Source organism: Myotis yumanensis, unplaced genomic scaffold (genome assembly GCF_028538775.1).
Source record: "Myotis yumanensis isolate MYYU_CA2020_CCGP unplaced genomic scaffold, mMyoYum1.0.hap1 SCAF_1, whole genome shotgun sequence".
Classification (NCBI taxonomy): domain Eukaryota; kingdom Metazoa; phylum Chordata; class Mammalia; order Chiroptera; family Vespertilionidae; genus Myotis; species Myotis yumanensis.
In genome coordinates, this window is record NW_027223752.1 from 86484569 (window position 1) to 87638001 (window position 1153433).

A 1153433-nucleotide genomic window follows, 5' to 3' on the forward strand; every position below is an offset into this window, starting at 1 on the left:
TATATATCTGCACAAATGTATTTTTAAAAAATAATGTGAGCTTACTCTGAGTTTGCTCTTTTAATATTTTTAACATCTTCCTACACCATTAAATGCAATATTATTTTAAATCATGTTTTCTTTTTTTTTTTTTTTAAACATTCTTTTTTTTTTTTTTTATATATTTTATTGATTTTTTACAGAGAGGAAGGGAGAGAGATAGAGAGTCAGAAACATCGATGAGAGAGAAACATCGACCAGCTGCCTCCTGCACATCTCCCACTGGGGATGTGCCCGCAACCCAGGCACATGCCCTTGACCGGAATCGAACCCGGGACCCTTGAGTCCGCAGGCAGACGCTCTATCCACTGAGCCAAACCGGTTTTGGCTTAAATCATGTTTTCTAATGACAGTGATTTACTCTATTTAGTGAATCCATGAGTGGTCAGTATCTAAAATTGCTCTCATGTAAATTGTAAAAATGTAGACTTAAAATTTAGTGGAGTTTGTTTCGGAGGATAAGAGCAGCAGGGAGAGGACGAGGACTTGAGAGGGCCCTCTAAATCCTGGGTACTCCCAGGGCGTATTTCTAGCTCCAATATCCCTGACTCATGTTCAAACCAAAAAAAAAAAGGAAAAATATGTAATATAAATATATTTAGCCTGAACATTCAACTGATTTAAAGTCCTTTGATGACTCAAATCACAGTTCCAGACATCAGAAATAAAATCTCAATCGGCGCCTGTTAAATGTTAAATAACTCTATTTTATTATTAATACCAATACTATTTTATTCATTACACATACCAAAGAGATCAGAGTTCATTCATTATTTTATTCATTAAACACAGCTATGACAGCCTGGCTGTGTCTCTAGAATGGGGGGGAAAAGAGAAAAATGAATATCATAATTTTTAGTGTGTGAAGTAGGAAATGGAAGCAATTTGGGTGGTCAAGTGACTCAATCGAAGAAACTCTTTTAGTCTCTTTTTCAGTGCCCAACTGTTTTAACTGGGCTTGCTGCTTAACTAATCAGGCTGTTCTACTTCCTGTACCCCAAACTGCCTTATGTATCGTGCCGCCAAACATTTGGTCTTGTTCTTCCTCTATAGAAAAAGGAAAGCTACATGCTGGTAATGAAGACTAAATTCCATGTTACATTTCCCTTTGTTACCTTCCTGAGTGTTTTCCAAACTACATTTCATTTCAAGGTTTACTCTTTACATAGACTAGGTAATTTACAGGGGAACTAAAACAGCTTCCATGCTTTAAAAAATCTAACCACCCTTGGAAATCCTTATTTAAATAATTTTGATAGGTTTCACTGTAGTAGAATTTCAGTACATTAATGTGAGAGTAACATGGGGGCTCCTTAGGCTAGATTTGGTCCCCTGTTTTAGACAGTTCTGGAACTTTATTCTACTCATTTGTAGAATTACTAGAGGCCTGGTGCACAACATTTGTGCACTTGGGGGCGAGAGTCCCTCAACCCGACCTGCACCATTTAGCAGTCCGAGAGCCCTTGGGGAATGTCCAACTGAAAGCTTAGGCCCGCTCCCCATAGCACTGCTGGGGAGGCAGGAGAGGCTCCCGCCACCACTGCTGCGCTCACCAGCCATCAGCCCAGCTTCTGGCTGAGCAGCACTCGCCCTGTGGGAGTGCACTGGCCACCAGGGGCAGCTCCTGTGTTGAGAGTCTACCCCCGGTGGTCAGTGTGCGTCATAGTGACCAGTCATTCCGCTGTTTGGTCGATTTGCATATTACCCTTTTATTATATAGGATTCCAATTATAATTTAAATAGTTATTTGTTTAATAACTAAATGTATAGATTGCAAACTACTTGAAGGCAAGGATCATGTTCATCTTATTCACTTCTATATCCCAGATTGAGACATAGTTTATGGCTCAAAGTAGGAAATACAAAATATAAGTTGAATGAATAAATAACAGAATTGATCTTCAAGAGAAGGATAGAATATGGAACCAGATATATCTTTTGTGGAATATCTATTAATACTTATCCTATTTATTTTTCTAGTTGGGTCTCCTACAGGTACTTCAAGTCCAAATTAAGGATTGTGTATAGTATTGAGTTGTCTTCTTTTGTTCCCTGTGTCAACAATGTTGTCACCATTGTTTTGGGTATCCAAATCAAAATGGGATTATTGTTAACTTTTCTCACTCTCATTCACATTCCATCAGAGCCCAACCCTTTTTGCTTCTATCTCTCTTTATTTGCTTTTCTCAACTCTATTTTCAAAACACTAGTCGAATGAAAAAAACAAAAGACCTCTCACAGTAGTCTCAAAAGTGGTTTTTCTTGCTGCCTCACAATCACTGATCACATCCTAACAATCTGAGTTTTGGTCATATTACTCTCTTAAAGTATTTCTGTGACTTTAAAAAAATTGTATAGATTTTTGTTTACCTCTTGATTTTGCCATTGTATTCCCTAAGTCACTCTACACTCTAGTTATATGGAATGTTTTGCTTCCCGAAAGCCAGCGTGTTCTTTTTAGCCTCTAATTTTAGGGTCATCACATTGGGCTTACTAGCTGTGCACTGCCTGATGCCGAGACTATGACGTGAAGCCCCCTAGAGTTGTCCACATGATTCCCCTTCCTGAACACTAACTTTTCATTTTCTATCACAGAACACTTCCTGACCCTTCGCCTTGTTTCTGTTCTTCTGGTTTCTGAGTGGCTTTTCTGTCTTTCGAGGTGTCTATCATGACGACTCCATGATTGTTGAGCTCCTTTGCTTTGAGTCTACAGAGCATATCTGTACTTATTCTGCCACTTCTCACAGTCTTCTGTTATTTCTGCTCTTTTCTAACTAGTCTGGAAAAGTTGTGGAAGCAAGACCTTTTCTATCTCATTAGAGTTGAATATTCACATCTGGGCAGTGTCTAGCAGGGCCTTTGTCTTTGCTATATCCCTGCCTGCGGTGCTCTTTCCCAGATATCCTCAGAGGTCTTTCCTTCAACTCCCTCAGGTGTTTACTCAAGTATACTATCTTAGGTTTCTTACATTATGGTATCCTCCCCTGTCCCTGCCTACCTTCCTTTTTAAATTCTATTCTGTTTCTGTTAAGGAAGTGTGTCCTCCCAAAACTCGAAGGCTGAAATCCTAACCCTCAGTGTGATGATATTAAAATGTTAGGCCTTTGGGGTAAATTGGTCATGAGGGCGGAGTCCTCATGAATGGGATTAGTGTCCTTATCAGAAAAGATGATTTTGCTATCTCTGCCATAGGGTGCCATTAGAATATGGCCATCTGTTAATCAGGAAGAGGGCCTTTACCAAGGACTTGACTATGCTGGCACCTTGATTGTAGACTTGTAGCCTCCAGAACTGTGAGAAATAAATATTTGTTGTTTAAGCCATCTAGTCTATGTTATTCTGTTATAGAAACTGGAATTACGATAGTCCAGTGATGGCGAACCTATGACACGCGTGTCAGAGGTGACACGCGAACTCATTTTTTTTGGTTGATTTTTCTTTGTTAAATGGCATTTAAATGTATAAAATAAATATCAAAAATATAAGTCTTTGTTTTACTATGGTTGCAAATATCAAAAAATTTCTATATGTGACATGGCACCAGAGTTAAGTTAGGGTTTTTCAAAATGCTGACACGCTGAGCTCAAAAGGTTCACCATCACTGTGATAGTCTGTCTTTGGAGCTCAGATGATCTGGAGAATGCTGAGCTGTTAGTTGTCAGAGTAGCCAACTGAGACAACAAGCCAAAATGAAAGTAACAGTCAAACATTTAATTACTCACTGTTACAGCATAAGCCAGAAGTAAACCAGAAAAAGCATGGACTCCTTCCTGTTCCATTTTCCCCATTTCCCCATGGAAAGGAGCTCTGGTCGAGGGTCAGGTAGATGAGCACAGAAATGGAGGTTGTCTGTGTTAAGCAGCCCTGAACTAAAGGTTCCTGCAGTTTTAGAGATCTGAGGGATAGGGGAAGGAGGAAAAGGAGAAAAAGGCTAAGAGTGGAAAGTACTGAGTACTAATTCAGACTGGCAAAACGTATCTTTGAAGTTTCCTACTTCCATCCCACATAAGGAGTTGTAAGCAGAGGAGCCTGGAGAAAGCCCGGGCTGTAAGCTCCTGATCAAGAAGCCTTGAGATGAAGGTGCCTGGGCTGACTATGCAGATATCGCACATAAGAGCATGGCCGGCCTGAGGCCTTGACTGCAACTCCCTTCAGACTACAGTACACTAGCTGTGTATCAGGTCTTCTTTCCCCCATAAGGCCTGCCAAAGCCTTCACAATTGCTTATTGTTGGGTCTGAAAAATCATAGATTTTAAACCAGGAGCCAGACTCCTCAGTATTCCTGGAAGTTATCATTTTTGACACTATTTGTTACAACTATATTTTATTTTCTGTATTTTTCCACTAGATTATAAGCTTCATGAAGGCAGGGAAATTTTCTGGTTTGCTATTGTACTGCTAATGTATAGAACAATACCTGGCACATTGATAAATTATAATAAAAATAAGTGTATAAAATGTACCTTGCAATTAATAAATATTTGTTCAATGAGTGAATTAGCTTTATTTTATATCTGTGTTTCTGTCTTTGCAATAAAACTGTAACTTTCCTTGAGGATTGCAACATTGACACATTTTTTTCTTTAATGTGTACCAATCCTTATTTAAATTAGTTTAGTTGTTAGAAATGTTCTCTAGATTAGTTTATAATTTTTACCCTACATCTTAAGTCAACACTTCAGAGTTACAATGGCTGAGTATAATCCCTCTTTATTTAAAAATTGGAAACATTTTAAAACATATCTGTCTAACTTTTCTCTTTTTTAAGTTAAATATCTCTTTCCTCTTAACCATTTATTTATTGTATGTCAATCAAGTTGTGATGACTAATTTTTTTGTCAACTTGGCTTGAGTATGGCATTCAATATTTGGTCAAACACTAATCTAAATATTGCTCTAAAATATTTTAAAATATAGGTAACATTTAAATCAGTCTTGGACTAAAGAAGATTGCCCTCCTTAGTGCATGCGAGCCTCATCTAATCAGTTGGAGGCCTTAAGAAAAAGGCTGACCTTTCCCCGAGAAGGGGGGAATTCTGCCACCACCAGACTGACATCAGACTTGAACTACAACTACAAGTTGGGTCTCCAGCTTGCCACACTACTCTGCATATTTTTTCAGATCTACAATTCCATTATTGTATAAGTCAATTTCTTTATTAAATTTTATTTTTTTATTACAGTGGGCATTTAATATTATATTAGTTTCAGATGTACAACATAGAGTTTAGATAGTTATATAACTTATGAAGTGATATCTTAGATAAGTCTAGTACCCACCTGGCATTATACATAGTTATAACAATACTAGAGGCCCGGTGCTTGAAATTTGTGCACTGAGGGGGGGGGGGGCGGTGTCCTTCAGCCCAGCCTGCACCCTGTCCAATCTGGGACCCCTCAGGGGATGTCTGACTGCCAGACATCCCTCTCAGAATCCGGGACTTTTGGCTCTCAACTGTTCGCCTGCCTGCCTGCCTGAGTGCCCCTAACCGCTTCTGCCTGCCAGCCTCATCACTCCCTAACCACTTCCCTGCCAGCTTGATCAACACCTAACTGCTCCCCTGCTGGCCTGATTGCCTCAAATGCCCTCCCCTGCTGCCCAGTCATACCTAACTACCCTCCCCTGCTGGCCTGGTTGCCCCTAACTGCCCTCCCCTGCTGGCCTGATCGCCCACAACTGCCCTCCCCTGCCAGCCATCTTGTGGCTATGGGCACTGCCATCTTTGAGGACATGGCAGTCTATTAGCATATTCCCTCCTTATTGGCTGTGGGTGCCGCCATATTTGAGGGTGGGGCAGTCAATTATCATATTCCCTCATTGGCTGTGTGCACCGTCATCTTTGCAATGGCGTGAGGGTCAATTAGCATATTCCCCCTTTATTAGATAGGATTATTAATTATATTCCCTATGCTGTACTGTACATTCCTGTGACTATTTAATAACTACCAATTTGTGCTTAATCCCTTCACTTTTTAAAACCTAGCCCCCAGCCCCTTTCCCAACTGGCCCCTATCAGTTTGTCTTCTGGATCCATGAGTCTTTTTCTGCTTTGTTTGTTCATTTATTTTGTTCTTTAGAGTCTACATATATGGTAAATCATAGGGTGCTTGTATCTCTCTGTCTGATGTATTTCACTTAGCATGTTACCCTCTAGGTCAGTAATGGTGAACCTTTTGAGCTCAGCGTGTCAGCATTTTGAAAAACCCTAACTTAACTCTGGTGCCGTGTCACATATTGAAATTTTTTGATATTTGCAACCATAGTAAAACAAAGATTTATATTTTTGATATTTATTTTATATATTTAAATGCCATTTAACAAAGAAAAATCAACCAAAAAAATGAGTTCGTGTGTCACCTCTGACACGCGTATCATAGGTTCGCCATCACTGCTCTAGGTTCATCTATGTTACCACACATGGTAAGATTTTATTCTTTTTTTATGGCCGAGTAATATTCCAATATATATACTATGTCCTGCCCCTTCTTTATTCAGTTGTCTATTGATGGGATCTTAAGTTGCTTCCATATCTTGGCTATTGTATTTAATGCTGCAGTGAACATATAGGTGCATATAGTATTTTGAATTAGTGTTTTACATTTCTTCAGATAAATGTCCAGAATTGGAATTGTTGGGTCATAAGGTAGTTCTATTTTTAATTTTTTGAGAAACCTTTATACTGTTTTCCATAGTGGCTGGCTGCACCAATTTGCAATCCATCAATAGTGCATAAAGGTTCCCTTTTCTCTATATCTTTGCCAACACTTGTTGATTTATTGATGATAGCCATATTGACAGGTGTTAGCTGATGTCTCATAATGGTTTTACTTTACATTTTTCTGATGATTAGTGACACTGAGCATCTTTTCATATATCTTAGCCTTTTGAATGTTCTTCTTAGAGAAATGTCTGCCCATTTTCAATTGTACTGTTTGCTTTCTCGGTGTTGAGGTGTATGAGCTCCTTATATATTTTGGGTATTAACCCTTATCATTGGGTGTGTTATAGCCAATTATCTTCTTCCAGTCAGTAGATTGCCTTTTCATTTCGTTGATGGTTTCCATTGCTGTGCAAAAAACTTTTTAGTCTTATGTAGTCCCATTTGTTTATTTTTTTCTTTTGTTTCCCTTACCCAAGAAGATATATCCAAAAAAATATTATCAAGAGCAGTATCAAAGAGTTTAAAGCCTACACTTTCTTCTAGGAGTTTTCTGGTTCTGGATCTTACATTTAAGTCTCTATTTTGAGTTTATTTTTGTATATGGTTTAAGAAAGTGGTTTAGTTTCATTTTTTACATGTATCTGTTCAGGTTCCCCAACACCATTTATTAAAGAGATTGTCTTTACCCATTGTATGTTCTTGCCTTCTTTTTCATAGATTAATTGACCATATAGTCATGGGTTTATTTCTGGGCTCTCTATTCAGTTCCATTTATCCATGTGTATGTTTTTATGACAGTACCATGCTCTTTTGATTATCATGGCTTTGCAATATAGTTTGATATTAGGCAGTGTGATACTTCCAACATTTTTCTTTCTCAAGGTTGCTGTGGCTATTCAGGGTCTTTCATGGTTCCATATAAATTTTACAACTATTTTTTCTACTTCTGTGAAAAATGCCATTGGTATTTTCATAGGGATTGTATCAGATCTATAAACTGAAAGCCAATCTTTCTCTTTCTCTCCCTTCTTCCCTCTCCCCTCCCTCTGTTTCTCCATTTCTATAGCTAGAAAGATATAGATAGAAATAGATATAGATAGATATAGATATAGATATAGATATAGATATAGACCTATAGACCTAGACCTATAGACCCAGACCTACAGACCTATAGACCTAGACCTAGACCAAGACCTCCTATTGGTTGTTTCTCTGGGGAACCCTGACTATAAGATTCCTGTTTTGTCACCTTCTTGTTTACACTCTTTAGGAACCACTACAGTTTATTAGTGTTCCACTTAATAGATTGTTCCCAAGTAGATACTGTGCTCTAAATATGTTCTTATCAGTGTAAGGTACAGGAATATTGTTGACTTACTTGCTTAATACTACCTTTGTGTAAAAGCAATAAAAGTGTGCACTATATTTTTTGGCTCATATTAAATCTCTCATTAATTAAAAATGTTTAATTTTAGCACCTGTTTTGTTCTAGGAATTGTGTTAGGATCTGTGAATATGAAACTGCAAGGTGTGGTCTCATTCCCCAAAGAACCTGGATATTTCTTTCCTGTTTATAGTCTCTGTCATCCTGTATTTGTGAGGTTGACATTTAAATTGGAGAACTAGACTTTCTATTTATCCTCTAGAATTCCTTTTTACCCAATTTGATCCATTGTTCCAACCCTTATAATTGAAAAAAAAACAACACACACAACTATTGATTTTTTCCATCATGTTTCTGTCATTCAATATTTGGCTATTTCTACAAATTGATGCATATTTTTTTTATATCTAGATCATTTTTTTAACTTAAAATTGTGAATAAGGCTTACAACATGTTAAAAAATGAGCCATATAATCATTATGGTTTGAGAATAATTGTTCAACTAGCAGATATCCATATAATTTACTAACATCCTCTCCACATCTATCTTGTCCAAAAAGACATCAACAGAACACACCATTAAATGCCTCATTGACATGCAGATTCATTATGTCTATATAATTTAATTAATTTGGTATAATTTATTCTTAGTGAACTTAAAGTGGCTCTTGGTGATTGCCACATCCTTTTCTAGGTGTTCATGAGCCATCTGTCTAATTATGTGTCTTGGAATTTTGCTAGGAATTGATGGAATGCTTTATGATGTATAATTTCAGTATGTACATTTTAATTTTACATGAAAATAAAATATTGACCTCAACATTATTTTAAGCCTTCTTTCCAGTCACATGTTCATCCAATAGTGCTTACATTGGTGCTGTAATTATATGGAGAATAAGGGTTTTCTTGTGGTACCCAAGGGCAGGGATACTGTTGTATTTCAGAAATGAACCACATATTAGTACATTTGAAGGGAACCCAGTAAGTTCTCTCCATCTGTTATTTCTTTTTCCCACTTTACATCACCTTTTTGTCTTCTCCTTCTCCTTATTTATTTTTTATGCCTTTTTTTATTAAAAATTTTAATGTTGGCATAATTACAGGTGTCCTCCTTCCTTTTGCAGAGAATGTTTCTGTGTTTCCCATTTCAAATGTAGATACCTAACAATAACTCTCAAATTTGTATCTGCTATATTTCAGAAAAATTGCCTATTTTAGGTTGAAACCTCTTATTTCATATTCCATACAGAAAGGGTTTTTTGTTTCACGTGGTTAAGTTTTCTATGTCTGGAGAATCTGTTGTCAGGAGATGGAGTTATATGAACATGAAAACTCTGTTAAATCATGTGGATAGTAGGAGGTAGGCTGAAGTTTCCAGAACTAGAGGTGATGTACAGCCCGGTAGGTATCCATTATACATGGTGTCTTATTTAGGTATCTAGAGATGAGAAACTAAAGGTAGCTTGGGCACTTAAAGCCTAGAATTGGAAAGCCAGTATCTTAGGCTACTCCCGTCTTTTTTGGGATATCTGGCTTTTCATTTGTACTTTCTCTATATGCATGCCTTATCATCATGCTGCTCTCAGTATACTTGCACTCTTTGGCTACTTATGGCCTTCTTTCTTCCATGATATCAGTGTACAAAATGGCTTGTAATTGCCATAATGCTGATCCTGGCCTGAATTAAAATGACTTTTTAGTTCTACTACTTTCCTTTATCTAACTGGTTTTTATTACTGTGTTTCTTAGTTTAGATTCTAAAGAGAGAATCTTCTTAGTTACTAGTTGCCAGTGGATGAATTGGGATATTTTTGTTAGATGTCTACTCCTGAGAAGGGGACAAAGACAGGGCAAACTTATTGACGTTTTAAAAAATATAAAATAGCCCAGCCAGTGTGGCTCAGTGGTTGAGCATCAACCTATGAACCAGGAGTTCACAGTTTTATTCCTGGTCAGGGCACATGCCCGGGTTGCAGGCTCAATCCCCAGTGTGGGGCGTGTAGGAGGCAGCCAATCAATTATTCCCTCTCATCACTGATGTTTCTAATTCTCTCTTCCTCTCCCTTCCTCTGCAATTAATAAAAATATATTTTTTAAAAATATAGGATATATTTTATCCATGAACACTTAAACTTACCACTTATTATAGGTATAGCCATCTTTTATTTACATTTGATTTATCCTTACTACTATAAAGGTATGATTTCATCTTAGAGCATATGAGCATTAACTAATTATGCTTATTTTCTACTAGAAGCCCGGTGCACAAAATTCATGCATGGCTGGGGTCCCTCTGCCTGGCTGGTGATTGGGGCCGATCAGGGCCATTGTGTCCAGTCCCGATCAGGGCCAATTGGGACCGGTGCTCAGAGAGGGACTGCAGGACGGACCATGGGAGGGCTCTACGGTGTGTCCTGCCCCGTCTTGCCCAGTCCCGATGGGCTGGACGTTAGCAGCAAGTTACTGTACCGGTCGGAGCATCTGCCCCCTGGTGGTCAATGCACATCATAGTGACCGGTCGGTCAACCACTCGGTTGGACACTTAGCATATTAGGCTTTCATATATATAGATTTTTGGATAATATGAAATGATCAGTGCCAAGTACTTAAATTAACAATTTCTCTTTTTTTGAAAACTGCTTTTGTGGAATATAATGAACAACATAAACTGATGAAAAAAATAGATCCAGAGACAGAGAAGCATCAAACAGACCATCAAACCTCAGGCGGGGGGGGGGGGGGGGGGGGGGGGGTGGCAGGGTGTTAAGAGATCAACCAAAGGACTTGTATGCATGCATATAGCATAACCAATAAACACAGGCACTAGGAGAGTGAGGGCATGTGCTGGGGGTTGTGAGTAGCTGGGGAGAGGTCAATGGGGGAAAAGGAGACATATGTAATACTTTAACCAATAAAGAATGAAAAAGAAAAAAAAGAAAATTGCTTTGCACATGGCTGGTCATATTTATTTTATTGTCTTAATAGCTCTACACTGGATTTTATATTTCTGGATTCTCCTTATTCTCCTTGAGACTCAGTTTCCTCATCAATATGATGGAATTAGAAACACCTTTATGTTAATGACTTAGCATCTTGTTTCCACATAAAAGATGTTCAAAATATAATTATTTTCCCTTCCCTCTATTGTACATGCTGTAAAGTGTATGTCATGATGTTAGTTTCCTTTATGTCTTTCCCCTTTATTCCTACCTTGAAGTAGCCATTTGTAATTTTCTTATCAGAATTTGCTTTTCAAGGCCTCCAGTCCTTTTAAAAGACCAAGGTTGTAAAGTTACTCAAATTTCCTCTCTAAAACTTTGGAAATTTGCTTTCCTAAAGTACAAGATATCTGTCAGACTGTGCTGAGCGTTTTCTTTCTTGGCTATTTCAAGCACTAAGATGACAAGTTTACATTCTCCCAAGGTTCCTGTCACTTGAATTTCATGATCCAGTTCTTTCTTTTGGTCAAAGTTAAGTCCAGAGAAATAGTCCCTCATTGCTGCATCAACCAGCTGCGAGATGAAATTTTTAGCGAAATGAGACTTCTAGCAGATGTCTGGTTCATTGACATCTCAGCTATAGCCTGTCTATCTCTAATTCATTCTCACATCAAAATTATTTATGCCTCTTAATCCTTTAATATTCAGAATGATGTATAGTGCACTGTTTCTTAAACAGTGGTCAGAGAATACAATTTTTGGCCCATGAGCACTCTATAGAAAATTTAAATATGTTTGTGTTTTATTTTTATAATTATCTAAAAGTTAATGTACTCACATGTGAATGTCCCACGTCCCATGTGGTACAGGGTTCGGGATCTGGAGAAGGGGCCGCACACAACTGAAAGAGACAAGACAAGAAATAATTTGGAAATACTGGGGGCCAGGAAGGCAAGCCCAATGCAAGAGAAAGGACTTCCACTGGTGCCCAGGCCTTGCCAACCTTTTATTCAATTTTGGATACACATCTAGCTCTTAGTCAGGCAGGTAATTGTGGTAATAGACAGACTATCTTAAAGGTCAGTAAATATTAGAAAGATTTACTCTGAGACTCTTTGGTCAGGAAATAGCTTGAGCCCCTATTGTCTGGACTAAACAATCGATGCATAGCTCTGGCCCTTGCCAAGGGCTCAAGGTTCACAGCGTTCCGGGATCCTTGTTTACACTTCTCTGATAGTGAAGAAAATGGGTGGCTTCCTGCACTCACATTCTGGGTTATGATTTTAATTCCTGTGTTTGCACACATATTTATGATTTAATAGATATCAAGTGATCACTTAAAGTAGCACTATTTAATATTACTGTGATGGTAAAATAAATAGGGCTGCCATTAAGATAGTATGTCTTAATGTCAAAATGAGAACAATAATTTAATATGTATTGTTGCTGAACTACTTCATCTGTTATAAATTAAAAATTTTAAATTGCAAATTAAATTTGCCATTAAAGACATTTTGTAGTAAAAAATGTAGTTTTTTTAAGTTATTGGATAGATTAAAACATTGATTTGACCTCATGAAAAAGACAGAGTAGTACTAGTTTGTTACTGGCTAATGAAAGAAGAATAGAGGTTGTACTGGGCATATAAATAATGTAGCCTCAACAAATAAAGGCCATGCTAATTTTGGGGAATAAAATTGTTATAGAGTTTGAAGAGAAAAAGTGGAAGAAGAACTGAATCACCACATGGCACACATAAAATAGCCTAGGGCATGACAATACACGTTATAACTACCTTGATTTTATTTAAGAAAAACAAATATTTCATTAAATAATGTTGAATGTTAGTGGTGGTGTTGGCCATTGCCCTGACTTAGATTATACTATATAAATTTTAACTTTTTAAATTGTGCCACAATTGGGATAGGTGTCGGAGCTTCCGTGGCGAGAATAAGGAATTCCTCATTTCTGTCCTAGAGGAACTTTCTTGGCAAAGTCAGGAGCATCTTTTAAGCCTTGTGATTGCTGCCATGCTGCTTTTCACCACATGAGACACAGAGGTATTTCCTGACATGACAGGTGAATGAAGCAACATTTTTCCAGTCCTCTATTATCATTTATACAGCTACTTTGTTGCATAAGGTAGACTATTATCAGACTTTCTGGTTATTAGACAAAAGGTTAAAATAGTGATTTGGAACCTCTGAGTATAGTTTTATGTAAGAAAAAGTCTCCTAGTAGCCCCGCTGTCTTCGTGGGAGGTCTCAGATTGTGTGTGAGAGCATGGGGAAGAAGGTGAGTCCTGGGTGGAGAAATTAAAAGTTCAAGAAGAGCCGAAACCGGTTTGGCTCAGTGGATAGAGTGTCGGCCTGTGGACTGAAAGGTCCTGGGTTCGATTCCGGTCAAGGGCATGTACCTGGGTTGCGGGCACATCCCCAGTAGGAGATGTGCAGGAGGCAGCTGATAGATGTTTCTCTCTCATCGATGTTTCTAACTCTCTAGCTCTCTCCCTTCCTCTTTGTAAAGAATCAATAAAATATATTAAAAAAAAAAAAGTTCAAGAAGAGAAAGAATAGGAGAAAATAGGGAAAAAAGAAAAGATGAGGGAAAAATAAAGAAGGAAATGAAAATACAAAGAAATAATGCAAATTCAATATGAAATTGAGATTAATATTACCTAAATAATTATAAAACTATAACACTATTAATTAAATGAAGACAGAATATATATTTTATTATTTTCTAATATTTTATTTTTTTCCAACTCCTTATTTTTTTATGATTAATATGTTATAGTAGTTGATTATAGAGTTAGAAATATTGAGATTATGAGGCAATCATTACATTTCACAGTGTGTATAGATACTAGTTAAATTTCAAAAGAAGCATACTCTGATAATAAAGTTAAATATAAAGGCAAAAAATTAAGGGCAGAGTATGTGGAACCTATATAATAAAGAGGTAATATGCAAATTAGTCCTCATGCTCTCACAAGATGGCTGCCTACAACCATGCCGGCAGGAGGGTTAGTGAGGGATGACCAAATGACCAACCAGCAGGCTGTATGGGGCAATCAGGCCAGCAGGGGGGCAGTGAGGAGTGACCAGGCCAGCAGGGGTGGCAGTGAGGGGCGACCAGGGCAGCAGAGGGGCAGTGAGGGGTGACCAGGCCATCAGGGAGCAGTTGGGGGTGACCAGGCTGGCAGAGGGGGGGAAGAAGGGTGACCAGGCTGGTGGGGGGGCAGTTAGGGGTGACCAGGCTAGTGGGGGGGCAGTTGGGGTGACCAGGCTAGCTGGGGGGGCAGTAAGGGGTGACCAGGCTGGTGGGGGGGCAGTTGGGGGCAACCAGCTTGGAAGGGGGGCACCTGGGGGCAACCAGGCCGGCAGGCAGAGGCAGTTAGGGGTGATCAGGCTGGCAGGGGAGCCAGTAGGGGCGATCCTAAGGACATCGCCCGAGTGGTCCTGGATTGGAGAGGGTGCAGCAGGGGCTGAAGGACACCGCCCCCCCATGCATGAATTTCATGCACCAGGCCTCTAGTCTATAATAAACATTTAAAAAAATGCCTTAGGAGACTTTGGCTGGTGAACATACAATGCAGTGTACAGATGATGTTTTGTGCAATTGTATACCTGAAACCTGTGTAATTTTGTTAACCATTGTCACCCCAATGATTCAATATAAAAGAAAACAACAACAGAAACAAGCCCTGGCAACATGCTCAGTGGTTAGAGCATCGGCCTGTGAACCTAAGGGTTGTGAGTTCGATTCCCAGTCAAAGGCACATACCTGGCTGCAGGTTTGATCCTGGGCCCAGGTCTGGGCATGTGCGGCAGGCAACCAATTGGTATGTCTCTCACATCAATGCTTCTGTCTGTCTGTCTCTCTCTCCACAACCCCTGCCCTCCTTTCCACTCTCTGTAAAAATTAATAGAAAAATATTCTTGGGTGAGGATTAATAACAACAAAAACAAGAAAGAAAAAGAAAAAAAATGCCTTGATAGGCAACAAAAATCATCCTAATATATAAAAACCCTGGGTCGGTAACAACCGTAATGACCAGAGACTCGACCAACTGGAAGTCAGTCCTACAGTCAGTGCTGGGTTGCTGTGGCGACCTTCACAGCCACAGCCACACGCTGTGGTATAAAACACAGTGTGCAAGTGATCAGAAGCGCAGGCACCCCCTCTATGCCCCCCACTTCCATCAGTCACACTGGCCCTGAGGTGCCCTTCCCAAGCTGTTTCTGGTGAGGGTGAGGCCTGAGGGAGGAACCCGCCCTCAGAGTGCCTGGAGCCCCCAGAGGCAGTGAGTCCTGGGTCGCTGTGGCAACGGCTGACCATGCTCCTGATGGCCTGCAGGAGTGTGCAAGTGATCAGAAGCGCAGGCACCACCTCCATGCCACCCCCCCACTTCCATCAGTCCTACCAGCCCAGAGGCGCCCCTCCCTGAGCTATTTCTGGGAAGGGCAAGGCCTGAGGGAGGAACCCACCCTCAGAGCACCTGGAGCGCCCAGAGGCAGATTACTAAGAGAAATTATGAATTTGAATGTTGCATTTGGTGGGAAAGTTCTCCTTCCTGGAGCGGATTTTCGACAATGTCTCAGTATTGTGCCACATGCTATGCTATCAGCCTAGTACAAACGAGTTTAAAGTGTTGTAGTGTTTGGGGATGTTTCAGAAAGTTGTCTCATAAAACAAATATGAGATCAGAGGATTCTGCTTATAGTGAATGGTTAGTAAAACTTGGAGATGGCAAACTGGATAGCAATTTTCATTTAGGAATGGATATTATTGAAATCCCCCATGAAATGATTTGTGAACAGATCTATTACTGAAGCTACCTTTGGAAATAGTATATCTATAGATAATATTAAAAATATATCTATACCTGCGATTCTTTGTCCAAAAAATGAGCACGTTCAAAAATTAAATGAAGAAATTTTGGATATACTTGATGGAGATTTTCACATGTATTTGGGTGATGATTCCATCGATTCCATGGATGATGCCGAAAAGGTATACAGGGAGATATTAGAATAAGTTTAATCAATTTATCACTCATTGTTTGTATCAGTGTTGTTTTTACATCATGTTGTTTTTATATCATGTCTTTGTTGTTGTTATATCATGTTGTGATTGTTTATTAACAAATTTATATATTATTTTCATATACATTTTACTAATTTTCTTTTACCTCTGACACTTCTATTATAGAGTAAGGGCAAATAGCAATATTAAAATATTTCCTCTAATTAATTCCCTTTTAATGTGCACAAATTCCGTGCACCAGGCCACTAGTCCTATATAATAAAAGGCTAATATGCAAATCGACTGAATCATGGAACAACTGGTTGCTATGACACACACTGACCACGAAGGGGCAGATGCTCAATGTAGGAGCTGCCCCCTGGTGATCAGTGCGCTCTCACAGTGGGTCAACCTGGCTAGGCGCACAGTCGGTGAGTGCAGCGGTGGTGGTGGTGGTGGTGGGAGCCTCTCCCACCTCCGAGGCAACGCTAAGGATGTCTGACTGCAGCTTGGGGAGTGGGCCTACGCCAGCAGTCGGACATCTCCTGAGGGCTCCTGGACTGTGAGAGGGATCATGCCAGGCTGAGGGACCCCCACAAGTGCACAAATTTTGTGCACCGAGCTAGTATAAGTATAATAATCTGAACATGAAATATTATAGTATTACTAGTGTGTTCTGAAATATGTGGAGAAAAATCATGATTCGGGGGGGGTTTAACTATTCGAAAATAAAAACATATCTGTCTTAGTATGTCTAAAACATAAATTACATTTAGGATAAATTAGTGATCTAAATGGGTTAAATAATCTGGGAATACACAACCAATAATATTAGACTCTAGGAGATTCACCACAAGTATTATTTATGAGTCCTAAGTTGTTTTTTTCACTCATGAGGTTTGCCTCACAAAACCTAACACTTTTTCCACACTTATATAATTATGGAATATTTTTACACATAATAATATTATATTAACTTGCCAAGTAACTAAAACTATTCTGACATAACCTAGGCAAATACTGTACTGGAGACAAAGTTGTCACTGTTACTTTTTTTTTTTTAATGGAAGAGATAGCTATGTCATAAAATGAGATATAAAATGCCTAGATTTTGGAATGAATGTTGCCCAAATCATTATTGGTTTGCTAATAATGTTACATACCTAAGAAACCCAAGAGGATCAAATGAAAATCTGTTACACCTAACAAGTGAGCTCCATGAAATGGCCTCTTATAAATTAACTAGAGGCCCGATGCACGAAGATTCGTGCAAGAATGGGCCTTCCTTCTCCTGGCTGCCGGCACTGCCTTCGCTCTGGCTGGAGCCGTCTTTCTGCCTTTCCACGCTGCCCAGAGGCCCAGAGCCATTTTTCCACCTTCGCTCCAGCCCGGAGCCACCTTTCCCCCTTCCCACACTGCCCAAAGGCCCAGAGCGGCTGGGGTGATGCGGAACACCTGCATTGTCACCATGGCGACGACGCAAGCGTCCTGCCCCTGGCCACTCGGCACCTGCAAATGCAAATTAACCAGCCACCTTTGTTGGGTTAATTTGCATACTCACTCCTGATTGGCTGGTGGGTGACGTGAAGGTATGGTCAATTTGCATCTTTCTCTTTTATTAGTGTAGATATGCAAAAGCAATATCATTTCCATATATCAACAAGAAACAATCAGAACATGTGATAACCATATCCAATTTATGATACGATTGAAAATCAACGTCATGAGAGATCTGTTAGGACTCTATATAAAACAAAAATCTGTTGCAAAACTATAAAGACATTATAAAAAATACTCACTAAATGTAGTGACATGAGTGACAATAAATATCTAGAAGCCTATTCTAATTCTTCCTAGATCACTCTCTTTGTTCAATCAAAAGACCTCTCTTTAACATGAGGGATTTAAGAAACAGTTACTCAACATCATAAGAACTTCATTTCCATGGTTCATTGTGAAGGTTGCAAAACAAATGGGCTAACTTAGCTGCAAAGTCCATCATTAATGTTGTAGTGATTTGAAATTTTAACATATGTAACAAAATTTATGTGTTTATTGAACAAGTAATTTAAAATCTACAAGCTTCAGATCCTCATATATATAATATAAATCAGGGGTCCTCAAACTTTTTAAACAGGGGACCAGTTCACTGTCCCTCAGACCATTGGAGGGCCGGACTATAGTTTAAAAAAAAACTATGAACAAATTCCTATGCACACTGCACATATCTTATTTTGATGTAAAAAAACAAAACGGAAACAAATACAATATTTGTATTTGCATGTGGCCCGTGGGCCATAGTTTGAGGACCCCTGATATAAATAATAAAACTTTCCTCCTTGGAATTAAATAAGACTGCATATGCAAAATACACTGCATATGTAAAATACACTGGAACTTAAATATGAATTTTCTCCCATTTCTCTTTTCCCTGAATGGCCTTTCTACTCTCTCTGAATGTCTAATATAAAGTAGCAGGTTAATCTGAGACTGTGCCATGCAACAATGGATTTTAACTTTTTAGATGGAACAAATGGAAATTAATTATTTCTTTTCTTTTTAGATATTAACCAATTAGAACAATTAACCTATAAAATCCACACAAACAGCTTTTAGTGTGACTATTAACAGTAATTTTAGCAATGCAGCAATGGGAGAATCCTAAGACCCTATTTTGCTTATCTCTGTCTAGCTTACTGAGATGAATATGGTATACACCACATTGAAAATCCAAAAGCCTACTTTCACTTTTAAATTATTTTAGCCTATTGTATTCTTTCTTTGTAGTGAGAATTAGATGTTATAAAGAAAACTAAGTGATACCTTTACTATTATATAAATGTTTAATGGAGAGTTTTAGCACCAGCACAATTATCAACTTGTGATATTTGGAATCAAATTTTAGACTAGCCTACCATCCATTATAAACACTCAGGAGACTCCAGAAATATTTCACTCAAGATTTCATGCTTTTAAAGATAGAAATTAGCACAGTTACCAACACGAAACAAACTAATAACACACAAAGGTGAGATGACGTCAGGAAGCCGTGTGCCGGAAACAATCCTGTTGAAAGGCTAATTGCAATTGTTCAGGTCTTTGATGAGCAAAACCTTGTTTTTAAAGGAGATTTAATTGCTTGAAGAAAAAAAATTAGCTTTCCATAACCAGTATAATTGATTTCTGACCTAGGAAACAAATGCAACTGTATTTAACAGACTTTAGTTATTCAAAGATTGAAACAATTAAAAAAGGAATATTAAGTGGAATTAGAAGAACACCCTGTGCTTACCACTGAATTTTAGGTTTATGGATTAGCATTCTCAGTCACGTTGTATTTTATTCATGAATGAAATCAAATTATCAAAATATTGGGCTAGTTTAGCAGGTCTTTTTGCTATGACAAGTAACATACCAGTTTTAGGCAAGTGTCTATAAAATTCCCTTTGAGCATTGCATTTGTCTTACTGTAACTGCCCTTCCAGGGGATTGCAATTTGTGAAGTTAGCTGGTAAAACTACAAGTTTATTTTTTCTTTTTTATAATTTGTCAGGACCTATACTCCATTTTATTTTTCTATAATGAAGAAAGTTGTCACTGAAATATAGAGGCAAAATGATGAAATTGATGAATATAGAGTTGGAAGAAACTCTTACACTAAATATTTATGATTTTACATTAATTTAAAAAGGAAATGACCACGTGACCAGCCGAATTCAATACCTCTCAAGTGCAGTTTCAGGTACTTTAAATAATCTATGAATCAGAAGGTGTATATTACTAAGTCATTACCTGGAAAACTCATTTTCACTGTTCACCACATTTATTGGCATTCAATATGCATTGAGTTTGTGTTTTATAGAGAAATATGGTATATAGTTCTTGAAAAAAAAATGCAGTAGAGTATTTTCTTTAAGCCTTTAGAAGCTATAATCTAATTAGGAACTTTTTAAATACCAAAATGGACTTATGTCATTTTCATTGCTATTAGTGAGGATTATTGCAGATTACCCTAGTAGGCTGCTGCTTCACAGTTGAAGAAACAATGAGAACAGAAATAGTAAGGTGGGATAAAGAATTAAAGACTTCCAGAAGATGATGTATATACTATGTATAGTAGGTAATGTAGGTGATTTCCATTGCTAGTAACATAAAACTTAAATCCAACCATCTTTTAAAAATTAAAGTGATTCATTGGCTCCAGTAACAGAAAAATTCAATGTATATTTGGTTTTTAAAAAGGATTGATCCTGAAATACCTAATGTCATCTGAGGCTGTCTCCATTTCTTTGCAATCTGCCACCTCAGCACCCCTCTTTTGGTACCTGAAACAATGATTTCAGCATTCCAGACTTTATACACTCATCTCCCTGTCCAGAGAATGAGTTATCCTGGGGTAAAGCCTGGAGTTCTTGGAGCACTTCTGAATTTCAGAATCAATCACGGTGATTAGGGGGAATGGAATGTATATATACTCCATCACTACCAGTGGGAGGGAATTAAATTCCTCAAGAAGCACCTATGTCATAAATGGAAACAAGAGACTAGTCAGAAGGGGAAATGGTGAATAAATGCTGAGAAGGCAACTAAATAACATTGCTGGACTTGGATTTTAACCCCTAGAGTGCCGGGAGCGCTATCCCGCTCCTCCTGCAGTGTCACTGTTAGATGCTAGTAGTTCACTCTTTATTGACAGATGGCACCTAAGTGCAGGTTACTTATGATGCCAAATGTTTGTAGTTCTAAAATTGACCACTGGCATTTATCTGCCTAACTTTTTACAGGTACTATGATTTTATGAAGTTTACTCAGATTTTGTAGCCCTAAAGCTTCGAAATGGCATCCAATTCTAAGTCTGCTTTTATTAGTGATGATGATATTGCTAAATATGTCAATTCTCTCTGTGAAGATGACGATTTTGTGGAAGATATTGGAGAAGGGTGTCCCTCTATTTTAACATTGTATGTTTTGTTCAAAATTTTTTTTCTACTAGTATTTTATAATACAATCAGCAAACAATATATGTCAAAGATGACAAATGTAGTAAAGGTTTCCTTAAGTTTTTGAATATGTAACTTCATTTACTTGTGATTCATAATTTTTTTCCTAAACTGCTGTAAAATCAGCAAAAATGCCTTGGCAATTTTAGCATAGTTCCTAGGATATTGGTTGGCACTCAAAGGGTTAAAGAAACGAAGAGCCATAGACTTATGGAGAACATAGGGTAGTATTCCAAACAGAAGTGGCAGTCAGCAACTTAGGTTGGATCATGAAGATTATCTTAACTAGCATGGAAAGAAATAGTGAGATACTGACGAATTGCATGAAAAAAGTCTTGAGATATTCTTGCAGACTAGCTTAAGGATATTGATTTTAGAAGCTATATCATGGGATGGTTATGTTGGTATATAAATTGCCGCAGCTGAAGCTAACGATTCTCTGTCTCCAACCATCCTCCATGGATATGACAGCCAGCTAAAGTGCAGTTTCAAACATACAAGTACCACAAAACTTTTAGTTATGTCTGTCCCTCTTAACATGAAACAGGAACATCAATAAAGCAGTATATGTTTCTCTGGAATTATTGTATTAGACAAGAAAAGCTTTTTTATTTTTAATGTGTGTGTAAAGTGGGTTTTATGTATCATTTAATAAGTAGTGCGGTGAACCAGAGGGAGGACTGAAGAGTTGGGTGGGCTTGATATGAGGAGAAGACAGCAGTTTGATATGCAGTGACATCTAAGGTTTAATATCAACAATTACTTTTGACAAATTTTGAATCACTGGTGATTTTACAGCTGCCCATGTGCTTTATTAGCTAAAGAATATTTAGCTCCAATTTCAGGGATCATTTTCAGTTTTGGTAATTATAATCCTTCTGTGATTTGATTTTGATCATTTGTCCATGAGTCCATGTTACAGAAAAATGGATAAAATATTGTATGTAATTATTGTAAAATTAATTTTAAGTAATTTAATCACCATGAAAAATTAAAATGTATTCTCAAATAGGAAAAATCCTTGTGTTACTAGTTTTGTTTTTTAATTAGTATTAAAATAGTGTTAGCCTAGAGCCATTGAAGATTTCAAATAACATTCTTTCAAATTTTGATTTTTTAAAAGAATTCAGATTTTTCATTTTGCTAAAATATCTTCATTAAAGATACCTTAAAATTATTTAAGTTGTTGAATGATGTTAGGTAAGTTAGTGGTTTATTATTCTAATGCTGAAGTTGTGTGATATATCTTTTAAGGTATTTAAATTTTAAATTGTGCATAAACATTTACTTGAATAGTTTCTCAATATTTTATACTCATAAAAGATAGCTCTTTAAATAATGAATTTAAATATTTCTTTTGTTAAACCTTTGGTATCAATCATATTTGAGAGATGATTGATAGGAAAAGCTCAATAGAAGCAAACATTATTATTTACAAGTTTCAGATCAAACTTGGTAGCATAGTTGCTTGTTTAGAGGAAAAATTGTTCTCCTGTCCTCCCTGCCCTTTCTTACCCTCACCCACCACATCCATTTTCTCTCTTCTTCCTTCCCAACTCTTCCTAGTAATTGAAAATAACAACATTGCTATTGAGAAATAAAAATGCCAGTCATAATGTTGTAGTATAGAGGTGTCTTAGATATCTACAGATTTTTAGCTATGGTCATGTGGAAATGACAAGAAGTGTGGATGACAATTTCCTTGAGGATATGAGGCCTGTCTATTTTACTTATTACTAGAGGCCCAGTGCACGAAATTCATGCAAGGGTAGGGTCCCTAGGCCTGGCAGGTGATCAGGGCCAATCAGGTTCCCCGCCTCCCTCCTCCTCCTTTATGTTCACTTGCTATTTCTATAGCTGGAAATTCCTAGTACAAGGAAATTAATGATTTGAACATTATTCTCTCAGAGCCAGAGTAAATACACAAATGGTTATTTTGGAAGATCCTTCAAACATCACGGCTGTCAAGTACTTGGCATTTAAATACAGGGTCACTAGTATTGAAAACATTTAAGAATATGAGTGCTTCTGAAAGGCTTATGATTGTGAATGCTGAAGGATGAATAGTTTTTATAATTCAGAATCAGGAGTTAACACATCATATTTACTATGATAATAATTATCACAGTAAATATTATTATAAATATGCAATTTGTGGAGATCGTATTTATAAGAACAAAGTCACAAAAGCAATGATGGAAAATTCAGCTTGGGTGGGGTTGTAAATTGTGGTGCCAGCTTTTTAAGAGGAACAACTTGGTCTCCAGCAGCCTTTGTGTCACTGAGCCCCAATCTGCACTGGTTTTTACAGCCTGTAGTTCTTACTGCTCATAGGGACTTCTTCTCCCAGCTCTGGGACCCTGGGCTTGGGGTCTGGTGTGGGGCTGGGACCCCTTGCTCCTCCAGGTGGCCTCCCCAGAGATGATCGCCCTCCCTATTAAAAAAGCAGCACACATGGGTACCAGACCAGCCAGTTCCACGCCTGTGCATAAGATAATGGCATAGGTAATCACCAGTACTCAATGCCTCCCACAACCACATAAAAATTACAGCTAAAATACAGAACGAACATCATCCAGAACCACTGGAAAGCTGTCTAATCCTACAACTAGAGAAGTAAAGAAGAAAGCACATTGAGACTGGTAGGAAAGCTTCTGACTTTTGATAGCATGTCCCTCTGTTTTGAAATAGTGCATTAGGTTCTCTTAGTAGGTACATAGTTATGGTCAGAGAGGGAATATTGCCATACAAGTTAGTTAACAGGGTTTCTCTTTAGGGTGCAAGTAACTCTCTACAAAATGCAGAGCACAAGTAAACATGATCTGGGGCCACAATTTTAATAGAAAGTTTTTTAAATCTGATTATTTGAGAAATATCAGAAAACAGCAGCAAACGTATTAGATTACTATTGTTATCTCTCAATATGTGCCCTCTTTAAACAAATGTCATAAATTATAATCTCTTACATTATTTGTACTTCCTTTGATATGCTGTGTACTTTTATTCTTTCTTGCTATTCCATCTGCCTTTCTACCTGTATCATTTAATGGTCAGTTATACAGACATCAAATTGATTTTTCTTAAATCAGGTGATTCTGGGGAACTTATATGCATACTAGGGGCCCAGTGCATGAATTCATGCACCTTGAAAGGAACTGTGGGCCGCAAGGCTGCAGTAGGCACAGGAGCAGGTCTTGGCCCATCCTCTGCGCCCCCACCCAACCCCTCCTGCCACAGCCCCTAGTCCCCTGTCTGCCGGCAGTGATTGGGGCTGGTGCCAGCAACGGGTGTGAGTGGGGCCGGCGCTGTCAGCGGGTGCAAGTGGAAGCTGCTGCCCCAATCACCCCTCAGGAGCAGGGGGAGTGGATCAGGGCCAGCAGCCGCTGCTCATACCCACTGATGGTGCCAAGTGATCAGGACTGGCACCGGGCACTGGCAGCGGGTGTGAGTGGCAGCTCCAGCACTGGCTGCAGGTGCGAGCACCGGGCAGGACCACGGTGTGCGGAAACAAAGAATTTTCAGTAACCACCAGAGGCTCGCCCCGACCGGCACCCTGCCTTGGTTTGGTGCCCCTGCTCACCTGCTCCACCATCCTGCCATGGCCAATACCTGCTCTGTTCCGCATATGCCCCCTGGTGGTCAACGCATGTCATAGTGACTGGTTGTTCGGTTGTTCCACCGTTTGGTCTATTTGCATATTAGCTTCTTATTATATAGTACTAGAGGCCCGGTGCACAAAAATTTGTACACTCGGGGAGGGGGGGAGGGGGTCCCTCAGCCCATCCTGTGCCCTCTCCCAGTCTGGGACCCCTCGGGAGATAACGACCTGCTGGCTTAGGCCTGCTCCCGGGTGGCAGAGGGCAGGCCCAATCCCTAGGTGCAGACCCTGGTCGGGCTCAGAGCAGGGCCGATTGGGGAGTTGGGGCGCCGCCCCCTGTCATGCACAGAGCAGGGCGGATCGGGAGGTTGTGATGCCACCCCTAGTCACGCTCAGGGTAGGGCTGATTGGGGCTTGGGGCACCGCCCCCTGTCACACTCAAGGCAGGGTCGATGGGGAGGTTGCGGCGCCACCCCCTGTCACTCACAGAGCAGGGCCCATCAGGGGTGTTGGGGCTCCGTACCCTGTCACACACAGAGCAGGGCCGATCAGGGAGTTGAGGAGCTCCCCCCTGTCATTCACAGAGTAGGGCTGATAGGGGAGTTGGGGCACCGCCACCTGTCACAGAGCAGGGCAGATCAGGGGGTTGGGGCGCTGCACCCTGTCACACTCAGGGCAGGGCCGATGGGGAGGTTATGGCTCTACCCTGTCACACACAGAGCAGGGCCCATGGGGGAGGGGGTTGGGGCGCCGCCCTCTATCACCCACAGAGCAGGGCCAATCAGGGGGTTGAGGAGCTCCCCCCTGTCACTCACAGAGTAGGGCTGATAGGGGAGTTGGGGCACCGCCACCTGTCACACACAGAGCAGGGCAGATCAGGGGGTTGGGGCGCTGCACCCTGTCACACTCAGGGCAGGGCTGATGGGGAGGTTATGGCTCTACCCTGTCACACACAGAGCAGGGCCCATGGGGGAGGGGGTTGGGGCGCCGCTTTCTATCACCCACAGAGCAGGGCTGATCAGGGGCTTGGGGCGCTGCACCCTGTCACACACAGAGCCACAGGGCGATCAGGGGTTTGGGGAGCTCCCGCCTATCAGGCACAGAGCAGGGCTGATCAGGGGGTTGGGGCGCCTTCCCTTGTCATGAACAGAGCAGGGCGGATGGGGAGGTTGTGGCCCCACCCCCTGTCACACACAGAGCCACAGGGCGATCAGGGGATTAGAGAGCTCCCCCCTATCAGGCACAGAGCAGGGCTGATCAGGGGGTTGGGGCGCCTTCCCTTGTCACGAACAGAGCAGGGCGGATGGGGAGGTTGTGGCCCCACCCCCTGTCACACACAGAGCCACAGGGCGATCAGGGTGTTTGGGCGCTGCCCCCTGTCACGCTGATCCCGGTGCCGGGAGGCATATTACCCTTTTACTATATAGAATTTGTGTAAAATTTGGCACAGGGACACTCAACTCAGAGACCTTATTAAATATAAGGATGATACTTCATTACATTTAAACAGCACCTGTTGCAAATTAACATCTAATAGGGTGCAGTTAGTTAACATTTTCCTCAAGAGGAAAACTGCCTTTTCTCTTTAGTTCAATTCATTTTGCCTGGAAGAATTTGATGTATATTATTCAGCTTTTGGCTCTAATCAGAGGCGAAATATTTATTTGTTAGAAAGTAAGCACCTGGGTTGTTGAACAGTTCTGTTACACAGCAGAAACATTTTACCCCCTATGGCCTTTTGCTCAAGTACTTGGTAGCATTTTATACATGTCACTTAGTGAATTCTTCAGCTTCATCTAGATCTGCTAAGGTTTAAGGACTAAATATAACCAAATGTATTCATTTTTTAAAATTAATTTTAATTTTTACTCAACAGCATCTGCACATATCATTGAAAAGTTCAGATAGTACTCAAAGGCTTGTAACAAAACAATAGCTATTTCCCACCCTACCATTTTCTTCCAAATTCCCCCAGGACTCATATTCAGTGGGTATACTGCAGCATGGCTATGGACAGATAATATTGGATTAATTGGTGTCTCTATGTTATAGTTATTAAATATTTTGAAATTCAACCAAATTCCTATCTACCCTCAATTCTCATCTCCAGAACCAATTGCTTTTAAATTTTTTTGTGAAGAATGGAGATAAGTAATAGAGAACCATGCAAAATAAAATTGAGGCTGTTATTATTATAGGAAAAAATAGACAAAAAGATAAGAAAAGAAATGCAATTTCAATGGACTGTGGTCAGCAACTGGAATGATCAGTGATGGCGAACCTATGACACGCGTGTCAGAGGTGACACGCGAACTCATTTTTTTGGTTGATTTTTCTTTGTTAAATGGCATTTAAATATATAAAATAAATATCAAAAATATAAGCCTTCATTTTACTATGGTTGCAAGTATCAAAAAATTTCTATATGTGACACGGCACCAGAGTTAAGTTAGGGTTTTTCAAAATGCTGACACGCCGAGCTCAAAAGGTTCGCCATCACTGATATATATAGTCATAATAATGTTAGATCTGAATTCTGATTTACATCAGAACTATGATACAACTATTTTGGGAGGATGTGAAAAGGGAAAATGATGTGTTGATAACATAAAGGTGTCAGGTAACATAAACCTTAATTAGATAGTGTCTAAAACGGATAAAATAGCCCTATAAACATATAACAAATTGTTTATAAATATGAAATCAAATATCAGAAGAAACATCTAAAGAATTTATTTCCTCTGCTCACATTTTCTGTTCTTTTAGGGATTACCCTAGAAATGGAAATTTTCAATATTATCTCATTAATGTTCAAATATATTTCAACTAGAGGCTCAGTGCACGGATTTGTGCACTGGTGGGATCCCTCAGCCTGTCTTGCGGGTATCAGGCCAAAACCGGCTCTCCGACCCCCCGCCCAGGGGTCCCAGATTGCGAGAGGGCAGTTCTCGGGTGATGCACCCCAGAATCGGGCTACCTCCTCTCTTCTCCCAATATTATGTCACTTTCTCTCTGTAACTGTCTTGCTTCTTTTATCTCACTTTACCCTAAGTTTGGCAGTAACTGACGACTTGTGGGCATTTAGCTGCAAAATGCAATTATTTAGCAAACAGGACTTCCTTAGCCTGGAACCTAGTTGGCCTAGGGCAGGACCCTGTTCAATGTCAGGCTCCCGCCCAGGCCCTTCCACCCAGGCAGAGTCCTGTGGTGGCCGGAACCTCCTTCTTCTCACCTGAGCTGCTCCTTCACCTCCTTCCCTCCCCAGAGGTTGCCTGCTGGCACTACTGTCTGCCCAGAAGGAGGGAAGCCGTGGTCGGTTTCCCAGCTGAGAGTGGTAGTGGAAACATTCGCTGCCTCCACTGGAAATTGATATTAAGCGGATGGGCTGTCATGGATGCCAGATGTCAGGGCCTCAGCCAGTAGGTTCTGCAGATCTCATCATTTAGCTAATCTAGTCAAAAAGTTTTTGTAAGGGCCAGACCCACGACCTCTGCAATGGGCTAGAGGCCTGGTGGGGAGCCAGACCCGAAGTGGGGAGCCAATGGCTAGAGGCCCAGTGCATGGATTCGTGCACCAGTGGGGTCCCTCAACCTGGTCTGCGGGGATAGGGCAAAAACCAGCTCTCTGACATCCCCCGAGGGGTCCCGGATTGTGAGGGGGTGGTTCTCAGGTGATGCACCCTGGAATTGGGCTCCCGCCTCTCTGTTTCTGGGTGAGTCACCTGAGAACTGCAGCTGCCAAGTCACTGCAGCTCGGCAGCTCCTGTGGTGGGCATCTGCCCCCAGTGGTCAGTGTGCGTCATAGCTACCGGTCAGATGGTCAAATGTTCAGCCAATCGGCTAGTCACTTAGACATTTATATATATAGATTAGAGGCCCAGTGCACAAAATTTGTGCATGGGGTGGGGGGGGATCCCTCAGCCCGGCCTGCATTCCATGACCCGGCCAGCCACTGGCCAGAGGCCCGCCCACCTGCCTCTCTTTCTTCCCTCTGTGGGCTGGGGTGCACAGGACGCTGCTGCTCGTCGCTGGGGCAACGCCACCCCAGCATCCCGTGTGCCCTGGCCGGCCCTGGCCAGAGGCCCTCCCGTCCACCCTCTCTCCCTCCCTCCACGGGCGGGGGCTCATGGGACGCTGGGGCTCGTTGCCTGTGGGCAGATCCAGCTGTGCTGCTCAGCCACCGCTCCCCCCGGCGGGGCTGACAGGACCGGACACTCCAGCGGCGGGGCTTAGGGGACTGGGCGCCACCATCTTGTGGCTATGGGCGCTGCCATCTTTGTGGCAGAGTGATGGTTAATTTGCATATTGCCCTTTTATTAGATAGGATACCATTGTTCTTTCAGAAAATACAAGAACTATAGAACATTTTATTTCTATTTAACACTCCATCCTCAGACTTACATGTTATTGATTATGTCTTTTGATTATACTTTTAACCACTAAAACATATTATTATTTTATATAGCTATTGTTCACTTTTCACTTGCTTTGGTGTTCATTTCTGGGATCACTATCCTCATGTATATAGTACCTCCTTTAGAGTTTCCTTTGATGAGGCAGGTGTGCTTTGGCTTGGGTAGAAGGCAGTGTCATGATGGGCAATGGGAATCTTGTATGCATTCCTTGTATGCAGAAGGAATCTTACATGGAGGCATATTTAAATAAAGTAGGAGAGGTGGTTTTTTTTAAAATTTTTAATATATTTTTATTGATTTCAGAGAGGAAGGAAGAGGGAGAGAAAGATAGAAACATCCATGATGAGAGAGAATCATGGATTGGCTGCCTCCTGCAACCCCCCACTGGGGATCGAGCCCACATCCCGGGCACGTGCCCTTGACTGGAATCGAACCTGGGACCTTTCAGTTCGGAGGCCATCGCTCTATCCACTGTGCCAAATGGGCTACGGCAAGAGGTGGTTTTTTGTTGTTGTTGTTGTTAAACCTGGTTAAACATTTAGATCCTAGTCTGTGATCTCTGAACTTCTTTTGGCTTCAGTTTTCTCACCTGTAAATTGAAGCAACAGAAAAAAAAAACGGTCATTTTCCAGGCTGCAATTCCCAATTCTTTGACTATCTGAGATCCCTTCTCTGTTCATATAATCTATCAATTTATGATTTTGCATAAGCAGAATGACCTACTATTTTTTTGCTCTTGTTCATATATAACTTCTTGGTCAACTATCTCCACAAAGCAATAGCCATAGGATAGAAAGAAAGAGGGAGTAAATTACCAGATATAGGATATAAAATGTTGCCCAGTGACCTCTGTTCTTATCCCAGAAGGAGCTTGGTGGTGAAACTAGGGTCTTGGAGCCCCTTTATTATATTGGGTCTCAGGGTTTTGAGGGACTGACAAGCAGTACTAGAATGTCCCTGTATACCAAGGGGCAGCATTCACATTGTTTTATGTGTGACTAACATGTTGTTTTATGTGTGAATAATGCCCTCGGAAACTTTAAGAATTATACAAACAATCTGTATTCTGGCTTTTGCTACATTTTGAATTACAGTACTTGGAGTTCTGCAACAGGGTACTCCTGGTCTCAATGGAAAATCCACCTGCTCAATGGTAAAGCTTTGCACAGAAACTTTTCTCAATGGTCCCAACAAAAAAGTTACCAAAAGAGAAAGATTGTAAAGGAATAAAGTTTAAGGGAGAAGAGAAACCAAAAGATTTTAATTCCTGCTTATAGTTCTGGTTAAGGAGTTGAATTCAGACAACCTTTAGGTACAAGTTTAATCATATAGCATGGAGGCATCCCCAACAATGGGCATATATTACCTGTTGTATCTGTGTTTTCATTTTTGTGAATTCACCTAAACCCAAAGAGGAAAAATACAACAAATTACTTACCCTGCCTTTCTACTTCTGCTTAATAATTTTTCTTTGCTTTGTTGAAACAGCAAAAAAAAAACACCATTGCTGATGCTCATGGTAAATGATGCAACTGAGTTCATTTTTACTAATAATTTCACTGAAGGGCATTTTTCAAAGGATGGAAAGGCATTTTCACAATCAAATTCTGTTAATTTTCTCTTGTGTAGTAAAATTAGAAAAGCAGATATCCTAAAAGGCTATGTTAATGACATCGTTCCTTCTATTTTTACATGTATCAATTTCTTCACCATTATGGGTTTTTAGAAATATATGACAACTATATGTCATTAGTTTGACAACATTTCTTTCTGAAGATTTAATAACCAACTATATAAAGAAGAGAAAATTGATGTGATATAAGAACAAGCAACTTTCAGTTTCAAAGTTATTACTCCCAGCTTTTAATCCTTGTAGGAGAGTAAGGCACCTACCTTTCTACCTGCTTTCATGTTGCCACTTACATTTCTATCCCTTTTCATCCTTAAGGGTTCCTCATCTGATTTATCACTCACCCATTCCTGAGACACCTGCAATTCCTTAAGTTTATGTAATATGTTTTGCCATCCACCTGATCTGATTCTGTACTTATTCATTTTCATAAGAATAGTTAAATGTAGTTTAAAATCTCAATCTCTAAAAAATTTAAAAATAGATAAACCTTACTCTTGTCTGGTTAATATTGATAAAGAAATAAAATATGCCTGGATGTCATGGCTCAGTGGTTGAGCATTGACTTATGAACCAGGAGGTCACAGTTCAATTCTTGGTCAGGGCATATGCCCAGGTTGCGGGCTCTATGCCCAGTTGGGGCATGCAGGAGGCAGCTGGCCAATGATTATTTTTCACCATTTATGTATCTATCTCTCTCTCCCTCTCCCTTCCTCTCTGAAATCAATTAACAATATATATATATATATATATTTAAATTTTCTTAAAATATATTTTTATTGCTTGCAGAGAGGAAAGGAGAGGGAGGGAGGGAGGGAGAGAGAGAGAGAGAGAGAGAGAGAGAGAAACATTAATGATGAGAGGGAATCATTGATTGGGTGCCTCCTGCACGCCCCTTGCTGGGGATCAAGCCTAGAACCGGGGCATGTGCCCTTGACCAGAATCAGCCCTGGGACCATTCAGTCCGCAGGCCAACACTCTATCCACTGAGCCAAACCAGCTAGGGCTAAAAATATATTTTTAAAAATGAAAGTAAGATACGCATACTGCATGATGTATGTGTATTTAATCTTTGGGTAAAACAGTGTATGTTTTGAAGATGCTGTTAGCTATTTCCATTAATTAGTTTATTTGAAAGGCATCACAGACTCAAACATATGTAAAACAGCTAGATTTCCTTCATAACCTTCCCACTGGTTAAAGAATAATTTTTAGTGGCTTCTGTCTTAAACTAATTATGTAACCCTTTAGTGGTTAAGTATGTAATAGAAAGAAAGTTATAATGCCTTTTATTTAAAAAAAATGTACAGAGCCCATTCACTTTTATTTTCTTCTTTAAAATTTTTTTTTATCCTCACCTGAGGATATGATTTTTTAAAAAATTAATTTCTAGAGAGAAAGAGGGAGAAACATTGATGTGAGAGAGAAACTGAACAGTTGCCTCCCATACATGCCCCAACTAAAGATGGAACTTGCAACCTAGCTACGTGCCCGGACCAGAAGTCAAATTTGCAACCTTTTTGGTGAGTGGGACAATGCTCCAACCAACCGAGCCACCCAGCCAGGGAAAAACTGGAATATCTTTAAACTCATTAGCATCTTTCCTTTTTCCCAATAACCCTTCAATTATATTGTTTGAATGCTACATATGATCCTGCCATTATAAATTTTAACTTTTTTACTGTTATTAAAATTAGGGCAGTCATATTAGAGATAACTATTATGTCATCTGATGACCAGTGATCTAAATTCTATTTCTACCAATTTTTAAACATTTTCATATATAAATTATGTATACATGTCTTTAAAAGTGTCAATATTGTTTATAAGATGGCACTAAAAAGAAACTTGTTTCATCGTGTAAATAAATATGTGTTAACTCTCTTCTGATAATTTACTTTGCCATTCTCAGTTTCCAGTAGCCCTCAATATCCATTCAGTGGTCCTTACAGTTTTAGAGAAACTGCTTATCCTGGACTCCAGGAGTTGAGAGTTTAGCTAAAATAATTCCGTATTCCTAACCTAATTCATGGGTAGTACCAGTATGTGACTTCAGCTGTTCCAATTACAATAAATAAAAGTAATTCTGTTGGGAATACTAGGATTATGATGCTTGCTCTCATTATTATTAGTTTTTAAAACAAATAATACATAATACACAGAAGTGTCTGATCTGAAGAGATAGGGTAGATCACAATGAGAGGACCAACACCACATATATTAGTGAGCTTGCATGAGGTTATGACATATATAACAAACACCTGTCAAATTCAAATGCTATAGTGACAAAGTTATATTGGTTGCTTTTGTTACATGTATGCTTCAAGCCAATGCTAGTAGGTGACAGTTGTCCTCTTTTGCCATGTATCTTTTTCATTTGAGAATTTAGGCAGATAAATAATCCCTATTTTGGTCATGCAGTTTTCTCATGATATGAATCAGAGAACTAATAAGGTAGTTCAACCACTCAAGTATAGTAGCTTCTACTCTGCCATACTTCCTATCTACTCACCTTTCATTAGCCAAGGCAAATCACACAGCTAAGCCAAGATTAATTGGGCAGGGTAATTATGGTATTAATGAATAAAGTCAATTTGCCTTTATGTCTGGTATAACTTTCTGGAAGTTTGTACCTACCAAGAGATAATGGTTATTAAAAAAGTAAAGTACAGTTCAATGTTATTAAAAGTTAGATTTTAGTTTTAATTACTGGGAGATAAATGATGTCGTTTTAAAGAATGATTCGCCTTTCGTTTTAATGAGAAAAAATATGCAGCAAGGAGTTTTGAAACACTCAGTAAAACTTCTCTAAATTTACCAAATGTTTCTCCAGATGTCTGTAAGTGTCAAATTAAACTTGCAAATTATTTTGCTTCATGTGGGGTTTTTAATTGAAGAATCACTCATTTTCTCCTTTCTTCAAAATTCCTGACATGGGTAGTTGATAATATTGTAGAGGGAAATTTACTTTCAATAAAGTTATTACTTGTCTTTCCAGAGCAGCAATGCCCTTGCAGCTTCCAACATGTACATGTGGTGGTGAATGGCACCTATTTTAAATAATGCTTTCATGTTTCTTTATCAACAGGGTACGTGAATAAAAATTGTACTTTCTTAGTTAATTATATTTTCCCTCTTAAAATGAAAAGAAAATTGCAATGCAAATCTAAAATTCTTAAGGCACATGTGAGTCTAGACTTAACTCTTGCTGGTTTAAATATGATTTCCTGAATCAAATTCACTGCATATATGCTTGAAATTTTGTTATGCCAGTTAGTGACAGAAGCAGGAGGTAAGCTGTTTTTATTGCTTTATGTATTAGTTCACGGAAAGATAGTCATGGAAACACCCAGGAAGTGGAGGTGCAAATGGAAACATATTCTGCTTAGTTTATGATGAAAAAGGTACGAGGTGGCTCATATAATCAACGCAAAGGATGAGAAATGGGGCTGGGTAGGATCTAAGAAAGTCTGCACAGACAAGATCTTGCTATAGGAAGTGTGTGCTGAGGATATCACCATTGTCACTGGGCACATGACACTGCTGGCCCTGATGCAATTTGATAGTTAGCTGATATGCTGCTGTACCCCACTTGTTTGAGTATTTGGTTTATGCCATGTAATTTGCCTCTCCACTCCTTGGTGGCTACTCCATGGAACTTCTAACTGACCCATTATATTATGTCACCTCCCCCTAATGTTCATTTTTCCAATAGCAGCTATAATTGGCTGCCTAATTCTAGCTGCTGAAGCATGTTGAGATAGACACATTTTCACATACCACAGTATGTCCACATAACTGGTAATAAAGGAAATACCCACAAAACAATGATCCAATCACATTTTTGCTTGTCAGACTGACAAATATTAAAAAGATTTATAATATTGAATATATCAAGGGCATGCGGAAACCAGCACTCTTTTTATTTAATCCACACCTGAGGATATTTTTCCCATTGGTTTTTTTATTTTTATTTTTTAGAGAGAGAATGGAATGTAGAGGTAGAGACAAAGAGAGAGAAACATCTATGTGAGAGAGACACCTCATATCAACTATTTGCCTCCCATATGCACCCCAACCAGGACCAGGGATCGAGCCTGCAACCATGGTATGTGCCCTTGATCCCAGAATCAAACCAGCAACCCTTCAATCCATAGACCAATGCTATAACCACTGAGAAAAACCAGCTAGGGCAAAAATCATCACTCTTATAATAAACTAGAGGCCCGATGCATAAAACTTGTGCACTCAGGGGGGTTCCTCAGCCCGGGCTGCACCCTCTCATAGGGGCCCCGTGATCAATCACCCCACAGAAGGAGGCCCCGTCTACCCACTGCAGCACCACCAGCCAGGTAGCCTGGGCCTCCCTTTTTGGGGCGATTGATCACCCCTAAGAGGTAGGCCCTGCCCACCTGGCCAGGGCTTCATGGTGGATCGCCCCAAAGAGGTAGGCCCTGCCCACCCAGCTGGGACTCTGTGATGGATCGCCACTGCAGAGGGAGGCCCCGCCCACTTACCGCAGCCACTGGTGGGTGACCTGGGACTCCCTCTGCGGGGCGATCATGGGGTGGTGGCCACGTCCCAAACAATTGCATCACACCTGCCTTGGCTAGCCTGGTAACAGTGGGTGTCATAGCATGAACGTCTGGATGGTCGTTCCGCTGTTCGGCTGTTCAGTCGATTTGTTGTTGTTGTTTTTTTAATATATTTTATTGATATTTTACAGAGCGGAAGGGAGAGGGATAGAGAGTTAGAAACATCGATGAGAGAGAAACATCAACCAGCTGCCTCCTGCACACCTCCCACTGGGGATGTGCCCACAACCAAGATACATGCCCCTGACCGGAATCGAACCTGGGACCCTTCAGTCCGCAGGCCGACGCTCTATCCACTGAGCCAAACCGGTTTGGCTGTTCAGTCAATTTGTATATTACGCTTTTATTATTATAAACTAGAGGCCCAGCGAGCGAAATCGCACCTGGTAGCCTGCTGCTGCTCGAAGCCCTGCCCACCTGCCCACCCACCCACTGCTGCTTGCTGCATTCACCACCCTGCCCTCCCACCCGCCGCTGCTCGCTGTGCTCACTGCCCCGCCTGTCCACCACCCGCCTTGCTTCGATCGGAGCCTGTGGGCTGCGGGGGAGAGACTGAGTGGTGCTCAATGCACCTCATGGTGACCAGCCATTTGGTCCTCGTGGTTGTCACAGACACTGGCTTTTTATATATATATTAAAGGCCCACTGCATGAAATTTGTGCACTGGGGGGTGTCCCTCAGCTCAGCCTGCACCCTCTCCAATCTGGGACCCCTTGGGGATGTCCAACTGCTGGTTTAAGCCTGCATGGATCAGGCCTAAATTGGCAGTTGGACATCCCTCTCACAATCCAGGACTGCTGGCTCCTAACCACTCGCCTGCCTGCCTGCCTGATTGCCTCCAACTGCCCTCCCCTGCCAGCCCGATGGTCCCCAACTGCCCTCCCTGCTGGCCTGATGGCCCCCAACTGCCCTCCCCTGCAGGCCTGCCCCCCCCCAACTGCCCTCCCCTGCAGGCCTGGCGCCCCCAACTGTCCTCCCCTGGCGGCCATCTTGTGACAATGTTGGGGTGGTCATCTTGTGATGACATGGGGGCATCCATTTTGTGATGTGAGGGTGTGAGGGTCAATTGGCATATTTCCTCTTTATTATATAGGATAGATTGGTGCTTTCTGTAGGGGAGTTTGTTAATGAAAGTAAGCTACTAAAATATGAGTGTTTTTTAACACAGACATTTTTTCTAGGTATGTATCATAAGGAAAACAAAATAAATGTGAGATAATATATGTCAAAGGTATTTATTATACTACTAGAGGCCTGATGCATGAATTCATGCACGAGTGGGGTCCGGACAGCCTACCCCAACGGGGGCCTATCCTCTGGGCAGGAGTGGGGGAGGGGCTGTGGGTAGTTGTATGGCCAGCGCAGCCCCCAATCAGGGTGTTGGGGGGTGACAGGGGGCAGGGCCGGCTGGGGGAAGGGAATGCGGGAGGTTGGCCTGATTGGGGAACAGGTTTGGGTGGGAGCGGGGGCACCGATTGGGCCTGAATCAGGCCGGTTGTCTGCCACAGTGCACGTCATTGCCACTGGTCATTCCAGTCGTTCTGGTCGTTCCACTGTTCCAGACTCTGGGCTTTTATATATATAGATTGTATGCAATAAAAAGAAAGAAACTAAGTGCCAATAAAGAATGAGATAGACATATAGAGATAGGATGAGAGAGAGAGAGAGAGAGATATTTAGAAATTTATTCCATAAAAATATATAGTAGTTACTTTCTGCTTATGGGACATGGGGTGAATTTTATTTTCTCCTTCGTATATTTTCACATTGCTTAAGTTTTCTATACGAATGTGTAGTATTTTAATAATTAGAAAAATAGTCTTCTAATTTTTATCTAAAAATTATAAGGAGATTATTTTTTAAGTAATCCTACATTCTAAATTTGGTTCTGTTTATGTTTCTGAGTATTTATTTTTTCCTCTTTAAAATGAGAAGATACGGATATATGATGAATTATTTTATGGAACTTAAATCTCCAAGATATTTACTCTATGAATACTTCAAATCCTAATATCTCTTCTTCAGAAATAAAGGGGTAATGGATAAAGTAGACTTGAATGAGGTGGTGGTCAGTTGGAAGATGACTCAACTATTTCTAGAGGAGCTTGTATAGTGGTGTGAAATCAGATTTGTGCTGAGGTGGGAACACTTGGTGCCTCTTGGCACCTCTTTCATGAACTCTTAGAGGTAATATTAAATGGCTGCAGAGATCAGAAAGCCAGTACCAATGATAATTTTTATTCTCAGAGAAACTATAAGGGAAAGAGTGATTGTAGAACCTAAGATTCCAAAAGAATATTAAAAGGCATCACATGACCAAAGAGGACATTCAGTTAATAAACATATAAAAAGATTATCAACCTTATTAGTAATAAGGAAAATGTGATTTTAGATCACAATGAGCTATCATAAAATGATCCAATTAGCAGAAGTTAAATTGTCAGAAATATCAAGTGTTGGTAAGAATATGAAGCAATACATACCTTTTTGGTGGATTGTAAGCTGGTGCAGTCGCTGTGGAAAACAGGTTTGGCATTACCTAGGAAAATTAAAGATGTAGATATCCGATGATTTAGGAATTCCACTTCCATTTGTATACCATAGAAAAAAAGTATATGTGCTTATCATGTGTGCATAGTAGCCTTTTTTAAAATTATAACTCAAAACTGGAAACAACTCAAATGTACAGCAATAGTGGAATTTTAACATGTTGGTATATTCATAAAATAGAACACTCTATGATACATTCCCTAATATAGATGAACATATACATAATATTGAGTGAAAAAAGAGTCAAAAGGATAGGTGCAGTATGATTTAAATTTTACACAGTTAAGAATCCGGAAAAAATTAAGCTATTATTTAGGAATTCATAAATAGCAAAACATAGGAATGAATTATTCATAGATCAGAATAATGGTTATCTCTAGTAAGAAGGGAGGCAAATGTAATTAGGGAGAGACACAGGCTTATAAGATACTGACATTCTATTTCTAAAATCTGAGTGGGTTATTGTTGTTTTTTGTAATTTACTTATTTGTTTTATATATATTTATGAAATTATAACATTATTTTGAAATTTTAAATTAGAGCTATGGAGGAAAATACAATAATAATTTCTGTATGTTCCTCTCACCTTTTCTTTATCTGAACCTGGTAGTTCCTAAGAGATTTAAAAAGGCTATGAGTTGGGATGAAGGAAAGTGGCTTAGATTAGAGGAGAATGGTTCAAGTAAGATACTCAACTCAGTTGAGATATGTGCATATAAAATCCCCTATTTCTAACTTGAAAGAATATATGTGAAAGCCATACAAGCAAGAAAAAGTCAAGAAGAGATATTGAGAGGGATGTATATTATGCTGCTGTTGGATGGAGTGTTCTATAAATGCCACTTTGATCCAATATGTTGATGACATTGGTAAGTTCTTGTATATCCTTACTGAATTTCGGTCTACATCACATTCAGAATTGTTAAAATCTCCAACTATAATTATGAATTTATCTGTTTCTTCTTATACGTCTGTCAGTTTTTGTTCCATGTATTTTGTAGTTCTGCTGTTAGGTGCATAAAAATTTAGCTTGGTATAGCTTGGTGAACTAAAACTTTTATGATTATGTAATGCCTCTCTTTATCCCTGGTAGCTTCTTTGCTCTAAAGATTGCTTTTCTGATTTTAATATAGCCATGACTGCTTTGTCTGATTTAAACATAACCACTCCAAATCTTTTATCTTTCTTAACTCCTTTGGGGTATTTGAACATTTTTTAGCATTCATTTTATTTTATCTTTTGTGGTCAGTGCACATTATAGCGATCGATGGTTCCACTGTTTGGTCTATTTGCATATTATGCTTTTATTATATAGGATAAGGACATGGATTTATTTGATTTATCCTGTTTCAGACTTACTAAGTTCTAGAATCTATAGAAATCTTTTACTTAAATTATTACGGTTTATGGTCATTATTTTTTTCAAATATTTTTTCAGCTTTACACTTTTTTCTCTTTTTTGAATTCTGATCACACAAGCATTCTTTTTATTGTCCCATGGTCTGTGATTCTGCTCATTAAAAAAACAACAACACATTTTTCTCTGAATGTTTAGATTGATTAATTTCTTTTGATCTATCTTTAGGTTTACTGATACTTGTCTGTCATCTTCCTTCAGCTATTGAGTCTAGTCACTGAGTTACTATAATTTTCTATTTTATTTTAAATATATTTTATTGATTTTCCACAGAGAGGAAGGGAGAAAGGTAGAGAGTTAGAAACATCGATAAGAGAGAAACATCGATCAGATGCCTCCTGCACACCCTCTACTGGGGATGTGCCTGCAACCAAGGTACATGCCCTTGACTGGAATCGAACCTGGGACCCTTCAGTCCGCAGGCTGACAATCTATCCACCAAGCCAAACTGGCTAGGGCTAATTTTCTATTTTAAAATACCCATTTGGTTCTTTGTATCTTCTGTTGCTTTGCCCAGACTTCCTATTATAAAATGCCTTTTAAGATTGTTCAGGGTTGCTAAGTAAAGCATCTTATAATGGCTGCTTTAAAGTTTTTGTCAGGTTATCCCAACATCTGTGCCATCTTGGTGTTGGCAACATTTTATCTTTTCACATCTGAGTTGAGGTTTTCCTGTTTCTTCGTATGTCATTTAATTTTGGATGTATTTTGGACACTTTAAATATTATGTTATGAAACTCTGGGTCTTGTTTAATCTTATTGGAGTATTGATACTCATATTTTTATAGAAAACCAACCTCCTTATAGTCAAGCCACAAATTTCACCTATCCTGGTGGGTTATATTTCTGATATCAGTTTAATTTTTGAAGCTTTTGCAGTGTATTTTGGATTTTTCGTGGCTGTGTACCACTTAGTGCTTAGTTCGGAACTTGAATAATGGTCTGCCTATTAATTCAGTTCTCAGTCTTTGGTATGCTAGCTAGGATCAGATTCATACTTGTGTGCCTGGATTGAGCCCTGAAGTTCATATACAGCAGTTTGGTTTGTTTCTTTGAGTTCTTTGCTTTCTGTCACCACTGTGAAGCTTTCCAATTCCCTGTAGCTTTTTAGTCCACAGGCCAGAAAGTGGTATTCTAGTTACTGTTCAGGGTTGCTGAAAGTAAAGCATCTTATAATGGTGCACACTTCCATTTTTGAGCCCATATCCAGAACTTAGTGATGTGAGGACAGGGAGAGCAAAGGAGTAGGGGTGACCGCACTCACTTGGAGCCACAGCTCCACCAAACAGAGAGGAAGGTTCTCTTCCCTCAGAATTTTGACCCCCGCCTTGGGTTTGTTGGGGCTGGAGCATGGTAGAACAGAGAAAAAAATAGATTTCTGCATGATCTCTGAGCATTAGGAGTTCTATTACCTGTTCTTTGAGTCAGAAGTTTTTTTCCAGCATTCTGTCTGCACCACAGGGCTCACTTTTAGACTTCTCACTGCATTAACATTCTGGTGAAGAGATGCCAGAATTTTAAAAATGGTAAAATCATCAATAGCTTGCTGGCCCTTCTAATTCTGGTGTTCTCAGATATAGCTGCTGATATTTACTTTTTATTTTTATTTTACTTTTAAAAACCTTTATTTTTAAATTACACTTTACATTCAGTATTATTTTGTATTAGTTTCAGGTGTACCGCATAGAGGTTAGACAATCATATGCTTTACACATGATCCCCCCCCCGCCCCCCCATGTCTAGTACCCACCTGGCACCATACATTAGTGACTGTATTCCCTATGCTAAACTTTACATAACAATGACTTTTTGTAACTACCAATTTGTACTTAATCCTTTCACCTTTTTCATCTAGCTCCCTAAACCACTCCTCTCTGGCAACCAGCAGTTTTTCTCTGTATCTTTGAGTCTGTTTTTGTTTGGTGTGTTCGTTTATTTTGTTCTTTAGATTCCACATATAAGTGAAATCATATGGTATTTGTCTTTCTCTGTCTGACTTATTTCACAAAGCATAATACCCTCTGGGTCCATCCATGCTGTTGCAGATAGTAAGATTTTATTCTTTTTATGACTAATATTCCATTGTATATACATATAACCACTTTATCTACTCATCTATTTATGGGCACTTAAGTTGCATCCATATCTTGACTATTGTGAACAATGCTGCAGTAATTATAGGGGTGCATATATTTATTCAAATTCATCTTTTGAGTTTCTTTGGATATGTATCCAGAAGTAGAATTACTGGGTGATAAGGCAGTTTGATTTTTAATTTTTGAGGAACCTCCATTCTGTTTCCCACAATGGCTGCACCAATGTACATTCCCACCAATACTCCACAAGGGATCTCTTTTCTCCACATCCTTGCCAACACTTGAGGTCTGTTAATTTATAGATGTTAGCCATTCTGATAGGTGTGAGGTGATATCTCATTGTGGTTTCAATTTGTATTTCTCTGATGATTAGAGACATTGAACATTTTTTCATATGTCTATTTACCATCTATATTTAATCTTTGGAGAAGTGTCTATTCAGGCCCTCTGCATCTCTGCCATTTTTTTAAATTGGATTGTTTATTTGTTTTGTATTTACTTATTTATTTATTTATTCATTTATTTATTTACTTGGTGTTCAGTTGTATGAGGTCTTTATAAATTTTGCATATTAACCCCTTATTGGACACATAATTAGTGAATATCTTCTTCCATTCAATAGGTTGTGTTTTTGTTTTATTTATTTATTTATTTTTGCTGTGCAAAAACATTTTAGTTTGATGTAGTCCCATTTGTTTACTGTTTTTTTTATGTTTGTTTCCTTTGACTTAAGAGATATATTAGAAAAAAGTACTGCAAAAAGAAATGTCAGATGATTTACTGCCTATCTTTTCTTATAGAAGGTTTAAGGTTTCAGGTCTTACATTTAAGTCTTTAAGTCATTTTTAGTTTATTTTGGGGTATGGTTTAAAAGGTGATCTATTTTGGGGATGGTTAAAAATGTGATATATTTTTTGCATGTATTGGTCCTATTTTCCCAACACCATTTATTGAATAGACTCCTTTTACCCATTTCATGTTCTTGCCTCCTTTGTCATAGATTCATTGATAGTATAGTTGTGATCTTGTTTTTTTCTGGCCTCTCTATTCAGTTCCATTGATCTATGTGTCTGTTTTTATAACAGTATCATGCTCTTTTGATTACTATAGCCTTCTCATATAATTTGATATCAGCTGGAGTGATACCTCCATGTTCTTTTTTTTTTTTTTTAAGATTGCTGTTGCTTTTTGAGGTCCTATATTTCCATATAAATTTTTGGATTATTTGTTCTAGTTCTGTGAAATATGACTGGTATATTAATATGAATTGCATTACAGCTATAGATTGCTTTGGGTATTATGGACATTTTAATGATAATTCTATCTATGAGCACAGTATATGCTTCCATTTCTTCTTCACTTTTTTCAATGTCCAATGATTTCTTGAGTACATGTCATTTACTTTATTGGTTAAATTTTTCCTAGGTATTTTATTTTATTGATGCAATTATAAATGGGATAGTTTTCTTAATTTCTCTTTCTTTTATTTCTTGTCCCCTTTTTTTCCTCCATTGACCCCCTCCAGCTCACCCTTGCCCTTTGCCCCAGGCCTTCATCACCCTATTGTTTGCATCCATTGGTTATGCATATATACATACAAGTTCTTTGGTTGATCACCTCCCACCCACCCACCCTCCTCCACCTTCCCTCAGAGATTCCACACTTTGTTCCATGCTTCCATGTCTCTGGATCCACTCCATTCATCAGTTTATTTTGTTCATTCGATTCCACAGATGAGTGAGATCATGTGATACTTGTCTTTCTCTGACTGGCTTATTTCACTTAGCATAATATTCTCCAGGTGCCTTCATGTTGTCTCAAAGGGTAAGAGATCCTTCTTTTTACTGCTGCACAGTATTCCATGATATAAATGTACCACAGCTTTTTTATCCACTTGTCTACTGATGGGCACTTGGGCTGTTTCCAGATCTTAGCTCTTATAAATTTTGCTGCTATGAATAAAGAGGTGCATACATTTATTTTTATTGGTGTTTTGGATTTCTTAGGATATATTCTTAGAAGTGGGATCACTGAGTCAAATGGCAATTCCATTTTTAATTTTTTGAGGAGACTCCATACTATTTTCCCTAGTACATGGGTGGGCAACCCTGGCACACATGCCAAACATGGCACGCCAGTAACTTTTGCTGGCACGTGAAACCCTCTCTTATAATCTACCATTTACAATTTTTTCTTAATATTGAATTTTTTATTTTTCAGATAAATTCAGTGTAGGTGCATCCTAGATAAATAAATAATTTTACATAACAAGTTATCTTAAAGACCATAGACATGGATTGACAAGAGAGGGGGAAGAGCAATTTCTATGCCTCTGCCTTAATTCTCCCTGCCTTCCTAGATCCGACCAGTGTTTTGGTTTCATCCACATATGCTTGTGAATCTTTGTTCTCAGTGATGAATTTTGTTAAGTCTCATAATAGGAGTAGCCTGACGGATGAAAGTAGTAGCTCGTGCATATCTCTGAAGGTCAAGAAATATAAACCTGATGTAAAAGCTCTGTCATCAGTGATGCAGCAGCAAAAGTCTCACTGATAATATCAAACGGAGTCATAAAGTTTTCTGTCGGACTATCAGTGTACATGTATACATTAAAAAATAAATGTATTTTTCATCATCATATACTGTGTTTTTGTCACTCGAATGAATTTTATTATTTCTTCAAGGCTCTTCACATGCGTATACGTTAAGAGATATCAAGTAGGCGTAACATGTTCTCAAAAAATTAGGGTTGGCACGCAGAAGAATTTTGAGTCAGAGATTTTGCTGGTTTTGGCACGCACTCACAAAAAGGTTGCCCTCCCCTGCCCTAGTGGCTGCACCAGTCTGCATTCCCACCAGCAGTGCACAAGGGTTCCCTTTACTCCACATTCTTGCCAGCACTTGTCATTTGTTGATTTGTTGATGATAGCCATTCTGACAGGTGTGAGGTGATACCTCATTGTTGTTTTAATTTACATCTCTCTGATGATCAGTGACTTTGGGTACTGTGTCCTAGCTAAGTTGACACATAAAATTAACCATCACATTCTGAAAGGTGATTATAGATACTCCTTGGATAATTTTCTGTTTTCTGGGTAGCTTTCTTTGAGAGCTACTATTGGTAATCAAATACTGTTTTTTAAGGAAAAACCTTTTCTCATGGATCCTCAATGTCATCTTAGAATAATTTTACTGTAAATGAATTTAAATATATTTATATCTATAACTAAAATATAAATGGCTTAAATTTTACCTCTTTGAAAATTATATATTCATTCCAAATCCTCATATTAGATAGAAACAAAACCATGACATCAATAAAATTAAAATCACAGCATTGATTTAGTTGGTAATGAAAGATGTTTTGCTATGATTAAGTGTAGAATAAATACAAAATCAGGACTGTTACTGTAATTAATCTATTTCTGCATTTCTATTTCAGTGATACTATTTATTATCAATGATGCCTCTTAGTATTAGTCTTAGTGCTATTAAAACCTAGTGGGATTACAATTATGACTGGAATTTCCAGGTCTATTCAATGTTCTGAGTCAGAGTATTTGGAATGCAGCCTAGTTTCATACATTTAACATTATCTCAACTGATAATCTAATGTTGATGGTCTATAGGTCTACAGTGCATATTCTATAACAGTGGGTGAAAACATAAAACATTTTGTCAAATTATCAGAATCATATGCAACCTTAAAAACATTATAGTTTCAATGTTATGCGCCACCCTTACTAAATTGGAATCTCTAGTGGCCAGCCCCAGAGATATGTGTGTGTGTGTTTTAAGTCCTTCAAAGGATAAAGTGGACATCTAGATTTTAGAATTACTGCTCTATATTATTTTTCTTAAAAAGTAGTAGTTTCATTTAGAAGCTTGTCAATACCCAGATGACGAAAAACTATTCTTTGTGATCAATGGAGAGTGCCTGAGTAACGGGTATTTTAAAATTTAATTAGGTGGAAGAATTTATACATTATAGATTTAATAGGAAAACTTGATACTTTATTTTGTATAAGTAAAAAAAAAGTACTTTGGTTTCTTGTTCAAATAGACCGCATTTCATATCTATTAATCATAATAAAGCCAAATCATAGGCAGAAGTTGTTTTCCATTTTGCAAAAATGTATGCCTTCATTACATCTATTTTATATATCCGATGATGGAGCTACACATTAAAGAAAAGGAGAGTTAAAGAACATTGTTTATTTGTGTATTTGTGCCGTTGGTATTGGAATCTTTTCACTCTACATGTGGGCTGCATGTTGTTATGAGTGATGACCTCGGGTTGTTGCCAACCGTCTCAGTTTAAGAAATTAATCAGGCTGGGGTCCATTCAGTTTTATGCCTGGCTTAGTCTCAAAGGCCTTAAAATTTATGAATCTAGCTCCCTTTTTGGTTACACATTATTTGATAAAGACTCTTTCCCATAAGGTACAGTTGTCTGGTTGGCAGAGTACAACATTGGTCAGATCTGGAATTTAAGTTCTTTGACTTACTGTTGAAAGAAGAATTTGATCAAGTCCTCAAACATCTATGAAGCTAGAGAAGTGGTTGCAAACTAGCTGTTAATTCTGTTTTTAAGAAAGTATGATTCTGTTTTTCTGTAGTTTTTCTTTCAATGGGAATATAGTGTCTTAAATTTTCTAATATTAATGCCTAATATTAACATTACTAAAAATTGTGCTGATAAATAACAATTTGTACATGTCAATGATTTATAGGAAACCCTAAAAAGAGAGAGTGGGCAAAAATATAGATAATACTGGTAAGTCAAATGAAATAAAATGTACTGATATAAATCCAAGTATATGTGGGGATTTAGAAGGATATAGGCTTCATCTCATAATTAGTGTAGAATAATGCATTCATTACATACAGTGTGATAACTAGCCATTTGAGAACAAAGAAGATAGCTCATTACATTCTCTACACCAATACAAATTTCAGGTAGGTTAAATATTTACTTATATACAATGAAATAACAAAGTATTGGGAGAAAATGTTTTCCTTAATGCTAATGTAGTGGGGAAGGCTTATCAAGGCAAAATGTGTCACAACCATAAGACCTCTGTAATTCAAAGATCTTTTAAAAAGGCAACCCAATAGGAAAACATTAAAAAGGTAGAATCTGACAATTTATAGAAGGAATTTAAATGACTCATACATGAAAAACAAATTCATGAATAAACAAAAAAATCACATAAGTTAAGCTTTTATTTTTCATAGTGACACAAGTTAAAAGATTCAAACTGTTTATTTTGGGGCAAAGATGTACACAAACGGACATAGTAATTTAACACTGGTTGAGGTGTATGTAATTCAATGTCAGTTTTTGGAGGAAGTTTTACAGTATCTATTTAAACTGTAATTTTTCATAATCATTCACCAGGGATTTTACTTTAAGGAAAGAATTATAAAGACATTCTCTCATTACTGCCCCTAAACTTTGTACATTACAATAACTACACATTCAAGTACATTTTCTAACAAAAATTTTAAGTAAAATAGGTTAAACAAATTATGGTATAAGATGGCATACAATGCAACTGTTAAAGAATAAAGTAACTTGAAATGTTTGAATATGTATAAAATGAGCCAATGATATAGCCATGTACCACAACAACATTTAGGTCAATGGCAGACTGCATATATGATGGCTGTGTGATAAGATTATAATGGAGCTGCCCTAGCCAGTTTGACTCAGTGAACAGAGGATTGGCCTGTGGACCAAAGGGTCCTGGGTTTGATTCCAGTCATGGGCACGTACCTCAGCTGAAGGCTCCACCCCGGCCAGGGACCTGGTCAGTGCTTATGCAGGAGGCAACCAATCAATGTGTTTCTCTCACATTGATGTTTCTCTCAGTCTTTCCCTCTCTCTTCCACTCCCTCTAAAAATCAATGGAAAAATTTTCTCGGGTGAGGATTAACAGACAAACTAACAAAAAAGATTATAATGGAGCTGAAGAATCTTAACGTCTAGTGATGTCGCAGCCATCACAGTGCAATACATTACTCACATGTTGCTGGTGTAAACAAACCTTTGAATTACATAGGTCTTATGTGCTGCCAGTTACTAGGTGTACCAGTTAATAATGTGGATTTTGTAATCAAAGAAAACCCAATAATTTCAAGAGAAACACCGAAAGTGCTTTATTCAAAGTAATGTCCATCACTAGCTATACATTTCCCCCATCTTTCAGGTAATTCATGGATACCGTCCCAATAGAACTTTTCTTGTTTTGAGGCAAACCATTCAGAGACCCAATTTTCCACTTCTTCGTACGTTTTTAAGTGCTGCTCAGAAAGTGTGTGTGCCATCGATTGGAACAAGTGGTAATCTGAAGGAGCAATATCTGGTGAATATGGTGGGTGGGTTAATACCTCCCAGGCAAGATCTTTTAAGGTGTCTTTAACTGGTTTCGAAGTGTGATGGTGCGTCATCATGACACAAAATTACTTTGCCATGTCTTCTGGCCCATTCTGGTCGTTTTATGATCAAAGCGTGGTTCCAATTGATTATTTGTTGTCGGTGGTGATCAGTATTAACGGTTTCACCTGGTTTTAGAAGCTCATAATACACCACACCTTCCTGATCCCACCAAATGCAGAGCATTGTCTTCTTTCCGAAGTGATTTGGCCTTGCAGTCGATGTTGATGGTTGACCTGGATCAACCCATGATTTTGTGCATTTGGGATTCTCAAAATAAATCCACTTTCCATTGCCAGTCACAATTTGATTCAAAAAAGACTTTCTTTCGTGCTGTTGAAGCAACATTTTACTGATAACTTTTCGGTTTTCCATTTGTCTTTCGTTCAGTTGGTGTGGCACCCATTTTCCTTCCTTTAAAATCTTTCCCATTGCTTGTAAACGATCAGAAATTGTTTGCTGAGCAACGTTTAATCTTTCTGCAAGTTGTTTTTGAGTTTGACACGCATCTTCATCCAATAATGCTTGTAATTGCTGGCCTTCAAACTTTTTCAGTTGTCCTGGACGTTCTTTGTCTTTCACATAGAAATCATCACTTTTAAAGCATTTAAACCAGCGTTCACTAGTATCTTGAGATGGAGCATGTTCACCATAAGCTTCCTAAAGTATTCAGCAGCACTTTTCTTCAAAATAAAGTAATGGATTAAAACTTCCCACAAATGTTCTTTTTTTGGCATGGAATTTGACATTTTTAAGCGTAAAAATATCTATGATGTTAACACCTTCAGCAAATTTGAGATATGAAGTTTTGAAGCTTGTTGTCAACACAACAAAATAGCATACATATAAAATTGCATATATATCAACATTTGTAACTCCATCTCTTGAAAAAAATCCACATTATTAACTGGTACACATAGTTTATAAAAGCATAAGACATATAATTATGAACTCTACTTAATACCTGATAATGATAATAACAACTATTTTATGGGCTTATCTACACTAATAAAAGAGAAACATGGTAATTAGCGTACGACCGCTACCCTTCCCATTGGCTAATCAGCATATCCTTATGCAAATTAACTGTCAGCCAAGATGGCGGCCGGCAGCCAGGCAGCTGGAAGCAAACATGAGGCTTGCTTGCTGCAGTGACTGCAGACTGCAACCTTCCCCACCTGACTTGCCGGCCTCTGAGCTACAACTCTAAGAAACTATGTTGCAAATATAGAAGCTAAAAAAAAAACCAGAAACCAGCTTTCAGCCAGCCGGGATCTCAGAGCTGGAGTTATACATTGTTTCGATAGCAGCCCTCAGCTCCTCACCCAGACTGGCCAGGCACCCCAGTGGGGACCCCCACCCTGATCCAGGACACCCTTCAGGGCAAACCAGCCAGCCCCCAGGCCTCTATCCTATATAGTAAAAGGGTAATATACCTCCCAGCACCGGGATCAGCGGAGCCGCGAGGCCTCCTGGCACTGGATCAGCATGACAGGGGCCAGCGCCCAAACCCCCTGATTGCCCTGCGGCTCTGCGTGTGACAGGGTAGAGCCATAACCTCCCCATCGGGCCTGTCCTGAGTGTGACAGTGGCGGCGCCCCAACCCCCTGATCCACCCTGCTGTGTGTGTCACAGGGGGCGGTGCCCTAACTCCCCTATCGGCCCTACTCTGTGAGTGACAGGGGGGACCTCCTCAACCCCCTGATGGGCCTGCTCTGTGCGTGACAGGGGGGAGCTCCTCAACCCCCTGATGGGCCCTGCTCTGTGCATGACAGGGGGGAACTCCCCAACCCCCTGATTGGCCCTGCTCTGTGCATGACAGGGTACGGAGCCCCAACCCCCCTGATGGGCCCTGCTCTGTGAGTGACAGGGGGCAGTGCCTCAATCCCCTGATTGGCTCTGCTCTGTGCGTCACAGGGGGTGGCGCCGCAACCTCCCCATTGACCCTGCCTTGAGTGTGACAGGGGGCGGTGCCCCAACCCCCCAATCAGCCCTACCCTGAGCATGACTGAGGGTGGCATCGCAACCTCCCAATCCGCCCTGCTCTGTGCATGACAGGGGGTGGTGCCCCAACTCCCCAATCAGCCCTGCTCTGAGCCCGACCAGGGGCTGCACCTAGGGATTGGGCCTGCCCTCTGCCACCCAGGAGCAGGCCTAAGCCAGCAAGTCGTTATCTCCCGAGGGGTCCCAGACTGCGAGAGGGCACAGGCCGGGCTGAGGGACCCCCCTCCACCCCCCCCCCCCCGAGTGCACAAATTTTTGTGCACCTGGCCTCTAGTATATTACTATACTATACTTTTTATTATTGGTTAGAGTGTACTCACTTTTTCTACTTATAAAAAAAATGTTTGCTATTAAATAGTGAGTTGGGCTGTTTTCCTGAGAAGGATGCAAGGGTGATTTCTTTCCCGGGTTCTTGTCCATATGGATTCAAAGAATGAAGCCATGGACAAAAGGTGGTAGGTGAAAAGGGTGGAAATTTATTGGAAGCAAATACAGACTCCCATGTAGGGAGAGGGTTCCAAGGGGGTAACCCACTAAGCTCATTTTTTCTAAGTTGTATAAAGGCTGTAGTTCTTTGTTTCTTGATATTCCCTTCTGCTTGGTCACTCTTTGGCAGAATATCAGCTCCAAAGCCTAAACCCCATGTGGTTCCCCCCTCGACCTTTCCCCCTTCAGTGGTAGAATTCTCTATCTCCTGTGAAAATCTGTTTTCCTCTTTCTCCCATTTTTGGCATTTCTCTATCCTCTGGGAAAGTTTGTTTCCTTTTTATCCCCATACCCTGTGGCTTTCCTTATCTTCTGTGAATGGATGTCTTCCCCTCCCCTTATCCTGTGGCAGCCCCTCCCCCCCCTTTTTTTCTTTTCTGTGAAGGTATGCCTTCTGGCGGCTCCAAGCCCTCACCTATGCACTCCTCTCCCATGGACCATCTTTATTCATAAAACTCCTTAAACCTCCCTATTTTATACCTAAAACTCCTTTCAATAATTTGCTGTGATATGCAGGCAGTAGCTTCATACATCCAGTGTTTACCACATCTTCTGATTGGATCAATTTCTCTTGTGCTTGATTGAATCTCATGTTATTTTGTTTCTTATGGCTTCTATGTATATATACACAGCTAATGTTGCCAGTAAGAGGCCATGTCAAGTGATTGGCATGGAAATGAAATTAAAAGTAATTAAGGACTATGAAAGTAGAAAATCAGTAATGGTTATTGCTAGCCAGTCAGGCATATCCCATTCCACCATAGATACGGTCTTGTAGAACAAGAACAAAGCGATGGAAGCTGTTACAAGATCTTCTTCATTGAAGGCAATGAGACTAACAGAAATTTGAAAAGGGTCTATCTCAGACATGGAGGAACTTCTAATGATTGGGATTGAAGACCAGACAAAGAAGAGTATTCTCAGCATCACGACAATCATGGCCAAAACAAAAAGTGTTTGCGATGTTGAAAGAATAGGCTGGACCTGAGTACAGTGTTGAATTTACTGTTAGCTCTGCGTGGTTTAAATGATTCAAAAATTGTTATTCACTGCATAATGTGAAAGTGAGTGGAAAGCCTGCAAGTGCTGATCTGAAGGCAGCTGAAGAATTTTTGGAACTCTAGATAAGTTGATTGTGGAGGAAAATCACTTGCCAGAACAAACATTCAATATGGATGAAACCTCCCTATTCTGGAAATGGATTCCTGAAAGGGCTGTCATCCATAATGAGGCCAAGTCAATGCCAGGTTTCAAGGCTTTTAAGGACACATAGCAGTCTTGCTTGGGGCAGTGTTGCAGTTTACAAATTGAAATCCTTTGTGTACTAGCACAATGAGGGCTTTTAAGCATATCAATGAGCACATACTGCCACTGTATTAAAGGAGCAATGGCAAGCTATGGATGTCCCAGCTCTTCTTCCAAGATGCCCTCCTGAATTGCTCTGCCAAGGAATTGGAGAAGTACTATTTGAAGAATAATGTACCTTTCAAGATTTTTCTTATTGTTAATAATGCTCCTGGATATCATCTTTTATTGGAAGTCTTCATCCAAATATCCAAGTGGTGTTTTTCCCTCCAAATGCCACTTCTTTGATCCAACCAATGGATCAAGATTTATAGCAACTTTTAAGGCCTGTTGCCTGAGGAGAACCTTCTCCCAGGTTTTGCTGCAACTAAAGAAGGTACTGAGAAGACACTGATACAATTCTGGAATGATTACTGCATTTATGACTTCATCAAATACCTTGCTTGGGCTTAGAGTGACATCATTGTGGAGTGTATAAATGGCATCTGCAAGAATATACTCCGTAACTTCAAAGGATTTGCCAAGGATAAGGAGGTTGCAAAATCAAGGCTGTGTTGAGATAGCAGACAATTTTAACCTAGGTGTGGATGAAGATAACTTGAGGATCTTCTAGAGGTGATTCCTGTAGAATTGACTAATGAGGAGTTGTTGGAATTGGAACAGGAAATCATAGCTGAAGAGGAGGCAAAAGAAAAGGAAACTTCAGGAGTAGAAAAAGAAGGGTAACCACAAGAAAATTCACAGTGAAAGTTTTAACAGAAGCTTTTGCAAACCTCAACAAACTCCTTAAAATTTTTGAAAACATGAGTCCCAACACTGAATGTTTTTTATTAATTGAGTGGAATGTATTTGCTCTACCAGTATTATCTGCTTACAAACAGATTTATGATAAAAAGAAACAAATCAAGGAAGCCTCCATAGACATATTTCTGGTAAGAATGACATCTCCTCATGAGGAACCTCAGAAGAAGGCATTGCTGTCTTAAGAGATGGCAGCTCCATGGGTGTTATTGCCCCTGAAGACCTTCCAGTGGGACAAGATGTGGATATGGAAGGCAGTATGTTAATGATCCTGACCCTGTATAGGTGTAGGCTAATGTGTGTGCTTGTGTCTTACTTTTTAACCAAAAAAAAGCTTAAAAAGTAAATAAAGTCAACAATTAAAAATAGAGAAAAGCTTATAGAATAAAGATAAAAAGATATTTTTGTATGGCTGTTTTATAAGCTAGATGTTATTAAAATAGTTAAAAATTATCTTTATAAAGTAAAACTGTTACAGTAAGCTTAAGTTATTATTGAAGAAAGAAAAATCTTAGTTTATTAAGTGTACAATAGTGTACAGTAATATCCTAGACCTTCACATTCGCTCACCACTCATTCATTGACTTATCTAGAGCAACTTCCAGTTCTGCAAGATCCATTCAAATTAAATGCCCTATACAAGCATAACATTTTGGTTGTTGTTAGTGCTCACCTGAGGATTTTTTATAATTATCTTTGTTGTTGAAAGTATTACAGATATTCCCTTTTTCCCCCCATTGACCCCTTCTAGCCAGCTCTCTCCTTCTCCCCCTGCCCACCTCTCCGTGCCAGGCCTTCATCACACTATTGTCTGTGTCCACAGGTTATGCATGCATGCATATAAATTCTTTGGTTAATCTCTTCCCACCCACCCATCCACCCTCACCTTCCCTCTGAGATTCATCAGTCTGTTGCATGTTTCTATGTCTCTAGGTCTATTTTTTAATATTTTATGCCATATTTTTACTGTACCTTTTCTGTGTTTAGATATATTTGGGTACACAAATACTGATTATTATGTTACAGTTACCTATTCAGTACAGCACTATGCTGTACAGTTTGTAGCCTAGGAACAATAGGCTATACTGTATAGCCTAAGTGTAGAGTAGATTATATCATCTAAGTGTATGTAAGTGCACTCGGTGATGTTCATGCAACAACAGAGTTGCCTAACAGTGCATTTCTCAGAACCTACCTCCATCATTAAGTGACACATGACTGTAAATATTAAAAAGTTTCAGAAGCATATTTAGAGTAGGTGTCCACTTTTGAAAAAATTACAAATATGTAAAGAGATAGGTAAACAGATCTACCTGTGTAAATGTACCAAAATATTAAAAGCTGTTACCTCCAGAAAGTAGGATTGCAATAGGAATACTTCTGTTTTTATTTAATCCTTATGTATTGTTTAAATTTTATAGCACACTTGTTAGTTTTATATGAAAATACTTACAAAGGGGACGAATAGAAAAGTAAAAGATTAATGGCTTGCTGCTATCTGGGAGTGCCACAAGGCTCTGTCTTCTGCTTTCATACTGTTGAAAAATGTTATCAATTATTTGGGTGAAGTCATATATGACAAGCTTATATTTTCAGTTGGAAAAATTGTGAGGGATAGTTAATAGCATAGCTGATTGAGTCAAGTTTCAACTTCTCTAGAACTGGAATACTGGATATAACTAACAATAAAAATTAACAAGGACAAATATAATTTACTATATTAAGGCATAAAAATTGGTTGATTTGGTTTAGATATGAGGATATTAGGCTTGTACTTCAAGTTTCTATAAGCTCAGAATGAACTAAAGATGTGATACTCCTGCAATTTCAGATTATCAAAGTCTCAGGAGTTTTTGAGCTGCTCTGTGCTGGTCCATCTGGATTAATTTTTCTATCAGGAGTGCTGCATTTTTTCAGAGAAACATTACAAGTGGTGAGCTTAAGAGGACAGGTATTAGAATGGTGAAGGATCTATGAACCTGTCACAAATTGTAACTCAACTTAGATAAATTTATTGAGACAGGATAGTTGTCTCAATATTTGTCTTACAACATATTTCTTTGTTGATTCTGAGAGCAGAAATGGTACCAATTAGAGAACCAACAACATGAGCTCAACTAGTGTAATAAAAAAACTCCCAGTTCCTGGACAACGGAGCAAAAACTAGATAATGTATATAGATATTGTTCAATGTATTCATTACTTGGGCAGGGGTATTGAATTAGGTATTCTCCAATTAAAAAGAAACAAAAACACCTCTAATCTAGAATTCTAAGATAATGATTATAGATTACTTTCTCATATATGTAGAATAAGTAGTTAAACCTGTAAGGACTTTAAACCCATACAATTTGCAGAAATCTAAGAATGTAAATCAGAAGTTTATCATAAATTTCAAATAATAAAGTTTAAAGTTGTTCTATACATATTTGATAGGGTGAATTATAGTATTTGAAGAATAAACTCTGGCAACAGATGGGAACTCTCCTCTGGATTTCTATATATAAGATACTTCCTGGGACATAGTTGGTGCTCAGTACATTTTTTTGAAGGAATGAAAAAGGAGGGACTCAGTATAGGAATCAGAAATGTGTGACAGAAAAATGGGATATATTTGGCAACAAGGGAGAGGTGATATAGTGGAAAGGCCAAGATTAGATATCTATGCACATCTACATTATTAGGTTAATAATTTATACCAGAAATGGGAAATTTGTGAGCACCATTATTTATTTAAACTGACCACCAATTTACACCATACACAAGAATAAACTCAGAATGAGTAAAAGACTTAAATGTAAGTTGTAAAACCATACTAGAATAAAATATAGTCATTAAAATCTCCCACATCTCACATAGCAGAATTTTTAATGATCTATTTCCTAGGGCAAGAGAAAAAAAAGGGGGAAAATAAAGGTAAAATAAATAATTTTACATAACAAGTTATCTTAAAGACCATAGACATGGCTGACTTTGAAATGCAGTTGATTGAATTTCAGAGTAGCTCAATTTGGAAGCAGAAATTTATTGACCTTAGAGTTGACTTGGAAAACATTGAAAAAAAGTGGTTAGAGACAGGAGTACCAGAGAGAATTGTCGAAAACGAACTATTTGAGGACTTGGAATGCCATTCCAGAAAAATTTTTCTGTTTAAAAAACTTTGCAACAGCGTTACTCTCCATATTTTCATCCACATACGCTTGCGAATCTTTGTTCTCAGTGATGAATTTTGTTAAGTCTCATAATAGGAGTAACCTGGATGAAAGTAGTAACTCATGCATATCTCTGAAGGTCACGAAATATAAACCTGATGTAAAATCTCTGTCATCAGTGATGCAGCAGCAAAAGTCCCACTGATAATATCAAACGGAGTCATAAAGTTTTCTGTCAGACTATCAGTGTACATGTATACGTTAAAAAATAAAAGTATTTTTCATCATCATATACTGTGTTTTTGTCGCTCGAATGAATTTTATTATTTCTTCAAGGTTCTTCACATACGTACACCTTAAGAGATATCAAGTAGGCGTAACATGTTCTCAAAAAATTAGGGTTGGCACGCAGAAGAATTTTGAGTCAGAGATTTTGCTGATTTTGGCACGCACTCACAAAAAGGTTGCCCACCCCTGGCCTAGAGCATCCACTGCACTTCCTATGCTTGGTTAACTCATATGTATTGCTGAGGAGTCAGGTCAACTGCCAGATCTTTTGAGAAATCTTTATTTTCATCCCTCCTGACATCCATGCAGGGTGTGCTTTCTGGGCCTCCTGAGTATTTTGTGCATACTCTCATCACAGCATTCAGTTTCTGTGCATTTGTTTAATTTTAAATCTTTTTCTGTAGAAGGCAGGGATCACACTTTTTGATTTCTGTGTCTTCAGTCAGCCCTTAGGCATGGCACATAGAAGAATATGCCACAATTATTTAAATGAATGAATCAAAGGATGTTCTTATTGTCCTCTAGTAGGAAATTATAATCGGTTTATTATTTAGTATCTGATTCTAGAACAGTGGTTCTCAATCTTCCTAATGCCGCGACCCTTTAATACAGTTCCTCATGTTGTGGTGACCCCCAACCATAAAATTATTTTCGTTGCTACTTCATAAATGTAATTTTGCTACTGTTATGAATCGTAATGTAAATATCTGATATGCAGGATCTATTTTCATTGTTACAAATTGAACATAATTAAAGCATAGTGATTAATCATAAAAACAGTATCTATACTAATAAAAGGGTAATATGCTAATTAGACTGGGAGAACTTCCAGGAGACCTTCCTGATGCTCTTCTGGACAAAGCTATGGTGGAGGAGCCTAGGTAGAGGCAGTTAGAGGCTAAGAGGGGAGGGCAGTTGTGGATGATCAGGCTGGTGGGGGGTGGGGCCATTGGGGGTAAGCAGGCCAGCATGGGGGGCAGTTGGAGGTAATCAGTCTGGTGGGGGGAGGCATTTGGGAGCAAGCAGGCCGGCGGCGGGGAACAGTTGGGGGCGAGCAGGCCGGCAGGCAGAGTGGTTAGGGAAAATCAGGCAGGCAGGCAGGCAGGTGAGTGGTTAGGAGCCAGCAGTCCCGGATTGCGAGAGGGATGTCTGACTGCTGGTTTAGGCCTGATCCCTATAAACTGGCAGTAGACCATGCTTTGAGGGGTCCCAGATTGGAGAGGGTGCAGGCCGGGCTGAGGAACACCCCCCTCCCCCGTGCACAAATTTTGTGCACCAGGCCACTATTGTAATTATATATGTGTTTTCTGATGGTCTTAGGCAACTCCTGTGAAAGGGTGGTTTGACCCCCAAAGGGGTCGTGACCCACAGGTTGAGAACCGCTGTTCTAGAGGATCATCAGAGTAAGAATTGATTTGTCAGTGCTCTTGCTTATTAAGATGTGGACAAAAGGGACCACATGCTGACCTGACAAGCTCAGGGGAGGCCTGCATGGCAGTCCTGCAAACTCAGAGACCTAAAGTAACCACAAAGGATTGTCTGAAATTAAACTTTAACTAAAGCAGTTATGGTGGGCAGTTACACCCTAGGCTGGTATCTTCACTGACAAGGTCAACCTTTACCTTAACTAAGCCTATCTGTCTTTTTGCATCTATGATAACATACCCTTGAAATGTCTGGGTAACTTGTAACTTCCCTTTTTCTGGAGCCCCTGGGGCACAACCAAATGTGCTGGGCACCAGGACAGATACCACAAATTCCTTCATCATCATGTTAATTGTTCCTGCACCCACCTAAGTATATGTCCATCATTTTACTTTTTATCCAATACCAGGGGTTTCCTCTGCTTTGCTTTATCCCTCCTCCTTGATCTATCACCAATGAATTCCATGTAACCCACCTATGTCCCTCCTTGGATTGCAAATGTATAAATACAAATGTAACCCCGCCATTCTCCAGAGCATTACCTCAATTTGTTGAGGTTCTGCTTCCAGGCATATGTCGACAGTTTGGCTCAAATAAACTCACAAAAATTCTTTTCAGGTTTCAATGGTTTTTTACGTTAACAAAGACAAACTTTTGTCCTCAACTCCAATCTATGTTGTATGTATACTGTTTCTTAGTTAAACCACAACCACATTTACCAGGCTCTACTTAATAACCTACAACAGTTCTCAGTTGCTTGATGGCTTTTCAGCTTCCATAGTTACTATTTGCACTTCATCTAATCAAACCTTTCTCACTTTATGCCCCAGCATGAGCCTCTGACCCAGAAACAATTTATTTGGATGTGTGGTATATCAATTGGATCAGGTTCAGCAACATTTGACTAAAATTCAAATTAATAGTATCCTATAATGTTTAACTTGAAAGAAGCATATTTCTTATGTTAAAGAACTTCATTTATAAATTGCTTAAGACATATAACTAGTGGTTCCACAAAATCATCAGGGATGCAGACTCTTCAATTCATGACTTTCTCATCACTAGGTGTGGTAAAAGGCAGTTACTAGAGCTCTAGCTGTCACAGACAGCTTTTAGATTATAGGATGCAATCAGGATTCAAGAAGGGCATGCCCCCTCTCTCAAAGAAATCCTCCTGGAAGATCCATAGAACATTTTTTAATCTCATTGGCTAAAAGCTTACCATGAAATGTAAAAAAGTTTTGTCCAACTTGATAAAATCCCCAATTATGTGGCTTGGAGAAGTTAGCTTAGCTATTTAAGTCCATTTCCATTTCTAAACTATGAATACCAATGCCTATCTCACAGAAATTCAAATATGCATTTGAAGCTCTAGTACAGTGACAGGCTCATAGCGGGATCTCAATAAATAGTTGTTGTTGCTATTAGAGATGAGATTATTCAAATTCAAGATTGTTGTAGCTCCTCCAAAATCATACAGATAACAATGGTTAAACTAGTATTCAAATCTAGATCTGTCTGACTCAGATATAGTGAAATATTGCAGGGACTAGAACTGAGAGCTTCTATTTTCCAGTTCAACCTCCTATATCCTGAATTGTGATGGACTTTTGGTCTGATTTTTTTTGGATCATTGAAAATAGCATTAAAACAAAAATCTAGTTTCTTTTGTTTGATTTATTCAAATAATTGCCTTGCTTTCCACTTCTTTTTGTGGAGACTTGACCGAAATCAACAGCATTAATTGAGTGTGCAATTCTGGAACCATCTAAGAAAGCCAAAATCACTTAAAATTAGTTTGAGTTTAGTAACTAGGTTGAACTTTGCCTTTGTCAAGCAGTTTCCAGCTGACTCACTGCAGCTGCAACAATTGACATCATTTTGTGCCTTTCATGCAAAGACTAATTTGGCAGGCAACACTCCCAGTGGAGTGGGTTTCAGAGCCTCAATGAATCTCAGAGTTGGAATGGACTATAAAGGTCAGGAAATCCAAACCTTAATGTAATGATTGAATTGGATTACATCAACCTTACCAAGTGGTTTTCTAACCTGCACTTGGATAAGCCTAGTGACAAAAAAAATAGCAAACATTTACACATGGGCTGAATTGTGTATCCCAATCTGTATTTGAGTAGCTCTGACTTCCTTATATTGAACTGAAATCTGTACTCTTAGCCTCCCAGCCAACATTACTAGTTATAGTCCCAGTACAAATATAGTACTTTTTGGATTCTTACAACCTTTCAAATGTTTGAAAACCATGACCTTGCCTTTTCCTTAGAATTTTCTCACTGCTAAATAGCTCTGATTCCTTTAACTTTTTATTTTTCACTCGATGTGGCTTTAATTTCCTTCACAACTCTGAGTTCACAGGTATGCAGTTTTGGTTTGGCTGGATTATTCTTAAAGAGTTTCTCTCTTATCCTAGGGGTGAATGAAATCCTGCAGTTGTAGACTGAGGGAATTGTCCTGGTAAAGTAAGAGGGAGTTGCTTGAAAAATTATGGAGTGGTTATAGGTTAGGAAATGATCAAATTGTTGAAGTTTTGCTGGACCTCCTACAACTAAACCAATGTGACATATTAATTTCATACTATGAAAGGCTAAAAGGCATGAACAAGTCATAGTGTTCTTTAAACACAAGGTAAAGTAAGTTGGGTTATTTATTGTGATAGGTTAAAGTCCATCTGCTTTATTTTATTTGTATGGGTTCCTTATTTTAGTGCTGAGGATGGATGGATAGATAACTGCTTAGGAGGAAATAATGGCTGTCCTTACAATACATATAGATTTAAAGCAAAACAAAGAAAAAATTATTTTTGAATCTGACAAAGTTTCAATTGTTCTTATGGATTTAAAACCGCAGTTTGAAGTCATTCACTGAAATACATATTCCTTTAGTAACTTCAGAAATCTTGCTCTGCTCTTGAAGAAAGAACATAACTGAATTCAGGATTTTTGAATGTTCCATGTCTGTCACTAAACAGCTGTGTGTTATTTGAAAAAAATATCGCTCACTATCTCTGCTTGTGAAATGGGGGGAAATGAATCCTTCATTGTGTAACAGGTATGAAGTGAGGATAAAATGATATATTTTCTTTATTTCAATTAGTATTTATGAAATGATTTTCATATTTTATTCATGTTCTGAGAACTGAAGATTCAGTGGGGAAAATGTTAGACAAGGCCCAAGTACTCATATAGCTTATATTTTTATAATAAAACTTTAGATCAAACATTTTTATGGGCCTTGCAACACAAGGTACTTTAATTTTTTGAATCTTTTATTTTTTACTGTTGCATTGATGTGGTCATTTTTTTTTCTTGGTACACATTTTGAAAGATCCTAGTTTTAAACTGAACTTTATTCCAAAATCTTGAAAGTCACATAAAGATTTTTTTCTATATAGGAGATAAACAACCTATATTAAAGTTTAATTTTTAACCTAAAATATTATTTTGCTTGTTTTGCAATTAATCTCAATGCTTAACTAACACTAAATATTGAAAATATTGCACCTTCCTTATAACCCTTCCAAAAGATACACTAACATTCTTAAAATTTATCATAATTTAAAGAGCTATTGGGCAACATTGATTATGAAAGTCTTGTGGATTTGGAGGCCTAATATTGCCAAAGTTGTCCATTTTTTTTTTTTTACCATATAATATTAGAATAATTCTAATTGAAGAACGGCTATAAGTAAGTGATTTTTTTCTGTTTTTTTTCCCCCTCATAGATTTTCTGGCAAATATAACACACAACCTGTAACTTATAGACTTTGTATGTTTCTTTTGTAAACATAATTTTGTGTTTGGAAATGAAATTTACTTTCATTTTTATCGAGTCATATTTTTATGCTTAAAACGTTCAGAGTTTTGAAAGCTTTTTATAAATAATATATAACTTCCTTGAGCTTACCTAAGTTCTGAAAATAATTTGCTGGTTAGAGATTTCCTAGAATGGAGATTTGAGTGGGGATAAAGTATGGCTTAATTCTTTCATATTTTTTTAACACGAGTAAAAGAGCATTACTGTTACTTTCATATTGCATCTGGAAATATTTTAATATATTCACTATTGTGCTTCCCTCGAGAATTTTTGTTGCCCACATTACACACTCCTTTGTCCCACATGGGTTTATGAGACATCCACTGTCTCAAAGAGAGTCCTTACAGATTTTGAGCATCTAATGCCTCTTTAGAGATGTGAGAAAATGATAGTTTTGACCTACAAAAGCTTAAGCCTTGAAGAACTCTGGGCATAAAACTCATTGCATAAACAATAAACATGAAAAAACACAATATCAATTCCGAGAAAATTCCCTCTCTTTCTCCCAGATGAAATAAAATTACTGTTGCGTTTTGGAGAACAGAGTGGAAGTAGAAGAAGGGAGGAACACTTGTGTGTGTGTGTGTGTGTGTGTGTGTGTGTGTGTGTTTGAAAGGGGGGTCTTTGCCTTTATCCTCTTTCTCACACTAGCCAAAGTACCAAAATGGATCTGGTCTCAGCATCTGGTTGCAAGAATCATGTGGCACTAGAGAATAGAGATGGATACTTGGTGTGTCTAGGGAAGTCGGCCTGAGGTACCTTAGAAGTTCAAGTGTTATTTATGTGTCCAAGAAGGATAGACACATAGCTAAGAGAAAGTACAATCCAAGAGACTTTGTGTTCAGGAATGTAGGATACACGTAAGTGCTTCCGATAAAAAAGTGAATAAGAGCAATGTGGGATCAGTAACAGGGACCTGTCAGCAACTTGCGTTAATTGAAGATTTAGTACAGGATGGGATAATAGCTATCAATAGTTAATTTTTTGTGGTTACTTGACAGACGCTAAGTGTTCTAAGCACTATCTCACAGATACTTCACAACAAAACCATTATGTAGACGATGCTTCATTATTTCCATTGTACATGAAGAAACTAAAGTACAGAGAGATTAGCCACCTGTCTGCACTCTTGGACACTATATCTACTGCTTACTTCTGAGGGAATATACAGCTTGCTGAGTAGATGATAACAACCTAAGATTAGGTGCAATACCCACAACCCCCAGACTCTAAACTCCACAAAGTATTAACTCAAGCCAGCGTATAGTACTGAGGCTTTGAAATGATAGAAAACCATGAAATAACTGGACAACTTCACATAAATTGGGTAACTCTGGGCAACCCTAGGGGGAAAATGTCTATATAAAAATATTACATTATAGAAAATTAAAAGGACATTTTTTGCACACCTGAGTTTGTGACCAGAGTTTTATATTTGTCATATATTGAAGCAAAAACAGGACAGAAATACTAGCAAAAGGAATCCAAACTAGTGACCCAGTAAAAGGTCACTAACTCTAGGATCCCTAGAAAGAGAACATCTTTCAAGATACTCTAGGGAATAAACCCAAGAATATAGTGAACATTTTACAGCAGTTTGCTATATAAAAATGCAGTCACCAAACCACCTTGAACTACCTTGTTATTTACAGTGCTTTCTTTCACCCTGACCAATTTCTTTAATGATACCTTCATATATCCTTGAATTTTTAAAATTGAATTTATTGGGTTGACATTGGTTTACAAAACTATACAGGTCTCAAGTGTACAACTCAATAAGACATCATCTGCGCCCTGCATTGTGCACCCATCAACCTCCAAAAGTCTCTTCCCATCACCATTTCCCCTCCTTTCCCACCAACACATATCCCCCACCCCTCTTTCCATCTGGCTATCACCACACTGTTGTCTGTGTCTATGTGTTATGTATATATGTTTCTTGTATAATCCCTTCATCTTCTTTTATCTAGTTGCCCCCCCCCCCCTCTCCTTGACAGCTGTCACATGTATCTATGCCTCTGTTTCTATTTTCTTTGTCAGTTTATGTTGTTCATTAGATTCCACATATAGGTGAGATTACATGGTATTTTTCTTTCTCTGCCTGGCTTATTTAATTTAGCACAATAATCTCTAAGTCCACGCTGTTTCAAAAGGTAAGAGTTCCTTCATTTTTAGAGCCCTGTAGTATTCCATTGGGTAAATAAATGTACCAGTGTTTTTTTATCCACTCACCTGTTGATGGGTACTTGGGCTGTTTCCAGAGCTTGGCTATTATAATAGCACTGCAGTGAACATAGGAGTGCATATATCCTTTCTGATTGGCGCTTTGGTATTCTTAGGATGTATTCCCAGAAGTGGGATCACTGGGTCAAAAGGCAATTCCATTTTTAATTTTTTGAGGGAATTCCATACTCCTTTCCATAGTGTGCAGTCTCATTTCCCAACGGCAGTGTGCAGAAAAAGGGTTCCCGTTCCTCCACATCCTCACCAGCACTTATTGTTGATTTTTGAATGATAGCCATTCAGGCAGGTGGGAGGTGATGTCTTTATATACTTTGGAAATTAACCCCTTATTAGATGTCTCATTGACAGATATGTTCTCCCATACAGTTTTGTTCCTTTTTTATTTTGTTGATGGTTTCTTTTTCTGTACAAAAGCTTCCTATTTTGATATAGTCCCCTTTGTTTATTTTTTTCTTTGTTTCTCTTGTGCTAGAAGATATATTGGCAAAAACACTGCTACAAGAGATGTCTGAGATTATACTGCTTATGTTTTGTTCTAGGATGTTTATGGTTTCGTGACTTAGATTTAGGTCTTTTATCCATTTTAAGTATATGCTTTTGTATGGTGCAAATTAGTGGTCTAGTTTTATTTTTTGCATGTGCCTGTCCAATTTTCCCAACACCATTTATTGTATCAGGGGCTTTTATTGGCTTCAAAGTCAATCTTCATTCCTTAAAGGTTATTGCTGACATCTAGAGTCTCAGCATATCTTTCTCAAACATGACATTACAGTCAAAGTCTTGATTAATAAAACTACAATTGGAAACTGACTTTGTGTATTCTTTGCTAAGGAAATCAGATTCCTATTGGATTAATGAAAATAAATATATTGCCTTGAAAATAATAATACTCACTTATTAATAGATTTTAAATTCTGGAGGGATCAAGTAGGGAGAAAAATATAAATGTTTTGATATTGCTAACAATTTACCAAATTGCTCTAAGAAAACAAACAAGTTTTTAAAAATCAATATTTTGAATAGTCAAAGAATAATAATTATTTTCAGTCTATTCAACCCCATAATTAATTCCTGCTTATCCTGATTATTTTCCAGTATTTCTATGAATCCAGTTATTTCTTAGAGTTTTATAAATTTTATGTATTTTAAAGGAATGCTCTTAAAATTTATTCTCAGAAATTCATGTTTTAGAATAACTCAGAAGATGTAACATTTTTGCAAATGCATCAGAGTGAAACAATGACTCTCTCTAAATGACAAAAAAACCTTCAAATAATATGATTATAGATCTGATTTTAATACAATTGACAAAAGAATTTGCTTATTTTGGAACAATACTTTAAGATAACACTCAGAATTACAAATGAAAATATATCAGAGGGAGAAATCAATTAATTTGTTCTCCACTGTCAATTGTACCTGGGATTCCTGTGGGGAAATTACCTTGGTTTTGAAAAATCAAAGGGAGCTTCCTGGCCTTTTCATTTGTCATTAAAATTACCACTCTGCTTTACTATCTATCTATATGCTTTTCTTTTCTTTCTTATTTCTTTTTTCCTATTTCCATTTCCCTTCTTGAGTATTCCTCCTCTAGTATACAAATTTCTGTAATATGTATGTCCCTTTCTTTCATTCTTTTTCACCTTTTTTCACTTCCTCAATTCTTTCTCTTTTTGCTTCTTTGCTCTTCACAATCCTTCAACTTGCACAAACCCTCTGAGATGTACACAGACCCTCTGCAACTCTCCTAGTCCTTCTTTGTTTGGTCTTTTTAACTCAATTAGAAATAACCATCTTTAGAACAACGTACTTTCAATTCCATGTGACCAAAATCATATACTTTATTCCAGCTGAATTAGAATTCTAACAACTAGAAGTTAGTAATTAGTATTCTTTAGATTGGCAATTTATAAATACATTTCATAACTTTCAGAAACATTTTTTCCCTCCATTGGCATATACACTTAAAATTTTATAGCCATAACAGAGATAACATATTTTTTTTTTGTAGACCCAGGCAAAAACAAACATTTTATGTTAATAACTTTAAAAGACATCAGTTAAACTTAAATTAGCCATTTGGATTCTTGGTGATTACTGTATTTCTTTAGTGTGCTCAAAAGTGAACTGTTCTATTATCTAGTGTCCTTGGCAACGTGTAAGGAGGCTTCAGAAGAGGCAGGGGGGTGGGGCAGATATCAGGCGCAGCAGCCTGAATTGAAAAGTGCCATATTTTCACTTTACATGGATGTAGCTAGTGGCCCCCTGCTGCTTCCAAAGCCTGCACATGGTTCTGGGATGGCATTAATTTCCCCATTGTTCCTGGGACTGCAGCAGCTCCTGGGCCTCCAGAAGGAGGATTTAGAGTGTTTACAAGACTTATTTCCTCACATTTTTCTTTTTGAGTTTTACAGTCTGGAAGAAGAATGAGATATTTCCCCCCTCTTTGAACCATCAACTTAGAACTTTCTGATTAGAATTCTTATGATGTAACAATATGAAAGCTTGAAAATAAGAGATTTTATCCTACTTACTAGACCTTGGGCAAAACAATTCTGTTATAATATATGTTCATCTTTTTATTGATCATTGGCTCATAACCAAAGGTGGACCACTTGGCCAGAATGTGACCTAGGGGTTACCCCTGGGTACTGACACTGAGGCCTCTCACGCTTAAGACTCAAGGGTTACACACAAAATAACAATTAGATAAATAGAAATGAGTAAGCAACTATATTGCAGTATGATTCTTATGCAAATTTCTCTAAGCAATAATATCCCAAATTAAAAACACAATTATTAAGACACCCCAAAATATATATGCAACAAGCAAAGCAAATATTACCCCAAAATTCATGTAACAAAACCAAAAGAGTGCTCCAACCAGATTCTACACTGGGGAACAGGGATTTTTTTTTTTTTTTTTTGTCACTGAGTTGTGCCTATTGATTCCTATGGAATCCTAAGCAATTCAGAGAACCCAAATGGCAGGATAGAGGGCTCCTGGTTGTGCACACCAGGGGCTTTACCCAGTTTGGGCTTTTCAGCCCACCAACAACCCATTGACTTACCTCAGCTGGACATAGCAGGTGACCAGCACTGTGAGAAAGTGAGGAACAGCCCCCAAGTAAAATCACTTGGCAGTTGCTAGACACTCCCAAGTTCTCCCACGGGATTGATCATCCACAGGCCGCCTGGGAAATCCCTCCCAAAGTCCAGGGACTTACCAGGGGGCTCCCACTTGCTCCTGCCTGGTTCCCCAAAACTGTAACTGAAAACCAGGTTCAGCTGCCTGTTGCCACGAAAGCCAAACTTCTGAGACAGGTGCTGGTGAAAAAATAAAGTGATTTACTCAGGTGCTGGCAACCTAAGAAGATGCCAGGCTCATGCCTCAAGACCACCTTAACATCTTAGTGCAGGCAGAGGTTTTTATAAGGAGGGATAGGAGAGCAGGACCAAGGGGAGGTGGTTGAAAAATTCTGTGCATGCAGAACAGCACAATCCCTTCTGATAAGGACCTCGAAACTGGCCAGATGATGGTCTGATGTGAGTCATCCTAGTTTTCGCCATTCTGGTTTTGCATCATGCTGGTTGTATGGTTGGAGGTCAGCAAGTCTTCTAGAGCTGGGATAACTACGGGTCAGAATCTGTATCTTCGGAGGTTAGTTCCCAGGATTCTAATACAAACATGCTGTTTATCTACAAGCTACATATCCATCAGAGTCAGCATTTACAGAAACAATGTCAAAAGAACGGTATGGTGGATTACAATCCCCCCTGTTACACATCTGGTATTTTGGTTGCTTTCTTTTCATTTAAATATTTTTGGGGGGGATTTCTCTTGTTCTTTCATATGGGGCATATTTCTTCATCTCCCCATTTTGTCTCTGTGTATTGGGTAGATTTGCTATGAATTCCAAACTTGTAGTGATGGCTTCATGATGAAGGTATCTTGTTAGGTTCAGTGGCACAATCTTCCAGATCACCTGAGCTATGTGCTCCAGGAATGTCTCTTGTGGGTTATGCACACCCTCCTATTATAGTTGAGTCTTGAATGCTATTGGCTCTTTCATGGGTGGAAGTAGCCCTTCAGGTTGACTGATTATAAGGGTAAACTTTGATAGCCATGTATGATACACTGTGCCAGGGCTGCCGCCGGGGGGGTGGGGTGGGTGGGGTGGCAGGGGGGTGGAGAGAGTTGTTCCCAGCAGGGTCTGATGCCTGCCAGAATCCCTTTTTGAATGTGGCCTGTTGGATCAAGCTCCAGTGTAGGCTAAGCCCATCTTTGGTTGTGTTAGTTCTGGGTCCACTTGGGCAGGGTTTAGGTACAGATTGATGTCAGTTGTTGTGTATAACTGACCTTCAAGTACTTGTCTGGAGCTACAATACCTTTCACTCTTTGTGTCTGTGTTTACTGCACATGGGTGTGCCTGGGAGGGGGCCAATCTTTGTAGAAGGGTTGGCTTATTCCAACTAAGACCAAGGGGGCAGATCTGTAAAAGGTGTAAGGCTCCCTGAGGTCTATCTCTACCTTTCAGTTACTGCACTTCCCCCTGGTCTTCCTGCAGAGACTTCTGAAGAAAGACTGTAGAGTGGGCCCGGCTGGCCGTGAACCACAGCCTCTTCTCCAGTTGTGAGTTCAGTAAGACAGGTTAACCAGGGTTGGGAGGACAGGGCTAGTGGTCCCCTACTTTGGGATCACACAGTCAGGCACTCAATGGGGGAAAGTGGCTCCTACTCCACAGCCAAACCACAGACTCTCTTCCAAAGTCTCCAAGTCTAGTTTCCCCTGGAGGGGCTCACTGCGGGTTCAGGTTGAATGCGGCCAGCCATTTCCTTTACAGGGGCAAGCTCAGCCACCCCAGACTCAGTGGCATAGATTGAAAGAGTCTCTCATTGGGAATGATTCCAGCCCAGCCCTTGGCGGGTGGGAGTGGCGCTAAGCACTTCATCCAGGTCCCAGACAATAGCCTCTGAGGGACTCACACTTTGAATGTCTCTACTCTGAGCCGGTCTTCCTTCCCCTCCCTGGGAATAGAGGCCAGAGGGGCTGGCTATCTGGAACTTAGCAAGGCTGATCCAAACAGTCTCTTGTTGGGAATGGTGTCCACAAGCATTTTCCCCTTCCTGTGGTAGCAGGGGCTGAACTCATTAGAGAGAGAGGAGTGATCCCCCTGCCCCCACATGCAATGTAGCCACACACTCCAGCACCTGCCCTTCTGGTTCACAGACAAAAGCTTATCTGGCATTAATTTTGTATCCTGCTACATTGCCAAATTCATTTATTAGGTCTAATAATTTTTTGATGGAGTCTGTAGGGTTCTCTAAGTACAGTATCATGTCATCTGCGAATAATGACAATTTTACTTCTTCTTTTCCAATTTGGATGCCTTTTATTTCTTCTTCTTGTCTGATCGCTCTGGCTAGCACTTCCAGCACTATATTGAACAGGAGTGGTGAAAGTGGGCATCCCTGTCTTGTTCCTGTTCTTAAAGGAAATGGTTTTAGATTTTGCCCATTGAGTATGATGTTGGCTGTAGGTTTGTCATATAAGGCTTTTATTATGTTGAGGTATGATCCCTATATTCCCACTTTGCTGAGCGTTTTTATCAGAAAAGGGTGTTGGATTTTGTCAAATGCCCTTCCTGTATCAATCGATATGATCATGTGATTTTTGTCTCTCAATTTGTTTATGTGATGTATCACGTTTATTGATTTGCAGATATTGTACCAGCCTTGCATTCCTGGAATAAATTCTACTTGGTCATGGTGTATGATCTTTCTAATGTAATGCTGGATCTGTTTTGATAGAATTTTGTTGAGGACTTTAGCATCTATGTTCATCAAGGATATTGGCCTGTAATTCTCTTTGTTTGTGGTGTCTTTATCTGGTTTTGGGATTAGGCTAATGCTGGCTTCATAGAAAGAGCTTGGAAGTGTGCTTTCCTCTTGAAGTTTTTGGAATAGTCTGAGAAGGATTGGCTTTAGTTTTTCTTTGAATGTAAAACTCCCCTCTGAAGCCATCTGGTCCAGGGCTTTTGTTTGCTGGAAGCTTTTTGATTACTGTTTCCATTTCATCAGTAGTTATTGGCCTATTCAGGTTTTTTGATACACCAAGAAATCTATGGCATTTTTATACGCCAAAAGTGAACTTACAGAAAGAGAAATTAAAAAAACAATCCCATTTACCATTGCACCAAAAAAACTAAGATACCTAGGAATAAACTTAACTAAGGAGGTAAAAGACCTCTACCCAGAAAACTACAGGACATTGAAAAAAGAGATAGAGGAAGACATAAACAGATGGAAGAACATACCATGTTCTGAATTGGTAGAATCAACATCATTAAAATGCCCATACTACCCAAAGCAATCTATAGATTCAGTGCAATCCCCATTAAATTACCAATAGCATATTTCACAGATCTAGAAAGAACTCTCCAAAAATTCATCTGGAATAAAAAAGAAAATCCCGAATAGCTGCTGTGATCCTGAGAAAGAAGAACAAAGTAGGAGGGATCTCAATGCCAGATATCAAGCTGTATTACAAAGCCACTGTTCTCAAAACTGACTGGTACTGGCACAAGAACAGACAAAGACCAATAAAATACAATAGAGAACCCAGAAATTGACCCAAACCAATATGCTCAATTAATATTTGACAAAGAATACAATGGAGTCAAGACAATCTCTTCAATAAATGGTGCTGGGAAATTTGGTCAGACACATGCAAAAAAATGAAACTAGACCACCAACTTACACTATACACAAAAATAAACTCAAAATGGATAAAGGACTTAAACATAACACGGGAAACCATAAAAATATTAGAGGAATCCACAGGTAGCAAAATCTCAGATATATGCCGAAGGAATTTCTTCACTGACACAGCTCCTAGGGCAATGGAAACTAAAGGGAAAATAAACAAATGGGACTACATCAAAATAAAAAGCTTTTGCACAGCAAAAGAAACCATCAACAAAACAAGAAAACCCACTGCATGGGAGAACATATTTGCCAATGATATCTCCGATAAAGGTTTAATCTCCAACATTTACAGGGAACTCATACAACTTAACAAAAGGAAGATAAACAACCCAATCAAAAAATGGGCAACGGACCTAAATAGACACTCTTTGAAAGAGGACATACATAAGGCTGAGAGACATATGAAAACATGCTCAAAGTCACTAATCATCTGAGAGATGCAAATCAAAACGACAATGAGGTACCATCTCACACCTGTCAGAATGGCTATCATCAACAAATCAACAAATGACAAATGCTGGTGAGGATGCAGAGAAAAAGGAACCCTCATTCACTGTTGGTGGGAATGCAAACTGGTGCAGCCACTGTGGAAAACAGTATGGAGTTTCCTCAAAAAACTAAAAATGGAACTTCCATTTGACCCAGTGATCCCACTTCTAGGAATATATCCCAAGAAACCAGAAACACCAATCAGAAAGGATATATGCATACCTATGTTCATAGCAGCACAATTTACAATAGCTAAGATTTGGAAACAGCCTAAGTGCCCATCAGTAGATGAATGGATTAAAAAACTTTGGCACATATACACAATGGAATACTATGCTGCTGTAAAAAGGAAGGAACTCCTACCTTTGCAACAGCATGGATGGAGCTGGAGAGCATTATGCTAAGTGAAATAAGTCAGTCAGAGAAAGGTAAATATCACATGATTTCACTCATTTGTGGATTATAATGAACAGCATAAACCGATGAACAAAAACAGATGTAGAGACAGAGAAGTATCGATCAGATGCTCAAAACTCAGGGGGAAGGTAGGGGAGGGTGTGGGTGAGGGGGAGAGATCAACCAAAGGACTTGTATGCATGCATATAAGCATAAGCGATGGATATGGACAACAGGGGGTGAGGGTGAGGGCAGGATTGGGGGGATGAGGGGACATTGGGGGGATAAGGACACATTTGTAATATCTTAATAAAGGGGCGGGGGGAGCTTATCTGGGAGACATTGTCCAAATGCCCCAGCTCTGCAGGGCACTTTGGTTCCCCTGTACAGCTTAACTCAGTAGGACAGGTAGCCAAGTGATTCAACTGGGGAGGGGCAGGGCACCTGCTATGTGCTAGAGATGGGAGAGATCAACCCTCTTCCCAAAGCCACACAGTTTAGTCACTTTCTGAACTCGGCCAAGAGCCTCTCCAGAAAAATGGGCCCCCAAAATCACTGCTGAGTGCTCCTCTGCAGGACCTAAGTACAGCACAGTGGCCTTGCAAGCCATCAGAGATGGGGCAGCACTCCCAGGCTGGTGCTGTAACAATAGGAATGCTAGTCCCTGGAAAGAAGGCAACTGGGACTCCCTGGAGGAATGAAGCTTCACAGATTTTCACCACCAGATGCTATGAGGCCTCCTCTTACTGTCCCCATTGCTCTGGGTTGGGGATCCCTGCATGGGGTTGAGACCCCATCCTCCTAGAGAAAGGAAGTTTTGCAGCCCTGATGTCATCCAGGCTTTTGAGCCTTGCACCTAGGTGGTGGGGGCCAGCCCTATTTGTATCTCTGCCTTTCTTCCCAGTCTCTGTGGCTTCTTCTGTAAATCCTTATTATAATATTTCAGTACAGCTAGCCTTCAGTTTTACTTCAGGTTGATTGCTATATACTTTAGCTCTAAATCTGGTTTGGGGCTGGGAGTAGATGACTGTAGCTTCCACCTACTTGGCAGCCATCTTGGAGTCTTCCATATGTCCTTGAATTTTGACTACTTGCTATGTGAACTAAAGATTAAACGTCATTTGAATTAAAAATTCAATTTAATATCAGATTATCATCCAGTTACAGTTTTCAGTACAATTTTTTAAGGTTTGACATAGATTTGCTCTGTTTATAAACCTTACTCATTTATTTTTTATTAAATAAATATACATTATTGTTTATAAGTTTGAGGGTTATATAGGCCTGGTCATTAGAAGCATAATAATCAGCTGGCTTTTGAGTTATGCTAAACTTTAAGGATCTTAAACACATGAGTGTACTTTGACATGATAGAATGTGCTTTTTTACACTTGAGAAAATATATTAATATGTTTTACAGGGAAATATAAGACTGTATAATAATTTATCTATAGTAAAGTAGATTTTATAAAAAGGAATATATACCTACTATAAGAGAAAATAAACTATTTAATATGTGTAAGATGAAATGATTTCTATTTTTTTTAAACAAGGGCAAAAATAGGAATGAAAACTGTTTCCTATAAATCAAAGGTTTACTGTTTAAAAAAAATAAAACCTCATTTTTAATAGTTTTATAGAAATAAGGATTTTGATAATAAATTGTTATGTCTTTAAAGTTAAAGGAATTTTTATTAAAAGAATATTTTGATGCATTAAATTTTATAATCTAGATTTTTAACTTTCTGAATTATCAATCAATTTCAGGGTAACTGAAAATATAGTCAGTTCCAGAATATTCAGACTCATGGAGGGAAGACAGCCCAAATCAATCACTTAGTCATTCCATCAACACTTAGTTAATGCCTGCTGGACGGTAAGCTATGTAAGGGCACAGACAGAAATGGTAAATGGTGGTCAGTATTTATCAGAAAATCAGTTTTATAATTATTAATGATTAGTGATGTATAGAGCTTCTGTTTAAATTTGTTTTTGGAAATAAATTAAAAGGTTGTATTGTCTCTTTTAGGCTTCTAAATGGCATTCAGTACTTCTATTTTAATTTGCCAAATTACCTGTAATTTGTAAGCATCACTGTCTTTTTCCAAACCTCTTCTGGAGTGGCTTGAGCACTAGAAGTCTCCAGTTTATACTATATCAGGAAACCACAGGGCAATTTTATTATTACAAGATCCAAATTGCAGCCCTACTTGATCAGTTTTGGTGTCACTTTTCTATAGCATCAATAGCATTTTTGAAATAAATTCAGAAGATTACTAATAAGAGAAACATTTGATCATTACATTAACCTGAATTACAATCTTCTAATGTCACCTTAGAAATATTTGGTAATTTGGCACTGTAAACAAAGATTACAAAAAAAAAAACCACACCTGATTATATATATATATATATATATTAATTAATATATTTTATTGATTTTTTACAGAGAGGAAGGGAGAGGAATAGAGAGTCAAAAACACCGATGAGAGAGAAACATCGATCAGCTGCTTCCTGCACACCCCCTACAGGGGATGTGCTGGCAACCAAGGTACATGCCCTTGACTAGAATCGAACCTGGGACCTTTCAGTTCGCAGGCTGATGCTCTATCCACTGAGCCAAACCGGTCAGGGTGAAATTGATATATTTAAAAAATATATATATTATGGTAGAATTTCAAGTAGCGTGTTAGATTTGTTTCATGTCTATTTGAGTAATATAAAAACTGGGGCATATTAAGTTTTGCTATCTCGTTTTTAGACTAAGAAGGTCAGAACTATTTTTGCTCTGGCTCAAGATAATATCATTGTATATACCTTCATAGAAAACACAGCCAAAACCGGTTTGGCTCAGTGGATAGAGCGTCAGCCTGCAGACTGAAGGGTCCCGGGTTCGATTCCGGTCAAGGGCATGTACCTGGGTTGCGGGCACATCCCCCGTGGGAGATGTGCAGGAGGCAGCTGGTCGATGTTTCTCCTCCATCGATGTTTCTAACTATCTATCTCTCTCCCTTTCTCTCTGTAAAAAATCAATAAAATATATATAAAAAAAAAAAAAGAAAACACACACCCACATGGGAAATTATTTAAATGAACCCTTTCCCCCCTCTTTTACTACAGGAAATTAACAAAATGAATAGATATGTAGTATCTTTCTTGGAGAGTAAGACAACACTCTGGACCTCAATTCAGCCTAGAAAACAACAGCATATTGCCAGTAGGATTATTTATAGTAAAAATGCAAACAAACAAGTGAAGATACCCAGACTGTTGGTATTGGACATATTATTAGTAAACTTGTAACATCTGTGGACTATGTGATTTCCCCTAATGTGCCATAATTTACAAATTTAATACATTTGCTTTTCTTGTAAGGAGGTTTATATTGGATTTTGCCAGCTCACTTTACCAACATCATCTGGATTTTTCTGCCCAGGTCCACTCAGATAAAAACAATAAATACATAGAGGATTTTTTTATTTCCTACAAAAGAATTGTGTGAGGAAATACGTTGGCAGGCAGCATATTATAATAAGACTAGAGGCCCAGTACATGAAAATTCATGCACACAGGGGGTCCCTCAGCCCAGCCTGTGCCCTCTCACAATCTGGGACCCTTGGGGGATGCCCACCTGTTGGCTTAGGCCTGCTCCCTGAGAACAGATTATCTAAAAGAAATAATCATATCTTTGGGTAAGGATTTTTTAAAAAGGTAATGGTTGCATGAAAATTCACTGCTGGTGGGGCTGAGGGGACTGGGGGACTCTGGCAGCAGACCCCCTGGTGGGGCTGAGGGGATTGGGCACCACCATCTTGTGGCTTTTGACACCGCCATCTTGTGAGGGCATGATGGTCAATTAGCATATTACTTCTTTATTATACAGGCTACTGTGGCTCTGTCTCCTGATGTCCTGAAAACTATGATATTGCAGGTGAGGATGTCAGTGATGGGCAAGGTATGAATGTATGTGTATACACACAGGTATTTGTGTGATGTACTTCCCCCCTCCATAACTCACATACGATTCTGAAAGGAGGTAGATTCCGAAATTTCTTAAACACTATCTTTCCATTTCCAATCTCGGTCTAGGCCAGCCGTGGGCAAACTACGGCCCGTGGGCCAGATCCGGTTCGTTTCAAATGAATAAAACTAAAAAAAAAAAGACTGTACCCTTTTATGTAATGATGTTTACTTTGAATTTATATTAGTTCACACAAACACTCCATCCATGCTTTTGTTCTGGCCCTCTGGTCCAGTTTAAGAACCCATTGTGGCCCTCGAGTCAAAAAGTTTGCCCACCCCTGGTCTATGCTTTTTGGTGAATTCTATTTTTCTGTAAAAAGAAAAGGCAGAGAAATGTTATGCAATTACACTCATACAATTCCTTTTTTAACAATAAATACTTACATGGGAAATTGACATAATGAAATTGTTTTCTATGGGACATGTGAGAGTAAAAATGTACATTTTTGTGAAACATGTAAAAGAAACAATTCCTGGCAGGGTTTCCTCTAGCTGAATTTCATATTCTGTTGTAATTTTCACAGGAAGCAAGAAAATACACAATCCTATTGATAAGGTGCATTTTTATTTGTTTATTCAGCTCTTTATAGTAGTCGGTGTGTTCTAGTCAATTTATTAAATATGAGGACATATACAGAGACAAATAACATACTATAGGACTCTAGGAGTATATCTATCCTATAGTGAGGAAAAAACTTAAACAAGCAAATGATATGTGAAACTGCTATGCTGGAGGTGTGTGCTGTGGAAATATTGAGGCGGAGGTTACTTGTTTCCCTATGGCAAGGTTTCTGATCACTAAAGTGATTCTGGGTGTACGCTAGGTAAAGAATACTGGGAAACATATTTCATGTAATGGACAGCTTCCTTTAAAAAAAGGAACTGAATGTGAATATGCACAGTATATTTAGGGAATGGCAAACAGTTAAGAGATGGGTGTTCCAGAGGATAATGTCTGTTGAGCCTATATGTTTATTTTTTTCTGGGGCCATTTATTCTACCTTTGGATAGGATCATTTTTATTGAAATATCTTGGTGACTGCTGAATTTCTCTACTTTAAATTAATGATATTATTAACTTATTTAGGGGAAAGCAAGGGTATTAGTTGTCTTAAGGACTTAGGATATTTTATAAGGATAAAATACCAGCGAGAAAGCGACTTTAAAGATCAGTTAAAAATAGGACATTTTGATAACTGCCATTTATTTGGACTCAATAGGTAGAAACTTATTACGGGATTCAGTATGAGCAGTGCAAATGGGGCATGAAGGCTTCAGTGTATATGTAGAATTGGAGATGCTTTCACTTTCCATTTGATGAAATTGAATTTCTCAAAATGGACTCTATATCTTTTTAATTCAAAGATTTTCAGCAAGTAGGAGGAAGATATCCTATAATTTATGAAGGTAGCTTATTTATTTACTTTTTTTTCAGCTCTCAGCTTTAGCAACTGCTTTTATTTTTCCAGCCATCTTGCTGCTGGTGATCCTTATAAGGCAAGCCGCCTTTCATTTTCATCTTCCTTAGCACAGCTGGTGCTTACACTGCTCTGAACATCCATTGAGTCATTTCCTGCTGATAAATGTCTATATGTAGTCACGATTGTCACCTATGTATGGGACACAAAACTGTCCTCTCTTTTTAAACCGAGATAGCATTTGTACCAGCCTCTAATCTTATGTACCACTTTCTCCCCTTTCAGAACCAAGCTGGCAATCCTCAACTTGAATAGCTTTAAAATTGCTTATAGCAATCAATGACAACTGAGGCATCACTAAAGAATTTCTTTTATCTCCAAGCTCCAATTTAGATCTGTCATTAAGCTTGAGTAAACTTGAACTGTCAGAACATTTTCCCTCATCACATGCTCAAAGCACAAAAAGTCAACTTCAAAATCAAATTTTTTCTCTCTTACTATACTTTGTAATGGTTTCATATGAACAGTAAACTTCACTGATATAGTACTGTCAGTCTTTAGTAACTCAGATAACTGTGACTTAAAAAAATAGTGATATGCTGCCCAGCTGGTGTGGCTCAGGGGTTGAGCATCTTCCCATGTACCAAGAAGTCACCATTTGGTTCCAGGTCAGGGCATATGCCCAGGTTGCAGGCTTAATCCCCAGGAGGAGTCATGCAGGAGGCAGCCGACCAATGTTTCTCTCTTTCCCTCTCCCTTCCTTTCTCTTTCAAATGAGTAAAAACATATTTTAAAAATAGTGACATGCTGCCAAAATTCAAATATGACTGTGGTAAATCATTTCCTTACATTCAGTTTCTTTTTGTTGTGCTTTAGGGGAGAAGCATTGTGATATTGGGGGAAAGAGCACTTGACAGTGAGTAAGGAGATGTAGAATCTATTTCCTCCTTTTGCATTAAAGATTGTGTAATATTTGGCAAGTCACTTTCTTCTCTAGTCTTTAGTTTCCATGTCTGTAACATGAAGTGGTTTTACTAAATTAATTTTAAGGTCCCACTCATTTCTAACATTTAGCACATTAATAAATTTGACTTTCCATCATGTAGTGTTATTGGTCTTTGAGAAATAGATTATAAGCAGTTAACAGCTGGAAGTCAGAAATTAATTAGGAAGTTCAAAATCCAAACCTAATTGCAAGAATGATTCAGCTTCATCTTCTGGACTAAAGCATTGTCTTGTTTGGGTTCTGTTGGTGAACAGTAGGTGTCTTTTTAAGATCACAGCTTCTATCTTGGAGATCCTTTCCATTGACAGATTCCTCAGCCTCACCCACATATTTAAATGTACTTTGATCTTTCTTTATTTTGCAAATTTCATTTTGAAACAGTCTGTGTGAACATTAGAGGTGCCAGATTGAGACTGAAGACCACAAAAATCTGGCAGAGCTACACATGCCAAGTATTCAGCAGCTCAATATGTTTATAGAGTCCTTGTTCAAAATTAGAGTGATTGTTCTTTAATAATTTCTTCACAAGCTCCAATGTGGCTTATTGTAGTTCTTCTCTTACCCATAAAGGAAAGAAGAGGTTGTTTCTTAATACCCACTTGTTTCTTTTATAAATACTACTAGAGGCCCGGTGCACAAAATTCGTGCACGGGGGGGGGGGGGGGGAGAAGGAGGAGGGGTCCCTCAGCCTGACCTGCACCCTCTCCAATCCGGGAGCCCTCAGGGGATGTCCTACTGACAGCTTAGGCCCGCTCCCTGTGGTTCTCTGCTCTCTGCGGGGCCTGCCACACCATGGCAACGGGCAAGCAGACCCTGCTGGGCGCTGCCTGTGGACTGGCTTGCCTGCTCACGGATCGCTGCAGCTACCTGCCATGCCTGCAACCCGCCAGCAGGCCCTGATGGGCGCTTGCCTGCTCTGGTTCGCCACAGCAATGCCTGCTGGGCTCACATTGCTGGGGTAACGCCGCCAGCGTCCTGCCCCAGCTGCAATGGGTGCCTCCCATCTTTGTTGCAGAGTGACGGTTAATTTGCATATTATTCTGTTATTAGATGGGATAGTTTTCAAAGTTATATTATTTTTTCTCACCTATCTTCCTGCAAAGCTATGACCTTAATGGAAATAGTTAAATCTCATTTTTATTGTTGAAAGTATTACCGATGCTCCCCATTGACCCCTTCTAGCCTGCACCCACCCTCCCCATTCCAGACCTTCACCACACTATCTTCTGTGTCCATGGGTTATGCATGCAAGTTCTTTGGTTAATCTCTTCCTATACACTCTCCCATGCCAACCTTCCCTCTGAGATTGGACAGTCTGTCTTGGTCCTTGCACACCTCCGTCTTAAACAGTTCCCTTCTTAACACAACAATCCTTTCATGCTGATACCTATAGGATCAGTCACATGTCTCTCAGGTGACAAAGAAAGGATAGAATTTTAGAGTATGAGTCAGTTTACCACTAAACCTCATGTTGTTAACATCTCAGAAGATTGTACTGTGAATATTTTCGTTTTTACTGTATATTTCATTTCCTTTTTGTTACATTTTCATGTACTTTTGTTTTTAAAGTGTTTATAGATTAAACAATACATTAGACATGTGCTGTACACAAGAAAGGTTAAAAACAGGGAGTCATTTGGAGGTCTAAAATGGATTAATTTAATTTACATTATTTATTATTATTATTATTATTATTATCCTCACTGAAGAATATTTTTCCATTGATATTTAGAGAGAGTGGGAGAGGAGAAGACAGAGAGAAATATCACTGTGAGAGAAACACATTGACTGGTTGTCTCCTGCACAAGCCCTGACCAGGGCCTGGGCCAGGGAGGAGCCTGCAACTGAGGTTCATACCCTTGACTGAAATCAAACCCAGGATCCTTCAGTCTGCAGGCCAATGCTCTATCCACTGAGCCAAGCAGGCTAGGGATAATTTATATTTCTAATGGGGGAAAAATGATTCAGTTTTTGAACAGCCTTCCGGAAGGAATTATGTTTAAGAACCAAGGTTTTTCTACTGTAGTTTATTCCATGATGCCTTAGCATGAGAAAATAATTTGATCATCTTTCTATCACTCAAAAAGCAAGATCTTAAATACAACTATCCTAGCAAATAATCACTAAATCAAGGTTACCATTTTGTGATTTTTCTTTCCTTTTCAGTGCTAGGTCATGGTAGTCCTATACCTGAGCCCAGAATCCATATCTCACTATACTTTAAGCCTTCACATCACTCACCTCGAATTGACATTACTCATTGATATTTCTTAGCCTGACTCATTGATTAAAGTTAGACTCTGATATGGATCTTCTTTGCATTTTTGGCCATAGTTCCTTGTAGTCATGATTGTCACCTATGTATGGGACACAAAACTGTCCTCTCTTTTTAAACCGAGATAGCATTTGTACCAGCCTCTAATCTTAACCATTTTTCAATGGCTAACCAATCTTTTAATTTATTTTATCCTAGGGTTTTAATAGCTAATAGCAGTTCAAGAAAAACCATCTCTGAGAATGACAGCATTTCTACAGCATTGTCTTAACCAGGTGGATAGAGGATCTGAGGATTCGAGACACAATGGCAGAAAGACTTAGGCATAGATTTGTGGTAAGTTCCAGTTTTCCATGATCCTCTAGAATGTTTTGATATAGGTTGACACCTGCTTACCTTCCCTCATACTTACTAGTGTTATAAAAATAATATGTCTTTTGTAAATAAGCACTATACACTTTTCTTAGATGCGTACTAATCTATGCAATATGATTTTTAGAATTGTGAAGCAGTTCTATCTATGAAATTGTTTTGGTAGAAGAAGGAAAGTACCAGATAGTTTTTTCCATCTCTAATTTATGAACATGCTTTCAGATTTAAGGACTGGACATAGGTAGATATTGTCCTACATATCTTTTACATTTATATGTCATTACTTCTTCTTACACTTCACAAAAACTTACCTAACTTTTATTTAATACATATTTTACTATGTAATGATAGGTTATGACTTCTTAATATTTGATTCTACTTTACGATTAATTTCCCTATATACTGCATGATAATGAAAGAAATTAAAATATACATTTATGTTATCTTATTTGCCAAATAATTTACTATATTTCATTAATCTAAGATGACATCAATTGTTAGATGCACCTTTATGTATCACTAATAAAAATTTGTTCAGTTATGGAATTTACTGAAAGGAAATTTTATACAAAAGTAGAAATTCTAACATATGAAAATATATGCATTTTGGAGTCAAGGCAATGTAGTAATAGGACTATTCTAAACAGTTCTGAAACTTTTGTCAACAACATTCCAAATACTTTTAAACATATAATCTCATTTTTTTTTTTTACAAAATATTTACAGTGTACATTAAGACAAACTTATGTTTTCTTTTTTGGGGAGAAATTAAGCAAACTTGTGAAAGAGAAAGAGGAAAAAAAACAAAACCCTTTTTAGCCTGGTCAGTGTTGCTCAGTGGTTGAGCATTGACCCATGAACCAGGGGGTTACAGTTTGATTCCTAGTCAGGGCACATGCCAGGGTTTCTGGCTCGATCCTGGGTAGGGGGCCTACAGGCAGCAGCTGATCAGTGATTCACTCTCATCATTGATGCTTCTATCTCTCTGCCTCTCAATTCCTCTCTGAAGTCAATAAAAAACTATAAAAAATACACCTTTAAATCTGTATTAATAATGTGAACTAGAAACCTTTCTAGCTGCAATTGCTTATGTTTTCTTAATTGTTGGTGGTGGAGCATTAGAAATTATTTAAATTGGATTTTGTACTGGAAATATTTTCAAGTTCAGCTTTGGATATACTGAGGCAGACATGTTTTTATATATTATATGCAAGTAAGAAGTTACTTCTTTGGACTTATATCTTTTATAGTGGCAAATATACGCATTAACATTTCAATTAGGATTCTTTCTTTGGCCTTTCACTATATCATACATTACTATATATTAAATTTAAGAAGTTCTTTGTAAGATACTAATGGCATTAGTATTAATATTAGTATACAATGAATGGTTCTGCTGTTCCAGTTTATTTTTACATTCATAGGTAGCTCCCAAACTAGAGACAAGAAGAAGAGTGACACTGAACAAATCTGTGTAAAGGGAATCTAAATATGGGGAAAATATTTATCTACATCTTTGACATGCGAGTTATTATAAAAGTGAATTCCTCTTTTGAATAATTGACATTTAATTTTCATATTAGCTGACTAGTTTGAACATCTGCCCAAAACTGCTCAAATAAAAATAAAAACATAAAGTTTCAGATGCAAAGATTGCTTTCAGATGAACAGGTACAGAATATCCCAAGATATACACTTCTGTTTAGAGGAAGTATTTTATTTGGGATACATATCTATTAGATTTCCACTTTTACAAATATACAGTTGTCACATACATTAGATTAAAATTACTAAGAGGGGAAAAACCTAGCCCTTGTGAGTGGGCAATATGAAACTTATAACAAACAATAACTGGACAAGTATGCCTCCCAGAAAGGTGATCCAGGTGCTATTGAGGCAAAGGTTCGCATTTCTCTATGTGTGAATGTGTTCTAAAGAAAGGCGATTGTTGAAGCTTTAGTGAATGTTGTGATTTCTATGTAAAGGAGGGAAATAGAACCATTTGGGGCATTTCAATAATTTACCTCTAAAAGTTAAGAATTCTTTCTTGAATTGGACTATTGATTCTTGGCTTCTCTAAAATGTACAATACATTTAAATAATATTGTGCATGTAATTTGTTACTAAGCATCATTTTAGGGTATATCAAACACAATATAATGGTATAAGAATAATATCTGTTACATATGATAAAATGAAATTTATTTTAAATATGACATAAAATGAGTCAGATAGCTTTAAATATTTAAATTAGTTTGATCATGTGCTTATCTATAAATGCTTATAATTTGTGAATATGTAAGGTCTTTAAAAGTTTATGAATTATGTGAAATTTTGTTTTCATTCTGGCAGCCTTTTGTGTTTTGCTTTTTAAAAGTTAACAAAGGTGAACCAATAAAAACATGAAACAATCCCCCCAAATGGGTTGACTTTAGCTCCCTACACTGACCAACAATGTGACAAGTGTTGAGGTCAGTGTCTTTTTTCCTGTGCCACCTCATCTTTTTTCTCTGTTTGGCACCATTCTTAAACAATTTATTCTTTCATTCATCTGCATTCCCAACAGAGTGTACTAGGATTCCCTTTTCCCCATATCTTTGCCAGCACTTGTCATTTGTTGATTTGTTGATGGTAGCCATTCTGACAGGTGTGAGATGATACATCATTGTTGTTTTAATTTGCATCTCTCTGATGATCAGTGACTTCAAGCATTTTTTTCATATGGCTCTTGGCCTTCTGTGTGTCCATTTTGGAGAAGTGTCCATTTATGTCCTTTGCTCACTTTTTAAAACTATATTTTTATTGATTTCAGAGAAGAAAGGAGAGAGAGAGATAGAAACATCAATGATGAGAGCGATTCATTGATCGGCTGCCTCTTGCACTTCCCACACTAGGGATCAAGCCCGAACCAGGGCATGTGCCCTTGACCAGAATCAAACCTAGGACCCTTCAGTCCACAGGCTGACACTCTATCCACTGAGCCAAACCAGCTAGGGCTTTGCCCACTTTTTAATTGGATTGTCTTCCTTTTGTTAAGTTGTATGAGTTCCTCATATATTTTGGAAATTAAGTCCTTATTGGATGTATCTTTGGCAAATATGTTCTCCCATGCAGTGGGCTCTCTTTTCACTTTGTTGATGGTTTCTTTTGCTGTGCAGAAGTTTTTTTATTTTGATGTAGTCTGATTGTTTATTTTCTCCTTAATTATCTTTGCCCTAGGAGATGTTTCTGTAAACATATTGCTATGAAAGATGTCTGAGATTTTGTTGCCTATGGTTTCTTCTAAGATTTTTACGGTTTCATGACTTACATTTAAGTCTTTTATCCATTTTGAATTTATTCTTGTATGTGGTGTAAGTTGGTGATCTAGTTTCATTCTTTTGCATGTACCTGTCCAGTTTTCCCAATACCATTTATTGAAGAGACTCTCTTGACTCCACTGTATGCTCTTGCCTCCTTTGTCAAATATCAATTGAGCATAATGGCTTGGGTCAATTTCTGGGTTCTCTGTTCTGTTCCATTGTCTGTTCTTGTGCCAGTACCAGGTTGTTTTGAGTACAGTGGCTTTGTAGTATAACTTGATATCTGATATTGTGATTCCTCCAGTTTTGTTCTTTCTCAAGATTACTGTGGTTATTCCAGGTCTTTTTTTATTCCATATAAATTTTAGAGTGTTTGTTCTAGATCTGTGAAATATGCCCTTTGTATTTTAATAGGGATTGCATTGAATCTATAGATTGCTTTGCAGCCACTGTGGAAAACAGTATGGAGTTTCCTCAAAAAATTAAAAATGGAACTCCCATTTGACCCAGTGATCCCACTTCTAGGAATATATCCTAAGAAACCTGAAACACCATTAAGAAAGAATTTATGCACCCCTATGTTCATAGCAGCACAATTTACAATAGCTAAGATTTGAAAACAACCCAAGTGCCCATCAGCAAATCAGTGTATTAAAAAAACTGCTACATTTACACAATGGAATACTATGTAGCAGTAAAAAAGAAGGAACTTACCATTTGCAACAGTATGGATGGACCTGGAAAGTATTATGCTAAGTGGAATATGCCAGTCAGAGAAAGATAAGTATCACATGATCTCACTCATATGTGGAGTCTAATGAGCAAAATAAACTGATGTACAAAATAGATCCAGAGACATAGAATCATGAACATGTGCCCGAAAGAGAGGAGCATTTCCCAGATCATGCAGTCTGGTAAGAGAGGAGCGTTTCCGCGGCCGGCCGGCGTTTGTTTGTTTATTTGTTTTCACTGAACCCTGCTCATAGGACAGTTTGGATACAGACACTCACCTGTGCTGAAGAGAGGGCGAAGGTGCGGACGAGTGGAATCTGGGGAGAGGCTGAGGAGAGAGGGGGAGCCGGGGGAGGTGGCAGCGAATTGAGTGCTGAGACACCTCTGGGCCCAGGACTGGGGCAGCCATTCTCTCCAGAGGGTGGAATTCCTCCCCCCAGTCCCCCAGGCAAGGAGTACAGCCACACCCAGATTCCACCCTGCATGAACAGACGGATGAATTTCAGAGGAAAGATGGGGGTTGGAGGTGGAGAGGGAGAGATTAACTGGGGGAATTTATATGCATATATGCATAAGCCCATGGACACAGACAGTAGTATGGTGGAGACTTGGGAGGGGTGGGTGCAGGGAGGAGAGGATCAATGGGAAAAAACAGAAAAGAAAACAACAAAAAACAAAGAGGACATCTGTAATACTTTCAACAATAAAGATAAATTTTTAAAAAATTATAAAAAATTATTCTTTCATTCTCTCACTTATTCATCTTTTTAAGAAATATTATGCCCTAGTTCAGTGGTCGGCAAACTGTGGCTCGTGAGCCACATGCGGCTCTTTGGCCCCGTGGCATGGGCCACGAAGTTTCAATCGCACTCTACGTGCGTGTCCACACGTGGTATTTTGTGGAAGAGCCACACTCAAGGGGCCAGTTTGCCGACCACTGCCCTAGTTGGTTTGGTTCAGTGGATAGAATGTTTGCCTGTGGACTATAGGGTCCCCAGTTTGATTCTGGTCAAGGCCACATGCCCCAGTTGCAGGTTTGATCCCCAGTAGGGGGCATGCAGGAGACAGCTGATCAGTGATTCTCTCTCATCATTGATGTTTGTATCTCTCTCCCCTTCTCCCTTCCTCTCTCTGAAATAAATAAAAAAAAATATTTTTTAAAAAGAAATATTTATCAGGTAATATTACATGCCAGCCACTGAGTTTGACTTCAAGGATACAGAAATGAACAGATTATTAGAGTAGGCTGCTAGTTAGATTTGAGCAAGGGAAAAAGGGAAGCAACAGAACCAGACCCCTGACTATAAAAATAAAAAGCATCGGGGTCACTTGGGGGTGTAGGGGACATCAGTATGCCAGCCTGACAGGTTGGGGCAAACCTGGACATCCTGAGAGGGGGAGGAAGGGACAGAGGGAAATTCCTATTATTATCACAGGAGCAGACTGGCACACAAGTCACCTTCAAGTGACCTCATCTCAATTATACCCTGATTATAATAAATTAGCATTATGGTTTTAATCCTCCCCTTTGTGGGCAAACCTAGAGAAATGTAGGTAGAATTCAAAGTGGCAGGACCCTGTCAGAAGGAAATCAGAGCATAGAATTGAAAAATTAAAAAATAAGCCCACTCTTTTCAGGAATTGGATAGTTCAAAATAAAACCACTCTTTTCCCAGCCCAAGAGATTATAAGAAAAAGAAAGCTCACACAAAGATCCCAGGGCAGTTGCTCTTTGAGCCTGCCCAAACTCTCTCTCTCTGAGAGTGTACTTTCACTTTAATAAATCTTGCCACGGCCACTTGAACTCCTGTGTGTGTGTGTGTGTGTGTGTGTGTGTGTCCCTGAATTCTTTTCTGTCTGGTGACAAAGACAGACATGAACACTGCTTTCATGGACTTTTTGTGAACACTGCTTTCATGGACTTTTTGTTTTGTGGAGAAGAGAGAGAACTAAATCATTTAATTCCAGAGTATGTGAGAGATTCAAGGAGAGGGAATTGTGCTTTGCTTAGAGAGTACATAGCACAAGAGACACCTGACTAAATTTGGAGAATTGGGGAAAAGCTTTAGTTCTTGTTCACATTCCCAAATTATTTGTTCCTCAGTAAGGTTCTATTCAGTTAGACATTTCTGTTTGTATTAGGTTTTTCTATGGCTGCTATAAAAAATTACCACTAATTTATTGGCTTAAACAACAGAAATGATACATTTATATTTCTGGAGGCAAGATTTCAAAAATGGGCCCATAAAAAAATGAACCAAAACCCAGGTATCAGTAAGATCCATACTCCCTAGGGAAGTCCTATGGGAGAATCTCTTTTTTAAAAAAAAATATATGTTTTACTAGAGGCCCAGTGCATGAAATTTGTGCATGGGAAGGGTCCCTCAGCCCAGCCTGCACCATTAGGGGATGTCCAACTGCTGGTTTTGCAGGAGATCAGGCCTAAACCAGCAGTCAGACATCCCTCTTGCAATCTGGGATGCTGCCTGCACCAGTGACCATACTTTTCATACAGGTGAAAGGCATCTTGCTGTTGTATGGGCAGCTATATTTTTTGCCCTGCTTATAAAAATTAATACATAACATGATCCTTCTGAGGCAGTAGTACCATTTTCCCCATCTTATATGTGGAAAAACTGAAGCAGAGAGAAGTTAAGTAATTGGCTATGCATGTAATCGCTGCATCATCCTGTTTTTTTAGTGTTAGAGTAGCCTTGCCAGGCTTTAATTTTTAAATCTAAGAGATTGTTCCTGATATATAGGTTAGGCCTGGCTAGTATTCAGGACTGATCTGTGGGGCGACCGGCGGGCGGGGTGATTGGGGGGCCCCTGCTGGCACCCATCTTGGCTGGTGGCCTTGTGCCACCCTCTGGCCAGCCCCTGTCCCCCGATCGCCGCCACCGGTCATCTCCCTCTCGGGGGACAGCTCCTACATTGAGCATCTGCCCTCTGGTGGTCAGTGTTCATCATAGCGACCAATCATTCCGCTGGTCTTTCCACTGTTCAGTCAATTTGCATATTAGGGTCTTATTATATAGGATTGATTTCAGGGAGGAAGGGAGAGGGAGAGAGAGATGGAAACATCAATGATGAGAGAGAATCATTGATTGGCTGCCTCCTGCACACTCCCTACTGGGGATGGAGTTCCACCCTGGCATGTGCCCTTGATTGGAATCAAACCTGAGACCCTTCATTTCTCAGGCCAATGCTCTATCCACAGAGCCAAACCTGCTAGGGCTCTTTCCTTGCCTTTTCTAACTTCTAGAGATGCATCCCTGGTATTCCTTGGCTCATGGCTCCTTCTTCCATCTTCAAAGTCAACAGCCTGGTCACATGCTGCCTCCTTCATATGACAGTGATGATTACATTTAGGGTCTGGGTGATGCAAGTTAATCATCCTAATTTAAGAACCTTAACTTAATCACATCTGCAAAGTTTCTTTTGTCATATAAGATAACATTCTAAGGCAGTGATGGCGAACCTATGACACATGTGCCAGAGGTGACACGCGAACTCATTTTTTTGGTTGATTTTTCTTTGTTAAATGGCATTTAAATATATAAAATAAATATCAAAAATATAAATCTGTGTTTTACTATGGTTGCAAATATCAAAAAATTTCTATATGTGACACGGCACCAGAGTTAAGGTAGGGTTTTTCAAAATGCTGACACGCCGAGCTCAAAAGGTTCGCCATCACTGTTCTAAGGTTTCATGGATTAAGACATGGTACTGGGGAGAGGGGAGCATATTATTTAGTCTATCACATTGGCCCATCAAAAAATAGTAACTCATGTTTGGGAAAGAAGTCCATTCTTTATAAGATACTAAATCTTTATATTTTATAATGTTGTTGTAAAGTGTTTTATATGTAACTCCAGGAAAGCTGGCCTACATACCCAACTATTTTGGGTATAGCGATAGTTACATAGACAGGATTTGAACCTCTGAATCTCCTACCCATCTCAGCAGTTGCAGCCTTCCTTACCCATCCTAATCTGAGTCTTACTTAAACAGATATATCATTTTATGAAAATAAAACGAATTAATTATGTATTTGTCTTTGAAATGCTTATGTATCCATCTATTTGTAAAAAAAAAAAGCTGTACTTCATATGTACCATAAATACTACCTTGGCCAGACCTTAGTAGTTTGCTTTTTAGTTCCTTTCTCTTAGCCTCTTCCTTTAGGGTTGTGTGTGTGAAGAGCAATTTCTCTTCCAATAGGGAAGGTAGTCTGACAGACACAGGGAGTCATAAGACGGAGAGCATTTCAAGAGAAAGTGATTCAAGAGAGCCAAGAGTATGGGTTCAGCTATTTTTTAAATTTCTTTATTCTTCACAACAGAAGTTCCACCTTCAAAAGCCTAATCATGTTGAGTCCATTGACCATTGTTATGTTTCTTCCCCTAGACCAGCAGTTCTCAACCTGTGGGTCGCGACCCCTTTGGGTGTCGAACGACACTTTCACAGGAGTCACCTAAGACCATCGGAAAACACATATAATTACATATTGTTTTTGTGATTAATCACTATGCTTTAATTATGTTCAATTTGTAACAATGAAATTGGGGGTCACCACAACATGAGGAACTGTATTAAAGGGTCGCAGCATTAGGAAGGTTGAGAACCACTGCCCTAGACCTAGGAGAAGAGTGGAATGAGGTAGTGGGGAGAGAAAGTCTTGAGGAATTCCAAATGATAAGGTATGTAGTAAAAATTTGTGAACACCTAGGGGTAAAGTAGAATATAAAAAATAATTAAATGAAAAAGGAGACATATGTATAACTTTAGACAATAAATAACTTTTTAAAAAAATTAAATAAAGCTCAAATCATGAAGGGACATGAAGGAACCCACATTTTTTGAGTAGCAGCTGATAGCATAGAAAATTAGAGTGGTGATAATGCCTGGAGAAAGGGAGATAAGTGAACCAACAATATGGTATACTCATTATCTTCCAGAACACTTGCTAGATCCTTTTCCTTTGATGGTTCTGTTTGGGTATTGAATTCTCTTTACTGTAGAAAGAACTGAGGTTGGGGAAAGTTAACCGATTTTCCAAGGTAATTCATGTAGTGAATGGCAGTGCTTGTATTTAAAGTTTAGTTTGTCTGAATCCAAAATCCATTGCCCTTTTTATATCCCACCCCCTGTCTAGGGTGCCAAGTTTGTTATTTCATCACAGAATTACATGGAAGAGACTGGAAAGATAACTCTTAAAATGTCAAATTATTCTCCTATAAAGGGTTTTCACCCAGCTGTGGAAATATGGCTTTAGAGTGTATGATAGAATGTGAACCAGATCCATGGAAAATACATCTTTGACTCTGTTCTTCCCTGCTGAGTCCCTAATAGAAAATGAATGTCTATTGCTTTTCTGTTGATATGCACAGTGTTTTTCCTCCATAAGATTATCTCATGTAAGTGGTGTTTCTTTCAGATTTGGGGTAGATTTTTATAGGGTTAGTCCCAAAAGCGTTTACTCTTCTACCTAACAACCTGAGTAGGTATAAATTAAATTAGTTTGTTGGTGCCAAAATATGATCAGCTATTAATAAGTGGTCTGCAGATATTTTTTTTAACTGAAAAAGTGATTCTCTCCTTCTCTTTGTGAAAATTAGGAAAGGTCTTCTAATTTCATTTGAATGTTGAGATTTTGTATTATGACTTGTATTCATTTTAGTACACTAAAGTATGAAGCAAATCCGCTCTTCTAATCTGCTGATGCCTGAGCCAGTATCTGTGCAGCAATAGATATCGTGCCTTCGTGTGTGCATACGCTTGAGAGCAATTGTTTGACTTTGGCTCTTATAGGAAATCAACATCTGCAAAGAAAGCCTCCTCCATTCCTGCAATTCATATTTATGTAAATAGAAAAGTAATGGATTTTGAAAAGTCTCCAATAGGTTTGAGCTTCTAGAAGTACCCCAAGAGCATAGACAGGATTGAAATGTATCAAGGTGTTTTGGAGTGGAGCATTGATAAAGTATTTCCATGTTTGCTGAGTGCCTCTGAGCTGGTGGATTCATACTAATAAAGGGAGAAGCCAGAAATAGTTATAATATGCTTAATTAACTCTAAGCTTATTTAATGCCATGGTCCAGATGAACTCTAGATAGGGAGACATAATACATATAGCTCATTAAAAAATAATTTGGACTTCTCTAATCTGTATTTGCATAAAGTTCAGGTTCTTGTCCTGAAGGTATTAATTATTTTCTAATATTATTGTTGAAAAATGGATGCCCATGAAAAAAAATGGTAATTAGAGAAATGCTGGATAATATAATTCAATTTTATATAACATGCCAATGACACTATGAGATTTCTTTGTTTTGAGGAAACACCCTTTTAAAATAAGGTTTTAATAAAAAAATTAGTATAAATGATATCCTGGCTGAGAATCATTAAAAAATAATGAACAAAATTAACCTATTTGTCTCTGTTTATATCAATTGGAAAGGTACTTGCTAGAATCTGTGTGTTTCCATAGGGAACAGCTTATTATTGCTTTGATCATATTTTATAACTCATTTTCTTAACAATCGTATATGCTATTTTGAGAAAATATATGCAGAGAATTAAAGGAATCTGATTAACTCGTATTTGATGAAATCTCATGTGGCATAATTTTGGAATTTTATGTGAATTGCTAACAGTGAACAATTCTATAAATCAACATTCTAGCAAATAATCTATAATAGTATCTCAAATAAGAAACAGCAATTTGAGTTGAATGCTATGGGGACTGTTTTTGTTATGTGTGATAAGTTTAAAAATGTTTTCTTTATTCTATATGTATATATCTGGTCTATTTTATATAAAGGCACAAGTCAGTGGTCCTATCCAATATCCTTAATACTTACAAACCAAGCGGGGAAAGATGGGGAAGTGGACAGAGGAGAGATTACAAAGGAGTAGAAGTGGGGAAATCAACTCTCAGCATCCTCATCCCGTTCCAGGCCCTGATTGCACTGGATAAAGGTTATACTTTGACCCTATTGCTGTTTGCCAGGGTGTGAACAGCTGACTAAGCCAGGTGTGACTTACACTCTGTCCTATTTCAAATATTTATCTACCTTCTGTATTGCTGGGGCTTTTCTGGATTATACTTCTTAATTCATCTCTTGTTTTTTAGATTATTTGCATGCAAAAAAAAAACCACTTAAAAACAACAAACAGCATTTTTCTGTATTTTCCTTTAAGGCTGCTGATATTGCGATGGTCTCTTGGTAATAATCACTGAAACGGAGTTATGTCATTCAATGCTCTACTGACCTGCTTTGCTTTGACAAAACTGAAGTCACTGTTGATGCCGAGGAAGCTCTACGTGGTCATTCTGCTCTATGTTAGGGTCAGAGAAGACCTTTCTCTCACCTCTGTAGTGGGCTTGGATACATGTGTCTGAGTGTAGCTGCTTCATGCTTACACTATCTCAGAGAGATTCTGGTGAAAATAGATTTTATTTTCTCTCGAAGCCAGTTTCCCTAGTTTATAGATGTGAGACTAAGACTGGGCTGGAGGATAAAGCACCTGTTTATAACCTCCTCCTCCTTCTCACTTGAAACATCATTTGTAAATTGAGCTGGCATGCCTCATTCTTTAGGCTAAAGTAATTTCTAGGTGGAGATGCCAATAAAATAAAAAGCCCACTAGTTCTGAATCTTTCTTTGAGCACAGTTGACAGCTAAGCCATGAACAAATCCCTCCTTTCTCTCCTAGTATGTAGTTCATGTGCCATGGAGCTGGTGTTCCATACCAGATCTACTAGTTTTATGCCAGTTACACTTAATTAATGTTACTGTTATCAGGACGTGGGGCTAGGTCATATAGAAAATGAGATATTTGAGTATGTGTGTGTGTTTTTAACAGTTACAGTTTCAGTGTTTTTTTGTATTGGTTTCAGGAACACGTTCTTGTAAAATTTCTTCAGTGCTTGTTATTTAGAGATATTTCTCTTTAGCTCAGGACATTACTGCCACTTTTAGGTTAGGTTCCGGACTATACCCAGCTTTCTGAGAGCATTGCAGGGTATGGAGGGAGCAGAGTTTAGTCACCTGGGAGTTAATACTGCAACAAGGTACAGAAAGATGTCGAAGTGCTAAAACAGAAGTACAAAGCAAATAAATAAGGTCAAACTGTCTGTACTTAAAAGTCATGAAGATAGGAAGCAAAGAGTTAGAGGTACCATTCTAATACAAGGCTTCTGAGACAGGCAGCGAGGTTGTTGTCTGTAAAGCTCAGATAAGAAACTGATCAATATGGCAAAGGGTAGCTTATTAATAGTAACAGATAGGATTTTTGCTGAACAGTGACACATATGAGCCTGTCAATAGTGATGAATATGAGCCAATGAAAGTTTAACACAGAAGAAAGCTTTAGACAAGGTCGCCTTGGCAACAATTGAAAGGAGGTCCTTTATCTAGAGTATTGAAGGCTGTTTTTGTTTGTATGTTTGTTCCTCCCTCACCCCAAACACAAGCTTTTCAGAAGAAAGTGCTACATGGACCTTTTAAAAGTAAATTTTAAGAATCCTTTGAGGAAATACCTCAGGTTAAGCATATGCATCCTCCAAGTTTGGAAATCAAATTTAGCCATGTAATAATGAAAATATATTTCCCAAATGAGGCTTTTATTTTTATTTACTTTTGTATATTTTTAAATATATTTTTATTTATTTCAGAGAGGAAGGGAGGAGAGAGAGATAGAAACATCAATGATGACAGAGAATCATTGATTGGTTGCCTCCTGCATGCCCCCTACTTGGGATCGAGCCCGCAACCCGGGCATGTGCCCTTGGCCACTGGAATTGAACCTGCGACCCTCCAGTCCACAGGCTGATGCTCTATCTACTGAGCCAAACTCGGTAGGGCCCAAAGGAGGCTTTTAGAAGCTCCAGTGCCCAGAATGGAAGTTGCCTCTTCCTTGAAGGAAATCATGAGGCAGACAACAAACTTATTGCAAATAAAATTTTAAACCTATTTTTGTAAGTGGCATCCTCTCATCTGTATTTCACCCAAAAGAAGAAATAAACCTCTACCTTTTGTATACTGTCTCTCAGTGCTAGAAGTATCTCAAAGCTTGCTTGGAAAATAAAATGCATAAAAATATCTGCTGTGTGCTGAGTATGCGATAGTGGGGGTGTGGAAGATGCTAAAATCCTCAACAAAATTCCAGCAAATTGGATCCAGCATTACATTAGAAAGATCATACACCATGACCAAGTGGATTTATTCCAGGGATGCAAGGCTGGTACAGTATCCACAAATCAATAATCGTGATATATCACATAAACAAATTGAGACACAAAAGTCACATAATCATATCAATTTATGCAGAAAAGGCATTTGACAAAATCCAGCACCCTTTCCTGATAAAAACTCTCAGCAAAGTGGGAATAGGGGGAGCATACCTCAACATAACAACAGCCTTATATGACAAACTTACAGCCAACATCATACTCAATGGGCAAAAACTAAAACCATTTCCCCTAAGAACAAGACAGGGATACCCAATTTCACCACTCCCATTCGACATAGTACTGGAAATGCTAGCCATAGCAGTCAGACAAGAAGAAGAAATAAAAGGCATCCAAATTGGAAAATAAGAGATTTGTAAAATGTATTTGTGCTTACATTCTAATTGTGGAGACTAATTCAAAGATGGCCACAACTCTATCTCCCATTCAATGTACTTTCCTGACATGTGCCTTTGCCACTCTCTCCTGAATATGTGGAGTCTCTTTCTCTACACATTGAATCTGAGCAAGCTCCATAAGTGCTTTGGCTGATAGTACAAGGTGGAAGTGGTGCTGTGCATTGTGGGTGGGCAATGACTATCTGCTCAAACCCGTAGAAGGGTGATTCTGGGTGAAGTGAAAAAAAAAAATCATGTTTTGCCCTAACTTGTTTGGTTCAGTGGATAGAGCATCAGCCTGCGGACTCAAGGGTCCCAGGTTCGATTCCGGTCAAGGGCATGTACCTTGGTTGCGGGCACATCCCCAGTAGGGAGTGTGCAGGAGGCAGCTGATCAATGTTTCTCTCTCATCGATGTTTCTAACTCTCTATTCCTCTCCCTTCCTCTCTTTAAAACAATCAATAAAATATATTTTTTTAAAAATCATGTTTTTGCACATTCAAGATTCCTTGCTGGGGAGGTTTTCAAGGCAGGAAATATCAATTGGTTGAAGTGTAAAAGTTAACAGAAAAGCAAATACTGGTTGGGGAAAGCACGTTAGAGAGAGACCATCTTATTTTAGTGTGTTTTAGTTTAAACATTGCTTTTTATTGCTTGTAATATAATACACTTATTCTGATTTACATTAATGAACTAAGAGGACCTCAGCATACCTGAGAAAGATATTATTTTAATAAGTCATGTTTTTCTGGTAGGCTAAATGACTACTTGGGTATATTGATCCATGGCGGAGAAAAATAAGAGTGAACAATGTATTAACAGTAAGATGAAAGAGGTAGAACAGATAAATGTGATTCAGGGCTTTGGTCCTGGTTGGATTTCAGAGAAAAATAGACTCGTAAATTCTTCCTACCATAAATGTATAAATTGTTTATGCTTTCTCACTGCGTTATTAAGGCACTTCCAGGTGGTAAGAAACAAACATGTTTGTATCTACACTCATGAAGGGAATTCGTTGTAGATTTATAGAAGAAGAACTTGCTTCAGCAATCAAATATCTAGGCCTCAAGAGATCTGTGTGTGTCCCCAGAAAATTTTAGATGCCTCATCAGAGGCAAGGGTCTATTGCTCCCTTTTCTGGTCACTCCACTGTTTCATTTAATGTTCTGTTCTCTTTTGTGTTCACTTGCTTTTTTATTTTTGTTTCCTGGCTTCTGATAACTCATGATGTTTGCTTTCTCATAGCTCTTTCTTACTCATTTACTTTTTTGAGTCTCTTAAATTTTTTTTTCTCTGTTCCTCCCCCTCCCTTCTTCTAATTATGTTGAATAGTCACTACTAATTTTATTCTGACCTTATAAGTTTAGCATACTCAACTCACGACATAATTTACTCTGCTGGCTAGTTTTTGGCAATTTCATTCAGCAGGAGTCAATGGGTACCAACAAAACTCGGACTATAGTCAGTTCTCCAGTATTCCACTATGCAGTTCATTATTAAATACTGGAGGCCCAGTGCAGGAATTCATGCACAAGTGGGTTTCCTTGACCTGGCCGGCAAACAGGACCAATTGGGGACATCTGGCCCAGTCCCCATCAGGGCTGCAGGAAGTTGGTTGGCCAGAGGGAGGGGCTGCAGGAGGTTGGCTGGAGGGGGGCAGGGAGGGACCAGGGAAGGTTGGCTGGCTGTGGGAGGTTGGCTGTGGGAGTGCACTGACCACCAGGGGGAAGCTCCTGCATTAAGCATCTGCCCCCTGGTGGTCAGTGCGTGTCATAGCGAGCGGTTGTTCCGCTGATCGGTCGATTTGCATATTGTGCTTTTATTATATAGGATATGCTCTTTCACCTTTCTCACCCATCCTTCCACCCCTCTCCCCTCTAACAACCATCAGGGTTTTTGTTTCTTTTCTTTTGTTTGTTTTTGTTAAGCCTCACCTGAGTATATTTCCATTGATTTTTTAGAGAGAGTGGAAGGGAGGGAGGGGGAGAAAGAGAGAAAGAGAAACATTGCTTCTTGTATACACCCTAACCGGGGCTGGGCATCAAACCTGCATCCCAGGTATGTGCGCTTTACTGAGAATCGAACCCAAGACCTTTCATTCATGGGCCAACACTCTAACCACTAAGTACACTGGCCACAGCTAGCAACCATTAGTTTGATGTCTGTTTCTATGAGTTGATTTTAGTTTTATTTTATGTTTATTATTTTTTCTTTAGATTCCTACATATTAATTAAATGATGTGGTATTTGGTTTTCTCTGATTTATCGCACTTATCATAATTTCTAGGTTCATCTTATGTTGACACAAATATCAATACTTTTTTAATACTAAATAATATTTCATTGTATATATGTACCACAACTTCTTTGTCCATTCATCTATTGATGGGTACCTAGGTTGCTTCTATATCTTGGCTCTTGTAAGTAATGCTGCAATGAGAATATGGGTGATTGAGAATTTATTAAATGTTATGTACCAAATGAAGTGTATAATCTGCTTTCATCATGTCACATCACAAGTCCTAGGTACTGGTATTATTATATTTTCAAACAAATAACTAGACCATAATGTAACCATATTAAATAGTTTAGTTCACATACCCAAATTTACATGGCTAGTAAGTAATGTAGCCAGGATTCAAACTTTGCTCTTTCTAATTTCAGAGGCTGTGCTTTTAATTATTACAACACAACAACTGGTGTGTGTATATGCCTGTGTGTGTGTGTGTGTGTGTTGTGTGTGTGTATTTGTGTGCATGTATGAAACATTCAGATCAAATGAAGTATATGAGTAAAATTAGACTTGTGAAAACAAGACTAATTGTTTTAGATTAGTATTACTCTGAATTATGGAACCGAGTGATGGGGAGAAAAAGGAGTTATGTCATGAAGGGGTCATATCACATTTTATATTCTATTGGCATTGATGTACTACCGAGAATATTTAAAGTAGAATATCCCTATCACAATATTTGTTTTAGAAAGATCATTTTGGGACATATTAGATTAGAAAGGGAAGTAAACAATGTCAGAACAGGTACATAAGTGAAGCATGAACTAAGATTGAGGTGGTAGGATTAGATATATAAGATTTATAAGAGAAATATTAAAGAAATATTAATAATAGCAGTTATAGAACATGATAAAATTTGAAAATGTAGGGATAGGATGGACAGGAAGTGAGTTGACTTCTGGCTTAGTTGATCTGGAGCATAATGGGATCAGTCGTAGGGCACACAGGATGAGGAATACAGGAGAAGAAATATATAGACCAGTAATGGTGTGGTGGAGAACGATGAAATTAGCAATGAAAATTTTCAGTTGGAGAAAGCTGAGAAACATGTAGGCAGCTGAAATAGAGTTCAAGTTTGGTGGGAAAGTGAACTGGATGAAGGTGCTTGGGAATTATCAATATATGGATATTCCTATTAGACCCAGTAGAGAGGCCTCCAAAGGCTTATGAAATTATCTACTAGTAAGAATGGCTTTTGGTATGTGTATACAAGAGATTATATTGGAATTTAGTTAGTGGATAGAAGTTAGCTTACTTTCATGGGATAGCTAAATACTTAGAAATAAACAAGCTGCGCCTCACTTTGTGCTAGGGAGACATTCAAACAAGAAGGTAAGATTGCACAAACAGCCCTAATTCTTCAACCCTCTCTACCTACCATCCCTTTGCCATGTGACTTTAAAGTTATTCTTATTTATAGGTTTATTGCTCTGCCCTTTGATTCTAGGTTCAGCCACATAGGTCAGCCATTGAGAAGTTAGCAGGTATGATGAACAAGGAGACTTGAAAATGCAGTTGGATAGTAAGTTAATGCTTTCACTCCTCTGCCTTTGCCATGATAACACAACTAGTTTAGCCTGCTGGAGGGAGGTGAGAGATGCATGATGCACAGCTGAGCTCCTCCAGCCAATCCAGATGTATAAGCCCTGAGCTGGCAGCCAGCAGAGCCTCAGATGTGCAGGTGAGCTCATCTGAGATACTACAAGAATTCTCTGGTTGAGCCCAGGCTAACCCATCACACTTGCAATACCTGTTTACTGCTATAAGCCACTGAAACTTTCTGCTTATTTGTTTCACAGAATTTTGTGGCAAAAGATAACTGATATGAATAGGAAAAAGCTGAACTTGCTAGATTTGTGGGGTTCATGGTATCTTGACAACAACCTTAATTCCCTACTTTCCTCAATTAGACATAGTCATAGCCAAGAGTCACCGAGAGAAAAACCACTGACAAATTTTAATGTTTTTGGACACATCAAATAGTAAGCAGAGCCAATACATACCATGAGAGAGTTTTGTTTAAACAAACAAACATTAATTTTTTTTTTTTTTTTTTTTTTTGGTCACAAGAGCCATAGAGTCACAGTGCCACAGATGCAAGGGTGATTATGATTTGAAAAGTTTTGTTCTTTTTTTTTTTTTTCAAGAAACTCTTTCAAATAATTTGCAGTGATTTCAGGGATTGATATCAAGTATATTCTCCACTATATTGACCTTGTTTTCTCTGAGCACGGATAATGCTTTTTGAAAACCAAAGCACTTATGTTGTACCCACAGATAGATCTATTCCCAAGTTCATATGCAATTTATAGCCTAAATTATGGGTATGGAAATGGTGGGAATTTCAGGACAGATAAAAAGATGACATTATGAAAAAAAAAAAAAAAAGATGACATTATGGTAGGTAATGCCAAGTGGGGAGTGTTATGCTTAGATGTCGGTTGGTAAGCACTTTCTTTTTTCCATATCGATCATGCACTTTTTATTTATTTATTTTTTACCCTGATTAAGGATCAGGCATATTCAATAGTCTTTCCTGTAGAAAACACAAATTTTTATGTATTGTTTTCTAAAAAATAAGTACACACATTAAAAACAGTGGACATTGTAAGTCAAGGTGGCATCTCATACATCTAGGTTTATAATAGTCTCGTATCTTGCTTCTTCTTTTCCTGTATTATATATTTTGTCCTCTTTTAACAAAAAGTCAGAAATCAGGCAAAGCAAAAGCTAAATGCCTCCTTATTTCTGTTTTATACTTTCTCTCCTCCTTTCTCATTCTTCCTTCTTCTTCTTCACTCATTCTCCAACTTTCTGTTCCCCACGACCAAAGTATAAAAAGCCTAAGTACCCCCAACAAATCATAACTAAAGTGTCTAACTGTTCATTAAAAACATCACTGGGAAGTTTATAGGTCTTATTATATTCTTGCCTCACTTCACCTTTCTCTCCACAATGAACTTCTAGGTTCCACAATCATACATTCTTAACTTTGCTATATATTTAGCCAGTTCAGCTTCTTCCTTTCACCTTTTCCTATGCTCCTCATGTAAATCTTGATGGTGTCAAGTAAAATAATTTGAGAGGTAGTTTTTTAGAAGTGAGAAGATTTGATTCCTAGAGAAAGCATCACTAATTTCACTAGCAAGCCATTTTATAAACTTATTTATTGAAATATTATGCTCTCTATTTATCTCTCTATGAAAATTAGAATAACAGTAACTATAATTTGTGTGATAATTAAAGGATCTCAAAGTATTAGCTAGTATTTCATTTGATACGTTTGAACACTAAAATAGGCAGGATGGATATTACACTCGACTTACTCCCTCAATATAAATGTGGAAAGCAAGGCTGAAATAGTTTAACTAATTAATAACTGACAAAATAAGGTCCACATTTCTGATGGTATCTCTGTCCCAGACCCATTTCCATATTTAAATAGGAAAATATGAAAAACATTATAGATACTCTTCTTTTCTTCAGAACCTAGGTTATATTATCAAGGATGGATAAAATAGAACTTGAGATCTCCCAACTTCTTCTCACTGGTCAAAATGAAAATAGGTCAAAGGACTTGTATGCATGCATATAAACATAACCAATGGACACAAGACACCGGGCGGGGGAGTGGGGTGGTGAGAGCATGTGCCGGGGGGGAAGGGGAGGCCGGGGGAAGGTCAATGGGGGGGAAAAAGGAAACATATGTACTATTATTTGTAATACTTTAAACAATAAAATTAAATTTAAAAAATTATTTGGCAAAATATGAAAATAGGTTATAAATGTATGTAGGAAGCAGCATCTGTTGAGGATGGGAGAAAGGTCTTTTGAATCTTAAACACATGCTATTGGTGTGGGTACATACACATGTAGGGGGAGAAGGGGCTATAGTTATATGTGGGTGATCATATCATCCAAATTGGGATAATTTTGAGAGTCAGAGGGAATGCTAACTAGGCATGATCCTGAGAAATAGCAGGCATAAACTGAGACAGTCTAGGGAAACTGGAACATATGGTTACTTTAGGGATTGGGCACTAGGGTATATCAGGAAAGCCATAATGGTTTCTAGGGGTTGGTAAGCCTCGGACTAGTAATTAGCATTTAACTTTCAGTTTCTCCTCAAGCTCCCCATACTTATGGGAGAGAGATTCCATATGTAGCTGCTGGTTATTGCTTGTTTATGCACTGCCCTTTATCTTCTCTCAATTAGGTTATTAAATAACCTATTTCCAGCAGAGTGACCCTTTCGTTCTTCTGGTATAAATCCATGCCATAAATTTGATAATTATACAGTCAATATAAGGTATTACTTTTATTGATTACACAATTTACTTGTACCTTTCCAAATTTACTATATTTTCCTGGATAACCAAAATCTTAAAGTATTTCTCTATTCTTAAAAAAAAATCTTAGTTTTATTCATAATCCATATTTTAACATTGTGAGTCTCTGGGTTCTTAAAGATGAGAAACTAATTATTATTGGTTGGATTGTGTTCCCCCAAATTCACATGTTAAAGCCATAACATTCAGTACCTCAGAATGTGACTGTACTTGCAGATAAAGTCTTTAAAGAGGGGATTAAGTTAAAATGAAGTCTTTAGGGTATGTTCTAATCTATTCTGATTAGCATCCTTATAAGAAAAGGAAATATATATATACACACAAACACACACACACACACACACACACACACACACACAGAGAGAGAGAGAGAGAGAGAGAGACCAGAAACATGTGTGTATACAGAGGAAAGACCACAGTGAGAAGGCATAGTGAGAAGGCAGTCATCTGCAAGCCAGGGAGAGAGGTTTCAGAATGAAATCAACCCTACCAATACCTTGATCTTGGAATTCTATCTTTCAAAACTGTGAGAAAATAATTCCTATTGTTTAAGTCACCCATAAATAGTCATCCTAGTATTTAAGCAGCCCTAGCAAATGAATACACTAGGTATCATATATTACTTTTTTTTTTTTTTTTTTTTTTTACCAAGTTGTTGTACTCTTTTTTCTTTTCATTTTTGTACATTCACAACTCCTTCCTAGTCCATTTGTTACTGGAACAGGTTTTTTTTCCCAGAACAAAAACATTTATTTATTTATTTATTTATTTATTTAATTGTCTAAAGTTTTACATATGTCTCCTTTTTCCCCAATTGACCACCCCCCCCTCAGCCATTCCCACCCCGGGGCAAGCCCCCACCACCCCAGTGTCTGTGTCCATTGGTTGTGCTAGTATGCATGCATACAAGTCCTTTAGTTGCTCTCTAACCCCCCCTCTTACCATTTGTCTCTAGATCAATGTATTCTTGTTCATCAAATTATGTTGATTATTATATCCCACATATGAGTGAGATCATGTGATATTTATCTTTCTCCGACTAGCTTATTTCCCTTAGCATAATGCTCTACAGTTCCATCCATGTTGTTGCAAATGGTAAAAGTTCCTTCTTTTTTATAGTGGCATAGTATTCCATTGTGTAGATGTACCACAGTTTTCTAATCCACTCCTCTGCTGATGGGCACTTAGGCTGTTTCCAAATCTTAGCTATTGTAAATTGTGCTGCTATGAACATAGGGGTGCATATATCCTTTCTGATTGTTATTTCTGGTTTCTTGGGAGATAGCCCTTCAAGTGGGATTACTGGGTCAAAGGGAGTTCCATTTTTAAATATTTGAGGAAACTCCATACTGTCTTCCACAGTGGCTACACCAGTCTGCATTCCCACCAACAGTGCAGGAGGGTTCCTTTTTCTCCACATCCTCGCCAGTACTTGTCATTTGATTTGTTGATAATAGCCATTCTGACAGGTATGAGATGGTATCTCATCGTTGTTTTGATTTGCATCTCTCAGATGATTAGCGACTTTGAGCATGTTTTCATATGTCTCTGGGCCTTCTGTATGTCCAGAACAAAAACATTTAATGGTAGATGTTAACATGCAAGTATACATCCAATAAGCATACTCATTATGTGCCTACATGAAATGAAAGAGGAATTTTACAAGAATATTTTTTAGAACCGAAAGGCATGCATTTCCAAACTGAAAATATATGCAAGGAATACCTAGAAAATGAGTAATACTGACCAACTCATGTTGATCTTTGTGATGCTATTAAAACATTCTCAGAAACAGATAGTACCTGAATGCTTACTTTGGACCAGGCACTTTCCACACATTATGGCAAATCCCAAAATATGTTATGACTTAAATCATTAAAAATAATAATATCTTGCCCTAGCTTGTTTGGCTCAATGGATAGAGCATCGGCCTGTGGACCAAAGGGTTCTGGGTATAATGCTGATCAAGGGCACTTACTTTGATTGCAGGTTCCACCCTGGTCTGGGCCCTGGTCAAGGCTTCTGCAGGAGGCAATCAATCGATGTGTTTCTCTCACATCGATGTTTCTCTCTGTCTTTCCCTCTCTCTTCTACTCTCCCTAAAAATCAATGGAAAAATAGTCTCAGGTGAGGATTAACAAAAACAAAACAAACAAACAAAAAAATATCTAAAGGTTAAGTATGTATAGATATTACAACCATTTTGTTTTTGACACCATTACTTAGAAAATGATAGTAATGTTTTTATGACCCTTAATTGTAAGAAGTAAAAACCCCATGTATTTAAAGCAATTTATTTTAAAGTTAGATTTTTTAATGTTATGAAGTGTATTTTTAAATATAAGAACTACTAAATTTATGTTGATACTTATATTATAAGGATTATTCACTAGGTAGTTTATTGTTTTAGACTTTATAAGTCAAAATGAAGCCTCAAAGTCCTCTGTTCCAGGTATTTTCACATAGTAGGTGGTTCCTAAATGTTAATTGAAAATATGAGCATTCTACTATCCATTGGCATAATTATATACCAAAACTCTGATGAGGCAATCTGTGTCTTAGCGAAAATAGTTATTGTAAGAATATGTTTTTCCCCTTTAGCTCAAGATGAGAAAATGAGGCTTATGTCTGTTGGTTTTGGTAGTTTCAGGGATACAGTGATGGTTTATTGTACCATTCTGTTGTGTTCTTCAACAGGAAAAGTATGAGCTAATTCTTTGGTAGTCTGGTAGCACTTTAGCAGCCACTGGATAAAGTGAATTTCTAAGTTAATGTTCTTTCTTATTAACAAATGTTAGAAATTGAGATAAGGAGGGAGCTTGATGTTGGAATTTTCTTCGACCATATCTCTTAGCTCTCATGGGTTTAGCCCACTTTTAATATTTTAATGAAGGCTTTTTATGTGCTTGTGCTACTTAATATTCCAAATTAAGGTCTAGTCTCTTCCTGATGTAACTCCCATTATGTCCATTAAGAAGAGTCTGGTAGAAAACCCTATATCTGCATGGAATAGTATGTGCCTTAAGCACAGAAGGTCAACAGTCAGGCTTTGACTAAGCTACACTACTTAATGCGAGCCTCAGTGCTTCAGTGAAAGCATTTTACATTTTAGTTAAAGCACCCGAGTTAGATAATGATAAGTTTCAGTATGTTCTCAATCAAAAATTATTTCATAGTTATTCTAATGTCATTCTCCACTTTCAGTCTTTGATGTGAGGGCTACTGAGGATTTCAAGAAAACCACAGATTTAGACTTCAATGGCTCCCAGTAAATTTGAAAACTTTGGTAAATGGGGGAAAAAAACTTTAATGACTACTATAACTTCGTTAACTGCGACAATCTTTCCATTTTTACCCTAATAACTTGAATTCACTAGTTTTTCTACTAAAGACTGGTGGTCAACCACTAGGAGAAGGAGAGAAAAAAACCTAGAGCAAATTCTTCAGCTATCTAATACTTCATTAAATGAAAAATATAGCCCTGGCTGGTTTGGCTCAGTGGATAGAGCGTCGGCCTGCAGACTGAAAGGTCCCAGGTTCGATTCCAGTCAAGGGCATGTACCATGGTTGCGGGCACATCCCCAGTGGGGTGGTGTGCAGGAGGCAGCTGATCGAGATGTTTCTAACTCTTTATCCCTCTCCCTTCCTCTCTGTGAAAAATAAATAAAATATAAAAAAAGAAAAATATAACCAAGAATAAGAATTATTTATGCAAGAAAAAAATTCAATAATATATTGAAATTTCTAGAGAGGAACAAAAAATGCATTGGGGAAAAAATACTACTTGAGCAAATCTGATTTTTAGGAAAGTTCTCAGGCTTTTCTTTTTGCCTTTCAGAGCAAATACCAGAAATATTTCTCTGTCTAATATTCTACCCACTTACTGGTGTTAGTATTGTTCTGAGAGCATTGTGCTCCTATGCATTATTATGAAAATGAAAACTATCTTGATCTTTTATCCAAAGAAATCACATAACTTTTTAAAGAGTAATTAAGGAAGAGATGTAAAATCTATCTCTCCCTTTAGAAATGTGGAATTGACATGGTCTCTAAACTAGAATTAATCATGGAGAAAACTGATAAAGATGACAACCTAATTATAGATGTGAGACATTCTATGCTAAATATTTGGAAATCTATCTCCTGAAAAGTACCACCATTGGTGTTTCAGGGTTCTAAGTTAAGGACAGACACTGCTTGTCAGTACTAGACAGGCCAAAAATGAAAGGGACCCAGGAGATTAAAATGCTCATGCTCTTCATCTTATAATGAGAAGCTGGAGGCGGTCATAGGCTTATAATGCATTATCACTTATTAATATCTTACTATGAAGTTGATCAGACCCTTTACAAATAATAAACGGGTATAAATGTTTTGTTAGAGAGGTTGTTCAGAAGTTAAAAGAAACAGCCACTGCCTTGAAATGTGTTCTAGTTACTTATTCCTACATAACAAACTACCACAAAACTTGGGAGTATAAAGCTAGGACCATTTTATTATGCTCATGAAATGATTCAGTGACAGGGGATGATTCGCTGAAGGCTGCAAATAGTTTGGGATGGAGGATTCCCTTTCTAGCTTCTTTACTCACATATCTGACACCTTGAATGAGGTGGAAGAATGGGCTCAGCTACACATGTTGATTGGGGAAATCTACATGACTGCACTCAGCCTGGACTTGTTACACAGTTGATCAGGGCTCCAAGAGCAAGTGTTCTAGTGAAGAAGGTAGAAAATCCATGGATTGTTAATGACAGACCTTTGGAAGTCACGTAACATATTATATTGGTCAAAGCAGACACAACTTTGGTCCAATTCAAGGGGAGAGGACATGGATCCCACCTATCAATGGGAGGAGTGTCAAAGATTTATGTTCGTGTCTTAAAACTGCATCCGAGTGTGTTGGAGTGGAAAAATAAGGCACTGAGATAGTTCAAACTTCAGATGAGCAATGACATGAATCATAAGCATTCTCTATTGCTGTATCTAGTTGTAAAACACCATTTTTTTAAAAAAAATTTAGAATAAATAAAAGTAGAAAGAAATATCAAAGAGATTTTGTTGTAATTTTTGCTAAATAATGTTTTCTCCCAGGGCTTATGTCGAAAGCTGGAAGCTAGTATCTTTAAAAAAAACATAGAGGTAATGACAAGAAAATGAATCTTTATAAGGAAATAAAAGTTTGAGGATTTAGTTCATAGTGATTTAAAAAACACACAACTATAACTATATATATTTAGCCTACAGATTTAACATTGATTTAAGTGAAAGTTGGGCAACTATACTTTTTGCCTGTTGGTCTTGAAACTTTCCTTTAGCCTTGTCTTTCCATTTCTTCCTACTATAAACATGGAAGGTCATAAATCTTATAGAAAGACAAAATAAATTGACACAGCTATTTAAAGAGAATGAATGATAAATTGGACAAAGAAATCGATTTAATTAGTCAGAATGAATTTTTCAATCTAGTCAAGATTCCTTTTATTACTTGCTTAAGTGAGTTTGGTTGCTCCATTGGCAGTATCTGCTGAACTGAGCAGGTTTCCTGAAATAGGAGATTTGGACCTATTGCATAGGCCATTTAAATGGTCAGGAAAAAGGTTGGAATAAAACTTGTCATAATAAATGTATATGGTTCCTGTTAGCTAAGCCAAAGCCCTTGAAACTGAAATGTGTCATATGTTAAGCCAGGGAACTGTGGGTAGTCATCTCTCTCTCTCTCTCTCTCTCTCTCTTTTTCTCTCTCTCTCTCTCTCTGACTAGTTCATACGTTTTATTTATTAAATTTATTGGGGTGACATTGATCAACATGAATATATAGGTTTTGGGTGTGGGGTTCTATGTTATAAGATATGTATATTGCACTGTGTGCCCATCACCCAAAATCAAATCTTCTCATCACCTTATGTTAGGATCCCCTTCTCCCCCCACCCCTTACCTTTGGCAATCACTACATTTTTGTTTGTGTTCATGAATTTCAGTCTTATATCTCACATATGAGTGAAGTTATATAGTTCTTAGCTTTATTTGACTGACTTACTTCACTTATTTCACAACATAATGTCCTCAAGGTCCATCCATGCTGTTGTAAATGGCACTATTTCATCCTTTCCTATGGCTGAGTAGTATTCCATTGTATATATGTAACACATCTTTATTGAGTCCTCTATCGTGGGACACTTTGGTTGTTTCCATATGTTCATTGCATTCATTCACATTGGTCTTTGCAAACTACACCTACAGTATCATCAATGATAAGAATAAAAGCTTAGTGGTTAGTTAGAGGGATGTTACAAAAATCCACACAAGGAAATAAATAATGATAAATAAGACCATGTGATTGCAATGGGATTATTGGGAAGTTATTCAGTTTTGGATAAAGTCTGAAGAAAGAGACAAGAGGATTTCCTTAAGGATTGGACAGGTTTTTTGAGAGGAGGAATGTATAAAGGATAATTTCAAGTTCTTGGCTTGGGCAACTGCAAGGATGGTGTTCTTACCCCCTGAGATAGGAAAGAGCAATTTGGGGTGGAAGATCAGTTTAATTTTGGACATGTCATATTTGAAAAGTCTATTAAAAATTCTTGTGGCAATAGCTAGTTGGCAGTTGGTTACATAGATTTGAGACACTGAAGAGAGACTAAGTAAGATGAGTCAATTTTTGAGTCCTTGACAAATAAATGGTATTTAGAGCAATGAAGTTGGATGGCTCACCGAAACAGTGAGTGCAGGTAAAGAAGAGGAGGTGATCAGAGATTGAACCTTGGAATATCCAAAATTAAGAGATTGACTCAAAGAGAGAATACTACATGTGCAAAATACAGAAAAACTATTTACTTTAAGGAAAATAAATTGTTTTAGTAGGGAGAACTTCATGGGTGAAATAATATTTCAATTGATTCCTAATAATAGGAGGGATTGTGAATGTGAAAAATAGGGAAGGAGTTAGTTACATTATAGTAGAAAGGAATATGGTGAACAATATATGAATATGGAATAATAAGTATCTCATTTTGATTGTTAATAGTACATATCAAGTCTTAGCAGTAAGTACATAGATAACATAAACACTATACTTCAGCTAGTAGAGAACTATGGAAGACCTTTTCACACAGAGTGGCATGGTGAGATGGTGCTTTAGGAATACTAATCTAGCAGCAAATCGATCAATGTGATATACCACATTAACAACAATGGATAAAAATCATATGATGATCTCATTAGGTGCAAAAAAAGAGCATTTGACAAAATTAAACATCCATTTATGATAAAAACTTTTAACAAAGTGGATATAAATGGAACATACTTCAACATGATAAAGGCCATATATGACAGACCCACAGCTAACATCATTCTCAACAGTGAAAAGCTGAAAGATTTTCCTCTAAGACCAAGAACAAGATGAGGAGGCCCACTCTCACCACTTTTATTTAACATAGTATTGCAAGTTTTAGCCTCAACAATCAGAAAAGAAAAAGACATACAATGCATTCAAATTGGAAAGTTAGAAGTAAAACAGTCACTATTTGCTGATGACATGGTACTATATATAAAAAACCCTAAAGAGTCCACCAAAAAACTATTAGAATTGAATTCAATTCAAAAACTATTAGTAAATGAATTCAATTAAGTTGTGGGACACAAAATTAATATACAGAAATTTATTGCATTTCTATACACTAATAACAATCTATCAAAAAGAAAAATTAAGAAAACAACACCATTTACAATTGCATCAAAAAGAATAAAGTACTTAGGAATAAATTTAACCAAGGAGGTGAAAGACCTGTATGTATAAACTATGACATTGGTGAAAAAAATTGATGACAACACAAATAAATGCGATGGCATATTGTGCTCATGACTGGACGAATTATTATCATTAAAATGTTCATGCTATCCAAAGCAATCTACATATTTAATACAATCCTTATCAGAATAACAATGAGTTTTCACAAAACTAGAACAAATTTTAAAATTTCTATGAAACCACAAAAGACCTAAATAGCTTCCCCTCCACATTTTATATTTTCGATGTCACATTTTACATTCATTTATTTGTGTATCCCTTAACTGATTATTTTAGCTTTAGTTATTTTTATACTCCTTCTTTTAACATTCATATTAGTTTTACAAATGGTTGATTCATTACATTTACTATATGTTTGTCTTTAATAGTGAGATTTTTCAAAATATATTTTATTTTTTGTTTTGGCCTTTCCTTTTTTCTTAAAAACATCCCCTTAACATTTATTGTAATGCCAGTTCAGTGGGGGTGAACTCTTTTAGCTTTTGCTTGCCTGGGAAACTTTATTTCTCCTTCAAATTTGAATGATAATCTCATTAGGTAGTGTATTCTTGATTGTAGGCTTTCTCCATTCATCACTTTGAATATATAGTACCATTACCTTCTGGCCTATAAAGTTTTTGCGGAAAAATCATCTGATTATCTCATGATGGTTTACTTGTATGTGACTAGTTGTTTCCTTGTGCTGCTTTTAAGATTCTCTTTTTATTTTGAACTTTTTAAAAATATATTTTTATTAATTTTAGAGAGGAAGGGAGAAGGAGAGAGATAGAAACATAAATGATGAGAGGGAATCATTGATCAGCTGCCTCCCACATGCCCCCTACTGGGGATCAAGCCCACAGCCTATGCATGTGCCCTGATCAGGAATCCAACTGTGACCACCTATTTCATATGTTGGTGCTCAACCACTGAGCCACACCTGCCAGACAACTTTTGATATTTTAATTATGCTGTGACTGTTTTGGGGGTTATCTTGTTTAAAACTCTTTGTGCTTCCTAAACTTGAATGTCTACTTTGGAGGATACAGTTGTTGGCTGTGGTCCCCCACTGAGTATGGTGGCATGGGAGTCACTTTGGAGGGGTGCCAGCCAGGTTGGGCTAGTTTGGTAGGGTTTGCCCTCAGATGAACCCCAAGGTGGAGCAAATGGAGATAGCAAGATTAATAGGGAGATCAGAAATGGCACCCACAAGAGATGAAATACCTAAGTGGAAGGAAAGTGAGAAAAAAAGTGATGTCTACCAGCACTCCATCCCTGGAGACAATTCCAAAAAATCTTTACCTCTTAGACATAAGCCCTAAAATTATTTAATGTATATCCTTCACATATGACTCAGGTGCTTTATAAACTGCTGCCTCTGTGCTGGAACTCAGAGCAAGTTAATTTGTGTAATAGCCCTTTAAGAGTGGAGTCTCCTACAGCCTTTTTGCTCTCCTGGACATATAAGCCCTGTTGGTTTTCAAAGCCAGATATGCTGAGTGCTCCTCTTCCGGGTACAGATCACCGGGACTGAGGAGCCCCCTATGGGGTTCAGACCCCTTGCTTTGCAGGTGAGACCTCCACAGATGTGATATCTCTCCTGCTTATGGGGTTGCTGCCCTGGGGATTCTGGGTCCTGATTAGACTTCACATCTGTCCCTCCGGACCAAGTTGATGTGTCTTTATCTTTACTAGAGGCCCAGTACATGAAATTCGTGCACAGGTAGGGTCCCTACCAGCTGCCAGCTGCCGGCTGGGGCCTCCCTTCATTCCATACCACCTCCTGGTGGTCAGCACATGTCATAGCGAGTGATCGAACTCCCAGTCGGTCAAACTCCTGAGGGGACTTTGCATATTAGGCTTTTATATATGTAGATTTGTAGACAATCTGTTCTACTAGTTTTCAGGTTGTTCTCAGATATGATTGTTTTATATGTACCTATAGTTTTCATGTGTCTGTGGGAGGAGTTGAACTCAGGGTTTTCCTACTCTGCCCACTTGACCCTTTTTTCAGTTGATAATTTTTTAATGCATACTCTAGGTGATTTTTTATATTAAGATATATGCCAACAGCTGAGAACTACTAGTCTTTCATTCAGTAATTGCACAAAGCTTGCATTAAAGTATAGGCTCTATTTTTACAGCTCATACTAGTTTAACTCATATTCTACTGTGCTAAACTATGTAGTTCTGCAATAAAATAAGTGTTGCTCACATTCAATGTTTGGCCAATATGATACCTTCTGTTATAGGGAGATTGTTTTTTTCTTTAATCATTTTGAACCCCATCTCTCTTATGTCTATGTGGTAGAGTGGTGGCAAACAGGCTTTTTTAGGTAATCCCTACCTTACTTACATTTTGTCTACCTCCCCACTATCCTAGAATATAAGCATCACTAATGAAGGTAGTTGTCTATTTTGTTCACTACTATGTACCCAACACCTAAACAGTACCTGGAACATAGGAAGTGCTCAACAAATAATGGTTAAAGGACCGACTGACCAAATGAATGAATGTAGATGATAGTGCTTTCAAGTTACATGCAGGCTGATAAAAGTTATCATAGTATGAAGCTATCTTTAATCCTAGACTGCTTACATTTTTACATGGTTACATAATTTTCCTGGTGGTAACAATCATATTTTTATTTAAAAGTTTTATTCCACATCTTAGAAATTTTGGAAATCATGATAAATGTATTTAAGTTATATTGTTTCAAAAACAAAACAAAACAAAAATCCCAAAGAGATTTGAAAAGATGTTGTAAAGAATATTTAAATAACAGCTTCTAGTCAAGATGGTGAAGCAGATAAACACTGTACTTTATGCCATGGCCACATGAAAATTACAACTAAAGTACAAAACAACCTTTATTGAGAACCATCTGAACAGAAGTCCTATAACTAAGGCTTTACAGAAGAAACCATGTGGAAACTGGTCATGTGGGCGGAGATGAGGAATGGGCTGATCCCACACCCTTGAGTGGGGGTTAATAATTTGGGAGGATTATCTCAGCTACAGAGATCCTCCCTGAGGAGAGAGGTGTCCCAGGCTCATACCAGAGTCTCCAACCCAGGGTTTCAGTGCTGGGAAGAGAAGTCGTCATAACTTTTGACAGTGAAAACCAGCAGAGATTGTGACTGAGTGAGGCACAGGGCTGCTGGAATCCCAGGTGTTTCTCATAGAGAAACTAGCATGGACTTACTTGCAGACAGACTCACTCATGCTGGGGCGGCACCTTGAAAGGTTCCAGGGACATAACATACAGGGAGAAACTGAATTATCTGGCTTCAGGCAAGGGTGGACGGGCAGTTTTCTTCTAGGCAGAAGTGCTGGAAGAAGCATTTTTTGGAGATGCCGTATTTGAGTCTCCATCAGTCTGGCAGATTTTTCCCTGACCTGATAATTCCCTGATACCCTGCCTCACCCAACTTGCTGGCCCACCCAACTGCTTCCAGAGGCTTTTCCAGGCAAATGGGATGTATTGTCTCATGCTGTGGATCTTTCTAAAATCTCTCAAACCCCAAACAAGTAGCATCTGGCCTTGGTGTACCCTGTACATTTTTCTAAGCAGCCCCAAGCCTGGCACTGGCACTTAGCTAGCCTAAGTTTGCAGTTAGCTTCTCCCAGACAACTCTAAGTCCATCACAGTGGCAACCTTCTAAAGATAACTTTATTGTTCGTACCAGGTGATGCCAAGCAAGGCACATGCAGTTCTGACTTTGGCTAGCACATCCCAGGAGACTGCAGAACCAACACATTTGGGGGCCAGGTTCAGACACCAGAGTACAACCCAACCACCTCCCCAAATGACACACTGTAAGGGCAAACTCTGAAGGCACCAGAGCCTTGCTAAAGTGAATTCTTCTCTGTAGGGTAAGCCCTTGTACAAAAACTCCTCCACTGTAGTCTCAGCCAGTCCTCACAATCAGTCAGCCTGAGGGTCAGTGTCTCTCACTTACATACCAACAGCAATCAAGGCTCAACTATATCAAGAGAGCACACACAATCCACACAAGGAACATACCTGAAACACCCAGCTCAGGTGACTACTGAGTCCTACAGGACACTCATTACATAAGGCCACTCTAAAAAGACTGGCAAAGGGCAGCTCTGCCTCATAGTCAGAAATAAACACAGGGGAGCAACCAATATGAGAAGACAAAGAAACATGAACCAAATGACAGAATTAGGTTAGCAATACTTACACTAGACAAAACAGACTTTAAAACAAAGACTATAACAAGAGACAAAGAAGTACCCACCAATTCCACTATGGGTATTTATTCAAGCAAACCCAAAACAGTAATTCCAAAAGACAAATGCACTCATATGTTCATTGCAGTATTATTTACAACTAAAGGACAAGTGCACGAATTCGTGCATGGGTGGGGTCCAGCCGGCCGGGCCCCAATTGGGAGGAGGAGATTATGGCTGATTGGTTGGTAGGCACCGCCCCCGATTGGGGTTGGGGGGCCAACTGGGGGCGGGACCGGCCAATAGGGAGAGGCTGTGGGTGGTGGGCTGGCCAAATGGGGTGAGGGGTGCTAACCAGCGGGCCAGTGGCCTGGAGGAGGGGCTATGGGTGATTGGCCAGCTAGCCCTGCCCCTGATTGGGGTGGGGGGCCGATCTGGGTTGGGGCAGGGCAGGAGGAGGGGCTGCAGGAGGTTGGCCGGCTGGCCCCGCCCCCTATCGTGGTGGGTGGGCTGATCAGGGGCAGGGCTGGCAGGGGAAGGGGGATGAGGCGTTTGGCCAGCCGGCCCCACCCTTGATCAGGGTGGGAGGGTCCGGTAGTGGGCAGTACTTATTAAAGGATACTATTGAGAACAGTAACTGGGAAGAATGGGAAAAGAGCAGGTTTGAGCAGAGGAATAGGTAAAGCTGTCCACGGATCAGCCTCAGCTAACCACATAGAGAGCTCTTGGGTCAATGGGGAAAAAAGGAGACATATGTATCTGATTGGGCCAGTTCGCTGGCCACAGTGGGCATCATATGACCCATCATTATGGTCATTATGGCTGCTGGCTTTTTATATATATAGATATATAGATAGCCAAGATATGTAAGCAACCTAAATGTCCATCAATAGATGAATGAGTAAAGGAGTAGTGATGAATATATACAATGAAATATGACTCAGTCATAAAAAGGAATGAAATCTTTCCATCTGCAACAACATGGATGAACCTAGAGGGTATTGTGCTGAGAGAAATATGTCAGACAGAGGAAGTCAGATGCCAGATTATTTCATTTATATGTCAAATCTAAAGAACAAAATAAATGAACAAACAAAAAAACAGACTTATAGATACAGAGGTCATTTAATGGTTGCCAGATATGAGGAGGTTGGAGAAATTTGTGAAAAAGGGTATAGAGGTTAAGAAGTACAAATTGATAGTCACAAAATAGTTGCAGTGATATTAAATACAGCACAGGGAATGTAGTCAATAGTATTGTATTAACTATGTATGGTACCAGATGGTACTAGATTTATCAGAGTGATCATTTTGTAAGATATATAAATGTATAACCACTATGTTGTATACCTGAAACTACTATAATGTTGTATATAAACTATAATTGAAAATGAAAAATATTAAAAACAATATTTAAATAAACATGATATATTTAAACCAATATTGACAAGACTTTGGATACAGCATAACAGGAAATCGTAATGGCTATCATAGACAAATGGAGTATATGTGTAGATGTGAACTATTGTAGTGGAAGAATCAACACAGCCTTCCAACTGACATTAGGCAGGAGGCAAGATGTATGAACTAATAATAATGAAATTTAAGTTCATGGATATTGGGGGTAAATGGTCAAGCCACTAGCTGAAAGGGATAGGGGGAGATGTAATAGGAGAAGTCATTTTAACTAAGATTTTAGAAGTTCAGCTTTGTGAATGTGGTCTTTGAGATTTTGTTATAGTCTCAAAGTAGATTAAGCAAATAGTTATCTGGAAATGAGGATGAATAAATAAGGTAGGAGATGAAGTTTGCTAGTGGACCACGGAAAATAATTATTTAAGTCTTGAAATTTAGTGAAGAATATCTAAGAGAAAATAAAAAGAATAAATAAGAGAGGAGAAAATGGGGGAAAAGAAATGAAAACACAAATTTTGGAAGGAGGATTGAGATAAAAGAGCCAGTAAAGAAAACAGGAAACAAATTAGTTATAGAAGCTTAGAGGAGAATCAGGAAGGACAGGGTCAGGCAGGTATAATCAGAGAGAGTAAGCTTCCAGTGGAAGCTCAAAGTCATGGAAGAGGATAAAATATGTTATGTTATGACATATTTGAGTTTATGAATATGTTACTGTTAAACTTCAGGAGTAGAAGTTATATCCTGTGGCAAGATTATGTGGAAATAAAGAACAAATGACAAGAAAGAGAAAACAAAAGTAAAAGTTGGAATAGAAATCTGTACATAATGCTAGAGGTATGCACAAAAATGTACTCATTGTTCAATCCCAATAAATCTTTTATTAAATGTTATTTTATTGTGGCAAGAACATTTAACATGAGGTTTATCCTCTTAACAAATTTTTTAAGTGTACAATACAGTATTATTGAATGCAGTTGTAATGTTGTAAAACAAGTGTCTAGAACTTTCCCAACTCTATTTGAGCCTTTGCTAAAATATCTGGGATATTTTAAGACTTTTGGACTTCTTGGTCTGTATATTCTTTTGCATCAAGGAAACCTGTTTCTCTCAGTTTCAATCAATTGTCCTTCTCTTCAGTCTATTTACAGAATAGCATTGTAGAATTCATTTGAATAGATAGGCAAATGTACAAGAGTTAATTAAGTTAAATATTGATGAAAATGTGATTTGTTTCTCAAGCTTATCAACCAAAATGAATATTAATCCAGTGTCTTACAGAAGACTGATACATCTATCTCCTGGTGTACCAAATTATATTTAATTTAATTTTGAAATATTTTTATGACTTTTTTCAACTCAACATGTCTTTAAAAAATCAGTATAATTGATATATAAAATTATAAAATATTTAAAGATACATTGTGGTGATTTCATATATGTATACATTATGAAAGGATTCCCTCCAATTAATGCAACTGCCTTGATGGCATTATCCATACACTTTTTTAATGTGATGGGATATATGCATATTCTCAAGGATATAACATTATAGTGAGTTTTGAAGTAAATAGAAGCTGAGACCACCAATGAGTACCTGGTGGTCTGCAGGGTAACCTAACATGCATCTGCCTGCATGAAAGGAATCTTCTTTTAGATTTTAACTATTCTAAGATATTATTTTCCATTTACTCATTAAAGTAAATGTGAAGCAAATATTTATTGCCCACACTTTAATTTTTAAGTGACATCTGGGAGCCATTTATTAATGTTAAATAAAAAAGCCAAAAAGAAGCTTGCATATCTATGACCTCATCTGTAAGCTAAGGAAATGCTGCACTCTTTTCATTGCAGTAACACTCTGTATATATCCTAAGTGTGGATTCACCACCAAATTTGAGTAATCTCAATAAGCAGTGTTACCCTATGGTTGACATATTCAGCTTTTTTTTTTTTTTTAATATATTTTATTGATTTTTTACAGACAGGAAGGGAGAGAGATAGAGAGTTAGAAACATCGATGAGAGAGAAACATCGATCAGCTGCCTCCTGCACATCTCCTACTGGGGATGTGCCCGCAACCCAGATACATGCCCTTGACCGGAATCGAACCTGGGACCTTTCAGTCCGCAGGCCGACGCTCTATCCACTGAGCCAAACCGGTTTCGGCAATATTCAGCTTTTTTAGTTTTCTTCTTTGCTATCAGTTCAGTAATTTTTTTCATATGACTTCTGTAAAATATAGAATGATCTCATCAAATCTTGGCATAGCAAGATTTTGAATTTTGTCAATTAATTAATTAATTAATGTTTTCTTTGTTGATTATGGTATTACATATGTGTCCTTATCCCCCCCATTGCCTCCCACCGCCTCACTCATGCCCTCATCCCCCTAGTGTCTGTGTCCATTGGTTATGCTTATATGCATGCATACAAGTCCTTTGATCTCTCCCCCTTCTCCCCATTCTCCCCTGCCTTCCCTCTGAGGTTTGACGGTCTGATTGATTGCTTCTCTGTCTCTGGATCTGTTTTTGTTCATCAGTTTATGTTGTTCACTAGAGGCCCTGTGCACAAAAATTTGTGCACTCGGGGGGGAATGGGGGGTTCCCTCAGCCCAGCCTGTGCCTTCTCGCAGTCTGGGACCCCTCGGGAGATAACAACCTGCTGGCTTAGGCCTGCTCCCGGGTGGCAGAGGGCAGGCCCAATCCCTAGGTGCAGCCCCTGGTCGGGCTCAGAGCAGGGCTGATTGGGGAGTTGGGGTGCCGCCCCCTGTCATGCACAGAGCAGGGCGGATTGGGAGGTTGTGATGCCACCCTCAGTCACGCTCAGGGTAGGGCCGATTGGGGGGTTCGGGCACCGCCCCCTGTCACACTCAAGGCAGGGTCGATGGGGAGGTTGCGGTGCCACCCCCTGTCACACACAGAGCAGGGCCAATCAGGGGGTTGGGGCGCTGCCCCCTGTCACTCACAGAGCAGGGCCCATCGGGGGGTTGGGGCTCCCTACCCTGTCACACACAGAGCAGGGTCAATCAGGGGAGTTGGGGCACCGCCCCCTGTCACACGCAGAGCAGGGTAGATCAGGGGGTTGGGGTGCCGCACCCTGTCACACACAGAGCAGAGCAGATCAGGGGGTTGGGGCGCTGCACCCTGTCACACTCAGGGCAGGGCCGATGGGGAGGTTATGGCTCTACCCCGTCACACACAGAGCAGGGCCCGTGGCGGGGCGGGGGGGGGGGGGTTGGGGCGCCGCACCCTGTCACACACAGAGCCACAGGGTGATCAGGGGGTTGGGGAGCTCCCCCCTATCAGGCACAGAGCAGGGCTGATCAGGGGGTTGGGGCACTCCCCCCCGTCACACTCAGGGCAGGGCTGATGGGGAGGTTGCAGCTCCACCCCGTCACACACAGAGCCGCAGGGCGATCAGGGGGTTGGGGAGCTCCCCCCTATCAGGCACAGAGCAGGGCTGATCAGGGGGTTGGGGCGCCTTCCCCTGTCATGAACAGAGCAGGGCGGATAGGGAGGTTGTGGCCCCGCCCCCTGTCACACACAGAGCTGCAGGGCGATCAGGGGGTTTGGGCGCTACCCTGTGTCATGCTGATCCCGGTGCCAGGAGGCATATTACCCTTTTACTATATAGCATAGAGGCTTGGTGCGTGGGTGGGGGCTGGCTGGTTTGCCCTGAAGGGTGTCCTGGATCAGGGTGGGGGTCCCCACTGGGGTGCCTGGCCAGCCTGGATGAGGGGATGATGGCTGTTTGCATCTGGTCACACCCCCTTCAGGGTGGGGGTCCCCACTGGGGTGCCTGGCCAGTCTGGGTGAGGCGCTGAGTGCCGTTTTCAGGCTGGCAGGTGACTGAAGCTCCCAACCTCTCCTTTTTTTCTTTTTCTTTTTTATTCTGGGCCAGCTTTAGCTTTGAGGCTCATCTCCAGCTCTGAGACCTCCGCTGCTGAAAGCAGGGATCTGGCCTTTGTTTACCTTCTGTATTTGAAACTTTGTTGCGACTCCAGCTCTGAGATCCTGGCTGACTGAAAATAGGTTTCTGGGGTTTTGTTTAGCTTCTATATTTGTTACAATGTTGCTTAGAGTGCAGCTGAGAGGCCGGCAAGGCAGGTGGGGAACCTGGCTTCCTCCGTCACTGAAGCAAGCAAGCCTCCCTGTTCGCTTCAAGCTGCCTGGCTGCCGGCCGCCATCTTGGCTGGCAGTTAATTTGCATATCACCCTGATTAGCCAATGGGAAGGGTAGCGGAGGTACGGCTAATTACCATGTTTCTCTTTTATTAGATAGGATTATAATCCACAAATGAGTGAGATCATGTGATATTTATCTTTCTCTGACTGACTTATTTCACTTAGCATACTGCTCTCCAGCTCCATCCGTGCTGTTGCAAATGGTAGGAGTTCCTTCCTTTTTACAACAGCATAGTATTCCATTGTGTAGATATACCACTGTTTCTTAATCCAGTCATCTGCTGATGGGCACTTAGGCTGTTTCCAAATCTTAGCTATGGTGAATTGTGCTGCTATGAACTTAGGGGTGCATATATCCTTTCAGATTGATGTTTCTAGTTTCTTGGGATATATTCCTAGAAGTGGGATCACTGGGTCAAATGGGAGTTCCATTTTTAGTTTTTTGAGGAAACTCCATACTGCTTTCCATACTGGCCACACCAGTCTGCATTCCCACCAGCAGTGCAAGAGGGTTCCTTTTTCTCCACATCCTCACCAGCACTTGTCATTTGTTGATTTGTTGATGATAGCCATTCTGACAGGTGTGAGATGGTACCTCATTGTTGTTTTGATTTGCATCTCTGCATGATTAGTGACTTTGAGCATGTTTCCGTATGTCTCTTGGCCTTTGGTATATTTTCTTTCAAAAAGTATCTATGTAGGTCCATTGCCCGTATTTTGATTGGGTTGTTTAGCTTCTTTTTGTTAAGTTGTATGAGTTCCCTGTAGATGTTGGAGATTAAACCCTTATCGGAAATTACATTGACAAATATGTTCTCCCACGAAGTGGGTTTTCTTGTTGTTTTGTTGATGGTTTATTTTGCTGTGCAGAAGCTTTTTAGCTCAGACATATGCCAAAGCAATATCTTCACCGATACAGCTCCAAAGGCAATGGAAACTAAAGAGAAAATAAACAAATGGGACTACATCAAGATTTTGAAATTTTTATTGTTATTATAGTAAATGAATGATATAAATAATAGATGTTGTGGCTCTGGCTGGTGTTGCTCAATTGGTTGGGGCATCTGAGGTGGCAAGTTCAATTCCTGGTCAGGGCATGTACCCAGCTTGTGGATTCAATCCCTAGTAGGGGCATATGCAGGAGGCAACTGGTTGATGTTTCTTCCCCACCCTAACCTTCTCTAAAATCAATGCATATATCCTTGGGTGAGGATTAAAGAAACAAACAAACAAATACCTGAAAAAAAGAAGAAAAGAAAAAAAAGAAATAATAGATGTTGTCAGCAATCACTGTCACTATAGATTTCCCTATTATGGACTTTTATGTAAATGGAATTGTGTTGTATGTAGACTTTGACTGGCTTCTTTCACATAAGCATAATATTTTCAAGATTCATCTGTGCTGTTGCATGTATCAGTATTTCATTTCTTTTTACAGCAGAGTAATATTCTATCATATGCATATATCATATTTTGTTTATCACTTTGTTGAAAACTGTGGGAAGCCACCTGTTGTCTTCATTAGCAGAGAGGTGTGGACAAGAGCCTTGAATGCTGGTGACCTTTAAGCCCTGGCAAAGGTCAGAGCTATGCACTGACTGTTTCGTAGAGACAATGGTAGCTGAAGCAACTTCCCCACCAGATAGCCACGTAAATCTTTACTGATAAGATAATCTGTTACTGGAAATTGCCTGCCTAAGGGATATAGGTGTATCCCAAACTGAAAAAAAAGGATGGCAAGGCCGGAGCACAGTGGAGTCCATCTTCTTGCTTTGGGCTTTCACCTGGCCCCCCAATTTCCAAATTATTTCTTGTCTTGTCTCTGTCATTTGTGTGCAGCCCCTCTTCCAGAGCCTGAACCCTGAACCACACGGGACGTGGGTCATTCACAGAAAACATTTGGGTTATTTCTATCTTTTGGATAGTATGACTAATGATGTTATAAACACTTTTGCTTAAGTTTTTGTATGGACATAAGTTTCCACTTCTCTTGGGTATATACTAGGAGTAGAATTTCTGGGTCTTATAGTAACTCTATGTTTAATCCATTGAGGAACTACTTGACTCTTTTACGAAGCAGTTATTTTACCTGTCCATCAGCAGTTCAGGAGACTTCCAATTTCTTCATATCCTCACTAACACTTACTATTATGACTTTAAATTTCACCTGTCCATCTAAGCCTGGCTCATATGCTATCACTTCTACAGAGTCAGTCCTAATTCATTAGCAAAATATAGTAATTTCTTTTGCGGACTTCTACAGGATTATATTTGCTTCTTTCTTAGGGTTCACATCACTTTTCTCAATGTATCTTTGTTAGTATGGGTCTTACCTGCGAACCAAGTTCAACTTTATAGCAGGATTTGTGTCTAATTCACTAATTTCATCCTTCAAAGCATGGCTGTTAGGTAACTTTAACATAAGAGAGTTCAAAAAGTATTTGCTGAGGGTTTTGGATTAAAACCTATTTTAATGAAATATATGACAATTTCTGCCATATATGCACAGAGTTATTCAATTTCAAATTTTGTGCTACCACTTTTTAATCATGTGCATTTAAGAAGATTTCTTAAACTTTCTAAGATGTTTCTCTATCTACAAATGTATAAAGTGAGTATGAAGCATAAATGTGATAATTTATGTAAAGCCCCTGGTATAGTTCCTGGCACATATTTGATGCTCATTACATGGTAGCAAAATTGTTTTATAAGTATAAGCGATGCTAAATATAAAATGTAGTAATCCCTCACCACAGTACATTTCTCTTAATAAAAGTATAATATATGGATTTAATACTAGTTACATTTTATTAAATTGCAATAATTTTTGGATTGAATAAATGTGAATTGCAGGTCACTTCCAATTGTAGAATCAAAAGCATCGAGTCTGGGTTTTTCATGCTAGATAGCCTGCTGTAAGATGGATTGCATATCTCTATGTCTTTTGCTTCTATTCTGTTCCTCACCTTGAAGTACACCTCAATTATGCTAATATATCTCATAAAACACATTACATTTGTGCTGTGCACATTACTGTCTGGTTCTTAAATTCCACATGGTAATATTGCATGATACTCAGTGATGTAAAATTTCAATAATTCTGAATCTTTATTAAATGAGTGTGGAACAGAGGGGTACAATCACCAAGAATAGGAACAAATGGGTAATGAAAGTAAGAAGTGTAGTATCTTTAGAAGACAAAAATTAAAGCACATATGCACTCTCAAGGTGCTATGATATACAGAGTGAGGTCGCTGTTAGGCATAAAGAGTGGCAAGCTTTAGTTGTATTGAAATATCAGTAGTAAGTATACTCTTTTATTATTTACTTGAGTGGATTTAAATGTTTTTACATACATCTTCTAATTTCTTTGCAAGATATAAATATTTAATATATGAGTTCAAATCATATTAAAAAACTTTACTGTTATGTGGGAGGGAATATTATGTGGAGAGTTTTCACTGTACTGGATAAAATATACTGAGAATAAAATACAAAAACACAGAGATTTTTATCCAAATTCTACTACTTGCCAGTTTTGAAAATCCCTTTGAGACTCAGTTTCTTTTCTTTTTTACAGAGAGGAAGGGAGAGGGATAGAGAGTTAGAAACATTGATCAGCTGCCTCCTGCACACTCCCCACTAGGGATGTTCCTGCAACCAAGGTACATGTCCTTGACCAGAATCGAACCTGGGACCCTTCAGTCCGCAGGCCGATGCTCTGTCCACTGAGCCAAACCGGTTAGGGCGAGACTCAGTTTCTTTATCTACAAAATTAGATAATAATATTTCTCATGCTTAGCTCAATTTGTCTAGAGCAGTGGTTCTCAACCTTGGCTGCACATTAGAATCACCTGGGAATCTTTTTAAAATCCTGATTTCTGGGCCGCATCCTCCGGAAATTCTGTTTCTTTGTTATGGGGTGGGGCCACAACATTAGAAGGCAAATGATTTTTAGCCTTCTAATCTCCCCAAGAGGAGAGTAAAATGAGGTATGGGAAAGCAAACTGTGGATTGGCAAACCGTGGCTCGCGAGCCACATGCGGCTCTTTGGCCCCTTGAGTGTGGCTCTTCCACAAAATACCGGCTCTTCCACAAAATACTGACTTCTGAGACTCAGCCACGAAGTTTCAATTGCACTGTATGTGCGCACCCGCACGTGGTATTTTGTGGAAGAGCCACACTCAAGGGGCCAAAGAGCCACATGTGGCTCCCGAGCCGCGGTTTGCCATCCACGGGCCTAGAGCATTAGCTGAAAATTTCTCAGGTGATTCCACTTTGTAAATTTTTAAGTGCTATATTATCATTAAGTACTATGAACTGGTCCCTAGGACCCATCAAAACCTTCCAGTAATTTTTAAACATAAGAGTATTTCCTACCACGTATCCTCTTCCCAGGACTTACTACCCAAGTTGTCTTTCTTTGGAAGATCCTTAGCAAAATCTTGACTCTTCCATAGTAACTTTTCATCTTTATGCAAGTACAGTCATTCCATAGCCCTCCACCTTATGGTTTTCTTCCCCATCAAACACATAGTTCACTATTATAATCATTGTGTCAATTAAGGTTTTTGTTCAGTAAAATAAAACCAAACAGACACTTACTGCAAGGAGGTGTTTATAAGGAATTGATTTCAGAGAGGAAGGGAGAGGGAGAGAGAGAAAGAAACATCAGTGATGAGAGAGAATCATTGATTGGCTGTCTCCTGTACTCCCTTACACCGGGGATTGAGCCTGCAACCTGGGCATGTGCCCTGACTGGAATCGAATTGTAACCTTCTGGTTCATAGGTCGATGTTCAACCACTGAGCCATGCTGGCTGGGTGGGAATTGGGTATTTACAGAGAATTAAATGTTCAGATAAGGGAATTAGGTATTTACAAAAACATTGTAAAGAGGTCGCTGCCATTAGACTTTTTGTTCTATGATCACAATACCACAACTATGATAAAGAGAGAACAAACCCTTGCTGTAGCCCAGCTGTGGGCAAACTACGGCCTGCGGGCCGGATCTGGCCCGTTTGAAATGAATAAAACTAAAAAAAAAAAAAAAAAAAGACCATACCCTTTTATGTAATGATGTTTACTTTGAATTCATATTAGTTCACACAAACACTCCATCCATGATTTTGTTCCGGCCCTCCGGTTCAGTTTAAGAACTCATTGTGGCCCTCGAGTCAAAAAGTTTGCCCACCCCTGCATGTAGCCACAGCTTCTACCACTGCCACTATGGACTCAGGTGGTTAGGGAGCAGCCTGTTTGTGGTTAAAATCCTGTCAGAGCTTGCTTTCTACCTCCCAAATGCAATGTGAATGCAACTAATTCGCTTCTGCAAACCTAGTTTCCAAAGGAGTCCAAGTCAAATGATTTTTAGCCTTCTAATCTTCCCCGAGAGGAGAGTAAAATGAGGTATGGGAAAGCAAGTTCAAGTTACCATCGTAGTTTCTAAGTAGTTAAGTCCATATTTCCAATGTTCTTCAGTGGTCTTGGAGCCTCTCACCCTCAAACCACATACTCAGCTAATGCTGTAATTGTATCTTGGGCCTTTAAGAATTATGTGAGGGGAGACACATGGTTCTAACTTTATGGGGCATTATCATTACCTAAGCTATAATTTATTTATCTCCTCTCAGTCAAGTTGGTATATATTTGCAAAAGCAATAAACAGGAATTCTTGAGTGTAGATATTCTTAAGAAGCATGCTACCCTTACTGAAAAGCTAAAATACTTATGAAAGGTAATACTTATTAAATCATTAATCAAGAGAAAAAGAAAGATACACTTATGATCGGGAAAATAGGGTCCTCAAGTTTTGTTTGCTTTTTTTTTTTTTTAACTCCCACATGAATAAAGAAATATAGGTATCCAAGCACAGTGTTTGTCAGCAAGCCATGTGCATAGTGTCAATTTAACTTTCCTGTCGCTGTAATGCTGATAGAATCCCTATTTCCAGTTAGAAGGTAAATTGATATACACATTCTTTCACAGTTTGGACTTTTATAAAGTGTCTTCAGATTCTGGGACACAATGCAGACTTTCTTTTAAAGTTGCAGGAAGAGTCCAAAACCAACTAAGGCAGTCATGGAAAGGCACCTCAGATCTCTTGCTGTGGAGAGCAGAGTTACGGACACTTTTAACTGCCACCATCCTGGGTCCACATGTCTACAATGAGGTCAGGTGTCTCTAGGATATTCTCAGCCCATGACTGAGCATGGCAGGGACACTAGTGTTGGCCCATTCTGATGGGGCATTGGACTCCTCTAGTGGGCAAGCCTGCTTGGGAACTCCTATTTTTCTGGCTGAGATTTTCCTAGAGTTGGATATATTGCAGTCTGAGACTCTACCTGCCTAATCTTTATTCTTGTCCCTCGCCTTTCTCAGATGTATCAGAACTGTGTTGCATGCAGTCTGAAGGCTTCCTCTGCCTTCTCTTCCCCTTCTTTGTCGTTGTTTTTCCAGCAAGTACCTTGAAAGGCTGATTCCATCTTGGTGTCTGCTTATCAAATGAACTGACCAAATACTGTGACTTTACATATTACATGAGAAATTGTTTTAAAGATGGTGAACATGGAATTTCTATCTCCACTGATAATGGGAGTGGGGAAAATTGATTAAGGATAAATGAGAGGCCGTAGCTGGTTTGGCTCAGTGGACAGAGCGTCAGCCTGCAGACTGCAGGGTTCTGGGTTCGATTCCGTTCAGGGGCACATGCCCAGGTTGCAGGCTCAATTCCCAGTAGGGGGCGTGCAGAAGGCAGCCAATTAATGATTCTCTCTCATCATTGATGTGTCTATTGCTCTCTCCCTCTCCCTTCCTCTCTAAAATCAATAAAAATAAACAAAAACAAAACTTTTTTAAAAAAGAAGAAATGAGTGAAGTTACTTCAAGAAACATAATTAAATGTAAAGTCACACTGATCCTGATATGGGATGATATTGGAAGACAAGTTAGAAATATACTTAGAGAGAGAGCTTTAGGAAGAGAGTTGAAATCTAGATATATTAATATAATGTCTAAATCTATGAACATTCTCCCTGAGTAATAGAATTATCTTTGTTGTAGCAGTGAACTTGTGCTGTTGATACTAACTCTCCAATCCTACTGCTAGTTTTGGACAGGTTAGCCATATTATGGGTTAAATATACTCAAGGTTGCTCATCATCATTTATGGCATGTATTTATAAGTAATGCATTTGGTGTTTCAAATGTGGAACAGAATTTGGTTGTAATATAGAAACTACCTGAGTTTACTATTGTTAGTTCTGTAAATATAAAAGTTTCCTTTTCCAAAAGGCACAACTTTCAAGGTTATGGTGTCTTTAGGTTATCAAACCTTTTTTTTTTATTTCCCTCAGTGACTCCCCAGTATTTTTGTCATTAATTAACCTATTACTTTAGTATGGAACCTTGGCAGTTCTGCCCCCTACCTCAGATTTGCCATTGTAGATTGCTTAATGGAGCACTACTCCCTCATCCAAGGGTCTGCATTCCAGGGTGTGTGTTGAATTCTTTTGTAACAAGATGAACATGATGCCAGTAAAATGTAACAAGAACAAAGAAAAAAATCAGCTATTCACATTAAGTATTCACGTTCAACTATTATCTTTCTACAATAGTCAGATTACAATTTGTGAACTTGGTCAAAATGTGTGTGTTTTTTTTTCAAATATTGGCAATACATTTCTTCTATAAAAATATCAGTAGTTTAGATGGGAAATATTTTAAGCAATTAGATTTCTGAGTGTCATCACTAAAAGAAATCAAACAGATTTTAATATGTAAAACTTTCTTTCAGATGACAATATACATTTTGTGTTTTTTTAATTATACTTAGAATTTCAGAGATTCATTAATTTTGAGATTTCTTCTCTACTTTCTCAATTCATCTTCAAGCTCATCCTTAGTGTGTAGCAATTTCCCTTCTGTATGAACTTCTAGAAGCCTCAGCTTCAGTATCTATTTTCTTAGGAGGGCTATATTTATATAAATGTATTAAACATGATTCTTCTCTGAAAGCAAATATTACCACAATTAGTATTCCCAGTTGGATAATAAAACTTTAAATCATAATTTCTATATAAAGAGTTCTCTCATGGTTCTAAATAGAAGAAAATCTGCTTCTCTGTTTACTTAACTTTTGGTGGTGATGAAATAAATAAAACATTAGCCAAAAAGTCGTAGCGACTTTCTCCATTTTTTCCTCCCATCTATAGGTTATGTTTTACATGAATGTGAGTATGATGTGTCACAGTAGCATGATATATTGATTAGGTGAGTCAAGACTACTTTAAGGAATACTCACACTATTGAATTCTCATGTCGTGACATTATATTTTTGGTATTTCTAGCCTAAACGTTGATGAAAATAGGACCCCTTTTTGCTTCTTTGGTGACCTTTGGAAGAGAAAATTGAGTTCTAGTTACCTTAAGAATATTATTTTTTTATGAGGCTTATATTAAAAGTGAAATCAGGGAAATACCTAAAAAGTCTCTTGAGGTAAGGACAAAGCAATATCAAAATAGAGGTTAAAAGACTGAGTGCTGTGCTAATGAAGCACCTAACATATTGAAAACTACAAAGCATTATTAACACAGATTGAAAAAGACACAATGAAATGGAAAGGTGTTCCATGTTCATGGATTAGAAGCATCAACATAGTGAAATGGCCATATTACTCAATGCAATATACAGTTTAACAAAGTGCCCATCAAATTTCCATGATATTTTAAAAGAAATAGAACAAAAAATATCAGATTTATTTAGAACAACAAAAGACCCCCAAATAGCCAAAGCAATCCTGAGAAAAAGGAATGAAGCTGGCGGTATCACACTCACTAACTTCAAATTATACTGCAAAGTGACAGTAATCAAAACAGCATGATACTGACAGAAACAGACACACAGGCCAATGAAGCAGAATTGAAAGCCCAGAAATAAACCCATATGTATATGGGCAAATAATTTTTAAAAAGGAGCCAAAAACCTATAATTAAAAAAAGAAATCCTGTCCTGGCCGGTTTGGCTCAGTTGATAAAGTGTTGGCCTGCGGACTGAGGGGTCCCAGGTTTGATTCCGGGTCAGGGGCACATGCCTGGGCTGCGGGCTCCACGCCCAGTGTGGGGTGTGCAGGAGGTGGCCAATCAATGATTATCTATCATCATTGATATTTCTATCTCTCTCTCTTCCCCTTTCCTCTCTGAAATCAATAAAAATATATTTAAAAAAAAAGAAATCCTTGTCAATAAGTGGTGTAGGAAAATTGGAAAGCCATATGCAAAAGAATGAAACTAGACTGCTGTTTGTCCCCATGTGCAAAAATTAACTTAAAATGGACCAAAGACCTAAATATAAGACCTGAAACAATACATTACATAGAAGAAAACTTAGGCACTAAACTTCTGAAACTTGGTCTTAGAGAAGATTTTATAAATTTGACCCCAAAAGCAAGAGAAGTAAAGGCAAAGGTGAGTAAAGGAGGGAAGTATGAGGGACATCTGTAATAGTGTCAAAAATAAAATAAAACAACTTACTACCAAAAGTTCAAAAAAATAAATGAATGGGACTATATCAAACTAAAATCTTTTGCACAGCAAATGAAACTGCCAACAAAACAAAAAGGCAACCAGAAGAATAGAAGAAGGTATTTGCAAACAACAGCCATGACAAGGGATTAATTTTTAAAAATATGTAAAGAACTCATACAATAAACACCAAACAAATAATCTGGTTGAAACATTGGGCAGAGGCTCTAGCCAGGGTGGGCAAACTTTTTGACTCGAGGGCCACAATGGGTTCTTAAACTGGACAGGAGGGCCGGAACAAAAGCATGGATGGAGTGTTTGTGTGAACTAATATAAATTCAAAGTAAACATCATTATATAAAAGGGTACGGTCTTTTTTTTTTTAGTTTTATTCATTTCAAACGGGCCGTAGTTTGCCCAAGGCTTCTCTAGACAGATACTTCTCCTAAGAAGGTATGCAAATGGCCAACAGATGTATGGTAAGATACTCAACTTCACTAGATATTAGAGAAATGCAAATCAAAATTACAATGAGACACCACCTCATACCTGTTACACTGGCTATTTATCAACAAGAGAAGTTATAACTAGTTTTAGAAAGGTTGTGGAGAAAAAGGAACTTTCATTCACTGCTGGCAGGAATGTACACTGGTACAGCCATTATGAAAATAGTATGGAAGTTCCTAAAAAAATTAAGAATATAGTTATCATATGACCCAGCAACTCCTCTCCTGGGTATATACTCCCAAAATTTGAAACCATTTCTTTGCAAAGATATATGCACCCTTATGTTCATTGCAACATTATTCATGGTGGCCAAGACATGGAAACAACTGAAGTGTCCTTTGATAGATAATTGGATAAAGATGTGGTACATATACATAATGGAATACTACTCAGCCATAAGAAAAGATCAAATACTGCCATTTGCGACAACGTAGATGAACCTTGAGAATATCATGCTAAATGAAATAAGTTAGACAGAAAAAATTAAGAGCCATATGGTTTCACTCATATGTGGGATATAAAACTGAAAGGAACAAATGAACAAACAAGAAAAACAAACAAAAACTCATAGACACAGACATCAGTATGGTGGTTACCAGAGGGAAGGGGGATGGAGAGGTAGTAAAGGGTAAAGGGGGTTAAATATATGGTGACAGAAAATGATTCTACTTTGGGTGGTGGGCACACAATCCAATATACAGATCATGTATCATAGAAATGTACACTTGAAACCTATATCATTTTATTAAGCAATGACACTTCAATAAATATGATTATTATTAAAAAAACACAGAGGTTATGAGTCTCATTCTTTTTATAGAATACCTATAGTAGAGATTTAGAGAGCTCCAATAGTGGACATGTCTTATATTACAGTAGTTAGTACATTATTTATGTAAGCTAGAAATAATCCTATATAATAAAGAGGTAATATGCAAATTAACGCTCATGTCATAATGCTGTCACAAGATGGCAGCGCACACAGTGGGGGCAGGGCCAGCTGCTCCACATGCCTGCAGCTGCAGTTCCCGTGGCCCCACGGGGGGGCCGGAGGTCTGGTGGCCACTCCGCACGCCTGCCGCCAAGATTCCCTCAGCCCCACGGGGGGGGCGGGTCTCAGCTGCTGCTCTGGGCACCTGCCGCTGTGGTTTCTGTGGCCCTGTGGGGGGGGAGGGAGGCCCCATGGCTGCTCTACATGCCTGCCACCGGGGTTCCCTCAGCCCTGCTAGGGGGCAGGTCCCCATTGCTGCTCTGCATGGCTTCCGTCAGAGTTCCCTCAGCCCTGCTGGAGGGTGGGTCCTGGCTGCTGCTCCATGCGGCTTCCACTGGGGTGATAAGGCTGGCAGGGAGGGCAGTTGGTGGTGAGATCAGGCTGGCAGGGGAGGGCAGTTGTGGGCAATCGGGCTGGCAGGGGAGGGAGGTTGGGAATAATCAGGCCGACAGGGGAGGGCAGTTGGGGGCGATCGGGTCGGCAGGGGAGGGTAGTTGGGGGTGATCGGGCCGGCAGGGGAGCAGTTTGGCGTCAATCAGGCCAGCATGGGAGTGGTTAGGAGGTGATCAGGCTGGCAGGCAGAAGCAGTTAGAAGCCCATAGCCCCAGATTGTGAGAGGGATGTCCAACTGCCCACAGGGATCGGGCCTAAACCGGCAGTTGGACATCCCCTGAGGGGTCCCAGATTGGAGAGGCTGCAGGTTGGGCTGAGGGACATCTCCCCCCAGTGCACAAATTTTGTGTAGCAGGCCTTTAGTCTATATATATAAAAGCCTAAGCGACTGAACCACCTAACAACTGAATGACCGGTCAACAGGTCGCTATGATATGCACTGATCATCAGGGGACAGAACTCAATGCAGGAGCTGTCCCCTGGTGGTCAGTGCACTCCCACAGTGGGAGCGCCACTCAGTGAGTTTACCAAGCAGCAGCGGCAGCAGCAGGTGCAGTGGGGCTGGGATGAGCGGGAGCAGCGTGGCGCCTGGCCTGGGCTTGGGCTCCTCCCTGGCTGTCTGCTGCTTTGCCCACTACTAAATCCCTCGGGGGATATCAGACTGCCAGTTTCTGCCCAATCCTTGCATGCCACCTGCAGGGATCAGGCCGAAACTGGCAGTCCAACATCCCCCGAGGGGTCCTGGATCACAAGAGGGCGCAGTCCAGGCTAAGGGACCCCACTGGTACACGAATCCATGCACTGGGCCTCTTGTGTCTTAAATAATTTTCTTATCTAATCTAAACACATGTAATTTATTGGTAATATTTGAGCATTCACTTAAAAATTTGTTTTTATTTGGATATAGGTATAAGCAGTCTTCTACTGCAGTAGGTGAGGTCACTGTAAGAGCAGGCTGGCAAACTACTGAATGAATGGCTTTTCCTGTATTATATTGGACATCACCCAGAGCGTAAAATTTTGATTCTCTTTGGCAAATATAGGAAAAGGTCCTAGAGTTTTCAGACCCCTGTCAGTATCTGCTGCCATTAAGGTGTTTATAGCAAATAATAAAGGAAGCTGTATAATTAACCTGGTGTAGTAAGATGAATATTGGCCTGCCAGGTAGGGTCCCTTCATTTGAATTAGACTGTCTATATGACTGTGGGCAAAACATGTCATTTTCTACAGTCATAGTCTTTTCATCAGTTAAATGAACTGTTCCTATCAATGATACTCAGCCACTGTTCTAGGTTTGTGATTCTATGGATTTTTTAATGAACAAATTAATTTTTTTATCTCTGAAAAATGGCAGATGGGCCCTACTTGCTCTGGTTGCCAAAATGATCATAGTGTACACAATTGGACAATCAACATAATTTGATCTTTTTCTGTGTCTGGAATATTTCTAAATAAAACCAGAGCCTAATGAACTGCTCCCCCCGCCACCACCACCACCAATACATTGTAATTGTCTCCATTTATTGGCGTAGGTATAAATGGGAATTTCTCCTGACTTTTATTCAACCTTTCTCTTGCCTATCTCTTTCTCCTAGAAAACAGTATTTTTTTCCTAAATGATCACATCTCTTTGTAGTGCAGAGTAATTAAATATTCAAAAGCAAAGTGTTACTTGCTGCCAAGATCTCTTAAGAATGTTCAACTATATTTTAGTTGAACTTGAAGGTTTATAAAAAATTTTTTCACACTCTTCATACAACACTAAAATATTAATGCTGACAATGATATGACTATATTAATTTTAGTAGGAGTAATTTCAGATGGTAAATAGTCTTGCAAATGATTGATAAAAACCACTGTCATATCTATGAGAATTTGAAAATCTTGTAACCCTTTTTCCTGTTTAAAGGCATATTCAGGTGGCTAAAAATATTTTTTAATATTATTGTTAGTGAAAAACATATGTATCTCAGGATATTTATAACTTTATCTGGGAAATATGTGTTGTCACACACTATGTACCTTTAATGCTTTTATAGTTCAAATTATATCAAGGTGATTGGAGCTTTTCTAGCATTAGTGTAAAAGTCTTTATTTGCCTCGGGGGGTAGAGGGAACCATTCAGGAGAATAAGTCGATCAAGCAATTGTATAACATTTTGGAAATATTCATTTCCCACCATTTGAATTTCACTTCTGAAAGACTGCTTTTCACAAGCCAGCAGATTAGAATATGTAATTAGATCAGATCCTTGTACCCACTTTTCCTCATTCTTTTTTTCCCCATGAAATTCCTTGCTTTTACAAAACATTTTTAAAAAATTAACAATTACATTGAATTTTACAAATTTAAAAAATATATACTTGGATGCTTTTTAAAAATTAAGATAGTCCAGCCGTTGTGGCTCTGTTGTTGAGTGTCGAACTCTGAACCAGGAGGTCAGGGTTGGTTCGATTCCTGGTCAGGACACATGCCCGGGTTGAGGGCTTGATCCCCAGTGTGGGGTGTGCAGGAAGCAATGGATCAATGATTCTCTCTCATCATTGATGTCTCTATTTCTCCCTCCCTCTACCTTCCTCTCCAACACCAATAAAAATTCTATTTAAAAAAAACCAATTAAGATAAAATTATTTCAAAGTATAATTTTTTGAAAGTATTATCATCCCGAAATTGTATCTTGCAAATTGTGTCTTATTACCACTCCCATATATTCAGGATGAGAAGCAAAACAAATAAAATGAAACAAAACAAAACATAGTTAAAACCTAGGGGAATATAATCTCTAATGAAACAAGATGATAAAAAACTCTTGAGTTTATACTGGTGGTAGAAAAGGCAGGTGGGAAAAGAAGATGAATACATACATACAATTTAAAGTTAATCCAAAAATTTTAGTGCAGTCTATAACATCAATCAGTAGAAATACAATGGTTGCCAAAATTTTATAATGACTACTAACACTAACCAAAATAAAAGATGCTATTCTCCTTTCTGTTAGTCCCCTTTTTCTACATCTGCAATAAAAAAAAGCGTAATATGCAAATTGACTGAACAGCCGAACAGCGGAATGATCGTCCAGATGACCACACTACGACACTCACTGGCGCCAGGCTAGGCCAAGCAGGTGCGATGCAATTGGTCAGGGGCCTGGCCATTGCCCCACAATCGCCCCGCAGAGGAAGGCCCAGGCCACTGGCTGGCAGGGAGATCAATCGGAGGGCTCCGCAATTGCCCCAAACAGGAGGCCCAGGACACCCTCTGTGGGGAAATTGATTGGGGGGCTCTGCAGAACAGGGGAACCGGGGGGGGGGGGGGGGGGGGGTGTGTGTGTGGCCGCGACAAGGCAGCTGAAGCTGGGAGGCAGCTGGGGCTGTGAAGGCCTACCCTTGTACCAGTTTTGTGCATTGGGCCTCCAGTATGTGATAATTAGCAGTAAAATTGAAGACAACAAGAAAATAAGTGATCTTGGAAAATCCATTAAATGGATCGCCATTTTCTAACAGTTGTTTACTGGTTGTGTGGTAACAGTTTTTTCCTTGCCTTCCTGTAGGTTATGCACTGTTATATTTGTCTTGGGTAAAACATCTAGCATATCATAGGAATTCCAAATAGCAAATGATAAGGTGATTGGTTTTGATTGCCTATGTATCTTAATAGCCCTAACAAATAGTGAATAACATCATTTCTTTTTCCCAGAGGAGGAAGAGAAATATAGATAAAAGCAGCTTCAGTGGTTGAGTTATATAGCATGGTCATTAAATCTTTTCTAAATAAATAGCCTTTTAAAGAGTTGGCAATCTTATGAAAAGAATGAGAGTTCTGATGAGGAAACCTGGATTTTTTTCTCAGCACTATGTGAATATATATTCTTGAGGAAGTTACTGAAAACCTCCCTGTGCTTACTTAACAGTAAAATAAGCTGATAATATTAAATGATCTCAAAGCTCCTTTTCAATTCAGGTAGTCTGTGAAATAATAATGGTACCTAAGACATAGTACTTAGCATGTGTCAGACCCTGTGGGACATTATCACTTTCAGAATTTTACATGGATTGTGTAATTGTTAACCCTGTGAAGCATGTACTACTATTAGTTGGATTTTATGAGAAAAGTGAAGCTTAGCAATTTAAGTTTCTTAAAGAATTTCATGTCTGGGAGCAGCAAAGTTGCATTTTTAAAGGAGTTCTGACTTCTGATTTTACCAGCTTAAGGGTCATATTCTACATTCTCCCCGAAACATTATTCACAAGCCAGTTAATGAAAGATAAGAGAGGCCAAAAACCAGGACTACAGGCTTTATTAGAGGAGAAGGACCTTCCGGGCTGTCTCCCCAGGGGAGAACGGCAGCATGTGCAGAGGTGAGCACTCCTTTTGAGGGGCGGAATGGGAAGGAATGGGGGCTTAGTGTACTCGGCACACGCTGATTGGTGGCTTAATGTAGGTCCATATAGGAACAAGGGCTTAGGGTATTTGGCAGGTGTGGATTGGTGGTCCAATGTATATAGTCCATATAAGGTACATAGTTAGTCACTCAGGTATTTCTGGACTGCAGGTTACCTCATACTCCGCCCACCATTTGGGGGGAAGAGAGGATCTACCAGTTAAGACTTAGGAAGTCACAAGTGTGTGAAACCTGCCTTCTTTCAAATTTTACTTTCCCTCTGTTTTTTTTTTTGTTTTTTTTTTGCTCCACTCAAACATACTTCCTCCTTAGTTAGCATTTTCTGTCTGTTCTTACTCTTTAGTGTAAACAAGAGTTGCACACCTTCTAATGTAATATTTCTACTATTTTCTAGAGACTGCCCATGCAGTCATTGAACATGGATCAGAGGGAAGTTTCATGGAAATTATAAATGAACAGTCAAGGGAGAGTCTTTTGTAGCAAAATTATAGGAGTGTCTCCTTAGGTCAAAGTCAAAGTAAGGATGAATTAACTCCCAAAGCAATTTTGAAAAGGTGAAATTCAATGATATTGCAGTTGTTGGACCAGGTGTTAAAATGTTATTGGGTGTTAATTTAATTTTCATCCTGTCAACACTCATCTGAACTGTAACAGCTGCTAAACACGGTTCCACAAGAGCAAACCATCCTCACAGAGGAAGCAGATGCCTAATCAATAGGGCCAATAGAAATGTATGGTTCAGCTAAGCAACCTGCACAAAGGGGAATGAATCCCGTAGGGCTCTGTCTTACCTGAATGGAAAAGAATTTTAAAGATAGTGAGACTATTCAAGCAGTAAGAACAGGAGACTGAAAGTCTTAGGTTGGCTTCCTATTGACTTTTTTTTTTTTTTAATTCTGCATGACCTTGGATTAGAAAATGCCTTGGTTTCCTCTGTCCTTAGCTTTCAGAGATATTGAGGATGTTGTTTCAAGTGTATTGCTGTTGACACAGAATTTTTGGACTGGAACCCGGATTCTTTGTCTGCCGGAGTTGGAGAATGAATCCACGGACAGAAGGTGGTATAGCAAAGGTGGAGATTTATTGAAGGACAAGTACAGACTCCCATGTGGGGAGAGGGAAAGAGTCCCACTGAGTTCCTTTTCCTAAGGCTTATAAAGGCTGCAGATCTTTTTTTTTTTTTTTTTTTTTTTTTTAATATATTTTTATTGATTTTTTACAGAGAGGAAGGGAGAGAGATAGATAGTTAGAAACATCGATGGGAGAGAAACATCGACCAGCCGCCTCCTGCACACCTCCCACGGGGGATGTGCCCGCAACCCAGGTACATGCCCTTGACCGGAATCGAACCCGGGACCTTTCAGTCCGCAGGCTGACGCTCTATCCACTGAGCCAAACCGGTTTTGGCAAGGCTGCAGATCTTAGTGCCTTGATATCACCTCTGATTGGTCACCATTCTGACTGGTTTCTATAGTAACTCCTGAGCTCAAAGGTCAAACCTCACAAGGGACACCCCCTCACCCCCTTCCTTATTGTATTCCTATTCCCTTTGGTCTTTCTCCTCCTTTTGGATGAAGGGCTTCCTTACTTTTATTTTGTAAATATAGACCTTTTGCTTTTCCCAGCTCCCCCATTCTATGGAAATGCACCTGTTGCAGCTTTTCAGCTTCCCTGTTCTATGGAAATATACCTTCTGCTGCTCTGCAGCCCTGTGCTTCTTCCATAGTCCTCTTAATTTCTAAAATTTCCTAAAACCTGTCTTTTTCACCCTGCAAAATTCCTGTTTCTCTGTCTTTACTGCTATTATTATCCAACATACCTTGCACAATTCAGAATAAAAATCAACTTAAGAAAACTACCTTCCTTTAAGTCCTAACATTTAAGAGATCATAAGGATGATGGAGTATTTAACAGCTGTTCTTCATTGCATCCTTGGGTGAATAGGAATAGATGACATAATTTGGAGAGGCATTTAGGATTTGAATACTTTCTTGACTACTATACTTACTAATATAGTACAACCTGTAATTTCACATTCTGGAGATTTTCAAACAGAAGGGTAGATTTCTGTGTCTACGCCAAATGTAATGTTACCTAGGAACTGTGGTTTGGCTATATTATCTCTTAAGGTTGATTATGCCATTAATTTAATCATTTTTATGTAAGTTAGTATGTCTCATTTAGAATATCACCATTTTAATGCATCTCAGACTTGGCTATAAATCCTTCTGGGATTATGTGGTGATATGCCAGGGATTCTCTAAATTATCCTGAACAGGAGAGTTAAGGTACCCTGGAACTTCAATATTATGAGGTTTAAGAATATTTTAAATAAATGAAAAAATTGGATTTAAAGTAGAATGCAAATTTTTCATGGATATTAACATTATACATCTTTTAAACAGTTTGAATATTGAGATAAACCTCTTTGGCTTACAAAACACACTTGGCAATTATTCTCCTTTTAGTGATTATCAGGAGAAAGGCTCACTATGGCTACTTGACAGGTATGTACTCCTGGAGGAGATCTTTGATTTTCGTGGGCTTGTTAAATGTCAAATAAAGTAAAAAACACAAAACAGAGAAACACCTGTCCTCTACTTAAAATTTCACAGTGTTTCTATTGTTCTTTACCTTCTTCTCTCAACTCCTAAAGAAAGTAAAAGCTTTAAGGAAGCATGCAGGGGGGTTATTTTATCCTATGTTGGAACAGGGGTTCTGTGCCCTTAATGTGAAAAAGATATTAGTCTTCAGAAGATAAAATAATTGCGGCATTTGGGCTGATTAACTGGCCTTTTATATTTTCTGGATCTGAGTTATAATTGGGGAGAATTCAAAATACTATCAGGGGCACATTGAGAATTTTGTGTCATGAAATTCTTATCCTAAACATAAATGCAAATAAGGCAGGTTAGAGGAATTGAGCCAGGCTTTTAATAGAACAATAATTTTGAAATGGCTCTTTGGAGCTCTTAGTAGAAAAACAAAATGTAAAAGCAAGAATTATATTTCTTAGCATTTATCTGAAACTGGGGACAAAAGCCACTATTGCTTACATTAGCATGACAACATACTAAATGGTTCCAATTTTGTGTTAGGTATTTGGAAAGCCTAAAATTTGGTTCAGGAATACAATATCAGGAATTCTTTCTTTCTTTCCTGTTTCCTCTTCCCTTCTCATCTTTCTTTCTTTGCCCTCATCCCCTTTCCCCTACTGGTAAGAAATTAATGTAGATGAAACACTTTGACGAATGGATTTTGTACAAATTCAGTGAAAAAGATGCACTTACAAGTTGAATTAGGTTTCTCAGTGTGTTAACACATTATCAAAGTCATTTATAACCTGTTTTCTCTTGGTTGTAAATGAATTTCATTATAGAATTTATATAAAATAGATAATAGATTAATGAATGTTATTATTTCTTTACTTTCACTAATTAGGTTATTACTAAGTGAGATCAGCTAAATTCTGAAGCTTTTAATGAAAGATTGTTGTAGCTTTTGTGAGCCCTAGAAATCTTATTTCTTTGTTCTATTACTGTAATATATATCTGCTTTCATCATTAACACTTGATATTTAAATCAAATTAGAGGGTACTTTTAGTGAAATGATCAGCCTTATAAAATTTGTGAAAATATTTAAAACAAAATTTATAGATTGTTTTATTCTTTCTCTTTCAAATAAAAGGCTTTGTAAAGTGAAACAAACTCCTTACAGCTCTTTACTCTGTTTCCAATGACTTGAGTTAAAAAATGAATAATTTCAGGTGTCACTTTATTTTTAAAAAAATATATTTTATTGATTTTTTACAGAGAGGAAGGGAGAGGGATAGAGAGTTAGAAACATCAATCAGCTGCCTCCTGCACACTCCCTACTGGGGATGTGCCCGCAACCAAGGTACATGCCCTTGACCGGAATCTAACCTGGGACCCTTCAGTCCACAGGCTGATGCTCTATCTACTTAGCCAAACCAGTTAGGGCAGGTGTCACTTTATTATGACCATGCTGTCAAGTAACTAGTGTGGTTGTGTAAGAGAGTAGAGTTAAAAATAAGAGACAAAGGAGGAGATAGGGAGACTGCCAGCAAGATACTCCATGAAAACACCTGTGAGATTCAGACATGATTTAAATTTTAATTGATTAGTTCACATTAATAACTTAGTGGGGAAGATACTAACATTCATGTCTTCACTTATTTTTATATATATAATTTATATAGATTTGGGGGTTTATTGTAAATTTTTTAATATAATGTTATCATACAAATAATTATTCATTGCCTTTCTTTCAGGGAACCTGAGTTCAAATACACCACTTAGTAAATGTACTAACATACACTTATCCTTTAAGTTTTATGCTTAAATTTTAGAGTAGCTTATTTTTTTCTTTTAGAATAGGGTTGAGTTCTACTTTTTTAACACCTATTGTTCCAATTATCTATAGGAACGTAAGCACAGGTGACCCAATTCGTTTCATTTGGATATACCAATACAAACGTCAGAGGGTACTTACTATTAATTAATATGGCCGAGCTTAACCAAAAACTAAGAAGAGAGAGAGAGACACAGGAGATAAACAATGCAAGAAATCACACAGGTTTATTTACCAGAGAGCTGATGGGTTTCAGTCCTTGGCAGGCCACCCGGAGACACTCGCCGACAGAGGAGACACACGGAGGTCGTCAAAAATACGCTGCAGCAATGAGCTCGGTCTCTTGACTCGAAGAGAGGCGCCTCTGGCAGTTTGGGCTCAGGCAGAGCAAGGATGGTAGTTTCCCAGTCGGCAGTTTCCAGGGGGGAGGAGAGCGTCCTGTCTGTGGAGGGCAGACAAGCGTCTGAACCTCAGCAGATTTGCTCTCCTTAAATCCTTGAAGCTGGGTGTCTTCAGTGTCTCATATCGGGTGCCATACACGGGTGCCGCCCTGTTATCTAGGTATACACTCAGGCAGGAAAGTTGTGACCATGTTCACAGCTTATCAATCATACATACATCTTATTTTTGGAGTTGTTTACAAGTTTTGGTTTAAGAATAAAATGGGGTCTACTTATGCTAACTTATTGCTAATACAAAGTGAGTCTACTTTATGCTAACTAAACTTATTACTATAACAGGCTTCTTCAGTGTCTCTTGCCAGTGTGTTCCGGTGGCCTTCTGGGCTTATCAGGATGCACACGCAGGAGGTTGCAAGTTTCTTATCAGGAGTTAACATGCTGGGAGTTATTGGTCAGGAGTTAGCTTGCAGGGCATTACAAGTTACTTATCAGGGTCTCACACACACACACACAAGTTAAGTTTCACTTCTAAGTAAAGTTTAAAATTCACTGTAATAAATAAATGAAATTTGATTATACTATCTTATACTAACTAAACTTATTACTGTAACATTCCACCCGGTGGTTCCCGCTGATACAATATCAAGGGAACCATAAGAGCTATTTTTTAGTTTTACAGCAGAGTTTAAGTATCCTAAAAAACATTACAAGCAAAAATAGGGCTGCTAACACAAAGCAAATTTGTTTAAGCAAAGTCCACAAATTAGTTATTGATGCAAGTCCATGTTGAATCCACGAGATGGGGTTGATGAGTTTCCAGTCTGGATTGCAGGGTACAGTTCTCCAAAGTGAAAGCAGGGTGTCACCTAGTTGACAGGTGGTGTGGAGTTTATCGATGTCTGCACGAACTGCAATCGATCCAGCGTTGGGCACGTAGGCAAGATGTCGTAGTTGATCGTTGGAAGTTTGTAAGGAAGTCAGGGTCTGCTTAACTAAAGGTTCTAGGGCATTAAGCTTAGATATAGAAGTATTTAAAGTATTTGGGGCAGTATAATGTTTTGTTTGTAAAGAAGGAATAAGTGGAAGTGAGGGGGTCCAATAAAGGGAAGTATCTGTGTCATAGGTGGAATAATGGATAATGTCATTAATAGTAACATTCATGGCATTAACGAGAAGTTTACAAGAATTAGGTAAAAAAGCATGTATATTAGTTGAAGTGGTGTGGTCATAATAGGAGAAATTAGAAAAGCAAATCACAAAGGTGTGTCTACCAATATTATGAAGTATTGGAGTTTTAGTATGAGGCATTAGAGTCATAGGAAAGGTGTCTACTGAGAGCTTTTCCATAGCAATATATATATTAGAAGAAAAAGAAATGAGAGAAGATTTCTGAAAAAAGTATGGTTCTACAAACAAAAGATCTCCTGAAGGAATGGCATATTCACCATCACTTATTAAGATGGGAATATTGATAGTTGGGTAAGCTACTAAGTTTTCACCTCCAACAGCAGATAAGATTGAAAGTTGACAATCATCAAAATTGCATCCAATAGGTTTAGAAAAGTCAACAGAGGCTGTAGCATCATTCCACAATGAATTGTATCCATGTCCTAGAGTCATAAGGTCTAAAAGGTCTTTTTGTGCTTGAGTTAATGAGTTTTGAATTTCTTGACATTGTGTTCTCAATTGATAATTTTGGAAACGATAGTTCAAATCTTGCAAATCATAATGTAATTTTTGGATATGTTTATCAGTTTCTTTTGCTGTTTCTTTCAACAATCTAAGCTGTTGTTGAGTCTGTGCTGCCAGAGTGTATGCGGAATCAAAAGATTGTGAGATTAATTTGAGAAATTTTCGTTCACTTTCTGACTGATGATGTATATAATTTTGTAAGTCTGAGCCTAATTTATTAATTTTGATAGAGTTTGCTATGGATATAGATAAAGAGACTGACGCCAGTGCAAATGAGGCTGCGTCTAATTGTAATAATTTTCTAGATTTAGAACGAAATTGTTGTGGAAATGGAGCGTTTGTAACCTGTATTGGTGGTTGAACAGAGTTACAACGAGGTAAAATAGTAGAAGCAAGAAAATCATTAGGTGAAAAATGTATTGTTGTTCTTTGGATTTGTGGTTGAAAAATCAATCTAATTGGGTTATTAATTCGTGTAATAACTGCAGGCGGTGTTTGCAGGATAGGGTTGGGTTTAAGAATTCCATAAGAAAATACAGGTTGGTAATGTACAGTTCTAAGACAGTGTGTAGCATTAAAGCATCCCCTATAAATGGTGCATGGTTGCAAAGGATTTTGTAAGTAGCATTGTTGTTTAATGTTTGGAGCATAATACATGTCAGTATATGGTAAAAGACTATGATTAGTAATTGGTGAATGATGGTGTAAAAATAATTTTTTCCATCCTCCATCCATATAGGAGAGGATATATGACTGAAATCCTGTGTTGAATGTTCCAGCTATTCTTTGGGTTTTAGCAGGATTAATTTTAGCACCAAAGGTCAAGAACCAAGAAGAAGGTTTTGCACCATAAGAAATGTCATATGTAAGATTAATTAAGGGGTCATGAATGGTGCTGCATACATTATAGTGAGTATGATGTAAAGGAAAAGGCATAGGTCTAATTGCTGTCTCAGGATATAAGTATGTTTTGTGGGAAGTATGTGTAGATATGTTATGTAAATTAGTTGAAGAAGAAGAAGTGTAATTCAGAGTAAATTTTCTGTAGGTTGTAATGGGAAAAGGACCATATGAATAAGGGTGTGTGAGGAAAGCTGGTTTTTTGTTTTCTGGAGAATGTTTAGGAATAATTGCATATGGGAGAAGTGGATTAACAATAAAATTGTTATTACAGTCAATTGTGTAGCTAGTGGTATTTTTTGGAAAGAGAAACAGAGGGAATTGGAAGAAATTGTATTGTTGAAAAGAATGGGTGTAAAACATAGAAACATTACCTAAGGCTTGTGGTGTCTGTTCCTCTGTAATGATAATCTTGGTTGTGGAAAGCCAGTCCTGAATTGAGTCATTAAGTATGGAAGATAGACGTGAACAGTTATATTTAGGTACAGGAGTTAATATGGGTGAGCAAGTACATATGTGTGTGGGGTTTGCACAAAATAATTTATTGTCTCTAGGTATTTCATTCCAATTGTTATGAATTGTGCCTGGATAATGTGGTGTGGTGACATCCGTATTCCAAAATCCTAGAAAGATGGGCATTTTAAGCTTGTAAGCAAGTGATGAAGTTTGTTCACTAGTATGTCTTTGTAATAGATTAACCAGAGGGGCATGTAATTTATTATTGGGGTCAACACAATATAGAGCTTTAGTGATGTTAGTGTAATAAGAAGTAAAATTAGTTCCATTAGTGTTAATCTCAAGAGTATTATTGGATATTCCAGCTGGAAAGCATATTTTAAATATGGGTCCAAAAGCTGGACTGGACCATAGTTTCTCCATTTTATCATCAATATCAAATGTAACGGGGCTAATAAGATCAGTAACAATTTGTGGTATGTGTCTGAAAGGCCAATAATTATTGTCTTTTTGTAAGAATTCCTCAGGGTTAATTGCCTCAGAAAGAGGTGTAAACATAATTGGTGCAAAGGTTGATGTAGAAAAATGACAAGGAATTCCTATACAAAAATTACCAAAAGATGGAAAATTTGGAAATCCTGTAAGAAAATATTGGTAATATGTAATGCCATTTTCTTGAACTATATGTGTCATATTAAAATTTTCTGTGGGATTGAATCCTTCAGGTAAGATAGGGTTATTGGTAGGTGGGGAAAAGAAAGGTTTTCTATTAAAAGGTGCCTGTGTTGTTGGAGTTGTGGGTGTTGTGGTAACATCATAATATTCATCCTTAGTATCCTGATAATAATCATAATCCTCAAAGTCAGAGCCTAATTCTCCAGTATACCAAAAATGCATTAAATGTTCTTGAAATGGTACAATATTGATTAAGGCTTTTTGTATGCAAGAATTATTTTCTGCATTATAATAAGGATCTATGCTTTGCACTATTTGAAGTATCTTTGAATTTAATTTGATGAAAGTATCATTAGAAATATGGTAGCTATTGGTTTTTGGGTCTAAATCAATTGATTCAATAATGGATACAGATCTTGTTGTAAGAGAATCCTGAAACCATTGTTGACTTATACAATCTTTCAGAGAAGTAGAAGCATGTGTTTTCATAGAGTTTTGAGCAAAATTGAGTGCCATTAGGTCACAAGCAGTTTGCTGATAGTAAGCAGGGCATAATTGATAGGTAGAGTAGTAGTGAATAGAAGTGTTAAAATCAAATTCACCAATAGTGAGAGAGAAAAATGAGTTATTTCCTAAAAGAGTTACAGGATGATGAAAAACATAATGAGTAATACCTTGTGTAAGGTTAAAGTTGGAGTGAGGTAAAGCAATGGGTGATTTAATAGTATTTGGCTTGGGAGTAGAAGTAGTAGCAGTAGAAGTAGCAATAGTGGTATAAGAGGTAGCATCATAGGCTTGAGGTATAGGGTAAGTTATTAATGCCAAGAAGAAAATTCGTCTGGACCATAGTCTGATTCCATCATATGGGCCCATCTTTCCCTATCTTCTAATTCTCTTTGGGAGATAGCAGAGGTAAAATTCCAAAGGGGTGTATGAGATGGCGCTGACAAATTGCCTATGGAAAGGACATTTAGGAGTTGATCAGGGGTAGTTAGAGGGGGAAGGGAGGTAGGATTTCTATGTGTAGAGTATAAAGCAAGTTCTGCTATAGTTATGTAGTCTCTAAGCAATGCCAAGAGATGAGGTCCTGTCTCTCCAGGTAGATATTCTATTAATGCTTGTAAATCATCCAGAACTGCGAGGATAGTTTCTGTAACACCTCCTGAAAATACATATTGGTATATTCCTGTATATTGATTCAATGGGTCATGCTCAAATCTATGATACCAAGATGGATTACAGATATCAGGATAAAAGCGTCTGTAACCTGGTCTTTGAGGATATTGTACAGGATATAAGGGGGTAGATGTATTTAGTGGTGGGATTTCATTGTCAGGTGGTGGAGTGGGCAAAGGGGGTATATCAGGGGAGTTGGGTGGGTTGGGGGGATTTTCTGCATTGGCCAAGGGTTCAACTACAGCAATTTTTACTTCCCGCAGAAAGTTGTCTATGTCTTGCTCCCACTGTTCCATTTTAGTCCTGTAGGGGCACAGACAGTATAATTGTATAAAAGAGACATAGGATCCTGAAGCTGTGTGAGTATGTTCTGAGCAAGGCCATGATGAGCAGTTGAAGAATTTGTATTATTATGTGTAGGTATAGGCTTTCTCCATTTACACCATGTAAGGGATAGAGTTGTCCAAGCTATTAATATTAATAATAGCATGATCAGACAAAGCATTGTCCAACGGATTATTTTTATGCACATTCTGTTCTAAATAAGTGACCAAGATAAGAAGAATCTTGATGATGAAAGCTGATGGTATAAGTGTATAGAAGAGTATACACTTCTAACTGAGGGGTTGTGTATTTTGAATCTTGACTTGTTGCAAGTGGCCTTTGTTATTAACAGTCCAATATAAGGAAGAGCCACTTTGTGCAAGAATTTCCTGTGGGGATAAAGAATTATCTTTAGGATTTTTAGCCAATATTTTGTAGGGTATCTGTCTGTGGGCAATATCAGGTGGTGTAAATTGGTATTCTTTTATATTTAGAATATGGGGGTTGTATAATTGTTCTAGTGGTGAAAGTCTGCCTTGTCTTGGTCTGCAGTTCAACAAAAGACATGATCTATTCAAAAGTTCCTGCAATGAGTTAAATTTAGAATCTGTTAAAATGGTTTGCATTTTGTGTTTAAGAAGGCCATTATGCCTTTCAATAGTGCCAGCTGCAGTAGGGTTATATGATAAGTGAAAATTCCAATCAATATCAAATTCAGCTGCTAATTTTTGTACAAGTGTTGCAGTGAAATGTGTACCTTGATCAGATTCGATAGTCTGTGGTGGTCCATAATGCATCATCCAATTTTGGAGTGCTTTTAAGGTGGTTTTAGCATCAGGATGTGATGATGCAGTTGCTGATAATATGCCTGTATTTACATCAACTATGGTACATGCATATTTCTGTGAGAAAGGTACAGTCAGAGGTCCAATAAAATCTATTTGTAACAATTGATTTGGAATTAGTGGTTTTGACATTCTAGGTGGTTGCATAGCCCTAAACATTTGTGTGCTTTTACAAGTTCTACATGAATTGATAGCTGACTTAACATCCCTAACTGGGGCTTTTATGTTCCTTTTCAAGAACCAATGGAGCATGGCTGACTGACCTGGATGTCCTAGTGTCTCATGAATTTTTTGCAGAAATGAGATGGGTAATGGCATGTCTATGGGTGGAGGGTCTATAACATATTTATCGCCCTTCTTTTTAATTTTAATTGTTGGGAGAGGTGGTAAGGAGTAACTGTCATTATCTTCCTTCTTTAATGATAGAGTTATAGCTAGTGATTTGGTCTTATCTAAAATGGTAAGTTCATCTTGTGGTGACAGCCCTTTGGCTAATTGATCAGCTATTTTATTAAACAATGTTGTTGATGAAGTATCTGTAGCATGAGCATTAACATGAGTAACATATATTTTGATTTTTTTAGATAACTCATAAATCTTATTCCAGTATTCTTTTGACCAGATATCTCTACCATTAATTTGCCAATCAGATTCCTTCCATTTTCCTGACCATAAAATAAGACCATTGCAAACAGCCCAAGAGTCTGTGTAAATATACACTTTAGATTTAAGTTTATCAACTGAGTCTTTGATAGCTAAGTATGCTGCAATAAGTTCTGCATGTTGAGCAGATTTGGACTCACCGTTAGCTGTCAGAGCTTGACGTGTCGCGGGGTTGAAAGCTGCTGCTTGCCAGCTGTGGCGGTCACCAGATACGGAGGCTGATCCGTCTGTAAACCAGGCATTTTTTATGGCAGGGGAATATTTCGGACCCTGCACCCCTATAGGCTTTGGTATAGGGACAAACTTGTTTGCACAGGTAGGTGGCTCTACCTCAAGTTTGTTAACCTCCTCGGTGAGGAGGGCCGGTCCTCCAGTGCCGCTAGTGCTACGCGTGTTTATGTACCACTTCCACGCAAGCACTTTTTCTTCAATTTGGCTACCTGCCAATTCTTCCGCCGACATGTTCAACCATGCCTTTAAGGGCAAGGTGCTTCTAACAGTAATGGGTTGTAGTCCAGTAAGGGGCTCAGTATGCAATAATGCAGCGTACAATGTCCAAATTAGTTTCTCAAAATATGAGTATTTAAAATGAGAGTATGGAAATTTCTTGGACCAAAAGCCAACTGGAATTAACTTATGGTCAGAGGGACCTTTTTTGTATAATCCCCAATTGCCATGATCAGAAATAAATGTAATGTCTAAGACAATTTTATCTCCTGGATTAATATGTTGTAGTGTGGAAAATAAATGTATATATTGTTTTAATTGTTGAAAGGCCTGTTCTTGTTCTTCCTGCCAAGTGAAATCAACTGCTTTTCTAGTTACCTTATAAATAGGTTTAGCTACATCTGCTAGATAAGGTATATGTTGTTTCCAAAACATGAAAAGTCCCATTAGTTGTTGTGCTTCTTTTTTACTAGTGGGGCTTTTAAGTGAATCTATTTTATTGATGACTTTATTAGGGATAGATCTACCTACAGAGTTCCAATTAATACCTAAGAATGTTGCAGAGGTGTCTGGTTGTTGTATTTTATCAGGATTTATTGTCCAACCTTGGCTTTGCAAATGGGCCACCAGAGACTGTAAATCTTGTGTAAGCACATTAATATCATCATGGTATAGAATGACATCATCAATATATTGTAAGATTTTGGAAGAATAAGCTTTAGGGTCAATATATGATGCTAGTAAGGTGTGTGCAATTACTGGTGAGTTTTTATATCCTTGTGGTAGCCTTTTAAATTGATACTGTTTGCCTTGCCAGGAAAATGTGGTGTATTGTCTAGAATTTTCATGTAAGGGAACTGCAAAGAACATATCAGAAAGATCAATAGTAGCCATAAATTTGGGTGAATCTCCTTGAATTAAATTAATAATTTCTGCAGCATTTGGAAGAATACCTGGGACTGTTGGTGAGACTTTGTTTAAATTTCTATAGTCCACCGTAATACGGTATGTGCCATTAGGTTTTTTAACTGGCCATATAGGACTATTATAAATATGAGATCTGCCTAATTCAATAATGTCCTCTTTTAACAATTTTTCAATTGCAGCGGTTACATCAGCATGGCCCCCTTTAAGAGGGTATTGAGGAGTGAAAGATGGTTGAGTAGGTGTAGGTAATATAATTGGTGGTATATTGATTGCAGTGAGATTAGAAAAGAATTTTGTTGCAGATAGAGATTTGGTATAGGAGTTATAAATTAAAGGAATGAGATCCATACCAATAAGGTTTGGAACATTGGGTGCAACATATAATACTGCAGAGAGTTGTCTATCTCTATATAGTATAGTGCAAGAAACTGGTTTGGCAGTAATTGAGTGTCCAGTAACTCCCTCTATAGTTACATTATTGGAGTTATCTGTAATATGATGATGGTTAGAAGATAAAGAAATTTGAGAGCCTGTGTCAAGCAAGAATGTAGTAGGGATTATTTTTCCAGAAGAAATTTTAACATTCAAAGTAATATATGGTCTGTTATCATGTTTTTTGTAGAAAATGTCTTTTAAAGTGAGGGTAGGGAGTTTAAAATTAACTTTTAATTGCGTCTCCGGCCCCCGCTCCATTGTGTGAAATGTGGTCGGGGGCCCTGGGAGTTTCCCTGGCCAATTTGAGAAGGGTTGTTTTGGGGTTTTCTGAAGGGATTGTTTTGTGTATAAGTAAGGTTAGGAGTTCTGTCATATTCTCTTTTGAAAGGGTTATTACTGTATTTCATTTGAACAGGATTTTGGGGTGGGCCTCTTTTGAAAAAAGGATTATTATTCTTCCAATAGGGTTTTTGTTGTTTTAAGTATGTCTTATTTGGTTTCATCTGCCTATTGGTTTGTGGGTACATATTTTGAGTTCCTCTAATATTATAATTTGGTTGCCTTCCTGTAAAAAATGAGTATGAATTTTTGTTGTCAGGTTCTGAAGGCTTTGCCTGAAAGGTATACTTTTTGTCAGAAATTAAGTCCTCATGAAGAATAAGCTTTTGCTTAATCTCCTCTGGAGTAGAGGCTCCAGCTAGTAAATTTTGCATTTGTATTTTATAGCCCTCTGGGGCATTTCTAATTAGGCATCTAATAATACCATCTACGTTCTTACAATTCCAAGGATTGTCTACATCCTCATAGATGCCATTTAATAATGTAAGTTTTCTTAATTGGTGTTGTAATTGGCCTAAATTGTGCCATTGCTTGGAAAATTGAGAAGATGAAAAATCAATATGTGGGAAGGCCCTTTTCCAAGCTTTTGAAATCCAGTGCCACAAAGATGCAACTGCATTTCTTCCTTGTCTTTCAATATCATTAGTTAATTGCTGTTTTAGTTTGGGTAATTCTATTGCATCAATTACTTGTGTTAGTTCATCAGCACTAAGTAGGGTAGTGTTTCCTCCCTTTTCAAAAATTTGGATTAGCCAATCAACATCTGATTTGTCTCCTTTAATTAGTAATGATCTTAAGTCGGACAATTCCTGTCTAGTAAATGTTGTAAATTCAACTGTTTCTCCTTCAACTTCCTCTGTATCTTTCCTTAAAATCTTTTTTCTAACTACCGCCGGCTGAGCAGAATATTTAGATATAACTTTTTTAGCTAGAGTTTTTCCTAAATCATTATCTTCCTGCAGGTTATGTATGGTATGTAATAAAATAGGAACTATTTCTTCAGGTTTTGCCCTTTCCACAACTGGTATTAAGGTGGTAGGGTCATTTGTGACATCCTTAGGTAGCCTAGGGGTGTGTTTTAATTTACATTTAGCTTTCAAAGAATCCTCTAGGGCACGCCATTTACTTTCTGCTGGAATATTAGCTAGAGGATTAGATTGTTTATTAAATTTCCTCCAAAAATATTTTAATTTTTCCATTCTAGATTTTAATAGCCTCGAAGGCAGTCCGGACAAATATTTATTCTTGGGCCAAATCTACCAAAGGGATAGATGAAACAGTGGGAAGGTTCCCTTTGAATTACAGAAATGTTAGTATCACACAGAAAAGAATGAGCCCTTTTAATAGTCTTAAGAATTTGTGCTAGCACTTTAAAACAGAAGTATTTAACAATAGTTTTTAATTTTTGCTCTGCCATATATATAACATTAATATAATATTCATATATTATTCTGTGTGATCAATTTAGGAGAAATTCTCTGCTGAGAGTACTTCAGTCCTGTTTATGCCACAGGTGTGTTTTCCTACGTAAGCAACCGGTTGGTATAATCCGCCAACTCGGATCCCTCGATCAGAGTTCCCCAGATCGAAACTTGTTTTCAAGTGCCTTCCTCGGAGCTGCCTCCACAGCTCACTCCTCCTACGTAAACAGCCGGTTGGTATAATCCGCCAACTCGGACCCTTGTGAGGCAGGTAACCTGCTAGGACCCTCAGGCATTCACCAGTCGGGAGTCAGGCACCCCTGGAGTGCTCACAAGGTGGACGGCTTACGTTTTAAAGTAGGCAAGGAGTTTTCCCGGAGTAACACTGATACAAGTTCTCTCTAGTTTACTTCCAATTTTGGGTGGACGGTTTAAGCTTTAAAGTAGGCAAAAACACTTACTTCAGAGTCTCAGCTGGAGTTCCCACTTTCTCAGTGCCAAATTATAGTCTCGCTGTGCTCGAGAAAATTTTGTTTAGAATTTTTTGGTACTTCACCCCCTTAGAAAAATCAATTTTAATTACATCCTGCCGACTACGCCAAATGTTCCAATTATCTATAGGAACGTAAGCACAGGTGACCCAATTCGTTTCATTTGGATATACCAATACAAACGTCAGAGGGTACTTACTATTAATTAATATGGCCGAGCTTAACCAAAAACTAAGAAGAGAGAGAGAGACACAGGAGATAAACAATGCAAGAAATCACACAGGTTTATTTACCAGAGAGCTGATGGGTTTCAGTCCTTGGCAGGCCACCCGGAGACACTCGCCGACAGAGGAGACACACGGAGGTCGTCAAAAATACGCTGCAGCAATGAGCTCGGTCTCTTGACTCGAAGAGAGGCGCCTCTGGCAGTTTGGGCTCAGGCAGAGCAAGGATGGTAGTTTCCCAGTCGGCAGTTTCCAGGGGGGAGGAGAGCGTCCTGTCTGTGGAGGGCAGACAAGCGTCTGAACCTCAGCAGATTTGCTCTCCTTAAATCCTTGAAGCTGGGTGTCTTCAGTGTCTCATATCGGGTGCCATACACGGGTGCCGCCCTGTTATCTAGGTATACACTCAGGCAGGAAAGTTGTGACCATGTTCACAGCTTATCAATCATACATACATCTTATTTTTGGAGTTGTTTACAAGTTTTGGTTTAAGAATAAAATGGGGTCTACTTATGCTAACTTATTGCTAATACAAAGTGAGTCTACTTTATGCTAACTAAACTTATTACTATAACAGGCTTCTTCAGTGTCTCTTGCCAGTGTGTTCCGGTGGCCTTCTGGGCTTATCAGGATGCACACGCAGGAGGTTGCAAGTTTCTTATCAGGAGTTAACATGCTGGGAGTTATTGGTCAGGAGTTAGCTTGCAGGGCATTACAAGTTACTTATCAGGGTCTCACACACACACACACAAGTTAAGTTTCACTTCTAAGTAAAGTTTAAAATTCACTGTAATAAATAAATGAAATTTGATTATACTATCTTATACTAACTAAACTTATTACTGTAACACCTATAATGAATCATTTAGTGTTTATTGTCTTCTTCAGTGTACCTCTATGCTAATTATAGTACCTGGTACATGATTCTCGAACTTAATTTTTTCCCACTAGAAATAATGTAAATTGAATTAATCCCTCCTAGACCCCCAAATGATCCCGTTTTAATCTCTCTTATATTACAGTACATGTCTCATGTACTGTTTAATCTATAAATAAACACTTTAAAAACAAAAAGGAGCCCTAGCCAGTTGCTCAGTGGTTAGAGTATTAGCCCCATCAAGAGCATATACCTTGGTTGCAGGTTTGATTCCTGTCCCGAGTCAGGGTACATGTGGGAGGCAACCAATCGATGTGTCTCTCACATGGATGCTCCTCTCTCCTTTTCTCTCCTACTTCCTTCCACTCTCTAAAAATCAATGGCAAAAATATCCTCAGGTGAGGATTAACAACAACAAAAATAAATAAATAAAAACAAAAAGGACATGAAATGTAAATAAAGATTTAACAAAAAGGAAATGAAATGTACAGTAAAAAATGAAAATTTAATAAGCAGAAATAAAAGCAAAAAAAAACCATGAAAATATTCACAGCACAATTTCCTGAGATATTAACAACATGAGCGTTAGCAGGAAAACTGACTCATACTTGGGCATTCTCTCTTTTGTAGCCTGAGAGATTCGTGACTGATAATACAAGTATCAGCATGAAAGGGTTGTCAGGTTGAGAAGGGAATTGTTGGCGATGGGAGACATTTGAAAACCGAGGTTTGACTGTACTCCTTTATATTTATTTGAAACAGCTTATCTGCATTTGCTAATTAGAAAAAACAACACAGAGATTAAGATTTGCTCATGATCTCATGATCTTTTAAATCTCTAGAATCCTCATTTGCTGAGTTTTAGTCTAATACTCTTCTTAAGGTAATACTATGATCCTTAAACTTAAATATACCCTATGGCTAATGAAAGCTGAAAGTTAAGACATACATCTAAGCACAAACCTGGAATTATATACTTTTGGATCTTGCACTAATCCTTCTATGAATAAATTCCAAAAAGTTACTTACATAAGTATGAGATCTCTGCAAAAGTTGTCTTTTTGTTTCATAACTCTAAAAGTATTTACTGAAGTTGTTTTAAAGTATATTTCCAAGAGATGTAATGCAACATCGTTGTTGAGATTTCTGTATTTTGCTTTTTCTTCAGAGCACTTATCATTACTTTGCATGTGTATGTATCTTTTGTGTACGTTGTTCCATCCAAAATGGAAATTCCATGAGAGGTAGGATTTTTGTCTAGGTGGTTCACTACTGGATCCCTTCTTAGAATAGTGCCTAGCACAGCACTGGTGCCCAATTAGTGTTGGATAAGTAACATACTTGTGGGTGATCATCCGTGGCTCTACACTGAGCTTCAGTCTTGGAGAATTCTATGGTCTAACTTAAGTGACCCTATTGCAAGCCTTGAACCAGACTTCCTGGTAATTGTGCTAGCAATATCTTCATTCTGGTTGTGGCTTCGGTTTTTTCCTATTTTTTTGTCCAAGTGAGTTAACTGTGAAATTACATTGTGGCTAGACATTACTGTAGAATCTGCTACCACTGCTATTGTAGGATTTTAAGGTTGTGTCATTTGTTGTTGCTGATAAGGAGTGGTTTGTAGGATAGACCAGTCAAAGATGAATCCTTGCTCCTTAGGTGTCCTCAAATTCAGAGATCTATAGCAAGGTAGGCTTGCCTGTGTAGGCCATAGACTGGTGAGGTTTACCTCAGAGGTGGATAATTGAAATGATACAGATAATCTGTACTTCAATTACATCAAATAAAATAATAGTATAATGCATTAACCAATCTCTGGGAAAGATCAACCATTTTGTGGAACAGAAGCATTCAATATAAATGAAAGAGCTTACTCTAAGCTATCATTGTTACTTACTACTGTAATCTAATTTTGACTTTAAATCCCAAGCCTAAGAACTTCACTTACTGGAGATCTTTTAATAGTATCAGATGGCCCTTGGTTTTCCTAAAAATTAAGACTTTCTTTCTATGTGCAGATGTTGAAGATTTACTTTATTAGGTAGGCCAAATGACTGCAGAATCAATTTCTATGTCTTAATAGATAGGAACTATCACAGGGATAATGTAACTACGGCATGTTTCCAAGAAATGATTTGAGAATAGATTTTATTGAACAAAATATATTCATAGCATGTGACTGCTCTGTAAATTTTGGGGTATAGTAATAGAATCTGTGTTGGTTTGCAGACGCAAGGAAGAAAAAATAATTTGCTGCTATGCTATAGTAATAATAAGATCCTGGAGGGACATCAGGCTAAAAATAATTTATTGAAACCACCTTCGATTTCTAAAGACATTTCTGAGTTGCATTCAGAACATAGCCATTGATTACAAAGTGTGGTTCGAGAAGGCAAAAGAGGCCAGTTTTCCTGCAAACAAATTAAGAGATGCATATTGACTGCAGGGAAGTACGTCATCACTGAGAAATCAAAAGCAATGGGACTTTAGTAAATCAATCAGCATTCCAGTCAAATTAGATATTTTCCATGCTTCGTTTCTGGAACCCTATGTGGAATGTACATATTTTTGGCAGATATAAACTTTTTGCTTTTATAGTAAACCTAGGTCAATAAAATGAATAGAGAAACAGGTTACAGCTTTAACACATTCATATCACATATGTTCAGAATCCTAAATAAACACAGAAAGCCCTTGAAACCCTATGAAAATGTACATCCTTCTACGATGAGTTTTGTCCCTGTGACCCACATTTCTTAGCTGTCCAGTTTGGGTGTCCTTTGGGAAGATATGGCTCTCTAATCTGAGATTAATAATCAGCGTGCTGCATTGACTTTAACCTTCTTGGGAATGAGGGGGGAAGGAGTATATTTTCAATACATAAAAAGACAGTAACACTACCTTGTAATCATTTCTATAAGGAGCTATATGCTATAAGATCTCAAGGTCATTCTTTCTTCCTGTAATAATGATAGGAATGAATATTTAAATAGAATGATTAGTTGGATCTGAAGCACATAATAATTCATTTGGGCATACATAACTGCTCACTAAGAATTGTGAATCTAGATGCCATTTGTATGATTTTTAAGATAATAAACTAGAGAGTTTATAGTTAACAAGTGCACAATTTGTCTCGGATTTTTTATCTTAAAGATTGTGATACACACTTTTTTTTTTTTTTTTAGAAATTAAAAAAAAAAAACAACTTTGAGAGAGTTAAAACCTATCTCCAAATATATCAAACTAGGATATATTACGTGGTTGAAAAAATGGGACTGAGGTGTATAGTAAGTTAGTCTTAAAATACTTGAGTTAAATTCAACTCAAGTTTCATTGAATACTCTGTATAATGCCCTGTGCTAGCTGCACTGAGTAGAAAAATGCATTTGACACAGTTTTTATTCTCAGAGATTATGCACTGTGTTCAGTAAGCCTCATAAATCAGCGGTGGCACAGATTTGAGTGTATTTCTTATCAGAAAATGTTCATTGTACTATAACTGACCTAGAACAATGAAATTGGTTTTACTTTTTCTTTATTTTAGAATGTATTATTAGGGATATTAAAAGCAATAACACATATGCATTTTATAATTACGAAAGCAAGTCATGTCAAGAGTAGAAAATTTGAGCCCAGCTGGCTTGGCTCAGTAGTTGAGCATTAACTTATGAACCAGGAGATCACTGTTTGATTCCTCATCAGGGCACATGCCCAGGTTTCGGGCTTGATCCTCATCCTCAGTGTGGCGTGTGCAGGAGGCAGCCGATCAATGATTCTCTCTCATCATTGATGTTTCTATCTCTCTCTCCATCTCCCTTCATCTCTGAAATCAATAAAAAATAGTAGAAAAGTTGAATAGCATGGATTAACTAAAAAAAGAAAATTAAAAGCATTTATGATTCTACTAGAGGCCTGGTGCAAGAAATTCATGCACGGGAGTGGGGAGGTGTGTCCCTCAGCCCAGCCTGCACCCTCTCCAATCCAGGACTGCTGGCTCCCAACAGCTCACCTGCCTGCCCTTCTGATGGCCTCTAACCATTCCTCTACCAGCCTGATTGATGCCTAACTGCTCCCCTACTGGCCCGATTTCTCCTAACTACCCTTCCCTGCCAGTCTGGTCACCCCTAACTGTCCTCTCCTGCTGGCCTGGTCACCCCAACTGCCCTCCCCTGCAGGCCTGGTCCCCCCCAACTGCCCTCTCCTGCTGGCCTGGTCACCCCCAACTGCCCTCCCCTGCAGGCCTTGTCACCCCCAATTGCCCTCCCCTGCATTCCTTGTCACCCCCAACTGCCCTCCCCTGCAGGCCTTGTTGCCCACAACTGCCCTCCCCTGCCAGCCATCTTATGGTGGCCATTGTGTCCACATGGGGGCGGCCATCTTTTACTACATGGGGTGGCCATCTTGTTTGTTGGAGTGATGGTCAATTTGCATATTACTCTTTTATTAGATAGGATGAGCACTTCAATATAGAGGTAAGCCCTATTGGCTGCTGTTGAAAAAAGATATTTCTAATATTTTTTCCAGTTTTGTTTTAAGATTATGGAATAAACCTATGTCGCAGTCTTCCTTAGCTCACTGCTTAGCAATGGCAGATATGAAATTAAACAGGCAAACATACAGATAGGTTGGTAAGCAGTGGACAAAAACTATGATTATTCAGATACAAGGGATCACTAACATAGAAATGCGTGGGAGGGACCATTGAAACTTAGGGATTGCTTAAAGTCTGTTCCTTAAACAAGGTAGTGAAAAGCCCTCTTCACTTCCATTTATCTGACCTCAGGGGAAAGCAGTGAGGGTTTGGATCAAGTTTTTCCTAATGACAAATACTTATAACTCATATATATCCAGAGCATTTTCTAAATGAAAATCATCATTACAACATACATACCATTTTTGCAATTTAACTGTGTGTGTGTGTGTGTATGTATATATATATATATATATATATATATATATATATACATACTAGAGGCCCGGTGCACAAAAATTTGTGCACTCGGGGGTAGGGGGGGTCCCTCAGCCTGGCCTGTGCCCTCTTGCAGTCTGGGACCCCTCAGGAGATAACGACCTGCTGGCTTAGGCCTGCTCCTGGGTGGCAGAGGGCAGGCCCAAACTCTAGGTGCAGCCCCTGGTTGGGCTCAGAGCAGGGCTGATTGGGGAGTTGGGGCGCTGCCCCCTGTCATGCATAGAGCAGGGCGGATTGGGAGGTTGTGATGCCACCCCTAGTCACGCTCAGGGTAGGGCCGATTGGGGGGTTGGGGCACCGCCCCCTGTCACACTCAAGGCAGGGTCGATGGGGAGGTTGTGGCGCCACCCCCTGTGACGCACAGAGCAGGGCCGATCAGGGGGTTGAGGAGCTCCCCCCTGTCACGCACAGAGCAGGGCCGATAGGGGAGTTAGGGCACCACACCCTGTCACACACAAAGCAGGGCGGATCAGGGGGTTGGGGCGCCGCCCTCTATCACCCACAGAGCAGGGCCAATCGGGGTTGGGGTGCCGCCACTGTCACACTCAGGGCAGGGCTGATGGGGAGGTTATGGCTCTACCCCGTCACACACAGAGCAGGGCCCTTGGGGTGGGGGGGGTTGGGGCGCTGCACCCTGTCACACACAGAGCAGGGCCCATCAGGGGGTTGGGGCGCCTTCCCCTGTCACGAACAGAGCAGGGCGGATAGGGAGGTTGTGGCCCCGCCCCCTGTCACACACAGAGCTGCAGGGCGATCAGGAGGTTTGGGCGCTGCCCCCTGTCACGCTGATCTGGTGCCAAGAGGCCTTGCAGCTCCGCTGATCCCGGTGCTGGGAGGCATATTACCCTTTTACTATATAGGATAGAGGCCTGGGGGCCGGCTGGTTTGCCCTGAAGGGTGTCCTGGATCAGGGTGGGGGTCCCCACTGGGGTGCCTGGCCAGCCTGGATGAGGGGATGATGGCTGTTTGCAGCTGGTCACACACCCTTCAGGGTGGGGGTCCCCACTGGGGTGCCTGGCCAGTCTGCGTGAGGGGCTGAGGGCTGCTTTCAGGCTGGCGGTTGTTGACTGAACTCCCAACCGCTCCTTTTTTTTCTCTTTTTTTAATTTTATTCTGGGCCAGCTTTAGCTCTGGCTCTAGCTCTGAGGCTTCCGCTGCTGGTTTGTTTGCCGTTCTATAATCGAAACAATGTATAACTTCAGCTCTGAGATCCCGGCAGGCTGAAAGCTGGTTTCTGGGGTTTTGTTTAGCTTCTATATTTGTTACAAAGTTTCTTAGAGTTGCAACTCAGAGGCCAGCAAGTCAGGCGGGGAACATTGGAGTCTGCAGTCACTGGAGCAAGCAAGCCTCATGTTTGCTTCCAGCTGCCTGGCTGCCGGCCTCCATCTTGGCTGACAGATAATTTGCATAAGTATATGCTGATTAGCCAATGTGAAGGGTAGCGGTCGTACGCTAATTACCATGTTTCTCTTTTATTAGTGTAGATATATATATATATATATAGATAGATAGATAGATAGATATAGATATATATATATATTTATTATCATTTTAATCCTCACCTAAGAATAAGAATATTTTTTCCTGCCCTAACCGGTTTGGCTCAGTGGATAGAGCATCGGCCTGCAGACTGAAAGGTCCCAGGTTCAATTCTGGTCAAGGGCATGTACCTTGGTTGTGGGCACATCCCCAGTAGGAGGTGTGCATGAGGCAGCTGATCGATGTTTCTCTCTCATTGATGTTTCTAACTCTCTATCCCTCTTCCTTCCTCTCTGTAAAAAAATCAATAAAATATATTTTTTTTAAAAAGAATATTTTTTCCATTGCTTTTTGGAGAGAGTGGAAGGGAAAGGAGGAGGGAGGGTGAGAGAGAGAAAGAGAAAAAAACATTGATGTGAGAGAGACACATTGATTGCTTGCCTCCCACACATGCCCTGCCTGGGTGTAGGGTGTGAACTTGCAACCTAGGTATGTGCTCTTGACTGGGAATCAAACCCATGACCCTTCTTTGGCCAAGATGATGCTCTAACCATCAAACAACACCAGCCAGTGCAACAATGTACTTGTAAAAAAATTTTTAATACCAAAAAAATCATGGTCATCAGTGCATTGTAATTCATGTAAATATTTAAATAATTTTATTTTATTACTATTTTAAACAATTCTGCATTGAACATCCTTATCAAAAACCTTCAACTGAATATATTTGCCTTTTATCAACATACTAGTGGCCCAGTGCATGGATTTGTGCACATTGAAAGGGCAATAATTAGAAGAAATATTTTAATATCGCTATTCGCCCTTTCTCTATAATAGGAGTATCAGATATTAAAGAAAATTAAGTAAAATGTATATGAAAATAACATAAATTTATTAATAAATAAACAATAACAACATGATATAAAAACACCATTGATACAAACAGCAACTGATAAATTGATTAAACTTATTCTAATATCTCTCTGTACACCACATTAAGAGTAAAAACACTTTCAGAGTGCTTGACTAATTTCCCTTATAATGAAGTATTTACAACTTTAGCTTTAACATCACAGGCTTTTCGAATTTGAGAGAAAACAACATATAACTGACCATGTCCGAAAACGGGTTCAGGTAGGAATATTCCTACTCAGTCTAGAGTTTGTCCTTGTGATTTGTTAATAGTCATTGCAAATGCTGGCATCACGGGAAACTGTCATCGAATTAATTTAAATGGGAGGCCAGTGTCAGACAGGACAAATCAATTCTTGGAGTCAGATCAACCTCTCCTTCTGCAGATCCTGTTAATACTTCAGCTTCGATTATGTTAGGTTGCAATCTTTTGATAATAAATTAAGTACCATTACAAAGACCCCATTTACTATTAAAATTTCTCAGTAGCATGATGATTGCACCTACTTTCAATTTTGATTTATGACACAGCATTCCTGAAGGAGTAATACTCTTAGGAAACTCGATGGGAAAATTTTTCTCTTCAGCATCATCCATTGAATCGATGGAATCATCACTCAAATAGGTGTGAAAATCTCCATCGAGTATATCCAAAATTTCTTCATTTAACTTATGAACATGTTCATTTTTAAGACAAGGAATTGTATGTTTAGATATATTTTTAATATTATCTATAGATATATTATTTCCAAAGGTAGCTTCAATAATAGATCTATTACAAATCATTTCACATTACAAATCATTTCAATAATAGATCCGTTACAAATCATTTCATTTAGGAATGGATTTCAATAATATCCATTCCTAAATGAAAACTGCTATCAAGTTTGCCATCTCCAAGTTTTACTAACCATTCACTATAAGGAGAATCCTCTGATCTCATATTTGTTTTAAGAGACAACTTTCTGAAACATCCCCAAACATTATAGTACTTTAAACTCATTTGTACTATGGTTGATCACATAGCATGTGGCACAATACTAAGACATTGTCAAAAATCCCTTCCAAGAAGGAGAACTTTCCCACCAAATGCACCAAATGCAACATTCAAATTCATAATTTCTCTTAGTGATCTATCTCTGACATTTATAGCATGACTGGATGCCATGGTGCATTTATCAATAATGAGAAGATGGGCCTTTTTAATGGTTTTAGCAATTTCACTCTATAACAAGTCTAGAAATTGAAGTTTCATTTAATGGAATTAGTAATTTATATTGGGAATTAAAGGTTCTTCCACTGAGTAGTAAATTTGCAGCAATTCCTAAAGATGCTGTGGATAAAACAGTACCACCACGACCTCTAATATAATGTACTAAAACTTTATAAAGATATGTTTTTCCACTACTGCCTGGACCATCCAAGAAAAAGCATTTGGGGAGTACAGTTTGATCTTTGATGGCAGAAGTTATAGTCTGAATGGCTGCCAGCTGTTCATTGTTCAGAGAATTTATCAAAACCTCTTCCTGTTGTCGCTTGTATGATTTATCACATGTAGTTGTATTCGTTAATAAAGGATAGTCTGGAAGTTTGAAATGCGAACATTTCATTCCATTCAATGTGAATACTTCTTGAATTTCATTAAGGGCATGCATTTCACAGTTCACACAGGCACCTTCTCTTTGGTATAATTTCCAACAAAAATCTTGAATAAAATGAGATTTATTCTCATCCCATAATTTGTTTGCATCAGAAGGACATCCAAACATGGTCTGGGATACGGGTGAATGGGAACTTGGGCTGTCAGGGCACGGACAGCAAGCTGACCAACAGCCAATTCCGTGAGGAATGGGGCTCCCACCTCCCTGTGTCTGGGTCCGGGGTGAGGGTATCTGGCTCCCTCTTCTCTCCTCCCTCTTGTCAGGGCCCGGGGTGCGGGTGAAGGGGATTTGGGGCTGTCAGAGCACCGACAGCAAGATTGGGTCAGTGCTCATCATAGCTACCAGCTGGTCATCTGGTCATTGGTCGTTCTGGTCGTTACGCTGTAACGGTTGCTGGGATTTTATTATAATAGGATCCTTTAAGAAATTGTTGTATCATCTAAGATTAACAAAAATAATATTGAGATTTTGATTAGATTTTCTTTGCACCTAGACTAAATTTGGAGAAAAATATAAAATTTAAAAAATATTTAAATTTATGAATGTGCAGTGACATCTCTTTATTCAAGTGTTTATTTTATTTAATACTTTTGAAGTTTTCTTCATTTTAATCCTAGATATTTTCAACCAATTTTATGCATAACAATTTTCATATTTTTCATTGATATAATTTTTTTCATTTTCTAAGCTATATAGAAAAGTTACTGTTTGTACATTTATTTTTAACTATGTTTCTCAATTATCTAATTAATTAAAATTTTTTAATTTTACTATATTGATTATAATTTTTCATGTACTCTGAGTGTCTTCTGATTGCCAAGTTTTTGTTTTGTTTTGTTTTTTTCTCCCCAGCAGGCATCCTGGCTCAAGCTGTATACATTTACAATATCTGATTTTTAACCGCACACTCTTCATCCTATTGACCCAGAGTGAAAATTGATACTCTTATCTGAAGGACTGTTCCCTTGAGTATATTTAAACCAGACCAATCTCTGAGTTTAATCTGGGTTCATCAGGAACCATTAGCTTTGATTGGTTTGTTTTTCTCTCCCTTCATCTCAGGACTTGATGCTATTGAGTTAACAACTATTCTCCCCAGAGAATAGCTACCACAAGGCTGTTTCAAGTAATTCCAATATGTTGCTTATAGAAATTGAACGGTTCTTTTTTTTTATTTTTTATTTGAAGAATGGCTGTAATGAATTCTGTATTTGTTAAAAACTTTGAAGATCTGTGAGGGCAAAACAGTCACTCAAATCTCTATCTTGTTAGCATGCTATTTATCATAGTTTACATTATTCATTGTTGAATTATGCAGTCCAGTTTAAAAGAATGAGCATCATTTACTAAAGATTCATACGTTGGCATCCAATAAATCCTAATTAATCATGATTTGACTAACTTGACTATTTCAGAAAAAAAGTAGGCATATGTTTTATCTTTGCACAATAATAAAAATAGATTAGTTTAGTAAGCATGTTAGTAGTGTAAATAAGATTGGGTATATTATTAAAACTGCTTATTTAAAATATTCTAGAATAACATATTTCTTAGAAAATACAGCTATCTATTAAAGTCCTAGCAAATTATAATCTACTAGTGGCCTGGTGCATGATATTCATGCACAGAAGGGGCGTTCCCTCAGCCAAGCCTGCACCCTCTCCAATCCGGGACACCTTCGGGTATGTCCGACTTCCGACTCCCACAGAATCGGGCCTAAACCGGCAATTGGACATCCCTCTCGCAATCTGGTACTGCTGGCTCCTAACCGCTCACCTGCCTGCCTGCCTGATTGCCCCAACCCCTCTGCTTGCCTGCCTGATCACCCCTAACCACCTTTGCCTGCCTGCCTGATCACCCCTAACCACCTTTGCCTGCCTGCCTGATCGCCCCTAACTGCTCCCCTGCTGGCCTCATTGCCCCTAACTGCCTCTGCACCTGCACCTGGGCTTTCCTCCCTCTGACCAGCTATAGGCACCCAGGACCCTGGCCAGCTTCACCCAGGCTGGCCACAGCCACAGGGGACCGTGGGCGGGTGGCTTCACCCAGGCTGCAGTTTCAGGCACCCGGGACCACAGGGCGTGTGGCTTGTCCCTCTCCTGGGCCAGAGGCACAGGCGCAGCTGCTGGCACCTGGGACCCTGGGGTGGGTGGCTTGTCCCTCTCCCGGGCCACAGCCTGGCTGGTCCCCATTCCTCTCTCCCAGTGTCGAGTGTCTGAGCCGTTATGGCCTGATGGCATGAGGATGTGATGACTATTTGTATATTAGCTCTTTATTCCACTTCACATCTTGTATAGAAACTTCACTGTAACAAAATTTCATTTTTCTCGGGCAATCTTTGTGCTATTGGTGTCATGTATTTTACTTTCACAGATGTTATAAAACTGACATTACATTATTATTTGTTTAAATAGTTAATTATCTTTAAATATATGTAAATAATAAGAAACTTCTATTATATGTTTTCCTATGCATTTACTGTCTTTGGTGTTTTCCATTTCTTGGCATAGATCATTATTTCTATCTGGCAAAATTTTATTTCTGCTTGCAGGACTTCAACATTTCTTACACTACAAATATGCTGGTGATAAAAAAATTCAATCTTTTACATATGAAAAATATATTTTAACTATTTTAAAAAATATTTTCACTCAGTCTAGAATTATAAATTGAGAGGATTTTTCCCCCCTGGTGAGTACTTTAATGATGTTGCTCTACTATCTTCTCCCTTACACTGTTTCTGATGAGAAATCTTTTGTAATCCTTATGTTTATTCCTGTGTATAGTGTGTCTCTTTTCTTCTGACTACTTAAAAGATATTTCTTTTCATCATTGGTGTTGAGCAATGTGATTTTTATGTGTCTTGATGTAGCTTTCTTTATGTCCTGTGCTTGCTATTCACTGAGCTTCTCTGATCTGTGGGTTTATACTTTTTGCTATATTTTGCCAAATTTGGAAATTTTTGAATCATTCTTTCTTCAGATGATTTTATATATATATAAGTTTGGGTCTCTAGAGGGGCTGGGGAGGAAGAAGAGTGAACCAAACCATAGGATCAGGACCTCGGCAGGCAATTGAGTGCAGGGACGGCCAGCAGGGCCAATCCCTGTAGTGGCCAGTTCGTGACCAGCTGCCTGAGACTGGCTTATTCCTGGGCTGGGGGGTTTCATGCATCTGCTCCGTGCTGCCCAGCATTGCGGTGCCCGTCGGGGCTGTGTATAGCTTACAGGGAAGGCACGGCCTGGGGAGTTGGAGCCTTGATCCCGTGCAGTAACCAGATCCGGGCATTGGGAATGAGGCCAGTTCTCTGCACTATGAGTCTCCCCACTGTTGCGTCCCTGGAGCAGTCATGGTGCCTTCTTCTGTCACGGTCCCCTAAGCTCGCAGCGATGGAGGTGTGCTGTCATAGGTTTGGGTGAACGGAACATGGAAGACCCCTGGGTGATAGCAAGCGCCAGGTGCTGGCTGGGGAGGCTGTCGTGTGGGTTTGCGTGAAGCATTCACAGTCACAGCTTTGGAAGCCTCTTTCTTAGTTTCTCAGAGAGCTCGGTGGTGAGGAAATGCAGGTCTCGTCCTGCGTTGTGGTTTCCGTGGGAAACCTCACCGTTGGGGGTGTCAGAGGGGTTGGCCGGGAGCACCTGTGGCAGAGAGACATCCTTCTCCAGTACCCTCTTCGCAGGCAGACTCCTCGCCGGATGCCTGGGAACTGCTCAGTGGATCCCTGCTGTTCCACAGAGTTCTCTAAGCAGCTGTCCATTTTCCACGGGAAGAAAGGTGTGTGCTTGTGCACAGTCACTGCCCGGCCCTGGACATGTTCTCCTGCTGGGTTCGCAGAGGTCGGACAATCGTCCAGAATTCCCATGTTTAACAAAGAAAGTTAAGTTCCCAGTGAGGCCCATGGTTAGAAAGGAAGGGGATAGGGGAGAGGAGGAGGAGCCGAGCTGCCTCTTCCCCGTCCGCCGGAAGGGGCAGAGCCCGAGGCATTACCTCCAGTCCTCTCACCTGCCCTGGGAGGCTGCTTCCAGAGAGACAGTGAAGGCCATGCTCTGCTCCTGTGTCCTGGTGGGTCTGAAAAGCAAGAGGCAGAGCCATGCTCTCACCTGGGCCTCGGGGCAGCTGCCTCCTGGTTCTTGGCAGAGACGGTGGCCCTGGAGTCTGACCTTTCCTCAGTGGTTGGAATCGTGTGTAGGAGCTACGGCGCAGGCGCGCCCCTGGGAGGCAGATACAGCGGGCAAATCATCGACCTCGTTGCCCGGGAGACAATGCCAGCCTCCCGCCCAGCAGCTATGGGCGCTGCCATATTTGTCGTGGAGTGGCGGTTAATTTGCATATTCACTCTTTATTATATAGGATGAGCCCCATTACAGCTTTTATAATAGTGCTTAAGTTGTGCTGTTAATATGTGGAACCCATTCCTAAGTACAGTAAAACTCTCATTCAGATTTTGTTACTGTAATTCTGAGGTGGAGAAACCATTGTATTATATTCAAGTCATATAATTCTAGCTCTACTTTTGAATGTCTATGACTTGTGATATGAAGTAAATAATTTACCTCTTCAGAGTCTAACTGCTTCACTTAAATGAGAAAACACCATTGTGCATCCTCACAGAGTTACTTGAGAGAGATGAATAGCGTGAGTTTAAAAGCCACCTTGAAATGTATAAATCAACAAAATTCTAACTACTCATTGCTATGTACTATATTACTTTTATTATAAATTCAGGAGATGATTTTGTCTCCAATTTTTGAATTCTGTATGGCAAGGAGCACAATGGCTTGTGCTAGCTTGTCTATAAAATCATAATTGGTATGAAACAGCTTGGATAATTGCTTTGGCTGCAATATTTTGAATAAGTCTCAGATTCACTTAAGTATTTGAATGAGTGGTTATTCATGAATAAATACCACTGATAATCTTGGAAAAATAATAAGACTCCTCATTTATGATCTCAAACCCTTTCCATTCTATAAATTAAACACATCAATTATATTTAACAGTAAATTCTGATAACCCATATTTACTTATGTTATAGCATAAATTTTCCATTAATAAGTTTTAAATTTGTCATGCTGTTTTCTATATAAGAAAAAGGAAAATCCTGCAAGAAGCAAACTCAAACTATATCCTTATAAGAAATTTTATAGGCAAGTAACACAAGGGTGAATACTCACTAAACTGTCATTAGTTAAATGTTTAAGTTCAGAAAATTAACTCACTACTGTTGAAGACTAATATTGAAAAAATGTAAAGCATTAAATATCGTGTCCTTATATATTAAGGCACTATTGTTTCTCACTCTAGGTAGTTACACAAGAAGCACCATTGTTTAGGGGAGAACAATCTCAGAATAACAGAACATAGCCACAGACCTAACAATCGTGCCTTTCGTATTTTAAAGGATACAATGTAGGTATGTATAAGACAACAAAATTAGGGGGAAAAAATACATGATTGTGCAAAAACAGTTCTTTCCTAGAACCCTCCCTAGACTAGAGAGAAACATCTTCAGAGCTGAGGGAAGGAGTTTAGCAATCAAGATGCTGATATGGGTTTCTTACCCCTTCCTCTTTCAGTTTAGATCAGCGGTTCTCAACCTGTGGGTCGCGACCCTTTTGGGGGTCGAATGACCCTTTCACAGGGGTTGCCTAAGACCATCGGAAAACACATATATAATTACATATTGTTTTTGTGATTAATCACTATGCTTTAATTATGTTCAATTTGTAACAATGAAAATACATCCTGCATATCAGATATTTACATTATGATTCATAACAGTAGCAAAATTACAGTTATGAAGTAGCAACGAAAATAATTTTATGGTTGGGGGTCACCACAACATGAGGAACTGTATTAAAGGGTCGCAGCATTAGGAAGGTTTGAGAACCACTGCTTTAGATGATTCTGAACTAATGGCGACAAAATAGAAACCCCTAATAACTTTAGGGATCTGCAATTAGGTAAAACCTGTATGCTTAACTCTATTACATATAGTCCCTGATAGAATAGATTAACAGCTCCATCAAACCATCTCCAAATCCCAGTTGTGTAACAAGGTAAAATTTTACTTCTTGCTCATGTCACAGCTCACTCAGATGATTGGCATGCAACCTTGCGGGCTCATACTATCTAGAATATTTGTCCTTTCTAGAACTGCAGAGTTCAGTATGGTAGTCATTAAATTTAAATGAATTACTAGTAAAATGAAAAATTCCGCTCCTCAGCTGCAGTGCTCAATAGTTACATTTGGTTATGAACTATTAGGGAATGCAGATAGAGAACACTCTCATCATCAGAAAAATTCTGCTGGACACCCTTGTCTAGAACCTCTGGGTCTTTCTCTGGACCTCTGCTTCAAACTTCATGGAGATTATTGGGGAGATTTTTTTGTGTGAGCCAGACTGAGGTCTAGCAATTGCTTTGTTCCACTCTCCATTGGCCAGAACTCAGACCAATGGCTGTACTAAATGCAAGGGAAACTGGTAAATGTGGTTGAGCTGTGTATTCAAGAGCCAAAGGAAAATGGCTGGTGAATAGTCAGCTAGGTTCTGCTCAGTGTTCCTCTAAATCTCTTTTTTTCTAAGCATTTGCTGAGTACTTATTGTATCTCAGTTTCTAAGCATCTGAAGTGTGTTATAAAATGCTCACAAGATATTGGGGCAGATTAGACTATTGTTCAGATAATTGTCATTGCCTCTCTGCTTACCACTGATGGGGAAGGAGTTTCCCTCCACATCTTCTTGAAGTTGGGCCTGGCATATGATTTGGTTTGGCCAACCAAATGTGAGCTAAGGTGATATTGTTATTGTATAGAATTTTGGTCTTAAGAAGCAGCACATCTTACTGCTTAACACTCTGAAAACTTCAGAACTCCACTATAAGGAATACTTGTAGCCAGGTAGCCGCTGCCCGTCCACTCCTGGCCCCAGCATGAAACACATGGAACTGACCTGTATTTAATCCACAAATTGACTTCTTTGTCCTACCTGTAAACCTATAGACCAGCGGTTCTCAACCTGTGGGTCGCGACCCCTTTCACAGGGGTCGCCTAAGACCATCAGAAAACACATATATAATTACATATTGTTTTTGTGATTAATCACTGTGCTTTAGTTATGTTCAATTTTGTAACAATGAAATTGGGGGTCACCACAACATGAGGAACTGTATTAAAGGGTCGCGGCATTAGGAAGGTTGAGAACCACTACTATAGACCTATCAGTGAGAAAATAATGCTTAATGTTTTATGCTTATGTGATTTTTTTTTTTTTTTTTTGCTGTGAACCAAAAGCTAATACACTTTTTTGAAGCAGAAACTATTGTGAAGAAACTGAGAATCAGGATGGTTAAGTGTCCTATGTCATATGGCTACTGAATAATAGAACTAGGATTCAAACTTAGACTATCTTATTTCAATATACACATCTTTAACCATTTTGCCATATTTACCTCCAAATAGTATTACTTTCAGATACAAGGAAACATTATTTAGGAAATACTAAGGCTGTATAATCTTCTATTATATATTTCTGCCATTAATAGTTTCATTTTCTCATTCTACTCTTTAAGCTTTCCATATCTGTAAATGTAGTGTGTATTGTGTGCCAGTACACATAGATGCATGTAACAATGATAAAACTTTGATGTTTTCTAAACAATATAATTTATTCAGGTAGAATTGTTAGACTATGATTTCCAATAATTTTCTCTTTTTGAAAAGTAATCTTAATGGATAACATTGTGGCAAAGTTGAATGAATACACTGCATGAAATTGGGCAAATCTTTCTCTAAGTCAGGTTTCAACAATGATCTGAAAGAAGTGGCACCTTTTGGTAAGAACTCAGGAGAGATGCTTTTAAAAATGCTCATTTTTTGAATTTTACAAAGGGGTATTGCTATTACTTAAGCAGCATATGGCTGTGAATTGAGAGAGGAGCTCTTGCTGAGCTACTGAGAGTACTTGTGGACAATGAAAACATAAAAATAAATAAATGAGCAAGATGCAAGGAAATCTGTGGTTGAGAAAGTATTAGTGTAGATGCGGAGTATTAGTGTAGGTGAAAAGTCTTGGCTATTGAAGTAGGTGCACAGTTAGGATATGCAGAACATGTTCAAAGTATATAAAAAAGCATTTTACAAACACTGAAGTTATTATATTTTCCTTTGTATGATTTTTTTTCTTTTCAGATACTGTTGTGGTTGTGGGTTAATATTAGATGACTCTATAAACATATAAATTTAATGAAATTAAAATTGAATATTTTCCTAATGTGAGTAGAACCTTATAATTAAAAGCATGGTCCAATTAAAAGCAGCATTGGCATCTCCCAGGAGATCACTGGAAATGTGCAATTACTGGTTCTACCCAAAACCAACTGAAATAAAATGTTTATTTTTGCAATGTTCCCAGGTTTGATAAGATATAATAACAGAGAAAATTAAAAGTTGTTGTCTAGAAGTCACCAAATTTCAATCTTCTTATTAACCAGGTGGATATTTTCTTTACCTATTCATAAGGACATGGGCTAGTTACTAAGGTCAAGTAGAAAATAACATGAGAGGAAGTGCAAAAATATTAACTGTTTTATGATGTAATATATACCAGACTACTAGTTAATATCCCGAGCAGTGTGAAGAGAGGTTTTTCTTTTAATGGTCAAAACAGGGAAGAAAATGTAGCAATTCCATTATTGTTTTTCAGTTCACTATCCTATTCTCAAGTTAGCATACTTTTTTTCTTAAGTAGTGTTAAGTACATAACTGAGAGAACTATTATAAACTTGCTTTATTTGACTAAACCCTTTAGCCAAAGAATTATTAACAAATAAAATGAATAGTTTTGGAAATGAGAACAAAATTAACATGAATATCAATAATGTGTCTTTGCTTTCTGTTGATTTTAGGAAGATTTGAGCTATAATATATTTATAAGAATGTGACTTAGTTCTGTCATTTGATGCCTTAGTTCTGTATCTAAATACTAAGCCAAAAACATATATTTGTTCAAATAATGTCCAATTTAAGATTGATGTAAATTGATAGAAATTATGATAAGGTTCATGTTTGTTAAAATATGCAGATAAAATATTTAATGTTGAAGAGATTGGAATGAGATCCTTGAGATAATTTTTTTTTTTTTGGTGAGGACTTTCATAGACCAGATGCCATGTCCCTGCTGAAATGTATTTTAATTTATTTTTTTAATTCACCAAAGTTGAATCAAAGGATCATCTTTCAAATAATAACTTCCTAATTTATGCTGTGGTCTTCTTTCTCATATCTTGATGGGGCAATAAAGGGACATGAATCCTGATATTGTAAAATGTGTTTGTTGCCCAGAGCTCTATTTAGATTTAATGTCCAGGCTCAATGTGGTTCTTCAGTCTAAAAAGTCAGCATCTATTTTGCATGAGTGTATAGGTCACTTTATGCAAGTGCTGATAGGTAAGTGCTACAAGCACTAATCCAGGAGTGGTTTTACTGCATGGGAGAAATGTGCTAGCAAGAGAAACACTAGGGGCAGAGAGATTAACTTTCTTTCTTTTGTATTTCTTAGTCATGGGAAAATGTGTTAAGGAAGAGGATTTCAAAAGCCTTTGAACAAGAAAAGAGAGGAAGAATTATGTGACTGAGCAACAAAAGTGGTAAGCACAGCTTCCTGAATGCTGTGATTGCAACATTTGGAGAGAGGAGGGAAATCTGACAATCCCGTGCATTCGCACTGGGTGTTTAAGTCATTTCCTTTGCCCAAAATAAATGTAAAATGGGAATTAAAATCTAACCAGGTATTAGGCATAAATGACTCTCCTTTTCCATTATTCTCTGAAAGTATAGAAGACCTTTTATACTTTGTCAGCTCCTTCAATCTGCTAAATTGAAGGAGCTGAGAAAACTTTTTCTATTACATGTTGATTTTTATATAAAAAGAAGAAAAGATATTCAAGCTATCATGATATATCAATTTACAGTTTTGACAGTCCTTGGGGTGGGATATTTGGGAACAAAAAGTCATTTTTTCTTCAGTAAGATTACGTTCTAGAGTGGCCATTGTGGGTCATTTTAGGCAAGTCACCTAAGCTTAACTAATTTTGTTTTAAATTCAATAATAGCCAATTTTTCCACTCTTAAAAGCAGAGATGCTACAGCTTGTATAAAACTTCTTGCCTTATTAACAAATGCTAATTAGGAGTAATGGAAGTCAAATTAGTTTTTATTTCTCAAAGAGCTGTACTGTATTTGCAGAGAATTTTAAAGAAATTGAATTAATTTAAGTTTGTTTTAATTAATTATAATTTGTTTTCATAACAGCCAATTGACAGGTGATACTTGCACTTGCTTGAATTACATCCATGGGTAAAGTTTGCATGTTTGTAGCTATATAAATTATTTTAGCTCAGTGAGAATAGTTAGGCATAAAGTGAAACATATAAATATTTAAAAAATAGGCTGATGTTTATTTCCTAAATAGATTATTATCTATTGGGCATGCACTTAACATCTGTGATATCTATATAAAAATCCAAATTACCTTGAATACTCACCACTACATTTCCTGAAGAATTTACATTTTCCTCTAGTGAATTGGATTGCTACATGGAACAAATAAAAATACAGAATGTGACTATATTTTCCTATATTTTTCTTCTCATCCCTTTGTTATCTCAATTATTAAAAGGTACATTTTTTTAATGGTAGAACCTTAACAAAAAAAGAAATTAATTTTTTCAAGTCAACTTATCGTAAAGCCACAAAGGAACAGATATGCCTCTTCCTAAGCTTTAAAAATAGAGTCCCTTAATTTGACATACTATGAATGCTTTTAGATTTTGTTCCAGTTGAAATACATTGGGGGAAGTGGACAGAAGGTTAGTCATCAAGGGTGAATTTCATGAGGGTATATTATTACATGCTTAGCCCAGTAATCTGAAGGTTTCTTTTTTGTTATTTAACTTTTCTGAAAGTAGTGTTTCAAACAAAGAAAAAAACAAAATCTTATGTTATATAAGTTATGGAGGAGATATGGTTAAAGATTTGGATAAATCTTTTAATTTCCTTGATGTTCAAATGGTGTTTCTGGGGACCCTAGGTATTTTTGTCCATCAACATTTAATGATTAACCATTTTCTACACTAAACTGCAAGGTACTTAGGAAGACTTGATTTCTATCATGGGACCCCACTTGATTTCTAATTATAATAGTGCATGCCAAAAGTCTCAATTCTGCCATTTATTACCTTATGATATTGGGTGAGCCTTGATTTTCTTATCTGTTATAATGCACTAATATTCTCTTAACTAAACAGAATTAACAGTTCTTACTAAATTGGGGTCTCAACATGACTGAATTTTTAGATGAATTACATTAACATATCAAGTTTCTTATCTTTGAATTTTTTTCTTGTGGTTTCATATCCTAATTTCATCTACCTACTTCAAGGTTTAACTTTGATCAGATGTTTGGATATAAAATTGCTAAAAATATTATGAGATTTACTTTTTCCAGAGTAAAAATTTGGCACATAATTTACTAGCTCTAAGTCCTTCTAAAAACCCCAACCTTCTCCATTTTTTTCACTTCTTCTCTTCCATTTCTAAACTCTTATACTCCTTAAGTAAGGGATTACAAATACATCAGTCATTTTTACTATATTTGCCAAATGGCTTATTTAAATACACATGTTTATAAGTTTTCCCTGACCAATAGAAAGGTAACTGAAATGGAGCTCTTGCTATTAGAGTTCACTCTCTTATTTATTAGGTCTTTCTTTTGAAAATATTTTAATCCTTGAATACATTTCAAAAGAATATTACATAAGAGATACTGGAAAAGAATAACTGGATAGGCATGTAATATATAAATACATTACCTACAGGCCTGATATAGCATAATTCTATATAATACTTTTACTGTGGATGTATATTGGTTAGTAATCTAGACATAGGTATTTTTTGGATACTTAGAAGAGCCAACTAAAAGATCTTTCTTGACATTTTTTTATTTATAAAATTGTTTCATTATTTTAACCAGATGGTGTTTTTCCTAAGAACATCCCTTTACAATCTCAAATGGCTACTAACAAAAACCTTATTATTTCTTAGAAAATTGTTTAAGTCTTTCTCCCTAATGTTTGATTGTGGTACCTGCAGTGAACATCAGGAATATGTAAATTTTTGAAGACAGGAAATTGATCCCTTTAGCCCATGTTGTGGCTGACTGCAGTGTCCTTACTCACTGGGTCAGCTAGACACACTCCTCTATTCAGGTTGACGCAAGGTTTCAAGAACTCATCTCTGAGCAGCATTCATCATTCCCTGGAAGAAGGAATGGATAATGTTTAAGGATAAAAATAATGAAATCATTACAAAATCTGGATTACTTTAATGAATGAAAACTCAAAAATCTCTGGAAGAGAGAACTTAATCTTTGTTTGTTTCTAAGTTTCTATGACATTTAGGAAATATTAGTATCACAACCACTTCCTGGTGATAATTAACCTCCTAATGAATGTTTTCCCCTGCCTTTTATGAAGGCATAGATGACCAAGGGTTTTATTATCAATTTAATTTCATGAGATATAATAGGGATAAAGTTAAAGAATCACATTTTTCTTCCACATGTTTTTTTTTTTTTCAGGTATTCACCATTTATCAGAATTTCTTTCACTTGAGACAAAAAATAATTAGAGTTGTCCCACAGTAGCTGCAGAGGATTGATTCCAGGACTCCCTGCTGATACTGTGCTTAAGATGCTTAAGTCTGTATACTTTAAATTATCGCTAGATTATGTATAATGCCCAATACAATGTAAATGCTATGTAAATAGATGTTATACTGTATTGTTTATGGAATAATGACAAGAAAAAGTCTTTGCATGTTTAGTATAGATTCAATAATAGTAGGCCTAACTACATAGTAAATGTCAGTAATAACGCAACGTTTAAAAAGAAAAAGACTTTTGACTCTTGGTTACAGATACATCTGGCCAGTTGTATATGGATGTTTCTTTAGGGAAAAAGGTAATCTGTTATCATTTTTATCTATTTATGAATGCAAAATTTAATAGAATGCTGAAATTATAATCTTGAAATTTGGCTGAAATTCTACTTTAGTGTGGTGGGCCAGCATGGCCAAGGGTTCGGTGAGCCTGAGGGGGGGCGGTGAAGGATGTAGAAAAGACAGACAAAGAGAATAAGCTGGGTCTAGGTGGATCTTCCTGTGCCTGGCTGAAGCCACAGAGAGAGACCCCAGAAGGCAAACTGAGCCTTTATTTTATAGCCAGAGGTAAACAAGGTAGTGGTCACCATAGTTGCAATGTTCTTGTGAGTTTCACTTGTTTTGGCAGCACTTGCTGCATCTTCCTCAGCCCATTAGCTACCCAGATAAGATCTAGGGAGCATCATAAGGTCAAGCCTAATTATGCTAAGAGGGCTGTGCTTTCTAAGCTGGGACTTGTTTGTGGATTTGCCAACAGGTCAATCCTAGGCTTAACCCTACAGCTGCACTCTAGAGCAGTGATGGCTAACCTTTTGAGCTCAGCGTGTCAGCGTTTTGAAAAACCCTAACTTAACTCTGGTGCTGTGTCACATATAGAAATTTTTTGATATTTGCAACCATAGTAAAACAAAGACTTATATTATTGATATTTATTTTATATATTTAAATGCCACTTAACAAAGAAAAATCAACCCAAAAAAATGAGCTCGCGTGTCACCTCTGACACGCGTGTCATAGGTTCGCCATCACTGCTCTAGAGCAAAATATTTGGAACCTTGGTTATCCACATTGGCTGCCTTTATTGTCATACTCATTCCATAATGACTTTTCTGTCCACATTGTATTTCTTGAATTGACATATTTAAAGACACTATTTAACCTAGAGTTAAATATTTCTTAGTACCTAGCTGGCTACTGAGAAAGCCTGTCTCTGAAGACAGGCATTTAAAAAAACACACAAAAAACAACAGTTTTCAAAAATTTACTACTGCATAGCCATTGGGATATTCACATTACTGCAAAAAGATTCTTGAATGCTATTGAGATTTTATCATTTTTTTTTCTGACAAGAAATAGGTTGGATCGGCTATGAATGGAAAGGGCCAATAACTTAGATAAACATCAGATAATATGTGAATTCTTAAGACACTTTTGAGATATGATAAAACATGTCAAGTTGTGAAGAGAACCTATCTCAGTAACCTTCGAACTGCAGAGTATTAGTTTTGAAAGATAAATCTTAATAGATGTTGAATCAATTTATGCCATTCCCACACATAATGAGACAGCAAGGTGCTTCTCTCTATTCTATTTATATTCCCTGAAGGTTAACTTTCAAAATGTATGTGTACTTTGCATTTGGAGAGCTGTCAAATGATTTTTAAGACTAGGAAACAGATTAGATTTTCAGATTGAATGTCCTATTCCTCAGAGAATTTACATTTAAGCAGAAAAGATGGGTTTTACATATAGAAGTAAATGGAATTCAAAAATTTTATGTCGTACTTTTTTGAAAGATAAACACAGAGGTTGCATTAGTTAAATCATAGGTAAAAAATAATTCTTTAATGTTTTAAGTATATTTTAACACAGCCTATGTTACATTGGGTGTACAATTTAAAGTACATGCCTTTAAAGTTATGAAAAATATTCAGGAGCACATACTTTCATGGAAATTCTTGTACTAGTTTGTATGTTTTATGCATGAACACTTGCAGTGGCAAGCCAAAATGACTTATTGGAAAGGATGCATTTTCTGTAAGCACCTGAGCATTTGGGTGAGCTATGCTTTTGGTGTAGCAGTAGCTTAACTAGATATGAGAAGGTTAGATATTTTGGGAAGTAAGATCATTAGCATAATGTGGGTTCTTCTGAGGCAAGGGGAATGTAGGTGATCTAGACGTAATCAAGGTCACAAAGCAGCAGCTGATGTTCACGTCTGCTAACATTCTTTTTGATTTAGGCTACCTTAATAGAAATATTTTTCCCTAAGTATTTGTAACTATGTTAAGCCCATTACAAGATTATGTAAGGAAAGTGTTCATTATGGCAACAAATATGCCTTTGCAGGGCCTATTCTGTGAAAGTTTGTGATTTCACACATAGGCAATTAAGATAGCAAATAAGCCTGTCTGGAGATAAGGCAAATTCCCTGTCACAGTATGAAGTCAATCTTCTTAGTTCATAAAATTTCCTTTCTAAGCAAATATCTTTAATGAGAGTGAATTAGATGTGTTGTCTTTTTTTGAGAGAGAGGCAGTAACAAGATAAGATGGCAACAGCATGATTTGTGAAATTTTCTTTCCAGAGCTTTTATAGTTAACTAGAGGCCCAGTGCACAAAATCTGTGCAAGACTAGGCCTTCCCCTGCCTGCCAGCACCAGCTTCCCTCTAGCACCCAGGACCTGGGCTTCTTTCTGACCTCCAGCAGGCACCCGGAACCCGGGCTTCCCTCGCAGCCCTGGCTTCGTCCATATTACGCTTTTATTATTATAGATAAGTAAACCTCAGTTTAACTCACTCATAAAAAAATATGACAATATAAAATTGATGATTGCTAAAACCCACAAAATTTGTAGTGTTTTCTAGCAATTATTTTGGGCTTCTTTATGAAGGATGCAAAACAATGATCAGTCAATCAAATCAGAATGGCATTCATTTACAAGACTTGAGAAGACTAAAGATAGGTTTGATTCATTTATAAAACTGATCCAGAGAAATGATGTAGACTTGTCTATCCATTTTTATTGCTTGTCTTCTAGGTCAGACATGGTTTTATGTGTAAGTCCAAAGTTGCATATTGCCATTTAAATAATTACTAATATAAAATTACAAGAAAGAACAAAGAATCCTAGCTTTGCACTTCTGAACTCTTGAAATTGTCATGAGAAAAATATAATTTATGCCCTTAATTACTTTTAGATAATACTGCATGATTTAATTCCAGGCTCATATGAAAATCAATGATCAACATAGATATTATATTTGAGGGGTAAAGATTTCAGATGTCTCCTGAAGCTTCTCTCATGTTTACAAATATTTACTTTAGAGAAAACTCAGATGTAGGCCAATCTTTAAATATATATATTTATCTACAAGATCTAATCAGTAATTCACATAATTTTATTTCTGAGTCCATATGAATTATTTTAACCTTTACTCATAAATCCTCTTTCCTAATAATTTCCATTGCTCTGTTCTGGACACATTCCAAGGTTTCCACAACTCTGTTAGTAGTGGAGACACAAGCAACCAATAGTGGTGATCTTTTTATGAGCAAAGCTGAATGGAATCTCACTTGTTTTTCCTTCTGCTGCAACAACTCTGTGGGACTGTCAAGGAGAAAATAAATATTTGTTACTTTTGGTAATGAAAAAAGTATGTGTGACTCAGCAACACATGGGGAGCAGATGTGTTGAGTAAGAGCCCACTCCTGTGCATCAGACCTGTCACTGACTGAGGATATAAATAGAGAAAAATTAGGGGAGAATAAGCTGTATCCTTGATTTTGCTCAATTGCATTGAAACTGGAAATTCTAAAGTTTGGGTTTGGGATTTAACAATGAATCTGTTCTGCATAGATGGCTGGTCAACACGTATTTTCCATGCATCTAGTTGGAAAACAACCGTCCCTCTAATCCAGCCACCACACATACAGGCAGTCTAATGAGGGTTCTTCAGATGTGGTGTATATATTGCTTTAGAAATTGCTAGATTTGCCTGATTATGTTGACCATCACTGAATTTTCTATTGCAGCAGGTGAGAACTGAATTTTATCTTTCCCATCCTGGACAAATTGGGCTTGCTGTGGCACTATTCATAGGCAAGGGTACTGAGCTTCCAATTGGCAAAGTAAATGCTTGCAAAAGGCTTTTCCTACTGGATAGAAATCTGCCCTTTAAAATTGGCAACATATTTTTCCCAAATACAATAGTTCAGTTTGGGTTGACAAAAAAAGCTAGATTTGGATTAATAACTCTAAGAATTAAAATGTGTACAGTTTACTAAAGGGCCATGGCTTAGACAATATCCTTTTTGCAAGTGTTGGTTTCCTATAAATAATATGCTTGTGATTTTGCAATATGACTTCTTAAAGCTCATATTAATACTTTGATACTTAAATTAGAGGATTTTTTTCTTAACACTTGTAAAATTCAATGGGACTATCTGTTCCTATCTCTTATAACTTGCTGGATAAATCCTCTGTAAATACAAGAACTGACTGAAAAGAAGGCAGGGATGATTTGAGAGGTCCTATGACAGAAGCCTTCTATATTATCATCTAGAACAGTGGTTCTCAACCTTCCTAGTGCCACGACCCTTTAATACAGTTCCTCATGTTGTGGTGACCCCCAACCATAAAATTATTTTCGTTGCTACTTCATAACTGTAATTTTGCTACTGTTATGAATCATAATGTAAATATCTGATATGCAGGATGTATTTTCATTGTTACAAATTGAACATAATTAAAGCATAGTGATTAATCACAAAAACAATATGTAATTATATATGTGTTTTCCGATGGTCTTAGGCGACCCCTGTGAAAGGGTTGTTTGACCCCCAAAGGGGTCTTGACCCACAGGTTGAGAACTGCTGATCTAGAAGCTAGCTTTAGTCATCATTGTATATGATAAAACACTATTAAATTGTTTAGAACATAATATATGCTCATTTATATGTGTCTAACTACATTAACAATTCTTTCGCAGCTAGCCACTATTAGAATAAAAATGTGAAGTTTTCTCCCAAAACCTAATTCAGGTGTGTTCTGTTTCCCAATCTATCTCTTGGTCACTTTATGGGGAAGATTCCTTTATCTGTAATTATAATCTACCAGGAGAAAATTGAGAAACTTGAATAGTAAAAAAGGAGATTTTCCTGTTTATTTAAGCAGATTGCAAATTTTATCTTTATTTATAAATTACAGTTTTTATGATGTAAAGACTTAAATGTTAGACTTGAACCATAAAAATCCTAGAAAACCACATAGGTAGTAATATCTCAGACATTTCTCGTAGCAATATTTTTTCTCATATCTCTCCACAGGCAAGGGAAACCAAAGAAAAAATAAACAAATGGGGCTACATCAAACTAAAAAGTTTTTGTACATGACAGGAAACCATCAATAAAATGAAAAGACAACCCACTCAATGGGAGAATATATTCACTAATAATACATCTGATAAGGGATTAATATCCAAGATTTATAAAGAACTTACACAACTCAACACCAAAAAAACAAACACTCCAGTTTAAAAATGGGCAAAGGACCTGGAGAGAGAGATTGAGGAAAAAAAATTAGAAAGAACTCATAAGAGGACTGGGACAGCAGTGTGGTGATTGCCAGGAGGAGGGAGGGAGCGAAGTGGAGGAGGCAGCCTGGGAAGGATCAGTGGTATTGGATGGAGACTGTACTTGGGACAGTGAACACACAACCCAGTGTACAAGCGATGTGTTATAGAATGTGCACCTGCAATCTGTATAATTTAGTTAACCAGTGTCACCCCAATAAAATAAAAAATTAAATTTAAAAATAGCCCTTGGCTTTGATATCATACAGCATATGTTCTTTTATTTCAAAGTTGAAAAATAAAGTGATGGCTAAATTAAATAACCATGGTGACTACATATTCATGTTCTGTATAGCTGAGACATTGCTTTGATATCTGTACTGCAATGAAAAAATAAATTTCTATATTGTGCCAGGTAGAAAATGTTGATTAACTCTCATATTATTTAGGTAGGAGCTCCAGCTACAGAGCAGAATTGATTAGAGTGGCATTGGCATTCTTTCCTTTGGCTCTCTCGTTCTTACTTTTCCTTTTCCACTTGGTTGCCAAGACTGCTTATTCACTGAAAATTACTAACACTTTGACCTCTTGTTTGAGAATGCCTTACTCATAGACATGGGGAGGACCAGGTAATTTGCAGAATGATCTAATTAAACTGCATTGCAAGGATTCCAGCAGCCAACCTTTGTCAACTGCGGATACCTGCGTTATTATCCTAGGAAGAGGAGGTTTTGCTCCTCGGCCAGTGGATGATAGGCATTCTATAAGCTCCCTATATGAATACTATAGAGTTAACATCAGTAAACCCTTGGGTAAATGATAGCCAAGAATATTTTTTTCTTTTTTTTCCGCCATAGAAATTAAAACAAAATACTCTTTAGAAAAGTGAGTTTTCTTTCATATGTTTTACTGGTTATAAGCCCCCAATTTTTCAGCCCCTTTCTTGAGTAAACTTTCAATGTCTTACCTCATTCTTCTTTCTTTCTCTATTTATTTTAGTAACCAAAGTCTTCCAAATGAATATTTCTTTCCATAATTTCATATACTATTCTTCTGGTCTTCCTTATAAAACCCTTATTTCCTTACTACATAGAAAAATTATGGACCTCCCATTGCATAATACTGTGTAATGCAAAATATCTATCCATGCACAAATTAAGTACAGTGTGGATACAATCTACCATAATTACTTCTTTTTGGCACAAAATGCCTGATATAATCATGTTTCTATTACAATTTTAATGATTGTTTTATTTTTCTCTTAAAAACAGATGCCCTTGTTTTCTCATTGCTTCATTCTTAATTTAGTTTTATTTTAAGGGGTAGTCTATTGCTGAAACTTCCTGGCACATACACATGTGCTATCTTAAACCCTAATATTCTGTGTTGTATAATGTGTATCATCATAAGTTTGCCATTTTTCATCTGTCTTGTCCCAAACCAAGTCTGCCCCATGTTAAAAATTCTATAACTGCCATCATCTTGGAAATGTCATGACATTAATGGATCAATAAAATCCTTTCCCAGAGATGATGAGAAATATATAAAAAGAGCTTACTAAATTCAAACGATTTCTGTTAAAGGTTCAGTGGATGAGTAAGAGATTTGTATGAGAGTTATTTCAGGGAGGGTTGTTGGATAATGGTAGGATGAAACTGACAGGTAGGTTATAGTAGTGGGGGGTTGTGGCGGGGGAAGAGGGAGTTCAATTTGAAATACCTAAAATATTCCTGCATTGGAGAGACTATTTCATTAGAGGAATTCAAATAAAAGGATGAAGAAATCAGGAATGTGAAGTGCAGAGGCTCCTGAGTGGCCATCACATCTCTGCAGTTTACTAGGTCATACCAAGATGTAATGAGGTGCTTTGTATGCATGTGCATGAGAGAGAAAATCAGCTCACCAAATTACTTTTTTTGGGTGATGACTTCCAGACAGGGGGCAATTTGGTGAATTTGAGGGAACATAAGGATGCTATAAGGAGTACTATGTGTCCAGGGAGTCCAATAGAAAACAAAAAACATGTATTTTGATGTCCATCCTCAATGTCACTCTAGAGCAAATAAGGAAAGGGAAGAATTGCATGATAAAGGTTGTGACAGCAGGAGGATGAGTAAAGTAATTTTAAAGTTATAGTTAGAAATTCATTAAAATCTGATGCCTAATAGGTAGCTGAACTGAAGAAGGTAAGCATAATGCTAAGGTCCTTTTAAAGAGCTTAAAGATTACAAAACAAATCAAAGGGTCTGGCAGCTTCTCAGACATTGGCAGGCTAGAGAATTCACAGAGCAACAAGGTGCATGGGGTTTCTTTCTTTTCCTTTTCTTGAACAAATACAAACTTGAACAAAAAGAGTACAGTGTGTGTAGCAAAAATGCTGCCTGTGCATGATGAGACCTTTACAATTTACCTATATTCTGAAATCAAATTTAGATATTTTGGTTTATTACTTTCTGTGGGTTTCAATAGGAACAGTTCAGATATTTATGCTTTTTCAAAGAACTAAAGAGTCAAGGTCAACTGAAAGCATAAGACATTTCTAAAATTCAACAAGATTTTCTCCAAGAGGCAAAATTAATATGCTAGATTTATAAAATTAATATTCTGTAGTTATGTCCTAAAGATTACAAAATACATGCTCTCCTACTAATACATTATTGATCAATCATGTATTATAAATTAATTTATAGATGATAGAAGATGTTAAATAATTAATAATTGGATTGAAATTAACTATTAGTTTTTACAAGATAACATAAACATAGATAGAAATTTTGCTTTTTTATGAACCAGTAAGAAGTATTTTAATTTCAAAATAATCTAAAATTTTTAAGTTTTGAAATTGTAAGAGTAATTTTTATCCTTTACTTCTTCATTAAAAATAAGATTGTAAGAAATTTTGTTAGCATTCTTGCTCCTATTTGAATCAGTAATATACATTATAAATGAAAATATGTTTGCAATATTATGAAAGGTAGAAGTGGTTTGATAGGTACTGTAGTATATTTTGCTTCTTAACTTGACTAATCTGGTGCCTATATTTCCAGAATTTCTTTCTGCATAGGAGTCCAGTTCAGAGTTGGTAAAAATATGAATCTGTGCAAAATTGATAAGGTAAATGTGAAACAGCAGCCATTACTCTCTGAAGGTCATTTTGTGGGAAAATGACATTGCAGACAGATACAAAGTTTCCCTGTAGGTTGTAGTTTGTCTTTTTTCTTCTGCTAGGTGTCCTGCTCTTCCCAACTACTGTCCAAAAGTGGGCTCAGTTTACCACTAAATGTATAGCAGTGGACCTACTGAGGTGATAGTTATACAAAATCCACAATTTCCCATAGATCCTGCCATAAACTCCCCACTTGGTGAGCTCACTCTTAAGCTTGGTGACTCCACTCTTAAGCTTGACTTAATAGGTTTGCAAGTTGATGACTCTTTCTCTGTTCTCCATGTCTCATAACTAGCCTTTATTTCCCCAGCACCTCCAACAGTTGAGCATGATATAATTACCAAAATATAAGTTCGTTGGTAATTCTCCTTCTCTCACTGATACAGGAATTTATACTATTGTTCCTGGATGGAAGTAACAATGTAGATTGCTTTATTGCTCCCAATTATTTACCCCTTCCTGAATTCAAACCCCTTTTCATGCGCCTTTGTAATTACTCCCACTAGAGACAGAGCATATTCATTGGCTAGTTGCTTTGTCAAGTGAAATGTGGAGATCATGACAGTGTGCAATTCCAATCTTACTAGTAGGTCTTAAGAAGCCATGTGTTTCATTCACTCCTATTGTCAATGCCGTGAATAAGAGATACTCTGAAAATATTCTCTGATCCTGACGAGTCACTCCAGGTAGTCTGCAGACCCACATCTTGAAGCAGAGCAACAACTGACTCAAAAATCTCTGAGAATGATGAATGCAGCTGAGCTTTCATGGTTGTTTGTTATGCAGCAATAGCGAAGTGATACAGCAATGAGGGATATAGCTACTAAAATTCATTAATTACACTTCACAGATAAGACATTAATCATATGGCAGATTATATTTTTCAAAAAGGGCCATAGCAGTATTTCTGATCCTCAAGTCTCTCTTAGAATCTTGCCAGGCCCCTGACAAGATTTGGAATCTATACCCCCTTCCTTGAAAATAGGTGGCTATCACTATAAATAGTATGGGCCTGAAGGGATGCTTTGTGATGTTCAAGGCTAGGTCATTAAAAACAATAATAGAATAGTAGAGCTTCTATCTGGTGTCCTCTCTCTCTCCCCTCTCCCCACCACCCACAGGACATTTACCTTTGCAATTTAGCCACCATGTTCCAAAGAAACCCCAACATGGAGAGGCCATTTGTAGGTGTTTTGATTAATGACCCTAGCTATAGTCTCAGCCAACAGCCAGCCAGCATCAGTTTTAAACATGTGCATACATGAGCCTTCAGGCAGTTTCATCTCCAAGCCTTCAAGGATTCTAACTGAAGCCATTGATAGGCAAAAAGAGAAGCCATCCCTGTGGTATCCTCTTTGATTTCCTGACCTACAGAATTTATAAGCATAATAAAGAGTTATGCCACAAAGTTTTGTGGCAGTTTGGTACAGAGTCATAATAAAAAATGTCTATTTTTAGACATTAGCGATGTCAATAATGAATATAAATTTGAAGATGTAGCTGCTCATGGCTTTGGTGGGAAGCTTAATTAGTCATATTTTTCACTTGAAATAACGCAACTTAGCTTATTATAACATTTTCCTATTAACTTACATAGAAATATTATACCACAATATTTTGGAGCATGAACACCAAAATTATTTTCTAAAATCTTTCAGGAAATTAATGCTGTATTTTGAAATATACATAGGGTTGAATTTTTTGACATTATTCACACAATAGAAATTTCTCATACTTTCAGACTTTCATCATAAATCTCATACTTTCATGAACTATTAGATAGAAACTTATATGGGAATTACATCAGTAAGAAATATTAATTTTTTCTATGTAACATCTATCCTCTTTTGTTCCTTAGGATTAGCACAGATCTTTAAATCTCATATTGACTTCTTATACTTTTTTGTTTAACTTTTTAATTCCTTTATTCATTTTAAAATTCATTTCTTGATAAATATTTTATTATATTAAATATATTATTGGGAAAGCACTAATATAGACAACAGTTTCTGCTTTCCAAGGATTTCTCTAGCAACGAGAACATTAGAATTATTTTAACCTCTAATTCAAGACACAGCTAATAAAGAGCTACAAATTCAGTTCTATAGTTCTTTACTAAGAACTTAGTATAAATATATACTAAGTATAATTTTTCAGGTACTGTACTTAGATTGTGTTCATTTCTGAGCTAAAAATTAATCTAATTACAGAGCAGAAAGATTTCATGGATCAGATATCATTAGATTCATTATAAAAGGTGAAAGATAAATACCCTATCTCACTTATATGTGAAATCTAAAAAAAATAAACAAAAGGTGTGTTTTTTTTTTTGTAATTTTGAGATGGCCACTTTCAGATTTTTGAATAAGAGAGTGATAAAATTGAACAGTATGATGTCTGTCTAATCTGGAGTAATGTGTACAATAGATTGGAATGGGAGAGACTAAGACACAGTAGACAGTTAAAAGGCCTTAAGTCCAGGTGGTGATTAGAAGAAAGGGCATCTTAAGTCCTTACATGCAGGGAATAACATGGGCAAGTGTTAGGAGAGTATAGGATGTTACGGGGCAATTTTTGAGTAGTTTTTTGACTGCTGCAGCAAAAAAATATCCGAGGACAATGGGAGATCACATTTAAAATTTAGGTTAGTTCTAGACAGTGTGTTTCAGTTGGTTGGAGCATCATCTTTTTGTGCACTGAAGGGTCGCAGGTTTGATTCCAAATCAAGGCACATACCCAGGTTGCAGGTTCAATCACTGGTTGGGATATATACGATGCTTCTCTCTTATATTGATGTTTCTCTCTCTTTCCCTCTTCCTTCCTCCTTCTCTAAAAAAAAATAGGTTAGGCTAGACTGCTAGGAGCCTTGAATGGTATGCTGCAAATTTTGAAATTCATTTACTAGAAAGCTGAAATGGAATTATTGAAGGCTTTTCAGTGGGAAAATGACATGATCAATTGATATGCTTGTGTTCATGGAATATGATTGCTAAAATATCATTAAAATGTGTATTGCCTGCAAAAAGCACATCCAAATACAAAAGTAATTAATGAAATTGAATTAACTGAGGTTTAAGTGTTTTTTTAATTATTCCTCATTAGTGTGGAACTGAACATCATTAAACCTTTTTCTCTTGCATGTATGTCATATGACATGGCATTATGTATCAATCCTCACTTTCAAAATATATTATTGAGAATAATGTGATCAGTATTTGCTTTATTCAATTCTAAATAAACATAGGCATTTTATTAGTATGCAGATAATACTTTCTTTTCCGGTTTCCATTTATGACTCCATATTTTAAGTTCTCTATTTCAAAGTACCATGTGATTTTTAATTGCTATACACTAAGATCCTCTTACAGCCAGTCTTGCTCACCAAGTTTATGATCTTTAACTGCAGTCTACCTAGAAACAGATGTTTAGACTTTTTTCTGCATGTACAAATTGTGTAGAGGTTAGCTTTTCTTCAAAGTTAATTGGTGTCAACCTGTAATCCGGGCACTTGTTCTGGGTAAATTGGGTCCTACTATTATATGGTGTTTTTGTTTTTGTTTTAATAATGAAGTGAAGAATTTACAAAATAGTCATCAAAATGCTTAAAAATCTACCTATGCCCTGGCAGTTCTGTCCTCTTATACATATACCATGTATCACGAAGGGCAGACAGCTCTGAGTCGCACAATCATCATCCTTAAATCTTGTTGAATTAATTTTTGTTCTTCTTTATCACATGTGCCTTCCCTGAATTGTGTGAGAGCTACTCATTTCAATGAGATATACTGTGTGTAGGTTTTACAATATGCATTAAACCCAACTACAGTTAAATTGGAGCATCTTTATTGACAAGAATTTGCTATCATTAATGAAGGAATATATGCTATTCACCAAAGTCAGTATGGCATTTGAGTCCTTGTGGTGGTACAGAGTATCAATGACTTTACAAAACTCTACTAGAACTTCTAAATCCAAACATTATAGGATTATTGATAATTTCTGGGGGCATTTAATAAAATTTTGGGTAGATATTAACCAGTGTTTTAAAGATACAAAATAGTATATTTTATAGAGCAACGATAAGATGAGATGAATGAAATTTGCTTAAGTTTAACCATAAAAATTCTTAAATTGTAACTTTTTTTGAACTACCAGAGATACAATCCTCTCTTTTGTAGAGTTGAATTTTTCTTCTGAGGAGTTGGAGAGTTGGGAGAAAGATTTATAAGTGCTGGTATTATGCATTTCCCCTACCCCCATCCCTACCTCCCAGCAGGTTAATTAAATGCAACTCATCTGAAAAGATTTGGTTCAAATACCAAAATACTTGTTCTTCCATCAAGTCTTCCCCATCAGAAGTAATTCACTTCTCTGAATTCTCAAGGGAATTTTCTGCATAATTTCAATTTGCACCCTTCTCTATTATTATGTATTTTCTCATTTCCTTTAGTACTAAACTTTGCATAAAACAGGTACTCAATACATAATTATCTAATTATTGCTTCATTAGTTGAGACATTGGCAGTATTTATAAGTTGTATATGTCTTTTGAAGAGTCTATTTTGCAATTCATTTGGATGGATTAATTTTTACCTCAAGAAAATTGAACCAGTGAGGCAATGGCCATTATAACTTCTTTTCACCTCTATTGTCAGTTATTTTTCATTTATTTTTAAAGTCATAAATATTTTCCAAAAATTACAAAAGAATAAATAATAATGTAATTTTAAGAAATGTATAGCCATCATGAAGCTTTTTTTGTCAAATCTTAACATTAACAACATTTGCATTAGCTAAGATGTTAAATAAATAAATGCTAAATGTGGAGATACAGGATCTTTTTCCTCCTTGTGACCTGCTGTTTTTTGTTGAGTTTCTTATGGTGTCCCCCAGCAAATGTACACACAGTTTAGATATTAGCCAATGAATCCAGAAGAATTTGAAGTCAGGTATTGGAACTTACTTTTCAGTGGTTCCTTTCTCTCTGGGAATTTGTTCCTAATATTGTAGTCAATTGGACTACAAAGTCCAAACTATATTTCCTTATTCAAGAGAGATCACTATTTTCTATTAAGGCAATATTTTCTCTCACCTGTGTGAATTAGAATATATTGTCAGGAAAAAAATCCAGGGTAAAGGTTGACCTTTTGCCATTCCTATATTCTCTCAAGGATAACAGCCCCTCCAGATCCCGCCCCATTTTATAATTTTGGTGGGAGAGCTATTCCACTACTATCTAGTCTAAAACGACCAAAATTCAATATCTGGTATCATATATTTTGAAATTACATCTTCCTATTGCTTAGTAGTAGCTTATAGGAATTCAATATATGAACTTTTTTATGAGTTCCTAGTTTATGGCAAAAATGCAGAGCTTTTTCATGAGTTCTAATATTTTACCTTTATGTCTCTTGCATTTTTTTAGGTAGGCTATTCTCTTTGTTTTGTTTTCTTCCCCCCTGTAAATAATGGCAGTTCTATAGTCCATTTACAATCCTTCCCCTTGAAATTTATTTTTCTTTCTTATACAAGTTTGCTAGGGCTTCTTTTTTAATGTTGAATAGATTATCTCTCTATATAAATGCCTAAGCGACCATTAGGACTGAACGACCGGAACAACTGGTCAACCAGTCGCTATCATGCGGACTGATCACCAGGGGGCAGATGCTCAACGCAGAAGCTGCCCCCTGGTGGTCAGTGCGCTCCCATAGTGATAGCACTGCTCAGCCAGAAGCCAGGCTCACAGCTGGTGAGCACAGTTACAGTGGCAGGAGTCTCTCCCACCGCCACCACACAAGCGCTACTGGGTGGCTGTGAAGCACGGACACTTGGAATAGCCAGGACTAGCCTGATATCATTGCCAGGCTCCTGAAACTCTGCCTCAGGTGTCAAGATCAAATCTCATCCCTTTCTGATTGCCACAGAGCCACAGAGGAAGGCAGCAATATAACAGTGGCCACAAGCAGCGACTGACAATCGGGGTAAAAGTCAAAGAGAGGTGGATCTGAAGGGTGGGGCATGGGCAGCAGAGCACCCCCACCCCTCAAGATCCCCAACTTTGTATTGTTCACCTCAGAGCATCTCTTATCCGGCTCTGAGTGGTGGAAAGCGTCCAGCATGGCCCAAGGCATCCACTGGGGACCTCCCGGCCAGAAAGGCGTGACCCTGGCTGCAGAAGGGACCCTTGGAAATATTTTTTTCAGGAAGTTGCAGGGAGGAGGACAGACTCCCAGTGCGACTTCCTGGTGGCTCACAGGGACGTGGAAACTCCCCGGGCATGCAGGCGCAGGCTCCCGATTTCCTTTCAATATATACAAATCCGTGCACCGGGCCACTAGTACTATAATAAGTAGGTTTCTTTTCCTCCCTTTTTCTAAAGGAGATGCTTATAACTTTAGAGTGATCACATCTCCTTGTTTTTCAAGAATTGTCATTAACACAGCATACTTGCTAGTAATGATTCTTTTAACACTTGAGAAGTATCCCAGAATGTCTGCTTCTGAGAAATATGCTGCAGATAATGGCAGGCCACTGATCTCTTTTATACAAATGGGGGGGGGAGGGAGGGGAGAGAAACACCTGCAAAAATGGAAAAAATCCTATTTATAAATGATATTAGGCCTTTGAAAGCAATGAAAATAGAATAAAATTGTCGATAGTGGAGCACCTTTCCAGAGTGTGGTGATGATCACTAGCCATTGTTTTCAATGTAGCAGTTGAGAATTTTGAAAGTACAATGAAGTTTGTGCTTAGACTGGGCAGGGAGCATCTACTGGAGGAAAGAAAAAGTAGGAGGCCTTTAGGTATCAAGTAAAGCTGGAACAATTGGGAAATTGAATGGGCCTTAGATACACAATACATTTTAACAATAGAATATTTTCTGAATGCAGACAATGTACAAGGAATAGAGGAATCAAGCCAAAGAGCAAAGTGAAATCTTTTGCACTATCTATTGGGCAACACAATATTTATTGAGAAAGTGGGTGGCTTCAAGTGCATTACTGGATTCTTTGTAAGGACCATGAATTTTGACAGTTCTTAGAGGAAGAACTTGATCATATTCATTTTTTAGGACAAAGGAAACAAATACCAATCTCTCCATCAAACCATAGGAAGGTCATGCCAGAACTGGGTGAACAGAGGTAGATTCAATCTCATTAAATCTGCAATAATGCCTAATGCCAGCTCAATTCTTTGGTTATATTGATATAACAAATTCTGAAACCACATTACAAAAACAGATAAACTCTCTGATGGAGGATAATACCATTTGTTGCTCTTATGGTTGTTTTAGAGATAATATCTGGAAAATAATAAAAAATTATTAAGCATTCAAAGAAAATAAACATGTTGATAAAAAAGGGAAATTCAGACACTAGAAACCGACTTATGTGTGATTCATATATTGGACTTGGCAGACAAGAAATTTACTTATGATTAAAATATTAAAAATTAAGAAATATATGAACAGCCTTGGCCAGTGTTGCTCAGTGGTTGGAGCATTGGCCTAGAAACTGAAGGGTCAAAGATATGATTCCCTGTTAAGGGCACACACCTGGGTAGTGAGTTGGGTTCTGGGCCGGGTTGGGGTGCATGAGAGAGGTAACCAATCGGTGTATCTCTCTCACATGGATGTTTCTCTCCCCCTTCCTTTCACTCTCTCTAAAAATAAGTGGAGAAAATCTCAAGTAAGGATTAACAAAAAACAAACACTCAAAAAATATATGAACAAAATCAATACAATGAGAAATATATAAAATAATTAAATGGAAATTTCACAGCTAGAAGTATTATACAGAACTAAAGAACTCAAAAGATGAATTTAGTAAGAGATTATGCAAGGCAAAACACAGGATGAGTTAATTCATAATTAGGTCAATAAAAAATACTGCATGCAGAGAGAAAATAAAACAAAATAAAAAAGCATAAGAAACTCATGGACATGCTGAAAAGCCTTAATATATACTTACAATTGGAATCCTAGAAAGAGGGATGAGAGAAAATTTGTCAAATGATGAGAGCAAAATACAGAAAGCAAATAATTGAAAATTTTAAAGATTTGTTAAAAAATAGAAGCCTATCTAGTCAAAAAGCTTAGTAAATTCTAGGATAGACAAATAAAAGGAAAACTGCACCAAGACTCATCATAGCAAAATTGTTTAGACTCAAAAGCAAAAAGAGAGAGAGAGAGAGAGAGAGAGAGAGAGAGAGAGAGAAGCATTCAGAAAATAAAAGAACACATGGATTTCAAAGGCATACTGGAATGATAGCTAACTTCTCAAAAGAAATGATGAAAGACAAAAAAAAGATATTTCTAGAAAATAACTGTTAGCTAAGATTTCTATATCCAAAAATATGTGTGTGTTTTTTTTAAATAGGGTATAATAAATTTTGAGAAAAATAGAGCAGAGCTAATTTGCCACCATCAGACTTAGAAAATGGTCCTAGATAGAAATGTGGAAGGGATGTAGGGAATAAATAACATCAGAATATAAATACACTAGTGGCCTGGTGCAGGAATTTGTGCACATTGAAAGGAAATTAATTAGAAGAAATATTTTAATATCGCTATTCGCCCTTTCTCTATAATAGAAGTATCAACCAAATTCATATTTGAGATTTGAAAAATAGAGTGAACAACTTGTCCTAATTCATGTATATTTAGAAATCTACAACTAATGATGACATTCTTCACAAATGTTTTTCAAACTTACATGGTACATTTACCCAAATTGTTTATATGCTGACACAAACAAAACTTCAACAAAACTAAAAAGATTAAGATGGTATAGATTAGGTTCTATGACCATGATGCTATTAAACTAGCACAAATAACAAAAATGTAACTAGAAAAACTCCTTGGAGATACTATAATACATTTGTAAATCCATGAGTCAAAGAAGAACTCAGAGCCAAAATTGTAAATTATTTTGAAGTGAATGTGAATGATGATATAGCATAGGAAATCTTGTGAGATATAGATAAAACAGATCAGAGGTAAATTTATTACATTACAGCTAAGAACATTAGTGCTTCAAAATTAATGAATGTAAGATGAAAGAAATAACATAAGAGCAGAGTACATTAAAAGAAAAACAAACACACAATAAAGAAAATCAACACAGACAAAAGGTAATTCTTTGAAAAAAATTATAAAATTGATCTAACCCTAACAAGAATAATGAGGAAAAAAGAATAAACTCATAAATGACCAATGTCAAGAATTAGAGAGGACATAACCCCAATTCTTATATCAAAAAGACAATAATAGAATATTATGAATAGCTGTACAATAATAAAATTGACTATTAATTATTAAACTCCCAGAAAAAGAAATAAAAACTCATCTGTATTATCTGATATCTGTGAAAGAATTATATCTGTTATGAAAAAATCTCCCCACATTCTCAGGACTAAATAGCTTTCTTTTATCTTTTAAGGAAAGAACATATCCATTTTGCACAAACTCAGAAATTAGAACAAGATTGGAATTTTAATAACTTGATTCAAAGGTGTGACAAAGAGATTGTGAGATGAAAATTTTAGGGCAATCACCTCTCAATCATGGATACACAGACCTATTTGAAGATGACATGATTGCATATAGAGAAATTCCTAAATACTCTGCAATCAAACTACTATAAATAAGTTAATTTAACAAGCTTGATGAATACAAGTCAATGTAAAAAACTTCAATTGTGCTTCTACATTCCAGAAACAAATGGAAAATAAAAATTCAAATTGTAGTATTTACCATAACATAAAACATCAGGTACCTGAAAATGAATATAACAAAAATATGCAAGAATTATACATTGAAAAACGTGAAGCACTGGTAAAATTTTAAGAACTCACTAAATGATATGTCATCTTCATGCATGAGAAGACTCATTCTTTTTTTTCAATCTTTAATTTCTTTATTGATTAAGGTATTAAATATGTGACCTCATTCTCCCCATAACCGCCCCCCCCCCCCCACTCATGCTCTCGCCCCCCTGTTGTCTGTGTCCCTTGGTTGGGCCTATATGCATGCATACAAGTCCTTTGGTTGATCTTTTCCCCTTACCCCCACCCTCCCCTACTTTCCCTCTGAGGTTTGACAGTCTTATCACTGTAGAAGACTCATTCTTGTAAAGATTTTTAATTCTACCATAAATTCATCTAGATTCAATACAATTCCTATTTTTGAAGAAATTGACAAATTGGTTATAAAATTCACATGTAAAAGTAAGTAGAAAAAGCAACCATGAAACTTGAAAAAAGAATAATAAAATTCAATGTTTTACACAATGAGATATAAAGACATTTTAAGGCTGTAATAATTTAATAATATAGGCAAAATGATAGGGAAAATACATGACGAAACAGTGTAGTGCCTAAAGCCAGGTTTGTACATGTATGATCAACTGATTTATGACAAAATTAACTTTCAGGTTCATTGATGATATGATAGTCTTTAATAAGTGGTGCTGTGTCAACTGATATCAAAATGGGAAAAATATTCATCTCCGTGTATCTCTGTCTTATATAAGACATAAAAGTTAATGCCTGATAAATTGTTGATATAAATGCAATCAGTAAAACAATAAAGCTTTTAGCAGAAAATATAGAACACTTTTGTGGTCTTACTATAAGCAAAGGTTTCTTTAGCAAGACACCAAAAGCATTAACAACAAAATAGATTAATTATAAAGTGTTATAATTAAGAACTATTGATTAAGAATACCATTAGAGTTTAAAAAACAACATGTAGTGGGATAAATTATTATCAATAGGATATATGACAAATCTATTCAAAATAGATTTTTAAAAAACTACAATAAGAAAAAAACAACCTACTTGAAAATGGGGAAAAGGCTTAGAGATCTTTATAAAACAGAATGTCCTCATAAAGATTAGATTTGTAACTTTAGGATCGGGAATGCAAAATACACGGGTGGGCAAAAGTAAGTTTATAATTTTGAGTACTCGAAACAGTTTATTCCTTTATTATTTTTTTGCATTATTTATTTGTATTACAACTGTATGCCTACTTTTGCCCACCCCTGTAAAATTCCCATTCATCACAATGGAGCAAAATGGATAAAAACTCTCAAGTTTTAGTATTGGAGAAGTATGGCAACTGGAATTCTCATACCCTGATAGTGAAAATGTAAATTACTATAACCAGTTTAGAAAACTGTTTGGCTATATCTACTAACAAAGTAATTGTTAATTTATGAATAAATGAATTTATAACAGCATGGATGGACCTGGAGAGTATTATGGTAAGTGAAATAAGTCAGTCATAGAAAGACAAGTTATCACATGATCTCACTCATATGTAGAATCTGATGAACAAAATAAATTGATAAACAAAATAGATGCAGAAATATAAAACAGTGGAACAGGCTGATGAATTTTAGAGCAAAGGTGGGGGTGGGGAAAGAGGGGGTGAAGAGAGTAAGAGGGGAACTTATATGCATAGCCCATGGACACAGACAATAGTGTGGTGAAGACTTGAGAGGGACTGGTGCAAGGAAGAGGGGGTCAATGAAAAACAAAACAAACAACAACAACAAAAACCCACAAGGAGGCCATCTGTAATACCATAAAGATAAATTTTTAAAAAATGAATAAATGAATGAATTTTATGAATAGGTACTAACTCACCAGAATAAAAGAAAAATCTGAAGAAGTAGGCTTTGAAAAACCAACAACCATAGCAATTTTAGGCACTCAGGTTATATATATATATATATATATATATATATATATATATATTATTGATTTTTTTACAGAGAAGGGAGAGGGATAGAGAGTTAGAAACATCAATGAGAGAGAAACATTGATCAGCTGCCTCCTGCACATCCCCTACTGGGGTTGTGCCTGCAACCAAGGTACATGCCCTTGACCAGAACGGAATCGAACCTGGGACCCTTCAGTCCGCAGGCCGATGCTCTATCCACTGAGCCAAACCGGTCAGGGCTAGGCACTCAGTTTTTAAGAATTTTTGTAATCTCTTCAGAATTCCTGGATGAAATAGTTCCAACTTTTTTGGTCTGTGTCACTCAGGTTGATTAAAATTCTTTGAAGAGAAAGTCAGACTGACTTAGCTTGAGTCAGGTACCTATCTCTTATCTATGAAAAGCAGAGAATCTTTACAGAAAGTCTCACAATGACTTATAAAAGGAAGGCTTGGTTTCTGTACCCATTAAATAATTATATAGCATAACAAACAACCACATCTTTATACTAGAATATGAAAGCCTAAGCGACCATTAAGATGGAACGACCGGAACAACTGGTAGCTATGACATGCACTGACCACTAGTGGGCAGATGCTCAACACAGAAGCTGCCCCCAGCCCGCAGGCCTCCAATGGGGTCTGCCGGGCAACCTCCTGGTCCCTCCCCCGTGCTGGCAGACCCCGATCGCCTGATCAGAGCCGGGTCCCCCGGGCTGAGGTGGGGAATCAAGGGTGCATGGTGGTGGGTGCGGCCCCTATCCAGGGGTGCTGAGGGCTGGCTCCCTCCTTGGGGCTGGCGGCCAACTTCCCGGGTCCCTCCCCCTGGACAGCAGGCCCCAATCGGCCTGCCATCCACCTGCCATGGTGGCGATTGGCCCCTTCCCCGGCCAGCAGGTCCCAATTGCCCAATCAGGGCTGAGCCCCAGGCTGGAATGGGGAACCGGGGGTGGATGGCAGCGGACACAGGCAGCAAGGGAAGGAGGAGGGAGGGAGGCGGGGAGGTGGGGAACCACACAGTGGCGGTGTCTGGGTGGGGAGGGAAGGAGGAGGCAGGGAGGCAGGGAACCTGATAGGCCCTGATCGCCGGCCAGGCCTAGGAATCCCATCTGTGCACGAATTTCATGCACTGGGCCTCTAGTTGTATTATAACAGTAAAGAATTATTTTTTGGTCATGTCTCAATGGGTTAGCTGGTGGCTGATGCTGGCTGGGCTTACCTGGGCTTGGTTCCAGGACAAGAGTTTTAGCTCTGCTCCATGTCTCTCATTTTTACAGAGCCTGTGCATTGCCTGGTGACATTTTTTATGGCAATGGCTGAAGGGCACAGAGGCCACTAATACTAGTACATTTCAAGCTCTATGTCCTCTGTTAAGATTCTGTTGACTAAAGCAAATAACATAACCAATACTCCATCAATGAGTTGGGGAAGTATTCTTGTTCCGCTATTGGAAAAATTACCAAGGATAAGAATACAGGGAGGGGAGAATATACAGAATAAAAATGCAATCTGCTCCTGTTCCCTAAAGGGTAATGTGGGTGCTTTATCAAAAGACTGGCAAAGATATACTTGACTAGGAAAAACTTCATATGTATACCATACCTAAGATATAATTTAAAATTCACTGAATAAAGAAGTCAATATGGGAAAAATTGGGAAGACCAATCTTTATTAACTATATTTTAGAAAAGAAAAACGTTTATTACTTTTAAGTCATGCATAATTTAATTTTATAACAATCAGATTTCAGTTTAGTCTCTTGGTGTGGAGGAATCTGATAATAGAATATTTAAAGATCACGGGGTTGAATTTAGAGGGCTTTAGAATAGTTTCACCTTTGTTGTTTCTTCGTTTGGAAACGTTTATTCTGAATAAGTCAGATTAAAATGTACATTCTTTCAATCATAATAGGGAAAAGAACTGTTATTTATTTGGGGGAGCTCTGAGGTATAATCTTAGAAGTCATTTCACACACTAACTTTATTCACCAATTCTTTAATTTCCTAATTCATAATGGTATGCGTAAAAAACAAAACAAAAAACATAGGGTCAGTATAAATAAATACTTTTGAAAAATTATGGCTTGCATTTAAAGTAATATGTGAGTGCCACTCTCTAAGGAAGTATTTTAAGAGTTCCATCTTTTAAGTAAGGTGAAGGAAAAGAATTTAAGAGTTTATATTCCTAGCAGTGGGGTCACTGGATCAAATGGCAGTTCCATTGTTAATATTTTAAGGAAACTCCACACTATTTTCCATAGTGGCTGCACCAGTCTGCACTCCCACCAACAGTGTTCCCTTTTCTCCACATCCTTGCCAGCACTTGTTTGTTGATTTATTGATAGTAGCCATTTTGGCAAGTGTGAGGTGATACATCATTGTCATTTTTATTTGCATATCTCTGATGATGAGTGACGTAGAGCATTTTTTCATATGTCTCTTGGCCATCTGTATGTCATCTATGGAGAAGTGCCTATTCAGGTTCTCTGCCCATATTTTAATTGGATTGTTTGTCTTATTTTGTTGAATTGTATGAGTACTTTATATATTTTGGAAATTAATCCCTTATCAGATGTATCATTGGCTAATGTGTTTTCCCCTACAGTGGGTTCCCATTTCATTTTGATGATGGCTTCTTTTACTGTGCAGAAGCTTTTTATTTTGTTTTTTTTTTTGTTTGTTTGTTTTTTGTTTTTTTTTGTTGTTGTTGTTGTTTTTTGTTTTTTTTTGTTTTTAAAGTAAATCTTTATTGTTCTGATTACATTTGTTCCTCTTTTTTTCCCATAACTCCCCTTCTCCCAGTTCCCACCCCACCCTCCGCCGTCACTCCCCACCCACTGTCCTCATCCATAGGTGTACGATTTTTGTCCATTCTCTTCCCGCATCTCCCATTCCCCTTCCCCCCCCCCCAAGAATAGTCAGTCCATTCCCCTTCTATGTCCCTGATTCATTGTAATCACCAGTTCATTCTGTACATCAGATTATTTATTCACTTGATTCTTAGATTCACTTGTTGATAGATGCATGTTTGTTGTTCACAATTTGTATCTTTACCTTTTTCTTCTTTCTCTTCTTAAAGGAAACCTTTCAGCATTTCGTATAATACTGGTTTAGTGGTGATGAAGTCCTTTAGCTTTTCCTTATCTGTGAAGCTCTTTATCTGACCTTCAATTCTGAATGATAGCTTTGCTGGATAAAGTAATCTTGGTTGTAGGTTCTTGGTATTCAGTACTTTGAATATTTCTTGCCATTCCCTTCTGGCCTGCAAAGTGTCTGTTGAGAAATCAGCTGACAGTCGTATAGGTATTCCCTTGTAGGTAATTGAGTCTCTTTCTCTTGCTGCTTTTAAGATTCTCTCTTTGTCTTTTGCTCTTGGCATTTTAATGATGATGTGTCTTGGTGTGGTCCTCTTTGGATTCCTTTTGTTTGGGGTTCTCTTCGCTTCTTGGACCTGTAAGTCCATTTCTTTCACCAGGTGGGGGAAGTTTTCTGCCATTATTTCTTCAAATAGGTTTTCAATATCTTGCTGCCTCTCATCTTCTGGCACCCCTATTATTCTGATATTAGTGCGCTTGAAGCTGTCCCAGAGGCTCCTTACACTATCTTCACACTTTTGGATTCTTTTTTCATTTTGCTTTTCCAGTTGGGTGTTTTTTGTCGAATCTTTGGTTTGATTCTTGTGCTCCTCTGGTCTGCTATTGGGTATAATATTCTTTATTTCAGTCCGTGTATGCTTACTTTCTAATTTCTTTATCGTAGCATCGAGGGTCTCATTAGTTTTCGTGAGGCTCTGCACAAGTTTATAGCAAGCCCTCAAAATTGCAATTCTTAGCTCCATATCCTCCATTTCTGTCATGTTTTTTTGTCTCCGCATCTTTTATGCTTTCTTGGTGCACCCCCTTGTGGTCTTTGTGCGCAGTCTTGTTCTAGCCAAGCCTTAATTGTTGTAGTTAACACTAGAGGGATTTGACCACCAGGCCGACTGGCTGTAGGAATCAGCTGTATGGAAAACGTCTGCCTTCTGGGGAGGCGCTAATCCAGCCTTTGCCTGAGGCGATCGGCAAATGGCTGTGCGCAGGGTTTGGGCGGGGCGGGATCAACAGGGCGGGCGGAGGGAGCAGTTATGGCCGCTCTCAGTCCCATTCCCAGAGGCTCTGCTTCTCAGAACCCCGGCAGCCGCTGCAAACCTCGGAGAGAAAGCTGCCCTCAGGTTCCAACTGATGCCAGATAATCCCGCTTCTCCCGTTTGAGTCTGGGTCCCTAGAGACTCGCCTGGATCTGGAGCCCAGAGTCTGAGACTCACTCCCGACCGAAAACCACAACCGCGCCCTCAGCCACCTCGGTACCTTTGTATTTTCCACACTGCGCCGCCTCTGAGCCTCAGTTTGCTGTTCTCTTTCCTTCTAGTTGTAGAGTCTCTCTTCAGCCAGCCTTCCTGTGGTTCTGGGTGATGTCCGTTCCGTCTTTTAGTTGTATTTTTGAAATGGTTGTTTGCGGCAGCGGTCTCCGGTGTTTACCTACGCCGCCATCTTGGTCTCCTCCAGATGAAGTTTGTTTTGATCTGTGTCATGTTTTCATCTTTCTGGAGCTTCTAACAGAAAATTTCTTTAGACGTCATATAATTCTAAAATATTGGACATATTTCTTTCAACCTTCCATCAATATGCTACCTCTTTCCTTTTCAATCCCCGAAGCTTTTTATTTTGAAACTAGAGGTCTGATGCACAAAATTCATGCAAGGGTAGGCCTTCACAGTCCTGGCTGCCGGGCCCTCGTGTCCCTGGCTGCCTCACGGCCCCACCCCCTGCTTGCACCCTCCTTGGCCTGGCACTGCTTGTGTCTGCCGCCACACACCCCTGGTTCCCTGGTTCCACAGAGCCCCCTGATTGATCGCTCTGCAGAGGGTGGCCTGAGCCTCCCTTTATGGGACAATCATGGGGCGATGGCGGGCCCCCCAACCAATCGCATTGCTCTAGCCTTGGCTGGCCTGGCACCAGTGCCTGTCATGGTTTGGTTGTCCTGAAGGTCATCTGGACAGTCGTTCTGCTATTTGGTCGTTTGGTTGATTTGCATATTATGCTTTTATTATTATAGATAGTCCCGTATGTTTATTTTCTTTTTTTCTTTTGTCCTACGTGATATATCAGTGAAAACTCTGCTATGTGAGATACCTGATATTTTTCTGTCTATATAATTTTCTAGGATTTTTATGGTTTCACAACTTCATTTAAGTCTTTTATCCATTTTGAGATTATTCTTGTGTATAGTATAAGTTGGTGGTCTAATTTCTTTTTTTTTTTTTGCATTTACTGGTTCAATTATCCCAACACCATTTATTGAAGAGACTGTCTTGACTCCATTGTATGCTCTTGCCTCCTTTGTCAAATATTAATTGAGCATAATGGCTTGGGTTGATTTCTGGATTCTCTGTTCTGTTCCACTGATTTATATACCTGTTCATGTGCCAGTATCAGGTTGTTTTGATTATGGTGGCTTTGTAATATAATTTGATACCTGGTATTGTGATTCTTCCAACTTTGTTCTTCTTTCTCAAGATTACTGCAGCTAATTGAGGTCTTTTTAATTCCATGTAAATTTTTGAGTATTTGTTCTAGATCTGTGAAATATGCTTTTGGTATATAGGGTTTTCATTGAATATATAGATTGTTTTGGGTAGTATAGATATTTAAATGATGTTAATTTTTCCAATCCTTGAACAGGCTATATGCTTGCACTTGTTTATATCTTCCTCTATTGTTTTTTCAAAGGCCTGTAGTTTTCAGAGTACAGGTCTTTTACCTCCTTGGTTAAGTTTATTCCTAAGTATCTCAATTTTTTGTTGCAATTGTAAATGGGATTTTTTTATTAGTTTCTCTTTTTTAGAGTTCATTATTAGTGTATAAAAATACCATTGATTTATTCATGTTAATTTTGTATCCTGCTACATTTATTTATTAAATCAAGTAGTTTTTTGGTGGAGTCATTAATTTTCTGTGTACAATATTATGTCATCTGCTCATCCTGAAACACCAACCAGAAAGAATATATGCTTCCCTATGTTCATAGAAATGTTACTTATAATAGCTAAAACCTGGAAACAGCCCAAGTGCCCATCAGTAGATGAGTGCATAAAAAGGCTGTGGTTCATTTACACAATGGAATGCTATCCAACTGTAAAGAAGAAGGATCTATCACCCTTTACCACAGTATGGAGGGACCTGAAAAAGCCAATCAGACAAAGAAAAATGTCACGTGATCTCACTTATATGTGGAATCTAGTGGAACAAAATAAACTAACAAATAAAATAGAACAGTGGCATGGAAACATTGAACAGACTGAAAAATCTGAGGAAAGGGGCAGGAGTGGGTGGGCAGGAAGAGATTAACCAAATAATTTATATGCATATACGCATTGCCCAAGGAAACAGACAATAGTGTGGTGAAGGCCTGGGGTAGGGAGGGAACCGGGTGGAGAGGGGCTGTGGGGATGGAGAGAGGGACATCTGTAATACACTCAACAATAAAGATTAAAAAAAAAGAATTTAGGAGTTTAGATGGGGAGGAGGAAGTAACATATAGAAAAACACAGGCTCATTTCCCTTCAAGGAGAAAGTCAAACTATTAAAAGGCAACCCTTTTAAATTCACTTGGCTAGTGTCTTACTTGCCTGGACTCTATACACTTGAGGTCTGTTATCGTTATTGGATTTGTTCTATATTGGACATATTGTCCACTCAGTACCTGCTTACATTCCTACAGTGACATGGTTCTTCTTAAATATTTCTTAGGCTTCTCTTCTTGAGTTTTTTAATATCGGATCTGGACCTAATGTCCAGGACAGTGTTCAGTACAAAATGTGTGTGCTCTTTAAATTTTAGAGAAATAAGGAAATAATTTTTTAAAAGTCTCCATTTCCAGTGTACTCTGAAGGGAAAGCATTCCATAAGTGTCCATATGTGGAGAACCTGGATTTTCCCAGGAGTACACAACCCTGTGTGCTGTTAGATAATGAGGATTGGCAGTAGATTTCCACTTGACAGATCCACAGTTCAGTTCTTGTTAGTTGTGACTACCTCCTCTTGGGCTTGTCTGCCTCTTCGTTCTTCTAAGCACAACAGGGATATCAGCTGAATTTTATTCCAACTCTTCTCCTGAAATTGGAAAGCTCTGTATTTCCCCCTTGGCTCCAAGGATCAAATTTAAAAGCTGCTTCAGCCTCTTGTTGCATAGGGAGCCTACAGGATACATTCTGTCTTTGCCATGGAGAACAGGCCTATCAAGCATGTGGTAGAAAACCTAAGGGGGTTGCTCGTACACAGGAATTGGCCGTAGTGAACAGATTGCTTCAGCCCTTATTGCAAACATGTTAATACAGGCTTAGTTATGCTAAAACCTCGAAGGCCTGCCCTTTAAAATTAAATCTGTTCTTTCACACAATTATTGGCTGAATATAAATTAGACTGAGGTTCTAACTAAAGCTTTGCCACAGCTGTGAGAATAGTTAAGCCCAAATCAGCTAGCTTAGCCTGAAAAACTGCCCATGGCATGGGGGAAGTAGACTTTGTTCACATGTGTTTTGCTTTGCAGTGTGTCAAATTACTGTCATGGCAAAGGCCTGTTTCCTGAATAATATTTCAGAGCTCTGGGCTATTGGCCTTTGGGAGCGATCCACCTGCAAATTGGCTTATCAGAGAGATTTTGAGGGTCCAGATCTGTATTTTACAATGACTTATGCTTATTAGCATATTTGAATACACATTGTTTGGGGTCTCCTATGTTTGAATCGGTGTTAACTTAATAATATATTAAGTGTAACCATATGAAGTTTTATTATTCAATCACTTTTTATTTACAAAAATGATATTTTCAAATAGTTCAGCCTAATAACTTTGATTTCTAAAACCACTTAAAGCCAAAACCGGTTTGGCTCAGTGGATAGAGCGTCGGCCTGCAGAATGAAAGGTCCCAGGTTCGATTCCGGTCAAGGGCATGTACCTGGGTTGCGGGCACATCCCCAGTAGGAGGTGTGCAGGAGGCAGCTGACCGATGTTTCTCTCTCATCGATGTTTCTAACTCTCTATCTCTCTCCCTTCCTCTCTGTAAAAAATCAATAAAATATATATTTTTTTAAAAAATAAATAAAACCACTTAAATAATTCATATTTTAGTGTTCTATGTTGGTCACGAACTTATCAGTCAGTTGATAACATGAACAGTGGGTAACTGGCTCATCTTGAATTCCATTTTGAACCCCTAATAGTTTGGGCCACATTATTCCTTTGACTGATGGAGTCCTCCAGAGAGGGAAGGAATCTTTGTGATATCCTTTACTTTTTCTTTTTTTCTTTATCAAGGCAGACATCCTAGGTTCAACACTCCCTACTATTCCCCCTTTCCGTGTCTCTGGCTTCTCTCTTTCAGGTAACATCTCACTCTGTTCTCTCTTTTTAATGGATAGTCTTGCTTTCGATAAGAAAAATGTCCTTCTTTAAGTTTTTTGGACAGAGTTCTGGAAAGGAGTCTAGGCTTCTCTTTCCATAAGTCCTAGAAGCCAGGATAAACTCCAGCAACTGCTCCTTGCTTCTGAGCCAGTCTACTTCACTGTCAAGAGCTGCCACTTGGCAGAGCCCTCCTTCTTATTAAAGGTGTGATCTTAACCTATGTGAGCATCCATCTTGTCATTGGTAAAGTGGAATTACTACCCCCTGCCTCTCAGGAGTAAGGTAATGATTAACTTTATAATATACAAGCCATGAAGTGTTGTGCTCTGAGCATAGTAGATACTTAGTACATGCTATCTCCTTTTTATTTTCCTAGGTTCTTTGATCCCAGGGCGAATTTTAAGGATAGGACCAAGCAGCTACATACTTTCTTTTCCCGTAACTGATAGATGTAATTAAAGGGGAAACTGCAAGAAGTTGTATCTTCTGCCCTCGTTCTACTAAAGAGTCCCTTCCTCTACTAGTGGGACTGTGTTCTAGAATGGTTATGCTTTGTGCCTTTGTTGTCTTCCAGGGACTTCCCTGAAAAATTTGGACTTAAGTCATGAGTGTGAGGGAAAGGGGAATGCCAACATGAATTTCAAAACACAGGCTCAAAATTCAGAAAAGGAGTCATCGTGATTGTGCATACAACCTATAGGAAAGCACTTTATAATACAATTTTATACCCTAAATAGAAACTGGTACTTACAAATTACATTATTAACAGTAAATGCTAATGTACTCAAGTGCATGTTCATGGTATTCATTTTAAATGTCATCTTGAGGATTGGTAAGGACAAAGAGAGATGAAAAACTCTTGAACCAGTGACTCTGATTATAGGAAACATATGATATGGGAATGGTTTTTACTAATTAATTTTGCATATTTTGGAATATCTACTAAGAACCCAGCACTATGCGAGGAGCACATAGTCTCTCTTGCCGTTCCTGGCCCTGGTCTATAATTACCCGTGTTTCCTTACTCAACGCTATTGAAAAGCTCTGAGAGACCTTTTTCAGCTTTTTGGAAAGTCTCTGCTCAGAAACAAAGAGCTCTCTGTGTTGTATCTCTAGGAAACAGAAGTGTGATGGTTGATGGCTGAACTGAGTATAAACATAGCTGTAGAGCTGAGTGAACTGCCAATTGAACGTAACTCCTTCCTAATTCAAATGAACTTCCATATTTGTGCAATATTGATTTCAACTACCAGTGTTGCTTTTGAAAAATTCTATTCTCTTGGAAACCCAAGGTTAGAAAGGATCCTACCCATGCAGAATGTATGGGTGGAAATACCAATGAGTCTATAACATTTATTGTCCATGTAATACTTTTTTATCTATGGGTTTTGTATTCTCAGCCATGAGAACAATTGAAGAGAAGCAAATTTTCAATTCAAGGCTTGAGAACAGATTTTAAAGAAGTTGTGTATAACATTGCCAGAGGTGGGATTTAAACTCTCTTGGATTTCTGTAATTGGTGTCGTGGTAATGCAGTGGAGGGTCTCTGTGTAGTTTCAGGTATTTTAGTTTTAGTTGCTATTTTTCCCTTATACTGTTAGATCCTTGTTAAAATATTTTCTTGTTATATGAACTTTGGTGTAGAATTAATGTTTTCTACCCTGAGTTCCAACAGAAAATATAACAATTGTGTCACTATAGGAGTTTTATAACTATGATATTCCCACTACTATGTTGATGGCCATTTTTTAAAAGGTTCTATAATGTAGATTCCACTATTGCTTTTGGATATAAGAATGTGCCCCTTACATTTTTTTTTACATATGAATTGAGAACATCTATTTTGGTTAAATACAATTAATTTACTAGCATAGGAATAAAATTTTTATTTTCATGCAAAATCATTCTTACTTTAAAAGAATTGTACTCTGACCAAAAGATAACGCAAACAATTGCACTATTCTCTAAATGCTCAGTTTGTTTGTTTTTATATAATCATTTATGTTTACAAAGTTCAGTTATTCCTTTGGTAACATTTTCATTAGTTGTTCTGTAGAAACCCGTGTTACTATTATTGATCCCAGTTTGTTAATGAAGCAATAAATATATACAGAAGCTCTTAGGTTACCTGAATGTTGCACAGGAAATTTATGAAGGGCAGGTACCAGAATATGCAAGCCTATCCTTTATAAGAGAGCATTCATTTATCCTACCTCATGCTTTTCAGAATATTTATAATTTTTGCCTATTGCACACAATGAAGATCATAGATCACTGTAAATAGTTTTGGTAAAACTGCATCCCTGTGTCTTCAATATCTCAGTAGCTTTCATATGTATAAGAGTAGTATGCTCAGGAATGGGGATATGGAGGCTCAAGGTGATGAAGAAGGAAAACATCAAGAGTGACTTATGGAATGGTTTTGTGTGGGTGAAAGGACAAAACAATGACCTATTTTACCATCAGAGTTGTTGATGGGTGCAAATGAGGGCAAATTTTGTATTTGATATTGGCAAATATTTTGGAATGATGAATCATAGAACTTTAATGAAGTAAAACAAAGAGACACACACAAAATGGTAACAAAGAAATGGGCAGATATGTGGGTTTTCCTGGCTTATTCTCTGCATTGTTATGGTTGCTTACAATCATTTCATTAAATGCCATTGAGAAATGAAGAGAGAAAATAAATAGGTCATTAGTAATCTAATAATACTCAATTTATTTTGGTGTATAGTATTCTAGATCTAGGTCTTGGAACAATTCCCAGTGGATATTCTACAGACACTCTTGAACTCTAGATTATTCAGCAAGAATAGCATTTGTACAGCTACACCACTGGACAGATTCACAGAGGTGCATGTTAAAAATCTGTGTTGGCACCACGTGGGGAGGGTCGCAGCAGGGAGAGGGGCACACTGACCTGTCAGCCTTGGTGATGATCATCTCAGTGCCCAGCTGATTGAATTCATTCCACAGAGCCGTCATCTCAAGCTGCACACTCACACTGGCCACCTTCGCGTTCTTCTTTACCTGTGCCTTGGCAGCAGCCGTGCAACTGGCCCCAGGGCCCTTGGGCTTGGCAGAAGCTCTGGTGGCAGCCCCTGCGGTCAGCATGTCATAGTGACCAGTCGTTCTGCTGTGACGGTCCCTAGGCTTTTATTATATAGACTAGAGGCCCGGTGCACAAAAATTTGTGCACTTGGGGGGGGGGGGGGAGTCCCCTAGCCCGGCCTGTGCCCTCTCGCAGTCTGGGACCCCTCAGGAGATAATGACCTGCTGGCTTAGGCCTGCTCCCGGGTGGCAGAGGGCACGCCCAATCCCTAGGTGCAGCCCCTGGTCAGGCTCAGAGCAGGGCTGATTGGGGAGTTGGGGCGCCGCCCCCTGTCATGCACAGAGCACGGCGGATTGGGAGGTTGCGATGCCACCCTCAGTCACACTCAGGGTAGAGCCGATTGGGGGGTTGGGGCACCGCCCCCTGTCACACTCAAGGCAGGGTCAATGGGGAGGTTGCAGCGCCACCCCCTGTTACATACAGAGCAGGGCCAATCAGGGGGTTGGGGTGCTGTCCCCTGTCACTCACAGAGCAGGGCCCATCAGGGGGTTGAGGAGCTCCCCCCTGTCATGCACAGAGCAGGGCCGATCAGGGGATTGAGGAGCTCCCCCCGTCACTCACAGAGTAGGGCCGATAGGGGAGTTGGGGCACCGCCCCCTGTCACACACAGAGCAGGGCGGATCAGGAGGTTGGGGCGCTGCACCCTGTCACACTCAGGGCAGGGCCAATGGGGAGATTATGGCTCTCCCCCGTCACACACAGAGCAGGGCCCGTGGAGAGGGGGTTGGGGCGCCACCCTCTATCACCCACAGAGCAGGGCCCGTGGGGGGGGAGGGGTGGGCTTGGGGCGCCGCACCCTGTTACACACAGAACAGGGCCGATCAGGGGGTTGGGGCGCCTTCCCCTGTCACACACAGAGCCGCAGGGTGATCAGGGGGTTTGGGCGCTGCCCCCTGTCACGCTGATCCCAGTGCCGGGAGGCATATTACCCTTTTACTATATAGGATAGAGGCCTGGTGCACAGGTGGGGGCTGGCTGGTTTGCCCTGAAGGGTGTCCTGGATCAGGGTGGGGGTCCCCACTGGGGTGCCTGGCCAGGCTGGCTGAGGGGCTGAGGGCCGTTTTCTGACTGGCGGGTGACTGAAGCTCCCAACCGCTCCTTTTTTTCTTTTTTTTTTTTTTATTCTGGGCCAGCTTTAGCTTTGAGGCCTCCCTGCTGAAAACATTGATACAATGTTGAGGTCAGGCTTGCTGAAGCCTGGCTGGCTGAAAGCTTTTTTCTAGGGTTTTGTTTAGCTTCTATATTTGCAACATAGTTGCTTAGAGTTGCAGCTGAGAGGCCGGCAAGTCAGGCGGGGAACTTTGGAGTCTGCAATCACTGGAGCTAGCAAGCCTCCTTGTTCGCTTCAGTGCATGGCTGCCGGCTGCCATCTAGGCTGGCAGTTAATTTGCATAAGGATATGCTGATTAGCCAATGGGAAGGGTAGTGGTCATATGCTAATTACCATGTTTCTCTTTTATTAGTGTAGATTAGAGGCCTAGTGCTCGAAATCATGTGAGACCCAGACCTGCCGCACCGCCGCGGGATCCCAGACCCACTTCACCACTGTGGGACCCATCAGTGCACCTCCTGGTGACCGGTCATTTTGTTGTTACAGCATTATGGCATTAGAGCCATTGGCCTTTTATAATATAGACTAGAGGCCCAACTTGCATGAAATTTGTGCTAGGGGCTTGGCCCTCAGCCCTGGCTGCCTCAGCCATCCCTTGTAGCCCCTCGCAGCCCTCGCAGCGTCTCGCATCCTCAGCCGGCCCTCACAGCCCCTTGCAGCCCCGGCTTCGTCAGGAAGGTTGTCCGGAAGGTCGTCTGGCTGTCCGGTCTAATTAGCATATTCACTCTTTATTATATAGGATAGTCCATGTTGGTGACTCTAGTATTAACGACTGAGCTCTCCTTATTGGTATATTGCTGAGATCCCTGGCTAACTGTAGCTGGGACATTCCTATGTTTGAACTTGGTTTCTTGTTTTGTCACCCTCCAATATGAATTTTCTTCCCTCAATATAATGCTAAGTTGTTCCTCTGAGAGTCTTACACCTTTAAATGCAGTCTGCATGGGCTTTTTGTCTCATCAACACAGATTTAATCAGTGCTAATATAGTTATAGGTTTACCTAATGCTATTTGCTATTTCATAAATGCACATAATGCAAGAAATTTTGGAAGTCTGGAGGATTATCTCTCCTTATCTGCAAATAGACCAATACTTACTGTAATGGGCCTTCTACATGAACTCAATGCTATGGCTGTTGCCTGAAGCAGGAGAGTTTTAGGAGACTTTCTTGTTTTTTTTTTTTTTTGTTTTTTTTTTTAATTTTATTGTTGAGAGTATTACAGATATCAACCATTTTCCCCCCATATCCCTCTTCCACCTGAATCCTGCTCCACCCCAAGCCTTCCCCGCTTTATTGTCTGTGTCTATGGGTTATGTATATATGCCTATAAATTCTTTGGTTAATTTCTTCCTACCCTCTCTCCCCCCTTCCCTTTGAGATTCATCAGTCTTTTCTATGCTTCCATGTCTCTGGACCTATTTTATTTGTCAATTAATTTTGTTCATTAGATTCCACATATGAGTGAGATAATGGATTTAATGGCAGAAAAGATCTTCTAAATGTTGTGTAGGTCTAAAAGTTCTCCCCATTTATTCATAGATACATTATGCTGTGGTTATTTCTTATCTCTCAGTTTAAGTTATTCAAGCAATAAGGACTAGAGGTAAAAACTATTTCATTAGAGGACAATGGTGTCTTATTCAGCTTTTATGTTGAACTATCTTATTCAAGCTTAACTTCAAAAATATTTATTAACTTCTTACCTATGTGCTATTTGATGGGAGAAAGTAAATAGAGGAGGATTATCATTAGCTGTACAATATAGCACTAAGTTAAAAATAAATGATACATATAGCGAGACATATAAAAAAAGTGATATATTTATATACTTTTATTTTTAAAAACTTGTATGATAAACATTTTTTATTCTCAATTTTCCTCAGAAGAGTTAAATAGAAAAAAAAAATCATATGAGCTAACTGTGCCAGACCTATTTTGGGCATAGAAATTGCATTTGTCACCCTCTTTTTCCTTTCCAGCACCCACCCACCACAGGCTGACTCAATAGGTGGAGCAGGTGTCACAAATTCCAGTGAGCTCATGAAGTGGTGATTGTTATTCCCACTACAAGTCACCATTGGACTGTTATTCTCCAGACCCTGTGGGAACTCAACATTCTGTTGATTTATCATTTAGTTGACCAAAAATTTAGTTGTACAAGAATTTAAACAACAGTCCTCTTGAGCTACTTTATTTCTCATTGTTTTGATTACTAAGGTAAATGAGTCTGAAGGTAAGAGAGATGATGATACCTTTGGACCAGAGTTCAGATACAGAAAACTTCTTGAAGTTTACTTTCTTTCATTGATTAAACATAGACTTCTACTTATTAAGGTTAAATAGCTTATGCAATTGGAGCGATTTTTTTCATAATTGTATCATATATGAAATTAGTGTTACCATGTAAAGTTTTAGGGAAGGTTTGAGAAGTCTGTAGATATCTATTTATATTTGTTTATAAAAAGTTGTAGCGCATTCACAATTTGAAATTCATTGATTCTTATTTTATTAAATAATTAATAATTATTTTCTTAAACCTCACCTGAGGACATGCCTATTGATTTTAGAGAGAGGAAAAGGGAGAGAGAAAGAAATATTGATCAGCTACCTTCCTGCATGGGTTCCTACTGACTAGTGACTGAACCCACAACCCAGGTCTGTGCCCTGAGTGGGAATGGAACCCACAGTCTTTCAGTGTATGAGATGATGCTTCAACCAACCGAGCCATACCAGCCAAGGCAAATGCATTGATTCTTATTTTTAAAATGAATGTCCTCTTTCTTCAGTTATACTTCCTATGCTAATGAGTTGTTTTCTCTTATGTGTGTTAAACATTATTATAAAACTTAATTGTATAATTAATAAAATAAAGTGAAATCACACAGATCTGTATGTGTAGGTCATGCATTTTTTTCTGCTCATTGATAAACTTAATTTTAGTCCATGGTTTAAGCTTCTACTTTATTGACTAAAGTTACTGAATTTACATTAATTGTGGAGGTAGCCTGCTGAAGTGGAGGCAACAAAACTCTGCAGAATGACTTCCTTAGTTGCCAACCATCTAACTTTATCACATATTTGTAGGGGAAATTGGGAAATAAACCCAAAGGTTAGATTCTTCATCTGTAAATGAGGAAAAAGATAAATACTTCATAGGAATATTTTGAAGCTTTAATGAAACTATTTAGAATGAATGGACATTATTCGAGGACCTGCTGTGAAAGGCATCCAAATTGGAACGGAAGAAGTAAAACTGCCACTATTTGCAGATCACATGATATTGTATATGAAAACCCTAAAGACTCCATCAAAAAAATGCTAGAACTACTAAGTGGATCCAGTGAAGTTGTAGGATGCAAAATCAATACTCAAAAAACTGTTGCATTTTTATATACCACAAAAAAATCTATCAAAAGGAAAAAATAAAAATACAATCTCATTTAGAATTGAATCAGATAATAACATACCTGCAAATAAATGTAACCAAGTAGGTGAAAGACCTGCATGTTGAAAACTACAATACGTTAATAAAAGAAATTGAAAAAGACACAAATAAATGGAAAGATAGTCTGTGCTCATGGATTGAAAGAATTATTATTAAAATGTCCATACTACCCAAAGTAATTGACAGATTCAATGCAATCCCTATCAAAATTCCAGTGACATTTTTCTCAGAAATAGAGCAAATAATCTTAAAATATATATGGAACCACAGAAAGACCCCAAATAGCCAAATCAATCTTGAGAAAAACAGAAAAATGTTTGAGACATTATGCTCATTATGCTCCCTTATTTCAAACTATATTTTAAAGCTATAATAATTAAAACAGTATATTAGCATAGAAACAGACATGTATAACAATGGAACAAAATAGAAAGCCCAGAAATAAACTTACACATATGTGACCAATTAATTTATGACAAAGGGGCCAAGAATGGGGAAAGGACAGTTTTTCAAACAATGGTGTTGGGAAAACTGGATAGCCACATGCAAAAGGATGAAATTGGACCACTGTCTTACACCATACACCTAAATTAACTTAAGATGGTTTATAAACTAGAAAGTAAAACCTGAAACCATAAAACTCTTAGAAGAAAACAAAGGTAGTGAGCTCCTTGATATAGGTTTTGGAGATGAATTTTAGAATCTGACACCAAAAGAATAAGTAACAAAAGCAAAAATAAACAAGCGGGTCTATATTAGACTAAAAAGCATCTGCACAGTAAAGGAAACCATCAAAAAAATGCAAAGGTAACATATGGAATGAAAGAAAATATTTGCAAACCATCTATCCTATATAATAAAAGCCTAATATGCAAATCGACCAAACAGCGGAACCACCGGCAGAACGACCGGTCACTATGATGCACACTGACCAGGGGTCAGACGCTCAACATAGGAGCTACCTCCAGCCCGGAGGCCCTAGGCCAGCCAAGGCAGGTATGAGCAGGAGCCCCCCATTGCCCCGCTGGTCGCCCCACAGATCAGCCCTCATCACCAGCGTGGCCTAGGGATCCTATCTATGCACTAATTTCGTGCACTGGGCCACTAGTATATATATATATATAAAAGCCTAAGCAACTGTGCGTCCATTCGACCGTTCGACCGGTATCTATGACGCACACTGACCACCAGGGGGCAGACGCTCAATGCATAGGCATGGAACAGACTGATGAATCTCAGAGGGAAGGGGAGAGGGGGGAGGGCGGGAAGAGATTAACCAAGATCTTATATGTATACGAGAGGCCCGGTGCACAAAATCATGCACCGGTGGGGTCCTTTGGCTTGGCCTGCGGGGATTGGGCTGAAACCGGCAGTCTGACATCCCCTGCGAGAGGGCACAGGCCAGGCTGAGGGACCCCACACATCAGGCCTCTAATATATTTGATAAAGGGCTAATATTCAACTAAATAGCAAAAATTAACAACCCAATTAGAGAAGGGGCTAATACTCAACTAAATAGCAAAAAACTAAGAGTCCAATTAAAGAATGAGCAGAGGACTTCAATAGACATTTTCTAAAGAAGACATACAGATGACCACCAGGTACATGAAGAAATGCTCAACATCATCAATCATCAGAGAAATGCAATTCAAATCCATAATGATATATCATCTCACACATGTTAGAATGGCCCTTATCAAAAAGACAAAAGTAAGTGTGATGAAGATGTCAAGAAAAGGGAACCCTTTTGCACTTTGGTAGAAATGTAAAATGGTGCAGCCACTATGGAAAACAGTCTTGAGGTTCCTCAAAAAATGAAAAATAGAACTACTATATGATTCAACTATTCTACTTCTGGCTATTTATCTGAAGGAAACAAAAACACCTGAAAAGATAAAAGATATATACACCCTCTTATTTATTGCTACATTATCTACAATAGCCAAAATATGGAAATAATCTATGATGGCTGAATAAAGAAATCGTCACACACACACACACACACACACACACACACACACACTGGAATGTTATTCAGCCATAAAAAAAGAATGAAATCTTGCCATTTGTGACAACATGGATAGACATTCAGTGTATTATAAAATAAGTCAGAGAAAGACAAATATTGTTTTGATTTCTCTTATATGTGGAATCAAAGAAAAAACAATCTTAGATACAAAATGAAATATAAAATGTGAATTGGCTAATGAAATCAGAAATAAAGAACTCACCTTTCCATAAAAGTAATAAAAATCTTCCAGCCCCAGACTGTATTTTTTTCAAGGACTCTCTTAAAACAGTGTGTTATCCAGAGTACCATTCTTAGTGTTAACTCTTTTTCTTACACCAAATTTTACTAGACTTCACAATTCTCTCAACATTTATCAAAGTACAACAATGTCTAGAGTTACAATACAGGCAAAATACCCTTGAAAATGATTTCCGGTGAGATAGTTTGAAATTATAATTGCTCACAGACACCAACTGAATAAGAGATTATTATGTGTTTGTCCCAGCGAACTACTGCTGTAATAACAATATATGAAAAGCAGCTCTGCCCCCTCCCCCTGCATCTCCAATTCAGTAGCTTATAACAAGGTTATTCTCACCCTCACAGGCTTTTGGGTAAATTGCTGTTCAGCTGATCTAGGCTGGGCTAACCTAAGTGGCTCTGTTTCAGGCTGGGAGTTGTCTGGGTTTGGTTCCAGACTCATGTTTGCTCAGGCTTTGGTCTACTTCTCATGTGTCTCATGCTCCTTGGGATATGCTTCCCTCAAGGTTAAAAAAAAGGAAGTACAAGGACAAGCCCAACTCCCTGAGCACATTTGAAGTTTCTGTTTTTGTCGTTTCTGCTTACTTTTTCCCTACCAAATCCAATCATATGGCCAAATCCAATACCAATGTGAAGGGAAAATATACACTGCTCATTTTCATGAGAAGTACTGCAGAGTCACATAGTAAAAGGTATGGATACATGGAGAAAGTGAAAACATGAGAATGATTCAATCTAGCATGGTGTTCACTAATCTTTTATTCTTAAGCAAGCAATTAAATTATATTTGCCTTGCAGAGAGATGGTCCTGTGTTACTGAATGATGCCAATAAAATGTGGATGGAGTGTTGAATGCCAATTCCATGGTTGGGCTTATATAAAACCTCTCATACTCATTTACACAATGGAAGGAATCGGGAGCCTCATTTTATATAATGGGATTTCTCAGTAGCCCAGCAGTGTTCCATGGCATTAGGGATGAATAAACTTTTATTGTGTGAATCTTCTTAGATTTTTGGCATTATATGTGATAGTAGCCAGCCTACCATCTTTGACTCAGCGACGTCTTAAAATCTGTCATTAATATTCAGTGTCTAAAATAATTTTACTCATGGCTCAAATAAGACATAGAGACCATTTTCAGCAACTCTGTCAAGAATGAGGTGGATGTAGTAGGACATGTCTGAGAAGGCACTTCATTTGGCAGATGGAGAGGAGAGTGTGGTTAGACTTAGAAGGCTGTTACCCAAGATAGGATGGATTGCCCTAACCGGTTTGGCTCAGTGGATAGAGCATTGGCCTGCGGCCTCAAGGGTCCCGGGTTCGATTCTGGTCAAGGGCATGTACCTTGGTTGCGGCCACATCCCCAGTGGGGAGTCTGCAGGAGGCAGCTGATCGATGTTTCTCTCTCATCGATGTTTCTAACTCTCTATCGCTCTCCCTTCCTCTCTGTAAAAAATCAATAAAATATATTAAAAAAAAAAGATAGGATGGATTTCAGTGGATGCATATGCATAGTTAAAGGTGTTCTCACACTGACTTATTTGAAAGAAGTGGTTGGGGAGCAATTAGAAGAGCTGTGGGTAAATTTACTTTTTTAATTTAATTCCCTTCCCACAAAAATTAATACCTACTACATGGGGAAAATTTCAAATTGTATAGAAGGATATACAATTAAAAGTTATTGCCTTATTTCTCTCCAGATATAACCAGGTTATTGATTTCCTATATGAATCATCAAAAAAAATTTTCTGTATGCACATCCAACATATGAGCTGTCTAGCCCTGATTTTTGGTGCTGGTATGAATCCTGATCCCTATAGTTTTAAGAATTGAGGCTAGATCTAAACCTTTTTCATCCACTGCTATATAACTAATGCCAGATGGTACCTTGACAATATCTGAGGTGATGCTGTGTGACAGTACCTATTGTGACGCTCAGAATTTATGCTTCAAAGATTTTATGACTTGCGGAAGATGCCAAATTTCCATCTAACCAAAAAATATTATGTTCATTCTAAATGCAATGTTAAAATATTCAAGTTTACTTTGATTTATTTCTACTTGGGATGCAATCTGGAATTTTGGAATTTATGTTTTCTGAAGCAAAATGATGCATGATTGCAGGTAAAATTATGTAATTCTGTGAGTAGGAGAACAAGGGTGTATGATTTGAATCTAAGTTATTCCACTCACTATTCCATAACTGCCTTGGGTTAGAGCACATTTCTCTTCAAGTGACAGGGTCTTCTGTGCACCTTTACCTCTGCTTCGGGGCCTGAGAGTTGAGTTTCTTGAAGCTGAAAAACCACACCGTGTGAGGAATTGTGAGAGGTCATTTGTACCACTGACATCCAGATGGCTTTGAAATTTTGAAGAAGCTCAGTGTGCAGGCTGTTTGAAATCAAGGGCAGATTTGAAACCATATGGGATTGTTTTAGTCCAGAAAAGTTAAAATTTATAAAGATAAATGACTAAAAATAAACGCACTCTTGGGCAGTGTCTAGGGGAGGAGCAACCTCTCAGAGCTTGGAATACTGGGTTCTTGGCTACTTGTTATAAAAATGTGAGTCCCTCCCCTCCTCCTCCCCTTTCCTCCCCTTTCTTGGCCTCCAGTGACCCTCCTGTTTGTTTCCTGCTAGCATTTTTTTTCTGAATGGGGACTTTATAATTTGTTGTTTACTGTCTCTGGTGCAGGGACTGTACTGTCAGGTCTGTTGAAAGACTGCCATGAAAAGGGTCAGCATAGTCATTTGTTTTTTTATGGAACCTCCTCTCTATTCTGGCAAAGCCTTAAATCATACCTTTGTTCTATTACACAAAGTAATAGACAAAATGTGTATTTAAAACAGGAGAAATAAAACGTCATTCAAAAATCCCTCACAGATTTGTTTATTTTAATCTCACCTTTAATCACAAGTAGAATTATTCTTTATTCACACATACAGTGAATCTAAGCTGTTAGCTGAGCATTTAGTGGAACATCTACCCAGTAAGCTTTGCTTATGTTGCAGACAGCTACCCTGAGGAGTGATTTGAATTTAAATGTGATTCCCTTATTAGTTTCTGCTAACTGCAAATATCCCAGGCACTTAATTAAGTGGCTGAGTAATGTATGAATGCTCACTTCTGCTTGTCATGCAGAACAAAGTGATGTATTTATATTCCATGCACAATATGAAATTTAATGACACAGGCAACAGTAATTTAGAAAACCTTTGTTTTTATTGTCCTTGTTTTTGCTTAAGCAATTTCTCTGCTTTGTCATAGTTTGGCCAGGACAGTGATATAAGACTTGGTCCAAATGTTAGCTGTTGGCAAGTGACATTTCCTAATAAACCAGAGGTTTCTTTGTGCATCTGATTTGGTGGGTTTTCATTAACTATGTTATTTTGGCTTTTGTTCCTCACTTTAATTTTTAATTTAATAGCAGAGAACTATTACTTTGCATGGCTGTTTAGCCATTGAAACAAAAGGGAAAATATAGATTCTGCTAAGATTTGAATGAATATAATGAGTTGCAAAGTAAACAAACAAAAAAGCAACCAATCTGCTTTTTTTTTTTGAACACTAGAGTGTGGGAAGCAAAAATATTGAGGCCAAGGCTCCTGGTAAGTGTTCCAGGGAATCTTTTTCATGCCTTTAGGTTTTCTAAAATTAATATTTTTTACTTCAGGAATCTAAAAAAGCCTATAATTTTTGGTTGGCATTCAAGGTCAGCCCCAAAGCTAGTATCCTAGTTTTTGTTTATCTGAATTGCTCTGGATCTCTCTTAAACTCACATAACAATACTTCAAATACCTGTAAATTAAATGCTTATGTTTTGTCACTTTAAACTGGGCTCTGCATATGTTTGGTCTTGGACAGCTGTTTGGCTTGTCAGATGGTGCTATTGTGGTGCAAAGCAGAAGGAATTCATGTCCTTCTATTTCAGCTCCTTTGCTCCAGTGTGAGGTTGAGAGACTTCTTTAATTAGAGTCTCAGCTCTGTCTGTTCTGGAAATCCTAACCTCAATTAGTTGACTCTCTTTATTTAGACAGTTTCATTTGTTTCCTAATGGACTTAGGGGGTGGTGAATTGGGTCAAAGTTGCGGCATATTACTCCCTGGTATAAAATGTATTCTACATCCTGAATTCTGTGCTACAAGAAAGCTGCAGCATTCATCGGAACTATCACTCCTGGCCTATGGGGAACTGTGTGTAAATTACATGCCCCTGCTTTCACATACCTGCATCTCTTTCCTGTCAGCTTCAGCCACACTGTACCCATTCCCATCCTAACCAGGTGGAGTGACGTCAGGCTGCTGGGAGACCACTGCTGCACGCTTCCTGTCAGAGAAGCCCTCCTGCACAGTAAATTCTTGGCAGTGCTATTCCTTAGTGCCTCAATAATCATAAACTGCTGCTCTGTGTAAAATGATTCTTGCATTCTGCAAAATTCATAGCTTTATTTGAAAATATCTCAGTCTCACTAGTAGCTCTCTGCTCCTCTCCTATCAAACCCCGATGTTAGACTGACAAGTCTCTGAGCAAGGGGGTGGGGAAGCACTGGAAAAGCAGCAAAAAGGCCAGGAGCTGTTGTCATCTAATTTCTGTGCACCTGCATTTGATGGGCTTTCTCTCGCTGGCTCTGAAATCAAATCTTCTGTCTTAGCCCCTTTTAGCCACTGTGACCTCACCATATGCCCCTGGCTGGAGAGAAGCCCAGGTTGGCTGCTTGTGATCATAGTCCACATATGTTGCGGGGAGGGACCCCGGAAGGTGGCTGACACTACTCCTTCAGCCGGCAATCCCTTTAGGGAAAAGAAGGAGGCTCCCTTATGCCTGCTTTAACTGCTACAGACTGTCTGCATACTCTAGCTAAAAGTGACCATTGCCAACAGTGGCAACTTACCTTTACCCTCCAGCTACAGAGCTCAGCTGGTGGATCTCATCCATCTTGGCAGAGAAATAGCCTCTTTTTTCTTTTTCTTTTTATTCTCTTTATAAAGAGCAGCATCTCCCAATATTTAACTAATCAGCAGTGACAAGCCCTGTTTGACTGCTCACTTCTCCAGTGAAACGTCCAGCTTTTAGGCATCAAGATGACTGAAGCTCTCTTCTGGGTGGGCCAGTTTGTTTCTCAGTGACATGAGAGCATTGCCTGGGGTGTGCACTGGGTGAGGCTTGTCAGTTGACATATAATTTTGCTCTTTGGATGGGTTTTCCAACTAGTTACTGAAAGGTTATAGTTGGTAGTGCACGGGCAGGCTAAATAGCAATCTCAGACAGTGAATAAAAAAAATTGAATTTATTTAAAGAAATGGGAGTGGAGCTAGCCAAAGGGAAGGGCTACACAGCACCAAGCCAAAGGGTATTGGGTGGATGATGGCAACCCCTCGGAGTTGGAGTCTCGTCCTCATATGCAACCACTGTGGGAAGCTTGTGTCCTCAGTGGGTTTTGGAGGCTTGGTTGGTGGGCTTAGGCAGTGGGGTTGAGTCAACAGGAATGTGGTTGTACAAGTGGGTGCTTCTTGGAAGTTTTAGCTCCATATATGGTTTGATTCCTGGTGTTTGGTATTTCCTGCCCAATTAGACTTCCTGGTCTTTGTTCTCCTGTGGTGGGGAAGCTTACAAAATGGCCGTTAAGAATTACATATTGCCTTGCAAGTCCTAACAGTTCTACAAGCAAAAGAGACTAGCTTGTATATAGTCTCTCCTCCTAACTTCACTGGTCTCTTTTTTATTTGAACATCTGAGTATACCATAAGAGCAAAATATCAGGGTATGAAAGATACTTAAATGTCCAGTTCATACATCCATCTGGTGATTAAATCCTAGCCATAGTACCTTTCTAGATACTGTCATCTAGTCTAGGTTTGAATGCTTTCAGAACCAAGAGACTTAGGCTATTCAAAAGCAGATGATTCTGCCATTGGTTAATTCTGTTATAGAGGCTGCCCCTACTCTAACACATACATACACATACATATGTTCGCACACACACATGTTCGCACACACATACACAAAGCCCTTCCCACTGTCAACAAAAGGTGGCTGCCACCAATCTAATGCTTATAGGAGTCATTAATCTGGGGAACATTAAAAAGAGAATCTTTATTAAGATGAACTGTTTGCAAACCAGGGAAACAGCCTCTGGTAGTAAACAAAAATATTAACTACAAAGACAAACAGTAGGGGAGGAGTTGAGTTGCTTTTAAAGAGATATGTAAATAAGGAATCCAAATCTTCTCAGTCTGATTGGTTCAAATAGCACTGTTCTAATTGGTCAGAATCATACCTTCTGACTGGTCATTGTGGAGCTGTTCCAATTGGTCAGTAAATATGCAAATGAGGATATAGTTGTTTAGTTCTGATTGGACAATGTAGGTCTCAGCCCTGTGGTTGAAAGATGATTTCAGGAACTCCTTTATAAGGCTTGGCTCAGAGTCAGGAACACAATGCAGGAGACTGGCAGTTCAGTCCATGGATTTCCCCTAAAATGCAGAGTTCATGTAAGACTCTTGTCAGCAATGGCTGCTAGGCTCTGATTATGAATTTGAGCCCAATTAGATCACCTTTCTCCTTTCCTGTACAGTTCGGAGCATAGACATAAGATGAATCATTTACTGAATCTTGCTAAAGTCCAGCTCCAGATTTCTATATCAACCTATCAACATATTTTTTTATCCTAATCTGGTATCCAAGGTATTTATTCTCTCCTTCTTTGAAATCTTTAAGTGTAATTGGTACATGTATACTGAGAGTTAGTAGACTACTACTCTAGTGGTATTGTGGGTGTGAGCCTGAGTTCCTGTCTGGTACTGCTCTATAACCAGTTGTTGAGACTTTGAGCTAGTTACTAGATTCTTTCTGAATCGAAAATTTTTTTGTTTCTTTTATATGGTAAAGTTTCTATATTTTTCCTTCAAACTTAGTATAACCTTTTATGTTTTTTAACAAAAAGATATACCGGGTGGGGCAAAAGTAGGTTTACAGTTGGTTGTATGGAAAAAGATATAATAATTAATCCTATATAATAAAAGACCAAAAGGGTACTTGACCATATCTTAGCTATGCTTCCCATTGGCTAATCAGGGTGATATGCAAATTAACTACCAACCAAGATGGCAGCCGCAGCCACGCAGCTGAAGCGAGCAGGAGGCTTGCTTGCTCCAGTGATGGAGGAAGCCAAGGTTCCCCGCCTGCCGTGGCTTGGCTCTAAGCTCCGAAAGCAAAAAAGTTTCAATTATAGAAGCTAAACAAACCCAGATACCTGCTTTCAGCAGGCCGTGGCCTCAGAGATGGAGCCGGCTCTCGGCTCCAGTGACAGCAACGAAGTTTCAATTATAGAAGGTAAATAAATCCCAGAATAAAGAAGAAAAGAAAAAAAGGAGAGACTGGGAGCTTCAGTCACCGGCCAGCCTGAAAACAGCCCTCAGCCCCTCACCCAGGCTGGCCAGGCACCCCAGTGGGGACCCCCACCCTGATCCGGGACACACTTCAGGGCAAACCAGCCGGCCCCCACCCGTGCACCAGGCCTCTATCCTATATAGTAAAAGAGTAATATGTAAACTGACCCTAACAGCAGAAAGACTGGGAATGACTGGTCACTATGACACACACTGACCACCAGGGGGGAGACACTCAATGCAGGAGCTACCTGGTGGTCCGTGTGCTCCCACATGGGGGAGCTCTGCTCAGCCACAAGCCAGGATGATGGCTGCCAGTACAGCGATGGTGGTGGGAGCCTCTCCTGCCTCCTCAGCAGTGCTAAGGATATCTGACTGCAGCTTAGGTCTGCTCCCCGCTGGCAAGTGGACATCCCCTGAGGGCTGCCGGGCTGCCAGAGGGATGTCTGATTGCCATCTTAGGCCCAATCCCTTGGGGAGCAGGCCTAAGCCAGCAGGTGGTCATCCCCCGAGGGGTCCCAGACTGCGAGAGGGCACAGGCCAGGCTGAGGGACTCTCCCCCCTCCCCCGAGTGCACAAATTTTTGTGCACTGGGCCTCTTGTCTATAATAATAAAAGCATAATATGCTAATTAGACTGGACAGACAAACGACTTTCTGGACATCCTTCCTGATGACCTTCTGGACGAAGCTGGAGCTGCAAGAGCTGAACTTCTTGCATGAATTTCATGCATCGGGCCTCTAGTAAATAATAATAGAAAAATAAACTATGTTTCACCTAGTAACAACTGCAAACCTACTTTTTCCCCTCCTGTATAGGATAAGTTTTGAATTATTTTCCAAATTGTTATACTATAAGAAACAAGTAGTCATTTTTTAAAAACCACATTATTAAAATATGATTGACATATTTAATGCACACAACTCGATGAGTTTGGGGATATATACAGCTGTGAAACAAATCATCACTGCCATCAAGGCCATAGACATATCCATCACTTCCCAAAGTTTCCTACCATTCTCTTTGTTATTATGTTATTATTATATTTTTTAGAGTTTAAGTTTTTTATCTATAAGAAATGGAGCTGATGATAGTACTATTTTATAGAGTGGTTTTCAGGACTACAGATATAATGTAGAAAAAGTGCTTTGCAAACTGTTTTGCACATACCTGGGGTTTAATAAATGCCATTATTAATAATTATTATTATTACTTCGTATCCTATATTCAAATTGAGGACCAACATGTTTATTATTAGTGAAACAAGGCCAGGCTCTTTTAATATATGTCTAGATATTGTTCAAGTTGGTGTGGGTTAATTTAGTAAAATATTTGGGCATCCTTTTTTTTTTTTTAAGTTAGAAACAGCTAGTTACCCTGGCATTCAGATAATTTTTCTCTTTTTTCTCACATGGCTATCTTGGAGAGTTATTTCATTTGCAATAAAGACATACAAGATAGACTGTTAGTATTTGTTCTCTGTGTACATAGATTATTAGGACTCACCTCTTTTTTATCTAAATATTCCTTTTATTGAGTTCTCTGTAGTATTTTCCATGAACTATTTCAAACAGAATCTACCTATATTCTGTTTTTGAAAATGTTAGCTACATTGATCATCTCCATTTTTCTATTTTCTCCAGTATTCATCTATGATCACCTTCCATGCCACTATTCTCTTTTGCAAATGCTCCTTTAAGCTTCTCTTCCATGAATGTTGAGAGTTGTTAAAAAAAAAACAAAAAACATTTTGCATTGTTAAATGATGAGAGGAAATCCATAACAATTTTATCTCAGGACCCAGACTTAGGTCTCTTTAGAACCTGAGATTCAGAGAAGTGATTCAGTAAAATATGTTCAGAAATGGAAAACATTTTTATGGTAGCTCAGGACACATATGCTCAAGTACTGTTTGTGTAGTACCTGCATTAACTATTGGGGTATAATACAAAGTAAGAGAAATTTATTGAGCACTATGTGCCTGGTATTGTTTGAGCTCATTTTGTAAACCTCATTTTCCTTGCTTTCTAAAACAACATCACAATGTAGAGTGACATTGTTGACATTTTATTCAGGAATAAACTGAATTTTGAGACACTAAAGCAGCGGTTCTCAACCTGTGGGTCTCGACCCTTTTGTGGGTCAAATAACCCTTTCACAGGGGTCGCCTAAGACCATCGGAAAACACATATATAATTACATATTGTTTTGTGATTAATCACTATGCTTTAATTATGTTCCATTTGTAACAATGAAATTGGGGGTCACCAAAACATGAGGAACTGTATTAAAGGGTCACAGCATTAGGGAGGTTGAGAACCACTGGACTAAAGGAATTTGCTCACCACACTTATAGTAAGTAGGTAGCAGGGTCTGGATTCAAATTAAGGTCTTACAAATTTCATTTGGCTATTACATAGTTGAGAAAAGTGTGTGCATCTTATGCATGAATCAGATATTATATATGTGAAAATTGTATATTTCATAAATTAGTATTGCTAGTCAGTTTAATTTTAATAAATGCTCTAGGGGTAAGCATACTGAACACGTAAAAGATTTTCAGGTAGAAGTTACTTAGAATCTAACATATATAGGAAGTAGTTCTCTTTTTCTAACATTCCTGAGATAACACTGGCTTGGAGAATTAAAATAGTGGTGGTTGTGGTAATGATAGTGGTAGTGGTAAATGTTTTAAAAGAAAATGATTTATGGTGATAGAAGGAGACTTGACTTGGGGTGGTGGACACACAATATAATATACAGATGATGTATTATAGAATTGTACACCTGAAACCTACATAATTACATTAACCAATGTTACCCCAATAAACAAAAAGAAAAAAAAAAGAAGAAAATTATGTTCTGTTAAGTTAAATTTCAGTTTGCTGAAACCAACCAAACTAAACATGGTCTTCTTTGAATAACTTTAGAAGATAGGCCAAATTCACAATTATGAATGCCATAGGAATAACTATAGAAGAAATTTTATCTAAGAAAGCTGTAACTTTACTAATAAAATTTTTCTGTCTGTTGGAAAGAAAAAAAAAGTTAATAGGTTGTCCCACCTGCTAGTTTAAATGTATTTTACACCCCTGACAAGTCTCTGCAGAAGTCTCACTAATGACATGTTGGCAAAGAAAAAGCAATGCTGGCAACCCTGCTTTACTCCTCTTCTCATGATACAGCACTCTCTACTTCTAGGAGCGTCTCTGTGTATAAGCCAACTGTCTGGTCTTATTAATATATATATATTAATAATATATATTACACCAGACTAAAATTGCTAATGTGTAGCTGGTGTTAGCAAATTAGCATGATCATAATGCATTTTTACATTTGATGATATAGGAATAACCTCACATTGCTATAGAGACAAGTGGTTACTCCCCAAGATGTGGAAGGGGAATGAAGATTTTTAAATGAGTTCAGTGTTTCTCCTTGCAAAGTAAATGGTATTTCTGGAATTGAAAGCTCAGTCAAATTCCAAATAAAGGCCTAGTGTTGTTAAACGATAAACTAAGGAACATTAAAATTTCGAAGTTTATTTCAGCAATCTTTGATTCAAATCAGGCAGTGCTAAACTGAAAGTAATTATGGGCACTCCCAGACAGGAGCTGGGTAGAGTTTTTATGGAGTAGATGTAAAATCAAGGCCATTCTTTGGCAATAGTTTAAGCAGTTTCCTTGTGAGCGCCTATTGGTTGTTTGTGATTGGATGTTCTTTTTTTTTTTTTTTAATTTCTTTATTGGTTAAGGTATTACAAATGTGTCCTCATCCCCCCATTAACCCCCAACCTCCCCCCCACCACACACACTCATGTTCTCATCCCCCTGTTGTCCATGTCCATTGGTTTGGCTTATATGCATGCATACAAGTCCTTTGGTTGATCTCTTCCCCTTAAGTCTCATTTTTTCACATACAGGTGCATTGACTCTGGCTTAGATTTAGTGTGCTTAGTAGGCTACCAAATCATGAGAGACACCTAGGTCTAATGGCCTTCTTATTTGGTTACTTTTACAGTGTGAGTCTCTGGGGATAGTCTCATTGCTGCTTCTTATAGCTTTCTTCTTTCACTAAGAACAGTGGTTCTCAACCTTCCTAATGCCGAGACCCTTTAATACAGTTCCTCATTTCATTGTTACAAATTGAACATAACTAAAGCATAGTGATTAATCACAAAAATAATATGTAAGTATATATGTGTTTTCCGATGGTCTTAGGCGACCCCTGTGAAAGGGTCGTTCGACCCCCAGGTTGAGAACCGCTGACTAAGAACAAGGGGATGAGGCCAGTCAACCTCTGCATTTTACTAAACCTTCAGAAGGATTTCCAAGTTACTTAAACTCTTGTTTAACAGAAATATGCTATGGGAGTGCCCCAGCCCCTGCCTGTATCAAAACTCCACCCTGTGTGCCCCTAGGCCATGATCAAAGATCTGAGCTGAGGGCCAGTCTCATAACCTAAGGCAGTGGTCGGCAAACCGCAGCTCTCAGCCACATGTGGCTCTTTGGCTCCTTGAGTGTGGCTCTTCCACAAAATACCACGTGTGGGTGCGCATGTACAGTGCGATTGAAACTTTGTGGCCCATGCACAGAAGTTGGTTCGGAAAGGAGATAGATGAAACAAGTATACAAGACGAGTGTGGGTGGGAGAGTTGGAAGGGGTTGACCTCAGCGAACGTACCTCAATCTGATTGAGGACATTTTTAGCAAAGGCTAGTTTAGGAGTACCCTAATTAAGTTAATAACAATGTACCTATCTATATAGTTTAAGTTTAAAAAATTTGGCTCTCAAAAGAAATTTCAATCGTTGTACTGTTGGTATTTGGCTCTGTTGATTAATGAGTTTGCCGACCACTGATCTAAGGGAATTTGGAGTTCTGATCCAATGATTTATTGCCTGCTCTAATGGCTGCCAATCCTGGTCAGAAACACCTGTGAACATTTCTCTGAAAATATTATTCAGATTCCTAATTCTGTGAATATTACTCTGGAACCCTGTATTTTTAAGAAGCATTTCAGACAATTTTCTTGAGTAGCAACATTTTCAACCACTACTCTAATAAGGGTTGGATGACACCATCCCACTCTCTACTAGTTTTGCTCTTTTTCTATCTCTCTCACTCTTCATAAGTATTTTAAAATGCTTACTATAAACCAAGTACCATTGTGTACAGGCTAATAAGACCGTCTCCTGCCCTCAGAGATGTTATAGTTTCTCTTATTCTGTGTATTGTCCTCTTCAGGAATAGTTTCCATTCTGTCCTCCTGAATAAAACTTCCTTACTCTGTACCAACAGTGACAAAGTAGACATATTTTATGTCCATCCAGCCCCATCACATTCCAATTACTCTGTTACCAAAAACAAAACAAAAGCTCTATTGAACCTCCTTTAAGAGCTATTTTCTAGCCCCTTTACCTTCTTTTTGGTTCTCTTCATGATTGTTCTATATTCTACAGATGATTACATGACTAGTAAGTAGATTCAATATGTATATTTATAATCCTATTTTAAAGCACATTAATGCACAATTAAACAGTGAGAGCTATCTTCTTTCATTTACTTGAACAAATCTTCCAGCAAATAGGAGGGGGAATAAAAAGTTTTGTTGACATCCTTTCCAGCCCTGGTATTATACCACTGAACTTATTCATTATACCTATCTCTGAAGCTCAACAGGTAATCACTCATAGAGGTCTGCCTGAAAATAGAGATCTTAAACTTATATATGACATGTTTATCTACTTTCCCTCTTAGTCAAATACAGACACACACATACACATATTTTCTCTCTCTTCATACCCCTCCCCACACACACAGACACTATAACACAATTTGCAACATGGCTCTGCAAAGACTGTTGGAGCTCACACTCTGTATAGATTTTACTGGAACATTTTGTGCATAGTTAAATGTTTCTTCTTAACCAATCAAGAACATCACAATGTATTCTCTACTTCCTAAGTCTTCCTTAGGAAGATTTGTGTCCTGGAAAGCATTCCTTTGTACTATGATTCAATTTGATACTCTATCTCTGTCTCTCTCTCTTTTTCTTTTAATCCTCAACTAAGGATATTTTTCCATTGATTTTTAGAGAGTTGAAGAGAGAGGGAAAGACAGAGAGAAACATCGATCTGAGAGAGACACATCGATTGGTTGCCTCCTGCATGAGCCCTGACCAGGGCCCAGGCTGGAGAGGAGCCTGTAACCGAGGTACGTGCCCTTGACCAGAATTGAACCCAGGACCCTTCAGTCCACAGGCTGATTCTCTATCCACTGAGCCAAACCAGCTAGAGCTTGCTACTCTATCTCATCAAGGTGTGGTTGGCTACAACAGAACTGCTTAATATGTCATGTGACTTTTTATTCCTGATATGTAACGCCAGTTATAATATTTCTTGGTGATTGTCACACTGTCACCCACATTTGAAAGGTAGTTTTTTTGACATGCCTCTAGAAATAAAATTGTGGCTCTCTGGCATTTATTTATTTATTTATTTATTATCAATGCACATACACAGCTTTTAACTTAACAAACAAACAAACAAAAACAACAACTTCATGCTCAAAGGCTGCTTTGTTTTCATTTGAATTTTCAAAAAACAACCGTGAAAGCTGTGGTGCTAAATTTTATTTTCTAAGAATATATACATATATATTTTTTTTTCCTTGTCTAAAACTAACTGAGGGGTTGAAAAGTAAGTTTTCTACTCTCTGTTTCTAACATTGTGGAGAAATAAATATAGACTTCAAGATTATAAAAAAAAGACTATCTTTAAACACAAACAGGTTAGTGTTCTTTGCAATAACATGTTTATTTTATTTAGTTTTCCTGTGTAGCTCACAGGTAATCATGTGGGGGGACTCTACCTATCGAGGTTTATATATTCCTCTTCTCCAACAATATGGAAGAATGCTGCTCTGTGTTCAGGTTGCCTTTCTCAGTACCTGTGAAACCTGCAGGTGTGCCTAGAGCCACAGCCGAAGCCCATTTTCTCATTTGACCATGTTGTCTCATCCCCCAAAAGCACTTTGAAATGCAAACCCTCTGAGAAGGCAACCCTCCCATTCCAGCTCTCCTAGCCTCTCCTCCTTCCTCAAATCCCTTTTGGGCGAGGTCTCTGAAACAGAGTTTAGTTATTTTGTACTCTTCAAGTACATGGTATGATTATGAAAAACTGAGTTTCTTCTTATGCTTTTTTGATCAGAGAATGAAGTGCAATGGATTGTAAACAAGTACATTGTTTGGGGTGCTACTACTTTCTAAAATTCAGAGTAATACAGTGCATCGTATGGCCAAAGTTCTTATTATTTTGCATTATCAAGATTACTTAGAGTATAATTCTTTCAGATTTCTAAAGTAGGAATAATTGGGCCATAGAGAAATTAATTGTAAAAATGTCTTACTTTCTCTGATGATGGTTATATTTTATAATACGTATTCGCTCTTAAATTGTACATTGACATTGAAATTTTATATTTTGTATCAGTATTCATATGTCTAAATCACTTGTTATTTTAAGAAGTAGCTGTTGCCTGCTGAGTCATTACATGTAATTAAAACTATCATTCTTTTCATAAAATCATATACCAACTGTAAGTTTAAATATGCCACATTATAATAAATCTTGAGAGTCTTCTTGACATAAATTCAGGAGTTTGCTGGAGGACACAGAAATCCTGTTATGACTAATAAAATACATATATTCATTATTTATTCTACTCATCTCCACACAAATCCACACAATTTAAAGTTCTTCAGTTGGAGCAGGGACATAGTTTCTGGGAACTATTCGTGTCATCTATGCCAGGTTACGTTTCCCTGGAAAGGTCCTAAATTAGATAACCCTTCTTAGCTTTACTCAAACTCAGACTTCTCTAAAATTTCTCTAACATTAGCAATTTCCTTTCAGCCACATAGTATTCTATATTTGTGCTAGAACAATAGGAAAGGCTGTATACATGTAATTTCCCAACTACTTAAAACTATCATTCTAGGTAGTAATAACATAAATATTTTATTTTTCAAAGCAATTGTATTATTGAATTTCACATTTAATATAAGTATTCTCATTACTTAACACACTACCTGGATCAAAGTAAGCTCTCAATTTGTGTATTAGTCAAGTTATCTAGCTCCAAGGTGAATGAGATCTGTATTAAGGACAAAGGACATGATTATATAAGTGCAAACTTTGCCTGTCTTACTCAGACACCAAAGGGAAGGAAAGCTTGCATACATAGAATTTTTGACATCTAAGAAGAGTTCATTTTTCCAAGGTATTTTATTTGTAAAGGTATTATAATATCACTCAAAGTTCAAGTACTTGAGATTGAAAAGACTGCTGTTATGGTTTTGGTTCCATAACCTTAAGGTTGTAACCAAATCTCTTTAGGCCTCATCTTTATAACCATAAAATAAAAAAGGTTGGGTTAAAGATAATAATTTTAAGGTCACTTTAAAAATTCTATCAGAGAACATGTGTTTACTAACACGGAAGTGATCTATTAGAGATGAAAAATATGATGCTAAAATGTCTTTTTACTGTTTACTTCTCCCGGAGATGCATTAAGAGAAAATATCATTTTCCTTGAACAAGTTGGCAAAGGTCAACAGATATAACTTGGTGCAGATATATCTTAGTGCATAATTGGAGTGGGTGGAGAGGACTAAGTAAAGGTTCCAGACTAGGAATTTGTGTAGTTCATTCTCTACTTACAGTTTTTATTAATTGTGTTATTGCTTTGTTAATGATATTAACATACTTTACAACTGAGCTCCTACAGAGGATTGAAGGAGAGTATGTAGCTTTTAAGTTAGCAGGCTTAATTCATTTATTCAAGTTATGTGCATTGAGTATTGATGCGGAAACTGCCCAGCAATTTCTCAGCTTGTTCACTGATTAGTTTTCTCATGTCAGGCAAGTTATTGAACTTCTTTAAATCTATTTCCTCTTTTTTAAATTAAAAATAAAATTCTAAAGACTAAATGAGATGATATATATAGGGCATCCCCATAAAATATATGCACACACTTTAAATAATTATAAAGACGGTGTTTATTAAAATACATTTCATTTTCTAAATTGAGCTATCAGCTATTAAAGTGTGTATATATTTAGGGGGTGCAAGTGTATATATAGCTTTGAGCCTAGAAGATAGTACACATTCAATAAATGTTAGGATGGCTAGTTCTTGTTGCTGTTCTCAAACATATGCATATAAAATGATGCCATACATAGCTAAGGACTTCAATACTTCTCTTTCAACTATTCATGAGACAACTAGACAGAAAATTCAGATAGGAGTTAAAGAAACTCAGCACCACCATCTCCCAATGGGAATCGGTTGGCCATAAAAGATAAACTATTGATACATACACAACATGGCTGAATCTCTTGGGAAGTATGATGGGTGAAAAAAGTCAATTTCAAAAGGTATGATTTTATTTCAATAACATTTTTGAACTGATACAGTTTTTAAATGATAAACCAATCAGGGGTTAAGAAGAGGGTAAGGGAAGGAGGAAAGTGAATGTAGCTATAAAAAGACAGCATGAAAGATTCCTGTGGTGATGTAAATGTTATGTACTGACTATATTTTTTATGTCAATATCCTGGTTGTGATATTGTGCTGTAGTTTTGCATGATGTTACTATTGGAGGAAACTGGGTAGATGATATTCCATAATCGGTCTGTATTATTTTTTATGACTGCAAATGAATCTGCTAATTAAATGGCATATGGGCAAACTAAAGAAATATAAAAATATCTATCTGTAGCACAAATATAGATTAATATGATTGAGTGTGGTCATCCAAATAGAAATATAAAATGTCTTTATTAAAAATAAGTTTTAAAAATGAATATTTTTCCAGTCTTTATAGAAGACCAAACCAGGGAGAATGCATGCTTTTATTTGGTTTGCTCTTAGTTGTTTTAGAAATTCACTTTGGGAAACAGGAAAATCAAGCCTGAATGCATCTCTTGTAATTTTCAATATTATGATTCTAAGTTATCAATATAGTCAAGAAGAAGATCTGTAGTAATGAGTTTTCCAAGGCGCTTTCTGCAGATTCTTTCCCATTTCATGCTGTGCCATGCCCCAAACAGAGAACAGGCTCATTTTCCTGTCCTTTGGCACTGAACTAGTCTGGAGACTACTTTTATCAACAGACTGTGTCAGAAGTGGCCCTGTGTCAATTTGGAACCAATACTTAACTGACAGGCTTCTGTTTTCCCCTTTCTTGAAATGCATTTTCTGGAAAAAATTACCCAACAAGTAAGATTATATCTGGAGATACTTATCAGGTAACCCAAGCCAACCAAATTGAGAAGCTATGTGGAGAGAGGGAGATGGCCAACCAATGTGCAAGTGTCCCTGTCCTCCCATTAGACGCCCTAGACATGCAGATGAATAAGCTAACTTGTCATGTAACCCAGTCAGATCTTCAGATGATTCCTGCCCCAGCTATCATCTCATTACAAGGGCATGAAAGATCCAAGTGAGAATTGCCAAAGTGAACACAGTCAACTAATAGAGCCCTGGGAAACAATGAATTATTGTTTTAAACCACTAGATTCTTAGGTGGTTTGTTACATAGAGAAATAACTAAAACACACTCTCAGTAAAGAAGGCCAATGTTAACAATACTTTTCACTGTCAAGAACTTGAGCTACTTGTGGTTAAGCCTAATGTCTCTGGTTCACTTTTCCGTAGGTGTAAGAAAAAAGTAGTCATTATAGCAATGCATTTTATGTGTGTGTGTGTGTGTGTGCACATACATATGTATGTATATATATAGATGTAGATGTATATATTAAGGGATTTTTATTCAATATTATGCAACTCTGTCACCACGTTGAGTAATTCTGGCTTCTCAATATTTCTGAATAGATGGCATTGCCATTGCTTTAATAATCTTAAATTCTGTTTTTTACCCTTACATTTAAAATATTGATTGATTGTGTTAGTGATATTAATTTATAATGATACTATGAAAATGTACTGTATTTGCATTAATAGAAGGTGAAAGTCAGAGTTAAAAGTGCTAGAAGAGGGAATTATAATTTTTAATGGAAACTGCATTTACATCCTTATTCTGAAGTTGTAATAATGTGTTTGTATTAAGCTTTTGAACTTTAGTTCAAAAGATCCCATGAAGGAGTTATGTGAATTATTATCTGCTACTTTTTTTTACTAATCTCATTTTGGAAGCAGGGAATTAGGTACTGTCAATAATTGGATAATTCAAATAAATGCATTAGTTGTTTAATAATATTTAGCCTTCATAAGAGAAAACTTAAAATGTATTATCATTCTAAAATGAAACATTGATTGGTTGTCTTCCACACATACCCCAACAGGGGATCGAACCCGCAACCTGGGTATGTGCCCGACTGGGAGTCTAACTAGTGATCTTTAGGTGCATGGGATTGATGCTCAACCAACTGAGCCACACTGGCCAGGGCTCAATATGGTTTATGATTCCATCACTGGTCATAATATACTTACATTTACCCATGATTCAAATTATGTGTAAATAGAATATACCTACGAAAATACAATTTTATGCTCTATAGTAACTTCTGTTATCCTTTTTCTGTAAATATTTGGTATCTTCAATTGCATAAAGTGTATATGAATTCATTATATAAAACACTGTTTCTTATTCTCACATTTAGGACTAAAAGTTAGTATTTAAAAATTAAAGGAACAGTATCATGAATATTTCCTAATTTAGGACCTGAGCATGAGGAGGTATGGAATTCACGTACATGATCACTTAGGAAGTTTGTGAGCTTTGTGCTAGTAACTCCTGCTGATGGGTTTATGATGTAGGCAAGAAAAGTCTTGCAGAGACTAATGAGGGATGATCCCTGGCAGCTATTTTGAAAGAAATTATTTTTCTTATTTACCTTCAACAAAACCAAATCAATTAACAAACAGAAGTAGGGAGTCAGCCCTTCCTTGTGTTTAGATGTGTTTATCCCAATGTCATTTGCTGAAATGATCATTAACATGGAACTGGACAAAAACAACAATAGCCTGTTACATAATCACAGAGATAAGAAGTATACTTGTGGGGAAAGGGGGGCAGATGGGAGACATCTGTCAACAATAAAAAAAGATATATTAAAAAAGAAGTATATTTGGCAGTTTTCCTTTGTTCCTTTCAGATTAATATTTTAAGGAACACTTATTTTTAAAGGGAAAAGTAGCTATGATGAACAGTTACTCAGGAAATGGAAACTGAGTCCTTAATTTCTCTCTGAACCATTAAAGCCACAAACCAACATGTATTTATTCCATTACGAAAAATGTTAACTTATGAAAATCTATATCTCAGAGCTCACCTGTATTGTTCTCATCATTAAAAATGCAAAATCCTCAATTAATCTTTTAAAATCTTGGGTAAGTACAGAAAGTTCTATTTGGTAAGAGGGGAAAACATGGTTATCCATGAGAAAGAATCTTTTTTAGTCTCATTTGAAGATAGATATGGCCCTGGAACTAAATTCTGACCAGTTATCTAAAATTTCCCAGGCATATCTTCAGAGAGAAATATGTGCACCATCCTCATTTCTTGCTTCTGTTTGCTTATTGAAATGCAGAATGGTTGGGATTCAAAATACCACCTAGACCAAGAGATAGAAAGCATGTGTTGTTGGCCATGAAACACAAAGTGTGAATAAGTTAACTCTTGAATGTTTATCTTTGAATTTCATTTATATATGAAAGAAATACATTTATCTCTTTTGTTTTACTTTATTTTTGTCACTTGCACTTAAACCCATTTCTGACCGATGTAAAGTTCTTCACCCTTCCTGCTACTTTTTTCTCTCTTTACAAAAGTTCAGCTATATTAGTTGTTCATTGTTCTTTTAGAAAGCATTATGCCTTCTCACATTTGACCTTTTGTTCTATCTACTTTTTCTCAACAGTATAAGATGTTCCCTAGTCTAGCTGCTTAAAATTATCTTCTCCTCAATCACGTTTAGCTTTCTTTGATCACTAATTCTTATAATAGCATTTATTCTATGGAATTTTCATAAATATATTAGATAATAGGATTCTTGAGGAATGGAATCAGTTCATTGCAGACAATATTCATTGAGCACCTATTATGTGTCAGGCATTTCCCTAGCGATGATGGTGTTAGGAGGGGTGATAGGGTCAATGCCCTCACCCACAATGATTTCATAATTTAGTGAAAGAAAGGTAATAATAAAACATGAACACAGCAAGAAGCATCAAACAGACTGTCAAACTACAGTGGGAAGGCAGGGGAGGGTGGAGTGGGTTAGAGATCAACTGAAGGACTTCTATGCATGCATATAAACATAATCAATGGACACAGACACTGGGGTGGGAGGTGAAGGCAGAGCTGGGGGTTAGGGGAGCCCAGGGGAGGTCAATGGGGGAAAAGGGAGACATATGTACTACTATCTGTAATACTTTAAACAATAAAAATAAATAAATTTAAAAAATTTTAAATCAAAAAACAACATGAACACAGCAAAATGAACAGCACATTGTAGAAGTACAAATGAGGAAGTGATTATTTCATCTGGGAATGGAATGAGAAATGATTTCTCCAAGAAAATGCTATTTAGGCTGACCTCAGAAGATCAGTTTGCATTTATTGAGGTGGCAACATCAGAGGAAACTGATGAGAAAGGCAAAAGTGGAAAAACAGTCTCTGAACCTTGAGAGAGCCCTGGATAACCAGCTGGAGACAGGTGTTGACTTCGTGGTGAAGAGACAGAAGAAATCAATGCTATTCTACATTAGAAAAGGGAGCACTGAAAATGGATATAAGCATGGGACATAGGAACAAATGCTTATCAGTGTGACACTGATACACTTTTACTCATAAAAGAGAAAATATTTGATGAAGAGGTGGGAAATAGCCGAAACCGGTTTGGCTCAGTGGATAGAGCATCGGCCTGTGGACTGAAAGGTCCCAGGTTCGATTCCGGTCAAGGGCATATACCTTGGTTGCGGGCACATCCCTAGTAGGAGATGTGCAGGAGGCAGCTGATCGATGTTTCTAACTCTCTATCTCTCTCTCCCTTCCTCTCTGTAAAAAATCAATAAAATATATATTTTTTTTAAAAAAAGAGATGGGAAATAGTTTGAATGGGGGATAATTGATGTGCACACACTGCCGGGCATAGATCTAACACATAGACCAACGCTGTAACAAATGATACCCAGACCATTGAAAATGATAATTGTAAAAGTGATTTTGAATAAAACATAAGCAGTAAGAAAAACTGTCTTGATTAACCTCTCTTTTCTTGGTAAAATTGGAGATATAATAAGTGTCTAAGAGAAAGTTGCTATGTAATTGTGGATGTAGAGGTTAAGATAAGGATTTAGAAGAGCAGCTGTGGAGAATTTGGAGGAGAAACAAGAAAAGAGAGAGCCCGGCTAGGTGGCTCAGAGGTTGAGTGTTGCCCTGTGAACCGGGAGGTCATGATTTGATTCCAGGTCAGGGCACATGCCTGGGTTGCAGGCTTGATCCCCAGTAGGGGATGTGCAGGAGGCAGCCCATCAATGATTCTCTCTCATCATTGATGTTTCTATCTCTCTCTCCCTCTCCCTTCCTCTCTGACATCAATAAAAATATATATTTTTTAGAAGAATAGAGAGAAATGGAGGTGCTAATGTAAGTGTGTAGTTAAAGTGAAAGGCCAAATTGTTCATGCCTAGATTAGAATGGAGACCAAGAGCTGCCCTAATGGACTGAAGAAATAAGCAGTGGTTAAGAAACTAGAGATTTCCTTAGAGCAGATATGGTGGAAATGTCACACTTTCTTGCTTTCCTTCCTAATACATAACACAATGCCTCCATTAATTGAGTCCTCAATTATGCTTATTGTATTAATACACTATAATTCACCCTAACTAACTTGTTATTCTTATATTTTTATTTAAACTTAGTGTGTTCTTAGGAAAGAAAACAGGAAAGTTTTTTTTCTGTGGAAGAGCTGTGGGATATTGGGGCACAGGGCAGATTTATCTCCATTTGTGGGTGTTCAATAAGACCTCATGGGCTGAATGTACTCAAAGTCACCCTCACTGCAGCTTCCTAATAAGGTCGATAGGGTTGACTATAATCTCTTTTTTAGTCTTTTGTTTTGATAAATGGGGAGAATTTTTTTTTACTTGTTTTGTGAACAAAGATGAGCTATTCAGAGGAAAACACAAATATGGAGAAGCATACAGTCTAAGTTCAGCATAAGATAAACAACCCAGGGGCCCAAAGATTTGTTATAATGCTCTGAGATCAAAGCATTGCTTCTTATTAGGAAAGTTCTAGCATTTATAGACAGTACTGCTTAAAGACCGTGTAGTTCAGAGCAGGGGGTGGGAGGAAGAACATTTCAGTAGCTGCCTTTTGAAGCAGTGAACACCTTTTATGCCATTTAATGATGTTTTGAATAGGCTTGAAGAACTATGTGTCAAGTATCTTACAAATAAGTTTGGTAACATCTTTAAGTCATTTGAATCTTAATCATCCAGTTATGGTATCTTAAAGCAGCTTATTTGATTCATTTAAGCTTGTGGTTACAATAGGGATAAAATTCCCAGCCTACTGTTGTTCCACATGTGATGTGGAAGATTAATATACACTACTGTATTCTCCTTCCTAGGACATGTAGCGAACAAACAACAACAACAAAAGAGTCTTATGTTTTCCCTTTTTTATAATGGAAAAAAAAAGCCATATATATATATATATATGTATATATGTGTGTGTGTGTGTGTGTATATATATATATATATCTGCCTAAGCAACCATCTGACAGTTCAGTCATCTGACCGCTAGCTATGATGTGCACTGACCACCATGGGGCAGAGACTCAGCGCAGGAGCTGCTAAGCTGCAGTGACTTGGCAGCTGCAGTTCTCGGGTGATGCGCCCGGAACTAGAGAGGAGGAAGCCTGATTCCAGGGTGCATCACCTGAGAACCACCCTCTTGCAATCTGGGACTCCTTGGGTGATGTTGGAGAGCTGGTTTTGGCCTGATTCCCGCAGGCCAGGGACCACACCGGTGCACGAATCTGTGCACCAGGCCTCTAGTTTCTAAATAAAATATAGATCATAACCCCAAAACCTGGTCAGATAGACATTTCTTTTCAATTTTGTTTTTTTTCTCTCATATTTTTATATATTTGAGGAATTTTTTTTCTAAATTGCTCCCAGATTGAAAACTGAAAATTATATTCACCAAACCTATTGTATTCACCTAACCAGTGGTTTTAGGTTGCTACATAATAAATAGGACATCTTTTCCCTCCCCATCTCAGCCTGCCCTTCATTTTCTTCATATTTCTTTCCATACTTTTGAAATAATCTTATTGACATAGATTCTCTGCCTAGGGAATTTTAAGTATATCAATCAAGCTTCATGCAAAGGTAATTTTATGCATCAATCAATTCATAGGCTATATTCAATATTTTGGTATATTTTGCATTAAAAGGAACAAACTGATTTTATTTTAAAATATTTAGTTTGATCTTTAAATTCATACTGGAGATAAAAGACTGGCTGCATGACATTCTCACTAGGTTTCCAAGTTAACTTCTGTTACCAGGAATCCTATATAATAAAAGGCTAATATGCAAATCGACCAAATGGTAGAATGACCAGTTGCTATGACATGCACTGACCACCAGGGCCAGATGCTGAATATAAGAGCTGCCCCTTGGTGGTCAGTGCACTCCCACAGGGGGAAGGCCACTCAGCCAGAAGCCGGGCTCACGGCTGGTGAGCACATTAGTTGGTGGCGGGAGCCTCTCCCGCCTCTGTGGCAGTTGGACATCCCCTAAGGGCTCTCAGACTGCAAGAGGGTGCAGGCTGGGCTGAGGGACCCTTCCCCCGCCAAGTGCATGAATTTCATGCACCAGGCCTCTAGTACTGAGATAATGCTTAACCTCTTTGGATGGAGCTGAACTCCAAAAAAACAATCTTACCTTAGAAAACAAGTGGATGACATTTTTGTTTTAAGAGGATTATAGATAAATTTGAAATGCTCTTTTAACAAAATAGGTCAATGATTAATACCTCATCTCATTTCCTTCACAATTGCATTAAACAGAGATAATTCATTTAGTGTTTTTGTGGACAGAATAGATAATATTGTATATGTTGCTCTTGACTTTTATTCTTTTTTTTTTAAGGGAACATTCAACAACTAAAAGAGTAAGAGTCTTGGTCAATCACAATTTGGTTTTAGAATGGCTGAGTTATAATAAATAAAACTTCCATATTAATATCTCACCTAAAAAATATGAATCTGATACTATGGGGATAATAAAAACATGGTAGGGTGATAAAACAATGTAGAGTATTTGTATCTGTTATAGTTTTTTTCAAACATAAGTTAACAATAAATTTGAATTGTATTTCTACATCAGTATATGTTTTCATAGGACTAGGAAAGATTTTGAAATGTTGCCTAATATATTGTTGTAGAGAACATGAGCACAACTAAACTATCATAAAGTGTTTTGGGTGAGTCCAGTGGACTCTAGAATGAGATTGCCTGGTTTGAATCACAGTTTTGTTACTCATTAGCTGTGGATTTCAATAATTATTTAATACTAGAGGCCCAGTGCATGAAAATTCATGTACTGGAGAGGGGGTACCTCAGCCCGTCCTGCCACCTCTCACAGTCCGGGAGCCCTCAGGGGCAGGAGGCACCCAGCGATCAGGGGAAAGTGACGCCCCCATCACACCTCTGTTGCTGCCACTGCCGGCAGTGCAAGCCTTGGCCAGCCCTGGTTACCTGAGCCTCGGGCAGCCCTGGGCAGCTGGGCAGCTACCATCCGAGGCTTGCCTGTGCCTCGGACCGGCCGTGGGCAGCTGGAGGCTGAGGGGACTGGGGGACTCCAGAGGACGGCGTGCAACAAGGCCATGCACCTGCTGCCCCGGCGGGGCTGAGGGGACTGGGCACCGCCATCTTGTGGCTGTGGGTGCCACCATCTTTGAGGGCAGGGCAGTCAATTAGCATATTCCCTCCTTATTAGATAGAACTAGAGGCCTGGTGCACGACATTCGGGAACTCGAGAGGTGTCCGGGAGCCTGGCCTGCACCCTCTTGCAGTGAGGGAGCCCATGGGGAACGGGCCTAAGCCGTCAGTCAGACACCTTAGAGCTTCCATGGAGCCCGGCTTCTGGCTTAGCAGTGTTCCCTCTGTGGGAGTGCACTGACCACCAGGGGGCAGCTCCTGCATTGAGTGTCTGCCCCCTGGTGGTCAGTGTACATCATAGCGACCAGTTATTCCACAGTTCAGTCAATTTTCATATTAGACTTTTATTATATAGGACTAGAGGCCCAATGGCTAAAAATTTGTGCAAGAGTAGGCCTTCCTTCTCCCAGCTGCTGGCACCAGCTTCCCTCTAACATTCAGGACCTGGGCTGCTTCCTTCCTCTGGCTGCTGGCAGGCACCCAGGACCCCGGCTGGTTTCCCTTCAGCCTGGCTTTGTCAGGAAGGATGTCCGTAATGATGTCCAGTCTAATTAGCACATTACCCTTTTGTTATTATAGACTAGAGACCTGGTGCACGAAATTCATGCATGGGGTGGGGGGGGCGGGGAGGGTATGTCCTTCAGCCCAGCCTGCACCCTCTCCAATCTGGGACCCCTCGAGGGATGTCCGGCTGCCCGTTTAGGGATGTCCAACTGTCCGGTGTGGGATCAGGCCTAAATGGGCAGTCAGACATCCCTCTCACAATTCAGGACTGCTGGCTCCCAACTGCTTGCCTGCCTGCCTGCCTGATTGCCCCTAACTGCTTCTGCCTGCCAGCCTGATCACCCCTAACCACTCCCCTGCAAGCCTGATCTACACCTAACTGCTCTCCTGCTGGCCTGATTGCCCCCAACTGCCCTCTCCTGCTGGCTTGGTCCTCTCTTGCTGCCCTCCCCTGCTGGCCTGGTCCTCCCCAACTGCCCTCCCCTGCTGGCCTGGTCCCACCCAACTGCCCTCCCCTGCTGGCCTGGTCCCCCCCAACTGCCCTCCCCTGCTGGCCTAGTCCCCCTGAACTTCCCTCCCCTGCTGGCCTGGTTGCCCCCGACTGCCCTCCCCTCTGGCCTGCCCCCACAACTGCCCTCCCTTGCTGGCCTGGTTGCCCCCAACTGCCCTCCCCTGCAGGCCTGATCCCCCCGCCCCAGCTGTCCTCCCCCTGTAGGCCTGATCCTCTCTTGTTTCCCTCCCCCTGTAGGCCTGATCTTCCTCGACTGGCCTCCCCTGCAGGCCATCTTTGGTGGCCATCTTGTGTGTTGGAGTGAAGGTCAATTTGCATATTACCCTTTTATTAGATAGGAGAATTGTTGGACCTATCTCACCATCTGTGAAAGAGATATCATTATAGGGATATTGTGAAGATTTTGTGAAATTATCCATTTAAATTAACAGGACTCTAAAGTCCACTATTTCCTCAAGCTAAAATTTTTTGTGCTATCTAGCCTAAATTATTACATAGTTTAGGTCAATATCCTTCATATGTCAAAATTAAAACAACCATAAAACCCTTTTAATATATACTTATTTTATCATCTTTCTATATAAAAGTTATCATTATTCCTTACATTGTAGTTCTTAATGTCCTACTTATATATCCCTAACAAAGCATAAATTGTTGCATTTTTAATTTGTTTGCAAAGAAAACTTAATTTAAATATTTTGACCATAAACAGTAGGAAAATAGAAAGAGGAGAAAGAGTTCATGCCCATACTTAACAGGCTAGGTGATTTGAATCAACCCTTCTATCAAAAGTAAAAATGCTGGTCAGATATTTTAAAGTATATTTTGAAAGCACTTAGATTCTGAGGGAATGTAAGAAATTACATGGCATAAATCTTAAAGATATGTAAATGGTTCATGATAGATTTGCTGAATCTAATGAAACTGAGCTTAGTATTTTCTGTCCTTACAGGAAAAAAAAAAAAAAGAAAGGGATCAAAGATTAGGGCCAAGATAAGTCTATTAGGCAATGCTTTATTCATGAAACTGAAGCTTTAAAATACTATACTCTCAGGACAAGGATGAAAACAATAAATAAACCTGCCTCCTCCTTACAGAGAAGTAGAATAATACAGCATGGATAGTGTAACCAAAAGCCTGGTAGTTTACAAATATGTAGTCAAAATTAGTATTACCTGAATATACTAAAAATTCTTTAATCAGAAATTCAGTTTAAAATGATCCCAGACTCATGGTTGTCCCAGGTCTTTGGCAAAGGCAACATGAATCATCTGTAATAGAATAGGGTTTATCCTTGGCCTTAAGTAACTTGCATTAATATATTTCTGAGAAAAATGATAAATTCGCAAAAAAAAGCAAACATATGTCAAAAAAGCACAATAAATTAGAAATCAGCAGAATCAGACTTATAAATCTTCAAATTCTGAAATAGACACAGATTATAAAATAATAACTACTATATTTAAATAAATAAAAATCAATTTTGAAAATATTTATAGAAAATAAACTAGAAAGTGTACCCCAAAAATACAATAATTGAAATTAAAACCTAATGCACATATTTAAAGATGGATTGGACATAGTCAAAGAGAGAATTAGTGAATTGGAGATAGATCTGGAGAGATCATTTCAAAAGAAGTACAGAGAAACAAAGGTCAGAAAGAAATATGAGAAAGGATGAGAAATATGGAAGATAGAGTGAAAGCTTTAATCAGTATGCAGAAAGTCATGGCAGTGAAAATGTGGCCATAAACAATATTTGATTACATATTGCTTGTAAATATTTCATAAATGATGAAAGTCCATGATGAATATATATATAAAAGTCTAGAGGATCTTGGGCAGGAAAAATAAAAAACAAATCCCCACCTATACATATTGTTATGAAAGACAGGTTCATAACAATCAGAAGGGGTAAAAATACAGACTAGCAGCTGATTTCTCAAAAATAAGGAAATCTAAAAGAAAGGAAGATACTTTGCTTAATGTCCTGACTAAAAATAATTATTAATATAGTTTTCTATACCCAGCAAAAAATATCTTAAAAGAATGAAATAATCAGCCCCTTCCTCTAAAAAAAACAAAACACACACACACACACACACACATACAAAAACTCAGCTATTTTTTTCATTTATTATTTAGTTTCACTTTTGATAGTTGCATAATTTTTATTTTAAAAATATTTAAAATTTTAAATCTTGATATCAAAGATATAAAAGTTTCTCTTTATCATAGAAATTAGTGGGATATAATCACAGTCATTATAATAAGTGCAATTAGTTTATATTCTTCTAAGGGAGAACAAGATTCTAGAGCAGAATCCAAAATATTTTTTACCCTTCCTGACAACTCTGAATCCTCATGAAATGTTTCTCTGTTTCCTCTGGTTGGTGTGATAAGCTACTTTAGGAATAATAACAATGAAATAAAGGTCATATATTCATCCCCAGTATAGACACTACTCAATAACACCTAGAACATATTGTTAAGCAGAGAGCAAGAAATGAGAGCATCAGTAGATCAGGATGAACATGTAACTACCATAGAAAAATTACTTACTGACAGTGAAGAATCATTCATATTTTATTTGACCAAGGGACTCTGTGAAAATCCAGCACCACCGCATAATTTAAGGCAGTGATTTTTCCGATGTTAAACCTATATAACTTTGGGCACATTTATCCTAAGTTCTCCCAAAATTGACTACTGTTAATAGAAAATGTTCTAAATAGCACCATCAGTTTTTCTTAGATTTATAGTTTTAGTGCTACACAAAGTATAAATTCACCTTAAAGAGTTTGAAAGTGCATCAAATACAGTAATGAGGAAAGGGGGAAATCTATGAGTTCAGAGGTTTCCTCTGAGACTTGTAAAATATACATTACAAGTGAGCAACTTAAGCACCATTAATTTTGTTATGAACCTGAAAGTTATCCTGAGCCTTATATATTAGCTGATTTACATGCATGCTGTCTTCAGGGGACAATAATGAGTTTAGTCTTGCTTATATCTGGGTTCAGATTGTATGGTGCTTGCAGGAAAAGTTGCTTAGTTAAAGTAAAATAAGCAGAACACTTAATTATTATTTTACAATATGCTCTCTACTTCTAAAGAAAAATGGTTGGCCAAATGTAATATTTTTAATAAAGTTTTTCCAAGATGATATTTTCCTCTTAAACTTTTCTTAATCTTTAATTATCCTTTCTCCATCTTTTACTTGCCCACATAATCAAAAGAATACATAATGGTAAACCTGTATCAATTCTTTTTCTTTATTTATCTATCTATCCATTATTTTTTCTTGATAATATCATTGCTGTTTTTTTTTTAAAGCGTAGCTTGGTGACAGAAGGAGATTTGACTTTGCATGGTAAACACACAATGCAATGTACACATGAAATATTATAGAATTGTACACTTGAAACCTATATAGTTGTATTAACCAACTTCACCCCAATAAATTTAATAAAAATGTACAAAGCTTATCAAACATGCACATTGGTTTATATAGTAAAATGTTTAAATTAGTTTCTTGATGTATGCATCTCATGTATTTTATTTTATTTTCACTTATTTCTAGGAAGAACATTAAGAAAAATAAAAAGGTCAATATTATACAAAGTAAACAGTCCCAATTCTCCAAGCTCCTCTTCTCTCTCTGTCCAGTAGCATATGTTCCAATCACATGCAAAACAAAAACAAACAAAACAGAAAGTCCTGCAAAACTGGCTTTGTTTCTTTACAAAAGAGTAGACAATGAATACAGTCCATGTTGTATAGGCCTCCAGTTTGTAGTGTTCTGCTGTCACTTATTCTCCTCCATCTTAGATTAATAGTTTACTTTTCTAATCTCAGGCCAAATAATGTTGTGATTCACACTGTGATGTGTTTCTAAGTTGTTTTAGAATCCCAATTAAATTTTTTCTGCATATTTTGTCTTGGACTTCTATGACTACTCATGTAATATTATTCTAAATATCTGGTGAGTAGATCAAGGGAGAGGCCCAAGAGAAGTCACTCAAATATCAATGTCAAGACAGAAGCTATAATTACTATTCATAATTAATGCAAGATTTTCTTTTTGCTAGTATGTTTATAAATTTTGGTAAATATTTTTGAATTTTATTGGAGATTATTGGAAAACAACACAGAACCTGCAGTGTTTAAAATTCAATCCACCTAAAACCTGTGTCTTTTGAGATACATCCTTCAATTTGACATTCCAACATTCTATATAATGAAAGGGTAATATGCAAATTGACCCAAATGGCAGAATGACCAGAATCACTGCTGGGCCAGTCACTATAAGGCACACTGACCACCTCTTGGTCCCTTTCCCCAGCCGGCAGGCACTGATCACCAAATGGCTAATGGGGAACCAGAGGTGGGTGGCAGCGGCGGGGAGGGCCGGGTGCAGGCAGCTGGGAAAGATGACCCGGATCGTAGGCTAGGCCTAGGGACCAATACCTGCACACAAATTTTGTGTGCTGTGCCTCTAGTATTTAACAATGTTCTCAAGACCAACATTCATGATCCTGACCACACCTTTCTCCAAAGAATATAAATACTAATGTCATTATAATGTCACATAAGTAATAGAAATAATGTGTACAGATATTTAATGAAATCTCAGATCCTGTAGTTGATGACCAATATTAAAATGTTAATATTAGTTGAATGTTTACCATGTGCCAAATATTCTAGGAAGCACTTTATATGCATTATCTCATTTAATATCAGTCATCCCAATAGTACCATTTACATCTCCTTTGTACTAATGAGGAAGATGCTATTTAAAGTGCATAAAAACCTTGCCCAAGGATATTGCATCAGCTACTTAGTGCCTGAGACTGAATTTGAATTTGTCTGATTTAGAATTTATGTTCTTACCTTGTATGTTCTTACTTTCAAGATGCTGTGGAATATCATGAAATAGGTTTGCAAATTTGATCTGAATGGGACAATGTGGGTTGTTAGGGTTATTTAATAGAAAGTATAACTGTAATTTCTCAAGATGTATTCTCCTCTGAAATTATGCAATGCTCTCCCCATTTTAAATCATAATACCTTTGGTTGGCCTCCTTAGCAGTTGTCAGCATTTTTGCCACTTGGTTGGAGGCTGGATATCAGTTTGTAACCATATAATGTATTCTCCCTATCTCATTGGGAGCATAGAGCAGGTGCTTGGAAATTCTGCTGTCATCCATTCTCTACACATGACTGGTCCATATTCAGCTGAATTATGGTGAATATCACTTGAGAACTGCTGGGGTGGCTGCACTTCAAGACCTGGATATAATCTTGCCTGCAATTTAATATTCAGCAAAGCACCTAGATGAAATTGTTAAAACAAGTCAAGAAATCAGATATGCTCATATCATCTTTAAGTTTTATCATCTTATAATACATGGTACCTTAACATAGTTCTAAAGATGTTAAGCTTGACCTTGAGATTAGAACAAGTTAAAATACCTCCTTGATGGTTTTCTATTAAACACTGTACTTGTTTGCATAAAATTTATGATGTTTTTAATCATTTGGATTACAATTTAGAAAAATCATTTAGATCGAAATTGGCAACAAAAGTTTATGTAAACAAACTTTTAGAAGATCATTTTCATAATTTTAGAATTTTACATTAAAACCGTAAAGAATAATTTTTGCCTTGTTTTAGCAAATGTTTTAAATAAAATAAGATATAAAAAATTATGAATTAGGAAAATCCTGGTCTCTGAAAAATAATTTCCTTTAAAGTTTCTTTAAAAACATATGTGAACATATAAAAAATGACTTGATTTAAATATGTTCATTATGCCATTCTTGTATCATATACCTATTGCACATGTCAGGTATACTTATATGTAGGACATGGAAACTTCATGCTAAGGTAGATGTTTTTAGATCAATAGCAAAATTACAGATGTAGGTGGATTTTGATATATTTAAGTGGCAAGTGTGTCTTGAAATTAAATTTATTTGAAGAAAGCATACATAATTATACAAGAAATAAGCTTTTTTTGTTTTTCATTTCCAAAGCTCAGGTTTGAATTTTCTTCTGTTCATTTAGTTCCCAGCAGGTGTCTCTATACAGCAGCTTTACTCAGAAAGAACAAGACAACAAGAACTAATTATACAAAAAAAAAAAAAAAAAAATGAAGCAAGTAGAAAAATGAACTGGTTATAGGGTGCATCTGTGTTGATAATATAAAGTCAAAATACTTTAAAGATATGTGCTATCCATAAGTAGTTATAGAAAATATTTTGGTTTATTTTATTTTTTAACCAACTTTTTAAAAAGAGGCCCAGAAAAAGCCTTTAAAGCAGCTTGTACTATATAGTATGTGCAACCTCAATACAAATACGGACCTTCTCTAAGAGAATATTGATCTACATTTTGCATCTTGATCTGATAACTCCATCATTGTGAATGAAACATGAAAGAAGTAGGGCTGAAGTCTTTGCTATGATGACAAACAGTGATTTAAAGTTGATAGTGGGCAGTGGAGAGATTAAAAAATGGAAAGAATATATAAAGTAATAGTATACAATGTAATTTATCAGTTTTCATCAATCAATGGATTGCAAAAGTCACTTTTTTCTATTTAGAATGAGATCTCAAAGAATGAACATTTTAAATGCTTAAGTGTCAGTAGATAAGCTTTTTAACAAACAAAATTTATGCCTTGATGCATCTCAGTTGGATTTTTACTGTAATCTAGAGTAAAGAATTTTAACTATAGCTATGAAAGGAATTAAGCACTATCCTGCCTTTTAACTATAATAGCAGACTTAATGCACCACAGCATTCTGAGGTGAATAGCTAGTAAAATCAATACACACTTAAATTATAAATAGTATTCACTAAGTAGTTTCTAAGCTAAACTTAAGTTTTAACATGTAGGGTTTCTATTGCCAAACAAGTAAAAATTCAGTTAAAAAATGTATGAGAACTATAAATATACAATATCTAATCTAATACAAGAGAAACATGCAAATTGACCGCACCTCCACCATGGCCCCAAGCCATGCCCACCAGCCAATCAGAGGGGCTATATGCAAATTAACCCAACCAAGATGGCAGCCGGCAGCCACAAAGCTGGAGCAAACAGGAGGCTTGGTTGCCCCGGCTATGGAGGAAGCCAAGCTTCCCGCCTCCACTGGCCAGCTGTGGCCTCTGCTCAAGGCAACAAAGTTTCAATTATAGAAGATAAATAAATCCCAGATACCTGCTTCCAGCTGCCTCCACTGGGAGCTTGGGTGGCTGGGGTCCATGCTCAGCCTGAAAACAGCCATCAGCCCCTCACCCAGGATGGCCACACCCTCATGGGGTGAGGGTTGCCGCTGGGGGGCTTGGCCAGCCTGCAAACAGCCATCAGCCACTCACCCAGTATGGTCACACCCTCATGGGGTGAGGTTCCCCTCTGGAGGGCTTGGCCAGCCTGCAAACAGCCATCAGCCCCTCACCCAGGCTGGCCAGGCACCCCAGCGGGACCCCCAACCTGATCCGGGACACCCTTCAGGGCAAACCAGCCGGCTCCCACCCATGCACCAGGCCTCTATCCTATATAATAAAAGGGTAATATGCAAACTGACCCTAATAGCAGAACGACTGGGAATGACTGGTCACTACGACACACACTGACCACCAGGGGGCAGACGCTCAATGCAGGAGCTGCCCCTTGGTGGTCAGTGTGTTCCCACAGCAGGAGCTCTGCTCAGCCACAAGCCAGGCTGAAGGCTACCAGCACAGCGGTGGTCGTGGGAGCCTCTCCCACCTCATCAGCAGCAGTAAGGATGTCTGACTACAGCGTAGGCCTGCTCCCCACTGGCAAGTGGACATCCCCCGAGGGTTCCTGGGCTGCCAGAGGGATGTCTAACTGCCAGGGATGTCTGGAAGTCAGCAGGTAGTCATTCCCTGAGGGGTCCCAGACTGCAAGAGGGCACAGGCCGGGCTGAGGGACCCCCCCCTGAGTGCACAAATTTTTGTGCACCCGGCCTCTAGTATACTAATAAAAACATAAATATAAAAATGTATTAATTTTAAACAAAGGTAAACAACAGATAAAACTTCCAACTGGATTGACATCAAGGACAATGTTTGCTGTACTTTTATATTTATTGGAGTTTTCAGTACGTGAGTAGAAATTTTAATATCTCAGAACCAAGTATGTCACAAAAATATGTGAGTGCTTTGGACAATTACAGATGCTATGGAATAATTATACTCAATTTGCTCCCAATTACCCTTTCACTCAGATGTTATATATATTTATTCTTACTGACTTAGAAATAGATATGTTGATCTCTAAGGACAGTAAAGAGACCTTACAGGCTGCTACCCCACTTTCAGAAAGGGCCAGAACTTTTCTAAATAATTTCACTTAGATAATCTTCTTAGACAATCTTTAGAAATTATCAGATAATATCTCCTGGTTTAAGATGATGGAGTGAAAATCCATTTGCCATTCTTTCAGTCTCTTGAATGATAAAAGTCAAATTACCAAAGCAAATTGATAATGAGAAACAAGAAAAGAAGTAGTGAAAAGACAAAAATTTGAGAATCCCCAGGACATGGGAGAATGAATGTAGTGTTTTTTAAAGAATCAGAATAGATAACCTATATCTTAAGAGTAAACATTGTTTTGTCCAGGGAAGCCAAGGAGAAGTTCAAATTCAAGCCAACAAGTTAAAAAGAAAGGTCATAAGGTAACAAAAAGGGAGTTTATAAAAGAAGGAGTTTATTTGTTTTGTTCACTGCTGTAACTACACTATCTAGAATTGTACTTGACACATAAATTATTTAATATATCATACAGAATTTTATTTGTAGGGGAGTATGGAGAGTCACCTTTCTTTTATAGTTGTTTTTACTCCTGATGACTAACCGATATGCGTCACAATCACTCCCCTCCCACTCTGCTGAAACTTCTGGTGGATCATGGACATTCTCCTATATAACCATAAAAATCACAGAAATATAGCCCATCTCATCCTTCTAGAAATATAACCTTGATACAATAACATTATCTTATATTCATTCTATACCTATTCTCAGATGCTATCCAAAATGTCTTAAAACTCTGACAGATACAGTCAAGGGTCATCTACTGCATCTGATAATCATGTATCTTGGTCTTCTTTAACATAGATCAGTACCCCTACCATTTTATATTTCTACTAGAGGCCCAGTGCACAAAAATTTGTGCACTCGGAGGGGTCCCTCAGCCTGGCCTGTGCCCTCTCGAAGTCTGGGACCCCTTGGGGGATGACCACCTGCTGGTTTAGGCCAGCTCCCTGGGGTATTGGGCCTAAGATGGCAGTCAGACATTCCTCTGGCAGCCCGGCAGCCCTCGGGGGATGTCCACTTAGCAGCAGGGAGCAGGCCTAAGCTGCAGTCAGACATCCTTAGTGCTGCTGAGGAGGCGGGAGAGGTTCCCACCACCACTGCTGTACTGGCAGCCATCAGCCTGGCTTGTGACTGAGCAGAGCTCCCCCTGTGGGAGCACACTGACCACCAGGGGACAGCTCCTGCATTGAGCATCTACCCCCTGGTGGTCAGTGTGTGTCATAGTGACCAGTCATTCCTAGTCGTTCTTCAGTTAGGGTCAATTTGCATATTACCCTTTTATTATATAGGATAGAGGCCTGGTGCACAGGTGCCAGCTGGTTTGCCCTGAAGGGTGTCCCGGATCGGGGGGGGGGGGGCTCCCACTGGGGTGCCTGGCCAGCCTGGGTGAGGGGCTAATGGGTATTTTCAGTCTGGTCACACCCCCTTCAGGGTGGGGTTCCCAACTTGGGTGCCTGGCCAGCCTGGGTGAGGGGCTGATGGCTGTTTGCAGCTGGTCACACCCCCATCAGAGTGGGGGTCCCCACTGGGATGCCTGGCCAGCCTGGGTGAGGGGCTGAGGGCTGTTTGCAGGCTGATAAAGCCCCCCCCCCCCAGTAGGGACCCTCACTCCGTGGAGGTTTGGCCAGCCTGGGTGAGGGGCTGATGGCTGTTTTCAGGCTGGTCACACCCCCTTTAGGGTGGGGGGGGGTCCCCACTGGGGTGCCTGGCCAGTCTGGTTGAGGGGCTGAGAGCCGTTTTCAGTCTGGCCAAACCCCCTGGCAACGGAAGCTCCCAGCCTCTCCTTTTTTCTTTTTTTTTAATTCTGGGATTAATTTACATTCTATAATTGAAACTTTGTTGCCTTCAGTGGAGCTTAGAGCTGGCCGGGAAGCTTGGCTTCCTCCATCACTGGAGCAACCAACCCTCCTGCTCGCTTCAGCTCTGTGGCTGCTGGCCTCCATCTTGGTTGGGTTAATTTGTATATAGTCGCTCTGATTGGTTGGTGGGCATGGCTTAAGGTATAGTGAAGGTACGGTCAATTTGCATGTTTGTCTTTTATTTGATTAGATATTTGGCCTTTCATGATATTGACCTTTTAAAAGTACCTGGGTTAGTTATCATGTTGAGTTTTCCATTATCTGGATTTTTTATTGTTTCTTCATGATTAGATGATGTGTCTATTTCACATAACATTATATCAAGAGGCACATATAATATGAGTTTGTTTCCTATTATGCTATGTTTAAAAACTTGGTTAAGGCAGCAACCACAGTGCTATCCATTGTAAAGTGACTTTTCCACAAAATTAATAAATATTATGAGGAATAATATTTTTAGACTTTCTACATATCTTGTTCCCCATAACCTAGTTAGGAAATTGGGATTGCAGTGATCTTGAAGGAATATTGTTGTGACTGTATTGCTTCCACTGTTTCCACCAATACTTGTTGCTTAGGATGAGGCTGCTCAGGCATAGGAGTTAGTGCATGGGGTTGCTAATGTTATCACTGTATTTAGCTGAATATGGAAACTGGCTCATTTTAGGGATTTTTATATCTTCTAAGATCTAAATGAATGAAATGGTAATCAAGAGCACCCTGCAGTGATAGTATAATATGGCTTGCTTTAAGTCCATCATAAAGAGTTATTCATTTCCTCATTTCAGAGGCATTTATGGGATGTCTGTGATGTAACTGTCCCTGCTCCTGGTACTTGTTCTCTGTTTGAGACATGTATTGGCAATTGAGGTCTCTGGAAACATGCATGGTCACTCCTGCCACTTACTTGTTATACTCTTCGTGTGACACTTTTGACAAGGTTCTGAATATCTATTCTTAAACAATAATAATTTTGCAACAAGGGAAAATAACATGAAAGGCTTTGCAAAATACTTAGATCAATCTTTTTCTGTACAACAAGTAAAATGATAACTTAGGGTTGTGATAAAAAAAAGTTTTCTCCCACAGAAGGAGAGATACTGAACTTTTAAGATGTTTGAAAGAAGAAGTCTCACTAGCAGAGAGCTAGAAAGTGTGTGGGTACAATTAATATAGGTTGGTATTATTTTAGAGTAGAGAATAAAGGAGATAGTTTCTTTTAAAAAGAGTTTGGTCTATATCTTATGGTGTTTCAAAACTTCAAACTTTATAAAATCAAAACAAGGCCTGTCTAAGACTAGGGAGTTGTCTGTTATTTTGGAAAAATTCTAAGAGTAATATACAAAGATTCTGTGATATCTCTATAAAACAAGACAAAACAAAGACAATTGATGATGCCTCAAATATAAATATTTATGTCTTTATATGTAAAAATCTATTAAGACAGAGTTCATTTTAGAGGAAGTATCTTATGGCATTGAACAGCAATTTGAAATAAAAAGTAAATTTTAAAAATATTTTGAACTCATAAAGAAGGATTTTGATTTTTTTTTTTAAAGCAGAGAATAGCAAATAAAAGTAAAAGAAATAATATTCATTACTCAGTGAAGAAACGAAAGCAATGACTCAGATTTTATGAGAGAAATATTTCTTTGATATTTTAAAAAGTAAATAATTGAAAAATATTACTTACAAAACAAAAACTAAAATAATATTCAAGAATACCTAAGAATGCTTTTAACAGCATTTTAATTATTGTAATTACATAGAGAAATTAGAAAACTTTGGACTATTTAATGAGCAACATATACACATTATTATAACCACTATGTACAATGTGAATTAAATTATTCCTCTTATTGTTATTAACTTCCATAATATTAGAAATGATTACAATAGCAAACATTTATGTGATTTGATATATGTATGTTCTTGTTATGAACAGTATGCCAAATATTCAAGTGGCAAAGCTACCTTGGCAATTATGTGGTTAAATTTGTGTCTTTTATAAAGATCAGAAGTTTTGGAGCTTTAACAGATGATATATTATATCTTATAGCCTTATAGATGATTAATTAGCACATGTTTAAGTGAAGAAAAGGATAATATCAAAAGTGTATTTATGAATCAAATATATTTATGTATAAAAGGATTTGTGTATAAATTCTGGAAAGTAGGCATTGATCTTAACTTTTATTTCCTTGGCTTTCTCTGTACTAAACTCTTTTGTGTGTTTTAAGTCTCTATAAAAGAAAGAAAACATATGCACTAGCATTTCCTACCACTAGTGGATACTAAGAGTTAATTTATTGGCACATTTCATACAAAATTAATAAGAATGGAAAAGAAATAAGGGTTTGGGTGTATAAAATTTTCTTATTAGACTGCTGATATTTTGTAGGCCTAGTCATATTTCTCTTGGGCATAGAGCAGAGCAGAAGGGCATATGTATATCTATTAAATATTTATACTCAAAGAGAAAGTAAGTTCATAATACCACTGTTAGAAAGTTTCGAATTTGGCTGTTAAAAAATAGAGAGAGATGTTAGGAAGCAACAGTTTTTATTTATGGTTTCATTCTTCCAGGAGATAAATTAGATATGCTAGTATGGGCCTGTGAAAGGAGTATTGGAAAGGAAGCGGTAGGCTGGCTAGGAGCTCTAACCCTTTCAGTAAACTACTGTAAGTCCTTAGCCCAGGAACTTCTCTAAGCGGCAATTTTCTTAGCTTAAGAAATACTCTATTTACTCTGAGTATCTAAACTGCTTATTATGGATATCAAAATACAAATGAATAATGTAAATGAAAACATCATGTACATACTAAAGTACTGCATTATATTCAGGGTAAACTAAATGACAAAGCTGATTACAGAGTCTTGCTAAGGGACTGTAGACTTCCTGGTCCAGGCTACAGCGTTTGAGATGTCTACTCAGAGAAGCTAGAGGCGATGTAATTAAGGGGGTATATATCATTCTTGTGGTCAAGAAGGGAAGCCAGAAGTCAAGGCCACAGAAGACATAGGAAACATCATTTCCAGAGTGTGAGACAAAACTGTTAACAGGAAATTATTTATAGAGTCAAGAGCCAAAAGAAACAGGAAAAAGACAAGGAATCTATCACCTATGGTGATGAATGGTTCTGAGGGAGGCTGTTGACAATTGGAGGGCACAGGGGCACTTTATTGTGCTTATTTTATGACCCTGAGTCTGGAGTCTGATGAATTAAAGGGGTAATACTGTTCTGGGTGACATTTAAGAGAGAATACCTCTAGGCGGTAACTTTCATATTAACCCTCATAAGGTTGGTGCCATTCTATCCTTTATGGCATCAACTAGAAATGTTATTACAGTGTGATGAGAGGATATACCCACCTTGGCCTAGTTAATAGTTATAGGAATGTGGCCCATCCAACCTGTGTGTTTTTGTGTTTAGAATATTTGGAAAGGCATAGTCATATAGAGTTATCCATAACGTTAAAAATTACCTATATCCTTCTGTTCATTTAAAGTTTATTCTTCAATGCTGCAAGCCAATTAATTTAGTCTTATACTACTGTATTTGTTACCATAAAGTATGAAATCAACCAAAAAAGTCAAACTACTTTATTTTATTCAGAATCCAATAACTATGAACTTAAAATACATAACAGTGTATTTGCATGCAATAAACAACATGTTCATGAGATTGCTCTTACGTTAAAATTATTGGTTGTTGTCAATCACATGAAATAAAATAATATAAAACATTGAATGGGCTATAAAATTATACTCTACTTGCTCCTGAAGAATATATAAAGTAAGTCAAGGCAACAGTTGCTGCTCTCATACCAAAAGAACAATTAATTGGCAGTTTGACCCAGGATAAATAAAGTTTATGCTGATCAATTACTTCATGAGTAATACTGAGAAATTATTAGAGGTAGATAAAATTAAATTCAGTATATTTTTCCAATTTTTAATGCTCAAAGTCCTTGAAAACTGGTAAATTATATATAGAATCTGGACAATTTCATGTCATTCATGAATATCTATTTGTATTCAGGCTGCTTTATTTTAATAACTTATTGTTCAGTTACCCATATTTTGTTTTGTTAATGAGCTCATCTTAACTATCCTATATAATAAAAGGGTAATATGCAAATTGTCCCCTTGACCTGGAATTCGACCAGAGTTCGACCAGGGGGCGAGGCCAGCTGGCCAACAACCCAGGGCCCCTCCCCCTCAGCAGCACCGCCTCCGATTGGCCCTCCACACCCCAATTGGGGACTGGGCCAGCCAGCCAACCTCCCATGTCCCCTCCCCCTGGCTGGCCCGGCCCAATTGGGGTGGGCTGGCTGGACCCCACCTGTGCACGAATTCTTGCACCAGGCCTCTAGTTCTATAAAAAACTGAAATAGCCCTAACCAGTTTGGCTCAGTGGATAGAACATCAGCTTGTGGACAAAAGGGTCCCAGTTCAATTTGTGTCAAGGACGTATTCCTTGGTTGCAGGCTCCACCCCACCCAGGCTGTGGTCGGGGCTCCTGCAGAAGGCAACCAATCAATGTGTTTCTTTCTGTCTTTCCCTCTCTCTTCCATTCTCCCTAAAAATCAATGGAAAAATATCCCTGGGTGAGGATTAACAACAACAACAACAAAAAAGTAAACTAAAATACAATATACCAGTGTAAATAGGAAGAGAATAATTTTGTGCTACTATCACTGTCGCTTTTAGTATTTTGCTTCATTTTGAAAAAAGGAAGAAGGGAATTTGAAGTTTTCCCAGCTTGAGTGCTGGTCATGTTTCACTGGTGGTTTTATAATAATAGGGTTTTAAAGGTCACCCAGGAATGCTTTAATGTAGATGTTAAGGATAACATAAAATACAATATTATTTTATAAAATTTTTATCTATTAACCTAAGTATAATTATGTCTTATTGTCTCTTTCCTTCATTGCTGAACAAAGTGAAGTAACTATTTTTATAAACAAAGTCAGTTTTTCAAAGCAACATGTTTTTAAAAAATATAAACAAGCTTCATAGAAGGAAAACACTAAATTATTTTAGAACTACTGCTGTTGCCTGACTTGTTCTTAATGTCAATCCTTTGCTGACCATGTGAGATAATATTTTCATAATTATTGACCAACTGATTATACTAAGGTTAATGAAAATTAATCCTATATTTTAGATATGTAGAGAAGGACTTGCTATGAAATCTACAATTACTCTTCATGTTAACTCAAAGAAATTGAAAGCTAGTATATCCCCTCAAAATGTATCATATATTTGAAGAACTTTATTGAATTAACCATTCTCTCTAGTCCCCTCCTCTTTGAATTAATAAAAGAAAAATTGAACTAAATGCAATTTTATTTTCAGTTTTTCACAGATTCATTTTTAAAATTTTATTTTTAGGAATTAACATTCAGTAAAGTGGACTTTTTTGCATAAAATTATGTGAAATTTAACACATATTTGTATAACTACCTTTCCTTCCAGGATATATATTTCCAACATTACCAAAAATTACTTTGAACTATTCTTTTATTTTATTTTTTTAATATTTTTGTTGATAGTATTACAGATACCCTCCATTTCCTCCCTTTGCTCCCATCCCCCCTCCCCCCCCCCCCGTCTTCACTCCCCTATTGCTTGTGTCCATTGGCTATGCATATCCTATATAATAAAAGGCTAATATGCAAATTGACCTAATGGTGGAACAACTGGTTACTATGATGCGCACTGACCACCAAGGGGCAGACTCTCAATACAAGAGCTCCCTGTGGGGAGTGGGCCTAAGCCTTCAGTGAGACATCCCCCGAGGGCTCCTGGACTGGGAGAGAGCACAGGCAAGGCTGAGGGACTCCCCCCCCCAAAGTACACAAATTTTGTGCACCGGGCCTCTAGTAAGTATATAAGTTCTTTGGTTTATCTCTTCTGAACTATTTTTTTATAGTTACACACTTGTCCCTGATCACTGGCAACCACTGATCTGTTCCCCATCACTATGTTTTCATCCTTTCATAGATGGAATTATACAGTATGTAACCTTTTGAGATTGGTCCATTCACTGAGCATAATAGCTTAGGGATTTGCCTAAGTTGTTGATTGTATCCATAGTTCATGTTTTTATTAGTAAGTACCATTCTGGTGTATGAATGTACTGCCATTTGTTTATGCATTTACTCAGTGAAGGGTATTTCAGTTGTTTTAGGTTTGATAATTATGAATAGAGTTGCTAAAAACATTTATGTATAGATTTGTGTGTGAACATAATTTTCATATGTCTGGGTAAATACATAACTGTAGGGTTGAGAAATATGATATGTGTTGAACTTAATGAGAATCTAGTGAACTATTTTTCCTAGTACCCATACCATTTTGCATTCCCCACAGCAATTTATGAGCATTCCAATCCTCCTCATTCTCATCAACATTTGATATCATCAATATATTTTATTTCAGTCATCAACACATATATAGTGATATGTCTATTCAAGTCTTTATACACTTTAAAATTGCATTGTTTTTATTACTTTGAGTATAGAGAGTTCTTTATATATTCTGGTTACAAGTTCTTGGTCAGATATATACTTTGCAAATATATTATCCTAGTCTATAGCTTGTCTTTAAATTCTCTTGATAGTGTCTTACATTAAACAAAAGTTTTTAATTTTAATGAATTCCAATTTATGGAGTTTTTCTTTTATGGAATGTGTTTTTATGTCATGTCTAAGAGATCTTTCCTAACCATAAATCATGATGATTTTCTCCTATGTTTTTTTCTAAAAGTTTTATAGTATTAGATTTTATATTTATATATAATCCATTTTTAGTTATTTTTTTGTATATGGAGAGAGCTTTAGGTTGAGGTCCATATTTTTGCATATGGTTGTCCAATTGTTCCAACACCATTTGTTGGCAAAACTCTCCATTCTTCATTAAATTGCCTTTGCACCTTTGTCAGAAATCATTTGACCATATTTGTATAAGTCTATTTTTTTACTCTCTTTTTATTTTTCCATTGATCTATGTGTCTACCATTTTTTCCAATACCACAATATCTTGACTACTATAGCATTATGTTACATCCTAAAATTAGATAGTCATTCCTCTCACTTCAGTCTTTTCCAACAATGTTTTTGCTATTCTGTTTCTTGTGCCTTTTCAAATAAATTTTTAGAATTAGCTTTATAGATGAATTTTCTTTGAACTTCTAATCTGTTTTTTACCCATCTAAATTTCTAGGTTCTACATTAAGTAAACTGACTACAGAAACAAATGGGCAAAAAATACATCACACAATTTAACAAAGAGATCGGGAAGTTGAATTCTTACCAATGAGATGAACATTAAATCATATTAATAAACCTAATGAAATATTAAAGTGATTTTTATTTTATTTTTAAATGTTTTTATTGATTTTTAGAGAGAGAGGAAAGGAGAGGGAGAGAGAGATATGGAAACATTGATGAGATCCGATCAGCTGCCTTCCTGCACAGCCCCTACTGGGGATCAAGCCTGCAACCGGGGTACATACCCCTGATGGGAATCGAATCCAGTACCTTCCTGTCCAAAGGCCAACACTCTGTCCACTGAGCCAAACCAGCTAGGGCTTAAAGTGATTTTTAAAGAGTGCACTTAAGTATTAGGATTTGTCCCCTGATAATACATTACAGTTGTTTTATGAAGTATGAAAGAGTTGTCTAAAAAAGGGAAATATGAAACATATACATTAGAAAAAACAGAAAAACCATGAACATTATAAAAATGTTTAAAAATATTATAATCTCATAGGAAGCTTCTGTGTATGAAAAGAGGAGAAGAAGTAAGAAAGGGAGATCTTCCAGTAAACTGGCTGAAGGAAAAGTACTAGTCATTGAATCTGCCAAATCAAGCAGGCATCTGATGTCCAAGTACAGCTTTGGGAACATTGTTCCCATTACAACATTGGAGCCCTTAAGTAACTTGCAGAGATGATATGATGTTTCTCTTCATTGCCCCCTGGAGACCTCAAACAGAACAACAAGTGCCTTCTTTCTGGAAGATATTAAGGGGGTTGGGGGTAGGGGAAAGGGTATTTAGGACAATAAAAAAACGGAAATAAAAATCGCCAAATTTGTATTTTCTGGATTGTTTCACCTTCTTGATGTGATTCTTCTTGTTCCATGTAATGGTTTACTAGATAGACTAGCACATCTAGAGCAGAAAAATGTTAAAGAAATAACAAATGATTCTTCTCTGGAGAACCTAAACCTAAAGTAACAAAAGGAAAATAAGCTCTTAGGTACTTTAAATTTTCAAATATAGTAAAGCCCGCTTTATACTCTGTTCTAATATATCACATCCTCACACAAATTTTCTGAAAGTCAGTATAGATATAATTTTTAAATTAAGAATATTTTCCATATCATGTAGGAAGCACACAGTATTTTCCCCTCCAAATAGTACCACTGTACATGTATAAAAATATTCAGACAACTGTAAACTTCATCCTTGTTTTCCTAACCACTTCTTATTTTTCAGTGATTCATTGAAAAGGGAGAACATATAGCCAACTAGGTTATATTTCTAGGTGTCTGAGTTTCTATCAACAGTGCAATTTTTTGATGAAACACATAGTAAATATCAACAAGGAAAACTCTGAGTTGTTACCTGGCACGCTCCCACCAAAAAGGATTTCTGCCTCCTTTTCAAGACTGATTCGTCCCTGTTTCACAAACAATCTAACATTGAAATATTTGAGGCACCCACTCCTGTGAGGCCACTGGGAAGCTAAAGAATGAGACCACACCATATAAAAGAAAATTGTGTCACCTTCTCAGCAAATAAAAGTTCAGTCTCAATTTCATGCTGAAGTATGAAATATAGTCTCTGAAGAGACAGCCAGTTTGGTTTGTTATAGTGGGATTTGTAACTGGGGAGGTAGAAAAGTTTTTCCAATCTGTGAAAGATAGTGTGAAACATTTACTGTGAAGTAGCTATAAAAATAAGAGGGGGAGGCTTAATTTGAGGTTTTATACTTTTTTTATAAGAATTGCTCCATTATTCTTATTACAAAGGTTGAGTCAAGTTTGTGATGCAGTAAATGAAAAGTTAACAGTTCAGCTCGTCACTTCAAGCGAATCTATATAGATTCACACTGCATTCGTTTCTCTCCCTGTTCTCCCTTGCCCTGCACTTCTTCATTTTGATTAGTTCGTTCCCTTAACTGGTGAAGCAGGCATTTGTCCTTCAAGTCCAATAAGTTCTAACTGTCATTAATCACAAGTTTCTTTTGTAAGTGTTTAAAAAGTCTAATCAGAGAAGAAGACACTTAATGAGAAAATACAGGGGATATTCCAGTAAAGAATTAAGTAAAGGTCAAGAACTTGGATAGCTAAGTTTTAAAGTCTTCAATAATATAAAACCAATGAACTGTATGCCTCATAATTTAATTTTAAAATATATTTTTAAATTTGCAAAATCAATGATATCCCCTGTTGTGTTTATTGAATAGTGTAAATGGATTAATTGTATAAATTGAATTCTGTCCCCTTTTGTGTACTAGTAAACTGCACACCATCTTTAATGACAGTAAAAAATATATTAGTTTTGGAAAGAAATAAAATATCAGAAATTCCAAAAACTAAAATGCCAAACACAAATTAACATATACAATGTTTTCTGTATTTTCACACACAGATTATTATTAAACTAGAGGTCTGGTGCACAAAATTCATGCATGGGGGAAAGGGGGTCCCTCAGCCCGGCCTGCCCCTTCTCCAATCTGGGGCATTCCTCTCACAATCCAGGACTGCTGGCTCCTAACCACTCACCTGCCTGCCTGCCTTATTACCCCCTAACTGTTCCCCTGCTGGCCTGATTGCCCCCAACTGCACTCTCCTACTGACCATCTTGTGATAATTGGAATTCTATTAGTGCCTGGCACAATGTAACTGGAATCAAGGACTTAGGAGATCCTCTACTTTATCTGGAACCTCTGTCTGATTTATGAATTCCCTCTACATCATCCATGATAAATGATTGAAAAGATACAATAAGAATTTGGATAGCTAAATATCTTTTAATATTTCTAGTGCAGGCATATTTCTACCATCTTAACAAGACAACCCATGTCGGTTGCTTTTTCTTTTTCCACATCATTTCAACCATCATTTATTGAACTCTATTGCATATCAGGTAATTTAAAGCTATGTTGATACAAAAGAGAATAAAACTATTTTTGTAGAATGTTGGTTATTGGGAGAAAGGAGTGAAAAGGGAGAGGAACATAAAGCAATGTTTTATTGCAAGAATCAAAATGTCATTAATGTGTTGTGTAGGGTATTGTGAGTTATAGTTAAGCTAGTAAGGGAGAAGTGTTAGAAAAATCTCTGGAGGACATGGTATGTGATTCAAGTCTTTAAAGACAAGTGTTGATTACCAGGAGAAGAAAGAATGGCACGAATACATTTATTTCAGGCAGAGGGAGTTGTTTGAGCAAAGGATATAATCATAGCTTAGAAGGATGTGTTCAGCACTTTTTAAGTAATTGTTGCTAAAGTGTAAGGCACACAGGACAACATGAAGCTGGAGAAGCAGGTGGGGTTAAGGCCATATAGATCATCATATACATGTTTTAAAAAATTAGATCTCTAGTTAAATAGGAAACTTGGTAGAATTTTTGAGAGATGAATGCATCACCTCTATGCTTTAGGTTAATTAGTCAGTCTGTTAATAGTGTGTGGTGAATGGATTTGAGGGGCCTGGGATATAAAATCAATAGTATACTTGGACCTTCTAGGCCAAATATGATGAAGAGTGGACCCAGAAATAAAAATGGTTGTCCAGTTTTAGTACACAAGTACTAGATAAAATTGTCCACTAGAACTTGTAATTTTGGTATGGGGGTAAAGCTGAGGGCTATTGAGAAAAAAAAAATACCCAAGATTTTTGGCTAAGTGTCTGGATTATTGGTAGAACTATAAATTGATATACGGATTTTTTAAAATATATATTTTTATTGATTTCAGAGAGGAAGGAGAGGAAGAGAGAGTTAGAAACATCAGTGATGAGAGAGAATTATTGATTGGCTACCTCCTGGGCATTGAACCCACAACCCGGTCATGTGTCCTTGACCAGAGTTGAAACCAGGACCCTTTAGCCCGCAGGCTGATGCTCTATCCATAAAGTCAAACCAGCTAGGGTGATATATGGATTTTAGGAAGGAAAATTGTTTTGGAAGGAATATGAGTTCATTTTAAAGTCTCTGGACTTTAAAAGAACCCCTGAGATATTGAAGTGGAGAAATTAAGTCTTTTCAAATGTTTAATATTTTTAGGAAAGATCATTGTTAATGCTGCAATTTCTAACATTGTAAGCGTAAATAGGTAAGAGTTAAAGTTACTAAAGGGATAGAGATAGTCAAGGAGAAATTTAGAATAAGAAAATTCATTTAGTGGGGAGAAACGAGTTGAATGCACCAGCATTTACAAGATAAAAGAGACAGAGAAGTCTAATATTATTTAGGAGAGAATTAAAGGAGTCTGGTGTTCTAAAAATAAGGGGAGTAAAAAGTGTTAAGGAAATGAGAAGTGATCTATAATAATAAAAACAGCAGAGGAGTCAATTAACAAAAACTAAGACTAAAAATGTTGCATTAAGGAGTTAAAATGTCTGGATTAGGAGTAGTTTTAGTAAAGGCACAGGTGAGATTACAGTGGACTGAGGAGGACAAGGCATGGGGAAGGTGGTTGTAAAGGCACAATACATTGTCAGATATTTAGCATAGGAAAGATTTATGCTCTGTTATCACTGATGCAAAGGACATGTACTTCATTTCCAAATTACCTCATTTTCCAGCTACATATTACTCAAAGTTTTATAATTAGAGTTCCATTATTTGGTGCAAATATTTTTTCATAAAATTAAACCATCTCCCACTGAGTGGGAAATTCAATGAATTGTATAAGTTATAAATTCCATAATATTTACTTAATTATACCTCTCTGTAAAAGTTAATTTTGATATTTATAATAGAAAGGACTGAAAAGGATTTTACGATCTTGACTTGATGATTTTGAATCACTTTTTTAAAAAAAATCATCTTTATTGTCAAAAATATTACAGATGTCCTGCTTCCCCCCCCCCCCCCCCCCCCACTGACCTCCTCTAACCTGCTCCCAACCCCTCTCCAGGCCTTCACTGCACTATTGTCTATGTCCATAGGTTATGCATATATTCATATTAATTCTTTGGTTAATCTCTTCCCATCCCCTTCACCTCTTCACACTGAAATACGTCAGTCTGTTGCATGCTTCAATGTCTCTGGGTCTACTTTGTTCATCAGTTTATTTTGTTCATTAGATCTCACATGAGTAAGATCATGTGATACTTGTCTTTCTCTGACTGGCTTACTTCGCTTAGCATAATGCTCTCCAAGTAACATCCATGCTGTCTCAAAGGGTAAGAGATATTTCCTTTTTACAGCTGCATAGTATTTTATTGTGTAAATGTACCAGTTTTGTATCCATTCATCTACTGATGAGTACTTGGGCTGTTTCCAGATCTTAGCTATTGTAAACAATGCTGCTATGAATACAGAGATACATATATTCTTTCTGATTGATGTTTCTTAGGATATATTCCTAGAAGTGTGATCACTGGGACAAATGGCAGTTCCATTTTTAATTTTTTGAGGAAACTTCATACTGTTTTCCATAGTAGCTGTACCAGTCTACAATCCCCACCTACAGTGTACTAGGGTTCCTTTTTCTTCACATCCTGGCCATCACTTGTTATTTGTTGATTTATTGATGGTAGCCATTCTGGCAGGTGTGAGGTGATACCTCATTGTCCTTTTAATTTGCATCTCTCTGATGATTAGTGATACTGAGCATTTTTTCATATGTCTCTTGGCCACTTATATATCCTCTTTGGAGAAGTATCTATTCAGGTCTTCTGCCCATTTTTTAATTGGGTTGTTTTTATTCCTTTTGTTGAATTGTATGATACTTTATATATTTTGGAAATTAACACCTTATCAGATGTATCATTGGCAAATGCATTTTCACATATCAGACAAGAAGATAAAATAAAAGGCATTCAAATCAGAGAGGAGGAAGTAAAACTCTCATTATTTGCAGATGGCATGATATTGTACATAGAAAACATTTAGGACTCTACCAAAAAAAACTACTAGATTTAATAAATGAATTTGGTAATGTAGTAGGATATAAAATTAACACCCAGAAATTTATGGCATTTTTTATACACCAATAATGAACTTTCAGAAAGAGAAACTAAAAAATTTAACATTTACCATTGCAACAAAAAAATTAAGATAATTAGGGAATAAGCTTAACCAAATAGGTAAAAGACCTGTACTCATAAAACTACAGGGAAAAAAGAGATAGAAAAAGATATAAACAAGTAGAAGGATATACCTTGTTCATGGATTGAAAGAATTAACATCATTAAAATGTCCATACTACCCAAAGCAACCTATAGATTCAATGCAATTCCTAATAAAGTACCAATGGCATATTTCACAGATCCAGAACAAACACTTCAAAAATTTACATGGAACCAAAAAAAAGATGCTGAATAGCCACAGCCATCTTGATTAAGGAGAACAAAGTTGAAGGGATCATAATACCAGATATCAAGTTATACTGCAAAACCACTGTAATCAAAACAGCCTGGTACTGGCATAAGAATAGGCATTTACATAAATGGAACAGAACAGAGAACCCAGAAATCGACATAAGCCAATATGCTCAGTTGATCTTTGACAAAGGAGGCAAGAGCATACAATAGAGTAAAGATAGTCTCTTCAATAAAAGGTGTTGGGATAATTGGACAGGTACATGTAAAGAAATGAAATTAGATTGCCACCTCACACCATAGTCAAGAATAAACTCAAAATGGATAAAAAACTTAAATGTAAGTTGTAAAACCATAAAAATTCTAGAAGAAAACCTAGGCAGCAACATATCAAACATTTCATGTAGCAGAATTTTCACAGATACATTGCCAAGGGCAAGAGAAAAAAAGGAAAAAAATAAATAAATGGTACTACATCAAACTAAAAAGCTTCTGGACAGAAAAGGAAACCTGCATCACAATGAAAAGTGAACCCAGTGGTTTTGAGCCACTTCGAATCATCTTTTCTTAAAGTCTCAGGGTATGAGGTCAAACCTGAATTTGCTGGGCTTTTATAAATTATATATTTAAAATCCAAGAACTGTTTCTGGCTACATCAGATATCTCTGTTGGTTAAGACAAAGTCAATGTGTTGGATATTTTACAAATTTCTTATTTTCACTTCAACATGTATATTCTAGGTATCCCAAATTAAGTCCAGAGTAACAGGTTTCCTTGTTACTCCCTCTGGCTTTTTTTTTTCAATTACAGTTTGCTTTCAACATTGTTTTTGTATTCGTTTTGGGTATACAGCATAGTGGTTAAACAATCATATACTTTACAAATTGATCACCCTGACATTTCATATAACCACCTGGCACCATACATAGTTATTACAATATTGTTAATGATATTTCCTATGCTTTACTTTACATACCTGTGACTATTTTGTAACTACATATTAGTACTTCTTCATCCCCCTCACCTTTTTTACCTAGCTCCCCAGGCTTTTAAAGATGAAAATTTCAGCTCACCATGTCTACAGTTTATCATATATGATTCCACTACCTAGAGTGAATGGCATTATCTCTACTTTACTTTTCTTTATGCACAGTTCTATTCCTAGACGTTATCCAAACCTTAAATTTACTCTGAACATCATCAAATCTGCTTTAGTTGGAGTGGTCTGTAATTTTGTTACATAATATTATTGCTTCTGTTCACTTAAACCTATTTATAAAAACTGATTAAATGAGGCCTTTGAATATTTAAACTAAAAGTGTAATTTTCTCAAGCCAGAGAATGTTTACTCCTATTTTTTTTTAAGTTTAGAGGGGAAGGAATTGACTACAAAGGAGAATGAGGCAACTATTTTTGTGGCATTATGCATTTGTAAAACTCATCAACTCTACTTCAAAAAAGGGATATGTTTTAGTATATGCAAGATTATACCTCAATAAACATAAATTCTAAAAATGCCTCGTAAAGTCAGATAATAAACTTGGGTATTGAAAAATATATGTAGGATATTGAAATAGAAATGACCCTACCAAATATTAAATGTATTATAAAACTTCAATGGAAGCATTTTGGATATGGTCCATGAATAGATAGAGAGAACAATTGGCTAGAAAGATAAAGAACTACCCAATGTATGAATACATATCAATGAATAAGAATTTAGTTCAAAATATAAAAATAAAATATGCCAGAGTCAATTTTTCCCTGTAAGAATTCCAGATCCACTATTAATCTGCTGTGTGATGTGAATTGCTAGCAAGATTCAAACTGTCCCTTAGTTTTCATCATCAGTTTAATAATAATAATTCTTCACAGGAATCATGTAAAGATTAAAAGAGGTAATATACATAAAGCAGAGATCCATGGATAGATTTTAAGGGCCTTGTATTTGATAAAAATATAGATTCATTTTGATCAACCTATAAATAAAATACACTATTCCCTCAGATCACGAATGTAGATAGTAAACCACAATAGTTTTAGCAGGAGCTGTGGCATTACCATTAGAAATCTTAGATATTTTTATATCACATTACATTTTTTGCAAATATATCAAAATATGTTTTGTATTCATCATTAGCCAAAAGCATGTTGTTTTGTATGTGTGTGTGTATGTGTTGTTTTTTTTAAAATTATAACCACTATCAGGTCACATGTTATTGAATGCATGGGTCAAGTATCAGGCAACTCTGTATCTAGTAGTAATTTATCTCCCAAGTGATGAAGTCAGATGGTCTCATATCAGTGACTCGGTCATCTGCATTGTTTTGCTCTTCTCAATTATTTGTTGATCAACATGGAAAGGAGGTTTATTGTTTGTCCATGTTTTCAAAAATGAGCAATTGAAATGAGAATTTTTAACTTTTGGAAGGTGGTATTTGCTTTTAGATTGGTGGCGCTACCAAGCAAATTCCAACAGGAGCCCCCAGACTGGGGTGTGGTAATAGGAGAAGCTTTATTTAGGTAAACAGTTTGCAAACTAGGGCAATGCAGTCTCAGGTGGTAACCAAAAGTATGCTTCCCTGAGACAAAGGGGAAGCAAGCCACTCATGTAGAGAAAGTGCCCACCCTGGTTCCTGATTGGTTCATTTTTATGAAAATGAAGGATTCAAATTTCTAGTCTGATTGGTCCAAATTGCACTGTCCTAATTGTTTGGAATTGGCTCTGATTGGTTGGTAAAAATGCAAATGAGGATATATAGCTGAGAAGCTCTGATTAGATATGGCATGTCTCAACCCATTGGTCGGAGTTCCAGGCACTCCTTCATAAGAGGGGGCTATGAGGGCAGGAACACAGTGCAGAAGGCTCACAGCTCATTCTGTGGCTTCTCCTGGATATGCAATGGATGTGATTATGAATTCTGCTCAGTCAACCACGAGGAGCGCTTTGCAGATATATTCCTTCTTGTGTCAACAGCATTCGTATAAGCCACGATATTACCTTGTCCCCTTACTACTCTGATTTGCGATTCCTCTTTTTTCTTCTCGACTTGCTTATCATCCATTTATTGTTGTCATTTTACACTCCTTAGTATTGCCAATTGTCTGTAGGGGAAGGGGTTGCAATATTAGCTTAGTTTACCAGATTGCTATATTCAGAAGAGCTTTCCTCCTTTCATAATACAAACAGATTCTTTACTGAATTTGGGATTGTGTGGATTTTTATCCGGGACATTTTTTAAACGTACAGGTTTCTGAGTCCCCTGCCTTCTTTTAGGTTAGTTTCTTTTGAAGTGTGTTTCCTTTTCATTGTCCTGTTATGGTTATGAAGTTGTGTGCTATTTACCCCAGTGCTCAGAAAAAGCTAAATGATATCAATTTGGAATTAAGATGTATTGTGTTATGTCTGTAAATCTTCCCCTTTGGAAACTGAACCTGATAGAACTGCTATTCTTAAATTTATAAATTTAATGGTGTTTTAAAGAAAATATTCTTTGCCTAGAAGGCTGTTAATGAGTTGGATTCTGTACATCACAAACCTACACTCCAAAATATTCCTGTGCTTGGGAAACTTACTAGGCACCCACTCATTGCTACCAATGTTTCCTGACAGTTCCTGACAAAACAAGAGTTCAGTTCTCTGAGCTACCTTGAATTGTATGCTTTGTAATTCAGATGGCTATTGTGAGAATGTTCTGAGTCATCTCTAACCCATGGATGATGAGAAGATACTTTTTCTTGTGTTTTTTTTTTAAAGCATTTTCCCCCTGAAACATTATACTTTCTTTTTTCTGCTGTTTTCATCTAAATTTTCTAATCTGTGGGTTATGTCCTAAGAATGATCATAAATATGTAAATAGGTGTATAGACTATCTCAGCATTCTTGGTTGTCAGGAATAAAATACCACCAACAGATTTATCACTATACACAAGCAAAAGCAACTTTAGTACCATGGAAGGATTTTACCATATGGCAGCCTGCTGGTTATGGAACACAAAAGGTCTGCCAAAGTACTTACTTTAATTCATTTACCCTGAGAAGCCGACTGAAGTTTTATTCCCTTTTTAATAAGAGATCTACTCATTTCTGTGTCTTTCCCTAGGCCTGGACCTCCTAACTTAAGATATAAAGTTCTTAACAAGTACCATCACATAAATTTCCTCAATGCCAAAAAGAAAAGAAAATTGGTATCTTGAACTAATTAAAGGAATATCATGGGTAAAACTGCAAGAAATGTTTAAGATGGATGGAGATTGCACCAGATTTTAACAGACACAAAAGACAAAAGGTAAAGAGCAGAAAGGTCACTGAACAAACATTTTAATAATGCTTTATTTGAAATTCCATCAGTTACACATTATTACCTTTACCATGCTGCAGAAACTCGGGAGGGATAACATGAGCAGTATTATTTATAACACAACAAACCTCAGCACCTCCAGGGCACACATCAGCCACCAAGCACTTTGCCATGCATTGCCTGATTTTCTGACTCCAAAACGTTGTTTTCTTCAACAGAAGGAAACTGTGTGCAGTCAAACTAAAATGAATATAACATAGAGGATTACTTATTGTCAGTTTAATATAATGAACTTCTTAATAAGAGTATTAACATTTACTCAGTGACTTCTATGCCCAAGGAGTAATTTCAGTGATTTACATGTTTTTACTCATTTCATCCTCACAACCCAACTCGGAGGTACATACCATTAATTTTTATATTTTACAGAAGGAAAAACCTTAAATTGTACAAAATTGAAATTACTAGACCAATATCATCCATGTAGTAATTATGCGTTGGGGGGTTTAAATGTAGATACTACTGCTATACTGCCTCTTTAGCTCACCAATATTTAATGTGAAATATTAAATAACTTTAATCTCCTATGGAGACAATGGAGCAGTGACAAACTGAAGCCACTTCAGAAAGAGCAGAACACTCTCCATTAAACACTTGAGCGTATATATTATTGAAATAGACTGCTCTGGTTAAGGCTGGGCACTCTCTCAATGTAAAAGATTGATCCTATGGAGATTATTTAGCCTCTATGTCTTCATCCTAAAATTGGATGCATAGAACATGCATATATAATTTTTTTGAAACTTATAAGAGCTTTATATTTATTCTAAGCTAATCAATTTCCAGAACAGTTTCCCATGTTAGTTGATTACCCCATTGATTGGCAGGGGAAGCCTCAGGAAAGTATAACTGAAATGCCTGCTCATGTGTTGTCTTATGTGGCTCAGCACAACTTCCCCAGGGCCCTTCAAACACAGATGCTTTTATTACTGCAATTCATGGGGTGGAGGGGTAGGCAGGCAGAAATATGGGGACCTATTTTTAAACTAGAACTTTTATATTCTTTGAGACTCAAACAGGCCTATAAGTTTTATCCATAATTTATATTTTTAAAGTCTTTAACACTGGGAAATGCAGATAATTGTGTATAAAACTAGATAACATAATGCTCCTAATGAGAAACTTGTGTTCATATCAATTTGCAATCCTCTAAAGATCACTGCCAGATCTTTTCTGTGTCATTAAGCTTTCATGGCTATTAGATGTGAATTAAAGCCATCATAGTTCTATGCTGTCAAACAGCTTTTTTTTTTCATTGGTTGTGCTGTGTGTGTGTGTGTGTGTGTGTGTGTGTTGGTGGAACCAACAACTGAGACATAAGACTCATCACATAAAACCTTAACGACTGCGGTGGGAAGTGTGAAAGTATCTGGAACCCTGCATTTTTGCTTTGAATTGTCTTTGAATGCAATATGCAATTTGATCACTTAAAAAAAAAAAACAACAACAAAAAACCCAAACAGAAAACCTCTGATGATCTCACCTATAAACTGAAGGCAAGAGGAAGATAAAAGGGACCAACCTTCCATATACAAAATTCTGACGAATCTCCCTTCATTTATAAATTAGAATGTGACCACTTCTTACCTCTCCACTGAGGTGAAACTCCTGTTACCTCCAACTTGGAATAATGAACCCAATAAAGCTACCAGGTCAATCCTGGTGGAGTGTAAATCATACCTTGTCATTCCCCTCCTCAAAAGAAATGCCAGAGTCCTTTCAATCTTATCTGACTTCACCGTGTTCTCTTCCCCTCAGTCTCTGTTCTAGCAACATCAGCCTCCTCTTTCACAAATATAACAGCTTGCTCCCAGCTCAGGGATTTCTCATCTTGTTTGTCCTTCTCAAGAACACTTTTCTCTTAGATATTCACAATGGAACAGGCACTTATTCAATTCAGAATAAGATCATCTCTCCTTTACTTACTATTGAACTTCTTTCTTTATTTTTTTAAAATATATTTTTATTGATTTTTTATAGAGAGGAAGGGGAAGGGATAGAGAGTTAGAAACATCGGTGAGAGAGAAACATCGATCAGCTGGCCCCTACACACCTCTTACTGGGGATGTGCCTGTGCCGGCAACCAAGGTACATGACCTTGACCAGAATCGAACCTGGGACCCTTGTCTTCAGGCCGATGCTCTATCCACTGAGCCAAACAGTTAGGGCAGAACTTCTTTATTTTCATTTTTAAAAGTGTTCTCTACTTTGTATATATGTGCATATATATACATACATGCTCAAAAAATTTTAAGTAGCTTGAGTTCATAGTATGAAAATTAGAGTAGATTTATTATATTAGCTATATTTAATGTCATTGAACTATTTATTGTCCTCTTTATAATCAGTAAATTGGTTAGAGGATATTTGGTATAAATATGTTTTTTCCATATTAAATATGATGCTAATTATGTTCAAACATATGAAAATACTTTGTGGTAAGAAATAGTCATTATCTCTACCTTGTGGGATTTGGAGTGACTTTTTTTTTTCTCTACAAATTTCTGAGTTTTAAAGATGTTATACATATATTTTGTCACATTAACAATTTATTTCTACTTTAGTCAATAAAATGATCACTTTTTAAAAAGTCAAAGAGTACCAAAATTCATATAAAAATAAGTAGCTATCCTTTGCTCTTTTTGCCCTACCTTTAAAGTTGCTCCCTAGGAGTTTTGACTTTACTCATTAGCCTTGTCTTTGGTTATTTATCTCCATTATACAAAATCAGTGCATGTACTGATATTCCTTGATGTGTATATTTATTGATTTCCTCTATGGAAAGTCAGGATTTTACTTTCTTTCATACCTCTTTCCAAATCTCTCAACCTTTAAAAATTTGATTTCACTAAAATTTTCTGGTTAAATTCACTGTGACTCTTTATAACATACCACATGACAATATCAATATTATTAACTGATAAGCAAAGTTGTATAAAATGTATGTTTTATCAACTATATCTTTTCCCTGAAATTAATATTTGCCATTGTTTTCATTTCCTTAGTTTTCATGTAAGCATTTTCATGCATAATTAATCTGTGAACAGTAGTATTTTCCAAAATGTCTATTTTACTGGAGAGTTTATCATTTACATTTTTTCCTGAAGACTGTCCCATCCTCCTGTGCCGGCCTGGGCCACTTGCTTTCTAAGGCAGCTCTGACTCTGGGGACTTCTGTGCTTTGGAGATTTTCTTCCTCTCTCCGGTTAAGTCTTGTTTCTTCTTCCTTTGTTATTCCCTAGAACACATCTTCTGGTAGTTCTGTAAAAAATAAAAATGGGCTACATATTTCTTGAACATTTTCATGAATTTATTGTACCCTCCCTATTAATTTATAAACCAGATGAATTAAGAATTCTAAATAGAAAGTCATGTCCTTTCAGAATTGTGATGGCATTAGTCAATGGTGTTTTGGCTGCTGCTATAAAGGATTTATGTGATTTATTTTCCTTTGTATGGAGCCCTTTTTACTTTCTAATGATTTTAGAAGCTTTATCCTTAAAATGTGGAAAAATTCAAGGCAGTATTCTTTATTTTATTGTGCAGGAGCTATTTATATTCGGAGATACATGTCTATAATTTATAGAAAATATCATTATATTATCCTATATAATAAAAGCGTAATATGCTAAGTGTCTGGTCGTCCAATCAACCAATCAAAGTGTAATATGCTAATGATGTTAATGCTGCTCATCCACTCACTATGATGTGCACTGACCATCAGGGGACAGTCAATTGGTCAACCAGTTGCTATGACATGCACTGACCACAAGCGGACAGATGCAACTGGTAGGTTAGCTTGCTGCTGGAGTCTGGCCGGTCAGGATTGAGCAAGTTGGTCTGGACACGCTCTGGAGCCCTCCTGCAGTTCCTCCCCAGCTGGTCAACCTTCTGTGTGCCTCCCCGGCCCCAATCATGCACCAGTGGGGTCCCTCAGCTTAGCCTGTGCCCTCTCGCAATCCAAGACCCCCTCGGGGGATGTCGAGCCAGTTTTGGCCCAATCCCTCAGGCCAGGATGAGGGATCCCACTGGTGCATGAATTCCTGCACCAGACCTCTAGTTTTTGATAATTTTCTTCCACCTATTTTTATTAATCTCATTTTATTTAATTCCTGTCATTGATATAATGGATATCTTGAATAGTCATTTACATTTTTAAAAGGACTATTCTCTTTTACTTTTAATACCCATCTTTTTTTTCTCATTTCTGGAACTTTTGCTTGACTTTATCTTTCATTACCTCCTTTTAAAAAAGTTCACTGTTATATTTTACATTTCTAACATGTACCTCATACTATCTAATTGTTCTTTACTTTAGTATTATTATTTCAGTCATGTAATATTTCCCTTTCCCTTTCTCTTGCTGTGGCCCAAGTTGGTTCTGCATGAGCTGGCATCAGGTTTTTGTTTGGCCCATTTATTTTCCTACTTTAAATCTTAGCTTTAAAAAAACCCTCCTCAGTGTCCTTTATAGTAATTTAAATTTGAATTTTGCAATTACTCATTCTTTTCTTTTTAATGGTTTATTATCTCTTTACCTCTGCGGTAATGTTTTGATGGTAGACTATCTTTTGTTTAAAACTGTGTACACTAATGCTTGGTATATAATCAAGTATTGGTTAGTGTTGATGAGAAAGAAATTAAAATTATGCAGAGTAAGAAACAATGTATTAAGGAAAGTCATAACCATATAAAATGAATGTTAAATGATATAATTTGAATGTACTAAGTTAGTGGATGTAGGAAAACTGATGCTGTTAACTATCAGAACATTTAAAGAGGAAGAAAGCCAGAGTGCTTACCTTCTTAACAATTCAAGAATAATGTGAAACAAGAACATAACCAATGTTTAGTCAGGTGGGCAGAGGGCCCAGTTGAGATGACACTAAAGTGAATTGTGCAGGTCCATTTCAGAGTTGGCCTATTTATAAGATCCCCATACTAATAATGATATTAGGATGAAAATGCTTTCTTCAAATGAAGTACATGTAAATTATAATAAAGTGTGTAGTACCAAAAGATCATGCTAGCTTCACCTTGGAATAATCAGCTGGGAATAAATTATGTGGGTGTTTTGCAGAAATAAGGAAATTACTTTGGCTATATCTAAAATATTTTGCACTGAGCTTGTAACCTATGGAACTCCCTGGTTCCTTAGACTCACTGACTCCTATAGGCACTTTTGTAATCAGTGTAAAGAAGCATTAGTTCACCTCTTCTTGTTTCCTCTGTCCTTCCCTCCCTCCCTCCCTCCCTCCCTCCCTCCCTCCCTCCCTCCCTTTCTCCCTTCCTCTCTCCCTCCCTTCCTCTCTCTCTCTCTCTCTCTCTCTCTCTCTCTCTCTCTCTCTCTCTCTCTTCTTTCTTTCTTTCATGAAAGGAAACCCCTAGGCTGGAGGACAGTATATAGCTCATCTGACTCAATCTTCTGGTGGTTTTGAATAATAGCTTAGAGTAAAAGCAATTGCAGTAGCTTGTTGTTTTCTTAGTTTCCTGCTGTCACCATGGACAGTAAACCCTACATAGAATTTATAACAGGTAGAAGAGAACACCTATCAGAAAAGTATGTTCAATTAATTCAGAAAGCTATCATATTATACATTTCTCCAGAAAGAAGCTATGTGACTTTGTGAAGGTCATTTCAGCTCTGAGTACATTAACTCCTTGAGAATTGCAATATCTGCAATGTGATCCATAGTGCTTTTGCAGAAAAAGTGGCATGAGGACAATAAAGTAGAATGGACCATTACCTAGATAGCATATTAAAAGGAGCTCTGAAATTGAACTGTGTGTGTGGCATTATTATATTTTGGTTACCACCAGGACCTAAAACACAGTCAGAGGCTCAAGAATCATTTTTGATGTAATGAAATTTCAATGTTAAATCTACAGGAATGCTGATGCCATTTTGACATGGGGGCTATAAGTTCAGAGATCTTCAAGTCTGGGAAATTTTTATTACTGGGAGACTTCGGAGTGCTATGTAAGATTGAGAAATTACATGAAGAAGAGAGATACAGTTGCAAAGACAAACTTCTGACAGGCATGAAAACCTGTAAGGAAGTCATAAGTAGAAAATCAATCAAGGGATAGGTCTAACTCATTAATCAGAATTAAAGCAGCAAATAAATGATTATTTAGACATTTGAAAAAGAAGAATTATCACTTCTAGGGACCTACTGAGGTTAAAGTTGTTTTAAATGGAACTGTTTATTTAAGAAGTGATGTAAGTTCCATCTTTCCAGAGGGCCACTGGCATACAGATCCGGTAAAAGCATTTATTCTGACAGAGCATTACTTTATTCCTATTCATTTTATTAACCATTTATCTCTTGGAGGAAGTGCTTCAATATTTAATGCTTCTTTATATTTATTATGCAGCAGATCAAAGCCTGCTAGGCTTCCAAAGAAACTACAGTATCTTGCACTATAATGACCTGGAAGTTTGTATTCACATCCATTAATTCTTCCTGCAAACGTTGTTTTATTATTCTTCACCAGAATAAGGACGCAGCTGTAAAGCATAAGTAATGAGTTTTCTCTCTTTTTCTTAACTAATCTCAACTCATTCTTAAGAAAAATGACTTAAACTCGCTTCTTCTAGCCCTTTTAAAAATGTTTGTTTGTTTTTTAATTTTCAACCACAGTTTACAACCAATACCAATCCACACTGATTTCAGATGTTCAGCAATGTGGACAGAAAACCATGCATTCTACACAGTGGTCCCCCTGTTGCCCCAAGCACCCACCTGGCCCCATACCCTGTTATCTCAACATTACTGGCTGTATTCTCCATGCTGCAATCTGCATCTCTGGGGATTCTGTAACTACCAATTAGTGCTGCTTAATTCCTTCACTATTGCGCCCAGCCCCCCAGTCCTCCTTCCCTTCCTCCCTCCCCTCTGATGACTGTCAGTCTGTTTTCTGAATCTAAGAGTCAATTTCAATTTTGTTTGCTAACTTATTTTTCATTAGATTCCACATGTAAGTAAAATTACATGGTAGTTGTCTTACTCTGACTGGCTTATTCACTTAGCATAACACCTTCTAGGTCCATCCATACTGTTGAAAAAGATAAGATTTCCTTTTGTTTGTTTGTTTGTTTTTTATTTCTGCTGAGTAGTAGTATGTAAATGTACCAAAGCTATTTTACCCACTCATCACCTGATGGTCATTTAGGTTGCTTCCATATCTTGGCTATTGTAAATAACACTGCAATGAACATCGGGGTTCATATATTCTTTCTAGTTAGTGTTTCTGGTTTCTTTGGATATATACCCAGAAGTGGACGTGGAGAAAAGGGAACCCTAGTGCACACTGTTGGTGGGAATGCAGATTCATGCATCCGCTATGTAAAACAGTGGAGGGGATTTCTCAAAAATTTAAATATGGAATTACCTTATGATCCAGCAATTCCACTTCTGGGACTATATCCAAAGATACCCAAAACACTAATTTGAAAGAGTATAGCCTCTTTTTAAAGGCTCATCTAAATTCTAAAACTCCTAAAAACTCCCTAAGCCTACTTCAAATTGGGGACCAATATAAGATGTACTATTCGAAAACCTGGTGAATATTAACTATTTATTTTGTTAATCCTCACCTAAGGATATATTTTTCCCATTGATTTTTTTTTCTGTCTTCTAGATTTTATTTTTTTAAATTAAATCTTTATTGTTCAGATTATTACATTTGTTCCTCTTTTTTCCCCCATAACTCCCCTCCACCCAGTTCCCACCCCATCCTCCGCCCTCATGGAAGGGAGGGAGAGTATATATATAGAGAGGGAGAGACATTAATGTGAAAGAAACACATCTATTGGTTGCCTCCCACATGCATCCCACCTGTGAGGATCAAACCTGCAACCCAGGTATGTGTCCTTGACTGGGAATCAAACCTGTGACCCTTCTGTGCATGGCTGGCACTATAATCACTGAGCCCACCAGCCAGGGCAAAATTAACTATTTAGACATGATGGCCTTCTCATTTCTAAGTAGAGAGGTTTTCATTTTGTTTTGGTTTATTTTATTTATCTTATTATTTATTTATTTTAATTTCTTTTTTGATTAAATTATTACATATGTATCTTTATCCCCCATTACCCCTCCGACCCCCCCCAATTCATGCCCTCACCCCCCTGTTGTCTGTGTCCATTGGTTATGCTTACATGCATGCATACAAGTCCTTTGGTTGATCTCTCCCCCTTACCCTCACCCTCCCCCACCTTCCCTCTGAGGTTTGATGGTCTGATCAATGCTTCTCTGTCTCTGGATCTGTTTTTGTTCATCAGTTTATGTTGTTCATTATATTTTATAAATGAGTAAGATCATGTGATATTGGTTTATTTTTTTAACATGATCTCCTCATTTACCTAATACCTCTCTCCTCAAAATTCAAAATGAAACAAAACAAAAACCAAAACCTGAGAAAGTAAATTATCAGCCTAGGAATTTAATGAACTTTGAAATTACCTTTATTTATCCATTCCAAGTCTAAAATGTGAAAGTTTAAAAACCCCAATAATATGTCTTTAAACTTCATCTTCTTGAAATATCCAATATTCTGTTTAATAAACCCCACATTTATGATTTTAAGAAAAGACTGTGTTTTCATTCAATTACAATATTTTATTTTAAAAAATAGAGGTATGTGTTATGCCCAGATTCCAAGATCCCCAAAAATTCCACACCGGGAGCCAGTTCGATGCAACAGCAGAAGGTCCTTTTATTTTTGGGCTAGCTAGACCGACCCCCGTTCCCGGCCGGCCCGGCCCTGCTCCCGGCCGGCCCGGCGACAGGAAGAGAGAGTGCCCTCCCATGGGAAAATCCGGCTTAAATAGGGGGGTGACGCAAGGGGATTGTGGGCCCTGCCGATTGGCCAGGCGTGAGCCGGGTCTTGTTACACAGGATGTGGTCATATCTATGGTGCGCACTTCCCTTGATTGTCATTGGTTAGTTTAAAATCCCGGGCGCGGCCAGCAGAGGCCTGGGCTTCCGGGAAGAAGGCTACACGTGGCCCCAACATGGAGGATACAGGCAAGATGGGGAGGAGCGCATAGCCCTCACCCTTTCAGTATGATACTGACTCATTAAAAAAATACCAGAATCACAGATTTGAAAACATTTGGAAGAAGTTGTATGAGATCATGGTCTACTCTGCAACAGTTCAGCAGTGTCACAGAGCGGTCTGCAGCCGGGCCTTTCCGTTGATGCTGTTGTTTCCTTGCTTGTTCCTTTCCCCAGGCAATCACTTCCAGCAAAAGTCACTGCATTTCTGTGGTCTTAGGATCTTGTCTCAATCACTTGCCGTTCTACTAAACCTCAGAATTTCTTGCCCATGCTTTTTAAACTTTGAGCTCCTAATTTAAATTTCTGCTATATTTGTTCATTCTTTATTGTTTCATGTTAACCAATTGTGTGGCGTTATTAAGAAATCTCAGATTGTAATGAGGGATCAGGATTAAAATTGTGGACCTGAAATTTACCAGCTTTTTGAACTCAGAAAAATTTTTTAACCTTCCTAAACTTCAGTTTCTTCATCATAAAATGGAAAAATTCAATACCTATCTCATAATATTGTTGTGAGTAGCAAGTAAAAGGATATTTAAAGGACCAAGTATAGTAGTGGAAATGTTAAGGCTTTCCTTTCCTCAATAAAACTGGGTTTCATTTTTCCATCGATATGCAAATCGACCGAACAGCGGAACGACTGGTTGCTATGATGAGCACTGACCACCAGGGGGCAGATGCTCAAGGCAGGAGCTGCCCCCTAGTGGTCAATGCACTCCCACAGAGGGAGCACCACTGAGTCAAAAGCCGGGCTCATAGCTGGCAAGCACAGCAGCGGTGTTGGGAGCCTCTCCAGCCTCCTCGGCAGTGCCAAGGATGTCTGACTGACGGCTTAGGCCCGCTCCCCGTTCTCCAAGGGCTCCCGGACTGCACAGGCCAGGCCAGGCTGAGGGACCCTCCTCCCCTCCCCCCAAGGGCACAAATTTCGTGTACCAGGCCTCTAGTTACAACATAACATGCAATAGAAAATGGCTGTGCATTCTGAATGTTTTTGTTATTGTCAATGTTTTAAATAATCTAAAACTTTCAAATTCTGTCAAATGAGTTTACTTATAAAAGAGGACTCCTAATATCAAATACTCTGCTCAGTTTTGGTCCTCTTTTAAAAATTTCCTTCAAAAGTCTTGAATAGACATCATTTACCTAGCAATCAACTAGTGACAGAAAGTAGTTACAAGGAAAATGAGTACTGGGAGATTATTGCAAGATATAAATAAATGAAAACATGCATATATGGACATGCATTGTAGAGAACAAAGCCCCAATTAAAGGGCATTGTGGCAAGTCCTTGGCACATCATCGTCTACTTAGAAAACACTTTCTGTACCTCCTTACTTTGGCAAATATAAGTCTGTTTCACTTTGGATTATCAAGAGGCTGTTAATATACAGAACAGACTCTATGGGGTAGAGAGATATATTTGTGCATAGCAGATTGAAGGAAATAATGATAACCGAAACAGCTCCTGCCTTCTATCTACTGCCTCAGAGACATCTTAATAGAGGTGAAAGAAATACTTTTCTTTTTGAAAGCCATTTTAGGAAATGGTTATAGACCTCCAGGGCAGAGCAAGGAGGCAGGTCAGGAAATATTTATGCAGAGGAAGGATACCTATAAAACTGCAGAACATTGATCACAAGGGATTGTAGAATTACCCTGACACCGACTCAAATTGGAGCAGGACAATGGTCCCTAACAGTGTGTATTTTTAAGAGTGCAGAGGCCAGTGGCTGATAAAGCAACTGTTGGAAGAAAAACATGTGCCTTAAGAATTTGATCATATAACCATGCAAACTTTAAATAGTATTAAGAGTTTTAAGGAGCCTTAAAAGTCATACCCTGATTCTTGCCCTTTGCTCTTCGGTAGTACATTGGTGCATAGAAGTTCATTCACTCTTGGAGACTAGGAGGACACTGAAGCAGGATTGTGCTAAAGGCCCCGCAGTGGAATGAAAAACTAGAATGTGCTTCCCTGGGTGTAAAATGCTACCAAAAAAATAGCAGCACTAGAAAGATAAAAATCCCATGGAATACCTGCATGCGTTTTCTTAGACTCAGCTTTACAGCATCAAGGTCCAACAGACAAAACCATCGGTTCTCAACCTGTGGGTCGCGACCCCTTTGGGAATCAAACGACCCTTTCACAGGGGTCGCCTAAGACCATCAGAAAACACATATATAATTACATATTGTTTTTGTGATTAATCACTATGTGTTAATTATGTTCAATTTGTAACAATGAAAATACATCCTGCATATCAGATATTTATATTACGATTCATAACAGTAGCAAAATTACAGTTATGAAGTAGCAATGAAAATAATTTTATGGTTGGGGGTCACCACAACATGAGGAACTGTATTAAAGGGTTGTGGCATTAGGAAGGTTGAGAACCACTGGACAAAACTATGAAATTTGACTTCAATAACTTTGTCCCACCCTCTGCTCAACAGTTGGTTTTCTCAGGACAATAGCTCTATATCCATTCTTCCCATGCCTTTCCAGCAAACTTTGAGCTAGCTGTTACATCGAATGGGAGCTGATGAGAAAGAAATCAATTCACAATAAGGATTTATGACACAATTGTTTAATTTTCCCCTTTTTTGTGAAAGGGGAATTTCAGACATCAGGGATAGGCTCTTGGAAAAACATTTTTTAAGGTAGCCCTGACTCACTCTGCACAAGTAGCCACATGTAATCTTGTCAAGTAATTGCAAACGTGAGCCACTTGTCAGAGTAACATCCTATGGAAACTGGTAGGGAGGTACTTTACAGGAGGAGAATCTAAATTTGAATTTGATTATGTCCTTGCATGAAATGAGTTATCCCTTTCCCAGAGTGCAACAGGAATACATTTACTAAACCTATATAATCCAACAGAAGTCATTTAAATATTGCAATCAGTACCAGAGTTTTTAATTTTATCATTTATTTGGAAAGGAATAAAATAGGAACAACTCTTGATAAAGTTAATGTGGTTTGATTAATCAAGAAAAGTGCCTTCACTCCAGTAAATATTACAGTAACTCTAAAGCATAGGTTCTTTCTTCCTTGGCCTTTGTATCTTTTATACCAGAACCTGCTTATCTGTTTCTGTGTAGTTCAGAACCATTACTAGACCATCACAACAACATAACTCAGATTCTTTAGGTAGGAACCAACTTCTTGGAGGTATGCATTACTCTCAAAAGCCACAATGTGAGCAAATGTAAATGTATTGTATTTAAAATACACAGAAACACTCACACACACACACACACACGCACACACACACACACAAGATCACTGTTCAAAAATATCCTGTTCTAGTTAATTATTGCTGCATGACAAAAAAACTAAAAACCTCATGACTTAAATCTATAGCGATTTGTTTAGCTTAGAGTCTGCAATGTGGGCAGGGCTTAGTATAGGAATCCTCCTCTCTGTTCCTTATGGCTGGGCAGTCAATCTGCTTTCAGTGGAACTCACTCATGTGGCTAGCAGAGTGGTGCGGTCTGTTTGCTGGAGGCTCAGCTGGGGCTGAGGGTCAAGGACTTTGGTTCTTCATTACCTGGTTCTCTCTGTGGGCTGCCTGGCTTACTCTTGGCATGTTGTCTGTGTCTCAGAAGTGAGCATCTTAACAGACTCAGTTAGTGAATGTCGCCAGCTTACTGAGACCTAAGTTCAGAATCTAGCACAGTATTACTGGCCAGCAGTCACAGAGCCCAAGTTCACAAAGAAAAAACAACAACAACAAAGACAAACAAACATGTACTCTGCCTTTTGGTGGGAAGGGGGTTGAAAATTTGGGGTTCATATTTTAAAGCACTACATATCTCTTTTAATAACTCCCTTGGTAAAATCTACTAAAATCTTTTTAGATGTCAAAGAGGATCTAATAAACAGACGCTTTTCAGAAGCAAGTCTACTCTTTAAAATATAGTATGCCTCCTTTACAAAATATTCATATTATTGTTTACTGCTCATTATTGATGCTACATTATTCCTAATACCATCAAATCGCTGTTGTGATTTCTACCTGACTCACCAAAACAGAGGTTAATTCATTATGCTGTGATAAACTGCCCTTTCTGGAAAGTGACTTAGCCCTCTCAGAGCACTTTAGCAATATTTCATATTTCCTTGTAATAATCTGAAAGAGTTAATGCACCCCTTGAAGAGCTAACAAACAACTACCATCAGGAAGGGTCTTAAGTGCAGAAATAATTGGGTTCATTATGTAAAATGGTGCATGAACTCTCCCTAACTCTGGGAAGCAAATGGAAAATTTGTGCTTGCATTAAGTCTACCATACTGATTACTGCAGATGAATTTAAAATCTTGACCAAATGGCTTAACAAAGAAATAAAGGATAAACACACACACACACACACACAGATGCCCCAAGTTTGAACATACAACATAAGAATATCTATGTTTTTAGTCTCGTTTATAGGTTTTCCAAAAATTTGAAAATAAACAAAACCTTCTGGCTTTGCATGTCTGTGGGGAGTTTGGGACTTTAGGTACACATATTTGAAAATCTTTTGCATAAATCTGCATATGTTTACATGCAATGACAGACATACTGTCGCTTCCCAAATGTGGCTAGGATAATTTAATCTTCTGCAACATTTTGCATAGCATATGTAGGTGTAATATGCTCAGTAACATTACCTGAAAATATGCAAAGTATACTTAGCTCATGCTTACATAGTTCTCATGTTAAAAGATGTAGTTAGAACTGAGATAACATTTTGCAGCTTTACTCTGTGCATTTAAACAACTCAAACCAAATTAGCCATAAAGTGAGCTTTTAAAAAAATGTAAATTAAAAATACTTCTAGATTTGCTTATTGTACATTCTTTGAGCTCATTTGTATTTCTTTAGCTGGCTTTTTGGTTTTTCTTCGCAGTTGTTACATTTGTTTTATATGTCATTCAACATTGTGAGTTGGAGATTGTTGAAAGTGTTATAGAAAGAGATTATGAGAGCATTTACTCCAAAACAGTAAAACAGTAAACATTATAAAAACAATATTGGCTTAAGCACATATTATCATTGAAAATAAGATGCCAATGCATTTTTTTAAAAAGGGGAACTATTCTAAAACTTACAAAATTTATTGAATCCCATAGACCCTGTGCTTTTAATTTTTTGCTGTTAGAAGCATACCTTCTTTTTTTTATAATTCTTTGATTTCATAGGCTGACTCTTTGTTACAAATTCCCTCTCTGAATAAATGTTTAATTTTTGTTTATCCAGGAATTATACATTATAAAAGTACAAGTAAGCTAAAAGAACAAAAGCACCTATAGTCCTATCATCTGTTAATAGTCCACCCAACTTTTCTTTTATTCCCATACTTAATTGATACAAAGTATCATATAGGTATTTTTTTCACTAAATATTGTACATTAAATGTATTTCTATGTCATTTAAGTATTCTATAACATTTTGTTTATTGGATGCATATCTTTTTTGTTATGGTTGTTAATTCTCTCTCACCCGAGGATATTTTCCCATTGATTTTTTAGAGAGAGTGGAAGGGAGAAGGAGAGACAGTGAGCAAGAAACATCGATGTGAGAGAGACACATCGATTGGTTTCCTCCCACAGGTGCCCTGACCAGGGATTGAGCCTGCAACCAAGGTATGTGCCTTTGACAGGAGTCGAGCCCAGGACCCTTTAGTCCACGGCCAGACACTCTATTTACTGAGCCAAACCGGCTAGGGCAGGGGTGGCATAGCTTTTAATTATCACTTTTTTAAGAAGCAGGTTTCTTGGAAGCTCTCTTCAGTTAGAATTGATCTCTAAAAGAACATGTTTCTTTTTAATAAAGGGATTAAACAAATTCATATCATTTTTTAAAGTTTGAAAGTGGCTCTTCATCTGTTCATCAGTCACTCCTTCCAGTCATCCCCTTTTCTTACAGGATTTGAGGTTTGTATAGTGAATGTCCTTTCTTCATCCCTGTAATTAGCCTCCATTTACCTCATAACTGCCTGGGATAGCACCTACGCTGAGAATGTAAGACCATCACTGAAGCCCTATTTTCCCATGTCCGTAAATATAAAGTTGCATTCTTAGGTGTTTATTTAAAAAACTACTAAGACTTATAATCATGCATGGTGAAGATAAAAATGTGATAACTCTTATTTTATATATTATATCCTAACCTCTCAGATCATTAACAAACAACTGTTTATACCTAGAAAACCTTATTACCTTACACCTCTACTTAAATCACCTCACGAAGCCCTGCTTCTCCTGAAACTAAAGCTAAAATTCTAAGTGTGTCCAACAGCTCCTCCATTATCTGCCCCTCCCTCACTTTGCAGCTTCTCTTTCCATCATTGTCTAGCCCACCACTTCTCATTCATGTGGGATCAGCTGAAGTAGACAGGCTGCTCTTTCTTTTGTTTTCACTGGGCTACTGTCTTACCTTCCTTCAAGACTTAGCTTAAGCTGTTCTCCTGAAGAAGCCATCGTGACCTCCCTAATCTGAGTCAGGCTCCCTTTCTCTGGGAGCTGCATTGCTGTGTTTTTATGCTCCCATTTGTTCCTTCAGCTGTGAGCTCCTTGAGGACAGGAATGAAGGAAAGAATGTAGTCTGCTTGTACCTTTGAAAACATCTTCAGAGGTGGGCCTCCAGATGGCCCTCTTTGGGCTCTCTTTGAAACCTTCCAAGAATAAGCTGTGCATGTGCAAATATAGTCTCTCTCCAAGCATATTGGAGAAGGCATGTATGCCAGAGCTGTGGCTTTGCTCTTGCTGTCCATAATCTGTTCATGGGTAATAGGTATGTTCTGTGTTATAGAGAGAGTCTTCATTTTGTTTTGTTTTTTGTCTCCACCTCAAGTCTGTGGCTGAAATAATCCATATGTGATACTTGTTAGTGTCCCTTATTCATTCATGTAGTCCCTATCTATACCACAGCTATCAGGTACCAGGAGCAATGATTAGCAATGGCACTGCAAAGAAGTAATAATTCAACCATAATTTGTCTTTAGATTCTGAGATTTGCCTTTGGCCTACCACATGTTTTTCCTTTGTTAGATATTTTTACTTCCATGTTATTAAACAGTGACATCCAGGGAGCTATGGACTAGATCAGTGATGGCGAACCTCTGACACGTGTGTCAGAGGTGACATGCGAACTCATTTTTTTGGTTGATTTTTCTTTGTCAAATAGCATTTAAATATATAAAATAAATATCAAAAATATAAGTCTTTGTTTTACTATGGCTGCAAATATCAAAAAATTTCTATATGTGACACAGCACCAGAGTTAAGTCAGGGTTTTTCAAAATGCTGACACGCCGAGCTCAAAAGGTTCGCCATCACTGGACTATAATGAAAAACATGATTCCTGCCCTTGAGGTGCCTTCATAATAAAAGGCGGTGGAAGTGCAAAAGGATAATGTGTATAAGGGCCACAAATGTGTAAATATTTTAAAGATTCTAGTAACTTAATAATAATGTCAACTAATATTTAACACCTAAATCTCATAGAGTCGTGAGGATTAAATAAGCTAATATATGTGGCACATTTGGACAGTGCTTAGAAGTATCGAGTGTTTCCTAAGTGCTTGCTATTATTACTAGTTACTAATTATAGTCTAGATGCCGTTGTAAGCATTGTATACATATGAACCTTATGTACCTCTCATTCAAATCCTTGTGTTACCCTATGAAATCGTTGTATTATTATTATCATCCTCATTTTATAAATAAAGAAATTGAGGCTTAGAGATATAGGTTATCTAGAATGCAGGTCCCCTCTCTCTCAATTTACTCCTCTTTCCACTGCAGAGAGCTGCTCAAATTTATCTAGCAGTTAGAATCCCTTTGATTCTGCTACGCTGAAGTTACCCGTAAAATGATTTTACTTTATATTTATTGGAAGTACTAAGTGCCTCTTGGTCATAGATAAATAGAGGGCAATGGTGTCACTGAGAATGAAGAAAAATGATAGAGCATTTTCCTTTTAATTTTTCACTCACAATTTTTTAAACATCTTATGGCTCTAGTAAAGGTCACATAGAGTTCAGTGTTCAAGGGAATGGTTATTTTAAAATACTTTACTTAAGTCTCCTCTAATTCAACATGCAATTAACTTTAGATTTTGTATTGATAATTTTCCTCAACAAAGATAAATCAATTCTTTAATTCAAAGCTGTAGAAGTTGTGTATTGACTGTAATGAATAAGACCTCTTCAATTTCTTCCAACAACATCAGAAGTGTTCTAAAATTTCAAATCTATACTTCTGTAGGTGGGGAGTTCAGTTATTTTAAACATAACTTATAAATCTATAACTAGCTATTGAAGAAGACAATTTAAATAACTTTATTATTATCAGTGCTTTCCTAGATACATTCTACTGTTGGAAAAACTCTCGTAGAGGTTAGTTTAAGTGCAATTGTTAAGTGTTAACCTTCATAATACTATGAGGATATCTGAAGGGACTAATTATTCACACCTTTGTTCCCTCCAAATTCTAAACCAATTGAAAAATGAACGTAAGAGTCAAACAGAGACTGAGCTACTCTTGTGGTGGGCAGTTAGACAGACTTGAGGAGAACAAGGACAATGGACCAGGTAGAGAAGGTCACCAGGCTAGAAAGCCCCAGGTGCCTAACAAATGACAATTATAGGTTGGGACCTTGCCCCCAGGGTGACCTTTCACCCCTAGCATATCTCTAGTCATGGGGTTTGGACCCCATGACCTTTCCTCCCTAGAGATAACCTCTAGGTCTCAGTTATATTTCAGCCCAGGCCCAGAAAACAAGACCAGACAAGGGACCCTGTATGACTGACCTCAGGACCAGATGCATTGGTTAATGACCCCTAGGTCTGATGCCGACCAATCAATCAGCAGAGACCTGGACCCTGAAGGGACACACCTGGAAAGCTGCTGAATATTATATTAAGATCTTCCCCTAGGACCTCCCCTAAATTTTTCACCCTTAAAACAGAGGACCCAGTGATCTCCCTGCTGGGAGCATGCCACAGCCTTCCCCTTCGCTCCCCTCCCGCCTCCCCAGGCACGTTACCATTACCTTCCTCACTCCCAAGCTTCAAAGGCCCTTCCTTTACCTTTGTGATTGTATAAATAGATGTTCCCTTATAGTTGGAGTCTTGGCTCTGAATTCTTTCCTAGCCAGAACTCAAGTACATAGACTGCTGAATCCAGGTCCAGTTTGATCCCATGGGTCTAACACCTGGTACCCGTTCCAGACGCATACAACACTATCATTATCACCTTTAAAGTCAGAACATGGCATATGGCTTACATCTAAAGCAAAATCAGTTTTAGTTCTGAATTGACTTCACTCCCCTAGTTTTACATGGGAACCCAGCAACTCAACCCCACCTCTTGAAGGGACAGGGTCTGTCACACTGGACCCTAGAGGAAGAGGACATGGCACATGACTTCCTGGTAGGCAGGTTCAGAGAGGCTGAGCTTTGCCTGCGTAGAGACCCTCTTCCCAAGCCTCACATCAGATCACCTCATTGTTCCTCCATTTGAGGTGATGAGGGAGGAGTAAGTAAATGAGGTTGCAGAGTGGAAGAGAAACACAGAATCTGTCTTCTAATATTTCTTAGGAAGTCCTATTTTATAGACTGAGGAAAGAACGTGGGTAAATGATAAAGGAAGTTTCCTTTATATATTTATAGGTTTCTAAATTCTTTAAAGATTTAGTGAAAAAGGAAAGCATTATGTCATATGATAATAATAGTCTAGTGCAACAGACAAAACTTTAAGAACCCATTACAGTATATAGTACTAACCTGGAGATTATTATACTGAGAGAAATAAGCCATTCAGAGAAAGACAAATACCGCATGATCTCACTTATATGTGGAATCCAATGAACAAAATAAGCTGACAATCATAATAGGTCCAGTGGCATGGATACATGGAACAGACTGACAGATCTCAGAGGGGAGGGGTGTGGGGGGACAAGAATAGATTAACCAAAGAACAGATATGCATATAGGCATAGCCCATGGACACAGACAGTAATGTGGTGAAAGCCTGGGATGGGCAGGATGTGGGTGGTAGGGGGCAAAGATGGGGAATATGAGGGACATCTGTAATACTCTCAACATTAAAAAAATTACAATAAAATAAAAAATATTAAAAAACAATAAAAAGACAATAAATACAATGAAACAAAGAAGCACAGGATACTATGAGAAGTAGTGAAGAGGCTCTCACTTATCTTAGGAGAACAGAAAGCTTGGGAAAGGTTCCCAGAAGAGGAACTGTACTATCTGAATTGTTAATGTAGAAGACCACCAGGTAATGAAGAATTGCCTTCGGTCCTGATGTTCTATAGGGGAAGGATGTTTATAGCATTTGGGGCCTAGGGAATATTTCATAAGCAAAAGTATCTAAGAACAGTGTCTGTTTAGAAAAAATATCACATAGTTCAATGAACAGTTCAGTGTTGGAACATGAAACAAATGAAATTGGAGCCAGATCATATAGGTGCTATACATAATGTTAAGAAGTTCATACTTTGTTGAAAACATAGTGGAGAGTCATGGCTAGACTTGAAGGGAGTGGCATGGTCATACCTTGGTATGGTTATACCTGAGATTTCCTGGTATCTATATAGAGAACAGATTGTAGGACCGTGATAAGGGAGCAGGAGAAGCTTTAAACTTTTATGAAAATCTAGACTAGAACAAATGAAGTTAGAGAGGGAGCTTTATGATGCACACTGCAATGTGCATATGATGCTTTATTGAGTTGTACACTTGAAATCTGTATGGTTTTCTGAACAAATGTCACCCCAATACATTAAATTAAAACATTTGAAGGAAAAAATAAATATCAAGGTAGTAAAATCTATGAGATTATAGTAGGAAGATATTAGGTAGATATGGTAAATTATTGAGTATGGGGTTAAAGCAGGGAGAGAACATTATTCACCGAGACATATGATACTTTGTACTTAGTTTTAACACAGTGGTTCTCAACCTTCCTAATGCCACGACCCTTTAATACAGTTCCTCATGTTGTGGTGACCCCAACCATAAAATTATTTTCGTTGCTACTTCATAACTGTATTTTGCTACTGTTATGAATCATAATGTAAATATCTGATATGCAGGATGTATTTTCATTGTTACAAATTGAACATAATTAAAGCATAGTGATTAATCACAAAAACAATATGTAATTATATATGTGTTTTCTGATGGTCTTAGGCGACCCCTGTGAAAGGGTCGTTTGACCCCCAAAGGGTTTGCGACCCACAGGTTGAGAACCGCTGCTCTAACATAACAGTTAATATACTATATCCTATTTTTTTTATAACTTTACTCTCTGTGCTTTCCTAAGTGTATTACCAACATTTTGGGGGGATGCAAAGAACTTAAAATTTTTAATGGCAAATCATAATGAAATTTGCTAATTGAACAGTCTCTCTGGATATTTTTTAAAATGTGAATGTGGATGAGTAGGAAAGAATAAAATAATATTAATATTTAGTTTTAGTTTCAAAGTCCTAAAACTATATTAGACAAGAATCTTTTAGCAGCTGGTAAAATATCTAACCATTAAGAGAGGTATTTTTGTTTCAGCAGCAGCATTTATATTTACAGCATTTACATTACATACAACCCAATGACATTACTATTTTTCTAAGGTTACATTCTAAGGGCAATTGCTGAATTTATACTTTGGGGATCTGTTTCCTTTTTTAAAAATGTATATTTTATTGATTTTAGAGAGGAAGGGAGAGAGATAGAAACATCAATGATCAGAGAGAATCATTGATCAGCTGCCTCCTGCATGCCCCCTGCTGGGGATTGAGCCTGAAATCTGGGCATGTGCCCTGTCCCGGAATCAAATCGTGATCTCCTGGTTCATATGTCAACACTCAACCACTGAGCAACACAGGCCAGGCCAATCTGTGTCTTTATACTGTGTGTGTGCATAAAGAATTTACTTTTAGCATATTTTTAAATGCATTAAATTATTTTTATTCTAGTGATAAGAGCATTTGATTCATTTGTCTTCTTGTGCTTAGTCCCCTTTGAAGAGAAAAAATAAGACAGAAGAAACACAAACAAAAAAATTTATCCAAAGTCATTGTACATTGTGGTGCTCACCAGAGTTACTTGTCTGTCTGGCCACTCTTCCTTGCTCACTCCACATCCCTTCTGTAGGAACTTCCTCTGACCTTCTTCATCTAGATGATGCAATTAAACAAATACGCCCAGGTTACTATGGGCAACAGTTGGAAGGGCATACCACTCAGTCCAGGGAGGGGCAGGCTGAGGAAAGTCTTACAGAAGACACACTGTAATATTTGAATAAGGGTGGTCATGGTAGGAGAACACCACGAAAGGAAGTGTTTTGGAGGTGCTAATGATCAGCATGAACCTGCACTGAGAAGATTAAGTGATTTTTCCAAGCTCTTCTTGTGCTTAATAAACTTATTCCATGAGAAGATATAATGCAGACTAACAGATCCCTCTCATTCTGATTACTTTTTTGAGCAGAGAAGTAGGGACCTGGGAGCTGTTGTCAGTGAACATATTATTGCAGATAGCATGGGAATAAGAAAAAACTTGCCCAACGCCAGTGGAAGAATACAGCACATCTGTGGAATGAATCAGAGATTAGCAATGGAGAGGTCTTTTCTGTGTTCTCTATAGCACTCCCATGCCTGATTCCAGTTCATTTTTAATGTTCAGCTGCATTCCCACCCTTGGATTTCATAAGACACTAAATACTCTTAATAATGCACACTCTGTAGCTCAATAAGTTTTCTGTTACTCCCTAACAAGAGTTCTATGCAACACAGATATAACACAGGAATTTTTCTTTGACATTGTTGATTGGGCTGCCAGAAATGACAAAAACAAAAAATAAAACATGTTTAATAAGAATGTGATACATCTTCTTTAAAGCTCTTTTTTATTTTTATTTTTCCATTTAAAAATACTTTCAAGAAAGTACTGTGACATTTGCCAGAGAGAATGGGGGGCGGGGGGAGAGCTATGTGTTTGTGCCAAAGATGCAGTTAGCATTTTCCAACAAGCTGGGAATATGAGCTCAGTAAAATTACTATGAATCCAACTTGTTCAGCAAAGGTGTAACCACCTCACCAAAGTAAAATTTACAAGAGTGAGAGAAACTTACTAGAATGAGGGAAGGAAGAGCGGAAAATACTCTATTGTCCGGGTTATTCCATGGAAATAGAGCAACAATAGGATCACCTGCCTGGGATGTATGTAGACAAGACAAACAGTGGGGGGAAGCGTGAGCAGTTCTGGGAGGTAGGTGTGGATCATCTCTTTCCAGTTGACATACTGTACACTCACTTCTCCTCAATCTTAGTTCCTAACGTAGTGATGGATTCACTGAACCAATTACTTTCAATGGGGATTGAATGCTGGATAATTGAAATAATTTCCAGAGCAATACTAGTGACTGAAGTCACATGGATATACAATGTCTTAACCCGGAATCATTGTTAGAGTGGTAAGAATTTCAGATGTCATAGAAAACTGCCCAGCTTATGGGTTTATGGGATTTCATACTTTATGCCAGATGTGGTATGAGTTTCTTGAGCATAGACCGGAGATTATGGTTTGATATCTTTGAAACCCTAGCAACTGGCTCAAGGTAGGAACTTAGTACATGTTTAGTAAATGAATAAGTGTGGATGCTTACTTCTGCTTCCTCTGTAGAGAATACTGTGTCAGTCAGATGCTTATTGGAAACAACAGAGTTACATTCCCTTTGGGTTACTGGAAGTGTGGTTTGTAAGTTTGGAAAACCAATTCTGAGATGACAGGATCGGGAACAGAAACAAAAACAACAAAGCAGGACTGGCCCTATGAGAACATTATGCCACCAGTGTTGAGCATTACTCAGTGCCGCTCACCCCTTAACACATCCGAGAAAAGAAATTGGATGCCACTTCTCCCACCATCTGTTCCTATTGCCCAGAGACATGTGCAAAGAGCATGGGGGCAGAGCAGATTTCGTAGCTAACATCTAAAGTCTGGAGCAGATTCATCTGATTGGAACAGCCAAAGACACACTCCCTAGGCATAAGGGAGGCTGTGAATATAAAAATCTACCACTTTTAGATTGTTGGGTGAGAGGTAGGCTATGCCTCCCACCACGAATCCTAAAATGAAAGGTTACCCAAATATAGAAAGGAGATTTAGAATAGGAACAGCCAAAAAGAAAAAAAAAGTCTATTTCAAGTGTCCCCTGGAGATGGATTTAGGTTTATGTATACAAGGTGTTGTCATGCGTCAGCCCCAGTTTCTGTTTCTGTAGCTAAGGCCTTATGAATTGAGTCTTTCTTTCCCAGCTCATCTGCACTTCTCCACATTGCACAGTGATTACCCAGGTAGCCATCAATTCCTACTTCCCCCTCCGCATCCCACTCTCCAACCACCACCACCAATATGACTTAAACATTTTTTTCAGGTTGCAAACACTTGACAGATACATACAGTACTTGTGTATTTTTAAAGAGAGAAATCAATGCTCAGAAACAAGAGGTTATTGACTGGAATTTCAGGATAAAAGAGAATGATAACATTTTAAGTACAAGATTTAAATAGGAGAACAGTTCCACAAGGACATGCGAAAGACACAAAAGATAATTGTTAGAAACATTTAAGATGATCAATGATGAAAATTACTGGACTGACTAGATTTAAATCCCAGTTTTATCATTTAAAATGTGCTACTTAGGGTCATTTATTTAACTTCCTCTTGTCTTTGTTCTTCATTATTACTTAACTCAGAGGATAGTTATGAGGATTAAATTAATATATAATTTTGACTTCCATGATATACTCTTTGAATAAAGATTGTTTGTAAAAGTTATAGAGCAGAGTATTTAGTATACTACTCTGTATAAAATGGAGGGGAAGAATTATATTAATTTTGTTGAGTATGCAAAAATAAATTTAAAATGATCCAAAAAACCTGCCATTCATTGTTGCTGTAAAGGTAAGGGGAGTAACTGGGCAGAGGGGAGGCAGAAATGAATGTATTTTGCTGGATTTTTTAATTTGAAACATGTATATATATATTACCTAATATTGAACTGTATATTAAATTTTTAAAAAGAAAATTGAAAACATGTAGGAAACATTAAAATATATAGAAAATTATAACAATAACTAAGATAATTCTGAAAAAGAGGAGTATGAGAGAATTAGTTTAACAGATATTTTTTTTAAATATATTTTATTGATTTTTTTACAGAGAGGAAGGGAGAGGGATAGAGAGTTAGAAACATCGATGAGAGAGAAACATCGATCAGCTGCCTCCTGCACACTCCCTACTGGGTATGTGCCTGCAACCAAGGTACATGCCCTTGACTGGAATCGAACCTGAGACCCTTGAGTCCGCAGGCCGACGCTCTATCCATTGAGCCAAACCGGTTAGGGCTAGTCTAACAGATATTACAATATAAATACAAAGTGTTGAAAATGTAAATGATGTGATAACGGTACTACAACAGAGAGACATATCAAAGAAAAATTATATATTCTAAAAATAGACACAAATCCATACAAGAATTAAGTAATGTTAAAGGTGGTATCTAAAATCAACTCTGAAGAAAAGACAGACTACTTAGTAGGTGATATTAGGACAACTGAGAAAATATCTGAAAAAATAAATGTTGGCCAATATTACATTGATCATTAGGATATTTAAAATAGGTAAAATACTTAAATATAAGAAATAAATTACAAAATTGCTAGGAGAAAAAATGAGGTGATTCATTTCTTTGAGGTGGAAAGAACTTTTGGACTTTGAGTCAAATTCCAAATAGCAGAAAGGAAATGATTGTTAAACAGGAGAGAGAGAGAGAGAGAGAGAGAGAATGAGAATGACACAGACAGGGATGAAGAGAGAGAGAGAGAGAGAGAAAAGTAAATTGAAATCATTGCATTGACTAATTTTCCCAATTTACAGTACTCTAATAGAGAAACTATGGTAGAATAGACACTTATATATAGCTATTGAGAGTATAAGTTTGCATAATTCTTATGGGGGGTAAATTAACAAAATATATTAAAATTAGTGACAAATATATTTAAATTATATATTCTTTGGCTTAGTACTTCCACTTCTGAGAATTTACACTATAGTTCTATTTTTCTCTGTACAAAATTGCAAATATACAAGGCTATTTACTCCAGCAGTGTTTATATTAGTTTGAATGATATGAAGTAGACATTTTATGTGGATCAAAAATGGTTGAATGTTGGCAGCTTTATATGGTTCAGCCTGTAATAGCAAATGATTGGAGGACATGTTTATTAATAGGATATGGTTCAATAAGTTATGTTGCGTGAAGGCAAAGTAATAGCATGAAAATAATGAAGATAATTTGTTCACACCCCTATGAAAATATTGCCAATATATTGTTATTTGGGAAAAAAAAACAACCAAGATTTTTAACATGTGTGCCATATGCAGTGTTTTCTGTAAAAATTAGGTAAATTAATAGTATATGCTGTATTTAAGTGCATAAAGGATAAAAAGAACCTTAAAATTTGTAATAGTGGTTAGCTTTGGGGAGGAAATGAGTCAGAGCTTGTGCCTATGGACATAACATTTGTCACATGGAACTGGGAAGTGTATGTCTCTTATGTGAGATGGCAACTGTGTGGATAGAGCCCATAGGAGGGTGTAGGAAGGAATTTGCATTGCATACATTTTAATATGTTTTGATATTTTAGTTATTGTTCTGTGGATAAAGAGTCCAAGAGAGTTATACTATGTGAACTGCTATGTACATATAAAAATAGAATCTTACAGATCCAAAGGGTCAATGAGTAGAGAGTAGGGTAAGTATGTTGTCACATAACACATAATGGGCCACAGTACACTCAGGATTGGGACAGGTGTTCTGCTTCTGTAGCCACTGCCCCTCTACCACTACCACTAGTAACATCAACACAAGAGTAGCTTTTATTTATTAAGTCCTATTTGTTATATTCTGTGTGGCACATCTTGTTTAATTGTCACAAAATTTTCACTGTACCATTGTCCAATATTGGACAACCAATTAAAGTGTCAGTTCTGGGATCTGAAGAGGTTTTCTTGACCCCAAAGCTCATATATTCTTACCAGTATTCCATTTAGTTTCAAACTTTAGTGAGCACTAAAATATGTCAGAAGTGTAGATTCCTGACCTTGCCCCGGAGAGTCTGGTTTGCTGGGTCTGCGTTACCTGTACGGTACCATCTTTCTAGTAGTTCAAATGTTGTTGGCCAGTAGTTACTATAAATAATACCATGCTATTTTCAACTGCCTCCTTGTTCCTGGTAAAGAATCTGCAAATGACTGTAATGGCAAGTTTCTGTATTTGCAGGAAAAATGGCCACCAAGGTGGGGTCTCCAGGGTTATCCTCTTAGGCCACAGTGTAGTGAAAGAGAAGGGGTTGTAGAATGGGGTTTCTTTGGTGAAGTGAAGACAGAGAGGTTAGAAACAGTCTGCATAATCTGTGCTCTAAATTTATCCTTGGAGATTAGAATTCATGTCTGTAATAGGGCCTTAGTATCTATACTTCTGAAAGGGCTCAGAACAATTCTGATAATTAGCCATGTTTGAAAACAACTGGGCTACATTCTTTCAAACATTTTCTCTCCAATCTTATTAAGATGATTGCATCATTTCAGAAGTTCTGCTCAAATAATCAATGGTAACTATTATGAAGTTGTAGCTTGTCTTATTAAGATAGTATTTTATTCATATTTTTACAAGTAATTTTTGAATATGTGTTTGTACAAGGCACAGAGCAAGGTACATGAATAGATACAAATATGGATCGGGTATATGGAAAATGAGGCATGTCCACAAAAAGTGTGTTACAAAGTATAAAGTCTACTGAGAATCAAGATGCTATGAAAAATCAGGAGGGGAAAAAGAAACAGAATTTTCAATTGGGGGATTTGGGAAAACTTCACAGAAGAAATGATATTGGACTAGGTCTTGAAGGATGGATATGCTCTTAACAAGCCAATATGGTATGGAAGGTAACTCCAGGCAGAAAGAACACCATGAGCCCATATGGGGCATATATTTAGATTAGACCAAAACACAACTTTGAATAGCAGTATTAAACAAATGGGTTTTCAAACATTCAAAGAAGAACTAAAACCTATTCTTCTCAAACTATTCCAAAAAATTAAAGAGAAAGGCACACTTCAAGCTCTTTCTATAAAGCCAACATTACCCTAATCCCCAAAACAGATAAAGACAACAAAAAGAAAGAGAATTACAGGCCAATATCCCTGATGAATATAGATGCTAAAATCCTCAACAAAATTCTAGCAAATCGGATCCAGCATTATATTAGAAAGATCATACACCATGACCAAGTGGATTTATTCAAGGGAAAAAGGCTAGTACAATATTCAAAAATCAATAAACGTGATACAACACATAAACAAATTGAGAGAAAACAATCGCATAATCATATCAACTGATGAAAAAAAGGCATTTGACAAAATTAAATAGACTTACTGGTAAAAACTGTCAGCAGAATGGGAATAGAGGGATCATAACTCAACATAGTAACAGCCTTATATGACAAACCTACAGCCAACATCATACTCAATGAGCAAAATCTAAAACTATTTCCCCAAAGAACAGGAACAAGACAGGGATGCCCACTTTCACCACTCCTGTTTGACATAGTACTGGGAGTGCTAGACATAGTGATCAGACAAGAAGAAGAAATAAAAGGCATCCAAATTGGAAAAGAAGAAGTATAATTGTCATTATTTGCAGATGACGTGATATTGTACATAGAAAACCCTAAAGACTGCATCAAAAAAACTACTAGAACTAATAAATGAATTTGGCAATGTAGCAGGATACAAAATTAACACCCAGAAATCTATGGCTTTTTTATACACTAATAATGAACTCACAGAAAGAGAAACTAAAAAAAGATCCCATTTACCATTGCAACAAAAAAAATTAAGATAGCTAGGAATAAATTTAACCAATGAGGTAAAGGACCTGTACTCAGAAAATTACAGGATGATGAAAGAAGAGATAGAGTAAGACATAAACAAATGGAAGAACATACCGTGTTCATGAATTGGTAGAATCAACATCATTAAAATGTCCATACTACCCAAAGCAATTATAGATTTAATGCAACCTCCATTAAAAAATCAATGGTACACTTCAAAGATCTAGAAGAAACTCTCCAAAAATTAATCTGGAATAAAAAAAGACCCTGAATAGCTGCAGCACTCTTGAGAAAGAAGAACAAAGATGGAGGGGTCACAAATGGCAGGTATCAAACTATACTACAAAGCCACTGATCTCAAAACTGCTTGGTACTGGCACAAGAACAAATATATAGATCAATGGAATAGGACAGAGAACTCAGAGATCCACCCAAGCCATTATGCTCAATTAATATTTGACAAAGGAGACAAGAGCACACAATGGAGTCAAGACAGTCTCTTCAATAAATGGTGTTGGGAAAACTGGACAGATACATGCAGAAAAATTAAACTAGATCACCAACTCACACCATACACAAAAATAAACTCAAAATGGATAAAGGACTTAAATGTAAGATGGGAAACCATAAAATCCTAGAAGAAGCCATAGCAGCAAAATAGCAGACATTTGTCATAGCTATATCTTTGCTGATACAGCTCATAGGGGAATAGAAACTAAGGAGAAAATAAACAAATGGGACTACAAAGCTTTTGCACAGTGAAAGAAACCATCAACAAAACAAGAAAGCCCACTGCATGGGAGAACATATTTGCAATGTTATCTCCAATAAGAGTTTAATCTCCAACATTTCTAGGGAACTCATACAACTTAACAAAAAGAAGATAAACAACCCAATCAAAAAATGGGCAAAGGACCTAAATAGACACTTTTTGAAAGAGGATATAAAGAAGGACATGAGACATGAAAACATGCTCAACGTCACTAATCATCTGAGAGGTGCACCTCTAAACAACAATGAGGTACCATCTCACACCTGTCAGAATGGCTATCATCAACAAATCAACAAACAACAAGTACTGGTGAGGATGCGGAGAAAAAGGAATCCTCGTGCACTGCTGGTGGGAATGCAGACTGGTGCAGCCACTATGGAAGACAGTATGGAGTTTCCTCAAAAAACTAAAAATGGAACTCCCATTTGACCCAGTGATCCCACTTCTAGGAATATATCCCAAGAAATCAGAAACACCAATCAGAAAGGATATATACACCACTATGTTCATAGCAGCACAATTAACCATAGCTAAGATCTGGAAACAGCCTAAGTGCTCATCAGTAGATGAATGGATTAGAAAACTGTGGTACATCTACACGATGGAGTATTATGCTGCTGTAAAAAAGAAGGAATTCTTACAATTTGCAACAGCATGGATGGAACTGGAGAGCATTATGCTAAGTGAAATAAGCCAGTCAGAGAAAGATAAATACCACTTGATCTCACTCATTTGTGGACTATAATGAACAACATAAACTAATGAACAAAAATAGAACCAGAGTCATAGAAGCAATGAACAGACTGTCCAACCTATGAGGGAAGGCAGAGGGTGAGGGGGTAAGAGATCAACCAGAGGACTTGTATGCATGCATATGAGCATAACCAATGAACACAGATGAAGGTGAGGGGTGGTGAGGGCATGTGCTGGGGGGTGGGGATGGCTAGGGAGTGGTCAATGGTGGAGAAAGGAAACGTATGTAATACTTTAAACAATAAAGAATTTAAATTAAAAAAAATCAACGGGAAAAAATGGGTTTTTATATACCACATAATTAAATGATATATTCTATCCTAATCAACTTAACATTAATAAACACTATAGATCAGATTCAAAGAATTGAGAAAAGTAAGACTAAAACAAAGTCCTATATAGACACAGTTGTTAGTCTAGTAACTGCAGTACAATGTAGTAAGTTACTTTTAAAGTATAATGTATAGAGGTATTTTTTCAACTACAAGGGTATTTTTTTTCCGAACTGTATTCTTTGCAACACAGGAAATTATTCATAGGAGCAAAGGGAATAAGTTTTCTCTGGTCAAAAAGTATTGTAGTTGCTTAGATTCCCTTTCTGATAGTTCATTATTTGTGCATAAAATGCAACTGATTTCTGGATATTTATTTTGTATCCTGCTGCTTTACTGAATTTATTTATAAATTCCAGTAGGTTGTTGTTGTTGTTGTTGTTTTGGTGGTATCTTTAGTGTTTCTACATACAATATCATGTCATCCACAAATAATGACAGTTTTATTTCTTCCTGGGAAAACAATTCCATTTACATAAAAAATGAAAATAAAAAACCCCATTCCTATAAAAATAAATAAATAAAATACCTAAGGATAAATTTAACCAAGATGGTAAAATACCTTTACTCAGAAAATTTTAAAACACTGATGAAATAAATTGAAGAAGATACAAATAGATGGAAGCATATACCATGTTCATGGATAGGGAGAATTAACATTGTTAAAATGTCCATACTATGTAGAGAAATCTATAGATTCAATGCAATTCCTATCAAAATACTCATGACAAGTCATACTCAGAGGGGAAGGCAATTTGAACACAGAGTTTGGAGTGATGCCATCATACATCAAGAGATGTCCACAACTTGGAAGAGTCAGGAAACAGATTCTCCTCTAGAGCCACCAAAAGGAGCACAAACCTTCTGATACCTTGACTGCAGCTCATTGAAATTTACTATGGACTTCACAAGTGTGAGAAAATAAGTTTCTGTTGTTTTAAGCCAAAAAAATACCCATGACATATTTCACAGAAGGAGAACAAAAAATCCGAAAATTTATATGAAATCATGGAAGGTCCTAAATAGCCATAGTAGTCTTCAGAAAGAATAGAATTGCAGATAGCACTCTACCTGATATCAAACTACAGTGGGGCCTTGACTTACGAGTGTCCTGACTAAAGAGTTTTCAAGATATAAGCCATCTCTCAGCCGATTTTTTGCTTTGAGTTTCGAGCTAATATTCGGGTTATGAGCCAGCTTCAGATACCCCACTGCTAGTTGGCGCAGTGAACGTCACAGTGAACACCACAACATCAGCCCAGATCACGTGTCTCACTCGTTCACTTTAAGATTTGACATATGAGTAATTTGAGTTATGAGCTCCATCACGGAACGAATTAAACTTGTAAGTCAAGGCCCCACTGTATACTACAAGGCCATAAATAGACAAAACAGCATGATACTGGCAAACAGACATGTAGATCAATGGAACAGAATAGATAGCCCTGAAATAAGCCCACATCTTTATGTCAGTTAATATTTAACAAAGGAGAAAAGAACATACAATGGGGTAAAGACAGTCTATTCAATAAATGGTGTTGGCTAAATTGGACAAATACTTGCAAAGCAATGAACCTCAACTAAATCCTTACACCATATGTAAGAATGTACTCAAAATGGATTATTAAAGATTTAAATGTACCTAAGTCTCGATACCATAAAAATCCTAGAAGAAAACATAGGGAGTAAAATCTCAAACATTTCTCATGGCAATTTTTTTTTCTAATATGTCTCCTCAGGCAAGGGGAACAAAAGAAAAAATAAACAAATGGGACTACATCAAACTAAAAAGCTTTTGCACAGCAAAGGAAACCATCAACAAAATGAAAAGACAACCCACTAAATGGGAGAACATATTCACCAATGATACATCTGATAAGGGGTTAATATTCAAAATTTATAAAGAACTCAATTCAACCCACCCAAAACAAACAATCCAATTAAAAATTGGGCAAAAAGATCTAAATAAGAAATTATCTAAAGAAGACCAATAAGCATATCAAAAGATGCTCAATGTCATTAATCATTGCAGAAATGCAAATTAAAACCATAATGAGATATCACCTCACATCTGTCAGGATGGCTATCATCAATAAATCAACAAACAGCAAGTGTTGGTGAGGATGTGAAGATAAGGGCAGCTTCATGCATTGTTGGTGGAAATGCAGATGGGTGAAGCCATTGTGGAAAGCAGTATGGAGTTGCCTAAAAAAATCAATGCAGGGGGGAAAAGTGGAATATCTGTAATACTTTCAACAATAAAGATAATTATTTTAAAAAGGGAATTTTCTTATGACCCAGTGATTCCATGTCTGGGATTATGTCCAAAGAAACCTGAAACACAAATTTGAAAGAATAGATGTACCCCTATATTCATTGCAGTGCTATTTACAAGAGACAAGATTTGGGAGCAGCCCAAGTGCCCATCAGTAGATAAGTGGATAAAAGCGCTGTAATACATTTACTCAATGGAATACTATTGGGCCCTAAATACGGAAGGAAATCTTACCTTTTGAGACAGCATGGATAGACCTTGAGAATATTATGCTAAGTGACATAGCCAGCCAAAGAAAGACAATAGAATATGATTTCACTTATATGTGGAATCTAATAAACAACATAAACCAACAAAATAGAAACAGACTCACAGTTACGGAGAACAGACTGACAGCTGTCAGAGGGGAGGGAAGTTAGGGGGCTGAGTGAATAAATGAAGAGATTAAGAAAGAAAAAAAAAAAAACAGCAACTCATGGACACAGACAACAGTATAGTGATTACCAGAGGGAAAGGGAAATAGAAGTAGATATAAGAAAATAAAGGGGGGGGGGGTAAGTGATGACAGAAGGAGACTTGACTGGGGGTGGTGAACACACAATACAGTATACAGATGATGTATTATAGATTTGTACACTTGAAACATACATAATTGTTTAAGCAATGTAACCCCAATACATTCAATAAAAATATTTTTAGTAAGCAAAAAAAAAAAAAAAAGTATTGCAGTTGCTTGTTTAAACAATTAGTTTTTTTAATGTGGTGCATTCCAGAGCTATTAATATATCATGTGGCATTTCTTCAGTTTCTTTTTCCATGGTTTCCTTATGTATTTGTTTATCTATTTATATCTTACTAGAGGCCCAATGCACAAAATTCGTGCAAGGAGCTTGGCCCTCACCGCCACAGCAGCTGCCTCTGCCTCAGCCCCCACCCACTGTGGCTTCATCTGGAAGGTTGTCCAGACTAATTAGCATGTTATTATTATATGCTTTTATTATTATAGATTATTTTTATTTCTTTGGTAGAGCATATATTAACTTCTTGAAAGCTGATGTTTTCCTCAATACAGTTTAGGAAATAATGTGCTGGAAAATAAGTAAAGGAGTCAGTCAACTTTTTTTCAAAAATATTTTTATTGATATTTAGAGAGAGAGAGAAAGGGAGAGGGAGAGAGAGATAGAAACATTGATGAGATAAATACATCTATCAGTTGCCTCCTGCATACCCCACACTGGGAATCAAGCCAGCAACCTGGGCATGTGCAGGAATCAAACCTTTTCATGCACGGGATGGCACCCAACTAACTGAGCCACACTGGCCAGGGCAACATTTTTTCTTAGGTAAGGAAAGTTATTTCATAGAAAGTTAAAGATAGATAAGTTAAATTATAAATATTCATTGAATGGTAGCATATTATTTTAATTATTCTTAAATTACATGTTATTTAATGATATTTTATATATTTATTAAATAAAATTAGACTCGCTCTTGTTGAATCTTCTTTCTTTACATTAGGACTGCTTCTCAGAATGAGGAAAATAATTTCTTGACTGTAGTCATGCATCTAGTTCCTACTATAAAAATGTGAACATTCATTTTACAAAAAAACACACAATATTTAAGAAATCCTATATTTCTTATATTTATTTTGAGCCTCTCTTGTTTCAATGAATAATCTCAATATTTCTAGACTACTAAGTCAAAGGAAGACTATATTGGATATATTTTAAATTTTATTATCTTTTCATTATTAATTAATTGGTAGTGCCCATATTATATTTTCAAAGTTGATTTTTCCCCAAATACAAGCAAAAGTTTATTTAGAAAGTCACAGAGGTAGAGGAAGTGAGCCATAGAAGAAATGGGTTTAAGAAACAAGTTAAAGTGGCAAAAGAAGGAGCCTTGGCTCACAGATGATATTTAAGTAATTTCAGTAATTAATTAATTATTTGCAAATGTGAACAAAAGCACACACACACAAATATCAAATTATAGTTCTAAGTTCTATAAAGGACACTTGACTGAGTTAAGGAGATGGGGAAGGCTTCGAAAGGAATGCAAGTCTGTGTAGGGCACTAGCATGTAAAGTATGAAAATCTAAAGCAGGAATGGGCATGAGTAAGAAGTGCTACACAGGGGAGATGGAGAGATAAGCAGGAGTTGGGTCATGCAGTTTTGTTATTTATGTTAATCATGTACTGTTTTATCTTAAAACAACACAAGGCCTTCTTGATGAAAAATACGAAAGTTAGGGTGATGTCATAATCAGATATATGTTTTTTAAAAGGTGTATATAACTATATCGTGGAGTTTGAAGTATGGAGAAGTGGTGATTGGATAGTCCAGGAAAGAAATTATCAATAATTCACAAAGGTGGAGGTGATAGAAGCCCTTCTCCTTAGATCTGGGTAATAAAGGGTTCATTGAGAAATTTTAAAAATGATAAAATAACCAATTTTGCATTTTAGACCATTTTTTATTATTCCTATGTGACAGTAATTCTAGACAGTGTTGGTGATTAAAATAGTTTACTCACTTGGTATACCATTGGAAATGATAGACAATAGCTTGGATCAGAGAGTCAGCCATTTATTCATTCAAAAATATTTCTGAGTATGATCTATGTCTCAGGTACTGTGGAAGACATGGGAATGCATTGGTGAACAAAAAGATAAAAATTCCTGCCCTTAAGGAGACTACATTTTTGCAAGGGGTGATTGATAATATTAAATATATCTTTAGCATCTTATTTGGTGGTAAATTTTCTTGATATGCCCAAGAGGAAATGTTAATTAAGGAGTTAAAGGTAATCTGTTGGTAGGTAGCTATGTTAATCATGAGTACAAGAAGAAGGAGCTTATGAAGGGAGTATAGAATGAGAAGAACCAATTTAAATCCTAGCATTGAGATGCTCTAACATTTAATATCCAGGTAGAGAAAGATGATTATTTTTTAATCTATTGTTTAGATGATTACAGATGTTCCTCTTTTTTCTCTCCATAGCTCCCCTCCACCCAGTTCCCACCCCACCCCAAGCCCTCACCACCTCCCCCCACTGTCCTCATCCATAGGTGTAAGATTTTTGTCCAATCTCTTCCTGCACCCCCACCCCCTTCCTCCTGAGAATTGTCAGTCTGCTCCCGTTCCATGCCCCTGATTCTATTACATTCACCAGTTTATTCTGTTCATCAGATTTTTTTATTCATTTGATTTTTAGATTCATTTGTTGATAAATATGTATTTTTTGTCACTTTGTTGTTCATAATTTTTTTATCTTTACCTTTTCCTTCTTCTTCCTCTTCTTAAAGAATACCCTTCAGCATTTCATATAATACTGGTTTGATGGTGATGAACTCCTTTAGCTTTTTCTTGTCTGTGAAGCTCTTTATCTGATCTTTAATTCTAAATGATAGCTTTGCTGGGTAGAGTAATCTTGGTTGTAGGTTCTTGCTATTCATCACTTTGACTCTTTCTTGCCATTCCCTTCTGGCCTGCATAGTTTCTGTTGAGAAATCAGCTGACAGTCGTATGGGTACTCCCTTGTAGGTAACTAACTGTTTTTCTCTTGCTGCTTTTAAGATTCTCCCTTTGTCTTTTGCCCTTGGCATTTTAATTATGATGTGTCTTGGTATGGTCCCCTTTGGACTCCTCTTGTTTGGGGTTCTCTGTGCTTCCTGGACTTGTAAGTCTATGTCTTTCACCAGGTAGGGGAAGTTTTCTGTCATTATTTCTTCAAATAGGTTTTCAATATCTTGCTCTCTCTCTTCTTCTGGTACCTTCATAATTCGGATGTTGGTAGGCTTGAAGTTGTCCCAGAGGCTCCTTACAATATCTTCATATTTTTGGATTCTTTTTTTCTTTTTGCTCTTCCAGTTGGGTGTTTTTTTGCTTCCTCATACTTCAAATCTTTGACTTGATTCTTAGGATCCTCTAGTCTACTGTTGAACCTTTGTATATTACTCTTTATTTCAGTCAGTGTATGCTTAATTTCTGACTGGTCCTTTTCCATTTTTTGGCATTCTCACTAAGATCCATGAAGGTCTCACTAAGTTCCTCGAAGGTTTCTAGAAGATTCTTAAGTAACCTTATAACTGTGGTTTTGAACTCTATATCCAATATTTTGCTTTCTTCCATTTCTTTCATTTGTGACATGTTTCTTTGTCTCCACATTTTGTCTGATTCCCTGTGTTTGTTTCTATGTATTGGGTAGCTGCTAAGTCTCCTTGAGTTGATAGAGTGGCCTTGTGTGGTAGGTGTCCTATAGGGCCCAGTGTCTCAGCCTCCCCAATCACCTGACATAGACATTCTTGGTACACCCCTTTATGGGCTGTGTGCATAGTCTTATTGTAGTTAAGCCTTGATTTCTGTTGGTATCACTGGGAGGAATTGACCTCCAGGTCAATTGGCTGTGAGGACCAGCTGTGTCTACAATGGAAGAGCTGCTGTGCAGGAGACACCCTTATGGGGCAGGACTTGCTTCAATGGGGCTTTGGTGCTCACTGAGTCTGCCCCTTGAGTGTGTCACTTATGGATTTGAAGAGTTGTAATCTGGTATGTTCTCTCACTGACCACTGGGTACACTGGCTTTTGGGTCTCCAAGGAGGTGCAAAGTTAGCCACTGCCTGGGGCCACCCCACAGGAGCTACAGAGAGATCTGCAGATTCTTCCTCTTTGTATCGGGTTTGGAAGTGCCCAGACGAAGTCCAGCTATGAAGCAAGGCAGGCTGCTGCAGTCAACCTTGGGCCTTCTTTTGATAGCTTTGGGGCTCCCTACCTAGCTGCTGCCTGTTTGACAGATTTTAGGCTGAGAAAGGACAGGCCATTCATATGCAAAGCTGCTGTGCACAGCTTGGGTGGGGTTGTAAATTGGGTGGGGTCTCAGTGAATCACCAGGGAGGAGCAAACAGCAATGGCTGCCAGTCAGCCCTGCACCAGAGAGGTCCCAGCGCAGGAACAATGACCGCTGCAAGCATCTCCGTCTGAAAGAAAGCTGCCCTCGTGTTCTTGCCCTGATGTCAGACAGTCCAGTTTCTCCCTGTATGTGTCTGGGTCCCCCAGAGTCTTGCCCAGAACTGGAGTTCAGAGCAAGTGGGAGTTTGTATCTCCCTCCCGAATAAAAAAGCAGCACAACTGGGTGCCAGCTTGTTCCACGCCTCCGCACCTACTACCAGTCTCAATGTGCTTTCTTCTTTACTTTTCTGGTTGTAGTACTTCCACTCAGCCAGCTTTCCCGTGGTTCTTGATGATAGTTGTTCTGTCTTTTAGTTGCAATTTTGATGTGGTTGTGAGAGGCCGCATGTACAGGTGTTTACCTATGCCACCATCTTGGTTCTGTCTCAAAAGATGATTCTTTAGCCGAACCGGTTTGGCTCAGTGGATAGAGCGTCGGCCTGCGGACTCAAGGGTCCCAGGTTCGATTCCGGTCAAGGGCATGTACCTTGGTTGCGGGCACATCCCCAGTAGGGGACGTGCAGGAGGCAGCTGATCGATCTCTTTCATCGATGTTTCTAACTCTCTGTCCCTCTTCCTTCTTCTCTGTAAAAAATCAATAATAAAAAAAAAAAGATGATTCTTTAAATGAAACAGAGGAGCAGTTAATTAGATATAAGAGCACATGAAGAACTGATATAAACATTGTAAGATGATTAAGAGATCAGTAACTCAAAGAAATTTGATCATAGCACCAGTGCTTTAAGGATTCACTGTTTCTTACTTAGAAAATTTTGAAATTGCCTTGATTGAATATTTCTGTTTTTCCATTAGAAAGATGGACAAGACTCTGGAATAGCTAGGCTAATCTTCCTGATTTCCCCAGCACCTTCTTACTAAAAATCCTTCAGTGACTTGTTTCTTATGAGATGGAGTAAAAATTCAAAGGCCTGACATTTAGCATGCTCCATGATTTGGTCTCAGCTTTTCTTTTCAACTGTGAACTCTATGTGAACATGAACATAAGCCTTCCCCTACTACCTGGCCACTTAATTGTGTCCCTTCAATATATATAATATTTGCTTATAGCATTTCATTTTTCTGGAATTCCCCTCCTCAATCAGTGTCAGACCAATTCTTGCCATTCCTTTTCTAGAAAGTCTTCCTATGTTTACTCTATGAGTCATGGTAATGTATCAATACTCTAATATAATCAAGGATGGAGACTGTTTATTATGTGTTTGTGTGCCCCACAATATCTAGCTCACATCTCTATTTGTTCAATATTAAATAGATATTTATTGAATAGCTGTTATAAGCCAGGCACTGCCAAGAACCAAACAAATAGCTTCTGGTTGAACAACTGTAGTTGCTTCCCTTTTAAGTGCTGACATGAGCCCATTTGACAGAGTACAGAGCTTTAATATTTAGGTGAGATGGCACCTAAGCTTCTAGGGCTAATTTCATGCTCTTTTGTTTGTTTGTTTCTTACATGGCTCACGTTACTTTCCCTGGTGTCACTGTTTAAGAAAAGAACAATTTTTCTTTCCTTTGAAAATGATGAAACTTTCATATTTAAAGCCTCTCTGTGCAAGCTGTTGGTATGAACTACACAGCATCATGTCTGATAGTTAAATTTAAATATTAATGAAAACCTTAAACTTTATCTGGAATAGTTAATTTGGAATTTCAATTCATATTCACATCCTCATGCAAAAAGGAGAGAGAAGTAAGGGGGAACCTGTGAATTTAAAAGGATTTGTGAGTAAGATTCCCTGGCAGACGCACTGTTTGCAGACAAAGCTGCACAGATGTTACTTGTCTGTCACAAGGAATGTCAGCCTATAACTAGGCTCACTGATTCGTGTGTGTGTGTGTGTGTGTGTGTGTGTATATAAATTGTGTCTGACAAAGCTAACTCACTGCAAAACTCCATGGCAAGTGCCAGCCAATCTGCCATATACATACGGTTTCTGTAGGAGAATACCGGGAAGAGAGAAAGAAATAATGCTCTAGTCTGTGAAGTCAGTTTAAAATGAGGTAAAGTAAGTGTAGAATTAAGACTATCCAAAATCTGTGAATCTATTTTCTGATTAGTAAATGGCATTAAAGTTTAGTTACATGGCATAAAATAGCAAATAGTCACAACTTATGATTTTCCATAACATAAAGAAAATTCTTAGGTAAATCTCCATTTGGAGAATGTATTTCTGTATCCCTGTGAATTCAACCATAGGAACAGCCTGCTGCTTTTCAATCTTTATATGAAAAAGCCCAGGAAAATATTCTTGAATTTAGCTCAACAGTGATTGATCTTGTCAGGAGAAAGTCAACCACACTTAGCCCCTTGTAAAGCAAACAGCTCGGCCGATATCTTAGTCAAGTTCTCTGTGCTGCTGCTTCAGCTGTCAAAGTCACTGGTGCAATGCAGCATTCAAGGTAATTTCCATTTAGTGGTATAAGCTGTTTTCTTCAATTTCTTGGCTTCTTTGTCTTTTTCCTTGCCCCCTATCCATCTAATACTATTCCCATGTCATGGGCACACTTACATTCTCCTCACCTTGCTGATCTGTCCCCACCTGTGTGGCATGCCTAGCACCCCGGTGCTGCCGATGCATTATCCATCCAGGGCTTTGTTGTGTGGTGACATTCAAGAGTAGACCTCAGCCCCGGGGCACCTGCCTGTGCCTGGGAACTCTCCTCTCAGGCAATTACTCAGTTGGATTACAAACGATGATAAGTTATTAAGGAGTTCTCATGCACAGGCCTTTATTTACCAATAGTTGAAATCACCCTGCTTGCTTCCAAAGTGTAAGAAACTAATGATGATGAAGCAAATAAAGGGGAAAGGCAGTCACTTTTGGTGGGACCAGTGCTACAAAGTAGAGCGTTAAAGTATCCCAGATAAAAATGGTGTCAATAGCCCTGGCTGGTGTTCAGTTGGTTGAAGTGTCATCCTTTACACCAAAACATGGTGGATGCTATTCCGAGTCAGGGTCCATACCCAGGTTTTGGGTTGCATCCCTGTTCAGGGAGCATGCAGAGGACAGTCGCTTGATGTTTCTCTCTCACATTGACGTTTCTCTCTTTTTCAATCAATTTTTAAAAAATGGTGTCAACAGACCCATTGGATCAATTTTCCAAACTAACATATATGTAGAGAAGCAGAAAAGAAGTATATCTAGCAGATATGACCATATAACCTAATTTTTAGGACCCTATCCTTGTTTCTAATCATTTAGGTTAAATAACCATCTTATTCACACTCGTGTCTCATCAATAAAATGCAGATTGGGTTTTGAAGAATGCCTGCACAAAGAAAGTTCTCTGTAACAAAACTATAATAACAGCTATAGAAAACTCCATGTTTCCATTTATAATCTGTAGACTGCTGCTTTATTAATTTGTTTGCAAATTTATTCTCTATGTAAATATTCACAGCAAATATGCTTTGCATAGAAATTCCTATTATTATCATGCTCTAACACTTGAAAAAGTGCATAATGACAGACTTATGTGTGTTGAGTGCATACAGGTACCAGTTGTTTGTGAGTTGCTCTCCACTGTTAGATCTAAACAAGCAATTTTAAAACAGAATGGACTCTTTCATTCTGAAAAAAAAGCTATCTGTAACAAGGAACCCTTAATTCTTTCAAATCCAGTCACCACAAATAATTATAACCATCCAGCAAAGAGACTCCATCTTGCCCTAACACCCTTTTTTCTCCTTTTCACAATCCCATTGCCCGTACCCGCAACACCGGCATTTTGGAGCCTGGCAGAAGATAGAATACATTAATTTAGCAGGTTGGAAAGTAAATGGCTTTCCTTTGAGGGTTCCTTCCCTTCCTTTCCCACATTGAATTCAGAGCCCTTCCTCCTCTACTTTTTTCCCACTTGTTAATGCACAGCCACCTCCCAGGGCAGCATCAATAAAGAGACATGGAGATCCTGTTTTGAGTTTGTTTACTCTCAGCCACAACTGGGAATATCATTTCTCACAGTATACAATGAAATTATGCTAGTGCAGGGGGAAAAGGAGATGAAAACTGTAATGCCCTGTGGAGTTCACTGAAATAAGAATGGATTGCACCCATGTAAATATATACCACACCTATTTATGTATTATAAACTATTCGCTATATGTCCCATATGGGAAGCTGGTTCAATAACATGCACAGGTAAGGATGACTATAAGGATGGCAATTCTGGTATATATATTTTTATATACCCACAATACTCATATTTTAATGTGTTATAGGTTTCCAGAAATGATTTGACATTAGCATATAGGTACTAAGCCAGCATGTCTATTTTCTTTTATACATATGTTTTGCAGTGATTCATCTCAGCAAGTGAGACAAATATTTTAAATATAAATATAGCTAACTCTTAGAAACACAGTTCACTCTTTGGGAAAAAAAATCTCTAAACACACTGACTATTTTCTCTCAGTAAAGACATCAAATCACAACTATTTTGGGGTGAATACCAAAAGATAAGAGATCTAATTAGTATGTACAAAATGTTTGTGGTATCTATGTGATGTTTTTATTCTGAATTGTCTAACTCCACTAGCATATACTCAGAGTATCTAAACAGTTCTCAGAAAGTTATAGTTAAGGTTGCTATTTTGGAAATATAGACATTATGAAGTTATCAAATCATTTCTGGAAACCTATAACACATTAAAATATGAGCATTACAAAATGTAATACTTGGAAATCTTTTAGGAAACCTGTGAAATAATCAACATTACTCTTATGTGTTTAATTTCTATGTTGAGGACACAATATTATCACTTATTTTTATTCCTTCTAAACCAAGATAAAGAGAATATCCATTGTCCAGTTCCTCCCTTTCCCAGGCAGGTTGTGGTGTCAAATGTTCATAAATAATATTCACAGCGGCTAGAATTTCTGTTCTCTAAATACTTTATTTTTTCATTAGAAATGATCCCAAATTCATCTTAAAATGCTTTTAAAATTAAGAAGTCAGAATAAATATAGCTCTAAAATGAAATGTAACAACTTTAAGTGTTGTAAAAAATTGTACAAATCCTATATTAAATAAAATTCCCAGAAACAAATCAACCCAGACACTCTCCAGCTACTTTTAAAAAGTTGCTATTATTCAGACACATAAATCTACATATATGAACTGAGAACACCATGAAAACTCCAATTTCTTCAGTTTCTGACCAAGAAAACATTCTTCTAAGTTTTATCGCAAATAATTCCCCTTGAGGGTAGCATTTCATAAATACTAACTGTCATCTCCCAATCTAATAGTGTCAGGGGTGGTGGGAACGGTACCAGGTGTTAGAATAGTGTGGTCAGACCGGACCTGGGGTCAGCAACCTCTGTAGTTGAGGAAAGAATTCAGAGCCAAGACTCAAACTATAAGAGAACATTTATTTGGAAAATCATTGAGGTAGAAAAACTCATTTGTAGAAGAAATGGGCTTAGAAAACAAGTTATAGAGGTAAAGGAAGGGCCCTTGGAGCTTAGAAGGGAGGAAGGTAAATGTGGTGGGTGAGCCTGGGAGGGGAGGAGCAGGGACAGAAGGGGCAGGCTCAAGCGTGGTCCCAGGAGGGAGAGCACTGGGTTCTCTGTTCTAAGGGTTTTGAGGACAGGGATTTTAGGGGAGCCCAGGTGAAGATCTCAACAGAATATTCATCAGCTTTCCAGGTGTGTCCTTTCAGGATCAGGGTCTCCACTGATGGATTGGTCAGCACCAGGGCAGGGAGTCAATAGTCAATGCTGCTGGTCCTAAGGTCAGCCGAGGAGGTCACTAGTTTGACTTTGCTTCTTTGGATCTGGAGCTGAAATACAACTCAAGTGTAGATGTTATCTCCAGGGAAAAAAGGTATGGGGGTCCAAACCGCATGACCATTTGATATGCTAGGGCAGGAAAGGTCTCCCTGGGAACGAGGTCCCACCCTACAATTGTCCTTTGCTCAGCACCCAGGCTGGTGGCCTCTGTACCTGGCTGGCCCTCTTCCTTGCTCTGATCATGTCCACCTGCCTACTGCAAGATTATTAACTTATACCTTCTGAGCCCTAAATATAAATGATCTTTCCATATTATAAAGAGATCATAATAGACTGCAAATTTCAAGTTGTTTGGCTTTCTAGCTATTACATTTTTTTAAAGATATGTAACAAGAGGGAATATTCTCTTATGGCCTGTGTGTAGATCATTCCAGCAGTGCAGCTAAACCCAGAAGATACTAAGTTCAACAATGTCAAAAAGCCATTGATAATGGCATTGGTATCAGCCTATTTTTTATAATACCACTCTATTTATGTTCTTCTATGGTAAAAGCATTTAGCTTTGTGATAAATAGGGTAATTAACAGCTATAAAAATGCAGAAGAAGCCAAAACCGGTTTGGCTCAGTGGATAGAGCATTGGCCTGCAGACTAGAGGTCCCGGGTTCGATTCCGGTCAGGGGCATGTACCTGAGTTGGGCATGTACCAGTGGGGGATGTGCAGGAAGCGGCTGATCGATGTTTCTCTCTCATCGATATTTCTGACTCTCTGTCTCTCTCCCTTCCTCTCTGTGGAAAATCAATAAAATATATTTTTAAAAAATGCAGAAGAAAATTTAGAAGTGATTATCTCCAATTTGTACTTTGGTATTTTCTGCTATCACAATTTTTGTACATTGAAATAAGATTCAATCATTACTGCCACACTTATTTTAAAATAAAACATGTAAAGACTGCCTGTCTTTTTCTATGCAGTTTCTTCCTTTAATACTCACAGTTACAGTTTATTACAGCAAAAGGATACAGACTGAAATCAAAAGGTATAATGCTGTTCCCCTATTGGTGCACTTGACAAAGCCTACTTGTCCTTCAAGAAGACCCAACTCTTTGTGGCTATTCTATAAAGCCGTTATCTCTATATGCTAATTAGATCTCTTCATTCTAAGTGTTCCCACAGATCTTTGTTCCAGGTTTAGGTAGAGCCCTGACCGTTGTGTAAGAGTCATCTTTCTTTCTAGTCTGTGTTCCTGACTGGAATATGTGCTTTGTGAAGGCTGGGACTATGTATTCTTAATCACGAAGGCTCAAACCATACCTGACATGTGATAAAATGCTCCAGGGAGATATAGGCAAAAAGTGCCCAGAGGTTTTTATTTAAATGTGCATAACACAAAGAATGTATTACTATACTTCCTTCTCATTGCTTTCAAGCTCTTTTTTTTGGAGGGCATGGTGTCTTCCATGGGAAAGCTGGAATAAATTGCAAGCATCTGCAGGGCAGGGAAATTGCCTTATCTGTGGCTTCTCAGAGCCCCGAATACAAGTGCTCCTGGTAGTTAGTATTGTAATGAGTCACTCATCTTTAAAGCAGGTCAAGGTCTCAACTGAAAATATCTTAGGCTCATCAATTATACGTGTTATATAATAAAGATAATTTTCATAATTTAATTCACTGTCCAATGATAGAAAAAGTATCAAACATTATTAAAAGTGCTTTTGCTATAAGTAATCCACAATTAAAGCAAAGCAAATAGATATATTAACAAAAGCATTGTGTCTTTATTGTCTTCAAAACATTTACTTATTCATTTATATGTCCAGTCATTTATTTTCTCAGTCAATGATTGTGATTTACAGGCAACCTACTGTGTGTACACAGTGCTAGTGTTTACAGTTTGCAGTGTTATGATGAAGACAAACTGTAAGGAGATAATTTCACAAATAATAAAAATACAACTACATATAAAAATTGCTGGTTGCTGGTTGCTAGTCTGATTTGTCAGGGATGAGGGCAAATTGGGAGGGTCGGGTAGATAAAGGAAGAAGTCATTTAAGCAGGAGTCCAGAAGTAGGAGGAGAGATTGCCAGTCAAAGGGCTAAAGGGAGAGAAGAGAGAAGGGTGGGCCATTAAGATAGAGGGACTAATGAGATAATGTCCTAATGCATGGACATTTCACTTGAGGCAAGAACAAGGTGAGTGGGATGTGACAAGGGAGCAGTCAGGAGATAGAAATTGAGAATTAGACAGGAACCAATGGAAAATAAACAGTATTCATGAGGTTGTCCTTCTTCAAAATCATCATTTATGTTTATCATTCTGAAAATATTTTAGGCAACTATAAGGAAATTTCTAATTCTGAACCCTAAAAAACTTTATTTTTTTTGGTAATTATTCTATTTGCTAATTATTTATTTACATGGATTGCCAGTAACTAATTTTTAAGGGATTAGAAACTGGAAAATTCAGGAGCCAGTTTTGGAAGTTTGTGACTAAGTAGGTTTGGTTCTTAGAAATGGGAAGATGAGAGTGGGTGTAATGCAAGTTTAAAGAGGCAGAGCCAAGCCTAAAGAGTGGTTACTCCCAGTGTACTCTATTTACCAAACCAAAAACAATCTTAGATTTGTTACAAAAAAAAAAAAAAAATACAAGGGCAGGGGGAGATTAGCTCAATAAGCCCTGAACAAGTGGTGGCGAGAAACTGACCCTAACTGCAAGACTGTACTGTAGGTTTCACAAAATAGGAGATCTCAGCGTAAACTCCTATCCCTAGCTTCTCTATGTAAATAACATAGGTGACAAGCTGCTGTTTTTTGTTATAGTGTAACTAGAGGCCCAATGCACGAAATTCATGCAAGGGGCTTGGCCCTTGCAGCCCCTCGCAGCCTCTGCCGGCCCTCGCAGCCCCGGCTTCATTTGAAAGGTTGTCTGAAAGGACATCCGGAAGGTCATTCAGCTGTTCAATCTAATTAGCATATTAGCTCTTTATTATATAGGACGCCCATATTTAGCGTATCAACAGAGTCCAAGGCAAGATATATCACTATGGCAACCATAACTACATAATCTGTAGTCAGAAAGTGGACATTTTATGATATGTATAATTTTATTGAGGTGGTAGTTTCACACAGTTCTCAGGGTCGGTTAGCAGAGATGGGGTAGGAGGAAGAAAGAAGGCATTATATGCTGTTTATCATACTGTGTGTAGGTTGGTAGGCATTGTCTCTATACAGCTCATTTCCTCTACTTTATTCTGCCATTATTCAAAGATGGTTATCTGTCAGAAAAGCATGGCTTTGGCATTATGGGGAGGAGGTTGGTTACTGACAAATGTTTTTCATTGTCTTGACTTTCTATGTTATCCTGAATTGATTGTAGGAGGCTTTGTACAGATTGCTAGGCATTATCATGCATTTTCTTTTTAGTGTTATTCTTGGAACACTTCAGTTGAGAAATAATTACAAATTTTCATCTCTTCATCTTTGTTTATTTATTTATTTATAAATAATACACTGTAGGAGACTTGAAATATCTACAAGTTATTCATGGTATAGACCTATGCCATATTAATGCATTTTCTCTGTTTGATGGATTAATGTAGAGATGATTAATATATTTGTAAGTGGTAAGTTACTAGGAATATTATGGAAAAGGATTGAAGAATTAAGAGTCATACTGTTGATTATACAACCTTCTGGAGAAGTTTAATTTTTCTACATCTTTGGTCAAAATCAAACTTGTGAAAAAGGAATTTTTCACTTTGAATTAGTGAATTGCATGTATCAAGAGATTCACAACTCGAAAAGCAATATTATTATAAACTTTTCTTACATTAATAGAAAGTATCAAACCTTTTCTTTAGGAGAGGTTCTAAATTAAAATAAAAGACTTTTGTAGTAATTTACTATTTAAAATCTGGAAGTTCTAGTTAAGCATATGAAAAGCAGGTGAGGATATTTACAACTTTTATATTTATAACAAGTATACACAAAATTATTTCCTTTTCCTCAATATCAATGACTTATTCTCTCAACAACTCATGAGCAAGTATATTCTGAGGGAAAGATGAGGAAAGATAAATGACTTCTAAATATTTTTCTTGACTAGAAGGCCCCCCTTTTATTTACATTCAACTTGCATTTGATGCCTCATTAACATATGCCCTTATTTATCTTTTCATTAGCAGTGATTCATAGCAACTTAGAAAAAGACAGACAGACACTGTAAGCTTTCTTGCACAATAGGGTAGAGGACAAAGTTGTCTTGTTTGTATAACTTTAGCCTTTTTGATATTACTGAGGAGTAATAGAGCACCCTCACATAGAGCAACCCTGAATTATAGACAGTAGGATGATGAATGAGCAATTCATCCAAAGCTTCCTTTGGATAGGCAAACAATCTTAGACCTGTGTGTGAACTTCTCCCCAAGCAGCTGGGGAATAGGTCGAGTCAATGTCATTCTTTCTCTGAAAGTACTTTCTGTTCTAGGCGTAGGGTCTTTTCAAGGCAGCAAGAAGAATCACACAGATGACTCAACGTCATGCACAGGTGCTGGTTGGATTCAGTCTTTAGACCTGGGATTATAGCCTATTCAGATCATCAGGGTGATGTTAAAGAATCCCCGTTGAGGATCAAAAACAAAGCAAGCACTCTCCTTTTCTTTTTTCCAGTTGGTTTTCTATGATCATTTTTAAGTATAAATGTTCTATTATTTTCCTAAAATTCATAGTCAACTTATTGCCCTAGATCCTGATTTATCAACTATTTCACTTCTCTTTGTGACATTACTAAACTATCTTTTTCACTTTTATTATCTTCACTTATAAAAATTGGGATAACATAATCTAATTCACAGTGATATTTCCATGATTAAAGAGATAACGCATGGGACAATATTTGGGACAGGGAAAGTTGGTCCTCTTCCAAACATAAATCAGAGATTCAGCTTGCCTGAGCCTTTTGTTCTTATTCCTCAATGGTTTCTGGTATATAAACTATTAAAGATAAAACCTAACTAACATATCTATATGAAAAACTAGAACTCCATTAAGCAGTTTTAGGCCAAGTATTTTACGGTCTGCTCTAAGAGTTTCCTAATTCTCTATCATGGCCCTATTTTAGGTCGATGGGGGATATACGTCTTCCCAAGATTACAACAGAAATTGGAGAAGTTAGAAGCAAAGTGAAATCTCCAATTCTTCATCATCAGGTAATTTACCTATTGAAGGCTCTTTCTGAATCTATGGGGTTGAACTAGATTTTCCTGATTCATTTTGAGTTATTAAAGAGAAACAATAAGAAGTTGAAGCAGTACTTCCAAATTTCTTCATTATGTTGGGTAATCATTTAAAGGTGGGACCAAGTGCTTTTCCATGTGTAAATTCATAGCCTGTTTTAGAAATCAGTAGGGAAACAAATGAAACAAATGCTCTGATCAGAAAAAAAGTTGGAATGTATTTGACTTCTTAGGGTATTTTTTTCATAATCAGACATTTTAAGACAATGAAATTTGAATGACAGAAGACAGAGTGTGGTCAAAGTCTCTATATCACAAATTATGTTGAAAAAAATATAGACAGAATTGTCATTCTAAGGTAGGAATATTCCTTTAACTGCTTTTATTGTATGAGCTTAATGATACCTAAAATTCCATTAGATCAGAAAACCCAGAATTACTTTGCATTGAATGTGCTTTGAACCCATAAATGTACAGTGTCTAGGATCTAGTCATTATTTAATAATTTTTAAATAAATCAGTGAATTATTGAATGGGTATTTTGTGCATTTATTAATTCTGAAGCTCCTTATAAAGTCATGGTTATGAGAAGTTATAGAAAGGTGAAATAATTTGTAAATACAATATCTATTTTTTACTTCATGAACCATTTCCTCTAGAATTTTCTCTACACTAAAAAGTGCTCAGAATTAAAGTACTTTCATTTAAAGTTATAATTTATAAATATGTAACAAGAAATTCTAATATGTCATCTCCCTTCTTCCTTCTTTTTCCTAATTACCTTCCTTTTCTTCATCATTTAAAATGAACAGATGGGCTGTTTCAAAGTTTTTGCAAATCTACTTGCTGAACAGTCTTACAGACTAAGCAACAATTGGAAATGAAATCCAACAGTTGTTTTATGGCTCTGCCATCAACTGGAGCAATAAAACAATTCTGTGGGAGCATATCTGCCACTTGAAAATGTGATTGTGCCATTTCCCATCTCCTTTTACTTTCATAAGTGATGATTTCCTTCATAATAGATGATTTCTTCTTGTTTCTCCCTCTCCTTTCTTGTCTTTGTCTACATATGCAGTGGTTTCAAATTCTTTTAGCTGCAGAAACTTTCTTAAAAAATATACCTTATGTATATTTCTAGCTAGGATGGCAATTAAGGAAAAGTAGTGGGTGGTGAACTCCCACCTTCTTGTTTTAAACTTCTATAGTGGCCTCTGCGTATCCATGGAACACAATTGTGAAACCACTGAGCTGAAAGTTTAGCTTTTCCCTAAAGAATCCAGGTCTGTAGTTGACATTTTAATGTAACTTTTATAGCAGAACTTGCTGACTTCATAGTTATGACCAATCCTTCAATATTAATAATTGATACAATTTTTAAAGTCATTTGATAAACTGAAAACAAAAAAATCATACTGTAGCTTATTTGCTTATATGATGTAGGATTCTATCAGCTGTGCTTATTCTGAAAATAAATACAGAGCTTTAGAAGAGGAAATAATAGGGAGGTTCTTGATAATTTAGAGCATAAATATAAATGAGATATAAAGAAATATTCCTCTAGGCTAGTAATCTGAATCTTTCCCAAAACAATAACTCTAAAAATTCTCAACCTCTGACAGTTGTCTGATAGTCCATAGAAAATTTGTAGGATGCTCCATCTAGTTCACATTATGCAGGTGTCCACATTTTTTAAAAAATCGTAATTGGCACTAATTAAGACCATTGTTGGCAGCTTCAGCAAAAAGGCCAGACACTGAGTGGGCAGGAAGAGCTGCTTGGCCTCTCAGCCCCAGACTTCCCGGCAGGTCACTGCTGAATTGCATTAACAAAGCTAAGTTATTCTTGCTCTTTTAATTCTGTAGAAAGAGAAACTCAATTTGCTTTTACTAGCAAAATAAACAATTCCAGTAAATTTATTACTACACATTTATTACATGCATTGGGAGGTCCAGACCCAGGATCATCTTTGACAATAAGAATGGGTGAAAATATTGTGCCTTCCGTGTGGCCCCTATGAAAAGGCAGTGCAGCTGGAGCCGGCACGAGTTCTGCACAGTTAACACCCACCCAATTGACAGGGCTGGTAATTCTTATTAAGTGTGTGATGGACCAGTGTCAACTTTTAGGCATAAATCTTGCTTTTAGGACTTGCTGCAAATACCTTTGTTATAGCCTTTGTATTTTAATATGATATGTGATTAATATTTGCCACCCAACCCACCCGTGATTTTTATATTGTTTGTACATGAAAATAAGGTTGACAAATAAACTTATTGTTTTGGGATTCCCATCCTGAACAGTATTTCATATTTCCAGTGTTGCTAGATTATAATCAAAGAAGATTCTTCTTAGTTGAGAAAAGAGCAAGAATATGTCTATATAGGTCAATCAATGTGAAAAGGATGCTTCGGGTTGCTTTTCAGTCAGTATATTTACAAATTATTCAGTGTTACAGACTTACATTCAGGTTTACACTCAGATGCAGGCCTGGGTTGGGGGTAAGGGGAAAACAAAGCTCTGAAGTGGGTAACTAGTCAGATGAAGGTTTGCAATTTTGTTAGGAATAATGGAGAAGCAATATCAAGAGAGCTGAGGGGTTAATGAACACGGATGTGGCTTTCATTTGCAAATTTCTTTTCATTAGATGAAACAACATTTGCCAGAGTTGGTACTGGTATCCACACACCCTGGCCTGCATCTGCATGCAAATGGCTTCATCAGAGGCCAGATCTGTGCACAGTGATGAGCTGTATAAGGCACTCACAGAGCCTCTGCTTCGTGGGCTGCTTTCTTGCTGTGTCTGTTTCCCGTTCAAAAATAAGTGCTATATTTTTCTTTCCTGTCACATTATTGAAAAATGGGATAGTTTGAGAACACAAAGAGGTGAGGGCAGTGGACTGTTAATATATTTGTCTTCTTTTACTTATTCTTACAGGCCGCAGATTGGAAACATCTTTTCTATTTCTACGCAAAATTAAATTTTCTCAAACTTATCTGGCAATTATCAAGATTAGTGTGTTTGTGGTTTGCCATTTATTGAATGCTGACAGGAGGAAGGACCTTGTGTCAAAGATATCACTGCATGTACAGGGTGGGGCAAAGGTAGGTTTACAGTTATTTGTATTGAGAATAATACAATAATTAATAAATAAAAATACAAGAATATCCCCTGTGCTTTGCACACTCACAGCTATAAACCTATGTTTGCTCCACTCTGTACACAGAACTTGGCCTGTCTGCTCTTTCTACCTAGGTTGAACCAGATCTCTAAAACTCCCTGTGCTTTTACTTTATGATTCAAGACTTACTGTTAAGAACAGTCTCCGTTGTGAGAGAAAATAATGCAAGATGTTCTTAATATTTGATTAATGAAATCCTGGAGCATCATTAATTCAGAATATATCTAGGGAATTTTCATCCTTAATCAGTTAATGTGCTAATTGCACTGGTTTGCTCTCAACTATTGCCCATTTATTTTAGATAGAAATCATAGGTGCATGGTTTGAGGTAATGCTAACTCTGTGGGTTCTAAACTAATAAGAGCAATCTATCTATAATAATAAAAGACCAGGCGTCACGACCAGAACGACCAATTGACCAGTTGCTATGAGGTGCATTGACCACCTCTAGGTACCTCCCCCAGCCCGCAGGCTTCCATCACTGGATGGCCAATGGAGAACCATGGGAACGGGGCTGGGTGGAAGCGGAGTGGGACTGGGGACTGGACTCATGGGGCGGTGAGCAGCTTCACGGAGCATCCCAGGGCAGCGAAAAGCATCATCGCTGGGCGGCAGCATTGAAGAGCCTCCTGGGGCAATGACAAGCAGCATCACGGAGCACCCCAGGGCAGCGGCAGCATCGCGGAGTGTCCAAGGGCGGCGGCAGCATTGTGGAGTGTCCCGGGGTGGCGGCGAGCAGCTTAGCAGAGCGTCGCAGGGTGTCGTGGAGCGTTGCAGGGCAGCAGACATAGCTCTGATCACAGGCTAGGCCTAGGGAACCCTACACATGCACAATTTCATGTGCTGGGCCTGTAATAAATAAATAAATATATATATATATATATATATAAGCCTAAACGACCAAATGACCAAACAAGTGGTCAACCAGTCACTATGACATGCACTGACCACCAGGGGGCAGACACTTAATGCAGGAGCTGCTCCCTGGTGGTCAGTGCACTCCCACAGTGGGAGTGCCACTCAGCTGACCGACCCAACCCATCCCAGCGGCCCACAAGCCTGACGGCAGCCACTCACTCCCTCAGTAGTCTTGCAGGTCCAATCTCCGGAGAATGGGCCAGGCACCGCCTGCACGATCCCGACATATGTCCCCTTTTTCCCCCCATTGACCTCATCTAGCCCACCCCTGCTTCCCACCCTAAGCCTTTACCACCCTATTTTCTGTGTCCATGGGTTATGCATATGTGCATACAAGTTCTTTGCTTGATCTCTTCAGACTCACTCACACTCCCTTGCCTTCCCTCTTTTTGTATTTTTATTGACACAGAAGATTTCTTTAAATATTCTGGACATAAGCTCATTTTCAGAAATATGTATTGCAAATATGTCCTCCTAGTTAGTATCATGCCTTTTAGTTTTCCTAAGAATATCTTTCAAAGAAGATTTTTAAATATCACGAAGCTCAATTTATTAGTTGTTTCTTTCTATTATTGCTTTTTTTGAACTCTAATAAATATTTGACTTACCCAAGGTGATAAAGATTTTCTCCTAGAAATATTATAGTTTTTATTATATGTTTAGTTCTAGATTTATTTCAGGTTATTTTTTATGTGGTGTAAGGTAAGATTTGAGTGTTTAGTATTTTTTCTTTCCTATATTGATATTCAGTTCTTCCATCACTATTTTTGAAAAAAACAATATCTTTTTACTATTGAATTGCCTAAGCAACTTATCAAAACTCAAATAAATATATATTTATTGCCTTATTTCTAGAGTTTTTCTTTTGCTCCACTGATCTGTCTCTCTTTAAGCCATTACCACATTGTTTTGATTTTGTAGTTTTAGAGTAAGTCTTGAAATCAAGTAGTATAATGCTTTCACTTTTGTTCTTTTTTTAAAATCAAAATTGTTTAATTATTCTTATTACTTTAAATTTTCACATAAATTTTAGTCCACTTATTAATTTCTACCAAAAATGCTAAAATTTTATTTATAATTGAGTAGATTCTAGAGTTCAGTTTGGGGGGGAATATATATTTCAATAATATTGAATATTCTGATTCATCAACATGGTATTTCTCTCCACTTATTTAGCTCTTACATTTTTCTCAGCAACATTTTATAGGCTTCATTGGGCAGGACTTACAAAAACTTTGCTAATTTACTTATAAATATTTTATGATTTGGGATGTTGTAAATATATTTTTTAATTTTTCATTTCCATTTTTTTCTAGGATGTAGAAATATAAATTACTTATGTATATTGGCCTAGCAGTCTGAAAACTGACTAAACTCATTTATTATTTTTTAATTAAAATTATTCATTTTATTGTGTAATTTTTAAGCATGTAACAAGCATGACCTCATTGTAAACTTACAGCAATACTTGAGATAGTTTATGTTATTATTATTTTCAGCAGTTCTTTGATGTATAAACAACTGGATATATTTAATGTGAACAATGTGCTTAATATGCACATATGCAAACACTCATGATACCATCACCACAATCAAAGTAACAGAGATATCTAATAGCCACCAAGCACCCTGCTATCTCTTTTTCGAGTAGAAGGGTAAGAAATACAACAGGAGAACCACATTCTTAACAAATGTTTATGTACATATACTATATTTTTAACTCTGGGCACCACCCTGTGGTACAGGAGATATTTAGAGCGTATTCATCTAGCATCACTGAAACTTTATACCTATTGAATAACACCTCTCCATGCCCCCTACTCCATAGCCTCTGGCAACCACTATTTTATTCTCTGCTTCTATGAGCTTGACTATTTTAGGTACCTCATATAAGAGGAATCGTGCAATATTATCCTTCTGTGCCTGGCCTATTTTACTTAACATGAGAAGTGTTGGTAAGATTGTGGAGAAACTGGAGCCCTTGTACACTGTTGGTGGAAATGTAAAATGGTACAGAAACTATGGAAAACAATATGGAAGTTTCTCAAATATTTAAAAATAATCCAGCAATACAACTTTGGCTATATATCCAAAATAACTGAAGTCAAGATCTCGAAAAGATACCTGCACTTATGTTCATTCTAGCACTATTCACTATATGCAAAATATGGTAACAACCAAGTGTCCATCAACATATAAATGGATAAAGAAAATGTGGTATATACATGCAATGAATATTATTTAGTGTTAAAAAAAGAAAATTCTGCCATTTACAATATCATTTTAGTCCTTGAATTATATGTTTAGTCTTAAACCGAACTTGCATTCTTGACATAAACCTTACTGGTTTTTATTTGCTAATATTTGGTGAAAGCTTTTTTGCATCTATGTTCATGAAGGTGTTTATGGGATGTTTTAATTTCTTATAATGTCTTTGTCTGACTTTGGTAACAGGGGAATACTTTGCTTAGAAAATTCACTGAAAGGTTGTCTTTCTTTTCAATTATCTTTGAATATTTGACAAAATTGATTAATTTAGACAACCGGGCCTTGTCTTTTATTTGTGAGACAGTTTTAATTAAAATTCAATTTCTTTAGTAGAAACATGAATTCTAAGATTTTCAATTTCTTTTGGAATCAGTTTAGTAGTGTGTCTTTTAAGGAACCAAACTATTACAGCTGAGTTTTAAATTTTATTAGCATGACTGTTATGTGATCATTTTATTATGCTTTTAATGTCTATAAAATATGCTATAGCCTATCTTTCAATGACAGCATTGTTATCTCGTTTTCTCTCTTTAAAAATAAATCTAGCATGGGGTTTATCAATTTTATTGGTCTTTTGCAAAGTTTCATTCATTTTCTACATCCTTTGTCTACTTTCTATTATATTTGTTTCCCCTTATATCTTTAATATTTTTCTAATTTTTCTTACTGTGTGCTTGATTTGTTCTTCCTTTTTAGGTTATTCGTGTGAAAATTTATATCATTGGCCTTAGACCCTTATTTTCTCTTCTAAGTATTTAAAATTCAAATGACATTTTTTCTATATACATTGCTTTAGCATCATCCTGCACATTTTGACATATTTTGGTTTCATTTTTGTTCAGTACAAAATATTTTCTAATTTTTTGTAATTTTTTTGAACTATGATTTATTTAAACTTGTGTTTTATAATTTTCAGGTACTAGGGATTTTCTATATATTTTTTCTGTTACTGACTTTTAATTTCAATCTGGTCAGAAAATGTACTCTTATTATTTTAATTTTCTTAAATTTCTTGATCCTCATGGTCTCTCTTTATGAATATCTCATAGGTTCTTGGAAATAATGTGTATTCTGAGGATGTAGAGTGGAGTATTTTATTATGTCAGTTAGACAGTGTTGTTTAGTTCTATATTGTTCCATATTTTCTGTCAAGAGTGTTAAAGTCTCCAACTGCAATGTTGGAGATTGTTATACTCCAACATTGTAGTTGTTTGGGAATATTTGTTACTGGGTATATCCACACTTAGAACTTTTTGGTTCTCTTAATGAGTTGACTCTTCCATCATTGAATTATTCTTTTCTATTCTCATAATACTCTTTGTTTTAAAGTCTACTTTTTCTGATATTTACAAAACCCTTCCAACTTTCTTATGTTTGCAAGTACTATCTCTTTTCAAGATGTTACTTTTAACTTATCTCCCTGTTTTCCTCCCTTCCTCTCTCTTTCTCTCTCTCAACTGTGAGGATACAATGAGAAGGTGGCCATCTACAAGCCAGAAAGTGGGCTCTCACCAGACACCAGATTTGCCAGCACCTTGATCTTGCACTTCCCAACCTCCAAAACTGTGAGAAATAAGTGTTTATTATTGAAGCTACCTAGTCTATAGTATTTATTATAGCAGCCATAACTGATTAAGGCAGGAGCTAAGGCATAAATGTGGAGAATGCAGTGGTTTCTGTAAGAGATTTGGAGGCAGGAGAGAGAATTTTAGGATGGTAGTTTGAGCAGAAAACTTATGAAGGGAAGGGTTTTGACCTGTACCTTGTCTGGAAAGATAGTTTATGAGCTTTGGCATTATGAATATAAGCATGTTGATAGAAATAAAGAAATACAGATCGTATTTTAGCAGTAGCTAGTTGTTTTGGTTTTCTTTGATGATATTAGTTTTCTGACGTAGAGAAGTGGGGGTTAAAGCTGAAAATCTATATTCACAAAATTCTGGTTTCAGAAGGTGACCAAAAGACTGTGTAATCTAAGCTAAATTTATAAATGAGGAAAATGAGGGACACAATTGTTTGATGTCCAGTGCATGGCTCAGATTTTCCCGAATTCTATTTTGCCTCTTAAGAGTTTGGTATCTAGGAGTCATACTCCGGAGAGTCCTAATCACTTTGCCATATGTTCACATTTGATTTAGTAAAAAAAAAAATGGTCATGACTGAAGGTTTTTGAGGAGGGAAGTAACATGATGAGAGTTACACTGAGGAAGAGTCCTCTGACAGCTCCCTGGAAGATGGATTAGAGTGTAGAGAGCCTGAGGAAAGAAAATGAGTTATGAGTTGATTTAACAGCTCAGAAGAGTAATAATAGTCTACACTATAATGATGACAATAGTACTAAGAAAGAGATGGAATATATATATATATATACACACACACACACACACATACTGAGTGGCCAGATTATTAGGACCACCTGACGTTTGTAGACAAATTAGCTATAATTTTGCACTGAAGTTGCTAGAGGCCCAGATCATTATAAACATCTAAATAGCACAGCATACCTAAGTATCATTGCTGATCAAGTTCATCCTATCATGTTGATGGCGTATCCCAATGGAGATGGCTTCTTCCAACAAGACAATGTGCCATGTCACGGTGCTTGTATTGTGCAGGAGTGGTTTCAAGAACATGAGGGAGACTTTACCTTGGTTAGGTGGCCCCCACAATCACCAGATCTCAATCCAATTGAGCATTTGTGGGACAAAGTTAAAAGAGCCATCAGGCAGCTGGTTCCACAACCATCAAATCTCACAGAACTGGACAATGCTATTCATCAGGCATGGTGTCAGATTCCTCGCATCACCTTTCAACATCTCATGGAGTCAGTGCCAAGAAGAATTGCCACAGTATTGAAGGCAAAAGGTGGCCCAACGAAGTACTGATGGGGTGGTCATAATAATCTGGCCAGTCATAATAATCTGGCCACTCAGTGTATATACTCACACACATATTTACCAAACTGCTTAGTGCTATAAATTGAATGTGAGTGTCCCACTAGAATTTATACATTGGAACCCTAATCCTTAATGTGGTGGTGTTTGGAGCTGGGGACTTTCTTTCCACTATGTGAGCCTACAGGAAGAGAGCTGTTGTCTGGGAACCAGGAGGAAGCCCTCACTGGACACTGAATTTTCTGGCACCTTGATCTTGGATGTCTAAGTCTCCACAATGGTAAGAAATAAATGTTTGTTGTTTAAGCCACCCAGTATATGGTAATTTGTTACAGCAATCCAAGTTGACTAAGATATTAGGGTAGAAGTGGCTGGATTTATTGTCTGAATGTGGGATACGAGAGCAAAGGACCAGTGGACAATGACTTGGAAATTTAGAGTCATGGTGGTCTAGAATAAGGCAGCATTATTAACAGAAATAGGCCAATCTCTCTCTCTCTCTCTCTCTCTCTCTCTCTCTCACACTCTCTTTCTCTCTCTTACACACACTCACATCCACACACACACAGAAACAAAATCACTTTTAAAAGCTTTATTTCTGCTATGAGAAAAGCATTTTTCAAAGAGCTGGATCAGCATGACAGGCTAGAAATCGTAACATGTAAACCATTCCTCTGGATCCATCACCCAAGAGGGCCAGCTGTGTGGACAAGATATATCAGATGACAAGTCAGACACTCAGAGGAAGAGGTATAGCACATAGCAAAATGAATGAGTAAAAAAGAGCCTAAGCTGTAGTCAAACGTGCTAGATTATAATTATTTTAAAAATTAGAGCTGAAAGAGACTTTGTGATTCCACTTAATATTTTCTATATTTGGAAGCAATACAAATATAAAATTATATATATATATATCTGTATATATATATATATATATATATATATATATATATATATATATATATCACCTATCTATCTCTATCTATCTATCTATCATCTATATCAGTGGTTCTCAACCTGTGGGTCACGACCCCTTTGGGGGTCGAACGACCCTTTCACAGGGTCTCCTAAGACCATTGGAAAACACATATATAATTACATATTATTTTTGTGATTAATCACTATGCTTTAATTATGTTCAATTTGTAACAATGAAAATAAATCCTGCATATCAGATATTTACATTATGATTCATAACAGTAGCAAAATTACAGTTATGAAGTCACAATGAAAATAATTTTATGGTTGGGGTCACCACAACATGAGGAACTGAATTAAAGGGTTGTAGCATTAGGAAGGTTGAGAACCATTGATCTATATTAAACTGACTGAATTTGACTAATTGGTCTGTATTGTGAAAAACACATACACAACAACACAAAAAGAAACAAAAAAACTTGCTCTAGAAGCAATGTATCCTCTCAGGTTTTTTTTGTTTTTTTCATTGTTTTGAGGATTTTAAAGTCTTTATTGTTGAGTATTACAGATTACCCTCCCCCATTTCTCCCCTCCATCCTGTTCCCACCCCACCCTAGGCCTTCACCTACTATTGTCAGTTTCCATGGGTAATGCATATATACATATAAGTTCTTTGGTTAATCTCTTCCCACCTATCCACCCTCCTTCCCTCTGAGATTCATCAGACTGTTCCATGTTTCCAAGCCTCTGGTTCTATATTATTCATCAGTTTATTTTGTTCATTAGATTCTTTGTTTGTTTTGGTTTTTTTTTAGATTCAATTATTGATAGATACTAGTATGTATATATTGCCTTTATATTGTTCATATTTTTTACCTTTCTAAATTTTTCTTCCTCATATTTTTATCTTTTTTTCCTCCTCTTTCTCCTCCTCCTCCTCCTCCTCCTCCTGCTTCATGAATACCCTTCCCTTCAACATTTCATATAATACTGGTTTGGTGGTGATGAACTCTTTTTGCTTGTCTGTGAAGCTCTTTGTCTGACCTCCAATTATAAATAATAGCTTTGCTGGGTAGAATAATTGTATTGTAGGACATTTCTTTTCATTACTTTGAGTATTTCTTGCTACTCCCTTCTGGCCTGCAAAGTTTCTGTTGAGAAATCAGATGACAGTCGTATGGGCGCTTCTTTGTAGGTAACTAACTGCTTTTTCTCTTGTTGCTTTTAAGATTTTCTCTTTGTCTTTTTTCCCTTGGCATTTTAATTATTATGTATCTTGGTGTGGGCCTCTTTGGGTTCATCTTGTTTGGGACTCTGCACTTTCTGGACTTGGAATTCTATTTCTTTCACCAGGTAGAGAAGTTTTCTGTCATTCTTTTTTCAAATAAGTTTTCAATTTCTTGTTCACTTTCTTCTCCTTCCTGCACCCCCATGTTGGTATACTTGAAGTTGTCCCAGAGGCTCCTTACACTATCTTCATATTTTTGGATTCTTCTTTTTTTTTTTTTTTTTTTTGCTGTTCTGATAGGGTATTTTTCTTCCTTGCATTCCAAATTCTTTTTTCCCCCAACCTTCTTCTTTTTTCTTTTTTCTTTTTTTTTTTTTTGGAGATACAAAATAATTAGCTATTTACATGCAATAAACATTAATATTTCAAGAAAATGATTTTAAATATAATAATATTACATGCAATAAATATTCATATTTCAAGAAAAAATATTTTAAATATAATAATGATTCTTATTATCCTCTACTCTACTGTTGTTTCCCTATAGATTATTTTTCATTTCAGTTAGTGTATCCTTTATTTCTGACTAGTTAGTTCTATTTCACGTCATTGATGTTTTCACTAAGTTCTTTGATGTTCTCGCTAAGTTCCTTAAAGTTCTCATTTAGTTCCTTGAGCATTCTTATAACCATTGTCTTGAATTCTGTATCTAATAATTTGCTTGCTTTCATTTCATTTAGTTCTTTTTCTGAGGTTTCTTCTGTTCTTTCATTTGTGACATGTTTCTTTGTCTCCACATTTTGGCTGCTTCCCTGTGTTTGTTTCCATGTATTAGGTAGAGTTGCTGTGTCTCCTGGAATTGGTAGAGTGGATTTGTGTAGTAGGAGCTCTGTATGGCACAGTGACTCAGCCTCCCCAGTTACTCGAGCTGGACACTCTAGATGTGCCTCTGTGTGAGCTGTATTGTAGTTGAGCTTTGGTTGCTGTTGGTGTCACTGGAAGGGATTGACCCCAACCCACCCCCATGGACAATTGGCTATGAGGACCAGCTGTGACTACAGCAGAAGAGCTGCTGTGCAAGAAATACCCCGATGGAGCAGGATTTGCTTCAGTGGGGCTTTGGTGCTCACCAAGTCTGCCCATTGAATGTCACTTTTGGATATGATAGGGTTGTAAACTGGCATGGTCTGAAGGTGATCACCAGGTGCACTTGCTCTGAGGCCTCCTGGGAGATGAAAAGTCAGCTACTGCCTATGCCCTGCCTGGAGCCACCTAGCACAAGCTGCAGAGTGATCTGCAGATGGCTGCTACTTGTGTTGGGCTTGGAGGTACCCAGGAGAGACCAAGTGGTGAAATTTTGCAGGCTTCTACTAGTACTGGGCCCGGGACCACTTATTGAGAGATATGAGGCAATCTGAGGCCAGGTGCTGCTTGTTTGAGAGATTTTAGAAAAATCTAAAGTCTGAGCCAGACAGACCATTCATATGGAAAAACCACAGCAAACAGCTTGGGTGGGGCAGAGTCTCAGGGAATCACTAGGGTGGGGCTAACAGTGTGGGTGAGGTTGATGGAGACTCAGATATGACTTGTATTCATCTGCTCTGTGGAGGGGAGGTCTCAGAAAAGGAACAGTGACCTCTGCTAGCACTTTTGTCTGGGAGAAAGCTGCCCCCCAGTGCTTGCCCTGATGCCAGATAATTTAGTTCCCCCTTTATGTCCCTGGATCCTTTCAAGTTTCTGCCACAGTGCTGGAGCTCCAAGGGAGTGTGTCTGATTAAGTCTGTGCACTGGCCCTTTTAAGAAGAATTGACTGGGAATCTCAGCACCCCTCCATCTCAAATCCGTGATGGTTTTTACAACCCAAAGTTATGGGGACTTCTCTTTTGGAATCCTGTGCTGAGTGGTCTGGTTTGGGGCTAGGACCCCTTGCTCCTCATGGGGAACCTCTGCCACCAAGATATCCCTCCCAACAAAAACATGCCACACATCAGTGTCAGACCAGCCTGTTCCTACCTCCATCCCTCTACCAGTCTCAATGTGACTTCTTTAATTCTCTAATTGTCAGGCTTCAATTCAGCCAGATTTCAGGAGGTTCTGAAGATGAATTTTCTGTATTTTAATTGTAATTTTGATGTGGTTGTGAGAGGAGGCAAATGCCATGTTTACCTGTGCTGCCACCTTGACCTTCCACCCTACTTTAAGGATTTTGAGTAGAAACACACCAAAGGCAAAAGTGCAAGGAAAAATAATATAAAAAAACAAACAAACAAACACATGAAACATCTAGGATAGGATTTAAAAATCATGTTAGCTAACTGTGAGCTAATTTCTTAAGCTACATTTTGAAACACATAACCCCTTTTCTATGGTCCAAGCAACTACTTTCAATTTACTGATTTTAGTAGCCTCTAATTATTTTTGCTAAACCTCCTATCCTCTTAATTGAAAGGGATGAATATAAAGTATGATTATAGTCAAAGTGGCTTGTGTTCTCCCTGTTTTTCCTACCTGGGAGACCAAAACTTATAAAAGACTGGTTTTCCAATTTCTAGTTGTATGACCTTAGGCAAGTTACTTTACATTCCTTGTCCTATTTTCTTCCATTGTAAAACTGATATAGTAAGAGTAAGACCAAATTATGGAGTTGCTTTAAGTCTAAAGTGAGTAATATATATAGTACTTAGAAGAATACATGGTATATAATGTGTTCATTATTTATCTCAAAGTTAGCAAGTTGAACAAAGGATGCTCTCTCCTCATAGTGAACTGTGGGTTATTTACTAGAGTTTTATGTGTTATATAGTTTCTTCAAAAAACCTTTTTACCACTTTGATGCCCACTCTTTTGTCACTTTCTTGCTCATAGCCAAGACTATCTGCTAGAAAACATGTGGAAAAAATAGGGGATAATACTATATTTTCCATGATTATTCATGTATTTTTATAAAGCTTTCTAAATGACTGAGTGAGGAAGCAGGATAAATTGAATATATACCAAATGAATGTTGTCACATTGGTATGATTGTTGGTACATATTGGTCGATATAGTAAGACACATTTTCTAAATTGTCTTTCTTTTTTCTTGATCTTTGAGCCCACATAATTGAGACCTGGGCAAATATTCACTATTAGAAATTCTAATGAGACTTAAATGATATAATTTTATAATGAATTGGAGAGCTAGACCTGTTCTGTGACTCATAATCCAAACTCAGAGCTGAATCAGAAGTAATATCTCTTGTGTGACATTCTAAGAATTCATTTATTTAATGAGGATGTGCCAACTTGTAAAAATGAATGAATGGTGCCTCCATTGAAGAAATGTGCAATCGTCTCCATTCACTATATGCAATGTTATATATCAATTTAAGCCTGGATATGATTTCAGTCTAACTCAATTTTACCAAGGCAAAACCTAGTAAACAGGAGAAGGTGGTTTAATGGTAGATTAATTGTATAGGGAGAGCAAATAAGTAAGTTATGTCTTTTTCATTTTCTTGTGTCTCTTGGGAAGAACTGTGAGAGATTAATTAATATACAGACTTGAATTCCCTAGTAGTATCTTGACTATAGCTGATAAAATTGACCTGTGACAGGAAATAATTGAAAATGATTGCAAAAACCATAAAATTTAGAAAAATGAAATTTCTGGTCCTGTGTTAGGACTATGGAGAAGGGCAGAACCAGGTGGACTATGCTTTTCAATTTTACAAAACTGGTGTTTTGATGGAGTTAATTATTCAGGAGGGAAAAAAAGATGGTATGTGAGAAAAAGAAACTGTACAGATAAAAGCTCCTGTTTTGTAGTGGAGGGTATTTACCAACAATTGCACCTTTGGGGGGTAGAACTGGGCAGAATTATTAGTTTCTATTTATTTTGGCCTTGGGCAGCTGAGCAGCAGTTTATCTACTGGTGAAATATACATACGTGCTCGCGCACGTACACACACACTCACAGTAACCCCAAAACAAACAGTACCTGTGTTTTTTTATTTGTTGTCTTTCTTGGCATATCTTCCTCGCTCTACTTTTCCTCCCTCACTTTCCTCCCTCCCTTTCTGCCTTCCTTTCTTTTTCATATGCAGGGTGGAAACTACTCTTTCTAAACTGAAAAACCTTTACTACTGTAATTATTCCACATTCATCAGCTCAGTTCATTACATTCAGACCATCTGCTGCCCTCTTGTGGCCATAATCCACTTACCAATGGCCCAGTTCTAAACCATTAATGGTGTTTGTCAGTTGGGTTTTTTAGTCAGATGAAACTGACATCTCAAACAATAACTAACCTATTTTTTACTGCCTTATATTTTTACACAAATTTCTTCTAATGCAATTTTGCTCTAAAATATGTTTTAAAAAACTATACAGTGTTAGTGATCAGTCTAAAGACACTATGCCTTAATACATCATAGTGATTATGTCTTCTGAGGGAATTTGGCAGTAATGACGTTCACTTTCTCATGTGGAGTCTTGGATAAGCCGTTTTATATTAAACCATTTTATATTAGATAATGTAAAATATAGAAATAAACATCACTTACCATATAGTAAAATTTATAAAAATAAGAAAGATGGGCGAATTTTAGATCAAAGTGATTTGATTAGAACATATCTTCATATAATACTTAGAATAATGATGGCAACAATAAATTGTTTCAGGTAGAATTATTAATTACAACTTTTAATAGGTTTTAGAAATTTGGTTTTCTAATAGATTCTAAATTGCAATATCAATTAATAAGTAAACAAATACATGCATCTCTAAAGCCATTGCACTGCATTTTATGGCCTTCTCTTTCAGATCAAGATTCCAATATTCTTTTTGGTCAAAAGAATAAAGCCAAAGCTAAAGCAAAGATAAAGAATCCTTTTATTAAATCTGACGTGCATGTTTCTGATATTCCTCATTGCACTGCCTTTTATTTTCAGTTTCTCATTACCATTTTAAATTAGAAGCAGAGATATTTAACTTATTTAATATAATGCTTTAATGAAAACTAAAGGGCTAATTCAGAGTAGCACCATATACTCAGCTACTCTGAATGCTCAGCAAAGCTGTCAATTCCATTTAAGGGCAAATATTTTTTTTTCTTTATTTGAGCTGTTGTTTAAAGACTATATTAGATAATTAAAATGTTTCTATTAAAATGATTCCTAATTAAAATATTCGAGAAGATGATGAGAAAGGAAAGAGAGATTAGATGTTAAATCTGATGCTACTGCATGTTAATGGGATGGAGATTGTCACTCTGGAATACCCAAGAGGCAAGTCAAGGTTGTGCTTAGGACCCAGCAAACAAGAACACTAAATATTTTAAAAAGCATGTTATGTATGGTTAAACAATATCAAAGTCTTTATGAGAAAAATAAGAAATTTTGGAATTCCTAATACTTTAGTACCGGTCACGGTTTGAGTGTGTGTGGGTGCATTCTCTTTACAGTATTTAGGGTTTTTAAAGGTCTTAAACTAGCTTTCAACATAATCACAGAATATGATTTAATGATTCTTTGGAGACGGAGAATACAGAATAATGACTGAATAAGCAGACTGTGGGCTGTTGCAAATATTTCTAAGCTAATGGCTATAATGTTTATTTAAGCATGAATCACTGATTATTGATCACTGCAGACAGCTCTTCACCAAAGATAAATGCCCTTTCACTTTGGGTCTTACTATTCTCATCTCTGGAATGGGACAGATAACAGTAATAGTGTGTGAAAGTGTGATTTATTTTTATATATCTGAATAAACCTAAAAACTTCTCTTCTTAGAACTGATGAGTGAAGAGGAACGACATCTCTCTTTTGGATTGAGGTTACATACTGTTCAATTACCAATTTAAACTCTCCTATGACGTCTCTTCTTTAGCATCAGAGGATATTTAACCTAGAGGATTGGTTGTTTTAGAGAAAGAGTAACTTTCTTAATTACATACTTCAAATACACAGAATTCCTCTTTATTAAATAAATAAACAGTAAGACTAGCCTTATATATGCAAAAACTAAGTTTTTCCCATTTGAAAGATGATTAGTCTATGCCTAGTATCTGAAATCTGCCCCAAGCATAAAATATCTATTTTTCAAGATCATATTAATTTATTACATTAGCATTCAGTTTCACTAACTGAATTTAAATCCATTCCCACACTAAAAGAAAAAACAATTTTCTTTGAAAAGTATTTACCTTGAAGAAACCAGTAAACCAAAAAGACACCAAGTAGGGAAAATTCTGGCCTGCAAACTGCATTCTCCCCTCAATAGATATCTCCAGTTCAAATATACATGGCACCAAAGAGTCAAGCTTTGTTTCTGTAAAATGAGCTACAGATATTTTCCTCCACTACAAAGAAAATATTATTTCTGACCTCCCTTCCCCAGGGGTTCATGGGACAAGAAAACAAGCAATTAAAAACAATCACATGTATAAAGTAGCATGTTCTATGAGCAGTCTCAGGTTAAGCAAGAAACTGAATCACTGGAAGTTGGAATGTGGTTTCAATTATAAAATTAAACCTTCCTCATTGTGTTGCTCACTTTTTAAATATGTGAAATAAGAAGGATGCTTGACCTTCACTACAAATTTACTGTGATTATTTGGAAACAAAAATTTAAATTCTGAATAATGAAATTCCTCTTAGGCAAATATTTTAAAATTGCAATATCAGGGCACTTTATGCAGCAAATAAGAAAAAGTGTCTCAAAAGCAAGATTTTTATAAAGCAATTAATTTAGAATAACTAGAAATATTTACCAGTGGAAATATTGGGTAAGTTTATTATCCAACATGCATTGAAAATTAGTTACTAGATTTGTATTAAGTATTGATATTCTTTTATATGTTTGACTGATTCTATTTTCTGTGAAGGAATCATGATTTATTATCCAAAATATTTAGCTGTGCCGTTCTAAGAAAACAAAAAGATCATATCTCTGCATCCCTCCCCTCCTTTCCTTCCTCCCTTCTTTCCTTTTTCCCTTCCCTCCCTTTGAACCTCCTTTCCTTCTCTCATCCCCTGTCTCTCCTTTTTTTTCCTTTTGTTTTTCTACCTCACAAAATGCCCACGTGCACAAGCATGATGGATGCCTCATCCTGTGAATAAACTGGCAGCGTTGATCTACAGCTGTATGCAGACCACATCTTTCTCCTCAAGCTGCAAGGCACACATTTAAACTCACATCTCAGAGACTGCGGCACCTAGATTGCAGTACAAATTGGTATGACCAGCCAGACCCAGCAACCATCGATCTTCATTCTTCCTGCCACCCTGTAAACTGAAACCCTTTGTAGTGAGAGGTAACTAAAATTCTGAAGTCGACTTGCAATAAAGGGAAGCAGCAACTTATAAGATTGGGCTGAAATATCTGACAGCTCTCTGAAACAAAGCAAAAACAAAATGTACCCAGGTTTCACTGACGCTGTATTTTGTTTCTTCTCTTGTTAAATGAGCACTGGCATATAACTCATTAGACACCTTGTGGGCAGTCCCACAAAGAAGTGGGCAGTTCCATTTAGAATAAGTGGGAGGTGTATAATTCAGCATTTATGCTTCTGGATAAATCAGGCTTCAGCGTATGAGGTTTTTGCCATATACTTCAAGCATTCTTATTTCTCTAGTGGTTGGTTCAAATTTGAAATTTAAACAGGTACATAAACAATGCATGGAAAGGAAAAAAAAAAACACCAACGTTTTTTCTATGATAATTTTCATTGATAAGGAAACCTTGTTTGAGGCAGTAAACTGAGAGAACTTGTTTCCCCGATTCATCCCTTCAGCTTTGCGGCGGACAGGAAAACTGTGTGCAGGAGACTGAAACCAGAAGATCACCTGTTTAGACCATTCCCAGGTAGTTCTAAAATATTTTTACTTACCCTTGGAGACATGAATGGTTGCTCAGAGAATGCATTTTTAGGAGAGAGGACTTCAGCAGATTTTCTCAGTTTAGTATCTCATCATTTCTGCCCTGCCTGTGGCCTCCCTAACACAGACAATAGAGCCAAACCAAATGATCACGTCTTCAAGAGAAAATTGACCTACATCTGTTAAATGGACAGACAGGGGATTAGAGATAGTTGTGGGTTTTCCTTCTACCAGGAAAACCAAACAAACAAAAAACTACAGAGTTTCTTATTTGAGAATTATCTCTTCTCCCCTGAAGACAATTAAAATGTGGTGGAATGTGTTTTCTACAGTTATCTAAATGAGGTTCACTACTAAGCATCAAGAAAAATAAAAGAGCAACTTACTGTTATTTGCCAACAAAATTATGAAAAGTTTACAAATGAATAACTAATTAACTCAGTGCTAGTAATGGTAATAGGGTTGGTACTAGTGTGATGGTACTAGTGTTGCTATTAGCAGTAGACTATGGGCAAAAAGCAGCCGGGGCTCTTCTTCTATCTAATTACACACTGCAGGCCCTCTCATCAGGAGGTGAAGTATAGTTGCCCTCCTCTTGAATGTAGGCTGGCCTTGTGACCTGCTTTGACCAACAGAATGTGGTGGATGTGATGTTTGTGCCAAACATAAACATATTTGTATGTCTTCATAGAAAATTCTGGAAGTATTTCCCCTTCTTCTTCTGCCTTTGGCATAGTAGAGAATCGTCTGTCACTGTTTCTTCAGATCACTAGTCATTCCCTTATGAGGAATGAAGTCTGTTATTAAACCCTTTCTCATCTTTTTTATCTAGGTTAAGAATATTGGTCTCTATTGCTTAATTCTATGTATAACTCACTTTCAGAATAAACATTTTGACCAAACTCTATAATTTGAGCAGGGCCAGATTAGGATGGAATAAGTAAGAAAAGTGAGATGCTTGTCTCAGGTGCAAAATTTAAAGGGGCCCCCAAAACACATTTACCAAATAAAATAATTTAGTTCAATATTTTTTAAATTAAAATTTCAAAAATTTATGATGAACAAAACATCAACATTTTAAATAAAGACAGGATGAGACCATGTAGCATAAACTTTGGACTAAGTATATCTAAATTCCATGTCTTGATGTTGCCACTTTTAAGGTCTTAGATAATTTATCTCTCCTTTCCAAATATTAGTTTTCTCACCTATATAATGGAACTACTATTTTCATTGAGTCATTTAAAAGACTAAATAAGATGAACCAACAAAGTGTTCAGCATGTTCTTACCACATACTACTATTCAGCAAGTGTTATTAATTTATCACTCTTTTATTCTAGGTACATATATATTTTTCTATCTTGAAAATTATTCTTCACTAAAGAAATATTTTTTGTTTTTTAATTTAAATTCTTTATAGTTTAAAGTGTTACATATGTCTCCTTTTTCCCCCATTGACCACTCCCCGGCTGTTCCCATGAGTGCCTATCAATGTTCTTGGGATTTCTTTTAGCAATGTTTTTGGAATTGTAACCAGAATGGTAATAAAAACAGGCATGGGCCTTGACATCAAGGAGTGTATATTCACATAGGAAAGACAGATTCATCAAATATCACAAACACACATTTAAAAACACTACTGATGTAAGTATATAATGGAGGGATTATACTTAATCAAGCAATGTTTTTCTGTGTAAGTACCAATCTGAGATGTATATACTAATAATCAAGTGAAATGGAGAGAAAAATGGTATTTTTAGATAAAGAATTCCTTTAAAAATGGAGTAAATGAAGACATTGGGCAAATGTCCAAATGGTTGGACAAAGGAGTGTTTGAAGACATTGGGAGAAGTTAGCAATGTCAATTGCTCCATTGGATTTAGTGGCATAGTGGTCACTGGTCACTTTTTAGTGAGTTGTGGCTAAAGGTTTGACTTAAATAAAGAAAGGGAGATGACAAATGGACCCATGAAATAGCAATGCTCCTATTATAGAGAATACCTCCCCCCCCCAAGAGACTAGATAGAGATAGGGTAGGAAACAGAAAAAAGGGTTTTGTTTTGTTTGGTAAAGAAAGAGACTTGATAATGTTTAAAAATCACCACAGGAAGCTTTTATTCCAGAAGGAGGGATTAAGTACACAGTATAACAAAAAGTAATAAATTCAGTCAAGTAGGTAGAAGAGAATGGAGTTCCAATTATCATGAAGAGATAGTTGGAAAGATAGTAAATCCCCAATTATGGCACAGAGAAGGACAGAATGGGTGTAAACATAGGTGATTTGTGTGTTGGGTAAAGTTGAGACAGAACAAATTTCCATAATAAAATCAGGAGTCCTTACCCCGCTATCACTATCCTGTGACTGTGTGGTGAGTAAGCTCAGTTTCATGCCCCAGTACAAGTTTGGGATCTTCTGTATACTCTTCTGCTAAGTCACTAGAGACTTCCTTTGTTCTTAGAATTGTCCTGTGTAGAACTGGGAAAAAGACTCCTCATGAAGTAGTTATAGAGGCAAAGGAAAATTCCTGCCATTTGTAATTGTATTGGTTTTCTATTGCTGCTATAGAAGTTTACTACCAATTTAGTGGCTTAAGACAGCTTTATTATCCTTTTGTTGTATATATCAGAAGACTAACACAGATCTCACTAGGCTAAGATCAAGGTGTTGGTGGATTGGGTTTCTTTTTGGAGGCTCCAGGGAAGAATCTATGTCTTTGCCTTTTCTAGCTTCTACAGGCTTCCTGCTCTGCTTGCCTCATGGTTCCCTTTCTCTGTCTTCAAAAACCAGCAATATTGACTTGGGTCTTTTGACCACTTCCATATCTCTGGTTCTTCTACTAATTGTCTCATTTACTGTTAAGGATTCTTATGATTACTTTGGGCCCACCTGAGTAATTCAGGATACTATTTCTGTTTTAAGGTCAGCTGATTAGGAACTGTAATCATTTCCACAACCTGAATTCTCTTTTTCCATTTAACATACTTATTCAAAGGTTTTTAAAATTAATATTTGAGATTTTTTTGGGGGGGTAGGGGTAGTAGTCTATCTACTACAGTAACATAATGGTAGATTATCTGAGACTTTGGGTTCAAATTGTACAATTAGTGAGGTCTCTTGACACAGGTGCTACGAAGATAGGATGGGCCACTACCCAAAACTCTGATCAATTATTTACGAGCATTTAAATGACAGTTGCAGGCTCCCTTCCGGTCACTTATCTAGCACTTCTCAATTCACTCTCTTAACTTGAGATCCCAGTCTTCCATTCCGCTGCTCTCAGAACTTCCAGCCCCTCTATTTTATTCCAGAAGAACTCTTTGCCTTCTTTGGTAATCTCCATAGATTATAAATCAGACTAAATGGTACTTAAGTTATTTTAAAAACTGTGTTCTTCTTGTTTGAAACCTAGGAGGTTTCAGTCTTTTGAAAACCTAAGATTCAGATGTCAGGAATTTGTAAAAGAATAAATAGGGGTAAGACATTGGCATTCTGATTCTATCCTGGGGAAGTCATTATTCCTTATCCCCATACCTTTAATAAGTTATAGAATGGGCTTAATAACTTCTTCTGAAATAACAAAAATAAACAAACAAACAAACAAAACCCCAAATATAATCTGATCAGTGTTAAAGGTCTTTCTTCTCATTTTGACACATGTCAGGGTGGGCAATGACAGGTTTACAGTTGTTCATATGGAAAATAACACAATGATTAATAAATAATAAAGGAATAAACTATGTTTCACATACTCACAATTATAAACCTACTTTTTTTCCCACCCCTGTATATATAATATAAAGGATTTTTGAAGAAAAGAGATACCAGGAGACTACTCAGGGTCATATTAAGGCTGAAATGACTTTTGTTTTAAATGCCAAGACTAATTATAAGTGAGGCAATGCTGTGCTCTAAAATTTACAATTTCCTCTTAAAGGAAACAGAAACATTGGCAAATATTTCAACCTCTTGTGAAGTGTTAGACTAAATTATCCTTAGAAATCATTGATACATTACCTTGAGGGAGAAGAGACATTTGCTCATCTACCTATTAAGCCACAGGCCGTGGAATAATGTTCCCTATATCCTGTGAAGCAGGACAGAAGGCTTGATATGTTTGACTTTTAAATTAAAGAGACTCTTTAATAGGAGAGAATATGTAATGGAAAGCATTTAGAGTTGAGAATAGGCTATGAAGATGAGTTGCTGGCTTCTGGAAGCAACATCTGGAGATTGTCGGTGCTCAGGATTTGTATAGACTTCTGTTTGGAGTTTGAGAAGCAAACATGGCCAACAGATATGTCGTGGAATTGCCATCCAGGGCCAAAAGACAAGGTTTATTTATAGCTGTAATATCTTAAATGTTAATTTTTAATGTCAAAGAAATAATAATTTACTCAAAAGACATATTCTCAAGTTTCTAGTCTGATTCAGGCTTTGTGTCACGAGCCTAAGAGATACAATAAAGACTGTAATATGTCTTTGAAGTGAGGAACAAGAGAGGATAAATTTGGAAAATTAAAGCATCACTGTATTAAGATGAATCTTAATGAATTTTAAAAGATGAGGAAACATTTGTCAGGATGGGTAAACAGGAATGGAGATGACTCACTAGGAAAGGCAAAGTGGGGGTGTGCAATACACCTGTGTGCAAGGACTTTTAACAATGATCCTATATAATAACAGGCTAATATGAAAATTGTCCCTTTGACCTAGAGTTTGACCAGGGGTGGGGCCAGCCAGCCAATAGCCTGCAGCCTCTCCCCCTGGCCAGCCCTTCCCCCAATCAGTCTGATCGGGGCAGGCCGGCTGGACCCCACCTGTGCACGAATTTATGCACTGGGCCTCTAGTTGGTACATAAAAGTCAAGAAGAATAGGGACAGTAAGTACTGCAAAGAAAAAGATAGCAGAGACCAGAATGTAGACTGTATTATAAGGCTTGTCATAGTCATTTGGGTATCAGTTTTTCAAACTTTAACTTATATGCATACTCATAGTGCTATATGACTCGTGTGGACTGTGTGCTTTTTTACAGGAGTGGGCAAAAGTAGGTTTACAGTTGTGAGTATTTCTGTAGGAATGGCCTTGTATCATCTTTGGAATGACCTTTGCCTGTATTACATTTATGGCCTCACTTCCTCTGATCAATAAATTGATGCTAGATGGGATAAATATTAAAAATACATGGTAATATGGCACTATCCTAAGGTGAAAGATATTTCTTAGATCAGCAAAAGCAGAATATTTTAAAAATGACTTTATGGAGGCAGTATCTTTACTTTTCTGATCTAACTTATCTTTGACAATAAAAGTCAATGAATTACAGAAAAATGTGTGAGAGGTTATGTTCTGTCCATGGTGACAGAGAATTTCAGCCCAATTTGATATCCTCTGAGTTTTAAGATTTTTCCCTTGGATGATGATAGGGGTTAGTGAGTGCACCAGATCTGCCTGTGATACCCATCAAAAACTTAATAATGCAACATAATAATGGAAATGGAATAAAACCTGCTAGATTGAGAAGGACAATTCAGGGGATGAATCTTCTAGGCTAAAGTCAAGATTGTCAGAGAATGTAGAACAATATTGTCTGGCAGTCCAGAGGGCTTATAGCAGAATAAACACATAACACACACTAGTATCTAATAAAACATAGACAACTCTTCTATAATAATAAAAGCATAATATGCTCATTAGACCAGACGTCTTTCTGGATGACCTTCCAGATGAAGCTGGGACTGTGAGGGAAGCCCGGGTCCTGGGTGCCTGCCAGCGGCCAGAGGGAAGACGGTGCAGCAGCTGGGGGAAGGAAGGCCTACTTTTGCATGAATTTTGTACATCGGGGTCTAATATGGTAATAAAAAAGCTTGATGCAGGTGGGAATAGGACAGATAAGAGTGATAAAATATATGAACTATAAACTATATACTATGTCCCTTCTATACCCTGTTTTTTAAATTTTGAATTTATCTTGCCTTGGGCTAAAGGTGCATTGTAAGTGCTTGGAATATCTTTACCGCACACTCTAAGATAGTCTTTCCAAAGTCACAACAGTGGTACCTTGTTTGGTATTTACTCTGCAGCATTTGGCCCACTACCTTGCATATAGACTGTGGCCACTAAATTATGGTGGCTGGGTGATTTAAGTAGTTTCTTTTTGTAAAGTACTAAAATGTCTTACAAAACACACTAAGTAGTGATGAAGAAGTGAGGAAATTAGTTTGACAATAGCCGAAACCTGTAATAGAAAATATGTTTTTGAAACAAAAGTGAGGCCATTGAATTTAGAATAAATTGGGAAAAATAATTCACCTTTATGATGGATCAGGACAGTTCTACTAATGAGACATGCAAATGTTGATGATATAGCTTCTAAAATGTGATTGATTTAGGTACTAGAGGTGGTCAATAAATCCATTTAGAATAAGAGAGAATAACAAAAATTTAGCACACATAAACATATCTGTTGTTAAAAAAGATTAGTTCTGTGATTATGATTAATATAATTAATGATTTTTGATTCCAGGTTTGGTGTTTTATCCCCATTATTCTGGGATTCACCAATGGATTTAGTAAAATATATTTTCTTCAAAGCAATTATATGGCAACATGATATCAAATGTATAAATGTGGGGTCAGTGTTAAAAAATAAGAAGACTTGGGGGCGGAGCGAGTGCGCTGTCACGTGACGTGCGTGGAAAAAAATAATAAATAAGAAGACTCTCCAAATTAAATGAACTAGAGGCTAGTTTTCCTTCTATTACCAAATACTGTGAACTTTTAGGCAAATCATCTTTGGTCTGGGGGATTTCAGACCTCACATCTCTAATTTGAAAATTTGAAAAGATTTTTTTGAGTTCCAAATGTATTCTAGGCATTTTTGACTTTCCTTAAAAGTCCATTTATGGACTTTTATGTTTTACTACCTATAACTGTGGTTTGTAATATTTTAACATGCTAAATATGAGTTTCAAACAAATGTGACACAGAATCACAATATAAAGCAGATAAAAGCAGTGAGTCAGGGGTGGAGGATTTATTCTTCATCTGTTTGACAATCCCCTCTAAACTTCCTCCTAAACTACTTCCAAAGAACTCTATGATGCAGTCAATTACAATTTAATATGAACTTGACTGACCTAGACTACACTCATCAATATTAGTTTAACAGAGGGAAAAAAAAGAGTACATAAAGTAGAAGTAATATGTGAAGACACACGTCTTTCCCCTGCTCCAAATCTATCAATGTTTTCATACGTTGACTACATTTATTCTCATCGTCTTTTCCTCACTTTCAAGATAGTTCTTAATTTGGCTCTCTTTCCTTAGTTCATTGAATTTCCTACTCCTCAGCACAATGCTGAAATATTTAGACTGATTTTTTCCCCTGCCTTAAGAACTAGGGACTGATTCCTGACAGAATACATCTAATCAGATTAATCCATTGTTTCATAAAGGTCCACTGTATTCTATTCCTATTTTTTTTTCAGTATCAAATGTTAGTTCCTGTTGACAGACTTCTTCCAACTCTATTTGAACTCTAAAGTATTAATGAATTAAGTACTAAATTATATATTACTTTGTCTTACTTACTACTACTTTATGTATTGCTCTTGTAATTCCTGAATTATTTCCTTGCTAGCCATCTATAATTAAAATGAGAAAAACCCTTAGTTTTTTTCTACACTTCTTTAACAAATTTGTATATATAATCAAAACTCTTTAGAATTGCCAGAGTTTTCAGATTGCTCAAACCTCCATTTTGAATGATGATTTTCAAAGGTTTCCCAACTGGCTCCATCCATTAAAACCATGATATGACTTAAAAACACAGTCTTGCTTCAGCACTGTTCACATTAGCTTCTGACTTAATGTCATATTCTTTACTTCTTTCTGCAATATGGGCTAAGCTATGGAATTCCTAAGTTTATAGGGATGTTCCAGTTTCCTTCACAGTGTGCACACGTAATACCCAATTTTAGAGAAATCCGGGTCTCTAAATCATGTTGTCAAAGGGGCATAAATTTGATTGAAGGTAGTGTTAGCAACCAAAAGAAGTAGATTTGAGGGGTGGGTCCTAAGAATAGGAAGGTCTAGTTGCTGTCTGTGTTCTGAAAGCAGGAAGAGAGCAGACGGGGACAATATTCACCTACAATGCCTGGAGAAGCCCGGCTGCAGTGGCTCAGTGGTTGAGTGTGAACCAGGAGGTCACAGTTCTATTGCTGGTCGGGGCACATGCCCAGGTTGCAGGCTCCATCCCCAATGTGGGGCGTGCAGGAGGCTGCCAATCAATGATTCTCTCTCATCATGGATGTTTCTATCTCTCTCCCTCTCCCTTCCTCAATGAAATCAATAAAAATATTCAAAAAAATAAAATGTCTGGAGGAGATGGTTGAGATCTTAAAAATTGGAAGCTGGCAAGGGAAAGGATAATGTCTAGGTCTCTAAACACTAGCAAGATTTTAGCCTCCAAACAGAGCTTAAATCCAAACTAGTAATGTGGGCAGGAATCCATGTGTTTGGACTAGGATATATGGCAGAGATGTATAAGGGACTGCAGATCTAGGGGTACAAAGAAATCCCAGACTCAGAGCCCAACCTTCAATGCTGAGCTCATAGTGGAATAACTAATGTAAATCACCAGGAACAATGATTTACTTATACAGTTTCTGCATAATAATCAGAGTTTCTCCAAGAATGGAGAATGTACTAAACACTTGATAATATGTGGTTGTACTTTTAGAATCTTAAATTAAACCAGCCAATATTATTTTTTAATTTAATTTAATTTTTATTGTCTAAAGTTTTACATAGCCCTAACCGGTTTGGCTCAGTGGATGGAGAGTCAGCCTGCGGACTCAAGAATGTCCTAACCGGTTTGGCTCAGTGGATAGAGCGTTGGCCTCTAGACTGAAGGGTCCCAGGTTTGAATCCGGTCAAGGCATGTACCTTGTTTGCAGGCACATCCCCAGTCGGAGGTGTGTAGGAGGCAGCTGATCAATGTTTCTAACTCTCTATCCCACTCCCTTCCTCTCTGTAAAAAATCAGTAAAATATATTTTTTTAAAAATAAGTAAAGGGATCACAGAATTGAAAGGGCTTGATCAGCTTAGTTTGTTCACTGTTTTCCCAATCATAAATTTCTTCTAAGAAACACAAACTAAGAGAACCCTGGTACACTGTTGGTGTGAATGCAGACTGGTGCAGCCACTATGGAAAACAGTATGGATTTTCCCCAGAAAATTAAATATGGAACTGCCATTTGACCCACTGATCCCATTTCTAGGAATATATCTTAAGCAACCCGAAACACCCATCAGAAAGAAAGCATGCACCCCTATGTTCATAGCAACGCTATTTACAATAGCTAAAATCTGGAAACAGCCTAAGTGCCCATCAGTAGATGAGTGGATAAAAAAGCTATGGTACATTTACAACATGGGATACTATGAAGCAGTAAAAAAGAAGGAACTCCTATCCTTTGAGACAGCATGTATGGACCTGGAGAGTATTATGCTAAGCAAAATTGTGACAGAATTTACCAGGCAACCGAAAATACACAGGAGTACTTGGAGTTACAGGAAAAACCCATTTATTTCCAGATGAACTAGTACCCTGACTCAGGGGAGCCTGTTTCCAAATCCTGAGCAAGCCAATATGGGGGCAGCTTTCTCTTTATACCCTTTGGTTTCTTTGTCCCCTAAATATGGATCAGGCTTCCGGACCTTTCGCTGGCTTTGCAACAAGCCCCGTATGTTGGGATAGGGAATGTGAGACCATACCTAAAGGCCTGGCCTGGTGCCAGTGCTGATAACCCCCTCCAGGGGTTGTGTATTGTTCATGGCTTACAGCCTCTGTAAAATGTATTTAGGTAAATAGGTCTTGCAAGACCAGATAATTAAGGAAGGGGCAGTGACTTGATTATAGGCTAACAAGAATGTGCATTAGGGATACTGATTAAATAGGTACAGAGTCAGGCTGCTAGCTCCCCCCCACCCCAACCCCCCCCCACACACACACCCAAATGTCTTATTTTCCTCATCAAAATAAGCCAGTCAGAGAAAGACAAGTATCACATGCTCTCGGTCATATGAGGAATGTAAAGAACAAAATAAAATGATTTAAAAAAATAGATCCAGAGATGTAGAAACATGGAAAAGTCTGATGAATCACAGAGGGAAGGCAGATAGGTGGGAAGAGATCGATGAAAGAACTTGTATACATACTAGTGGCCCAGTGCACGAAATTCATGCACATTAAAAGGGGATTAATAAGAGGAAATATTTTAATATGGCTATTTGTCCTTTCTCTATAATAGAAGTGTCAGAGATAAAGAAAATCAGTAAAATGTATATGAAAATCTTCCTCCTGTCAGAGTCTGGGGCACACCACAGGACCCAGAGTCAAGTCCCCACCCACCCGCGGTGCCTCAAAATCATGCGAGACCCAGACCCAGCCAGCGCCACCCCCATTGGGTGAGATCCAGACCGGGTCAGCCCCACCCTTCTCAATCCCCACCAGGCAGGGGGCACAGCCTCTGGTCCCCCAGTACACCCTCAGGCCCCCCATCCCAGTGCCAGTACAGGAGGCACATCCTGAGGTCCCCAGCCTGGCACCAGGGCGGGTGAGGCAGCTTGAGGTCCCCCATCAAGCCCCGCTGTGGGGGGGGGGCAGAGCCTCAGGTCCCCTGTCTAGCCCAGCTGGGCAGGCGGCACAGCCTCAGGTTCCCCTGCTAGGTGCCGGGGTGTGGGGCACAGCCTGAGGTCCCCTGGCCTGGCACTGGGGTGGGGGTGTGGCCTGAGGTCCCCTGGCCTGGCGCCAGGGCAGCGGGCACGGCCTGAGATCCCTTGTAAAGCCCCACCAGGTGGGGGACACAGCCTCAGGTCCCCTGCCCTAGCCCAGCACCACACAGCCTCAGAACCCTGCTGATTGCTCTTTAAGGCTCGTTACAGGAACTCGGTCTCCACTGTGGGTGCCACCATCTTTGTGATGGCATTATGGTCAATTTGCATATTCCCTCTTTATTAGATAGGATATGCATAACCCATAGACACAGACAATAGTGTAGTGAAGGCCTGGGGTGGGGGGAGGGGGCAAGCTAGAAGAGATTAATGGGGGAAAAAGGGGACATCTGTAATACTTTCAACAATAAAGGTAAGTTAAATAATAATGATAAATAAATAAATTAATTAATTAATTAATGAAACAAAAAAGCAATTACTGCAACCCTTAAAAAAAAGAAAAGAAACAAACTATAGTTATTTGAAAATTGTTAAAAACTAGTTGAGATGTAATTATTACTATTTTAAAAATATGCCTCTGATTTATCTTCATAGAAAAGAAACAGCATGTGGCCAGGCAGCTGCTGAATTTCCCCAGAGCAAACAGGATGTGGGGGTGGGGAGAGAGGATGAGACCTGTGCATGTGGCTGATAGCACATGTCCTAGGATGATTACTCTAGACAAAGGGAGGTGGAGGCAACTAGAGAAGTCCCCAGCCCATTTTTTTTTTAATAACTCAATGGGAGGCTGCAAGACCTAGGTTACCTATTAGGAAATAGGTGACCAAATAGTCCTCAGCCAATGAGGAACTGGAGAAGGTCTAAAAAAATAGGCTATGCTCCTTGTGTGAACCTGTAAAATGGATGCCTCTCGAGAATGTTATTAAAAGTCTCATTTTCACCATGCTTCTGCTTCCTAGTCCATCATTTGAAATTTGAACAGGTGAGCCATTTCTCATACTATTAAAGTTAAATGGCCAATGAATGCAAAATGCCTCTTAACAATAGCAGCCAGGGTACTGAATGGCAGACACTCTTGGGCCTTCTGTTCTTCTGAAAATGGATAGTGTTTGGATATTGGTTCAACTTTTATTTTTTCTAGTGATGAATTATTTTGTTTTATTGCTAAAAGTATTACAAAGGGTATTACATATGTGTCCTTCCCGCCCCCACCCCCCCCGCCCTTGACAATCCCCTGGCCTCCCTTACCCCCCAGTGTCTTATGTCCATTGGTTATGCTTATATGCATGCATACAAGTCCTTTGGTTGATCTCTTACCCCCCTCCCTCCTGCCCCCCAACCCCCCTGGCCTTCCTGCTGCAGTATGACAATCAGTTTGAGGCAGCTCTGCCTCTGTATCCATTATTGTTCAAAAGTTTGTAATGGTTTTTATTATCCATGAATGAGTGAGATCATGTGGTATTTTTCCTTCATTGACTGGCTTATTTCACTTAGCATAATGCTCTCCAGTTCCATCCATGCTGTTGCAAATGGTAAGAGTTCCTTTTTTTTTACAGCAGCATAGTGATGAATTATTAAAAGTCATGTTTTTTATTTTTTTACTAATGCAAGATATTAAAAATAGAAAAACTGGGTTTAGGGTATATGGGAACTCTTGGTGAATCTTTTCATTTTTGTAACTCTAAACTGTTCTAAAATATAAAGTCTGTTGTAAAACAGTGATGGTAAAAGAACTGATATCTAAAGTAAACATAGAAGAATTAAAACCCAACAAAAGTAAACAAACAACTCAATTAAAAATAGCAAAGGATCTGAACATAAACCTGATAAAAAAAATATAAACAGATGCAAGCATATGCAAAGATGTTCATCATAATTTTTTTTATCAGGGAGGTGAAAATTAAAACAACATATTTATTAGAATGGCTAAAATCCAAAAACCTGACAATACAAATGCTGACAAGGTTGCGGAGCAACAGGAACTCTCATTCATCATTGTTGAGAATACATAATTAATACAGCTCCTTGACATTTACTCAAATGAATTGACAACGAATGTTTTCACAAAAACCCGCACACAAATATTTATAGCAGCTTTATTGACACTTGAAAAATTGGAAGCATTCGGTAGGTGAATGGACAAACTCTAATACAATACAATGTTAGCATAGGTAGCTAGCTAGTTATTAATAAAGGAAGGGAGCAAATGGAATCAGATGTTAACCCCAATAAACTAGGGAGCTGAGTTTGACATTAAGTCTGATTCACCAGCAAGCCACAGCATTCACAGGCTCCCCAGGGGACAGACACATCCTCCTCTGAGGGGACTTAATCCCCAGTGGGCAGGAAGAATCAGTTTCCCATCTCCCCAGGGAACAAGGGGCCATTGGCTGGGATTACCAAGGGAGAGATAAAGGAAACGTCTGTTGCCAGGCAGTAGAAGCCAAGATTGAGCAGGGGGAGGTAAGCCCAAGCACAGTAGAAACGAGATGAAGTAGCAAAATTTGGGAGCATGCGCAGTAGGAGCCAAAATGGTGACATAAAGGGGCCCTGTCTAGCCTGGGAAAATCTGGGAAAAGGATCCGGTGGATAAGGGAAAATCCAGAAAAAAGATTGGTTAGCTGGAGGATTTAGCACAAGCCTTCGAAAGATTAGGAACCAGATTGGTTAGTTTGAAAGAAAGCCTGCTATCTCCCTAACGGTTAGGGCCTAACCCAAGGTAATATAATCAAAGCTTATGAAGGCCCATCTGGTAGCACACTTTTGCTTGTGCATTTGAGTGTTTCCTCTCCGCAGGGGCTGCATGGACACAGCACAGTGCTGTCAGGGACACCATCAGGCCTTGGTGGAGGATGTGCAGAAGGGGAAATGAGACCCAGAGAAGTTCTGCATCTCGGGGCCTTAGCCCTCAGGGGCTTGGTGAGGACACATGTGGGTCTGAGTGAGGCCCCAGAGGCTGGACTTCTTCCACAGCAGTTTGGAGATGAGCCACTTGGTTGTAGGTGAGAAACTGGGGACCTGGGGACAATTTGTTTTTGCTCCAATAAATCTTACCACTACACCTCATCCTCCTATGCATGGGGTCCCTGACATTTTTTTCTCCAGACTCTGTGAAAGAACCCTATTTCCACCAGCAACACAATTACATAATGAAATATTCTTCTGCAATAAAATAAATGCGCTATATAAGCTAGGGAGAGATATGGAGGGATATTAAATGCATATTGCTAAGTGAAAGTTGTGTGTGTGTGTGCGCACGCGCACGCATGCTTTAAGGCTACATACTTTATAATTCTAACTATATAATATTTTGGAAAAAACTAAACCATGAAGTCAGTTAAAAGCTCAGTGGTTGCCAGGAGTTTGTGTGGAGGGAGAGAGAAATGGAAAGGTGGAACACAGAGAATTTTTAGAGCTGTGGAACTACTCCGTAAGCTATTATAATGGTGGATACATGTCATTTATTATGCATTTGTCAAAATCTATGGAATATACACAAAGAGCATACCCTAATGTAAACTATGGACTTTATTTAATAATAATATATCAATGTCAAATATTATTACACTAATGCAAAAATGTTAATATGCATGAAAGGGGAAGGGATATATAGGAACTATGTACTTACTACTCAATTTTTCAGCAAACTAGAAACTTCTCCAAAAAACAAAGTCTATTAATTAAAAAAATATTTTCTTAGTAAAATTTTCCACTATCAATTTCCTCTTTAAATATCACTGACTTCACAGTTGTACTATGAACCACTCATATGGGAGCTATTATCAAGTTTTAAGTGGAAGCTTTGGCTGAATGTATTAAATGTAAGCCCTAGGATATGAATTGCTGAGGAAAATATTCTAAGTTATGGACAAACATTTTAACTTAATAAAAATTAAAGGAATCCCTTTTACACAGCTCTCAAAATTAATTCCAGGAAAAATAATATAATTAAATGTAGTTTTTATAGCATACAGACTTTTGAATCATGTTTATCTTGTGTGAAGGTGATGAGATCTTTGTTACATACATACATTATGTATCTAAACATACATTATGCACTATTGGTATTTTTATGTTTAACTATGTTATGAAATCATTTGCACTTCCATCTAATTATAATCTTGAGGCTGCAAATAAGCCTAATTCCCTCCAACACCTTCCTTCCCTCAACATCCTAATGAGAAATTTCATGCATTAGTTTGAAGCTGTATGGTCCACTACTTTATATTTATGAATAAATTATTTTTAATATGAGCATATTTTATATTTATAAGAATATATGAGAAGAATGAATTTACCTAACTGACATATGGAACACACAGAGATGTATCCATGAAATGACAATTTACTATCTTGAAAAGTTTTAAGAACTTGATTGTCTAGTATAGAACATGAGGATTTTAGAAATTTAGAATAATGAATAGTTGCTGAAGCTTAAAATACTTCAGTATAGATTTAATAGGAAAAACATCTGTCCAGCAAGAATCTGACATATTGACAATAATGATACAAAACAAAATAAAGTTAAAAACCAAAATAGTAATCATAGTATTAGCAATTGCAATTCACTTTTTCTGTGCTACCCACTTTACATGCATTATCTTTTTAGAATCCTCCCACAATGCCATGTAGCAATAATATTACCTGGTTTTACAAATGAATACATAGGCAATATGTGAAGTGTCAGGCACAGACAATACGTTATGTGCTCTAGGCTCTGCAGCTAGTAAGTGGAGGCCTCAGAGCTGGTACCTGAGTGTCCTAACTGCTGTAATTGTCAGAAAGTGCATGGAGAGATCATAGAGAAATGAGTCAACAATTTGAATAGAGTAGATAGAAAGGACTGAGTACATTCCTGTTTGAGAGTAGAAATAAGGACTGTTTTGAAGAAGACTAAGTCTAACTTAAATTAGCATCCTATATAATAAAAGGCTAATATGCAAATTAACCAAACAGCGGAACGACCGGTCGCTATGATGCACACTGATCACCAGGGGGCAGACGCTCAATGCAGGAGCTTCCCCCTGGTGGTCAGTGCACTCCCACAGGGGGAGTGCCGCTCAGCCAGAAGCCGGGCTCACAGCTGGCAAGCACAGTGGCGGTGGTGGGAGCCTTTCCCGCCTCCGCAGCAGCGCTAAGGACCCCTCGGCGGACATCCCCTGAGGGGTGCCAGACTGAAAGGGCGCAGGCCAGGCTGAGGAACCTCCCACCCCGCAATCCCCAGGGCACGAATGTCATGCACCAGGCCTCTAGTTAGAAAATAATGTTAGCAGCTGAAAGCTATGACTGCTTCAACATTCCCCTTCAGCCTCTTTGGCCTGGTTAACATGTGTGTTATACTTTCTTCTTTCATTAGCTCTTTGAAGCATAGCAAATAAGAAGAAAAACAAGTGTTTTAGAAACCTCTCTAAACTCCTCTTCCTTCATAACTACTTCCTTGCCAATATCCCAGGTTCTTTCCAAATCTACATTTAAATACTACATTGATTCTTTTTTTTTTCTTAAAATTTTTATTGATTTTTAGAGGGAGAGGAAGGGAGAAAGAGAGAAATATCTACGTGGGAGAGAAACATTAATTGCCCCATCTGGGGATCCAAACTGCAACATAGGTATATGCCCTGACCAGGAATCGAACCACAACCTTTTGGTGTACAGAACAATGTTCCAACCAACCAAGCTACCCACTCAGCCAGGGTCAAATATATCAATTATTGTTTCCTTAGGTGACATCATTTTTTTCTGTTTATGTTTGAATGGTCTAGGACATGCACATATGCTCAAAGAGCAAGAGTATTAGAGTCACATCATAGTATAATGTTAGTTAACATTTACTTATTAAACACTTAGATTTTGCTAGAACTTCCAAGAGTTTTTACATGAATAATCTCATGTAATTCTCTGACCTCTTATTCTCTTCATTTAATATTTGAAGTAAGTGAGACACAAAATGGTCAAATCTCTTACTGAAGTCACATAGCTAAAATTCAAACCTAGGTAGCATAACTCAAGAGTTCCCATGTTTAATCAATAAATGACCACCCCCCGCAACCTCCAGCACTGTATTTTATTTATATTATTATTATTATTATTTACTTCTTATATCCCAGTTGTCTTTAAAATCTGGCTCTGTATGCCTACCAGCACTGAATCAGTTAAAGTAGTGTTACCAAGTCTCCTAACTATGAATGTAGAAGAGAAATCTTAGGACAGAACCTGCATTAGTTTTATTGATCTGCTTTTGCAGAATTGAAAACAAAAAGCCATCTTGAAGCACATCAATAGAATTATGGTTTCCCCTGTGAGAATTTACTGCATTGGCGTTCTGATTTGTTCTCTTCTAAAGAAGGCGCACAGAAAAAATTATTAGGTGCTAAAATAGGCTGGCCCTGATGAATTACTGACAGCTCCACATATCTTTCTAGTGTTTTGTTTTCCTCAACTCTTGCTAACATTACTCATCCTGCACTTTAACAAATTATAAAAGGTTTATTCAGATTTACTTTTTAAAAAATTGAGGCCCTAGGACATCAAAGCCGCAAACAAATTACAAGTCATTAAAGTGAGGTTCTGGGATTAATATATATTTTACACTGTCACTATTTTTTTTCTCTTGTCTACTCTACCTTAAATCCATCTCTGCTCATGAAAAGATTGGCTATGACTATTATGTATCCTAGTTATTTATGGGTGATATTGAGTCTATAATGGTGAAATGTTAATGCGTTCAAGGAAAATTTTCTGGGATGTAACATTATACATAATACATATGTGCATTACACATATGTGCGCATATGTACATACACAGACACACACTCAAACACAGGGAGGGAGAGAGAGAGAGAGAGAGAGAGAGAGAGAGAGAGAGAGAGAGAATATGAGAGAGAGATTTCAGAGCCCAATCTCATGCTTGCCACAGTTAAATGTTGTTGTTTTTTTAATATATATATATATATTTGTTTTATTTCAGAGAGGAAAGGAGAGAGAGAGAGATAGAAACATCAATGATGAGAGAATCATTGATCCGCTGCCTCCTGCATGTCCTCTACTAGGGATTGAGCCCACAACCCGGGCATGTGCCCTGGACTGGAATCTAACCCAGGAACCTTCAGTCCGAAGGCCGACACTCTATCCACTGAGCCAAACTGGCCAGGGCAACACAATGAAATGTTTTTATGCTGATCAGTTTTAACCACATTTTGCTGAAAAATGAGTCTTAGGGAAAGTAACATTTCAAATTTCCACATGTTGAAATAAATCATATCATCTTAAAATGTACCTTTCTCAAAAAGATTTGAAGAAGAAATAGCCTCTATATTAATAGCAACAACAAGTTTGTATCCTGAATGTTTTTTCTTTTGGGCAGGTTTGGATTATATTTCTTTTTAAAATTTTTATTTTGTTGAATTTATTGGGATGACCATATAGGTTTCAAGTGTACAATTCAATAAAACATCATCTACAAACTGTACTGTGGGCCCATCACCCCAAGCAAAGTCTCTTTGCTCACCTCCACCTATCCACCTCCCTTTCCCTCTAGTTATAACTGTTCTCTGTATCTATGTGTTTTATGGTGTGTGTGTGTGTGTGTGTGTGTGTTTTGCTTAATCCCTTTACCTCCTTTCATCCAGTCCCCTAACCCCCTTCCCGTTGTCAGTCTGTTCCCTATACCATGCTTTTATTTGTTTGCTTGTTTTTTTTTAAACTGATTTTTAGACAGAGGAAGGGAGAAAAGAAAGAAACAGTGATAGGCTTGCCTCACACATGTGCCCCAATCAAGGATTCAACCCCCAACCTGAGTATATGCCCTGACCTGGAATCGAACCTGCAACCGTTTTTGGAGTATAGGATGATGCTCCAACCACTGAACAACACCGGCCAAGGCTCTGATTCTGTTTTGTTTGTGGAGATAATACCTTTTGTGACAGCTTGGATGGACCTGGAGATTATTACACTGAGTGTTTTCCTGTTATGGTCTTCTCTCTCAACGACACCTTGCAGTTTGTTACATTGCACTGTGGAAGAAAAGATGTTAGACTTCTTTGTAGACAGTTGGTGCCTCTTAAGTCACTTGGATTCAGTGATCTCCTTACGTGTGTGTCTACACAGCTTGACCAGCTCTCACTGCTACCTTGGGGCCTTATTTTCTAGGTAGATTCTGAAAGCCATCATTTCCACTGGGAACAAAGCATTAGGCTGAGGGACAATGCAATCACTGACTGAGGACCACAGACATTCTCGCCAAACAGAGCTCCTGTTCCCAGTTGATGGGGTACAACATGCCAAAGAGAAGTAGAAGCAGCATCATTGCTTGGTTACAAAGTATTGAGAGGAGAGGAGATTTGGGAAGTAACATAGGATTTCTTTAAAGTTTTGACATTCTGTTTGAAATGCATTTTGTCCTTGATGTCAAGTCAACCACTCCATTTTAAGCATTAGAATAGAAGTGGAAACCTTTCTTTGCTTAACTTTTTCTCTGTTCAAAAGGGCCTTATTGACTAAAGTCAGAGTATTTTTTGAGAAGAGGCTATGAAATTACAAGTCCTTCTAAATTGACTTTTTTTGGCGAAGCAGTGACCTGATGCCACTGGGTAAGAGTAAAATGGTTTTATGCTTTGTGCTTTTAAAATGGGTTATAAACGACATGAGGTTGACTTTATTAAATTACATTTTTTTTAAAACCAACACCATCTGTTTGGGCTTGGCAAGTTTCCCACAGGAAAAAAGAAAAATATAATGATATCCTGAAATAGAAAACAGAGTATAACTTTTTTCTTCATAATTAACCCTGGTAATTTACCTGAGGTTAGGTTATGCTGGTTCAGAAACACAGCTCATAAATTTTCAATATTTAGTTACTTAATGTAGCTACTTAGTACAAAAGTTTTTAAAGATTTTGAAAAAAATTATTTGAAAAGCCATTTCATGTCCATTATCTTACCTTTCCACAGTGACATGAGGGATTAATGACTTTAACAATCTGTCCTCCCATTTTATAGGTTAGGAACTGGAGGGAGAGATGTTGCAGCTCTTTAAAAGCGCAAACAATAGAGCTAATTCTCAAATTCAAATTTTCTGCCTACCAATCCCATATTATTTCCATTCCACTCCAGTTTCTAGCAAGCAAAAATGACATGAGCTTTACTGGACACAGTAAAGATGTGTGGTAACCTTTTGTAACCCAGAGTGCTAAGTTGGATGGAGTAAGAAGCATCAACTACTCTACAACTATGGGCTATGTAGCGCTTTATGCACTTCACTAGGGTTCAGGTAGGCATGGTAAAGGGATAATGGCAAAATGGATACTTCCTAATAAAAATTTTCTAAAGCCACTTGATAGAAACAGTCCAACCATTTTGGAATGTTTGACCAATAGCCTGGATATTGGCAGGTTGAGAAAGTTAGCAAATGTAAAACCACAGCTGCTCTGGATTTTGATGAAATGACTTCTTTCAGCAGCATCAGTTATTGGAAGTGAGCAGACTTCAGTCGTGAAAGAAATGAGGCTAACACCAAACGAAATTATAAGCAGGCAAAAGAACAATTCAGATGAAAGTAATATTCCATGGTGTTATCATGATCTGGGTGACTGCTTGCCAAATGTATTTTTTAACTTTGTAAACAGTTTAAAGTAATTGTCAATGGTTCTGTCTGAGATGCTTACAACAGGATTATCCTTGGCCAGAGTTCAACTTGCTGATTTGGAGGATTTCTGTCCAGGGTCTAACAAATTGGATGGAGGCACAGTTAGAGTAGCCTCAAGCCAGGGATTCTGTATCTATGTGGGCTTATTACTGGGGCTCTGCTTTGCCTTGGGATACAACTAGGAAATTCAAAGATCTATTGGCACCCAAACTGATATTGTGCTGATTTCTAATAAGTTCTCTTTAAGTTAAAACTGTGGCAATATTTGAAATTAAACTTTCCATTTGCCTTTCTGAGTGCTGCTCTTGGAAGAATTCAGACATGACAAAGATTGGTGTGCCAGGTGACCAGGGTAAGGGGGCATTCATAGAGAAGATGCATTTTGTCTGGGTCTGCTGAACATCTTCAGCTGGCTATGGTTCTAACTCTTCACTGCGTATAAAGTAATCTTTCTTTAAGCTTTTTACTTCTCTTCCTAAATTCCTTAATGAGCAACACAGAGCTCAGTAATATTGCTTAAAATAGCTCAAGAGGAAATAAAATGGTTTATTGAGTACAATTTCAGCTTCAAGGACAAAAGTGTATGAATTAATAGGAATGTATTTCAAAGTTCACTTCTAAAGCTTCCCATTTCATCTCTGTCTTGGCCAAAGTACGAAGTGATAATGGTCTTTAACTCCAGGAGAGCTGCCATAAAGTTACCAATATTATTTTTTTTTAAAGTAGCTTATCCTGAATTTTTTTTTCAATCTGCCCCTTTGAAAGACAAAGTGCTACCTTTCTTTTCTGCTGTCCATCCTCTGGTCCTTATGTCTCTATCCCCATTCTCTTCCTTTTGTCTTCTTCTCTCAATCTCCCTACACTTCTCCTCCCCAGTTTCTCTCCCTCTGACTTTTCCTTTTGTCTTTATATATTTGTGATGTTTACTGTGAACCACTTAGATCTAGAAAAGGAAATGTCATGTTTTCAAATAAATACAATATAACTGGTAAAAGTATGGGAAGAATTTGGCCATGTGGCCATATCAGGGAAAAAGGAACTGTATGAGCAAATGCATAAATGTGAGATGAAATTCAATAGTTGTAGTAGTTCATTCTGTTCAGTTGAATAATAAATACATGGAAAGAATGGGAAATGAAAATGTAAGGTCAGAATCAGATAATGAAGAATTTTAAATAATACATTGATTAATTTAAAACTTATTCATTAGGTAAGGGAAACTCAATTTTAAAAGTAATATATTTTTATTTTTCAATTACTGTTGACATAATATATTAGTTTCAGGTTTACAACCCAGTGATTAGACATTTATATAACTTATGACTTGTTTACCCCAATAAATCTAGTACTCATCTGACACCATACATAGTTATTACTATGCTAGGGGCACAGTGCATGAATTTGTGCACCTTGAAAGGAACTGTGAGCCATGAGGCTGCAGTAGGCATAAGGGCAGGTCTCGGCCCATCCTCCATGCCCCCGCCCTGCCCCTCCTACCATGGCCCCCTGTCTTCCCACATCCCCGCTCCTGCCACTGCTCCCCTGCACTGACAGTGCTGGTCCCTCTTGCACCCGCTGACAGCGCGGAGTGATTGGGGCTGGTGCCAGCAGCAGGTGCGAGTGGGGCCAGTGCTATCAATGGGTGCAAGCAGTGGCTGCTGCCCCAATCGCCCCTCAGGAGCAGGGGGAGGTGGAGAAGCCCTCAGGGGCGATCAGAGCTGGCAGCTGCCACTTGCACCCACTGATGGTGCTGAGCCATTTGGGCCGGCTCTGGGCGCCAGCAGCAGGTACAAGCAGGGCCAGTGCTGGCAGCAGTTGCGAGTGCCCAGTGGGATCGCAGCACACAGGAGCAAAGAATTTTCAGTAACCACCAGAAGCTCACCCCGATGACAGTGACCAGCGCTCAGCCTTGGTCTGGTGCCCCTGCTTGCCTGCTCCACCAGCCCCCCACAGATGGTGCCCGCCATGGTCCGTGCTCAGCCACCTGCTGCCAATGCCTGCCATGTTCTGCGCATGCCCCTGGTGGTCAGCGCATGTCGTAGCAGCTGGTTGTTTGGTTTTTCTGCCTTTTGGTCTATTTGGATATTAGGGTTTTATATATATAGATTACTGACTATATCCCTTATGCTATACTTTACATCCCCAAGACTATTCTGTAACTACCATTTTGTAATTCTTAATCCCCTTACCTTTTTCACCCATCTACCCAGTCCCCCTCCATCTGGCAACCTTCAAAATGTTCTCTGTATCTCTGAGTCAGTTTCTGTACTGCTTGTTCATTCATTTTGTTTTTTTTTTAGATTCCACATATAATTGAAATCATATGGCATTTGTCTTTCTCTTTTGACTTATTTCACTCAGCACAATATCCTCTAGGTTCAACCATGTTGTTGCATATGGATTCACCTGAGGATGTGTTTTTATTGAGAAAGAAGAAGGGAGAAGGGAAGAGAGAGAGAGAGACAGAAACATTTATGTGAGAGAGAAACTGCATGTGTCCTGACTGGTGATCCAACCCACAATCTGGATATGTGTCCTGACTGGGAATCAAACCCACAACCTTTCAGTGCATAAGATGACACTCCAACCATCTGAGCCACACTAGTCAGGGCTGTCGTTCATATTTTTTTATCTTTTTCTCCTTCTTCTTAAATAAGTTTCTTTAACATTTCTTATAATATTTGTTTAGTGGTGATAAACTCCTTTAGCTTTTGCTTGCCTGGGAAGTTCTTTATCTGTCCTTCAATTATAAATGATAGCTTTTCTGGGTAGAAAAACCTTGGTTGTAGGTCCTTGCTTTTTATCACTTTGAATATTTTGTGCCAATCCCTTTTGGACTGCAAAATTTCTGTTGAGAAATTAGCTGACATTGTTATGGAAACTTCCTTACAGGTAACTAACAGCTTTTCTCTTGCTGCTTTTAAGATTCTCTTTTTGTCTTCAACCTTTGACATTTTGATTATGTGTCTTGGTGTGGACCTCTTTGGGTTCCTCTTGTTTTGGACTCTGTGCTTCCTGAGCTTCTATGTCTATTTGGCAGGTTATTTCTTTATATGTCTATCATTATTTCTTCAAATAGTTTTTCTGTTCCTTGATCTATCTCTTCTCCTTCTGGTACTCTTATGATGTCAATGTTAGTATTCTTAATGTTGTCTCATATGCCCATTAAACTATCCTCAATTTTTTGGAAATCTTTTTTACTTTTTGCTGTTCTAATTGGACATTTTCTGCTACTTTATCTTCCAAATCACTGATTCTTCCTCTGCTTTATTTAGTCTACTATTGTTTCCCTGTAATGTATCCTTCATTTTAGTTATTGTATTTTTTTCTGACTGATTCTTTTTTATCTCTATCTTTATGTTTCCTATCACTTTGTTGAAGTTCTTCTACTACTCTTCCCCTAAGTTTATTGAGCATACTTATAACCAGTGTTTTGAACTCTGTGTCTGGTAGATCGCTTGTCTCCATTTTGTTTAGTTCTTGTTCTGTTCTTTAATTTGGTACATATTTCTTTGTCTCCTCATTTTGACTGCCTCCCTATGTTTGTTTCTATGTATTAGGTAGATTTACTATGTCTCCCAGTCTTGGTAGAGTGGCTTATGTAGCAGGTGTCCTGTAGAGCCCAGTGATGCAACCTCTCTGGTCACCCAAGCTGGGTGCTCTAGGTGTGCCACCCCTCATGTGGACTGTGTGTACTCTTCTGTTGTAGTTGATCCTTGCTTGCTGTTGGCATGTCAGTAGGAGGAATTGATACCCAGGCCAAGGAAATGCTATTCAGGAGCCAAACCCATGGAGTAGGACTTGCCTCAGTGGGGCTCTAGTATCCTCCAAGCCTGCCTCTTGAATGTGTTGCTTGTAGAGGTGGTTGGATGGTGCTCCAGTGTGTTTGAAGCTTTCCACCAGGTGTACTGACTCTGGGATTTCTCAGGAGGTGCAGGCTAAGGTCATCCACTACCTCTTCCCTGCCCAAGACCACCCAATATAAGCTATAAAACAATGTGCAGATGGCTGCTATTTGGAAGTGCCTGAAAGAGGCTAAGCTGTGAGCCAAAGCTGGCTGCTGCTAGTGCTGGAACTGGGGCCACTTAGCAAGAAGTACAGGGCATACTGAGGCCATATATTGCTTGTTTAGAATTTGGGGAATGTTAAGGGAGTTTAGGAAAGTTCAAATCATGAGCCAAGGCAGGTCATTTGTATGAAAAATCTCTGGAAGTACCTTGGGTGGGCCCAAAAGTTGAATGGTGTGGAAGTCTGAGGGCATTACCATGGTGAGGCAAATGGTGTTAGACTGATTGACAGAAACTCAGATATGGTGTCACCTATGCCTGTAGGGTGAGGGCACAGCAAAGGAACAATGGCTACTTCCAGCACTTCTGTCTGGGAGAAAGTCGCCCCTCCAGCCTCTGCCTTGAAGCTAGATAATTCAGTTTCTCCCCATATGCCCTGGTGCCTTTTGAAGTGCTGTCCTAGTACTGGAGCTCAGAGTGAATTATCCCAAGTAAATCCATGTGTGGGCCCTTTAAGAGGAATGGTTGGGACTCCAGCAGTCCTCATCTCATTCAGCCACAATGCCTCCTATTTTTCACAGCCAGAAGTTATGGAGTCTTCTCTTCCTGGCCCTGGAAAGCTGGGATAGAAAGCTTGGAGGATGGCTGGGACCCCTTGCTCCTCAAGGTAGACCTCCACAACAGAGGTATTCCTCTCAATTTTTAAATGCCACACATAGGCTGGAGATCCTCCCCATTCCACATCTCCATCCCTACCAGTCTCCAGGTGGCTTCTTCTGTATATCCTTAGTTATAGGACTTCTGTTCAGCTAGACTAGAGGCATTCTGTAGTTTAGTTGTAATTTTGAAGTGGTCATGGGACGAGGAGAGCATAGCATTTAGCTACTTTGATCAGACGCCCTCTGGAAACTTGAATTTTTTTGAGAAGATCAGTTCTGTTACTCATGGATATTAATATGACAATGATGTGTAGGATGGTTTGAAATGGCTTCTGCAACAACTCTTATTAACTTAACAAGGTCCTTTTTTTTCCATTTAATGACTGACTGTTGCACTTTGGGTTTCCTGGAAAGTAGATTCATAGGTCAAGATTAACACACAAGTTTATTAGGGAGTACACCTGTGGAAAGATTGGGAAGAGGTACAATTGAATAGAGATAAAAGTCTCCAAAAAAGATCTCAGCTGACATTTATTTTGTCTCTCAAATTTTTATTTTGTAAACAAAATAGGCAATACAAACCAGTTGACATAAAAAAATTCATATAAATAACTGCTTATAAACTTTATGAGGAAAAATACCTGTGAGCATAGAGTGGAGACCAATCAGACGATTCTGCTTTCAGGAGAGGAGGCAGGAGCCCAGCAGCTGAAGGGATGACTGGGAGGAGCTGCTCTGAATGGAAGGGATCAGTCACTCCCTAAATAAAACAAACTTGTAAAAACACTTAAGGAGTCTCATTCAGTCTCCCTTGAATTGGCTATTTAGAATTGGGCCAGTCATTGAATATGGGCTGCCCTGGGAAGGGGCCATGGTCTCATGCCAGGTGACTCTTTAGGGGATGTAACTCCTAAAAAAAAGCTTGACGGTTGAGTGCTGTCTGACAACAGTACTCCCTGCCTGAAGGAAGTATTCCCTAACTGAACTCCTTTAGTTCTAGCAAGAAATCTGGACAAAACATCATAGTATCTAATACAATTGACTATCTTATCTCTTAATGTCCAAAGTATGTTCCAATAGAACCTTGAATATTCCTCTCTCATAACACTTATTGCACTCAATTTTCATTAGAAGCTTATTTATTTTTGCAACTAGACGATAACCTTTATGTGGGCAAGAATTGGGTTCTATGTATCATTCTATACATAGCATCTGGGATTATAGGAAATAGGTGTTCAAGAGATAATTTTTGAATGAAAGATAAAAGAATTAACTGCTTTAATAAAATCTTGCCTTCTCCAAATGTAGCATGACAGACTATTTCAAAAATACAAAGACAATTCAATGATGCTTTAGTACCTCAAATCAACCATAAGTGTCTCAAATCAAATACAGGGAAAATATTTTCTCTCAAGGTGAATGATAGATTCAGGTCTCCAGTATTTGAAGTCTGCATTTATTTTAAGTATCTGATAGGAACAAATTAGACTTTTTCTGATTCCAAAACTGTTGAACACTGTAATACATTTATGAATTAGTGATTCCTGGCTTGTTAAGTAAAAAGATAATTATATTCCCATTTTTAACCTTTTTTGGGGAGTTCTTGGTTTAGTTAGGCTGTCTTGAAATGTACATTGGTATGTATCCAACATTTCCTAATCTCTTAAACTAGTCCTCGTTTTTAAAGTTGTTAACCATTGATGCCAGTGCACAGGCACTTTTGTTTAAAGATACTGCTAAATAGTTAAGCTTATTGAATGAACTATCAAAGTATAAGGATAGTTCCATGTTAGAAATTATTTGAAGACACAAATGAAAGGAAGATATGACCTTTTAGTGTACTGAAGGATGCTCTGACCAACTGAGCCACATCAGCCAGGGCAAAATGTGATATATTAAAATAGAACCTAAAAATTATTTAACTACTAGAGACCCGGTGCACGAAATTCGTGCATGGGGGTGTGTGACCATCAGCCCAGCCGGTACCTTCTCCAATCTGGGACCCCTCAAGGGATGTCCAACTGCCTGGGATCAGGCCTGAACAGGCAGTCAGACATCCCTCTCACAATCCAGAACTGCTGTCTCCCAACCGCTTGCCTGCCTGCCTGATTGCCCCTGACCGCTTTTTCCTGCCAGCCTGATCACCCCCTAACCGCTCCCCTGCCAGCCTAATTGATGCCTAACTTCTCCCCTGCCAGCCCAATTGCCTCCAACTGCCCTCCCCTGCCAGCCAGGTTTCTCCCAACTGCCCTCCCCTGCAGGCCTGGTCCCTCCACAACTTCCCTCCCCTGCTGGCCTGATTGCCCGCAACTGCCCTCCCCTGCCAGCCATCTTGTGTCCACAAGGGGATGGCCATCTTGTGTGTTGGAGTGGTGGTCAAATTGCATATTACTTCTTTATTATATAGGATTTTTGCAAAGAAAGATGAAGTCTATGTCTCCTTCCCTTGAATCTGAAAGGATTGTGACTACTCTGAGCCAAGAGAGTGCAACTGAGCGATCACTATGTGACTTCAAGGCTAGATCAGAAAAGGTAATGCATCTTCCACTTGATTCTTTTGAAACACTTGCTCCACGGTAGTTCTCTGTCATAACACAGCCACCATGCTGTGAAGAATCCAAACTACATGGAGAGGCATGTTTCAGTGCTTTGGTTAAAAGTCCCAATTCAGCCACACTTATGAACAAAATGACCTCTTAGGAGTGGCACCTCCAGACAGCTGTTATATCCTCCCATTATTTGAGTCTTTCCAGCTGAGTCCCCAAACATTGAAAAGCAAAAAGAGTCAATCCTACTGTACTTTTGAAGATATCTCACCTATGAATTTTATAATCATAATTAAATGTTTGTTGCCTTAGGCCACCAAGTTTGGCAAAAACAGTAAAGATAAGGGTAACAAAAACACTTTTTGAGAAATTGTGTTTTTTAAAATTGTCTGTTCTCATTATGTTCTTAAACATTATTTAAATCACTTTTACTATTCTGTTGTTCAGAGGAGCAAATGGTTGCAATGGGGTGAATTTCCCAGGAACAACTTCCTCATACTAATAAACAACAGATGTAGCAATTATTAGAATTAATCGTACATGTAATGACATATTTTGAGAGCTTCCTTTGTGTCAGGTATTGTGCTAGCTGCATTATATATGTATTATTAACTTATTTTTTTTATCTTCACATTATTCTTCTAAGGTAGAAATTATCATTGTATTTTACATATAAATGTAATGAGGTTTAAATACCACTCAAGTAATTGGGCCAAGTGCATTCCTTCTTTCCTTCAGAGAGAGCTGGGAAGTAAAGCTAAATTGGGTTGACACCAAAACTCATTGTCTTAACTACAATGAAATAGAGCTATTATTCTTGAGATGAAGTAGGAAAAAATACAAAAGGAAGACACTGAAATGGCTTCTGGTAATACTTCCACTCTATGGGAAAATAATGAGTGTGCCATAATATCTTACTAACTTTTAATATATTAATGCAAAATTTGGTGCAGAAAACTCACGCTTGGTATTTCCTCCACATTTAGAGTAAGAGGAGAATCTTTAATTGCTATATGGGCTGCATAAATTCAGGATGATAATCTGGAAAGAATTCAACCAAGCAGTGGCCCTTGAAAGTAAAGATTTCTCAGGAAGTAAAACGAATTATTGTCCTTGCCTATTGCACTAAAACTCTAATATGACAGTAACCAGAAAGCTGAAAAAAAAAATCATTTCAAGTAGGCCCTGTTTTCTGACTCTGGCCCCACAGATTGATTTTATATGCAGGTTTAGCACTCGGCAGCTGCCAAAAGCCATCAGTGCAATAGCCCATTCAGAGGAAAACAAAATTTGAAAAGAGGACAGCCGGCAAGGACATGCTGTAAAAGGCAAAGGACAGATATGAAAAAGATCTGCTGGCCCATGCTCTCAATCTGCACATTTATAATATCTAAGAATAGAAAAGAAGACTGAGAAAAGGCTAAATAACAAGTTTAATCAGCTGCTCATTAAGTCTTAGGCATTTCCATGAGAACTGGGGCTGAAGAGGACTTGCTGAAATTATATCTATTAAAGTAAGAAATCCCATTTAGTGCAGATGATGAAACTCTAGGAACTAAATATATTGAGAAGTGATGATATTCCAGGACAATTTGAACATAGCCCTCTTTTAGAGGTGGCTTAAGTTTGTGGTCGGGAAGCAATAGATGATTGGGATGATCACTGGGTATCATTTTAACACCTTTGTCTTGTGTTGTGGTTTCTAGGTGTTCAAGAATTATGAAGTACCTACATTGAGAGGACCCTGTGATCTTAACTTGGGATCTAACAGGACTTTTACAATGTGAATCATTAAATACAGCATTCTTGGGTGGATTTGTTTCCTAACTTCTCAAGGTAATTGCATGTAGCTCCAGGAAGGATCCACCTTTTTCAAATTTTTAAAAATTGAAATATACCATGAGATAAACATAGATTTAGATGCAAGATTTTGGAAGTAAAGGAAAATTGAATACACCATTATTTACACTTTTATTTCTATAATTATAATTCTATAATTCAGTACTCTTAACATTGTTGGTTTTATTTATTAAGACGTCAGCTATAGCTTTAAGAAGAGATAATTCAAAGCAAATTAAGCTCAAGAAAAATAGAGTATAACTGAGCAGGGTGCCAGTGCCCTAGCCAGGGCTCTGTGATGCTGGAGCAGGGGCCACTTTCAATGATGGGCATCTGGGTGGTCTTCTGAAGTGGCATTAGGGAACGGACTGTGCAGCTGCTGATGTGGCTTGGATCCCACCATGCTCCACAGGCTTCAGTAAAGCTTGAAAAAACATGCTGCTGCATGCAGGTTCAGGTGTGCTTAAAGATCTAAGCAATGTGAGCTTTGGAGTGACTGTGTAGCAAGGTGGAATAAGAATTACAGATTTCCTTTCAATGATTTCTTATTTGGAATTATTTTACAATATCTATCTGTTTGTTGCCAATCAATGCAAAAGCATCTTGGAAGTCCAATAAGGTGTCCAGTATTTGAATCAATATAGCATAATTATTGAGTAACTAGAGGCCTGGTGATTGAAATTTGTGCACAGGAAGGGTCCTTAGGCCTGGCCGGTGATCAAGGCTAATCTGCGGGACAACTGTTAGGGTGATTGGGGGACCCCCACTGGCACCCATCTTGGCTGGCCTGGCACCGCCCACTCGTCAGCCCCATCCCCCACCTCCGCCGCCGGTTGGGGTCTGCAGGCTAGGGGCAGCTCCTGCATTGAGTGTCTGCCCCCTGATGGTTAGTGCATATCATAGCAACTGGTCATTGTGAGTGGTTGTTCCGCCATTCGGTCCATTTGCATATTAGGCTTTTATATATAGGACTAGAGGCCCGGTGCACAAAAATTTGTGCACTCGGGGAGGGGGTGAGGGGGGTCCCCCAGCCCGGCCTGTACCCTCTCGCAGGCTGGGACCCCTCGGGAGATAACGACCTGCTGGCTTAGGCCTGCTCCCGGGTGGCAGAGGGCAGGCCCAATCCCTAGGTGCAGCCCCTGGTCAGGCTCAGAACAGGGCCGATTGGGGAGTGGGAGCGCCGCCCCCTGTCATGCACAGAGCAGGGCGGATTGGGAGGTTGCGATGCCACCCTCAGTCATGCTCAGGGTAGGTCCGATTGGGGGGTTGGGGCACCGCCCCCTGTCACACTCAAGGCAGGGTCGATGGGGAGGTTGTGGCGCCACCCCCTGTCACACACAGAGCAGGGCTGATCAGGGGCTTGGGGCGCTGCCCCCTGTCACTCACAGAGCAGGGCCAATCAGGGGGTTGGGGCGCTGCCCCCTGTCACTCACAGAGCAGGGCCGATCAGGGGTTTGGGGAGCTCCCCCTGTCATGCACAGAGCAGGGCCAATCGGGGTTGAGGAGCTCCCCCCTGTCACTCACAGAGTAGGGCCGATAGAGGAGCTGGGGCATCGCCCCCTGTCACACACAGAGCAGGGCGGATCAGGGGGTTGGGGCACTGCACCCTGTCACACTCAGGGCAGGGCCAATGGGGAGGTTATGGCTCTACCCTGTCACACACACAGCAAGGCCGGTGGAGGGGGGTTGGGGTGCCACCCTCTATCACCCACAGAGCAGGGCCAATCAGGTGGTTGGGGCGCCACCACTGTCACACTCAGGGCAGGGCTGATGGAGAGGTTATGTCTCTACCCTGTCACACACAGAGCAGGACCCGTTGTGGGGGGGGGGGCGTTGGGGCGCCGCACCCTGTCACACACAGAGCAGGGCAGATCAGGGGGTTAGTGCGCCGCACCCTGTCAAACACAGAGCCGCAGGGCAATCAGGGGATTGGGGAGCTCCCCCCTATCAGGCACAGAGCAGGGCTGATCAGGGATTACAGTATTTTCCAAAGAAGTTGGACAATATGGAATTTTGGTGGTAAATAATGAATGATATTAACTTAAAACAATAGGAAATGCTTGGTGGGGGGCGGGGGTAGAATACTATAATAAGGGAAGCTTCCAGCAGAAATATTGAAATCAATGCATTTTTTAAATTTCAATTCTAGATCAAGGAAAGAGAGAAATTTGATATCAGAGCAATTCATTCCAAGACTGAGTTTATCAAATATGTGCCTATCTTATTACTAGTAATGGCCCTTAAAAACTATTGACTACAGGTAGACCAGATTTCCCTCCAGATCTTTTTAAATTTTAGTTTAGCAATAACTGAAAAAAGTGTGCTCACCCAGTGTCTGACAACTCTGTGAAGTGATAAGCTAAATGATTTAGAGGCCTCTCCTCAGTGACATTTCTTTCTTGTCTTTGTTAATATTACAGGTAATTGTGATGACAATCCCTATTCCAATGAATTGAAGCTGTTTTAATTTATTGTAACTTACTATGCACAGTATTTTAGCTGATTTTAGCATTCAAGAAAGCTATGTTTTACTATTGAAAAGGGAAACCGTTTTTAACATCCTTATAGATTTCCTTTGGAAAGGATTGAGTTCACAGGGTATTCACTTCAAGTAGTCACTTCAATCTGCCCTTGTTTCTAGTTAGTGCTTTGGAAACAGAGGTTATCATTTTTCTCAAAAATTTAAGAATTTATCATTTACCTTAGTAATATTTTCTTCAGTTTTAAAATGTTGATAAGTAAGATACTCTTTCTAAAAACCTTTGCCTGCAATTTCAGTTCCTCTCTCTCCATCTCTCTCTCTCTCTCTCTCTCTCTCTCTCTCTCTCTCTCTCTCTCCTCCTTCTTCCATTTTTCCCTTTTCCTCCTTCTCCCCCTCTCCCTTTTTCCTTAGAAATAGAGGAAAATTGTCCACCATCATTTCTAAAAAATATCATAGTCTGTCTGAAAAAAGAATACACTTTAGAAGCTAAATAAGCTGAGTTTGAGCTCTGTGTCATAAAACTTTCTCAACCAATATACACTCCTATTTTCCATGTATTCATTTCCATATATGCTTGTATTGTGAGACTCTTGACAAAATACAGCCACTTGAAGAATGTGCTTAGACAGTACATTTTATTTGATTTATCCACATGTGCCCTCACATTTATTTCCTTAAATGAAAAGTACTACAAAAATCTGAGCCTTGAAGACAAATATATACAGACTAGGATTATGTTACAGAAATTCTAATACAACATGGGGCAAGGATTCTCAGCTCATACTTTGGGAATGTCTACATACTCAGTAGCTGCAGATTATGTTCTTTCTCATTATGTGTGTTCATTCATCACACAATCCTTATTTACAATGTTCTCACCAATTATTTTTCCCTAAACAAATGTCACCCAGAACTAATAGTTCATCCCTTCCTGGAGTTCTTTGCTAATTAGCAAAATATCTATTAAACATTCTCATCCCCTGAAATTCTTCCAGGAATCCCTTAATTATCTAATGCATTGTTATGTTGTTCTATATATGTATTTATTTTATATGAATTTCCAAATAAACTCTTAAACTCTTTGAGAGTTAGTGATTTGTCTTAAACTTCACTTGTATATGAACTCTTGTTGATCAAATCACACAATCAGTTGCAAACCAAAGTTCCCCAGTTGATTTTTGCAGTTACATATTTTTAGACAGAGAGCTCTAGCATCACTTGGAGTGTCAGAAACTCTGTCAGAATTCAGATTCTAGGACTCCTTAAAACCAAGTTGCAGTTAGGATTTGTTGAGCAGATTCTATCAACCTCTCAATTTGTAGCTCTATATTTTTAAAAAGCAAGCAAGCAAGCAAGCAAGCAAACAAGCAAACAAACAAACAAAAAATACCACCAAATTTCAGGCTTTCATACCCAAATTCTGATTGTTAGCAGTCCCAACTTTCTAAAGAAGTCTATAGAATGAAGTCAAAATTCCGATTATTATATGAGCACCTGTAAACTTTGGGAATCATATTATCTTCAGTACAATAATACTCTTAATTTCTAAATTCTTCTTTTGCACCTTATAATTGGAATATTCTAAAGAACTGTATTACTAGGTAAAAATCCTGGTACTAGGAGAGTTCCTGTAAAACAATCTCTTTCAGGTTTTTTTTGTTTGTTTTTGTTTTTGTATTGCAAATAATTTGTTTCAGAACAAAGCTGAAGTACTGAATAAAGACTGTCCCACTCAACTTCATAAGCACCAGATCAGAAATTGTTGACATTTCATGTTTTGATGGCTGACTGTAAATTTCAGAAGGACAGTGCTCTCAGGTTCTCTGTTGCTCTATCTCCAGGGCTTAAACAGTCCCAGAACAACTCAAACATTGATTTCTTAAGTGTCTTTATTTATATTTCTTTGAGATTCTAATTATATTATAACTTTGTGATTTTGTTAGGCAAAGACAAAGCCAGTGAATCTTGAGAGACAATGAGCACATATTTCCCCTGCTTTAACATAATCTCAGTAATATTAGTTACTTCAATTCTCTGTCAATCTTGAAGAAGTAACACTTTTTTAAATAATATAATTTTGAATCTTATACAAACCTAATTTTACAGTTTGTATAAAAAGTTAAAGATTTTTAGTTACCTGCATTGTAATTTGCCATATTTATTTTCCTTTTTTTTAATATGGAGCCCACAACCTGGGCATGTGTCCTGACTGAGAATTGAACTAGTGACCTCTTGGTGAATGGACTGATGCTCAATCAACTGAGCTATACTGGCTGGGCTTATTTTCCTTTTTTGTTAACACCTGTGCTATAGACTAATGCCAATAAAGGCCAACATATTGCCTAATAAAAGCCAACATATTCCAAATATTGTACAGTAATGAAACTATGGCAATTAACTAATGCTTTCAATGTTCTTGGTAAAACTTTGTAGAACTTAGCAGCTGTCTTTTAACTTGCTGCACTTCAGAATTAATGACTTTGGTTTCAAAAGGCAATACTTTTTTCTTTTGCTATAAACTCTTAATTGAGTAGGAAATTCATCACACCCGGGAGGAAAATTGCACAATGTCAATGGAGGACTATCAACACTCCCCATATTCTCCATTACCCACTATGCCCAAGACATGTCAAATAAAAAAAAATGTACTCTAAACTAAAAAAAAGTGCTCTTACTATGTCACTATAGTTTCAGAACACATTTTCTAGAATTGTTATTACAACCAGATATCTCTGCCCATGCTCTTCTTATTTAGAAATTTTGAACTTTTCCTGTTTGAAGGAATTGTGCAGTCACTGATTTGTAGCAATAATAATTAAACACTTTTCACGTGCTAAGCATTATGAAAAGAAATTAGCATATCTAATCACATTTTAATTTTTACAGTGACCTTTAGAGATAGGTATTATTTTCTCTTTTTTTTTTTTTAAATATATTTTATTGATCTTTTACAGAGAGGAAGGGAGAGAGATAGAGAGCTAGAAACATCAATGAGAGAGAAACATCGATCAGCTGCCTCCTGCACATCTCCTACCGGGGATGTGCCCGCAACCCAAGTACATGCCCTTGACCGGAATCGAACCTGGGACCTTTCAGTCCGCAGGCCAACGCTCTATCCACTGAGCCAAACCAGTTTCGGCTATTTTTCCATTTTTAAGTGTGTAAATTGAGGCTTAGAAAGGTTAAATAACTTGCCTTAGGTCATAAGTAATTGTGTCAAATTCATGCTGAAATTTGAAGCCAGTCTGTTTTATAATAACTTTGTGCATCTTGTTCAGCAATACCATATTGCCTCTGTCTACTCTGGGCAGTTATTTTATACATCACTAACAAAGGGATGCAAATATATCCTATCTAATAATAGACAAACATGGTAATTGACCGTACCTTCGCTACACCTCCCATCGGCTAATCAGCGAGATATGCAAATTAAGTGCCAACAAAGATGACGGTTAATTTGCATACGTAGGCGTGAAGTGGTGGAGCAAAGACTGAAGGCAGCTCCGGCTGGAGCAGCAAAGGCTTGAAGGCAGCTCTGGCCGGAGCAGCAAAGACTGAAGGCAGCTCCGGCCAGAGCGAAGGCCTGGGTCCCGGGTGCCGGGGGAAAACTGGTGCCAGCAGCCAGGGGAAGGGAAGGCCTATTGCCCGAATCTTTTCATACAACAGGTCTCTAGTATATATATTTTTTCTCAATTTACTTTATTGGAAAAGAAACTGTATAGATGATGTTGTTAAAAGAGAAGAGTCATTAAATAAATTTATCTCTCAAAAATTAAAAATCATCCAACTTACAATGAAAAGTAATTTGAATAGTAACATAGATTTAAGAGATTTTAGAGACTGGGAAAACATAGTCACTTAATCATTCAATTAGTAGATAGTTTGAGTGCCTACTAAGTACTACCACTGAAATCAGGCACTAGATTTATAGTATGATATGGTTAAAGCAGAGGTTTCTTCAGTGAAAATTATCCTATATACTAAAGAAGTAACATGCAAATTGACCCTCACACTGTAATGCCATCACAAGATGGCTGCGCCCGCAGCAGAGGCGGGGTTCCCGTAACAAAAAATGGCTGCGCCCACAGCAGAGGTGAGGTTCCCATAATGAGCTATAATGAGTGATCAGCAGGGACCTGAGTCTGCATAGTGCTGGGCCGGGCAGGGGGGGACCTGAGGCTGTACCCCCTGCCTGGCAGGGCTTGAGGGGGAACCTCAGGCTGTGTCCCCCACCCGGCAGGGCTTGACAGGGGACCTCAGGCTGCACCCCCTGCCCGATGGGGCTTGACAGGGGACGTCAAGGTGCACCCCCTTCTCCGGTCTGGGCCGGGGGACCTCAGGTCACACCCTCGACCCCAGTGCCAGGCCGGGGGACCTGAGGCTGTGTCCCCCACCTGGCACCAGACCAGGGAACTTCAGGCTGTGCTCCCTGCCTGGCGGGGCTTGACGGGGGACCTGAGACTGCGCTCCCTGCCCAGCGCAGAGCTGGGGGCCCTGAGGCTGCACCCCCTACCCAGTGGGGCTTGACAGGGGACCTGAGGCTGCACTCCCCGCCCAGCACTCAATGCAGGAGCTGCTCCCTGGTGGTTATTGTGCTCCCACAGCCAACCTCCTGCTGTCCCTCCCCTTGGCCAGCCAACATCCTGCGGTCCCTTCCCTCCCACTGGCCGGCCCCAATCACCGGTCAGGCTGAGGGACCCAACCTGTGCACGAATTTGTGCACCGGGCCTCTAGTATATGTATATTGTATTTGCCATCTTTTTTATCCATTCATTCCTTGATGGACATTTAGTTTGTTTCCATACCTTGCCTATTGTGGATAACACTGCAATGAACATGGGAGTACATATATCTTTTCAGTATTCTCTTTTCATTTCCTCTGAATATATACTCAGAAGTGGAATTGCTGGATCATATGGTTATCTAATTTTTTAATTTTTTGAGAAAACAAGCTTGTACCCTTCTTCCTTCTGTTTTTTAGTGACTTCAGGCCTGCCTTATAACAAGATTTTAAAATTCTACCTACCAACACAGGTATAGGGCAGGGCCTGATACACTGTAAACATTCAATACATTCATTCATTACTGTATATAGCTGATATACCAGTACTATGACTTGAAGAATGTCAACATAAATAACATTCAATTTTTGCTTCAAAGAAAGTGTCAAGTGGACATATAAGCAAAACATAACAACTGAGTCTTATATAGGAGCTGCAGTTTACAAAACACATTTACATAGTTCTTTCATTTAAGCCTTACAACACTGTGCTGTGAAGAGAGCAGGTGTTTGGCCAGATGTAAACTTGGAGAGGTTAAATAATTTGCCCAAATGGGACAACTGTGTATCAAAGCCCAGCTTTCAGGCTTTGAAACTGTTTTTTTTAGTCACACTAGACTGAATTTTCTTCGAACTTTGGGGGGATAAACTAAAAGAATGATGAAATAAATTCTATGCCTATAGTACATTTGAAGTCTTTATGAGTTATAGCTGTAGCATGAGAAACGAATCCCATGACACTGAGTTTCCACAGGTTAGTTTATAATCTTTAAAATGAAAATCATGCATACACAATTACCTTTGGTACACTGCAAAGATTAATGAGGCTATGTTTATGAAAAATATTTAAATTATATATAGAAAAGCATTATCTTCAGTAAAGGAACCATTCATAACCCATATTTTTCATATGTATGTATGTTTAAAATATTGCTTTGTGGAAGGAAATCCATGACTGTTTCATTCTAACTTTGAAAATTATTATTTAAAAAGTAGCATGTGCCCTAACCGGTATGGCTGAATGGATAGAGCATCGGCCTGCGGACTCAAGGGTCCCAGGTTCGATTCTGGTCAAGGGCATATACCTTGGTTGTGGCATATACCCAGTAGGGAGTGTGCATGAGGCAGCTGATCAATATTTCTCTCTCATTGATGTTTCTAAATCTCTATCCCTCTCCCTTCTTCTCTGTAAAAAATTAATAAAATATATTTTTAAAAAGTAACATGTGATTTGATAATCTAAATATTGATTAAGTTTATGATTAAAAAAAGAAGGGCAAACTTTTTCTAATGGAATTCAAGTTTGTAGACCATCCATTCTACTATTAGGAGACTGAAAAAAATTAAGGATCTCTAAGTTCTTAAACTCTGTGATGGTTGGACTTTTGAAAGAAGAGTATGAGAGATATGAGAATGAGCAATTAAAACAACATTGAACAAAATAATTAATAGATAACTTTTATTTGTTATCTCATCTGGAGAAATTGTATGGTTAAAAAAGATCATTAATGTATGAGAAATGGCATTTAATTAATAAAAGCTACAAAGTGACTAAGAAATTAGTCTCCTTAGGAACATTAATTTTATGACTACACTTTTTTTATAAGTAGACTTATGAAAAGTGATAAAGCAGTGTTGTTTATATAAAATATTTTTAAAATTTGAATGGTGCATAAAGTACTTGGGAAATATTCACTAAAGTAATGCTTAGCAAGGTTTAAAATAATAATTAAAGAAGAAGTGCTGGCTTTTAAGCTTACTAAAATGTGTTTTCTAATAAAACTGATTTAGCTCCACATTCAAAATAGATATTTCATATGTAGCCACTGAAATTTACTTTTATAAAATGTATGAAAAATTAAGATAATGCAAAGAAGATTATAAAATAAATGTTCAGCATTAAGAAAACATTTTTACAAGTTAAAGTTAGTTTTGAGGGCATATCTTAATAAATATAATTTACTTCTCTTACAGGAATTTTGTGAGATTTTCTGCTTGAGAAATATTGCTAGTCATTTTTCATTTTCATGCATTTACTGAAAGTTTAATACTATTAGGATTCTTAAATAATATTTTAGCAATGATAGTTTTATATTCAAAATGCATATTCCCCCAAACATTTCATGCCACTGTATTTTTTATAATAAAAAATGATGCAATGCAATTCAAGTGAAATAGTTTCTGGTCACTTGAAATGAAAAGGAACTCTTGATGAAGGAAAATGTGATGGTTAAGTTTATGTATCAACTTGGTTTGGCTATAGTGGCCAGTTGTTTGGTCAAAGACCAGACTAGATGTTACTGTTTAGTCATTTTTTGGCAGGATTAACATTTGAATCAGCAGACTTTGAATAAAGTCAATTACCCTCCATAATGTGGGAGGCCTTCTCCAGACAGCTGAAGGATTTAGGAAAAAAGACTAAGATACCCCAAAGAGGAAGGACTGTTGCATCCATACTACCTTCAGATTAAAGACTGAACAACTCAACATATTTATGGTCTTTGGGCCTGCCCTACAAATTTCAAATTTGCCAACCCCCATTATCTCATGAACCAATTTCTTAAACACACACACACACATTTATATCCTATATAATAAAGAGATAATATGCAAATTGACCATCATGCCCTCACACAAGATGGCCACCCCCATGTGGTCACAAGATGGCCACACCCATGTCATCACAAGATGGCCACCACAAGATGGCTGGCAAGGGAGGGCAGTTGGGGGCGAACAGGCCAGCAGGGGATGGCAGTTAGGGATGACCAGGCCAGCAGGGGAGGGCAGTTAGGGGCAACCAGGCCAGCAGGGGAGCAGTTAGGCATTGATCAGGCTGGCAGGGGAGTTGTTAGGGGGTGATCAGGTTGGCAGGCAGAAGCGGTTAGGGGCAATCAGGCAGACAGGTAGGCGAGCGGTTGAGAGCCAACAGTACACACACAATAGTAGCCAGATTATTATGACCACCCCATCAGTACTTCGTTGGGCCACCTTTTGCCTTCAATACTGCGGCGATTCTTCTTGGCATTGACTCCATGAGATGTTGAAAGGTGATGCGAGGAATTTGACACCATGCCTGATGAATAGCACTGTCCAGTTCTGTGAGATTTGATGGTTGTGGAACCAGCTGCCTGATGGCTCTTTTAACTTCATCCCACAAATGCTCAATTGGATTGAGATCTGGTGATTGTGGGGGCCACCTAAGCAAGGTAAAGTCTCCCTCATCTTCTTGAAACCACTCCTGCACAATACGAGCACCGTGGCATGGTGCATTGTCTTGTTGGAAGAAGCCATCTCCATTGGGATATGCCATCAACATGATAGGATGAACTTGATCAGCAATGATACTTAGGTATGTTGTACTATTCAGATGTTGTTCCACACAAATTAAAGGGCCCAAATCATGCCAGGAAAACATGCCCCAAACCATAACACTGCCCCCACCAGCTTGAAGGGTTGTAGTCATGCATGTGGGGTGCATGCTTTCATGCTGTTTCCACCAAATTCTCACTCTACCATCTGCATGATGCAACTGGAAACATGATTCATTGGACCACAGGACTTTTTTCCAATACTGGACTGTCCAATCCTTGTGTTCCTGTGTGAATTGGAGATGTTTTATCTTGGTAACTGCAGACAGCAAAGGTGTTCAAACAGGCCTTTGGCTTCCATATCCCATATGATGCAGTGTATGGCTAATTTTCCTACAAACACCAGGTGGTCATAATAATATGGCCACTAATTGTGTGTGTGTGTGTGTGTGTATGTTTATATATATAAATATATCTTATTGGTTCTGTGTGGAGATCCCTGACTAATACAGAAAACACCCATTCCAAACTCCCAAGCAAAACAACAGTCACTTAATTCTACAGAAATCATGTTAGCATAAGAACAAACAACAAAACTTTAGATGGAATAAAAGAAACAGTAGGGAAAGGCACACAGCTGTTTTCTATTCTTGAATTTTGTTTTTAAGTAGAGTAACAGTTTTGATAAAATGTGCCTTAAAGTTTTGCTTGAAAAATTAATTAGATTTGGCTCGGCTGAAAACAACCACATTGTCAGTACTAAAAACTGTCTTAAGATCATAACTTAAAATAGGGAAAAAAATTCCCTTAAAATAGAGAAGAACGTTTAGAAAAGAGACTGAAAGTCAATGGTATTTTCATATGAATAATATTTGTTATTACCTCCCAGGAAAGGGGGTGATAAATCTGTTCAACATGATTTCAGAGATAGGTAGTTGGAATTCTGGAAATATGTAAAATAGCTGATGTTCTAAGCAGAATGGATATAAATTGGGTTTTATGACTTGAAGCTGCTGTATGAGAACATCTTTGGTTAACTAAATATTCCTTACTCTTCTACACTAAGGAGAAACATAAAAGTCAATAGAGAGAGAACTTGAGAAATACTGAAGGGAGGACAGAACTATAAGTTCCCTAGGTTTCTGCCATGGCCTATCAGTCTTTGTGTTCATTCTGGAAGGTAACCACTCAAGAATATGTTTGCAACAACATGGATGAACCTTGAGAACATCATGCTAAGTGAAATAAATCAGTCAGAAAAAGTTAAGAACCATATGTTTTCACTCATATGTGGGCTATATAAAACTGGAACTCATGAACACAAACAGCAATGTGGTGATTGCCAGAGGGAAGGAGGTGGAGGGAGAAGGGAGAAGATTTGACATTGAGTGGTGGGTACACGGTGCAATATTCACATCTTCTAACATATAAACTCACATCTGAAAACTATATGTTCATGTTGACCAATGTCACCCCAATCAATTCAATAAATAATAAAAAAAGAACAAACTTGAAGCATGTTAAGCTTCTAGTCAATCAAATAAAATAAGAATTAAGGTCATCACGTGAACTTCACAACTAATGAGATACTGTTAAAAGGCTGGTGACCAGCTCAGGGAACATTAGAAAATGTGATCAGACTGCAATTAAAGGACTTTGTTTTGTCATAAACACAGACTTTTTTTCAGAACTGTTTCTGGCTATGCATTCTTTGTAACAGGTAAGAAGTTGGACAAACTGGCACTTAGGGAGTCTTACAGTTTTCATTTCTCATAATGTATGTGCTGGTCATTTGCCTGTTTGGTTTTTATTTCTCAAATTCCCTTGCTTTCCTCTGTATCACAGATTTTTGTGTCTGCTGACTTCTGGTTACATTCAGCAAATTATAGGCATTGGTGGGTGTGAGAAGGGGATAAATCAGGACATTTCTCCCCCTCTTATTCTGCTTACAATTACATTTCTGGCAGTGACTGTGCCCATATTGGTTCTAGCTTCTGATAGAAAGCCCTTGTCCCATTGTCCCTGCCTGTCAAACAGTAGATTCAATGCCCATGAAACAAGGCTACCTTTTTGCTCTGGTTGCACTACTCTCTCTTATTGTCCCTTTTGTCCTGGGACAGTTGGTGTCTTCCTGCTGTTGCCAATATTTGTTGTGCTTCATAGTACTCATTTTGGCTAATCAACTTTTTTTAAAAATCACTTTCTTAACCAATTCTCTATGTTAAATTTCCTCTGTATGAAAGAACCAAATGGATTTCTATTTTCCTTATTACATACAGTTCTTAAAAGTGGTTACATGATTCTCTCCTGAGAGAACAGAGTTTTTCCTAAGTCAATTTAGGCATATCCTCAAATGAAGGCACAGAATTGAGCTTTCTGATTTCTCAACATCTCTCTAAGAATTGTCATGACATGTAATCCAAATAATTCATATTCTTATTGTTGTTTGTGACATTTTGCATTCCATCACTTCTAAAACAAATACCCTCCCCTTGCTCCCCTCAAAATGCTTTTTTATTATTTCAGGTTTAAATAGGGGATTTGAAAATGTATTGTTGGTGAAGAATTGTAGTCACAGCTGGGACCTTTCTATTTTTGATATGGATCTTAGCTATTTTAAAACTAATTATGTTTTTGGCATGACTAATTACTCTGGAAATATCCCTAGGCTAAGTGTAAGTGCCAGTGGTTAGGAGAAAATTTATAAAGACAGTGTATCTTCCAATTGAGTTCTGTGGAACAATATTCCACTACTCACTAAGTGAATACATTACAGATTCCGTATTGTATTGCCCTTGATTGAGATCCTTGCCATGAGCCCATCTCATAGGTAAGACTGGGAAACAATAACCACATTCTAATAAAGTCACTTCAATTACTGAAATTATTGTAATTGTTTACTTAGAGACTATATCTATAGAAAGCCTTTTTTATTGTGCAGTTCCAGGGCTTGTTCCTTTGATCTGTATGTGACTCATTACCCAAATTTTAAACATTAATATAGCTCACAATATCCTCAAGAGTGTCAGAAATCTTGCCACTGTGCTGAGCTGGACTGTGAGTGTAACCTGGCTAGACCCTAGGGAGAGAGTGAATATTAAAAGCACCATGTACTAAAAAAGAAATCCATTGGGAGAGGAGCAACATTCTGTTCTGCCTGGATCTGAGCTCAGTGACCCAGATGCAGCAGTGACCTAAGAACTCCCAAAACAATTCTCTAACTTCCAGAGTAAATGGCAGCTAGGTCTTCAAACTCAGAAAATAATAGTTTACATGTATGAAAAATCTGAAATGTTGGCAAATCATATGAAGCATAGTTATGCGGAATGTACTTACATATATGGTTGAAAATTTAAATTTAAAACAAATTAATGTATAGTAAGAAAAGTAAGCACCTAAGTGTGTGTGTGTGTATATATATATATATATATATATATATATATATATATCCTGTGTTCATATCAATTTACCTGTGAGTTAGTTAATCTCAGCATATTCGCAATCTTTGAGAATTCTTTCAATCTGTTTATGGCATTTTCTCCAATTATACAGCTGAATATAGTATATGTCAGAAAGCCATAAGTTGCTTCAAAGTGAAATTCAAAGAAAATGAAAGATCCTCTTTATGCTTTTCTTCAAATAGTCAGTCTGTCTTCGGGTACTTATTATTGACTCTATTCAACATTAAAATTCTTCTCAACAAAGTAGCTGAAAATCTCCAGACTTTTATAAAAAATACACAAAACTCCTTCAAATATGATATTTCTTTTATGGCACAGAAAGAATCAATAAGAGCTCTTTAGGATTAGAAGATTCACCAAATACTGGAGGGATTTAAAGGATAGATTTTGTTCCATTCTGCCTGCCAAAAGGTCAGTTCAATTTGATGCCACGCTTTTGTTTTTGTTGTTGTGGTTATCTTAAAGCTTTCACATAGTTGTAACTCAGAAGTGGAATTCCAAACAGCAAAAGGATAAGGGGAAAAGTTTCACAAAAATTCTAAAGGCTTCTAAGAAGAAAGATTTCTCCAAAAAATAAAAAATATATAAAGTGAAACTAGGGCAAGGGAGTTTTAGAACTTTTGGTTTTGAATTTTAAACACCACAGGAAAAATATTTTGTCAACTTTGATCTTAATTTTACAGAGAGTATGCAGGTGGTAAAGCATTTTGTCAACTACCTGTGGGGGAATGAAGCTTCTCTCAACTACACTTGAGTTTGCAGATTTCTAACTATATGCCAGGAATTCTATATCTAAATTGAAACTAGTATCTGTTATTTTACTTATTCTCAGTGATAGTTAAGTAACTAAACCTTAATGAGGAATTTACCTACATTTTTAAAAGTAAAATACAATTGTTAAAGTATTATTTTAATTTATAAAGACCAACAAGATAATTTCTTGTTATGGGGGTTTATTTAGTGTTCAATTCACCCCTTGGAAATTATCCTTCCTGTGATATGAAGAGATTTCAACAACACTACTTAGATTTGACATGGCTTAAAACTATCTACACTAATAAAAGAGAAACATGGTAATTAGTGTACAACCGCTACCCTTCCCATTGGCTAATCAGCATATCCTTATGCAAATTAACTGCCAGTCAGGATGGCGGCCGGCAGCCATGCACTGAAGCAAACAGGGAGGCTTGCTTGCTCCAGTCACTGCGACTCCAACGTTCCCCTCCTGAGTTGCCAGCCTCTCAGCTGCAACTCTAAGCAACTATGTTGCAAATATAGAAGCTAAACAAAACCCCAGAAACCGGCTTTCAGTCAGCCGGGCTTCAGCCAGCCAGACCACAACATTGTATCAAATATAGAAGGTAAAGGCCAGAAACCTGCTTTCAGCAGCGAGGCCTCAGAACTAAAGCTGGCCTAGAATAAAAAAAAGAAAAAAAGAAAAAAAGGAGTGGTTGGAGCTTCAGTCACCCACCAGCTTGAAAACGGCCCTCAGCCCCTCACCCAGACTGGCCAGGCACCCCAGTGGGGACCCCCACCCTGATCCAGGACACCCTTCAGGGCAAACCAGCCAGCCCCCACTCATGCACCAGGCCTCTATTCTATATAGTAAAAGGGTAATATGCCTCCCGGCACCGGGATCAGCATGACAGGGGGCAGCGCCCAAACCCCCTGATCGCCCTGCGGCTCTGTGTGTGACAAGGGAAGGCGCCCCAACCCCCTGATCAGCCCTGCTGTGTGCCTGATAGAGGGGAGCTCCCCAACCCCCTGATCGCCCTGCAGCTCTGTGTGTGACAGGGTGCAGCGCCCTAACCCCCTGATCGCCCTGCGGCACTGTGTGTGACAGGGTGCGGCGCCCCAACCCCCTGATCGGTCCTGCTCTGTGTGTGACAGGGTAGAGCCATAACCTCCCCATCGGCCCTGCCCTGAGTGTGACAGTGGCGGCACCCCAACCCCCTGATCGGCCCTGCTCTGTGGGTGATAGAGAGCGGCACCCCAACCCCCCTCCACGGGCCTTGCTCTGTGTGTGACGGGGGAGAGCCATAACCTCCCCATTGGCCCTGCCCTGAGTGTGACAGGGTGCAGCGCCCCAACCTCCTGATCCGCCCTGCTCTGTGTGTGACAGGGTACGGAGCCCCAACCCCCTGATGGGCCCTGCTCTGTGCATGACAGGGGTTGGCGTCGCATCCTCCCCATCGACCCTGCCTTGAGTGTGACAGGGGGCGGTGCCCCAACCCCCCAATCGGCCCTACCCTGAGCGTGACTGAGGGTGGCATCGCAACCTCCCAATCCGCCCTGCTCTGTGCATGACAGGGGGGCGGTGCCCCAACTCCCCAATCGGCCCTGCTCTGAGCCTGACCAGGGGCTACACTTAGGGATTGGGCCTGCCCTCTGCCACCCGGGAGCAGGCCTAAGCCAGTAGGTCGTTATCTCCTGAGGGGTCTCAGACTGTGAGAGGGCACAGGCCGGGCTGGGGGGCCCCCCCTCCCTTCCCCCCCTGCCCCCGAGTGCACAAATTTTTGTGCACCGGGCCTCTAGTATTTTTATAACAGTCATATGGCATGACTGTCCCTAGGAAACTATTTCTCCCTCTAATTCCTTTATGAATTGCTACAGTTTAGTGACAATGAGATAATATTACTGTTCTCAGCATATTCAGCAAAAGTCAAGATGTCCTATTGACTCAAACAATAACATAGTGGTATCTAGTAGATTGTCATTTGACAAGGTCAACCTTGCTCTACACAACAAGGCTTGTTTTGACCTCTTCACATAATGATGGCAAAATGTACCAGAATTATTCTGTTTCATTTGCCTCAAGTCCAAAATGAAAGTTGCTCTCTTTCTCTCAAAGTATTTCATCTTCTTCAGCACAGTGGCTGAAAAAGTAGATCTGGAGCTACACAGTCTGATTGTGAATCCTGGCCCTGCCATTAGCTAAGCGAGTGACCTTGGGCAAATTAGTTATCTCCTTTTAGCCTCAATTTTTCATTGGTCAACCTGTAATGATGATACAAGCCACCTTATGGCATTGTTATGAAGATTAAATTAGTTAATATGTTTAAACCAATGTTGCTACCTAATAAATAATGGCACCACCAGCCTCTTTGTCCCAAGAATCTTGGGGTCATTAGATCTCCCTCTCTTTTCTAATGATGACCACATCCTACCAATTTTTCTTTTATTTTCTCCTTAAAATCTATTTGTCTTTGAAACTTCTTTCCCCATTAACCTTAAACGTGGGCTATTGCAATTGATGTCTCTGTTCTATCTTTTACATTCCTGGCAAAGTATTCATGGAATGTCCAAGTTTCAGTCTGTTTACTGGTTCCCTATTGATTGCTAAGGTGGTTGCCAAGTTATTTGAGAAAGCTTTACATCTTTATACAAAGGAATATTTCATGGGAGTTCAATATATACAAAAAGGTAAAAACTAAAATCCTCTAGTTGCAATGGGAAGTGGGGATAGGAATCTTCCCATTAACTCTAATTTTACATCCTCTTGGTCTAAACCGTGGTCGGCAAACTGCAGCTCGCGAGCCACATGCGGCTCTTCGGCCCCTTGAGTGTGGCTCTTCCTAAGCCTTAGGAGTACCCTAATTAAGTTAATAACAATGTACCTACCTATATAGTTTAAGTTTAAAAAATTTGGCTCTCAAAAGAAATTTCAATCGTTGTACTGTTGATATTTGGCTCTGTTGACTAATGAGTTTGCCTACCACTGGAAGCCCATAGGCCTAGTAATCTTACTTCTTCACATTCCCATCCTCACTATTCTCTCATTGTTAAACACTCTCACTTATCATCATAGACTCTATGAGTCCTTGAGTGGATATGTAGAACTCACAGTTACACTATTTAAAGCATGCTCACATTTCTACTACTTTATAACACTTATGCTCTTGTCTTTCCTTACCTGGACTCTGCACTTAAGATCATGCATTGAGTTTACTTTTGTATGTTTCTTGAACTTCTAAAGTAGAATTATGTATGGTAGTTCCCCCTTACCTGTGGTTTGCTTTCTGTGGTTTCAGTTAACTACGCTCAACCATGGTCCATAAGTATTAAATAGAAAATTCCACAAATAAGCAATTTATAAGTTTTAAACTGCTCGCTGTTCTGAATGGCATGATGACATCTTGTGCCATTCTGCTGCCTTCTGCCTGGGACATGAATCATCCCTCTGTCTAGCAAGCTCATGCTGTACATGCTGCCCTCCCATTAGTCACTTAGTAGCCATTTAGATGATCAAATCGACTGACCCAGTGCTTGTGTTTAAGTAGCCCTTATTTTACTTAATAATGGCCCCAAAGTGCAAAAGTATTGATTCTGGTAATTCAGATATGCCAAAGAAAAGCTATTAAGTGCTATCTCCATGGTTTCAGGCATCCACTGGTCATCTTAGAATGTATACTCTGAGGTAAGGGGGCACTACTGTATATAATAGATGCTTAATAATATGTGAGCAATAGATTAATTATGCTTAATGCCAAGAATCACCCTCTTTCATTCCTCATATCCTCCCTATATCTCATGTTCCCTGGCCACCAAGTGACTTCCTATAGTGGTAACCCACCTGGTCTGCCTTTTATACTTGGAGACTGAATGTGTAGGAACTACTTCAGGCTAATATTACACAGCTTAGTGCCTGGTGTATTAATTTCCTATTGGTGCTGACATTACTATAAGCTTAGTTATAGTTGTTTAGGTTAGAAGTTCAACACAGGGCTAAACTTGAGGTGTCAGAGGGCTAATTTCTTCATGGAGGATCTAGGGGTGAGTCTGTTTTTGTAATTTTTCTGGCTTCTAGAGGCCATCCACACTCCTTGGCCCCTTTTCTCCACCTTGAAAGCCAGCAGCCAAATCAACATATCATCATTCTGATCTCCTTTTCTGCCTCCCTGTGCTCTTTTGATTACTTTGGCTCACTGAGATAATCCAGGATAGTCTCCTCATCACACACTCTTTAATTTAAACAAACCTGCAAAGCCCCTTTTGTAATGCAGGTAACACATTCACAGGTTCCGGGGGTCAGGACATGGGTGTCTTTGAGGGTCATTATTCTGGCTACTACCCTATGATTATTTACTAGAATTATGTTGATGATAATACTTTGCATTTGCATAATATGTGTACCATTTTGAAATTCCTTCTAGTTCTTTTTAATTTGATCTAAACAATATTTGACAAGGGCATTTCTCATATAATTTTCCTTATACTGGTTTTACAAATTTTAATTTATATTGCTAGTATTTATACAGGTATTTTTAAATTTCTATCTGAGTCTCTATTGTGTCATAACTTGAAGGTGTAGCTTGTGTTTTGCTCATTTCCAGACAACCTGTAACTCATTGTTTTCATCAGTCAAATTAGTGAGGGAAAAAAATGATGTTCAAGGGGGTTATGTGACTTACCCAAACCAGTGTTTAAAATTGTAGAAGCAATAGAACTCACATCTTTTGAATTACCAACCAATATTGTTTCCACTTTATTCCAGTGTTGACAATATACTAGTTGACCACATATCTTATCTTCTTCATAGTGTTATAGATATCATAAAAGGCATGCTTATAAATACACTGAAAAATCTGTAGCAATATGGGTTGCCTACCATTGTTGTGGTAATTTTAATATAAATTTTCTAGATTTAAAAATTTTCCTAGAAAGAAATGAAGGTGTTTGACAAAGAAAGGTATATCAAAATCCTCAACACAACCATCATTTGTAGATTATTTCAGAATAAATTATATTTTTGTCAGTAATAACTGTGCTGAATTATTGTTATTTGGGGCATAAAATATCTGATGCAAATAATTGAATAATCAAGAAAATGGAGGATCCAGAAATTTTATTCTGTTCTATCTAATAATTTGGTGGATGTTGAAGAAATAATTTAATGTTGTGTAATGGGGTCTTAGAGAAAATGTAGATTTGGAAAAACTGAGGATAGGACAATTGCAGTACCCTTACCGGAGCTGACAATTAAAAATCAAGAAACCATGCCCCAGCCAATTTTTCTCAGTGGTTAGAGCATCATCCAGAGGACTGAAGGTTCCTGGGTTTGATTCTGGTCAAGGGCATGTACCTTGGTTGCAGGCATGATCTCTGGCCCTGGTTGAGGAGTGTGCAGGAGTCAACCAACTGATGTGTCTTTCTCACATTGATGTTTCTCTCTCTCTCTCTCTCTCTCTCTCTCTCTCTCTTCCCCCCCCCCCCCGCCCTTTCTTCCATTTTCTCTAAAGATCAATGGAAAAAATGTCCCCGGGTGAGGATTTACCAAAAAAAAAAAAAGCAGGAAACCTTTATATTAAGAATATTACATTCATATTGTCTTTATGTGTACCCATCTATAAATTCTGGGCTAAAGAAGGCATAATTTGAGATGCAAAATTTATGGAGAATGACTGGATTAGAATTGCAAGACCATTGGTATTGGTGACTTAAATGTCACTTGGTGGAACCAGCTAGTGAATGTTTTATTTTGTCTTCATTTCCACTTTAACTACACAAAAAAACATCATACAATGGAGAATTGTGTGCTTTTTCTGAAGACAAATAAGACTAGTCTTCATTCTAGGAAGGAGTCTCTCTGGAGTTCCATTTAAACTTGTGTTTTTCATCAGGATGCTATTAGGGCCTAGGGTACAACAAATTGGGTATAATGACCCCAGGCTCTGCTGCTCACAGCAAGGAAATCCCTGTTGGGAAGGATAAAATGTCTTTGTCATTTAAATAAGTGAAAGAAAAGAAAAGAATAGAAAAAAAAGAAGAACCCTATTAATTTTACGTAATATGCCAATAAGACACATGGTAGAATATCTCCAAGCTTTTACACATGCTTTCTCTGCCTGATTTTATTGACTTCTCACCTTCAAGATTAGTAACTTCTATTTCATTTACAACCTAATTCTGCCAGTGTAAAAGAGTCCACTCTTAGATTTTCTGGGTGCCTGGAACTCTTGAGAAATATCATATCTAATAAGTAAGAGTATCTATGAAGTATGTATAATGAAAACCTAAAGTTAAGTATGATGCATAAGACATTTGTTTTTCCCTTCTGAAGAAAATGATCCAAGATTGACACAAAGTAGCTCTCCAAGGTTAACATTCCAGAAAGTTGAGAGACTAACAGAGAGCCCAGCAACAATAGCATGCCATAAGGATATGACTTTAATAGAATGACCAAAGTTGAAATGGCATCATCTTAATAAGTTTAGAACAAACGAAGACATTGCAAGCTTCATCCCTTCTATTTTTCACTTGTGCCTGGAGATGGTATATAAATCTGAACAGGTCTCTGCAGATCATTTTCAAGAAATACTTAACATGGAGGGACACATATCAAGCAGAATTTAGGATCAGGAATGCAACTTTTATTAACTTAATAATGTCATCATTTGTTTGAAACCAAGGTGTTCGTTTTCTGTTGCATAGATTTCATTCTGACCTTAATAAGAAAATTGCATATTCCTCTGTGTATGTGTTTTCTCCTCTGAAGCTATAATATAAAAAAACATAAATCAAAGCTGTTTTAACAGATGAACAACACAATTTTGTAACAGGATAGATTTTTTTAAAGGAGTGAATAGCTGATAAAAGATGAGTTGAACTAAGAGAACTGATGTTAGGGCTGAAGGTAGCATTAACAATTGGATGCTCATTGGCTTTTCAGCAGGCCTGGTGACTCATTCTACGCAAATGGAGTTTGTGATATGTAATAAAAAGCTTTCTATCTTCACTGCAAGCAAATTAGCAGGTATTTTGTGGCAGGAATGTTAATGTTATCTTGCATTTGTTTCTGAGCAGGAACACATTAACTGAGCAGGTTTGAAAAGAATTTCACTTTTATAACATCAGGTGCCAAAGGTATTAGAACAAGGTCACCTCTATAAAGTAATGAGGGAAAATTAGGTTATAAACATGCAGTGCCTAAAAATATATTCTGTCTGCTTTGCAGAGTGAATGAAATATAGGTTCGTTCCAAATTGCTAATTTTCTTTTATTCCAAATTACACTTGGACCCTAAACTAAATCCAAAGAATTAAGTAATAAAACAAGACAGAGTGGAGGAGAATCACTGAGGGTCACAATAAGCAACTAAACCAAATCAATAATGTCTAAATACCTGTCCATATATACAACCCTTTTTATAATTTATAAATCAGGACATTTGGAATATTTTATTCAATATACCACAGAGGTCCACCTTACCTTTATAATAGAAATACTATAGCATAGAAGGGAAAATCAAAGAGAATGATAAAACATTGCTTATTTTGGAGGATGTTAAAATATGAGAGTTGATTTATTGCTTTTAATCTTTTAATAAAGATGGAAAGAAATGTGCTATAAGATAAAAGGAAATACCGTTCTTGAAAAGTGGGATGATGAGAATGTGAATTATTCTATTCCTTTTACAAATACATATCAAAAGACAGGATAGGTAATATGTATATGGGAGACCCACCAGATCTGGGTAATTGGTTCTTGGTCAGGATATCATATTCTATGATGGACCCTTAAGGCACCAATGACATGACTTTCACTATTTGAATAATATACTTGCAGCTTCTCATGGACTAAAACAAGATAGGCTGACGTAGTTACTCTTCTTGCCCTAAATATCATTGACCCACTTGCCTAACCTCCTATCTCCTGGGCCATAGTTTCTGCCTTATTATTCATTTATGCAACTAAATTAAAGCTTCTTGTGATCCACTTCATTCTACCCAAATATGGGGAGACTATCGGTGATTAAAAAATAACAAACCAACTCTGATCTCAACTACAGAAATCCTTCAGAGTACTATAACAATTTAATTACTTAATTAGGCAATTAACTATAAGCAGAAAGGTGAAAGAAAGTGTGTTTGGAAATGGAGTTAATTTTGTTGAGTTACACATTTATTTTAGTGAAAATTCAATTGTAAATGAAAATGCAGTGTTGGTTATGATAGCCACTTCTTGAAATCTATGGACCAGTGTCAATGACTGGTACATACTGATTGCATCCGACCTGGTACTTAGTGAGTCTGGAATTTAGTATGTAAAAAGTGTCACCCTAATGAAGGATTAAATCATCTCATGTAAACTTTTTATTTTACAGGTAAAAATCCTGAGAATTGGGAAGATAAAATGACTTGCCAAATTCACAAGGTAATTTCTGGCAGAGTTATAAAGGACTTGAACCTAGGTCTTTAGATACTTATTGCTTTAAAACCAAAGCAAAACTAAACAAAACAAAAAATCTTTTCTGATATTGTCTAGTGCAGCATGCTTCTCAAGGAACTACTTCAGGTCAATTAACTTCAGAATCTCTGGGGGTAAAGTGCATCATGCAATTTTTTATAGCTCTTCTTTAGTAATATAATGCGGAGTCAGGACTGAGAAATACTCAGTCGTTGGAGATTCTATTAGAAAATGCTGCAGTTCCTTTAGCCCAGGTGTATAGTGCTGTTTTACCCAAGGTAATTTTGAGAGGAAAAACATAACAGGGTCCTTTTAATAATTAGCATAGAAAGTGCCCTGTGTATGTTTGCAATGATTTTGACACGTATTCAGTTAACTGCAGGACATGTATCAAGGAAAGAGCCAGTATTAAGATAATGCAGACCTCATTTTTAAAGCAATCTTTAAAATGAGAGGTCTAGCAAGATGAAACTCAGAAAAATAAATCAATGCTTGTCTAAAGGTTATAGAGTAACTTGGGAACTATTTGATCTCTAGTGATTACAAGATCAGAAGATTAAAAAATAACCCTGAGAGTGTGGTGTAGGAACCATTCCCTCTGAAGATATATGGGTGATTTATGATTGAGTTAAAATTATTTTTGATTGGAAATAACTCCAACCCAGGAAGAACATTAGTAAAGCAGAAATGGCAGGAGGGACATTTTCATAAACAACATGGTATTTATTCACATACTAAAAACTAACCATTTTGCCCTGACCGGTTTGGCTCAGTGGATAGAGCGTCAGCCTGTGGACTGAAGGGTCCTGGGTTTGATTCCAGTCAGGGGCATATACCTTGGTTGTGGGCACATCCCCAGTGGGTGGTGTGCAGGAGGCAGCTGATCGATGTTTCTTTCTCATTGATGTTTCTAACTCTCTATCCCTCTCCCTTCCTCTCTGTAAAAAATCAATAAAATATATTTTTTAAAAAACTAACCATTTATCACTGAAAGAATAGGAATCATCTAATAAATTAACAAAACAATTAATGGGAAGTCTAGCAACCAAACAAGTACTGACTATAATCAAGACAGTAGAAGGGATGGGGTCAGACTATAAAGAAAATCAAGGTAGTCCTGGAACTCAAAGGCTTAGATAAGACTCAAATATGATAAATGTTTGAAAAGTTAAAGAGCAAAAGAGATAATTTACAGTCTAATGTTAAAATACATGGTCACTTATGAGGCACATATATAGACAAGTGAATGTTTAGAAAGTAAGTATCTTGAGGGTTCAGAGGCAAAGAGAACAAAGGTTCTCAAATGACCATCTTCCAGATAAAATCTAAATCCCTTAACATGGACAATATGAGTCCTTATTCATCTTTCTGTTGCTTACTTTTTAAGCCTTATTGTTTAACTGGGGGCCCAGTGCACGAATTCGTGCACCTTGAAAGGAATTGTGGGCTACAAAGCTATGGTGGGCACAGGGGCAGGTCTCGGCCCCTCCTCTGCACCCCCACCTGGACCCTCCCACCATGGCCCCCCATCCCCTGTCTGCCGGCAGCCCCGCTCCTGCCACAGCTTCTCCCATGCCCTGACAGCGCCAGTCCTGCTCACACCTGCTGACAGTGCGGAGCAATTGGGGCCGGCGCCAGCAGCAGGTGAGAGTGGAGCCGGCATTGTCAGCGGGTGCAAGCCTCAGCTACTGCCCTGATCACCCATCAGGAGCAGGGTGAGGTAGAGAAACCCTCAGGGGCGATCAAGGCCGGCTGCCACTGCTCTCACCTGCTGATGGCGCCAAGCAATTGGGACTAGCACCAGGTGCTGGCAGCGGGTGCAAGTGACGGCAGCAGGTGCGAGTGCCCAGCTGAATTTTCTGTATTCACCAGAGGCTTGCCCCAATGACAGCAACTGGTGCCGCGCCTTGGTCTGGTGCCCCTGCTCATCCCACTGCAGCCAATGCCTGCCATGTTCCACGCTCTGCTGCCTGCTGCCGACTCCCGCCACGTTCTGCACATGCCCTGTGGTAGTTAGTGCATGTCATAGCAACCTGTTGTTCCACTGTTTGGATTATTTGCGTATTAGGGTGTATATATATATATATATATATATAATTTTTTTCCCAATTAATATAGCTTTTAATGCTGGGGATGCAAGAGAGAAAGGTCATTGAGTATTGAAATTGGCCTTTCTGGCCTAGCCCTCCCTATAAGAAAAAAGATGCACTCAGTCGCCTCTCTATTTATTCTATTTATTAATATAATTTCCTCACCCCCTCTCTTTTGATTGAAAACTTCCTCTATCTATGTGAGATTATAGATGCTAACTCAACTTATTGCAGTAATCATTTCACAATATATGTAAGTCAAACCATTATACTGTATATCTTAAACTTACACAGTGATGCATATCAATTATATCTCAATAAAACTAGAAAAAAAACACCAAAAATTTCCTTTGAAAGGCGGGTACATTATTGCAAACAATTATACAGCTGATCAAAGATTCAGAATTTTGACTTTTAAAGAAGGTTCCTAGAAATGATAATGGTGAATATAAAGGAAAATATTGTAATAGCATATGTATAGGCACTGAATACATGGCTGTTTATTTGCTTATTTATTCACTCAGTCACTCCACAAAAGTAGGTCCAGCACAATAAATAAGTAAAAAAGGTCCTTAACAACATTGTTTTAGATGATGTTAAGTGAGGACTGACTGTACTACTATGAGTCAGGCATGACAATGGCTCTAAGGTAAAGACTTGATTTTCCATTGAGAAGAACAATAATATTGTGATGGGGAATAATAGAAGCCCTGAAATAAGTAAAATATAAGTTATACTATTAATGTCATAGGAGTGGTAAAAAAAGCTCAGCATTTTTTAAACCTGGTCTTCTTTTCGTGGTTCTTATTAGAGAGAATAGGAATCATCCACTTACTTTTGTATGTTAGATGCACTAAAAGCAATATTAATGTCCAACTGCACCCCAAACTTAATTCTTAGCCATTGGCAAGTTGTTCATAATTAATATTTACATGTTATTTCTATTATTATGACTTACTCCTATCTCATGTGTTTCTGAACAAGTTAAATTGAGGTTCATCTCTCTTACCTGCATTTTCATAGTAGGCACCTAACTAGTATCCTTCCTTATGCTTCAGTGAGAATGATCCTTTCAAAACACAGTCTGGTCACATTGCTGCTTAAACTTCATGAGGGCAGAGTTTATGTCACTGCAGTTCATCATATCCCCAACAACAAACACAGTAGTGTCAGACACAATAAATAATATCAATGAATAAATAAAAGAATTGTAAAGTTGGGGGAAATATTTTGATGGAAGAGTTCTCAAATATTATAAAACTTCACCCCAAATGAGAAAGACTGTTCTGCTCATCCTGGAGTGCATTAATCACACAAAGAGCCTTCCAGACCTTAGATAACTGACAAAAATACCATTAATGGCTCATAATGTGTCCTAGGAATATATGTGTGTATGTGTGTATATATATATATACATATATATATATATATTATAAATATGTGGATTTGTAGATATGTCTGTGAGGACAATATTTTCTAAATAAATATTTATTCAAGTTTTTATACAAAGTTCACCTAAAAAGGAATAGATGAAAATTATGTCATAAAGAAGGTTATTAACATGGCAAACTCCTAGTGAAATAAGAAAGAAGCTTTTCGGTGTATAATGTAGCAGTCATTTATATATTTTATATATTACCTCTTTCCCTCCAAAATACTAGTAGCACCCAGACTTCCCGCAGCGAGCCACCCTGCTGCTTCTTTCAGTCCTTGATGATTTGATGCTTGTTGATTCCTTTCCAATTTCTAGAATTAGGCAATGCATTTTCTTGGCCAGAGTAATTGTTTCAAGAAGGGGCACCTGACACAGCCACAGCTAATGAGTTGTAATCAGATATCTACTGGGAATGTAGAATTTGAATTCAGAGGATATGAAGCTGAAATCATTGCATCCATTTTGGCACCATGAAGGAATTCCTGTCAAAACAGAGCCAATACAGAGAACTCAGAGCTAAGTGTTTGAGAGAGGGTAAGTCTTGGTGCCATTATATGAGGATCAAGGCAAGTTCTGTATGTGAGATAATAAAGTCCTTTTTGAATAAACATCTTTGGGTTGACTTTCCGCTACTGGTAAACAAGAGAGCCCAGCCTGATACTTATAGTATCACGTAACTTCCATATTCCCTGGGTGGCTGGGATGTAACAGTTCATTCCAGGCAACTGCCTTCAGCCTTGAAATGTGATAGAGTGTCTTCTTGGCCGGGACAGGGTTTCTCGGGGAGTCAGAGAGGCTGAAGAAGTGTGTGTAGGCTGTCACCACAGAATTGACGCTAGCCTCTGAGTTACAGGCTATGCAGTGGCACTTATCTAATTTCACTGATAATAGGCTGCACCTGTTACTGAGAAATGTCTCCTGGCCTAAGAGAGTTTCATAGTGAGCACCTGCCCAAGGTTTTTCTTTTAAGTGACAGAAATCTAAACTGACAAAGCATAATTATGCTTAGCAGAAACCATCGACTTTATGACCTTTGTTAACTAAACAGTCAAATTCGGGCCTCTATACACATTCAACAACTGTATAAGAAACAGGACTTTAACCTTTTATGATTATTTTAGGGAAGAATCCAACCCCCTTTTTATTCTCCAGTTCATCCTTTTTATTATTTCACCTATTGAGTATTTTTTCTTTGCTCCTATACAGACAGAGGGACCAGCTGGGGGCAGTCCCTACCATGACTCGAGGACCCGAAGAAGGTAAGAAGTGTTCTGACAGCTTCCAAGCTAATCCTAGCCAGCTGCCTTTGACACTCAAAATGGTGCAAAGATCAAGACAGCAGTTATGTAACCATAATCACCTACAAGTGGTTCTTTATGCGTGAAATGATGTCTAAAGGGGGCCCATTGGTCAAAGGAATTTAGAACATGGGTGGACAAGGGAAAAACCTCAGCCTGGTGAAAAAGCAGAAGAAGAAGCTTGGCTGTTTGTTAACTGCTCCACGGAGCTGCAGTGCCTTGTTAGACGAGAAGCGCCTGCCAGTACGTCCTCCAGACTGCTGCGTGCATGGGCTGCAGAAGCCATGTGTATGGTCATGTCAGTTCCCTACTCAAAGTACTGGGCATAAGTGAAATAACAGACATTATTGCTATCCCCTTGGGTCTTATTCTTGAACTATAAATGATAATTACAAATAACCTGAGCACGGCCAAGTGAGAAATACAAGAACAATGTGACATAAAAATCAGTAAAGTGCACATTTCAGTTGGGGAATTTTTCATGACAGAATTCAAAATGTTACTTAAAGAAAAGGTAGGGATTAAATACCTTGAGAAGAGAGAAAAGGATTTCTGGTTGAACCCCTGCATAAACAAAGCTCAGGGGAAAACAACTAAGACAGTTGTCAAATGGGAAAGATAAAGAAGAGAATTTGTGAAATAATACCTCTTTACCAAATCTATAAAGTATCTTTTTGGAAAGAATCACATACATATTTTTTCTGCTATAATTTACCTCATAACAATAATTTCTTGTAAATAAATTATCTGAGGGAAAATGTACGTTTTAATTCACACTTGGATATTTTTTAGAAATTAAAAAAAAAGAGAGAATTAACATTCCTTTTGATGATCTGTAAAAGTTACCAGGCCCAGAGGAATTTCAATTATTCTATTAAATTACTCTATAATTGAACTAACATCTTCACTCTCAGTAAAACAGGTCTAATGTCCAAAGCAGTGTGTGAGCTATTGCTGAGTGCCTTAATGGCTCCTATGTTTGCCTACATGCGCTCATACTAGTCCCCAACTAATTACTTTGTAAAGCACTTTGGGATAATTTGGTTGTGAATAGTATGGTATAAAGCAAACACGTTTCTTTTCGCAAACATTGGCTCATGTTGGGAGCTGAAGAACTATAAGTACTTTTCATTTTGCCTTACCACTAGATATGTTACATTAGTCGTAAATGCATTTTCAGGTCCTTTTTAGAATGATGTGTTTTCAGGTACAGGACACAAAGACCTTTCTAAGGAAGATGGACAGTTTGGGGTACAAAGCATATTAAACAAACAACAACAACATTTTCACCTTATATAATTAGTGGACATATTCCTGCTGACATGCCATAACACAAAATATTCATTTTGTAGTAAAGTGTTTTATTAATGAATGTGAAATATGTTTAAAATATATATTTTTATTGATTTTTAGAGAAAGACGAAGGGAGAGGGATAGAGAGATTGACACATCAATGAGAGAGGAACATCATCAATTGGCTGCCTCCTGCACGCCCCCTACTGGAAATCGAGCCCGCAACTCTAACTGGGAATCTAACCAGAGACCTATTTGTTCCTGGGTCCATGCTAAACCACTGATCCACACTAGCTGGGTGAATGTGAAATATTTAATAAATATTTCTCATGAAATAATTGTCTTTTAAATATTATTACCCTTATATGCAGCAGACTTTTAAGGAAAGGAAACATCTTCCATCTCAAAATAAATATCAGCAAAGTAAATTTTCTGAAAATTATTTAAAAATTAATAACTACTGAACTCTGTCTCATCCTGTGATCCCTTCAAGAATCAGTGGACTGCCGAAACCAGTTTGGCTCAGTGGATAGAGCGTTGGCCTGCAGACTGGAGGGTCCCAGGTTCGATTCCGGTCAAGGGCATGTACCTTGGTTGCGGGCACATCCCCGGTGGGAGGTGTGCAGGAGGCAGCTGATCGATGTTTCTCTCTCATCGATGTTTCTAGCTCTCTATCTCTCTCCCTTCCTCTCTGTAAAAAATCAATAAAATATATTTTTTAAAAAAAAGAATCAGTGGACTTATTCCAGATTTATGCCCACCTCTCATTGACAATCCTCTTTTCCAGGTGCTGGAAGTGGATTTAAAATGTGTGCCTGGATTGTCTGTTGTGCACATACACAAGGAAATACCTGTCTTCCTGAAACTGTATGGCATCCGTGGAACCCATTCTGGTCCCAGGTTAGTTGTGGTCTGCTCCAATATTTTCTATATGACTATTACTGCCTGGGAACTCAATGAAGGTCCTTTCACTACCCTTTAATTACTAATATTCAGTATTATGAATTCTACTCCAATTTACTGTGGAGAAATGATGATTCAAACTTGCAAAAGGTATGTGGAGTGTTTCTTTGTCCATGTCTTAAAGTAATCCTAGAGTTTGGGGAAGCATTAAACTCACTTAAAATTTTCAGATATTTTTAAATGCATCACAATTTATTGATAAAGGCTGGTTAATATTATCTTCCTTAAAACAAACCCAGGCTTTCTGTACTAAAGAAACGAGTAGAATGTAAATTGTGCTCTTTAAATGGAATGGCCATTAATTACACTGTGATCAAAATGCATATGCATATACATGTCTTCCTCATCTGGATGACATATTTGAGAATCTCCATGCTCTGTGAGTCCATTTGGAGACGGAATTAACATTTTTGTTCCTTCGATAAACCACTAACTGCTTTAAATGAAGTTTAATGATCCTTAGTGAGTTATAGTGGATTGTTCCATGGTGTAATGGTAAGATTAGTGAAATCTCATAAAGTATAGTAACTGTATCCAAAGGAATCTGGAAATAGATGCATCTCTACAAAAAGAAGTGATTTCTTTATTCTTCCCAATGCATCTCATTATGTTCTTTTCCTTTTGAAATGTCCCTACTATTATTAAGAGGATATGAGGGTATTATCTAAATTTAAAATGGACCACTCCATGTGAATTGTTTCAGGATATGTGCTTATGTTATTCTGGAGAATAATTATACAAAATCAGCGAGTGTCTTCTGTGCTTGATGTTAAAAATCCCTTAAGATTAGAATTTTTAAATGCAGTTTTAGTTTATGAGGTTTTACATTTGTGGAGGTAAGGGAATTCTCGATGATGTTTCTCCTGCAGCGATCTGTATTTGGGTACATTACAAATATATAACAACTAGTATTGAGGGTCATTTACTGAGTTCAAATTGCATACAAACCAACAGTAGACACCAGCCACTGAGCTGTGTGCATGGTTTGGGAATAAGGTATCCTCATGAACCAGTAAAGTTATACTTCACCCTGAACTGTAGTCAAGGGGGCTTACTTATAATGGCTGTGGTTGTCTTTGAATATCTTGATTTGTAAACATAACATTTCAAGAAATATTTTTATTGCTATATATTGCTACAAATTTGGCGATGGATAAAGAACAAAACATACTGTAAATTAGAGAGGAGAATCAAAGTCAGTGAATGAAAAGAGGAAGTCCAGGGTTTTCTCCTTCAGTCATTATCCAATAGCCCAGAGACTAAACTGCAGCGCTGAAAGGCAAGTTGGGATTTTAACTCAGTATGTCAGTATGGCAAATGTCCAGACCATGATCACAAAACAGCTGTTTTCCTCCATAACTGGGTGAATTATAGAACATAGTGAAGCCAAGAAACCTCTTAGCATTTGTGTAAAAGCTTCTCCTGCCAGCCAGGGAACAGGCATCAACAAGCACTGGCTTTAGAAGAGTTGGCATCTTCTTAACTATTTGTCCATGACACAAGTCTTTCCTATGAGAATTTTTGTTAAACGTTTCCTTAAGGATTTAAGATGGTGATGAGAAAGAGAGCATCATAAGTAAAAACAGGAGCGGCATTTTCACAAAATGCCTTTGGAGTTCTTATTTATGTGATCTAAATGCAGCTGTGAAAGATAACATCATTAGTGCCTGAGATATTTTATATGCATTAGTATAATCAAATTTGAAAACTAGGAGACCATTAGCAGACATCATGATCAAAGTCAGAAAATTTGGTGTCTATATGATGTTGTATTTCTTCTCTGAGAAAGAAACTTAATGACCTTTCATAAAAATATTATGAAGATAAGAGGTCATGCTGATCACACACTAGAAACTTTAAAAAAATGCCATGGTCAAATTAAATAAGAGTTTTGGTTACTAATTGCAGGAAATTTCAAAGAATTGTAAAAATGGGGACACAAGTGTGAAGAAAATATTCTTTCTATAGCAAAATCTGTGAAGGAAAGCTAATAACATGACCTCAGTATGGGGAGTAATTAAGGGTGAGCATTGTGCCTTTCCTTTTGGCAGAGTCTGAGCTATTGGAGCAGGGGCAGTGGGTTGTATTTTATATCCCCCGTGATAGTAACTAGAGTTACTTGAATTGACTTTTCTAAATATATGTATTTCTTTCTCCTAACCCTTTTAAATCTGTAACATTGACATAAAATCCCAAGGCAAATACTCTAATAAAGGTAAAATTGATCAACTTTTTTTCTCAACGAACTTTTTCTCCTAAACTGGTAGTTCTCTGGGCCATCTATGAAACTTTTCAAACATGGATATGTTGGTTCCTACCCTCTAGACATTCTAAATTAGAAAATTTGGCATAGGGTGAGATTTCTTTTTAAAATAAAGAAATCTGCCCTGGCCAGTTTGGCACAGTGGATAGGGCGTCAGCCTGCGGACTCAAGGGTCCCAGGTTCGATTCTGGTCAGAGGCATGTACCTTGGTTTCGGGCACATCCCCAGTGGGGAGTGTGCAGGAGGCAGCTGATCGATGTTTCTCTCTCATCGATGTGTCTGGCTCTCTATCTCTCTCCCTTATTCTCTGTGAAAAATCAATGGAATATATTAAAAAAAAAAAAAAAGAAATCTCATTGACTTTTGAGAGCTACAGCATTAAATGATCCCCAAATTGCAATAATATTTCCTATTTCCTTTAAGAACTCAAGCTCCTTAACAGAAAGGAGCGGTTTAGTGTTCGGAAGGTTTGACCTCTGTAAGAACATGTTGCAACTCCATTGAAGCCAAGCCACAAACGGCAAAAACAACTGCAGGCAGCCTCTGCTCATTTTAGAGCACTTACTTTGAGTCCAGATGCACTTCAAAACCAGTCTTGACTGCACCATGGCTCCATTGCATTCTTGCTCTGTTCATGGGACAACCTGTTGACGTCAGTCTCTTTCAGTGAACAAGTAATTTGCCTATCGTGGCTGGTCATTCTGTTTTTCTATTGAAATTGTACATTTTATCTTGCCTGGATAGATAAATCCTTGGAATAGTGTCTAGGAATCAGATTCCTTTGTTTAATGTTCTTGGGTGCTATTAAATCAAGGCCATGACTTTTTCTCCTATCATGCATTACAGCACCTAGAACAAGTATAAATGTAGTGATTTAAATAGTTTTCTTCAAAATTTCATGTCACATATTCATCTGGAATCTCAGAATATGTGACCTTATTTGTAAATAAGGCCTTTGAAGATGTAATTAATAAAGGATCTAACTATGAAATTATACTGGATCTAGGGCAGGGGTGGGCAACCTTTTTGTGAGTGCGTGCCAAAACCAGCAAAATCTCTGACTCAAAATTCTTCTGCGTGCCAACCCTAATTTTTTGAGAACATGTTACGTACGCCTACTTGATATCTCTTAAGGTGTACGTATGTGAAGAACCTTGAAGAAATAATAAAATTCATTCGAGCGACAAAAACACAGTATATAATGATGAAAAATACATTTGTTTTTTAAAGTATACATGTTATGTAAAATTATTTATTTATCTAAGATGCACCTACACTGAATTTATCTGAAAAATAAAAAAGTCGATATTAAGAAAAAAATTGTAAATGGAAGATTATAAGAGAGGGTTTCGCGTGCCAGCAAAAGTTACTGGAGTGCCATGTATGGCACGCCTGCGAGGGGTTGCCCACCTCTGATCTAGGGCAAGCTCTAAATCTGATGACTGATGTTCCTATAGGAAGAGTAGAGGACTCACATGGAAAGATGAAGTGAAGACAATAACAGAGACTGAGGTAATATTTTATAATCTTACAATATTTTACTTTTCAAACAGTAAGCTGTGACCCATTAGCATATATTTTAATGGGTTTTGAGCAGTATTTTAAAATACAATAGAATAGCCTGACCAGTGTGATTTAGTTGTTGAGCGTCACCCTATGAACCAGGGGGTCATGGTTTGACCCCCAGTTAGGGCACATGTCCAGATTGCAGGGTTGCAGGCTCGATCTTCAGTGGGGGACGAGCAGGAAGCAGCCAATCAATTATTCTCTCTCATCATTGATGTTTCTATCTCTCTCTCCCTTTCCCTTCCTCTCTAAAATCAATAAAAATATATTTAAAAAATAATAGAATAGAATAAAAATTACATAATTCAATATAATAGGAAATACCAGTGTGTCACACAATTTTTAGATAAATGTGTGAAGTTTTTATGTTAGGTATACATGTGCTTGTGTGTGTGTGTGTGTGTGTATACAGTGTTGCAATATAAAATTTATGTCTTACTTTGGGCTACAATAAAACAAAAATATTTGAAAGCCACTGGTCCAGAGATACATTATTCATGTTTAGTGGAACCAGAAAGGTATCTTGAATATTGGAATATATAAAGTATATTACTTTTTCTGTCATAACATTGCAAATTTACTCTGTTTTTATAAATAACAGGAATAGATATTGGAAAGAAGGCAGTAAAACTTTTTTTATTTGAGGATGAAATAATCTTGTACATAGGAAAAAGGAATCTTTAAGAAACTACCAGGCACCCTGAGTTTACAAGGTTACGGGATACAAGGTCAATATACAGAGGCAGATTTATATCCTTTACAAACAGTTGAGATTTGAATTTTTAAAAAATGCCTTTAAAATAGCCCTGGCCGATGGAGCTCAGTTGGCTAGACCATCATCCTGTACACCAAAAGGTTGTGGTTTCAATTCCAAGTTCAGGGCACATACCTCAGTTGAGTGTTTGATCCTCCATTGGGGCATGTGTGGGAGGCAGTTGATCAATGTTTCTCTCTGACATTGATATTTATCTCTCTCTCCCTTCTTCTCTCTAAAAATCAATTAAAAAATAGCATCCAAAAACATGAAAATACTTAGTGATAAACCTAGCAAAATATGTAAATACCTATTCATGGAAAACTAAAAACACTGCTAAGAAAAATTTAAAAGACCTAAATGAATGAAGTGATAAATCATATCATGAGTTGAAAGAATATATGTTAAGACAGTGGTTCTCAACCTTCCTAATGCCACGACCCTTTAATACAGTTCCTCATGTTGTGGTGACCCCCAACCATAAAATTATTTTCGTTGCTACTTCATAACTGTAATTTTGCTACTGTTGTGAATCATCATGTAAATATCTGATATGCAGGATGTATTCATTGTTACAAATTGAACATAATTAAAGCATAGTGATTAATCACAAAAACGATATGTAATTATATATGTGTTTTCTGATGGTCTTAGGCGACCCCTGGGAAAGGGTCATTCGACCCCCAAAGGGGTCGCGACCCACAGGTTGAGAACCGCTGTGTTAAGATGACATTTTTACCCCAAATTGATCTATAAATCAATGCAATCCTACTCAAAATTCCATCAGTCTTTTTGATAGATATTGACAAGCTGATAGTCTAAAATGGATTTAGAAATACAACAAATATAAAGGACTTAGCCTATCTGCTATGTAGTAACCATTTCCTCTCAGTAATCAAAAGAATGTGGTATTGAACTGGGAGCTTTTATTTTAAATGAGTGTTGATTTTTGCCAAATGCCTTTCTTATATATATATTAAAATTTGTATGTATTTATTATAATGTTATAGGGAATTACACTGATTTTTTGGATGTTAAATCAACCTTGTATTCATGAGGTTTACCCCCCATGGATTTAATGTACCATCCTTTTGATAAAATGCTAGACTAAATTTGTTAAATTTTTCATGAGGATTTTAACACCTAAGTTCATGAGGTATATTGTGTTGTAGTTTTTCTTTCTTTATTACTTTTGTCTGGGTTGTTATCAGAGTAAGGCAGTAATCAAAAAATGAATGGAAAAGTTTTCTCTTTTCTATTTTATGTTTCTATGTTTTGCAAAAATAACTAGTGAAATTTTTATTATTCATTTAATCTATACATTTTTTGCATAGGTTTTTATTTTAACATTACTAAGTCTTCTAATTCATGAACATAGCATATATCTCCATTTGTCCAGGTATTATTGAATTTTTCTCAATAACATGTACTGTTTTTCATTGTTGAAGTCTATTATATCATGTATTAAATTTACTTGTAGGTATTTAATAGTTTTTAGGATATTATTTAAAAATTTTTTCTATTTGTTTATTGTTGCCATATAGTAATTTTAAACGGCTTTTGCATATTGAACTTGTGTTTTGCTATCTTGCAAATTTTATTTTTTTTCAATTGTATTCATAGATTTCTTAAGCAGTTTTATTTATTTCTTTATAATTCCTTTTTTTTTTAATTTGCTTTATTGAGTTTGTTAATACTCCCAGAACTACTTTGAATATACATGATGAGAGCAGGCTTTTTTTTTTCTCATTTCCAATCTCAGAGGAATGCTGTCAGAATTTTTCTGATATGTGAGTTCAGTCCTGACCCTCAGAGCGTTTTAGGTAGATTTTTATCCTCCCACCCCCATAAAGATTCATCATTTGGACAGTGTTTTGAAGTGAAAACAGACGTGTATTTGAGGTTTCTGAAGTTGTCAATTGTATCACTTCATCCTCTGTGAATACCAAAATGATTACTGCATTCCCTGTCCCGACAATAGCCTCTGACAGGACCATCTTTGGATTCTTAGCTGCAAACTGCACTGAGGATTGGAACACACTGTGTTATGCAAAGAAGCTGCACAGGCTCAGGATAATCCAGCAACCCTTCACGGGCTCTTCTCTCTTGCCTATTTTTTTAGGCTCCCTTCCTCTAATAGTTGTTCCTTCAGGACTCAATGATTGGAGGATATTTTATTCTGCCTTTCAAAAATTTTCAATAGGGTACTTACCATGAATGGAGCTTGCAGGGCTAAAAGTTGCTCTGGATGAGTCAGTGAGTGAGTAGTGAGCAGATGTGAAGGCCTAAGACATTACTGGACTTTATAAACACTGTCCCACATACCCTCCCCTGCTTCCAACAGAATTAGTAAAGCTATGAATATTGTTCCATGAACAGGGATATGGGCTGGATTGATTAGAAGTATTGAAGACAAACTGGATCAGCATAATAGTGACTGTAAGAAAGGAGTGAAAGGTGGCCTGAGGATTGGACGAATAAGAAATGAGGATGGAGAGATAAATGAACAGAGGAGATTGTTATGGAAATGTGGTGCTAGCAGCTAGCTGTTGCATGTTGGCACATTGGCCAGATTAAGAAACTTTTTGATATTCATTTTAAAAAGTGTTAACATGAAGAGGGTGTAGAACTGAGGACTCAACATTATACTTTAACATCTTGTTTTATTCCATTGATTCTATCTGGCACAAAGGACTCTCTCTGGCATTGAGTTGGTGGAAAACGTAAAACTTATCTCTGCTCTATACCATTATAACCTGAAAATATTTCCAAAGTACATGTACAGGCTGGCTTTACACTGTCACAGAAAGCTTTTACTAAAATGACAGTCACATGACTGTTATCACAGGTCCTGTGGACCTGTGTCTTTGTACAGGGTCCCTGGTTCTCAACAAAGAATTTGCAGCAATGTACTCTGAAGACCATCAAGCTAGCATCCTCTAAATATGTCACACGGGAGGAAGAGGCTCCTTTGTGATGAAACAGGTCAATGGCTGACTGATTAGGAGGTAATCTGTGCACTCAAACTTGAGGTGCCATGAGTGAGAGGGAACTTATTGCCAAGCCCTACAGATAATTGCTCCCATCAGAGAAAAGAAAAATTCTTCTGAACCACATACTCTTTTATTTCTTACAGGAAAGTCAACTTCATTATACTCTTACTAGAGGCCCAGTGCACGAAATTCGTGCACTGTGGGGAGTGTCCCTTGCCCAGCCTGCACCCTCTCCAATCTGGGACCCCTTGGAGGATGTCTGACTGCCGGTTTAGGCCCAATCCCAGTTGGACATCCTTCTCACAATCCAGGACTGCTGGCTCCTAACCGCTTGCCTGCCTGCCTGCCTGATTGCCCCTAATCGCTTCTGTCTACCAGACTGATCACCCCCTAACCACTCCCCTGCCAACCTGATTAACACCTAACTGCTCTCCTACCAGCCCAATTGCCCCCGACTGCCCTCCCCTGCTGGCCTGATCTCACCCCCAACTGCCCTCCTCTGCTGGCCAATTTGGTTCTGATTGGTCAGTTTTTATGCCAGTCAGCATCAAAAGCTCCGCCTCCTAGGCAGCCATTGGCTCCTCACACTTCACCCAGATTTGGTTGTGATTGGTCAGTTTCTATGCCAGTCAACATCAAAAGCTCCACTTCCTAGGCAGCCATTGGCTCCTCACACTTCACCCAGATTTGGTTTTGATTGGTCGGTTTCTATGCCAGTCAGTGTCTCTGGGCCTATCAACGGGGCCTGATCAGAAAAGCGGGGCTGATCAGCACCACAGGTGGAGGCCTGGAGAGAAATGGAAGCACAGCTGCTGGAGAGAAAGAGAGAGGCAAGTGTTGATCAACAGCTGCCACAGAGGCTATGAATCAGATCCTGTTTCTCTCTTCAGGCCTTTCTCAGGGCCCGATTTGAAGCCCCCTCAGCAGTCAGTGCTGGGTCACTGTGCCTGCAGCAGCAACCCAGCACTGACTGCAGGGCTGACTTCCGGTTGGTCGAGCCTCCAGTGTGATGAACTCAGGGTTTTTATATATTAGGATGGGACCACCTTAGTGTAAGTTTTATTGACTGAAATATTATTATGTAGCGCATGACTATAAAAAAGGTCAGAGTTTATATGAATGAAGTAGAGACTAAAAACACAATAGAACGCATTAATGAAACTAAGAGCTGGTTTTTGAAAAAGAAAATAGACAAAACTTAATCTAAACCAGTTGAGAAAAAACAGAGAACAGACTCAAATAAATACAACTAGAGATAAAAGAGGAGACATTAAAAATGATACCTTAAGTTGAAGGGGAATATAAGACATTTGGGGGGCTAGCAATCTGAATCTGTCCCAGTAACCAGTATTCTGGTGCACACTCTTGCTAGTAGATAATTAGCTCCATTCTTATCTGTAATGCTTGTCCTGCCTTGCAGAACCTGTTTCCCAAAATACTCCCATTTTACAGAGACTGTAAACCGTGAACTATACACAGCCCCTGGAGAAGGTTGTCAGTGCTGGTACCACTGGGTGTAATCTCACTTCCCCCATCCCAATCCACAGGGGGCTGCAAAGCCCACAAAAAGTCTGAAAACCTGATCCATATTTGGGGGACAAAGAAACTAAAGGGGATAAAAGGAAGGCTTCCTCCATATTCATCACTCAGGCTTTGGAGACTGATTCCCCTGAGTCGCTGAACTAGTGCATTTGCAATTCTGCATTAAAGGTTCCTCTTCTGAATCCTCTGAGTGCCCCACTGATTATTCTCCCACATCACCTAGCAGCTTATCTACAATGAGGTATACAAAGGGTCATAAGAAACTACTATGAACAATTAAATGCCAACAATTTGGACAGCCTATAAGAAATGGATATGCCTGGCCAGTGTGGCTCAATGATTGAGGGTCAACCTATAAACAGGAGGTCACAATTTGATTCCCAGTCAAGACACATGTCAAGGTTCTGTGCTTGATCCCCAGTAGGGGGCATGCCGGAGGCTGCTGATTAATTATTCTCTCATCATTGATGTTTCTATCTCTCTCTCTCTCTTTCTTTCTTTCTCTCTGAAATCAATAAAAATATATTTTAAAAAAGAAATGGATAAATATTAGAAACATATAACCTACCAAGACTGAATCACAAAGCAATAGAATATTTCAACAGATCAATTACTAATAAGGAGATGGAAACAGTAATAAAAAATGTCTCAACAATGAAAAGTCCTATACCAGATTATTTCACTGGTAAATTCTACCATACACTTTAAGAAGAACTAATAACAATTCTTCTCAAACCTTCCCCCTCTTCCCCCCCCCCCCCCCCGCCAAAAAAAAAAAGAAAAATAAAGAGGAGAGAGGCCAGCATTACCCTGATATGAAAGCCAAACAAGGATACCACAAAACAAGAAAATTGTAGATCAATATCTGGTGGTCATCGACATGAATATCCTCAATGAAATGTCAACAAACCAAATTCAAAAATATGTTTAAAGGATCATACAGCATGATGAAGTGAGGTTTATTCCAAGGATGCAAAGATGGTTCAACATCTGTAAATCAATCTGTGTGATACACCACATCAACAAAATTAAGGATAAATTCATATGATCATTTTAGTAGCTACGGAAAAATATTTGAAAAAAATTCAATATCCGTTCATGATAAAACTCTCAACAAACTGAGTATAGAGAGAATGAACCTCAACATAATAAAGTCTTTATGTGACAAGACCACAGTTAATATACCCAATGGTGAAAAGCTAAAAGCATTTCTCCTAAGATCAGGAATAAGACAAGGATGTCCACTCTTGTCACTTTTATTCAACAGCTTATCAGAAATCCTGGCCAATGGATTAAGGCAAGAAAAAGAAATAAGAGGCATACTTAGATAGTAAGAAGTATAATCATCTCTATTTGCATCTGGAATAATATTATACATAGAAAACCATCAGAACGCCACCAAAAAACTGTTAAAACTAATAAATGAATGCAATAAAGATGTGGGATTCAAAATTTTTATTCAAAAATCTGTTACATTCCTATTTACTCACAACAAAGTATCAGATTAAGAAGTTAAGAAAACAACCCCATTTACAATATTAGCAAAAATAAAATGCTTAACCAAGATAGTGAAAGATCTGTATGCTGAGATTGATGAAAGTAATTGAAGAAATGCATATAAATGGAAAGATATTCTGTGCTAATTAATATTCTTAAAATGTTCATATTACCCAACAATCTACAGATTCTATGCTTTTTTAAATCAAAACTTCTGTGGCATTTTTCAAGTAATTGTAAAAATAAAAACCTCTAAAATTTCTGTGAACCACAAAAGACCTCAAATAACCAAAGCAATCTCCGAGAAAGAAGAACAAAACTGAAGAAAAAATTGAAGAGAAGGGAGGCCACAATCTGCTTTCAAATTTTATTACAAAACTATTGTTATCAAAACAGAATGGTATTGACATAAAAACAGATTAATGGAACAGAATAGAGAGTCAAAATAAACCCACCAATATATATGTCAAATTAATTTAGGAGAGTGGAGCCAAGAACTAAAGAGACAAGTCATCTGTTTTATACATACCCAAATACAACAGCGAAACAAACATTAATGGTGAGAAAGAATAACCATTATACAAGGGGCTAACTCTTGACTCTGACCTTTGGGTTCTTGGTTTGAACCTCTGAGTCTTCCTCTCTTTTTAATGGAAATAGCCTATGTGTTGTAGCTGAGTAGTTCTCTCAGCTTGCTGTCTGCTCTTAGAAATTGAGGGATTAAAGACTTAATTTTGTAGTATCTGTTCAATTCAAACCAATTTGGTGTTTTCCTCTCATACAATTATCTTCAAAAGTCTGTGGTTTTCCTATGAAATGTTATTGAGATTCAACTCATTAGACAAAAAAATGTACCCACATGTTTCATTGAGATAAGCCTTTCCTTTAAGTTGACATCTTTAAGATTCTTATGAGCAAATCCATTTTTAAATCTGTAAATAACTTTATTTAGAGTTTAATTTTCATTAATGAATTATTGGTTTTTTCTTCCATACAGAGTATGTGAAAGGAAGCATTTTAGCCAAGTTTCAAGTTCTAAAATAAAGGAATTGCAGTTAACAATTTGTATACTATCAAATTATATACTTGTATAGATTGCAGAAAAACTATTTCCCAAAAAGGATAGTTCAAATTAAAAAATGATAAAATCTTTTAAAATATTTTTATTATAGATATTGTCAAGTAATTCATAATGTTGTAATGTACCCCGCGAATCACACAAGGACGCTGTTATGCCCAGATTTCAAGATTCCCAAGAAGCCACCAGGGAGCCATCCAATCCGATGCAAAAGCAAAGAGTCTTTTATTTTAAGCCCGGGCTTAGCTCCTCTACCTTCCTTACTGACACAGCAGCAGGTGGCAAAGAGAGAGCAGTCTGCTCGAACCAGGGGTTTCATAGAGGGTTGGAGTAGGGGCGGGAGAGGGGGCTGTGCCCCCCGCCGATTGGCCAGGTGCGAGCTGGTGACCCATTACACAGGATGTGGTCATAGCGATGGCGTGCACTTCCCTTGATTACCATTGGTTAGTCCAGAGAAATGGTGGGTGTGGCTAGCAGAGGCTCCTTCCGAGGGGGAAGGAGCCTTCGCTGAGCACATGGTTCCATACAAAATGGAGGTCCCTTAATGGATGGGAAGCCAGCCACTCGGCTCCCATGCAAGGCCTGCCGCCGTGGGCGTCACCGGGAGGCAGGCCGCCCACCACCCCGCCTGGCCTTTGGGTCGCCCGCTGCTCGGCCCGAAAGTGACTCGGAGGCCGAGGAGGGCGGCCCGGGTCCTTCTGGGCGTCCGCGGGCCTGCGCCTATCTGGTCAGGCGCTGCCTCGGCCATGGCTGCCCGTCATCCTCCCTGCCGGATGCCTGCGGGGCCACGTGCCCCGCCGGCCCTTTCAGACGCCTCAAGAAGTCGAATTAAGGAGTCACATTTATTGCAAATCCGGGACTACGTGGGGCATTTTGTTCTCCAAATCTTGCAGTCCTAAAATGGCTGCAACACCAGGTTTATATAGGCAAAAATCACAAAGGTATTGATTACATCTCAGGGTTTGGAATGAGGAACCTGGTTTGCAAAAAAGCAGTTTACAGAAGCAGAATTTGAGCAAGTTAGTTAAATTATAGTTTTGGGTCTCCGGATCACTGAATCAACGGAAACACATTTCCTGGAGTCATGGGTCTTGGGACCACTGAGTTAATGGAAACACATTATCTGGAGCCATCAAGGCAATTTAGAGTAATTGTGCTGTCCTGGTTCCCAGGTATAGAAGAATGTGCTTTCTAAAACCAGTATGACCACAACCAATGGGATATTCACATTACAATCAATAGGGTATTCAATCAAATGGGATGATTTATATAATTCAGAAAATCAAAATAACTTTTCTATTATTTTAGCAAGCAAATAAGTACAGAAGCCAAACAGCAGGGTTAAAATTAAACTACAGTTTCTACCTGAGATGATTGCTACCATACTTCAATAATTCATTAGGTTAGAGAGAATAGTATAACAAATCCACATGTACTCTACCCATCACCCAGCATCAACAATTAATAATATAGCAAAGGTGGAGATTTATTGAAGAACAAGTACAGACTCCTACATGGGGAGAGGGAAAGCATCCCACAGAATGGACTCCCAAGTAGGGAGGAGGAAAAGGATCCCTCTGAGTGCCTTTTCCCTAAGACTTATAAAGGCTACAGACCCTGGTGCCTTGATATCCCCTCTGATTGGTCACTATTCCCTTAGACTGGTTACTATAGTAACTCCTGGGCTTGAAGGTTGAACTTCACAATGGGACATGTGAGGTTCTCTCCCCGCTCCTTCCTTATTGTTTTCCTATTCCCTTTGGGCTTTCTTCTTCTCCTTCTGGATGAAGGACTTCCTTCTCTTTATTTTGTAAATATACACCTTTTGCTGTTCCCAGCTCCCTCATTCTATGGAAATGTACCTGTTGCAGCTTTTCAGCTTCCCTATTCTATGGAAGTATACCTTCTGGTGCTCTGCAGCCCTGCACTTCCTCCATGGTCCCTTTAATTTCTAAAATTTCCCAAACCTGTCCTATTTTACCCCTAAAATTCCTGTTTCAATATCCAATATTTCCAACCATTTGTTAATAATCCCTTTAGTAAGTGTTTTTTAAAAAAAAATCAGTTAGGGTTTATAAAGTCACACAGTGTCATAATTTAATGAATAACATAAAAATTTGGGTCAAATTTTTGCTGGGAATAGTTCTGACAGATAGAAAATCTGATCATTTCAGAGTAAAGCCCTTTAGCTGCCTTCCTGTTTTAGATCATCATAATTTGCTTGTTTCTTGATATATGCCAATTACAAATTTTACAAGTTTATGTAATTATTTTTATGACCACAAAGGAAAATAAAAGCATGCATATGTTGCAAAATAAATGACTACAACTGTATTATAAGATGGTTGTTTCTAATGATGCTTTGGGTGAGAGATTATAAATATGAGAGAAAGAAAGATCATTATTTCCTGATTAGGTTTGTTAATGTAAAAACATTCAAACCTGTAAATAATTTTTGTGAGTTTATTTGAGCCAAACTGTGGACAATTGCCGTGAAGCAATATTTCAACGGATTGGGATTATGCTCCAGAGAATGGAGGTTTCTCATCTATTTTTATACATTGCAATCAAAGGAAGAGACATAGGTGGGTTACATGAAATCTATTGGTGATAGACTAGAGAGGCCAGAGAAAGCAAAGCGGAGAACTCCCTGGGATTGGATAAAAAGTAAAATGACAGACACATAGGTGGGTGCAGGAACAATTAACATGATAACAATGAAGGAATTTGTGGCATCTTTTCTGGTGCCCAGGCACATTAGGTTGTGCCCCAAGGGGTCCAGAAAAAGGGAAGTTACAAGTTACCCAGACATTTCAAGGATATGTTATTACAGATAGGCTCTTTTAAGGTTAAGGTTGATCTTGTCAGTGAAGATACGGGCCTAGGATGTATCTACCCACCATAACTGCTTTTAGTTAAAGTTTAATTTCAGACCATCCTTTGTGGTTCCTTTAGGTCTCTGAGTTTGCAAGACCACCATGCAGGCCTCCCCTGAGCTTGTCAGGTTAGCATGTGGCCCCTTTCGTCCATAGGTTCAAGGACACCATTTTCTCCCCACCACTCATCCTCCACTTTATAAAGGAGGACATCTATAAGGCATGCATGCTTTTAACATTTTAAAAGGACTTTTTAAAGTATGGTAGCAATCATTTCAGATTGAAACTGTAGTTTAACTCTAACCCTGTTGTTTGGCTTAACAATAGAAAGGTTACTTTGGTTTTCTAAATTGTATAAATCATCCCATTCAATTGAATGCCTTATTGATTGTGACGTGACTATTCCATTGATTGTTATCTTACTGGTTTTAGAGAGCACATTCTTCTGTACCTGGAAACAGGACAGCACAATGATCCTAAATTGTTTTAGTGGCCACAGATGGTGTGTTCCAGTTGACTCAGTGGTCCTAAGACCAGGACAGCACAATTACTCTAAATTGCCTCGATGGCTCTAGATAATGACTTCCTGCCAACTCAGTGGTTCGAGACCCAAGGGCTCTAGATAATGTGTTCCTGTCAACCCAGCGGTCCCAGATGATGTGTTTCTGTCAACTCAGTGATCTGGAGACCCGAAACTGTAATTAACATGCTTAATTCTGCTTCTGTAAACTGGGTTTTTTTGGGAACCAGGTTCCTCATTCCAAACCCTGAGATGTAATCAATACCTTTGTAATTTTTGCCTATATAAACCTGAAGTTACGACCATCTGATCACTATGAGATTTGGGAATGGCCCCTCATAGTCTCGATTGCAATAAATGTGACTCTTTAATTCGACTTCTTGAGGCGTCCTTCTGTGATTCGCGGGGTACATTACACTTTAATATGGCCGAATTGATCTCTGAGACATTACCTTATGTCTTTCTCTGATTATAACTGTGAATCTTACCTTCTCTCTCTGGATGAATTTTTGCTTGGAAACTCCTCCTTAATTTGGGAATCTTGGAGAGGCTGAAAATGAGTAGTAGTTTTGTCTTCAAGCACAAGGAGTTTTGGTTTCTTTTTATAAATGTTATTAAATTTATTGAGGTGTGGATGAATAGGGGTCACGTGCTAACCTGACTAGCTCAGGGAAGGCCTGTGTAGCTGCCTTGTGAACTCAGAGACCAAAAGTAACCACAAAGGATGGTCTGAAATTAAAACTTTTTAAATTAAAAAGCAGTTTATGGTGGTGAAATAGGAATTTTTAGGGGTGAAATAGGCAGTTTTAGAAAATTTTTAGAATTGGGGGTTCAGGAAGAAAAAAACACAGGGCTACAGAGTTGCAAAAGAGTACATTTCCATAAGAAAAGGTAACAGGGAGCCAGCAGCAGCTACATTTCCATAAGATAAGGGAGCTGGGAGTAGCAAAAGGTCTGTACTTACAAAATAAAGAAGGAGGAAGAAAGCCCAGAGGGGATAGGAGAACCGTGAGGGAGGAGGGCCTCACATGTCTCATGTGATGTTTAACCTTTGAGCTCAGGAGTTTCTATAGTAACCAATTCAAAAGAGAACATTGACCAATCAGAAGGGATATCAGGACACAGAGACAGGTAGCCTTTATAAACTGTGAAAATAGAAGCTCAGTGGTACTCTTTCCCCCTCCTGACGTGGGAGTCTGTGCTATGAGATTCTTTCCCCTTTCCCATGTGGAAGTCTGTACTTGTTCTTCAATAAATGTCCACCTTTACCATCTTCCATCCGTGAATTCATTCTTCGACTCTGATGGCCAAAGAATCCGGGGAACCATCCTGTCCGGGGGAACACCACATGTTCCAGTCCAAAAATCCCGTATCAGTGGGTAGTCATGTCCTAGGCCAGTATCTTCTCTGACAAAGGTCAATCTTTACCTTAACTGAGCCTATTGTCTTTTTGCATATATGATAACATATCATTGGAATGTCAAAGTGATTTTCCTTTTTTTCAGACCCCTAAAAATATTAGGGCAAAAATAGAATATTGGAGACTAGCTATAGTTATGGGAAATATTAACCATGATCTATTAGCCATGATTGCCTTGTTCTGGTTAAAGAAAGGACATTCTAACTTGGCTGGAAGTTGTATGCCCCCAGGACCAGAGAGTCAACCTTGGACCTGAGAGTCAACCTTGGAATGCAGTTCATTCTCATTCAAGAACTGCCTAATATCATGGAAAGCTTAACAATCTTGTTGCCTAAGCAATGGAATCCCACCCCAGCCTGAATTTCCTACTTCTCCATTCCTGTAATCCCTACTTCCCCATTTAATCTTTGTTCAACCTATATAGCAGCTGGCTTATGCGGGGCTGCAGAGCAGATTTTTGTGGATCACCTGCTGCTCTCCCATACTGCTGGAAGAATTGGAATAAACGCTCATATATGATTCAACCCTGTTTCTGCTTAATTGACTCAAGTAGTGACATGCAGCACATTCCCATTGATTGTCCAGTTACAAAAGCACAAACACTGCTCTATGGAGACTACAAGTTCCCTCATTGTTATTGAGTTAATTGTTCACTGTTAACTATCCTGCACCCACCTAAGTAAAAGAACTATGTGTCTATCATTTTACTTTTTATCCATTCCCAGAGGTTTCCCTGCCTTGCTTTCTCCCACCTCCCTAATCTATCACCAGTGGATTTTGAAAGGATGAGGGCTAGGCCCTCCATCTTGCCCCAGGGTAAGGGCTACACCCTCCATCTTGCCCCAGGATAAGGGCTACGCCCTCCATCTTACCTTGGCAAGGAGCTTCTTCCCGGAAGTCTAAGAGTCTGCTAGCCACACCCAGGAACAAGACACCGACTTTCGCCTGGCCAATTGGCAAAGCACAGTCCTTTCTCCTCCCCTTACTCCAACCCCCTATAAAACCCGTCTCCATACAGAGTTTTCTCTCTCTCTGCTTCCTGTCGCTGAGTTGGCAAGGTGGGAGAGCCGAGCTAGCTCGAATACAGACTCTTATGCTTTTGCATCGGACTGGATGGCTCCCTGATGTGGTTTCTTGGGGATCCTGAAATCTGGGCATAACAGATTTTAATGTATGTTCTATTGTAATGTATAAAACAAGGTGAAAAACCGCCATTCTCCAGAGCATTACCTTAATTCAGTGGTTCTCAACCTTCCTAATGCCGCGACCCTTTAATACAGTTCCTCATGTTGTGGTGACCCCCAATTTCATTGTTACAAATTGAACATAATTAAAGCATAGTGATTAATCACTATGTTTTCCGATGGTCTTAGGTGACCTGTGTGAAAGGGTCGTTCGACCCCCAAAGGGGTTGCGACCCACAGGTTGAGAACCGCTGCCTTAATTTGTTGAGATTCTGCTTCTGGACAATTGTCTACAGTTTGACTCAAATAAACTGACAAAAACTCTTTACAGGTTTGAATGTTTCTTACGTTAGCAGAGGTGACATTGGTTAATAAAATTATATAGTTTTCAAGTGTATAGTTCTATAATCTGTGTATTGCATTGTGTGTTCACCACGCAAAGTCAAGTCTCCTTCTGTCATCATATATTTGACCCCCTTTACCCTTTTCTACCCACCCCTTTTCCTGTGGAACCCACCATACTCTTATCTGTGTCTATGAGGTTTTGTTTATCTTTTGTTTATTCATTACTTTCAGTTTTATGTCTGACATATTAGTGAAATCATATGGTTCTTGACCTTTTCTGTCTGACTTATTTAGCTTAACATGATAGTCTCAAGATCCATCCATGTCATCACAAATGGCAGTGTTTCATCTTTTCTTATTATTTTCTTTCTATTCACCTATCTTTTCCTTCTCACCTTTGCTATAGGCTGGTAAGATTTTCTCCATTATATAAAAGACCCCATTTCTTCCAGTTCCCAATAATCCTCACTTTCCTCTGAGCCCCCACTGACAAGCTCCTTGAAGGCCATTGGGTTTTTACTAGTGTTGTGGCAGAATGCACAGGAGGATGATCAGCCAGCACTCTGAAGGAGGAAAGTTTAACCTTTATTTCACAGATCTGCTAGTCCAGGGGAATTCCGAATCCAAAGCCTGAACTTAACTCGTGGGGAGGCTCTGACCTATATATCTCCTCCTGTGGGCGGCCTCTGAGGGTCCCCACAGCTCCACCCAAGTCAGTCAGAGTGGGGAAGCAAGACTACAATTTTAACCAGATTCTGAGCTAGGTTGCAAGCCCTCCCCCCCATTTTCCTTTTCACTAGCACCCTCTTTACAGTCATTCTAACCCACCACCTACTTCTGAAACCACATGTTCCAAATTTTGTTTTAATGACTCTACTTCTAAATAGCAGAATCTGCCCCAGTTTTCAATTTCTGCATAACAAACAACCCCATAATTAATGTCTCCAAGCAATGACAGAACTTGTTTTACTCATGAATCTACATTTGGTCAGGGCTCAACAGGGCTGGGCCGAGGTAGCTTATCTCTGTTTCACTCAGTGGGAGCTGGACAGTTTGAAGGCTGGAGTCAGAAGAAGGCTTGTTCATTTGCATGTCTGGTGCTTCGTGATGGCTTTGACTGGTACTTCAGCTAGAACTAAACATCTGCATGTGTCCTAGGCTGTTTCATAATATGGTGAGTGTGTTTCAGTGATAAGCATCTTTACATGGGGAGAGGAAATCAGGTATAAGTTGTGTTATCAATTATGACTGTGTCTTGAAAATCACACATCACTGCTGTCATATTCTATACATTGAAAGATGTGAGGCAGCCACAAAGTAAATGAAAAGGGTAAGTGAATCCCACCAATTGATGAGAAGATGGCACATTTCTGAAAAAGTATATGGGTCTGGAAATATTGCTGTAGCAATACTGTATTTTGGGAAAATACAATTTATCTCATTCACATTATTTAAGTGTGCTCATTACTTATCATAGTTCTCTTATCTGTAATGATGACTACATATTTGTTTTTTAATTTTGTTTCTTGATTCTTTCTTTTTAGTTTATCACATATATGTGCTTTCTAAAAACATATTATTTACTCATTCAAGGTTTTCAATTTTGTATGTTAAATTATACTTGATGTATTCTGACACTTGCTTTAGTAATTCAATATTTTTCTTTTGAGAGTATTCCAAGTTGATGGTGTAGTTGTGATTTATCCATTTTTATAGTTCTAAGGTGCTCATTTATACCAGTAACACAATTTAACTTGTATTATTGATAAACACTTAGGTAATTTCCATTTTTGCAGTTATGAATAATACATTTAGGCAAATTCTCATACATATCTCATAGGTACATATGAAAGCATTTTTCTGGGGTGTAAATCTTTGAGTGAAACTGTTGGGTCATACATACATGCTCAAATTTACTAGCTAATCACAACTATTTTCCTTAGGGATGGCATCAATTTATGTAACTACAAATAGTGCAAGAGCTATTCTCTAGATTCATACCTGCCAACAAATGCTATTGTTGTACTCTTAATTTTTGCTAATCTGGTATCTCATATTTGTATTATCTTGTTTTGTAATTGATGGATATGACTTTTAAATATACATTTTGTATATTAATTTTTGTCCATGTGTGATAAATATCTTGTCATTGAGCTGTCTTTTCATTTTCTTTACTATGTTCTTGAATGTGTAATTATATAATTCTAATTCCAAGTTAGTCTAATTAATCACAATTTTTTATAGTTTGTGCTTATGGTGTCTTTAAAAAAACATTTCCCTGTCTCAAGCTCTTAAAAATATTGTCACATTGTATTTTCTCAAGGTTTTAAAATTGCACTACATTTACCAATTTATAAGTTGGGAACTGATTTTTTAAAAATATGATGTTAGGAAAGTATGGTAGTTAGTTTTATGTGTCAACCTGATTGAATTAAGGGATTCCAAGATAGCTGGTAAAGCTTTATTTCTGGATGTATCTGTGAGGGTGGTTTTAGAAGCATTTGATTTAGTAGGCTGAATAAAAAGATACCCTTGTCAATGGTCAGAGCATCATCCAATCTTTTGAGGGACCAGATGGAACAAACAGGTGAAGGAAGGGTAATTTGTTCTCTCTCCCTGAGGTGGGACATCCATCTTTTCCAGCCATTGGACATTGAAACTCCTGGTTCTAGGGCCTTTTGACTCAGACTGATTTATACTACCAGCTCTCCTTTGTTATCCAGCTTATAGATGGCAACCATGTGAGCCAATTCCTATAATAAATTTCTTAACATGCACACACACACACACACACACACACACACTATTGGTTCTGTTTCTCTGGAGAATCCTAATACAGAAAGTATCCATATTCATATTTCCTCCCACATATTCCTGAAAAGAATCGTAGAATAGTTTTGAGTGCAGTACCTATATATATATAAAAGCCTAATATGCAAATTGTCCCCGTGGGAGTTCAATCAGGATATCAATCACTTGCTATAACAGGCTCTGACCACCAGGGGTTAGTGAGGAATGAAGGAAGACCCCTGCCGGCAGCCAGCAGCTGGGGAAGGGAGGCCCCAGCCAGCAGCCAGAAGGAAAGCCCTGGTCAGCAGCCAGAAGGCCCCGATCGGCCCTGATTGCCAGCCAGGCCTAGGGACCCTACCCATGCACAAATGTTGTGCACTGAGCCCTAGTTTTTATATACATCCATTAGATTAAACATGTTGACTTGTATTATTCTCATCATTTATTAATTTACAGATTATTTGGATAATTAATCTATTAATTGCTAAAATACGTGAAAAAATCTCTTTAAAGGTCAGTTTCTAATTTTATGCATTTAGTTTGGTTACTTTTCACTTTATATATTTTGAAATTAGGTTATTAGATACAACATTAAATTTGTTATACTTTCAAGTGAATTTAACCTTTCATCTGAGTTGTATATACTGTGGAAAGCACTTCTCTCTCTAGATATAATGTCTTTTTTAAAATTCTAATACATGACTATAAATATCACCTCTTTGCAGATGACTCCCTCATCTGTATTCTAAATTCTGACCTCCCCCTAGAGATATGTTGCTGCAAAATTCTAACAACTTGCTAGACGTTTTCACCAGTTCATCCCATTAGAATTTCAGATACAGTCTTCGCTGCAATTAAATAATCTTGTATCTTCTTAAACCTGTTCCTCTATTTTTTCAGTTTCTTTTATTAGTGCCATTTTGTGCAAGATACTCATGCTTGCAACATGACTTTTTCACTGTTCCTTATCTTATATTTGTGTGTAACAATTTGGTTGTTATATACTGTTGCTTCTGCCTTTCCAGTATAATTGTGATCAATCCATACATACCACAACAATAGTTGCAGGTTCTCAATACTCTCTCTTTGATCTTTGCAAATCAACCTGATTTTTCCACTTCCAGCATCAACTCCATCCTCTTTTTCATATATTAGCTTACAGATCAAACTTTCTGAACAAATATTCATAACATATAATGTCTGTTTTTTAAATAGTTTAATAACAGTGATTTCAAATATGTCTTTGGAACCTGATGGTCTTCTTCTACTGCATATCTTCTATCTGTTTTCTATTCTATCAAGATCCACTCTTATTTTTATCTTGTTTTATTCTGAAGCAAGAGGCTGAAGTGTTATGAACTACAGTCATATCCCTTTTGCTCTCTCACTTCTTGTAGATTGTTTATTCACCTTGTCTTGTTTTGGGATGACCATGCTCTATAGCCAGAAGCCATAGCTCCCTTTAATGTGTTTTTTCCCCAGTGCCCATAGCAATTTCTTTCCCATACTCCTTCAGACATAGAGATGGGACTACCTCCTACCCCAACCCCAAAACTATTACTGGGGCATTGCGCAATCTCTAGTGGTTTTCCTACATAATATCTTTATAGATAATCCCTCCATTAAACTTTCCTTATTATACTAATTTTATTGTACCATCTTTTTCCTGATTGCAAACTTGTCAAGTCCTGGTCTTGGCACTTGCTACTAGATAAAATTGGGGGATTTCGTTAATGTTGTTGAGTTTCATTTTGGTCATCTGAAATGTAGACTAAATAATATCTAGAAAAGTTGTTACGGTATATACAATACTCAATGAATAATATATTAGTATTTATGAAATAAAATTGAAACTCCTTAGCTTGGAATTAGACACATCACAGAAAAAGGAAAGGCAAAAAATATTATATGTTTCCAAATAACAGGCAGACAATTCTGGTACACATTCTACACAGATATCCAAAGTTTTTCCAGTGGAATGGAGCCTCAGTTATCTATTATAGAAACCAGTTCATTAAAGGATCCTATGACTGGCTTTTTTTCTTTGCTTGTGTCACTATTATAATTCCACTCCTCCATACTAGATTACTTCTCCAAACAAATACTCATTACCCGAACTCTAACTTTGGGCTCTTTTCTCAAGGGAATTTCAAGCTATCACAGAATTTACTGGGATTAATATTTTGGTATGGGACCAAAAGATTTTTTGGCTATAAGATCAAGCTCTAGTCACCGGCACATATTATCTAAGAATTACTGAAGCTAATATTTTAAACTCTTCTACAAAAAGTATTTCTTTTTCCTTAAACTTTATGATCAATGTTTTATCAACATTTCTCACCAACTTTTGGGACCAGGAGGAAATAAAAGCTGCATATGTCTATATATAGTCCTATTGACTTTGTGGTAAAGGTAAAATAAGAAATATATAAAACTTGGTGGAAAACTACACTAAGTAGATTATAAAATAACTTGGTATTGGATGTTACTATTTAATTCTATTTATTTTATATAGTTGTTTCATTTGGAAATATGTAATTTTGTATTATTTAATTTATTGTGTGGTACATATTTTCTAGTATTTTATGAATTTTTATCTATATTTATAAGAGCCTAAGTGACCAGTTGACTGAACGACTGGAATGACCGGTCGTTATGACGCTCACTGACCACCAGGGGGCAGACGCTCAATGCAGGAGCTGCCCTCTGGTGGTCAGTGCGCTCCCACAGCAGGAGCACCGCTCAGCCAGAAGCCAGGCTCATGGCTGGCAAGCACAGCTGCGGGAGTGCAAGCCTCTTCCGCCTCCATAGCAATGCTACTACACAGCGGTGGCAGTGGTGGCAGGTACAGTGGTGCTGAGCCCCTGCTTCGGCTCCTCCTCAGCTGCCTGCTGCTCAGTGCACTGCTACATCCCTTGGGGAATGTCAGACAGCCAGTTTGGGCCCAAACAGGCAGTCTGACATCCCCTGAGGGGTTCCGGATTGCAAGAGGGCACAGGCCAGGCTGAGGGACCCCACCAGTGCATGAATCCATGCACCGGGCCACTAGTACACACATAAAATGCTGAGTACTCTAAGTCACAGCAAAAAAATTCATATTAAAATATTACTCTTAAAATGTGTACCTCATTTTTGCTAAGTTTTTACGTATTTTACTCTACATGCATTTTAATAAATATTTACAAAGTGAAAGTGCAATGTAACTGGATGCTCAAACTTCAACATTTTTTAATCTCTGAACTCAAAAGCTGGTTTGTGAAAGCTGAGCATCTGATTTTTAAAAAAGATATCATTGAGTATAATAAAAACATAAAGTTCTAATAGGCCAAGACCCAGGTTTTTAAAAGTCTAATGATGCAATAACAATAGAATATCACTGTAATACAGAAAAAAATTATTTTAACATTTCAAGTAGACTGTAATGATTTACATATTTCCCTTTCCAAGCCTCGGAGTATAAAATACTCTGGGATCCTCCAGTGTGGCAAATATCCTAATCTCAAAAAAATATTAATGTACTCCCATAAGCAACTAGACATACATTGAGAAACTATGTTTCTTTGCTCATTTGTAGCTTTTGCTTGTGTATTTTTTTCACTCCTTGGTTGCTGGTTCAATGCTATAGCAAATCAAAGTGAAAGATATAACTAGTCTTTCCTATTAGTCTTTGGAATGGTAATTACCTTTGGAGACGGAGAGATGAAAAATTGATGGCTGGGTAAAGGATGATTCAGTAGTATCTATAATACTTTGTTTCAAAAATCTGAAGTAAATTTGGTAAAAGTTAATGTTTAAAAATTTAGCATTGGGTATATAGGGGTAAACATTAGAATATAAACTAATTATGTGAAAACTGGATCCCCAAAAAAGAAGCTAAAAGCAAGATAGAAGCTTATTTTCACTACATTTCATGATAGTATAGAGGTACACAGTTCTGCTTCAGAAGGTCAAGAGGGAATCTGAATTCTCTATTTAAGCTCACCATGCAAATGGGTGTTTGCCTGAATTGCATGGTTGGAACTAGCACATCAGCAACACTTCCATCTCTAGCCTATGGGAAGTGAACTGGAGAGGCAATGGAAATCAGGTCATGGGAAGTGATGTGGAGATTGTATACAGCACTTCTCATATTCCATTTGCAAAGACTGAGTCCTTTTCCACATGCAGTACAAGGAGACTATGAAATACATTTTTTAAATGAGCAGCTATGTACACTGCTAAAGCTCTGAAAAGAAGAATTACAAAAAGAAAGGTCAGGCCCAGTCAGTGTGGCTTCGTGGTTGAGTGTCAACCTATTAACAAGGAAGTCACAGTTCAATTCTGTCAGGGCACATGTCTGGGTTTCAGGCTCAATCCCCAGTGAGGGGTGTGTAGGAGGCAGCCAATCGATGATTCTCTCTCATCATTGATCTTTCTCTCTTCCTTCTCTCTATCTCTGTCTCTCTCTCTCTCCCCCTTCCTCTCTATAGTAAAATCGATAAAAAACATTAAAAAAGAAAAAAAAGTGAAAGGAGGTCAGAATAAACTCTAGGGGGAAATTATTTACTGATATAGCACATGTCTATTACATTTTTTGTTGTTATATGGTATACATTTCTCTCTGTTTTTCCTATTTTTGAAATTTAAAGCTTGAAGACAAAAGAAAGTAATTTGTTAATCATTTAGGGAGCTTGAATTTAGTAAGAACAAATTTTTCCATCTAATATACTTTGTGGTTTTTGCTTTTTTATTATTACTAAGGTGATAGAAGAGGTAAACAGTATAGACATAATATATCTGAATTTTTGTAAGGCATTAAACAAATTCTACTGCAATATATTTAAAACAATGGTAGAGTATAGACTGAATGAATTATGGGTTGATGTATTAAGAGTTAATTAATCACCACTCCCAAGTATATTGTTACTAGATCATGGTGAATCTAGAGGGCAGTTATTGGTGGTAATTTACAGAGCTTCAACTTGAATTATTCAATAAATGTTGCAAGAGATGAGGATGAGGCAGGGAGAAGAAAGTGAATTGATAGTTGTTAAATGTCTACTATGTAGTTATTGCTGAACTTTAAATGTGGGGAGAACTCAGGAACAGGACTGTATGAATATCTTTTGATAGTGTCAAAGCTGGGTGGGATTCTTCACATGGAGTGGAAATTTTCTCCCATTTAGGTGAAGTTGTCAACAGCTTTATGCTTCCTTGAGGGACTTAGGAAGGACTTGAAATGTGTACTTTCACCTGGTAATATGCTGCATCACCTCCTCATTATCCACTTAAAGATCTCTCTAAGTTTCTTTATATTTTTCCTAAAAAATGTATATCCTTAAATTATGTCTACTGGTGTCTTTTCATTATCACATAACTGTCCCTCTAAATAAACTGAAGTACTTATAGGAAAACTAACAGAATCAATGTAAAGACATTTTAGAAGGCGAAGTTTCTTTGAAAACACAAGTAAATGTCTGTGAAATTATATTGGAAATATTAATTTAATAAATTCCAATTATCGATTCTACCTTGTTCATTTGATAGAGACCAGGACTGCGATTCAGAAAGAATGTGTCCTATCACTATCAATTTGATCTCTGGAAAATTATTCAAATACCTTTAATACTTCTTTGACTCAGTCAAATCATTTTAACATAGAGATAATTAATAATTGTTAAATTTTTAAATAAAAATCAAGATATTTATGATAGAATTTTAAAAACATTTTAAGATTGTTCAGAATAATTTAACAGATATTTAGTGGTTTTGCTTTCTCATTTCAAGATGCCAAATGTGTAAATAAAACTCCCCAGAATTATGAGACTATCCTATAATTTCAGGTATTGTTGTAAAAAAGAACCACATCGCTAGTAATTCACATAAACTAGTCCAATAAAAGAAAGTAAAAATTAATGGGCATTAAATCCACTAACCTTGGGCTTTCTCCCCTAACAAGCAACACACACACAACACATACACACACACACAGGCACAAAGCTTATTACACTTCAAAACTCTCATTGAAATTCAGATTATAATAGTAAATAGTACAGAACAAACCAATGTAATCCATTCAGAGCACAGAAAAACAAATAAACAAAACACCAGGCTCCAGCAATGTCAAAACTGTACTGCTGAGTTAAGAAGTCAGGCAAGAAAATTGATTTTCTCTAACAGATGAATTAAATGAACAAAACCCAATATGAAGACAAAGGAAAACTAACCCATCATTCCTAAACCAACCTTAAAATGCCCATATAAAGGGAGGGAGAAACACTGTTCATTTGTATGTTTTTACTTATTAATTCAATAGACATTTATTAAGTAAATGCCAATGACTATAAATAGTATTGGGCATTTTGAAATGCAGAGCTCCCTCTAATATGCAGCTCCTATTTTACTGGAAGCGCAAACATATGAACAGATACAATGAGACAGATGTTTTGATAAAGTATAAGGTGCACAGGAAACAATATTTAGAAGTACCTAATCTATATTGGGAGGCCTGGGGAAGGATTCTTGGAAGAGGTGACATCTATGTTAAATTGTGAAAGCTGCCATAACTGGTTTGGCTCAGTGGATAGAGCGTCGGCCTGCGGACTGAAAGGTCCCAGGTTCGATTCCGGTCAAGGGCATGTACCTTGGTTGCGGGCACATCCCCAGTAGAAGGCAGCTGAATCGATGTTTCTAACTCTCTATCCCTCTTCCTTCCTCTCTGTAAAAAAAATCAATAAAATATATTTTTAAAAAATTGTGAAAACTAAGAATGCAATAGGTGAAGTGGTATAAGAGCATCAAGCAGACAAAACAAGTACACAGATGGGAGGTGAGACCTGGGCTGACTTGAAATAATTCAATATGATCAAAGCATAGGATGGAAGCCTAGCAAGAGATGAGGTTAAAGGTGCCCATAGATCATGATGTGTGTCTTTCTGAGTTCTGTGAAGTTGATGGTGAGTCAGGCATTTAAGGATCATTAGCCAGGAATTGATCTTGTTAGATAAAGCAGTGGTCACAATCTTGGAACAATTGACATAAAGATTTTCCAGGTATTGCATGTAAATCTTATTTAGAATAAAAATAATAGTAAATAGGGGAGTTAAAAGCTTCATTTTGGTCCTACCTGTGTTTTGAGGATAGGTATAATATAAAGTTGGAAATCAAGGTGTTCATATGTATGACTGACTACTGCTAACACAAACTATGAGGTGATGGAAAATATTACACAGTATGTTCTTTGAATTATTAATCCTTTTTTCCTAGATCGTCACCCCCAGAAAAATTTGCAATTTCATGTGTAAAATTTTGTGAAGCCATACTGATCTCTTTCAATCTAGAGTAGCAGTAAGGTTAATATGACAATGACTTGATTAGCTAGTAGCCATAAATATACATCTCAGAACTTATGGGCAACTTGTTTACTGAGATAGATGTAGAATATTGATAACCTTACAACTTAGTGGATGTTATGAGGTATACAAATACAACCTACTCCTCCTATAAATAGAGTAGAATTCATGGTAAAGCCTACTCATGCCTCTTTGGGGGCCAGTGATCTACAATGAAAAGGATTTTGCAAACGTTGCTTTGGAATCCTGAATAAACATTTCTGCCCACCGTGTTTGTGACAAGATCTTTGTAGTTAGAGCTAAGTATTGGATACCTCTAATAGAAATTATACTTAGACATTTTTAAAGAGCTAAAAATAAACAGCAAAGAACAAAACAGTTTGTAAATTCATGCCGGCTTACTAAATTCCTTACCAGTCTGTTTTTCACTCACGTGACTACCTTCCCATGTGCCCTTCATTATGCATGGCCCACTTGTCTTCCCCTCCTCTTTCCCCTACCTGCTTCATGATTCCAGAAGTTTTGTTGTATCCTCCAAGACACAGTCAGATGCTTTTTTTCTTTCTCCCTTTCTTCTTATTGGACCTATTTTTCCTTCTTCTTTAGACCGTGACCTTCTTAAGGTTTGTTCACTGTGAAAGAAATAATAACTAGAACATACATGTGTTTAAAAATATTTGTAGAGCCTAGTTTGATTAAGACATATGTCTCTTGATAATCAAGAATCGCCAGGAATGTTTCTCCTTTCCACACTATTTGTCAAAGACAAACCACAGCTTGTCACTGTCTAAAACCATGATGAGTCTCAAATCCCATACACTCTAACTACTGCTTCATTCATTTTAAGAAATATGTTTGTGCTTTGAAAGAAACATGCCAGATGAAATGAATGATGGTTAACCAAAATGTTTAAGAGAAGTGATTTCAAATGTTGGGATTCCTGGCTTTTCTTCCATCCACAAATGATACACTATTTTTGTTTAAGGCCTTATTATGAGTGATTTGAAGTTTTATCGGCCAACCCTTCTGGTCCCGCCTATACGGGACAATAATCCATAGTGAAGCATTATTTGTCTCTTCACTATCTGTTAGGCTCCATGATCAGAGATTGGGCTAAATCACACCAAACCTAAAATATACATTAGATCAGCGGTTCTCAACCTGTAGGTCACTACCCCTTTGGGGGTCGAACAACCCTTTCACAGGGGTCACCTAAGACCATCGGAAAACACATATATAATTACATATTGTTTTTGTGATTAATCACATTAATTATGTTCAATTTGTAACAATGAAATTGGGGGTCACCACAACATGAGGAGCTGTAAAAGGGTCGTGGCATTAGGAAGGTTGAGAACCACTCCACTAGATTCTTCTTTTAAGGAGGCATTATGAATTTTGTTGCCATTTGTTTGCTTGTTTTAATTTTAGCTGTCACTATTCTCTACTTAATTTTGAGTATTGATCTAATCTTTTTTTTTTAAATATATTTTATTGATTTTACACAGAGAGGAAGGGAGAGGGACAGAGAGTTAGAAACATCGATGATGAGAGAGAAACATCGATCAGCTGCCTCCTGCACACTCCCTACTGGAGTTGTGCCCGCAACCAAGGCATATGCCCTTGACCGGAATCGAACCTGGGACCTTCCAGTCCGCAGGCCGACGCTCCATCCACTGAGCCAAACCGCCTACGGCTGATCTAATCTTTTAAGTATGTTTTTTTGGCTGTCCTATATAGATTTGTTACTTAAAATAATAGACACACAGCTTGCCTATAATAATTCATAGAAATAATTTAAGGAAAATATGATAGTCATACTCTAGAATTGCTGATAGAAATCACTTAAAGAGATGATTTGCTTTCATAGCTCTCTGGATTTTAAGAGGTAAATATCCACTAAATTTGAGATGCTCTTTTCTTGCTCAGAAGAAGGTATGTCTAGGAAAGTCTTTTGTGGAATTAAAGAGATTGTGCTGCCTCTTTAGGAAGGACCATTTTTGAATCAGCTATCAACCCTCTCGAAGAACTTCTTATCTAGACTGTGCTGACACAAGAGTAGAACATTACATAGTTGCTATGTGAGATTGTTGATCCCCCATGACATGGTGACTTTTGTGTTTGCAAGCATTGTGAAGCAAGTTGAGTACCTTTTCATGAAAATGTAGTTTATTTAGAATTATCAGCACTGGCTATCTCATACCATTTTATAACTCTTGTATGTATGCAGATTTTGCCATATTTTTCATTCCAACCAGTAAGATCCAGATCTTTCTATTGTGCTACCACATTACCATCCCTAGGTATCTAACTTAAAAGAAAATGACTAAAAGTAAATAAAGAAAATAAAGTAAGCATTTAGATAAAATCAGACCAGAGTTTCCTGTAATTTTATAGTCATATAAAATGCCAATACAGATTTTAAGAACAAATTCTTTTCTTTGCACACAAGGACTGATAGCTTATAAATGTTTTAAATAGAGACACTCCCCATCCTTTTGGAAAGATTGCCATAGGTGCTGGGATATGTGGGGATTTGGGGAGCTTATCCACCAGCGGTTCTCAACCTGTGGGCCGCGACCCCTTTGGGGGTCAAACAACCCTTTCACAGGGGTCGCCTAAGACCATCGGAAAACACATATATAATTACATATTGTTTTTGTGATTAATCACTGTGCTTTAATTATGTTCAATTTGTAACAATGAAAATATATCCTGCATATCAGATATTTACATGATGATTCATCACAGTAGCAAAATTACAGTTATGGCCCTGGCCGGTTTGGCTCAGTGGATGGAGCGTCGGCCTGCGGACTCAAGGGTCCCAGGTTTGATTCCGGTCAAGGGCATGTACCTTGGTTGCGGGCACATCCCCAGTAGGGAGTGTGCAGGAGGCAGCTGATCGATGTTTCTCTCTCATCGATGTTTCTAACTCTCTATTCCTCTCCCTTCCTCTCTGTAAAAAAATCAATAAAATATATTTAAAAAAAATTACAGTTATGAAGTAGCAACGAAAATAATTTTATGGTTGGGGGTCACCACAATATGAGGAACTGTATTAAAGGGTCGCGGCATTAGGAAGGTTGAGAACCACTGTTATCCACAAATAGATAGAGTAATCTCTTCTTTAGTATTTCTTACATGAACATGTGCTAAGGGATGTAGAGCCTTATGTCAAAGGATAATAATACAAATTTAGAGCTGAGCAAAGTTATAATTTAAATAAGCAATCAAACAGTATATTTTAAGGAAAAGAGAATCATGCCTCTGACCGAGAACTAGTTCATCATGAAAAATGTGGGCTTTTTCACTTTACTCACATAAACAAATTTTATCATTCATAATAAAATATGCAGAAAATATATGATGAGAGCTGGTTCATTTTGAAAGAGCAATAAATAACTTTTTATTGTGCAATAAAAAAAATGAAGACAGTTCATCAGGAAGAGGTACTTTCAATGACATATTGTAGGGAGAAAAACACAAAAAAACCAGCTTGTTTTCTATAGCTACTTCACCTGCTACAGACTAATTTATTATTACATTATTTCTGTCAAGAATTTGAAATAGTATGGTTGAAAAAAACTTTATACTTATCAGGAGTTCTAAATCCTTAAATTTTTCAGAACTTTGCATTTTCAATTTTTTATATACTAAGAGGAATAAAATGTTCCAAGATCCCTCCTTATTTTTATTTCTGTTCAGAGATGCTGCAGAAGCTGTCACAAAGAAGATTATCCAAACATGTGCTGAATTTAAAGCATGTATATGGATGGATAAAGAGATATATGACTCAAGAAGAAAGAACAATTCCTCCTGCATGAATGTGTTTTTATCACTATAACTGATTCTATGCAATTATTATTATGCAGATGAAATGGAATCAACTAAATATTGTGAGCTTCTAGCACAACATAATTAAATAAACACATTGTCCTCTGTGTTTCCAGGAAAGTGGCTGCAGAGCTGCAGCCTTTGGCAGTTCTCCAGGGCTGGTAGGCATCTGTGGCAGGATAGTTTTGTTCTTTGATGAATGAAAACTACATTTGACGAATGGTTTCACACTCTGAAGTGTGAGGGGAGGGGGAGATGATATGGGTCAGTGTGCATTATTTCAAATCCGTTCTTTGTTAAGCATTGATATGTTATTCAAACAATATTTTCTGAAATATCACAACTGTATAATGAGGAGCATGTTTGCAATTGTCATACCCCATGTTGGGATATAGAAGAACACAGTTCAAGGGTTTTTCCAGATCAAAATTATTTATTGTGTCTCAAGATGCAACAGTTGAGACAAAAGTGTGACATCAGGTAAAAAGAAATGAAGGTGAGACTGTGTTGGAAGTAGGAGGCAGGCTGTAAAGTGGGGACAATTTTGTAGGAAGAGAACAGATTTATTTCCAAAGAGAGTTCAGCAATATGACCAGAAAATGTGTCAGTCTCCAGACAGGAGGGAAGAGGGAACATTTTGAATAATGGCCGTGTAAGCACATGAATATAGGTTGTTTCTCAGTGATTTACATGATAAAACATAAAATGAAACTTAAATCCAATAAGAATAACCCTGAATACATGGGAATGATAAATCCTCCGCCTACTCTTCATTTTTCTTGCAACTGTGGCCATTTGTCCATTATTTAGAAGAGTTTCTTGACTGTGATGATATCATTGTGGTGCAGAAACACTTTGTTGTGAGGAGCTAGCTGTTCTGTGCACTGTTGGATGTTTAGTAGCATCTGTGGTTCTACTCAGTAGATGCCAGTGGCACACCCCCTAGTTCTGACAGCAAAAACCCTCTGCAGACATTGTTAATGTTCCCACAAAACAACTGCACTCTCAGTTGAGAGTCTTTATAAAAAATTACTTTTCCTGAGATAGAAAGGCTTAAGGGATTGTGTATCAGCATCATTGATTTAAGCATCAAATCATGTTTCCATATAGACTAATCTTGAACCTATGTTTAACTCCACAAGAATCAAGACTCCAACCTGTGCTTCATTTTCTTTTCAAAAAAATATATTTTATTGATTATTTACAGAGAGTAAGGGAGAGGGATAGAGAGTTAGAAACATCAATGAGAGGAAACATCGATTCAGCTGCCTCCTGTACACCCCCTACTGGGGATGTGCCCGAAACCAAGGTACATGCCCTTGATCGGAATCGAACCTGGGACCCTTCAGTCTGCAGGCCAACGCTCTAAGCCAAACTGGTTAGGGCTCATTTTCTTTTTCTTTCTTTTTTTTTTTTTTTAAGTGGAATTCTCCAGAATCCCTTATGCCCGTGTCTTCATATTGTTAATCTGAAAACTATTCCACCATTCTGGTAAACAGATCATACATTAGTCTTATCAGGTGTTCTTTCTTTCCAGGGACATAGTAGCTCTTTCTTTTTTTGCCCTTGTACTCCAGTCTAATAGTCACCATTTAAATATTTATAATAAATTTAGCTAACATTGCTGGCTTGTTTAGCTAAGAACCAAAGTAAAGTAGGACATGTATTTCATAGATATGACTGAGTAGAGTTTTATGAGAAATATGGAAAGCTTTATTGTCAAGGTCCAAGTGAGGAATGAGGTCATTTAGCCTGGCCAAGGCAGAGTCTTAAGGCACTCAAGCACAGGTTGCATTAGGGTGTAAATGCTACCTTTTGGAATCATAAATAAAATTATTGAGCTAATTTATTATTATTATTACGACAGATGTACAGGAAACTGCTTGTCACACAATTTCCTTGTGGTGACTCTGGTGTTTTTGTTAAAAGGACTAGTGGGGAACCATATATGTGTTTTCATTATGAGCCCTTGATTTTATCATCTGCAATTATTCCTTCTGCCCAGTGAATGTACATCTTCTGGAGGAATACTTGTTGACCAAAGTGGATCTTTGGATCATTTGTTGCCTGATTTCTGTGAGAACAGATACCAAAAAAAAAGTTTGTTTCACATATTTTATCAGATTTATTACTGTTTATGTAAAATATCCACTAGGCTCCAAAACAACTATTGATACCATCTTATTTTCTCTGCATGTTCTATTCCTGCCTCCCTCTCTACTTTGCCCTCCACCAATGACCAAACTTTGCACTTAATTGAGAAATAATCTCTCTATATAAAAGGCTAATTGTCCAACCAGCCTTTAGCTCTGATGTGCAATGACCACCAGGGAGCAGACGCTCCCAATGGTACGTTAGCTTGTTGCTGGGGTCTGGCCAATCAGGACTAGGTGAGATGGGCTGGACATGCCCTGGAGCGCTCCCGTGATCCCTCCCCATCTTCGATAGTGCACTGGTGGGGTCCCTCGGCCTGGCCTGCACCCTCTTGCAATCTGGAACCCCTCAGGGGATATTGGAGAACCAGTTTCAGCCAATCCCCATAGGCCAGGCCGAGAGACCCCACAGTGCAAGAATCTGTGCGCTGAGCCTCTAGTTTAAAAATAAACGGCACCACAGACCTGGCGCTGACAAACCAACACTCAGCTTCCCCCAAGTGGGACACAGGCCCTGCCACCACCCCAGAGCAACAGCCCACCAAATTGAAGCCAACGCTGCCAAGACCCCATGGTGCAAATTGCAGCCCACAGCCCAGCCCAGCCCAGCTGGGAAACAGTCGCTGTGGGCACTAGGTAATGACATCACATAGCAATGCCTGGCTTCCTCTTCCTAGTGACTAGCCTCCGTGTTCTTCAGCCTAGGAGCACAACTTGCATTATAGCAGCGGATCTCAACCTGTGGGTCGCAACCCCTTTGGCGGTCGAACGACCCTTTCACAGGGGTCGCCTAAGACCATCCTGCATATCAGATATTTACATTATGATTCATAACAGTAGCAACATTACAGTTATGAAGTAGCAACACAAATAATTTTGTGGTTGGGTCACAACATGAGGAACTCCATTTAAAGTGCCAGAAGGTTGAGAACCACTGCTTTATAGCCAGTGCAAATGTTTCATACTTTAGCCAAATGTTTGTGACGCGTTTTCCCATGCCTCATCTCATTTGATCCTCACAGAAGTCCTGGAGTAGGTAAATAGGAGACTTGGTAGAATCCTATTTTCTTTTCATTAGCCAGAAAACAGAGATTTAGAAAGTTTAGAAACTTGACCCAACTGAAAAGAAGTAAGAAATGGTGGAAATGGAAAATGATTTCAGGTTTTCTCACTGCGCAGAATATAGTCAAACACTGCTGCAGTTAAATATTTTACCCTTTGTTCTCCCTGCGTGATCTACAATAACAATCTGCTTCATGTTGATATTTATTGCTGAGCTGCTGACAATGACCTGAAAGAGAAGTTGGGGTGCTTCACTGGGCTGGAAAAAGTTTAGCTAAATCAGAAAGCAGGACTAATTAAGCAAGTTTATATATATAAAATGCTAAGTTGACTTGCTCATGCGCGATACATATAAAGCTCTCGCTGGTGCCAATTATACACATGTGTTTCAATCTGTCATCATCGATCATGCATTTGGTTGACACTTCTATTATAGAGAAAGGGCGAATAGCAATATTAAAATATTTCTTTTAATTAATTTCCTTCCAATGTGCATGAATCTGTGCACCAGAACACTAGTATATAATAAAACTTGTACTCTCTTCACCTTCCCATCATAAAACTCTCAACTCACCTGCACCTGTAACCACCTACACTTTCTGATTTTTCCACTGTTAAATTGGATGAAGTATTAATGTGTCAGGTCTGCCCTGAATTCCACCTTCTTCACGTGACCTCTGAAATTATCCATCTTTTTCCTCCCAGCCCCCCCCCCCCCCCCCCCCCCCCCCCGCCCAGGGAGGTAAAAACAGTCTCAACTAAGATTATCTGTGGGATCACAAAAAGTGGATAGTTAAGAAATGTGGGGGAGGAACACCAATAAGAATTATTGATCTCATTTGAAAAATAAAGGAGGAAACAGTGAAGATTATAACACATTTTTAAAAAAATACAGAGATGCATTGATTGTACCTTAAGAAATAATTGGAGGGAAATGTGAACTTTGATTGAGTCACACTTAAAAATTACTTTCTAATTTTCCCAGGTGGGGTTTGGAGAAATAGTTGTGGTGTTCTATGCACTATGAGCTTGCTTCTATATCAGCGGTTCTCAACCTGTGGGTCGCGACCCCTTTGGGGGTCGAATGACCCTTTCACAGGGGTCGCCTAAGACCATCGGAAAGCACATATATAATTACATATTGTTTTTGTGATTAATCACTGTGCTTTAATTATGTTCAATTTGTAACAATGAAATTGGGGGTCACCACAACATGAGGAACTGTATTAAAAGGTGGAGGCATTAGGAAGGTTGAGAACCACTGTTCTATAAATTGCCAATGATGTTATTTCTGGCCGAAACCAGTTTGGCTCAGTGGATAGAGCGTCGGCCTGCGGACTGAAGGGTCCCAGGTTCGATTCCGGTCAAGGGCATGTACCTGGGTTGCGGGCACATCCCCAGTGGAAGATGTGCAGGAGGCGGCTGATCGATGTTCCTCTCTCATCGATGTTTCTAACTCTCTATCTCTCTCCCTTCCTCTCTGTAAAAAATCAATAAAATATATTTTTAAAAAAATGATGTTATTTCTGGAAGGATCCTTTTACTACTCCTATCTTTCACAGAACATCTTTATATTCTAGTTAAAATTGTGCTCTATGCATATATTCACCTTGATATTGGAGTCTTAGTGTTTTCTCTTTAAAATGGTGGTTGTTTTATTTTGCTTTACTATGTTATCATAATAAGGGCCTTGGAAGGAAAAATATTTTTAAAAAATCTAAGTTGAACTCATATGGTTGTGATTAAATTTCACATGTTCCAGTGATTATTAATTCTTCCACTATGGAGTTTGATAATATTTCTTCCCCTCCTCATTGAATTTATTATCTGAAAATATTAGAATTGCTTTCCATTTTCCTAGAGCTTTTTCTTTGAATAAAATTCACTTATCAATGCATAACTTTTATTTCCAAAATTCCAAGTGTTACAACTGATGTAATCTACTGGGTTCTTCTCTGAAATTGATAGATAGCCATGATCTCTATTCTGATTTGAAACACAAGCAGAATTTAAATCTGTTGCTTTCCACTAGTTGTCAGTGTCTATTGATTTAACAACCTTGAAGGTATAACATTGCTTCATCACACACACACAAAGATTAACATTGCTTCTACACACACACACACACACACACACAGAATGATTATAAATTTTTATAAATGAAGACTGTCACAAAGTGATAGGATTTATAAGGTATTTTCCATGATATTACTTCTTCACATATAATGATTTGTGTTTATACACTTATTTTTTGTCAGCTATTCATTATGGACTTGGGAAAGTGTATTAAAAAAGGGCCAATGAAAGGTGTGAGTGGAGGTAAGCCAACAATTAATATTGTAATAAGTTAGTGTAAGAAAACCTTAAAAATTGAGTATCCACTCCTACTTGACCTGTTTCTATGGATGAATGATCATATCTTAATTTCCTGGGGCAGTATTTGTTTAAAATTATGTATGCATTCCCCATGAGCATACTTATATCAAATTAATAGTTGAAGGTTTGATTTAGAATCTATATCTACTCTATCTCAAATGAACTCAAAGTCAAATTTTTAAAGTTTCTATAATCAAAAATATTCTGAGTCTACATTTCAAAATAATTAGAAGTAACTAAACACTTTAATAAAGCCACCACAATGTGTGGAATGAACTCTTTTTTTTACATTTCCTTATGCTAAAACATACATGCATGCTGTTCTCAATTTGAAACACAAACATAAAACTGTGAACAATTCTCTTTGTAAATCTTATAGAAAAAAGTGAAATAACCACAATTCCTAAAGGAACGGCATTTGCTTTTAGGCTTGTCTAGAGTAGAGATTATCACACCATGGCTAACAAAGTTTTGTAGGTCTTTTTTAAATTGAATTTATTGGGGTACAGGTTTCAAGTGTACAACTCAATAAAACCTCATCTGCACACAGCATCATGTATCCATCATCCAAGCAAATTCACTTGTACTTAACTCTCCCTCCAAGCTTTTTATTTGCCCTTCACTTCTATGTTCAGGAAATTTATATTTACATATATATAGGGTGTTCCAAAAAATGTATACACATTTTGAATGATTATAAAGTCAATGTTTATTAACATACAGTTCATTTTCAAAATTTAAAAGAATCTACAGAAATGAATCATTTTTATTTTTGTTCAAAGCTTAATTTGGCTTTACCCATTATTTTAAATCAGTTAAACCTGAAAAAGAGTGAAAATTAAGTGATTTATTAGCTATTAAAGTGTATATACATTTTTTTGGAATACATATATATATGTAATTTTTCAATCCTTGAATTGTTTCTGTTTTTAAAATTAGTTTAATTCTCTTCTTTGAAATTTTCTCAATAACAAAGCAATCATCTGCGTCTTTGTAAACCTATGTTTTGTCTCAAATTTTCACTTTTGGTTTGACACAGAAGCTTCCTGGAATAAGTCTGTAAAACATGAATTCCTTGGAAGTTTCCTTAAATGCAGTGAATTATAACAATAATTTCAAATTATGTCACAACCCCAAATTTTCCAGTACTATCAACTACAGATTTAGTTATAATCACAAAAGAGTCTGCTGTAATAATATGTTAAAAGAATCACATTTTTATAATTGTATTTATTAAATTTTATTTATTTATTTATTTATTTTCCTAACTACTAAGAGGCCTAGAGATTATGGTTCTTAGTTGTGGTTGTTATGCAGAATAATTTCTTGTATCCCCAACTCCACATGAAAAAAAAGCATCAAAAATAGAAATTCTATTAATTTCCATTCTCTCAGTCATCCTGTTAAAATAGCATGGATTGTCCTTGGAGTTTGCCACACAAGGATTTTCACATATCCTTATTGGTCCCAGCAAAGCAACAAGAGGGCTTAGCATGTGGCAGTGACCTGACAATTAGAAAATATAGAATTTGTTTCTATAGTCATCACTTGCTCATTTTGTCACTTGGACATTACTCCTTTATGACCCTGAGCTTTTCTATCCACAAAGTAACTTGCATAAAACAAATATGATAAATGGTATGTAATGGCAAACCTGCCTCTTACCTGTTGACTATGGAATTTACTGTGTGATTGAATAAATGAAATGTTTTGAAATTAAGGATGAGGCTTTTTTTTTCCTTTTCCTAGAAGTATTCAGTGCATTATTCTCTGTTTAATTATGAGTTGGGCATAGAAGAAAATATACTCAGAGACAGTGGAAATCTATATTGTTCCCTGCTGTGCTTACTGTTTAAACTAATCTTCAGTCTCTTTTGTTCTTACAGGCTTCGGGAGTATAGCAAATACAAAGTAAAATATATTGTAAAGTTTCAAATACTGTAATGTTATTCTAAAATTGTCTTTCTTTAATAATATTTTTTGAACTTCTCTATAATTTTTATTTAATTTCTCTCCAGATGTACTTTAGACATGGCACATATTTTATGAGTACTTTATTTACTTATTTATTTATTTATTGCATTGCTCTTATGGAACACAAAATAGTATTCTAAATGGCTTGAAAAAAAGAATTAATCTTTCTCAAACAAGAATTAAGTTCATATTTGATGAATATGATTGTCTTTTTCATAAGTAAAGTTATTTTAAAGATAAGTTGCTAGGCAAGCCATTACTGGTAAACTTAGCACTTCTCTGAAATTTAAGCCACATTTTAAAGTAAATCTATTGATTTCAAAATGTGAAAAGATTTAAATCTCTATTAAAATAACCATCTATTTTGCTGTTTTATGTGAAGTTACTCTTTCAGTCTTACTTTATACTCTCACATTATCAAGATAATGGGTTCCATCTTTTTAATTTATCTCAAATCTTGCCTTTTTAAATAAATTTATTATTTTCTCAATAGTAGGGGAGACCCACTCTTTACCAGAATACAGCTGTCTGGTATTTATTGTAAACATTAATTTCTGATATTGTTTTTCAGTATCTATGAAAATAATTATCACTCTATGCCTCTGCCTTTTCCTTTTTGTGTGTGAACTTTTGACTTTGGTATATAAGTTTTCTCCTTTTTAAATCCATTTTTATGTTTCTTTATGGACTGCTATTACCTGTAAACAGAAACAGCACATTGCAAGAATATTCAGCAGATAGTGAAAAGAGCTAAAAGTCTTCCTTGAAAAGTCAATAGCTAGAACTCAAAAAATAGTTATATTCTGCATATAAAAAGTATTTTTCCTATTTCTACTATACCCGAGAGAAGGCTTCATTTCATATGCATAGAGCAAAGTATATTGTGTGCATTAAACCAACTTTATGACAACAGAGATCTTTGTGGGCCTGAAAAAATCAATGAAATATTTATAAGAAAAAAATGGCTACTGAGAACATGCAGTCCTGGGTATTATCCCAAGTTATAGGTGATGGCTTCAGCCATCTTCAAGTTGCAAAATACAATTTGTTACCACAACATCTTCTTCATCATCAAGCTGAGCTCTTTTCAAATTGATATGGGTTATTGCTCTGCAAGGAGACGATGCCCATCTGCACTCAGATCTCAAACAGTGTCCAGCACTTGGGACCCACTTGGCTGGTGTGAAGGAGCCCCTGAGGTGGGAATGGCTCTCTTCTGCTGACCTTGATATCACTGCACTTAAGTTCTAGCCTGCCAGGAGTGCTTCAAATGTGAATTTATTTTGTTTCCGGGCTTGATGCACCCAGTTGAATATTTAGATGAATCACTTTTCTGTCAAACAAATTGTCTCCTGAATATCAAGCACTTAAAAATAATGCTGATAAATAGCAATGTATAAAATAGTGTTCTGCTTCATCAGAGTTTTTATTTTTTCCACTTATCCTGAAACCAAGAATATTGGAATACTTCTTCAAATCTATTTTGGATTGGCCCAGGTATAGATAAATGTGAAATAGATAGAGACGACGGACAAATTGACCTTGGTTTTACATGGCTGGGTGGGCATGAATGTCATGTATGGTCATGCAGTCAAGCACTGCCTAACTTCAAGGAGCAATGGTCACTTCTAGCTTTGCGGAAGGATGCCCCTGCATCTGGATAGTGCACTACTGGTCCAACAATACCTAGAAGCACTGGCATAGATGGTAGGAAGCAAGTAAAGAGTTTGATTAAATAATCACTATAAAATTGCATCAAGTTTTCATAGTCAGTTAAATGAGTAAATCAGACCCTTGCCTGCTTAGAATTGCCTTCTTTTCTTAATGGCATTTGATCTTAGACTACAAAAACCTCTAGTTCAGACTCCCTACTACATAAGAGTAAACTAAATCCCCTACTTTTCTTGTGGCTTATTCATGGTTGTCAAAGCTAGATCTAAAATCCAAGTCTATAGACTTCCTCTCCTATAATATGTTTTCTAAACTCTAAGCTAACTCTACTTAGCTTTTTAATGTGTTGACAGCCACCTCTCACCTGAAGATTATAAAATACATCACAGAGAAGTGACCTTACAAAATTAGAGTCATGGTTTTAGTCTCTCTTCAGTTCATTCTGCTATCGGGAGTCCATAATCTTGATCTTGGCTTGTTAACCTCATTAGTGTTGACTCTCAACACCTGTGCCTGTAGTTAGTTGGAGACCTAGGGTATATGACTTCTTTGTATCAGAGTCCACCACCAATAATCATTTCTCTCATGACCTAATGGAATAGGAAGAGCCAGAAATAGTGAATCCAGAATCAGGTATGGAGGTTGAACAGGTTATTATAAAGATTTTGTATACATATATATTTTATAATATTTCATGCAACAGAGGTTTTGGGCAATAGGCGAAGGAGTGGCAAACAACCTTACAGTAATGTCTTTCACTTTCCCTTTTTCCTAGTGAGGTTGATAGGGCTTAGTTTACTTTCCTAATGAGATGGTGATTTACATGTTTTAAAGAACCACTTACTCTGTGCATGGATCAGCTTTCAAACATGAATCTGAGGCATGCATGAGTCTAGAGCAGTTACATGTGTGCAATTGGGCAAGTCTTTTTGCCATTGCTCTTCCTTAGAATGGTAGTCCACATGCCGGGATTTCAAGTGAGTTTAATAGACATTTTCTTGATTAATGTAAAATGGCAGAATGTAGGAGACTGAAACAGTTCGTGCTTTGCTTGATTAATTAATAAGGGACTTTCTCTTCCCAGCTTTGACTCATTATGCTAATGAGGTGTCATCAATTAAGGCTTTCCCTTGATTATTGAATCTGTCAGGTAGCACTCAGTGAAAATGCTGCATTCCTTTGCTGTCTGGGTGGAATTGCCATTACAGTGTTTTTTTTTATGAACTCCTCCTTCCATTAGCTGCTGTTGGTTCCAGTTTCTCATTATTGTATCTTTTTCGTGACCTTAAGAGGGATGACTATGGAAAGCTTGGAATAAACTGAAAAATGTTACCTCTGAAAATATGGGTCAAGAAAAAGGTGTTAACAGAAAGACATACACCATTCTTCATTCAAAACTCATTTGTAATTATTAATGATATAGTAAAACATAAATCAACAGAATATGTTGAACTTTCTGAACTAAGTCTTTGTCATCACCATTAGATTAGATAAGTAGATATGAAATAAGTAATCATTAACAATTTCTCACCTTACTGCTCAAATTATGTTTTAAGAGGAAGGGCTTTTTCTCAGGGGAATATCATGAGAACAAAACAGTATGTATTTAAATGTCTTATTCTCTTTAGCTAAAGTTCTAATTTGTTTACAAATATTACTTGGGTTTGGATCTACTTAAAGGTGAGAACATATAAAAAGAATAGTCTATAACCAAATACATCTTCTAGGTTAGGTTTAGGAAGTGAACACTTGTTTATGTTTTATTGGCTTTTGCTCCTCAGCACTATATCAGGGTTTAGTATGGATCAATTTTTGTCCACTCCTGTTACCTAACACATTCATTAGGGAACACCTTACTTTAAGATTAGTTAGTACCCATTAAGGAGGGAGTTAAGCCGTTCATAAAGATTGTAAGTAGTAGAAGACCTGAATACGGCAGTCTAACACCCATCCCAACCCGATTTGGGTAACTGACATCTTGCAGGAGCAATAATAATGAATTCATTTAATTTTCTCATTTCACTTCACCAAAGTAAAAGTTCTATAGTTTTATGGTACATCTCTGACTTTAGGAAAAAATATTTCATTTGTTTCACTAGTGGTGTCATCTGCGTCTGCTTGCCTAACTGTAGAATGAGGTGGTAATATTTATCCATGGATACTTTTCAGAGAATTTGGATATAAATAAATGGAGGTAAATGGGAGACTCCACTACTTGCTTTTAGGGAGCACATCTATATTCTGGTCCTTTGAGTTTTAAAATTAGAGGAAGATATCAGATAGAGCTCTTGCTGAAGGTACTGATGCTTAGTTACCTCTAAATAAACTAAAGTTTATTTCTCTTTCAGAGAGCACTCTTTTTCTCTGCTTTTAGGAATAATGTTTTCAATTTTGATTAACTAGAGATGTATTCTGTCTTCAGGTCACATCTTTAACTCTTCCTCAGTTTCCCAAACCTATGAAGCACCGAGGAAAGATGTATCCATAAAGATAATTTTAGGGACTGAGTATATATGAAGTAGGCATATCAACAGATAAGTATTTTTCAGGTGGATAATGTTATGTGTTTAGTTAGCAACCAACTACTAAACAAAAGGAAATAGTATATGATCAGTTCAACAGACATGTATTGCAAATCAACACTTTGTCCTGTTTGATGCCAATAGGGCATTTATTCCTCCAATAAACTTTCTTCTTGGTAAGAATAGAGCATTATATGAGACACAGCATAGAGAAGTCATTAAATACACAGATCCTGGAGCCAAACAGCTGGGTGTGAAGCCTAACCCTCCCCCTCACTGGCTGTGTGAACAGGAATAATCTATTTTGCCTTCACATACTTCTTTTTCCTCTTCTGTAGTAAAGGAATACCTGCCCCATTCAGTTGTAGTAATGATTAAATTAGTTACTTGATGTAAAGCTTCTAGAAGCATGTTAGTACTGATTGAATGTTATGAAAAACCTTTACTATCTACACGAATAAAAGACAAAGATGTTAATTGACCACACCTTCGCTACGCCCCAAGCCACACCCACCAGCCAATCAGAGCGACTATATGCAAATTAACCCAACCAAGATGGCGGCCGGCAGCCAGGGAGCTGGAGCAAGCAGGAGGCTTGGTTGCCCGGGTGATGGAGGAAGCCAAGCTTCCCACCTGCCCTGGCCAGCTGTTGCCTCCGCTCAAGGCAACAAAGTTTCAATTATAGAATAAATAAATCCCAGATACCTACTTCCAGCCAGCCTCCACTGGGAGCTTGGGTGGCTGGGGGCCATGGCCAGCCTGAAAACAGCCATCAGCCACTCACCCAAGATGGCCACACCCTCATGGGGTGAGGGTTCCCGCTGGGGGGCTTGACCAGCCTGCAAATAGCCATCAGCCCCTCACCAAGGATGGCCACACCCTCATAGGGTGAGGGTCCCTGCTGGGGGGCTTAGTCAGTCTGAAAAAGGCCCTCAGCCCCTCACCTAAACTGGCCAGGCATACCAGCAGGACCCTCAACCCTGAACAGGCTGTGGCAAGCCTGAAAATGGCCCTTAGCCCCTCACCCAGGCTGGCCAGGCACCCTAGGGGGCACCCCCACCCTGAAGGGGCTGTGGCCAGCCTGAAAACAGCCATCAGCCACTCACCCAGGCTGGCTACACCCTCATGGGGTGAGGGTCCCTGCTGGCGGTCTTGGCCAGCCTGCAAACAGCCATAAGCCCCTCACCGAGGCTGGCCAGGCACCCCAGGGAGAACCCCTACCCTAAAGGGGCTATGGCCAGCCTGAAACGGTGCTCAGGCCCTCACCCAGGCTGGCCAGGCACCCCAGTGGGGACCCCCACACTGAAGGTGCTGTGGCCAGCCTGCAAACAGCCATCAGCCCCTCACCCAGGCTGGCCAGGCACCCCAGGAGGAACCCCCACTCTGAAGGGGCTGTGGCCAGCCTGCAAACAGCCATCAGCCCCTCACCCAGGCTGGCCAGGCACTCCTATATAATAAAAGGGTAATAAGCAAATTGACCCTAACAGCAGAACAACTGGGAATGACTGATCACTATGACACACACTGACCACTAGGGAGCAGATGCTCAATGAAGGAGCTGCCATCAGCCCCTCAGGGTGGTCAGTGCGCTCCCATAGGGGGAGCTCTGCTCAGCCACAAGCCAGGCTGATGGCTGCCAGTACAGCAGTGGTGGTGGGAGCCTCTCCCGCCTCCTCTGCAGTGCTAAGGATGTCCGACTGCAGCTTAGGCCTGCTCCCCGCTGGAAAGTGGACATCCCCTGAGCGATCCCAGGCTGCCAGAGGGTTGTCTAACTACCAGCTTAGGCCCAATACCCCAGGGAGCGGGCCTCAGCCAACAGGTGGTCATCCCCTGATGGGTCCCAGACTGCAAGAGGGCACAGGCTGGGCTGAGGGACCCCCCTGAGTGCATAAATTTTTTGTGCACCGGGCCTCTAGTCTATATTTATAAAAGGCTAATATGTTAGTGTCCTATCGAACCAGTCGCTATGATTCGCACTGACCACCAGGGGGCAGATGCTCAACATAGGAGCTGCTGAGCCGTAGTGACTTGGCAGCAGCAGTTCTCAAGTGATGTACACCGAAACCAGAGAGGAGGGAACCCAATTCCTTGCAGGGCCACACGATTCTATCTTTGGCCATGGGTTATGTTGTTGCTAGGGCACTGTTGGCCCGAATCTGGTTAACTGCTCTCTTGCATTTGTGTTCCACACCCTGTATGACAGCAACTTTGCAGAGTGCCCTCTTGTACTCCAGGACCCAAGAGTGAGGCAGCTCAAGTGTGGGCAGCAAAGTAGAGCTGTATTTCCACCTCAGAGCATACCTGGTGTTCAGGCTGTTTTTTGGGGGTGCTCTGTCTATGGTCTTTGCTTGCCACTACCTCAGCACATCTACACAACTAGATTGGGGCCTGCTGTCCAGCTTCCTGTGGCCCCCCACATCCCATACATGAATTTGTGAACTGGACCTCTAGTAGTTAAATATTTACTATTTCCAATTTTGCCTTTTGTTAATAACTTTTCTATGAATATCTGTTTTTCACACTTCTGTAGCTCTGTATTTACTGTTTTATTTTTGTAGAATCTTAGAAATGAAATCCCTTGGTCACAAAAGAATATCTTCTTTTAAGACTCTTGTTATTAACTGCCAAAGTGATTTCAGTACAGATGCACTCATTTAATTTCAACCTGCAATGCCTGAGAGTATCAGTTCACAGTACACTAGCCAACATTAAGTATTATTCTCATTATTAAAATATTTGAAAATTGATCAGTTAAACCATATCTTATTGTTATTTAATTGAATTTTTAATCCAGAGATTATATTCAATGTATATTCATATCTTTATCTGTAATTTGTATTTCTTTAGAATTTACATGACATTTAATAGTATAAACCAGGATGATGTTCAGAAATAGAAGTCATACTGGATATTTTCCTCTTTGTTTATTAACTTTTTATAGTTCTATCATTCATAATTTGTTAAAAATCATTTTGAATCTAGGTTAATGTTCTGCTACTGCTTTTTAAAAAACAAATAGTTCTTTAAGTTTATTGTCCACTATGAGTAAGGGCTTTCTGATGTTTATTCTAAAATAACTTTGCCCAATTTCAGTGTTCTGCCTCTTATCCACTGAAGTAGGGTTAGGCAAATAAATGCAGTGGTAATTTATGTATTATATTCATGTCTATGTAGATTTTCATCCTATTTTTTCCATATCATCACCTTTTCAAATAAAAAGATTACCACCATGTGAATATATTATATGATGGTACCTAACATTCTAAAAGCATATTACTTTCTATGAATTCAGGGCAATGTATTTTTGTTTTTTTTATACCACTTCCATTAAAATGGAAAAAAAAATGTATTAAATACTTTTGTCATGCCAGCACAAGGTTAACAGCTTAGGGGTAGGAGAAGGATGGCAAGCAACAATAAACACCAATAACAATCAAATCTATTATTATCTACTAGAGGCTCAGTGCTTGAATTCCTGCACAGGTGGGGTCCAGATAGACGGCCTGTCCCGATCGGGGCCGATGGGGGGCAGGGCCAGCTGGGGGGAGGGGTCATGGGTAGTTGGCCAGTCAAACTCCTGGTGGAGGGGACAATTTGCACATTAGCCTTTTATTATATAGGATTTTTATGGGATATAGATAATTACACACAACATGAATTTTGTGCTTTTATAACCTGTTCTTTAAACTTGCCTACTCTAAATTTTGGCTTTCATTTTTTTTGCTTATTTGCACTTAACTGTGAGTTCTTAAAATACGTGGCCCCATCTATTTAAAAAAGCACCTTCAATTATAAAAAAAATGACATTATTCAGTAACTTTAAGATTTTAAGTCTTAGAGATTTTATGGGTTGGAAAGATGATGATACACCCTTATCTCCATATGCAATCCCAACTAAAATCAATAGAAACATGTTAAGTAGCTCTGCCAAAGTTTAAATTTCTTCTGATTTTTTATAATCATCCCACAATCCTTTAAATAATATATTTAAAGACTTTTGAAATAATTTGCGTAATAAATTCTAAATATTTAAATAGACTATGTTGACCCCTTTCCTAAGGTCATTTCTTCTCTCCAATAATGATGATAAATAAATTAATTTAACTCAGTTTACTCAGTTTGTTCCAAGGACTAGACATGTTGCTTTTTGTCAGATCCAACAAATATTTTTAAAACTCATATGTGTATGGTTCTTTTCTTTTTCTGGGTACATTCTCTACCCCATGGAGTTAGGTACCAGCAAGTGCTCTCTGGTATTTAGAGTCTTATTTAACTATCCTTTTCAGTGTGTCATCTGAGGTAAAAAACAAATGATTGACCTTGGTCTAAGAGTTTAGGTGTGTTTAACTTGATTGGAAAATGATAATTTTCCAAAATTATTTTATCAACCCACCAATAGTCCACAAAAGTTCCACTTGCTTCATGTTCTCAACAAGATTTGGTTTGTCAGTTTTAAAAAGTAGCCATTCTAGTGGGTTTTCAGTAGTGTGGCATTTTGGTTATAATTTACATTTTTGTAAGTTTATTTATGATATGGATAACCTCTTTTGACATTGTGTCAAAACAAAAGTTGAAAGAAATATGGACCCTTGGTCCTGACAGTGAGTATAAATTAACCAACACTGGAATATTCTTTACATCTGGATTTCTTGTTTCTAGAGAAAATATATCCCTATTGTTTAAGCCATTTTTGTTACAATTTCTGCAACTTGCAACTGATATTGTTCTAATTGCTATAGCAAGTGTTAGAGTTGTTTTGGCATTATATTTATCTTCAGTGTTTAACCTAGAATCTAACATCAAAAGATTGTACTTATATTAACCAATAAACTAAATATTTTCACCTAGGCCAGTGGTCAGCAAACTGCAGCTGGTGAGCCACATGTGGCTCTGTAGCCCCTTGAGTGTGGCTCTTCCACAAAATACCATGTGTGGGCGTGCATGTACAGTGCGATTGAAACTTCGTGGCCCACGTGCAGAAGTCGGTATTTTGTGGAAGAGCCACACTCAAGGGGCCAAAGAGCTGCATGTGGCTCGCAAGCCACAGTTTGCCGACCACTGAACTAGGCAATCACCCTATTTTATTAATAGATAGATGGAAGAGGCATTTTTGTTTCTTTTATTCCCAGAAACATTCAATAATTCATAGGAAAAGAAAAGGGTGGACTAGTATACTTAACTAGAGGCCCGGTGCATGAATTCATGCACCAATGGGGTCCCTCAACCTGGTCTGTGGGATCAGGCCAAAACTGGCTCTCTGACATCCCCTGAGGGGTCCTGGATTGTGAGAGGGCACAGGCAAGGCCAAGGCACCCCACTGGTGCACAATAGGAGCTGGGGAGAAGGTTGGCCAGCTGGGGAGGGACCTGGAGGTTTCTAGGGTGTGTCCGGCCCATCTTGCTCAGTCCCGATAGGCCAGACTCCAGCAGCAAGCTAACCTACCGGTCGGAGTATCTGCCCCCTGGTGGTCAGTGCACAACATAGTGAGCAGTTGAACGGCCTTAGCATATTATTAACATATTATGCTTTGATTGGTTGAATGACTGACTGGATGACCAGACACTTAGCATATTAGGCTTTTATTATATAGAATGTCTCTAAGATTAAATACTTTTCTAGTATAAAGATGGTTGAAAAATCATCTGTAGATGATTCACAATATATATGTAATGTTATTTTTAGAGAGATATTAATGAAGGTGACATATTAGAATTTTATCTAAGGAGCTACATAGCATTAGATTACATTCTTGGTGGTAGTAAAGATTGATTTTTCAGGTTTTCAAAATCAAATAATACAATAAAAGTTAACATTTATAGATGAATTTATTTTGTGGTGAAAAATGAAAGGTATGCTACTTTAAAAATTATCTTGGGGGGGGGGCCTTATATTAATTTTCTGGTAGTGGCCACACTAAAATCTTGGAGAGAACATAATTATAAAGAATAAGAAGTAAGAGCTTTATAAGACTACTAGGGGCCCAGTGCATGAATTCATGCACTTTGAAAGGAACCGTGGACCACAAGGCTGTGGTGGGCAAAGGGGTGGGTCTTGGCCCATCCTCTGCACCCCTGCCTGGCCCCTCCCGGCATGGCCCACAGTCGCCTGACTGCTGGCAGCCCCACTCCCACCACCTCTGCTCCCATGCCCTGACAGCGCCGGCCCTGCTCGCACCCACTGATGGCACAGAGCGATTGGGGTCAGCACCAACAGTGGGTTTGAGCAGGGCTGGCACTGTCAGTGGGTGTGAGCAGCGGCTGCTGCCCCAATCGCCCCTCAGAAGCAGGAGGAGGTAGAGAAGCCCTGAGGAGAGATTAGGGCCAGTATCCGTCACTCGCACCTGCTGACAGCACCAAGTGATCAGGACTGGTGCTGGGCACTGGCAGCAGGTGCAAATGGTGGCTCCAGCACCAGCTGCAAGTGTGAGTGGGGCTGGCTCTGGCAGTGGGTACGAGCAGCGGCTCGCGCTCCAGCAGTGGGTGCAAGTGGCAGCTGCTGGCCCCAATTGACCCTCAGGAGCAGGGGGAGGTGAAGAGGCCCTGAGGGGCGATTGGGGCTGGCAGCCACTGCTCATACCTGCTGATACGGTGCTGAGTGATCAGCGCTGGCACCAGGCGCCGGCAGCAGGTGCAAGCAGGGGGTGGGACCACAGTGCGCGAGAACAAAAAATTTTCAGTAACCACTAGAGGCTCTTCTGGATCACAGCGACCAGCACCCCATGATGGTCTGGTGTCCCTTATCACCTGCTCCAGCATCCTGCTGCGGCTGACAACTGCCATGTTCCATGCTCTGACGCCTGTTGTCAATAGCTTCCATGTTCCGCACGTGCGCCCTGGTGGACAGTGCACGTCATAGCGACCAGTTGTTCGTTCATTCGGTCTATTTGCATATTTGGGTTTTATATATAGACTAGAGGCCTGGTGCATGAAATTTGTGCACTTGGAGGAGGTTGTCCCTCAGCTCAGCCTGCACCCTCTCCAATCTGGGACCCCTCGCGGGATCCCTCTCACAATCTAGGACCGCTGGCTCCTAACCACTTGCCTGCCTGCCTGCCTGATTGCCACTAACTGCTTCTGCCTGCCAGCCTGATCTCTCCCTAACTGCTCCCCTGCCAGCCTGATCTCTCCCTAACTGCTCCCCTGCCAGCCTGATCTCCCCCTAACCACTTCCCTGCTGGCCCAATCACCCTCAACTACCCTCCTCTGCTGGCCTGATCACCCACAACTGCCCTCCCCTGCCGCAACCTGCCTCCTCTGCCGGGACCTGCCTCCTCTGCACGAAGCAGTGAAGACACTGTGACCAGCCTCCTCCATGCTTCACGGAGTCATGGGACCCCCAGGCCTCACTGCACAGAGCGGCCGCTGGGCCCCATCTCCGCTGTGCATGCAGCTATCTGTGGTGGCCATTTTGTGACAATGTCATGTGCAAGGATGAGAGGACCACCTAGGCTTTTATTAGTATAGATAGTTTGCTCTTGCCTACTGTAGGATGATTATTAAAGCATTTCGATGAAAATTTACTCTAAAAGTGAATATTATCATTGGGTCTACTGTTTATATGAAATGATGAGCAAAGCAGAAAAAATCTCAAGAAAGAATTCAAGATTTCCCCCAGAAACCTTTGCAGAAAAAGATTAGAAGAATGGGCCTATCCAGAGTCTAATGACAGAGGATGCCCAAAGCATAAGGAAAAGTTTTTCTGCACTTTATGATTCAGTTTTATGTTTATTCAGAAGTGTTAAAGCAATAAAGACATAAACATGTCCTCTTTCTTTTTTAAAAAAATTATATATATATATGTATATTATTTTTGATTTATTTTTATTGGAATGACATTAGTTAATAAGGTCACATATGTGTCAAGTGTACATTTCTATGATACATGATCTGTATATTACATTTTGTGCCCACCACAAAAAAAATGTTTTCTTACTATAATTACTAATGACATGTGTTATGTGCCAACTTCCTGTCAAATCTGGCATTGCCCCTTATCCTGGATAAGGAGGCTTATTTCTTGGATGCATTTCATGTGTTTCATATTGGATATAATATTAATATTCCAACAGCACTTGGAAAGAGGAAACTTACATGATGATTAGAAGAAAACAGAAGCATCAGGGGATAGATTTTTCCAAAGGACTTTGTTTTTGGTGTAAGTGTGAATCAGGCATAAAGTTTTAAATGCACGGTTATTGAAAGTTATAGAATCATGTATGAGAGAAACAACAGCAACAATAACAATAACAATGAAATTAGCCATTTCTTCCATTGTTATCTAACCTAAACAATGCAATATATTAATGGATCTATTTAAAAAATTAATTTTAAAGCTTAATGAGCCTTCTTGTAACACTTTAGATAAGAGGGAGACGATCGATATCTTGTGCATATTTTTATTTTTAAAAAATAATTTATTATTGTTTCTTGCAACTTGCTGAAGTCTTATGTCTCCCTCTGTTTCTCCAGTTAATATAGTAAATAGAAAATATGGATATTAGCTGAGTTATCATAAAATGCATAGGATAAATTATATATGAGAATTTTACTTATTTTTTGTTTTGTTTTGTTTGAGTTAAGTAGAGTGTAACACTTTGTATGACCTTGTGTGTTTCAGATTGCTAAGTCAATATAAAATAGGTAGAGGGAAGATGGGGAGGGTTTGTAGGTGGGGAGAGATTAACCAAAGAACTTCTATGCCTACATGTATAACCCATGGACACAGACAATAGTGTGGTGAAGGCCTGGGTTGGTGGGGGGAGGATGGAAAGGTGTGAAGTGGAGGAGGTCAATGGGGAAAATAAGGAGGATATCTGTACTACTTTCAACAATGATGATAAATTTAAAAATAAATAAATAAAAGAAGTAGAAACTCAACTATCATAAGTGTAAACAAGTTATATTACTTATATATCTACATATTATCATTGCCAGTTATTAGTTATAACGTGAGATTGGGAGGTTCCATTTCTAATTGAAATCATTGTATTTAATAGAATAATTAAAATTATTCATATCTAAACTTCTTCTCACCCAGTAAAAAAATACTATCCCGTATAATAAAAGCCTAATATGCTAAGTGTTGGACCATTTGTTCAACTGTTCAGCCAGTCGCTATGATGTGCACTAACCACCAGGAGGCAGACACTCCAACTGGTAGGTTAGCTTGCTGCTGGGGTCCAGCTGATCAGGACTGGGCGAGATGGGCCATACGCCCTGGAGCCTTCCCATGGTCCTTCCCCGGCCCCGATCGTGCACCAGTGGGGTCCCTCAGCCGGGCCTGCACCCTCTCGCAGTCCAGGACCTCTTAGGGGATGTCAGAGAGTCGGTTTCGGCTCAATCCCCACAGACCAGGCCGAGGGACTCCACCAGGGCATGAATCCATGCACCGGGCCTCTAGTATAACATATGAAACTTTTATATTATATATGTATCTGATATTTTTATTTTTTAACACCTTTTCTTGTGTTTGTCATCGGTATATCTTTTTTGATTAAATATCTAAACATGTCTTTTGCCCATTTTCTGATTTGATTGTTTTTCTTTTTAATGTTGGGTTTCAGAGTTCTTTTTTAAAAACTTATCTTTATTATTGAAAGTATTACAACAATAAAGTTATTTAAATTTTTATTGTTGTAGATTTTCATGGTTATTGCAATTTAGCTTATTGATTCTTCTGAATTTGTTTTCAAGACAAAAGGTATTATACTTATATTTACTTAAGAAATTTTAATTTTTCTCCTTTTCTTCACAAAACATGTTTTTAACGAGGACAGGCATCTTTATTAGTTCTCCCTTTTCATTCCTTTCATTGTCCAGCTGCCATTCTTTCTCATTTTCCATGTTAAATAGTACAAATAATTAAAGTTGTACTTTTAATCTTTTTTCTGGGCATGATTCCATTGTTTTATTTTATGAATGCTCCTAATGGTAAATATGGGCCAAATATCCCTGGAGTCTAAAAATTAAAATGGGACAAATCATATTCATCTTCTGCACTAATCAAGCATTGAACTCTGGCAATCCACTCCTCCCTTTTAGCAGTCTGCCATGCGTCAGGCATATTATAAATTTGCACTTTCCCTTTTCAACTTTGATGACTTTGTGTTAAAACGGATAACCAAAGTATGTATTTTATATTTTCAGAAAATGATCTACTTTTATTGGAGCCACTCAAAAATTGACAGTGTTGGGTCACAGGATGATATTTTCTACCTTAAGTGTAAACAATAGTGCAACTTTTAAAATAAGATCAAACTGTATGATTCTCTATTACACTGTTCAAGACACTCTGAAGTATTCCAGATGCAATATTATCAATTAACACTCACAAAATTTATTTAAATACTACTGTTTGAATATTGGAAATTGATATTCACTCTTTGTATTTATTAGTCACAGATGAAGTAAATTTAATTAAAAGATCAAAAAGTTATCTATTGTGATATCTATACATGAAAATCAGTGAATGCTTCCAGTGGGGCGATGAAACACTGAATACTACTGGATACACAGGGGAATTAATAATCTGAAACAGTTGTAAAGATATGGAACATTTTCAGAGGTAGTAAGCAGATAATTTGAGTAACAAATCATATATAAAATACAACTTTTAAAAATATTTAGTAACGATCATTTACTAGAGTCCTACCAAGATTCTTTAATTATATCTAATTATCTGAAATGTATTACCAGCCTTGATTTTTCCTTTCTAATGCACTTTATTTTCTAGTGGACATTTTTACTCTTGATATTTTTCATTTTATGAATTTTAACAAATGTATAATGACACATATACACCATTATAGCATCATATAGAATAGTCTCTCTGCCCTAAAAATTCTATATGTTCTGCCTATTCATCCCTTCTTCCCTCTTAACCCTGGAACAACACTGATTTTTCTGTCTCCATAGTTTTGCCTTTTCCAGAATGTTATATACTTGAATTTATTTAGCCTGTAATTTTTTCAGATTGACTTATTTCATTCAGTAAATGCACCTAATATTCTTTCCTGTATTTTCATGGCTTGAAAAGTCATTTCTTTTCATCACTGAGTAGTATCCATTGTCTGTGTGTGCCACAATTTATTTATCTATTCACCTACTGAAAGACATCTTGGTTTGTCCAAGTTTTGCCAGTTATTAATAATGCTGCTATAAACATCCTGAGGAAGTCTTTAGTTTGAACATACATTTTCATCTCCTCTGGGTAAATGCTAAGGAGCACAATTGCTGAATGGAATCACAAGAGTATGTTGGGTTTGCAAGAAACAGCCAAACTGTCTTCCAAACTGGCTGTACCATTTTGCATTCCCACCAGCAATGAATGGGTGTTTCTGTTGCTTTAGATCTTCACCAGTATTTTGTGTTGTCAGTGTTCTGGATTTTAGCCATTCTAATAAGTGAATAGTGGTATGTCATTGTTGTTTTAATTTGCGCTTTCCTGATGGCATAAGTTGTGGAGTATCTTTGCATATGCTTATTTGCCATCTCTGTATATTCTTTGGTTAAATGTCTGTTAAAGTCTGTGTCTCATTTTTTAATCGAGAACTTTGTTATCTTATTGTAAAGTTTTAAGAGTTCTATGTATATTTGGATAACAGTTCTTTTCTAGTTGTGTCTTCTGAATTTTTCTCTCTCAGAATATGGCTGGTATTTTCATTCTCTTGATAGTGTCATTCAAAGATAGAAAATTTTAATTTTAATGATCAACCTCAATTCTATTTTTATTCCTTTCAAATTTTAGTTTGTGTTGGTTTTAGGTGCACAATTTAGTGGTTAGACAATCATATGCTTTACATAGTGTTCCCCTCAATATTTTAGTACCCCAACTAGCACCATACATAATTATTGCAATATTATTTAGTACATTTCCTGAGTTTTACTTACATCCCATGACTATTTTCTAACTACCAATTAGTACTTCTTAATCTCTTCACCTCTTTCACAGTCTCCCAACCCCCTTCTCCTCTAGCAACACTTTTTGTGTTTATGAGTTTGTTTTAATTTTTATTCATTTATATTGTTTGTTTTTTTAATTCCACATATAAGTAGAAATGCGGTGTTTCTCTTTCTCTGACTGACTTTTTTCACTAAACATAATACCCTTTAGGTCCATACATGCTATTGAACATGGTAAAATTTCATTCCTTTTTATGGCTGAGAAATATTCCATTGTATATATGTACTATAGCTTTTTAAATCCGCTCTTTTATTAATGGGCACTTGTGTTGCTCCCCTATCTTGGCTATTGTAAATAATGCTGCAATTAAGATAGGGGTGCATCTATTCTTTCCAAATAGTGTTTTGGGTCTCTTCAGATAAATATCCTGGAGTTGAACCTCTGGGTCATAAGGCGGATTCACTTTTTAAAAAAATATATATTTTATTGATTTCCCACAGAGAGGAAGGGAGAGGGACAGAGAGTTAGAAACATCGATGAGAAAGAAGCATCGATCAGCTGCCTCCTGCACACTCCCCACTGGGGATGTGCCTGCAACCAAGGCACATGCCCTTGACCGGAATTGAACCTGGGACCCTTGAGTCCGCAGGCTGACTCTCCATCCACTGAGCCAAACCGGTCAGGGCAAGGCGGATTCACTTTTAATTTTTGGAGTTAACTTCACAGTTTTCCACAGTGACTGCACCCCATCAACAGTGCATGAGGGTTCTCTGTTCTCCTCATCCGGTTTAATATTTTTCACTGTGGATTTATTGATGATAGTCATTCTGACAGGTGTGAGGTGCTATCTCATTTTGGTTTTAATTTGCATTTACCTAATAACTAGTGACATTTGATTAATCTTAATTTTAAATGGAAACATAAAAAAGGTATAAATGAACAATTCAATACAATTCTATATAATAAAGAGGTAATATGCAAATTGACCATCACTCCAACACACCAGATGGCCGCCCCCATTGGGACACAAGATGGCCAGCAGAGGAGGGCAGTTGGGGGCGATCAGGCCTGCAGGGGAGGGCAGTTAGGGGTGACTGGGCTGGCAGAGGAGGGAAGTTCTGGGGGACCTAGGTCTGCAGGGGAAGGCAGTTGGGGGGGACCAGGCCTGCAGGGGAGGGCAGTTGGGGGCAACCAGGCCTGCAGGGGAGGGCAGTTGGGGGGACCTAGGCCTGCAGGGGAGGGCAGTTGGGAGAGACAAGGCCTTCAGGGGAAGGAAGTTGGTGGGGCAGGCCTGCAGGGGAGGGCAGTTGAGGGGGGGACCAGACCTCAAGTGGAGGGCAGTTGGGAGGAACAAGGCCTGAAGGGGAGGGCAGTTGGGGGGACCAGGCCTGCAGGGAAGGGCAGTTAGGGGTGACAAGGCCTTCAGGGGAGGGCAGTTAGGGGCAATTGGGATGGCAGGGGAGCAATTAGATGTTGATCAGGCTGGCAGGGGAACAGTTAGGCATCAATCAGGCTGGCAGGGGAGTGGTTAGGAGGTGATCATGCTGGCAGGCAGAAATGGTTAGGGGCAATCAGGCAGGCAGGCAGGTGAACAGTTGGGAGCCAGCAGTCCTGGATTGTGAGAGGGACGCCTGACTACCCGTTTAGGCCCAATCCCACAGGGACATCCCCGAGGCATTCCAGATTGGAGAGGGTGCAGGCTGGGCTGAGGGACACACACCCCCATGCATGAATTTCATTCACCGGGCCTCTAATTTAATATACTTTTACTTTATTTCTATGTATTGAGAATTTTATTGCAGGGAGTGAATTATCAGTTATCAGAACACTATATTTAGTCCTATATTAAAATTAATTATATCTTTTTCAAATTTTGGAAATAGGTTAAATGCATAAAATTAGCTGATATCACATGTTTATCTTTTAAAAATAAAGTTTATTGGCATGGTTTGCATAGAATAAAATTCACCCATTTTAATTGTATAGTTTAATCAATGTTGATACCCCTGTTTAATCACCCCCTCAAACATCCTATATAATAAAAGCCTAATATGCTAAGTGTCCAGTTGTCCGTTCAACCAATCAAAGTGCAATATTTTAATAATATGCTAAGGCCGCTCAACTGCTCGCTATGATGTGCACTGACCACCAGGTTGCAGATTCTCTGACCTGAAGGTTAGCTTGCTGCTGAGGTCTGGCCGATCAGGACTGAGTGAGATGGGCCGGACATGCCCTGGAGCCCTCCCGTGGTCCCTCCTTGGCTGACCAACCTCCTGCATCCCTCCCTGGCCCCAATTCCCAGTTGTGCACTGGTGAGGTCCCTTGGTCTGGCCTGCACCCTCTAGCAATCTGGGATCCCTCAGGGGATGTCAGAGAGCTGATTTCAGCCCGATCCCACAGGCCAGGCCGAGGGACCTCACTGGTGCATGAATTTGTGCACCAGGCCTCTAGTTATCTAGATAAATTCCACTATCTCAGAAAGCTTCATGTTATCCCAAAACTACCTCTCTGACCCCCCCCTTTTCCCACTTCTTTTGCCCTAGGAAACCATTCAATTGATTTATATATCTATAGATTAGTTTTATATATTCTAAATATCACATACATAAAATCAAAATATTGTAATTTTTGTCTGGCTACGTTTGCTCAGCATAAAATTTTGAAAATTTAGTCACATTGGCTTACACTAAAAGTTTGTTCCTTTTAATTGTTGAGTAATATAAATATATCACAATTTGATATTTCATGTTTCTCTACTGTTTTATTTATTTATTTATTTTCTAAAGTTTTACATATGTCTCCTTTTTTCCCAATTGAGCCTCCCCCCCCCCAGCCATCCCCACCCTGGGCAAGCCCCCACCACCCCAATGTCTGTGTCCATTGGTTATGCTAATATGCATGCATACAAGTCCTTTGGTTGCTCTCTAACCCCTCCTCCCCGGCCATTTGTGCCTGGTTCTATTCTTGTTCATCAAATTATATTGATCATTATATCCCACATATGAGTGAGATCATGTGATATTTATCTTTCTCTGACTGGCTTATTTTACTTAACATAATGCTCTCCAGTTCCATCCATGCTGTTGCAAATGGTAAATGTCCCTTCTTTTTTATAGCGGCGTAGTATTCCATTGTGTAGATGTACCACAGTTTTTTACATGGGAGAACATATTTGCCAATGCTATTTCAGATAAGGGTTTAATCTCCAAAATTTACAGAGAACTCATACAACTTAACAAAAGGAAGATAAATGATCCAATCAAAAAATAGGCAAAGGACCTATATAGACACTTTTTGAAAGAGGACATACAGAAGGCCGAGAGACATGAAAACATGCTCTAAGTCACTAATCATCTGAGAGATGCAAATAAAAACAACAATGAGATACCATCTCACACCTGTCAGAATGGCTATCATCAGCAAATCAACAATTAACAAGTGCTGGCAAGGATGTGAAAAAAAAAGGAACCCTCATGTACTGCTGGTGGGAATGCAGACTGGTGCCGCCACTGTGGAAAACAGTATGGAGGTTCCTCAAAAAGTTAAAAATGGAACTCCCATTTGACTCAGTAATCCCACTTCTAGGACTATATCCCAAGAAACCAGAAACATCAATCAGAAAGGATATATGCACCCCTATGTTTGTAGCAGCACAATTTACAATAGCTAAGATTTGGAAACAGCCTAAATGCCCATCAGCAGGTGAATGGATTATAAAACTGTGGTACATTTACACAATGGAATACTATGCTGCTATAAAAAGAAGGAACTTTTACCATCTCTTCTGTTTTATATAGGTTTGTTATTTTTCCCTCAACTTTCTCACTTCTCCTTGGCATCTTAAAGTGATCATCTTTTAAACTTGATTTCTAATCTTTCAGAAATTAAAAAAACTTGTATCCAATTTCTCATGCAAAAATATTGAATTTATTTTTCACTCTTCTGATAAATTACCAACTGTGTTGACTAAACCTCTTAAATCTGTCCTAGCTTAGTTTCTTCATATCTAGTATTGCAATTCTAACTTTAACTTCTAGCATTTGCCTATGATTTTTGTAATGTTTACATAACCTATCTCCTCAAATACAGTGTTGCAGTCTCTAATCAATTTTTTCCCCACATACCAGTATGTGTTTTTAAACATAAAAGCCTTCCATGATTACCAGCGTAATCTTTTAATTGTAGAAGAAAGTGAATATTGTGAGTAAGGTATATATGACTCTTGTTTACCTCAGTAGCATAGTGGATTCATCCTTTTTCATTAAACTTCAGCTCCAATACCTTCCTTCAGTCTCTTCCTGCCTCAGGGCCTTTGGACAAGTCCCCCCGCCCCCCCTTCTTGTGCATAATTCCTACTCACATTTTAAATTTTTACTAAAAATTATTTCATCATGGAGAACCTTCTTGAGTTTACTGGTTAAATGAATCTCTCTTATTAAAGCTCACATGTCATCCTGCGTCTTGCCATTTTTTCATCCTCCCTTTACACATTATTTCAATTATGAATGCATTTGCTTAATGTCCATACCTTTATAATAAATTTTTCTCTCTAAGGGGAGATGCCATGTTCATTTTCTTCATTTCTGTGGTTATAGCACTTAATAAAGTACTGGAGTATTTCAGGTTTTTAATAACTGTTGAATGAACTGTGATGGAAATTAGTATTTTTCAATTAGATATATCTGTGATCTGGACTGAGAGATTATGGTAAGAGAGAAAGAAGGCAAGACCTGGGGAAATATGGAATATGTGGAGGTGGAGAAGTAAATTTTCTTCTGCCTTAAAAAAAACACTCACACTCATTTGTTACTACAGTCAGAAGAGGAGATGCTCCAAAGCCACTATAGCAAAGCACCCCCAAATCCTTGTCCTGATAAAAATAAAGGAATACTTTCTGCATGATATTTAAAGAAACATTATATGGGACCTTATAGTTATAAAATTATGAAATAATAATTTATGTCCTAAATGAAACAAAGACATTATTTTAAACTAGAGGCCCAGTGCATGACATTTGGGGATAAGGGCATGACATATCACTTTACAAGGTACAGCTGAATCCACAGTGCGGGAAGAGAGAAAAGGTGTTAAGGCAAGTTATCTGAATGTTAGCCAGATAATTGACCCACTTGAACTATGTAGATTAATTTTCATATATAGATTGCTAAAAGGCATGTTGGGTCTTAGAGTTTGAATCTGGAATTTAAAAGATATTGTCAACTTACTGATTTAAATGAGAAGGGTCTAATAATTTTTGCGGCCATACCTGTGACAAAACCCAGCTGCTCATTGTAGTGCAGATGTTAGGAAAATTCCTGCCTACCATGAGTGGAAAGTGTAAAGAAACCCATTCTGTGGATGATATGGGTCAAGAAAAGTATCTATATCTTGAAATAAGAATATCAATATTCACATGGTTTATTTAGAAAACACTCAACATGTGCCAGGTCTCAGCTATATATGTTTCATGAATTTTATGAATCATAAAAACTGATAAAACATTATTATATAACTTTTTACAGAAGTGTAAACTGAGGCTTAGTTAAGTTCAATAATTTACCCAAAATTAATAGTGAAAAATTGGTGGAACCAAAATTTGAACTCAAGCAACCGTACTCATGTGAATGCCTGGCAAGGAAGGACTCGAAAGGGTGTGAAAGGAGATTCACCATAAGGAAGAACAAAAGTGGACTGGAATCAACATTAGGACGGAGCTGTGCTCTCAGATATGTCCTAATCTGGATACATCTTAAGTAACAATTTAAATAAATTAGGAATGTTTACATAATATATTAACATAACCAGTCTGTTGTGTTGATATGAATTCAATATGTAAACTATGTTTTAAAAAAATAATATGGAGTTTCAGTCAAAATTTATATAAAACATAGAATAAGTTTCATGTATGAGCTACCTGTGTGGAGCAGTACTGACTAGAGTCCCAGTGATGGCGAACCTTTTGAGCTTGACGTGTCAGCATTTTGAAAAACCCTAACTTAACTCTGGTGCCGTGTCACATATAGAAATTTTTTGATATTTGCAACCATAGTAAAACAAAGACTTATATTTTTGATATTTATTTTATATATTTAAATGCCATTTAACAAAGAAAAATCAACCAAAAAAATGAGTTCGCCTGTCACCTCTGACACGCGTTTCATAGGTTCGCCATCACTGGATAGTGATGGGGTAGAGAACACTGACTTTTGTCAGTTTATTTTTCATGCTTAAATAGTTTAACTGAAAATAGTTTAGCAAAGAAAACTATTTTAGGATTGAGAGAGCACTTTGAACCTTATCTCAGAGCGGTGTACATTTTTCAGAAAACTTTGTGTTTTTATGTCTGAAAGAAGATTACTAATATAGGTGGAAGCAGTATTGATTTATGCATACTGCCATCCCCTTAGTATTCTAGATAATCTCCCGGTTTATTTTATCTTTGTCAGCAGAAAGTCTGATTAGCATTTGGCCAAGGTATTATTTTTCATCTAGAAATTGAAAATGTGAATTCTTTAAAAAGGGAAAGGACAGAGTGTTCACCTATTTTACTCAAACTACTTACACTTTCAAAGTGGTGAAGAGGCCAGATTGATAACACGGACCTGGTACATCAAAATAATTAAGTTTTAATCTCCTATTCAAAGACTTCAGTTTAGGGGTCACAAGGAATCAAGAAAACTTTCTCTTTTAAATCAGCCTGGATGATTAGTGAGTTTGTTTGTGGAAAGATAATTTCCTAAGTAGAGTAATGCAGTGTTAGAGTAAAATAGGGGGAAAAGATTAAGGAGTTTAATTTACTTGCTATGTTATGACTATGTTTATTAAAACACGAAGAATTACAGCAAAACTTTATCATTTGTTAATATTACTTTTGCCTCAATGGGGGTTATATTGAGAAAACAATATTCTAGACATAAAGGCCACTGCCAAGCTGTATTCTTATATATATTTATACTTTCTTGTAAAATAGCCCCCTGGGTACTTAAAATGAAATCTATTTCTTTGTTGGAATTTAAATCTTCCACCTCCTTCAATAAGCTTTCTGTCTCTGGTTTATTATTACAATGTTGTTCAAATGAAATGACAGTTCACAATACTGACATCTTAATCAGCATGCCTTATACCATAAGAAATAGAATAAAGGGGCGAGTATTATTTCTCAACATTGTTTGTATAATGTCACACAAAGTCTTCCTTCTGGTTTTATCATAAAATTAATTAAATTAAGGGAATACATGCAGAAACTATATTCAATGTAGAGCATTCATGTCAAATAAAGAGAAAAAAATACCTTTCCCCAAAATAGAATTGACGATTTTATGAAGAAGGTAATAATTTTACCTTACTAGGTCTTATGCCTATTTTAGTAATCAGAACTGTCCTTTTTAGAATCAATAGGTAATGCTTGATTTCCAGGCATGAAAGTCAACAGAAAGGTGGTTTTGATAGGGTTGAAATATGCAAAATAAATAGCAAGGAAATATAGGCAGTTTTCTAAGCATTTGTCATGACAGTGGCAAATTATTTAATAATACCTTAGAATGGAAATCATTTTTGCTATGAGAAAATGGTGTTGTATTTAGAAAAGACAAGAATGTATTTATTAGGGTTAAAATGATATTTGGTAGGGTTTCCTGAGAGTTTAAAGAGAAAAAAAAATGTACTGAAAAAGTTGGATAAAGACGTATGCTATGATCCAAACAACAGTTTGTGTTACCAGCCTGCTCTTGAGATTTATGCTCTGGGTAGTAGGATCCACAATGTTTTTACTATATTGAGAATTTTATGTCATGTACAAATTCTATGAGACACACAGCTTTTAATAGATTAACTACTGTTTCTTAAAACTTTTAGAATTTTCCAAGCACCCACATGGACTACTTTTTAGACTGCAAAGAAGCATGTAGCACAAACTGACAAAAGTAAGACTAGGATATAGGTGTATAAGGAATTACTTAAGATGCCTGTTTGCTTTAACTACTAGATTTACAAAAAACCATGATTTGTAATAGATCCAGAAATCAACTTTAAACAGACAAAAAATAGCTTATCTTTGGGTATTATGAGTATACCAGAAGGATTAGGTAAATATTACTAAACTCACATCATTAAATGAGATAATTTAGTATACTAGTATATTATCATCTTAATGCATTATAATTCATATAAATATATTTTAATAATGTAAATACTACCCTAACTGGTTTGGCTCAGTGGATAGAGCCTCGACCTGCAGACTGAAGGGTACCAGGTTCTATTCCAGCCAAGGGCACATGCCTGGGGGCATGCAGGAGGCAGCTGATTAATGATTCTCTCTCATCATTGATGTTTCTATCTCTCTATCCCTCTCCCTTCCTCTCTAAAATCAATAAAAATATATTTTAAAAATGTAATTACTACATAACTCAATTTTATTAAATAATATATAGGGTATCCCCCCCAAAATGTATACACACTTAGCTGATAGCTCAATTGATGTTTCTTTCTTTTCAGATTTAACCTGTTGGAATTAATTATTCAACGTGTGCAGACATTTTGGGGACACCCTGTACATATACTTTTTTAAAATGTAAAAATAATCAATAATAAAAATGTAATAATAAGTATAGAACTGTTGCCAAACATCTTCTCAGGGGTAACCATTTTCCCTTTATAATTTCTTGGTTATATCAATGTCTCTAAATAATATTGTTGTATTACTGTTCCTCTTTCTAAATCAAATGTAAATATCTATTGACTCCTTGTTATTATATTATTTCATCAGCATTTTTCCTGTTCTCCAATTCTATAATTGATAATGTTTAATAATTGTAATATATTTTAAAATATCCCTGGTAATTTCTAATTTGTATTTAAAATATTTAAATACTAGAGGCCTGTTGCATGAAGAGATTCATGCAATAGGCCTTCCCTTCCCCTGGCTGCTGGCACCGGTTTTCCTCCGGCACCCGGGACCCAGGCCTTCACTCTGGCTGGAGCCTTCAGTCTTTGCGAATCCAGCCGGAGCCTTTAGTCTTTGCTGCTCTGGCTGGAGCCTTCAGGCTTCACTCCGCTGCTTCATGCCTATGTATGCAAATTAACTGCCATCTTTGTTGGGTTAATTTGCATACTCTCCTGATTGGCTGGTGAGTGTAGCGAAGGGACAGTCAATTTACATGTGTGTCTATTTTTAGGTAAGATACATACAATAAAATTTAGTTTTTAGGTATACAGTTCTATGTGTTTTGACAAATGCATGGTAGTTGTTTAACTACCACAGTGAGCAAAATATGCAGAGATCCCATCACTCAGAATATTCCTCTTTGTAATCAACCCCTTTCTCCATCCTAAGAACTTGGCATCCTCTATCTGTTCTCATTCTCGATAATTTTGCCACTTCTAGCATGCCATACAAATGGAATCACAAAGCTTCTGAGCTTGGCTTCTTTCCCTTATTATTACATGTTCCTTATTGCTGAGTAATATTTCGTTCTTTGGATTCGCCACAGTCTGTCTCTTTGAACTAGATGAAGGGCATTTAGGTTGTTTCCAGTTTTGGGAGTACATAAATAAACTATTATAAACATTCATGTACAGAATTTTAAAAATATATATTTATTGATTTCAGAGAGGAAGGGAGAAGAAGAGAGAGGCAGAAACATCAATGATGAGAGAGAATAATTGGTCGACTGCCTCCTGCAAGCCCCACGCTGGGGATTGAGCCGCAACCTGGGCATATGCTCTGACCAGGAATTGAACTGTGACCTCCTGGTTCATAGGTCCATGCTCAACCACTGAGCCATGCCAGCAGGGCCATGTACAGGATGTTTATGAATATAAGTTTTACGTCTCTTGGGTAAATATGTAAGAGGGAGATTGTTGGGTTATATAGTAATTATACATTTAATGTTATAAGAAAATGCCAGTGTCTTGATTGTATCATTTTTGCATTGCTACCAGCAATGTATAAAATTTATGATTATTCTACATACTTGTTGTTATTTGCCAATCTAATAGATGTGTAGTTGTATCTCTGGATTTAATTCACATTACCATTAATGATTAATGTTAGTGCACATCTTTTCATATACTTATTTGTCACTCATATATCTTCTTTGGTAAGGTGTCTTCAAATATTTTCCTCATTTTTTTTCTTTTGGTTGTTTTTATTTTTCAGTTTTGAGAGTTCTTTATATTCTATGGATCCAACTTTCTTGTGAGATATCACCCAAGTCTTTAGTTGGTCTTTTAATTTTTTAACAGTGTCATTTAAAGACAAATATATTTATTGATATTATATCCAAGAGTCATTTGCCTATTCCAAGAGTCTCCAAAATGATCTACTATGTTTCCCTTTAGAAGTTTACATTTAGGCCAGGACCGGTTTGGCTCAGTGGATAGAGCATCAGCCTGCGGACTGAAAGGTCCCGGGTTCGATTCCGGTCAAGGGCATGTACCTGGGTTGCGGGCACATCCCCAGTGGGACATGTGCAGGAGGCAGCTGGTCGATGTTTCTCTCCCATCGATGTTTCTAACTATCTATCTCTCTCCCTTCCTCTCTGTAAAAAATCAATAAAATATATTTAAAAAAAAAAAAAAGAAGTTTACATTTAGATTTATGATCTATTTTGAGTTAATCTACACTAATAAAAGAGAAACATGGTAATTAGCATACGACCGCTACGCTTTTCATTGGCTAATCAGTGAGTATATCCAAATTAACTGTCAGCCAAGATGGCGGCCAGCAGCCAGGCACTGAAGCTAGCATGAGGCTTGCTTGCTGCGGACTCCAAAGTTCCCCGCCTAACTTGCCGGCCTCTCAGCTGCAACTATAAGCAACTATATACTATTTTGCAAATAAGAAGATAAACAAAACCCCAGAAACCAGCTTTCAGTCAGCCTGCCTTCAGCCAGCCTGACCGCAACATTGTATCGATGTTTTCAGCAGCGAGGCCTCAGAGCTAAAGCTGGCCCAGAATAAAAAAAAAAAAAAGAAAACAAGGAGCGGTTGGGAGCTTCAGTCACTCACTTCCGGAAAACAGACCTCAGCCCCTCACCCAGACTGGCCAGGCACCCCAGTGGGGACCCCCCACCCTGATCCAGGACACCCTTCAGGGCAAACCAGCCGGCCCCCACCCGTGCACCAGGCCTCTATCCTATATAGTAAAAGGGTAATATGCCTCCCGGCACCGGGATCAGCGAGACAGGGGGCAGCGCCCAAACCCCCTGATCGCCCTGCGGCTCTGTGTGTGACAGTGGGTGGGGCCACAACCTCCCTATCCGCCCTGCTCTGTTCATGACAGGGGAAGGCACCCCAAACCCCTGATCAGCCCTGCTCTGTGCCTAATAGGGGGGAGCTCCCCAATCCCCTGATTGCCCTGCGGCTCTGTGTTTGACAGGGTGCAGCACACCAACCCCCTGATCGGCCCTGCTCTGTGTGTGACAGGGAGCAGCACCCCACCCCCCAACCCCCCACAGGCCCTGCTCTGTGTGGGACAGGGTAGAGCCATAACCTCTCCATCGGCCCTGCCCTGAGTGTGACAGGGTGCAGCGCCCCAACCCCCTGATCCGCCCTGCTCTGTGTGTGACAGGGGGCGGTGCCCCAACTCCCCTATCAGCCCTACTCTGTGAGTGACAGCGGGGAGCTCCTCAACCCCCTGATCAGCCCTGCTCTGTGCGTGACAGGAGGGAGCTCCCCAACCCCCTGATGGACCCTGCTCTGTGTGTGACAGGGTACGGAGCCCCTACCCCCCTGATGGGCCCTGCTCTGTGAGTGACAGGGGGCAGCGCCCCAACCCCCTGATTGGCCCTGCTCTGTGAGTGACAGGGGGTGGCGCCGCAACCTCCCCATCGACCCTGCCTTGAGTGTGACAGGGGGCAGTGCCCCAACCCCCCAATCGGCCCTACCCTGAGTGTGACTGAGGGTGGCATTGCAACCTCGTGATCCGTCCTGCTCTGTGCATGACGGGGCGGCGCCCCAACTCCCCAATCGGCCCTGCTCTGAGCCCGACCAGGGGCTGCACCTAGGGATTCGGCCTGCCCTCTGCCACCCAGGAGCAGGCCTAAGCCAGCAGGTTGTTATCTCCCGAGGGGTCCCAGACTGCGAGAGGGCACAGGCCGGGCTGGGGGACCCTCCTCCCCCCGCCCCCCGAGTGCACAAATTTTTGTGCACCGGGCCTCTAGTCCTATATAATAAAAGGCTAGTATGCCAATTGTCCCCTCGACCAGCAGTTGGACCAGGAGTTCACCCAGGGGGTGGGGCCGGCTGGCAACTGCCTGCAGCCCCACCTACCAGCCAGCTCAGCCCCCGATTGGCCTTCCAAACCCTATCAGGGCGGGGTAGCCAGACCCCACCCGTGCACAAATTCGTGTACCAGGCCTCTAGTCATTATTATATAAGATGAGAGATCTGTCAAATCTTCTTTTTCCTTTTTTTTTTAAAGGTGGATATACCAATGTCTCTGCAGCTTTTATTAAAACTCTTGCTTTCTCCAATGACTTGCCTTTGCAAATTTGGCAAAAATAAATGACCATAATTGTGTTTCTCTATTTATGGACATTCTCTGTTGTCCATTTGATCTTCATGCCTATCCTCTCACTGATGCCACACTCTTTTGATTATGGCAGCTTTATGTCAGACAGCATGAGTCTTTCAACTTCACTCTTCTTTTCAAAAGTGTTTTTCTATTCTAATTATTTTTCTTTTTTACATAAGAGTTAGAATCATTTTGTCAAAATTTACAATAATTCTGTTGTGGTTTTAGTCCAAATTTTATAAATCCATAGATTGAAAAAATTAACATCTTAAGAATATTGAGTTTTCTGATCCATGAGTATAGTATGTATATGTACACATATATAATCTTTTTATTAAGATTTTCTTTGCTTCCTTAACTGATGTTTTATAATTTTCAACATCCAGATTCCATATATATTTTTTAAAACTTATACCTATCTTATTATTGTTGGTGCTACTTTAAATGACATTTTTAAAATTTTGACTAGTACTTGTTTATTACTAGTATGCAGAAATCCAATTGATTTTTGTATGTTGACCTTGTATCCCATGATGTTGCTATACTCATCATTTCTAAGGACTTTTATTGTATAATATAAAGAATTTATGGCATAGATAATCATGTTGTCTGAAAATAGAAACACTTGAAAAAAGTCCCAAGAAAAGTATATTGACAAAGAAAATAAAACCCACATTAAAGCTAGAACTACAGCTGTAAAATAATTTCAAGGCTGCAAAATTGCATAAGCAAGGAGTAGGTGAAAAGGAGAGCATGCAATCTAGTATTTATTTCAGATATGGCCATTCAGAATAAGGAAAAGTAATAACCACATAGAATAAGTTTCTAGATATCATTGGATAGTTCTTCTCTGGAAGCAAAATGAGAGCTTGGTCCAGACTTCTCCCACCGCCAAAGTGGCAGGAAAGCAGTGTCTCCCCTACAGAATTTTATTGTGTCTGGTCTGGGCTTGCTGTTTTTCCCATTTTAGTTTTCTTTTGTAAATGATACTATAGAGGGGAGAAGCTTCTTAAACATACCATTTGTTAATGTATCTTCTCTTTCATCTTGAAGACATATTATAGCAAGCAGAGTTCTTGGTTGAAACCTAGAAAAACTGACTTCAGTTAACTTAAGCTTCAATAGAAATATTGGGCAAATATAGCTCATAAAATTAGCTGAATGACTATTAATTCACTGTTTTAAACTATACAGTAAGAAAAAAGAACCAGGTAGCTACAAACACAGACAATGTCACTAGAATGCATTGGTTGGATAGCTACTACAGTCTTACATTGGACATTGGTACTAGCCTAATCACTATTGGACAACATATATCACTGATGACATTCCCACCCCATTGGATATTAGATACAATATCACCACTAGTGGAATGACTTGTAGAGTTGTTGATTTATTACTATATTTCCCCAAGAGTTAAACTAACAAATTTCCCAAATAAAGTAGGAAGTTCTAAGTGCTGTAAGAGCAACAACAATAAAAGATGGACAAATGTACACTAAATTTTTTCTGATGAAAAATGACAGACGTATGATCTGTCATTCTTCAAATTTAGACTGTTTTCCTTGTAAGCTCACTATTGTCACCCTAGAATTTTTTATTACATTTACAGATTATGTCTGCTCTTTCATTGATATTTTAGTATACAGATTCTTTGTTTACTTTTAATGTAGTATCCCCTTTAATGACACATGGGCAGGGAGCAAATAGAAAAGCTAGCTTCCACTATAGTTTCAAAAATAGAAATTGAATTAAAATTCTGGAATGTTAATACCTACACTGGAATCCTTAGTCCTTCCTGATCAATTGTTCAATTTCTTTAGAGGGAAGTTCTTCAATTATTGTCTGAGAGTAACCAGTATCTGTCAATGTAAGGGTTTCATGTGGACAGTGAGGGAGGCCTAGTCTTGTCATTGCACAGAAAGGCTTTACATTATTAAAATGACTCTGTCCCGTTCAGACTCCCAGACTCCCTAACTACTCTTTCTAGGCTTGCCCCCTCTTTGAATCTCTTGTTTTCCACTGAAGAGCATTGCTCCCATGTCTATTTTGCCTTCACTTGCTCCTTTTTGTGGACAGTAGCTATTTTCACTCTGTTCATCTATTATTAAGATCATATCTACTGGATTTCCTATTCACAATGTTTGCACATGTTTGTTTTATTTTAAAATATGTATCAGCCATTTCAGTGGGCTTTTGGTAAGGAGGAGGATAAAACATATGTGCTCAGGTCACCATCTTGAACCAGAAATATATAGAAGAGTTCTGATATGGACGTGTAACCACTCTTTAATAAGGAAGTACTGAAAATCTTTAGGTTTGTTTGGCAAACAAATCATCTGGTGGGTGATTTTTCTTTTTTTTAAAATATATTTCTATTGATTTCAGAGAAGAAGGGAAAGGGAGAGAGGGAGATTAAAATATCAATGATGAAAGAGAATCCTCCTTCACACCCCCTACTAGGGATCGAGACCCCAACCTGGGCCTGTGCCCTGACCAGGAATTGAACCATGACCTCCTGGTTCATAGGCCAACACTGAACCACTAAGCATTACCAGTTGGGCAGATATTTTCTCCATTTTTATGTTATATTATTTTTTTCTGTCTCTTATTTTTCAAGTTTCCCAGCTGTCAGAACTAGAATGTTGACTAAGTTCATTTCTCCTATCAGAATTCCTATTACTAATTGCATAAACTTTTAATATATTTTCTAGTTATTATTTCTTAATGTTTTCATTTCAAAGAACAAATTTACTTGTTAATTATCTCCAAATATCCCCACTTATATGGAATGGAACAATGACATTAGTCAAACTATTTAAGGCAGAAAGTTAACTTGAGGTGAAACGGTAAACTTGGGAGCTTGCGTTATTAATGATTATTGCATATTGTTTTTCTTTAAAATATTTTAATATCTTAAAAGAGTTAATTTTTCTGCCAAGTTTTGTCTTAATAACAAGAGAGTACTTTAAGGACAGAAAGAGCACACTGCAATCTATAGAGTCCTATATTTTCAGAACTAGAAAGAACAAGGCTATAGCTCTATCTAGCTCGGTCTCATCATTTCACACATGCTAAAATTAAGTGATAAGTTTAATGTTACTAAGTTCAATAAGCGAAATAACTATAACTAGGCCCCAGTTTTCTCATTCTTATACTCATTGTTTTCCCAAAATGTCTATTTTCTTTACCTTCCTTTAGCATACCACTACCAAAACAAACAAAAAATCCATATGCTTTTAGCCTCACCCGGCCATTGCTGTATTGTGTGTTCAATGAGGTACAATGCCTGATCTACTAACAGTCTGAGAGAAGGGGACTAATTTGGGTATACTTTGGCCAGTAATATGTAAAATGCAAATGTATGCTTACATAAAATAATCCTGATCTCTTGGTTCTCTGAATGGCACTAGAATCTGTGTCACATTTACATGTTTTAGACTTTATGAATATGTTTTTTGCAAATGTTTGAGCAATAAAATAACAAAATTATAAAATACCTTCTGCCAGGATGCTCAAAGCTTTATGTGTATGTAATAATTACAACAGTATTAATACATAATAACCAGTAACCCACTAATATTAACTTAGGGAGAAAAAGTTTGGAACAGTGTAACGTACCTGCAAAGAGGATTAATTGTAAATTTTTTAAAACCCTGCAAATATAATTACATTCAAAGAAAAACACAAATCAAGCTGAGCACATTTGTCTTTGGGAAAGGAATTATAAAAAATGTTTGGCAGTAAAATGAAACTGCTTATAAGTCATTTCAAAATAATGATACACCCTGGATGACTTTATCAGTTTTATAACTTTAAAGCTCTGACCCAGTGCCTTGTATGTGCTTTCTCGTAAAGTTATAATCTAATTATAAGTGACCAAATATGAAAGAGCTGTTGTGAATCTGCTGCTGCCTCCCAATGTTACCTTGGATGTTTAAACCTCTTCTAATGAAAATTGCATGCACTGTCAATAGAAAAAGATTAAATACTATGGTGCAGTGAAGTGAAACAGAGATTGGTTTTTCTCCGTTCAGGTTATGATTGGATTGTTGTGAACTCAATATTTGTTCCAAAAGAAAACTTCTTTCTTTTTTTAAATATACATTACAATAATTGAATAGACAAGGTTATTCCTGGAAGTTAAGGGGTGTTTTGAAACCATTAAAAAAATAGATGTATATTGTATCTTTTCTTCTGCTCAAAATGCCCATTTACCTCAATCCCAACTCTGTTATTTATGAAAATACTCTACAGTGCTCCAGGGGAAAGAAACAGATTTTTCAACTACCTCTATTTCCATTTAGGTGTGTGTGTGTGTGTGTGTGTGTGTGTGTGTGTGTGTGTGTGTGTGTCAGAGCCCATAGATGCTTTATGGTTCTTCATTTTCTCTGTCCCTTTTATTCTTCTACTTTCTAGCATCCATTTCCAGAATGCCACACTTTAGTATTCTACTCAGGTCACCCTCTAGTTTCTTCTGGAAAATACCTATCTATGCTTTAAAATTACCCATCACCCCATATTGTGCTTTTGATCTCTAGTAACTGAGAATTAACGGTACAATGGTGCTGGATTGAAAGCATGCACTGAACAAGACACATGAGCAAACCTGTGATATCTGTCCCCCATTTTTTTCATGTAGAGCAAGTTTGCATAGCACCTCAGATCCAAGGACAAGCATAGATAGATGACACTCCCAGATGGTCCCCCTATATTTTTTACTCCTATTTTACCTTAAAAGTAAAATAGGTGTCTATACTTTTGTTTATCTTTTTAGAATTGTCCTGAGAGTATGTTTTTCATCTGTCTAATTTCATATTTGTGTCATTTGTTTTTCAATATTATCCTAGCCAATGTGTCTATTTAATTCAGTTACATATAATGAAACATCTAAACGTTGAGCATTCATTTATGCCAGCTCGTGATAACTAACCTATTTATTTTCCAGCACCCTCGTATATTCTTTCACAATTTTGTTACTTGTGCATTTAGTTGGAAAGACTTCTGAACAAAATCTGAAAAAGACTGATATTTATGGAACAGAGGATTTTCATACTGCCCATCTCCCGGGCTGCATATTTTTAAATTTTATGCTCATCTGCTAAAATCTATCTCAACACAAATGCTAGCTGTGCAGCTGTATAAATCATGTGTTTCTGTGACCAGGTGTGCCAAGGATGACTGTGGAGATACCCCCGTTAAGTAATCTACCCACTAGAAGAGATACTGATAACATTGATTTTCAGATGTTGACAGGTTGGCTGGCTTAGGAACCAGATAGTTCGAGATTGTTCCAGAATGTTTTCATTTGAAGCATGATGTGTTAACAGTGTGTTAAGCTTTGGGAACAGTATGAGCACCTTCTATGCTTATAAATACTAGGAAGCATTATCCTTTGTAGATTTGAGGAATCTTCACATGAAGGCTGCTCTATCCTGCTAAGATTTTCTTGTTTTCCTTCCACTGCTCCTGAAAAACTAATAATCTAAATTATAGTGTTGTTGGTTTTTTGTTTAACAATCATAAATTAATTACTCAACATAATCAAAGGAAGATATTTATTTGTTTGATTAATTGATTGATTTCATGTGGAGCTGCCCTAAGGGCATCGGTCATTATGAAGTTGCATTACTTTTTTAAATTTCGTTTTACAACATGATACTTGAGAGATAGGCTACCTTGGATGGACCTGTGATTGCCACATTGAAGCAAAGTGACACTGCTTTACTGTAGGGGTTGAGAAGAAGTTACTTTTATTGTAAGAGGGTGATTTATGACAGTGTCCTTTTTCAGTTACGATCCAATATGAAAAGTAGTGTTGGGTAATGTTTTAAATCATTGTCACAGATCAGTAGATATTATTTCATCAGTTTGATGTTTAGGCATATCCTATATAATAAAAGGGTAATATGCAAATCGACCAAATAGCAGAACGACTGGTTGCTATGATGCACACTGACCACCAGGGGGTAGATGCTCAACACAGGGGGAGTGCGCTCAGCCAGAAGCTCAGCCAGAAGCCCAGAAGCTGGGCTTACGGCTGGCGAGCACAGAAGTGGTGGCGGGAGCCTCTCCCACCTCTGCCGCAGCACTAAGGATGTCTGACTGATGGCTTAGGCCCGCTCCCTGGGAAGCGGGCCTAAGCCATCAGTCAGACATCCCCTGAGGTCTCCTGGAATGCACAAATCTTGTGCACTGGGCCTCTAGTATTACATATTTGCCTTTCAAGAGAGTTGAAAAATGACTGTGTCCTTTGTTTTCTGGACCCTCCCAGCCAATGATAATAGCAACCTAAATATCTCTTTTGTAATGTTTACTCTGAAGTCCTCAGAAGTTAACAAGAAATCAAGTTTTTCACTAGCAGCTAGTCATCTGTTAAAAAATAACAGACTGACACCAGCAACTAGTGAAATGTTCAGACAGTTAAGTATGGGAAGAAATTTAAAACATTTAATTTTGGTAATATGAGCTAGGAAATAGACTAGTAAATTAAAATTTGAGATTGCTTGAATTACGATTTTATGTGGAAGTCATTGAATTGCTGTGTGACTTTTCACAACTTTTAAGCATAAGAGAGACCAATTATGTGAATAAAAATTTTCTACCAAGACATTTGGTGTATATAAAATGGGTTGGGTGGATACACAATAGTGCTGATAGTGCTATTGTCTGTCATGAAATTGTGAGTTGTTCTTTTTAAGTTGAATTCCATTCAGTTTCCTTTAAATCTCTTCTTTCTCATTTTCTTTAAGTGAGTTGCTTATTGTCTCCTTGACTCAATGGTAGCCTAGATTATTCTGCCTGTCTTTGTTTGTTTTTCTACCCACCACCTCTTGTTGAAACTATCCTCAATCTATAGGCATCAGTGTTGCACCTGGAGGCTTAGAAAAACCTGTGCCTGCAGTTCTAATACAATGGAAAGCACATGGAATTTTAATCATGCCCACCCAACAAAACAATTAAACTTGTATGAATAGAAGCCACTGGTCATTTCTGAAGATATAATCTCTTAAGTTTTATTTTGAGAAATAATTATAGTGTAATAGGCAAGGCTTGTACTTTCTGCTTTGTATTTATCAATTTATGTCCTATTTTGCCTGTTTAACATCTCGATCATAATTCATGTTGACAGATAATGAGTTTTCTTATTTTAATATTTTGTTATTTTTGTTCATATGCCTAAACCTAGAAATTGAAAACCATTTCCAGAGCTGTAACTTGGATTTTGTACATCATAATTATATAGTTATGTTAAACAATTTATTGTTCTTTATATTTTCCAATAGTTTTGAGCACTGGCTAGGGGAGAGCAATTTATTATGTATGGTCTTTCAGTGAATAACTAAGAGGTAAATCTCATTCATTCTTTCAAAAATATTTATTAAAGTGCTTTTTGTGTATACAAATAATACTTATACTTCAATAAGGATTTATGCTACAGTAACCATATGCTTTGACTGTGGTCCTTTTATTCAAAACTAAGCAGATTGCTTGTCAGACAGAATATTAAGAAATTTTGTTGGTCATGTGGGTTACCATTTAAGCTTATCTCAGAAAGAAATTGTTTATAATTTTTATAAGTCAAATATCTCCCAGTCTCCTTCTAATCAATCTCCTCCCACCATAATACTATAACCACTCATCTGTAAGGCTGTAATGATTGTGTAGGTGCTGATGCTGGAAGCATTTCTTTAGGTGGTGTGGGTGGGTGGGTTTAACAGAAGATAGTCAAATGCAACATTTGCACTTTCTTATGAAAGTTGCCTATGTATCATTATATTAACTAAAATGGATGACAAGCATATGATTTGCTAAACCATGTGATACACTAAAAATATCATTATCTATATTTTATATATAATTAAAGGTGATATAATTGCATCATCCTTTTGCCATCATTTATCTTACTGATTTAAAAAAAACTACGGATGCTTAACATATATGTGTTTAGACCAGAATGAAAGAAGCACGGAATTGAGACATTCAAAGTTATCTAATACTAAAGTGCCTATTCTGAGACTGGAACAAAGGTATCTATTAGTGTTTCTGCATAAATATACATATATATATATTTACATTTTTAATATGGATATGGCATAAATGCATATGGTTTCTTATGATAATAAGGATGACAATGACAATAATGATTCTTTAGCACTTAGTAGTGTTAAAATTTGGAAGGTATCTTATAGTTCATGTATTGTAAACTGTCTCATTTCAACATTGCAGGCAGTTTTTTGTTTGCTTGTTTGTTTTTGCCACTTTTATAAATAGGAAACTCACAATCTGCAGAGAGAGAAAATATATTTTTAAAACATATACGTTGCCAAAACCGGTTTGGCTCAGTGGAGAGAGCGTCGGCCTGCGGACTCAGGGGTCCCGGGTTCGATTCCGGTCGGGGGCATGTGCCTGGGTTGCGGGCACATCCCCAGTGGGGGATGTGCAGGAGGCGGCTGATTGATGTTACTCTCTCATCGATGTTTCTGGCTCTCTATCTCTCTCCCTTCCTCTCTGTAAAAAATCAATAAAATATAAAAAACAAAAACAAAAACAAAACAAAAAAAAACATATACGGTGGGGCAAAAGTAGGTCTAGAGTTGTACTACGTGAAACATGGAGTTTATTCTCATAATTTTATTTACTAACTAGAGGCCTGGTGCACAAAAATTTGTGCACTCGGGGGGGGGGGGGGCATCCCTCAGCCCAGCCTGTGCCCTCTTGCAGTCTGCGACCCCTCGGGGGTTGACCACCTGCTGGCTTAGGCCTGCTCCCCGGGGGATTGGGCCTAAGATGGCAATCAGACATCCCTCTGGCAGCCTGGCAGCCCTCAGGGGATGTCCACTTGCCAGTGGGAAGCAGACCTAAGCTGCAGTCAGACATCCTTAGTGCTGCTGAGGAGGCAGGAGAGGCTCCCACCACCACCGCTGTACTGGCAGCCATCAGCCTGGCTTGTAGTTGAGCAGAGCTCCCCCATGTGAGAATGCACTGACCACCAGAGGGCAGCTCCTGCATTGAGTGTCTGCCCCCTGGTGGTCAGTGTGTGTCATAGTGACCAGTCATTCCCAGTCTTTCTGCTGTTAGGATCAGTTTGCATATTACCTTTTTACTATATAGGATAGAGGCCTGGTGCATGGGTGGGGGCCGGCTGGTTTGCCCTGAAGGTGGTCCCGGATCAGGGTGGGGGTCCTGCTGGGGTGCCTGGCCAGCCTGGATGAGGGGCTGATGGCTGTTTTCAGGCTGGCTGGCGACTGAAGCACCCAGCATCTCCCTTTTTTCTTTTTTTTTATTCTGGGGTTTGTTTAGCTTCTATAATTGAAACTTTGTTGCTTCTGGAGCTCAGAGCCAGACTGCAGCTGGCGGGGAACCTGGGCTTCCTCCATCACTGGAGCAAGCAAGCCTCCTGCTCGGTTCAGCTGCATGGTTGCCGGCCACCATCTTGGTTGGTGGTTAATTTGCATATCAACCTGATTAGCCAATGGGAAGCGTAGTGAAGGTACAGTCAATTACCCTTTTTGTCTTTTATTAGATAGGATTATTGTATTATTTTCCACACTAGAGGCCCGGTGCATGAAATTCGTGCAAGAGGGGAGGGGGCGGTTCCCTCAGCCCAGCCTGCACCCTCTCCAATCCTGGACCCCTTGGGGGATGTCTCACTGCTGGTTTAGGCCCAATCCCCAGGCAGTTGGACATCTCTCTCACAATCCTGGACTGCTGGCTCCTAATCACTCACCTGCTTACCTGCCTGGTTACCCCCAACTGGCCCCCCTGCTTGCCTAATCACCCCTAACTGCCCCCCCCCAGCCTGGTTGTACCCAACTGCATCCCCCACCCCCAATGACCTGGTCACCCCTAACTGCCCCCTCCCCGCCGGCCTGGTCATCTCTTACTGGCCCCCCTGCTGGCCTGGTTGCCCCCAACTTCCCCCCCCTGCCATCCTGGTCTCCCAACTGCCCACCCCCTGCTGGCCTGGTCACCCCTCACACCCTCCCCCGCCCCGCCGGCCTGGTCGCCCCATGCAGCCTGCTGCTCAGTTGTTTGGTCATCCCTCACTAAACCCCCCTGCTGGCCTGGTCATAGGCAGACATCTTGTGAGGGTATGAGGGTTAATTTGCATATTACCTCTTTATTACATAGGATAAACAGCTGTAAACCTACTTTTCCCCCACCCTGCATAGGTGATAACAAAATGCATGCCCTTATATCTTCCCAACACTTTCTAAACATGCTTCCCATTGGGAAAATTTTGCATTTGTTATATATGGATAAAAGGAATTTATAAAATAACTTAAATGGCTAGGGCATTATTTGACTGTCTTGTATGGTTTCTATTTTACAGTAGACCCAAAATGTAGCAATCCTGCAATGATACTTTTTTTTTTTCAGTTCTCTGTTATGTAAGTCATCATGGCACACATCTATAAACTAAGTACCAAGGTGATCTTTTTTTTTTTTTAAATATATTTTATTGATTTTTTACAGAGAGGAAGGGAGAGAGATAGAGAGTTAGAAACATCGATGAGAGAGGAACATCGACCAGCTGCCTCCTACACATCTCCCACTGGGGATGTGCCCGCAACCCAGGTACATGCCCCCGACCGGAATCGAACCTGGGACCTTTCAGTCTGCAGGCCGATGCTCTATCCACTGAGACAAACCGGTTTCGGCCCAAGGTGATCTTTTACTATGTTTTTCTCTATTTTTGAATTGTCTATTTTTCATATTTGTTTTGCTCTTTTCAGTGTAAAATTATTTAGAAATAGATGCAAGTAACTTTATCCTTTCTTTCTTCTTATGCTGAGAAAAGCTAAGATATGCAATTTATTATTCTAGTTTATCAAACGCTGTCAGTGTTATGGATTTTCATCATTTGATAGATGTGTAGTAGTATATCATTGCTCTAATTTGCATTTATATGATGACACATGATGTTGAACATATTTCATATACTTATTTGTCACTTGAGTATCTTCTTTGGTGAGATCTCTGTTAAGATCATTGACCCATTTTTGAATAAGGTTGGCTGTTTCCTTATAGTTGAACTAGAGGCCCGGTGAATGAAAATTCATGCACTGGAGGGGAGAGGTCCCTCAGCCCAGCCTGCCCCCTCTCACAGTCCGGGAGAGCTCAGGGGCAGCAGGCGACCTGGCAATCAGGGGAAGATGACGCCCTATCACACCTCTGCTGCTGCCACTGCCAGCAGTGCAAGCCTCATCCGGCCCTGGTTATCTGAGCCTTGGGCATCCCTGGGTGGCTGGGCAGCCACCATCCAAGGCTTGCCTGTGCCTCGAGCCAGCCTTGGGTGGCTGGGCAGCCAACATCCAAGGCTTTCCTGCACCTCGGGCCAGCTCTGGGTGGCGGGGTGGCTGAGAAGACTCGGGGACTCCAGAGGCAGGTGTGCAGAGCGGCTGGGCTTGCGCGCCTGCTGCCCCAGTGGAGCTGAGGGTACTGGGTGCCGCCATCTTGTGGCTGTGGGTACTGCTATCTTTGAGTCAATTAGCATATTCCCTCCTTATTGGCTGTGGGCACCGCCATCTTTGAGGGCGAGGCAGTCAATTAGCATATTCCCTCTTTTTTGGCTGTGGGCACTCCCATCTTTGCAAGGTGTGAGGGTCAATTAGCATATCCCCTCTTTATTAGAAAGGATTATAGGAGTTCTTTGTACATTAAAATAAGAGTCCTTTATAAATGGATAATTTATTCCATTCTGTGGCTTGTCTTCTTATTCTCTTCATAGTATCTCTCACAGAGCAGGAGTTTTTTTATTTTATTAAGTATAACATTATTTTATTGATCATACTTTAGATATTGTATCTAAAACATCATCTCCAAACCCAAGGTCATTTATATTTTCTCTTACATTCTAGGAGTTTTATAGTTTTGAATTTAACATTTAAAGTTTTGTTGTGAAAGGTGTAAGGTCTGTGTCTAGATTCATTTTTTTGCATGTGCATACCTGTTTGTTCCACAACACTTGTTGAAAGGTTATATTTTTTCCATTGTATAACCTTTGCTATTTTGTCAAAGATGAATGCTTTAATTTTGTTTATTTTTATTTGTTCTTTTAGGTTTTAAAAAAATCTTTATTGTTGAGAGTATTACAGATGTCTCTCTTTGTTCCCCCATTTCCTGCCTCCACCCAGTTCCCATCCCACCCTATTGTCTGTGTTCATAGGTAAGGCATATATGCACATATAAGACCTTTGGTTAATCTCTTCCTGCACCCCTCCTTCTAAGATTCCTCAGTCTGTTCCATGTTTCCATGCCTCTGATTCTATTTTATTCATTACTTTATTTTGTTCATTAGATTTATTGTCTATTTATGTTGATTTTTAGATTCAATTATTGATAGATATGTATTTATTGACATTTTATTGTTCATATTTTTTTCTTCTTCTTCTTCTTCTTCTTCTTCTTCTTCTTCTCCTTCTTCTTCTTCTTCTTTAAAAATATCCTTCAACATCATGTAATACTGGTTTTGTTGTGATGAACTCCTTTAGTGTTTTCTTGCCTGTGAAGCTCTTTATATAACCTTCAATTCTAAATGATAGCATTGTTGGGTACAGTAATCTTGGTTGTAGGTCCTTGCTATTCATCATTTTGAATATTTCTTGACACTCCCTTCTGTCAAAAGTTTCTGTTGTGAAATCAGCTGACAGTCATATGGGCACTCCCTTTTAGGTAACTAACTGCTTTTCTCTTGCTGCTTTTAAGATTCTCTCTTTGTTTTTAACCCTTGACATTTTAATTATGATGTGTCTTGGTGTGGGCATCTTTGGGTTCCTCTTGTTTGGGACTTTCTGTGCTTCCTGGACTTATAAATCTATTTCTTTCACCAGGTAGGGGAAGTTTTCTGTCATTATTTCTTCAAATAGGTTTTCAATATCTTGCTCTCTCTCTTCTCCTTCTGGCACCACTATAATATGAATGTTGATACACTTGAAGTTTTCCCAGAGGCTCCTTACACTATCTTCATATTTTTGGATTTTTTTTTCTTTTTGCTCTTCTGATTGGGTGTGTTTTGCTTCATTGATTTGATTCTCAGAATCCTCTATTCTACTGTTGAATCCCTATAAATGATTCTTTATTTCAGTTAGTGTATGTTTACTTTCTGACTGGTCCTTTTTCATGTCTTTGAAATTCCCCCTAAGATCTGTGAAAGTCTCACTAAATCCCTTGAAGTTCTCATTAAGTCTCTTGAAGCTCTCATTATGATCCTTGAATAACTTTATAACCATTATTTTGAACTCTGTGACCAATAATTTGCTTGCTTCCATTTCTTTCATTTGTGACCTGTTTCTTTGTCTCTGCATTTTGGCTGCTTTTCTTGGTTTGTTTCTATGTATTAGGTAAAGCTGCTATGTCTTCTGGAATTTGTAGAGTAGCCTGGTGTAGTAGGTGTCCTGTACAGCCCAGTGGCTCACCCTCCCCAGTCACATGAGCTGGGCACTCTAGGTGCAACCCTGTGTGTGCTGTTTGCACAGTCTTGTTGTAATTGAGCCCTGATTGCTGTTGGCATCTCTGGGAGGAATTGACCTCCAGGCCAACTGGCTATGAGGACCAGCTGTGACTACAGTGGGAAAGCTGTTGTGCAGGAGATATCCCTATGGAGCAGGACTTACTTCAGTGGGGCTTTTGTGCTCACTGAGTCTGCCCCTTGAGTGTATCACTTGTGGATGTGTAGAGTTGTAATCTGGTATGGTCTGAAGCTGTCCATTAGGTGCACTGGCTCTGGGGCATCTGGGTGGTGCAATGTCAGCCACTGCCTGGGGCCATCTGGCAGGTGGTACAGAGTGGTCTATAAATTGCTGCTACTTGTATTGGGCTTAGAAGTTCCCAGGGGCATCTCAGCTGTGAAGCAAGGCAGGCTGGTGCTAGTGCCTTGTCTTGGGCTCTTTATTGATAGGTTTGGGGCACGGTGATGCCAGCTGGTGTTTGTTTGAGAGATTTTAGCAAAGTCTGAAGCCTGAGTCAGGTCAGGCCATTCATATGGAAAAGTGACTGCAAACAGCTTGGATGGGGCTGTAAATTGGATGGGGCTGGGTATCAGGGAATCACCAGGGCAGAGCAAAGAGTGTGGGTCATGCTGATGGAAACTCAGATATGCTAGTCAGCTCTGTGATGGGGAAGGTCCCAGCATAGGAACAATGACACCTGTGAGCACCCCCAGTATAGTATGGGAGAAAGCTGTCCCTGAGTTCCTGTCTTGATGCAAGACAGTCCAGTTCCTCCCTGTATGTCCCTGGATCCCCCAAAGCTGTAGCCCAACACTGGAGCTCAGAGGAAGTGGCACTATGTAAGTTTGTCTGCAGGCCCTTTATGGGAAGCTGTCTGCGTCTCCAGCATTTATTTTTGAAATCTAACTCAAATACTTAGAATTATAGGACTTTAGAAGTAATAGAGGGATTTTAATTCCATGCCCATTCTGACTGTAGTTAGGAAAGAATATACTGAGGTCCAGGGAACTTAAATGATTTTCACAGGGTCACATGGCTAATTTATGGCAAAGTTGGACGAACAAACTAGATTTCCTGAACCTCAGCCCAACAACATTTCCACAGTAAGCTTAAAATCCTTAGCAATTAATATTACTTCAATAATTCATTGAGAAGACATTTAATGCTTTATTTGACGAAAATAAGCTTTGACACACCATTCATTCATTTTATCTTTTCAAAAATCCCTGCAAGGTTATCCTCACTCCTATTTTTGTACACAGCCTAGTACAGATTAAGTAATATGCCCAAGGTTATGTAACTAATATGGAATGACGTATGAAACATCCCTTTTGCCTGAGTTCAGATCTCAACCTCTTTCAGGGCATTATGTTCACCACTTCAAGTTTTCTTTGAGCAATAATATTATAACTATTCTGGAGAGCACCTTAGTCTTTGACATTAGTCTTTATCAGGGCTTAGTTATGACAGTCATCCAAATTTATTCTGGTTCTGCTCCATCATGAGACTTTTTGTAAAGTGAGACTCACATTAGGATATGATCAATAGTAAGTGTTTGGGATGCATATATAAGTAATCAACTAACCTTTGTATGGATGATTACTTTAGTAGTGATTCATTATTTCATGCTCTGAAGAGATTTTTATTGTATTTCTGTGTACACACACATATATGAGAATTGTACTGATCATCTTCTTTTTAAGCTATCATGATGGCCTTAAATGTTGATCCAAGGTCCAATGCATAACTTTCCTAGGACTCTTAGCATCAAATTCTTAAAAAAAAAAAAAAAGTCACTGAGGCTTCTCAATGCCTATCTACTGCGTTTCTGAATTAACAACAAATGCAGATTTGTCTTTGATGGGACTTTTATAGCTGCACGCAGCTGGAGAAAAACCAACTGCCAAGGGAACTCAATTTTCTTTATCATCAGTTTGACATTGGTTAACAGATGGCTTCTGGATACCATGGTAGTCTTCTTAATTTGTCTTTTTATATAGTGCAACAAATATCCTTGGTTAATTGCCTGATTATTACATTTAATTCTTTGTCAACAATAGACTTCATTGTTTTGGAACATATTCTATGAGATAACTTATAATAGGCAGATATTTATGGGTTAAAGTACGACCATGTCTTTGAAATGCATAGGAAAACACATAAAGGTAGGCAAATATCTTCTTAAAATCCAGTAGGCTTTCTCTGAAGCATGCCACTTCTCCATAATACAATGGATTCTCAAGAGGTATTATTATTTATGTAAAAGGCAGAAAAAAGGAAGTCTACAAAAAAGAAGTAGTTGGAAACAAATACAGAGACACTTTAAAGTAAAAAATCTTTCCAATTGAACATTAACCTAAGGTTAGCTGCAATTGAAGTCTTTTTTTTTTTAGAATTTAAATATTACACTTAAGAGAGTGAAAAATTGTCTTCTATTTCAAAGAGTATGTAAAAATAAGCTTACATACATTTTAGCATCCCTTAAAATGCAAATGTGAACACTTCGATGTCTGCTTTGGTAATCCAAAGAAATGAGCAAACTTTTAAAATATATAGAGTTTGAGATTGTGGAGTCAATTGAGCAATATGGCATACAATATTACTTCGTCACCCACATACTTTATATGTACAAAAAGGAAAATTCAATGCAAGATACAAGAGTTCATTGATCATTGTAAGATCACCTTATGTTGTCAACTCTGACAACTCTGTGTATTGACTTCCCCAAAATATCAATGATTAATTTCAGCTTTTACTCTTGGGTTATTTATTTATTTATTTATTTTAAAGTTGTAAGACAGTCTCAAAAATGATGCAAAATAATAGTTTTACTTTTACTTAGAATTATAATTTTACTTTTAACAAAATAAATTACTCCCTACTTTAAGAATTTTAAATATATTTATGGATGGACTCAGTGGAATCAGGCAACCCTTAAAATACTACTTTACCATTATGATAGAATATGATCTGAATGAATATAGGTAGTAATGAATATTCTATTGTAGTTTATACTGCCACCTATGGGAAATGAAAATTCTTAGTAATTAATCTAAAATGTAGAAGTTACTGATGTCAATTATAAAAGAAAATTGAAACCTCTGTTTGGATTTTATTACTATTTTAACTGTTAAAGGAAGAACCATTTGGAGAAAGCTATAAGTTCTTCAGCTGATCCTTAAAAACTCAAATTTGATATATGCCCATTGGAAATTGAGCTACATAATCTACAGCACTCATTTCTAACATATAGCTTAAGTGTCAAAATTGTGTTTTTGCAATAAAATAATTAAATGTAACATAAACTGGATTAACTCTGTTTATTGTAAAATCTATGTAAGTAGATTTAATAATGCTTCTATCTGTTTTCTTCATGACCCTTTCTCTTCATTTTTTGCCCTTTTAATATCTATCTTTTCAAACTAGAGAGCAAATGAGTCTATTTTAGTCATTAGTCTGCCAATATAGAAATATACTAAGTACGTATATGCTTACTAGAGTCCTGGTGCACGGATTCGTGCACTGGTGGAGTCCCTTGGCCTGGCTTGTGGGGATTGGGCCAAAACTGGCTCTCTGACATCCCCCGAGGGGCCCCAGATTGTGAGAGGCTGCAGGCCAGGCCGAGGGACCCCACCGGTGCATGAATCTGTGCACCAGGCCTCTAGTATGCCTGTAAGATCTTTGGTTAATATCTTCCCACTCATCCCCTTCCCTCTGAGACTCATCAGTCTGTTCCACTTTTCCATGCCTGTGGTTTCAGCTCCCACATTGAGCGTCTGCCCCCTGGTGGTCAGTGTGCATCATAGCTACTGGTCAATGGTTGAATGGTCAGTTGGTTGGCCGGTCACTTGGGCTTTTATATATATAGATAATTATGTCTTCTTAGTGACTTGCCATTTTGTGTTAGAAAATGTTTTTCTTTTTCTCTAGTTTTTTTTTATATATATTTTATTGATTTTTTACAGAGAGAAAGGGAGAGGGATAGAGAGTTAGAAACATTGATCAGCTGCCTCCTGCACACCCCCAACTGGGGATGTGCCCACAACCAAGGTACATGCTCTTGACCAGAATCGAACATGGGACCCTTGAGTCCACAGGCCGATGCTCTATCCACTGAGCCAAACTGGTCAGGGCTAGTTTTTAACTTTTAATATCTCTAGTCTTAAAATTGTTTTAAGACAAAAATATGTTTTTGCCTTAAAGTTTATCAGATTTGACATTAATATAGCATTTCAGTTTTTTTGGTGATTATTTTATTTTTAATCTCTTTGTGCCTTTGTATATAAATTATCTCTTAAAGACAGAACAAACTTGGATTTTTTTTAAAAAAATTATTCTGTCAATTCCTGCCTTTTGATTGGCATGCTTATCCATTTTATATTTAATGTAACTACTGATAAGGTAAGGTTTAGATCTGCCATATTGTTATTTGTTTTCTACATTTCTTATGTCTTCTTTGGCCCTCTATTCCTCCATTCTTGCCTTCTTTTGTGCTAAATAAATACTTTTTCTAGTGCACTATATTGATTCCCTTGTTTATTTTAGTATATTTTTGTGATACGTTTTAAAATTGTTGCCTGGGGATTACAGAGTAACATATTAACTTAAACCAATCTAGCTTTGATTAATGTCAACTTAATTTCAATAATTAAAAATTTTGTGTCCAGAATCTGATATAGAATTCCTGGTTGACAGCTTTGCGTTTACCAATTCATTGGCCTCTGGCCTCCATTATTTCTGATGCAAAGTCAGCTATTTGTCTTATTGAGGATCCTTCATATATGATGTGTTGTTTTTTTCTTGTTGTTGTTTGTTTGTTTGTTTGTTTTCTTTTGCTGACTTCAAGATCCTCTCTCTTTCTTTGACCTTTTGCAATTTCACTAGGATGTATTTGGGTATGGACATTTTTGAGTTTAACTTATTTGGAGCTTATTGAGCTTCTCTGATATTTAGATTAATATTCTACATCAAATTTGGGAAGTTTTCAACCATTATTTGTTCTAATGTTCTTTCTACTCCTCTTTTCTCTTTCTTGATCACCATTGTGAATACTTTTATTTATTTGAGGGTGTCCAAGTAGTTCTGTAATATGTGGTAAATCTTATTCATTCTTTTTTTTTTTTATTCCTCATGAATGATTGAGAAATCTCAACTATCTAACTTTAAGTTTGCTGATTCTTTATTCTGTCCGTGGAAATCTACTTGTGAGTACTTTTTATAAATTTTTCTTTCAGTGATTTTATTTTTCAACTAAAGAATGTGTACTTGGTTCTTTTAAAATTGTTTTTGTCTCTTTGATTGAGTGAGAGATTGTTTCCATAATTTGCATTGATTCTTCAGACATGGCTTCATTTTTTTACCCTTAATGTTTATAATAGCAGTTTTTTAAAAAAATGTATTTAGTAAGTCCAGCACCTAGCTTTCCATAAAGGTGGTTCTTATTGGCTCCATTTTTTCTTTCTATCTTGTGTATGGGCCATACTTTTTGGGTTTTTTTTTTTTTTTGCGTATCATAGTCTTTTATAGAAAACTGAGCATTTGAAATAATATAATGTGGATACTCTGGAAAAACAGATTTCTATTTATCACCAGGGTTTGTTGTGGTTACTGTTTTTCTGGGCTAATTCTGTAAAGTCTATTCTTTGTCAAGTGTGGCCACTGAAGTCTCTGCTTCAGTTAACTTAGTGGTGAGCTAATAACTGGACAAATATTTCATTAAATGCCTTGAACCAGTAAGTCTCCCAATCTTTGTAGAGGGATTCTGTATGTGTGGTGGGATGTGACTTCAATTCTGCAGGAGTTTACAATTATTCTTTATCCTTCATTTCCAGCTTGTGTAAATCTTGAAGGTCAACTAGAGATGAGAGATTAGGGAACTCTCAGCTGTCCTAGGGTTATGTTGGAGCCTATTAAAGCCCTAAACGGGCATCTCAAAACATGAAATTTTCCTTTTAATGTTTTTGGTTACCCTATTATTTGGTCTAACTGATACCACTAAATTTGGCAGCTTCTATATTAAACAATTGATGCTGATTGCTTTTGACAAACATCCTGGGACAAGGCTTTCCCACTGAGCAAGCTCTGAATCAGGTTAAATGTAAAGCCTTACAAGGAGGCCTAGAGCGCTGCCAGAAAGGTCAAATAGTGACAATTCTTTGGGGGGTGGGGTTTTATGGAAGCTCCAAATCTATTTTTCCCCTTCAGAGTCTGTTAGGCAGTTCATTTTTAAGGTTACCACAAGGGCTGGCTAGAAGAGAATGTGATAGGAAAAGTTAAAATACCATAAAATTCACTATTTTACTGAGATTCAGCTACTTTTCTTAAATAAATGCATCTTGGATTTTTAGTTTCTTGTTAATTTTTAGAATTCTGAAAAAGTTGATTTTCACAATTCTTTCCTGTGTTCTGATTAATTTTTATAAAGGAGCAGTTTCTCCAAGGTTCTTAGTGTAGCATTTTAGAAATTCTTGCCTCTTCCTAATCTAATTCTAAGGAATAATAAATCTTTCCCTACATGTAGGAATTTGAGATTATCACTCCAGTTATACTGATAGGAAAGAACCTGATCAGTGATTCAGAGTAAGCCTTATTCCCAGGGTTTGGCAGCAAAACAAACCTACTCATGCATTGAGCTAGTTCAGGAACACTACCATTGCTTTATGGTGTCACAACTCTCACAAGTTAAAGAGTAATACATAAGAACTGCATTTGGGCCTGGCCAGTGTGGCTCAGCTGGTTGAGTGTCCTCCCATGCAAGGAAAGGTTGCCAGTTCACACATGCAGGAGGCTGCTGATTGATGTGAGAGTTGTTCCATTCTCACATTGATGTTTCTCTCTCTCTCTCTCTTCTGCTTTCTTCCTCTCTCTGTAAAAATGCACAAAAATATTTTTAAAAAAGAACTGCATTGAATATTCAAAGTTTATAAATGATAGTTTTTACTTTTTTGGTAGAATTTTATAGGCCCACCATTTTAGCTCTTTAAAATATGGTCTTGTGTTTATTTAAATGAATCATATACATTTGTACTTTATTCTCATTACTAATTAGTTTGAGTAGTTCTTAGTATCTATGAGATCTTCTGCAAGACTAGAATTTCTCTGAGGGCTGAATTTTCAGTGTATTTAATTTTTAATACCTTATGTCTTATAAAGTGCCTAGTACTTTCTGTTAATTAATCAATTTAGAAAATATATTTAGGAACTTAGTATATACAATCACTGAATTGATATAAGGGAAATAAAGTGGAAAAAAATCTATTCTTGATAACCTCATGTCTCTTAGAAATTTAATGCATCTTCCTCACCCTATCTAATAATAGAGAAACATGGTAATTAGCTGTACCTCCGCTACCCTTCCCATTGGCTAATCAGGGCGATATGCAAATTAACTGCCAACCAAGATGACGGCTGGCAGCCAGGCAGCTTGAAGCTAACAGGAGGCTTGCTTGTTTCAGTGACAGAGGAAGCCAATGTTCCCCGCCTGCTGCTGCTGGCCTCTGAGCTTGCAGTTTGAAACATTGTTACAAATATAGAAGCTAAACAAAACCCCAGAAACCTGCTATCAGCCAGCCGGGATCTCAGAGCTGGAGTTGAAACAGTGTTTCGATTATAGAACCCAAACAAACCAGATGCCTGCTTTCAGCAGCTGAGGCCTCAAAGCTGGAGCCAAGCCTCAGAGCTAAAGCTGGCCCAGAATAAAAAAGAAAAGAAAAAAAAGACAGGTTGGGAGCTTCAGTCACCTGCCAGCCTGAAAACAGCCCTCAGCCCCTCACCTAGACTGGCCAGGCACCCCAGTGGGAACCCCCACCCTGAAGGGGGTGTGACCAGCTGCAAACAGCCATCATCCCCTCATCCAGGCTGGCCAGGCACCCCAGTGGGGACCCCCACCCTGAAGGGGGTGTGACCAGCTGCAAACAGCCATCATCACCTCATCCAGGCTGGCCAGGCACCCAAGCGGGACCCCGACCCTGATCCAGGACACCCTTCAGGGCAAACGAGCTGGCCCCCACCCGTGCACCAGGCCTCTATCCTATATAGTAAAAGGGTAATATGCCTCCCAGCACCTGGATCAGCAGAGCCGCAAGGCCTTCCGGCACCAGGATCAGTGTGACAGGGGCCAGCGACCAAACCCCCTGATCGCCCTGCGGCCCTGTGTGTGACAGGGTGTGGTGCCCCAACCCCCCCCCACGGGCCCTGCTCTTTGTGTGATGGTGTAGAGCCATAACCTCCCCATCGGCCCTGCCCTGAGTGGGACAGTGGTGGAGCCCCAACCCCCTGATCCGCCCTGCTCTGTGTGTGACGGGGCAGTGCCCCAACTCCCCTATCAGCCCTACTCTGTGCGTGATGGGGGGAGCTCCTCAACCCCCTGATCGGCCCTGCTCTGTGTGTGACAGGGGGGAGCTCCCCAACCCCCTGATTGACCCTGCTCTGTGGGTGACAGGGGGTGGTGCCGCAACCTCCCCATCGACCCTGCCTTGAGTGTGACAGGGGGCGGTGCCCCAACCCCCCAATCGGCCTTACCCTGAGCATGACTAGGGGTGGCATCGCAACCTCCCGATCCGCCCTGCTCTGTGCATGACAGGGGGCGGCGCCCTAATTCCCCAATCAGCCCTGCTCTGAGCCTGACCAGGGGCTGCACCTAGGGATTGGGCCTGCCCTCTGCCACCCAGGAGCAGGCCTAAGCCAGCAGGTCGTTATCTCCTGAGGGGTCCCAGACTGCGAGAGGGCACAGGCCGGGCTGAGAGATCCCCCTCCCCCCCGAGTGCACAAATTTTTGTGCACCGGGCCTCTAGTTTATATTATATTATATTATATTATATTATATTATATTATATTATATTATGTTATATTATATTATTATATTATTTATATTTATATTATTACATATTATGTATAAATTGAATAAATATGAAGAGTAATTAAATATAAATTAAAAGAATTTTTGACATTGTCCAAATATTTGGTTATTAAAAATATTCTACCTTACATGTAAATTACTATGTTCTGCAATTGAAAGAGACAGAAAACTTAATGACATTCTAAGTATATTGATATTATGACTTTTCTACAAAAGTCATAAAGAATATGGTATCAGAATTAGCATTCCATGATAATTGGCATATTCCATATCCCATCCTTATGGGTATAAAAAAAGTACAGTTGAGTATATGACACTGATTTCATTTAAAGAAAAGCCAAATGGCTAAAAACTTGAATTTTATGTCTTATAGTAGGCAGCTATAACAGACTTGGGGGGCGGGGGGATTAAATAACAGACATTTATTTCTCACGATTCTGGAGACTGGGGAGTACAAGATCAAGCTGTTGACAGATTGGGTTCTTGATTGTAGTCATCTTCCTTGTTTGCAGATGGCTGCCTTCTTACTGTATCTTCACAAGTCAGAGAGGGAGGGAGCTCTGGTCTTTTTCTCTTCTTATAAGGACATTAATTCCACAATAAGTCCCCCTACCTTTAATGACCTCATCTAAACTTAAAATCCCAAACACCCCATCTCCAAATACCACTAAAATGGGGTTTAGGGCTTCAACATATGAGCTTGACAGGACAATTCATTGAATCCATAACAAAGCATAAGTGAAAATGAACATTTAGTTTTAAAACTGAGTGCAGAGGATAATTTTTGAACTTTAAAATTTTATTAGACATTGAGGGGATTAGAAGATAATCAGACAAGCTAATTAAAGGCACAGGTTCAGTCATGGAGTTTAGTTTCCACTTGGAAAGGTTGAGCAATTACAAAACACAGTACAGTCTACATACCACAATGTCAATATTGTGATGCTTATGATGTGGATATCCTGGAGCCCAATTTTGTGGTTTACCTTTGTTATCTTGAAAGAATGCTTTCTAACTGCTGTCCTCTCTCTCACACACATATCTTGTCTTAAAAACAGATTTCTCCACCTTCAGAAGAACATATTGTCCAAAATGAATTAGCAAATACTTTCCAAATATCAAAGCCAAAGAGTACTTGTTTGCAGTCTTGTTTTAAAATAATTTTATAACTTTACAAAACTACTTAATTTGACTTTTTATTACTATATCATCCTCATGTTCTCTGAATACTGTCATAAAAAGAAAGCCATATTGTGTATTAATAAAATATATTTCCCCTGTGTTACTTAACATATGGTTTATTGTAGTTCTCTCATGATGTCTATCTATGTATTTATGTGTATAAAACTTTAACATAAAGGGAGTTTCTATAAGAACACTTGGAATATAGACTCTCAGAAAAATTTCTCCTCTATTAACTCCATTTTGGGGTAGTAGAAAACATAATATTACATGTAGAGCAGTTTCAAACCTCACATTTTGTTCATTTTAGTATTTGCTTTTATGCAATACCTCTACATTTGGTTTTTATGTAAATGAATACAATCCAGGGATTGATGATACACCTCTGGGTTTTCTTGATGCAAATTCATAGAATATTTAAGGTATTTAACTAATTATTGGGCTCATCTTGTAAAACCATGAAATATATTTTGAAACTAAAAATTACAATGTCTCTATCTTTCAACACTGAGAAAATCTGAGACATGCTTGGGAACCTTCATTTTAAATGATTGCTTTGAAATAAACACTATTAAATAGGAACTGTAGAAAGAGCAGTTTAAGGAAGTATAGTGGGGGAAAGTCATGGAATTTGACACTACTACTTGTTAACTGCTCTGGGTGATGAGTGTGAAACTTAATTTGTATTAATCAATGTAAGGTGAAGAGAGCACCAATTAATTTGACATGCAGATTTTGTACATTAGTAATGATGCGGAAAGTACTCTGGGCCCAAGAAAAAGCAGCATATGTACCTCTTAAGTCAGGGGATCAAACTGTGCCCTGCCTGTAGCAACATTGTGCATATCCTTTGTAAGGCTGAATTGGGCAAAATCTCTAAGGTAGTCCCTTTGGTGTTCTTGATAGTAAACTGATGAAGCAAAGGTGACTGTCCCATAGCCATTATCACTAAGAACATCATACCACAGTGCGGGGTGGGGAAGCAACACATTTACTCTGGAGATACATTTTACAAAAGGTAATTGCACCGTGGCTAGCAATAGTCCTGAAATCAATCAAAACCTTGAGCTTGTTCTCACTACTTTTTGGGTCCTTACTGAAAACAAAGACATCTTTGACTTCTGCAATTTTGACGCCTGCAGGTATGACAAGCATGTGATAAAACTGTTGCTCTTCCATCAGGAACAAACTATTATATTACTAGTTATATGTGTTTTTATTAAGAAAAAAGTTACTGTGAATTGTGTTCAGAAAGCCCAGTGTTGTGAAATCCGTTCTCCCTGATGAAATGTTGCAGATAGTTTGTTAATGTCTCTGGCTCAGTCATGTCTTTCAGAAAAATATAGGAGCTAAAAATAAAGTGAGGAGAAAAACAGATCTTCCTAACATAATGCCTGCCCAGTTAACAGCTACTTACCATAATAGCTTTTGAATATTTGTACTGTTTTTGACAAAATCTCTTTTGTTCCAGCATGATGATTTTTTTTTTCAGTTAAAGGCACACTAAATTAATATGCTGTGAAAAGTGGTACTTTGACATTTTAATTTCAGTAAAAGACACACTCAATAATTTACTTGACCAAAGAGTTCCTATAAAAATTATAGAAAAAAATTGAATTTTGTCCCAATGTTTGGATAAACCCATGTTTTTCTTTTGTATGTATGTCAAATAAAAAAGATGAAGAAATGGCATCTTTTTTTTAATTCTTGCATCTCTTGTGTACATGAACAATATCCATGTATGTCAAAATGCTCTATTGATTGATTAGCTTTTCTATTTTGCTCTACAAGGATTAGTAGCATTTGAGTGCAGGATAACTATGAGATATAGAAAGGGTGAAAACTTGGTAGAAAAATAATGCACTAAAAGAATGGACCAAAAAAAAAATAGAAATTGCTTCTCATCTCTTTTCCACCACTACTATATAGTCTTTTCTTTTCTCTTAAGAATAATAACTGGGTCTGTAGTGCAAAATTCTTTATATAAAATGTTGGGACTATTAATATCATTGCTATGGTGATTTGCTCCTTCATAAAAATACTGAGAGATATATTACTAACTAGAGGCCCAGTGAATGAATTCGTGCACGGGTGGGGTTCTGCTGACTGGCCCCAATGGGGGCCGATCAGGGGGAGAGAGATGTGGGAAGTTGGCCAGCTGGCTCCGCTCCAGATCAGGGTGTTGGGAGCCAATCAGGGGCAGGGCCAGCCTGTGGGGCGGGGCCATGGATGGTTGGCCGGCTGGCTCCGCCCCTGATTGGGGTGTGAGGGCCAGCGATTGGGAGTAGAGGGAGGCGATTGGGGCCTGGATCAGGCTGGTTGGCTGCCACAGTGCGTGTCATAGCCTCTGGTCATTTCAGTCCTTCTGGTCATTCTGCCGTTCTGGTCACTGGACTTTTATATATATATTTTATATATATATTTATTTTATTTTATTTTATTGATTTTTTACAGAGAGGACGGGAGAGAGAGAGAGAAACATCCATCAGCTGCCTTCTGCACACCTTCACTGGGGATGTGCCCGCAACCAAGGTACATGCCCTTGACCGGAATCGAACCTGGGACCTTTCAGTCCTTAGGCTGATGCTCTATCCACTGAGCCAAACCAGTCCGGGCAATATATATATATATATATATATATATATTTTCTCAATAGGTGCAGTTGTCTGACTTTAGAGTTGGGAAAATTTATAAATTTACTTGGGATTTTTAAAGTCTTGGAAAAATAATGCCATTGCATAAAAAGGGGACATAGAGATTATAGCACAGTGATTTGCGCATCATTTAAAAATACCTAACACATAATGAGTATTCTTATGTGCCAGACACAAGGCATATGTGTATTACTATTATCTAATTCTATCCTACAAAAATGTGATTATGGCATAATACCTTTTGGATGAATGAGAAAATGGAGGCTCTCAATGATTAAGTTTATTTTATAATGTCCTGCTGCTACTGCATTGTATTGCCAGCACCAAATCCATTGATTTAAATTTAGGCCTACTTGTAAAACTAATACACCATACTATATCTTTTAGGAATGAGATACTCCATTCAACTCTGCCATCAATATTTCCCAAGTCATTCTCTCAGGTGAAGGCTTCTTATTTTTTATAAACCATTTTGTCCACTTAATCACCTACATCAAATTTTAAACACCTATGAAATTCCAACAATTATTCAGATATTAAAAAATAATGATTGAGCACTCTTTCTGTGCCAGTGAGCACTCTAGGTCGTAGGGATACATCAGTAAATGAGACAAACAAGATTTCAGTCCTCAAGAAAAAAGAAAATACCAAATATTAATAGGTGCTGGAAATAACAGAATAATGAAATAGAGAATAACTATGTGTGTGAGAAAAATTAATTTCTAATCATACTTTCCTATTCTTATAACTTTGTCACTTCTTTATTTCTATCACTTTGATAGCATCAGGATTTTTATTTCCTAGATATTTTCATTTTCACAATCTAACCCTATACCCTCTATCCACCTTCACTTATTTTCTTACCTAGCAGAGTTTCTATAATTCAATATGTCAGCCACTCTCTATCTAACATTTTTATCCTCCCACTCCCATTATTTTTCTTTCTTTTTCCTTTGCCTTACTCACAACTAACCTTGGGATAAAACTAGCAACTACTTTCTAAAAAAGAATTGTATCATGCTTATTGAGTTATTAAAATATGTCATCTCTGCCCTGGCCAGGTAGTTCAGTTGGTTAGAGCATCGTCCCTATATGCCAAGGTTGCAAGATCAATTCCCGGTCAGTGCACATATAAGAATCAACCAATGCATGCATAAGTATGTGAAACAACAAATCTTTCTTTCTCTCCTTTCCTCTTTCTCTAAAGTCAATAAATAAAAAATTAAAATATATGATCACATCTTCAGGTTTTTAGCATCCCTCAACTGTTTTTGTATTTATCTCTGATCAGCTTTTTGTTCCTTGTTCTCATATAGCTACTCAACAGGAAATACCTGTCTTGCTTTTCTCATAATTTCTATACCTGCTCCTTAAAGTAACTGATCATCTGCATACATAACTTAAAAAAAATAGATATATACTTTCTCAATGGTGTGTTCTAACTTAAATGGCATTATCAATTTTTCATTTCCTTTGTTGTGCCTGCTCTGAAAATTTTAGAGGAAGCATTGTCCTTCCTTGAATTTACTTATACTGTAGATCCTTTACTGTCTTTTTTTCCACAGGCCTTTCCCCAACTACTATACAACTTTTTCTTCTAAGCGAGTACATATGTCTGTGTTACTCTAAAACAAGTAATGTTGATAATGAAATTCTCAACATTTAATCCCATCTAATTTTGGCTTTTTTTTCTTCTTCATTTTTCCTTAAAATTAAATGTAATTGGGAGGAGTGTTTGTTGAGTGACCTTAATGCCTGAGGCTATGGTGTGCTGAAGCCAGATGCTTCTGTGGTCACTATGGGGTGGAGTCTGTTAGGCTGACCAGAAATTTGTGTCTGCTGGCCAGCGCCCACCTCCCCAGGGCAGCGCTGGAGAAAAACACAGTAACCCTTGCTTCTTGGCTGAACCTTTTATAACCCCACCCCTTCCTCAGAAACATATGCTTGCATAGTTTGAAACCTTGTTAAACGAACTTGGGAATTCCTAAATGTTCAGGCTCATATATTTATAGATAATCATCTTATTTAACTTTATGAATGCCTATAATTCTGCATAAAAATGATTATTATTATGTTGATAACTTTAGCTGTATTTTTTCATATTTATATTCATATAGTTTGAGATTATATGTGTACTCAAATATTTATTTACTAAATTTCCTGAATATGGACATATAGGATGTTTCCTTTTTTTTGTAATAAAAACTACTCAATTGTAAAGATTTTGTTTATAGATAATCTGTCTTTTCCCTTCAGCTACTTTTAAAGTTTGTCATTGTCTTTGGTGCCTGTAGTTATATTAATATCTGTCTAGGTATCTATCCTGTTTGTGTTTTTTTCTCTCAAATCTAAGAGTTCATGTTTTCAATTATGGAAAATTATTAGCCATTATTTCTAAAAAGAGTTCTTTAATCTCAACCTTAGTTTCTCCAAGACCTCTCTTTAGATCTTATCATCCTATTTTCCATGTTTTTAAATCTTTCTTTAATTTGGTTAGTTTATACCTTAATATGAGATTCTAGACAATTTTTTCAGATTCATATTTTACTATATTATTACTATTTTTAGTTATGGCTAATCTGCTATTTCACTCAGTTATCCAGTTAAACAATTTTAAAGCAATGTTTTTTATGACTAGATTTTATTTTGCTTCTCCTGAAAGTTCTAAAATGTAAGGTGCTCTATCTCCCTATCTTTCTTCTTTAAATCATGAGATTTCTTGAGTTGGGAAAAGTTATCTGTGTTTTTAAAAGTTCTGAGATAATTTTGATTGTTTTCTCCCTTGTACTTTCTCTGCATCATAGATGGTAGATCACACGTTTGGAACAATTCTCTGTGAATTTCAATTTTTTTAGTTACATGAATTATTTGATATTATCCATCTTATTTTACCAAAAGCTACCATTGCATTTTCCAAGTTACTCATCTTTTTCAGCTGTACCTAAGTTATTTATATGCAGATGGTTTTATGTTTTTAGTTTTAAAGTCCACAATCATTTTCTAATAACCATAGTGCTATGGATTTAATGTTCTCTTTAACCTACTAGATGTATTATTTACAGTTTCTTTACATGTCTGTTATTGTTCTGTTTTCTCTGTTAGCTCTTCTGATTATTGTTTGGTGCTCCTCTAATAATACATATTTTTAAAACTTTAGTCATATGCTCATCTTTGTTTTTGAGTTTTCTACTAGTAATTCTCTGATGCTGTACTAGTTCCACAAATCCTGTTACAATAGGTCATAGTAATGGTGAGATGTCTATCATAGACACCAGAATTTTCACATTTGGGCATGAGACCTCATTACTCTTCCAGAGTCATGTCAGTGGCCTGTCCCTTTGGTGCACATTGCTATAACCTTTGCTCTAGTATCAAGGGCAAATTTTTCTGTTGCCAAGACTTAGGTATCATTTTCAGAAAGGGGCTGATCTAACCAGCTGATAGTGCTTTCTCAAACTCTCTAGTCTTCTGATAATATTTTTTTTATTAGTATTTCAGATATTTTTTATTTATAAAAAGTACTAGAGGCCCAGTGCACAAAAATTCGTGCACTCAGGAGGTCCCTCAGCTCAGCCTGCGCCCAGGGAATCGGGCCTAAGCTGGCAATCAGACATCCCTCTGGCAGCCTGGGAGCCCTCGGGGTTTGTCCGGCTGACATCTTAGGGCTGTCACGAAGTGGGGAGAGGTTCCCGCCATTGCCGCTGTGCTCGCAGCCATCAGCCCAGCTTGTGGCTGAGTGGAGCTTCCCCTGTAGAAGCGCACTGACCACCAGGGGCAGCTCCTGAGTTGAGTGTCTGCCCCCTGGTGGTAAGTGTGCATCATAGTGACAGGTCATTCCAGGTTGTTCGGCCTTTAGAGTCAATTTGCCTATTACCCTTTTATTATATAGGATATTTATGTTTGACACATAGAAAGCTGAACATATTTACTGTATACAACTCAATTTGTTTTGGGATAAATATACACCCATGAAATCACCACTGCTATCAAGGCCACAGACATATACATTAACTCCCAAAGTTTCCTCCCACCCCCTTTATTGTTGTTTGTATTATTATTTTCTTTCCCTGTGGAAATAACACACAGCATAAGGTCTACCCTATAGAAAAATTTAAGTATACAATATGTTATTGGTAGCTATGTGCAATCTGCTTTATAATAGATTTTCAGATTTATTTATTTGCATAAGAATAACTGTCCAAATTAAAAGCGGATATTTAAAGTTGTCTCTTTTTTTGCAATTGCTATGATTATTTATAGAAAATCCTAAAAATTCAATTAAAAAACTGTTTAAACTGATAAGCAAATTTAGCAAAGTTATAAAATATAACAAACACACAAAAGTCTATTATGAACATGAACTATCTGAAAACTATATTAGGAAATAAATCCCATTTACAATTACATCAAATAAGTAAATAAAAAGGGAGAAATTTTACCAAGGAGATGAAACATCTGTATACTGAAAGCTAAAAAACTATGATGGAAAAAAAATGAAGAGACACAAATAAATGAAAACATACCCATGTTAATGGATAGAAGAATTCATATTGTTAAACTGTCCATATTATCCAAAGTGACTCACAGATTTAATGCAATCCCTTTCAAAATTTCCATGTCATTTTTCAAAGAAATAGAAATAGAAATAGAAAAAGCATGTGGAACCACAAAGATTCTAAATAAAGAAAGCAATCTTGAGCAAGAAAATAAAATCTGGAGGCATCATACGTTCTAATTTCAAATTATGTTACAAGGCTGTAGTAATGAAAACAGTAGGATCCTGGTGTAAAAGCTGCCATATAGAGTGATGAAACAAAATCGAGAGCCCAGAAATTAACCCACACATATTCAGTCAACTAATCTTTGCAAGGGCTCCAAAAATAAAAAATGGAGAAATATAGTTTTGTCAATATACAGTATTGGGAAAATTGAATGTCCACTTGGAAGAGAATGAAATTGAACCTATATCTTTTTTTTTATTTCCAAAGTTCCTGAAAAAGAGGACTAGTTTATTTTTACTATTAAAGAGATTAACATTAGTTCTCATTCTGACTCATCCCTATTGAAACTCACCAGATTAGAAAGTTGTAAACTCATACAGTTTTTAATAACTCCTACTAACTGTTAAAAAAGGACTTACAACAATAGAAGTTATGTGGGTAGGAAAGATCAAGGAGTAGACAATGCCAGAGGTATCCAGAGAGAAAGAAGGCTTTCTGTGACTGAGATAATATTTCTTGTCTATGGTTTAGGAATAAGGTGTTTCCATTAGGGACTGAGAAATCAAGATGAGAAACCTTCAGTACCAAACTGGCTGCCTGAGTTCTCTGCCATGCCATTTTTGCAATCAGTTGGAGAAAGAGGCCTGAAGAAGAGGAAGAAATTCTCAACTTCTGATCAACCTCTAGGCACAAGGGTAGGAAATAAGCCAGATACAGAGACCAACACTGTATTACCTCACTTATTTATGGAATCTAAAATAGTCAAACTCATAGAAGCAGAGAGTAGAATGGTGATTTCCAGGGAGAGAAGGAGAAATTTTGAGGTAATGGTCAAAGGATACAAAGTAACACAACTCTTTTGAGTCACTTAAGTTTTTCTCATCATTCTTCTCCATATAAGTAAATAATAAAAATCCCCAGAATTTTATTTTTCAACTGGTCATCATTGTTTTTCATGTTCAACCCATGGTGATTTGCTCAATACACACGAATTAGCACCTAGACCCAGCTCTTGTGCCCCTCCAACTCAGTATATACTCTAGATCAGGGGTGGGCAACCCCTGGCACACGTGCCAAACATGGCACGCCAGTAACTTTTGCTGGCACTCGAAACCCTCTCTTATAATCTTCCATATACAATTTTTTTCTTAATATTGACTTTTTTATTTTTCAGATAAATTCAGTGTAGGTGCATCTTAGATAAATAAATAATTTTACATAACAAGTTATCTTAAAGACCATAGACATGGATTGACGAGAGAGGGGAAGAGCAATTTCTATGCCTCTGCCTTAACTCTCCCTGCCTTCCTAGATCCGACCAGTGTTTTGTTTTCATCCACATACGCTTGTGAATCTTTGTTCTCAGTGATGAATTTTGTTAAGTCTCGTAATAGGTGTAGCCTGACGGATGAAAGTAGTAGCTTGTGCATATCTCTGAAGGTCACGAAATATAAACCTGATGTAAAATCTCTGTCATCAGTGATGCAGCAGCAAAAGTCCCACTGATAATATCAAACGGAGTCATAAAGTTTTCTGTCGGACTGTCAGTGTACATGTATACATTAAAAAATAAATGTATTTTTCATCATCATATACTGTGTTTTTGTCGCTCGAATGAATTTTATTATTTCTTCAAGGTTCTTCACATACGTACACCTTAAGAGATATCAAGTAGGCGTAGCATGTTCTCAAAAAATTAGGGTTGGCACGCAGAAGAATTTTGAGTCAGAGATTTTGCTGGTTTTGGCACGCACTCACAAAGAGGTAGCCCACCCCTGCTCTAGATTATTATCTATTAATCCTGAAAATTTATTTTAAATATATGACCACGTGAGAACTTTCTAAACTTTTTTCTTAGTTTAGATGATGATATTGTGAGAATTCCTCTATAAATACTAATAACCAAACAAAGCAATGTAAACAAAACAATATAAACATGTTGTTATAACAGCTAATGTTCAAGGAGTTCATGAGATGTGAATTTTGTCTGGGGATAAAAATTGGCTTACTGCATAGCATAGAAAAATCACCAAATATTTCTGTTCTTCCGTTTTCATCATGAAAGCTGCTTTTGTAATATCTTATATATAAATCATTGCATAAATCCATGGCTATCAATAACAAATATTATACTAAATAGCAAGGGTCATTCATATTTTCCCAATTATTTGAACTTTACCTGAAGGAACAATAACTTGGAGACACTGGTGTTATGTAGGTGGTACTATTCGAGGCATGTTTGTATGTGGAAAATGTTACTATTATTTTCTCATCCAAAATACCATTTTGTGGTCACTAGTGGCCATGTGTACAATGACCACAACTGAGGAGAATACTCTGGGTGGGGTTTTCAGGAATACAACAGTTGCATCCTTTATATGAGGGAGACTATCTTTTCTGAGTCCCTGTGATTTTTCTCTTCTCTCTTGTCCTGAGCTGTTTTCAATTTCTTTGGGCATTGAGCCATTCTGATGTGGTATGTAATTTGTTTTATTCAGTGGTTTCTTATCATGCATAGATAAAATGCCTTTTTTATCAGTCATTTAAATTATTGTTTTTCTCTGGTGATGGATTTTCTGTAGCTTCTGTATTTACTTTATTACTTCTGACTAAAGTGTGTTTTCCTATGGGGAACCCAGCAGAGGTCTGCATTTAGTATTACTTCATCATCATTCTGCACTACACTCTCAGCAATCTCTCTATGTAAAAAAAGAGGCAAGGAGTCTGTGGGTTAAAGAGTTTCAGTGAAATAACTCTTGCTCTCCCTCATAGCCTCAGCCTGCACTGCAAATGATTTTAGAATTTTACAACCTATATTAACATAGTTAATTTATTTCCTCTGTCCTATATTTCATACGGTTATGTTTTTGCCTTGAACAGAAAAGGGAAAGTGATAAAATGACATGAGCAGTTTTCTCCTCATCCTTTCTTTCCAAACTCAAATATGTGTATAAAATTTTTATGGAATGTCACATTTATCCCTGAAGATTTAAGTGAGTGAATAAACTCTAGCTAGGCTTTTGGAAATTTCTCTAAATCAAGTGAGGCTCTCAGAACACTTGCCAAAATAAATGGGGGGGAAAAAGACCACAAAAATGTTGAAATATGATCTTAGCAGTTGTTTTTTTCTAAATTTTCTGATTAGTTAAGTCCAGTGGACTCAATTTTTTTTCATTCATTCATAAAGTTAAATAATTGGAAAACAGTTTTAGGTGGCTTTAAATCCTATCCCCTTTCTTCAGATGGAATCACTTTGAAATTGTCACGGAAGATAAAAAGCTATTGTTTGTTTAAGATCATCAGAGGAGAAAGGTCCACTTCCTTCTTTAGTAACTATCCTGCATCTCGTACCTTACTGTCAGTATTTTCTAAGGCCTAACTAACATTCTGAAAATAATTTAAGTATGTTTCATTTGTTCATTCAGAAGGAAATATAACAATTATTTCCAGCAAGTCAGAATGTTAGTCTCTATAAAGCATGTGTATTTAAGTTAGACACTGATCTTGCTGTCATAAAATGTTTTAGCCTTTTAAAATAAATAAGCTAAGTAATTAAACAACCATGAAAAGTAACTAATGACAAAAATATGCACTTTGTGGTATTATTGTTCAGAGAAAAGTTCAGTTTTTTTGAGTTGGAGAGGCAAGGACACACTCTAGAGAAGAGCTGAGATGAGGATGTGTCAATGATAAAGAGATGTATGAAGCCCAGGGCATGGGACCCAATATTTAAGACCTCAGATGCCAGAACAAAGAGCTTGAAGTTTATTCTTGCTTGTAAAATTTTGTTTGAATCTAACCTCTGTCTTATGGCCTTTGGGCAATCTACAGGCACATTTCTAAGCCTCAGTTTCTCATTTGTTAGATCATGATTATAACGTAGATGTCAACGTATTTGTGAGGATAAAGTGAGACAATGTACAAAGTATTTACCATAGTTCTTGGCACCTAGAAAGTGCTCAGTAAAAGAAAGGAAAGCTGATATTAATAATGATGATAATGGTAATATTTTATGGTGACAATAGGAAACAATCAAGAAATTATGAGCAGTGAAATGTGGTTATAGCCATGTTTCAAAAGATTAATCCAAATGATATTGTTGTAATTAACCCAGTTACTAATTAACTGGAAAGGAACAAAGGGAAGGCAAAAAATTATAGGCATGCCCAGTGAGGGTCTGGGCGACATAGGGAAGATGATAACTGTCAATCACACGTGGGAGCAGATCATTGCCCAGAATAGGCATGACCACTGTACGGGCTTGAAATCTGAAATACATAAACTCCTGAACAAAGAGAGTTATGCTCTTTTAGCCATCTTGCTTTCTTGGGACTCATGTGTGTTTGTGTGTGTGTGTGTGTGTGTGTGTGTGTGTGTGTGTGTTTTGCTTGTTTGTTTTTTGGGAGAGAGCACTCTCACACTCTGCACTTGCTCACATGGCCCACACCCATGTGCACCCCAACCACAATGGACTGATGGTCTGAAATTAGTCTGACTCTGTGCAGACTCAAGTCCACTATGAAATGGAAACTTTGGACACTGGCTTTGCTTCTAGCTCTGCTGAGTCCCCAGCTGCACATTTTCTAGGACAGGTTTTAGAGAAATGGGACTTTGAAAACAAAGGGATATAATTTCACACAAATAAAGCTTTCTCATCCTCTGCTGGGGCCCTCTGGAAATTCTTATTCCAGCAGCACCCCCAAAACCCCACTCCCACTAGAAATTCCATCTGCATAATTCTCTGATAACACAAGAATAGGATGTAAAGGTAACTAAACAATGGATATGTAGAAAGTAATGAGATTAGTTTTATGAGAAATAAATATTCTAGATATGTTTTAAAGGACTTAATTTAAGGATAGTGATGATAATGAAGAATAGATGTCGGTAAGATTATAAAAGTTTTTCATTCTAAGTATAGTAAAGTTTTATATATTTAATTAGTCTTTAATTCATTTTTTAAAAATCCAGTTCTTTTTACTTACTGCTTATTTTTTACAAAATACTTGGTCGCCCCTTTAACTCACCCCATGTCTCTCTTGTGCTATGCATTAGAGTAATTAAAATCTTCATCTCAATTACTTTTTCATTAGGTGTTTCAAAGTTTGGCAGGTGGCAATTAATAATCCTATCAATTGAATAATTGAGTTTCAGAAAATTTAATTTAGGGAACATATTAAACTAGTAAATAGATTATAATAAATTATGATTTTACCTTTCCTCCAACCCTTCAAGAAATAGTAGTTTCTAGCACCTGAATGGCAGGAAAAATTTGTCCTGAAAAATTTCCCTACAACAGAGTTGTGTCAACTTTTTGGATTTTGGTAAATGTATTTCATAGCAGTTGAAAATTTGTACTCAAGAATCAAAGAACCTGTGTTCCATTCAGAGATGCCATTCACTATATATGTTACCTTGCATTTATCTGTAATTTAGAGGTAATGGAAGTACTCAACTCACAAATATGTATCCATCACTTTGCCTTGTGTACAGTGTATACACAATATTATTATAATTGCTACTATTATCATTAACCTTAAGTTTCAAGTGATGGTACATAATCTTCATTTGTTGTGCCTGAATTCTTTTATGTCCTATTTTGCTCCATTTACTTCAATTCTTAACCACCGACTTATAAAGGAATAAGAAATAAATCAGTTTTATGTTACCAAGGTATTTTCTAAGAGGCTTAACTTGAAGGGCATACATTATGTATTGTAAAGATCCAAGATCTGTTGAAGAATTGCTCAGATATCCAGAGTTCATGATTCAAAGTTCTTTCATATTGGTGGCTAGGGAAGGAGTTAACTCCCAATTAGTCTTAATTTTTAAGACATGAACTCAGCTAATTTTGGATGTCACTCCTATTCTGTTTCCTGAGGGAAAAATATGAAATCATTGTTGTTGTTTTAAAATCTGTTACTTTTCTTCCTCCTCTGACTGCTTAAGTCTTACTAGTTTGGTTTCTAGTTAATCTCCCAAGAAATCTTGCTCCCAACGTTGTATGCAAAATAATTGAAGAGATATAAGGTGAGAGGACCCCTCCAACTGATCTGTATCTAAACAGTACCAGGCAGATGTCAGACGCTGCATCATTTCCTTTGGGGGTCTGCTGTTGTGCTTATCTTCCCTTACCTTCTGAAAGATAGATCTATCCTTGATCTCTCTATCTGCACTTTAAGCTGATTTAATCTTGTTCTTTCCACTGTGAGATCAAGAACACCTGGTTATGGTCTCCTCCTTACTAATCTTTTACACATTTGAAGACTATTAATAAATTACCACTAAAATTTCTCTCCTGCAAACTAGATTATTCTAATTCTTTCAGTCTTAGCATTACTCAAAGGACAGTTTGCCAGTCCCTAGTCATTTTTGTGGCTTATGCTATATTCTCTCGTTTACTTCTCCAAACTCACTTAAAATTAAGAACTTTTAAAAGACATGGTTTTCCAAAAATAATAGCCATAATCGAGGGACAAGAAGGGAAATTATGCTTTCCAGAGTTCATGCTCTGGAAAAATTCTAAATTGTGAACTAAAATATGCTATATCAACTTCAGGATAATTCTTTTCAGCATATGCTTAACAATAAGTACTTTGTTCTATTTATCCTCTCCTTGCTAAATTCTAGAAAATAGAAATATTTGTGTCATATTAAAAATTGTATAAATGAATGTGTCACTTTGTATTACACCTGTGGAGATGCACAATTGCTACTTTCCTATCAAGTCTGAAATTTCATTTAATTTATTCTGTTAAAGTAATAAGTAAAAGAAAACACTATATAGGAGAAGATAATTAGGTCATTTTGAAAGAAACTCACATTTATTGATCCATTCTGAAGAAGAAATAAAATACCCTAGAAAACAGGGATAGATAGCAGAGATCAGTTTTGATGTGTGAGGTGGGCACAGCATTTGGGAAAGATGGAAAATCAATGGTCTTTTGCTGCTGAAATTGGATTCTGTAGCAGGAAGTCCTAGATAGTGAGATATTTCTTCTGTGAAATGTTTTGTCTCTTTGGGACTATAGAGTTTTAGAGATGGGGAATGCACTCTGGGGCTGTTGAATACAGGTAAGACTTTAGTAAAATAAATACTATAAGAGTGAATGGCTTTGTATCAAAGAGCCAACCCAGTGATCTTTAAAATAACCTCTCTATAATAATTTACCTAGTTAGAACAACTTTTCTGATAAATTTGCAAATAAAATACTCCTAATCTATATCAATACAATTTTTTTTTTTTTACTTTCTAAATTTTTATAGGGAGCCTATGCATCTTATCTGATTTACTTATTGTTTCTGCAAGAAAGATGTGTAACTTTTAGCAATAGTCTTCTAATACAGTAGCAGAAATATATTAAAACTATTTTGTAATATAAGAAATAACAATAAAATAATCTAAAATGTACTAGACTCTAGATTTCAAATCATCATGCAACTGCAAAGAATGTATCATATCTAGAAAATAAAAATTCTCATTAAAATTATATATCTCTCTATATAAAACCCTAATATGCAAATAGACCGAATAGCAGAACCACCGAACAACCAAATAACCAACCAAACAACCGGTCTCTATGACGTGTGCTGACCACCAGGGGGCACACGCAGAACAAGGTGAGCGTTGGCCGTGGTGGGATGGTGGAGCAGGTGAGTGGGGGCGCCAAACCAAGGTGGAGCACCAGTTTCTGTCATTGGGGCGAGCCTCTGGTGATTACTGAAAATCTTTGCTCCTGCGCGCCATGGTCCCGCCTGGTGCTCACACCTGCTGCCAGTGCTGGCCCTGCTCTCATCCGCTGCTGCAGCCTAGCCCTGGCCCCGATTGCTCTGCACCGTCAGCGGGTGCGAGCAGTGGCTGCCAGCCCCAATAGCACCTCAGGACTTTTCCATCTCCCCCTGCCCCTGAGGGGTGAGGAGGGCAGGCAGCCGCCTCCCACACCCGCTGCTGGTGTTGGCCCCACTCACACCTGCTGCTGGCGCTGGCCCCGCTTGCACCCGCTCACCCCCGCTGTCGGCGCCCAGCACCAGTCCCAATTGCTCGGCACCATCAGCAGGTGCAAGTGGCAGCTGCCAGCCCTGATCACCCCTGAGGGCTTCTCCACCTCCCTCTGCTCCTGAGGGATGATTGGGGCAGCAGTCACTGCTCGCACCGCTGCTGATGCTGGCTCCAACTGCTCCACACTGTCAGCAGGTACGAGTGGGGCCAGCACTGTCAGCACATGGGAATGGTGGCAATGGGGCGGGGGCCTGGGGGCCGTGGTGGGAGTAGCCGGGCAGGGGTGCGGAGGATGGGCCGAGACCCGCTCCTGTGCCCACCGCAGACTCATAGCCCACAGTTCCTTTCTAGGTGCACGAATTCATGCACTGGGCCCCTAGTTTATGTATAAAAAGATATGATACAATACAATATATCCTGGAAATATGTAAAAATGGCATAGTGCTGGCCTGAGACTTAGGAAATAAGTTTGGTCAGGGCTGTGTCACTGATGCTTTATAACCTTGAACACATCTCCCAGCTTTCTTGTGTTTTAGTTTTCAAACCAGGAAACTGGTTTTACAAGTACTTTTTAATAAAACTTTCACATGTTGGAAAATGCATAATCTTTGCTTTACCCTGTCCTTCAACACCTTCGTAAAATGGAACTCCATTCAGATAGGGAAATATATTTTTCTCCATTATTTTCCCATTTCTACAATCAGTACATAAACATAAGCTGTCATTACATTTTATATGAGACTGTATCACTGTTCTGGATCATTCTCCTTCTTCTTTCTATGATCATCTTTCTTTATTTCCATATCACTACTGCCAAATTCAGTTTTATGAAGCACTAGTTCTCTGTCAAATTGCCTTGTCAAGAGACTTATAATAAACTAGAGGGCGGTGCACAAATTTGTGCTCAGGTGGGGTCCCTTGGCCTGGCCAGGGACGAGGACTGCAGGAGGTTGGCCAGGGTGAGAGGCTATGGGAGGTTGGCTGGCCATGGGAGGTTGGCTGTGGGAGCACACTGACCACCAGGGGGCAGCTCCTGTGTTGAGCATCTGATCCCTGGTGGTCAGTGCATGTCATAATAACCAGTCGTTCGGTCACTTAGGCTTTTATATATAGATAGATAGTTCATTGCCACTTATCACATTATCCCATATTTCTTCTTGATGAATAAATATGCCCTGTGGCCAATTGAAAATAAAAAAAATTAGAAGATGATTTCTCAGGTCCCTTGTACATGGAGGTGACCATGTGACATGATTTGGGATATGAGAGGTGAGCTTACCTGAAGCTTTCAGGAAAGGTAGGTTTCCCTTTGCCCTCCCTCTGCCTAGAACACAGATACTCTGCTTGCAGTGCAGAGACGTGTTGTAACTAGCAGAATAGGAGGAGAGGAGAGGAGGATCTGAGATCTAATGATGTCAGAGCTGCCATAATATCCCGGAGCTGTCCAGCTCCAGATTCCTTGTTTTGTGAGAAAAATATTCTGTTCTTTGGTTAAGCCACTGTAGTCAAGTCTCTGTTACATGCAACTGAACATAATAAACTGATAACATGCTCCAGTAATTCTGCCTATTTCTTACTCGCCCCCCTACTCATCTTTCAGTTGAATTGTTGGAATTATCTCCTGTCCTCTGTGTTTGGGTTATATACATCACCCCTTACTGCATGCTTTGCAGAAAGGTTCTTTCTATTGACATTAGCCTTTCCACATCTTAGACATTCTTCAAGTTGACTCAAGTCTTGCTCTCTTCACGACGCCTCCTTTAACAAAACAACAAGTTTGTTTTTTTAAATGTCTACAACACATGTGTTTTCTACCACACTAGACTAACCTATTATTTGTTCTGTAATTTTGTTCACTTGTGTTAAGCTTAACACTCTACCTAGATGATATATTCTTTAAGGGCTGGGAGTATGCTTAAATTTATTAGAATATGAGTTTTGAAAGACAGAAGCAAGTTTTATTTCCAGCTCTATTCACCACTTTTTTCTTCCTCTAGCACCAGTGTACATCACAAATACTCAAACATATACTTTGGGTATATGCACATCTGCACGACGTCACCTCTGAGATTTTATTTTGATTGACTCAGTGATTAAGGGTTAATGGTATTTGTTCTAAATTTATCTCTTTAATCAAGAAATTTATCCTTTAGCAATATTCTTTATTAAGGATGTTTTCACTCTAAAATGTTTAGCATTTAAATAAAACAAAACCTATCTGCTCAGTTTCCTTCTATCCAACTTGTTGTAATTGTATAAGAATTTTGTGAGGGAATATTTATGAGGTTGAAATAAAATTAATCTTTGTCTCTAGTTATTGCCCAAAGTAAAACAAACAAAAAAGTAATACAAAAACAGTGTTATTTTTTGTATATATTTTATCCTCAATAAATTATAGTTGAATAAAAGGATACTTAGACTACAAACCTTTAGAGAATGAAATAGCTGCAACTTAAAGATTTTTCTGACAATCTTAAATCTTTCTAATAAAAAATTTTGTATATTATTTTAAAATTCTAATCACTCTCTATCCTAGGTCTGAGTGAATAGATTATATTGGTATTAAAATCACAGCAGTCATTGTAACATAAAAGTCACCAGGGGAAAAATGAAGATAGGAATGGAATAGGATTTTTTTCACACTCTATAAAGTTTTCCTCTTGTTAAGCTTTAAAGATTTTCTAGTGTTTGCCCATATTAGCACTCTTTCTAAAATAGCTGACAGTTGTTAGACTCCCTACAATAAATGAAGTAGTACTGAAGATAAAGAATATGCCTACACCAGCCATTTGAAATGAAGTACTTTGGAGAAAGTGAAATTGCTTCAATTCTAAGGAAGCGTTTATAGTCTATATAGGCACTTGCTGTTTATGTGCTGCTATTATGAAAGTTTGGAGTTATGTTCTTTCCATTCAGTCCTCTTAATTGTTTGAAGTACATAGCAGTACTAATATAAGCATGCATCACACTACATGGGCCTTACTTGGTTTTCTGGCTAATCGTCTGTGAATACTAACTCCCATAGGCTTTCCTTATACCCACCGGCTTCTCTACCTCACCTTTTTATGTTTGTCCTGGCTTTAGGTCCACACTACAAAGTTAATATTGTTATATCATTAGCTTGACATTTAAAATTATATCTTTTTTGGGGAAAAAGTCTTACTGGTTCTACAGATGCATATTGCACCAAGAAATTATGAAAACAGTTCCCTCGCACAGCATACCAAGAGCAAGTGGAGGCCAAGATGAGGAAAATGTTGATCCTTCCCTCCTAGAGCTGTTATCGGTGGCATTTCCATGGCTCCATGGCTTCATGGTCTCCATGGAGATCATCAGTTTGTAAAGCAGCTCTGATTGGTTGAAGCATCTTCTTAAGTGCCTTTGCTTTGGAATGCCTAAATAAGGCATTCACCTATTACTATTGCACCCCCCGCCCCCTGCCTTAAAGCACTGCCATGTAGAAGTAAAAAAGAAAAAATTGTATTGATAGAGTATGAGTTTAGGAAATAAAGCAATCTTTAGGGTAATTAAATTCCCTAAATTTAAAATACTCAACAATCCATATGATTTTACTTGTAAGAATCTCATAGCAAGTGATACTCACAGATCTTTACAGAATTAAGAAGATTTGGTCTGTTAAGACGTTCTGGCCAAAGAACTCAGATTCAAACGCAGGATCCAATCCTTGAACTGGCCTGTTCAGAGAACAGATATTCCATCCCAGACAGACTTGGCATTTGGTGGGTTATCATGTCACATACTCAGATACATCAACTTTAGACACCAGAAGGGGAATTTTTTCAGTTGTGTGTCCAGAGCATAAATTTAAGGCCAGAGATTAGCAGCAAGGAAACCAGTTTTGAAATAAAGCTAAGCAAATTCATCCATATATAAGCATGACTGATTTCTGCATATATATTTGGTATTAAGATGATGAGAGATTTCATGGCTAAAACTGGGTTATTTCTATGTCCATACTGCACATGCTTAGGCTTTTGAGTGTTTGTACTCCTCACCAAATAGGCAACCCTGGATAATAGAGGTATATTTCACAAAGATATGTACATTTTGCCTGTGACCTTTCCTTGATAGCATTACATTTGGGGATAATATTAATGTTCTGAAAGCACATAGGCTAGTTGTGTGAGAAATAAGTTTTCTCTGATTTTTACATGTATGAATTATTGCTGCTCTATCTCTCAAAGGTAGTTCTTCAGGTCAGATGCTGCCAGCAGAACAGCAAAGAGACTGAGTGCACAGTGAGCTCAGCTGCAGTGCGGGAGCTGCACCCTCTTTACTGCTCTGCTTTTGTTGGGGACCAATGTTGAGGGAAAGTGATTGCTTTCTTTCTTTTATCAGTTTCTATTTGCATGGTAAGCTTTGCTTCCTTATCTCTCTTAATTTACTAACCACAATGAGTTTGGCTTACTTGCTGATGATTGCATTTTTTTTAACTTCCTATAATGTTATCTTTGATAACAGGTATAATCGCGAAGATCTGAAGCTGCTTTCTGTAATTTAAAAATAAAAGAAAATCCTTAGTTGCCTTGTTAATTTAGGGCTTTGCAACTCATCCAACTCTCCCCTACTTCTTCCATGTTCATGATGTCTACACACTGCTATCCACATTGGTTTAAAATTTTAAACCTTTATTTTTTATTTTTTTTTTACATATGAGACTCATTCTTAAATTGTAAACACCTCAAGGGTAAAAAAATTAATGTTTTTAATGCGAGAGGCATAAGAATGATGATATCCACCTCCCTTGGTCATTTAAGACCTAGACCTAACCCTCTCTAAAGGAAGTAAATAGGATACTAAAAGGTTGTGAGGTATCAGGTCAAACTGGTGCTAATTTCATTGTTCACTGCTATTTGAGAAGCATGCTGTCGCTGAAATATCAATGTCAGCTCAATAGGACAAATCTAATCTACTTATTTTCTATATCGATAAATAGAACCAGACCAGTGGGCTGAGGTTTACATACCTGCCTGCTGACTTCAGACAATATGAATTTTCTCTCTGAAAACTAATTACAAACAATAATGGTTGTCACTGTTGTTTTTCTGATTAAATAGCAAGATTGATAAAGTTTAATGATGTTTATTTTTAGAAATGGTGTGGAGAAATAGGTACTCCAATATAGTTTTCAGAGATGTATCTAGACAATATTTTAAAAGGCAATTTTTATCCATAAAATTTTTCCAGATTTTGCGACCCAACACTCCTAACAAACTGTTCTACAAAAATAGAATACAAAAAAATAAAATATAGAGAAATATACATATGTTGCAGAATTTGTTCCATTCTTCTTTTTAATAAAAATTTGAAATTTGTGTTAAAAAACTTTGAAAAAGTTTATATATGTAAATATATATATATATATATATATATATATATATATACTTTATGTATATATGCACAAACATGCATATATCTGAATTAATTTACAAGAAACATAAAATTTTCAGGCCTAGAGAGAAATATGGAGTAATATATATCAAGAATTTAGAAATGATGGAAAAATACCAAGGCAAATTTCACATACATCTTTTAGTTACAATGGGTAATTTTTACTTCGGGAGGCATTTTAGTGTGTGTCGTGGGGTGCATTTTCAACTACTATTAATGTTAAATACTACCAACTTTGCATTCCTTAAAAACAGGGATTAAGATGCCTGTCTTTTGGTATTTGTTTGAGTAAAAGCAATTACATATATAAAACGCATGGTATATATTTGGCTTTCAAATTCGAAAACTGCATTATTATCAAGCTGTTATTCTCAATTTTTGTTATGATGAAGACAATTTTATAATCACAATCATTCTCAAATACTGTGCAATTTATTTTTGTAATTCTTAAAATGATTATTAGAATCTTCCCTTATTTTTCTCAGGATTTCAGGAGTTTGTAATCACTATGGTTCTAAGTGTGTGCTGAACATATACTGGATAATAATTATGTATCTACCTGTTACAACTGGCACCCTTAAATCCACTTCTAAGGGGGCCAGTCAACTATTAAAAAATTCAAATGACTATAACCAATTTGTAAGTATTGCTTAGTGAAATTCCAAGGTTCTGTTTTTCTTGACCTTCATCTCTCACAGGACTCTAGTGCTCACCAAATACTCATTGTATTCATTCAATCAATTATTCATGTCATCATTCATTTTGCCATTCATATCTGTATTCTTTCACCAATTATAGATAAGCTATAATTACAAAACTATAGCAAAAGAGTTTGACAACAGCATCAAAGTATAATTCAAAAATGGAGAAATTAAGGTAGAGTAACTTAGAGACTAAGCTCAAGATACATGATTTATTTCTATATAAAAATCACATTTTCTCACCATTAATATATTTTTGAAAAGTTGTCACACCTGCATTTTATATAACACACCATTAAAAATCTATTATTTCAGCTTGCACAGAAATAGCTCAGTAACTTTTAATTTTTTAAATTGCTCTGCCACACCCATAAACCAGGTTTAGTGTTCCCAGTCAATGAACCAGTATAAATACTTGATAGCAATAAAGCATGAACACAAATCATAGATATACTATGCAGGAAGCTGCTTTTTACAAATTAAGAATGAAACAACTTCAATGAGAAAGGCTACAGTGTAACAGATAACTGGTAGAACTTTTCAATTAAGAGCTATTTCTTTGTATAATCTGATTTTCCTTTACTGTTTTTTTCTACACTTCTGGATCCAGAATAACACTTGTTTGTCAAAACCAATGGTAAAATATCCTATCTAATAATAGACAAACAAGGTAATTGACCATACCTTCGCTACGCCTCCCATTGGCTAATCAGAGAGATATACAAATTAACCGCCAACAAAGATGGTGGTTAATTTGCATACATAGGCGCGAAGCAGAGCAGCGAAGGCGCTGAAGGCAGCTCCGGCTGGAGCAGCGAAGGCCTGGGTGCCAGGTGCCGGAGGAAAACTGGTGCTGGCAGCCAGGGGAAGGGGAGGTCTATTGCACGAATCTTTTCGTGCAACAGGCCTCTAGTTATACAATCATTTGTTCAACCACGTGTTCACATAAAATTTATGTGACTGAACCTTTGTTGATGGATGATGTAATTTAACATGTTAGATGCCTTAAAGACCATAGGGTGAAGTCAATGAGATTCCTCTGCTTGACTGAGCTCCCAGTCATCTACCTTCAGGTTTCAAATATTAGAGAGCTGACATCTCCGTAAGCAGCCCATTTCATTCTTAGGATGGGCATACTGAGCTCACTCCTTAGAACCACACTTTAACTTGCACATAGGTAAACTGAAATGTGTGTAGAGAAATTTAACCAAGATGGTCAGGAATAAGAATAAGAGCAGAAGATATAAGGGATGATTGACTTGAAAAAAAACTGAACATGAATATATTTTACTTCCAGTGTTTGAAGTAATGCCACATAGAAAAAAGATTGAAAGTATTCTGTATAACTCCAAGTAAAAATCCTGGGATCCAAAGATAAAAATCATAGGACGATCTCTTTGTAAGGAAATTATAACTAGCTAATAATGCTCTATTTCCTCCCAGAAATTTTAGATGCCCTATCAATAATGCCTGTATCATCATTTGGGTTTCTTATTTAATCGTTGAGATAGGGTGGCAGACTTCTATAGCATATCACTGGAGAAAACCTCTTAATTTGGCATTATTAACAATTGCCAGCTATATATTACATATACATAACTTTATTACTCCATAACATGTATTTCCCCCAGTTATATACAAGGATGGCATTGCAGGATTTTGATTGCCCTGTGGGAATCCAGAAATCTGTCCGTAGCAATTTTACAACATCATCAACCTAAGAAATTAGTTAAATCTGGCTATACTTACTATTAAGGGACTAAATGCCAATGGTTGTTTTTTTTCTATAAGTGATATTCAATATGTTTAGAAATGTATTTGCGTATTTTCTTGGGATCTATGTACCATTTATTCATCTTTAGTTTTCAGATTTGAATGTATTTTTATTTGTGAAAGCCAGGGCTTTTTATTTAATTATTATTATTATTTTTACTTTTCCATTTCTGATTCCTTTCTAGTTCTCTGCTCATGACCTTTTCATAGGAATAGTATTGCTGGGGAAATGTAATTCTAGGGAAAGAATATCCCAAGATTAAGTATTCCTTCCTCTTTTCCTCCCTTCCTCTCTTCCTGTCAGTTCATACAATGGCTGGCTCCTTCTTTTCCTTGAAATTTCTGCTTAGAGTCACGTCCTTAGTAAGACTATCCCTAACTCTAAGCAAATATCCAATCACCTCCCTTTCCCCATTTTTGCTTTTATTGAATTTATCAAAAGCTGAGATTTTTTTGTCTTTAAAAAAAAAGGTGCTTATAAATGTTTACCCTCACAAAATGTTTAAGTTTCATTACAGCTAAGGTAGTTTCTATCTCATTTATCATTGTGTTTTCTGCATTTAGCAAGTTCCTGAGGTGTGTATTTGAGTATGGTTGGACATTTGGATAAATATAGGTGTACACCTCAAAAGTTAATTCACTTTTAAATTTATTCTTTAAGCACATGTTTATTGAGGACTCTTTTGCCTGGCCTGTGTTTGATGCTATGATTCCAAATCTACAGCAGAGCCAATAGAGTGTCTATTCAAATATGAGTGAAAAATGGAGTCATTGATAGATTATGCCAAAGTGAAATTGAATATTTTACTATCTAACAAAACTAATTACTTTTACTCCCAAAATATTTGAGTTATTCTTTTTTATTCTCAACCTGAGATATCTATTTTATTCTGAGACTTATTATAGAATATCCAAAACCTGTCATAATTGTTTTCACTTTTGTTTGTATTATTTATGAATAGTATTTAGAAAATAATGATACACTAAGTTAAATTTCTTACTTAAAGCAAAGAGAAAACATCTATGAAAATCTATAAGTAATTAATATAATTTTTAAAAGGAGTATAAGGATTTTTATATAAATCAAGTCAGTTAATGACCTGTTTCAAATACTTGTTTTACATCAAAGCTTCAAATATGAAAAAAAGAAAAGAAAAACTGCTAGAAGGTGACTTTGAGAACTTTTCCTGTTTCTAAGCCTCTAGTCTTTAAAATAAGAGACTTGGGGGAATCTCTCTTGCTATAATTAGGGAAAAATTTACTTCTGTCTAGATTAGAATCAATAAAACAGATTAAAAAGTAACCCTCAAAGTTGCACAAATATTTTATTGGGGACATATCTTATATAGTGTGGAATTTTCCTTCCTTCCTAAAGATCCTGAAATGAAAGGGGAAATAGATGCCTACTGACTAATGCGGGAAGAGTACCTTAGGCACGTATTTCATGTGATAATTGCTTTTCTTTTGCATTTAGGAACTACAGGCAAAAGCGAGATAAATGGAGCTGCCTTTAGTGCCCAGAGGAAAAGCAATCACTATGCTTTTCAGGTCCATGAACATTTCTCCCATCCTGGGAAGACTTTAAAAAAATAAAATCATCATTTGTAATACTTTAAACAATAAAATCAATCAATCAATCAATCAATCAAATCAAATCATGTTGGTGGCTATCTTGTACTGCACTCAATTAAAGTTAAGTTGTTAGATTTTTCCCTAAGAAATGTCAAGCACTGCCATTACCAAGTATCTGACCAGGTCACATGGAAAATGAGCATGCTCACACTATGCTATCTGCATTTGTCAGAGACTGAGTTAAAAAGAAAGACTGACAAGGATCTCATGGATATTTATTCTAGTTTCACCTGGGGCAAATTATATTCATCCTGCAAACTCTTTGACCACAAACTATTCTCTTATGCTGCTTTATATGCCTCTAAATTTTAGCACAATACAGAATTTTATCATTTAAAAGTGTAAACCAAATGCAACTCTGTATTTTGTGTTTGTTCTGTTTTTTTTTTTTGTTTGTTTGTTTGTTTTTTGGGGTTTTTTTGCATAGGCTGGTTGGAAATTTGAAGGAATCTGCTTCATAAATATTAATGGAAAATTGATCCAATTAGAGACGTGCTGTTCTGTTGAGATTATAACTAAACTTCTGATTTTGGTTACTGTAAAGAAGAAAGGGGTAGAAGGAGAGAAAGTATGAGTGAATGAGATGGTAATTGGGTTTCTCAGATTGTTCTATTTAGAAAATGTTACATTTCAGAGATTCTGCTGCCTTTCTTTTCAGGATAGAAGGTTAGATCCAAGAGAGGTGCTGTGGATATAGAAAGGGCAAATTGCCTCATCAGTCATCCACACCGCCTTCAACTGCTCTAACAACTCTCATTCCAGTACTCAATCTAAGGTGCAGACACAGGCCAAACTCAAATCCTAAGCTATACAAAGAGCAGAATATATATTTTAGACCAAAGAATTTGGGGGAAATTAAAACAAAAACTATTTTTCTAGCCCAATCTATGTTTTCAGAATGAGTTTCTCATGATACTTTCTTAATTCTAATCATCTATTTGCCAATGCTTGCTTGCCTTTTGTGATTGAGTTCTTTCTAATTTAGTCATTTGTATCATATGACGTTTCCAGTTGTTGCAAAGAGCTATGAAAATTACCAAAGCTAGCCAAGAAACATTTCTTATAGACTATATAACTTTATCTGCTCTGCTTCTACATTTTTATTGAAGGGTGGTGACATCACCTGAAAATGACATCAATTACAGTGTATGTTGTGTAGATTTCTACTAAAGATGCCAGCTTGTTGCCTAGAGAGATGTAACTGATTAATTCTGTGAATATTTATTGAATATTTGTTAGTACACTTTTACATTACTAAAAATTTATCTCCCACAAAGGAACTTTTTATCACTGTTTTGTCTACTGATATTTCCAAAGGACCCACAACTCCAGGAATATCCAACATAATTCATTTTATAATTTTCCAACTACCTTTGGTTTTTATAATATTTTATATTATCTGACTATGTTTCTATTTTTCACAATATTTTTCTTGTCACAGGTTTTCATTTATTGAGAGACACAGAGAAGCTTACACAAACCATATCCTTGCTATATCTGATCCTATTAAATTCACTGAGCAGAGGAAGCAGTACTGACCAAAACAGAGCAAGGATGAAAACAAGAGAAATATCTTCATTACTTTCATCTCCTTTTTCAAATGACTGAGTCTGATTGTATTACTTTTGAATTTTTATTTGAAACTTTTGTTTAGCTCCATATATGAATGCATTTTACATGGAGCTACTTGTTTCATTGTGACTGAAAAAAATAACTTCCAGGTGATATAGCATCAATGCCAAGACAACATAAAAATATAGACTCTCCAGAAAGGAACTAGCTTAGTAAATGAATTTCATAATAATAAAGGTATGCATGTAAATTATTTAACAAATCATAGAATTTGTTTAGCTCAAGAGGTTTTCCATTGGAAACATTGGATATCATCAATACAGATATCTGTGGAAAGAAAGTGGAGCTCTGGAATCCAGATGGGAAGTGGAACCACTGCTCAGTAAAGGTTGGCTTTTTGGCAATAACAGCTGAAATTTTTTTTTTTTTTTTTTTTTTTTAATTAAATCTTTATTGTTCAGATTATTACATTTGTTCCTCTTTTTTCCCCCCATAACTCCCCTCCTTCCAGCTCCCACCCCACCCTCCACCCTCACTCCCCACCCACTGTGTTCATCCATAGGTGCATGATTTTTGTCCAGTCACTTCCCGCATCTCCCACACCCCTTTTTCCCCCAAGAATAGTCAGTCTATTCCCTTTCTATGTCCCTGATTCTATTATAATCACCAGTTCATTCTGTACATCAGGTTATTTATTCACTTGATTCTTAGATTCATTTGTTGATAGATGCATGTTTGTTGTTCATAATTTGTATCTTTACCTTTTTCTTCTTCTTCCTCTTCTTAAAGGATACCTTTCAGCATTTCATATAATACTGGTTTGGCGGTGATGAACTCCTTTAGCTTTTCCTTATCTGTGAAGCTCTTTATCTGACCTTCAATTCTGAATGATAGCTTTGCTGGATAAAGTAATCTTGGTTGTAGGTTCTTGGTATTCAGCACTTTGAAAATTTCTTGCCATTCCCTTCTGGCCTGCAAAGTTTCTGTTGAGAAATCAGCTGACAGTCGTATGGGTACTCCCTTGTAGGTAATTGAGCCTCTTTCTCTTGCTGCTTTTAAGATTTTCTCTTTGTCTTTTGCTCTTGGCATTTTAATGATGATGTGTCTTGGTGTGGTCCTCTTTGGATTCCTTTTGTTTGGGGTTCTCTGCGCTTCTTGGACCTGTAAGTCCATTTCTTTCACCAGGTGGGGGAAGTTTTCTGCCATTATTTCTTGAAATAGGTTTTCAATATCTTGCTGTCTCTCATCTTCTGGCACTCCAATGACTCTGATATTAGACCGCTTAAAGCTGTCCCAGAGGCTCCTTACACTATCTTCACACTTTCGGATTCTTTTTTCATTTTGCTTTTCCAATTGGGTGTTTTTTGTCGAATCTTTGGTTTGATTATTGTACTCCTCTGGTCTGCTATTGGGTATAATATTCTTTATTTCAGTCCGTGTATGCTTACTTTCTAATTTCTTTATCGTAGCATCGAGGGTCTCATTAGTTTTCGTGAGGTTCTGCACAAATTTATGGCAAGCCCTCAAAATTGCGATTCTTAGCTCCATATCCTCCATTTCTGTCATGTTTTTTTGTCTCCGCATCTTTTATGCTTTCTTGGTGCACCCCCTTGTGGTCTCTGTGCGCAGTCTTGTTCTAGCCAAGCCTTAATTGTTGTAGTTAACACTAGAGGGATTTGACCCTCAGGCCGACTGGCTATAGGAATCAGCTGTGCGGAAAAGTCTGTCTTCTGGGGAGGCGCTAATCCAGCCTTTGCCTGAGGCGATCGGCAAATGGCTGTGCGCAGGCTTTGGGCGGGGCGGGGTCAACAGGGCGGGCGGAGGGAGCAGTTATGGCCACGCTCAGTCCCGTTCCCAGAGGCTCTGCTTCTCAGAACCCCGGCAGCCGCTGCAAACCTCGGAGAGAAAGCTGCCCTCAGGTTCCAACTGATGCCAGGTAATCCCGCTTCTCCCGTTTGAGTCTGGGTCCCTAGAGACTCGCCCGGATCTGGAGCCCAGAGTCTGAGACTCACTCCCGACAGAAAACGACAACCGTGCCCTCAGCCACCAGCCCGCTTTCGCGCGCACCTCGGTACCTTTGTATTTTCCACACTGCGCCGCCTCTGAGCCTCGATTTGCTGTTCTCTTTCCTTCTAGTTGTAGAGTCTCTCTTCAGCCAGCCTTCCTGTGGTTCTGGGTGATGTCCGTTCAGTCTTTTAGTTGTATTTTTGAAATGGTTGTTTGCGGCAGCGGTCTCCGGTGTTTACCTACGCCGCCATCTTGGTCGACTCTTCAATAACAGCTGAAATTAATAGAACAGAGTAAACAGCTTAAATGTCCAATTGTGACTATATATCCTGGAACTTTGTTTTCAGAAGATTAAGTACAAATTATCATGACTAAGCTTTGCTTATTATTGCTCTTTGCTTATAAACTTGTTTTGCATTTCAACAATACATAATCAGAGTTTTATATAAAGATAAAGCTGAAATTGTACTATGAGCTCTCAAATCCAATATGCTTATTCTAGAGGTAAAGACACTGATACTGCTGTGGTTACTTTAATTCTGCAAATGTCAAATATGATATTAAACACTCTTCAAATATATGTTTATTCGTGCATTCAATATATATATATATGTGTGTATATATATACATATATATATATATATATATATTTCTTTTCAAATTTGTTGCACATATCTTTCGAACAATGTAGTTTATTTATTTGTTGTATCCTAAAGGCAATTTCTAAATCTTTCTATTGTCCTTGTTAAATAGGTACCTGACTACATATGGGGGAAAAGATGGACAGTGTGGCTATGTAACTTGTTTTCAAAACAGAAAATTCTATTTCAAGAGCACACACTGAGCCTATGTTGCTCTTCAGATAATATTTTATTGGAATACTACCATAAAGAGTTTGCCTTGTGGTATAACCACAGAGACTACAACAGAAATCTGTTTAGATAGCTATCTATGCATGCTGCCAGCTTGACGTAGGACCATTTGAGATAACTGACTATAAGGAGGCAGTAAGAGGCAGTAAATACCCTATATTTTTTAGATATAATTTATTTTGTGGGTTAATTGTGAAAAGGGGAAAAGAAGTAGAAAAGCAAAAGTGCCAAAAATGTTTTGGCCTATATTTTTGTTACTCTACCAAGTCTTTTTTTTTTTTTTTAGACTATATCTTGAAAGAATTTAAATCTGTATTTCATACCTCTCTTGCATATAGCCTATGCTATAAATATAAAATGTATGTAGGTGAAAGATGTTGTGATTGGCGAATCTCCCTTTTATTCTAATACCATATCAGGAACTTCCCCTGAAAGTTGGTATTTATAATGAGTATAGTTACTCTTTGTCAAGGATCATGGAAAACAGATTTTAATTATATGGATGCTTGCTCACCTCTATACCCCTCTTCAGATACCTCTAAAGTTATTGGCAATCTACATGGGTTTTTATCATCTGGAGAAAAAGAATCTCATTCTTTGGCAAGACTGTTGCTCCTTCCCAGCTATATGTACACTTTCTAGTACTGTGAAATATTTCACTTACCTGTTCCATTTTTTTCATATCCTGTTTTACATAGATATCTAGTTTGTTCCCTATGACAATGATATTGGTATACAAATATTCAACTGTATGAATTAAGGTGGAAGGCTCACCAGCTTGCTTGCTTTCCCTCCACCTGGCTCTGTCCCTGAGCACGGGAGATTATGCAGATTCATTTTTGATAATATTATATAGACCTAGAGTTCAATATGGAAAATATGGAAAAGAAATGAGTGAATACCACTGGCAATTGGTATGAGAATATAGAAATTGACCTAGTTTATAATCAGTGAAAAGCAGAATATACATTTAACTACTTTTTATTCCTGTAGGCTAGGGAACATACTTCTTAATTATAAAAGTATATAAACTTGACTGTCTCCAGCATATTTTTGAAATTTTAGGCTAGTTTTTTGAAAACCTTGTTACTTTTCTGTTTTTGTATGTGTCTGTGTGTGTGGAGAACAAATAACACAGACCTATAGGCATAAATGCAAGATTTCAGGGATCTCAGAATACTAGAGTCTTTTTGTCTCTAATCTTTTCTACTAACTACCTCTATTTCTTTTTAATAAATTACTATAAAGAAGTGCATAGTAAAAGACTTATTATGCCAACATCACACATCTAAGTCCTTTTTAATCCATGTAAAAGCAGACTTTTCTCTCTTCAATTTTAAGAAGGTTAATTCATGGAAATCTCTCTAGGACATTTTAAAACCTGCAGTTCTCGATGAAGAAAGACTTGCAGCCCTTTTAATTTTAGAGCTGTGCCAGAATGTCCATAAATAATTTCTACTCTCACAAACCAGAGTGCTAGGAAATGTGCGGACACTGCAGATTTTTACTGTTTTCTCCGCTTGCATTCATATTACAATAAATGAGAATAGATTTTTAATATCTATTTCAATTACATGCATTAACTGAAGCGGTGGGGGTAAAATTATAAACTTCCTATGATTTGAGACACTGGAGAGATCCATATGCTGATGTGTGGGCAGAACATTCAGTATTTCTGCTCTTTTTTTTTTTTTAGAATAATTTCAAATATTCTAGGGATTACTAAACATTTATAGAGCCTTCAAACTCCATTTTGTTAGGTTTATAGTAGCTCTTTCTATTAATATTTTTGGAAAGATGAATTCATTTCAATTAAAACACTGAACTGAGAGAAAAATTAAGCCAAACTGACATGAACATGAACAGATTTAGAATATGTATTTCTTGGCATTCTTTCCCCTCAATAGATAATTAACATGAAAATGCACTGTAAATCTGAATTATAAAAAGTCGTATTTCTATCCACAATCAAAATAAATCTAATATTTAGAGCAATATGAAATTTCATGAATATTGATTTGCCTATGTCTAAATTGTTTTTTTTTATACTGAAGGAGGTTAAAGATGTAACTTTCTACAGCATATACATTTTGGTGGGATATATACCTGTATATTCACAATATTTGGCAATGCACATTATAGATACTTGCCAAAAAGAATTAGAACATCAATGACGAAGTTGGAATGGTTTCTGAAGACGTAAATTAATGGAATTCTGCTAGAGACATAAAAGTTGTTTCCCTGCTGTTCACATCTGTTGCATCCTGCAAAAAAAGAGAGAATGTTATGTGAAGAGCTGATGCTTGAATCGCTGATTCTTCCTGATTTGTGCTGATGGTAGCTGAAGCTGCAATCTTGGCATCTTCCACTGCACATTGTCATCAGCAAGGTGGGGAACACATCCCTGAATTAAATTAGAAGTCAATGCGAAAATCTGATTTGTTTGACAGAAATTTCCATTCTATTCTAATCTGTAGAAATGCGACTGACATAAAAATTATTCCAGCACTATTTAAAAATATTGCTCAAGGTAAACTACCTGCAAAAGAAAGGAATCTTTATAAAGTTTTCTCAAAGAGGGGAAAATAAATAATAAATATCACCAGTCAAGGTGAGAAAAAAAATCCTGATCAGAGCCTCAAATTTTTTATGGAGGAACATAATCAAATGTTCTACAAACTTTGAGTTTACAGCCAATTCTAACTCACACTAATTTTCTTCCTTTCCTTATCTCTTTCTTCTTTTTTACTTTTCAAAGATGGTTGCTAGTCTTCTATCTCCTTAAGAATACAAGTAGGGTTAGTGTCAGAAATGAGCTAAAAACATTTACATATATTATATCAGTTAATACTTTATTCTATGGTTTAGATACTATTTTTATTTGCATTTTACAAATGAGGACACTGAGGCTTAAAGAGATTAAATTAATTGCTTCAGTGCTCCACTAATTTGTGTAGAGCTAGGATACCGATTGTAAGTCTGTCAAGACAAAACCTTCAAGCATCAGTGGTAAGAATGTAAAGGAGTAGATATAGGAAAAACCAAGAGTAAGTCTTAATAGGATGTCGAAACCCTGTAAAGAGGGATGTGAGGAAAAAAGAGATGATCAGAGTGACTCCCATGTCTAGGGATTTCTGTAATAAGAAAAAGGATTAGAAACAGGAGGAGTTTCTGTAAAATGAGGAATTGAGAATGAAGATTATGTGAGACAGCCAAATTCTCACCTCAAGGTCATGAGAAACCCTTGACCTTGAAATAGAGACAGGAGGGTAATAAAATTTATGTGGCATTGGAACTGTTGACATAGATTAGATCATTTAGCATATTTATAAATAAATAAATAAATCTATAATAATAAAAGTGTAATATGCTAATTAGACTGGACGATCTTCCGGACGAAGCCGGGGCTGCAAGGGAAGCCCAGATCCCGGGTGCCTGCCAGCAGCCACAGGGAAGCCTGGGTCCCAGGTGCCAGAGGGAAGCTGGTGCCGGCAGCTGGGGGTAGGAAGGCCTACTCTTGCATGAATTTCATGCATCAGGCCTCTAGTAAATAAATAAATAAATTATATATATAGCTAATATGCTAAGTGTCCATTCAACCAGTCACTATGACACACACCGACCACCAGGGGGAAGACGATCAACTCAGAAGCTGCCGTGACACTCACTGGCCATTTACAGAGAAATGGCACCATGGACCTGGCGGCCACAAAGCAACATTTGGTTCCCCCAAGTGGGACATAGGCCTTGCCACCATCTCAGAGCAACAGCGTCCACCAAATCACAGCCCACGCTGTCGAGACTCCATGGCCCAAAATGCAGCCCACAGCCCAGCCCAGCCTGGAAATGGTTGCAGTGGGTACTGGGTAAGGACGTCATGTAGCAATGCCGGCTTCCTCTCCCTAACAACTAGCCTCCTTGAAGTTTCTTCAGCCCAGGAACGTGACTTGCTTTATAGCCAGGTGCAAACATTTTACGCTTTAACCAAATGTCTGTGAAGTGTTTTCCTGTGCCTCATTTCATTTGATCCTCACAGAAGTCCTGGAGTAGGTATATAGGAGGCTTGGTGGAATCCTATTTCCTTTTCATTAGCCAGAAAATGGAGATTTAGAAAGCTTAGGAACTTGACCTAACTGAAAAGAAGTAAGAAACGGTGGAAAATGTTCTCACTGTGCAGAATATAGTCAAACACTGCTACAGTTAAATATTTTACCCTTTATTCTCCCTGTGTGATCTACAATAATAATCTGCTTCATGTTGGTATTTACTGCTGTGTTGCTGACAATTACCTGAAAGAGAAGTTGGGGTGATTCACTGGGCTGGAAAAAGTTTAGCTAAATCAGAAAGCAGGTCTAATTAAGCAAGTTTATTCTATATATACAAAGGGCTAAGTTGACTCGCACATGTGCGATACATATAAACCTCTCACTGGCACCAATTGCACTCGTGTGTTTCCATCTGTCATTGTCGATCATGAATTTGGTTGACACTTCTATTATAGAGAAAGGGCTAATAGCGATATTAAAATATTTCTTCTAATTAATTTCTTTTAAAGATAAAATAAGTATAAAGATAAGTATAAAGGTAAGAGGGGTAAGTAAAGTAGAAAAAGAGCTGGCAAAGATACTGAGAATAAAGAACTATAGTGGCAGGAAAAGAATCAATGTCCTGAAAACTATTAAAAGAGAATTTAAAGTAAAAGGGGATGGTTACTAGTATTAAATGCCACAGAGAAATCAAGTCAAGTAAAGATTAGGGTTGAAAAGTGGCTATACAATTTTAATATTACCAGATTATTAGATAATTACTGGGTGAATTAGAAGGAGATTTTCAGGGTAGGAAAAAAATGAACATTAGTCTCACTATTAAAAAAAATAGCGAGACTAGACTCTTAGAAAATCTGGACATAGAGAAATGAATGTAAGGATGATAGATTGAACAATAATCTTAATGTATCATCCATAAAGCCTACTTAGAAGAAAAACACATGGAGGAGGGATTTGAAATCTTAAACCCCAGGGTTATGAGCAACAACTTATTCATTTCAACCATATGAAATATAGGTACTATATTTTATTTCTGCTTGACTTAGGTGATAAGCAATAGGCAGAAGTTTATCTTGAATTAAAGATATGCATTTATGAAAACTAAGCAAAAAAGAGGAACATTAATTCCAGAAGAAAATAAAAGAGTAATGAACAAAGGGCTAACCACAATTACTACATTTAGAAGGAAGCTTGTCTTGATGCAAAACACATTTAAATGGAAACAGAGTTCCTAGACTGGACACAGAAATAATTCAGGATGGAATCCAGGAAGAATGCTATGCTTAAAAGTTAATGATAATCCTAAACAGCATAATAAAAAAAAGAAAAACTGTGAGAAAGGATATAAACAAAAGAGTCACAGAGTAAGTAGTAGATATTCCTCACAATTCTAAGAAGTTTTCAAAATTGAAAAGAACTAGCCCTTCAATTTCTAATGAGACAATACTGAAGTTTTGTACTCATGAGAAGATTGAAAGAATCATTTTGTTAAGCTTGGGAAATAGAGATAACTAGTAGTGTTGGTACCAAAGGAAAATGATTGTGGGTACTAGGGTGGGATAATGAATGTGTGGGAGCATTTGCCTGGCAAACGAAGGCCATCCTCAAAGCCTCAATCCTCTTTTAGTTATTTGTTTATTAGTTTTTACTTTTATCAGTTGTACTTGCACGTAGTAAAAAGAGTCAAATATTCATATAGGTTTATTTTGAAAAACATCATTCCACTGAAATTCTTTCTCAGCACTAATTGCTTCTATTTATTGTAGCAATGTCTCCAGATAATGGCTTTCTATTATTACTTTTTGGGGGTTTGTTAGTTTTATTTCAGTTTGGGAGATTTGTAGAGAGTAAGTGCTTAGCCCTTTGATCTTTCCCATTTTCTCCGCTCTTTTATTTTCCTTCTGGAATTACTTTTGCTTTCTTGTTTGCTGAGTTTTCATATATGCATGTCTTTAATTTAATAGAAACTTTTGCCGATTACTTATTACCTATGTCATCTCTTATGAAATTTTGGTGCATCAGGTAGCATGTGAATGAAATCTTCATGAAAAAGTCTCTTTTAGAATCATCTCACCTATGATAACCTGGATGCCCCTTGTATGTGAACACAACTATTATCCTTGACTCTCTCCTTCACTTCATCCTGAGGACTCTTTCATCACTCTTATCCTTCATTCATTCGTCCATTGTGTCATCTATTCATATGTATTGACTGTGTGTGTAATTTGTTAGGCACTGTTCTAGGTGCTACCTATATGCCAGAGTGGGGAAAAGAGAAACAAATTCACTGCTCTCATTGGCCTTATATTATAGTGAAAACCCAAAGAGAATTCCCTTTAATAATATTCTCCACCTCTATGCCTGATATCAAATGTGAAAATGAATAAATAAATAAATAAATAAATAAATAAATAGATAAATAAAGGAGACTCATACTGATGGCATTTTGTGGTGAAATAAGTGTTCCATTGTAACTTACCATGCACTGCATAAAAGTAGTTGGAGAATTCTAACAAAACTTTACTTTTCCATTTTACTAATCTGTTCTGTAGTTTACTCACTGTCTGCATAGTGTTTGGGAGGCACTCAAGGTGAAACCTCTTTTAGAAACTTTGGAAGCTGCTTAGTAAGATTCTGTTACAAAAAAAAATAAAAACATTAATGAACTTTTCTGATGTATGTGAACTTGGAGGACAATGGAAAATATGTATTTATTTAAATAGTTTTACTTAAATATACTTACTGAAATAACAACAAATTTACTAATAAGATAAATAGAAAAAGAAAGACACAAAAACTAAGCTGCCATTAATACTGTTTTACCTTCAATTATCCTTGAAATAAAACATAAAGTTAAAAAACAACAACAACACCACCAAAAGCTAGACATAAATTGGGATGGAAGAGAATGGTAAGATATCTTACATATTTATTTTTCCTGAATAAATATTCTGAGATATTTAGCAATTGACTCTTTTGTTCCCCATATAGTTTTCTTACTCTTTCTGAGAAAAGATATTTGCAGGTAAATTTTTGTACCTATTAAAGTATCTCTATTCTCCAGATGCTCTTAATTGAAAAGTTGGGTCACTATAGAACGTTAGGACTTTCTTTCAGAAGTCATTTCCATTATTATAGAGGAGTAATGGCATTATTATTTCTGACCTTTTACATAGGACTTGTTTTCTTTTTCTAGGGTCTTTTAGGAGGTTCTCTTTGTCCCCAGTTTTCAGAAATTCCTTAGTGAATGTCTGTCTCCCTTGAGCAGAACAATTGGTGGGCACCTTCGATCTGGACCATATGCCGCAGAGTTCAGGGAAATTATCACTATGAATGTTAATGCATCCCCTTACTTTTTTTTTCTTCTATCCAGAAGTCCAGTTATTTTGATATTATTTGGACCGTTTGGAAAGGCATTCCAATGTTTGCTCTTTTCTCTCCTACAATTCCTTTTCTTGTCTCGTTGCAGTAATATCTAAGATACATCTTTAGCCTTTTCTTCCAACACTTATTGTTGAATTTTCTTTCTTTTTAAGGAGATGTATTTTTATTTATTTTATTTGTGTGTTAATCCTCACTCAAGGATATTTTTCCATTGACTTTTAGAGAGAGTAGAGGGGAAAAGACAGAGAGAGAGAGAGAAATATCAGTGTGCGAGAGACATATCGATTGGTTTCCTCCCACACCAGGATAGAGCCTGTAACTGAGGTACATGCCCTTGACAGGAATCAAACCTGGGGCCCTTCAATCTGTGGGCCAACACTCTGTCCACTAAGCCAAACCAGCTAGGGCTTATTATTGAATTTTCAACTCTGACATCAAAATGTTAATGTCTGCAACATCCTCCTAAACTAGCTGAATGTTTCTTTGCCAAGAAAGCCTTTTCTTGTTTCACAGTTTCTGTATCTTCTCTTATCTCCCCGGTGCATTTTATTGTTGTCTTTCCTCCTCATGTAGTGATTTTCCTCAAATGTCTTCTTTCATTTTATTTACTTTGGTCAGCATCTATCATATTAGTAATTTTTCAATATTTGAAGTTATCTTTTGCTGTTTGCTCATGTTTGAGACTACAGCACTGTAAAGCTTGTGAGAGCTCTGAGCATGTGAGTGGAAAGTGCAGACATGAGCTTTATTACTGGGTAATCTCACTGGATATTCTAGCTGAGATTTTGCTATCACAGGCCTCTCTCTCTCTCTCTCTCTCTCTCTCTCTCTCTCTCTCTCCTCTTTTTCTCTTTTCTAAGGCTAAGATTCCTGATAGAAGACCCCTTCAATATTTCTCTTGGAGAGTTAAGACCTGGCTCCAGTACTTTGGTAATCCATGGAACCCAGCGAAAGAGGGGTGCTGAATATATGTCAGCACTCTTAATATGCATGCTCGCATTTTTCTTCAGGCTGAAGTATGGTGCCTTGCTTGCTTATAATGACACTGTATTATTATTTATTCTTTAAAACTTTTTCATCCACAGAATGAATGTCCAATTTTTTGCAAAATGAGGGAGGAAAAAACACCTTGTTGAGCAAAGTTGAGAAAGGGATTTGGTTACTAGAGTGATTTGGGGCAGTTTTCAGGTAATCTTCTTTAGTATCTTCTTCTTGTCCTTCACCCATGTTCAGGATTGCACCCTAGTGACTTTCAGGATTGTATGCAAAACAATTAAGCTGGTTCTGAATTGTCCCTTAATAGCTTTATAATTCATATTGCTTGTTTATGTTAGATATTCCCACTCATTCATGTGCTTTCCAGCTGCCACAATTGTGATGCTACTTTTTTCTTTGTACTTTTGTGGATTAATGACTACAGAGTTTATATTATTGTTGGATTGGTAAAATTTCATTAGATAACAAAATAGATTTGCTTATTTGATCAACTAACTTTACCGTAATTTTTACTCACCTTCAGCTCTTTATAAAATGTATTGGGTAGATATATCAATTACCTCCATTACAATGTCTGGCACAAAATAAATACTCAATGATACACATTTGCTAAATTAACTAATACATGAAGAATGAATAAATCAAGAAAACTTGACAGTCTTTCTAGTGATATTGGTAGTAAATAAAATTGTAAATAGAAGCATTTGGGAACATATGTGGAATATTCGCCACTTGCAATTGAAGGTTAAAATTTGAAAGAACACATATTTATAAGCAGTGAACAGATGGCTGTGCATATGAAGTTAAAAATAGTATTTTAAAATTCTCATTGTCAAAGACATTGGTTCTTACAGTACCAAGAACATGTAGTTAGCAAAACATTCCTATCTGATCAAAATAATTTAAACTGAAATATCAGAGGAGGGAATTCTCAAACAAACTACACACTGGATTTTGTAAAAGAAGCCTGTATATCATAAATAATCATTGTAGAGAGGATGTAAAGGAAGTACATGTAGAGATTAAAAGATTTTGATATATAGAGCTTCAGTAACTGTTAACCAAAAGAATGCAAATTTGATTAGGTTCTGCTATTTTAATAAAAGTAGGTAGATATAGGCTCGTGGTCATATCAGGAATTCAATGGAATAGGACTTATAATTGTAATAAAACTGTTGTTTTAAAGAAACAATTCTATTCAAAGGAGTTGGAGGTTAGGAAGTACATGGATATACAGTAACCCACAAATCCAGGCAGGGACCAAGATCTTTGCGAAACCTGACAGGACGTTTGAAATCAAGATAGGAAAACCCACTGTTACCTCCTTCCTGAAGGCGGCTGCTGGTGCTGAAAAAGGGGCCCGGCAGACAGGGAAGGAGGTGGCAGGCCCGGTGACCTTGAAGCACGAGTATGAGATTGCTTGTGTTAAAGCTCGGGACGATGCCTTCGCCCTGCGGGACATGCGCTGTCCTCTGTGGTCCGCTCCATCATTGGCTCTGCCCGTTCCCTGGGCATTTGTGTGGTGAAGGACCTCAGTTTGGAAGAGCTGGCAGCTTTCCAGAAGGAGCGAGCCATATTCTTGGTGGCTCAGAAAGAGGCAGATTTGGCAGCTCGGGTAGAAGCTGCCTTAAAAGTGACCCCTGCCCTGCACACTCCAGGATTTTGAAGGGAGCAGCTGGAAAGGCTGTGCCAAAGGGGAGGAGGGGAGGCGACACCAACCTGATTATTTTTGCCCTGACTTTAGATTATATATTCATACATGTATGAATGTATCAGGGGATTCAGCCTAAATAAACATCTTTTGTCAACACCCCCCCCCCCCGAAAAGAAAAGATCTAAGAAATACTTAAAGGAAAAACCAGCAGCCAAAAATATTACCATAACCATATAGATTACTATTCTATCAGTTCATATTTTAAAAGAAGGAGCAAGAAACATACAAGCAAATAAAGAACACTGACTTAAACCTCTAAGGATATTGACAATGAGTTTAGACCTAGACACACCAGCAGAAACAGAATGTTCTTAAATTTTTTTTAGTCATAAAAATAGAGACTCACAATTGAGACTGTTTACAGAAAACAAAATTATAGAAATAAGCTTTATTTTCCTGCATTAAAGAAAATTGTCTGAAAAATTGAGAACCATAGAACATCTTGCTTTAATGAGAAAAATGAGTGAGACAGTTAAGAGTATATATGAAAAGGCTACCTAACTATAAAGTTTAATTTTATCACATATATCAAGCTTACATAAATTTACTAATAGCATAGTGTAAGAAATGAATATATATATATGTGTGTATATATATATATATATATATATATATATTTGTATCTTTCTCTCGCATCATAGAACAGTTGTTGGAAACATTAGAGAAATTATGGAGAATGGGAATAGAATCAAACAATGAATATGGGCTACAGATGGCAGTTTTCAAAAATATGAATTCTGAGAATTATAAGCTAAGCATAATGAGCATATCCAGAAAAATTTTAGAAATGGACTATTAAACACTAGGTATTAGAGTAATTATAAAGGATTATTAGGGGGTACTAGGAACCATCACTAATTCGAACCATAATAGCAAGCCTTGCTGAACGGATTTTACTTACTTATTTTGTTTATATTTCTGAGTGTTAGAAACACTTAAATGTATTATAATATAATATGTACAGTCACACTATTGGAAGGAAAAAAAATAAAACATTGACGAGTAGATGGATTCTGACTACTATGCCAAATACTCGTTAGTGAGAGAGTAATGGGTGGATGTCCTTTTTCTCATTGTTCTCCCATTGGTCCTTTTAGAATTTTTATCAAGATATTGATGAAGCATAAAAAGTATGCTTATTGAATTTCACAGCTCAGAAATTATGATGATGCTCTGAAATACTGAATCCTATTTTAGAATAAATTGAGAATGACTGGAGTAAAGAACACAGAAGAATCCAAGGATTTACAAAGGACCCAAACTCACATTTACAAAATAGAAACATAATAAGCATAGGAATCGGATTTTATTTTCACTCTATGTGATCTGAAGAAGCTGTCGTTCATCCAACAAGTATTTGTTGATGGACTACTATGTTCTAGAGACTTTGACCACTGAGGATCTGTTAAACAATAAACAAGAGATCTGAAGCCTGGAGGGAGAAACCTATAAAACTTTAAAGTGTTTCAGTGTCTGTGGTTCAGAAAAGAGATTATACTTTTCCGTTTACTTCCAAGAGATAAGAACCAGTGACCAAAGGCACAAGAAACATTTGATACAAAGAGATACTTTATATTCATTGAAACTGCTCAGCAACAGAGTGGGATGCCTAGTGAGGTTTGGGTTCCACCTCTTTCTGATCAAACAGGCTGGGTTCGTATATGGTGTGGATGTCAATCTGATGTGGAAAATGCTGCTCGAATTTCTCAAAAGACAATCTCTGTTATCCCTCTCAAGACTCTATAGTTACATTATTCTTGGAAGGCGTGTAGGAAAATATATAGCGTGAATGCTTTCATTTCTTTAAAAATATTGGCTCATGCCTAGCAGAAAATTGGGGAGATAGGGTAATTGTGGATATAGTAAATTTAAGTTACTTGGGTTTCAATTTAAAAACAACACAGGAGTTCTGTGAGAAATAAAGAAAGCAGTGCATAGAGTATTAAAATTAGCATACTTTTATACAACATTGAGGTGTTATTGTCACATTTTGTTTTTGCTGCAAGAAGTGCATTTAAAGAAATACACCAATTAGGCTAAGTTCAAGGTGCAGGGTTTTCAATTCTTATATATTCTCACAAAAATACTGTATCTCTAAAAAGAGTCTATTGGGACACGAATACGTTGCTTGTTTTAGTTAAGGGAGAAATCTGCCATAGTAAGGAGTTAGATATACGATTTTGATTCCCTGCAGGATGGAAAAGATGATATCATTAGTATTAAAAACCCATCAACACCCAGCATGTCATTGAGGCTGTGGTTGAAAATGCTAAGTGATACTGACACACAAGTATTTTCAGGGTCATTTGCAGAGATAGTGTAGAGTCAAATCGAGACACTTTTACACTTGCTGAACAGAAAAGGAATTTGAAAAAAAACAAAATAGTTGAGTTTGTAGAAGTATAGTCCAATTTCAAGAGTATTGCTGGTTAGTTAAAGAATTCACACTTTCCACACACACAAAGAGCAGAGGACAGATATGAAGTATTTTAGCTGTTTACTGTTCTAAAAATTTAACCAGTTGATTCCATGGAAGTTCTGACTCAAAAGGTTAGAAAACTTTGCTACTCTTGTTACCAGTGGGAGTGTGTGTGTGTGTGGGGGGGGCGGGGAGGGTCTTCTCCTCCCTGTGTTGCTTGTGGGAGGGGCTTCTGTGACATCCCGAGAAGAGGAATTTTCTGAAACTTGCATGGGAGAATGAAATATTGTTGAAAGCTTTATTTCTGTAGAATCACACCCCTGTGTTTCCAAGGTCCCCTTTCCCCCAGTCCCACCATAGAAGTGTAGCAGGAGCTTCAATAGGGCTAAAATCAGAGTCAATGTCCAGAATTTCCTTTCCTTGTTGGACCTCAGTCCAGTCCGGCATCAGACTAGCTTTGTTTGTATTTCCCACTCCAGTTCATTAGTTCATTGCATGTGGGGTCTGCAGGCCACATTGCTATGAAGGAAACACTGGTGAATAAAAGGAAGCCAAGAGTGAGCCAAGAGCACAAAAGAGAAAGTTCCTTCCTTAGGAGGATTATGTATTCCCATACTACAGTGGTTCTCAACCTGTGGGTCGCAACCCCTTTGGGGGTCCAACGACCCTTTCACAGGGGTCGCCTAAGACCATCGGAAAACACATATATAATTACATATTGTTTTTATGATTAATCACTATGCTTTAATTATGTTCAATTTGTAACAATGAAATTGGGGGTCACCACAACATGAGGAACTGTATTAAAGGGTCACGGCATTAGGGAGGTTGAGAACCACTGCCATATTATCATGGGCTTGCAGTGGCCACACCCATTCTGGCCAATGATCTCCGTTCCCAGGTGTGATTGACAGCCACCTTCCCTTGTCACCCCAGCTTCACTGCATATGCATCTCTCTCCCATTTGTTGGACCCTTCCGGCAGTGATCGGCAGGGAAATCACAGCTCCCTGGTGAAGCTGTCCAAATGACACGCCTATAGTGTCTGGCTTCCCCCTTTGCTTCCTTCCTATTATTAATAACTAGCTAATTACAACAGTATCACTCTAATTCTAATTTCCCAAAGTGACCACTATATGATTATGGTGAAAAAGAATAACACTGAAAAAGACAACAATGAAAATTTGAGCAATAATTCTACTTTAATTAAACAAGTTTTTATTTGAAACAGAAAATCCAATGGGAAAATGCAATTCATTCTAAAACAGTTTGTATCATTTTAAAATGCATACATTTTAATTTAAGCTTCTTTAAAAAAACATGCCAATAGTGATTTAATTAATTTGATCCTAGGTCATTTAAAGGTAAGAATCTTAAATCAATATTTGGGATGCTTTGACTGAAAATGTTATTTCAAACTAAAATAATAAGAACCCAGTTCAAGAGACAAAACATTTATTTGGAAAGCACATGTTCAGGAAGAAACCCAAATAATGTCCCAATTCCAGGGTATGAGCAAGGGGTATATATGAGGGGGGAAAAAAGGAATAACATGAAAAGAAGAAACTTCCTATTGGTGCTTACAAGCTAACCTATTTTTGTCTGTACATGATTGGTTACTGATTCTGAGATGGCAAGCCCTCTCCCTGCTTGCATCACCATAACCACGCCTCAGCTTCTGTAATCTCGCTTACCTCTTCTGCTTCTGCTCCAGTAGGGTCCGCTGCCAGTCAAGCTTCTACTGTCTCAGGTTACGGCCCTCCTCCCCAAACTACAACAGATACAAAGAATACCTAAAATGTGTATGTATACCCATTTATGGGAGACAAAGAGCCTAGGGAAGGGGTGGGCAAACTTTTTGTGAGTGTGTGCCAAAACCAGCAAAATCTCTGACTCAAAATTCTTCGGCGTGCGAACCCTAATTTTTTGAGAACATGTTACGCCTACTTGATATCTCTTAAGGTGTAAGGATGTTAGGAACCTTGAAGAAATAATGAAATTCATTTGAGCGACAAAAACAGTATATGATGATGAAAAATACATTTATTTTTTCATGTATTCAAGTACACTGATAGTCCGACAGAAAACTTTATGACTCCCTTTGATATTATCAGTGTGACTTTTGCTGCTGCATCACTGATGACAGAGATTTTACATCAGGTTTATATTTCGTGACCTTCAGAGATATGCATGAGCTACTACTTTCATCCGTCAGGCTACTCCTATTACAAGACTTAACAAAATTCATCACTGAGAACAAAGATTCACAAGCGTATGTAGATGAAAACATGGAGAGTAACACTGTTGCAAAGTTTTTTAAACAGAAAAGAATTTTTGGAATGGCATTCCAAGTCCTCAATAGTTCGTTTTCGACACTTCTCTCTGGTACTCCTGTCTCTAATCACTTTTTTTCAATGTTTTCCAAGTCAACTCTAAGGTCAATAAATTTCTGCTTCCAAATTGAGCTACTCTGAAATTCAATCAACTGCATTTCAAAGTCAGCCATGTCTATGCATGAAAACATTTGTAAGTTTAGTTCCTCCAGTTTCATGCTGTCTGGAAACCTCATGAATTTTGCTGTCTCTTCCAGTTCTCTGAATTTAGCAAATCTTGAGAGGAACTGCTCAATAGTTGATTCGATAATGTTTAAAAACAGCTTTTGAAGGCTTTGACAGTCTTTTCTGTCATCTTTTGGGAGGTCTTTGATATGCCTCTTGAGGTTTGGGAAATATCTAAATCTCTCACCATCCACATCCCTCTTAAAGACTTCCAGTTTCTTTTCAAAAGCCTTTATGTAACCAAACATAACATCAAGTGTCTTGCCAGTTCCTTGTAATTTAACATTTAAGTCATTCAAATGTTCACAAAAATTGTAAATGGAAGATTATAAGAGAGGGTTTCGCGTGCCAGCAAAAGTTACTGGTGTGCCATGTTTGCACGCGTGCCAGGGGTTGCCAACCCCTGGCCTAGGAAAATATAAAAGGCCAAATCCCACTTTGTTCGGGGCTCAGCCTCTGGAGAGGATTCCACTGAGCCGGCATCAGTGCAATTAAACAGTCCTTTTCTGAACCTCCAAATGCATTTGGTTTGTCACTTTCTGCCAGCCTGATTTCTGCCATAACAATTCTATCTGCAGTAGAATGTCCATGATTATCATTCCTTGTGATAAAAATATCTGCTTGTCTTCTGACTTCTTTATAAACAATGATAAAACAATTGTGGTTCAGATCCATCCAGAGGTTCAAGGGAAAGCACAAGCAATACAGTTCCTCTGGAATGGCTGTTTCAGCTCCATTTTCAAATGGCTCCATTTATGTCATTTTTTTTACAGTTAATATCTTACCTTTATATTTCTTTTCACAGGTTTTCAGCTCCAAAAACCATAAGGAAGAGCAAAATATGTTTATTAGGCATAAGAATAATTTTTAGCTGGTTATTTTTTAGAAATAGCAGACATGGGAGAAGCTGTGAAGACCAAGTAGAAGTTACCCTTTTGTTAGAGATATTTACATTTGTAAGAGATATCCATTTATAAGGGTGTTTTCTTAGTACCAGGAGGAGAAGGATGAGTAAATCTCTCTAGAAACTCTTGTCAATAGAGAAGGCACTGAAATCAGCATAACCACATACCCTTTCCTATGTTTTACCTGATAACCTCTCAGAACTGGCTCCCCAACCCCTATCATCTTTTGTCTCTAGTTGGAAATGATATTCAAGGTGATAACTTGGGAAATTTCTGGGAGTTACTCAATTTTCCTGGGTCTTCACCATGTATACAGGAGGTATACATGTTATTAAATCTCTGCTTGTTTTTCTGCTGTAAATTTGTCCTTTATTACAGAGTGTTTTCAGCCAAGAGCCTAGATGAGTAGAGGGAAAATTATTTTTCTTTCCCCTCCAACTATCTTTAGCTCTCCTTGTTATGCCTCATTTTTGAAAAAAATAGGGAGTCTAAAGTAAGCACATTTTTGAAATTGCTAACTGCCAGTGCCACTCAATGGAGTGTATTATACTAAAGTACAGAATAACTTAACTTTATTCCTTGTGTTCATTTCTTTGGATATAAGAATACCAATTTTTTGCAAAGCAATTTAATAAGCCTTAAAGTTTAAAATTGAGGCTTTATCACTGTACTTAAGTTTCAAGGCACAAATTCTATTGATTGTGACAATCACAAACTTTACCAAAAAAACAACTATCAATAGCTCAGCAGTAAATTCATCAGTTTAGCCTCTCATCCCCTTTTCTTTCTAAGTTAAGCCCATAGAACCACTGTTTCCATAACTCAAGCAAAAAAAATAATAAAGAATGTGGGAGAAGCTAAATTAAATATGTCATATATATATATATATTCATTTCTGTCTTCTGTTGTCTAAATGAGTGTTTTTTTCTTAATCAATAATAGGCATAGGTATTACCTATGGATTCTGATAAAATATAGATTTTGATTCAGTAAATCTGGAATGGGGGCCTGACATTTTTATTTATAATTAACTTTTGGTGATTTTCCAGTTATGGTGATGTTGCTGGGCACAGCATACAGATCACACTTTTAATAACAAGGGTCTGTAATCTTAATTTCTTTATTCTCTTGATATCATCTAACATTGTTGTTAATGTTTTTCTCAGTTGAGTCTTTTCAGAATCTTTCAATTTATCCTTGTGTTTCTACATTAGATATCTTTACCTTTTATAAAACAAAACAAAAAATCTACTCTTTAATTTTTTTGAAATCCTAATTGAGTATTAATGGGAAAGGGTGGAAAGTATGATGAGAGATGATGGTTATTGTGGGTAAAGCCTATAAATGGATGTAACATGAGGATTGGAGGAAGCTCTAAAGCAGAGTTTCAGCTCTGTTCCTCTGTATTTCGGGTACCAGATCAATCTGAATAGCTCTGGCTTTCACTCATTGAGAGTCTTCTGTATTCCAGGTTCTAGGTTAATGAAAGGTGAACATCTCAGATGGTGATTTAAGAAAATTGAATTTAGTTAGGGAAAGGGGATTGGGGATGGGGTATCCAAAGGGAAGGGCTGCACAGCAATCCATTGGGTGGATGATGGGAGCACCCAGGAGCTGGAGTTTCATCCTTATATGCAGTCACTGGTGAGGAAACTTGTCCGCAGTGGGTTTGGAGACTGAGCTGCAGGCTTGGAATGAGGATGGAATGTGGATGAAATGCAGGTGTGCCATCAGGTGCCTTGAGGAGAGTGCAAAGCTGAAGCATTTGGCAAAGCTGCCCAAATTACATTTGTTTCTATTTCTTGTACGGTCTGACCGCTGGTGTCCAGCGAATTTTTCCTGGTCTTTGTTCTCCTGTGGTGGGAAGCTTAGAAATAAATGGCTGTTAAAGATTGTATTGCCCTACAGGCCTAACATTTCCCTCCTCTTTATATTTGTTAATAATTATTCTTAATTGGTGCGAAGGTCTCTATCTTCTGTTAGTTTTCCTAAGGAATAAAACCCAAGGTGCTGTTGGCAGGGATATATAAATAAAGTTACCCCACATATCAGAAATCATCCAGCTGGCAGCTTAGTATGTCTATTACTATAAGGGAGGGTAAAATTATCAGAAACAAAGGGAAAGTCAAATATTATAGGCATGTAATTTGGGCAGCTTTGCCTGCCTGAATGCTTCAGCTTTGCACCCTCCAGGTGTCCAATGGAGGGGAGATAGACGCATGCCCAGTGAAGCTGGGTGATATTGGGGAAGTACTCTGTCAGTCACACCTGGGTCATTCACCAGGATAGACATGGCCACTGCAAGGGCTCAAAATGTGGGATATTTAATTCCTTATACAAAGGAGTTTATACTCTTGTGCTCTTGGTTGACTCCTGACTTGTGGGGCTCTCAGTCCTGCTTCCTGACATTCTCCCATGTGGTCGGTGACCATGTGGACCCCCCCCCCCCCCACACACACACACACAATGGACTAATGGATGTAACTAGCCTAATGCTGAGCTGGACCCAGCTGCAGCATGGAACACAAACTCTGGATACTAGCTTTGCTTTTAGCTCTACTGAAACCCCAATTACATTTCTTCCAGGACTGGATTAAGGGAAATGGGACTTTGAAAACCCAAGGATGTAATTCCGTGTAAATAAAAATCACTCATCCTCCTGTGTGAGCCTCAGAAAATTCTTTTTCTCAAGATATTATAAGGACTCCACCCTCAGCATGCAGTGGGGAGATACCTCAACTTTCCTGATGACAAATTGACATAAGGCAGATTAACAGGAGAAAAACGATATATAAGTATGTATGAATGGTGGCCCCATAAACATATGGAGATTAAAAGGCAGCTGGGTCATTGAGACTTATATAACACCAGAGGCCCAGTGCATGAAATTCGTGCACAGGTAGGGTTCCTAGGCCTGGCTGGCAATCAGGGCCGATTAGGTTCCCGGCCTCCTCACCTCCCTACCTCCCCTTTCCCTTACTCCCTCAGCGCTCTGCCATCGCCGCTGGTCACCCACCATGTCCCGTGCTGCCCCCTGGTGGTCAGTGCACATCATAGTGAGTGATCAAACTCCCAGTCTCCCGGTCGAACTCCTGAGGGGACACTTTGCATATTAGCCTTTTATATATATAGACAAGAGGCCTAGTGCACAAAATTCGTGCATGGGGCGGGGGGTGTCCCTCAGCCTGGCCTGCACCCTCTCTAATCCAGTACCCCTCAGGGGATGTCCGACTGCCAGCAGTTGGACATCCCTCTCGTAATCTGGGACCGCTGGCTCCTAACAGCTCACCTGCCTGCTTGATTGCCCCTAACCACTCTGCCTTCCTGCCAGATCTCCCCTAACCCCTGTGCCTGCCTGCCTGATCTCCCCTAACTGCCTCTGCCTGCCAGCCTGATTGCCCCTAACTGCCTCTGCCTCGGCCCCTGCCACCATGGCTTTGTCCGGAAGGACGACTGGAAGACGTCCTGTCTATCTGGTCTAATTAGCATATTACCCTTTTATTAGTATAGATCTGCACTAAGGAGTAGGGGTCTGGTGATACAAAGACTCAAAGGTTTTTTTACAGGGAGACAAGAAATGTTTGGAAAACAAAAGTTTTCCTGTTATACAGCTAAGTTTCTTAAGTACAAAGGTATTTCTGAGACTAGCTCTTCCTGATATCCTTCCCAATGTAAATTTAGGCAGCTAAGGGAGTGGTAAAAGGCTTTTCCTGAATTCGCTAGGTTTTGATTGCCTTTTGCTCAAAATAATTCTCATGCCAAAGTGGCATATTTTGGGGAGACTTGTTTTGAACACCTTTATAGGAAAAAGACAAATTTTTCATGGAAGAAAACTTACATACAACATAAAAACTTTGTTCAATGTCATAAGCTACAGGAAAATACAATTAAAACCACAATGAGATAACACTACAAACCTATTTTACTAAAATTAAAAAACTAAAACACTCTTAACATCAAATGCAAGTGAGAATGTAGAGAAACTGGATCATGTTGGAATGTAAAATGGTACAGCTACTCTGGAAAATAGTTTGGCAATTTCTTTTAAAACTAAAAATGACGCTTACATAGGACCCAGCAATTTCTCTCTTGGGCAATTATCTCCAATAAATGAAAACTTAGAGTCACACAGAAACTTAAACACAAATGTTCATAGCAGCTTCATTTAATAGGCCCAAACTGGAAATTACCCAAATGTCTTTCAGTGGGTAAACAGTTAAATAATCTGTGACATATCCATACCATAGACTGCGACTCAGCAGGTAAAAGGAACAAGCTACTGATAATGCAGCAATGTGGATGAGTCTCAAAGAAGTTATGCTTAGTGAAAAAAAAAAAAACTCCAAATACACCTTTATGTATATTATATGTGTATAAAATATATGTATATATTATATATAGATTTATACATATCTAACATGTATTTATTTCATTTACTATATTTTTCCAGGTATAAGATGCCCCCAGTATAATACGCCCCCCACTTTTCCAACCCAAAATTAAGAAATCAATATTTTAAACATAAAACAGAACACATTTTTATTTAGTAATTACCACAGGTAATGTTACATACCAGTGCTATGATATTTTGCAGCATATCCCTTCATTCAGCCTCTGTTGCATCACTGCTCTCTTCTTCATCACTATTAGTTCCAGACATATCAATTTCTTCAACTTCTATTGTATCACTGTTGTCTCCTGAGTCACTGTTTATATATGTGAGATCATCCTCATACACTGGTGGCATTTTTTGAGCTAACTTTGTTCGTGTTCTCATGACCAACCCTTCTCTCCTCATGAAATTGAAGCACCATTTTTCCTTTCCTGTAAAATCAACAATGTCCATTTCGCTTGCAAACATTCTTGCCTGACATTGAATAAGCTTGGTTGACACACATAAGCCACTCTGGCGCTGCTCCATAATCCAAGTCTTAAGCCTCTGCTCCAAGTTTGCTCATTTTGCTGGTTTTCCTCTTAAGACATTCTTCTTTTTTGGCATCTTAAGGAGTTGTTCTTCCTGTTTTCTCCACTGTCTGATCATACACTCAGTGGGAGGAGGTCCAAATTGTCTCTCTGCAGCTCTATTTCCATGCTCTTTTGCATAGCTGATTATATTCAGTTTGAATTTTGCAGAGTAAGACAATTGCTTACCAGTATTTATCTTTTTCTTTTTTGACATCTTTATAGGCTCAGAACGCTCCAGTACCTGTTGCATCTGCACACTCTCCACCTCCACCTCCAATTATGGCATCAGCTGACATTAGGAACAATAAGGCTCGTGATTGGAGGAAGCCTGTTTGACAAGATATGGGCAGCTTCACACCTGTGTGGCTTCCTCCTTGGCAGACTTCTGTGTATAAGACGCCCCTCAATTTTCAGTCTAAAGATTTTAGAAAAAAATAGCATCTTATACACAGAAAAATCCGGTATATAATATTCTTAAAATAATGAAATAACCAGGGGTTCAGAATGAGCATTCCCAGAATCTATCACCTTGGCACATGGGGTTATTCTAAGCTGGAGACTACTGGGGCCCAGATGGCTCAGGAAGAGCTTGTTAGCTCTCCCTTAACTGCCTGAAAGATTTAAAGAAAGGGCCTGATCCAGGACAAGCACAAACACCAGATAGAGCTACAAAAAATATGGGCTAAGTGAGGTAGGGGAAACTCCTTGGCAAAGTCCTCTCTGTGTCCCATTGTCTCTGGATGGCATAGCAAACACTTGTTTACCAAACATTTGTTTTTCCGTCTCCACGTGAATTGTCTTCCCCTCATTTGAAGCCCCAGACTCCTAGCCCTTCTCTTTAGTTCATAATGGCATATAAGCCCCAACTGCCTGACTGCCTGTGGGCCTCATTTTTCTTATGGATCCCCTCTACATTTGAAATGAAACTTGATTTTCTCCTGCTAATCTGTCTCATGTTGATTTAATTGTTAAACCAGACAAAATAAACTAGAGAGGCAGAAGAGAAATAAGAGAAATTTTTCTTCCTCAATGAAATAAAGACAGTGAAATTGGTGTGGCTATAAAGGCTAACACAAGGTGCAGTTCTGCCATCTTTTAAAAAATATATATTTTATTGATTTCAGGGAGGAAGGGAGAGGGAGAGAGAGAGATAGAAACAGCAATGATGAGAGAGAATCATCGGTTGGCTGCCTCCTACACACCCCCAACTGGGGATTGAGCCCACAACCTAAGCATGTACCCTGAACAGGAAACAAACCGTGACCTCCTCATTCATGGGTCGATGCTCAACTACGGAGCCACACTGGCTGGGCCAGTTCTGCAATCTTATTTTTTGTTAATCCTCACCCTAGGATATTTATTCATTGATTTTAGAGAGAGTGGAAGAGAGAGGAAAAGACAGAGAGAAACATCTATATGTGAGAAACACATGGATTGGTTGCCTCCTGCATGAGCCTAACCAGGGCCTGGGCCAGGGAGGAGCCTGCATACAAGGTACCTACCTGTGGGGGCCCTGTCTAGAGTACACCAGGTGTTCAAGGCCAGTCTGAGCATGGGAATCCTAATCAGTGTATTCAAGGATAATTTGCTATATACAGGTGCAAAAGCAAGGATGCAGCAATTTATATACTGCGCAGGTATGCTTTTCTGTAACTCAAGTATTTAGATCACTATTTGGTAAAAAGCCTCTTTTGTCTAAGTTAGTATAAAGCAGTGGTTGGCAAACTCATTAGTCAACAGAGCCAAATATCAACAGTACAAAGGTTGAAATTTCTTTTGAGAGCCAAATTTTTTGAACTTAAACAATATAGATAAGTACATTGTTATTAACTTAATTAGGATACTCCTAAGCCTTAGGAAGAGCCACACTCAAGGGGCCAAAGAGCTGCATGTGGCTCACGAGCCGCAGTTTGCCGACCACGGGTATGTTACTGACCAGCAAGTGTGGGGCTGCATTGTTTGGAAGATGTATTACTGACCAGCCAGTGATGGCTGTTTTTACTGGGACGGCTCCTATGTTTGCTACTGTATTAGCAAAGGCTGCTTTTATATAAGGCAGCTACTTGGTATGGCTCCTGTGTTTGCTACTGTATTAGCAAGGACTGCTTTGCTGGACTGCTTTATCTGATGGCTCCTTGTTAGCAATGACTACATGGTCACTGGCTCCTATAATAAAGACTCTCTTATATACCCACGACTTCTCATGTCTTCATCTTCTAATGCCCAGTGTCCAAGGAGGTCTAGCGCCTGGCAGAGGGACTCGGACCCAATAGTTGATGTATTGGAGCAGGATTCAAGGAGTGAGTACTCCAACAATTGGCTCAGTGAGCAGGGTCAAGGAGAAATTTACTCCAACTATGCCCTTGACCAGGTCCCTTTGGTTCGCAGGCCGACCCTCTATCTACTGAGCCAAACCGGCTAGGACAGTTCTGAAATCTTGATGATGGTCGTAGTTACCTAAAAATAAACATCATAAAACTGCACAGAAATGTACACAACACACACATAAATGAGTGCATGTGTAAATTGGTAAAATATGAATAAACTCTGAGTGGCACCAATGGTAATTGTCTGGTTTTAATATCGTGCTATTGTTATCCATGGCGAACTGGTCCTCTCTTTGCATTCTTCTGCAACTTTCTGTGAATCTCTAATTATTTCAAAATAATGTTTGAAACATTGTCAGTAGTTCATTTAAGATCCGACACATGCTGCTAACTTTCTGGCCTCTGCTGAGCTGTTCCACACCTGGCTTCCCAAGAGAAATACATTCTATGTACACAGGTACCTGAGCCTGTTGTTTGAAAACAAACATGTCATGAAATAGAAATAATTCAGTTAATTCCAAAAAGCAGTCATATAACCTGCTTCATATTCTCCTAATTTCTAGCAAGTGACATTCTGAGGTGGGGATAGAAGGACAATACCAGGTTACAAAAGTAAATATAAGGTAAAAAAATTCTTAAACTTCAGGCATATCCTGATATACTATTTGGGAAAACTTCCTTATGTGAAAAGTTGAATATTTAACTGCAGTAGAACACCAGTGCCTCCTTTCTTTCCTGACTTGCATTTTCTGTTCTCAGTGTAAATTGTGTTAAAATGGAATTCCATGGGAAAACTCCAATGTACCTATTCACATATCTTATTTTTTTATGTGTTACACTCTACCCTCCCGATAGGTTTTTAAGAGACAGCACTGTTTCCCTGACCCTAATTATGATTTTAAGCCATCGTTATGGTAAATACCTTTCTTTGGCATAGTTTCAGTTATTTTGCATTCTAAAATGTTTAAAGTTGGTTCTTCCTCCCTAGGTGAATTCTTCCTAAATTGCTAGTTCTGTTCTTTTTTTTCTTCCTTCTCTCTGTTTTAAGCACATAGAATCACATCTGTTTAACTCAGGGATTGTTGAGATTTCATGGGGATTTGGGGAGTAGGAGGCATCTTGGCATGGAGATTATTATTGCTTTTTGATCCACCTCCAGTAAGCATTCTGACAATTCCTCCCACACCTACTAAAAGTTTTCTCCTCAGGCTAATTGACTGTTAATGGAAGATAAGTAAGGCATTTAAACATCCACATCTTCTCAGTACACATGATTTATGTCACCCACTTAAAAAACAGAGTTTGAGCAGCAGTCTCCTTGTTTTGTTCTCTGTCACCTCAGAAACTGGGTGTGTGGGGCGGATAGGAAGAAGGATTTTATTGTTTACCGGAGTTCTTTCAGGGCCAGTTGTGAACTGCTGATGTTGAAGAAACAAGAATATAAGCAGGACTGTTTTCTTTTTTTTTAATGTAGCTAATATATATTTTAATTAATTTAAAAAAATATTTTTATTTGAAAATAGAGTGTTAACAACATAAATATTTTACTTCCTTTTTGTTTGGTAGATTATAGACATAGCATTTAATATCTGAACCAGCTTTTGGCCTCAACACAACAATTTTACGGTTACAAATTCTACCCTTTTGTTTTCCTGGAAAAATAGATGCATAAAGATAGGTCATTTAATTAACTTCCTTCAGCCTTGCTATGGAAATAACTGGTCATAATTGAAAAGGCAAAGAGGACCTCTGGAGTAGAATGTGTTCTGAGTGTACTGTCTTACAAACAGCTCTCTACCCGACGGTGATTGTTACAAGATGGACAAAGAAGCAAGCAGGTGGCTCCCCAAGAGAAATATATTCTAGGCAAATCTGAGCCAGTTGTTTGAAAACAAACATTTTCTGAAATATAAATGATTCTGTTAATTTCAAGAAGCAGTCTTATTCTGTAAACTCTCTCAAAGCTGCCCTTTCTCTCAAGTTACAATTTTATTGTTCAGACATCAATCATCTCTTACAATAACCTTCAACATGCCCTTCCGAATGTCTCAAAATGTAGGTTGTAGTCTTCATTATCCCCAGAGCTCACTTTCTTAAACAGATCTTACTATGATTCCCTTTTCAAAGCGATCTCACTGTGTCTCATCATTGCTAACTATGCCATAGGATTGCTGAAGGATTACTCGGCAAGGTGTGAACTATATTGGAAACCATAACAAAAGCAATTGCACCTATTCCAGGAGTGGCAACTTTACTTAAGGTTTGGATGAATGTTTTAAATTTTAAATAATACTGATCTAGTATAGAATAGCATGAAATGCCATATGAGTTTAAAATAAGATGTGAAACTTCAAATAAATTTCATGCTTGTAAAATCAATCTTCTTTGGATTTTTAGTTCAAACTCCTTACCATAGTAAATAATTCTCTTAACAATTGGGCAGTAGCTAACACCCACTCCTGTGACTCCTGCCTGCCTGCATTCTTATGCGATATCTCTCATGGACTTAGTACCATTTCCCAAACTGCCCCTGCTCTTCATGCATCTCCGAATTATCTCAGAATTGTCTTCTCTGCCTAGGATAGCATTTCCCACCTTCTCGCATTGTAAATTGCTATTCATCCTCAAAATTTACAAACTCATCCAAACTACATAAGTGTTTTATTCCTTTTTCTCTGTATTTAAAAATATATTTCACATAAATCTATTTGAGCATATTTTATATTGAATCATGCTTAGTTATGTATTTGTTACTTTTACTAGTTATGAAAGCTTTGACATAAAAAGATATGTCTTACTCATTTTATCTTCCTGCAGTGTTCCAAAATATGACCACAAATCAAATACTTTGACACTTATCCCTGCAAATAGTTTAGATCCCCTTCCCTTCAGTGTGGGGTGTACTTTATGACTCTCTTCTTACAAACAGAATGTAGTTAAAATTACAGAGCATAACTTTCAAGGCTAGGTCATACTCAATACAGATTTTAGTACCTAGAAGGGGTTCATCAGACTGCCCTGATGGAGATGTAAACTCTTTGGAACTGGGAAGTGGATAAAACTGTTGGGACTTTGAAAAGAAAGGTACTAAAGATTTTTAAATCTCCAAAGAAACTCTATGTAAAATAGTGACCACTGTTTAAGAAGCAGTGTCTGATGGCTGAAAATGAAGTTATCAATATCTTACTGAAACTGAGAGGAAAGGGTGTCTCTGATGTAGAAATAAAAAGTTGAGCAACAATGATACCTGCAAAAACGTGAAATGTAGAAAATGTACCTAATGAATTAGGAGTTGTAATTTTATGGAGCTTTTCATGTCAACTGTTGATGATGCACCTGATTTCTTCTTGGTGCTTACAGGGAAATGTGAGAAGAGAGGGATGAACTCAAGTAAGTATTGTTAAATAGGAAGGTGCAAGTATTTGATTGATTTGAAAATTCTCCACCACCCAAGATAGCAAACACTGCCAAGGTTAAGACTATAACGTCTCTGTTAGGCCCTCATAAAGTCCTAAGGTGATGCTGCCTCAGAGCACCATGCAGTCAGGAAAAATGTCCTCTAAAGATTGTAAGGGTGTGCCTTACAGATCCTCTAAATTAAATACTAGAGGCACTAAGAAGCTTAAGGAAATTGCACACTTGCAAAAGGGTGAAGTAGAGAAGGGCACATGTCAAAGAGATTTGTCAGTGTGATTTTGTAGCCTTATGGTCAACAGGAGATCCAAACACTTTTAAAAGAGTTATGTTAGTGGAAACAATGCCAGTGTGGACTGAAAGGAACAATCTAAACGGATGATATTTTCATCAGTATAATTTTGATTTTCAAAGCATGTGCGTGCATTGGATAAACTACCTAGCACAGTGATGGCGAACCTTTTGAGCTCGACGTGTCAGCATTTTGAAAAACCCTAATTTAACTCTGGTGCCGTGTCACATATAGAAATTTTTTGATATTTGCAACTATAGTAAAACAAAGACTTATATTTTTGATATTTATTTTATATATTTAAATGCCATTTAACAAAGAAAAATCAACCAAAAAAATGAGTTCGCGTGTCACCTCTGACACGCGTGTCATAGGTTCGCCATCACTGACCTAGCATGTGGTACAGTCATTCCAGCAACTATATGAGATCCACATTTGGAGAAACGACCAATGACCAGTGACAAACTGAAGCCTCTAACAACTATGTGACTAGGCTTCCTTTGCAATGTATCATCTAGTCCAGATAAGTCTTAAAGTGACTGAAGCTGTAACCACATGAGACTGTAACCTCAGGAGAGGCCACAAATCAGAACCACCCAGTAAGTTGTTTTTGTATTTCTGACCCTTAGAAACACTAATATAAATATTTGAGTATGCCATTGATTTTGTGTTAATTTGGAAAACAGCAGGAAATAACTAATAAAATTCCTTTGTCAACTACTATAGTGTTTGGTGTATAGTTGTTACTTATCAAATATTAGTATTTGCTGGGAGAGAAAAGATGAAGACAGAGTGGGTGGAATTCAGTATAGAAAAATGTAAAGAGAAATCATGATACTTTAATTACTTTAACATTTTCTCACTGAAATTTTGGTCATAATATATGGTAAAAGTCATTTGGCTTTAAATTTTAAAATGTTTGAATTTATATTAACAAATTAAGACCCGGGTGGCATGGTAAGCACTGATATTTATTGACTTTTTCTGAAAAACAGATAGGCACTCTATTATGATCTTCATTAAAATTTGTTACTTAATCTTAGCAAAAATTCTGGGAGTGAGATATTATCCCCAATTTACATATGAAGAAGCAGCATTAAAGATATGGAGTAACTTGTCCACAGTCATACATCCAGTAAATGGAAAATGTGGAATATGACCCCACATGTATCTGATTCCAACTTTTCCAATTTTTGCTATATTATGAAACACAGTAAAGATGCTTAAATATAATAATACAGCCTAATGGTTATAAAATAGCAAGGAATGTTTGTTCTTTCATGTACATGTTATTAATTCAACTTTTTATTAAGAAATTAAAATTATTTGTTATTGAGGAATATTCTGGAGTCACTTATGTTTAACTTTATTTCCTCATAAGATTTGCCTTAGAAGACGGCTTAAAAAATACAAGTGCGGGGACTCAATATAACTATACCTAGGAATCTGTATTTTAATAATCTCCACAGAAAACAGAGTAAGGAAAAATTATTCCAGACTTTAAACCTAAACAGGTCTAACTGACCTTCCATCCAAACTCATGTCAGCTTTTCAATTTTGCTCGCTCTTTCTTTCTTCCCTATGAAAACATTTATTGGCTGTGTCTTGAATGTTTAATGCTTTAATGATAAATTCTGCATATAGATAAGAAGTAGAATATTTGGATAATATACTGAATAGCATCCTGAGATCCTTTATGAAAAATAATACTGACTTTTTTTCATGATGATGATACTGGAAATAAAGGGTTGTTTGGTTGTACTGCACATAAGAAACAATCTGAGGATAATTCACATGAAGGACACAGAGGACTTCAGAGTAAGTAAGCTGTCTCACTATGGGTGTATTGGATTGTTTATGAATACTATAAAATATTAAGTGTGCATTGGATACTTATAGTTTATTGATACTCTAAAACAGTCGTTCTCAACCTTCCTACTGTCGCGACCCTTTAATACAGTTCCTCATGTTGTGGTGACCCCCAATTTCATTGTTACAAATTGAACATAATTAAAGCACAGTGATTAATCACAAAACAATATGTAATTATATATGTGTTTTCCGATGGTCTTAGGCGACCCGTGTGAAAGGGTCGTTCGACCCCCAAAGGGGTTGCGACCCACAGGTTGAGAACCGCTGCTCTAAAATATAAAATATGTGTACTCAAATTTAAAAAATAAAAGGTCATTTTAAACTAGTGAAGTCATAGAAACAAAAGTCATGGGGGCAGTTAGGTGACCTGTTGACCAAAACAGGTCATCTATATTTTGAGGCATGAGGCAAAAGAGCTGAGATAGCCGAGTGCTTTTCAAGCCAGGTTAATTAGCTTTAAAGATGAAACCTAGTACTACATATGCTTTGCCAACAGCAAACGGAGGCGAGAGGGATCACTTAGAATGCAGTTGCAGTATTTTAGAAAAAAGGGCTGGAATCTGAATTTGGAAGTTTTGTTAGAAAACAAGAGCTGATGAACCTGACCATTATTGGGAAAGAAACTGCAGAAAACCTGGGTAAATAAAATACAGAAACAAAGTATATAGCTTGGCTAGCTTGCAGAATGACACTACTCCTAACAATCTTTGGGAAGCTGGGCTGAGAAATTGTTTTGGCAATAATATTAGCATTAATTAGAATAGATTGACTAGTACAGTAATCCTAAAAACATCAGTGTTTTAAATAAAAGCTCGTTTGTACAGATCTAAAGTGAATGCGAATGTTCCCAGCCTGGTGTCTGTCCAGGACATGTCTCCTCTATGTGGTGACGCAGGATCCAGGCTTCTTTGTCATGGGACTTTTCCAAATTGAAAGGCCTCGGAGCCCTTCCTTGCAGCTACCATGAGAGTTTGTGGGGGAAAGTTTAGGGCCAGGGCGGATATAGCATATCGATTTCTATTTCATTTGGCAATCGGATCAGAAAATAAGAAATGTGTCGGAAGATTCTAATTACATAATTACATGCACGGGAGCTGGGGCATGTAGTGTGCTCAGGAAGAAAAGGAAACGAGATACTGGAGAACATGAGCAGTTTCTGTTAGAGACTAAGTAGAAAGGCTTAAAGTGGCACACATAAGGGTAGAAATATGTAATTCAGAGACTGTGAGTGAACTGGCAACATTAAAACATTTCTTCTTTGTCTCAGTTTATTTGCAGATAGTTGTGTTTATAACACTTCTCATAAACATGTTAGGGATCAAAGTGAAGATAGAAAGTCACTCATTTAAGCTGTGACCGCATATCTTTAGTAAATGATTATTCTGGTCCAATATACCATCTATTTCTTACCTTGTCCTGACAATATTCACTAACTTACATGTAAGGTTTCTTTCAAGTTCACTATTTGCTTTTCACTCAGAATTTCTCCTTCAATTAGCCATTCAGGATATGCCACAAAACTTATATTCAATACAATTATTATTTTTTTTTATATTCTGGTATACTTTCAGCATCTCTAAGCAAATACTAAGTTTATTTGTAACATTTATAACTTCATGATTTAAGTACCAAACTCAGAAATATTGTACACATTGCTCATTCACTCAAAAGCATAATGACTTTACTTTCTGGACCTTATATCAGTTGGGAGTTTGGGGTTTTTTTGTGTGTATGTGTATGTGAACTTTACAAATTTATTTTATAAGTTCAAAAGTTCTTTTAGGTCACCCAAGTAATATCTAATTATGTGATTCTGGCCAGTGGAATTGTGAACGAATGTTGATGATATCAAAACAAGAAAAATAATCACTCCGATTCCTAGAGCCCTGAGAATGTTACTTTGTCCTTCTCCTGACATTCTCCATGGCTGTTCTGACTCCATGGTTTGCACTTGAGCTGTTCTCACTGTGCAGAGAGCCCTGGAGTCCCTTAAGTCTAATAAAGTCCAATTAAGGACTGCTAGTTCCTGAGCGGCATACCCTGAGGACACATGTTAATGATGAGTTTAAAATGGTGTCCTATTACAGGCTTATGGAGTGCCAGCCACCTTAGCACTTCATTTTAAAAATGAGTGATAATTGGTAAGACTTTAGCATTTCTATTTAAAAGATAAGGAAGTATAGATTCAGGGAACTTGAGGGACTTCCTCAAGGTTATCCAGACAATCCATACTTATAACTTCTTAGATTCTGAATAGATTAAATGATTGAATAACAGAGCTGAGATCTATTTCAGCATGCTTCACACTTTTTGTATTTGGAGATTGGAAGAGGATGACTCTAGTTTTGCTTTCATTGTTTAAGGTCTGTCCAGAACTTTATGAAATGGAGCTCAGCAGAATACTGAGAGAAATTCCATTCAGTGCTTATGGGAGGGTACAACAAAATTTGGGGCCTAGTGCTATGATTTGCAACTATTGTAAGATTGTTTTTCATTAATCTTTGAATTGCAAGATTATCCAGGAGAAAGAGTAAAACTATGTGGTCACCATCACCATGTTCTTGGAAATGGAATTTGCAGGTTATACATTTGACACCCCTTGCCATTCTCCCACACCCTGGCTCTATGGAGCCTTTTTCATGTGTAAAATAATACACAAATGGACCCCAAATCAGAACAGCCAACCTCTTCTATAGTCCAGGCTACTAAATCCTCTATTAGCATAATTCTTGTTTAACATAGAAAAGAAAATGCCCTGATGAATGTATTTTTTCTTATATAGTCTGAACCTAGGTATGATCTATGTATCATAAGATTATGTAGAAAAACATCTAAATACCACAGGCAGACTTTCATAGATTAAAGCATTGAAGGATAGAAGGGTCTTAAAATGTATCTAGCAAAAATTATATAACTTAAAATATGGAAAGTTAGCTAGATTCCTATCTTGAACAAAAATGCATCCTAAATAACAATATATTTAAACAAAATATGATAAAGAATACTATTTTATGTGAAGTAATTGGAAGAAGTGTATGTGTGATGATAATACAGTAATTGGAAGGGACACTCTGAAAAGAAATGAACTGAGAGATCGTGCAAAAACATTATCATAATGAGAAATGAAACTGCACACTAGAGATTAGAGCAAACATAACTTTCAAATACCCCTCCCCCTCACACACACACCAACAGCTGCAAAATGAATTCATATGACAGCAGATGTGCTTAAGCGTATAGGAAAGTTTTCTAACTCATATCTGTGCTCAGGTTCGCCTTGAAGGCAGAGTAGGGTCAGATAAGGATAGTTCTAATGGAATTAGCTTCCAAGGATCCTTGAGGAACTTCAGTAGATGTTCTTCACTTTGGGTCTATAGTTATAGTCACAGATACATGCTTCCTAAAAATATATACATCTTAAGTACTTGGCTGAGGAAGAGAGAATTTGGCAGGTTTCCACTTTTGTATGTAAAATATTTAGAACACTTTTTTATTCCTGTTTTTTATTAGTATGCATTGATTATGGAAAAATTAGAAAAACTATAAACAAAACCAAAGAGCAAATTGAAATCTCCTTTAAAGTTATCCAGAGATTACTTTACCACTGTCATTATTTGGTTATTTGCTCCAGACCTTTTTTACAATTTTTTGGAAAAAAAATGATATTTTGTATGCTGAGTATATGTTCTTATAATATATTTTTATTTACAAACAATAGATAATGAACCTCTTTCCATGTTAGTAAATATACACCTTCAATATAATGTTTGTACAGTATGGTTGTATAATAACTTATTTAGCAAATTTTCCATTGTTGGGCATTTGAATTAATTTCAATATTCACTGTTAAAATAGCACAATATAACTCCATTTTTGTGCATATCAATATTTCTCCAAGATAGATTCCTTGATGTAGAAATGGATTCGTACTTTTGATTTTGATGAATTTTCCCTCCAGAAAGTTTGTACTCATTTAGACTTTAAACAACAATATCTGAAAGTGAACATAATACATTTGGTTATTATTGTTTTATCGTCTTGTTTAATTTTGGAAGCAGCCTTTTATTGCTTTTTAATCTGATTATAAGGAAGATAGAATATTTTCTTTATGTTTACCATTGATTTTTTTCTTTTGTGAACTAAACTGTTTAGTATTTTGTATATATTAACATACATCTGACACATAGAAATAAATATTAGCATCTTCATCATCCTTATAGGTAGTAGACATTGTACATTCCAAGTAGTTTCCCCAAATTTTTCATTTTCTTTTTTTGTTTTTGTTTAACTCCTTTTCTTTTCTTTTCTTTTCTTTTCTTTTCTTTTCTTTTCTTTTCTTTTCTTTTCTTTCTTTATTGATTAAGGTATTACATATATGTTTCTATCCTCCCATTGCCCCCTCAATGCCCCCACTTATGCCCTCTTCCCATTGGTGTCTGTGTCCATTGGTTACGCTTATATGCATGCATACAAGTCCTTTGGTTGAGAACATTTCTAACATTGCTTTAAAATTTTGAGTTTTATTCCGTCTTCGTATACTAGTATGTTTTTGAGCACTATCTCTCGCATCTCAAAATTATCCCAAAGATGGAGCCAGAAGGCAATTACTTTGTAATCCGAGTCACATGGTAAATAGCAGAGCTTAGTCAAGAAACATTGATAGGAAAGTGCCCATCGGTAGACTCTAATACATTGCACTTTTAGTATTTTATTACATTTACCCCCCAAGGTAGTGATTACATCTTATAAATCCCACAATGCCAAATCCAAAAATGTGTTCAGTTGTTTGTTCAGTAAGTATCACCGAGAGTGAGGTTTATCAATTCCCTGATATAGCACACTACCCCAGCTGCTTTGATGTTGCAGAGCAATGGTGGGATCCCGGAATCACACCTCTACCAGACTTTCACTCAGGGGTAAACAGTAAATGCTTCAAATTAAAAATTTAAAGGATAAGTTAGATCTACCACACAAGATCCACCATCTTAAGGTAGTGTGAAACTTTCAATGTTTTTCTGTGATGATAAGGCTTCCATTTGGTATTTTCCAGATGCAACTGGAGTAGTTTTATAAAAGAAAGGTAAGAAATTAAAGACAGAAACTTGTGCTATATTTTTATCCATATTGAATTTCAAGTATTCTTGGAATAAATATACATTTTGTTCAGGCTTTTCCTTATTACTCAGCTCTTTTTAGGGAATATTTCCTAGTGCAGCAATGTTTTTAGAGATCTGTCTTTGCTATTAGTCTGTTAGTTTATAAAAAATAGATATTTGATGAAAATAGGAAATTTGAATTATTCATTTTGATGTTTAACCCTGAAAAGTATTTTGTGTGATAATAACATTGTAAAGTATAATGTTCTATTTTTACAATTAATATTCTCACATGTTTGTGGTTTATTTATCTGGCGCTGAAAGGAAATGTATTCTCTGTTAGACAAAGTGTATATGACTTTTTACTTCAATTTTGAAACTTTATAAAGGAGCTTCCAAAATTTATTGACTACGTTGTTTTCATAATGAGCAGTTTCTAAAAGACATCAATGCTGAGTTTTAGTTCTTTGCATAAAAATTAAGAAAAAAAATTCCATTTAGAAGATGGGACTTTAAACCTGTCACTCTAATGTAGCAGGAGTGCTGCCTAAACAATACTTAGGAAACAGATATGTTTAAGAGGTTAAATGAAATATTTTTAAAAAGGATAAAGAAGGAAGGCTTTTCTTCTCCTGTCTCTGTTCCTCATGGACTTTGATCTCTGTTTTATGCCATGCAATGTTCACCACGGAGTCAGAGAACAGGATTCATGTGTTTAACTGTTTTTACTGTTATCAAAACAACTGTGAAGTGCTTAGGAGGTAGTATTCTTGATGAATACTATTGTAATAACAAGATGTCTAGTTAAGGCAAGGCTTGTTTATCAAGACCTATTGCAAGGTACATAATTTACGTCAGAGAGAAGCAAATTTGCTTATCCTGAAATTTATTTGCTCATATGAAATTACTCTAAATCTTTTCTAGTTTGGTCCTGGATGGCTACTTCAATCTTTTTATTTTTTTTTTCTGCTACAGTGAGTTCACCTTCAATAGTTGGCATGAGATAAAGGAGTTGGAGGTTTAATAATTATGATAATTCCCACAAGATCATTCCCCACTTACTACACCTCTTTGTCTTGGGTTTTGTTTGTTGCACTGTGCATAGTGTTTTAGCCAAGGAACAATGTCAAAGCAGGATTAGTCCTTCCTCTTTCTATCCTCTTGAGTGGGATATGCCAGAATTAGTAATCTATTACTTTTCTAACAATTAGAAAAATAACTCTGGTAACCCTCCACCCATCAGTGCTCCCGCTGCCCCACCTCACCAAGGATATATTACAGCAATTGGAAAGAACTATTTGTCCCTTTGAAAGCAAAGGGCAAACAAGGATACTAGCTCCTATATTCCTATCTTTTAGCTTACAGCTGGATAGGTATGAAGAAATAAAGATGATAAAAAAGCAATACTAGTAAATGTGTATGTACACCCTAATATGAAATTATATTTTATCAAATGATAAAGTGGCTTTTACCTGAACAGGTCAATTTGCTTCCATACCTATTATCTACTTATTGTTGCAACATCCTTTAGAGAAAACAAAAGACATGTGCACTCCATTGCCCACATGAGGAAATAGAGGCATCAACTGATAAGGCACTCACTGAGGAGTAGGCATATGACGATGACAAAAGAGGGATTCAAACCTTTGGACTTCCAGATTGCTTAACACTAAGCCATTTTGCCTCCTGACATATATATTTTTTCACAATCCAGGAAAACAACAAATGTCTTCAGTGAGCTAGTAATTTACGAAGTTAGTAAAGGTCAGATGAGGCTAAACTGCAGTAGTGGCACAGAATAGAATATCTAACTTAGCCTTTTGTCGACATATTTCCAAGGGCAGAGACACGCTTTATAAACAGAACAACTGTGCATACGAAGGAATGACTACAATTCATCTCACTGCAGATGGAAATATAATCTGCGAGGATCTCCATATCTGTACTTTCACTCTAGTTATAAGTTCATATTAAAATCTTATTACAGTGACATATTAAAATAGATTGAGAATACATGAGGTGTATATATTTGACTATCAACTCAATGCACATGAAAATGACCATAATCTAAGTGATGGAATTAATGTTAATGGTTTCTTCTGAGAAAAACAGAGAGATATGTTTAGAGCTATTTAAGTTTAAATTTTATGTGTGGAAGCAAACTTAGAAATCTAGTATAAACATTTCTTTTACAGAAGAGAAAAAATAAGGTCCAGAAAATAAAGTGAGTACCAAAAATTGTATTCTTTCTATCTATCTATCTATCTATCTGTCATAGAAGTAATTAGAAATTGTGCAAGTATTGAACCTGTATTTTAAAGGTAACAAGACCTGATAAACAGTGGTGTGAAAATTTCCCACTCAAGACTCTTTTAAGAAGGGATTTTTTAATAAGAAATAGTTTTCTTTGTAAGAAGCAGGGAAAACAGGGCTCGTAACCTTTTCCTTTCTGTGCGAGCATGAGCGCATACATGTGTTTGTGGGAATTGATAGTATATCTTAGAATCTTGGAGGTCACATTTTAATTAAGTATTGAAGAGTAAATATGTGATTCAAGGTGGAATAATAAAAAAGAATAAAAAGTGAACACAAGGCAATAATATATGCATAGACACAAAGTACTAATATAAAAGCACTAATTTCTTCAATGTATCCAAAACAGAAGGTTATTGTGAAATGTCAGCAATAATTAAGAGACAATGAGATTGAAGTAGTTTAAATGCAGATACAGAAGATTCTTTTATGATATATTTGAAATTTATAGCTCACAATGTCTTTAAGCAAGATAGTTAGATTAGGTTTTTAAGAAGCATTATTCTAGCATCAGGTAGGGAAAACCAGATAGGAGAAACAGCAGAAAGTCCAAAAAGAAAGTTGATATTTTGATTCAGACAAGAAAATATGAGAAACTGAACAAAAGCTGTAGTAGTGGGGATAGTTGGCGCTAAGCAGAAAAAGAGACGTTTTAATGGTTGAATGTATAAGACTTTATACATAAAATAAAATGTGCATATTATAAATATACAGTTTGATAAATTTTGGCAAATGTGTATACCCATATAGCCAGTACAGAATCAAAATAGGAAACATTTCTATTATCCCAGAGAGTTTTAAATATCCTATCTAATAAAAGGGTAATATGCAAATTAGCCTTCAAAAAGATGGAGGCGCCCAGTCCTCTCAGCCCAGCCAGAGTCCCTGAGTCCCGCAGGGGAGGGGAGGGGCAGCCGCTGAGAGCAGGCAGCATGAGAGGCCTGGTGGAATGCTTGTTTCATCACTGCGGCGACAAGGCAAGCGTTCCATCCCAGCCACGGAGGGCCTCAGGGCCGCAGAGAGCCTCTGGGCAGTGGGCGCGGAGCATCCAGGCCCTGCAGAGAGCTACTGGCACATGGATTCATGCACAGAGCTACTAATGTGTATATATATATATATATATATCTCAACAGTATTACAGATGCCCCCATTCACCCCCATTCCCTTTCTTCACCCAGCTCCAGAGGCTGCTTCCCTTGACTAAGGGCCTTCACCAAACTATTGTCTGTATCCATGGGCTACACTTATATGCATATCATATAAATTATTTGGTTAATCTCTTCCTGTCCCCTGCCCTCCCCCCGAGATTTGTCAGTCTGTCCCATGCCTCCATGTAAAGGCACAGAGAGTTTCTTTTTCCTCTTTACAGTCAAATATTCTTACCCATCTCCTATCCTACCTCAAGCAATCACTTGTCTGCTGTATCACCACTGATTAATTTTGATTGCTCCAGGATTTCATATAAATGAAAAAATATCATCTGTACTCTTCTGTCTGTGGCTTCTTTCACATAGTAAACTCTTTGTGAGATTCATTCATCCATTTTATTGCATTTAGTATTTATCCCTTATTGCAGAGTAGCATATTATTGTAAGGTTATATCACAGCTTGTTTTCCATTCTATAGCTGATGGAAACTGGGACTGGTCTAGTTTAAGGCTTTACTGTTTTGAAGTTATATTTTCTTTACTTTTATGTAAAATACCTCGATTTAAGACTACTAAAATACTTTGCAGCATCAATGAATCTTCCAGTTGTATCCCATCCTTGTCAGCATTTAATTCTAAATTGCCATTAAATTATCAAATAATTGCCACTAATTAAAAATTTAGCCATTCTAGTGAATGTGAGAAAATATTCTCAGCATGAATTTAATTTATACTTCTTTGATGATTAAAGATGAACATATTTGCATGTGCTTAATGCTGTTAATGAAATGTGTTTTCAAATATGTTGCCCATTGTTTTATTTGGGTATCTGTCTATTTATTATTGATTTTTTTAATCTTCCTTACAAATCTTGGGTACAGTTGTGTGTGTGTGTGTGTGTGTGTGTGTGTGTGTGCGTTTATGTAGTAGGCAGTACGATAGTCATGAGCAGAGCAGGAATGATGGGTCAGATGAAGAGGGCCAGAGAGGCCTGGGCCTACCAAATAGGGCTTGTAGTTTTGCCATTTGCTAGGCCCGGGCCTCTCTGGCCCCCTTCATCTAATGTTGTAGCTTCACCCCATAACAAAGAAACAGAATTTCTGGAGGATGAGGTCCAGAAATCAGGATTTTAAAAAGATTCCCAGGTGATTCTAATGTGCAGCCAAGGTTGAGAACCACTGCCCTAGCCGTGGTTGGCAAACTGCAGCTCGCAAGCCACATGCGGCTCTTTGGCCCCTTGAGTGGGGCTCTTCCTAAGCCTTAGGAGTACCCTAATTAAGTTAATAACAATGTACCTACCTATATAGTTTAAGTTTAAAAAATTTGGTTCTCAAAAGAAATTTCAATCGTTGTACTGTTGATATTTGGCTCTGTTGACTAATGAGTTTGCCGACCACTGCTAGGAGATCACTCCCTTAAGCATTAACCCCTGCATTTGACATCTAGGCTTCAGCTGTGTTTTAACTCAGGTCCAGAAAAGCAGCAAAACCAGGCAGAGCCATACCATGGCTGACATTAGGACCAGCTGCAATAGCGAATGGCTCCCTCCCCTGGTATCCATCAATCAGTGGAGACCAGGACCCTGAGAAGACAAGTTGGGAAAGCTGATGACTATTCTATTTTTATTTTTGCTATATGTATTTATTTTATTTATTTTATTTATTGACTAAAATATTACAAATAGTAGTAAATATGTCTCCTTTTTCCCCCCATTGACCTCCCCTCCAGCCTCCCCTACCCTCCAGCACAAGCCCTCACCCTCCCCCGCGCCCCCGCCGCTCAGTGTCTTGCCTCCGTTGTTTATGTTTATATGCATGCACACAAGTCCTTCGGTTGATATCTTATCCCCCAAACCCTCCCCTGCCTTCCCCTGTAATTTGACAGTCTGTTCGATGCTTCTTTGTCTCTGTATCTATTTTTGTTCACCAGTTTATGATGCTCTTTATATTCTACAAATGAGTGAGATCATGTGGTATTTTTCTTTCACTGACTGGCTTATTTTGCTTAGCACAATGCTCTCCAGTTCCGTCCATGCTGTTGCAAATGGTAAGAATTTCTTCTTTTTACAGCAGCATAGTATTCCATTGTGTAGTTGTACCACAGCTTTTTTAATCCACTCACCTGCTGGTGGGCATTTAAGCTGTTTCCAAATCTTAGCTATGGTGAATTGTGCTGCTATGAACATAGGGGTGCATATATCCTTTCTGATTGGTGTTTCTGTTTTCCTGGGATATATTCGTAGAAGTGGGATCACTGGGTCAAATGGGAGTTCCATTTTTAATTTTTTGAGGAGACTCCATACTGTTCTCCACAGTGGCTGCATCAGTCTGCATTCCCACCAGCAGTGCAAGAGGGTTCCTTTTTCTCCACACCCTCGCCAGCACTTGTCGTTTGTTGATTTGTTGATGATAGCCATTCTGACAGGTGTGAGATGGTACCTCGTTGTTTTGATTTGCATCTCTCAGATGATTAGTGACTTTGAGCATGTTTTCATATATCTCTTGGTCTTCTGTATGTTCTCTTTCGAAAAGTATCTATTTAGGTCCTTTACCCATTTTTTGATATCTTCCTTTTGTTAAATTGTATGAGTTCCCTTTAAATGTTGGAGATTAAACCCTTATTGGAGATTACATTGGCAAATATGTTCTCCCATGCAGTGGGCTCTCTTGTTGTTTTGTGGATGATTTCTTTTGCTGTGAAGAAGCTTTTTATTTTGATGTAGTCCATTTGTTTATTTTCTCCTCAGTTTCCATTGCCCTAGGTGCTGTATCATAAAGATACCGCTACAACAAATGTCTGCTATTTTCCTGCCTATGACTATTCTATTGAGATCCTCCCCTGCAACCTCAGGGCTCTCTACAGGGAACTTCTCCCTCTTTCCTCTCCCAGGGTGGGTATCTCTCGCCCCCACCCTCCATCCTATCTCATTCTCTCTCTCTCTTTCCTCCCTAAGCTCCAAGGGCCCTTCTTTTGCTAGAACTTTTTCCTGAGCCTCTTTCTTCTATGACCCACTTCTTCTACCTCTGTGACTTTCTAAATAAATTTTCTCTTATAATTTGAGTCTTGGTTCTGAATTCTCCTCTTATCCAGAACTAAAAAACGGAGGTTGCTGAACCAAGGTTATCACATGGTGCCATTTTTTTCCCATTAACACATACACATATATACATAAATTTATACATTTTCTCCTACTCTTTGGCTTGCTTTTTAAACTTCTTTCTTTGAAAGAACAATAGTTTAAATTTGAATGAAATATATTTAGCTCTTTTATGGTATTACTGTTAGTGGTATTGAACGTCTATCTATTCCGTGTTTGCCTACACCAAGTTTGTGAAGATTTTCTTCTTATTGACCCATTTCAAATTAATTTTGACAATGGTCAAGTTAGGGATTGAGGTTCATTGTTTTCAATGCAGATATTCAGCTTATATAGTGCCACTTCCTGAAAAGACTATACTTAGCCATTATCAAAAATCAATTAGCTATATGTCATTAATTGACGATATTTAAATACTGTTTAATTGACCTGATAGAACACAAAGTCCAGACTGTATTATTTGTGTAACTTTAGGATAAGCCTGAAAATCAGGTATTGTAAGTTCTTCAATTTTGTTATTTTTTTCTAAACGCTTGCTATTCTATGTCTTTTACATGACCATGCAAATTTTATAATCAGTTTGTCAATGTTTATACTATCTGTTGATATTTTGATTGCTATTTTGTTAATCTATAGAAAAATTTAAGCATAATGATTATCATAAAAATAAGTCTTAATCATGAAGATGGTGTATTTTTCAATTTATTTAGATCTTCTTTAATTTCTCTCAGCAAGGTTTAGTAATTTTTAGGGTAAAAATATACCCCATATTTAGTTATTTTTATTCCATAGCAGTTTATATATTTGATGCTATTGATTTTTCTAATTTTTAATTTTCCATTTTTTGCTAGTATTCAGAAATAAAATTGATTATTGAATTGACCTTGAATCCTGTGGTCTTACTAATATCCAGAAATATTTTGGTATAGTCCTTAAAATATCTATATATATAAAAGTCTAAGCGACTGAACTGGTCGACTGGTCACTATGACACACACTGACCACCTGGGGGGCAGATGCTCAATGCAATAGCTGCCCCCTGGTGGTCAGTGCGCTCCCACAGGGGGAGTGCCACTCAGCGAGCTTACCAAGTGACAGCGGTGGCAGGCACAGTGGGGCCCAGATGAGCGGGAGCAGAGTGGCGCCCCAGCCTGGGCTCAGGCTCCTTCCCGGCCTCCTGCCACTTCACGCATCCCTGTGGAATGTCGGACTGCAAGTATCGGCCTGATCCACCAGCAATCAAACATCCCTCGAGGGGTCCTGGATTTGGAGAGGGCACAGGCCAGGCTGAGGGACCCCACTCACTGGTGCACAAATCTGTGCACCAGGCCTCTAGTCTTAGATAAATATGTTGTTTTGTAAATAGAGATGATTTTCATTTTTTCTTTCTAATTTTTACAAATGTAGGTTTTTCTTGCCTTATCTAACAAGCTAATACTCCAATTCAGTATGTAATAGATGATGAGAATGAACATTCTTGTATAATAATAGGATTTCTCTTTTATTTTGTTAATATGATGAATTGCAATGATTGCTTTCAAATATCAAATCAATCTTATAACCCAGAAGACATGATTACTTTTTTATGATAGAGTATTCTTTTTATCTATTTCTATATTTGATTTGTTAATATTTTGTTGAATATTGATGTGCCTATCCTTATTAGGGATATTGGTCAATCGTTTGTTTTATTTTAATCTTTTTGTCAGATATTGTTATAGGAGTATGTTAGTCTCATAAAATGAAGTGTGAAGTAATCAATTCTCACTTGTCTTCTGGTAAAATTTATGAAAACTTGGAATTACATCATCTTTTCTGAATATTTTAAAATTTACCTTAAGGTTTCTTCTTTGATCTACTGGTTATTTGGAAATATGTTGTTTTATTTCAAAATAGCTATTTGTTATTGTTTGCTAATGCAGTTTTGTTGTAGTGAGAAACAATACCTTATAGGATTTAACTCTTGAATTATATTTAAACTGATTAATTGACCTGGCACATGCTCTATCTTGGTGAATGTTCTATGTGTGTTCTCTGGAGGTGTATGTTTTGTAAATTTCAATTAATTTCAGTGAGTAGTTGGTATTTTTCAGACTTTCTACGCGCCCATCCATTTTTCGCTGGAATAGGGTGGATATTTCCAGAGAGATTTTCTATTGTTAGGTCACCCTTTCTCTGTCCTTTGCTAAAAGCAAAGAGGCTTTCCTCGGAGTGCTTTGTTTGTTCCTATTGGCAGTTCTCCTTTCCCAGGCCAGGATGTATGAAAGGCAACAGGAAACCAGGGGAATGCACCATCACATTGATCCTAAAATCCTGAGGTCCTGGGAAACCTATCTTCTTCTTTCACTTTTCAAAGTGTTTCTGTGTTTATTTGCTCTGCTATGCAAGGGTTTTAAGTTGTCAGAAGAGATCCTAGTAGAAATGGGTTGCTCTATCTTGGTTAATCAGAAGTTCAGTAATTCTTTTTAACAACTTAGACCTCCAGCTACAATTTCAAAAAAGGGCAGAATTTTCCGTCCACACTTCACACAGGTTTGGCGGGCAAGCAGAGGCCTTCTTTTCTGTTCTTCCACCCATAAGAACCAGCCAGTGCTCCTACTTCTCTGCCAATGTGGCGTTTGCAAAGCTGAGCAGGGAGCCAATCTATCATCATGCACTCTGAGGACACAGGTTGTGTCCCAATTTACTCATGAGGATAGTGTCAGTGGGCTCCAACAGTTATCTGAGCTTTCACCCTCACCTGGCAGGACTAAATAAGACACCTGAAATCAGGGCTGGTTGCCACTCTGATACCCTCTCCCTGGTGTCTGCATGCTCAGTAGCTATTGATCTTCAATACGGGAATGGTTAAAGAAACTGGTATATGTGATGAAATTGCATGGAACTAAAACACACACACACATGACTGAGTTCATTGCAAACTAGTGAAATCTGAGTAAGGTATATAGATTGAATCCATGGGTCAAGTCCTTGGTTGTGATAGTGATTTATAATTATAACCAATAGGGAAACTGGTAAAAAGTTTACAAAATCTCTTTGTATTATGTTTCCTAACTGCAAATGAATATATAATTATGTAAAAATAAAATAAATAAATAAACCTATGATTATGTCCAAAACCCACAAAGTATCACTAAAGTGCCTCTACCTTCAGAGTCAGAATTTCAACATCTCCCAGCAATGTTTGACCTATAGAATCTCTGTTCTGTCCTCAACTCTATAGCATCTACTTTTTCATAATCTTTTTATAGTCTCACCCTATGTGTTTAAAGCCCAGTCTATAACCAAGGATTCCTCGGAGACCACCCCACATGGATTTCTGCTGCTCCAATACTGTACCTCCTGCCTTTTCCAAAAATAAAGCCTGGGCTGTTGTAGTCTTCACCTCTGAGTTTTCATCTCTGAGGGACCATAATGTTCTGTTGTGTACAATCCCATACCTAAAAACAATTGGCTCCTAACATTTGCCCTCCGTTTAATGATTTTTTTTTTTTGTAAGATGGCCAATAGTTAGCAATCATAGAGAGTAGCAGAAAATTACAGGTCAGTTCTTAAACCATTTTTTAGTACCAGTTAGTGTTATAAGTTTAGGCACATCACTTGAGTCTCAGTTTCCTCATTTGTTAAATGGTCTAAAAATCACTTTAAAATCAATTCTATTATCATTTAAATGAGCCATCTTTTTAAAAATCAAATACTACCCTTTTAACTTTTATCTGCAGGATCAGTGTTTTATTGAAGATGAATAAAGTATTTGGGGAATTTAATTGTGCAACTCTAAACTGGGGATTAAGCCAGAGTATATGTGAGTCATAACATCTATATTTTCAAAATGTGTCATGAGCTTCCTAATGCATCAATTTATTCTGCAATAATGTTTTACAAGTTATTTGTCATTAAGAAAACTTAAAACAGCACCACATATTATAATGTTAAAATTTACAAAAATAACTATGAAGTCTTCCATTACTATGACACATCTGACAGAAACTGTATTTTGATATGAATCTTTCCACCAACACAAAAGAAGTTCTATAAACAAAGATTACCTCTCTTGTTCTTCTGTGAGAAATTAATACAAATTTTAAGGAAAATTATTAGTTTGCTTTGACAATCTAAATACATATTTCTCTAGGAAATAAAAAATAGGGCTTAACCAATGCTTTTCTCAAATCAAATTTATTTCATATACTATAATTCAACTAGAGTTATTGGGAATCATTAAATTCCTGTCTCAAAGTTATAAGATCAAAAGGAAAGTAAAATCTCAGAGACAAATAAATCCTAAATTATAGATTGTCAGGTTGAGAACTTGAATATATTGAATCTCACAGGGCTGAAAATGCTTCTTCTTAGTTGTCTGATGCATAGTTCACTTAGATTTTTCAGGATCCATGGGTATACAGGGCTAAGCACCAGGATAGATAAAGAGGTATAATAATTAGTATCTATCTCTAGGTACTAATTGCATTAATTGCATTAATGACAACAACAAAAAAGGATCAAGTTACTTAAAAATGTACATATTAGACTGCAGATGTTTTAAGGAAATAGCATGTTTAATGTCAAGTATGTTGTAGGTGGCATCAAATGCTATAGCTTCATAATCTACTAATATGTCTACACTATTAGCTTGACCTTAAACTTTCTTAAAGCTATAGCCTCATTCCTCTTCTATTTAGTCTCTTAAGCAGCAGATTCAAACTGGCAGCATATCAATTGGCAGCATAGCAACATTTCTGCTCAACCTACAAAATTTTGAATTTATAATGTCCTCATTCTGTTTTTGTCTTACTTTACTCTTTCCAAAACCCACCTGGCTCTTCCTGGCTATGTGCATTTCCCTATTGAACCTGGATCTCATAGCCCATAAATATGTCTACGCAAAACAAAATTTCTAGTTACTGATGAGGACTCAGAAACAGATTATTTTTTTACTCTTAGAGACTTAGTTATCACACACACATTTACAAACTATGGCTTTGCTACTAACTAGTTCAACAGAGTCAGTGCTGCCCTAGCATCAAGTTAAAAGCCAATGGCACATAGCATTGATACCTAAATGCAAATGCCTTTAACATAATTGTATGATAGCATGTTTAACATCTAGGATCAACAGGCTTCAACTCTTGAAGGACAGCCTGAAGACAAAAGAAAAATTCTTACTTCTAAGTAGCATTCAATGGGTAGTCTCAGACAACAAAAAGGAGATTGTTGCATGATCTTACTAGTTCAATCAGCCATGTCTTTTATTTAGTTATTCAACAAAACTTCTTTGACCTTCTTTTGGATATCAACCACTATGTAAAGCACACAGACTGGAAAAACTATGAAACTATTGTTAAAGCCCTAAAATAAATTGGTGCTATAGAGTAGCTGAACAATCACATACAATTTAGAAGGGACTATATGCTCTGGAATCAGAACAACTAAATTCAAACCCAACTCTGCCTTCATCAAATCAATCTATCTGTCTGTACCTCTGCTTCTTTCACTGTATATTTTGGTAATTATTTAACTCATAATATTGCTAAATAAAATGAGAATATATATTATTAGATTGGTCCTTATTCTTTTACAGTTCTTAATGTATTTTGGCCATAATTATTGTCATTATTTTTTCTGATAAAATACATTTATAATAATTTATTAGATACAGGAAGAAATAAATTTCCTCCTAAGTCAGATGAGCTTTTCAGAGAGCATAGCACTAGAGCTGAAACTTGAAAGAAGTATAGGAGGTTTTCAGATGGATAAATAGAGAGGAGACAAGAACAAGCCAGAAGAGTAGTTAGAAGCCTATCACAACATTTGTAGGGGAAAGGTGATGTCTACCTAAATATAAGAGGAGGAGATAAATTATACAGGTAGTTATAACATATATTGACTTGCTATAGGGTTACGATCTGCAGTAAGTAAATGGGAACAAAATCCAAGGCCCCTGTTTTCTGGATTAAGTAACCTGGGCAACATCTTTCTTAACTGAAATTTGGTACAGAGGTATGAGGACATTGGTGAGAAAACAGGAGGAGAATGACTGATATAGGCTGGATGATATTGAATTTCTGTATCTGCAGGCTCTTTTGTTTGAAGTATTTAATTGAATGCTTACTGGGACCAGGAAGGTAATATAAATGAAGGAGATAGACTTGGTCTGACTGCACCAAATTGGAGAACACATGTGCCTCTAAAGGGCACAGATAAGCTCCAATTGATTGTTACTGTGCTAGAATGTATGGTCATTGTCACAAGATCTTCCCATTTTTCAAGAGAATATATAATCTGGGTTTAAAAATTCTAAATACTGGTATGCAATATTTTTTAAATTATGTAATCACACAACATTCCTGTGTGGCTCACATTCATCCCAATGGTTTCTAGATTGTGACTTCTCATACAGAGCCATCCATCCACTCATCTATTTTTAAAAAAACATATTAAAAATGCCAAGAACTGTTATAGATGCTAGATATACATGAATGAGTTAGCTGAAGACATGTGGGAGTTAACATTGTGTAATTTTAAAATATTGCCTAAGAAAGTTACATAATGCAAAGAAATCAATAGTTTGATTAGGTGCTTGGGGAAATGAGTCTTCAGTGAATTATTCAATGAATGTTTGTGGGGAAAATAGGAAAGGAATCAGGAGCAATTTACATGACACAAAATGATACACTAATATTTAGAAAGATACAGTGGTTAACAAAGGCAAAAGCTACACAAATTCAAGTATGATTGGGATAAAAAATATAGTTGGTTTAGTAATAATTGTGTCATTGATACCCTTAGAGAAAATAGTTTCAGAAAAAGAATGGTGATAGAGTCCACATTTTAGTGACTGGAAAATAAATGGAAGGTGAAGAAGTGGACATAGTGAGTATAGTTTATTATTTCTAGAGGCTTGACTAGGAAAAAAGTATGAAAATTATACAGTAGGTAGTTGGAAAATGCCGGGTTAATGGAAAAATACTTTTTTAGGATGTGAGAACCTTGAGCATGTTTTATATAAAGTCAGTAAAAAGAGAGGGATGATGATAAAAAGAAAGTGAGGGGAAAACGTATGAGCTATAATTCCAGAAGAGACTCTTCTAGCAACCAGGAAGTGACTTTCCCCGCAATCTTCTCTATGACCAATAAACTTTATCTTTCTTGATGCCTACTCTTGATTATTAGTTCTGGGATTACTCAATTTTGTTCAAGAAAGTTAAATACACACACACACACACACACACACACACACACGTAGTCACTAGTTGATAGGTATAATGATTATAGGTATTTTAATAGATGAAGAAACAGAGATTATGAATGTGCCCAAAATCAAAACTGCTCAGAAACCAACTGAGAGACACATAGATATTTGTAAAATTTTATCTGAGTTTTTAAATCATCAAACTGTACCTCAATTTCAGTGCCAAGAAAATATCATTTGTTAGGTGTTATTTGAACAGCCAGCTGGACTTCCTCAGTGTGCTATCCATCCATCCATCCATCCATCCATCCATCCATCCATCCAAAAACATTTTTGAAGGCTTTCTCTGCCTATGACCTGGAAGATGACAGGATCAATCTATAAAAAGCTGCTTTGACAGAAAATCCCCAAACCTCATGTTATCACAGGCCAGTCTCATTAGTCAACAGAGCCAAATATCAACAGTACAACAATTGAAGTTTCTTTTGAGAGCCAAATTTTTTAAACTTAAACTATATAGGTAGGTACATTGTTATTAACTTAATTAGGGCACTCCTAAGGCTTAGGAAGAGCCACACTCAAGGGGCCAAAGAGCCGAATGTGGCTCGCGAGCCGCAGTTTGCCGACCACGGCCTTAGGCTAACTAAGTTTCATACCTTATTTGTTTTTCCATATGCAATCACTGGCATAAAGTATGGTGTAGGCAAATTTATTTATTTTTTCATCCTCACCTAAGGACATGCTTAGAGAGAGAGGGAGAGAAAGAGAGAAACATAGATGTGTGAGAGAAACATGGATTGGTTGTCTTCCATACATGCCTTATCCTGGGATTGAACTTGCAACCCAGGTACGTGCCTTGCAACCCATTGTCCTGTGCACCAAATGGTTATCAACCAGTAACCATTCGGTGCACCGGACAATGTTCAACCAACTGAGCCACTCCAGCCAGGCAATAAAGTTCTTCTATCCTTTAACTTAATTTCTCAGAACTCTACCTGTTAATAACTGGTTCTGTGGCTCTCCATTCTGCTTCTGGAATGTGTCAGGCTTTGCCCCAGTACCTCAACAATAACACTTCCTCTTTTTTTAATTTCTTTATTGATTAAGTTATTACATATGTGTCCTTATCCCCACATTACCCCCCATTCTCCCACTCATGCCCTCACCCCCCTGTTGTCTGTGTCTATTGGCTAGGCCTATATGCTTGCATATAAGTCCTTTGGTTGATATCTCTTCCTTACCCCCACCCTCCCCTACCTTCCCTCTGAGGTTTGATGGTCTGATCAATGCTTCTCTGTCTCTAGATCTGTTTTTGTTCATCAGTTTATGTTGTTCATTATATTCCATAAATGAGTGAGAGCATGTGATATTTATCTTTCTCTGACTCGCTTATTTCACTTAGCTGCATAATGCTCTCCAGTTCCATCTATGCTGTTGCAAATGGTAAGAACTCCTTTTTTATTGCAGCATAGTATTCCATTGTGTAGATGTACCACCATTTTCAATCCATTCATCTACTGATGGGCACTTAGGCTGTTTCCAAATCTTAGCTATGGTGAATTGTGCTGCTATGAACATAGGGGTGCATATATCCTTTCTGATTGGTGTTTCTAGTTTCTTGGGATATATTCCTAGAAGTGGGATTACTGCATCAAATGGAAGTTCCATTCTTAGTTTTTTGAGGAAACTCCATACTGTTTTCCACAGTGGCTGCACCAGTCTGCATTCCAACCAGCAGAGCAAGACGGTTCCTTTTTCTCCACATCCTCGCCAGCACTTGTCGTTTGTTGATTTGTTGATGATAGCCACTCTGACAGGTGTGAGATGGTACCACGTGTCATTTTGATTTGCATCTCTGGGATTAGTGACTTTGAGCATGTTTTTATGTGTTTTGGCCTTTCTTCTGTCTTCTTTCTAAAAGTATCTATTTCGGTCTATTGCCCATTTTTTGATTGGGTTGTTTATCTTCCTTTTGTTAAATTGTATGAGTTCCCTGTAAATGTTGGAGATTAAACCCTTATCCAGTGGTTCTCAACCTGTGGGTCGCGACCCCTTTAGGGGTCGAACTACCCTTTCACAGGGGTTGCCTAAGACCATCGGAAAACACATATATAATTACATATATTGTTTTTGTGATTAATCACTATGCTTTAATTATGTTCAATTTGTAACAATGAAAATACATCCTACATATCAGATATTTACATTACGATTCATAACAGTAGCAAAATTACAGTTATGAAGTAGCAATGAAAATAATTTTATGGTTGGGGGTCACCACAACATGAGGAACTGTATTAAAGGGTCACGACATTAGGAAGGTTGAGAACCACTGCCCTTATCGGTGATAACATTGGCAATTATTTTCTCCCATGCAGTGGGCTTTCTTGTTGTTTTGTTGATGGTTTCCTTTGCTGTGCAAAAGCTTTTTATTTTGATGTAGTCCCATTTGTTTATTTTCTCTTTAGTTTCCATTGCCGTAGGAGCTGTATCAGTGAAGAAATTGCTTCGGTATATGTCTGAGATTTTGTTGCCTGTGAATTCCTCTAGTATTTTTATGGTTTCCCATCTTATGTTTAAGTTCTTTATCCATTTTGAGTTTCTTTTTGTGTATGGTGTAAGTTGGTGGTCTAGTTTCATTTTTTTTGCATGTATCTGTCCAATTTTCCCAACACTATTTATTGAAGAGGCTGTCTTAACTCCATTGTATGTTCATGCCTCCTTTGTCGAATATTAATTGAGCATAGTGGTTTGTGTAGGTTTCTGGGTTCTCTATTCTATTCCATTGATCTATATGTCTGTTCTTATGCCAGTATCAGGCTGTTTTGAGAACAGTGACTTGGTAATACAGCTTAATATCTGGTATTGAGATCCCACCGACTTTGTTCTTCTTTCTCAGGATTGCTGCAGCTATTTGGGGTCTTTTTTTATTCCAGATGAATTTTTGGAAAGTTCGTTCTAGGTCTGTGAAATATGCCGTTGGTATTTTAATGGGGAGTGCATTGAATCTATAGATTGCTTTGGGTAGTATGGACATCTTGATGATGTTGATTCTATCAATCCATGAACACAGTATGTTCTTCCATCTGTCTATGTCTTCCTCTATCTCCTTTTTCAGTGTACTGTAGTTTTCCGCATATAGGTCTTTTACCTCGTTAGTCAAGTTTATTCCTAGGTATCTTAATTTTTTTGGTGCAATGTAAATGGGATTGTTCTTTTAGTCTCTCTTTCTGTAAGTTCATTTTTGTGCCATAGGAATGCCATAGATTTCTTGGCGTTAATTTTGTATCCTGCTACATTGCCGAATTCATTAACACTTCCTCTTTATTCCAATATTCCTCCCCAGAAATTTTATTAGTTGGCTAATTCATATCCATTATTTCTGAGCTCCAATATGAATATTCAGAATGGCCTTTCCTGACCACAGTACTTTTCCACTCTAAGATACTACCTGTTTATTCCTTTATAGATTCCTGATATAAATTGCCAGCTCACGCTGTGGAGGTCCCTCCTTCTAAGATGAGTGCACCTCCTGTACCTGCCAGCCATTTTTCACTCTCCAGAGCCCTAAGGTAAACTACTGTTGTTTTGTGTAATTTTGTACTAGTTTTATAACTGTTATCTGCAGGAAGGTTAAGGTACTAGAAGCTTATTATTAACATGCTTTGATTTTTTAAAAATTCTAAAAAATTATATAACTAGAAAAATAAGTTTTTCTTAAAAATAAGCCATTAAAAGCGCACATTTAAAAAAATAATATAGAGTCTTCTAAATAAAATAATAAATGTTGAGATCTACTTCCTGCTACTTCCTTTTTAACACTGTGTCTCAGGGTTCCTGTTGTATTTTTTTACAGATTTATATTTTCAGCTCACCTCAATTAATAATGCTCTTAAAGATGGATAAGAAACTTATCAGGAAAGGCTTAAGCATTAGGAATATCTTGACTCATTTACTAAACAATGGCAAAGACTATGTAACAGCAATACAGGTCTTGTATTTTCCAAAAATATTTGAGTTGAAAATTCACAGTTTTCTCAAGCAAAAAAATGATCCTCACTATAACCCATTTTTCTTTTTCTTAATTACATTTTTATATTTCAAACTTACATAAATGATTTGTGCACATTATGAGCTAATTACTTTCCAACTTCATTTTAATTAACGATGCTAATTTTGGAGATACCAGAGCAGCGACACACAGAACTCACATAGCTTTTATATTTATATTTTTGTTACTTTCTTTTTAACTCAAATGACGATTTTATTCCTTTTAAATTCATCAAAATCAAGGATCTCCTGGGCTCCAACTTAGTATGCTAGCCTTTATTTTAGAGCAAATTTTTGTAGCGGAGAACATTGGGGGTTTATAATGGCTAAGTCAGCAGACCTTTAACTGTAGTTATAATACAGGGCATCTCAAGCGGAGAGATCATGCTCTCACTAAAACCTCCACAGTAATATCTCCCAGCTAAAGAGGAACAAGAGCCCCTGATTGGCACTTTGTTACTTGAATGGTCCCCCACTGATGAGGCAGAAAGGACATTAAGGATGATTTTAGCACAATCTAAAATCTCGCTGATGCCAAACTTAACGCAGTGAAAGCCGTAATGCCATTTCTAAAATATGCTCTGGAATCATGAAAGCTTTGCTTTCCAAGACACCTAGGACTTATTCTTCTTCCTACTTATTACTCGTAAAAGGCCCTCTTCATCATTATGTCTCCTGTCTTCCACTGCTCAAGACAAACTAGGGAATCATCTTCATTTATATGCAGTACATTCTTCCTGCTGCCGGTGCCATAATATAAATGTGTCTTATTAAAAATTAAAAATATTGGTTTTACTTTCCATCAGGATGAAAAGTGAAGTTTCATTCTCATTTTCAGTCCTGTCTTCTCACTCCCATCCTTCTTGCATTGTACCTCGGGATGCTGCTATCAACAGATAGGCCATTTTCCCAGGCCTTAAATTATGTTAGCCTTTCCTGAACTCTCAGTCATGAGACAATAACAGAAGGGAAAGGACTTTTCAGAGGATAGGTAAGGGGATGGGATTAAACCTTTTGCTTGATCTTGTGTCAGGATGATGCTGAGAAAAATATATGTGGTGTCTTATCATCTTATAGCACATGGCTCTTTAAAGTAAAAAAAAAAAAAAAAAAAAAAGCTATTATACATTGAGGAAAGTTTAAGGCCCAGAGAATTACTCCACAGTATTCAACTCTCTTTACAAAATAAAAAATAACAAGGCATATTCCGGGTGGTGTTCCCATGGATGCTTGTCTGCTACCTCACAGGCTTGTTTCCCTTTTGTAATGTTAACTTTCAGGCTCCTGTTGGTATTTTTGGAAAGCAGAGAAGCAAGTATTTTGCTGGTTGCCAAAATTGGCTCCACAGAGCAGCATGCTTTGCAATTTGAAGGTTAACTTCCTTTCAAAGAGACTTGTTGGAACTGCTCTTCTCACTCCTATTAACTAGTGGAACTGTCTGACCTTTATAAGTGCAAGTCAATATTCACACTGTCAGAGGAGTATCAGTGGGAGTAATCTTTTCAGTCCCAGAGAGAAACAGTTTGCCACAGGCAGATCATGACTAGAGAAGGGGAGTTGGTGAGCAGTGACATAAAACACTTTTAAGTGAATTCAAACAATGTCTTTGACACAGCTTGGAATTTTATTCAATTTTAGGTATAAAAGTGCCTACTGGCTCCTCTAAACTGCAAAGGTGTCATTTTGAAATAATAAAGACATAGAATGTGAAATGAAGGCTGTTAAATGGGCTCATCCCTTTTTATCCATACCTTTGAGAGCACAGGTGGCTTTTCCCCAAAAATATACATCTCTGAAAACCATACAGAAATGAACATTGTTATTTTTAATGAGCACCGGTAATCCTTTTCTCCCTCCATGCAAGGCTTAATAATAGTGTGGCATTTTAATACACTTAGAAGAGGAAATTCTTTTCTTTTTTTTTGCCTTTTTTGTACCCCAAATTGCCATCAGAGTTTAACTTCAAAGCAATTCTTTTTCTAATGTGATAATCACAAAATAAAAATAAGAAAAGGAGCACTATAATATTAGTTTACATTTCAGTTGTTTTCTCTTCATTAATGTACCATTATAATTACATGTGATCAATGCTATTACATGATTTATTTTAATAAAAATATCTATCATTTGTTAGGCCCATTTTTAAAATACTGAGTGAATTATTCAGTTACTATTCCTATCGATAGGTAGGATATATTTTAATAACCAAAATAAATTTTGAATATTACTTAAGTGTATTGTTGTTAATAGCATTACTGCAATAAGTGTGAAACTATTTCATTTGTCTAATAAACTTGAACAAATGACCTAATATATCAGTATTGCTAGGAATTAAGTTCCTCACTTTGGAAAAAGAAGGTACCATAAGAAAGAAAAGACAGAGAAATGAACCTTCTAGGTTTGTTTTCTAATTTAAGACAAAATAAAGTCATAATTTTATAATGCATAATATATGTGCATATACATATATACATAATTTTAAACATATCTGAATATAATTTTATAATTATGTAAGAAAATACTCAAACACTGATAGGAATGAATTGATAGAAGAAAGATGTTAAGAGAACTCTTATCTGCCAAATAAGGACATAGGCTAAACACTCAAATAAATAATGATAGAAATAGATTATAATATTGAATTAAAAATCAATCCATTAAATGTATACTAATGCTTAATTTTTTAAAATAAAAATTAAGTGAGATATAAAGGAAACTACCTTATTTACAAAAAATAAGGATAAATAGCTATTAAGTATAGAAGAATCTATAGATATAGCACATTATTTCACAACCACCATAGCAATAATGCACCCAGGAAAAAGTCATCAGTAGATGATAACAACACTGGGTAAAATATCTTTGTAAGACAGGATATTCTTGTAGGCTCAAATTATTAATTGCAAGGGTAAAAAGTACCTTTCAATGGGTAACAGGTGGAGAGCATTTTAATCAAGTGACTAAACTTAATACTATCTGTAATACAAATTGACATTATGTGCTTTACAATATGATAAACTAATCAGCCAGGTAGTAATTCCACCAAATTTTATAACCTGAGTCTAATTATGAAAAGAAAATGAAACAATTAGAAAACCCAAATTAAGAGATATTATGTAATCTAAAATAACATACAATGGAGTCAAGAGAGTCTCTTCAATAAATGATGTTGGGAAAATTGGACAGATACATGCAAAAAAATGAAACTAAACCACCAACTTACACCATACACAAAAATAAACTCAAAATAGATAAAGGACTTAAACATAAGATGGGAAACCATAAAAATACTAGAGGAATCCACAGGCAGCAACATCTCAGACAGATGCCGAAGTAATTTCTTCACCGATACAGCTCCTAGGGCAATGGAAACTAAAGAGAAAATAAACAAATGGGACTACATCAAAATAAAAAGCTTCTGCACAGCAAAAGAAACCATCAACAAAACAACAAGACAGCCCACTGCATGGGAGAACATATTTGCAAATGTTATCACCGATAAGGGTTTAATCTCCAACATTTACAGGGAACTCATACAATTTAGCAAAAGGAAGATAAACAACCCAGTCAAAAATGGGCAATGGGCCTAAATAGATACTTTTCGAAAGAAGACGTATGGAAGGCCAAGAGACATATGAAAACATGCTCAAGGTCACTAATCATCCAAGAGATGCAAATCAAAATGACATGTGGTACCATCTCACACCTGTCAGAATGGCTATCATCAACAAATCAACAAACAACAAGTGCTGGAGAGGATGTGGAGAAAAAGGAACCCTAGTGCACTGCTGGTGGGAGTGCAGACTGGTGGAGCCACTGTGGAAAACAGTATGGAGTTTCCTCAAAAAACTAAGAATGGAACTTCCATTTGATGTAGTAATCCCACTTCTAGGAATATATCCCAAGAAACTAGAAACATTAATCAGAAAGGATATATGTACCCTATGTTCATAGCAGCACAATTCACCATAGCTATGATTTGGAAACAGCCTAAATGGCCATCAGTAGATGAGTGGATTGAAAATGGTGGTACATCTACACAATGGAATACTAAGCTGCAGTAAAAAAAGAAGGAATTCTTACCATTTGCAACAGCATGGATGGAACTGGAGAGTATTATGATAAACAAAATAAGCCAGTCAGAGAAAGATAAATATCACATGATCTCACTCATTTATGGAATATAATGAACAACATAAACTGATGAACAAAAACAGACCCAGAGACAGAGAAGCATTGATCAGACCATCAAACCTCAGAGGGAAGGTAGCGGAGGGTGGGGTAAGGGAGAGAGATCAACCATAGGACTTGTAGGCATGCTTATAAGCCTAACCAATGGACAAAGACACTAGGGGGGTGCGGGCATGAGTGGGGGGCTGGGAGGGCAAAGGGAGGATAAGGACACATATGCAATACCTTAATCAATAAAGAAAAAAATTTAAAAATAGACTTTAAATATATCAATATTCTTTAATACCAAGAAAAGTCTGTGGGAAATTTAGTTTAAAGGAAACTAAAGAATATATGATAACTAAATGAAATATGCAAACCTTATTGTATTCTGGATCTAAAATGTTTATAAAATATTATTTAATATTGATCGTGGGTAGAATTTAATATAGATTGTATAATAGATAATATTATATTACTGTTAAAAGTTTTCTCTATGACAATTGTATTATGGTTATGTAAGAGAATGTCCCTATTCATAAATGATTGATATTTTATGCATTAATTAGAGATTAAGTGTTGCAATATTTGCAACTAATCTTAAAGTGGTTTATTTCAGAATATGAGAAAGATGGGGGGGGGAGGCAAAAAGGGAGGGGAAGTTTTTAGAGAGACTGAGAAAACTAGAAGAGAGTGGGAGTTAGAAAGATATTAGATAAAATTGGTAAAATATTAACAACTGATACATATAGGGAAAGGGCACATGCTATTCTTCAAATAATTCCTGCAACTTTTTAAAAATATTTTTATTTATTTCAGAGGGGAAGGGATGGGGAGAGATAGAGACATCAATGATGAGAGAGAATCATTGATTGGCTGCCTCCTGCATGCTCCTATACTGGGTGTTGAGCCTGCAACTGGGGCATGTGCCCTGACTGAGAATCAAACCGTGACCTCCTGGTTCATAGGTTGATGCTCAACCACTGAGACACACTGGCTGGGCCTGTCTTTTTGATTAATTTAAAGATTTTAATATAAAATTTGTGAAAAAATTAAAAGGTACAGTGATTTTTTTTACTTCATTATATATCCTCCATAAAATATAAAAAAGACTTTATCAATTTTGGCAAATATTATGTTATATCTTTTTTTTGTTGTTCATCCTCACCTAAGGATATTTTTCCCATTGATTTTTAGAGTGGAAAGGAGAGATAGAGGGGAGAGAGTGGGGGGAGAGAGAGAGAGAGAGAGAGAGAGAGAGAGAGATATCAATGTGAAGAGACACATCAATTGGTTCCTGCAACCCAGGTATATGCCCTTGCCCACAAATCGATCTGGAACTCCTTTGGTTCATGGGCCAGTGCTCTTACTAGATATACTGGGCAGGTGTATTACACTATATCTTTGTATTTCTTGTAATAAAATGTCTAACAATAAATTCCTGATGAAATATAGTAATTTATGTAGACACTTCAAGTAATCTTAGAAATTAAGAGCTACAAGGGTTTTGAGAGTCAGAGAAAATAAATAATAAATACCACTTTTTTATATTTTAACATTTTGATCATCCTTTCTCTTTTCTGTGTCATAAATTTCTTTATTTGTTGTTTTTTTTTTACCAATTAGTATTTAATGTGCTCTAGTTTCCCTCAACTTAAAAAATAAAAAATGAACCCCATTTCTCAATCCAAAGCCTGCTTCCAGATACCACTTATCCTGCTCTTCTCTTTCACATCCACACCTTCTATTCCCTCTCCTCACCTGAGACCCCTTCCACACATAGCACTTACCACTCTACTGAACCTGCTCTCGTCAAGGACACCAGTGACTTTATCTGATGTGTACCTTGCATCAGATCAGTATCTTTCCCTTTTCTTGCTCACCCTGTAGAGATTATTTAACCAGGTTAACTTCTTCCTCCTTCAGGAAGAATATATCAAAGGGGAAAAAATCCCCTAGCTTCCACATTCCTCTCATTATTTTAGATCTTTCATTGTTAGTCTCCTTTGCAGATTCTATAGCTTCCCTGGTTCCTTAAATGTTTGTGATTGACAGATGTCTGTTCTAGTGGTATTTTTTCTTCTTGTATTGTCTGTGGGCTATTTCATCTAATCTTATGTTTTTAATAACCATCTATATGCTGGTGGCTACAAAATCTAATTAGAATAAATATCTGTCCTGATTCAAAACTATTATTTTTAGGTATCTTCCAGATATCTGAAATTGAATATGTCTATATTTTAAAATTTCATTGATATACATTTTACTAATAGAAATGTGTGGTTTTTTTCCTTATTGAAGAATGTGTATAAAGTGCTTACTATATACCAGTTCCTTTCCTAGAAACTTGGAAATACATCAGGCAGCATTTTAAAAATATCTTTCTCTCTTTAAATGTCTCATCAAATCAGTATGCCTTGAATTCACTTTTAAGTTGTTCATTTCTCCTTGAGAATAAAATATTACTGTTTTCCTTTGTCTATAATATTAAGTAATCACTAGAATTAGTTTTAAACTCATGTCAATAAGTTTAAACTCATATCTATTGATAAATTACAACTTTATATTAATAACCATGCTTCTGAAAACCAGCCGCCGGCCACCCCCCTCCCACTCTCTGAAAATCAATGGAAAAATATCCTCGGGTAAGGATAAACAAACAAACAAAAAAGAATCAACAGGCACATGAAAGATGCTCAATGTCATTAGTCATCAGGGAAATGCAAGTCAAACCACAATGAGAAACCACTTCACATTCCTAAGTTTTTTAATTAAAAAAAAAAAGACATACAATAACAAGGCTGGCAAGGTCATAGAAAATGGTAATCCCCATACCTTGTTGGTAGGACTATAAATTGTAGCCACTCTGAAACAGTTAGTTCCTCAAATTGTTAAATCTACAGTTACCATATAAACCCACTTCTAGTTATATACTCAAGAGAAATGAAAACATATAAAATCTTGTACATGATTGTTCATAACAGCGTTGTTGTAATAGCCAAAAAAAAAAAAAAAAAATGAAAACATCTCAACTGTCCATCAACTGTCCATCAACTGATGATTGGATAAACAAATACGGTATTATGGAAATACTAGAGGCCCGGTTCACAAAATCTGTGCATGGCAGGGTGGGATCCCCTCAGCCCAGCTTGCACCCTTTCCAATCCAGGACCCCTCGAGGAATGTCTGACTGCCGGTTTAAGCCCTATCCCAGGGATCGGGCCTAAACCGGCTGTTGAACATCCCTCTCACAATCCTGGACTGCTGGCTCCTAACCACTCACCTGCCTGCCTACCTGATCACCCCTAACTGCCCCCCCCCACCAGCCTGATCACCCCTAACTGCCTCTGCCTGCCGGCCTGATTGCCCCCAACTGCCCCCCTGCCCTGCTGGCCTGGTTGCCCCTAACGCCCCCCCCTGCTGGCCTGGTCACCCCACACAGCCTGCTGCTCGGTCATTTGGTTGCCCCTCGCTAACCCCCTGGCCGGCATGGTCACCCCACGTAGCCTACTGCTTGGTTGTTGGGTCGCCCCTCTCTACCCCCCTGCTGGCTGGGTCGCCCCAGGCAGCCTGCTGCTCAGTCGTTTGGTTGCCCCTCACTACCCCCCTGCCGGCCTGGTCGCCCCACACATCCATTTGGTTGTGATGGTTGCTTAGGCTTTTATACAGATAGATAGATAAATATGGCATGTAATTCAGCCATATAAAAGAATGAACTATTAATACATTCTACAACAAAGATGAGTCTTGAAAACATGATGTTAAGTGAAATAATATTCCTAACAAACTATCTACACTAATAAAAGACAAAGATGCTAATTGACCGTACCTTTGCTACACTCATCAGCCAATCAGAAGAGTATGCAAATTATCCCAACGAAGATGGCCATTAAATTTGCATACTGCAGGCAGATCCCACTGCGCCGCCCGGCCTGGGGCAGGAGGCAGCACAATCCCCAGCCGCCGGCCACCCCAGTGTGGGATCCGGGCCTGTCATGTGTGGGCCTGGGTGGGCGGGGCAGGCGGCAGCGCGATCCCCAGCCTCTGGCTGGCCCAGCACGGGATTTGGGCCTGCCATGTGTGGCCGAGGGAGGGCAGCAGCATGATCCTGAGCTGCCGCCCGCCCCAGTGCGGGATATGGGCCTGCTGTGTGTGAGGCAGGGTGGGCAGGGCGGGCGGCAGCACTATCTGAGTGGCTGCCTGACCCAGCGCGGGATCTGGGCCTGCCATCTGCGACCAGGGGAGACGGGGCAGGCACTGCAGGATCGGGCCTGCCATCTGCCACCAGGAGAGTGGGCCTAAGCCAGCAGGTGGTTATCTCCTGAGGGGTCCCCAACTGTGAGAGGGCACAGGTTGGGCTGAGGAACTGCCCCTCTTCCCCGCCAGTGCACAAATTTTTGTGCACCGGGCTTCTAGTATATTATATGATTCTATGTGTTTGAATATCCAGACAAGGAAAGTGTATAGAGACAGAAATAGATTAGTATTGTTAGGAGCTGAAGAGAGTAAGAAATGCATGACATTTCTGTTTTAGGATGATAAAAATATTCAGGAATTAGACAATGGTGATAGTTGAACTCTGTGAATTTCCTAAAAATCAATGAATTATATATCTTAAAGAGTGAATTTTATGGTATTTGTTCTCAATAAAGCTGTCATAAAATCAACCCAAAGTAACATGTATAAAGTGAATATCTAATTTTGTTAACTATGATTTTTTTCAATAGTTTTTAATGGCCTCCTCTTTTAGATAAATTTCAAAGGCCTTGATTTGGGCTTCTTACACTCTTTATATAGTGATCTCTATGAACTCTAGTTTCATTTCTTGGCATTCCTCTCCCCAACTATAGATATACCAAACTCTATGTTTCTGTCATATTAAACTTCATTCTAGTCTATAACTCTAAAACTTTAAATTCTCTATGCTCAGTTCTTCAAATAGACCTTCTCTATCTTTCACTCTGCTACAAAAATTTTCTACTATTAAGGTTAAATAGGTTTGCTAATCCACAAGATATAATAGATACTATACTTAACTATAATTCTTTGTTTAATGTTTCCCCCTCTCTCACTATAATGGAACGTCTATGAGGGTAGAGACTGTGTCTCTTCTGGTTCCCTTTTAATTCCGAATTCTGGATGTAACAACATATTTGTTGAATGAAGGTATCAATGAATAAACTCACTCTGGTATTATTTTCTGAATACGTTTTTGGATGATGGCTTTAGTAAGAGTTCTAATTAATGAAACTGGATATTTTTCTATAAAATGTTATTTTAACAGAAATTTTATTTGAATTTTTATATCATATCTATGATATTGCAAAATTGATGCATTAGTAGACCACATTATAGTAAAACCATTACTGTGGCTAGATTTCTAATCACTTTGATCATCTGCGTTTCACAGTTATCATTGTCCTTCACTACAAAAAAAATGCTCAATCATCTGAATAATTAGTTTGTCCTTAATAAATTAACAACAACAATAGTATAAGTAAATTTGCACAGTATCATTTAGAATGAAGAATGAACAAAACATTTGGGTCTTTTTAAAAAAAATGACTATATTCTTCCCTTGTCACATCATAAACTTATATTGGTCAAACAAGTCAGATTCCATTAGTCTGTGTCTGCTCAAAGTCAGCTATGCAGACAACAAGATTCCAGAGGCCTCCTGCAGGTTTCCAAGTCAGCTCTGCCCCATTTGTTATAATAAAAGCGTTTGTGTCAACTTATATTTTCAGGTGAGTTATATTATTAAAACAGACAGCCACAAAGATGGTAGAATGTTCATTTAAAAGCAACAACAAGAAATATTCCATCTAAATAATGGAATTTATGTGATAATGTTGATTAGTAATTAGTGATTTTCAAGTGATGCTTAGTTAGTGATTAGTTAATATAACATGTTAAACTTAACAGGTATATTAGTCAGAGCTCTCCAGAGTAACAGAACCAATAAGATGGAGGAGGGAGAGAGAGAGAGAGAGAGAGAGAGAGAGAGAAAGAGAGAAGAGAGAGGGAGAGAAAGATTTAATTTATCATAAGGAATTGGCTCATGCAATCTTAGAGGCTGCTAAGTTCTAAATCTACAGTCAGCAACCTAGAGACTTTGATGGTATAGTTCCAGCCTGAAGACCAGCAGACATGAGACTCCGAAGAGCCAATGTTTCAGTACCGGGCCAAAGGCAGGCAAAACAAAACACCTATGGCCCAGCTCGAAAGTTGTCAGGAAGGAGGAATTCCTCCTTATTTGGGAGAGGTTTTTGTTTTATTCAGGCCTTGATCTAATTGAATGAGGCCCACTCACATTAGGGAAGAAAATCTGCTTTTCTCGGTCCATTGATTTAAATGTTAAATTCACCCCAAAACACTCTCAGAGAAACAGTTGTAATAATGAGTGCAAATATCTTGGCACTCTATTGCCCAGTCAAGCTAATCCATAAAACTAGCCATCCCAACAGGCATTTATTAGGTATTTTTCTTTTTTGTTTGTTTTTAGTTTTTAAGGAGAGTTGTTGGTAATAAGTGGGATTCCTTTTATTCCAGTTATCAGATTGGTATCTGTGGTAGGCAGAATTCTAAGATAGCCTCCAATGAGTCATCTCTTTATATAATTTCCTTCCCTCAAGTGTGACTTGAACTTGTGACTTGCTTCTAGCCAATAGAATATGGCAAAGATAGTGGGAAAATAATTTTCTTGATAATGTTATACTATATAATATTCCATGTTATAGTGGAGTAAGAGCTTCTCCTGCTGGCTTTTAAGAAATAAGTTGCAATGTTTGACAGAGCTAAGAGACAAAGAATGACAGGGGCCTCTAATTGCTGAGAATAGCACCTAGCTGACAGCCAGCAACCTCAATCCTACAACCAGAAGATGTTACAATCTTCCTTGAACCACGTGAGCAGCCTGCCAAACAACTGGATTGCAACCTGTGAGATACTGAGCAGAGGACCCAGTTAACCTATGCCTCGACTCCTGACCCATCAAAATTGTGAAATGATAAATGTATGTTGTTCTAAGCCTCCAAGTTTGTAATAATTCATTAAGCAGGAATAGATAACTAATGCAGTATTCCTGCTGCCAAACTCTCCTTTAGCCTCAACATAAAAACTCTTCTCATTGTCATATTTTGAAAAGTGGATGGAAAAATTGCATTTAATTACAACTTAACAGGACAAATATAGATGGTCCAAAAATTGGAATGAATGTTGAAACCTGTGCAGGAGCAGGGCTAAAAGAAAATTCAGTTTCTTAAGCAGTAAGGATTTGACTCAGAAATGGAGCAAAAGCATGATGACAAGGGCAAAATGTGTTCAAGTTGTATAGGATACGGTATAAAGAGGTTGGCATATTTTGATATGTAAGCAGACTATTTATGTTGCCAAGTTTGTAAACTCATAGCAGAGGATTGGCTTCCAGGCACAGCACTCAAATATCTACGAAGTGAAAGTGCTCTAAATCAGGGATCTATTCCAATGAAAGCCAGTAGCCTAAGCAAGCAGAAACAGGATTTAGGTCCATTAATAAGAGTTCCTGGCTTATGAGAACTGGGATAGAATAAACAAATTCTGAGACTCCGGTTATCTGTGCTATAGTTACTTTTTGTTAGGTTTGACTCCGAGAGTCTAGATTTCATCCTAATCTATGACAAAATAAATATCATTGACATCTAAACAATTGAGGCAAAGATCTTTGCACTAAAGTGCAGAGCAAGTACATATCTATATATATAAAAGTCTAAGTGACCATCCGATTGTTTGAAGGTTCGACTGTTCACCTGGTAGCTATGATGCTCAATGACCAACAGAGGGCAGATGCTCTGACCAGTAGAGGAGGGAGCCTCTAGTGCATTCATAAATATGAATGGGTCAAATGACCCTTTTATTCCTCAGAGCAATCATAGGTCTTGAAGAATGAGGACTTCCCCAAGCAGTTCTAGCTGTGTGATCATCACTGTACCCATGTTGTGTGTAAGGGTGGGGGAAGGTAGTTTGCATTAAAAGACAAATGGCCCCCAAGTCTATGTCTCTGATAATGTTTAGAAAACCTCCACAGCAACAATCCAAACTACTCTCACAAGATGATTTAATGAAAAGTATCAGCACTTGGTCACTATTTACCTCATTCCCAACTCAACCCAAAATATTTGGCTACCTTTTTAAGTGTATTTTTTTCTCATTTGTATAACATGTCCACTTATCTCTCTTTACGTTTACTCTAAGAGCAACCCTGGAGTTTCTTTGCCACTCTTCTATGCACATTTACCTGCTATGGGACATTATAAGAAATCTTATATAATAAAGAGGTAATATGCAAATTGACCCTCACACCCTTGCATCACAAGATGGCCACCCCCATGTTGTCACAAGATGGCCAGCAGGGGAGGGCAGTTGGGGGTGATTGGGCCAGCAGGGGAGCAGTTAGGTGTCAATCAGGCTGGTAGGCAGAAGTGGTTAGGGGCAATCAGGCAGGCAGGTAGGTGAGCAGTTAGGAGCCAGTTCTTGCTTTAAACTATTTTCCTATCTTTTTTTTTTATTTAAACCCAAATCACCTTAGAATATCATTGCTAGCAAGGTGGTTGACTACATATCTTAGAAAAAATATTCCTCCCACTGTAGACATCCTAAAAATGCTAGGTAAAATATAACCACAAACTTCATACTCTTAAGAAAGTGAAGTGTACAGGTGCTGAGAGTGATGAAGTAGAAAACAAGTTTGTTATAAACATACTGAATCCACAGGTGTCTTGAAGCTGTTTGCAGCACTTATTAACCTAGAAGTTTGGGAATAAAACCTGTCCTGAGATTTCACATGAGCAGATCTTCCTTCTTTACTGGGGATTGAAATGTATTTATATTATCTAGATGGTCCAGGAAACCATAAATTGAAACATTAATTTAAAAGTTGTTAAAAAATAAAAATAATTTTTTTTAAAAAAAGTTGTTATTGCCCAACGGTGCCTAGTAGAAAGAATTACAAATATTATCTGAAGGGATTCAGCCTCAATTCAGTACACATAGATTCTCACATGTAAATCTGTGCCAGAGTTGAGCCTTACAATACAAAATTTCCAAAAGGCAAAATAAACAAACCACCACAATTAAGAATTAGTAGAAATAACAAGCAGCAAAATGAGAAGCTCAGGAAAATGACAGACATTGAAAATTGGAAACAGAACATAGCTAAGTGTGCTTAAAAGATCCAACTAAATAAAATAGTTGAATGAATAAATAAGTAAAACACTTTGAAAACATACCTTACATTATTCAATAAAGGAAACAAAAAGTTCCATGCACACTTCATTTGCTGCAGGTCAAGGATATTGATGTAAAATATTAGATAAAGTTCTAGTAAGAATCATGGAAGAATATTTTATAATCTCTAAACGTGTAAATTCTTTCTGAAAGTAAAAATTCCAGAAACCATTAAAGAAAGGACTGAAAAATTCCTATAGAAATGTAGAAGACTTCTACATGGTAACATCCAACAACAAAAAGTGAAAAGAAAAATGACAAAATGAGAAAAAAAATTGAAACTCACATCATGGTGGGGCGGGGGGAGAAAAGGGTTAGCCTGTCCCTCATATTAATAAAGAATGCCAACAAGAAAAATATAAAATTCTATGCAATATGGATATAGAATATGAACATGAGTCCTCAGGAATGGAAAGACAAATGCCTTCTAAACAAGAAAAGATTCTTCACTCAGTCAACACAAAGACCAGCAAATTAAAACAATTAGGAAAACCATACCTCACATATCAGATTAATAAAACTGCAAATATCTGATATTGCTCTGTACTGTTTAGACTGTGGGATAATAAACCTTATTGTCCATTGCAAATAGGATTGCAAATGGCTGCAATCCTCAGAGAATGCAATTTGATAGAATTATTAAAACAACAGATTCATGTCACATTGACCCAGCAATTGCTCTACATAAGCATTGATTTATACATTGTTATTTATTGAAAGATCGCTAGAAATGGCATGATTTAAGTAATCTAAATACCCATTATTAGAGGTCTGAATAAATAAAGTTATATCCATAAATGGGATTGTTATGCATTATTAAAAATCACAATGAGGAAGCTCTATATACTGACAGAATTACCACCTTAGTATATTAATGACTGAAAAATAAAAGTTGAAAAGTAGTGGCTATCGTGTGCCACCATTTGTGAAAAAGAAAGAATGAGAACACATTTTTAATTGATTTAATAAGTATTAAAAAAGTCTCTGGTAGCATCAACAAAAAGATAATATTAACAGTAGACAACGGAAATTGGGTGTAAGGGGTTCAGGGAGAGGGTTTTCATAATATATCTTTTTATCTTTGAAGGTCGTGTCAGGAGGGCAAATTTAGTAGATTGTTAAGGTGAAGATATTTTTAACCAAGAGGTTTTAACTAAATATTTGGCAAGGTTGAAGAAAGTAACAAAATAGGTTGAGGTACCTAAAGATTAACAGCAGTGGAAAGCTATTCTCACACCTGCTACCCCTGTAAAAGAGGAGGTAATACCTTCATAGGAGCTCAGTGATAGCCTCTGTAAGAAGGGGCCATCTGATTAGATCCGTAACTACAGTGGGAGACAGAAAATGACAATACTGGGTGCCAGAGCAGATAAGAAGGGGAAGAAATATTCTTATCTCTCTTTGCATCAGCCTCTATTTTTCTCCCTGTGCCTTTCTTTCATTGTACAAATTCAATCAGAAGTCAGATAGCAAGGGACCCCAGCAATATAGTCCACAAGGGTGAGACTCCTGGTGCACAGAGCAGAAGAATGAGATATATTCTTATCATATGCAAATTAGGATCAGAATTAGATACCATGTGGCATACAGAGTGAAAAAATTAAAAGTTTAACAATTCTGTATTAGCAGGAGTTGGGCTCAAATGAAATTCTTATACATGGCCAGTGAATATGCAAATTGATAGAAGCTTCCAAAAACAATACAGCAATATATCTAGTTAAAGTTGAAGATAGACATTCGCATGAACCAGTAATTCCACACTGAAATAAATTGCCCTAGGGAAACTCACTCATTTGCAGCAGTTTTTCTGTGCAAAATTTATTAACAGAACAGTAGAAATTTTTGCCATATTCATAAAAGAGTGGACAGCAGTGAAAATGAATGATTCAGAGCTACACCTAACAAGCACAAATACTACACACACAAAAAGACTAATTGGCGATGATATTATTTATATAAAGTTTAGCATCATTGAAAAGTTATATTATATATTGTTCAGGGAAAATAATAAGGTTGATAGCACATTCAGGATAGAGGTTAACTCAATTATGCCAGAGGGTATACAGAAGATTTGATGAAATAAAATGTTTCTTTGTTCTTAAACTATGCAATAGGTATAATAATGTCATTATATTTTGATAAGTTCTTAGGTATATGTGAAATATAATAAAATTTAAGAAGATATTAAATAGGACTAATATATATATATATATATATATATATATATATATACATATATATAATGAAATATTGTGGACTGTGGACTGAATTATATCCCCCAAATTCATATGTTGACTGTACTTGGACTTAGGACCTTAAAATAAGTAATTGAGGTTAAATGAGATCATAAGAATGGGGCTTCAATAAAAAAATACCGAATTATTATGGTTTTTACACAAAGAGAAAGAGACACTAGAGGTGAGAGTGAACAAAGAAAAAGTCATTTGAGGACACAGAGGGAAGGCAGCCCTCTGAAAACCAAGGAGATAAGGGTCAGAAGAACCAAATATGTGTAATTTTGATCTTGGACTTCCAGCGTATAGAACTGCTGTTTTAGCCACCCCATTTGTGGTTTTGGTAGCTCTAGAAAATTAATATAACATGTGATTTATTTTTTGGTATCCACAGTCATTATCTTTGAAATTCTGATATTTCTATACATTTCTATTGAATTTCCTTTCATAATGATCATAGGTATAACTTCTAAATAGTAAAATTCAACTGTCCTTTACATTTCTTTATATACATTAACTAGAGGCCTGTTGCAAGAAGAGATTCGTGCAATAAGCCTTCCTTTCCCCTGGCTGCTGGCACCAGTTTTCCTCCGGCATCTGACACCCAGGCCTTTGCTCTGGCCGGGCTCCGGCCGGAGCCAAGCCCAGAGCCATGAGGCTTTGTTGCTCCACTGGCCCCAGGGCCATGTGGCTTTGCTGCTCTGCTGGCCCTGGGGCCGTCAGGCTTCGCTCCACCGCTTGGAGCCTACATATGCAAATTAACCACCATCTTTGTTAGGTTAATTTGCATGCTCTCCTGATTGGCTGGTTAGCATAGCAAAGGTACTGTCAATTTACATGTTTGTCTATTATTAGGTAAGATGAATCTCTAAAGAAATTACTATTATCCCTTCTGTTATATTGTACTCTTCTCTTTTTTTTTTCTTTATGTTGAGTTTTACTGGTTCTCCTCTAAATCTATAATCTGTTCTTTATCTCCACATCATTCTCCATCCTCTGCAAGATAATTTCTCCCAAGTCTATGTCTTGCCTTTCTCATGACTCTCTACTTTCCTCTATGGAATATCATTCAATTGAATTATTTCATTATAACACTGATGCAAATAATTCTCTAATATATATATATATATATATATATATATATATATATATATTAAGTCTGGTGCTTTATTATTATTAGTTTGTTATATGTTTTTATTGATTTCAGAGAGAGGAAGGGAGAGGGAGAGAGATATAGAAACATTGATGAGAGTAAAACATTGATTAGCCGGCTCCTGCACACCTCCTAGTAGGGATTGAGCCCACAACCCTGGCATGTGCCCTTACCAGGAATCAAACCTGTTTGTGCATGGATGACACTCAACCAACTGAGCCACACCAGACAGACTTTAAACCATATTTGAAAGCCTTCTCAGGGACAGAAACAATCTTCAGCTCCCTACTTCTAACAGGTCATTTTATCATGCTATCCTATATATTGTCACTTAGTATCTGAAACTACTCTGAATAAGTTCCATGACTGCTATTACAGTAGCAGTGACTGATACAATGTAAAGATTAATGTAGAGTAACGAAAGGAATAATAATCTCAGCTAATAATGAGAAAGCTGACAGGATCTTAAAGCTAACATATAGCAATATGTTTAAACCCAGATCTTTCTGAATGCAGATTTTTGCTGTTGACTCTCAATCCCTGTTTATAATTTCCAGCTCCACATTCCACTGATACTTCTAAAAACGTATTTCTAAAACTTAATTCATCGTTTTATTCTCATATGTGTTTTTTTTATTTTTTATTTTCCACCTCAATGGCCATCTTATGCTTTACTCAAACATACAAACTTTGTATTTTATAATTTCTTTTCCTCTTTCTTGATCTCCACATGCAGTAAGTTACTTCCATAAACCTCTTGTGCTCACTGCCATCTTCTCTTTTCTATTGGTATCATTTCTTGTAAGGCTGTTGACATCACATTTTAACCCAATCCTTTCTTTCCAGTCCCCTTTCTCCAGTAGCTTAATTAGCAGAGTAATCTTCTTGCAGTTTTAATACAATCTTAACAAGGCTCAGTTGTAAAGCCTTTATATCAGGTCTAAAACATTCCCAGTGCCCCAGGAAAACATTCTTTTAAGACTTCAGAACAGTTTCTGGACTGTCTTCCCAATCCTTTGTGCTCCTATATATTCACTTTATAACAGTTCCTGCTTTGTTTCTCAATGGTCTTGATTTCTCTTTATGAGTGCCATTTGTGTCCTTGTCAAAGAATATTCTTGGTTGATGATTTAGTATAAATTATAGCTTAGTTTCTGTCTTCAGATCCTAATATTAAAATACAGGGGTAGGTTTATGGTTGTTCATATGGAGAGAAACACACAGGTTATGATTACTAAATTGGTTTGTTAACTCTGCGTTTCACATTCACACAATGATACACCTATTTTTGCTAACCCCTGTATTTTTGGCTTGGTTTCAACCATCTCCTCCATTACTGAGGGGTTTTCCAGCTTGTTCATCAACTTCACTATTTTAGAGAGGACTCAGCAGTTGATTTTTAGTTTCATTATCTATGGTCAGTAATACCCAGTCCTTCACAAAACAGTTATACTAACTTTTAATGTTTTATCCCACTTTTCCCTCTTATGTACAAGATTCTCCAGTTTTTTATAACCTAGCACCTGAAGATTACATTTCTGTTTATATGGACTAATAAATGAAGGTGGATGCTGCAGAGATGACAAGCTGAGGGCGCCTGCCAGTGCAGGCAAACTGGATGCACATTTGGGCACACAAGTTATTTATCAAAGGCGTGCAAATCAGTTTCTAAAGCTCACCAATTAGGAAGATTTTTCTTATGTAATATTTGTGATTATTGAATACTGTAGGTAATAATTCAACTTGAAAAAAATCACAACATTCTTTATGTTTGGACATTTTTAATATTTGTGATGTCTGTGCCAGAATTATCAATGTTCATCAACATTAATTTCTCCTCAACTCTTGAATACAGGAATAACATCCTGTCTAACCACTTAATTCATTGTCAAGGGGATTTTCCCATATAATATTTTACCTCCATTTTAAGATGTCAATAATTGTAAATCACTCCATGTCTGTAAGGATGGCATGTTGGTGAAACAAAGATACATTATATTAAGGGCATATATTGATTGTATGATACTTCTCAATAGTAGAAATTTTAAAGTGAAACCATTATGTCTATTTTATACATAGTGTTTAGTAATTATCCATTTGGTAAGAGAGAATGCATCTTGTACTACTTCAGGTAACATTTTCTGGTAGACAGAAGTTTTTAATTCTCTTCATTAACAAACCTAGAAGGAGTGGTAACCATGTCTATTTAATTAGCTCTATGTATTGGCTTTTTTTTTTATTAAATCCTCACTCAAGGATATTTTTCCCATTGATCTTGAGTGGACGGGAAAGAGGAGGGGGAGAGAAATAGAGAGAGAGGGAGAGAGAGAGACACATTGATGTGAGAGAGACACATTGATTGGCTGCCTCCTGTAGGAGCCCCCACCACAGCCGGGGATTGAACCTGCAACATGCCCTTGACTGGGAATTGAACTTGAGGCCTTTCTGTCTGTAGGCCAACACTGAGCAAACCAGCCAGGGCTGTATTAGCTTTTTTGAGTCTTTTGTGTAATTTATACATTCAGAGCTAAGTGAAAATTAAGTAGGTCTCCAAATGGCTGTTGAAAGCCATGAAATATCCAAGGTTATAGGACAGGATAGGATATCTCTTTCCAATCATAATCCATCTGATTGTCCTTCCTGAACATTTTTTATTTCTACTTGAAGAATGGTGGGTACCTTTATGTGTGCATGTACCAGGCCTGGTACTCTAGTTGTGAAAGAGGCTCCTTATCTGTATATTATCATATATAGTTTCAACATTCTCAATAAGATTAGAGGCAAAATATTGTTTAAAAAAACACAAAACTCTTTTTTTACTCTTTCTTTCCTAAGGACTTAAGAGAGTTGCCTCATGGAGAATTCCAGATGGAGGATTGCTTTCTGGCTCATGCATGGAAGCCGGCCAAAGAGGGAGAGACTACAGATAAGTCAATCTGCCAGTGGGGGTGGGGAAGACCTCTACAGTCCCCTGGAGGATTTGAAAAACATTTACACCTCCTGCTTTGCCAATAACGACAGCAAAACAAATCATTGCTCTGTACAGACAGCATGATGAAAGCATATTTAACTGAGGGGAAGTTAAAAACAACAACTGTTCAGATTACCTCAGAACAAGGCATTTCAAGAAGTTACTTCATTTTTTTTCTGTCCTTTAATTTTTTTCAGAGATAACAAAATATTCACCCTTTTCTCTACTTCTCCACCTCCCAATCTAAATAAAATATTGAGTGCAGAAAGCAGTCTTTCTTAATTCACATTCCCTATCTTAACATTCCAAAGAGGTGAAAATTTAGAGTTTATAATTCCATAGCAACATATTATTGACATATTGTAATTGGCAAAGGGCTAAAGACTTGAAACTGGCTTTAGTAATATGTTTGGCTCTTAATCCAAAGTTAACAGAGGCAGTACTGAGTTCATGGAGCTGTTATTGGGACAAGTCATAATACTCCATTCCTCTTCCCTATCCTTGTTATGTTCATTCAATTCCTTGGAGTGGGATGGTAAGGAATGTGATGCAATTTCAGGATTATGTTTCATGCATTTTATACCATTTTTCCTTACTTATCCAGTCAAGTATATGTTTAACTTTCATGTTGCATGTCATGTTGCAAATTTGCCAACCCCGGCTCTGAATTCCACAGAAAGTCAATCCACATTACAGTTTTGTGAATTACAACAGTCTTATAGATATATGTGAAATCACTGCACTTGTGAACACAGTATCACTCCCAATTCTGTGGAAGTGAAAAGCTACATTACAATTTTGCAGTCTCCTTTTGTTTAAATTATGTCATATAACTAATGCCAATAGATATTTCTGATAGAATCATTTAATCTTCAAAATGGAAGAGTCCTTAGTGACCTTAGAGTTTTCGTTTTGTTTTTTCAAGATAAGAAACTTAGGTCTCTTAAACTGCTCAAGGTCACTTGGCTAGTTAGTGGCAGATCAATGTAATCAGCTTTCCTGATTTCTAATCAAGTTCTTTGCCCACCATTGACTTGATTTGGGACACATTTAATATTTCTCAAGTATCCCAGTTATAATTTATCAGTTTTGAAAAAATGTTTATTTGCAAATGGTGGAAGCATAATACAAATACTCAAAGTATGCCAGGTAATAACCACAATCAATTCTGGATGATGGCATTATTAGCAAAGAGAGAAGCCATCCAGACCAGGGCTTTTGTTTGCTGGGAGTTTTTACATTACTGCTTAAATTTCATCAGTTGTTATTGGCCTATCCAGGTTTTCTGATTTTTCCTGATTCAATTTTGGAAGATTGTATTTTCTAAGAATTTGTCCATTTCAACTACATTGTCCAGCTTGTTGGCATAGAGTTGTTCATAGTATTTGCTTACAGTCCTTTGTATTTCTGTGGTGTCAGTTGTTACTTCACCAATAGCATTTATGATTTTATTTATTTTGGTCCTCTCTCTTTTTTTCTTTGATGAGTATGACTAAAGGTTCATCAATCTTGTTTATCTTTTCAAATAAACAAATCTTCCACTCAAGATCAATGGGATCATGGTTGCATTGATCTTTTGTATTGTTTTTTTAGTCTCTATGTCATTTATTTCTGCTCTGATCTTTATTATTTCCTTCCTTCTGTTTATTCTGGGTTTTTCTTTGTTATTCTCTTTCTAATTATTTAAGTTGAAGGGTTAAAAAGTTTATTATTAACTTTTTTTTTTTTTTTTTTTTTTTGGTAGGCCTGTAGTGCTATGGACTTCCCTCTTAGGATGGCTTTTGCTTTGTCCTAGAAATTTTGGGTTATTTTGTGTTAATTTTCATTTTTTTCCAGGAAGTTTTTTATTTCTTTCTTAATCTCATTGGTAACCCATTCATTGTTTAATAACATGCTATTTAGCCTCCATGTGTTTGAATATTTTTGAGTGTTTTTACTGTAGTTGATTTCTAATCTTATTCTATTGAGATCTGAGATGATGCTTAATATGATTTCAATCGTCTTGAATTTTTGGAGACTTGTTTTGTGTCCTAACATGTGATTTATCTTTGAGAATGACCCATCTGCACTTGAGAAGAAAGTAAATTTTGCAGCTTTGGGGTGAAATCTTATTTAATAAAGAGGGAATATGCAAATTGGCCATCACTCCATAATGGTCAAGATGGCTGCACCCACAACAGAGGCTGGGTTCCCGTAACGAGCCTTAACAAGCTATCATCAGGGACCTGAGGCTGCATGGCACTGGGCCAGGGCAGAGGACCTGAGGCTGTGCCCCGCCTGGTGGGGCTTGACAGGGGACTTCAGGCCACGCCCCCCACGCTGGCTCCAGGCAGGGGGACCTCAGGACATGCACCCCGCCCAGTAGGGCTTGACGGAGCCCTCCGGCAGCACCCCCTGCCTCAGTGCCAGGCCAGGGAACCTCAGGCCACACCCCATGCCCTGTCGCCAGGCCCTGGGACCTGAGGCCCCACCCCCCCACCCAGCGAGGCTTGACGGAGGAACTCAGTGCGCACCTCAGGCTGTGTCCCCCGCCCTGGCGCTGGGCTGGAGGACCTGAGGCCGTGCCTCCCACCCTAACCCTAGGCCGGGGGACCTGAGGCCGTGCCCCCTGCCATGTGGGGCTTGACAGGGGGCCTCAGGCCATGCCACCCTCCCACAGGGCTTGACGGGGGACCTCAAGGCATGCCCCCTGTCCTGACCCAGGACGGGAAACCTCAGGCCATGCACCCTGCCACAGGCCAGGGGATCTGAGGCCGCGCCCACCCCACCAGGTGGGGCTTGATGGGGGACCTCAGGCCACACTCTGTGGCCTGGGCCAGGAGACCTCAAGGCGCAGCCCTGTCCTGGGCTGGGGGACCTCAGGCTGTGCCCCCACTCCGGCACTGGGCCAGGCGACCTGAGGCCATGTCCCCCACCCGGTGGGGCTTAATAGGGGTGGGCCGGCCGGGTCTGGATCTAGCTCAACGGGGGTGGCGCCAGCCGGGTCTGGGTCTTGCTTAATTTTGAAGCACACAAGGGTGGGCGGGGACTTGACTCTGGGGCCCACCGCGCACCCAGACTCTGACAGGAGGAAGATTTGCATATACATTTTACTAATTTTCTTTCATCTCTGACACTTCTATTATAAAGAAAGGGCAAATAGCAATATTAAAATATTTCCTCTAATTAATTCCCCTTTATTGTGCACAAATTTCATGCACCAGGTCACTAGTGTTCTATAAATGTCAATTAAATCCATCTGATGCAGCGTGTCATTTAGAGTCACTATTTCCTCATTAATTTTTTGTCCGGAAGATTTTATATACATATATTTCTTTTTCTCATTACAACTGTCCCTTTAGCATTTCTTGTAGTGCTGGTTTGGTGGTGATAAAATCCTTTAGCCTTTTTTTTGGGGGGGGGGGGGGTCTGGGAAGCTGTCTTACCATCTATTTTGAATTATAGCCTTGCTGGATATAGTAATCTTGATTTGATTTCAGATTCTTGCTTTTCATTATGTTAAATATTTCATGCCATTCCCTTCTGGCCTGTACAGTTTCTGATGAGAAATCAGCTGACACCCTTATGGGAGCTCCTTTGTAAGTAGAATATTGCTTTTTTCTTGCTTACTTTAAGATTCTCTCTTAATCTTTAATTTTTGGCATTTTAATTATGATGTGTCTGGGTATGAGCCTGTTTGGGTTCTTCTTGCTTGAGACTCTCTGTGCCTCCTGAACTTGTGTGACTTTTTCCTTCACCAGGGTAGAGAAGTTTTTTTTTGCCATTATTTCTTCAAATATCTTGTCTAAACCTTGCTCACTTTTTTCCCCTTCTGGTACTCCTATGATGTGAATATTGTTACATTTTATGTCCCACATCTCCCTTAAGCTGTCCTCCAGCTTTTTAATTGTTTTTTGTTTTTTTTTTAATTTTGGTTCTCTGATTGAGTGATTTTTTTCTACCCTGTCTTCTAATTCACTGATCCTATCCTCGGCTTCCCCTAATCTGCTCTGTATTTCTTCCACTGTGTTCTTTATTAGTGCTATGTCATTCTTTATTTCCAGCTGTGCTTTTTTCATAGTTACTATATCTTTTCTCATGCTGTTGAGAATCTTTACCATCATTATTCTGACTCTATATCAGATAAATTTTTTATCTCTATTTCATTTATCTCTTCTTCTGGAGAATTCCCTTTGTCATTCATTGGGGGCTTCTTCTTTGTCTTCACATATTGGCTCCCTGTTTATTTTTGTGTCTATGTATGATTCCCAATAACTAGTGCTGGACAGTGTCAGAAGCTGTTTCTGACTGGCCCTAAGTACACTGTTTGGAGCTATTGGCAACCCACAGCTTGTGGCTCCTTCTGTTGGGGCTGGGTGCTTTTAAAAAGGACCAAGATGTGCACTAAGGTCTACTTTTCCTAGCCCCAGGTCTTAAATTAGATCAGGCAAAGATTCAAAGCCTCCAGAGACCCATTTCTGCCTACAGCTTGGTTGTATTCAGTCTTGATTAGCCTCAGGCTATTGACCATGGGGTGAGGTGAGAAGTTTTCCAACAGGGTGGGGCAATTGTTTCTACCAGCAGGTTCATTGTAATTCTCAGTCTCTTAATGGGCCTCAAAAACACCACAGGGTGGGGCAAGGATTTTTCTAATAGGGTAAGGCAAGGGTTTTTCTAATAAGGTGGGACAATTGCTTTCACCCCAGCAAAAGCTGCCTGGGTGGTAAAAGTCTGCAGGTGAAAGATGTCCTCGGCAGGCACCTTTCTCAATTCTGGGGCTCTGGGCTGGAAATCCCAGCTTGGGGTTTAGATCTCAGAATTCTCAGTGGGAACCCCCCACAGCTGAGATATTTCTCCAGAAAAATAGCTGATGTCTGTGGGAGCCCAGACAGCCCTTTTGCACCTCAGCACTTCCTACAAGTCTCTATGTGGTCTCCACTTTCCATTCTTGGTTATCAATTTTCTCTCCAGCTAGTCTTCAGTTGATTACTCAGTATTGTTTTTCTGTATTTTAGTTGTAATTCCAGTTTGGTCCTGGGGCATATCAGTGAAGCTCCCACTTACTCCATCACCATTTTGGAATTTTCACATATATGGAAAGTTTATAAACACTCCTAGGTCCTACTTTTGTTATCTGAAAGATATAATAATATCAAATCATCCTTACACAAACTGTGTTCCTGATCCTAGTTCTAAAATTCAGCAGAAAATCCTGGCATGATCTTCTTTGACTTCGGGAAATCAGCCTGATATACATTCTCATTACTCCATCTATCACAGTATCATATGCCTCTCTTTTATTACCACAGTGTTGTTTTATATTCATTTTGTAGTCATTTGATTAAATTCTATCTCCTCACTAAACTGTACATCTATTGGAGCAGATACCTTGTTCATTACTTAGTATATATTTTTATTTCTAGTAGTAATTGAAAGGAATATGAATCTGGATAAAAACTATAATAGTCAAGGATCTTACAATATTATTCATTTGTATATTTATTCATCCTTATATTAATTTGTCATGAAATTACTCCCATTTTATGACCATGGATTCTGTTGTGTTTTGGTGAGACAGGCATGGATTGCAGAAAGTGTCATTATACCATGAATTATGGAGTCAAGAGCAAGAAACAGCACATGCCAATACACAAATATTTATTCAAATATAGTATTTTAATTATTAAGAAGAGCATGGTGGGCATACAGAATTAAAAGATTTGCCGAAACCGGTTTGGCTCAGTGGATGGAGCGTCGGCCTGCGGACTGAAGGGTCCCAGGTTTGATTCCGGTCAAGGGCATGTACCTGGGTTGTGGGCACATCCCCAGTGGGAGATGTGCAGGAGGCAGCTGATCGATGTTTCTCTCTCATCGATGTTTCTGGCTCTCTGTCTCTCTCCCTTCCTCTCTGTAAAAAATCAATAAAATATATTTAAAAAAAAACAACAAAAAAAAAAAGATTTGACCTATTTAGGGAGTGATATGAGTAGGCTTTAAAGAGGAAGTGGCATTTAAGCTTATACTTGAAGGATGAGTGCATAGGTACAAAGACATTACAGAGACAGATTACACACACACACATGTACATGCATGAGTTCAGTTCAAAAAGCAGTGTATGATAAATGCACATTTCATGGTATGATAAATGTATTTTAAAAAACAAAAGATCAGAATGTCTCTCTCTCTTATACACACATACACACATTTATCATAACTCAGCTTAAAACGTCTAAAGTACTATAACTAACAAAAATAAAATTTCTCAAGTAATTAAAAGTTTAATGATATAAAAAATTTATTCATATTCATCTATAGTTTAACTTTTTTCATTTCCCTATTTCACTACCTTTATTGTATGAGAGCTGATGGTCCACATTATTTTCTTTCTAAATTTTAATAAGGGACAATTTAAACCCAAATACTCTCTTTTCTTCCCTTAGGCTTTTGTTGTTGTTGTTGTTGTTATTGTTTTGCAAAGAAAATTAAAGTAAATGGGCATAATAAAGGAAGAATATTAGCTTCTAACCAAGAATTTCTAGAATGAAAAAAGAAAAATCTAAGTAGTTTGTACTAATAGAAGAAAAAGCCAATTTAAATTGCAAACTACATTCAGTAACTTTAACTACATTCAGTAAAAAGATTGGATGTCAGGACTAAGTGTTGAAAGTAGCTGTAAGGAACAGGTAAGAATGATTTATAAATGGACAGGTCAATAAGATAAAAATTACTTTGAAATATTGTAGTGCTTAAAATGGTTATCCAAATAACAGGCTATTTGGATCTATTAGTCTATCTAAAACTTTTGTTTACTATTAATGTTTACATAGGGAATTTTTCCTTCATAATTATTAAAAAGATCAGCATCAACCCAGATATTTCTTTAAACATTTGAAATCACAAAGTAATGAGGTTTCCTCTTTATATTTTTACTAGTGGCCCGGTGCATGGATCCATGCACATTGAAAGGAAATTAATTAGAAGAAAGATCCATGTGGTAATTATGATAGTGCAAAAAATTACATGTCAAAATAGCATATATAATATAGTATTTTAAAGTACAAAATATTTTAATATTGCTATTCATCCTTTCTCTATAACAGAAGTGTCAGAGATGAAAGAAAATTAGTAAAATGTATATGAAAATAATACATAAATTGATTAATAAATAAACAAAAACAAAATGATATAACAACAACAAAGACATGATATAAAATCACAAAAACATGATATAAAAACAACATTAATAAAAATAATGATTGATAATTTGATTAAACTTATTCTAATATCTCCCTGTACACCACATTAAGAATAAAAACACTTTCAAAGTGCTTGACTAATTTCCCTTGTGATGAAGTATTTACAACTTTAACTTTAATGTCACACACTCTTCAAACTCAAGAGAAAGCAACATACAACTAACTATGTCCAAAAATGGGTTCAGGTAGGAATATTCCTACTCTGTCTAGAGTTTGTCCTTGTGATTTATTAATAGGCATCACAAATTCTGGCATCATGGGAAACTATCTTCAAATTAATTTAAATGGGAGGCCAATGTCAGACGGGGACAAATCAATTCTTGGAATCAGAACAACCTCTTCTTCTGCAGATCCTGTCTATTTCAGCTTTGATTATGTTAGGTTGAAATCTTTTAATAATAAATCTATTACCATTACAAAGACCCCATTTACTATTTTTTATTTTTTATTTACAGAATGGGGAAAAAGCTCAGAGAGGTTATGCAATCTGTCTAAAGTCACCCAGCAAGGGAGAAGCAGAGTCAGGATCAGTCTCATTTTCATTTGCTACAGAGACAATTTCTCTATTTACTTTGGGACCATAATTCATTGCCCCATCCTTTCCTTATACTTATGGAGCTCCTAAAAGATATTTTACCACTGATCTAACAAACTGGTCAGGAGCGGGGCTTGAAGGGACTTTATCCACCTCCTGCTTCATTGCAGGACAAAACCAAGACCCTCTGAAGTGGAACTTCATTGCTCTTCTCTTCAAAGCTTCCTACTGTTGAAGTCACAGCTTCCCTTGGGTGCTTTTTCTTCTTCTTCCTCTTCTTAAAGGATACCTCTCAGCATTTCATATAATACTGGTTTGGTGGTGATGAACTCCTTTAGCTTTTCCTTATCTGTGAAGCTCTTTGTCTGACCTTCAATTCTGAATGATAGCTTTGCTGGATAAAGTAATCTTGGTTGTAGGTTCTGGCTATTCATCACTTTGAATATTTCTTGCCACTCCCTTCTGGCCTGCAAAGTTTCTGTTGAGAAATCAGCTGACAGTCTTATGGGTATTCCCTTGTAGGTAACTGAGTTTCTTTCTCTTGCTGCTTTTAAGATTCTCTCTTTGTCTTTTGCTCTTGGCATTTTAATTATGATGTGTCTTGGTGTGGTCCTCTTTGGATTCCTTTTGTTTGGGGTTCTCTGTGCTTCCTGGACCTTTAAGTCTATTTCTTTCACCAGGTGGGGGAAGTTTTCTGTCATTATTTCTTCAAATAGGTTTTCAATATCTTGCTCTCTCTCATCTTCTGGTACCCCTATAATTCTGATGTTTCTACGCTTGAAGCTGTCCCAGAGGCTCCTTACATTATCTTCGTATTTTGGGGTTCTTTTTTCATTTTGCTTTTCCGGTTGGGTGTTTCTCCCTTCTTCGCATTTCAAATCTTTGACTTGATTCTTGCGCTCCTCTGGTCTGATGTTGGGAGTCTGTATAATATTCTTTATTTCAGTCAGTGTATGCTTACTTTCTAGATGGTCCTTTATCACACCATCGAGGGTCTCATTAGATTTCCTGTACATCTCATCAAGTTTATCGACAGACTCTAGAAGCCTCTTGAGAGACCTCAAAAGTGTGGTTCTGAACTCAATATCCTCCCTTGATAGGTTTGTCCTGTTTCTTTGTCTCCGCATTTTTTACGCTTTCTTGGTACACCCCCTAGTGATCTTTGTGTGCAGTCTTGTTGTAGTTAAGCCTTGATTGTTGTAGTTAATACTAGAGGGATTTGACCTCCAGGCCGACTGGCTGTGATAATCAGCTGTGTCTGCAGTGGAAGAACTTGTGTCCTCTAGGGAGGTGCTAATCTAGCCTTTGCCTGAGGCTATCTGGCAAATGCCTCTGTACAGGGCTTGGGCGGGGCGGGTCCCACGGGATCAACAGGGCGGAGGAGGGAGCAGTTATGGCTGCTCTCAGTCGGTCCCCAGTGGCTCTGCCTCTCTGTCCCAGCAACCGCTGCAAACCTCGGAGGGACCGTAGCCAGATAGTCCTGCTTCTCCAGTTTGAGTCTGGGTCCCTAGAGACTCGCCCGGATCTGGAGCTCTGAGTCTGAGGCTCCCTCCGGATTGAAACAGACAACCGTGCCCTCAGCCACCAGCCCGCGCCGCGCGCACTTCACACCTTAGTATTCTACTTCAGCACTGTGCCTCCTCTGATTCTCGGTTCCTCCTAGTTGTAGAACTTCCACTCAGCCAGCCTTCCTGTGGTTCTGAATGATGTCCATTTCGTCTTTTAGTTGTATTTTTGAAGTGGTTGTTGGAGGCAGCAAACTCCGGTGTTAACCTATGCCGCCATCTTGGTTTCCTCTGTTTTCAATTTCCCCATTTACTATTAAGATTTCTCAGTAGCATGATGATCACACCTACTTTCAATTTTAATTTATGACACAGCATCTCTGAAGGAGTAACACATTAAGAAATTCGATTGGAAAATTTTCCTCACATGAGTCAACATTTATTTTTAAACTAGAGTTCTGGTGCATAAAATTCATGCACAGGTGCAGTCCCTAGGCCTGGCCAGCAATCAAAGTGCGAGCATCTGGCGTGGAAGGGCAGGTCCCAGCTGATCTCTGGGCCCTGGGCAGCACCTGGGCCCCCAGTCTCCCGTGCACCCCCCTCCACCTGAGTCATGACACCCAAGTCCCCATGTGGAGATGCATGGGCCTCTGGGCCGCCCAGCAGCACCACAGGGAAGCTGGGCTGGCACTGTGTTCTCTCCCAGCCAGCCTCAGCAGACCGGCTCCTATGCAAACCCATGGTGAGCCTCTGCAGCCCCGGCAGCTGCGGCCCTGCTCACTGGGAAGCCCATTGCCTGCCATGTTCTGTGCTGCCCCCTGGTGGTCAGTACACATCATAGTGAGCGGTGGAACTCCTGATTGAAATCTGGTCAAGGGGACAATTTGTATATTAGGCTTTTATTATACAAAATATCTTCCATTGATTTCAGAGAGGAAGGAAGAGGGAGAGAGAGATAGAAAGAAACATCAGTGATGGGAGAAAATCATGGATCAGCTGCCCCCTGCACGCCCCACACTGGGGATCGAGACCACATCCTGGGCATGTGCCCTGACTGGGAATCAAACCTTGATCTCCTGAGTCATAGGTCAAAGTTCAACCACTGAGCCATGCCCACTGGGCTCTTGTTCTCATTTTAAAGAAGAGAGAATTAACGCCCAAAATAGCCGAGTTATGCAGTGGCAGAGTCGGGGGAGGGAGGAGGTCGAGTTCTAAACATGCACTCATGAGGCCTCCGTGTTAATCCATTCAGCCAGGGGGGTGAGTGGACAGACACTGTCTCTTGCTCTTCAAGCAGCACATCCTTGACGCCCTCAGATTCCCTGCAGACCCCTCACCCTCCCTACATGCCATTGGAGCTGAGGTGGGCGGAGGATGGGAAGGGTCATCTGCAGTTCACCTGGGAGGGGATGTGGGAGGGGGAGGCATGGGCAGAGCTGGGAGCACCACAGATGCTGGGTGGGAGTTAGAGGCAATGATCTGGATGCTGATCACCCTGTCCCAGCGTCTTAGGAGTGTTTCTTTATCCGGAAGCACTGCAAGCATTGCCTTAGGCCGTGGGACTCGGGGCTGGTCTTGGCCATTATGTTCTATGGTGCGGAGTCCTCTCTGTCCAGGAAACTGGAGTCGGCATTGGAGTTGGACCACCTGAGCAAGCCCTTTGCATTGGACCTGAGCCCTTTTGTGTCATACATGACCCGGGTTCTGGGCACAGCTGATCTCTGTGTCCACAAGGGGGCTTCATTTTCCGTTTCCAAAGGGGCTTCATTTTCCTACTTTCCATAATACTGTACATTCTATTTTTTTTTTTTTTGTACCAAAAATAAAACAATTTGCTTGTTTCCAATAAGTAGTTGTCATCACTGAAGAGAGCTTGGTGGGGGGGGCGGGGGCGGGGGGGACATGGAGGGATTAGGGCAGCCAGACGGGAATGACTTGCCTCCTGGACGTCAGGGTGGGAGGCTGATGGTGAGCATTCCACGTCCCTCGTGTGAAGTTCAAACTAAGGCCTGGGTTTTACAGTCAGACCCTCAAAAAGACGGAATCTGACCCCAGGCCTCCTGCCAGCAGCTGCTGGAGACCCTGCCTTCCAAGGGGCCGAGCTGAGCATGGGGCCTCCTCCCCCCTTCCCCCAACATCATTCCTCATGCTCTGGCTTTCCTCCAGCACATCCACCCCAAACCTGCCACCTCGGCTGCCAGTTTCCACTGTCTCTGCCTCACCCTCGGGGAGGGTGCTGTCGCCTCCTGCTGTCTCCCTGCTTCCTCTTCCTCCTCAGTCTGCTCCTGACACAGAAGCCAGCGGGTCCTCACCTACAGCCCTGGTGCCTCCCCCTGAACTCAGGGGACGCCAGGTTCTCATGGACCCTCGATCCTTGCAGGATGTGCCCCAGACCCAGGCTTGATCCTCTTCCACTTGGCCTCTTGCTAGTCCTGCTACCCCTCTGTGGGCTGTCCCCTCTGCCTGATGCCCTTCTCTGCCTGGCTCTCCTCCATCCATCCACTTTCCCTCAGTGAGCCTCCCTTTGCCCCTCCCTGGCAGAGCCCCTATGTGGCTTCATTCCCATGTTTTCATGGTGCTCATGCCCTCTAACAGCTGCACCTCACGTCTGTCCTAGGCTGTTTCCTTCCTGCACACCCATCCTCTCCTGGCGGAAGGCATGCTCAGTAGGACAGGGCAGCTGGCTTCCTGCTGCTCTGTGAGCACCTGGGCAGGCCTAGGACAGGGGGGTGCTCAGTCAGTGATAAGGGTTAAGTAAGATGCTCAGGCAGCAGCATTAGGTGTAAAGGCCATTGGAAGGGAGATTCACTTGGAGCTTGGTGGGTCATGGGAGCCAGTTGTTCCTTTTCTCGCAAGAAGGTGGGACAAAGAGAATGAAAAGGGAGCCGTGTGTGTTTTCCTTCAGCTACTTAAAAGCTGATGATCTCATTCCATTCTTAAAGCTATGAATAGAAACCCTCAGATCGACCCTGTGAAGCGGGTTCTGGGATTATCTGAGATTCCCTGGACAGTACCTTGCCTTTGCCCATCACAAGGATGGTGCTTAGTAACCTCCAGCTTTTAGTGCCGTGATTCGTGCACTGAAGGGGGGCAGCCTGCGGGGATCAGCCCACTGTGGGAGTCCTGCTCATCCTGGTCAGCTGAGCAGCTGTGGACCTGCCCTCTGAGCAGCTGCTCCCGCTGTGGGAGTACCGTGCACTGACCACCAGGAGGCAGCTCCTGCCTTGAGCGTCTGGTCTAATGGTCGCTATGGTTGTTCTGCCATTCAGTTGCTGTGCTTTTATTATATAGGATTGACAGTATGTGTCATATGTACCAGCCAGTTGGTCAGTCAGTTGGTCGGACGTACGTACGGTTGGTCATTTAGATAGACTTATATATATAGATATTTATACTATAAATCCTTGGTGTTCCTCTAGGGCAGTGGTTGGCAAACTCATTAGTCAACAGAGCCAAATATCAACAGTACAACGATTGAAATTTCTTTTGAGAGCCACATTTTTTAAACTTAAACTATATAGGTAGGTACACTGTTATTAACTTAATTAGGGTACTCCTAAGGCTTAGGAAGAGCCACACTCAAGGGGCCAAAGAGCCTCATGTGGCTCGTGATCCGCAGTTTGCCGACAATGGCTCTAGGGTATTGCCATCTCTAGTATGTTAAAAAATAAAAATGAGCAATTTTAATGCATGCATAACTGTCACCAAATCTAATAACAAAAGCTCAACAGTGTTTAGTAGTTCTCAGTTCTCTTGTTTTGTTTAACTCTGCTCTAAACAGGGAGATTATTTGATTGCAAAGACAGTCAGATGATTTTTCTTTTCCTTTGAAACATGGAGGTGAGTCATTGAATGGGAAATACAATTTTACACTTATTTTAAGGGAGACCTTTGTGCATTTTAAAAACTAACCTTGGGCCCTGGTTGGTGTGGCTCAGTCAGTTCAGCATTGTCTGTGCACTGAAAAGCCACTGGTTCAATTCCCAGTCAGGGCATATGCCTGGCTGATCAATGTTTCTCTCTCTCTCTCGCTCTCTCTCTCTTTCACTTTCCCTTCCTCTCTCTCTAAAATCAATAAAAACATTTTAAAATAAATTTTAAAAATAAATAATAAAAACTGACTTTGGAGAGAGGAAGAGACCCTTGGGTGCAGAGACAAAAATACATGTTTTTGGAAAACTGCTGGATCAGAGATATTATAATATGTCAGAAGTAAACAGCCCCACTCATTTCGGTAACTTGATTGCTTCTGGCATGTTATGATTAGAGATGTGTGTAGCTTTAAAACTAAAAATATTGAATTGCTTAACACACTATGTATTGGATGGCCGGGGACAAATGGAAGCTTAATCAGCATTTTTCTTCCTTCTAAATGTAAATGGTATGATGCAGTGTCCTGTAAATGATGTTGTTTATCATATACTGTCAGAAGATGCTGCTGAAAGATGCATTTCCATTTGTTTCCTTACTTGAGTTTGATTTGTAAAATAAGATTTAAACAGTGGATGAAATTGTATCTGAATTTTAAGGAAAGACAACCTAATGATGTTTATCATAACAAGGACTATCTAGGAATTATTATTCTAACTCTGGCTTCTAGGATTTGAAAGAACAGGGTGTCTGTACTTTTACCTTTAAAATAGTCCAAATGTAATGCATTTTATGGTAATTTCTGGCGTTAGCACAGGAAACATAATCTCAGCCAATATGTTCATGTGCATACTACAATTTGTGTACGGGGCTACTAGAGACCTCTTTTTTCTTACACATTTGCAGAACAACTAACAATTTCAAAATATGATGGAGATACTCCTACTTATAAGTATTTTTATAATTATGCAAATTCTTCACTGGCTAGGGAAGAACATGGCAACAGATATATACAACTCTTTGATAGATTGTTATGTGCTCAAAAATCTTTAAAAAAAAACCTTAATTTACTTTGTCCATCTTTTTTAGCCTATTATGTCCAGTCTGAAATCAGTGGGAACCACACATGCAAATCCAAACCCTGGGATCTTTAAGCCTTCAATATGACTATTATTATAATAAATACATTTGAAGATTGCCAGTTTTAGAAAGTAGGACAACACCATTCTTAGCTACAGGCATCAGTAGCAACTCACTTTAGAGATCCTTTGCATATCACAAACACTGAAGCACAAAAACTTTTTTTTTCCTTTTATGAGCATATGGAAAAATCTTTAATGTTTGCTAACAAATTGCAATTATGTTCAAGAGTTGCTCAAACTAAACTGCCATCCTCAGGTGAGTGGATGAGTGATTGGGAGTTTGTAAGTGTTTACTTGGAAGTGAAGGGAAAGGTGAAAATCTGAGCCTTGATAAACCTCTGAAAGGGTGGCTGCTTTTGTTAACAGTTCACTGCCCTAAGGCACCCAATATGTTTCCTAGGTTTGTGCTACTGCCTCTGGTTTGAGATAGTTTAAATAAGTACTTAAAACTGCCTTGGAAATTCTGAGTTGGAGCTGTGAAGCTGGTGGAGGGGACTTAATTCATCCTGGCTCATTGGGAAGCTTGACCAATTCAGTCAACACCTGGAGTGGGGTTGGGTACAGCCACTGTCCAGGAATCCTGGCCCCACCATCACTTTATACAATGCCCTACCCAGCCCTGCTCAGTGAAATCCTAGCCTTGGTAAAAAACAGATCCTCCAATTGGAGTGAGATTCATCCTCAATGGGCTGGGAGTGCTTGGCAGGAATGCCTGTTGAATTACGGGTGAAGCTGTCTTTATGAATTATGTATTTGGAATATACATCTTGATTTGTACTTTGCCCCTGACCTCAGAATTATTAGGGATGGGTCTAAAATGGGGAACTTTCTTGGCATCATATTAAGATAGCATCAGATGACTTAAAATATCACTACATGTGGGCATTGACTTAAGGAGCCCTTTCTTTCGTTGAGTTTCTTCACATATCCTATACTGGAGGCCCGGTGCACAAAATTTGTGCACTGGGGGGGTTGTCCCTCAGCCCAGCCTGCACCCTCTCCAGTCTGGGACCCCTGTAGGATCGGGCCTAAACCGGCAGTTGGACATCCCTCTCACAATCCAGGACTGCTGGCTCCCAACCGCTCACCTGCCTGCCTGCCTGATTGCCCCTAACCACTTCTGCCTGCCAGCCTGATCACCCCCTAACCACTCCCCTGCTAGCCTGATTGATGCCTAACTGCTCCCCTGCTGGCCCGACTGCCCCCAAATGCCCTCCCCTGCCAGCCTGGTTTCCCCCACTTCCCTCCCCTGCTTCCCATTCGCCCCCAACTGCCCTCCCCTGCTGGCCTGACTGCCCACAATTGCCCTCCCCTGTTGGCCATCTTGTGGTGGCCATCTTATGACCACATGGGGATGGCCACTTTGTGTGAGGGTGTGATGGTTAATTTGCATATTACCTCTTTATTATATAGGATAATAAAGAGCTAATATGCTAATTAGACTGAACAGCTGAATGACCTTCTGGATGTCCTTTCAGATGACCTTCCAGACAAAGCCAGGGATGTGAGCTGTGAAGGCTGTGAGGGCTGAGCTCCTTGCATGAATTTCATGCATTGGGCCTCTAGTCTATATATATAAAACCTAAGTGACCATTATGACTGGTCGACTGAATGACAGGTTGATCAGTCACTATGATGCGCACTGACCACCAGGAGGCAGACGTTCAACACAGGAGCTACTCCCTGTTGGTCAGTGCACTCCCACAGCCAACTTCCATGGCCAGCCAACCTCCCACAGCCCCTCCCCCTGGCTGGCCAGCCCCGATAGGCCCTGATCGCCGGCCAGGCCGAGGGACCCCACCCATGCACGAATTCACGCACCGGGCCTCTGGTACATACATATCTGTATAGAGAGAGCCTCCAAGTCCTAATATACTATGATGGATTTTACTTTATTCTGAATGCTAACTCATGATACAATGATGATATACATTTGCCAATTATAGAATTTTACTCGCTGCTCTCTACATTGTAGACATTTTTCGGACTTTGGGGAACAAACATACTTTAAGCTCAATATCACTTGCTTGGAAAAATCAGCAGTACAATCAATACTTTATACAAATACAATTTATTAATAAAAACATCAATATAATATATGTACTTAAAATTGGTAAAATATAGATATATTACTTTTCCAAGTACTAGTTAACATCTTCTATAACATCTATCTTTTATATATTTTTGAAAATTTTTTAAATCAAGGACTATGTTGACAGATAGTTCCATGATTTCTATGTGGAAGGCAATATCAACATGATTTATATCAGGCATTTGAAATATCATGGAGAAGTCTTGACAATGGGTTAAAAATAGTGAAGAAAATTTGTAAAGTAAAATGCATTAAGTGCCTATAATAATGCCAGGCAATTTAATGGGGACTTCAAAAAGAAAATCAGATAAGATTTATTTTTAGGAGCTGGTTTTGTCTTTGTAAGAGAGACATACATAATTAGATGATTCTGCCATGAAGTTATCAATGGTACAATGTTGAAAGGAGAAAAGGGCTTTGAGAATTTAGAGAAAAGGTATGACAAACTCTACTTGGAGGAATCCAGAAATATATTCTGTTTGTTATCAATGGAGCTAGTAGTTTGCAAGGCTAGGAAAAGAGGAATAACATTACTTGAGTTCTATAAAACTATCATTCTATAACTATAGCTACAAAGATAGCTTGTCAGGAAAACTGAGCAATTTCACTTGTCTGGACATAGAGCTAGGTGAGAATGGGGAACGTGTGCTGAGCAGTAGTCAAACGTACTAGTAGAGGTAATGAGGTGAGAAGGCAGGTTGTATGTTATCTTTCCCATAAGCCTTGCCTTTGGGACTTGGGGAAACTCTTCATATAATGGATGTTATGCATAAATGTTACTGTAATGTCATACATTTATGTGAAAAGTAATCTTGACAGAGTGCAGAGCATTGACTACTGGGAATAGGTCAGTTACAAAGAGAACAGTGAGAAGACTTATGGCAATGTACACAGAAGAGGCTCTCAAGGCCTAAATTTAAGCAGTGACAATAGATTTTGGGGGGAATGTAATACTTTATTCATTCATTAAAGATAATTTATTGACAATAGGGTAGAGTTTTGAATATAATAGACAAGTTATTAACTGTGGTATTATGAAGGCAAAAATTCAGGTTCTAGTGATGGTGATTGAGAGTGTATGTGTGTGTGTTGGAGAAATTAGAAAAGAAAATGAAATAATTTATGAGAAAAAATGGGAGTTTTGTGTGGAACACAATATTTGACAGTGCACATATGATAGAAAAATGAAACAGTTGACTTGGGTATCTATGTGACACCTATAGAGATGTCTTTCTAGGATACAAAGAATGCCAGTCTTTAGCCAAAAAAAAAAAAAAATGAGTGGAGACAATTTAGATTTGGAAGTTAATGGCTTAGAGACTACATGCTGAATCATAAGAGTGAAAGGAAATCACTTTGGGGGAAATGAGAAAAGAGTCTGAGAAACATGATGTATTCATTAGGGACTACTATTAGAATGAGGCATATTATAATAAGGAAAAAAGTGAGATCACTGTTCTGGACAATTAAGAAACTTTTGGTTACTTTAGCAAGAATATGTTTAGAATAAAGCAGAGTGAAGGAACTCAGAATTTAATTTGTTGAGTGGTCAATGAGTATTAGGCAATTGGAAGAGAAAGGAATAAAGAAACAGGATAGTGAACTAAGCAGATGAAGGGGGAATTTTGCTTGTTTGTTTTGTGTTTTTGTTTTAGTATTTTTAACAGGAGATTTCAGCCTGTCTTCTAGATATAGAAGCCAGAGGAGATTGCAGCTTTTGAAAAGAGAAGGAATAATTAACTGGGCAAGATCTCAGGGGGAAGGCTATTCTTAAAGCCCAATGAAAAGGTTATGGGGAGTAGAAAAAAGGAAAGTCACCTTTTCTTTGACAAAAGGAAGCATTAGACATAGAACATTTTAGTGCCATTTTAATCTAAAATTCATAGAAACATTACTGAGAGAAAAACAAATTGCTTTCTTTTAAAATGCTCTTAGGCAGCTGACATTCTATTCCAGCTACAAAATTAAATCACACTTATAACAGTGGACAAAGCCCATGGCCATGCTGAGGCCTTATATATGCTCTCCAAAATACAGAGATAAGTTTTTGTATTAATGCATACAGAATAGAACTCCATATAAGAAGAGATTTCATTAGCTGCTAATGAAAATTTATGTCTACACCTCCCACATACTACTTTAAAGTCTATGATAATATTAGTACTAATGGAAGTGTGGGAGAAAAATACAATATTGTATCACTCAGTGTAGCAATAACAAATTTAGGAAACTGGGTATGACACTCATATTTAATGCAAGTCTCTGGGTTTCAAGAAAATTTGGGGAAGCCTCTCCCAAATATTAATTTTGCTTTTTCAAGTGATGACAATGAAAAATGGTTAGAACACAAATATTGTAATGTTATGAAAACAAAACCAAACTCATACAAACTTCATAACTTTGATATAATATAGAATGTGTGAACATAAGCCATTTTATTAATAGCTTCTATATAGATCTATTGTCCTTATTTTTTCTCATTTTGTTTTTCTTCCTTTCTTATTTGTTTTGTATCATTGCATGCATTTTGTTGCCTAAGCTCATTTTTGAAACCAGTCAAATATATAAATGAATAAAATGACATCAATATCAGTTTGCATAACAATTCATTTATTCATTTTAGCAAAAATAAATTGGATTTTCCCAACATTATAAATAATGCCGAAGAGAACATTTTCTCCAATCATTATGTGTACATAAACATACTTTTGGTTTACACAAATTCACCATCACTACATATTTGTTTCTAAACTGCTTTCCAAAATAGCTATACCACCTGCAGGATCTGAGTACCTATAATATACCACACCCTTACCTACATTTGACATGTTATTAGTTCTTAATTTGTGCTAAGTTGATTGTGTAGTGGCATCTTCTTGGAGTTTTAATTTTCATTCCAGTAATGAAATGTTTCTGGCCTCCTCAGCATCATCAATGTTGACTGAGGGCAATGGTTATGGTGAGGAAGGTCCCTTTGACACTGCAAATTGGACATTCTCCCCTCTGGGAAGATGAGGTTTTTATCTAATACGGGGGAATGTATTGGGCATTGATAACCTTACAAAGTCAAACTCTATTGGTGAATTCTACCTCCAGTTTCGAATAATCAAACCAGTGCTGAAGGGAAATGCCAACTGGGAACCAGTAACTATATCACTCCCAGAAGAGTGGTAACTGTAAAATAATATAAATTGCTGGGGGGAAGTAGGAGAATCTATCCAAAAAAATGCACCAAATGGGTATTGTATGCCCTGCTCATAGTGCTTTCCATAGTCCAGTTTAGGCAGTAAAAAGGCCAGATGGCTCGTGGCAGATAACAGTGGAATACTGATAACTGAACACAGCAGTGCCTCCTCATTAATGCAGCTGTGCCCAACGTTGTCACTATCGTAGATATCTTGACCAAAGTCCTAGGAGGGTACCATATTGCACTGGACTTTAGTAAATGCTTTTGTCAGTATAACCCTGGGGCGAGTCCCAAGGCCAATTTGCCTTCAGGAGGAAGGGGCAACAATGGGCCTTTCAAGTGCTTTCCCAAGACTACCTACATAATCCCACAGTATGTCCTGGGTTGGTAGCCCTAGAGCAGTTCCTGTTCTCCTTCCCCACATCAGTAAAATGGGCCCTTTACGCTGAAGACATAATGTTGACATGTGAAGACACTCTGCAGACTTTGTTGGAACTTCTGAGAGAGAGAACATGGAGGGTGAACCCACTAAAAATTTAAGGCCCAGGTACTATCATAAGGTTTTGGGTATGGTTTGGGCACTGTGGCAGAGATGACAGAAGGACAGAGTACTTCTAGGATTTTGGTTCCAGGTCTGGAAGGGGGCAGACATCCAATACCTGCCATAGAGTGACAGCTCGTTGCAGTGCACACAGTGCGACTCCTGGTACAGCCTCTCACAAAGGAACAAAATATCGTAGTAAGAACTTCTCGTCCTACTAAGGGGTGGGTTAAGATTATGTCCCATCAACCAATCCCTGCCATCACTCAAACTCCCACTTTTACTAAGTCGCAGGCTTACGTGTGGCAGAGGAGTACCCTGTCAACCGGCCGACTTTCTCTAGAACAGTGGTTCTCAACCTTCCTAATGCCACGGCCCTTTAATACAGTTCCTCATGTTGTGGTGACCCCCAACCATAAAATTATATTTGTTGCTACTTCATAACTGTAATTTTGCTACTGTAAACAATATGTAATTATATATGTGTTTTCCGATGGTCTTAGGCGACCCCTGTGAAAGGGTCGTTCGACCCCCAAAGGGGTCGCGACCCACAGGTTGAAAACCGCTGCTCTAGAAATATACATGCCACTAGGCCCTATAGAGTAAGTAGATCATCCAAATACTTGGTCCCTGTTCCTGTGGTGGCCTCAGTGGCCTGTAGAGTATGAGTGAGGAAAATTCCCACTGCCGCCTGGTATTCAGATAGGTCCAGTCAGGGCAATCTGCCCACATGAACTGCCATCACTATTCAGCCCAACACTGACACCGTCTGAATGGGACTAGAAATGAACCACAGCAGCCAGTGGGCTGAACTCAAAGTGGTTTGGTTGGTGACTGATCACAGGTGAGCCCTGGCCATTAGCCCTTTGCACTAATAGTTGGGTTGTTCCAAGGGGGTTAACCCTTTGGCTTGGACCATGGGAAGCTGAGGTATGGGTAATCATGAATAAACCCTTGTGGGGTCAGAATATGTAGAAAGACATTTGGATTCCCCTGCAAGATTCTGAAGCCATCCTTACTATCTTCCACATTCCAGTTCAGAAAGTCCTTACACTCCTGGAAATCAGGAACTGATTCCCTAGCCCAGGTATGAGCCTAGCAACTGACCCTGCAATAGATACCACAGATTGAATACATAGGAAAGGTGGCCACTGTAGCTCCTGGATGCTATGGCATATTGCTTAGGATGGTGGATAGCCCTTGAAATACAGTGTCTTGGTTAATGCAGTACCAGGATGTCTTGTGTATTCTAAACAATATCCAAGGCAACTGCCAAAGGAGTCTGGGGCCATCCACTGGAGTTCCCAATCAATGAGAAATTGACAAATTGCTTATATTGATCCCTTCTTCTAAGCAAGGGCTCTAAATCTTCCTCTGTTTGTGCAGACTCTGTCTGTAGCCTAATCCAAGCTTTCCTGTTGCCAAGCAAACCAGATTGCCACTACTAGGGAATTAGAGAAGCTGAGTACCATGTACAGATACACTCATCAAAGAGAGAGTGATTAGGGATCATATTTCAAAGGTTATGATATGCAAGATTGGGCAAAGAACATGACATCGAGTGAAGAGTCCATCTGCCTTATAACCCATGAGCAATAGGGTTGGTAGAAAGGAAGAGTGGGATATTAAAGCAGTAGATTAAATTACTAACAGGAAAACTACCCTGGACAGGTGAACTGAAGTACTTTTCCAGACTTTAATACATTTGAATGATCACCCAGCAGGGACTACTGCCTCATATGCTGGATTGGAGACCTCTGCACCAAACATTATAAAGGTATGAAAGTCTTGGGAGACAGCCTTTGTCCCAACTCTGTGTGGATCAACATGGTATGCTGCTGACAACACCAAGCTGTGGAGAGCGGCTACAGTGTTTGGACAGGTTCAAGCCTGGAACTAATGAGAGGGCACAGTCCTCTCATTGCCACGTGCAAGTCCCAGCTTGGAGGGCAGGGCCCTCCCAGCACAATTATAGCCAAAAGCTATAGTTGTAAGCTTGAACCTATGGTCTGAACACGTGGCCCCACGTGTCTGAGAGATGTGGGCTTGATAGAGTTCAGGTGCATGTGACTGAGTAGGATCGAAACCCACAAGAATGTTGTAAACATCTTGACCACGCCCTTACTTTGCCTGGTGGAATCTGGCTAGACCAGCCATGGGCAAACTACGGCCTGCGGGCCGGATCCAGCCTGTTTGAAATGAATAAAACTAAAAAAAAAACAAAAAAAAACGGACCCTTTTATGTAATGATGTTTACTTAGAATTTATATTAGTTCACACAAACACTCCATCCATGCTTTTGTTCCGGCCCTCCGGTCCAGTTTAAGAACCCATTGTGGCCCTTGAGTCAAAAAGTTTGCCCACCCCTGGGCTAGACCCACCCCAGCTTTCTTCTCTTGTCTGTCTTTTCTCAATCCTTCACCGCCCCCTCTCAGGGTCATCGAACCTGGCTGAGCTGGCATGGCACATAAGGCACCCAATGTGGGGCTGAGTATGCCATGGCTGAGCTGGCTCGCCACACCAAGCCCCTTCATACCTGGGGAAGGGGACGTCTACTAGAATTTGCAATGGGAAATCCCAACGGGATGAGTGGGTTACTTCACACCCAATCCTCACTGGGATCTCACTACCCTGCTCCAAGCTGGACATGTTGAAACACATTATACCCAGAATGGAACATGCACCATTGAAACAGGGGGGGGAAGTGGGAGTCTTGTGGCCTGTCACCTGATGGTATTACCTTTCTACAGCAGGCCCAGTAATAGGCCAGAGAGGCCTGCTGCCCACATATCCAACCGTTGGACTGGGGGGACATGGCCTCTGATTGACCCTTTACCTGGACCTGGGCAATCTTTACCCTCTCTCCTGTGCTTGGAATGTAATGTTCCCCATGCTGTTCCCTCATTAGGAGCTACTTTAAGGACAAAGCCTTGAGACAGCAATGTTTTAAATTTCACGTGGGAAAATCGTGGGAATGCAAATCTATGTAGTGTTTTCTTCACATCCTCACCCTGACGGTGTAAACATTGTATGGAAAGAGGCACCTTCAATGGAGGGTTGGAGATGGCACTACAGTAGTGGCCCCATAGTCATAGCCTTAAGAAGGGCGTGTTGATACTTCATCAGTTCTGCTTCAGTAATTGTCAGGGTAAGATAGTCTTCGTGAAAACCACTTTATCCTTTATTTTGGTTGTTGTCTTTTTAAATATATTTTTATTGATTTCAGAGAGGAAGGGAGAGGAGAGAGAAACATGGATGATGAGAGAGAATCATTGATCAGCTGCCTCCTGCACGGCCCCTGCTGGGGATCCAGCCCGCAACCTGGGCATGTGCCCTGATGGGAATCGAACCCGCGACCTCCTGGTTTATGGATCCATGCTAACCACTGAGCCACGCCGGCCGGGCCACTTTAATCTGTTACTGTGTAACCTCTGGGGCTGCTGGAGGTGCGAATTGAAAATCCTTCCCTCGATTGAGTGCCAGAAGCAACAACTGAAACAACGTCAGCACTTGCCAGCAGAGTAACTCCTGGGAAAGCGAGGGCGAAAGGCCAGCGGCTAAGGGCGCACAGCCCTGGGCGCTCAAAGCCAGGCTTCTGGCCCCGAATCAGCGGGAGAGCGCGGGATTGGAGGGAAATATCGCGGGACTTGGGCCCCGGCTGCCTCGTGAGAGGTAGCCCCACAGGAACGGAGGGCGGCTTCCGGCTGCTTGAGGCATTGAACCTGCTGTAGAGACGCTGAAGACCTCAGCTAATGTAGTTGCACGAGTTTCCGCTTGGTAGTCTCCACAGAAAATGCCTGTTTACCGGATTTAGAAGTAAGTCATGCCCTTGTATCCAGGGTTTCAGTCGATATTTCCGTTTCACACTTTTTTTTTTTTTAAAGGAAAGCCTCTGTGTTGCGAGGGTTAGATCCAGGGTGCCGGGTTAGCTTGCACTTTTTTTGCTGAAGTAGTAGATGTATTGACAGTATTGACAAGTGGTCGAGCGTGAACGGCACTGATTAATAGTGTTGCTTTCATCCGAGGAGCCGTGATGAGCGTCCGGTGGTTTGTAGTGGCTTGTGAGCATTGCTTATGGCAACAGGGAGATGGGAGCTTACACCTGGTGTAAGTGAGCCCCCCCCCGCCCCCGCCCCCCCCCCCCCCCCCCCCCCGCAGGGCTCTGCCTTTGGGCTGGTTACATCACAGAGGTATGCCTCTGCCCCTGGCTGCCAGGTGTTGTGGGCCGCGCTTGGTGCTTCTGATTTGAGGAAGCACACACACTACAGGACTGCAGATGCTGGACCGTCAGAGCGCGCTCCTGGCGCCCCCCATCGGTGCGGCGCGGCTGCGTTTGGTTGAGATGCATTTCTTTAGTTCAGTGCTTATTTTGCATTCTTTTCTCGCAATAACCCTAAATTCCCCAGGGTTATAATTGCAAGTCCCGTGCTAGTTCTTTAGCAATTAGTTTACCTCCTTTTCGTGGAGCCTCCAACAGGAAACACATACTAAAACAAGCAAAAACCGGAAGAGGTTGAGGGAATGCAAGGAAGAGAAGAAAACAATACAAAACAACAAGATAAAAATCTATAGCTTGTATCATTAAGAAGAAAAGAAGAGATACTTAGTGCATCCAAAGCAATAGACTTGGGTACTTTTTGGGGAAAAAATTTTAGTGAAAAGTTTGGAAGACAAAATAGAGGAAATTGGGGGAAAGGCAAAGAGATGGAAAATAGTGGAGAAACGTTCCATATATTTAAGTATTCGCTAATAGAACTAGAGTATTAGAAAAATGGAATGTGGGAAAATTAGCAAAAATATAATTCATGAGAGTCCCTAGAATGGAAAAAACATGACTCCATATTAATGAGTAATTAACTGCTGGGGTCCAACCCCAGCAGGTCCAGGGGTCCCCAAAAGTGTGGACGGAGTTGGCGAAGAAGGAATGACATGGAGACAGCCTTCAGTTGATCAGCAGCCTAGCCAGGATCTCTAGCCAGGATCTCCAGCGAAGTTCTGGTTAGGAACTCCAGCGAAGTTCTGGTGCCATGTTCTCTCACTAGGTTCTCCATCCAGCTTCTCCAGGTTCTCCTGCCATGTTCTGTCTAGGTTCTCCAGCCAAGTTCTGTAGCCAGGTTCTGTCCAGGATCTTTTGCCATGTTCTCTCACTAGGTTCTGTCTCTAGGTTCTGTCTCTAGGTTCTGTGTCTAGGTTCTGTGTCCTGTTGTCTTGTTACATCTGTATTTATACCAGTTGATTTTAATCCTGTCAATTTCTATTCCAAAGGTTAGGGCGTTTCTTATTCCAGGGAGTAAAGATTATGTAGCTTAAGCGTGATTGTTCTTAGTTAAAGTGATTAAATACCCGCCTGGCACTTAGTTAAGGGGTTTTATTCCCTCCCTAACTTCAGGGAAAAATTCCTACCTGGGGAAGCCTTTCTCGGAGAGGTGACCCTGGTCAAAACACACAGCGCCAAGAAGGGGAGCAAACATATTAAGAACAGTATGCCATATACGCCAGGTCCCCCGAAACACATGCTGCGCAGACGCCTCCCCCCTGCAGCGACTGCGTCAAGCAGCAAGGATGGACCGGCTCCCGGCAATTAACCAAGTACCAGCCCAAAGTATTAAAATAGTATCAACCAAGATATGCCCTTATTATGCAGTTTATAACACCAGAAATAGAAGAAAAAGGTTTCAGAGAGAGAGAGAAGCAAAAAATAACAATGCACTAAAACACAACATTGTATGATTATAGAATTCTATCAATGCAGAGATAAATCTAAAACATTTTTGAGGGAGAATTTTTAAACAGCTATTTATAAAGAAAAATGATTTTAAAGGTTATTTAAAATTTATAAAATTAAAAATTTACAATATAGCTATATTCTGACATTTTTGTAAATTAAGGTCATAAGAATATGCCTCCAAAAATGCATCAAAATTTTTTTCATGACATGGAACAAGATGTTATAGTTTTGTGTTTATGTAAAACATTTCACAAATTTGCACGTCATCCTTATTTGCAGGAGATATGCTAATCTTCTTGGTATTATTCTAGTTTTCGTATATGTGTTGCTTAAGCAAGTACTATGGGATTTTGATGACTATAAATACTAATAACTGAAAAATACTCGATCATAAAAATTATTTGAAGTGTTGCAAGTAGTGATTGCATGTACTTCAATAGAAGAGACAACAAGTCTTTCTAAATCACAAACTATCCCATGCTGCACCTAAGGGCACTAGAAAATAAAATGTTGCTGGATTTATTTTAACAATTATTTGTTATATATGTTAGAAAATATTAAGCATTTTAATTTAAAAAAGGTAAATTGTAGAAATGTCTCATTTTGATCACTGAAATATATGGTAGTGACTGGATATCTTTCCCGATAATCATAGGTTTCTAGTATGTAACAGTGATATATAACCACCTGAGAACAGGCATCAGAGCTTTACAAGAGGTGTTTATGATTGTGTCATTTGATTCCTTCTTGTGTTATGCAATCTGGGTACTAGTCTGCCAGAAAATGTAGCCTCTTCATTTAAAAAAACAAACAAACATTTTCTAAGAGCAGTATCAGTATTCTGTTATTTTTATTACTTACCAAAGAAAGTTATCTCTCTCCTGCCCTCTTTTATATTGAATGATTTGCATCTTGATAGCAGAGAGAAATGCTTTTTTTGCCATTAAATTAAAGAGACTCCGTAATGCTTCTCTAGGCTGAAGTGCCTGTGTGCATGCCTGTGTTATGTGTGTTAACTTCATCAGGGTTTAGTCTTTAACTGTACTATTGGAGATTTCTTAGCACAGGCTTTCTATTTGTAACATCATAAAAGTGATTTTTGAAGGAGGAATAATCTTTGTTGTGTTACTTATTTCACACAATGCAGCTCAGTAAATATGCACAGATACAGTTTATTATATTAAGGACAGTCTCTGTGCAGAGCAAAAGAGGACTGCACCTGCATGCTCAGCACTAATTCCCCATGCTCTTTGTATTTGTGCCAAAGTACTTTTGGTAATATTAATTGAGAAGAGCCACATGGCATTTTAAATAGAGTCATGGGGATCTGTCCCATTATACAGCTGAGTAACTATACAAAACATCCATCAGTACTGACCACACCATCGAATATTGCATTGTGGCATCAACCCAAGACATTACATTTATCTAATCATTGACTGTACATTTACCTCAGTCTATTTCAAGACAAGATATGAAGTGCTTGCTGCAAAATTACATTTCAAGCAATTTCTGATAAAGGAAGGAAATGAACTTTGAATGGAGCAATTGTTTTCTAAATGGATTTCTAAGACACAATATTTTGGGTCCTGAGTTCATTGATTCGTATTGGACCAAGAGACACAGGTTGAAAGGGGACATGTCTCCAGCAGAAGAGAGAGTTGGAAGGAGATTGCTTGTTCCCTGAATCAGAGGTGCCTTAAGCCAAATTTAAAAACTTGCTCACAGAACAAATTTCTTTTGATTCCTTAAAATGAAATTTTAAAATTCTATAAGCACAGGGTCATCTTGCATCTTTTGGGACATTTTAAAGAGAAAAGCACATTAGTGTAGTGGATGGTTCAAGGATTGGAAATGGGATATAGGACCTTTCACTCCCTTGCTGAAGATCAGTTGACAATATATGTGTGGTTTTATTTCTGGACTCTCTTCTACTGATCAGTATGTATGTTTTTATTAGAGGCCCAATGCACGAAACACATGCAAAGGGCTCGGTCCTTGCAGCCGCGGTGACTTGCCTGGGCCCTCGCAGCCCTGGCTTTGTCTGGAAGGTCGTCTGAAAGGACATCTGGAGGTCGTTTGGCTGTCCGGTCTAATTAGCATATTATGCTTTAATTATTATAGATACCAGGTACCAAACTTTTAATTACTGTAGCTTAATAATATATTTTGAAATCAGAAAGTGTGGTGCTTATAGATTTAGAGTGATGAATATAGATTTATTACCAGGACTTACAGTCAATGTATGATGGCTATTAACATTGACTGTTAACATATCTAATTCATTAATATATTGAGAGCAGTCTGTTTTGGAGTTATACCTCCCATGCTCCAAAAAAGAAAATGTTTAAGTAATGATCACTTAGTGATGAGATTCTTGAACAATTTTATTTTAACTGTTTTTGAAAGTTCACTTTTAAAATGTGATGTGATTGGACAGTAGGTAACTAAAAAACATGCAGTCACTATCATTCAAGAATATAATATTTCTTTACTCTGGATAGTATATTAAATGCAAACATTCTAATTTTAATTGGTTTCCTTGATCTGCCCTCTTTTTCCAGAGACTCCTGCAAGTTGCACTATAATATAACTTCTAAAAAATTTTCTACTGTGACTATTTTGACTACAAACAGTAACAAAAGCAAGCATTTACTAGGGGTCTTACCAAGAACCAGTCACTTTAAATGCATTAGTTCAACTCACTACATTCATCGGAAATACAAATTGTATAAGGTGAGGATTTTAATTATTTTTTTAAAAAAATACCAGCAGTCAAAATCAGAACAGATGACTTTGAAACAACTTTTGTATACTAGAAACTTACTCTCTTTTCTAGTCCAAATTTTGTAGATATGGTAGTAAAGGTAAATGCAGAGAATAATTACAATAAAGTACCTCTGTAAAGTACCATTCATATGAATAGCTCAAAGCACTTCTTATTGCATTACCTCATTAATCTTTGTAGTATCCTACTGAATGTGGGTGGCAGGAACTTTATTTCTCTTTTATGGACTTTTTTAAAATAAAGTGAAATGAACTTCAACTTCCAGGTGCTTTCTCTGTAGCATATCAATGACTGCTTGAACTAAAAGGCTTAGATCTCCTATTCCAAAGTTCTTCATTAACTTATTAAATCATACTTTTAACTAATAGCTATTGAGTGTAATGTACGTTTTAAAATTATTGAAATTAAGAGTCTGAAAGAAGCCTACAACTTAACCAAGAAAGATTGTTAAGTGTTTTTTTTTTAATAGATATGATAGGCAGTGGGTGTCAAGAAAGGTTTGAATTAGGGGTGACATAATAAGACCTAGCATTGTAAATATTTATTTTTATCAAGTAAACAAGGAAGGGGATCTCTGTTGAGCTTTGTGCAAAAGCACTCTCTAGAACTTATGACTTACCAGCCCTCTATCCAAGATTGATATAGAGGCAGGGCTTAAAGAGATTTGGTCTAAGTCACTTCAATTTAAGATATATTTAGCAAACCCCTCTGATGGCTCCAGATTTTTAAAAGGAAGTAAATTTCTCTTTGAGTTATAGATCCCTCAGCCTGAAAACTTAAAGGCTTATTCATTCATGAGGTTGGTGATTAGTATTGGCAGTTGGCTGAAGGCATCGGTTCTCTCCATGAAGTCTCTCCGTAAGGTCTCTTTTCTAAGACATCCTCACACCATGGAAATTGGGTCCCAAGGGTAAGTGTACTGACTAGAGAGCAGGACAGAAGCTTTATCTTATTCATGACCTAGTTAACTTCCTATACTACTTCTCTGAGCAGTCACAGGCACCCATTTTCTTTTGAGAAGTATTAGTCACAATGGAAGACGACAGAGGATAGTGTTGCCAACTATAGGAGGACCAAGAATTAAAATATTGCTGCCCTGGCCAAGTGGCTCAATTGGTTGGAGCATCATCCCATACACCAAAAGGTTGTGGGTTCGATTCCAGGTCAGGACACATAACCTGGGTTGCGGGTTTAATCCCTGGTCGAGGGGTAAATGGGAGGCAACCAATAGATGTTTCTCTCTCTCTCTTCCTCTCCCTGTCCCTCTCTCCCTCATCACCTCCTTTCCTCTCTCTGAAATCAATAAACATATCCTTGGGAGAGGATTACTAAAAAAGAATTAGAATATTGCCAAGAGGATACAATCTACTTGTGTATCATTCTTGATACAAAATGTCTATATTGCCTAAGAGGTAATGACTGTCTTGATTTTTATAGTAGTCACTTATTTGCATTTATTTATAATTTTTGCCACTTTTTATGTATCAATGAATGACATATTTTAGTTTTGGCTAACTTTTGTAAACTGTGTCAAACTGCAATCATTTTTATGTGTCTTGCCTTTCTCAGTCAAAATTATGCATGTGAGATTGATTCATTTGTAGCTCTTCCTGAGGGTTACCATGTGTTAGAGTGCATTCATCTCTAGTATGAACCAGAGCCATCACACTTGGTTTATTTTTATGGGATCAGTGAATAGTGAGCTCAACATGAAGCCTCTAATCACCCACCAGAGACCTCTCCTGGAGGTGATCTTGGCCTAGATCATATACCTGGAGTGTGGAAGGCACCCCTAAACAGGACTGTATCCCTGAGGCCTCTGCTGAAGCAGGTGGGGCACTAGGGGTAGTAGAGGCAGTAGGTAGAGGCAGGCCTGAACTGTTGTTCAGGTTGTAAGGTTTTCCACAGGCCCACCAACCCATCATTGGGTTGCCTGTCAATCTTTTCAGGGAGATCCTGACAGCAATGAGGTCAAACCACATTTGCTTCCAAGTTCCTTTTACTGGACATTTTACAACTGGTTGGGATAGTCTTTTGGCTGCTGCTGCTGCTGCTTCTTCTTCTTCTTCTTCTTCTTCTTCTTCTTCTTTTTTTAAATATGTTTCCATTGGTTTCAGAGAGAGGACGGGAGAGGGAGAGAGATAGAACATCAATGATGAGACTCATCAATTGGCTGCTTCCTGCATTGCCCCCTCTTGGGATTGAGCTCACAACCCGGGCATGTGCCTTGACCAGGAATCGAACTGTGACCTCCTGGTTTATAGGTTGATGCTCAACCACTGAGCCACAACAACTGGGTGCCTTTTAGCTTCTTGATCTCTCTCTCTCTCTCTCTCTCTCTCTCTCTCTCTCTCTCTCACCTTTACCACAGCCTGTGCTCATTCCTGAGATTTTTTAGTTTCCTGCAGAACAGCAATGGACTGGCCAACATGATAAATGTCTGCTCCCATGACTGGCTGAGCATGGATATCAGAATCCCATTCCCATTAATGGGGATGGACTGGAGTATTTTGGCTTTCATTCCTGCAATGGATGTGGTTTAATCAAGGCCTTCAAAGACAGTGGCATAGATGGGCTGCCTCATTCCCAACTCCCTAAAAATTTGTTGTATCTCCTTTATAGATTTCCTGGGTCCCATGTGCTCAGGGAGATCCCCCTCACTGGGCTGAGCCTCCCTGCAGGCTAGAGTAAGCCTATCTATAAGGGAGTGTCTCCCTAGGTCCGTGGTCGGCAAACTGCGGCTCTCGTGCCACATGCGGCTCTTTGGCCCCTTGAGTGTGGCTCTTCCTAAGCCTTAGGAGTACCCTAATTAAGTTAATAACAGTGTACCTACCTATATAGTTTAAGTTTAAAAAATTTGGCTCTCAAAAGAAATTTCAGTCGTCGTACTGTTGGTATTTGGCTCTGTTGACTAATGAGTTTGCCGACCACTGCCCTAGGACATCATGCAGGTGCTGCTGGAGGGGAAGGTGTGTGGTGATGTTGCTCATTTACTCTGTCTCCTGACCAGAGAAATCTCATCACCCCCTGTACTTCACAGCCTCACTAGCCAATACCTGATACTTTACTTTCCCTGGCCTTTTCTTGGAACCTGGCAGCTGAATCAGTAAGCTCAGAGGGTGTATATTCTCTCATGAACATTTCCTGAGTTGGGGCTGACCCAATAGCTGGGGTTGTTGCTGGGCTTTTGCTTTCCTTTGTATTAGGGGTCGGATAGCATAGGGGGCTTTGTTTCACTGTCAATCATCACAGCATCCTCCTCTTCTCACTTTTTCAGAGATTACATCTCTTAGCATTCCAATAATCCATGGCAGTTTGCATCCTCCTAACTTTGCAAAATGGTATACTAAGGTCTCCAATTTCTTATCCTGCTCTCTCACCTGTTCTGCTAGCTCCAAAGGTAGCAGGGAAGTGGACAATTGCACATCCTTCTCTAGCCTTGGCTCTTCCAGTTTTCTAACTCAAGTTTCATCCTCTAGTTGGACATTGGTGGCCAGCAAAACTGCCCACAGTAGAGGCCAGCGCACCATGAAAGCTATTCTTTTCCTCTTTTTTTTTTTGCCACAGTGTGCTTGCTAAGTGCAACTCTTTAAACAAATGTATTCACACAGGAGTCCACAAGCATCCAACATATTGGCCAACCCTCCCCACATAGAGGTTTATGGCCAACCTGGGATTTCCCCCTCAGATGCCTTTTTTCCAAGATCCATTGCTTTAGTCCCCTGGCTGGCTCACCAATTGTTGGTTCCCGATCTCACAAATTCCAAGGTGAAATTTGAAACTGGCCCTCTTAAGTAGAAGGCAAAGAGAGAGGAAAAAAAGAGGGCAATCGCTCTAGATTAGTAGGTGGCAGTTTTAATAAGCAAGGAAATTTGCATATAAGGTTTGTCTGGGGTAGCTGCAAGAGAGTAGATCTTACCCACCCACCAGAATCTTAAGAGTTTAAATAGAGGCCTTAATGGGGTTCAGTCACATATAGAGTCCAAATGGCCACACTAACACACCCTCTCAAGGCTGCATCCTTGAAGTAACTCCCAGTGTAGGTAAAGTAAATTCCAAGCACAGGGGAAGGGATAAGGAGTCTCTGATTGGCCAGGTCCAGTTCTTGGATCAAGTGGCAGTCACAGCCTCTCAATGGGTCCTAGCAGAGAGATTTCTTCAAGGCTGGAGGCTCAGCAAGTATCATGCCAAAGCCCCTGCTTGACAATCAGGGTTTTTTAAAAATTATTTATTGGGGTGACATTGATTAATTATATAGGTTTCAGTTGTACAATTCTATAATACATCATCCTTATATTGTATTGTGTTTACCACCCCAAGACTAATCTCTTTCCACTGCCATTTATGCCCCCTATACCCTCTCCTACCTCCCCCCACCCGGGTTGCTTATGAGAATATTCATAACATGGAGCATGTCCCACTGATCATGGGGCCATGAGGCTGGTAAAGGCATCTTTATTTCTGCAGTGAAGAGGGATAGGTACACCAGAGACACACACGGGATGTGCTTTGTGAACAAAGAAGTCATTAGGGAAGAGACTGTTCTTCTGAGAAAGGATTAATTTGTGTGCTTTATCGCTAATCTGTTCAAAACTGCTCAATTTTATACCTTAGAACTGTTGGACTAATTAGTTTTATTAAAAATTAAAGCTGAAGTACCCAGTTAGTCAAAACAATATATTAGTGTGTATATATATATATATATATATATATATATATATATATATCCCCTTACCTGGATTGGTGTTTTCAACATAGGCCCGGGGAAGAGGTTTGGAAACTCTCACTGTATAGTGTGTAGAATTGTACTTTAACCCTCATTGTCAATCTGTCCTTTTGTTGCTTTCATCTCTCTTTTAGGAAAACCTAGTTTGGGTCCTTCTAGTTAATTTATTTAGACCAAAAGTTGGCAAGCATTTTTTCTGTAAAAGGCCAGATACAACATATTTTTGTCCATGAGGAATATATGATCTCTTAAAATTATTCAACCGTGGCTCCTGGTTCCTATACTTCCTGAGCATCTCTGATTTGTCAAGACAATGTATTTACTTTCTGTCAATTTATACCCATGTAGGAATTTAAGTACTCTGAAAAGTTCTGAGAAGTTATTTGTTTTGAAAAGTCAGTAATTTCTCATTGACCTGTCTTTCTACTAGAGTAAAAGGTAAAAGATAAAAACGGACAACTTTTATTGACTCTTTTTATTTTACCTCTTGCCTTTATCCTTTGGGGTTTTCACTTTACACCTGTCCTGTATTTTATTAGAGTATCAGAAAGAAGTAGAGATAAAGGTATGTCTTTAGCTGCTAATCTTCTTCTGGAAGCTGACCTATTCTCTTTTGAATCTCACATTTCTACTGGTTAACTTTCCCAACTTCTGCAACTTTGTGTGTGTGTGTGTGTGTGTGTGTGTGTGTGAAATCTATTGAATGCATGGGTAAACATGACATTCTGCAAGTATTTATTTATTCTGTAACCAAATCATGAAAGTTTGTATCATGTCTTATCCAGGAGTGTGTCTTAATAGTTTCTTCTTTTAGAATGGAATAAATATAGTAAACATTAATAATAACCAGACTTTGAGGCATGTGTGGTTTTTTTATATCTTGTTAAAGACAAATTATAATAACTACACTAGATTTTGCAAAGGGATATGTCAAACCAATTTGACTCATTTGATAACTACTACTATAATGAACAACTGAAATGGTTCAATTGATGTTTATTTATTTTGGTATCATTTGGACCATTATATTTTTTTAAAATATATTTTATTGATTTTTTTTTTTTTTTTTTTTTTTACAGAGAGGAAGGTAAAGGGACAGAGAGCCAGAAACATCAATGAGAGAGAAACATTGATCAACTGCCTCCTGCACACCCCCTACTGGGGATGTGCCCGCAACCAAGGTACATGCCCTTGACCAGAATCGAACCTGGGACCCTTTTGTCCGCAGGCCAATGCTCTATCCACTGAGCCAAACCGGTTAGGGCTACCATTATATTTTTTGACTTAATTATTAAAATAAAATATCTGTAGCTCACCTTGATTATCATCTGGGTATAATCTAAATTTGTATAGTGAAGGCTGTATATTAATAATTTATTAATTCTGCTATAATAATTAATGAGGTGTTTAATTTTGGGGTATCTGTGCATCTTAGCTTTTTCTAAGAGTAGTCTTACTTCCAAAGCATATTAAAGAGAAACTAAGGCTGGATTTTCTAATTTTTAAAAAATTTTTTTTTTTTTTTTTTTAATATTAGAGAGTTAGGAAGGGAGAAGGAGAGAAATATCAATGAGAGAGAATCATTGATTGGTTGTCTCCTGCACGCCTCCTACTGGGGATCAAGCCTGCAACCTGGGTATGTGCCCTGACCAGGAATCAAACCAGTGACCTCTTGGTGCATGGGACAATGCTCAAACAACTGAGCCACACCAGGCAGAGCATGGATTTTCTGTTTTTTATTTTTGGTTTTTTTTTACTTCCCTCTAATAAAAGGATGTACTGATATTTCAGAATATTAACCAGTACCAAAATTTAACTCTCCAGAGGAGTTAATGTACTTGGATTTCTTTTTTTTTCATTTTAGATTATGATAAATTAGTATTATCTTTAACGGTGTGTACCTGGGTGGCAAAATGTGTTGTTTTATTCTATCCATTTTATTTAGCTATTTGGGGAAAGAAGCAGGCATATCGTGAGGACTGATAAGTCCTTCAGCTAGTTGCCCATAAACCACCATGCAGTGACAAGTTTTCTCTCAAAGAGATATTCTCTAGCATTCTGTACAGAATCCAGTACCCTGTAGGTAGGCCTGAAAAATGGTGCGTTCAATCATGAAACTGTTCTCTCTCATGGTAAGAGTCTGAATAGGTATCCTGAGACTGAAAGCATTTAATTTTTATCTTGGTGGCACACACATACATTGACAGATGATTCACTGACCTGTTATATAAACTAGACATTACACCATATTTTTATTATTCCTCTGAAGAGCCTGGGGCCCAGTAAATCTCATGTGTTATTATACATGTTTATATTTTAAAAAAAGATTCATTGTTTTCTATAAAATAAGCTTAGGTTAAAGGCAGAAGGTAATAGTATCCCTCCCATACTACATTACTCCCAACTAAGAAAGTATAGTATCCCATACTACATTATTCCCAACTAAGAAAGTAATTACCAAAACTCGTGAGGTAATTGTTTTATTCTATAAGTTTCACGGGTTTTACCACCATATACCCTATCATGCAGAAATTGTTCACCTTATAGAATGGTGGATTGGTTTATTAAAGATTTTATTAATATGCTTACTGAGGGATGTACTAAAAATGAAGTATGTGCTCTGAGCCAGCAGTAGATAAATGGTTTCATTCTCCTGTATGACTGGAACCAAGGCTAAATATGGGAGTAGCTCTCTATTTATTGATTCTAATAACACAATTTCAATGTTGGTTCCAATTTCCACAGGATCAAATATCTTTGGTTTACAAAACTGAGTTTCAAAGAAAGATATATCCTCTAAGATAAACAATGTTTTCACCAAACTTCATGCTGAGATTGTCACCTGATTCCTTATGACACTGAACTATTGTGGGGGTACAATCTACTCCAGTATTCCAATATTTGCATCAGTGATTATGATTTACCTTAGATTTTTTTAAAGCATATCTTCATTTGCTCCTCCTGATCTACTCTTGACCATCTCCACTCTTCACTCTGTGCTGGGATATTGAATAGTATTGAACATATCGATAGTCTCTGATTTCTACTTCGTTTCAGCTAGTAGAGGAATTCTGGGAAAATATGTGAAGGAGGGAGAGAGTGAAGTCAGGATATTTGTATCCAAGAATTCTCCCTTTAGGATTGCCTATTCCCCAGTATTAAAGGTCATTGCTTCTTTGGAAACAGGTGAACTTAACAGGTCCTTTTCAGTTTTATATTTACTCTAATCCTTTGTCCTTTTAGACACATACATGGCAGTAGCTCAATTGCTACAGAACCACAGGTTAATGCACTATTTAATTTGGGGTTGTCAAGGGTAAGGTTGTTTTCATTTGTTTAACAGATACAGTAATCTCCCTTATCTGCAGGGGATCTGTTCCAAGAATCCTAGTGATTAATCAAAACCTATTTACACCATGTTTTTTCCTGTACATTCAAATTATGATAAAGTTTAATTTATAAGTTAGGCATAATAAGAGATTAACAATAATACCTAATAATAAATTAGGACACTTACAACAATATGCTGTAATGAAAGTTATGTGAATGTGCTCTTTAATTGTACTCTGCATTATCACAAGAAATGAAAGACTGGGAACTCTGTTTTCAGAGTCCTTGCTAGTAAGAATCTGGGTTGGATTCTGCCAAATGTTCATTTGAGATTTGGAAGGAAGAAAAGAAGCAAACGCCCTCCTAGTGTAACCTCCAGCAGTGGTAGGTGTGCTCATGAGCATCGCCAGATACGCATTCCACAGGAGTTTCCTGAAAGTTGCCTGCCTTAGTTCTGTAGGTAGCTGTGACACAACTGGTGGTTTTCCTGTGATTCCTAAAACTACCCAATTTCAATAAAACCTGCAGGGTCAACCTTCCTGATTTTCATTTTTCCAGCCTTCCAACATTTTTGGAAACATCTGACTCTCAAAGTTTTTCAGTGGAATGGTTTCTGTTTTCCTGATTAACATAGCTGGTTTACATATATCCTATATAATAAAACCCTAATATGCAAATCGACTGAACTGCAGAATGACTGGTCCCTATGATGTGCACTGACCACCAGGGGGCAGACGCTCAATGCAGGAGCTGCTCCTGCGTTGAGCGTCTGCCCCCCAAGAGGGAGGCTACCAGTGGCAGTGATTGGGGAGTGGGGCCAGCCAGCAGGCAGCACCAGGCCACCAGCCACGGCAGATGCTAGGGGTGGCCCCCGGATCACCCTGCCCACCAGTCACCCCACAGGTGGCCCCGATTGCCGGCCGGGAGTAGGGTCCCTACCCTATATATATTGAAAAAAGTTTCTTAGATTTAAAAATTAAAACCTGGCAAGGCTACTCCAACACTGAAAAAAACAGGACGATGCAGCGATGACATGCATGGACTCTGGCTTGCCCATCTTGTGGTCAGCCCTGATTCTGACATTTATAACTGTGTGACAAAGCCAATTACTTAACTTCTCTCTGCTTCAGTTTTTCCACCCATAAGATGGGGAAAATGGTTCTACTGCCTCAGAAGGATCATGTTATATACTACTTTTTATAATCAGAGCAAGAAAATGTAGCTTCCCATACAACAGCAAGATGTCTTTCACATGTATAAAAAGTATGGTCACTGGTGCATGTAGTGTCCCGGATTTCGAGAGGGATGTCCGACTGCTGGTTTAGGCCCAACATCCCCCAAGGGGTCCTGGATTGTGAGAGGACGCAGGCTGGCCCTCCCCCTGTGCATGAATTTCATGCACCAGGCCTCTAGTGTGTGTGTGTGTGTGTGTGTGTGTGTGTGTGTGTGTGTGTGTGTATATACACATACTCACATATATAACCAATGTATATTTTAGGTGTCCTCCTAAAATATGTACTCACACTTTGAATAATTATAAAGGCAGTGTTCATTAAAATATATTTCATTTTCAAAATTGAGCTATCAGCTATTACAAATATGTATACATTTTGGAGGGCCACCCTGTATATAGAACCAGTAAGGAAAATGAATTATTTATATTTTCAATTAATTCATGATATGCTGTGAATAGAGAAATAAATTAAAATGCCAGGTTAGAATTATGCCTAGGTTCTGTGACTGGCAAGAAGATAAGACCTGTTTGAATACCTCAGTTTAGAATTATCAGGGCGGGTTTACTCTAGGTGTGTTTTGGCTGCCTATGACTAAGAATTAATCAAGTGAACAAAGGGAGCTTCTGTGGAGGAGCACTATGGGAAGTGTGGTATTGAAGTAACCAGAGCCTTGTGTGGGAGAACTACATGCATTTTGATATTGCAGGGACCTTTTAGAGTGGCCTAGGTCAGTGGTCGGCAAACTGCGGCTCGGCAAACCACAGCTTGCGAGCCACATGCGGCTCTTTGGCCCCTTGAGTGTGGCTCTTCCACAAAATACTGACTTCTGTGCATGGGCCACGAAGTTTCAATCGCACTGTACGTGTGCGCCCGCACGTGGTATTTTTGTGGAAGAGCCTCACTCAAGGGGCCAAAGAGCCGCATGTGGCTCGAGAGCCGCAGTTTGCCAACCACGGGCCTAGGTCATTAGAGGTGTGTTGTCCTATATGTAATGTAAAACTAAAATGGAAAGTTTACCAGTTGGAAATAGAGTAAGTGGATTCAAGGCTCATGAATTAAGCATCATTACAGGTATGTGCTATAAGTGTGTCAACAAATTGTATCTCGTTATTGTTATTTTATTAAAAAATAATACTAATTACAGGACATGTTGATTGCTCCTTAAAATATTGCAGATTAATTGATATGAGTAAAGGGCTCCTTCCCATAACTATACTGTAAATTAGGAACTGACTTTAGTCATGAAATATGATGGCAGCACTGAGACTTTTCATTGGCTAATTAAATTCAAGTTCAATTTTTGAAATTTTGCTCTAGTTGGCCATTCATCACAATGAAACCAAAACATTCAGAAGGAAAGCAGTTCTAAGTTGAAAGCTCTCACAGGATACTTAGTTCTACTTCTAGATACTCAATCTAATTTGAAAGTACATGAAGTCATTGTGAAGACTTTCTTATCATTTAAATATTTATATATGTCACAACACACATTGTTCTTTGATTTTTCTTTCTTTCACTCATATAGACAAAAACAATCTATTTCAGTGGTTCCCAAACTTATTTGGCCTACCGCCCCCTTTCCAGAAAAAATATTACTCAGTGCACCCTGGAAATCAATTTTTTTAAAATTTTAATAGCAATTAAACAGGAAGATATATGTATTAATGTTTCTACCTTTTTCGTAAAATATAGTAAAGAAAGGTGTAAATTAGAAACATTGAAGTTTGAAATTATGAAACTATTTATTGAACTCAGAATAGAAAGGTAATACAAAAAAAGTTAAAACAAATGCACCTGTGGCCATCACCGCCCCCCTGGATCGCTGCAGCGCCCACCAGGGGGTGGTAGCGCCCACTTTGGGAATCAGTGATCTATTTTCTACAAAATATCTAAGAAGGAAAATGAAATCTCCTTAAGGCTTTAATACTTGTGTTTTGGAAAATTTGTACATGCGTATGCAGAATTGCATTATTGATTCTATGAATTTTTAAGTTGAATAAGCACATAGATTTAAAATAATAATATTTAAGAAGATGGCGGCATAGGTAAACACTGGAGTTTGCTGCCTCGAACAACCACTTCAAAAATACAACTAAAAGACAGAACGGACATCATCCAGAACCACAGGAAGGCTGGCAGAGAGGAAATCCTACAACTAGAAGGAAAGAGAAAACCATACCGAGACTCAGAGGAGGCACAGTGTGGAAGTAAAATACTAAGGTGCGGAGGTTGCATGCGGAGCAGGCTGGAGGCAGAGGGCGCGGTTGTCGTTTTCAATCGGGAGGGAGTCTCAGACTCTGAGCTCCAGTTCCGGGCTAGTCTCTAGGGACCCAGACTCATATGGGAGAAGCGGGACTGTCTGGCATCGTTCAGAACTCGAGGGCAGCTTTCTCTCCAAGAGGCTTGCAGCGATTACCGGGACATTGAGAAGCAAACCTCTGAGGGCAGGACTCAGAGGAGCCATAACTGCTAGCCCCGCCCTGTTGATCCCATGGGACCCACCCCGCCCAGGCCCTGCAGGGAGGCTTTTGCTGAATAGCCACAGGCAAAGGCTAGATTAGCACCTCCCTGGAGATCCAGGAGCCAGGAAGCCCAGAAGTCAGAGTGGGACCACCAGTTTGCAGCTCCGTGGAAACATAAAAGACATACTCAGGGGGCAGACTCAGTGAGCATCAAAGCCCCATTGAAGCAAGTCTTGCCCCAGAGGGGTGTCTCCAGCACAGAAGTTCTCCCACTGCAGACACAGCTGATTCTCACAGCCAATTGGCCTGGAGTTCATTTCCTCCTAGTGATAACTACAACAATCAAGGCATAACTATAACAAGACTGTGCACAAAGCCCACAAGGGGATGCACCAAGAGTGTCTACCTCAGGTAATTGGAACACTTAGCACAGAAAGGCACTCTATCGACACAGCGAAGCATAAAAAAATGCCGAGACAAAGAAACAGGACAGAGACAAAGAAACAGGACAGAAATGAAGGAAAGCAAAATGCTGGATATAGAGTTCAAAACCACACTTTTAAGGTCTTTAAAGAACTGTTTAGAAGCTGCCGATAAATTGAGTAAGGCCCTCGAAAAGACTGGTAAGACCGCCGATAAATGTAGTGAGATCCTCAAGAAATCTAGTGAGACCCTCGATGTTGTGATAAAGGACCAACTAGAAATTAAGCATACACTGACTGAAATAAAGAATATTATACAGACTCCCAACAGCAGACCAGAGGAGCGCAAGAATCAAGTCAAATTTTTGAAATATGAAGAAGCAAAAAACACCCAACCGGAAAAGCAAAATGAAAAAAGAATCCAAAAATACGAAGATAGTGTAAGGAGCCTCTGGGACAGCTTCAAGCGTACCAACATCAGAATTATAGGGGTGCCAGAAGAAGAGAGAGGGCAAGATATTGAAAACCTATTTGAAGAAATAATGACAGAAAACTTCCCCCACCTGGTGAAAGAAATAGACTTCCAAGTCCAGGAAGCGCATAGAACCCCAAACAAAAAGAATCCAAAGAGGACCACACCAAGACACATCATAATTAAAATGCCAAGAGCAAAAGACAAAGAGAAAATCTTAAAAGCAGCAAGAGAAAGAAAGTCAGTTACCTACAAGGGAGTACCCATACGACTGTCAGCTGATTTCTCAACAGATACTTTGCAGGCCAGAAGGGAGTGGCAAGAAATATTCAAAGTGATGAATGCCAAGAACCTACAACCAAGATTACTTTATCCAGCAAAGCTATCATTCAGAATTGAAGGTCAGATAAAGAGCTTCACAGATAAGGAAAAGCTAAAGGAGTTCATCACCACCAAACCAGTATTATATGAAATGCTGAAAGGTATCCTTTAAGAAGAGGAGGAAGAAGAAAAAGGTAAAGATACAAACTATGAACAACAAATACACATCTATCAACAAGTGAATCTAAAAATCAAGTGAATAAATAATCTGATGAACAGTATGAACTGGTGATTGCAATAGAATCAGCGACATAGAAAGGGAATGGACTGACTATTCTTGGGGGGGGAAGGGGTGTGGGGGGTGCAGGAAGATATTGGACAATAATAGTGCACCTATGGATGAGGACAGTGGATGGGGAGTGAGGGCTGAGCGTGGGATGGGAACTGGGTGGAGGGGAGTTATGGTGGGAAAAAAGAGGAACCAATGTAATAATCCGAACAATAAAGATTTAATCAAATTGAAAAAAAATTCAAAAAAAATAATAATAATATTTAAAATAAATATTGATGTCAAACTTGAAAAGTAATTTCTATTTAAAATTTATTTTTAAAAAAGTTATTGCAATCTAGTTATTTTAATGTGATCCCACTTCTAGGAATATAACCCAAGAAACAGAAACACCAATCAGAAAGGATATATGCACCCATATGTTCGTAGCAGCATAATTCACCATAGCTAAGATCTGGGAAACAGCCTAGGTGCCCATCAGTAGCTGAATGGATTAGAAAACCGTGGTATATCTACATGATGGAATACTATGCTGCTGTAAAAAAGAAGGAACTCTTACCATTTGCAACGGCATGGATGGAACTGGAGAGCATTATGCTAAGTGAAATACGCCAGTCAATGAAGGAAAAATACCACATGATCTCACTCATTCATGGATAATAAAGACCATTATAAAATTATGAACAATAATAGATACAGAAGCAGAGCTGCCTCAAACAGATTGTCAAACTGCAGTGGGAAGGTTGGGGGGCAGGAGGGAGGGGGGTAAGAGATCAACCGAAGGACTTGTATGCATGCATATAAGCATAACCAATGGACATAAGACACTGGGGGTAGGGGAGGCCAGGGGATTGTCAAGGGCGGGAAAAAAAAGGGAGACATATGTAATACTTTTTGTAATACTTTAAGCAATAAAACAATAAAAAAAGATATACACATATTTAATATATAATATTCAGTTTACTTTTAATACTTAGTCTTAGTCATAAAATTCCATGTTTCCAAAAATAACCACACATATCTCATTGAATCTGTTTATTTGGGTAGCTGGTTCAGGGTTTTAGGAGAAAGCATATGCAAAGGCATTTGACACCCAGTATCATGAGTGGTTGTTAATGAAGTTATGTCAAAATACAAACATGATTATAATTTTCCAAGAATCTAGTGTTATGTTCTTCTTCAAATCAACATGTGCATTAAATAGAAAGATAATTGTATTTTGTAGATTAAGAGATTGAAGCAAAAATCACATGAGAATATTTTCAGAATAAACGTTGTAATTTTTCTATTTGATGACATAAAGATAAAGCCAAAAATTTGGACATCATCCTGCTAGTATTTCTCATACTTTATAGGTCTGTGTAGGTCAGTGAGTTGAATAGGGAGATGCCAATTTGTCTAGTAAAACAGAGTCAGCATTAAGAACACTTACATTTGAAACACTATTTTCAAAATTAAATTTCCTAAACTCTTTCTTGGCAAGTACTTACTTTTCTTGAAAGCAGGCAAAGTGGTTGCATATTAGCATGACAGTGAAAGAGGAATACAGAAATGAAGGTCTTTGCAGACAACAATCAATAGAAGTTAGGTGACTGCATAAAAATTAAGGGCTCAAGCTGTCTATTCATCAGATTTTTCTTGGTAACTATGGAATTAAAAATTGTGACCTTTAGTTGAAAAAAATCCTATATAATAAAGGCCTAATATGCTAAGTGTCTGTTTGACTGTTCAACCAGTCGCTATGATGTGCACTGACCACCAGGGGGCAGACACTCCAACCGGTAGGTTAGCCTGCTGCTGGGGTCCGGCCAATTGGGACTGGGCGAGATGGGCCAGACATGCCCTGGAGCCCTCCCGCAGTCCCTTCTCGGCCTGGCCTGCACCCTTTCACAACCCAGGACCCCTCGGGGGATGTCGGAGAGCCAGTTTCAGCCCAATCCCCACAGGCCAGGCCGAGGGACTCGACCGATGCACAAATCCGTTCACCGGGCCTCTAGTGTTGTTATAAATTGTTCCAAATAAAGAGTTGACATCTAAGATCCTGAGAAAAAGTTTATTATACATCTGTGTATATTAACACATAACCAAACAATATACTAAATAACCTAGTTAAATGAACAAATGATTCAGATATATTATTATATAGCTTGTTTTATTAGTAAAGGCCAAATTAGATGTGATAATGCAAAAAACAAATCAATTTTTTATTTGTTTTTGATATGAAGTAATAATATATAACTTCCTTTGCCTTCCAATCCTAGTATAATATCATTTTTAATTTCACAAGGAAAATATTTTTACTTCTTTATTATTGAGTCAAAATACTTCAAATTATTGCATATTTCTTATTCTGTTTTAAGCTATGTTACTTGCAGAGCATCCTTAGGAGAGTTTCTCTAATTAAATTAATTTTATTGCAATACTAGAGGCCTGGTGCACAAATTCATGCATGGATGGGGTCCAGCTGGCCCACCCTGATCGGGGTCGATTGGGCTGGGCTGGCCAGGGGGAGGGGACGCGGGAGGTTGGCAGGCCAGCCCTGCTCCCTGGTTGAACTCTAGTTGAACTCCTGGTAGAGGGGATAATTTGCATATTACCCTTTTATTATATAGGATAGTCGTGTACCAATGACAGGGATAGGGTCTGAGAAATGTGTCAATAGCTGATTTTATCATTGCACAAACATCATAGAGTACTTGCATAAACCTAGATGGTGTAGCCTACTACACACCTAGGATATATGGTATAATCTTTTGCTCCTAGGCTATAAACCTGTTCAGCAGGTTTGTTAATAACTAAGACACAAACACACATATTAGCCTGGGTTTGCACAGGGTCAGAATCATCAGTATGAGTGTCTTTCACTTCCACATTGTCTCCCACTGTAAGATGTTCAGAGGCAGTAACATGCATGGAACAGTCATCTCCTATGATAACAATGACAGCATCAAACATGTGAGTAATGCATTGCACTATGATATTATAACAGCTACAACATCACTAGGCAGTAGGAATTTTTCAGATTTATTTTAATCTTACGGAACCACCCTAGTATATGTGGTCCATGATTGACCAAACTTCCTTTTGCAGTGCATGACTGTAACTTCACTTTGGGGACATTGGCTTTTCTTCTCCCAGAAAGCATGGTATTTACTCAAGTATTTCAAGTATTTCTGATATGCCTCTAATTTGTGTGGAAGAAATATAACTTTATATTTCTTCTATTCAAATGTTACTCTAAGATGCCGGAAATAGCAATTTTGAAATGTAAGGATTCATAATAGCAATTTAAGAGGTGCAAACTGATTAATTAAATATCCATATTACTAGGAGATACTATTAAAAAAATACTGCTCTTGGGATTCCTAGTCAATGGCCAGTTCAACCTCTATGCTAGTGTTCATGGCTCAGGTAGAAGCACCACCTCATAATGCCCTCTTTCTTGATTCCCTAGCCCATAGATTAGATAAAATGATGTCATAAAATTCAACACATTCAGTTAATAGTATTAAGTATCCAATTATAGAAATATTTTATTATAATTCCTTTCAAAAAATTTGAGAGCTGAATGTGATCTGATAAGTCAAAGCACAACTCTAGTATTTTTTAAAAAATTTTTTTATTGATTTCAGAGAGGAAGAGAGAGGGAGAGAGAGATAGAAACATCAGCGATGAAAGAGAATCAGTGATTGGCTAGCTCCTGCGCATCCCACATGGGGATCGAGCCCGCAACTCGGGCACACGCTCTAACTGGGAATCGAACCGTGACCTCCTGGTTCATAGGTCGATGCTCAATCACTGAGACACGCAGGCTGGCACAACTCTATAGTATATTTTGATAGAGATAATAGCACTAAGAAGTTAGTGGAAAACATTAAGAAAGTAGCATTTCTGGAGATGTTAATATTTATTGCATTAGAGGTTTTCTTATGACACATGTGATGCATAGTTATAAGGAAAATTCTACAAAATATAAAGAAATGTAGTTTGTCAAATTTCTTAAAACTTTGAGGGCTCAAACTACAATACAGAATAATAATACATTTATTTTATATATTTTATATAACCATAATTATATTCAAATGCTTAAATTATATATAGATTTTTAAATGAATTTCTGGTGTTCTATCAAATTACATACATTATTTAAACCACTAACATAGGGGTAGCATGGAAATGGGATTTCTTCAGGTTAGGTCTTCTGTGTTCTGCTTATCAACTTCTGTGAGTTCTGAGTTATTCATGAAGGCAGGGCACTACCTATATGGTTCATGGTTGAGTCCTGGGTATTGATAGGAAACCTGGAATATAGAACTCACTTAGTAAATATTTAACAAATTCAAATTGGGAAGTGGGTGCTACTTTTTACATCGAAAGTAGCATTTTCTCAGCCAATAGATCCATAATTACCCACATTATTGAATAACAGTTTTTGTATCTAATATTTCTAAGGAATTTTGTGTCTTTGTTAACCTCTGCAAAATGCATGTCATTACATGCTCATTTATAAAGAATGCATTTTCTATCTCTTTGAAAGGAATTGAGTTAAATTATGTAATGCTCTTTGGCCAGAGCTTGGCACATGTTTTTATTGTTGCTTTTTACTAATCCCCTTTGACCTGAGCATGCTATATTCTATATTTATGCATGGTGATGCAGCAATAGAGAGTTGTTTTATTTTTTCATTGTTTGCTTTGGTAAAAAGAGTAAGTTCCTGAATGGAGTCTGAGCATAAAATGGGTTGACAGTTTGGTAAAATCATGGATTCTATGAGACTATTTTTCTCATTGAAGCCAATGATATTTTTGTTTCAGCTTTTGATTTCCAGTGTATAAATGGTTCTTGCTGCTTTGAATTGAACAGCTAATGCATCATATCACCCCAGTGATGGGTGCTTTGGGTACAATCTCACCTTTCCAGGAAGGGATTCTTATACTAACCAGTTTTCATGTCATGGCATCATTGACCAGTTCATTCTCTCACAGCACTATAGTGCAGTCCACAGGGTATCAGTCCATGTTATAACCTTTTGGTTACTTTAAAATACTGCTTCAGATAAATTAGTGTAGATTCTATTTGAAGAAAGAAAATTAGAGTTTATGGAATTTCAAGCTCATTCCCATCTTGTCATTCTATGATAAATCATGTTGGTTACAAAGCCAATTGTCCTCTGGGGGCAAATGTAAAATTGCTCTACAATATATGTGAGCCATGAATCTAATGCTTCCAATAAATGTTTGCTTTTTAAACTCAGTCTTAATGTAGATGTATTTCAGAGATGCCAAATAATTTATATGCTTCTGCTGGTTTAAAAAAAGAGGAAGTCTGTTCTTAATTCCTTTAATAATATATTTAGACATTAAGTGCTATAACTAGGGCATGGAAAATAAAACCTTTATATTCTTTTTGAAGCACAGCCTCAGTCTCTGTCAGTATATTTGGAATTAAGCCCTATGTTTTTAACTTAAGTCTTTTTTGTACATCCTAAATTTTCAAAGGAAATGAGACTCTTGCTCTGATAACTTTACCAAATTAAAAAGAAAAAAAAAAAACTCTCAGGCTTTGATTCTCTTTACCTAAATATGGATGGTAACTTCAGAATGGAAATTTTCCTACGTATGCTGATTTTCTAATATCTGGGTAGGCAATGCTTTCGTTTTAGTGTGACAGATATCCATTTTGCTAATCTGATTTTAATACACAAGCTGTGTGACTTATAGATAGTAAGTATTATGGAAAATAAATAAGATAAAATACTCTAAATACCTCGAATACTTTTTTCATATTTTAGTGAAAAAAAAACCAATGGTTATTATCGTCAATTATTCAAATCATTCTGCTTCACCATAGCCACAGTGATATCAGCAAGAGTACTAAGATGATATTATTTTGTATCCTTCCCGTGGCAGAACTGTCACAAAGAGTAATGCCTATGAAATATAAATTACAGTCACTACTCAAAATAAATCTGTAATCTAGTCATGACACAAATATGCACACAAATAGGGTGTCCCAAAATGTATACACAGACTTTAAATAATTATATAGGCATTGTTTATTAAAATACTTTTCAAAATTGAGCTATCAGTTGTTAAAGTATGTATGCATTTTTTTTTTTTTTTGGAACATGCTGTATATACCGTTTCAGAATTTCTAGTTATTTTGCTTATCCAATACTTTGACATTGTTTTCTTTCTCAAAATTAGCTGGGAAAATCTATCATATACTGTTACTGATTGAATATGACAAAAATGGTGCTAGGGGCTTCCTTTATTCAGGACTTCAAATTCATGGAAACTAACTTACTATGTTGATAACTAATGATCATAAGGATCACTCTGAGGCAAAATATTAGAAAGCTATACTTAAACCTGTCGAAAAGATTTTGTAGTTTAGCAATATGATGTTTTTAAAAACTGGTTTCTATTAGCATTTGCATAATATTTGTAATAAACACCACTTAATATTTTAAACATGCCATTTCTAGACATATTAAGTTAACTTTAGTTTTTGTTGTTTTGGAGAAGATAAGAGACTTATTTGAGTGGAGAAGAAAAGCCCTTCATATTACTACTAACTTGTTACTATCATATTGTAAAGTGAATAGTGTTCACGTCAATAGTATAGATATGGAAAGTTCAGATGGGGTTTTCAAAGAAATAGTAACCTTGAATTACACTCTAAATACCCTTAAGATTTGATATAACCTTATGTAATTTGAAAATATAATATTAACTATATTTGAACTATGTAGTGATTTTATTTTTATGAACTACTAGAGGCCCGATGCACGAAATTTATGCAAGGGGCTCAGCCCTCACAGCCCTGGCTTCATCCGGAAGGTCATCTGGGAGGACATCCAGAAGGTCCTTTGGCTGTCTGGTCTAATTAGCATATTATGCTTTTATTATTATAGACTAGAGGCCTGGTGCACAAAATTCATGCATGGTGGGGGTGGTCTGTCCCCTCAGCCCAGCCTGCACCCTCTCCAATCCGGGACCCCTCGGGATCGGGCTTAACCGGCAGTCGGACATCCCTCTCACAATCCTGGACTGCCGGCTCCTAACTGCTCACCTGCCTGCCTGCCTGGTTGCCCCTAACTGCCCCCCGTTGGCCTGGTCGCCCCTAACTGTCCCCCTCTGCTGGCCTGGTCACCCCTCACTGCCTCCCCTGCCGGTCTGATTGCCCCCAACTGCTCCCACCCCCGCCAGCCTGGTCACTCCACACAGCCTACTCTTTGGTCATTTGGTCGCCCCTCACTGCCCCCCCTTCCCGCTGGCCTGGTTGCCCCTAACTGCCCCTTGCTACTGGCCTGATCTCCCCTAACTGGCCCCCCGCCAGCCTGGTTGCCCCTCACTGCCCCCCCCCTGCCAGCCTGATCGTCCCCAACTGCCCCTTCCTGCTGGCCTGTTTGCCCCTAATTGCCCCCCTGCTGGCCTGGTCACCCTCAATTGCCCCCCAGCCTGGTTGCTCCCAACTGCCCCTCCTACCGGCCTGGTCGCCCCTCACTGCCCCCCTGCAGACCTGGTCGCCCCACACAGCCTGCTGTTGGGTTGTTTGGTCGTCCCTCACTGCTCCTCCCCCGCTGACCTGGTTGCCCCACGCAGCCTGATGTTCAGTCGTCCATCTGGTTGTTTCAGTCATGATTGCCCCTGGCTTTTAATATATTAGGATTATATTGGCTTTATTGTATACCATAAGTGATTTTGTTTAGATGTAAACAACCATGAACTCAGCTAGTCTGTGGCACAACCAATTATATGCGAGCGAGTGCATGCGTGCACACACACACACAGTTCTCACTAAACATTGTTGATAGTTTCTGCAATTTTAAGCTAAATGACACTAACAAAGCCAAATTAATATAGGTTAATTTATATAAACTAAAGTTCTAACAGCATATTATCAATGTTATAATGCAATGTTATTGAATTAATTGACATTATTCAAGGACCTATTCTACGTGCATGTGTGTACATATATATGAGAGAGAGAGACCCATAGAATGCAATATTATCTAAATAGATTCTTCTCTTTTTAATGTATGTTTATTAAGCCTCTTAATATTTATTAATGCCTATAGTTTTTTAAAAATATTTTTTGTTGATTTTAGAGAGAGAGGAAGGGAGAGGGAGAGAGAGAGAAACATTGACATGAGAGAGAAACATCAATTAGTTGCCTCCCACACAGAACTTGAACCCTGACCAGGGATCAAACCTCAGCCTGGGTATGTGCCCTGACCAGGACTCAGACCCACCACATTTCAATGCATGGGATGGCACTCAAGCCATTGAGCCACACCAGCCAGGGTGATGCTTATATTTTATCCTTTTATGTATTCTTGTTTTTTAAATGATAAATCTATAAAATTCAATAAGATTTCCTTAGAATCTTTCCTTGCAACACCTGTTATTTTTAGCACTTGTACAGAGTTTTGTATTTTATGTAAATTATCAAACCAAATTGCATAAACACATCTGTTCACCTAAGATACTTCATGAACAATAAAGATGGTTACAATAGGTGGCTAATTTCCCAACAACATTAATTGTGGATGTTCTCTGATTTAGAGCACAATGGCAAGGTTATACTTACCAGTAGGAAATAAATTGAAAGTATTTGCTGAACAGTCTACTCTTTGTATCAGTCCTTTAACAGTGATATATTACTGATTCTTAATGCAAAAGCAAAATATTAAAATCTAATTTACATGTCAAAGCAAAGACAAGATGAGAAGAGAGCTTGAAAGGCTAAGTTAATAATTTTATATTTATAATTAGAACATATATGTTTCTATAACACAGGACAGTATGCATACTTTTATATGAAAATAGTGATTATATCAAATCATGAATTTTCTTTTCTTCCAGGGAAAGAGCTTTCCCTCATTGGCTACATGTTATTTTCACTAATGAAGGAAGATGTTATTGATGCCTCTCAGAGAAACTTTCTTCAAAACCAACCTCTTGAAATTTGAAACTTATCTAATTAAAATATTCTACTTTAGAAGCAATACTCACTCATTTTATTACTAATAAGCTTAATGGGTTCTGGAGGAATTGCATTTAATATTCCCTTTGAATCTTATTTTTTAGAATCAATTAATTCTTAATTCTAATTTCAGTTCTTCTGGGCCATTGATTCTTTTCCTCATTAGGCTCTTTTAATCACTTGACTTCCTCAAAAAGGAACAGTTTGAGTTTCTTAGAGAAAAGTTTCCTATACAAAAATTAAATGAATATAAATGTAACAACCTAAATATCTCTTAACTCCTAATGCTTTTTTCTCTGAAGAAGTGTACAGAAGACAAACAGAATAAGTAACATCTCCAATTCAATTTGCATATATACCGTTAAAGTTTAGTAGTGCTCTTGAAGCCATTGGGCACTTTATAAATACATTAAATGCAATGTTACTTTTGTACTGTATTCTGCAGTGGGTATGGCGTTTTTTTTTCAAAACATTGAAAATGAGTAGAAAAACTTATTTTTTTAAAAAAATTATGATTAATTATTTTCTTAAATGTTTGTAGTCCTTTGCTTAATTTGGAGTGTGTGTGTGTGTGTGTGAATTTTTGTTATCACCTATTCGGGACTTACACTTGCCCTTGTTATTTTTGCTATATTTCTCAAATATTTTTCTTTCTTAGTGTTCCTATTTTAGAACATTATTTTACTAGGTTGTTTCCTGAGCCAGTATTCCAGATTCTGTCAAATTTAATTAAGCAATTCATAGACTCATAAAACTACCAAAGATTTGGGGGCTAATATTAGCTTTAAGGAAACTGACAGAGTCAGTGCTGGTTGACTCAGAATACTCATTTACTCATTGATCATTCTTTTGAAATTTTTAATATTTGCTGTTAATATAGCAAGTGGTTTGGACATCTGCATGATCTGCTAGAGTTAATTATCTCATGTTAATGACATTAAGGATCTGGAGCAATCCTATATAATAAAAGCCTAATATGCAAATTGTCTCCTTGGTCGGTCTTTCATCTGGGAGATCAACCACTCACTATGACCTGTGCTGACTACCAGGGTGCGGCGCAGAACATGGCAGGCGTAGGTGATGCACTGTGACCTCTCGTTGGCTACCTGGGGGAGGGGGTGATGGGGATAGAGGTGCGGTGAGAATGTGGGGTGTCTGCTGAGCTCACTCTCACTCCCCCTGCTACCCTCCCCTGGGACACCAGGGCTTGCATGCTCAGGTGCTGGGCGCCCATGAAGAGCCTGCCCTGTACCTGCACGGCCTCTTCTGGGTAAGCCAGGCCACAGCCACCAGGACTATAGGGGCTAGTTGGGCTCCATGTGCGTTTGCAAAGGAGACTGGCTGCGAGAAAGCATGCTGCCTGCCCGGCTTCCATGTGGCACCACTGGGTGGCCCAGAGCCACGCTGCGCCCCTGCCCGTGGCATCCAGCCACGTTCACTGCATCTCCGTGTGGGATCTCAGGCACTGTGACTCAGGCAAAGGGGGCATGTGGGGGCTCAAGGGACCAGGTGCTCCCCAGGGCCCAGCGGTCAGCTGGAACCTACCCTTCCACGCCAGACACTCGCGTTTTGATCACCAGCCAGGCCTAGGGACCGCATCCGTGTATGAATTTTGTGCACCAGGCCTCTAGTAAAAGGAATATTTATCTTCTGATCCTTATTTATCATCACCTTCTTCCTCCCTAAACACTTCTTTTCTGTTTTGTTGTGTCATAAAATGAAATAGTAGTTATTTGATGGGAACTTGTTTCTTTGATTGATGAATGTCATCAAGTTTTTCTTCTCCCATAGTGTCTTGCTAATTCCTCTATTCAGATATTGATTCATATTCCTTTGTATTCATATCATATTCTTATCATTAATTACTTTTCTATTGACCCTCCCCACCAACTGTAGCATAATCTCTCTGAAGACAGGGTCTTTTTCAAATCCAATTTAGTTTTAGAACTTGGGTCTCAGATGGAATTGTGGTTTGCCAAAAAGAGCCAAGAGCTTAATGATGATGAATAATGCCAAAATGCTCACCTTACATTGAGGACAGTTTCTTGTAGGCCAAATTTCTAGAAATGTAATTTTAAAACAAAGATAATGCTTGCCTTTTTCTAAATCATTTCTTTGCTCTAGTGCCATTTTTTATATATTTTTTTTTCCAGAAGGCCAGTGGCCCCATGCTTTCCTCAACATTATTTTTCTCTCAAGGATTGTTCTCAAGATAATATCCTTAAAATGACACACCAGAAACATGGGGACACTAGTAGAAGGAAATATACTCTTAATAAGGAATAATGTATTACCATTCTAAAGTGTATATAAATTCAAGCAGGGAGTATATCCTTAAAAGGATAGGCCTTCAATTTTGGAAGTTCAGTATTGAGAAACTAGTGAGTTGTAATACCAATTTGACATCCTCAATTTTAAATAAAATTACCTATTTTTGTTGAGCAACATTAAGACAGTGTAATTATTGCTTTATGCAAATTATTCCATGTAACCCTAACACATTAGGCATTACTCTAAAAGAAGAAACTGACATCAAAGAGACTAAGGAATTTTCCTGAGGCCACATAGTAAGTGAAGAACTCATATTAGAACACTAGAGGCCTGATGCACAAAATTCATGCAAGGGGCTCACCCCTCGCAGCTCCGCCTGCCTCAGCCGGCCCTTGCAGCCCCGGCTTCGTCTGGAAGGTCATCTGGAAGGTTGTCTGGATGGTTGTTCTGCTGTTCAGTCTAATTAGCATATTAGCTCTTTATTATATAGGATAGATTTTTTTACTCCAAATTTATGTTCTTTTTACTGATTTACATGTTTATTGGACTCAGTTTTTTTTCTGAAAATATGAGTAGGTGATATTCCAGAAATAAAGAGGAGTTGATGTTTATACCTATACTAGAGGCCTGGTGCACAAATTCATTCATGGGTGGGGTCCCTCAGCCTGGCCAATAATTGAGCCGATTAGGGCCGTCTGGCCTGGGAGAGGGAATGCAGGAGGTTGGCTAGCCATGGGAGGTTGGCTGTGGGAGCGCACTGACCACCAGGGGGAAGCTCCTGCATTGAGCGCCTGCCCCCTGGTGGTCAGTGTGTGTCATAGTGACCGCTCGACCAGTTGTTTGGTCAACCGGTTGTTTGGTCAACCAGTCATAACAGTCGCTTAGACTTTTATATAAAGAGATTATTAAACGTGTATTGTAAAAGTTCCTGAAATTTTGACATATGGCAAAGATCTATTTATCCAAAAGCAAGCAAACAAACTATTATAGCTTTACATCATATAGCAGTGGTTCTTAACCATCATTATGCATGAGAATCATACAGTCATTGAAAAATCAAGATTCTCAGGCACAAGCCCAGAGATTCTTATTTAATTGGTGTGAATTAAGAGACTTGCATATATAATTTAATTCCCAGGATTGAGACTCATTGCATGTGTAAATAAATGTGTACACAATGTTATATGGAAAGAACGTTTCATAAAAGTTCTGATGTACTCTCTAATTCTAGATTAGATTTTCCAAAATTTTGATTAGTATACGTAAGCACATAAATGTCAACAGTCTATGTTGAGTCTCACTACTGTCTGAATGCTCTAATTTAACTGTATCAGATAGAGTAGGCAACGTGACTGCTGTAACAAACAACCTGACATCTATGCATCTGAACACAGCAGTTCATTTCTAACTGGTGCAAAATCCACTGTGATTTCCAGTACCTTTCCAAGATTTCATACTGTCATTGAGTGATACTTATCACTTCTGTCTTGTTGCCTCCTCAGGCATTGTGATGAGGGAAGAAATCACAAAGAGAGCTCAGCACCACTATTTTTCAGAATGGATGTGGGATGTGTATTAATCATAGCCCATTTGTTAGAACTATCTACAAGTCCTCACATAATTTCAGGGAGGTTGGGCAATGTAGTAAAACACATGGGAATATGTGGTTGACAGTAGTGTTTCTGTCACAGTAACTAAACTAAAGGGACAGGTTTATCTGCCCTTAAGATGAGGGAGAGAGAGGAATGAAAGGAGGAGGAGAGGGGAAAAAGAAAAATAGATGATAGATTAGATATATAGACAGATGATAGATAGATAGATAGATAGATAGATAGATGGATGTTGAGATTCTGTAAGGCTATGGATTACAGTACGAGAAGTAGAAATTGAAATGTCCCATATAGCTTCAGTTTCCTAAAAGTAAAAGTTTTCAGAAAATGCTTTTTTTTTCTTTTTCCCCTAAATGGGCTGATTTCCTCCCCCCCCCCCCATTTTCTTTCTTGAAAAATTATCTCTTGAAATTTTTAGATTCCTATCTATATTATGGTGAAAATTAAAGCAACCTGTTTGCATTTAGCATTGGCAGTATAGCTCAGCAAACACAGTAAGTCAAATACACAGGAATGAAAGTGGTTTGGTTGACACTAATGTGTTTTTTCTCTCTCTCTGTCCCTCTTTCTCTCCTTTTGTTTGTTTTTCAATCTTATGTTACATTCATTCCTTATTCTGTTTTTCTTATAATCCTCTATCCAAATTGCATTGTCTTACCAAGTTGCTCAACCTAATTAAACAATTATTTAATTCATATAGGTGCTGAGTTATACAGAGTTGAACCAGAGAGAGCTTCTCGCCCCAATGGCTGATAATTGATTGTGGAAGAAAGTGAATATGATTAGTGTTGTGTAAGAATGCAAATATCATGTATGGCAACATACAGGCTGAGAAAAATATTTGATAGAAGGTATTAAATGATTGATAGGCACAGTGGCATTTAAGCTGAACTATAAGGGATGGTGAGGATTTTCATAAGTGGAAGGGGGAGGATAATTATTTAAAGCAGTGCAATGTAGTTAATTTTGTGGATAAGGACAATGTTTAGTGGGTTAAGAAGTTTAAATGATCCACTATAGGTCAACAAAGTCTGAATGAGTAGACACATTTTCTGGAAGTATGTATTATAGCCTGTTCAGGGAGGACCTGCAGTTTTATTCTAAGGCAGTCAACAGTTCTTGGGCTTTGGTTGATATCATGCCAGGTTTTGAGGAAATTAATTAAATATGGAAAGGACATTTAACAAGGAAAACATTTAAAAGGTTATTGAAATTTCTTGTGAAAAATGATGAAAGGTGAAGCTAAATCAATAACATAAAGGAAAGTGAATGAATGCCAAAGATGTTTGTGGGTAGATGCCTTTATCAGCTAATCATGGAAGGATGTGAGGAATTAAAAGTAATTTTTTTGTGGATTTAAGTATAGATGGTTGGGTTGGTTTTTTTTTTTTTTTTTTTGGTGTTTTTATCAAAGACAAAAAATGTTAAAATCACAGATAACATTTTTTGGATGAATATAATGAGTTTAAATTTATGTATTTCAGAATATTAGTTTGGAAAAAAGAAATACTTTAAAATTACTTTAATTCAGCAGTCTGGACTTTTCTTACCCTGATTAGCAATACTCAGTGAATCCTATTCCAGCAGGATATAGTGAAAATTCTGTATGTGTCTGAGGTCAGGTTTTACTTGAACCAAAAGTCCTCTAATCTCTTGTGTGCTATATCTGATTCTCTGTCTCAAAACCTTATGTGACTCTGACCAGATTGATCTCCAGCTTGGGAACACTTGCTGATATCTGATTGCTAGATGGTTTTTGAGCAATATTTTCTTCTTGACCTCTGCTTTTTGCAAACTTCCTAATCTGTACTATCCTACTGACTTGCCATTTACTACTACCTCTTACCTATGCCTATATCTTTATTGATTCTTCAGGTTCTGATTTCATCCTTTTATTCTTAACACTGCTTCTGACCTAGAAATAGGGCTTATACACCACTCTTAGATAATATGAATAGTAAAGAATTACCAAAGTAGAATTAATATACAAACAGTCATTCTGGATAAGTTTATAATGCCAATTCACGTCATTGGTAACTTTTGTGTGTGTGTAAATGGAGGCTATGAGTGAACATTTGGATGGAATTGTCTAAGGGACTCATTTAGATGCTTGGTGTGTAGATCAGGGATAAGAGTGAGCATGGGAGAAACTTAGGTAATGAAAGTAACAACTATTCTAGTTCTTTTCAATGCCCTAATCAGTCATTGAAGGCAACTAGCATTAATTGTCAGGGGATCTCAAAAGTGTCATTTGGTACAGTTTCTGGAAATCAACCTGTGACAGGATATATAGACGCATGGCATGTTAAAGCTGCAGTAATACTTATGTGTAACTAACCCCTTAACAGTTCAGCTACATGATGTCTGCTGCTCTATGGAAAATGAACACTAAATGATGGGGTCATAAGTGTGATTTGTATCAATGAAATAAATGTATTACCGCAGCCTGAATTTCAGATTGTTTTTCCATATACTTACTTTATGATGAATTTAAAACAAACTGAATCACTTGAAAGTAGCATTTCTCTTCACACAGCACATACAATTCCCAGAGGATGTTATTTATGTTTCTCTGAATGACAGTCAATACTGTAGAAATTTAGTTAGAAAAATTGTAGGTCAAAGATCTTGGATATGAGTGACATTGGCAGCATAAAGAAATGATCAGGGAATAAGTTTTTTTGAACTTTGCCAGTCAATTTTTAAAAGTCAGAAGTCTTAGAAAACTAAAGGAAAGGTTTGTCAAATGCAGTTATATTCTAGAAAAGTGGGAACAATATGAAATAAAGAGGGCAGAAAACGAAAGAGAAGTTGAGCATCAGATCACAATAAGTGATAAAGAGGAACTTGTCTTTGTTCTTGTATTTTTACTTTTTATTTTGAAAAAAAATTTAAATTTATTTAAGAGTTGACAAGATAGTACAGAGAGTTCTCATATGCCCTGCATCCAGCTATCCCTAATGTGAACTATTCATATGGTCTGTCATGTTTATCAAAATAAGAAATTAACATTGGTGCAATACTACCAGATAACAGACTTGTATTTCACAAATGATTTCACTAATATCATTTTTCTGACACAGGATTCAAGACAGAATACCATGATTCAATTGGTCATTATATCTTCTTAATCTCCTTCAATCTGTGATTGTTTTTTGGTCTTTCCTTGTTTTTGTTTTGTTTTTTTGTTTTTGTTTTTTTGACCTTGACACTTTGAAGCATACTAGTATGGTAGAATCCAGAAGGCAGTGCATATGATCATCTCTCATGCACTGCCTCTTAGGTATTTGTAATAATAATATGTATTTATTCCTTCTGTATTGTAGGCCTTTCATAACAAAAATTTGGTGAAAACCATTTTATAGGGCTGAGTAAAATGATATTTTCACAGGATGGGACATGTAAGGACCACAACTTTGAAGGACTGTAATCTCCAAAGAGCCTTGAGTGATAAAAGTATAATGTATTAGTTCGTTTGCTGAATGGGCTTTGGGTACTGATCAAAACTACAAGCAAGACATTTTCTTTCTATACTCAGAGAACTAAAGACTAAAATTATGCCAGACTCATGCTTGCAAATAACCTTTACTTTACACTTGGGACATGATTTCTGCAGAATAATTTCATTTATATTTAACAGCATTGGATTTTAGGGGCTTGATTTAAGTCAGCATTAGCATAAGCTACAAATTTTGGGCAACTTAAATGAGATAACTCCCCCCCCCCCCCCCCCGCCGCCCCGCTTTCATATGAACCTAGACTAGAAAGATCACATTCTAGAATTTCAAGTTTATCTAGGTTTTAAAATTCCTGTTATTACTTATAAAGTCATTTTAAAGATAAATTGTGTAGCTAAAGCTTTGGCTGAAATATGGTGATGCTTGGCAGGTACATCTGATCTGGCATTGCATTTTACCAGCCAACAAGAACCAAACTAGCCACAATGTTACATTCTCTTTAATGCCAGCATTTATGTTTCAGTGATATGCTCCCCTGATTGAAATAATGATGGTTACCATTCATTGGTCATTTAACTAACTTTAATTTACCAGCAACCATAGACAGTACACATCATTAGCATCATTTTTATGAGATATATGAGAATCAGAGCTGCTTAAAATGAATGGCTTACAGTATTACTAGTATATTCAATTTAACATCTTGCTGCTTCCACTATTTCTCAGTGTGTGTTTTTTTCATGAAGCAGTATCCATTTTTTGTTTCAACATTTTAATTTTTATGTGAGACAATAACTGACCAGGAATTTCTAGAAAGGAGAGGGGATTGCACTTCAAGAAGCAATACAAACCTACTCCGATAACTGTAGTGTTCAGACCTCTACGATCTAAAACTTAGCCTACGCATTGTCCCTGCCACTGTTTGTCAGCCAGTTTCCAATTTCTCCAATTTAGCCCACCAGATATCATGTTTAATTACCAAAATATGTTTAATTACATATTTTGATATTTTACTATAGTGCAGTCTCATCAGTTATGTTATATTAGGTCCTTACAGCAAAATTATATTCATAGAAGATGACCTAGCAGAGCATAAGGAGCATTCCAGCCTGACTGAGTAATTGGTCTAAATGTCTTTATTGAGTAAAATATATCTATGTACCCTGAAAACACAAATTTTGGTATCTAATTTGAGATTTTTGTGAATGCTAAACGTACTAATAAATTATGTTTACAGTAGATGAACCTACCTCAATCTCAATTTAAATATAATTTGTCATTGCCTCTTCCAATAAAAATACATATCTACTTTTCAACACTGAAAAAGAAAGTGAAACTTATGTGCTAGATAGTGGCTATCTTGAAATCTATACTAAAATTAGTTCTATGTAATGTAATGAATTATTTAGTAATACATATAGGCATAGTCAGATTCAGTGGAGGAAGGATTAGTAAATTATGTAATACTTTTCTCAATTCTGCTATTTCTTTTTTTGTTGTGTTGTCTATTAGGGTTTTCTTTTTGGAGGTTTTCTATTTGTATATATTTTTCTTATACAAGTAGCTTAAGAAAATTAATTAATTACTGATTTTTAAAAAGTAATTAAAAAATCAATTTCCAACTTAGTGTATGGCATATTTTCCTTAGGATCAAAGCCTTTTTGGGGGTCTGCAGTCAAGTTTATGCATTCCATGTAGATATAATTCAAAGTCATTTTATTGCTTTTATTATTAATCTTACTGTGCCTATTACACTTTATTTTAAAACCCAGACTTTTCTTTTTTAACATTAACTAGAATCTTAAAGATATATGTAGAAATTACCAATGTTATTTAGGTTTTTTGCCCCTTATTCCTGCTTCTGGTTCATTGGCAGTGCTAAACTAGTTAGTTTAAAATAAGGCAATTTGGTTCAATTGGGTTTCCTTTAAAAGTTACCATGATTTAGCAATAACTGCCCTTATTATACAAAGTAGGTTTTTATCAAAGTTTTGATACAGTACTTGAGAAAATCTTTTATATTCATGAAAAAACAAATATAATGCCTACTGATGATCTAATGGCCATTGATTCAATACAATAACCTGGAGTGTTTGTCACTCCCAAACTGGTTCATTTGATGTATAGGTGCAGCAGGGAACAAAAGGACCTCTTCCCTGCCTTTGAGGAAGTTACATTGTATCCAATTTAAGGAGGAAGCCAGATATTTAATGAGTAAGTACTCAAGTATTCCTTCAACTGCAATTTTGATCATAGACTGCTCTCGCATCCCATTGAAGGTCTGATCTATCTGAAGGAGTCAAGTAAGTCTTCCTTGAGTGAGAGATATTTTTGATCTTTGAAAAATGACTGTGGATTAGATTGCCCAACCCATATTTTACCCTCTTTGCAGGGTGTTGTTCTATAATTTAAAAAAAAAGGAGCCAATTTATATTCCATGGAATTTAACATGGGTTTAGATGCAAATTCACTGTACTCTTCATTTGAACTCATGTAAGATTTGGAAGGTATTTTATTTTCCACTCTTTAGCTTCTTGAGAGTCAAGTCATTTGTAGTAGAGGCAATACTTGCAATACCTTGGTTCTACATTTTGGGCACCTGAAGTAAAGAACTAAACTAATTCTAAAGGACTACTCTTCTCCCAGGAAGGCCTTTAGAGGTAGTAGCCTTCCTAATGGGTTGATTCTGTTTTGCTCTGGGAGGGTTTCTTCCAGGCCCTTCCAGCTACTTTTGCTGGTACTTAATTCCTTGATGTACCATATTTTTCCGTGTATAAGATGCCCCCCTACTTTTCCAACCCAAAATTAAGAAATCAATATTTTAAACATTTTGCTGGTTTTCCTCTTAAGGCAGTGGTACTCAACCTTCCTAATGCTGTGACCCTTTAATACAGTTCCTCATGTTGTGGTGACCCCCAATTTCATTGTTACAAATTGAACATAATTAAAGCATAGTGATTAATCACAAAACCAATATGTAATTATATATGTGTTTTCCGATGGTCTTAGGCGACCCCTGTGAAAGTGTTGTTCGACCCCCAAAGGGGTTGCGACCCACAGGTTAAGAACCGCTGTCTTGGGGGAGAGAACCAAGATGGCAGCATAGGTAAACACCGGAGACTGCTGCCGCAAACAACCACTTCAAAAATACAACTAAAAGACGGAATAGACATCACCCAGAACCACAGGAAAGCTGGCTGAGGAGAGACTCTTCAACTAGAAGGGAAGAGAACAGCAAACCGAGGCTCAGAGGAGGCGCAGTGTGGAAAATACAAAGGTACCGAGGTGCGCGCGCAAAGCGGGCTGGTGGCTGAGGGCGCGGTTGTTGTTTTCAATCAGGAGGGAGTCTCAGACTCTGGGCTCCAGATCCGGGCGAGTCTCTAGGGACTCAGACTCAGACCGGAGAAGCGGGATTGTACGGCATCAGTTGGAATCTGAGGGCAGCTTTCTCTCTGAGGTTTGCAGCGGCTGCCGGGGTTCTGAGAAGCAGAGCCTCTGGGAAGGGACTGAGAACAGCCATAACTGCTCCCTCCACCCGCCCTGTTGATCCCGCCCCACCCAAGCCCTGCGCAGAGCCATTTGCCGGATCGCCTCAGGCAAAGGCTAGATTAGCACCTCCCCAGAGGACAAAAGTTTTCCACACAGCTGATTCTCACAGCCAGTCAGCCTGGTGGTCAAATCCCTCAGTATTAACTAAAAAAATCAAGGCTTAACTAGAACAAGACTGCGCACAAAGACCACAAGGGGGTGCACCAAGAAAGCATAAAAAATGTGGAGACAAAAAAACATGACAGAAATGGAGGATATGGAGCTAAAAAACGCAATTTTGAGGGCTTGCAATAAACTTGTGGAGAGCCTCACAAAAACTAATGAGACCCTCGATGCTACGATATAGAAACTAGAAATTAAGCATACACGGACTGAAATAAAGAATATTATACCCAATAGCAGACCAGAGGAGCGCAAGAATCAAGCCAAAGATTTGAAATTCGAAGAAGCAAAAAACACCCAACCGGAAAAGCAAAATGAAAAAAGAATCCGAAAATACGAAGATAGTGTAAGGAGCCTCTGGGGCAGCTTCAAGCGCACTAATATCAGAATTATTGGGGTGCCAGAAGATGAGAGACAGCAAGATATTGAAAACCTATTTGAAGAAATAATGGCAGAAAACTTCCCCCACCTGGTGAAAGAAATGGACTTACAGGTCCAAGAAGCGCAGAGAACCCCAAACAAAAGGAATCCAAAGAGGGCCACACCAAGACACATCATAATTAAAATGCCAAGAGCAAAAGACAAAGAGAGAATCTTAAAAGCAGCAAGAGAAAGAGACTCAATTACCTACAAAGGAATACCCATACGACTGTCAGCTGATTTCTCAACAGAAACTTTGCAGGCCAGAGGGGAATGGCAAGAAATATTCAAAGTGCTGAATACCAAGAACCTACAACCAAGATTACTTTATCCAGCAAAGCTATCATTCAGAATTGAAGGTCAGATAAAGAGCTTCACAGATAAGGAAAAGCTAAAGGACTTCATCACCACTAAACCAGAATTATACGAAATGCTGAAAGGTTTCCTTTAAGAAGAGGAAGAAGAAAAAGGTAAAGATACAAATTGTGAACAACAAACATGCATCTATCAACAAGTGAATCTAAGAATCAAGTGAATAAATAATCTGATGTACAGAATGAACTGGTGATTATAATAGAACCAGGGACATAGAAAGGGAATGGACAGACTATTCTTGGGGGGGAAAGGGGAATGGGAGATTCGGGAAGAGACTGGGCAAAAATCATGCACCTATGGATGAGGACAGTGGGTGAGGAGTGAGGGCGGAGGGTGGGGCGGGAACTGGGAGGAGGGGAGTTATGGGGGGGGGAAGAGGAACAAATGTAATCTGAACAATAAAGATAAAAAAAAAAATTTCACAGTTGGAAAAAAAAAAAAAAAAGAACCGCTGTCTTAAGGCCTTCTTTTTTGGCATCTTAAGGAGTTGTTCCTCCTGTTTTCTTCACTGTCTGATCATATACTCAATGGGAGGAGGTCCAAATTGTCTCTCTGCAGCACTGTCTCCATGCTTTTTTGCATAGCTGATTACATTCAGTTTGAATTTTGCAGAGTAAGACAACACTTACCGGTATTTATCTTTTTATTTTTTGACATCATATTTATGGGCTCACAATGCTCTGATCCCTGTTGCATCTGCGCACTCTCCACCTCCACCTCCAATTACAGCATCAGCTGACATCAGTAACAATAAGGCTGTGTTTGGAGGAAGCCTGTTTGATAAGGTATGAGTAGCTATGCACCCATGTGACTCCCTTCTTGGCTGACTTCTGTGTATAAGATGCCCCTCGATTTTCAGTCAAATGATTTTAGAAAAACAATAGTATCTTATACCTGGAAAAATATGGTAGATACCTGGAGAGGTTCCTGTTATCAGCAATAAACCTTGGTACCTGTGGTCGGTTAAAAATTAATAAGGAGACAACTTCATATATAGCATTTTAAATAGTGGGAACAATAAGTGCAAAATCCTAGAAACAAAAAGTACAGCTTATGTTAGCAAGGAAACAGTGGCCATGTGGCTGGAATGCCTAAAGGTAAGTGGAGAAAACCATTCCAGGAAATGTAAGGATCACATGCAAGCTTTCCTCATCCATCAAGAGCAATGTCAGAGATAAACGTTGTTAAGCCTAGGGACAAAATATTCGTTCTTGGGGATCATTCTAACAGTAGTGTAAAATAATGAGTATTCAGTTTTTAGAATGGTGCTGGAACATGAGTTGAATCTTTTGCAAATAAACAACACAGAAATAATAACACATAGATTAGATGTGAGCAATAAAGATGGAGGAAACTCTGAATTAAAGAAATAATTAATATTTGACGTCCATAGGACTGCAAGTTGAATAGCTAAGGGAATTGAAGGGAGTGAGGTTAAAACATTATAAGACTCTACTTGGTAAATTGGATGGAAGATAATGACTGTAATGGGGACATGGATCACTTAAGTAGAATTCTTAATTAGGATTAAGGATTCAAATTTGAACTCTTTGCATTTGAGTTGCCTGAGTTTTTAAACATTGTTACATGTACAAGTCAAAGCATTTGAGATAAATGGTGGGTGAACATAAATATTTTTATGTAATTTAACAAAATAATGTCATCCTAAATAGATTATTAAATATTAATCACAAGTAGTAAAAGCAATATAAAATTAATTTCTAATTTTCTATTTTAGTTTATCAAAAGTTAAAAATTTGCCCTGGCCAGTCTTTCTCAGTGGTTAGAGCATGGGCCCTGAAGGCCACTTTACCTGGGTTGCAGGTTCAAGCCCTAGCCCTGGTCCCAGTACATGTGGGAGGCAATCAATCAATGTGTGTCTCTCACATTGATGTCTTTCCCTCCTTCCTTTCTACTCTTTAAAAAAAAAGTCAATGGAAAAATATCATCTGGTGAGGATTAACTACCCCCCAAAAAGGTAAATATCTGAGTGAAGTAAAATCATTAAATCAAATTTAAAAATTATGAACCAGATTAGGTCTGATTTTTAGAATCTCCCAGGAAATAGTACAGTGTTTCTCAGAAAATAGGGCAGATTTACACATGAAAAAAAAAAAACCACATAGGTAGTTCAAAAGTGTCTAAAAATAAAACAGTATAAGGTGTTTTTTAGGATTATAATTAAGCACTTAGGGGCACTAGTTCATTTGGATTAATAGCTAGATAGACAGGAAATAGATATTTGGCCATTTGGTTATAAATTAAAGAAATAGTCTATCTTGGAAAAACTAAAACTATGTTAGTATAAATCTAAGGAAGAAATTTGAAACTAAAATGCATAAAGGTAAAATTAGATTAATTCTTAAAGGGACACAAAAATAATTTGATTAGTTTGCTCCTAATTTTCCCTTTTATATCTTCCACTCTCTTGGCAGTACAATGAAATGCCTTGACATCCTATTGACTTAAGATGTATACATCATCGTCCACACTGCCAGCAATATTTCTCATCTTTCAGACTAATGTTTTAAACATTAAGGAATAATAGAATGAGGGAAGGTATGATCTTATATAGGATGTGATGACTCACTAATTCTCACATACCAATAATTTTTATAGATCAAGGTGAATGAACATGAAACCACACACACAAAAACTGAAAGGTTTAAGAGAATTTACAGTAACTCACTTAGTATCTAATGAATTTTTAACTCATGCAAGTTTTAACAGGAGTAACATAGCTAAGGCATTTCAAAATTTATGTTGAGATACACTCAATTTCAATTAATTCACTGCACCACTGAAGCAGAAAATGTTGGTTTTATGAATATTAGAAATAGTGTCTGAGTGCATGCTACCGTATACATTACATTTGACATTGTGTAGCATGATGGAAATAAAATGAATTCAGAGCTAATATAAAATTACTATATTTATCTACATATATATAATGATTTTTAAATGTAATTTTAAAAAATGTACTGTTTTATGTTTGATAACATCTTAATTTGTATCATATTTTGTTTTGCTTTGTGCCAAGATACATTTGAATGAAAATAAAATAATTGGGTATCTCAACATATAAACATGAATTTAAAGTTGAGAAAAAGATCTTTATTACTTAACACATTCTTAGCATTACTTTGAATATTTTAAATAAATGCCATGTAGATAATTAGCATTTTAACATATTTATATTGGTTTGAATATTACTCTATTAATACTGATGGTTTTGAAGTTGAAATGTTTGAGACTGTACTTCAACAATATTTGTTAGATTCAATTAATTGTTGTTGTCATACATGTGAAATAGGAGTTTGAAAAAAGAAGTTTTCATTGGTTATACTTCATAACTTTTATATCATTTAATGTCTGATAATGTAAAAATTCTTGTATCTATTTTTGAGGAAATTTGCACAAAGGCATTTGTTTTTTGGATGTTTTAAAGGAAATGGATAATACTAAATAATAAAGCCAGATTTTTTTCTTCTTTTTCCTAAATACTGATAATCATTTCTTCCCTTCTATTTATACATATTCTATATTCATCACTAAATACATGATAAAATAAATTGAACACCTACGAAGTTTATACTAATTTAGGTGATATAATTATTTGTAATCTATGGAAAATTATTTTCCTGCCCTATAGCACTTAGCTTGCAAGATTATATCTTATAAATTACAATTACAAGTGTGAATGTTTATTTCTTTATTTTTTCATGTGTGCTGAATGAAATTAGCGGGGCCAAAAGTTGAGGTAATTTCCAGAAAAAGTTTACATACTTTCTTTTATCATATACCATTGTCATTGGTATCAAAGCCTACAACTATCCCCTAGTATCTAATGGATTAGGATTGAATTAGTACTACATATTCATCCCACACAAATTACCTTTCTAAGATAATTCTAATACTCTCCCAAACATACATTTTTCATCAAAATTTGTAACCCTGAATTGCTTTGTATTCAGAATGCCTTTCAATGAAAAGTAGCTTTCAGATTCCTTTAAGACCTGCATCAGTGAGACCATCTTCCTATCCTGAGGTCATCTCCTCTCTCTCCAAACTGCCCCAGTTCTTCCAGTGTATCATCGTAAGATGTTAGAATTATAATGATTTATGTACACAGACTCAGAAAAGTAGAATTGAGAGGAATTTTAGAGCCTTTATAATACAATCCTCTCACTTTTCGGATGTAGAAAGTCCCATCCTCAGACTTGAATGACTTTAAAATAGTGGGTTAGAAGTTCATTTTAACTACCCATGGAAAGAATAAAATATCTTCTTAACTCAAAGCAAGTTTACTGTTGGGACTTGACAACTATTAGTGACAAAGGACTTCATCAAGTCAAAAGATGGTCCCATGTTGTAAGGACAGTATTGGAGCCATACCTTCTCAGACCAGTTCATGTTTGCAGCTCTTTGAGTCATAATGCGTTTTTATATTAATCAGAGATTTCTCAGTTCTTTTGCAAAATGAGAGAATAATACTACCCTTTTCTCAGAACTCAGTGTAAATGTGTACAGTTCTATTACATAAGTTCAAAAAATTCTAAAAATATGAGTTTCATTGATAGTACATCATTCCTTCTTTACACTAGGAGCTTTTAAGATGCTGCAAACATGGCATTACTCTAGAGAGCAGTCTAGTCATGTTTTACTTAAAAATGAGAACCCATGGTTGATGAATCAGTTTTAACTTAATATATATACTTCCTTTGTTATATTCCTTTTTTAGTCCTCTATTTCATGTAACACTATTGCTTAAAGCAGGGGTCCTCAAACTACGGCCCTCGGGCCACATGCAGGAACAAATATTGTATTTGTTCCCGTTTTGTTTTTTTACTTCAAAATAAGATATGTGCAGTGTGCATAGGAATTTGTTCATAGTTTTTTTTAAAAACTATAGTCCGGCCCTCCAATGGTCTGAGGGACAGTGAACTGACCCCCTGTTTAAAAAGTTTGAGGACCCCTGGCTTGAAGTATCAGGTAGAAGGACAATAGGTAGTAAATGTACATTAGATAATACAGGACACAAATTGAATATTAGAAGGGATAAGATATTTCTATATGTATACATACACATAACACGTACAGTTCAATATGCAATTACTACTGTACAATGACTAGTTGTGAGTGGATAGATTTATCCTCATGAAATATTGTAAATTATGGGAAGAACATACCAGAATCATTTAATTAAATATTTTTATAAAAGACAATAAAATCCTATATAATAAAAGTCTAATATGCAAATTTACAAAATGGCAGAATGACTAGTTGCTGTGACTCACATTGACCACCAGGGGGCAGACGCCCAATGCAGGAGCTCCCCCCAGTTTGCAGACCCCAGGTCTGCAAAGGCGGGTGCCAGCAGGGTCCCCCGATTGCCCCACCAGTCGCCCCGCAGAGGGAGGCAACTGGCTGCGGCAGCGGGGGGCGGGGCTGGAGAGCGGGTGGTGCCAAGCTGGCCAAGGCAGGTGACAATGGGGGCCCACAGTCGCCCTGCCAGTTGCCCCACAGATTGGCCCTGATTTCTGGCCAGGACTTGGGACCCTACTCGTGCATGAATTTCGTGCACCGGGCCTCTAATATTTCAATTCTGAGAAGAACAGGATACTACTTCTATGTTGAAGGAATATAGGAGGACCAAAAAGTGTTGAAAGAAGTGAGAGAAGGTTTTATAGGAGGCCAGAGAATGAATGGTGAATGTATATACCCACCTAGTATGAGGTTGTGCAGTTCGATAGGCTATATCCATGAATCATGGAATCACAGATGTTAGGAGTTGGAAGGAACTTTAGAAACAAACTAATATGAAAGTAAAATTCTGTGAAGCAAGAATATATTAGTTTCTGCATTTTCTTAAGAGAACTTCCTTCAGATACTCAAGTGATGTGTGCACACAAAAAAAGGAAAGAGAATCATTCAATATCTCCATTTTATGGAGAACATGTTTGAGATGAAAATAAGTGAGTTGCCCAGTTTGATATGTATATATGTATGTGTACATATGAATACACAAGATTGATAAATTCATATTGATCTTGTACCCAGGAATCTTTGTAAATTTATTTATTAATTACTAGAGGCCTGGTGCGTGAATTTGTGCACTGGTGTGTTCTCTCGGCCTGGCCTGTGGGAATCGGGCTGAAACTGGCAGTCCAACATCCCCCAACGGGTCCCAGAGTGCTAGAGGGCACTCTGCAAAGCTGCTGTCGCCCGGCAGGTTCTGCGTTGAGTGTCTTCCCCCTGGTAGTCAGTGTGTGTCATGTTTACTGGCCAGTCGAGTCGGCCAGTCGCTTAGGCTTTTATATAGATAACTAGAGGCCCAGTGCATGAATTCGTGCACGAGTGGGGTCCCTCAGCCTGACTGGTGATCGGGTGGCATGGGTTGGGGTGGTGGAGGGACTGCGGGAGGTTGGCCAGTTATGGGAGGTTGGCTGTGGGAGCACACTGTCCACCAGGGGGGCAGCTCCTGCATTGAGCATCTGCCCCCTGGAGGTCAGTGCGCATCATAGTGACCAGTCAACTGATTTTCAGTTGACTGGTCATAATGGTCGCTTAGGCTTTTATATATATAGATAGCTTATCTGAAATCTCCTTTGGATTTATGACATTTACAAAATTGCTACCTCTGTTTTTTTTTATTTCACTAATTTTATATAAAATTTTTGATATTTTTATTTTTATAGATATTCTTTTCAGTTTAAGAAAATACCTTCCTAATTATATTTGACTAAAAGTTGTTATCATTAATGGGTATTGGACCTTAACATTTGGTTTCTTTGTCTCTATTAAAATGATCAGGTTTTTATCCTATATGAAATTAATCGGGACCAATCAGGGCCGGGCCAGCTGGGAGGAGGGGCCACAGGTGATTGGCTGGAAGGCCCTGCCCCAAATTGGGGTGGAGGAGCCGATTGGGATTCAGCGGCTGAGGGAGGAGCCATGGAAGGTTGGCCGGCCAGCCCCACCCACAATTGGTGTGTGAGGGCCAATCATGGATGGAGCTGGCTTGGGGGAGGTGCTGATTGGGGTTGGGTTTGCCCGTGTGGAGGGGCTGTGGGTGGTGGGCCAGCTATCCCCGCCTCTGAATGTGGTAGGGGGGCTGATTGGGGGCCAGTGGCCTGGGAGAGAGGCCATGGGTGTTTGGCTGGCCAGCCCTGCCCCTGATCAGAGTGGGGGGGGTCTATTGGGGGGCAGAGCTGGCTTGGAGGGCCGGGCCCATCGGGGATGGGGCCAGGTGGGGGGAAGGGGCCACAGGCGGTTGGCTGCTGGCCCTGCTCCCTATTGGGGTAGGGGGCGATCAGGGCAGGGCCCGGTGTGGGGAGGGGCTGCAGGAGGTTGGCTGGCAAGCCTGGGGGAGGGCCAGTGGGGGGGAGGGGCCCTCAGGGCGTTGGCTGGCTGCCAGTGCTCAATGGGGTGGGAGAGGCTGCGGGAGGTTGGTTTTGGGCCCTGTCCAGGTTGGGAGGAGCGGCTATGGGAGGTTGGCCATCATAGCAACCAGTCGTTCTTGTCATTATGGCATTCTGGTCACTGGCATTTTATATATATAGATAATTTTATTTATAAAAGTTTATAATTTTCTTATACATTCACAAATGTGATAAAATTGTGATTTTTCTTTGTTGTAATGTAAATTTTGTCAGCATTTTCCTTGCCTCATAAAATGACTAAGAAATGTTCTATATCTTTCCTATTTTATTGAAGAATTTACATATGATTTTTCTTATTTTTATCCTTAAATATTTGAAAAAAAAAGTTATTGGTGAAAACATCTGGTGATAAGATATTCTTTGTGGAAATATTTTAAATTAATTACGAATTTATTTTTACAAATAGATATAGAATTATTCAGATTATTTTTTGGCAATTTTAGATTTATTTTCCTAGGACTTTTCCCATTTTTATAAAGATATTTTTAATATCTTTTCACTTACTTTTTAATATTACAGGCTATATTATGATGTTCATTTTTTAATGCCTGATATAAGAAATTTGTTTCTTCCTCCCCCTTTTAAAAATTAGACTTTCAAACACTTTATTGATTGTATTAATATTTTTTAGCAAACTAAATTTTGGTTTAATTTTATTTACATAAATATTTATTCCCTATATTATTAAATTTAACTTTTATTTACTTCTACATTTTGGTTTTCATTATCTTCTTTTTTCTGACTTCATAAAAATATCTTTGATCCAACCTTTTATATTTTGTTACTGTGTTTTTTAGAACTATAAATTATTCCTATCATAGCTTTGTTTAAATAAGTAAATTTTAATATATCATATTTCATTGTTATTATTTTCATAATATCTTATAATTTCTATTGGAATTTTGTAATCCACAGATTGATTTAAAAATATTGCTAGTCCCTTCTTTTAGGAATTTTCTAGTTTTTTAAAAAATTTCAGGTGTTTTTCGTTGTTTGTTTTTTTCAACATTTAGAGATTTGCCTTGTGGCTAATATCTACTCATTTTTTATGCATACCTTAAAGAAAAGTATGTCCTTTTAGTTATATAGATTTGTGTATGTGAAATACGTCAAGTTTTATAATTGTTTTGTTCAGTACTGTATATTTGCATATTTTGTGTTTGTTTCTATCAATTATTGAGAAAGTGCCCTGAAAAATTTCTCACTCTAATTTGGATTTGGATATTTTTTTCATTTTTCAGTTTTAACTTTATTTAATTTGAATAGATATCATTTATCAATTACAGTTTTTTAATGGTCATAATTTCCTGGTAATTTATATTAACAGTCTTCTTTTTTTAAGTGTACTTACAGTATACATTTTTACCCTATAATTTTTATTCTTTTGTAACATTAAAAGTGTGATTTTAGTAAGCATTATAGGGATGCTATTTTCTTTTATTATTCTTTTTTAAAATTCCTTATTGTTGAAAGTATTACATATGTCTTCTTTTTCCCCCATTGACCTCTCCCAGCCCGCTCCCACCTGCCAGCACAGGCCCTCACCCCTCTGTTGTCTGCGTCCATTGATTATGATTATATGCATGCATGCAAGTCCTTTGGTTGGTCGATCTCTTATGCCCCCTCAACACACACTGCCCTGCCTTCACTCTGAAATTTGAAGGTCTGTTTGATGCTTCTATGTCTCTGGTTCTATTTTTGTTCATCAGTTTATGTTGTTCATTATATTCCACCATGAGTGAGATCATGAGATAATTATCTTTCTCAGACTGGCTTATTTCACTTAGTATAATGCTCTCCGGGTCCATCTATGTTGTTGCAAATGATGAGAGTTTGTGTTGTTGTTATTGTTGTTGTTGTTGTTGTTGTTTTGTTACAGCAGCATAGTACTCCATTGTGTAGATGTACCACAGTTTTTTTTTTTTAATCCACTCATCTGCTGATGGACACTGAGGCTGTTTCCTAATCTTAGCTATGGTAAATTGTACTGCGATGAACATAGGGGTGCATATATTCTTTCTGATTGGTGTTTCTGATATTTGGGATATATTCTTAAGAGTGGAATTACTGGGTCAAATGGGAGTTCAATTTTTAATTTTTTGAGGAAACACCATACTGTTTTCCACTATGGCTGTACCAGGCTGCATTCCCACCAGCAGTGTATGAGGTCTCCTTTTTCTCCATATCCTGGCCAGCACTTTTCCTTTGTTAATTATAGCCATTCTGACAGGTGTAAGATGGTACCTCATTGTCGTTTTGATTTGCATCTCTCAGATGATTAGTGACATTTTTTTATTCTTCTTGGCCTTCTGTATGTCCACTTTTGAAAAGTGTCTATTTAGGTACTTTGCACATTTTTTATTGGATTGATTATCTTCCTTTTGTTAAGTTTTATGAGTTCCCTATTAATTTTGGAGATTAAACCCTTATCAGTAGTAACATTGGCAAATATGTTTTCCCATGCAGGGAGCTCTTTTGTTGTTCTGTTGATGGTTTATTTTGCTGTACAGAAGCTTTTTGTTTTGATGTAGTCCCATTTTTTTTCTCTTCTTAGTTTCTGTTGTCCTAGGAGCTGTATGGGTAATGATATTGCTACGACATATCTCTGATATTTTGCTGCCTATGGAGTCTTCTAAGATTTTTATGGTTTCCCATCTTATATTTAAGTCTTTTATTGATTTTGAGTTTATTTTTGTGTATGGTGTAAGTTGGTGGTCTAGTTTCATTTCTAAACGCCGTTTAATGAACAGACTGTCCTGACTTTATTGTATGCTCTTGCATCATTTGTCAAATATTAATGAGCATAATGGCTTTGGGTCAATTTCTGGGTTCTCTGTTATGTTTCATTGGTTTATATGTCTGTTCTTGTGCTAGTACCAAACCGTTCTGAGAACAGTGGCTTTGTAGGATAGCTTGATATCTGGAATTGTGATCCTGCCAACTTTGTTCTTCTTTCTCAGGATTGCTGTGGCTTTTTGGAGTCTTTTTTATTCCATATGAATTTTTGAAGAGTTTGTTCTAGGTCTGTGAAATATGACGTTGGTATTTTAATGGGGATTGCATTGAATCTATAGGTTGCATTGAATCTATAGGTTGCTTTAGGTAGTTTGGACATTTTAATGATGTTGATTCATTTGGGGATTGTTTCTTTGTCTCCCCATTTTTGCTGCTCCTTTGTAATTGTTTCTATGTATTATATCAAACTGCTATGCCACCCATGTTTTTTTTAATTGTTCTTATGTGGTAGATGTTTTGTGGGTCCCAGTGGTGCAGTCTCTCAGGTCTCCTGGGCTGGGAGTTCTAGAGAGGCTTCCTACTTGGGATATATGGGTTCTTTGGATGTAGTTGTGTCTTGAATGTTATTGTCCTGTTCATGGATGAAGTCTTCTCTCAGAGTATCTGATTATGTTTCTCGCTCCCTACCATGTTGTGCCAACCATTGTGGAGGTGCTGACCGAACAGCACAAAATACAACACAACAAGACACGACATGTAACTAACAGAAAACAAATGTACACAAGACAACTAAAACCCCAATAAAAGTGACTACGAGATAAAAGAGAATTAGGAAAGAGAAAAGGGAACAAGAATGTTAGGGGGGGAAAGAGACAAGAAAGAATGTGGGGAGAAAACACAACACATCAAACAAATAAACCAAAAAGCACAAACAAAAAACACCCAGAGAAAAATGGGGGGCAGGTTTTATAGATGCAGAGCTTAAATGGAGAAAATAAGGTTGAGGAATTGGATGATTAAGGGTAGAACCATGATTTAGCATAGAGTAGGGAGAACAGAAATTAGAAGACAAGAAGAAGAAATTAAATAAAAATAAAATAACTTTTTTTTTTTGGAAAAGGAGAATAGAGGCGAGAGCAGAATAGAGGAGAGAGCAGATAGTCCTAGATTTTGCAAGTAAAACAAGTTCAAAAATTGGAAGAAAAGAGAGAAAATAAGAAAAATGAGTAGTGAAGAGAAAGGAAAGAGAAGGTGAAATAAAGTAGCAGGGAAGAGGAAGTTAGACATATGAATAAACCAACAGAGACTAGAATAATAACACATCAATAGATAATTAAGATATAGTTTTAAAAAGGGGAAAAAAGAAAGGAAATAGAAAAACATTCTCCAGACATCCTCTGCCCTTCCTTGTTGTAAATTGTCTCCTCAGCTGTGTCTAATTTGTTAATTTTGGGTGGATGCTCGCCGATTAGTTGCTTTTCCAGTCTGGCTCCGGGACGAGGTGCATGACACGTCTGTCTATTCGGCCTCCATTTTTCCCAATGCCTTGGAATGGCCAGAGCAAATTATTTCTCAGGCTGGATGTTCCCCACCCTTGCTTTATATGGATGACAATAGGATTTGCAGCCCCTGTGCTGCTGCTCTCCAGCCCTATGGAGGTGGAGGTCAAGGGTAAATCCTCCCAGGATCCAGGTCTTATCTCCACAGCTTCTGCATTCGGGACATTCAGATTTCTTCCAGCATTTCTTTTACAGCCTGAGTTAGAAAACTGCCAAAGCTGAATTAGGTCTGAAACCTGACCAGGTCTGGTGTCAGACTGAGTCCAACTTTGAAACAGATCAGTATTGTTATTTTCTAACACACTCTATAAGTTTTACCTAAATATTGAGCTTATATTTAATGCAATTACTTATTAACTTAGGTTTATATCTCCTTTTATAAGATTTGTTTATTATTTGTCCTATTGGATATCTCCCCCCCTCCATTTTTAATCTCTTTGTGCTGTCTTCTCTATGAACTCTAATATTTAGTGTGCTACTCTGAGTTTCATAGTTGTGAATACAGAGTTAGAAAAATTTCTCCAGGGGAAATTGATTGTGGATTATTTACTTAGCAGTTTCACTTAGCAGAGGCCTGATAATAGCAATATTTCAATTGTCATACTAATTAATAAACTGCCAACAATTGGACCACTGGTGGCTGTGGTGATTCATGGATGAATTATAAATATCAGGTTTGAAAACACAGCTTTGATTTTCCTTGTGTGTATAATGACTTATAAAGCTAGGTGTGTTGGTGGGTGGGGGTGTAGTTGTGGGGTTTTTGCAGGGACCTGGAAGTTATGCAGAAGGATTCTTATATGGAACCTATGGTTTCTCTACTCACACCTAAACTTTCACTTGGTAGAACAAAAAATTGTCCCTGAATTTTTGTATGAATTCCCACTTGAAGAGACATGGTCAGTGCTACCAACTGGGCCTCCTGAGTCTATTGTCATCTATTTTCCTTTAAAGCTGAATAAGCTGTGCTATATCTAGAGTGTAAAAGATGGCCTTGCTAATGATGTTCTAGCAGAGTGGGTATTACAGCAGTTATTATATATATATATATATATAAGTATATATATATATATATATATATATGCCTAAGCGACTGTTTTGACTGGATGACTGGTCGACTGACTGGTAGCTATAGCATGCCCTGACCACCAGCGGGGAGATGCTCAATGCAGGAGCAGCCCCTAGTAGTCAGTGTGCTCCTACAGCCAACCTCCCGCAGCCCGCCAACCTCCTGTAGTCCCTCTCCACCCCCCTGCCAGCCAGCCCTGATTGGCCCCACTCGGCCCCAATCGCGGGCCAAGCTGAGGGACCCCACCCATGCACAAATTCGTGCACCAGGCCTCTAGTATATTATAGTTTCCATCATTGATTTACAATAATGTAATAATAACTATTTCTAAGATAATGCTATGGCCTTCAACCATTTTAACTCCATTCACCCCAACTTTCTTCTTTTGGTGTTTTTTTCCATGCATTTAAATTATGATATATTTTAAACATTGTTATATTTGTTATTTACATTCAATATTATTTCTTTTGTTCTTTTTTTACTTTCTGAATTTCTATACTTCACTCTGGGATTATTTCCCTTCTGTGTGAAGACTTCAATTTAGCATTTTTGTAATGTCAGTTTTTTTGGTAGTGAATTATCTCAATTTTTAATTTTATTTATTAGTGCTTAACTTTGTAGGCAATTTTTAATACAGTGCATAGATGTGGTATATAGTTTCATGCCAACCAAAGTTTGATAATAACATTTCCATATATCATCTTACAGTTTATGTTATTTTTTATTTAGTATAGGATTACTTTTTAATATTTCTGTTGGATTGATGATTAACTCTCTGTTTCTAGGAGAATAAATCTTTATGTACCTGAAATTTGGATCATAAATGAAAAACACCTAGTTTTACATTTATTGTGCATATTCACTAACACAATTTCTGTTGTCTTGTCCAGCTGTTTTCTTCATTCAAAACTAGATGTTTAAGAAAAATTGCTAAGCTATGAATTGCATTCTTTGGTATCATTATGAAGCTCTGTGGTATGAAAATATCAATTTAGTGCAGTAGTTAAGCAATTTCTATGCATTGAGCATGAAGTAGTAGCTTTCATTAGCAGGTTTTCATAGTCAAAACTGTTATTTCTCTACCAACATCTCTAATTCAAAATGCAAGCTGTTTGTTTTGCAAACAGAGAAATTGGAACTTGCCAATTATGATAATCATTAGTTATAGAAATCTCTTGAATGTCTCATGATCTAAAGAACAATTGAAAATTCACTGTTTATGCCTTGTCTACAACTATATCACATTTTTCTGTCATTTTGATTGAAACATAAAAGCATTTTTAAAAGCTACTTTTTCAGTCAGTTAATGGATATTGTGAACTTTGAAGGGATTGAGTTGGAATTTGCTCCTAAATCAAATTGCTTTAAGAGTTCTACAGATTAGTAGAAATAATGGATTGTTTTACAGAAGTTTAGGTTGCCCTTTACTATCCTCTATAACATTTTGCCTAAAAATTGGGGAGTCATAGCTTTAGTTCATCATGTCATATCCTGGAAAACTTTAAGATGTTTTAAGTTACTGATTTCGAAAATTTTAGATTGTTATTTTCTGTAAAGCCAGAATAACATAATTTGTTGACATTAATGATACTATTATCTTAATTTTTGTTACCTATAAATGTCACTAGAAATTTGGTTACCTTTGTTTTTTCATTATTCCAAATTAATGCTATAGCTGCCTTTTTTTAAATCTCAAAATAAAATAATAATTAATTTTAAAAACTTTATTGTTGAAAGTATTAAATCTCCCCCTTCTTTTTAAAAAGTATCCTTTACAAAGCAAAATATGTACTATGAAGTGATATTTATTAGCTTAATACCAGCATTGATTTTTAACTCAAAGTAAATTATTACAAGTAGAATGCTATAGATATTTTCATCTTCAATATTTGTTTCTTTTCTAAAAGAAAACTGCTTAGAAAAATAATACAAATTTGAAATAAAATATTATATATATATATTTCTCCCTATTTCTTTATTTAAACATGCTTTTGTCTACTTTTCAAATTTTCCTATAATTGTGGGATTATTTTGTGTGATCTTTAAATGTTGATATCAGTAAAGTAAGTTACTTGTGTAAAATTCAAAATTACATGTTATTGATAACATTTTTAGGGAATTTCAGAAAGTTACTGTATCATTCAGATTATGCTGTGAAGGGATATTATTATTACAGTAGTAATAATCTCACACTACCTATTCATAAATGATGTGATGTATGCTGTTTCAATGTATAATATATTTGCTACAGTAGGGATGTACATTTAGTACATTTAGGATTTTGGTTTACAGACCCATGGAAGGTACAATGTTGTTCCTCTCCTTACAGCCCTTTCCTCATCACTTTTCAAAAACTCAGAAGTGGATTTAGGAGCTGCTGCACATGTTAGTAAGGGATGTGTGGATCTACAGGCCTTTTATCTGGAACTTCCAAAGAGTGTGACCTCTGTTTTGTAGTTTCTGCACATCTGAAGTGGTATCCCTCCAAAAGGCTCTAAAGTAGTGCAGATGACAAGAAAAACCAAAGATTGGTTGTTATTACTAATAGAACTTATGGCAAAAGAAATAAGCAAGTCTGGGAAATTAGTAGGAATTCCAAAGACATAAAGCATCTAGAAGTATAATATGTGACAATTATTTATCATCTATTAAGACATTTCCTCAATATTTCTATAGGTTGAGAACTAGTTAGAAGCTGAAAAAGAAAAATTAGCTATGCTGTTCTAGAAATCGGAGAATATACTGGTACTACTAGAACTCTGATTTGGTTTAATAAACCAAACCTTGGAGAAGCACATATGTTTCTGATGCACTATTGGCAAATCATCAACCCCAAAAGGTTTGTCAATTCTGTGCCTCAATTTCTGCATTTGTAAAATGTCAATCTTGCATATAAATGTAAAACACTCCCGCTGTGGTGACAAAATTTATAGTAGACAGATAAATGTAAAGACATAGTAAAGAAAAATTAGATCTTGAGAAGTGAGAAAAACACTGTATTTCCCGAGATGTGTGATTTTTTTTTAAGGAAAGGAAGGTCAGGAAAATATTTAAGTATAGCTCCTTTTAAAAATATTTAATGTCACATGGTAGCTTTCTATCGATAGAAAGAAATGTTTTCATCAACAATAGATGTTGCAGGATTAAACATTCTCATCTTGCCTATGTGACAGATATGAGAAAAGGAGGAAATTTTTGTTACTTTTTTCTACTTTCATCTTAGAAGTAATTTCCTGGGATGAGAAATCATGATATCATATGCTCACAATACACATATTTAGACACACAATTATAGATGTAGGATAGTAGGGTATTAGGAAGACCATAAATGTAATGGAAGTGTGAGTTAAACAATAATCACACAAAATGGTAATCATAGGAAGAAGCAACTTTCTTAGGAGGCTGAATAGTGCCAAGACCAGATAGAGAATGATTTAGGTACAATTCTATTAAAGTTGTTAATACATCTGAAAAAAGAGCATCTATATCAGATAAAAGCATGGTGGTGTAGAAACATAGAAAGAAAAACATTGGAAAAAGTGCCTTTGGGAGTGCTTTTTAACCACTGCCCAAGATTGGGGTTTCTGTATACCAAGAGCTAATCATATCTGACATTAGGAATATTTATTCCAAATGCCATTGATGTATGCAAGTCTGCTGTATTAAAATGCCAATTCCCCCTACTCTGGCCCATAGTTACCAAGACATTGACAAATTATAATTTGGTTCTCTTAGTGCCTTGTCTAGACAGAATGTCAGTGTTCTTTCTCTTTTAGAAGGTAGATTTTAAAGTATAAATCAGGGAAAAACAGAAAGCTAATGTATCATTCAGGTTATGCCCTGAAGGAATATTAATATTACAATAGTAATAATCACATACTACCTGTATCATAAATGCTTCTGCTTACTGTAATACTATAAAAGTGAGTCAACTTTTCGACTAGTCCAATCTGGAACTTGACAACATTAAGTTCATGGACCCATTGAAAACATTATCAATAAATACACACATAACATATACATTGGCTGCATATGGGTATGAGGTATTGGAGATAAAAGATGGTGAAAGAAAATATTCAAGGGAAGTTATTTTGTATCTTTGTATTACTGCTTCATGTATAGTATCTGCCCAAATATTAGAATCTATTAAAAAATTAAAACTATATTTCAGTATTATCATGGATTCATATGTTTACTTGTGTTGTGGTTATAGTCTGGGTATTCCATTATATTCAGCTAGAGGCCCGGTGCACAAAAATTTGTGCACTCGGGGGGGAAATAGGTGGTCCTTCAGCCTGGCCTGTGCCCTCTCACAGTCTGGGACCCCTCGGGAGATAACGACCTACTGGCTTAGGCCTGCTCCCGGGTGGCAGAGGGCAGGCCCAATCCCTAGGTGCAGCCCCTGGTTGGGCTCAGAGCAGGGCCGATTGGGGTATTGGGGCACTGCCCACTGTCATGCACAGAGCAGGGCGGATTGGGAGGTTGCGATGCCACCCCTAGTCACGCTCAGGGTACAGCCGATTGGGGGGTTGGGGCATCGCACCCTGTCACACTCAAGGCAGGGTCGATAGGGAAGTTGCGGTGCCACCACCTGTCATGGACAGAGCAGGGCCGATCAGGGGGTTGGGGCGTTGCCCCCTGTCATGCACAGAGCAGGGCCCATCAGGGGGGTTGGCTCTCCATACCCTGTCACACACAGAGCAGGGCCGATCAAGGGGTTGAGGAGCTCTCCCCTGTCACGCACAGAGCAGGGCCCATCAGAGGGTTGAGGAGCTCCCCCCTGTCATGCACAGAGCAGGGCCAATCAGAGGGTTGAGGAGCTCCCCCCTGTCACTCACAGAGTAGGGCCGATAGGGGAGTTGGGGCACGCCCCCTGTCACACACAGAGCAGGGCCCGTGGGGGGGGGGGGGGGGGGTGGAGCGCCGCCCTCTATCACCCACAGAGCAGAGCCGATCAGGGGGTTGGGGTGCCACCACTGTCACACTCAGGGCAGGGCCGATGGGGAGGTTATGGCTCTACCCTGTCACACACAGAGCATGGCCCGTGGGGTGTCTTGGGGCGCCGCCCTCTATCACCCACAGAGCAGGGCTGATCGGGGGTTGGGGCGCTGCACGCTGTCACACACAGAGCAGGGCCATTTAGGGGGTTAGGGCACTGCACCCTGTCACACACAGAGCCGCAGGGCGATCAGGGGGTTGGGGAGCTCCCCCCTATCAGGCACTGAGCAGGGCTGATCAGGGGGTTGGGGCACCTTCCCCTGTCACGAACATAGCAGGGCGGATAGGGAGGTTGTAGCCCCGCCCTTTGTCACACACAGAGCCACAGGGCGATCAGGGGGTTTGGGCACTGCCCCCTGTTATGCTAATCCCGGTGCCGGTAGGCCTCGCTGCTCCGCTGATCCCGGTGCCGGGAGGCATATTACCCTTTTACTATATAGAATAGAGGCCTGGTGCACCGGTGGAGGCTGGCTGGTTTGCTCTGAAGGGTGTCCTGGATGAGGGTGGGGGTCCCCACTGGGGTGCCTGACCAGTCTGGGTGAGGGGCTGAGGGCCATTTTCAGGCTGGCGGGTGACTGAGGCTCCCAACCGCTCCTTTTTTTCTTTTTTTTTTTTTTATTCTGTGCCAGCTTTAGCTCTGAGGCCTTGGCTGCTGAAAACAGGTTTCTGGCCTTTGTTTACCTTCTGTATTTGAAACAATGTTGCGGTCCTGCTGGCTGAAGCCTGGCTGACTAAAGCATGTTTCTGGGGTTTGTTTTAGCTTCTATATTTGTTACAATGTTTCTTAGAGTGCAGCTCAGAGGCCGGCAAGGCAGGTGGGGAAGCTTGGCTTCCTCCGTCACTGAAGCAGCAATCCTCCCTGTTCGCTTCAGTGCATGGCTGCCGGCCGCCATCTTGTCTGGCAGTTAATTTGCATATCGCCCTGATTAGCCAATGGGAAGCGTTGCGGGGGTATGGCTAATTACCATGTTTCTCTTTTATTAGACAGGATAAGCATTTCTGCAAGAAAGGAGCATGCATCTGGGGTGACAGGAAATCGAACCTGTGACCTCTTGGTACCTGGGAGGACACTCAACCACTGAGCCACACCAGCTAGGCTTATTATTTGTTTTCTAATTTTAAAATTGTTTTTATTATAAAATGAAACAATTAAATATTGATAATTTAGTTAATATTTTGATCATACAACTGCTCCAAATGGTTTCTTGAACATTTTCATGTTTAGAGATTGCTTTTGAATAAATTCATTCAATATTTGAAAAAAAAAAGAAAGAAAATCTGTAGTGAGTGGAGATAAAAGTAATATTATTTTCCAAGTCATCAAGCCTTTTTAATTCTTTAGGATACTTTTACAGTTTACAAGTCAATGAATATTTAGACCATTGATAAAGATTTAGAGAAAATCACTATCTAAGCACAGGTACTCCCATGTAAAAAATATATTGTGTTACTGCAAACTAGACCTATTGTGATTCTGCCTCCTTGTTATTGTACTTGTTTTTGAGGCCTGTGATAACTTAATCCTGCTCAGAGGGAATTAAGAATTTCTCAGCACTTTCTCAGCAAAGTGGTAGCTCTAGAAGCTCTCCAGAGGACTTGAGTGAAAAGTGAATACCAATAGATTTCTTTAAAAGAAATTATTCTGTTTTTGAGAAATTTACTAAAACATAACCAATTTATCATGTATTCACATGTTTATATTAGCTTACATATAATATTTTATAGACATGGTTCTAACTTTGAAAATTATACATGTCTTTAGAATATGTTATGGAAGATTAAGAGATTTAATTCCCAAATAAAAATGAACATAGGAAATATATCACTAGTCAAATTATTTTTTAATCCTTTGATTTTTATTTTGTTGGCATTTAAAAGTAACTTTCTGTGAAAAATGCCCTCTCAGAAATGTTTTTATATAAGTCTGTAATGTAGAGAGTAACTGACAAGGCCTACATGCAGAACCACATTATGATTGATTTTCTGTTTTTAGTGAAACTGGAATTATCAGCAGAATATATGCTAATACTAGTACTGTACTTTGACAATACTTACCAATCTAGCAGAGAAAGTGATACAGTAGATAGGACTAGGACAAAACCCACTCAATAAAAACATGACTAGTTTAGGGCTAATTAATACCACCAAAAAAGCTGGTTCTTACATGCAATCAGTAGTTCACAGCAACAAATACTAAGAGAGATACAGTATACCTTGTTTTTTTTTGTTTGTTTGTTTAAAGTATTGCATATGTCTCCTTTTTTCCCCAGCAACCCTTCCCTGGCCACTCCCACCCCCCAGGATAAGCCCCCACCGCCCCAGTGTCCGTGTCCATTCGTTATGTTAATATGCATGCATTCAAGTCCTTTGATTGATCTCTTCCTCCCTCGACCCCCTGTCTTCCCTCTGAGGTTTGATGATCTGTTTGGTGTTTCTCTGTCTCTGTATCTATTTTTGTCATCAGTTTATATTATTCATTTTATTCCACAAATGAGTGAGATCAGGTGATATTTATCTTTCTCTGACTGGCTTATTTTGCTTAGCATAATACTTTCCAGGTCCATCCATGCTGTTGCAAATGGTAAGAGTTTCTTCTTTTTTATAGCAGCATAGTATTCCATTGTGTAGATGTACCACTGGTTTTTAATCCACTCATCTGCTGATGGGCACTTAGGCTGTTTCCAAATCTTAGCTATTGTAAATTGTGCTGCTGTGAACATAGGGGTGCATATATCCTTTCCCATTGGTGTTTCTGATTTCTCGGGAGCAGGCATACCTTGCTTTATTGCACTTTGTGTTATTGTGCTTCACAGATATGCATTTTTCACTAATGGAAGGTTTGTGACAACCATGTGCTGAACAAGTCTATCAGTACCATTTGTTTCCACCAGCATTTGCTCACTTCATATCTGTTTTACATTTGGTAATTCTCCAAATATTTCAAACTTTTTCATTGTTACTATTATTGTTATGGTGTTCTGTGATCAGTAATCTTTGATGCTACTATTGTCATTGTTTTGGGGTTCCATTAATTGTACCCACACATAGCAGTGGACATAATTGATAAATGTGTGTTCTAACTGCTACACCTAATGGCAGTTTCCTTGTATCCCTCCTCCCTCTCCTCAGCCTCTCAATTCTCGGAGGTACAACATATTGAAATTAGGCCAATTAAAAATTCTATAATGGCCAGTAAATGTTCAAGTGAAAAGAAGTATTGCACACTGCTGGGGCTGACCAGCAGACCCTGAGCGATGGATGAATAGATTACTCTGATACAACTGTTTGCTGTGAAAGAGAGGGCTAAGGGACTGCCTGGCTAAAGGAACCAGACAGCTTCCATTGCCTGCCTCCTTAGGCTTTTATTGTAGCAGCAGTTTGAGATAAAGTTTATCTTTTAGATATAATTAGTAGAGTAAGTAATCTTGGGAGGACACATGTGTTTGTAGTGTCTTTGAATCAAGGACATGCAAAAGACTAAGCATAAGGATTCCGGTAAATACCTGGGGTTCTGCTCATGCCCAGATTTGTTTGGAAAGGTCAAGGAATAATTAGGGGCACCACCTTCTTTGGCAGTCCCCTAAGTCAGAATTCCGATAAACAGGGCAGGCAGCCTTCCACACACTTCCCTTTTCTCAGAATGTGCTCCTTAAAAACTTTCCAGTGAAGCCTTGTGTGCTCCCCAACAGTACACCTCTCACTTTAAATCAAAAGCTAGACATGATTAAATTTAGTGAGAAAGGCATGTTGAAAGCCAAAATAAGCTGAAAGTTAGGCCTCTTGTACCAAACAGCCAAGTTGTGAGTGCAAAGGAAAAATTCTTGAAGGAAATTGAAAGCTACTCCAGTGAACACATGAATGCTAAAACAGCCTATTGCTGATAGGGAGAAAGTTTTAGTGGTCTGGATAAAACTGCCCATAACATTTTCTTAAGCCAAAAGCCCAATCAAAGGTAAGGCCCAAATATTTTCAATTCTCTGAAGGCTAAGAGACGTGAGAAAGCTGCAGAAGAAAAGTTTGAAGCTGACAGAGGTTGGTTTATGAAGTTTAAGGAAATAAGCTGTAGTTATACAAAAGTACAAGGTGAAGAACATTTGATGATGTAGAAAAACTTTCAGGTTTTCATAGCTAGAGGTAAGTCAATGCCTGCCTTCAAAGCTTCAAAGGACAGGCTGACTTTCTTGTTAGAAGCTAATGAAGCTGGTGACTTTAAATTGAAGCCAGTGCTCATTTACCATTCCAAAATTACTAGGGCCCTTAAAAATTATACTAAATATACTTTGCCTATGGAACAACATAGCCTGGATGACAGAACACTTGTTTACAGCATGGTTTTCTGAATATTTTAAGCCCTCTGTTGAGACCTATTACTTGGGGGGGGGAAAGATTCTTTTTAAAATATCAGTGCTCATTGACAATTCACCTGGCAAATCAAGAGCTCTGAAGGAGATGTACAATGAGATTAGTATTGTTTTCATGCCTGTGAACACAACATCCATTCTGCAGCCCATGGGTCAAAGACTAATTTTGGCTTTCACATCTTATTACTTAAGAAATACATTTTTTAAAGCTATAGATAGTGATTTCACTGATGGATCTGGGAAAAGTAAATGGAAAACCTTCTGGAAAGCATTCATCATACTAGATGTTATCAAGAACATTCATGGGAAGTGGGCAAAAGGTTAACTGACGAACAAAATAAGACCAGAGGCATGGATGCATGGAACAGAATGTCAGATCTCAAAGGGGAGGTGTGGGAAGAGATTTACCGAAATACATGTAATGCATATATGTATAGCCCATGGACACAGACAATAGTGTGGGTAAAGCCTGGGGTAGGGCAGGGGCTGGATGGAGGGGAGCAAAGAGAGGAAAAATTGGGGGCATCTGTAATACTGTCAATAATAAATACAAAATGAAGAAAGGTAAATAAAATACTTCTTTAAAACACAAAGAAACACACAAAAAAGATCAACATTAAGAGGAGATTGTAAGAAGTTGATTCCAACTTTCATGGATGACTGAGAGGTTCAAGACTTAAGTGGAGGAGGTAACTGCAAATATGGTGGAAATAACAAGAGAACTTGAATTAGAAGTGGAGCGTAAAGATGTGACTGATTGCTGCAATCTTAAGATAAAACGTTAACTAATGAGAAATTGCTTCTTTTGGATGAGCAAAGGAAGTGGTTTCTCAAGATGGAATCTATTCCTAGTGAAGTTTGTTGAAATGACAGCAAACGGTTTAAAACATTATATAAACTTAGTTGGTAAAGCAGCGGCAGGTTTGAGAGGATTGACTCTAATTTTAAAAGAAGTTCTGTTGTGCATAGCAATGTCAGACAGCATTGCTTGTGAAATGGCTTGTGAAAGAGTAAATCACTAGGGAAAATTTCATTGTCTTATTTTCAGAAATTGCCATAGCCACCACCCCAACGTTCAGCAACCAACAACCTGATCAGTAACCAGCCTCAACATTTAGGCAAACCCCTTCACCAACAGCAAGATTATAGCTAGCTGAAGGCTCAGATGATGGTTAGCATTTTTTAGCAATTAACATTTTTAAATTAAGGTATGTGCACTGATTAGACAAAATGCTATTGCACACTTAGTAGACTACTCTAGAATGTAAACATAACTTTTATATACATTGGAAAATAAAAATACATGTGTGACTTGTTTTATTACAATGCTAGAGGCCCAGTGCATGGGGTTGGGATCCGGGACATCCCTCTCACAATCCGGAACCTCGGGTCCTAACCACTCACCTGCCTGCCTGCCTGAACACCCCTAACCACCTCTTCCTGGGCCCCCGCCGCTGCGACTTCATCCAGAAGGATATCTGGAATGATGTCCGGAAGGTCGTTCGGCTGCTCAGTCTAATTAGCACATTACTCTTTTATTATTATAGATTTACTTTATTGTGGTGGTCTGAATTGAGCCTATCTCTGAGTTATGCTTGTGGTGGGCTCCAGTGCAATTCAAGCTTTGTAAACACCCTTTGAATTTATACAGGCTCTGAGGCAAAACAGAAGCATATCCATGCTTCTTTAAAAATTGAACAACTAGATGGGCAGCAGGAATCTGAGAGATATTCACATAAAAAGAACTAGGAGCAGCCATGGCCAGTACTCCTCAGTATCTACCCATGCATCAAAGGGTTGCAAGTTTAATTCCAAGTCAAGGGCACATACCTGGGTTGCACATTTGATCCCCGGCCCCAGATTGATGTGCTTCTCTCACATTGATCTCTCTCTCTCCATCTCTCTCTATCCCCAACCTCCCACCCTGTCTCCCTCCCTCCCACTCTCTAAAAGGCAGTGGAAAAAATATTCAGGTATGGAGGATGCTGGAGCCACCAAAGGAAAAGAGACTGGGTAAGAGCTAGTTTGCCAGAGTTTGGCCAAGTATGCAGGGATGAGCACTTGAGTGCTTTTCATTGAGGGGAACTGGTATGAGCCTGGGGAATTGGGACGTTTGCACTCAGAGTAGACACTGGGAAAGGATGAAAGCAACAGAAAAAATAGAAAGAGCTTTGCCTCAGAATCTTTTCACAAGCCTAAGGCTAGCCCCTGGACAAGGGATCTTCAGTCTTGTTTCAATTAAAAACAATTTATTGGCTAAGAAAAAGTTAAAGGGCATTTTAGTTTATTGATAAGCCAAATCAAACTGGAGATTATAAGTTTACAGATACACTGTACTTTTTCCCCTAAGATTTTCTAAAGCATAGACATGTTTTAAAAAGTTGATGACAGGATTGATCCAGCACTTTGTATGTGTGGGTCAGTACATATAATAAAAGGTAATATAATTGATAACATAGTTATTAATGGAGTGTCTCATTCCCAATCCACCATGACAGTAACGTCCCTGGTGAACTAGTGATTCTTGATAGACTTCTACCATATGCTGTAACTATTTTCTTTATTTTCCTTCACAAACCATAAATACTGCAGAGTTTGAAATCTGTTTTGAAATGGTTTAATTAAACTTTAACAATGCATTCTGAACAATATTTTGGGGGACCAGTTTCAGATGATGGACAGCTTTTGTAAAGATAAAACTTAAAATTGTGAAGTGTGCCCTTGCAGAGAATTATTTTCAGAAGACACTACTTTTTAATCAAATTTCCCTATTCAATAGTTTATGAATATAAATATTTTTGCTAATCATTAGACAAAAATAAAAGTTTCTAAAACTAAGCCAGATGAAAATTAATTGTATTTTAAATGTTTCTAATGTGCAATGTTTCTCTTTTAAGGAGTAAATACAATTTAATTTATAAAAAATAGTAATAATTTAAAGGTCACAGACTCTATGTTTTTCCCCATCTTTGACACCTTTGTGCATTCATCTCATTGTTTGACTGTTTACCTCATGTATTCAGTAATATAAATTCCTTGGCATTTAGCTGGATCTTTTTTTTCCCCTCGTGGCTTGAAGTTCTTTCCCTTTTTTAATTAGATTGACCTTTTGGTTCACTTGAATGCCCTCAACCTGACAAAGAATAACTGTTCTCTTCTAAGGCAACCAAAAATGAACAAAGGAAGATTGAAAACACTGACATGAAATGAAAATTTTTCTTACAGTGTTCTGGGTGTTATAATTGTAAAATCATTCCTTTTCGTAGTTACTAGGATAGAAAACTACCAAGGTCTTCACAGTTATTAGAGCTTTAATGTGATGAGCCGCTTCTCATCTTCCCAAGTGGACACTTTTATAGTGCTCCTTAAAGCTAACATCTTTTAAAGTGCTTTTAAATGTCTAGTAGAAGCTGACCTGACTTACCTTTCTAAAACCCAATGAGTAGTATTGAAGAAATAAAGGATTACTTGTCCTCATAGTTATTTGGTCATTGTGGGTATGTGTATAATACATGCACATACATTCACATACATGCATACACACATACCTTTTTTATTTCTTTTTGTAAAAGTAAATTTTAAAGAACATTTATATCTACAGATATTTGTTGAGGTTGGATCCACACTCCCCCATTATCCAATAAACTATAGGATTCAAATATTTATTGTATAAATTTTCACACATGACTCATAATGTGTAGCATATAACATTATGAGACTAGGTAATAACCAAGTTATTTTGACTAGTGTATATGTGTCAAAGCTTGAACACAGAGTAGGTACGAATTTACTCTGAAAACTTCTTGAATGAAATATAGCCATAACAATATTAATGCAAGTTACTGCTAAGATTTTAAGACATCACTTTTCAGTCCCCCCAAAAAAATATCAATTTTTAATATGTATAAGATTAGTATGAACTGACGGATGCCCACTTAGTTATTTCTGAGTTATCAATTAACAATTTAAGTAATTGCTTTGTTAACTTTGTCTGAATACAGGATAATATAATTGAATCTTAAGATAGGTAAAACAATTATAAAATAATACCAAGGTAAGGCATTTTTTTTTCAAATTTCTAGACCTTATCAATTTATAGAGAACTGAAGACAGAAGAGATATCAGACAACTAGAGAAAAAAATCCATTTAAAAGAGTGGAATATAAAGACTGTATCTAAAAAAATCCTCTGTAATAGAAAATTAATAAAATTATATTGCAGGCTCCACTTTAAGAGCTCCATGAAGCCACAAAAATAATGTCCATGAATACCAGTGACATGGAAAAGTATTCATAATTTAATTTTGAGTGAAAAGAATATCAAGGTACACAGCATGGTAAGGTGTATGTGTGTGTATAGACACATGTATAGTTCAGGCACTTATTTTACCATTATTTATAACTTGAATATAAAAAAACTATTTTAAATACTTTCGGAATAGTGTTTATATCATATGAGTATTTTTTATTATAAAGAATTATAACCCCCAAATTATTCTAGTTCTGGAAAACAAATTGGGTAGTTTACTTAGATTTTTGAATGGCTTTATGCTTTGTAAATAGAAACATTAATGAATCTGTGTAAAGTAAGTTAGGATGCTGCATTCTAACAAAAGTGTAACAGTGTGACAATAATAATAATTTTATTAATAACAGCATCTGGAACTACACCATGTGCTCGATTGCTTTAAATGGGGTTAAAATTGTTTACCAGTAATGCCAAGACAAATTTCCAGAGGTGTTAAGGCTATTCAGTGGAGAATGGATTTTCTTTTCAAGAAATGGAGCTAAGACAATCAGATGTTTACATTCAGAAAGTTGAATTCACACCTTTATCCTACACTATACAGAAAAATGATCTAAAATGGATAAATTAAAAATATAGCTAAAACTATAAAATTCTTGGAGGAAAACATGGGAGAAAATTTTTGTGAGCTGAAGGTAAACAAATATATACCAACAACAAAATTATAATCCATAAGTAAAAAAAGAAAAGTTAAATTGGATTTTATGAAAGTTAAAAACTTTTAACACAATGAAAAACTAAAACAGAGACATGGAAAAAATGTTTTCAAATCACATTTTGATAAAGGTTATGTAATCACAGAAAATTAATTAACCCTTACAATTCAATAATATGACAAATAACCCAATATAAACATTTAAAGATCTATAAATTAAAAAAGATTTTAATAGATATTACAACAGAAAAACTACTCACATGGTAAATAAGAACATCAAAAATGCTCATCATTAGTTATTAAGGAAATGTAAACTTAAATCACAATGAAATACCACTTGACAAACAAATATTGGCCAGATTGTGAAGAACTAGAATTTTAATCCTTTCTTTAATGGAACCTCAAGTATGTCAGCACTTAAGAGCATAAGTTCGCAGTTTCATAAAAATGGTAAACATAATTTTATCATACAAGCCAGCAATTCTACATCTATATATTTACACAAATAAAATGAAAGCATACATTAATATAAAGTCTTGTATGTAAATTTTATAGCAACATTATTCATCATCATAAACTGGGGACAATCTAAATGTATATAAATTGGTTAATGGGAAAACAAAATGTGATAAATTCAGTGGAATGTTATTTAACAATATAAAAGTAAATATTGATATATTTCACAAGATGGATAAACTCCAAAAACATGCTAACTGAAAGATAATAGGACATATGATATGATTCCTTTAATATGAAATGTCCAAAAGAAGTCAATCTGTAGTGACATATTGTAGATTAGTGATTGTATATGGCTGTGGATGGGAATTGTGAGTAAATGCAAATGGGTTTGAAGGATCTTTTGTGGTTAATGGGAATATTCTATAATTGGAATGCTTATGTGGTTATGGGTTATGGTTGTAAAGCTCTGAAAATTTACAAAAGTCACTGCATTGTACAATTGAATGTGAATGTGATTTTATAGTATTTAAATTATTCCTAAATACAGCTGTTAAAAATGAACCACTTACATTTTTTTTCTATTAGTTCACACAATAATGATAACTCTTATCACCACTTTTACACCACATTATAATGCAAGTTATAACCATTGCAATGAGACAAGAAAAACAAAAAGCGTGAGGACTCACATGGAAGAAATAAAACACCTACTCTTTAAAACATGGCACGATTATAGTTACATCAGTGAAAATGTTAGTTGGTATTTCTAAAATTCCATGCCTTCACAAAAACAATAAGTAAGGTGGCAAAAACTGTCAGAATGAGCTACTTTTGAATTCTGGACTCTAATTTAAAAATTACAACAATCAAGAGAATGATTAATAAAGAAAAGTTAAAACAGCTGAATTTTTATAAGAAACCTTAGTGGCAATTTAGCATACCTTGTTTCTCTCCCTCACCCCCCAGCCTGGGGAACATTGAAAATAGCTGCCTGCATGTGTGATGCAGGTTGATAGAGGGAGTAACATACATTATTCTCCAAAAATGGTGGTGGTGTGTTATGACCAATTTGGTGGATCCCTGAAATATTTGCCTTTATTTTGTGTGCCTTGGACCTTCCTCAAAACAGAGATCTCTTCCAGGGCAGCATTTCCTGAAAGCATTTAAAGACAAATGTAATTAGCCACTGACATCTGAGACTGGAGATACAGTTGGGACAAACAATAGGCAAAACAAAAAAGCTAAAATAGGAAGAGACTTGGGAAGGAGATACACAGAGGAATTGAGCTTTGAAAAACTCCCACATATGTGGAATTTGGAAAGCCATGAATATAGCAGGTCTGGGTATGTGCTTAGAAAGAACCTGAGAAGGCCCTATGTTTCTTTGCCCTGAAGTATCCACACAAGCAGAATATGAAGGCTAAGACAGAGCTATAAACTGAATGTCTTGACATATAACCAATCTACAAAGACTGGGGCAGTTTTTTGTTTGATTGCTTCTTTTAGTTCCAGATGTTTAAAGTAACCTTTTCCAACTTACTAGGTAATCACTGAGCTGATGAAACAGAAATTTCAGTGGCCACATCTGACAAAACTCAGACTTTACAAAAGCAGCCCAGAAATTTTACTAAACAACCACCACAAAAAGCAGCAACAATGGATCTGAAGGAGAGGGAGTTATCATTTCTTCTTTAAAATACGCAAATGTCCAGTTTTTAACACCAACAATAAAAATAATAGAGACATATAAAGAAAAAAGAAAGCATGACCCATGTACAAGAAAATATGAATTAACAAAAAATTGTCTCTGAGAAAGCTTATATATTTGTCTTACTGGATAACTGTTAAATCAGTTGTTTTAATATGGAAAACTGGCTAAAGAAAATCATATTAAAAACTGTAGGAAACCAGGAAAATCAATGTTTCACAAGATTGACAGTTTTAATAAAGAGATAGAAATTGTAGAAAATAGAATTTCTGGAGCTTAAATATAATAGAAAAAATTCACTAGAGGGTTTTGATATAAAATCTGAGCAGACAGAAGAAAGAATCATCAGCTCACTTGAAAAAAGATCAATTGAGAATACAGGCAGTCCTTGGGTTACGTAGGACTCAACTTACGTTGTTTCATGGTTTTGTCGCCATCTCCCATTTACAGTATTTATAAAAAAAAGTTCCATCATTTCAATGTATGTACATATGTGCTTTATGTTTTTTATTATTTACCACAAGTAAAGGTCAGGAATTGTTATCTTTCTTTTAAATTTTTTTTTACTGTTTCACTTCATTACTGCTGTGTATTTGCTCCATGTGAGTGATGTAGGTGCTTATGTAGTTGGGTTCCAACTTACGGTGAAAATCGAGTTACATCGTACTGTAGAAATGGATCTCTGACGTAACCCGAGGACTGCCTGTATTCAATTCGAATAACAACAGAAATAGAAATTAATAAAGAAAGAAAGGAATAAAACCTTAGAAACCTGTGGTACACAATCAAGTATGCCACAGTATATGTATAGTATGAGTCCCAGAACGACAGATGAGAAAACAATGGAGCATAATTAATATTTTAAGAAATATTAGATGACATATTTAAAGTCCTGACAAATAACAGGTGTCAAACATGACTTTTATATCTGGCAAAATTATCCTCCAAAAATAAAGGAGAAATTATGATATTTTTAGAGACAGCTCATTGTTAGTAAACCTTCCCTATGAGAAATGCTAAAGAGAATCTCTCTCCAGTTCCATCCATGCTGTTGCAAGTGGTAAGAATTCCTTCTTTTTTATAGCAGCATAGTATTCCATTGTGTAGATGTACCATAGTTTTCTAATCCACTCATCTGCTGATGGGCATTTAGGCTGTTTCCAAATCTTAGCTATTGTAAATTGTGCTGCTATGAACATAGCGGTGCATTTTTTCCTTTCTGATTGGTGTTTCTGTTTTCTTGGTATATATTCCTAGAAGTGGTATTACTGGGTCAAATGGCAGTTCCATTTTTGATTTTTTGAGGAAACACCATGCTGTTTTCCACAGTGGCTGCACCAGTCTGCATCCCACCAGCAGTGATAAATACCACATGATCTCACTCATTTGTGGAATATAAAGAACATTATAAACTGATGAAGAGAAATAGATACAGAGGCAAAGAAGCATTGAGCAGATGATCAAACTATGGCAGGAAGGCAGGGGAGGGTTGGGGATGCTAAGAGATCAACCGAAGGACTTGTATGCATGCATATAAGCATAACCAATGGAATCAAGACACTGTGGAGAGGGGGCTGAAGGCATGTGACAGGGGGTAGGGGAGGCCAGGAGGAGGTCAATGAGGGAAAAAAGGAGACATATGTACTACTATTTGTAATACTTTAAACAATAAAATAAATTTTTTTAAAAAAGAATAAGTTGGTATAACTTCATTGAAAAAAAAAAGAATCTCTCTTTAGGCTGAAATGACAGTAAAGAGTAGTTCGAAGTTATATGAAAAACAAAGAATACCAGAAAATGTATTCCATAGGTAAATATAAAAGCCAGTATTATTATGTGTTTGGTTTGTAATTCCTCTTTTTTACCTATGTGATTTAAAAGGTAAATGCGTGAAACAATAACCATAAATCTATATTAAAGTGCTCATAATTTATAAAGATGTAATCTTTGACAATAACAATATAGTGGTGGGGATATGAAGCTATATATTCCCACATTTTGTATACTAATGAAACTAAGTTGGTATTAATTCAAATATGACTAATAATTTAAGATAACTAAAATCCTCAGGATAACCACTAAGAAATAACTAAAGACTATATAGTAAATGAAGTGAGAAAGCAATCAAAATGGTATACACAGAAAAAGCAATTAAACAAGCAAACAAAAGCATTAATAGAGGAAACTAGCAACAAAAAAAGAAATAAGACATAAAGAAATAGGCAAAATATATTTGTAGATTTAAAGCTAAAAATTTTACATAAGACGAAGGACAGTATATATTGATAATGAGATTAATCCACGCAGAACATATCCTATATCAGTGGTCGGCAAACTGCGGCTCCTGAGCCACATGAGGCTCTTTGGCCCCTTGAGTGTGGCCATGAAGTTTCAATCACACTGTACGTGTGTGCCTGCACGTGGTATTTTGTGGAAGAGCCACACTCAAGGGGCCGCAGTTTGCCAACCACTGCCCTATATAATAAAAGGGTAATGTGCAAACCAACCAAATGGCAGAACTACCAGAATGCCTGTGGCCCCTCACACCGGCCCCGCCCCAGAGCGGGCACCCCCACCCCGCTTTTCATTATAAAAATGAAAGAAATTGCCGAGGCCGGTTTGGCTCAGTGGATGGAGCGTCGGCCTGCGGACTGGGGGGTCCCAGGTTCGGTTCCAGTCGGGGGCGTGTGCCTGGATTGCGGGCACATCCCCAGTGGGAGATGTGCAGGAGGCAGCTGATCGATGTTTCTCTCTCATCGATGTTTCTGGCTCTCTGTCTCTCTCCCTTCCTCTCTGTGAAAAGTTAATAAAATATATTTAAAAAAATAAATAAATAAAGGACCAGAAGGTTGAGAACCACTGGACTGAATTTAAAAAAATAAATAAATAAAAAATAAAAAAATAAAAATGAAAGAAATTGAATAATTAAAAACCTCCCATCCAAGAAAAAGCCTAGAGGATATGACTTCACTGCTAGTAATAAATATAAACATACACAGATCTAACAACACTGTCTACAAAGGTATGAAACAGAAATGATAGGTTATTTTACAATAATATTTGGAGACTTCAGTACCCCACTATCAATAATGGTTAGAACAACTACACAGACTAGCAACTAGAAAATAGAAAACTTGAACAACACTAAAAAACAAATAGAACTTCTAACAAACAAGATTATTTAGCAGATTATATAGTACTAGAGGCCCGGTCCATGAAATTCGTGCACAGAGTGGTGGGGGGCGTTCCTCAGCCTGGCTTGCACCCTCTCCAACCCAGGATCCCTCTAGCAATCTGGAACCACTGGCTCCTAACCACTCACCTACCCGCCTGCCTGCTTCCCCTAACTGCTCCCCTGCCAGTCTGATCACCCTAACTTCCTATCTGCTCTCCCCTCCTGGCCTGACTCCCCTCACTGCCTATCGGCTCTCCCCTCCTGGCCTGATTGCCCTAACTTCCTATCTGCTCTCCTGGCCTGATCCCCCTAACTGCCTATCTGCTCTCCCTTCCTCTCCATGCCCTTCAGATCCCCAGTTCTGAGAGCTCTCTGCCAAGGCCCCACCCCTGTCCTGATTGGTCGTTATGTGACATCCCAGACAATCTGCATATTCCTCTATTGTTAGTATAGATTCTCAAGTGCTCTTGGAACATTATCCAGGATAGACCATACATTAGGTCACAGAATGAGTCTTAAGTGATTGAAATCATAAAGGAAGTAAAAGAAGGAAACCTAAATAATGTACAAATATGTGAAAAAAAATGTTAAACGGGTCAAAGAAGAAATCACAGGGTAAATTAGATAAGATGAATGGAAACAGAAACCCAATATACCAAGACGTAGGGTTTACACTGAAAATACAGCTTAGAGGAAAATGTATAGTTGTAAATGTTCACATCCAAAAAAGTAAGAAGATATCAAGTCAATAGCCTATCTTCTAAACAAAAGAAATAGAAAAAGTACAAAGTAAACACAAAATAAATAATAAAGATGGAGACAAATTACATAAAGAATATCAAAACAGTAGAGAAAATAAACCAGAAGTTGGTTCTTAGAAAAGATCAATAAAATTGACAATCCTAGCTAGACTGACCAAGAATAAAAGAGAAAAAACTCAAAATACTGAAATCAGAAATAAAAGTGGGACATTACATACATAAACATAAGATTTGTAGAGAATATTGTGAACAATTACATGCCAATAAATTAGATGACCTATATGAAGCAGACTTATTCCTAGAAGCACAACAAATACTGAAACTGACTCAAGAAAAATTACAAAGTCTGAATTGTATAAAAATGAAAGAAATTGAATAATTAAAAACCTCCCATCCAAGAAAAAGCCTAGAGGATATGACTTCACTGCTAAATTTCACCAAACATTTGAAGAATTAACAACAGTCCTTGAAATCTTACAAAAAATAGGAGAGGAGTTAAGTATCACTTTCTAATTTATTAATGTAATAATGGAGTCATAAGAAGTCATCACTGAAAGCAATACAAGAAAAAAAAATCACTGGTATCTCATAACTATAGGTGCAAGAATTCTAAACAAAATACTAGCAAACCAAGTCCATCAGCACATTAAAAAAATTATATACTGTGATTAAGTTGGACTTCGTCCAGGAATGCATGGGTGGTTCATGGTGTGGAAAGTAGTCAGTCAACATTATAAAATGAAAGAATGAAAAGAGGCATTATCATTGCAACTGATTCAGAAAAAGCATTTCAGAAAATCTAACAGATTTTCATGATTTAAGAAAACACTCAGAAAACTAGGAATAAAAGGTAACTCTCTCAACATGACAGGTTTTTATGAAAAATTTACAGCTACACAATGATGAAAGACTGAAAGCTTTCTCCTTGAGATCAGGAAGAAGACAGGATTTCCAGTTTCACCTCTGCTCTACAACATTGTACTGGAATTTTTATCTAGAACTATCAGTCTAGAAAAAGAAAACATCCAAATTGTAAAGGAAGATGTAAAACTATTTTTATTTTCAGATAGCATGATCTTATACATACAAAGTCCTATAAGAAATCAACCACAATAATTCCTACCAGAATTAATGAGTGAATTTAACAAAGTTGCTGGATACAAGATCAACACACATAAATCAGTCCTATTCCTATACATAGCAATGAACAAGCTGCAAGAAAAGTTTAAAGTCAATTATTTATACAATAGCATCAAAAATAATAAAATCCTTATAAATAAATTTACCCAAATTTATAAGGGGTAAGATTGCACACTGGAAACCAGAACACATTGCTGAAAGAAATTGAAGAGCTAAATAAATGGAAAGATCCTATAGTCATGGATTAGAAGACTTAATAGGTTGTTAAAATGGCATACTTCCCCAAAGTGATCTACAGATTCAGTTCAATTTCTATCAAAATTCTAATGGATTTTGCTGCTGAAATGGAAAAGTTGATTCTAAAATTCATATGGAACTTGGAGTGATGGATATATTCATTATCATGTTTGTGGTCATGGTATAGATATGTAAAAACTTAAACATATACAATTTGTTTTACCTCAGTTATAGCTTAATAAAGTTGTTAGAAGTCAACATATTTTTTTTAGTGTCTTAAAATGTAGGATGACATGATAGAACACTGACTTGAGAATCGACACCAATTTTATAGGAGACTCCTCTGATTTTTTGTAATGTAGTGTTCCTGTTACTTCATCCTTCCTTTAGATGTTTTGAAATTTTCAAGGGAAATACACCACTCAAATAATTTATGCTTCAGTTTATTGATAATTTAAAATTTTACTCTTTTAGTAATGCATTCTGAATGTTTTTGCTATATATGATCAATAGTTGATATTCAAGTTAAGTCTTCAGTCCTTTCCTCTTTGATCACTTATTTGTATTCGGCCTTATTTTCACTTTGACTCACTTAGTTTATTGGATATGCTAACAATGATTGAAATGGTCATAGAACAACTATGCACAGAGGGGAGGGAAGAAAGCAATAGAGTAGAAACAAAAGGGTCTGGACCATGCCCATAATAGATATATTGATCTTTAATAATCAATGATTAACTCTAGTAAAAGAAGTTGTAATACTACTATAACAGACTACTTCTATCCAGTATAAAACTAGAGCTGTTGGAAATCACCTTTGCCGTGATAAAACTAGTGTTACTTAGTGTTAATTTTTCTTTATTTTCTTTACGTTTTGTAGCTAAGAAAGTAAGGGTTTATTAGTTGATGAGATGGTGGTAAGCCCGGAGTCACAGGTAACCAGTGCTCAAAGATCTGACTCCCTGATGGCTCCCAGAGGATGGGTTATATAGGGGAAAAACCATTAATCATGGTGGATGAAGAAATTAGGGTTGCGGGCTCTACTGAATGGTTGGGGCCAGTAAAGAATCCTATGTAATAAAAGCCTAATATGCAAATTGTCCCCTCAGGTGGTCTTTCGACCAGGAGTTCTACTGGAGTTCGACCACTTGCTATGACGTGTGCTGACCACCAGGAGGTGGCGCGGAACATGGCAGTTGTCAGTGATGTGGCACTGGCAGCGGACGGCAGTGGAAGCACTGCTGGCCCCATGGGCCCCTACGAGAGCAGGACCACTGCAGGATGATGGAGCAGGTGAGTGGGTGGCACCAGGCCAAGGTGGGTGTGAGCGGGGTCCTGATCACCCCACTGATCGCCCACAGATGGCAACCAGTGGCAGCAGCGGGTGGCGGGGCTGCTGCCCGGCTCCCAGGCGTTGAGGAAGCCGGGTGGGGGGCCCAGCCCTGATTGATCACCCTGCAGGTGGGATGGTGGAGCAGGTGAGGGGGCGGCACCAGGCAAGCTGGGGTGCCAGGCAGGGCTGCAGGGCTTCGAGGCTGGGTGCGCGAGCTGGGGCGCGATCCCCACAGGCCACCCCGAGGGACCCCACCCACGTACGAATCTGTGCACCAGGCCTCTAGTTGTTTAATATGAGACAGATATTGATTGTATATGTTATTTTTGGTTCTCTGCTGAATATAATATTGCTTTTTGCTGTTTTATAACATCTGTGTAATTTGCTGCAAAACTCAGCACTTACTAGTATTAGAACAAGGTATAAATGGTAATGATGGTTTAATAATTTCCCTGCTTGAATATATTGAGATTTTAGTATTATGTGATGATGCTTTTCATAATATTTTTGACTACCAGAGACACATGTTAATTGAACATCACATTCAATTTCAACTAAGTGGATTAGTAATGCATTAGCACATAAAAAAAAAGGAAAATAAAGAAAAAAGTAGAACCCTTATTATGGAATCATATAAAGAATATGTAATTATTATTATTATAAATCTTTATTGTTGAAAGTATTACATATGCCCCTTTCTTTCTCCCATTGACCCCTTAGAGCCCCCCGTACCCCCTGCCCTAGGCCTTCACCACCCTCTTGTCTTTGTCCATGGGTTATGCATACATTGACATGGTTGATCTCTTCCAACCCACTCACCCCCACCTTTATTTTTAAAGTCATTTGGGATTTTCACGTCTCTTGTAACTTTTTCATTCAGTGCTTTTCTTGGATATATTTCCTGTATCTACCTATCTTTCTATCATCTATATTTTTCCCCAAGACAAAAGCTATCTCATTGTCATAACTTTGTCATATAACATAGACAGAATACATTATTTGAGGAAAGACCATTTATTTAAAATAATAATTTGTTTCTTTTCACTTTTATAATTTTATAGACTTTCTTTTCCCTTAACTTTAACTATTATGCCCACCCTGCTTATTGCACAACCCTGCCTATATTATTTTTCATTTTAAAGTGTAAGAAATGTCTCATACAAATTACAAACGAAAATTGTGTAATGTATTGGGGGGCATGTTTTAGTGGTTGAGCACTGATCATGAACCCGGAGGCTCAATCCCCAGTGTGGGCATGTAGGAGGCAGCTGATTAATAACTCTCTCATCATTGATGTTTCTATCCCTCTCTCCCTCTCCCTTCCTCTCTGAAATCAATAAAAAAATACACATATTTTTTAAAAGACATTTAAATTTTTTTAAATTACTGTTTTCTTTGGCAAAACTATAAAATGCTAGAAGAAATTGTCTTACTTTAAAAAAATTATCTAGTTTTTCTCAATATTTTACATTTTTGGTCACTAATTCTGACATTGCCTAGTACCTATCTAATTTAAACCCTCCAGACCATTTCCTCCTTCCTAAAAGAGACCTTTCTTTTGGGATGTCTCTTCCTCCTTGTAGTTTGTGCCTCAGGGGAGACTGGCACAATTCCTTGCTCTAGTGGTAGATTCTGACTGGTCTGAGCTAATCATGAGTTCCCTGGTGTCCCTTTCCTCTTGGTAGTGTTGGTTTAGCTGTAGGCACATAGTATCACTCCATCTGATGAGACATGCCTGGCACACTGCCAGACACAAAAATAAAAAGACTCCTCTAATTTTTTATTCCTAGAAATGACAAATAGATTTGCTAAAGTTGTCTAGTTTGAGGAAATACCTAGGATTTTAAGATGAACACAACCTGGAATCTTTTTTTTTCTTTTTTTATTATTTTTTTTCAGATTATTACAGTTGTTCCTCTTTTTTCCCCCCATAACTTCCCTCCACCCAGTTCCCCTCCCACCCTCCAACCTTACCCCCCCCCCCACTGTCCTCATCCATAGGTGCACAATTTTTGTCCAGTCTCTTCCCGCTTCCCCAAACCCCTTTCCTCCCCAAGAATAGTCAGTCCACTCCCTTTCTATGCCCCTGATTCTATTATATTCACCAGTTTATTCTGTTCATCAGATTATTTATTCACTTGATTTTTAGATTCACTTGTTGATAGATGTGTATTTGTTGTTCATAATTTGTATCTTTACCTTTTTCTTCTTCTTCCTCTTCTGAAAGGATACCTTTCAGCATTTCATATAATACTGGTTTGGTGGTGATGAACTCCTTTAGCTTTTCCTTATCTGTGAAGCTCTTTATCTGACCTTCAATTCTGAATGATAGTTTTGCTGGATAAAGTAATCTTGGTTGTAGGTTCTTGGTATTCATCACTTTGAATATTTCTTGCCACTCCCTTCTGGCCTGCAAAGTTTCTGTTGAGAAATCAGCTGACAGTCATAAGGGTACTCCCTTGTAGGTAACTGACTGTCTTTTTCTTGCTACTTTTAAGATTCTCTCTTTGTCTTTCGCTCTTGGCATTTTAATTATGATGTGTCTTGGTGTGGTCCTCTTTGGATTCCTTTTGTTTTGGGTTCTCTGTGCTTCCTGGACTTGTAAGTCTATTTCTTTCACCAGGTGGGGGAAGTTTTCTGTCATTATTTCTTCAAATAGGTTTTCAATATCTTGCTCTCTCTCTTCTTCTGGCACCTCTATAATTCGGATGTTGCTACGCTTGAAGCTGTCCCAGAGGCTCCTTACACTATCTTCATATTTTTGGATTCTTTTTTCATTTTGCTTTTCTGGTTGGGTGTTTTTTGCTTATTCATATTTCAAAACTTTGACTTGATTCTTGTGATCCTCTGGTCTGCTGTTGGGAGTCTGTATAATATTCTTTATTTCAGTCAGTGTATGCTTAATTTCTAGTTGGTCCTTTATCATAACCTCGAGGGTCTCACTAGATTTCTTGAGGGTCTCACTACATTTATCGGCAGTCTCACCAGACTTTTTGAGGGTCTCATTAAGTTTATCGGCAGTTTCTAGAAAATTCTTGAAAAACCTTAAAAGTGTGGTTTTGAACTCTATATCCAGTAGTTTGCTTTCCTCCATTTCTGTCATTTGTGTCCTGTTTCTTTGTCTCCGCATTTTTTATGCTTCCCTGTGTTGATAGAGTGGCTTTCTGTGCTAGGTGTCCTATAGGGCCCAGTGGCTCAGCCTCCCCAATTACCTGAGGTGGACACTCTTGGTGCACCCCCTAGTGGGCTTTGTGCACAGTCTTGTTGTAGTTAAGCCTTGATTGTTGTAGGTATCACTGTGAGGAATTGACCTCCAGGCCAATTGGCTGTCCAACCTGGAATCTTTACCATATTTTTGAGCGCTGAGTTAATGAAGTCTAGAATCTTGCAATGCCTGACCTTCTTGACATATAAGGTTAATTAATTTTTTATTGTTAAATGTCACTTTGAATTATGAATCGTTATTTTTCCTTGAAGCAGAATGTGTCCTAACTACACACTAAATATTTTGCTAATATTAATAATAACTACAAGCTATTTTATAATTATTTTTCCTTATAATTATTTTGCTGAAAAAAATTACATGGTAAAGAAAAATATGAATCCACATTCCAAATATTTTTGGATTCATATTATTGTATTCATATTATTTGAATAGATGTTTGCAGAATAAAAGTCAGGTGATGCAGAGACTGCTTTCCTTCTGCCTTCCTGTCTAAGATTCAATTCCTGAGAAACAGAGTCTGAAATGCAGATTTGCAGGTGGTTTGTGCCCCTCTGCACAGGAGTGGCAGAAGTAGGATTATGTGAAGGGAGGATATGAATTCACCACAAAGGCCTCAGCCATCCACTGGAAACACTGGTGCTGGAAAGGCCCCTGGGAGCTGTCCTGCCTTGAAGCAAGTGGGACAGGCCTTTTACAGTCCACATTGTCCGGTCATGGAAATGGGCTGCCTCTGAGGGTGATCAATTTCCAAAACATAACTGAAAATTATTTCCTGCCAGTATGCTAAGCAGCTGAAGAAATAAGCACTTCAGCCCTGAAAGGGAATGCAAATGACACACCACAGCTTCTACTACACAGGCCAGAAAACAAAACCACACCCTCTGCTCTGCCACTCTCACAGGCAGGTGCAGCTTTCTGACCAATAGATGTACCCACGTCTCAGGCTGGATTCATACAGTTCTTCTGCGTGATCCTCCACACTGTCTTCCTTCACTTACTGCCTGTTGCAGAGGATCCTGCCAAGGACAAGCTCCACAGTAAATCCCGAAGGGTAAACAAACCCTGGGTCCCGGCTGACCAGGGTGAACACTGCCATCTGACAAGAAATAATCTAAATTTGGATTTTTATAAGGAAAAATAAACCCATTCTGTGTTAAAAAACAACAACAGAGATTTCGGAGTGGTTACAGAAGCACTATTATTTATGCTGATAGAGATCCATCCTGTGACAATATATATGTGTGTGTGACAATATATGACTTTATTCAAAGTTAAAAATAATAGTAATGATGGTGATAAGAAAAATTCACAAAAAGAAATAGGCTTTGCATATTTGGCAATTTACTTGAGCTCCCCTAGTTTGTTTTCTTTTTTATTGGTTAATTAAAGAATTGGATTGAATCACCAAGGTTCTTTCCAGCACTAATAATCAATGATTTTATGACATCCTCTCTGGGATAGAATGATGGCATACAATCATTTTTTAGAACTTCATAATTCTGTAAAGCTGCATGGGTCACCCAAGGTGAAATTTGATATTTAGAATTTATGCCAAAACCCATGTAATTCATTTACTGTAAGTCCTATGCTTCATCACTGGCCAAGATTCAGACCTAGACACTGCATGTTCATGATTAATGTGCTTCTTTCTGGAGTGTTTAAGGCCTTTACTGCCAGCAATTTCATTTTGTTATTGATTGAATGATTATCAACACCTTTCTATCAGTGGCTTCTTCGCATGTAGGTCATCTTAATATATGGACTACTTATATCCTAGTAGAGATAAGTTCCAGAAAAAAATTTCCCTCTTTTTTCAAGAAATAGGCCTGTTTCTTGTGCCATGAGAAAGATATACCATGGTCCAATCACTCATAATAATAAGGATGCCTTCTGCTTTAAAGGTGTCTTTTTTGGCTATTAATAATTGTCTAGCCAGTCATCTTGTCAGATTCTGAGAGACTCCATTGGTGTAATGAGTGTACCAGAGATAGTACTGTTTAGCAGCAAATGGATACAGCTTCTAAATCTGTGTATAGGCAAGAGCCAGGAGAGAGGGCTTCGAGTAAAATTAATAGCCACCTCGTGCTTTTTAAAAAAATCAATGTATTATTGAAATGGTATTCATTCAAGATTGTACAGCTGGTTTAATGCTGATTATGCTTTAAGCAAGAGACAATAAATAAATAGGATAGAAAATGGTGTAAGGTTATTCAGGACAGAAAAGATGCCAAAAACCTACAACAAAGGCCACTGGCTGATAAAAGAAGCTAAGATAAATTTAATGAAAATTGTTAATTTACAGCTTTTTTTTCTTCATCAAAGGAGTTAGCTGTGTTAAAATATTGTATCCACTTGGAGAGTTATACACTTTAAAAACAACTCTAATATACATACTGTTCTCATTTCAATGGCTTATATGCAGTGAGTAGGACATATAAAACTCATTAAAGTTTAGCCTTCTGGGCATTTTCATATATATGTTAATGAAATAAAACAGCATTCTTTTAAAAAGGGCTCTATGGGGCCCAGATTAAAACATAAAAATTTAAGAAACACAATCCTATCATAATTATTGTAATGGGTATTCATGAAATAAATCTGTATCAGTAGAGAATTTTAGGAAACTTGGTTTTTATTGCTAATACTTAAGGCATTAGCACTTGATTTTCTTTGTCATTCCCTTTTGTTAATGATGCATTGATATTAATATTTTAAATATTGGTGCTTCTTTAATCATAATTAAAATTTCTCAAATATTCAGACATCATTTTCAAAAAGCTATATTAAACTCATTTATGTTGTAAATTCTTGTTCTCCTCTTTAAAGTGTTAATATTATGGTATTTCTCACTTGAAATGATGTTTTATTTATATTAGTTTATTTTAAAAGTTATTCCCTTACTGAATCTATTTCAAAAGTTATTAGCTTTATTATTATTGGTTAATATATGATATCTTTGAAATGTTTAGTGTGCACACACACATAAATTAAAGGATTTCAGAATCTTTTAAGAGACAGAATTTAAATTTATACGTACATGTATATACTCATATTCACAGAGCCTGAGGTCTGGGGTGATTCTGTTTTCTCTGATTAAATTTCTAAAATTTAAAAATTAAAACCCCATCTTTAATGTCTCTAATAAGTATATAGAAAACATCTAGTTATCCACTTCGCTGGTGGCACAAATGCATTTCATAGAGGAATCACAACTATCTGTTACATTCTTTTCTATGAATTTTAACACTCCAAGCAATGATGCATTTCACTGAGCATCTTCTGCACTCTTATTCGACCAGGTAAGGTAAGAGCAAGATGTGAAATGTCTTTTCACTTTAAAAAACAAAGAAAATTTGGGACTGGGAATTACTCTTAAAGAAAGAATTATTTCCATAGACTTTTCACTGGTTAGCAGCATTTCTGCATTGTTTTGTTCCGAATCCTGCTGGTTGTTCAGTCTGTCACAATATATAAAATATCATTGCTCTGACACCACGGCAAGCTTTCCAAGCAAATACATTCCAGACATAATTAACCATAAACTAATACCTTTCAGACAAGTTACTGTTTTTTATTTCAAATGATCATTTTACAGAAGAATACATTATATTTTTCCATCAGAGTTTGATTTACCAGTCATAGTTGAAGAATAAATTTGATCTCTTATATATATAGTCTATTTTAGAATAAATTCCCACTTTCATTTTAAAATTTATTATTTTAAAGTTATATTACCTCTTTTTATCAGTTCATGTTCTCCCATTACTTTCAACTCTACCTGGAAAAAAATGCATCTAGCAACTTCTTTGATTGCTTAAACTCATTTTCCAAGGTAACAGGAACCAAATTGAAAACCCATTTTAGCTGACCTTTAATAATGTGCTTCAAAAAGAAGGAATTCTTACCATTTGCAACATCATGGATGGACCTGGAGAGCATTATGCTAAGCGAAATAAGCCAGTCAGAGAAAGATAAATATTACATGATCTCACTCATTTGTGGAATATAATGAACAACATAAACTGATGAACAAAAACAGATCCAGAGACAGAGAAGCATCGATCAGACAGTCAAACCCCTGAGGGGAGGGTGGGGGTAAGAGGGAGAGATCAACCGAAGGACTTGTATGAATGCATATAAGCCTAACCAAAGGATACAGACACCAGAGGGGTGAGGGCATGAGTGGGGGGGGGGGGGGGCAATGGGGGAATAAGGACACATATGTAATACCTTAATCAATAAAGAAAAATAATAATGTGCTTCAAAAGAATGTATTGAGGTTTTGTAATTCTTTTTTTTTTTAATATATTTTATTGATTTTTTACAGAGAGGAAAGGAGAGAGATAGAGAGTTAGAAACATCGATGAGAGAGAAACATCGATCAGCTGCCTCCTGCACATCTCCCACTGGGGATGTGCCCGCAACCAAGGCACATGCCCTTGACCGGAATCGAACCTGGGACCCTTCAGTCCGCAGGCCGACGCTCTATCCACTGAGCTAAACCGGTTTTGGCTGGGTTTTGTAATTCTTAAACTGAATTTCAACTTTAAATGAAAGGATGAGAAGTCTCGGCATAGTCTGACCTTTAGTCAGCAATATCTGTTTCACCTTCTCTCCATGTATAGGACATACTCACCTTGGAAGGTAATACAAGATTCTATCTAGCACTCCCTCTACCTCAAGATTTTCTGGTAATACACTGGCTTCTTCGGTAGGTCCAGCCATATTCTCCTGAACCAGCAATCAGTAACCCAGAAATGACAAGTTATGTGCCCTTAATACATCAAAAATGATGGTGGAGATGGTCCAGAATAACAAAAGGAAATATAGAAATTAAAAGACAGCATTACAGATACATTTCATGTGTTTTATGTCTTGTTAGGCATGCTTTATAAAGACTCACATTTAGGGTGGAGATTTGTGAGGCAAATTTCTTAACTCTGATTTTGACTTCTAAGAGAAACATCCTTCTCTCTATCCATTGTTCCCATGGGGCCTTGGCTTCACCATTTATAGAGTCTTATTTGTTATCGTCTGATCATCTGTGATCATATCCTATATGAACAAAGCAGAGTATGTCCTAATTGGGGTCTGCATGTGCCTGAAGCTTACATAGTCAGGTTTTGTTGTTGTTTTTAGTTATTGTTGTATAGGTATGAAAAGCCACAGGCATTTTGGAAAAATTCATTCTCAGTTTCTTTTGGTTATATAATTCCCACAAAATCTTTTTAAGCTTCTAAACTACTTAAGTCCATTCAGTTCCATGGGTCAATAAGCACACTCAAAGTTCTCAAATACATTTTAGCTTTGTGTTTGCTAGCTTTCTCTCTTTATCTCTCTAAACTGTTTTGTTTTGTTTTGATTTTACCTATTTAATTTTCTTTCAATACTTAGCACTTTCTACTGGAAGGCTGGCACAGCTGCCTTTCCAAACTTTAAAGGCTTTGATCTCTGGACATTATCCAAATCTTTTTAAACATTGTATCATATCTATCCAGAAACAATTTGCCAAAGGCAGCCAGTGGTAACCAAAACACATTTTCACTCTGCCTTTTCCCAATCACTTTCTCTACAGCAATAGTTCCATTATGTATATGACTCGCCTTCCAAGTTATGGCAGATGGAAATTTTGTAATAGCTCAACAGACTGTCTAGGTTTCAAGCCTGCAATATCTGTTTTCTCATTGTCCATTCCTCAACTATTGAACAAATGCCACACAGTTTAGTTTTATAATGGCAGCATATCAACCAGAATTCTTTTTTTTTTAGGGTAAATAATCATTTAGGGTAAGTGTATAAGTATTGCAACAAACACACCCCAGAATTTTAGTGACTTAACATAATAAGTTTCTGACATAAAGTACAATATGGAATTTTCAATCTTTGCACAGCCTGGGACTTAGTATCCATGAACTTAGACTCCTTTCATGGTTTGTCTTGGCTATCCCTGGGGACTCAAAAAGGTTCCAATGGATTTTCTGCCTCTGGCTGACAGGCGAAGAGAGGGCAAATTAGTTGGAGGAGTTTTTTCATGAGCTAGGCCTGGAAGTGGTGTACATCAACTCCAGGGACAATCCTTTGCCCAGAGGGATGCTGGGAAATGTGGTCTGGTTTACCCAGCAGGCAGTAGAAACACATTTCATAAACATAATATTTGTTATATAGCCCTAGTTTCTATGTTAACTATCTACCTCTATATATAAAAGCCTAAGCAACCATTATGACTGAAAGACTGGAACGACTGGAATGACTGGAATGACCAGTCGACCACTTGACCAGTCACGATGACACACACTGACAACCAGGGGGCAGATGCTCAATGCAGGAGCTGCCCCCTGGTGGTCAGTGTGCTCCCACAGCCAACTTCCCGCGGCCCCTCCCAACCCCCCAGGCTGGCCAGCCAACCTCCCGGGGTCCCTACCCCTGGTCGGCTGGTCTCCCCATGGGCCTTGATCACCAGCCAGGCCGAGGGACCCCACCTGTGCACAAATTCATGCACCGGGCCTCTAGTATATTATAAAGAGGATTGTAATGGAAAAAAAGCAAAGCAAAAGCAGTTTACTAGTAATTAAGATCATCAGAGGATCCAAGAGGGAGTAGGTGGAAGCTGCACTCACTGTCTCCCAGGATCAAATTGTTAGTACAGCTAAAATATAGAAAAATCAACCTGAAAACAAACTGAAGTCTACCTGAAGAGAAGTCTTATAACCAAAGATTTACATAAAAGGCACATTGAGACTGGTAGGAAGAGTGGAGACGCAAAAGAGCTGGCCTTGCTCCCATGGGCAGTGGCTGAGATTCTGGGCAGTGGTTCTCAACCTTCTGGCCCTTTAAATACAGTTCCTCATGTTGTGACCCAACCATAAAATTATTTCGTTGCTACTTCATAACTGTAATGTTGCTACTGTTATGAATCGTAATGTAAATATCTGATATGCAGAATGGTCTTAGGCGACCCCTGTGAAAGGGTCATTCGACCGCCGAAGGGGTCACGACCCACAGGTTGAGAACCATTGTGTGAATCTAGAGGGATATCACAGCTGCAAAGGCTCCCCTTAAAAATTGGGGGGGGGTCTCAATCCCAAGCCAAGCTCCCAGTCCAACACACTAGAACCGAGAAGAGGTACCCATATAACATCTGGCTGTGGAAATCGGCAGGAATTCTCTCTGTCAGGGAGAGACAGGAGTTTGCTGAGACACAGGAAACCTCTTAAAAGGTCAATGCACAAAATCTCATTTGTAGCCACTTACCCTGGTCTCCAGTGGAGGGAAGGTAGAGCAGGCCAGAGTTACATGAGGAGAGACTGAAATTTGTGGCTCTGGGGAGAGAACTGAGTTGTGTGGCTTAGAGACGGGGCCATTCCCCTCACTTTTGCATGAACCTGACTTGAGCTTTCCCCTCATGGGAGATCTTCTAGTCCCACTCTCCAGGCTACGGAAGCCCCATCTTCTTGACTCTTAGTGGCTCCACCCTGCCAAGTTTGGGCAGAATCCAGGACACACTGAGTTGTGAGGTTCTGGGGTGGGGCCTGACCGAATTTCTTTTTTTCTCAACTCCCAGTCATCCTGCCCTGTTGAGAATGGGTTCCTGGCATAATCTGGGACAGACTGAGTTGTATGGCTCTGGAACAGGAGACATTTTCCCCTCATATACCCAACTGGTGCAGAGCCTTCCCTTTACAGTCTCTTTGGGCTTGATAAATTCTGCTGGCCACACTCATGACTCCCTGAGGTCCCACCCCACAAAAAATGTGTGCAAGCACCAGCAGGTGGGAGCAAGACTTGGTATATGCCTTGGAACGTTTGTCTTAGACTCAGCATTAGCACCAAGTTTGAACCTGTTTAGATTTGGTGAATACCTCTTGCCCCTACCTGGGGACTTATTGAAAACCTATCATATGCAACTCAAGTACTACCAGAGGCTTTTTCAATGATTGAGCCTAACAGGCAGCTGGCAGGTAGAGGCAAGCAGAGGAGAACCTCCGGGTTCTTAGGAATGTTTGCAGACCTGCCCCTGGTAAAAGCCAGTTTTGGTGTGCAGCTTGATCCTTTCTGCACACACCCAGGGTGAGCAAAGGCAGTCACAAACTGTGGATTGCTTTTTAGCTCCAAACAGGTTGCCTAGGGCTAGTGATAGGCAGCATCTGACATTGGCCTCCCAAGAGGCCCTAAACCCAACGCACCCAATGGCCAGTTTCAAACATCAGAGCAGGATACAATTAAACTCACATGCAACATATCTGAAGGAAGATCTCATCACCTCAGACCCTGCTGAGGTGAATTGCATTTTGTGTGGTCAGGGTTGATCTTCAGAGTCAGCCTGAGGGTTGACCCCACAAACGAATGGGCCAATAGCAATAAAGACTCAATTATAACAGGAGGGCCCACATAATCCACACAAGGGACATTTCTGGAGCACGTAGTGCAGGTGATCAAGGAGAATGTCCTATGGGGTCCCACAGGATACCTACTACATAAGGCCAGCCTAGCAACACTTGGAGTCACAGCAGATCTACTTAATACATATAAACATACAAAAAGAGATAGCCAAAATAAGGAGACAAATAAACATACCCTAAATGAAAGAACAGGAGAAATCTTCAGAAAAAAAGAGCTAACTGATTTGGAGGTAAGCACTTTACCAGATAGATTTCAAAACAATAGTTATAAGGACGCTCAACAAGGCACTTAAAGGAAAACTGGATGAAATCAATGAACACTTAAACAAAGAGATAGTAAGCATAAAAGAGAACATAGGAACCATAAAAAGAAATATAAATGAAGTATACAATATCTAAAATTAAGAATACACTAGAAGGAATAAACAGAAGATTGGATGAAGCAGAGGATTGAATCAGCTAATTAGAGGACAAGATAATAGTAAGAACCCAAGCAGATAATCAAAAAGAAAAGAGAAAGAAATCAGGGAAGTCTAAGAAACTTCTGGGACAACAAGTGTAACAATATCCACATCATGGGCTACCGGAAGGAGAACAGAATGAGCATGGGATAGTTTACCTGTTTGAAGAAATAATGGCAGAAAACTTCCCTAACATTGTGAGGGGAAAAGTCAGACAAGTTCAGGAAGCACAGAGAGTCCCATTCAAGATGAACTCAAAGAGACCAACTCCAAGATACAGCATAATTAAAATAGCAAAGTTTAAAGACAGAGAATCTTAAAGGCAGCAGGAGAGAGACAGTTACCTACAAGGGAGTTCCCATAGGCTGTCAACCAATTTCCCAACAGAAACACTATGAGCCAGAAAGGATTGCCTGAAATATTACAAGTGGTGAAAAGCAAGTGCCTGCAACCATGACTGCTCTATCCTTCAAGGCTATCATTTAAAATTGATGGCAAAATAAAAAGCTCCCTGGACAAAAAAATAAACAAATGCTAACGGTGTTTATTATCATCAAACTAGTATTATAAGAAATGTTAAAGGGACTGTTTTAAGAAGAAGAAATAAAAGGAAAGAGGAACATAGTTATAAAGAAAAATGGCAACTACTTATCAATAATAACCTTAAGTGAAAATAAAATAAATGCTCTAATTAAAAGACATAGGAAAGCTGAATGGCTAAGAAAATATTACCAATATATTTGCTGTCTATAGGAGACTCACCTCAGAACAAAAGATACACACAGGCTGAAACTAAAGGGATGGAAAAAAATATTCTATGCAAATGGAAATGAGAGAATAAAAAGCTGGGTAGCAATACTTATATCTGACAGAATAAGCTTCAAAACAAAGGCTGATAAGAGACAGAAAAGGTTACTGCATAATACTAAAGGGATCAATCCAACAAGAGGATATAACCCTTGTAACATATATGCACCCAATATAGGAGCACCTAAATACACAAAGAATATATTGTGGATTTAACTGGGAGATCAACAGTAATACAATCATAGTCAAGAATTTTAAAACCCCACTGTCATCAATGGACAGAGCTTCCAGACAAAAAATCAGCAACTGTGATCTTAAAAGACATATGAGATCAGATAGATTTAATTGGTATTTACAAAACATTTCATCCAAAAGGAGCAGAATATACATTCTTTTCAAATGCACATAGAACGTTCTCAAAGATAGACCACTTGATAGGACACAAAATAAACCTTAACAAATTAAAAAAGATTAAAATCATACCAAGCATCTTCTCAGATCACAATGGCATGAAACTAGAATAAAAACTGAAAAACATTCAAACACATGAAGATTAAATAGCATATTATTAAACAATGAATGGTCAACAATGAGATCAATGAAGAGTAAAAAAATGCCTGGCAACAAATGAAAGTGAACACACAACAACCCCAAATTTATGGGACAAAGTGAAAGCAACCAGAAAGGAAAATTCATAGCATACAGGCCTTCTCAAGAAACAAATAAACAAAAATCTCAAACAATCTAACCCTACACCTAAAAGAACTAGAAAAGGAACAACAGACAAAGCCCAGAATAAATAGAAGGAAAGAAATGATGAAGAGCAGAGTAGAAAAACAAAACAAAACAGTCTAAAACTCCTAAAAGGCCAGCATCATCCAACACCAGGTAAAGATACTACAAAGAAAGAAATTTCTAGGCCAATATCCCTGATGAACATAGATGCTAAAATCCTCAACAAAATATTGTCAAAGTGGATCCAGCAATACATTCAAAAGGTCATACACCATGATCAAGTGGAATTTATTTCAGGGATGCAAGGCTGGTACAAATTCACAAATCAATAAATGATACATGACATAAACAAAATGAAAGGTAAAAGTCATATGAGCATATCAATAGATGTGGGAAAAGCATTTAATAAAATCAAGCAACCATTTATGATAAAAACTCTCAGCAGAGTGGGAATAGAAATATCATATCTCCACTTAATAAAGGCCATGTATGGCAAACTAACATAGTTCTCAATGGGCAAAAATTAAAAATACTTCCTTTAATATCAGGAACAATTTAGGTATATCTGCTTTCACCACTATTATTCAACATAGTATTGGAAATACTACCCACAGCAATCAGACAAGAAGAAATTGAAGGCATTCAAATTGGAAAGGAGGAAGTAGAGCTGTCATTATTCACAGATGACATGATATTGTACATAGAAAAATCTAAATACTCCACCAAAAACTACTAGATCTAATAAATTAATTCAGCAAAGTAGCAGGATATAAAACTAATATTCAGAAATTGGTGGTATTTTCATACACCAACAATGAGCTATCAGAAAGAGAAACTAAGAAAACAATCCCACTTATCATTGCACCACCACCACCAACAAAAATAAGGTACCTAGGAATAAATTTAACCAAGGAGATATAAAACCTATATTCAGAAAACCATAGGACGTTGAAGAAAGACTTTGAGGAAGATTCAAATAAGTGGAAGCATATACAATGTTCACGCATTGGAAGATTTAACAATTAACATCATTTAAATGTACATACTACCCAAAGCAATCAATTGACTCAATGCAATTCCTATTTCTGTTTATTTCACAGATCTAGAACAAATATTCAAAAAAATTTATGTGGCACCAAAAAGGACACCTTACCTCAGCAATCTTGAGAAATAATAACAATGTTGGAGGTATCCCAATAACTGATATCAAATTACACTACAAGGCCATTGTAATCCAAACAGCCTGGTAGTGGCATAAGAACAGGCATAAAAATAAGTGCAACAGAACAGTGAGCTCAGAAATAAACCACACCTCTATAGTCAATTAATATTTGCCAAAGGAGTGAAGAGCATAAAATGGAGTAAAGACAGTCTTTTCAATAAATGGTGTTGGGAATATTGGACAGTTACATCCAAAAAAATGAAACTAGACCATCAACTTACACCATACAAAGAATGATCTCAAAATGGATATATGACAAATGTAAGTCATTAAACCATAAAAATCCTAGAAGAAAACAAGCAGTAAAATCTCAGACATCTCACATAACACTATGTTTGCCGAAATATCTCTTAGGGCAAAAAAAAAAAAAAAGGAGTAAAACAAATGGGACTACATCAAACTACAAAGTTTTTGCACAGCAAAAGAAACCAATAAAATGAGGAGACAACCCACTGTATGGAAGAACATATAAAAATGATACATCTAATAAGGGTTTAATTTTCAAAATATATAAATAACTTATACCTCTCAGTACCAGAAAGACAAGCAATCTAATTAAAAAATGGGAAAAGGACTTGAATAGACACTTCTCCAAAGAGGACATACAGATGGCCAGTAGACATGAAAAGATGCTCAATGTCACTAATCATCAGAGAAATACAAATTAAAACCACAATGAGCTATTACCTTATACATGTAAAAATGGCTACCATCAATTAATCAACAAACTAGTGCTTGCAAGGATGTGGAGAAATGGGAACCCTCATGCCCTGTTGGTGGGAATGCAGGTTATTGCAGCCACTGTGGAAGGCAATATGCAACTGCCTTATGACCCAGTGATTCTACTTCTGAGACTATATCCAAAGAAACCCAAAACACTAATTTAAAATAATATACGTACTTCTACAGCGTTATTTACAATAGCCAAGATCTGGAAGTAGTCAAAGTGTCCATCAGTAGATGAATGGATAAAAAAGCTATGTACATTTACACAGTGGAATATTATGTGGCTGTAAAAAAGGAGCTCTTACCGTTTGCAACAGCATGGATGGACTTGGAGATTATTCAGCTAAGTGAAATAAGCCAGTTAGAGAAAGACAAATAACATATGATCGCACTTACATGTGGAATCTAATGAATAAAATGAACTAACAAACAAAATAGAAACAAAATCATAGATACAGAGGACAGACTGACAGCTATTAGAGGGGAGGTTACAATAGTTGAAGGGATTAAGCTAAACACAAAAATAGAAACAAAACTCTAAGAAAACAAAGTCATAGACAGGCAACCAAGGGGAAATAGGGGTGGGGTGAGGTAGGAGAGGGTAAAGGGGGGATAAATGGTGATGGAAGGAGACTGATTTGGGGTAATGAACACACAATGTATATTATCATTGAAAAATTTGAGCACTAGGTTAATTTTATTTCTTAGCTCTAACACTCATTTTAAAAATAAGATATGCAACATATTAAGCAGGTTTTTCATGTCAAAAATTCTTCTGGTGCAACTCTAACTTTATCAATTGGTTATGGAAAGGCACAAGCAATGCACTCATATACAAACAAAATGTCTTTTGGAAAATATTCATTTCTAGAGTGTATAGATATACAAAACCAAAATTTATTTTGTTTCCATTCTCCTGAAATGTACCCTTTAATTACATTTAATAGTCCTTAAGTAAATGCAATATAAACTGGAGTCGCTTACTGCATCGATCGGCTGCCCCTGGTATACTCCCTGACAGGCATTGAACCCCCAACCTGTGCATGTGCCCTTACTGGGAATTGAACCCGCGCCTCTTTGGTGTACCAAAGGTCACTCCAACCAACTGATCCACACCAGTCAGGGTGAAACTGGAGTCTTTTTTAAAGGAAAGAAGCAATCACATATTTACACTTTAATGATAGAGTATTTACATGGCAATTAATAATTATGTTGTCTTGCCTTTAACTTAACTTCATCTCCTAAACCTTGTTTAGACAAAGTGGTTGAGCTAATTACTAGTAACATTCAACTACCGTAGTGTATATTGCTTAAAATAGTTGTCATAGGCATTTTTATAGTTTTTTTAAATTAAATCTTTATTGTTCAGTTTATTACATTTGTTCCTCTTTTTTCCCCGATAACTCCCCTCCTTTCAGTTCCTGCCCCACCCTCCGCCCTCACTCCCCACCCACTGTCCTCATCCATAGGTGCACGATTTTTGTCCAGTCTCTTCCCGCATCTCCCACTCCCCTTTCTCCCCCAAGAATAGTCAGTCCACTCCCTTTCTATGTCCCTGGTTCTATTATAATCACCAGTTCATTCTGTACATCATATTATTTATTCACTTGATTCTTAGATTCACTTGTTGATAGATGCATGTTTGTTGTTCATAATTTGTATCTTTACCTTTTTCTTCTTCTTCCTCTTCTTAAAGGATACCTTTCAGCATTTCATATAATACTGGTTTGGTGGTGATGAACTCCTTTAGCTTTTCCTTATCTGTGAAGCTCTTTATCTGACCTTCAATTCTGAATGATAGCTTTGCTGGATAAAGTAATCTTGGTTGTAGGTTCTTGGTATTCAGCACTTTGAATTTTTCTTGCCGTTCCCTTCTGGCCTGCAAAGTTGCTGTTGAGAAATCAGCTGACAGTCGTATGGGTATTCCCTTGTAGGTAATTGAGTCTCTTTCTCTTGCTGCTTTTAAGATTCTCTCTTTGTCTTTTGCTCTTGGCATTTTAATTATGATGTGTCTTGGTGTGGCCCTCTTTGGATTCCTTTTGTTTTGGGTTCTCTGTGCTTCCTGGACTTGGAAGTCTATTTCTTTCACCAGGTGGGGGAAGTTTTCTGTCATTATTTCTTCAAATAGGTTTTTAATATCTTGCCCTCTCTCTTCTTCTGGCACCCCTATAATTCTGATATTGGTGTGCTTGAAGCTGTCCCAGAGGCTCCTTACACTATCTTCGTATTTTCGGATTCTTTTTTCATTTTGCTTTTCCAGTTGGGTGTTTTTTGCTTATTCATATTTCAAATCTTTGACTTGATTCTTACGCTCCTCTGGTTTGCTGTGGGGTGTCTGTATAATATTCTTTATTTCAGTCAGTGTATGCTTAATTTCTAGTTGGTTCTTTATCACAACATTGAGGGTCTCATTAGTTTTCTTGAGGCTCTCATCAAGTTTATCGGCAGTTTCTAGCAAATTATTGAAAGCCCTTAAAAGTGCATTTTTTAGCTCTATATCCTCCATTTCTGTCATGTTTTTTTGTCTCCGCATTTTTTATTTTTCTTGGTGCACCCCCTTGTGGTCTTTGTGTGCAGTCTTGTTGTAGTTAAACTTTGATTGTTTTCGGCAATACGGGGGTGAATTGACCTCCAGGCTAACTGGCTATGAGAGTCAGCCGTGTCTTCAGTGGGAGCGCTACTGTGCTGAATCTCTAGGGCGGTGCTAATCTAGCCTTTGCCTGATGCTCTCTGGCAAATGCCTCTGTGCAGGGTCTGGGCTGGGCGGGTCCCAGGGGATCTACAGGGCGGGCGGAGCGAGCAGTTATGGCTGCTCTCAGTTCTGTCTCCAGCGGCTCTGCAACTGCTGCAGAAAGCTGCCTTCCCGCTTCACTTCTCCCGTTTGAGTCTGGGTCCCTAGAGACTCGCCCGGATCTGGAGCTCAGAGTCTGAAACTCCCTCCAGATTGAAAACAACAACCGCGCCCTCCGCCGCCGACCCGCTCCACATGCACTCCGAACCTTAGTATTTCACTTCAGCACTGCGCCTCCTCTGAGTCTCCTATGGTTTCCTCTTTCCTCCTAGTTGTAGAACTTCCACTCACCCAGCCTTCCTGTGGTTCTGGATGATGTCCGTTCCATCTTTTAGTTGTATTTTTGAAGTGGTTGTTTGAGGCAGCAAGCTCCGGCGTTAACCTATGCCGCCATCTTGGTTCTCCCTTTATAGTTATTTTGATACTTGTTTTTCTTAATTTAATAATTTAGGAAAAGAACATTTAAACATAAGTTAAATATTTATACAAATAATCTAGTAAACTGTTTTAAAAATATTTCAATTATAATAATTATCTGCATTTTATGCCCTTGTATTCTCAATTACTATTAATGAATGTGAAGGTTGAACAGTAAGGAAGGCTAATCGGATAAAATTTAACTTCAAAATCTGGTATTGGAAGACATTGCTGCATATACCTGGGCCACCAGAATGATGAATGAGTGAGTCCTAGAGCAAAATATCAATGGAGGCAAAAAGAAAAAAACAAAACAAAAAAAAACCTGAAGTCCTACTTCAGACACATGAAAAGTCGGGATTCTTTGAAAAAGACAATAGCCTGGAAAAATAGAAGGCAGCTGGAAAAGAGGAAGACCAAATATGAGTGGATTGGCTCCATAGAAGAGGCTTAGGCATGAGTCTATAGGAGATGAGAGGGCTGTTGAGGACAAGACATTATGAACATCACACTCATTCATAGGGTCGCTATGAGTTGGGTCTTACTGAATGGCGTGTAGCACAGAGCTTAGATTTGCCAAGAAAGGCCACTCACTGGCCTTGAGACAAAATTGACTTCTGTTGGACTTCATTCTTGTCCTGAGATTTAGCACTTGAAACCTTTGCCTTCTCGGCAGATCCCTAAGGCCTTTGTTATATCCTCATATCTATCTTTATGTGTATGTATATTGAAATATCAATCTGATTGTTTCCATAGGAGTGTTGTACTTCTGAGAGTTATTTCATTTTATCTAGAAAAGAAACTAATTTACATTTTGAAATTAATTTCACATTTTCTGTTTAAGCCTTGATATAAAGAAATATGAAGACAAATATTTGATATCTAAAAATAAATGAGTGAAGCCAAATGCACTTTATATAAAATGGGATAGTAAGTCTAGGCAATTGTACATTTTGTTAAGTCATTACCATAATTTCTTTATATTCAATATCATATTGTAGTTCCACCATTATTGAATAAGTATTTTTTCATAACAAATTAAGCAACTTTTTGATAACATCGTGATGATTTTATTGGTTGAGTTCAGTTCTCCAAACTTTTTAAATCCAAACCTTTGTATTTTAGCCTTATCTCCAATTAGATGGATTCCATATTTAGAGTGTTTTTACACTATTTTATTCTGATACATTTTAGGCATCACAGTTTTTTTTACATGTTTTAGATACTAAAGGTACATCAATATATTTATTATCTTAAGATCTTAAGTTATTGAATTCTTTAAATTTTGTATGCTTATAGCACATATATGTTAAAGTTTAGAAAACCTCAGTAACAGCAGTGAATGAGATTCTAATGACCTGGTAGAAGGTATTTGTTTTTACTTTTGTTTTTGTATTTCTCTTCAATTATTTGTATTTAATTATATTTATTTTATTTTGCTCTTAAAATTGAGGCACAGGAGTTTTTTCCTAGAAAATTAGACTTTGCTTTTAGGCCTTGAAAATAAAGTGAGAATAAAGAGCTGAATGTTACCATAGAAATAAACAGAGTAATGTGAAATATTGATTAAAGATCAAAGAATAGTAGCAGAATTAATTATGCAGAAGCTGTGAAATAACTTATAAACTGCATAAAGCCAAGATAAGGGAATTGAAAACTTATTACTAATTAATTCCTAAAATGCATTAATAAAATAAGCAGGGCACATCATGATATTTTAGTGGAAATTTAGCTGTAATAGCCAAATTCATTTCTGAAAGCTATGTGATTCAATTTATTAATTCCTAAGAAACTGGCTTCTGAACATGCACAGCCGAATGGAAGACAGGTTGCAGTACAAGTATAAGTGCTACCAAGTTACTAGGTTTGGAAGTAGAGATTATGAGGGGTTTAAATAACACGAATGTAGCAGCATAGTCATAATGAAGTGTGTCAATTCCAATAACTCTGTGGGGAAAGTAATTCAAACCTAACCACTGAGTACAGAGTGAGTGATAAAGAACAAAATGCTTTTAAAAGTGTAGAGCCAATGTGATATCATGCATTTAAGGCTTTAAACAGCTCCTTTCATTTTATGTGTTTAAAAATCTTAACAAGCCCTAGCTGGTTTGGCTCAGTGGATAGAGTATCGGCCTGTGGACTGAAGGGTCCCAGGTTCGATTCCAGTCAAGGGCACATGCCCAGGTTGTGGGCTTGATCCCCAGTGGGGGGCATGCAGGAGGCAGCTGATCAGTGATTCTCTCTCATCATTGATGTTTCTGTCTCTTTTTCTCTGAAATCAATAAAAATATATTAAAAAATAAAATAAAAATGTTAAGTATTCATATATTATGATTTGTGTTATGAGATTTAATCTATACAAGTACAGACATTATATCATTAGCAAGTTTTTTAAAAAAAATATGTTTTTATTGATTTCAGAGAGGAAGGGAGAAGGAGAGAGAGATAAAATGAGAGATAAATCATTGATCAGCTACCTCCTGCATGACCCCACTGGGGATAGAGCCTGCAACCTGGGCATCTGCCCTGACAAGGAATCAAATCAGTGACCTCTTAGTTCATAGTCAACACTCAACCACTGAGCCACACTGGGTGGGCTAGTTAGCTAGTTTCTGATTCCTGGTCTTTACTCTGATAAAAATGACTGTAAATGGTTGTAATTCATACCTACTATTTATTACTTTTTATCTTAGAATTATTCTGGGTATTTTATAGAATACTAGGGGCCCAGTACATGAGTTTGTGCACCTTGAAAGGAACTGTGGGCCATGAGGCTGCGGTGGGCACAGGGGTGGGTCTCGGCCCATCCTCCGCACCCAGCCTGGCCAGGCCCGCCGTAGCACCCGGTCCCCTGTCTGCTGGCAGCCCCACTCCTGCTGCCGCTGAGGCTCCCACGCACTGATGGCACTGGCCTCACTTGCACCTGCTGATGGCATGGAGCTATTGGGGTTGGCACCAGCAGCAGGTGCGAGCGGGGCCGGCATCTTCAGTGGGTGTGAGAGGCAGCTGCTGGTTCCAATTGCCCCTCAAGAGCAGAGGGAGGTGGAAAAGCTCCGAGGGGTGATCGGGTCTGGCAGCAGTTGCTCACACCCACTGACAGCACTGAACGATCAGGGCCGGGGCTGGGTGCCGGCAGTGGGTGTGAGCGGGGCCAGCATTGGCAGCAGGTGAGAGTGTTGGGCAGGACTGCAGTGTGCAGGAGCAAAGAATTTTCATTAACCACCAGAGGCTCAACCCGATGATAGTGACTGGTGCCCGCCTTGGTCTGGTACCCCCTCTCACCTGCTCCACCATCCCGCTGCGGCTGATGCCCGCCATGTTCCATGCTCTGCCGCCTGCTGCCGATGCCCATCATGTTCTGTGTGTGCCCCCTGGTGGTCAGCGCATGTCATAGCGACGACTTGTTCGGTTGTTCCTCCTTTCAGTCTATTTGCATATTAAGATTTTATACATATAGATTAGATCATCTAGAATGGTTTTATACTTTGTATTTCAATGGCACCATTTTTATCATAGCTGGACCTGGGCAAATTTTATAGAAACAGATATCTTTAAGACTGGATTAATTTACTTAATAAGTTATATCTTAATGATTATGTAAAAGTTTCTTGTTCAGTTCTAAGGGTTCAAAACGATTATGGTAGACATTTTATAGAAAGTATACATATGCAATTAATATTTTGAAAAATAATGAGTATGAAAATGACCGTAATTTATATATATACTAGAGGCCCAGTGCACAACATTCTTGAACTCGGGGGTGGGGGGGCTTGGGGGTCCTTCAACCCGGCCTGCGCCCTCTTTCAGTCTGAGAGCCCCATGATTGATCGCCCTGCAGAGGGAGGCCCCACCCACCACTGCCAGCCAGGTAACCTGGGCCTCCCTCTTTGGGGTGATTGTGGAGCCCCCGAGCTGGTGGCCTGGGCCTCCCTCTGCAGGGCAATCATGGGGCAATGGTGGGGCCCCCCGACCAATCGCATCACACCCGCCTTGGCGACAGCAGTCAGTGCTGTGTCGCCACAGTGCCCACGACCCAGGAAGGACTAAGAGGTCAGCAGTTCAGCCTGCTCGCCAGTCCCCACCCACCTAAGCCTGCTTCATGCGCAGCCTGGCATATGGTCGTCCGTTTGGTCGTTTTGGACATTACGGACCCTGGCTCTTTATATATTAGGATAAAAGGCTAGTATGCTAAGTGTCCGCCCTACTATCTGACCGGTTTCTATGATGTGTGCTGACCACCGGGGGGCAGATGCTTAATGCAGGAGCTGCCGAGCTGCAGTGACTTGGCAGAGGCGGTTCTTGGGTGACGCACCCCAAAAGCAGAGAGGAGGGAACCCGATTCCTCGTGGGGCCGCGTGATTCTACCTTCAGCCATGGGTTATGTTGTTGCTGGGGCGCTGTTGGCCCCGAATCTGGTTTACTGCACACTTGTGTTTGCGTTCCACACCCTGTATGATAGCAACTTTGCAGAGTGCCCTCTCACACTCTGGGACCCCTCGGGGGATGTCAGAGAGCCGGTTTCAGCCTGATCCCTGCAGGCAAGGCCCAGGGACCCCACCTGCTGGAGGGACCCCGCTCACTCCACAGATGCCAGGGAGGGACCGCAGGAGTTGGCTCCAGGGCGTGTCTGGCCATGTGTCTGGCCACCTTCTAATTAATTTTCTTTTAATGTGCATGAATCCATGCATTAGGTCACTAGTTTAAATGTAATTTTAAAGATTCACAAAAGTAGAATAGATATCAATAGTCCAAAGTCTTGTTCTCTCTGACAGAAACATCAGCAAATCAAAAGTTTTCACTTACAGAACACTTTATAGATTGAATCTCCTGCAAGCCACATATAGTCAAACTAATATCTAGACATCAAGTATTAAAACACTATTTTGGATGGGTGATATTGGGATGGTGGCATGTAAAGCAGATTCCTTTTTTCCTTCAATTGTGAGAACTATGAAGTGCATATGATATTATATACCAGGGTATATCTTAGAGCAAAATTGAGGAAATTATTTGGAAAAATAATAAAGTAAGAGTTTGTATATCCTGAAATGGAAAATTGATGTCAAAGTTATATTTATTCTAAGTACATGGAAGTAGCCCATAATCAGGCAAACTGCAGGGTACCATCCTATATAATGAAAAGCTAATATGCAAATCGACTGAACGGCAGAATGACCAGTCGCTATGACGGGCACTGACCACCAGGGGACAGATGCTCAATGCAGGAGCTGCCCCCTGGTGGTCACTGCGCTCCCACAGGGGGAGTGCTACTCAGCCAGAAGCCAGACTCATGGCTGACGAGCACAGCGGCAGTGGTGGGAAACTCTCTTGCCTCCATGGCAGCACTAAGGACCCCTAGGGGGATGTCTCTGTGCGGCTTAGGAGCAGAGCCTCCAGCACCAGCCACGGTAGTGGGCCTAAGCCAGCAGGCGGACATCCCTGAGGGGTCCCAGACTGCGAGAGGGCGCAGGCCGAGCTGAGGGACCCCCCCCCCAGGGCACAAATGTCATGCACCGGGCCTCTAGTTATAAATAAAGAAATAAAATAATCTTTTATTTATGATTCAAGGTTTAATGGAATATGACTGTACATATAGCATTTTCATTGTGCTTTTCTTATGGTACATATGGGGATGGATAATAGTACTCCCTGTCAATCTATCTTTTTTTTTTTTCTATAAGGAAAAGGCATTCTCTAATTCAATAAACATATATTGAGCTAGTCATTGCCAGATATTGTTCTGGCAGGTTTCATTACTTCTGCCATATTCTGTTGACCACACATACCAACCCTGTTGCAGTCAGGGAAGAGGCTACACACAGGTATGAATGCCAGCAGGTGGGGAACACAAGGGAGCATCTTGGAGGCTGGCTGCCACATGCAGTAGTGGTCAAAAAGGTAAAGAGAGCAAAAAGGATCTTGGGATCTTTTGATAATTTAGTATTTCTGAAATGTGGTAATGTCAGAAGCAAGACTAAATTAAGAGGGAGTGAATGTGTGGTAAAAATATGGAAACAATAGCTATAAACTGAAAATTTGATTGAAAGGTTAATGTATGACACATGGTAATTGGAAAATAAAGAAAAAGGAGATATGAAGAATCTGTCTATGAATATTTGAAACTACAGACAAAAGGTTGTGGAGAACAAAAGATTTAAAACATTTTTGAGAATGTGAAGAATGAGGGAACTGGGTCCCTGGCGTGTGTGTGTGTGTGTGTGTGTGTGTGTGTGTGTGTGTGTAGGCGGGAAACAATTTTGAGAACACAGAAGTAAAACTTTTAGGCAGGGATGAAAAACAGTTATATCTGTGTGAATGCAGGAAAGACTAAAGGATAGACAGAGACTAAGATGTTTCAACATGAAAATATGGATTTATGCACAAATGTTTGCACTGATTTTAAAGTGAAATATGAGCTCTCTAAGAACTGTCCATACCTGTTTACAGACTGACTACAAACAACACTTTTTCCTCAAGACTATCTACTGTCTCAACCCCATGTTTATCCTTAAACTCTGACTAGTCCAACATTGTCTGAAGCAGTAATTTGTTTTCACCTTTATTATTTTAACCTTGCTTGACATTGTTGGGGAAACCTTGAAGACTGGACCTATAAGTCTATGCTTTCCTGACATACCTGGGACTTAAGCACAGTCACCAAGTTCTTTGTAGTGCTATCATGGGCTCTTTGCATAACTCATAGTTACCATTTTTAACTGTATAGAAACGCACTGCATCCCTATTGTAAAAGCAATATTCATATATTTTAGAAGTTAAAGATCTCAGAAAAACAAAAAACATATTTTTACTTCCTAATCATATCTACTCCACTTTTCCAGTTTGTGATAAAGACTGTAATTCCTCTCATTTATTACAATTTATGTCTTTTTTCCCCTTTCTGCTTCCTATAAATCTTTGTCAGGAGTCAGTCTCTCTCTCTCTCTCTCTCTCTCTCTCTCTCTCTCTCTCTCTCTCTCCTTTTCCCCCGTTACCCTCCTTCCTTCTTTTTCTTTTTAAGCCCTTGTTGTCTCTTCATCTTTGTCCCAAATTGTGTGTGTAAACATTTTTTTGTAATGAAAATAATCAATGAGGGAAAAGACTATTATAATTTCTTTTCTTAGACAATTTTTTCCATTAGCACATATCATCTTGAAAAATGTTTTGTGCTTGTTTTTTCAATTTCCTTTAATTTCTCAATTGTACACATTTCTTAAGACATTAGTATCTGGACATTACTCAAACTCTTTTACTCAGTCTTTCTAAAATTATGTTCAATATCAACTTATGATTATTGGCTTATATATAATTATACTTGTATAAAATTATACTTTTTGGCTTATAGAAAATGTTTACCATATTTCATCTTTCTGAAGTATTTTTGTAGTGTTTTTTATACCTTGAATTTTTATGAAATTATCTTCTTTGGTTTCTAAAATTAGTTTCTTCTGGTAGCATCTGATACTCCTAGTTTATTTTTGACAATTCTTGAGTTTTCCTCCCCTTCTCACACATTAATGATGGATTTTCTAAACATTCTAAACTCTATTACTTTATGTTCTTACTTAAACTCTTACTTGACAAATATTTAATGTTATATTAACACTGATAATCTTATTTATTACTTCTAAGCTGGGCACCCTCAAATTGGTATCTCTTTCTCTAACCTATACTGAATTTCACAATGACATCCCTGAAAGGGCATATAAGAACTTCCACATAGTATTTTCATTTAGAATTATTTTTAAAAGAATCATTTATTACTATTAATTGTTTTGTTAATCCTCACCCAAAGATACTTTTCCACTGATTTTTAGAGAGAGTGGAAGGGAAGAGGAGACAGAGAGAAACATTGATGTGAGAGAGACAAGTCGATTGGTTGCTTCTCAACCATGCCCCAACAGGGGCCAGGGATCAAGCCTGCACCGAGATAAGTGGCCTTAAATGGAATCAAACCCAGGACCCTTCAGTTCACCGGTGCTCTATCCACTAATCCAAACCAGCTAGGGCCCATTTAGAATTATTTTAATTCAAACTACTTTATTGGATTCATGACTTATCCTTCCAAGATATTATATAATGTATATGTAAATTATCTTGTCAACAAATTTTATTAACATTTGTTCTCTCTTCCTTTTTTGTATAACCCAACTTCATTGACATTTCTATAGTTATGTTATAAAATCTATGGGTGAATTTGCTCTTGATTATAAATTTTTCTCTTCGCTACAATGCCACTGTATAAATCATCACTGATTAGCTTTTAGTTGGACTATTCCAAAAGAATTATCAAGCCTCTCTACCAGCAGTCTCTCATCAAACTGGTTAACCATGTACTGTGTTGCCAGATATATTAAGAAGAAAACAAAGAAACACAACTAAAGTTGTGTATACCAACTCGACTTAAACTTATGTACTTATCTGTGCCTAAGAGATAATATCAAGTTCTTTAGCTTAGTCTAAGAAACCCTACATAAGCTCTCTCCTAGCTTATTTCCATAGTTCATGTACTGTGCCCTCTTTGGTACCTGGGCATCTTAAAAAGCTCTTTAATGACTATTGTGTTCTTGTCCCTCTTATTGAATATGCTTGTTGATTTTACTTTTAACTTGTAAAATTTTTGCATGTCCATAGTACTTATTCAAATGATTTTTACCCTTTTGTTATTTTTCAAAACATATTGCTTTTATTTTTAATTTGTGTAGTTGGTATACAATATCATTTTAGTTATATTAGTTTCAGGTATACAATATAGTGATTTGACATTCTTATACCTTGTGATCACCCCACTAATTCATCCATCACCATTACAAACTTATCACAATATTATTGACTATTTATCCCTTCACCGTTTTCACCCATCCCTCTCCCCACCCTTCCCTCTGGCAGCCATCCATCACTTTGTTCTATGAGTCTGTTTTTGTTTTGTTTTGATTGTTTATTTGTTGTTGTTTTTTAAGATTCCACATACACATGAAACCATATAGTATTTATCTTTTTCTATCTGACATTGCATTTAGCATAGTATCTTCTAGGTCTATCCATGTTGTCACAAATGGCAAGATTTGTTTTTATTGCTGTGTAATTTCTTATTGTGTATACATACCATGCCTTCTTTAAAAAAACACAATATTTTATTAATTTTAGAGAGGAAGGGAGAGGGAGAGAGAGATAGAGATAGAAACATCGATGATGAGCGAGAATCATCATTCAGCTTGCCTCCTGTATATTCCTACTGCAGGGATCAAGCCTGCAACTCAGGAATATGACCTGACTAGGAATTGAACCTTGACTTCCTAGTCCATAGGTTGACACTGGCCGGTTTACTACATCTTCTTATATCCATTCATCGATATGGAAACTGAGTTTGTGGTGATTGCTGGGAGTGGGAGAAGGAGGAGGGTATTGGGGGATAAATGGTGATGGAAGGAGACTTGACTTGGGGCGATAAACACACAATACAGTGTGTAGATGATGTGTTGTGTAATTGTGCACCTGAAACCTGTATAATTTTGCTAAACAGTGTCACCCCAGTAAAATAACTAAAAAGGAAAAAAAAGCAGCATATCCTCTGGAAATTTGGGGGATCTCTGCTTTCAGTTATAAACAAGATAAAGAGTTCTATGGCTATTCAAGCAAACATAAGTTACAAAAAAATTAGAAAAAAGTCTGGCTTGTCTCAGTACTCTTCATACCATTCAACATAAGATGACTGAGAAAAAAATATTTTACAAATATTAAGGGAACAAGAGCATGAACCAAGAATTCCAACCACCCCTCCCCCCCCAGCCAAGTTCTAATTCAAGTATAAAGACAGAAAATCTCAAAACACATATATCTAAAGCACTTGGAAATAATAGCATCCAAGCATTCCTTGGAAAACCCTGAAGATGTTAAAATTCAGCCATCTGGTGTAATATAAATTAAAATGAATCAAGGGTAATAAAATTATGATATAAAAGGCTTTCAGGAATTGTTGGATACATTTAAATATATAACAATGAAAAAATGGTATGTCCTGTCATTGGCAAACTAGTGAAATCTAATTTGGCAAAATAAAAAATTATGAAACCGTAATAGCAACAACTATATGTTTCTAGAAAGCATATGGTTGTTAAATTGCCACCTTTAGATAAATATGTGTTTTTTCAATAAAAGAAAATTAATTACCCAGTAGTTTTTCAAAGAAAAATAATTTTATTGGGTAATGCTCACCAGAGGATATTTTCTCCATTGATTTTTAGAGAGTGGAAGGTAGGGCAAGAGACAGAGAGAGAGAAACATTGATGTGAGAGAGACACATTGAGTGGTTGCCTCTTGAATGCACCCCCGGACTGGGCTGAGGATAGAGCCTGCAACAGAGATACGTGCCCTTGACTGAAATCGAACCTGGCACCCTTCAGTATGTGGACTAATGCTCTAATCCACTGAGCCAAACTGGCTAGAGCTATCAGTTTCTTTTTTATGACTAAAGAGGAAGTGAACATTAAGGCCAGAGGATACATGTGGGTGCTGTTCTGGAGGATGTGATAGACCACGAGAGAAGGAAAAGTTGAGTCAAGAATTTGATTAAAAATTTACATATTCTGGGTTTTGCCAACACTGCTGCCACTGCTGGGAGCCCTAACCTTGCTCAACCACACCATGTTCTCCCACATCATCGCCAACAATGAGCCCTTAGATTGCATCTTCTTGGAGCTGTTTGAAGACAAATTCCCAAAGATAGCAGAAAAGTTTTGTTCTCTGAGCACTGGGGGAAAATATTATATGGATTCCTGTTTCAATATTATTCTGGGGTTAATGTGCCGGGGTGGTGATTTCTCCATGTCATAACAGCATTAGCTGCAGCAAGTCCATGTACAGGGAACTTGATGATGAGAACTTCACCCTAAAGAATATGGGTCCTGGCATCTTGTTCATGGCAAATGCTGGACTCAACACAAACAGTTCCCAGTTTTTAATATGCATTGCCAAGACTGAGTGGCTAGATGGCAAACGTAGCCTTTGGTAAGGTGAATGAGACATAAGTGGAGCATTTTGGGTTTAGGAATGGCAAAACCAGCAATATCACCACACCCACTGCTCAAAAAACTTTGACATGTGTTTTATCTAAACCACCAGATCATTTCTTTTGTGACTCAGGAGAACACCCTTTCCCTCCATAAGCTCTCAGTATCCTATCATCTTTGTTACTCACTTTAGTTCCTTGGCTTACATATTTTCCTTATCCCCCTCCAAATCTAGCTAGATTGCAGAATTAAGTGTATAATTATGAAATAAGAACTAAATAACAGTTTATAAAATTTTACCTTTTTCAGTTTTATCCAAATCAGATCAAAAGATAAAACCATTTTTTAAATACCTGAGACCATTTTATATACATAAATGTATGAATTAATCATTTTGCTATATGAAGAAGGAAGTTGCTTGACGCTTGCATATTACAAACAAAATTCTGAAATAAATACATGGAAATTTATCAAATTTCTGTTTTGATACTCAAATGGTAAAAATCCCTTTAGATTTATAATTGACTTTCTTCTTGTAGGTAGGTTTTTCAAATGCTGTGTTCAAATATGCTGGGTTCAAATATCAGGTTTGATCCATCACTAAACTGGGAACTTACCTCATAGGAAAATGATTCTTTCTCTTCAGCTCTCTTCATGGCTGTACATTGTCACTGCAGACAGTATAACCGATGCTTAAAATCCCCATTTCCTTACCCCTTTCTTTGTTGATTATTTCACTTACCCATGAAAGTAAAATTATTAAATGAAGTAATTTTGAGCCCTATCTCTTTAAAGATAAAAAACTTTTTTTCTGAAAAATATGGCTTAACATACAACATCATCTTGAGACTTCACAAAAACATTAATGCATTTTATATTTTATCATGTTTTATTACTGCCTAGCACCTTATATACAATAAAAAATAATGAGTTGTAGAGATATCTATTAAGGGATTTCATGAGAAATGACTTCATTCTCACTATGAGACTTAATATAGGCAGCAGCACAGTATTGTTCAGGATAAATGACTGTTTGATGGGATGATTATACCAGGAGGGATAACCTTCTCTGTGGTGCACAGAGATTCTCAGGCTCAGAAATCCATTCAAACACCAGTAGGAATATCCCTGAGAGACCTTTCCTGGCACTGGATGAGAGTCTTTCCCTTTAGGACATTCAGAGGTCAGCGCTTACAATTCCAGCAGTTACCAATGTCTATTTAAAGTGCCCCTTGTTAGATAAATAATGGGATATAGATTCTCCTGAAATGTAATTCCAAAAGATAGGAAGCACTGTCAGGAACAAGCAAAAAAGAGTGTGGCAAAAATATATGACAGTATAAAACTGAGCACAAGTTCTTCTCTATACCTATAAACAAAGGCTTCGCAAGAAAAAAATGCATATGGTAGTCAAGTAGAAATCAAGCCACAGACCTTAAAACAAAACATACCTTGTGTGCTGAGAATAGTCTCCAGCCTTTCATTTCCAGCAGTATCATACATGTGGCATAACTGAAGGATTACTTTCTGAGTCTTTCTGTCCTCTTAAGCTCAGACTTTAGGGTGTTGATGGCTACTGCTGGGGATGACTAGTGTGGCAAACTTAGGTACAATAAATTGTTATAGTACAATTTATTGTTAGGTACAGTAAATTGATAATAATGATTTTGGAAAAGTTTTTATCCCTAAGATTTACATGCATATATAACCCCAGATCATTTTTAGAGTCACTTAGCTTGTTTATACGCTTTGGGGAAATATGGGATAAAGAAGAATTTTTTATCTGAAACTTTTTAGAAGTTATGTTTCTGTGCATTTTGGGAGCTGAAGATCAGGGAGGAGGCTAGGTAAGCAGTGCAGTGACTTTGGAGCTGTTTTTAAACAATTGTACATCTTAGTTCAGTTATTGTAGTAGTTTGTGCACAGAAAATTTGGACAGTCTGGAAAATGTGAAAAAGCTGTTCTAGCATTTTTCTTAGTGCCATGTGACAGATACATTATTTATACATAAATTACAAATTGATCATTTAATTTTTAAATAAATGATAATTGGGACAATTTAAATGAACAAAATAAATGTGTGTGTGTCCGAGAGAGAGAGAGAGAGAGAGAGAGAGAGAGAGAGAGAGGGAGTTTCCAACATCTTTCATAAAAGACTATTTGAATTGAATAGAGTGCTCTGCTATATTTGATAAAACAGTAATTTCTGAATAATCATTTCTTAAATCCATATTTTCCTCAATGCTGGCATTATTACAAATGGATTATTTTACTTGGTCTTCCTCCTGATTCCATGCTGGAAACTGAATGAATGTTTGCAAAGTATCAGCAGAATATTGTAATTTTCAACACAAATATCCTTACATTTGTCTGCGATAGCTCATAAATACTTTACCCTGTTTACTGATCATAGCTATAAAACCCTTCTTTAGTTGTTACGTTCTCTTTCTTTGTCTCTCTCATTCTAATGCCCACTCTTTACTGGCTTTACTCTGTTTCCTCTAAATCAAAGTGAATCTATTTAAAACAGTTGGGCCAGGAATACTTTGGGGCTGTTTATTCTCTTTGCACTCTTCATGTAGAACAAGCAACATAGACATAATGTCTATCTACAAAACAGGGTTAAATGTTTCCTTTGTTTATAAAAGACTTATTTATTGAATGAGTAATGATCCAAGTTGGCCAAAAGGACCCAGAAATATTACAGAATGAATGATTCTTCAGAGAATTCTGAACTATCTATACCTCAGCACATCTCTGAGGTTAGGGACACTTGGATTTTTAGCTCAGGAAAGAAGTCTAGCTCAGATTTTGAATTCTTAGTTGATAATTATCCTTTAAAATAATGAATGGATAAATAAAAAACTTTTAACCAATTTAATTAAGATATATATTGTTTTGCTCCAAAAAGCTAAATTCATACATGCAAGTAGTATACTTTCTACTGGGAATTTAGACTGCCAGTAAATTTCATAAATCCTTTTAAGATATTATTTTCAAAGTTGGGTCTTCTAACTGCATACCATTTCCCAAAACCTTATATATTTACAATTTTTGTAGTGTTATTATAGGTTTTCTATTTTGTTATTCACAAGTTTGGTATTTGGAAAGGCAAATACAATCTATTTATACATTTTAAAAATTGAGACAGCATAAATAGTTTATCATTAGTCTTATTGAGTAAGCACTTATCCCAATTCTGATTCAGTGCTATTAACTATTTAGTTATTTTCCTTTTATATTCTGGGCTCATATTTATTCAGGTTCAATCCATATATATTTTTCTTTTGGAAATCTTATACAAAGATAAAATAATTTTAAAGACATTTAGACATTTAAAAATATCTATTTAATTGTCTCCTATACACGAGGAAACATGAAGGAATCCAATAATAAATTAGAATATAGATTCATTATGGTTAGACTATATTTCAGTTAAACACAAGACAGGCCCTTTCGGAAAGTTCTGAGTATTCTTAGTCCACCTCCGTCTAGCAGAGTATTCCATCATTTGCATTATGAAATACACCTTGTTTGGGGCACTACCAGTAATAAGCAGCAGAATGGACACTTCTGGATGTTGTTTAGTTTTAAACTAAACTGTGCTTAGAGGAATTTATTTTATCTGTTATTTTGTTTGTTTTATGGACTCTTCATACTTTTTATTTAAAATCTTCAAGGTTTAAAAATGCATGAACTCATTTTATACATTGCAGCATTACTCAAATTCTGAAGCTTTTAGTCATGTCATATTGTCCATGAAATATCTGACAGACATGCTCTTTCCTTGAGCAGCATCCTTGCTTCCACAACATATCTCACAGTATAAGGAAGTTTTAATTTTCATCATAACTTACAAGACTGCGAAGCACTCTTCTCTCAATTGACTTGGTGCGTGTTTTTTATATACATAAATTATGAAAGCAGCATTTATTTGTTTACAATTTTAAATTCTCAGAGCAGCAAAACAGATTATAGCATAGACTTGTTCAAGACTAAGTGACAATGATATTCAAGTTATTTTAGAATAAAACACTTTGTATTTTATTGTAGAAAGTTGAAAGTATTTGAAGCAACAAATATGATACAGGCTAGAAGAAATGCAAAGCTGATAAACACTGTGAGTTAAATACACAATCTGTGCCAGTAATGCTCATGCTGCTTCCAGTGCACGTTGCTGAACTGCCTTAACATCAAAGAATATTCTGCTTTGCAGATTCAAGGTAGTAAACCACTTTGTGTTTCAGGTTTCAGCTTGGTGCAAATTGAATCAGCCGAGTTGCAAAATCAAATTTATCATAAAAGTCATAACTGACCATTAGCTACTATGTAATGCTGTAAACATGACCCTATTGTGAAAGCACAAGACAGCCTGTTCTACAACATGACGAACAGTTAGGAGGAACAGGGAAAGTCAGTGTATTTGTCACCAGGAACAAGAAAGATAAAAGGAACATAATCTTGTACCATTTCATTGTTTTCTTCACAATTTTAAGATACACACTGTGCTCTTAATAGCTAAGGCCTGGAGGAAAGATGCCTTCATTTTAAATTAGAGCTATGTATATTTAAGAGATTGTATCAGCATTTTCAAAGAGTTACTGCTTCTCTATATTAGATATTTTGTTTTAAGTGCAGCAAAAGGCCAGGCTCAAAATCATTCCTAATGAGCCATGTGTTAATGTCAAAGTCTCTGCTGTCCACTCAAATGCCAAAGAACACATCTGACTTTATAATGAGCCAAACAGTTGTCTCTTCATGATCTCAGTTAGCCTTCTGTTAGATAGCTGCATCCAACATTTATAACACAGTGATGAAGGCTGTTGCTGGGATGGCTGAAATCCAATCAAAGATGTAAAACTTTCCATATTTTGTCAATATTTTTGCCAAGTTTTTACCATTCCATCTCCACATTGAATAAAGGGACCCAACAAATTCCAGATGGAATGGGGCCTGATTTTTGATCTGCTCTGCACACTAATGGGGGAGAGATCAAAGCCCGATGAGAGGCATTACAGCCATCAACATGGCAGGGTGGATGAAAGTGGGCAACAGTTTGAAAGAGCACTGCTGAAACTTTCTCTTCCCTCAAGAACACTTTTCCAACTGACCACTTACCTAGTTTCTATGCTTCTAGGTTGTAAAATTAGGTTGGTTCCTAATTTGACACTTGCTGACATTCAAAAAGTTTAGTGTTTATCTTTTCTATTCTCTAGGTAACATGTTGTGCCTACTTAACATGAAAATAAATGCCTTCACATAGCCATGGTAACAAAAAGGATATCTAGAAATAAGGGGGATTTAGGATGTTTTGGTTAAAGTATTATATATATAATATTGCAACTGTAAGTTGAGATGAGTTAGATAATTCAGTCAATTCTATAAATTTGAGGGACATTTACCTTTTTGTTTCATCTACCAGTGAGTCAGACTGTACTAGTGTGAATTCCTAGGTATATTTTGCAATTAGTTACTCTTTGTTTGTTTGCTTTTCCCACAACACTGCCATGCCTTCTCCTGGCCTCTGATTTCCTAGAGCTCTCCTTTGGGCTCCCCATTTAGCCTAATTTTCTGAATGCTGGAGCCCACATTCCTAAAAGATCTTTCTTTGTGCTCTCCATCAGAATCTGTCTCCATAGTAACATTTTCTGATCCTAATGAGAAATTAACCCAAATAAATAATTGTCTAATGATTAAATTATTATCCTTACAGCAAGCATATGGGGAGGGGAAGATTGTATAAGGGACTCCTTAGTACCTTTAAAATAATGCCATATCACTTAATATGGGAGTCTTCAGGGTTTGTGCCAGATCTGGATTTACTAACTTTTGATGACAGACCAAAATTTCCTCACTGACAAACTGGGGCTCAAAATAACTTTTCCATGAATTTGTGAGAATTAGTGAAATTTTCCAAAAAAGTGTCTAGTATTGTGCCTCACACAAAAAAGATGCTCAGTGAGTAGTGACAGGAGATTTGACTTTGGGTGGTGGGTACATGGTCCTATATACAGATTTTATAAATTAGTAATCCACATGTGAAACCTATATGTTCATGTTGAGTAATGTTAACCCAATAAAATTTTAAAAAGACGATCTATTAGAATAGTAGAAAAAGGGTGACTTTTTAATCAGGTAACATAAGCTCCAGTCCCACAATTGTGATGAATTTAGGGAAATTACACTGCCTCTCTCAGCCACAGTTCCCTTCTCCGTTAAATGGAAATAATATCTATGTTCACTATACTATCTGTTGTACAAAGTTGATGCTTAAATTAGACAACCTGGTATAACCCTATTTAAATTATGTAGCCCCCTCAAAATGCTCATCTTGTCCCTGCCTGTGAGTATGGGATGGGAGGGAAAGTGATGAAGGGTAAGAACAATATATCTAGAACAAAACTAACCTGTAGGTAAACTATTTGCTCTTCGGTGTAATAGGAAAATTAGAATATTCATATATTAAGGTGATAAATATTTTACTTTAGTAATGATAGAAACATGTCAAAATACATCAGAAGGTCAATACATAAGTAGAAAAACTAACATTAGAGAGTTAAATGTTACTGTCTTTCATTGATGATACTATAAAAAATTTTGTCTTTCTTGGATTTTCCAAATTATCTATAATGAGGTTATATTTTTTATAGGTTTCAGTGGAAGTAGGTGAATATCCAGCTTTTAGTACCACACCAAGCCTGAGAGAGGGTTATGCTCATTGAAGAAGGGGAACACACATATTAAAATGATGTCGCTGTCAACGGTCTTCTTGGCACAGTGGACAATGCATCAGTCTCATAAAATGATGTCATTGTCTGAATACCTTTGCTACCTGCTTCAGGGACTGTGTTAGATTTTGTTTGTTTTAAACAAGCTTTTGGTAAACATCGTTTATTAATAGACTTAGGACCTAATTAATACATGTAATTTCTTTTTAGGTGTATATTAATAAAATTTGGTCATTTTAAATGACATCAAACATATCAAGTACCTAGAAATTACTATAACAAAAATGTGCAAAACCTGTACAGTAAGTTTATAGAAATAAGCTAATCCTAAAATTGGTATGAAAATACAAAGGAGAAAAATAGTAAAGGTGGTTTTGAAAAAGGCAAAAACAATAGTTATTAACCAATGTTACTATAATAATTTTTTTTCTTTACTAAGGTATTACATATGTGTCTTTATCACCCTATCGCCCCCCTACCCCACCCTGCTCGTGCCCTTACCCCCCTAGTGTCTGTGTCCATTGGTTATGCTTATATGCATGCATACAAGTCCTTTGCTTGATCTCTCTCCCTTCCCCCCACCTTCCCCTACCTTCCCTCTAAGGTTTGATGGTCTGATCGATGCTTCTCTGTCTCTGGATCTGTTTTTGTTCATCAGTTTATGTTGTTCATTGTATTCCACAAATGAGTGAGATCATGTGATATTTATCTTTCTCTGACTTATTCCGCTTAGCATAATGCTCTCCAGGTCCATCCATGATGTTGAAAATCAATAAAATAAAAGTTTCCTCAAAAGAAAAGAAAAAACTGGAAGAGTTACATTGTCAGATATCAAAACCAATTACAAAACTATTGTGATTTAGACTGCACTGATGAAGAATACAATAGAATAGAATCATTGACTAGATTAATTTACTTCAAAGCTAAAAGTAAAAATTGACACAGTGATGCAACTCCAGAGAGCGAGAGAAAGAAAAGAAAGAGAGAAAGATTGAGAGAGAAATTAAGAGATTGATTGGTTCTTGTTTCGCTCTGTAATTCCAGATTCATATATCCCAGTATAGACTAGGTCAAATATTTTTTTTGTCTAATATTTATATGAAATCTCAGATTTTGTATTTTCTAAAACAACTCTTGATATTTTTAGACTTTTCTTCAATGTATGTCTCTCTCAATTAGTAAATGATTTTACAATCCTTTTCAACCAAAAATATGGGTGCAATTCTTACTTCCTTTGTTTTTCTAACTATACTCTCTTTTTATTTTAATCTTATCTACCATAGACAATGTAGTCCAAACTATATTTATCTCTCAAACAAAACAAAACAACAGTTTACTAATTGATTTTCCTTTTTTTAAAATATATATTTTATTGATTTTTTACAGAGAGGAAGGGAGAGGGGATAGAGAGTTAGAAACATCCATGACAGAGAAACACTGATCAGCTGCTTCCTGCACACCCCCTCCTGGGGATGTGCCTGCAACCAAGGTACATGCCTTTGACCGGAATCATACCTGGGACCCTTCAGTCCACAGGCCGACACTCTATCCACTGAGCAAAACCAGTTAGGGCACTAATTGATTTTCTGATTCCATTTTTGCCCACTTCTTTATGGTCTATTCTCAACACAACAGTCTGACACTTAAAAAACATATATCACACTTCTGTACAATAATAATAATATAATGATAATAAATAATAATCTAAGAAAAAAATTGCTCCCTTTCTAAGTTCTGCATATGCTTTCTCTTACCTACTATACTATTATACCCAGATTCACTAAGATTTTTAAATTATTTTTTTAGTTCCATAAACATACACATTTTAATGCTATAAAGGATATTCCAGGCAAAGGGGATAGATAGTTTGTTCAAAGTACTTTAAAGACTGTGCCCTTTGCCTGAAATGCCCTTTAACTTAATCTATGCTTGGCCGTATTTTTATTATGACCAAAGCTTTCTTGCTACTTTCTTCACCTGGCCAGTTCATTTAAAGTAAAATCTTATATACCTAGGCTGCTATTTCATTTTCAACAAAATACATATAATCTGACATTTATTTATTCACACAACAACCCAATAGAATTTAAACTTCTCATAAATAGGAACCATGTTCTATTTGTTTCCCTGACACCTAAAGTAGTATCTACCATATGTAAGGTTTTTTTTATATTTATTGTTAAATGTTGAATGAATGATAGTTTGCAATGAAAAGGCATATTTTGACAAGACAAGTAACTGATAAGGACTAGAATATTAGTCTTGGAATAAATAGGAAAAAGAGTCAAACCAAGTTAAAATATTATAACAGCCCCATTGAGCAGAACTATTTATCTAATCACAGAAGAAATGTGTAATAAGCATTTACAACAGCAACATCCTCCTTGCATCTGTGAAAGGAAGATTAATTTTTTTCTCTAGTATACTATATAATAAAAGGCTAATGCAGTCGACCAAACAGTGGAACAACCGATTGCTATGATGCTCACTGACCACCAGGGGGCAGACACTCAACACAGGAGCTGCCCCCTGGTGGTCAGTGTGCTCCCACAGAGGGAGTGCTGCTCAGGCAGAAGCTGGACTCACAGCTGGTAAGGCTGGCAAGTGCAGCAGTGGTGGCGGGAGCCTCTCCCGCCTCTGCAGCAGCACTAAGGATGTCCAACTGCTGGCGTAGGCTCGCTCCTCCCAGGGGGAGTGGGCCTAAGGGGGAAGCAGGCCTAAGCCATCAGTTGTACATCCCCTGAGGGCTCCTGGAATGCGAGAGGGCGCGGGCCGAGCTGAGGGACCCTCCCAAGTGCATGAATTTCATGCACCGGGCCTCTAGTTATTACAGAAGATCAAGAGGATATGCACAGTGTTTCACCAACACTTGCACATTGCTGACCTAATATGGTGACTATGTTTCTATCTTCTATACCTCTACATTTCTAGCACATTAGTGATAATGGTCTCATTGAGATATTGGATGATATCATGGGTGAGGTCTAAAAATTGGATAAATGTATTATCTCTCAGAGAAGGAATACAAGGCCATGAATATTAACATTTTAAACATTTAAAATTGGAGAATTAAATGAGACCCTAATATTTCCAGGTACCAAGTAGGAAACTAAATGTTCCAAATCCTATCTAATAAAGAGGTAATATGCAAATTGACTGTCACACCCTCACACAAGATGGCCGCCCCCATGTGGTCACAAGAGGGTCACCACAAGATGGCTGGCAGGGGAGAGCAGTTGTGGGCAATCAGGCCTGCAGGGTAGGGCAGTTAGGAGTGACTAGGCCAGCAGGGGAGGGCAATTGCGGGCAACCAGGCCTGCAGGGGAGGACAGTTGGGGGTGACCAGGTCAGCAGGGGAGGGCAGTTGGTGGCACCCGGGCTAGCAGGGGAGCAGTTAGGTGTCGATCAGGCTGGCAGGCAGAAGTGGTTAGGAGCAATCAGGCAGGCAGGCAAAGGTTTGGGAGCCAGCAGTCCCAGATTGTTAGAGGAATGTCCGACTGCCAGTTAGAGGGATGTCCTATGGGATCGGGCCTAAACCAGCAGTCGAACATCCCCCAAGGGGCCCCAAATTGGAGAGGGTGCAGGCTGGGCTGAGGGACACCCCTCCCCCAGTGCATGAATTTTGTGCACTGAGCCTCTAGTCTTAAGTATAAACCTTAGTCTTATACAATGTGGAGAGAGGGCAAAAATAAGCCAACTTATGAAATTCAATTTGGAAATCGAGTTGATTATCAGCTACTTCACAAAATTATAAGTGAAGCTGGCACTTACTATATTTTGATATTTTGCTCAGATCTGTTTTAACACCTCAGTGTGAAATTCTGGTGTATACATAATTGATAAAATGAAGTAGAATTTACAATAAATTTTTGCTTATTAACATTTCCTCTGCAAAGGAATATGCCAAAGGGAAAAATTACTCATAGTATTCTTCCTCTTATAGAAATTTATCTCAGAGTGGAATAAAATAATTACAAGTTTTTTCACATATTTTGAGTAGCTGCATTGGTATAGGACCTTGATACTTGTTCAACAGTTTACTTTCATACTAACCCAAGCCACTTGTATTAGGATCTTAAATTGTCCTTTTGTTCAAACCTAAATAGGTGTGATAAGTACCTGCTATTTATTTTAACTGAAACTTAGATAGGATACTTTGCTTTAAATGAATCTCCTTTTAAACTGTGGTAATGAAAAATAGTATATAATAAGCACTATTTATTTTCTTTTTATTGTGAAAACCACAGCCTATTGAAACAATGTAGCTTTATTTACTGCTTACAGTGCCACTATTTAACTTAGTCTAAATATTACTAATAAACAAATATTAAAGCAATAGAAAATAAATGTTTAAGGATAACCAGAATTCTATGATTCAAATAATTCAGTGTTCATAATAATTTTTTTTCTCTATGAGAAAAGGTTATGTTATCACAACACAATGTAAATCACATAAAATATGTAGTTTAAATCTATATTCTCATGAATAACATGTAATAGAAGAGAATTAGACAATTCAAGAAAATGCTTAGTCTCAGTTATTAAAGTGAAAAAAAGATAAAATAATCATCAGGTAATCTAAATATCTGTAATACTTTATCTAGGACTATATTTGAGGCTATGGTAGAACTATTAATCATAATGAAAGTTGTAAATTTCTATTTGTGATTTTATTTCATTTTCTTTTGCCTAGCAATTTTTTTTGTATTTCCATCCTGTTTCATTCTTCTAAGGAGATAATCCTATATGAATTCCCCTTCTCATATTAAAGATATAAATATTTGTTAACAAATAAGGAATGAGATCTTGCCAGCTCTTATATAATACTCTTATAAGTGTATGGATATGGATTTATTTATCACCATAAATACTTATGTGTTTACCATATGCCTTTAAACCAAGATTCATATATAGTTTCAAAATATCAATATAATTTTCTAATTATTTTTTCTTTAAACTAAGAGCACTTAAGATAATGTATTATTCTCAAACATACTATAATACAATAATCATTAAGAATAGCAAAGTATTATACATTGTATTTAATAAGTTTTTTACATTTTACATTGTTAAAAACTGTAATACATTAGTTTCAATAAATACACTAGTGTTTACATTTTAAGGTACAACTACTTGATGGTATAGCTCATGTTTTATATTAATAAAGCATTGAAATTCAGGGTAACTATTTTATGGGATGAGTCAATCACTTAAGAATCATGATGTGAAATATCATCCAAATACTTTTCCTCCTTAGAATAAAAGAATCAGCCTTGGAAAGAATGTTGTTTAGATCACATGTGGCACATAAAGATGTGATATTTAAGTGTGTGTGCACCATATACAGTTAACAAACCCTAACAGATTTAGTAAGGATCTCTCCCCAGATCTCAATTAATGGTATGTAGAATAACAATTGTAGATGATTAGAGGAATCCATTTATGTTTGGCCTCAGACTTAAAAGCTCCTGTCATTTCTTTATATACTCACATGATAACTGAATTTAAAAAAAACAAAAACATAACAAAACACAAATCTACATATTTCTCCCTTCTTTCTCTGGATAAGCATCAGTTCCTTGTAGAATGAACCTAAAAAGTTGGCAATGAACTGTCAATACCTAAACACTGTTATAAGATTATTACAAATACTTCCTTCTAATTTTATTCTAGCCACTGACTATATAATCTGTGCTGTGTTATTGAACTCTATCTCAGCAATGGTCAATCTATTTCCTGAACTATGCTGTTTGAAAGCTGAAATCCTGGAAGACTTCCCTTGTTGATACCTCTATTCTACTTCTTAATAGCTGTTTGATTTTTGGTAATTTTCTTAATTTATCTGCATCTCAGTTTACCTATTTATAAGATGGACATAACACTGGTATGCAACTGCTATGATTTGACTCTTTTGCCCTTAAAAATTCATTGGAATCCTCACCCTCGATTATGGTCTTAGGAGATGGGGCCTTTGGAGGTGCTTAGGTCATGAGGTTGGAACCCTCTTGCCTGGGATTAGTGCCCTATAAAAGAAACTCCAGTGGGATCCCTTGCCCTGTCCACCGTGTGAGGACACAGTGAGAAGGCAACAGCTGTGAAGCAGGAAGAGGGCAGTCACCAGAAGGCGACCATGCTGGTGCCTTGGTCTTGAATTTATGAGATCTGTGAACAATAAATTTCTGTTGTTTATAAGCTACCCCGTTGGTGATATTTGTTATAGCAGCCTAAACTGACTAAGATAGACATTTTACATCCTATTCAAGTTTGATTATTCAGGATAGCTAGGATATATGCTTCACAAATGACTCCAAATTCTTAGAGGCTTACTATAACCAAGATTTATTGCTCACTCACAATCTTTCTCAGACCTTGATAATTCCCTGTAAAAGTCTCTATGACATAATACAATACCTAGTTTGGTACAGGCTTTACCACTCTGCTGGTGCATTATGCAGAATATGAAATCTATTTGGTCAACATGGCATGGGAAAATGGAACTTGATTGTTAATAATTAAACAGTGGTTTTTCTTTTAGTTCTAAAGTGATATTTGTAACATTTCCTTGATCACACACCACCTCTAATATAAAATAAGACAGTAATATTTGTCCCTTCATGAATTAGAAATATAGATAATATACTAATGAACTTTTATCTCATGATCAGATTACTCATGAATTAACACTGATTATTCTTCAATGAAGAACATCTCCCATTGTGGGTAGAGCATCATTTTGGAATGAGAAAGATAACACCTTCTTTACATAATAGCTATCACATTGAACAATTTATGTAACCTTTTCTAGCCCTGTTTATTTTTTTTGTCAAATGATGATGATGCTCTTCCTCTTACAGTGCTCTTATGGGCATTAAAGGAATTGAGTTAATGTATGAAAATCTTCTGGTACAATTCCTCACATATTTAGTAAAAGGTCTTTAATATTGGGGAAATATTGAGTGTGGACACACAGATGCACAAGTATTAGGAGGAACTGATTCATATTAATCTCTTCAGTCAATAGCCTCTGATCTGTGAAAATAACCATATAGTGCGTATATCCTGATATTTCCCAATTTGTGTGTGCATGCCGGAGTATGTGTGTTTTGGGGGTTGATGATAGGAGATATATTTGTGTGTTTATATATACATATAGGTGGACAGATAGGTAGGTAGGTAGGTAGGTAGATAGATAGATAGATAAATAGATAGGTGAATAGTTTATGACTTGATTTTACGGGACATAGGGAAAGACCCCCAAGTGCCATAATGCATATGAAAGCCCAGATTCTTCCCTAAGATTGTTGGAAATTGCAGGAAACTAGATCCCACAAAGAATAGATTGTAGCCGAAACCGGTTTGGCTCAGTGGATAGAGCGTCGGCCTGCGGACTGAAGGGTCCCAGGTTCGATTCCGGTCAAGGGCATGTACCTGGGTTGCGGGCACATCCCCAGTAGGAGATGTGCAGGAGGCAGCTGATCGATGTTTCTCTCTCATCGATGTTTCTGACTCTCTATCTCTCTCCTTTCCTCTCTGTAGAATATCAATAAAATATATTTAAAAAAAAAAAAGAATAGATTGTAGGGGGTCTTTTAGGGTGAAATAATGTACCTTCTTTACCTTGCAACTTTCTCTATATAGAGAGCTGTTTCTTACGTTTTCAAAGGGCAGATATCATTGAACTAGGAGATAATCCTATATAATAAAACCATAGTATGCAAATTGTCCCCTCAATCTGGAGTTCTTCTGGCTATTCGACCAGGGGGTGGGGCTGGCTGGGGGAAGGGAGGGAGGCCCCAGCTGGTGGCAGTAGGTGACTGGGGGAAGGGAGGGAGTACCCGCCATGAACTGGGCCTCTAGTCATTTATAAAAATCTTTAGAAAGCTTATCTAACTTAATGAGAATTAGATCCAGATATGTTCTAATTTCCATCATATTTCTTTTTTCAAAATATATTTTTATTGATTTCAGAGAGTAAAAGAAAGGTAGAAAGGGAGAGATACATCAATGGTGAGAGAGTATCATTGATAGGCTGCCTCCTGCAAGCACCACACTGGGGATCTAGCCCACAACCCGGGTATGTGCCCTGACCAGGAATTGAACTGTGACCTCCTAGTTCAGTAATGGCGAACCTTTTGAGCTCGGTGTGTCAGCATTTTGAAAAACTCTAACTTAACTCTGGTGCCGTGTCACATATAGAAACTTTTTGATATTTGCAACCATAGTAAAACAAAGACATATTTTTGCTATTTATTTTATATATTTAAATGCCATTTAACAAAGAAAAATCAACCAAAAAAATGAGTTCACGTGTCACCTCTGACACGCGTGTCATAGGTTCGCCATCACTGTCCTAGTTCATAGGTAGAAGCACAACCACTGATCCAAGCCAGGGAGGGCCCCAGCATATTTCTTAAGCCATACATCATTCAACTTGTGTAACACGGTCAGGTAAAAAAGAAAAAAGAATTCTATCTCAATTTATGTTACTCTGAGACTTTAAGATCTTTAATTTGTGTGTGGTAAGGCATTAATTTTTATATCCAAGGTATCAGCTCATTGATTTCCTGCATATGCATAATAATTAGGAGATTCTAAGCTGCATAGAAAATTCCATAGAACACAAATCTGCAAAGTTCAAATGAATAATGTACATTCTGAGGATACATGGATATAAAGAAACAAATGGAGTTATTTACTTACCACAGTTATTTATTTATTACCAGTTAGTTCAGGGGTCCTCAAACTACGGCCCGCGGGCCACATGCGGCCTGCCGAAAACATTTATCCGGCCCGCCGGGTGTTTTTGCCGCCGCTGCCTGTTGCTTACCAGCCGACTAGTTTTTTTTTAAACTATGGGCCGGCCCTCCAATGGTCTGAGGGACAGTGAACTGGCCCCTGTTTAAAAAGTTTGAGGACCCCTGAGTTAGTTCTTGAGCATCTATTATGTGCTAGGTCTACTAATATACCAATAGAATAGAATAGAATTTTGTATAATATGCAAATTGTCCCCTAGGACAGTTGTTTCACCAGGAGTTCTACCAGGAGATCCGGAGTTTGACCACTTGCTATGAACTGTGCTGACCACCAGGGGGTGGCGTGGAACATGGCAGATGTTGGCAATCCAGCGCCTATGCATGGGGCTGCGACCTTTCGCTGGCTACCTTGGGGTGAGATGGATGGAGGTGCGGTGAGAATGAGGGGTGTCCGCCAAGCTCGCTCTCACTCTGCCTACTCCCTCCCCCAGAAAAAAAGGGCTCATGCACCAGAGAAGCCCCCACGCTCAGGTACTGTGGGCGCCCACCCACACATCTCCTAATTGCTTCTAGCATAATTTATTAAATTGTGCTAAAATTTACAAGGGTTCATTTAAAAAATATCTTAATTCTAAATGATATAATAGAAAATATATAATAGTGCAGTTATAAGCACTTATCTGAAAATAAAAATTTAAAGAAGTGAATTTAAAGAATGATTAGCCAAAAAAAATATATGCACAACCCATGGACACAGACAATAGTATGGTGATGGCCAGAGAGAAGTGGGGGGCAAGAGCTTGGTAGAGGGAGCAAAAGGGGGGAAATAGGGACATCCTATATAATAATAATAAAAGGCTAATATGCACATTGACTGAACAGCAGAATAGCCGGTTGCTATGATGCGCACTGGCCACCAGAGGGCAGACGCTCAATGCAGGAGCTGCCCCCTGGTGGTCAGTGCACTTCCATATGAGGAGCGCCACTCAGCCAGAAGCTGGCTCATGGTTGGCCAGCGCAGTGGTCTCCCACCTCTGTGGCAGCACTAAGAATGTCCAACTGTTAGGACCCGATTCCTTGGGGGCCTAAGCCTTTAGTCGGACATCCCCAAGGGCTCCCTGGCTGCCAGAAGGATGTCTAACTGCAAGCTTAGTCCTGATCCCCCGGGGAGTGAGTTAAGTCGACAGGTGGACATCCCCCAAGGGGTCCTGGACTGTGAATGGGCGCAGGCCGGGCTGAGGGACCCCCCTCCCGAGTGCACAAATTTTTGTGCACCAGGCCTCTAGTCTACACTAATAAAAGAGAAACATGGTAATTAGCGTACGACCGCTACCCTTCCCATTGGCTAATCAGCATATCCTTATGCAAATTAACTGTCAGCCAAGATGGCGGCCGGCAGCCAGGCAGCTGGAAGCGAACATGAGGCTTGCTTGCTCCCGTGACTTTGGACTCCAACGTTCCCCACCTGCATTGCAGGCCTCTGAGCTGGCAGTTTGAAACTTTGTAACAAATATAGCCGGCTGGGATCTCGGAGCTGAAGTTATACATTGTTTCGATTATAGAACCGAAACAAACCAGCAGCGGAAGCCTCAGAGCTAGAGCCAGAGCTAAAGCTGGCCCAGAAGAAAAAAGAAAAAAAGGAGCGGTTGGGAGCTTCAGTCAAAACCGGCAGCCTGAAAGCAGCCCTCAGCCCCTCACCCAGACTGGCCAGGCACCCCAGTGGGGACCCCCACCCTGATCCAGGACACCCTTCAGGGAAAACCAGCCGGCCCCCAGGCCTCTATCCTATATAGTAAAAGGGTAATATGCCTCCCAGCACTGGGATCAGCGGAGCCGGGAGGTCTCCTGGCACCAGATCAGCATGACAGGGTGCAGCGCCCAAACCCCCTGATCGCCCTGCGGCTCTGTGTGTGACAGGGGGTGGCGCCCCAACCCCCCCCCCCTCCACGGGCCCTGCTCTGTGTGTGACAGGGTAGAGCCATAACCTCCCCATCGGCCCTGCCCTGAGTGTGACAGTGGTGGCGCCCCAACCCCCTGATCCGCCCTGCTGTGTGTGTGACGGGGCGGTGCCCTAACTCCCCTATCGGCCCTACTCTGTGCATGATGGGGGAGCTCCCCAACCCCCTGATGGGCCCTGCTCTGTGCGTGACGGGGGGGGGGGGCAGTGCCCCAACCCCCTGATTGGCCCTGCTCTGTGAGTGACAGGGGGCAGCACCCCAACCCCCTGATTGGCCCTGCTCTGTGCATCACAGGGGGTGGTGCCGCAACCTCCCCATTGACCCTGCCTTGAGTGTGATAGGGGGCGGTGCCCCAACCCCCCAATCAGCCCTACCCTGAGCGTGACTGAGGGTGGCATCACAACCTCCCAATTGACCCTGCCTTGAGTGTGATAGGGGGCGGTGCCCCAACCCCCCAATCAGCCCTACCCTGAGCGTGACTGAGGGTGGCATCACAACCTCCCAATCCGCCCTTCTCTGTGCATGACAGGGGGCGGCGCCCCAACTCCCCAATCAGCCCTACTCTGAGCCCGACCAGGGGCTGCACCTAGGGATTGGGCCTGCCCTCTGCCACCCAGGAGCAGGCCTACGGCAGCAGGTCGTTATCTCCCGAGGGGTCCCGGACTGCGAGAGGGCACAGGCCGGGCTGAGGGACCCCCTCCTCCCCCCCTGAGTGCACAAATTTTTGTGCACCGGGCCTCTAGTAATATAATAAAAGAGAAACATGCAAATTGGTATCACTCAGCTACACCCACCTGCCAATCAGGATGATATGCAGATTAATCCAACAAAGATGGCAGTCAATTTGCATACACAAGCAGGGAGTGAAGACTGAAGGTTCTGGCCGGAGTGAAGACTAACGTCTGAAGACTGAAGAGGCTTGGCTTCTCCGCTGCGGCTGCAAGCCAAGCCTCGCTGCGGCTGCAGCGGAGAAGCCAAGCCTCACTGCAGCTGCAGTGGAGAAGCCAAACCTCGCTGCCGACGCAGTGGAGAAGCCAAGCCTCACTGCGGCTGCAGCGGAGAAGCGTAGCCTCGAGGCTTGGCTTCTCTGCTGCAGCCGGACCAAAGGCCTGGGTCCCAGGTGCCGGAGGAAAACCGGTGCTGGCAGCCAGGGGACGGAAGGCCTATTGCACTAATCTTCCTGCAACAGGCTTCTAGTATAATATAATATAATTAATATAATATAATATATATAAGTATACTGTAGATACACATGGAAACAACCAAAACAAGCTCCCTGTCTTCTTGGAAGACTTCTATAACAATAAAAGGGTAATATGCTAATTAGATCAGATGTCTTCCGGACATCATTCTGGACATCCTTCCTGATGAAGCCAGGGCCAGAGGGAAGCCAGCAGTTCCGGGTGCCTGCAGGCGGCCTGAGGAAAGCCAGCCTGGGTCCTGGGTGCCTGCAGGCAGCCCTAGGGAATCCAGCCTGGGTCCCAGGTGCCTGTGGGCAGCCAGAAATAAGCAACCCGGATCCCAAGTGTCAGAGGGAAGCCGGTGCCGGCAGCTGGGGGAAGGAAGGCCTACTCTTGCATGAATTTTCATGCAACGGGCCTCTAGTCTATATATATAAAAGCCTAAACAACCATTACGACTTGTCGACCGAACTACCAGTCAACTGGTTGCTATGACACACATTGACCACCAGGTGGCATATGCTCAACACAGGAGCTGCCTTCTGGTGGTCAGTGTACTCCCACAGCCAACTTCTTGCATCTCGCCAACATCCCACCATCCCTCCCTCCCGAGGGTCAGCCCTGATCACCAGCCAGGTCGAGGGACCCCATCCATGCACAAATTTGTGCACCAGGCCTCTAGTAAATACATAAGCCGATGCATAAATAAGATAGTTTCAGAGAGTGATGAGTACTATGAAAGATGCCAGAGAGGGTAATTATATATGGAAAGAGGTAAGGGAGAGTTACATTAAATAGTGTTTAGGTCAGGCTTTTTTTGCAGAGGTGACATTTGAACTTAGAAGTGATTAATGAGATGAGTCCAGTCATGTGAGGATCTGGGAAAGAGTGCTGCAGGCAAAGGGAACACTTAGTCATGCTAGTGAAATAAAAATGGCTTTAGTTGAATAGACAATAGAAAGACACTCTTTGTTCAGAGTAGCTGCAATAAAGTGAGGGAAGAAAATCCATCAGGAAAAGAAATTAGAAATATGGGAAGGACCATTTTTTTCAAGTCTTCTGAGCTGTGATGAGGTGTTTGGTTGTTTTTTTTCTAATTATAATAATATCTTCTGAACCTCATAGATGGATAGATAGGTAGGTAGATAGGTAGGAGAGAGAGAGAGAGAGAGAGAGAGAGAGAGAGAGAGAGAGAGAGAGAGAACTTTTATTAATTAAAAAAATAAGTAACATGGGACAAAACTTAAAAAAACAACCTTAAACATAAGACAGGAACCTATAAAAATCTTAGAAGAATCCATAGGCAGCAAAATATCAGATATATGTCATAGCAATATATTTACTGATACAACTCCTAAAACAATGGAAACTATGGAGAAAATAAATAAATGGGACTACATCAAAATAAAAAGCTTCTGCACAGCAAAAGAAGCCATCAACAAAACAACAAGAGATCCCACTGTACAGGAGAACATATTTGCCAATGTTATATCCAATAAGAGTTTAATCTCCAAATTTATAGGGAACTCATACAACTTAACAAAAGGAAGATAAACAATCCAATTTAAAAAAATGGACCTAGACACTTTTCGAAAGTGGACATATGGAAGGCCAAGAGACATATGAAAATATACTCAAAGTCACTAATCATCCAAGAGATGCAAATCAAAACAACAAGGTACCTTTTCACACCTGTCAGAATTGCTATCATCAACAAATCAACAAAGGACAAGTTCTGGAGAGGATGCAGAGAAAAAAGAACCCTCTTGCACTACTGGTGGGGTGCAGCCACTGTGGAAAATAGTATGGTGTTTCCTCAAAAAAATAAAAATGGAACTCCCATTTTACCCAGTGATCCCACTTCTAGGAATATATCCCAAGAAATCAGAAACATCAATCAGAAAGAATATGTGCACATTATGTTTATAGCAGCTAAGATTTGGAAACAGCCTAAGTGCCCATCAGCAGATGAATGGATTAGAAAACTGTGGTACATCTACACAATGGAATACTATGTTGCTGTAAAAAAGAAGGAACTCTTACCATTTGCAACAGCATGGATGGACCTGGAGAGCATTATGCTAAGCGAAATAAGCCAGTCGGAGAAAGATATCACCTGATCTCACTCACTTGTGGAATATAATGAACAACATAAACTGATGAACAAAAATAGATCCATAGACAGAGAAACACTGAACAGACCATCCAACTTAAGAGGGAAGGCAGGGGATGGGGGGAGTAAGAGATCAATCAAAGGACTTGTATGCATGCATATACACATAACCAATGGACACAGACAGTAGTGGGTGAGGGTATATGCTGGTGTGAATGGTGGGGGAGAGATCAATGGGGGGAAAAGGAGACATACGTAATACTTTAAACAATAAAGAATTTAAAAACAGAAAAAACAAATGACATTATTAATGGCTAATGAATGGTCCTTCATATCTTAAACGTCACCATGGTTTCTGGCTATTATTTTTCTTCTTTGCCAAACTTAACTCTAGATGCTTTACTGTTTCCCTTACATATTAATAGAATATAATATCTGGAAAACTTTTCCTCTTGGATTCTTGGCTCCAATATCATTTACTGTTGAATAGTGTTAAAAATCTACACTAGGAACCAATGCTCATAACTTGGTTACTGTATTTCTGTAATTTATTCTAAAAATCCTGTCTCCCTTTCTACCCAAATGACAATGTGTGGTTTTCATAAATGTTACTGGTATTGGATGATGAATTACTGGTCATTATTTTATTCTTTCAATAAATGCTTATGGTAGCTTATGGTACACCCTTTAGAGCAGTGGTTCTCAACCTTCCTAATGCTGCGACCCTTTAATACAGTTCCTCATGTTGTGGTGACCCCCCAACCATAAAATTATTTTCGTTGCTACTTCATAACTGTAATTTTGCTACTGTTATGAATCGTAATGTAAATATCTGATATGCTATATGTGTTTTCTGATGGTCGCGACCCACAGGTTGAGAACCACTGCTTTAGAGTGTCATAACTTAGACAAAAAAATCCATGTGTAATCTATATAATAAAGGTATAATAAATTTAGGTGAAGAGAAAAGTATGTAGAAAATTACAGAAATCCTATAAGGAAAAGAATAAATAATATTGAAAGAAGAATTAAAGGGTCTTAACCTCAAGAGTTCAGAAACATTTGATTTATTTGTTTGTATCTCTACATCCTTTTCTCATAAAGATGAAGGCCCCCTTTCAGAAGCACACACATAGGGTGCAAAAACACACTAAACTGAGCCACTTTCCAAAAGGAACCAAATCTGCTTTTAGTTTAGAATTTCTACAAATATAAGCAGGTAAAACCAAATAAAGATAGTCAAGGGAAATACTGAATTTTCCCTTTACATAGCTCTATACAGCAAGTACCTTCTGCAAAAAACAAGGGCTAAACTTAATTTTCAGAATAGTAGTATATATAGTATCTTTTGTAAAGTAGTTGCTCAATAAATATTTGAATATATAAGTAAATACAGGGCGTCCCAAAAATATACACAATTTGAATAATTATTAATTCCAATGGGTTAAATCTGAAAAGAAAGAAACATCAATTGAACTGGTTAAATTGATTTAAAGTATTTATACTTTTGAGGGGGGCACCCTATATATTCTAGTTGTTATGCTAGGGTCTCCCCTTTATTTTCAAGCCATTGTTAGATTATTTTTAAGATTTTATTCTTCTTCTGTCAAAAATTTAGTTATTATGTAATATATGTAATTCTGTAGAAAGTAAAGAGTTCTGCCGAAGCCGGTTTGGCTCAGTGGATAGAGCATCGGCCTGCGGACTGAAGGGTCCCAGGTTCGATTCCGGTCAAGGGCATGTACCTTGGTTGCGGGCACGTCCCCAATGGGGGGTGTGCAGGAGGCAGCTGATCGATGTTTCTTTCTCATCGATGTTTCTAACTCTCTATCTCTCTCCCTTCCTCTCTGTGAAAAATCAATAAAATATATTTTAAAAAAAAAAGAAAGTAAAGAGTTCTATTCTGTAATTATTTTCTTTGCCATTTAAATAAAAATTGTTTCATTTAGATATCATATCTATGATAATCCATATCATTAACACTTCATAATCATTATTGTAAGTAATTTGTTATGTATCAGTATTCACTCAGAGATTTTGAGAACCTTAATTGTCCTCATTATCCATTATACTTGTAGCAATACAAAGCCTTATGTTTTCCTGGAACATCAAATGTTCTCACTAAATATTGGTTAAAGACATGGATGGATGAGAAGACCACATTAAAACTTCTATCAGCATTGGTAGCAAAATAATATGACTTTTTATTTGTAAAAAGAGTGAACTCTTCTTCCAAACAATAACTATGCAACATATTACTCTCTAATCTTTCATAAATACTAACATTTTTATCTATTCTCTAGAGGCCCAGTGCACAAAATTCGTGCATGGGGGGGGGGGGGGGTCCCTCAGCCCAGCTTGCAACGACGCAAGCATTTTGCGCCCGGCCTGGCCAGCGGCCAGGCTCACGAATTTCAAACCGATTCATTTGCCAACTCAAAAACCATGGCTATAATCTCAACTGCTACCTGTTTTAATCCTCCTGAGTATTTACATATTTTCTTCTCTCATCCCTCCATGAGAGAAGGAGGGATGAGAGAAGAAACTAATCCTAGAGTTTTGAGAATCTGGGAACTTGGGCAAAGGAGAAAACAACCAAGAAATCTGAAATCTCAGTTCATTACCTCAACCAAAACCAACAGTGCCTTTATGTTTGTATTGGCTCAACTCAAATGATCAGATCATGTGAATCATAAAGCACAAAATACAGGTGTCCTTACTGACTGTGAAAAGTCCAAAGTGTAATTAAGTGTGCTCTTTCTTGGTGGCAGTGTCGTTTACTCTACTCTTAAATGTTTACGTTTCCTTAAGCCTCTCTCTTTGTCGTACACACACGGTTGCATCATACTCAGATTCGCTAGCTGGGACTGGGGAGTGTGTGTTTTTCCTACCGGTCCTCAGTGTTAGCTGTCAGATGCACTAATCATGGCTTCCCTGCTGCATCTACCGCAGTAGAACACAAGCTCCTGTCAAGAACAGCGCCCAGAGAGCATTCCTGACAGATGTGTGGTTTGCTTTATCCAGGCGCTCAGCTGGAAAGTTTCCTCTAACCATGAACACCCGCTTTCAATCCCTGGAGCTGGCAGGGCACAGGCTGACTGGGTCCCGGCTAGAAGGGGAAAGGGTTACACTCTGCTAGGCTGCCTGACCTGAGGAACAATCTCTCAGCCAAACTCCTCCAACCCTCGTGGACAGGCTGTCCAATGCTCTTGGGTGCTTAGAGAACGCCGAGGTTCCCTCTCCACGAAAGGGAGCACGGGCACGCCTGGCTGGAAATCTGGGCACTGGAGGTGCCCAGCACTGGGAGGCGCTGGCTGGGAGATCTGCAGTGGACCCCCCAGAGCCTCTGAACTGTGGGTGCGAAGAGGATGCGGGGAGCTGGGGTGGGGGGTAGGAGGAGATAGCTAGGGGGGGTGCCTTTGCCCCGGTTGGCTGTAGGGTCTGACGTGAGGCTCCGGACATTGGCTTGGGGGAGTGGGAGTGGGGTGGGGTGAGTGTTGGGTGCCTGGGCTTCTGGCTCAGCACGCTCAGAAACATGCTGAGATCCCGGGGGCTGTTCCAGCAGTGGCAGTGGCTCCAACAGCAGAGGCAGCGGCAGTGGAGACAGCACGCAGCTCCAGCAGGGAAGTCACCCAGCGCCCATGCCTCCCTGTGGCTGCCCTGACCTGGCTGCATCCTCCCTCCGCAGGCCCAGCTGCCCCGACCTCTGGGGTGTTACCCAAACGCAGCCCAACCCCAACACACCCCCCGCCCCTGGCCTCTGCAGCTTGGCATGGGTGCGGGGGCACTCGCCCTGGGTGCCTCTGAGCCCTGCAACCTGTCATCGGCCACACCTCGCCCCGAAGGCACAGCCACCGTGGTGAGACTGCTGGTGCTCGCATTGCTGCCCAACTCGCTGCTGCCCCCAGCCAGTGAGGGCCCCGTGCCGCTCTCGCAGCAGTGGTAGGCTGGCATGGGCCTGCTGATGGCGCTCATCGTGCTACTCATCCACTTGCCTCGTTGCAAGCTTCCTGGCCCAGTCGCCACCATCTTTGTTGCATCAATTTGCATATTCCCTCCTTATTGGCTGTGGGCGCAGCCATCGTTTGTCACAGAGTGGCAGTTAATTTACATATTACTCTTTTATTAGAATTATATGTCTCTGTCAATGTCCCCACTAACTTGTATTTATTTATTCATTTATTTATTTTTAATCCTTACCTGAGGATATTTTCTCCATTGATTTTTAGAGAGAGTGGAAGGAAGGGAGGGAGACAGAGAGAGAAACACCAGTTGGTTGCCTCCATGAATGCACCCTGTGCAAGGAGTCAGAGCCTGCCACCAAGGTAGTACCCATGACTGAATTGAATCTGGACCATTTAGCCCATGGTCCAGTGCTCCAACCATGGAGCAAAACTGGCTAGGGCTCATATTTTATTTGTCCTAGGATTTTCTGATAAATACTCTATGGTCCTATTGGTTTACTTTAATTGTTCATCTTGCTTCACAATTTACTTCTTTAAGAATTCTGACTTTGCCAATTTCATGTTCTGATATTTTTAAAATATACCGTTGGCATATTGACTTGTTTTATATTCTAAAACAGGGGTCCTCAAACTTTTTAAACAGGGGGCCAGTTGACTGTCCCTCAGACCGTTGGAGGGCCGGACTATAGTTTAAAAAAAAACTATGAACAAATTCCTATGCACACTGCACATATCTTATTTTGAAGTAAAAAAACAAAACGGGAACAAATACAATATTTGTATTTGCATGTGGCCCGCGGGCCGTAGTTTGAGGACCTCTGTTCTAAAATATAAGGAATCACTGGTTATATTATTACTTTTCATAAATGGTGGTTCTTTATAAATTTATAAATCTTAAATTTTTGTCTAGCATTTAATTTTCTTCATTAAAATTTTATTCTACATATCATTATTTTACATAGTTTTACCTATTTATGCTTAATTGATTTCTAAATGTAATAAGCATAAAAGTACTCATTTATTAAAGAGACTGTCTTGAATCCATCATTCTTGCCTCCTTTGTCAAATATTAATCAAGCATAATGGATTGAGTCGATTTCTGGGGGTCTCTATAGTGTAACTTGATATCTGATATTGTGATCCATCCAACTTTTTTTTTCTTTCTCAAGATTTCTGCGGCTATTTGAGGTTTTGTTGTTGTTTTGTTCCATGTAAATTTTTGGAGAATTTGTTCTAGATATGTGAAATATGCTGGTGGTATTTTAATAGGGATTGCACTGAATCTGTAGATTACCTTGAGTAGTATGGGTATTTTAATGATGTTGATTCTACCAATCCATGAACACGGTATATTCTTCCACTTGTTTATATCTTCTTCTGTTTTTTTTTCAATGTCCTGTAGATTTCCAAGTACAGGTCTTTTAACTTCTTGGTTAGGTTTATTCCTAAATATCTTAATTTTTTTTGTTGCAGCAGTAAATGTTTTTGTTTTTTTTAGTTTCTCTTCTGTAAGTTCTTTATTGGTGTATAAAAATCCCATAGATTTCTGGGTGTTAATTTTTCATCCTATTACGTTGCCGAATTCATTTTAAAAGACATGGACAAAATATTGTAAATGGTCATCGTTCAAACCTTTATGTTTAAAAAAAGAAAAGAAAAGAAAATGTATATAACTGAAATGTAATGCTCACCTGCTCTCTAAGTCTAATAGGACTTTGAAAATGAGAAATGAAAAATTAAATGTAGAAAATCAAAGTAAGCTTTATGAATATGCCAAAATAGATATTGTAAAAAATAAACTTAATCTAGTAAAGACTGAGGATAAATGTCTGTTGTTTTCTAATGGAAGCAGTTGAAAGTACAGTTAATTACATATGGCATTGTACTATAAGCCCATTCTAAATTTTATATCCAAAGGAAGGATAATATTGAATTGATTATGGAGAAAAATGTTATAGCAATTTTACATAACAGGAATTATGTAAATAATTTATAGGAATTATGTTATAGTAATTATAATGTATAAAATTATATAATATTCAATATCTCATGTAAGGAAATAAATGTATATCATGAATATTATAATGAAAAAATGTACAATATAATTTAGTAACTTATTTAAGGCTAAGTAAAATGGTACACCACAGAGTTTTAGAAACAAAGATCATTGTTATTATTTATTTTTTTAAAGTGTTTTATTGATTTTTTACAGAGAGCAAGGGAGAGGGATAGAGAGTTAGAAACATTGATGAGAGAGAAACATTGATCAACTGCCTCCTACACACTCCCTACTGGGGATGTGCCCACAACCAAGGTACATGCCCTTGACCGGACTCGAACCTGGGACCCTTGAGTCCACAGGCTGAAGCTCTATCCACTGAGTCAAATTGGTTAGGGCAAGATCATTGTTATTTAATATAGAGTTTGAAACTCAAAATGAAATATTCTGCAGATTTCATATTTTCTGCATCTTCATGTTTACTACAATACCACCTACTCACTAGGAAGATAATGTATAAAGTATAGAAATACCCCCTTTCCCCAAATTCTAAGTGGTAGAGGATTCTAAGTGGTAGATCTTTAACTCTGATTATATTGGGGGGAAAAAACCTGACTTTTATGACAATAATAAAATTATATATTTGAGAATTTTGTTTCAAGCACAATATACTAGAATATTTTATTGTATTTATCTTTAAATTCCTCCTGCCCTCCCAGTGTTTTAAAATAACATTAAATTTAATTCCATAACTTGATATTATAAAATTAAGACATGTTTTTTAGAAGTTCATAATACAAAGAAAGGTTCTGAAAAAAAATATCTCAGTTGGTTTTTTTCATCCCACGTCCCTCCCATCTGAAACCTGACTTTCTAATACTGCCACTGTTAATTTGGTTTATACAACTTATATGTTTCTTTGATTATATAAACATATGCATATAATACTTAATTGATATTGTATACTGTTTTAAACCAATAACATGTTATATTCAATTAGAAATAAAACACCTATTACCATGAAAATAGTTATAATGAAAATCTGTATTTTTAATTCAAAGAACACAATTTCCCAGTTGCATTCCTAATTATTCCTTGTAAACAGCTACTAGAAACACAATTTATTACTTTTGCATAAATGCTTCTGTTAGAGAACATGAAAAATAATATATAGAAATAATAGGTATGCTGGAGAATTTTAGAAAGTTTTAGGCCAAAACTTAAAATTACAAAGGCAGAAAATAGAAGAATTAAAGCTTAGCTAGCAAGGTTATCAATGGCACATGTATTATAAATTGAAGTTTCAACTTGAAGCTATTGAATTGCTGAGTAAATGCATATGCAGTTTTTTCGAATTCAAAGTAACTACATAAAGAATAATTAGCATCTTTTTAAAGTATATGATTGTTCTTTGTAGATATTAATATATGTTTTAAAAAATGAAGCAAGTGGCGCTAACCTGTTTGGCTCAGTGGATAGAGCATCCGCCTGCAGATTCAAGGGTCCCAGGTTCGATTCTGGTCAAGGGCATGTACCTTGGTTGCGGGTGCATCCCCAGAAGGGAGTGTGCAGGAGGCAGCTGATCGATGTTTCTCTCTCATCGATGTTTCTAACTCTCTATCCCTCTCCCTTCCTCTCTGCAAAGAATCAATAAAATATATTTTTTAAAAAATGAAGCAAGTGCATGGAATATAATATAATTTACAGCATTTTCAATTATTTCATTTAATGTTTCAGATTTTAAAATTATAACCAGGTGAAATAGCAGGATCTAATTAATATTTAAGTGTTTTAAAATAAACATTCAAAAACTGTTTAGGGTATATATGCTTGGAAATTTTAAAAAGTAATTATATTGAGAAACTGGTCACCTTTCCCAAATGAACACTTTTTTTTTAATACAAAGGATTCATGATAAAAATGTGCATGTTTTCCTGATTCTATAACTCCAATTTGAGTTATAAAAATTAAGTTATAACACTGAGAATTCTTACACTAATGTAGACTTTTTGTTTTCATAAATCTTTAGAAAACTTTTTTATAGAAGGGAGAATTCATGGAAATTATAAAATCTAGACAAATAAACATATGCTTTTATGAATAACAATAAATTCAATTACTACATATTTAACAAGTGCTATCTGCCAAGTATTGAGGAATATAAAGGATAATGTGGGGAACAAGGAAAAAATTCTAAACTCAGGAAGTTTATATTGACGTCTAAGTACTGACTTTGATGTAATCCTCAATCTAATGCAGTGTCATTAATATCACACACCAGTGGTGGTGGTCAGGGGTGTTATGTGTATTGTTCTTGGTAGAATTTTCATATCTTTCTTGGAAGTCATTTTAAGGGAGAGGTAATAACTCAATAACATGATGCAGCAGTCTCTTACTGCTACAGAAATATATTTGACATAAATATGCCTTTATTTTCCAATTCTCCATATTCTGCATCTTTTCTACCTAATTAGTTGGTACTTTCTCTTTCTAACAAACTCACTTATGATAAGATGTGAGTGATACCATATACTACCTATGCAAAGGGTATTCGTATTTTCAAAATAAGGAAACCTTAATAATGAGGGATTGTTCAAACAATTTATATTTCAGAGCAAAAGGAGTTCTTCAATTTCCTGTTGTCCAAATTTCTATAAGTTTCTATATTAATAACCTCAACCAAATTTTAAAGTAACCCAGCTGAGCATTCCTACAAACAGGATTAACTAATACTAAATAAATCCCTAAAGGTGAATTTCAAGCTTTTGTGCAGTTAATAAAAAATAGAGGAATGGTTCTCATATCAACCCTGTAAAAGCCTAGCTACTTTGCAAACTGATAGATCAGTCTATCTTGTTTTCTTCCAAGAGGCACATCATAACAAATGGCCTTGTAGTCTAACCAGTGAACTCAAGCAGGTTTGATAAAGCCTAGCTAGAGTTCAAATCTATCAAAAGAGTAGCTAAAGCAGAATCGGGGAAAAAAAATGACAGGTCTTACATAAAGTTCACATTCTTTTCCTATTTGTATTAGATAATGATTACATGGGGGCAGGCTGTAGGTGGGCTTAGAGAAGAATGGTGTTAAGAGGTCTCTAACTCTATATGGTTTGATTTATGAAATTAAAAAATAAATCACTTCCTTTCATTAAACAACATATTCCTAGGGATAAAATTGTAAGTTATGTTGGAGTACTAGAGAACTTATATTTTAGTAAAAGAGGGATAATCAAATTAAATATTTACAATTCTACCTTCCAGTTGTTTTATTAAATAGGAAAAATTTATTTCTTTATCTTTAACATTTGCCATTTTAATTATGATGTATCTGGGTTCATCTTGATTGGGACTGTGTGCCTCCTGAACTTGTGGGACATTTTCCTTCACCAGGTCAGGGAAATTTTCTGTCATTATTTCTTTAAACTGGTTCTCTGTTCCTTGCTCATCCTCTTCCCCTTCCAGTATTCCTGTAATGTGGATGTTGTTATGTTTCTTGTTGACCTAGAGCTCCCTTAGTTATCTTCCTTCTTTTTAATTCTTTTTTCTATTTGCTGCTCTTATTGGGTATTTATTTCTACTTTGTCTTCCAAATCATTGATTTGGTCCTCTGCTTCATCCAGTCTACTTTTAATCTCTTCCAATGTGTTCTTCATGTCAAATATATCAGTCTTCATTTCTGTCTGGTTCTTGTTAATTGCTTCTATTTCCCTTTTCATGATTATGTAATTTGCACTAAGTTACCTAAGCGTCTTTATAACCATTGCTTTGAATTCTATTTCTGATAGGTTGCTTGCCTCCATCTCATTTAGTTATTTTTCTGTTCTTTTTTCTCATTTTTGGTTGTTTCTTTGTCTCCCCATTTTAGCTGTCTCTTTGTATTTGTTTCTATGTATTAGATAGAACTGCTATGCCTCCCACTCTTTGTGAGATGGCCTTTTATAGAAAGTTCCGTGAGGGGTCCAGTGATATAGTCTCTTTGCTCACCTGAGCTGTATAATCTAGGAATGTCCCTTGTGTGCATTGTTTGGGCCCTTCTGTTGTAATTGGGACTTGATTGTTTATGTCCCATTTGTGGGAGGGATCTCCCTTCTGACTTGCTGCCAGTGAGATTCAACTCCAATGTTGTTGTGCCAGCTGTCCAGTGGTCAGGGACTCCTTAGTCCAGAGGCTGGGTCTGCCTTGAGTCTCACACCTTGATTGTCCCTGTTCTGAGCTGTACTTCCTTCCCCCATGGAGCTGGTTCACAGGTGTCAGCTGCATGCACTTATGGTTCCACTGGCTTTTGCTTCGCTGAGCAGTCCAGGATGGTGTCTTCATTGGGGTCCCAAATTTCTGTTTCTGACTAATTAGATCAGGCAAAGACTCAAAGACTCCAGACAAAAGATATGTCACAGCAATGTCTGATTTCATTTTTATGGTACCTCCAGTTTTCTAATTTTTTTAAGTTAGGCATATAATTAACATTTTATACCAGCCATATCTCTGTACTTATATAGAACACTAGGGTAGATACATAGATAAACAGATAGAACAATAGATACATGGCTAGAGTAGTTCTAGCAAACATCGAGCTTTCAACACATACTAGCTTTGTGATAGACACTTCAGAAAGTGTGTAGCATGTAAGCAGGACATAGAAGTGAATAAAATGGAATTTCTGCTATCAAAGGACTTTTGGGTTATATCCAGTAATAAATACATACAAATATGCAAGCAATTGAAATAGCTATGGAGAAGGTGGAGATGACATAGTATAATGCTAAAAACAGAAATGAACAACCACAAAGGTCCTTATTGGAAAAATAGCTTTAGAGTATGGGCCACTTTATTTTTAGTTTATTGTACTTTATTTAAGCATAGTTGGTATACAATATTATAGTAGTTTCATGTGTACAATGTAATGATTTTACACTTATGTACCTTAAAATGTGATCACCATACTAAGTCTAGTAATCAAATACAATCACCATACCAACTCATAACAAGGTTATTGACTATGTTCCCCTTCATCTTTTTCACCCATCAATCATCTTGTTCTGTTTCTGAGTCTGCTTTTGTTTTGTGTTGCTTGTTTGCTTGTTTTTAGATTCTCCATGTAAGTGAAACCATATGATATTTGTCTTTCTATTTCTGACTTATTTCACTTAGCATAATACCCTTTAGGTTCATCCATTTTGTCACAAATAGCCAGATTACATTCTTTTTATTACTGTGTAATATTTCATTGTGTGTGTGTGTATAACACCTTTATACATTGATCTATTTATGGACACCTAGTTACTTTCATATATTTGCTATTATAAGTAATGCTACAATGAACATGGTTTACATTTATTTTTTTTTAATTAGTGTTTTTGTTTTCTTCAGAAAAATACCCAGAAGTGAAATTGCTTGGTCATTGGTAGATCTATTTTTAGGTTCCTTTCTTTCTTTCTTTCTTTCTTTCTTTTCTTTCTTTTCTTTTCTTTCTTTTCTTTATTTTCACACTGTTTCCCATACAGGTTGCACCAATTTAACCAATTTACAATCCAACCAGCAGTGCACCAGTGTTCCCTTTTCTGCACCTCATCATTAGCACACTTTATTTGTTGACTTTTTTATAATAGCCTTTCTGAAGGTATGGGTTGATAACTCATTGTAATTTTGATTTGCATTGTCTTGATGATTAGTGATGTTGGTAATCTTTTCATATGTCTGTTGGCCACTGTGTGTCATCTTTGGAGAAATGTTTCTTCATGTCCTTTATTTTTTGATGCATTGTTTATTTTTTGTTATTGAGTTACATGAATTCCTTATCAACCCCTTATTTGATATATCATTTGCAAATATATGGGTTAGGTAAAGTTGGTTTATAATTATATATGAAACACAGAGTTATTCTTTTATCATTATTTATTATTGTATTATTTTCCATTCAAACAACTGTAAACTGACTTTTGCCCTCCCCCATTGACCTCTTCTAGCCACTCCTGCCACCCCTCATTCCAGGCCTTCACCACCCTATTGTCTGTGTCCAGGGTTATGCATTTATTCATACAAGTTTATTGGTTGATCTCTTCCTACCACAACTGCCCCCCCCCCCTTCCCTCTGATATTCGTCGGTCTGTGCATACTTCATGTCTCTGGATATTTTGTTCATCAGTTTATTTTGTTCATTAAATAATCTTGCTGGATATAGTATTGTAGGTTACAGTTTCTTTTCTTTCAGCACTTTATTTCATGCTACACCCTTCTTGCCTCTACAGTTGCTGCTAAGAAAACAGCCTACCACTTTATATGGTTTCCTTATATGAGACTTGTTGTTTCCTTCTTGTTGCTTTCAAGATTGTCATTTTACTAGTATCTTTCACTTTTTCCATTTTAAATACACTATGTCTTGGTGTAGGCCTCTGTGGGTTCATCTTGTTTGGAATTTTCTGTTAATCCTGGTCCTGGATATCAGTTTCATCCCCAGATTAGAAAATTTTCATCCATTATTGTTTAAAATATACTTTCCCCCCCTTTCTCTCTCTTCTCGTTCTGCAATCCCTATAATGAGAATCTTTGATTGCTTGGTGTTTTCACAGATGTTATCTTATACTATTCTCATTTTCAAAAAATTCTTACTCTACTGTTTTGATTATGTGATTTTCAATATTATGTCTTCAAGGTCACTAATCTGTTCTTCTGTATTAACCTGTTGTTGATTCCTTATTATGTATTCTTTATTTCAGTTATTTTATTCTTCATCTTTGATTGGTTCTTTATTACAATTTCTTACTCTTTCTTAAAGTGCTCTCTGAGTTTTTCTCAAGTTTGTTGAGCATTGTTATGACCATTTGTTTCAATTTTTAATATGAAAATTATGTATATTTTATTAGATATTTTTCCCAGGGTTTTTACTTGTTTCTTCATTTGGGGCTTATTCATGTCTTTACATTTTATTTCGCTTTCTCTGTTTGTTTCTATTAGTTAGATGAAATAGTTCTCTCCCCGAGTCTTGAAAATGTGGTTTCTGGCTAGGAATGAGTTCAAGGTGGAGCAGTCTGGTATGGGTGCACTTACTTGTCCTTCTTATCTGGGTGGGGTTTTATGGCGTGGACAGTGCTGGCCAGTGCATGTATCATGTGCCCTCTTGCTTTAATTATCTGCTACCCTATTAGGGTCTGAGTGCTCTGTGTATGTGCATGGCAGTGCCCTACTATTACCACACTATCTCTGGATGAGGTAGCTTGATGTGTGTTTACCCATCACACTTTATTAGTCCACACTTTGTCCAGGAAGGGCCACCCAATATGCATATGCAACAGTACACAACTTACTCCACACAGGGAAGTGGTGCCTGCAGGTTCTGAAGTGCTTTGCTATCTCTGCACTTTCTCTGGGCTTGTTAGTCCCACATTTACATGTAGCAGTGCCCCCCTCTCTCTGTACTTTCTCTGGACAGAGTAGCCCTGTGTGCTGATGCTGCATTGATGGTTGCCTTGCACTCTTTCCAGGTGGGGGAGCCTGCTTGCACATACAGCCCCTGGGTGTGCACAACAGCAACCTGTCTTACCTTCTGGATCAATCTCTGGGTGGAGGAGCCTCTATATGCATGCTGTGGAACCTTCCTGTTCCTGCTGGATCTAGCTCCAGGAGGGCTGGATGGGAACAGCTACCGCAGCCCTGCAGTTTGACCAGAGCTCCCACCCACTGCGTAAGCACAGGGAAATCATAAACAATGGCTCTTATCAGTTCCTTCAGTCCTGGAATGTTTTCTGAACTCCCAGAGGGCTCACATGGTTCCCCAACCTCCCAACATTCTCTATTCAGTCTCTCTCATTTTATTTGGTGTGTGTGTGTGTGTGTGTGTGTGTGTGTATGTGTGCAATAGCTGTTCAGTTGGCTCTCAAGAGGAATTGCTCAAAATATAGGTGGGCATTCATTATGTTCTTCAGAGGGGTAAGCTCAGTGTTCTCCTATGTTGGACACAGCTGCATGTGCCACTTTAAAATTACTTCCTGACATGTGGTTTGTGAAAGTAAGTTTTCCATAAACTTTAAATAGGGTTTTAAAGTATTAAAGGCAATAATTAATAATGAGCAGTGCAGTAGTAATAATAATAGCGATCCTATATGGTATTTGCAATGACCCAAACTTTGTTCTAGGTACTTGTCATATATTAACTCTTTTAGTACTACCCTATGAGATAATCACTGTTATTACAAACCAGAGGCCTGATGCACGAAGACTTGTGCAAGAATGGGCCTTCCTTCCCCTGGCTGCTGGCACCACCTTCGCTCTGGCCAGAGCAGCCTTTCTGCCTTCGCTCCAGCCCGGAGCCGCCTTTCTGCCTTCATTCCGGCCCAGAGCCGCCTTTCCGCCTTCCTACACTGCCCAGAGGCCCAGAGCAGCTGAGGCAGTGTAGAACGCCTGCATATGCAAATTAACCCACCATCTGTGTTGGGTTAATTTGCATACTCTTGATTGGCTGGTGGGCACTGCGAAGGTATGGTCAATTTGCATGTTTCTCTTTTATTAGCGTAGCTACCCTTCTTGCAGGTGAAGGGACTGAGATGAGAGCAATTAAAAAATATATTGCATGGGCTTACAATCCTGGGATTTTATACAGTGATATGGTTCCAGTCTCTGTGCTGTCAACCATTATTCTAGATAGCCATTTGGAAACATGATTGGAGTAACTCTATTTAATTTTCAAACACTTTGGATGAGCACATGTAAATACTCTTAAATATATTATTTTTAAATTATTTATACTAACTTCATGTTAGTAGATCAATTATCCTATCTTACAGCCCATTTATTTTATGTCCATGTAACTCCTGGGATACATAAACTTTGAACATTACTTTATGCAGTTTCTTGCACATGGTTCCATTCTTAAATTTTTATTGAGAACCTATAACAGCAGTCCCTGCCTACATGGAGTTCACAGACTAGGACAAAGCAATGAGAAAAAAGAATGTACTTAGAAGCCAATTTACCAAATACAATGATAGGGGTATAATTGAGATTATCAAACCCAGCATGCTTTACTTAGTTCTTGAATTAGTATAGAGGAATTTTAGTACTTGAATTTTCAAAAAAAGGCAGTATTTGAGCTAAGGTTTGAATGCCTATAGAACTTAGGTGGTGTGGAGTGGATGCTAAAGAGAAAAATAGGAAGAAAGGCCACCAGGAAGAGTGCCATGAGAATTATTAAAAATCTTATAAATAAGAGATGGCATGAGATATTCAAAAAATTCTGGGCCTGAGACAGTACACAATAAGCCTGGAAGATATTTCTGTGGCGTAAACTAAGGAAGTCCTTGGGAAATGATTGAGGTCTAACAAAAAGGGCACATGAGCCAGCTTGTTGGGGCTTGAACTGTCCAACTCTGAGACAGTTTCTGGCAAGAAAATATAATGATAGCAAAAATAAGATTCCATGATTCCACATTGATATGTGTAAAAATGAATAAATACATGAAGAAGGGAAAACACTTCTTTGAAGTATAATTTCAAATAATAAAAGTGGAAAGCATGGAATTAGAAAAAATCATTATTCAGAAAGTGCCATCTACTTATATAAAAACTCTGGGTGTAACATCACATCCAGAAGCTTGACCAACTGGAAGGAAGTCAGTCCTGAAGGGGTCGTCTTGGAAACGGCTGTGCCATCCCCCAGCTGTTTGCTGGAGGGTGAGGTTTCAGGCAGGAACCTGCCCTCGGAGCAGAGCATGGAAGTACTGAGTCCGGCCTTCAAACCAGACCCTGACAGTAGGGAGGAGGGAGCCCCATTCCTCACAGAAGCTGCTGTTGGATAGCTTGCTGTCAGTGGCCTGCCAGCCAGGAACCCCATTCACTTGCACCCGGGACCCTGACAGGAGGGAGGAGGGAGCCCCATTTCTCACGGAATCGACAGGTGGCCAGCTTCTGTCAGGGGCCTGCCAGCTAGGAATCCTATTCACCTGCATATCTGTATAAAGTTTTAATACATTATATTAGAGGTCGTGGTGATGCTGTTTTACCCACAGTGTCTACAGGAATTGCTGCACATTTACTTCTCAGTGGAAGCACCTTTCATTCCCAATATAAATTACCGATTCCATTAAATGAAACTTCAATTTCTAGACTCAAAATAAAGAGTGAAGTTGCTAAAACTATTAAAAAGGCCCAACTTCTCATTATTGATGAATGCACCATGCCATCCAGTCATGCTATAAATGCCATAGACAGATTACTAAGAGAAATTATGAGTCTGAATGTTATATTTGGTGAGAAAGGTCTCCTTCTTGGAGGGTATTTTTGACAATGACTCAGTATTGTACCGCATGCTATGTGATCGGCCATAGTACAAATGAGTTTAAAGTACTGCAATGTTTGGGGATGTTTCAGAAAGTTGTCTCATACAACAAATATGAGATCAGAGGATTCTGGTAATAGTGGATGGTTAGTAAAACTTGGAGATGGCAAACTTGATAGCAGTTTTCATTTAGGAATGGATATTATTGAAATCCCCTGTGAAATGATTTGTAATGGATCTATTATTGAAGCTACCTTTGGAAATAGTATATCTATAAATAATATTAAAAATATATCTAAATGTGCAATTCTTTGTCCAAAAAATGAGCATGTTCAAAAATTAAATGAAGAAATTTTGGATATACTCAATGGAGATTTTCACACATATTTGAGTGATAATTCCATTGATTCCACTGATGATGCTGAAAAGGAAAATTTTCCCATCAAATTTCTTAATAGTATTACACCTTTGGGAATGCCGTGTCATAAATTAAAATTGAAAGTGGGTGCAATCATCATGCTACTGAGAAATCTCAATAGTAAATGGGGTCTTTGTAATGGTACCAGGTTTATTATCAAATGATTACAACCTAACATTATCGAAGCTGAAGTATTAACAGGATCTGCAGAGGGAGAGGTTGTTCTGATTCCAAGAATTAATTTGTCCCTGTCTGACACTGGCCTCCCATTTAAATTGATTCGATGACAGTTTCCTGTGATGCTAGCATTTGTGATGACTATTAATAAATCACAAGGACAAACTCTAGACAGAGTAGGCATATTCCTACCTGAACCCATTTTCGCACATGGTCAGTTATATGTTGCTATCTCTCGAGTTTAAAGAGCATGTGACGTTACAGTTAAAGTTCTAAATACTTCATCACAAGGGAAATTAGTCAAGCACTCTGAAAGTGTTTTCACTCTTAATGTGGTGTACATGGAGATATTAGAATAAGTTTAATCACTTTATCAGTTATTGTTTGCATCACTGTTGTTTTTATCTCATGTTTTTGTTGTTTTCATATCATGTTTTTGTCATTTTTATATCATGCCTCTGTTGTTGTTATATCATTTTGTAACTGTTTATTTATTAATAAATTTACATATTATTTTCATATACATTTTACTAATTTCCTTTCATCTCTCACACTTCTATTATAGAGAAAGGGCAGATAGCAATATTAAAATATCTCCGCTAATTAATTCCCTTTTATTTTATTTTTTATTTTTTTTAAATATGTTTTTATTGATTTCAGAGAGGAAGGGAAAGTGATAGAGAGATAGAAACATCAATGATGAGAGAGAATCACTGATTGGCCACCTCCTGCATGCTCCCCACTGCGGGGGGGATCGAGCCCACAACCCAGGCATGTGTCCTTGGCCGGAATCGAACCTGGGACCTTTTAATCCACAGGCCGACGCTCTATCCACCGAGCCAAACCGGCTAGGGCAATTAATTCCCTTTTAATGTGCACGAATTTCGTGCTCCAGGCTACTAGTAAAAATATAAAAATACTTGTCTGGATAAGATTCATCAGTGGACATTACATTTAATGAGAAAACTATCATAAGACATAACATATCTACATATTCTCAAAGTATATCCACATAAGCTATTTATTGAAAGAGAAAAAATAGAGCAGCTTACAGGACTTTAATTCAGTGGGATACATCAATACTATATGCCTCTGGATATGATGCACTTTGAGGGTGCATCACTCTGTGCTATTTCTGCCCATAAGCTTTATCAAATCCTGATGAAACATAAGACACATTCAAAATGAGGGGTGTTGTGCAAAATGACTGTTCTATACACTTTTAAAAATGACAAGGTCTTGAAGGACACCTAAGAAATTGGTCCAGATTAAAGGAGAATGAAGAGACATGAAAACTATGTGTCAGGTGTAATTCTGAATTGAATTATGGGCTAATTCATTGTTTTATTCTTTTGCCATATGGAATATTAGTTAAATAATTGTTGGTATTTGAATAAGATTTACATTGAATCCAAGTTAATTTCCTGATTTTTATAATTATATTAACTCATGTATGAGAATGCCACTGCTTTTAGGAAACACATTTTGAAATATTTGCAAATAAACTAGCATTATGTAAAGCATTTCAGGGGAAAAATAGAGAATGGTAAGACAAATGTGGTAAAAGTTAACATTTTGAGAACCTGGGAAAGCAGTAAACAGGAAATCTTAGGGCTATTTTTGCTTTGCTTTATTATAACTCTAAATTATTTCAAAATAATAGTTGCTATTATTTACAGTGAGCATTAGCTCTATACTTAAATTAATGCTTTTAAGATTGCTTGAAATGCCAAAGTTTTATGTTATTTCTCATAAAGGAAAATGAAAAATTTATTACATATTAATATCTTGTAATTACTTACTTCCTTTGTTATCTATTTTTCCCATCATTATGAGTATAAACTATTTCATAGTTTTGATGAGGAAAAAGAATGTAATAAATTACATATTTCTCTTATATATATTCTACATATTTTACACACATATTGCACACATAATTATAAGTATTGTATATACATATAGATATTGTGTCCAAAATTATTATTGTAAACATGTGCATGCGCACAAACACACACACACGCGCGCATGTGCACACACACATACACACATTTCTTAGCCAAGTGAAAATGCAGAAATCTGAAATGATGTTTAATTTAGGGAATGTATAGTTAATTATTACAGGAAAATAATGGATATACAACAATTGTAGTCGATTAATTTTAAAAAGAGAGAATAGTAAAAACAAAGAGTAAAGAATAAAGGCTTTTTTCCCCCCACTTTCATTATTAATGAACCATAGTTCCATTGTTAAAACAAAACAGATCTTAGAAACCACAGTTTGGTTTTTGTGACCATTTAGCAGCATGATAATTTCTTTTGAAAATTAGTACTCTTACATTATACTTCCCCTTTAATAAAACAGTATCCTATATAATAAAACCCTAATATGCAAATCAACCAAACAGCTGAATGACCAGAGAAACGACCTGTTGCTATAATGCGCACTGACCACAAGGTGGCAGACACTCAACACAAGAGCTGCCCTGGATGGTCAGTGCACTCCCACAGGGGGAGTGCCGCTCAGCCAGAAGCCGGGCTCATGGCTGGTGAGTGCAGCAGTAGTGGCGGTGGCAGGAGCCTCTCACGCTTCCACTGCAGGCGGGCGGTAAGGAGTGAGGGGTCCCAGACTGCAAGGGGGATGTGGGCCTAAGCTGGCAGGCAGATATCCCCCAAGGGGTCCTGGACTATGAGAGGGCGCAGGCCGGGCTGAGGGACACCCCTCCCAGTGCATGATTTTCGTGCACCAGGCCTCTAGTATTAGAATAAGAAGGCTAGAATATGTATTCAAAGTATTAGACTACAATTTAATATGTACTAAGTGCATGTCCATAAAAATAGAATATACAGTCTTATAGACTACAAACCTTTCTTTAGGAGCAGAAGAGTCCATCAAAGGTACTTCATCTTGTATATGCCTAGGGGGCTGCTTTTCCAGACCAACTATTTTGCGAATTTAAGAATATAGCATCTACTAGAAAAACACAGTTTTAAATGCCCATATTTCTCTAGAGTAGTGATGGCGAACCTTTTGAGCTCGGCATGTCAGCATTTTGAAAAACCATACCTTAACTCTGGTGCCGTGTCACATATAGAAATTTCTTAATATTTGCAACCATAGCAAAACAAAGACTTATGTTTTGATATTTATTTTATATATTTAAATGCCATTTAACAAAGAAAAATCAACCAAAAAAATGAGTTCGCATGTCACCTCTGACACGCGTGTCATAGGTTCTCCATCACTGCTCTAGAGTACCACATGTCTAAATTGCTAACTCCCATTTTCACCTCAGCTTGGATTACGCATGGAAAACATTTTTAAAAAATGAACTGAATCAATGTAATTGAGTGTGTATGTGTGTCTGTGCACATACAGACATGCATGTGTGCTAAATAGTTTTGATTCAGTATAAGATAAAATAACTTATGGGCAGAATAACTTTTTACAATTTAATGTAAATTTTAACTGCTCATATTTAGATTTAATCTTGAAAAACACCAATAACTCAGGCCATATATAAGACAAAGATGGATATACAGATAGTAGACACAAACATTGATATAATCTTTCACATTCAAGTAATTTATCCATACTGTATAGGGTTTTTAAAATTTTGAAAATATAGTATGCTTCCTTGCATAGTCAAAGGATGTCATGTAAAAATTAAAATAAATTATGCAATAATTAACATATAGGAAAATACACTGAAGAAGATTCGCCTTTCCCCACAGGGAAATAGAAAAAAGAAAATTCCTAACTTCAATTGCTTTCCTTCTAGTGGAAGATATACTGCTTTAGTATAAGCACACAGTTCTCTCTTTTAATTCAACTATAATATTAAGAACTGATTTACCAACCTAGTGTCTAATAGAGGTCAGAGTCCATGCCTTGTAGGTGAAGGTTACATAAAAGATAAGATGGGAGAAGTAGATGTAAAGGAAGAAACCTCTGAAGAATAAGAGAATTGCTGATGTAGAACTTTCAACTGAAAAATTCACATTTAAGCCTGTCTTGGATACATCATTTAAATTGCCCATTCTCTTGATATCTTAGACTTTATCTCACAATGGTTTTATCCCTACTCTACTACTTACTTGTGGAGATGTGAGGCAAATCATTTAACCTCTCTTAAACTTAGTTTTCATATCAGTTAGTTGCGATTAGAATGGCTTCAATCTCATAAGGCTTTAGGAGGAGACACTATCTAACACACAATACCGAAAATGTACTCAGAAGGATGCTTGTGCATAATTTGTCTTTCTCCTCAGCTAATACATACAACACAATAAAGGTTTCTTTTAGGTCCTCAAACTTATAAAATAATGCTTAGTAATTATTTCTGTTAATGCAGATCAAACACAACACTTACAAGTCATATTGATATTTTTGTAAAGTTAGTGGGTGTAAATGAATAAATGAAGAAAATAGTTATGCCTAGTGGGCAAAGTGAGGGAGGAAGGCCTCAGATTATCTTTTGGATTCCAGACTAAAAGAAAACACTACTGTAGGGTTGCAGAAAATGAAATCATTGTATGAATAAGCATTGTCATTAATGAATTAAATGCTTGAACACTAAGTGCAGTGTCCATCTTTGATGCATTGGCAAATGGTTTGAATAGAACTGAGAAAACTAAATGAAAGGCGACCTAAGAAAAGGCAGGAACTTGAAGCCACAACACCTGTTAACTGCTCTGAACATCTTCAATGATGATTGTGTCATTTGGTTTGGCACCCTTTGAATGCATGGCATTGAAATTGTTTCCTGCCAGGAGATTTGGTTAAATGAGTGTACTGTGTTCTCTGTCCCAATTAAAAGCAAAGGGGTGGTGACATTTTTATGGAGCATTTTTTGTAAACTTAAATACCTAAAATTAAATCCTGTCTTTAGTGAAAAACAAAAAGCAGAAAACACCGCACGCAGTGTCTTAGGCCAACACCTTTGCTTCCTTTTCTCTTCTGACCACCTGCCTGGCCTATTTTCTTGTTATTGACTACTTGTTATTCGGTTAAGGAGGATTGTTGGCAGTGCAGCCCAGAAACACTTGGTTCTATTTAAAACAAAGGCTTACTGTAGAATTCAATGTCAGAGCCCAGGTTTATAGCATTGAAGAATTGCCTTGATAAATGGCCCTGACATTACAGTTTCCACGACTCCACCTTCAATGTCATCACAACACAGCGTAAGTGTTAAAGTATGGCCATTGCTGCCTCCCCAAAACATATTAACTTGATGCTTACTCTATCTCTGGATCCCATAGGCACAATAAATGGAGAAAATAACACATTTACAAACTGATAAAACCCAGCAAAGCTAATAAAATCAGACACTTTATAGCTGGGCTAATCGCGTCCTTTGAAGGGCATCAAATAACACATCATGTACTGCTCAGGGGGAAACCAAATTAGATGTAACAGTGTCCCCTCAGAACTAAAACATTTAAATAGACAGGAGCTGTTGTAGCTAATCAACTTGTATTGTAGCCCTTTTATCATTAATACAATGGTTGTGTTAACTGGGCATTATGCAGTTTTGATATGAAAAGGAAGAACAGTATTCCTTAAACTGTTGCTCAGTTTGCATTCTGAATCTTTGTTTTTTTTTTTCATTTTTGTCTCCATTTTATTTTTAACAAATGTGTCACAATGTGGTGTGCACCCCTGCCAACAGTGTTCAAAAATAATTTAGTCTATACAGAATTGACCAAGACTGGGTTTTCAAAGACACGTTTCCTTCCATTTATATTTCTACGTATCCCTAACTCCAGATGATCAACCATATTGTTGGCTTCAGAAAACATACAGGAATGTTTGTAACAAATAGAGCCAAGTGTCTTGCCCCAGAATGTTTAGCTCTGTCTTAAATCACAGACTATGCAGGGAAAGCATCTGTATTCTTTCTTCTCCAAATTCTTGATTTTAGAGTTAATATTATTTTCTAGTTATGTTCAAAGTTTCTTCCATTAAAGTTTTACATTTCATGGAAAAAATAAAAACTCCTATTTATACAGAAATCAATTAAGAACCCACAGAGTAAAAGTTACTCCTAAAAGGAGGTCATTAGAGCATAGAGCAAGCTGGGAATAAAGATCTTAGAGACATTAAGTCAATGTCTCTAAGGCAGGGAACAGCAATCTATGGCATCGGAAACAAATCTGTTCCACCTGCTGTTCCAAATAAAGTTTTATTGGACACTGCCACAGTAATTTTTTAAAATATGTCTGGGGCTACTTTCACATAGTTGTAATAGAGACCATGTGGACACAGAATGAAAAAAAATATTTAATATCTGACCTCCTACAGAAGAATTTTTACTAACTTCAATTTTAAGGGCATTGCTCTGTAGACTCTATTGAAGGAAAAAGTATGAAAGAAGATGAAAAATAAGATTCCTAGTGAGAATAAGGCCTATATATTTAAGTGAAGTCAAATAAAAATTTTGCATCAAATGACCAATGAGTTCATACTGACATAAATAAATGACTTAATAAATAAATAGAATGGAAAGAACAGATAACCTTTCCTCTTGCAGAAGAATTCCAAATAGTTTATTTAGATCCTCTGCCCTAGAGAAGGTGGGGCATTTATTTCCCATTCCTTAAATGTGAGCTGAGTAGATTTCCTCCCAAAAGGGTACAGCGTGGGAATGAGGGGGGGAAGAAAAAGGAGTAACTTTAGAGTGATAAACCTAATCAAGTGATATGAAGGTCAGCATCAACAGTGTCCAGTCATGTTGATAGTATGTATCCTTGATATGATGTAAGTGACACTTTACCTCTATAGGTCTTCTTCTAAAACTGTGGTCAGCAAACTGAGGCTCGTGAGCCACATGAGGCTCTTTGGACCCTTGAGTGTGGCTCTTCCTAAGCCTTAGGAGTACCCTAATTAAGTTAGTAACAATGTACCTACCTATATAGTTTAAGTTTAAAAAATGTGGCTCTCAAAAGAAATTTCAGTCGTTGTACTGTTGATATTTGGCTCTGTTGACTAATGAGTTTGCCGATCACTGAAAAAAACACATAATGCCAATCTTGAGAAAAACATCTGTCAAATCTCAACTGTGGGACTTTCTACAAACCACTTCAACAGCATGCCTCAAAACTGTCAAGGTCATTAAAAAACAAGGAAAATCTGAGAAACCTTACAGGCATGTGGAGCCTAAGGAGACATGACCATTTCATGTAATGTAGTATCCTTGATGGGATCCTGAAACACAAAATGATGAACCATGAAATTAGGAAATCTGAATAAAATATGGACTTAGTAATAAATATATTAACATTGGAACATTGGTTCATTAATTGTAACACATTTCATACCAATGTGAGATGCTAACTAGAGGGGAACCTGGATGTGACATATACTCAAATTCTTTAATATCTTTGTAATTTTTCTGGAAACCTACACATTGCAAAAATTAAAAGTATATTTTAAAATATCTGGGCAATATAGTTTTATTATTTGATCATTTTCTGTCACAAGATTTTTTTCTGTGACTCTAAACCCACTAAAAACTCAAACCTCTCCTGTGTAAACCAAGATTATTTTAAAAAGCACACATCAGGGTATAGCACAAAAATCTCAATCAATGAATAATATGAAGTTTCTACATAAAACTTCTTAACTATTGTATACACTATAAACACAAATTAATTATATGTAGATTACTGTAAATCTGTACTCCAAAATAAATTTTACTTTATTTTAGTGGTACTGTTCTGGTATATTCAGTATACCAAGTAGCTGCTGACAGGCTTCAATGACTTGGCCAACTCCTTACAATTATTTTCTAAGCACTAATCTCTCTAAATGACTTAATCTTACTAAAGGATAAGAAGGGAAGTGACTGAAGATCTCCATTCCTTTTGTTTCCCTTTACCTTCTCTTCCCTGTATTTCTGTTTAGCTTGAACCCTTCTCTTGTCAGTACTAGAGTTGTAGCCCCAGTAGCTCTAATTGGGGGAGAAAATACCTGCATTCAGAGGTATAATTTCCTCTTGGGAAGGTGGTAGAACATTGGGACCTTGGGAAATGCATATGCCAAGATCACAAATTTGATTTATTAAAGTACATCATCTGTTATTCTGAGGTATAAAAAAGAATATGGGGGGAAGTTGACTTGTTTTTGTATACTTGTAATGCTGTTTTTAAATTTATAAAATATATTCATGTTTATATTTTTGGCAACTTATTTATTAGAAGTGCCAATGTATATCAGGTTTTAAATTATGCATCTATCATTTTGAAAGTTACTTGAACATTTGTTTCATTTTTCTTACCATCAAAATGGATATAAAGATATAAATGATATTACTATTGATATATCATTATGATATAATTAAAGTACACTTTCTGATGCCAATAGATAGCTGTATTGAATGATAATATTATGACTATTATCTTTATCCATTGTATAGTCAATTGTGAATCATAACATTAAATGACTTGTCAATTGTCATACAACTAGGAAATGAATGACAGTATTAAAGTTGAGCTACTGCCTTTGGTATATCTTCATGCATTTACTTATGCAAGAAATATTTATTTATAACCTATTATCAGAAACTATTATAGGTCCTGAAGCTTAGATTCAAGAATGAGTAGGGGAACAATAAAAAGGACTAATAACATATATAGAAAATATATAGTAGTTTAGACAGTGATATGTGTAAGAAGGGTGACAGCAAATATGGGAGACAACAAAGAAATATTTTGGCATCAGAGTTACTAGTAAACTGAGCTAGCGCAACAATAATAAAGATACATAAGAATATAGATTTTTTTATTATTAAAGGCCTTGCATCTTTCATTTCTTAATGTTTAAAACAGTTTCTAACTATCACTACCCTTCTACTATAGATAGAAAGCACTATTTTATATTTTAAAATTTCAGAGATGAAGTCATAGGAATGGGATGGACATTGGAATGCATCTCTTTGCTAATAGAGATATAGTTGTATTTCTTATTTTTCCCCATAGAAATGGCATAACACTTTTTATTTCAAGTAATACATAACCTTTAATTTTCTCTATTACTCTGAAATATTTTTCTGCTAACCTTTGTCTAGTTGCTACATGATAACATAAACATTTAAATTATTCAAAAACAAGAGTTGAATATTATTATTTCAGTGGTAGTTGACCATTGGAAGAAAAAGAAGAGAAAAATGGCAAGCTGTTCCTTAAATGTATTTTTTTTAATGTATGTGAAAAGATGCATATGAATTTGCAGAAGCTGGTGCCTGCTGGTTTCAGCGGCTCTAGAAAGCTATCATATCTCAACCTATTTATAAAAAATTAAAAATAAATAAAAATTCAAATATATCATTTGTGATCATTTAACCATCATGGGTTATGTTACTAAAGATTTTTGCCACTGCTGGTTTACCACTCATCACAAATATGGAAGGTCATGATTTGGGGCATGTATATAATTAGTTTAACACGTTAAGCGCCCAGTCAATCACCGGTGACTGACACTATACTTTCTGTCCGGAAGACAAAACAGGCTGGGCGCTTAACGTGTTAAGCAAGAGAATGTTGTCCAGAAAGGGAAATGATTGTTCTGGCACTAACTTTACAAATTTTATTAATCTCTTTTCCCTGGAATCATCATCCTTAATTCCTCACCATAGAGTACAAGAAAAAACGAGAAACTTATTTCTGGGGTCTAGGAAAATATAGATGCTTCAAAAACAAAAAGATTCTTGAAATGACTTTATTTCCATCAAATAAACAGAATTTCCACTACGAGGTCCATTATTTTCATTGAAGTCAATTGAGAATCAGAGAGAATAGTAGCCATAAAATCCAAAGAGTTATTAATACTAATATCTTCTCACAAATTCTGCTAAAATTAATTAAGTTTATTTTTACACAAACATGTAATGGCTCTTCTCCCCTTGTAACTAAAGTTCATTGTCATCTCATTCCTCTTAGCAACTCAATGGACATTACTTGAACTTAAAATCAAGTCAATTAATCAGGATCTTCAGCTGGCTACAGTGGATGCGAGTTTTCTGCTTGCCAGAACACCTGCGCTGCTCAAATGGCCTTGGTGCTTAATTGTTTCCAGGTGCAGACGTGCTTGCTTTGCCTAACTCAGAATTGTGAATTCCAGCTGCCAGAGGACACTCTTTGGAAGTTGGAGTTAACTAGTAAGAGAATTAACCCTCTGTTAGAAGAGATACACATGCTGCTGATCATTAAAATGGAAATTTGCAGAATATTATTTGATGTTTAATTAAGGAACAGTTTTTTGTTTGTTTGTTTGTTTTTTTGTTTTTTTGTAGCTAGCAGATCCTACTGTTACAAGCCCCAGAGATACATTTACATGTGTTGGCAACAATTTTGTGAAGTACACTCTATAAATATTTGGTGGGCATCCCTGAGCTCCCTCTGTGTTTCAGGTACTTGAAAATATAGCAGTGAGCAAAACAAAGATCCTTCATGGAGCTTATATTCTACTAGGAAGCATCCCACCCTCCCTCCCTCCCTTCCTCTCTTCCTCCCTTCCTTCCTCCCTCCCTCCCCATCCTCTTGCTTTCTCCCCCTGACTTTGGTATATCCCTAAGCAGGGCAAACATCTTTATTAGAGTCTAATCTAGTATCTATGAAATAATTACACCTAGCTTTGTGCCTGCTTTGGAGTTTTGGAAATGAATGGATAGTCAGTTTTGTCTTTCTCTGCAGTTTAACTTATCCTGAGTTTAGGGTACCGGACACTACTTTTTTGTTTTTTTACTTACTGATTTTAGAGAGAGAGGAAGGAAGACAGAGAGAGAAACATCAATGTGAGAGAAAAACATCAATTGGTTCCCTCCCATATGAGCCCCAACTCTGGATTGAACCTGCAACCTGGATATGTGCCTTGATGGGGAATCAAACCAGCAACCCGTAAGGTGCACAGGGCTAATACTCAGCCAACTAAGCTAAATCAGCCAGGGTAAGAAACTCTACTTTGGACTTCCCTCTCATATTATCTTTCTGGTTTTACCAGAAATAATGTTCATACTCTTTTTAAAATATTATACATATGTATTTTTATTGTTAATAGTATTACAGATGTCTCCCATTCTCCCCTCCCCTTTACCCCCCTTCTCCTAAACCCTCCTTCCCTCCCCTCAGGTTTTCACCATCCTATTACCCATGTCCATGACTATGCATACCTACACTAATAAAAGACAAACATGCAAATTGACTGTACCTTCGCTACACCTTAAGCCATGCCCACCAGCCAATCAGAGTGACTATATACAAATTAACCCAACCAAGATGGCGGTCATTAGCCATGGAGCTGGAGCAAGCAGGAGGCATGGTTGCCCCAATGATGGAGGAAGCCAAGCTTCCCTCCCGCCCGCCCTGGCCAGCTCTGAGCTCCTCTCAAGGCTACAAAGTTTCAATTATGGAAGATAAATAAACCCCAGATAACTGCTTTTAGCTAGCCATGGCCATGGAGCTGGAGCAAGCAGGAGGCTTGGTTACCCCAATGATGGAGGAAGCCAAGCTTTCCTCCCGCCCGCCCTGGCCGGCCCTGAACTCCTTTCAAGGCTACAAAGTTTCAATTATAGAAGGTAAATCCCAGAATAAAAAATAAAAAAAGAAAAAAAAGAGAGGCTGGGAGCTTCAGTCGCCGGGGGGGCTTGGCCAGCCTGAAAACGGCCCTCAGCCCCTCACCCACACTGGCCAGGCAACCCAGTGGGGACCCCACTCCCTAAAGGGGGTTATGCCAGCCTGAAAACAGCCATCAGCCTCTCATGCAGGCTGGCCAAACCTCCATGGGGTGAGGGTCCCCACTGAGGGGGGGGGGCATTGACCAGCCTGCAAACAGCCACCAGCCCCTCACCCAGGCTGGCCAGGCACCCAAGTGGGGACCCCCACCCTGATCCGCAACATCCTTCAGGGCAAACCAGCCGGCCCCCACCCGTGCACCAGGCCTCTATCTTATATAATAAAAGGGTAATATGCAAATTGACCCTAACAGCAGAACGACTGGGAATGACTGGTTGCTGTGACACACACTGACCACCAGGGGGCAGACGCTCAATGCAGGAGCTGCCCTCTGGTGGTCAGTGCGCTCCCACAGGGGGAGCTCTGCTCAGCCACAAGCCAGGCTGATGGCTGCCAGTACAGCGGTGGTGGTGGGAGCCTCTCTCACCTCCTCAGCAGCACTAAGGATGTCAGACTGCAGCTTAGACCTGCTTCCCGCTGGAAAGTGGACATCCCCCGAGGACTCCCGGGCCTCCAGAGGGATGTCTGGTTGCCAGCTTAGGCCCAATCCCCTGGGGAGCGGGCCTAAGCCAGCAGGTGGTCATCCCCTGAGGGGTCCCAGGCTACGATAGGGCACAAGCCTGGCTGAGGCCCCCCCCCCCCCGAGTGCACAAATTTTTGTGCACCAGGCCTCTAGTGAGTATATAAGTTCTTTGGTTTATCTCTTCTCATACCCCCAACCCCTACATCAAGGTGTGTCAGTCTATTCCATGCCTCCATACTTTAGGGCTTATTTTGTTGGTCAATTCGTTTTGTTCATTATATTCCACAAATAAGTGAGATCATGTGATATTTGTCTTTCTCAGATTGGCTTATTTCACTTAGCATAATATTCTCCAGGTCCATCCATGCTGTCATACTCTGTTTTAATAACCATCTTATATCTATTTTCCAATTGATTAGGGCATTGGAAGGAGAATGGATCATAACTGCTGTAGCTCTTTTCCACTGTATTCCATTTTATTCTAAAAAATATTAGCTAAATTATATTTATACTAGAGGCCTGGTGCATAACTTCATGCACAGGTGGGGTCCCTCAGCCAAGCCAGTGATCAGGGCCGATTGGGGCCACCGGCCTGCCGGGGGTGGGGGGGTGGGCGCGGAAGGTTGGCCCCAGCAGCAAGCTAAGGCATAGCTGATTCTGTGAGGAATCAGGCTCCCTCCTCCCTCCTGTCTGGATCTGGAGGTGCAGGTGAACCAGATTTAGGGCTCTCAGGGCCCCAGAAGCAACGTCTGGGACAGTGTGTGTCATAGTTACCGGCTAGTCATCTGGTCGTTCTGGTTGTCCTGGTCATTTGGTCATAATGGTCACTTAGGCATATATATATATATATATATATATATATATATATATACACATATATATATATATATATTAGAGGCCTGTTGCATGAAAAGATTCGTGATTCGTGCAATAGGCCTTCCCTTCCCCTGGCTGCTGGCACCGGTTTTCCTCCAGCACCCGGGACCCAGGCCTTCGCTCTGGCCGGAGCCACCTTCAAGCCTTCACTGCTCGGCCTGAGCCGCCTTCAGTCTTTGCTCCGCTGCTTCATGCCTACATATGCAAATTAACCACTATCTTTGTTGGCGGTTAATTTGCATATCTTGCTGATTAGCCAATGGGAGGTGTAGTGAAGGTACGGTCAATTACCATGTTTGTCTATTATTATATATATATACATATATATATATATATATATATATATTTGGGGGTCAGGATTTATACCATTCTCCAATAAATAATATGTGGCCCTACCTCAATACAATAGATCACCAACAGAAACTTTAGAGAAATTTTGAGTTGTTTCTTTTATTTCAATTTTGCCCTGCCAGGTGTTATTGCTAGATATATTCTCTGAAGGTAGGTAAAACAAGGAAAAGGAAGTATGCATCATAGATCTAGGCAGTCATGGAGTCCACATGAGCAACATTCATGAGCAGGGTTGCTGATAAAATATCTGGTTCTTGGCTTATCTGTTTTTTTCTTTTTTAATTCTATTTCTTCTGTTTTTCTATTGTTTATAGCTATGAAAACATCAGAAACCTGGAAGTAAATCTTGTATCTGACTAAGCCAAAGACATCATTGGATTACTTTCCTGTTAAAGATGTTCATTTATGCCATAACTGTTTCTCCCTTCTAACTAGTTCTGTGTGAATTAGGACATGAGAAAAGATGATGGTGCAGGCAAATTGTATCTTACTGTAAGTCTGAAAACAAATTAATCATTAACTGCATTGGTATGAATTTATGATTATCTCAGTAACTCTTAAGTACTTCAAAAAGTTGTTGGTATTGTTATTTTAAATGACTTGTCAAAGCCAACTCTTTTTTTATTGTTTAAAGTATTACAAATAGGAGAACATGTGTCTCTTTTTCCCCCTATTGACCTCCCCCTGGCCTTTCCCCCTACCCCCTGGCGCATGCCCTCACCCCCCTAGTGTCTGTGTCCATTGGTTATACTTTTATGTATGCATACAAATCATTTGGTTGATCTCTTATCCCCCACAACATTCCCCTGCCTTCCCACTGTAGTTTGACAGTCTGTTCGATGCTTCTTTGTCTCTGTATCTATTTTTATTCATCAGTTTATGATGTAGATTATATTCCACAAATGATTGAGATCATGTGATGTTTATCTTCCTCTGACTGTCTTATTTCACTTAGCATAATGCTCTCCAGTTCCATCCATGCAACTCTTTATGTTACTTTCAAAAGGGCATGAAGATGTTTCTCAGGCAAATTAGTTTCTGTTATTTTTTTCATATATTTTTCTTCCTACTCTGTCCTATTTGAGTGTTCACTGCATTTTCAAATCTGAAATATATTCATAATTTAAATTGCTTATTCCTTAAGACCTCTCCACATTATTTATATCTCTTTCCTTGCATCTTTTTATTCAATGTCATTTTTCAATAATGGCTTTGCCCAAATTGTGTTTCACAGAACACAGATGTCTTGTGGGATATTATCTGCTATTATGTCAAAAAGAAACTAATATTTTACCAGAAATGATGTCCATACTGAGTTCTAATAGATATCTGATATTTATTTCCCAATTGACTAGGCCTGTTGTTGGCAAACTGCGGTTCACAAGCCACATGCGGCTCTTTGGCCCCTTGAGTGTGGCTCTTCCTAAGCCTTAGGAGTACCCTAATTAAGTTAATAACAATGTACCTACCTATATAGTTTAAGTTTTAAAAATTTGGCTCTCAAAAGAAATTTCAATCATTGTACTGTTGATATTTGGCTCTGTTGACTAATGAGTTTGCTGACCACTGGACTAGGCCATTGAAAGGACAATGGGTGGCACAAATACTATTAGCTATATATTCAATATCCATCACTCCTACTATGTGAAAACATTTCTCAAATGTTTGCTCTCATTTACCACATGTGTCAAATGTGTTTTAGGAGAGGCTTACCCGAGACTGGTTTAATGCAATTATTATGGTCCCATTCTAATTGCTTAGTTATCATCCTGTATAATAAAAGCCTAATATGCTGTGTCCATTTGACTGGTTGACCGTTCAACCAATCAAAGCATAATATGCTAATGATATGTTAAGGCCGCTCAACTGCTCACTATGACATGCACTGACCACTAGGGGGTAGACAGTCGACCGGTTGACCAGTTGCTATGACATGCACTGACCACCAGGGGGCAGACACTCCGACCAGTAGATTAGCTTGCTACTAGGGTCCAGCTGATCAGGACTGAGCGAGAAGGGCCTGACACGCCCTGGACTCCTCCCGTGGCCTCTCCCAGGCTGGCCAACCTCCCGCATCCCTCCCTGCCCTCGTCGTGCACTGTGCACTGATGGGGTCCTTCGGCCTGGCCTGTGCCTTCTTGTAATCTGGGACCCCTTGGGGGATGTCAGAGAGCTGGTTTTCGGCCTGACCTTTCAGGCCAGGCCGAAGGACCTCACTGGTGCACAAATTCATGCACTGGCCCTCTAGTTGTGTCATAAAATCCTGACAGTGATAAATGAGGAGAAATGTACTCTTGTCTCTAAGACACAGAAGAAAAGATTATCTCCTGTTGTCTTTCAACTTTGTCATTTCTGAGTATCATTTTACAATTTTTATAACTCTTTTTCAAAAAAGTATATCAATTTTGGGTTAATAAAGGTGACTCTTTCATAGGCTACTAGCTACAAAAGGAACAGAAGAATGGGGTATAAGTTTATAAAATGAAGATGAAAGATTTTGGATGCTGATGGGAAAGATCCAGTATAGAGAAAAATTATCATAGAAGAGAGTTGAGGGAACTGCTAGCGTGATATCCCTGAAGAGGTAAAAAGGGCTAAGAGCTTGCGAACAAGTAGAGAGATGGATTTAGTGCAGCTAATCCATGTATGTTGTCAAGCAATATGGAAGGATTTGTAGGTATGGATGAAGGTAGGTGAGAACATATAGTGGTAGGAATCTTGAAAGCTTTCTTTTAATGATTTCAACTTCTGAAGTATTCTTTTTCTTAATGTATTTTTATTGATTTCAGAGAGGAAGGGAGAGAGATATATAAATCTTTCTCTATGAGAGAGGATTATAAATCTCCTGCCTCATGCACATCCCCTACTGGAAATGGAGGCAGCCACCTGGGCATGTGCCCTGAACAGAAGTCGAATTGTGACCTCCTGGTTCATGGGTCAACGCTCAAGCACACTGGCCAGGCTTGAAGTATTCTTATATCATATATTCTTGATAATTTCTTCAAGATCATATTACTAATAAAGGGAACAAACCCATTCAAACTCAGAACTCTATTCATATGTGTTTTTCCCACTTATAAATCTAATATATTCAGAAAGTAGGCAGATGTTGCTAACAGTGTTTCGAGGATAAGATCTAAAAATACCTCCTTGTTATTTGGTAGTGCAAATTCAGACAAATCTAGGCATTTGATAATAATTGATCTAAAAAATTATAACAGTTCTCTTCCTCAATTTCCCAGCATCACTTGTAGATATGTGTAGTCCAAATCTGGACAAAGAAATTCGGTTTGGACATCTCTGAAAAAGTGGTGTTTTTGTTTTTTTGTTTTGTTGTTGTTGTTGTTTGCTTGTTTTTTTTGTGTGTTTTTTTTTTCTCAGTTAAAAAAGACCAGTGTGGTTAGCACTATCTCTGTCTCACATTCTCCCTTTGTATCTATCTCCATTGAAAACTCATGATGTGAAAGGGAAAAGGAAAGGGGAAAAGGCTTATGTTTCAAGGTTGGTGAGTTAGAAAGGAAGAGAGAGCCTAGATTCCTAATGACATCACAGGCCAGCTGAACTACTTCTAGACAAATAAATGACAATTTAATTGTCCTTTAGGTATTTGCTGCCTATGGTAATTCTAAATGAATTCCATCATTTTTTTACTTTCTGGGGGGAAAAAAGAACCTAAACTGTCAGTTAGGATAGAATTTTAAAAAGTATAGATATTTATTATGAAAGCACTGATCTCATGATTCTGCAATGTTCTAAGAAATGCAAAATTAGTTTTAAATTTTTAATCAAGATAAAAAATAAACCGTATCACTAGATGTTTAAGTAATACTTGTCCCTGGTCATTTAGAAATCTTATTCCTTTCATGTAATGCTGACACAGGGTATTTTAAAATTCTTAAACATAATTAACTTTATATTTGTTGAATTTTGAGAAATTAGACATCAAGTTAGAAGTTTTAAAAAAACAGAAAATTAAGACATATCTAAATAAAACCCATTTTTAATGGAAAATTTTCCTCAATACCATTTTACAGAATTACATAGGTCAATTGGCATGTCAGGGAAAGGTATTTCCAAGCATATTTTGATACATTGTATGGCATGAAATTGAAAAATAATTTTAAAATTGATCCTACCAGTATGAAAAGAAGAAAGATCTTGAGTGTTTCCTAATTGTGTCGATCCATTGAATTATCCAATTCAGAAGCTACTTTACTTATGATTTCTTATTATGAGAGATGATAAATAGCCAAATTGGTGCATCCACTTTGAGTTGAGCTTATGTTACTTAATCTAAAGTGTCATAACTGATAGAATAGTCAAACAACTCTGGGGAACGCTAAATTTAACAATATTAAAGAATCTTGTTTGGTGAGTTAGTTTTGGTTTGTTTTCTGTTTTTGTTTGTTTGTTTGCTATCGAATTTCACTAAGCATTTAATATGCTAAGGTACATATTGCATTCCCTAAGCAAAGAATAAAGTATGCAGTGTTTTATAAGTTTATTTGATCATGGAAGCTGTTGTCTTAGAAATTGTTCTTCCTATAGACACTCCCTATAACGCATATAACAGATTCTAGCACTCACAGAATTAACATTCTAGCACTGAAATATGAGAAAGGAGAAAAAAAGAGCTAAGAACTCTGGTCTTCTATTGATAGCCCATAGCTTTAGCCAAGTGACCTGGCTTCTCTGAAACCTTGTTTCTTTGTAATTTGGTGGAAAATAATAATACCTATATAAGAATACTGCTGGGAAGATTCAAATATTAAAATTTATTGAGTATCTGGAATGTACTGATAACTCATTCAATGGTGATATTCACGGTGGTTGTTTGATTAGTACTACCAGCAATGTTAGTGGTTATTATTAAAGTGATTTTTTTAACATTATTATATATTTCATTTATATCTATGCTATCCCTAACCCCAAGGGAGCCATTAAATGACTCCGGCCATCTTTGTTAAGTATTTTGCTGATGTAGTAAATTATAAATCGGAGATGTTTTGAAACTACGACAGAATAGGACCAAATAATGAACAGAGTTTACAGGTTAATATTTTTCTAACTTATCCAAATGTGAGAAATTTATTGGATCTTTAGATTTACAGAGAATGCCATTTGAGTTATGGAGTTATAATAATTTGTCTAACATCCAGTATAGAACATACTATTTTTTTTTCTCACCTAAATAAATGAAGATATAGAGTCAATTTATTATTTTATTAGTAGGAAAATAGGGCAGATTCTGAGAATACTACTGGTTTTCCCCCTACATCTATCAAAATATGCCCTGAAAGATTGAGGAAATGGCCACTGGAAATGTTTGTTGACCCTGTAGGTGTATTTTAAATCAGACTTTAGCCAAGCACAGCTTAATACTTGTTTCCCATGTATACACTGAGTGTCCAGATTATTATGACCACCTGACGTTTGTAAGCAAATTAAATATAATTTCGCGCTGAAGTTGCTAGAGGGCCAGACCATTATAAATAGGGAAGCAGGTTGTTTACCGCGACAGTATAAGTGGTTTTTTTCTGAAGATATGGGTAAACAATGTGATTTAACAGCCTTTGAACGTGGGATATATATTACGATGAGTGGCCAGATTATTATGACCACCTGATGTTTGTAGGCAGATTAGCCGTACACTGCATCGTATGGGATATGGAAGCCGAAGGCCTGTTCGAACACCTTTGCTGTCTGCAGTTACCAAGATAAAACGTCTCCAGTTCGCACAGGAACACAAGGATTGGACAGTCGAGCATTGGAAAAAAGTCATGTGGTCCGATGAATCACGTTTCCAGATGCATCATGCAGATGGCAGAGTGAGAATTTGGCGGAAACAGCATGAAAGCATGCACCCCACATGCATGAGTACAATCCTTCAAGCTGGTGGGGGCAGTGTTATGGTTTGGGGCATGTTTTCCTGGCATGATTTGGACCCTTTAATTCGTGTGGAACAATGTCAGAATAGCACAACATACCTAAGTATCATTGCTGATCAGGTTCATCCTATCATGTTGATGGCATATCCCAATGGATATGACTTCTTCCAACAAGACAATGCACCATGCCACAGTGCTCGTATTGTGCAGAAGTGGTTTCAAGAACATGAGGGAGATTTTACCTTGCTTAGTTGGCCCCCATAATCACCAGATCTCAATCCAATTGAGCATTTGTGGGACAAAGTTACCAGAGCCATCAGGCAGCTGGTTCCACATCCATCAAATCTCACAGAACTGGACAGTGCTATTCATCAGGCATGGTGTCAGATTCCTCGCATCACCTTTCAACATCTCGTGGAGTCAATGTCAAGAAGAATCGTCACAGTATTGAAGGCAAAAGATGGCACAACAAAGTACTGATGGAGTGGTCATAGTAATCTGGACACTTATAATATATATCCCACATTCAAATGCTGTTAAATTGCATTGTTTACCCATATCTTCAGAAAAAAATCACTTATCCTGTCGTGATAAACAACCTACTTCCCTATTTATAATGGTCTGGTCCTCTAGCAACTTAAGCACAAAATTGTAGCTAATTTGCCTACAAACGTCAGGTGGTCATAATAATCTGGACACTCAGTGTATATCACTAGGTTCCATATATACCCATATGTGCTCCATTCTAACTGGGGGTCCAGGGTGATACTTTAGTACTCTGGGCATCAATATCAGCTCAGATGCCGTGCCTAATAGTCCTCAGAATATCTGGGCATTCCCATTTTCCTATTGTATAGTTACTCCAGATAACTTTGGGCATGGACAGTGTTGCAGGGTCCATCTCTAATATCAGTTTGTTGCAGATCTAAATACTGACTCAGACCTTGGAATTGAGCAATGTATTATTATATTTTATCCACACAGTCACACTGAGCTTCCTACTTTTCCAACCTGCCTTTTCATTGTGGATTCTTAAGAAATACTTTTATTGGATCATTATCTATTTTCAGTCCTGTTGGCCACTTTTTCATCTTTGCCTTCCTGTATTTACAGTAATTGTAATCTGCTGCATTCTTGGCTTTCTGTGCCACCACCTGGCCTCTATTATTTCAGTATCCCATTCTCCCATGAGCATTGAGAGCAGCTCTGTGATGACTGAGTTAGTTATAAACTGAAGAGGAGAGTGACTTCTAAACTTCTTATTAATGCAAGTGCTCCTCACAATAGCATAGTACTGATTGACTTGGGTGAAGGATGTGTCCCTGCAGTCTCCTCTGAAACATAATCCTGATCTTCTGGCCTCATCATCATACATTAATACTTTCCAGTATGCTCACTTCCTTGAAACTTATTTATTTTTCTACCATCTTGAAGAAAAAATTAGGCACTTCTAATTCAGTTAGTATGGGCCATTCTTAACTTGAGACTTTTAGCAGCAAATTTGCCCTACCCCCTGAAGTCCTTACCCAGTATTACATCCTATATTTTCAGAAGGTGCCCCCTAATTAATAACAATTTAAATATTGTTTTACTTTTGGCTCCTTTAATAAAACCTATATAATTTCATGAGCCAATGTAACCCCAATACATTCAATTAAAAAAGCAAAAGAACTGGAGCCTGGCCAGTGTTGCACAGTGGTTGAGCATTGACCCATGAACCAGTAGGTCATGATTCAATTGTCAATCAGGGCATCTGCCCAGATTGTGGGCTCGATCCCCAGCAGGGGGCATGCAGGAGGCAGCTAATAAGTGATTCTCTCTCATTATTGATGTTTCTATCACTCTCTCCCTCTCCCTTCATCTCTCTGAAATCAATAAAAAACACATTAAAAAACTTGAAGTAAAAAGAATAAACTCAAAATGGATAAGATTTTAAATATAACTCATGAAACTATAAAAATGCTAAAAGTTATGAATCATCAGGAGATGCAAATGAAAGTGAAAATGAGGTATCACCTCACCTCTGCTAGGATGGCTATCAACTAATTAACAACTGGCAAGTGCTGAAGAGGATGTGGAGAAAAGGGAACCCTTGTGCACTGCTGGTGGGAATGCAGACGGATGCAGCCACTGTGGAAAACAGTATGCAGTTTCCTCAAAAATTTAAAAATGGAACTGCCATTTGACCCAGTGATCCCACTTCTAGGAATATATCCTAAGAAGCCTGAAACAATAATCAGAAAGAATATATGCACCCTATGTTCATAGCAGTGCAATTTACAATAGCTAAGATCTGGAAACAGCCAAGTGCCCATTAGTAGATGAGTAGATAAAAAAGCTTTGGTACATTTACCCAGTTGAATACTATGCAGCAGTAAAAACAAAGGCTTTCTAACCCTTTGCAACAGCATGAAGAGACCTGGAGAGTATTATGCTAAGTGAAATGAGCCAGTCAGGGAAAGAGAAGTATCACATGGTCTCACTTGTATGTGGAATCTAATGAACAAAATAAACTGATGAACAAAATAGATCCAGAGACATTGGAACATGCAACAGATTGACAAATCTCAGAAGGAAGGAGGTTGCAGGAAGAGATCAACCAAAAAACTTATATGCATATATGCATATCCCATGGACAGACAATTTTGTCTTGAAGGCATGGGGAGGGGTGAGATTGGCATGGAGGGGGTTAATAGGGGAAATAAAAGGGAGCATCTGTAATACTTTCAACAGTAAAAATAAATAAGTAAACAATGCATACATTCTACAAAAAGAAAAAAAAGTGGGCAGAAAACCTGACTAGATACTTCTCCAAAGAGGACATACAGATGGCCAATCACTAATCATCAGAGAGATTCAAATCAAAACCTCAGTGAGATACCACCTCACACCTGTCAGAATGACTATCATCAATAAACCAACAAGGATGCAGATGTGTTGGTGAGGATGCAGAGAATAGTGAACTCTACTGTTACTGGCAATGCAGATCGGTTCAATCACTATGGACAACAGTGTGGAGTTACCTTTAAAAAGGAAAAAATGGAATTTCCTTGTGACCCAGTGATTTCACTTCTGGGAATATATTTGAAGAAAACCCAAAACATTAATTTCAAATATTGTGTGCACCTCCATGTTCACTGATGCGTTATTTACAACTAGAGGCCCGGTGCATGAGTTTTGTGCACCAGTGGGGTGCCTGGGTCTGGCCTGCAGGATCGGGTCGAAACCAGCTTTCCGACATCCCCTGAGGGGTCCCAGATTCTGAGAGAATGCAGGCCAGGCGGAAGGACCCCGCTGGTGCACGATCAGGGCCAGGGAGTGACGCGGGAGGTTGGCCAGCTGGGGAGGGATTGCAGGAGGGCTCTAGTCCGTGTTGGCCCATTTTGCTCAGTCCCAATTGGCCGGACCCCAGCAGCAAGCTAACCTACTTGTCAGAGTGTCTGCCCCCTGGTGGTGGTCAGTGCATGTTATAGTGACTGGTTGACCTGTTGACTGCCTGCCCCCTGGTGGTCAGTGCACATCATAGTGAGTGGTTGAGTGGCCTTAGCATATTACGCTTTGATTGATTAAATGGCTGACCAGATGACTGGACACTTAGCATATTAGGCCTTTATTATATAGGATAGTCAAAATATAGAAGCAATCCAAGAGGCCATCAATAGACAAGTGAATAAAAAAGCTGTGATACACATACACAATGATTATTACTCAGCAATAAAAAGAATGAAATCTTACCTTTTGCAACAGCATGTATGAAGCTAGAGGGTATTATGCTAAGTTTAATAAGCCACAGAGAAAGACAAATACCATGTGATTTCATTTATATGTGGAATCTAATGAACAAATTAAACTAACAAACAAAATATGAGCAGACTTATAGACACAGAGAACAGACTGACACTGAAAAAAGAGATAGAGGAAGACATAAACAAATGGAAGAACATACCGTGTTCATGGTTTGGTAGAATCAAAATCATTAAAATGTCCATACTACCCAAAGCAATCTACAGATTCAGTGCAATCCCCATTAAAATACCAAAGGCATATTTCAAAGATCTAGAACAAACTCTCCAAAAATTCATCTGGAATAAAAAAAAAGACCCTGAATAGCCACAGCAATCCTGAGAAAGAAGAACAAAGTTGGAGGGATCACAATACCAGATATCAAGCTATATTCCCAAGCCACGGTTCTCAAAACTGCTGGTACTGGCACAAGAACAGACATATAGACCAATGGAACAGAATAGAGAACCCATAAATCGACCCAAGCCATTATGCTCATTTAATATTTGACAAAGGAGGCAAGAGCATACAATGGAGTCAAGACAGTCTCTTCAATAAATGGTGCTGGGAAATTTGGTCAGATACATGCACAAAAATGAAACTAGATCACCAACTTACACCATACACAAAAACAAACTCAAAATAGCTAAAGGACTTAAATGTAAGATGGGAAACCATAAAAATCTTAGAAGACTCCATAGGCAGCAAAATATCAGACATATGTCATAGCAATATCTTTATAGACACAGCTCCTAGGGTTATGGAGACTAAGGAGAAAATAAACAAATGGGACTACATCAAAATAAAAAGCTTCTGCACAACAAAAGAAATCATCAACAAAACAATAAGAAAGCCCACTGCATGGGAGAACATATTTGCCAGTGATATTTCAGATAAGGGTTTAATCTCCAAAATTTGCAGAGAACTCATAACTTAACAAAATTGAATGCAACTAAAGACTCAAGGAAATTCTTCTGCATCGCTTAGTTGCCTTCTCTCTGTGCAGCTCCCTCCTCTGTGCAATTCTGCCCTAAAAATTCTAGTCATCTCAGTTTTCTTAAATTCTCTGTCTCCTCAACTGAGCAACAGAGTCAAAGGGTTTGAATTCATTCACTGCACTAAGACCTGGAAACTATCTCATAGGAAACTATCCCAGTAAGATTGCATGATTGTTGTGCTCAACTCATCTGTTTCTTTTCTCTCACAAATCACAGTCCTTTACTGCCTTTTTTTCCAACATCTGAAAAACAGTTTCATATATTCATATAATGGACTATTACTGAGAAATATAAGAACACACCACTGATATATATTACATGGGTGGATTTCCAAAACGTTTTGCTGTAAAAAGGAGCAAGACAAAAAAAATGATTCATTTAGGTGAAGTTCCAGAATAAACTAACTTTTAGTGATAGGAATCAGATTAGTCCTTGCCTGGTGGTGTGGGGAAGGAGGACATTGGAAACTAAGCCATGAGGGATATTTTTAGAGTGATGGAAAGTTCTTATCTTGATTCATACAGTGGCACCACACACATTTTATCTGAATTAAACTTAAATACATTTTGTTTTGTTTTGTTTTTAATAAAAAGGAAGCCTAGACCAGTGTGGTGGCAATGGAGATAGAATGATGAATAAGAATTTGTAAAATTTTAGGTGGTTAAAACAGAAAGGACTTAGTGATAAAAATGACAATGAGAGAGGAGGGATAGGAAGTTTTCAAGAGGAGTGATTTAGAGGTTTTTGGCCTGGGTTAGGGTATATTAAATGACAAAATTAACAGATTTATAGCACGATATTGATAGATATGGATCTGAGATGGATAAGAAGAGATTTTTAAATAAGGAAAGTTTATGGTATGGTTAACAAGATTATTATTTCAGAAAGTAAAAAGTGTTACAGATTCATGGAGATGATGTCTGTTGGACATAGCATGGCTGCTTCTTGTACTATGCAACATACTAAACTTTGTGTTGCATCCCTGTGTGAAGACCCTGTTTGGAGTCACTTTCATTTTATACAGTACATTTTTTGTTGACCATTAGTATGTTTTTCTTTGGAGAAATCTGTTTTAAGTGCTTTGTCCATTAATTTTTCTTCTCTTATTACTATTGAGGATCTACATACATTCAATTTATGCATTTGTCAGTATATATTATAATTCATTGAAAATTTAACCTAATCCTTTAAAGCAGTGGTTCTCAACCTTCTGGCCCTTTAAATACAGTTCCTCATGTTGTGACCCAACCATAAAATTATTTTCATTGCTACTTCATAACTGTAATGTTGCTACTGTTATGAATCATAATGTAAATATCTGATATGCAGGATGACCTTAGGCAACCTGTATGAAAGGGTCATTTGACCACCAAAGGGGTCGCAACCCACAGGTTGAGAACCACTGCTTTAAAGGCTAAGTAATACTTGATTTTGAGATTAGCAAAAGTGCAGAAGAAAAAAAAAAGAGTTATTTCACAAATATTATAGTGAAAATAATTGGCTATGCATGATTTTTTTTAAATGAGTGTCTGTGGTTTGGAAAAACTATCCTCAAAACTAAACTTTGTAAATCTGAATTTTTGCTAACAGAGTCAACAAATAATCTACCTTTTACTTTTATAGTGAAAGTTTTGCTCCTACTAAATTTAGGTAATTTGATATTCTGTTGAGAGATGTTGTTTTGCCATATCTATTTTTATGCTTAATTTTGAAGAGAGCCATGTTTACAGATACAAATTTAAAAATTAAAGATATATATTTGGCAGTTTTTCATTGAGAATATTGTAACATATTTCCTTTTTTTCATTTGATAGACAATGTAATAAAAGTATCTATCTAATCTAATAAAAGGGTAATATGCAAATTAACCATCACTCCAATACAAAGATGGTGGTGCCCATAGCAGCCAGGGCGGGATACTGGCATCATCACCCCAGCAATGAGGCCAGCATCCTGTGCCCCGGTGCAGAGGGAGGGAGGGCGTCTGGGCAGGCAGCACACTCCCAGCCCAGTGGACACAATGCAGGGGGGCCTCTGTGTGCGTGAGCTGCAGAGGAAATACCTTTTCTGACCTCTCATTGGCTAAACTCCCTGTACGCCACCATTCGCAGTGTTCTTGGTAACTTGGGTAATAAGAATTCAAGAAGGTGACCTAGGGTTTTTCTACCTCATTCCTGGAGGAAAAAACTAAGGGCCGCTGCTGGAGGGGCTAAGAAATGCCATATCCTGCCTTAGCTGGTTTGGCTCAGTTGATAGAGCCTCGGCCTGCTGACCACAGGGTCTGGGTTTGATTCTGATCAAGGGCATGTACCTAGGTTGCAGACTTCTCCCTGGCCGGGGCCTAGGTCAGGGCTCATGCAGGAGAAAACCAATCGAAGTGTCTCTCTCACATTGATGTTTCTCTCTGTCTTTCCCTCTCTCTTCCAACCTCTCTAAAAATCAATGGAAACATATCCTCAGGTGAGGATAAAAAAAAATATAGAAAGAAAGAAATGTCATATCCTATGAAAGACACATCTTGAAAATGCCTAAAGAAAGTTGTCATTTTTTCATGGAGGAGTCTGTGTTGATGAAAACACCTTGGCAGTGGCCACAGCAGCAGGGTGATGGGGTTGTCACCTTCCCCTGATCAGCCCGGTCACCTCCCACAGAGGGAGGCCAGACTACCATCAGGAGGACATTCCCTGAGGGCTCAGAGTCTGTGAGAGGGGGCAGGCTGGGCTGAGGGACACCCCCCCCCCAGTGCACGAATTTTGTACACCAGGTCTCTAGTATATATATAAAAGACTAAGCGACTGTCCAACCAGCCAGTAGGTATGATGCTCACTGAACACCAGGGGGCAGATGCTCAATGCAGGAGCTGCCAAGCTGCGATGACTTGGCAGCAGCGGTTCTCAGGTGACGCACCTGGAACCAGAAAGGAAGGAGCCGGATTCCGGGGTGCGTCACCCAAGAACTGCCCTCTCCCAATCCTGGACCCCTCAGGGGATGTCGGAGAGCCGGTTTCGGCCTGATCCCCGCAGGCCAGGCCAAGGGACCCCACCTGCTGGAGGGATCCCGCTCACTCCTCACTCCGCAGATGACCTTCGAGCCAACCTGTGGCACTGCTCCAGGTACAGCCTGCCAGGGAGAGACAGCAGGAGTTTGGCTCTAGGGTGTGTCCGGCCCTTCTTACCCAGTCCCGCTCTGCCTGCCACCTTCTAATTATTTTCCTTTCAATGTACATGAATTCATGCACGAGGGCACTAGTCATGCCATAAAATAACAATTTGAGAAACTACTCAGACACAAAATTAAAGAGGGTTTATATAGAATCTTTAAAGAATCTTCAAACCATACTTGATAGATTTATTTATAACATTCCCTCCTAGAGATTCATGCCTTATTTTAGAAAGTTGGACTTAGATCATCATCTTTTGACCAAATATGATATGGTAACATTATATGTAATGAAATTCTAGCTTACAGCCTACTGCAAATGTTGTTTTCTCTAATTTCTGCAATGACTTGCCTTATTACAGTTTCTCTATATTTTCAGCATATTGATATACTGTAGATAGTGGAATTGATTTTAAGCAGCCAATCTTTTCTTTCTTACATTATTTATTAGTCCACAAATTCAGTGGAGATGAGAGAAAATCTTTTCACTTGACTTGTACATAGACTAACCTCATTTTCCTGACATTGTACAGTATAATTTTGCTACTTACTTAGAGGACTAAAATATTGAGCATTGAAGATTACTCATAATGAAAATGATGAATAAATAAAAACCCTATTTGATGGTACACATTATTGAAACTCTTGGTGCATCTTATAATGAGAAATGAAATGTATCAATAGTCCAGGCTAAAAATTTGATTAATTTTCAAAATAGGAAATATAAAGTTAATTCCTGCTAGTACAGAAAATATGAATAAATGATTTCAAAAACTTTTCTAATAAAAGAAGTATTTCTAAAGATAAAGATGATTAGGACGAAATGAGATAAGTGAGAACCAACTTTAAGACTCAAGAGAAAATAATTGTTATTGAAAAAAACCCTCATATGCAGTTTCTTATGCTAAAATAGGTTAAGACTCTAGTTACATAACTGCTAACATTTTTTTCATTAAACAAGCAATATCATATACAAAGTTTTATGTAGTTAATTATTTTTGAACTATTATAATACAAAGGGCTTAGCACTTCAATTTTAGAGGTGAGGTTTTGATGTATGTCCTAGGTTATGTTTTTTTTATCTGTAAATAGGGATAGCTAATTTCTTTAATTTTTATAAATTACACTTTGTATTCAACATTATTTTGTGTTAATTTCAGGTGTATAGTGTAGCAATTAGACAATCATATATTTCACAAAGTGTCCCCCCTAATATTTCAAGTACCCACCTGGCATCATACATAGTTATCACAATATTGTTGACTTTGGTCCTATGCTGTTTTATAGACCTATTTTATAAATACCAATTAGAACTTCTTAATCCCTTCACCTTTTTCACCCAGAGCCATACCCCACTGTTTCCTCCAGCATCCATCAGTCTGTTTCTATTTTGTTTGTTTATTTATTGTGTTCTTTAGATTATACATATAAGTGAAATCAAATGGTATTTCTCTTTCTCTGTCTGGCTTATTTCACTTAGCATAATACTCTCTGACTTCATCTAAGTTTTAGTAAAAGTGAGATTTCATTGTTTTTATGGCTAAGTAATATTCCATTGCGTATATGTATGGGGTAGCTAATCTACACTAATAAAAGAGAAACATGGTAATTAGTGTACGACCGCTACCCTTCCCATTGGCTAATCAGCATATCCTTATGCAAATTAACTGTCAGCCAAGATGGCGGCCGGCAGCCATGCACTGAAGCGAGCAGGGAGGCTTGCTTGCTTCAGTGACTGCGGACTCCAAAGTTCCCCGCCTAACTTGCCGGCCTCTCAGCTGCAACTCTAAGCAACTATGTACTATGTTGCAAATAAGAAGCTAAACAAAACCCCAGAAACCAGCCGGACTGAAAGTCAGCCAGACCGCAACATTGTATCGATGTTTTCAGCAGCGAGGCCTCAGAGCTAAAGCTGGCACAGAATAAAAAAGAAAGAAAGAAAACAAGGAGCAGTTGGGAGCTTCAGTCACTTGCCACCTGGAAAACAGCCGTCAGCCCCTCACCCAGACTGGCCAGGCACCCCAGTGAGGACCCCCACCCTGATCCAGGACACACTTCAGGGCAAACCAGCCAGCCCCTACCCATGCACCAGGCCTCTATTCTATATAGTAAAAGGGTAATATGCCTCCTGGCACCGGGATCAGTGGAGCAGCGAGACTCCCGGCAATGGGATCAGTGTGACAGGGGGCAGCGCCCAAAGCCCCTGATCACCCTGCGGCTCTGTGTGTGACAGGGGGCGGGGCCACAACCTCCCTATCTGCCCTGCTCTGTTCGTGACAGGGGAAGGAGCCCCTACCCCCTGATCAGCCCTGCTCTGTGCCTGATATGGAGGAGCTCCCCAATCCCCTGATCGCCCTGTGGCTCTGTGTGTGACAGGGGGTGGGGCCACAACCTCCCTATCCGCCCTGCTCTGTGTGTGACAGGGGAAGGCGCCCCAACCCCCTGATCAGCCCTGCTCTGTGCCTGATAGGGGGGAGCTCCCCAATCCCCTGATTGCCCTGCGGCTCTGTGTTTGACAGGGTGCAGCGCACCAACCCCCTGATAGGCCCTGCTCTGTGTGTGACAGGGTAGAGCCATAACCTCTCCATCGGCCCTGCCCCAAGTGTGACAGTGGTGGCGCCCCAACCCCCTGATCGGCCCTGCTCTGTGCCTGATAGGGGGGAGCTCCCCAATACCCTGATCGCCCTGAGGCTCTGTGTGTGACAGGGGGCGGCTCACCAACCCCCTGATCACCCTGCGGCTCAGTGTTTGACAGGGTGCGGTGCACCAACCCCCTGATCGGCCCTGCTCTGTGTGTGACAGGGTGCAGCGCCCCAACCCCCCACCCCTCACGGGCCCTGCTCTGTGTGTGATAGGGTAGAGCCATAACCTCTCCATCGGTCCTGCCCCGAGTGTGACAGTGGCAGCGCCCCAACCCCCTGATCGGCCCTGCTCTGTGGGTGATAGAGGGTGGCGTGCCAACCCCCCTCCACGGGCCTTGCTCTGTGTGTGACAGGGTAGAGCCATAACCTCCCCATTGGCCCTGCCCTGAGTATGACAGGGTGCAGCGTCCCAACCCCCTGATCCGCCCTGCTCTGTGTGTGACAGGGGGCAGTGCCCCAACTCCCCTATCGGCCCTACTCTGTGAGTGACACGGGGGAGCTCCTCAACCCCCTGATGGGCCCTGCTCTGTGTGTGACAGGGTACGGAGCCCCAACCCCCCTGATCGACCCTGCTCTGTGCGTGACAGGGGGTAGCTCCCCAACCCCCTGATTGACCCTGCTCTGTGTGTGACAGGGTACGGAGCCCCAACCCCCCTGATGGGCCCTGCTCTGTGAGTGACAGGGGGCAGTGCCCCAACCCCCTGATGGGCCCTGCCTCTGTGAGTGACAGGGGGCAGCGCCCCAACCGCTGATTGGCCCTGCTCTGTGAGTGACAGGGGGCAGCGCCCCAACCCCCTGATCGGCCCTGCTCTGTGCGTGACGGGGTGGCGCTGCAACCTCCCCATCGACCCTGCCTTGAGTGTGACGGGGGCGGTGCCCCAATCCCCCAATTGGCCCTACCCTGAGCGTGACTGAGGGTGGCATTGCAACCTCCCGATCCGCCCTGCTCTGTGCATGACGGGGCGGTGCCCCAACTCCCCAATCGGCTCTGCTCTGAGCCTGACCAGGGGCTGCATTTAGGGATTGGGCCTGCCCACTGCCACCCGGGAGCAGGCCTAAGCCAGCAGGTCGTTATCTCCCGAGGGGTCCCAGACTGTGAAAGGGCACAGGCTGGGCTGGGGGATCCCCCTCCCCACCCCCTCAAGTGCACAAATTTTTGTGCACCGGGCCTCTAGTTTATTTTTATAAATTGTATCCCAGTCTTTAATTGCCAACAGATCAGGTCTGTTGTCCCATAGGATCAAACTTCTTCAGGGTATAGACCCGGTCTCCCTGTTCATTGAGGTAATACTGGAGAAACATGATCTCGCTGAAACAGGAGGTTCCAATTCCATCTGCACTTCTTGGTCTACTGAGGGCCTCATGTGTTTGTCCCATTTTTTAAAATAATATATAACCCATTTTCTCATGTCACAAGTTTCCTGCAAAAATCATAGTGAGTAACGGTGAAGTCATAAACCAACATTGAAAACAAATTCAGTAAAATCAAAATAGTAGTCTGGAAAAAGTGGTTTAGATTTCATCCTCTTCATATGTCATTTAAATCTTCAACTAATTATTATTTGCATCTTTAAAATGCAAATAATATCTGTTAGTAGTTTGAGGATTATATTATTACAGGAACATATAATAATCTTCTTGGTAGATATGACACAATTTGAATTTAAAGTAAGGACATTAAGGCTTGATTTACCACTACCCCTCCAAAATCAGATCTATAGTATGGACATTTTTAAAATATATATATATTTTGTTGATTTCAGAGAGGAAGGGAGAGGGAGAAAGAGAGATAGAAACATCAATGTTGAGAGAGAATCATTGATTGGCTGCCTCTCACATACTCCCTACCGACGATTGATCCCACAATGGGCATATGCCCCCTACCAGAATCGGACCAAGAACCCTTCACTCCACAGGCCGATTCTCTATCCACTGAGCCAAACAGGCCAGGGCCGAACATATTTTATCTTACTAAGTTCATGTGTCCTAACAAGGACTATCATGGACTTGCTCTGATTTAGAATTATTTTTCATCAACAAACAATTTATTGAAAACAAATATAGAATACAACCACAATGGAGAAATGTCCAAAGACTTCTCAGGTTTTGCGATTGCTTGGTGTCTTTACTTAGTGTTCTCAAAAGCAGAGCCAGAGATAAGGATTTAGGTGTGGACTGAACACAGGAAGGTGGAAAGAGGAAATAGGGAGAATCTCACAAGGAAAGAGGAAAAGCCAATATAATGGTGCATTATCAAGGTCACTGCTGTAGGTAGGACATAGGGGCTCCATTCTTCTGGAATCTCCTGAGAAACTGACAGAAGACATCTACCTAAGAGTTAGAAGGCTAGATTATTTAGTGAAAGGCCCACAAATTCCCATCTCAGATTATTGAGGTTTCTCATAATACAAACAATTTTGGCATCTTGATTTTTCTCTATCTATTATATATTACTAGAGACCCGGTGCACAAAAAGTTGTGCACTCGGGGAGGGGGGGTCCCTCAGTCCGGCCTGTGCCCTCTTGCAGTCTGGGACCCCTTGGGGGATGACCACCTGCTGGCTTAGGCCCACTCACCGGGGGGATTGGGCCTAAGCTGGCAGTCAGACATCCCTCTGGCAGGCCAGGAGCCCTTGGGGGATGTCCACTTGCCAGCAGGGAGCAGGCCTAAGCTGCAGTCAGACATCCTTAGCGCTGCTAAGGGGGTGGGAGAGGCTCTCACCACCACTGCTGTACTGGCAGCCATCAGCCTGGCTTGTGACTGAGCAGAGACCCACAGGGGGGGCTCCTGCATTGAGCGTCTGCCCCCTGGTGGTCAGTGTGTGTCATAGTGACCAGTCATTCCCAGTTGTTCTGCTGTTAGGGTCAATTTGCATATTAAAACTCTTTCCATGCAGTTAAAACTCTTTCCATGCAGACCCCAGTCATCACCATGAGAAAGCTGAGGACAATAGGACCAAGTCATTTTTGTTCATTTTATCCGCTAATGGACAATCTTTGCTTAGAAAATCCACATTCAGTTGGTAAAGTAATTGTCAGATCTGCATCATGGCCTGAAATTCTCCCAGCCCAATCTTGCTTTCTCCCTGTTTGCTCTCACAGCTGTCAGAATAGCATTGTGCTTGAAAGCTTCCCTGTCCAGTTATGTTCCTCCTCCCCTTTATTACCCACAGGCATTGTCTCCTAACCTGGTTAATATCCTAATTTCATTCTAGTTTCTGCTCTTTTGGAGAACCCTAGTGACCTGGTAGTATTTGACATTTAATTTGGTCACTATCTGTTTCCTCTAGAATATAAACTCAATTAGAACATTTAAAAATAAAATTTACTCTGGGCCTAGAATAGTGTCTGACACATAGTAAACCCATAATAATAAAAGTGTAATATGCTAATTAGGCCAGACAGCCGAAGGACCTTCCGGATGAAGCCCTGGCTGTGAGGGCTGAGGCAAGCCGCCACGGCTGAGGGCCGAGCCCCTTGCTCAAATTTTGTGCACTGGGTCTCTAGTATTTAATATAATGCATTGTATGACAATTAGTATGTATAGCACCAAGCCCACTTTTATATTTAGGAAACCTTGATTGCCTAGTTGACAAATGGTGTCCTTTCTTCCCATTTCCTACTCCACACACCAAATAATTGGAGGTTGCTTCTATTTGAGAACTCAAGAAATTCTAACCATCTGAATTGGCCTTGAAAAAAACAGAAAAGCATAATTTACTGTTGCCTTAAGATTTATTAGGCAACCATAAACCTAAATCCTTTGAGCAAGGTAAGCAAGAATTAAATGGCAATATAATAGCTCTCTTTTTCCATTATGGACAGACCTCTGACACCCTCCTTGGTTAGAACAAGATGAGAAAGCAAATCAAGATAATGAGATGTATTTCATCCTTCTATTGATTTACTAGTTCCAATGTCACACTAACTTACCCACTGAAAGCATATCTAAAATGGAAGGAGTCTGTGAAGGATTAGAAGTGAATCAAGGAGAAGAAAAATGAGAACATATTTGTTGTGATATGAAAATCAATTTTATAAATGTTAAACATAGATACATTTTCTCAAGTATCCTCAATATATAGTGTCCCAGTGACACTAAATATACTTACCTGGATATTGTTTCTGTCTGGGTGATCATGCACTAGACAAAGTCTTTATTCTATATAAATACAGTCATCCCCCTTCTCTGCAGTTTTTCTTTTTGCAGTTTCAGTTATCCAAGGTCAAACACAGTCCAAAAGTATTAAATGGAAAGTTCCAAAGATAAACAATTTATAAGTTTTAAATTGCATGCTGTTCTGAGTAGCATAATGAAATCCTGTGCTGACCTGCCCTCTACCTCCCAGAATGTGAATCACTTCTTTGTCCTGAGAATTCACACTGTACATGTTACCGACTGTTAGTCGCTTAGTAACTATCTTAGTTATCAGGTCGACTGTCATTGTAGCTCAGTGATCTTTGATCAGGTATTCCTTATTTTACTTATTAATAGCCCCAACGACATTCACATAACTTTTATTACAATCTATAATTGGCCCTTGAACAATGTGGGGGTTATGGGCAGTCAAAAATTTGTGTATAATATTTGACTCCCCAAAACTTAACTACTAATACCTTACTGTTGACCAGAAGACTTACTGATAATGTACACAATTTATTAACATATTTCATATGTTATGTGTATTATATACTTTATTTTTACAATAAAGTAAGCTAGAGAATAGAAAATGTTATTAAGAAAATCATCCTATATAATAAAAGCCTAATACGATAAATGTCCGGTCGTCTGGTCATCTGTTCAACCAATCAAAGCATAATATGCTAATGATATGCTATGGCCGCTCAACCACTTGCTATGATGGGCACTGACAACCAGGGGCAGATGCTCCGACCAGTAGGTTAGCTTGCTGCTGGGGTCTGGCCAATCAGGACTGAGCAACACATGCCCTAGAGCCCTCCCATGGTCCCTCCCAGCTGGCCAAACTCCCACGTCCCTCCCCAGCCCCGATTATGCACCAATGGGGTCCCTTGGCCTGGCCTGTGCCCTCTCACAATCTAGAACCCCTTGGGGGATGTCAGAGAGCCGGTTTTGGCCCGATCCTGCAGGCCAGGCCAAGGGATCCCACTGGTGCACGAATTCATACACCGGGCCTCTAGTAAGGAAAATAAAATACATTTATAATACTGTGCTGTATTTATCAAAACCATGAATTTATATTGTCTATGAATTATGTTTGTCAGTACCTACATCAATATTGTCTTATATGATACAAAATACTGTAGATGTTTATCTATTGCTAACACAAGACATAAAAAATGAAAAGAAATTATGAAAAAGAAATTCCTATTTATTTACAGGTCTAACAATTCATGCATTGATAACAAAAAAGCAGTGAGTTACATAATGGTAGCCTAGTGTAATCAGTATGATTGCTACATGGTAACCTAGCCTATACTCTAATGAATAGATCATTATAAAATTTTTATAGCATATAGTATGGTATTCATATTCATGCTACAGTATTGGAAACATTGTTACATGTTTTTAAAAGCCACTTACCTGTGACGATAGGCTGATAGGCAGCTTCTCCAATTAAAGAGAGTAGCTTACTATATGGTAATGTAATTCTTTGTATGCAAAATTATAAAATAGTAAGAAAACTAACAAATTATTAATATTATATTAAATATCACGCACCTTATTTCTATGTAAGAATAGGTTATCCACTTCCATACAAGTCTTTCACATGATTTTCAACACAATGAATACTTAGGCATGATGATGATGATGATGCCAATGACACAAAAACATCCCATATAGCTCTTGCTGTACAGTTATTAGATTTTCAAATGAAAACCATCATAGATATAATCACAGATAAATTTGTTAACTATACATCATAATGATTACTTACTATTCATTAAATGGAAGTAGATCATCATAAAGGTCTTCATCTTTATTGTTTTTTATTGAGCAGGCTGAGGATGAGAAGGAAGAGGACGGGTTAGTCTTGCTGTTTCAGGGGTGGCAGACAGAGAAGAGGTGGAAAGATAGGCACATTGGTGTAACTTCATAATCAGCTCAGAAAACACAAATGACTAGCCTCTAGCCAGGACCTCAAAACTGGGTCAATATAGCCTTTAAAAAATACTGTATTACAATTGTCCCCTAGATGTCTTTATATAAATTTTGAGTTTGACTGTTTGGGTATTTGAATGGCCTTAATCATAAAGGAGTCATTTAGACGATAGGACATTGGTTGACTTAACAAAGGTAACATTTTATTATGAGAATAAAAAGGAAAAACATAAGTAGAATTTAAAGGAGTCTTTATATACTGGCCCATAACTAAGTTTCTCATTTATGTAACATCAACCATGGAAACAAATCTGAAATTTCCAAGATCTCTAACACTAAATTGGTAGAATTATAAAGTGTGCTAAAAGTATGATATTTATATGTATATCTATCTAGTTGATAATATCTTGAATCAAGGTGCAGGTCTTTCAGTTACATTTTTGGAGGGCATAAGCTGATGATTTAGTAATGCAAAATTCAGGGGTATTTGTGTGTAATCAAGGAGAGGGGATTGTTTTTATGTCCATGGTTGAGACACTGGGTTGTGAAAAGTAGGAGGAGGCTGAGTAAGAGACAGCACTAGGAATGGCCATCTCCCTAGAGGGTCAATAGGTGACTGTATGAGACAGATGACTTTTAGAGGAAGCAATAGTCTTCATTAATTTTTAAAATGGCAGTTAGCAATAACCTCTACCAGAATTCCTACTAGACATGGTGGTAAAGGGGTGTACATTTTGGTGAGAGAAGGGGTATAACATGATAATGAGCTAAGTAGACAACAACCTCAAGAAAAATGATAAAATTCTTAACATCAAAGAAAGAATAGCAGTAACCATCCTGTGTTTAATTTGTTGGCATCTTGAAAGTGGCAGGCTGTGGGTTTTACTGGGGTGAAGTTTTTAGTGCTCAGGGTGTGAAGTTATCTTCAGCACAGAGAGTAAAATGATCTCCAGTGGGAGATCTCAAAGTTTTAGGCTAGAGCGGTGCCATCTGCTGTGATGTCATCTTCAGTAGTGAAGTCCTGAGTTGGGTGATGCCATCTGGAATATGGGACTGAAGTGTCCTTTCCAAGTGTGTACCCACTCGAATTGATGTGGGTCTTGTTTCTTAGGAGACTGAGGTAAGATCTCCAGCATTAGCCTGTTGTTAGGCCACTAAATTGACCAAATAGTATAAGCCCTTTGCCTCATTTGTTGATTTGGTTAATGATAGGCAAGCCAGAGAGCTTTTGGGCTAATAGGGCTTGTATTAACTAAACTCGGTGGCATAAGGTTCTGAGCATTTTCCATGTTTGCTAGAAAGAATAACTTACTTGGAGTGTTTGGGCCTCTTGATTGCAAACCAATGAATGCAACCAGACCAGTAGTAATAAGAACAATGGACAATAGAATGATGTGCATCTGTACTTGGCAGAATTTTTCAGTTTGATGTTCATTTTCCTCCAGCATGAATTATTTCCAAGGATGCACTGTCTGATCTTGTCATTATGGAAATAAAGTGCTGATATTATTATCTTTGAATATAATTTTTATTTACTAAGTAGAGTTTTCTATCTTCCTTTTGATAGACCATACTGTCTGTGGGAATAGCCCTGTAGTAATAATTTTAATTTTCTGGAGGGGATTAGAGGGTGAGTCTGGATTAATTATTCACCTCTTATAACCTAGATTTTCAGCAAGGTTTTGGGGGTGGTGAAAGTTTATGCTCTCATATTAAATAGGCAGCTGCCTAGTGTATGGGAAATTGTTGTTAAGGGGTTGGAGGAGAGTTTGCACCTCAATCTGGCCTCCAGCCCTTAGGTTAGGGGCATGATAGGAAATTTATAAAAATTGGAGAGACATTATTGAAGGGCCTCCTATGTAACAAACCTTCACTTACATAGAGGAGAGACATATTTATTTTAAATATAGGTAAGATAGGGCTTTGGGAAAAATTTCTTTTAAGTTGGAGTGAAGTATGAGTCCACCAAAAGGCCTTAAATTAAGAGAGATTAAGGCTTTCCCATTTGACTACTACATTTTCTCCAAATAGATTTTCATGGCTATGCTTATGGGATAGATTAAAATTGCCATCATCTGAAGAGGGTCTATGATATATATAAAATGGATCTCCATATATCCATTCTCCAGATTCAACAATTATCAACATTCTGCAGTTCTTACTTCATTTATTTTTCTTTCTCTGTGTGTGTGTGTGTGTGTGTGTGTGTGTGTGTGTGTTGTATGTGTTTGCCAACACAAGTCAAGTCTCCATTGATCACCATTTATCCACACTCACCTTCTTCTACCACCTGCATCCCCATTTCTCTCTGTTAATCACCATACTTCTATATGTGTCTATTATTATTTTTTGCTTAATCCCTTCTCCTTTTCACCCAGCCCTGCAACCCCCTTCCCCTCTGACAGCTGTCAGTCTGTTCTCTATCTATGTGTCTGTTTTTATTTTATTTGTTAGTATATTATGCTCATTAAATTCCACATATAAGTAAAATCATGTGGTATTTGTCTTTCTATGACTGTATTATTTTACATAGCATAATACTCTCCAGGTCTATCCATGCTGTTGCATAAGGTAAGATTTCCTTATTTTATATGGCTGAGCAGCATTCCATTGTGTAAATTTACCACAGCCTTTTTATCCATTCATCTACTGATGGGCACTTGGGCTGCTTCCAAGTCTTGGCTATTGTAAATAACACAGCAATAAGAATAGGGGTGCATATAGTCTTTCAAATTAATGTTTCAAGTTTCTTCATATATATTTGCAGAAGTGGAATAGCTGAGTCATAAGACACTTCCATTTTTAAATTTTTGAGGTAACTCCATACTGCTTTTTACAGTGGGTACACCAGTCTGCATTCCCACCATCAGTGCATGAGAGTTACCTTTTCTCCACATCCTCAACAATACTTACTGTTTGTTGATTTAATTATGATAGCCTTTCTAGCAGATGATAATCTCATTGTGGTTTTAATTTTCATTTCTCTGATGATTAGTGATGTCCAGCATTTTTTCATATGTTTAATGGCATCCTCTTTGGAGAAGTATCTACTCAGGTCCTTTGCCCATTTTTAAATTGGATTGTTTGGGTGTGTTGTGTGTGTGTGTGTTTTTTGGTGTTGAGTTGTATAAATAATTCATAAATTTTGTATATTAACTAACACCTTATCAGATGTATCGTTGGCGAATATGTTATCCCATTCAGTAGGTTGTCTTTTCATTTTGTTGATGGCTTCCTTTCAATAGGTGCAGAAAAAGCATTTTATAAAATCCAGCACCCATTTATGATAAAAACTATCATCAAAGTGGGAATAGAGGGAATATACCTCAACACAATAAAGTCCATATATGACAAACCACAGCCAACATCATGCTTAATGGAGAAAAACTACCAGTGTGTCCCTTAAGATCAGGAACAAGACCGGGATGTCCACTTTCACCACTCTTATTCAACACAGTACTGGAAGTCCTAGCCACAGTGATCAGTCAAGAAGAAGAACAAAAAGCATCCAAATTGGAAAAGAAGTAGTAAAATATACAGTATCATGTCATGATATTGTGTATAGACAACACTAAAAATTCCACCAAAATACTACTAGAACTGATAATTGAATTCAAAAAAGTAGCTGGATAAAAAATAAATATTCTGATTTGATTTTTCTTAAGGAATTATGTAATGCTTTTCATTGAAACTGAAAAACAAAAAAAAAGGCTTTACTTTAGCCTCTGGGTATTTTTTTAATATGAAGAATGAAAAAAAGATATCCATGTACAGTTTTTATTTATATGTTCTTATTTACACAAATTCACAATGTTATTTTTGCATTGTTGCAGATTTTATTGGGGTTATTAGCACAGGTTCTGAAACAAAACTCTTTCTGAATGAATAAATGAATGCATGAATAATTTAATAAATTTGGAAATACCTTATCAACTCTGAGAACCACACTCCATTACAGTTTCAAGACTCAATGTGATATTAAGTTACTTCAGTTTCTAACAATTAGTTTCCTTTGTTAAATGTTTGTGAGAGTACTTTGTTTATAGTTGTTTTGAAGATTGTTTTGGAAATTTTATATTAAAATTGTTATCAAACTATCTGGCATACAGTAAATTTAGGTAACTATTATCTCTTATTTATTATATTAAGATTATATTAAGAATATAATATCATTTCTCCCTGTTCACATTGGTTATTAACAATAATAGAAATAATTCATTCCTTCAATATAACTTAGAACATCAAATCAGTGAGTAACCTTGGATTCAAATCATCTATTTGACCCTAGAGCTAATAGTCTTTAACAACAATTTAACAAATTAGCATATCAGAATAAAATAAAAAGAATAAATCAGGCAAAGCAAATAGAAAAAGAGAAAGGCTTTGACAGAGGCAATTAGCTATGCAATGCTATTTTTTAAACCCATTATCCCATTCCTTACATGAACTACCAAAGTCAGCAATAACTGAATGTAGCCTGGAAGAGTGTGCTGATGTACTGATGTACTCTAGGTGACTTTAAAATAATCACCTAAAAATGCCAGATAATATAAGTAATTAGTATATGCAGGATAACAAACTGCCCACAAAGCAAACACTTCTCATAAACTGTCCAAAGATCATACAATTCCAAATGATAATGCAAAGGAGAAATAAATAATTTTACCTTTATTACAAACTCTTATTATAGTGAACTATGGTAAAGTTAACTGTACTGGGTGGACAATTTTGCCTAAGTTTATCAGTTTTAAATAGCTGCAGAGGAAGCAAGTTATTGCTAATAATCTATATATTTCACTTGTTTTCTCTATCCTACTGCAAAGGCTTCTGTGATCTAAAAGTGTTACAATGTTAAAGAATAGAAACTGAAAATGTGGGTTTGTCTTATGTAGAATTTCATCCAGTTTGACCTAGGATCCAACTCCTTTAGGGACTACATTGGCCTTAGGAATTGATTCAATTTTCTATTTCCACATTTTCTCTATTTAGCAATCAAAATTCTAATTAAAAGCTTTTTAATATATTTATTATTACACACACACACACACACACTCTGAAAGTGAGATAGCTATGTCTACCTATCTTTTTATGTGTGTTTCTCTGTGTGTTTGTGTATAAAACCATTAATTCATATTAATAGCTCTAATTTTAATACCACACCACAGGATTCATTCTAGTTTTTCTCCTTTTTCTTTTGGAACTTCTTTTTGTGAGTGTGAGAACTCACATCTTAATATGCATATTATATTTACTTATGTGCTCAGCCCTACAGTATACATAAAATAATCTCAGAATTGCTTACCCATACCTTTGTGAAAATCAAATTTAATAAGTAAAGTACAATATTAACTAAAGTAAATAGAGTACTTTTTTTCTTTTGTCATAAACAAAGATGGTCAAAACATTTTTTTCCAAGTTTACTGATACTAGTTCTTTTTCACTCTATGCAGGGTTTATATGTTATCCTAATATATAAAAACCCTGGATCCGTCATGACTGGAGGTTCAACCAACCAGAAGTCAGTCCTACAGTCAGCACTGGGTTGCTGAGGCGACCCAGCACTGACTGATGAAGGGGCTGCGAATCAGGCCCAGAGAGAGGCCTGAAGAGAGAAGCAGGGTCTGATTCATAGCCTGTGTGGCAGCTGTTGATCAGCACTTGCGTCTCTCTTTCTCTCCTGGCAGGGCCAGCAGCCACGTTTCCGTTTCTCTCCAGGCCGACATCGAGGTTGCTAATCAGCCCCGCCTTTCTGATCAGGCCCAATTGATAGGCCCAGAGATGCTGACTGGCATAGAAACTGACCAATCAGAACCAAATTGGCCAGCAGAGGAGAGCAGTTGGGGGCAAGATCAGGCTGGCAAAGGAGGCCCATTGGGGGCAAGATCAGGCCAGCAGGGGAGGGCAGTTAGGAGAAATCAAGCAAGCAGGCAGGCAGAGGCAGTTAGGGGTGATCAGGCAGGCAGGCAGAGGGGTTAGGGGCAATTAGGCAGGCAGTCAGACATCCCCCAAGGGTTTCCCGACTGGAGAAGGTGCAGGCTGGGGCTGAGGGAACCCCCCTCCCTCCAGGCATGAATTTTGTGCACCTGGCAAATAGTTTATAATATAATTATATTCATTATTTCTGTTTATATTATAACTAGAGGCCCGGTGCACAAAAATTTGTGCACTCAGGGGGGTCCCTCAGCCCAGCCTGTGCCCTCTCGCAGTCTAGGACCCCTTGGGGGATGACCACCTGCTGGCTTAGGCCCACTCCCCGGGGGATTGGGCCTAAGCTGGCAATCAGACATCCCTCTGGCAGCCTGGGAGTGCTCGGGGGATGTCCACTTGCCAGCGGGGAAGAGGCCTAAGCTGCAGTCGGACATCCTTAGCACTGCTGAGGAGGCGGGAGAGGCTCCCACCACCACCACTGTGCTGGCAGCTGTCAGCCTGGCTTGTGGCTGAGCAGAGCTCCCCCTGTGGGAGTGCATTGACCAACAGGGGGGCAGCTCCTGCATTGAGTGTCTGCCCCCTGGTGGTCAGTGTGTGTCGTAGTGACCAGTCATTCCCAGTTGTTCTGCTGTTAGGGTAAATTTGCATATTACCCTTTTATTATATAGGATAGAGGCCTGGTGCATGGGTGGGGGCTGGCTGGTTTTCCCTGAAGGGTGTCTCAGATCAGGGAGGGGGGTCCTGTTGGGGTACCTGGCAAGCCTGGGTAAGTGGCTGATGGCTGTTTGCAGGCTGGCCACAGCCCCTTCAGGGTGTAGGCGTCCCGCTGGGGTGCCTGGCCAGCCTGGCAGAGGGGCTGATAGCCGTTTTCAGCCTATCCAAGCCCCCCAGTGACCCAAGCTCCAAGCCTCTCCTTTTTTTCTTTTTCTTTTTTTCTGGGATTTATTTATCTTCTATAATTGAAACTTTGTAGCCTTGAGCGGAGCCAAGGGCCTGCCAGGGTAGGGAGGAAGCTTGGCTTCTTCCATTGCTGGGGGCAACCCAAGCCTCCTGCTTGCTCCAGCTCTGTGGCTGCCACCATCTTAGTTGAGTTAATTTGCATATGTGCTCCTGATTGGCTGGTGGGTGTGGCTTGAGCGTAGCAGAGGGATGTTTAATTTGCATCTTTCTCTTTTATTATATAGGATTGTTATTTCCTCCACATCTGTGGAGGCTTAGAATTTTTCCTTATTCTTCACTTGGTTATATGGAAACAACCCTCCCCACTCAAGGCCATAGTATGAGTTGAGGGAGAGAATTTGGTGCAACAGTCATAGGTGATAAAGGAATCTAAGCATCTATTCTTGTAAACTCATTTGTGCACTCTAAACCTGTTTGAGCTCTTTCCTGAATGCACCATTTCAATTATTTGAGGAAGTGCCAATATGAGTATTGGATCTCGTAGCTTGAAAGATATGATAATAAACTGTGCTCTGGTAAGAAAGCCACTTGATGTCTGATGAGACAGCATGTAATTTCTACTGGGCATAACAGCATACCAGGAGTTGCCTTTGAATAATTAAGTGTCTGTTATAGAGAGCGTTGACTTAATATAGAGCACTAGGAGTCCCTTACTGGGGCTTGTCTAGGACTTCAAAGAGTTATTCAACATATTATCCTATATAACAAAAGCCAAATATTCACACTGTCCCCTCCACCGTAGTTCCCCTGGGGGTTCGACTGCTTGACCAGTTGCTTTAACATACACTGACCACCGGGGGGCAGATGCTCCAACCGCTAGGTTAACTTGCTGCAGGCACTGGTGGCCTGGACTAGAAAGTGAGGTATGAGGTGAGAGCCATCAGGAAGCTCCCAGGGTTTGGCCTGAGCCCTGGGTGGAGGTGGTCAGGACGGGAGCCAGGAGGGACCGGTTGTCATGGGAGGCTGCTACATGTGATCCAAGAGCCTTGAACTGTGCAGCCCTCTGCAGCCTGTGGCATTCTCAGTGCACAATTTATAATCTTCAGAGCTGCTTCTTTTTATTTGTTAAGTTTCACTAACTACTCCAGGAGAGTGGGTAGCACCATTACGGGAGGACAGGCCAGGCATGCCTGCCTGAGGTCAAGGGGTGGCCTCGGGTTTCCAAGGATGCAGCAGAGAGGGGTTTGGGGCTGAGTCGGAGAAACCAAGTCCAAAACTTGAATGGGAACAGGAGCCAGTGAGGGGTGGGGAGTGACAGCTGCACAGGGGCCTAGCAGATGCTCAACGCAAGAGCTGCCCCCAGCCGCAGGACCCAGGTCAGCCAAGGTGGGTGCCAGTGGGGACATGCCGATCGCCACGCCGGTCACCCCACAGCCCTGCAGAGGGAGGCCACCAGCGGCAGCAGAAGGGGGCAGGGCCAGCGAGTGGGCGGCACGAGGCGGGTGCCAGCAGAGGCCCCCCTATTACCCCACAGGTCACCCCACAGATTGGCCCTGATTGCCAGCCAGGCCTAGGGACACTACCGGTGTACAAATTTCTGCACTGGGCCTCTAGTCAGTTATTAAAAAAAAACCCATAGATTTAGCTCAAGCCTCCAGATGTAGTTTCCAATATACCTGGTACAGGAAATTTGTGTAATGATGAAACATCTTTTATTTTATTCTTTACTAGAGTCCCAGTGCATGAATTCATGCACAGGTGGGGTCCCTAGGCCTGGCCAGCGATCAGTGCTGGGCTGATCAGGGCCTGCCAGCTGGGGCCGGAAGGACGGGGGGAGGTACCACAGGAGGTTGGCCACCAGCCCCGAGGAGGGAGCTGGCCCTTGGCCCCCCTGGGAAAAGAACTGCACCTACTGCCTTCCACCCCTGGTTCCCCATCCCAGCCTGGGGCCTGTAGGAAGGAACAGACACTGATGCTGCCGTTGGCGCCCCACCACCATGCAGTTCCCCACCTCTCCCCCTCCTCAATTGCGGCAGGCACGTGGTCCTTAGGGAAGGGAGAGACAGGAGTGAGACAAACCCTTGTGTTGAGGGCTGACTTTCAATAGATCGCAGCAAGGGAGTTGCTCTGCTACATAAGAAACCCTGACCCAGAAGCAGGTTGTCTATGAATGGTTTACCACCAGAGGCCGACGGGGGCGCGGCCGGCTGCCAGGAGGGACCGCGGGCAGTTGGCCAGCCATGGGAGGTTGACTGTGGGAGCTCACTGACCACCAGGGGGCAGCTCCTGTGTTGAGCGTCTGCCCCTGGTGGTCAGTGCGCATCTATGCTGTTGCAAATAGTAAGAGTTCTTTTTTTTTACAGCAGTGTAGAATTCCATTGTGTATATGTACCACTGATTTTTAATGCACTCATCTGCTGATAGGCACTAGGCTATTTCCAAATCTTAGCTATTGTAAATTGTGCTTCTATGAACATAGGGGTGCATATATTCTTTCTGATCAGTGTTTCTGATTTCTTGGGATGTATTCCTATAAGTGGGTTTACTGGGTCAAATGGGAGTTTTACTTTTAATTTTTTGAGGAAACTCCATACTGTTTTCCACAGTGGCTGCACCAGTCTGCATTCCTTCCAGCAAAGCACGAAGGTTCTTTTCTCTCAACATCCCCACCAGCACTCGTCTTTTGTTGATTTGTTGATGAATAGTGGCTTTGTAATATAACTTGGTATCTAGTATTGTGATCCCTCCAACTTTGTTCTTCTTTCTCAAGATTGCTGTGGCTATTCTGGTCTTTTTTTTTATTCGGGTCTTTTTTTATTCTAGATGAATTTTTGGAGAGTTCTTTCTAGGTCTATCAAATATGCTGTTGGTATTTTAATGGGGATTGCATTAAATCTATAGATTGCTTTGTGTAGTATGGGCATTTTAATGATGTTGATTCTACCAATCCATGAACACGGTATGTTCTTCCATCTCTTAATGTCTTCCTCTATCTCTTTTCTCAATGTTCTGTTGTTTTCTGAGTAGAGGTCTTTTACCTCCTTAGTTCAGTTTATTCCTAGGTGTCTTAATTATTTTTTAGGGAATGGTAATGGGATTGTTTTTGTTGTTTCTCTTTCTGAGTTCATTACTTGTGTATAAAAAAGCCATAGATTTCTGGATGTTAACTTTATATCCTGCTATATTGCCAAATTCTAGTAGTTTTTTGATGGAGTCTTTGGGGTTTTCTATGTAGAATATCATGTCATCTGCGAATAATGACAGTTATACTTCTTCTTTTCCAATTAGATGCCTTTTATTTCTTCTTGTCTGATAGCTATGGCTAGCACTTCCAGTATTATGTCACACAGGAGTGGTGGGAGTGGGCATCCTGTCTTGTTCCCGTTCTTAGGGGAAATGAGTTTAGTTTTTGCCCATTGAATATGATGTGGGCTGTAGATTTGTCATATAAGACTTTCATTATGTTGAGTTATAATCCCTCTATTCCCACTTTGCTAAGAGTTTTTATAAGGAGTTGTTGGATTTTGTCAAATGCCTTTCTGCATCAATTGATATGATTATGTGATTTTTATCTCTCAATTTGATTATGTGATGTATCATGTTTATTTATTTGCAGGTATTGTACCATCCTTGCATCCCTGGAATAAATCCCACTTGATCACAGTGTATGATCTTTCTAATTTTATGCTGTATCTGATTTACTAGAAATTTGTTGAGGATTTTAGCATCTATGTTAATCGTTCTTGTAATTCTCTTTTTTTGTGGTGTCTTTATCTGGTTTGGGGATTATGGTAATGTTGGATTCACAGAAAGAGCTTGGAAGTGTCTATCTTAATGTATCATATTAGGAAGCTAATATGCTGTTGATTTTACCTATTAGTGTATACTTTATTCCATTCCCTTTGGCCTGATGTGTTTCTGTTGAGAAATCAGTTTATAGTCTTATGGGAGATCCTTTGTAGATAACTCACTGTCTCTCTCTTTCAGCCTTTAATATTCTCTCTTTGTCATTAATGTTTGCCATTGTAATTATGTGTCTTCATGTAGGTCTTTTTGGGTTCATCTTGTTTAGAACTCTCTTTGCTTGTGTGACTTTTTTCTTTCCCAAACCAGGGAAGTTTTCTGTCATTATTTCTTTTAGTAAGTTTTCTAATCCTTGATCCTCTTCTGGTCCTTCTGGCACCACTATTATACATATGTAACTTCCTGTCTTGTTGTCCCAAAGCTCCCTTAGGCTCTCCTTTGTCTTTCTAGTTTTTTTCTCCAATTGCTGTTCAGATTGGGTGTGTTTTTTCTGACCTATCTTCTAAGTCACTAATTTGGTCCTCTGCTTCTTCTAGTCTTCTGTTTAAACCTTCCATTGTGTTTTTTATTGTAGCTATATCATTCTTGATTTCCTCTTGATTCTGACATAAGTTGTTGATTTTCTCATCCATCTGGTTTATGAACTGTATGACCCTTACTCGCAATTCTTTTTCTGACATATTGCATGCCTCTCTTTCATTTAGTTGATTTTCTGGTGATTCCTCCTTTCCTTTCTTTGGGGGGTTCTTTCTTTTTTTCTTTTTAAATATGTTTTATTGATTTTCTACAGAGAGGAAAGGAGAGGGATAGAAAGTTAGAAACATCAATGAGAGAGAAACACCGATCAGCTGCCTCCTGCATGCCCCCCACTGGGGATGTGCCCGCAATCAAGGTACATGCCCTTGACCGTAATCGAACCTGGGACCTTTCAGTCCACAGGCTGACGCTCTATCCACTGAGCCAAACCGGTTCTGGCAAGTGGGGTTATTTCTTTATCTCCCCATTTTGGCTGTCTCTTTCTGGCCCTGGGAACCTTATCTTGGGGTTTTAGTGTTTGAAGATCCTATCAAGGCAATCAATGGTCTGGAAATCGTTTTCCCTGAGGCTGGGTCTGCCTTGAGTCTCATGCCTTTAATGTCTCTGTTCTGAATTGTATCCCCTTCTCCCATAGATTTGGTCCTCAGTTGTCTGCTTCAGGTGATCAGGTTTTTGGGAGCATGTGCACAGTTCTCTGGTGTGCAACTCCCTTTGAGGATCCAGAGCGCTCTGGCATGCAATTAGCTATGCGGCCCTGGCACCTGTGGCAGGGTGGCATCCTAGGTCTCTCTGGAATGTGCACTTGCAGCATAGTCCTGTGACCCCTGGCTAGCCACACTGGCTTGCTCCTGTGTCCCAAAGTGAGGTGTGTGCTGGGTTGCTCAGAGTGTCCCTGCAGGACTGTCCCAGGGGCTAGGCAGAAGCAGATGCAGGTTGCTTTGGGTGGCACAGTCAGCACTCCCTTGTGACCTGAGTGGGATGCACACTAGGTTACTCCAGGTTATCCCAGCCGCAATACACTGGGCTCAGGGTGAAGCAGGGGTAGGTTGCCTGGGGTTGCTCAGTCTGCACTCCCCTATTGCCTGGAGTGAGGTGAGCAATGGGTTTCTCTGGATGGCCCCAGCAGGACTCTCCTGGGGGCCAGGGTAGAGCAGGTGTGGGTTTCTGAGTTGCACACTCAGAGCTCCCTTGTGACCCTGAGTGAGGCATATGCTGGGTTGCTCTAGGTCGCCCCTCCCAGGCAGGGTGAAATGTGGGTTGCTCTGGGTCACCCCATCATGCCTGTCCAGGGGGCCAGGGTGGAGCGAACGCTGGGTGCTCTGTGTCTCACAGTCTGTGCTCCCCTGTTGCCCTGAGTGGGTTGCTCTGGGTTGCTCTGGGTCACCCTGGCAGCATGTCCTGCATGTCTCACAGCTTGGGGTGGAGCGGATGCCAAATGGTTCTGGGTCAGGCTGGCAGCACAGTTATGGGGTCCATGAGTGGGGGTGGGGTACTTGGTTCCCCCTGGCTTGCACTCACTCTAGGGTCTTGGAGCTGGATCCTAGGATACTGTGTCCCATCAGGCTGGTGAGGAGGCCTGATGCAGAAGTTTACTCTGGCAGTGAGTGCTCCTTGCAGATGTCTGGGAGCTTGCTGGGTGGTACTGCACCATTCACTGCCAGGGCACAGTGGTTGTTCCACGTGGGTTATGGCTGGCAAGCGCCATCCTCTAAGCATCCTCTGCCCTTCCTTTTTGAAGATTATCTCCTCAGCTATGTCTAATTTATTAATTCAGGGTGGATGTACTCTGATTTAGTTGCTTTTCTGGCCTGGCCCTAGAAGGAGGTGAATGACACTGTTGTCTGTTCACCTGCCATTTTCTCAATTTAAGAAACATCTTAACTAACATCATATTTTGCCATCATCAAATTCCATATTGTAGATAACCACATGGTGACGGGCCTGTTATCTTCAACAAGAACAACAACAAAAAATTTTAAAAAAAAGTAGAGAGGGAAGGGATTAGAGTTTTTAAATGATTGACTGAATTGGTAAATTTTGAAGATAGGTGATGAATACATGTTATTTATTATGTTAATGCCTCTTCTTGGATCTATTTTTAAAAATTTTATTATTAAAAATTAAATGTATATATAGAATAGTAGGCCTTTATTATAATCTATGCTGTAACTATTGGCAAGTAATTTTTTTAAAATATATTTTATTGATTTTTTTACAGAGAGGAAGGGAGAGAGATAGAGAGTTAGAAACATCGATGAGAGAGAAAAATCGATTAGCTGCCTCCTGCACATCTCCCACTGGGGATGTGCCCACAACCCCAGGCCCTGGACCGGAATCGAACCTGGAACCCCTCAGTCCGCAGGCCAATGCTCTATCCACTGAGCCAAACTGGTTTCGGCAGCAAAGTAATTTTTAAAAAAGCGATTTATTAAACTATCTTGTAAATTATGTAATTTTTTTTCAGTTTTGAATATCTAATTATATTGTATATGGTCAGAGCTAATAAGAGATTAAAGCCAGACCTGATTAAATACATGAATTTTTACTATGAATAAGTGATACTAAATTTTATAAGCATCTTTTTGAGATTTACTTCTAAAATAGAGAGGAAATGCTGTCAGAGATCACCCATAACCTCTACTTTTCCCTGTATATGCCATATCCTACCATTTAAAGAAGTATATACACAAATATGTATTTTGTCTTAAATTTCATAGATATGAAGCAAGCATTTTATGCTTTTTATGTCCACACACATAAAGAGGGACAGAGTGAAAAGGAGAGGATTGAGGCTTTAAAATTAATGACTTCCAGAATAGTGTCTTTCTACATAAAGATAAGGAAATGTGAAAGAATCTTAAGTAAATAAATATTAAAGATTCTCTAACCCTTTTTTATGTGTATGTGTGTGGAGGGGGGTGTAGTGTTTTAGTAATGGATGATTTTCTGTTGTGTCACTTTAGTTTTGAAATCCATTGTTTTTTTTCCAAAATTCTTGCAACATTTGGATATTAAACTAGTCAAAATTCTTGCAAATTTTGGATATAAACTAGAAATATATACATAAAACAAGCATCATAAACAGCCAAATGTCATACTTCTGTTAATAGTTTAAGAAAAGGACAATTCCTCTCATAATTTATGACTAGACTTAGAAAGAATTCCAAAAGAAAGCATTGAATAATTAACACTGCAAATTCTCTAATTCTTCTAGCAAAGCTTATTTCACAGTTTTGCTTCAATGTTCACCAGCTGTAGAGAAGGCAATTCAAACTTCCTAAATTAATCCCAGCTGCAGGGCTTGCAGCACAATTAACACGTTTAAAAGTGATAAATATATGTTAAAAAAACAACAATTTGGGGTCAATTTAGAATGAGCTGTCAGAAAGTCGGAGATTGCCTAAATCCTTTTCATTTTTTCCCCTCTGTTAATTGTAAATTTTCCTAATCAATTTGGATCAGAGGATAGGTTTTAAATTACTGAATTATTAATACTACTTTCAAATATGTGTGTTTTCTTTAAGCTCAAGGTAAAGGATAAATTTCTTAATTTCATAGAAATTGGAAGATATTGGCTTATTCATTTTGACATTACAGAGAGAAGAGAGAGGGATAATTATGGTACAGTTATCCAGAAAAATACTGCTTAGACAAACAGTTATAAATAATATACATGGCTGCTATGTTAGACACTGTCTCCGTCATCCACATACCATACGATTTTCTGGCTACACAATCTTTACAGTAGGAATAATTGAAAGGGAGTAGGAAATAATCAGGAGGTTTTAGGAAGTGGTAGTTTGATGATCTGTACACTTAGGACTGGTTTGGGGTCAACTCTATGTTCATTTTATCATTTTATCCTCACAATAACCATGTGTGTATTATTATTTCCATTTTTATACTTGAGGAAAGTGAACATCATAATAATGATTTTCCTAATTGGAAGCACCAACAAGCATTGCTAATGAAAACACACATACGGCAGTTATTTACCTCAATGGTGCACAATGTTACAAAACATTTTACAATTATATCAGTCTATATAGGCTTCTTTTTTGGTCTTCATAAAATAAGTGAAAGATACAGTTGAAATAATAGTACCACCTTTATTTGAGGTAATTTAGAACCTTTATTTGTGGTGGTGGTCGTTCATATTATAATGGCTTGATTTAGAGATGTGGCAAATAGTTAAGACAAGACCTGGTGATGAATTAGATACAAGGGAACAAAATATAGAAGTAACAGCACTGTCACTGAGATTGGGAGTTTAGGTGCCTTGGAAAATGTTGATTGAATAATGATAGCAGCAGCAAGTTTACAGGAAGAAATGGTGTTTCAAATTTTAACATGACATTTTATCTTTGGAATGCCTTTTAAAGGAAATATTAAGAAAATGAATGCTTAGCACAATAATTCATCACACAATAAATTCATATATGTTGGTCAATTACTTGAATTCAAACTAAAGACAATTTAAAAGAGAAATTAGGAGGGGGGGGAACTTTAGCTGGTATAATTAAAGATCTAAGAAAATGTGATGAAAATAAAATAAGATGATAAAGTTATTTAAACACATAATTATAGATATAATTCTTAGGATATAAATTAAAGACATTTAGTATTTTGCCATATACTATTTATAACAGTAAGAAAACAATCACTAACTCTAGGTGATTATAAGAATTAATTAAACCCATGGATGAAGTATTCTGATGGAAAATAAAATCTTAGCAAAAAGAGAAATTTATATTAATTTTGAAAATTATATGATAAAAGTATATATTAACTGGAATTTGCCAAATTATGTGATGAAAACCAGAAAAACTTATATACTATTAAATTTTTACAATAATATGTGCCAGGCACTTTTCTAATTCCTTTATAGGATTGCTAATGCTTCTACAGCCTCAGAAAGTAAACACTATTGTTTTAATCCTATATAATAAAGAAGTAATATGCAAATTGACCGTCACTTCAACACACAACATGGCCACCCCCATGTGGACACAAGATGGCCTGCAGGGGAGGGCAGTTGTGGGCGATCAGGTGAGCAGGAAAGGCAATTGGGAGGGACCAGGCCTTCAGGGGAGGGCAGTTGGGGGCAATCAGGCCTGCAGGGGAGGCAGTTGGGGGTGACCAGGCCTGCAGGGGAGGGCAGTTAGGGCGACCAGGCTGTCAAGGGAGAGAAGTTAGGGGTGATGGGGCCAGCAGGGGAGGGCAGTTGGGGGTGGCCAGGCTGGCAGGGGAGGGCAGTTAGGGGTGACTAGGCCTGCAGGGGAGGGCAGTTAGGGGCAATTGGGCCAACAGGGGAGCAGTTAGGCATCAATCAGGCTGGCAGAGGAGTGGTTAGGGGGTGATCAAGCTGACAGGCAGAAGCAGGTAGGGGCAATCAGGCAGGCAGGTGAGCGGTTGGGAGCCAGCAGTCCCAGATTGGAGAGGGTGCAGGCTGGGCTGAGGGACACCCCCCCCCTCCCCCCCCGCCGCACGAATTTCATGCACTGGGCCTCTAGTTGTACAATAACTTCAGATAAACTAAGTGCCTTGCTCATGGTGATGCTCCAGATGAATTGTGGAGCTGAAACTCAAACTCCTCATTTCAAAGCTTATTCAATTGTACTTCATGTGATTTTCCAGTATATCAGATTCATTTAGAAATAAAGAGAAACAGTGAATAATATGGCTGTTTTGTGGAAATAAAATCTTTATTAAAAATTAACAAGGAAGACCCATTCAATCTGCAAAATTCTCCCCCTTTAGTTTTCCTGATATTATTTATAGTTATTATACATCCTTCTCCAAACATATGAGTCTCTTTAGATGCTGCTTTTCATCTCTAATTGTTAGAATACCTCATTATTTCAACATCTGCTTCTACTTCCTCATTCACAGTCAGGATTTCACTAACTGTTAATTTCCTCTTACTACCTACTATTGCAAATGTGTGTCCTCAGGAATTTTTACAAGTATAAAGTTTTAAGTCAGAAATTGTCCCATTCCAAGTTGTATTAACCACTCAGCTGATGGTATAATTATTGACACAGTCATTAAAGCTAGAGATATTGGGCCATTTATTTTTCCCCTTCATTCCCTACATCAAATTAGTCTTTGTCTTTCAGTTCAAAAATGTTCACCTGCGTTCATTTCTACACTTACCAAACAACCTTAGTTTAACTTCTCAAAATATTTCAAACCAATTATCTCAATAGCAATTAGCTATTTTTCTTACCATTAGATTCCTCCCTTTAATCTTCACTGCCTCCTAAAAACATTTTGTCTACAATATAATGCTTTAAAAATTTAGATTTAGTTACTCCCTATGATTAGAAAACCTACAGTTTTACAATTATATTATGCATATCCCAGTATTCCATAGACATGGCTTAAATGAAGTTATACCTTCTATAAAGAAATTTTGCCACCTGAAGTCCTTGCATTTCTTTGCCAATTTTTCATAGTTTCCCATAATGCAAATTTTATTTTTCCAATGTAAAATCTAAGGCAGATATCCATGAACTTTCTCAATTTGAAGTGATGTTGGTGACTCAGAAATTTCTCACAATGCTCCTAGGCAATAAATAAATAGAAAGGTAATCCTAACCTTTAAAAATTATTTATTAAAAAGATAGGTATAAACAACTCATTAAAGTTTATGTTCTAACAATTTAGTAGCTATTTGAAAAAATAAAATGAAGAGATTAATGTTTTAATTTAATTTTTTAAATAACCACAATTGCTCACTAAGATGATATCTGTGTCAACTGATACTGCACCCTGTCTTATAATTAGATTCAAATTGCTCACTACCATGTTTGTTTTCTGTTTAACATTGAGTTTGCTTAGTAATTGCTTTTTCTTACAACTAACTCTGTAAATCTAACTTTGCAAAGATGTGATGCCATCAAAAGAAAGGCAGTGTGATCTAACATTGAAGTTCTGAACTATCTGAAGTTAACATTCACACAATGACCATTGTTGCGCATCATCGTGTTTACCTAGAACGTCTAAAATATCAAGGGACATCTTTCTACATTTATTGCAGTGCCCTGGGATAATTTAGCACACAGCATGATAATCATGAACCTGAAATAAAAACAAAGAAACAAATGATTCCTACGTCTTATTTTCCTTTGTAACTACAATGCTTAATAATTTAGATTTAATCAGTTGCACTAACCCAAAAAGAATTTATATCTTTCATTTTGTTGGCTTGGATCATGGCAGAGGCAAGTGGTTCAGTTTCCAGCAGTATTCATTTATTTATTTTTATAATAGTAGTGGTTAACTGTGTGAATTTCTGCCAAGGACTACTGAATATCTGCCAAAGCCTATAGATGCCTTCTCAGAATAATTTTCAAAATATGAAATAAATATATAGTCACAGTAGAAGTCCTAGCTAATGCAATAAGATAAGAAAAGAAAATGTATACATACTGGGAAGGAAAACATGAAATCACATTTTAGATTGTCTAATAAATCAAGGATGAACAACAACAATAAAAACTCTTGGAACAAATAAGCAATAATAAGGAGGTTTTAGGGTACAAGATTATTATACAAAAGTCAACTGCTTTCCTGTATGCCAGCAATGAATAAGTAGAATTTGAAACTACAAATACATTATCATTTGCATAGTAACAAAAGAGTGAAATGCTTCTATATAAATCTAACCAAATATGTATAAAATCTATGAGGAAAACTATAAAATATAATGAAATAAATCAAAGAATAATGAAAGAAATCAAAGAATAACTAACTGGAGAGATGTTTTATGTTCATACATAAAAATACTCAATATCATCAAGATTTTAGTCCTTCCCAACTTGATCTAAAAGTTTTATGCAATCCCAATAAAAATCCCAGTAAGTTATATTGTGGAAATCAGCAAACTGATTCTAAAGTTTATACAGAGAGGCAAAAGACCCAGAATAGCCAACACATTATTGAAGGAGAATAAAATCTGATGACTTACACTACCCAACTCAGAGACTTACTAGAGTGTGGTATTGGTGAAAGAATAGAAAATGGACCAATAGAACAATTAGAGAATTGATAAATAGACCCATGTAAATATAGTCAATTGATCTTTGATAAAGGAGCAAAAGTAATACAGTGGAGGAAAGATAATCTTTTCTACAATTTGTGCTAGAATAACTAACATCCACATGCAAAAATAAATTTTAAAAAATCCATATACAGACCATACACCCTTCACAAAAATTTAACTTAAAATTGATCTAAGCTTAATGTAAAACAGAAACTGTAAAAATCCTAGAAGGTAACAGAGGAGAAAACTTAGATGGCATTGGGTACGGTGATGACTTTTTAGATATAATCCATGAAAGAAATTATTGATAAGGTGGACTTCATTAGAATTAAAATCTTCCCTCTAAGAAAGTCACAGACTGACAGAAATATTTTAAAAAGACATATCTGGTAAAAGACTGTTATTAAAAATATACAAATAACTCAAAACTCAACAATAATAAAATGAACAACCTGACATAAAAATAGGCAAAATACTCAGACATCTCAGAAAAGAGGATATAAAAATAGCAAATAAGCATGTGAAAATATGCTCAACACCACATATAATTAAGGAATTGCAAATTAAACCAACAATAAGATACCACTATTCACCTAATAGAATGCCAAAAAGCCAAACTATTCAAAACACCAAATGCTGGAGAGGATGTGGAGCAACAGGAACTCTTATTCATTGCTGATGCAAATGCAAAGTGATACATACACTTTGAATGACAGTTTGGCACTTTCTTAAAAAATAAACATTCTCTTACCATATGTTCCAGTAATCACACTACATGGTATTTACTGAGAGTCTAAAACTTATATCCAAACAAAATCCTGCACACAGATGTCCATAATGACTTAATCATAATTGCTAAAACTTGGAAGCAACCAAGATGTCCTTCAGTAGGTAAATCCTATATAATAAAAGTGTAGTATGCAAATTGTCCCCTCCACCAGGAGTTCTTCTGGGAGTTCTACTAGGGGGCAGGCCGGCCGGGGGGGGGGGGGTGGGGGGGGGGAGGGAGGCCCTGGCTGGCAGCTGTGGTGGCAACAGGCGACCAGGGGGAAGGGAGGGATTACCTGGCCGGCAGCCGGCAACCTCTAGGGACCCTACCAATGCACGAACCATGCACTGGGCCTCTAGTGTATATATAAACTGTGGTACATCCAGACAATGGAACATTATACAAAGCTAAAAGGATATAGGCTCTTCAGTCATAAAAAGACATGGGGAAAATGTAAACTAAGTGAAAGAAGCTACTATGGAAAAGCTACATACTATATGATTCCACTATATGACATTTTGGAAAAGGCTAAACTGTTAAGACAATAAAAAGATCCGTGGTTTCAAGAAGATAGGTGGGAAGGGAAGAATGAATAGGTAGAGCACAGAGGATTTTAGAGCAGTGAAACTATTCTGTATGATACTATAATTGTGAGTTAATTTCAGTACACAATTGTCAAAACCCATAGAATGTACAATACCAAGAGTGAACCCTAACATCAACTATGGACTTTGGGTGATAATGATTTGTCAGTGTAGGTAACAAACATACCCCCCTGATGCAGGATGCTGTCAGTGGGAGAGGATAGGTGTGTGTGAGGGCAGGGTGTGTCTATACTGTCTGCGAAATTTTGCTGTGAACCTAAAACTGCTTTTAAAAATATATATCTGTCTGTATGTAAATAAATTAATAGGATTATGAAATAAACATATAGAGCAACAAAATATTTTTTAAAATTTACAATTGGTTTTCCCAACTAACTTCTCAGTACTATGAATTCTTCCCAAAAGTCTTTGGGACATTTATGAAACAAAGGTTAAGAACCATGATCAACCCAGCCAGAATGGCTCAGTTGTTGAGCATCATCCCATGCACTGGTCAGGGCACTTGCCCAGATTGTGAGTTTGATCCCCAGTCAGGGCAAGTGTGGAAGGCAATTGATTGAAATTTCAGTTGAGAGAGAGAGAGAGAGAGAGAGAGAGAGAGAGAGAGAGAGAGAGAGAGAGAGAAAGGAAGGATGGACCATGATCAGTATCTCCTTGTAAGGCAGAGAAGACAGAAGACAATCTCTCATGGAAAGATATTCTATAGCATGATAATGAAGTTGATTCAGAAATCAGTCTAAAGTGTTTTTTTTTTTATTTTTACAATTAAGGTACATCTGCACCTCTAATAACTTCTTTCTTCTTATACTGACTAGAATGGATTTTCTTTCTGCTATAAGAAATGTGTCATGTATGGTGGTAAGAATAAAGAATGTGCCAGGAGTTCAGAAATTCAGGCACTCTATCCCCTTTTTCCACCAGTTCAGCTCCAATTAGAGGAGTAGCATCAATAGAGTTGTACAATTTGGAGATATATCTTCGATTTCCTTTGAGAAATTAACAAATATGAAAAAACTAAAAAAAAACTGCATTCTTTGTGGAAATTAGCACAATTAGAGCTGGGACTTATAAAGGTATGTCTCTATGTTCTTTAAATATTGTTCATAGCTACACTACAATGCCTCCATTTTAATTTAATTCAAGAGAAATGCTATGCCACAGTAAAGTCCTACATCTTTAAGTGGTCTTATTGTACAACACCCATGTAAAAAATAAAGAAATGAATAATTGTTTTAAGAGACTGGTGAGATTTTTAATAATGATATTATCTAAATAATGTTGGTGCTTCCCTATTTATACTTAATCTTAAGGAAACATTTCAATATATATGTGAGAATAAATGGAACATGAATTTAGTCTTCTAAAATAATTACAGATTGTTGATTTAACTAGTTTCCTGGATATTGCTTTATTGCATTATAGAAGGAGAAACACAGTGAAATTGTTTTATATCTAATTTAAGATTGAATTCTCTTTTGTATGGCAAGTGAGAAAGAGTATAATATGCATGGGCGTGCTAGTGAAAAAGAAAAAAAAAACAGCAAGAGCAGAGACTCCGAGTTCAAGGTTCATACACAATAATACAATCTGAACTGTTATCCAAGGCCAACATCTGAGAGCTAGTCAGATCAGTTCTACGCTATAAAAGTCGCTGTCCTAAGGATGAGGCTTTTTATGGATTTTTTTTCATGCCAGGAACTTTATTTCAAAGGGAGATTTCAATTGCATTCTGTCGGACCTCAATAAATCTGAGCCAACAACTGAACTGCCGGAGGGAATGATAAAGCTGAATGAGATCTAAAAAGATTTACTATTAGTCAATGTGTGGATAGAAATTCATTCAACCATTAAAAATTGTATTTTCCAACCAATAGAGAGAAAAAAAATAACGTGGGAGTCAGTCTATAACAACAGATTGCTGATGAAACCCAGAGTTGTTAATTCGGTGGAGGTCTGCAGCATCACCTGTGTCATCATCTGCATCTCACAGCATCCAGTGATCTTCAGAGGAAAAATGAGAGCAGCACACATTTTGTAGCATGCATCATCCTTAAAAGTCCACACGGAGGAAAGCAATTCCCACTAGGTTTAACCTGTAAATTATGTCTGAAAATACAGTTATTACAATTTTCCATTTCTGAACTGATGTCTGGCTGTGCCCACCTTTCTGTAAAGTTGAATTGCTTATCTGTGAAGCAGGAGAAAAAGTCAATGTAAAATAATATAGAAAGTTGTCATGAGTAAACTTCTAAAAGATTGATTTGGTTGTTTTCAGATTGACTACACCGAATGAAACACTTATCTCACCTTACTTTTCTCCTTTTATATATTTATCTTTAATTATTCTATACTTTTTAGCAAACTCACAGAAATATTACCACACATACATATATATACAGTATATATATATATATATATATATATATATACACAGTATATATATATATATATCAAAGCTTTGTCATTCATTTATGTCTCTCCCAATCAATATTATTTTTAAAATGCTTATTTTAGTAAAATGAAAAATAAGAACTTAGAAATAGTTTCTTTAGTCAGCCCTATCTTTGCCAGTTTACTTATAATTTATGTCAGTATGAGTTTTTATCACCCAATATCGATATATTAACTGATAACTACTGTTTTGGACTTGACTAAATCAGAGGGGAAACTTATTTATGATTAGATAGGACAAAATCAAATGAGTGATTCTTGTGGATTAGGACACACAGAAAAATAGATTGAAAGGTAGATATATAGATAATTCACATGCAGAATTATAATCTTGGTTCACTTACAAAAATTGCTAGTAATAATGTAGTTCTCCAGGTTTTCCCACTGAAAATACCTAAAAATTAATGTGATAGCGAGTCAGCAAGAAAGAACCAGTACAATATGTGGATTGAGAGAAATATATCCTCAGTTTAAAAAAAAAAATGTGTTTTTTATCCATTTAAACTTTCTCAGTTTGTCCTTTTTTTTTTAATTAAATTTTATTTTTCTGTCACCATTTATCCCCTCTATGCCCTTATCCCCACTCCTGCTTGTAATCACCACACTGTTGTCCACTTCCCTGGGGTCACTCTCTTTTGGAGTTCCAGTAGCACAGTCGGGTTAGTGCAGTATGTATGCCACAGTATGTAGTGGAATGATGCCAAGGTTGTCAGTTTAAGCCTTTACTTGAGATTGAATAGGCCTGTGTTTGTGAATTTGCTTTACCTTAATGTACCTTAGCAAACACACTCACCTATTACCAAAGCTGCTTATTACAACTGTTTCTCAATATCTAAAGATACTAGAAATGTGGAGTTTGAAGGGCGATGTCCTTTATTTACATTTTTAATGAGGAAGAAAATAATTTAAAAAGAGATGGCTATGTCCTATAATCTGAAAGTGTCATAGCAGGTTAGGAAAATATAATAATACTAGAGGCCCAGTGCATAAAATTTGTGCACTTGGTGGGGAGGGTGTCCCTCAGCCCGGCCTGTGCCCTCCCACAGTCCAGGAGCCCCGCGATCAATCGCCCCAAAGAGGTAGACCCTGCTCACCTGACCTGGGCTCCACGATGTATCACCTCAAAGAGGTAGGCCCTGCCCACCCGACCTGGGCTCCACAATGGATTGCCCCCACAGAGGTAGGCCCCATTTACCCAATAAAGCCCGCAGGTTGGTGGCCTGGGCCTCCCTCTTTTGGGCGATTGTGGAGCCCCCCGATTGAGCAATTGCCCCGCCGGCCAGTGGCCTGGGCCTCCTTCTACAATGTGATCATGCAATAGATCACACCCCACAGAGGGAGGCCCTGCCCAACCGCCGCAGTCTGCTGGTCGGTGACCTGGGCCTCCCTCTGCAGGGCAATCATGGGGCGATGGCCGGGCCCCCGACCTATTGCACCCACCTTGGCTGGCCTGGTGCCAGTGGGTGTCATAGCGTGGTCATCCGGAAGGTCATCCGGATGGTCGTTCTGCTGTTTGGTCGTTCAGTCTATTTGCATATTAAGCTTTTATTATTATAGATTTATTTGCTTCTTGTTGTTCAAGTTTCTTCTATCAGGAAAGTATTTAATACTTAAACAAGAAGTTATTTTAATGAAATAGTTGGCAATTCGAAGAATAATGGAGCAAAAACCTATTGAGATTAAATAAATGAGAAAAAGAGAAAAATGAGGATCTTAAAGTTGGGAAAGAGATTTTGGCAGTACTAAGAGTAACAGGTGAAGAAGAAGACTCTGGGTATATCTAGGTTTGGAAAGTTTTATACTAGATTATGTTTCATAGTAAAACTATTAAATTCTAAAGTTCACTAAATTTGTCTGCATAAAGAGTAAATAAAGGGAAATTCTGATACAGCTAATAAAATTAGCTACTATTTGTTAAAAATTCCATACTCAGACATTCTATTAAGTTAACAAGCAATATAATGTCATTTATCTAGAGGGGAAAAAAACTGTTGGTCAGGGAATATAATTATCAGTTCAACTTGAAATGTATAAATAACATTATAAATTACAGTGATTTTAAAATGTAATCCAAGTAATGCCCAGAATCCTATGGGGCTAGTATCTAGCACAAATTCTATTCTATAGAAGAAATAGAGGCCTGGTGCATGGATTTGTGCACCAGTGGGGTCCCTTGGCCTGGCCTGCGCCCTCTCGCAATTTGGGACCTCTTGGGGGATGTCAGAGAGCCAGTTTCAGCCCGGTCCCCACAGGCCAGGCCTAGGTTCCCTACCGGCGCATGAGTCCATACACCGAACCTCTAGAATGTATATAAGATCTTTGGTTAATCTCTTCCTGCCCTCCCCCCTTCCCTCTGAGATTCATTAGTCTGTTCCATGTTTCCATGCCTGTGCATTGAGCGTCTGCCTCCTGGTGGTCATTGAGCATCATAGCTACTGGCCAGTCGGTCCAGTTGCTAAGGCTTTTATATATAGAGACTAGAGGCCCAGTCCACAAAATTTGTGCACAGGTGTGGTCCCTAGGGCTGGCCGGCAATCGAAGTGCAAGCATGTGGTGTGGAAGGGCAGGTTCCAGCTGACCCCTGGGCCCTGGACAACACCTAGGCCCCCAGGACCCTCACACTCCCTTCTGCCTGAGTCATCGGGCCTCCACCCAGCTCCTTTAGCACCTGGGAGCTGGGCGGTGGCCCTGCCCCCCCACCACACACACTGCTGATTGCCATTTGCAGGGTGATCGGTAGGGCGATCGTGCCCCCACTGCCAGCTACCACTGCTGATTACTGTTTGTGGGGTGATTGGCGGGGCGATCAGGCCCCTAATCTCACCCACCTTAGCCTGGTGCCACCCGCTCACCTGCTCCATCATCCCGCTGCAGTCCCGCTCTCATTGGGGTCCATCAGGGCCAGCAGAGCCTCCACTGCTGCCTGCTGTCAGCACCAGGTTGCAGACATCCGCCATGTTTCGTGCCGCCCCCTAATGGTCAGCACACGTCATAGAGAGAGGCCGAACTCCCAGTTGAGGGGACAATTAGGCTTTTATTACATAGGATATTAAAAGAAATACGGCCCTGTCATCTAAGGTGATATAAATACTTTTAATTTTTCTAGTTATTTACTTGAATTTCTTAAACAACATTAACACGTTAAGCACCAAGCCTGTTTTGTCTTCCTTTCTGTTTAGCCTGCGATATCTGATTTCATGGATATGCTGGCAGTACCAGTGACTGACCAGTCTGGACAGAAAGTATAGTGTCAGTCACTGGTGACTGACACTGTACTTTTCATCCGGAAGACAAAACAGGCTGGGCGCTTAACGTGTTAACGTGTTAAGGGATACTTAAATCATAGTATAAACTTTCCCAGACCTTGCTATGCCCCAAAGTCTTTCTTCACCTGTTAATCTCAGTACTGTCAAAATCTCTTTTCCTACTTTAAGATGACACGATCTCAATGTTTCTCTTTTTCTCATTCATTTTATCTCAATATTTTTTTGCTTCTGTAAATAAAACTTGTTTGTTTTTATAAAACATTCAACTCTGCTTTTCTAATTCTATCTCTTTACCCTGTTTTCTGAGTATCTATCACAAAATTTTAGGACTCAAGCTGACTCTCTACCCAAAAGGTAGAGAAATTTGAAAGGTTATGTACAGAAATCTCTTTGGTGGTAGATAAATCCCAGGATCAAATGGTGGAAGGTGATGTAGTAATAGATATTGTTATCACTTACATTTATATCTTTTATTGTTCTTGCATGTGTATCAGTCTTTATGAATATGTTAATTAATTTATTCATTAGAGAAAAATATATTCTGGTCTTTTGCTAAGAAAAAAAGTCAGGTTTCTAAAACTACACATTTTAAATAATATCAAACTGTGGGGACCTGCTATGATTAATATTGGACTTTCTTCAATCAATAATAAATTGATGTGAACAAATTTTCATCAAACAGCAAAACCTGTTTGTAGTCTATGAGCTGCTACATTCTCTTCTTTTTAAATTTTCTACCATAAAGTAATTTTAACTAAATATTTATTTATTACCAATCTCTGTGAATATATATATTAGTTTGGATTGATAAATTTACAAATTAATTAATTTTAAAATAACAATTTCAAACTGAGAACAATTTCAAAATAAAAGTAAATATATGCTTAGTTAATATATAGAGCAAATAATTTCCGTCAGAAAGAACTTCTCTGTCTATTGAAATGTTAAAAGTTTATGTTTACCTTTTTTTTGCTATATTGAGAGTATTTTATAATGTGTTTGTGTATATGTATGTGTTTTATTCCATGCACTTGCTTAGAAAATGCATTAGGACAAGAACTAGGTATAATTCACTTGGCATTCTCCATGTGATATCATCCAGCATGACTCATCCAAACTGACAATCATGATTTAGGTTCATCTTTGTAGCTTCCAGTATGTGCCTCATTATTAGGTAAGGGAAAAAGGGTAATAATTTAGCAATTGTCAAAATTAGCTACAAAATAACATAAGCAAGTTATCTTCTTTGACAATTATTAGAGAGACCTAATATCAATTTCTCCCTATATCCATATATTTCTTGAGGTTTGGGTACAAAACATTTGAACATATTGAAAAATATAAAATCAGTGTGTATGATACTGAGATCCATTATGTTATGTATTATAATGTATCCTGTCTGTAGTCTTCTCTGAATAAGGGCAGGGGAGGACTGAGAAGTATAGATAAACAATATAGTCATGTCTCCTGTTCTTAAGCAATGGATGTTCTGGGAAGCAAAATCTGATAGAACTGAAGTAAAAGCAAAGCAAAGAAAATAAATTGTATAGTATACAGGTTTATGCTATAACAAAAGAGGAGAATATAAATAGTTGGGATAATTAAGGAATTCTTTATTGAAAAACTGGATTATGGTTTGTTTACATATTGAAGTGTTGGTGGGAAAGGGAAACTTAGGAGAGCAATGCAGGGGAAAAGAAAAACTGGAGTGAATCCACACATCTGGTACAGGACACTGTTTCAGGAAGAGGAAAGACAATAGGAGCAGAAGGGAGAAAATGTTTTTGAAAACTGTGTAATTTAGCTTAACACAAGGCATAATCCATAGACATATTGTTTTTAATAAATAAAGTTCCATAATGTCCTAATCTCCGTATATTAAAATAGTATAGCATTCTATATTGGCAAACATTCCAATTTTTAAGGAACTGTTTATTCACTATTGTTTTATTTGTCTGTCTTCACTATTTGGGAATTAGCAAATCCCATTTCCTTCACATTAACACATCCCTGGCTCTCTGCCATATGCTTATTATCACCTCCATGGGAGAAGACGAAAAAATAAATAAATAATTAAGAAACAATACACACTAGTCACATATTATGACTCTTAACCACTTTGCTAAGACTTTGGATAAGAACAGAGGTTTGAAAATATTGGAGCCTCTAATAAAGTTTCAGGGGTTTCTGTGAAGTTTACCCAGACAGTGGTAATTTAGCACATATCTTTGAGGTTATGAAGGAGATTGCCATTTTAAAGAAGGCTATCTTTGAGTTTATTTTCAGGGAATGAAGGAGTATTTGCTAATCACATATTCTTTCCCAATGACACTATTAAAAAATATAAATAAACTGAAGTCTTGAGAAAATGTAGTAAATATTAACATGCAAGATATAACTTAAAAATAGTCTATGAATATAATTTTAATATTTCTAACAATTTATTTCAATGATTTGGACTTTGCTTGTTCTTGGGTGATTTATTACATAGCTGTAATATGTAATATATATCATCTTGTATATTTTATAGTTAATTTTAACAATATATAAAGGTATATATTTAAAGTATAGAGTTTTCATATCTACTATTTAACTAATAAAAAGGAATAAATAGAGATATGGTTAACTGCAATAAATATTTTGGACTGAATATAAAAGAGCTGAGAAAATAAGTGGTAAATAGAATGAGAGAGAATATGAGCTCCTTGTAACTGCCTCATATTAAAAGAATTATCATTGATAGAGAAAATAGAGCAGTCCTGTCTATATTTATAGGCAGAATCTATTAGAGATCCTCACACTTTTGGTTTTTATAAATCAGAAAGACTGCCAATTTTTTTATTTTTCAAGAAAGACCATTAAAATAACACTAAAAACACTAATTGTGATCATCTCTGGAAATGAAAATTAAAAGAGATGAAGGGGATGTACACTCACTTATTATTCTATATTCTTAGATATTATTTTAAAATAGCTTATAACCCTTTACATAAAACTATTAAAAAGTGAAACAAAACTACTGTCTAGTATTGTATTTACCAATCTGATATTGATGGGATATTATGTGTTGTTTATAAGCTATAACCACTTAATAACAAAATTCTTTAAAGTAAAATAACTTAAAACATTGTGTTATCTTTATTTTATTGTTTTGCCATGGACCCATTAATGCCAGCCACCCTAATGATGATGATAATAGGTAATGTTTAAAATCACATATTATATACTAAACACTATAAAAGCATTGGCCTGTGGACTGAAGGGTCCCAGGTTCGATTCTGGTCAAGGGCACTTACCTAGGTAGCAGGCTCCTCCCCGCCTGGGCCCTGGTTGGCATTCCTGCAGAGGCAATCGGTGTGTTTCTCTCACATCAATATTTCTCTCTGTCTTTCCCTCTCTCTTCCACTCTCTCTAAAAATCAATTGGAAAATATCCTCAGGTGAGGATTAAAAAAATAAATAATAATAATATTGATTTTTAATATTTTGAAATATTAATGATAATATTTAACATTTTGAACTCTTGCTATTGACATATATATCAAGTCCTACAAATTTAAAAGCATATTTTATATAAAATTTTTGCTGTTTTGATTCTTAAAATATATTTTCAATACAGTTGTAAAAATGCATCAGGTCCAAAATTTCCAGACCCTGAAGTATGATTTCAGTGTGGGTTATTGGACATCATGGGATTCTCTGAATATGCAAGAGAAAGATAATGACTTCTGTAGTCCAAAAAGTAACTACATTTTTTAAAAATTTTGTAGTGAATGCTTTTTCTATTTGGCTCTGTAAGAGCACCATCTGGTGGCATCCAAAACTGTCAAAACAACCTAGATATGCTTGTTTCCAATAATTTGGTGGGGTATAGCGGTAAACTTGTTAGAATGTATATTTTTATATTTTGTACTAGTTTAGTTTGTTCTACATTCAACAAGGCAATTACTTATTATTTTGTATGAATAATCCATACATGAAATAAAAAAATACATGAATTAAGTATATAAAACTATATCTTCCAGCAGGAGAAAAAGAAATACTTTTTCTTAAGTTTTAGAATATTAGCAGAAGTTTACAATGACTAAGGTTTAACCACAGGGAAATCAACTTGCTTCTAATTGAAATATGTATATCCCTGTTAAGGTTGTATTTGGGAGCAGAGAAGCTATTAAAAATTGAAAAGACTCATTGCTAAGCATTCAATTTATTTTAATCCTCTGTAGTTGCAAAATATGTAAAAATTGCAAGAACTTTTTACTGAAAATACTACTGAATGTTGGGATTATTTGACTGAACTTTTGAAACATCTGTTACATTCACAGTCTTGCCAGGACCATGCCCATAAAAGTACATTTTATGCAAGAAAATGTTTAGAATAGTGAATGGCTGACTAGCTTGTAACAAGATATAGTTCCAACACTGAATTTAACAAGAAATACTATCCAATATTCTACTTATAATATCTTTCTTAAAGACATAAAATTTTCTAGAGAAATAAATATAGTTTGTAATATTTACAGAAAAATAATCAATAATATATATATTGTAGAAGTGGGCAATTACTACCTACAAGTTAGGAATATAAGGAACCAATTTTAGTAAGTCTTAATTTTTTCTTATACTGAAATAAAGTAGGGATCAATATTTCTTCTTTTTTGGTCAATTAAGGATGTGTTTGTTCACCTGTATCAAGTGGGTAATTAAAATAAATGTATATAAATGTATTTTGTAAATTTTCAGGTCAGCAAATCTCCTCTCAACACATCCTTTAGAATTCAAAAGATTATACATAATTTGATATTAATTTTGACTCTTTTTATTGGTGAATTAAGAAAAAAACTATAAAAGGCCAATGGCAAAAAAAAAATTAGTTCTGGATCAGACTGGGTTTGAACTTCTTGCTCCTTTCCAGCCATGTACTTTGGATCATTTATTTCTCTAGGCTGGAGTTTCATTACCTAAAGAATGGAGATAAGAGTTCCAAACTCATAAGTTGTAATAACATTAGATGATTAAATACAAATAAAGAACTTAAAATAGTATATACTTTTATCATGCATTAAATAAATATTAGCTAGTATCTATTGAAATGTTTTTATAAGATATATGAGTTAAACTTCATCCTGCTATTTCTTATGAAAATACAGTTAGCTAATATTTCATTTAAATGATGCAATGTAAGTCACTTTATGATGTCTAAGACCAGTCAAACATGTATAAATAATCCATCATATTGTTAGAAAGAGTTAAGGATATATACTACATGAAAATACACAAGCAAATTCAAAATTAGTCTTTAAATGAATATTTCTTGTACACAAATATATGGAATTCTAGTGAGTATCTCCAATTACCTCATTAAAGGATCGGAAACCATTGTCAATTCCCTTTACTAATATGTGGCCTTTTAATAATGGTATCAGGTTGTTTGAATTCTAGATTTCCTCATAAGAAATATGCTCTTTCTCATAAGCATCATCTTTCATTCATCTATTTATAAAAATGGGGCTGTTTTCATCCTATGATTTTTTAAAAATAACTTTACAATGTTTGACTCATTATTGATTTTTTTTCAGCTATTCTCTCACCTAAATCTTTCATTTTGGGTATGGCCTAGCAAATTAAAATAAGTAATGCAAGCAAATTACATTTTCATCCAGAAACCAATTTAGAATAATAAAAATTGAAAGGATAAACTGAATATGTTCAAGGAGATGTTTTGATATGAATGTATAGTCCAAGCGAGAGCTCAATCATTTTATTTTGAAAATAGCAAGTTAGTGGGAAAAACAATTTGGTGCCAGAATATTTCACTTATTAAGATTTGGATATAAGCAAACAAGTTAGCAGTCTCTATATTCTTCCATCTGATTTTTGCATCTATTTATTCATTACCTAAGGATAATATTGTAAAAAGAGGTATAAAATTTTATAGAGCAAGAAATTAGAGAAATGCATGTGTACAAATAAAGCCCAAGTAAACTAAGGTTATCTAAAAGTATAATGAACTGTTGATTAATAATACATTAGCGGCTAACACAAAAATAAAATTAGTCATCTAGAGAAGTTTGCATATATATATTTCCCTTGTCATTGATGGGGCTATAATAGTTTGTAAAGCAAGTATGCCTGTGTGATGAGTTCATTTGGTATTCAATATAATAGCACAGATAATAATGAAGTCATTTGACTTCCATTACATAAACACTAGATAATGGATATCTATATTAAAATGCAACTCTTATGTTTGTACTTATTTTTGTCTTCATTTGTACACAGTACAAATCTTTAAAGTTGAGCTTTTATGCAAATTGTTGACATTTATAACTTTGGATCTTGAGTGACTTTTATGGACCAAGAATTCCATTATACTGTTTTAGATTCCAAAATAAACAGCAGTTGGATTTGTTAAAAAGGATGCTCTTATGGTTATTACCTAGTTGTCTAATCTAATTCTCCCCCTTCCACTTTTTGTTGGTTTCCTTAAGGGAAGCAAGCATTCACAAGAACATCATGGAGAAGAGTTACCATTTCACAATATTTTTTTTTAATGTTTGGTTTTATTTTTTATTTCTTGGGTTTTGGATTTTTTGTTGTTATTGAATACTTTTACCCCATTTAAATATCATTAAACAAAAGTTAATTGATACTTATATTTTAAAATTATAATACAAATTTTCCCTTCCAGAGACTGCTATCGTTGGAAGATTATAGTTTAAACAATGACAAGAACTTTCAGCTTCTTTTACTATTGGATGACATTAGTTATATTTGCAACATGATGTAGCATAAACTTTCTTTTCTTGGGAGAGGGAGGAATTATACTTGTTATTCTTTCCCATGTTTGTGTTTCTAAGAAATAGCCTATTTCAGAGTTTGGAAGCACCAAATACATGTTGATATTCTAATTTCAAAGAACAAGCAAACACAAAGCATATTAAATGTTTTCTAAATAGTTTGCATCTGTTGAAAATTTCTTGCATATTTTCATTGTTGTATACTTATATAACATAGAGTTTAAAAGAAAGTATATAGATGATTATAGCAATGTACTAGTAAGTAATTATAATGTTGGAATAAAAATTGTATAAGCACATAAAGTTTGGATTTTTCATGGTCTGTTACAGAGAATTCCATGATAGGTCTTACTTAAATTATGGAAAGGATAGAAGTTTAGGTTGAACTCTCTTTTTTAAAATATTTATTTTGCTTAATGAGAAAATTCCAAATAGGCAACAACATTCAAAATTGATATAAATGAGGAAAAAAGAAAAAGCTTACACTTAAAGAATAGAATTAGTAAATTTTCTTCTATCTGATCACTCCCTTTTTCCTCCCCCAAAACTGTTAACTATAATTCTATTCTCTAGATTTCAGATTTGAAGAGAAGCCCTCCTGCTCTGTCTCTTCCTAGGTTATATGCTCTTCAGCCAGATTATCTAGCCTGCTTCTGCATTTAAACTAATGTGATATTTTAAGTGTACTCACTAACATAGGTATGTAGTTGGGAAAAAGAAGGGTATTTTAATTGCTGCTTCAGATAAGGGTGGGTGTTTTGGGTAGTATAGCAAAATTCAATAGTGGTAGTTTCTTTTTAAAAAATATTTATTTATATTGCATTTATTGGAGTGAATTTTGTTAATAAAATTATACTGGTTTTAGGTATACAATTCTATAATACATCACCTGTATATTGTGTTGTGTGTTTACCACCCCAAGTCAAGTCTCTTCCCATCACTATTTATTCCCTCCTTTTCTCTGTACCTCTCCCCTACCCCTTTTCTCTCTGGCAGTTACCTTACTATTCTTTGTGTCCATGAGTCTTTCTTTTTGTTTTATTTTTCTTCTTCATTTAATCCCTTCTCTCTTTTAACCCAGTCTCCAACATAATGGTAGTTACTTAAAGGACATCTGCAATATGGAACTTAAAACCATATCAATACAGTTTTCATAAGCTTGCTATATAAACCTGCCTTGGCTTATCTTGTATTTTAAATGGATATTTTATTTATACATGATTTTGTCATAGTATACTTTGGTCATTTGGAAAATATAGATTTGCTAAATTGCACAGATATTCAAAATTATGACTCCTTTTATTAAAAATACCAAAAATTCATATTGTTAATGTCAGTAATGGTCTCCTGACAAAAAAAAAAGGACATAAGTATTACAAAGTTCTTAAGCTCAGGTGGCAGATACAAGTTTTCCAAAATTCCAGTTTTCATTTCAAAGATTGAATACTATCATTGGTGACAAATATCATCAGTTATTCTTTTCTTTTTCTTTTTTAACTGTTAGTAGTAGAAAATTACATGATAGTTTATTTATTTTTTAAAATTAAATCTTTATTGTTCAGATTATTACAGTTGTTCCTCTTTTCCCCCCCACAGCTCCCCTCCACCCGTTTCCCACCCCACCCTCTGCCCTTACCCACCCCCACACCACTGTCCTCATCCTAAGGTGTACGATTTTTGTCCATTCTCCTCCCGCACCCCCCACAATCCTTTCCCCCCCTGAGAATAGTCAGTCCACTCCCTTTCTATGCCCCCTGATTCTATTATATTCACCAGTTTATTCTGTTCATCAGATTATTTATTCACTTGATTTTTAGATTCACTTGTTGATAGATGTGTATTTGTTGTTCATAATTTGTATCTTTACCTTTTTCTTCTTCTTCCTCTTCTTAAAGGATACCTTTCAGCATTTCATATAATACTGGTTTGGTGGTGATGAACCCCTTTAGCTTTTTCTTATCTGTGAAGCTCTTTATCTGACCTTCAATTCTGAATGATAGCTTTGCCGGGTAAAGTAATTTTGGTTGTTGGTTCTTGGTATTCATCATTTTGAATATTTCTTGCCACTCCCTTCTGGCCTGCATAGTTTCTGTTGAGAAATCAGCTGACAGTCGTATGGGTACTCCCTTGTAGGTAACTGACTTTTTTTCTCTTGCTGCTTTTAAGATTCTCTCTTTGTCTTTTGCTCTTGGCATTTGAATTATGATGTGTATTGGTGTGGTCCTCTTTGGATTCCTTTTGTTTGGGGTTCTCTGTGCTTCCTGGACTTGTAAGTCTATTTCTTTCACCAGGTAGGGAAAGTTTTCTGTCATTATTTCTTCAAATAGGTTTTCAATATCTTGCTCTCTCTCTTCTTCTGGCACCCCCATAATTCGGATGTTGGTACGTTTGAAGTAGTCCCAGAGGCTCCTTACACTATCTTCATATTTTTGGATTCTTTTTTCTTTTTGTTTTTCCAGTTGGGTGTTTTTTGCTTCTTTGTATTTCAAATCTTTGACTTGATTCTTGCGATCTTCTAGTCTGCTGTTGGAACTCTGTATAATATTCTTTATTTCAGTCAATGTATGCTTAATTTCTAGTTGGTCCTTTTCATAACCTCGGGAGTCTCACTAGATTTCTTGAGGGTCTCACTAAGTTTATCAGTGGTTTCTAGAGAATTCTTGAAAAACCTTAAAAGTGTGGTTTTGAACTCTATATCCAGTAGTTTGCTTTCCTCCATTTCTGTCATTTGTGACCTGTTTCTTTGTCTCCACATTTTTTATGCTCCTCTGTGTTGATAGAGTGGCTTTCTGTGCTAGGTGTCCTATAGCGCCCAGTGGCTCAGCCTCCCCAATTACCTGAGGTAGACACTCTTGGTGCACCCCTTTGTGGGCTTTGTGCACAGTCTTTTTGTAGTTAAACCTTGATTGTTGTAGGTATCACTGGGAGGAATTGACATCCAGGCCAATTGGCTGTGAGAATCAGAGGTGTCTGCAGTGGGAGAACTTCTGTGCTGGAGACACCCTTCTGGGACAAGACTTGCTTCAATGGGGCTTTGGTGCTCACTGAGTCTGCCCCCTGAGTGTGTTCCTTATGGATCTGAGGAGTCGTAATCTGGATGGTCCCACTATGACCACTGGGTACACTGGCTCTTGGATCTCTAAGGAGGAGCTAATTTAGCCTCTGCCTGAGGCCACCCAGCAGGAGCCCAGCTATGAAGTAATGCAAGCTGCTGTGGGGCCTTGGGCCTTCTTTTGGAAGTTCTGGGTTTCTCTGACCCAGCTGCAGTTTGTTAGGTAATTTTCAGATTGCAAAGGGCCAGGCCTTTCATTTGCAAAAGCCTCTGCACACAGCTTGGGTGTGGCAGGGTCTCTGGGGATCAACAGGGCAGAGCAAGCAGCTATGGCTGCTCCTCAGTCCTACCCTAAGAGGCCTGGCTTCTCAGTGTCCCGGTAATCGCTGCAAGTACCTCTGAGAGAAAGCCGCCCTCGAGTTCCGACCGATGCCAGACAGTCCAGTTTCTCCTTTATGAGTCTGGGTCCCCAGAGACTCACCCGGAACTGGAGTTCAGAGCAGTCAGGAGCTTGAGACTCCTTCCCGATTGAAAAAGACAACCGTGTCCTCAGTTGCCAGCCCTTTCCACGTGCGTCGCGTCCTCAGATGCCAGCCCTTTCTGCATGTGCCTCCGTACCTCTGTACTTTACTTCCACACCGCACCTCCTCTGAGTCTCAGTGTGCTTTTCTCTTTCCTTCTAGTTGTAGAATTTTCACTCAGCCCGCCATCCTGTGGTTCTGGATGATGTCCGTTTTGTCTTTTAGTTGTATTTTTGAGGTGGTTGTGCGAGGCAGCAATTTCTGGTGTTTACCTATGCTGCCTTCTTCCAGTTATTGTTTTCTTGAACTTGCAGCCTTAATTAAATTATTTGTTAGAAAATATCTACCAAATACCCATATCTGAATAACTGTGGGTGGTCTTTCAATTGGCATTTCATATAAAAATGTCTTTGTGTGAAAAAAATGTGCACAGCACTTTTCTACACAACTACCATCCTACATAATAGAAGGCTAATATGCAAATCGACCCAACAGTGGAATGACCAGTCACTATGATGCACACTAACCACCAGGGGGTAGACACTCAATGCAGGAATTGCCCCCTGGTGTTCATTGCACTCCCACAGAGGGAGCGCCACTCAGCCAGAAGCCGGGCTCAGGCTGGTGAGCGCAGCAGTGGTGATGGGAGCCTCTCCTGCCTCCATAGCAGTTGGACATCTCCCAAGGGCTCCTGGACTGTGAGAGGGTGCAGGCTGGGCTGAGGGAGACCCCAAGTGCATGAATTTCATGCACCAGGTCTCTAGTCGTATATAAGCAGTTTGTAGATGTCTTTCTACATATGTCCCATTTCATTTTGTAACAATAAATATTTTAAGAAACCACTACGGTCAAGATACTTTAAAAAGTAATTTTCACTGCTTTATTAAAGACATTCTTAAGTGAAAATGGCTTCTTGTGTGTTTTTTCTTACTATAAATGTGTGGCAGTATAAAATCAAAACCATCAAAATTAACATATACACTAATAGGTAAAATTAACAGCATATTAGCTTCCTAATATGATACATTAAGATAGACACGGCATCACATTATGACAGTCTCATCAAAAATTAATAACTTAAATGAAATCATGGGTAAGCTTAAGGAAAACCCAAATTAAAAATCCTTCTGCAAAATAGCTGGCCTGTTCTCTTCAAAAGTCAAAGTAACAGGCAAAGAAAGACTAAGGTTCTGAATCGATCTAAAGGATACTGAAGATCATGACAGCTAAATGCAAATGTTATTCAGGATTGGAATCTGGACCTGGAAAATGTTTCTCTTCATTTATAGTTGGTTAAAAGAACCAAAATACAAATATAATTCTGTTGTAGATTTATGATAATTCTAGATACTCTAACCAAATATTTTATTTTGATTGTAATGTATAAAGTAGGGCATAAAACTAACACTTTCTGGAAATCATCATCAGTTTGGCTCAAATAAACCCATAAAAATATTCTTTACAGGTTTCAACATTTCTTACCTAGACATGTCTCTAATTTAGATGTTTGTATTTTGCACCTATAGGGTAAATTTAGTTTCTCATTATTTGTATTTTTTAGGTTTATATATGATTTTCATGCTCCTATACAAGGATTCTAAGATCTCCTATGATTGATAAATATCAACAAGTTATTTCTTGGCATCTTCCAATAAGGGTCCCATATATTCTCAAAACTGTAGTCTTTGTCCTCCCTCTATGTTCTTGCAATTCTTGTCCTGGCTCCCTTTGGCTGGTGTTTATTATCCTAGAGAAAAAAAAAGTGTATCTATCTTTATTACTGGTAGGAATGTTTTTTATAAGATTATCAGTGCACATGCCAGGCCTTTCAGTATTCCCAAAGCAGTCTTGTAGTCTTTACCTAAATTTGGAAAATTACTCACTGCACAGGTCCAGGCCACAGGTGATCAACTGGGCATTGAAGCAGGATTTCTGGCTTACTGAATCTCCATGATCTGGCAAGAAAAACTTTAGGTATTGGAAACAATACTCAAAAATCCAACAAAAATGTGCCTCGTTGGAATGGAAAATAATTCAACCGCGTCCCATCCCCATTCTTTTCTTCATCAACATTCCCACTCCAACATTAACCAAGAAACAAAAAAAAAGTTTTAACCAAAATAGTTTTTAACTTTACAACATTTAATATCTTTTACACATAGCAGTTTTCATTTACATCAGCATTAAAGTTAACATCACTTATAAAATATAATATGTAACATCAACATTAAAGTATTTAGAAATGCTTTAAACTTATATAAATAAATGTTACAATGGTGCATTTTTTAAAGAAAACCATCTGTCCCAAAGGTGAAGGCTAGTCTTCACCTCTAGAGACATGAAACTTTCTAATTTTTATAATTTTCATTCTATTTAATTCTTTTAAAGTTTAAAAAGTTGTAGGGTTCATCCAGGAAATATTTGACAAGTTGACCCACATTACTTGTGGTCATGATCCTCTTGGTCACAAAATAGTAGAAAATGTATTCCTGACTATTTAAAAATTGTCAAGATTTCTGGTGTGGTTCTCACCAGTGTTGAGTTCCAAGATATCATCTCTTCCTTTCCCATAAATAGTTCATGATTTCTCCACTAGCATAGACATGTATGAATCTCATGAGTGCTTTCCATACATTAATTTTCAGTAATGACAATTACAACCATTGCTTCTGTGACTATACTCTGGGTTTAAAGTGTCTCTTAAAGCATTGTACTGAGTGTGGTGAATGACACCATTTTCTAGGCATTTCATTCAAAACGTGAAGCCCCAAATTTCAAAGTATTCCTAATTTCTGTTATTTGTGCTCCAGTTTTCCAGGGATGAGCAGGGCAATAGAAGATAGTGATTAGTGGGAGTAAAGGTTGTTAGTAACAACAGAAGGCAAGTCTGTATGGTTAGAATGATGAAATGGAAAATGGGAGGCAGGAAGGTGCTGTGATGTGTTATTGAAAACATTTATTGGTCCGTTGATCACTACATGCCCCAAATCAGGTGAATCATATGAATTTCTTCTTACGGTATGAAAAACAAGAAAGATATAAATAGAAACTAAGCTAAAAATATAAATAGAACATGTTGAATAGGCTATGAAAGGAACTCATCAGTTTACTCATTTAAGGGAAAAAGGAAAAAAATTAATACAGAAAGTAGAAAAATATATCAAGTTTTTCAAGGTATGTTTATTTATTTATTTTATATTTGATTTCAGAGAGGAAGGGGCGGGGAGAGAGAGAGAAACATCGATGAGAGAGTCATTGATTGGCTGTCTCCTGCACGCCCCACACTGGGGATCAAGCCATCAACCCGGGCATGTGCCCTGTCCGGGAATTGAACTGTGACCTCCTGGTTCATAGGTTGATGCTCAACCATTGAGCCACACCATCTGGACTCAAGGTATATTTTTACATAGAAAAATAAAACAAATCTCAGCAGCTGCATTAAAGTTATTATTATAAAATATAATGCAGATTGGAGGCTGAATTGCTTAAGGGCTTGGAATCAGTCTAATCTGGGCTCATCTCTGATTCTGTTTGGTAACAAAATGTGATTTCTGGAAAGACATTTATCCTCTCTGATCCTTATGGTTCTTGGACTCTCACTGGGATTTTTGGAGAAATGAAATGAGAATTACTTATAGAAAGTGCCCGGCACAGAGTTGGTAGAAGGCAACTGGTTGTTATAATCATTAAGAGTAGTAGCAGTATCACAAGGTCACGAAAAAAGTCATAATGCCCTCTTCAGCTCTAACCTCATCTTTTCTTACAGCGCTTTCCATTTGATAGGCCCAGTGCAAGATGGTCATATCCAGAGGGTCTTAAATTTTAATCAGTGCTGATGAATTACATAGTGCAGAAGCTGCTCTAAAGGCAGCTTTTGAAATGAGGACTAAACTTTTACTAGTGGTTGGAAGTGGATAAATTAATTTATCTTTTCATCTCAGTGAGCCCTTGGAGGAAATCATTATCATAAAACATAAAACATTGTAAATCTATAGACTTGGCAGATTTTGCCCTGCAGAGTCTCAAGACTTGAGTAAATATGGAGATTTAGAGATTTACTGTCTTTTCCTTTGAAGAGGTGATTTCCCTTGGTAGGGAAAGACGGACATGGCAATAGGAAAAAAATAATCTTGTTTTAACTCTGAACCTGAACCAGCTTTGAAATACATATATCTTTTACTGGGATAGCTTTCACAGCTGCAAAGTCATTTTTATTAAATTACAATATTAAACTTTAGAGCAAAGATGAGCTGTGGGAAAAACTCTTATGCAATATATGCATCTATCATGAATCAACATTAAAAGCTATGAATCATTATATACATTTTCTCTGAGGCCTGATAAGACAGAAAAACATCATTAATATACATTGTCAAGTCCAGAAGTTGAAAATGGAAAATTAAATTAGCCATTCAGCCCAGCTGGTGTGACACAGTGGTTGAACATTGATCTATGAACCAGGAGGTCATAGTTCAATTCCCAGTCAGGACACCTGCCTGAGTTTTGGACTCAACCCCAATAGAGGGCATGTAGGAGGCAGCTGATCAATAATTCTTTCTCATCATTGATGTTTCTATCTCTCTCCCCTTCTCTGTTCCTCTCCCTGGAATCAATAAAAACATATTTAAAAACTAAAAAATAAACTATACTAGCCATTCAGCTTAACAGTCAAAAGTTCAATTTTTCTGAAACAAAAAAAAGGTTAAGAAATGTTTAGGTAGATTCTCACAGTAATTATCAGTCTTTATCTGTCTATTCTGAGATACACAAAGTTAAAGCCATTAACTAGTCTTTAGATATACATAGGTATCAATTCAAAAAAATTTTAGAAAGCCTCTTGAAGGAAGTCTAAATAGGAGCATTCTTCACTAGAAACCCTGAATCCTTGAAGTTAAGAACTTTTTCAAGGGCAATAGGGTGTTGAAGACATAGGGGCTGGAAGGAGGGGGCTTAAGGGGGAGGGAGAATTGGAGACATCTCTAATACTATCATATATATATGATAGTATTATATATATATATATATATATATATATATATATATATATATTTTTTTTTTTAAGAAATTTTCCACCTGAAGTCAATTCTACATATTAGGACATAACAATGAATTAGGATTCAAGCTCACTAGTATCTTGTGCATGAAAAAAAAGAAAATGTAGGAAAGTAACTTTTAGAAGGTATGTGTTTATTACTTTGAAATGTGGATTAGGATAAGTTGATTTGTGTGTGTTTCTATGTGTATACTTGTGTATGTGTGCAAGATGAGAGAGAGAGAGAGAGAGAGAGAGAGAGAGAGAATGAGAAAGAGACTACTCAACTTAATTGATATTGAGCAGAAAGAGGTGCAGCCTTCTTGTGGCAAAGAAAACCTTCCCTTTCTTTTGTCCACTTCTTCACCAATGCCATGGAAAACAGTAGGTCACATAATTGGTTTAAAAGTATACTAGAATTGTTTGCTCTCTGGCATGGCTATGATAATAGAATATTAGTTAGGAGCACATGGGACTTTAAAATGAGAGAGCATATGGGAACATCAGTAGATATACCATGTTATGAAATCTAATTATCAACAATATCTAATCTAATAATAGACAAACATGGTAATTGACCATACCTTCGCTACACCTCCCATTGGCTAATCAGCACGATATGCAAATTAACCACCAACAAAGATGGTGGCTAATTTGCATACTGCAGGCACGGTGGGACAGCACCATCCCGCCTGCCCTGCCCTCATCTGGTCCTCCTGCGGGGGACCCGGGGCTGGCGGGCTGGAAGACGGCTCTGGCCGGAGCAGCGTGGGCTGGAAGGCAGCTCCAGCCGGAGCGAAGGCCTGTGTCCCAGGTGCTGGAGGAAAACTGGTGCAGCAGCCAGGGGGAGGGAAGGTGTATTGCACGAATCTTTTCGTGCAACAGGCCTCTAGTCTATAATAACAGCTTTCAGGAACATAGACTAGAATATGTTTTGTGTTTTCTGGAATACCTGCTATTTACAATATCCAAGAAGAAACAAGTTGAATATTTAAAAATAATAGATATATCTAAAATAAAAGAATCTCCTTGGGAAATATTTTTAGTATTTAGAATGAATAACAACCTATGTTAGTTTCTTACAGACCTTTGACAATTGAGATAATAAAACAGTGAACACAAAAAATATATCTTCTCAACAAAGAATTCTACACACCAAATTGTAAAAATTAGTAATTAATTTTCACTATAATCTCCAAGCATACATCTTAATTAGGCACGAAGGATCTGGAGGTGAAAAATCAGTTACCTTCTTGAGCCACTGCCTCCACTTATCCAATTAAGTTGCTTTACATTAACAGTGACTTTGGAAAGTGCTCGGTCATGCATTCAGATTGGAATATGGAGCCAAAACTCTTAATAAAACAACTAATAATTTATTAATAGTTTACCCCCTCCAGGGTTATTTTAAACTCTATATATTTTTTATATGTGTATACATATGGAAAAGTTGAAAGATACATACAGGTTGGTGAGCTGAATTAGGGAACAAGTAGTGTATCGGATTTCTATATTAACCTTTGCTTTTTTTTTAACGATATATAATGATAAATGATACATTCTTAGGAAAAGCATTAAAAATATTTAAAAATTATTTAAAGTTTCATAGTAATGAGACTTTATCCACTATTTTAAGCAGTGGTGTTCTTTTTTTACTGTCTTTTGATTTTTAATTTTCTGTCTTTTCTCCTTTTTGTATACTTTCTCCTTTTCTTTTTTCAATAGTGAATGGATCCTTACCTGAAACTTTAATATATAAGCCAGAAGAAAAGAAACAAAGTCTGAAAGATTGAAACACAGATGGGGCAGGAAACTAAGTCCTACATAACCATTAATAACAAATGCCCTTTTCAATCTACAGGGTATGCTCAGTCATTGAAGAACCATAGAATTATTCAGAATTCAGTTTGAAATCTGTATCCTTAACTAAAGTAAAAAATTGCAATAACACTATAATTTCATTTACCACTTTAGAATTACACTTACTTTAGACCTGTAATATAGTTATTTAGCAATAAAGTTGCCTACCCACAAATTCAAATAATTCTGCTAAGGGAAAAACTTCTTCCCACTCCATCTTTATCTCTGAAATTTCAATCTGTCTTTATTGTTGAAGCTAAATATTCCATACTAGAGGCCCAGTGCATGAAATTCATGCACTGGTTGGGGGAGGGTCCCTCAGCCCAGCCTGTGCCCTCTTGCAGTCCTGGACCCCTCCAAGGATGTCTGCTTACAGACATCCCTCTTACAGTCCTGAACCCCTCGCTCCTTACCACCCGCCTTCAGGCAGGCAGATATCCCCTGAGGGGTCCCAGACTGCGAGAGGGCACAGGCCAAGATGAGGAATCCCCCTTCCCCCAGTGCACAAATTTCATGCACCAGGCCTCTAGTCATAAATAAGGAAATCTAAAAGCTTATAATGAGAAACATAAAGCAGTAAAGGTCTATATTCTTCTGGTTTTAGCAGTTGTACAGTGTGCTGAAGACAGTGCAGTAATTTTATACAATTTGTGTGGGGGGGGGGGGGGGAAGCATTTTTAACCTAGAGTTTTATTATTTGTAATAATAAGATAGATAGATGATAAATAGATTGATAGATTGGTTTAACTATGTAAAGAATTGCCAAGTTTGGTTTTCACTTTTACTAAATTATGTAAAGAATCACTCCAATAAAATGAGACACTTACCATAATAATGTAAGACTTATCTTTAAGAAAACAGTGCTTTCAACTCTTAAAAGCAATGAAGGAAAGTTCCACTATGATTGATGTCATCTTGTGTGGAGAAAACCAGATTGATATAGAGCAATAATTTAATGGTAGCTATTGGCTACATCTAGATGGAACACTGAAAAATTATATGTTCCAGAAATAAAAATTTTACATTTAATATGTTCCAACAGAAAAGTAGACCCATTAGAGGAAAATTACACATTAGAGGAAAACAAGTCCCTATTAAATTAGAGGTAAAAAGAAAAAATATCTACGCGATTTAATAAATATTTTTGAATTAACTCACACATGCCTTATTATTTGGATTCTCACTCTCTTAATATTCACTAGTGTCTCACAAATATTTTATTAAAACCTTACTGTGTGAATATAAAACTGTCTGTAATGAATTGGTTTGTATGTGCCAGTGAAAAGCCCTTAAGTGGTGCATTTTTGATAGGATAATATATAGTCAAGTTAGTTGCATTTCACCTGTTTTTCCAAAAGAACCATTTTTTCCTAAGCAAATCTTGGACATTTATTCTTTTTTTTTAATTAAATCTTTATTGTTCAGATTATTACAGTTGTTCCTCTTTTTCCCCCCCATAGCTCCCCTCCACCCGGTTCCCCTCCCACCCTCCGCCCTCACCCCCCCCCCCACCACTGTCCTCATTCATAGGTGCACGATTTTTGTCCAGTCTCTTCCCCCATCCCCCACACCCCTTTCCTCCCCCAAGAATAGTCAGTCCACTCCCTTTCTATGCCCCTGATTCTATTATATTCACCAGTTTATTCTGATCATCAGATTATTTATTCACTTGATTTTTAGATTCACTTGTTGATGGATGTGTATTTGTTGTTCATAATTTGTATCTTTACCTTTTTCTTCTTCTTCCTCTTCATAAAAGATACCTTTCAGCATTTCATATAATACTGGTTTAGTGGTGATGAACCCCTTTAGCTTTTCCTTATCTGTGAAGCTCTTTATCTGACCTTCAATTCTGAATGATAGCTTTGCTGGATAAAGTAATCTTGGTTGTAGGTTCTTGGCATTCATCACTTTGAATATTTTTTGCCACTCCCTTCTGGCCTGCAAAGTTTCTGTTGAGAAATCAGCTGACAGTCATATGGGTACTCCCTTGTGGGTAACTGACTGTCTGTCTCTTGCTGCTTTTAAGATTCTCTTTGTCTTTTGCTCTTGGCATTTTAATGATAATGTGTCTTGGTGTGGCCCTCTTTGGATTCCTTTTGTTTGGGGTTCTCTGTGCTTCCTGGACTTGTAAGTCTATTTCTTTCACCAGGTCGGGGAAGTTTTCTGTCATTATTTGTTTAAATAGGTTTTCAATATCTTGTTCTCTCTCTTCTTCTGGCACCCCTATAATTTGGATGTTGGTACGCTTGAAATTGTCCCAGAGGCTCCTTGCACTATCTTCATATTTTTGTGTTCTTTTTTCATTTTGCTTTTCCGGTTGGGTGTTTTTTGCTTCTTTGTATTTCAAAGCTTTGACTTGATTCTTGCGATCCTCTGGTCTGCTGTTGGGAGTCTGTATAATATTCTTTATTTTAGTCAGTGTATGCTTAATTTCTAGTTGGTCCTTAATCACAACATCGAGGGTCTCACTAGATTTCTTGAGGGTCTCATTAACACCTTTCGTACTGCTCACGAGTTTTCTCGTGTTTCGAGCGCCATCTGTTAAGGACCGCTCATGGGTTTTTCACGCCCATGGAAAAAGGAGAGAATCTAGATACTTATGTAAATTTTGTTTGGTCCCTCTTCATAGAGGAAAATGTTTTACGCAGTACCATACGTTAAAAAAGTACTAGGAACTTTAATTGCTTAACTGTTTTTGTAAATAAAAGTGTTATAATTATTGAAAAACGACAGTGCATTATGATGATTTAAGTAATGTGCAGTTTGCCCAAAAACGTGTGGTCCCTGGCGTATGTCTTAGAGATTTCTATGCGGTACGAAAGGTGTTAAGTTTATCGGCAGTTTCTAGAAAATTCTTGAAAAACCTTAAAAGTGTGGTTTTGAACTCTATATCCAGTAGTTTGCTTTCCTCCATTTCTGTCATTTGTGACCTGTTTCTTTGTCTCGGCATTTTTTATGCTTCACTGTGTCGATAGAGTGGCTTTCTGTGCTAAGTGTCCTATAGGGCCCAGTGGCTCAGCCTCCCCAATTACCTGAGGTAGACACTCTTGGTGCACCCCCTTGTGGGCTTTGTGCACAGTCTTGTTGTAGTTAAGCCTTGATTGTTGTAGGTAACACTGGGAGGAATTAACCTCCAGGCCAATTGGCTGTGAGAATCAGCTGTGTCTACGGTGGGAGAACTTCTGTGCTGTTGACACCCTTATGGGGCAAGACTTGCTTCAGTGGGGCTTTGGTGCTCACTGAGTCTGCCCCCTGAGTGTGTCCCTTATGGATCTGAGGAGTTGTAATTGGATGGTCCCACTCTGACCACTGGGTACACTGGCTCTTGGATCTAAGGAGGTGCTAATCTAGCCTCTGCCTGAGGCTACCCAGCAGAAGCCAGCTGTAAAGCAATGCAAGTTGCCCTGGGGCCTTGGGCCAGCTGCAGTTTGTTAAGTAATTTTCAGATTTCAAAGGGCCGGGCCTTTCATATGCAAAAGCCTCCATGCAGGGCTTGGGTGGGGCGGGGTCCCAAGGGATCAACAGTGCAGGCAGAGCCAGCAGTATGGCTGCTCTCAGTCCTGCCCTCAGAGGTCCTGGCATTCACTGCGAGCGCCTCCGAGAGAAAGCTGCCCTCAAGTTCCGACCAATGCCAGACAGTCCCATTTCTCCTGTATGAGTCTGGGTCCCCAGAGACTCACCTGGAACTGGAGCTCAGAGCTTGAGACTCCCTCCTGATTGAAAAAGACAATCATGTCCTCACCCGCCAGCCCTCTCCTCATGTACCTCTACACCTTTGTATTTTACTTCCGCACCGCACCTCCTCTGAGTCTCAGTGTGCTTTTCTCTTTCCTTCTAGTTGTAAAATTTCCACTCAGCCAGCCTTCCTGTGGTTCTGGATGATGTCCGTTCCATCTTTTAGTTGTATTTTTGAAGTGGTTGTGCGAGGCAGCAATCTCCGGTGTTTACCTATGCCGCCATCTTGGTTTCTCCTGACATTTATTCTTTTACTTACCCTTGTCACCGTCACTTATCACCAAATAGCAGCAGGTAACTATAGCCTTCGTTTTCTTTTTCCTGCCACCAAAACACAGGCCTCTGACTTCATTTGGTCAATAGCCACTTAAAAAAAAACTTAGTGTTTATGTATTTTATTTTACTAAGTGCTTTCTGCATTCATCATGTATTCTTTAACATATTTTTTTCTTTTTATCTGCATTACAGTATATGTTCACCATAGAGTCAAAGAAACCAAATTCATATATGAGCACATATGTCTTCAAATGTTTTAGTAAAAAGGTAATTGGTATTTTAAACAATTTAGATGATACATTTTTATTTTCTAAAATAGTTAATTTATAGCATTTGTAGTTTGTAGATTGCCTTTTACATGTAAATTGTACTGGTAATTAAGTTAATTTATTAATTTTCAGGAAGGTTAAACTTTCATATTTTGGCCATAAAAGATTTATAATATCAAGTGTTAACTGTTTTATATACCCTACTAGTGACCCGGTGCACGGATTCGTGCACATTGAAAGGAAATTAATTAGATGGTGGCCAGTGGAGCGGGATTGTGCGAGATCAGCCAGACACACCCTGGGGTCAACCTCACATGGTCCTTCCCAGGCTTCTGCGGAGTGAGCGGGGTCCCTCCAGCAGGTGGTGTCCCTTCGTCTGGCCTGCGGGGATCAGGCCAGAACTGGCTTTCCGACATCCCCGAAGGGTCCCAGAGTGCAAGAGTGCACTCTGCAAAGTTGCTGTCATACAGGGTGTGGAATGCAAATGCAAGTGTGCAGTAAACCAGATTCAGGGCCAACAGTGCCCCAGCAACAACAAAACACACGGCTGAAGGTGGAATTGTGCAGCCCCGAGAGGAATTGGGCTTCCTCCTCTCTGGTTTCAGTGTGCATCACCCGAGAACCGCTGCTGCCAAGTCACTGCAACTCAGCAGCTCCTGCATTGAGCGTCTGCCCCCCTGGTGGTCACTGAGTGTCATAGCAACCAGTTGGATGGTCGGACGCTTAGCATATTAGCCTTTTATATATAGACTAGAGGCTCAGTGCACAAAATTTGTGCACAGGGTGGGTCCCTCAGCCTGGCCTACACCCTCTCGCAATCTGAGACCCCTTGGGGGGTGTCTGAATGCCAGTTTAGGCCCCTCTCATAATCCGGGACTGCTGGCTCCTAACTGCTCGCCTGCCTGCCTGCCTGCCTGATTGCCCCTAATCACTCTGCCTGCCTGCCTGATCACTCCTAACCCCTCGCCTGCCTACGTGATCACCCCTAACTACTCGACTGCCTGTCTGATTGCCCCTAACCCCTCTGCCTGCTTGTCTGGTTATCTCTAACTGCTCGTCTGCCTGCCTGATCGCCCCTAACCACCTCTGCCTTGGCCCCCTCTGCTGCGGCTTCATCTGGAAGGACATCTGGAGTGATGTCTGGAAGGTCGTTCGGCTGTCCGGTCTAATTAGCATGTTACACTTTTATTATTATAGATAATATATCTCTATCCTGAACTAAGAAAACTATCCAATTGATTTACTTTTCATTAATATGGTTTGAATTATTTAATACTAGAGGCCCAGAGCAAGAAATTCGGGCATGGGGGGGGGGTGTGCCTCAGCCTGGCCTGCACCCTCTCCAATCTGGGACCCCTCGGGGGATGCCTGACTGCCGGTAGTTGGACAGCCCTCTCACAATCCGGGACCGCTGGCTCCTAACCACTCACCTGCCTGCCTGCCTGATCGCCCGTAACCACCTCTGCCTTCCTGCCTGATTGCTCCCCAACTGCCCTCCCCTGCTGGCCTGATCACCCCCTAACTGCTTGCTCCCCTACACCAGCCTGATCTTGCCCCTAACTGCTTGCTCCCCCACACCAGCCTGATTGTCCCCCTAACTGTTTGCTCCCTTGTGCTGGCCTGATTGCCCCTAACTGCTGGCTCCCCTGCCAGCCTGATCGCCCCAACTGCTTGCTCCTCTGCTGACCTGATCACCCCTAACTGCCTCTGCCTCGGCCCCCGCCACTGTGACTTTGTCTGGAAGGAAGTTGGACGTCCGGAAGATGTCCGGTCGATCTGGTGTAATTAGCATATTACCCTTTTATTAGTATAGATTATTTTTAACTGTTATTTAATGTGTTTTTTTTTAATATATATTTTTATTGATTTCAGAGAGGAAGGAAGAGGGAGAGAGAGAGAGAGAAACATCAATAGTGAGAGAGAATCATTGATTGGCTGTCTCCTGCACACCTCCTGCTGAGGATGGAGCCCACAACTCAGGCATGTGCACTTGACCGAAATCGAACTTGGGACCCTTCAGTCCGCAGGCTGACGCTCTATCCACTGAGCCAAACCTGCTAGGGCTTAACTGTTATTTAAAGCTTTTACTTAATACTAAAACTGAACTTGGAATCACTTAGTCAGATTCTGCAAAATGCCTTCTAACATTTACTTATTTATGATGAAAGTAAACACCTCTTCACATTTTATACATCCAAATAAATCAATAATATGCATTGTATCCCCTCCCATGTTGCTAATTATAGTGTACTTATGTATATGAGAAAGCTATCACAAAACATTTTTGTTTAGTTTTTATAAGTAATTGGTGTAAAAGCTATTTGTTTGTCTTTATTTATTTTTAAAATAACCCAAGTAATTTGTATTGAGAAGGAAAAATGCAGAAACCAGCCGAAACCGGTTTGGCTCAGTGGATAGAGCGTCAGCCTGCGGACTGAGAGGTCCCGGGTTCGATTCCGGTCAAGGGCATGTACCTGGGTTGCGGGCACATCCCCAGTGGGAGATGTGCAGGAGGCGGCTGGTCGATGTTTCTCTCTCATCGATGTTTCTAGCTCTCTATCCCTCTCCCTTCCTCTCTGTAAAAAATCAATAAAATATATTTAAAAAAAAAAAAAAAAAAAAAAAAAAAAAATGCAGAAACCAGACAGCCAGTGCTGGGATGATAAATCATTCTAAGAATGGATGATGACAATGGTGGACCAAGAACAGATCATTACAGGGTAAAGAGAAGACTTAGTAATAAAAATTTATTCAACCAGAGAGAGTTGGCCAGAGGCCATGAGAGGAGACAACAGGACAGAATTCAATTAGATGGATGTGTGAACATAGAGGCATAGTAGTAATTTAGAACTTGCAAATGCTTCTGAAGTTTTTTCAAAAGTGTCAACCAAAATAAAGAGGTAAACTGAGGTAAGCTCAAAATTGTTGAAAAGATGTGTTTATTCAGGAACACTAGTAGAGAATTGCAATTTGGGAAATATAAGCTATGGATGAGTCCGTTGAGAGTTTGGGGTAGGCCGTACTTATGGGCAGGAGATGTAAAGAGGAGAGAGTGCTGTTAGAGTCTGCTAAAAAAATAAATAAATAAAAATGGCAACAGCTTTGAATATTCCCTGAGCAGACAAAACTATTCCAGTTGAACAAAGCTCAATTATTTTGAGAGATCAATTCAACCTGGGTCATTTCTTGTCCATGTATTTAGAAACCATAAGCAAAATTTCCCAAGGTTGATGTGAGGCAATCCCTGAACAAATTCCCTATCATTTAAGAAAATTTCAATATTATCAATTTTTTTGTCAATCAAACATTGATAGGAAATCAGTCTCTTAATTCTTTCATTTTGTTTTCCTATGGGTGCATAAGTAAAATTTTCTATTTCATAACCTCTAGTTTCATTTTAGATTGGAATTCTTTCACATAAGCATCTCTCTTTTTAACAGCAGAAGATATCACTTCAAATATTCAACTTAGAAGCAAAATATTTAAAAACTGCAAATCAGAAGGTTTAAGTGCTATGCCATGACAATCCATTCAGAAAGCCCAGTTCTTCTAGATCAAATGCTGAAAATTTCTTTTAGTGTAGTAAAGTATTTGAACTTTATTAGTAACTGATTTTTAAATACATAACAAAAGACACCTCAATCACTCTCATCCCTTGGGAAATTCCAAGGTTTTTAGGAACTCTGTGTCAGAAATAGGAGACCAAATATATATTGCTAATTATAAGTCACAATATTATGAAAAGTAATACTAATTATATAAGATGTAGGGAATACTAAAAAACACACACAAAATTTTTTAAATTATCATAACCCCCACTACTTATAAAAAGCTGCTTATAAAAAGCCAGACTAGCTGGTTTGGCTCAGTGGATAGAACGTCGGACTGAAGAGTCCTGGGTTCCAGATCGATTTGGTCAAGGGTACATATCTCGGTTGCAGGCTCTATCTGTGCAGGAGGCATCCAATTGCTGTGTCTCTTTCACATTGATGTTTTTCTCTCTCTGTCTCTTCCCCTCCCTTCCACACTCTCTAAAATTCAATGGAAAAATAGCTTCAGGTGAGGATTAACAAAAATCAATCAATAAATAAATAAATGGCAGGATAGATAATATTTTTCCCAATGGAAATGCTTCATGCTCATAAAATATAAAATATTTAGTATGATTATCTATTATAATTAATATTAATAGAAGTATAATTATAATAACTTGGTCAAGCATTTAGTAAAGAAAAAATTCTTTTAACCAAAAACTTATAATTTAGAAAGATACATATATAGGTGCATATAGTGCATATTATACATTTTTAGAAACAGGCTATCACACATTGTTGTTAGGATGATTAATAGAGATATGTTAAGCAATTAGCTAAATACCAGATATAGACCAAAAGTTCTAGAATGTTTGTTTTCTGTGCTATATCCCGAAATGGATCGTGATGGGCTGATATTTATTATGCTCTATATGTTGCTAAGTAATATATTTATGTAAATAAGATCTTAGAGGAATCTTCTGTGAGCAAATAAAAGGTTTTTCCAGGGGGATAAAACTATATTGGCAAAATATATGTTAATTGCAAATGCTTATGGCTTTTCATTAGGCAACATTTTGATGTTTTCATTTGACTATAAAGCAAATTCCTGAAGGTAATATGTATATATTCGTGGGGAAATTATACTTTGCTATTTCTTATATTTTCCTTTGCTCTAATTATTCCAGATTTGTGAGATATTATAGCATTTGTAGTTTGTACATTGCCTTTTACATGTAAATTGTATTGCTAATTAAGATAATTCATTAATTTTGGGAAGCTTAAACATTCATTTCCTGGTGATAAAAATGTATAATATCAAGTATTAACTGCTTTATATGTCCTATAATATATCTCTGTCCTGAACTAAGAAAAGTATCCAATTGATTTATTTTTAATTAATATGGTCTGAATTAAATATATCAAGTTGAAACTTTTTTATATATTTTTATTAATTTCAGAGAGGAAGGAAGAGGGAGACAGAGATAGAAACATCAATAATGGGAATCATTGATTGGCTGCCTCCTGCATGCTCCCCACTGGGGATCGAGCCTGCAACCTGGGCATGTGCCCTTGACCAGAATCGAACCTGGGACCCTTTAGTCTGCAGGTCGGTGCTCTATCCACTGAGCCAAACTGGCTAGGGCTCAAGTTGAAACTTCATTCATTGCTCTAATTGATGTTCTTGTAATAACCTGGTTATTATTTGGAAAAAAAAATGAAAGGTAGACCAAATAGTATAGACATGCCATTTGCACAACTTTGCCAAAAGCTGCATTTAACACTCTCAAAGTCTGTTTTCTGCTAATTGATGGGGGGAGGGACTAACAAAGGAAATTTAAGTGCATGCACAGTAAGGTCTGAGTGTCATAAGAGGCTAATTGCCCATCAATAAAACCTGGAAACAGGTAATTGGCCAGGATGGGCATGGCCAATGCAAGCTCCAAAAGCCTGAATATTTAAACTTGTAAACAAAAAAGTGAGCCCCACCCCACCACTCTCTCTCTCTCTCTCTCTCTCTCATCCTCTCTCTCTCTCTCTCTCTCTCTCTCTCTCTCTCTCTCTCTTACACACACACACACACACACACACACACATGCCCATGCCCTCTTGGGACTCCTGCTGCAGGGTCCTGCATTGTGCACACATGGTGCATGGCCATGTTGGACTTCACACATGGACTAATGGACTTTAATCGGGCCTGAATGCTGAACCACACTGGCTGAAACAGGGAACATAAACTCTGGATGCTGGCCCTATTTCAGACTCTATTGAAACCCCAACTGCACCTTTTCCAGGACTGGCTTAGGGGCAGGGTATTTTGGAACCCCCAAAATGCAAATAAAACCTTCTTCCACTTTCCATCCTTCTGTGGGGGCGTCTGAAAATGCTTCTTTCAGCAGCACCCCAAGAACCTTGCTCCCCCAAATGACAGGGGAGTTCCACCCATTGGCATCATGATGACATAGCTTAACTTTTATTTTTAAGTAGTATTTCTTCCACTTCTATGTGATCATACCTCCCCTTTGTACTTCTTTGATACCTGAAAATGTTCTTTTGTAATTGTTTGTTTAACACATGTTCACCTTTCCAGAATAATTGTGTTTCATTAGCCTCTTCAAGAAACGCTCCAAAGAGATCTCTAATTGAAATATACCTTTCTAGTTTCCTTTCTTTTCATTGCCCAAATCCTTTCCTCCCTCTTCTAGTGATACTAAATTCTGTCTACTTATGATTTTGGTTCCCCTTGGAAAAAAAATTAACTCCTCCCTAAATTGTTCTTCTTTTCCATTAAAATAATAAGGCATGTGTGGGAACCCTGATCAGAGTATGCCAGATGTTCAAGGCCAATCTGAGCGTGGGAATCCTAATCAGGATATTCAAGGCCAGGTTGCCATAGGCAGATGCAAGGACATAGCAGTTTCACTGTATGCACTGCACAGCCATGCCCTTATATAACCCAAAAGACTGATGTCACTATTTGGCCTAGAAGTCTCTTTTTTCTAAGTTAGTATAAAGATATGTTATTGACCAGCCAGTGAGAGGCTGCCTGGTCAGACTACTATGTTTGTATAGCTCCTGTGTTGGGGGTTGCATTGTGGGGGAAATGTATTATTGCTGACCAGTGGTGCTGGCTGTTTTTGCTGGGATGGCTCCTGTGTTTACTACTGTGTTAGCAGAGGCTGCTTTTATGTAGGACTATACTGCTTTATCTGATGGCTGGTTGGTAGCAATGGCTACTTGGACTACAATAAAGACTGCCTTATACGCCTACAACTTCTTATGTCTTCTCTGTCTGATATCTGGCATCCAAGGGGGTCCAGTCCCTGGCAGAGGGACTCGGACCCAACAGTTAGCATAGTGGAGCAGGAGGAAGGAGTGAGGATGCCCACAATTGCTGCAGCAAGCAGGGTCAAGGAGAAACTTACTCCAACAGCATGTTAGCAGTGCTCCATAAGAATTTCTTTGACAATGTATGAGTTACTGCATTGATTTTCCGTTATAATTCAGGTAGTTACTCACTTCTGAATTCTCTCTGGCATCTCTGATTAGCTTCTTGCAGAACAGTGTTTTCCTTTTCTTGATTTGAGACTTATTATTACGACCTATTGTTTATTTTTCTGGTTAAATTAACTTGAAGGTTATTTGAGGAAACATTATTTTGGCATATCCTTAAAGTAAAATTTAATGCACTTCCTGAAAATTTTTATTTTTGCTATTTAAATAAAACATGCTCTATAATAAAGTTTGTAAAACATTATCTTTGCTGCTATTGATTTAGATAATTTTTGTCATAGGTATAATTCTGTAGACAGGAGCTAAATGAATCCTCTTTTCCATGTGTGGTCTTTTCAGGCCATTAAAATACTATTTAGTGTGCTGAAATATAATTTGCTGAATGACACCCTGGTGGCCTAGAAATGTTAATGTAGATTCCAGAAGTTTCATTGAATAACATGTGCACTGGATTGAGAAAATTTGTTTCAATATATATCTAAAATAAACCCAACCTAAATGAAATAATCTATATTTACTAATATTCTTAATTTTCTTTTTTTCTAAAACTCTATCCTCAGGCTAAAGCTCCTTGAGAGCAATTCAGCAAATTTAACGTGTACATTATGAAATGGTACTTAAAATCTTTCAAAATGTATGTCAAGTTTCTTCCTTGTTAAATCACTTCAAATTGATTTTGAAGTGAGCTAAGTACGTAGATTAAAAACAAGTTGAAGGTCATAGAAAAGATAATGCAGCTGTCATTTATTAATATTAATGAAACATTCCCAAAAATAATCCCCATAGGCTCATACTTGGTTCAATATCTATATTATAAATCTAAAGAGTGAAAACCCATAATGTCATAAAGAAGTAATTAAACTCTAGGTTGTTGAATCATCAATGAGGTTAAAATCAAAGTACTTGAAAAGTCCAAAGAAGAACATAGGCATAAAAAAGGAAGGAGAAAGAAAATTATAAAATGTGCCCTAGCTGCTTTGGCTCAATAGATAGAGCGTCAGCCTGCAGACCAAAGGGTACTGGGTTTGATTCCAGTCAAGGTCACTTACTTTGGACGCAGGCTCCTCCCCGGCCCAGGCTTTAGTCGGGGCGTGTGCAGGAGGCAACCAGTCGATGTGTTCCTCTCACACTGATGTTTCTCTGTGTCTTTCCCTCTCTCTTCAGCTCTCTATAAAAAAATAAATGGAAAAATATCTGCAGGTGAGGATTAACGAAAATTATAAAATTTTGAACCTGAATAGTTTTGTGTGTGCAGTGTAACCTATTAATTGTACTGAAAGAAGCAATTGTACTGGGTTAAAATGTGGGATCAGCTCCTAATTAGGTTATTTTGGATAATACATTTTATAACAATGGTCTGTTGCTAATAGTAATACTTATAATAAAAAACAAATAGTTATCACTTATTAAGTGCTTCCTGTTGTCCAGACATTGTATTAGTGGTGTCCATGTATTATCTGAACATTCTATTTATAATATAATCATCATTTTATAGAAGAGGAAATCAAGTTATTGAAAGTTAAAATAACTTACCCAAGTGCATACAGCTTGATAGTGGTAGAACAAGAATTTAACTCCAGATTGTATAATTCCAGAAACTACATTCTGAACTTCTAGATCATGCTATCTCCTAGTTATGTAACTTCTCTGAAGTTCAATTTCTTGACTTGTAAGTAGGAATTATAAATTAAAGTGTGTAGGACTGTTGTAAAGTTCGGTTTTCAATTTTAAAAATATTTGATGAAGGCCAACTATTCACTGATAGTATATTATATCTGGGGATATCATTATTCCTTACTTTTATGTGATTTGTGGTATATGAGTAATAATGATAAGCAAAAATGTAATTAAGGTGAAATGTGATAAACCACATTTATAGTGTTCCTCTCTTCACACCCTTATCCAATTAACAGCATTTTTTTTTTTTTTCGGCTCTACTTCATCAGATAGTAAATCTAATCACTTACAGTCTCTATTCTAAAATCCTAGGTCAAGACAAAATCAATGTATTCTCCAGGGCACACGAAAAAGACTTTTATCCAGCCTACTTGCTTCCCTATTTCTTGGAAACAGGTCAAACTAATATAGAAATGAGTGTTTGGAGAAGAGAGCCCAGCATTAGAGAGAGTCCACAGTAGCACCCTCTGCCTGTGTGAGCTTTAACCATGACAAAGGATTCAGGAGGGACACTGTTTCAGGAAACCTAAAACTTAAGGCGAGAAAGAAAATGTGGCATCTTAGTAAAACTAAAGCATTTCAGTTTGTTGGAAGAGAACATCACAGGAGATATACACAAAATGAGAGAGATTGGGTCAGATCATACAAACTCCTATAGCAGATATTGATGATTTTGTAAATTATCTTTAAAGTTATGGAATTTATTTAAAGTTTTAAGCAAGAAGAAATGTGATAAATCTGAAATATTTCATTATGTTAACAATGATTTTCATATTACTTGGGGTATTCAGATCATTTGCATTCGATATGAGTTTTGATATTATTAGGCTTCCATCTGCTGTGTATTATTTGTTTCTATTTTTTCAATCCTGTCTTTGTTCCCCTTCTTATCAAGAATTTAGCTGTGTTACACTAGGGTATTTTTGCCTCCACATCGATTTTGTTAGCCAAGGGGACCTGGGATCCTTAAACTGACTTTAATCCCTCATATAAGTAGATAACCCAGATAATAGCCCAGCAATGAATTAGAGTTCCTTTTTTTCCCCCACAACCTCTCCAACACCTGTTATTATGTACTTGTCTTATTTATAACAGCTATTGTAAAAGGGTGAAGTAGTATTTCATTGTAGTTTTGATTTGTATTTCCCTAATAGCCAGTGAAGTTTAGTATCTTTTTATGTAACTGTTGGCCATTTGTATATCTTCTTGGGAGAAGTATCTGTTGAGGTCCTCTGCCCATTTTTTAATTGAATTGTTTGTTGTTGAATTGTATGAGTTCTTTACTTATTTTGGATATTAACCCTTTATCAGAGGTGTTCTTTGCAAATATCTCCTCCCATTGGTTGTTACTTTTTTTGTTTTGTTGATGATTTCTTTTGCTGTGCAGACATTTTAGTTTGATAAAGTCCCATCCATTTATTTGTACTTTTACTTCCCTGTCTTCGCAGTCAAATTCATAAAATCCTCTCTAAGACTAAGGTCCATAAGTTTACTACCTATGTTTTCCTTTTCCTTTATGTAATTTATTGCTTTAGGTCTTATATTTTGGTATTTAATCTATTTTGAATTAATTTTTGTGTGATGACAAATAATAGTCTAGCTTTATTCTTTTGCATGTGGCTTTCCAATTTCCTCAGCACTATTTATTGAAGGGGCTTTCTTTTCTCCAATATGTGTTTTTGGCTCCTGTGTCATAAATTATTCGTTCATATACATGTGGGTTTATTTCTGTGCTCTCAATTCTGTTCCATTTATCTGTGTGTCTGTTTTTCTGCTAATACCATGCTGTTTTGATTATTGTGGCTTTGTAGTATAATTTGAAGTCAGGGAGTGTGATACAGTCGACTTTGTTCTTTTTCCTCAGGATTGCTTTGGCTATTTTTTTTTTTTTGTGTGTGTGTGTGTGTGGTTCCATACAAATCTGATTATTTTTTGTAATGGTGACTGCCGGACCTCCGCTCTGTGTCTCCACCTCTGTCACTGGGATTAGCCACAGAGGGTGCCTGCCTCTCAGGGAAAAATGCTCCGCCTCTCCAGTTCTCTGAGCTGCAGATAACAGTGCCCTGTAGCCTAACACTCAGTGCTACCACTTCTCCTGGGGCCCAGTGCTAGCTCTAGAAGGGTGAGGGGAAGCAGCCAGTCTCTGTGGCTTTGTTTTTCTGCTTGACAGTTGTGGCCACCATGGCGGCTGCCTAGATCCCATGGCTGCAGCCCAGGTTTCATCCAGAAGGACATCTGGTCTAAATAGCATATTATGCTTTTATTATTATAGATGAGGCTTCTATTTATTAATTTTTACATTTGAAAACAATTTTATCCTTTGAGATCCCGCTTTTAACATTTTTAAAGTAACTGGAGTTGTGCTAAGTATTGTTCATGGCTAAGGAGAGGTGATTCTCCATATCTGAGGCATGACCCTCTGTATACTTTACTCAATGCTCTGTGACTCATAATGTTTTCTAGTCCAGCTGATAGGAAAAGGCACAACTCCTGACCCCTGTGAGCACTAGCCACTGTTACCTTCAATCATTTCATTTGGCTCATTCACAAGTACAGGGCTGTTTCTATATACATGTACATATATTTCTATGTTAATTACTACAAGGGTATCCTTTGCAGCCCTCCATTGTTATATCTTTATGCCATGCTTTATTCTCTAACTAGAGGCCTGGTGCACAAAAATTTGTGCACTCAGGGGGGTCCCTCAGCCCGGCCTGTGCCCTCTCGCAGTCTGGGACCCGTTGGGGGATGTCCATCTGCTGGCTTGGGCCCGCTCCCCGGAGGATCGGGCCTAAGCTGGCAGTCAGACATCCCTCTGGCAGCCTGGGAGCCCTCGGGGTATGTCCACTTTCCAGTGGGGAGCAGGCCTAAGCTGCAGTCAGACATCCTTAGCGCTGCTGAGGAGACGGGAGAGGCTCCTGCCACCACCACTGTGCTGGCAGCCGTCATCCTGGCTTGTGGCTGAGCAGAGCTCCCCCTGTGGGAGCGCACTGACCACCAGGAGGTACCTCCTGTATTGAGTGTCTGCCCCCTGGTGGTCAGTGTGTGTCATAGTGACCAGTCATTCCCAGTCGTTCTGCTGTTAGGGTCAATTTGCATATTACTCTTTTATTATATAGGATAATCTTCCTGCAAAATCTAGCTGCCTAGAAAATTCTAGTCTCACATTTCTCTGAGGTCCACCTTTTCAAATCAGGGCATCCTCCTGGGTCTGGATAGGTTACCCTCCAGCTCTGTGAAATGGAATCTCTGACAAGGCAGTCAACTGGGGAAGTTGTCTGGCTGACTTCACATGATTTGCATCTCTTAGATCCTTCATTCAGCATCTTAAAACTGTTGCCTCATATATTTTGTCAGTTTGTTGTTTTTATTGCTGTTGTAGTTATTATTTTAGGCAGGAGGATAACACGAGTCCCTGTTACTACTTTTTGTTCAGATTTAGAAGTTCTTTCCTCTTGATTTTAGCCAGGTACATGCTATCCAGCTAAAGACTGCACATCTCTTTGCTGTTATAGACTGGTGTGACCATAAAATAACTGACCGAAGGGATACAAGCAAAATGTGTGCGCATTCTGAGCACTGCTCCTTTAAGATGCCCTTAGACTTCCTTCATCCTTTCCCCCAGGTGGCTGATTGTAATAATAAGAATAAGAGAAGGTACCTGGAGGTGAAGAAGAGCAGAGCTTCTCAATCTCAAGACTGAAAGAGAAAATATTATATTTCAATAAAGCCACTGAAATCTTGAGTCTTATTTCTGTAGCACAATAGTCTCTATACTAAATAAGAGCAAACAGATATTTTGAAGGTAAACTATAAATTCAATCTGAGGATTATTGAGTTTAATACTCTTATAAAGATAGATGTCAGTGTAGAAGCTTCTGAAGCCAGAGACAGGCAGAGTTGGGGACTTGAGTGAAATCAACGTGCAACTAGAAAATGAAATTATAGTGTGTGATTATGAAATTACAATGTGTGATTGACTGTAGAGTAGTAAGAGAATTGCTAGGATAGACATATAAGATAGTTCTTAAAATTAGTTGCACTTTGGAAGAAACTAGAGAGCTTAATCAAAATATATACAGGGTTTGGCAAAAGTAGGTTTACAGTTGTGATTACACAAAATAGTTTATTCTTTTATTATTTATTAACTATTATATTATTTACTTGAATTGCAATAACCATAAACCTACTTTTGACTATCCCTATAGTTTTTAGGTTTTATTTACATTTTTAAATTTTTATTTTATTTTATTGTTGACATTATTACAGATGTCCCCAAATTTTCCCCTCTTTGCCCCCCTCCTCCCAGCCCTGTCCAATTCCAGGCCTTCCCCATACTATTATCTGTATTGGTTATGTATATATGTATATGAGTTCTCTGATAAAACTCTTCCCATCTCCACCACACTCCTCTCTGAGATATGTCACTCTGTTCCATGCTTCTGTGTCTCTGGACCTATTAAGTTCGTCAGCTCATTATGTTCATTAGATCCCATTTATAAGTGAGATCATATGATATTTGTCTTTCTCTGACTGGCTTCTTTCATGAAGCTTAATACCCTCCAGGTTCCATCCATGTTGTTGCAAAAGGAAAGAAATCCTTTTTTTTACAACTGCATAGTATTCTATTGTGCAAATATACCACAGTTATTTTATCCACTCACATATTGATGGGCACTTGGGTTGTTTCCAGATATTGGGTGTTGTAAATAATGCTGCTAAATGTTGTAAATAGCGATGCATATATTCTTTCTGAATGTCCATTTACATTAAAGGTTAATATTGATAAGTACTTACTTATTGCCTTTTTTTTTTTTTTTTTTTTTTTTTACAACTTTATCCTCTCTCTCTCTCTCATTTTCTTCTACTTAAAGCAATTCCTTTAGCACTTCTTGCAATGATGGTTTGGTGGTAATGTATTCCTTTAGCCTTTTTTTATCTTGGAAATTATTTCACCTTCAATTTTAAATGATAGCCTTTCTGGATAGAGTAGTCTTGGGGCCAGTCCCTTGATTTTCATTATTTTGCATACTTTATGCCATTCCTTTTTTGGCCTGAAGTATTTCTATTGAGAAGTCAGCTAACAGTCTGATGGAAACTCCTTTGTAGGTAACTTTCTGTCTCTCTCTTGCTGTCTTTAAGAGTCTTCCTTTGTCTTTAATGTTTGCCATTTTAATTATGATGTGTCTGTGGGAGCCTTAGTTTATCTTGATTGGGACTCTCTGTGTTTCTTGAACTTGTGTGACATTTTCCATCACCAGGTTAGGGAAGTTTTCTGTTATTTCTTCAAACAGGTTCTCTATTCCTTACTTAGATTCTTCTTCTTCTGGTACTCTTATGATGTAGATATTGTTAAGTTTCATGTTGTCCCAAAGCTCCCTTAAACTATCCTCCAGGTTTTTAATTTTTTCCCCCTTAATTACTGCTCTTACCAGGTGTTTTTTTCTACCTTGTATTCTAATTTTCTGATTTGATATTCAGTTCTGCTAATCAACTGTTGATCCCTTCCAGGGTATTCTTTATTTTAGCTATGTCATTCTTCATTTCAAATTGATTCTTATTCATGGTTTTTACATCTTTTTTTATGCTGATATAGTTCTTACTTAGTTCCTTGTAGTTCTCATTAGGTTACTTGTGGTTCTTACTAAGTTGTTTAAGTATCTCTATAACCATTATTTTTAACTCTATATCTGATAAATTGCTTGCCTCCATTCTATTTACATCCTTTTCTGGCAATTCCATTGTTTATTTCATTTAAGGGTTGGTTCTTTGTTTCCCCATTTTAGTTACCTGTTTGTGTTTGTTTCTATGTTGTGGGGGCTGGTATCAAAGCACACGGTTGCAGAAGTGGGTCATATCTTCTAGGGGTGCCGGGTCAAGTGCATTGTGTGATGGGTGGCAGCAGCTCCATGGGTTTGGGGGCTTTGGGTTGTGGCAACGGTATCAGGGGCACAGGGGCACTATGGCTGGTCCATACATCTTGGTGCTGCTGGATTGCAACTTGGATCAGGGGTGCAAAGTTGTAGTAGCGGGGCAGGCAGTGCTGTTTTTGGCTGCAGGCTGGTTGTCCAGGGGTACCTGGTTGTCCAGGGGTGCCTGGTCAGGCACGCCAGGTGGCAGTGGCAGGTCTCTGCATCTGGAGGCTTTGTTGTTACAGTGGTGGGGCCAGGCATATGTACTTGGAAGGGCTGGTCTTCCATCTGGGCATGACAGGTCATGGTTCAGGGCATTGGGTCAAGGCTGCTCTCCAAAGCATCTTCCCGAGGAGGATCCTGTGGATCTGCCAAAATAGTGCACTCTCAACTCCCAGGTGGAAAGCACCACCCAGCTTAGCAGTTGACCGTGGGGGCTCCCCTGCCAGCACTGCCCCAATGGCCTACCCTTAGTCCCCTACAATAAAATGCCCACTCATACCCACATGCACACATGTTCACTCTCACACATGAGATGACCCACTCACACCATTCACACTCTCACCCTCACTCATGTCTTGCCCACCAGCATGTTCTCCCCTCTCCCTATATATTAAATCCTGGGTCTCTCCTCCAGATATTCTTGTTTAATTACTGTAGGGTATGATTTGGTTGTCATGATATCTAAAATTCTAAAAGGTGATTTAAATATGTAGCTAAAATTGATAACTGCTGCTCTAAAACATAAGATAGAAGATATGCTGACAAAGAAGCCTGGAAAGGAATAGAGAATGTGATAGTAGGAAATCTAGGTGAGTGCAGTGCTTTGAACCAATTTTGCATATAATAGGCACCAGCAAATAAAATCTGTGTTTTAATTTTGTATTTCATCATATATTGTAAGAAAAACTGGGTTTGACAATGTGTTTACTTGAGTAATTTAAAGAAACTCACTGAATCAGAACCTCAACACAATCATTTATAAGATGTGGATAATAGCCCTAACTGGTTTGGCTCAGTGGATAGAGCGTCAGCCTGCGGACTGAAGATGTGGATAATAATCCATCCTATTTCACCTTATCACTATAAGGATAATAAGATATTTGATAGTACCTTGCAAACAATGTTATACAATTCCCAAGTGAAATATTTGAAGTCAAATAATACTTCACTCCTGATTTCCTATATTTTTTACTTTTGTAGGAAAATTAGGCATTTGTTGAAGAAGAGTGACTCAGGAAAGGGAACTTCATGGTGAATATAAATAACAGGTAATTGTTTGAGTTTCCTCCTAGTGGCATAACTTATCACCACTATAACTGCTATAACAGATGTGTTAATCATGTTTCTGATGAAATTGGCAGTTAGTAGCAAGGGAAGGCAATATTAGCAGAAGCAGTAGGTTTCCCTTTCATCATTGAATTTGAAACTAGGAATTGAGAAAAACTGAGGAAAGGAACCATCATGGTTCATTCTTGGAACATACTGGAAACTGATAAGAGTATATGATTTCCATTCCTTACAGAGAGGTTGTGCCAGGTTCAGTCCTGGAATGGAAGCATTATAAGACACACTTAATGAACCTCTTTAAAGTTCAGATTGATGCACAAAAAAATATATACCAAGAGGAATAACATCCCCAGTGAAAAGATTAGAAGGGTGACTTAGCAGTTTATTTGTACACAGGTTGAAAATCACTGTCCTATAGGATAGAAACAAAGACATATATTTAATATTAAAATATAAGATAGAACTTGATGGATCTAGATAACATAATGTATGAATAAAATTATATAGCTTGGAGATACTATTTACAAACCATGCATCTAACAAGTAAAACATTCATATCTATAGTATGTAAAGAACTCTCACACTCAGCAATATAAGCCAAGCAATACAGTTAGAAACTGGGCAAAAGTCATGAACAGATAGTTCAATGAAGAGGATGTTCAGATGGCATATAAGAACAGTAAAAGATGTTCAACATCATTAGCCATTAGGAAAATACACATTAAAACTATGTGCTATCACTACATACTTATCAGAATTTCTAAATTAAAAATAACGATAACACCAAATGTTAGTGAAGATGAAAAACAATTAGATCACGCACACATTACTGGTTAGAATGGAAAATGGTACAGCTCTCTGGGAAACAGTTTGTCAGTATGTTACAAAACTAAATGTGCATTTATTATATGACCCAACAATCACACTCTTATCCATCTTTTCCAAAGGAAAAAAAATACATGTTCACACAAAACTAATACATAAAGTTTCATACTAGCTTATACTATAATACTCCAAACTGGAAACAACCTAAATATCCTTCAATGCAGGAATAGTTAAACTATAAATGTAATATAATATAACACTATGAAATAAAATAATGAATTATTGATACACACAACTGGAAGTGATCTCAAAGGAATTAAGCTGATTTTTTAAAAAGCCAATGTCTAATGGTTAACACAGCATGTTTCCATCTATATAATATTAATTAAGTATCAAAATTATTGAGATGGTGAACAGGTTAGTATTTTCCAGTTATTAGGGATGGGTAGGGGAGAAGGGTGTGCGATATAAAGAGGTAACAGGAGGGAAACTTTGGTTAGTGAAGGAGCAGTTGTGTATCTTAACTGTGGTTATGCTTACATAAATCTGCACAGGTGATAAAATTACACAGTACTTTACACATTTCTGTTCAACAAACCAGTGAGTATAAAACTAGTAAAATCTGAATAAGCTCTGTGGATTACACCAAATTTCTAGTTCTATACTGTACCATATTTTTGCAAGAAGTTACCATTTGGGGGAAACTGGATAAAGGGAGCATGGGATTACAGTTTGTTTTTGCTACTTCCTGTGAATCTCTAATTATTTTAAAATAAAAAAATAAATGTATGGGTATTCAGTTTGAAGAAACCAGGGGTAATTTCATATAAAAAAAATGGAAAGGAACTTTAAGAATAAGAAGTATTTAGCTTTTTTAAAGTGTAAAGGGCTCCACACTTAAGATAGAGAGGCCTAGTAAAGAATGTATTTAAATGCAAGTGTTTACACCATAGAGATTACATGGAGTAATTCTGTGGGAATTAGTGAGAGGTAAGTTTTGGAATGTAGATATGGCTTAGACCAGTGATGTTCAACTGGTGTGCAGCAAGCATTTTTAAAACATGCAATGCCTGACTATTTAGTTCGGGACACTGACCTCTTTTCCCTTAGATTGTCAAATTTACAAAGTGACAACGGCCAACATATACCTATTTTTTTGTCAGATCAGCAAAAATATGTTTTTTTTTGTTGTGCCACAGAATTTTAGTAATTACTTTATCTGTGCCGTGAGATGAACATGATTGAAAATCACTGACTTAGACAATATAGAGGGTTTCAAATGTTAGACTAAGGAGTCTGATATCAATAAGTTTGAAGCTGGTAGTCAGAGAAGGTTTGTTAGATATTAAGTAAAATGATTAAAGCTATGCTAAATGGATTCAATATAAAGTAAACAGAGGAAGATTTGTGTGAAGGCTGTTTCTATAGCACAGGTAACAGATAATGAGGTTATAATGAATCAGAATATATTTGGTGAAAATGAAAATGAAATCTATTATTTATAAGAATTAATTGGCTGTAGAGTAGATAGAAAAAGGGATTCAGTTTGTGATTCTCGAGTAAGTAAATGAGGATGTTGATGAGCATAAAGGCTTCTTTGTTTTGTAAATAGTTTGTATTTGCTCTTCTAGAAGTAGTTTCCAAAGGTTCATATAATCTCACCTTTTAGGAGAGGGCATTTACTGAACCAACATATACAAATATATATCAGTATGATCTTGAATGAAAGTATCATTATTTCACAGAGGAACAGATAAAAAGGAAATGAAGAAAAGTATATATTTATTTTTAACTTATGCTCCGAAAATATACCATAGAAAAATGAAATTTTATTTACTTTATATTCAGATGTAATCTATTAGAAAGGGTATTAGAATATGTTAATATTATGAACTTTTAATAAATATGTGCATCTTGCCATATTTAAGTATTAATTATTTGCCTTTGAAAGCAGTGTGCAAACCATCTGAACATGTATTCTGAAATGCCATTTTGGTGTGTGTGTTTTTGTTGGAGGTAGAGGGAGAGGAATAGTGGTTTTTCAGAAATAGATACTAATATCCTATTCATCTTTAGGTTGTTTAGATAACACACTCTATTTTCACAATATTATGTACAATAAATGTTAACTTACTGTTTTTGAAGAACTCTTAAACAGAGCTTCTCCTTGTTACAGAGTAATGTTTGATGTAACCACTATGTTTTACATATCTTTATTATATTTATGATAATTCATTCTCTTTTCCCAAATCTTAAAGTCTACATGCAGGCTTCTGCTGACCATGCAGCAAAATCTATGTTATTTCCCAAAGCAACTACTTGAGGAGAAATTGTAAAACTCAAAAACATATTTTTTTCCACAATTGAAAGCATAGGGTAAAATAAATGAAAACCTTTCATATAATCAATGCAGTCTAAGAAGTATATAAAGTTCTGCTGTATTTTTTTCATGGATAATCTGCCAGTTCTCACACATGCAAGATAAAGGTAAACAACTATGGCTCAGAAAAATCACATACAGTAATTTTTGCCCCTTATCTCCAAGGCATTCTTTCCAATATCCCCCAGTGGATGCCTGAAGCCACAGATAGTACTGAACCCTGTATATACAATTTTTTTCCTATACAAACATACCTATGATAAGCCAGGCACGTCAGAGATTAACAACAATAACTAATAATAAGAGAGAACAATTATAACAAAATGCTGTAATAAAATTTATGTGAAAGGTCTGGGATTTATTATTAAGTACAATGAAGGTTACTCGGACACCAGCACTAGAGCACTCAGAGAGTTGACCTGGTAACCAAGAAGGCTACTAGGTGACTAATGGGCAGGTAGCATATATATCAGTGATGTGCTGGTAAAAGGGACGATTCACATCCTGGGTGAGACAGAGCCAGAGAGAGTAGATGACGGGAGATTTATGCTACTTAGAATGACATGGCAATTTAAAATTTAAGAATTATTTATTTCTGCAACTTTCTATTTAATATTTTGGACTGCTGTTGACAATGTGTAACTGAAACAGTGGAAAGACAAATTGCAGATAAAGTTTGGGGGGGGGGCTGTTGCATACAGTTGTGCAGAATATTGAGTAAATATTATTGCCTCATTCATGACATGTTATCTTAATCAGTTTGCACAAGTTCCTCCTCTTGCTTTTAAAATTATTTATTTTGTTTTATTTCCATATCTATCACATTTCCTTCTGTGGCCCATAATTCTAATGTACTCCTTTGGTCTGCATAAGTTTTTATATAATGTGTATATTGGTTTTGATGAGTTTTAGTTTATATAATAGCATTGTAAATTTTGTACTGGGTCCACTCTATCCTTCCTTTGTACTATGTTTAAGATCTGCCTATGAATATGTGGTCTCTTACATCTATCCTTATACCCTGTAGCATGGTTTGCACCAAAGATATCTGGTCTGCCATTTAGATCATGTCATAAAATCCATGTTGGGATATGATGTAATAGCAAATTTTAAAAAATATATATTTTAATTATTTATAATGTACTTTTTACATAAATATTTACAAACAAAAATATTTATAGATCATGATGATGCCATTTGATTGATAACCACAAAGCATGAACACACATGTGTATCTCTACCCAGATTAAGAAATAGAATATTACTAGCAATTAAGAAACTTTTCACATCCTGCCTCCTTCCCACTCATTACAATCTCTAAAAGTCACCGTAAATTTTACTTCATCATCATAATATTAGTTTTATATATTTTTGAATTTTTATAAATGTAATCATAGTATTTATTATCTTGTGTCTGGTGTTTTGTTGTTGTTTTATTTTGATTGTTTGTTTTTATGCTTAGCAGAATGTCTGTGAAATCCAGCTGTATCACTGCAAAGACAGTAGTTCTTTGGGTTTCCCATTGGTATATAATAGCAATTCTCAAAATGTGCTCTATCGATACCCAAATTCCTTATAAACTTTTAGGGAGACTGGCAGGTGAAAATTATTTTCATAATGCTATTGAGACATTATTTGTCTTTTTCATTGGGTTGACAATTACACTGATAATGCAAAAGCAATGATTCATAAAACTACTGGCATCTACATAGTAGCAAAAAATTGTAGTAGTTGTCAAAATATTCTTCAAAGGCAAACACTTAGAGGAAAAAATATATACCTTTCACTTAAAAATCCCTCCATGAATATGCAGAAACAATAATTTAATAAAATGTTGACCCTGGTTACATATCTTCTTACATTCTGTGTTATAAAATGAGAAGCATGCATGAATCATTTTGCTGAATATCAACATATGATTGTTTCCTTGAGGAAAAATACTTGTGCAAGTGTATTATTATGAATATGCATTTGATATTGCCGACCCCCCTCTGAATGAGTCTTGAAGATCACAAAATGTCCATACACCTCATTTCAATGAACATAGTCATAGAGCAACTCCTAAAGAAAAGCAAGCCAATAGGTATAGGTAATAGCCAATAGGGCAAATAAAATGACTTTTAAAATACAATCAATCTCTTGGAAGCCAGAGAAAACAACAATAAATAAATAGACAATATACAGAACAAAAAAGTAAAGAAAACAACATAATAATAGATTTAATTTCAGTGTAATAAAGAAGTTAATTAATTATAAATGTGCTTAAAATATCCAAATAAAAGACAAAGATTGGTAGATTGAATAGAGATCCAAAAATAAACTATATACTGACTTCCAGAAAGTTGCTTTAATTATAAATTGGTCAAAAGTTAAAGAATAGTTTTACACAATTTTAAAAAGAAATGGAAAATACTTTACCTTAAAATCATTAATTTAAAAATAGGATGTAGCTAAACAAGGTATATTAAATGAAAAAAGTCAGGAACCTTTTAAAATAACAAATGAATTAGCTCACCAAGATGAAATAATCATCTTAAACATGCATGTGTCTAGTAACAAAGCTTTGAAATACATTTAGCAAAAACTAAGAATTGAAAATAAAAGATAAATCAACAATTTGAGAGTGAGATTTTAACAAATTTCTTTAGTAGTTGAGAGAACATTTCTAGAAAAAATATAAATAGATCTTTATTATCAACCATTTTTTCTAATTGACTGTTATAGAATATTATACACAAGCCAGAAGAGTATACATTCTTTACAAATGCAAATGGACTATTCATCAAGGTAAAACATGTGGTTTAATTAGGTTTAGAAGACTTAAATTATCCATAGTGTACTCTTTGGCTACAGTGGAATAATGATAGAAATCAGTAAATTAGAGATTGCTAAGATCTATGAATACTTGAAAATTTAAAAATATGCTTCTAGGAGAGACTTCTGGGAAGATGGAGTAAACATACCTTTTCTTCTTCCTCTGACTAAGTACAACTAAAATGGGACATTACCTATAAAACTATATATATATATATATATATATATATATATATATATATATATGAAGATATATGGGGAGTAACTGTATTTTCTGGCATTGGGGCAAAAACTCCAGGGAGGCTTTCTCCCACAGGTGCTCACAGGGGTCATTATTCCTATGCTGAGACCTCCCCCATTGTGGAGCTGACTGGCAGCTGTATCTGAGTTTCCATCAGCCTAGCTCACACTGTAGGCTCTGCCCTGATGATTGCCTGAGACTCCACCCCATCCAATTTGCAGCGCCACCCATGCTGTTTGCAGCAGCTTTTCCATATGAATGACCTTTCCTGGCTCAAACTTCAGACTTTTCTAAAATATCTCAAACAAGCAGCAGCTGGCATCAGCATGCCCCAAACCTATCAGTAAGAGGCCCAAGACCTGGCACTAGCACCAGCCTGTCTTGCTTTACAACTTGGCCTCTCCTGGGCACTTCCAAGCCCAATACAAGTAGCAACCATCAGTAGATCTCTCTGTGGCTTTTGCTGGTTGGCCTCAGGCTGTGGCTGACTTTGCACCTTCCAGGAAGCCCCAGAACCAGTGCATGTGGTGGACAGCTTCAGACCATACCAGATTACAACTCTACACATCTACAAGTGACATACTCAGGGGCAATTCAGGGAGCACAAAAGCCCCAACTGAAGCAATTCCTGCTCCATAGGGGTGTCTCCTCCACAGAAGCTCTTCCACTGTAGTTGTAGGTGGTCCCCACAGCCAATTGGCCTTGCAATCATTTCCTCCCAGTGACAACAACAGCAATTAAGGCTCAAATACAACAAGACTGTGCACACAGCCCACACAGGGGCACACTTAGAGAGCGCAGCTCAGGTGACTGAGGAGGCTGAACTACTGGGCCCTCCAGGACACCTAATACACAAGACTGCTCTACCAATTCCAGGAGACATAAAAGCTCTACCTAGAACATAGAAACAAATACAGGGAAACAGCAAAAATGTGGAGACAAAGAAACATGTCACAAATGAAACAAATGGAAGCAAGCAAACTATGGATACAGAGTTCAAAACAATGTTTATAGGTTGTTCAAGGATCTTAATGAGAGCTTCAAGAGACTTATGAGAACTTGAGGGACTTCGTGAGACTTTCAAGGATTTTAGTGAGAATTTCAAAAACATGAAAAAGGACAAGTCAGAAAGTAAGCATATACTAACTGAAATGAAGAATCATTTATAGGGATTCAACAGTAGAGTAGAGGATTCTGAGAATCAAATCGATGATTTGGAATATGAGAAAGCAAAAAACACCCACTCAGAAGGGCAAAAAGAAAAAAGAATCCAAAAATATGAAGATAGTGTAAGGAGCCTCTGGGACAACTTCAAGTGTACCAACATTCACATTATGGGGGTGCCAGAAGGAGAGAGAGAGAGTAAGATATTGAAAACCTATTTGAAGAAATAATGACAGAAAACTTCCCCTACTTGATGAAAGAAATAGACTTATGAGTCCAGGAAGCACAGAGAGTCCCAAACAAGAGGAAACCAAAGAGACTCACCTCAAGACAAGTAATAATTAAAATGCCAAGGGTTAAAGACAAAGAGAGAATCTTAAAAGCAGCAAGAGAAAAGCAATTAGTTACCTACAAGGGAGTGCCCATGCAACTATAAGCTGACTTCTCAACAGAAACTGCAGGCCAGAAGGGAGTGGTGAGAAATAATCAAAGTGATGAATAGCAAGGACCTAGAACCAAGATTACTCTCCCCAGCAAAGCTATGATTTAGAATTGAAGGTCAGATAAAGAGCTTCACAGATAAGAAAAAGCTAAAGGAGTTCATCACCACCAAACCAGTATTACATGAAATGTTGAAGAGTAAGAAGAAGAAGAAAAAATATAAAAAATATGAATAAAATTGCCATAAATACATATCTACAACATTTGAATCTAAAAATCAAAATAAATGAACAAGAAATCTAATTAAAAAAATAAACCGATGAATAAAATAGAATTAGAGGCATGGAAACATGGAACAGACTGAGGAATCTCAGAGGGAAGGGGGTGGGGTGGAAGAGATTAACCGAAGATCTTATATGCATATATGCATTACCTATGGACACAGACAATAGGATGGTAAATGCTAGGGATGAACTGGGTGGAGGGGGGCAATGGGGGGAAAAAGAGGGACATCTGTAATACTCTCAACAGTAAAGATTAAAAATAAAAGGAGAAAGCAGACAAGATAGGACCGCAGAATCAAAGAATAGCATGAGGATGAGTAACCTGGGTTTTGTTTTTGTCTCATATATATCAGTCTTCAAACTGAAGAAGTCATAAAACTGAAAATATTAATGAGTACAGACAAAAAAAAAAAAAAGCTCCAACAAATGGCTTTCTCTGTCAAAAATACTTGGTAAGGAGCAACCTAGCAAGACACAAAACTTTTATACAATAATCATTCGAATCCATACAAACACTACATAGATATAATAGTACTCTGGATGTTACATAATATATACAAAACTTATTACACTATAGTAGTGTTATTATTTTACCAGTTCAAGTGAAATATATACATTTTGTTTGTTTACATCTTTACCCTCCCCAATTTATAATTTTCTTAACTATTTATTCTACATAAATTGGAATAAAATCAATCAGTATTATAATTTTTATGCAATGTCAATAATTCAGAGAACTTATGAGAAACAAAAATTATATTTGCTGATTTTTTGCTCTTTTCTTTCTTCCTCCCTGATAGTACATGTTTGCTTCATTTTTTGCTTGCTTTCTATTTAGATAAATTTCTTTATCCATTTTTTTGGATTAAGTCTGCTGGTGACACATTCACTTAGTTTTCAATAATGTGAAAATGCCTTGATTTCCCTTCCATTCCAGAAGGATATTTTACTGAGTATAGGATTCTGAGTTGACAGTTCTTTTCTTCCAGTACTTGAAAAATACTGTACCCTTCCTTCTGGCTTCCATTATTTCTAAAGAAAAATACCTCTCCTCCTAACCATCTTTCCTCTATGTCATTTAGGATATCATTTCTGAAGTTTAATGATAATATATATTGGCAGCATGGATATCTTAAGGTTTGTTGTTTATTCAGCTTCTTAAATGTGTATGTTCATGTCTCTTCCCAAATTTGACTTTTCCTCTATTATTACTTGAAGTAAAATGTCTGTCCCAGTCTTTTTTCTTATTCTCCCAGGATTCTGATTACACAGAATTTAGATTGATGTAATCTCACAAAGGCAATAAAATTTACAAATGTCAAGCATGGCTGAAAAACAGAAAGAAAAATAATTCTCAATACCAGATATGAACATGGATAGCAATACAGACACTGAAGACATTAAAAAGATAGAAACAAATACTATGAACAGCTAAAACACATGAATTTGATACTAGACAAAATTGACCTGTTCTTTGTAAAACTCTACCACAACTTACCTAAAATAAAATAGATAATTTCAATAACTCTATAGCGATAAAGGGAAAAGACTTATAATTTGAAACTTTCTGAAAAATATATCACCAGGTCCAGATGGCTTCTATGAAGAATTCTAGCAAACTTTTAGGAAAGAATTAATACAAATTCTACTCTAAGTTTTTCAGATTTTTAAAGATGAAGAAACATGTCTTAATTTATTTTTGAAACATTATTTTGAAAATAAAGTTTATTTTAAATTATATTGTCTTAATTTATATCTGAAAATTTATTTTGTTATCCTAATACATTATACCACACAAAGCAGGCTCTCCTACAAAGCTTTAGTGAGTAATATCACTTATTAGTATAGAAACAAAAAATCTTTTATAGAATATTAACAATATAATTCAGCATTATATAAAAACTAGAGGCCTGATGCACAAAAATTTGGGCACTCGGGAGGATCCCTCAGCCTGGCCTCTGCCCTCTTGCAGTCTGGGAACCCTCAGGGGATGACCACCTGCTGGCTTAGGCCTGCTCGCCGGGGGATTGGGCCTAAGCTGGAAGTCAGACATCCCTCTGGCAGCCCGGGAGCCCTTGGGGGATGTCTACTTTCCAGCAGGGAGCAGGCCTAAGCTGCAGTTGGACATCCTTAGCGCTGCTGAGGAGGTAGGAGAGGCTCCCACCACCACCACTGTACTGGCAGCCGTCAGCCTGGCTTGTGGCTGAGCAGAGCTCCCCCTGTGGGAGCTCACTGACCACCAGGGGGCAGCTCCTGCATTGAGCGTCTTCCCCCTGGTGGTCAGTGTGTGTCATAGTGACCAGTCATTGCCAGTCGTTCTGCTGTTAGGGTCAATTTGCATATTACCCTTTTATTATATAGGATAGAAGCCTGGTGCATGGGTAGGGGCCGGCTGATTTGCCCTGAAGAGTGTCCCGGATCAGGGTGGAGGGTCTTGCTGGGGTGCCTGGCCAGCCTGGGTGAACGGCTGATGGCTGTTTGCAGGCTGGCTAGTGCCCCCAGCCACCCAAGCTCCCAGTGGAGGCTGGCTGGAATCAGGTATCTGGGATTTATTTATCTTCTATAATTGAAACTTTGTTGCCTTGAACAGAGGCCACAGCTAGCCTGAGCAGGTGGGAAGCTTGGTTTCCTCCATCGCCGGGGCAACCAAGCCTCCTGCTTGCTCCAGCTCTGTGGCTGCCTGCCGCCATCTTGGTTAGGTTAATTTGCAATTAGTCGCTCTGATTGACTGGTGGGCGTGGCTTGGTACATAACGGAGGTGTGGTCATTTGCATGTTTCTCTTTTATTAGATTAGATTATACACCAGGACCCAGTGGGGTTATTCTAGGCATCCGTGGCTGGTTTTGTATTTAAAATTATTTAATTTTATCTACCTTAATAATAGGGATAAAAAAGAAAATAACATGGTTATATTGATCTAAGAAGAAAAACATGAAAAAATTCAACACCCATTTATGATAAAAACTTTCAGAAAAATAGGGATAGAAGTGAATTCCCTCAACTTGATGAACAGCTTCCACAAAAAACCTACAGTTTTATAGTATATTTAACAGTGAAAGACTGACCAATAAACCACTAATTTCAGCATAATCAGGAGAAGCACAAAGATGACCAGGCATGAAGGATCCACTGACCCTGAACAGTTTTGAGGTCCCCTTTAACTCTATGGAATAAAAACACTGTAAATGACTGTCTCTCTATATTTTTTTCTTTATTGATTACGGTATTACATATGTATCCTTATCCCTACATTGTCCCCACCCACCCCCCAGCTTGTGTCCTCACAACTCCCCCATGTCTGTGTCCATTGGTTATGCTTATATGCATGCATACAAGTCACTTGGTTGATCTCCTTTCCCCCACCCTCCCCTGCCTTCCCTCTGAGGTTTGATGGTCTGATTGATGCTTCTCTGTCTCTGGATCTGTTTTTGTTCATCAATTTATGTTAATTATAATCCACAAATGAGTGTGATCATGTGATATTTATCTTTCTCTGACTGACTTATTTTGCTTAGCATAATGCTCTACAGGTTCATCCATGCTGTTGCAAATGGTAGGAGTTCCTTCCTTTTTATAGCAGTGTAATATTCCATTGTGTAGATGTACCACCGTTTTCTAATCCACTCATCTGCTGATGGTCACTTAGGCCAGTGATTCCCAAAGTGGGTGCTACCGCCCCCTGGTGGGCGCTGCAGCGATCCAGGGGGGAGGTGATGGCCACAGGTGCATTTGTTTTAACTTTTTTTGTATTACCTTTCTATTCTGAGTTCAATAAATAGTTTCATAATTTCAAACTTCAATGTTTCTAATTTACATCTTTCTTTACTATATTTTACGAAAAAGGTAGAAACATTAATACATATATCTTTCTGTTTAATTGCTATTAAAATTTAAAAAAAATTAATTTCCAGGGGGCGCTGAGTAATATTTTTTCTGGAAAGGGGGCGGTAGGCCAAATAAGTTTGGGAACCACTGACAGGCTGTTTCCAAACCTTAGCTATATTTTGAGACTAAGAGGGGTGATGCCGAATTTTGAGACACTGAACCCTTCACCAGTAAAAACTCTGAAAAGTCATGCAAAAGAAACTGTTTTAATTAGTTGTGGTAGGGAGTTGTATTAGTATCCTATAGCTGCTGTAACAACTTACCAAAAACATAGTGGTTGAAAACAGCTCAGTTTTATTACCTTAGTGTTCTGGAGGTCAGAAATGCAACCTGAGTCTTCCTAGGCTAAAATCAAGGCAGTGGTGGAGCTATGTTGTTCCCAAAGGCTACAGGAGGTGACTTGTTCTTGCCCTTTTTAGCTTCTAGAGGCCACTTCATTTGTTGCCTCAGGGCCACTTCCTTCATCTTAAAATCTAACAGAGTAAAACAGCTTTAAACCTCTCTCTTTCACTCTAGCCCTCTGCCTCCCTTTTATATGGATCTTTGTGATCTCATTGGATTCACTGGGAAAAAACAGGATAATCTCTCCCAGGCAAGATGTTTAATTTAATACATATGCAAAGTCCCTTTTGAGATGTAAAATAACATTGTTACAGGTTATAGAAATTGAAATATATTTGAAGGAAGGACATTACAATGCTACCACAAAAGTTGAAGTTGAAATAGATCAAATATATACAAAGGATAAAATTTATCACATTGGACCTAAATTTCACATTATTTGCTTATTTTTCATTTTACCAAAGAGGAGGCAAATCTTTTAGAATAGAGAAACTACATATTTCTCAGCATATCTGAGGATACAAATTTTCTCATTCTGTTATAAGTTTACTAAGAAGCAAAAAAATAACAACAGAGCCCCATGATTTATTTTCTGTTTTGTACAATATCCCTGGCTTATATAATGTCACTAAAATATGATAATTACACAGATACACTCTCTCTCTCTCACACACACACACACACACACACACACACACACACACACACGATGAGACTGAAGATTAGTCTAGATCAGTGGTTCTCAACCTTCTGGCCCTTTACATACAGTTCCTCATGTTGTGACCCAACCATAAAATTATTTTCGTTGCTACTTCATAACTGTAATGTTGCTACTGTTATCAGTCCTAATGTAAATATTTGATATGCAGGATGGTCTTAGGTGACCCCTGTGAAAGAGTCGTTTGACCGCCAAAGGGGTCGCGACCCACAGGTTGAGAACCGCTGGTCTAGATGGAGTTTAGGGTTGAAATTATGATTCATTCATTCTACAAGTATGTTAGGAACCTACTTTGTTGAAAATTGGCTAGATGATACAGAGATACATGAGTAGCTAAAGCACATGTCTGATATTACAGTGCATTTAAATCAATAAGAAATCTCAATAAATATATCACCAGGTAACAATAGTTTAGTGTATCAAGGGAAGTTAAAAGTTTAGTGCATCAGGGGAAGTTAAAAGTTTCAGGCAAAGGATAGATTACTTTGTAGGAGTAGTAATTGTCAAGATTATGCAAGAAGATCATATACATCAAGATGATATGATTATTGCAAGGACGTGAGTCAGACGATTAAAACCCCAGGCTCCTTTTACATTTTCTGATGGTTATGTCTGCACAGTGTTGTGAAATAGAAATCACAAAGTTCTTTTCCCAGTATTGTTTGCCAAAATTTCTTGGAGCCCTAGCTGGTTGGGCTCAGTGGTTGGAGCATCAGCCTGCAGACTGAAGGATTCCAGGTTTGATTCCCATTAAGGGCTTGTACCTCGTTACAGTCTGGATCCCTGGCCCTGGTCAGGGCACGTGTGGGAGGCAACCAGTTGATGAGTCTCTTTCACATAGATGTTTCTCTCTGTGTGTCTCTCCCTCTCCCTTCCACTCTCTAAAAATCAATGGAGAAAATATTCTTGGGTGAGTATTAACCAAAAAATTATTTTTCTTTGAAAAACTACTGGGTAATTAATTTTTTTTTACTGAACAAAGCAAACTTTAATCTGAAGGTGGCAATTTAACAACCATATGCTTTCTAGAAACATAGTTGTTGCTATATTAATTTCAAATAGATAACCAAGTCCAATACAATATCCATTGTTCTATTTTTTTTTCTCATTGAAAATATCTCAGTTGAAGTAGCTAGGTGCACAGCTCAAAACATATACACATTTTACATTCTCCAGCAGCAAAATTTGATCATGTGATAGCTTTGTAACCAATAATATGAAAGTGGAATTCTGTAAGAGGCTTCAGGCGGAGTTTTAATGCCTCACTGATAAGTTACACAAAATTCTCCCATTTTCCTTCTGTCTGCTTGGAATACAGGCTGCTAGCTATAGAAGCATCTCTCCCCTAGAGGAAAGATTAAACCCTCTTTTCGTTGAAACCACTGGTATCTGGATTTTTTCTTATTTGCAACACAGGTATTCCTAATGCAATACTTGCAAGTTGTGTTTTAAGTTGTGAAATATTTTGTATATTTAAAAAAAAATCTAGTGCAGGTGTACTCAATTTTTGAAATAATTTCAACACTACTGTTGTGTTTAGTAGATAACCTTCAGCTGTTTTTTTTTCCTATTAATTCTCTATATTTAAAAAATATTGAATCTTCTGAACTGCTGCTCTGGGCATACTTTAGGCATCTTGTTTTAAAATAGGGGCTAAGACTCTGTCTGGATAATCTTCTGATAGTTCAAGGGAGTTTGGGGAAACCATCCTTAATTATGATGCATTATACCAGTCATTATTTCAGAGAAAATCCTGAATTAAAAATCTTAAATAAAAAGTTTAGATAGTCTTTAGCCCTAAAGAAATGGATAAATAATGGAAGACCTTTCCTTACAATATGCACAATTCTAGGTTTGTTTCTCAATGAAGTAAAATGATTATATAGATGATTAATTGACTCTTTAACCACCCAATCTTGATCCCTGAGTTCCTCTTTTATTCTTGGGAATGCCATCTTGCCTTCTTCCACATTTTCCAAGATTTAAAAATACTTGTAGTTTCCTCTACTGCAAGGTATTTTTAGCTTCTCTTCCTGAGTGCTTTCCAAATCTCTTTATTATAAACAAACTGGATAATACTTAACAACGGGTTGTTTTTAAAAAGATGATTCAAGGATAGAAGTAACAGGTTCTCAATTAATTTTAAAACAAAAAATGTTGAATTAAGATTTATGATTCTAAAATCCTTATGAAAATGGATAGAAGTTATGATGGTATGCAGCCATAAGAACAGAGTAATACAAAAGGTCAGTTTACAAGTAAGAAACACATGACTCTGAGATCTCATTCAATATCAAATCTTATTAATAATTTCAAAGACAAGGAAAACTGTGAAGCACAGAAGAGGCATGAAGTAATCCAAGATTGTCAACAACACTCCTCACATCCTACCTTTTTTATTTTGCACTGTGTCTGACATAGATTTAAGATACTCATCCTAAACTATTCTTGAAGGGTACCACTTACACAACAGGGAAATTTGCGAGTTATGAGATATTTCCATTTATACCCTGAACATTATCTATCCTACATGACATTTTCTAAAGAGATATACCATGGTTAAGCAATTGAAATGGAGCAGGTACAGTATGTGTTTGGGTGAAAATGCGTTCCCCAATTTTATGCATCAAAACCTTAACCCCCAATATCTTTGAATGTGATTATGTTTGGAGATAGGGCCTTTAAAATGCTACTTAATTTAAAATGAAATTAAGATAAAATCGGTGCCACTAAGGTAGCTTTAATGCAATCTGATGTGTTCTCATAAGAAGAGGAAATTTGGACACATAGACACCAGGCATGCAGGCAAACAGAAATGGCAATGCAGAGAAAAGGCAGCCATCTGCAGGCTGAGGAGAGAGGCCTTGGGAGAAACCAAACCTGCACAACCTTGATCTTGGACTTATAGTCTCCAGACCTCTGAAAAAAATTAATTTCTGTTAAGCCACCCAGTCTGTGGTATTTTGTTATGGCAGTCCTAGAAAATTGATAAAGCCTTCTAAAATATTCTAAACATAAGGGCTTGCCCACTAGAAAATGTCAGTATGTATTTTGCAGAAGGCTAGACATTCATGTGTTTACAAGATAATTTGAGTAGAACATCTTTCTGTAACAGCTGTCTAGATAGATGGAAAAAATAGATTGTAGGTCTGTTCTTAACTCGATCCTTCCATAAACACTGAAGTTCCACTTGGTGTATCCAGAGACACTATCACATAGGCATACGTGAGGGAAGATGTTAGAGTAAGATTTTTGCACTGAGATTTATTGTAGCAGATTGTAGATCATTAGCAAGTGTACAGTTAGCTTTGATGGACATGCATCATGGAACACTAGGCAGCAGTTAAAGTAACAGACTAGATATGGGTAAGGGGACATGTATGTTATCTTCAAAACCTAATGTATAGTGGGGAAAATAATTATTTTGAAATTAATTATGTTTCCATTATGTAAATTAAAATACAAGCACTGAATATAAATTCCAGTTTTAAAATAATCGCTTCCATATTCAACATTATAGAGTTGTGTGCATTTAGGGTATGGGAGAGGGAAATGCAAGTAGGGAATACAAATAAAGTGAACAATAACAATAATAAATGGGAGAGTTTTCTGACAGACCAGTGATGATGATGTGCCATGAACTGAGGAAAGAGTATTTTTTGCTCAACACACACAAAAAAATAATAAATAAATAAATAAATAAAATAAAATAAAATTCAAACAGAGAAAATCCTGAATTAAAAATCTTAAATAAAAAATTTAGATAGTCACAAATATAAAGACACACACTACATAGTACACACTATACTAAAGAGAAGCAGCCTAAAAAATAGGACAGAAAATGTAATTCATTTCAGAAAGCTCATTATATAAAAAGAAAAGAAGTCCAATAAAATACTATGAATAAATAGAAAATAAAATAAAGACCTCAGAGCTGCTACTCATAAAAAAATATGTATAAAACATGACTTTAGTGGTTGAAAATCTCATAGCAATGGAAAGGAAGAAAACAATGAGGAAATTGCCTCAAATTTCATACATAAAATTTAAAGATTTTAGTGACTTACCTGATATTTATACAGGGTGGAGCAAAAGTAGGTTTACAGTTTATATGAAAAATAATACAATAATTAATAAATAACAGTACAAGAATAAACTCTGTGTTTCAAATACAACTGTAAACCTACATTTATCTCACCTGGAGAGGAATATAAGAGAAGTCAGAGATGGTACTGAGGTAAAAAGAAGAAAAACATAAAAAAGTATAAGCAATAAAAATAAGCAATTCTTATTCTGACCAGTGTGAGGCACTGGTTTGAGTATGGGCCAGTGAACTGAGGATTGCGGGTATAATTCCCAGTCAAGGGCATGTACCTGGCTTGCAGGTTCCATCTCTGGACCTGGTGGAGGCTCATGCAGGAGGCAACCAATCGATGTGTCTCTCTCACATCAAATGTTTCTCTCTCTCTCTCTCTCTCTCTCTCTCTTTCTCTCTCTCTCCTCCCCCATCCCTCCACCTTCCTCCATCCCTCCCTTTCACTCCTCTCTGAAAATCAATGGAAAAAATATCCTCCAGGGAGGAATAACAACAGTAAAAAAAGAGCAAATCTTTTAATTACCTTCTTATAAATTTACTAGGGGCCCATGCACGAATTCATGCACCTGGAAAGGAACTGTGGGCCGCGAAGCTGCTGTGGGCACAGGGATGGGTCTCAGCCCATCCTCCACACCCCTGCCTGGCCCCTCCCACTATGGCTCCCTGTCCCCTGTCTGCCAGCAGCCCCACTCCCACCACCACTGCTCCCACATGCTAGCAGCATCAGCCCTGCTCGCACCCGCTGATGTTGTGGAGCGATTGGGGCCGGCACTATCAGTGGGTATGAGCAGTGGCTGCTGCCCCAATTGCCCCTCAGGAGCAGGGGGAAGAGGAGAAGCCTTCAGGGATGATTGGGGCCAATAGCCGCCGCTTGCACCCACTAAAGGCGCCAAGCAATCAGACCAGCACTGGGTGCCAGCAGCAGGTGCAAGTGGCAGCTCCAGCTCCAGCAGCAGGTGCGAGTGGGGCCAGCGCTGGCAGCAGGTGCAAGCGCCCAGCCGGACTGTGGCACGTGGGAGCAAAGAATTTTCAGTAACCACCAGAGGCTCACCCTGATGACAGCGACCGGCACCCCTCCTTGGTCTGGGCCCCCGCTCACCTGCTTCACCATCCCGCTGCGGCCGATGCCCACCATGTTCCGCACATGCCCCCGGGTGGTCAGCGCATGTCATAGTGACCAGTTGTTCAGTTGTTCGATTGTTCCTCCATTCAATTTATTTGCATATTAGGGATATATATATATATATATATATATATATATATATATATATTCCTTATCTTGCCCACAAAGCTACATACACTATGAGGGCAGAGATCTTGTCCACCTCATTCATCTCAGTACCCAAGCATGGAGCCCAGTGTTGATCTCTGCTGAAACAATGGATACCTAATAATGGAGGTATGTCTTGGGATGGAGAGCAATATAAAGAGGACAGTTTCACAAACTGGAATGGAAATTCTCTGCAGGCATTTGGGGTGTTACAAAAGCTTCATCTTCTTCCTAAACCACTTGTTTAACTTACTCTTTTAAATGTGACCAGGGGAGAATATGATGAACACATTCTTGTTCCTTATGTTCTCTGATTAATAGAAAGCATGGTCTCCATTCTTGTGTTTCCCTCATGCCAAAGAATAATGTATACAATTAGACATATTATAATTTTAAAATCACCTTAATCTGTATAACCTTACATGGTTGATTCAGAATGCATGACCTTTTAGATTCTAAATTTTCTGTTGAAATACTCACAATATGAGTGGCGATGAAAGGTGATGGTCTGTACATACATATGAGTGCAATCCTTCCAGTTACTTGGAATTAAAGTTCTTTCACAAGCAGTGTTCCTCCCTGTCTATTTAAGATTGACAAGGACATCTTTACACATATGGAGATAGATGTCCATAACTCACTTCCACAGTCATGTGGTTTTAACACAAGAGATTAACTTTTGTGGATTTCTTTTTCACTTCCCCTGTGATGGCTGCTTGGAGAGAATAGGGAGAATGTGGAGAGTAGCATTAATTCCACAACATAAAATAAATTATTCCTGCATAATTATTCTGTGTTAGAATATTTTAAAAAACCTCCCAGTTACAATGACAAATTCACCGATACACAGTTATAAGCCTCTGGCAACTACATAGTTTTGTTACCATGGCTGTGGTTTTCTCTGGTGTATGCCAGATGTGCACACATGCACACATGCATATACACACACACACACACACACATGTATTATGAGACAGCATGTCTACTGATTAGAGACTAGGCACTGCAGTCAGAGTTTTTTTTTGGACTAGAATCTGAGTACTATTATTTATTCATTATTTCATCTGTGAGTATGATAACTAACTTTTCTATTCTTCATATTTCTCTGTAAATATTAATAAAATATGTATAGAAAAATATATTTATAAATATCAATATAATTCATATGTGTAAAGTCCTGCCACAAGTTTCTGGCATAGTGTAAGAACTACCAGTAAATAATGTATGCTAGTAAATAATGTATGCTAATATCATGTGTGTGTTTTGTGTATGCATATATCTGTCATATCTATCCATCTATGTATGTATACATAAAGATGATATAATTGCATATTTCCAACTTTGAATTTGGCAAAATTAAGTGGAAGCCTTGAGTTAAATTTCACTGAGGTTCAAACTGAAATATTTCCTTCATTCTATTTAATTACACACATCAGCTTCTCTTTATAAAATTTACTTTCAATATATGAAAGTGTACAGGTATCCATATATTATAAGCAAATAAAAGCTTTAGGTAAAAGATTTCTTTAGCCACTGAGAGAAAATGCCCCTGGCTCCATATCCTATATAATCCTATATAATAAAGAGGTAATATGCAAATTGACTATCACGCCCTCACAAGATGGCTGCCTAAGACCAGGCTGGCAGGGGGTTAGTGAGGGACGACCAAATGACTGAACAAGCAGGCTGCGGGGGCTGTGAGAGGCAACCAGGCCAGCAGGGAAAGCAGTTAGGTGAGATCAGGCCAGCAGGCAGGACAGTGAGGGGCAATCGGGCTGCAGGGGGGCAGTTAGGACCGACCAGGCAGGCAGGCAGGTGAGCAATTAGGAGCCAGCAGTCCAGGATTGTGAGAGAGATATCTGACTGCCGGTTTAGGCCCGATCCCAGGGATTGAACATCTCCTGAGGGGTCCTGGATTGGAGAGGGTGCAGGCTGGGCTGAGTGGACCCGCCCCCCGCATGAATTTTGTGCACCGGGCCTCTAGTACCTTATAATGAGGGTGATCATATCATCCAAACTAGGGCAGTTTAATAGGAAAAGGCAAGTACTTTTAATAATCACTCAGGCAAACCAGGGAGGATTATCACTCTACAGAAAACCTAAGAAAATGCAGTAAGTGAAAAGCACACCTTTTGCATGTTCCAGGGACAAAAGGATTAAAAACAGTGGCACCAACTTCTCTTGGTGAAATAGTGTCATCTATTTATGCTATGTGTACAGCTTGGGTTGAATTTGTAACTCGGGTTGCATTGTCAATTTTTCATTTTCAGATTTTTGTTATTATTATACATAATGCCTTGTGTCTCACAGTTAAAAACAATTGCTCTAAAGTTCCAAGTTTTGCTCAAGTACAGCTGCCAGGATTTAGTGTGGATCACATTGTTTGAGGCTTTTTTTCAGCTGTCTGTTGAGTCCCCTGAAACTAATGCTCAGTCTATATTAATGTCTCGGTCCCGTGAAACCTCAGCCTATTCTCTCCTATAATTAATCTTGCAGGTACTGCCTTGACATTATTGGTTCACCAACAGAGCAGAACTGCCTCAGCCATCAATAATAATTCAACACATTAGAATGAGGCCTACATAGGGGCCACAGAGGTAGCCAGATCTGCACAATCTCCTGCACTCTCCTCCAGTTGACAGGAAATCCTGCAATTGAAACTAGTTGTTTTGGTGGCTGGATAATTTGTAATAGAGGGGTCTTGGTGTTACTAATTGTTCTGCTTTATGCTTTTCTCCAAATGTAGCCACTGCTTGGCACAATGGGAGTGATTGTCTGTTTACTGAATCTTAATACTGAGGCTGTTACAAATTGTCTTTCACAGATGGTGGGAGCTTTTCAGATCGAGAGAGGCAGGGAATTTATTACTCAATATTTCTGTATTACTGATTGGGACGTGAGGAGCATAGGCAATCTGTCCTACTGCAGGGTTTGCCGCGTGGTTTTTTCCCTCTGCAAAATTATGGCTGGCTCTAGACGTTTTTCTCATTTTGTATAGATAGCAGCTGTGTAATTTCAAGCGGAATGTTTGCTTTGATCCCCCTTCCTTTAATTGAAATCCACAATTATGAGATTTGTGTTTTTTTTATGTTTGCAAGTTTATTGGTTTAATCTACAGAATGTGCTGTCTTGCTGTCTTATACAGTTAAAGGCTACAGCACAGTTGGGACTTAAATGACAAACATTGGAAGGAGGGGCTTTCTTTTTCTCTTTTTGTTGGCTGTGGAAAGAAACCAATAGTTATTTCTCCCCTCAGATAGCAGGCTATATGACAACTGAATAAACTGTCATTCTGTAGAATTTGGAGCAGTCTCTGATATTTCTAAAAATGTTTCACAAATATGACAACTGAATAAACTGTCATTCTGTAGAATTTGGAGCAGTCTCATAATTTCTAAAAATGTTTCACAAATATTTCTAAAAATGTGTAGTATATGTGTGTATGTATGCATGTGTGTTTAGAATGGAAGGGTAGCCCATAGACATACTGGTAGAAACATCTCTTTGATTATAATAACTATAGATGGTCCCTGACTTATGATGGTTTGATTTAAAATTTTTCAGCTTTACAATGGTGTGAAAGTGATCTGCATTTAGTAGAAACTGAACTTTGAGTTTTGAATTTTAATCTTTTCTGGGACTCCTGGAATACAGTAAAAAAATCTCTCATGACGTTGGGAGGCATCAATGAGATGATTTTGTCCAACTGTAGGCTAGTGTGAGTGTTCTGAGCACATTTAAAGTAGGCTAAGCTGAGTTATGATGTTTTGTGAGTTAGGCATATTAAGTACATTTTCAACTTTAAAAAGAAAAAGGTTTATTGGTATGTCATCCTACCATAAACATACTATCATTTACAGAAAGTCAGCCTTAACAGTACATTTTAGGGGAGAGTGAAAGAATTATAATGTATATATAAGAACAGGATTGCTTGGTATCTGAGATAGTTTGACAACAAATAACTTCAATGATTATATGTCAATATGCTCTACCAAGGGGATGAGTTGCAGTTTTCCTGAATAAAATATTAAGAGATGTTTGGAGTTACTTCTGATTAAAATATAAAGAAAAGATTAAATAGAAAAGATCCTACTTAATCAAATTTTTTAAACTTTGATTTTTTTAAAACTTCCCCAAAATCAAATTCTAAATAAAGTCAGTTGACCTTGGACTAACTTAGTATTTTTTTAGAGGCTCCATGAAACATTTCAAAGATTTGGGGGTTATCTCCTTATAAAATAGATATATTAAGCTAATTAATCTTATTTGATATATTAAAATACATGGGAAGCATTATCAAATTAAAAAATTATAAACTTTTTAAAATATATATATACACACATATATATGAAAGTCACTAATATAAATGTTTTTTTAGATTTATATAAATTCCTGAAAATCTGATAGGTCCTAATATAATGTTACCAGTCATATTTTATTTTTTTATTTATTCTTTTTTTAATTGAATTTATTGGGGTGGCATTGGTTAGTTATATGGGTTTGGTGTATATCACCTGTTTATTATATTGTTGTTCACATCCCAAGTCCTGTCTCCCCTCACCACTTATCCCCCTTTTCCTTCTTCTGCCTACCCCACCTCCTCCTTTCCCGCTGGTCATCATCATACTATTGTCTGTGTCTTTCTTTTTTAGGCAGATTACATAAAAGGTAAAGAAAAACCTTTGTTTATAATTTTTTATTAAGAGGAGACCATTGATCTAAGAAAATGTTGTCTTTTTAATGAGAGAAAACCAAATTCTAATTTTCTATCAGTGTATTTTAGATATTAAATGCTATTAGAATAAAAGATACATGAAAAAGAATGATATTTTGTTTCCAAGTTTGCATCCTTTGACTCATAAAGTGTCATGCATTCTAACTATGTATTTTTAAACAATTATTGCTAATTTTTTTTTTCTGGCATAGTATGGTGAATTTTAATTTGGAACTCTAGGCGATATCTATAGAAAGGAAATCCCATACTTATTGGTATTAGTTTGTAACTGAATTAAACTTTCTATGCAGCACCCTCATCTCACTTCAACTAATTGAATTAGTTTCACAGCTCTGGTATCATTTGGGCATTTCTCTTAAATGCTCTTGAATAATTAATTCACATCAGCATTACAAAACAAGGGATTCTTCACCCAATTGTTCAATTTGTTAATTGTTGTGGGGAGGGAGCAAACAAAACAGGTGATTGTATGACTATCTATATATATAAAAGCCCAGCGACCATTATGGCAGAATGACCAGAACGACCAGTGGCTATAATGCGCACTGCGGAACCAACAGGCCTGATCCAAGCCCCAATCGCCCCCGCCCCCACCTCAGCTGGCCCAGCCCCTGATCGGTCCCAACACCTTTGTTATGAGCCTTTTTGTGAGCCAAATTAATAAATGTGCACTGATTTAATTAGTGAGTCAACATTCAGGTTCAGTCACCTACTGACTCAATAAACCTGGATGGAGGAAGGGAGGGGAAGGTGGAAAAGGGTGGGAAGGAGGAAGGGGCGGGGGAAGGAGTCAGTAACCGACACAGCAGCTCAAAAACAGGAGCCCTAAACATCTGGGTGAGGTTACCACACCCAAATCAAAAGCACATGAATGAAATCAAGGAGTGATGGGAAAACCCAGGTTCAGTCTCAGAAAGTAGAGGTCAAATTAAGAGAATCACACCAACCACAGAAGGAGCTGCCCTCCCCCAACCCAGGCCTGCCCCTGATCAGCCCCAACACCCCGACTGGGGGTGGGGCAGCCCATGGCCCCTATCCTCAGCTGGCCCCACCCCCAGTGAGCTCCCTCCACCTTGATCAGGGGCAGGGCTGGCAGGCCAACCTCCCAAAACCCCTCCCCCCACCAGCCCAGCCCACTTGGTCCCCATCAGGGTGGTCTGACTGGATCCCACCCATGCACAAATTTGTGTTCCAAGCCTCTAGTTTTAAATTATTTAGAACTATGTATTATAAATTAGGTGTATCTCCAATTTATTGTTTGACATTCTCATTATTATATAGTGAGGTCTAAGAACATGTAACTCTAATGTATGTTCTTTAAACTATATTTGTGTGGATTAAGTATTTAGCATTCAAAGACATTTGAATATTTCATTATGTCCCAAGGGAATTGGATTCTAGGAAGAAAAAATATTCTAAAAATAAGCCATTTAATAGACTACTACAAAGTCCTAATACAAAATTATAAAAATTTCTTGGTCTTCTTTTTCTTTTCTTTTTTTATTATTTAAAGTATTACAAATAGTAGCACATATGTCTCCTTTTCCCCCCATTGACCTCCCCCTGGTCTCCCCTACCCCGGGCACATGCCTGCCCCCTCTCCCCCCAGTGTCTGTGTCCATTGGTTATGCTTATATGCATGCATACGAATCCTTCAGTTGATCTCTTACTGCCCCCCTCCACAACACTCCCCTGCCTTCCCACTGTAGTTTGACAGTCTGTTCAATGCTTCTTTGACTCTGTATCTATTTTTGTTCATAAGTTTATGATGTTCTTTATATTCCACAAATGATTGAGATCATGTGATGTTTATCTTTCTCTGACTGGCTTATTTCGCTTAGCATAATGCTCTACAGTTCCATCCATGCTGTTGCAAATGGTAAGAATTCCTCCTTTTTTACAGCAGTGTAGTATTCCACTGTGTAGATGTACCACAGTTTTCTAATCCACTCATCTGCTGATGGGCATTTAGGCTGTTTCCAAATCTCAGCTATTGTACATTGTGGTGCTAAGGTGCCAAAATTCTAGCAAATCAAATCCAGCATTACATTAGAAAGATCATACACCCTGACCAAGTGGGATTTATTCTGGGATACAAGGATGGTCCAATATTCAGAAATCAATAAACGTGATACATCACATAAACAAATAGAGAGATAAAAACCATATAATCATATCCATTGATGCAGAAAAAGCATTTGACAAAATCCAACACCCTTTCTTGATAAAGACTCTCAGCAAGGTGGGAATAGAACAGTGGTTCTCTACCTTGGCTGCACATTAGAATCACCTGGGAATCTTGTTAAAATCCTGATTTCTGGGCCTCATCATTAGTAACAAAGAAACAGAATTTCCGGAGGATGAGGCCCAGAAATCAGGATTTTAACAAGATCCCAGGTGGTTCTAATGTGCAGCCAAGGTTGAGAACCCCTGGAATAGAAGGATCATACCTCAACATAATAACAGCCATATATGACAAACCCACAACCAACATCATACTCAATGAGTCTTCCTTTTCTTAATGGTTATAATTTAATTAAGTTTCCTCTCTTCCAAGAGTCTATATAACAAAAAACTTGGTGATTTTATATATTTGCATTTTACACATAAAAAATGAGGCTAATAGATCTTTAATGACCTGCTCAAGATCATCTAGAAAACTAATTGGCGAAAAAAACCCACAGAATTCAAACCCTGGTCTTTGATCTTTCTACAAACTCTGTGTGTTAAGTAATATGGCCCTGTTTTCCTAGGGCAGTGATGGCGAACCTTTTGAGCTCCGCGTGTCAGCATTTTGAAAAACCCTAACTTAACTCTGGTGCCATGTCACATATAGAAATTTTTTGATATTTGCAACCATAGTAAAACAAAGATTTATATTTTTGATATTTATTTTATATATTTAAATGCCATTTAACAAAGAAAAATCAACCAAATAAATGAGTTCGCATATCACCTTTGACACACGTGTTATAGGTTTGCCATCACTGTCCTAGGGCATGTGGTGACTTTGTATTATGCAGTGAGGGTCCATGAAACCTAAGGACACTGGTAGCCTACAGATGCATGAAAAGGTGGTGAGAGAAAAGTGGGCTCTGGAAACAGAAAGGTAAAAATACAAAAGGAGACTTAAAAGTGAAGAAGGGTCAAGATAAACTATCTCATTCACAATGATTTTATGGACAAATTCAGCCCTAGGTATCCTTAAGGATAAAAAGTATCCTTATGGATAAAGTATTCTTTTTTTTCTTTGAGTCGTGCTCCTTTTTTCCTACATACAAGTAGGATTTTATTTATTAGGTGGATCAACTCTTATGAGAATTTAAGCGGTAACATGCTCCAAACCTGGCTTTATTCACATTAGAGTAAATATTTTCTCTTGTTGTTTATAGCTGTGGCTGATAGAGTCAGAAACTTCCACTCATTCCTCCAGAGAATTCAGTGAGGAAGATAAATTTGTCATTTCTGCTCTCTTACTTCCTCTCTCCCAGAATTATTAGATTGGTGAGAATGAGACAGAAAAAGTCCAAATATGTGCCCCAGCCACTGGGCAGACTGTGTTCTCTGTGTTTTGTGTTCCTCAGTTGAGTGAGTTTACCGGGCAGGCTCTGTCACCTACCATGTAGAGTCCTTTGTTAGGAAATGGCTATGCTTATTTCTGGGAATAACGTAATTAATCTGGCCAGAGTCATGCTGTATGGTTTGATTCACCTTTGTTGGTAATAAAGCTGTGTTTGTTTATGACCTTTGCATCTATTTCTTTAGAATATGACTCTTAACTTGTATTACCCCTAAACATAGAAAGATATACTGATATATCTCAGTTTGCATATTTTTCCAGGCCTCTAGTTATATACATCCTGGTTATTTCCAACGTGTTATAAATTGGAAATTTGATACTAAACAAGTAAAGTTACAATAAAACACCTTGTTAATAAGTTGTTATGCTTTAGAAGTGGTTTTGATTAAATTTTGAGATTAATGGTTGAGTCAAGTCACGTGTGTACACTCAATTTTGCTGAATATTACCACATTCCAATTACAAAGGTCATGCCAATTTATAAGGCTACAAATAAGAATAAAAAAGTGCTTATTTGTCCATACTCTCACAAAACCTTGTTTTAATAAAATGCTTTCTTTTTTTTTTCATTGTAATAGACTCTTAACTCTTTTACCCTTTGCCGTTTCTAATTTTCTTGTTATTTTTAACAGTATTATTTTGGCCACAGATATATGTCTTTGGCTGTAGAATTTCTTGTTTAATTTTGATATTATTTTTGTTTCATTTATGCATTCTTATTTTACTGAATTATTGTTCTAATTGCATTTTTTCTATCATATTATTCATGGGGCATTTTGTCATTTGATTATGTTATAGAATGAATTCTTAATATGCTGCTTGCATGTTCTTTTATATTCTTTTATTGCCTAGTCTTCTTACTGTAAAATGATTTTACACTTACCATGATTTTCAGGCTGCCATGTAAGAGAGACAGTTCTTTCTTGCTGACGTATTGTGGGTGAATTTGTCTCCACATTTTTACATTGAGCTACAATTTGAGGATTGGGTTTTGAAATGTGTCCATCTAGGCTGTGTAAGAAACAGGCAGGTGAACTGACTGGTATGCTGCCTTGGTTAAAGAGCCTGGACTCTAGTTCTTTCATCTAAAATTTTATTAAAACCCCAATATAAGGGCTTGCTCCATCCCTGGAGAAATAGCCCTGCTTTTAAATCACTTCCTGTATTTAGCATGGAGCCACAAGTCTTGGCCTGTATCAACAAGTCACCTCAGACATTTCCATCTCCCCATTTCGCCAGCATTTTCTTCTACTTTCCACTACAAGCCTTATGGGGAATAAAGATTTGTTTGAAAAAGGTGACATATGTAATACTTACAACAATAAAGATTTAAAAAAGAAAGAAAGAATAACCTTCCAAAGCATATTTCCCCCAAACACATTTGTCATGTTCTCTTCCTGGGGGGGGCGAGGGGGGGGGAGGGAGAGCGAGAAAAGGAGTATGGTGTCTTTATCTCCTGTGCCAGGACAACCTCTTCATTCCCAGTTTTATGTCCATTTTCTCTCTTCATTATGCCAGAAACATGGGTTCTGAGGGTGTTTATGATGGTGCCTCATTTGTTTCTGTTTTCTTTCTAACTTGAAGGCATCAAAATGATAAGCCGTGACTACTTTCTATTTGTGATTAAATAAAAGTTAACTTTTCATGGAAATTATCAGGTGTCTCTCTTACCTATGTGAATCCTCATTTTACTAGTCTTTAAATAGAGGCATTCATGAGGTGTTTCCTGAGTTTTGTCTAATAAAATGGAAATGAATGCCATATGCTCTCTCAAAAGTACATCCCCATCACTATTCCTAATATATGAGTTTGAGAATTAAAGCTCTACTTCTACACTGGTTTGATTGGAGGCATAGTTCTTTATATACCTTTATAACATTTTTCCTTTCATTTATTTTATTTTATTTTTTTATCACCATTTACCCCCCTGTACAATATTTTGTTATGCATCTCCTAGTCGTCATTAAGGTGAGACCAAAGCTGCCCTTCTCTCCCCTCTCTGCTTCTCACTAAAGTCCATCCTCTAATAGAATTGCACATACCTCACTGGAGTGTATTGAAAACAAAACCCACAAAAACATAGCTATCAGAATCATTCAGAACTGGTTTCAAATCCTTGTTTGTCACCTGCTTATTGTCTGAAATGGAGCAGATTACTGAACAAGTCTGAGAATGTTTCCTTAAAAGCCAAAGGGGCATAAAGATAGGCACTTTACAGAAATATTGTGATGCATAATTGAGATATTTTGTCAAGGTAGTGATAAACACTTGAACAAGAAACACACTTTACTATATTTCCATGTTTCTAAGCTAATTAATTTTAAGTACTGTGTTTTATTTTTTATAAGTACTACTTTCATCTTGTATAGTAAACATTTGTGTACACAATATACAATCTGGAATGCGATCTTTGTAACTTCATCTTCTTTAAGAATTTAGAGAGATATACTCTTTGCTTTTATTCTTATAACTTAATTGATATGAATAAAAGTTTTAGATAGAGGGAAATGAATTTTGCTGTAATCCATCTTTGGGAAAACATCTACAATTTAGTAGAAGGCAAGTCTCTAGAAGGGGCAAATTGCTCTGCCAAGTACTTAAGAGAATAGATACTTGAGTTGCAGACATTGACAGAACAGACATTATCTGAGGCCTCAAGCATTTGATATCCAAGCTAATGTCACTTTAAGTTAGGTTTCTTAATATTTCTGAGAATAGTGTCAGGAGGGACTAACATTTTGTAGCAGATGTTTAAACTTTATTATTTTATTACACTAAGCTGATTTGATTGCTATGTATTTTAATTTAATTCATACCATAGTTATATGTTTGCTTCCATCAAGGAGGGAACATTGGAAATTAGAACTTTCACTGTAATTTTTCTCCTTAATATTTCAATTTTGTTTACTTTTCCAGAAATTGCTTTAGAAAACAAACTTAACTTTTTGAATTTTATTCTGTATTTTTTTGTCGGATATGCTTGGTCTACCCTCCAAAATTTCTCAAAATAGTTTGAATTGTGCCATAAAAATTTTAGATGAAAAATAATAATTCTTAAAGTAATTTATTTTGTTAATCTTCACCCAAGGATATTTTTTCCCATTGATTTCTAAAGGTAGTGGAAAGGAAGGTGGAAAGGGGGAGAGAGGTGAGAGACTGTGAAACATTGATGTGAGAGACACATCGACTGGTTGCCTCCCGCACTGGCCCCAACCAGGCCAGGGATTGAACCTGCAACCAAGGTGCCTGCCCTTGATCAGGAATTGAACCTGTGACGCTTCAGTGCTTGGGAAAATCCTCTAACCACTGAGTCACGCCATCCAGGGAATTCTGTAATCTTTAAAATATTATTTTGAAAGTTGAAGTGAGTTTCTGCAATTAGCCTTTTTCCCCAAGAAAACAATGTACTGTTATTCTGCTAATTCTGGTATTCACTTTCACAATGGCTGAATGAAACTGTATCTTACAGAGGTCAAAGGGGTATTCATGGAAATCTGGTTTTAGATAACATTTAGCCATTTTACATTTTTAAGTTTTGTTTTCCTCATTTTACTAGCATATAGTTATTTAACACACACACACATAATTCTGAGTTTCATTTGCTTTTAATATGAATATTGAAACCATTTATAATATTGTCATGAAGGACAAGTTTGATTTTGGTTTTTCTCATCTTTCTTATATGTTCTTTCTGTATTCTTCCTTTTGCTGTATATATTTCTTATGTCTTCTGTTATAATCTCCATTCATTTTACTTTTTCATATATTTGTTTATTAATTACTCTTAATATATGCAAATCAATGATATTTTGGCAAATAATTTAACACTATTTTCCCATTTTCTCCTCATTTCTCAACTTTCTATTACATTTTAGCGTTTGTAACCAGACATTTTATTAATTTTTATACAAATGGTTTATATTTCATGACCCATATATTATATAATATTTCTACATTATTTTTACCAATTAATAAAGGACCCTTATATTCTCTTTACTTTCCTATTTACTTACACAGGAGCAAGGCATTTTGCATTTACTTTACCATTAGAGTATTTTCAGTAGAACCACCATTACATTTATTTCACATTGCTAATTCTAATATGACATTGTTATATTTCTTGAAATTGTGATGTCATTCACACCCTTTTCCAATTCATTCTGTTACTCATTCTCCTTATCTTACACTTTTCTTATGTCTACTTTAAGTTTATTGGGGCCATATATTTAATTATTAAACCATTTTCTGTCCTGCCCAGTGTCTCTCAGCAATTATAGTGTTGGCCCACACACCAAAGGGTAAGGGGTTTAAAATCTGGCCAAGGGAGTGTACCTGGCTTGCAGGTTCAATCCCAAGCCCTGGAGGAAATGAAACCATGCCATTTGTGACAACATATGCTAAGTGAGGATATTATGCTAAGTGAAATAAGTCAGACGGAGAAAGTATCACATGGTATTATCTATATGCGAAATATTTTTAAAAAGTCAAACTAATAGAAAAAAAGAGAGTAGAAAAGTGGTTGCTAGGCTCTGAGGAGTGAAGGAAATAAGGAGGGGTTAGTGAAATGGTGCAAAATTTTAGTTATAAGATTAATGAAATCTCAGGATCTAATGTATAACATGATGACTTTTAGTTGATAATGGAAATAGAGATATAATGCACAGTACAGTGAATATAGATAACAATAGTATATTATAATGATCAAACTTATTAAGAGACTAGATCTTAATTATTCCAATCATATAAAATAAATGAGAATTATATGATATAATAGATGTTTTATCACTATAATAGCAACCATCTATAATATATAAATGTGTCAAATCAACATGTATACCTTACATTTACACAATGTTCTATGTCAATTGTATTTCAATTAAACATAAAAACAAAAAATAATAAGAGATATCTCCTCTTCTCAAAAGATCAAACCTTCAAGAAATAAATGGACTGCTGAAAAAAAGTAATCTGCTAAGAGAAAACAGAGAGAGAGAGAGAGAGAGAGAGAGAGAGAGAGAGAGAGAAGCCTTTAATCATTACTGAGTAGGTATAAGCAAAAGGCTGGCTCACCCCTGGTCTATTGTGCCCCATGGATTGGCATATGCTTGAGGGTCAGGTGGATCAGCACAAGACTTGAGAGTCATATCACTATTGAAGGAGCTGTGAACAAAATGCTTCAGCAGTTTTATGGACCTTGACATGAGGGAGGGGGCTGTAGACTGCAGATGGAGAGAGGTGCATTGGAGGAGGGCTAGGAATGCAAAATACAGCCTACTATGTCAGAGTGAGGAAAAATGTCTTCAGTGTTTCCCCTTGTTCCACTTATGGAGGGCTCAGCATAGGTACCTGATGAAGACTTCTGTTCTACACCTCAGATAAAGAAAGGTTCTGGGGCTATCACTGTAAAAATGTGAAACAGAATGGCCAGTCTGAGGGTGAGGTCTGAGTGCTGCTTCCTTCAGAGGCTGCAGTGCATTAAGCTGTGCTCCAAGATTGTGGCGGTGCGGGAAGAGACAGCTTTCCCCATGAGGACTGTCAAGTAGAGCTTTTTTAATTATCTAAGGTCAGGCCTGAAAAATCACACAGGTTTTTAACCAGGAGACAGACTCCTCCATACTGAGCGACTTTATGCCAATATATTATTGGAAGATATAGGCAAATTTCTAGAAAACATAATTCATAAAATTGATACAAATACAAATAATATATTTAATCAGTTCTATATTTATAAAGGATACTGAATCATATTTTAAAATATTCCCCCAAAGAAATGGTTAGGCCCAGGTTGGGCTTTCCTAGCTACTTCTTCTAAATAGTTAAAGAAATACATATTATAAGAAATGCAGAAAAAAAACATTTGATAAGTTACAACATCCATTTGTGACTAAAACACACAGTAAAATGTGTATAGAAGGAAAGTACCTCAACATAATAAAGGCCATATAGGACAAACCCTCAGCCATTATCATACTCAATGGTGAAAAACTGAAAGCTTTTTCTCTAAAATCTGGAACAAGACAAGGATGCCCACTCTCACCACTCTTATTCAACATAGTTTTGGAAGTCCTAGCCAGAGCTACCGGGCAAGAGAAAGAAATAAAAAGCATTCAAATTAAGAAAGAAGAAGTAAAAATGTCACTTTTGGCAGATGACATGATTCTGAATATAAAAAAACCCAATGACTTCACTAAAAACTATTAGAAATAATAAAAAATATAGTAAATTTGCAGAATACAAAAACCAATGTACAAAAATATACTGCTTTCCTATATACTAACAATGAACCTTCAGAAAAATACTTTAAAAATGATTCATGTTGCAAACTCTTTTTAAATCTTTTTTAATTATTTTGAGTGTCATTTTTTCTTAATTGGCTATATATTGCATGGTCTTCTTGAAAATTATAGCATATAAATTTCAATCCTTAGTTCATATTAAAGTTTCTACATCTCTAGAATACAGAGATAGCAAACAAAATCTAGCTATTTTGTATCAAATTATGCTATAATTTAAAACTATTGTCTTTATCCCTCTTATGTTTATTCAATAGTAGAATCCTATGATGAATTTATTTTGTTAATGGATAAACTGGGACACAATATTTCCAAGAGTTTGAGAAGACATTGATTCTCATCAGGCAGAGCCAAACCAATAATGGTTAGGAGCACTCCCTGACAGACTCTAAGGAAGAGTATCCTAATAAAGAGGGAATATGCTAATTGACCCTCACGCCATCATTAATATGGCGGTGCCCACAGCCAATAAGGAGAGAATATGCTAATTGACTGCCCCACCCTCAAAGATGGCGGTGCCCACAGACACAAGATGGCGGCGCCCAGTCCCCTCATCCCTGCTGGGGTGCTTGCCTCTGAAGTCCCCCAGTCCCCTCAGCCCCCCAGCCTCCCAGCCGGCCGGCCCTAGGCGCAGGCAAACCTCAGCTGTCAGCTGCCCAGCCTCCCAGGGCCAGCCCAAGGTGCAGGCAAGCCTCAGATGGCGGCCGCCCAGCCGCCCAGGTAACTAGGGTCAGGTAACTAGGGTCATCCAAGGCTTGTGCTGCTAGCAGTGGCAGCAGCAGAGGTGTGATGGGGGCGTCCCCTTCCCCTGATCACTAGGTCGCCTCCTGCCCCTGAGGGCTCCTGGACTGTGAGCGGGGGCCGGCCGGGCTGAGGGGACCCCCTCCAGTGCAGGCCTCTAGTATTATAGAAAAGACTACAAGGCAAAGCAATGGAATTATTTGATTGGATATAGTTTAAGCAGTTGTCTTGTTTGGGAAAGCCTAGTTCGTTGGTTGTGATTGGTTGACTTAAGTTTCATTTTCTCAGATTTGGGTTAATTGAATTTGGCCTAGGTATAGGTTTGCTTACGAAAGCTGCCAAGGTATTAGGGCCACCCTAGTCTAATGGCTTCCTCATTTAATTATTTGAGCTGCATCAATGTAGCTTGACCCCACCTCCCAGGTATTACTATACAGAAAATCTATTCCAAATGGATTATATTATTAAATATAAAAGAAAAATCCCTACTATTTCTAGAAAATGATAAGAGAATACATTCCTTGTGATGTAGAAAGTTTCTCTAAAAAGGATGCATAAAAAACACTACCCATAAAGGAAAGGGATTTATATATAGAATTGCATTTAAGGTAAAAACTTATCCTACAAATAAAGCATTAAAAAGAGTATACGTGAAAGCTATGAATTGGGAAAAGGTATTTACAATGTATGGAAATAAAAAATAACTTAATCAAGTCAACAAAACCATTCTGAATCTAAAACATATTTATACCTGATTTCAAATTGTATACATTTTCAAATTTTGGAAGAACTCTTACTTAACTTAGCTACTTCAGTTTTCCTAAAAGTAGATCAGAAGTAAAAGTGCAGATTAAATTGTATAATGAGATAGCTGTTAATAACTTTTAATGACCACAAAAAGAACGGATATATCCAGGACTGCAACACAATCTCATTTGCGGTCATAAAAGTCTATTTTATGTGCTATAAATCTCATGAGAGCTGTGAAGTATGTGTCCTCTCTCTCAGTCTAAAACCTTGTGGCTTGTTTGATTGCCCTTTACGATGAGTGAGGTTAATATATCTTGCCTATAAAGTCTCTTGCCTATTTTATAAGAAATACAGATAAAGATTGTGACCCAAATAATCACATTTGCTAACATACAGATATTTATTCAATCCCCTTTACTTAAAAATATCATTTAATTAAAAATGATCTTTTTTCAAATTCCTTCTCTTCTTACAAGACAATCAACCTTATGTTTCATGGTACATTTCACATCAAAAATTCAAATTTAATCCCATGTGTAGTTAGTGTAATTAAATGTTACTCACTTTGGGGAATGACAAATTCACATAGCTGTCTGGAAATTATTTTTAAAAAACATTAACACTTCTGTACATAAACAATCTAGTCAATTAAGGGAGAAAAACAGGATTTGTTTTACTCTAGGTAACATCTTTGTTTCTTTATCTCCCTTTACTTGTGTGGGCACTGCTTATGAAATTAAGCTAGCAAAAATACATGAACATCTGACACCAAAATCATACCGACAATTCTTTATCATTTTGTTTGTTAAATACAAACATACCATTAACTATAGGAGAAGGATAACTCTTTAACATTTTTAAAGTATATATCCTAGATGGTGGGAGAAAGCTGTTTTTTGGGCTATTATGTCCCATAAAATCTTTTTAACTGTTGTTTATTATAGCTACTATTTATGATAATGCTGTGGTATGCATTATTACAACCCTGTATTTTCAGTAAAATGTCCAATAAATGTATTTTTAAAATTTATTCTTTTCTAACTGCATGAGATAAAATGGCGCTGTCATTTTACTGAACTGCACAAGCACATAAACATGGCAATAATAAATGTTTTAAAGTTTCTGGAGCACTGAGTGGTAGAAAATTAATCTGCATCATCACAGCCTCTTTCATAACAACATTTTTTTTAATGAGTCAGATTCATCTACTCCATTTTGATGGCAAACGTGGATCATTCCTTGAAGAGATATGTCAGCACAAGGAGCAATATGAATTTTCCCTGTACTTTAAAAGGCCTGAAAATATAAAACTTTTCAATTTAGTACAGAATATAACTCTTTATCTACCTTGGTTGCTTCCAAGATCACAGATTCATCATTTAACCTAGAGCTAGATGGTCTAAATGAGAAAAGGGAAGCATTCTAAAATTAATGTTATAAGATGGTATTCGTTCCAGTGAATTTAAAACAATTCCCTTAATCAGCATATGTCCTGATTTTGCTGCTGCAAAGATGAAATGGAACAACCAAGATCCTAAGAAATAATACTATTTATCACATTACACAGAGATTTCAAGTCAAGAAATATAGTCCTGACTAAAAGCTTCCAATATACTTCAAATATAATCACCTTATGTAAGTGCTACATAGTATTTTTAGTACTTTGCCTATTTGAAAATATTCCTTTATTTCCCTGGTACATGCTTTTATGATGAAAGAATTCCTATTTATATAGCATATAAAACCTGAAGTGGTTTATCTCAAGGGATATAGACAGCATTTTAATGAACAATATATTTACTAATGACATATAGGTATTTGTATGTAATTATGTATTGAAAATAAAATCTATATAGCAAAGCTGGAATATTAATATGAATGGGAAAAAAAGCTAATATACCTTGTACATAAAGTGAAATTCATCTTGGGCATTTTATTTGGTTTTGACAAATTCAGAGTTTCTATATATAGTATTTATTGAGGATGCATTATATGCCAAGAAATAGTCTGTGTATTTTAAGTACCAAGTAATTTAATTCTAATAACAAAATGTTGCTGCATGGTGCTTTTATCTTCATTTTACACCCTGAGAAAAATGAGTTACAGATAAATTAAGTAATATGCCCAAGGTTACAGAGGAGTAAATGGTAGAGCTAGGATTGAAACTCAGAAAGACTAGTGCCAGATTCCATACTCCTAGCCAGTAGGCTTTACAACCTTGAAATATATTTGTGTGTGCGTGTGCATGTCTCTGTGTGCATCTGTATGTGTCTGTGTTTAATATATGAATTACAAGGCTTTTTTTTGTATTGTTTTTGCTACTAAAACATATCTGCAATACAGTAATAAAAACAGTAGTCATGGTAACAGATATCTGATGGACAGAGATATAGTGTGTGTGCTGCAAAATGTATCTTTAAAAATGGGAGATATTTTCAAATATATTAACACAAAATAATTATCTAAACAAGTGTTATTTTATGTTGTGAGCTAATTCTGCCATCTACATCTCTTAATCTACCTCAGAAGATCAAAGAGGAAGTCCAAAATTAATCTAAGGTTCATTGATCTATTGTGGTAAATCTTTATGACTGTGGAAAGTGGGATAGACACTAAGTAAATTGCCAAGCATCTCCTCATGAGTAAAGACAAGGTTATTCAGTCCTAAACAGATAGCAATGAGCACTCTGCTTGTGAAAGAGCACTTATTTCCAAGTAACTAGAGAGACTGCAGTCATGTATCTGTAGAGATCACACTACACTAGCACTCCTGTTGAGTATGTTTTAGTGGAAAGAATAAAGATGTTGGCAATTTGAATTGCCCATGCAAAGTAATATGTTGAGAGACTGTTGTGCTTGACTAAAGTGCTTTTTTGGCCTGAGGAGAACATATAAGTAGAGAATCGGGCATATAGTAGCTAGTGAAGATGAGAAGTCGTTAAGTTCTTTCTACAGTATCTTAGGTTAAATATAAGAAACCAAGTTGACAGGAAGCTCCAGGCTTTTATTTCCAAACAGAAACATTGCATACACAATCACAGACTGACTAAAATAACTTTACAGGAGCTCTGGAAACAAGTCAGAAATCTATAGCACCTACGTAAATGCCCAAACAAGAAAAAGTCACATTCAAAATGGTAGGAAATTTCATGGCATTTTTTATCATACTTGTTTCCCTGCTTCCCCAGCACTACACAATTGGGAAGTGGCTCAGTTCTGCATTCTTTCCCTCAGACCAAAAAAAGCAGAGTAAAAAAATTTGTTATATTATGTTTGCAATATTCTGTCTGTGGGCTGCCCGAGAGCCTGTTACCTATCTTACCTGACTTGGAAATTAGATAGGAATAGCAGTATTGTTAGGATCTCTGACTGGAAGCCCTAGAGGCATGGCAGGTGGTGCAGTGCATGTAAATTGAAGGAGGCATGCAGTCCCACAGATCCTGGTGCAAGAGAAGATGAACAGAAAAATACAATAGCTCATTTGAGATCCTGAGAAGTTTTTGGTGTTACTCTTTAAGAAATTAATTTCTTTAAAAGCAACTGGGGGTAATTGGAAAAAAAAGACCCATGTGCATGCGCACACTCACAGATCCAGATAATACTTATACCCAAAATCTACAGTAAACCCTCAATTTTGTGAACCTTGATTTAATGGACTTTGGATTTAATGGACAAAATTTTCACATATGAAAATTAATACCCTGTTAATTTTAAAATGCTTTTAACCAAGGTATGTTTATAATTAAATTAACAGGTTATTTTTTGTTATTAATTCACTGTTATTTTTAATAAATTTTATTGAATAGACCATATAATGGGAAAAAATACTGTAGAAATTTTACCAACATAAATAATACATATCTACAACTGTAGTCTACATATTTAAACCCAAGAGTCACCACACATAAACAACGTAAGGCAAATGATTAGCACAAGAACACTGCACTGTTCATGGTAATTGGTTCTATTGTCACATGGCATGACTTTCTGCAGCAGTTTTAATGCCTGCTGGCTGAAGTTCTGACCTCCACTAAGCTACACCCCACCGTTCGCATTTGTTTACTCATGGTGACTGATGAATGCATACATTTACTAGATCTATTCCGTATAAATTTAAAATTACAGTAATACATATAGAAAACTTTTCTGTGAAAGTAAACTTTTTATACATAATTAATTTTAATTATACAATGTGTCCACATAAGTAAAAACAGCTAAACTGACTAATTTGTGAATTTTTAACATGCATTTGGAAAACCTTGTTTATTACATAATGGACTTTTGGCTTTAACAGATACCCATTCACCCAAATTAGTCAGTTACATCAAGGTTTTACTGTTTCTGAGAAGACTTAAACCTTTACAACAGGTTGATTTCAAGGCTTAGGAGCCTGCTCATTATTAAATGTCTTCCACACCAGACTGAAAAGACTGGGAAAGTTTTTTCTTTTCCTTCAAATGCCTAATTTTCAACAAAAGTTTATAAGGCATAAAAAACAAACAAACAAACAAAACCCCCAAAACAGGGAGACATTGTCCATTTAAATGAACAAAGCAAATCTTCAGAAACAGTCTCTAAAGAAACATACACTGGACATACCAGACAATGACTTTAAGACAATTGCCTTAAGTATGCTTAAAAAGCTAAAGAAAAACATGGGCAAATAGCTAAAGGAAATAAAACTATGAACAAAATGAGAATATAAAACAAGAGACACCATAAACATAAGTAAAAAAGAGAAAAATTGAAAAAATAAAATAACTGAATTGAAAAATTTAGGATCCAAAAGAAGACTCAAACATAAAGAAGAATCAGCAAATTTGAAAATATGTCATTTGGAAAAAAAAAAAAAGAATGAAGAAAAGTAAACAGTCTAAGGAACTTATGCAACATCAATAAGATCAGTATATACATTATGGGAGTACCAGAAGGTGAAGCAAGAGAGAAAGAGACGAAGGTTTTGAAGAAATAATGACTAACATCTTCACAATTTGATAAAATATATGTATTAAAAACATCCAAGAAGCTTGACATACTCCACATTGACTAAATATACTGACATACATTGAGACACATTGTAAAAAAAATTATCTGAGAGTCATATCTTTTGCAAAACTGTCCAAAAATGAGGAATAATTTGACATTCCCAAACAAAAATGGAGGAAGTTTACTACCACTAGATCTTTTCTATAAGAAATGCTAATGTGAATCCATTAAGTTGAAATAAAGGGGCACTAGACAGTAATTTTAAACAAAGGGTAAGTACATGGATATATATATATATAAACAGTATTATTGTAATTTTGGTTTCTAACTCCACATTTTATTTTCTACAGAAAATAAAGAAAACTACAAATGTTTGTAAATAATTGCACAGTGTATAAAGATGTATTTGGTGAAATCAATACCATAAAATGGGGCAATGAGGCTGTAGTATTTCTGCATGCAATTGAAGTTATATGTGTATCATTTTAGCAACTTATATGTTTTTTCCATGGTAACCACAAAGATAATGTATGGGATATACACAAAAATAAATTAGAAGGGCATCAAAACATGTCCCCCCGCCAAAAAAAAAAAAAAAAAAAAATCAACTAAATACAAAAGAAGACAATAATGAGAAAAAAGTGTGAACAAAAAGGTATAAGGAATATAGAAAACAATCCTATATAATAAAGGGGTGATATGCAAATTGACTGTCACACCTTCGCACAAGATGGCCGCCCCATGTGGTCACAAGATGGCCACTACAAGATGGCTGGCAGGGGAGGGAAGTTTTGGGCGACCAGGCCTGCAGGGGAGGGCAGTTAGGGGCAACCAGGCCTGCAGGGGAGGGCAGTTAGGGGCGACCAGGCTGGCAGGGGAGGGCAGTTGGTGGGGACCAGGCCGGCAGTGGAGGGCAGTTGGGGGCAACCAGGCCTGCAAGGGATGGCAGTTGGGGTCAACTAGGCCTGCAGGGGAGGGCAGTAGGTGCTGACCAGGTCTGCAGGGGAGGGCAGTTAAGGGCAACAGGGCCAAAAGGGGAGGGAAGTTGGGGGAGACCAGACCTGCAGGGGAGGATAGTTGGAGGTGACCAAACCTGCAAAGGAGGGCATTTTGGGGTGACCAGGCCTGCAGGGGAGGGCAGTTGGGGGCGACCGGTCCACAAGGGAGCACAGTTGAGGGTGACCAGGCCGGCAGGGGAGGACAGTTGGGGGCAATCAGGCCGGCAGGGGAGCAGTTAGGTGTCGATCAGGCTGGCAGGGGAGTGGTTAGGGGGTGATCAGTTTGGCAGGCAGAAGCGGTTAGGGGCAATCAGGCAGGCAGGCAGGAAAGCGGTTGGGAGCCAGCAGTACTGGATTGTGAGAGGGATGTCCCTATGGAATCGGGCCTAAACTGGCAGTCGGACATCCCCCAAGGGGTCCCAGATTGTAGAGGGTGCATGCTGGGCTGAGGGACATCCCCCCCTCAGTGCATGAATTTCATGCACCAGGCCTCTAGTATCATCATAAAAGTAAGTGCTTACCCATCAGTTATTACTTTAAATGTAATTAAACTCTCCAATCAAAGGTAATAGTTTGGCAAAATGTATGTATTTAAGAATGCTGGATTCAACAGTATTTTATCACAAGACACACTGTAGGTCTAAGGACACACATAGGTGAAGGTGAAATAATGAGAAAATATTCCATGTAAATAGTAACAAAAATTGAATAGGGGTTGCATTACTAATATCAGGCAAAATATGCTTTGGGTCAATATTGTTAAGGGACAAAAAAGAATAGTATATAATGATAAAAGAGTCAATTTACAAAGAAGAATTTAATCATCTATTTACCAAAAATTTTAATCATTTTTGGAGTGTTTGACAGACCTGTCATAAATTGATAAGAGTCCTAAACTAAATAAGAATATGTATTAATTAAATAATACTTTTTTAGGTTTATAAAGATAGTATTTCACTGAATTTGCAATAAACTTAAAATTATGAACAAATTTGTCATTGCATATTTATCTTTATGCATTTTTCATGATATCTTTCAATAGATGTTAATTAAAAGAAATGTGATACATGAATTTATACAAAAGTAAATCAAAGAAAAGCTTTACACTATATAAAAAGAAAAAAGCTAAAGATAAAATCAAACAGCACTATTAAAATTATTTATGCTTGTCTAATTAGGATAGAAATAAATCAGGACACATCAAATAGCATGCACAAAATGAATATCAAAAAGTATTTTCTATATCAAAAAGTGCATGCAGGACATTGAAAATAATTCCATGAATCCAAAACGGAACAATAAGCAGAATACCATTTGTTCCTTTTTGGATCCATGAAATTATTGAATACTGTCTTATAGTTGTTTAGCATCTCTTTTTATAGCAATTTATCTGTATTAAAAAATCATATTCACCATTAAATGATACAAGTGCCATAAATAAATAATTAAAAATAACATTAAAATTGATGTTTTGGATATTTGTTCATCTAATGTTGTTTTCTCCTCTAATATAAAGTATCCGCCCCTCCCCACCACCACCCCCCCCAAAAAAAAATCCCACATTAAAGAGCACCTGAAATAAGTTTAAATATCTTTTTGGGGAGAGTTGTTTCATGATTCATAACATGCAGATATTTGAGCTTCTTTAAGTCTAGATTAAAATTTTCAAGATATTTTCTTCAATACTAAGTAAACCTCCTCACATTGCTTGTCAACTACATTTACTGCTAAGTGAAAAGTGATTTTTTTTAAGCTTCCTTTTTGTGTCAGCTGACCCTGCTAGAATATCTGTATTTCATGCTGTGTAAATAGGACCTTTTTTTGTACTATTTTCCTCAACATTTTCTACTTTAGCCCTATCTGGAATCCTAGCAACAGGCCACTTTGCTATGTGCTATTTCTCTTTTTGAGCAAATAGCTTTTAATTGTCAAATAGCAGAGATTCAGAAATTAATGTTATTGAAGGTTTGACACCAAAACATTTAGCAACCAGGATCATCTATTTCTCTCTCCAAAATCTTAATGAAAACCTTCTTATTAAGTCATTGAAGCATTATATTTAAATAATTCAATATAATTTCTATATTTAAAAAATGTATGCAACTAATATGGGAATTTATTATGGAAAAAAATTGAGCAATACTAAGCAAAACTATGTGAATGTCTAACCTCAGCTGATACATTTCCTGTTTTCATATTCAACCACAGATCATTAACAGTTAGGTTTTTGTTAACTTGGTCCTTCCTCTATGCATTTAACAAACATAATTATGCACATATATCTCTTCAAATACACATTTTTATTTATAAAATATTTATATTCTAATCTGACATATACCTTTAAGATATTTTCAAATCAGTAGTACTTGACATAAATATATATTTAATAATTGTTACCTATACTTTTGTTACTATGTAATTTTAAAAATGGGGTACACTTATAAAATCATTTGTTTCTCTATCATAGGTTTTTTTAGAATATAATTGTTTGGATGACAACTGCATTTGCAATAGTGATAGTGAAGCAGGAATTTTAGGGGTAAGATAGGACAGGTTAAGGAAATATTAGAAATTTTGGAAATTGGAAGGACCATGAAGGAAGCACAGGGCTACAGAGCAGAGAAAGGTATATTTCCATAGAATAGGAGAGCTGGAAAGCTGCAACAGGTACATTTCCATAGAATGAGGGAGCTGGGAACAGCAAAAGATCTATATTTACAAAATAAAGAGAAGGAAGCCCTTCATTTAGAAGGGGAAGAAGAAAGCCCAAAGGGAATAGGAAAACAATAAGGAAGGAGGTGTGGGGGAAGAACCTCACATGTCCCATGTGAGGTTCAACCTTTGAGCCTAGGAGTTGCTATAGTAACCAGTCTAAGGGAATATTGAATTATCATAGGGGATATGAAGGGACCAGCATCTGCAGCCTTTATAAGCCCTTATAAGCCATAGGGAAAGGAACTCAGTGGGACCCTTTTCTGCCTCCCTACTTGGGAGTCCATTCTGTGGGTGTCCCAAGTAGATCCTGGGAAAGGATCTGGGGTGTTTATCTAAGGCGTCCCTTGAGATAATCTTTAACCGTGCAGGTATGGGACATTCAAGTAGTTGCTAGCGAAGAGGCTACTCTATGCAAGCAGGACCAAGGGCAGGCCTAGGACCAAAAAGACCAGAAGCTTTAATTTTAATTTTGAGCGTACGCAAAATAATTCAATTAATTGCCGCAGGAATTACACCACATGAAACATATGCTGTTGCAAATCACACAGCACTTTATTACTCATACAAGTTCCTGATGCTGCGGGTGCACGCTTAATGGGGATCCCGGTGGTGCCGTCCTCTAGGGTCTGACAGCTGGGCTGGTCAAGTCTGGATGCAGGGGGCCGGCATTCCTCAAAGGACGTGCCTTTGTGGCTGTCTCCACAGGCCCGCACTTGGCTGGTTAGGACCCCCATTTTTAAAGCCTGTACCGCACCCGCAGCAGTTCAGGTGGCTATCAATGAATTATGTCAATTCACATATGTTAATATCAAACATCAAACAGGGCGAGGGGCTACATGTAGTTATCTAGGAAGAATACATCACTCACTCAAATGGTTATATTGACAAGTCACTCTGAGTCAGTTACTAAAATTCAAATCCTTATCTATGAGGTACACACGCTTCAAGGCAGTGGGGAATGTTTCCTTAATATCACACTTTAAGTTTCAAGGAAAGTTAACTCAAACATTTTAAACCCTTCTTAACATTTTTTAAGACATTTTTAAAGCATTTTTAAATATCTCTATATTTTACTACAACACATGTGTCTCTTGCGCTTTGAATATAATATGCGTTGGTGGGTGTATTTTTTGGAGGGGCGGGGTTTATCCTTCTTGGTGTTATCTGAGCATCCTGTATCTATAGTTTAATGTCTAACATCAATTTTGGAAGTTCTCAGTCTTTATTTCTTCTGTTTATTTCTCTCTTCTATTTCTAGTATCGCCATTATGCATATGTTACACCTTTATTATTGGTACCACAATTTTAGGATTTTCTGTTATGGATTTTCAGTCTTTTTTCTCTTTGCTTTTCAGCTTTCGATGTTTCTATAAAGATTTTGCAAGTTTGGTGATTCTTTCCTCAGGCATTTCTAGTCTAATGAATCCATTAAAGGTATTCTTCATTTATGTTATAGTGTTTTTGACATTTCTTTTTTATTCTTTGTTAAAATTTTTATCTCTCTGCTTACACTGACTATCCATTATTACATGCTGTCTATTTTAGCATATTAATCATAGCTGTTTTTTTATTTATCATTATTGTTGAAAATATTATAGGTATCCTCCCTTTCTGTTCATCAACCCCCTTTACTCCGCACCCTTCACTCCACTATTGTCTGTGTCCATGGGTTATGTATATATGCATATAAGTTCTTTGGCCAATCATAGCTGTTTTAAAATCCTGGTCTGATAATCCCCACACCCCTGCCATATCTGACCCCAGTTCTAATGTTTGATCTATCTCTTCAAATTGTGTTTTGTGCATTTTGTATGCCTTATAATTTTTTCTTGATAGTCAGACATGGTATTCTTGGTAAAGATAGCTGTGGTTTGGTAATGTGGTGGCAATGTGTGGAGGAAGAGGAAACATTGTATAGTCCTATGATTAGGTCTCAGTCTTTTAATCAGTCTGTGCCTCTGAATTGTGAACTTATGAATGTTTCTCATTTTTTTCCCATTAGGTGAGACAGAATGTCTAGAGTAGACTAAAGTTGAGTGTTTCACACACACCCCCACCCTGGTTGACCTTGAAAAAACTCCAATAATTTAGACTCTGATAAAATTGTTTTTCTTGAGTGTAGGTCCTGATAAAGAAAAAAATAATGCTCTGGCATATTTCAAAAAGGTATCTTTTAGCCTTCCTCTGTGTGAAGCACAAGGGAATTTTCTCCAGTGTTGAACCTGGTCAAACTCTTGGAGGTTAAACTCACAATAGCATGGGGGCCCCTGATGATTGAGTTCCTCCCACTGGAATTTTTAACTCTCAGGCTTGTTCACAGTCAACCTCCAACAATTTGTCAATTACAGCTTCGGTTTTTCTATTCCAGCACTGGTCTCCAAAGATGTTCTTTGCTTGTGGGTCTCTGCTCTAGTGAGGTTTAATTTCTTGTATTCACTTACACGTCTCTCTATATTGTTACAGCAGATTGCCCTGTGAGATTGATTCTCTGAAGAATCTATGAAGCATTGTTGATGTTTTTAGTTTGTTCAGCTTTTTACTTCTTCTTAGAACAATATGGTAACTTGCATGCTGGACCATTAACTGAAAGCCCTTCACAGACATTTTTAAACCTACAATTTGTTTTAAAATATGAAGAAGATATAGTAATTGAAAATATTAAGAATTACATCAAAATACTGCTCTTGACTTACCATTTTCACTCTTCCCACCTGTTGCAAATGAAGTTCAATCTCAGACAAAGTCACTGACATATTATTTCAAACTTTTGGATCATGATATAATATCTATGCTAATTACTCTCCTTTGGAGCACAGAAAAAATATGTATTTTTAACATTTTTTTAAACAAGCCAGTAGATTATAAAGCTAACACACACACACACACACACACACACACACACACACACCACAAAAAACAACAACAAATAAAAAACACAGGGGGGTGGAGGAGGATGCTCATCATTTTTTTAAATGAAGTTGGAAAATGTTTGAGGTAAAGGATAGATTATATTTTTTGTTTAGTCCTGTTGTTAGTGAGTTAGAAAATGAGATAGGCAGCAGCAGTAAATAGATATCATGGTATATTTTCTCCATGTCTTTTCCCTTCAAAATGGACGTGTGTCACAAGAGTATATTTTGGGATGTGGGTGTGCTCCCTCCAGCTTTTGGCCATTGTAGTAAAAATGTAACTTCCATCAGACTAGCTAGTAGGGTCAGCAACCTAGACAGCAGGACCGCAAGACACATTTGCCTCTTATTGGTCAGTTTCTCCTCAATTATTGTTATTTTGTGTCCCAAGACTGACTTCCTAGTAAAAGATTATGCTTTTCTCTAGCACACTTTTTTGCATTCAAATATCTTTTGGTTAGAAATTGTCAGCAGAGATTAAATTAACTTCTTCAAAAACTTTTTCATCCCATCCTGTGCCATTTTGTGTGGAAGAATTGGGGTCCAAGCAGAATAGTTCCCATCTCTCCCGCATGCTACTAAGACTCCAATCCAAGCAGAATTCACTATAAGTGATCTTATAGTACTTTGTGGTTAAAGAATGGACTTAAGGTCAGCCTGCCTGTCTTCCAATCATAGCTGTACCACCATCTAATGTTAAAATCTAAAGCTTGCTAGTTGCTGCTACTCATGCTCTTATGTCTACTATCATTTCCTCAGGGAAGCAGTCTATTATACCTTATCCCAGTAGTATTTTGTTTATTCCATTTTGGCATAAAAGTTTGTGTGACTATTAAAAAGTTCCCTTTCTCTGTTAAACTATAAATGTATGAAAGTGGAAACTGAGTTTAGTTTATGAACATTATATCTATCATCAATTATCAGCCACTAGCAGGCACTCAATAAATATGTGTTGAACAAATGAATGCATAACTTCATAGTTTAAAAGCTTGTTCTTACGTAGAATCTAGTTATTATTACTATTGTGTTGAATTTATTTGATAGAAGATGTATTAACTTATATGTGAACATTTTTCAATATAAACTAACATGGGTCTATGTGGTTTTATTGAAATATTTTCTACATGATAAAAATAAAATATTGATGCCTATCTGAAGACATGTTAAGTGTATTTTAAGTAAAACAAACTGAATTTGTAGAGAGGATATCATAAACTAAGAAAACAAATTTAACTATTGACAGAGAGATAATGACTAAAATATTTTCAGAGGAGCATATTAGCTATTGTTTTCTTTGAAATAACATAAGGCATTAAATAAACTTTCAAATTAGGTAAAACAAAGAGAAAATTACTTTTCCCACTGAGTGATTTACAAGGGATTTATTTCACCATTACTGTTTATTGATATTACTCAAAAAGAATCTTTTTTGAAATATTGATCTATTCTTTTGTTAAATATATATCCTTCTATAAATTTTGCATATGTGTTTTTATACCATAGATTATAACCATGGTTGTTAAATTTTTCTATCAAAGCACCATTAAAATTTGGTACATAGTTAAAATATATTTGAATAGTTGTGTTTTATCTTGAAATATTTAGACAAATTAGGTCTTCTAACCATAATAAATAGCATTTTTGTAACATCCTATAATGAATATATTAAGGACATTCCATAAAGTAAATTTGACACTCATGGATCAAATTGCTACACATTTATCCTCTGGCTTCTTATATTCATGAACAATGTCTATATATGTGAGTTAAGACATTCCAGGATATTATATATTTTATACAGAAGAGAAATCTGCTTAGAGATATTTGACCTTTACACTATTTTTAAATTCATTATTTTTCAGTTACAGTTTACATTCAATATTATTTTGTATTAGTTACAGGTGTACAGTATAGTGATTAGACAATCATATACTTTACAAAGTGTCCCCCCTGATATTTCCAGTACCCGATAGGCACCATAGTTATTACAATATTATTGACTATGTTCCCTATGCTGTACTTTACATTCTCATGACTATTTTGTAACTACCAATTTGTACTTCTTAATCCCTTCAACTTTTTTACCCAATCCCCCAGGCCTCCTCTAGCAACCATCAATGTGTTCCCTGTCTCTATGAATCTTTCAATTATGCTGGTGCATTTATTTATTTTTCTTTAGATTCCATATATAAGTGAAATAATCTCTGACTGAATTATTCCACTGAACATGATAGTCCCTAGATACATTCATGCTATTGCAAAAAATAAGATATCATTCTTTTTTTTTTTGGCTGAGTAATATTCCATTGTATATATGTACCACAACTTTTTTTTAACACTCATCTATTGATGGGCACTTGGGTTGCTTCCATATTTTGGGTATTTTAAATAATGCTGCAATGAACATAAGGATGTATAAATTCTTTCAAATTAGTGTTTTAAGTTTCTTCAGATATATTCTCAGAAGTGGAATTCCTAGGTCAGATGTCAGTTCCATTTTTAATTTTTTAAGGAACCTTCATACAGTTTTCTATAGTGCTGCACCAATATGAATTCCCTCCTGACATTCACTTTTATTTCAGTAACTAGAGGCCCAGGGCACGGATTTATGCACCGGTGGGGTCCCTTGGCGTGGCCTGTGGGGACCTGGGGAGGAGCCACTCCTGCTCATCCCGGCCCTGCTCATCCCAGTCAGCTGAGCGGTGTTCCCACTGTGGGAGCGCATTGACCACCAGGGGGCAGCTCCTGCATTGAGCATCTGCCCCCTGGTGGTCAGTGCACATCATAGCGGTCGAGCAGTCGAGCAGCCAACCGGTCACTTAGGCTTTTATATAGAGAGATATATTCAGAAAAAAGTGACTAAAATTTAATACCTTTAGAAATGTCAAGCTTGTGAGTATTTTTTCTGCTGTAATTTTACTTCTCAATTGTTACCAAAAGAATACATTGTCATACATGTGTTAAATTTTTTGTTAAGGGTCTATTTAAGGTGGAAAGCTGTGTTCTTTAACCCATATCTACCTAGCTACAGTAAGTATAATCTATTTGTGTATTTGTATGTCACCTCTATCAATTTATAAAAAGCCAAATTATTGATTCAGGCTTTTATACTGACAAGTTATGACAATGAAACAGAGAACACAGATACCATTTATAGCCAGAGGAAGAGTATAGTTGGAAATATTTTTCTTTCAGGATCGTCATTTAAGATATAAGAAACTCCTTGTGTTTTACAATCATGAGGTTTATAAAAATCTATTATGTCATCACAATGAAGAATCTTAATAATAAAAGGCTGACATGCAAATGGTCATTATGTGTGATCAGCAGGAGGCTTCATCCCCCACCTTGCGGGGTTTGACAGGAGACCTGAGGCTGCATTCTCCACCCAGCAGGGCTTGACGGGGGTGGGGCCAGCCAGGTCTGGGTCTCATGCAATTTCCAGGCACACGTGGGTGGGCGGGGACTTGACTCTGGGTCCCACAGCACACCTGAGACTCTGACAGGAGGGAGATTTTCATATACATTTTACTAATTTTCTTTCATCTCTGACACTTCTATTATAGAGAAAGGGCAAATAGCAATATTAAAATATTTCCTCTAATTAATTCCCTTTTAATGTGCATGAATTTCATGCACCAGGCCACTAGTGATACATATAAAAAGGTCTTTGAAAAGTTTTGGTTCATGGATGTAGAAATAGTCTAATCTGAAATATTCTCTCAATTTCTAAATAGTGTGTCTTTCCTAAATTTTTAAAATATTCTCTATTGTTTCCCATAGGGTGACCCTATTAAAAGAGACCAGCTGCATTAGCCACAGGGAGTTTGATTTGCCTGACTTGGTTGTTATTCATGGCATTTGTAGGCTATTTTCTATAACCTAACAAGACCCTGCAGGAGTCAACATCAGACCCAAGTCCACCTGAAAGCTTTTTTTACTCTCTGGTTTGAAAAAAAAATGACACATTGAGCTCTTACTTTTTATCCACTTCAACTTCAAACTCAGACCTATAAGATCTGGGAAATTGATTAAGTTTCATTAGTCCTGCTGTTTTTTCTAGGTCATTTGTCTTGCCCACGCTATCTGATAAGACAAGGAGCTTAGGTGGAAGGGGATAAATAAAGCAAGATGAGGAAAGAAAAATCCTGCTTTGCAGCATATGCGTTATACATAACAATCCCTGAGGTAGACTACCTCCTTTGAAATTGACATAGTTATTAAACTTCTTACCATTGGGTTATTTACAATCTGAGGCAGAATTAAAGATTATTCATGGGTATATGGTCATTAAATATCACAACACAGCTCATGTATACTTGTGTATAGTTGACAAACAATTGGATAACTGTCTTAATTCCCAAAAGAAACCTTACTTAAAACTTAAAGATTATCTGTTGTGAAAGGAGGCTTGCATATAAGTTTGAATGATCTTTTTTTATTATTTTAAATTTATGTTTTAATACTGCTTCAATTATTTCCTAATCATTTTCACAATTTTAGGAAAGGCATAGAAAAAGGTAAACTACATTTCATAAATATAGATAATTTTAAAAAGTTTAGTAAAATGACTACTTCATCTTTTGATTATTGAAGGATACAAAGTACTTTTATCTTAGACATGAATGTCAGTGGGGAAATGATCAACAAGTAGAAATAAATTTTTGTTGGTTATAGTTAAACATATGGGCTGTTTTATCATTCAAACAATCCCTATGTAATCTTTGGTGGTTTAATGAAGTGATTAAGTTTGTCTACCTAGACATGCTCAATAATTTTATCACATTGATAATTAAGAGCTCTGTATCAAGTAGGAAATATAATATTCGCTTACAGTTATCAGAAATATTAGAAATTAGATCTAAGGGTAAAGAAAATTATGTGCAAAAAGTTTACAGTATCTATTCAAGTTTCTATACAAACTCATTATTTTCAAGTCCACTGAATTTAGAAAATTAGTTTTAAAACAGTTGAGGCTGATATTTATGTAGGATTAAAAAGACTTTTGTCAAAGGTAAACTTCTGAAAGTATTTTTGGTGGGGTAAACCAACTGTAATCATAATTAATGTCAACAGAAAGAACTGTATAAAATTATATTTGTCTATCAGAACAGTAAAACTGACTAACCAGTGGTTTTAAGAAGTTGGTTTTAGATGTTAGAATAGAAGTTGCCTATAGAGAAGGATATCAATCAGGATGGAGAATTGGGTGGTATATACATAGGAGTATGCATCTGTAAAAAAGCCACTAAGCTAAACACTAAAGACTTGTAGAACTTGTTATGTATTTAACTTATACCTCATTAATTAAAAGGAAAGAGAATAAAAAAAGAAAAAAGAACAGAATTTATGTATTCTTGAGCAACACTTTCAGCATTACCACAGAATACCACGGTCTCTGGAATTGTCTTAGTTGCATTATGTTTGCTCTGCCTTCAGCTGGCATGTCTGCATTCCAGACAGAAAGAGAGAGAAAGGAACAAACTGGGTGGGTATATGAAGGTGTTGGTGAGTATCTTAGGGAAGAAAAACTTTTCCAGAATCCCCAGCATGCTTCTGTTGAGGTTTCTTTAGCTGATCCTAGTCACACTGGCAAATCTTGCTGCAAGGGAAAGTGGCAAACATATTTTTCATTAGATTCATTTCTTCCTGTGTAGGGAAATGACCGCTGTTAGTAAGAAAGAACAGAATGCATATAATGCAGACAGTTAGCTATACCTGCCATACCAAAACTGTATGATTTCATTAAAACTATGATAAGAACATATTGTCTGAGCCAGTAATGGATTAACTGTATGGAATATATATGTGAATGATATATGCCATCTCCTAATGAATTTGGATTAATTATGCAGTGAATATCTTGTTTTTAATCCTCACCCAAGGAGAGAGGATATTTTTCTGTTAAATTTATTGGGGTGACATTGGTCAACAAGAATATATAGGTTTCAGGTGTGGGTTTCTATGTTACAAGATCTGTATATAGCACCAGTTGCCCACCACCCAAAGTCAAATCTTCTCCTGTCGCCATCTATTAGGACCCTCTTCTCCCAACCACTTTCCTTTATTTATTTATTTTTTAATAATTTTTTTTATACTTTATTGTTTTTTTTACAGAGAGGAAGGGAGAGGGATAGAGAGTCAGAAACATCAATGAGAGAGAAACATCGATCAGCTGCCTCCTGCACACCCCCTACTGGGGATGCGCCCACAACCAAGATACATGCCCTTGACCGGAATTGAACCTGGGACCCTTCAGTCCGCAGGCAGATGCTCTATCCACTGAGCCAAACCAGTTAGGGCTTTTCTTTTTTAGAAGGATTGGAGAGGAGGGAGGGAGGGGGAGAAAGGGAGAGAAAGAAGAGAGAGAGAAACATCGATGTGACAGAGACACGTTGATTGGTTGCCTCGCACATGTTCCCCAAGGTGGGGTAGGGATCGGACCTACAATCCAGGTAGGTGCTCTTGACTGGGAATAGAACCAATAGCTTCTGGTGCTCAGACCGACACTCTAACCACTGAGCAACATTAACCAGGTCACATTTGAATGTCTTGAAATATTGTTTCCTTGAAACTATTTTATGATTCAATTTTTAATCCTACCAATTGGTTGTTCCTCTGCTAGTTTGACAAGTGACATGTCTGTGTTAGTGACAGTTTTTTATTTATTTTACAGACTGTTGTGGGATAACCAGGCAATGGCAAAAGCTAAGGCGATACATACATGGGCATTTAAGCACCAAATCATTTTTTCATGAAAAACTTTTCTAACGTGCACAGTGATCCTATAAATTCATATGGTTTCAGTACTTTTCTTCATTTAAAAAATGCTTGGATTTTATTATTTGAATTAATGTACAGATATATAGACAGCATTCAAGGTTAAAATGGCAATGAAAGTGTCTCAAAACAGATGATATACAAGAATAGGTTTCAGATTTATGCTTCTATATCATCTGCCAGTCTGGCAGCATAATTCCCAATCCTCTTGACAGAAAATTTTTCATTTGAAGCCAGCTTCTGTTATGTGATCTTTTCCCACTGGCAGCCGATGTGTTAAAAATGTACTCTCTGGGAGATGGACCAGAGGCAGGTGCACAGGTTTTGATGTGGAAAGCTGGGCAGGTGTTACCCAGAATGGCATGTATTCTCCTCAGAGGGACCCATTGAAATTAGATGTTGATCAGAAAGACAATGCTCAAATTATTCTAACATGCATATAATTATTTCTTATTGTGACCTTGCTGTAATTTGCATACCAGAAAATACATTCAAGCCATGCTAACCATCTGAACTACGATGTTTCTGGATCTGTAAAAACATGAAATTGTATTTCTAATATTTTGCTGTACTTATGCAGTTAGTGAGAGAGTAAATTAGCTGCCTCCATTTAAAGGAAAACACAATAATAGCTAAAGTCACTTGTAATTATCTGCCGAATAAAATACCATTGTCTAGCCAGCCGTGGGCAAACTACGGCCCGCGGGCCGGATCCGGCCCGTTTGAAATGAATAAAACTAAGAAAAAAGACCGTACCCTTTTATGTAATGATGTTTACTTTGAATTTATATTAGTTCACACAAACACTCCATCCATGCTTTTGTTCTGGCCCTCCGGTCCAGTTTAAGAACCCATTGTGGCCCTGGAGTCAAAAAGTTTGCCCACCCCTGGTAGGCATTTTGCGGCATGTGTTCAGCTCTTCCTTTCATCATTTTCACAATCTATCTGATTTCCTTTTCCAAGCACATGTCCTCTGTGCAGAACTTACTCAGCTTATCCCAGGTTCATATTTCATCTTTTTTAAGGTGATAAAGTTTTTCAACTTTGGGGATTTAATTGGACTTCTACTAAGTATGCTGCTAGCATGTCACATAGATTATGTGGTATACATTTTAAAATGAATAAAGGAATATATAAATGAAGAAAAACTTTCACCTTACTGTGAGGTAAGTTAGCCATTTTTTGGTTTGTTTTCCTTCTTACATTCTTCAGAATATATCAGGCTTTGTTTAGAATTCAAACTAGGTTAAACCCTTTTAGCAAAAATTATTATGATTTTACATATGTTTTCATTAACATTTGCAAAAGTAATTATAATAAACCCCAAATTATTTGGCATGTCATAATTAAAATTAGAGTCAAATCATTGACAACAAGTTTCAGTAGCTCTTCATGAACAAGTTATTGACAAAAATCATGGTTAGAATGCAAAGCACCTTATAATTTCGATTTGTACATAAATTTTTAAAGGTCAGCAAATATTTGCATAAGTTAACAAAAAGAATATTAATGTATACTTTTTTATATCTTTTCATCGTATAGCTAAGTTTCAATTTGTTTACCAAAAGGGGCAAATTGTGCCTGGCCAGTGTGGCTCAGTGGTTGAGTGTAAACCTATGAGCCAGTAGGTAATAGTTGGACTCCTGGTCAGGGCACATGCCCAGGTTGTGGACTTGATCCTCAGTATGGGGCATGCAGGAGACAGCTGATCAATGATTCTCTCTCATCATTGATTTTTCTATCTCTCTCTCCCTCTCCCTTCTTTGAAATCAAGAAAAATATATTTTAAAAAATAAATAAATAATAAAACGGGCAAATGTTTTCTGAAGACAATGAATAGATGCTTTAACAGTTAACTTGCAAAGGTTAATAACTAGTAACTTTGAAACTTATTATAAACTTATAAGAAATAACATTGCAGAGAAAGACAAGTACCATGCGATTTCACTTAAGTGTGGAATGTAATGAACAAAATAAACTAACAAACAAAATAGAAACAGATTAATAGATTCAGAGAACAGACTGACAGCTGTCAGAGCAAGGATTGAGCGGCTGGCTAAAAAAGAAGGGACTAAGCAAAGGAAAAAAAATAGCTTGTAGACACAGACAACAATATGGAGATTACCGGAGGGAAAGGATGTGGGGGAAGTTAGAAGAGGTAAAGGGGGGTTGAATGATAATGGAGGAAGACTTGATTGGGAGAGGTGAACACACAATACAATATACAGATGATGTATTGTAGAATTGTACACCTGAAACCTGTATAATTTTATTAACCAGTGTCATCCCAATAAATTAAATAAAAAAGAAACATTTGTTATAATATTTATTTTGGAAAATTGTGTTTATTTACTTAAACTTGTATAACATGGATGTTTGTCACAAGAAGTTGAATTTGCTTACTTATTTTGTGATAATTAAATGACTCAGCTAATCATAACTTATTTAGTCAGTATATAAAAACTATGCATCCTCTTTTAAATGTTCTTGCCCAGCTGATGTGGCTCAGTGGTTGAGTATCAACCCATGAATCAGGTCACTGTTTGATTCCCAGGTTGCAGGCTCGACCTGAGTAGTGGGTGTGCAGGAAGCAGCCAATCAATGATTCTCTCTCATCATTGATGTTTCTATCTTTCCCTCTTCCTTCCTCTCTGAAATCAATAGAAAAACCCAATAAAATACATATTAAAAAAAGAATGTTCTCATAGAAAACTATTTTGCATAAAGTTTATTCCAAGTCAAAATGTAGCACCTAACTCTTAAAGATTAATTTAAAAACACCAAAACTTTCACTTTTCCAAAGTATGGAGTTTCAAGGGTTTTGTTGCAGTTGTCATTAACAAAATATTTTAATGTATTTAAAATGGCAAATAAACATGGTCTTTTGTTGGGAGGGCCTTAAAATTTCAATAAGGAAATGTATGGCTTGCATATTCAACACTAGTCCTTAGCGGTTCTTCCCTTGGAAGCTTGTAACCTCCTTTCCCATTTATAATCAGTTTTAAAATGTTATACTATTCTCTTCTCCATAACATTCCCGTACTTGCCAATTTGTCTCTTTTCTGAAGCTCGGAGTAGTGATTGAGGAGAAAGAACATCATCACTTTTTTCTTTTCCAAGTTTGTTTTGTTTGTTTTATATTTCCTTTGATCCTCATGTTTGTATCTCATATGTGTGGGTCTGGTTAGAAGTGCTTGTTAATTATAAACTATAAGGAAAATATGACTTTTTTCATTAGTGTATTCTGATTGCTCAACAAAATTAGAAAACTTACAATTCTTTCAAACTGAATGTTTTTTAAAGGCCAGCAAGTGGCCAGTAGTGAGCATTGCTATGAATTGAAATTCATAATATTACTAATTTACAAATAGGTGATCTATTATTACATAGTACCCCCATGGTTTTACTTTCTGAGATTTTAGTTACCCGTGGTCAACTGTTGTCCAAAAATATTAATTGGAAAAGGGCGCATTAAACAATTCTTAAGTTTTAAATTGTATGCTGTTCTGAGTAGCACAGCGAAATTTCATGCCATCTGCTCCATCCCACTGGGGACAGGAATCATCCCTTTGTCCAGCGTATCCACATTATACATGCTACCCACTTGTTAGTCACTTAATAATCAACTTGGTTAGCAGATTGACTGTTTTGATATCACAGTACTGTGTTCAGGTAAACTTTATTTTACTTATTGGTGGCCCAAAACCATTTACATAACTTTTATTACAGTATATTGCTATAATTGTTCTATTGTATTATTAGTCACTAGAGGCCCGGTGCATTAAATTTTGCACTGGTGGGGTGAAGGGTCCTTCAGCCCAGCCTGCGCCCTCTCGCAGTCTGGGACCCCTCAGGGGATGTAGCAGTGTGCCAAGCGGCAGGCAGCCAGGGTGGAGCCTGAATTGGGGTTGGGTGCTGCTTGCGCTCATTCTGGCCCGCTGCGCCTGCTGCCACAGTGTCGGGAGAGGCTCCTACTGTGGCAGCTGCACTTGCCAGCTGTGAACCCAGCTTCTGGTTGAGCAGCACTCCCTCTGTGGGAGCACACTGACCATCAAGGGGCAGCTCCAGCATTGAATATCTTCCCCCTGGTGGTCACTGCGCATCATAGCAACTGGTTGTTTGGTCATTTCAGTTGCTTAGGCTTTTATTATATAGGCTAGAGGCCCAGTGCATGAATTCATGCACCATTGGGGTCCCTCTGCCTGGCCTGAGAGATCAGGCCAAAATTGGCTCTCCAACATCCCCCGAGGGGTCCCAAATTGCAAGAGGGCACAGGCCAGGCTGAGGGACCCCACCGGTGCACGATCGGGGCCGGAGAAGGACGCAGGAGGTTGGCTAGCCAAGGTGGGACTGCAGGAGGGCTCCAGGGCATGTCCGGCTCATCGCACTCAGTCCCGATCAGCCAGACTCCAGCAGCAAGCTAACCTACTGGTTGGAGTGTCTGCCCCCTGGTGGTCAGTGCACATCATAGCAACTGGTCAACTGGTTGACCGTCTGTCCCCTGGTAGTCAGTGCATGTCACAGCAAGTGGTTGAGCGGCCTTAGCATATCATTAGCATATTATGCTTTGATTGGTTGTATGGTTGACCAGTCGATTGGACACTTAGCATATTAGGCTTTTATTGTATAGGGTTGTTGTTAATCTCCTAGTGTACCTAACTTAAAAAATAATCTTTAGCATCAGTATCTATGTATGCATAGGAACAAATATTGTATATATGTAGAGTACAGTAGTATCCGTGGTTTTGGGCACCCATTGGGGATCTTGAAATGTATCTCCAATGAATAAGGAGTACTACAGTATAAGAAAGCAAATAATAATTTTATCAAAAATAATTAAAACAGGAAGGGGATTGTACTAGTCAGCTTCTAAAACATCTCCCAAATATCCCCATCTCCAGTAGTCATTCTTTTCTGTCATCTCCTATTGAGTGTGTACTAGACCTAATGATTTGCTTCTGGTAAAAAGAATGTGATAAAAATGAGTGGGATGTCATTTCTAAGATGAGGTTATGAAGACTCTGTTTTCTCTCCTGCTTCCTCCCATCTCTAGCTCCCTCACTCTCTCTGATGATAGGCAGTCACCATGTTGTGAGTGTTCCTATGGAGAGGTCCAAATGGCAAGTACCAAATGGTCCTCAAGCTAATGGCAATGAGGAATGAAAGCTCTCAGCAAGAGAAACTAATACAGGCACATAGGACCCAACTCCATTGTTTGTAGACAAGAAAATAGTTTATTTTGGATTTTGACTTATTTTGTTTAATTGACTTAGTCAAGGTATGCTATTAACTTGTGTTAATTTCAAGTTTATATCAGTCTTTTGGTATATTAGAGTATTTTAATAGATTTTAAAATTATTCTGTATTTGACCCAACTTTTTCTTATTTTTGACTATTAACTATAATACTAACAGCAGCATCAAAACCCCTTTAAGAATACTCTTTTAGTCACTAGGTTTTATTGTGCAGACTATCCTTTTTTTTTGTATTTTATTGTATCTATCAGACTGAGTCATATGTCTAGACTCTGGGGAATTCTGACTGACATAAGACAGGGCCCAGGGGTGGCCTTAAATCTGGAGCAAGATTTGAGAGAATATGGGAGATGAGATAGTGAATTGTAGGTAAAACACAGTAATTCCAGGGAATTCACTCAAAAGCTTTATATTTTATGGGTCCTCATGCCTTTACATATTGAATGTATGTGCCTTTAGCAGTCTTGTGAAGCTCTGAAATATATTCTGAGTAGGTGTAATGAGCAGAGGAGAAAATGGTGCCAAACCAACACGAGATTCCTGGGTGGACACTGGACTAGGTACCAACACCTCCCCAAAGAAATTGAGGATGCAGATGAAAGCCAAGCAGCCCCTTTGATGAAGGAGCCAGCAGAGTGTGGCTCCACAATATCCGGAGTTGGGGGACAAGGTGTATACGATGGCTTAACATGGAGTATATACACGTCCTGTGGGGGAGAGAGCCAGTGTGAAATTGCCTTGAGTCATTCTAATAGAGGTACCAGATGGCCAAAGACCTTGGCAGAAAGTGGTAGGATTTGAGATTCCTGAACTAAAGGAATTGCTAGAAGAGTTCAGTAGGGACCTATACAAAGGAGGAAACATTTCCACAAGAATAAAGAAGGTTGCCTGGCTGGTATGACTTGGTGGTCCAGCATTGATCTATGAACCAAGAGGTTACAGTTCAATTCCCAGTCAGGGCACATGCCTGGGTTGTGGGCTTGATCCCCAGTGTGGGGTGTGCAGGAGGCAGCCAATCAATGATTCTATATAATCATTGATGTTTCTATCGCCCTCTCCTTCTTTGAGATAATTAATTTCAAAGATTTTGAAAGAAGGCTGTCTTTCAATACGTACTGAAAGACATGGTTTCTTCTGAGCAGGATGCAAAGGTGATTTCTTTCCTGGGTTCTTCTCCAGGTGGATTAGAAGAATGAAGCCATGGACAAAAGGTGGTATATGAAAAGATGGAAATTTATTAGAACAAGCACAGACTCCCACGTGGGGAGGAGGTCCCAAAGGGGTTAGCCCACTAAGCTCCTTTTTCCTAAGGTTTATAAAGGCTGCAGTTCTTTGTCACTTGATGCTCTCTTGTTATTGGTCACTGTAGCAGCTTCAAAGTTCAAACCCCATGTGGGGCCCCCTACTCTTTCTCCCCCTTCAGTGGTGGAATTCTCTATCTCCTGTGAAAATATGTTTTCCCCTGTCTCCCTTTTGACAGCATTTCTCTATCTCCTGTGGCGCTTTTCCCTATCTTCTGCGAATGGGTATCTTCCTCTCCCCTTATCCTGTGGCACCTTTGTTCTCTGTGAATGTATGCCTTTTGGCAGCTTCATAGCCCTCATGTTTGTAGCCTCCACCCACCCCATTGGAGCCTCTTTATTTCTAAAACTCCCTAAACCTGCCTATTTTACCCCTGAAAACTCCTTTCAGTATCACCATTAGAAAGGGTAGAACCAGCTTAGAAAAATTTGGCACAAGTGAGACTTTAATATCTCCTGTTCCTTTCCCTGCCCTCCAAAGGCCACCACCGGAGAGAGTTGAAAGGTGGGAGAAACAAACAAGAAACAGAAAAAGCAAATTATATACCCCTTTCTCAGAGCAGGCTTTCAGCTTGAAGCAGGACCAAGCAGGGGAAAAGAAACAATATAATGTCTGGTCAAGTTTTGTGTTTTAATTATTTCATGGGGCTAAACATTCTCATTTTTTAACAGGTTATTTCTGATTTAATGTGATAGTAGAACTGTCTATTACCTAAAAGTGAACAGAAAAGTTGTGGGCTTGACAGAGTTAAAATTTAACGGCAGGGTAAGATTATTGCCACCGAATAAAAGTTAATGGGATGACAGAAGAAAATCAAATTGCACTTTGATGACAATCCATGGGTCAGGTTTATTCAACATACAAGTTTCACATGCTTTTCTACTGTCTTCCTATACTACCCAGTAGAAAAATTCATCATAACATTTATTACTGATTAACTTGCCTGCCCAACTTAGAAAATGAATGATAAGATAAAAATGAACAACAACAACAACAACAAAAACAACCCCAAAACATTCTAAAGAAAAGCCAGTAGTAACAAAATAGCTACGCTTCATAGAAAGTTTTCTATAAGGAATCAAGCTTGTTTGAAACAGGAAAGAAACTATGATCTGCAGACTTTGTAGTTGGGGAAAAAAAAACAAAAACCATTTCTTGTTTTTGCAAGAATACAACACAAAAGGAATTTTGAAACCATTGGCTAAAATATTTCTGTTTGTTGTGTAAACACTTCCTAATACACAGCCTTAGCCTGAAGCATTCTGCTAGCAATTGCTCTATACCCTTGTTTTATGATGCTCAATTCAGCATGCATTCATCATTTGATATTGTATTTAAGTTGTAGGGATAGATATATCAGAGTGATTTTCTTGGAAAGTTTTATGATCCATATCAAACTTACTTTGAGTTTCAATACTACTGACAACAACAAATAGGAAAATGGAAAAATCAATGATGCAAAATCTTCAACATTGTAAGCAAGTTATTACATGTCTAAATCATTCTGAATACTTGGAAATAGCACGATGTGTTACAAACAAGCAAAAAGGACTCTTCAGTGCTTTTAACCTACCTTATTTTGAGATGAATTACTTCATGCATTTATTTGTTGATATACTTACCATAATGTTCTATTAAAGGAAATGATGACCTCAAGGGAAGAGTAATCTGTTGTAGGTTAAATTCTTCAGAATTAGACAGGCTGAGATGGGGTGGGGGAAGGTAGGGTGAGGATTGATGTAAGAACGACCAAACCTGTAGAGAGTTTTTATGAGTTCATTTGAGCCAAACTGAAAAATGACAGTTTTGCAGTTTCTTTTATGTATTTGAAATCAAGTAGGGAATCAAGTAGAAAGATCATATGGAGGTGGGAATAGCAAGTCAGGTATTGTATTAGGGGATGACTAACAAGATGATATGTGCTCTCTTGAAGGTATCACTATGTCTATTTTAAAGGCAAAGATAAACCTCTTACTAAAAATATATATGCCTGGATTGTTACTACCCACAGTGACCTTCCCAGTTAGAAATTTATGATTAGATCAACCTGTAAGGTTACTTTCCATAGAACCCTTTGATTTATCCACAGAAGGGAAGGGAAGAAGCAGGGTTAGGCAGAGGCAGAAGTCAAATTGCAATACTGTCCTGACAGAGTCAACCCTGGAGGAAACTCTGGAGCATGTATTGTCCATCAGATTGCCTCAAATTAGGCCAAATGGCAAACAGTTTATCTCCATTTTGCTTAATCAGCAAATATGTGCTGCTTCGGGAAGGGTGTGACCTCTGTAGGCGGTTCTCTCCAGTTGTAACTGGCTGACCCTAAAATAGCTGACAGCTAACAGGTTATTTGCTGACCACCGTCTTTGGAGCTGGTCAGCAAGTCCTTTATTGATGAGGAGTGGGCAGTGCATCTACTGTATTATCTGCTATAAATTTGGTATGCAGGAAGCTTCACTAGCATAGACATGTTTATTGAATATATTTCTGTGTATTCAGCACTCAATAATTAGCATGTTCTATGAGAATAAAGTCTTATGACTTAGAAATGTCCATTTTGGGATTATTAAAAAAAATACTTAGTTTAATTAATCTCCTCTAACTCCCTAACTCGCTCGTGTTCATAATTTCATGATATATTTGCTCCTCTAACTCCCTCTAACTCGCTTGTGTTCATAATTTCATGATATATTTGCTCAATGAAAAACTATTGTAAAGGTAAAAAAATTTTGAAAAACATTTAATATTTAAAATATGGATGATCATTACAGGCCATCATCCTATATAATAAAAGAGAAACATGCAAATTAACCATCCCTCTGCTACATTCATGAGCCAATCGAAGTGAGTATGCAAATTAACCCAACAAAGATGGCAGGCCTGTGGGCAGCGCTCACATGCACAGGTGCTGAGCGGCTGGGGGCAGGCGTCCCACCCCACCTTGCTCCCACTGATCCTGGCTGGTGGGCAGCACGTGGAGGCAAGGAGCGGCCAGGGCAGGGCGGGACGCCTGGCTTCCACCCCGCTCCGGTCACTCCGGGCAGGTGAGCAGCGCAAGCCAGCGTCCCACCCCGCCCTGGCCACTCTGGGCCTGTGGGAAGCGTGCGAGAGCCTCTGGGCAGGGGAGGCGGGACAGCGGAGGGCAGTGGCAGCCGTAAGCGCACCAAGTGGAGCCTGGGGGCCTAGCTGAAGCAGTGCCTGTAGGCCATCAGCACCGAGGAGTGGCTGCACAAGTCCCGCCTCCTGGCCCAGAAGGTGCGTGATCGCAGGGACAGCCACCGTGGTGGGCCAGATTGACGCCCTCCTGGCCTCGCCACGGGGGTTTGTGGATCTGCAAAGCCACAGGACTCCGGTGTGCACATCCTCTCCTCCCCCCCAGCGTGCGAACATCCCCCAGCGCACTGTCACTCTCACAAGCCTGCAACAGTCCCAGACCAAGGCACGCACAAGTTCCCTCCGCCCCTCCGCCGCACTTCCATCAACCCCAGCATGCCTAAGTCCCCCACATAATGTGCACACGTCCTCTCCGGCACGCTCATGTCCTTTGGAGAGTGTCTGGGTGTTCTGGGTGCTGAGGGTGGGCGCCTATGAGATGACAGTGATAGGGCGGAGTGGTGATGCCCTGTTCCCACGGAGGTCAGTGCAGCGAGGAGATCACCTCTGTGGGGCTAATGCATGTGCTGAGGTGGGAGCAGGTGCAGACAGACGCACTTGGTGGGTGCGAGTGGCCCTCACTGAGGTGCCTTTGGTCAGCGTTCAAGATCAGGAACCCAGAGGAGGCGAGGAGTTCCGTCCTCTCAGTGAAATGGTGGGATAATCGGGGTGACTGCAGAGGAGGAATGTGCACTTTGGGTGCCAGCACCCATGAGCGAAGGCTGCCCTGATTGAGCCTCGCTCGTGTGGGGCCTAATGCACTCCTGCTGGGCAGCGGGTGACAGGACATGCTTTTCCGAGTTAATGAGAGAAAACATTGATTCTCCCGCTGCCCATGAAGGTGGAAAGTGAAGTGGGGAGACATGTCGGGAGTGAGCAAGGTTCCCTGTATGGGGGTTCCAAATCCACTGTTGGTTCCTTTCACCACTGACTAGAGATATACAGGGTGTCCCCCCGAAAATGTATACTCATTTTGAATACCTACTAATTCCAATGGGTTTAAGCATGAAAAGAAAGAAACAACAATGGAGCAGTCATCTGTCAAAAGTGCAGGCACAAACAGGCAGTCAGACATTCCCTGAGGGATCCCCAATTGGAGAGGGTGCAGGCCAGACTGAGGGGCACCTCCCCCCCCCCCACCCCTTTGCACGAATTTCATGCACCGGGCTACTAGTCCTATCAAATAAAGAGGGAATACTCTAATTGACCCTCACGCTGTCGCAAAGATGGTGGTGCCCACAGCCAATAAGGAGGGAATATGCTAATTGCTACCATGCCCTCAAAAATGGCAGCACCCACAGCCAATAAGAAGGGAATATGCTAATTGACTGCCCCATCCTCAAAGATGGCAGCACCCACAGCCAATAAGGAGGGAATATGCTAATTCCTACCATGCCCTCAAAAATGGTGGCACCCACAGTCACAAGATGGCTGCGCCCAGTCCCCTCAGCCCCACTGGAGCTGCAGGCGCACTGAAAGGCCAGGACCACCCCCAGATGGGCCCGGCCGCTCCACGTGCCAGCCTCCAGAGTCCCTCAGTCCCCTCAGCCCCCCAGCTGCCCAGGGCTGGCCCGAGGCTCAGGTAACCAGGGCTGGCTGAGGCTTGCGCTGCCAGCAGTGGCAGCAGCAGAGGTGTGATGGTTCATCACCTTCCCCTGATCGCCGGGTTGCCTCACTCCCCTGAGGGCTCCTGGACTGTGAGAGGGGGCAGGCCGGGCTGAGGGAGCCCCCTCCAATGCATGAATTTTCATGCACCGGGCCTCTAGTTATCATATAACATGACTGGTACATTCTAACAATTATTGTGCTATGCAAAATAGCATAATAAGAACTACATGTGTCATGGAAAAAATGGGGTAAGGGACACAACACTCAAAAAAACTTCATCAGTGACACTGTTTTATCACAAATCAGCGAGCGAACAAGACGCCTAATGAGCCAGTTAGTTAGGAGTCATCTTTATTGTGCGCAGGTTTAGAGCAGATTACCTCTGTCAAATTCTGAACCCCACATACAGGCAGTCTCCTGTATTTTATAATTTTCAAGCCTCTTTGTTTGCAGATATTACAGAGGGCTCTGTGTGAGGTATTGTTACAGGCAGTTGTAACCTTGAATACATAATGAGTTAGTACTTGGAATTATTATCAGTATTAGTCTATTTTAGTCTATTACATTAGATGGCTAGCTTGCAAGGTCAGACAGTTAAGTTTATCTTTTTCTATTATTTGAACAAAAAAACAAAGTCATTTTACAGAATAACAGACTGTCTGAAAGTGACAGAATTTATAATGACAGAGTTTACAGGACTAGGGACTATCTAACAATAGCAAAGAGTTTCAAATAGCAGCTTCATACAGGATGGAGGATACTGTGCTTCAACACATTAATATGGTCTTGAGTGTTTGTGTTCCTCCAAAGTTCATGTGTTATAATACCCATCCAAAATGATGGTATGGGAGGGATTAGTGCCTTTTAAAAGAGGACTGAGAAAGCTTCCTCATCCCTATGTGTTCCTCAGTGCAGTCTGCACCTGGAAGAAGACCTTCAAAAGAACCTGACCATGCTGACCCCTGGTCTCAGGCTGCCAGCCTCCAGAACTGTGAGCAATTTCTGTTTTGAATAAGTTGTCCAGTCCATGGCATTTTGTTATAGCAGCCTGAATAAACTAAGACACATACAGACACACATGAAGATGAGCCATAGTAAAAACATTAGTGTTACATATGTCACATGATTAGGAAATGTAAAAATATACTACAATGAATATGGCACTTTGCCTCAAAAGAGACCTAGTTTGCTGTGGATGTGGTCATATAAGATGGCAGTTTGTGAGTTACAGATCAGTAGTGGAAGAGGTAATCAGCGATCAGACGGAAAGTCATAACACCAGCTGTGCCACACACACACACACACACACACACACACACACACAGTGTGTTTGGGATGGAAGATGTTATTCCTGTGTGACTAGGTTCAGCTTAGTACACTTTTATGCATTCACCTACTATTTCTCCTGAACTAAATTATGTATAAGCAAGTTCAAAATTTGTTTTATGCTCAAATTTCTCCCAAGTATTGGAATACATTTGCATTTCCAAAACATGCATTATAGCAGAACAGACTGTACTTTTAAGACATGTCATTTCCTCTGTTCTGTAATGGAAAAACATAGCAAATAATGTGCTAGGTGTCTTCATTTAACACCCATTTAATCATCTCATTCCATTTTCTGGACAGCCTGAGTGGTAGATGTTATTGTCTTCACTTTCATAGATGGAAATAAATTGAGAGAAGTTAAGGAAATTTCTGAAAGTATTACAATCCATCAGTGTGGGGGCGGAAATAAACTCACATCTGTCAAATTACAAAACCCAGGTTCATTTGTCCAGATTATACGAAGTCTCCATTATTTAAACAAAGAGAATCGTGGGACGAAAGTGGTAAGATTTTTTATTTTCTATTTGTATGGATCTACATTTTAGTGCAATAGGTAACTGTATTTTTATATGCTATAAACATGAGCATATTGTTATAATTTTATGTTCCTTTATGTTAATTTGACTATTTCCAAAGAGGCTGCTATTTCCCCAAACAACATTAAATATTTTTCTGCTGAAAATGCTTTTCCTTACATACTCAATTTACATAACTTTTGAAAGCAAATGAAATTATAGGCGATATATAGGATTGTAAAAACAAGGAGAGTCTTGTATCACATATAGACAGTTTGCTCAATTTTGAGACACTATAAATAAGTTTTATGTTATACTGAGAAAGCACTGAAAGAGGGCACTTTAAAACTCATTAATACAGTTCAAATGACTTGCAAATTTCTTATTTGTTACTTCTCATAATCTAGGCAATGAAATATATAACACCACTATTTCTTATGTGCCTTATGAGCACGATTTTAAGAAATCCTAAAGCACTACTTTATATTCATTTGATTCCGTAAGTGGTTGTTGAGGCCATAGTTGTATGCACTGTTTTGCTGCAGTGACAGGTCACAACCTCAGAAACATTCTTTTCCTCCATATGTCAAAGTGCTTACAAATGCTGCTTCCACAGTGCCCTGCTCCTTCACCACAGGGCAGGCATATAATTGGACAAAGTTTGGGGTCATTTAGAGTATATATTACCAAGAGTACAGCTGAGACTTCTTGTTTCAAAAGTAATTTAAAATAACTGACAACTGTACTACCCTAATTGATACATTCATCTGAACAAATAAATGTATGTTTGTTTCCTTAAAAAATTCTCTGTATAGGATTAATCTAGTAAGTGGCTATAAGAAATTAATATCTTTATGTGTAAACACTTCAGATATCTCTCTCTTTGCCTCTTTTACTGTGAGTTTATGTTTTCGCATTAAAGTGCATATGTGTAATACATAACCATCACACATATACACACTGTTTTGAAACTGCTTTTCATCTGCAATACATTAAACAATATATTTTCATGTTTAACATTGTTTCTATTGTTATTATATTGCTGAATATTATTCTACTACAGTTGACCCTTGAAAAACATGAATTTGAACTATGCGGGCAGGTCCACTTATACATGGATATTTTTCAATGAATATATAACAGTATTATAAATATATGTTTCTCTCATTTTCTTAATAATATTTTCTTTTCTCTAGCTTATGTTATTGTAAGAATACAGTGTATAATACATACACAGTGGGTGTTCAGTGAATAGTAGGTTATTAGTAATTAAATTTTTAGGGAGTGAAAAGTTGTACAATAATTTTTTACTGCACAGGGAAGGTGTTGGTGCCCCTAGACTAGTGATGGCGAACCTTTTGAGCTCGGCGTGTCAGCATTTTGAAAAACCCTAACTTAGGTCTGGTGCCGTGTCATATGTAGAAATTTTTTGATATTTGCAACCATAGTAAAACAAAGACTTATATTTTTGATATTTATTTTATATATTTAAATGCCATTTAACAAAGAAAAATCAACCAAAAAAATGAGTTCGCGTGTCACCTCTGACACGTATGTCATAGGTTCGCTATCACTGCCCTAGACCCTCATTGTTCAAAGGTCAAGTGAATATAGAAACATTATAATTTTTAAGCAAGTTTGTATTTTGACAGCACCTCTATTTTATAATTTTTAAATATTTTGGACAATACTATGCAGAACAACCAACAGTATAATTTGCACAAATGAACTCAAACTTTTTTAAGCTAAATACAAAGAATGGAATTGTTAGGTCAAAGTACTTTTGTACTTTCTTGTGGTTTTTGCAATTATTTCTGAATAAGCTCATCCTAATTTGAACAAATATATTTCTATAAATATGTGACCATTCATTCTCTACTTCATCACTAATAATGGGTTGTAGAATTTTAAAAGTTATATACATTCCTTGGTTGTTTATTTTACATGAATCTTTTATTTTACACTAGAGGCCCAGTGCACGAAATTTGTGCGTGGGTACAGTCCCTAGGCCTGGCCTGTGATCAGGGCCCTCTTCCCCAGCTGCTGGCAGCCGGCCACGCCCCCCGCCACCAACCATCCCGTTTCCCTGTTCACCATTGGGGGATCAGAGCCTGCTGGCCAGGGGGAGGGACCAAGAGGTGGTTAGTGTGCCTCATAGCGTCTGGTTGAGCAGTCGTTCTGATTGTTCCACCGTTCGGTCGATTTGCATATTACTCTTATATATAGATATAGATAGATAGATAGATAGATAGATAGATAGAGATAGATAGATATAGATGTTCTTCTACTTCCAGGAAAAGGGGCAAAGGAGGGTTGCTGAAAGTGATAAAGGAAGCAGCAGGGTGAACTTTTTTTAGGGGGTAGGGGAGAGTTTCCTCCTGATGAGGGGCTTCAAAGGACAGCATCCTACTTCTGCTACCCTCTGTCTCCAGAGACACAATTTCTGATTGGCACCTGGCAGGACAGAGCAGTTGCAGGTACAGGACTGGGAGTGCCTTTCTGCATGCAGCTCCCTGGAGAGTCTCTTCCCGCCAAGGAAAGCTTTTTTCTAACCATTTCTCCCCTAGCCAGGGCTGCTGGGTGGTCTGGGGCAGGAGGGCAGAATGGAAGTGGGGCAGGACAGGAAGAAGTATGGTGTAGAAGACAGGGGGTAAGGGGTGGGAGAGGGAGAGGGTGAAATCTGTGTGTGTGTGGGAGGGGGAGGGCCGGTGCAGAAGGAGAATTGGGGTCAGCATAGGAAGGTTTGGAGGTACTGGGGGAGTAAGAGGGACCAGCAGATGACAAAACAGGGGAAAGGATCTACGGAATCAGGTAAGGGTCTGCGAGGGTGAGGATAGACTAAGTCCCTTCCCCAAACCCTGCCATCTCAGGTGGCTTGTGGAAGGGGTCCACAGCAAGGCGCTGAGCCCCCTACACTTTGTGTCTGAGGCTCCAGAACATGTGGCCAACAGACCCTGCCCGCCCCTGCCACCCTTGCCAAAGTGTTGCCATTTGAAACACATTTTCAGACACATGGATTGTTTTTAAGTTAATGCTTTTTAATTCACTCTGTTTCCCACTTGTTGTTTTTTTATTGAAAAGGAGGATTCTGCTGGTTTGTGTTCCTTTGCGGGGGTGGCAGGGATATTCTCCATGAGCAGAGATCCGATGAGAGACAGAGACAAAAGGCCCAGCGAGACATGGGGAAGGAGTAAACACGATCAGAGAGCGAGGAACATGGAGAGAGATGCACAGGGCGAGACAGACACATGACACAGGGTGCTGTGGATGGGGATAGAGCTTCCCGGCCGGGTGAGAGGGCTCATTCCGTGGAGCAGCGGCTCCGTGGGCGCATTCTCCCTGGACGCAGCTCCCAGGGCTGGAGTTGGTGAACTGAAAGCCCTGGATAATTAAAGCTAGTTATATGTGTGCAAAAGCCCCAGTGGAGGCTGCGGGCCGGCCACCCCTCCCCCGGCCTGCCCCCTACAATCCAGCCACAGCCGAGGGGCTTTTTTAGCACAGTTGGGGCTGAGCACCTAGGGGAAGGGCGTGCAGGCAGAGAGCCCCTGGGGCCCAGGGGTTGGGCTGAGTCCTCCGCCTCCAGAGCGACCCCCACGATTACACAGTCCAGCACATGCTGCGGCCCCAGGATAGCAGGTTGTGACGAAGTTAGGAATTGGACCAGAACTTGGTCTGAGCTCTCCTTGGCCTTGTGCTGAGTGGGCCCTGGTGGCATGGGCCCCAGAATTTGGGTCCTTAGGTTTCTATTATCTTGGCCTCCTGGGCATTCCTGTGTCTGTGAAGATTCTAGATGGGGCTCTCCTTGAATCCTGCCACAGGGAGTGCCTGTCTGGAGCTGAGACCACGGGTGAGGAAGGGACAGAGTCTGGTGCTAGGCTGTTGGTGATCAGTCTGTCTGTCTGTATGTGCCACAGGACCCCAAAAGAGTGACTTTTCTGAGCTTTCATTTTCGCGTCCACACCGTTCAAGCCTCCTCTGAGACACGGAGTCCAAGGGGAAGGAGAAAGGTGCGAATTCCTCACATGTGAATGAGGCTTTACACTTTGAACTGCTAGCCTGAATCAATGATCTAATTTTGTGGTTTCAGGAGCCTTTGGTGGGTTGAGTTGGAATGGTGACAGGATAGGGTTTTATATTTCTATAGAGGCCGGGTGCACAGGTGGGGGCCTGCCTGCCTGCCCTGATGGGGGCCCCTGATTGGGGTATAGGTCCTTGCTGGGGAGCAGGACTGGCCAGGACAAGGGGCCACAAGTGGTTTGCAGGCTGGCCACTCTCCCGATGGGGGTGGGGATCCCTTGGGGGGGTGGGGCCAGCCTGGGTGGGGGGGGGGGAGGGCGATTGTTCTGGTCATTCTGCCATTTCAGTCGCTGGGTTTTCATTATATAGGATTTTGCCTATTTTTACCTTGAAATTTTACCAATTTTTCCTATTGTTCTCTTTCCAAATTGTTGTTTTTCTAAGTCAGTCTATTTGAATTTGCCTATTATAAATATTTCATGTAAATGGAATAATATAATCTGTTGTCTTTGAAATTGCCTTTTTCACTTAGCCTGTTTTCAAGGTTCATCCATGTTATAAAATGATCACTGATTCATTTCTTTATATTACAAATCATATTTCATTGTTGGCCATTTAATTTCTTCCCTTTTTAATTATTATGAACAATGCTGCTATAATTATGATATGACCATTCAGGTAAAGTTTTTGCATGGAAATTATTCCTACCTCCCCCTTGGTATATATCTAGGAGTGTAATAGTTGGGTTATATCTATGTGGGGTTTTTTGTTTGTTTTTTAGCCTTTCTACTGTGTATGAAGTAGAATCATTGCAATTTTGATTTGCATTTCCCCACTAACTAATGATATTAAACATCATTTCATGTGATTGTGAGGAAACTTGTGAATCTCCTGTGGAACAATGTTTATTCAAATCTTTTGCCCATTATTAAATTCTTTGTCTTTTTGCATTGAGTTGTGAACATTGGTTATATAATCAAAATACAAATCTCTTATCAAATATGTTATTTGGAAATATTTTCCCCCCTTCAGTGGGTTGTCTTTTCCCTTTTTATAATGGTGTCCTGGGAAGCACAAAGTTTAGTTCTAGTGAAGTCTTATTTATCTATTTTGTTCTTCTGTTGCTTGGTGTCATATCTAGGACACCTTTACCTAACCAGATCAGAAAGTCTGGCCCCTATGTTTTCTTACAGAGTTTGTTTGTTTGTTTTTAGAATTTTTCCTTTGGTTTATTTATTTATTTAGTTTTTTGTTGTTGTTGTTTTTTAAAAATATATTTTATTGATTTTTTTATGGAGAGGGATAGAGAGTTAGAGTCATCGATGAGAGAGAAACATCGATCAGCTGCCTCCTGCACACCTGCCACTGGGGATGTGCCTGCAACCAAGGTACATGCCCTTGACCAGAATCGAACCTGGGACCCTTGAGTCCGCAGGCTGACACTCTAGCCACTGAGCCAAACTGGTCAGGGCTAGTTTTTTAATTGTTGACAGTATTACAGATGTACTCCATATTCTCCCCCATTGCCTCCTTCTACCTAGTCCCTGCCCCACCCCATAGGTTATGGGTATTTGCATATATGTTCTTTGGTATATACTTCTAGCTCTTAGGTCTATGATCCATTTTGTGTTAATTTTTGTACGTGAAGTAGGAATCCAACATTCTTTATTTGAATGTGGATATTCAGGTGTCTCATTTGTTGAAGAGACTATTCTTTCTTCATTAAATTTTCTGACACACTTGTTAAAAATGAGTTTAGCAGAAATGCAGGTGTTTAGTTGTGAACTCTAATTTCTATTCCATATATATATGGTCTGTTTATGCCAGTATCATACTGCCTTTATTACCACAGCTTTGTAATAAGTTTTGAAATTGGGGAGAATGGATGTTTCTTTCTTTCTTTCTTTCTTTCTTTCTTTCTTTCTTTCTTTCTTTCTTTCTTTCCTTATTTATTTATTTTGTTTTATTGTTAATCTTCATTGGAGGATATTTTTCCGTTGATTTTAGAAAGAATAGAAGGTAAGTGTGAGGGGGAGAAACTAGAGAGAAACATCGATGTGAGAGAGCCATGTCAATTGGTTGCCTGCTGCACACACCCCAACCAGGGCAAGGAACCTGCAACCCAGTACATGCCCTTGACTGGAATCGAACTTGAGACCCTCCAGTTCATGAGCCAAGACTCTAACCACTGTACTATGATGGCCAGGGATCTTTGTTGTTTTATTAAGATTGTTTTGCATATTCTGGGTTCCTTGCAATTACATATGAATTTGAGAATCAACTTGTCAATACCTGTAAAAAAAAATCAGCTGGCATTTTGAAAGGGTCTGTGCTGAATCTGTAGATCAATTTAAATGTATTGCTATCTTAACAATATTACATCTTCTGATCCATGAATATGTATTATAAAATATATAAACAAGAATTTTTGACTATAACATGATATGTTCCAGAAAAAAAAGGTTTAATATCATATAAATGTCAGATTTGAGAATTTAAATATAATTTGACATAATTCTAGTCAGAATTTTACTTGAATCATGTTAGGAGTTGGGAAATGCTTTACTATGCAGTGATTTTAATATTTAATAATAGTTTGAGAATAATAAAAAAAATGTAAAAAGAGGGACATAAGGGGAGAGTTATCAGTTACCAAAACTGGGTACAAAGTTACAGTAAGCAAAATTGTATAATGGCTTAGGAACTAAGTATATTAGAAGAATAGTAAAGAGACTGCAGAAAGTATACCTGAGACTTTAAGAAAGGATAAAAGGTGTTTTTTTTTAATAATTTATCTTTATTGTTGAAAGTATTACTGATGTCTCCCCTTTTCCCCTCATTGACCCTCTCCTTCCCATTCCTGTTTCCTCCCCAGGCCTTCACCCCACTATTGTCTGTGTTCATGGGTTATACATATTTCATATATGTTCTTTAGCTGATCTCTTCCCTCTCCCCGCTCCCCTGAACTTCCCTCTGAGAATTCTCAGTCTGTTGCATGCTTCAATGTCTCTGGATCTATTTTGTTTGTCAGATTAGTTTGTACATTAGATTCCACATATAAGTAAGATCATGTGATACTTGTTTTTCTCTGACTGGCTTATTTCACTAGCATAATAATCTCCAGGTCCCTCCATGCTGTCTCAAAGGATAAGAACTCCTTTTTTATAACTGCATAGTATTCCATGGTATACACGTACCACAGCTTTTTTATCCATTCATCTACTGATGGACACCTGGGCTGTTTCCAGATCATAGCTATTGTAAATAATGCTGCTATGAACATATGTGTGTATATATTCTTTTTGATTGGTATTTCAGGCTTCTTAGTATATATTCCTAGAAGTAGGATCACTGGATCAAATAGCAGTTCCATTTTTAAATTTTTGAGGAAACTCTATACTGTTTTCCATAGTGGCTGTACCAGTCTGCATTCCAACCAGCATTCTCTCTGATGATTAGTGACTTTGAGCACTAATTTTTTCATTTTTCTCTTGGCCATCTGTATGTCCCCTTAGATCCTGTGCCCATGTTTTGATTGAATTGTTTGATTTCCTTTTGTTCAGTTGTATGAGCTCCTTATATGCTTGGAAATTAACCCCTTATTAGATGTATCATTGGCAAATATGTTTTCCCATAAAGTGAGTTCCTTTTTCATTCTGATGATGGTTTCTTTTGCTGTGCAGAAGCTTTGTATTTTGATAAAAGTTATACTTTCAGTTAAGAAAAGGATAACTTACATAATAAATTCATACAAATAAATTGCTAACCTCCTGCAAGAGAAGGACACAGTCCTTAGAATTGTTTAAAGTGAGTGATAAAGCAAACTCAAAAGCCAATAAGAGAACACTGAGAAAGAATGGACCAGGAATTAAACCTCATTCAAATCATAATAATTTCTTTGAAAAATATTTAGTTACTTGGATGGTAAGCACACAAAGCCGTATACAGATGATGAATTATGGAAACTTAAATTTGTAACTAAAGTAATATATTTCCTATCTGCTCTTTAAGTTCTATTTAAAAAATAAAAATTCTGTAATTCATGCTTCTTTGTCATACATAATAAAAGAAATAAGAATAGAGAGTATATGGAATTAGATCACCATTCAGTTACTGTAAGACAGAGGTCTGGCCCAGAATAATTTTGGAAAATATTCTCTACATTTATCTATTTAGTCATGTATAGGTAATAGAAGATTCCAAACACAAAAGGAAATGTGGAAACATTCTGAACACAATCCTAAAAGCATAATACAAATTTTCATAGTGAAATTAAATGAAAATATTTGTCTCAAATTAGCCCAATATCTAGTTTTTGAACTTAGAATTTCAGGCTTTCTTATTTACTCAGAAATCTTTCTGTACCTTTTAAGTGTTTGTGCCATCTTTCATTAGCCGTACCATGTCTGCAGCAAGCCCATCCATTGGGACCGCAGGTGTGCATCCTGTTATGCATTTAAACAATGATCAAAGCGTAGGAAGTAAAGCATAAACAAGTATATAAGGCTCATCTTATCAGGGCTCGTACATCAAAACAATTTTTTGAATTGAAAGAGTTCTTAATAATAATCCTATTTTTTAATCTATGGAAAATTTTTCATTTACTGTACATTTTATGGGTATGAATTTTCAACCTGACTTTCACATTAAGGCTGCAGTATACAGATTATCTGTAAAGACGAACTTTGGTAATTCATTTTTTGGGGCCAGTCATAAAAACTCATTCAAACTTGACTGAACTCAAAATAACAGTTTGGTAACCTGTAATCAAAGTTATATGATGTTTAGGTTTTTGAAAAACTGATGGCCCATTTAATTCAAGAATCCTGGCTTTTTATTTCATTACTAATAATGCTAAGAAACTGAATGAAAATAGACTTCCAGATCCAATGTGGAGTAAGTAGATGTAGTTTTTTCTGCATCTCCTTAGGCATTTAAATTTAAGTTTCACCAATATTTTCCATTATAATAGTTGTTAGTGTATGAATAAGATCCCTTCATTTTTTTTCCATCTAGGTCAACTAAGCAAAATAAATTATTTTAAAAGCATAAATAAAGTCTCCAATTTTCTTTAAAGTATTTCTGAGTATTTTTAATTAAGGAATCATGATTCATTTAGAACTATTCAGTGATTAAATTACTGGAATTGAAAATGTTAATTTTCAGCAACTAGAAAAATGCTAGTTTCTGTCATAGAATATGCTAGGAAAATGTAATAAACCTTCACCCCACAAATTAATAATTAATGATAGCATCTTTAGTAGTAGCCCATATCTTTCATGGTCTGGTCAAATTAAGGTCATAACTAAAGCATTTTACAGGTCCAAAGACTGTCATGCTATCTCTACATCAGTGTTTTTACATATTCAGATCTTTCTGTCTTGATTGCCCAAGCAATGCTTTTTATTTCAATTTATTATCTTTTTCCTGTCTGAATCATATCCACGTTAGTGAAAAACATTCACCAAATATTTTAAAAATTGTAAGGGTGACCAGACATCCTGGTATGCCTTGTACAATCCCTTGTTGTCCAGTTATTAATTATTAATACCTCCTTTTCCTTTCAAAAGTGTTTCATTTACATGACAAGCTATATGGCAACATAATCATCTATGATTATTGCAGAGCTAATAATTATACACTGTCAATGTTAAATTTAAAGTGTATCTGGAATCCAGGCTCTTCTTTCCATCTTTACTGCCATCATTCTAGATCAGCTACCAGATTCCTGAAACAGTTTCTATCTGCATTTTCACCCTTCACATTTTTTGTCTACAAAACGGACACAGCAATCTTCTCAAAGCAAAGCAAGTACTTGTCTGTAGTTGTTCCCATTATTCTTACTATGAAATCTAAACATCTTGTCTTACTGTAAGTTCCTAACTATGTGAAAGTTTATTCTTGTATTATTATTTACTTGTATTACAACTGTAAACCTACTTTTGCCAACTCCTGTATTTAAATATTGAACAGTATTTATATACTGTCAGGTAGATCTGTTGGCATCACCTTGCTTATAATAAATGTAATAATGGTGATAGTTGATGACAGCCACTGGCTATTATTATTTAAAAGTTTGTTTTTAAAAATATTTCAAGGTTTAGTTATAAATAGTCCAATAAAATATATTTTTTTAAAGATTTTTTTAATTGATTTTTAGAGAAAGGGAAAGGAGGGAGAAAGAAAGAGAGAAACATTGATGTGAGAGCAGAACATCCATTGGCTGCCTCCTGCACGCTTCCTACTGGGAATCCAACCAGCAACCTTTCAGTGCACAGGACAACACTCAGCCAACTGAGCCACACTGGCCAGGGCTGTAATTCATTAAAATATTTTAATGTAAAATGTATGACAACTAGAATATGAAACTGACTATACACATAACCACCTTTGAAGTTTGTGCTCCTTGTAACTTAAAGTGTGTTTTTTTTTAATTTACTTTTTATTAAGGTAACAGTGGTTAATAAAATTACATAAGTTTCAGGTGTACAATCCTGCAATACATCATATGTATATTGTATTGTGTTTGTCACCCCAAGTGCTAAGAATAATTCAGAGTCATTTATTTGTTGTCACAAATGTGTAGGAGTCTAGACATTCAACACTGAAGTACCACCTTCTGAAAACTGTCATAGACATCCCCCCAAACCACCATCTCAGTTAATAAATGCAGCCTGTGGATTGATAGACATACCAGAATACAATGCTGGTATCTCAGGAGGTATTTTAAAATACAAATATTAAAACAGCCACAAAAGTTCATTTTCAATTATAAGAGTGACTAGGGGCTCAGTGCACAAATTTGTGCACCTTGAAAGGAACTGTGGGCCATGAGGCTGCAGTGGGCACAGGGGCAGGTCTCAGTCCATCCTCCGTGCCCCCACCCAACCCATCCCACCACGGCCTCTGGTGCCCAGTCTGCCAGCATCCCTGCTCCCACTGTGGCCATTCCCACATGCTGACAGCACCGGCCCTGCTAACACCTGCTGACAGCACGGACGATTGGGGCTGGCACCGGCAGCAGGTGCGAGTGGCGGCTCCAATGCCAGCTGCACGTGCAAGTGGGGCCATCGCTGGCAGTGGGTGCGAGCAGCGGCTGCCGGGCCCGATCACCCCTCAGGAACAGGGGCAGATGGAGAAGCCCTGAGGAGTGATCAGGGCTGGCAGCCTCTGCTAGCACCCGTTGACAGCTTCGAGCGATCGGGGCTGGTGCTGGGCGCCAGCAGTGGGTGCAAGCTGCAGCTCTGGCACTGGCAGCAGGTGCAAGAGCCCAGCAGGACTGCGGCATGAGGGAGCAAATAATTTTCAGTAACCACCAGAGGCTTGCCCTGATGACAGCAACTGGCGCCCTGCCTTGGTCTGGTCCCCCCGCTCACCTGCTCCACCATCCCACCACAGGCTACCTCTGCCATGTTCTGTGCTCTACCACCTGCTGCTGACACCCACCATGTTCCGTGCATGCCCCCTGGTGGTCAGCGCACGTCATAGTGACCGGTTTTTCAGTTGTTTGGTTGTTCCGTCAATCGGTCTTTTTGCATATTAAGGTTTGATGTATATAGATGAAACAAAAAAATATTGAGTTGCCCTAGCTGGTTTGACTCAGTGGATAGAGTGTCGGGTTGCAGACCGAAGGGTCCTGGGTTCGATTCCAGTCAAGGGCACATACCTTGGTAGCAGGCTCCTCCCCAGGCCAGGCCTTGGTCAGGGCACATGTAGGAGGCAACCAATCAATGTGTTTCTCTCACATCAATATTTCTCTCTCTTTTCCTCTCTCTTCCACTCTCTCTGAAAATTAATAGAAAAATATCTTTGGGTGAGGATTAAAACATTTTTTGAGTTTATATGTGAATAAAGTTTTTGTGAATATGGAAGAAAAAAAGTCCCTATCTGACTTGGCTTCTGCCTGACTCTAAGCCCCTGTACTCTTACAGTTTCTCAAATACACCTTGCTCTTTTCTGTGTTGGGCCTTAATACATATGGTTCCTTTATCCTGTAGAGATCTTCCCCCAGGGTTTTATATGACTGCTGCATCATCCTTATGATTTTTGTTGATTTCGCCAGCTGAGAGGACTCTGCTGATTAAAAAAAAAATCCATATAGATGCCTTTATTATTCTCTATCATTTTACCATATTCATTTCTTTCATAATTTTATAATTTTGGGGAAAATGTTTTTTGAGTTGGTTTTTTTTTGCTCATTTTCTTTCCAACTGTCAATTCCATGAGAGCAAATTGATGAACAGGGCATGTTCGGTAGTGAGCAAAGGGTTAAGCATATTGTGGTCTTTCAAGCAACCAGCCAGTATATTTTGAAAAACTAGTTATCCTAACACTCTTTCAAGTAATGGAGTATGGTAAGGAAGACAGCTGTAATCTTTACCCTCAATGCACATATCCCAGTGTAGTAAAGATAGATGCTACAAGGGAATACAGTGGAGTGCTGTGTGAGAGAGAGGCCAGAGGAGAAGATTTGGCTTCCACTTCAGTGCTCAGGAAAGCCTCAGTGAGAAAGTGTTGTTAGATGTGAGACAGACAGTGAGTAGGAGAGGGAAGAACTTGTGCAAAGCCCCTAAACAGGAAGTAGCTTAGCATATTAAAAACAGAAAATACGTGGCTATGACTTCAATGTGATAACCAAGGAAATAATTTATTCAATCTTTCATATAATTCAATAGATATTTCTAAAACACCTACTATGTGCTACTGATGGCTCTAGGCATTGGAGATACATCAGTGAACACAATCTCTACCTCTGTGAGCTTTAAAGTATTGAGGAAAGAAGAGTAAATTATGATATTTAATAGCAAAATAACTTGAATTTAAGAACATATATTTCTAGTGTCACTTCTGATACTCAAAAGTGAACTAAACGTTAAATTATAACACATTGAACAGTCATGCACTTAATGAAGGTAAGCCTAGCCAGTGGTTGGCAAACTGCGGCTCGCGAGCCACATGGGGCTCTTTGGCCCCTTGAGTGTGGCTCTTCCTAAGCCTTAGGAGTATCCTAATTAAGTTAATAACAATGTACCCACCTATATAGTTTAAGTTTAAAAAATTTGGCTTTCATAAGAAATTTCAATCGTTGTACTGTTGATATTTGGCTCTGTTGACTAATGAGTTTGCCAACCACTGGCCTAGACTATGGATTGACTTGGTTCATTAGATTATCACCTTATTCTAAAGGAAAGAACAGGTTTTTTTTGCTGTATGCATTATAAGCATTTTCTGAATTGTCAAATCTAATTTTATGTTCCCTGGTTTGCTGAATTAAATTTGTTTTACTAATTTAGATATCTGTCATTTAAAGAAATTGAATGTAGTCTAGTATGCTGATTTCTGTTTGATTACCCAAGAGCTAAGAAAGTAAAGACAATTCTAAGTTCATCCTTTTCCACAGGAGTAGAAAAATAATGGTGTTATCCAAAGACCAGATACCATACTGACGAGGCCTCCAAAGAGCAGTGAGAGACTTTACCTTAGAACTCTTCTGTTTATAGTGCTGTTACTCCTTTCACACATGTGCTGTAGCTTTAACCAAAGATTATTTGAACATAACTGAAAACTCTATTTTTTCTATGAGAAAAATAAGACCTGTTTTGCTTGTTTGTTTTTTGGAATGGGAAAATTTTTGTAGCCAGTCCTGAAAAACTTTAGAGCAGAAGTTATGACCTGATGGTCACAGCAGTTTTTAGCCTGAATAATGGAAACAATGCTTTGTTTTCTGTTGTTATGCTTTTTATTGTAGCCATCTGTATTTTCTATTTCAGTCAAAATAATTATCTTGCAGCAGGAAAAGTGGATGTTGTCCTGTATTCTCATACAAAATGATATCTAGAATCACATTTTGATTAAAATCTTATCTGGATTAAAATCAACATGAAGAATGAATCCACTCACCGTCCATAATATTCTGATTTAGCCCTCTCTTTCTAAAACTCTTGAGAATAATATTGTGAGTGACATGCTGATCAAATATCTGAAATGTGTGGCCCTGAGAAGACATAATGCAGTATTAATCTGGCTTCCAAAATTATAATTTGGATTTATATTTGTTAGCAAAAATGCAATCTTTAGAGTAAAGGACGTAATAATCCTGCTCTACTGTTTACTGGCCAGGTTACCATTCTAGTATCATGTTCAGTTTTGGAGAAAATTCTCTGTGATGTTTTTTTTTTGTTTGTTTGTTTTGTTTTTTTTGTTTTTTTTGTGATGTTTAATTTTATGTGTCAACTTGACTGGGCCATGAGGTGCCCAGATATTTGATTAAACATCATTCTGGGTGTGTCTGTGAGAGGGTTTCTGCATGAGGTTAACATTTGAACTTTCAGACTGAGCAAAGCAGATTGCCCTCCCCAGGGTGAATGGTCTTCATCTAATCCAGAGATTTTCAACCACTATGTGGCAAGAACTTTTAAAACATGCAATACCTGACTATTAAGTCAGAGGCACTGATCTCTTTTCCCTTTGATTGTCACATTAAAAAAATGACAACAGCTAACACAACAATAGCCATTCAGTGTGAATGAATAAAAATTATACCTTTTCCTGTCAGATTGGCAAAAAAAAATATATTTTTGTTGTGCCACAGAATTTTAGTAATTAGTTTATGTGTGCCATGAGATGAAAGAGGCTGATAGTTGAGGATCTAATTCCCTGAAGTCCCAAATAGAACAACAAAGCAGAGGAAGGGAGGATTTGATCTCTCTGCCTGATTGTCTTTAAACTGTGACAGCCTTCTGCTGTTAGACTCAAATTGATAGTATATTATTGGCTTTCCTGGGTCTCCAGCTTGATGAATGCTGATCATAGGACTTCTTTGAACTGCATGAACCGATTTCATGTAGTAAGTCTCTAGCTAGCTAGCAATTCTGTTGACTCTTTTTTTCTGGAGGACACAAACGAATACACTCTCTAAGAATGACATTGGTAAAGTGTAAGTTATTTATAGGCTATGTTGAAGATGATTATGGGGTATACCTATTATGGGAGTCTAGGCTATAATAACATAGATCTAAACTGTATAATTGTTTCAACATAATATTTTATTTCTAGCTCTCATATGAGTTCAAGTTGATTGTAGAGACTGGGTGTAGTCCTACACATTCATTTAGAGACCCAGTTTGACAGAGGCTGCTGTTCTCGGTGTGAGGGGTTCCACAGTTAACCTGGGTATTGCCAGCTCAGGCAGCCAGAGGTGTAAAGTACGAAGGTGCAAGCATAGATTCTCATGAGTCTAGCAATAGAGACATTTCATCTCCTATGAAATCTGAGCAGTGAGAGAGTTCTCTGTTTTGCAGTTGGAATAGCTCTAGGGATGAGATGGTGTAGAAGTTGAGCCTGATAATGAAGTAAAATTTTGCTTGATTGAAAAGAGAAAAGTATTCACAAAAAGAGACAGATACAAGGCAGGAAATCTGAACTTTAAATTTTTGAAATTAAATTATGATGGAATCAAAATAATATTGCTTTCCCTTATGGGACCCGCTCAAGGCTATTTCATAACATTTAATATCAAACAGCATGTGAATCTTATGGATATTGATTTTCATCTCAACAATAATCTCTCTCTCTCTCTCTCTCTCTCTCTCTCTATATATATATATATATATCTTTCTCTCTTTTTTTTTTTTTACTTTTTTATTCTCTAATCCATTAGGATGCTAAATCATTGAGCACAGAACATTCTGTTAAGTCTTCTGTTGCTAGTGCAATGCCTCTAACATAAATGTTTTGAAAAAAATATTTCTCAAGGGTGCCCTGATGTCTCATTATCCCCCAACACATACACACAAAATTCTGTTCCAGGTGAAGACTGCTACTTGAAATATATTATTAGGTAGATAGTATCTCAAATCCTTTTTCTCACAGGTGAAATATTTTTAGCATAAATTAATAAGAGTCTAAATGATTTTTATCAACTCTTCCTTTAAGAAGGTTTTGATAAGGAGCTTATTTGGAAAGTTTTTGTATGAAGAGAAAGATGCAAAAGAATTAAATAATGGAAGTTGGGGTTTAGAAGCCTTTGACTGCCTCTGTTCAAACTCTGAGTCTTGGTTTAAAGATATTACATTGAATCAGTTCTTCGCCAGAATATAGAACTTAGCTCCCTCATTAGTAAGTATGGAATAGAACTATCCAGCCATGTGTATGTTATAGTATCATATATCCTGCTAATCGTATGTCCTGTAGTATGTCATATTTATTAAGGGATGGCACTGGGATATATTATAAGTTCCCAATGGGATTTAGAAATAATGCAAGGAAACTCAGAGCACAGAGGAAATAGACAGTGGTAACAAACTAAAAAAAGTTCCCTTTATTAGGAAACATGCTACATGAGAGAACATCTTATTAGATAAGTATCTATTGATTATAAGTTTAAAAAATTGCAAAGGCATACTAGGGCTATCAAGCTTCTATTTGACTCATTTTTAAAGAAAGGGACTGTGAGTTGATTCCAATTCACTTTTGAATAATGTTTGTAATTACATTTCTCTTGGAAAATTTAGAGCTATGTTTTTCCAGAAGAAAACAACAGGTTATTAGTGAATTTTCATGTACTATTGGCCTCACGTTGTTCTCTGTCGGCTGCCTCATAGACATGCTGTCCTTCATTTATGCAGATGGCACAGATGACCCACTATCGGTAGGATTTTGCATCAATTAATGGTACATAATTGAGGAATAACAGATTGAGGTTAGGGGTGCAGTCTGTGATAGAGAACAGAGTTTTCCCAGTCAGAAGTATACTGGTCCATATGGAAATTAAATTTGTGACCTTGACTTCAAAACCACAAGGATTTAATTGAGTTAACTATCTCTGTCACACAATGTCCTATTAATAGCTAATTTCTTGTCATTATCACCCCATGATATCTGTTAATGTCATAAATCTCTAAGTTTTACTATTCAAATAATACTGATTCTAGGATGACATTTCTGATGATACTTTTTTTTTCATATGGTACACATTTAGTGTTTTCCTGGAATCACTTTAAACTTTTTAACGATGGTCCCTGATGAGCAGGGACCATCAGGGGGGTTGGGGCTCCTTAAATACTTGAGGCCCGGTACAAGGATTCATGCACTAGTGGGGTCCCTGGGCCTGGGATCAGGCTGAAATTGGTTCTCCAACATCCTCTGAAGGGTCTCGGATTGCAAAAGGGTGGTTCTTGGGTGACGCACATTGGAATCGGGCTCCCTCTTCTCTGGTTCCGGGTGCGTCACCCAAGAACCTCAGCTGCCAAGTCACCACAGTTCGGCAGGTCCTGCATTGAGTGTCTGCCCCCTGGTGGTCAGTATGCATCATAGCTACCAGTCAGATGGACGAACGGTCGGACTGTCACTTAGGCTTTTATATATATACTAGAGGCCCAGTACACAAAAATTTGTGCACTCGGGGGGGCGGGGGGGAAGGGAGGGTCCCCAAGCCCGGCCTGTGCCCTCTCGCAGTCTGGGACCCCTCAGGAGATAACGACCTGCTGGCTTAGGCCTGCTCCCGGGTGGCAGAGGGCAGGCCCAATCCCTAAGTAAAGCCCCTGGTCAGGCTCAGAGCAGGGCCAATTGGGGAGTTGGGGCGCCGCCCCCTGTCATGCACAGAGCAGGGCAGATTGGGAGGTTGCGATGCCACCCTCAGTCACGCTCAGGGTAGGGCTGATTGGGGGGTTGGGGCACCGCCCCCTATCACACTCAAGGCAGGGTCGATGGGGAGGTTGCGGCGCCACCCCCTGTCATGCACAGAGGAGGGCCAATCAGGGGGTTGGGGCACTGCCCCCTGTCATGCACAGAGCAGGGACCATCAGGGGGGTTGGGGCTCCGTACCCTGTCACGCACAGAGCAGGGCCAATCAGGAGGTTGGGACGCCGCACCCTGTCACACACAGAGCCACAGGGCGATCAGGGGGTTTGGGCGCTGCCCCCGTCACGCTGATCCAGTGCCAGGAGGCCTCGCGGCTCCGCTGATCCCGGTGCTGGGAGGCATATTACCTTTTTACTATATAGAATAGAGGCCTGGGGGCCGGCTGGTTTGCCCTGAAGGGTGTCCTGGATCAGGGTGGGGGTCCCCACTGGGGTGCCTGGCCAGTCTGGGTGAGGGGCTGAGGGCTGCTTTCAGGCTGGCGGTTGTTGATTGAAGCTCCCAACTGCTCCTTTTTTTTATTTTATTCTGGGCCAGCTTTAGCTCTGGCTCTAGCTCTGAGAGCAGGTATCTGGTTTGTTTCGGTTCTATAATCGAAACAATGTATAACTCCAGCTCTGAGATCCCGGCCTATATTTGTTAGAATGTTTCAAACTGCCAGCTCAGAGGCCGGCAAGTCAGGCGGGAACGTTGGAGTCTGCAGTCACTGGAGCAAGCAAGCCTCATGTTCCCTTCCAGCTGCCTGGCTGCCGGCCGCCATCTTGGCTGACAGTTAATTTGCATAAGGATATGCTGATTAGCCAATGGGAAGGGTAGTGGTTGTACGCTAATTACCATGTTTCTCTTTTATTAGTGTAGATATAGATAATTTTAAATAGAATTTATAGTTTAAACATATTCTTAAAAGACAATTACAGGAAGTATTTTTAAATTCTAACTCATAAGGGGTAATGCAAAATTGTTATTTGTTATTAATAAAATAATGGCTATCACATTGTTGAGTTTTAAGGAGATATAACATACCCTCACTTTCCTCATTGAAGTTCAGGAACCAATTGAGAAATAAGACACAGGAGTCAGTATTAATCTTTCCACATAGGGGTGATTAGGGCAGAATGCTATTTTATTCTATAGGCTAATACAAAAGAGAAAATCTAGGAAAGGCTAAGAAGCTGAGTTTCTTCATTCACCTCTACTAAGTAGAGTGAGGGATGAGGAATTAATTCAAATTTTCTCTAACTGAATTCCCTTCACAAAGAAACTCAGAAAATGGAGGGTCTCTGTCTCCAAACACCATAGTTACATTCTCATAGCAGATGTGCAACATGTTTGATAATATGCTGAGCAGTTAACCTGGGTGGCCTCAATTCATCTTCCAGGTCTGTCATGAGTCAGGTCTTATTATCTCCAAGAACAGCACAGGGATCGGAGGCCTGAAGAAGTTAGTTAACTTTCTCAAATAGTAAATGACTCATCATGATTGTGAATTCAAGGCTCTGTGATTTCAAACACTATATTCTTTGTTTCTATAATATTATGTAAGGAAGTTATTATTATAAATAATAGCAGCAGCCAGATGCCAAGGAGATAGGGGGAAATCGTCCTTTTTGAATGATTGTGTAACTTCAGATGTGCAGAAATACATTTTAAGCTGCTAATAAGTTCTATAAATAAAATCTCCAGCTCCCTGTTCCATACACAATTTCCTTTTCACCCTAGCTCATGTAAGAGATCCAGAGTCAGGTCTAGGAAGCTTGTGTTAGAGAAAATAGGCTGTATTTCTTTCACCACTCAGTACTACTTATTCCACATGCATTGTGCAGTCATGCACTGATTAACAACAGACTGTATAAATGGTGGTAGCCCCTTAAGATTATAATGGAGCTGAAAAATTCCTATTGCCTAGTGATGTGGTAGCTGTCCTAAAGAAATAGTGCAATGCAATACTCACAAGTTTGTGCTGATGCTGGTGTAAACAAAACTACTGCACTCTCAGTCATATAAAAGTATAGCACACACAATTACAGAGTAGGCTATAGTGTCTAGGTTTCTGTAAGTACACTCTATGATGTTCATGCAATTACAAAATCTCCTAATGTTGTATTTCTAAGACCATATCCCCATTGCTGGCACATGACTCTATACACATGTTTCTGTCTATCTATCTATCTATCTATCTATCTATCTATCTATCTATCATCTATCATCTATCTGTCTGTCTATCTATCTTCATCATCTTTGTCATTGTTTATTATCTAGATTTAGCATTAAACACATCTTGACAAGAGCTTAGCTTTGTTGTTGTTGTTATTCTTCACCTGAGGATATTTATTCCATTGACTTTTAGAGGGAGTTGAAGGAGGAGGGGTGAAAGTGAGAGAGAAAAGCATCGATGTAAGCGAGAGAAAGACACATTGATTGGTTGCCTCCCACATGTGCCCCAAAGGGGCCTGGGATTGAACCTACAACCCAGGCACATGCTCTTGACCAGGAATTGAACCTGTGACCCTTTGGTGCACAGGCCGATGCTCTATCCACTGAGCAACACTGGCCAGGGTGAGCTAAGCTTTTTAATCAATTAACTCTGGTCAATACTTGTGATGTTATTGGTACTCATTTTGACTAATATGAGCAATCTGGAGTTTCTTAGATAACTTTGGTCTAAAAAGTCTGTCTTTAGGTAATCCTGCCATTGATTTTTCAATTAAAGTTGTGTATTTTCATAAGAAGTCCCTTATGGTCACTGATCTTAAGTTTCCTCATGGTAAAACTTAATTTGAACATACCATGCAACTCATAATTCCATTCTGAAAATTATGTTTACTTCACATCTCTCTGAAATTTCCCAGCTGTTCTCCAGTCTTAAATATTCTTCCCTTTTTGTGGGTTCATAAAACTCCTACTCTTTATTGAAGTCTCAAATATTAAGGTACTCAGTAAAAATGCTTAACTCCTTTTTCCATTTAATATTGTATTTCTTCCATCATCAGTACTTCTATGTACTTTTCACTTCTATTTTTTATTGTGTACCAAAATGAAAAGATTACATCTCTATTATTTCTCTTATTTCTCTATTCTCCACACATATTTATTCTGGTATATTTCTTGACATAAAGTAGACATAAAACATATTTATAGAATTGATACTATAATAAACTTACTCAAATCTACCATTCATATAAACATGATTGCACTATTTAATATACTAAATATAATATTTACAAATAAAAATGCTACACACAAAAAGTCATCTGGTTTTGCTATAATAATTCACACCCGATGAATATATTTCTTAAATTCTAATTGCTTTCTCTTTTTATTCTGTCACAGACACAATAATTATGTGTTTGAAGAAAGCTTCTGATTTTTAAGAATTGTGTGTACTCTCTAATTCCACATCAGCTAAGTAATATTTGGTCAAGTTTATTCAGTAGATGTGTACTTCACATCTATACTGTTTTATCGTCACCTTTTTAGTCTCTCAGCATTAATATTTTCATCCTATGGAAAATGCACTAAGTCATGTAGGTGTCTTTCTATCTCAAGGTTTGAATTAACACTACTCAACAAGCTACCCCATATTTTACTGTTTCCTCAATACTTTATTTTCACCTGCATAGCCATTTATTATTTTTCTCTATGGATTTTAATCCTCTTATAACCTACTCATTTCTAAATTTGGCATTCATTGCCCAAATATAATTTGTTTTCTTTTATCATTATCCATATTTCAATACATTTTATTTTGCATTATTTAAATATAGCCTATTAATCTTACATGCTATCAGAATATGATCATCTAATGAGGAAAATGCAGTACAATGTAGACATGATTAACTCATGCATTGTTATTGACATCTAGGAGAACCTTGCAAAACATTGATCAATATATGAAAAGTGTAGTTTAGAGCAAATTATGGGTTATATTTCATTATTTAGAAAAATTCTTGCTTGATTTTACCCCAAAACAAGATGTTATAAGTTTCTGTTGTCTACTCAAACACTGGCAATCTAGTCAGAAACCATTCCTGTTAAAAAGTTATTGTGACTTGAGTTCTTTCTATTCTTCATGTATAGCCACAAGGTAGTTCTGTGTGATCACAAACTCCAGAGGATTAAAATATATATCTCGGTTATTAAGGTGGAATTGTATTTTGCAAGACTCATCAAAAGGTAATAGACCATTAAATAGGTAACAACTTGAAATATTTATTTGCCACTTGCAAGATATATTTTCACGCATGTGTGCCTATATGTGTGTATACATGTATATAATTTTACTACATATGACATATGTGCACAGTACTATAGCAGTAGTGCATAGTAGTTATAAGTGGATGCTCTCATATCAGAGTCCTTATATTTCTCTTTGTTCCATCACATGTAAAATTTGTAATCTTGAGAAAATGATTTCATATTTCTCTATGCCATTTTCTTTATCCTTAAAATGCAGAAAATGTCTTCCATTTTTATAAATATTTTATGAGATAATAGTCTTCATACACTATTAGATAATGCTATAGGCAAAAGGGACATGAGAATTAAAGCATAAAATTGGTCTTCCATCACTTAAATCTATATCTTCTTATATAAAATGGAAATGAAGAAGTGAGAGACATATCTTGGAGAAAAAATAAATTATATAAATGATGTATGACAATATTTAAACCTCTTTTTATGTACTAGCTGCTATAATCTTTCTCCCAAAAACTTAATACTTTCTTTCTTTCAAACATGCATTTTAACAAAGCAATATAAATTACTCAAGTACTCAAAAGATAAAAGTTTGAAGACTATCAGCACCACTGGCTGAAGTGTAAGAAAAGTTCACATCAAAGTTTTGTGTTGTTCACATGTTAACTTTTTAACAGGAATGGTTTCTGACTAGATTTGGCTTTTAATATATTTTATCATGCTTCATGTCAATATGGTACTTAATAGAGAAATTAGTTAATGTCAGTGTATGAAGAACAAAATCCCTGGAAAATTCCTCAAAGAGAGAACTTGATAGGGAATGAGAGAGCCATAGGAATATGTGTTTTGTTCTGTTGACTATCCCATTTCAGCCAGATGAGGAAAGAGGACGGGAAAAATGAGAACACGATATTGTGCCCAAGCCTGGCCCATCAGGTCAGTGTCAAAATCTAGGATAAGAAAAAAATAATAAATTAGGGTTGTTCTGAAAGAAGAGGATTGGTAATTCCCAGTACATTTTTCTGACAATTTCAACAAATTTGGCATGCATTCTTATAAAAATCACAGCCTGCTCTCCTCAGTATTTTTCAAAATATATTTTTATTGATTTCAGAGTGAAAGGGAGAGGTAAAAATAGAAAAATCAATGATGAAAGTAATTGACTGGCTGCCTCCTGCATGATCCCTATCCAGTCTGCAAAACAAGCATGTGCCTTGACCAGGAATTGAACTATGACCTCCTGGTTTATAGGTCAATGCTTAACCACTGAGCCGCACCAGCTGGGCAAGCTACTCAGTATTGAATGAACCCTTTACTAATAGGGTTAGGAAATTTATATGCATTTGCCATTATTTTACTGCTAAAGAAATATAGAGAAAGCATGGCAACTTTCTGCCATTTTATATGGGGAGCCGATATAGGATTAAGCCTCAGACTGACCTATTGGCAAAGTCACAAACAGGTCTTCCGAGTCTTAACCCAATCCAAGAGGTGGCCTCTGATTTACACGTGCTGTCATTTAAAAAATAAAAATGGGGGAATTTGCCGGAAGCCGGTCCACCCTTGCTACTTGACACAGTTGCTGCAGGGAAGAAACATCTGCACAGCTTATGTTTCAAGGGACCTGGCGTATATGGCATATGTTTGCTCCCCCTCTTAGTGCTATGTGTTTTAAACAGGACCACCTCCCCAAGAAAGGTTGTTTCCCCAGGTTAGGGATTAACAGGACTAAGGAAGAGAATAAATCATTGAAACCCCCTAGTGTTACAGAAATACCATGTACTACTTATGAAGAACTTGGAATAAGACTGTTGGCAATAAATTTGGGACTTGTTGGGCCCACATCCCCAGGGGTCTGCCCACCAGGGAAAGCACCAAAGCCTATATCCCTGGAGATACACCAACACAGGGCAGTCCCAGGGAAGGCAAGTAGTGAGGCTGGGAGGACCTAACCCTTACTGGGTAGGATAATCTCCTTCAGTTACTTCCTTGTAGCCTATCAGTAGAGCAGTGACCTTGGAATAGGCCTTATAATGGAACACAGAGATTAACCTAGACAAGATTAAAATCAACAGAACTAGATAGAGACAGGATTTCTGGTAAAAAGGTCAGATAAGAAACTATGGACATGAAACAAGGAACTGTAGAATGTCAAGGGAGGACCCAAAACATATCATGATGTGACTATAGAGGCATGCTTATAGAATCGAGTAGTATAAAATACAGCTGTAACAGGACAATAAAAAAAGAACCTCGCTATGCTGATCAACTGAATGCTGCCTCGGTGTCATTCCCTCTTCGCCGACTCCGTCCACACCTTGGGGAACCCCTGGACTTGCTGGGGCTGGACCCCAACAATTTTAACTTCCTATAAATTTTGTGCTTTTGAGCATGGATTTCTTCTCCTCAAAGGAATATGTCATAGGACAGTATTTCTCATTGGCTTCTGGCCTTTTCTGCATGTCCCTTGTATGAAACGCTAAGGCCTCTGTGTTAAGGAGGTATTTATTGTTTAGTGGGAACTTTGGTTAATTGTAGAAAGTACTTTACCTATGGGTTTTTTATACCTACCATTCAAGATTTAGATCTGTGCTTCTAATTATTTTTTTCAATAATAGTTAAAATTATTTGCTACTGGCAAATTTAGGTTAATAAGAAAGTCCAATTTTATTATATACTAGAGGCCCAGTGCATGAAATTTGTGCACTGGGAGTGGGGGTCCCTCAGCCCAGTCTATGCCCTCTTGCAGTCTGGGACCCCTCTCACAGTCTGGGGCTTTCGCAGTCCAGGACCCCTCGCTCCTTACCGCCTGCCTGCAGTGGAGGCAGAAGAGCTCCCACCACCGCCACTGCGCTCTCCAGCTGTGAGCCCAGCTTCTGGCTAAGCAGCAGCCCCCCTGTGGGAGCTCACTGACCACCAGGGGGAAGCTTTTGTGTTGAGCGTCTGTCCCCTGGTGGTCAGTGCGCATCATAGCAACTGGTCGTTCCACCAGTCATTCCTCTATTTGGTCAATTTGCATATTAGGGTTTTATTATATAGGATTTTTATAATATATCACAGTGGAAAAGAACTCTTAGGAACCTAGAATTGTACACTAGAAGAGATGATTTTTTTCTTATCAGTCCCATCACTTGGTGATGGCAGTGAATTCCTTTGAGTTTAAGAATTTGAGCATCCTACCATCTTCTGCTTTCAAGTAAAGAGTTCTGATTATTTTTTAAGTAATGGTCTGATGATGTTAATATATAACTTCATGGATTCTGCACAGTATCTTGAGAAGTTAGTAATCTAGAGCCATTGGCAAATGAGCAATGAGAAGTCAGACACAAGAAGACAATTTTCTAGATCACTGGGAGAAGATTTAATCATTAGCTGCAGATGTAAGCTCAAGGCATATTGCCAGGAAGCTCAATACAGAGTGTCCAAAAGGTATTCCATGTAAGCTTAGTTCAGGACCTTTCCAGTAAAGTGACATCCCTCTATTTAGTAATCACAGACTCTCTATGGTCTCATGGTAACAGGAAGAAAATAAACCATGTCTTAAAAAAAAAAATGCAGGCGTGTTGATTCCCACTGACATTAAAAGAAAACTTGATGTGACATCTCAAATATTTTACAAAAAAATAATGTCTATGTCCTATAAAAAGGAAGCCAAAAAATAGATTTTCATTTTAAAGCAAAACAACTGCAGATATAAAAACTGTATCATTATGTGACAAAATGGTAGAGTTCTATTTCTTATTCAAAAAGACAAATATAAATGTGTTACTTACATATCCCTCTTTTTAGGTCATACTAACATGAATGGTACTTAGTCTGAGATACAAAGAATGCTGTTATAAAACATCTGTGTGGAATTCTAAGGAACACTTTAAGTGGATGGTATTGTAAGAGGCAGATATGGAGAATACTGTGATGATTGTTCTCTAATTTGTGCATGTGCAAGTCATTGATATGGCCCCAATTCTAGGATAATGCTGGAGTAGTGAGCATATTAACAGAATAATAAAAGGGGTTGGGGGTTAGATGACAGACTGAATGGAAACATTGCAGAAGGCATGTGGGCACCAAACAGTTGTGACTGAGCAGCCAGATCTGATTTTTAATGAGTATAATTTATTCTAAATTTGTGTAGATGCTGAGTAGAAACTGATGAACAACTTCTGTGTTGGGTGCAGAAATTATGTTTGTAGGAAATTCTAAACTCCTGAGTGAGTTTCCTATTAGATTGTTTGAGAGGAAATGACAAAATCCAAGATATTTGATTGGAACTAACATAATGAAAAAGTCATTTATTTTCAGATAGATTGTACAAATGTGACAAATTCCAAATTATAATAAGCATTTCCACCTTTTCTCAGGGCTCACTCATTCGGGGTTATCTTTCTATTCATCATATGTTACCTCAGTTACCAAGGGGAAGAAATTTTACTAATTGGCCTTGCTCTGCACATAATACAATATTACACTGTAGAAATACTTATTCTACCCTAGTTTAGAACTTTTAGCATGAACTAGCTATTAAATATGGTAGAAGATTAATTCTCTTTTGGTTTGCTTACTGGTACAAGTTTTAAGTTGTTCTCTGATGGTTTATGTCAAATTTTCCACATATTTTTTGCAGAATCAAAACACAAAAACCTTTAGGTCAAAATCTCAAAGTTACAATTCCTTGTTTTCAATAACTTGTTATATAAATTTGACAATTCATTTATTTCTGACTCCCTTTCTCATCTTAGAAGAGGAAATAACTGTGACTCACCTTTATTCTTGCTGACATTTTAAAGAATTAATGACTATAAAACACTTCCCAAACATAAAGCAATAGATATTCTTTAAAAGTTTTAAAAATGTCTTTTTCATAATACAATTTACACTGCCTATTTGTATTTGTTAGAAATGTTCATTTATTTGTAATATATTTTAAAGAAAATGAAATTGTTTACAGGCAAAAATAAATGTCATAATCAAAGAAATAATTAAAAGCTTCAAGCTAGAGTTTTAATTTTTATCCCTTTGTGTATAGACTGTATGCAATACTCCATACTTTTATTTATTAATTTTCATAACATTGACACATAAATGAAAGATGTTAGAACTCATATTGTGTGCATATTTGACAAGGTCTAACAGAATTGTTTGCAAAATTTTATTGAAATCCCTGCTTTCATTTATCTTTGTTAGCACAAGCCTCAGAAATCAGTGATATGGAATTCTTGTATAATTTAACTCTGAGAGAATTAAGTGTGCAGGTGTTCAGAGAATAGCCTATTTTTCTAAGCAAATAAAATCTTTTGGCAGAAAATATGTTATTTTTATTACCTTATAAAAGAATATTCAATTGGGTTGATTTATTTCTAAAAGAAAAATCAAATAATGTATTGCAAAGAAGGAGATGAGAAACCAAGAAACAAAAAATGCAATTATTTGCTAGTAATCTAATAAACTTGAATTAGTAAACAAGCTAAAATTGCTTGAATAGTTACAATAGGCGTTTTATAGCTGTATCACTCCAAGGTTGCTGTCTTAAACAATGGCATGTGCACCCTGAAGTTGATTTCAAAGATTTTAATCTCTGGCCATTCTTCTCCTTGCTGTGCACAGCAAATCCATAACACAACATTCACAATTTGGAGAGTGGAGGGAAACTTAGAAAAGATAGCCCTTGTAAAAACTTGAAGTGTTCCTTCCTCTCCACTTGTTAGGCTGGGCCTCATGTAAACTTTCCTAGACAAATGAGTTTCAAGTGCATTTTGAAAGGTCTATACAGAAAGAAATTTAGTACTTTCCATTTTCATCGCTTGCAGTCCTGATGGAATTTTTTTTTTCCTTTTAGCCACCCTAAATGTCTTATACAACATTTCAAGCTCACTTATTCTTGTTCTGCCCTCTGTGGCATTAGAGTACCGATCAGCACCTTCTATGTAATAATCCTTCATGTAATTGAAAACCAACTTGTTTCCCCAGCCTATTTTCCAACTTAAATAATATTAGTTCCCTTAACCTTTCCTCTGAGATTCTATTTTCCAAGCTATTAATCATGTTTATTGCTTGTCCTTAAACCTTCTTTGAGTTTTCCAAGGTCTTTTTAACTTAGTGAGTCCAGGCCTGTGCACAGCACTGTTATTATGCTAGAATTACTTCTCACATTGTGTGCATTGTTCTTCTGCTTCTATGTCCAGATAATTTTAATTTCTAATTCATTTTTAAAATGAGACTGTTGTAGTCATTATTGTTGTTGCTTTATTCCCACAAATCCATTCTCTCCCATACAATGATCAAAGAGTTTACTTCTAAATAAACTGCATTTGTTTAATCCTGAAACTTCCTGGTTCTGAAAAAAACAAAACAAAACACCTCACCTAAATTAGTATTTATTTTCCAATTATAATGTGTTTGAGATATATATATATATATATAATTTTATATCAAAAAGATACTGGTATCAGATTCCCAGATGGCTGCAGAGTATGTAGAAGTTATACTCACCTGCTCTGAGTGCCAAACTGCATTTATAGCTAAGTTATAGAGCAATCAACCTGAATAACCAACTGAAGGCTAGCTGAACTGAAATATAACCAAGGAATCACAGAAGAAGCCACATAGAGAATGGTAAAAAGTGAGGAGATGGGAAAATGCCTGGCACCCACACCCACCTGCAGCAGCTGAGAAGCCAGGGGGATATCTTAGCTGCAAAAGTCCCTTTCCCCAGGAGCTTGGAGTCTCAACCTCATGCAGGGATTCCCTACCTTACAGCAATAGAGATGCGGAGAGGAGCTCACATAGCATCTGGTGGTGAAAATCAGTGGGGATTCAGTCCTCCTGGGAGAAAAGTGAGTCTGATAGAGACTCAGAGGCCACCTTCCTAAGGTTGAGCATTTCTCTTCTTATAGCATCAGCCTGGGGACTGCACTGCCTGGTCCTCCAACTACTGGCAACACCCCTCTTCTGTGCTCAGGTCCTACAGAAGGGTCTGCTGACTGCACCCAGCAAGAACCTTTAGGAAGCTCTTTTTCTAGAGAAGCTCTTGGCTTCTTTAGAGACTCAGACAGTGATTGAACTGTAGCTTTGGAAAAGAGGTCATTATTCCCCACCTTGAGCTCACAGCTCCTCCCCCTTCCACCTGTCTAATCAGTTGTCCTCTCCTTCAACTCCCTGTGATCCCACCCTGCTGAGTTCAGTACTGCAGGGGGCTCAGAGTATCCCTCAGAGCTGGGACTTTTGGAATGCTCCTCCTAGGGAGGCTTTTGTCCAGGAATCAAATAGAATGGGTGGGAGCTGGGTTGTGTGGCTACATTGCGGGAGGCCACTCCTATCTTCCATTGCAAGCTCAGCTTGCCTATGCTCCCAATGGGAGACTCATTTGACCTGCCTTTCTGGCAGCTGGGAGCCCCACCTTGCTGAGCCTAGTCCCATGGGGGAATCTGAGAGCTGTTCAGAGATGCAACCTTTTGTGCTTATCTGAGGCTCTTGCCTGGGAAGGGGAAGAGGTGCCTGCTCCCCTCCAACAGGCTTATTGGCTCCCCTGCCAACAGGAGAGTGTTTGGATCTGCCTCCCCAAGTGCTGGTAGCCCTGTCCTGATGAGCTCAGCTCAGCTTTGCAGGGAGAAGGGAGTGCTGCTCAGAGCTGGAACATTTGGAAGGTGCCCCTTCAAAGGCCATTGTCTAGGGCCTGGATGATGGAAGCACTTACCCTTCTCCTATAGGCTCAGCTGGCACCACACAATGAGAAACTCTTTTGAACTGTCCTCCCTGGTGGCTTTTTCCTGCTGAGCTTACTCCTGCAGAGGAGATAGCTGGCTGCACCCAATCTCAACCAGCTGCATGTGCTTCCTGAGGAAGCTAGAGTTGGAGACTCTAGCAGAGACTAAGTGGCATGGCTTGGAAGTAGGGGCCACATTCCCCTCATTGAGTGCCTGACCATCTGGCCTTCAAGTAGGGAACACACTAGCCCTGTCCTCCTGACCACAGTCATCCTGTCCTGTCCTACTCTTCTTGTGACCTATAGACGGGTCTATGGGTGGCAGTCAGCCTGGGTACACCCTACAGTCTTTCTTTGGAAGGCTCTGAAAGAAGATTAGACAACCTCATGGGGAGGTGGAGTAGCTGAGAGGTGCAGATAGACATCAAGGAGCCTCAGACCTTGTTCAGATCTTCCCCCAGCTCTAATCTGGAGGAAGTCAAACCTTGTAAGTGTGGCCCTTAAATGCACACCCAGGCCCAGTAGATGCAGCTACAAACAGTAAGCAGTGTGGTAGCTCCAGCCCCAGCTGGTTTTGCTCAATGGATAGAGCATAGGCCCACGGACTGAAGGGTCATAAGTTCCATTCTAGTCAAAGGCACATACCTCAGTTGCAGGCTCAAAACCTGCAGGAGGTAAGCAATCAGTATGTCTCTCTCACATCAATGTTTCTCTCTCTGTCTCTCCCCATCCCTTCCATTCTCTCTAAAAAAATATCAATGGAAAAATATCCTTGGGTAAGGATTAACAACAACAAAGATTAGTGTGGTAGCTCCAGATGGGTAGCCCATGACCTGTTACACATGTCTGATATCAACATTATCCACAAGAAAAATTCCTGGAGCCCAGAACTTGGGTGATCTGGAAAATTGCATCCCTAAGCTCAACATGACACCTACATCATAAAGTCGTCATAAAAAGTTTGGGAGCCATAGAAAATCTACTGAATATACAGAAACAAAATGGGAAGACAAAGAAATATGCCCCAAGTGAAAGAACTAGATAAATCCCCAGAAAAAGAAATGAAATGGAAGCAAACAGGATACTAGATGCAGAGTTTAAAACAATGGTTATAAGGATGCTCAAGGACCTTAAGGGAAGAATGGATGACCTCACTGAGGACTTAAATAAAGAGATAATAAACATTAAAAAGGACCATTAAAAAAACAGTCAGAAATGAAAACAACAGTATCTGAAATGAAGAGTACAGTAGAAGGAATCAATAATAAGATAAATGAAGCAGAGGACTGAATCAGTGAATTAGAGGACAAGATAACAGTGAGAACCCAAGCAGAGTATCAAAAAGAAAAGAGAACTTTAAAACATGAAGAAAGTCTCTGGGATAACATCAAGTGTAACAACATCTTCATCATAGGGGTACTGGAAGGAGAAAGTAGGCAAGGGATTGAGAACCTGTTTGAAGAAATAATGGCTGAAAACTTTCCTGACCCGATGAAGGAAAAAATTACACAAGTTCAGAAAGCCCAGAGAGTCCCAAACAAGAGGAACCCAAAGAGACCCACACCAAGACACATCATAATTAAAATGGCAAAGGTTAAAGACAGAGAGAATCTTAAGAGCAGCAAGAGAGAGAAAGTTAATTACCTAAAGAGAAGCTCCCATATGACTATCAGCTGATTTCTCAATATGCACTTTTGAGGGGTTGGCATGAAATATTAAAACTGATGAAAAGAAAGGACATACAACCAAGACTACTCTATCCAGCCTATCATTTAAAATTAAAAGTGAAATTAAGAGCTTCCCATATGGGAAAAAAAGCTAAAGGAGTTTGCTACTACCAAACCAGTATTACAAGAAATGTTAAAGGACCTTCTTTAAGAAGAGAAAGGAGGAGAGGTGTGGAGAGAACCATAGGCATAATGAATAAAGTGGCAATAAGATGAATAACTATCAGCAATAACCTTAAATGTAAATGGATTAAATGCTCCAATCAAAAACATAGGAGAGCTATATGGATAAGGAAACAAGAGCCATATATATGTGTCTACCAGAGACCCACCTCAGAACAAAAGATACACACAGGATGATAGTGAAGGGTTGGAAAAAAAATATTTAATGCAAACGGAAATGAAAAAAAAGTAGGGGTAGCAATACTTATATAAGACAAAATGGACTTCAAAACAAAGACCATAACAGTGAAAACAATGTTACTACATAATCCTAAAGGGATTGATCCAAAAAGAACATATAATCCTTGTTAAAATATTTGCAATCAACATAGGAGCACCTAAATATATAAAGAAAATCTTGGTGAACATTAAGGGAGAGATTGACAGCTATCCATACAGACCTTAGGGGATTTTAACACCCTACTGACATCAATGGATAGATCTTCCAGACAAAAATTCAAAAAGGCAACAGTGACTTTAAAAGACACTGGACCTGATGGTTTTAATTGATATTTATAGAATATTTCATTCCAAAGGAGCAGAACATACACTTTTCTCAAGTGCACATGGAACATTATCTAGGAAGGACCACATATTAGGCCACAAAACAAGTCTCAATAACTTAAAAAATATTGAAATCATATCAAGCATTTGCTCTGACCACAAAGGTATGCAACTAGAAATTAATTACAATAAAAAATGCAAAAACTTTCAAACCTGTGGAGGCTAATTAACATGTTATTAACAATGAATGGGTTTCCATATGATATTTGTCTTTCTCTGACTGGCTGGCTTATTTTACTTAGGATAATCATCTCCAGGTCCCTCCATGTTGTCTCAGAGGGTAATAGATCCTTCCTTTTTACAGCTGCATAGTATTGCATTGTGTAACTGTACCACAGCTTTTTTATCCATTCATCTACTGTTGGGAATTTGGGCTGTTTCCAGATCTTAGGTAATGTAAATAACACTGCTCTGAACATAGGGGTGTGTGAACATATTCTTTCTGATTGGTGTTTTGGGGTTCTTAGGATATATTCCTAGAAGTGGAATCACTGGGTCAAATGGAAGTTCCATTTTTAATTTTTTGAGAAAACTTAACACTGTTTCCCACAGTGGCTGCACCAGTCTGCATTCCCATCAGCAGTGTACAAGGGTTCCTTTTTCTCCACATCCTCGCCAACACTTGTCATTTGTTGATTTATTGATGGTAGCCATTCTGACAGGTGTGAGGTTGTACTTCATTGTCATTTTAATTTTCATCTCTCTGGTGATTAGTGATGTTGAGCATTTTTTTCATATGTCTATTGGCCATTTGTAAGTCCTCTTTGGAAAAATATCTATTCAGCTACTCTGCCCATTTTTTAATTGGTTTGTTTGTCTTACTTTTGTTGAGTTGTATGGGTATTTTATATATTTTGGAAATTAACCCCTTATCAGGTGTATCATTGGCAAATAGTTCTACCATATAGTGGGATCCATTTTCATTTTTATGTTGGTTTATTTTGCTGTAAAGAAGCTTTTTAGTTTGATATAGTCCCATTTGTTTATTGTTTCCTTTATTTATCTTGTTTTAGGCAATGTACCTGTGAAAATTCTGCTATGTGATATGTCTGATATTTTGCTGCCTACTTTTTTTTCTAGGACTTTTATGGTTTCATAGCTAACGTTTAAGTCTTTTATCCATTTAAGTTTATTCTTATGTATTGAGTAATTTGGTGGTCTAGTTTCATTTTTTTTGCATGTACCTGTCCAATTTTTCCAACACCATTTATTTAAGAAACTATCTTTATTTTATATTCTTGCCTCCTTTGCAAAATATTAATTAAGCGTAATGGTGTGGGTCCATTTCTGGGACAAACTGACAAATCTCAGAGGGAAGAGGGAAAGGGGAAGCAAGAAGAGATGAAACAAAGAGCTCATATGCACATATGCATTGCCGATAAACAAAAACCATAGGGTGATGAAGGCCTGGCGCAGGGCGGAAAACAGGTGGTGGGGGGCAAGGGGAAGAAAGGGGGGACATCTGTAATACTCTCAACAATAAAGGTTAAAACAACAACAACAACAACAACAACAAATATCTGACTATTTTAAGAAATGTGTGTGTTCTTATGAGCCAAAGTGCTCAAACAATGGAAGTGCTTAGTTTCATGCAAGAAGTGTGATTCACTATTATTTGCTTTTGGTTTGTTTCTATAGTTTGCAAAATAAAATGTAATGGAAATATACTTTAAAAAATGCAAAAATTTCACTTGTTATCTTATATGTGGGAATTCAACCTTGAACAGGAAAGAGGAAGAAAATAGCATTCTTCTTGAACTCTGTGTTCCCAGCCTGAGAGATGTCCCTGAGATTAAGCCATAGGTAGTACCTGAGATCCAGGCTGAATGCTTGCAGGAGGAACATGTGGTCTCTTTCAGATGACTATAGCATCATAAATAAAGTCTTTTGGAACTTGGGGGAAAAAAAATTTACATATTTTGAGAGACAGCAATTAAACAAATGTGTCAAAATGATAATAATTTATGAAACTATGTGAAGATTATATTGAAATACTGCAACTTTCCTGAAACTTTAACTTTGAAAAACTTTTAAAAAAATTATTAAAAATTAATTAGAAAAAAACAACAAGATCAAGGAAGAAATCAAAAGTTACCTGGAAACAAATGAAAATGAAAACACACCCATAATCTATTAGACATGGCAAAAGCAGTCCTGAGAGGGAAGTTCATAGCATTACTAGCCTACTTAAAGAAGCAAGAAAAATCTCACACAATCTAACCCTGCACCTAAAAGAACTGGAAAAAAAGAACAAACAATAAAGCCCAGAGAAAGTAGAAGTAAGGAAATAATAAGGATTAGAGAGGAAATAAATAATACAGAGATGAAAAAGAACAATACAAAATATCAGTGAAACCAGGAGCTGGTTCTTTTAAAGGATCAGCAAGATTGATGAACCTTTAATGAGACTAATAAAGAAAAAAAAGAGGAGTCAAGACAGTCTCTTCAGTAAATGGTGCTGGGAAAATTGCTCAGATACATGCAAAAAAATGAAACTAGATCACCAACATACACCATACACAAAAACAAACTAAAAATGATTAAAGGACTTAAATGTAAGATGGGAAACCATAAAAATCTTAGAAAGACTCCATAGGCAGCAAAATTTCAGATATATGTCAGAGCAATATCTTTACTGATACAGCTCCTAGGGCAATGGAAACTAAGGAGAAAATAAACAAATGGAACTACATCAAAATAAAAAGCTTTTGCACAGCAAAAGAAACCATCAACAAAACAATAAGAAAGCCCACTGCATGGGAGAACATATTTGCCAATGCTATTTCAGATAAGGGTTTAATCTCCAAAATGTACAAGGAACTCATACAACTTAACAAAAGGAAGATAAACAATCCAATCAAAAAATGGGCAAAGAACCTAAATAGACAGGTTTCGAAAGAGGCCATACAGAAGGCTGAGAGACATATGAAAACATGCTCTCAGTCACTAATCATCCAAGAGATGCAAATCAAAACAACAATGAGGTTCCTTCTCACACCTATTAGAATGGCTATCATCAACAAATGACAAGTGCTGGCGAGGATGTGGAGAAAAAGGAACCCTCATGCACTGCTGGTCGGAATGCAGACTGGTGCAGCCACTGTGGAAGACAGTATGGAGTTTCTTCAAAAAGTTAAAAATGGAACTCCCATTTGACCCAGTAATCCCACTTGAAGGGCTATGTCCCAAGAAGCCAGAAACACCAATCAGAAAGGACATATGCATCCCCACGTTCATAGCAGCACAATTATAATAGCTAGGATATGGAAACAGCCTAAGTGCCCATCAGCAGATGAGTGGATTAATAAACAGTGGTACATCTACACAATGGAATACTATGCTGCTATAAAAAAGAAGGAACTTTGCCGAAACTGGTTTGGCTCACTGGATAGAGCGTCGGCCTGCGGACTGAAAGGTCCCAGGTTCGATTCCGGTCAAGGGCATGTACCTGGGTTGCAGGCACATCCCCAGTAGGAGATGTGCAGGAGGCAGCTGATCGGTGTTTCTCTCTCATCGATGTTTCTAACTCTCTATCTCTCTCCCTTCCTCTCTGTAAAAAAATCAATAAATATATTTTTTTTTAAAAAAAGAAGGAACTTTTACTATTTGCAACAACATGGATGGACCTGGAGAGCATTATGCTAAGTGAAATAAGCCAGTTGGAGAAAGATAAATATCACATGGTCTCACTCATATGTGCGATACAATGAATAACATAAACTGATGAACAAAAATAGATCCAGAGACTAAGAAACACTGATCATACCATCCAACCTCAGGCAGAAGGCATAGAGGGGGGGTGGCTATTGGGTGGGAGGATAAGAGATCAACCAAAGGACTTGTATGCATGCATATTATCATAACCAATGGACACAGACACTGGGGCAGTGGGGGCTTGTCCTGGGCGGGGATGAGAGTGAAGGGGCGGGGATCAATCGGGGAAAAAGGGGACCTATGTAATACTTTAATACATTTAAAAAAGGAAAAGTAAAGCTGTGGTACATTAACCCAATGGAATACCACTCAACCATTAAAAAGGAAGGATACCTTACTTTTTGCAAGAGCATGGATAGACCTAGAGATTGTTATTCTAAGTGAAATAAGACAGTCAGAGAAAGGCAAATACCATATGATCTCACTTTAATGTGGAAACTAATGAAAAAAATAAGCTGATGAATGAAATAGAAACAGAGGATAGGGAGAATGGGGGACTGGATGAATGAAAGTGAAAGGATTAAGCAAACACACACACACACATTATAACAGATGCAGATAACAGTGTGGTATTATTCATAGGGAAAGGGGGTAGGGTAGGAGGTGGACAAAGTGGGGGGAATGGGGACAGAAAGAAACTTTTCTTAGGGCACTGGGTGCACAATGCAGTGTGCAAAAATGTTTTGTTGAGTTGTACACTTGAAGCCTATATGATTTGTGAACCAATGTCACCTTAATAAATTCAAGTAGAAAAAATGAACAGAACTTGCCACCTCTAATTATTTCAATGAACACAAGAGGATACAAAACACACCTATACACACACATACAAATGCACACAAACTGATTTGCTTGGAGGAAAAATAAATTCATAACTGGTAAAAGCAGGTGTTAAAATGATGAGGTATAGCTCCTCCCTTATCTTGGACAAAAATATACTGAGACTCTGATTCGTTAAGTTCTATTTTTCTAGAGAAAAATATAGATTAATCAAAGGCCTGATTATGTATTCCTCACTTGTTTTACTTATTCTGAACAGTAAAAACATTTGGAATTCCTCTGAGTCTCTTTCCAATTCTGCTGAATCTTACAATTCTTGCTCTTCCTTTAGATTACAAATTGATCCCATTGTTATGTGCCTCTTGCTTGGAGTCTTTTGTCTTAACTTGCTTTCCAAGAATCCATAAGGTATATGAAATTCTTAAAACCTAAATACAAATTTGTGAAATTGTATGCTATGTGGCATAATTCTCATGTTTATTTAATCTTCACAATATTTTTTTATATGAAGCCCTTAGGTATAAAGTTCAAATATATAATCTCGTGAATACTCACTCATCACAAGTCACAATTAGTTACTGTTATTATCATGTCTGTTTTACTAAGACATGAAATGATCTTGACTCTTTATAAAGGTAACAAACAAGTGGTGAAGCTGGAATTTTATCCCAGGTACTAAGCCACCCAGCAGGGCAGAAATGGTATTTAAAATGCAATTCATGTTAGAAGGCATACCTAACTGATCCAATATCAACCATTCAATACATTGCTTGTCAATTCTCTTTGGGGGGAAAAAAATAAATGAAAGTCTTCACCAGTGTTTTTCTGCTACAATTATTTGTCTATTTTTTAACAATTTATTGTGTCATTAGTTTACAAAATATGGTCACATTGTTTACACTCCTTTTTAATGAATCCAAAAATAATGATTATTAGATAGGTTTAACCTCTATTTAAAAATAATACTAATTGACACATTACATTTCTCAACTATATATCATTTTGCCAAATAAAATTGTAAAATAATTACTCATGATACATTATAATTTTAGTTATTTGTCAAAAACTTTAAAAAGAATTCTCTTAGGCTGAATTTTTAATAAAGTAAAAATTCTCTTATGCTGAATTTTTAATAATTAAGAACTTATTATGAGAGTATTCTAATACTAAGTTACAGTCCCAAACTGCCTACCTTGCTTTTATCAAAGATTGCATTTCTCGCTCCCCAAACCAGTTTTAAGTGCAATAGAAAAAAATAAACCCTTGCTGCTGGGTAGAGAAGCCGTATAGCCTCAGAGGCCAACCCCAAAACACTGCCACCCAGAGGCTGAGCCACAAACTGACTCTTAGGTGAACACAAATTAAGGCAGTCTGGATCACAAATACGGCCTGCTTTAAAATCAGGACTGTGATTTACAACACGGAGGAACAGTGTATTGCAGGGAAATTCAACACGCTCCTGAATACCTGGCAGGACTAAGGCGAGCCAGGCTGAAGAGTAGAAGAACTGAAAGACCTTTACTACTACAAATTTTTTTTTCTTTTTTCGCCTTTTAACTAAGAAACCAATTTTTTTTCTTTTTCTTCTTTTTCCATCACCTGATTTTACCCTTTTAATTACTACATTTTTATTTTTAACCATTATTATTACTACTACCATTTTACCATTTTTTAAAGCACCATTTTCTTTTCTCTCTCTCTTTTTTTTATTTTGGGAGTAGTGTTCTCCATTCTATTTTCATCATTTCTTTAGCATCAATTTTCCCTAACTCAATTTTACCTCTATGCTAAAACCCTCTTCCTCACTTTTCCCCTTATGGTGTCCTGTTTCTCTTACCCTATTCCTGCTTTAGATTTTCCCTATTCTGTCTTTTTACCCCCTGTCTAATTTCACCCTATTTATATATCCTATTTCCAATCCACCGCTCTAAATCCTTATACACCTCTACCTTATCCTTCCTCACTATCCAAATATTTTTTTCTCTTATCTTTCTATTGTTTTCTTGCTGTTTGCTTGATTGTTGAATATATTGTTTTTTTTTGTTAGTCTGTGGTTTTTTGTTTTTGATCGTTTTGTTTTGTGTTTTTTTTTCTTTTTTAGGACTGGTTGTGAGGTTGTTTTTCTTTTTCTTTTTTTTCCACTGGTTTTTCCCCTTCCTCCCCTCCCCCACCCCCCGGCTATTTTTGTGCTTCTGTTTTCCCTTGCCCCTCTTGATATCATTGGTTGTTTGTAGTTTGCATTCATCTCCAGGGATCTGTTGCTGGAATTTGTTGGGATTAGTGGCAGTTCTATCGGAGTTTTCTCCTCATATTAATAATATCTCCCCCTCTTCTACTTCATTCTCTCTTTTCGCTCTTTTTTTCCCCCTCTTTTTTTCCCAATTTCATTTTTGCACTTCTTTTTTGTTTTTTTTCTTAATTTTCTTTTCTTTTCTTTTCCTTTTTCTCTTTTATCTTTTTCTCTTCTTTCCTCCTTATCCCCTAATTCTCTTAATTCGAGTGGTCACCTTTATTTGGGGTTGTTAATATCATGAATATTATCTGTGTTCAGTGCCTGGTACGTTGTCCCTTGTTGTGCTGTATTTTGTGCCTTTAAATCAACGCAGCAGATCCAAGCAACAGCAGCCTTCTGATCATCACACCCTCTGTCTGAGGAACAGCAGCTGTATGTGAAGCCTCCCCCCACCAGCCAGAAGAGCCAACACAGCTGTGAACTGCACCCACCAGAGGAGCTGCTGCCAACTGAGGAGCAGCTGCTACCGCAACCACCCAAGGAGCAACCACAGCCCAAGGAGCCACTGCCACCCAGGGAGCAGCCACTGAACGACTAAACATCTAGATATGTCAGTGAGATCAAACATGGGCAGGCAAAGAAACCCCCAAAGGAAAGAAAAGGAGGACTTGCCAGAAAAGCAGCTAAGTGAGACAGAGGCATGCAACATGACAGAAAAAGAATTCAGAATAAGGGTCCTAGTGTGCATAAACCGGATGGAGGAAAAAATCAACAACATATGCAAGAAGCAAGATGAAACAGATGAAAAAATCAACTACTTATGCAAGAAGCAAGAAGAAACAGATGAAAAAATCAATAACATATGCAAGTCCCAAGAAGAAATGAAGAGCGATATAGCAGCAATAAAAAACACCATTGAAAGCATCAACAGTAGACTAGGAGAAGCGGAGGACCAAATTAGTGAATTAGAAGACAAGGAAGCAAAAACCACCCAAACTGTACTGCAATTGGAGAAAAAAATTAAAAGACAGGAGGAGAGCCTAAGGGAGCTTTGGGACAACATGAAACGAAACAACATACGAATAATAGGGGTGCCAGAACAACAGAAAGAGGAACAAGGGTTAGAAAACCTACTCGAAGAAATAATATCAGAAAACTTCCCTGAGGTGGGGAAGAAAAAAGTCACGCAAGCCCAGAGAGTCCCAAACAAGGTGAACCCGAAAAGACCCACACCAAGACACATCATAATTACCATGGCAAATGTTCAGGACAAAGAGAGAATCTTACAGGCTGCAAGAGAGAGACGGAAAGTTACATACAAGGGACCTCCCATTAGATTATCAAATGATTTCTCAACAGAAACACATCAGGCCAGAAAAGAATGGATGGAAATCTACAAAGTGATGCAAAGCAAAGGACTCAATCCAAGAATACTCTATCCAGCAAGGCTATCATTCAAAATTGAAGGGGAAATAAGAAGCTTCACAGACAAAAAAAGGCTAAGGGAGTTTATCACCACCAAGCCAGCCATGCAAGAAATGCTAAAGAGACTGGTGTAAAAAGAAATAAAAAGCTCTGAAAGAAAACAGCCACACACAAAAAAAAAGATGGCTACAAACAAGTACCTCTCAATAATAACTTTAAATGTAAATGGACTAAATGCTCCAACCAATAGAAATCAAGTGGCTGAATGGATAAAAAAAACATGACCCATACATCTGCTGTCTACAAGAGACCCACCTCATTAGAAGGGACTCACACAGACTGAAAGTGAAGGGATAGAAAAATATCTTTCACGCAAATGGAAAGGAAAAGAAAGCTGGGGTAGCAATACTTATATCGGACAAAATAGACCTCAAAGTGAAGGCCATAACCAGAGATAAGGAAGGCCACTTCATAATACTAAAGGGATCAATACAACAAGAAGATATAACCCTGGTAAACATATATGCACCCAATGCAGGAGCACCCAAATACATAAAAAACTCCTGGAAGATATCAGGGGAGAGATTGACAACAATACAATCATAGTAGGGGACTTTAATACACCACTGACATCACTGGATAAGTCCTCTAGACAAACAATAAGCAAAGAAATAGCAATCCTAAATGACTCACTAGATCAGATGGACTTAATAGACATCTTCAGAACACTTCACCCCAAAGCCACAGAATATACATTCTACTCAAGTGTTCATGAAACAGATCCAAAAATAGACCACATATTGGGTCACAAGCAAAGTCTCCACAAATTCAAGAAGATTGAAATCATAAAAAGCTTCTTCTCAGACCACGATGGCATAATGTTAGAAATAAACTACAATAAAAACAACCCAAAATACTCAAACACTTGGAAGCTGAATAGCATGTTATTAAATATTGACTGGGTTACCAATGACATCAAAGAAGAAATTAAAAACATCCTGGACAATAATGACAATGAAAACACAACAATCCAACACCTATGGGACACAATGAAAGCAGTCCTGAGAGGGAAGTTTATAGCTCTGCAGGCCTATCTCAAAAAACAAGAAAAAATGGTAGTAAATCATCTAACTCTTCAACTCAAAGAATTAGAAAGAGAGCAACAAGAAAACCCCAGAGTGAGCAGAAGGAAGGAGATAATAAAGATTAGAGCAGAAATAAATGACATAGAGACCAAAAAAACATTACAGAAAATCAATGAAACCAAGAGCTGGTTCTTTGAAAGGATAAACAAGATTGACAAACCTCTAGCCAGGCTCACCAAGAAGCAAAGAGAGAGGTCCCAAATAAACCAAATCAGAAACGATAGAGGCGAAATAACAACAGACCCCACAGAAATACAAATGATTGTTAAACAATACTACGGACAACTCTACTCCAACAAACTAGACACCCTGGAGGAAATGGACAAATTCCTAGAAAAATACAACATTCCAAAACTAAATCAGGAAGAATCTAAAAATCTCAATAGGCCAATAACTATGGAAGAAATTGAAGCAGTCATCAAAAAGCTCCCAGCAAACAAAAGCCCAGTTCCAAATGGCTTCACAGGGGAGTTTTACCAAACATTCAAGGAAGAACTAAAACCTATCCTCCTCAGACTACTACAAAAAATTCAAGAGGAAGGAACACTTCCAAGCTCATTCTATGAAGCCAGCATCACCCTAATACCAAAACCAGATAAAGACAACACAATGAAAGAGAATTACAGGCCAATATCCCTCATGAACATAGATGCCAAAATCCTCAACAAAATCTTAGCAAATCAGATCCAGCAGTACATCAGAAAGATCATACACCATGACCAAGTAGGATTTATTCCAGGGATGCAAGGATGGTACAATATCCGCAAATCAATAAACGTGATACATCACATAAACAAATTGAAAGAAAAAAACCACATGGTCATATCAATTGATGCAGAAAAAGCATTTGACAAAATCCAACACCCATTTTTGATAAAAACTCTCAGCAAGGTGGGAGTAGAAGGATCATACCTCAACATAATAAAAGCCATATATGACAGGCCCACAGCCAACATCATACTCAATGGACAAAAACTAACACCATTTCCCCTAAGAACAGGAACAAGACAGGGATGCCCACTCTCACCACTCCTGTTCAACATAGTACTGGAAGTTTTAGCCATTGCAATTCGACAAGAAGCAAAAATAAAAGGCATCCAAATTGAAAAATAGGAAGTAAAACTGTCCTTATTTGCAGACGACATGATATTATACATACAAAACCCTAGAGACTCCATCAAAAAGCTACTAGACTTAATACATGAATTTGGCAATGTAGCAGGGTACAAAATTAACCCCAAGAAATCTGAGGCATTTTTATACACCAATAGTGAACTTTCAGAAAGAGAGATTAGAAAAACAATCCCATTTACCATCGCACCAAAAAAATTAAGCTACCTTGGAATAAGCTTAACTAAAGATGTAAAAGACCTCTACTCAGAAAACTACAGGACGTTGAAAAGAGATAGAGGAAGACATAAACAGATGGAAGAACATACCGTGTTCATGGATTGGTAGAATCAACATCATTCAAATGTCCATACTACCCAAAGCAATCTATACATTCAACGCACTTCCCATCAAAATACCAATGGCATACTTCACAGATCTAGAATGAACTCTCCAAAAATTCATTTGAAATAAAAAAAGACCCTGAATAACTGCAGCAATCCTGAGAAAGAAGAAAGTAGGTGGGCTCTCAATACCAGATATCAAGATGTATTACAAAGCCACTGTTCTAAAAACTGCCTGGTACTGGCACAAGAACAGGCATATAGATCAATGGAATAGAATAGAGAACCCAGAAATCGGCCCGAACCAATATGCTCAATTAATATTTGTCAAAGGAGGAAAGAACATTCAATGGAGCCAAGATAGTCTCTTCAATAAATGGTGTTGGGAAAAATTGGACAGATATATGCAAGAAAATGAAACTAGATCACCAACTTACACCATATACAAAAATAAAGTCAAAATGGATAAAGGACTTAAATGTACGACAGGAAACCATAAAAATTCTAGAGGAATCCAAAGGCAACAAAATCTCAGACATATGTTGAATCAATTTCTTCACTGATACAGTTCCTAGGGCAGTGGAAACTAAAGAGAAAATGAACAAATGGGACTGCATCAAAATAAAAAGCTTCTGCACAGCAAAAGAAACCATCAACAAAACAACGAGAAAACCCACTGCGTGGGAAAAAATATTTGCCAGTGTCATATCTGATAAGAGCCTAATATCCAAAATTTATAGGGAACTCATACAACTTAACAAAAGGAAGATAAACAATCCAATCAAAAAATGGGCAAAGTACCTAAATAGACACCTTTCAAAAGAGGACATTCCGAAAGCCAAGAGACATATGAAAACATGCTCAAAGTCACTAATCATCCGAGAGATGCAAATCAAAACAACAATGAGGTACCATCTCACACCTGTCAGAATGGCCATCATCAACAAATCAACAAACGACAAGTGCTGGAGAGGATGTGGAGAAAAAGGAACACTCGTGCACTGCTGGTGGGAATGCAAACTGGTGCAGCCACTATGGAAAACAGTATGGAGTTTCCTGAAAAAACAAAAAATGGAACTCCCATTTGACCCTGTGATCCCACTTCTAGGAATATATCCCAAGAAACCAGAAACACCAATCAGAAAGGATATATGCACCCCTATGTTCATAGCAGCACAATTCACCATAGCTAAGATCTGGGAAACAGCCTAAGTGCCCATCAGTAGATGAATGGATTAGAAAACTGGTATATCTACCCGACGGAATACTATGCTGCTGTAAAAAAGAACGAACTCTTACCATTTGCAACGGCATGGATGGAACTGGAGAGCATTATGCTAAGTGAAATAAGCCAGTTAATGAAGGAAAAATACCACATGATCTCACACATTCAAGGATATTAGAGACCATTATAAACTTTTGAACAATAATAGATACAGAGGCAGAGCTGCCTCAAACAGATTGTCAAACTGCAGTGGGAAGGCCGGGGAGGGTTGGGGGGGCAGGAGGGAGGGGGGCAAGAGATCAACCGAAGGACTTGTATGCATGCATATAAGCATAACCAATGGACATAGACACTGGGGGGTAGGGGAGGCCAGGGGATTGTCAAGGGCGGGGGAAAAAAGGAGACATATGTAATACCCTTTGTAATACTTTAAGCAATAAAAAATTTTAAAAAAAAAAAGATTGCATTTCTCTACTTTCTATCCCAAACCTAAGACCAGGCTAAATCAGTACTGGCACCAATATTTATGATCACACTCTCCATGGCCAGATAAATTGGAAGTATGTATATAAGGGAAATGCATGACCTTTTACTTAATCTTTTAATTTAGACTGTTAATATAGGGATTGCTTCAGGATTTAATGTGCATTGGCAGACCTATAGTGAAGATTTAGTAAATAATGTGGCAGCAGCAGCAGCTGGGTTTTGGGTCTGCCAACAATCAACCTAGAGCTTCATAGGCATCTGGGGCAGGTGTTAGTGATGGAAAGCCTTTTATTATATTACAATAGTTCTAGCAACTATACCTATGTTCCTGCCATTCCAGTCCTTGTTCCCACTTTGTTTTCTCCAGTTTTCCAGCAGGTTTTTAAAAGTTTTATATCACCCCCAACAGCTTTACTACCACCTCTCTCTCCAGGCCAGATGAAGAAGTAATGCACAAAACTGTAGTAGTTCATTTTTCGGTATGCGTTAGAAGCATAACCATAATTTAAACATCCTGCCAGTAGTTCTTTTAATAACAAAGTGACCCCAGACATAACTGCAAACTCTACTCTGTTTTGTAATAAAAGGGATGTATTATCTTTTTCTGAAACACTAAATCAATAAAATTGATGGAGAGCCTACATATAAGACATTTTTATAATAACCATTTAGAAGTAGTTTTCCTGTCTTTAAGGAGCTTAAAGTCATTTCGGGAAGCGGGCTATAAACTATGAAATAAAACTAACAATGGATGCTAGCACTTGACCAGTGTAAATTAATGGTTATAGATACCAAACGCTATAGAAGTTTCAAGGTGAGAGAAAGTATACAGAAAATTCACATAAACAGACTGTGGAGTTGGTAAGGCATAAAGATAATTAGAATTCAGATAAAACATAGTGTAGAATGAACATCTATTCCAGTTTATACAGCACATGGCCTGTATATGACAACAGCAGGAGATAATATGAGGAAAGTAATGAAGCAGTGGTGATGACAGGGTAACAATAATTATAGTAACAATAATAATGATATTAATAGTTAAAATGTAGGAACTAACTGAGTTAAGCACTATGCTCTAAATGGCGTCTAGTTTAATCCTCAGAACACTCATATAGCAGGGAGTATGATTTTCAAAATCTTCTGTGGAAGGAAATGGAGGTGTAGAAAGAGTCAATATTTGCATAAGGACAGGTTTCCTTAGTGGTGAAGCCAGGGCTTGTCTCTAAAGCTCTCTGATGTTAAAGCCTTTGCATTTAGTAAGGGTTCAGTTGATCCTCTGAGGAGCAACTTAAGCCATGGGGCCTGAGGACACAGCTAGGTCAAAAGGAAATTCTTTAAGAGGATTAATTTGTCAGATAGATAGATATATAGGGATATAGATGTATGTCTCAGATAGATATATCTATACCAAATAGAGGTACATCCGAGTGGGGAGAGACAAAAGTCATTTGGAGAACCATGGACTGCCACTTGGGCTTTAGAGCTCATTCTGGCCAACTTGTTTTTCCCAAATACAGCAGGCACCTTAGGGCCACTTTAGGGGTTGTTCCAGCTGCCTGAGATGTCCATGTTATTCTTTCTTCCCCTGGATGTACACGTGATTCTCTTTCAAAATTTTAATAAAATGTCACTTCTCAATGGAGCCTCTGAAACTTCTATTAAATTGTAACCAGTGATGAAGCTGAGATTTCATCCTAGGTACTGAAACATCAGAGCTCATGTATTCTAACTAAACCACCCAGTAGGGCAGCATTGGTATTTAAAATGCAAGTGAAGGCACACCTAAGTGGTCCTCCATCAACTACTCAGTACATGGTTCATTCATTCTCTTTGCACTTCTTATTAATTCCCTAGGCACTTCTGATCTCACATATGTTATTCCAATCTTCCCTTTTGTCCACAACATTTTCACCTTTTAACATCCTATCTAATAAAGAGGTAATATGCAAATTGACCATCACTCCAGCACACAAGATGGCTGCCCCCATGTGGTCAAAGATGGTCAGCAGTGGAGGGCAGTTAGGGGTGACCAGGCCAGCAGGGGAGGGCAGTTAGGGGCAATCGGGCCAGCAGGGGAGCAGTTAGGTGTCGATCAGGCCTGCGGGGAGTGGTTAGGGGCAATCAGGCATGCAGGCAGGCAAGTGGTTGGTAGCCAGCAGTCCTGGATTGTGAGAGATGTCCAACTGCCTAAACGGGCAGTAGGACATCCCTCATTGGAGAGGGTGTAGGCTGGGCTGTGGGACACACACACACACACACACACGCGCGCGCGTGCACGCGTGCACGCACACCATGCCTGAATTTCGTGCACTGGGCTTCTAGTCTATATAATAAAGAGCCAGGGTCATAATCACCGAAGGCTCAACCAGGCCGCTGTGGGTGCCCTGACCCAGCACTAACTGCCTAGGGGACTGCGGATCAGGCTCAAAGAGAGGCCTGCAGAGAGAGGCAGGGTCTGATCCATAGCCTCTTGGAAACCATTGATCAGAACTTGTCTCTCTTTCTCTCCTGGCCTGGCCAACAGCTGGGACTCCATTTCTCTCCAGGCCTCCACCAGGGCTGCTGATCAGCCCCACCTTTCTGATCAGGCCCTGTTGATAGGCCCAGAAACACTGAATGGCATAGAAACTGACCAATCAGAACCAAATCTGGGTGAATGTAAGGAGCCAATGGCTTCCTAGGAGGTGGAGCTTTTAACACTCACTGGCATAGAAACTGACCAATCAGAACCAAGTTGGCCAGCAGAAGAGAGCAGTTGGGGGTGAGATCAGGCCTGCAGGGGAGGACAGTTGGGTGCAAGATCAGACCAGCAGGGGAGGACAGTTAGGGGTGATCAGGCAAGCAGGGGGAGAGCAGTTAGGAGTGAGATCAGGCTGGCAGGGGAGGACAGTTAGGGGCGATTGGGCAGGCAGAGGAAGTTAGAGGTGATATCAGGCCGGCAGGGGAGGGCCGTTGGGGGTGAGATCAGGCCGGCAAGGGAGGGCAGTTAGGGGCGATCAGGCAGGCAGGCAGAGGCAGTTAGGGGTGATCAGGCAGGCAGGCAGAGAGGTTAGGGGCAATCAGGCTGGCAGACCGAGGGGCTAGGGGCAATCAGGCAGGCAGGGAGGTGAGTGGTTAGGAGCCAGCTGTCCCAGATTGTGAGAGGGGTGTCCGACCACCATTTTAGGGGTGTCCACAGGGATCGGGCCTAAACCAGTGGTCACACATCCCCCAAGGGGTCCCCGATTGGAGTGGATGCAGGCTAGGCTAAGGGAACCCCCCTCCGTGCATGAATTTCATGCACCGGGCCTCTAGTATTCTATAATTTAGTTACTTATTATGTGTACTAGTGGCCCAGTGCACAAAATGCATGCACATTAGAAGGGGATTAATTAGAGGAAATATTTTAATATTGCTATTTGCCCTTTCTCTATAATAAAAGTGTCAGAGATGAAAGAAAATTAGTAAAATATATATGCAAATCTTCCTCCTGTCAGAGTTTGGGGTGCGTGGTGAGCCCCAGAGTCAAGTCCCCACCCACCTGCGCACTCCTCGAAATCATGTGAGCCCCAGACCTGTCCGGCCCCACCCCCATCAAGCCCCATCAGGCAAAGGGGTGCAACCTTAGGTCCCCTGGCCCGGTGCCAAGTGGGGGACACAGCCTGAGGTCCCCCAGACAGGGCCAGGGTGGGGGTGGGGGTGCACTTTGAGGTCCCCCGTCAAGCCCTGCTGGGTAGGGAGCACAGCCTGATAGCCCCTGGCCTGGCACCAGGGTGGGGGGCATGGCCTGAGGTAACCTGGCCCAGGGCAAGGGGAGCAGCCTGAGGGCCCCAGGCCCAACACCGGGGTGGGGGGCACACCTTGAGGTCCCCTGTCAAGCCCTGCCAGGCAGGGGGCATAGCCTGAGGCTCCCCAACCTGGCACCATGGCAGGGGCATGGCCTGAGTTCCCCTGGCCCAGCATCTAGGTGGAGGGTACAGCCTGAGGTTGCCCAGCCTGGGCTAGGGTGCAGGGCACACCTTGAGGTCCCCCGTAAAACCCCGCTGGGTGGGGGACGCGGCGTGAAGTCTCCCGACCTGGCGCCGGGTTGGTGGGTGCGGCCTGAGGGCCCCTGGCCCAGCACCAGGGCGGGGGGTGCACCTTGAGGTCCCCTGTCAAGCCCCACTGGGCAGGGGGCATGGCCTCAGGTCCCCCAGCCCAGCGCTGGGGCGGGGGCGTGGCCTGAGGTCCCCTGTCAAGCCCTGCCAGATGGGGGGAGGTGCAGCCTCAGGTCCCCTGCCCCGGCCCAGCACCACACAACCTCAGTTCCCTGCTGATTGCTCATTAAGGCTTGTTATGGGAACTTGGCCTCTGCTGTGGGCACAGCCATCCTGTAGTATGGAAACCCTGCCTCTGCTGTGGGTGCAGCCATCCTGTATTACAGAAACCCTGCCTCCGCTATGGGCGCCGCCACCTTTGTTACATCATGATGGTCAATTTGCATATTCCCTCTTTATTAGATAGGGCTAGAGGCCCGGTGCACAAAAATTTGTGCACTGGAGGGGGGAGGGCGTCCCTCAGCCCGGCCTGTGTCCTCTTGCAGTCTGGGACCCCTCAGGAGATAACGACCTGCTGGCTTAGGCCTGCTCCTGGGTGGCAGAGGGCAGGCCCAATCCCTAGGTGCAGCCCCTGGTCGGGCTCAGAGCAGGGCTGATTGGGGAGTTGGGGCGCCGCCCCCTGTCATACACAGAGCAGGGTGGATCGGGAGGTTGCGATGCCACCCTCAGTCACTCTCAGGGTACAGCCGATTGGGGGGTTGGGGCACCGCCCCCTGTCACACTCAAGGCAGGGTCGATGGGGAGGTTGCGGCGCCACCCCCTGTCATGCACAGAGCAGGGCCCATCAGGGGGTTGGGGCGCTGCCCCCTGTCACTCACAGAGCAGGGCCAATCAGGGGGTTGGGCGCTGCCCCCTGTCACTCACAGAGCAGGGCCCATCAGGGGGTTGGGGCGCTGCCCCCTGTCACTCACAGAGCAGGGCCAATCAGGGGGTTGGGGCGCTGCCCCCCCCCCCCCCCGTCACGCACAGAGCAGGGCCCATCAGGGGGTTGGGGAGCTTCCCCCTGTCACGCACAGAGCAGGGCTGATAAGGGAGTTAGGGCACCGCCCCCTGTCACACACATAGCAGGGTGGATCAGGGGGTTGGGGCGCCGCCCTCTATCACCCACAGAGCAGGGCCCATCAGGGGGTTGGGGCGCCGCACCCTGTCACACACAGAGCAGGGCCTATCAGGGGGTTGGGACACCGCACCCTGTCACACACAGAGCCGCAGGGCGATCAGGGGGTTTGGGCACTGCCCCCTGTCACGCTGATCCGGTGCCAGGAGGCCTCGTGGCTCTGCTGATCCCGGTGCTGGGAGGCGTATTACCCTTTTACTATATAGGATAGAGGCCTGGGGGCCGGCTGGTTTGCCCTGAAGGGTGTCCTGGATCAGGGTGGGGGTCCCCACTGGGGTGCCTGGCCAGCCTGGATGAGGGGCTGATGGCTGTTTTCAGGCTGGCCACACCCCATTTAGGGTGGGGGGTCCCCACTGGGGTGCCTGGCCAGCCTGGGTGAGGGGCTGAGGGCTGCTTTCAGGCTGGTGGTTGTTGATTGAAGCTCCCAACTGCTCCTTTTTTTCTTTTTTCTTTTTTTTAATTCTGGGCCAGCTTTAGCTCTGGCTCTAGCTCTGAGGCTTCCACTGCTGGTTTGTTTGCGTTCTATAATTGAAACAATGTATAACTCCAGCTCTGAGATCTTCTGGGGTTTTGTTTAGCTTCTATATATTTGTTAGAATGTTTCAAACTGCCGGCTCAGAGGCCGGCAAGTCAGGCGGGGAACGTTGGAGTCTGCAGTCACTGGAGCAAGCAAGCCTCATGTTCTCTTCCAGCTGCCTGGCTGCCGGCTGCCATCTTGGCTGACAGTTAATTTGCATAAGGATATGCTGATTAGCCAATGGGAAGGGTAGCGGTCGTACGCCAATTACCATGTTTCTCTTTTATTAGTGTAGATTGTTCTTTGTCTCTATCTCATCTCTCAAATATACACTCCATGAGGGCAAAGGATCTTTTCCGTTTTATTCACTGCTATATCCAAAAACCTGGAAGACACACAAAGGTAGAAAGTTGCTCAATACTTTTCAGTAAATGATTATAATACTAAAATTTATTATACCAATAGCAAATACTCATTCTTAAAAAATTAGAAAACATACAAAGCATAGTGAAACATTCACAACAACCATAATCTCACCAATAATACATATTATTAACCTTTATATTATAATTGTATGCATTACTATATATTTTTATTTTATTTTAATTGATCTTAGAGAGAGGAAGGGAGAATGCGAGAGATGTATTGATGTGAGAGAGAAACATCAATCAGTGGCCTGTTGCACATACCCAAACTGGGGATCAAACTGGCAACCTGGGTATTTTCTCTGACTGGGAATGTATCCTGGAAGCTTTTGGAGCAACAAGATGATGCACCAACCAACCGAGCCACACTGGCTAGGCTCGCATTACTATATTTTTAGGATTAAATTTTTTCTGAATTTATTAATTTCAAAAGCACAAAAGACCAAAAATAACTTCTTGTTATCAAGATTATTTTGAGATTCTTTCATTTGGAAGAAATATTTATTAATGTGCCTTTTTATTATTCAAAGGTCAACATGACTTGTTTTTTACAATATAAATGTATTTTAAAATATTTATAAGCCTTTAATTTTGAATGCAAAGTACAATTAGAGATATGATGATCAGTAAACTTTTGCATTGAACATGAAAGCAGTGTTTAAAAATATTATCCAAATGTTTATAATCCCAATGTGATTTCAAAGTAAAAGCTTTCATTAAGATGAGTCAGAAAAAAGAGAATGTAAAAATGATACCACTGCTGAAAAACTCTAAATGTCCAGATAAGTTAACTACTCAAACAAAATATTTTAGATATTTCTATTGTAACATTTATTTACTTTTAATATACATTCATCACCTAATCATTTATTATTTCTACATCTCTGTCTTGTATATTATTTCTCTAAATTATTCTCTGTATTGAAGAGAGTGATATATCTGATATAGCTTAAAATCAAATATGTGACTTCCAAATATATGTGAGCATTTACAATTTAAACTAAACGAGTAATAAAACATAATAAATGCAATTTTATAAAAGAAAACAGAAATATTACAAACATTGGTGCTATGATTAAATGAAAAGGATGCTTCTAGAGATGAAACATTAAATATTGTTTTAGATTATTTGATCAGGTAAAGCCTTTCTAAGCAGGCAAAATTTGAGCAGAGAACTGAAGGATGAGAAAAAAATGTTCAAACAGTCTATAGAAGAGACTTCTACATCAACAAATGTTTAAACGAAGAGCCTGAGGTGTAAAACCCAGTCTGAAAAAAATGCAACTGGAGCTCATTGAACAAAAGAGAGAGCACTGTGAGTTGAAGTTGGTGAGGTAGATGAGTGCAAGAGTCATAATCTGTAGTAATGAGTTTGAATTTCACTCTGTGAAATTAGAAGTCCTTTTATGATTTTAATCCGTGGTATTACATGATCTAATTTAGGATTTCAAAATTTTAATTTAACTGTTACATATTTTCAGATTGGGGAATGGCTAGGGCTGGTTATACAAAGGTAGAGGTTGTATATTATAATTAATGATACTGTATTATATACTTGAAAGTTACTAAGAGAGTAGATCTTAAATGTTCTCACTACACACACAAAAATGATAAGTATGTGGTTATGTGAGATGATGGATGTGTTGACTAACCTTATTGTAGTAATTACTTTGCAATTTATACATGTATGAAATCATCGTGTTAATACCTTAAACTTATATAATTTGATATTATAAATTATATCTTAATAAAGCTGGTGGGAAAAAATAGAGTAATTAGAAGCAGTAACCAGTGGGACTTGAATGAGCCAATCAGATGGTTTAACAAAGATTATTAATCTTGAGGCCAAAGTTGAAAGAATTAGCATAGTTTAAATGATTTGGAAATCAGTATATTTTCATACTTATTATTTTTACATTATGTGAAAACATAATGTTGACAATTGTGTATAACAATTAGTTGCAATCATTTAGCATTCTTTTAAGTCAACTCTATGTTTTTATTTTTATTTTTAAAATATATTTTTATTGATTTCAGAGAGGAAGGGGGAGGAAGAGAGAGAGAGAAACATCAGTGATGAGAGGGAATCATGAATCGGCTGCCCCCTGCACACCTTGCAATGGGACTCGAGACTGCAACCTGGGCATGTGCCCTGACCAGAATGGCACTGTGACCTCCTGGTACATAGCCAACACTCAACCACTGAGCCAAGCCAGCCAGGCAAATCAACTCTATATTTTCAGATAATCAAATATTAAAGTCTTTTTTAAATGACTTCACTGTTTGTGCATAAATTAGTTCACTTTTTATTTTGCAAAATTATTTCTTTAAATAAACTCTTCCACAAAAGATTACAATGTTGAATTATTAAATAGTTTAAATATATTTTCAATTTCCTCGGCACATCCTATCTAATAATAGAGAAACATGGTAATTAGCCATACCTCCACTACCCTTCCCATTGGCTAATCAGGGAGATATGCAAATTAACTGCCAACCAAGATGGCGGCTGGCAGCCAGGCAGCTTGAAGCGAACAGGAGGCTTGCTTGATTCAGTGAAGGAGGAAGCCAACGTTCCCCGCCTGCCTTGCCGGCCTCTGAGCTTGCAGTTTAAGAAACAATGTTACAAATATCGAAGCTAAACAAAACCCCAGAAACCTGCTTTCAGCCAGCTGGGCTTCAGCCAGCAGGACCGCAACATTGTTTCAATTATAGAACAAACGCAGATCCCTGCTTTCAGCCAGCCGGGATCTCAGAGCTGGAGTGAGCAGGACCGCAACAGTGTTACAATTATAGAACCCAAACAAACCAGATACCTGCTTTCAGCAGCCGAGCCCTCAGAGCTGGAGCCAAGCCTCAGAGCTAAAGCTAGCCAAGAATAAAAAAAAAAGAAAAAAAGGACAGGTTGGGAGCTTCAGTCACCCGCCAGCCTGAAAATGGCCCTCAGCCCCTCACCCAGACTGGCCAGGCACCCCAGTGGGGACCCCCACCCTGAAGGGGGTGTGACCAGCTGCAAACAGCCATCATTCCCTCATCCAGGCTGGCCAGGCACTCCAGTGGGGACCCCACCCTAATCCAGGACACCCTTCAGGGCAAACCAGCTGGCCCCCACCCGTGCACCAGGCCTCTATTCTTTATAGTAAAAGGGTAATATGTCTTCCAGCACCAGAATCAGCAGAACCGCGAGGCCTCCCAGCACCGGGATCAGCATGACAGGGGGCAGCGACCAAAACCCTGATTGCCCTGCAGCTCTGTGTGTAACAGGGTGCAGTGCCCCCCCGCCACAGGCCCTGCCCTGAGTGTGACAGGGTGCGGTGCCCCAACCCCCTGATCCACCCTGCTTTGTGTGTGACAGGGGGCAGTGCCCCAACTCCCCTATCGGCCCTACTCTGTGCGTGACAGGGAGCAGCGCCCCAACCCCCTGATCGGCCCTGCTCTGTGCATGACAGGGGGTGGTGCCACAACCTCCCTATCGACCCTGCCTTGAATGTGACAGGGGGTGGTGCCCCAACCCCCGAATTGGCCCTGCTCTGAGCCTGACCAGGGGCTGCACCTAGGGATTGGGCCTGCCCTCTGCCACCTGGGAGCAGGCCTAAGCCAGCAGGTTGTTATCTCCCGAGGCGTCCCAGACTGCGAGCAGGCACAGGCCGGGCTGAGGGACCCCCTCTCCCCCTGAGTGCACAAATTTTCGTGCACCGAGCCTCTAGTAATAAATAAACTTAATCAGGTAAAGAGTCATCAGCATGTGTCTTTTCCCAGTTGACCTATTGGATTTTTTTTCTGAAGTTGTTGAGTTGATGTTGAGAACTGTAAAATCACTCAAATTATTTTTCTTTGTGGGTGACTTAGTATCTTCCTAGACCTGTGTAGGTTTTCATTTTTTGACCCTTGAAGTTTAGTAACTTCACAAAGATAAGTCTTACTGCACTCTTACATATTAAAGCTTTATTGTTCAATGAGCTGTTTTCTTTGGTAGGCCAGAAAAGAGTTTTGCTGTTGTTCAAACTTGACTAAACTGAATAATGGCAGCTATTTTAACAAATAACTTAAGTGTTTTGTATGCATGCTGGACATTTTTACCAGGAGGAAAAGAATACTTCTAATTGTACACATTTCTAATTTAAAATTTAAAATTATAAATAAGTATAAAACTAAATATCTTACAACCTATTAAAAGTAAGCAATAACATTTTTCAAATTATTCTATGTGTAAATACTTTCAAATGAGTGAGAGAAAATTATAAACTGGCAAAAAGAAAAAGTTATTTAGCCTTTAAGACTTTAAAAATGATTGTATGTGTAACTATTCAAATGATTTTTTATGGTGGTTTTATAATATTTTGCATTTTTCAAAATTTTAAAATAAATATGCATGTTATTTCTAACTAGAGGCCTGGTGCACGAATTCGTGCACTGGTGGAGTCCCTCGGCCTGGCCGGCAATCAGGGCAATCAGAGCCATGGGAGGTTGGCCAGTGGGGGGAGGGGCTGTGGGAGGTTGGCTGGCCGGCCTAATTGGAGCCATCGGGGCTGGCTGGCCAGGGGAGGGGCTGCAGGAAGTTGACTGGCTCAGGTGAGGGACTGTGGGAGGTTGGCCAGCTGGAGGGAGGGGCTGCAGCCAGCCGGAGGGGATAGGGGGGAGGGACTGTGGGAGGTTGGCTGTGGGAGTGCACTGACCACCAGTGGGTAGCTCCTGCATTGAACATCTGCCCCCTAGTGGTCAGTGCATGTCATAGTGACTGGTCAACCAGTCATTCCGTCATTCGGTTGTTGGGTCACTTAAGCTTTTATATATATAGATTAGAAACCATAAAGCTCATGTTCAGGAATATCACAAGATTGTCTTTGAGATAATACAGTTATTTATAATTTTTGGCAACAGTTTGCCTGTTCAAATAAGTTTTGTGGCTTCTATGAAGTTACGCACTGGCTCACTAAACCCTAAGTCATAGTCATAAAAATTAAGCAATTAGTCAAAATAAAATGAAATAAACTAGTGCTTTCTTATTCCCTTTTTGTTATGTTTCCATGGAAATCGGTGGTTCAGTCTACTTGAATATTTAAAAATAAATTAGAATCAGTGATCTGAGGCTTAAAATATTTACTGGATATCAATTCTATGCTAATTATAGAAAAAAAGTACATTCTCTTTGTTCTAATGTTTTTGAGAAGAAAAATATAATTAGCTAGTTGCTAGAATTGATTGGAAGATAGGACATTAAAAATCCTTTTGAAAATGGTCTTAATTGGAACCTTTGTTATAAGTTTACTTGACCAAAGATTATTAAGAAATGGAAATTCTTTTCAAAATATCCATTTGTAGTTATGAATACACTATTGCTACTATGATTGCTTACAAAATGTTTGACCAAAATATCTGTAACAGTAAGTCCATATGTACTTTACTCATTTGTACAGGGAGAAATTTTCTCCAGCTAAGGTTTCAGGTAGATGCTTTTATTTGTTTGCTAAATTATACCAATTGGGATTTTATTCAGCTATGGTGAGAGAAACACAAAATACCTGTGATTAAGAAGAGAAGATAAAAGGCCAGAGGTAGATCATTCCAGATCTGGAGTAGTTTTCTGTGGTGGTAGTTTTTGAGACTTACTTTTTGTATGCTCTGCTGTGCATATATTTAATTTCTAGAGCCCATTCATGGTCCTGGGTGGTGGCTCCAGCTCTGACATTATATATAAATTTCATGAACAAGAAACACTTATGTTTACCTCCCACTGGCCTGAGTATAGTCACTTTTCCATACCTAGTTACAAAGTACAAGAATAAATGCAATCTTTAGGCGGAATGAAATGTATTCTACCAAAAATATAGAGTCATATTACTATGGTATCTGAGCAATTAATATTGAGGAGCAAAATTATTTGACAAAGACCTTTTTTTAGTTACACATGGAATTTGCCACCACCTTATTTCTATACATAGAACACTTCTCCAAATATATATATATATATATATATATATATAGTATAGCATAGGAAAATAGTAAATATTATATATATATATATATATATATATAGTATAGCATAGGAAATGCTATAATATAATATATATATATTATATATATATATAGTATAGCATAGGAAAATAGTAAATATTAAAATAGTCAATGTTATTGTAATAACCATGTATGGTGCCAATTGAGTACTGAAATATCAGGGGGAACACTCTGTAAAATATATTATTATCTAAATAATATTATGGATACCTGAAATTAATACAAAATAACATTGCATGTAAACTAATTTAAAAAAATCTGTAAGGGAGTTCACCCTGGTTTTTCCCTATGCTCCCACACCTTATTTTCTTTTTGCGTTTGCTTTTTTACAATTGCATAGTATCCCACTGTGTAAATGTACCACAGTTTTGATTTTTTTTATTGTTTAAAGTATTACATATGTCTCCTTTTTCCCCCAGTTGATCCCACCTGGCCACTCCCACCCCCGAGGGAAAGCCACCGCCACCCCAGTATCTGTGTCCATTGGTTATGCTAATATGCATGCATGCAAGTCCTTTGGTTGATCTCTATCCCCACCCCCTCCCCTGCCTTCTCTCTGAGGTTGGACCATCTGTTCAGTGCTACCTTGTCTCTGGATCTAGTTTTGTTCATCAGTTTATGTTTTTCATTATATCCCACATATGAGTGAGACCATGTGATATTTATCTTTCTCCAACTGGCTTATTTCGCTTCACATAATGCTCTCCAGGTTGATCCATGCTGTTACAAATGATAAAAGTTCCTTCATTTTAATAGCAGCATAGTATTCCATTGTGTAGATGTACCACTATTTTCTAATCCACTCATCTGCTGATGGGCACTTAGGCTGTTTCCATATCTTAGCATTTGTAAATTGTGCTGCTATGAACATAGGGGTTCACATGTCCATTCTGATTGGTGTTTCTGGTTTCTTGGGATATAGTTCTGGAAGTGGGATTATTGAGTCAAATGGGAGTTTCATTTTTAACTTTTTGAGGAAACTCCTTACTGCTCTACACAGTGGCTGCACCAGTCTGCATTCCCACCAGCATTGCAGGAGGGTTCCTTTTTGTCCACATCCTCGCCAGAACTTGTTGTTTCTTGATTTGTTGATGATAGCCATTCTGACAGGTGTGAGATGGTATCTAATTGTTGTTTTGATTTGCATCTCTTGGATGCCTAGTGACTTAGAGCATGTTTTCATGTGTCTCTCAACCTTCTATATATCCTCTTTCAAAAAGGTCTATTTAGGTCCTTTGCCCATTTCTTGACTGAATTGTTTATCTTCCTTTTGTTAAGTTGTATGAATTACCTGTAAATTTTGGAGATTGAACCCTTATTTGAAATAGCATTGGCAAATATGTTCTCCCATTCAGTGGGCTTTCTTGTTGTTTTGTTAATTGTTTCTTTTGCTGTGCAGAAGATTTTCATTTTGATGTAGTCCCATTTGTTTATTTTCTCCTTCATTTCCATTGCCCTAGGAGCTGTATCTGTAAAGATATTGCTAAGACATATATCTGAAATTTTGCTGCCTATGGCATCTTCTGAGATTTTTATGGTTTCCCATCTTACATTTAAGTCCTTTAGCTATTTTGAGTTTGTTTTTGTGTATGGTGTATGTTGGTGATCTAGTTTTATTATTATTATTTTTTGCATGTACCTGACCAATTTTCTCAGCACCATTTATTGAAGAGACTGTCTTGACTCCATTGTATGTTCTTGCCTCCTTTGTCAAATATTAATTGAGTATAATGGCTTGGGTCTCTTTCTGGGTTCTCTTGCTCTGCTCCATTGTTCTATATGTCTGTTCTTGTGCAAGTACCAGGCAATTTTGAGAACCATGACTTTGTAATATAGCTTGATATCTGGTATTCTGATCCTTCAACTTTGGTTGTCTTTGTCAGGATTTCTGTGGTTATTCGGGGTCTTTTTTTATTCCAGGTGATCGTTGACAACCTTGTAATCCCAGTTACTATGTACGGATGTAAAAGTTGCACATTGAAGAGGCTGATAGGATAAAAGTGCTTAGTTTGAAATAGGGTATTGGAGGAGAACTCTACAGATACCCTGGATCACAAAAAAAAAAAAAAGAAAAAGAAAAAATTACAAGTGGGTCCTAGAGCAAATTAGCCTGAAAACATTCCTTGAGGAAAAAATGATAAAACTGAAGCTGTCCCAGTTCGGGCACATCATGAGAAGGCAGGGTACTCTAGGAAAGACAATAATACTAGGCAAAATGAAGGGCAGCAGGAAAGAGAAAGACCAAATATGAGATGGAGTGTCTCCATAATAGAAGCTTTAATTTGTATTGTCGTTTTAATTTGTATTTCCCTGATGATTAGTGATGTTGAGTATCTTTTCAAATCTCTGTTGGCTATCTGGATAAATGTCTATTCAGGTTCTTTGCCCATTTTGAGTGTTTGTTTGTTTTTATGTTAAGTTGTATGAGTTCCTTATACATTTTACATGTTAGCTCCTTAAGGGATGTATCATTTGTGAGTATCTTCTTCCAATCAGTAGGTTATCTTTTCATTCTGTTGGTTTCCTTCACTGAGCAAAAACTTTTTAGTTTGACAGTCACATTTGTTTAATCCTCCACACCCCCTTGCCCATGGAGATATACAAAAATGTATTGTTAGGACTGATGTAAAAAAATTTACTGGGTATATTTTCTTCTAGGAGTTTAATGGTGTCAGGTGTTACATTTAAGTTTATTTTGTATATGGTATAAGAAAGTGGTTTGATATTATTTTTTTGCATGGATCTGTTCAGATTTCTGAACAGCACTTATTGAAGAGGTTGTCTTTGCTCACTTGTATATTCTTGCCTCCTTTGTCATGGATTAAATGACCATATAAGTGAAGATTTTATTTCTAAGCTCTCCATTATATTCCATTGATCTTTATATCTGTTTCTATGCCAGTATCATACTGCTTTAATTGCTATACCTTTATAGTGTAATTTGATATTGGGGAACATGTTACTTCCCACTTTGTTCTGTCTCATGATTTATTTGGCTATTTGGGGATTCTGTGTTCCGTATAAAATTTAGTTATTCTAATTCTTAGAAGAATGCCATTGTTATTTTATTTTGGACTAGAGGCCCAGTGCATGAAAATTCATGCACTGGAGGGGGGTCCCTCAGCCCAGCCTGCCCCCTCTCACAGTCTGGGAGCCCTCAGGGGCAGGAGGCAAACTAGCAATCAGGGGAAAGCAATGCCCAATCACACCTCTGCTGCTGCAACTGTCTGCAGCACAAGCCTCAGCTGGCCCTGGTTACACGAGCCTCAGGCCAGCCCCGGGCAGCTGGGGGGCAGCGGGAACTGGGAGTCTCCAGAGGCAGGCGCACAGAGCGGCCAGGCCCACAGGCCCAGTCTTGCTGCGTGCCTGCCGCCCAGGTGGAGCTGAGAGGACTGGGCACTGCCATTTTGTGGCTGTGGGTGCCACCATCTTTGAGGGCAGGACAGTCAATTAGCATATTCCCTGCTTATTTGCTGTGGGTGCTGCCATCTTTGCGATGGCATGAGGGTCAATTAGCATATGCCCTCTTTATTAGATAGGATTGCTTGAATCTGTATATTGTTTTAGGTAGCAAGGATATTTTAACAATATTTATTCTTCAAATCCATGAGTAATGTATATTTTTCCATTTATTTTTCTCTTCTTCAGTTTCTTCTTTAATGTCTTAAGGTTTTCAGTATTTAGGTCTTATACCTCTTTGGTTAAATTATTCCTAAGGATTTTATGCTTTTTGATGAAATTGCAAATGAAGTTGTTTTCTTACTTTACCCTCTTGTCCATTATTGGTGTATAAAAATGCAACAATTTCTCTATATCAATTCTATATCCTGCGACTTTAATGAATTAATTTATTTGTCCCAATAGTTTTTTGGTGGAGTCTTTAGGGTTTTCTATATATAGTATCATGTCAACTGCAAATAATGAGTATTTTCCTTTATAAGTTGGATGCCTTTTATTTCTTTTTTTGTCTGATTGCTCTGGATAGTCTTACACTTTAAAAATGATTTGTATTGTATCATATGAGTTATAGTTTTCAGTTGTAATATTATATTTTCTTTCGTTTCTTTTTTCATTTTTATCCTACTCAGTATTCAAATATTTTAGGTTTCTGTCTAATGTGGATTTTCTTTCTCCAAGTTCATGTAGCCTCCTTTTTTTAAAAAGAAATCCCTATCAAATCACCTTCCTTCCCACTTGTAAGATAAATTTTTTTTTCTTCCTTATAATTGTTTGTAATACTGTTTTATAATTTCACATTTTGCTATTTTATTTCATTTGTCCTATATTTTATTTTTCTAAATATTCATCTTCCTGAAGCAATTATTGAAATTATCAGATATTATCCACTTCTTTTAAAATTCACCCAAATACATATTAAATGTAACAATAAATTATTTGCATCTGTTTTATCTGGTCTTTATTGCATTCTGTTCTCGAAATTATATAATTCTGTCCTAGTTGCTTACAATCATATCCAAGTTTTATTTAACTTCGAATCATATGATTTTCACTCATTATCTATATTTTTCTCTGCTTTCTTTTTGTGGTACCTCATTTTAATTATTAAAAATTCACTTAATTTATTCTTGGTAATTGAACTTCTTCCAATCTGATAATATGAGCTGGCTCAAAATTATGAGTTTTTCTTTTTCAAATATTTTCCTTCCAATCTTCTCCTAGTAATATGTAATCAAAGATTTTATTAAATTTAGTTTATCTTTTAGTTCTCTTATTTCAGTAAAGAATAATTTTAGATACATGTATTTCTTTTTAAAATTTTTAAAATATATTTTATTGATTTTTTTACAGAGAGGAAGGGAGAGGGATAGAGAGTTAGAAACATCGATGAGAGAGAAACATCGATCAGCTGTGTCCTGCACACCCCCCACTGGGGATGTGCCTGCAACCAAGGTACATGCCCTTGGCTGCAATCGAACCTGGGACCTTTCAGTCCACAGATGGATGCTCTATCCACTGAGCCAAACCAGTCAGGGCTACATGTATTTCTCTTAAAATTTACTTCTAATACTGATACTAATGCATTGTTATCTTATTTACATGTGCACAACTCAGTCTCTTAGTACAAAATTTCAGAGTTATGATATAGTATAAAAAGGAAATAACATCCATGAATGTGTTCTAGTGAATTTTCAAAAGAGGTAACTTATAATTGGGTTATCAATAGCATATGGATGACCCCCTGGTAATAATTAGATGACATATGTAGAACTCCATGAAAAGAAGTTTGACTTTAAAATAATCTAATTGGGTAGCTAGACAATAATAAAAGGTGATTTAAGAACTAATATAATCATCTCACCTAGATTGAAATACATTAACAAAACAGACCCAAATACATGGGAGCATGCAACAGATTGAGGACCCTCAGAAGGAAGGGGGGCAGAGGGAAGAGATCAACCGAAGAACTTATATACATATATGAGTAACCCATGGACACAGACAATAGTGGAGTGAAGGCCTGGGGAGGGAATGGGAATAGGGAGAGGAGGTCAGTGGGGGGAAAAAGAGGACATCTGTAATACTTTAAGCAATAAAGATAAAATTTCTAAAGAAAATAAGTAAATAAACCTTGAGAATAAAAAAAAGAAGACTTAGGAAGAAAAGTATTCACCAATATGACAGTAGATCCAAATTATTGTTCTTGATCAGAAATATCCAATAAGCTAGAAAACAATTATTATTGTACAACATTTTTCTATGTTCTTAAGTATTTATTTGCTATTGTCAACATTCATTGAAATCTTTTTTGTCTTCAGGGACATTACAGCCTTCCAATTTTGTTTTGTCAATACTGTCACTACGGCCCAGCTGGTGTGACTCAGTGCTTGAACATCATCCTATGAACTAGGAGGTCACAGTTCAATTCCTGGTTGGGGTACAAGCCCGGGTTGTGGCCTCGATCCCCAGTGTGGGTCGTGCAGGAGGCAGCCAATCAATGATTCTCTCTCATCATTGATGTTTCTCTCTTTCTGTCTCCCTCTCCCTACCTCTCTGAAATCAATAAAAACAAAACAAAACAAAAAATCCTGTCATTATGACAGAGGCCTTAATTTAGGAATTGGGATAGCTTGTAGGAGGAGCTCTTACACCTTCAGTCCTCCTGAGAGCCCTGCAGGAAGAACTCTATGTTTACAACAAAGCACTATGGTTGTAACAAGCTCTTCCTTTAACTGCTTTTCCCCCTCTGTAAAGTACTTTATTCATCTCTGTCTTGGCAGAACTTACTTGTGACTTGACCACTTCATATCTGATTACAATTCTTTCTTTTTCCTAAATGAAATTTTTTGGACTTTTGTTTACTGTGGACAGTATATCTTTTTTGAACTTTTTATTATGTTCACTTCACTGGCTCATTTTATTTCTCTAATTTGTGTCCAAGTGACATTCTCTAAGGCTTGGTCTTTCCATGTCCACTGTAAATTCATTTCGCCCACCCAAATTCATCTTTTCTTCACTTTTCCATTACAATAAATGCTATACTCTTTAGTTTAGAAATCCACTGTCAAACTTAAGATTACATCCATATTCTCTTGACTTATTTTTTTCACTGCTTTTTGTTTGTTTGCTTGTTTTTTTAGTGTTAACACTGTTACAGGTGCCTCCCATTTCCTTGATCAATGACTATATTGTAAAAAAAAGTAAGTATTGCACTGATAAGCATCATGCTTATCTATTTTTCTATAGCCATAGTCTTTTTCAGACCTCATTTGATTCCTGAATTGCAAAAATCTAGTCTGCTCTTTAGTCTTTTGTTCATTATTCACTAAGGCAAGGTAAATATAACTGAAAGAAATCAACTATCAATATTGACTTTGAAAAATTTTAGCCTAGTTTGGGGAAATGATGAAAGTTAGATATAATTATTGAATGTATTAGCTTGATCAATGTCAATTAGCACTTTAGAAACAGGTAAATTTTGAAACCTGAGGGGGAAAAATAGGCTTGCACAAGCAAACAAACAACAAAAACAATTTTAAAAAAAAGCATTAAGGGCTAATATCCAGAGATGACAGAAAAGAAGAGTAGTCAAATTTAACTCCACCTGACATTTATCAGAAATTGTACATCTAAACTCTGCAGAATTTAAAAGAAAGAAAATTAATGCTTTGTTCCAGGTATTTTGGCTAAAGGACATCTCTAAATGATTTAAATACCTTGAAATATATTTAGACTTGCCATATGGCCAGCATATGGGCATTTTATTTTTTAAAACATCCTGTGTCCCCTTGAAAAGAATGTTCCTTTTGTAGTAAAGTAAGTTTGGTAAAGTCACAACAAAGTTCTAACAACAAAGCAACAAGAGCCAGATGACACAGAGAGAACTGAAAATGAGCTTTATATCAAGTTTTAATACTGCAGCTTAGCTGCAAGGAGATAATGGGACATAATTAAAGTATTGAAGGAAAACAACTCTGATGTAAAATTTTATATCCAACTAAAATGCTATTGAACTTTGAAAATATTTTTGAAAATATTAACAGGCACATTCAGCCTCAGTTAGCTTGGTATACCAATCCAGAAAATATACTGAAAATATTTTTAAAGAAAGTATCCAAAAAAGAAAATCAGATATAGGTGACATGTCAAGGGGTATAGGATATACAAATTATAAAATAGCTTAACACCCTTATTAATTTTACTAGAGGCCCGGTGCATGAAAATCATGCACAGGTGGGGTCCCTAGGCCTGGCCGGCGATCAGGGCCAGTCAGGGACAGGCGATCAGGGCTGGGCTGGGTGCAGAAGGAATGGATGCCGGACGCTGATGCTGCCATTGTCAGCACCCTGCCACCATGCGGTTCCCTGCCTCCCCGCTCCACCTTCCCTTGCCGCCATGCCGCTACTACGGTGGGCCGATTGAGGCCTGCTGGCTGGGAGAAGGGACAGGGTATGGAAGGTTGGCTGCCAGCCCCAAGGAGGGAGCAGGCCCTCAGGCCCCTGGGAAAGGGGCCACGTCCGCCGTCACCACCCCCAATTCCCCATCCTATCCAGGGCCTGAAGGCCCTGGTGGGGTCCAGAGAGGAAGCAATGGTCACCAGGCCAGGTGCAGAAGGAACAGATGCCAGATGCTGAGGATGCCATTGTCGGTGTTCCGCCACTGCACAGTTCTCCGCCTCCCCCCGTCCTCCTTCCTTTGCTGCTGCACCACCACTGTGGCAGGCAGGCAGGAAGCAGGCAGAGGGCTGATCGGGGCCTGCTGGCTGGGTGAGGGACAGGGTATGGGAGGTTGGCCACCAGCCCTGAGGAGGATGCTGGCCCTTGGCCAACCTGGGAAAGAGGTGGTGTCCGCCGCCACCCACCCCCGGCTCTCCATCCCAGCCCAGGGGCCTGCCCCAATTGGGTGATTGGGACCTGCTGTCCGGGGATATGGACCATGGGAGGGTGGCCAGCTGGGGGAGGTTGGCTGTGGGAGTGCATTCCCACATTGAGAATCTGACCCCTGGTGGTCAGTGCACGTCATAGCGACTGGTCGTTCCAGTCATTCTGGTTGCTTAGGCTTTTATATATATACTAGTAGCCCAGTGCACGAAATTCGTGCACTGGGGTAGGGAGGGAGAAGGGGCCCCTCAGTCTGGCCTTCACCCTCTCCAATCTGAGACCCCTCAGGGAATGTCCAACTACCTGTTTGTGCCCACATTTTTAACAGATAACAGCTCCATTGTTGTTCCTTTCTTATGCTTAAAACCATTGGAATTAGTAGGTATTCAAAGTGTGTATACATTTTGGGGGGACACCCTGTATATCTCTAGTCAGTGGTGAAAGAAACCAACAGCAGATTTGGAACCCCCAGACAGGGAACCTTGCTCATTCCCCACATGTCTCCCCACTTCACTTTCCACCTTCGTGGGCAGCAGGAGAATCAATGTTTTCTCTCATTAATTCAGAAAAGCACATCCTGTTACCCGTTGCCCGGCAGGAGTGAGCTAGGCCCCAAGCAAGCAAGGCTCAGTCAGGGCAGCCTTCACTCATGGGTGCTGGCACCCAAAGTGCACATTCCTCCTCTACAGTCACCCCGACTATCCCACTGTTTCACTGAGAGGACGGAATTCCTCTCTGCCTCTGGGCTCTTGATCTTGAACACTGACCGAAGGCACCTCAGAGAGGGCCGCCTGCGCCCACCAGGTGTGTCTGTCTGCACCTGCTCCTGCCTCAGCACCTGAATTAACTCCCCAGAGGTGATCTCGTAGGTGCACTGGCCTCCATGGAAACAGGGCATCACCACTCCGCCCTCTCACTGTCATCTCATAGGCGCCCACTCTCAGCACCCAGAACACCCAGACACTCTCCAAAGGACGTGAGCGCATCAGAGGGGATGTGTGCACATCCTGTGGGGGTGTTAGGCATGCCGGGTTGATGGAAGTGTGGTGGAGAGGCGGGGGGAACTTGTGCATGCCTTGGTTTGCAACTGTTGCAGGCGCGGGAGGGTGACAGTGTGCTGAGGGATGTTTGAATGCCAGGGGGGATGTGCATACCAGAGGCCTCTGGCTTTGCAGATCCGCAAACCCCCGTGGTGCGGCCAGGAGGACATCAATCTGGCCCGCCACGGTGGCTGTCCCTGCAATCCTGCACCTTCTGGGCCAGGTGGCGGATCTTGCGCAGTCACTCCTGGGCACTGATGGCTGCCTCCCCACCATGAAGCGTCACGGATCCAAGTCCCGGGACCATGCACAGCCTCAAGCACTGACCTCCACCCAGCAGGGTCACAGATCCGGGTCCCGGACTGCAGACAGCCTCCCACGGTGCCCTGCGTCCAGCAGGATCACAGATCCGGGTCCTGGGACAGCGGACAGCCTCAAGCACTGCCCCCCGCCTGGCAGGGTCACAGATCCGGGTCTCGGGACCGCGGACAGCCTCAAGCATTGCCCTCCGCCCGGCAGGGTCACGGATCTGGGTCCCGAGACCACAGACAGCCTCAAGCACTGCCCCGTGCCCAGCAGGGTCACAGATCCGGGTCCTGGGACAGCGGACAGCCTCAAGCGCTGGCCCCCCGCTAGGCAGGGTCACAGATCCAAGTCCTGGACTGCGGACAGCCTCAAGCACTGCCCCCCGCCTAGCAGGGTCACAGATCTGGGTCCCAGACCACAGACAGCCTTGCCTGCTGCTGCCTGCCTTCAATATGCAAATTAGCCGCCATCTTGTTGCTTCAGGGTGGGGGTCCCCACTGGGGTGCCTGGCCAGTCTGGGTGAGGGGCTGAGGGCTATTTTCAGGCTGGCAGGCGACTGAAGCTCCAAACCTCTCCTTTTTTTCTTTTTTTTTTTTATTCTGGCATTTATTTACCTTCTATGTCTGTCACTGGAACTGAGAGCCAGCTTTCTCTCTGAGGTTCGGCTGCTGAAAGCAGGTTTCTGGCCTTTGTTTACCTTCTGTATTCGAAACTTTGTTGCGACTCCAGCTCTGAGATCCCGGCTGACTGAAAGGAGGTTTCTGGGGTTTTGTTTAGCTTCTATATTTGTTACAATGTTTCAAACTGCTAGCTCAGAGGCCGGCAGCGCAGGCGGGGAACGTTGGAGTCCTCCGTCACTGAAGCAAGCAAGCCTCCTGTTCGTTTTAAGCTGCCTGGCTGCCGGCCACCATCTTGGCTGGCAGTTAATTTGCATATCTCCCTGATTAGCCAATGGGAAGGGTAGCGGAGTGACACCAATTTGCATGTTTCTCTTTTATTAGTGTAGACTAGTGGCCTGGTGCACGAAATTCATGCACGGGAGGTATCCCTCAGCCTGGCCTGCACCCTCTCCAATCTGGAACCCCTCTGGGGATGTCCAACTGCCGGCAATCGGATATCCCTCTCTCAATCCAGGACCGCTGGCTCCTAACCACTCACATGCCTGCCTGCCTGCTCGCCCCCAACTGCTCCCCCTGCCAGCCTGATTGCCCCCTACTACCCCCCCCCGAAGGCTTGCTTGCCCCCAACTGCCCTCCCCTCCTGGTCTGATCGCCCCCAACTGCCTCTTCCTTGGCTCTGCCACCATGGCTTTGTCCGGAAGGATGTCCAGAAGGTCTCCTGGAAGGTCTCCTGATCTAATTAGCATATTACCCTTTTATTAGTATAGATAGATGTTTAGTAAATGTTTCATTGATGCTTTACATGTATAGAAAAACATACACATATTAATGATATAACATAATACACATTTCAATGGATATTACCATATAAAACGAAATGTAGACTAAAATTTTGCAATAAGCCATAAGCAACAGCCACTTAGATCAGGAAATTAAACATTAGAAGCAACCCAGAATCATTTTCAACACCTTCCAAGGATAATTTTCTTCTACCTTCTCCAAGTAACTTATATCCTGACTTTCAAGAATCCTATATAATAAAGAGGTAATATGCAAATTGACCATCACTCCAACACACAAGATGGCTGCCCCCATGTGGACACAAGATGGCCAGCAGGGGAGGGCAGTTGGGAGGGACTAGGCCTGAAAGGGAGGGCAGTTAGGGGTGACCAGACCTGCAGGGGAGCAGTTAGGTGTCGATCAGGCTGGCAGGGGAGTGGTTAGGGGGTGATCAAGCTGGCAGGCAGAAGCAGTAGGGGCAATCAGGCAGGCAGGCAGGCAAGTGGTTGGGAGCCAGCAGTCCTGGATTGGAAAGGGTGCAGGCTTGGCTGAGGGACACACCCCCATGCACTGGGACTCTAGTTTCTACATAATGCTTTGTAGGTTTCTGTTTTGAGGATTTATACTCTATTTAGTAGATGAATTCCTACATGATTTATATGTCTGATTTTATTGTTAGTGTCATCTATTTGTCATATTTTATTTTTGTAAGTTCCCCTTTCCTAGTAAATGAAATACAATTGATTTCTCATATTATCTTATACATAACTATCTTATAAATTTTTCATTTATTAAAATAGTTTATCTGTAAATTATTCAAGATTTTCTGTGAAAAATTAGTTTCATTTCTTCCTTTTAAGTTCTTACATTTTTTTTCCTTGCCATTTTCACCAGCTATATTGTCTGGTGTAATGTTGAACCAAACTGATCATAGTGAGTATAATTTTCTGTTCCCACTATCAGGAGGAAAGTGTCCAATATGTCAGCTTTACAAAATATGTTTGCTATATCCATTTGGTATAATAAATACATAGTTTTTCCCATAAATAGTTTTCTGTCCTCTTTTCTCTCCCTTCCCCCTCCTCTGAGTTTTTCAAATTAGTCATTTTATTTTTCTTTATAGAGGAACAACTTTTCTTATAATCACCTTGATTGACACTTTCATAAAGTGCCAATTTCTATCAATATCTTAATTTATTATTATTTTTTTACATTTTTATTGATTTCAGAGAAGAATGGAGAGGGAGGGAGAGATAGAAACATCAATGATGAGAATCATTGATTGGCTGCCTCCTGAATGCCCCCCACTGGGAATCCAGCCTGCAACCCTGGCATGTGTCTTGGCTGGGAATCTTCACCGTGACCTCCTGGTTCATAGGTTGGTGCTCAATCACTGAGCCACATTGGCTAAACAATATTTAATTTTTTACATGGCTTCTATTTTTGTTGTATTTGGTTTACTATTTGTTTCCTAGCTTCTTTATATTATGCTTCTAGGGTGTATTCTGTTTTCAATTATTGATTCAGCTACTTAGATTATTAAATTTAGCTTTCCTTTTCCCTTTATAATGTATACCATTAAGGTTACAAATTTTCTTGATTTTCAATATGTCATTTCATTCTAATTTTCATTAAACTTTATTTTTTAGATTGCCTGACTAAAACATTGAGGGATTTTTAAGTAGTCATTTCTAATTTATTTATTGCTTAATTCACCTGGTGTCATAAATGTATTATTTTAATTCTTTAACTTTGTCAATACTTTTTATGAGATAGCATTTAAATAAATATTAAATTTCCACATCAAAGGAATGCATTTTGCAGTTATTGAGTGCAGTGTTCTATATATGTTAATTAGGCTTAAAATTTTTAATAGAGATATTTAAATCTTCTAAATTCTTACTGACAATTTTTTGTATTTCTTCCAATAGTTACTAAGAGAAGTAAGTAACATTTCTAAGTGATTAAGGATTCATGTATTTCTCTCAATATTTCTCCCTATTAAATTCATACAAATTTAGATGTGCCATATATTCCTGGTATGCTGTTCCTTTCTTATTTTAAAAAGTATTTCTTTATCCCTAGTACTTATTCCTGCCATAAAATGTATCAATCTCATATTGATATAGCTCTACCAGCTTTTTGGGGGTTGTTAGCATAATAGGATATATTTCATTTTTTTAGACTTTCTGTATCCTTATATAGCTATAATAATAAAAGTGTAATATGCTAATTAGACCAGGCAGCCAAACGACCTTCCAGATGTCCTTCCAGATGTCCTGCTGGACAACCTTCCAGATGACCTTCCAGACTAAGCCGGAGCCGTGAGAGCTGAGCCCCTCACACGAATTTTGTGCATTGGGCCTCTAGTCCTATCTAATAAAAGAGAAACATGGCAATTAGCCATACATCTGCTACCCTTCCCATTGGCTAATCAGGGCAATATGCAAATTAACTGCCAGCCAAGATGGCGACCGGCAGCCATGCACTGAAGCGAACAGGGAGGCTTGCTTGCTCCAGTGACTGCGGACTCCAATGTTCCCCGCCTGACTTGCTGGCCTTTCAGCTGCAACTCTAAGCAACTATGTTGCAAATATAGAAGCTAAACAAAACCCCAGAAACCGGCTTTCAGTCAGCCAGGCTTCAGCCAGCCAGACGGCAACATTGTATCAAATACAGAAGGTAAACAAAGACCAAAAAACCTGCTTTCAGCAGCCAAGGCCTCAGAGCTAAAGCTGGCCCAGAATTTTAAAAAAAGAAAGAAAAAAAGGAGCGGTTGGGAGCTTCAATCACCAGCCAGACTGAAAACGGCCCTCAGCCCCTCAGCCAGCCTGGCCAGGCACCCCAGTGGGGACCCCCACCCTGATCCAGGACACCCTTTAGGGCAAACCAGCCAGCCCCCACCCGTGCACCAGGCCTCTATCCTATATAGTAAAAGGGTAATATGCCTCCCAGCACTGGAATCAGCAGAGCCGCGAGGCCTCCCGGCACCGGGATCAGCGTGACAGGGGGCAGTGCCCAAACCCCCTGATCAACCCTGCTCTGTGGGTGATAGAGGGCGGTGCCCCAACCCCCCCGCCCCAAGGGCCCTGCTCTTTGTGTGACTGGGTAGAGCCATAACCTCCCCATCGGCCCTGCCCTGAGTGTGACAGTGGCGGAGCCCTAACCCCTTGATCAGCCCTGCTCTGTGGGTGATAGAGGGCGGCACCCCAACCCCCTGATCCGCCCTGCTCTGTGTGTGACAGGGGGCGGTGCCCCAACTCCCCTATTGGCCCTACTCTGTGAGTGACAGGGGGGAGCTCCTCAACCCCCTGATCAGCCCTGCTCTGTGTGTGACAGGGTACGGAGCCCCAACCCGCCTGATGGGCCCTGCTCTGTGCATGACAGGGGGCAGCGCCCCAACCCCCTGATCTGCCCTGCTCTGTGTGTGACAGGGGATGGTGCCCCAACTCCCCTATTGGCCCTACTCTGTGAGTGACAGGGGGGAGCTCCTCAACCCCCTGATCGGCCCTGCTCTGTGTGTGACAGGGTTCAGAGCCCCAACCCCCATGATGGACCCTGCTCTGTGCATGACAGGGGGCAGCGCCCCAACCCCCTGATCGGCCCTGCTCTGTGCATGACAGGGGGTGGCGCCGCAACCTCCCCATTGACCCTGCCTTGAGTGTGACAGGGGGCAGTGCCCCAACACCCCTATCAGTCGTACCCTGAGCGTGACTAGGGGTGGCATCGCAACCTCCCGATCCACCCTGCTCTGTGCATGACAGGGGGCAGCACCCCAACTCCCCCATCGGCCCTGCTCTGAGCCCGACCAGGGGCTGCACCTAGGGATTGGGCCTGCCCTCTGCCACCCGGCAGCAGGCCTAAGCCAGCAGGTCGTTATCTCCCAAGTGATCCCAGACTGCGAGAGGGCACAGGATGGGCTGAGGGACCCCCTCTCCCCACCAAGTGCACAAATTTTTGTGCACCAGGCCTCTAGTATTATATAATTTTTGTTCTTTTTTTATAGAGACATTTTTATTGTATAGCTTTGAAAATTATCTGTGTTATTCATAGGATATATTCCCTATGATTTATTACATAATTTTATAGATTGCACATTAACAAAGCAGTAAAATCAAATAATTCACCACTAAGGTGACCTTCACATCCACGATGTTGCTGAACAAGCTATTTTTGTACCTTATTTATAACAATAGAATCACTTATATTTGTATAATAAATTTGATAACTCAAATATTTTTCTAATAAATTATAATCTATATTTTTATTTTAATATATTTTTATTTATTTCAGAGAGGAAGGGAGAAGGAGAGGGAGATAGAACTATCAATGATGAGAGAGAATCATCAATCAGTTGCCTCTTGCACACCTCCTACTGGGGATCAAGCCCACAACCTGGGCATGTGTCCTGACTGAGAATTAAACCATGACCTCCTGGTTCATGGGTCAACACTCAAACACTGAGCCACACCAACCAGGCTATAATCCTATAATCTATATTTTTTAAATTGAACTATTAAAAGTAGTCTATCCCCTCTTCCAGCTATCATCTATCCATCATCTATCTATCATTTTTGGCAAACTGTTTTTATTTATTTATTATTATTATTGTTAAGAAATTAATGTTGACATAAATACAGGTGTTCCCCTTTTCTCCACCCTTTGTCCACCTCCACCCACTCCTGCCACCCCCTCTCTTGGCCTTCACCAAACTATTGTCTGTGTCAATGGGCCATGCATATATGTTCTTCAGATAATCCCTTCATCTTTATTCATTTCCCCTCACTCCCTTCTCTTGAGCACTAGCCAGTCTATTCCATGTATCCATGCTTCTGGTTACATTTTGTTCATCAGTTTATTTTGTTTATTAGATTCCATATATTAATGAGATCATATGGTATTTCTCTTTTTCTGACTGGCTTATTTTGCTTAGCATTATACTCTCCAGGTCCATCCATGCAGTCACAAAGGGTAAGGGATCCTTCTTTTTCACAGCTGCATAGTATTCCATTGTGTAGTAACAGCCTTTTTATCCACTCATCTGCTGATGGGCACTTGGGCTATTTCCCAATCTTGGCTATTGTAAATAATGCTGCTATAAACATAGGGGTGCATATATTCTTTCTGATTGGTTTTCCAGGATTCTTAGGATATATTCCCAGAGTAGCTTTGCTTCATTTTATTTCTTACCTCATGGAACTCTACTTACTAGTTAATTCTGTTTAACTCTAAACATATGTTACTCCATATAAATGCTAACAGGCCTAACTGTTCATTTCTTACTTTAGGTTATTTTATGTTTGGAGTTTCCATATTTTTTTTAATGAAAATCATAAGTATTTATAGTCTAAGTCTGATGACCACAGTATTTGGATCTGGGCTTGTTTCTATTGTCAATTTATTTTTCTCTTAGCTTTTAGTCATACCAGTCTTTTATTATTTTATTATATACATATATGCATACACATATACACATGTATTTAAATGATGCTCATTGTTTATAAAATATTTTTGATAAGGTAAAAATGTCTCATTTACATTATCTTTTGACTAATTCATTTCTTTTGGGAGGATTGTCTAAGAGTCAGTGTAAGTCACTTTCAAGCAGCAGTGGTTAAACTGATCTATTGTTGAGCTGCAATCCTTGTGAATGCTAATCTATTTCATTTCCATCCCTGGTCTTAGGTCTTTGGGATTTCAGATAAAAGCCTTGTTATTGTTTTTTGTTGGTGGTGGTTTTCTCCTTATCAGTCATTTTATTATTATTATTTTATTATTTATCTTTATTGTTGAAAGTATTACAGATGTTCCCCCTCTCTCTCCCTCCCCCCCCCCCCCCTTGAAAGCCTTGGGTTTTTAAAGGAGGCCTTCCTTCTTGTGAGTTCTGAACCATATTTTTTATCTCCCTAAGCAGTAGAAGACTATTAGCATTTTTTTCTTAGTTCTCATCCCAATAATAGACATTTACAGATGGGAAAATCCTTCAAGGGACAAGAATAATAAACAGTGCTCTCTCCTCCCTGAAGTGCTCTTTTTTTCCCTTTATTTTTTTGTTCACACTATTACAGATGTCTCAATTTTCCCCCACCTCCACCAAGCCTCCACTCCACCCCTTATCTCTAGCCATCACCACACTGTTGTTTGTGTCTATGAGTTATGCATGTATGTACTTTGGCTAATCTTTTCACCTTCTTTTATCTAGTCCTGCCTCCCTTCTCCCCTCTGACAGGAAAGGACCTGAGTCTTCCATGTATCCATGCTTCTGTTCCTATTTTGTTTGTAAGCTTATTTTGTTCATTAGATTCCACATATAATGGAGATCATATGGCATTTGTTTTTTCTCTGACTGGCTCATTTCACTTAGCATAATAATCTCCAGGTCCATCCGTGTTGTTTTAAAGGGTAAGAGATCCTTCTTTTTTACAGCGGCATAGAACCACAGCTTTTTATCCGCTCATCTACTAATGGGCATTTGAATTGATTCCAGATTTCTGGCTATTATAAATAACGCTGCTATGAACATAGAGGTTCATATTTTCTTTTGAATTGGTGTTTTGGAATTCTTAGGATATATTCCCAGCAAGTGGCAGTTCCATTTTTAATCTTTTGAGGAAACTCCATTCTGTTTTCTACAGTGGCTGTACCAGTCTGTATTCCCACAAGTAGTGTACTAGGGTCCCCTTTTCTTCACATCTCACCAGCACTTGTTTATTGTAGATTTATTGACGGTAGCCATTCTGGCATGTGTGAGGTGATAACTCCTTGTGGTTTTAATTTTAATCGCTCTGATGATTAGTAATACTGAGCATTTTCAATGGAACAGAACACAGACCCAGAAATCAACCCACACCTGTATGGTCAATTAATATTTGACAAAGAAGGGAAGAGTGTTCAATGGAATAAAAATAGTCCCTTCAATAAATGGTGTTGGGAAAATTGGACAGGTACATGCAAAAAAAAAAAAAAGAAAGAAAGAAAGAAAAAGAAAAGAAATTAGACCACCAACTTACACCATACATAAGAATAAACTCAAAATAGACAAAAGATTTAAATGTAAATCATGAAACCATAAACATCTTAGAAGAAAACAGGCAGTAAAATCTCAGACATCTCTTGTAGCAATATTTTTGCTGATATGTCTCTCAGAGCATGAGAAATAAAGGAAGAAATAAGCAAATGGGACAATATCAAACTGAAAAGCTTTGCCCAGCAAAAGACCATCAAAAAAATGAAAAAGGAATCCACTGTATGGGATTTCGCCAATGACACATCTGATAAGGAGTTAATTTCTAAAATACATAAAAAGCTTATACAACTCAACACCAGGAAGACAAACAATCCAATTTTAAAAATAGGCAAAGGACCTGAATAGACACTTCTTCAAAGAGGACATACAGATGGCCAAAAGACATATGAAGTGATCTTTCCTTTAGTATTTAAGCCAATCTTTATACAATTGTTAATGTCTTGGCATCTTTTTGACACCTCCATAAATATATCTTACAGTTTTTCTCTAGAGAAGAGTTGAATTTAGAGTTTGTTTATGATTTTTTTAGAGAAATAAAAAATAAGAGCAACAAAAATAGAGAGAATATACATTAAAAAACAAAAAAACAAATAAACGTACCCAAAAGCCAGAACTGATATGATAGAAACTGGATTTTCATCTATTAGGTAATGGAACCTTTCCTGACAAAATTATATAGAACCAACAAAAATGAAGTTTCATTGAATGACATCATAAAGCCTGGTTTGCTCATTCAAAAAAAAATGGATTGCTGTGTTATTTTCACCAATTTTAATTTCCTGAATTTTTTCTATTTTTGTTATATACTAGTAGAAATATAAGTATCTGAGATGTAGCTAAGATATCAGAGAATTATTAGTAATGGTATTCACAAGTATAAAAATACTAGAGGCCCGGTGCATGGATTTCTGCACCGGTGGGGTCCTTTGGCCTGGCCTGTGCCCTCTCACAATCCGGGACTCCTCAGGGTATGCCGGAGGCTAAGTGCACGGATTTGATTCGATCCCTGCAGGCCAGGCCGAGGGTCCCCACCAGTACACGAATCTGTGCACCAAGCCTCTAGTATGCATATAAGATCTTTGGTTAATCTCTTCCCACCCTTTCCCCTTCCCTCTGAGATTCATCAGTCTGTTCCATGTTTCCATGCCTGTGTGTTGAGTGTCTGCTCCCTGGTGGTCAGTGCACATCATAGCTACCAGTTGAATGGTTGAAAAGTCACTTAGGCTTTTATACATATAAATTATTTTAATATGGATTGTAACCAACCCATGTTATAATTCAGTTGTACTTCTGTCTTTTAAAATGGTCATAGTTGATCTTCAATTTGTCATTAAGTAGAAACTAAATAAATGGAAATCTTAAAGTTATATTATGTGGTAAAATTCTTTGGGAAAGTGTGGTATTCAATTGTTTTTATTTTCATCACTACTGTGGGTTTGAATAGTAACTGAGGTCATGCAACAGAGAAGTATTATTTATGTATATACCACAGACCCCTGAGCAGTTGGAGTTCAGCACTAAAATTACAATAGGAGGAAATGATACTAAAGATGCTAAACCCAAATGGTGGTGCTTAAACGGATAAACCTAAAAGAGGATTATATACAAAACTTTGAAGATTTGTGTTTACCTTCCATTATATTTCATTACAAATAAAGAAATTCTATTTAAATATTGAGTGTATTAGACTTTCAGGTTCAAAATCTGGAGTTTCTTTTTTTGTTTTCTTATTTTAATAGGTTGGTATTTGTGCCTTACTGATTAAGATAATCATCAGGACCTTTTTATTCTCTCTTAATTTCAAGATGGCTGGGTAACGGTTGAAAAAAAAAAGCCTTATGTAATTAACAGTTTCCTGATTTTTTTTCATAAGTATTTATTAAGATTACTAGCAGCAGACATATATATGATCACAAACTACATATATGTTCGATTTTTCAAATGTAAAGAAGTACATTAGAAAAATGCATACAATAATTTAAATGCTGCTTGTTTAATCTTGCTGCTGAGTGCAGACTGTGCTGTTTCACCTTTTATTATAAAACTCAGTGAATAAAACATATTTGATAGCTTGGCAATAGAAGAAAAATTTGTATTTAAATGAGGACAGAAGACATTGGGCAGGAATTGATATGATTATGCCACAACTGATGAGTCATAACTAATGACACAGTCTAGTGCTAGTGAAGCAAATTTGCTGATGGGAGTGAGAAAAATGCAATCAGTAAGCCAGAGATATGTGCAAGGAAGACAGGAGCACATCCGCATGTGTGGGAGGGGATTCTTTAGCAGAAAGCTTGTTCCTAGTGGTGTTTCTGTGGAAAACAATTTGGTTTCTCAGCAAAGGTCATTGGGGTTAGAATATTGGTCCACACACTGAAGGGTTTGGGTTTGATTCCCAGTCAAGGGCATTGTGCTAGGTTAGATCCCCAACCCCGGTGCGGGTGTGTGGGAAGCACCCAGTCAATGTGTCTTTTTCACCTCTCTCTCTCTCTCTCTCTCTCTCTCCCTTCCACTCTCTAAAAATCAATGGGAAAAATATCCTTGGGGATTAACAAAAATAAATCAAACAAACAAACAAAAAATGAGCCTGTAAGCACTTGAAAATATACTGGTTTTTACATACAGATAAAGACAAAGAAGTGGATAGCCAACAGACAGTTTAGGAATTTAAAACTCAGATTTATGTTATGTTCCCTTATATATATATATATATATATACTGGTGAGGTAATGGATAAAAAGTCATGAATTTTTCAGAAATAACCACTCTGCTTTACCATATATTTTCAATGATTTAACATTGACATTGTATTTTTACTGCTTTTCTGTTTCTTTATTAAAGTTCATCTATCTTGCCTAATATTTTCCTATTGTTTGCCTGATAATTTAGCAATGATTATAACAAAACACTATCAGTCCCATGTGATTTTGTTTCCTCTGTCCTACAAAACTGGCTGAGGGAATATATTGTTTCTTTTATGTCTTTGTATCTTGGGCAGAGCAGGATACCTTCCTCATTGTAGTTGAAACATAACAAATGTGGAATGACTGAAAAATATATATATGAAAACTGCTTGAACATGAGAAGAGGCGTGGGATATTAATCATATAGACATCAGCTTTATTTTTTTCCTAAAGCGAAACTATCGCTATTAGTTAGAGATTGTGCTAAATTCCTTTCTAGGAAGCAAAATAAAACTAGTGGATTAAAAAAAATTTAGCCCTTCTTCACTTTCACCATTCTTTTCCCAACAAGATGTCTGGAATAGCTAGTCCAGGGCTGATGCAAGGATGAGCAAGGGCATGATCAAGGACCAAGACTCTTGAAATCTTCTCACTCCAATATTCTTAGTCTTGCTTAGTTCTCCTGGCTTACATCACTTCACACTGAATGTTTAGCCTAGGCAACAAGAAGGACAAAGGATGCTGGATAATGTGTTTCTTTTTAAAGAGCTTTCCTAGATGCATCACCTAGTGCCTTCTGCTTGCTTTCACTTGCCACAGATGGATCAAGTAGCTTCTCCTAACTGACTAGGAGATTGGACAGTGATTTTTCAACATTTTCATCTCACAACAAACACAATAAGGCTTTCCTTAATAGATTGAAAAAAGAGCCAGGCTGGTGTGGCTCAGTGGTTGAGTGTTGATCTATGAACCAGCAGGTCATGGTTCAATCCCTGGTCAGGGCACATACCCAGGTTGCAAGCTCGATCCCTGGGGTGTGCAGGAAGCGGCCAATCAGTGATTCTCTCTCATCACTGATGTTTCTATCTCTCTCACCCTCTCCCTTCTTTTCTGAAATCAATAAAAAATATATTTAAAAAAAAAAGAATTGGTTGGAGAGGCAACAAATGATGTCTGTCCGGGCCGTTAGCAACCTCATGGGGATTTCCTTGAAGGTGGAAATTCTTTTCACATGCATGTGTGGAAGAATCTCTTTGACTACCCTGTCAGGGACATTTGCCAATATCTGGAGAAACGTTTGGTGGGCACACATGTGTCGGAAGAGGCCAGACTTGCTGCTAAACATTCCACAATACACAGGACATTCTCCAACAAGTAGTTTGGGGCCTGACATGTCAATAATGAGGTTGAGAAAATCTGGTCTATCCTACCTATTTGGGGATATGATCTCGAAGGGCAATGTTAAAAGATATGCAAGATAAAGAAGCAAGTGGGGTAGCAAAACTATAGCTACCATGATCAACCATAAAACTTGTTTTCATGTATCTGAAAGATTGCTTAACTTGTCCAAAGTAGAAGCAAATTCCTCAATATTGCTTTAGAAGGCAAACTTGAAACCATGTTTAAAATGTGAAATGTATGTATTAAAAGTATCCAATATTTGAGCTGTTCAACAATAAAACCTTAGGCACCTTACAATACTGAATACAATTGGAGGATATTATGGTGTCATTTGGTGAAGAATTATTTATATTAGAAAAGCTTTGAAATGTCTGAGCATTTAAACCAAATCACCACAAAGGTCATTTCTAACTCTTTCATATAAATCACTGTTAGACAGTGAAAGGCTATCAGTGTGAGTCTATAGGGGCCACTAGTCTACGCTCCTGAAAATTTATGCACCAAGAGAAATGTGAATCACTGTCTTCTGCTGGGCTCTCCTATGCCTGCTGGAAACTAGAAGAGGACTGACTATTCTTAAAACCCCCGGGACAACTCTATTAGGCTAACTCTGAACCACCCATCCATACTGAACTTAATTAACACTGTATTTCAATTAATAATGAAAATTATGTATTGAAAACAATGCAGTAAAACTATGGCCCAATCAGAAGCATTCTTTTGCCAGTCAATGATTTTTCTGTCCTTGCCTTTTTTTATTCCAAATCTAAGACAGGATGACTCTGAACTCAGACTGAAGCTGTATGGACTCCCATTGTTTCAAATGAGCAGTAAGAGCAGAATTAAAAATTTAATACAAAAACTAGGAATATTTATTTCACTGTCTCTCGTCTCTGGAATTTTTCCTTAATAGCTATTTGCTATTTCTCATTTATTTTGGGGGAATGGGTAATTATTATTCATAATAAAATGTTGTTGAAAATACAAACATATGTGTCCTTATAATAATAAATGAGAAAATGCAATTTTTAATATATTTATGTAAACATTGTGATTCCTATGAGGAATTCTTTTATAAACATATATTAAAATGAAATTTTTATACTTCAGTGACTCAGCTTAATAAGGGTTATGTAACTAACAAAATAAATACATTTTTAAGTTATTGTAATTTAACACACTTTAAAAAAACTATTTCTCCTAAAAGGAACAAGTAATATCCACTGAATATATATAAATATTACTTTCATAATTTTTACTCTTAACCAATAATCTTTACATCAGAGTTTTATCTTTTATGGCATGTCATTTTTTCTTTGCTGTTGAAATGCAGAATTTTAATTTGTTGCTTTATGAGACAGAGAAACACCTAGTTATTTTGCCTGCATCCTTTTCCATTGGTTGGCCATGATAGCATTTATATTAAACCTCTTTCCAGTGAAACATTGGGCTAAGTTTGGGAAAGATGGTAATACAGACTCAGTTTGAGAAAAGATACTTGAATGAACAGAGGACTTTTTATTAAGATATAAGATAGTGGCATTATAGGTGATCTATGACACTCACCTCTGAAGTACATCATGTTATAACACAAAGCCATTTACTCTGGACAAAGTCACTTTCAGGAATGGTTTTATTACCCTGAAAATGAATAGATGTACTGGCTCTAAAGTGCCACCATTGCCCTTTATGAGAATAGTGAACTAGATTAGCTGGCATGCTCACTGCCCTCACTCTTTATGAGCCTTATGCGTTTTGGGATATATTCAACATTTTTATCTGGATGATCTTATTTTCAGAAAAATTCTATAACAGTTTTCATTCAAGCAAGGAAAAGGTAGACGCAAAACTAGCTTAATAAAGATTTAGTCACAAAAATGCATTTGAATACATTGGCTTAGCAATCCTAACACAGTGATCTTTAGACTTTGCCCCGAGAAATCTTTTGAGCTTCCACATTATGGTAACTTATAAAATCTTGAATGCAGAAAAGAAAGATAGGAAAATAAAAAGGTTTTAAAAGATGGGGAATATTTGTTCATTTGGTTTCCTGATTTAAATTAAGTTTTAAAATTTCACACAATATAAATATACTTGAATAGTCAGATAAAAGCAAATATATGGTATAAGAGATTGGTAGGTCTAGCTAGAGAAAGGTCAGTATTTTATTTTTTTCTGTTTTTGCTGTTAGTGGTAATATATGTATATTGGATGAATATCTTATTCTCAAAGCAATTCAACAGTAATTTACATACACATGATATTTTATATAATGTACTAAAGGAAACGTTAACATAAAAAAGAGCATTGCAGAGGGGAAATTGGTAGATGTAATTAGTGAAATTTAATTTTGTGCGATATTTTTCAAATATTCTTGTGGAAATTGGTTAGCCAGTGGTTCTCAACCTGTGGGTCTCGACCCCTTTGGCGGTCGAACGACCCTTTCACAGGGGTCTCCTAAGACCATCCTGCATATCAGATATTTACATTATGATGCATAATAGTAGCAACATTACAGTTATGAAGTAGCAATGAAAGTAATTTTATGGTTGGGTCACAACATGAACTGTATTTAAAGGGCCAGAAGGTTGAGAACCACTGGGTTAGACCAGTGGTTGGAAAACTCATTAGTCAACAGAGCCAAATATCAACAGTACAACGATTAAAATTTCTTTTGAGAGCCAAATTTTTTAAACTTAAACTATATAGGTAGGTACATTGTTATTAACTTAACTAGAGGCCTGGTGCACAAAAATTTGTGCACTGGACGGGGGGGCTCCAGCCTTCTCCCTATCACATACTGGGAGCCCTCAGGGATGTCCTACTGACAGCTTAGGCCCACTCCCTGCTCCCCTTGGGGAGCGGGCCTAAGCCACAGTCTGGCCTCCCTTTGTGAGAGGTGACCGGGCTGATCAGGGAAGGCACCAGCCCCATCACCCCGCTGTTGCAGCCACTGCCAGTCACCGCAGCCACCAAGGTGTTTTCATCAACACAGACTCCAGTCCCTTCACCATGAAAAAATGACAACTTTCTTTAGGCATTTTCAAGATGTGTCTTTCATAGGATATGACATTTCTTTCTTTCTTTCTTTTTTTATTCTCACCTGAGGATATGTTTCCATTGATTTTTAGAGAATGTGGAAGAGAAAGGGAAAGACAGAGAGAAACATCAAAGTGAGAGGAACACTTTGATTGGTTGCCTCCTGCATGAGCGCTGACCTGGGCCCAGGCCAGAGAGGAGCCAGCAACCTAGGTACATGCCCTTGGTCAGAATTGAACCCAGACCCTTACGTGGGCAGGCCGAGGCATTATCCACTGAGCAAAACCTGCTAGGGCAGGATATGACATTTCTTAGCCCTCCAGCAGCAGACCTTCCTTTTTTTCTCCAGGAGTGTGGTAAAAAAACCTAGATCACTGTATTGGATTCTTATTACCCAAGTTACTAAGAATATTACCAGTGGCATACAGGGAGCTTAGCCAATGAGCAGTCAGAAAAGGTGTTTCCTCTGTAGTTCACACCAATTGTGAACTACAGAGGAAACACCTTTTTGCCGGCTCGGCCCCTGCCTAGGCCTAACGCCTCTGGCCGAGTCATTAGGCCTGGGCAGGGGACCCCCAGCTCCTGCCATAGTCAGATCTGCCCCTGCTCCTCGTGATCGCTGGCTCTGCCCCTGCTCCCTACCATCACCGGCTCACTACCTGCTCCCCCCCATCACTGGCTCTGCCACTGCCCAGGCCTAATGCCTCTGACTGAGTCATTAGGCCTGGGCAGGGGACCCCCAGCTCCCTGCCATCACCGGCTCCACCCCTGCCCAGGCCTAACGCCTGTGGCTGAGTCGTTAGGCCTGGGCAGGGGACCCCCAACTCCGCCCCTGCTCCCCACAATTTCTGGCTTTGCCTCTGCCCAGGCCTAATGCCTCTGGCCAAGGTGTTAGGCCTGGGCCGGGGACCCCCAGCTCCCCGCAATTGCCAGCTCCACCCCTGCTCCCCACCATGGCCGGCTCCGCACCTGCTCCCCATGATCGTCAGCTCTGCGCCTGCCCAGGCCTAGCGCCTGTGGCTGAGGCATTAGGCCTGGGCAGGGGACCCCCAGCTCCCTGCGATCGCTGACTCCACTCCTGCTCCCCGCCATGGTCAGCTCCGCCCCTGCTCCCCGCCATCGCCGGCTCCACCCCTGCCCAGGCCTAACTCCTCAAGGCATTAGGCCTGGGAAGGGGACTCCTCAGCTCTGATTGCAGGCTTCAATTGCCACTGGGCGCCTACATATGCAAATTAACCGCCATCTTTGTTTGGTTAATTTGCATACTCATCTGATTGGCTGGTGGGCATAGCAAAGGTATGGTCAATTTGCATGTTTGTCTATTATTAGGTAAGATTAGGGTACTCCTAAGCTGGCCTTTGCTAAAAACATCTTCAATCTGATTGACCCCTTCCAACTCTCCCAGCCACACTCGTCTTGTATACTTGTTTCATCGTCTATCTCCTTTTGTTCATCCTCTCTATATGTCCAAATCATCTCAACATACCTTTCTCAATCCTCAACACTACATCTTCTTTTACTCCACAACGTTCCCTAAAATTAACTTAATAAACTTAATAAACTTTACTTAAAGTTTTAAGTCAACTTCGCACTGTACGTGCGCGCCCGCACATCGTATTTTGTGGAAGAGCCACAATCAAGGGGCCAAAGAGCCACATGTGGCTTATAAGCCACGGTTTGCCAAACACTGGGTTAGATTAAAATTTTGAGGGAATTAGCTTTCCTTATATTATTTTTACTTCGACATTTGAAAAACCTACGGTATGCTTAGTTCTATAGCTTTCTGAGGCTATTTTTACTCTTCATATCTTGATATAAAGCTATATACATACTTCACTGATTTTATGTGTGACAGTTCTCTATTAGGAAAGTGTTGATATGAAAGCCTCTCCCACTGAGATATCTCTCCATTACTGAAGGTCAGCTGGCAGAAGTTATTATGTCCCCAGGAATATCAATTTGATCCTTTGTTAGATTTTTTTTCCACTCCATTGTTAAATGAATTTCTGCTGAAGATTATAAAACCAAAACTATAATACTTTAATACAGTTAAAGAATGTCATGAGGCAATTTCTCATCATCAAAGCATAAGGGGTATATGTTTTCAAAGTGTAAAATATAGTTCATATAGATGACAAAAAGGGAACATGGAGTCAGCGAAGTGGTGGTTCTAAAGCAGGTCCCAAAGTTTCAATTTCTATGTTAGATAAAATATATGTCGAGTGTGCACTTATGAAATGCTATTATCACAGGATTTGACATACTATATCAAAGAGAGACCAGTCCTTATCCCAAGTAGAGAGATTTCATTCCCCACCACCGTGGGGAAAAATACGGGAATAGATGTTCAAGAAGGTAAGCCTTGAAGCATGAAGAGCATGAGTGAAACTAAATGGCATGATAGAAAAGCTTAAAAGCATGACATTGTGTTACCTTTGTGTAAAGATGGGATATTTCCATGCTAAAGGTGAGAACGAGTGGAACTTGTTAGTCTGAGCCTTGAACATCCATTCCTTCTTGGTCCCTTTTCTGACATTCTCTCGGCAAATTGGCCAACAGGATATTCAAGATGCTCAGATACTCTATCAGAGGGAGCTGAAACTTTCCTTTAACAATATGCATTCCATAAGTTTGCATAGTTAATCCCTCACACCCTCCTCCCAAAGTAGGTGATGTGTGTGATCCATGTGACCCAGATGTATAAAGGCATATGTATATGCAATCAAGTGCATTATTAAAGTACATTTTTGAGTATTGGGGAAATTATACTGGTCCCTATTTCAGTTTCCACTAAACTAATAGTTCAAATACATACAACTTAGGTAAAAGCAATGTGAATATTAAATTTTAAAGCATGGCATTTCTGTATAAGGATATCACCAGTTGAGCAGAGGTATAATTTGAACTTTGAGTTTGAACTCTAGAACAATTCAGTCCAATAGAAAATTCTGTGTTGATGAAAATTTCTAGAAAATAGAAGCAACCTTTTATATATGTGGAAGTGCATTTTATATTATTTAACTTTTATTAATACAAATGTAAATAGATGTAAATAGGAGCATCTGTCCATTGATGCTATACAGTACAGCAGATTTTTAAAGCATTAAAAAAACAAAGATGAAAATCTACAAATGGTTGGATATATAGTGTACTAAAGTTATTGAAACAAATGTGTAAGGCATACTTATTTTGGAAAAGAATTTATGTTTGCTGTAGCCACATGCATGTATAGGAACCTGTTCAACAGTGTTTCTTAATAAGTGTTTTGCTAAAGGAATTGAAAATATACTTGGTTAAAAGCAAGACAAACCAATTCATTGAACACAATTTTATTAGGAATCCCGAGCATTCATAGATCAATTAAAGGTATTTCTTGATTTCAAGAGCAAATTATTTAGCGGAGTGAAACAAATTAAGTACCAAATAAGGTAAATGTAGGTGAAATAAGATATTTGATATAGGTCAAGCATAAAGCTCTAGCAGAGCAGAAGTATTTGCTTTCCTTGTCAGACAAAAGAAAGTTTCCTAGAAAGAGTGGTAACCTTGAAGAATGAGAATAAGAAAAGTAAAGAATAGGATATAAAGACTTAGAGGCGAGCAATGACATATTTTCCTTACGAAGCTCTAGGACTGATTGAAAGAGTGCAGTTTAAAGTGATGCTAATTGGCAATCTGGAAGGACATGAAGGGCCCCAGATGTAATGCCTGGAAATGCGAAGCTTATTCTGTGGATGTTGGAGCCCATGAATATTTTGATAAATATAGCAACATAATTTAATCTATACTTTAGGAAGTTAGCCCTATGACAATGTATAGGGTTGACTACTAAGGTAAGACATTAAAGGCAGTAAACCAGTGAAGAAGCTACTAACTATAATCCAATTAAGATGATACCAGACTCAACCAGGTTAGTATGTTAGAAGAAATGTAAAGGATATCTTTGTGAGACATTGCAGAGTTTGGAGTTGATTACACTCATGCCTTATTTAATGACAGGGCTATATTCTGAGAAATGTTTCAATAGGTAATTTTGTCATTGTGCGAACATCACAGAATGCACTTACACAACTTAGATGATATCTCCTACTACACACTAGGCTACCTGCTAGAACATATTGCTCCTAGGCTACAAACGTGTACAGCATATTACTGTACTGAGTACTGTAGGCAATTGTCACACAATGGCAAATATTTGTGTTTGTAAACATAAAAAAGTTACAGTAAAAATATGGTACAAAAGATAACAATGGTACATCTGTATAGAGCGCTTACCATGAATGGAGCTTGCAGGATTGGAAGTTACTAGGGCTGAGTCAGTGAGAGAGTGGTGAGTGAATGTGAAGGCCTAGACTTTACTGTATGCCACTGTAGACTTTATAAACTCTGTACACTTAGACTACACTAAATTTATTTTTTTAATTTTCTTCATAAAAACCTTAGTTTCCTGTATTTTTTTAGTTTATAAACTTTCAAAGCTTTTCAACATGTTGACTCTTTTATTAATAAAACAGCTTAAAACACAGTGTAAAGCTATACAAAAGTATTTTCTCTCATATTAAATTTTTTCTATTTTTAGTTTGTAAACTTTTTAAAAGAAAACCTAAGACAAAGAAACATTAGCGTAGGCCTACACAGAGTCAGTGTCCTGTGTCTCACTGTCATCCACATCAGATCCTGTCCCCCATCCTGGGAGGTCATCAGGGGCAACACCACACATGGAGATGTCATCTCCTGTGATAACAGTGCCTTCCTCTGGTCCACCTCCTGAAGGCCTGCCTGAGGCTCTTCTTGAGGAGGTGTCACTCTTTTCAGAAATATGTTCATGGTAAACTGTTTGGTTTGTTTCTTATTTATCGTAGTTTTGCTTGTAAATAGTAATGCACCATAAACATTCCTTTCCATTAATGAAAACAATTTCAATGTTTTCAAAATTTTAAAGGAGCTTCTTGAGGTGTGCAAAAACTTCTGCTACATGTTTCCCTACTAATTCTTCTTTTTTTCTATTCCTTCATTTCCTTTGTTCTTGATTCTTCTTCAGCTATTCATTCCTGTTCCAGTTCCAACAACTCCTCATTAGTTAATTCTTCAGGAGCCACCACTAGGACCTCTTCAATGTCATGCTCATCTACTTCCTAGTAAAGTTATTTTCCATTTTGACCTCAGCCGTGTTGATTTGTGCACCTTCTCTTCCTGGCAAACCTTTTGAAGTCATGGATGGATTTCTTGAATGTCTTCTTCCAGGTACCATTTATATACTCCTTGGTAACATCATCCTAAGCCCAAACTAGGTTCTTGATGAGCCATAGATGTTGTAATCCTTCCAGAATTGCATGAGGGTCAGTTGCAGCAATAGGCTAGGCAAAATTCTCCCTCAGGGAATAGTCCTTAAAAGCTGTTATAAATCCTTGGTCCATTGGTTGAATCAAAGAGATGGTGCTTGAAAGAAGAAACACTACTTTGATATTGGATTGAAGATCAATATTAAAAGGGGGGTGTCTGGGAACATTATCAATAATAAGCAAACTCTTGGAAGGTATGCTATTCTCCAGTATTTCTCCATTTCTCTGGCATAGCAATTCAGGAGGGCATCATGGGACAGGAGCTGGGTCATCCATGACTTCTTGTTGCTTCACTGGCAGTGTGTGCTTATTGATATGCTTGAAGGCCCTGGGGTTCTTACTCTACTGATCACAAAACATTTTTATTTATAGCCTGCAACATTATGAAGTTCTTTTAGGTATCCAGAATAGGTAGTTTTCATCCATACTGAATATTTGCTCTGGCAAGTAATTTTCTCGAAGATTGGTTTTTCTAGTTTTCAAAAGTCATTCAGCTGCCTTCACATCAGCACTTTCATACTCATCACTCACTTTCACATTATGCAATGAATAATGATTGTTGATTGGTTTAAACCACCCAGAGCTAGCAGTAAGTTCAACATCATAGTTGGGTCCAGGTATTTCTTTCAACATTAAATAAACTTTTGCTTTCGCCATGATCATTATGGTGCTGAGAGGGATACACTACTGCGTCTTGTCTTCAATCCTGGTAATTAGAGGTTTCTTCATGTCTGATATAGGCCCTTCTCAATTTCTGTTAGTCTCGTTGCCTTCAATGAAGCAGATCCTTTAACAGCTTCTGTCACTTTGTTCTTGTTCTCCAGGATGGTAGTAGCTATGGTAGAATGGAACATGCCTGGCTGGAGAGCAGTAACCATCATTAATTTTCTACCTTCATAGTCCATAATCATTTAAATTTTGTTTCCAAGTTACTCACTAGATGTGGCCTCCTACTGGCAACATTAGCAGTTGATTTTGTACTCTTAGGGGCCATAACTAGCAAAACAACATGAAATTAAATCAAATACCAGAGAAAATGATACTGTTAAGAGATGTGAACATAAGATACATGAGACTTCTGCTGGCATAATATGGCATATTGTTTTATAGTAAATTTTTTTATAAGTAGAAACAGTATACTCTAAAATAATGATTAAAATATAATTTAGTAAATACATAGACCAGTAACATAGTTATTTATTATTATTATCAGTATTATGTGTTGTACATAATTGCATGTGCTAAACTTTGATACAACTGGCAGCACAGTAGGTTTGTTTTCCACAAACACACGTTATTCATTGCACTACAACATTATGACGGATATGACATCATGCACTAGGCAATAAGAATTTTTTAGTTCCATTATAGTTTCATGGGACAACCATCAGATATGTGATGTGTTGTTGACTGAAATGTCATTATGCATTGCCTGACCTTATTTAAGTCACACATTTTCAGGAGAGTGGGAAGTTTAATATCTTACCATCTCATTTCAAGGCCAGGCATAAAAGGTGATGTCCCTAAGAGAAGGTTTATGTTTGGTTACTTCTTTTTTTACTTCTTTTTATTTTTTGGATTTTTTTTTCTCTTTCAAAAAGATTAATTAAATTTACTGAGGTACATTGGTTAATAAAATTATATAGGCTTAATGGGTACAATTCTATAATACATCATCTCTACGCTGTATTGTGTGCTCACCACCCCAAGTCAAGCTTTATTCCACCGCCATTTATCCCTCCTTTACCCTCTCTTACCTCCCCCCACACCCCTTTCTTTCTTTCTTTCTTTTGGATTCTCTAACTGGTGGACTTCTGATGTTTTTGTGAAGTCAGTATAGAAACTGATTAAAGGGAATTTTTATGAGTTTATATGAGTTAAGCAGACATACAATTCACAAACTAGATTTCCTATTATAGTTATATTTTAAGAAAATATTATGAAAGTAATGCAAATTCAATTGAAATTTCAAGCAATAAAAAGCTGTGTAAAGCAAAAGAAAAAGCAAAATCAACCTCACCTCTACCTTTTTAAACATACTACCTGTTAATGGTTTCCACTATTGATAATTTTATTTACTCTAATAACACTTTCTATATAAATATAAACACATATACAGTGCTAAAATGCTCATTATTTCTCTTCATATTATTTCTCTGTGTATTTTTATGCAGAAATATCTATAATGCATACATAATAGCACTACTGAATTATATACCTGCTTGAGTTGCATAATGCAGGTACGTGATTTTACTTATACAAATAAATTGATTTTCATTGAAAAAAAAACAATTTATCAATATACCCCTTTCATGTCAGTAAACATAAATCTATATTATTATTTTTAATTTTTGTAGGGTATTTCATAAAATGGATGTATCACCATTTAACTATTCTCATTTTCTCAATGTAGTACACATTTAGGTTGTTTAAAAAGTGTTTATATTAAAAATAACAATAATACCTTGATATTCTTAAGAATGTTTTCCTCGTTGAAAAACAAAAACATTAATTTAATATAAGCCCTACTGAGAAAAATATAAATTAGGTGACATTCAATTATTATTATGCAAATAAAAATTCTAACACTGTTATTTACTTACAGTTATTAGAAACTCAAAAACAGAGATAACAATAGAAATTATCAGATATGAAAATTTTAAAATAAAGATATAAAATTAGCTTTTTATTATTTTCTACTAAAGTCACAATCACATTTTTAATTATTTGAAAATTATATTGTATATGCATATGGTTTTCTGTTCATTTATCTATTCAGTCATAGCTTCCATGCAACATTAACACATACCACACACACAGAGACACACATGTGCACACACAAGTGGCTGGGGAGAGATTAACCAAAGAACTTATATGCATACTAATAGCCTGGTGCACGGATTTGTGCACATTGAAAGGAAATTAATTAGAAGAAATATTTTAATATCGCTATTTGCCCTTTCTCTATAATAGAAGTGTCAGAGATGAAAGAAAATTAGTAAAATGTTTATGAAAATAATATATAAATTGATTAATAAATAAACAATAATATGATATAACAACAAAGACATGACATAAAAACAACAGAAACATGATAAAAAACATAAAAAAACATTACATAAAAACAATATTGATAAAAACAATACCTGATAAATTGATTAAACTTATTCTAATATCTCCCTGTATACCACATTAAGAGTAAAAATACTCAATACATTCTGTGGATGATGCTGGCTTCTTTTGGCTTCAGAGGTACGTTGTGCCAATTGGTCTTCAGACATATTCTGTTGATGCTGTCACTTTCTTTCGGCTTCAAAATGTCAACAAAAACAACCAAATTCAGGATCTAAAATGATAGATCGAAACATACGCATGTGATTAGCGCCAGTGAGAGCTTTATATGTATCATGCATGTGTGAGTCAATGTTTATTTTTAAATTGTCAGTGCGTGTCATATGTACCATCTGGTGGGTCAGTCAGATGGACTGACCATATGTAGTCTTTATATATATAGACTAGAAGCCTGGTGCATGAAATACATTCATGGGCTGGGCGGGGTTTCCTCAGCCCAGCCTGCACCCTGTCCCAATCTGGGACCCCTCGGGGGATGTCTGACTGCTGGTTTAGGCCTGACCCCGCAGGGATCCCTGCTGTAGGATTGGGCCTTAACCAGCAGTTGGACATCCCTCTTGCAATCTGGGACTACTGGCTCCTAACTGCTTGCCTGCCTGCCTGATTGCCCCTAACCACTCTGCCTGCCTTCCTGATGCTCCTAATCACTCACCTGCCTGCCTGATCTCCCCTAACCACTTGTCTGACTGCCTGATTTCCCCTAGCCGCCTCTGCCTTGGCCCCTGCCAAGCGTGGCTTCATCCAGAAGGATGTCCGGAATGACATCTAGAAGGTTGTTCAGCTGTCTGGTCTAATTACCATATTACACTTTTATATATAGATATGCACAACCCATGGATACAGACAATAGTGATGTGAAGACAGCAGGAGGGAGGCGGTTCAATGGGAAAAAAACTGGAACATCTGTAATACTTTCAACAATAAAGACTGATTTTTAAAAATACAATGTATCATTTAAAAGTGATATTTCTTTGATATGCCTTATCTGATATATCACTTATTGGGGTGACATCCTATATAATAAAAGGATAATATGCAAATAGACTGAACAGCAGAACAACTGAACAACTTAACACCTGGTTGCTATGATGTGCGCTGACCACAAGAGAGGCGCATGTGGAACATGGCGGGCATCGGTAGCAGGCAGCAGAGTGTGGAACATGGCATGCATAGGCTGTGGTGGGATGGTAGAACAGGTGAGTGGGGGCACCAGACCAAGGCAGGTCACTGGTTGCTATCATCTGGTGGTTACTGAAAATTCTTTGTTCCCACGCTCCACGGTCCCCCCCACTCCTGGGTGCTCGCACCCACTGCTGGAGCCAGAACCACTGCTCCTACCCAGTGCCTGGTGCCAGCCCCAATCCCTTGACGCCATCAGTGGGTGCAAGTGGCAGCTGCCGGCCCCAGTCACCACTTAGGGCTTCTCCACCTCCCCCTGCTCCTGAGGGGCGATCAGGGCAGCAGCCACTGCTCTCACCCCCTGCTGGCTATGGCTCTGCTCGCACCTGCTGCTGGCCAGAACCGCTGCTCATGCTGGCCCTGCTTGCACCCACTGCTGGCGCTGACTCCAATTGGTCCACGCTGTCAGCAGATGCAAGCAGGGCCGGCACTGTCAGCATGTGGGAGCAGCCGGGCTGTGGTGGGAGGGGCCGGGCAAGGGCGTGGAGGATGTGCTGAGACCCGCCCCTGTGCCCACTGCAGCCTCACGGCCCACAGTTCCTTCCTTTCAAGGTGCATGAATTCATGCCCTGGGCCCCTAGTTGGATAATAAAATTATATAGGCTTAATGGGCACAAATCTATAATATCTGAGGTCTGAGGTTTAGTCTATGATATAGCTGTCCAATTGCAGTTCAGAGAATCTCCATTTGAATAAAAAAAGTAAACACAATCCTTACCTTGTAAATATTCAGAAATTGCATCTCAGAAAGAAATTCGCTCCCAGTAAACATTGTTTTTATATGAAAAATGAGGACATAGGAAGTGGCTATTTTCAGAATGATGCAAAACTATGAACACAAGTAGAAATAAATTTCAGCTTACTGAGAATTGAAAAGACTTTCTTCCCATGCAAATATAACTCATCTCTGGCAGGAAATTTTATGCTGTGGTTCCTCTTTAACTCCATTCATCTTAATTCTTATTTATAACTACCACTTCTGTTTTTATAAAGGTGGAAATATGAGATTACAATCAAGTAATTATCAATATTTTGCCAGCTATATGTGTAAATTATGAAAATCCAAATCATTCTCTGCCAACCCTGTGATCCTGAATGTCTCAATTTGAAAAGTACAAAGGATTATGGAATTATTTTTCTCATATTTGAGATCCCCAAAAATATAGGCCATAATTAAAGGACTTTAAGTGATGTTTATTTAGTCAACTTCTTCAACACACTTGTGGTTATTTGGAAACTTCTCATACATTTCTGAAACAAGTACTCTAATAAACCTGGTGCCAATTTATCCTAACCTTGCATTTTAAAAATATTTTTTATTTTAAATTACAGGTGATATACAATATTATATTAGTTTCAGGTGCACAACCCTGTGATCAGACATTTATATAACTTCTGCAGTAATGATCTTGATAAATGAGTACCCATCTGAGACCATATATAGTAATTACAATACTATTAACTATATTCCTTATGTTGTAATTTACATGTCCATGATTCTTCTGTAACTACCAATTTGTTACTTCCTAATCCCTTCACCTTTTTCAACTATTCCTCCAACCCCACTCCCATCTGGCAACTGTCAAAACAACCCTAGTGCCCATCAGTAGATATGGATAAAAAAGCTGTGGAACATTTATAAAACAGAATACTATGCAGCTATAAAAAAGGAGGATCTCTTATCCTTTGAGACAGCATAGAAGGACCTGGAGATTATTATGCTAAGCAAAAAAAAAAACCAGTCAGAGAAAGACAAATGTTACATTATCTCACTTACATGTGGAATCTAATGAACAAAATAAACTGATTAACAAAATAGGTCTAGAGCAGCGGTTCTCAACCTGTGGGTTGCGACCACTTTGAGGGTTGAGTGACCCTTTCACAAGGGTTGCCTAAGACCATTGGAAAACACATATATAATTACATATTGTTTTTGTGATTAATCACTATGCTTTAATTATGTTCAATTTATAACAATGAAAATACATCCTGCATATCAGATATTTACATGACGACTCATAACAGTAGCAAAATTACAGTTATGAAGTAGCAATGAAAATAATTTTATGGTTGGGGGTCACCACAACATGAGGAACTGTATTAAAGGGTCGCAGCATTAGGAAGGTTGAGAACCACTGGTCTAGAGACATGGAAGCATGGAAGAGACTCACAGACCTCAGAGGGAAGGGGGAAGAGATTAACCAAATAACTTATATGCATAGCTCATGGACAAAGACAATAGTGCAGTGAAGGACTGGTGTGGGGTGGGAGCCTGGTGGAGGGGAGTTGAGGGAGGGAAAAGAGGGACATCTGCAATATTTCAAAAATAAAAAATAAAATTTTTCTGACCCTAACCAGTTTGGCTCAGATGATAGAGCATTGGCCCATGGACTAAAGGGTTCCGGGTTTGATTCCCATCAAGGGCACGTACCTCAGTTGCAAGCTCAATCCCTGGCTCTGGTCAGGGCGCATGTAGGAGGTAACCAATTGATGTCTCTCTCACATAGATGTTTTTCTCTCTCCATCTCTCCCCGTCCCTTTCACTCTCTCTAAAAATCAATGGAAAAATATCCTCGGGTGAGGATTAACCAAAAAAAAAAAAAATGTTTTCTGTATCTATGAGTCTGTTTCTGTTCTGCTTATTTATTTATTTATTTTGTTTTTCAGATTCAACTTATAAATAAAATCATATGGCATTTGTCTCTGTCTGACTTATTTCACTTGGCACAATACACTGTAGGTCCATCCATGTTGTTGCAGATGGCAAGATTTCATTCTTTTTTATGGCTGAGTCATAGTCCATTATATATATATGCACCACTTCTTTATCCATTTATCTACTGATGGACACTTAGGTTGCTTCCATATCTTGGTTATTGTAAATAATGCTATAGTAAACATATGGATGTATATGTCTTTTTGATTTAGTGTTTTGGGTTTCTTTGGATAAATATCCAGAAATGGACTTCAAACCCATGTCCTATAAAACTGCCAATATTTCTTTCAATATTTTAATTTTATTCAAAATTTTATATTTTGAACAGAAAACAAGACAGTAAATTTGAATAATAAAACATGGTAAATTATAGACTCCTTTTAAAAGAGTTTATTGAATTTGGAGTCCTACAGTTCTGTTGTGTTTTTTTTTCAACATTTATATTCTTTCTTACCATTTCATCATCACTCTAAACTTGCTAACCAAAGAAGCATTCCATTTAGTTAAGAGAAGCTTCACTTTAAGTACTGCACTACCGCATACAACACACATAGACAAAAGTCATTCTTTATATTTGTAAAACACAATAACTCGGTCTAACCATTTTTGTTTTCTTGTTACATCACCCTTACTGTGATCAACAAAAAGCTAAGTAATAAGCAAGTTTTCTCTTCAGTAGTGTAAAGAATAGAGTGGTCAATTTTGACAGAGACTCAGTATGAAAACTTAATACGATAATTGAAAATAGTTAACTGGACTTGGAAATTAAGGATATATTTGTGCCCTTTAAGAGAATAGTTTCAGGGTAAGTGATTAAGTAGAAACTAGTTGGAGTGAAAATATGGAGTATGAGCAAGGGTTTTTTCAAACCTGGCTATATATTGGAATTGCATGGGGAGTTACAGAAAAAAAGTACCAATACCTGTGTTCTACTCTAGACAAATTCAATCAGAATTTCTGGGGTAGGAGATTGTGTTTCAATATGCTCTCCCAAATCCTAAAGTGATTCTAATATACAATCAGGTTTGAAAACCATTGCATTGATTGTTCTTTTCTGGAGCTTGACTAAAATCGAAGGAGAAGAAACTGAGAGAAGAAAATAGGAGACATAATAATAGGAATTATGAGAGAGCTTAACAGTGTCTTCACAGAAGTTGAAAATACTTGAGATTAAGATTCAGGTTATAAAAGACCTGAAACTATAGAGATCAAAGTCAGTGGTGGAGAAATTATCCCTAAGAAGATAAGGGTGAATAGCTGACTGAAGAAAAAAGATGTGAAAGTCTATAAGATTATAATTCTGTTGTTTTTCTTTTCTATTATTGTATAAGGAGATTAAGACAGGAAGTTTAGGGAATTTGACTGATAGCCACAATTTTCCCTAAGATTATTTTTACTGTCTGCAGCAGTAGTGGCAATGATGTGAGGGTTTAGAAGAGATTGATAAAAATTTGAAATAACTTATGCAGGGAAAGGAAAATGATCATGATAATTTTCTAATTCAATTGGTCTGTCAAATATTAACCAGGTGAGATTTAGAGCATCATAATCTACAAAAAAATATGTTATTTTCCTCAATAGAATTCTGACATCAAGATATAGGAAGAGAGAAAGAGACTAGTTAGAGAGATCCACTACTTGTCGTTATCAGGAAAAATATAAGACATGAAGTTTAAGTATTGAGAATACTGGCATGGATTTGCTTGAAAAAGATCATCATTTGAATATGTGAAATATTGAAATTTCAATTTTGAAATAGTTTTGGACGAAGCAATGCCCAGAGTGGCTGTGCACACTATAAACCAAGAAAATGGTCTTATAATGTGAAGTATGAGAGTAAACTAACAAATTTAAATCAAAGAATTTGAAATTTTTCAGTTATGCTTATCAATACGATAAAAGCAAAATTTAGAGGGTAAAGAAGCAGTAAATTTACAATGAGAGAGAGATAAGGACAGGAAGGTAGAGAGAAGGGAAATGGGAGAAATGGGGAGGGAGAAAGATGAGAAAATATGATAACCTTGGTTCCTGATGTCTCAACTTTCAAATCCCTTCCTTTGATTTTCTGTTTTCAATTCTGGTTCTTTTCCCTCCTTCCTCCTTTCAAAGGGTAATGTTTTCCAAGCTTCTGCTCTTGGCCCTTCCTTCCTTCCTTTTTCCTCCCTTCTTTCCTTCCTTCCTTCCTTCCTTCCTTCCTTCCTTCCTTCCTTCCTTCCTTCCTTCCTTCCTTTCAAATACATTTTTATTTATTTCAGGCAGAAAGGGAGAGGGAGAGGGAGAGAGAGATGGAAACCTCAATGATGACAAGTAATCATTGATTGGCTGCCTCCTGCACTCCCCTTACTGGGGATTAAGCCTGCAACCAGGGCATCTTCTCTGACCAGGAAACAAAAGATGATCTCCTGGTTCATAGGTTGACACTCAACCACTGAGCTACACCATCTGGGCATCTTTTTTTTTTTTTTTTATAGAAACCCTAATGACTCCCTCCTCCCCATATGTGTTCTATTATTATAAATATGTTTCCATAATTCATGTTTTAAATCTAGACTTGTGCTCTCTAGCTTCAGATTTATTTTTAAGTGTCTAAGTACTTCCAGCTGATCCCATTCAAATCCAGTGTTTCTAACACCACATGTTCATCTAAACAACTTTTCTTCTAGTGTCATGAGGCTCTTCCTGGGATCCCGTGGGAATCAATTGGAGAAATTTAAAATTCAGAACTCACTCTCACAGATGTTGATTTAAGTAACCCGGGACACTGCCTGTGTAGTGGGATTCTTAAAATGTTCCATGTGCCTCTAATGCTCAGGCAAGTTTAAAAAACATCATAATGAGTTCCAGTACCAAGGTTCTCAAATCTAGCTTCACATTAGAATAACCAGGGTAGCAATTTATTTTTTTAATCCTTACCTGAAGATATGTTTTTATTGATTTTAGAGAGAAGGAGGGAGAGAGAGAAAGAGAGAGAAAGAAACATCAACGTTGATTGGTTGCCTCCCATATACATTCTGAGCAGGGATTGAACCTGCAACCTAGATATGTGTCCTGAGCAGGAATCTAAATCACAACCTTTTGGTGTTTTGAAGTATGGGACGACATTCCAACCAACCGAGTCACCTCACCAGAAGCAATTTTTAAATACCATTCTAGACTCAACCCCTTATCAATTGAATACAAATATCTGAGGTTGAGTTTCAGGCATTAATTTTTTTAAAGCTCCCAGACGATGCTCATGTGTAGCCAATATTGGTAGATATTGCTCTAGTAATTCCAATCTCAATGAATAATATAAAGTTAATAACTTTTACTCATTCAGGCCTGAGAGTCATGATAAAACCCAAATTTATCTTCACTTTCCTCTTATTCCACACTCAATTAAAAACCAAGTTTTGTGCATTCTACCTTTGTAAACGATTCCTTAATAACCTCTCTTCTTGAATATCTAATAGCCAATTTAAGCTTAACATATAAAAAAACCAAAATTTTTGTATTGCCAATCAAAACTAGGCTTTCAAAGTTCAGAAGATCACTTTTACATGCTATAGGTTTAAAAAAAAAGCACCAATATTGTCATTTGATTACACCTAGCCTATTTTAATTATATTGATTAAAAAAAACATTGTGTGGTAATTTTTTCTTAAGATTTTGTACACATTTTCTCCTTCAGAATAAATTATTAAACAATAATATTTAAGGTTCTGATACCTTGAGTCTCTATAATAATCTATAATAATAAAAGCATAATATTCAAATTGACCGAATGACTGAACAGCTGAACAACCATCCAGACGACCTACAGGGCGACCACGCTATGACTCGCACTGGCACCAGGCCAGCCAAGACAGGTGCAATGCAATTGGTCAGGAAGCCTACCATCACCCCATGATCACCCCAAAGAGGGAGGCCCAGGCCACCCTCTGCTGAGTGATTGATCAGGGGTCTCTGTGGAACCAGGGAACCAGGGGTGTGTGGCAGTGGACACAGGCAGCACCAGGCCAAGGCAGGTGCAGGCGGGGTGCAGGCGGGGTGCAGGGCCGCGAAGCAGCCGAGGCCTCAAGGCAGCCAGGGTCGTGAGGCAGCAGAGGCTGTGAGGGCCCTGGCATCTGGGGCTGGGAGGCAACTGCGGCTGTGAGGCAGCAGGGGATGTGAGGGCCCTGGCAGCCAGGGCTGTGAAGGCCTACCTTTGCATGAATTTCATGCATCGGGCCTCTAGTCCTATATAATAAAAGGCTAATATGCAATTGACTGAACGATGGAATGACCAGCAGAACGACTGGTCGCTATGATGTGCACTGACCACCAGGAGGCAGACACAATGCAGCAGCTTCCCCCTGGTGGTCAGTGAACTCCCATAGGGGGAGCACCACTCAGCCAGAAGCCAGGCACATGCTGGTGAGCGCAGCGGCGGTGGCGGGAGCCTCTCCCACCTCCACAGCAGCGTTAAGGATGTCCGACTGTGAGAAGACACAGGCTGGGCTGAGGCCTCCCCGCCCCCCCGGGCCTCTAGTACTTATATAGAATGACAGAAAGAGTATACTTATATAGAAACTGTTTATGAAAGAAAAGAGCTTATATACCTGCTGCTTCATCTGTTTGTCATGAGTCAAGGAGAGAAATTTTAAATGCCAACGAATTGCCAAAGGCAATTTGACTCATAGTAAAAAGCAGGAACACATAGTATTACATTGTGAATTGTTTGGAGCTTCCTTGAACTTGAGATGGTTTTATGCCTGCTTACTATTTTTTTAAGTTTAGAGCAATAATAAAAGTTATATTGCCCTCTTTGTTGTTAATATTGGCTCATATAATTTCTGAGTATGCCATTTCTTTGTTCTTCCAACAGAAATGAAAACTTCCTTAACATGAGGTTTTAACACAAGTTCGCAATACCTTTTATGCCCTGAGTCACTGAATTTGGTCTGCTCTGATAATATGGTAGCAGTGACATAGGCCACAGTGACTGAGGGAAAGTAAATTGTTAATAAAAGAAATATGTGTGTATTTGTGCAAATATTAGGATCTATCACATCCAATGTTTATTTGGTGGTACTAATACTATGTAATATTACATTTGCTTACCTTTCCATAAATATGTAAATAGGCACAGGGAACGGAAAAAAAGTAAAATAGTCTTCCTGTCACAAGTGGCCAAAAATGCCTAATCAAAAAAAAAAATGCCTAATCAATATTATTTTAACAGTTTCTCCATCATTTTATATGTTTAGCTTTTAGAAATCTGTCTTTTAAATATACTGTTTTTCTTAATGTGGAGTTAATCAACAAAAAGGGTCCCTTTCATTTCCTCAGCAATGCAGGGTCTGGGAGCCTGAGTTCTAACGAGGCAGCCATTCCAAACACGTACAGACAAAGCAGCGGTCTCCCTGGCAACGCGCACCATGAGAAAGCTCTTAGAATAGTTATTCCCACCCTTACACAGGAGTCCTTTTCATTTCAACAAAGCTTCCTGTCAGAATGCATTCATCAATGTAATTTACCAACGAAGTCGGAGAGATTAAATCCCTCTCCCACAAGAATTAAAAATATAAAAACTACAACTAAAAATCAACAGCAATGCTGGAACTGTACTTGTATTGTCAAATGATGCTTCAAAGGAATTTAAGGGCATCATACGATTCCTAAATTCTGATAACATCACTTGGAACCTGAGACTAATTTTCATTTTATTTGTGTCCGAAGACATAGAAGGTAGATGTGTCGGGAGGAGGGGCAGGTGCATTTAATTACTATCTTTAAAAGTGTCCTTTATGATCCCACATTTTTATTAAATCGTAAAAGTCCATAAAAAATGAAATTGCTATATGTATCAAATTAAGATTTATAATACCTTTCAGAAACTTTAAACTTGTGTTAGTGATGTTTACAAAAAAAAAAATTCTGAAAAGGTGATATCTTTTCAACTGATGGAATTAAGTGAAAGATTTTTTAATGAGGTACTTGAACTTACTTTCCATCCATGTATGCAATATAAAAAGGCGCAAAGAACAGGAAGCATCGTGTGTTATGTAGCATCCCAAAGAAAGAGAAAAAAACACACATCTGGAAATAAAAGTTGTTCAGTTGAAAGAATGGCCCTTGCCCTGCTTTCAGTTGAAAGAATAAAACAATTGCAACACTTTGATTTCTTGTTGGGAAAAAAATTTCTTAGTTTAAAATACATTATATATAATACAAAATGAGAACAACACACCTTCAGCATTTTTTCAAAATGTTTCCCACCCAACAGATACAGTTTATGATGTTAGTGATTTCCTCTGGACTCTTCACTGAGCATATATCTAAGCCTGTTTTCTCAGCCAGCATGCTGCAGCAAGGGAACATTCATGTTGCCCAGGGCTATGTCTTTAAAACAGTATCAAAATTACTTTCTGGTAGATTAGGCTGTGTTTTAATCCTGAGAAAAGTCTATCTCGCCTTCATTTTTGAACCCCACCACACTTAGCCTCATATTAGCATTCCAAGGTCAAAGCTACCATTGCAAAATAAAACACACACACAAACACACATGGTTTTTTAAGAGGCAAGAAAAAGAAATTTACATTGATAGAGAAAGCAGTGCATTCCCACTACTTTTTTCACCTGGAGATTGAAAAGGAAACTCATTTCAGTTTGTAACATTGCAAGGATTGCTGCAGACACAAAATGAATCAAGTCTCCCTTCAGATTATGTGTGTGGTATTTCTTCTCTTCCCTAGCGTAATAACTCTTTGCTTATAGCTGTGGCTTCCAAACTCAAATATTGTCTTTTACAGAATGGTTTTGAAATGCGGATCCCCATTTTACTGTTGTTTGTGGATAATAAAATCACAAATTTCATTAAGTATCAAAAAGAATGTAGAATAAAATATCAGTGTGAAAGTAGTAACAATTTAGGATACAATAGATGAGAATCTTATTCAATGAATATTCATCAATTACTTAGACTTTGCATATTATGTATAGGCTTCAGGGAGAGAATATAGTCTGTGTGTTGAAATCTCGAACTTTATTGCTTCCTACTGCTTTATTTTTTCAACATAGGGAGAGATTCACATTGCCAAATACAGAAAACATATTTTTAAATGTTAAATCTGTGTTGTAGTCTAACCAATCTGTATTTGTAATTTATATTATCAAACCATTTAAGAAAAGATAAAACACAAAGCTTTAGTTCATTTGTTTATTCCATTCCTTTTTTAAAAATAGACATTTGCAATTTTTTGTTTACAAGAGGATACATATAATTCACATACTTCCATGAAATAAAGTTCTCTACAATTAAACCTACAGTGCAAAACGTCAGCTGAAAATTACTTATAAAACTTCCAATTACAGTTTTACTACTTTAGGTATTCTTTTCGCAGTTGAGAAATATAATGCAAATAAAAGTTGAGTGTGCTTCTTTGCCTCCAACTACAACATAAAGTTGATCTTCCATGTCATGTTTCTTAAAAGCAACTCTGAAATAAGTTTCATCCAGAGCCTCTGAATTATTCTCTTTCCCTAATGGTTTGTATTTTTCTCCAGCAGAATGGCTGGGAAAGCCCTACTGTACTTCATCTAATTAAGGATTTTTTTAGAGAGGTTACCTGTTTCTCACTAATTGACTAAAAAACGGTACCATCTCCAGAGGTATAGAGACAAACCAAAAACTAACACAAAAAGAAAAAAGAAAAAGGATGATCCCTTTTAAAAGTTCCAGAAATGAACGTAAGTGTTCATATTCTGGTACATTAACAGTTTGTTCCAGTACATTGATATTTTATGTGGAAGCCCTACTCTGCAATTAATATGCCTGATGCAAATTGAAAAACCCATAATCTATCCTTCTCTGTTGGAATGTAAGAGTATATTATTATTGAGAAGCTACAGGATACCAGAGCCATTTTTTAAACTTGAGTGCTCATTACCTTAAATCTGCATATAAAACAGTTTTGCATTCAGACGAGGTAATACATAACGGAGTATATTGTGGCGCACATAAAAAAAAAAAAAGTGTTCCAAATAAAAACGACCTGTGGGCTTCCTTTGTAGGAGAAATTTATGCCTTTCCAGGCTTTAGGGATTAATGATAGCTAGCAGCGATGGAGGAGGGATGAACATTAAAATACTGTGCCTAACTTTCCTGACTGCCCCAAGGCTACAGGACATACTGAATTGTCTAAATCTCTTTAAAGATAAGAACTAGGTATTTATCATTAAGCAAATAGGTATTTGGGGATTGCGTCTGATTTTGTCACATTGTATTCAGAATATTTCTTATAGTTTTAAAGGAGAAAAGACAACCTGAATGGAATTAGGAGAGAAGGAAGAAATCCTTTGTTTCCAACAGCTCAGAGATCCTCTTTCTTGCACCTTGTCTCCAAAAGTATGCATACAGTGGTCCACAGGACATACAACTCTGCTACAGTCTAATATAATTGGCAAAGTGCAAGAAATGAATGAAAGTTTTGTTGTAACTATGTTAAAGGGAATATTAACCACATGTCACTGAAGAGACTGAAGTATAATATGTTCTCAAAAATTAAAAGAGCCCATGGATACAGGTTTTTTGGTGTGTTTTTTTTCCTTCATGGATCTTTCCTGAATCTGTTCAGTTCACTTGATTCCTGTTTATTTTAATTCACTTGAAACCTGTTCAATCATTTAGTTGCATCACCACCATCTGAGATCAGGGCCGATAGAATTTTATCACTTGCTTGGACCCCTCTTCTTAATTCTCTTTTCTCCATCACTAAGGACATTCAGTGCTTTCTACTGGCAGTTATCTGCGTAATTGTTTTCTTTCACTTACCAAGAGATAACATTCTTAAAGCAAGAATCTATGTGATATGGCTTGTATCTTCCAAAACAAGTAGTCACATTGATTATCACATGATTCACACACAATACATTTCAGTTGAAAAAAATAGCTTTACGTTTTGGAGCATGCATTTTATCTCCAGAACAAAAAAAGGAATACATAACGACACTTAGAACTATCATATGATAATCTTTATGGGCAAGTGTAGTTTTTACCTGCAGCTATTCTCATGTAGTAGAGTAGGACAAAAAATCAGCTCAAGCCTTCGAGAATATCAGAAAAAAGAGACTTTTTGGGAACTATGTAAAATCAAATAATTTATTTTACTGATATAGAAATTTACATCTGTAAAGACCGTCAATGTGGTCAAGATCACACGATAAGTTAATTGTGGAACCAAATTTCTTTATTCTCATTGCAATGTTTTGTGTGTTTGTTTTTTTAAAAAAACAAAACAAACATATTTCTATTGATTTCAGAGAGGAAGGGAGAGGGAGAGAGAGATAGAAACATCAATGATGAAAGAGAATCATTGATGGGCTGCCTTCTGCATGCCCCCTACTCAGGATCAAGCCTGTAACTCAGGCATGTGCCCTGACAGGGAATGGAACCCTAACCTCCAAAGCTCACCCACTGAGCCGCAGCCGGGCACAATTCATTTTTTTATTTTATAATGATGCTACTACCAGAAAATATATAAACTAGGTAGTATTAGTGCAATTTCACATTCATTCAAAAGGTCAGGCAAATAGACACCCCCACACACACACACACACACACACACACTGTGGCTTAATAAAATAGGTCTGGGTGGTAAACATATTTTCCACTAGTGCAAATGTCTCAAGAGGGCTAAAGAGATATTTACATGAAAGCTCCTTTGATAAAGTTCATGTTCCTCAAACTGACTAATACATAATCATTACTCAAAATATATGTAAGGAAGAAAGTGAAAATGAGAATACAAAAGTTGAGAAAAAAATAATAAGAGGGGAAAGATTTTTCCACAGATCAAATTAATTGCATATGTTTTTGTGATTAGAGAATAAAATTGACTGTCATGTGATTTAACTCATGCTAGAATGACTTTCACAATGAAAACTGTCTTTTAATGGCCTTCCACAATGTTTGACATTTTCCCTATTAAAACAAAACCTTTGGCTTAAGATACTGCATCTTATGACATCTTTGTTTAAAATAAAGTAAAATTAAAGGAGGAAGGTAGATAATATACCAACTCTGCAGGGAATTGCAAAGAATTGGGGTGGGAGAAAGGAAACTGGAAATAGTTGTCTTGAAGTACAGCTAAATCATTTAACTTAGACATAAAGAGAAGAATTCTGATGTAAATGATATTACCTAGAACACCAGGGGGAGTTGTGAAATTGCCTTCCCATGACAATTTTAAGAATAGTACAACTTTGCAGCTGGCTAGGTTGGTAAAGATAAAGATGTGGGCAAGATAAATCCTTAATGACAAATCCAAACATTAAATTGTTCTTTCCAATGGGATGATTCGTTTTTTATACCGGTAATTATTTTGTATATTTCATGAAATTGTTTTCAAAAAGTCTGTGAATATCATGAGTATAGTTTTAAAGGCAAGTAATATTTTCCATAGCATTATAAAAGTTACTTGCAACAACCAATCTGGACTGGTGCCATAATGGAAAAACTTGTACTCTTTTATTATTAAAAGTTGATGTAAATTAGCATATGAATATATATGCATAATTCACTAGCACAGAATGCAAATAAATAAGGGAGGGAGCTTGAAATGATGAATAGCTGTTCTTTTTTAATTTGTTGGGGTAACATTGGTTAATAATATTTTTTAAGTTTCAAGTGTACAATTCTGTAATATATCATCTGTACATCACATTATGTGCTTACCATCCAAAGTCGAGTTCCTGTTGCCATATATTTGACCTCCTTTACCCCCTTCATCTTTGCCGAAATGAAATCCCATTTCTCCCTGATTAGTACTGTATTGTTGTCTATGTCTATGAGTGAAACAAGTGAAATATAAAATGCAGTACATAAAGAGAAAGATTGGTGCATTAAAGCAGAATAGAAAATCCATAAACAGGTAAATAGTAAATCTCAAATCAGTGAGAGAAAATGAGTTACCATTGTGTTGAAAAATAATGTGAGTGGACCCATACCTTTTATTGCTTATATAAAATTATTTATAATGTTTTTAACATTAAATATAGAAAAATAAAACCATAAAGGTCTAGAAGAAAACATCAGAAATTTCCTTTTTAACCTGGAAGCGGTTAGGGTCTATCATTATGTCTAGAAATCTAAAAGCCATAGATAAAAAAAATAGAAATATGTAAATACATTAAAAATAAATTTATTCATAGGAGAGCAATGCTATAAACACAGTGAGACTACAATATTGAGAAACATTTTCTCTTTATCATATCTAATAAAGAGGGAATATGCTAATTGACCGTCATGCTGTCGCAAAGATGGTGTCACCAATAAGGAGGGAATATGCTAATTGACTGCCACACCCTCAAACATGGCGGCACCCAACGCCACAAGATGTCTGGCAGGGGAGGGCAGTTGTGGGCAATCAGGCCTGCAGGGGAGGGCAATTGGGGGGGACCAGGCCTGCAGGGGAGGGCAGTTAGAGTCTACCAGGTGGGCAGGGTAGGGCAGTTAAGGGCATCCAGGCTGGCAGGGGAGGGCAGTTAGGGGCATCCAGGCTGGCAGGAGAGGGTAGTTAAGAGCTACCAGGTTGGCAGGGGAGGACAGTTAGGAGTGACCATGCCTGCAGGGGAGGGTAGTTAGGGGCAACCAGGCCTGCAGGGGAGGGCAGTTGGAGGTGACCAAGCTGGCAGGGGAGGGCAGTTGGAGGTGACCAGGCTGGCAGGGGAGGGCAGTTGGAGGTGACCAGGCTGGCAAGGGAGGGCAGTTGGAGGTGACTGGGCCTGCAGGGGAGGGAGGAAAGTTGGGAGGGACCAGGACTGCAGGAGAGGGCAGTTAGGGGTGACCAGGCTGACAAGGGAGGGCAGTTGGGGGGGACCAGACCTGCAGGGGAGGGAAGTTGGGGGCTACCAGGCTGGCAGGGGAGGGAAGTTGGGGGGGCAGACTGGGCCTACAGGGGAGGTCAGTTTGGAGGGACAAGGCCTGCAGGGGTGGGCAGTTGGGGGTAACTGGGCCTACAGGGGAGGGTTGCTGGGGGGGGGACTGGCCCTGCAGGGGAGGGCAGTTGGGGGCAATCAGGCTGGCAGGGGAGTGGTTAGGGGTGATTAGGCTGGCAGGCAGAAGCAGTTAGGGGCAATCAGGCAGGCAGGCAGGCGAGCAGTTAGGAGCCAGTGGTCCCAGATTGTGAGAGGGATGTCTGGCTGCCAGTTTAGGCCCAATCCCACAGGTATCGGACCTAAACCGGCAGTTGAACATCCCCTGAGGCATCCCAGATTGGAGAGGGTGCAGGCTGTGTTGAGGGGCAACTCCCCCCTTCCCGCCCCCCGCAGAATTTTGTGCACCAGGCCTCTAGTATAGTATAATTTCTATAGTATTTGAAGTTTTTGAAGAAATATATGAGAAAAATATTCATGGCTCAAAAGAAAAATAGGCAAGTGTAACAAACAATTCATAAAAAAGTAAATGCAAGTGATCTTTAACCATGTGAAAAATATTTCAGTTCAGTCATAATAAGAAAACTGTTATAAAAACTATACTTTGCTAATATACTTTCACCAATCAGAATGATATATCATTTGATAACACCAACTTCTACAACATATAGAAAAACAGGTGCTCCCTTCCATGCAAACCATGGTTGGAATATAAATTGGTATATATATTTGATGGCAATATTTACCAAAATGGAAAATTCATAAATGCATTTACAATTAATTGCACCTTAGGTAAGTTATCTTAAATAACTACTTACATATGAAATGACTTATTTATAAATGTGTTCATTGGAGAAAAATAAATATTAGCTAAATTCTCGAAACAATAAGATCATCAATACAGTTTTACTTAGGTAAATGACACTTCTCTTTTATGAAATATTCTGTAGCTATAAAAAGTAATGAGACGTCTCTCTAGATATATTAACATGGAAAGCCCTTCAAGAAATATTTTAATGAAAAAAGGCAAGGTACAAAAAGGACATATACCATGCTGACAAAGAAGGGAAATTAATTATTTATATTATTATGTCTTGTATGTGCACAGAGCACTTAGGACACCAAGAATAGCATTTAGTCATGATAACAGATGAGAACTGGACAGATAAGATAGAATAGAATGGAGAGTTTTTATAGTTTTGAATCATCTGTAATAATAAAAGCATAATATGCAAATTGGAACGAATGGCCGAATAGTGGAACAAATGTCCGGACAGTCATGCTATGACACCCACTGGCCACTGGCACCAGGCCAGCCAAGGTGGGTGTGATGTGATTGGTCAGGGGCCCGGCCATCGCCCCGTGATCACCCCGCAGAGGGAGGCCCAGGCCACTGGCTGGCGGGTCAATCGATGGGGGGCTCTGCGGAACCAGGGAGCAGGGTGTGTGTGACGATGGACTCCAGGCCAAGGTGGGTGCAGGCAGGGGGCGGGGCTGCGGGGCCATGAGGCAACTGGGCTGAGAAGGCCTACCCTTGCATGAATTTCATGCATTGGACCTCTAGTGTAAATATATTACCTACTCAGAAATTAAAATAATGTTCACTTGTTCCCCTGTACCTAATAATATTCAACTTATTTAGCATAATAAATAATATACAAATTATTTAGCATAATAAATAATATACAAATTATTTATAGCCCTTCACAATTGTTCCAGTACTATTTCTTCTCTCACCCATGCTAACCCACCTAGTCTTCAGACTCTTCAATACCTTAAATTTGCCTAGCATTTTTCTACCTAAGTGACTTTGCACAAATATTTCTTTCAATATCTCCTCCTTCGATTATCACCTGTAGAAACCCTACATATATATCATGACACATCTCAAATGACAGCTCTTTCAAAATGCTTTCTCTGATCACCCAAGTAGAAATGATATTTTTGCCTCATAAAAATCCCTAGTGCACTGTACACTCTTCTACACATAAGACATATTCTTCTTATCTATGAGATCTGTCTTTGAAAGTCCTTAAGACTCAGGATGCTTTTCATCCATGTTTTTCAAATTATTATGTGCAGGATACTATGCTAAACACTACATTTTCTTAAAAGTTTTAGCTTAATGAGTAAAAAATAATTTTAAATGAAATGGTAAATTGTTCCAAATTATACATTAAAAAATAGCATCAGTGGTATTTCCACCAATAAAACAGTTGAGAGTGGAATAGGTGGTTAAAAAGATGACTTTCAGTGAAATTGTTAATGGACTCTGGAGAGAAGTCTATTAAGGAAAAAAACACAACAGTACAGAATCAGGTACTTGATTTGTCATCAATTTTAAAATTTTTGAAATCCAGGGACATCACTGAAGACCTAAGCATGACCTTGCTTTTTTGGTGGCTGTAGCTCATATTAAATGATTAATTTTCAAGACATTCCTAGAGTTTGATATTTTCTTTTTGAAAATATGACATTAATTCCCACACAGAAAGAGTAGTGCTGGTTATGTTTCCCTAGTTCCAAATCTATGTTAATTCATTAACAAATACCTAATATATTATAAAGTTAAAAAGAACTCTACTATATACTCTAAAATTTCCTGATTCTGATAACTGTATCTTAGTTATATAATAGAATGTGATTTCATAAAAAATGTCCTTGTTTAAGGAAATACTCAATGAAGTATTTAGTAAGTTGGGCATGGCATCTCCAATTTACTCACAAATAGTTTGGAAGGGAGAAAGAATACATCAAATCCATTGATGACAATACATCAACTTGTAATCAAGCATGAATCTGGGAAAAAAGATGAATGGGAGTTCCTTCTACTGTTTTTGTAAGTTTAAAATTATACCAAAATAAGAATTACACAAGTATATGCGTATATGCACACACGCATAGATAGCCAGGAAAATTGAATCTATAATGTTAAAATTCGGGCTATTGCTATCTTTGGTGGCAGAAGTAGTATTGGGAGTAAATGGTGACAAGATGGAAGTGTTATTGGGTCTTCAAATTTTTCCTTTTTTTTTTTTTTGATGGACACCAAGGTTGCTTCCATATCTTGGCTATTGTAAACAATGCTGCAATTTCATAGGATGCATATATTTTTTTTAATTCTTGTTTTCATTTTATCAGATAAATCCTAGAAGTGGAATCACTAGGTTATACAGTAGTTCAATTTTTAATTTTTTTAGGAATTTTTATTCTGTTTTCCATAGTGACTACATTAATTTGTATTCCCATCAACAGTGCAAGAGGTTTGCTTTTTCTCCACATCCTCAAAAGCACTTGTTATTTGTTGTCCTTTTTATAATAGCCATTCTGACAGGTGTAAGGTGATAGCTCATTATGGTTTTAATTTCTATTTCCTCAATGATTAGTGATGTGGAGCATCTTTTCATGTGTTGGTTGGCCATCTGTATGTCTTCTTTGGAAAAATGTCCATTCAGATCCTCTGGACATTTTTTAATTGAATTGTTTGTTGTTGTTTTGATGTTGAGGTATATGAGTTCTTTATATATTTTGATTATTAGCCCATTATCAGATATGCCATTAGAAGAGACTGTCTTTCCTCCATTATATACTTTTGCCTCTTTTTTAGATTAATTGACCCTATAAGAATGAACTTATTTCTAGGCTCTCTGTTCTGTTCCATTGATCACTGTCTGTTTTAGTGTCAGTACCATACTGTATTGATTACTATAGCTTTGTATTATACTTTGAAACCAGGGAGTATGATACCTCCAACTTTGTTCTTCTTTCTCAAGATTGCTTTGGCCTTAGGAAGTTTTAATGTAACTGTATATAACAGTATATCATTACATATAAACCATTAGATGAATAGAAAACATTTTTATTTTATTTTTTTAATTAAATCTTTATTGTTCAGATTATTACAGTTGTTCCTCTTTTTTCCCCCCATAGATCCCCTCCACCCGGTTCCCACCCCACCGTCTGCCCTTAACCCCCCCACCCCCACTGTTCTCATTCATAGGTGTACGATTTTTGTCCAGTCTCTTCCCGCACCCCCCACACCACTTTCCTCCCCGAGAATAGTCAGTCCACACCGTTTCTATGCCCCTGATTCTATTATATTCACCAGTTTATTCTGTTCATCAGATTATTTATTCACTTGATTTTTAGATTCACTTGTTGATAGATGTGTATTTGTTGTTCATAATTTTTATCTTTACCTTTTTCTTCTTCTTCCTCTTCTTAAAGGATACCTTTCAGCATTTCATATAATACTGGTTTGGTGGTGATGAACTCCTTTAGCTTTTCCTTATCTGTGAAGCCCTTTATCTGACCTTCAATTCTGAATGATAGCTTTGCTGGATAAAGTAATCTTGGTTGTAGGTTCTTCGTATTCATCACTTTGAATATTTCTTGCCACTCCCTTCTGGCCTGCATAGTTTCTGTTGAGAAATCAGCTGACAGTCGTATGGGTACTCCCTTGTAGGTAATTGACTGTCTTTCTCTTGCTGCTTTTAAGATTCTCTCTTTGTCTTTTGCTCTTGGCATTTTAATTATGATGTATCTTGGTGTAGTCCTCTTTGGATTCCTTTTATTTGGGGTTCTCTGCGCTTCCTGGACTTGTAAGTCTATTTCTTTCACCAGGTAGGGTAAGTTTTCTGTCATTATTTCTTCAAATAAGTTTTCAATATCTTGCTCTCTCTCTTCTTCTGGCACCCCTATAATTCGGATGTTGGTTCGCTTGAAGTTGTCCCAGAGGCTCCTTATACTATCTTCATATTTTTGGATTCTTTTTTCTTTTTGCTTTTCCAGTTGGTTGTTTTTTGCTTCTTCATATTTCAAATATTTGACTGGATTCTTGTGATCCTATAGTCTGCTGTTGGATCTCTGTATAATATTCTTTATTTCAGTCAGTGTATGCTTAATTTATATTTGGTCCTTTTTCATATCCTTGAGGGTCTCACTAGATTTTTTGAGGGTCTCACTAGATTTTTTGAGGGTCTCACTAGATTTTTTGAGGGTCTCACTAAATTTATCAGCGGTTTTAGAAAATTCTTGAAAAACCTTATAAGTGTGGTTTTGAACTCTATATCCAGTAGTTTGCTTTCTTCCATTTCTGTCATTTGTGACCTGTTTCTTTGCCTTCACATTTTTTATGCTTCCCTGTGTAGATAGAGTGGCTTTTTGTGCTAGGTGTCCTATAGGGCCCATTGGCTCAGCCTCCCCAATTACCTGAGGTGGACACTCTTGGTGCACCCCTTTGTGGGCTTTGTGCACTTGATTGTTGTAGGTATCACTGGGAGGAATTGACCTCCAGGCCAATTGGCTGTGAGAATCAGCTGTGTCTGCTGTGGGAGAACTTCTGTGCTGGAGACACCCTTCTGGGGCAAGACTTGCTTCAGTGGGGCTTTGGTGCTCACTGAGTCTGCCCCCTGAGTGTGTCCCTTATGGATCTGAAGAGTTTGTAATCTGGATGGTCCCACTCTGACCACTGGGTACACTGGCTCTTGGATCTCTAAGGAGGTGCTAATTTAGCCTCTGCCTGAGGCTACCCAGCAGGAGCTATGGAGAGATCTGCAGATTCCTCTTCTTTGTTTAGGGTTTGGAGGTGCCCAGATGAGGCCCAGCTGTGAAGCAATGAAAGCTGCTATGGGGCCTTGGGCCTTCTTTTGGAAGTTCTGGGTCTGTCTGACCCAGCTGCAGTTTGTTAGGTAATTTTCAGATTGCAAAGGGCCAGGCCTTTCATATGCAAAAGCCTCTGGACACAGCTTGGGTGGGGCGGGATCTCAGGGGATCAACAGAGTGGAGCAAGTAGCTATGGCTGCTCCTCAGTCCTTCCCTAAGAGGCCCCCCTTCAAGCACCTCTGAGAGAAAGCCACCCTTGAGCTCCACCCGCTGCCAGACAGTCCAGTTTCTCCCTGTATGAATCTGGGTTCCCTGAGACTCGCCCGGAACTGGAGTTCAGAGCAGTCGGGAGCTTGAGACTCCCTCCCAATTGAAAAAGACAACCGTGTCCTCAGTTGCCAGCCCTTTCCACATGGGCCTCAGTACCTCTGCACTTTACTTCCACACCTCCTCTGAGTCTCAGTGTGCTTTTCTCTTTCCTTCTAGTTGTAGAATTTCCACTCAGCCAGCCTTCCTGTGGTTCTGGATGATGTCCGTTTTGTCTTTTAGTTGTATTTTTGAAGTGGTTGTGTGAGGCAGCAATTTCCAGGTGTTTACCTATGCCGCCATCTTGGTTTTCTTCAATAGAAAACATTTTTAGAAATGTGTCTATTATTATGAACTCACACTATGAAGTTGAAAGAAAATATTTAGAAGTTGTGGTTTATATGTACTTATATTTCTGAAAACCAAAAACCCAGACAAAAAGGTTAATCTTTGGGATTAGTATGGAATATAAGGTATCTTACATTCAGAAAAGAAATCAGAATATAACATTGTAAGTTAATTTGCTTCCAAAATTTTGGATCATTACATATAGGGGATCCTCTCACTCTCTAGGGCAGCGGTTCTCAACCTGTGGGTCACAACCCCTTTGGCAGTCGAACAACCCTTTCACAGGGGTCGCCTAAGACCATTCTACATATAAGATATTGTCATTATGATTCATAACAGTAGCAACATTACAGTTATGAAGTAGAAACAAAAATAATTTTATGGTTGGGTCACAACATGAGGAACTGTATTTAAACGGCCAGAAGGTTGAGAACCACTGCTCTAGGGCCTTGTATTCTTTTTCCTAAAGAGGGATCCCACATTTTATAAGCTTCAACAATTCGCACGAAGGCTGGATCTGTTCCCTTTACAAATGGTTTAGAGAAAGACAAGTACCTTATGATTTCATTCATATGTGGAAGTTATTGAACAAACTGATCTACCAAGCAAAATAGAGACAGACTCATAGAAAGCAGGCAGACAGCTCTGGGGGTTGGCGTAGGGTTGGGGTGGAGGGATTGAGCAAAAAAAATAAAAAAAGAGAGAACTCATGGACAGGGACAGCAGTGTGGTGATTGTGGTGTAAGAGGGCATAGAGGGGATAAATGGTGATGGGAAAATTAAATTAAATTTAAAAAAATGGATGAGGTAAAATTTAATTGGAAAACCAGGAGTGGGGCAGTCCTAAAATGAAATGAATATATGGCAAAAGTCTCCAATTCACATATTCTCTTCTTCTGGTGGAAATGGAGATAGAAACCAAAAAAGATGTTTTGCAACATAAAACACAATAAATGTACATTATATCTGAATCTACATTATACCTCAAAACTGATTTTCAGAGGACAAGAAACACGTCTACTGCCTACCAAGTGCTTAGCAAAAAGTCTGGCACATAGTAGCTGAACAATAAATATTTATAAAATTGATGAATTATCATTTCTCTGGCCCACCATTACCCTGTATATGGAAAATCTATAAAATGCCACTGAGTCTAGTAAATCCTTACATCTTCCTAGGACAGAAAATAAATATTACAATGGGAGGAGGCTCAGTCCTGGCTGGTTTTTCTCAGTGGTTAGAGTGCTGGCCTATAGACTTAAGGGCTGTGAGTTCGATTCCTCGTCAAGGGCACATACCTTGGTTGCAGGTTCCCCAGTTTCGGTAGGGGTGCGTACAGGAGGCAACCAATCTATGTGTCTATCTCATGTCAATATTTATCTCTCTCTATCCCTCCTCCCTCTGTTCTACTCTCTGTAGAAATCAACGGAAAAAAAATATCCTCAGGTGAGGATTAAAAAGAAAAAACTAATGGTAGGAGGCTCTGTGATTCTCCATAAGTGATAAGCAACTCAGAGAGACAGAGGAGCAAATCTGGAAGACTCTATGATACTCTTTTTCAAATAATTCTTATTCATAATTAACTGCTTATTAAAAAGATTCCAGGGCTTAACTTCTTCTGAGGCTTTTATAGTTCTTTTTCTACAATAAATGCGAAATTATTTACACTTGATTCGGGCACATGTCAAAAAGCAAAGAAAGGACCTAAATGAATAGTTACATTTCAGTTGTGGCCTTTACATAGTTAATAGTTAGCATAATTCTCAAAGTTTTGGTCCCAAGATGCTCATGCAAGTTTCCCCTTTGCCAACCTCTTACAATCCTTCTGCAGCATTTTGAATGTTACTGATTCTATGAGTAATATTTGCAATAGAGATCAAGCAGGCCAATAATTTCAATGTACCCTCTCACTCATGAATTTCCATTTTTTTTCTGGCTTTTTGCCAGGAGTTCACATGTCATGGCGTCTATATCCCAAACTGCAGCAAGCAAAATCCAATCCTGAGTAAAGGAGAAAAGCAAATCCTACAGGACTATTGCTAGCTTGTTTACATTATAGGTCTAGAAGCTGATATAACAGGAAGCGTAAATGAAATGAAGTCTAGCAATGCTTTTTTTTTTTCTGGGGCTTATTCCTATTGCTTATTCCATCTATTGACTTGTTGAAATTGGGGTGGATATGAAGATGCTAAGAGCTCAGGCCAACCTGGTCTACCACATCAGTGATCTGCATAAATACTTCAGATCCTTGTTATTACGGGTTATTATTGCTAATACCACAGAATGCAAACAGAGACCCATGCTGCCTTCACTGTGGACGCATAGCAAACCACTTCTAGGGATGAAGCAAATGCAAATCCTCTTGTTGCTGATCTTCCAGAGTGCAATGGCCTAAAAATCAATGTAGGGCTAGGTTTTCCTGCTTTCTCTAAGCTTTAGTCTGGGGATGTTGACAGTAACGAGGGTATTTTATTATGCAGTTAGAGTAACAAAATAAAAACAAAACACAAACACCAAGATATAAAAGATGAATAAATAAGATATTTGTGGCAGCCTTGCTGTTTGCTTTGGCTTTAAAAATATTTTGATATTTTTCTTGGCAGTTGCAGTCAGCATAGAGTGAAACTTTAATCACATCTGTGCACTGAAACATATTAACAAAGGTGAAATTAATAGATATATTAAGTGAGACATATTTCTATAGCATCATTAATATGCTTCAGAATTTTCTTGTGTCAAGACTTTCCCACTGTCAAAGGCATGAGGAGGTTAAATGTCTCTATGTAGGGTAGTAACCTCAGGAGAAAAAAAAAACAAAGTAATAGAAAATAAGTGGCAACTGTTTTTTTTCTCAATCATTTGTATGATAAGCTTGTAATATGCTGGTTTCGATGCGGAAAGTGTAAAGGGAAAATAAATATGTGTTCAGCTCATTGCTAGACAAAGCACTAAGCATGTATGTTGTAAAAAATTCAATATACCTTCTTTCCTCTATATCCTCTACAAAAAAAAAAAAAAGATTTCACATAAATCAGAGACTTCAGATGTCTTTGTGACTTGAGTACAATTTCCTTTCCCTTTGTTTTTCCTTTTATTTTTGCCTGAGACTTAGAGAGTGCATAATAAAATTGTAAACCAAAGCTTTTTTATGGTTATATTCTAAAACATAAAGAACAGGTAATGATGACATTTCATGAATTTGAAAAACAAACTTTTATAGACAAAATATTTTACTTCCCTGGATAATAATCCACTTCTGATTGGGAACAATTAATAAGTTTGAATAAATGAAAAGTAGTTTTAACAGAATAACAAAAAGCTTTCATGAATTATCTTATTTACTTCACATACTTAATTACTATAATTTGCACAAAATCTAAATTAGAGTGTAATTATTTTCTCTACAAAGGAATCACAATAGAATTTTTTAAAATTAAAAGGAAGAGCACATAAAGTTATTCCATGACCATACACAATTATTTTTTCTTTTGGCAGAAAACATTTATATAAGAATATAAATGGTCAAACACTAAGTAACAAAAACAAAAACAATATTAACATTTAAAAACCAAACAACATTTAAAACAGAAAGGTGGATGCAAAGATCAAGCTTTTTTCTTTATTTATAATTATAGTGCTTTATAATATTTATAAAATGCTTTTATAATCAGTCATTGCCTTTTATTCTCACAGAAATTCTGTGAGCTGGGCAAAGAAGCTGTTTTTGTCTCCATTTTACCTCTATAAAAATGAGTCTCAGAAGAAATGTATTCCCCAGAATTATATAATGATTAAGGGCCAGAGATAGTATTTTCATATTTGATTTTTCCCCCTCAAGTATACTCTTGCTTTTGGGGGTGCTTATTTCATTTCACTGTTCATAACTTTTATATTTGTTTTCTTGCAGCAAAGTAGTTGACAAACTTCATTTTGAGGGAATAGAAATGATGATCTGGAAACCACCAACTGCTGATGTTTGTCACTAGCTGTGTGATATTTCAGAAAAGTGCACTCAGTATATTCATCATAGATTCACCTTAGAGGAGATGGCTATAAATCTTGGATTGATCAATAATTTATTAAATTTTTGAATTTTTAAAATTATTCAAATAAATTTGCATAAGTAGGATTAACTTAAAAGAAAATGGAATGAGAGATTTGGATAGCAGGAAAGTTTTAAAGTAGACTAGGCTAAGCTTTCTCTGATATATTGGAAAACCAACATGATATATGCTCCTTCCATGAATATAATACTGGAAATGTCACAAAAATACAAGAAAGCTGATGCATCAAATACTAAAAGATATGAGAAGCTCTTGGAATTATTAACTACAGTGACATCTGTGCGTGGTGGATGAAGAACTGAGACAAGCAGAAAATTAGGCTCTAAGGCAGTGGTTCTCAACTTTCCTAATGCCGTGACCCTTTAATACAGTTCCTCATGTTGTGGTGACCCCAACCATAAAATTATTTTCGTTGCTACTTCATAACTGTAATTTTACTACTGTTATGAATCATAATGTAAATATCTGATATGCAGGATGTATTTTCATTGTTACAAATTGAACATAATTAAAGCACAGTGATTAGTCACAAAAACATATGTAATTATATATGTGTTTTCCGATGGTCTTGGGCGGCCCCTGTGAAAGGGTTGTTCGACCCCCAACGGGGTCACGACCCACAGGTTGGTGACCCACAGGTTGAGAACCGCTGCTCTAAAGGCACCAAAATAAGCTAAGGCAGGGATTTTTAGTTTTACCAATTTCTTTTCCTTGCATTCATTTTTTCCCCTGCTCATTCAAAAGTTAGAGTACCCATTATGTGCAGAGTATTCTTCTAAGTGATAGAATACAATAGACTAATTAGGGTGGAAGGGAAGGCAGAGGGAAATAAGAATAGAGATGAGATATTAGGACAAGAAAAAAACAATTAGGTGAAATAAATCCAGAGATATACATTACCCACCATGATAAGAATGTACTTTAACAAATGCATGACTAAGTCATTCTTGAAAGAATGGATGAATGAATGAATGAATGAATGTAGATCAATAATACTTTATTGGTTACTTCCATGATATACTTCAGGATTTGTGCAATCCCCATAAGCTCCCATTACCCCACTTTTTTTATTCTTGGGAGGTGGACTCATTTCTATTTTTTTGAGATAATCCATGAGCATCTATGAGGAGTTCTTTCATATATCTATGTGCAGTTCTTTCCATTTCACATTTTTCTACATTTAGTTATTGCCCATCCTTGAATTTTTAAGAAGCCCATTATTCAGACTAACCTTCTTACCAGAACTTTAAGTCTAATCTACTTCTTTCATCTCTTGCACCATATTGTTGCCTAACAACTTCAAGCTGCTAATCTTCTGTGGTTCTTTCTTTACTAACTGCAGGCATATGTATGTCTAACATGAAAGACTTTAGTTGATATGGCTACCATTTCATATTCCTACATTCTTACATTAAAAATAGATCTTCTTGCCTGGCCAAGGTAGCTCAGTGGACGAGCATCAACCTATGAACCAGGAGATCACTGTTTGATTCCCAGTCAGGGCACATGCCTGGGCTGTGGGCTCGGTCCACAGTGGAAGGCTTGCAGGAGGCAGCCAATCAATGTTTCTCTCTCATCATTGATGTTTCTATCTTTCTCTCCCTCTTCCTTCCTTTCTGAAATCAATAAAAATATTTTTTAAAAAATATTTTCTCTTTAACTCCCTACTCTAATAATTTAAATGCAATTGTTTGCCCTGTTGTTTTTCTTCTCAAAACTTGTCATTAATTACATACTAAGAAATAAAGGATTCTAATATTTCAGTGTTCTTTGCCTAGAATATCTGAAATTTGGTTTGACAGTTCATTCAAGGAGTGTATTTATTTACTCATCATTTTTTGGGGGTGCTGGAGGTAGACAGGACCTAGCCAAACTATCTCTTCCCTAATTATACAGTCCCATCAGCCTCCACTAGATTTGTGTCTCTTTGTGAACCTGTAAGGTTCACACTTCAGGAAGGAAGTATGATGTAATGGTTAAGAGCAAAGTTACTAGAATCAGACAAGGTAAATTCAAATCTCAGCCTTATCACTCATTACTAGGCAAAGGTGGCTCCATTTCCTATACCAGGTGCTATGGATAGAGGACAAATTCCATCTCCTAAGTTTCCCCTATTTATGTCAAAGGTATCATTATCAATCTGATTCAGAATTTAGAGTTAGACTCTCTCATTTTCTTGGTTTTCCCATATCATCCATCAAATACTTGAATTCTTCATTTCAATTATTTTTCAAATACATTCCTACTTTCATTAACTACTATAGCCCTTCAACTTAAAATGTGAAGATGAAAGTGAAGTTTGAAAAAGGTTAGTCATCCTCATTTCCTTTTGGATATACCCAATACATGTTATTATTTCATAATTCTCCTTTTGTATGTTGGTCCATTTTTTTTTCAGCAATTTCAATCATCCTTTCTTTTTTCACTCATTTATGAATAAAGTCCAAATTATTTAGTCCAATATTGTAAAGCCTCCACAATTTGTCCTGACCATTAACTTCTAATTATGTTTTCAAATATTCTAAAACAATCACATTCCTTTGTCTAATTTATACATTCTATAAACCTCTGAATGTGTTTTCTATAGTTCCTTCACCATAAATTAGCAACTGTTTTTTTTTTAAATCATCTGTAATGCATTCCTTCCTCTTCCTCAAAAAATCAACTTCAAGATCACATTCAAGCTTCACTTCCTCTATTAACCTTTCTTTCATCACCAGAGCTTGCAATGGAATCTCCCTCCTAGAAGATTTCCAGGACATATTACACAGTATTTTTCTGCAAGTGATCTTTTTGTATCTTTTTCTTACATTTATACCTGGATACTAAATTATCTAAAGGTAAAGGCTCTCTATGATACCTTTCTGATTACATAGGACACTTGATAAAGCACTGTGCACATATCAATTTTAAAAATTTGGAGGTTTGTTTTCCAGCTTCAAAATGAGTGACTATTGTTGATATATCTTCTTTAATTTTATTTGTGAACTTTCATTTACAAATATTTGTTAAAAGTGTTTTTGGGCTCTCTTTATAACTTTGATTCATTCTATGAAAAAACAAGCAGCAGAGAGGCATAGCTACATTGTTACAATGAGAAGCAAAAGATGAGGGGCTCATCTTCCAGGCCTTGTCCTTTCCTATACACCCCTTCCTCCCTCCCTCCTTTCACCATGGCAGGAGAGGACCACAGAGCAAGAAAATATGTTTAACAGAAAGCGAGAGGCATATCCATGTCTTGCTGTCAATGCCAGTATACAAGTACTCAAGACTCTTTAATCCATGGTAGGAAAAAAAAATCAATGATCCTAAGAATGCTTTCAAAATCTGTTCCAAGTGGTACCTGACCTGGCACCACTGGACTACTGGCCCCATTGCTTTTGACTGGTCCAGCAGCCATTACTTAATGTCCCCAGATGCATGGATCTGCCACCATGACCTGATGCACTTAACCTAGTACCATCAGAAGATCAGACCCACCACAGCAACACAGTATGACCCATCACCCTCAGGTACATGGACCTGCCCCCATGACTCAGTGCCCCAGAATACTGGACTGCTAAAATGAGGAGACAAAGAAACAACCCCCAAATGAACAAAAGGAGGAATATCTAGAAAAGGAACTAAATGAAATGGAGGCAAGCAATTTGTCAGATAAAGAATTCAAAGTTGGTTATAAGTGTGCTCAAACAACATAGTGAGAACTACTAGCAACTTAATTAGAACTGTAAGAAACTAGATGAGAACTACACTAGTATGAGAAAAAAAGGTAGAAACCATGAATGAAAATCAATCAGAAAAGAAGAATGACATGTTTGAAATAAAGAATACCTTAGAAGAAATCAACAGTAGACTAGAAGAGGACCGAATCAGCAAATTAGAAGACAAGGTTGAAAAAAATACCCATTAGAAGAGCAATTGGAAAAAAAATAAGCAAGAGGAGAGTTTAAGGGAGCTTTGGGACAACATGGAACATAACAACTTCTGCATCATGAGGATCAGAGGAGAAGAATCTGAGCAAAGGCTAGAGAACATGTTTGAAAAAATAGTGACAGAAAAATTCCCTGAATTTGTGAAGGAAAAAGTGAACAAGTCCAGGAAACATAGAGAGTCCTAATCAAGATGAACCCCAAAAGACCCAACCAAGACACATCATAATTAAAATGGCAAATGTTAAAGACAAAGAATCTTAAAGGCTACAAGAGAGAGGCAGGAAGTTACCTACAAGGGAGCTCCCATTAGACTGTGAACTGATATTTCAACAGAAACACATCAGGCCAGAAGGGAATGGAATGAAGTATAAAAAGTGATGCAAAACAAGGGACTGAATCCAAGACTACTCTACCCAGCAAGGTTAACATTCAAAATTGAAGGTGAAAAGAACTTTTATGAATATATATGCATAACCCATGGACACAGACAACAGTATGGTGAAGGCCTGGGACATGGAGCAGGGTGGGCTAGAAAAGGGTCAAAGGAGAAAAAAAGATCCACCTCAGAACAAAAGACTTACACAGAATGAAAGTGAAGGGAGCAGGGAAAAATTCCCTGCAAATGGAAATTTAAAAAAGCTGGGATAGCAATACTTACATCTGACAAAATAAACTTAAAAATGAAGGTCATAACAAGAGACAATGAAGGTCACTTCATATCAGTAAAAGGATCAATACAACAAGAGGATAGAACCCTGGTAAACATATCTGCACCCAACATAGGAGCACCCAAATCTATACTAATAAAAGAGTAATATGATAATTAGACCAGGAGACCTTCCAGACATCACGTCCTTCCAGACAAAGCCGAGGGCTTGGCCGGCCTGCAAATTGCCCCGAAATGGCCCTCAGCCACTCTCTCTGGCTGGCCATGCCCCCCAGCGGGGACCCCCAACCTGAAGGGGGATGTAGGTAGCCTGCAAATGGTCCTCAGCCCCACACCGAGGCTGGCCACACCCTCCAGCAGGGTCCCCCACCCCAATGGGGGTGAGACCGGCCTGCAAACTGCCCCAGCACCTCTCCCAGGCTGGCACCGCCACCAGTGGGGATCCCCACCTCGATGGAGGCATGACCGGCCTGCAAACTGCCCCAGGTCCTTCTCCCAGGCTGGCCCCACCCCCCAAGAGGACCACCACCCTGATCCAGAACCCCCTTCAGGGCAAACTAGCTGGCCCGCACCCATGCACCAGGCCTCTATCTATTCTAATAGGAAGGTAATATGCTAATTAAACCAGGAGACCTTTCAGGAGACCTTCCAGACAAAGCCATGGTGGCAGAGCCAAGTCAGAGGCAGTTAGGGGCAATCAGGCCATTGGGGGGGGGGGGGAGGCAGGTGGGGGCGAGCAGGCCAGCAGGCAGGTGAGCAATTAGGAGCCAGCGGTCCCAGATTGTGAGAGGGATGTCCCAGATTGGAGAGGATGCAGGCCAGGCTGAGGGACACCCTCCCATGCACGAATTTCATGCACCAGGCCACTAGTCTACACTAATAAAAGAGAAACATGGTAATTGGCATATGACCGCTACCCTTCCCATTGGCTGATCAGCGTATCCTTATGCAAATTAATATCCCAGCTTATGCAAGATGGCGGCCGGCAGCCATGCACTGAAGCGAGCAGGGAGGCTTGCTTCCTCCAGGAACTGCAGACTCCAACGTTCCCCGCCTCACTTGCCGGACTCTCAACTGCAACTCTAAGCAACTATTACTATGTTGCAAATAAGAAGATAAACAAAACAGGCTTTCAGTCAGCCCCGGACCGCAACATTGTATCCATGTTTTCAGCAGCGAGGCCTCAGAGCTAAAGCTGGCCCAGAATAAAAAAAAAAAAAAAGAAAACAAGGAGCTGTTGGGAGCTTTTAGTCAACTGCCAGCGGGAAAACAGCCCTCAGCCCCTCAGCCAGCCTGGCCAGCCACTCCAGTGGGGACCCCCACCCTGATCCAGGACACCCTTCAGGGCAAACCAGCCGGCCCCCACCCGTGCACCAGGCCTCTATCCTATGTAGTAAAAGGGTAATATGCCTCCCAGCACCGGGATCAGCGGAGCAGCGAGGCTCCTGGCACTGGGATCAGCTGAGCAGCAAGGCTCCTGGCACCGGGATCAGCGTGAAAGGGGGCAGCGCCCAAACCCCCTGATCAGCCCTGCTCTGTGCCTGATAGGGGGGGAGCTCCCCAATCCCCAGATTGCCCTGCGGCTCTGTGTGTGACAGGGTGCAGTGCACCAACCCCCTGATCGGCCCTGCTCTGTGTATGACAGGGTAGAACCATAACCTCTCCATCGGCCCTGCCCTGAGTGTGACAGTGGTGGCGGCCCAACCCCCTGATCAGCCCTGTTCTGTGGGTAATAGAGGGTGGCACCCCAACCCCCCTCCACGGGCCTTGCTCTGTGTGTGACAGGGTAGAGCCATAACCTCCCCATTGGCCCTGCCCTGAGTGTGACAGGGTGCAGCGCCCCAACCCCTTGATCCGCCCTGCTCTGTGTGTGACAGGGGGAGGTGCCCCAGCTCCCCTATCGGCCCTGCTCTGTGAGTGACAGGGAGCAGCGCCTCAACCCCCTGATTGGCCCTGCTCTGTGAGTGACAGGGGGCAGCGCCCCAACCCCCTGATCAGCCCTGCTCTGTGCGTGACAGGGGGTGGCGCCGCAACCTCCCCATCTACCCTGCCTTGAGTGTAACAGGGGGCGGTGCCCCAACCCCCCAATCAGTCTATCCTGAGCGTGACTGAGGGTGGCATTGCAACCTCCCGATCCGCCCTGCTCTGTGCATGACGGGGCGGCGCCCCAACTCCCCAATCGGCCCTGCTCTGATCCTGACCAGGGGCTGCACTTAGGGATTGGGCCTGCCCTCTGCCACCCGGGAGCAGGCCTAAGCCAGCAGGTCGTTATCTCCCGAGGGGTCCCAGACTGTGAGAGGGCACAGGCAGGGCTGGGGGAACCCCCCCCCCCCCCCCCCCCCCCGCCGAGTGCACAAATTTTTGTGCACCGGGCCTCTAGTATATATATAAAAACAAAGCTTCTGGAGGACTTTAAGGGAGAGATTGCTAGCAATATAATCATAGTAGGGAACTTTAACACACAACTGACATCACTGAAAAGATCTTCTAGACAAAAACCAACAAGGAAATAGTGACCCTAAACGACACACTAGATCAAATGGATTTAATTGACATTTACAGAACATTTTACCTCAAAGCTGAAGAATATACATTTTTCTCAAGTGCACATGGGACATTCTCAAAGACCGCATGTTAGGACACAAACTAAGTCTCTACAAGTTCAAGAAAGTTGAAATCATATCAAGCATCTTCTCAGATCACAAGAGCATACAACTAGAAATCAACTGTAATAAAAACACCCTAAAGCATTCAAACAATGGAGACTAAATAGCATGTTATTAAGCAATGAATGGCTTACCAATGAGATTGAGAAATAAATAAAAGTTCTTGGAATAAAAAGTAAATGAACACACAACAATGTAAATAAAATCTTTGGGACACAGCAAAAGCAGTCCTGAGAGGGAAGTTCATAGGCACTACAGGCCTACCTCAAGAAACAAGAAACATTTAATAATAAGCTATCTAACTCTACAACTTAAAGAATTAGAAAGAGAACAATAAGAAATGACCAGAGTAAGTATAAGGAAGAAAATTAAAAAGATCAGAGTGGAAATAAATGACATAAAGACTAAAAAGAATACACAAGATCAATGAGGCCAAGAGCTGGTTCTTTGAAAAAGTAAACATGGCCCTAGCTGGTTTGGCTCAGCGGATAGAGCATCGGCCTGCAGACTCAAGAGTCCCAGGTTCGATTCTGGTCAAGGGCGTGTACCTAGGTTGCGGGCGCATCCCCAGTAGGGGGCGTGCAAGAGGCAGCTGAATCGATGTTTCTCTCTCATCGATGTTTCTAACTCGCTATTCCTCTCCCTCTCCCTTCCTCTCTGTAAAAAAAATCAAAATATATTTTAAAAAAAGAAAAAGTAAACATGGTTGATAATCCTTTACCCAGGTTCATCAAGGCACAAAGAGAAAGGATCCAAATAAATAAAATCAGAAACAAAGGAGGTGGAATATCAACTGAAACCACAGAAATCCAAAGGAGTGTAGGAAAACATAATGAACAAATATATGCCAAGAAGCTGGACAAGCTTGATGAAATGGACACATTTCTAGAAAAATACAATCTTCCAAAAACATATGATAAAATTCAGCAGTAATAAAAAAAACCTCCTATCAAACAAAAGCCCTGGGCCGGATGCCTCCAGGGATGTTTTAAAAAATATTCAGAGAAGAACTAACACCTACCCTTCTCAAACTATTACATAAATTCCAAGAAGAAGGAACATTTCCAAGCTCTTTTAATGAGGCCATCATTATCCTAATTCCAAAACCAGATAAAGACACTACGAAAAAATAGAATTACTGGCCAATATCCCTGATGAACACAGATGATAAAATCCTGAAGAAAACATTAGCAAATCAGATCCAACAATACATTAAAAAGATCATATACCATAACCAAGTGGAATTTATTCCAGGAATGCAAGGCTGGTACAATATTTACAAAGCAAAAAATGTGATACATCACATAAACAAACTGAAAGACAAAAATTACATGATCCTATCAATAGATGCAGAAAAAGCATTCGACAAAATCCAACATCCATTTTTGATGAAAACTCCCAACAAAGTTGGGAATAGAGGGATTATACTTCAATATAATGAAGGGCATATATGACAAACTTACAACCAATACGATACTCAATGGGCAAAACCTAAAACCATTTCATCTAAAAGCAGGAACAAGACAGGTTTGTCTACTTTCACCACTTTTACTCCACATAGTACTAGAAGTCCTAGCCACAGAAATCAGACAAGAAGAAAAAAATAAATGCATCCAAATTGGAAAGGAGGATATAAAATTGTCAGTACTTGCAGATGATATGATATTATACATGTAACACCCGAATGACTCCACCAAAAATCTTCTAGATTTAAGAAATGAATTTGGCAATGTAGCAGGATACAAATTTAACACCTGGAAATCTTTGACATTTTTGTACACCAATAATGAACTCTTAGAAAGAGAAACTAGAAAAAAAAATTTCATTTACCATTGCAACAAAAAACATTAAGATTCTTATGACTAAACTTAACTAAAGAGGTAAAAGACATATGCTCAGGAATCTACAGAATGTTGAAAAAAGAGATAGAAGAAGATATAAACAAGTGGAAGAATATCCATGTTCATGGACTGGAAGAATTAACATCATTAAAATGTTCATGCTACCCAAAGCAATCTATAAATTTAATGCAATCCCTATTAAAATACCAATGGCCTATTTCACAGATCTAGAACAAATACTCCAAACATTTATATGGAATCAAAAAAGACCCTGAATAGCTTCAGCTTGAGAAAGAAGAACAAAATTGGAGGGATCACAAAACCAGATATCAAGCTATACTACAAAGTTACTGTACTCAAAACAGTCTGGTACTGGCACAAGAACAAGCAAATAGATCAATGGAACAGAACAGAGAACCAGAAATTAACCCTACCCATTATACTCATTTAATATTTGAAAAAGGAAGCAAGAGCATACAATGGAGTAAAGAAAGTCTTCTATAAATGATGTTGGGACAATTGGACAGGTACATGCAAAAACTGAAACTAGACCACCAACTCACACCATATGCAAGAATAAACTCAAAGTGGATAAAAGACTTAAATGTAAATCATAATACCATAAAAATCCTAGAAGGAAAAATAGGAAACAAAATACCAGACATTTCAAAAATCAGAAGATTCACTGATACAATGCCTTGGCCAAGAGAAACAAAGGAAAAAATAAACAAACTGGACTACATCAAACTAAAATGCTTCTGCACAGAAAAAAGAAATCAGCATCAAAATGAAAAGGGAACCCACTGTATGAGAGGACGTATTTGCCAATGATATATCTAAAAGAGATTGATTTCTAAAATATATAAAGTATTTATATAATTCAACTAAAGGAAGACAAACAAATTAAAAAAAAATGGGCAGAGGAACTAAGTAGACCTTTTGCCAAAAAGGACACACAGAAGGCCTTGAGATATATGAAAATATGCTCAGCCATTAATCATCAGAGAGTTGCAAATGACAATGAGGTACAACCTCACACCTGCCAGAATGGCTACCGTCAATACTGGTAAATCAACAAACAAGTGCTGGAGAGGATGTGGAGAAAAAGAAACCCTAGTACTAGTACACTGCTGGTGGAAATGCAGACTGGTACAGCCACTATGGAAAACAGTATGGAGTTTCCTCATACATTTAAAAATGGAGTTGCCATTTAACTCAATTATCCCACTGAGTAATATAACTTAAGAAGCCTAAAACACCAATCAGAAAGTATATATGCACCCCTATGTTCATAGCAGCATTATTTACAATAGCTAACATCTGGAAATAGCCCTAATGCTTATAACTAGACTAGTGGCCCACTGCATGAATTTGTGCACATTGAAAGGAAATTAATTAGAAAAAATATTTTAATATCACTGTTTGCCCTTTCTCTATAATAGAAGTGTCAACCAAATTCATGATCGACAATGACAGATTGAAACGCATGTGCAATTGGCACCAGCAAGAGCTTTATATGTATCGTGCATGTGCGAGTCAACTTAGCCTTTTATAGATATAGAATAAACTTGCTTAATTAGACCTGCTTTCTGATTTAGCTAAACTTTTTCCAGCCCAGTGAAGCACCCCAACTTTTCTTTCAGGTAGTTTCTTTGCAGCAGTAAATATCAACACAAAGCAGATTATTATTGTAGATCACACAGGGAGAATAAAGGGTAAAGTATTTAACTGTAGCAGTGTTTGACTATATTCTGTGCAGTGAGAAAACCTGAAGTCATTTTCAAGGTCCAGCATTACTTATTTTCAGCTGGGTCAAGTTCCTAAGCTTTCTAAAAGAAGTTTTCTGGCTAATGAAAAGAAAAAAGGATTGCACTGATTCTCCTATCTACCAACTCCAGGACTTCTGTGAGGATCAAATGAGAAGAGGCACGGGAAAATGCTTCACAGACATTTGGTTAAAGTGTGAAATGTTTGCACCTGGCTATAAAGTAATTCATGTTCTTGGGCTGAAGAAACTGCAAGGAGGCTAATTGCTAGGGAGAGGAAGCCAGGCATTGCTACGTGATGTCATTACCCGGATGGTCAGACACTTAGCATATTAGTCTTTTATATATATAGATGCGTGGATAAAAAAGCATTGGTACATTTATACAATGGGATACTATGCTGCTGCTGCAAAAAAAGAAGTATCTCTTGCCCTTTGAGACAATACGGAGGACCCTAGAAAGTATTATGCTAAGTGAAATAAGCCATCAGAGGAAGACAAATATCACATGATCTCACTTATATGTGGAATCCAATGAACAAAATAAATTGACAAACAATATATAGTAGATCCAGATACATGGAAGCATGCAACAGACTGATGATTCTCAGAGGGAACAGGGGTGGGGGGAGTGGTGGGCAGGAATGATTAACCAAATAACTTATATGCATATATGCATAACCTATGGACACCTACAATAGTGTGGTGAATACTGGGGGGTGGGAGTAGAGTGGAAGGGATCAATGGAGGAAAAATGGGGATATCTGAATACTTTCAACAATTAAGATGATTTTTTAAAAAATATATCTGTTCCAGTATCTCCCCAAGTCTGCCCCCTGGTAGACTGCTGTGCACAACCTTAAGCCAAAACAATGGCTAACTGAGGGGAAGCTGGAAAGTAGGCTGTAGCATCTCCTTGAATGTATGCAAGCCCTTCATCATGCAAGGTGGCAATAAAGTTGGGAAGAGAATGAAGAGAGACTGCAGATATATGGCTGCTTTTCTCAATCCCCCATTGTAGCATGGAACGCTAAGTGTTCCAAGAATTTAGTATTTCAACTTGGCTGTCCAAGTTGTTATTGACATTTGTCAATGTCAGATGATAGACCATGCTTGATCTCATAATTTTTAAATTTGATTTATGTCTTTTATTTATTTATTCATTTATTTTTTTATTTAAATTTTGTATTGTTTAAAGTATTATATGAGTCTCCTTTCCTCCCCCATTGACCTCTCCCCAGCTGCTCCCATCCCCCAGCACATGCCCTCACCCCACTACTGTCTGTGTCTATTGTTTACGCTCATATGTGGTATGTGATATATGGGCCTAAATTCATACTACTTTCTTAGGTCCCACAAATGCTAGGGGCAGGCCTGGCTAGCTAACATTTTTCTTTTTCTTCAGTAGAGTGAAGTATAATATTTTTAATTGATTAACTTTAATAAAGGTATTTTCCTTCTGCTAGTGAAAAAACAGATTCAAGTTTGAAAGCAATTGGGTTTTTCATAGTATTTGATCCTTGTGACACATCAAGAATTACTTAGGAACAGGTAGACATGAGCTTAGAACTATTTATAAATATATTCTTTCACTTTAACTCCCAAATTAAAGAAAAATAGAAAGAAAAAATAGGAAAAACATTTGCATCATACAATATTTATACTTTAGCTATTTCTGAGAAAAATAAAATAATATAAATCAGAAGCCTTATAATTTATGCTATGAAAGTATAGCTCCAAACCATATACCACTCAGTAATACCTTCTGTTCTCCAAATATTCACGTATCATTGCTCTCATTGAAAAAAATTTGAGCATTTCTAGAAACGTGAGAAATGACCAAGTCATTACATTTTGTTCTTGGAAGTAGGAATTATATATAGTGAAATATAAATGATTAGAAAGCAATACCTTTTGTATTTTTAAATCTTTTTTACCATTTCTCACTTACTGAAATTCACCCTATACTTAATATGTCTTAAACATTTGTACGTTAAAAATACAGTACCTCCTTAGAGATATTGTGATTGGATTTAGACTTTTAGTCATAGAAGAATGTAGAGAGAAGAATGAAACAAGAATTAGGTACTAGTTCTGAGTATTAATGGTCTGCTTTTAATGTAGCACACAAAGTGCTATGCAAGTAGTTCACCACCAAGTGAAAATTATATACATGAAAATCCTCACATTGAACTTGGAAAATTTCCCACTCCTGATGAAATCTTTTCTTACTGGCATATCATAAAATAATACTATCCATTTATCTCAGCATCCATTTAGTTTATTTTCATTACCATGCACGTATATTACAATGGAAACTTTTCATAATGCTATATTTTCATTTTCTACTTTTTTTCATGTTCCCGTCTTACTTTTTATTTAATTTTGGCATTTTCTCCAGCTATCTAATGCCCTGGCCATTCAGCAGGTTTATTCCCCCACCCTTGTACAGTACTCTCAAAATCCGTGAATTGTCAGAAAACCAATAAGAAATTATATATATATATATATATATATATATATATATAGAGAGAGAGAGAGAGAGAGAGAGAGAAATGAGAGAGTGAGAGATAACTTTTTTTAATATACAGGATGCATACATATATTAATACTTTATTTATAAATAATACTTCTGGATATTTATGTATATTATTCATAAATTAAAATTATAAAATAACAATAAAGTTAAACACATAGTGATTTATAAAATTTTATAAGACAGAGTTAAAAATGGGCTATTTTAGTCCACAAAAAAACCAATGAAACAAAATATATAATCTAAATTGTGTACAGTCCTATATTCTGCTTTCTGTAATATATTTAAAGAAATAATGTATATTAAAATCAATAATTTGAAACTAAAAATCATTAGGCTATGAAACTCATGGTCAAAAATTTAAGGATCAAAAACAATCTATAGTGACATTAAAATTACTGTTTTTTATTTAATAGAATATTTTGAGCAATAATTTAAATAAATAACTACAGTTTATTCAATGAGTATATAGACCAATGATTCCCAAAGTGGGCGCTACTGCCCCCTGGTGGGCACTGCAGCGATCCAGGGGGGTGGTGATGGCCACAGGTGCATTTGTTTTAACTTTTTTTGTATTACCTTTCTATTCTGAGTTCAATAAATAGTTTCATAATTTCAAACTTCAATGTTTCTAATTTACACCTTTCTTTACTATATTTTACAAAAAAGATAGAAACATTAATACATATATCTTTCTGTTTAATTGCTATTAAAATTTTTAAAAAAATTAATTTCCAGGGGGCGCTGAGTAATATTTTTTTTGGAAAGGGGGTGGTAGGCCAAATAAGTTTGGGAACCACTGATATAGACAATGAAAAGTTGTAGAAGTGTAAAGCACTTTTTAAGGTGTTTTAAAAAAAGGTGTAAAAAAAGTACATAAGATCAGTAAGATTAAATTAAATTAAATTAGTGCTTATGGAAAAAAAGATCCATAAGAGAATTCCAGCATACCCATTGAAAAATTGATATCATCAGTATAGAAATGTATGATTTAACTCATATCATTTGGGAAAGAAAAAAGGTTTACTTGTAGTCTTCTGCTTATTGTGGTATTTCTGCTCAAGTAGCATACTTGCAATCATTTGACTGTAAATCATCTGATCCTTCTTTGCAATATGTCCATATCCATATTGCAGTTTAATGGTATTCCGATATTAAAAATTTAAAAGACATATGGCCATGCATTTGTGTGTGTGTGTGTGTGTGTGTGTGTGCATGTGTATGGATGAGACCAAACACTGCAAGTTAGTTAATATGTTTTCTATGGTGAAGGGTCAATATCACAAAATTTATATAAGAATTGCCAAGTGATCAGGACCATTGCTGGGCACTGGCAGTGGGTGCAAGAGGAGTCTTTGGCACCAGCTGCAGCCATGAGCGGGGCCCTCGGCAGCAGTGGGTGCGAGTGGTAGCTGCAGGCCCCGATTGCCCCTCAGGAGCAGGGTAGGTGAAGAAGCCCTGAGGAGCAATCAGAGCCAGCAGCCGCCGCTCACACCCACTGACGGCACCAAGCGATGGGGGCCAGCACTGGGCGGTGACAGCAGGTGCAAGTGGCAGCTCCAGGGCAGGCAGCAGGTGCAAGGCTGGGTGGGACCACAGCATGTGGGAGCAAAGAATTTTCAGTAACCACCAGAGGCTTGCCCTGATGACAATGACTGGCGCCCCGCCTTGGTCTGGTGCCCCCACTCACCTGCTCCATCATCCCACTGCAGCTGATGTCTGACATATTCCATGCTGTATAGCCTGCTGCCAACGCCTGCCATCTTCCGCATGCGCCCCTTGTGGTCAGCATACGTCATAGTGACTGGTTGTTCGGTTGTTTTGCCGTTTGGTCTATTTGTATATTAGGGTTTAATATATATATATATAGATTAATGGTCTGCTGCATGAATTAGAGGTGGGGTCCTTTGGTCTGGCCTGCACCCTCTCGCAATCCGGGACCTCTGGGGGGATGTCGGAGAGCTGGAGAGGGACGCGGGAGGTTGGTCAGCTGGGGAGGGACCGTGGGAGGACTCCAGCATGTCCAGCCCATCTCACTGAGTCCCGATCAGCCGGACCCCAGCAGCAAACTAACCTACCAGTTGGAGCGTCTGCCCTCTGGTGGTCAGTGCATGTCATAACAAATGGTTGAGTGGCCTTAACATATAATTAGCATATGTGCTTTGATTGGTTGAACAGACGACTGGACACTGTTGCATATTAGGCTTTTATTATATAGGATTATTGACTATATTTCCTATGCTGTACTTTACATCCCTATGATTATTCTATAACTACCAATTTGTACTTCTTAATCCCTTCACCTTTTTCACCCTTCCTCCCAATCCCCCTTCCATCTGGCAACCAACAAAAAAATGATTCTGTTTCTGTTCTGCTTGTTCATTTTGCTTGTAGATTCAATTGTTGATATATATTAATTGTGATTTTATTGTTCATATTTTTATCTTCTTTTTAAAGAAGTTCCTTTAACATTTCTTTAATACTGGTTAGGTGGTGATGAATTCCTTTAGCTTTTTTTTTGTCTATCCAGGAAGCTCTTTATCTGTTCTTCAATTCTAAATGAAAGCTTTGCAGGGTAGAGTTATCTTGGTTGCTGGTCTTTGCTTTTCAACACTTTGAACATTTCTTGCCAATCCCTTTAGGCCTTCAAAGTTCCTGTTGAGAAATTAACTGACAATTCCTGGGAACTCCATTATAGGTCACTAACTGTTTTCTCTTGCTGCTTTTAAGATTCTCCCTTTGCCCTAGCTGGTTTGGCTCAGTGGATAGAGCGTCGGCCTGCAGACTGAAGGGTCCCAGGTTCGATTCCGGCCAAGAGCACATGCCTGGGGGTCGAGCAGGAGGCAGCTGATCAATGATCCTCTCTCATCATTGATGTTTCTAACTCTCTATCCCTCTCCCTTCCTCTCTAAAATCAATAAAAATATATTTTAAAAAAAGATTCTCCCTTTGTCTTTAATCTTTGGCATTTTAATATGATGTGTGTTGGTGTGGGCCTCTTTGGGTTCATTTGATTTGAGACTCTGCACTTCCTGGACTTGTATATCTGTTTCCTTCACCAAGTTAGGGAAGCTTTCTGTCATTATTTTTTCGAATAGTTTTTATATTTCTTGCTCTGTCTCTTCTTCTTCCAGCACCCCCATGATGCAAATTTTGGTATTCATGAAGTTGTCCTAGAGCAGTGGTTCTCAATCTTCCTAATGCCGTGACCCTTTAATATAGTTCCTCATGTTGTGGTGACCCCCAACCATAAAATTATTTTCGTTGCTACTTCATAACTGTAATTTTACTACTGTTATGAATCATAATGTAAATATCTGATATGCAGGATGTATTTTCATTGTTACAAATTGAACATAATTAAAGCATAGTGATTAATCACAAAAACAATATGTAATTATTTATGTGTTTTCCGATGGTCTTAGGTGACCCCTGTGAAATGGTCGTTTGACCCCCAGAGGGGTCACGATCCACAGGTTGAGAACCACTGTCCTAGAGGCTTCTTACACTATTCTCATTTTCTTGGATTCTTTTTTCTTTTTGCTGTTCTAATTGGGTGTTTTTGCTTCTTTGTATTCCAAATTGCTGATTTTATTCTACTGTTGATTCCATGTAAATTTGTTCCTTATTTCAGTTATTATATCCTTCATTTCTGACTATTTCTTTTTTATGCTGTTGAGGTTCTCACTAAGTTCACATAGCATTTTTATAACCAGTGTTTTGAACTCTTCATCTAGTATAATGACTTTCTCCATTTTTTTTTAGTTCATTTCTGGAGTTTTGTTAAGTTCTTTCATTTGCAATGTGTTTCTTTGTCTTATTTTGGCAGCCTCTCCGTTTGTTTCTATGTATTAGGTAGAACTGCTATATCTCCAGGTCTTGGTAGAGTGGCCTATTGTAGTAGGTGTTCTGTAGGGCCCAATGCACAGCCTCCTTGATAACCCAAGCTGGGCACTCTAATTGCATAACCCCCCTCAGGTGGGCTGTGTACACCCTCTTCTTATAATTGAGCCTTGATTGCTATTGACACATCAATGGGAAGGATTTACCTCCAGGCCAATCCACATGAGGACTGGCTGCCACCATCAACCACTGTGGAGGATCAACTGTGCAGGGTCTACCCCACAAAGCAAGACTTATTTCAGCAAGGTTCTTGAGCCTGCTGAGTCTTCCCTTTGATTGTGTCACTGTAGAGGTGGTTGGATTGTGTTTTGATGTGTTTGGAAGCTGTCCACTGGGTGTACTGGCTCTGGGGCCTCCTGGGAAGTGAAGACTGCCCAACTCTGCAGGGCAAAGATAATTGTAAAGCTTTTATATCTGTGATCTGTAAATTCCAGTAATTTTCTATGAATATTTAAAAGTCCAATCATTTCGGAATTTAGTTAAGGATAAACATTACAAATAGGATCCCATGATTTCTTGAAAGGGACATGCAATTCATGAAAATATTTTATTTAAAAAATATTCCATTGGAACTGAAAAATAGATGAAACTATTTCAAACAAATTTGCCACTGCTCTGAATAATTCTACATATAAAATAAGGGCCATTTTATAAATAGTTCCACATTCTTGAAGTGGCAGATAATGTGGTACCATACCTAATACATATTACCTAATGAGCATTTGCTAAAATTAATAATCTCTATCATGGGTGAACATACTTCTTGGCCCTTTCATTAAAGAGGCATAGGATGATAGGTATGTCCCTGTGAGAAGAACAACAGAAATGAATCCATTTAGACTTGAAACAATTTTGTACCTATAATGTGTACAATCTTTTTTACTTATTATGTTCATAAAGTAGATCACTCAGCAAAAGAGCATTCTGTACTAAAAGCAGTGTAAAAAGTTTATGGCAGAGTTGCAGTTAAAATATATCTCACTGAAATATCAAGCTTTTAAAGTTTGATGTTTTTCTTTTTCACATTTTCCACATTTCATTTTTTCCCATCTCCATCTTCCTGTCATTAATGATTATCAATGATAGTCTTAATATGTGAATAGTTTAGGATGAAGTGAATATTACTCATTGTCAGAGTACTTACTCCCACTGTGCCAATTGTGGGAGCAAGTTCCTCCTTGATCCTGCTCAACTATGCCAACTGTGGGGTGCACAGGTCCTCAGACACTGGGTATTAGGTGGAGAAGATATGAGACAGCGGTTCTCAACCTGTGGGTTGTGAACAAAAATACATCCTGCATATCAGATATTTACATTACGATTCATAACAGTAGAAAAATTACAGTTATGAAGTAGCAACAAAAATAATTTTATGGTTGGGGGTCACCACAACATGAGGAACTGTATTAAGGAGTCGCGGCATCAGGAAGGTTGAGAACTACTGAGAGAAGTTGTAGGCATATAGGAAAGGCTTTATTGTAGACCAAGTAGCCATTGCTAAAAAGTAGCTGTTAAATAAAACAGTTCTTCAAAGTAGCCTCACAAAATAGCACCACACCAGCTGGTCAACAACACATCTTTATACTAACTTAGCCAAAAGAGGGTTCTTGCCAAATAGTGACATCAGTATTTGGGTTTTATAAAGGTATGCCTGCGCAGTGCATACAGTAAGGTTTCTTGCTTTTGCACCTGTGTATGGTAACTTGGCCTTGGACATCTGGCACACTTTGATTAGGGTTCCCATACTCATTTTCTAGAAATAAGGATAATTTTATAGATTAAGGACTCAGATTACTTGGTATCATTAATGTAGAACTTTTCAGAGATAACTGGTTTCTGAAATATCTAATATAAATACTATTATTCGCCATGCTCTTTCAGGATTGGACTTATTCAATTGCAAAGTTCATCTCTTTCATGTATGCCTTCACTCATTTATGTAAACACAATCTCTTATTTTTCTCTTCTTTTGAAAATATATTTTTATTGCAGAGAAAAAGGGAGAGAAAGGGATAGAAGCATCAATGATGAGAGAGAATCATTTGTTGGCTGCTTCCTGCACACCTCCTACTGGAGATCAAGCCCACAACCCAGGCATATGCCCTGACTGGGAATTGAACTGTAACCTCCTGGTTCATAGGTTGATGTTCAACCATTGAGCCACCACAGCCAGGCACAATCTCTTATTTTTTCTATTATTTTGCCCTCCATATGAAGCTATTAGTCTGTTAATCATATTTCTATTAAGGTTTTCATTAACTGTCAATTTTGAAAGAATTTTAGATTTACAGAAAGTTATAACATTGTACAGAGAGTTCCATTATATCCCTTTTACCCATCTTATTTAAATTTTGGGTAGGAAACCTCTTCTAACATATCACAGGGTGGATGTGGGAGCTGCCTTGTTTCTACTAAGTGGGGTGAAAGTCCAGGTTCCCTATTCAAACTCTTTTGACGAGTGGGTGTCGGAGCACACAGCAGGAGCCCTGCACAAGCTCTGGTGCTCTGATGACCTCTGAGTCCATGTATTCTCCTAAATTCTCCTATCAGACTACGCCAGGGCTGATTCCTGCTTGAACCCTACCCACTGTACTAACCTTTGGGAACTTAGTCCAAGTTCCTCCTTTATCCTCTGCTTACTACGCCTGGGCCTCGACCTCCTAGGATGCCGGGTCTTAGACGGAGAAGCCATGAGAGGTTGTGGGTGTATAAGAATGAGTCTTTATTGCTGAAACCAGTGGCCATATAGCCGTTAGACAAGCACAGTCCTCACAGCAAAGTCCATAGAGGCAGGCAGCCGGACACCGGCTGGTGAACATGTATCTTTCCCATAAAGCAGCATCAGTCTCTGTACCCACAGCTATTATCTGAGCAGCCACATGCTGCCTCCTAGGCTCACCTCCCCACATCATGACAGTATCTGAGCTCTCCAGCTCAGCAGCCTCTCCTGCCTCTCCTGCCCAGCTACTCTCTCTAGCAGACTTCATACACTCCATCCTAGCTGCTCTCTCTCCATATGCCAACAGACTTCTCACTCCTGCCTCAGCTGACTCCAGCTAACTAGCTGGTCAGTAACTTGCTTTTACACTATTTAAACAAAGAAGGTTTCATGCCAACAGTGATATCAATCATATTTGCTACAGAAGGGCACAGTATACCTTGTGTCCTTGCACCCTCTCGTGGTATCTTGGCCTGATTAGGATTCCCAGGCTCAGAGTCCTCGAACATTATGTTTAGAGACATGCCCGGAGCGGCCTTTGGTCATTCTAGTGTATTGATAACAAGGCCTTTGTGCTCCCACCAGCCTTGACTATCCGGGGACCTGGCATGGTTCTCACAGTGGGGCTTCTTGGTTTTGCTCCCTCTAATGCCTTCCCTAAAGGGAGACCAAGTATCAGGAGACTGTGAAACTTATTTCCACAGGATGATAGTGAACATTTCAGTTTCTCACTTGGTCTCCTTTCATACCACCTTGGTGGAGAAGAAGAGGGGCACATTGTTACCACGTGGTAGGTAAAAAAGTTCTGCATTTACTCTAGGCCTCCTCTGATATCATGCAGGCAGAGACCAAAGGCAAGATCTACAAGGTTTTTTGTTTGTTTGTTTGCTTGTTTGTTTGTTTATCACACATTACCAAAGCGAATAGCTTTGCCAAAATATACACTAAACTAAAAAGATAGGCCCCACTGAGGATATGTAATTAAAGTTATGATGTATATTTGTAACTCATTTTCACAGATGCATTCAGTATGTGGTTTAAAAGGTGAATGAAAAATTTATTCCTAGCCATCATGCTAGAAGAACTTAAAATGTATAGAATGGCATTATTAAAAATAATGAAAATCCTATTTAAAATCTCAAGCCTTTTTCGTTGCATGACATGTAATCTTAATTTCTGCTACTTTCAGCAAATATTCAGGCTTTTTTCCTAAGTCTGAATATAATTAGAATTACCATTCCATTGATCCCAATAATACTGTATTACTGATATTACATTTATATTATGAAAACAAATTTCAAACTGATTTATTTTTCATTTGTCCAAAATATATCCAAAGCTCTCTCAATGTCTGTTCTAGAACACATTGTAAAATACAATGTACAAACTAGACAAAATACATAAAGAAACAGGCAATGTTTTTCTAAGCAGCTCTACTGATAGAGGAGGTAGAATCTCTCTTTTGAGTGGATTAACTGGGAGTCAGTGCGTATAGTAGTCAATGGAATAAAAACCAATAAAATATGATAGATGAAAAGAATGAAAATATCGAAGGGACAGGTACCAAATCTACTCTGCTGATTCTGGCTGACATTTCTTTATCTTTTTTTTTTAACACATGTGAAAATATTCTACTAAATACATTTTAAGCTCCACTGTCTTCCCTTTTTTTTTTTTTTCTGAGACTCTGATGAAATAAATATTCAATTTTTTGTTACAGTCCCACAGGTTTTTAAAGCTCTGGTGTTTTTTATATATCAGGCACAATGGTTTTCATCTGTAATTTTTATTGTATTTGCATTTTTAGTGTTCCTATTTTTCTTCAGCTTTCTTTCCCTGTGCCCTTTCACTATTTTTGATATGTGCTGAATTCTGCCTTCACCAGTGGTTAGCATACATACATTTAATAATATGTTAACCTTTTTATTTATCCTCTCTGTAAACAATATGATAACATTTATGAAAGGCAGTGTGGTATTTTGTGTCATATTTATTCCTCCCTTGTACAGAGCTTCATTTAATCTATATGTTTAATTTAGCAAGCTAATATCAAATATTGCCATGCATTTAACTGTTTATTGTATTATCAACGCAAGATAACAAATAAAACTTGTGAAGCCTATATTTTCTACCACTTTAAGGTGTCTATGCAGACCATTATGCATTCCTCACTATAAGTTAGTTGTTTAGCAACAAGAGAAGTAGAAAACTACTAATTGAAAGTATCCGCTATTGCTGGCAATACTTGCTGCAGTACACTGAACTTAGAAAAAGCAGAGACTATCTACACTAATAAAAGAGAAACATGGTAATTGGCGTACAACTGCTACCCTTCCCATTGGCTAATTAGCGAGATATGCAAATTAACCACCAGCCAAGATGGCGGTTAATTTGCATACTGCAGGCAGGGCCTGACAGTGCCAACCGCCAGCTTGCCTCCATCCACGGCTGGCAGCAGAGGTCCCTGCCCTCATCCGGGCCTCACGTGGAGACCTGGGGCTGGCGGGTGAGACCGAGGTGTTCAGCACCCACTCCACCCTCATCCAGGACTCCAGCAGGGAACCCGGGGCTGGCGGGTGGGACCGCAGTGTTGGCACCCGCTCCACCCTCATCGGGGCCTCCCGCGGGGAACCCGGGGCTGGCGGGTGGGACCCGGGTGCTGGGCACCCGCTCCACCCTTATCCGGGCTTCCCACGGGGAACCCGGGGCTGGCGGGTGGGACCCCGGTGCTCCGCACCCGCTCCACCCTCATCCGGGCCTCCGGCGGGGGACCCAGGGCTGGCGGGTGGGACCGCGGTGTTCGGCACCCGCTCCGCCCTCATCCAGGCCTCCCGCAGGGAACCCGGGGCTGGCGGGTGGGACCCCGGTGCTGGCCTCCCGCAGGGAACCCGGGGCTGGCGGGTGGGACCCCGGTGCTCCGCACCCGCTCCACCCTCATCCGGGCCTCCGGCGGGGACCCAGGGCTGGCGGGTGGGACCGCGGTGTTCGGCACCCGCTTCGCCCTCATCCGGGCCTCCCGCAGGGAACCCGGGGCTGGCGGGTGGGACCCTGGCAATCGGGCACCCACTCCACCCTCATCCGGGCCTACCGGGGTCCTGGGGTTGGCGGTGGGGCAGCAGCTATCAGGTACCCGCCCGGGTATCCCCTGTGCTACGGGCCAGGCGGCAGCAGTGATCTGCCCGCTGGCGCATCCCATGTGCTACCCAACTCGGGCGGGCAGGTCACGGGCATGCCTGGCAGCCTCAGTCAGTGCCTTAAGCCCCAGCAGCAGCAGCGGCAGTGGCGGCAGTGCCCCCGACCTGCCCGCCCAGGTTTGAGCGGCTCCAAGCTGCAGTGCTTTCCATCAGTCCACGGTTGGCGCACACGCATCCAGGTGAAATCACCAGCGCCTGCTTTCCCACAGGCCTGAGGGGCTCAGACCTGTGGGAAAGCAGGCGCCCTGAGCTGGTGATCCCAAAGGCCTGATAGCCGGGCAGTGGAGGCTGTGTTGGGACTGGGGAGTGGTGAGCAGGCAGAACATGGCCCTGATTGGGCCAGTCGCTATGACGCCCACTGTAGCCAGCACACCGCCTGATCAGGGGGCCAGTAGCCAACCTCGAAGCCCCTCCTCCCTGCAGGCCTTCCCCTGATCAGACTCTCCCATCCACATCGAGAGCAGGGTGCTCAGAGCCTGGACCCTTCCTGGCAGCCCCGAGTCTCTGGGGTTAAGAATTCTGATGGCCCTGCCCAGAGAGTAGAGGTGCCTGAGGGGCAGGGACAGGGACCACAGGCCTCCAGGGAGCATCGCAGAGTTGGCAATGAGAGGAGAGGGCCTGTGAAGGGGGAGAAGGTGAAGCCAGTGGACATCAGCCCAGAATCCAGCCTTTCCCCTCCAGAGGCAGCAGGACCTAAACCCCAAACCCCAACCAAAATTGGAAGAACCTGAGGGAGCTTCAGGAAACTCTACGAAAAGCTGCACATTGAGAATGAGAGATTTTGTGAGGCCCTGACCCAGACCATGCTGCGGCTGGAGCAGCTCAAGGTGGAGCTGGAGCGCACCATGCAGAGGCAAGAGCACTTTGCAGAGAGGCGGCCATCCTGGAGCTGGCGAGATTTGAGTGCAGGGCCCTGGAGTGCAAGGCCGCTGAGCTGGAAGAGGAGCTGAAGGGCCTGTCCAATCTCCGAGCTGACAACCAGCGCCTCAAGGTTGAGAATGTGGCCCTGATCTGCGTCATCAGCAAACTGTCCAAGTGACCCCGGAGGACTTGCTCCTGCACCCGCATTTATACAGCTGCTTTTGCCACATGCACCCCTTCCCTGTGTGAACATGAGTGATAGGGCTGTCGAGGAGTCTCTGAGAAGCCATAACCTTCCTTGAGATCTCCAGGTTAGGAGGGGAGGACAGAGCCCCCAGGAGCCAAGGGGGCCATCTGAGGCCAGGTAGGGGGACCAAGGCTGCAGGCAGGAACAGAAAGGAACTGGGGACCAGGAAGTGCCAAAACCAGTAGCCAGGACCAGAGTGGTCACCCAGAGGTCCCCTCTCACGTGTGCTGCCACCAGTCACCCCTCCAGGCCCTGAGCAGGGATCCGAGAATGTGCCAAGCATCCCGCCGGCCTGGGCCAGGTGAGCCTGTAAATAGGTCTGTGTGCAATAGGGAGGGATGTCTTCTATTTTTTGCTGCCCCCTCCCCATCGCTCTCCTGGGCAGGGGGAGAAGGTCTTTTTCAGACATAGCATAGGCACCACAAATTAAAATTGTGGAGTTGCCAAAAAAAAAAAAAAAAGAGCAGGCTGGCTGGCCAAATACCCCCTCTCTTCCCCCCCCCCCCCCGCCAGCCACATCCTTGACCAACCTGCCCCACCACAATAGGCCCATAGCCCCTCCCCATGGCTATCTGCCCCTGATTGCACCCCCCCACCCCAAGAGGGGGCAGGGCTGGCCAGCCAATCTCCTGCAGCCTCTCCCCTTGCCCAGCCCCACCCCAGATTGCCCCCCCACCCCCACCGCAATCAGGGGCAGGGCTGGCTGGCCAACCACCCATGGCTCTTCCCCCAGGCCACTGGCCCTGATCGTCACCCCCCAACCCATTTGGGGGGGGTGGTTGCCCAGCCCACCAACCACAGCCCCTCCCCATGGCCAGCCCCACCCCTAATCGGCCCCCCAACTCCAATCAGGCTGGTGAGGGGGGGGCAGTTGGGAGCAATCAGGCCGGTGGCAGGGGGTAGTTGGGGGCAAACAGGCTGGCAGGGGAGGCAGTTGGGGGTGATCAGGCTGGCAAACAGAGTGGTTAGGGGCAATCAGGCAGGCACGCAGGCAGGTGAGTGGTTAAGAGCAGCGGTCCTGAATTGCGAGAGGGATGTCTGACTGCTGGTAAAGGATCGGGCCTAAACGGGCAGTCTGACATCCCCCAAGGAGTCCAAGATTGGAGAGGGTGCAGGCCAGGCTGAGGGGCCCCCTCCCCCCAGTGCACGAATTTCGTGCACCGGGCCTCTAGTCCTATATAATAAAAGGCAAATATGCAAATAGACCGAATGGCGAAACAACCAGTATAACCGAACAACTGGTTGCTATGACGTGCGCTGACCACCAAGGGGCGTGTGAGGAACATGGCAGGCATAGGCCATGGTGGGATGGTGGAGCAGGTGAGTGGGAGCGCCAGACCAAGGCGCCAGTCACTGTCATTGGGGCGAGCCTCTGGTGGTTACTGAAAATTCTTTGCTCCCGCATGCTATGGTCCCGCCTGGCACTTGCACCTGCTGCCAGTGTCAGACCCACTCTCACCCACTGCCGGTGCCCTGCGCTGGTCCTGATCACTCGGCGCCATCAGTGGGTACGAGCAGCGGCTGCTGGCCCTGATCACCCCTGAGGGCTTCTCCACCTCCCTCTGCTCCTGAGGGGTTATCAGGGCACCAGCTGCTGCTTGCACCTGTTGCTGGCACCGGCCCCAATGGCTCTGCTCTATCAGCAGTTCAAGCATAGCCAGCACCATCAGGTAAGCGCGTGGGAGCAGTGGTGGCAGGAGTGAGGCTACTGGCAGGCAGGGGACCGGGGACTGTGGTGGGAGGGGCCTGGCAGGGGTGTAGAGGATGGGCTGAGACCCACCCCTGTGCCTACTGCAGCCTTGTGGCCCACAGTTCCTTTCAAGATGCATGAATTCGTGCACTGGGCCCCTAGTGTCAGATAAAAATGTTGCAGGGAATGCAAGAAAACCAGTTGCAATATTATCTTACTAGAAATGGTTATTAACTACTTATACATAGTAAAATTTATTTTCAAACTATTTTGCTATGTTTTTTTCATATGAAAAATTACCATTAAAACCAAATTTTACCCCTTAAAAATTATCTACACAATCAGAGCAAAAATTATAGTGGTAGCAACTATTATAAAGACAATTAAAATGAAATAGAAGACAAAGGAAACAGAGAAGAAGAGAAAGGAGAAGCAAAAGTAGCATTAGCTAGATCCAGATTCCTTAGATAAGTAACAATATCTATATGGATTTTTCTAAATGCATATTATGATTCATAATGAAAACAGAGATGGGAGGAACCAAGATGGCGGCATAGGTAAACACTGGAGATTGCTGCCGCAAACAACCACTTCAAAAATACAACTAAAAGCGGAACGGACATCACCCAGAACCACAGGAAAGCTGGCTGAGGAGAGACTCTTCAACTAGAAGGAGAGAGAACAGCATACTGAGGCTCAGAGGAGGCGCAGTGTGGAAAATAAAAAGGTGCGGAGGTGCGCGCGCAAAGCGGGCTGGTGGCTGAGGGCGCGGTTGTTGTTTTCAATCAGGAGGGAGTCTCAGACTCTGAGCTCCAGATCCGGGCGAGTCTCTAGGGACTCAGACTCAAACGGGAGAAGCGGGATTGTCTGGCATCAGTTGGAACGTGAGGGCAGCTTTCTCTCCAAGGTTTGCAGCGGTGGCTGGGGTTCTGAGAAGCAGAGCCTCTGGGAACGAGACTGAGAGCAGCCATAATTGCTCCCTCTGCCCGCCCTGTTGATCCCGCCCCGCCCAAGCCCTGCACAGAGCCATTTGCTGGATCGCCTCAGGCAAAGGCTAGATTAGCACCTCTCCAGAGGACAGAAGTTTTCCCACAGCTGATTCTCACAGCCAGTCGGCCTGGTGGTCAAATCCCTCTAGTATTAACTACAACAATCAAGGCTTAACTAGAACAAGACTGCGCACAAAGACCACTAGGGGGTGCACCAAGAAAGCATAAAAATGTGGAGACAAAAAAACATGACAGAAATGGAGGATATAGAGCTAAAAAATGCAATTTTGAGGGCTTGCAATAATGTGCTAGAAGCTGCCAATAAACTTGATGAGAGCCTCACGAAAACTAATGAGACCCTCGATGTTGTGATAAAGAACCAACTAGAAATTAAGCATTCATTGACTGAAATAAAGACTATTATACAGACACCCAACAGCAGACCAGAGGAGCGCAAGAATCAAGTCAAAGATTTGAAATTCGAAGAAGCAAAAAACACCCAACTGGAAAAGCAAAATGAAAAAAGAATCCGAAAATACGAAGATAGTGTAAGGATCCTCTGGGACAGCTTCAAGCGCACTAATATCAGAATTATAGGAGTGCCAGAAGATGAGAGACAGCAAGATATTGAAAACCTATTTGAAGAAATAATGACAGAAAACTTCCCCCACCTGGTGAAAGAAATGGACTTACAGGTCCAAGAAGCGCAGAGAACCCCAAACAAAAGGAATCCAAAGAGGATCACACCAAGACACATCATAATTAAAATGCCAAGAGCAAAAGATAAAAAGAGACTCTTAAAAGCAGCAAGAGAAAGAAAATCAGTTACCTACAAGGGAGTACCCATACTACTGTCAGCTGATTTCTCAACAGAAACTTTGCAGGCCAGAAGGGAATGGGCAAGAAATATTCAAAGTGATGAATGCCAAGAACCTACAACCAAGAGTACTTTATCCAGCAAAGCTATCATTCAGAATTGAAGGTCAGATAAAGAGCTTCACAGATAAGGAAAAGCTAAAGGAGTTCATCACCACCAAGCCAGCATTATATGAAATGCTGAAAGCTATTCTTTAAGAAGAGGAAGAAGAAGAAAAAGGTAAAGATACAAATTATGAACAACAAACATGCATCTATCAACAAGTGAATCTAAGAATCAAGTGAATAAATAATCTGATGTACAGAATGAACTGGTGATTATAATGAATCAGGGACATAGAAAGGGAAGGGACTGACTATTCTTGGGGGGGAAAGGGGAGTGGGAGATGTGGGAAGAGACTGGACAAAAATCGTGCACCTATGGATGAGGACAGTGGGTGGGGAGTAAGGGCGGAGGGTGGGGTGGAAACTGGGAGGAGGGGAGTTATGGCGGGGGGGAGAGGAACAAATGTAATCTGAACAATAAAGATTTAATTAAAAAAAAAACAAAACTCAGATGGATTAATTCAAAGAGAACCTGTATATCTGTGCTGGACAGCAAAAGGCAGTTCTCACAGTTCAACATAATAGAGAAGTATGATTTGTTATATCTTTAAAATCTCGACTCTATTATTTTCAAGAAATGTCTTCGTGTAGATAATAAATGCCAAAAATTTACTCAAAACATGTAATGTGTGATGGAATACAAATCAAATACTTATCTGGAAATAAAGTCTAAGCAGTTATCGGGAAAAAAAAAAAAAGAAAAAAAGAAAACAAAGGGAGAATAAGAGGAAGGGAGGAAGAAAAAAAGGAGAAGAAAAATGAATCCAAATATATAGGGAAAAGACAATTGAAAAAAAGGTAGCAATACTACTAATGAGTTTATTCAAAACATCCTATATAATAAAGAGGTACTATGCAAATTGACCCTCACGCCCTCATGTCATCACAAGATGGCCACGCCCATGTCAACACAAGATGGCTGTCCCCAAGTCATCACAAGATGTCCACCCCACATCATCACAACATTGCTTTCCTCACGTTGTCACAAGATGGTCGGCAGGGGAGGGCAGTTGTGGGGCCCAAGGCCTGCAGGGGAGGGCAGTTGGGGGCGATCAGGCTGGCAGGGGAGCAGGTAGGTGTCAATCAGGTTGGCAGGGGAGCTGTTAGGGGGTGATCAGGCTGGCAGGCAGAAGTGGTTAGGGTCAATCAGGCAGGCAGGCAGGCGAGTGGTTAGGAGCCAGCAGTCCCAGATTGTGAGAGGGATGTCCGACTGCCAGTTTAGGCCCGATCTCTGTTGGATTGGGCCTAAACCGCAGTTGGACATCCCCCAAGGGGTCCCAGATTGGAGAGGGTGCAGGCCGGGCTAAAGGAACCCCCCACCCCCTGTATGAATTCCGTGCACTGGGCCTCTAATTTTATATAAAAGAGTAGATTTGCCCTGACCAAGGGTCTCCATTGGTTGGAACAATGTCCCATACACCGAAAGTTTGTAAGTTCGATTCCCAGTCAGTGCACATACCTAAGTTTTGGGTTTATTCCCAAAGGTGCATTTGGGAAGCAACTGATCAATGCTTTTTTCTCTCTCTTTCCTTCCCTTCCTCTCTCTCTAAAATCAATAAACATATCCTCAATGAGAATAAATAAAAAGAAAAAAGATCAGGTCAGAGAAAGAGGAAATGTAAGAATAAGACTAATTTATCTGATGGCACAATTCCCTTGCTAGCTTATTTACAATAAGAAATCTAATATAATTCTCTGTTTTTGGACCTACTCTCATTCTGTTATTCTCTCATACTACATGGAAATACATGCATAAAAGTGTGAGTGCATGTGTGTGATTTGGATAATTGGTTTTTATAAGAATTCATTTGCAGAAATAGTCAGTTATAACCTGTATCTTTAAGCAGATATTATCTAGTAATAACTGAAAAACAGTATATAGGTTAATTAGATGTCTGCTCTCCTGATTGTTAACAATACATCATATGTGAATTCCAAATACTTAGAAAAATCAATACATAACTAAATGCTTAAAAGCATAACTGATCAGAATTTCATTGCTAATATCCAAAAACCATTTCAAGATCATGCAGAGTTATTATGATATCAGTTGTTTGCAGTCACCTGAGGATACTGGTGGTTAAATAAGAGATGCTCTTAGTATGTGCTGTACTTATGATACAACCTTTAAAATAAATCCTAGAGATTAGGTTGTCATTTGTCTGTATCTCATAAAAGCTGAGTATCCAACATGCTAAAATTCCAGTTCAGCAATTTGTATTCTGGCTATACTTATGCAGAATTTTAATATAATTTTCTGTTTGGGTGGTCATGAGCAGTAGTCTTTATTTACTTATGGGTCAGGTGCAGTCTTTTCCCAGAGGTTGAAAACTAATGAAGTCAGGATTCGAAAATGTACAGGAGAGTTCATCAAAATTCTTAGTTGGTGAAAAGAAGTCATGCCTGCCTTTGCTATAGCATACCAACTGACATTCTATTGTAATGTTTTGTCTCTCCCTATTAAATAAATTCGTGAATAGAGTGCTTGATGATTTCAATTTTCAACTGCTGCATAACAAACCACTTGAAATCATAGCAGCTTAAAACAACTAAGCAACAAGCATTTATCTGCTAGTGTTCTGCTGGCTGGGCTAGACTCAGCTGTGTGGTTTGTCTCTTCTCCAGATGGTGTTGGTTAGGTCCTCCCATGTGCTTGTGAGCAACTCCACTGGGACTGGAGGACCCAACATGTCCCCATTCATATGTCAGGCTGGAATGACTGGGAGCTGACCAGCCCTTCCTTTCTGTCTTCCTGGTCTTTCATTCACCTGAACCATGTCTACTATGGGTCCTCTCATCCTTGTCCAAGCTAACCTGGACATATTTGCACATGGCTCAGGGCCAAGAAGGAGTAAGTGGAAGACTAAGCCTTTCTAGGCCTCAAACAGGAACTTGTATAATGTTACCTCTGCATATTCTTAGTTCAAGTACCTCTTAAGACTAACCTATATTTATATTAGGAGGGCACTATAAGAACATGAATTCAAGAGATATCATGATTCATTGGGACCATTTTATAATCATATGTTTAAAAGTTGAAATTTGTTGAAATGTAATCTGTATATAAAAGCAATATATCCTTGTATTTGGTTCCTACAGTTGTCACAACAAATTTCAACAAAGTTGATGGCTTAAAAGAACATAAATTTATTTTCATGAAATTCTGAATGTCAGAGGTCTTAAGCCTAAGTGTGTACAGTGTTGCTTTCTACTGGAGGCTCAAGGGAGAACCCATTCCATGTTATCAGCAATTTTGGTGTTTCTTGGCTTATACTAGTATACACATCACTTCAATCTCTGCTCCATCCTTACATGACCTTCTTCTCTTTTTCTCTATCTATTCAGTATCTTATGAGAACACTCATCATTGGATTTAAGAATCACTATTGGATTTAAGACTGATGATAATCCAGATTGTTGTACCTTAGATCCTTTCTTTAATTACATCTTCAAAGTCTCTATTCCCAATAAGGTCACATTATGAGGTTCCAAGTGGACATATCTTTTGGGAGGAACACTATTCAAATCATTACAATTATCTATCAAACTTTATAATTCCCCCGTACTTTTTCTGTAGTCACTATGACAAAGAATTTTAATTTGGAAAATTTCTTATTTAGGGCAACATTTCTCAAAGCATATTCCTAAGGAACCTAGTTCTAAGAGTTGTTCTATGAGTAGATATTTTCTTGGTCATATGAAAGTACTGCTTTCTATTAACAGTTCCTAAAGATTCACATTATACATTAATTTATAAAGGAAACCATACACAATAAAAAATGCTAAATTTTTAGGAAGCACACATTTTCCCTAAAAGCATATAGACATGAATAACCTCCATTTTTATTCAAGTAATACTCATCAATACCTCACAGAACCAGGGTACATATACCAAAGTTTCTGATCTGAATTGTGGAGTAAATTATGTGCTATTAGCTTCAAAATGTTAAACATAATCAACCATGTACATTACTGAACATTTTAATAATCTGTTTCCTGGTCCTTAAACAAGCCCTTTTGGTGCCGTTCTCTTCTTTTTCTTTTTTCTGGTTAACTCCTACTTGTCCTTTAGAACTCTAAGTAGAGGTTATTTTCAAAAGAAAGCTTTTAACTCCCCAAAAATTCAGTTTAGATGTTCTCTAGTGTTTTGTTTTTTTTATAGCTACCTGTTCTTAATACTAATATATCACTAAAACACTTCTGCTGTAATTACCTTGGTTTGTGTTTTTTAGTCTCCAACTATATGCTTATTGAGGTTAAGAATCTTATCACCCTGCCTGGTGGCTCAGAAAGTCATGGGTTCCATTCTGGTCAGGGTGCATAGCTGCCTTGACGGTTCAATCCCTGGTTGGGGCACATATGGGAGGCAACTGATTGATGTATCTCTCCCACAACCATACATCCATCTCTCTCTCTCTCTCTCTCTCTCTCTTTCTCTCTCTCTCTCTCTTCCTCCTTCTCTAAATTTTTTTTTAAAGAATCTTATTTGTCATTGATACCTGGGACACAACTGGGATTTAATCGATGTTTGTTGAATGAATGGATGAGAAAATTTGACATAAACCACTTGTTAAAATAACTTTTACAAATTTAAATCCCTTTGACTCAATTAATTATGACTGAATCCATTTATATTACTAGGATGTAGGTTTCTCCCAGACACAGTGCTAAAATTGTCCCAGTTATGAATTTTAAGAAGAAAAAAACTCCTCCTTTTAGCAACCTCTGTATAAGTAAATTTACACCCTTTCCATAGTTTTTCTTTAGATACAGTATCTCTGAGAAACACACACACACACATACACATACACATACACACACACACAATAGCTCTGTCGTTTTCTATGCTCATTGAGAATTATCAAAACGTGTGAAACATCCAGCAACAAACTTATGGCAGCCCAATCAATAGATATAAATGAGAGAAGTGAATTTTAGATAGTGAGCATATAACCTCCTAGTGAGATATGTACCTTCAGTCTTTCTGTTCCTCTACCCTTATTAAGACATACAAACATGAGAAAATTTTAATTATTATATAATTGAGAACTTTATGTTCAAAGATTTCCAGAATTTTACATCTAAATACTTTTTTCAATGTAAAATTTCATAGCAGAGGACAAGTTGGCACAGGGGTCATTCCCTTTTACGTGGCTTGAAAATAAGTTTTTAATGACAGTCTTTTCTGATAAAAAAACAAAGTTTTATGGAGTAAAAATAATTTCCTTGATGTAAATATATCATTCAGTTGAGTATATTATCCTTGAAATATAAGTTTCAATTGAACAAATTGAGTTATCTGTCACTGAATAAATTTTTTTCAGGAAAAAAAAATGTTCACTTTTCATAAAAGTAATTTCTTGGTTAATCCCAAGGTTGATGCTGTCAATAATATTGGTTAAAATTGAGGACTAGAATATATAGTAAGTTCCTAAAACTCTACTAAATATTATTTGTACTGAATAGAATTAAATTAAGTCATTTGCTAACTTTTTATTCCTATTTAAAGACTCTAGCTATTTATTCTTTTCCTAGTCTGGCTATAATAGCAAAAGTAAATGCACATCCCTGGTTGATTTTTTTGCCAGTTAAGCTGGGCTGCACTTGCCTAGGTAGTGTTCTACAGTAAGTGCATGGTAAGCAAGTTAGTGTTCAGCTCTCAGGACTAATAGACTAGAATCTTGGACAATCTCTGTCTCAGAAAGAAACATTTTTAGTATTTTGTGTTTGCTGTTGTGATTCAGACCCATAAACTGTGAAAGCTGACCTAAATGAAGCCACAGGCAACATTTCAGTAAGCTACCTTCCATAGATTTCTTCACTTGCTGGGAGTATTTTCCTGTTTTAATTTGCCAGGAGAGACCTGACGTGAGAAAGACCAGGTACTATTTTATGAGGCAAAAAAACCCCAGGTATATGAGACCTTTGTTTTCCCTTGTCAGATTCCATCCCAAATAGAATCTTGTAGTTTTAATAAGTCATATATATAAAGGTTTATATCATCCCATCTAATAAAAGGGTAATATGCAAATTAACCGTCACTCTGTCATAAAGATGGCGGCACCCATAGCCACAAGATGGCAGCACCCAGTCCTCTCAGCCCTGCTGGAGTCCCCCAGTCCTGGCGGGGCAGCCGCTAAGAGCAGGCAGCGTGAGGGGCCTGGTGGAATGCTTGCTTTGTCACCGTGGTGACAAGGCAAGTGTTCCTCCCCGGCCATGGAGGACCTCTGGGCAGCGGGCATGGAGTGACAGGTGATGTGGGGGAATGCTTGCGATGTTGCCCCAGTGATGAGGCAAGCATTCTGTGCCCGGCCGCAGAATGCTTCTGGCCATCCTGGGCCACGAAATGCTTGCATCATTGCAGGCCTAGCTGAGGGACAACCCCCCCCCCCCCATGCATGAATTTCTTACACCTGGCCTCTAGTAACCAATAATAAACAACCTCACATACCTGTAGCTATATTGTGACCCTGAAACCCATCACTTGGTACTTTGCAAAACCAAAAATAATGTATTACACCTAGCAAATTTGAAATTTTTACAATACACTCAACTTGCTTAAACCTCTTCTAATAGGGCTCATATCTATCATACATTGTAAAATTGTTAGTAGACCCAGGAGAAAGGACTTCAAAATATTTTGTTTCTTATGATAGTTTGGATATTTTGACTCCCTGCATATTTTGTTTGCAAGTCTTCCATGCATTGTTTTCCTTACTTATTTCTCCTCATACACATGCAAACTACTTTCTCACCTATTGTGTGTACTTGGCAGATTTTCTGGGCAATGTGCCAATTGGTTTAGTGTGTGTTTATAATTGTCTGTAGAATCCCTGATTTTGTTTTGGGGACTGGCATTCTATAAATTATTAATGATTATTACTGTACTTTAGATTCCACATTGCTTCTTGAATTTAGAAACGAAGAGTGAACATTGAACCCAATGGGTAATAACCAAGATTATCAAAGCTAATACCTAATGCTTGATGTAATAGAGGAAAATAAATAATGTTTTGGAATAAACAAAACAGGATTATTCCTATAAACAGTTAAGCAGAAGTAAACATGAAAGACTAAATTATCACTTGACAAAATGCTCATGATATTGTTTATTACCATTTTTTAAAAATATATTTTATTGATTTTTTAAAGAGAAGAAGGGAGAGGGATAGAGAGTTAGAAACATTGATGAGAGAGAAACATTGATTAGCTGCCTCCTGCACACCTCACACTGGGGATGTGCCCGCAACCAAGGTACATGCCCTTGACCGGAATCGAACCTGGGACCTTTCAGTCTGTAGGCCGACACTCTATCCACTGAGCCAAACCAGTTAGGGCTGTTTATTACCATTTGACCATTCAAATATTACCCAGAAGTTTTTTTTTATCAATATCAATGGTAAATATATTTTAAAATATATAGAGCCAGAGAAAGTGCTAGCTTTTCTCCTCAATTCACAAGAACGTGTGCACCTGACAGTATGATATTTAATAAGTCACTAATGATTCACCTACATTGAATAAGTCACTAATGATTCACCTCTGAATGCTGACTCATATAGTAGCAATTTGAATTTTTCTTCACTTCAAAGAAAAAAAAGTCACATTTATAAATAATTTGCTTGAGTGAGCATGAGCGCACATGCGTGCGCGCGCGCACACACACACACACACACACATACACACATACACACACATATACACACACTTTAAAAGAGGAAATACCAAACACAGAAAAACACAGAGGAATATATGTGTGGAAAATGTCTCTGGAAGTGTGAAAGAAGAAAAAAATATTGGCATTAAAATATAACTACTAATCCACTGCATATAAGTAAAATTTGGATCTTTAGCTTATAGCTGCAATGTTTCACATTTTGAAATTAGATTTAAAGTAAAGGACAATACAAACCCAGTTAAGTAAAGCTCAGAAAATGTCATTTAAGAATTGCTAGTTCCTTCTTATTTTTTTATACTGAAAAACTAAATGTATTGAATCAATTATTTTAATTCTGACTAAGGTAAAAAGTAATGAAACTATATTTTACTTTCTAAAATCATTATTCCTTCCCCTCAACCTTACATCTTTTTTTTTTTTTTGAGCATTGTAAATATTTTAATCCATTCTTCTGTATTGGATCTGGATCTAGGATTTTGATATACTTGCTGCAAATCTTTGTTTTCTTAGAATAAAAATATTCTCTACAGCTTCCTTATTTTAATATTGATTCAGCTTTAGGGTTAATTTCTATGCAAAGCAAATAATTTACCCAAACTTGTAAGGGATATGCATTATCAGAACACAACACCTGCAGGACAAAAGAGAGGTTAATTTCCTTGTTGCTCGCAAAAGGAGATCATTATGGAGCCTGCAGTAACCAAGCTCTGTGAAATAGCTGCATTAGTCATTAACTTTCCAGCACTAAATTTCATATCAAACTCAATTAACTACTACATAGCTTTTAATGACAACATTTCTTAGATGCAGCTCTTGTTTACTAATAAGATTTCACATCACGACTATCTGTTCCATTACTTTCTCCATGTTAATATTCAAGTCTTGATTTTCTCCAAAGAAAATGGGGCAATGAAAATTGCATTTGCTAAAAGTTCTCCTTGAATTATGTTTCAACATTTCAAGTGTGTTAATATAATGCTTTAGAAGCTAAAGGGAACAATTATATAGGAAGCCAAAGTCCTCTGTCTATCCCTAAGATTGATTAAGTTTGCTATTTATGCATATTTCCCCATAACATGGCTTCTGTGTTGGAATTTATCAGGATCAGATTCATCTAAATTGAAAATGTCCCTTAGTATATTTTTATCACAGTGAAAGTCAAAGCCCAGAATAACAAAAAGGCACAAAATTAATGTCATCAAGAAACAATTTACGTAGGTAATTAGCATAGCATTCTCATATAAAAAGACAGATGGATTAAGGGATGGGTCATTCATAGCCTGCAGTAAACTGCTTCAGTCTTTAATCCCCTGCTGTTACTTATCAACTGGTGCTCTTTTTATGGACTTAGATCCCTGGAAAGATGTAGATTCTTCTATTAGATTGATTCACCTTGTTCCTTTAACTTTTATTGAAGATCTATTTTATTATTTTCATACTAAAATAACAATAATAAGAACTCAAATTTAGTTATCAGCTGAAGAATTGAAATCAAAACATATTTGAACATTTCTTATATAATAGCTTTTACAACGTACACAGACACACACATACACGCTTATTGTTCTACTAGAGGCCTGGTGCACCCTCTTGCAGTCCGGGACCCCTCAGGGGATGTCCGCCTGCCTGTGCGGGGAGCAGGCCTAAGCTGGCAGACAGACATCCTTCTCACAGTCTTAGTCCGGGAGCTCTTGCTCCTTACCACCCATCTGCTCACTGCTCCTTAGTGCTGCCTCAGAGGCAGGAGAGGTTCCCGCCACCTTGGCTGAGCTTGCCCAGCTTCTGGCTGCGCAGCGCTCCCTCTGTGGGGGCGCACTGACCACCAGGGGACAGCTCCTGCATTGAGCATCTGCCCCCTGGTGGTCAGTGTATATCATAACAACCGATCATTCTGCCATTTGGTTGATTTGCATATTACCCTTTTATTATATAGGATTGTGTTAAGAAACAGGCCTTGATTTGAAGGCAATCATATAAGAGTTATTTCCCATTTCAACAAGAGACGGGGTTATTCTGCAAGAGATATACACAACATTCAAGAAAATAACATCATAGCAACAGACAATAATGATCAACTATGAAAAATGTCAAATTCTTTAAATACAAGTGTAACTGAAAATGCAGGTAATGAAAGCCAACTTATGAGACAGATGCTGGTGTAAAAGGGAAGAAGTGCTGTGACATGGGAGACTGGTGGACTCCCATCTCAAAGACCATCTCCCTTTCTGCCCAAGCTTATGCTTCTTATAGTGATAGGGAGGGGAGGGCTTTTTTTTTCTGTCCAATTATCTTGCTTGCTTTTGGTATGCTCAGGCCATTGGCCATTCAGTGTAAGAACCTCCCCCTGCCCCACCTTGGCCAATGGAGGAGACTTTCTGGCACTCCAAAGTGTCTATGATAACACAAGTAGTCAAATAGAATAGACTGATTTCTGAGTCTTCTTTAAAATATTGCCAAAAAATATCTCAGAAAAGATGTTATTTTCTTCTGTGATGTTTGATCTAGTGTATTTAAAACCAAAACCAAGAAATGAAAAAAAGTGTCTTCTAAAAATTTTTTAAAGTAGCAGTACATAGTTAGATAGATTATTTCCTTTGAACATTGTATTAATTTCCTAGAGCTTCCATAACAATGTTCCATAATGTGTGTCTTAAAACAATATAATTCCAATACCTCACAGTTATGAAGACTAGATGTTTGAAATAAAGATGTTGGCAAGGTTGTTTCCTTCTGGAGAGCTCTGAGGGAGTACCTCTTCCATGCCTCTCTCCTGTTTTCTAGTGCTTGTCACCAATCCCCGGTGTTTTTTGATATGTAGTTGCATCACTCCTATCTCTGCCTCTATCAGCACATGCTATTTTTCCCTGCCGGTCTTCATCTTTCTGTGTCCAAATATCCTCTTCTTATAAGGACACTAGTCATTGAGTTAGGGCCCACCCCAATCCAATATGATCTGATCTTAACTTGATGACAACTACTAAGACTCTATTTCCTATTTCAAAGTAAGGTAACATTCACAAATACTGGAGTTTGGATTTCAACATATCTTTTTGGAGACACAATTTAACCCATTATAACTAAAATAAAATCTGAATGTTAGTTTATTAATTTGTAACAAGAACTATGTTATATTGTTGCCTGTGGAAATGGGTTTCTTCCATCGAATCGTGAGAAAAGCATTTTGGGGACCCACATATGTGAAGATGAGATGTAGTGGTAAGACTATTGGGATAGCCTGGCCAGTGTGGAGCATGGACCTATGAACCAGGAGATCACAGTTCCATTCCAGGTCAGGCACGTGCCCGGGGTTGTGGGATCCATCCCTCCTGGTGTGTGTGTGTGTGTGTGTGTGTGTGTGTGTGTGTGTGCAAGAGGCAGCTGGTCAATGATTCTCTCTCATTATTGAGGTTTCTATTTCCATCTTCCTTCCTCTCTCTGAAATCAATAAAAATATATTTTAAAAAACAACAACATGGTCCTTTAAAAATAGAAGATTTATTGGAATAGAAATAAAAGATTGCTTCCAAGTGCCTGGTATCTCATCCACCATCAGACACCTGAATTCCATCTCACTGGGGAATAAGTCCTGGGCCTGGTGAGTATGTGTGCCCAGCAGGGGAGTAGGAGCCAGCACTGTGATGCCATCACCATGGGCTCTGGGAGTCCAACTTAGTCTCCATTCCCACCTGCGTTCTGGCTGGTGCAGCACTGCTGCCTCCTGGTCTGCAGTTGGGCCCACACAACTGCCGGGCCACAGGACTGCTACAGAGAGAGAACGTGTGAGTGAATGGGCAAGCACAGGAATGGATGAGTAGTGCTGAGAGGGGCCTTTGTCAAGCTTTGATTATATTACCTCTGGTTTAGAAGAGAAAGGCTTTCCTTTTAACCAAAGGACTTATATGCAAGCATATAGGCCTAACCAATGGACACAGACAACAGGGGGGTGAGAGCAGGAGTGTGGGAGATGAGGGGTAATGTGGGGATAAGGACACATATATAACTTAATCAAATAAAGAAATTTAAAAAAAACTACAAAAATTTTTTTAAAAAATAAAAAATAAACTAACCGATATCTTTCCTAATCCTTTGTGGGTTTGTGTTGGTTCTTCCCCCTTTCCAGTCTCTTTCCTAGATCTTCTGGGGTTCCATGTCCCTTATCCAGAATGATCCTTTTCCCAGATTAGACATCTCCCCTTTATGGTTGCCATCTTGGCTCCTACTTTGCATGTGCCTAGCAGAGTAATTTCCCCTTTATTGTTTATTCCTCCCCACCATAATCCTGGTGAGTGGACTGGTTGTACCCTGGGGATATTGGAAAGCCAGTCCTACCTTCCTATATAGGGAAACAGAGGGATGTTAATTCCCTTGGTGTAGATTTGGCTTTCCCTGAGGTTCCTGAAGCCATAACTTCCAGATTTAAGTCTGATTAAGTGTAACTTCCAGACTCAATCAAGCCCTTCTGTTTTGTTAGCTCCTAGCTGCCTACGCTAACACAATGAAATAAAATTCCTACTTCAGCACGACTAGTACATATTTTTTCCCCCAAAGGCAGGAAAACAAAATATAGGCACATGAGAGCTGAGTATGTATTATATCAGAAAAAAGTTAGATAATTAGAATATTTAATGCCATCAAGCTAAAATAAATGGACACATGCATTTTAATGATAGGAAGGCTTGCCAATGGGATTGGCAATTTTACTAGCCCAGACTCCCTTGTTATCTCAGAATTTGGAATTACACTTAAAGAGAACACAGATTTATACCTTAGAGACTCATCTGCATCTCAGTTTCCACAGGTGACTAACTCTCCTGTGATTGACACTCTTTCTTTAGCTATGTTAATGAATTCATTTCTAACTCTGCAAAATTCTTTTGGCTTTCGACCCCTTAGGTTGCTTTAAGATGCTTATAAATTCTCAGATGTCATTCTTCCTTGTCTTAGTTTTGGGGATTATATTATTTTTGCAGCTTCTCTCCTTGTTATTCCCATGAGCTGGGGATATGGGGATATATATATTCAGTCAAATTGTCCTATTGGAGAGCCATAAAAGTATTCTTCATTTTCTCATTCTCCCTCTTCTATAATGACACAGAATTTTATAATATTTATATTTAAAATAATCACAATTATCATTTACTGATATCACATTATTTCTCAGGATATATGTGGCAAATTTTGCATTCATTATTTTATTTCATTCTTATTATCTCAATAGGATAATTATTATTTCTCTTTTAAAGATGATGAAACCTAGGCTCATTCTGCTGCTCTACATTGCTCATGTTTTCCCTAACATTTATAATAGAGATTAAAATTATTAGTTTTTTACAACTTCAGAGGTCTTGTTTCATACTAACTTTCCTTCAGAAACCTGATTTCATTCACCCCGTAGCCTGGAGTTTTGAACATCCATGCATTTGCCTGAAATACTTCTTGCATGTAAAAGGTATCATTTAAACTTATACAAATGCTCCTTGTTATTTTAGGTAAAGTGAAAATTCCAACTCTTCCAAGAAGCTTTTAGAAACAAGTTGAAATGAATAGTCCTTTATTCTATACTCATATAGTTCTTGGTTAATAATAATATTAAGCATTCTATCAAATCATGTCATTAATAGTCATTTGTGTATTGCCTTTAATAGACTCTAAAGTCCATTAGAGACTTGCTAATTTGTTAATTAGTTTATAAATTTTGAAGGAAATATCTAGAATAGCTAATATGTTATGAAACATTGGATATACTACTAAGAACAAAAGAGGTAAAATCACTTCCTTGATGAAATGTAGATCTTAGGGATTATAATACTAATCATACAAATAAAAGAAAAATAGTAATGCCAAGAGTGAACAACATATGTAATAAATTTTTACTGAGTATTTAGTTTAAAATTTTTAAATAACATAATGTCATTGGCATTTTGATTTTTAAATTAATTTATCTTAAATAAGTTAATATTTAAAAATAATATTTGTTTATTCATGTACAACTTTAAAATAATAGATAAATTTCTTTCTTCCAATAGTAGGATATATTGTTATTTTATTGTTTTATTGGCCCTTTGCCATCACCAGGTTGAGGGGCATTTTGTATTGCATTGGAAGGATTTACATAGAGCACATAAGGTCATGTAATAGAGCCAGGTCATGTACCTTTACAATAATAAAGATGTTGTGTAATCCTTGCTTTCTACACATTGAATTTTTTCCTTCTAAATGTTACAGGTGTCTGAAAATCACTGTCAATGCCCAGCGATAAATATGAAATGAACAATTTTCTGTGACTATGCAACAGTGATTAGATGTACAGAGCTCATCTTTATGTTGCTACAAATAAAGTAAATTGATTATTGCATTTTGGGCATCGTATTACTGGAAAGGAATTTGGAGGTTATTCAGTCCAGATCTATTTTATAGATGAAGCAAATGGGGCCCATAGAAGTGAAGTTACTTAAGCAAAGTCGCAGCCTCAGTTAGGAACATAGCCAGAGCTCAAACCCACATTTTCTCAATTTATATTCACAATTAGGAAAACTATATCCAGAGATGACTGATTTATAAAATCTGAGAATTATTTGCATTTTTTAAAAATACAGAACACATTAAAGCACTCTAACTCATCAGTGTTTAAACTCATATCATCTTTTTGGGGTCCCCAAAATTTTCTATATATTGTTTTCCATTTTCAATAGCAGTGATAAATAAAATAATTATAAATTAAATAATAAGAAATTTGAAAGACATATCTTGGAAGGCTAGAGTGCTATTACTTTTACATTTAAGTTGTGGCTCTATTTGTCTTCTATGTGATTCTCCTTATATTTAACTCCTTAAAAATTCTCGATCCTATGTTAACCTGGGAATATAAGGTATTCAGAAAAATGCATAACTGATTTTTAGCATATATTTCATAGTCAAAATGTAGCCTTATAATAACCTGTGTTTTTTTGTTTTTGTTTTTAATACAGATAAGATTATCTTTTGGGAAGGTAGTCATAGAGGAGTGTAAATACAATAGTCTCCTTGTGTGCTGGGACCTTCCAAGCTCAGGAAACTCAGTGTCTCATTGGTGTTTCAGGCTTGGACCATGACCATATCAGGAATACATGTTGAAACATCTAAGTGTATGTTGTGAAAAATAAACCAAGGCAACTTTTTTAGCTATTATGTCCCAGCGATATTATCAAAAGGGTTGAGTTACTGTACCGGTAGTAAAGCTAATAACTTTACCCTTATAAGGGATTGCCCTTATCTTTCTTTGTTTCCTTTATACAAGTTAAACTAGGAGAGGAAAATGGTTAAATAACATGCAGATCTACCGCCTGCCATCATATTGGCTGGGAACTAATGCACATGTACTCATAGGGTAGCATGTGAGCTGCGGCATGAAGGCTGCTAGTGAACCTCCTGGGTGTGACTTCGTCCTGTGTGGGTTAGAGGTGCTTGGATCCACAGCAGTGCAGGGGTAAGTAAATATTTTTCAGGAAAAACTTTAAAGCTCAATTCAAATAAGCAGAGTTCTGTATACCAGATTTTCAGCATATGGTTGGTGTGGCAGTCTGTGCTACCTCAGGTAACTTTTTGTCCTTATTATATTTTTTTAACCTGGATTCTAGGCCCAATAGTAATATATATATATATATATATATATATATATATATTTTAAATATTTACTTATTAAATGATTGAGGTGACATTAGTCAACATGAGCATATAGGTTTCAGGTGTGGGTTTCTACAAATAGTAAGCTTTAAACCATGCTGAGTATAAGAGGTTTTGACCTTCTTGTTAGGTCTGGGCACTATTACGTAGGATTAAATCAACAACCTTAAATTTTGAACCGATTTATCTTGTTCAGAATTATGTTTTAGGCCAAAGAAGTAAATGCACAGATATTGGATATATTGACCATGTCCCCAGACTCCTGGCATTACCTCCTCCCTCCTTGCCAAAACAAAACAGGGTATCAAGTTTGTTTATTTTATAAACCCAGACAATAGTTATGTCTTTTGGAAACCTATACTGTTATAGGAATACTGTGGACTGGTATATTTTAATCCATAAACAATTAAAGATAAATTTAAAATTTTCTGAAGGGGTATATATTACATTATCTTGAGTTGAAATAGAAAAATAAAATAATAATTATAAATTAAATAATGAGAAATTTATAATTTTTAGAACTTACTATCTCTATTTAACAGGCATAAGACAAGGAAATTAAAAAAAATAATTTTGGTCTTTAGAAAACTATTAACAGAAAGATTAAAGTGAAATAAAGACACAACTTTTTCTTTAAGAGAGAGTTTGAGTTTGAGGCTTGGCATACATGAATGAGAAAAGGTGAACCCATAGCTCGGGGAGGGGAAAAATGGGACCTTATATGGATTCAGAATTCACGGACCTCAAATCTGTCACTGTGTTAGACTGTGAGATATAACCTAAAGAAGTATGTTAGGGGAAAAATAGGCCCAAATATATATATATAATGAGAGCATATTTTTACCTGTAAGTACTGTACTGTTAGACCTACATGTGTAAGAGGAAGGATGAAATAGATATTAGAAATAGTTGAAAGGTTTAGGGAACAACAGAAAAGCTGCAGGAAAAGACAACCAGAAAGGCATATCCCTGCTGCCATGCGGGTAATACAAGTTATTCAAGAACTGAAAAGTCCAAAAGCTGAGGGCAGGAAATATTTTGAGAATCACTTGAGGCTCCTCTGGACACAAGTTGCAGAACTATCCACAACATCTTTAGGACAAACATGTTGCAGGTGATTCTCTGTTTGTGACTATGGAGAAAAAAGAAACCTATTTCCTTTGAGATATGAAGGCCCTAGAACACAGATAGGCAGAAAGGTAAGAAATTAGGATTGGGCAAAGATAGAAGAAGAAATGATTATAAATGTAGATACCCACAAGAGATGAAGGTTTTTCACTAGACATAGTTCGTACTAAATTCGGCACAGAGTAGACATAAAAGACTTAGTAGGGAAATGCAGATAAAGGTGTTTAAACCTGAGTTGCACCATTTTTGTCTTAAAAGGCAGTGTGGACTTGGTGTAGAAGTAGCTCTTTTAAGAACCTCCTATGCAGCCTTGAGCTCATATGACCTAGGAAAATGTGCAAGAGAGAGGTTTTAGTTAATAACTTTATGAAAGTGGATATGGATTTGCCTATGTCAGGCTCCTTCACCCCAAAATAGATAGCCACATATTGGTTGACCGTAGACTGTGCTCTTTAAGCTGGATGTACTGAGAAATAGGAGACACAATTTATTTCCATCATATTTCTCCATCGAAGTGGATAATGTCATCTACCTCACCCCTCAGAAAAAGTATTTTTGTAGTGTCCTTAACATCCTTATCTACTTATCTATGAGAAAACGAATTTCTACTTTTTGACAATAGATTCATAAAAAACCTTTCATTTTTCCATTGGGCATATTTAATATATTTGTGTATGGGATGGCTACCTGTGTCCTGTTCCCTTGGCATGCTGGGTTTCAGGCTGTGGATTTGTTTTGTGCTTCTATTTTGTATACGGTGGGCAGACTAAAGCTAGACCTTTCTCTGCTATGCCCACCTCTCTCTCATTCTCTCCATCTCAGTTATCAGTCGCTAATTGGTTAGTCGAGCCTGAAACATGAGCTCTATCAATACATAGTAGGGATTCAGAGCCCGACCTTATTGCACAGACCTTTATAAATTTATATTGGTAAGTAAGAAGTTTTTCAATAGAACCATTAAAAAATACCTTGTGTGTGGAATTTTTCTTTGCTGGGCCTAAAATGAGAGCTTACTTTTTATTCATATATAGTCATTAATTCTTGATTGATTTGTGTACTATGGTGACTACAACTTAGAGCTTGAAAGGGATTTATTTCAGTCAATTCAAATATTAATGCCATATGCCCATGTGTTTTATAAAACCTTTCCATTTGACTCCAGTTATTCCTGGAAGAACCAGAATCTAACTAGAACCCAACCATCAGTTACGAAGGGTTTCCCAATTTGGAGGAAGTATTTCTCTTTAAAAATCCATCCACATCTATGGAAGGGATTATAACATTGGGTATAGCCTGCTGAATAAATGAGATTTTACTCAGAGAAAATCTTCATTTAGTTATTCCTTACTTAGAGTGTACTTAATACATGTATTTTCATTTGAACAAAAATTATTTCACTGAAAACTCAGAGTACTCAGTGGCACAATATATTTTACTTATCCTCTCTATAATGGTTCACAGTGGCAACCTGAGCACATGAGGATGTGGAAGTATTTCTATGAATTGTTAATTTTTGGAATCATTCTTAAAAAAATATCTTTTGCCCTGGCCAGTTTGCTCAATGGTTAGAGTGTTGGCCCATACATCAAAGGGTCATGGGTTTGATTTCCAGTCAAGGGAATGTATGTGGGTTGCAGGTTCAATCCCCGACCCTGGTCAGGGTGCATGCACATATGACAGGGAACCAATGGATGTGTCTCTGTCATCTCTCTCTCTCTCTCTCCCTCTCTCTCTCTTTCTTCTTCCCTCCCTTCCACTCTCTCTAAAAAATTGATTGAAAAAATATCCTCCAATGAGGTTTAACAACAACAACAAAATAATTACCTTTTTTTTATCCTTGAAAACTATATTTTTAAAAACATGCTTAAATCAATTTTCTAAGAACCTTGGCAATATAAAATATAACACTGTAATTTTGGCTAGATTAGATCTATGGATATAAACTAACATTTTAATTGATTAATGTAACACCTTTTATGGGAAATGTTATTAGAAACCAAGATACAGATGCTAGATTTGCTTGTTGCTGCTGAGTTGTTACTCCTAGGCACTGTCTACTGACAGAGTAAGGAAATATAGCTGGTGTATACACACATAATTGTAACTATTGCTATAAGTTACCATGCATACTTATATTAAACTAAATATGAGTTTATACTGAAGTCTCCAACTAAATGCCACATGGCTCATTATGGGCTATTCACCTCATTTGCCTGCAAACTCTCACTCAAACAGTGAAAAGTCTGGCTTTCACTGTCCACCATCAATTTATTTAATTGTTCATTTGCAGGATATATTTAGTGTTAAAAGAATGGTTAATTTGGACCCCTGTGAGGAAAAATATTTTTAATTAAAATACTGTGCTTATATACAGTTCTTCTTGCCCTTAATCTTATAGTCTCCTTTTATTTCCAAAGTTAGTTAAGCACACTTCCCTCTTTCACTTCAGTGAGATTGTTCATACATTTATTTTTATTTATTTTAGAGAAAGAGGAAGAGAGTTATATTTTTGTCACATGGTGAATTCCATTCCATGATCTACTTCCTAAATGATAATTTTTTAAAATTATACAAATTAAGGGTTACCCTTCATGCTCAAAAATTCTATAGATATTGACATGAATAATGTCATTCATCCATTACAATATTATAGAGACTAGAGGCATGGTGCATGAAATTCGTGCACAGGTGGGGGGGGGGGGGCAGGGTCCCTCAGCCCTGCCTGCACCTTCTCGCAATCCGGGATGCCTTAAGGGATGTCTGACTGCCAGTTTATGCCCGATCCCACAGGGATCCCTGCAGGATCAGGCCTAAACCGGCAGTCAGACATCCCTTTTGCAATCCTGGATCACTGGCTCCTAACCGCTCACCTGCTTGCCTGCCTGATCACCCCTAACTACTCGCCTGCTGGCCTGATCTACCCTAACTTCTCTGCATGCCAGCTGATAACTCCCTAACCACTCGCCTGCCTGATGCCCCTAACGGCTCGCCTGCCTGCCTGACCACCCTAACCACCTCTGCCTCAGCCCCTGCCACCACAGCTTTGTCCGGAAGGCCGTCTGGAATGATGTCCAGGAGGTCATTCATCTGTCTGGTCTAATTAGCATATTACACTTTTATTATTATAGATGGTTTCAATTTCCTAGAAAAATCCCTGTGTTTCACTTATTCAACTCTCTTCCTCTCATTTCATCTCTGTCACCAATGTTCTTTTTACTGTAGTTTTTACCTTTTGCACAATGTCATGTGGTTAGAATAAAATGGTATGTAGTATTTTCAGATAAGCCTCTTTCACAGAGTAATAGATATTTGATATTCATCTATTTCTTATTTTAGCTTGATAGATCTACCTTTTTTTAACTGAATAATATTTTACTGTATGGGTATGCCACAGTTTATCAATTAACCTATTTAAGGTCATGTAGGTTGCTGTCAGTTTTGGTGATTATGAAAAAGCTTGACTGAACATTTGTGTGTATGTTTTTACATGATACAAGCTTTCATTATCATTTGGGTAAATACATAGGAGCATGATTGCTGGAGAGCATGGTGAGACTGTATTTAGACTTATAAGAAAGCACAGTTCCATCCCATGCAGCTTTACAACTGAATTTTAGCCATTTGAATCATTGTATAGCAGCATCTCACTATTGCTTTAATTTTCATTTCTGTAATGGCAAATCATATTGAGCATCCTATATAATAAAAGCCTAATATGCTAAGTATCCAGCCGTCTGGTCATCTGGTTGTCCGTTCAACCAATCAAAACGTAATATGCTAATGATATGCTAAGGCTGTTCAACAGCTCACTATGCTGCACACTGACCACCAGGGGGCAGACAATCTGACTGGTAGGTTAGCTTGCTGCTGGGGTCCGGCAGATAAGGACTGAGCGAGACGGGCCTGACACACCCTAGAGCCCACCCATGGTCCCTCCCCGGCTGGCCAACCTCCCACATCCCTCCCCAGCCCTGAGAATGCACTGGTGGAGTCCCTCGGCCTGGCCTGTGCCTTTTCACAACTTGAGACCCATCGGGGGATGTTGGAGAGCCGGTTTCGGTCCATTCCCACAGGCTAGGCTGAGGAACCCCACTGGTGCATGAATTTGTGCATCAGACCTCTAGTCTTTTATATGCTACTTGCCATCAGTATATCTTCTTGGGTATATTTTCAGTTCAATCCTTTGTCCATTTTTTAATTGAGTTGTTTAATCTCCTATTGTTGAGTTTTAAGAGTTCTTTGTACATTTCGGATACCAGCCCTTTATCAATTGTGTTTTGCAGATATTTTCTTCAATTTTATGACTTGTCTTATCATTCCTTTGGTAGGGGCTTTCATGGAGCAGAAATTTTTTATTTTCACAAAGCCCAACTTAGCAACTTTTTCCTTTACAGGTCAAGCTTTTGAGATTTTATTTAAAACTTTGTCATTAAGCTCAAGGTCACTCAACATGTGAACATATATTTTTAACTAGTACCCATATACATTTTTAACTAATATAATAAGATTGCATTTATATAACACTATATCACTTCACATATTAAGGTTCCTTAGTGTATTATCAATTTCTCTTTCCCATTTCTGTGATATTACTATCATTCATTTTACTTATCTATGTCTAGCTACAATCCCATTCTTGCTATTATTAATTTAAACAGTTATAGTTTAGATTTATATGTAATGACAAAAAGAAAATATTTTATTTTATCCTCATTATTGCTTCTCTGACATATTTTCTTTCTTTATGAAGATACAATTTTCTAACCTTTATCATTTTCCATCTTCCTGTAGTGTCTCTTTAAATTCATTGGCACAGTGGGATTGCTGGCAATGAATCCACTTAGTTTTTGGTTGTTTGGTAAAGTTTTCATTTCTCTTTCACTTGAAGGATAATTTTGTTAGATAAAGAATTTTAACTTGATGCTTTTATTCTTTGAACATTAAATTCTTCATCCCACTCTCTTGTTACTTGTGTTGTTTCTTACTAGAAGTAGAGTATAATCCTTATCCTTGACCCTACAGGTAATGTATTTTGCCTTCTGACTTCTCTCAAGGTTTTCTCATATTGTTTTTCTGCAGATGGGATACATTATGTCTAATTGTTGCAATTTTGACATAACAATCATACTGAATATTTCTGACCTTCCTGGATCTGTGGTTTAGTTCATGTCAGTATGTTTTAAAATGTCTTGATTATTACTGCTTCAGATATTTATTTTCCTCTTACCTCTTTCTCCTGCTTCTAGTATGCAATTACATATATGTTACAACTTTGGAAATTGAGTTCTTGAATGTTCTGCTTTGTTTTTCTTTTCTCTTGGCATTTTAGTTTGAATAGTTTCTCTTGAACTATCTCAAAACTCACAAATTCTTTCCCAAACTGTGTCTAGTCTATTAATGAACACACCAAAGACATTATTTATTTCTGTTAAGTTCATTTGACTTACAGTGTTTCCTTTAGTTTCTTTCTTACACTTTTCATCTCTCTTCTTACATTACCCACCTATCATTGCATGCTTTCTATTTTTATCCATTAGAGTCCTAAACACCTTTTAAAATATATTTTTATTGATTTCAGAGAGGAAGGGAGAGGGAGACAGAGATAGAAACATCAATAATGAGAGACAGCTATTGATTGGCTGCCTCCTGCCTCCTGGGGATCGAGCCTGCAACCCAGGCATGTTCCCCGACCAGGAATCAAACTGTGACCTTCTGGTTCACAGGTCAGTGCTCAACCACTGAGATACACTGGCCGGCCAGAGTCCTAAACATCTTAATCATAATTATTTTAAATTCCCTCTCTGATATTTACAAAATTCACATTATCACAGAGTTTTGTTCTGATAATCTTTGTCTCTTCAGACTTTCTTTTCTTGTCTTTTGCCTTGCCTTGGTTGATTTTGAAAGCCAGCTATGTTGTCTGAGTAATAGGTATGGAGGCAAATAAACCTTTAATGTAAGAATATATTCTCCTCTGGCTAGGAGGTTAGCTATGTTTAAAGTCTGTTATAATTCTATATGTCAGGGGCTTCAAATTCCTCTCGTGTTCCTGTCTTTGTCTCCTCTCTTGACTTCCCTAAATATTCCTCCACAAAGAGCATCTGATTCTTACAGATACTGTTGAGGAAGTACTTAGGGAAGTCCAGTTATTATACTGGTGTCTTGGTTTAAGTCTTAAAATGTGAGGAGGGAAAAAAAATTATCTACACTAATAAAAGAGAAACATGGTAATTAGCGTACGACTGCTACCCTTCCCATTGGCTAATCAGCATATCCTTATGCAAATTAACTGTCAGCCAAGCTGCGGCCGGCAGCCATGCACTGAAGTGAACAGGGAGGCTTGCTTGCTCCAGTGACAGCGGACTCCAACGTTCCCCGCCTGACTTGCCGGCCTCTCAGCTGCAACTCTAAGCAACTATGTACTATGTTGCACATATAGAAGCTAAACAAAACCCCAGAAACTGGCTTTCAGTCAGCCGGGCTTCAGCCAGCCTGACCACAACATTGTATCAAATACAGAAGGTAAAGGCCAGAGCCGAGGCCTCAGAGGTAAAGCTGGCCCAGAATAGGAAAAAAAAAAGAAAAAAAGGAACAGTTGGGAGCTTCAGTCACCCGCCAGCCTGAAAACGGCCCTCAGCCCCTCACCCAGGCTGGCCAGGCACCCCAGTGGGGCCCCCCACCCTGATCCAGGACACCCTTCAGGGCAAACCAGCTGGCCCCCACCCTTGCACCAGGCCTCTATTCTATATAGTAAAAGGGTAATATGCCGCCCGGCACCGGGATCAGCGTGACAGGGGGCAGCGCCCAAACCCCCTGATCAGCCCTGCTCTGTGCCTGATAGGGGGGAACTCCCCAACCTCCTGATCGCCCTGAGACTCTGTGTGTGACAGGGGGGAGCTCCCCAAACCCCTGATCGCCCTGTGGCTCTGTGTGTGACAGGGGGCGGGGCCACAACCTCCCTATCCGCCCTGCTCTGTTCGTGATAGGGGAAGGCACCCCAACCCCCTGATCAGCCCTGCTCTGTGCCTGATAGGGGGGAGCTCCCCAATCCCCTGATCACCCTTCAGCTCTGTGTTTGACAGGGTGCAGCGCCCCAACACCCCCCCCCCCCACGGGCCCTGCACTGTGTGTGACAGGGTAGAGCCATAACCTCTCCATCGGCCCTGCCCTGAGTATGACAATGGCAGCTCCCCAACCCCCTGATTGGCCCTGCTCTGTGGGTGATAGAGGGTGGCGCCCCACCCCCTTCCATGGGCCTTGCTCTCTGTGTGACAGGGTAGAACCATAACCTCCCCATTGGCTCTGCCCTGGGTGTGACAGGGTGCAGCGCCCTAACCCCCTGATCCGCCCTGCTCTGTTTGTGACAGGGGGCAGTGCCCCAACTCCCCTATCGGCCCTACTCTGTGAGTGACAGGGGGGAGCTCCTCAACTCCCTGATCGGCCCTGCTCTGTGCATGACAGGGGGGAGCTCCTCAACCCCCTGATGGGCCCTGCTCTGTGCGTGACAGGGGGGAGCTCCCCAACCCCTTGATCGACCCTGCTCTGTGTGTGACAGGGTACAGAGCCCCAACCCCCCTGATTGGCCCTGCTCTGTGAGTGACAGGGGGCAGCGCCCCAACCCCCTGATCGGCCCTGCTCTGTGGGTGACAGGGGGCAGCGCCCCAACACCCCTGATGGGCCCTGCTCTGTGCGTGACAGGGGGCAGCGCCCCAACGCCCTGATTGGCCCTGCTCTGTGGGTGACAGGGGGTGGCGCCGCAACCTCCCCATCTACCCTGCCTTGAGTGTGACAGGGTGCAGCGCCCCAACCCCCTGATCCGCCCTGCTCTGTGCATGACTGAGGGTGGCATCGCAACCTCCCGATCCGCCCTGCTCTGTGCATGATGGGGCAGCACCCCAACTCCCCAATCGGCCCTGCTCTGAGCCTGACCAGGGGCTCCACCTAGGGATTGGGTGTACCCTCTGCCACCCGGGAGCAGACCTAAGCCAGCAGGTCGTTATCTCCTGAGGGGTCCCAGACTGCGAGAGGGCACAGGTCGGGCTGGGGTCCCCCCTCCCCCCCGAGTGCACAAATTTTTGTGCACTGGGCTTCTAGTAGTATTATAATTAAATCTCAGTATTTTTGTGGGCCTCTGTACTTTCATGATCTTTACACGAATTTCTCCACTACTCTATATTTTGTTTACCCCTATAAGTGAAACAAGAAGACTAGACAGTGAGGAAAGCCCTCCCCCGGTTGTGATAAGGCTCTGGTAAAGTCTCTTACCCTGGATTGCAAGTCTTTGTTATGAAGAAGGCACTTGCATTTCATTATGTTTAGTTTTCCTCTGTCATTCCAGAGCCTTAAAAGGTTTTTCTGTCTTTACCATGAGAATCCAGTGGAGTCCTTGGAAATAAAATCTTTGAAAATTTGGAGATATCTGTAATACTACCCACAGGAGCATCTCCCCTCACACTGATCCATACCCAGCTCCAGGAATTATTCAATTACACCTAAGTGTCTCTACAAGGCTTGGTTTCAGCACCAGCTTCCCCAAAAAGTAGATCTTCAGTGATTTGACTGTCTCTTAAATTTTCAGTGATGTTTGCCAGCAACCTCAGTGCTCTGATATACCCAAGAAAAATAATTGATTTTCAATTTATTTACATTTTTCCTTATTGGAAGGACATGAATAATAACTTCCAAGAACTTTGTATGTTGGGAGTAAATCCTAATGTTTTTCTGTAATATATCTCTTTTCTAATTTTTTAAACCAAATCATTGAGGCTATGTTATGAAGGGTCTCCTTTTTTTCAAAAATATAAATTAAAATGTATTAAATACAGTCTGGATATTCTACCTCCCTCGTAGGAAAGACAGGTTATTTTGTATACTCAGAAGTTACACAAAAACTACTCTCTTAGATAATGAGAAATTTTACTGTTAGTCATAATCCAAGGGTGAATTTAGATCATAACTTTAAATCGGTTCTTTAAAACTGACATAATTTTAATTTACCATGTGGACTCAGGAATGAAAGAGCATTAAATAACTCACTGATCCATAAAGACAATTTCAAATTTTACAGTAAAGTGATATGAATTTTTTCACTGATGTTTAATTCATTAATGTTTTAAATATTTGTATCAGTTAAGAGGTGTATTCAGTTATTTATTTTTAAAGTGGCTATGGATTATTCTCATAAGAAGGACTTATTGTAGGTAGTCTAGAACTGTTCAGTCATATTCAATTTGTGTTTATTTCTTCATGGTCACAAGATGGGTGATCTTCCTCAACTATCATATATATGATACAGGTAGAAATAAATGGAAAGACAAGGTTTTGGGTTGTTGTTCTATCAAAGTACAGAAAAATTATATAATATGAAAATCAACTGCTAAAAATACCCTTTAAAAACAGAATAAGTATGGGCTACCTATACAGAAAACATGGGGCCAGAATCAAACCCAAGACTCTTCAGTCTGCAGGCCTATACTCTATCCACTAAGCCAAACTGGCTAGGGCATGGGGTTTCTTAAAATTGTGAAGTCTATTAAGAATTTTTTGAATTTTTGGTTTGGATATTCTGTGTTGCCATTTTCAATCATTCAAGATTTCATTCAAAAGCATAGTTGTCAGAGTACATAAATGCTCCAGAATATTATAATTTATAAGTAAAATAATTCTGAAATAACATTTTAAAAGTCCAGAAATTTTAATGTCATTGTTTATTTTTCTGAGAAAATTCACCATTTGTTATTAAAAAATATTGTCTTAAATTGCTCCTGGAACCTAGAAAATATGTAGGCATTCTGAATCAAAGTTAGATAAGCAGAAGATTTAATGTTTAGTACTGTCAAATGATTTTTGGAGGATTATAAAGACATTATTTCATTAAATAGAGTCTAGATTTATATATCTATTAATGTATATTATATATCTATTGTTTGAGATTTTTCTTGTCTCTTGTAATCCCGTGAATTTCTCTCTTAGGACTACTTTTGATATATTGGAAATCAGCGAGCTGAACAGAGGACGCCTTAGTCTGTAAGCCAAATTTGGAGTCTTTATTACGCTGGCGTTCTCAGCGGAGTTGCCTTTAAAGTCTGAGCAAAGTAACATGGAGGAAGCTTTCCCTTTATGCCCGCCCAGTTCCTTTGTCTCCTAAATATGGGGCTTCCAGACCTTTCACAGACTTTGCAAAGAGCCTCATGGACTGGGATGGTGGCAGTGTGCTCAGTAAATATTTTGAAGGAAGCTTGTAACCTTGAGCACAGCGCAACTCAGATAACTAAAAGACACCTGGCATGGGAGGAACCAGGGACAGACCAGACACTTACGAGCGGCTTGCAGGACCAGATAATTGAGCTTATTTTCCCTATTATTCGAGCAAGTGTGCTTATAGAAGCCAGGGATAGCAGAGTTAATTAACAGAACAAAGGACCATCTATGTTTAGTGGAAAATTTTAAACAGCAGTTCTTATGAAATGGAGGTTCCGGGAACAAGATGGAGTGCCTATGCTTCACTTTCACTGTCTAATAGATTTTGGGTTGTTGTGTTCTTGTTTTCCTTTTTTTTTTTTAAAGTATCTTTTGATTGCTTCCTTTATCTCATTGTTAACCCATTTATTGTTGAGGAGCATGTTATTTAGCCTCCATGTTTTTGTGTGTTTTTCAGTTTTTTTCTTGTGATTGATTTCTAGTTTCATACCTTTGTGTTCAGAGAATATGCTTGATATGATTTCACTCTTCTTAAATTTATTGAGACTTGTTTTGTGGCCTAACATGTGGTCTATCCTAGAAAATGTTTCATGTGCACTTGAACATAATTTATATTCTGCTGCTTTGGGGTGAAATGGTCTGAAGATATCAATTAAATCCATCTGATCTAGTGTGTCATTTAAGGCTGCTATTTCCTTATTGATTTTCTGTCTGGAAGATCTATCCATTGACATAAATGGGGTTTTCATTGCTTCTTTGGTAGAATTTTTAATCATTGATTTTAATCTTTCTTTTATCAAACTTTGCCCATTTTTTTTTGGTGATACCTTCTTTGACCCACTTAGAAAGCATTTTATAGTTTCTATAAACTTTTCAAGTTCAGATATTTCATAAAGTTATATTCATTCTGCTGTGGAACATAGCTAATGTCTTTGTATTTTGTATTTTCATTTTAATTGAAATTTATTTGGATTCATTTAATTGAATTTATTGGGAATGCATTGGTTAATAAAATTACATAGGTTAAAGCAGCACAACTCCATAATATGTGTTCACCATCCCAAGTCATGTCCCCCATCACTACCACTTATTCTCTCTTTTCCCTTTCCTACTTCTCACACCCTGTTTTTAAAACAGTTATAAAAACAACACATTAGGCCAAGGAATATTCACTAGATAATTATTTTAACTATTTAGTGAAGAAATAATTAGTATTTATTTCAGAAAATTGAGGTTGGACCATTTGTCAATTTATTATGAGTCATCATTAGACTAGCATCAGATATTGCCAATAAGAAAGGAAAATCATAGGTAAATAATCTTTATGAACATAGAAACAAATATTCATAAGAATATATTAATATACTAGAGGCCTGGTGCATGGGATTTGTGAACTGGTGCGGGGAGTGGCTTGCGGGGAGTGGCCTGATGAACAGCACTCCCACTGTGGGAGCACACTGACCACCAGGGGGCAGCTCCTGCATAGAGTGTCTGCCCCCTGGTGGTCAGTGCATGTCATAGAGACTGGTCGACCAATCATTCTGGTCATTCTGCCATTCGGTCACTGGGCTTTTATTATATAGGATTGAATTCAGTAAGATATAAAATTAAAAATAATTTTGACTAAGTTGAGTGAATTGCAGGAATTCAATTTAATCAATCATTGTAATTTTGACACCAATAGAAGGTGAGGAAAACCTATATGCTCATCTCAGTAGTCATGGAAAAAAATTTAAATTAGTAATATAAGGAAATTGTTTCAACTTGATAAAAGATGTATAAAATCCTATGGCAAACATTACACTTAATGGTAAAATATTTTGTGTTTCCCACTTAAGACTGTCTACTCTAAATATAAAAAGGCACATCACCAAATTTTAAAAAGGAAACAATTATTTGGATACTACACACACACACACACACACACACACACACACACACATCCACACACATGATATATTGATAGTGAATGAGCTCATAAAAAGATAATCAGTATAATTAGACACTAGGGAAGTATAAATGAGAATCACAAGATTCCACTGCACTTTCAATAGGATATATAAAATACAAACAATACCGAATGATTAATAGGAGAATGAGCAGCTAAATGTCTCATACATTACTAGTTTAAATGAAAAATTCCATTGCCATTGGAAAACAGTTTAAAAAAACAGTTAAACATACACCAATCTTAAACCTAGCAACTTCACTCAGGAATTTCCATACCAAAATTTAAAACATATATTTACTAAAAGACTTGTACAAGAATGTGTATAGTAGCTTTATTTATAACTAGAGGCCCAGTGCATGAATTTGTGCACGAGTGGGATCTGGCCGGCCTGGCCCCAGTCAGCAGATTGGGACCGGGCCTGTTGGGAGGAGGAGATAGCAGGAGGTTGGCCGGCGGGCTCTATCCCCAATTGGGGCGAGGGGCTGATTGGGAGTGGGGCCAGCCATGGGGAGGGGTTGTGGGCAATGGGCTGGCCAGCACCACCCCCAAATGGGGCTAGGGGAGGGGCCATGTGAGGTTGGCCAGCCAGCCTCACCCCTGAATGAGGTAGGGGGTTGATTGGGGGCCAGCGGCCTGGGGGTGGGGCCATGGGTGGTTGGCCGGCCGGCCCTGCCCCTGATTGGAGTGGGGGGGCCAATCGGGGACAGAACTGGCTGAGGGGAGGGGCCACAGGTGGATGGGGTGGTGGAGGCCCATCAGGGGTGGGGCTGGCCTAGGGGAGGGACTGCAGGCAGTTGGCTGGCCAGCCCTGCCCCTGATCAGGCTGATTTGCTGGCCACAGCGGGCATCATAGCAACCAGTTGTTCTGGTCATTACAGTGTTCAGGTCGTTGGCTTTTTATATACATAGATGGTTCTTTTCAGCTCTGGAAAGAACCCAAATGTCCAACAGAGAAGGAGTAAACAATTGTGGTTTATTCATACAATGAATATTTCCCTGCAAAAGTAACAAGATATTGACACATATAAACATGTAGAAACATTTTAAAAACATCATAGTGAACAAAAGAAATCAGACCCCAAAGAGTATACAGTTTACAATTCTTTTTACTAGTATATGAAGTTTAGGAATAGACAAATTTAGCCTGTAGTATTGTAAACCTAATAGTGAGTGCCTATAGTTGGGAAAGAAATTGACTGTAAAAAGATGTAAAGAACTTTGTATGATGATGTTAATGCTCTACAACCTTACCAGGGTGTTGGGTATATTGGAGAGGATAAATAATTTTCCTTCTGTGTTCTTGGCTAAGATCCCTGTAATAAAAGAAAGATTGCTAGCAAAAAAACAAACATAATTTTAATAATACATATACCTTCTGTATACATAAGAGATACCCAAGAAAATTGAGTAACACTCAGAAATGACCCAAGCCACCACCTTAAATATCATCTCCAGCTAAATAAAGAAATATAGTTGGGGGATGTAGGGGAAACCAGTTAAGGGAGGTATTCAGGCAAATCACCATAAAAGAAGGTATGGTTGCTAAGTGGATTTAAATCCCTGCCTTTTTCATTGATAAGAGTTTCTACAGACTTAAATCATCTTTCTATTCCTGGTACAGAGAGGGAAATACCCTTACAAACAGACATTTCCTTTATAAATGTAAATGTTACAAAAGGGTAACTTCTCAGATTTCAGAGCTTTCTGTATATCTGCAGTTTCTTAAAAATAATCAGCTCAAAATAATCCTTATGCCAAAAAGGCATATTTTGGGTGGTATATTCTGCTGCCTTTCAAATATACGAGCATATATTTTTAATCTAATATTTGTGCCCTTTATTATATACTACTAGTGGCCCAGTGCATGCAATTCATGTATGGGGGGGGTCCCCTCAGCCGAGCCTGCACCTTCTACAATCCGGGACCCCTCGGGGGATGTCCAGGTGCTGGTTTAGGCCTGAACCTGAGGATCAGGCCTAAACCGACTATTGGACATCCATCTCACAATCCTGGACCACTGGCTCCTAACTACTCACCTGCCTGCCTGCCTGATCGCCCCTACTGGCACCCCTGCCAGCCTGATCACCCCTAACTGCCTCTGCCTGCTGGCTTGGTCACCCCTAACTGCCCCCCCCTGCCAGCCTGGTTGCCCCCAACTTCCCCTCTGCCAGCCTGGTCACCCTTCACTGCCCCCCATGCTGGCCTGATCATCCCATACAGCCTACTGTTCAGTCTTTTGGTAGTCCCTCACTGTCCCCTGCTGGCCTGGTCACCCCACGCAATCTGCTGTTCAGTTGTTTGGTCATCCCTCACTACCCCCTGCCGCCCTGATTGCCCCACCCAGCCTGCTGCTCAGTCGTTTGGTTATCCCTCACTAACCCCGTGCCGGTCTTGTTGCCCCACTCAGCCTGTTCAGTCGTCTGTTCGGTTGCGATGGCCCCTGGCTCTTTATATATATATATAGATTATATCTCAATTTTTTAAATGATCTCTAAAAACCTGTTTAAAATCTGGTATCCTAATTCATCTATATTTTTATAGATTACTTTTATTTGTTCAATACCATTTTTATTTCTTAAATTTCTTATGTAGCATATTTATATATGTAGTATTGATTTTCCTCACAACAGTTTTTTTTTTTCTAGTTAGACATTTTAATATTGGTAAATTTTCACAAGTTTAAAATGTAAAAAAAAGAGTAAAGTGTTGGTTCAAGGGCATAGCATTGATGCTAGATAAGATATGTTCAAATCTAGCTCTGCTGCTTTCTTGTTGATTTGGAAAACTGGGATGATAATAAATTGGGATAATAAACAACCTTAGTGAGTTATTGCAACTATTAAATACTCTGATATAAAAGTTCATAAAATAGTTTCCAGCACATACTAAGTACTATGAACTTTTATTGTTAATTTTGTATATGTATATACACAGAAACATTTTATATATGCAGGGGTTGGCAAAAGTGGGTTTACAGGTGAAATACAATGAAATGATATAATAATTAATAAATAATGCAAGAATAAACTCTTGTTTCACATACTCACACTGTAAACCTGTTTTTGCTAATCCTATATATGAACTGAAGACATGTTATGAGGTGGAAAAAATAAGGCAAGGGTCTTAAACTTAAGAGTTGTAAGGAGCTGGGCAGAGGTTGGCAAAGTGGGGTGTGAAATGAGAGACATCTGTAATAATGTCAACAACAACAAAAAAGATTTCTAGTTGATCTACTTCTTTACATTTGGTATTATCCATCTCTCCTTTTTTTTATATTCTAAAGGGTGCTATGTGTCATTTAATTTAAAATAATATTTTATTTATTGAATCTTTGAATATATTTACATATTATATGAATATATTATATCATATTGTTCTAATTATGTATTACTAGGGGCCCAGTTCACAAATTGGTGCACCTTGAAAGGAACTGTGGGCTGCAAGGCTGCGGTAGGCACAGGGGCGGGTCTCGGCCCATTCTCCTCACCCCATGCCTGGCCCCTCCCACTGTGGCTCTGGATCCCCTGTCTGCCGGCAGCTCTGTTCCCACTGCTGCTGCTCCCATGGCGCTGATGGCACCAGCCCCGCTCACACCTGCTGACAGCATGGAGCAATTGGGGCCAGCACCAGCAGCAGGTGAGAACAGGGTCAGCACCGTCAATAGGTGCGAGCAGCTCCCACTGCCCTGCCCTCAAGAGCAGGGGGATGTTGAGGAGCCCCCAGGGGTGATTGGGGCCGGGGACTGGCAGCCGCTGCTCATACCCGCTGATGACACCGAGCAATCAGGACTGGCACCAGGTGCTGGCAGAGGTGCAAGTGGCAGCTCTGGTGCTGATTGTGGGTGAGAGTGGGACTGTCGTTGGCAGTGGGTGTGAGTAGTGGCTCTGGTGTCGGCAGTGGGTTGCAAGCAGGGCTGTCGCCAGCAGTGGGTGCGAGAGGCAGCTGCTGGCCCCGATCACCCCTCAGGAGCAGGGGGAGGTGGAGAAGCCCTGATGGGTGATTGGAGCAGCAGCCACTGCTCACATCTGCTGATGGCGCCGAGTGATCAGGGCCAGCACTGGGCTCAAGCGGTGGCTCTGGAGCCAGCAGCGGGTGCGAGTGGGGCCAGTGCCAGCAGCAGGTATGAGCGCCGGGTGGGACCACGGAGCGCAGGAGCAAAGAATTTTCAGTAACCATCAGAGGCTCGCCCGATGACAGCAACTGGCACTCCGCCTTGGCTGGTGCCCCCACTCACCTGCTCCACCATCCCGCCACAGCTGATGACCGCCATGTTCCACACTCTGCTGTCTGCTGCCAACGCCTTCCATGTTTCACGTGCACCCCCTGGTGGTCAGTGCAATCATAGCGACTGGTTGTTCGGTTGTTCCACTCTTTGGTCTATTTCATATTAGGGTTTTATATGTATAGATATTTTATTTTATTTTTTGATATGTCTTATATCTATATATGAAACTCTACAACTCATAGGAGTATAGCTCCATGCATTTTGGCAAAGCTAGCACATTCATATAAATAATACCCAGCTCAAGAAACAAAACATTCCCTTTGTGCCCTCTAGCTGTCATCTCCTTCATAAAGTAATTGGTATTCCAATTAGAAGATAAAACCATTTATTTTGTATGTTATGTGTCTGATATAGCTATCTCTCACCTAGAACCTTGATTTCCTCAAGTCATGTTGTTTTTAATTGCTAAAGTTGTTTCTTTTCCAGAGATGTCTTTCCTCCAGCTGTGGGTTCTGCAGTCAAATGTTCTATTTGTCCTCCCTTCTACCTGTGACTTCTACTCTAAAATAGCACAAAAGTTACCTTTAGGAAGCCATATATACTGCACATTTTCAACAACTTTGACATATTGAACAATTGTTTTTCAGAGGACATTAATTATTTTTTATTGATTAGATTTATTATCAATGTAAATAATATATTTGGAATAGACTTTAGTAGTAGTTACTGCTAAGAAAACACAGTTTGTTTAGGCAAAAGGCATCTCACTGTAAAAAAAGGAAATATAGATTTTTAATAGATTATGTAATTTATATATTTCTCTTATCTATCTATAAATCTATCTATCTACCTAGCTATATCAATTTTTGCTCTGTGTATAATTGTGGCAGATTTCATTTGTGGTTTCTTTTAGGGAGGCTTTGCATCATGACTACAAACTAGCCAAAAACTTTAAGTTAGAGTTGGCTCATCAATTGGGGTTGGCCAACTCTTATTATTAATTATTAGCTATTTCCTAACCTAAGATCCCTCTCAGATTAAACTCTACATGCACATTACAAGGATTATGAGTTACATACACATATAACTGGATAATATATTCAATTTTTAATAACCATAAATTTAATCTAGATATTAAAATGATAAAAATGAAAGTTTTGAATTTTGAAGTAATGCAGCTTGGTTCCAAAAAAATGAAAATGTGCTTATGCGTTGATAAGGCAATTCTGAATCCTGCCCTCAGGCAGCAGCTGAACATTGTACTTTATTAGCCATCAACAATTCGCTGCACTGCAGGCTAAATTTGATGGTTTAAGGACAGCAGTGTTAATACTAATGTTCAAAGTATCAGTCTGGCAGGAAGACATTAATTGACCTCATGAGATCAAGCTCTAAAAATAATATCTTTTCATTTGATCATTAAAACATTTCAGACAGGGCTTCAAATGTTATTGCTAAACTGATTAATAACACAATCAGAGAGACCAAGCCTAAGATCATCTACCCTTGTTTTTTCAATTACTATGTACAGATATGAAAATTGGACAGTGAAGAAGGCTGATAGGAAAAAAGCAATTGATTCTTTGAAATATAGTGTTGGAAGAAACCTTTATGGATACCCTGGACTTCCAGAAAGATGAGCAACTGTCCTAGAGCAAATTAAGCCTGAAACATTTTGGAGGCAGAAATGATAACACTGAAGCTGTCCTACTTTGGGTGTATCATGAGAAGGTAGGGTTTTGTGGAAAAGACAATAAGTAATGCTGGGGAAAATAGAAGTCAGCAGGAAAAGAGGAAGACCACATATGAGATGGATCGACTACAGAAGACGCTGTAGACATGAACCTACAGGAGCTGGGAGGGCGGTTAGGACAGGGCATTGTGGACATCACTCATTCATAGGGTCACCAGGAGTTGGAGCTGACTCAGAGACTCATAACACATACAACACAATCCAAAACTGATTTTCACCCAAAGTTTACCTTGGAGAAGATTTTCATTAGGTTCAAAAGTTTAGAAGAAATTAGGAAGAATAAATTTCAATGTCTTTCCTACTTTTCTCCTTTACACTGTTCACCAATGGACATATAGATTCAGGTACATTCCCAGGTATTCCTGGTGTAAGTCTCCTTGCAGTTCATGTACCTCATTTTTTATTTTTTAAATTTAATTTAAAAAAATATATTTTTATTGATTTCAGAGAGGAAGGGAAAGGAAGGGAGAGATAGAAACATCAATGATGAGAGGGAATCATTGATCGGCTGCCTGCTACACATCCCCTGGATCGAGCCCACAACCCTGGCATGTGCCCTTTGCTTGGAATTGAACCCGGAACCCTTCAGTTTGCAGGTCAATGCTTTATCCACCCACTGAGCAAAACTGGCTGGGCTGTACCTCATTTAAAAAAAATAGTTTGTTGATTTTTGGGGGGAGAGAGGAAAAGAAAGGAGGAGAGATAAACGTCAGTGTGAGAGTGTAACACAGATTGGCTGTCTCCTTAATGCACCCTACCAGGGATCAAGCCCACAACCCAGGCATGTATCCCTGACCAGGAATCAAATCGGGTAACATCCTGGTGCACTGAACAACGCCCAATTAACTGAGCCACACTGGCCAGGGCTATCATGTATTTCATCTTATTGGATTTCACATTTCTCTCATTATGTGAGAAGAAACTGAGAAGTAATATTTAAATCATAGAAAATGAATATGGGCTATATTATCCCATGAACTGCAATCAGTCATTGGTTTTACTTTTTATTTTACAATTTTGAGGAAGCTGTTGACAATTACATATTACCAAATTTAATTTTTTAAGGCAGATTAACATTTTTTTCTCATTTCTAAAATACTGGCCAGAGTAGTCAAAAAATAAAAGAATAAGCTGTAATAATTACATAGTTGTACTATGTATGTATGTCTCCTTGGTTCCACAGAGGATATGACAAAACATCTATCTATGGCTTTAAAATTTCTGATAGTCCATATAAATAATCTCATTAATTATTATAATAATTTGTGAAATAAATATTGTCATCTCAAAATAATATCTAAAAAATCTTATTTGCCTCTAATACCTGAACCTGAAAAGCTCTACTTTGCTTAGCTAGTAAGCTCTAAGATTGGGGCCTCATTCTGGTCCATCTTATTTTGAAAGAGTTTTGCTGTGAAAATGCTACAGAAATAAAACACTGAATTCTATACCTTTAGATAATAAAATATATTTATGTAATTGAACCTGAAGCCATAGTTTTTAACTTTCATGCTCTATTTTTTATTTTTATTTTTGTTATTACATGTAATCTAGATAATTACAGATAGTCAGGAATACCCTAAAAGTCATTTGTTGAAGCTGGGAGATACTCCATCAGCCTGAATGTCCCATTGGAGAAGTAATATTTCACTGTCCTGTTATTTCTGTTGTATGGTCACATGAGCAGAAATTAAAATTCTATCTTATACGAGCCATTATATGTTTGAAAATGCTAATTTTATATTTACTTAATCCTAATTAATATAACATTTTAATCCTCCCCTTCTGGGAGTATAATTTTGCTCAACAACTTTGGAAAACTCCCGGGCAATATATTCAGACCATGTGATCTTATTTCTATTCTATTTCTCCATATAAAGTCAACAGAAACTTTAGTTGTAAATCTATACACAAAGGCATGTAAAAAATACTCATATCAGCATTAAATTAGAAACAGCCCTATATTCCCATTAAAAATAGAGGGGATAAGTGAATTTTGGTATATTTATATAATAAATGAGAAATAATGACCTTTTACAACACAGAAAATAGGAACATAGTTCATAAGTATTAAGTTGAATGGAAAAGCCATATGTGAAAAAATACATATTAATATAGGGTTCAGTACTGTCATGTATTCCACATTTGAATTCTTTATCTAACATTACAGTATGATGAGTTTTTACAGAATGCTTCTGGTATTAGAGAACTGATGCTTCAGATGTTATTTGGAAGCACATATAGTGATATTGGACACAGACAACAGGAAGGCGAGTGCGGGATGGAGGGGGTCAATGTGAAAAACAAACAAAGGGGACATCTGCAATACTTTCAACAAAAAAGGGGAAGATGAATTACCCTATAATAGAATACAATGATTACTTCACAAAACAAAAGAGGGAAAATCTAACTTTTGAAACGTAGTGAGATGGATTTTGACAAATGAAGTTTATTAAATGCAATTGATAATTGATGAAATATCTAGAAACCTTAAAATATGAGCTTAGAGGGTATTAGAGATAGTTTGCTTTGAAAAGACATAGGCTCAGTGAGATGGTATTAGTTATATAGCATTTGAGACCATGCTGTATGATACAGCAACTGGATACTGAGATTGGCTACTAAAACTTTTGGATAGATGCTCAGATTTTTGTTCAGAAAAAAAATCTGAACTTTCTATCAGTTCTCAAAAATTGAATAGGCTATGTCCTAAATTAAAAAAATATTTCCCAACATAGAATTGTTAGACCAAGGTCACAATTCAAATAATGTAGACATGGTTTTTTTGATCAGCTTCCAAGGTATTTGTCCACCTTGAAGTGTTGTGCAAGTACATTAAAAAAAAATGTAGTCCTTCATTTGAATTAACTTTAACCACTTTTATTACATGTTAGGAGTTTTCTTTTCAATGCTTTTTTTGTTATCACACGGAGGGTTATTTTACCTTATAGAATAAAATACAAAAACAAATGTACACAATGTGGCAAGTCTTCCCCCTGAAACTTCAGTAATATTGACGTCGAAGGTATTAGAATAGACGGGGTGTGCAACCATAGCAGTGCTCACGTGCCATTATGCTTTTGGCCTCTCTTATGTGTTCTGCTCCACATATTTTAAAAGAGCTTAATGTGGATATTCCAGTTCGGTCTCAATAGAGTACTATGAATACTGTTGTTACTAAATCTTGCCTTCATAATAACACCTATGTATCTGGCCTATGGAAAAGCAAACATTTATATCTTCAGGAGGATAAATTGGAAGTCACAGATCTAGAACAATAATCAACTTGAACTCATGTTGCTCGCACAGGTGTGGCTTTTTAATATAATCTCAGGCAGGGAAATGCTTTCAGGCATGTTTTCTCAGTTGGAGTTGAGAGCATATGCACAACAGCAGACACCAGCAACTAGCCTTTGGCTGGTTGAGAGATACAGTCATTGTAAACCTGGGTTTCAAACCAAATGTGCTGGATGTCATCTGGACTTGTGCTTAAAATACATAGTATGTTTTTTTATTTTTATTTTTATTGATTAAGGTATTACATATGTGTCCTTATCCTCTCATTCCCCCTGCCCACTCATGTCCTTACCCCCCTGGTGTCTGTGTCCATAGGTTAGGCTTATATGCATGCATACAAGTCCTTTGGTTGATCTCTCCCCCTTACCCTCCCCCTCCCCTACCTTCCCTCTGAGGTTTGATGGTCTGATCGATGCTTCTCTGTCACTGGATCATAGTATGTTTTTAAAGACAGATTGAAAGTCACAGAACTAAAACAAAAAAGTGATAAATTTGGCAATTTATATGACCTCTTCTCTATAATACCTGATAATTGATACTTCAAAGACACAGTTTGCCTTGAATCAAAATTGTGTTTATTGTAAACAATTAGTGAAGTTATCTATGGCCATGTTTAGAAAATATAAATTAATAGTCAAGAGAATGAAAATGAATACTCTATATAGTAAATATTTAGTTTCTTGCTCCTAATTGTTCTTTTACACTGAAGACTAGGAGTGGAATCCTTTTCTATTTTATCTAAAAAATATGTTCAGTGCAACAAACATCTATGTATTTATAGTTTTAAGCATAACCATATAACTCTGAAAAGTACCTACATTTTTTACATATCTGTTAAGACTTGTGAAATTTACTGAAGAAAGCAGTGTTGTCTAAAAATGTGTTAATTGATATTTTGAGAAAGAGAAACCAATGAAAAATTCACATTTTGTCCTAAAAAAAAGCAGCAGTGATAATTTTATCTGTTATATAAGCTAGATATTAGCAAGCTTATTTTTAACTAGTAAAATTAGAGCTATCTATCTATCTATCATCTCCATTTAGGTTTAGAGATGTAAAAAGAAAGCCATTTACACTGGCTTAGGTCAAGGTGTATAAAAATGGATTTTTTTCATTAAGTTAGAATCCATATTAATTTTTTAAAGACAAAATATGACAGTGTTAACAGCTGAATTCCAATTTTATTTATTTTTTGTCAATATCAATCCTTTATGTTTCTATTTAAATTGTCCAATTCCTAAATGCCATTTGAAAAATAAAGGAATTATTTTTATTCACATTAAAATTCTATTCTAGATATAAGTTTTTTCTGCAAATTAAAGTACTCACTTGTAAAAAAAACAATGACGAAAAAAATTGAGTTAATTTTATAAAATTGAGTTTCAGGCCAGCGGGGGAGCTGTTAGGGGCATCAGGCCGGCAGGCAGAGGCGGTTAGGGATGATCAGGCAGGCAGGCCTGATCCCTGTGGGATTGGGCCTAAACCAGCAGTCGGACATTCCCCGAAGGGTCCCAGATTGGAGAGGGTGCAGGCCAGACTGAGGGACCACCCCCCCACCATGCACGAATTTTGTGCACCAGGCCTCTAGGAGGTTATATAATCACCATATTAAAATAAAATAACCAAAGCTAAAAGGTTTGTCTAATATACCTCAGTGAGTTTGAAATCATAGCATACAACTGCAATCTGCTGACTTTAGTATTCTTTCACTCGATTATGCATTACTATAATTTAGGATAATGGCTTCTATTAAAAGCCCACTTCATTCTCTTTTTTACTTTTGACCTAATTGAAGGCCAGAAACAGAGATCGAAACAGCATAGTGAATACAGTATTTTTGTTTGCTTCAGATTAAACTGTTTGCAGCTCAGAGTGACAACTGACCTCATGGTCTTGGGCATTAAACCCACTGCTCTGAGCTTCCTATGAACCTGAAGTGAAATTTTTCTGTCTGCAGTGTCTATGTCTCTGACTCAATTTTAGGTAACTTTGGCTCAAAAATGCTACTTTAGAGAAATATCATAAAATATAGGATCATATCTTTATGTTACCTTTCTGTTTTTCTAAGGAGATGGGAATTTCTTTTATGTTTGCCAAATTCTATATCCTTATTAATAAAAGCCTAAGTGGTCATCACACCATGATGCCTTCACGCCGTCATAAGATGACTGCGCACACAGTGGGTGTGCACAGGTGGGCGGGCTGAGTTTGATGCTGCGTGAGTGGCAGGGAGCCTGCCTAGGTGTCCCGCCTGCTCCAGGTTCCCTGCACAGAGCCCGGAGGAGGCGGGTCCCCCAACTCCGAGAGGCGAGGCCTGCCTGGGGGTCCCGCTTTCTCCTGGCTCCACATGGTGAGGCCTGCCTGGGAGTCCTGCCTCCTCCCAGCTCCGCGCAGCGAGGCCTTCCTGAGAGGCCCCGGCTCTGAGCAGCAAGGCCAGCCTGGGGGTCTCACCTCAGTGGTTCAAGGCCTGCCTGGGGGCCCTGGGGGTCCCGCCTCCCGACTCTACGTGGAGTGGAGGCAGGACCCCTGGTTCTGGCCTACCTCTTTGGGGCAATCCATCGAGAAGCCCCGGATGGGTGGTAGGGGCTTACCTCTTTGGGGCGATCGATCGTGGGGCTCCTGCACTGTGACAGAGCACAGGCCAGGCTGGGGGACCCTCTGCATGAATTTCATGAACTGGGACTCTAGTATAATATAAAATTCTGCGTTAAATAAATACATTCTTAATTTTCAGATCTGGAATGATTATCTTTTTTCTGCCTTTAACTTGTCCACAATAACTATAGTGAGCCATCAGAAGCAAATACACTACTAAGAAAACTGAAGCTTAAGAACTATTCCAGAGCTCTGTGATACCATAACTTACTTTGTCTGTCAGCACCATCCTTTTATTTCTCATAGACCCTTGCACTTGGGAGAAATAAAATGGTCTACATCATTAATTTCTATGTCCAAATAAAGAATTTCTCAGCAGGTTGCACATGAGCTATTTAAGCTGGAGTGGTGGTAAGACAGTCATTAATTATCCAGAAATGAATCTTAAGAATGTTGAAAATTGCATTCGTGAGGGTATATATCCTCTGAGAGGGGCTGACTAAAAGCTGGACAATGATGTACTGGCACCATCCTGCAAAAAAACTTGAGTGTTATTTTACACAGCCAGGGCCTTTAGGCCATAAGTTAGCCATTTCAGATGATCTTAGGCCAAAAGGCGGGAGTGGCACATGTGTAATTCATTTCATCTCTGTCTAACCAAAAACCATGATCGTGTTAGCTATGTATGTATGAGGTTAAATGCAAGATTTAAAATACACACACACAAAAAAAACAGAAAACAGGTACACTCATCAATTCATCTGGAATTCCTGGGCCATGCATTTGTAATTCCTTAGAACCGTGGTCGGCAAACTGCGGCTCGCGAGCCACATGCGGCTCTTTGGCCCCTTGAGTGTGGCTCTTCCTAAGCCTTAGGAGTACCCTAATTAAGTTAATAACAGTGTACCTACCTATATAGTTTAAGTTTAAAAAATTTGGCTCTCAAAAGAAATTTCAATCTTTGTACTGTTGATATTTGGCTCTATTGACTAATGAGTTTGCCGACCACTGCTAGAATAACCAAGATTTGTTCATTTAATACTCAAAACAACCACATGAGCCAGGTATATACTATAATTCCCACTTAACAAATGAGGAAATTAAAGCAGAGAGAAGTAGAGTACTTGTCAGACCTGAACTTTAGACCCAGGCAGTCAGGCTCCAGAATCTACATTCTTAACACCACAGGTGGACATATCACATCACCTTGCAGCTATAGGCCTGAACTGGGGGTCTTTCGGATCTAAGCCCCACCTTTACAAATCCTTTGTGTTCAGAAAATCATCAGTTCTGAGCAGTGGACATTATGAATCCTCGGGCAAACAATGATAATGCCTAAAAGAGAGTAGTAGGAGGTCATATCCCTTTAAAAATGGCAACTTAGCTATTTCTAGAGTTCTTTTGCTTTCGATTTAATTTTTACTTTACTTGTTTAATAAAAGTGGACAGAATTTCTTTTGAAAACTTTTCTAGTTAAAACCCAAAACTTTTTTATGTTTATAAAGTGCCTTGTCAACTTGCTGCTAAATGTTTTTCTTAATCATTCTTTATTTTAATTTGTCTGACAGAAGCCTTGTAAAGAATATACAGATGTAATGAATATTTCATAAAGATATGATTTATTGGGACTTCTCTGCCTTTGCTTCAAAAATTATCCATCCTTCAAAAAGCAAATATACAAAAACTACCTGCTGGTACAGTAACTAAACCAAATCCCCCAAAGGCAAACCCAATTTCATAATAACTTCTGAACCTTATAGACCGTGGAAAAGATAGTCAATGTTCTATTAATATTTTAGCTGGCAGAGTAATATACTTCTAAGTTACCACATGTGGCTGTCAGAACTGTCAGGTATGCCACTGTAACATTATTAATGATTTAATTTTTATGAGCTCCATATCTTTTTATATGAAAATAAAATTTAAAGTCTTGAGGTAAAGAGAATGCTTACGACAGTTTCTGAGGGTGCCTTACTGGTACTGCCAACTCCTTTCCACATATTCTCTATTACTGGTTACTTCTCCACCCTTGGTAATTACACATATATATATCTGTCCTAGTCATTTATGAATGGAGTTGCCTCTAAATGAACACATTTTACTTTTACTACAATATTAATATTATTGCATGGTCTCAGTTATCTACAGTGAGCTCAGGCTTTGTCACCATCATTAATTATTATTTTTTTTAGAGTATTCAGTAGATGAATGCATTAAAGGACAACAGAAACACCTAAAACACAAATGAAGATGACTAATTATAATCTCTCTTATTCTTTTTTTCTGTGACTCTGATTTAAGCCTTATTCTAAGGTTGTGGTATGAAAAAATGTAATATTGAAGGCCAAATTTATAATTTCCTTCCTGGTGCTTGTAACATTTCTCTTATTCCCAGTATGCATTAGGGTGTATTTATTTGTTACAAATACTTCCTAAGGTAGACAGTTTTGTGATGTTTTGAAATACACAATTAGTGATTTTGTTTTGACAAAGGTAGAGGTATGTATATACGTTACTGTTTAGACAGTCAAAAATATGTTTAAGGGAATACTGAACTTAAATGTTAATGATTCAAATAATATTTATGCTTTCTATTTTAAGAATTCTACTTTGGCCTTAAATAACATTACTTAAAGGTACATCAAGTAACATTACTTAAACACAAATAAAAAAGATTTAAGAATTTGGCATGTGAAAAAGTATTTGCAATTTTTGCTGGAACAGAAAATGCTAAAATGATATGCTTCTTGGGCAATAGTTCTCAAACTTTAGTGTGTCATATGAATTTTTTAAATGCAGATTTCTGGACTTCACCTTTTGATGTTTAGCTTTACTAGGTCTGAAGTGTGGTCCAAGATTCTGCATTCCTAAAAATCCCCAGGTGATATTGGTGCTGCTGGTCCCAGGAATATACTTTGAGCACTGATGACTTATGAGACTCTAGATGTAAACATCAATTATTCTAATGCTGTGAAGAAAGAAATGATTTATTTCCTCCATCACAGATGTTGACATTACATAAGTAACCTGACACTATATGAAGAGAAAAAATGAGAGACAAATTTTCAGACTCAATGTGTTCCAATTAGGATTAATATTGTTTATGTCTTGAACATCATTAGCTAAGGAAAGAATCAAGTTAAACAGGGAAAAATAAACACTGATTTAATGCATACTATATTCTAACATAACATAAAAATGCATTAGAAAATGAATTTTTTAAAAATAAAAGCTTTGCATTTAGGTATTGAAACTAAAACTAGATATTCAAGTACAGTTATTTTATGTTTCTTCATAGGCTTTTGTAATAAATAAATTTGAACAATAAAGGTATGAATAGGACAACATTGAAACAAGAGATCATTCTGGATGTAAGGTGGTTATTGTAAAAGAAATGCCAATTTAACAATTAAACCCACACTGTAGAGACTGGCTCCTCTGGTGGTGGGATTCTTCAGTTAACAAATGTGCTCCTTCCATAATCTCTCTGCACAATCTACCACCATAGTGTGGCTAATGTCAGTGTCACGTGGTTATGAGAAAGACCACTAGCAACCACCCATGGATGGCCATGTCGTTCTCAGCCACAGCAGGTTTCTAAAAAGCTATCACAGTTTCTGACTGAGGGATCCCCTACATTTCCAAGACAGACCTCTTTAATGTGTCACTAATCCAGTTTTGTATAACACCATTTCTACTCCAACCCAATTATTCAGCATGTTTTTTCACTATCAAATTTGAAAGCTCTGACTTTTTTAATACCTAGTGACATAACTTGCTAGTATACCAGACAGGGAAATTTTAATATATCATTGTAATCATTCATAAATCACTATAAGACTTGGGATAAGAATAATAGTTTGCCTCTATTTTGAGTCAAATCTAGATTGACTGATTTTTTTTTATTCATGCATACATTCATTCATTCAACCTAAATTTGATAAGTACCCATTTCCTGCTAGTCTCCAATATAGGCATTGAGTATACATGGATGCATAAGGCTGTGGACAAGGTGCTTTATTAACCTCAGTTAACAAGTAGTTTCATAAGACAGAAGGTAAGGTTATAGTTTTACAGCCTGCTGTGCTGTTAGGCAGGGCCATGTGACTAATTCCAAACAAAAGGCAAAGCTCAGAAAATACTGAGTTCACATTTGAACTCAAGCATTTAACTGCTGTTGCAAAATTCTTCAAAGTTCTTTCTCTTGCCATTAAAACAAATGATCCGCTCTTCTTTGATGTTTCCATTACAAATTATGTTTTTGAAGATATTTTAACTTTGGAGCCTGTAATGTGGGATATAAGGCATTGATAGTCAGTTTGCCCCACCCCTAGCCTCACCTGGAAAGAGAGAAAACCAAGGAAATGGTCAGATGAGTCTTCAAGCTCTGGTTTACTACAGCCTTTGTGCTCTGCAAACATTAGTTTAGCCTAGCACCTCAGTTCTCCTAGATTTCGGACCCTGAAGTGGAGCGGGAAAACTTGGTGGAAAAGGTGCTGTTTGCCCTTTGCTCTTGGGCAGCCTGAGGAGAAGATGCTGTGCTGCTTTGCTGCTTTGCATATTATGTTTTTCTTCCCTGTTCTTGTGGAGAGAAAAGATGCTTTGAGGCAGTGTCCCTGCCCACCTTTCAGAAAAAAGCAGGAGTCAAATCAATTTGTAATGCTGCACTGAGTCCATTGTGATATTTCAAAGAACAAGATTAAAAGAGAGGTATTTCCAATATTATATTATCCTGATTTTCCAGAAAGGACATTTTTCAGAAAACAGGTCATAAAATTTTGTAACATATCACAAACAATTATATAACATAGTTACTATTAAGTCATAGTTTAAAAAGAAACAAAGAATGGAAGGTAAAAATTGACTTTAAGAATGATCAATATAATGACTAAATTGGAAAAAAATTGTGACAAATATTTAAAAATTATCACATTTGTGTGTTAAAGACATGACATTAAATTGGGGTTAGACTTGCTGAACTAAACTCACCTGTCATACAAAATAAAGTTTGTACAAATACAAATATTACTACCTCTATTTTATTGAAAATTCTCCAGTGACTTCCCACTTTTTTACAATATAAGAATCAAAAATCTAAACATGGCTTAAAAACACCTGAATGGTGCAGAAATTGCCCACATTTTCTACCTTATCTTAAAGGACTCTTCTTCCCCATACTTTTCTAACTCTGCTGCCCTCATTTCACTCTTAGAATTGCCCCGTGATTCTCCCTTATTAGGAACTTGCCCATATTATTAGCTTTTGCAGGAATTCTCTTACTCTAATGCTCACCATTCCATTCTTGCATACTTAGTGCAATGTAATTATATATCTATAATACCTAACACTTGTATATATACAATTTTCAGTAATCAAAACTATCGATTAGTCAGGCCAATGATGCTCAGTGGTTGAGAGTACATGTATGAGCCAAGAGGCCGCTGGGTTGCAGGCTGGATTCCCGGTAGGGGGTGTGCAGGAGGCAGCTGGTTGATGTTTCTATCGCTCCCTCTCCCTTCCTCTCTCTTGAAAAATCAATAAAAACATATTTTAAAAATAACTACCAATTAATCCTTAAGATCTGAGCTTTTATATCTGAATTTCTAGGGTTCAGATCTAGGCTTCATCACTTTGTAGCTAAGGGAATTTAGGCTATTACCTCATTTATTATATTTTTAGCCCAGTTTTCTTTTTTTATTAAACATTTTTAATGTTGACATGATTTCAGGTGTTCCCCTTTTCCCCGCCCTTTGCCCACCTCCATTCCCCTCCCCTCTCCTCCCTTGGCCATCACAAAACTATGCTTCGGGGTTTTTTTGGAGAGAGGAAGGGTGAGGGAGAGAGAGATAGAAATATCAATGATCAAAGAGAATCATTGATTGGCTGCCTCCTGCATGTCCCACACTGGGGATCAAGGCTGCAACCCAGGCCTGTGCCCTGACCGGGAATCGAACCTTGACCTCCTAGTTCATAGAGCGATGCTTAACCACTGAGCAACACTGGCTGGGAATTCATGAAACTATTGTCCATCCATGGTGTATGCATACATGTTCTTTAGCTAATCCCTTCACCTTCTTTATCCAATCATCTCCTATGCCCATCAAAAGCACTCTTCATTGCCGTTACAGTATTTTATCTCTAGCATTTATTTTTGGTTCTTTCTTAAGAGTTTCATTTCTCTGCTTACATTGCCCACCTATTATTGCATTTGTCTACTTTATTTATTAGTGCTACCAGCATATTAATCATAATTGTTTTAAATTCCCAGTCTGTTCATTTGAATGATCCTCCTATGTCTGGTTCTGATGTTTACTTTATCTCTTCAAATTATTTTTGCCTTTTGGTAAGCTTTGTAATTTTTCTTGCTAGCTGAACATAATGTACTGAGTAAAAGTGTTCTTGTTGCCCTGGCCTCTGATGATTTCCCTGGTTAAAAATCAAAAGAGATCACCAGAAACTGGAGCAGAGCATACTATGTTGGCCAGGAATTGTACCCAGGCCTCCTACTTAGCTGGTAGAAGAAATTCTACCACTGAACCATGTTCTTGGGCACTAATGAGATAGAAAACAAGTGAGTTCACCCCAAAATAGTACTCAGATGAGAGGTTTGTCATGCATAACTTGAGCACCGAGGGAGACAACTTTTTTAAAAATATATTTTATTGATTTTTTTTACAGAGAGGAAGGGAGAGGGATAGAGAGTCAGAAACATTGATGAGAGAGAAACATGATCAGCTGCCTCCTGCACCCACCCCCCCCACTGGGGATGTGCCCACAACCAAGGTACATGCCCCCAACTGGAATCAAACCGGGACCCCACAGTCCACAGGCCAATGCTCTATCCACTGAGCCAAACCAGTCAGGGCTGGAGACAACTTTTTTTTTCAAAAGAAATGCTTCATTGTTATTGTTGTTTGTCTTTTGTTAATATGTATTTTTTCAATTACAATTTACATTCAATATTATATTGTATTAGTTTCAGGTGTTCAGCATAGTAGTTAGACAATCATATGATTTACAAAGTGGTCCCCGTGGTATTTCCAGTACCCAGCTGGCACCATACATAATTATTACAATACTAGAGGCCTAGTGCACAAAATTCGTACATGGGAGGGGGAGTACCTCAGCCCAACCTGAGCCCTCTCACAGTTTGGAACCCCTCAGGGAATGTCCACCTGCCGGCTTAATCCGATCCCCCTGGGGATTGGGCCTAAGCCGGCAGTCATACATCCCTCTAGCAGTCCAGGGCTCTCACAGTCCAGGATCCCTTGCTCTTTACCACTCACCTGCAGAGGAGGTGGGAGAGGCTCCCACCAGTGCCGCTGTGCTCACCAGCTGTAAGCCCGGCTTCTGGATGAGTGGCTGCCACCTGGTGGTCAATGCGCATCATAGCGACCGGTCGTTCCACCATTCAGTCAATTTGCATATTAGGGTTTTATTATATAGGATTATTGACTATATTTCCTATGCAGTATTTTGTAACTACCAATGTGTACTTCTCAATTCCTTCACCTTTTTTACCCAATCTCCTAATTTCCCTCACCTCTGGCAACCATCAGTCTATTCTCTGTATCTATGAGTCTATTTCTGTTTTCCTTGTTCATTTATTTGGTCTTTATATTCCACATATAAGTGAAATCATATGGTATTCATCTTTCTCTGACTGACTTATTTCACTAAGCATAATACCCTCTAGGTCAGTTTCAACCGATATGCCGCAAAAAATTTTAAAACATGCAATACCTAACTACTTAGTCAGGAGCAGACTTCTTTTTCCTTAGACTGTCAAATTTAAAAAATGACAACAGCCAACACAACAGTAGCCATCTGGTGTGAATGAATCAAAATGATACCTATTTTTTGGCAAAAATTAACAGATAGTTTTTGGTGTGCCATAGAATTTTAATAATTAATTTATGTGTACCATGAGATGAAAAAGGTTGAAAATAGCTGCTCTAGGTACATCCATACTTTCGCAAATGGTAACATTGCATTATTTTTTATGGCCAAATATATTTCATGTGTATATGTACCACTGCTTTTTTATCTACTCCTCTATTGATGTGCAATTGGGTTGCTTCCATAGCTTGACTATTGTAAATAATGCTTCAATGAACAGAGGGGTGCATATATTCTTTTGAATTAGTGCGGATTTCTTCAGATATATAAACCCAAAAGTGGAATCGCTGGGTCATAAGGTAGTTACTTTTTTCAATTTTTGAGGAACCTTCACACTGTTTTACATAGTGTCTGCACCAATCTGCATTCCCACCAATAGTGCACGAGGTTCCCTTTTCTCCACATCCTTGACCACACTTGATGTTTGTTGATTTATTGATGATAGCCATTCTTACAGGTGTGAGGTAATATCTCAATGTGGTTTTAGTTTGCATTTCTCTAATGATTAGTAATGTGCATCTTTTCAGATGTCTACTGTCCTCTTTTTAAAAAATATATTTTTTATTGCTTTCAGAGAGGAAGGGAAAGGGAGAGACAGATAGAAAAATCAATGATGAGAGAGAATCATTGATCAGCTTCCTCCAGCACATCCCCTACTGGGGATCCAGCTCACAACCCAGGCATGTGCCCTTTACTGGAATCAAACCCAAGACCCTTCAGTCTGCAGGCTGATGCTCTATCCACTGAGCCAACCCGGCTAGGGCTGAATGTCCTCTTTGAAGAAGTGTCTATTCAGGTCTTTTGCCTATCTTTTAATTGGATTGTTTATCTTCCTAGTGTTGAGTTGTGTAAGTTCTTTGTAACTATAGGATATTAACCCCTTATCAGATGCATCATTGGCGAATATGTTCTCCCATTCAGTGTGTTGTCTTTTCACTTTGCTGATGGTTTCCTTTGTTGTGCAAAAACTTTTTAGTTTTATGTAGTCCAATTTGTTTATTTTTCTTTTTGTTTCCCTTGCCTGAGGAGATATATCAGCACAAATATTGCTATGAGAAATGTCTGAGGTTTTGAAGGGAAAGCATTTGTGCAATTAAAGGGTTCCTGGCTTCCTGCCAGCTGGGCCCAGGGTGTAGTCTGCCTATCTCAAAAGGAACTGCTGTAAGTAAATCTTGAGTAATGTGGTGGTAAAGTTTAGGGAGAGAGGTATTCTATAATCCTATGATTAAGTCTCAGTCTGTCAATGAGCCTAAGTCTCTGGACAGTGAACTTTATAAGTACTTCTCAGTTGTTTGTTTCTCTATCCCCTTAAGTGAGATAGGATGGCTAGAGTGATCTAGAGTTGAGTATGCCCTTTTCTCCAGGTGAGTTAGGCCTTGATAATACTACAGTAGTTTGGGCTCTGGTTAAATACTTTCCCGGGAGAGCAGATCTTGTTAAGAATAATAGAGTACTCTAGCATATTTCAAAATTGTTTATTTTCCCTCCCCCTGACAGAAACACTAGGGGGTTTTTCTTGATATTTACTGTGAGAACCCAATCAAGCTCCTGGAGGTAAATCCCACCGTATTGGGCCCCTTCTATGACTGGTTCCCCCAGGAAATTTTTACTCTCAGTCCTGTCCTCACTGAGCTTCCAACAATTCATCATTATAGCTCAGGTATCCCTACCCCAGCAATGATTCCTGTGGCTATTTCTGATTTCCACTGGTGAGTCCCTGCTTCAGTAAGCAATTAATTATTCCTTATTCTTGCCTGTGTAATTTGTCTTCACTGACAAATGCAAACAAGATTGTTATAGAACAGTAACAATGAGAAAGAATCATTGATCAGCTGCCTCGTGCGTGCCCCCTACTGGAGATAGAGCCTGCAACCCCAGGGCATGTGCCCTGACTGGAAATCAAACCATGACCTCCTAGTTCATATGTTGATGCTCAAACACTGAGCTACACTGGTGGACTGATGACTATTCTATTAATCAGCCTCTAAGACCCCCCCCCACACACACACACACACACTAAATGCCCAGCCTTTAAAATCCCTGAGAATGAAGGCCCCAGGGTGCAGACCCATGCCATTCCTTCCCCCCTCTACATCCCCCACAGACACATATCCCCTAACCTCTAAGGGGCCCCTGATATTTTTGTTAGGGTCAATAAATTCTTGCTTGCTTTTCACACTTTGTCTCTTAATTGAAATCTTTCCCTTAAGAAGACAAGAACCGAGGTCTGCTCACCTCGCTGGTAACAAGATAACAGATCCTAAAGATCAAGTTTGGGGATGTAATCTCTGCTGGTAGAAGTAGGGCATGGTTGAAGAAAATGTTTCTAAATGGTTATCTAATATGCAACAAATTTATTCCATATGCTCTTAAATAAAATCTCTATCTCTCTTTTTTAGTACGCGCGCATGCGCGCGCGCACGCACATACACACACACACACACACACACACACACACAACTAGCCATGTGTAAATTCGAAAAATGTGTTCTTTCTTGTGGATGGACACATTTCTCATGTACAAGTTTTGGTAAGTAAAGTGAGCACTAAATTTTAGGTTGTTTTATACTCTCTAACTGATAGGTCCTTATGGATTGAATAAGTACCGCCGCAAATATAGATATCTTATAGGCACACAAATCTAAAAACAGAAATGACAAGTGTATTCTTAACAACTCATAGCTTTCTAGAGTTAAGACTTGTAGTATGTAAATTCCTGTGCCATCTTCTCTAAATTCCTTTTTTTTTTGCATCTGAATCACCAATAACACATTCAAAATAGGATCTTTTACATTGAGAGAAAATTATGCTCTGTTGCTATGGAAACTAGCTGCTCTCCCTGAAAAGCTTTCATAGTCCCCTTTTTCCCTCTCTCTGCATGTTTTACCCCTCATATGCTTTAACTGCCACTTTGTATCTGCCTTTGCTCTGACTTTGGTTGAGTGCAGATTGATTGACCCTCATATTTCTAGTATAATCATTTCTTTAATCTGAAATTTTGCTTTCTTTTCTAAGAAAAAAAAGAGTTTCAATAATCATTTGTTATTTCCACTGTCTCTAATTTTTAGGTAGCAAATTGTCATAACATAAATAAACAGTTTAGGGGAATAAATATTTAAGTAAATAAAATAATTGCCAGTCAATGGATACAGATTATATGATCATTTTCCCTCTTCATTTAGGACTAAGATAAAGTCTTAATCAGAGCTTTGAAGTCAGCCAACAAAAGCCCTGAAATTCATGATTTTCCCTAAGGCTTTTGTGAATGATATAAATACTGCCATAAATTATGCCAATGAACTACTTAAAGGATTCAAGGCACTCCAGGTATTAAAACCTAAGAATGCTCCAGGAGAGTGTTTTGTCTGTAAAAACATAGCTGGCCTGGGAATAAGATGAGAACAATGTGTCCATCAAGATTTTTAGAAAGAGAATGAACCCCCTACCTTTTGTATACTGTGTTTACTGGTGAATCTTTTTGAAATATATGATCATACTCTGAATTTGAAGATCATTTTCAGTTAAGAATTAACACTGTAGCCCTGGCCAGTGCAGCTCAGACATTAGAGTGTAGGCCCGCACACCAAAGGGTCGTGGGTTCAATTCCCAGTGAAGGGCAACTACTGCAAAACTTTAACAGAAATTCAATCCAAGTTTGCAGTCTGTTGGTCTGCCCTTTAGATTTTTGTATTCAACGCTCAACTTCAACCCTTACCTGAGTTTCTATCCTGCCATCCTGCCCTTCAGATTTTGGACTTGTCAGTCTTCAGAATTCATCTGCCTACTTTCTTCTTCTTCTTCATTTTTTAAATTTATGTTTATTGCTAAAAGTATTACAGATGTCCCCATTTTTCCCCATTGACCCCTCCTCCCCACTCCTCTCCCCTCCCTTCACTATTGTCTGTGTCCATGGTTTATGCTATATGCATGTAAGTTCTTTGGTTAATCTCTTCCCTTACCCTTCCTATGAGAATGGTCAGGCTGTTGCCTGCTTCATGTCTCTGGACACTCCATTCTTTTGATAAGCAGGAGAGAGCCCTTCCAGGGAGTGTTTCTCCTTTGTCCCGTGTAGAATCTCTGGGGAATTTGAAGGTTATGTGCAGTTGTTTCACCACAATAGAATGACAGTGGAAAACACAATTATAAATTCTTGTAAATTCATTATCTACTCTCTATGTCAGAAAATTGTAGAACTTTCATTTTCATTTAACTTTTTTGGTTTGGAATTAAACATAAAAAAATTGTACCTAAATACACCAAATGATTATCTGATAAGCAAAATGAGGTCAAATAAATTGAATAGAGTGATATGTGAGTAGTTATATCCATAGAGAGCTTGTTCAAAGGTTACTTAAGATAGATAATTGGAATTGGGAACATTGTGGACAGTTGATAACTTCGTTTTCACAGAAAATACAATTTGTTTCTGTATTATGCATGCAGGAATAAAGACTGGAAAATGGCATTACTGATTATCTCTAGAGCAGTGGATCTTTATTTTATTTTATTGTTTAAAGTATTACATATGTCTCCCTTTTCCCCAATTGACCGCCCCCCCCAGCACTCCCACCCCCAAGATAAATATCACATGATCTCACTCATATGTGGGATATAATGAACAAAAAATAAATCCAGAGACTAAGAAACACTATGAAACACTAATTTCTTCTTTTTTAGAGAACTATTTAAAAAATATTCTGACCCTTGTTAAGTAGGAAGATTTTATTTTATTTAAGACAATTGTAGTAGGGATATTGCAAAGAAATAAGGGAGAGAGATTAGCCTCAACTCCAAATACAGCAATGACAAGTGGGAATTTATCGCCAAGAAGCAGGATGAGAGTATGATAGTGTTATTGGTAGAAGGGGGTTCTTGGGGTACCACTGGAATAAGTGTTTCTGGAGGCCCCTATAGGAGGACGAACTATGGTAGAAAGCTTTGTTTTCCTGGAATTACATCCTGGGTTTCTAAAGTCCCATTTCCCTTAGGCTAGTCATAGACGCATAGCTGGGGTTTCAGGAGGGCTAGAAGCAAAGCCAGCGTCCACAGTTTCCTTTCCATGCTGGAGCCGGGTCCAGTTCAGTATCAGGCTGGTTATAGTCCATTAGCCCGTTATGTGTGGGGTCCACATGATTGTGGGCCACGTGGGCAAATGCAGGGAAGCAGGAGTGAAAGAGCCTCACAAGCCCAGAGTCAAGTGTAATGAACCAAGAGAGTAAACTTCTTTTTCTAGGTTGCTAAGTAACCCAGATCTGCTCAGGCTCACAGTAGCCATGCCCATGTTGGCCAACCACCTCTGTCCCAGGTGTGATTAACAGCAAAGTATCTTCCCTGTGATCCCAATTACGGGGCATGTGTTTATTTTCCCTTTGCCCAGTCCCTTCCCCCAATGTTTTTCAGGGAACATGCTTGTAATGTCTGGTCTTCTCTTTGCTCCTTTCCTATTATTAATAATTAGCTAATTATAACAGTATAAATAGGGGTCAGTGTATGGAAAATTATTAAGAAAAGACATCAAGGGTAGAAGGGGCTTCTTGCTAAAGTGACTTAATAGGATTCCTGCAGAAAACAAGAGAGGGTGGTTAGACATCAAGGGTGGGACGAGGGGCTAGAGATGGGGTTTTTGCTAAACTGATTTAATAGGAATCTTGCTAATACTAGATTAGCCCAGGATACCAAAGTCCAAGGTTAAGGCCTAATAGAAGAAGGCTCAGAGAAGCCTAACTAAAGCTTTGTCAAGAAGAGTCTTTGTCAGAAACTTTACTGATACAGTGAGTACCTTTCCCCAAAATATCTTTTATTATGTACCTGAAAAGCATGAGTGCATTTTAGCCACATTTTTTGAAAGAGCATAAAAAATGACATAAATTTTAAAGAATTTGTGAATATGCACTAATGTTTGAGAATCCCAGGTCTTCTACAAATAATTGGCTAAACATAAAATGATTTTAGCATCCATGGAAATATCCACTTGCCCACAATGAGTAGCATTTTATTACCTCTGAAGGTAAATGTAGGATAACTTTATTTCTTTTCTAAGTAGAGTGTACTTTAAATATATGAACCAAGTTTTCAACTTATTGTGTAGAATGGTAAACTGTATTCACTTTCTTATTATGCCTGATAATAAAGAACATTCTATATCATTAAATATGTATTTAAGTGGCAGCAGCTGGCTTACTGCTGTATAAGTGCAATCTCAGCTACATCCATTATTTTGAAATTCCTAGAATTGGAACAGAAAATAAGAGCAGATAAAACTTTATTAGCAAGTACACAAAAATGTCCTCACTTAACAATAGGCATATAATTCTAAGGAATAATTTAATAGTATATGCAAAGGCCAACACAGTAAGTGCTGAAGCTGTAAATACTCATCTCTGCATTACTCTCTGTAACGAGGAACCATTTCTACTATCAAGATGAAGGGATAATACTAGTGTCAAGGGATTCTATGTAAATGAATCTCATGGGCTTTGTAACAGTAGATAATAGAAATGACATTCCCACCTGGTAAATGACTTTCTAAAAGGCCAGTAGTAGCACTAATTCAATTATTGCAAATCTGTGAGTTTCTTTCCTCTCTCCTAGATACTATGTCTTTTTTGTTCCCTTGATAATAAGAAAGTGTGAAGTAGTAATGGAGAAAAACTTGTGATTGGCTGATATAAGGAAGTGAGAAATAGAATACGTTTTAGTATACTGTAAATTTGCCACTCTCCTTTGAAGTGATGGAGGTTATTTCTAAAACAACAAATGAACAAGAGGCTTCCTATGCATTTATTATATTATGTCTTATGAGAATGCATAGATTGATGAATTTTATCAACCTGGTACTTTCCTGTACAGTATTTCAGATCCCAAATATTTGCTGAAAAATAGCAGGTCTCTGTAAGTGATGTGAGATGAAGTCACCATCCACAAGACAATGTATAAAGCAAATTATTGTGAAAAACTCCATTAAAAAAATAAACCTAGAAAGCTATACACCATTACACTAAAAAAAGTGAGTACATTTAATATATTAATATACATCATGATCTGCAAATAAATATAACTTTCAAAGTTTCATAGGCTTTATTTCTTTATTATTTTTATTTTGAGGTCATGTTTATTAAAGCTGCGAACAGTGAAACAAGGAAGGGCTTAGGACAGAAGAAGCAACAGGAGCCCTAGCTGGTTTGGCTCAGTGGATAGAGCATCGGCCTGTGGGCTGAAGGGTCCCAGATTCGATTCCAATCAAAGGCACAACCGGGTTGTGAGCTCAATCCCCAGTAGGAGATGTGCAGGAGGCAGCCAATCAATGATTCTCTCTCATCATTGATGTTTCTATCTCTCTCTCCTCTCCCTTCCTCTCTCTGAAATCAATAAAAATATTTTTAAAAAGAAGAAGAAGAAGAAGCAACAGGAGAGCCTAGGCAGGGCTGCTGTCATCTCACTGCAAAGTCAGAGAAAAGGAGCCTCGGGGACAGGTTCAGGGGATTAGCCCAGAAGAGCTGCCCATTGCTCCCCTGGTTGCAAGTCTCCTGGAGTCCCTTAGAGTTTAGGAGACACATGCCTGCAGGGAAGGAAAGGAGGACGGGAAAGGCTCAGGTCTGCTACTGGGAGGGGGAGACAACCCATAGGCTTTATTTTTAACCCGACTTTCTCATGTCTTAAATGTTATAGATTGCCTTGTAACCAACTGTTGGTTCCCTTGCCTGTAAAAAGGTGACTTCTTCCTACCAGGTGCTGTGTAACTAGCAGAACCTATATTTCTGCTCTGTTGACTTTTGGCTTGGCTGTATGATTTGTTTTGTGCATTGGAATGTGGTCAGATGTAACATAGACATAGTTGGAGGAAAAACTTTAACAATCATATGGATTTCCCATGTCCATTTTCCTCTGCTAGGAGGCCATGATCGAGGTTGTTCTTTTAGCCTGGATTCCATGTAGAGCAGTGGTTCTCAACCTTCTGGCCCTTTAAATACAGTTCCTCATGTTGTGACCAAACCATAAAATTATTTTCGTTGCTACTTCATAACTGTAATGTTGCTACTGTTATGAATCGTAATGTAAATATCTGATATGCAGGATGGTCTTAGGCGACCCCTGTGAAAGGGTCATTCAACTGCCAAAGGGACTGCAATCCACAAGTTGAGAACCGCTGATGTAGAGGAATCTGGAACAGAATTTCAGGCAATCCTCAAAGGCATGTACTATGAGCGAAAATAAACTCCTTTACTGTAGATTGCTGATTATAGAGTTATTTGTTACTATAACATAATTTAGCCAAATCTGTTGGCTGCGTATACTTTGGGAAATTTCATCCTAAATGAATGTTTTTATACTACATAGAAATAAAATTTACAAATTTAATTTTTAAAGAATAGCATCACTATTGCTATAATCATTCAAGTATATATTTATCTCATAAATTCATCTTGATATATTAGGTTCCTGTAATCATACAAGCTCAAGAAGACACAATCTGGCTTCAGGTAGATTCAAGGCAAATAGAAAATGTCAGTTTTGAACAATGGGAATACACTGTACAGATGCAGACTTTTATAAACAATTTTCTTTGTATTTAAATGTATATCAAAAAATCTATTCATAATGAAGATTCTGTATCAGTAGCGAAGATGTCATTATTTTATATGTTTATATGGCAATAAAAATTAGAAAAAAATAAAAGTACTAAACTAAATCCCATATAATAAAAGCCTAATATGCAAATTGTCCCCTCGACTGGGAGTTCTACCAGGAGTTCTACCAGGGGGTGGGACCAGCAGCAGCTGCTGCAGGCAGCCAGGGGAAGGGAGGAGCCCCAGCCAGCAGTAGGCAGCCACTAGGGGCCCTACCCATGCATGAATTTTGTGCACTGGGCCTCTAGTATTAATAATAAATACACCTATTATATATATGGGTAACTACAACTTGATTCTAAAAAATATTACTGAATTGCTGGTCTGATGGTAATCTCCATGGAGTTGAAGAAAGTTAGGGCCTTGCTCTAGATTAGACTTTGGCTTAGGGAATTTTATGGCTTATCTTCTATTCAGACCATTAAAACTTTTTCCATGTAAGCAATAAGGCTGTTTTGTATTTTTATCATTTATGTATTACTAGAGGCCCGTTGCAAGAAGATTCCTGCAAGAATAGGGCTTCTTGTGGCCAGAGCGAAGCAGAGAAGGGAGCGAAGCCTGCGGAGGCGGGCTCAGCTCCCTTCTCCAATGCCTCGGCTCCGCTCCTGTGTTGGCTGCCTTGGCTCCCTCCCTTCTCCACCGCTTCACTCCCTTCTGCAGTGCTTGGCTTCTTTCTATGCTGTCTTCAGTCTTCGCTCTGAGACTGCCTATGCAAATTAACCGCCATCTTTGTTTGGTTAATTTGATACTTGCTCTGATTGGCTGTTGGGCATAGTGGAGGTATGATCAATTTGCATGTTTCTCTTTTTTTATTGTAGACTAGAGGCCCGGCACACAAAATTCGTGCACAGATACAGTCCCTAGGCCTGGCCTGCGATTAGGGCCATCTTCTCCAACTGCCCACAGCTAGCCCCACCCCCTGCTGCTACTCACCCCTGTTTCCCTGTTCCCATCCGGTGATCGGTGCCTGACAGCCAGGGGAAGGGACCCAGAAGTCAGCTGTTCTTACCCGTTCACTGGCCCCGCCCCTGCTGCAGGTGGCCATCAGGCCATTGGAACCTGCCGGCCAGGGAAAGAGACCAAGAGGTGGTCAGTGCACCTCATAGTGACTGGTCCAGCAGTTGTTCTGGTTGTTCTGTTGTTAGGGTCAATTTGCATTTTATTATATAGGATAGAGGCCTGGTTCATGGGTGGGGGCCACCTGGCCTGCCCTGAAGGAGTCCCTGTATCGGGGTGGGGGGTCCCTGCTGAGGGGCAGGGCTGGTCTGGGTGAGGGATGGTGGGCAGTTTTCAGGCCAGCCACACCCCCGATTGGGATGGGGGGGGTCCCCACTGGGGGGCGGTGCCAGTCTGGGAGAGGGGCCGTGGGTGGTTTGCAGGCTGGCCACACCCCTGGCTTTGTCAGGAAGGATGTCAGGAAGATATCTGGCCTATCTGATCTAATTAGCATATTGCCCTTTTATTTGTATAGATTAGCTACGTGTTGCCATTTATGCTTTTATTTCCTTCAAGAAGTTTTTTTTTGCATTCACAACTTGGCCAATTGATGCAAGAAGCCTAATTTTAGTCTAACTTGGCTTTTGACATGCCTTCCTCACAAAACTTACTCATTTCTAGCTTTTGATTTAAAGGGAGAGACTTGTGACTCTTCCTCTTACTTGGACACTTAGAGGCTAATTATAGGGTTATTAACTGACCTAATTTCAATATTGTTGTGTCATAGAGAATAGCAAGAACTTAGGAGAGGGAGAGAGATAGGGGAATACCTGTTTGGTTCAGTAGTCAGTACCCACACAACATTCATCAACTAAGTTCGCTGTTTTAAATTAGCGTGATTCATGGCACCACAAAACAATTACAATAGTAACATCAAAGATCACTGATCACAGATCACCATAACAAATATAATAATATTGCAAAGGTAAGAAATAACGTGAAAATTACCAAAATGTGACACAGATATGAAGTGAGCAAATGTTGTTGGAAAAATGGTACCAATAGACTTATTCCACACGGCATTGCCACGAACCTTCAACATGTAAAAAACGAAGTACCGTGAAGCTCAATAAAGCAAAACTCGATAAAATGAGGTGTTTCTATACTGTAAAACTCCCCATAGGCCTTGTTCTGAGGTTGCCTATGTTATTTTCCTATCATTATCATACAAATTACACAAACTCGTTGGCTTACACAACACCCATTTATTATATCATAATTCTGTAATTTGGGAATCAGACATGGGTCTCACCAGGTTGAAAGGTTACTGCAGAGCTGCATCTAAAATAAAGACTCTGAGGAAAAACAAATCTTCTAGGTTGTTAGCCAAATTCAGTCCTTTGCAGTTCCAGGACTGATGTCCGTATTTCTTTTCTAGCTGTCAGCCAGAGCCCTCCCTTAGTACAAGAAGCTTCTTTCTGGTCATTGCACCTGGGACCCTGCATCTCAGAATCTACAATGGCAGTTGGAATCTTTCTCAGACATGGAATCTTCTTGTTTTTTCTTTTTGCTACAAAGGTTTCCAAAGACTCTTTATGAACTTGGAGACCAAGGAAGTAATGTACCATGAATTCAATATGAAAAATAATGGAAAATTCTAGTGTTCGTGAAGAGAAGTCCACTCTTATCTGGCTATGCAGAGATGGACACAAGTGTTACTGCAATGGATATTGTAAAACAGTCTCTACATATCCTGAATTTGGTCTCAATGTGTTATTAGTAGATAAAGGCAGAAAGATGAGTAAGTATACATATGAACAGAATAATGAGCAATCTTGATTAAACCACACACAGACTCTGCACCTAAAAAAAAGAAAATGCGCAAGATTGTATACACAGAGAAGCGTTGAACTGCAGAAATTCTTCAAAGAAAAGCAGACATTCTTCTCTGTTCATGTAATTCTGTTTTGAGGATATATCCCTGCTTTGATAATATCTTCAGGAAAATAACACAACACCAATTCATATTTAATATTTTTAAAATATGAATATATCTGTTGCTTTTTTTGGTTTACTTGCATTAGCATTTTCATCACATATCTGGGAAAAGTAAAATGTGGTATTGCATCCCTTAATTCTCTACCATCTAACACACAATCTACTACATTCCTTTATTTTAAATTAAAACTTGAACAAGATAACTAATTAAAGAAAGGTAAGCAAAGGAAAGAAATATTTTCTGTCAGAATGGTCAGGAGAGAGATGTGACAAGAGCTTTATTGAGTAGCAAAATGACTTCTAAAAATATATATACTTCATAGATTTTAGAGAGGATAAGAGAGAGAAAAAGAGAGAGAGAGAGAAAGAGAGAAACATCAATGAAGAGAGAGAATCATTGATTGGCTGGTCCTAATATAAATGTCAAGAGAACTAGAAAGATTATACACGATCGGATCCTATATACAAAGCTCATAAACAAAAACAGGAATTTGTCATCAGTCATTATTTTAAAGCTAGAGGCCCAGTGCACAAAATTCTTGCACTGGAGGGGGCTTCCTCAGCCTGGCCTGTGCCTCTCACAGTCTGGGACCCCTCTGGGATCTCTTCCAGATATTGGGCCTAAGCAGGCACTCAGACATCCTTCTCACAGTCCAGGGCTCTCACAGTCCAGGACCCCTTGCTCCTTATCGCCTGCCTGCCACAGAGGCGGCAGAGGCTCCCACCACTGCTGCTGTGCTCACTAACTGTCTGGGACCCCTCGGGAGATAACGACCTGCTGGCTTAGGCCTGCTCCCGGGTGGCAGAGGGCAGACCCAATCCCTAGGTGCAGCCCCTGGTCAGGTTCAGAACGGGGCCGATTGGGGAGTTGGGGTGCTGCCCCTGTCATGCACAGAGCAGGGCAGATCGGGAGGTTGCGATGCCACCCTCAGTCATGCTCAGGGTAGGGTTGATTGGGGGGTTGGGGCGCTGCCCCCTGTCACTCACAGAACAGGGCAGATCAGGGGGTTGGGGCACTGCACCCTGTCACGCTCAGGGCAGGGCCAATGGGGAGGTTATGGCTCTACTTTGTCACACTCAGAGCAAGGCTCGTGGAGGGGGGTTGGAGCACCACCCTCTATCACCCACATAGCAGGCCGATCAGGGGGTTGGGGCGCCACCACTGTCACACTCAGGGAAGGGCTGATGGAGAGGTTATGGCTCTACCCTGTCACACACAGAGCAGGGCCCGTGGGGGAGGGGGGGAGGATTGGGGCACCGCATCCTGTCACACACAGAGCAGGGCCGATCAGGGGGCTGGACAGCTCCCCCCTATCAGGCACAGAGCAGGGCTGATCAGGGGGTTGGAGTGCCTTCCCCTGTCACGAACAGAGCAGGAAAGATAGGGAGGTTGTGGCCCCGCCCCCTGTCACACACAGAACCGCAGGGCGATCAGGGGGTTGGGGAGCTCCCCACTGTCACACACAGAGCCACAGGGCGATCAGGGGGTTGGGGAGCTCCCCCTTATCAGGCACAGACAGGGCTGATCAGGGGGTTGGGGCGCCTTCCCCTGTCACACACAGAGCAGGGCCCATCAGGGGGTTGGGACGCCGCACCCGGTCACACACAGAGCCGCAGGGCAATCAGGGGGTTTGGGCGCTGTCCCCTGTCACGCTGATCCCAGTGCCAGGAGGCCTCACTGCTCCGATGATCCTGGTGCTGGGAGGCATATTACCCTTTTACTATATAGGATAGGGGTCTGGTGCACGGGTGGGGGCCGGCTGGTTTGCCCTGAAGGGTGTCCTGGATCAGGGTGGGGGTCCCCACTGGGGTGCCTGGCCAGTCTGGCTGAGGGGCTGAGGGCGTTTTCAGGCTGGCAGGTGACTGAAGCTCCCAACTGCTCCTTTTTTTCTTTTTTTTTTTCTATTCTGACCTAGCTTTAGCTCTGAGGCCTTGCTGCTGAAAGCAGGTTTCTGGCCTTTACCTTCTGTAATTGATACAATGTTGCGGTCCGGCTGGCTGAAGCCCAGCTGACTAACGCAGGTCCGGCAAGTCAGGCGGGGAACGTTGGAGTCTGCCATCACTGGAGCAAGCAAGCCTCCCTGTTCGCTTCAGCACATGGCTGCCGGCCTCCATCTTGGCTGACAGTTAATTTGCATAAGGATATGCTGATTAGCCAATGGGAAGGGTAGCGGTTGTATGCTAATTACCATGTTTCTCTTTTATTAGTGTAGATAAGGTGTTTGTGCAATGTACTCTGCAGACAATAGCTGTACTGTTATTACACCTCATTCCTGTTGTAATATTTTAAAGGAACTACTGACAGAGAAGCATTATCAAAAATAAGGATTTTCAAGGTGGTTTTATATAAGCAATGCTTTTAAAACACAGAAATCAGTAAGAAAAGACAAAAGGAAGAAAGATTTCAAGGACATTGCAAAGAAACTCTTATTAAGAGATTAGTGCCAAACTAATTATAAGATTTAAGCTTTCACATGTCAATCTTTTGTTCATTTTGGTTTTTTTTCTTGTCATTTATTAGATAAATTTAATATACAGGGAAAATAATCTTCAGTTTTCCACCACATCAAATTTTCTTAAATTTCAAATTAGTGCTATATGAATCCAAGGTGATTTATTATATTTTAAAAGAGAAATTTTTTCTTGGGAGTAATCTATTCATCTGTTGAAAAGGATTATCTATGCTTTTAAGAGATCAGTGCACTATGTGATGAAATTAAGTACACCTTAAATACATTACTAATTGTCATAAAAATTTATTTTTCCATCCATAATCTCAGAAGATTAATTCTCTCATTCTTTTGTCTCTTCTTTTCTTCTTCTTTTTTTTTACTTTTTTTTCTCTTTCTTTGGTAAAAATGTAGGAGACTTACATAAGCCAGAAATCATATTGTAAAAAAAAAAATGAGAGAGCACTTACACTATCAAAAGTTAAGGCTTAATATAAAATTACAATAATTAAAATAGGGTGTTATTGACAGAATGATACACAAAAGGCAAAAGGAACAAAAAGTATGAAAACAGAATCACACATGCACAACAACTTGACATGATAAAATTCCACTGTAGGTCACTGTGGAAATGATTATTTTTTTAATACATTATGCTGAGTAAATAATATATCTGTATAGAAAACATGAACTTACACTTACTTATCACTAGGCTCAAAAATTAACTTGAAGAGATTAAGCTCCTAGAATAAAAATAATAGAATATCTTCAGGAACTTGGGGTAAATATTTATTTGATAAATAGAAAGGATATTACCTCTAAAAAGGGTCAATGAGGAAGAAAGGGGAACATCTGTAATACTTTCAACAATAAATATAAATTAATACAAAAGAATGATAACACAGCAAATGATGAAAATTGTGGCCATTTCATTAGACTTTAGTGATGTCAATATCACATGCAGAAAGACTAAAAAAAAATTGAGATGACAAAAATAAAGAAAAGATTGAATAACTGGACTTCATTAAAATGTAGAATTTCCATTCAACAAGATAAATTATTCAGAAAATAAAAACAACATTAAACCAATTACTAGAATAAGATATTTGCTAAATATAATCTTATGGATAGAAGAAAAACAAATCTCTGATCAATAATAAAGTAAAACAAAGACAAAAAATAAGGAAAAGTTGTAAAGAGTAACTTCACAATATAGTATATCCAAATGGTCAAGAAAAAATATTAAAAGGTTCTGAATCTCATTAGTATAAATAGGAATTCAAATTAAACCCATAAGAAGATGCCTCTATATCAGCCCCTACTCTAAGTAATTGATATGAAACTTTAAAAAGACTGGATATACTAATTGTTGGTAAGATTATAAAACTGAAAATCTCATAAATAATTGCCACAAGTGAATTCCTGCATTCACTTTGGAGAACTATTCAATAATTTCTAAAGCCGCTTGCACCCGCTGCCGGTGCCTGGTGTCAGCCCCAATTGCCCCTCAGGGCTTCTCCACCTCCCCCTGCTCCTGAGGGGCAATCGGGGCTGGCAGCCACTGCTCACACCCGCTGCTGGTGCTGGCCCCAATTGTTCCGCCACTGTCAGCATGTGGGAGTGGCGGCAGTGGGAGCAGGGCTGCTGGCAGACAGGGGACCGGGGACCTCAGTGGGAGGGGCTGGGCAGGGGCAAGGAGGATAGGCTGAGACCTGCCCCTGTGCCCACTGTAGCTTCATGGCCCACAGTTCCTTTCAAGGTGCACAGATTCGTGCACTGGGCCCCTAGTTTGTTATAATGTCACTAAGAGGAATAAAATCAGATACAGAGATAGAAATGTGGGGAGTAAATAATTCAGAATAGATATGGGGGACAGAGATGATTTACAGGTGAAACATAGATGTCAGTGATGGGTAAAATGTGAGGAAAAAAATACCTAAACCATGTGAGTATACAATTCAAGGGACTATACAAAGGATATTCTAAGGAGCAATAACAGTGCATGCAAAGGCTTTAAGACAGAGACATGATTGATATGTTCAAGGCATGGCAAAAACACCAGTGTAACTGGATTGGAATGAACAGGTTAGAGAGGCTTCAAAAATTAAGTGAAAGACTTTGGCATAGGTCTGATCATATAGGGTGCTTTGGATATGTTACAGACTTCAAGTGTTATTCCAATAAAGTTGAAAGCAACTCATGATCTTTATTTTTAATGTATCTCACTTCCTAGGTGGTAGAAAATAAATTATAGGAAGGCAGAGAAACTGAGAGTGAAAGCAGTGAGGCTAAGTTAGATGCTATTTTCACAGTCCAGGGGAAAGATAATTGTGGCTTAGAAAAATCAGAGTCCAGCTGGTGTGGCTCAGCAGTTGAGCATTGACCCACGAGCCAGGAGGTCACTGGTTGGATTCCTGGTCAGGGCACATGCCCAGGTTGTGGGCTCCATCTAGCATGGGGTATGGGGCGTGCAGGAGGCAGATGATGGATGATGTTTCTCTCTTTGATGTTTTTATTTCTCTCTTCCTCTCCCTTCCTCTCTCTCTAAAAATAATAAAAGAGAAAGATTTTTTAAAAATATAAAAAATCAGAAATGGAAGTAATTTGATAGAATTAAAAGTATAGTTTGATAGTATTTGCTGAAAGATTGGTTGAAAAAAGGACATAAATAGAATAGCTTATGGCCATAAGCATCTTGGACAAAGGCAATGACAATACCTTTGATGGGAAAGCCTGGTGCAGGAACAGTTTTGAGGAGGCAAAGGAGGAAGTGTGTGTGTTACATGCTCTGAGTTGGACCCACTTCCTAATGACCCCATGAATGAGTGATGGCTACAATGCGCTGTCCTCTGAGCCCTTCTCAGCTCCTGTAGACTCATGCCTATGACTTTTCCTATGGAGTCAATTCATCTCATATTTTGTCTTTCTTTTTTTTTCTTGCTGGTTCAATTTTTCCCAGCAGGATTATCTTTTTCAAATAATCCTGCCTTTCCATGATGTGCTTGAAGGACAACTTCAACTTTTTCATTTTCCCCTCAATGGATGTTTTCAGGCTTAATTTAGTCTAGGACACACTAGTTCTTCTTTCTGGTAGTGTTGGGTATCTAGAGGTCTCCTCCAACACCATATTTCAAAAGAATCATTTCCCCCCATCAACTTTTCTGTCCAACTTTCACATCTGTACATAGTACTTGGGAATATGAGGGTGTGGATGATCTTAACCTTGTTCTCTAATGACACATCTTTGTTCTTGGTAATCATTCCTATTCTCCATTACTATGCTTCTGAGTGTCAGCCTTCTCTTGATTTCTTAGCTGCAGCCTGCATTTGAACTGATAACTGAAACAGGGTAAGCAAAACATGTAAAAATTTTGATGTCTTCATTTTCTATGTTAAAGTTGTATATTTCTTCTCTAGTCATAATTATTTTCTTCTAGATGTTCAAATGCAACTTTCATTGGCATTTTCTTCTTTCCCTTTTATCAGATGTTTCAAATCATTGCTACTTTCTGCCAATAAAATGGTGCTATGTGCATATCTTAGGTTATTGCTATTTATTTCACTAATTTTCATTCCTCCTTCCTCTGAATCTAGCCCAGTTTTTTATATAATATGTTCTACATATAGATTAAGCAAATGAAGAGATAACATGCATTCTTGTTAGATACTTTTTCCTATAGGAAATCATCTGTCTTTCCATATCTGTCCTGACAGAGGCTTCCTGTCTACATGTTAAATGTGAGATATTATTAAGCATTAAAGGGAAGATGCCAAGCAGAAGGTTAGTTACGTTAAGTTTGGAGCTCTCAGATGAGATCAGGCTGGAGATAATCAATTATTTGAACCCATTGGACAGTATGAGATCACCAAGGAGTGGAAGTAGTTAGAGATGAGAAAAATCTCATGATACATTCCTGGATCACATAGATAAATTGTTGAAAGGCAAGAAACAATATCACATATTCTGAGAAACTTATTAGATAAGTAGTAATAAAACCAAGAGAACATGACATCTTGTGGGCTAAAAAAAAAAAAAAATGGTATTCATTTTTCTCATGGATGTCTCCTATTTCTTGTTTGTTTCTATCTAGCCAATAGGCCATGAGCTCCTTACAGGAGCTTTGGTTCTTAGAACTTGGCATCAGTGATTTGCACACAGTAGATACTCAATTAATGTTGAAGTAATGAAAATGCAGATGTGAAATTATAAATAACTAGAGGCCTGGTGCATGAAATTCATGCACTTGTGGGGGTCTCTCAGCCCCACCTGCACTCTCTCACAGTCCAGGAGCTCTCAGGGATGTCTGAATGATGGCCTATCTGCCGGCCTGATCCCCCTAACTGCTCTCCCCTGATGGCCTGATCACCCCTAACTGCCTGTCCCGCCACCGTGCCTTTGCCCGAAAGGATGTCCGGAAGGTCATTCGAAAGATGTTTTGTCTAATTAGCATATTACCCTTTTATTAGTATAAATTATAGAAGGTGTAGCCTTAATTTCAACTGAAGAACTGAAAATAGTATGCAAAGCTTAATGGCCTAGGGCACATGGTAGAGCTGAATGAAGATGTTGCAACTCTGGGAGAAGAGGGAGGCTAAAATTGTAACAGCTAATTTCAAACATCTCACAGCTTTGCTTTTGGCTAACCTGGGGCTGAAACTGCTAGATTTAGAAAAACAATAAAAAGCAAGTATTGAAATTTTGGAATATAAATTACTAGAAGCCTAGGAAGTTATAGATCATTGTAGCTTTTCTACATATAATATATCTGCCATGTTGGTTACCTGCCAATTTCTTAAAGAAATAATAACGCCATCATTTTCTACTTTGACATGTTCAGAATGTATCATAGATTCATGAAGGTTTCTAGGTGATCCTTTCCAATAGTAAATATATGCATAGTAGATAATCTTGAATTTTATAAGTAAGGTGTATTTTTTCAGGTAAAAATATGATTAAACTAGATTTAGCCTAAAGCAAAAATTTGACTTATGATTTATTGATATTTTTGGTTGGTTCAATCACTGCAGGGGAATTATATTAGAAAATCAGCTTATGTCTTCCTAGTGAAATTTAATTTTGTATCCAATAAATGACAAGCAGTACTTCCATTTCACTTAGCAATGTACCAAAGAGCTGGGGGCCTATAAACTCTTGAATATAAATGTTTCCTTTATCTTGGGGCAATATTGAGGAACATAAAGGCTTCAACATACTACATATAATAAAATATGAGGTCCTACTTTAATTAGTGGTCTGGTTGCATTTAAAATGTTTTTATGTTAAGGAATAACTGTATATAACAACATAAATAATAAAAATTCCTCTTTTGAAATGTCTATAGAAGGGTTAAAATAAAAAACAAGGTAATTCATTGTTCACTGTTCTTACATAATAAAATTGAATAAATAATTGTCAGTGAATTATAAAATTTGTATAAAAATTTTCTGGATTTAGTACTAGATACATATTATCTTAAAGTGTAGGTATGCATGTACAAGTGAAATAAATAGTAAATATTGACCTCATTTTTTTTTAATATATATTTTATTGATTTTAGAGAGGAAGGGAAAGGGAGAGAGAGACAGAAACATCAATGATGAGAGAGAATCATTGATTGGCTGCCTCCTGCACGCCCCACAATGGGGATCGAGCCCACAACCCAGGCATGTGCCCTTGGCTGGAATCGAACCTGGGACCCCCTCAGTCCGCAGGCCGATGCTCCATCCATTGAGCCAAACCAGCTAGGGCGACCTCATTTTAATAGTATTAGTAGTTATATGCCAACATTTAGAAGCATAAGGAGTATGCAAGGGAAGAATATAGGTTTTAGAATAAAACAGATCAGCATATAATTGTTGTATCACCAACTATAGTACCTTAAATAATTAATAATATGAGTTTCTGTTTCGGCATCTGTTTCAAACGGGTAGAAAATTACACATATCTGTCAGTGAAATTAACCCAGAAAGTATGTGTTTTGTAAGGCATCAGATTACATTTGGGATTGCAAAGCATTACAATTGTTTTGAACTTAAAAAAGACTTTATAGCTTTTCTTATAGAACATTTTCCAAAGGAACTATGTAGATAAAGTCTTGGTCGATAGGAGTTCACAAACTCTTTCCATGAGTCTTAAAGTCAGTAAATAAAGGTCAGTGTGTGCTATTAAAGAATAATCTTGAATTCAACTGAGTTTTTTAATCTTGTATTTAGTTACTAAATCAAGACTATGAGAGAGCATAGTTTAGACACTGGTTGTATATAGATTAGCCAGATAATAGAACAACCAGTTATATTTGAATTTCAGATATATAACACATGCTTTTCAGTATAAATGTGTCCCAAAAAATATCGAGGGCATATTTATCTAAAAAAATATTCCAAGTTTATCTGAAATTCTAATTTAAGTGGGTTTCCTGTATGTATATTTGCTAAATCTGGCAGTCTAACTGTGAAATTCTCATATTTTAGAGGCATTAAATGCAAGATAGTGCTGCAGAATATCTATAATATTGTAGACACTGGACGAGTCTGATTGTCAATTCCCCCTTTTCCTCCTATTTAGTGGAGTGATTTAAATTATCTGGGTAAGGTTTGCCTCATTTACCCAAAGGAGTATAGTAATTGAAAAATTATTTGTAGATATGTATGTCTTAATTGAGTTTGGGGATCTAAAATTCTGTAAAATGTAATTGAAATATTCATTTCAAATATGAGATGTGATTCACTGCCATACAATTGTCTTAAAGTTACCATAAGGTTAATCATAAATACTGCATTATAACAATTCTCCAAGTAGCAATATATCATTTTCGAGGTTTTTTTCACCAAGAGTTCTGAACCAAGAGTATTTACGTGTGAAAAAATTAAAACGTTTGTATCTTGCTATTAATAAAGAGAATATAATCACTTAAAATGGTTTTAAAGTTGCCTTCCATATTAGATGCTTAAAAATACATAATGTTCTAAAGAGTAATATCCTACTAGAAAAATCAATAGTGTGATTGCCAAAGCCTTTAAATATAATTTTATGTTATATAAATCAATATACGAAGTATATGAATTTTGATAATTTTTACCAGTGTTGAAGGAAATTCAAGAGGACCTGAAAATGGGAATATATTCATTATTTTTTCATAGACTGGCAGACTTAACATTATTAATATGGCAGTATTCCCCAAACTGATCTACAGAATCAATACAATCTCTATCAAAATCCCACCTGAAACTTTTTCAGAAAATTTCTAGCTGATTCAAAAATTCATATAAAAATTCAAGGAACATAGAATAGTAAATAATATTGAAAAAGAAGAACAAAGTTGAAGACTCAATTTTTGTGACTTCAAACTTTCTACAAAACTACAGTAATCATGGCAGTGAGGTACTCACCTAAGGACAGACATATAAAGTATTTAAAAAGAATGGATTTTTCAGAATATTTATGGTTAATTGATTTTAGACAGGGAGTCGAGACAATGAAGGAAAGAAAAGTCTCTTCAACAAAAAGAGCTGGGGCAACTGGATAACTACGTGCAAAAGAATAAAATCAGATGCCCACCTCACATCATGTGCAAAATGTAAATAAAAATTAATTCAGACCCATGTCCAATACATAAAACTATAAAAATCTTAGAAGAATAGGAATACATCTTTGAGATATTTGATTAAGCAATGATATCTTAGATAGGCTAACAAAAGAGAAGCAACAGAAGAAAAAATAAATAAACTGAACTTCATCAAATTTAAAAATCTGTGTTTAAAGATATTACCAAGGCCTGGCCAGTGTGGCTCAATGGTTGAGTGTCAAACTATGAACCAGGAGGTCAAGGTTCGATTCCTATTCAGGGCACATGCCTGGGTTGTGGGCTTGATGCCCAGTGTGGGGCATGCAGGAGGCAGCCAATCAGTGATTCTTCTCATCATTGCTGTTTCTAACTCTCCCTCTCTCTTCCATTCTGAAATCAATAAAAATATATTTTTAAAAATAAAATAAAAGATACTACCAAGAAAATGAAAAGAAAATGGACAGAATGAAAGACAATATTTTCAAAAAAAAAAAGAAAGACAATAGTTTCAAATTATATACCTATTAAGCAACTTGTATCCAGAATATATTAAAAATTTCTATGCTCTATACCTGGACACTAAAAGTTGGATAAACATTTGACAGATATTTCTCTCAAAGAAGATATATAAATGGACAATGAGCATGTCAAAATATGTTCAACATTGTTTATCATTCATTAGGGAAATGGAAGTTAAAATCATAATGAGGTATAATTCACATCCACTAGGATTGCCAACATAAAAAAAAAATTGGACAACAATGAGTATTGGCAAGGATATGGAGAAATTGTTATCCTCATAAGTAATTGGTGGGAATATAAAATGATGCAGCCACTTTGGAAAACAGTTTGGCAGTTCTTCAAAAAGTTATATATAGAGCTACCATAAAACCCAGCAGTTGCACTTCTAGGAATATAATCAAGAGACTTAAAAACTTATGTCCATAGAAAACTTTTACACAAATGTTCATCGCAACAATATTAATAATAGCCAAAAACTGGGAAAAATCTCATATTTCTATGAATAAATGAATAGATTTTTTAAATACAGTATATCCATACAATGGGGCATTATTAGCTAAAAAAGGAATGTACTAATAATATGTGGTACATGAAAACCTTGAAAACATGCTAAGTGAAAAAAAAAAGACAACAATCCCCACAAATTACATTATTCCTTTGATATCATATCTAGAAATGGAAAATCAGAGGGACAAAAATAGATTAGTGATATCAAGGGCTGGGAGAGGGGATAATAGAGAGTGACTGCTCATGAATATTGAGTTCTGTTTTGGTGTAATGAAATGTTCTAATACTGCCCTGACTGATTTGGCTCAGTGGATAGAGCGTCAGCTTGCGGACTGAAGGGTCCCAGGTTCGATTCCGGTCAAAGGCATGTACCTTGGTTGCAGGCACATCCTCAATAGGGAGTGTGCAGGAGGCAGCTGAATCGATGTTTCTCTCTCATCGATGTTTCTAACTCTCTATCCCTCTCCTTCTCCCTTCCTCTCTGTAAAAAATCAATAAAATATATTTAAAAAAAAAATGTTCTAATACTAGATAGCAGAGATAGTCGTACATTTCTGTGAGTATACTAAAAACCACTGAATTATACACTTAAAGAGGTGCATTTTATGGATGTGTAGTTACCCAAAACTTATACAATTAGAAAAGAATGATTTTGGAAATGACAGTTGTTAGGCTAGTTGACTGACAAATATACATTTTTAAGAGGTGCTGACCTACCTTATAGTTAAGATAGGCATGTACAAGTTCACCTGAGAATTTGGAAATCAATGCATCTATTAAATTTTTGCACAACAGGACACTGGATCAAATTAAATTATGCTGCTTAACCAGGCTCTTTTAATGGAGCAGGATCGATCATCTTCGCACTGTTGACTGTTCTTTTTTGTTTGTTTTGTTTTGTTCTCATAACACTATGCATTTATACTTTAACTACTTGTCTCTTGCATGCAATTTAGTGTTTGCATTCCTACATGGGTGTTTGCATTCTAGAAAAGCATAATATAATGCAAAAAATAGAAAAATAAATTTAAATAATCTATTTGTGTATGTTTAATTAAAATTTAAAAGTAAGCTTTAATGATATTTAATATGTAGGTGCTATGGACTGAATGCCTGTGTCATTAGCGTGTTGAGGATCTTTCTAAGAGGTGGGGCCTTACAGAGGAAGGTAGGTCATGAGATTGGAGTCCTCATGAAAGGGATCAGTGCCGTTGTAAAAAGAGACACGAGAGAGATGGTATTGCTCTCCTTCGTGTGAGGTTACAACCAATAGGAGTCCATCTCCACCAGGAAGAAAGTCCTCACTGGAACTGAATCGGTCAGTTCCTTAATCTTGGATCTCTGCTTACCAAAACTGTAAAAATAAAAATAAAAATGTCTGTTGTTTAAGCCACTCTGTGTGTTTCTTGTTTTAGTAGCCTGAACTGGGCAACAGTAGCACCCTTTTTATACTATGTCTAAGAAATCCTCTGGGTATAATATTTTTGCAAAGAAGAGGAGCTTACAGTGACGTTCCAAGTTTTTATTTTGCTCTCAAGGTTTTCTGATGAATTGTTATGCAGAGATATTAGAATCATGAATTATATAACCTAATTTTAACTATTACCATATACAAAAATAGCATAAACTGTCTCTGCACAAAAATGTGGATTAGAGAAAATATTAACAATACAATTGAAAAGAAACAGTGAGAAAAGTAAATTGGACACTACCTGGTATTATCCATAAGAAGAGCTGTTGGTTAGCCAAGATTGTAAAGTATAAGTGATGAGATTGCAACATAACATTTAAAAATATGAAACATAACTGCTCAACATTATAAATGTGATACCTTAACAAAAGAAATTATAAATAGTTTTCAAAAAATAATCCTAGTATTATAAAGATATTTTGGAAATAGCTCCATTATTATATGTTAGTATGGCACAAGGAGATATAAGGATGTCACCATTTTAGGAAATCTAAAATTCAACAGTTGAAAAACATCAGGGAAACAAATCAATAATTTACTCTCATGATAAATAATTATGTATAAGAACAGATAGTAGTATCCTTGTTTGACAGGGAAATCTAAGCCTCAGATACTCGGAATATCTTTGCCAACTTCAGGAAGTGATTGATCCAGGACTCACACCCATGCTGCCTGACTCTCAGCCAGCCTTGCTGCACTTGCCCTAGGAGTTATTGATAGATGATTAAATGTTTACTGGAATTTTTGTGGATCTAAACCACAAAATAGAATATCTTCTATTTCTGCTTTTTCTCATAGGCTGTGTAGCAAGGCTTATTGTAAGGGATATCTATCCTTCCCTGTAATCCTCAGAAACTGAGTAAGAAAGTGTGCAGACAAGACTTTTATGTATGCCAGTTGTGCTTGGGGTGACAAAGACAATAGTAATATTCAAACAATATTCAGATAAAGTGTTTTCCATAAAACATGCTATAGTTGAAATTTATTTACTCATTGGTTTCAGTCACATCAGCAAAAGCTGCTTGTTCAGATCTCACTGGCCCACTAAAAGAATTGTTTACCCAAAACATAATTTTACAAGATATTACCAGTTGATATTAAGTGCCATTATAAGAAAAAAATACAGTCTCATGAAACTCATTCTACCTGTATCTCTTTCAAAAATAATTTGAAGATGTTTATTACACAGCAGAGAAATTTCTATCTGTAATCTGTACAAAAAATAATAAACTTCTTATTAGCAAATGGCTTGTTTTGTTCTTACCTTTGCAGTAAATTTTTCTAACAAACCATGTTCCTTTTGTATCTTTGAGAATACAACTCTTAAAGCTAAATTTGGCATTGCTTTTTCAGCCACATTTCCCCCATATTTATATATCATGCCATTCTTATTTGTTTTTCTTTTCTTTTAATTTTGTTTAACATGTTATATTTTACACATTGTAAATTTGTTAAAAGTTTTCTGGGACAAACTATAGCATCAATATAGAAATAATTATTTTTATAATTCTGACATGAATCCATCTTTAGCTGCTTTCTCAAAATATTAAAGTGATAAAACAATATATCTTCAATTTCCTCATGTAAAAATAGGGTTACCAATTATATAATATACTAGTGACCCAGCGTGCAAAATCACACGAGACCCAGATCTGTGCGAGACCCAGACAGTCGCTGTGGGACTCCCTTGAATCCCCGCGCACAGTGGGACCCAGAGTCAAGTCCCCGCCCACCCATCTGTGCCTCATCAGCATGCAGCTCTGCCCACCCACACACCTCACCACGCATGTAGCCTCCTGGTGACCGGTCTTTGGTCGTTTCGGCATTATGACCACTGGGTTTTTATTATATAGGTAAGGTTTTTAAAGTTCAAATAATTAAGACTGTATGAACAACTCCTCTTTAGCAAAACCACCAGTAACCATCCTTTTCATCCACACATACTAATAATATGACCTAATATAGGAATAAACCTTCCTTGTGCAATATCTTCTTAATCACCTGGTTCTCAATAAAACCATGCTTCTCATACTTTCACATTCACATTAATCGCCTTAAGATCTTATTAAAAATGGAATTTCTGATTCAGTAGTTATGGGGTTGGGGAGTCTGAGGTTCTGCATTCTTATGCGGTGATGCTGTTGCTGCTTGCCAGCAAATTACACGTGAAAGGGATTAGACTCCCTTTGTGGAAAATAATTCGTTGTTAGCTACCTGAGCAAGAAGAATTTTATAGGTACTCTCAAAATGGAAAAAATATTTAAGGATCTATACCTACATTTGCAACCGATATTAAAAATAAACACAAAAAACCATCAGTTTTAAAACAAACACTACATTTAACTATTGACCTGAAATTACCCTATTTTCAATGAAGTGAATATTTGCATAGTATAATTCATTAAATAAAAATAATATGTGTATAGAAACCTAAGGAATTAATAAGTAAACCTTGAGAAAAAAAGGAAAAAGAGGAACAAAAAAAAGAAGTTGCTACCATCACAATCAGAGTTTGTGTTACCGAATTTCAGTATATTATAAAAATAAGTTCTGGAATTTAGGCTGTATAGTTAGCTAAAAGAAGGCCTGATTGTTTATGCATTTTGTTTTGGTTTAAACAAATCTGTTGGCATTCTGCAAAGAGAAACAGAGACAAATGGTTTAAGCAGGCCTCCGCTCTGTGTTTCAGTACACTGCCATAAAACAAGTTAGATGAAATTAAGCATGCAGCAAGATGGAAAAATTTTTGCTGGCGTTATCACAAGTGCTTACCATAAATATATTATAGTACATGCAGAAGACTGCAAGGAAAACTACTGCCATCAAACTGTGAATTGATTCCATCCGTACTTTTCATAGAGGCTGCTTTTGTTTGTTTATTTTGGTTTGCTTTGTTTTGTGTGATTATCATTCACAACTGAAATATGCAGACAAACACACCATTAATTCTCTCCATTATTTGCAAAGCATTAATGAGGAATTATGTAAACACTGATGTTTTTAATGAAGGCAGCTTTCCTTTTAGTGAATTTACTGGGGCTAGGGGGATTGGAGTGTTTCATGTTTTAAAAATAATTCTATAGAAAAAAATATATCTGCCTTGACACTAGATTGTTATCTTCCTAGGGATTTTTGTTTTATTCATCTTTGGAACCTCAGAGCCTAGCATAACTATTTGCAAATAATCATTTGCTAAATCGTTGCTTCTTCATGCTGTATCATACGATAAAAAAATTCTTAAGTCTCATTAATGCTATATTAAACTCAGTTTCTGTTATTTAGAGTAGCATTGAAGCCTAATTATAGGAGAACATAACAGTGATGTAGGAAGTTAGGACAGAAACACATTGCCATATACATTTTTATATTATAGACACAAGAGTTGTATGATCATGGAAAATTCAAACTTTCTTTTTAATATATTTTATTGATTTTTTACAGAGAGGAAGGGAGAAGGATAGAGAGTAAGAAACATCGATGAGAGAGAAACATCGATCAGCTGCCTCCTGCACACTCCATACTGGGATGTGCCCGCAACCAAGGTACATGCCCCTGACCGGAATCAAACCTGGGACCCTTGAGTCTTCAGGCCGACGCTCTATCCACTGAGCCAAACCGGATAGGGCGAAAATTCAAACTTTTTATTTCTCTATTTAATTTCAAAAAATATGTAGAACCACCCTTGACTTCTAACAAATATTTTATTATATTGTTTTCATATGCTTGGGGTGTCTGTTCTGGCCTTTTATTTAATCAAAAAGAAGTTTAGACTCCTAGTTATACACTCAAAATTTTTGTCTTCTCAACTTTATCAGCCTTTTTTTCTTCTCTCTTGATGATTAACGATAGGCAAAACATCTGCATATTTGTGTAAATTACTTTTAAATTTTTATTCAAAGACTAGTTGTGCCAATAAGTATATCAATGAATAAGATTCAAGCCTGGTTTCATAATGTTCATAATCTAGTGAGTACTATAAGACCTTTCATTGTTTTCTGAACTTGTAGTTCATCATGTTGCCACAAGTAAAAGTCTCATTTCATGATTCACTCAGTTTTCTGTTTACTAATATTTTATCTTCTTTCTATCTGCATTCTGACAGTTCCACTAATTTTATACTTTAAATTCACATTGGCCTTCAATATTTATTAAGTACTTCAACATTAAGCACAAACTCAGCAGAAACACTGTAAACTAGTGAGTAAATGGGTCTCTATCTGGGCTATAAAATAAGATTCACCGGGAGAGCAATTAAAAATATTTATGCATGACAAACTTAACAAGAATGCCCAAAATATACATGAGGAAATAGTACAAAACTAGACTTGAAAAAGTAAATAAAAAGCAATTATTGAATAATGATAAATATACCAGATATTATTTATAAGGTCCCTTTAATCAAAATTGTGCACACTGATTCATTAATAAAGATAAAATGGAAAAGAATAAAAAATTCTAAGGCACGTTTAAGCATTTTACATGTGAAAAGATAGCAAATAAATTAATGGGAAATGAAGGGTGTTTACTGAAGAAATGTTGGATAATTGGATACTCATATGGAAACATTAAAATTTGATCTAGTTCAGATGTAACATGTAAAAAAATAAATAATTTATAAATGAATTAGAGATTTACAGGTAGAAGTAAAAAATATTATTTCTAGAAAAATTAGGGAAATTTCTCTACAAAATGGTTGTGGTAAGATATTCCAAAATAAGGCTCAAATTCAGAAATAATAATACAAAATATTAACAAACATGACTAAACAGAAATTGTAAAATATCACATATAAACATACCGCAAGATAAAAATAAAATCTACATGGAATACTTAGAGATAATTGTAATGATATCACAGAGTTTTCATATGCTGAATACATTTTTGAGAATTCTAAAAAATGATATGAAAAAGATCATCACTTACATAAATTGGACAAGATATAGAATCAGTTTATAGAAATATTCTCATTTATAAATATAAACTAATGTTACATGAAATACTACATCTCATCCACTGAGACATTTGACATTTGACAACAAACTTTCTTGATGAACTGATGATAAACAAGTATGGTTTTATAGTATTTGTGGGAATACAAAATGTTTCATCCTCCTATGGAGGTGAATTAGGCAGTATCTAACAAAATTACAGCTGTATTTATCTTATAACCCAGTAACCCTACCTCTGGGAATTTACTCCAAAGGCACACTGTGAAAATTCAAAATGGCTAAAGGCTAAAGGCTATGCGTTGCTGTGCTATTAAAGATAGCACTGGTCTGGAAAGAACCCAATGTCCATCAGTGTTGGTTATGTACAAGAAATTATTGCACATACACACCACAGTACCAGCTTTAAAAAGGACAATCTCTAGATAATGCTTTGGGTTGCTTGCTAGGATATACTATTAAAAATATAAATAGTATATTTTATTAAGAAATTAATGGAATGCATCTATATATATAAAAGCCTAAGTGACCGTTACCACCAAACGACTGGAACGACCGGTTGACCAGTTGCTATGACACACACTGACCACCAGGCAGCAGAAGCTCAACACTCCCACAGCCAACCTCCCATGGCCCTACCCCCAACCCCCACCAGCTGGCCCTGATCGGAACTGGGCGAGATGCCCCAATTGACCAGGCCAAGGGACCCCACCCATGCACAAATTCGTGTACCAGGCCTCTAATCCTATATAATAAAGAGCTAATATGCTAATTAGACCAAACAGCCGAATGCCCTTCTGGACGTCCTTCTGGATGACCTTCCGGGTGAAGCCGGGGCTGCAAGAGCCAGCCGTGGCTGCATGGGGCTGCGAGGGCTGGCCAAGGCAGCCAGGGCTGTGAGGGCTGAGCCCCTTGCACAAATTTCGTGCATCGGGCCTCCAGTATATACATATGTTTATAAGTTTAAATAAATCAAATGAAAGATGAACAACATTAATAAAAGTAGTTAATTAACAAAGTGAAGGGAATAGGTTGGAGGGTATATTTTAGAGGCTAGACTTTCTGAATAATCTTGTATAATATCAACTTTAAGATGGTGCAAATATTTTGGATATTAAAAACATTAAAACAAAACAATAAAACTATATAATAAAATAGGGAATTGTCTTCTCCATTTTTGAAATAGAGTAATTTGATTGAGCATTACTAATAAGATATATTCTAAGCAAAATTAACACTTGCAAATAATCTTAGCCTGTATTATAAATTCATATTTTATTAAATTTAATATTTATGTTAATTTATGTATGAATTTACATAATATGCAGTAAATATCTACTGCATATTTATACATGTGATGGCTGGTTTTATGTATTAACCTGAGTGGGCTAAGGGATGCCCAGATAGCTGAGGCTGTTTCCAGAAGAGATCAGCATTTGAATCAGTGAACTGAGTATAGCTGTGTAAAGATGATATAAATAAATAGAAGCATTTACTTTGCTCAAGATAGGAAGAATTAATATTGTCAAAATGTCCATACTACTCAAAGCAATCTATAGATTCAATGCAAGCTCCATCAAAATACCAAAGGCATTTTTCACATAACTAGAACAAATTATCTTAAAATTTATATGGAAGACCAGGAATAGCAATCTTGAGAAAGAACAAAGTTGGAGGTATTATACTACCTGATATCAACCTATATTTTCAGGCTATAATAATCAAAACAGCATGGTACTGGCATAAAAACAGACATATAGGTCAATGAAACAGAATGGAGAGCCCAGAAATAAACCCAGGCCTTTATAGTCAGTTCATCTATGACAAAGGAGGCAAGAATATACAATGGTGTAATGACAATTCTCTTTAATAAATGGTGTTGATAAATGCCAAAAACAAACTAGACTACTTTCTCACACCATATACAATAGTAAACTAAAAATGGATTAAAGATTTAAATGTTAAGACCAAAATTATAAAATTCCTAAAAGAAAACAAAGAAAGTAATTCTCTGACATTGTTCTTAGTAAAAATAAAAAAAAATTAAAAATTGCATATGTCTCCTAAGGCAAGAGAAACCAGAGAAAAAAATAAACAAATGGGACTATATCAAACTAAAAAGTTTTTGCACAGAAAATGAAGTGTTAACAAAAGGAAAAGACAGTCTACTGATGGGATGAGATATTCACCAATGATACCTCTGATAAGGGGTGGATACTCAAAACGTAAAGAACTCATACAGCTTAACACCAAAATGACAATCTAATCAAAAAATTTGAAAAAGATCTGAACAGACAGTTCTTCAAAGAGGACATATAGATGGCCAATAGACATATGAAAAGATGTTCAAGGTCACTAATTATCAGAGGAATGCAAATTAAAACCACAATGATCTATCACCTTTCCTCTGTCAGAATGGCTATCATCATGTCAACAAACAAGTGTTGGCAAGGATATGAAGGAAAGGAGCCCTCCTGCACTACCGGTGTGAATGCAGACCGGTGAAGCCACTATGGAAAACAATATGGAGGCTCCTCAAAATATTAAAAATAGAACTATGTAACCCAGAAATTTTACTTTTGGGCATTTATTTGAAGCAATCCAAAACACTAATTTGAAAAAAAAAAAAAAATATATATATATATATATATATATATCCCTATGTCATTGCAGTATTAATTACAATAGCCAAGATATGGAAGCAACCTAAGTGTCCACCAATAGATGATTGGATAAAGAAGAGGTGGTACTGCCCTGGCGGGTGTGGCTCAGTTGGTTGGATGTCATCCAGTGCATCAAGGGATTGCCCGTTCAATTCCCAATCAAGGGCACATGCCCGGGTTGCAGGTTTGACCCCCAGCAAGGAGGGTGCAGGAGACAACCAATGTGGATATTTCTCTCTTCTTCCTTCCTCTCTCTCTAAAAGTCAATAAACTATTCTAAAAAAAAAAAAAAAAAAAAAAAAAAGTACTTATTAGCCATTACAAAATAGTCATGGGGATGTAAAGTACAGCATAGGGGATAAAGTCAATAATGTGGTAATAACTATGTATGGTTTCAGGCTGGGAATAGAATTATTGGGGAATCACTTCTTAAGTTATATAACCACTATGCTGTACACCTGAAACTAATTAGTACTGAACGTGAACTGTAATTGAAAATTTTTTTATTTAAATTAAGTGTGATGCTGTTATGGTAATGTTTTTAAAAGTGTCTTTATTTAGTAATATTTATCAAAATATGTATAGGTGAAATAATCCTATATAATAAAAAGGCTAATATGTAAATTGATGAACGGAGGAAAAATCAGTCGCTATGATGCGCACTGACCACCAGGGGGCAGACACTCAACTCAGGAGCTGCCCCCTGGTGGTCAGTGCACTGCCACAGGGTGAGTGCTGCTCAGCCAGAAGCCAGGCTCGTGGCTGGTGAGCTCAGTGGCGGTGGTGGGAGGGCTCCCAGACTGTGAGAAGGTGCAGGCCAGGCTGAGGGACACTCCCCGCCCCCATCAAGCCTCCCACTGAATGCACACAATTCATGCACCGGGCCTCTAGTAAATATATAAAATTTACTTTAAAATTAGTTATTAGAAATAAAGATGAAATAAATAAGGTCATATATTACTGGCTGTTAAAGAATAGTTCTGGGGGTTATTGTACTATGCCTTCTACTTACAGGGTACATATTTGAAAGTTTTTATGAAGTTAAAAATAAATAACAAATTAAATGCTGCAAAGCAAACAAATCAACATGGGGCCTGAGTGTTTAAGTGCTTTAGGAGTTTCCAGGTAATTTAAATGTGCAGACAGAGTGAAGGACCACTGCTAAGGAACACCGAGGTGGGCCAGGTTAAAGTGCCACAACAACCCTAGCACATGTGCTGATGTGAGCAGGTTTGACACACGACAGCTTTCTTTGCCATTATGAATATTCAATAAGACTTTTCCTGTTGTGTGGATTTTTCCCCCCTAAGGCACCCAAAGCTGATAACAAGCCATAACTTCCAAATAAAGTTCTTTATTGGCATCTATGAAGTAACTGAGCAGAAATCAGTTTTATAAACCTGAACACAATGTTTTCCTTGGGCTTTTTAAAATAATTGACAACTTTGGCCAACTGGCATGGCTCAGTGGTTGAGTGTCCACCTATGAACCAGGAGGTCACGGTTCAATTCCTTGTTAGAGCACATGCCCAGGTTGTGGGCTCGATCCCCAGTGTGGGGCTTGAGGGAAGCAGCTGATCAATGATTCTCTTTCATTGTTGATGTTCCTATCTCTCTCTCCCTCTTCTGTTCCTCTCTGAAATTAATGAAAATATATTTAAAAAAGTAATTGATAGTTTCATATAGTGAGGAAAAATTAAAGAGCAAAAGCCTTAGGATGAGTTAGTGATATGTGTAGTGCTTTCCTTAGAAGTGGAGGAAAAAGAGGAGTATGTTCCCCTTCTTCTCAAACCAAGTGAAGAAATCCTTCAGGCAACATTAGGAGATAAGGGCCAGTGTTGGTTGAAGTCTCTGGGTAAATGGATTGAATTCAAACTCTGCAGGAACAAATCTAAATATACATGACTATAGTCCTAAAGGCTAAGGTGGCCAAAGAAATAACAGGAAAAAGGCACTGCTAGGAAGGAGTCAGTGCTTCTCCAATGAGTGACAACCTTCCTACCTACCAAGAAGCAGTTGTGGATCTGCCCGGAACTATGAAAAGTTTTATCCTGGAGGATCCTTTGGAAGGGCAAGGAGATCTCAGGGAAACGTGAACTGCCAAATGTCTTGGACTATGTGTATTGAAAAGCAGTTGGGTAGAGAAAGTATGAAAAAAAAAAAACAAACTATAGTTGGAGGTCTCCATCAGAAGCTTTGTTAAGAATCCACCAACAAAAATGCCCAGAGAGACCCATCAATTGAACACCTGGCACCAACACCCAGACTGGAAGACCGTCCCTGCTCCCCTCCTAATCCATCCAAGGAGGTCTGAAATCTCGGCTGGAATGGTGTTTCGGAGTTAGAGGGCAGTAACCTGCTTAGAGAGCCCCTCTCCCCACTCCAGGCTCCCAAGCTTACGTTAGGCTTGAGGTGCAGAAAAGTTTTTATGTTTTTGAAGCATTAAAATGACACCAGACAGTGCTTTTCATTTAATTACCCGAGGCTATTTTGTGTGTGTGTGTGCGTGTGTGTGTGTGTGTGTGTATGTGACTGAATAGCATTTGAAAAGCAATACATCCTGGTCAAAATTTCATCCAAGTTTGGTAGACACGGTGACTAGAAATCAGATTTGTGAAAAGAAGAGGAAAGAATGAAATTGTGTTGTGTTTGCTTTTTAGCACAGTTTATTTAAACATTTTATAACAAGTTATAAATATGTAAGTGTAAAGGGCACCACACTTACTTGTCTGTCTAAGATCTATATATGTAATATCTAAAAGAACCAAAGAGAATGAAAAGGCTTTAGTTTTAATATTATTTTCATGAACTAAAGTAACAAAGTAAATGCCCATTAATGTCTAAGACTTCTCAACATAAGAATGTTTTGCATGTTTTTATTATATTTTATTTTATAAGGCTGGCTGTGTATGTATGAGAGGGAGGGAGAGTGGGGGACAGAGAGAGAGAGAGACTGAGACTTCATGAGAATGCATTCATACATTAAAAGAGAAGATATGTGGAAGAATATAAAGTGAACCTGGACCTGAATCTCATGGAGTTACATAGAATGAACTTTCAGCCTCTCATCATGAAAATTCACAAAGGGCTGATGGAGGATCTGATCTCATATATATGAATCTCTGAACTACTGTTCCACAAAGACAAAGCAAGGATCAACCAAAGAACAGCAGAGGAGCCATGCTGGCATTCAGTGAATGCACTGACTGTTGTTTTTTTATACAGTGTTCTTCAATGTGTTACCTCTGTCATGCTGAGACCTGCATAAAAATGAAATGTCATACTTCACTACCCTTCCAGTCAGTGGTACAGTTTATTTTCTTGTCTTCTGATAGAGTTCACAAATTTAATAACTACATTTTATCCTGTTCTCTATACTCCCTTTCAGCTTCCTATTCAGTCTTCTCTCTCTCTCTGCAGGCTTGCAGGAAATGCCTCATTTTAGGTTTTCTATGAAGACATAATAGACAAGAAAAGCAAAAGAAGATATTATCTATCATTTAGAAATGGGCAAGGGGCAATCAGACCATTTTAATGGAGGCAAAATGGGAGGGGGGAACCCCCCCATTGCTATTGTGGTATTTACCATGTTCTTTTAGATGAGACAATTTAGGCTGGGATAAATTGAGTAGTTTGTGTTGAAAAGTATATTACGATTCTTCTGATTAGTGCCCATTTTGAAAAAAATAATTAATCCAACCCTTAATAAAAAAATAATAGGGTTATTTTCATGCAAATACTGATAAAATGGGACTGATTTTTCAGCTAATTAACAAATACAGTGATGAATTTGAGTGTTTCCGCTTTGATGCATGTGGCTATAATTAATAATGACTTCGCAGGTCTCCACATGTTTTCTAAATAACAATGACAATATCATTAATGAAGTGCATTGTTGTACAGATTTTTTGGAAGTTGGGAAATGATAAAGTTCAGGCAATATTTCTAAAGAAATATCAACTGCTGGTGGAACCAATAATGCTTCATTTACATTCTCACTAAGGTCTGAATAGGCAGCACACTGCATTTGAGTTGCTTTTAAACATGCAAGCAAGCATATTAATGGCAAATTGAAAGAGTGAGTTTGTAACTAGACACCTTCGTTCCTGCCCCAAGCTGTACACCTTTCACCTCTTTGATTAAAAACACAGCTTGTAAGAACGAATCATTGTTAATCTCAGAGAAAACGGTTTCTAACATTGAATTATTTAAATACTAATTACAGTGCTTTGCCTACAAATAATCAACTGGAACTTTTAACTAGATGATGTTTAATTCCCTTTTGAAATACCAAGCGTCTCTCCCTGCTTCCACAGTTCTTGCATCTCAATAAGTAAACATCAGAATATGTGCTTTGGAAGAAGCAGGAGATTTTCAATTGCTGAAATTAATTTTCTATCATATTCTATTATTTCTCTGTGGCATTAGAATGCAAGAACATACTGTTATCCTATGTACTCATAAAAATTCCAATTCTAGATACATTTGATATGAATGTACTCCCATTATAATCTTTAGAATTTCATCAGAATGCATTTCACGCCATCTTATTTTTTCTCTTGCAATGCTATAGACATGACGGATTTTGTGAGAAAATTGTGAGATGGTGCATAGTTAAATAAGTCTCAGTGAAAATTTTCAAAGTGTTGATAAAAAGATATACTTTTGGGTTGGAATATTAAGAAGCTGTTCTTTTTTTTTGTTTTTTTCAATCCTCAACAAAGCATATTTTTTCCATTGATTTCTCAAGAGAGTCGGAGAGAGGAAGGAGGCGGGGAGAAAGGGAGAGAGAAACAACAATGTGAAAGAGACACATAGATTGGTTGCCTCTCACATGTGTCCCTACTGGGGCTGAGGAACCTGTGATCCAGGTATGGAACCCATGACCCTTCGGTGCACGGGCCAGCACTCTAACCACTAACCCACAATGGCCAGGGCTATGAGTCTGTCCTTAAGTCTAGGTATGCATGAGGATGATCTAAGCTGTCTATTAAAAATATATATTTCTGGACTCTACCTATATTTGGATTAAATACTTGGGCAGAAGGCCCCACACTTTGCATTTTAATTGTCATTCCTGTGATTCTGTTACACTTACAAAAACACATCTTGAGGATTTTCTTTTTCATTACAAGAGCAATACTTTCAAATAGCCATATAATCCTTAATGCCATAGTCATGTTTCCAATTCTTTTGAATGTGACAGTGTATTTTATTTTATCCTTTCTTTCCTCTAGTCTTTCTCAAAACTCTCCTTATCTACTTATTTTGTGCCTATATGCCTACACAACACCTACCATGTTCGCTTTCCTATGCCATTTTACTTCATGTCAATGTATTATAAATATTTACGTTAAAATAAAGTAATTATTATCTGTTGAACTACATTACTGTCAATGTGATTATACATGATTAACACAATAGCTTTCAAAAGTTGTGACTCTGACTCAGAATAAGAATGACTCTTGCCTTGGCCGGTTAGACTGTTGGCCTGTGCATTAAAGGATCTTAGGTTCAATTCCTGTCAAAGGCATGTACCTGGGTTGCAGGTTTGATCCCTGGCCCTAGGGAGGGTCTGTGGGCGGTTGGCCAGCTGGCCCCACCCTCTAGTTGAACTGCTGGTGGAAGGGACAATTTTCATATTAGCCTTTTATTATATCGTAGAGGCCCGGTGCACAAAAATTTGTGCACTCAGGGTTGTCCCTCAGCCCAGCCTATGCCCTCTTGCAGTCTGGGATCCCTCGGAGGATGTCCACCTGCTGGCTTAGGCCCGCTCCCTGGGGGATCGGGCCCAAGCTGGCAGTCAGACATCCCTCTGGCAGCCCAGCAGCCCTTGGGGTATGTCCACTTGCCAGTGGGGAGCAGGCCTAAGCTGCAGTCGGACATCCTTAGCCCTGCTGAGGAGGCGGGAGAGGCTCCCACCACCACCGCTGTACTGGCAGCCATCAGCCTGGCTTGTGGCTGAACAGAGTTCCCCCTGTGGGAGCATACTGACCACCAGGGGGCAGCTCCTGCATTGAGCGTCTGCCCCCTGGTGGTCAGTGTGTGTCATAGTGACCAGTCATTCCCAGGCATTCTGCTGTTAGGGTCAGTTTGCATATTACCCTTTTATTATATAGGATAGAGGCCTGGTGCACGGGTGGGGGCCGGCTGTTTTGCCCTGAAGGGTGTCCTGGATCAAGGTGGGGGTCTCGCTGGGGTGCCTGGCCAGTGTGGGTGAGGGGCTGATGGCTGTTTGCAGGCTGGTCAAGCTCCTCCCAGTGGGGACCCTCACCCCATGGAGGTTTGGCCAGCCTGGGTGAGGGGCTGATGGCTGTTTTCAGGCTGGCCACACCCCATTTAGGGTGGGGGGTCCCCACTGGGGTGCCTGGCCAGTCTGGGTGAGGGGCTGAGGGCCGTTTTCAGGCTGGCCAAGCCCCCCAGCAAAGGAAGCTCCCAGCCTCTCCTTTTTTTTCTTTTTTTCTTTTTTTAATTCTGGGATTTATTTACCTTCTATAATTGAAACTTTGTAGTCTTGAGAGGAGCTCAGAGCCAGCCAGGGAAGGTGGGAGGGAAGCCTCCTGCTCGCTCCAGCTCTGTGACCACGGCTAGCTGAAAGCAGGTATCTGAGGTTCATTTACTTTCTATAATTAAAACTTTGTTGCTTTTAGTGGAGCTCAGAGCCCGCAGCAGCAGGAGGGAAGATTGGCTTCCTCCATCATTGGGGCAACCAAACCTCCTGCTTGCTCCAGCTCCGTGGCTGCCGGCCACCATCTTGGTTGGGTTAATTTGCATATATTTGCTCTGATTGGCTGGTAGGGATGGCTTAATGCGTAGCAAAGGTATGGTCAATTTGCATGTTTGTCTTTTATTAGTGTAGATGATTGCCATCATGAATCAAGTATAATGCTTCCTCAATTAAATTAAAACCAAAACTGTTATTCAAAAAGTGGCTAAAAAATATATATATTTTTTTTAAATATGTTTTTATTGATTCCAGGGAAAGGGAGAGATAGAAACATCAATGATGAGAGAGAATCATCAATCGGCTGCCTCCTGCACACCCCACATTGGGGATCAAGCTGCAACCTGTACATGTATGGTATCCTGACCAGGAATGAAACCATGACCTCCTGGTTCATGGGTCAATGCTCAACTGCTGAGCCACACCAGCCAGGCAAAAATTAATTCTTATGAAGTTGTCTAATGAATTGATTATTTCACTTCAATAAGATTGTAACTTAATATATTTCTTGGCAGCAAGACAATATTTTTAAAAGTATAGTCTCAGTGAGCAGTTTCTGAATCTGATACATTAATTCATTATTGGTTTATATGCTGACCTGATAGAAAATCAATTTTCTTTAGATAAAATAATAACAAGGATTACAAATAAGCCAAAAATGGATATTAATGGCATATAAGTAGAATTTAACATTTGAATAATTTATTAACAACTGAGTCTTATCATTCAGTATATTTCTAATAGACCTGTAAAATTCTTTGTAATATCAAGCCTTCAAGTCATTTCTTTCAACATACAAAAGTGCCACACATATGCATTTGCAATTCATGCATTTGAGTTTTAGGATTTTTCATTATCAAATTTTCAGAAGACTGAGTAATATTATGAATTTGTCAGATTCATGCATATGCATATATGATTGATGAATTATATTTCATAACAACTCTTTTAAGTTTAACTTTTTTTCTAATGGGGTGGGTGGACTTTAAGCTCAAAAATATTTTCAACATAAACACATATAAATTCATTCTAAATCACTATGCATTCCGTAGTCATTCTCATGACATCTTCTCATACTGTTAAAAATGTTTCCACTGAAGAGTAAACAGGCTGGCAAACCACTATGAAATAAGTCTAAATGGAATTTTTAGTTACTCAGCTGTGCACTCATGGATTTTGATCACTTCAGTGGGAAAGATAATTTATAATGAGTATGATTTTAGTTAAGGAAAAACAATCAAGTCAGAGTTATAGTAGCCTTTTTTTTAAAGTAACCACTTTTATTGTTTCATACAAAGAAAACAAATAATTTTGTTTACTTCTGATGGTTCCATTGGTGTGGATTTATGACATATTCATTATCCTAACTTTTCCTGCAAAATGGATTGCTCCCTGTGGTAGCATCCCAAGGGAAGGGTAGTGTAAGCAATGTGCCACCATGCAAAGGAGCAGTGGTTTAGCAATGACATTGCTGAAATTGACAAGTATGCTTTCTTTTAATTGTTTTTATTATTGTTAAATTTTTTAATGTAAGACACATATCTGATTACATGTATTCTTGATACTTCCATAACTTACATTGTACAGTTGTTAAGATTAAATAAAATGTGTGTGGACCTGGCTATTTTGGTATTGTACCCACATTCTTTGTTTTAAAATATATATTTTATTGATTTTTTACAGAGAGGAAGGGAGAGAGATAGAGAGTCAGAAACATCGATCAGCCGCCTCCTGCACACCCCCCACCAGGGATGTGCCCGCAACCAAGGTTTATGCCCTTGACTAGAATCGAACCTGGGACCTTTCAGGTCTGAGACAAACCGGTTTCGGCCACATTCCTTGTTTTAAAAATATTAAGAAATCCTAGATATAACTGCAATTTTAATATTTGAATTATAATTTTTTCTGTAATCTTAACATATGATTTTAAAGTAGAAACCCAAGACTGTCTTCATTTGTTTGATTTGAACTGTAACAGGGGTAGTGATTCAAAATACATTCAGAAGATACCTGAAACAAAACATATTTGTCAAATTCATCCTAATGAAGATAATTTTTTTCTAAACTTTCCAGATAATTAGGTCTTAACTAGTACATGTACTATAAACTTTAACAGGCCCTAACACTAGTGAAATACATATTCCTACTTAAAATATTTGAAAGAGTTCAAGTATATAATAACCAAATTGCCTGGCTGGCATGGCTCAGTGGTTGCATGTCTACCTATGAACCAGAAGGTCATGGTTAAACTCCCTGTCAGGGCACATGCCCTGTTGCCAGCTTGATCCCCAGTGTGGGGTGTGCAGATTCCCTCTCATCATTGATGTTCTATCTCTCTCTCCCTTCCTCTCTGGAAAAAAAATTAAAATATACAAATTGTAATAAATCATTTAAAGAAATACAAATAAAATTTACTATTTTATTTTAGATATTTTTATTTTATTGAATTTTTTAAGGTTTAGGTCATACTTTACATGTAGACAGATTACACAACTAAGCAAATAAATAGTACCTATATTTTAAATAAGCAAGTTGCCCAGCCGGTGTTGCTCAGTGGTTGAGCATTGACCTATGAATGAGGAGGTCACACACATCTGGGTTACAGGCTCTATCCCCAGTACAGGGTGTGCAGGAGACAGCCAATCACTGTTTCTCTTTCATCAATGATGTTTCTATCTATCTCTCCCTGTCCCTTCCTCTATGAAATCAATATAAATATGTATATTTTCCTCTTTCCTTTCTGAGCTCCTACCATTATCACATTTAAAAGTTCCTTCACAAAAATCTCTACTTCTGGCATTAATTTTAGCCTCTATCCATTCAGCCTTCACCAGAAGATCTTGAAAAATACAGTGAGGATCCATAGCACCCTCAGAAACTGCATGTTGTTACCAGAATAAAAAGTACAAAAAGCTATCCATATTGGGGGAAAGATGTAATAAAGATGCTTGCATTAGAAAAAGCACATACTCCTCAAGTTCACAAGAACATCCCTTTGGAAAATGCAAATCTGAAAGTGGTTAAACATTTGAGAAGAATCGAGCCCCTGAAGTTGCCACCAGGACTTCCCACAGAGGAGGACATGGCTCACACTTGCCTCGAGAGCCCTGTGTAGTTAGTAGTAGGGTGGCCTCTAAGCCCCATGGACCAGAAAGCAATTAAGTCCTAATGCCAGAGCTGTTTCAGATTAAAAAGTACAAATCATTTTTATTTAAAGATGTTAGAAAGTGTTCTTAGTAAAATATATTTTAAATGCTAAAATAGATAATGCTAAATATATATTTTTATATATTTATATATATTATTACATATTAATAAATACTTATTAACAAATGTTTATTTATATATTTATATATTTTAATATATAACTATACATGTTAAAATTATCCTATCTAATAATAGGCAAACATGGTAATTGACCATACCTTCGCTACACCTCCCATTGGCTAATCAGTGAGATATGCAAATTAACCACCAACAAAGATGGTGGTTAATTTGCATACATAGGCGCGAAGCGGCGGAGCGAAGACTGAAGGCGGCTCCGGCCAGAGCGAAGGCCTGGGTCTCGGGTGCCGGAGGAAAACCGGTGCCGGCAGCCAGGGGAAGGGAAGGCCTATTGCCTGAATCTTTTCGTGCAACAGGCCTCTAATATATATATATATATATATATATATATATATATATATATATATATTTTCATCAGATTTGCATGGAGCCACAAAAATCCATGAGCAATCCTGAGAAGAAAGAATGAAGCTGCAGGCATCACTCGCTGACTTTAAATTATACTATTAAGCAACAATAATCAAAACAGCATGATATTGGTAAAAAACAAAACAAAACAAAACAAACAAACAAACAAAAAAAAGCAGACACATACACCAATGGAACAGGATTGAGAGCCCAGAAATAAACACACATGTATATGAGCAAATAATTTTTGACAAAGGAGCCAAAAACATACAATGGAGAAAAGAGTCTCTTCAGTAAATGGTGCTGAGAAATTTGGAAAGACACATACAAAAGAATGAAATTAGACTGCTATTTGTCCCCATGTAAAATTTTAGCTTAAAATGAATCAATGACCTAAATATAAAACCTGAAACAATGAATTATGTAGAAGAAAACATAGGTACTAAACTTATGCACCTTTGGTCTTAGAGAGGATTTTATGCATTTGACTCCAAAAGCAAGAGAAGTAAAAGCAAAAATAAATGAATAGGACTATATTGAATTATAAAGCTCTGTACAGCAAAAGAAACCATCTATAAAATAAAAAGCAACCAACTGGATGGGAGAACATATTTGCAAACAACAACTCCAACAAGGGGTTAATGTTCAATGTATATAAAAAACTTATACAACTCAATAACAGCACCAAACAATCTAATTTAAAAAAAAATGGCAGAGAACCTGAACAGACACTTTTTCCAAGAAGACATACAAATGGTCAATAGATATATTTAAAAATGCTCAACTTTATTAGCTATTAGGGAAATGCAAATCAAAACTATGAGATACTACTACCTACCTGTTAAAATGGCTATCATCAACAAGTCAATTAATAACAAATATTGGAGAAGTGGAGAAAAAGTAACCCTCATTCACTGCTGGTAGGAATGTAAACTGGTACAGCCACTATAAAAAGCCGTATGAAGGTTCCTCAAAAAATTAAGAATAGAGCAACTCCTCTTTTTGGGTCTCTAGTCTTTTCTTATAAGATCGTTGATCCCATTCATGAGGATTCCACCCTTATGACCCAATTACACTTGTGTATGTCAAGATAATCTTTGTTATACTGCAGTAATAATCCCTCCAAATGGAATGGCTTGCAAAAGGTATGTGTTCATCCCATGTGTAGATTCACGGTTCTGCTTCTTGTTCCTTTCTCCAGGATCCAGAATGACAAAGAGTACACCACCTGGATCATTGTAGGTGACCATGGTAGAGGGG

The 1153433-nt window shown here is 38.1% G+C and overlaps 1 non-coding gene and 1 pseudogene across 1 annotated transcript; one reads left to right on the forward strand and one right to left on the reverse strand.

Moving 5' to 3' along the window:
* Nucleotides 1-611340: 611340 nt before the first annotated feature.
* LOC139000526 (U6 spliceosomal RNA) lies at nt 611341-611449 on the reverse strand. Its single transcript, XR_011469631.1, has one exon. It is a non-coding gene; the product is annotated as a U6 spliceosomal RNA (small nuclear RNA).
* A 177851-nt stretch (nt 611450-789300) lies between these two features.
* On the forward strand, nt 789301-789423 carry LOC139001412 (small nucleolar RNA SNORA29; annotated as a pseudogene).
* Nucleotides 789424-1153433: the final 364010 nt, after the last annotated feature.